General features: G+C 43.4%; 3 protein-coding genes and 2 pseudogenes across 6 annotated transcripts; 2 read left to right on the top strand and 3 right to left on the bottom strand.

Annotated features, from left to right (window-relative positions):
- Positions 1-18444: 18444 nt before the first annotated feature.
- ACMSD (aminocarboxymuconate semialdehyde decarboxylase) lies at positions 18445-82086 on the bottom strand (the record flags this gene model as incomplete). Of its 2 annotated transcripts, XM_079710131.1 has the most annotated exons (10): positions 18445-18507; positions 23569-23667; positions 48758-48930; positions 50053-50148; positions 52586-52679; positions 57897-58133; positions 59494-59543; positions 63429-63525; positions 75124-75168; positions 82003-82086. In XM_079710131.1, the coding sequence occupies 10 exons, from the start codon at positions 82063-82065 to the stop codon at positions 18445-18447; spliced, it is 1017 nt and encodes a 338-aa protein (XP_079566257.1). The 2 variants fall into 2 exon arrangements, with proteins under 2 accessions (XP_079566257.1, XP_079566256.1); XM_079710130.1 differs by lacking the exons at positions 59494-59543; positions 75124-75168; positions 82003-82086 and having other exon boundaries at positions 63429-63503.
- A 94704-nt stretch (positions 82087-176790) lies between these two features.
- Positions 176791-432509, top strand: TMEM163 (transmembrane protein 163; the record flags this gene model as incomplete). The annotated part of the gene is made up of 8 exons (XM_079710788.1): positions 176791-176992; positions 182898-183017; positions 339685-339728; positions 341182-341273; positions 388586-388682; positions 422380-422491; positions 430912-431053; positions 432449-432509. The coding sequence occupies 8 exons, from the start codon at positions 176791-176793 to the stop codon at positions 432507-432509; spliced, it is 870 nt and encodes a 289-aa protein (XP_079566914.1).
- Positions 432510-440251: 7742 nt separating this feature from the next.
- On the bottom strand, positions 440252-669071 carry MGAT5 (alpha-1,6-mannosylglycoprotein 6-beta-N-acetylglucosaminyltransferase; the record flags this gene model as incomplete). The annotated part of the gene is made up of 16 exons (XM_079710109.1): positions 440252-440450; positions 447158-447315; positions 460666-460740; positions 468555-468671; positions 477204-477350; positions 486547-486696; positions 538502-538635; positions 555281-555414; positions 570870-571004; positions 574623-574792; positions 578269-578430; positions 580653-580724; positions 596285-596374; positions 597387-597463; positions 653388-653552; positions 668831-669071. The coding sequence occupies 16 exons, from the start codon at positions 669069-669071 to the stop codon at positions 440252-440254; spliced, it is 2226 nt and encodes a 741-aa protein (XP_079566235.1).
- A 14028-nt stretch (positions 669072-683099) lies between these two features.
- On the top strand, positions 683100-683504 carry LOC307057504 (histone H3.3-like; annotated as a pseudogene). Its single transcript has one exon. The product of its transcript is annotated as a histone H3.3-like (transcript).
- Positions 683505-758073: 74569 nt separating this feature from the next.
- On the bottom strand, positions 758074-760947 carry LOC307057502 (glycine cleavage system H protein, mitochondrial-like; annotated as a pseudogene). Its single transcript has 3 exons — positions 760907-760947; positions 760349-760668; positions 758074-759049 (listed from the first exon to the last, which is right to left on the bottom strand). The product of its transcript is annotated as a glycine cleavage system H protein, mitochondrial-like (transcript).
- Between the last annotated feature and the right edge of the window lie 333259 nt (positions 760948-1094206).

Below are 1094206 nucleotides of genomic sequence, written 5' to 3'. Positions count from 1 at the left end.
GGATTCCTTTTATTTATTTTTCTTCTCTGACATGGCTAGAACTTCCAAAATTATGTTGAATAAAGTAGTGAGAGTGGACATCCTTGTCTTGTTCCTGATCTTAGAGGAAATGCTTTCAGTTTTTCACCACTGAGAATGATGTTTACTGTGGGCTTATCGTATATGGCCTTTATTATGTTGAGGTAGGTTCCCTGTATGCCCATAAATAGGTGTTGAATTTTGTCAGAAGCCTTTTCTGCATCTATTGAGATGATCGTATGGTTTTTATTCAATTTGTTAATATGGTGTATCACATTGATTGATTTGCGTGTATTGAAGAATCCTTACATCCCTGGGATAAATCCCACTTGATCATGGTGTATAATCCTTTTTCTTTTCGTAACATCTTTATTGGAGTATAATTGCTTTACAATGGTGTGTTAGTTTCTGCTTTACAACAAAGTGAATCAGTTATACATATGTTACCATATCTCTTCCCTCTTGCATCTCCCTCCCTCCCACCCTCCTTATCCCACCCCTCTACGTGGTCACAAACCACCTAGCTGATCTCTCTGTGCCATGCGGCTGCTTCCCATTAGCTATCCACCCTACGTTTGGTAGTGTATATATGTCTATGCCACTCTCTCACTTCATCAGAACTTACCCTTCCCCCTCCCCATATCCTCAAGTCCATGCTCTAGTAGGTCTGTGTCTTTAGTCCCGTCCTACCCCTAGGCTCTTCATGACATTTTTATTCTTTCTTAGATTCCATATATATGTGTTAGCGTACAGTATTTGTTTTTCTTCTTCTTCTTACTTCACTCTGTATGACAGACTCCAGGTCCATCCACCTCACTACAAATAACTCAATTTCGTTTCTTTTTATGGCTGAGTAATATTCCATTGTATATATGTGCCACATCTTCTTTATCCATTCATCTGCTGATGGACACTTAGGTTACTTCCGTGTCCTGGCTATTGTAAATAGAGCTGCAATGAACATTTTGGTACATGACTCTTTTTGAGTTATGGTTTTCTCAGGGTATATGCCCAGTAGTGGGATTGCTGGGTTATATGGTAGTTCTATTTGTAGTTTTTTAAGGAACCTCCATACTGTTTTCCATAGTGGCTGTATCAATTTACATTCCCACCAACAGTGCAAGAGTGTTTCCTTTTCTCCACACCCTCTCCAGCATTTATTGTTTCTAGATTTTTTGATCATGGCCATTCTGACCGGTGTGAGATGATATCTCATTGTAGTTTTGATTTGCATTTCTCTAATGATTAATGATGTTGAGCATTCTTTCATGTGTTTGTTGGCAATCTGTATATCTTCTTTGGAGAAATGTCTATTTAGGTCTTCTGCCCATTTTTGTCACTGGTCCTTTTTTTTTTTTTTTTTGCGGTACGCGGGCCTCTCACTGCCGTGGCCTCTCCCGTTGCGGGGCACAGGCTCCAGACACGCAGGCCCAGCGGCCATGGCTCATGGGCCCAGCCGCTCCGCGGCATGTGGGATCTTCCTGGACTGGGGCATGAACCCGCGTCCCCTGCATTGGCAGGCGGACTCTCAACCACTGCACCACCAGGGAAGCCCCTTCTGCCCATTTTTGGATTGGGTTGTTTGTTTTTTTGTTATTGAGCTGCATGAGCTGCATGAAATTTTGGAGATTAATCCTTTGTCAGTTGCTTCATTTGCAAATATTTTCTCCCATTCTGAGGGTTGTCGTTTGGTCTTGTTTATAGTTTCCTTTGCTGTGCAAAAGCTTTGACGTTTCATTAGGTCCCATTTGTTTATTTTTGTTTTTATTTCTATTTCTTTAGGAGTTGGGTCAAAAAGGATCTTGCTGTGATTTATGTCATAGAGTGTTCTGCCTATGTTTTCCTCTAAGAGTTTGATAGTGTCTGGCCTTACATTTAGGTCTTTAATCCACTTTGAGTTTAGTTTTGTGTATAGCGTTAGGGAGTGTTCTAATTTCATACTTTTACATGTAGCTGTCCAGTTTTCCCAGCACCACTTATTGAAGAGGCTGTGCGTGGGTTTATATCTGGGCTTTCTATCCTGTTCCATTGATCTATATTTCTGTTTTTGTGCCAGTACCATACTGTCTTGATTACTGTAGCTTTGTAGTATAGTCTGAAGTCAGGGAGCCTGATTCCTCCAGCTCCATTTTTCGTTCTCAAGATTGCCTTGGCTATTTGGCGTCTTTTGTGTTTCCATACAAATTGTGAAATTTTTTGTTCTAGTTCTGTAAAAAATGCCAGTGGTAGTTTGATAGGGATTGCATTGAATCTGTAGATTGCTTTGGATAGTAGAGTCATTTTCACAATGTTGATTCTTCCAGTCCAAGAACATGGTATATCTCTCCAAATATTTGTATCATCTTTAATTTCTTTCATCAGTGTCCTATAACTTTCTGCATACAGGTCTTTTGTCTCCTTAAGTAGGTTTATTCCTAGGTATTTTATTCTTTTTGTTGCAATGGTAAATGGGAGTGTTTTCTTAATTTCACTTTCAGATTTTTCATCATTAGTGTATAAGAATGCCAGAGATTTCTGTGCATTAATTTTGTATCCTGCCACTTTACCAAATTCATTGATTAGCTCTAGTAGTTTTCTGGTAGCATCTTTAGGATTCTCTCTATATAGTGTCATGTCGTCTGCAAACAGTGACAGTTTTACTTCTTTTCTGATTTGGGTTCCTTTTATTTATTTTTCTTCTCTGATTGCTGTGGCTAGAACTTCCAAAACTATGTTGAATAATAGTGGTGAGAGTGGGCAACCTTGTCTTGTTCCTGATGTTAGTGGAAATGGTTTCAGTTTTTCACCATTGAGGACGATGTTGGCTGTGGGTTTGTCATATATGGCCATTATTATGTTGAGGAAAGTTCCCTCTGTGCCTACTTTCTGCAGGGTTTTTATCATAAATGGGTGTTGAATTTTGTCGAAAGCTTTCTCTGCATCTATTGAGATGATCATATGGTTTTTCTCCTTCAGTTTGTTAATATGGTGTATCACATTGATTGATTTGCATATATTGAAGAATCCTTGCATTCCTGGAATAAACCCCACTTGATAATGGTGTATGATCCTTTTAATGTGTTCTTGGATTCTGTTTGCTAGTATTTTGTTGAGGATTTTTGCGTCTGTGTTCATCAGTGATATTGGCCTGTCATTTTCTTTTTTTGTGATATCTTTGTCTGGTTTTGGTATCAGGGAGATGATGGACTCGTAGAATGAGCTTGAGAGTGTTCTTTTGTCTGCAATTTTTTGAAAGGTTTGAGAAGGAGAGGTGTTAACTCTTCTCTAAATGTTTGATAAAATTTGCCTGTGAAGCAGGCTGGTCCTGGACTTTTGTCTGTTGGAAGACTTTTAATCAGAGTTTCAATTTCAGTACTTGTGATTGGTCTGTTCATATTTTCTATTTCTTTCTGGTTCAGTCTTTGAAGACTGTACCTTTCTAAGAATTTGTCCATTTCTTCCAGGTTTTCCATTTTATTGTCATAGGCAATAAGTTTTTAGATACAACACCAAAAGATTATCCATGAAAGAAAAAATTAAGTTGGACTTCATTAAAATTAAAGACCTCTGCTCTGTGAAAGACACTTTTTTTTTTTTTTTTTTTTGCGGTACGCGGGCCTCTCACTGTTGTGGCCTCTCCCGTTGTGGAGCGCAGGCTCCGGATGCGCAGGCTCAGCGGCCATGGCTCACGGGCCCAGCCGCTCTGTGGCATGTGGGATCTTCCCAGACCGGGGCACGAACCCGTGTCCCCTGCATCGGCAGGCGGACTCTCAACCACTGCGCCACCAGGGAAGCCCAAGACACTGTTAAAAGTGAAAATACAAGGAGAAAATCTCTGTAAAACACATATCTTATAAAGGACTTGTATCCCAAATATGCAAAGAACTCTTAAAACTCAATAAGAAAACAAAGAACCGAATTTAAAAATAGGCAAAGGATCTGAACAGATACTTCAGAAAGAAGATATACAAATGGTAAATAGACATATGAGAAGATGTTTGACATCATATGTCATATGGGTATTCTTAGTAGTAGTTTATAATTGCAAAAGCTTGCAAGTATGATTGTCCATGAATTGAAGATTGGATGATTTGATACATCTATGTAATAAGATACTAGTCAGCTCTTAAAAAGAAGAAGGCATCAAAGTGCTGAAAGAAGAAAAGCTACCAACCAAGAATACTCTACCAAAAAAGCTATCCTTCAGAGTTGAAGGAGAGAGAAAGATTTTTCCAGACAAGCAAAAGCTAACGGAGTTCATGACCACTAGACTGGCCTTACAAGAAATGTTAAAAGGACTTATTTAAGCTGAAACAAGAGGGTGCTAATTAGTTGCAGGAAAACATATGAAAGTATAAATCTTACTAGGAAAGGTAAATATGCAGTAAAAATCAGAATAATTTAAAGTTGTAAACGTGGTAGGTTAATCACTTACAAAGCTTGTATGGGATAAAAAGACATAAGTAGTAAAAAAAGCTATAACTACAATACTTAGGTAAGAGATACACAAGATAAAAAGATGTAAATTGTGACATCAAAAACATAAAATATTGGTGGAGAGGGAATAAAAATACAGAGTTCTATAATGCATCCAAACTTAAGTTATCAACTTAAAATAGACTGATAAAAAGAAGGCAGGGACTTCCCTGGTGGTGCAGTGGTTAAGAATCAGCTTGCCAGTGCAGGGGACATGGGTTCAAGCTGTGGTCCAGGAGGATCCTACATGCCGCGGAGCAGCTAGGCCCGTGTGCCACAGCTGCTGAGCCCGTGTGCCACAACTGCTGAGGCCCGAGTGCCTAGAGCCCATGCTCCGCAACAAGAGAAGCAACCACAATGAGAAGACTGTGCACTGCAACGAGGAGTGGCTCCTGCTCACCCCAACTAGAGGAAGCCCGCGCACAGCAACGAAGAGCCAGCGTAGCCAAAAATAGATAAATAAATTTATTTTAAAAATAAATAAAAATTAAAAAAGAATACCTTAAAAAAAAAAAAAAGAAGGCAGCTTTTATGTGGAAGGACCACCAAGGTATTAAGTAGGAAAAAAAAAAGGAAGATGCTACTGTTTGGGTAAAATGAACAAAGGAATATGTACATGTAAGTGCTTGTATGATTATAGATTTTCTTTTTAATTTGTTTATTTTTTCTCTCTCTCTCTCTCACACACACACACACACACACACTATATTTTATTTTTACAATAGATAAATAGACTGACACCAAGCATTGTAAATGGATGACCACAACAAAAGCAACAATGATTACAATTACCAAACACAAAACACACTCATACTATGTCATAATATTGACATTCAGTCCAGTAATCCTCCACTGTAACAGCTCCTGTACTTTGCAGTGAAAATTGATTTGTATATTTTGTGCCTCTGAGTCCTTGTGGGATTTTTTTTTTATTCAAACAGAAAGTCACAAAAATTATAATCATCCTCATCAGTTCACTCAGTCCCATGTAATTAAATTTTTTTTCATCTTGATCTTTTGTTAGCACTTTTATGAGTTCATCAGTTTTCCATTAGAGTTCTGAAAATGCTTATTCATTCAGTTCAGCAGTATAGTCAGTTACCAGAAACCTGTACTTGTCAGAGTCTTTTCAATGAATTCCTTGAAGATACAAACCCTCTTATAGGAACATATTTGTATAGATTTTCTTTACAACAATACACATATATACACAACAGGTAAAATTGGTTCCCTCTGGGAGACGTACATTGAATTTTATCTTTTTGAACTCTTTTAACATGTTCATGTATTGACTTTTCAAAAATAAACTTAAAATTTTTTATTAGGTACCTAATAAAAGTGCGTAGTGTTTTGTATTCAGAAATGAAGACTTCAATTCACTTTTGTTCAATTTTGATTGTAAAGAAGCCTCAGAATGGTGTCTGTAAGCTAAAATATTATAAAGCAGGTATTTATTTCAATTAAGTTAATCTTAAGTGATTGAATATACTTTGTTTTGAATTTTTGAATTTTATTTATTTTTTTATACAGCAGGTTCTTATTAGTCATCCATTATATACACATCAGTGTATGCATGTCAATCCCAATCTCCCAATTCATCACACCCCCACCCCCACCCGCCGCTGCTTTTTCTCCTTGGTGTCCATACGTTTGTTCTCTACATCTGTGTCTCAATTTCTGCCCTGCAAACCGGTTCATCTGTACCATTTTTCTAGGTTCCACATATATGTGTTAATGTACGATATTTGTTTTTCTCTTTCTGACTTATTTCACCCTGTATGACAGCCTCTAGATCCATCCATGTCTCTACAAATGACTCAGTTTTGTTCCTTTTTATGGCTGAGTAATTTTCCATTCTCTATATATACCACATCTTCTTTACCCATTCGCCTGTCGATGGGCATTTAGGTTGCTTCCATGTACTGGCTATTGTAAATAGTGCTGCAGTGAACATTGAGGTGCATGCGTCTTTTTTTTTTTTTTGTGGTATGCAGGCCTCTCACTATTGTGGCCTCTCCCATTGCGGAGCACAGGCTGCGGACACGCAGGCTCAGCGGCCATGGCTCCCGGGCCTAGCCGCTGCACGGCATGTGGGGTCTTCCTGGACCGGGGCACAAACCCGTGTCCCCTGCATCGGCAGGTGGACTCTCAACCACTGCACCACCAGGGAAGCCTGCATGTGTCTTTTTGAATTATGATTTTCTCTGGGTATATGCCCAGTAGTGGGATTGCTGGGTTGCATGGTAATTCTATTTTTAGTTTTTTAAGGAACCTCCATACTGTTCTCCATAGTGGCTGTATCCATTTAAATTCCTACCAACAGTGCAAGAGGGTGCCCTTTTCTCCACACCCTCTGTAGCATTTGTTGTTTGTAGATTTTCTGATGATGCCTATTCTAACTGGTGTGAGGTGATACCTCATTGTAGTTTTGATTTGCATTTCTCTAGTAATTAGTGATGTTGAGCAGCTTTTCATGTGCTTCTTGGCCATTTGTATGTCTTTGGAGCAATGTCTGTTTCAGTCTTCTGCCCATTTTTGGATTGGGTTGTTTATTTTTTCAATATTGAGCTGCATGAGCTGTTTATATTTTTTGGAGATTAATCCTTTGTCCATTGATTTGTTTGCAAATATTTTCTCCCATTCTGAAGGTTGTCTTTTCCTCTTCTTTATGGTTTCCTTTGCTGTGCAAAAGCTTTGAAGTTTCATTAGGTCCCATTTGTTTATTTTTGTTTTTATTTCCATTTTCTAGGAGGTGGGTCAAAAAGGATCTTGCTGTGATTTATGTCATAGAGTGTTCTGCCTGTGTATTCCTCTAAGAGTTTGATAGTGTCTGGCCTTACATTTAGGTCTCTAATCCATTTTGAGTTTATTTTTGTGTGTGGTGTTAGGGAGCGTTCTAATTTCATTGTTTTACATGTAGCTGTCCACTTTTCCCAGCACCACTTATTGAAGAGACTGTCTTTTCTCCATTGTATATCCTTGCCTTATTTGTCATAGGTTAGTTGACCATAGGTGCGTGGGTTTATCTCTGGGCTTTCTATCCTGTTCCATTGATCCATATTTCTGTTTTTGTGACAGTACGATATTGTCTTGATTACTGTAGCTTTGTAGTATAGCCTGAAGTCAGGGAGTCTGATTCCTATAGCTCCGCTTTTTTCCCTCAAGACTGCTTTGGCTATTCAGGGTCTTTTGTGTCTCCATACAAATTTTAAGATTTTTTGTTCTAGTTCTGTAAAAAATGTCATTGATAATTTGATAGGGCTTGCATTGAATGTGTAGATTGCTTTGGGTAGTATAGTCATTTTCACAATATTGCTTCTTCCAATCCAAGAACATGGTATATCTCTCCCATCTGTTGGTATCAGTGTCTTATAGTTTTCTGCATACAGGTCTTTTGTCTCCCTAGGTAGGTTTATTCCTAGGTATTTTTTTCTTTTTGTTGCAGTGGTAAATGGGAGTGTTTCCTTAATTTCTCTTTCAGATTTTCCATCATTAGTGTATAGGAATGCAAGAGATTTCTGTGCATTAATTTTGTATCCTGCAACTTTACCAATTTCATTGATTAGCTCTAGTAGTATTCTCGTGGCATCTGTTGGATTCTCTATGTATAGTATCATCTCATCTGCAAACAGTGGCAGTTTTACTTTTTGTTTTCCAATTTGGATTCCTTTTATTTCTTTTTCTTCTCTGATTGCCGTGGCTAGGACTTCCAAAACTATGTTGAATAATAGTGGTGAGAGTGGACGTCCTTGTCTTGTTCCTGATCTTAGAGGAAATGCTTTCAGTTTTTCACCATTGAGAATGATGTTTGCTGTGGGATTGTCGTATATGGCCTTTATTATGTTGAGGTAGGTTCCCTCTATGCCCACTTTCTGGAGAGTTTTTATCATAAATGGGTGTTGAATTTTGTCAAATGCTTTTTCTGCATCTCTTGAGATGATCATATGGTTTTTCTCCTTCAATTTGTTAATATGGTGTATCACGTTGATTGATTTGTGTATATTGAATCCTTGCATCCCTGGTAAATCCCACTTGATCATGGTGTATGATCCTTTGAATGTGTTGTTGGATTCTGTTTGCTAGTATTTTGTTGAGGATTTATACATCTGTATTCATCAGTGATATTGGTCTGTAATTGTCTTCTTTTGTATTATCTTTGTCTGGTTTTGGTATCAGGGTGACGGTGGCCTCATAGAATGAGTTTGGGAGTGTTCCTTCCTCTGCAATTTTTTGGAAGAGTTTGAGAAGGATGGGTGTTAGCTCTTCTCTAAATGTTTGATAGAATTCATCTGTGAAGCCATGTGGTCCTGGACTTTTGTTTTTTGGAAGATTTTGTTTTGTTGTTTGTTTAAAAAAATTTTTTTTAATTAATTAGTTTTATTTATTTATTTACTGGCTGCATCAGGTCTTTGTTGCTGCATGTGGGCTTTCTCTAGTTGCAGGGAGTGGGGGCTACTCTTCGTTGCAGTGCATGCAGCCTTCTCATTGCTGTGGCTTTTGTTGCAGAGCACAGGCTCTAGGCACACGGGCTTCAGTAGTTGTGGCGCACAGGTTCAGTAGTTGTGGCTTGCGGGCTCTAGAGCGCAGGCTCAGTAGTTGTGGCACATGGGCTTAGTTGCTCTGCGGCATGATCTTCCCAGACAGGGCTCGAGCCCATGTCCCCTGCATTTGCAGGTGGATTCTTTTTTTTTTTTTTTTTTTTTTTGCGGTACGCGGGCCTCTCACTGCTGTGGCCTCTCCCGTTGCGGAGCACAGGCTCCGGACGCACAGGCTCAGCGGCCATGGCTCACGGGCCCAGCCGCTCAGCGGCATGTGGGATCTTCCTGGACCGGGGCACAAACCCATGTCCCCTGCATCGGCAGGTGGACTCTCAACCACTGCGCCACCAGGGAAGCCCCCTGCAGGTGGATTCTTAACCACTGTGCCATCAGGGAAGCCCTGTTGGAAGATTTTTAATCACAGTGTCAGTTTCATTACTTGTGATTGGTCTGTTCATATTTTCTATTTCTTCCTGGTTCAGTCTTGGAAGGTTATACCTTTCTAAGAATTTGTCTGTTTCTTCCAGGTTGTCCATTTTATTGGCATAGAGCTGCTTGTAGCAGTCTCTTAGGATGCTTTGTATTTCTGCGGTGCTTGTTGCAACTTCTCCTTTTTCATTTCTAATTTTATTGATTTGAGTCCTCTCCCTCTTTTTCTTGATGAATCTGGCTAATGGTTTATCAATTTTGTTTATCTTCTCAAAGAACCAGCTTTTAGTTTTATTGATTTTTCCTATTGTTTTCTTTGTTCCTATTTCATTTATTTCTGCTCTGACCTTTATGATTTCTTTCCTTCTGCTAACTTTGGGTTTTGTTTGTTCTTCTTTCTCTACTTCCTTTAGGTGTACGGTTAGATTGTTTATTTGAGATTTTTCTTGTTTCTTGAGGTAGGCTTGTATAGTTATAAACTTCCCTCTTAGAACTGCTTTTGCTGCATCCCATAGGTTTTGGATCATCGAGTTTTCATTATCATTTGTCCCTAGGTATTTTCTGATTTCCTCTTTGATTTCTTCAGTGATATCTTGGTTATTTAGTAAGGTATTGTTTAGCCTCCATGTGTTTGTGTTTTTTATGTTTTTACCCTGTAATTCACTTCTAATCTCATAGTGTTGTGGTCAGAAAAGATGCTTGATATGATTTCAGTTTTCTTAAATTTAGTGAGGCTTGATTTGTGACCCAAGATGTGATCTGTCCTGGAGAATGTTCCATGCACACTTGAGAAGAAAGTGTAATATGCTGTTTTTGGATGGAGTATCCTATAAATGTCAATGAAATCTATCTGGTTTATTGTGTCATTTAAAACTTGTGTTTCCTTATTAATTTTCTGTTTGGATGATCTGTTCATTGGAGTAAGTGAGGTGTTAAAAGTCCCCCAATATTAATGTGTTACTGTCGATTTCCTCTTTTATAGCTGTTAGCAGTTGCTTTATATATTGAGGTGCTCCTATGTTGGGTGCATATATATTTATAATTGTTATATCTTTTTCCTGGATTGATCCCTTGATCATTACGTAGTGTCCTTCCTTGTCTCTTGTAACATTCTTTATTTTAAACACTATTTTTTTTTCTTTTTTTGCGGTACGTGGGCCTCTCACTGCTGTGGCCTCTCCCGTTGTGGAGCACAGGCTTCAGATGCACAGGCTCAGCGGCCATGGCTCATGGGCCCAGCCGCTCCGCGGCATGTGGGATCCTCCCGGACCTGGGCACGAACCCATGTCCCCTGCATCGGCAGGCAGACTCTCAACCACTGCGCCACCAGGGAAGCCCTAAACTCTATTTTATCTGATACGAGCATTGCTACTCCAGCTTTCTTTTCATTTCCATTCGCATGGAATATCTTTTTCCATCCCCTCACTTTCAGTCTGAATGTGTCCCTAGGTCTGAAGTGGGTCTCTTGTAGACACCGTATATATGGGTCTTGTTTTTGTATACATTCAGCAAGCCTGTGTCTTTTGGTTGGAGCATTTAATCCATTCACGTTTAAGGTAATTATCGATATGTATGTTCCTATGACCATTTTCTTAATTGTTTTGGGTTTGTTTTTGTAGTTCCTTTTCTTCTCTTGTGTTTCCCACTTAGAGAAGTTCCTTTAGCATTTGTTGTAGAGCTGGTTTGGTGGTGCTGAATTCTCTTAGCTTTTGCTTGTCCATAAAGCTCTTGATTTCTCCATTGAATCTGAATGAGGTCTTTGCCAGGTAGAGAATCTTGGTTGTAGGTTCTTCCTTTTCATCACTTTAAGTATATCATGCCACTCCCTTCTGGCTTGTAGAGTTTCTGCTGAGAAATCAGCTGTTAACCTTATGAGAGTTCCCTTGTATGTTATTTGTCATTTTTCCGTTGCTGCTTTCAATAATTTTTCTTTGTCTTTAATATTTCCAGTTTGGTTATTATGTGTCTCAATGTGTTTCACCTTGGGTTTATCCTGTATGGGTCTCTCTGCACTTCCTGGACTTGGGTGGCTGTTGTCTTTCCCATGTTAGGGAAGTTTTCGACTATAATCTCTTCAAATATTTTCTCAGGTCCTTTCTCTCTCTCTTCTCCTTCTGGGACCCCTATAATGTGAATGTAGTTGCGTTTAATGTTGTCCCAGAGGTTTCTTAGGCTGTCTTCATTTCTTTTCATTCTTTTTTCTTTATTCTGTTCTGCAGAAGTGAATTCCATCATTCTGTCTTCCAGGTCACTTATCCGTTCTTCTGCCTCTGTTATTCTGCTATTGAATCCTTCTAGTGTAGTTTTCATTTCAGTTATTGTATTGTTCATCTCTGTTTGTTTGTTCTTTAATTCTTCTAGGTCTTTGTTAAACATTTCTTGCATCTTCTCCATCTTTGCCTCCATTCTTTTTCTAAGGTCCTGGATCATCTTCTCTATCATTATTCTGAATTCTTTTTCTGGAAGGTTGCCTATCTCCATTTCATTTAGTTGTTTTTCTGGGGTTTTATCTTGTTCCTTCATCTGGTACATACTCCTCTGCCTTTTTATCTTCTCTATCTTTCTGTGAATGTGGTTTTTGTTCCACAGGCTGCAGGATTGTAGTTCTTGCTTCTGCTGTCTGCCCTCTGGTGGATGAGGCTATCTAAGAGGCTTGTGCAAGTTTTCTGATGGGAGGGACTGGTGGTGGGTAGAGCTGGCTATTGCTTTGGTGGGCAGAGCTCAGTAAAACTTTAATCCGATCTCTGCTGATGGGTGGGGCTGGGTTCCCTCCCTGTTGGTTGTTTGACCTGAGGTGACCCAACACTGGAGCCTACCCGGGCTCTTTGGTGGGGCTAATGGCGGACTCTGGGAGGGCTCACGCCAAGGAGTACTTCCCAGAATTTCTGATGCCAGTGTCCTTGTCCTCACGGTGAGACAGAGCCACCCCCCGCCTGTGCAGGAGACCCTGCAACACCAGCAGGTAGGTCTGGTTCAGTCTCCTATGGTGTCACTGCTCCTTCCCCTGGGTCCCGACTACTTTGTGTGTGTCCTCCAAGAGTGGAGTCTCTGTTTCCCCCAGTCCTGTTAAAGTCCTGTAGTCAAATCCTGCTAGCCTTCAAAGTCTGATTCTCTAGGAATTCCACCTCCCGTTGACAGACCCCCAGGTTCTGAAGCCTGACGTGGGGCTCAGAACCTTCACTCCAGTGGGTGGACTTCTGTGGTATAAGTGTTCTCCAGTTTGTGCATCACCCACCCAGCAGTTATGGAATTTGATTTTATTGTGATTGTGCCCCTCCTACCGTCTCATTGTGGCTTCTCCTTTGTCTTTGGATGTGGGGTATATTTTTAGGTGAGTTTCAGTGTCTTCCTGTTGATGACTGTCCAGCAGTTAGTTGTGATTCTGGTGCTCCTGCAAGAGGGAGTGAGAACTCGTCCTTCTACTCTGCCATCTTGAACCAATCTCGAATATACTTTTTATTAATTGAAGTATAGTTGATTAGTTTGTTAGTTGGCTATTTTCAGGTGTACAGCACAGTGGTACAGTCACACACACATGCACACACACATACACACACACACACATACACACACACATATATTCCTTTTCAGAGTCTTTTCCATTATAGGTTATTATATAATATTGAGTTTAGCTCCCTGTGCTATACGGTAGGTCCTTGTTGGTTATCTGTTTTCTACATAGTAGTGTGTATATGTTAATCCAAAGCTCCTTATTTATACCTCCCCCCACCCGCCTTTCCCTTTTGGTAACTATAATTTTGTTTTCTGTGTCTGTGAGTTTCTTTCTGTTTTGTAACTAATTCATTGTATCATTTTTTTTTTTTACATCAATATAGGTTTAAGTTTTCTGGTTGGGTAATATAAATTGAAGTAGAGCTGACTTCCTTTTTAGGGGAGATCGGAAATATGGGGATGGTAGAATACAATGAAGAGAAGTACTTGGATAACTATGCGTGGTTGTCCTTTGGAATCTGATGGTGGTGGGATTTTTTCCCCCCAGGAGTATGTTTTGGAGAAATACTTGTAGTAGAAAACATGGGCAAGAAAAGCCTGAAAAAGTGATTTTCCTGAGAGATTTTTGAGATTCTGGGTGTGAGCAGTATTGTTTTAGGGCCAGAAGAGTCTTTTCAAAATTCATCTCTAGTTATGTCATCTCCTAATTGAAAACCTCATTGCTTTCTTTTTTTAACTTTATTTTTTAAATTTAAATTTATTTATTTATTTTAATATTGGCTGCGTTGGGTCCTCGTTGCTGCGCACGGCCTTTGTTTTAGTTACAGCGACGGGGGGCTACTCTTGTTGCGGTGCACGGGCTTCTCATTGCAATGGCTTCTCTTGTTGTGGAGCCCGGGCTCTAGGCGCACGGGCTTCAGTAGTTGTGGCTTGCGGGCTCTAGAGTGCAGGCTCAGTAGTTGTGGCACACGGGCTTAGTTGCTCCACGGCATGTGGGATCTTCCCGGACCAGGGCTCAAACTCGTGTCCCCTGCATTGGCAGGCGGATTCTTAACCACTGTGCAGCCAGGGAAGCCTGAAAACCTCATTGCTTTTTGATAGATAAAATTCCTCAACTGACGTATGGCCCTACGTGATCTTGTCACTTTGTACCAAGAATGTCTTGGTTTCTCACCTCCAGCCCCAGTGGTCTTATTTCTTACTGTGGTCTTATTTCTTATTCCTCTGCCTCACATATTCTTCACTCTCCTCTTTGCCTCTCTACCTTTTAGCTTTTGTCTGCTCTTCAGATCCCAGCTCAAGCAACACTTCTGAAAATTCTCTCCCCACCTCTGATTGGCTCAAATCCCTTATTTTAAGCTCTCTATACACTATGTGCTTCACCTTCATAGCTCTTGTGATGGTAGAAGTTTTATATTAATTTGTTGCTTATTTGATACATGTCTCCCTAACTAGATTATAAGCACAGTTGAGGACAGGAACTGTGTTTGTTTTTACGTACATCATCCCAGGACCTAGTGTGGTTCTTGGCACATAATAGACCCTCAATAAATATTGTTGAATATATGTGAATGAGTGCATAAGTGAATGAAGTCATAGTTTCTGCTCTCAAGGAAGTCCCAGGCCAGTGGGAAGATAGCAGCTGCAATCCAAAATGAGAAGTATGTTCTATTAGAGATATCAGTACAGTTTTTCAAAGGGGGAGGTACTAATTAATGAAATCCCAAAGCCTAGAAACCATCACTTTAGGTCCTGAGGAATTTTGAAGGGGAGAGAGAGAGAGAGAGAAAGCAATATGATCATATACATACTTTGGAAAATTTTCTCTGGCCACAGTGTGGAAGATGGATTGTACCCAGACTAAGCCAAGAGGCAGCGGTATACGTAAGAGATTATTTCAATAGTCCTGATGAGACTTGAGGACCTGAATTTAGTTGGAAGTGTTAGGGAAGAAAGAATAGATGAGAAGTGAAAGATATATGTTAAAATGGTGGAATCTATCAGAGTTAATGTCAGGTTTGATATAGGTGAAGGAGAGAATTTTGGTGACTGGGTGATGCCATTAATCAGAGTTGGGACTATAGGAAGTGGAACTATTTTGGGATAAAGGGATTGAGTTATATTGGGGGCATATGATTCTGTAAAGTACCATAGTATTGTAGCTTTTTTTTTTTTTTTTAATGCCTAAAGCTGTTAGGACTTGTTGAAACATTGTCTCCTCCTTATTTCTGAATACCACATTTTTCTGGTTTTCCTCCTACCTTACTGGGCACTACTCAGTTTTCAATGCTGGCTACCTCCATCCGACTTCCAAATGCTGCTGAATCCCAGGAATTTGTCCTGGGTTCTTTTGGTTCTCTGCTTTACTTTTTCTCTCAGTGATTTCATCCAGTCTTACTTCTTTAAATACCTTTTGTACACTGATGGCCTCTCCGCAGCTTCCCTCTTGAAGTCTCCAGAGTAATACACCTAACTGCTTACTGGACATTCCTACCTAAATGTCTAAGACACATCTGAAATATAACGAGTCCAACAGTGGAACTATTGATTCTCTTTCTTCCTAAATCTGTTTTTCCCAATCTTCCTCATGATGGTAAAATAAATCTGCTCAGCTGCTCTAGTGAAAAAAACTAGGAGTCAAGGCATCTGTGTCTAAGGTATGAATGAGTTTAATACCTTTAGCTACATCTCAGAGGCTAAATGTCCCCAGAGTTATTGCACAGAAAAGACATCATTAGAAAGCCCTTCTTGGGCTTCCCTGGGCTCAATGGTTAGGAATCCGCCTGCCAATGCAGGGGACACGGTTCGAGCCCTGGTCCAGGAAGATCCCACATGCCACCGAGTAACTAAGCCTGTGCACCACAACTACTGAGTCTGCACTCTAGAGCCCGCAAGCCACAACTACTGAGCCCGCGTGCCACGACTACTGAAACCCACGCCCTTAGAGCCCGTGCTACACAACAAGAGAAGCCACTGCAATGAGGAGCCCGCGAACTGCAACGAAGAGTAGCCCCCGCTCACTGTAACTAGAGAAAGCCCGCGTGCAGCAACGAAGACCCAACGCAGCCAAAAATAAATAAATAAATTTTAGAAAAAAGGAAAGAAAGCCCTTCTTTACATTGGAATTAAAGAGGAATTTTCTCATCTTTTCTTGCATCTGCATAGTTTCATTTTATCTTAGAGTTAATCTTTGATCAAATCGAAGTTAGAGTTGTCCTTATGTATGCTGTAAGAAATGAACCTAATTTTATTGCAGTGTTGTTTGTAATTGCAAAATATTGGAAATTACATGTAATGTTCGAATGTAGGAGACTGATTGAACAAACTGTGGTGCAGTCACACATACAGACAGATACCTGGCTATCAGCCTTGATTTCTTTCCTTCCCATCTCCCCTTGTCCTCACATTTATCAAGTGCTGTTGCTTCTCCCTACAACCCCATCTCACCATCCCCTTTCTACTACTCTTGCCCAAGTCACCATCATTTCTTGCGTAGTCTGCCTAGTACCATTCTTGACCCCTTTAAGTAATTCTCTACACAGCTGCTAATGTGTTTTTTTTTTAAACCTAAGTCAGACCATGTCACAAACCTATTTTAAAAACTCCAATGGCTTCCTGTAAAACTTAATATGAAAATCTAAACTCTTGACCTTGGCCTGCTTATCTGGCCAGCTTTTCCGCTTTGTCTCTACTTCTCTCCCCCTTGCTCACAAGTTCTGCCACAGCTCTTTTCTGCCTCAGAGCCTTTGCTGCTCCAGCCTTTGCCTGCAAGACTCTTCTCCATGGCTCTTTCTTTCTACTGGTCGAGTCTTAATTCAAAATCCTCTTTAAAGCGGTGTTCTCTGGCCTCACAGCTGAACGTTTTGTCTCCCATCTTTCCCCTAGTCACTCTATACATTTCCTTGTTTTAATTTCTGCATAATGTTTATCAGTATGAGAAGAATTCCCTCTCTTCCTTCCTTCCCTCCCTCCCTCCCTCCCTTCCTTCCTCCCTCCCTCTCACTCTCCATTCCTCCTTTCTTTGTCCTCCTTCATTTATTTTTCTTACCCTCCAGATTGTAGGCTTCATCAGAGAAGGAATTTTATTCTTTTTGTTAACTTCTATATCCCCAGTGTCTGGAAGTGTCCTACAGTACTGGCACATCATATAAATACTCTGTAACTATGAATATACCTGGTATCTATTTAAGCTATGAATCTATAGATCTGTGATACTGAATGAGATGATCAAGTTACTTTTCATAATAACACAATCATTAAACACTGTGTTAACAGTGCTCAAATATATATTATTTGAAAAGGAACAGATATTTTCCCCAAAGAATGGGGAAGGAAAAGAATAATAACACATGCTTCATGCTGCTGTTTTGCACGACCTTGTTTTTCTTTTTAGGCAGATTGGAGTAACAGAGTGGTGTGTGGGTAAAGTCCTAGAAAGCAACAGGAGTAGCAAGAAAGAGATGGAGTTACAGACTAAATAAATGAAGAAAAAATAATGGGATGGGTGTAGTTTAGCAAAAATTTAATCAGTACAAATCACATGCCAGTACTCAACTTGATTTTCTGGACTAATGGAAGGGAAAAGAAGTATGAATGAAACTAAAGCAAGAGGGTAATTTAGAAAAATTATATTTGATTTTAGAATTCAGCCAGAGGAACATGAACCACAGACGTTCATCACCCTTCCCAGGACCAAGTTCATTTTCAGCAGTCCAGGTGGGATGACCAGAAATGAAGTGAGTAGAACAAAGGCTACCCTGGTATTGCCCTGCTCAGTCTCTACAGCCTTCTTTAAACATTCTGCTCTGTATTTTAAATTAAAAGAGCTTCTCATAAAAGTAAATTACATACTGAAACTTTTCTCCAGAATAGATAAGTTCTCATTCGTATGGGAACTATGTTCCCATAGTTTTGCCTTCCTATCTATTTCCTATCTTCCAAACCTAAGCATGTCTTATCCATCCTTATAGACTCAGCCCAAGTTCCAGCTTCTGTGAAGATCTGCCCAAAGTTTGAATCCAAATGAATTTTTCTTACTAAAACTTCTGTGACACGCATGTTTTATTGCTTAGTTATTATTCCACGAACATGTATCTTGCCTCTTTAATTGGGCTATAAGCTCCTAGATGTTATGGAATATGTATATCATTTATTTTCTTGGAGCTTCACTCCCAGCCCACTTCTGGGCTAATGGAAGGTATTAAAGTGAATAAAAACAGTTTATTTGGGCCCTATTAACATATATTTGCTCAAAGTAGAACCTACCTGAACGCTCTGGGATGAATCTGTTATTTTTTCCATATAAATCATTAATGACATTTTGCTTTTTATTTCTGACATTAATTTAAAAGGCACTGGGAAAATTATTTTTGATTTGCACATGAAATAATTTACTGCTTTTCTGAATGAAAGCATGAATCATTTTTGTTATGAACAATTCAGGATAAATATTATATTTCTAGATAAAAGTGTTCAAAATAGGATTTTAGTGATACATATTTAAAAACAAACAAAAAAATCTTCTTGAAATTTGCCTTTGTAGTAAATTCAGTCATTCAAATTGTTTTCTCTCAAGACCCAAAAATTTTAGAGCATTGCCAGCTTTGAGTTTATCCTGAAAAAGAAAAGATTTTATTTTAAAGCATTATTTAATGGTTGTTTTAACGTACTTATTAAGTGTCTTCATCAGGTTTTTAAAAACTCAGTTCCCCAGTGTGAGAGAAAAATATTAGCAGGTTAAACAGTGAATCTCTTGACCCCTGTTTCACCCCACTGTTTTTCAAATTATATTCATATATTTGTTTTGAACAGTCTTTTAAAAGCAAAAATATAAATGGTGTGTGGTATATTTGTGCTTTTATTATTTTCCCTACTTCTCAAATATGTTGGCAATCATAGACAAAAAATGGATTTTTTTGAATTTTGAAACATGTAAATATGTATTTATAAGTAACATATAAAATGTATATTTGTTTTATGCTTATTTTTATAATAACAGTTCCTAGTGAAAGATTTCTGCAAATACTTTTTATACAAAATAATAGAATGATAAGTTTAAATATATTAGAAACAGAATTACGATATGACCCAACAATTCTACTCCTAGTTATATAGCCAAAAGAATTAAAAACAGGGACTCAGATACTTGTATGTGAATGTTCATAGCAGCACGATTCACAGCAGCCAAAAGGTGGAAACAACCTAAGCATACATCAACAGATGAATAGATTTTTAAATGTGGTATATACATAAATGTAATATTCAGGCCCCAAAAGGAATGAAGTTCTTTTTTTTCTTCCAGTTTTATTGAGATATAATTGATATAGAACACTGTATAAGTTTAAGGTGTACGACATAATGATTTGACTTATGTACATCATGAAATGATCACAATAAGTTTAGTGAACATCCATCATCTCATATAGATACATTAAAGAAATAGAAAAAAAGTATTTTTTTCCTTGGGATGAGAACTCTTAGGATTTAGTTTCTTAATAACTTTCATATATAACATATAGCAGCATTAATTATATTTATCATGATGTACATTACAACCCTAGTACTTATTTATCTTGTAACTGGAAGTTTGTACCTTTTAACTGCCTTCAGTTCCCCCTTTTTCCTCTATTTGAAATCTAAGTTTGAAACTTGGCTGTGGGAGGAGGGGAGGAGAATTACAACAGGGAAAACCCTCTTAGGAAAATGACTTTCTTTTTACAGGACCCTCCAGTGAGTTTTAGGTCTGTAAGATAAGAGAGTTGGAAAGAGTGCCCAGAAGTCGTCTAGCCACCTACCACCTTCTCGGTATATGTGTTGTCTTTCACATGGCCCTGAATAAAAAGTAAGCTCTTTTGGAGCAAGAAAAGTGATACAGATGAAGAGTCTCAGAAAATTGTACAAGTATGTACATTTATAAATTTCACATGAGAAGAAGACTGCCAAGTTTTTTTTCACTCTCTCCCCAGCTGTAGGTTAGATCATCTCCACAGAAAGAACTCCTGTGATTTGAGGGGTAATTTTGTGATACCCTAATTGATATATATCCCGCTTGCAAAAGGCAGGTATGTAATTGAGGGTGGAAGGAAACATGTATGGTGTCGTGTAACATCCGTACCATTAGTGTGTATCTATATATCATGACCACTTCAGGGTTCTCACACAGCCTTGTAGAGTGGGTAATTTGAGGCAGGGACCTCTTACTCAGGGTTCTTCCCAGATTCACACTTGGGCCATCCTCCTCTAAAGGAAGATTCAGAAGTGACTGTTGCTGCTGTGAGAAACTATTTGCTTTTTAAAATAGGTTGGGTGGGGCTTCCCTGGTGGTGCGGTGGTTAAGAATCCGCATGCCAATGCAGGGGACACGGGTTTGAACCCTGGTCCGGGAAGATCCCACATGCTGCAGAGCAACTAAGACTGTGTGCCACAACTACTGAGCCCACGTGCCACAACTACTGAAGCCCGTGTGCCTAGAGCCTGTGCTCCGCAACAAGAGAAGCCACTGCAATGAGAAGCCTGTGCACCACAACAAAGAGTAGCCCCTGCTCACCACAACTAGAGAAAGCCCGGACGCAGCAACGAAGACCCAAGGCAGCCAAAAATAAATAAATAAATTTATTTTAAAAAAATAGGTTGGGGGGCTTCCCTGGTGGCGCAGTGGCTGGGAATCTGCCTGCCAGTGCAGGAGATGTGGATTCGAGCCCTGGTCCGGGGAGATCCCACATGCCGCGGAGCAACTAAGCCCATGCACCACAACTACTGAGCCTGTGCTCTAGAGCCCATGAGCCACAACTACTGAGCTCGTGCGCCACAGTTACTGAGCCTGTGCCCTAGAGCCCGTGAGCCACAACAAGAGAAGCCACTGCAATGAGAAACCCGCACACCGCAACAAAGAGTAGCCCCCGCTCGCCGCCGCTAGAGAAAGCCGGCACGCAGCAACGAAGACCCAACGCAGCCAAATAAAAATAAATAAAAATAATAAAATAGGTTGGTACTGAGTATCATTTGAAGGAGATACATTTTGGTGTGTTGGATGGAAACCTGATCCTGGAGTCCGGAGATTTGGGGTTGGGTCCATGTGCTGTAATCCAGCAGTTATATCCCTTTTGGCAAATCACTCAACCCCCAAGTCTTGTTTTTCTCCTCTGCATCTACATGGTGGAATGCATTTGCCTATCTCCCAGGCTGGTTGTGCTCATCAAATGGATTTAATTATTTCATTTAAAATTTTTTAGTGAAATTTTACCTTCATGTGGCTCAAAATTCAAAAGGTATAAAAATGTACATTTCCATTCACTAGTGCTACCCAACCACTATTTTTTCTTTCCAGAGTTATCAGTTTCTTGTCCTTCTTCCAGAAATATTTTATGCATTTATATGTAGGTTTATAATTTTTTTCACAAATGGATAGTATACCATACACAAATGGAAGTATACTATATGCAGTTTTTGCACCTTGCTTAACTTAATATATCAGAAATCGATTCTTAATATTTTTTATGGCTGTATAGAATCCATTGTATGGATATGTTATTATTTATTTATTCCCCTGTAGATTGTTTTTAGTTTTATTACAGTGTTATAATGAGTAACCTTATACAGAATATCATGAATTTGTGACAATATAAAATTTTTATTCAAGATTTTCTGAAAACTTGAAAGTGATAAGCACATAAAATTAAATAACAAAAGGCATGTAATAATAATTATTATTATTCCATTAAAGTCTTAATCAGGATTCTTGAGGTAATCTGGTTTCAGTTTAATTTTGGTTAATGTTATAGGAAGTTCTTCATTTCTCAACCTTTGATATAAAAAGTAAAAAAACTTGGGCTTCCCTGGGGGCACAGTGGTTGAGAGTCAGCCTGCCGATGCAGGGGACACGGGTTCGTGCCCCGGTCCGGGAAGATCCCACATGCTGCGGAGCGGCTGGGCCCGTGAGCCATGGCCGCTGAGCCTGCGCGTGCGGAGCCTGTGCTCCGCAACGGGAGAGGCCACAGCAGTGAGAGGCCCGCGTACCGCAAACAAACAAACAAAAAAAAGTGAAAAAACTTAGTATTGCTTGCTACTTTAATAAGTATATATTTAACAATTCAAGACTTTTAGTGCCTTAAGGTGGGTAAGTGCCGAAGGAGAAACTTCCTATTTAAAGCAGTCTGAGGTCTCCCAGTCAATAACTTGCAACTAGTATATGTCAAAATGGACCCTTGGGACTTCCCTGGTGGTCTAGTGGTAAAGAATCCGCCTTACAATGCAGGGGACGCAGGTTCGATCCCTGGTCAAGGAACTAAGATCCCACATGCCATGGTGCAATTAAGCCCACGCACCACAACTGTTGAGCTCACACGCCTCAACTAGAGAGACTGCGTGCCACAAACTACAGAACCCATGTGCTCTGGAACCTTTGTGCCACAACTGCAGAGCCCACACGCCCTGGAGCCTGCGTGCCACAACTAGAGAAGAGCCCTGTACACCTCAAGGAAGAGCTCGTGTGCTGCAATGAAAGGTCCCGTATGCCTCAGTGAAGATCCTTAGTGCCACAACTAAGATCCTATGCAGCCTAAAATAAATAATGAATAAATCTAAAAAAAAGGAAAAGGACCCTTTTTGGCATCTGTTCATGTACTTCAAGCCTACTGAGAAGATGTGATGAGCTAATACATCCTTAAAAATTAAAGCAGAGGGCTTCCCTGGTGGCGCAGTGGTTGAGAGTCCGCCTGCTGATGCAGGGGACGTGGGTTCGTGTCCCGCTCCGGGAGGATCCCACATGCCGCGGAGCGGCTGGGCCCGTGAGCCATGGGTGCTGAGCCTGCACGTCCGGAGCCTGTGCTCCGCAATGGGAGAGGCCACAACAGTGAGAGGCCCACGTACCGCAAAAAAAAAAAAAAAAAAAAATTAAAGCAGAGAATTAGAGAAATTTTGGATTCTAGTTTAGAAGAAAGCCAAGACTTATACAAAAGGACTATGACTAAAACATTTGTAAGATTTGTTAAGAATTTATATATCCCCATGTTTTCATTTCTGGCCATCCCTGTCCCCTGGTAGTGATTGTCAGTGAAGTCTTAGGAAGAACTTGTTTTGTTGGGGGTGGGTGTGGGATGGGAAGGGGATGGCAAAAGAGAGGAAATCTGGGGACACTGAGTCTCATTTTAACCTCATTTTCGTTCAGGAGCCTCAGGGGCAGAATGGCAGTGGCAGCATTAAGGCACATTTAGCCACTCTAAAAGTCAAATGCTAAAAGAAAAAAAATAAATCCAGTTACTTGAGGGTTCTGGATCCTTGAGTTCTGTTAATCAAGACTTTAGTCTCAATATCCAAATAACTAGGATCATTACAACTTTTGAGACTGGTAGATTTGTAACAGAAACATTAAAGTAAAAATTTAGACATTTCTCTCATTCATCTAATGTGGAAATCTAAATATATTATTATAATGTGCTTCTTTACCATTTTCTTTCTTGGCTTTATGAATTTAGTTGTACTAGATTGACTTTCAGCATTTTAACTTTCCTTTGCCCTTTAATAGGTCAGCTCTTTCTGGAGATCAAGTAACAGTTCTAGGAATATTAAGCGTAATGATTTCTCTGTTCTTTGCTATCACATAGCAAAGTGCTCTGAAACCAAACACAATTAGAGCAGGAAAATTCAGGAAGAAGATCATGAAGTAAAAGGCACATACCTTTGTTTCTGCATCAAATTCTTCCATGGATTCTATCAGTTTCCCAGGTTCCAGCTCACCTAGTGGAAAGGGGTAATCGGTTCCCAAAATGACTTTATCCTGAAAAAAGAAAAAACACTTTTATCTCTAATTTTGTAGAACATCAAAGAACCTCTTTTAAACTTAATTATATTTACATATTACAAGCACTCCTATGGTAAAATAACAAATTTCTTCCTGATTAATAGAAACAAACTGATCTAAAATTTTTAAGATTTAATGGCTTCAAAACTTATTCTGACATTTTCTCCAGCAGGTGCCGCTATTAGGTCTCTTAAAGCTGCAAATCAACCCCCATCTTCCCTTGTTTTTTTTAAGTAACTGATATGCAGAATACTCAAATATAAGAAGCAGGCATTTATTTAATAAAACATGCTGATGTCTTCAGATGAAATTAAGGATTCTATATTTCTTAAAATGATGCATTGCAGTTGACCCACACAATTTTTGAAAATATACTGGAGTTTAAAAGGAAAACATAAAAAAAAAAACAACTGGATGAAAAGAAAAGAAAGAAACAAAAACCAACCAACCCCCGCAAACAATTACCATCTCTATAAACTAGATTGTTGTTTGCTTTTTAATGATGTAGCTTTGAATCTCTATTTGACACTTTGTACAATAAAGCACACAGGCTTGTCTGTCTACAAATAAGTAAAGCACTATGTCAAGCAATGTGCTAAAATCTAGATTGCTCTGGTCAACAAAACAGAAATGGGGATAGAGAAAGGTCAAGATGGCAGAGTAGGAAGATCCTGAGCTCACGTCCTGTCACACCTAAATTACAGCTACTTACAGGCCAACTATCTCTGAGAATGACCTAATGGCTAGCAGAAAAGATTTTTTCCATAACTAAAGATATAAAGAAAGAACCACAACTTGACAGGTAGGGGGGTGGAGACATGGACTGTCAAAGACCCACATTCCTGGCATGGTGACCCATAAGCAGGAGGAAAATCACAACTGTGGAGGTCCTCCCTGAGGATCAAGGGGTCCAAGTCCCACACTGAGTTCACCAGCCTGGTGGTCCTGCACTGGGAAGACAAGCACCCAAAATATCTGGCTTTGAAAACCCGTGGGTGTTATGTTTAGGAGAGCTAGAGGCTGGAAACAGACTCCATCCTTAAAAGGCAGGTGCAAAACCTCACTTGCTCCAAGTCCCAGTGCAGAAGCAGCCAAAAAAAAAACAACTTTGTATGGTGACAGATGGTTACTAGACTTTTTGTGGTGATTCATTTGTAATGTATAGAAATATATCGAATCACTATGTTGTATACCTGAAATGAATATAACATTGTAAATCAACTATAATTTTTTAAAAGTACAATGAATAAGAATATATATTTTTGTAATGGAATAGTATACAGTGATAAATGAACAAATTTTGGGGAAAAAAATAGAAATGTTCCCTCTCCTTAGGAAACTCATAATCTAGTAAGAGAGACATTAAATCAATAATCAATAATAAATCCAGCTATCAAAATAAGAACATATTTTCAACCAGAAATTTTACTTCTAGAAAGTATCCCACCCATATGCATGTAATGGAAATACATCAAGGAAGTTAATTGCAACACTACTGTAGCAGCAAAAGACTATCAAACTAAATTATAGCATATCCAAAAATAAAAAGGAATGAAGGATATTTGCATATGCTGTAATGAAATAATCACCAAGTTATAAAGAGGAATGATCTTGTACAGCAGAAACTAAAGCAACATTGTAAATCAACTGTACTCCAATAAAAAATTGATTAATAAGAAAAAAAGACATGATCTTGTAATTGAGAAAATACAATGTAATAACTGTCATGGAATTTACTAAAGTTAATTCAAATAGCATATGATATCACTTATATGTGGAATCTAAAAAAATGGTACAAATGAACCTATTTACAAAACAGAAATTGAGTCACAGATGTAGAAAACAAACTTATGGTTATCAAGGGGGAAAGAAGGGGAAGGGATAAACAGGGAGATTGGGATTGACATATACATACTACTATATATAAAATAATAAGAACCTACTGTGTAGCGCAGGGAACTCTATTCAATACTCTGTAATGGCCTATATGGGAATAGAATCTAAAAAGAATGGATATATGTATATGTATAACTGACTTACTTTGCTGTACAGCAGAAAGTAACACGACATTGTAAATCAACTATACTTCAATTAAAAAATTAATTAATTAAAAAAAGAGGAATGATCTTGAAGTTATATCGTGAAGGGGGGAAAACAAAGTCTAGGACAGTGTATCTGCTATGCTCATACTTCTGTTTCTACTAAGGGACCTACAGACACACAAATATATGTTTGTATGTATAAAGTCTATTTCACGAATGGTAGCCAAGAAACAAGTAACATTAGTTGTCTCCACAAATGAAGACTAGGATTCAGGGGTGTAGGAGATCCCCCCTCTTCTTCTTTTGAGATATAATTCACATACCATAAAATTCACCCTTTAAAAGTGTACAGTTCAGTGGGTTTTCATATATTCATGAATTTCTATAATCATTCCCACTAATTCCAGAACATTTTTATCACCCCAAAGTAAACCCCGTACTAATTAGCAGGCACTCCTTGTTACTTCCTTCCAGCCCCTGGAAAACACTAATTTACCTTCTGTAAAGGAGGTCCATGGAATTGCCTCTTCTGACATTTCATATGAATGGAATCAAACAGTATGTTGCCTTCTTTTCTCTCAGTATATTGTTTTCAAGGTTTATCCATGTTGTAGGCTGAATCAATACTTCATTCCTTTCTGGGCCAAATAATATTCCATTGTATAGATATATCACGTTGTTGTTTATTCATTCATCAGATGATGGACATGTGGGTTGTTTCTACTTTTTGGGTGTGATGATATTGTTTCTCTGAACAATTGTGTACAGAGAAGTTTTTATATGAACACGTTTTCACTTCTCCTGGGTATATACCTAGGAGTGGAGTTGCTGAATCATATGGTAAGTCCATGTTTAACATTTTGAGAAACTATTTTTCACAGTGGCTGTAGCATTCTACATTCCCAACAGCAATGTATGAGGGTCCCAATTTCTCCAAATCCTCACCAACACTTGTCATTATTCATCTTTTTGATGATGGCTATCATGGTGGGTGCAAAGTGGTATCTCACTGTGATTTTGATTTGCATTTCTGTAATGACTAATTACATTGAACATCTTTCCATGTGCTTATTGGCCATTTGTATGTCTTTGGAGAAATATCTATTTATATCCTTTGTGTCTATTCAAGCCCACGTGTTTCCTTTTTATTGTTGAGTTGTAAGAGTTCTGTATATTTTCTGAATACTAGAGACTTATCAGGTGTATGATTTACAACTATTTTCTTCATTCGGTGGGCTATCTTTTCACTTCACTGGTATCTTTTGAAGCATAAATTTTTAAATTTTGATGAGTTTAATCTATTTTTTTTAGTTGCTTGTGGTTTTGGTGTCATATGCAAGAAATTATTGCCTAAAAGGTCACGAAGATTTACAACTATGTTTTCTTCTAAGAGTTTGAAGTTTAAGCTTCTCCCTTTAGGTCTTTGGTCCATTTTGAGTTAACTTTTGTGTATTTTGAGTGTAAAGAAGAGCTCCAACGTTATTATTATTATTTTTTTGTATGTGGATATTCAGTTATCCCACTATAATACATTGAAGAGATTATTCTTTCTTCATTGAATTGTATTGGTACCTTTGTTCAAAATAAGTTATCTTTATGTCTGTCCTTGAGCCACTACACGGTTTTGATTACTGTATGTATCTGTGTAGAAAATTTTGAAATTGGGACTGTGAGTCCTCCAATTTTGTTCTTCTTTTTCAAAATCATTTTGGCCATTCTGGGTCCCTTGCATTTCCATATGAATTTTAGGATCAGCTTGTCAATTCCTGCAAAAATAAAAAAACAAACAAGAAAACCCTGGATTTTTGATAGGGATTGCATTGAATCTGTAGATCAATGTGAGAAGTATTGCCATTTAACAATATTAAATTTTCCAACCAATGAACATGGTATGTCTTTTATTTATTTAGGTCTTCTTTAATTTTCTTCAACAATGTTTTGTAATTTAGTGTCCAAATCTTACACTTTAGTTGAATTTACTCCCAAGTATTTTATTCTTCTTGATGCCATCGTAAATGGAATTGTCTCCTCAATTTCATTTATGGATTATTCAATGCTAGTATATAGAAATACAGGTAATTTTTGTATATTTATCTTGTATGTGTTGTATATATTTTGTATATTTATCCTACAACCTTAGTGAATCTGTTTATTAGCCCTGATGGTTTATTTGTGGATTCTCTAGGATTTTGTGTATACAGGGTCATGTCATCTGCAAATAATTTTGCTTCTTCCTTTCCAATTTTTATGCCTTTTATTTATTTTTCTTGCTTAATTTCCCTGGCTACAATCTCCAGTACAATGCTGAATATAAGTGGTAAGAGTAGAACCTTTCAGTCTTTACCATTAGGCACGATATTAGTTGTGGGTTTTTCATAGATGTTCTTTATCAGGTTGAGGAAGTTCCTTTATACTCCTTTTTGAGTGTTTTCATCATGAAAGACTATCAGTTTGTCAAGTGCTTTTCCTGCATTTATTGAGATGATCATGTAGTTTTTGTCCTTTATTAATATGGTGTATTGACTGATTTTTGTGTGTTGAAACAGTCTTCATCTGTGGGATAAATCTCAATTGATCATGGTGTATAATTCTTATTATGTGTTGCTAGATTCAGTTTAATAAATATTGTTGAGGAAATTCACATCTGTATTCATAAGGGATATTGGTGTGTAGTTTTCTTGTGATTTATTTTTCTGGTTTTGGAGTATGCTGGCCTCATAGAATAAACTCAGAAGTGTTGCTTTCTTTTGTACTTTTTTGAAGAGTTTGTGAAGGATTGGTTGTAATTCTTTTTTTTAAATTTGATACAATTCAGCAGTAAAGCCATCTAGTCCTGGGCTTTTCTTTGTGGAAGTTTTAAAATCACTGATTCAATCTCTTTACTTATTATAGGTTTATTCAGATTTTCTATTTCTTCTTGAGTCAGTTTCTGTAGTCTTTCTAGGAATTTCTTCATTTCATTTAGGTTATCAAATTTGTTAGCACACAGTTGTTTATATTTTTTCTTATAATTCTTTTTATTTCTGTAAGTTTTCTAATAATACCCTCCTCTTTCATTTCTAATTTTAACAATTGAATCTTCTCTCTTTATTTCTTGGTCAGTCTAGTTAAAGGTTTGCTAATTTTGTTGATCTTCTCAAAGACCCAAGTTTTGATTTTATTGATTTTCTTATTGTTTTTCTATTCTCTGTTTCTTTTATAACTGCTTTAGTATCTGCTATTTCCTTTCTTATGCTTGTTTTGGGTTTAGCTTACTCTTCTTTTTCTAGTTTCTTAAGGTGGACATATAGGCTATTGATTTGAGATCTTTCTTCTTTTTCAATATAGGCATTTTAGAGCTATAAATTTCCTACTAAGCCCTGCTTTAGCTGCATTTCATGAGTTTTGGAAAGTTTTGTTTTATATTATATTTGTATTAAATATTCTCTAATTTCTGTTGTGATTTCTTCTCTGTCTAGTGTCATTTCATTTCAGTCTGAAGGACATCCTCTAGCATTTCTTGTATGGCAAGTCTACTAGCATTGAATTCTCTTGGCTTTTGTTTATTTGAGAATATCTTCGTTTCTCCTCATTCTTGGAGGATAGTTTGGCTGGATATAGAGTTTTTTGTTTGTTTGTTTGTTTTTATAAATTTATTTATTTATTTTTGGCTGCATTGGGTCTTCGTTGCTGTGTATGGGCTTTCTCTAGTTGCAGTGAGCGGGGGCTACTCTTTGTTGCATTGCGCGGGCTTCTCACTGCGGTGGCTTCTCTTGTTGTGGAGCATGGGCTCTAGGCGCACGGGCTTCAGTAGTTGTGGCTCGCGGGCTCTAGAGCTCAGGCTCAGTAGTTGTGGTGCAGGGGCTTAGTTGCTCCGCGGCATGTGGGATCTTCCCGGACCAGGGCTCGAACCTGTGTCCCCTGCATTGGCAGGCGGATTCTTAACCACTGTGCCACCAGGGAAGCCCTGGATATAGAGGTTTTGATGTACAGGTTTTTGTGTGTGCATGAGCTTTAAACATGTCTTCTACTGCCTACTGGCCTCCATAGTTTTTGCTGAGGGCTAAGGCTAGAGCCATAGGGAACATCAACACTGGGGGTGGAGTGCTTGCAGGAATGCAAGACAGAGGGAGAATGTCCACAGGCAGGGAGAGCTAGTGAGACAGAGAAGGAGAGACAGAAAAAATGTGGTATTAGAAAAAAATGCAATGAGATATTTGAAGGAGAAAGTGTTTAATAAGTAATGCTTTAGAAGAGGATGAAAAAGATAAGGACTAAAGAGTCTCTGTTGGATTTGGCAGCCTTATTAAGTGCACTTTCAGTGGAGTGATGGAGAGAAAAACAGATGCACAGGATGAAAAAGTAGATGAATGGTGAAAAAAAATGTTAAGTGTTGTCTACACATATCTCTTAGCTTGGGTTTTTCTCATCTTTGATTATCACTCTATTTGTGCCGCTTGGGCAGTCTCATCCATAAACAAAGATCTAGCTCCTAAGCCTCAAGTCCTGGGTATATGGCTGCCTGCTGGACACTTCTACTTGGCTGCCTTACAGGCAGTTAAAACGCAGCATGTTATCTAATGTTGAAGTCCTCATCTTCATATTTATGCAACATCATGTTCATTCTCATTCTCTTGTTCTCACTTTTGCATTCTCTTACTCTCCTCCCTCACCCCCTCACATCCCATCCACTTGCTCTCTGGATATCTTTTTTTACTCCTGTTTGTCCCCTGGAAGCTGACCTGTCTGTACTGTACAACAGGCTCCCTTGACCTCAGGTTTCTAGTTGGGTTTAACTAATGGGCAACATAGGCAGGAGATTAGAGAATGGAGGAAAGTGTTTATGCCCCAGATCCCTCCCTTTGGAGTCATCAACTTGGCTCCAACTAAAAATCTTGGCTCCTGTTAGCAGGCCCTTTTCACAGAGCACTCTCTGTCTTTTGGCCTGGAATGGTAATGGAGCTTTCCATACTGTTGTAAATAATCCATTTATTAATTTTTTCTCTAGTTTTCTCAATTCAGGTATGCCATCTTATTTTCTGCTGGAATCCTGAATGAGTCACACTGTGTTCCAGTTATACCAGAATCTTTATAGTGTTCTCACTTTACTAGGTTTATCCTCTGGTTGGAATGTCCTATCCAGCCCCAAACTCCTATTTTTAATTGATTAATTGATTAATGTGGTGGACAACTTTGACAGAATTTCAAATGATTAGACAGATAGAAATGTTGCAAGCTAATTCAGGGATCTGCCATATAACCTTTACCCAGATTCACCAATTGTTTATATTTTGCCCCCTTTATTATTTTCTCTGTACAGATATTTGTGTATCTATACAGAAACATACATTTTTCTGAACTGTATGCAAGTTGGAGACATTACGGCCCCTTACTCCTAAATAAATTAGAGTTTATTCCTAAGAAAAAAGATGTTTTCTTATATAACCATAGTACAGTTCTTAAAATCAGAAAATTTATAAGTTGCTATATATATAAAAACATTATATCAATGTTATTATATATATATATACACACACATATATATATATACACACACACATATATATAATATCACCAGTCCATACTCAAACTTTGTCAGTTATCCCAACAGTGTGCTTCATAGCTAGTTATTTTTTCCTGGTCCAAGATCCAGTTGATAATCACATTAAATTTAGTTATCACGTCTCTGAAGTTTCCTTTAATTTGGAACAGGTAATCTTTTTTTTTTTTTTTTTTGGTCACTCTTGACTTAGATATTTTTGAAAAAGACTACAGTCCAGTTATTTTACAGAATGTCTCTCTATTCTATTTTATAGAATTTTATAGAATGTCAGTTTGTGTTTTTTTTATCTTTCCTCATGATTACATACAAATTATGCATTTGGGGTAGAAATTTTACAGAAGTGATGTTGTGTCTTTTTCACTGCATCATATCAGGGGTACATGTTACCAGTTTGTCCCAGTATTGGTGATGTTTGATCATTTAGTTAAGTTGGGACCCACCAGGTTTCTTTCCTCTAAAGGCTATTTTTTCCTTCATGATTAATAAGTAATTCGTGGGGAGACACTTTAAGATCACATAAATATCTTGTTCCTTATCAAACTTTCACCCACTGGTTTTTCATTCAATAATGATTTTCTTACTCTTTTTTCTATACTAACTATAAGGAAGAGATTGTATCGTATATACATACACATTTATGTATATAATTATATATGTTCATTTGTTTATTCATATATATAGTATATTTATTTATATCATTCTAGACTTTATTCAATGGATTATAATCTATTAACTATCATTGTTTATTTTGATGACCAGATCATCTCAGATTTGATCCGTGTGAACTCCTTCAACTTGACTCCTGTGTCTTAATTTTTTTTGCGGTACACGGGCCTCTCACTGTTGTGGCCTCTCCCGTTGGGGAGCACAGGCTCCGGACGCGCAGGCTCAGTGGCCATGGCTCACGGGCCCAGCCGCTCCGCGGCATGTGGGATCTTCCCGGACCAGGGCACGAACCCGTGTCCCCTGCATTGGCAGGCTGACTCTCAACCACTGCGCCACCAGGGAAGCCCTGTCCTTGTGCTTTTTCCGCACGATTTTTTGAGTACTTCCTTACTCTCAGGCACAAAAAGTTGTTCCATCTCATTTTGTGCTTTCACTGCCCTGGAATCAGCCTTTTCTCCAAGCAACCCAGCTTCCTTGTAGTAGAAAGTATCTAGAAACCAAGATCTGGGCACTAGGTATGACAATTATTGCTGATGGGGAACTGTATGTGTGTGTGTCTCTCTTGTCTTGTTTCTGTTCTTTGATTTTGGCTCTTATCTCTATTTTTTCTTTCTTTCTGTCTGCTTACTTTTTTAGTTTACTTTTCTCCCCTTCTAGTTTCTTAAAGTGGAATCATAAATCACTGATTATACACATTTCTTCTTTTCCTAATAGAAGCATTTAAACCTATACTTTTTTTTTTTTTCTTCTTTGCGGCACGCGGGCCTCCCACCGCCGTGGCCTCCGCGGGCCTCTCACCGTTGTGGCCTCTCCTGTCGCGGAGCACAGGCTCCGGATGCACAGGCCCAGCGGCCACGGCCCACGGGCCCAGCCGCTCCGTGGCACGTGGGATCCTCCTGGACCGGGGCACGAACCCGCGCCCCCCGCATCGGCAGGCGGACCCCCAACCGCTGTGCCACCAGGGAAGCCCAAACCTATACTTTTTTATTGAGGTATAATTGACATAGCATATTATATTAGTTTCAGCTGTATAACATAATGATTTGATATTTGTATATGCTGCGAAATGATCACCACAAGTCTAGTCAACATCTGTCACCAAACATAGCTTAGCATTCTTGATAAAATACTTGAGCAATTTTTTGATAGACTTTAATGAGCTTAACAGCCCCTCCTAGGAAACCCACTCAGTTGACTATTAGTCTTGAAACTAGTCTAAGAACTTTAACCAATAATGCAAAAAGGCTAATCGTCCTTAGCTAGATAGTCATCTCCTTCTTTTTTAAAATCCAGTCTAACAATAATTGTCTAACCATTTTTCCCCATAAAATGTCTCTGCCAAGATAGAATCTTTGAATTGGGCTTTTCAGAAAGCCTCTTCGTTTGAAATAAAAGTCTGACCTATGCTTATAATCAATCAGAGAGTGGCTTTGTGTGTCAAAGGAATGAAGGCTTGAATGTACAAAAGAGGAAAGTCTGATTGTTACTAGGCCTGAAATATTAAATGTATAAATGCTCTCAATTTGAGCTGAGGACAAATGACACTTTGATTTCTACTAGAAAAAAAGGATTTTCCTAGGTTTTATGAATACATTTACATGAAATAATGTGGGGAAGTATATAATAAAATTTAGAGGAAGGCCATGATAGACTCACAACTCTATCTCTAGATTCCTGTATTCATGTACTGTATTAAAACCAAGCAAATACACCTGCTGGTAGAGGCCCTAAAGACCCAAAGTTATGCCTCCTCACATCTGTGCCAACAGCTGATCTCGTTCTGAACTGCCTGCTTGGTATTCACTGGAGGTTCATTTGTCCTTATTTCTACTCCTCTTGCTAAAAGTTGTTTACAATTCCAAAACACAACATAATTTTAAAAAGTCCCATGCTTATATTACATTTGTAAATCACATTAACATGAAATTGAAATCTAGAAAATAATTTTTCTTTCTAGTCAGGAATTCTTCCATTCCCAGTATTATGGCCTTCTCAGATATAAATACATTTTAAGTGGGGAGGGGTCTGTTCTGTTCTAATGAGAAGAAAGCAAACGATTTTAAAGCCGAAATGAAAACCACTCCTCTGCAATTCGTTCTTCCTGGTTAAGACACTTCCCTGTTCTGCCTAACTTGAGTTTGAAAGCCTATTGTAGAACACCAAACTTACAGTGTGGCAGTATTTAATTATTATTTAATAGCTACTGTTCACAACTCCTCTCCATAGGAGGTTAATTATCCACTTGTGATAATCTGGTTTGTAAATTTTTCATACCTGTTATCTATCTATATACCTTTTATTGATATCTTCTGATAAACTTTTGACCATTTCTAACTTGCTAGTGATTTCTTAAGGGAGAGGGAAGTAGGCATAAAAAACCTGGAAGTGAAGTTCTTGTTAACTGCATTTCTTGTTCAGAGAAGGGATAGTAGCAGGGAAAGGGTGGGGAGAAGAGATTCCTTAAGAGGCAAACGGTCCTATAGGATGAAGGTCACATACTCCATCACTTGATAGCAGTCCCTACTTGATAGATGCTTAATAAACACTTCTTGAGTTAAAAAAAAATTTTTTTAATAAATTTATTTTTATTTACTTATTTTTGGCTGCATTGGGTCTTTGTTGCTGCGTGCGGGCTTTCTCTAGCTGCGGCGAGCGGGGCCTACTCTTCGTTTCGGTGCACAGGCTTCTCATTGTGGTGGCTTCTCTTGTTCTAGAGCACAGGCTCTAGGCACGCGGGCTTCAGTAGCTGTGGCACACAGGCTCAGTAGTTGGGGCTCGCAGGCTCTAGAGTGCAGGCCCAGTATTTGTGGCACACGGACTTAGCTGCTCCGCGGCATGTTGGGTCTTCCCAGACCAGGGCTCGAATCTGTGTCCCCTGCATTGGCAGGCGGATTCTTAACCACTGAGCCACCAGGGAAGTCCTAAAAATACTTTTTGTATTGCTATTTCTACCACCTGTTATAACTGCAAATTGATTGTGATTTAAATGGATGCAGAGTCCTGGTTAAGGAAGCATAGCGTATGGCCTTGGATGACTGTTGCCTCATTTCCCACTGATCCAAGCTCTCTGGTATACCCAAGACTCTTGTGACATCTCAGGCTCCCAAGTAGCATACCTGTTCCTGGCCTCCCAAAAGCTAGAACTTTCTTCCTTCTTCTTCCTTCTTGTCTGTGATCCAGGATTCTGTTCCCTTGGGATTGACCATAATCATGAACCAATTGTCTGTGATCCAGGATTCTGTTCCCTTGGGATTGACCATAATCATGAACCAATTTTTAAGGACATCTGTGCTACTGTAATATTTGACAACATCTACATTTTAGTAGGACCTTTCTAAAGACTCTATTAAACCCAAAGGAATAATTCTAATGGTAGGCATTTTAGGTAGTGTGGCTGCCTCTTCTAGGGTCCTAAGATTGCACCTTTTCAGCAGCCACTGGCTTCCTTTATTAGGCAGGAAAGCAGTGGATAATCCTGATTGATTTCTCCACACCAACACTGCCCCAGTGTACATTTTCCTTCCCAAAGCCAGTTGCACACACTCCCTATGAAGTCAAAGACTTACTGAGCTGATAATAATAGTAATTAATATTCCTGCCAGGGAAAAGAAATAAACTGCTCATCTGCTGGGATGCATTAACTTTTTCACATTTTCAGGGAATGTTGCAAGCACTGAAAGATGGGGCTTACTGAAGAAACTCGAATAGTGGAAGAGAATTCATTTGTCTGCTGGAAAAGGAACGATTAACTATCTTCTCATTTAGCATATTTCATTAGTAGCATTTTGCAGTAAATATAACACACCTCTGTTATAACATAGTTTATTACAAAACTTCTAGTATATCAAGGATTCAGTTTGTTCCCTGAGACATAATTTCCTCGCTAAGGAGCCTGATTTAATTCAATCAGTACAGGGTAAGATTAGTCTTATACCCACAAGATCATTACATAAGTTACAAATTTTAACTTAACACCTACTGTGCATAAAGCACTAACATTTGTACAGTCCTTTGGCATCGTGTTTTATTAGCCTCTCCCATCAACTTTGTCTGGTTATCATCTCCATTTTACAGTTGAGGAAACTGAGGCTGAGAGGGTAAGTGACTTGATATTTATTAAAGGTCACCCAGCTAACAAGCAGTAGAGCCAGGACTTGAACTCTTTCTCACATCCCACAACTTCGTGAGAATGTAGTAAGTTATGTTCTTGTTCTCAGGAATCTTACAGGCATCAAAAAGGGTTCCACTCTGTTGAGGACTGCAGCACACAGAAAACATCACTTAACCAGAATACTTACAGACAGAAGTGTTAAAATACATTTAAATTTCAAGTCAGGGTGGAAATACTTAAAATTCACAGGGTATACTCCACTGCCCCCACTAGCCCTAGACATAATCAAATCGTTGGTGTTAAAGGACCTTTTCATTGCTTCCAGATCATGTTAACCCTTTAGAATTGCTGAATAGAGCAGTCCTGAATGTTAAAGAGGTAGATGGCCTGGAAAAGGAATGGAGAAAAACTTTGGCTTTTGGGCCTGACCAGTCTCTAGTTTAGGTTCATTTTCTAACCCACAGATCAAATGCCCAAGACAAGATCACATGTATGCCTACTGTAAAAATTGGGGCATAAAATGTCCCAGAATAACATTGTTACTTCTAAAAGTGAACAATTTATTTTACTCTAAGATAAAATACTTTCTATTTTGTGGAACAGGTGTTTCTGGTTTCTCTTTTAAAAATAAAAGAACATATGAATAGATATTTTGGTTTGAGTGGTTGAAAGTCTATCTTGCAGAGAAAGGCCTCTTCATTTTTTAAAAAAATTGAGGTGAAATTCACATAACATAAAAATTAACCATCGTAGGGCCTCCCTGGTGGCACAGTGGTTGAGAGTCAGCCTGCCGATGCAGGGGACACGGGTTCGTGCCCCGGTCCGGGAAGATCCCACATGCCATGGAGCGGCTAGGCCCGTGAGCCATGGCCGCTGAGCCTGCGCGTCCGGCCTGTGCTCCGCAACGGGAGAGGTCCCAACAGTGAGAGGCCCGTGTACCGCAAAAAAAAAAAAAAAAAAAAAAAATTAACCATTGTAAAGTGTATACTGTGGTGACATTTAGTACATTCACAGAGTTGTGCAACCATCACCTCTATCTTGTTCTAAGACATTTTCACACTCTCAGAGGAGACCTTATGCACATTAAGAAGTCACTCTCCATTCCCACCCACCCCCTGGCAACCACTATTCTGCTTCGTGTTTCTGTGGGTTTATCTATACTAGATTTTTCATATAAATGGAGTCATACAGTACATGACCTTTATGTCTGACTTCTTTCACTTAACATGTTTTCAAGGTCCATTCATGTTATAGTGTGTATCAGTATATCATTTCTTTTTATGGCTGAATATAATATTCCATTGTATGGATATACAACATTTTGTTTATTCATCCATCTATTGATGGACATTTGGGTTGTTTCTACCTTTTGGCTATTGCAAATAATGCTGTTATGAACATTTGTGTACAAGCATTTGCTTGAAAACCTGTTTTCAATTCTTTGGGGTATAGACACAGGAGTGGCATTGTTGGGACGTGCTAATTCTATGGTTAACTTTTTATAGATTTGCCAAACTGTTTTCCACAGCAGCTGTACCATTTTATATTCCAACCAGCAATGTACAAGAGTTCCAATATCTTCACATTCTTGTCAACATTTTCCACTTTTTAAAAAAAATTATAGTCATCTTGGTAAGGATGAATTGGTATCTCATTGTGGTTTTGATTTGCCTTTTCCTAATGACCAGTGACTCTGAACATCTTTACAAGTGCTTGTTAGCTATTCATATAGAGTACTTTATATATTTGGATACAAGTCCCTTATCAGGTATATGACCCTCTAGTGAATTTTTCATTAAAGTTATTGTACTTTTCAGGTCTAGAATTTTTATTTGGCTTCATATTATAATTTCTATATGTTTATTGATAGTCTCTTTTGGTTCAGTCATTGTTCTCCTGGTTCCCTTTAGTTCTTAGTCTATGATCTTCTTTATTTCTTTGATCATATTTAAGGCTGTTGCTTTAAAGTCATTGTCTAGTAAGTCCAATATTTTTCCAGTGACAGTTTCTGTTAATTTCTTTTTTTCATGGGAATGAGCTGTACTTTCTTTTTTCTTTGCATGCCTCAGTTTTTTTTGTTGAAAACTAGAAATTTTGAATAGTATAATGTGGTAACTTTGGTACAGATTCTTCCTTCTCTGGGTTTGTTCTTGTTCCTTTATGTGCTTTGTATTTGCTTCTTTAGTGACTTTTCCAAACTATTTTTAAAGACTTATTCTTTGTTGTATATGCTCTCTGCAGTCTGTCCCTTAAGCTTGTGGTCAGCTCATATTTTGATAAGATGTCCTTAAATGCCTAGAGCAAAAAGAGAACCAAAAAAAGACAAGGGAAAAAACCTCTCTCAGTCTTGGTCTTCGCAGATCGGCTCTGTGCTGGGCCTTCCTCTAACGCTTGGCCAGGCCATTTACAACTCCACCCTAGCAGTCACACCCTGCTGATACTGAGCCTAAAGATCAGAGAGAGATTAAAGCTTAGGTTCCTGTCATGCCTTTTCTGAGCATGTGTCCTGCTCTTGGCATGTGCTTGGCTTTCTAGACTCTTCCCTCTTTCTATCTTGTTCCCTCTTCACTTTTGATTAAATTGCCATAGAAGATCCAAGCCTTATTTTACATCATTGCTTCAGAAGGAGACACATTTTGTTTGTTGTGAACTTTAATTTAGTAGAATTTTTTCCCTTTATCTCAATTTTGCAGTGATTGTATAATTCTGAGGTTCTCACATTTCAAGATGAATGAAAAATCTTGCAAATTGATTGATGCTGTCACAGTTGTTCTCACTGTAGTTTCGTTCTTGAGAGTCTGTATGTACCTTTGTCAAATGCTTTTATTGCGCACTTACTGTGGGACTGGAATTGTGTTATATACTTTATGTGGTTATCTTATTTAACGCTGTCTATAACCCCAAGAGTTAGGTACTATTATTATCTGTATTTTGTTGATAAGGAAACAAGTTTAGAGAGATCAAATAATTTACTCATATCTCTCACAGCTATGACTATGTTGTATAGCATTAAACTCTTAAGCATCATTTACTGTTTGCTTCACAAGAATGGGATTTCTAGGACTTCTTTTTTCCACTTTATCTTCATTTCTATTTTTATTTCTACTCTTAATTGTATTATCATTTTTTACCACATTTCTCAGGCATGCAGAAACAAATCAACAAACTAACAGAAACCACTGAAAAGTACAAACTACAAACAAAAGACTAACAGCAGTAGTGAATTCAATTTGGAATAGAATGCTATGTGTGAATAACATAGGGATAGTCCTGTAGTTCCTCCATTTCTAGAAGAAAATTCTAATGATACTTGGTTGTGGATAAGCTTGGATATTTAGAAACTTAGGAAACAGACACTCTCATTAAAAGAGTTTATTTACTGCAGTGCTTATAAGCTATTAAAAACAATTTTAATGCCTCAAATGGTGTTTCTAATAATGACAAGGCACTATGTCAAAGATGTGTATTTGAACAAAATTGTTTCATGAAATGTAAATGTGGAAAAGTAATATTTATAAACTAAGTTATGTGATTTTAGATGTTCTAGTTGAATTAATAGATTAACTTTTAGAAGTAGAAAAAGGGTGGTCCAGTGGTTAGGATGCCACACTTTCACTGCCCAGGGCATGGGTTCAATCCCTGGTCGGGGAGCTGGGATCCCACAAGCCGTGAGGCGTGACAAAAAAAAAAAGTAGAAAAAAAAATCTTAAGACTCTGAAGATGTGCATATCATCTCTCTTCCTTCCACCTTCAACCCAAGCCAGAGAGAGGACTAGAATATCCTTTAACTTCTGAAAATATAGCCAGACCCCTTCTATTGCTGTAGTTTCTGCTGACCTCTAATTGCCTATAACCATGAAAATGACTTCAGGGAGCTGGAAGCTGGGCCGTAGGTGGATGGAATATAGGTAAGATAAATTTTGTTAGAGAAAAGGAGGAAAGCTCAAGACCAGTATTAATACCTGCACGCAAACGGGTCTTTCAGTTGTCCATGATGACCTAAGGAGCTTACCCCAGAATGTAAATCAATGCACTGCTTCCTTTACTGAAAAAGTCTTGCTATTAGAAACAAAAGTCAGGGGGCTTCCCTGGTGGCGCAGTGGTTGAGAATCTGCCTGCCAATACAGCAGACACGGATTCGAGCCCTGGTCTGGGAAGATCCCATATGCCGCGGAGCAACTGGGCCCATGAGCCACAATTACTGAGCCTGCACGTCTGGAGCCTGTGCTCCGCAGCAAGAGAGGCCGCGATAGTGAGAGGCCCGCGCACTGCGATGAAGAGCGGCCCCCGCTTGCCACAGCTAGAGAAATCCCTCGCACAGAAACGAAGACCCAACACAGCCATAAAAATAAATAAATAAACAAACAAATAAATAAATAAATAACCAACCAACCAACCAACCAACCAACCAAAAGTCAGTTAAACTAAATGGTGTCTTTAGTGACTCAGTTTGCATTCTGGCACAAGTTCCTTCTCTCATCATGGGCTGGTAACAAACTCTTTGTGGACTGGTATTGGTCTGAGGATCACAATTTGAAACCCCATTAAAAAGACGGTAAAGTGCGTTTTGAAGAGCATATAGCCACGAGGACAAAGAGAACAGGATAGAAGAACTAAGAAGAAAACTTCAGAAACTGGAAAGCAGTTGGATAATAGTAACTAACTTTAGAAGACTAAGAAAGAACTTCTTAGCTAGTATGAGATAAGCCAAAAAGTAACCTGGCTTATATCACCAAGCCCCCAAATATACGTAATTGATAGCACCAGGTGCCTCTGGAAGTAGAGACAAAGAACTAGCAACAGGAGGATTCATTGTAAGCCTGTTTCAGAAGCAGTTAGACCCTAGATCACCTCCCTAAGTCCAGTGTCTGCTTTCCCCTCATCCTGGCAAAAGACTGGTCATTTAGTCTCAAAAAGGGGTGAAAGGGTCAGAGAGTCTCTGAACTGGGAGATATCAGGCACAGTTGAGAGTGTGGAATGTTCTGAAAGCAAAAGGTTAATGAAAGTTTATTTATTAAAAATTGAGCATCCCAGGGACTTCCCTGGTGGTCCAATGGTTGGGACTCTGTGCTTCCATTGAAGAGGGCGTGGGTTCAACCCCTGGTTGGGGAACTAAGATCCCACATGCCACACAGTATGGCCAAAAAGTAAAAAAAAAACAACCAAAATTTAATTAAAAAAATTTTTTTAAAAATTGAGCATCCCAGCCTTTATTCCCTACTCAGTTCCCAGGATGCTGGCAACCAGGACTTTACCATTCAGGTAAGAGATTGAAAGAGCTTCTCTGGGAAAGTGATAAATCAAAAAGGAAAGACCAGATTTCTGGAGTTTCAAAAGGACATGGCTCAGTTGGATTACTCTATAGAGAAGACCACACTTGACAGGCCCCATCCACATGCAGAGACTTCCAATCATCCTTTTAGTGACCGCTCTTAAATATGAGCAGACAGCCAAGGATTATAGACATTTGAGGAAAGCATTTAATATGAAAGACTGAGACTTAAAAAAAAAAAGACAGAAAGCCAACTGGAGGAAGGCTTGTGGGGAGAAGTACATTTCCCAAAATTACTAATATTTTTAGAGAGATAAAAGATATTGAACTCAATCAACAAGAACAGGATGTTTTTGAAAAGTTTACAGAACAAGAACAGTAAGAACAAGCTCTTTCAAATTAAACAAATTAAAAAAGCCAATTAAATAAAAGGATTTATTAATAAAGTTGAGGAAATATCCCAGAAAGTAAAACAAAAGCTCAAAAAGGGGAGGTGTAAGACAGAAAAAAAAATAAGGTTCAACTTTAGGAACTCCAGAAAGAGAAAACAGAGGGAAGGAAGTCATTAAAGAAATAAATTAAGAAAATTTTACAGAATAAAAGGACTCACCAAATGTCTAGCATAATGGATGAAAACAGTCCCATACTGAGTAACATCACTGAGAAATTTTAGGACAAAAAGAAAATCTTAGAGTCTTTGAGATTGGGAGTGAAGGGGAAAGAAATAGGTTTTATATGAAGTTTCAAGGATTAGACTGGAGTTACATTACTCAATAGCAACTCTGGAAGCCATAATACAATGGAAAAATGTCTTTAAAATTACTCAGGAAAACAGTTGCCAAGCTAGAATTATATACCTAGCCAAACAATTAACTCACTGTAAGGGAAGAATAAAGACATACTGAAATAACCAAGGTTTCAAAAATTTCATCTCCCATACTGTCTTTCTTAGAAAGTTATTGGAAGATGTTCCCTACCAAGATGAAGGAATAAAGCAAAAAATTGGAAAATCATAAGGCTCAGGAAGCAGGCAACCCAATGAGAGAGAGAGAAAGAGAGAGAGAATGTGAGGAGTACAAAGGGGAGATTCAAGATGACAGCTGTGCAGCAGGTCTAAATAGCAACCCAGTCCATATTAGAGCAAGTTAGAGACTCCTGAATATATTTTTTCAAGAAGAAAGAATTAATAGACTACTGTACCTAATGTGTTTAAGTGTACTGAGAGGAGAGTTATAAAATTGTTGGAGAGTTTGGGGTTAAGATAGTGTAAAGTAGTGTGCAAAAAAAAGTAAAGGGTGGAAGAATGAAAGATAGATAGATAGATAGATAGATATTGTTGGGCTGCAGTCATCTCATTGAACCTCATAAGAAACCCTGAACCCTAATTGCCCAGCCATGGGGTTCCTGGATTCCTGACCCAGAGGAAATGCATGAGATAATAAATGTTCATGGTTGTTTTAAAGCTAACCTAAGTTTTAGGTTAATGTATTATGTAGCAATAGATAACTAATACAGATTTTGGTACCTGGAAGTAGGGTGTTGCCATAATGAAAACTTGTGGGAGTGGCTTTGGAACTGATTAGTGGGAGGAAGTTGGAAGGACCTTGAGATAGTGGAAGACTGAAGATCCTTGTAAAGACTGTTATTAGAAGCTTGATAACCTGTGAGAAGGTTACCAGTAAGGACTTTAAGGAGAATGAGGAAAATGTTACTGGCAACTAGAGGAAAGGAGATCCTTGCTATGCTGTGGCAAAAAAAAAAAAAAAAAAAAAAGCAACACGGTCACCTACAGTAATATACAAAGTAGAAAATATATTTAATAAACTGGGTGATAGAGCTAAGGAAATTTCCAGACAAAGTGTTAGAAGCGCTGCATGGCTGCTTCTTGCTGCTTATAGTAAAATGCAAGGGGAGTGCCTTAAAGGAAGGACTATTAAATATAAAGGAGCCAGGAATTGTTGGGTTTGAAAATTCCCAGCCCCTCCAATGGCAAATGATGCTAAAATTAGAGATGGCTTACTGGCAATGATTAAATCCAGGGCACAATCAGAAAAATATAGTCTAAAAATGAAGCCAAGATATGACTATAATATCTGTGTTATGACCTCAAGAGATTTAAGGCAGTGCCTCAAAGAACCACTGTCAAACAATAAGGGCTTCTAGGTAGCTTAAGAGTGTTGTTCCTCAGCAGCCTTTGTTTTTTTTGGCGGTACGCGGGCCTCTCACTGTTGTGTCCTCTCCCGTTGCGGAGCACAGGCTCCGGACGTGCAGGCTCAGCGGCCATGGCTCACGGGCCCAGCCACTCCGCGGCATGTGGGATCTCCCCGGACCGGGGCATGAACCCGTGTCCCCTGCATCGGCAGGCGGACTCTCAACCACTGCGCCACCAGGGAAGCCCCCTCAGCAGCCTCTGCAGAAAAGGGCTTTTCTCAGAGATGTGTGGGTAAGGCTTTTGCCCAATTTGAAACCTAATAAGATTCACGAAAGACCTGCAAAGTTTTTTAGTTTGTTTTTTCTTAAACTTTGTTACCGTTTAATCATTGACAATGTTCTGTACACTGACGCCACATTCGTAGTCACCAGTGCTGTTATGATCTGCAAAGTTTTTAAGAGAATTGTATTAGCAGAAGCACCAACAGGATTGAAAGGAATGGATAGAACAAAATGAAAAGAAGCTTTCGGGCCTCAGAAGTTGTAGGGGCATGAAGCAGTCTGTAGAAACTACTCAGCCGCCAATATGGGCTCCCTTTCATGGAAAAGGAGGGATGACTCAGAGGGAAGAACCAAGAGCTGTGGAGAATCATTCCTGTGTTCTGAGTTCTAATCAAGGAACTGCTAACATGTGCCCAGTGGATTTCAGATTTGCTAGTGACTAGTAACTCCTCTAAACATCCTGATTTTCCCCTTTTGGAATGGAGGGTCTATATCAACTATCCTTTGCATGTCTCACCATTTTATAGTGTTGAGTGAGTGTGTGCTGGGTAAAGAACTTGTCTCTGTGGTTCATAGATCTTCAGGTTGAGAGAAACTGTGCATGAGGAGCGTCATCCCCGAGTTACGTTAAGTGGTGAGATCCTGGACTTTAAGCTGATGCTGTAAATGAATGAGACTTTGGGGTGGTTGTCGGAGGACTGAAGGTAGTTTGCATTTAGGTGGCTGGAGTGTGGGGTGTGGTGGTTTACAAACATGTCTTCAACAGGTGGAGCCGGGCTGCCCTGGGGGCGCAGTGGATAAGCATCCACCTGCCAATGCGGGGGACATGGGTTCCAGCCTGGTGCGGGAAGATCCCACATGCCGCGGAGCAACTAAGCCCGTGTGCCACAACTACTGAGCCCACGCGCCACAACTACTGAACCCACGTGCCACAACTACTTAGCCTGTGCTCTAGAGCCCACATGCCACAACTACTGAACCCACGTGCCACAACAACTGAGCCTGCGCTCTAGAGCCCACGCACCACAACTACTGAACCCACGTGCCACAACTACTGAGCCTGCACTCTAGAGCCCACTTGCCACAACCGCTGAGCCTGCACTGTAGAGCCCACACACCACAACTACTGAGCCCATGTGCCACAACTACTGAGCCTGCGCTCTAGAGCCCATGAGTCACACTGCTGAGCCCGTGTGCCACAACTACTGAAGCCCACGAGCCACAACTACTGAGCCCACGCACCATAACTGCTGAAGCCTGCGCGCCTAGAGCCCGTGCTCCGCAACAAGAGAAGTCACGGCAATGAGAAGCCTGCGCACCTCAACGAAGAGTAGCCCCGCTATCTGCAACTAGAGAACACCCATGCTCAGCAACGAAGACCCAATGCAGCCAAAAAAAAAAAAAAAAAAGTGGAGCTGAATTCTACTCCCCTTGAACGTGGGCCAGATTTAGTGACTTGCTTCTGATGAATAAAATGCGGCAGAAGTGATGCGACATGGCTTTTGACTGTAGGTCGTAAAAGGATAGCTTCTGCCTGGCGCACACTCCATCTCTCTCCTGCTCTCTTTTCCTCCGCCACCTCCGTCTCTCTTTCAGATCACTCATTCTTTAGGAAAGCCAGCTGCCATGTTGTGAAGACCCTCAAGCAGCTCTTTGGAGAGTAGAGGGACCCAGATGAGGAGGAACTGAGGCTTCCTGCCAAAACCCAGCACCAGTGTGCCAGTAATATATAAAAGTCACCTTGGAAATAAATCCTTCAGCCCTGGTCAAGCCTTCAGGTGACTGCAGCTCTGACTGACAACTTGCTGCAACCTTGTGAGAAATCCTGAAATGGCTAAGCTGTTCCTAAATTCCTGACACAGAGACCATATGAGATAGTAAGTGTTTATTGTTGTTCTAATCCACTGAGTTGGGGCAGTTAGTTACACGGCAATAGATTAACAATGGATCTAGCCAAAATTGTGATATAATCATAATGGGAGGAAAACGGACCTCTCAAAATCTACCCATCTAAATATATAAAGTGAACTGTCTATGGTCATGTTAATATAGGGAGGCAATAAGTTTTTTCATATTTTTCACAGTGATAGACTGATAACACGTAACTAGCATTCTTTGCACTCTGCCTTTAAAAATGAGTAGATATAGGGGCTTCCCTGGTGGCGCAGTGGTTGAGAGTCCGCCTGCCGATGCAAGGGACACGGGTTCGTGCCCCGGTCCGGGAAGATCCCACATGCCACGGAGCGGCTGGGCCTGTGAGCCGTGGCCGCTGAGCCTGCGTGTACGGAGCCTGTGCTCCCCAACGGGAGAGGCCACAACAGTTGAGAGGCCCGTGTACCGCAAAAAAAATAAAAAAATAAAAATTGAGTAGACATAGATTAAAAGCAAAGAATTTTAGAGATGGGAGGAAACTAAGAGATGATGTAATTCACGTCTTCTGTTTAGAGGGAATTTTAGAAATAGTAGGTGCACAATATATGGTTTTGGTGTATGTATGGCACACATCTATTTATTCTGAAGGTATTATCAAAATAATATCTATACATAGTTAAACAATCGAATATTACTAATATCTTTCTTATCAAAAACAGTCCTATCCATTTTTGTATCCCAAGACAGCCACTTTTTACCTTTTAACATGTGAATCTTCTGATAATCACCCTCATAGTTTCAGATAATAAGATTATACTATTGTTTCTCGATTTATTAGCTTTAGAGAGTATTTACTGACTTCGCATTATGATCATGAATAATTTCTTTCTTATCCCAACTTCTCCAATTTCCCAGTAGAATTACAATTTTCAGTTAAGCTAGTGCTTAATATTTACACCATAAATATAAATATTTTTCACTGCCGAGTCAGGTAATATACAATGATTATCTGTCTTTATATGGATGTTTGTTTTCTTGGAGTTCATTATTTCCTTTTCTTTATTTTGCTTAATTTTCTATATATGTACAGCTTGTTTGTTACTAATGTATTAACAGATCCGTTGAATGCCTGGCAATCATTGTTTCAAATTCAAACACATCAAATCATCCATCTGTTCCATTTTATCTGTCCTGGAGACCTTCTTCCACAGCCTTCTGCCCTCTTGCTCAAATATAGACAGTTGCTCTCTAGACTAGCTGTCGTGTTAGGACCTTCCTTAGCCATTCTGGTTTGGGGATTGTTTTTGAAAGATTTTGCTAATGTGAATATAACTAGAAGGAGGAAGCATTAATATTTTAAAGAGAATCCTAAATTATTAATGTATACTGCTTCTATGTCCTAGATTCACCAGCCTATGAGGTCACATAAAATGAAGTCACTTTTGCTTTTGATGCCCAAGGTATAGGGGCTCAAGTCTTCACAGTTTGAATGCAAGATCTTAGCACCTTTGCAACATTGCAACTTTGCAAAGTGCCCTCAGAGTTTTTCTGGGGGTCCACAAAAGGGATATACTTACTAACTAGTCTATCCACTGGTTACCACAAGGCATTTGCCATGTTTTTGCTCTTCTGCTGTGACCCCCTGGCCAATGTGTATTGCCCTGAATGCTGTTTGAAGGTGCTGATGGTATCCCTCACTGCTGATGGTATTGCTCGTAAGATAGATGTTATATTTGCCAAGGGTGTTTTTTCCTGATGTTGCCATTGCCAGGAACACCAGGGGTACTAGGCTTGATGGGAGGTAGTTAGACTGACCCTTTCCCCACTTCCACACTGCTTTCCTACTCCCCCTCCTCCATTGCTCAAAATCCAGAGTTTACAGACTCTTTCGGCTTCTCCTTTTTGTAGTTTCCTACTTACACACCTGCCCATAGCCCCTCTGTCCAATCCAGTAATAATCAACAGTCACAACCAGCTGCTAAGCACCCATTTCAGCAGGGACAACACAGAAGCCAGAAGTCTCAGAAACATAGCTCAGCCACATAACTTATTCCCAAACCAGAATGTTCAACATTTATATTCTAGTGAGTTTCTCAAGCCAGAGAAACAGTCAGCTTTAAAGTGAGATGAAGTCTTCATTCTGGAGATAGAACACTAACTTGCAGCTTTCAAATAATGGACCGCTTTCTCTGCTAAACAAGATTTTAAATGCCGTAGAATCTACTCTCAATGCAAGTACCATATTGCCAATCTTTAAACACATATGTCCATATTCTTTTAGAAACCCCAAAGAGTTTTTTCTTTGGGTAAATTTGGAAACCTTCTATTGCTATCTGTAAGTAATCAAACAGAATTGAAATACTAAATATTTCAGACTACTAATTCAGACTGACCTTTGCTCTAAACACTGTCTAAACTTGCTCAGTTAGCATTTCCAAAGAATACTTAAAAGTGGAGATGCCACCAACAGGAGAGCTGCTAGCAGACCACAGAAGAGGAAAGGCCTTTTCTTGTGAAGTTTAAAGCACTACCGTGCTGTTCTTTTGGGCCAAATGAGAGAATGGTTTTCAAAACAAAGGCCATGTTATTCCAGAAAAACATTTCAGGTGGTACCTAAGACCCTTCATCATCTTCCCCTGCCTCCCTGGCCAGTGCCATCCCCCCCTCTTCAATGTTCCAGTTTTCTTCATTTAGTGGATGAGGACAGTTAGAGTCACACTTTACCTAATCAGTAAGAAGTAGAGCCAGGATTTTAACCCAGGTGAATTTGACCTCAAAACTGGTGGCTCTTCTCTGCTTACCTCATCATGATGTGTCATTTCCTTACGGTCACTACAGAGGCGACCGTAAGGAAGAAGAATTTATCTGGGGAACTACCCAGCCATGTGGGCTATTTGGGATTTCCTTGGCGTACATCCATAATGGCTCCCTGCTGATACATGGTCTATGTTGAAGGAGGTTCTGGATAGGATACCCTGTGCAAGCAAACCTAATCCGAAACCTCACTGTCCCTCTTTTTTCTTCTAATGCCTTTTCTCCCATCCCTTTTTCAAAGAGAGACCAAGCAACTGGTTGCTGATCCTGCACTCTGCTCCCCGTAAGTCACCCAAATGGCAGCCCTGGCTTACCTTTCCTATGACATCTGTTAATAGCTTGAGGGCCAGAGGATCATGAACCAAGGAGTCTGTGTAAAAGGAGCCAAGGTATTTCTTTGGGTTGGTTGGATTGTCCTGGGCACACAGATCTGGACGCATGCTGAATCCATGGGAGATTCTTCCTACTGTGAAGGGGAAGGAACCACCTGCAAGTAAAGCCCATTCCTGAGGGACTAGCGTTAATTGAAAAGGATTCTTTTCAACCCTCATGTTGTATACAAAGAGAAGTTACTGTAGCCCAGCTAGTTAACTGTATTTACAAAGGATCTACTGGGTTCCAAATGTGAGAAATGACCCAGAAAAAAGAATAAAGTTAACTCATCTAGAAATTCAGATTTAAGGAATTTATTGTAAAGACAGAAGACAAGTGTATAAAGATGTGTGGTCAAGGTTTTCAAATGTAGCTTGGTTATAATAGAAAAATACAGAGGGAGCCTTTCAGTTGGGAATATCTAAATAATGACGGCATATCCATAAAATGCATTGTCATGTATACAACCATCAAAAATGATGAAGCTTTGTACTCACTGACATGGAAAGATGTCTCCGCGTGCTGTTGAGAAGGAAAAGTGGATTAGAGAACAGTGTGTATAGTTTGATATTGTGTGTGTGTATTCAAGAGTCACAAACTCACTTACCTACAGGGACCAAGCAGGAAATGGAAATGAATGAAACAGGCCTGTTTGTAAACAATAGTGAATGGTAGGGACTATTGCAAACTGGAGAGCTTGTGGTAGCTTGTGGTCTGATGAGAGATTTAAATGAAAAACAAAACAAAATCAAGTAAACTGTGCCAACCAAACTAAACTTGTCTGCAGAAATGGAATTTGGTCCTTGAACCATCATATACTTTATAACTAGAACAACTACCAGGACTAAATTGTGTCCCTCCAAAATTGTGTCCTGACCCCCAATGTGACTGTATTTGTAGATACGGCCTTTAAGGAGATAATGAAGCTTAAATGAGGTCATAAGGTAGGACCCTCATCTGACAGGACTGGTGTTCTCATAAGAAGAGGAAGAGACACAGGAACTCTCTCTCTCTCTCTTCCTGTGAACACACAAAGGAAAGGCCATGTGAGGACACAGTAAGAAGGTGGCCTTCTGTAATCCAGGAAGAGAGACCTCACCAAAAACCAGCTGTGCTGGCATCTTGATCTGGGAGCTCCATAACTGTGAGAAAATACATTTCTGTTATTTAAGCTGCCCAGTCTGTGGTCATATTCTGTTACGGCAGCCCAAACTGACTAATACAGATAGGGTCTTACCTCCATGTGCAAAACATACTTTCAGTTTAGGAAACCTCTTGAACACTCCACCCATGATCATGGAGCAAATGGCTGTGGTGGTCTCTGTGGGCATTCCTGGAAGGCGAAACAGTCATGACGTATATCGCGTGTCATCACGAGCAAGAAGTTCAGTGATGTTAATGGCAGGGGAATGGGACCTTGCTGAGAAGCGCAGGGTCCCTGTGCCCTAGCATGGCTTGGTTGTATGCAGGCCATTACTTTGGCAAGCAGAAACCATGTGACACTTCCTATTTGCCACTTGCAAGTAGAGTCATCTAATGGCTAGAACAGTCAAGGAGCCAGAGGACCTGTCTTTTGTCCTGACCCTCCCAGCTTCCATTTTGTGTGCAGTGGGGCAAGCAGAGTACAGTGAGTCTAGGCTGAACCCTTTCTCCTCCAATTTTTTGCTTCTTGGCCTTTGACAAGTAATTTAATGCCCCTGAGTCTGGGCTTTTTCACCGTGAAATGGGGACAGTGTTGCCCATCTTGGAAGGCTGTTGTGGAACCTTGCAAATGATGATGCTGGGAAAGTTCTTGGCTAGAACTTCACATTGGAGGGGCTCAACAAATATGATTTGCCTCCCTGCTTTAATTTCCTCATCTGTAAACTGGGGTTAACTAATATTAATATTAGTTATTATAATATTATAATTATATATTAATATTCCTGCCAAATCTTTACTGCTTCTTGGAGCTGAGGTTGAAAATAACTGGATAAAAATGAATTATTTCAAGTACTTTGTGCTTCTAGAAGAGGCAGCTGGTCCATGCCTGATGTCTTCACCTCCATGGAGTCAATCTGGGCTATATTTCCAGATGACTGCTTTTCAGACTGTGATTAAGAAATCTCTGGGGGCTCTGTGACTGAGCCCTGGGCCTTCTGGGGAAGCCTGATTCTCTGGCTGCCTAGTGGGCCTTTACTGGTTGTTCATCCTGCCTTAGGCTTGTCACTGTTCCATGGACAGAGATGCCCCTGGCTCCCTGGATCCTTGGCCTCTTGAGAATTCTGGAAGCATAATGGATTCATACCTATCTGGGAGTGGTTTGTGGGTAGAGTTTCCTGCAGGCAGGGGGATGGACAGCGTCACTTCCTTTTGGTCCTGTGATTCTGCTTTCCATTAACTACCTGGACAATAACCCCACAATCATTGTCCATATAGGAGCCAAAGTGGAATATTTATAATGTAAATTGGATCATGGCCCTCCCCTGCTGGGAATTCTCCAGTCTCCTAAAGACCCCCTTTGCATCCAGAATAAAATTCTGAAATTAGCCTGTTTGTTTATGATCTGTGTACTTGTCAACTCAGGCTTCAGGCGGCCAGAGGTTTTGTCCATGTCTGGTACATCTTCATTGCCTGGCATGCTAGAAAGTATCAATATATGTGTTGTATAATGAGGGATGAAAATGATCCTCTATGTAAATGCTCTCCTTTGTTTTTCATGTGGGAAGTTGCAATGCAAATAAGTTTGTGGAACTTGTCAAAGTGTTGTGTGAATTAGGATGAGATTTTCTTAGAAGCTAGAGAGCACAGGGGCTACTTAGTTTATCTCTTCCGACTAATTGTTGCTCAAGAATTTGGTGGGGGATGGGTAGGAAGCTGCCTTACTAAACACATTCGTCTCCAAAAGCAATAACAAGGGCATGGAATGTCAGAGCAGAAAGAGAATCTGGACCAGCTCCTATCCAGAGCTTGGTAGGCCCAGTAAAGGTCTCTCCTCTTTGCCCTTCCCTTACCCTCAGGTGGAACCATGGGTGAACAGTGCAGGTGGCAAAGAGCAGGTAACTGGGGACTTGAAAGCCTGGTCATCTGCAATCTAGGGTCTCAGATCCTTAGGCGGTAGAAGCTGACCTTCTTTCTACTTGTAACTCCAGGGTTCTCATTTGTAAGGGCTGATGCTATCATTGGCTTCTAAAAATCTATTAGACAGGCATGGCTACTTTTTTTCAGAGCCTTTTTGGCAGTCTGTGTAGTGAGGTGGTGGCTTTGGAGTCAGACAGATCTATGTAAATTCCATTTTCACTTTTTAACTATGTGACCTGCACAACTTAACCACTTCAAGACTCAGTTTCTCCATCTGTAAAATGGCTATTACAGGGAATTCCCTGGCGGTCCAGTGGTTAGAACTCCGAGTTTCCACTGCAGGGGGCACGGGTTTGATCCCTGGTTGGGGAGCTAAGATATCCTGCAAGCCATGTGGCCCAGCCCAAAAAAAAAAAAAAAAAAAAGGCTATTATAGTGTCAACCTCATAAAGTTTTGTGTGGATAAGATTGAAATTAAATGAGGCAATCTAACTGAATCACTTTGCTGTATACCTGAAACATTGTAAATCAACTATACTTCAATTAAAATAATTAAATGAGGTAGTACATATAGCACTGAGTAAGAGCTCAATAACTCACAATCCTGTTAGTTATTCATACTTTCTCTCTTTGACATAATAGGGTCCCATAGATAATTGGAAAAAACTAAGGGCTTGACTCTCTTTTCCAGATCCCAAGCTGACACAAACCTATGAGCCAAGGGAACCAGTATTTGGCCATCCGTCCATCCATCTGCATGTCCCAGGGGTGCACAAATAGGGAACAGTTCAGCTTTTCAGCCTCCTTCAAAGAAGCAATGAGAGAGTGAGGGGGTTATTTGGATGAGCCAGCAAATTATAGGGCACTATTTAAAGGTATTGTTTTTCTCTGGGTCTATATTGATCTGAATAAATAAACTAAAATATTTTTGAAGTTTTTTCTGATCTATATAAAAGAATATTGATAAACTCTGCTCCTGCTTGGCAACTAAAAAGAACACTTAGAATTAACAAGGGTGTTGGTGGATTTACCACTGAGGTTGATGAAACATCTACCCTTGAAACACTTCGGCTGAGAGCAAAACACTCAAGGACTGATCTCACACCTCAACTGTGAGGAAATTTCCCCTGCTGGTTCCTGTTTGGTCCCCTCTTTTGGAAGGACTGCTCAGATTGTAGTGTTGGAGTCAGGGATGGAGTGTTCCCTCCTCTCCCTCTCTTGGAAACCCGACGATGTGGAAAGTGAGGAAGTGATGGGTTGGGAGCCCGGGGCTCATAACTGGCCTGACCTACACCATCTAGCCACTCCGAGCCTGACACTGGGTGGGAATTTCTGGGATCTATAGGCACTCACAAAGCCTCAGGACCACAGCTGAGCGCCTGAAGTGTCCGCTGTGAATGAGATGACTTTAGAAAGGAAAGAGCTCTCAGTGCCTCAGCCAGGCAGGTACTGAAAAGAATGTCATGAGCAAACCTGCTCCAGGACCTTCTGGGAAATAGAAATACCATCTGGAGGGAATGACCTTTATTTGACACAATGTTTAATTAGAAAAAGTCCTCACAACAGGCTTTTTTTTTTTTTTTTTTTTTGCTGTACGTGGGCCTCTCACTGTTGTGGCCTCTCCCATTGCAGAGCACAGGCTCCGGATGCGCAGGCTCAGTGGCCATGGCTCACGGGCCCAGCCGCTCCGCGGCATGTGGGATCTTCCCGGACCAGGGCATGAACCTGTGTCCCCTGCATCAACAGGCGGACTCTCAACCACTGCGCCACCAGGGAAGCCCACAACAGGCTTTTAATATTAGTTGCTTGTCAAGGTTCAAAACAGATTTTCCTTGGACCATTTCTTTTCCAAATATATTGGGGTGCTGGGGTGACTCATCCTACCTCTACATATAAACATTTGGGCCAACCAGGCTGATGCAATGTGACTTTTGTACATAAGCCTTTTCAAAATGGAGAAATAATCCCAGGACAATAGGGGATTCTGGAAGTGGCAGGCAACGGGCAGATTGAAGAAAGCCCTTCTAATTCAACAGGTTCTGGGGAGTGGAAGAGAGAGAAATCTTTTGAAGGGAGAGGAGCTGATTGGTTTCTAATAATGGATGTAGGCTGGAAAGAGTATCAACTTCTTGGGATGGTTTGGGCTTGACAAAGGCATGTGATCTTTGTATCTTGGTGGGATTTCACTCCTCATAAGGATAAAACTTTATTCTGTGTACGTGTGATGGTTCATTTCTATTCAATTCAAATTAACAAATATTTCTGCTCACTTTCTGCATGTGAGACATTGTAGAGAATATAAAAAGAAGCCACTTACACCCTCAAAATCATGACAGTTTAAATTTAGTGAGCACTTACCATGTGCCAAAGCTGTTTATATATATATATGTATGTATGTATATTTTATATATAATATATATCCTGTATATTTTGTATATAATATATATCCTATACTAATATGTATTTTATATATATTATATATACTCATATATATTTTTGTATATTTATTTTATACATAGCAGTTTCACAGTTGTTAACTAGTTTAATCCTTTATGAGATGAGCACTTTCATTACTCCCGTTTTATATAACATATGTATTATTATATATTTACATATTATATATTATATATAATATATAATTTTATATATCTCATATATATTTAATATATATAGCAATTTTACAATTGTTAACTAGTTTAATCCTTTATGAGATAAGTACTTTTACTACTCCCATTTTAAAGAGAAGGAAACTAAGGCAGATAGAGGCTAAGTAACTTACTCAGGTCTTCTGGCTGATAAATGATAGGCAGTCTGCCACTACTGCTCTGTTTGCTTCATACTCACCACAAAATCATTTCTGTACCCGAAAACTGACCTGAGCATGTGCTGTTGGGTTTGCTCACTAAGAAGGGAAGTCTAGGAGATAAGGGGGACAGTTGGGTGCTCTGGAGCTCAGGCTGCCCTCGAGATGACGAAGCCAGCTTGGCTCACAGAAACTCCTCTCATTTGTTTCAGCACGTTACTGACGCAAGTTAGATAGTGTTAAGGCTGGCAAATCTTGCTAACCAAACAAATGTGCCATCAACCCCAGGACATCACAAGTCAGATGGGGCTAGGATGCTCTTTTGAATCCCCACAGAGACTGGTAGCCCCCAAAACAGCCTAGTTAGAATGATTGATTGAGCTGGTCACATAAATGAAAATATCCATTTGGACCCCAATGGGCTGCTGTTGCTTTCTGAGGCCCTTAGTAATTCATAAAGCCAATTCCAGTGAATACTAAAATGACCTACAGCTGAAGGCTTGCTCATACTGTGCTGAAACAATTTGGATGCACAAGTAAATACATCCTCTTTCAGAGCTCATTAAAGTTTCTAGAAAACATTCACTGGATCAGTTCAGCCACTGCAGCCAATAATCTTCTGGGAGTTTGATATTTAGAGGAACATTAACTAACATTAACTAAATCATTAGGAGGCAATTTAACAGGCAGTCCCCCAACTGGTGGGCAGTGTCCACAGATACAAACATGGAATGCATTCTGCATGTAGTCAGAGCTCAATAAATATTAAATGAATAAATGATCAGTGATTATATTGCCTGATGAGTCTACCAACATCTACTTAATTCATTATTGAAGATTTTGCATTTACAGTGAAAATAACAGAAAATGATACTATTATAATTCTAGGAGGCAAGTAAGAAATTTTTTTTAAATTTTATTTATTTATGGTTGTGTTGGCTCTTCGTTTCTGCGCGAGGGCTTTCTCTAGTTGCGGCAAGTGGGGGCCACTCCTCATCGCGGTGCGTGGGCCTCTCACTATCAGGGCCTCTCTTGTTGTGGAGCACAGGCTCCAGACACGCAGGCTCAGTAATTGTGGCTCTCGGGGCTAGTTGCTCCGCAGCATGTGGGATCCTCCCAGACCAGGGCTCGAACCCGTGTCCCCTGCTTTGGCAGGCAGATTCTCAACCACTGCGCCACCAGGGAAGCCCAAGAAATTTTTTAAAAATGCAATTGAGTAAAGAATTATGCATCTTGAATCCTGGAATTAAGGAAAGCAGATTTATGTACAGAAAGAACAGAAGGTAGAGAGGACCATGGAACTGTGGACACTTCTGTTGGATATTTCAGAAATGGATGGCACTGTGTTTTTGAAAATCTATCTCATTATGCAATATTTCAAATGTAGAAAGTTATAAACAACTAAAATGAACACCCATATATTTACCATCTAGTTTCATCAAATGTTAACATTTTGATGGTATTATTTTTGTTGCATATTTTTATTATACTACATTTAAAAAATATATGGCTTAAAAAGTATCTTAATTGCGGGTTGGTTAAATAAAACATATCCATATATTGGAATATTATGCAGTTATTTTAAAATCATGCATTGAGAGAATTTTCACTTAGGTTGGAAATTCTCAATTAGGATACAAAATCACATGTATAAGGGGCTTCCCTGGTGGCACAGTGGTTAAGAATCTGCCTGCCAATGCAGGGGACACAGGTTTGAGCCCTGGTCCAGGAAGATCCCACATGCCGCAGAGCCCCTAAGCCCGTGCACCACAACTACTGAGCCTGCGCTCTAGAGCCCGCGAGCCACAACTACTGAGCCCATGTGCCACAACTACTGAAGCCTGCATGCCTAGGGCCCGTGCTCCACAACAAGAGAAACCACCACAATGAGAAGCCTGTGCACCACAACGAGGAGTAACCCCTGCTCGCTGCAACTAGAGAAAAGCCTGCACACAGCGTCAAAGACCCAATGCAGCCAAAAATTAAAAAAACAAAAAACATTATAAAAAAATCACATGTATAGTGTATTTCCAATTTCATTAAAATATAAAATATGCAGAGGTATGCAAATAAAAAGATAAATGGGGCTTCCCTGGTGGCGCAGTGATTGAGAGTCCGCCTGCCGATGCAGGGGACACGGGTTCGTGCCCCGGTCCGGGAGGATCCCACATGCCGCGGAGCGGCTTGGCCCATGAGCCATGGCCACTGAGCCTGTGCGTCCGGAGCCTGTGCTCCGCAATGGGAGAGGCCACAACAGTGAGAGGCCCACTTACCGCAAAAAAAAAAAAAAAAAAAAAAAAGATAAATGAAATGTACTATTAACAGTGTTTACTCATCTTTGGGTGGCAGAATTATGGGTTCTTTTTGTTTTCCTATTTATTTAAAGTATGGTTCATTTACAATATTGTGTTAGTTTCAGGTGTACAGCATAGTGATTTGGTTTGTTTGTTTTTTGCAGATTATATTCCATTATAGGTTATTACAAGATATTGGGTATAATTTCCTGTGCTATAGAGTAAGTCCTTGATGCTTATTTATTTTATTTATAGCTGTTTTCCTCTTTAAACTTTTTTGTATTTTCTGCAGATTCTTCTAAATTATTTCATAATTTTGAAAAATGATAAGAATTTTTTTCCAAAGCAAAAACAAATACTTTGGGGTATGTCATTAACCTGATTCTTTTGCACAGTGGCTGTGATGAGGGTAGTATTTTGACTTCCAAATGAAACTTTTTTTTTTTTTTACAGTTTACATAACCTCTTTATTTTAAAAAATTATTATTTAATTTTTAGTTTATATTGGAGCACAGTTGATTAACAATGTTGTGTTAGTTTCAGGTGTACGGCGAAGTGATTCAGTTGAGCATATACATGTATCTATTCTTTTTCAAATTCTTTTCCCATTTAGGTTATTACAGAATATTGAACAGAGTTGCCTGTGCTATACAGTAGGTTCTGGTTGGTTATCTATTTTATTCCAAATGAAACTTTAAAAGGAGAGCAAGGGGGCTAGAAAGAAGAGAGATTTCACTGGGTTAACTTAGGGCTGGCCTGGGAAGCATTTCCACTTGTCCCTCTTCTAGTAGGATGGCCCGCTTATTTGGGGGAGCTCTTTCCACATTTCCCCCTACATCTAGCATGTCGTCAGGCATCTCTCCCACCCAGGGACACCCAGCACAGCGCCCGGCCACACTCCTAGAGTAAGCGCCACGTACTCACCGCGTACACTGGGAAGAGTTCCTGGGCGTTCAGGTCCCACTTGTTGATGTGGGAGCCAATCTGAACCCCCGGAAAGCCCAGCTCCTTCACACAGCGCTCCAACTCCTTGACTGCCAGCTCAGGGGCCTGCATGGGCAATGTCCCCAGACCCACAAACCTCCTTGGGTGGCTTGCAACGGTGGCAGCTAGGTCATTGTTTAGAAGCTGGCACAGCTCTAAAGTGTCCTGAGGTTTTGCCTGGTGGAGACAGGTAAGGGAAAGCACATGGTTCAAAACTTACTTCTTTAGATATTTACTCTGATCAACACCTCCTCAGGGCTCAGTCATTTGTCACTCTCAGTGGCTTTACCCCTCAGAAAGCTGAAGCACAGCCTGAGTTAGGCCTTGGCCACAGGAGACCCAGAAGCCAGTCATTGCCAAGGCAAAGAAAACTGCTAGCATATTGCTGATTAATTAGAAAAACTGGGACTGTAATCAGAAGGGCCTGGAATCCTACACTAGACATGGAATGAGGGTGGGCCACCCCACCAACTGCAGATGGGAGTCTGCAGGGCTGCACACCTAGGCATCCCCCCTCCCAACCCGAGGAGCTGGGCCTGGTGAGTGCCGGATTTCACGGCACCTCCTTGTCACGCGTCCTCAGAGGATGCCGAGCTACTTATGGACCTCTCCTGTTCCTGTCTGTCCTTCTCCATGTCCTTCCTGTTGGCAGTGACACTCAAGAGTAATCTCTCTGCTATTGCTATCTTTCAACATCATCCCACCCCACTGCTAAGAATTTGGTATTCGCCTGCAATCCCAGTTGCGCAGTCAGAATAGCACCCAGTCTGGTAAATTCAGGTATCTCGAGGTCTCAGGGGATTTTTATTTTAAGTAGTGAATCTCATGATAGGAACAGATAAGGATTGAATCACTAATACTAGAATTATGAGCACAGGTGGAGGAAGTAAGTGTGAGCAGGTGGTATTTCCATTGCTTATTAAATCACAACACGTGTGAATGTTTATTTGGTTGAGAGGGTGCTTAGTGCACCCCCAACTGTGTACAAAAATGTGTTTCCACAGGCTTGCCATCATGCCTGAAACTTTTAGCACTCAAGACTTAATCACTTGGGGAAAGGCATCCAACTCTAGGAATCCTGTTTTGAATTGTATATTTCCATGGGAGAGGCAACATATTAGGCCATTATCATCACTTCCACCGCCTCAAAATCATTATCACTTTTGAATAAGCTGGCTTGTCAATTACTGAGCCAGGCACGGCAGGAATGAGTCAGCAGACAGGTCAGTTCTGATGGAGATTAAGGTTGAGTCTAGAACTGTTCTGTCCAGTGGAAATGCAGTTGGAGTCACATAGCAACCTGCAGCCATTGGCTACCATACTGGACCATGCAGGTCTAGAGCAAGGACATGACCAGGAAGACAGGCCTGGGAGGGGACAGTGCGGTGTGAGAAGCTGAGGGGCCCTGCTGATCTCTGAAGGGGTGGAGAGTTGGGTGGGCAATGTTTGAGACTTGAGGCATCTGTCTGCTTGCTAGGGAGCTGGACGTGAGTGAGCCTTCGCCCACCAAGGAGATGGATTGAGGTTTCACACTCACCCAGTAGCTAAACATGACAGGAACCGTGGAAAGGGCTTGCATGGTCACTCCTAGACACAGACACAAAGGCAAAGCTAATGAGAAGAATGGCCCGGGCACTCCGACATTTCCCAGGGCCGGGGAGCCCAGCAAGTCTCCGTCCCACCGTCCTTGCTCTCTCCCCTCCCTCGCTGCTTCTCCCTGTCCCCCTTCTCGCAGGGTCTCTGTCCCAGGCTTCCCTCATCCCTCAGCGTCAGTTCTAAGGAGAGGAGTAAAGGCTGGACAGAAGTGAGATCATTCAAGAAAAACTAAAAAGCAAATTTTTAAAGGTTTTTTCCAACCCTCCTTCCTGTGAAGTTTTAAGCAAGACATTTCCCAATCAGTTTTTTAGGGCTTTTCATCTTAGGTCATGCATGACAGAGTGTATTTCTCAGGCACCTTCCTGGCCCCTTTAATTCATCTCCCAAGTGAGCATGGGTAGAGTCCCACTGTCTGGAATGCCCAGAATGAGACCCTGAGTGTGGTTCCAGAATCCAGCATCCAGCATCCAGGATGCCTAGAATCTCTTATCTTCACACTCCTGGAGCTGGGTTATCAGGAGAGATGCTGCCAAAGCAATGGTGGCTCCTCTTTCCCTCATGCCGACGTCCAACCCAACAGCAAGTCCTATTAGCTCTATTCCAGTTCCTTTCATGTGCTCACCTCTCCCCATCCCCTGCCACTGCCTGGTCAAAGCCACCAGTATTTCCTACGTGGACCACTGCAGAAGCTTCTGAGCTGCTCTTCGACTACCACTCCTGTCCTCTTACAGTTTGTTCTACACTTGGAAGCCAGGGTAAGGGTTAAAACTTAGATCAAGTCACTCCCTTGCTCAAAACTTCCAAGCACTTTTCATCACATTCAGAGTAAACTCCAAACTTGAACACGGTCTATAAGGCTCCGTCTCTCCTGGGGGCTCACGTTGAGCTTCATAGGCCTCCTGCCTCTTCTTTGGAGTGCTTTCCTGCCCCAGGACCCTTGCACTGCTGTTCCATCTGCCTGGAATGCCCTCCTTATGGCTCATCACAGGACGAGCTCCTTTTTACCCTAAGGTCTCCGTTCAAATGTCGGATCCTCAGAGAGGCCTTCCCCAACTCCATCCACTCTCTATCCCATTGTTCTGTTCCTTTCCTTTTCTGATAACTTATTACAGTCTGTCATGACTGTGGTTATTTATCCTGTGCTGTGCCCTACTTGAATTTCAACACCACATGAACCTGTCTGTCCATGCTCTATCCTTAACATACCCAATATATGAATAAATAAATCATTGTTTAGTGAGGACTAGACACTACAGCATTTGATTAGAGAGCATTGTTAAACATTGTCACAGATATGATTTGTATTCAGTGATTAGTATACAACAGATAAATGCCGTTCAATTGTAAAATCTTTACATTTACACAAATGCTTTTTCTTACATTACTGTATTTAATTTTATAGATTAGATCACATGGCCTGCAAGTGGTGGGATGAGGCTGCTGTCCAGCCTTGCACCTTCTGTATACCCCAGTGGCCATCACTTGTCACCATATTTTATATTAACATAGTAAATTACATTATTTATGTGTTGGTTGATTTGGATACATGTTCTTTGGTTTCTGGGAATCAAGAGGGGAAAAAAACAAGTCTAACCCAATTAGAGCTGATTTTTTTAAAAGTGGTGTTTAACAGTTTGGCAATAGCACAGTGTTCCCCAGACTCACCTGCTGAGTAAAATGGCTAGGGGCCAGAGGGTGGAGGGAAGAGAACATTGTAAAAACAAATTCCTAGGCCCTCTTTTGGAAACTGTGACTCAGTGGATGGGCCCTGAAAAAAAGTTTTAATGAACACCCCAGGCAATTCTCATCCTGAGGGAGGCTTGGGAAAAGCTCCCTTGGGAAAAGTGATGGAATGAGAGAGACAGTCCTAGGTACAGTTCTAGCTCTGCCATTTACTGCTGTGTGATCCCGAGCAAATCACTTCACTTCCTAATACCCCTCAGGTGGCACTAGGTACAACAATGCCTGCCACATAGAGATGTGATGAAGTAAACCAGGGACTGCAATTATATTTTTCTCCCTCTGAAGATGGCATGGCCTGCTGGAACCTTCTGTGCTGTGCCTTTATCATTTTCTTACCTCGGCAGAGGCAGTAGGATACACTTGTTAAGCACTTGGGTCCAGACTGCCTGGGTTCAAATTTCGGCTTTCCCCCCTACAAGTTGTGCGATCTTGGACAAATTGCTTAACCTCTGTTCCTCAGTTTCTTCATCTGTAAAATGGGCATAATAATAGATGCCCATTGTTGGCATCTATAGGATGTTGTTGTTGTTATAGGAATTGAGTTAATACATGTCAGGTGCTGAGAACAGTACCTGGCACAAAGGAAAATGCTCAGCAAGGGTTAGACTTGACTGTCCTCTTAAGGATAGCTGTGGAATGAAACAAACAACAAAAACCAAAGGAGACACTCTTCACCTAAACTGCAGTCGTGAGCAATGGTTCTGACACCAGTCATCTGAATCTCCTTTCTACTAGTTTTCTCCTTGAGAGGTGGGAGCTGCTTGTGCTTCACATTTAGAGTAAGACGTTGGTCTTTGCTGTCAGTCTGAGAAGCTGTTCTCTCTCAGTGCCCCTACCACCCCCATTCTAGTACAGGGACATATATACTATGTTCTATGGAATGGTCTACAGAAGTGCTTCAGGCTTTCCAGAAAGTTCAATTTGAATTCAATTTAGATGTACTTTTAATTATTTTAAAAAATCTATAAAGCAATATCTAGCCTAAAGTAGCTATACCAAATTCTAACATGCCAGAGACCACCTCCTTATTTGGGGCTGATATCTATTAACTTGTTTTATGCAGACCTTGGAATAAAATGTCTCCTGCCATCTCTGTGTGTATTTTTGAACTTCTTATACATTTGTCCTTGGTTAGGAAGGTGGTAGTTCTAAAGGGCTCTTTTATTTGTGTGTATGAATTGTTTGTTTTCTGGATTAAATCTAGACCACTGATGTCAAAATTTAGGCCTGACAGTGTTGTCATGGGGAGTTCCCCATCACAGTCTCTGGGCAGATCCCATGCGTGTCCAGAAGGCTGGGTTCTCTTGTTGGAGCACACTCTCCTTGATGGCACGGTCAACCAGGTAGTAACAAGTGAAAGCACAATGTGGCTGTCATGCCACATTTTTATTTTACTATTTTATTATGTTTTATTTTATTTTATTTTATTTTATCTTATCCCCTACCCATCATACCATATTTTAGATAGGCTTTCATAATTCTTTTAAATTATGGGGATTTGTTTGATTTTAAAATATGGGATGAGGAATGCGAGCAGTTCTTAGAAATTTTTAGTGACTCAGCTTGGAAACAAAAATTTCCTAATTCTCCCCTTTCAAATTTCTGGATTGGTTTCATTGTAGAGTATTCTGAGATTACATGATTAACTTTTTTGTAAACTGCTCCCGTTTCCACCCCTTATGTGTCAGTGAGGACATTCTGTGTACTGTGCACCAAAAGAAACTACAGAAGGAAATCGGATCCTGAATCTGACTAACCAGGCACTTGGCATCCTTAATCTGTGAACTCTTATTTTTACTGTTTTAATTGGCTCTATAATAAGTAAATGCTATGCATTTGAACTTAAAATTTTTTTAAATAATAAAATACCACTTTTATCTTTTGGATAATACAGCATTCTACTTTAAAACAGGGTATAACTAATTTCAAAAAATTTTAAATCCACACTCCAAAAACATCATTGTGGAAGGTGCCATCCCTCCCCCAGTGAAGCTGGAACAGCCTGGCTTGGAGGAAAAAAGGATATCAGAAGTTGCCATCACATAAATCACCTAAAGTGGTCAACAGACTTTAGCGGTAGACATGCCTCTTACATCAGATGCAAACATTGATAGTGTTTCTCATCGGATGTACCTGTTTGGTCCATTTCTCTAAGGCGAACTTCTGGGTCCCAGCAGTTCTCTTGGACCACTCTGAAGACCTTCCCATCTTTCAGCATCTTTGCTTCTCCCTAAGTCAGAAAACTCACATCAGCGAAAGGTGACCTAAGCTGACTTAGATTAATCCTTCCTTGTATGCTTTGGAATGTGGTTCTCCCCTAACCTTTTTAGGGTTTTTTTACTTAATCCTCAAAGAAGTAGAAATCTGTTTATTTAACAGAACTCAACTTTTTGTCCTTGTGCCTTAATATTGGCTTGGATTTGAAGGGGTGTGCTCTGTGGGTGTCAGTGGCTGGACACAGAGAGAACAAGGTCATGGTCACGGCCTTTTGAGACTACACAACTGAGGATTGTGTAAGTCACCTTGCCAGAACCTCTGGCTCCAAGACCCAAGAGGATGGCCCAGCATTTGGAAAACTCTAGATTCATAACATTTTAGAATTGAAAGGACCTCTGAGATAGACCATCTAGTCCAACCCACTTGTTTTATAGAGAAGCAACAGATGGATAGTGAGAGTAAATCATTTGTCTAGCAGAGCAGGGCCCGCTGATGTCAACACCTGCAGGAGGAGGCAGGCCATGCAGTGAATCAGTCTAGCAGCATATGTGAAATTTGGTTCTGAGCTGCTACCTCTACCAGGCATTATGCCTGCCTTGTACACTACCTTTTAATACTCAGTGTGGGGGTGGGGAGGTGCAAACTAAGTGGCTGTGTGGAGCACAGCAGCGGCCTCTAAATTGGGCCTCCTGTTGCTGATCCCTAAAGAAAAGGGAAAAGTTCTGATCCAGGTCCCTGAAATCAGACTGCAAAGGTTCAAATCCCTATTCTGCCACTTACTGTGTGACCATGAGCAAGTTAAACAACATCTCTGAGCCTCAGTTTTCTCAGGTTTTTTTTTTCAATTTATAAAACAAATATTTATGTAGCACCTAAGGTGGGCAATATACTTTCTCTGACTGATGTAAAACTTTAAGGGTATATAGTTGAGGAAAAAAGACAAGTTAGTAATCTACCACCAAAAAATTAGGTCATAAGCATGGAGATTGGAAAGACTGTGAGAAAAGGAAGAAATTAAGGCAGATTCCCATCCACAGAGACGAAGAACAGAGTACTTGAGCTGGCTGAGCAGAGGTTCCATAAGCCAAAGGTTATTATTATTATTATTTTTTGTAGATATTAATATTTTATTATTATTTTAAAATTTATTGATGTATAGTTTTTTTTTTTTTTTTGGCTGCACCGTGTTGGCCTGTGGGATCTTAGTTCCCTGACCAGGGATTGAACCCGTGCCCCTTGCATTTGGAAGCACAGAGTCTTAACCACTGGACCACCAGGGGAGTCCCCTATTGATGTATAGTTGATTTACAATGTTGTGTTAATCTCTCTTGTACAGCAAAGTGATTCAGTTATATATACATTCCTTTTCTTTTTTTTTTTTTTTTTTTTTTGCAGTACACGGGCCTCTCACTGTTGTGGCCTCCCCCATTGCGGAGCACAGGCTCTGGACACGCAGGCTCAGCGGCCATGGCTCACAGGCCCAGCCACTCCATGGCATGTGGGATCTTCCCAGACCGGGGCGCGAACCCGTGTCCCCTGCATCAGCAGGCGTACTCTCAACCGCTGCGCCACCAGGGAAGCCCTACATTCCTTTTCATATTCTTTTCCCTTATGGTTTATCACAGGATATTGAGTATAGTTCCCTGTGCTATAAAGTAGGACCTTGTTGTTTATCCATCCTATATGTAATAGTTTGCATCTACTAATCCCAAACTCCCACTCCATCATCCTTCTCCCACCCCGCCTCCCCCTTGACAACCACAAGTCTGTTCTCTCTGTCTGTGTGTCTGTTTCTGTTTTGTAGACAAGTTCATTTCTGTCACATTTTAGATTCCACATATAAGTGATATCATATGATATTTGTCTTTCTCTCTCTGACTTACTTCACTTAGTATGATCATCTCTAGGTCCATTCATGTTGCTGCAAATGACATGATTTCATTCAGATGTTATTATTATTATGCTCTGCAGTGATCTTGTATTTGGAACATCTGAATATCTTTCTCTCTCTGTTATTTAAATTTGAGGTATCCGTGCTGGACTCCTTGGATCTCCTGGAGGATTTGGCATAACTGGGGCACAGCCTTCTTCTCTCGACCAGGCTTAGTTGGAGTGACAGGTCAGTGGTTGCTTTGGGGAGGAAAGAAGATTCTTGGTTCTTCAGTTACCCTGCCTTCATTGCAGCCTCTTCAGCTCCATGAGGAGGTATTGCTTCCAGCTTACCACCCAGCATACAAGGCACTCATACATTGGATTTGGACTGCTTTTGGCCCAGAGCACAAGATGGGTGGGACAGAGTCATGGTCAGAGTCGATAATGACCACTTACTTTAAATCATTTTGGCAGATGGCACAGATTAGTTCACACTCGTCCCATTTAGCCATGGCTCCATGGTTTCTTCTGCTTTGTGACATCAAATATCTGTGGAGTCTCAGACTCTGTCCCGCTAGCTGTTCTGTCTAGAAACTTCTGAGTTTTGGCTCATTTTTAAGATAGTTATAATAATATGACTTACCTTAAAGGGATCTTGTGAGCATGAAATGGGATACTCTTTATAAAGCACTTAGTAGAGTGTCTGACACATGTTGAGTGTTAGTTATTCTTAGTATTAATGATGTATGGTTAGTTAGAGACTGGGCTGTCTCCCGCCATTCCCCTGCTTAAGGACACATGACCTCTGGTGGTGCTTCAGAGCCTCAAGATTGCCCTTGGGCCCTGTGGTGATCAAAGGCCTTGAGCTGTGCTTGATGGAGTTCTCTGCCCTCCTCCTCTTCCTCTTGGCTTGTGCTCAGGTCTTGCTACAGCTTCCTTCTTTATCTTTCTGATCCAAGGACTAGACCTTCCCCATCTCCTTCATGGAGGAGGCCGAGCACTTTTCACCTTTAAGCGCGGCAGCCTGTGCACATCTCCCAAGCATGAGCAAGCCCTCACATCCATGTTTTCATTGCTCACAGACTGGGGAATAGGTCAGTAAGCAAGTGACTTGTGTAACTATGACAGGTATCTATACCCAGGCAGAGCCGAGTCTCTGAGATCAGGACATCATGATTGATTTGCCTCAGTTCTGATTCTTTGCTGACACTGACAGCACCTGAACCACCTTCCTGGATTGGGGACTCTCCTGCAAGAGTACTGGTAGAGGTAGGGCCCAGTCTCCCTCTACTAAAACCCAAATACTTGCTCTCCTTGTCCCAAACTTGACGGATCAATGCTTTGTTGTGAATCAAAATCAAGTGATGCAAAAAGACAAGAACAGTGAGTTTATGCTGCCAGTACTGATTCCAGCAGTGACCATGAGCTATGTCCATTGGCAGTGGTGCTGGTGGCAGTGTCCTAACTGGGCTGTACCTGTGGCATGGCCTTGGCTGTGGCTTCAGTCACCTGCACATTTGAGTGTGGTTCCCTAAGCATTTTGTAATTCTTGAGGGGCTTAAAATACTTTCAGCAAATTCCTTTTCTGCTTAAACTAACCATTCTTTGTTTCTTTTGTTTGCAAGCAAGAGTGCTGATACTGATTGCACAAATAGAATATAGGAACACATCTTTTTATTTGGTGAAGAAGGGAGTGGAGAGGGGTGCTGGTAAAAGAGAAAAAGTTGAGAAACAAACTCTCATTTGGCAATTAGAAGTTTTTTCTTTTGCTTCTTACTAGGAAACCTTAATTACCATAAAATACCCAGTGTAGCAAAGTGCTGAAGAGCATGGTCTCTGCATTTCAATAGATACGGGCTTAAATCTCATTAAATTACTAGCCGTATAACTGGCTAAGTTACAGCCCTTCTGAGTTTAACCTTCACTTTTTCTATCTGTAAAACGTGGACCGTTTTATTTGTCATGCTTGTAGCCACCCAGCATCCTTGGAACACTTGCTATATGTGAAGATATTTTCACATTATGATTCCCCCTTCCTGAGGGGGAATTCAGAATTCACTTTCCCAGCTCCCCTTGTAGCAGGGGCACTGGCCTGTGCTCTAGGCTCTGCCAATCAGAAGCCCCCATGTGTGACTTTGATTTGGAAGTGAGCCCTGTGAGGAAGCAGGGACTCTGCAGAACCCAGAGTCTTTTAATAAGGGGTGTTGCCTGAGGTGTCAGACATGGCTGGAGCAGAAGCTGCAGTGCTTTGGTCTCCAATCTCAGCATCGTCAACATGAGCTTCCTGTCTCACAGCCTTGCTAGAACAGGTCCCCGGCCAGGTATTGGGCATTGTTTCTGTTAGCACAGCATCTGAGCTTGATCTCTGGCCTTCCCAGGAAGTCTGTGAGCTGCTTCTCTAATTAAACTAGCTAGAGTGGATTCTGCTGTTTGCAACTAAGAACACAGAATGATACAGAAGATTCAATAATAGAATGTTTGTAAAGAACTTAGTACAGTCCAGAGAGCTTGCTTAATGAATGAAGGCCAGATTTTGTTTTTGTTTTTAATTTAATTTATTTTTTATACAGCAGGTCCTTATTAGTTATCTATTTTATACACATCAGTGTATTCATGTCAATCCCAATCTCCCAATTCATCACACCACCCCCACCACCCCCCACCCCCCTGCCCCTTCCCCCCCTTGGTGTCCATACGTTTGTTCTCTACCTCTGTGTCTCAATTTCTGCCCTGCAAACTGGTTCATCTGTACCATTTTTCTAGGTTCCACATATATGCGTTAATATACGATATTTGTTTTTCTCTTTCTGACTTACTTCACTCTGTATGACAGTCTCTAGATTCATCCAATGGCCAGATTTTACCATATACTATCAATAGCAAGGGAGGAAATTGGGTTTCTCTGGGAGGTGCACAAGTAAGTTTTGGTTTCAGACAAAGCAGAACATGTTAAAGCAGAAATGGATCATTTCTTCTGTTCAACTCTTGCATTTACCATTGAGTCCATGAGATGCGGTGGTATAGAGCTTAGCTGCTATAGAGCACTTAGCGGTATAGAACTGGGAAAAGAATCCAGGTTCATGAAGCCATTTTCCACCCTGTCAGGCTGATATTTGGTAATTGGTGTCTATTTAGTAAGCAAATGTTAATTACTCTAATTTCCTAAGGAGTCCAGTCTTTTTGGGGGGTTGCCCTAATTATGTTGCAGGAGAATCAGACTTACTAAACTTTTCCCTCCACACCCTTTATGCTGGATCCATGGTAAGGCAAATGAATGACAGCAACTGTCAGGGGAGCTCTTTCTCAGTGAAAATTACCACAGGGCAGCTGTGCCCCAATAGGCTCCCAGTTCTCTTTGCTTTTTATTTTTTTGCAGTACGCGGGCCTCTCACTGTTGTGGCCTCTCCCGTTGCGGAGCACAGGCTCCGGACACGCAGGCTCAGCAGCCATGGCTCACGGGCCTAGCCGCTCCGTGGCATGTGGAATCTTCCCAGACTGGGACACGAACCCGTGTCCTCTGCATCAGCAGGCGGACTCTCAACCACTGTGCCACCAGGGAAGCCCTCTCTTTGCTTTTTCAACCAGAATTTTGGGACCTGACAGTTATTGTGGAGAATCAATTCTTGATCCCTCTCAAGTGATATTTAGGAACCCAGGATCCCTGCAGGGGTATAAATGGGCCTCAGAAGTCAGCACTTGCTGCTAGGGGAGGGACTGGGGGGTCTCTTAGGTTCTGTTTTTAACATTGATCCCAACATCAACCAAGATCTTAAACTTAACTAATAATCAAGTAATTGGAGCAAGCTGCTCTAAATTATTCAACTCAGAAACAAATTCTGTTTTTTTATAAACTCTTGAAAGAAAACCAAGGTTTTTTAAAATTATTTTTATTTTAATTAAAGAATTCTCCAACCATCCATCGCCACCCAGATAACTCATTTCAAATATACCTCTAATGTGTTTTAAGCCAGAACAGCATGGGGTAGTAGAAGTCATGATAACTACAGCAGTCAGGAAACCTGGATCCTATGTGTAAATCGCTTACCCTTAAAGTCCTGCTTTATTTCCAGGGAAGCCCACTTCCGATGACTGACTGCCACAGAGATGTAAAGGCCCCTCTTCTTTGCCCTCACCCCCCAACTTGGGACAACTCTGGAGGTTAGCTTTAGAGCTTTTTGTAGGGTCAGCTGAGGCCTCCACTGAGACTACATCACAGCTCAACATTGCCCTCTGTTTTATCCTGGTTCCTTCTTTTCCCTTTCAGTGATGTCCATTCTAAGAGCACTTCCTGATAAACCTTCTGCATGCTCATCTCCATCTCAGAGTCCGATTCCCAAGGAACTTCACTTCTGACACTTCTGATTCTTAAGTTCTAGTTCTAATACTATCTGCAAATGAGTTCAAATATGGCTGGTATTTCAAATGTCTGGTATTGTGTATCATTAAAAATGTATTTTATGGAATTAACCATATGATACAGCAATTCCACTCCTGGGCATATATCCGGACAAAACTGTAATTCAAAAAGATACATGCACCCCTATATTCATAGCAGCACTATTCACAATAGCCAAGACATGGTAACAACCTAAATGTTTATTGACAGATGAATGGATAAATAAGATGTGGTATATATATATACAAAGGAATGCTACTCAGCCATAAAAAAGAATGAAATAATGCCATTTGCAGCAACATGGATGCAACTAGAGATTGTCATACTAAGTGAAGTAAGTCAGGCAGAGAAAGACAAATACCATATGATACCACTTATCTGTGGAATCTAAAATATGACACAGATGAACCTATCTACAAAACAGCAACAGACTCACAGACAGAGAGATCAAACTTATGGTTTCCAAGGGGGAGGGGAGGTGGGGGAGGGATAGACTTGGAGTTTGGGGTTAGTAGATGCAAACTATTACACACAGAATGGATAGACAACAAGGAAAAAAGTAGCACAGAGGGAAAAAAGAAAAAATGTATTTTAAAATCCAGTATTTCATATCAGATTCCATTCTCCTCCCCCTGCCCCCAGTCCCCACTCAGGCTCTCCCTCTAGACTATGCAAGCTGCCAGGCTGGTTGGGCTTGAGGTACAAAGGTGGCAGAAATGGCCCAGACACTGTCACCATGAAGCAGCCTCTGTCCCACATGACAAGGTTCTGAAGGACAGCTCCACGGAGGCTCTATTACAACCACCTCCAGCTCTATTCACTCAGCCTACTGCTCTCTCCCCCAGATCTGCTTGTCCTGCTGGCTTGGCTGCTTCTGTCCTTTGATATCAGCATTATCTTTCTCATCCCTCTGAGACTACATCATTTTCTCACTTCCCTCGGCTTGACGTGTCACCATCCCATCCATTTCCCAATGCCGTTAATTCTGTCTCCAGAATGGACGCTGCAAGGGTCCACTTCTCTCCATCTCCACTGCTCCAGCTCTGGTCCAAGCCCCATACTCTCTCACCTGAACGACTGCTCCAGCCTCCAGCCTCATCTCTTGCTGCTTTCACTCTTGCTCCCCTCCAACCCAGTCTCCACAAAGCAGCCAAGTAAACTCTTAAAACCCTAAATCAGATCTCGCTATCAGATCTCTGCTTAAAACTCATGAATCGATTCTTGTTGCCCTAAAGGTAAAATCTAAACTCCTTAACCTGGCCTAAGACCCTTCATCATCCAACACCTGCCTACCTCCACAGCTTCATCCCACTCCTACACCTTTATAAGTAGGCTCTTTATTAACCCTTTTCAGAATATTCTAAGTATGCTGTTTGTTTTCTGTTTGGAACCTGATTGACTTAGCTAAAAAATATGTACATAAACATATTAAATAATACTATGTCCTTTTTAATACTATGTCCTTTTTAATAGGTGCATGTATGTATAAGTAAAATCACAGGAAAAGGTCTGGAAAGGTACCCACCAAACTGTTAATAGGAATTACTTTTGAGGATGGGGAGGGCTGATCCAAGGGAACTGTAGCTTTATCTTCAATAGCTTAAATTTTAAAAGGAGAATTTATTTGACAGCCTTATTTTTTTTAAGTACCTGAAATCAAGAAAGGTTTCATTTGATTTTTCCTTTTTTGTATGAATGTTATATTTGCATTGCAAATGGGACTCTTTCTCAGTTCATGTAGTTAGTTAATTCATATAATAAATGCACATAAAAAGAGAAAAATAAAAAATAAAAAGAATTTATTCAGATTCTACATATGTAATGGAAAGTTAAGCTTAAAAATAAAAGCATGAAATGAGGATATTGGACTAGAGGAATGGCTTTCAATCGATTTTGGCTGCGACCCCACATTAAAAAATATATTTTCCATTGTGACCCACTACATCTGTATATATCTATTGGGGCTGGCCGAAAAGTTCGTTCGGGTATGTTGTTACGGAAGAAGGCGAACGAATTTTTTGGCCAACCCAATATTTATACAGATACAAACTGAGACAAAAGTTTGATGAAACAACACTTACTCTTACCATGAACAATACATTCTGCTGTTTTCTTTTGTAATCTATTTTATTTTTAAAGCTGTCCTAGCCCACTGAATTGATATTATGACTCACTGTTGGGTTGCAACCCATATTGTCAAACACTGGACTAGATGCTCCCTAGCCCTACAGTCCTATGATTTGTTATCTTCATGAGAATTGCCCCCTGCCTTGGCCTTCCCACCCCCTTGAATTCCCTTACTATTTATTTTCTCTTTTGCTCAGCACAAAATTGTCACTATCTGTATGTTCTTTATTCATTTGAGTGTCTTCCTGGCTCCACAGTGAGAGGGAAATCATTTTTTAGAGCAGGAACATGATGATTGAAGATCACACAGAATAGTGTGTCTGAAAATGCTGAGTGTGATGGAAATGGCATGTGTGTGTCTTTGTATTTCAAGGGCCTGAAGAACACTCAGGCAATGTTTCTAGATGCTGCTGACCCATGGATTTGAACTAGGTCCTGTGTCTGGCCTCCTTTGAACGCTGTTGGGTGTTCCTGCCATCAGCACTCAATTCTGCCGCCACCCCATGCAGCTCCTGAGAGGAGGCTGTACATACTTTTATGAATCTTCAACCAAATTATAAATATTCAACCCAAGGACAAATGTTGTTTTTCAGTTCTGAACAAGGCTTTACCATGGCAAACAAATACCCCTTGGTTCATTCCAAAAGCATTGAAAAACCAAAGGTTAAGAAGAGAAACAAATAGGGCAGACCAGAGAAGTGTACTGGAAAGACCTTTCAGAAAACAGGAATCTCTGAGGTAAATCATTCATGGGGGACAAAAAAGATTTGTTCACCAAAGGGATACAGGAGAATGAAAAGAAATTTCTACCACAAAGTGCTGGATTTTCTCATTGCTCTCAGCTGAATTTGCATATTTGTATGTATTTGCGTGTTGTTTTCCAGTGACTGTGATCCCTGACTACTGTAATTAGGTAAATACCAATTTGGTTCTGTTTTGGTTTGTTTTGTTTCTGAAACAGAGGAAAGGAAAGTGTCACTGTTTTGTTTTATAAGACTACTGTTATATCCAGTTTTTCTGGAAATATCAGGTAATAGATTTGACTGGAAATATTTTCATTCTTGGATTTCTTTTTGTTTGTTCTGGGTTTTTTTGTTTTTTTTTTTTTGAGATTTGCTGTTAAGTTTTTGCAGTCTCTTTGACATAGAAACAAGATGAAATGAAGGCCATTCAAATCCAGTGTCAAGGTTACAAACTGCAGCCTGGGACAGGGAGTAAAAAAAAAAAAAAATTACAGGCTGCCCATCCCTGCACTTGGGGCTTCCCAGTGGCCTTGTCATCATCTCCACTCAGCTTGTCTTCTCTTTTGGGGAGACTTGAGGCCAGGCTAGGAACTGACACTTTTCATGGGAGAAGTGCAGCCCAGTGTCTAAATTGGCACTTAGTGGGTGGCCTTTGATGAAGGTGAAAATGGGCTGCTCCAGAGATTCTGATGTTTAAAAAACTCTTTAATGATTTCCCACTGCCTTCAGGATCAAGTACAAAGGCCTAAACCCATCCTCCAAGGCCCCATCTGATGAGGCTTCTGCCTACCTCTCCAGCTTCTTCCCACCACTTTGTGCCCCAGACTCTTACCTGCCTCTATCCATCCTCCACAGATCAGACAAGGTGACCTTTTTCAGCTGCTAAGACCCTCCGAAGAATTTGCATTACATTGAGAATAAAACCCGGCCTCCTTAGCACGTGCTACAAGTCCCTCCATGATCTGGCCCCTGCCTACCTGGTTTCCTTCCATCTCCCCCTTTCACCACATCTCAGCCAAACTGCCCTCCTTCCTGTTCCTTGAACACAGCTCTTCCTTATATGGCGGGCTTTGCAACTGTTATTCCCTCAGCCAGGGATGCTCTTCCAGGCTTTTCCTTCTCATCCTCTAAGTCTTTGCTAGCTCCCCGACCAGCCAGCCCAGATGCATCTCCCCAGTCATTCCCTGTTCCAGCACTGTTTTTTATTTCATTCTCTGAAGTGATCACGTTTGTTTGTCTCCCCCTAGAATTTGAGCATCACAAGGGCAGGGAGTATGTCTGTCTTGTTCACCAGCATATTCCATGTGTCTAGACTGGTGGGCCTGGCATCAAATAGGTGTCAATAAAAATCAGTGAGTGAGTGAATAGAGCCAGTGGTTTTCAAACTTGAGTGAGCATCAGAACCAGCTGGAGGCTTGTCAAAACTCAGATTGCTGGCCCTATCCTCAGCGTTCCTGATTTGGTAGGTCTGAGGTGAGGCCCAAGAATTTGCCTTTCTCCCAGGTTCCCAGGTGAAATTGAACTTGCTGGTCCACAGACCACACTTTGAGAAATGCTGGTACCAGCCCAAGCCAAATGCTTGAGTTCTAGGCTTACGTGTGTTTGATATCTCCAGGCCTTTGCTCCCTGTCTTTGCTTTCTAGTTTCCTTTATTCCTTGGGCAAGCCTTCACCTCTGCTTCCAGACCCAGAATGAGCATCACTTCTTCCAGGAGGCCTTCTCCAGTCCTTGGTGCCCAAGTCTACATCCTCCAGTACCTGGTGCAAAAGCTGTCCTCACCTCATCACAGTGCATTGAGTTACCCCTTCACGTGGTCTTCCCACACCACCAGTCCTCCAGGGGCCTTAGTCATGTCTGTGCTCCACTGGGAGCTCAGGGGGGTTTCCCATGCACTCCACGAGGGCATGTGATGCCTCTGAAAATGAAGTCAGACCTGACCCCTGTGCAGCTCTAGATTTGCAGCTCTCTCTCAGGCTGAATGCTTTGCCCCAAGCCTTCTTCCTCTCGCTCTTTCCTCTGAACAAACTCAACCCTTTCTAACAGTGGCTTCTTCTCCCTTTTGCCTCCAATGTTTAATTTCTCAGCCTGTGCACAAACCTAAACTGTTCCATTTATTTGGTCAGCTGTAATATAATGTAATAACTGTGGAGAGGGCCAGGTCGCTTCCTTGACACACAGCAATGCTAAAATTGGTTCTAGGGCAAAAAAAAAAAAAAAAAAAAAGAGAGAGGGAGAGAGAGACATTTCTTAATGGCTTGTCCAATTCCAATTTTATCTTCCTAAATGCTGTTCTTTGACGTTATGCCCATTTTTGCAAATAATTTTGAGAAACCTCAGTGCTGTCCCCTTGCCTACTATAAAGCCGATTGGAGGGCAGAAGAGTTGGGGGTTCCTAGAGGCCCGCCTGCTGGAAGGTTTCAGACTCAGCAGGTCTGTGGGTCTGAGGCACGCTCGTGCTTTGGGAGAAACTCACCTTGCCGTGGTGTTGGAGCTGCACCCAGCCTCCGTAACCGAATCTCTGTGGGGGAGAGGAAGCACAGTTAGACTGAAAGGTCAAAGCAGAGAGGACTGCAATAAAGGCGCATCCCTGGGACAGAGCATCCCAAGCTCTATCCTTTCAAGCAACACTTTCCCATTTTTCCCCACGCCCATGATCACTTATTCAACATTTATATTCAAATCAATGTTTTTCCTGAAATGTATTTATTCAGGAAGAAAATTCTCTATCATAGAAGTGCTAGTTTTATCTTTTCTCCTAATGCAGGTTGTAATTTTTAAATAAGGATGCACATTAAAAAATATTTGTGTACCACCTAAAATCCTTTCCAGGCCACTAGGAGTACAGACCGTAGGGACCACTCTTTAGGAAATACCATCTTAGAACATTAACCCTGTTCTTCAAACTGTGGTTTGCAATCTGTGAGTAGATCATGAAATCAGTTTAGTGGTTAATGACCCAGATGTTCTAAAAACATAAAATAGTACGTGTAACAGATAAGGCTGGTGTCCTACCCATATTCCTTCCCTGGAGTGCTTCTGTGCACACCAGCCCTCCTTCAACTAAAAGCACTCGCATTTCTTTGACAAGATTTTCCCTTTTGCCATTGGCGCCAACTTTGATTAGGCCCTTCTAGAAGATCAGAAGTACCAGGAAATTAGTGGTGCTAATTTCCAGCCCCCAAATCCCTCAATCAACGACTGAGGGCATTTGTATATAAACTGCACACACTGGTTTCCTCACCTCCTCGGGCAGGATGACTCTGAGGTGAGGCACACATTCTACACTTTCACTGGCTGCCTTGCTTTCTCTGCCTCATTTCCCCACTCTACTGGTGTTTCCTGGCATCACCTCCAGAGTAAACTCTTTGCATTTGAATCCGTATCTCAGGGTCTGCTTCTTGGAAAACCCAAGCTAAGATAGTAAAGCCATGGAATGGAATGGAATGAAATAGGATAGGATAGGATAGGATAGGATAGCGTAGCATAGCATAGCATAGCATAGCATAGCACAAATATATTAGAATGGCTTCTGTGTAGTATTAGTTTCATGAAACTCTTGTTTCCATTATAGATATAAATGTTTGTACCGAGTCACAGTATGAAATATATTTCTTCTTGGGGGTCATGAATAAAAATATTTGAAAGATTCTGCCTGTGAACATAGGCATATATGACTCATGTAACTATAGGTTTTTAAATCTCATTCTGTTCATTTGTCAAACCTTCATGGAGTCCCACCATGACCAGCCTTTCTAGGGCAGAGAAAATAGAAGTGAAGGACAGTTGCAGCCTGTGTGGAGCACAGTCTTGAGAGGGCGAGGCCGGGGTGGGTGGGTAATTGAAGAGCCTTACCGTGTGTGAGGCATGCTGTGATAGAGTGACATACAGGTTCCCCTGGAGGAGGGGGGGAGGGTACTGACGCACAACGTGGGCCAAGCGGTGTCATGGGAGGGAGGCTGGAAAGGTAATCTAGGGTCAGATTGGAGAGGTGCTTCCAGTGTTGAGCATTTCCATGCTCCAGAACAATGGCTCTCGAAGTGTGAAGTTAGGGGGAGGGTGTGGAGGCCGGAGACCACAGTGTAAAGGGCTCATGGACAGCTCTTGTCAGCAACAACGGGTAGAGGTAGTGAAGCTAAATGTTGCGCAACTCCTCGCTTGTTGTGGTTGGATGAGACCAGGTGACCATGGTTTGGCTCTCATGTCACGGTACAGGGACATTGTCTTGAGGGGGGCAGGTTTTGGCAGATCCCTCTTCCTGGCTTCCCTCTCACCTGCAGACTCAGAGGGGAGGTCTGGGCCTGCAGCACAGGGGTGTTTGTCTGTCTCTATGTCTGTCCCTGCATTCTGCCCCAGTAGACTTAAGATTTGGTCAGTTCTTTACCAGCCTTGTTCTACCTGGGCAGAAGATCTGTCCTTGAATTCCAGCTCCAAATTGTCACATGAGCTCTGGAAGTCCACCTGCCTCCTCCCAGGTGACGCTGGAGGACCTGGCTTAGTAGGCTAGTCACACAAGGGAACCTGTCCATCAGGGACCCCAGTTTCTCCTCCCGGCACTCAATTTCTCCTTTGTCGGTGCCCTCCCACCCTTTCATGCATTCAGTACCCTTGTGCTTTTCCCCTCTCTTCTCCTGGATAAAGCTGCCCAGAGTGCATGTCGGGGGAAGGGGTGGAATGGCCTCAATCAGTTACACTTTAGAGTAAACCGAAATGCTCTCTCGAGCCAGAAATATACCATTGAAATCTTACTTTACTGTAAAAGGAAAGGTTTTATTTCCTTCTTTCCTTCCCGCCTTCTTTCTTTCCTTCCTTCCTTCCTCTGTTCCTTCCTTCCTCACTTTCTTTCTTTCTTTTTCTTAATTCCCTATGGAATGTTAACCCATAAGTTAGCTGGTGAGAGAAGTATTGCCCTGGGGAAGGGCAGAGAGGCAGGGAGGGGCAGAACGGAGGGATCTGGTCACACACCACAGTCCGCCTACAAGATACTTTCTTGGAGTAACTTAACATCTTGAAGCCGTTGTTTTCTTATGTGTGAAATGAGGCTCACCGCAGTCGCGGTGACATAAGGTTTTATGGGAATTGACTGAAACAATTCGGACAAAGCTATGGACACCAGACCTGGCTTACAGAAAGGGCTTCATCAATGCTAACCATGATAATGGTGGTGACAGTGGTGGAAGCAGAGGCGGTGGTGGCGGTGGTGGCAGTGGTGGTGATGATGATGGTGATGACGGTGCTAGGGATGGTGGCGATAGTAATGGCAGTGGTGGAAGCTATGACATGGTAGTGGTGATAGTTGTGGTAGTGAGTTTGGTGACAGTGCTGGTACCAATGATGGTGATGGTAGTGGTGGCAGGCAGTAATGGCAGTGGGGGTGGCATGGCGGTGACAGCCTCTTCCATCCTGAGGTCGTGAAATAAGGCGTACGCTGGGAGCAGACACTAAGGAGCGCTGTGAAGGAAGGAGCCCTTTGGCACTCTGTGTTCCTCCCTTCCCTGTCTTGGAAAGCACTTGGAACGCTTTGGAACACCTTGTACTTGCCCTGAGCCTTTACAAAGACCTAACCTATTTGGGGCAACTTTATTCTGCTCCAAATCTGGCCTCCACACAATCCCCAGCCTCTCATCCTAGGTTGAACCAAGCCTGGGGTCTGAAATTTTTGACCCTCAGAGTAGTTTTTGCCAGAGCATATGCCAGGAGGCATTTACCATCTGAAAATGTTTGACAGTGACCAGTGTCCCATAGACATTTATGGGCATGACAAATAAAAAAAACATATTAAAAATTGAAGGGAATTCAGTTCTATCTACAAGAGTTGTGTTTCTGAAATGGGTATATGTGAATCGGAGGTTGATGAGCTGAATGACATTTTTAATGTCTTGGGGACCTCACACTCATGAGGTGAATAATGAACCTCCTGGGTGATGAAACCAGATATCTGTTCGCTCAGAGGAGTTGTTTAAAAGTCAAGTTATGTCTGGGATTTTGTCTCCTAAAACCTTACAGCGATCAAGTGCAATTAAATCATCACTAATGAAAGAAGATGTAAATATATAATTCTTTTCCTAAAGGCTGGAATTTTGGGACCCCATTTAAAATTAGAAGAATCTTTGCAAACCTTACTATGGGACACCTAGTAGGTGGGCAATGAAGTCTTGCTGAAGGAAAAGCTGAAACCTTATCAGCATCCTTGTTGTTATGAGTAATCTCATTGTGGATCAGTCTGAAACAACTTTCACCCTGGTTTCTTGGGCCAGAGTGTGGGTCCTGATTCATCAGGAACAATGTAATCAAGTGCACCCTGCACTCTTTTCTACCTCAGGTAGATTTTCCCCCCTAAGGATCTTAACTCTAACTCTGACTACAATCATTATTAGCAAGTGAAAATGAAAAACTTTCTCAAATCCCAGTCCTTTGTAATCATTAGTTAATCACCAACCCAGGCGTGTTGATTCTGCTTTTCTATGTCTTCACTGCATAAGGAGGTCAGGGTTTTTGAAGTGTGTCTATTAATATTTAACAAGAAAAGGCAGGTTTGAAAAGAGATATCAGTTCTTCCAAAGGGGCTTCATCTTCCAAAATAAAACTAGGACTGGCTTATTCTTTTCATTTTTTTTATTGGGAAGTTTGAAAAAATGGTGAGAAAAGATCGGAGATTGATGTTTTGAAATAATATTTTACCTACTAAGAAACGATTTGAAGACAAAGGAAATTCTGCTAGAAATATTGAACTCTATGAACACCAAGGACTATCTGCTATCCACTAATGTCACTTTAATACTCTGATCATATAGACTGGAAATAAGGACAGAGAGAGAGAAGGAACCCACCACCATTTAGATGTATTTTTATTTATCTCCCTCCTCCCAGTTTGAAAACACAAACTGTTTTCTGCGAATTGTTTCATCACTGACTTGCCTGCAGTCCAACGGAAACTTCCAGCACATAGCAGATCACATTGCTTGACCTGCTGTGAGGAAGCCCTCAGTGGGTTTACATGAGTGTGGAGAGTTGGGGAGCAGGCTGGTGTCTAGCAGAGGGAAGCAGGGATATCCCCCCCATGATGTGCTCCTGGGCAGCTCTTGGAAGGTAGGTGTGGGCGTAGAGCTATGGAGGGGCCACCATAGCCCCATGAAGCTCTGGGATACTAGCCTCATTTCTGAGTCTCAGGGGCCTCATTTGTCCAGCAGGGCTAATGATAGAAATCCTATCTGAAACTCACAAGATTTTATGGAATCAAATTACATGTATATATTGCTCTCTGGAAGTGTAAGAGTATTATGATTATTATTACTACCATCATCAGCATCAAGTATATCAGTTATCGAAACAAAAACAGACTCACAGACATAGAGAACAGGCTTGTGGTTGCCAAGGGGGAGGGGAGGTAGGGAAGGGAAGGATTGGGAGTATGGGATTAGCAGAGGCAAACTATTATATATAGGGTGGATAAACAACAAGGTCCTACTGTATAGCACAGGGAACTGTATTCAATATCCTGTGACAAACCATAATGGAAAAGAATATGAAAAAGAAAAAATATATATTATATGTATATATACTCAGTTATATACATGTAACTGAGCCACTTTGCTGTACAGAAGAAATTAACACAACATTGTAAATCAACTGTACGTCAATAAAATTTTTTTAAAAAAAGTGTATCTGCTTGCAGGGTGTGAGACTGCTTGATAAAAGCCTGGTTTATGGGTACAAAATGCCCCTCCCCTCTTTTCACGAATAATTAGAAGATAGGAGGGCATAACTAGAAGATAGGAGGACATAACTAGAAGATAGGAGGCATAACTAGAAGATAGGAAGGCATAACTAGAAGATAGGAAGGCATAACTAGAAGATAGGAAGGCATAACTAGAAGATAAGAAGGCATAACAATAAAGAGCCAGCAGAACTTGTGCTAGGGGAATCTCCAGGGCACACAGCTGTGGCTATAGCCTCCCCATACTCTGCATCCCTGAGCTTCTGGAGCAGTTTTTTTTTTGGGGGGGGGGGAGCAGTTTTAATAATGCCTTCAGGGCCCTGCATTAGGTGAGGCGGCTAGAAATTGTCAGCTCTTGGTGTCCAGTTCTCAGCTCAAAGTGGAGGCAGGCTTGGGAGGTAGGGTTATGGCACAGGATACTAGGTAGAATGTTTTGGGTATTCATCACTAACATTGTGCAGTGGTGTCTACACTTTAATAAAATATGATGAGGATGACAGCATTCAGAGCAGCAAGTTCCCATGTAGGCACTTAGGCTCCTTTTGGAGGGGTTAGTTTGATAGGGTTAGTTCTTACTATGAACTATAATAGGAAAACCTTTCAAAGATGGTTTAGCATCACTTGTATTTTCTGATCTACAATGTCCACTGTCCATCTTAACCTAAAATACCAGTGGACAAAGAAACACTTAAGATGACCATTCTTCCAAAAGACAACTATGAGAAGAAAATCGTTTCATTTACCTGCACAATGAAACAGTGAACCACATTTTAATTAGAGTTTGGGTTCATTCATTTTTCCTCACTTGGGATAAAAAAGATGAAACACTATGAGTAGTGTATAAGTACTAGAGAAGGCTGAAGATTGGGTAAAATCTGATACTTAGCCCGAGCAAAAACTCAAACCAATTTTAAATTTCTTTCATTTTCCCCACCTTCCTGTTTTAGTATTCATTTAAAACTTCTTAATGACAAAAGGAAATTTCCATCTTTTGAGAAACAGAGAGAAGAGTCTTGAGAGACATTCACTGTGCAAACGTTTCATGTCATTTCCTCTAGTTTTTTTTTTTTTTGATGTTCCTACTCTGTACTTCATAACAAGGATTTACAGCTTAAAGAACATCAAAAAGGAATGGTTTCAGACAGTGTCTTAAAATAGACAAAAAAAAATTTCCACAGAGCTATCATTTGGTGCTTCTAAAACTTATTTTAAACATTTTAGAAAGGAGATATGTTTTAGAAGTAATGAGAACCTATCACATTCTGTTTTTTAATAGTTTCTTACTTGAAACTGTAATTGTCACCTGTCTCCCCAGCAGCTGAATATGTGACTTAAATGGAAGTAAACCTGCTTGACTTATATCGTCCAGAAGTTTTAAAGAGTGCTTCATTTGAGGGGAAAAGGGATTTTGAGAGAACACTTACTTCTTTTTATCAATGTTCTTTCAAAATAAATATGAAATCATTTAAAAAAACTAGGAAATCAGAATAACTTAATAACTACCAAATAACTTAAAATCACTCCTAAAGCAGAGAAACTTAACATCTAATTCCCAAAAGAAGACATCATTCTATAGTAGAGGCATTGAGAAATGCTGGAGAAGTTCTAGAAATAATTCAGCAAATTAATCACCGTTACCTTCTTTAGATCTGGCCATTCTTTTGGTAGAATATGACTGTGGATGTCAATTTTCATCTCCATGGGATCAGAGGAGACACATGTAAAGAAAGAAGTTTTGATATGAAGAGGTCTTCATGAAAACCATGGAGTTAATTGATTTACTTCATCCTTACAGCTGCCTTCAGGCACCACTCAGTATGCCTGCTCAGCCGGTATAGATTCATTGGAGCTGCCTTCTTAAAGTCCACAGTTCTGTTTATCTGTCGACTTGGCTTTGGGTCAACAACTCTTTGGTAATCAGGACTCCGGGCACAAAATTAAAAAAAACAAAACAAAACAAAACTGTACTAAACCCCGTGAGGTCAAATGTACTGCAGACTGCTTTTGAGTTATAGCAGGTCAAAAATGGACTAATCTTTGTTTTTGAATATTTTAATTTTTATCAAGATATACATAGTTAAAAATCAAATATCAGAAGACTTTTAAAGAAAATAATAGATCCCTGACTCATCTGTTCTTATTCTTGGTTTCATTCCCCAGAAGAAACCACTTGTAATGCTTTTTGCTTTTTGTATGGTAGTTACCTTTATGTCTTTAAACAATACTTAGCAATTGGCTTGTTCATGAAAATCTAGCATGTTGAAACGTGTGGAGGAAGTTTCATCTTGACTTTTAAATCATAGAAAGAACCCATACTTGGTATATGTTATTTCCTCCATTGCCTTTTCTTTCATTTGTTCATACATGCATTTGACAAACTTTTATTGAGAACTACTATGTGCTGAGAATATAAGGTTGAATGAGAGATAAAATGATACGTACATTGTTATAGGTATTTGTACAGAGTGTAAGTGTAGGGAGAAGTAGAGGGTTGTCAGAGCAGTTTGGGGAGGGCTTCCACTGGAGCATAAAGGGAGGCTTATGGTCCTGCTTCCAAAGAGAGCCTGGAGCAAAGCAGCCCTTTATTGTTCTGTGTTTGTCCTTTCCTATTCCTGGAAAGCTTAAAATGTTCAGGGGACCTAAGGACCCTGGCAAAACCTTGGACCTGCTTTGGAATGCTTCCATCAGCTCAGTCTCCACAATGAAGGGACTAGGTAGTTTAAAAAAAAAACAACCTTCCTACTAGGCTATTCAACTAGAATCTGGATAAATTTTAACAAACATTCTTTTCAACTAGATTCTGGATAAATTATAACAAACATATATTTAAATGCTTGCTCAGCTTGAAAGAAAATACAGGAAATCCTCAAGATCATTTTTGTAAAAAGTTCAATGAGCTTAAGCAAATGAATTAGCCTTAAAATAACATGGAGGCACCTGCCAGTACTCAGAGTAAGTGTAAGCAGTTTTAAAGCACTTTATATGGGCTAGGCACTGTTCCAAGCATTTTACTCAAATCAATTCATTTATTCTTGATAACATTCCTATAAGAGGAACTATTACCAATATTCATTTGATAGGAGAGGAAACTGAAGCACAGAGAAGTTAGGTAACTTGTCCATAGTCACACAATAGTGAGTGTGTAAGTAAATAAGCCAGAATTTGAACCCAGGTAATGTGGATTCAGAACCCTGGAGCTTTGAAAATTAATATCCTAGAGGGAAGTGGGAGATCATACCATAGGCTTGTATGAAGTTGAGACTCCTTCATTAATGAATTGGAAGAGACACTTGCATGGAGATGTGAGGGGATTGAGCATATATAAGAGTATATAAGGGTGTCACAAAGTACAAAGGGTAGATTAAGAAAGTCTAAAAGGAGTCTAATTGGAGTGCTAAAAGAGGAGAGAGAAGTTGGAGGAGAGATACTCCAAGAGATAATAGCTAGGAATCAAAACCTATATCTACAAGGATTAAGAAAAAACTCCCTTTCTAGAAGCTTTCCAGTGAAACTACAGAACACCAATAATAAAGATCCTATAAACTGCTAGAGAGAAAAAGAGAATGCCTTCAAAACTCAGCAATTAGACTGACAGCCAACTTCTCAAAGCAATGATGGTAGCCATAGGACAATAGAATAATATGTTCAAAAAGCTAATAGTCAACCTGGAACTGTATACCTTGTAAAATTTTATTTTAACAGTGAAGAAGAAGTAAAGAAATTTTCAGATAAAAACTAAGTTTCCTACCAACAGAACTCACTTAAGGAATTTCTAATGATATACTCCAGAAAGGAGGAAAAATGACCCCAGGAAAAAATTGTCTGAAATGTAAAAAGAGTGGGGAGTAAAGAAACTGGTAATCTTATAAGTACATTTAAATAATATTTTTAATAATAATAATAATAGTGATGATGATGATGCCTATTTTACAGAGTTAAGGCACTAGCAAAAGGTTGTCCAGCTATATTCTTTTTTTTATGAATTTATTTATTTATTTTAGTCTGAGCTGGGTCTTTGTTGCTGTGCGTGGGCTTTCTTTAGTTGCAGCGAGTGGGGGCTACTCTTTGTTGCGGTACACCAAGGGCTTCTCATTGCTGTGGCTTCTCTTGTTGCAGAACACAGGCTTTAGGCACTGCAGGCTTCAGTAGTTGTGGCACGCGGGCTTCAGTAGTTGTGGCTCACAGGCTCTAAAGCACTGGCTCAGTAGTTGTGGCGCACTGGCTTAGTTGCTCCACGGCATGTGGGATCTTCCCAGACCAGGGCTTGAACCCGTGTCCTCGGCATTGGCAGGTGGATTCTTAACCACTGTGCCGCGAGGGAAGCCCTGTCCAGCTATATTCTTGGTTTTTCTCTCCAAAGCATGCCCTCCTAACAGTGAATCTCCTAATTTTAACATCTTTTGCAATCTTGATAAGCTGAGAATTTCCTAAATCATCAAGTCCTGGTTCCTTTTCTCTTACCAGTTTTTCGATCTTTTTCCTCTTGCCTTTGACTATAAACAGCAAGAAAGAGCCAGGATGAACCTTTAACATTTTGCTTAGAGATCTCCTCAGCTAAATATCCAATTTCATTACTTATAAGCTCTGATTTCCACACAACTGCAGGACACACAATTGAGCTACGTTTTCCATCACTGTATAACAAGGATCCCCTTTCCTCCACTTTCTAGAATGTCCCTCATTTCCTTCTGAGCCCTCACCATTAGTGCCTTTAACATCCATATTTCTACCAATGATCTATTTATGATGATTTAGGTATTCTCTAAGACAATATAGGCTTTCTCTACCATGCTCCATAATTCCCTCTGAGCTTTCACTGGCAGAATCTTTAATATCTGTATTTCTACTGACTGCCTGTTCAAGGAAATCTAGGATTTTTCTATCATGCACCTCAAAGTTCTTCTAACCTCTGCCCACTGCCCAATTCCAAAGCCACTTTCATATTTTTATGTGTTTCTTACAGTAGCACCCCACTTTCAGACGTCAAAATCTGCACTAGTTTCCAATAGCTGCTGCCACAAATCTTAGTGGTTTAAGCCAACACAAATTTATTCATTTATAGTTCTGGAAGTCAGAAGTCTAACATGGGTCAGCAGGGCTGTGTTCCTAAGGAAGGCTCTAGAACAGAATTGGTTTCCTTGCCTTTTCTAGCGTCTAGATACTGTGTGCATCCTTGGCTCATGACCCCATCCTCCATCTTCAAAGCCAGCAGTTGGCAGCTCATAGTCCTTTTCTCCGCTTCTGCCATCACATCACCTTTGTTTTACTCTAACCCTCCCATCTCCCTCTTCTAAGGACTCCTGTAATCACAGTGGGACCACCCAGATGACCCAGGATAATTTCCCCATCCCAGGAACTTTAATGTAATCACATTTTCAAAGTGTTTTTTCCCACGTAAGGTGGCATTTTCACAGGTTCTGGGTGTCTTCGAGTAGGGACATTATTCAGCCTCCCACAATGAGTCATGGTAAAAATTTCCAAAGTAACTACTAAAAGATTACATATAGAGTGTGTAACTTCCAATCCAGTTAAGTGGAAGATGGAATAAAGAAAAAAATATCAATTCAGGGACTACCTTGGTGGTGCAGTGGTTAAGAATCTGCCTGCCAATGCAGGGGGCATGGGTTCGATCCCTGGTCCGGGAAGATCCCACATGCCGTGGAGCAACTAAGCCCGCGAGCCACAACTATTGAGCCTGTGCACCACAACTCTGAAGCCCGCGTGCCCTAGAGCCTGCACACTGCAACTACTGAGCCCACGCACTGCAACTACTGAGGCCTGCATGCCTAGAGCCCATGTTCGGTAACACGAAAAGCCACCGCAATGAGAGGCCCAAGCACCACAACGAAGAGTAGCCCCTGCTTGCCACAACTAGAGAAAGCCCGCGCACAGCAACCCAATGCAGCAAAAAAATACTCAAAAAAACCCCCCCAAAAAAATCAATTCAGAGGAAGGCAATACAGGAAAAAAGAAACATAAAAAAGATAGGCAAATAGCACAAAATGAAATGGCAGAAATAACAACATCCAACCATGTGTTGTTTATAGGAAATGTGTTTAAACTATAAGTATACAGAAAGTTTGAAAGTAAAAAGGTAAGAGGAATTAAAAGAAGCAAATCCTAACCAAAGGAAGGCTATGATAGCTGTTTATCATAAACAGGGTAATTCAAATAAAAGAGACTATAAAACAAAAAGCATTATTAGAGCAAAAGAGGACCACTATATAATAATAAAAGGTTCAACTGACTACAAAGCCGTAGTAATTCTAAATTGGTATAACAAATGGCCTCAAAATATAAAATGCACATACACACATACATATTTGACAAATCTTTCAACATAGGTCTCTCAATTATTGATAGGTCAGTCAAATAAAAATTATCTGCAGGGAGCTCCAGAGGAGGGCCCCAGTGCTAGGGAACCACCAGAGAACGTCAAAACCATTCCACAAGAGAAAGAGATCCTTTTAAGCCTCAGCCTGCCCACAGAGCTGTAAGCCATTTTACTACATGGTCGGTCAGGTAACAATTTGCCTATAACCCTAACATTTAATCTCTCTCCTTGCTTCGACTCTGTCGATCAAAGAGATCAGTCTTAAGGAGAAGCAGAAATGCCAGTTGGGGAAGGAGAAGAAAGGACCACGTGCCCACCTTTAGGAAGAGAAATTGTACCTTTCAATGAGGATTGAAGAGATTATTAATGTATTGTAGACATTTTCACTTTTTTACCTATGGATGGGTTTGCAATTTAAAGTGACTTTAGGAAGTTTTATTATCTAGAAGGGAGTGGAAACGTCATGGAGACTGTCTAGGTTTTCATCCAGAGGAAGCAGAAAGACTACCTTCACCAAGCAGCATCAAAAGGAAAGTAGGAGATTTAAAATGTTGCACATGCAACTATATCCAATGAGTCCTGTGTCTTCAGTGTACGTGTAACAGAAGAAGAGAACAATGCTTTTACTTCTGCTTATAAAGACAGGCAAACTTTTTGGCTAAATGTGCAGAAGGTCACAGTGTCCTCATGAGCAAAAGAGAATACTCTTTCAGTTCCTACCATAACACTAAGGAAAGTGACAGCAAAAAGGAGAATTGTATAAGATCTCATCTCCACATTTAAGAAAATGAGTTATAAATCAGATGAGCTTTATACTGGCATTCCTTTGTGGAAGAAGGCAAAAGATCCTTAAATTATTCAGTAGTTGTATAAAAATAAAATATGGTTTAGACCAAGTCTGAGTAGCTCCTTTCTCCTGGCCCCAATCTGATGGCTATGAATCAGCTCAAATACCAAGGTTCAGCTCCTGACTTTACTGATTATTAGTCGAATGACATTGGGAAAGTTACTTAGTCTCTCTGTAAAATAAGGATGATAATAGAGCTGATTTCATAGAGTTGTTCTACATATTAACTTGAATAATATAAAACTATCAGCAATGAATTAGATGACACATAATCCAGTTATTTCTTAGTCCGCCATAACGCAGACTGGCAGGAAGTCTGATGGTGGATTATATAAGAACCCTGGGTTTATGTGATGCAGGACTGTGTGGTTGGGACATCCCCTCTGCAGTGGTCACCGTGATTGTGTTTCTTCTTGTCCAGGCCTGTGATCCACTTGAAGGTAGGCAGGTAGAAAGGACCTCTCCTGGAGGCTCCCATTCCAAATTGGAATTCTTCTTTCCTCCAGTACCTGCTCCTCTTCTTGTGTTTTCTCTATCAGTGAATGACACTCTATCCAAACCAAACTTCTCCCTCTCTGCCTCTCTCCTTCCCTTCCTCACAATCAATAAAGCATCAGGTTTTTTTATTCTAACCTGATTGCATCTCCCAACCCAGTTCCCTCATCTCTAGTCTCACTTTTAGACCCTCATCATGTCTCTCCAGGATTGTTTAATCGCCCACTAATGGTCTCTGACTCCAGTCTTGGCCAACTGTAATCCATCCCCAGGACTCTTGGCCACTGTGACCGCTCTAAAATACAAAATGATCACATCTCCTTCCAGCTTAATGCTTTTCATGGTTTCTCACTGCTAAGTACAAGCATGCATGGTAAACAAGGCCCCATATGTCCTTTTCTACCTCTTCTGTCCCTGTGCTCTGTGCCCCAGCCACACGGAATGCTTTATTCCTCCCCAAAGGGAATGTATTTCCCTTTTTGTCTTTATTTATGGCTTCTTTGACCTCTAAGGTCTGGAATGACCTTTCCCTGTCCTTCTTTCTAACAAATGTACACCTATCCATCACTGAACATTTTTGGCTTAAACATCACTCCTCTATAAGCCTCTCCTGACTACTCCCATCCCCAAATGGTAAAGGGGGACTACCCACTTCTGGAAGGCTTAGTTGAAGGAATGAGTGAGTAGGAATGACCCTGATAAAGCTGTGAATGATTTCAAGTTCATCTTTAAAGATAACAGAATCCTTTTCTGCTATCTTTTACCCAGCCTCTAGCTTTTGGCACCCAGAGACCTCTTTACCTATTTTTCTTTCTTATCGATACTTGCTATTTGAAGAGGAGCTAGTTTTAGTCTTTTGCAGTTGAGTTTGAATTTGTCTACATTGGGGAACTGTTGAATTAATGAATTTTTGAGAAAATACCATAGGGCCAGGAACCATGTTTGTCTTGTCTGTTAAAACCCCAGTGAAAAGCAAATGAGTAGGTACTTGTGATGATTAATTTTATGTATCAAGTTGGCCACAGTGCCCAGATATTTGGTTGAACACTATTTTAGATGTTTATGTAAAAGTTTTATAAGTGTTTTTGGATGGAATTAACATTTGAATCAGTAGTCTTTGAGTAAAGCAGGTTACCCTCTGTAATGTGGGTGGACACTTCTACGCATTTGCAGGCCTTAATATAAAAAGAATGATGGCCCTGGATGAGGAAGAAATTCCACCACTGGATGGCCTTCAAACTTGAACTGAAGCACCAACTCTTCCCTGGGTCTCTAAACTGTTGGCCTACCTTGCAGATTTTGGATTTGCCAGCCTCCACAATCACATGAACTAATTCCTTAAAACTATAAATGTTTCATAAATATTTGATGAACTAATTCATCAATTAGTAAATACATATGAATAGGTGGATAAAATGTATTTTTCTGGAACATTTCTATCTAAGCCTCACGTGGAATTGTTATGTGAAGGGTTTCAGCTTTTATTCAATAGCATGCAGCAGCAGGTGTCATTCCCAGTATTTCTGTGAAGTCTCTGGCACTTTTTATATTTGGAAAATTAGGTGTTCAAGGGTAAAAACAGAAGCCAGCTCTTGGATTTTGAGGGTTTTTTCAAATCGAAGTATAGTTGATTTACAATGTTGTGTTAATTTCTGCTGTACAACAAAGTGATTCAGTTTTATATATGTGTTTATAATTAAATACACATTCTTTTTTTAAATATTCTTTTCCATTATGGTAGGTAAGCAAGCCAGTCATGAGGGGGTCTTGGGGTGAGGGATGAGTCAGCAGGCACCTGTGTGTGTTGATGATGGAGGGAAGATGTTTCAATATACACCAACATGGACCGTGACCCAAACCAGATACCACTGAAACCGAGTTCCCCTGCTGAGTTTATGATTAATCTCTCTATCCAAAACTTTATTCCCCTGCTTGTCCTGCCCCTGTTCCCCTCAGGACTGAAGAGTATCAAAGAAAAGGGGAGACTGAAACCGAGTAGGACCCTCTGGTTCACTCTCAGTTACAAAAGCCCCTCGGTGTCCCCTTTTTCTTGTTTGTAGAAAAAGACTTTAGTTTCCTAGGCCTTCCCTGAGTTCCAAAGAGCAGACTCAAGCAGTTACTAGTTAGGGAAGTGAGGGAAGGCAGAAACAAAGGTAAGGCAGTCAAGCAAGAAAAGTAATGATAGATTAAACAATAGTTCATCAATAAAACTGAGTCCTAGTTCCTTCTCAAGGGATATACATAACAATTTGCTGTATATCTTGAGTTGTTCTACAGGAACTATGACCCCCACCCAAGTGGTGGGTGGTGGTTACATGCTGACCACAAGCACATAGAACCCATACTGGTTGGAACCAGAAAGTTGATGATTAAAACATCACCCTGTTACCTCACCACCAACCAATCAGAAGAAAGTCAACTCTTGCCCCTAATTTTTCCTTTAGAAACTCTTCCCTGAAAGCCATCAGGGAGTTCAGGTCTTTTGAGCATTAGCTGCCCGTTCTCCTTGCTTGGTGCCCTGCAGTAAATGCTGTACTTTCCTTTACCACAACCCAGTGTCAGTAGATTGGCTTTGCTGTATGGCAGGTGAGCAGACCCAAGTTCAGTTTGGTAATACCACCTCTGGCTGCTAATGCCTTGGGCTCCACAAGAGAGTAAGGAGGGTCTGGGGTAATGGTTTAGAGCACAGACTATAGCATAAATTTACGGACTTTATTTCCTTGAGCAAATTACTTAATTCTCTATGTACTCATCTCCCCATATGTAAAATAGGGGAATAATAAAACCTACCTTGGGGGAATTCCCTGGCGGTTCAGTGGTTAGGACTCTGCACTTTCACTCACGGGGTCCAGGTTCGATCCCTGCTTGGGGAACTAAGAACTCACTGCCTGGGCTTGGCCATAAAAACAAAAAACAAACAAACAAAAAAACCCCCCAAAACCTACCTTGGTCTGTTTTAAGGATCAAATGAGATAAGACATGGAAGGCATATAAAATTATGCCTAGCATAATGTAAGCTGTATATAAGGGTTAGTCATTGTTTTTCATATTATTGTCAACACATAAGCCCTCCAGAATTCAGACAAAACCTCAAGGAAATTTTGTGTGGGTAAGGGAAAACCTGAAATAACTGTGATTAAGTTTCTGCTATCTGATGACATAAGGATTTGTATTAACAGTTGAGAGAGATTATAGAAAAGTAGAGAAACTTACATTTTGCATGCATTTATACAATGGCACACTGGAAATATTTGCAAGCTCCACTTGGAATTCCAGGTGTTATTATATAGGCAGGGAAGTTTTTGGGTGGAAGTTGGGGTTGATAATTCCACGATATATAGGCCATATTATCAATGGATGTGAGCCACCTGAGGAAGCCTGGAGCAGTGGAGACCAAAGCTTAGGTGGAGGGTTAGCTCGGGGGACAGGAAGTGATGAAGACCAGAGTACAGTTAGAGGGTTAGCTTTGGAGAGGAGTGATCACCTGTCTTTTTGAGGGTGAAGGGAGAGATAAAGTGATACAAGGGGCCATGATGTGTCAGACGAAACCTCAACTATCAAGGGCTAATACCTATGGTCTTTCTGAGGTGGGAAGTGAGGTCATCTACTGAGTCAGTGTTAGAAGTTTAAAAAGAAAAGGAAGAAAGGAAAGAAAGGAACAGCTTTACAATGGCATTTGAGTTGCTTGCTAGGTGATGAACAGCAACATCACGGCTACAGTGTAGTTGGACTTTAAGAATGTTTAATGGAAAACCACTTGAAAACACACAAAGGAATTTTTAGTCTAGGAGAAAATGCAGCTATAAATGCACACAGTGGTTCTATTAGAGTAGTGAGAGTCTGAATTATTTTTTTATTTAATTTTTTTTTTTTTTTTTTGCGGTATGCGGGCCTCTCACTGTTGTGGCCTCTCCCGTTGCAGAGCACAGGCTCCGGACGCGCAGGCTCAGCGGCCATGGCTCACAGGCCCAGCCGCTCCGCGGCATGTGGGATCTTCCCGGGCTGGGGCACGAACCCGTGTCCCCTGCATCGGCAGGCGGACGGACTCTTAACCATTGCACCACCAGGGAAGCCCCTGAATTTTTTTTTTTTTTTTTTTGCGGTACGCGGGCCTCTCACTGCTGTGTCCTCTCCCGTTGCGGGGCACAGGCTCCGGACACGCAGGCTCAGCGGCCGTGGCTCACGGGCCCAGCTGCTCCGCGGCATGTGGGATCTTCCCGGACTGGGGCACGAACCCGCGTCCCCCGCATCGGCAGGCGGACTCTCAACCACTGCGCCACCAGGGAAGCCCTGAATTATTTTTTTAATCTCTGTATTTTCAAAATATTTCATAATGAAGTTACAATACTCTGATCATTGGAAATGTTTATAAAAATATATTTTAAAGGAATTTATGATGTGTCGCATGTCAGTGTTCTCAAAAGTCACCATACCTAATGTCATTTTTGACCATGAATCACAATGGTTTGTCTTCTCTAAGCAGTTTTTTTTTTTTTTTTTTTTTTGGCTGTGCCTTGCAGCATGCAGGATCTTCGTTCCCTGACCAGGGGTTGAACCCGTGCCCCCTGCAGTGAGTCCTAACCACTGGACCACCAGGAAATTCTTCTAAGCAGTTTTATCAATGCTCTCATCTCACTCTGATAACCTAGGCATGATTTAGCTTACCTATTTGACAATAATCCCACAGTGATGTATATTCTACTCCAGTTGCCCCCTGAACTATTTTTTAAATCAACTGCAGGAACCAAGAATTAAGATTCAATTCAGGATTTCTTCGGATTACATTAGCTTTTGCCAGATCAGAGTAACCTAATAAGATTCTACATTCATAGAGAACTATGCCTAGTGGAACTCAGGAAAAATGATTGGCTCACACTAAATTAGATTTATGAGTGTCAACCTAAAAACTAGTGGTACACTTGAATTTTATTCATATTTTTTGCTCTTGACTTTGAATCAGAGATCAGCTCTCCTCTCTAAGTCTCTTCATTCACAATTGCCATAATTGATGCCTAATTTGGAAATGAGGTGGTAGGCATTTACGTAATGGGGGATTATGTGTTATTCACTCATAATGACAATGCTAGGGCTGTCAATCATTGCACGCTTTTACAGTGCTATGGAGGGGAGAAGTGGAAATGAATGCATGTGAAATCCATCACCTGAAGTGCGTTTAGAAAAGAATGAATTTCACTCTAGACTTACTCGGCTCTCTGATTATAGAAAATAATAACTTTTATCCCGTGGGGTTGAGGATGGATTGGGAAAGACTAGAGACTCTCAGTCTTAACCCCCAAGTGGTAATCACTAGGGGAACGTTAAAAATATTGACCTACCTCCCCGCAACCCTTGCCCTTGTCCCTGCTTGCCCTGTCCAGGGAGGCCTAATTAAATTTGAATTTATAAACAATAATATTTTTAGTATAAGTATTTCTCAAATATTGCATGGGGCATACTTATACTAAAAAATTCATTATTTATCTGAAATTCAAATTTAACTATGCATCCTGTATTTTTTACTTGCTGAATCTGGCATACACACACTCTCTCTCCCCCATCCCCAAACCAGATTCAGAATTAAAAGGTCTGGTATTTTTAAAAAGTTCCTCAGGTGATTCTAATGTGCACCAAGATTCAGAAACACTGTGCTAAACCTTAAAATGTTCAAGCTGCAAAACTCTGGAAGCTGAGGTTGGCAGAAGGCAAACTAAAACAGGAAAGAAGAGAATGGGAAATGATAGTTAAGAGAGGTCAGTAGAACCCATCACAACTTCTTTGAAGTCTTCTATTTTGTTGTCCTATGTTCTATATTTGTTATAATTTATTGAGGAGAACATTTACACTGCATCTATAGCCTCTCTGAAGTACCATAACTTTGACTGATGCTGAGTGAGCAATTCTTGGTGGTTATGCAGGGAGGTGTAGCCATGCTCTGTGTCAGTGACCCTTTCTGCCCCCCTCCAAACTATGTCCCCTGGTGACAGGTCTGACTGAACCTGAGGGAGACACACAGCCCAAGACAATCAGTTTATAGTCTGGACAGTGGCCTATGAGGTACTGCGGTACAAGAGTTCTGCCCAGTAGGGTGATGATGATTGAACTAGACCAGACAGATTCTCTCTGTGTGCATTTTATTTCTGGATACAGAGCACCAGATGTTTGATAGTGGAAGCAGAATCAATTGGGATAGGTTAGGTCAGTGGTGCTCAAACTTCAGTGAGCATTAGAATAATTTGCAGGACTTACTAAAACACAGATTGCTGGTTGTCATTTCAGAGTTTCTGATTCACTAGGTCTGGGCTGGAACCCAAGAATTTGCATTTCTAACAAATTTCTAGGTGATACTGCTGATTTTAATTCTGGGAACACACTCTGAGAATTACTGGGTTAGCTTCTGCTGCAGTAACAAACAAGCCCCGGATCTCAGTGGTTGAAGGAAACAAAGGTTTATTTCTTGTTTGGGCCACGTGTTTGTTGTGGGTTGTCTGGGTGCTCAGCTTCCAATGTCAATGTCAGCTTCTTTACTCCGAGACCCAGACTGATGGAGCAGCCACTGTCTGGAACATCCTGGCCACCACAGTAGAAGACACAGGGAGTGTGTGGTGAAGCACACCTGGGCTCTTAAAGTTTCCCCTGGAAGTGACATGTGTCACTTCTACTCAATTGCACTGACCAAAGAAAATCATATGGCCCCACATAACTTCTAGTGGAGCAGGTAAACACAATCTTATTTGTTTAGAAAGAGAGAGAACTAGAAGCTTTGCAAACTGCTCTAGTGATCAACCAGCAGCTGGAACTAAAAAAGACACACAGAAAGAGACCAGCACACAGAGGACATGAGACCACTGGAGCCAGGGATTGAGGAAAACCCTGGCTGGTTGAATGGTAGTGGCAGGGGAGAGTAAAGACAAGGCATGGATATACAGAGTTATATAATGGTTGATGGCAGTTGTTGAAGCTGCTTTTGATCCTGAACCACCTCTAAAGCTGTTGCATTATGTTCTGATCACCATGGATGTGTTAATATAGGTGTTCACACATCCCTGTGAGATTCTCAAATCCTTAGTCCCACATACACCTGTAAGCTTGTAAAGCCTTCTCCCATGGGATCTCATCACATAACCAAGTCACCACCAACAAAGTGTGTCCCAGCAATTAAATTAATTTCAAGGTAATTTGGGTCTCCAACTCGTAGATCTCAAACACCATGAAGAGGACATATAGACCAAAATAAAACATCTTAAAAATTTTTTTAAATTTTCATTTTATATTGGAGCATAGTTGATTAACAATGTTGTGTTAATTTCAGGTGTACAGCAGAGTGATTCAGTTATACATATACATGTATGTATTCTTTTTCAAATTCTTTTCCCATTGAGGTTATTGCGGAGTATTGAACAGAGTTCCCTGTGCTATACAGTAGGTCCTTGTTGGTTATCTGTTTTAAATATTATGGTGCGTACATGTCAATCCCAAACTCCCAATTAAATTTTTAAAGTACACTTTTCCCACATAAAGCCCCAATTCTGCCCCAGCCCTAGCCTTTGGATTTCTAGTTTTTCTCCTTCTTTTCCTTTTCTCCCAATTCTGCACTTCAAAATCCCCAAAATCTGATTTAGCAATACAGGGGTGGGGATCAGCATAAGCAGGCCCAGTGGGACTCGTGTGTGGTGGTTGGAGGGGGGAACGTTTAGAGATCCACTTAGGGTAATAGTCTGACCCATCACAACCTTGGGACAAACCCCCATTACTTTAGGAACCTGACGGACATTCGGTTCCTTTTACTTAACAGAGTCCAAACAACTTGGGCATGGACTTTCATACCAGGAGTAAATGATTTCTAAGGTGAAAAGTGTGTGTGTGGGGCTTAAATGTTCTGACAGCGTTAACAACCAAAAAGAAAGTGGTAAATTTCCATCATTGCTCAACTGCTCATCTTTTGAATTTGAGCTTAGTCATGTCCAAAACATCTCCACTGTGCTGGAATTTGGGGTCTACTTAGTTGCTTTCCCTCACTGTTTGCTTGTCTAACACATGGGTTTACCATGGACCCTGTGATTCTTTCTCCTTACTGCTCTCTTCTGTTCAGTAAGTGACTGATTGGGCTTGAGTTCTGAATTTTGTCCATGTCCTAGGATCGCTTCTGTGAACACTTCTAGGGGCAGGCAATAGTTCTTTTGGGCTTGAGAAAGAGGGTCCCTTCTCTGGGCTCCATGCTTTAGTGGACTTTGGCTCCTGCCTCTCCGCTGGCCTCAGCCCTCCCCACGGGGTGAGGACTTCCGGAGATGAATGGACAATGACCACCTGTAGGCCTCCTCACCACTTAGACATGGCCCTGGAATTCCCAAGGGCTCTGAGCCTGCTTCTAGGGTCTGGGTGGGTCTTGTCCTCAGTCTTGAGTAGCTCAGAATGTGTCACCACGTGCACGCCCCTAGGCCCAAAATATGTCCAAGGGGTGGCTATTTGGAGGTGTGTAAATGGAGCTTGGACATGTGGCCTGGGAGTTTGAGGCCATGAGGGGACCTAGAGGTAAGAAGAGAAAGAGAATGGTTCATGGACCGGGGACCAGAGCTCTCTGCAGTAACACAATCGGGCACAGAAGTTCTAAGCACCCAAGAATTTTAACTTCAAACTTGGCCTTCCACATGGTTCTGAGGGAGTATTTGTTAAGGTCGGTTGGATAGAATAGATTCTACCTGACAGCTTCTTAGGTTGGCTTGTACTTACAAATATTCATAATTGTGGTACATAGGTCTCCACTTATATCCTTGCCACAGACCCTGTAAATGTTAGGCACAGACCTGGAGGGTATGTGGAGAAATCAAGAGGCTGGGACTCAGATCTTGGCCTGGGGCAGGAAGGAAGAACCTGTCGATAAAATTCCATGGAGCAAACACTGATGAGACTGCTTTGACTATGTAATTTTACAGATTTAAAAAACAGTGAGGGAGATTGGTTCAAGAAGGCGGAGTAGGGCTTCCCTGGTGGCGCAGTGGTTGGGAGTCCGCCTGCCGATGCAGGGGACACGGGTTCGTGCCCCGGTCCGGGAAGATCCCACATGCTGCGGAGCGGCTAGGCCCGTGAGCCATGGCCGCTGAGCCTGCGCGTCTGGAGCTTGTGCTCCGCAATGGGAGAGGCCACAACAGCTAGAGGCCCGTGTACCGCAAAAAAAAAAAAAGGCGGAGTAGAAGGACCTGCTCTCAATCCCTCTTGCGAAAACACTGGAATCACAACTAACTGCTGAAAAATCATCTACGGGAAGACACTGGAACTCACCAAAAAAGATACCCCACATCCAAAGACAAAGGAGAAGCCTCAGTGAGATGGTAGGAGGGGCACAATCACAATAAAATCAAATCCCATAACTGCTGGGTGGGTGATGCACAAACTAGAGAACACTTATACCACAGAAGTCCACCCACTGGAGTGAAGGTTCTGAGCCCCACGTCAGGCTTCTGAACCTGGGGGTCTGGCAACGGGAGGAGGAATTCCTAGAGAATCAGACTTTGAAGGCTAGCGGGATTTGACTACAGGACTGGGGGAAACAAAGACTCCACTCTTGGAGGGCACACACAAAGTAGTGTGTGCATTGGGACCCAGGGAAAGTAACAGTGACCCCATAGGAGACTGAACCAGACCTACCTGCTACTGTTGGAGAGTCTCCTGCAGAGGCGGGGGTGGCTCTGTCTCACCGTGAGGACAAGGACACTGGCAGCAGAAATTCTGGGAAGTACTCCTTGGCATAAACCCTCCCAGAGTCTGCCATTAGCCCCACCAAAGAGCCCAGGTTGGCTGCAGTGTTGGGTCGCCTCAGGCCAAAAAACCAACAGCAAGGGAACCCAGCCCCACCTATCAGCAGTCAAGTGGATTAAAGTTTTACTGAGCTCTGCCCACCAGAGCAACAACCAGCTCTACCCACCAACAGTCCCTCCCATCAGGAAACTTGCACAAGCCTCGTAGATAGCCTCATCCACCAGAGGGCAGACAGCAGAAGCAAGAACTACAATCCTGCAGCCTGTGGAACAAAAACCACATTCACAGAAATATAGACAAGATGAAAAGGCAAGGGGCTATGTACCAGATGAAGGAACAAGATAAAACTCCAGAAAAACAACTAAATGAAGTGGAGACAGGCAACCTTCCAGAAAAAGAATTCAGAATAATGATAGTGAAGATGATCCAGGACCTCGGAAAAAGTATGGAGGCAACGATGGAGAAGATGCAAGAAATGTTTAACAAAGACCTAGAAGAATTAAAGAACAAACAAACAGAGATGAACAATACAATAACTGAAATGAAAACTACACTAGAAGGAATCAATAGCAGAATAACAGAGGCAGAAGAACGGATAAGTGACCTGGAAGACAGAATGATGGAATTCACTTCTGCAGAACAGAATAAAGAAAAAAGAATGAAAAGAAATGAAGACAGCCAAAGAGACCTCTGGGACAACATTAAATGCAACAACATTCGCATTATAGGGGTACCAGAAGGAGAAGAGAGAGAGAAAGGACCTGAGAAAATATTTGAAGAGATTATAGTCGAAAACTTCCCTAACATGGTAAAGGAAATAGCCACTCAAGTCCAGGAAGCACAGAAAGTCCCATACAGGGTAAACCCAAGGAGAAACACGCCGAGACACACAGTAATCAAATTGGCAAAAATTAAAGACAAAGAAAAATTATTGAAAGCAGCAAGGGAAAAATGACAAATAACATACAAGCGAACTCCCATAAGGTTAACAGCTGATTTCTCAGCAGAAAGTCTACAAACCAGAAGGGAGTGGCATGTTATACTTAAAGTGATGAAGGGAAGAAGCTACAACGAAGATGACTCCACTGGCAAAGACCTCATTCAGATTCAATGGAGAAATCAAAAGCTTTACAGAGAAGCAAAAGCTAAGAGAATTCAGCACCACCAAACCAGCTCTACAACAAATGCTAAAGGAACTTCTCTAAGTGGGAAACACAAGATAAGAAAAGGACCTACAAAAACAAACCCAAAACAATTAAGAAAATGGTCATAGGGACATACATATCGATAATTACCTTAAACGTGAATGGATTAAATGCTCCAACCAAAAGACACAGGCTCGCTGAATGGATACAAAAACAAGACCCATATATATGCTATCTACAAGAGACCCACTTCAGACCTAGGGACACATACAGACTGATAGTGAGGGAATGGAAAAAGATATTCCATGCAAATGGAAATCAAAAGAAAGCTGGAGCAGCAATACTCATATCAGATAGACTTTAAAACAAAGAATGTTACAAGAGACAAGGAAGGATACTACATAACGATCAAGGCATCAATCCAAGAAGAAATAACAATTATAAATATATATGCCCCCAACTTAGGAGCACCTCAATACATAAGGCAACTGCTAACAGCTATAATAGAGGAAATCGACAGTAACACATTAATAGTGGGGGACTTTAACACCTCACTTACACCAATGGACACATCATCCAAAATGAATATAAATAAGGAAACCGATGCTGTAAATGACACAGTAGACCAGATAGATTTAATTGATATTTATAGGACATTCCACCCAAAAACAGCAGATTACACTTTCTTCTTAAGTGCACATGGAACATTCTCCAGGATAGATGACATCTTGGGTCACAAATCATGCCTCAGTAAATTTAAGAAAATTGAAATCATCAAGCATCTTTTCTGACCACAATGCTATGAGATTAGAAATCAATTACAGGGAAGATAACGTAAAATACACAAACACATGGAGGCTAAACAGTACGTTACTAAATAACCAAGAGATCACTGAAGAAATCAAAGAGGAAATCAAAAAATACCTATTGAAAAATGACAATGAAAACACGATGATCCAAAACCTATGGGATACAGCAAAAACAGTTCTAAGAGTTTACAGCAGTTTACAGCAGTACAAGCCTACCTCAAGACACAAGAAAAATCTCAAATAAACATTCTAACCTTACACCTAAAGGAAGGAGAGAAAGAAGAACAAACAAAACCCAAAGTTAGCAGAAGGAAAGAAATCATAAAGATCACAGCAGAAATAAATGAAATAGAAACAAAGAAAACAATAGCAAAGATCAATAAAACTAAAAGCTGGTTCTTTGAGAAGATAAAACTGATAAATCGTTAGCCAGACTCATCAAGAAAAAGAAGGAGAGGACTCAAATCAATAAAATTGGAAATTAAAAAGGAGAAGTTACAACAGACACTGCAGAAATACAAAGTATCCTAAGAGACTACTACAAGCAACTCTATGCCAATAAAATGGACAACCTGGAAGAAATGGACAAATTCTTAGAAAGGTATAACCTTCCAAGACTGAACCAGGAAGAAATGGAAAATATGAACAGACCAATCACAAGTAATGAAATTGAAACTGTGTTTAAAAATCTTCCAACAAAAAAAGTCCAGGACCAGATGGCTTCACAGGTGAATTCTATCAAACATTAAAAAAAGAGCTAACACCCATCCTTCTCAAACTCTTCCAAAAGTTGCAGAGGAAGAACACTCCCAAACTCATTCTGTGAGGCCACCATCACCCTGATACCAAAACCAGACAAAGACACTACAAAAAAAGAAAATTACAGACCAATATCACTGATGAATAAAGATGCAAAAATCCTCAACAAAATACTAGCAAACAGAATCCAACAACACATTCAAAGGATCATACACCATGATCAAGTGGGATTTATCCCAGGGATGCAAGGATTCTTCAGTATACACAAATCAATCAATGTGATACACCATATAACAAAATGAAGAGTAAAAACCATATGATCATCTTAATAGATGCAGAAAAAGCTTCTGACGAAATTAAACACCCATTTATGATAAAAAAACTCTCCAGAAAGTGGGCATAGAGGGAACCTACCTCGACATAATAATGGCCATATACGACCAACTCACAGCAAACATCATTCTCAATGGTGAAAAACTGAAAGCATTTCCTCTAAGTTGAGAAACAAGACAAGGATGTCCACTGTCACCACTATAATTCAACATAGTTTTGGAAGTCCTTGACACAGCAGTCAGAGAAGGAAAAGAAATAAAAGGAATACAAATTGGAAATGAAGAAGTAAAACTGTCACTGTTTGCAGGTGATATGATACTATACATAGAGATTCCTAAAGATTCCACTAGAAAACTACTAGAGCTAATCAATGAATTTGGTAAAGTTGCAGGATACAAAATGAATGCACAGAAATTGCTTACATTCCTATACAGTAATGATGAAAATCTGAAAGAGAAATTAAGGAAACACTCCCATTTACTATTGCAACAAAAAGAATACAATACCTAGGAATAAACCTACCTAGGGAGACAAAAGACCTGTATGCAGAAAGCTATAAGACACTGATAGCAACAGATGGAGAGATATACCATGTTCTTGGATTGGAAGAATCAATATTGTGAAAATGACTATACTACCCAAAGCAATCTACAGATTCAATGCAATCCCTATGAAATTACCAATGTCATTTTTTTAAAGAGCTAGAACAAAAAATCTTAAAATATGTATGGAGACACAAAAGACCCCGAATAGTCAAAGCAGTCTTGAGGGAAAAAAGTGGAGCTGGAGGAATCAGACTCCCTGACTTCAGACTATACTACAAAGCTACAGTAATGAAGACAATATGGTAATGGCACAAAAACAGAAATATAGATCAATGGAACAAGATAGAAAGCCCAGAGATAAACCCACGTACCTATGGTCAACTAATCTATGACAAAGGAGGGAAGGATATACAATGGAGAAAAGACAGTCTCTTCAATAAGTGGTGCTCGGGGCTTCCTTGGTGGTGCAGTGGTTAAGAATCTGCCTGCCAATGCAAGGGACACGGGTTCGATCCCTGGTATGGGAAGATCCCACATGCCACGGAGCAACTAAGCCCATGCACCACAACTACTGGGCCTCTGCTCTAGAGCCCGGGAGCCACAACGACTGAAGCCCACATGCTACGACTGAAGCCCGTGTGCCTAGAGCCCGTGCTATGCAACAAGAAAAGCTACTGCAATGAGAGTCCCGCGCACCATAATGAAGAGTAGCCCCCACTCACCACAACTAGAGAAAGCCTGCGTGCAGCAATGAAGACCCAACACAGTGAAAAATAAATAAATAAATACATTTATTAAAAATATATATAAGTGGTGCTAGGAAAACTGGACAGCTACATGTAAAAGAATGAAATTAGAACACTCCCTAACACCATACATAAAAATAAACTCAAAATGGATTAGATACCTAAATGTAAGACCGGACACTATAAAACTCTTAATGGAAAACATAGGAAGAACACTCTTTGACATAAATCACAGCAAGATATTTTTGATCCACCTCCTAGAGTAATGGAAATAAAAACAAAAATAAACAAATGGGACCTAATGAAACTTCAAAGCTTTTGCACAGCAAAGGAAACCATAAACAAGACGAAAAGACAACCCTCAGAATGGGAGAAAATATTTGCAAACGAATCAACAGAAAGAATTAATCTCCAAAATATATAAACAGTTCATGCAGCTCAATATTAAAAAAACAAACAACCCAATCCAAAAATGGGCAGAGGACCTAAATAGACATTTCTCCAAAGAAGACATACAGATGGCCAAGAAGCACATGAAAAGCTGCTCAACATCACTAATTATTAGAGAAATGCAAATCAAAACTACAATGAGGGGCTTCCCTGGTGGCGCAGTTGTTGAGAGTCCGCCTGCCGATGCAGGGGACACGGGTTCGTGCCCCGGTCTGGGAAGATCCCACATGCTGCAGAGCGGCTGGGCCCGTGAGCCATGGCCACTGAGGCTGAGCGTCCGGAGCCTGTGCTCCGCAACGGGAGAGGCCGCAACAGTGAGAGGCCCGCGTACCGCAAAAAAAAAAAAAAAAACAAACCAAAACAAAACAAAACAAAACAAAAAAAACTACAATGAGGTATCACCTCACACCAGTTAGAATGGGCATCATCAGAAAATCTACAAACAACAAGTGCTGGAGGGTGTGGAGAAAAGGGAACCCTCTTGCCCTGTTGGTGGGAATGTAAATTGATACAGCCACTATGGAGAACAGTATGGAGGTTCCTTAAAAAACTAAAAATAGAATTAGCATATGATCCAGCAATCCCACTACTGGGCATATACCCAGTGAAAACCATAATTCAAAAAGACACATGCACCCCAATGTTCATTGCAGCACTATTTACAATAACCAGGTCGTGGCAGCAACCTAAATGCCCATTGACAGACGAATGGATAAAGAAGATGTGGTACATATATACAATGGAATATTACTCAGCCATAAAAAGGAACGAAATTGGGTCATTTGTTGAGACGTGGATGGATCTAGAGACTGTCATACAGAGTGAAGTAAGTCAGAAAGAGAAAAACAAATATCGTATATTAACGCATTTATGTGGAACCTAGAAAAATGGTACAGATGAACCGGTTTGCAGGGCAGAAGTTGAGACAGATGTAGAGAAGAAATGTATGGACGCCAAGGGGGGAAAGCCACGGGGGATGGGGGTGGTGGTGTGATGAACTGGGAGATTGGGATTGACATGTATACACTGATGTGTATAAAATGGATGAGTAATAAGAATCTGCTGTATAAAAAAATAAGAAATAATACATTATGAAAAAAAAACAAAAGCAAACAACAGCAACAAAAAACATTGAGGGACTTCCCTGGCAGTCCAGTGGTTAAGACTTCAAGCTTCCACTGCAGGGGGCACGGGTTGGATCCCTGGTTGGGGAACTAAGATCCCTCATGATGTGTGGCACTGCCAAAAAAACCCCCAAAAAACAAAAAACAATGAATCATCCCCAAATTAAGTTCTCCAAAGCCTCACAGAAGAGCCTGGCAGAAAAAGGCTAAATGCTCATACTTCACTTAGCCTGTTTGGCTCTCACTCTAGTGTGTCAACAACCTGTATGTGACATGCTGTGTTGTCATTTTAAGAGTAGTAATGCTAGGGCTTTCCTGGTGGCGCAGTGGTTGAGAGTCCGCCTGCCGATGCAGGGGACACGGGTTCGTGCCCCGGTCTGGGAGGATCCCACATGCCGCGGAGCGGCTTGGCCCATGAGCCATGGCCATTGAGCCTGCGTGTCCGGAGCCTGTGCTCCGCAACGGGAGAGGCCACAACAGTGAGAGGCCCACATACCGCAAAAAAAAAAAAAAAAAAAAAAAGAGTAGTAATGCTAGAAGTTAAAGATGTGGTTTCTAGGCACGGCAACCTGGTGGCCAAGAGCGTGGGCTTTGGAGTCAGGGAGACCCAAGCTGGGAGGTCAACTCTCCTGCTTACAAGCTGGGTGATCTCAAGCAAGTCTCAACCTCTCTGAGCTGCAGTTTCTTCATCTATAAATAGGATAATGATCCCTGCCTGACATGGGTACTGTAAGGATTTAATAAGAAAGATCTGAAGGTGTCTGGCTTATAAGGGGTAGCTACTGCCACTATGTTGTTGTTACTTTTACTGTTATAATTGATTCTGCAGCCTTAGACCAGCAAGTTTTTTTTTTGTTGTTGTTGTTGTTTTGCAGTACACAGGCTGTTGTGGCCTCTCCCGCTGCGGAGCATAGGCTCCAGACGCGCAGGCTCAGTGGCCATGGCTCACGGGCCCAGCCTCTCCGCAGCATGTGGGATCTTCCCGGACTGGGGCACGAACCCGTGTCCCCTGCATCGGCAGGTGGACTCTCAACCACTGCGCCACCAGGGAAGCCCAGACCAGCAAGTTTTTAAAACTCATTTCAAAATTAATTAGAGGGACTTCCCTGGTGGTCCAGTGGCTAAGACTCCGGGCTCCCAGCACGGGGGGCCTGGGTTCATTCCCTGGTCAGGAGACTAGATCCCAAATGCTGGAACTAAGAAGTTCACATGTTGCAACTAAAGACCCCACATTCCGCAATGAAGATCCCGCACGTGGCAACTGAGACCCGATGCAACCAAATAAATAAATAAATAGATATTTTTTTAAATTCGTTAGAAAAAAATAGGGTAGCACATTCACATAGTTAGAAAATCGGATATGGAAAGGTATATAATGAAAAATCTTTCTCCCACCCTTCTCCCCATCCACCTCATTCCACACAGCCTTGTCTTCTGTAGGTAACCACTTTTGTTAGTTTTTGGTGTGTCCTTCCAGTATTTCTTTATTCAAAAATAAGCAAGTTAAAATATATATTCTTATTTTCTCCCTTTTCATACACAAAAGGTAGCACACTATATGTGCTTTTTTCACTTAACAATTTATCTCGGAGACCTTTCCATATCAGTATGTAGAGAGCTTCCTCGTTCTTTTCCACAGCTGCATACTATCCCACTGTGAAGTTTATTTTGTTACTCCCCTAGAGACAGACAATTGTATTGTCTTTTTTTTTTAATTGAAGTATAGATGATTTACAATGTTGTGTTAGTTTCTGGTGTATAGCGAGGTGATTTATATATATATGTGTGTGTGTGTGTGTATATATATTCTTTTTCATATTCTTTTTCATTATAGGTTATTGCAAGATACTGAATATAGTTCCCCATGCTATATAGTAGGCCCTTGCTGTTTATCTACTTTATATATAGTAGTTTGTATCTGTTAATCCTAAACTCCTAATTTATCCCTCCCCCACCTTCCCTTTTGGTGACCATAAATTTGTTTCCTATGTCATGAGTCTGTTTCTGTTTTGTAGATAAGTTCATTTGTATCATATTTGAGATTCCACATGTACGTGTCTCCAGGTCCATCCATGTTGCTGCAAATGGCATTATTTCATTCTTTTTATGGCTGAGTAGTATTCCACTGTATATATGTACCACTTCTTCATTATCCATTCATCTATCGATGGACATTTAGGTTGTTTCCATGTCTTGGCTATTGTCAGTAGTGTTGTTATGAACACAGGGGTGCATGCATCTTTTCATACTAGAGTTTTGTCCAGATATATGCCCAGGAGTGGGATTGCAGGATCATGTAGCAGCTCTATTTTTAGCTTTTTAAGGAACCTCCATACAGTTTTCCATAGTGGCTGCACCAATTTACATTCCCACCAACAATATGGGAGGGTTCCCTTTTCCTCCACACCTTCTCCAGCATTTATTATTTGTAGACTTTTTAATGGTGACCATTCTGACCGGTGTGAAGTGGTACCTCACTGTAGTTTTGATTTGCATTTCTCTGATAATTAGTGATATTGGGCATCTTTTCATGTGCCTGTTGGCCATCTATATGTCTTCTTTGGAGAAATGTCTATTTAGATCTTCTGCGCATTTTTTAATTGGGTTGTTTGTTTTGTTATTGAGTTGTATGAGCTGTTTATATATTTTGGAAATTAAGCCCTTGTAGGTCACATCATTTGCAAGTATTTTATCCCAGTCCGTAGGTTGTCTTTGTGTTTTGTTGCTGGTTTCCTTTGCTCTGCAAAAGTTTATAAGTTTGATTAGGTTCCCCCCCACCCACCCAACCGCCTTTTTTTTTGGCCTCGTCATGCAGCATGCAGGATCTTATTTCCCCGACCAGGGATTGAACCCGTGCACTGGGAGCACAGAGTCTTAGCACTGGACCTCCAGGAAAGTCCCTGTTTATTTTATTTTATTTTTTGCTATGCCACGTGGCTTGCAGGATCTTAGTTCCCCAACCAGGAATCATATCCAGGCCCTCGGCAGTGAAAACATGGAGTCCTAACCACTGGACTGCCAGAGAATTCCCATTTGTTTATTTTTGCATTTATTTCTATTGTCTTGGGAGACTGACCTAAGAAAGCATTGCTACAATTTATGTCAGAGAATGTTTTGCCTATGTTCTCTTCTAGAAGCTTTGTGGTGTTCTCTTCTAGAAGCTTTGTGGTGTTCTCTTCTAGAATCTTTGTGGTGTCCTGTCTTATATTTAAGTCTTTAAGCCATTTTGAGTTTATTTTTGTGTGTGGTGTGAGGGAGTGTTTTAACTTCATCGGTTTACATGCAGCTGTCCAGCTTTCCCAGTACCACTTGAGAAAGAGACTGTCTTTTCTCCATTGTATATTCTTGCCTCTTTTGTTGAAGATTAATTGACTGTAGGTGTGTGGGTCTATTTCTGGGCTTTCTATTCTGTTAATTGAATTGTTTCTGGTATTTTGCTCTAACGAGCAATGCTGCAGTGAATGAACTTGAGCATGTGCCATTTCATGCAGCTAGGTATATCTGTAGGATTAGGCTAAGTGGAGTAAATGCATTGGTAATTTTTTTTTTTTTGCGGTATGCGGGCCTCTCACTGCGGTGGCCTCTCCCGTTGCGGAGCACAGGCTCCGGACGCGCAGGCTCAGCGGCCATGGCTCATGGGCCCAGCCGCTCCGCGGCACGCGGGATCCTCCCGGACCTGGGCACGAACCCGTGTCCCCTGCATCAGCAGGCGGACTCCCAACCACTGCGCCACCGGGGAAGCCCCTGCATTGGTAATTTTGATAGTTAATGTCAAAGTGTCTTCTGTTGGGGTTATTCAGTTTTGCACTCCCTCCAGAATATGTGGTTGAAGTTATGTGAACATTTCACTCATTTTTTTCATCTGTTAAATGGGACAAATAATGATGCCCAACTATATTAGTTTCCTAATGCTGTAGTAAGTTACCACAAACTTAGTTGCTTTGAACAAAACAAATTTATTATCTCACAGTTCTAGAGGTCAGAAGTGCAAAATGGGTCTCAGTGAGCTAAAATGGAGCATTGGCTGGGTTGCATTCCTTCTGGATGCTATGGCAGAGAATTTGTTCCCACATTCCTTGGCCCATGGCCCTGCATTACTCCAACCTCTGCTTCCATTTGTCACATCTTCTTCTTACTGTCCTGTCTCCCTCTTATATGGACCTGTGTGATTACACCACCCAAATAATCCAGGATGATTTCCCATCTCAGGAACCTTAACTTAATCACCTTTTGCCAGGTAAGGTAACATAATCTCAGATTTGGGGGATTAGGATATAGATTTCTTTGGGGAGCCATTATTCTGCCTACCACAACTACCTACAGCACGGGATGTTAGGAGTCAAAATAGAGTAATTACCTGCGGAAGGTTATATAGTTTGCTGTTTCCTTGTTCCTCTCCCCAACTAGAATATAAGAATGGAGGTGCTTTTGGTTCAACTCTTTAGTCTCTAACTATGCTTGATACTGTTTGGTCACAGAGTAGACCTTCTTTATAATTGTTTTATATTTTATTTTTATATTTAAGTTATAATGTATAAAAGAATGAATGAAATTCTTAGAAAAAAATATAAACCATATGCAAAAAAAAGGCATTATTAGTATTTTTTTAAAAAGGGTATCTATATCCCAGTTGGGAGAAAGCTTGTGTTATTAGACAGAGGCTAGTGGTAAAGACCACTGTGAACTCTTGAGCCGTTATTTTTTCAAATTTTGTGAATCACTAAAACAATCTGTTCTTATTCAACACGTATGTTTTATCTCTCAGTGAAGGAAATGCATCTGCCTATATCTAAAAAAAAAAAGATTTTCAATTTTTCAGTTTCCACTTAACATGCAAAATAGTCTGAACATGCAAATAGTCTGTCCCACTTTTTCCAGGCTTGTGTCACTGAGTCCACAGATCAAAGAACAGACTGGATTAAAGCTAAGAAAACACAAATAGTGAGAAACTCAGTTAATATGCACTGATAGTGCCAAAGCAATGACAAATAGAGCTGCTAAGGCCTTAGCAGGAATCAAAGTAACGGTAAAGAATCGCACTAACAGTTACTTTATTTTCACCGTTACACACTTGCCGTTAAAAAGAAGAAAAAAAGGACAGTTTAACTTAAGAATGTCCTCAATGAAGCAGTAGAAATTATTAATTTTATTAAACCTCAACTCTTGACTATATATCTTTTTAATAATCTGAGTAGTACAATGGAATATCTGCATAAAGATCTGTGGCTGCATATCCTGAAGGCTGCATATCTTGTGGAAAGCACTTGGGTAATTATTTGAGTTATGAGTTAAACTAGCCACCTTTCTCATGAAATACCATTTTTACTAGAAAGAATAACTGTCAGAGAAACTGTGGCTATTGAGATTTGGATATCTGACAGACAGTTTCTTGAAAATTAACAAAATGGATTTGTTACTTTAAACAACCAGCAATATTTTTTGCCAATGATAAAATTCTAGGTTTCAAGCTTTCCAAAATTAGAACTTTGGAAAACTTGCATCCACATCCATGAATTCAGTAGCTTCCCGATACTTAACAACTTTCCTGATGAGGTTAGTGGTGATATTAATGAACGTGACTGTTTAAATATTGTGTAATGAATTTTGTCAACATTTGGAGATCTGCGTAATTCAGAGAACCAGTATTTTCCAGGTATTGGAAAATGCCATTACAAAATCATTCCAAGTGCAAGATAAGCCAATGAATTTTAATGTACCAGAGTACAAGGAAGTCACTGATGTGGTTTCAGATTCTATACCACTGCAGCTAACTTCTAAGAACGTACCAATGGTCAAGTTTTAGTGCAGTACCAAAGTACAATATACAAAATCATCTGAAAATGCTATTAAAATAGTCCTCTCTTTTCCAGCTGTGTATCTGTATAAGCCCAGATAATCTTCATATCCTTCAACCAAAACTATGTATTATCACAACACATTTAGTGCATAAGCAGATGTAAAATCCAGCAGTGTTCTACTAAGCCATGTACTAAAGAGATTTGAAAAATTAACCCTCTCTCCCTCTCGGTTTTGGAAAATATGGTTATTTTTCATAAAATGTTACATTAACATGAAATGGAATTATTGTTATATTTATGTGAATTGGTAAATATTCACAGATCTAACCATAGAAACAAAAACTCTTTGGGGTCCTCAATGATTTTTAAGTGTATAAAGAGGTCCTGAGACCAAAAAGTTTGAGAATCACTGATACATTACAAGATAGCTAATAGAACCCTTACCCAGAGAGTCAGGGCAGAGTTAGAGCAGTGAAGAACGGCTGTAATAAGGTCAATTTCAGCATCGGTGGGCAGCCTTTCACAGATAAATACATTTCAGTAGTATGTAGTTGACTGCATTGGTAACTGAGCCATCAGTTTAACCAGAAACTAGCAGGCAAGTAATTGTCTAAATATATTCTTGTTCTGAAAATCCCTTGATTTTATCACCCTCTTGGGAAAAACTGAACTGGAAATAAAATAAGGCCAAATCTTCTGCTATCCATTACCCAGCCTCCAATGCCAGATCTGCCAGTGAGATTTCATACCAGGCCTCAGGGTCTGAGTGGGATGTGTTCCAATTGAAGTATAGTTGTTGAATTCTCTAGAAAAGGAAGCAGTGGGATCAATGGATATTTAGCTACAAGTAGCAAATGGAATTCAGCTGGGGCCTGATGGGTCCAACCGGGTATCAATGTCTTCACCTACTTCTGACAGACTGAAACTCCAAATCCTGTGCATCATTGATATTGATGTGCAGTTGCCCACACAAACTTATTCCTTCTCAGCTTTGAGTTGGCACTGTCAGTGGTCATCTGGCCAACGTGTCACTCCAATGCTCAAAACCAAAGGCAGTCATCTAGGGATGGCAGGCCTGGCAAAATCACAGTCAACATTACGTCAAGGTTTAAACACTCCTGTTTGAAAGCAATATTCATTTGATCATTTTTCTTTCCTGTGTTTGTTGAGAAATTAATATCAAATATTGGCTGACAAATCTAGTCATTAATTTCTGTTACCAAAATGTAACCAGTGTTTCTGACTTTCTATGAAGGTCAGACCCATTTGTATTCTGTAAGGTTTCCTTCACTTTCCTGAATGAGTTTGTTTTCACATCCAGTTTTGCCAACCCCAAATCAAATTCTATGTTGAAAATGTCTCTGGTTGCTTTGCTAAGGGGCAGCATGTGACAGAGAAATGGGTATCGGTCTCACTAATGTCTGCCCGTAAGCTGCCAGGATGAGACCTCTCTTGCCCTCTGAGCAGCCCAAGCCCCTGAGGTGTAGGTGACCTGGGTTGCCACTGAGTCCCCATTTGGCTTTGGGGCTCACCTATAGGGACTGGAGGGAGATTGCTCACTGTCCTCAGGCCTTCGATAGAATTACTGCAGTGAAAAGGCCTGACTTGCTTCTTTTCTGTTTTAGATTTTAGATCTCTGTTGGCATTGGTATCTGTCTCTGGAGGAATAGAAATGATGGACTCTCACGTTAGTGAGTTAAAAGGAGCCAGGAATAGTGTATATACTCATAATAATGACATCATATGCAGAATATGGGGTGCCTAATACAACGGTGTGCATAATGTCATAGTACTTAGAGACTGCTTACCCATGGGCCATATAAATGAACACATTTTCTCTTCTGCATCCATCAAGGGTCCTGGCAGAAACTGGTGGCACATTCAAATTAGAAATTTCAAGAGACTTTGATTAAGGAACTATTTACACAGTTGCCTAGTGGGTAGGGAAGCTGCTTGGCTGGTGCAGTACCCTAAGGCTAGAAACAGTGGGGTGCAGCTGCCTCTCCCAGGCCTGAAGGGACATGGGGAGGGAGTGGTTCCCAGAACCCAGAAGCAGATCTGTGTGGAGTTGTGACCCCCCATGGAGGGCATGGCCAAGCTGAGGCAAACCCATAGGGAGGGAGCAGGGGAAGGTATACTCCATCAGAAGCGGATTTACCCTGAAGCTGTTGAAACCGAAGCCTGAAAACCCCTCACTCGTGTAGGCCTCTGGGTGCTGATTGCTGCCAGAAGTTGTAAAGTGTTCTGCACAGGGAAGCAAAACCAGTTAGCAATTAGAAGTATTTCTCTGCAAGCACTTTTCATAACTTGTCTAAAGAGGCCTCATACTAAAAAGTCAGCAGCCTCCAAGGCTCCAGGAGTTTGTTCTGATTTCTTTTGTCATTCTAAAGAAATAGTCACCTTTATATCTAATTGTATTTGTAATTCTATATTTTTCTTAAAGAGAGCCTTTGAAATCTCAGCTTTAGACTCCACAACACCTGGATTTGATTCAACATCACTCTCCCCCAACCCCCAGCCTCCCTTGGACCCGAGAGAAAGTCAAGATGAGAATACACCATCTCTGTCCACAAGGGACTTAGAATCTCGTGGGGAGATACTGATGGACAAACAGCAGTCCCCACACACCACAGTTTCCTTTGTCCCATACCACCCCATGCCAGCACTATACATCACAGCCCGTATTGTCTTGTCTTGTCAATGTCTGGGTTCTTCTTTCTCTCTCTCCAGTACTCTAGGAGCTTCTCAGAGCAGGAAGCCGTATTTTAATCACTTTACCCCTCACACCAAGCACAAAGTAAGAGAGGAATAAATGAATGAATGAATGAATGAATGAGTGTGATAAGGGCTGTGATTGATCGCTGTAGAAAGTGCAGTCCAAGCATACGGAAAAAGCAATCTTAAGTATTTCATCTTTCTTTATGGTATTTTATCTTCCTTCAGATTCATGGACATGGGATTAAAAGTCCGAGATGTGTATATAACCTTTGTCAAATAAGAAATCAGGAACACAAAAGAGCACTTATATATTTACTACATTACACGTTACATCACACTGACCTGGGAAGTTTTTAAAAAATGCGAGTGCCGGGCTTTCCTGGTGGCGCAGTGGTTGGGAGTCCGCCTGCCGATGCAGGGGACGCGGGTTCGTGCCCCCGTCCGGAAGGATCCCACATGCCGCCGAGCGGCTGGGCCCGTGAGCCATGGCCGCTGGGCCTGCGCGTCCGGAGCCTGTGCTCCGCGGTGGGAGGAGCCACAGCAGTGAGAGGCCCGCGGGAGAAACCACAACAGTGAGAGGCCCGCGTACCGCAAAAAAAAAAAAAAAAAAAAAAATGCGAGTGCCTGGTCCTCACTCCAGGATTACTGAATCAGAATTTCTCTAGTTGGGGCCTGGACATCGGAATTTTTCATAAGCCATAAATAATTCAGTTCATCTCTTGTTAAAAACCACTATGTTTAAACTATGTAGCATGTTCCTCTGTCCATCAACATAAATGAGAAGTGAACTAGAAGTGATGATGCATCACGCATGTGTGGTTTTGCCTGCCCAGCACCCCTTCCCCTTTTCCAGTAATAGCACTCTGACTTCCCTTTGGAAGTCCAAGCCTCACCCCACCCTCAGTTGACGTGGTTTGGGTTGGGCTGACCCCGGGTCTGCAGACCCCCTCCATCCACCTCCTCCAGCTTCCAGCTCCAGAGTGGAGCTGAGACCCTGTTCTGGGCTGATTGGTGCAGCCCATCCCCTCTGGCCATAGGGTTGGCTCCGAGATGGGCATATGATGTCAGTTATTCCAGTGGCACCCATCCTGAAATCCTTGCAGGACATTTTGGGAAAGGGAAGCCCTCTTTCCACTGGGATGGCCAGTTGTGAGGAGGTCGGTGTGGAGGTGTGAGAGTCGGAAGTAAAGCCAATAGGGAAAAACAGACACAAGTAATGGGGAGAGAGAGCGAATCCTGAAGATTTTCTTTAAGCCTCAGAGCCAGCTCTGCCTGAAGACAACCCAGCTTGGAGCCAGTCCGACACCTTTTTCACATAGGCCAACTTGAGTACAAGCCAACTACGGAGATACTGCGGGTTCATTTCCAGACCACGGCAACAAAGCGAGTATCATGATAAAGTGAGTCTCGCAAATTTTTTGGCTTCCCAGTGCACATGAAGTTATGTTTACACTATACTGTAGTCTGTTGAGTATGCAATTGCATTACGTCTAAAAAGAATGTACATACCTCAATTAAAAAATACCGTATTACTAAAAGATGCTAACCATCATGTGATAACACAGGGTTGACACAAACCTTCAATCTGTAAAAAAAGAAAAACCAACACAGTATCAGCCAAGTGCAATAAAGCGAAGTGCAATAACGAGATATACCTGTGGTCACTTACAAATGAGACAGTCCTGACTAACAATTTATATTTAGTTCTTTTTTCTGTAAATTTGATTAAAGTTCCTGGTCAAAACAAATGGGAGTCAATCTTACTTATAATGATAATAATAGCTAATGTTTATTGAGCACCTGCTGTGTCCTAGGCACTGTTCTAAGAGCCTTACATACACTCACTCATTTAATTCTCACAGGAACCTACAAGGGGCTACATCCCCATTTTACAGATGGAGAAACTGAGGCACACAGCCCCATTTCCATCAACGCCATGTTCAATACACTTTCTGCTCATAAGTTAGGAAAAATTTATGAAGATCTTGCCTTCTATTTGAGAAGCCACTAATTAAGTGAGCTATTGTAAGGGTTCAAAGTTTATTCCTGTTTCCAGAAGTGTCTCACTGAAGCCTGGGGAGGATAAGAAAGAATGATGGCAGCTACAGTGCAAGATCACAAAGGAAAAATCAGTGGCAAGCTGTTTCCACATGAGGAGGTCTCTTTGTGCAGAAGGAAGGTTAGAAGGGTTCTTTTCTCTCTGCAAGATTAACTAAACAATCAAGGGTAGCATACTACTCTCAGAAATCTAGACTCCCGCAGAAAGAAGATGGATTAGGAAATAATGACGCGTTGCCATGGCAGAGGAGATGGGGAGTTGGCTCTTCTCCTATCTCCTGGCAACCATTTGACAAGGAGCTGCACTAGACTTTGAATTACAGGCAAGAAAGCTCCCACTCGGGGATCATTTGAAAGAGAACTTTAATCAAGCTTACCTTGGTGCCTCAAGAGAAGCCCAGATTTATTAATAGAAAAATAAATACAATGTCAGGCCCCCCTAATGTCTACCTCAGTGGATCTTCCTGACTAGTCATGAAAGCAATGAAAGTTTTGCTCATGAAAGAACCTTCCGCTTTAGTTTTTGGAAAGCATGCCAAGGAAGGATTAGCCCTTGTTTGCAAGTGCCTTCGCTCAGGGGCCAGACCATGGGGGTGATGGACTCTGGGACACCTTATGGAACAGAATTGCCAATAACCTTCTTCTTCTCCCTAACCACTAAATCTTCTAGATATTTCCAAGCTACCATATCTTTGCCTACTTCATTTTTTAAAAAATTAATTAATTAATTAAAAGGTCAGACTTTATTTTATTTTATTTTTTGGGTTCACTGTGCGGCTTGTGAGAATCTTAGTTCCCCGACCAGGTATTGAACCTGGGCCCTTGGCATTGAGAGCTCGGAGTCCTAACCACAGGACTGCCAGGGAATTCCCCTACTTCATCCTTTATAATTGCTGTCTGGTATTTTGTAAAATGGGTGTTATATAATTTATTTTACCATTGTCTTTTTTTTTTTTTTTTGTTTGTTTGTTTGTTTGTTTGTGGTACACAGGTCTCTCACTGTTGTGGCCTCTCCCGTTACAGAGCACAGGCTCCGGACGTGCAGGCTCAGTGGCCATGGCTCACGGGCCCAGCCACTCCGCGGCATGTGGGATCTTCCCGGACCAGGGCACGAACCCGTGTCCCCTGCATTGGCAGGTGGACTCTCAACCACTTCGCCACCAGGGAAGCCCTACCATTGTCTTATTCATAGACACTTAGGCTGTTTCCAGAGTTTTGTTATAGTAAGCACTGCTGTCCTCAGCATCAGGTTAATGCTGCCTTGTGCCCAGGTACAAGTGGTTTTTCTATGCTAGGGACGTAAAACAAGTTTGCTGGGTTGAGGAGTATATGCACATCTAAAATATTATAGCAACTTCCTGGGACTTCCCTGGCAGTCCAGTGGTTAGGACTGCATGCTTCCACTGCAGGGGGCATGAGTTTGATCCCTGGCTAGGGAACTAAGATCCTGCAGGCCACGTGGCATGGCCAAAAAAACCCCCAAAAAACTGAAAAAAATTTTTAAAAAACCCAAAAAAATATATGATAGCAACTTCCAAATTGCCTCTCAAAACATTATTGATTTTACATTCTTTTTTTAAAATAAATTTATTTATTTATTTATTTATTTTTGGCTGCGTTGGGTCCTTGTTGCTGCGCACGGGCTTTCTCTAGTTACGGTGAGTGAGGGCTACTCTTTTTTTGCGGTGCATGTGCTTCTCATTGCAGCCGCTTCTCTTGCTGTGGAGCATGTGCTCTAGGCGCGTGGGCTTCAGTAGTTGGGGCACGCAGGCTCTAGAGCACAGGCTCAGTAGTTGTGGTGCTCGGGCTTAGTTGCTCCGCGGCATGTGGTATCTTCCGGGACCAGGGCTCGAACCCGTGTCCCCTGCATTGGCAGGTGGATTCTTAACCACTGAGCCACCAGGGAAGCCCCCTGATTTTACATTCTTGTTAACAGCTCCCGGTGAGCCTCCTGCCCCCTTCCTTCTCAGTGCCTTTGTACATGCTCTTCCCTCTTAATAGGGATGCTTGTCTCTTACTCATCTTTCAGGGCTCAGCTCAGGCTTTCCTTTTGGGGAGACTTCCCTCACTCCCTGTCCAGGTCATGGTCCTGTGTCCTAAGCTGTCAGAACATCGAGCTCTTTTCCTTCAGAGCATTTAGTATCTGTATATTAATAATGGGACTGCCTGATTAAATCTGGGCTCCCTGTGTGGATTTAATTCTCCATTTGCCTCTCTCTTACACCCATTCTTTGTCCTCTTTGCACCCCAGAGGTTGACCCCAGTCTCCTTTGTCATCTGGCTTCCAGTTGGATTTGGCCAGTGGGGGCTGTGGAGGCTGTGACTGGTATATCTTCCCATTCTAGAAAGCATTCTCAAGTGTGATATCGTTATAGAAATATACTCATTTCACTTAATTAAAAAATCATACACAAACTCCAGTACATTACTATGAGTCCCAAGTGATAACCCACCATATCTTAGAAGTCCCTTGACAGAGAGCTCTGAGAACTTTGAGAACTAAGATAAGATCATCAAATGAGGGCTCCCAAACTGACAGCCAAATGAGGGGTTTCAGAGACAGATGATTCACCATTATTGGTAGTTATAGTCTATAAAGTTGCAGCAAATACCGAATCATTACTCCTAGGGGAGATGCAGGGTTAGGTTCCTGCATGCCTCTGGTCACATTTTCATCAGCGATGAATACCGTAGCCTTGTTTTATGTGTGTTTCTGTTTAAAGACACCTTATTTAATGTATATTTTTGATTCATTAACATTGAACACATGGCCAACAGCATTAAACTCATGCCTGAATGAAGCTTATCTAACACATTTATTTTTCTCCATAAGGCACATAAGGCCTTTTTGAGTTTAGGAAAAGACAGCACTTCAGCATTATGCTTGGGGGTCATTTTAAACAGCAAAATCACCAACGAAAAGCTCAAAAAATTAAAAAACATGTCCCTAAATAGACTGTGGAGATGATGCTGTTTGCAGCATGAGAGCTGAAACAAGAAGGCAAAATATCAGATTGTTTAACCTCAGCAGCTTTGGGGGTTACAAATACATTTTAGTGAATAGGCAAATTTGCAAATTCAGAATCCTCCAATAGTGAGGATCAACTGTCTTTTGTTTGACCGGAATGGTGACACAAAGAAATAAACTTTGAGAGGGATTACAGAAGTGTCCTCTGGAGCTTGCCCCATTTCCCCCGCTTCCAGCTGTTTACAGCTGACTGCTTCACACATTTACTCTACCTACCGGCCAGTAGAGGAACATGAGTCCAGAACTCCTGGCGTGGTTTGCCTCTTCTGTCAAGGGCAGGTCTGAGAAACCATCCTCGGTGTGATATTTATCCAAGTGGAATGGGATAAATGAGTATCAGTGGCAGACTTAGAGGGACAGAAACACGGACTCACCTGAGGGAGGGGAGGCAGAGATGTTCTAGTGACTAGCCAGGTTGGGGTTGGCATTGTGGAGCCCCAGTTCCGAGCACCTCAGTTCTCTCAAGGAGCCCACAAGACACCATGGGAGGTACTGCCTGCCTCCCCGCGCCCATCCCCTCCTCTGCATGCCATTAGGTAGGGCCTGGGCCAGCCTACCCTCCTGTTCTGCCCTAAGGGCATTTCCCTGCAGTTTCAGGTGGGTGGTCTCTCCCTGGGCCATCAGAACTGGGAGAGGGTGGTGAGTCAGACAAGTTCCCATCATCTATTCACAGCACATGAGGGGTGAGTTTTCCAAGGACCTGAAGTGTATGCATTGAGCACACAAATTAAAATTTCTAGCCATCTGGGGGGAAATTTTTTGGATAAATGTTTTGCTTCACCACCAGGTAAAATGATGATACTGAACATAAAATAGTATGGCATCACCCTTACTACCCTATAGCTTTGCACTGAAGTGACTTCCTTCAGGCTCAAAGACTACACTGAACACCCCCAGCTGTCTTCCTTGTGTTTATCTTTTGTTGGATTTTGAGATCATTTAGCTGGTCAGTAATTACTTGGCTGCTATCAGCATCCTCATGGAGTCCAGAAAACGGTCAGGGACAGACTTAGCAGGGTAGACCTGTGCTGTTTAATTCTACAAAAGCAGAAAAAATTGTCTGGAAACCCCAGGGTAGATACTGCAGTGTGTCTGCTTGCTGACTCTTGAGTTACAGAGAGTTCTGCAGGATTAGCACTGTGGTGGGTCCCCTTGACTTAGTCTGTTCTATGTTTTAGGATCTTCAAGACTGAGACAAAGACCTATTACTCCTGCAACTTTGCCCAGTCCTGGCCTCCCACTAGCAAACCTGCTCACTTTCGCCACGCTGTGGTCTTTCTAATTTTCTGGTCCAGCTGTTGAGGTTGCTGCTGCTGGCCAGAGAGATGGGTCGTTGCCGTGTGCAGCTGGTAAACCGTCTCCCAGAATTAGGTTCACTGATGGAGAAATTGGGTTGATAGGAAATCTCAACGGGTGGGAGGTTTCAGGCATGGCAGACGTTTCCCCTGAGGAGCTAGAGAAAGAACATAGCAGGAAAGTAACTTCAGAATGCTTGAACTATCTGAAGGAGTTCCGAAAACACTTGAGAGGCTGCTTCCAAGAAAGTACATTTTCTAGCTGTTCCATAATCAGTATAACAAAGACAAAAGGGTTTTTTTTGTTTGTTTGTTTTTCTGGTCTAGAACAAATGTTGAAATTTTACCATGAATTAACTTCCTGACACAAAGTCCAAATGGGAAGAAAGTTTCCTCCCTACCTCTGGGGATGGCACAAGTGCCCACTCCCCCGCCCCTTGTCACCCAGGCCAGAAGCCAGGGATGCACAACAGACGTGTCCTTTTCCCTCCATCCCCACAACAAATCTGTTATGAAGTTCCTTCACCCCATCCCACCGGTATCCTGAGTATGTGTCAGTCCTCACCACTGCCTCATTCCAGGTTCTGGTTTCTGACGTTCCGCCCTCCACACTGTCACCAGAGAGAACTTCCTAAAAGGCCAGTAGTGTCATGTGCCCCCTTTCACATCACCAACAAGAAAAGCCCAGTTTCATCGGCATGGCAGGTGCACCTCTTCTTGATTTTGCTGGCAAAGTATGTGCTTGTCGTCAGCTCCAGGGGCTTTCGCCAGACTCCCCAGCTTGCCTGGTATTTCCCACCCAGAAGGTAGAGCCAGAAAGGTGCTGAATCCCAGATGTCCATCTGCTAACTCTGTGACCCCAGGTGAGTTAACATTTCTGAGACTCACTTTTCCCATCTGTAAAATGCAGATAGTTATACCTAGCTTCAAAACTCACCAGTAATACTGGCATTGGAATCAGGGGAAGTGTGAAGAAGTGACTTACATTTTACACATTTTAAATTGTTGGCTTCTCTAGTAAGCCACTACTTTTGCCAGTAAAAATATTCAAGGGATGAAAAAATAATCTGGTAGAGTTTGCATAGTGTGGTGATTATGAGCACAGACTCTGCAGCCTGACCACCTGGTTTAAGTCGCTGTGTGACTGTGGGCAAGTTACTTAACCTCTCTGTGCTTACTCTGCTGATTTGTAAAATAAAGTAACTAGAGTGCTTACCTTTCAGTGTCGTTGTAATCATTAAATGAGTAACATATGTGAACTATATGGAATAGTGCCAGCACATTAGAAGTGCTGCATAGAGTTTGCTGGTATTAGTAATAGATGGTGAAACACAGTAAATGAACCATACCTGTCTGGTGTCTTCTGCTCTCCCCACATATTTCCTAGGGTTGCTGTGAGGCTTCAATGAGGTGTTATATGAGTGACACCTGGTTCGTGTTGAGCACTTAGTGCCTGCTGAATATATATGAATTCTCCCTCCTGCTTTCCTTGGCTTTCAAGTTGAAGCACTTTTCCTTTGCATTTTTTTGGCTGCGAGGCATGTGGGACCTCAGTTCCCCGACCAGGGATCAAACCCATGCCCCCTGCAGTGGAAGTGCAGAGTCTTAACCACTGGACCGCCAGGGACCAGAGTCTGGGAGGACTTTTCCTTTGGAAAGGCTTTCCTGACCACTAGGCTGTCTGGGCGGCCCTCACATTTTTCTATTTTAGGACACTTTTCACATGGCCATGTCACTGCTGGTTTACTTCTCTGTTCTTCACCAGACTCTAAGAACTTTACAGGTAAAATTGTCTTAATTTATCCTAGCATTTCTAGCCCTTAGCATAGTACTCAGCAAAGAGTAGGAGCTCAATATACATTTGCTGTATTTTTTCATGAATAAATGTGATGTTCACCTTCACACAGTTTATAATGCGTCTAGGGTGAAAAGATACAAACATCTGAAAGGTTAATCCCATCATCAAATGTAAAGATCTATTTTGGGCATATGATGGGCACCAGAGGCAGCAGGGGGCAGTGACTCAAGACCTGGGAAAGGGTCAGAAGACTTGACTAGAGTGTCCAGGATGTTGCTGAGCATCCTGGGAGACTGGGACAGTTACCTAACCTCTGTCAGAGGAGGTCCACATACCTGGAAAAGATGACGAAAATGCCAGGCTCCATGCAAATGCTTCATAAACAGACTGGTGATTAAGTACCAGACTTGGGGTAGCTTGTCACTAGTATTTGAGCCAAGCTTTGAGGGGATGCACAGAAATTCAGCACATGTGGTGGGGGGAGGCTGGAATATTTCAGGTAGGGTAATAGCTTGAGAAGAAAACGTTTAAAGGAAATGAAGAGACAGACGTGAAAGAGTCACATATCTTCATTGTCCACAAAGAGGAATTAAAAGAAAATGCTCCTTGGCTTGTGAATGCTGGCATTTTATTTCATCTGTCAGCTTCAAAGGAAAGCAGGAAAAACACGAACTGAAAGAAAAGCTGGGGGACAGAGGGATATGCTCAAACCTGGAGAAAACTGAGACTCTACATTAACTTCATACACTATTTAAAAAAAAACAATACACTGTTGCATTTAAAAGAAACCAAAAGCAGTATGTATGAAGATAGTTAAGCTCATAACCAAATGTTTTTATTGCTTTGAAGTTTAATTTAGTTGTTTAAATGAATTTTAATCTTCTAAATCCACAACTCAGTTAAAAGGTCTTTTAAAAATAAAACCCTGGTGGATATATGTATATGTATAACTGATTCACTTTGTTATAAGGCAGAAACTAACACACCATTGTAAAGCAGTTATACTCCAATAAAGATGTTAAAAAAAGAAAATAAATAAAAAATAAAACCCTGGCACCTTCTTGTTTTGTATTCAGCTTTTTAAAAAAAATTTATTTTTGGCTGTGTTGGGTCTTAGTTGCAGCACGTGGGATCTTCCTTGAGGCATGCGGGATCTTTCATTGCGGTGCATGGACTCTTTGCTGTGGTGTGCAGGCTTCTCTCTAGTTGTGGCGTGCGGGTTTTCTCTTCTCTAGTTGTGGCACACAGGCTCCAGAGTGCATGGGCTCTGTAGTTTGCGGCACGCCGGCAACTAGTTGAGGCCACATGAGCTCGGTATTTGTGGTGCGCGGGCTTAGTTGCCCTGCGGCATGTGGGATCTTTGTTCCCTGTCCAGGAATCAAACCTGAGTCCCCTGCATTGTAAGGCAGATTCTTTACCACTGGACCACCAGGGAAGTCCCTGTATTCAGCTTTGAAGAACCAGACGTGACATACAAACAACACTCCTTTTATTACTGCTTAATTGTATTTTCTAACTTTTTTTACAATGTGATATTACTTGAGGAACTTTAAAAGTTCTAAAATAAGAACAGAAGTGAGTTAGAATAACCTCTGAATTTTTTGAGCTCATAATCTCCCTTTTCTGGCTCATTTGTCATCTACGTAGCAATAGCCTAGGAGACAATGATAGGAGGGAATCATGATTGTTTATTTTTGTTTTTATATGTGTTACTCTAGGAGGTGGATCCAAAAAGATATTGCTGCAATTTATGTCAAAGTGTGTTCTGCCTGTGTTTTGCTCCAAGAGTTTTATAGTATCCAGCCTTACATTTAGGTCTTTAACCCATTTTGAGGCCTTAAATGACACATTAGAGCAGATGGACTTAATTGATATTTATAGACTATTCCATATGAAAGTAGCAGAATACACACTCTTTTCAAGTGCACATGGAACATTCTCCAGGATGGATCACATGCTGGACCACAAAAATAGCCTCAGTAAATTTAAGAAAATTAAAATCATACCAAGCATCTTTTCTGACCACAATGCTGTGAGATTAGAAATCAACTACAGGAAAGAAAAAAAACCCTGCAGGTCCTTTAGCATCTATTTATGTGTACTTTTGCACCTTGTCTACATTTCTGAGATGCTTAGACTTGCATAGTAACAGTAAAGCTGGAAACCATCTCTTCTTTGGCTAACCTTTGGCTATTGCCAGTGACTGAGTGACAGATCCTGTTATTAATGGATGTTGTCCTCTGGTGGAAAATCATGGGTCCACACACAACTGGGGCAGCTACCTGGGCACAGTGCAGTTTTCAAACCACTCTATCGGTAATGCAAGAGAGATGATCCTCCCCCCATCCTGCCCCTGTTTTAAGCTGTTTTGTCAAACCTGGTGATGGTAGAAAGAATAATGGTTTCCCTAAAGATGTCCATGTCCTAATCCCCAAAACCTGTGAATAAGTTACTACATGGCAAACGGGACTTTGTAGATATCATTAAATTAAGGATATTGCGCTAGTGAGTTACCCTGGATTATCAAGGCAGGCCCAGTGTAATCTCAAAGGTCTTTGTTAAAAGGGAGGCAGGAGGGTCAGAGTTGGAGGAGAGGGCAATGTGAAGATGGAAGCAGGGAGAGAGAGAGTTCAAGATGCTATGCCACTGGCTTTGAAGATGGAGGAAGGGGCCATGAATGCTGGTGGCTTGTAAAAGCTGGAAAAGGCAAGGAAACAGGTTCTCCCCTAGAATCGCCAGAAGGATCTCAGGCCTGGTGATACCTTGATTTTAGCCCAGAGAGAACCGTCTTGGATTCCTGACCTCCAGAACTGTAAGAAAAGAAGTTTGTGTTGTTTTAAGCTGCCAGATTGATGGTAATCTGTTATAGCAGGGATAGGAAACTGACGTGCTGGTCTTGAGAAAAGGAAGATCATCCATGGGCAGGCACTAATCACCCAGGAATAGTGTGAACTGGAATTTTTTTAGAGTCATTACACTATGAATGTACATGTGAAAGAAGGGAAATATTACTCTCTGTGGACCAACAGGGGAGTCACCCAAGGTGGCATCCTTGCAAAAGCACTGCTACTTGGCTGATAAGAACACACACTATTATCCTGGGAAGGGGGAACTTGTTTTTAAAGAAACACCTGTTTTCCCTTAGACAATAGATATGATACACGTGCACTGTAGTCAACTTGAAAAATATAGAAAAACAGAATGAAAATTATCCATAACTCAACTCAGAAAACCACTATTTTAGCATTTTTCTTTTAACAAGTTTTGCGGTTCTTAATATAGAGTATAAGCAAGTTTGAATCCTTTTTTATTTAATACTATAAGCATTCCCCACATCACTATAAATCCTCTGAAAATGTTGCCTTTAATGATGATGCCATACTCAACTAGTTTTCATATTCTAAATTGACTTAACTATTACTATGTTATTGATCACTTAAGCTGTTAGGGGTTTCCAGTACAATGAATAACAGTGCAGTGAATATTTCTGTGTAATAATCTTTGTCTGAATTTTGGATTATCTCCTTAAGATGAATATCCAAAGGTGGAATAACTGGTCTAGAGGCTGTGGATAATTTCAAGGTCTATGAAATTTATTGAAAAATTATTTTTCCATTAGGTGTATACTGTTTTCCTCTTACTAGTAGTTTATATTGGCTAAGAAGTATGCATACAGTAATATTAGATCAGCAGCTTTCAAATATATTTTATTGGCTCACCCTGAGAAACACTGTGTATCATAACCCAACACACACACACACACACACACACACACACAGAGAGAAACAAAGCTTTCTCTTTCCCCGTAAGATGCACTACTACTATGATGTTATGTTTTTTGTTATCTCCTAATTTTTTTAATGCTGGTTTTGATTCATAAGGTGATTTCAGGGCCTGTGAATGGGCCATGACCCAGTTTGAAAAACACTGCTTTAGATCTTGGTGGTGGATCCAACTGAGTGTAATTCATATTTGCACCTAGGAGGATTATAGGAACTACGCCTTCTAAAAATATCTCAAACCTCAAGTTTCCTGCCATTTCAAGAAACATGCTTATATGATGAAGTGATCATAGCACTAGATTAAAAACAATATCTGTATTGAACAGCTGACCAAGCTTTGAAAAACCTGAATTTAGCTCTGCCTCAAAACCTAAATGTCACCTGCATTAGTTCTACATTATAGATGTTTGTTAATTCACGAAATTCTCACAGGTACACACCTTGTGATTTCTATGCATTTAATAATGGAAGGTGAAGTGGCAACAACAGATCCTTAAAATTTTGAATTCTGTGAGATTTTGATGTAAGTTGCACCTCTTTGGTGCTATCAACACTTTTGTGTATCTGTGAGTTCTTCTAGCTAGGCTTTAAAAAAAGATTTCCATTTCCCAGTTAACATCTGGGGAAGGCGAATGAACAAGTAGTGGGCTTTTAAAAATAGAGAAAAGGACATAGAAAGTAACCATCTCTATTTTTAAACAGGTGTTCGATTAATTTTCTGGATTCAGGTCTAAGAGAACTTCCTTCTTGTGTGTTAAATGCTACCACGGTGGTGAAATTTTTTAAAAGTCTACCAGCAAATATATCTAAAATATACTGTAGGCCATTCAGCTCTATATTTTATGAGAGATTTAAATGCCAAACATTTCATGAAACATATTGTGTTTCTGATTGCTATTCCTTCTCTTTTTTCTCAGCTGGCAAGTAGAGAGCTCTAGAAGAAAGACAACAATGATGAAACAGTTCAATGTTAAAGATGGTGAAAAGGTGCCTCAAAAATTTTCTTATCTTTTGGTTTTTATTCAGTTTTCCTTTAAAAAATTCAAAGCACTTCACAGACATCGTCCTCATTAATTTTCACAGTCCTTTAGTGTCAGAAACAGACAAAACAATCTTATATCCACTGAATAGACAGATTTAGAGGGAAAGAAGGGCTATGGCCAAAGGAACTGCCCAGATTCAGAAGTCTGGATAAAAAGCTGACATTTATTATTCTAAATCACCATCTCACATGTGACCTGCCTTCAATCACAAGTCCCTCAAGAGTTTGAGATCCTGAGACCAGAGTCTGTTTGTTATATACTAAGAGGGCACCACTCGATGCCAGGAGCTGTTCCAAATGCTTGCCAGATAAAACTCGGTTAGTATTCATATCAAGCCTATGAAGTGGGTGTGATTATTATTTCCATTTTCCTGAGGAGGAAACTGAGGTACTGAGATATAAAGGACTTGCCCAAGTGGAACCCGGGTTTGAAGACTACACATCGGGCTCCATGGTCTTAACCATTGCACTCTGTTGCCTCCCATACTGTAAAGTAAAAGAATCCTCAGCCTTTTCATTTGAAAGCCAACCTTCCCTGCTATTTTGTCTGCTATTTTGGAGCTTTTTTTTTTTTTGCGGTACGTGGGCCTCTCACTGTTGTGGCCTCTCCCATTGCGGAGCACAGGCTCCGGACGCGCAGGCTCAGTGGCCACGGCTCACGGCCCAGCCGCTCGCTCCATGGCATGTGGGATCCTCCCGGACCGGGGCACGAACCCGTGTCCCCTGCATCGGCAGGCGGACTCTCAATCACTGTGCCACCAGGGAAGCCCCTGGAGCATATTTTTTGACATGATGATTTTTGTTAGAGAAGGAATTCATAAGCGTGTGTGTTTGTGTGTGTGTGTATGTGAGATATACACGGGTAAAGCAGAATAGAAGTTTACACACTACAACTCAGATGCAAAAAAACCCCAAGTAACCTTATATTCATGAACTGAGCCCATCCTGCTTGAGATCAATGCCCTTCTTGCTCATGCTGAGGAAGACACTTAAAATTTTTTTAAAAATTTAATTCAGTCTCTTCCAGTTTAAAATTGTCAGCTGGTGGTAAATAGTGGATTCAAATTCACTTCCTGTCTCAGGGCTGTATCTCCCTTCTCCTTGGACACTTGGGTGCAGGGGATGGGGGTGCTTTGGGTTTCCCCTGCCTTCCACGAGATGGCCCTCATCCTACAGGGTCACTGGACCAACTGTACCCGTGATGCTGAGAAGTAATGGGTCCTGCTGGAATTCTGGGAATCACTGCTAAAACTGAAGTTTCCTGATACAGCCCTTAGTCACAAGACCCTATGTTCTGTGACCTCCTCCTCCTGATTCCCAGTCTTCCTCTGGTCTACCAGTTTTCTTAGCATTCTCTCATCCACTACTGGTACTTATGGGTCCTCCTCAAGCCTCCTCATGTGACATGTAGACTGGGGTCCACTGGGACCACTAACTCCTCTTGAATGAAGCTGCTCTATCACTCCTTAAAGGCATCAATGCAGGGCCATTGCCCAATGTGGGACTTCTTTGAATGCCCTGCAGTCTCCTCTGACATAAAACTCCAGTGTTTTCAGGTTTCTCAAAATGTAACAATGGGTTCCTTACACCCCTTCTGGAAGTTTCCACCCCACAAGACAAGCAAGACATTGGTATCTGACCTTTTGCCCCCTCTCCCTTTCCTCTTTCAAATGTTTTGCTCTTATCCAAGTTCTTCCCTTCTTTATAGTCCAAACTTTACTTCTTCTTATTTAAAGGGAAAATTTCAGAATTTAGAAAATACCTTTGTCACTCAGTAAAGCCCAGCTTTCAGTATTATTATCTTCACCATGGCCTTCAAATCAATTTGACAATTAAAGCTGAGCTATGATTTCTTTGATCCCAGTAGTGTTGCCTTCGCTCTGAAACAAAGAACCATTGAAGAATTGTTGAAGCAACGGATGGAGAGTCGCCCAGCAACGTGATTCCCCAGGAATGACAAGTAACATTCCTTGATTCAGGTACCAGTATTAGAGAATAATGAGACTTCAACTTAAAAATGTTAATTATAGGGCTTCCCTGGTGGCGCAGTGGTTGAGAGTCCGCCTGCCGATGCAGGGGACACGGGTTTGTGCCCCGGTCTGGGAAGATCCCATATGCCGCGGAGCGGCTGGGCCCGTGAGCCATGGCCGCTGAGCCTGCGCGTCCGGAGCCTGTGCTTCGCAATGGGAGAGGCCACAACAGTGAGAGGCCCGCGTACAGCACACACACACACACAAAAAATGTTAATTATAGACTACTTATAGGAGTAGACTGATGTTATGGATAAATACACCTGAAAGGACTCTTTTAAAAATTACACCGTAAATAACCATCACAACCCTATCTCTTTCTTTTTTTGGCTGTATCGGGCCTTTGTTGCGGCACGTGGGAGCTTCCTTGAGACATGCGGGATCTTTCGTTGTGGTGCGCAGGCTCTTCGTTACAGCGAGCGGTCTGCTCGCGTTTCTCTCTAGTTGTGGTGTGCGGGTTTTCTCTCTTTAGTTGTGGCGCTCGGGCTCCAGGGCACGTGGGCTCTCTTGTTGAGCCATGTGAGCTCAGTAGTTGTGGCGCTCGGGCTTAGTTGCCCCCGCGGCATGTGGGATCTTAGTTCCCCGACCAGGGATGGAACCTGCGTCCCCTGTATTGGAAGGTGGAATCTTTACCACTGGACCACCAGGGAAGTCCCCCTGTCTCTGTCTTTCTTCTCTACTGCAGTCTGTCCTCGACCTCCTCTAACAAAAATATATTTTGTTCCTTCTCTGTTTTAAATCCCTTGACTTTCTATCACCTTCAGGATTAAGTTCAGTTTTTTCTGTGATCCGGGCTCAGCCCAAAGTCCAGCTTGCTCTGCTGCCATCCTTTCCCCAGTGCATCCTGTGTCCCGGCTGCCGAAAGCTGAATTCCCTGGAGCCCCTCCTCAGCCTCCTGCAGTCACAACAGCACATACTGCACGTGCTGCCGGCTGACCTGAAGACCCTTTACCCACTTCTCCACCCTGGTCACTTGGCTTGTCCTCTAAGACCTAGCTCAAGTGGCGTCACCTCCAGGGAGCTTGTTTATAGCTTTGACATAAATTTTCTGAGTTTGATATGTCTCCTCTGAGCTACCTGAGGCCTCACTATTCTAGTATTTATCAAGTTTTTCTTTGTTTTTTGTTTTTATTGGCTGCGCCATGCACGTGGGATCTTAATTCCCTGACCAGGTATTGAACCTACGCCCTCGGCAGTGAAAGCACAGAGTCCTAACCGCTAGACCACCAGGGAATTCCCTATCAAGTTGTGTTTTAATGGTCTGTTTATCTATTTCTTTCTACCACCACCGTCCCACAGACAGACAGAAAGAACACACACACACACACACACACACACACACACACACACAAGATCATGAGTTCCGAAAGGCCATAACTTGTGTTTTTATCTCTGTATGCTCAGAATCTAGCATGAGTGTCTGAAACACATTAGATGCTCAGAAATTCTTCATTACTGGGGAGAAGAAAGGAAGGGAGGAAGAGGGAATTGAGGGTACCTCAAGGCTCAGGAGAAGTAAGCATTAAGCTCGAAGTTGTTCTACTTATTGGTACAAACAAATTGGCTAGAATGAAAAACACTCAAGGCATCAGCTTTTGTTCCCCACTTGATTTACAACTCCTAACATGTTTTGTTTCGCCTTTGCTATTAACAAGACTGTTCATAGTAGGACTGGGTAACAATGACTGGCACAGTGCTTGGCACTTAAAAGGAGCTCAATACCTATTGGTGAGTTGACTTGTCCAATGTTCCGTTTTGCCTTCCATGGGGCAGGCAACTAGGGATCTCCTGTCAATCTGTGGTTATGAGCCCCCACAAAGGCCTGTGTGAACGTTCTCATTCCGTGCAGTACCCATGCTTCTGAACAGTCCCCCCATCAAAATGGCCTTGTAAGGTAAAATGGAAATCCAGGAACCCCCAAATGTCCCAGTTTGCTCCGTAATTGTCATTTGAAACTACCAGCTAGAGGGTCCCCATGACAAGCCTTTGACACAACAAGCTTTAACCACCCACTCCTCTCCTCCCCTTCCCAGGAAGATAACACCTAAAATCACCAGAAGTAGTAGATAAAACTTCTTCACAAGCCCAGTAGAGGAAAAGGGACTATGTCCCTATTAAACCTCACAGAAGCCATAACTTGGATCAAGACCTCTGCTCTTGGATTGTTCCAACTTTTTTTTCCAGGATGGCTTATACCTGCAACCATTACACACTTTAAATGCTGTATTGTATATAATCGTGCTTAGTTTCACTGGACGTAACTAATATTTTGGACCTTTCCAGTGTGTAGGTAGGAAATGAAGTTACATTTGCTTTTAATGCCCAAACTAAGATTGTTTGAGCCTTAGCCAGCTGTACTGTGAGATATCAGCAGCTCTTACTTTCTACTTATTTCTGGAAGTTTCTAAAGGTGTGCCTCACGAGTGCTTAGAAATCTGTTTGTCCACTAGATGATCATGCAGCATCACCATGTTCTTTCTCTTCCATTCACCGTGTTCTGTCCCTCATGTTCTGGCTCCCCCAGGACAAAATCCACTGCTCTCAAAACTTCCTAAAGGGGGACTTCCCCGGTGGTCCAGCGGGTAAGACACTGTGCTCCCAATGCAGGGGGACCGGGTTCTATCCCTGGTCAGGGAACTAGATCCTGCATGCATGCCATAACTAAGGAGCCCACATGCCTCAATGAAGATCCTGCATGCCGCAACTAAGACGTGGCACGGCCAAAATAAATTAAATAATAAATAAATATAAAAAGAAAACTTTCTAAAGGAACCTCACTGTGTATTGCCACTGAGGATGGTTTCCTGTTGAAAACTAACCTCAGGGATGGTTTGGGGAGATTTCAGTGGACCTCCACAATCTTCTCATAATAAAAACAAGTCTCAGGGCTTCCCTGGTGGCGCAGTGGTTGAGAGTCCGCCTGCCGATGCAGGGGATGCGGGTTCGTGCCCCGGTCCAGGAAATCCCACGTGCCGTGGAGCGGCTGGGCCCGTGAGCCATGGCCGCTGGGCCTGTGCGTCCGGAGCCTGTGCTCCACGGCGGGAGAGGCCGCAACGGTGAGAGGCCCGTGTAACGCAAAAAAAAAAAAAAACGTCTCAGACCAAACTCTGCCACCCCTGCTGATACTTATTACAGGAACACTTATTAGCAAGCAGCAGGGACCGAAATGGTCCCTGTAATTTCAATGAAGTTCCAGCTCCCTGCCATTAAAGTTGCCCTGATGACTCCAACATTCCAGAGGCTGGATTCAGTTCAGGTTAGAATAGGCTTTGGCAACCAGTAATCCTCAGAAACAATGGCTGGATATGGGACCATTTAGGAACAATCCTTCCTCAGGGTGCAAGATTCTTTCTTCCTGACTATAAAGAGTGGGAAATGTCTCTAAAATATTATGTCCAGCCTACATATCTTAAATATCATTTTTTTTTTTTACCAAATGAGAATGCATTTCTAAGCATGAATCATGTTAGTCAACAAGTTGTTAATTTCATCATTGAAAAGCAATTTCTGGACTTCCCTCGTGGTATAGTGGTTAAGAATCCACCTGCCAATGCAGGGGACACGGGTTTGAGCCCTGGTCCGGGAAGATCCCACATGCTGTGGAGCAGCTAAGCCCGTGCACCACAAATAGTGAGGCTGTGCTCTAGAGCCCATGAGCCACAACTACTGAAGCCCGCTGCGCTCTAGAACCCGCGAGCCACAACTACTGAAGCCCGCTCACCTAGAGCCCGTGCTCCGCAACAAGAGAAGCCACCGCAATAAGAAGCCCACGCACCACAACAAAGAGTAGCCCCCGCTTGCGGCAACTAGAGAAAGCCTGCACGCAGCAACGAAGACCCAGTGCAGCCAAAAAAAAAAAAAAAAAAGTTATATAAAAAAAAAGCAATTTCTGACATTCACTGTTCCAGTTAGCAAAGCAGTGAAAGAAAGACTGATATCAGAAACACTCTGTTATGGCTCTTTTGATGTAAGGCCAACTGATCACCCCTGGAACACATATTCTTACTTTGGACAACTGACATACTTAAGAGATGATGCTTGAACTAACTAGCACACATGTAATCACAACTGGTCAGTGATGAAATATTTAAAGCAATTTTCAGACACAGTGGTATGCTCCTGAGGGTTTCAAGAACATCTGTTTCAAGTAGCTCTCTCCTGCTGTGGCTGAAGTCCACTTCCTGAACTTCTAGAGCAGCTGTGGGCAAAACATGGACATAGATCCTCTTATCTGCTTCATGACCTCTATGCCATACTTTGTTACCGGCCTTGAAACAGTATTGCCCATAAGACTACCGCTAGCCCTTATGGTACCTTTGTGCAGATTAGAAAAAATGCACCCCTTCCTTCAGGTAGGTGCAGCCTGTGCCAGGAGTGAGTTGGATTTTTGTGCCCACTCACCCCATTGGCCAGGTGCTCTTGTGCATGGTAGAAAAAAGGCCTTGACTCTCCAAGTATAGACTTCCATTAAACCTCTCACACAAAAAAAGCTCCTTTAGGTTTTCCCTCGTGTCCTTATCTTTTAAAATTGTCCAAGTGCATCCTCATTTTTAAAACACATACATACACACTTCCTAGTAAAATGTAGAAAAGTAACTACCCATCTCTGCAGGAACAAACACTCATTCAAGCACATGCTAGTCTCAGTTTATAGACAGCCAAGAAAGACTGTGCTTCTCCTCCTTCATGGTGCCCTCAATTTTCCCCAACCCATCACAAAACAAGCTAGAAGATTCAGAGAAAGACGATTTAGCCTTGTGACTATTTATATGATTCAATTAGAACATTGAAAATTGACTTCAAGTCTTGTATCAGTTAGGACACTTTTAGTGGCAATGAGCAAAAACCTCAAGTGGCTACAACTATAAGAAAAATGTATTACCTCACTTAGCAAGAAGTCTTGAGGTAGAACAGCTGCCACGGCTGAGGAGTCCATTGGCTCAAACAATGTTGTCAAAACCACAGATTCTGGGCTTCCCTGGTGGCGCAGTGGTTGAGGGTCCGGCTGCCGATGCGGCGGACGCGGGTTCGTGCTCCGGGCCGGGAGAATCCCACATGCCGCGGGGCGGCGGGGCCCGTGAGCCATGGCCGCTGGGCCTGCGCGTCCGGAGCCTGTGCTCCGCAACGGGAGAGGCTGCGACAGTGAGAGGCCCGCGTACTGCAAAAAAAAAAACAAAACAAAACAAAAAAAAACAACCACAGATTCTTTCCATCTTTCCACTTTGCAGTCCTCATTATATCAGCTTAGCTCCCTCCCTGTCACAATGTGGCTGCCATGGTTCCAGGCTTCACACACAGACATGACAATGTCTCAGAATGAGAGGAACTTTTTGTTTAATGTTCTTTTTTTGTTTAATTAGTGGGAAAAGGGAATTCCCTGGTGGTCCAGTAGTTAGGGCTCCACACTCTTACTGCTGAGGGCCTAGGTTCAATCCCTGGTCGGGGAACTAAAATCCCACAAGTGCAAAGTGCGGCCAAAAAAAAAAAAAAAAAAAGATAAATAAAATTTAATTAGTGGGAAAACTTTTCCCAGAATACCCTCTTCCCCCAGCACATTTCCCTTTCATCTCTTTGCCAGATCCGTGTTACAAGCTCACACCCAAACCAATGACCATCATGACAATGGGATCACTGAGATTGGCCATGGACACAACTAGTATTCACCCCTGGAGCTGAGATCAGGAGGAATGAAGGGCTTTTGTGGAGGTGCACAAGTGTGAGAGACACATGTTCTAGGATGTGAATAAAGTTCTGGGCAGCTGGTAGGGGGAAGACATAGGAGGGACGCAGGGCATAGCACGCCATGTTGAGGAGTTGGCCTTTATCCGACCTGTCCCGCTGTATTTAATACTCATTTGTAGAAATCATCTTGAAACTAGAAGCTTTGATTTTAAGTTGAAATTGCTTTTATATTCCCTACTGCTCTCCACTGTGTATCTTCTAGCGACGCCTAAGTGGAAAAGGATGAGATGGCTTATCTCCTGCCTCCCCATTTCCTCTGGGAGGACTCTTGAAATGACAGTGACATTACCTGATGAAGCCATTCATAATAGTGGGGCTCAGGCATTCCTCTCGGGACCCACACACATGATTCTTCTGGAGGCCTGGAGGCCTCAGCAGTTCTCACCCTTCGAGACCCCTCAGACCCCGGGACAGGAGCAACTTTTCAATACCCAGGCTGGCCACACTCCGCCTTCCTCCCCGACTGGTGCTGTTGAGGCAACTTGGGAGAGCGTCTACACTTCCCCCTGAAGAGAGTTACTCACATTTTCCCAAATTAACTTCTTTCCCTAGGTCATTTTCATTTTGAACCCTCTTTAGGCCCTGAACTGTGACTTTGAGTCTCAGCACTTCACCTCACATCTATTTTAGTATCAACTGCAAATGTCAAGGTAATGACGTGTGATTCCCTCTCTAGAACACTATTGAAGATGCTAAAGGAGAAGTGTGTCCCCAGAAGGAGGATGCAGAGAGGGAATCCACGTCAACAAGGCTGGTCTCCATGAACAGGAACAGGAAATAACATTTGCTGTGACCTACTGTGGACCAGGGGATCTGCAGACATTTTATTTAGCCTTGCCCCACAGACTTGAGAGGTGGGTATTATCATCCCAATTTTGCAGGTGTGAAAACCAAGTCTGGGATTAAGTAACTTGATCAAGGTGGGATTTGAGCCCAGGTATGCTGCCTCTAAAATCTGTGGTTTTGGGACTTCCCTGGCAGTGCAGTGGTTAAGAATCCACCTGCCAATGCAGGGGACATGGGTTTGAGCCCTGGTCCGGGAAGATCCCACATGCTGTGGAGCAACTAAGCCCGTGTGCCACAACTACTGAGCCTGTGCTCTAGAGCCCACGAGCCGCAACTACTGAAGCCTGCGTGCCTAGAGCCTGTGCTCCGCAACAAGAGAAGCCACCACAATGAGAAGCCCACGCACCACAATGAAGAGTAGCCCCTGCTCACTGCAACTAGAGAAAGCCCAGCCCTCCCGCAGCAACGAAGACCCAATGCAGCCAAAAATAAATAAATAAATATATATATATATTAAAAAGTAGAATTACTTGGTCAAAAAGCAAGAATAGGACTTCCCCGGTGGTCCAGTGGTCAAGACTCCACCCTACCAATATAGGGGGCACGGGTTCGATCCCTGGTCAGGGAACTAAGATCTCATATGCCGCACAGCGTGGAAAAAAAAATGAATATTTAAAACAAAAATCTGTGCTTTTATCAGCACATGATGTCAGGCTCTGGCAGGGGTGAGTGAGGCTGTGTCTTACGGGCATTGTTGTAAGAGATGACTGACCTCCATGGTGATAAAAATCCTGACTCTGGGGCCCCTGTGGTCGTGTCACAGTTTCCCCTTGTCCTGGTGGGAGCAGCTGGAAGGATGGGGCATGGAGTGGGGAAGGTGTGTGTGTGGGAGCAGTTGAGGGGCCAGATTTTGCCCCTCACCCTGTACTCCCTTTGCAAATCAGTATTTAGAGCAGCTGCTCTCTCTTCGGCCTCACAGTTTGCAAGAAATTCAGGCAAAATGCAGGCAGGTCACTGGTTCTGAGCCTTAGTACTAGGTCAGGAATAGAAAGATGACAGTTCCTCTCTGAATGAGATGTTCTGGGAGCTGAAAAGACAAAATGAATTCCCAGGGGTTTTCTCTCTCCACTGTGAAACCGCTGCTGAATACCCTTTGCTGAACCTCACAGTTTGTGTAAGGAAGTAAATTTCCTGCTGCCACAGAACGAGTCTCTCACTTACCCAACTATGGGTGGAGGCCCCGTGGCGGTGAGGCGCGTTATACACAAGACAGTCACACCAGCCAAGCGCCCATTTATGTGTTTATCCACCAGGTGCCACAGGTACACGTCAGAAAGCCAGGCTCCTCATCTGCTCAGCAGACGGCAGAGCCGAGTGGCCACACAGCCCAAGGGGAAGCACTGACCATCCTTGTGCAAAACGAGGCATCTTGGGCAGAAAGCCTGCCTTGGAGAGAGTAATGATATTTTCATGGATGGATATTCACCAGGTGAGTCTCCCAAGGGGCCCCGCATTTCCTTTCTCATATTTTTTTTTTATAAAAAGGCAAAACCAACTAATACTTTTTGGGCATTGTGTGTCATCAAAATATATACATTAGCAAGAGTCTGAAAGGAAATATATCAAATGGCTAAGAGCGATTATGCTTAATGAGATTATAGGTCATTTACATTTTGGGTGTTTATTATCTGGTGTCTGGGCTCTAAATTGAACATGAAATACTTTCCTACTAAAAAAAGAAAAATAGAAATTAATTGCTCTCTAGACGAAACAAAGGATAAGGAATACAGCTAGTTCTCCACCTCAAATCTTCAATGTAGAAAGGCAGGACCAAGATCTGGGTCCAAACTTTGGCTTTGCCAACGGGTGACCCATTGTTCAATCTCACATTTTTAAATGCCATTTCTCTGACTCCCAATTTTTATCTTCTAGCCCTCTTTGCTGAAGTCAAGATTTGGATTTACAACTGCCCATTTGGCAGCTCTACTGGATGTCTCAAAATTAACATTTTATGAACATTTATTAACATTAACATAGAATCTCAAAATTAACATTTCCCAGACTGAACTAATTATCACCCCCAAATCCACTTCTCTGTTGAACCTCTTTCTCCAGTGATGGCAGCAGTTCCATCTTTCCAACTGCACAGACCAAAACGCTTAGGGTCGCTCTTGACTTATCAGTTTTCTCACATCCTACAATCTGTCTGTAGCTCTGGCTGTATGTCATATCCTGTCATATCCTGTCATATCATAAAATCACATTGCTCCTGTTCACCTCCACTGCTGGTACCGTGAACCACGTTATCACTTTCTACCGTGATTACTGTGATAACCTCTTGGCTTCCTGCCTTGCATTTGAACAGAATTTTAGGAAGGCAGATCTTGTTAGTCTCTGCTCAGGTTCCTCCAGAGGCTCTATCTCACTCTAAGGAAAAGACCTTCTCCCAGCTCTCTCTGGCCTTTTTCCCTACCATCTCTCTTACCCTCCGCCAGCCCCACTTGTCACCTTCTGCTCTGGGAATGTATCAGAGGCACTCCAGCCTCAAGGCCTTTGCACTTGCTGTCCCCTCTACCTGGAATGCTCTTCCCCCCAGGTGTCTGCGCAGCTGCTCCCTTTCCTCCTCCAGACCAGTGTCCCCTTCCCAGTGAGGGCTTCCTGGCTCTAAATCCCTTCACCCAGCCTCAACTCACCTTTGCCTCCTTTCCTGCTCTGTATCTCTCCATAGAACTGATCACCATCTAACATGATTTATTTTATTTGTGTTTTTGTTTATTGCCTCCCTCCCCCTGTAATAGGGGTGGGGCAGGCGCGAGCTGTAGCAGCCCCGCTCAGCCATTGGTCGGCGCTGCAGTGGCCCCGCCCCCTCCCCCTCTTCTGTATAAGAGGAGCCCGGAATTCGGACTGAGGGAAGATGGTTTTTTTGAGAAGCTGGTGTGTTTTCTCGGTCGGCTAGCTTTCTGATTAAAAGCGTTATTCCTTGTTGCAACAGCTTGTCTCCCAATTTACGGGCCTGTCGTGCGGAGAGCAGAATGAGCTTGGGCTCTGTAATGCCCGCAGCTGGAATATGAACTCTGTGAGGCAAGGGTTATGTGGCTACTGTCCTCCTATGTCCTCAGTGCCCGGGGTAGAAGAGGCACCAGCTCAGTGGTACCTTTTGGGGCAGGCAGAGTAATGGCCCCCAAAGATGTCTGAGTCCTACTCTCCATTCCTTTATTATAAAATATGCTCATATTCGCTCATACTTTTTTCTAGTACTTTTATAGTTTTTCTCTTTAACGTTTATATCTAGAGTCACCTGGAATTTATTAGGTAGGGATCAAATGAGGGATTCAGTTCTTTTTTCTCCCAAGCTGGCAACCCAGTTGTTCCAATACTGTTTTATAAATTATTTTTATTTTTTTTTATTTTTTGCGGTACGCGGGCCGCTCACTGCCGTGGCCTCTCCCGTTGCGGAGCACAGGCTCCGGACGCACAGGCTCAGTGGCCATGGCTCACGGGCCCAGCCGCTCCGCGGCATGTGGGATCCTCCCGGACCGGGACACGAACCCGTGTCCCCTGCATCGGCAGGCGGACTCTCAACCACTGTGCCACCAGGGAAGCCCCCGATACTGTTTATTGAAGGACTTGTTGTTCCTCACTGGTTTGAAGGGACACCTTTATCCCACAGCAAATTTTCGCAAGCATTTGTATCTATTTCTGGGCTCTTTTGTATTGAATTGATCTGCCTGTCTATTCACGGGTTACTCTCCAGCTGAGTCTATTAATTATTGTAGTTTTGACAGTGCATTTTAATACCTGCTAGGGTTTGTCTCCTCTCATTTCTTTTCCTTTTCAGAAAATTTTTGGTTATTCTAGTATGTTTATTTTTCCATATGAACTTTAGAATCAGCTTGTGAGATTCCAAAAAAAGACCCTGTGGAATTTTCATTGGGAGAACAATCTATTTATAGATTAATTTATGGTGCCCTAACATATTTACAGTGTCTAATATCTGTAAAGATTAGTTCAAAAGCTATTTTAATATAGAAGTAATTCATGCTCATTGTAAAGAAGTTCTGGCAACTCTGTAATGTAGAAAGTATGGAAGTTCCATTTCTCCTCCACTAGTCCTTCCCCTGAAGGTAACCATTATTAATAATTAGAGGCTCATCCTACATGGTATTTTTTAATATGTACTTTTGTAATCATGTATACATATATACATTTTAACATGTGCATATTTTGTTATGTAGCTATATCTAATTTCCTATCACACATACTGTTTCAAACCCACTTTTTTCATCAATTATGTATCATGAATATATCGATTATATACCATGTTAATACATGTAGATCTATCATATTCTTTTAAGGGTCACATTGTGGGCCACTATACAGTGGGACAAGGTTACCAAAATTAATTTACTCATTTTCCCCCGTTGACGAATATTTGCATGTTTCCAGCTTTTTTTAAATTATTTTTTTATTTTTAAAAATTTATTTATTTATTTATTTATTTATTTCTGGCTGCGTTGAGTCTTCGTTGCTGCACGCGGGCTTTTCTCTAGTTGCGGCAAGCGGGGGCTACTCTTCGTTGTGGTGCATGGGCTTCTCATTGCGGTGGCTTCTCTTGTTGTGGAGCACGGGCTCTAGGCACGGGGGCTTCAGTAGTTGTGGCTCGCGGGCTCTAGAGCACAGGCTCAGTAGTTGTGGTGCATGGGCTTAATTGCTCCGCGGCACATGGGATCTTCGCAGACCAGGGCTCGAACCCGTGTCCCCTGCATTGGCAGGTGGATTTTTAACCACTGTGCCACCAGGGAAGCCCTCCAGCTTTTATTAATTACAAATAATACTGCAGTGAACAGCTTTGAGTATTATCTTTGCACCTTTGTGCTGGTATTTCAACCAGGGAGATTTCTAGAAATAGAACTGCTGGATCAAAGTCTAAAGGCCCTTTCAATGGTCAAGTGTTATGACATAGTAATGACCTCTCCATCAAAGAGAGACTTGTCTGAGAAAGTGCCCTTTTTAAACGCTGTCCTCCCCCAAGCATGAGCGATGGCACTGCCAGTATTGTGCAATTCAGAACTCCTGGGGGAGCTCTTGGTCCCTTTACAAGTGCATACAGGTCCAGTGCCTGGTTCAATGAATGCAACTAACAAGTTCTCGGTACGTAGAGGCTTGATTCCACCAAAGGGGCTGTCTCCGAAGGCTGACCAAGTCTCTTAGCACATGTTGGGCAGGGATGCTGGGGGAGAGACTCAGAGATGGACGGTGGTGGGCAGAAGTGTTCCAGTTCTACCGATCTGTAACTTGGAATACCTTTTCCCTTAAAAGGTTGTTAATTAGTAATCATGGGAGGTGATATTGAAGTATTAATATAGCATTAGCTCATGACCTCAGGGACTTTGAAGAATAAATGGGCTTTGGCAGGTTGCTGGCTGGAGAACTGAATCACTGTAAACAATAGTTCCAATAGGACAATGCTTTCTGAGTCCTGACAACTTACATAAACGTAGTTTTGTCACCATTTGTGGATCAGAGTCTGTGCATGGAAGACACCCTTCCAGCCTTCAGCTCTTCCCCCGCTGTGTTTCCCAGCCTCCTTTTCTTTCTCTTTGATGATCCCAGATCTGCCAGGGTCCTCTGTTTGTGCCAGACCTTTTACTTGTCTTTAGTCAACTCTCTCTTCCCTTACAAACCCTCATCACTTTCCTTAAGCCTTTCACACAGCCCAGCTCTCTCATAGTGGGATGGCTTCATCTCCTAGGTGACCAAAAAATTAGGTCGTTGGGCAAAAACTGTCCTTATTTCCTGCCTCCCACTTTACCCCTAATATATTCCTCTATCCAGTCTCAAAGGATGAGTACTGCACCTATGCTCTAGATCCTGGCTCTATCTTCCTCTCCATCAATGATCACTTCTTTCTTATATGCAACTGGGCCACTGCATCACACAGCCATAGCAGGTGTCATCCACATGTAATGCCATGTAAACGATACCACCTGGGGTTGGCAATGGACAGCGCTGACTTGAAAATGCTACTTCTCTCCCATCCCTTCCTCCTGCCTGTGTCCCATTAACAATCTCCCTGCCCTTTGTGCCCTCCTTTAACCATACCCATTCTCTCTCCTCTCAGCCAATCTCCTTCAAAGAGTTCTTACACTTGTCTCCACTTCTTTACCTTCCTTTCCCTCTCCGTTATACTGCAATTCATTTATTCCTTCCGTATATATGTATTAACTACCTATCAAATGCCAGGCACCACACTAGCTGCTCAGACTACAATAGCAAGTAAAAAAAATATAAGCCCTCTCACACTCGTAGAGCTTACAGACTATTGAGAAAGAGAAACAGATAACAAGAAATCACATGTTAAAAGTATGCAGTTTCAAACAGAGGTAGGTTTTACCTCCATATAAATGGAAGCAACATGTAAAAGTCTCATGTATAGCAAGGAAACTGATTTCCTATCCCTATTAAGTAATGTATTTGTTTTGTGAAAGGTACAATCTGGAAATACTACTATATCCTAGGACTAAGGGTAGGGATTTCTCATGCTGGAGCAGATCAGTGGGACAGACAGTTGAAGGTGACCGAATCTTTTGGCAGCCCTCAGATCTATTTGCTTCAACACCTGTAGGCCAGCCTATTGGGGTGCAGGGTTAGGCCAGGAGCAGGGAGAGAGGACATTCCATTCATCCTCCCCTGAGCCCTCTGAGTCCAGTACAAAGTGCGTAGCTTGATTTCTGAGGCCCCCTGATGAGAACATGCTGGTTTGGGGGAAGGGCCTACCTGTTGAGCCCCAATTCCAGAAAACAGGCGAGTGGAGCGTATCAAGCTCCAGACATAAGCACAGTGAAATGAAGGGGGTGCCACGAAGGCAGATGAGTGACGAGTCTTGTTGTTTATTATGACGGCCCTTGACAACAGCCTCCACAACACTGAGGGGGGAACCTGACTCCCACAGGGCCGACCTTCAGGAAGTGTCCGCCCAGGAGGGTGAGAGGAGCAGCTGTGTTGAGATCTGGGTCCAGCATCAGCTGTGTCTGGGAAGCCCTTGCATGCTTGTTCAAGCCCATCCTCTCTCAGAGTTGCAGAGTTGGAATTAAACTGGGGGCGGGGCAGAGGTGAGAGCCTGTCCACTTTGGCTTTGCAGACAGGCAGACAGACAGACTCGGCTTTGCAGCCTGGTGCTGCCATTTCCTAGCTGCGTGTCCTTGGCAAGTTACTTCTGTGTCAGGATGCGTTGGGTACCACGTGACAGGATTCTCGACTAGCCTGCTTTCATTTATAAGGACATTTGTGATTTGCTGGAGAAGAAGCCCCAGAGGTAGGCAGTACCAGGCTCAGTGAGACCATCAAGGACCAAACTTCCCATCCTTTCCTCCTGCATCCTCAGACACATCCCATCGCCACCCACCCCCCACCCCCGCAACTGCCATAAACTGACAAAGCCTCCAGCTTCTCCTCCTCTCCTGATAACATCCAAAGCCGGAAACAGCAGGAATGAGGCATCAAGGGCTTTCTCTTCTGCTCCTTTTTCTCTCATGAGGGAGAAAATACTTTCCCAGGACCCCCCAACTGCCTTCCCCTTGTATCTCTCATGCCCGCACGTGTACCAACTACAAGTAAAGCAGAGCATGGTCACCAAAACTGGCTTTGACTAAATCTTGACTTGCTGACTCACTAGGAGCTGGACTCATTGCCACCCCTGACAAAAATCAGGCTCAGTTAACAAGGAAGCAAGTGGTGGGGGCCCTGGGTTGGCAGCCAGAAGCATCTGAGTCTCAGGCGCCTCGTCTCTTCAAAGGGGGAATAATGATACCTGCCTCACTGGGTTGGTATGAGGATGAAATGAATAGCAAAAGGAGAGCACCTGGTGCATAGCGAGTGCTTACTCAGCGTCCACTCCCTCCTGTGGGTTAGACTATCTAGACTCTTGGGTCTAGCAGGGACCTCAGAGGTTAGCTGGGCCAGCTGCCTCCTTTTATGGGTCACAAAGCAAACAGGTGTTGAAGCCAGACCCAAGAAAGAGATAAATGTGGCTTGAAAAAGAGTGGTAAGTAAAGGTCAGACTAGGGCTATGTTTTGAAGGTCTTGCCAGTGGGATTTGCTGATGCCTTAGGCATATAGGCATGAAAGAGCAGAGTTGAGGATGCTCCAGGGTCTTTAGATGGTGCTGGGTGCTGAGATGGGAAACATCACAGGGGGCTTAGAATTACTGTGGCTAAAATGGGAAGAAGACGATTTGTTTTTTATTTATTTATTTATTTATTTGGCCATGGCACGTGGCTTGTGGGATCTTAGTTCCCCAGCCAGCTCTCAGCAGTGAAAGTGCGGAGTCTTAACCACTGAACCGCCAGGGAATTCCTGGAAGAAGACAGTTTGAAACTTGCAAACTTTCTTGTCTTTACATTCTTTGTTTTACAGATTTTGGAGTTATTTATACCATAAAGAATAAAGAATAATGGGTAATTTCTAAATTGTCTGGGGGTCTGGCCAGGACATTAGCAATTTTTAAACACTCCTCCAGTACTTTTAACATGCAGCCAGGGTTAAGAACTGCTCACTTTGTTCCATTCTTCCTTTACAAATAAGCTCATTGAGTCCCAGAACTAGAATAAGGCCGCGTAGCTCATTAGCTAGTGTACGAGGCTTCAAACTCAGGCTTCACGACTCTTCTGTCAATGGTCTTAAGACGAAGGAGGCATAGCCAGAGAGAAAAAGGAGGAAGACTAATTTGGAGGGTTAGGGGGAATGCTTGTGAATTTACCGAACCTAGATAGTTTCTGTGGGTCATCTAAGAGTTGCGGTTAGATCACGTCACAATGTTCCCCAGTGAGAGGGCATGGCACGGGCAACCGCAGACAACAGCCCTGGTTAGTCTTTCTCCTCCAAAGCCATACCCCGCCTCGGGAGTGGTGCTCTCCACTCTGGGCAAACAGAATTCAAGTGAGAAAGAACAGCGCTCATGGAGAATGCTGGAATTTTTTTTTTTTTTTTTTGGCCGCATCACGCAGCATGTGCAATCTTAGTTCCCCGACCAGGGATTGAACCCATGCCCCCCCGAAGTGGAAGCTTGGAGTCTTAACCACTGGACCACCAGAGAAGTCCCTTTTTTTTTTTTTTTTTTTGAATGCTGGACTTTTAATCTTGGTGTTCCCATGGCTGAAGAACTATGAAAGGGAACAGGACATCTGTGCTCATGACATTATAGAGGGTTACTGGACAAGTTTGTAGGAACCAGTAACCAAAGTCAAGCATTCTAACACTTTAAAAATAATGCCTGGGGCCTCCCTGGTGGCGCAGTGGTTGAGAGTCCGCCTGCCGATGCAGGGGATACGGGTTCGTGCCCCGGTCCGGGAGGATCCCATATGCCGCGGAGCGGCTGGGCCCGTGAGCCATGGCCGCTGAGCCTGCACGTCCGCAGCCTGTGCTCCGCAACGGGAGAGGCCACAACAGTGAGGGGCCCGCATACCGCAAAAAAAAGAAAAAAAAAAAATAATAAAAAAATAAAAATAATGCCTGTAGCCCTACATTTACGTTATTTACTTATTTATTTAAAAAATGTTTATTTTCTATTGGAGTATAGTTGATTTAAGTCATGGTTGGGGGAAGGGTTAGTAAATTTGTCTCTCGTATTATAGGTTTCCAAATCAATCCATAGGAACAATGCTTCTTAGTAGGATTAATTAATAACCGTAGTCCTTATTTTTCAGACACCTTCTTGAATTAAAAGTTAACAAAGTTGTGACCTTGGGTAGATGTCTAGGAGTGGAATTACTGGGTTGTGTGGTAAGTGCATGATTTACTTTTTATGAAACTGCCAAAATATTTTCTAAAGTGTCTGTACTATTTTATGTTCCCACCAGCAATGTTTGAGGGTTCCAGTGGCTCTATATCTTTGCCGACATTTGGTATCGTCAGTCTTTTTGATACTTCTAGTAGGTGTGTAGTATCTCATTTTCGTTTTAATTTGCGTTTCTCTAATTCCTTGTGATGTTAAGCATTTTTCATGTGCTTAATAGCAATTTGGAAGTCGTTTTTGGTGAAATGTCTGTTCAAATCCTTTGCTCATTTAAAAATTGGATTGTTAGTCATTGAATTTATTAGTCATAGTACTTTGGGTTTGTTTGCTTGTATGTTTGTTTTTTGATAGGTTCCTTAGGATTTTCATGTCATTTGTGAATAAAGACAGTTTTTTACTTTGTTCTTTCCAATTTGGATGTGTTTTATCTCTTTTTGTTGCCTTATTGCATTGAGTAGAACTTCTAGTACAATATTGAATAGGCCCGATGAGAGGGGGCATCTTCGCCTTGTTCCTGATCTCAGGGGTAAACCAATCAGTGTTTCATATTAAGTATGAAGTTAGCTGTAGGTTTTTCACAGATACCCCTTTTCAGACTGAGGAAGTTCCCTTCTTTTCCTATTTCGTTGAGAGCTTTTATCAGGAATGGTGTTGCATTTTGTCAAATGCATTTTTTACATGTATTCAAGATTTAATAGGCCAAATATTGGAATTAGACCTTGGATGAAGCTGGAAGAGAGAGGTCTGGAAGACTGCAGCTGGAGGATCAGAGGAAAAGTCACTAAAGACATGTTGCTGGATTCAGACTGCTAATATTTTGTTAAGAATTTTTGCATTGATATTCATGTCTTTAGTTTACTTATGATGTCTGTCTGGCTTTGTTGTTAGGATAATACCAGCCTCATCTAATGAACCGGGGAGTGTTCCTGCATCCTCAATTTTCTGAAATATATATAGGATGTATTATTACTTCTTTAAATACTGGATGAAATTATCCAGGTGAACTTTTAAAAGCTTATTTCAAATTATGTCTCTTTTTGGCTTAAAATCCTGTTGCTTTCTATTCCATTTAGATTAAGACCCAACCTCCTCACCTGACTTAGAAAAATCCTAAATGGTGCCTTCTGTCTACTGTCCCAAACTCACCTCTCACCTGTCGACCACCCTCTCTTACTATACTCCAGCTACCTGAGTTTTGTACGTCCCTCAAACATTCTGACCTTGCTCTAATCACTCACAACTCATTTTCATCTCTGGACCTTTGCACTAGCTGCTTTCTGGGCCTGGAATCTCCTTTCCCCACATCATTGCCTCATTGGTGCCATCCTGTTTTTCAGATCTCAACCTGAACCTCACTTCCTCAGAGAGGCCTTTCTAAAGTAGAGTCTAGACTAAAGAATCTGGCTCAGTGCTATCACATATCCTATTTTAATTCCCTGCATAACACTTAACCACTCTGGGGTTTTTCTTTTTTTTTTTTTTTTTTTTTTTTTGTGGTACGCGGGCCTCTCACTGTTGTGGCCTCTCCCGTTGCGGAGCACAGGCTCCGGATGCGCAGGCTCAGCAGCCATGGCTCACGGGCCCAGCCGCTCCGCGGCATATGGGATCCTCCCAGACCGGGGCACGAACCCGTATCCCCTGCATCGGCAGGCGGACTCTCAACCACTGCGCCACCAGGGAGGCCCCGGTTTTTCTTTTTTTTAAGTTAATTTTTATCGGAGTATAGTTGCTTTACAATGTTGTGTTAGTTTCTGCTGTACGGCAAAGTGAATCCGCTGTACGTATACATATATTCCCCTCTTTTTTGGATTTCCTTCCCATTTAGGTCACCACAGAGCATTGAGTAGAGTTCCCTGTGCTACGCAGTAGGTTCTAATTAGTTATCTATTTTATACATTGATACTATTTAGTATCAATAGTACATATATGTCAGTCCCAATCTCCCATTCATCCCACACCCTGGGTTTTTCTTGGTTATTTGTTAACTGTCTCTTCTCACTGGAAGCTCCCTAAGAGCAGAAACATCATGTTTTTTCCTGTCAAAATCTTCCCACTACCAAGAACAGTGCTGACACATAATAGGGGGTCAGTAAATATTAGTTGAACAAATAAACATCGATAACAACAATAGTAGGTGCTCTTTGGGAGCAGGCACTGATTTAAGTGTTTACAAATATCATTTAATTCTCTACCATAACCCTAGATGCAGATATTATTTTCCTCTATTAACTGAGAAGGAAATGAAACTTAGCGAGGCCGTGTTCATAGCCACACAGCTGTTAGGGTGCAGAGCAAGGGCACACCCCGGGTTTGTCTGACGGCAGAGCCTGAGCTAACCTGTACCAGGACATACATCCTCTTTGGTTACAGGCAGGAAAAGCTGATCCACCACGCGAGAGGTAGTGACCTCAGGCTGACAAGTCTTCATGGAAGCTTAAGGTTGAGTCCCCTTGGTTCCGAGCAGTGATCTGCGTGGACCAGAGGAACTGCTACCAAGGCCCGCACTTTCAATCCCCAGACAGGCTCAGGCTGTGCTTTCACATTGTCTTTTTGAAAACAGATTTGATCCCTTAATCACCGTTGGCTTAATCTTGTACATCATGCAAATTCTTACTCCTGTCTTTTGTGAAATAAGTCAGTGACCTCCACGTGTCTGTGAGCTAAAGCTCTGGTCTTTTAGACAGTCTGGCCTCAGAAGCTAAAAATAACTAAGAATTACTTGAGAGCTTCCTCTCCTCCAAGCAATGCACCAAAAGCATCTCAGGGATGATCTCGCGTCATCCTCGCAACAGCTCCAAGAGGTAGCTCTGGTTATTAGCCCATTTTATGGATTAGACTCTGAGGCTTTGCAATATTGTGATTTATAAGAAATATATATAATTAGGTCCTTCAGAGGATCAAAGTATATTTCTCAATATATTTGGTCTTCATCCACAGCTCCCCAAACCCTTGAAATTTCCTGAACAATAAGAGCAATGGGAGCATCTTTTGTTACAATATTTGGTCTCTCGTCCTTAATTCCTGAAACAAAACAAAAACAAAAAACAAAGCAAATCAAAAAAACCCCAAAACTGCTTCGGAGCCAGGAAGGTGAAATGGGTGTCTTGTTACCCATAACAAGCCCTTTCCACCATAGCTGGGTTTATGTTAATGAGGTGGCTTCTGTAAAGCGTCTAAGTAAGGATGGGGGCTGGTTGCCAGGGCAACCAAACAGGAATAGAGGGTTTGAATTTTCAGTCCCACTCCCTGATTTCCAGGGAAGGGACAGGGGCTGGAGGTTGATTCAATCCCCAGTGGCCAATGAGTTAATCAATCATGCCTATGTAATGAAGCCTCCAAAAAAACCAAAAAAGGAGGGGTTTTGGAGAGCTGCATTGGTGAACCAGACACTTCCACATGCCACTGAGCCAGGCTCCAAGCTTCCCAAGAACAGAAGCTCCTTGTTGGGGCCCTCACCCCATGTATCTCTTCATCTGGCTGTTGATTCGTATCTTTTGATATCCTTTGTAAGAAATTGACAATCTAGTGAGTAAATGGGTTTTCCTGAGTTCTGTGAGCTCTTCTAGCAAATTAATCAAACCCAAGGAGGGGGTCATGGGGACCTCTGATTTAGAGCCAGTCGGTCAGAAGCACAGGTAACAGTCTTGGCTTACAACTGGCATCTGAGGTGAAGGGCAGTCTTGTGGGACTGAACCCTTTACCTGTGGGATCCGATTCTATCTCCTGGTAGATAATGTCAAAATTGAGTTTGTTGGTGTGGGAAGCGCGCACACACACACACACACACACACATGCACGCACACACGTTGGAATTGGGTTCAGGAACCCTTTCAGGCTCAAAGGGGTTAAATTACGCACCCCAAATCACAAAACTAGTCCAGGGCAGCACTGGAACAGGATATGAACCTACGTCTGTCTAGACTCCTACTGCCTATGCATGCTTACATTATTGAGCGCAGCATCTGGCAGAGAACCACGCGTTATGTAATGTTTACTATTACTTTTGTACAACAGAGATAAAATGATGGTGATAACTCCCAGCATTTTGATGGGCACTTGAAATACATTACCTTACAGCAGCCCTCTAGGGGGCCCACCCAATCCCCTTTAATTGGCCACACTTCCCCCAGCAGCTGTGAGTGCCGGCTGCTCACGGCTCTCAGCTGTTTCCTCCTTCAGAGCCCTGGGCTGCCTAGAAATGACTGCCTTCCCTGTGGAGATGACCCCCAGCCAATGACTGACAGATACGGGGTGCAAAAGCCTAGTCCCTTGTCTCAAGGCCAGACAACTCTGGCGCCATTAGTGCTATAGAGCTCCCTGCGGGATCAGGCTGAGGTTAGAACTCAGCTGCACCACATCTTTCTTGGCTTTTTCCTCTGTCCTCTCCGGCTTCCCTCATTCCTCTTCTCCCGAGAACACTCCTACCAAGAATCCCCATCTCAGGCCTTGCTTCTATAGAACCTCGGACAAGTTCTGTGAGTCCACAACTACCATCTGTATTTTTGCAGCGTGAGATCGTGGAGGTACTGTCCCCACTAAAGGCACTCCGAGTTGCTTCTGGAGGTGTGATGTGACTCTGGACTCCCTGCCCAGGGAGGCGAGGTTTCTCCTGTTTGAAACTGCTGCTTCCCAAGGATAAGAGGAGTATTTTCACCTTTACGGGCTCTTCACCCTCTGGGTTCACTCTTTCTTTTTTTTTTTTTTTTTTTTTTGCTTTATAACAAATTTAATCAGTTATACATACACATATGTTCCCATATCCCCTCCCTTTTGCGTCTCCCTCCCACCCTCCCTATCCCACCCCTCTAGGTGGTCACAAAGCACCGAGCTGATCTCCCTGTGCTATGCGGCTGCTTCCCACTAGCTATCTATCTTATGTTTGGTAGTGTATATATGTCCATGCCGCTCTTTCACTTTGTCACAGCTTAGCCTTCCCCCTCCCCATATCCTCAAGTCCATTCTCTAGTAGGTCTGTGTCTTTATTCCTGTCTTACCCCTATGTTCTTCATGACATTTTTTTTCTTAAATTCCATATATATGTGTCAGCATACAGTATTTGTCTTTCTCTTTCTGACTTACTTCACTCTGTATGACAGACTCTAGGTCCATCCACCTCATTACAAATAGCTCAATTTCGTTTCTTTTTATGGCTGAGTAGTATTCCATTGTATATATGTGCCACATATTCTGTACCCATTCCTCCGATGATGGACACTTAGGTTGTTTCCATCTCCGGGCTATTGTAAATAGGGCTGCTATGAACATTTTGGTACATGTCTCTTTTTGAATTATGGTTTTCTCAGGGTATATGCCCAGTAGTGGGATTGCTGGGTCATATGGTAGTTCTATTTTTAGTTTTTTAAGGAACCTCCATACCATTCTCCATAGTGGCTGTACCAATTCACATTCCCACCAGCAGTGCAAGAGTGTTCCCTTTTTTCCACACCCTCTCCAGCATTTATTGTTTCTAGACTTTTTGATGATGGCCATTCTGACTGGTGTGAGATGATATCTCATTGTAGTTTTGATTTGCATTTCTCTAATGAGTAAAGATGTTGAGCGTCCTTTCATGTGTTTGTTGGCAGTCTGTATATCTTCTGTGGAGAAATGTCTATTTAGGTCTTCTGCCCATTTTTGGATTGGGTTGTTTGTTTTTTTGTTATTGAGCTGCATGAGCTGCTTATAAATTTTGGAGATTAATCCTTTGTCAGTTGCTTCATTTGCAAATATTTTCTCCCATTCTGAGGGTTGTCTTTTGGTCTTGTTTATGGTTTCCTTTGCTGTGCAAAAGCTTTTAAGTTTCATTAGGTCCCATGTGTTTATTTTTGTCTTTATTTCCATTTCTCTAGGAGGTGGGTCAAAAAGGATCTTGCTGTGATTTATGTCATAGAGTGTTCTGCCTATGTTTTCCTCTAAGAGTTTGATAGTGTCTGGCCTTACATTTAGGTCTTTAATCCATTTTGAGCTTATTTTTGTGTATGGTGTTAGGGAGTGATCTAATCTCATACTTTTACATGTCCCTGTCCAGTTTTCCCAGCACCACTTATTGAAGAGACTGTCCTTTCTCCACTGTACATTCCTGCCTCCTTTATCAAAGATAAGGTGACCATATGTGCGTGGGTTTATCTCTGGGCTTTCTATCCTGTTCCATTGATCTATCTTTCTGTTTTTGTGCCAGTACCATACTGTCTTGATTACTGTAGCTTTGTAGTATAGTCTGAAGTCAGGGAGCCTGATTCCTCCAGCTCCATTTTTCGTTCTCAAGATTGCTTTGGCTATTCGGGGTCTTTTGTGTTTCCATACAAATTGTGAAATTTTTTGTTCTAGTTCTGTGAAAAGTGCCAGTGGTAGTTTGATAGGGATTGCATTGAATCTGTAGATTGCTTTGGGTAGTAGAGTCATTTTCACAATGTTGATTCTTCCAATCCAAGAACATGGTACATCTCTCCATCTATTTGTATCATCTTTAATTTCTTTCATCAGTGTCTTATAATTTTCTGCATACAGGTCTTTTGTCTCCTTAGGTAGGTTTATTCCTAGATATTTTATTCTTTTTGTTGCAGTGGTAAATGGGAGTGTTTCCTTGATTTCACTTTCAGATTTTTCATCATTAGTATATAGGAATGCCAGAGATTTCTGTGCATTAATTTTGTATCCTGCAACTTTACCAAATTCATTGATTAGCTCTAGTAGTTTTCTGGTAGCATCTTTAGGATTCTCTATGTATAGTATCATGTCATCTGCAAACAGTGACAGCTTTACTTCTTCTTTTCCGATTTGGATTCCTTTTATTTCCTTTTCTTCTCTGATTGCTGTGGCTAAAACTTCCAAAACTATGTTGAATAAGAGTGGTGAGAGTGGGCAGCCTTGTCTTGTTCCTGATCTTAGTGGAAATGGTTTCAGTTTTTCACCATTGAGGACGATGCTGGCTGTGGGTTTGTCATATATGGCCTTTATTATGTTGAGGAAAGTTCCCTCTATGCCTACTTTCTGCAGGGTTTTTATCATAAATGGGTGTTAAATTTTGTCAAAAGCTTTCTCTGCATCTATTGAGATGATCATATGGTTTTTCTCCTTCAATTTGTTAATATGGTGTATCACGTTGATTGATTTGCGTATATTGAAGAATCCTTGCATTCCTGGAATAAACCCCACTTGATCATGGTGTATGATCCTTTTAATGTGCTCTTGGATTCTGTTTGCTAGTATTTTGTTGAGGATTTTTGCATCTATGTTCATCAGTGATATTGGCCTGTAGTTTTCTTTCTTTGTGACATCCTTGTCTGGTTTTGGTATCAAGGTGATGGTGGCCTCGTAGAATGAGTTTGGGAGTGTTCCTCCCTCTGCTATATTTTGGAAGAGTTTGAGAAGGATAGGTGTTAGCTCTTCTCTAAATGCTTGATAGAATTCGCCTGTGAAGCCATCTGGTCCTGGGCTTTTGTTTGTTGGAAGATTTTTTATCACAGTTTCAATTTCAGTGCTTGTGATTGGTCTGTTCATATTTTCTATTTCTTCCTGATTCAGTCTTGGCAGGTTGTGCATTTCTAAGAATTTGTCCATTTCTTCCAGGTTGTCCATTTTCTTGGCATAGAGTTGCTTATAGTAATCTCTCATGATCTTTTGTATTTCTGCAGTGTCAGTTGTTACTTCTCCTTTTTCATTTCTAATTCTATTGATTTGAGTCTTCTCCCTTTTTTTCTTGATGAGTCTGGCTAATGGTTTATCAATTTTGTTTGTCTTCTCAAAGAACCAGCTTTTAGTTTTATTGATCTTTGCTATCGTTTCCTTCATTTCTTTTTCATTTATTTCTGATCTGATTTTTATGATTTCTTTCCTTCTGCTAACTTTGGGATGTTTTTGTTCTTCTTTCTCTAATTGCTTTAGGTGCAAGGTTAGGTTGTTTATTCGAGATGTTTCCTGTTTCTTAAGGTGGGATTCTATTGCTATAAACTTCCGTCTTAGAACTGCTTTTGCTGCATCCCATAGGTTTTGGGTCGTCGTGTCTCCATTGTCATTTGTTTCTAGGTATTTTTAAATTTCCTCTTTGATTTCTTCAGTGATCACTTCGTTATTAAGTAGTGTATTGTTTAGCCTCCATGTGTTTGTATTTTTTACAGCTCTTTTCCTGTAATTGATATCTAGTCTCCTAGCATTGTGGTCGGAAAAGATACTTGATACAATTTCAATTTTCTTAAATTTACCAAGGCTTGATTTGTGACCCAAGATATGATCTATCCTGGAGAATGTTCCATGAGCACTTGAGAAAAATGTGTATTCTGTTGTTTTTGGATGGAATGTCCTATAAATATCAATTAAGTCCATCTTGTTTAATGTATCATTTAAAGCTTGTGTTTCCTTATTTATTTTCATTTTGGATGATCTGTCCATTGGTGAAAGTGGGGTGTTAAAGTCCCCTACTATGAGTGTGTTACTGTCGATTTCTCCTTTTATGGCTGTTAGTATTTGCCTTATGTATTGAGGTGCTCCTATGTTGGGTGCATAAATATTTACAATTGTTATATCTTCTTCTTGGATCGATCCCTTGATCATTATGTAGTGTCCTTCTTTGTCTCTTCTAGTGGTCTTTATTTTCAAGTCTATTTTGTCTGATATGAGAATTGCTACTCCAGCTTTCTTTTGGTTTCCATTTGCATGGAATATCTTTTTCCATCCCCTTACTTTCAGTCTGTATGTGTCTCTAGGTCTGAAGTGGGTCTCTTGTAGACAGCATATATATGGGTCTTGTTTTTGTATCCATTCAGCCAATCTGTGTCTTTTGGTGGGAGCATTTAGTCCATTTACATTTAAGGTAATTATCGATATGTATGTTCCTATTCCCATTTTCTTAATTGTTTTGGGTTCGTTGTTGTAGGTCTTTTCCTTCTGTTGTGTTTCTTGCCTAGAGAAGTTCCTTTAGCATTTGTTGTAAAGCTGGTTTGGTGGTGCTGAACTCTCTCAGCTTTTGCTTGTCTGTAAAGGTTTTAATTTCTCCATCAAATCTGAATGAGATCCTTGCTGGGTAGAGTAATCTTGGTTGCAGGTTTTTCTCCTTCATCACTTTAATTATGTCCTGCCACTCCCTTCTGGCTTGTAGAGTTTCTGCTGAGAGATCAGCTGTTAACCTGATGGGGATTCCCTTGTGTGTTATTTGTTGTTTTTCCCTTGCTGCTTTTAATATGATTTCTTTGTGTTTAATTTTTGACATTTTGATTAATATGTGTCTTGGCGTATTTCTCCTTGGATTTATTCTGTATGGGACTCTCTGTGCCTCCTGGACTTGATTAACTATTTCCTTTCCCATATTAGGGAAGTTTTCAACTATAATCTCTTCAAATATTTTCTCAGTCCCTTTCTTTTTCTCTTCTTCTTCTGGAACCCCTATAATTCGAATGTTGGTGCGTTTAATGTTGTCCCAGAGGTCTCTGAGACTGTCCTCTGTTCTTTTCATTCTTTTTTCTTTATTTTGCTCTGCAGCAGTTATTTCCACTATTTTATCTTCCACCTCACTTATCTGTTCTTCTGCCTCAGTTATTCTGCTATTGATCCCATCTAGAGTATTTTTTATTTCATTTATTGTGTTTTTAATCGATGCTTGATTTATCTTTAGTTCTTCTAGGTCCTTGTTAACTGTTTCTTGCATTTTGTCTATTCTATTTCCAAGATTTTGGATCTTGGAAATAGAATCTTGGATCATCTTTACCATCATTATTCTGAATTCTTTTTCAGGTAGACTGCCTATTACCTCTTCATTTGTTAGGTAGGTCTGGTGGGTTTTTATCTTGCTCCTTCTCCTGCTGTGTGTTTTGCTGTCTTCTCATTTTGCTTATGTTACTGTGTTTGGGGTCTCCTTTTTGCAGGCTGCAGGTTCGTATTTCCCGTTGTTTTTGGTGTCTGTCCCCAGTGGCTAAGGTTGGTTTAGTGGGTTGTGTAGGCTTCCTGTTGGAGGGGACTAGTGCCTGTGTTCTGGTGGATGAGGCTGGATCTTGTCTTTCTGGTGGGCAGGTCCACGTCTGGTGGTGTGTTTTGGGGTGTCTGTGGACTTTTTATGATTTTAGGCAGCCTCTCTGCTAATGGGTGGCATTGTGTTCCTGTCTTGCTAGTTGTTTGGCATAGGGTGTCCAGCACTGTAGCTTGCTGGTCGTTGAGTGAAGCTGGGTGCTGGTGTTGAGATGGAGATCCCTGGAAGATTTTCGCCGTTTGATATTATGTGGAGCTGGGAGGTCTCTTGTGGACCAGTGTCCTGAAGTTGGCTCTCCCACCTCAGAGGCACAGCACTGACTCCTGGCTCCTCAATTTGGGATGATTTGTTGTCTATTCATGTATTCCACAGATGCAGGGTACATCAAGTTGATTGTGGAGCTTTAATCCGCTGCTTCTGAGGCTGCTGGGAGAGGTTTCCCTTTCTCTTCTGTGTTCTCACAGCTCCTGGGTCTCAGCTTTGGATTTGGCCCCGCCTCTGCGTGTAGGTCGCCGGAGGGCGTCTGTTCTTCGCTCAGACAGGACAGGGTTAAAGGAGCAGCCTCTTCGGGGACTCTGGCTCACTCAGGCCGGGCGGGAGGGAGGGGCACGGAGTGCGGGGTGAGCCTGCAGCGGCAGAGGCCGGCGTGACGTTGCACCAGCCCGAGGCGCGCCGTGCGTTCTCCCAGGGAAGCCGCCCCTGGATCCCGGGACCCCGGCAGTGGCGGGCTGCACAGGCTCCCGGAAGGGCGGTGTGGACAGTGACCTGCGCTCGCACACAGGCTTCTTGGCGGCGGCAGCAGCAGCCCCAGCGTCCCACGCCCGTCACTGGGCTCCGCGCTTTCAGCCGCGACTCGCGCCCGTCTGTGGAGCCCCTTTAAGCAGCGCTCTTAATCCCCTCTCCTCGCGCACCAGGAAACCAAGAGGGAAGAAAAAGTCTCTTGCCTCTTCGGCAGCTCCAGAGTTTTCCCGGACTCCCTCCCGGCTAGCTGTGGCGCATTAGCCCCCTTCAGGCTGAGTTCTCGCCGCCAGCCCCAGTCCTCTCCCTGCGCTCTGACCGAAGCCCGAGCCTCAGCTTCCAGCGCCGCCCGCCCCGGCGGGCGAGCAGACAAGCCTCTCGGGCTGGTGAGTGCCGGTCGGCACCGATCCTCTGTGCGGGAATCTCTCCGCTTTGCCCTACCCAGGTATGTGGGGAGTTTCTTGCCTTTTGGGAGGTCTGGGGTCTTCTGCCAGCGTTCAGTAGGTGTTCTGTAGGAGTTGTTCCACGTGTAGCTGTATTTCTGGTGTATCCGTGGGGAGGAAGGTGATCTCCGCGTCTTACTCTTCCGCCATCTTACCCGGAAGTTCTGGGTTCACTCTTTCTTATTTTCATCCTTTCCCTGGCTTCTGTTTCACCCTTGTCCCCCATCATCCACCATGGACCATGGCTATCCGACCCACGCAGGCAAGCTGGGGGCCGAGGTAGCCATGGATTTTGGCTGCCTGGCATGATTTTCCTAGTGCCCCTTCCGCTGATAACACACCTTGCGCCCCGCCACCTGGCCCAACTTCAGCCACATGTGGGCACACGACGCAGCTGGGTGCAGAGACTGGTTCAGAAGTGAACACATGACCAAGCCAGGCCAATCAGAGCCGTTACTGGGACTGTTCTATAGAAACCATGAAAAAGCCTCCTGCCTCTGAGATGCTGGAAGGATTTGAACCTGGGGCTGTGAGTGGCCATCCTCCCTGCTATGTGGAAAAAGCCCTTCTGAGGTCATGGACACTAAGCCAGCACTCAGGGAGCAGCATCACTAAGAGGTGGCGAGAGAGAAAACAGTGGTCCTGACAACATGCATGCAGTCCTGGATCTGTCACGCCGAGGCATCCTGTCCTTCCCGCTTACACAACCCAGGGTAGGCCTTTCATCGAGTTCTGTCTGTTGTGCCTGGAAATGTTCTGATCAACACTGAGCACAGCTAGATGTCACTTACAGGAGGAAGGATCCCAGAGGACAGGCTAGATTCTCCAAGGGCACATCAGCAACTCTGTCATCAGAAGGTGAGAATTAGCACCAGAAATCACTTCTCCTGACTCTGGGTCCTGTTCCCTTTATTCCCTGGAAAAGCTGGAATTACCAGCCCTTGCACCTGCGTAGTGAATGACCAGGATGCAAATCAGCTGGAAAGGAGCTCAGAAGATGTAACTAGGTCTAGAGGATCCCATTCAGCTAGAAGTCCCTCCGCAGAGACATCTCCCCAAGGTCTTTTTATTTATGGCGACTCTTGGTTGAGGTGCGCGGGCTTCTCATTGCAGTGGCTTCTCTTGTTGCGGAGCACGGGCTCTGGGCATGCGGGCTTCAGTAGTTGTGGTACTTGGGCTCAGTAGTTGTGGCTCGCGGGCTTAGCTATTCCGCCGCATGTGGGATCTTCCCAGACCAGGGCTCGAACCCGTGTCCCCTGCATTGGCAGGCGGATTCTTAACTGCTGCACCACCAGGGAAGCCCTCCCCCAGGTCTTTTCAGCAGATGAAGATCTGGAGCTGAAGTTGGGAAAAGAAGTTGTTAAAAGGCAAGTCCCAGAGATATTTTTGGCCTTTGCTTAACCCCCGCAAAGCGGGGTGTCCTCATGGGACTCTCTGTCCTACTGTGGTTTTCCTTACTATGTTTACTCCTCCAGGGAAAATTTAGGAATCTACTCAGGGTGGGGCTGGGAGTTCTGATCACAGTTCATGCAGATGTGAGCCACTCCAGTGCTGGTCCTGGGGAATGAGGGGAAGTGCACACTGGCTTCCTTCTTTGTCCTCTTCCTCTACTTCACCTGACTGCATCTCATGTGTCCACACCCCTCCCTGCATTAAAGTCTCTTCTCAGGAGGGGATCAAATATCCCTTAACTATGGCTTTGTGTGAAATGAGATACTGCATACTCTGGGAGATTTTGGAAGCTAGATATATATTTGGGTAATAAAAAAAATACTGTTTCGGGCTTCCCTGGTGGCATAGTGGTTAAGAATCTGCCTGCCAATCCAGGGTACACGGGTTTGAGCCCTGATCCGGGGAGATCCCACATGCCGTGGAGCACCTAAGCCTGTGCGCCACAACTACTGAGCCCATGAGCCACAACTACTGAGCCTGTGCACCTAGAGCCCGTGCTCTGCAACAAGAGAAGTCACCGCAATGAGAAGCCCATGAACCGCAACGAAGAGTAGCCCCCGCTCGCCGCAACTAGAGAAAAGCCCGTGCAAGCAATGAAGACCCAACGCAGCCAAAAATAAATAAGTTTAAACCACAGTAATCTATAAAAACAAAACAAAACACTGTTTCCCATTAAAAGACTTCAGGGAGTGATGGGTGTAGGAAGCATTTTTTGGTGAGAATGGAAAAAAAAAAGCATCCCTCCAGAACCTTCTGTTTTCACATGTAAGGATATCCCTGACTAAAGGCGCCGTGGGGTCCTACCCACTTCCTGGAAGTACAAGTGCATGATCACAGGTTCTTTTTGGAGACTGTCTCCTTGTTGATGTTGCTTATTCTAATGGACTGATTTTGCCTACTGCCTTGGTTTGAGTTGCTCCAGTTGCAGACCCTATGGTGAGAATTTGCGTGCAAGTAATTCATTTGGGAAGTAATCTTGAGAAATGCTGATAGTGGGGTATGAAAGTGAGAAAGAGATGATGAAAGTGAGAAAGAGAAGGGATAGAAATAAATACGTGGTGTGTTAGCAAGTCAGTTACTTCTAAGGGTAACTGGGACTCAGTCCCTCTGGACAACCCTGAATGAATGAATGAATGAATGAATGAACATATGCATGAGTGACAGTAATTGCCTCTTTGAGTGGTTTCAGGTAAATCAAGGAAATGGGCTGAGTCCCAGAACTGGATCAGCGCAGAATGGGAGAAGACAAGGAACCAAGAGAAGAGAATGGCTGTAGGAGTTCAAATGCACGTAGGATTAGGAATTCAATGGCAGCAGGAACTCAGAGAGTGTGGGGAGAGGTGACCTTGAGAAGATACAGTGGAGGAGCTAGCCCATCAGTAGTTAAACAGAGCACATTTAACTTCTCACAGAACCTGGGATGGGGGCTGGATTCAATTTTACATAATCTTGAATGACAGGCCTCAGCAGACACCCAGATGGTAGCTACACAGGAGCAGCCGTGTATCTACCATCCGTCCTGGCTTCTTCCTTATGGTGTCAACTTAAGCAGATCTCTTTACCCCATGCTGTAGCCTGGATAATGGCCCCAGAGATATCCATCTCCTAATCTCTGGAACCTGTGAATGTTACCTCACGGGGCGAAAGGCATTTTGCTGATGTGATTAAATGAAGGATCTTGAGCTAAGGGAGATTATCCTGGAGTATTCAGCGGGCTCAAAGTGATCACACAGGTCCTTCTAAGAGGGAGGCAGGAGGATCAGAATCAGAGAGAAGAAGGTGATGTGACCATGGAAGCAGAGACTGGGGTGAAGCGGGGGGCAGCCAAGGAGTGCTGGCATCCTGTAGAAGCTGGAAGAGGCAAGGAACGGATTATTCCCTGGAGCCTCCAGAAGGAACCAGGCCTGCTGACATGTTGGTTTTAGCCCCTCAGACTCATTTCAGGCTTCTGACTCCCAGAAATACACAAGAATACATTTGTATTGTTTTAGGCCACCAAGTTTGTGATAATTTGTTACGGGAACAATAGGAAACTAATGTAATGCTCGTCTCAAGTTCCTCACTGTAACGTGGAGCTTCGGGCAAACTTAGATGACCTCCGTGGCCCCATCTAACTCTCTTTCTCATTCCACAGTCATTATCCTAGCTTTCTTTTGGGCTAGACAAAATAAGTATCTATGTCTTTTACAGACATTAAGAAATCAAGGTCTAGTGATATATAAGGACACACTTCTATGGCCGAGGTGAACTAAAACCCGGTCACTTGTCTCTTCATTTCCATTAGATAAAAGAGTCTTAGAAGAGGTCTTTCTTGCTTATATTGTATTTGGATACAGAACAGTTTGAGCCTATTTCAGTGGTGTTGGCATCACGAGACGAGAGCTCAAGGTCAGACTCGGGACTTGAAAGTCAGAGTCAAGGTGATGAGCAACAGCTCATGGTGATGAATTAGAGCCAATTTTCAAGTTTATAAACAGCTACAAAACCTCATGATCTCATGAGGTAGTGCCATCGGGACTACTGTTTTGGAATTAAAGTAACATCAGGACATTTTTTGCCTATTAAGGGGCTTTTTATCAGAAGATCTTAATGTGCATTTCTATCCGATAAGTACTTATAATTTTCAGTCTCTACATGAGAAAAGGGGAAGAACATATCATGGAGGAGAGAGAAGAGCAAAAATTTCAGCCCTTGTATATGGGTTCCTTGGAAAATTGGCTTCTAAAATCCTGCACAGGGTCTTCCCTGGTGGTCCAGTGGTTAAGACTCCACACTTCCACTGCAGAGGGTACAGGTTCAATGCCTGGTTGGAGAGCTAAGATCTCACATGCCGTGTGGTGCTGCCAAAAAGAAAAAAACAAACAAACAAAAAACCCTAGGAGATAAAAAAATAAAATGTTAAAATCCTGCACAATACAGAGAAAAACTACACTGAGTACTTTTAAATTTATTTATTTTATTTTATTTTTATTTTTGGCTGTGTTGGGTCTTCGTTGCTGCACGCGGGCTTTCTCTAGTTGCGGCGAGCGGGGGCTACTCTTCGTTGCGGTGTGTGGGCTTCCCATTGCAGTGGCTTCTCTTGTTACGGAGCACAGTCTCTAGGTGTACGGGCTTCAGTAGTTGAGGCTCGCAGGCTCTAGAGCACAGGCTCAGTAGTTGTGGGATCTTCCCGGACCAGCACTCGAACCTGTGTCCCCTGCATTGGCAGGCGGATTCTTAATCACTGCACCACCAGGGAAGCCCCTACACTGAGTACTTTTTTTTTTTTAATTTTAAATTTTTTTAATTTTTTAATTTTTGGCTCTGTTGGGTCTTCGTTTCTGTGTGAGGGCCTTCTCTAGTTGTGGCAAGCGGGGGCCACTCTTCATCACGGTGCGCGGTCCTCTCACTATCGCGGCATCTCTTGTTGCGGAGCACAGGCTCCAGACGCGCAGGCTCAGTAGTTGTGGCTCACGGGCCTAGTTGCTCCGCGGCATGTGGGATCTTCCCAGACCAGGGCTCGAACCTGTGTCCCCTGCATTAGCAGGTAGATTCTCAACCACTGCGCCACCAGGGAAGCCCCTGAGTACTTTTAATAAGGTGATTGTTGTTCACTCACTCTTTCTTTCATTAAACCAACAAATATTTATTAAGCATCTACCTTATACTAGATACTATTCTAGACACGGGTTGTGTATGGACTGCACATTCTAAATATATTTGATGGAGGTGACATTACAGACAGGTCATTTGGGTACACCCTGACCAATGGCAGAAACGCTGATGGCTATAGAATTGGGGCACTGCCCATGGCCCCTTCATGGGAATGGGAACTGAGTCACTTAGTCAATGTGAGTCTTGGGCAGCTATTCCTCCTTCCCACCCACACAACTGCCTCTCCTTTCAATGGATGTGCACATGGCCCAGCTGGGAGGGCTGGAGCTTGTGGAGCCAGATTCTGTGGTTCCATTCCTGGCTCAGCCACTCCCATCTGTGCAATTCTGGGAAAGTCACTTTCAACCTCTCTGAGCCTCTGTTTCCTCCGCTGTAAAATGGGGATGATAAGAATGACTTTATATTGCTGTCATGAGTATTAAAGACTGGAAAATGCTTGGCCCAGAGTACCTATGATTCTGTTACCTGTTCTCACTCCTAGTTCTGGGCTGGATGAGCCCTGGTGCAAACAGTCTGGGATTTAAGTAGTTGTGGAAGCAGCAGTAAGGAGGGACTTCAGATCTGAGGGAGACAGGCCCGTCTGGATGATAGCGAGACAGCAGACACTGGGCACAGCTGTGAGAGGGCAAGGTATTCATTCATTCATTCGTTTATTCAGCAAATGTTCACCAAGCCCTCCTGTGTACCTGTGCACTGTGTTGGGACCCAGAGAGGCTGAGAGGAAAGATGGACGCAGTCAGGTGAAAGAGACAGATAAGTAGCAATTACAATACAGTGTCATACGTGCTGATAGAGGTGGGCACTGGTGGGCTTCTGAAAAGGAGGCTCATCTCCCAGCCTGGGCATGGGGAGGGTGTCAGAGAAGGTTTCCTAGACCACGTCACCACTGAACTGAAGGCATTAGCCAGATGGAAGGGCATTCCAGGCAGTGGGAAAGCAAGGGTGAAGGCAGAGCAGTGAAGGAACTTGGTAACTGGGGGGAACCCAGCATGTGAGTGTGGCTAGAGCTTAGGGGTCGAGAGGGGAGAGGCCCTCAGGGGCCAGAATGTGGAGGACTTTCAGTGTCAGGCTAAGGAGCTTGTAAACATTAACCTGACGTGATGAGGAGCTATTGATGGACTTTTCGCTGGGGAAAGATGTAACTAAACTCATGTTTTCTTTCTTTCTTTTTTTTTTTGGCTGCACCATGCAGCTTGCAGGATCTTAGTTCCCTGACCAGGGATTGAACCCAGGACCCTGGCAGTGAGATCACCAGGTCCTAACTACTGGCCCACCAGGGAATTTCCTGAACTCATGCTTTCAAACTGTTACTCAGACTTCATTGTGGAGAGTGAGTGGGGTGGGAGAGTAAAGGTGGGGCAGAGTGAGACATTGGGAGGCTTCTGTTCAATTCCCCTGCCGATGAGGATAGCCTGACTTCATGAAAATGGCAGTGGGGCTGGACCATTGGTTCTGCCTTTGGCTATGTAGAGATCACCGAACAAATTTAAAAAAAATACTTATGTCCAGGCTTCACCCCAAGTTAATTAAATCAGAATGTCTTGGGTGGGCTTGGCCATGGGTTTTAAAAGCTCCCCAGATGACTGTAATGTGTAGTTAAGGTGGAGAACCACTGGGTTAGAGAGATAAGGGAGAGGAAATATTTTTGATGGGGTTTCTTAGAAGTATCTGGGAGCATTTATTAGAAGTACAGGTTCCCTAGCCCCATCACTCAACTAGTGAATCTGAATCCCTGGAGCCCTGGTCTGGGAATCTGCATTCACAAAGCAGTGATTCTTAGCTCCCCAAGATTGGAAAAACACTCTACAGGCATAGTAAGGGAGGTAACCAGCAGAACCTGGGAGAGGCAGAGGACTTCCTGCCCCTGGGAGGACTGCCATCAGAAGTCCAGGAGGTCACAGGGGAGAAGGGACCTAGGGGCCACCCAGACAGGGATGGAAGGTCAAGGGGGCTCCGCCTGGCCCAGTCAGGAGTTTCCATCCCATGCTTGGGTTTGGGCATTGTATCAGTACACTAGGGCTGCCCTAACAAAGTACCACAGACTGGGTGGCTTAAACAACAGAAATTTAGTTTCTCTCAGTTCTAGAGGCTGGAAGTCCAAGATCAAGGTGTCAGCAGGGCTGGTTCCTTCTGAGGCCCTTGTCTTTCGCTTACAGATGGCCACCTTGTCCCTGTGTCTTTACATGGTCTTCTCTCTGAGTGTGTGTTTCCTAATTGCTTGTTCTCATAAGGACACTGGTCGTATTGAATTAGGGCCCACCCTAGAGACCTCATTTTAACTTAGTTACCTCTTTAAAGACTCCCATCTCCAAATACAGTCACGTTCTGAGGTATTGAGGCTTAGGTCTTCAACAAATCATTTTGCAGAGGACCCAGTTCAGCTCATAACAGGCGACTTGAGCTGGAAAGGGAGAGTAAGACAGGCTCTAACACCCACAAGGAACGAGAGTACCTAAATAGAAGCTTTCTATCAAAGGCAGGCTGAGAGAACATAGGCCTGAGCTATAGCAAGAGGGTTTTTAGATTATATCTCAGAAAACCTCTGACAGGAAGGAGTAGATCACCGGGACACCTCATTCGGACACTGAATCTACTGTCCATCAGGGAGATGAATAAAAGGGACAAAGTGGGCTTCCCTGGGGGCGCAGTGGTTGAGAGTCCGCCTGCCGATGCAGGGGACGCGGGTTCGTGCCCCGGTCCGGGAAGATCCCACATGCCGCGGAGTGGCTGGGCCCGTGAGCCATGGCCGCTGCGCCTGCGCGTCCGGAGCCTGTGCTCCGCAACGGGAGAGGCCACAACAGTGAGAGGCCTGTGTACCGCCAAAAAAAAAAAAAAAAAGGACAAAGTTATGGTAAAAACTAGAAAAATATTATGAAGGAGAGAACATAAGGAATTGTGTTTACGGTTGAAGACAATGGGAAGGGTATTTCACGGAAAGTTGTTTGTATCAAATATTTTGTATTGACTCCAAATTGCATCCAAGTGGCTTTCTAGCTCAGTGTCTGGGTGTGTTTGAATGGGTTCTGGTGTGGAGGCAGAGGAATGGCTGGGTGACCACTGGGCTTTATTTCAATTCTCCAGTTCCATCAATTTCAGGTTCCTCCTTGACCAAATAACATTTTCACATTTCCCAGTCTAAATTCTATTTCTGCAACTGGCTTTTATTTCCTTTCAATCTAAATCAACAGTGAAATATTTACTATTCCCTTGACAGAGGCAGTGTAGCGCATATCTATATTAAACAAAATGATGAAAGAAAAGGGAATTGTTCTTTAGATAGAGACTGGTAGAGGTGTTCCTAGCTGACTTTTAAAGAACATGTGTCCTCTTGTGTTTATAAAAATCATTTAAAAATATCTCTTTCAAAAATTATATCAGTTTAAGATATTGTTCAGAATGAAATGATCAATGTAGAATTTTTGTAAAAGAAATGTTTAAAACAGTCTAAATGTTCACCAATTAAGGAAATGGTTAAAAAAATTATTGCTTACCCATATGGTAGAATATCCTGTAATTTTAAAAGTTGAGGTAGATTTATATGTATGTAAAGTTGCAGAATAGTGTTAGTTACAGAATACTGTGATCCCATTTTATTTAAAAATTATGTCCATGTGTATATGAGTGTATGTTTAGACCAAAAAAAGAAAAAAGACTCAAAGGATATTATTCACTGTAGTGAATAATATTGCAGTCTCCCCAACATCCATTCCAACCATACCCCATTGTGTAGTAACTGAGTTTGGGTGGAATGGACCCCATGCCCAACTCCAGACATTGGCCCTCTTCATGGAGCCAACTAGGATAATTCCATCCATTCTGCCACAAAGGTTGATTCAGGAATGGGAGCTGACCCAATCAATACTTGGCATTCCCCAGGTCTCAGTGGTGTATTTATAAATAAGCACGGGGTCAAATTTGGTCTAATCAGAATGAAGCCTAGGACGTTCACTCCATGGTTGTTGAGTTTCTCTCTCTCTTCCTTTCCTTTCCCTCCTTTCTCCCCTCTCTGAAGAAGCATGTGGCCCTGTTGGGGAGAAAGAATTTCCCTCTCCCGTTCAGTGGTTCTTTTGGCTGGTCTAATAATCAAATCAACATGAGACAGATTAACAGGAGAAAAAGTACATTTAATTTTGCACATACAGGGACCCCACATACATGAGAGTTTCAAAGACAGAAAGGTAAAATGAGGTATGTGGCCATCGGAGCTAAGGAATGGGATAGAGTTCTGGGGCTTCCAAGGACAGGAGGGTCATTCACAGGATGATAAGAAGAAAAGCAGATGCTGGGTAATTAGATGTTTGCCCTGACATACAGATGGGCCACTCAGATAAAATTTAACTCTGATAATAATACTCATTCTGGGGAAGACCCCCAATTTAAATTCTTACAGGTAGTTAAGGGAGGGGCAAAAATTTCTCTTGACCCCAAAGGGTCTCCACTGCCTTTACCCCAAAAGAATCCACAGGCCAAAAGTGACACATTTTGGGGAGGCTCACCTGAACCCCTTCAGCAGCTATGTTTTGATCATGAAGTGAGCCACTTAGGATGAAGCTGATATCTTGGAAGGCAGACCAAGGAGACAGAAAGAAACTTGAGTCTTTGGTGACATAGTTGAGTCACTAAATAAAATCCCAAAGCCTGCCCTACCTCTGGACTTTTAGAATCTCTTGACATTTTCTCTTTAAGATGTTCAAAATAAATCGGAAGATGTGGCATTGTTTACAACTAAGTTGAACATTACAACCTAAATGTTCATTCACTCAGAAAACAATTAAATAAATTATGAGAGCCAATGCATTATCTTATTGTTTCAACCATTTGGAGTAGAATTTTCTCTCACTTGTTGTATAGTCTTCACTGATACATGCACCCGATTGTTACAAGTGTTTAACCTTGGAAATGGGGTGTTCATATGTGTGTACTGTGGTCAGAGTGTAGATGGGAAAAATGCTTTCACTTTCCACATTTTTACACTTCTATTTAGTTTTCACTGCTTACAATGAGCCTATGTTATTTTCTTTTAGAATTAAAAACTGAGTTTTAATTATATAAAATACATAAAGATATAAACTTTTCACAAAATAATTTGTGCCCAAACCATGTTGGAATTATTTCAATCTACCCTTGGGGGTGTGGGGATCAGGGACTGATGGGGACAACAGAGGAGATTTGGGGGACTGATAATATCCTGTTTATTGAATTGGTTCCATGTGGCAGTTCACTTTGTGAAAATCGAGCTTTAACCTTAGGATGTGTGTACTCTTCTACATGTATGTTAAACCTCAGTCAAAGTTTTATTTGGGTTGGCCAAAAAGTTCATTTGGGTTTTTCCGTAACATCCTATGGAAAAACCCGAATGAACTTTTTGGCCAACCCAATACATAAAACCAGTGTGGGCTTTTGGGACGAGGGTCTGTCACGTTTAAAACCATGTAATCTCGGGCTTCCCTGGTGGCGCAGTGGTTGAGAGTCCGCCTGCCGATGCAGGGGACACGAGTTCGTGCCCCGGTCCGGGAGGATCCCACATGCTGCAGAGCAGCTGGACCTGTGAGCCATGGCCACTGGGCCTGCGCGTCTGGAGCCTGTGCTCCGCGGCGGGAGAGGCCACAGCGGTGAGAGGCCCGCGTACCGCAAAAAAAACAAAAACAAAAACATGTAATCTCAACAGCCTCTGCCATTGAGAGATGGGTGGGAGGGGTGTCTGCCATCTTTAAAGGGACAGTACAAGTTATACATTTTTTTCCCCCTGAAAGTTCTCCCATTTTAGTAGTTTAAAAGCTAGAACATGGATTTCTCTTTTTCTTCCCACTGAGGGAGGGGCTATGAGGGAGGTGTAATTTCTGGGTACTGCTTCAGTAGCTGGCTATGAAATTAGTCATAAATGATCTATCTGGTCAGCTCAGTTATCTAAGGCTTGATATGGGTGTAGCTGAGTTTATTCATTTATTCCTTCAACACTTTTTTTTTTTTTTAACTCTCTGCATGCATTGTGGTAAATACCTGAAACACTAGGATAAATAACTGCGTTCTTGCCTTGAGACATTTCCCATCAGGCAGAAAGAAGTCCGTATATAAACAAAATTAGAGAAATAAAGTGTGATTCGGGCCATAACAGAAGTTATAGCTGGTGGGTGTATTAGGAAAGACTTTCAGAGAATGGAACTCTTGAAAGAACAGAAGGTACTGGATGTGCCGGCATTTGGCTGGGATTAAGGGAGAGTCTAGAAGGTTATTCCAGGAAGAGGGAATAACAAAGGCAAAAGCACAGAGGTGTGAATGAATTATCCAGGCAAGTTTGGGGAACAAAAGAGATTTTGCCCAGTTGGAGAGACAGGGGCTGGAGGAATGGGGAGGGTCATTTCAGTAGAAGAGAAGGACATCGGGACATAGATGAAGAGGGCTTTCCCTACCAACCTAACAGATTTTTAATGCCTTTATTCTATAAACAATAGCGAACAGAGGAGCAACATGGTCAGAGTGACTTCTTGGAAAAAGAACTAGAACAGAGGATGGAGGGAGCTGGACAAGAGGAAGACAGACTGGCCAGGAGACCACTGCAGCAGTCCAGGCAAAAGTTGGTGGAGGTTTGCAAATAAAACAATAGGAGCCTGGTTGAAAAGGTGGGGATGATATAAGGGATGTCAAGAAGGTGGAATCAACAGAGGTCAGTCAACAATCACCTGCTGCTTGTAGGGGTGAGAAAGAGTGAAGTCAGGAGGAGGTATTTGTAGGATCCTGGCACGAGATGACAGTGGATGGAGCTGTAATTCTCCAATAAAGGGAGACTGAAGATGCGCATGTTTGGGGGTGAAATATAATGTGTTTTGCTTAGGGACAGATTGAGTTTGGGAGGGTTACTCAGGTGGAGATGGAGTTGGATCTAGGGCTCTGAGGGCTCTGGGGAGGTGGGAGGAGAATCAGGGGAGAGTAGATGCCATAAACTTTTTTTTACATGAGCAGGGGAAAATGCAACAGTTTTTTTGAGTTTATATGACTCCATTTTCCCATATCAGATTCAGCTAACTCTGTACTGCATTCTTTTTTTTTTTTTTTAACATCTTTATTGGAGTATAATAGCTTTACAATGGTGCGTTTATAACAAAGTGAATCAGTTATACATATACATATGTTCCCATACCTCTTCCCTCTTGCGTCTCCCTCCCTCCCACCCTCCCTACACTACCAAATGTAGTGCATTCTTTTTTTTTTAATGTGAATTTATTTATTTATTTTTGGCTGCGTTGGGTCTTCGTTGCTGCTCGTGGGCTTTCTCTAGTTGCGGCAAGCGGGGACTACTCTTCGTTGCGGTGCGCGGGCTTCTCATTGCAGTGGCTTCTCTTGTTGCGGAGCACGGGCTCTAGGTGCACGGCCATCGGTAGTTGTGGCACGTGGGCTCAGTAGTTGTGGCTCGTGGGCTTTAGAGTGCAGGCTCAGTAGTTGTGGCACATGGGCTTAGTTGCTCTGCGGCATGTGGGATCTTCCCTGACCCGGGCTCGAACCCGTGTCCCCTGCATTGGCAGGAGGGTTCTTAACCACTGTAGTGCATTCTTTTTTTTTTTTTTTTTTTTTTTCTGCGGTACGCAGGCCTCTCACTGTTATGGCCTCTCCCGTTGCGGAGCACAGGCTCCAGACGCACAGGCTCAGCGGCCATGGCTCACGGGCCCAGCCGCTCCACGGCATGTGGGATCTTCCCGGACTGGGGCACGAACCCGTGTCCCCTGCATCGGCAGGCGGACTCTCAACCACTGCGCCACCAGGGAAGCCGTTCATTGGTTTTTTTTGTTTTTTTTTTTTGTAGTGCATTCTTTTTAAGCCCTACTCCTCCCTGTCTTTGACAGCCCATTGAGCCGCGATGACTCGTTAGTCCTGCTCAGTGTCCCCTGGCAACCTCTGCCTGGGTTCAGTAAAAACTGCTTTAGCCACAATGTCGTCTATGCCTCACAATATAGATGGTTCTTCTGGATAGACTTTTTATAAATATTTTATTGCAAAATAAAACACAGACATTGCAGACCACACAAATCAACTGTATGGCTTAACGAATTGTTATAAAACAAGTGCTCCCCAGGTCAAAAACTAGAACTTCTCCAGTCACTCCAGAAGCCTCTTTTAACATGCCCCATCCCCATCCCATTCCCATCCCAATTCCCTTCTTCCCCTAGGTAAGCATTATATGGAGAGAATTGTGGATCTTGTCATTTTTGCCAAGTTTTGGCTAATTTGATCACAGAATCTTCATGCCCATCATTGCCCTGTCCTGGGATGCTCCCCCCCGTAACTGCAAATCACTGTTAGCACTCACCCCCAGGAAGCTGTTCCAGATTGCCCTTTCCTCTGTGTTGAATGCCCACTGTGTGTGTTGCACACTGAGGGGTCCCAGAGAGTAGTGTGCCCTATCCTGCTCCCTCTCTGTATTGCATTACTAATTACTTACATTTTGCTTATTTGATTTCTCCCCTTTGTCAAATTTGTCCCCATATTTCTCCCCGTCCTGACTATGTTGTAGATTCTTTCGAAGTAGAAACCAAACCTACTGCTCGTGCATTCCAGACCTTTGCCACTCAGAGGGTGGGCCGAATACCAGCACTGGCATCACCTGGGAGCTGGTTAGAAATGCAGAAAATTGCACCCCACACCAGGCCTACTGAATTGGAATCTGCATCTTATAAGATCCCCAGGTGGTTCTTGTGCACATTCCAAGTTGAGGAGAACTGTCCCGGAGCAGTGCTTTCTCAAGCTTGGCTGCACATTGGAATCACCTGGGGGGTCTTCCAAAAACACTTGGGGATTCCGCTGCAATTGATCAGGGAGTTGGTTTGGGCATCAGGATTCTAACAAGCATCCCAATTTTCATGGGACTGAGATTTTTTTTTTCAGGATTTAGAACTTTCAGTGCTAAAATCAGGAACACCCTCACCTCAGCAAATCAGGACAAGTCGGTCACCCTAGCCCTGGTGATTGTAACATGCAGGTAGAGCTGAGACGCGCTGCTGGAGAGCACATGGCAAAGGCTGGGACGCAGAACTACACCATCCTTAAGTCGCTTAAAAGCAGAGATGGCACTGAACGATTCTTTTGGTGTCTTGTATTATGGTATTTTGCACACAAAGCCTATTACTAATGCTTATCACTAATATGGTATTTCTCTAAATGTTCCATAGTCACGCCCTCATTTACAAATTTTTTTTATGGTAAAGGGAGTTTATAATGTAACACTCCCACCAGCAGGCATGTATGCACACACATACTTCCCACTTTGCAAGAAAAGGTCTTAGGGCCCTTCCTGCCATTCTGGGTTGACTTTGGCAGCCCGTTTAGACACCCCATCATGGGACAGCTCCTTACCCAGCCCCAGGCCTGGGGTTCACTCCTTCAAGGGTGCACTAGCTAGCTCTAAGTATCTCTTAACGTTTCTTCAAGACTTGCAAAAGATGACAATATGTTTTTATTTGGTTTTCCAAAGTCCACCCATGTAACCAAGTAAGACAAGTATACTTTAGTGTGCAATCCAACATGGGAAGTCAGGTGCAGAAGCCAAGCTCTTGGTCATCTTTAGATTCTTCTGTAGCAGCCATGCAGTGTATTGGTTAAGAGCAAGGCTCAGGGAGCTCCACTCATGGGTTCATTAGCAATGGTACTTAACCTGTGCTTCAGTTTCTCTATCCCTAAGATGGAGATACTGATAATACCTGCTTCATAGGGTTGTGAGGACTAAGAGGACTCTTACATGCGGCATCCTGAGAACTCATGACCCTTAGCAGGTGGCTCTACCAGAGGTAACTGCGGACTTTTATTCCTGCTGAGGCTCTTACTGCCTGCTTTGTTTCTTTGGGCTTCTTGTCCTTTCTTCTCTTTCTTGCATATATTCCTAGGGTTAGGGACCTGGAGACATTTACATGCCTACCTTGGAGATACTGCAGGTTCGGTTCCAGACCACTGCAATAAAGCGAATGTCATAATAAAGTGAGTCCCACAATTCTCAGCAGTGAGAGGCCCGCGTACCGCAAAAAAAAAAAAAAAAAAAAAAAAAAAGTTATGCTTACACTATACTGTAGTCTAAGGTGCAATAGCATTATGTCTAAAAAGCAATGTACATATCTCAAAAAATACTTTATTGCTAAAAAGTTCTAGCTGTCATCTGAGCCTTTAGCGTGTCATAATCTTTTTGCTGGTGGAGCATCTTGCCTTGATGTTGATGGCTGCTGACTGATCAGGGTGATGTTTGCTGAGGGCTGGGGTCGCTGTAGCAGTTTCTTAAAATAAGACAACAGTGAGGTTTACTGCACGGATTGACTCTTCCTTTCACGAATGATTTCTCTGTAGCATGAAATGCCGTTGGATATCATTTTACCCCCAGTAGAACTTCTTTCAAAATTGGAGTCAGTCCTCTCAAACCCTGCTGCTGCTTTATCGACTAAGTTGATGTCATATTCAAAACTTTTGTTGTCAACAATCTTCGTAATATCTTCACCAGGAGTAGATTCCATTCCACTTCTTTGCTCATCCAAAAGAAGCAAATCTTCATCCATTAAAGTTTTATCATGAGGTTGCAGCAATTCTGTCACATCTTTGGTCTCCACTTCTAGTTCTCTTGCTGTTTCTACTACATCTGCAGTTGCTTCCGCCACTGAAGTCTTGAACCCCTCCAAGCCATCCTTGAGGGTTGGAATTGACTTCTTCCAAGCTCCTATTAATGTTGATATTTTGACCTCTTCTCATAAATCACAAATGTTATTAATGGCATCTAGCATGGTGAATCCTTTCCAGAAGGTTTTCAATTGACTTTGCCCAGATCCATCAGAGGAATCACTGTCTATGGCAGCTATAGCCTTACGAAATGTATTTCTGAAATAATAAGGCTTGAAATTTGAAATTACCCACTGATCCATGCGTTACAGAATGGATATTGTGTTAGCAGGCATGAAAACAACATGAATTGCGTTGTACATCTCCATCAGGGCTCTTGGGTGACCAGGTGTATTGTCAATGAGCAGTAATATCTTGAGAGGAATCTTTTTTTCTGAGCAGTAGATCTCAACAGTGGGCTTAAAATATTCAGTAAACCATGTTGTAAACAGATGTGCTGTCATCCAGGCTTTGTTGTTCCATTTATAGAGCACAGACAGAGTAGATTTAGCATAATTGTTAAGGGCCCTAGGATTTTCAGAATGGTGAATGAGCATCGGCTTCAGTTTAAAGTCACCAGCTGCATTGGCCCCTAACAAGAGTCAGCCTGTTTTTGAAGCTTTGAGGCCAGGCATTGACTTCTCCTCTCTAGCTATGGAAGTCCTAGATGGTATCTTCTTCCAATAGGAGGCTGTTTCATCTACATTGAACATCTGTTATTTAGTGTAGCCACCTTCATTACTTATTTTAGCTAGTCTTCTGGATAACTGGTTGCAGCTTCAGCACTTGCTGCTTCACCTTGTACTTTTATATTATGGAGATGGTTTCTTTTCTTAAACATCATGAACCATCCTTTGCTGGCTTCAAACTTTTCTTATGTAGCTTCCTCATCTCTCTCTCAACCTTCACTGCACTGAAGAGAGTTAGGGCCTTGTTCTGGATGGGGCTTTGGCTTAAGGGAATGTTGTGTTTGGTTTGATTTTCTATCCAGACCACTAAAACTTTTTCATATCAGCAGTAAGGCTGTTTTGCTTTCTTTCTTTCTTTTTTTTTTTTGTGGTACATGGGCCTCTCACTGTTGTGGCCTCTCCCGTTGCAGAGCACAGGCTCCGGACGCACAGGCTCAGCGGCCATGGCTCACGGGCCCAGCCTCTCCATGGCATGTGGGATCTTCACCGAGCGGGGCACGAACCCATGTCCCCTGCATTAGCAGGCGGACTCTCAACCACTGCGCCACCAGGGAAGCCCCTGTTTTGCTTTCTTGTCATTCATGTGTTCACTGGAGTAACACTGTTAAGTTCCTTCAAGAACTTTTCCTTTTCATTCACAACAAGGCTAACTATTTAGGGCAAGAGGCCTATCTCAGCTTTTGACGTGCCTTCCTCACTAAGCTTAGTCACTTCTAGTTTTTGCCTTAAAGTGAGAGAGGTGTGAATCTTCCTTTTACCTGAACACTTAAGATGCCAATGTAGGGTTATTTATTTATTTTTCCAATGTAGGGTTATTAACTGGCCTAACGGCTGGTGGTGGAGCAGTCAGTACACACACAATATTTATCGATTAAGTTCACCATCTTATATGGGCACGGTTTGTGGAGCCCCAAAACAATTATAATAGTAACATCAAAGATCACTGACCACAGATCATAACAAATATAATAATAATTTAAAAAGTTTGAAATATCGTGAGAATTACCAAAATGTGAGACACATAGTGAGCAAATGCTTTTGGAAAAATGATGTCAATAGACTTGCTTTATGTGGGGTTGCCTCAAACCTTCAATTTGTTAAAAAATGCAATCTGCAAAGTATAGTAAAGCAAAGCACAATAAAAGAAGGCATGCCTATACCGAAGATATAAAAGGGAATAAATAGCAAAAAAAAAGACACCACTCAATTTGTGGTATTTCAATAGTCAGGTTACATGTTCATGTGCTCTTACCCAAATGTGACATTCTAAAGTGTCCTGGTGGACGCCCCCTGATTTAAGAATTTGAGATTTCACAAAAGTTCCTAAATCCTTAAATATACTAACAAGTTCCAGTAAAAGCCAGTGGAATAGGCTTAAAATTGTGACAGTTTAATTCTATGTCATATTCTTTCTAGCCATTATTCATGAACATTGTACTCCTGATGACCATATTAAAGTTTCCAAGTAACTTTAAAGTATTATTAAGGACCCCATGTACTTTGGCTTTCCATGGTTTCTCTTCTGCAATGGGCAAAATTTAAGGTTAGGATGTCTACCTCTACTCAAGTCTTCCCATCTCCCCCACTTAATTTTACTTTTTTAAAAGTAGACTTGGGCTTCCCTGGTGGCGCAGTGATTGAGAGTCTGCCTGCCGATGCAGGGGACGCGGGTTCGTGCCCCGGTCCGGAAAGATCCCACATGCTGCGGAGTGGCTGGGCCCGTGAGCCATGGCCGCTGAGCCTGCGCGTCCGGAGCCTGTGCACTGCAACGGGAGAGGCCACAACAGTGAGAGGCCCGCAAAAAAAAAAAAAAAAATAGACTTTATTTTTTCGTACAGTTTTAGATTGCAGAAAAATTGAGAAGATAGTATAGAAAGTTGCAATGTACCCTGCACCCAGTTTCCCCTATTATTGACATCTTATGTTAGTATGGTACATTGCTTCAATTAATGAATTATAATTAATACATTATTATTACTAAGGCCCCAATTGTTCAGATGTTTTAAAGTTTAACATAATGTTCTTTTTCTGTTCCAGCATCCCATCCAGGATATTTTACATTTAGTTGTCATGTCTCCCTAGGCTCCTCTTGGCTGTGACAGTTAAGACTCCCTTGTCATAACAATTATTATTACTGTAAGTTATTTGGTACTATTCACTATTGTGATCATGAAATAGAATGCATAGTTAGTCCCTACACACATAGTTTAAACATCAATATAATGACCTAACTATTGATATAATGAAGGAGGAGTAAGACAATAAATATTTAATATGTAGTTGCTTTTATAAGCTCAGATCTGCATCAGAAATCATAAAATAGTCAGATACTTGTACCCCGCATTCAAGAGCAATAAGACAAGACTCTGGAATATTACTGACACTTTTTCTTTATTTTTGACATTTTGAAGTAAGAGTAAATAAAAAATACTCATATACACATTTGGAATTACTGGGCCTGTGACAGTTATACATTTGACAGGTGCTGATGTATTGATTGCCATGAGTGGAACTGGTGTCACTGTCTTGATTTTCCAAAACGATGAACAAAGTACAATTTTGCTTAGATTTATGCAGTAGTTGCATTTACAGAAAATCCAGTGTGTACTCAAATGGTGTAAAAAATATTTTGTCTATATGGAAAAGAGAGTTAAAGTTCTAATGTAATTAGAAGCACATTTTAACTGCCCCAAATGTCCAGTCCGACACACAAACAACCCCTGTGCTGCAAAATCCTGCCCTGGAGGCACTTCCTGCGTCCTCCTGCATCTCTCGTTAAATGTCACTGCCCCCTTCTCATCATTGTGAGAACCAATCAAAGCACATGCAAATTTCCAAAACGCCCCCTAGGGGGCGGTACTGCTGTGGGCTGAGGTGCTAGACGCCTTAACAGGGGACTTGCCTTGATTTCTTCCTTTGTCAAATGAGGATAGCAGTAGTTAAGGGATGGAGACAATGCACGTGAAAAACACTTAGCAAGGTGCCTAGCACACAGTACGTCCTCCAGAATGTAATATAATATTATCTCCCAGTCAATCAGCAGAGATTGTTTGGGGGAACACTGTGTTCCCCCAGACAGACGCTGGCGAGTGAAGATGGGAATCAGGCAAGCACCACATTCCCTGCCTCCAACATGAAATAAGGAGTGAATTATTAAACACAGCTCACAAAAAGGAGAGCCCGGGGAGAGCTGGAGTCAGAGAAATCTTTCTGGAGGAGACAAGATTGTCTTATTGAGCCAGGGCAGCTGGTACTTGAAGGAAAATATATTTATCCCATGAATAATAAATAACTCCTAGACCCTAACTTCTCAGAGCGCGGTCTTCAGACTAGCGGCATCAGCAGCGCCTGGAGGTTTGTTAGAAATCTTAGCTTTTACCCTAGACCCACAGAGTTAGAACCTGCATGTTAACAAGAATCCCAGGTGTTCAACTGCACATTCACAGTTGCGATGTGATGGCCTAGAGAACCAACTGAGGAACCAGAGGAAAGAACAATAATACTTTATCCTTTGAGAGAACACAGACCTTGGGTGCTTGTGTGAGAGGAATAGAGAGAGGAGAGAGAGAGAGAAAAGTTCAGATTGTGGAGGGTAGTTAGGTAGTGAGAATCTCAAAGGTGGTCCTAGAGCAATCAATCTATATCAGAATGTGTGTTATTCAAATGAAGATTCTCTGCCAGATCCCAGATTTACTGAATCAGAATCTCAAAGAACAAGAAATCAACATTTAAATAAATTTTTAAAAAAAGCTTCCCCAGATGATTTAAGAATGGGGAGGGACTAACACACCGTTGTAAAGCAATATACTCCAATAAAAACGTTAAAAAAAAAAAAGAAAAAGAATGGGAAGGGAGCTTTAAAAAATACCCACATTATCACCTGTGATATTAGAATCTCTAGCAGCAGGTGAGTCCTGGGTATTTTTGTTTGTAAACTCCCCAGGTGATTCTTATGTTTGAGAGCAATTGACGGATTAAATGCGAAAACCTGGAGGAAAACAGTCTGGGTGGGAGAGAGTAACAGAGGTGTGTATGTTGGGGTATCTGCAAATACCCGAAGTCTGTCTACCTCAGAAGAGAGAAGCAAGACCAGTGGGTAAAAATTTTCGTTGTTTTTTTGTCCAAAGAATCATAGCGTTTTTCTTTGCTTTTTTCCCCTTCCTTTCCTCCCTCCCTTCCTAGCAAGAAGGGGCCTTTGAAACGCCCTAGTCCCAACTCTTTCCGTTTGTAGTTAGATGAGTGGCCCAAAAGGTAACGTGAGCTGGCCAAGGTCAACTCAGATATTCTCATTCCAACCCTACAACAGCAACAAAATAAAATGAGACCCTCTTCCCAGTGCTAGTGCTGTTTCTACTGCACGACAAAGGCATTTAAATCCCGCTCCGATTTCCATCGCAGGCAAAGCGAGAATGAGAAAGGAAACTGGTTACTCTTCAGAAAACAGGGTGCCGTTCCCCACAGTAGGCAGGCTTTAAACGAGGAATTGGCATTTTAGAGAACTCATTAAATCTGAAGACTGATTATACATAGGAAGGTGAAATCTAGGTTCGTGAATTTGGATGTTGCTATTACATTCTAGTTGAATCTGACAAATGGCCGATCCCCCCTGGGCACCTTTCCGAACTACACCGCCGGGCGTGGGTCCCGGAGTGGACGAATTCGCCGCCTCGCTGCGGAGATGAGCCCGACGGCGCAAAGGGACGAGCTCCGCGCGTTCAGAGGTGGGGACAGTTGGCCGCGCCAAGAAAGCCAGGGGAGGGCTTCTTGTAGGAGGGAGGCTTCCATCGGAGGCCTGAAGTACGGGCAAGACTCGGCTACTCAGAGGGGAAGTAGAGAGCTGGTGGGGGACCGGCTGGGACCAAGGCCTAGGGGCAGTCGCAAGGAGGGCGGGGTGGGGTCCAAACGTCTTCTAGAACGCCCTGTGGTCCTAAGATACCCGGTCCCCTTAAGTTGGTGCTGGAAGGCAATCGAAGCTCCTAGAAGAAGGCCTGACACGGATGGGCTTGGGGGCAGGTGAACCTCGTTTTCCTGGGATGGGCGGTGAGGATGGCAGCCCAGGCAGGAGACCCTCCATAGTCTCTGAAGCCTGTGCGACTCCAGAGGAGAAAGATGCCAAATTAGGGCGCTGATGGCTTTTCTACTCAAGCGCGGCCTCAGGCTTCTCGGACGGTCAAGGAGTGGGGTCCGGGGTCGGGGGAGGGGGCGGTCTCCTCTGGTCACCATCCCGCGGCACGAGTGGGGCAGGTCTCTCGTCATACCCTCACCAGGCCCTGCCCCGGCCGCCTGCTAGTCACGGCTCTCCCAGTCGTCCTCCCACACCGCCGAGCCTCCGGGTATCAGGCCCGGCCGCATCCCTCCCTTCCCGCCGGCCTTGGAGCGCCGGCTCCGGCGCCCGGGCCTCGGGGCGGGTCCCTGCCGCACGCACCTGCCCCGGGGGCGGAGCGCGGCGCCGACTACTGGGCTTCAGGCTCTGCTACCCGCCACGCGAGCCGCGCCGCGCCCGCACCCCCCGCCCCCTGCTACCACCGCACCTCCACTCCGCGGCGCCCGCCCTCCCTCTCCGCGCGGTCGGTGCGTCCCTCCGCCTGTTCCCAGCCGCTGCGCCTCGCACTTCTGACTCGAGTCCCCGCCGCGCTCGTCGTCGCCGCCCCGCGCCATGGAGCCGGCCGCGGGCAGCGAGCGCCGCAGCCCCCCGGGCCCTACCGTCCCGCCACCGCCCCGGGTCCACGCGCCCTTGGCCGCCGCCCCCGGCCCGGGCCCGCTGAGCTCCCCCGCGCACGAGCCGCTGCAGCCCGAGGAGGAACGGCAGCTGCGGATCAGCGAGAGCGGCCAGTTCAGCGACGGGCTGGAGGATCGAGGTGAGCGCGCGCGGCCCCGGGTCCCTTCCCCCGGCCCGGCCCCGGGTCCCTTCCCCCGGCCCGGCCCCTTCCTCCCGCCGGGCGGGCGCGTTGAGGAGCCGCTGCTCCGGGCCCGCCTCTCCCCGCTGGCGGGTGGGGCTGGGCGCGGGGCTCGGCGCCTCGGCGCGCGCGGGGGCGCGGAGCCGGGACTTCCCGCGAAAGCGCGGAGAGCAGAGGGCGGCAGCCCCACCTCCCTCGGCCGGCGCCGCCGGGGCCGCGGAGCCTTCGCCGGAACCCGCGAACCGTGCTGCCTCCTGGGCGACCCCGCCGGGGCCCGCGTCCTCCTCTCGGCCAGCCCTGGTCCCTCCGGCGCCCACTGGAAAAGTTTGCGGGAGGCGTGTGTGTGTGATTTTTTTTTTCTTTGCTTTCGGAGCCGAGCGCTCCCGGGGATTGCGGGTCCCGCTCAGTTGGGAGGGTCTTGAGCTCGGTGCATCCTCCTTCCCCAGCTCCCTGCGGCCCCCTCCGGCTCCCCGGGAGAACTTCCCTCTCCGGATTTAGCCTCGAGGAGTCCCTCGGCGACCGCCCCGGCGAACAGGAGTCGGGTGACTCCCGACTCATTTACCCACCCAGTTTACGGTGGGTCACTGCCCCGCTGTCTGCCGGTGGGGGTAGAGGCCTGGGACACTTGGATTTGGGCCACCAATCCTGGATGGATGCCACTAGAACCTGATGGTTCCCGGAGCGCCCATCCCTAGCCCCTTCAGAATCCTTCCCAAGACACTGGCCTGGAAGCCCGCAAACGTCCCTTTCCGGGGAGGCCAAACCCGACCCTCTGACCGACAGCTGATGCCCCCTTTGAGTTGCCCATAAGAAATGGGAGAGACTACCCTATTCATTCCCGGGTCTCTCTACATTCCTCTTTTTCTCCCTCTCTCGTTTCCTTTTGGCTCAGAGGGAGCCCTCATCGTAGCCACGTCTATACCTTCTCTGCTTCTTGCTGAATCGAAATCCAAATCGGCCCCCTCAGAAAGACTCGGTGGCTTTCCTAAACCCGGTTAGTGGCCGAAACGGGATTCTGACAGCCGGCCCTTCACGGGGAGCCGGCTCGTCGCCACTTCCACCCCCTGTTCTTGGAAGCCTTATTTGTTGGCTGCGGCGGATTTGTATATTTCAGTCTTCGCAGGTTTCTGTCCTATTCTTAGTATCTCCTGTACATTTTTATTCCGGTTTAGTGTTCGGATGCACGATCTCTTTCGTCTTAGAAATTTTAAACTGTAGCATGTGAAGCATGCAAACGGCAATTCCCAGAGAATCGGCAGGGATGCTCGGGTGAGAACTGGAACCCCTCCAGGTGCAACGAGTTCCGCGCCTGTGTTGCAGTTTCTCCTCCTGTTTTCACCTAACTCGATTATCATTTTCGAGCTGATGATGGGTGACATCACAAGCACCCAGCAAAACCTCTTATTTTTAGTGTAGGTCGTGTTAATTACCTTTCCCACTATAACTAATGTTGTAGCATTAAAAATTTTTGCATTGAAGAAAGACCGAACTCTGGGCTGGGCTTATTTTTGTAGCATTGCAGGTCATCTGTAAAAGCTGGCCTATTTCTCCCCACCTCATGATAGGAGGGAAAAAAGTGCTAGGGAAAAAAGTGCTAGGGCCAGTTACTATTTAGTGCCATTTTGTAGCTCATGCTCAAGTGTAAAAAGCCCTTCTGAATTTATTCTTAAGGTTATTTTTCACTGGTCAACTGAATTTCATTTTCCATTATGTTATAGCATGAAAGTATTCACTGTTCATAAACTGTCACTGTGTGAAAGCACTGCATGTCACACACTGCCTCTCTGTTAAGATGAACCCTGTCCCCCAAAGAACCCAGCGCCATGTGGCATTGAAAGCTGAAAGTCAGTGTGACATTCATTCTTCTGTTTGACCCATTCCTGGCAGCAAAGAGTTAATGCTGAATGAGTCATTTTTATTAAATAAATCAGAAGCTTACCTAGGGAGGTTTCTTATAATATTTGGGGTTTGTGTTATTTTTTATTAACGGGGCTGCATTTTTCCAATATCGATTTTTTGTATCCCTTGGGAACTGTTCCATTGCTGCTACCTTTTTCCTAATGGTGAGAGGATTTGGGGAGGAGGAGGCCTCAGCAGTTGCCTGATGTGTATCTCTACATCATGCCTGGCTTGCTTTCTTCGAGGCCTAAATACCTAACAATGAGTATGTGTGTTTGTGGTGGGTGGACACCTGGATTTGTACCTATACTTGGCCTTCTCTCTTGCCCTAAATTCCTTCTGAGCTATCAGGACCCTGTGACAGGCTCCATTTAACTTTGATCAAAGGCTTGCTTTATACAAATCTAGTGTTTGGAGACTTGAGAGGTATTTTTTCCTTAGAAGTGATGTGGGTTGGTTCCCAGAACCCTAATGAGCTCATATTGTCAGCCAAATGACACTGCAGTTACTGAGCCTTGTAGTTCAGGGAGCAAGAGGTTTGTGGTCCAAGACCTTTAGGGACTAAAACAAAAGATAGGCCAAGTTTGTCTTACGCATTTCCACGCCCCACCTTTTAATACCCACTCTTCTCCCCACAGGTGTTTTCCCATCATTCTGTCCCAAGCCTTAGGGCCCTAGAGTGTTACATGCTTCAGCATTTCCTACTACCTTCCCATCTAATGAATATACCCCTTCCTTCAGAGAATCCAAGCAGGACTAACTCTTAGGAGAAAGCAATTGGAACTAATTCATACTAGCATGGAAATGACTGATGGCTTCAATCTCCCTGCATATATTTGCATCTCCTCCACCCCAAATAAGGTATCAGTCCTTCATTAATACAACCCTTATGCTTACTATTGCCAGGCCCAAATTACAAGTAGGTGAAATTCAAGTGAGATTAAAAATTTCAATGTGGAGGCCAACTATGGATAGGAAGGATCCAGCCCTGTGTGCAAATCTGAGGCCTGCCTTGGCTTCTGTAGGCTGTGCTGCTTTTCTTCTACCTTTGACACACAGCTTCCTGAACGCTTCAGGAATTCTCAGCACATCTCTGTGGCTTGCACGTGTGCGTGCAGCTGACACGGGGCGGAGGTAGTGGCACCTGTGTGTGGACCATTCATTTATGAGCTGGGTCCTCATAGGTCATTATACCCCACTTCCTTTGAGGAAGCACATACAGGGTCGGATCTGGGGGGGAACTACCAGTCCTGCTGATCAGAGGATTCAGCTGCCACCTTAGCAGGGCAGTGCAGCCCAGGTGAGCTGGCATCCCAGACTCCCTCCAAGGGGAGTGCTGGCCCTCTCTGGGGTGAGGCACATGATTGGTCTGTGCCGTCAGCTCCAGTCATATTGTTGGAAACAGCTGGCCTTGGTAGGGAAAATAAATATCATGTGTTGGAATTGAAAACTCAGATCCTTGTTGTTTCTCTTAGAAAATTAAATCTACATCTAGAAGAAACCTCGTTTTTTACCCCCAGTGGATTACCTCTCAAGATGGTTGCTGTCAAAGTACCCAGCAAATGAACTGCTTATTTGAGTCAGTACTTAAATGTTACAGCTTCACTTCTCTTGAAAATCAATTGGCCAGGATGAAAGAAAGATTTCCATATCATTTGGGCAAAGGGAAATAAATTATCGGGAGTCCCTGGGACCTGCTTATTCTGGGTTGTGGCTTTAACTGGAGTCAAGGGTGATCACAGTTGAAAATTAGAATGGGGTGTTTTTCAGCAGCTAGGGAAGCAGACAAAGGGACAGTTTGAAATCACTTGTACCCAGGGCACAATTTGATAAGAGAGAAGGTCTTTCTTTTTTCCGTCCAAGTGCATTTTTAAAGGAAGGTCTGGGGAGATTTTTACAGTGAGGTGATGGAGATGGAGTTTATTACCTACCTTTTGCAAATTCATTTACCTTTTGGTTGTAAATAAGTCTACAGGTTTCAATGATTAAAAAATCTGTGGGGCCTTCCCTGGTGGCACAGTGGTTGAGAATCCGCCTGCCAATGCAGGGGACATGGGTTCGAACCCTGGTCCGGGAAGATCCCACATGCCGTGGAGCAACTAAGCTTGTGTGCCACAACTACTAAGCCTGCGCTCTAGAGCCTGCGAGCCACAACTACTGAGCCCACGTGTCACAACTACTGAAGCCCGTGCGCCTAGAGCCCATGCTCCACAACAAGAGAAGCCACTGCAATAAGAAGCCTGCGCAGCGCAACGAAGAGTAGCCCCCACTCACCACAACTAGAGAAAGCCCACACACAGCAACGAAGACCCAACACAGCCAAAAATAAAATAAAAAATAAAATAAATTTATTAAAAAAAAATCTGTGGCTGTACACTGGACTCAGTAAGCAGGCTTCTCCACATTTCCTCTTTATTTAGGCCCTCTTCAGGGTGCTTGAATCTGGGTAGTTAATGGAATTGGGAAGTTTTAACAGGGTCCTTGTTATAATTTTTGAACAGGATGCAGTTTTTGGCAATCAGAGGCTTAATGTGGTACCCAGTCAGTCTAACGGGAAGATGCCTTTTCCACAATGCTTAGGTGAGATTTGTTGCACACTGTGCCTTATTTTACAGGTGGGTGCTTAAGGTCTGACTACCAATTTCTTCATCATTTGGAGCTGTTGTGATGAGGCTGCTCCACCTCTGAAAGGTATATTATGGGTTGTTTGGCCAGAGATGTTGTCCTGTTTATGTAGAATGCTGGGCTGAGAGTTTGGTTCTTCATGCAGCTAAGAGATGCCGTATATGATCTCTTTACAAAGGAGAAGAAAAAACATAAATCAAGATCGTGCTGAAGATGTTTTAGTCTTCAAGCTGAAGCTTGGGCATTGCCTCAGAGTCGTCCTGAATTTCTGTTGCTGTTGAGGACTCTCAATGTTGAAAGCATAGGAGACGAAATCAAACCTTTCTTACACGTGACCCACCTGGGAAGCGACCTCCAGTTTTAGCAGGTTTACCTCGCTGCAACATTGTGAAAATTTTTTGACATTTGACATACACAGGAATAGATACTATAGAGCAGAAAGAGGAGGGAAGAAAACGTGGCATGTCATTTACGCCTGGTGGCTGTTGGTTGCGGTTAAAGAGAAATGGCCCTCCTTCTGTTAACTGTTGAGGGGAGGCGTGGGGGCATTTGTATTCCACAACCCCAAAACCCGGTCCGCCAGTTAGGGCCATGCTGATGGAGCAGTGCAAATCAGTGCCACGCTGAGGAGCCCACATGCCCAACCAGATGTGGGCTACTTGTGCTATTTTTCTTTTTTTGTTGTTGTTGTTTTGTTTTGTTTTTTTGCGGTACGCGGGCCTCTCACTGTTGTGGCCTCTCCCGTTGCGGAGCACAGGCTCCGGACGTGCAGGCTCAGCGGCCATGGCTCACGGGCCCAGCCGCTCCGCGGCATGTGGGATCCTCCCGGCCCGGGGCACGAACCCGTGTCCCCTGCATCGGCAGGCGGACTCTCAACCACTGCGCCACCAGGGAAGCCCCTACTTGTGCTATTTTTCTAAAGAAAAAGTCTCGTTAGAAGGAGCAGCACCTATGTGAGCCAGTGAGCCACAGGGGAGGGGGATGGCTGGGGTCATATGTCAGGTCAGGGGGTGGTAGGGTACTTTAGAAAGAAGACAGCTGCCATTACCCTTGGGAACACAAGCCATATATTGCCAGAGCCCAAGATCTTTCAAGAGAGACCAGAAAGCTTGATTTCCATGCGACTCTCCTAAATGTTAAGACACCTCTTGGATAACTGAATCACTTTGCCGTACACCTGAAACTAACACAGTGTTGTAAATCAACTATATTTCAATTGAAAAACCCCACATCTTGGCCCGCGGGCTGTCAGTTTGCAATCCTTGGCTAAGAAAGAATAGCTCTAGTTGTGGGTTTCTTAATAAGGAAATGCCTAACTTCCTTTTCTCCTTGTTTTTGTCAGGCTTACTAGAAAGCAGCACTCGGCTAAAACCCCACGAAGCCCAGAACTACAGAAAGAAGGCGTTGTGGGTCTCCTGGTTCTCCATTATTGTCACACTGGCCCTGGCGGTGGCTGCCTTTAGTGAGTATCTGGAGTCTTGCTGATCGATGTATGTGCTGGTGTTGCCTGTTTTATTCTCTGACTCCTATGGGATGTGCTTTTGCTTTTAGCTGACTATCACTGATGAGTAAATTTTTTTCAGTGGTTGCATAGTCAGGTTGCTTTAGCAAAATGGCTTCTCTCCTCTGCAGAGGCAAGAGGTGGTTAGGAAGAAGAAATAGAGAACGGGACTGGGAGCTTTGGCTCTCATCAGTATGCGGGTTCGTGGCAGTAGATTCTGGCTGCCAGCTGAATAGTGAAAATATTCTCTTGGTGGATGCCTTCAGCCTGGGCTGACATGTGACAAATATACGTCCTTGAGATTCGTATTTTGAGCTTCATGCCACCAGATGAGTGCAATCTTTCCCCCGATTATATCTGCGTAAGGTTTAGAATAAAATCATCCGTACATTTTAATGAAAGGAGAATGGGAGGGTCCTCTCAAGTTTTCAGTGGCCACGGAAACAAAAATATTTATTATAATCAAGAAGAACTAAGACAACTGGACACTTTCTGCCCATGGATGATCCTGTTTCCGTGTTAGGAAGCCCCATGACATGCGTTTTCTCTGCTAACATTTGCAGCCTATAGAGATGTATGTGTGGTGTTTATTCTTATTAATCGTGCAGTGATTCACAAGCTTAAGCAGTGACATTGAGCTTCAGCTCAACCTTGCTGGAAACCACAGTGTTATTTATTTATTTTCTTTAATGTTAGGGAAAAGAATGTATTTTGTGCATTTCATGATTAATTTATGACTTTAACAGAAAGATCTATATTCTAAGTGATAAGTATCGTACGAGGTGTCTCATGTGGCACCCCACAGAGTAGGAGAAGAAAGGGCTGTGTCCACCGGAAGATGCTGCCCTGTGTGTGTTTGAAATTCCATTCTGCACAGTTAGAGCTGCTGCTGGAAGTTGGTGTTGGCTCCCAAGAGGGAATATTAGAATTTGACCAAGTGCTCCCTGCAAAACTCAGCATATATTCCTGGAAGCAATTTATATTGGAAACACTGTACCATGTCTTGGCTTTTTGTTTTGTTTTTTAATTTTTTTTTCTGATTCCTTTTTTTTTTAAAGGGAGGTTGCAATTTTAATTAATTAATTGATTAATTAATTATGGCTGTGTTGGGTCTTCGTTTCTGTGTGTGGGCTTTCTCTAGTTGTGGCAAGCGGGGGCCACTCTTCATCGCAGTGTGCGGGCCTCTCACTATCGCGGCCTCTCCCGTTGCGGAGCACAGGCTCCAGATGCACAGGCTCAGTAATTGTGGCTCACGGGCCCAGTTGCTCCACGGCACGTGGGATCTTCCCAGACCAGGGCTCGAACCCGTGTCCCCTGCATTGGCAGGCAGATTCTCAACCACTGCGCCACCAGGGAAGCCCTGTTTTTTGTTTTCTTAAAGCCACATATTTAGCAGCCAAGGATAATGCATTTCAGGGTAGAAACATTTACCAGTGAGCCAGAAATCTGATCAAGAAGAATTCTGGGAAGGGTAAGCTGGGACGAAGTGAGAGAGTGGCATGGACATATATACACTCCCAAACGTAAAATAGATAGCTAGTGGGAAGCAGCTGCATAGCACAGGGAGATCAGCTCGGTGCTTTGTGACCACCTAGAGGGGTGGGATAGGGAGGGTGGGAGGGAGGGAGACGCAAGAGGGAGGAGATATGGGGATGTATGTATACATATAGCTAATTCACTTTGTTATACAGCAGAAACTAACACAACATTGTAAAGCAATTACACTCCAATAAAGATGTTTTAAAAAAAGAGGAATTCTGATTCCTGAAAATAGCTCCTGCTCCTCCTTTTTTTTTTTAAATGCTGAAACAAGAATAACGAGCCTGATTGATGTCCCTGGAGCCCGATTGATGTCCCTGCAGGATAATTTGGTCGCGGTGGCTGGTGGTGGGATCCGAATCTGACACCATAATTTACATATGGAAAGAAAGAGGAATGCCAGGAAGGGAGAGGTGATTTATAAACAGAATAATAGTTACTCAGATGCGCGGCTGTGTGCCTGATAGAGATGTTAACGACTCTATAATGTGGGTGTTTGAATGAGGACCTGAATGTGAAGAAATATTGAACAAGTCTTTCCTTTGGGAGAAGAATCCTACATTTGATGTCTTTAATCTCAGAATAAGAACAAATTTGGAGGAAATTTTGGTTTCCCGTATTATGCCTGATCAGTTGAGTTATCATAAAAACTTTGTTCCATTTCTTATAATAGGAAAAGACTGTTGCATAATGCATGTGGAATTCGAATATTGCTTTGTGAGAAGCGTTCTGTTTCTTTTCAGAACGATCTTACCACTTTTTTATGGCAAGCAAACAATTTAACTCCTGTAAGTTCTTGCCTATAAAATGTTGGCATTGACATATACATGATATTGATCTTTGTTGCTTTCTATGGTACATTCAATTTGTTCCCAAGTTGCTTTCAACTTGTTCTGGTCCAGTGAAACCAAAACATGTAGAAGATAAACTATATTTTTTCCCACTTTAACTACAGAGTAGCTTCAGTGTATGTGAACCTGTCTGTTTCGTATTTTAGGCCCTTGAGGTGGCCTGTGGCTGTGTTGTTAGCACTGCTGGTTTTACTCTTTAGTTTCCTAAGTTTATTTTGTAATATGAAATATTTAAAAAAATTTAAGGCATTGTTTACATGTTGACAGGCCTTCGCTCAATCCTTTTCATAGTTTTGAAGGGAGAGAAAATCAGTAGAGATTAAGCAATATAAGCTGACTCTTGAAGTTGTGTAAATTAGTATTTCAAGGAAAATGGTACGTTTCAGAAAGTGCAGTAAAAGTATTTTTTAAAAAGTGTCAGAAGGAGCCCCCAGTCTTATTCTCCAAGGAGGTGGTTGACAGAGAGATGGGATAAAATGGAATATGGTCTGGCTTGGCAAATCCCCGTTTTATCCTGTGAAATGGTCAAGTTGAACCAGTTAGCATTTTAAAGAGAATTGCTATAGAATGCAGTGCTTTGAGATGGCAGAGAAGTGTTCCGAGTGTGTGTCCGCGCGTGCGTGCGTGTGTGTGTGTGTGTGTGTGTGTGTTTCCAGGGGGTGATAATCATGATGAAGAGTAGAAGACTGTTTATTGTCATGCCTTTTTGCCACTACTGGATGGTAAACTCTTTGGGGACAGGATGAACATCTTTACGTGGAATCAGTACTCAAGATTGTTGAATGAATGAACTGAGAGAAATTTTAAAAAGTGTTTTTTTTTCAGTTAGGTGGAAGGAAAAGATTTCTTAGAAATAAATTTCATCTAAACATTTGTTTAGATACCAGGCTTAGGTCTCATTTATTTTATGAACAATTGAAATCTTGTCGAGACAGCTGGAAAATCCGACAGCCATTCTCTTGCTAAGGGCCCTGTCTTGAAGCTGTATCTGCAGGTTCAGTTAGAAACCCATCTTTATCTCCCCACCTGTCATTTTCTCTTTACTCGTAGGTGCTGATTTTTAGCTGAGCATCCTCTGGAGGAAGGCTGTTGTCTCTTTTGTGTTAGGAAATGAGGCTGCTGGATATATATAAGTTAGGGGGACACCTTTTCTCAGGGCTGGGAAAATTTGTATTTTTACATAGTGTGTACATTGCAAATAAAGACTATTACCCTTTACTTCCTATATGCTTCCAAGTAATCAGGTATGCAGTGTTTTCCCAAATTAGTACTTTCCAAAAGACCATTAGATGAAACTAGCTTTGGTCAGTATTACTGAGTGATCTGTGACAAATCACTTAAATATGTAACTATGGTTGACGTTCATGTGTCTGGTGTAGTTTGAAAAATTAGGTGAATTTTCAAAGTTTGTGACATGAAAGTATTTTGAGAGGAATATGTGCTTTGAAAGGGAAATGAACTATTTTTGATAATACTTGGTAATGTAGTGATTTTTTGGACCTGCTCAAATGCTGATATAAAACCAGATGGTAATACATCTTGAATATTTCAGAGAGAGCTCTAGTTTAGCTTTAAAATTACTTCTGTTTATAATCGGTAGGCAGCATGGAAAATGGCAATCCTCTTATGAACAAACCTTAAAAAAAATCTGTTTTAATAATGAGGCTAGAAAGAGAACAGAAGTTCTGTTTCAAAATTCAGGGTTTTGACATCATTGATGTCTTCGTTAGAATGATTTAGGAAAATGCATTCTAACTCTTTCTGAGCTTTGAATGAGTGCAAGTTAATTTTTAGGCACTCAATACATGTTCTGTGAGAAATGAAGATATATTTGAAACATCCTCAGGGGAAAACTTTTCCTAAGATACACAGTTCTACTTTTTTTAAAAAAGTACTCCAAACCAAGATCTTCTCATAAAAAGCTCACTCAAAAATTTTGTGAATCAGTAGATTTAAAAATTAGAAAATTTTCTGAAAGGAGTGATTTTATATTTGGGAGTTTTAAAATAATATATCTGATTTTCATATAAACTGTTGACCCTTAAAAATGGTAGAATAAGTGTACTTATTCTTTTTATTTTCAATTTGTGAGTCCAAGAGTTGAGAGATAAGTGAAATGAAATTACAGATTCTTCTGTAAACTCAGCAAAATATGTCTGGGAACTTTTTTAGGTATCTCTCAAGTGACACATTTGTGAGGTGGGAAAGAAGACAGAAGATCCTCCAGTGGCTTTCTGGTGCCCTAAGAGTAACGTCTAAATAGTTACAGTGGGGGGGACTTCCCTGGTGGTCCAGTGGTTAAGACTCTGCTTCCAGTGCAGGACAGTCGGGGAACTAAGATCCCGTATGACCCGCGGCGTGGCCAAAAAAAAATTTACAGTGGCCTAAAACGTGTGTCCTGATCTGACCCTTGCCCCACTTTCTCAGACACCCCAACTTTTCCTGAGGATGCGAGTGGGCATCCTTCAGCAAAGCTCATCTTCCCATGGATCTCCAGGTGGCTGAATCCTCAGAGGGGGCTCCCCAGCCACCAGGACTCATCCCTCAGAGTAGTTTTACCCATCACACAGTGTATTTTCTTCATCCCAGTTTTCCCCTTTGTGTCCCCAACGCCATTGGATGATGACGTCTGTGAGGCCCTCGCCTCTCCTGCCTGTGTCCTTAAGACTCAGCCTCTGAACTATTTCCCTGAACCAAAGACTTCAACACTCGGTTTCTGTTCTCTTCATAGAATGATCCTTCGTGTTGTTTGCTGTTCTTTTTTATTCCTATTGATAAAAAAGTATGTGCACATTATAAAAATTCATGAGGCCAGAGGTACACGGTGCCAGTCTCTTTTCCATCCTAACCTCTCTCCGTTACTGCTCCTTCCGGACGATGTTTGTTGCCCATGTCTTGTATTTTCTTCTAGACATTCTCTGGGCACAGGAAGCCCAGATGTGGTGCCGTGCACGCTTCCCGTTGGTACTTAGGTTAGATATGGCGTCTTATTCTTGCTGGTCTTCCAAAGAGCCCAGCCTCTTCCCAAGCTGCTGTTTCCCTAGTGTAGTATGAAGTCCATTCGAGGTGGAGAGTTTTCCGGAACAACTTCCCAACCACGGCCTGCCTGGGCTGCTGAGCCGGGTGACACGGTGGGGGCAGGATGTGGGCAGGAAGCTTGTGAGCCACATCCTGGGTGTGCTGAGTGGGATAACTTGCTACCCGGGAGCGTGCCGGGCGAATGATAACCGGGGATGCCGATTCTGAGAGGTGGAAACCGGGAGGGAGGAACAGGCTGAAACGCAGTTTGGGCGCCTCATCCTGACAACACGCCCTGCCTCTGGGTTCCTCCTTCATATCCTCGAGGTCCTGTCCTCACAGGTTGCTGCCTGGTCCCCTCCCCCATATGCTGGCTCAGTGATGCCTCACGGAAGCGGAGTAGTGTTTTCGTCCCACCCCTTTGCTTACCTAGAGGCTCCTCCTGATCTTGGCCCCGCCTTCCTGGCTGTGCTCGGCTCCTCCCATCTCCCGGCCATGCCAGCCCACAAGCACCCCGTGTAGTTCCCCAAATGCTGCGTCCAGCCCTGCGCTCTCATACCCGTGCACCTGCTCTGCCCTTGGCCTCAGATGCCCTTTGTTCCTGACCCCCCGCTTTGTTTTCTTGCTAAATTATACTTATCCCCCAAAACTAAGATGAAAGATCCCCTCTTCCAGGAAGCATTCCCTGACCCTCCGGGCTGTCTGAAATGCCCCTTTTGCCCATAGCCGCGTGGGCACCCAGCAGTCAGGAACGTGACACACAATCATTGTCGCTCTGTGCACTGATACACCCTCCTCACAGGCAGGGGGCCGTCTTCTCCAGTCTGCTTTTTCAGCCCCTAACACAGTTGGAGCTCAGATATTGGTTGGACTGGAGTAATTTTTGACATCTTCCTGCTGAGGCCACCGTGGCTGCAGCAGGTTGAGGATGTACATTTGCAGGTAAAGAGCTCCGAAAAAGGCACGACAGCGTTTTCAAGTGAATGGAAACAAGGGGGAAAGCCGTCTTCAACTTTGTGGGGAAGGGGGAGGGGGCATGCAGGCCCCTTCTCTCCCCCTCCCCCTCATTCCACTCTCCCGCCCTCCCCTCTCCCTCTGCCTCCTCTTGGACCGAAGGATCCAGGGTTCTTTTGACCGGACTCGCTTGTGGCTGTTAGGAGAGGAGAGCATATGTTCCTGAGTCTCCACGCTTACCATGAGCTGCTGTTTCCAGCCACGGTGGAGGAGGGGTCTTAGCAGCTGCTTGTTTGTTCTGCCTTCCTTCTCCCTGCATTCTGCACATAGCCTTTAATTAAAAGTATGGCCAGGGGCTTCCCTGGTGGCGCAGTGGTTGGGAGTCCGCCTGCCGATGCAGGGGACGTGGGTTCGTGCCCCGGTCCGGGAGGATCCCGCATGCCGCGGAGCGGCTGGGCCCGTGAGCCATGGCCGCTGAGCCTGCACGTCCGGAGCCTGTGCTCCGCAACGGGAGAGGCCACAGCAGTGAGAGGCCCGCATACCGCAAAAAAAAAAAAAAAGTATGGCCAGGGTGCATTTGCATGGGGGTGTCTTTGTCACACAGCGGTGGCAATGACTCAGGGGAGCTGGGCAGTGAGCCCTGGCTGGACTCATCTCATTAGGCTCGCCGGGTCCTTGCCCCCCCTTGCTTGCGCCTGGGCTCTGCTAGGAAATGGGCCAGAGCCCTGTGGGAAATTCCTGAGGGCTTTTCCTATTGCCTCTCAGTCTCTTTCTAGGCATATTTGTTAGCTGGTTGGACAAGAAGGGGTTTTCTGGTCTGCTTGTACTCCAGGGCTGTGATTTGGTCCTCTGGGATTTGCGTCTTGAAGATGAATGTCTGGCAAACTTCTTGACAAGAGGTTATTTCCTGGTGTCCCATCCTGAGGGCTGAAGATGATGCCAGAGTGTGGGAGAGAACCCTCCTTCCCCCAGTAAAGGGACCTGTTCCTCACTCTCTGCCAACTCTCCCATGCCTATCAGCTCATCCTTCCTTCCAGCTGGTGGATGTGTTCATCCAGTCCTTAGCGAATTTCTGTTGCCTGTCTGCTCTGCTAGGTACGACAGAGAACATTAGGAAGTGGGACATGGACCTAGAGACTGTCATACAGAGTGAAGTAAGTCAGAAAGAGAAAAACAAATATCATATATTAACACATATATGTGGACTCTAGAAAAATGGTACAGATGAACCGGTTTGCAAGGCAGAAATAGAGACACAGACGTAGAGAACAAACGTATGGACACCAAGCGGGGAAGGCGGGGGGGGAGGGGTAGGGATGGTGGGATGGACTGGGAGATTGGGATTGACATGTATACACTAATATGTATAAAATAGATAACTAATAAGAACCTGCTGTATAAAAAAAATAAAATTGAATTAAAAAAAAAAGGAAGTGGGACAATCTCTTGGTCCCCTTGAAGAGATCCAGCCTAATGGGAAGGGGAACTCCGCAGATGTCAGAGCAAATAGTAGGGACTAGAGGACTTGTACCTTCAAGGAAAGGATGGAGCAGAATAAACCCACTCACTAGCCTAGGAAGACAATAAGGAAGCTTATCTGACTCAGCTTAGCTTCTTGAGGGCTGGGGAGTGTTCCACTAGAACTTATAACCACGGGACTGACCTTGTGCAAGTTTGTGTTTGGAATTTTCATAGGTTGATTTCTTAAGAAATAGACCCTGAGACTCTGGGATTTACTGCAAGAGGTGTATTGGGAGTGGAGGCTGGGAGAGGCTCTAAGGAATAATATCTGAAAGGGAGCAAGGGAATCAAGATTGGGCAGAGGGAGAAGTTGAACTTGGATGCTGTTACCTCAGAGGCTTGTCCCACAGGGACTTAGAAGCTGGAATGGCCCTTCAGAATTGTCTAATTGAAGCAAGGTTGTCAGAGCAGTCACTGGTGTGAGCTGCCCCACGGAAAAGTGTAACCTTGGGAGAGGCAGCTTCCTTCAGTAGAGGTTGGTTCCAGGAGAGGGATGTAACTGTGAGCCGTCAGCAGCCCTCATTCCTGGTGGCTTGAGGAATGAATGCTCAGGTCCTGAGGGAGGACCCAGGGGATATACCATGGCATCTGCTTTAGGAGTTTATCCTGCCTGAGTAGCCTAGGAACCCTCAAGCTGAGATATTAACAGAGACGTGGCTCTAGGTCAGAAATATCCCTGGAGTGCCTGAAAGAAGCAAGTGTAGAACCTCAGGTAAGTCCCAGCAGCATCCCATGGATGATGCTCCACCAAAGATGAGCTCATAATCTAACAATAGGAAGCTCTTGAGAAAGGATCCACCATGACTAAGTCAGACAGCATGTGATTAGAACTCCCAATTCCAGAGAAGAGAATTACCTGACAAAATCTTTAAAATGAGTATATTTAATGAGTAGACAATCAAAAAGGAATCAAACACACAAAAGGAAAAGACACTGAAAAGTCCAAATGGAAAATAACCAAAGAAATATATATTTTTGTTGTTTTTATGGAAACCATAACATGGATGTAGTTTTTAAAAATTTAAGAACTATAACAGTCCCCCACTCTCTTTCCTCTATTTCCTCCTTGTCCCCATCCTGGCAATCACTTTGCCTCTCTAGTTAGCTGATCCTTGCATTTACTTATATCTGTATAAATAACAGGCTTCTAATGCCAGCTCTTGAATTTTTGTCACTTAGGCATTATTTGTTGACTTCCCACCATGGAAGAAGATAATTTACTCTTTACCTTCCTGGTCCCACACAAACATGCTGACTTCTTGAATATCCATCCTTGCATAATAGTTATGGTTTGCATTATTATGACTACATAAATCTTGCTCACTGAGCTATATGGTGAAGAACGATTACTTCTTTCCTGCACCATTTTTTATTTTCTCTTGGTTTTAATATCTGTTTTGTTTAGTCCTATGTTTACTTTTCTCTGCATCTATTTCTTATTAAACTCTAATTCAGCATTTTTATTCCAACCTCAACTTCTCTGTAATATTTTCAGATGCACTGATAGTTCTGTCAGTTTCGTCTTGAAGAAATCTCTCTTGGAGCTGTTTGACATCCTCTAATCTGTTTGTTTGCCCTTTTTATTAGGTGCCCAACTGCATCCTAGGATCACCCTTCACCAGGGATTTGGGCATTCCCTGTATTTTTCTCCTCTGCTGAGTTCCCCGTTTCCTGGATACCACGTTTTTCTCTTCTCTGATTGACACCCTTATCTTCTTTTAGCTCCTCTACCTAGGAAGGGACGCAAGGGAAGGGAAGCTTTCAAGCCTGAAATGTCATTAATATATCCTGACACTTGACTGATGCCTTAATAGAAAATTCTCAGTAGGAAATAATGTTCCTTAAGAGTTTTGAAGTTCTTATTTCTAGAGTTACTATTTAAGTCCTAAACCTTTCTAAATCATAATCCTTTGTATGAGACTTGCTGCAGTAGGGTCTTTTTCATGAATGTATGCCCTTCCTTTCTATTTTTTTTAATTTGCCATTTATCTTTTTCTGTCTTTTTACTCTGCATTCGGGGAAATTTCCCCCACTTTATACTCCTACGTTTCTATTGAGCTTTTCTTTCCTACTGTCAAGTTTATTTTTAATTGTTTGAGTGTGCCTTTTTTTTTTTTTTTTTTTTGTGGTACGTGGGCCTCTCACTGTTGTGGCCTCTCCCATTGCGGAGCACAGGCGCTCCGGACACACAGGCTCAGCAGCCACGGCTCACAGACCCAGCCGCTCCGCGGCACGTGGGATCCTCCCGGACCGGGGCACGAACCCGCGTCCCCTGCATCGGCAGGCGGACTCTCAACCACTGCGCCACCAGGGAAGCCCCGAGTGTGCCTTTTAAATAATGATCCAAATCTTGTTTTGTTGATCTTTTCCATAGACCTTTTCTTATCTTTCTGAGCAAATATTAATGATAGTTAAAAAAAATCTTTTTCCGGTTCTTGTGTTGTCTTCCTCCAAGGTGCTTTTTTTTCCCCTGCTTGCCTTGGGTTCATGGCTCATGTGAGGAATTCTGTGAGTGGTGATCCTTGATAGTCTGTTCATATTAAGAGTGGGTGTTAAAAAAAAAAAAAGAGTGGGTGTTTACGCCTATGTTCATAGCAGCATTATTTACAATAGCCAAGACATGGAAACAACCTAAATGTCCATCAACAGATGAATGGATAAAGAAGATGTGGCATATATACACAATGGAATACTACTCAGCCATAAAAAGAAGGAAATAATGCCATCTGCAGCAACATGGATAGACCTAGAGATTATCATAGTAAGTGAAGTAAGGCAAACAGAGAAAGACAAATACCGTATGATATCACTTATATGTGGGATCTAAAATATGACACAAAGGAACTTACATACGAAACAGAAACAGACTCACAGACATAGAGAACAGACTTGTGGTTGCCAAGGGGGAGGGAATGTGGGGGAGGGATGGATTGGGAGTTTGGGATTAGCAGATACAAACTATTATATAGAGAATGGGTAAACAACAAGGGCCTACTGTATAGTACAGGGAATTATATTCAATATCCTGTGATAAACCATAATGGAAAAAAAAAAGAGAGACAAGTAGAGTGGGTGTTTAAAAGCTGACTAGAATACACCATTGTAAAGCAATTATACTCCAATAAAGATGTTAAAAAAATAAAATAAAAAAATAATAAAAGCTGACTAGAGTTCTGAACATGTAGATGGACTTCCCTGTGGGTTGGACTATTTATTTTGTTGGGTGGATTCCAGTTTAATACTTCCTGATCTTTCCTCTTGGACTTCCCAGGTTGCCCAGAGAAGGGCTTTCTGATCTGCCTGAAGGGTAGACACCTGACTGCCTGAGTTTTGCGAGCTAAATTGAAGAGGAAGATTGAGATCTCAGCATTCTATTTGGAATTCTTAACTTGGTCTGCCGGTTAAGAGCTCAGTTTGGTTTTCCCACCTTTAGCTGAGTCTGGTGTTCCTCCAACAAGAGACTGTTGCACCTTCTTCAGACAATAAACCTCTAGTGTCTGATAGGAGTTGGGAGGGAATCTGGAGGAGTGGTTTTTAAATAGACTTTGAACCAGTCATTCTGTTTTCAGTCTTCTCTTTGTTACCCTGTGCCACCAATTGTTGTTTTTTCTTCTTCAGTGCCCTGAGTGTAAATTGGGTTGCCTTTTTGCTTTCACACAGCTGTCTTAGGAATTTGCTTTCTGGAGTCTGTTAAATCAATTACTGCTTGCCCATATGTTTTCTAGCATCTAAAAATACTTTCTGCTGCCTCTTTCATTTTCTTTTTCTAATGGGGTTCTCTTTTTTTTTTTTTTTAATATATCTCTACTTTTAGTTTAGTGAGTTTTTTAGAGGAAGCAAAAGTAAATGTGAGGAACCATCCTGTAATATTTCCCGGGAAGTGTCAAATACAGTAATTTATAGTGAAAAATATACTAAGTGAATCAGAAACCAATGAGAAATAGTGAACCAAAATATAGTCTGAGGAACTTACCCAGAATGTAGCACAAAGTGATTCTTCTCTTTCATATTTTCTAAGAGACATGGAAGTTAGGAAAATTTCTAAAATAAATGAATAAGGGTTACAAAAGTAGAAAAAGGAGGAAATAGAGAATAGTCAGTATTTTTAGAAGTGTCTGAGGCTGTTTTGGAATTGATGGAAGTAGTGGAGTACATACATTTCAAACCATTACAGGGGAAAAGAATTAAAAACTTATTTAGTAGGCAGCAGGAGAAGTGAAAAAAAATGACACAGAAAAAGCATAGAAATGGCAAAAAGTAGAAAGAAATCCAAACATTTGAGTAATTTTAAAAATATAAATGGATTAAATCCATTAGGTAAAAGTCAGATGGCTTGGATTTTAAATATCTACCTGTATACTGTTAGTAAGAGATAAACTTAAAACATAAGGTCACAGAATGGCTTAAGTATAGGGATAGAAAATATGTTTGGCAAATAAGAACAAAAGATTTTTGTTGCTGTATTAATCAGAGAAAATAGAGGCTTGAAGACAAAATACATTATTAGCTATAAAGGGTGTTACTCTATAAACAAAGATTCAGTTCACCCAGAAGACAAAACACTTGTGAATTTGTTATACCAAACAAAGCTCCAAAGCCCCTACCAAAACTGATGGAATTACAGGTAGAGATTGATAAATCATAATCATAATGGTAGACTTTATTGTACCTCTTTTACTTGTTGACAAATGAAAAGACAAAAAACTAGTGAAGACATCGAATATTTGAATTATGGAATTAAGTGGTTTTCAAACATTTTTGACTGCTATCTGTAGTAAAAAATGCACATGTCACCTAGTATATCTGAACTTATGTTTTATATATACACTACATGTCATCATATCTAAGCACATTTAATTATAATACGCAGCATGGTTTTTTTTTGTGCTACTAGGAAAATTAAAAAATGTTGTCATTGAACTATATCATACTGACCATGTGTGAATGACTTCATGTCAGAGATTTTAAAATTAGAAAAAAAAAGTGCACTTGAACATTGCTCTTTCATTTGAAAAAAGTGCTGGTCACAACCTAATAAATTGATTTTGTGTGCCACCAGTGAGTTGTAACTTTCAGTTTGAAGAACACTGACCCAATGGGTCGATACAGAGCCATGCGTCCAACAAGTCTGTTTAACGTTATGGAACATTTTAAAATGTGACCACTTCCATAGTCACAAAGGAAGTCTCATCTAATTACTAAGAATCTATATTTTACAGTGTTCTGTATCCACAGTGCAATGAACACTTGGACTCAAGTATAGTTAAAATACTTCTGTATATCACGACATATGTGGGAAATTAACACCTTTCTGAGTATCTCAAGGGGGAGAGATATTAAATATTTAATAATATTTAGAACTTAAAGGAAATTAGACACTAAAAATTGATGAGCAAAACTAAAACAAGAGACTAAGAAAGGGAAAAGCAGTAAATCCAAAATAGGTGGAAGGAAGAAAACAATACATTTAAGAGTACAAGTTAATGAAAGAGAAAAAGATACAGTAGAATCAATAAAACTAAAAGCTGTTTAAGACTAATAAAGTAAGCTAAACTCTGGTAAGACTGATCATAACAGAAAAGGAATGAGTGAAAAGTACTTAGAAGTTAAATGAAGAATAATAATTAGTAATAAAGAAAAATTTAGGTAACAAGACTATTATTTACAGTTTTATGCCCATAAATTTGAAAGCTTAGGTGAAATGCATGGTTTCCTAGAATCATAATCTGTCACGATTGACTGAAAGAAAAAAATGACCAGATATGCCTGACTTAAATTAAAGAAGTTAATCTAGGCCATTGGTTCTCATCCAGGTATGATTTTGCACCAAACTCCCTGCCCCCTCCATTGTCAAGGGACATTTGGCAACGTCAGGAGACATATTTGGTTGTCACAACTGGGGTTAGGGGTGCTACTGGCATCTGGCTGGCAGAGGCCAGGGATGCTGTTAAACATCCCAAAATGCATAGGACAGTCCCGCACCAGACAAAGAATTATCTCGCCCAAAATATCAATAGTCCAAGGTTGAGAGACTCGGATCTAGGCCAACATGGTTTTACAGGTGTTTTTATGAATATTCAAGGATTATATAATACCAGTCTCATGTATTCTGTTTCACTGAAAAAGAAGGATAGCTCCCCATATCATTTAAAAATTTTTATTTATTTATTTGGCTGCACCGCACAGCAGGTGGGATCTTAGTTTCCCAACCAGGGATTGAACCTGGGCCCCCTACTTTGGAGTCTTAACCACTGCACCACCAGGGAAGTCCTCCCATATCATTTTGAGAGTAGTACTAGCTTGATACCAAAAACCCAAAGACGATAGAGAAGGATTTATAGATAAGTATCACTCATGAATATAGATGTGAAAATCTTAAATAAGATATTAGCAAGCTGAATGTCTCTGTTTATATAACAAAACAGTAAATAACCGTCATTACCATATTGTGTTAATTTTGGAATGCAAGGATGGTGTAGTTAGAACAGTTATTACATAATTCACTATGTTTATAAATTAAGAGGAAAAGACATAGCATCTCTCAGTAGATATACAAAAAGCATTTGATAGAATTCAAGGCAAGATAAAAACTTTTAGCAAAGAAGGGAATTGTTTTAGCCTGATAAAGGGTATCTAACTTAAAATGTCAACAATTATAAGTAACAAAGATTAGAAGCAGTTCCATAAAATCTAGAGTGAAGATAAGGATGCTGCTATTATCCCTTCTCCTTAATATTAGGATGTCCCAGCCAGTGCAATAAGGCAAGGAAAAGAAATAAAAGTACACATATTGACTAGAGAGGGGGAAAAAAAGAAACCAGCATTACTCATAAATAGTATAGTCTGCTGTACATAGAAAAGACAAGGGAGTCTGCAGACACTGTTAGAAGAAATGAGAAATTTCAGCAAAGTTGGTGTGGATGGATAGAAGGTTAATATACAAAAATCAGACAGCTACAGTCAGCTCTACTCACCACCAGTCCCTCCCATCAGGAAACTTGGACAGACCTCTTAGATAGCCTCATCCACCAGAGGGTAGACAGCAGAAGGAAGAAGAACTACAATCCTGCAGCCTGTGGAACAAAAACCACATTCACAGAAATATAGACAAGATGAAAAGGCAGAGGGCTATGTACCAGATGAAGGAACAAGGTAAAACCCCAGAAAAGCAACTAAATGAAGTGGAGATAGGCAACCTCCCAGAAAAAGAATTCAGAATAACGACGGTGAAGATGATCCAGGACCCTGGAAAAAGAATGCAGGCAAAGATCGAGAAGATGCAAGAAACGTTTAACAAAGACCTACAAGAATTAAAGAACAAAGAAACAGAGATGAACAATACAATAACTGAAATGAAAACTACACTAGAAGGACTCAATAGCAGAATAACTGAGGCAGAAAAACTGATAAGTGACCTGAAAGAAAGAATGGTGGAATTCACTGCTGCGGAACAGAATAAAGAAAAAAGAATGAAAAGAAATGAAGAAAATGAAGACAGCCAAAGAGACCTCTGGGACAACATTAAGCGCAACAACATTTGCATTATAGGGGTCCCAGAAGGAGAAGAGAGAGAGGAAGGAACAGAGAAAATATTTGAAGAGATTATAGTCAAAAACTTCCCTAACATGGGACAGGAAGTAGCCACCCAAGTCCAGGGAGTGCAGCGAGTCCCATACAGGATAAACCCAAAGAGAAACACACCGAGACACATAGTAATCAAATTGGCAAAAATTAAAGACAAAGAAAACTTATTGAAAGCAGCAAGGGAAAAATGACAAATAACACACAAGGGAACTCCCATAAGGTTAACACCTGATTTCTCAGCAGAAACTCTACAAGCCGAAAGGGAGTGGCATTATATACTTAAAGTGATGAAAGGGAAGACCATACAACCAAGATGACTCTACCCGGCAAGAATCTCATTCAGATTCGATGTAGAAATCAAAAGCTTTACAGAGAAGCAAAAGCTAAAAGAATTCAGCACCACCAAACCAGCTCTACAACAAAGGCTAAAGAAACTTCTCTAAGTGGGAAACACAAAAGAAGAAAAGGACCTACAAAAACAAACCCAAAACGATTAAGAAAATGGTCATAGGGACATACGTATGGATAATTACCTTAAACGTGAATGGATTAAATGCTCCAACCAAAAGACACAGGCTCGCTGAATGGATACAAAAACAAGACCCATATATATGCTGTCTATAAGAGACCCACTTCAGACCTAGGGACACATACAGACTGAAAGTGAGGGGATGGAAAAAGATATTCCATGCAAATGGAAATCAAAGAAAGCTGGAGCAGCAATACTCATAACAGATAAAATAGAATTTAAAACAAAGAATGTTACAAGAGACAAGGAAGGACACCACATAATGATCAAGGCATCAATCAAAGAAGAAGATATAACAATTATAAATATATATATGCCCCCAACATAGGAGCACCTCAATACATGAGGCAACTGCTAACAGCTCTAAAAGAGGAAATCAACAGTAACACAGTAATAGTGGGGGACTTTAACACCTCACTTACACCAATGGACACATCATCCAAAATGAAAATAAATTAGGAAACAGAAGCTTTAAATGACACAATAGACCAGATAGATTTCATTGATATTTATAGGATATTCCATCCAAAAACAGCAGATTACACTTTCTTCTCAAGTGTGCATGGAACATTCTCCAGGACAGATCACATCTTGGGTCACAAATCAAGCCTCAGTAAATTTAAGAAAATTGAAGTCATATCAAGCATCTTTCCTGACCACAATGCTATGAGATTAGAAATGAATTACTGGGAAAAAAACGTAAAGAACACAAACACATGGTGGCTAAACAATATGTTACTAAATAATCAAGAGATCACTGAAGAAATCAAAGAAAAATCAAAAACTACCTAGAGGGGGCTTCCCTGGTGGTGCAGTGGTTGAGAGTCTGCCTTCCGACGCAGGGGACGCGGGTTCGTGCCCAGGTCCGGGAAGATCCCACATGCCGTGGAGCGGCTGGGCCCGTGAGCCATGGCCGCTGAGCCTGCACGTCCGGAGCCTGTGCTCCGCATCGGGAAGGACCACAACAGTGAGAGACCCACATACCACAAAAAAACCCAAAACAAACAAACAAACAAAAAACAACTACCTAGAGTCAAATGACAATGAAAACACGACGATCCAAAACCTATGGGATGCAGCAAAAGCAGTTCTAAGAGAGAAGTTTATAGCTATACAAGCCTACGTCACAACACAAGAAAATTCTCACATAAACAATCTAACCTTACACCTAAAGGCTCTAGAGAAAGAAGAACAAACAAAACCCAAAGTTAGCAGAAGGAAAGAAATCATAAAGATCAGAGTAGAAATAAATGAAATAGAAACAAAGAAAATGATAGCAAAGATCAATAAAGCTAAAAGCTGGTTTTTTGAGAAGATAAACAAAATTGATAAGCCATTAGCCAGACTCATCAAAAAAAGAGGGAGAGGACTCAAATCAATAAACGTAGAAATGAAAAAGGAGACGTTGCAACAGACACCACAGAAATACAAAGCATCCTAAGAGATTACTACAAACAACTCCATGCCAATAAAATAAATGTGGAAGAAATGGACAAATTCTTAGAAAGGTATCACCTTCCAAGACTGAACCAGGAAAAAATAGAAAATATGAACAGACCAATCACAAGTAATGAAATTGAAACTGTGATCAAAAATCTTCCAAGAAACAAAAGTCCAGGACTAGATGGCTTCACAGGTGAATTCTATGAAACATTTAGAGAAGAGCTAACACCCATCTTTCTCAAACTCTTCCAAAAAATTGCAGAGGAAGGAATACTCCCAAACACATTTTATGAGGTCACCATCACCCTGATACCAAAAGCAGACAAAGATACTACACAAAAAGAAAAATACAGACCAATATCACTGATGAATATAGACATAAAAATTCTCAACAAAACACTGGCAAACAGAATCCAACAATACATTCAAAGGATCATACACCATGATCAAGTGGGATTTATCCCAGGGACACAAGGATTCTTCAATGTATGCAAATCAATCAATGTGATACACCATATTAACAAGCTGAAGAATAAAAACTATATGATCATCTCAATAGATGCAGAAAATGCTTTTGACGAAATTCAACACCGATTTATGATAAAAACTCTCCAGAAAGTGGGCATAGAGGGAACCTACCTCAACATAATAATGGCCATATAGAACAAACCCACAGCAAACATCATTCTCAATGGTGAAAAACCGAAAGCATTTCCTCTAAGATCAGGAACAAGACAAGGACGTCCACTCTCACCACTATTATTCAACATAGTTTTGGAAGTCCTAGCCACGGCAATCAGAGAAGAAAAAGAAATAAAAGGAATACAAATTGGAAATGAAGAAGTAAAACTGTCACTGTTTGCAGATGACATGATACTATACATAGAGAATCCTAAAGATGCCACCAGAAAACTACTAGAGCTAATCAATGAATTTGGTAAAGTTGCAGGATACAAAATTAATGCACAGAAATCACTTGCATTCCTATACACTAATGATGAAAAATCTGGAAGAGAAATTATGGAAACACTCCCATTTACCATTGCAACAAAAAGAATAAAATACCTAGGAATAAACCTACCTAGGGACACAAAAGACCTGTATGCAGAAAACTATAAGACACTGTTGAAAGAAATTAAAGATGATAGCAGCAGATGGAGAGATATACCATGTTTTTAGACTGGAAGAATCAATATTGTGAAAATAACTATACTACCCAAAGTAATCTACAGATTCAGTGCAATCCCTATGTGGTACATATATACAATGGAATATTACTCAGCCATAAAAAAGGAACGAAATTGGGTCATTTGTTGAGACTTGGATGGTCTAGAGGCTGTTATACAGAGTGAAGTAAGTCAGAAAGAGAAAGACAAATATCGTATATTAACGCATATGTGTGGAACCTAGAAAAATTGTACAGATGAACCAGTTTGCAGGGCAGAAATTGAGGCACAGATGTAGAAAACAAATGTATGGACACCAAGGGGGGAAAGCGGAGGGGGCATGGGGGTGGTGGTGTGATGAACTGGGCATTTAGGATTGATATGTGTGCACTGATGTGTATAAAATTGATAACTAGTAAGAACCTGCTATATAAAAAAATAAATAAAAATCAAAAATTCAAAAAAAAATCAATTGTGTTCCTATACAATGGCAACCCAGAAGTAGAATTTTTAATTTTCATAACAATACCATGTCTTATAGTAACAAACCAAAAGGAATAAATCCATGTACAATTCCTTAATGCACAAAGTTACAAAATATTATTAAAATTCATACAATAAAATCTGAGTAAAGCTAAAAATGCCATTTTCATGATTGGGAAGACAATATAATAAAAATATCAATTTTCCTTAGATTAACCTGAATACATGCAATTTCACTAAGAATTCCAATAGTTTTTTTTTTCAGTAAAGTTGGTAAGCTCTAAAATTTATGTGGAGGAATAAAAGGCTAAGAATATTTAGGGTGATTTTGAAGAACGAGGTGCATGCACTTGTCAAAACCTTAAAGACTAGAGCAGTTGAGGACTTCCCTGGTGGTCCAGTAGTTAAGACTGTGCTTCCACTGCAGGGGGGTCACGTTCAATCCTTCGACAGGTAACTAAGATCCCGCGTGCTGCGCAGCTTGGCCACAAAATAACAACAACAACAAAAAAAACCTAGAGCAGTTGAGATTTTGTTTTTAGGGACAAACAGACCAAGGAAGTGGAATAGGGAGTTCAGAATTAGCACCAAACGTATATGGAAATTTGATATGTGAGAGAGGTAGCGTCACAAGTTGGGGAGGGAAATAACAGTACTGAAACAAGTGGCTGTCTGCACAGAAAAAATGAAAATAAATTTCTACCTCCTACCATACACACATATAAATTTCAAGTGGGTTAAGATATTAAACCTGAAAAGCAGGAATTTAAAACTTTTAAATTAAAATATGAGAATATGCATATAACTTGGCAATAAAGAAAGTTTGTAAATTTAAGACAAAGTACAAACATCAATAAATTTAACCACAGCAATAAAAGCATGAATAAATTTAACATTAGTAAAATAAACATCAATAAATTTATCTACAAGCAGACTAAAATATTTGTGCATAAGAAAGAACTATGTAAAACAGAAGATGAGCCTATGACTGGGAGAAGATATTTACAAAGCCTGCAACTTTTATATGTGTTTAAGAGATACACAGACTGTTCATAGCACTTTTGTTTGTAACGAGAAAAAACTGGGAGGGAGACAGATGTCCATTAACAGGAGATTTGATAAATTGCAGTGTCTTAATACTGTGGATCTCTATATATAGCATCAGTTTGCAGCTTTATGAGAGCCAATGTACCCTTTTTATAACAAATATTTCATCATACCTATTTCACTATCTTGAAGTTCCATGTATACATAACATTTACAAAAATAGTATTATATCCTAAATGCAATATACTGGAGAAATAAAAGGCAGGTAATTTTGAAGAAAATAGTGTATATGTGAACATATAAATGCTTGGTGTGATGATATCATTAGATACAACTAAGCAGTTAGTTTATTACACCTGCAAATAAGGAGGAAGTTGGTATATAAGAGAAATAAGATCCCATTGCTGACATTTTCCTTTGTAGGACATTTTGAAACAAGGGCTAAAGAGGTATATTGGTGTGCACATGCAGAGTCATCTTGAATGTGACAGCTACAAGGACAGACTGATACAGTGACTTATTGAAAAAAATGACTTAGTCATTGATACAATGACTTATTGAAAAAATGCCAGATTGTAAAAATGACTTATAGCCTTGTCAAGCTATGTCTTGGTGATTGCTATTCTGGGTCAACTTTTCCCAGGTAGAAGGTGTAGCTTGATGTCTTTCTATTTCAGAAATGTTTCTTGAATTATAGTTTTTAGTATTCTGTTCTATTGCTTTCGTTTTATACCTTAGGAACTTCAGGTGTAGGGTGTGTTGGATCTTCTTTTTTTTAAATTTTATTTTATTTACTTTTTTATACAGTAGGTTCTTATTAGTCATCAATTTTATACACATCAGTGTATCCATGTCAATCCCAATCACCCAATTCATCATACCACCATCCCCACCCCCCCCGCGACTTTCCCCCCTTGGTGTCCATACGTTTGTTCTCTACATGTGTGTCTCAAGTTCTGCCCTGCAAACTGGTTCATCTGTACCATTTTTCTAGGTTCTACATACATGCGTTAATATACAATATTTGTTTTTCTCTTTCTGACTTACTTCACTCTGTATGACAGCCTCTAAATCCATCCATGTCTCAAATGACCCAATTTCGTTCCTTTTTATGGCTGAGTAATATTCCATTGTATATATGTACCACATCTTCTTTATCCATTCGTCTGTTGTTGGGCATTTAGGTTGCTTCCACAACCTGGCTATTGGGATGCATGTGTCTTTTTGAATTATGGTTTTCTCTGGGTGTACGCCCAGTAGTGGGATTGCTGGATCATATGGTAATTCTATTTTTACTTCTTTCAGGAGCCTCCGTATTGTTCTCCATAGTGGCTGTATCAATTTACATTCCCACCAACAGGGCAAGAGGGTTCCCTTTTTTCCACACCCGCTCCAGCATTTGTTGTTTGTAGATTTTCTGATGATGCCCATTCTAACTGGTGTGAGGTGATACATCATTGTAGTTTTGATTTGTATTTCTCTAATGATTAGTGATGTTGAGCAGCTTTTCATGTGCTTCTTGGCCATCTGTATGTCGTCTTTGGAGAAATGTCTGTTTAGGTCTTCTGCCCATTTTTGGATTGGGTTGTTTGTTTCTTTAGTATTGAGCTGCATGAGCTTTTTATATATTTTGGAGATTAATCCTTTGTCGATTGATTCATTTGCAAATATTTTCTCCCATTCTGAGGGTTGTCTTTTCGTCTTGTTTATGGTTTTCTTTGCTGTGCAAAAGCTTTGCAGCTTCATTGGGTCCCATTTGTTTATTTTTGTTTTTATTTCCATTACTCTAGGAGGTGGAACAAAAAAGATCTTGCTGTGATTTATGTCAAAGAGTGTTTTTCCTATGTTCTCCTCTAAGAGTTTTATAGTGTCAAGTCTTACATTTAGGTCTCTAATCCATTTTGAGTTTATTTTTATGTTTGGTGTTAGGGAGTGCTCTAATTTCATTCTTTTACATGTAGCTGTCCAGTTTTCCCAGCACCACTTATTGAAGAGACTGTCTTTTCTCCATTGTATATCCTTGCCTTTTTTGTCATAGATTTGTTGACCATAGGGGCGTGGGTTTATCTCTGGGCTTTGTATCTTGTTCCATTGATATATGTTTCTGTTTTTGTGCCAGTACCATATTGTCTTAATTACCGTAGCTTTGTAGTATAGTCTGAAGTCAAGGAGTCTGATTCCTCCAGCTCCGTTTTTTTCCCTCAAGACTGCTTTGGCTATTTGGGGTGTTTTGTGCCTCCATACAAATTTTAAGATTTTTTGTTCTAGTTCCATAAAAAATGCCATTGGTAATTTGATAGGGATTGCATTGAATCTGTAGATTGCTTTGGGTAATATAGTCATTTTCACAGTATTGATTCTTCCAATCCAAGAACATGGTATATCTCTCCATCTGTTGGTATCATCTTTAATTTCTTTCATCAGTGCCTTATAGTTTGCTGCATACAGTTCTTTTCTCTCCCTAGGTAGGTTTATTCCTAGGTATTTTATACTTTTTGTTGCAATGGTAAATGGGAGTGTTTCCTTAATTTCTCTTTCAGATTTTTCCTCATTACTGTATAGGTATGCAAGCGATTTCTGTGCATTAATTTTGTATCCTGCAACTTTTCCAAATTCATTGATTAGCTCTAGTAGTTTTCTGGTGGCATCTTTAGGATTCTCTATGTATAGTATCATGTCATCTGCAAAGAGTGACAGGTTTACTTTTTCTTTTCCAATTTGTATTTCTTTTATTTCTTTTTCTTCTCTGATTGCCATGGCTAGGACTTCCAAAAGTATGTTGAATAATAGTGGTGAGAGTGGACATCCTTGTCTTGTTCCTGATCTTAGAGGAAATGCTTTCAGTTTTTCACCATTGAGAATGATGTTTGCTGTGGGTTTGTCGTTTATGGCCTTTATTATGTTCAGGTAGGTTCCCTCTATGCCCACTTTCTGGAGTTTTTATCGTAAATGGGTGTTGAATTTTGTCAAAAGCTTTTTCTGCATCTATTGAGGTGATTATATGGTTTTTATACTTCAGTTTGTTAATATGGTGTGTCACATTGATTGATTTGCGTATAATTGAAGAATCCTTGCATCCCTGGGGTAAATCCCACTTGATCATGGTGAATGATCCTTTTAAGGTGTTGTTGGATTCTGTTTGCTAGTTTTTGTTGAGGATTTTTGCATCTATATTCATCTATGATATTGGTCTGTAATTTTCTTTTTTTGTAGTATCTTTGTCTGGTTTTGGTATCAGGGTGATGGTGACCTCATGGATTGAGCTTGGGAGTGTTCCTTCCTGTGCAATTTTTTGGAAGAGTTTGAGAAGGATGGGTGTTAGCTCTTCTCTAAATGTTTGATAGAATTCACCTGTGAAGCCATCTAGTCCTGAACTTTTGTTTGTTGGAAGATTTTTGATCACAGTTTCAATTTCATTACTTGTTATTGGCCTGTTCATATTTTCTATTTCTTCCTGGTTCAGTCTTGTAAGGTGATAGTCTTGGAAGGTGATTTCTAAGAATTTGTCCATTTCTTCCAGGTTGTCCATTTTATTGGCATAGAGTTGCTTGTAGTAGTCTCTTAGGATGCTTTGAATTTATGCGGTGTCTGTTGCAACTTCTGCTTTTTCATTTCTAAATTTATTGATTAGAGTCCTCTCCCTCTTTTTCTTGATGAGTCTGGCTAATGGTTTATCAATTTTGTTTATCTTGTCAAAGAACCAGCTTTTAGTTTTATTGATCTTTGGTATCATTTTCTTTGTTTCTATTTCATTTATTTCTGCTCTGATCTTTATGATTTCCTTCCTTCTGCTAACTTTGGGTTTTGTTTGTTCTTCTTTCTCTAGAGCCTTTAGGTGTAAGGTTAGATTGTTTATGTGAGATTTTTCTTGTGTCTTGAGGTAGGCTTGTATAGCTATAAACTTCCCTCTTAGAAGTGCTTTTGCTGCATCCCATAGGTTTTGGATCGTCGTGTTGTCATTGTCCTGTGTCTCTAGGTATTTTTTGATTTCCTCTTTGATTTCTTTGATGGTCCTGGGTCATCTTCACTATCATTATTCTGAATTCTTTTTCTGGAAATTTCTGTAATTTATTTCTAATCTCATAGCGTTGTGGTCTGAAAAGATGCTTGATATGATTTCAGTTTTCTTAGAATTACTGAGGCTTGATTTTTGACCCAAGATGTGATCCTTCCTGGAGAATGTTACATGCGCACTTGAGAGGAAAGTGTAATCTGCTGTTTTTGGATGAAATATCCTATAAATATCAATGGAATCTATCTTGTCTATTGTGTCATTTAAAGCTTCGGTTTCTTTATTTATATTCATTTTGGATGATGTGTCCATTGGTGTAAGTGAGGTGTTAAATTCCCCCACTATTAGTGTGTTACTGTCGATTTCCTCTTTTATAGCTGTTAGCAGTTGCCTCATGTATTGAGGTGCTCCTATGTTGGGGGCATATATATATTTATAATTGTTATATCTTCTTTGATTGATGCCTTGATCATTATGTAGTGTCTTTACTTGTCTCTTGTAACGTTCTTTGTTTTGAAATCTATTTTATCTGTTATGAGTATTGCTGCTCCAGCTTTCTTTTGATTTCCATTTGCATGGAATATCTTTTTCCATCCCCTCACTTTCAGTCTGTATGTGTCCCTAGGTCTGAAGTGGGTCTCTTATAGACAGCATATATATGGGTCTTGTTTTTGTATCCATTCAGCGAGCCTGTGTCTTTTGGTTGGAGCATTTAATCCATTCATGTTTAAGGTAATTATTATTATTATTATTATTATTTTATTTTATTTTTTTTTTGCGGTACGCGGGCCTCTCACTGTTGTGGCTCTCCTGTTGCGGAGCACAGGCTCCGGACGCGCAGGCTCAGCGGCCATGGCTCACGGGCCTAGCCGCTCCACGGCATGTGGGATCTTCCCGGACCAGGGCACGAACCCGTGTCCCCTGCATCGGCAGGCGGACTCCCAACCACTGCACCACCAGGGAAGCCCTAAGGTAATTATTGATACGTATGTCCCTATGACCATTTTCTTAATCGTTTTGGGTTTGTTTTTGTAGGTCCTTTTCTTCTCTTGTGTTTCCCACTTAGAGAAGTTTCTTTAGCCTTTGTTGTAGAGCTGGTTTGGTGGTGCTGAAATCTCTTAGTTTTTGCTTCTCTGTAAAGCTTTTGAATCTCCATCCAATCTGAATGAGATCTTTGCTGGGTAGAGTAATCTTGGTTGTAGGTTCTTCCCTTTCATCACTTTAAGTATATCATGCCACTCCCTTTTGGCTTGTAGAGTTTCTGCTGAGAAATCAGGTGTTAACCTTATGGGAGTTCCCTTGTGTGTTATTTGTCATTTTTCCCTTGCTGCTTTCAATAAGTTTTCTTTGTCTTTAATTTTTGCCAATTTGATTACTATGTGTCTCAGCGTGTTTCTCTTTGGGTTTATCCTGTATGGGACTCGCTGCACTTCCTGGACATGGGTGGCTACTTCCTGTCCCTGGGTGGCTACTTCCTGTCCCATGTTAGGGAAGTTTTCGACTATGATCTCTTCAAATATTTTCTCTGTTCCTTCCTCTCTCTCTTCTCCTTTTGGGACCCCTATAATGCAAATGTTGTTGTGCTTAATGGTGTCCCAGAGGTCTCTTTGGCTGTCCTCATTTCTTTTCATTCTTTTTTCTTTATTCTGTTCCGCAGCAGTGAATTCCACCATTCTTTCTTTCAGGTCACTTATCAGTTTTTCTGCCTCAGTTATTCTGCTATTGAGTCCTTCTAGTGTAGTTTTCATTTCAGTTATTGTATTGTTCATCTCTGTTTGTTTGTTCTTTAATTCTTGTAGGTCTTTGTTAAACGTTTCTTGCATCTTCTCGATCTTTGCCTGCATTCTTTTTCCAGGGTCCTGGATCATCTTCACCGTCGTTATTCTGAATTCTTTTTCTGGGAGGTTGCCTATCTCCACTTCATTTAGTTGCTTTTCTGGGGTTTTACCTTGTTCCTTCATCTGGTACATAGCCCTCTGCCTTTTCATCTTGTCTATATTTCTGTGAATGTGGTTTTTGTTCCACAGGCTGCAGGATTGTAGTTCTTCTTCTTTCTGCTGTCTACCCTCTGGTGGATGAGGTTATCTAAAAGGCTTGTGTAAGTTTTCTGATAGTGTTGGATCTCCTTTACCTTTCATCTGTATCTGTTAATTTTCCTCAAATCTTTTTATGTTTCATTTCTTTTTGAGTTTAAAGATTTTCCTCCTTTCCATTTTCTAGAAAATAGTATTAGTATTTTTTTTTTTTGCTCTTGTGGTCTTTCTAGTGTTCTCTTCATTGCTGAAATGAAAATTTTCTTTTGGTTTTAAGCCTTTGCTGAGTTCTCTCATTTGTGTTTTTCAAATGTTTTATTTCTCCAATCATGTTTCTGAAATTTTAAATTGTGGTTTATATATACATATATTTACATACATGTGTCACTTTCTTTATTTCTTTTTTTTTTTTTTTTTTTTTTTTTTTTTTTTTTTTGCGGTAGGCGGGCCTCTCACTGTTGTGGCCTCTCCCCCTGCGGAGCATAGGCTCCGGAGCACAGGCTCAGCGGCCATGGCTCACGGGCCCAGCCGCTCCACGGCATGTGGGATCTTCCCAGACCGGGGCACGAACCCGCGTCCCCCGCATCGGCAGGCGGACTCTCAACCACTGCGCCACCAGGGAAGCCCTCTTTATTTCTATGTATTGCTTTTGAGATGCTATGCTAGAGTTTGCATCAATTTAGTGAGCATGTATTTCTTGTGTACGTGTGCTCAGCACGTAGAGGGACATTTTCCTGCTTCTCATTCTTTTATTTAATTGAATAATATTTGGGTGCAGTCTTTTTCTGTGATTCATGTTTATTTATTTATTTTTAAAATAAATTTGTTTATTTATTTATTTATCGCTGTTTTGAGTCTTCATTGCTGTGCGCAGGCTTTCTCTAGTTGCAGTGAGCAGGGGCTACTCTTCGTTGTGGTTTGCGGGCTTCTTATTGCAGTGGCTTCTCTTGTTGTGGAGCACGGGCTCTAGGCATGCAGGCTTTAGTAGTTGCAGCACGCGGGCTCAGTAGTTGTGGCTTATGGGGTTAGTTGCTCTGTAGCATGTGGGATCTTCCCGGACCAGGGCTCGAATCCATGTCCCCTGCATTGGCAGGCAGATTATTAACCACCGTGCCACCAGGCAAGTCCCCTGTTAGTCATGTTTAAATGAAAGAAGTCTTCCTGTACTTCTACGAGGAAGGGTAAGTTTGGAGAGGTTTTTGAGCATGAGAGTTTCTAGAAGTCTTTTTTTTTTTTTTTTTCCATAAAGTGATTAAAAAAATATGGCCTCCTTCTCTGGGTCTGCCTCCTATTCTTTGGTTTTGTGCCTGTTTTTCATTTTTCATTATGATGGAGCTTTCCTTTGCCCCAGTTGTTTCTGGTCTTTTTTGTTTGGATTCTACTTTTAGTAATTTTTTCTCAGTGTCGAACTGTGTCCTAAAAAAGAGGTTTGCCATGCTAGTTCAGCGCACACAGCTTTAACAGACCTTATTGCTGTTCCTTGCCCATGAGTTGGAGCTTGTAAGGCTTTCTCTCAGTTTGGGCTGCCTTTCTCAGATTGACCTATTACTCATTCTGGTGATTATCTGTTGATTTTGGGGTTTTCCCTTCTGTTTCTTCCCAATCACTGCTGATAGTATGAAGGTCAGTGGTCATATTTTATGTCTTCTGTAAATGTCTTCCACCTAGTTTTGTTGTAAATGTTTGAGTTTTTGGTTTTTCTATCCTAGTTCTTCTGTTGTTTTTATGGGGGAATTCAGGGAGATTTAAAAAAAAATAAAACCTACCATTTCTATCTTACCAGAAAATCTTGGAGTTTATATTTCTTACCTGGGTACCTTATCCATGATACGTTTTTTTTTTTTTTTTTTTTTTTTTTAATTCAGGGGAATTCCTGGCATTCCCATTAATTGCATTTAGAAACATTGTAGCATTTTTAGATGACAAGTGAACTTTGTTTATTTGATGAAGTACATTTTCAAAATGGAGACTTCTTCATATTGTTTTTGAAAAAGAGTAGTGTGTATATGTAGTCATTTTGTGAGCACTTGGATCCAATCCCATGTTATTCTTTACTGTGAACGAGGAAATATGGTATCAGAACTGAAGAGATATTTATCACAGAGTAATTGATGTACCAGTCTCGTGAAAGCAGAGGCTTAAACTTTACATGTCCCATAAAGAGAGCATTCTTAGGGAATGATTTTTATACAAAAGATGGCTATTTTTTGTTCGAAGCAGGGACAGACACAATTTATTTCTGGTGAAATAAGAGTAAGTTCTTAGTTGCAAGTAGATTTCGTTACCTTTAAGTGATGAAGTCACCATGCTAAGGACACTAGACCTTCAGTTCTCCAATAGTGCCCACTGCATAGGGCAGAGGGAAGGTTCCTCTTTCCACATACCACCATGTCTAAGTTGCCATCATGGAGATTCTTTACTCTCTTTAGGTAAATTCTAATGTTCCTCCAGGCTTTGTTTGAATACATCTACTATTGAGATTCTAGTAATTTAGTGAGACCCAGTTTATGTTGCCCAATCCTAACTTCAGAAAGTTTGGGGACTTCCCTGGTGATCCAGTGGTTAAGATTCTGTGCTTCCACTGCACTGCAGGGGGCGTGGGTTCTATCCCTGGTCAGGGAACTAAGATCCTGCATGTTGTGTCCTATGGCCAAAAATTAAAAATAAAATAAAATAAAATTTTTTTAAAAAGAGTTTTTTTTCATGGTCAGATGAAATGTCTTTTTCGTTTTTTAATTAATTAACTTTTGGCTACGTTGGGTCTTCATTGCTGTGTGTGGGCCGTCTCTAGTTGCAGTCAGCAGGGGTACTCTTCATTGCGGTGTGCGGGTTTCTCATTGTGGTGGCTTCTCTTGTTGCGGAGCTCAGTCTCTAGGCACGCGGGCTTCACTAGTTGTGGCATGCCGGCTCAGTAGTTGTGGCTCGCAGGCTTTAGAGTGCAGGCTCAGTAGTTGTGGCACACAGGCTGAGTTGCCCCCTGGCATGTGGGATCTTCCCAGACCAGGGCTCGAACCCGTGTCCCCTGCAGTGGCAGGTGGATTTTTCATTGTGCCACCAGGGAAGTGGTGTTTTTCTAACTACTGCTTCGTAGTTATTATTTTCCTAGCTAACATTTTATCAAGCACATATATACTGGCCACTGTGGTAAATGCTTTACATACATGATTATACTTAATTTTTATAGCAGTGCTCTGAGGTTGTTTTATCATTCCCCCCTTTGTAGACAGGGATTTTTAAGTCTCAGAGAAGTCATGGAACTTTCTGGAGGTCCTAGAGCTAATAAGAGATAGATATTGTATTCACATCCTGATCAGCTTCACTGTAGAGTCTGTGTTGTTAACCACAGGATGAATCTCTGTTTCCACATGGCACAATTTCGGAGTGAGCTTATCCTGTTGACTTGTCATCTCTTCTAAAGACTGAGCATCCTGGACTCTTCCGCTTTTCCTGTGTGAGGTAGATTTTGGAGCCCACTGTCTTGGCCAACCTTGTCTGGACTTACAGGTGATAGGTGTCCTGTTTAAAGTGATGCCCAGAGGTGAAGACTGTCCTCTAGGTCATGTCATCAACAGAGACCAGTTATCAGTGATTACCTCTGAAGATGCAGAATTCACACTCATTCACATTTATGCAGGTGAAGTGTAGGGGATTCATTATCTGTAGGCTCTGGTTCAGTTTTGGGTCATCTAAAATTGCTAGAGTTAATTTTTTAAAATTTGTTTTATTTTTTATACCTTGCTTTTCAGGCAGGGGCCATACTGGTACCTGCTGATGCTCACAGAGGACAGGAGGAATGGCAGAATTTCTCAGAAATAAGGGATTAGAGAAAAAAAAAAAGATGGTTCTGGTAGCAGTGATGAGGGTGATGCTGAGCAGAGGCAGGAGATGACTTCAATTGAGGTATACTGAATTTAGCTCCTGGTGCTACTTGGAGAAGGAAACAGCTGGTGGTCAGTGGGAAATGTTGGCCTGGAGAGTGAGGTAGATACAGACAGGGAGATGGACTTTGGGGGTGTTTGCATCAGGGCAGGGGAGTGGGTAACACAGCCTAGGATCATGATGAGACAGGAGGTGCTGGGGACTGAATTGTGTCCCCCCCAAATCATATATTGAAACCCTGAGCCCACACATGTGATGATATTTGGAATGGGGCTTTTTTGGGAGGTGATTAGGTTTAGATGAAGTCAGGTGGGTGGGACCCTCATGATGGGATTAGTGCCCTTAAAAGAAGAGGAAGAGGCACCAGGGAGCTTGTTCTCTCTCTTTCTTCACCCACATGCACCAAGGAAAAAAGGCCGTGTGAGGACATAGCAAGAAGGTGGCCAATGGCAGCCCAAAGAGAGGTCTCACCAGAACCTGGCCCTGCTGGCACCTTGATCTTGGACTACCAGTCTCCAGAAAGAGCTGTGAGAAGTAAATTCTTGTTGTTTAAGCCATTCAGTCTGTGGTATTATGTTATGGTAGCCTGAGCTGACGAAGGAGGGGAGAGGGCAGAGGACAGAATTTGGAGAATGACTCCTTTTGCGGGGGAAGACAATAAGGCACTAGAAGAAGACTCGGCAGTCAGAAAAGTCTGAGTGGAATGTCTTAGTTTCCTGTGGCTGCTGTAACAAAGTATTGAGTTGGCCAAAAACTTCGTTCGGTTTTTCCTGTAAGACCATATGGAACGAACTTTTTGGCCAACTCAGTACTATAAACTGGATGGCTTAAAACACTAGGAATTTATTCTCTGACGGTTCTGAAGGCCAGAAGTCCAAGATCAGTATCCCTAGATGGAAATCAATTATCAGTAGGGCCATGCTCCCTCAGGGGCTCCATGCAAGAACCTGTTCTTTGACTCTTCTGATTTCTGATGGCTGCCAGTATTGCTTGGCTTATTGCTGCATCACTCCAACCTTCAAGGCCAGGTCTTCAAATCTCTCTCTGTTCTGTCTTCACATCACCTTCTTTTCTGTAGACTCTCTCTTAGAAGGACACTTGTGACGGCATTTAGGGCCCACTTGGAGAAGACACCCCCCGCCCCATTTCTATATAGGGTAATATTCACAGGTTCCAGGTATTAGGACGTGGATATCTTTTGCAGGGAGTTGGGGGAGATTTTTCAGCCTATCACAGGGAATAAGAATTGTACAAGGGGCTTCCCTGGTGGCTCAGTGGTTGAGAGTCCGCCTGCCGATGCAGGGGACACGGGTTCGTGCCCCGGTCCGGGAAGATCCCACATGCCGCGGAGCGGCTGGACCCGTGAGCCATGGCTGCTGAGCCTGTGCGTCTGGAGCCTATGCTCCGCAACGGGAGAGGCCACAGCAGTGAGAGGCCCGCGTACCGCAAAAAAAAAAAAAAGAATTGTACAAGGATACAGAAGCCAAATAAAGTACTTTACCAGGTGAGGTTGTGGGAGTTCCCTGGCAGTTCATTGGTTAGGACTCTGTGCTTTCACTGCCATGGCCTGGCTTTAATCCCTGGTCGGGGAACGAAGATCCCACAAGCTGCGCAGCGTGGCAAAAATAAAAAACAACAACAAAAAACAGTGAGGTGTTGTCCAGCAATATTACATTGCCTGAGCTCAAGGTTGAGGATATTGTCATTGGATTTTGTATTCAGGAAGTCACTAGTGACCTCACAGAGAACATTATGTCAGAGAGGTAGGCCCAGAAGGCAGGCTGCCAAGAGATGGGAGTGGGCATAGGAGAAGGAGAGGGACTGTCTGTTGGAGAAACTTGGGGTCACATTGGGGTTATATGAAAAGGTTGTGTGTGTGTGTGTGTGTGTGTGTGTGTGTGTGTGTGGTTAGAGGTTTTTCTGGAGGTCCATTGAATAACATCCATTTTTTCTGCCCAAGTTCAGAGCCGGTTGAGAGAAGGATAGAGAGAAGTGAAACAGATGGAGGGCAGAGTATCACCAGTCTTGCTGATAAACTCAGATTGGAGAACAGGGCCTGCAGTGCAGCCACAGTGGCCTCTTTACATCTGGTGCCTAAACAAGACACACTTAGCGAACTTGTGCCTCGTCCAGGGTGGCAGGGGCTGCCCTGCTCAGCGGATGGGTCCCGGAGTGGACTCTGGGGCTGCTCTGCAGAGGCGGCAGCAGGGGGTGTAGGGGGCTTCATTCCGCCCATCCTTGACATTCACCAGGCATTTCAGCCGTTCCTCTGCTCTCCCCAAAGTCTCACCCTGGGTCCTCACTGCCCTTTGCACAGACTGGCACCCTAATGTGTCCCTCTTGGTTGTCAGGGTGTCTGCCCCACCTCCATCACACTGCGAGCACCTCGGCAGCAGGCGCCTGTTCTCTTCTGCTGGGTGTTGCCATCACCTGCGATACTACCTGCCTAGAGCCAGTAGCTGGGCAGTCAGGGTTTGTTGAAAACATTGATAAGTAAGTTGTCTCTGAGAGTCGTTATTCAGGGCTCCATCTTTATTTCCCCCACCTCTCTTTGTTCCAGCCCTGGGGCAGGACTCTCTGAAAGCCCAGGTCTCTCTTGGGTGGCGTCAGGCCTTTTAGGAAGGGGTAGCTTGGAGGGGATGTTATAGCAATGATTATTTGGGGATGTGAGCTGGATGAACCGTGTGTCTAGAGCAGCACTGTCTAATAGAAACAAAATAGGATTTGAGCCACAAATACGAGCCACATATGCAATTAAAAATTTCTCAGGAGAATGTAAATTGGTGCAGCCACTATGAAAAAACAGTATGGAGGTTCCTCAAAAAACTAAAAATGGAGTTGCCATATGATCCAGCAACCCCACTCCTGGCATATATCCGGAGAAAACTATAATTCAAAAAGATATATGCACCCATATGTTCATTGTAGCACTATTCAGAATAGCCAAGACATGGAAACAGCCCAAATATCTATCAACAGATGAATGGATAAAGAAGATGTGGTACATATGTACAATGGAATATTACTCAGCTATAAAAAAGGATGAAATAATGATGTTTGCAGCAACATGGATGCAACTAGAAATTATCATACTAAATGAAGTAAGTCAAACAGAGAAACACAAATACCATATATCACTTATCTGTGGAATCTAAAATATGACACAAATGAACTTATCTATGAAACAGAAACAGACATAGAGAACAGACTTGTGGTTGCCAAGGGAGAGAGGGGATGGATTGGGAGTTTGGGATTGGCAGATGCAAACTGTTATATTTATATAGAATGGCTAAACAATATGGTCCTACTGTATAGCATAAGAAACTGTAGTCAGTATCCTGTGGTAAACCATAATGGAAAAGAATATGAAAGAATATGAAAAAGAATCTATTAATATATATATGTATAATGGAATCACTTTGCCATACAGCAGAAATGAGCAAAATATTGTAAATCAACTCTACTTCAAGAAAATAAATTAAAAAAAAAAATCCCAGGGCTACATTAAACAAAGGAAAAAGAAACGTAAAATTGACATCATTGATACTTTTATTTGCCCCAGTAGATCCAGAATTTATACCAGCACTTGGTAATAGAAAGATAAACATCGTTAATGAGATATTTTTCACTTTTTTCACACTGAATCTTGGTATATATGATTTTTTAAACAAATTTATTTATTTTTGGCTGCGTTGGGTCTTTGTTACTGCGCACAAGCTTTTCTCTAGTTGCAGCGAGTGGGGGCTACTCTTTGTCGCGGTGCGTGGGCTTCTCATTGCAGTGGCTTCTCTTCTTGTGGAGCATGGGCTCTAGGCACGCGGGCTTCAGTAGTTGTGGCTCGCAGGCTCTAGAGCGCAGGCTCTAGAGCACAGGCTCAGTAGTTGTGGTACACAGGCCTACTTGCTCCGCAGTGTGTGGGATCTTCCTGGACCAGGGCTCAAACCTGCGTCCCCTGTGTTGGCAGGTGGATTCTTTTTTTTATTGAAACAGAATGTCACAAAAATTATAATCATCCTCATCAGTTCACTCAGTCCCATGTAATTAATTTTTTTTTCATCTTGGATGAAAAGATGATGGATCTTTTGTTAGCACTTTTATGAATCCATCAGTTTTCCATTAGAGTTCTGAAAATGCTTATTCATTCAGTTCAGCAGTATAGTCAGTTACCAGAAACCTGTACTTGTCAGAGTCTTTTCCATGAATTTCTTGAAGATGAAACCCTTTTATAGGAACTACAAAAGGGTAGTTTGCAAAAGCATCAGAGTACACCCAGAACTGTCTGTAAATGACAAAAGACTTTAAAATGACCATGGTTAAAGATTTGATGAAAGTTGATAGTAATGCAATTGACAAGCAAATTTAGTTATTTCTGAGATATACATTTTAAAGTAATAACTAGAATTAAGACTTATAACATTATACCAGAACATATAAGATTTTTAGAAATTTCATGTAATATCTGAAACATTTATATTAACATATTTCTGTACAAAGAACCCAAAGAAAGTTTAGTATTAGTTGTTTTTTTTGTTTGTTTTTTTATACTGCAGGTTCTTATTAGTCATCACTTCATACACATCAGTGTATACATGTCAATCCCAATCACCCAATTCATCACACCACCGTCCCCACCCCACCGCAGTTTTCCCCCTTGGTGTCCATATGTTTATTCTCTACATCGGTGTCTCAACTTCTGCCCTGCAAACTGGTTCATCTGTACCATTTTTCTAGGTTCCACATAAATGCGTTAATATATGATATTTGTTTTTCTCTTTCTGACTTACTTCACTCTGTATGACAGTCTCTAGGTCCATCCACGTCTCAACAAATGACTCAATTTCATTCTGTTTTATGGCTGAGTAATATTCCATTGTATATATGTACCACATCTTCTTTATCCATTCGTCTGTCGATGGGCATTTGGGTTGCTTCCATAACTTGGCTATTGTAAATAGTGCTGCAGTGAACATTGGGGTGCATGTGTCTTTTTGAATTATGGTTTTCTCTTGGTGTATGCCCAGTAGTGGGATTGCTGGATCATATGGTAATTCTATTTTTAGTTTTTTAAGGAACCTCCATACTGTTCTCCATAGTGGCTGTAACAATTTACATTCCCACAAACAGTGCAAGAGGGTTCCCTTTTCTCCACACCCTCTCCAGCATTTGTTGTATATTTTCTGATGATGCCCATTCTAACCGGTGTGAGATGTTACCTCCTTGTAGTTTTGATTTGCATTTCTCTAATAATTAGTGATGTTGAGCAGCTTTTCATGTGCTCCTTGGCCATCTGTATGTCTTCTTTGGAGAAATGTCTACTTAGGTCCTCTGCCCATTTTTGGACTGGGTTGTTTGTTTCTTTAATATTGAGCTGCATGAGCTGTTTATATATTTTGGAGATTAATCCTTTGTCCATTGATTCATTTGCAAATATTTTCTCCCATTCTGAGGGTTGTCTTTTCGTCTTGTTTATGGTTTCCTTTGCTATGCAAAAGTTTTGAAGTTTCATTAGGTCCCATTTGTTTATTTTTGTTTTTATTTCCATTACTCTAGGAGGTGGATCAAAAAAGATCTTACTGTGGTTTATGTCAAAGAGTGTTCTTCCTGGGCTTCCCTGGTGGCACAGTGGTTGAGAGTCTGTCTGCCGATGCGGGGGACACGGGTTCGTGCCCTGGTTCGGGAAGATCCCACATGCTGCGGAGCGGCTGGGCCCGTGTGCCGTGGCTGCTGGGCCTGCGCGTCCGGAGCCTGTGCTCCGTGGCGGGAGAGGCCGCAATAGTGAGAGGCCCACGTACCACACACACACAAAAAAAAGAGTGTTCTTCCTATGTTTTCCTCTGAGAGTTTTATAGTGTCCGGTCTTACATTTAGGTCTCTAATCCATTTTGAGTTTATTTTTGTGTATGGTGTTAGGGAGTGTTCTAATTTCATTCTTTTACATGTAGCTGTCCAGTTTTCCTAGCACCACTTATTGAAGAGACTGTCTTTTCTCCATTGTATATCTTTGCCTCCTTTGTCATAGAGTAGTTGACCATAGGTGTGTGGGTTTATCTCTGGGCTTTCTATCTTGTTCCACTGATCTATGTTTCTGTTTTTGTGCCAGTACCATATTGTCTTGATTACTGTAGCTTTGTAGTATAGTCTGAAGTCAGGGAGTCTGATTTCTCCAGCTCTGTTTCTTTCCTTCAAGACTGCTTTGGCTATTCGGGGTGTTTTGTGTCTCCATACAAATTTTAAGATTTTTTGTTCTAGTTCCATAAAAAATGCCATTGGTAACTTGATAGGGCTTGCATTGAATCTGTAGATTGCTTTGGGTAGTATAGTCATTTTCACAATATTGATTCTTCTAATCCAAGAACATGGTATATCTCTCCATCTGTTGGTATCATCTTTAATTTCTTTCATCAGTGTCTTATAGTTTTTTGTATACATGTCTTTTGAGTCCCTAGGTAGGTTTATTCCTAGGTATTTTATACTTTTTGTTGCAATGGTAAATGGGAGTGTTTCCGTAATTTCTCTTCCAGATTTTTCATCATTAGTGTATAGGAATGCAAGTGATTTCTGTGCATTAATTTTGTATCCTGCAACTTTACCAAATTCATTGATTAGCTCTAGTAGTTTTCTGGTGGCATCTTTAGGATTCTCTATGTATAGTATCATGTCATCTGCAAAGAGTGACAGTTTTACTTCTTCATTTCCAATTTGTATTCCTTTTATTTCTTTTTCTTCTCTGATTGCCGTGGCTAGGACTTCCAAAACTATGTTGAATAATAGTGGTGAGAGTGGACATCCTTGTCTTGTTCCTGATCTTAGAGGAAATGCTTTCGGTTTTTCACCATTGAGAATGATGTTTGCTGTGGGTTTGTTCTATATGGCCATTATTATGTTGAGGTAGGTTCCCTCTATGCCCACTTTCTGGAGAGTTTTTATCATAAATCGGTGTTGAATTTCTTCAAAAGCATTTTCTGCATCTATTAAGATGATCATATGGTTTTTACTCTTCAATTTGTTAATATGGTGTATCACATTGATTGATTTGTGTATATTGAAGAATCCTTGCATCCCAGGGATAAATCCCACTTGATCATGGTGTATGATCCTTTTAATGTGTTGTTGTATTCTGTTTGCTAGTATTTTGTTGAAGATTTTTGCATCTATATTCATCAGTGATATTGGTCTGTAGTTTTCTTCTTTTGTAGTATCTTTGAATGAGTTTGGGAGTCTTCCTTTGCAATTTTTTGGAAGAGTTTGAGAAGGATGGGTATTAGCTCTTTTTTTTATGTTTGATAGAATTCACCTGTGAAGCCATCTGGTCCTGGACTTTTGTTTGTTGGAAGATTTTTTTTTTTTGCGGTACGCGGGACTCTCACCGTTGTGGCCTCTCCCTTGCGGAGCACAGGCTCCAGACGCGCTGGCTCAGTGGCCATGGCTCACAGGCACATCCACTCCACGGCATGTGATATCCTCCTGGACCGGGGCATGAACCCATGTCCCCTGCATTGGCAGGTGGACTCCCAACCACTGCACCACCAGGGAAGCCCTGTTGGAAGATTTTTAATCACATTTTCAATTTCATTACTTGTGATTGGTCTGTTCATATTTTCTTTTTCTTCTTGGTGGCAGGTGGATTCTTAACCACTGCACCACCAGGGAAGCCCCACACTGAATCTTTGAAATCCAATGTGTGTTTTGTACTTACAGCACATTTCTATTTGGACGAGCCACCTCTCATGTACTCAGTAGTTACACGTGGCTCGTGGCTCCCATCATGGACAGTATCGGTCTCAGGAGTGTGTGTGTGTCTGTGCCCTGGGAGACAGACACTCCATTGTTCAGTATTAGGAGGTATCTGAATAGGGTTAACACTGATGAAAACTGAAAGTCGGTTTTTCCATTTTTGCCAAACATTGATTGCTTCCCCAGAAACAAGTGGAGAGACTGTCTATGACTGCTACTAGTGGAGAAACAGTTATAGCTGAGGGATTTGGGTGATGGGAGAACTAAAATTATTTCCTCCTCAAACTCCAAATGGTAAATAATGTAATTATTTTTACCTATTTAAGCATATTTTGAGGATTAATACATTCACATAGACTGGGAGTATATAGGAATTTATATAAAGAGGAAATTGATAGGGACCAGAGATTTAAAAATTTCTCCTTTTGGGCTTCCCTGGTGGTGCAGTGGTTGGGAGTCCGCCTGCCGATGCAGGGGACGCGGGTTCCTGCCTGGTCCGGGAGGATCCCATGTGCCGCGGAGCAGCTGGGCCCATGGGCCATGGCCGCTGGGCCTGCGCGTCCGGAGCCTGTGCTCCGCGTCGGGAGAGGCCACAGCAGTGAAAGGCCCGCGTATCACAAAAAACAAAAAACAAAAAACAATTTCTCCTTTTGTCATTGGTTGATTGCTGTTTTTCGTGGTGCGCTCCATGTATCTACTGTAGTGACATTCCTTCCGTGTTATTTTCTGGCCTCTCAATCCCTCTCTTGTGTTTGGAGACTCAACATTTGTGTCTTGATGGGACAAGAAGGGCTCTGGAAGAAACTTGCTTTCCCAAGGCTGAGGCACGTAACCAAAGCTAAACCAATGAGAAGTCCCTGCATGGGGTTGTGAGTCTGGTGGGACTGCCCTTTAAGACTCCCTCCAGCATTGGAGATGACAACCCTTCCAGGGCAAATCCCGTCTCTGCTTGCTAGTCAGAGTTGGTGGGTGGTGTTGGCAACCAAGGATTAACCTCCTTGAGTTTGGGAACTGTTTCCATACTTCTTTGTAGGATCCCATGGGACTTGGCTCATAGTTTGGTAGTCATTATTTGGTTGATAAACTAGTTCTGCTTTTTACCAAGGATCCATTGGTAAAATAACACGGGGTATGTAAATGTTGATCATGGCATGTGTGATCTATAAAGAATTTGACCCTCCACTTGGAATAGCTTTCCCTATCAGCTGGATCACGGATTTCACAGTTGAACATCATTTAAGATCGAGTATTGCCACCTCTCCTGTACGCACTTTGTCACGCTGCATGACATTTAGAGAGGTCTCTGGTCTGCAGTTGAAACTGTATCCAAAGAATGAATACACAGTGGTTGTGGGCTTTTCCCCCCTCTTATTTTACTTATTTATTTGGTCGTTCCACGTGGCTTGCAGGATCTTAGTTACCTGACCAGGGATTGAATCCAGGCCCTCAGCAGTGAAAGCACGGAATCCTAACCTCTGGACCGCCAGGGAATTCCCAGTGGTTGTGTTTTGTTGTTAAATTTTTACATATTTTAAGATGAATTGTATTTCTCGAAATGATACATGCTCATGATTTAAGCCAAATAGTGTTAAAGTCAATAACAAAAAACTGTTCCCTTTGCTCCTCTCCCCTCCTTCCACCTCACATAGCTGCGTCTTATCCCAGAGGCACCCACTTCCCAATGATTCTTCTGTGCTTTACTGTAAACGCTGTGTTTCCAAAAGTCATCACTTTTTGGCATTTCTATTAACTTGTTTTAGTCGGCGGAGGTTTTAACTTTCTTCCCTGTTGGGAGATAGTTCTTCCTGGGTCTCTCGTGTCTCTGCACGTGTTGGAAGCAGATGTACCAACTCCCCTTGTTTCAGATTCTCTTTTCAAAGGTATTTGTATAGTGACTAGCCTTGCAAGCTAGAGATAGTATCTCCTCCAAAGCAGAGGGCAGCTTTGCTTGTAGCCTGGGAAGGAGAGAGAGTGTTTTCTTCCAGAGTGAAGAGCAGGCCTGCCTACTGCCCATGAGGAAAGGTTTAGCTTCTCGAAGCTTGGGGTTCCTCTCCTGCAACACAGCCTGTGGTGTGTGCAGGTATCACCAGGGCCTCTGTGAGTGGCCAGGGGAATGGAGGCTTTGAGAATCAAAGCAAAAATGACACCCTGGCTACTGCTATTGCTCTGAGTAATAAATTGTCCTTTTTCTCTGATCCAAAGTCTCATGCCTTCTGCCAGCAACCGTGGCAGGCTAACTTGTTAGTTTGTAAGTCAGGATAAATCTCTGACCTGTCACAACTTTTCACTTTCATCTGCCCTGTTTTCCCAGAATTAAAAATTTTGGTTAAATATGTATTAAGTATATTTATAATTTTGACTACATAAAAATTGTACACTGAAGAGCTGAGTAGCATGCTAGGATTATATCTCCTTTTCTTTGCAATTTTTGTTTCTCCTAAAGTCACTAATTGCCTTTTAAAAATATTTGGTTGATGAGTTTTCTTTAACCTCTGGTCAAGTCTTCCTTTGCTTTTTTTTTTTTTTTTTTAAAGGGAGCGATTTATTTTTATTTTATTTTTCTGGTTTTATTTATTTATTTTTGGCTGCATTGGGTCTTTGTTGCTGTGCCCGGGCTTTAGTTGCAGCAAGCAGGGGCTACTCTTCACTGTGGTGTGCGGGCTTCTCATTGTGGCGGCTTCTCTTATTGCGGAGCACAGGCTCTGGGTGTACAGGCTTCAGTAGTTGTGGCGTGCGGGCTCTAGAGCCACAGGCTCAGTAGCTGTGGCACATGGGCTTAGTTGCTCCGCAGCATGTTGGATCTTCCCGGACCAGGGCTTGAACCCCTGTCCCCTGCCGTGGCAGGCGGACTCTCAACCACTGCGCCACCAGGGAAGTCCTTCCCTTGCGTTCTTTTTATTTAATAAATTTATTTATTATTCATTTATTTATTTTTGACTGTGTTGGGTCTTTGTTGCTGCGCGTGGGCTTTCTCTAGTTGTGGGGAGCAGGGGCTACTTTTCGTTGCGGTGCATAGGCTTCTCATTGCCTTGGCTTCTCTTGTTGCTGAGCACAGACTGTAGGGACTCAGGCTTCAGTAGTTGTGGCACACCGACTCAGTAGTTGTGGCTCGCAGGCTCTAGAGCTCAGGCTCAGTAGCTGTGGCACACGGGCTTAGTTGCTCTGCGGCATGTGGGATCTTCCTGGACCAGGGCTCGAACCCATGTCCCTTGCATTGGCAGGCGGATTCCCAACCAGTGTGCCACCAGGGAAGTCCCTTTCCTTGCTTTCTGACAACTCTATAATATGTGAAAAACAGCTCAGAGATAGACTGTCAGATAATCTACCAGTTCTTCTTTTTAACTGGAGACCTACGTCTTGGAGCAGCCACTGTCCTTTTCTAATGTGTACCAGTTGCTTTTGGGGCTGTACAGCTGCTTTCGCTGAGCCTGGTGGCAGGCTTCCAAAGCCCCATTCACAACCTTTTCTCCATTCCTCCACCTGCTTTAGAGGCTGAGTACATTATGCTTTCTCTTCCCCAGATTCTGCAGTCGGGGGTGTCTATGTAAAACTTCTGGCAAGTGATATATGAACAGAGGTTTATCAGGCTGGTGCTGGGTTTAGGGAGAGTTTTTACTTTCCTGATAAAAAGGCCAAGAAGGACCCATATGGTATTCCTTTCCTCCTGGCTTGATTGTGGTCATGATACCAGGACCCGTGGCAGCCATTTCTCTGAACAGGACAGATGGGTATACAGGCTGGTAGGGTCCTTGGCTCAAGCCATACCTAACGTTAGTTTTGCTCTAGATTTTCTTTTTGTAACATGAGTCAGTACATCTCCTTTTAGCTTAGGCCAGTGTGGTTTGGATTTTCCATATCTTGTAGTGAAAAAGTCCAAATGATTGCAAAACCTATTTGCTCTCCCTGAATAGGTAATGGAGAATATGATCATGTTCTAGAATGTATAAGGTGGTAGTTTCAGAAAGTGGGTTTAATGATTTGGGATTGATTTGTAGACAGAGTCCTTTCCTTGTTTTGGCTGTATTTCATTCTGCCATGTTCCTTTTACAATAGCTTTATAGTGATTGCATGAAATGCTGATGGACAGAGGTTGAAAGTGGGGCCTGTGGTTGGGAGGTGGGGTGGGCTCCAGATCCAATTAAGCTACTGCTGGACCTTACAGTGACTTTTCTGGACAACTCCTGATTTTATAACTCATATAGGTGTAACATGATGCCAAATTATACTTCATTACTCATAAATAATTCATTTCTATAATTTGATATTCCTAACATTCTGAATTGCTAATTTTAGCAAAGAGCAAAATTGTTCCCCCAAAATTACTCCTGGTAAAAACTTCTAGTTACTGATTAGGTTGTTGATTTGTTGTTTTCTACCTACTGTGAAAGAAAAAAAATGTTGCCTGCCGTATCAGTAAACAAAGGATGTTACAGCCATCAAGCCATCACATTATAGCTGCCCTGAGGGTGAACCCTGAGGGCACTCGGTATGGAGACAGGATACCTGCCATCTAGCGGTCAGTCGCTGTAGCCATCCCCAGTGATGCACCCTGAGGAGACTCAGGATGAGAAGCACAGGATACTGTTCCCCAAGAGGTGAGGTGCACATCAAAGGAGTGATTTCGGTGACCCCAGACTCTTGCATCTTCCCATACATAGGAAGGTGCTAAATTCCTTGAGATGTCTGGTTTTCTTTAATTAACAATAATCTTCTGATGTTCCGACTATGTGGTCTTTGTTACAAAAACTCCTATATATCCTGGCTCCCCCCTTGCGTCTTCAGAGCAGTCCCTCAGTTATCTGAGATGCCATGTCCTGGACTTAAGTCCTCAGTTTTGTCCACCGAATAAAACATAACTCAACTTTTAGGTTGTGCTTTTTTTTTTTCAGTTGACACTACCCAGAGGTCTTCCTGGACTAGAAATTTATATGTTATTCAGGATGTTTCGATGATTTGTGTAGAGGAAGAGAGCCCTTAGTGGTGGGTTTATAGTGGAAGTCTAGGGCAATTAGATGGGAATTTTGGAAACAGTTATTTTTGAGGGTCAGACTTCTCTAACATGTGATGAGTGGCTTCAGGAACCGACTCAGCCAGGATCTTTAAAGATAACACTGTGTTTGACTTTTGAGTGAGCACACATTCAGCCAATTATTTTGTCAACTCAGAACTCAAGGTAAGGTCTGAAGGAGCAGCTCCTGTTTTATTTTAGTTATGACATCAGTGAGGTAAGGACACAAAGATTGAGAGTTAGATTGGAGAGACTGGACATTGCTGGAGTGCCATGTTTTTTGTTGTTTGTTTGTTTTTTTAGTTGAAGTATAGCTGATTGACAATGTTGGGTTAGTTTCATGTGTACTGGAGTGCCATGTTTTATGTGGACCTTGATCTTGGGAGCTAATTCATTCTGCTCTTAGGTTGTCTCTCTGTGTCTTCAGAACACTGGAGTTGTAGGGCACCATTTTGTTCTCGGGCCCTTTGTTTGGTACCTTTGGAGTCCAGCTTCACCAGCCGATGGCTTGGCCCTGAGGGCTTCCCTCAGAAGGGCCTCCCATTGTCCCTAGCCAGGAGAGAATTTTCCACTCCCTCAAGGCCCTGCCTGAGCCTTCACTCGCGCTCATGATCAGAATTAATTACCATACTTCTGCCCACTCATGCTTCTACAGCGCTGCTGCTTATGGTTTTACTTGGTGCTCATTTTATTTTGTCCTGTAGTTGGGTGTGTCTGTAACCCTCACTAGAGCAGCCCCTAGAAGGTAAGGCTTGTAACTGACAGATCCTTTCAGTTACTAGTAAATGGAAGATGCTCAGTTCAACATTTGTTAAGAGAATAAATGGATAGGGTGTGTGTATAACAAGGCAAAGACCAAGAGCTGCTCGTTCTTTCGGTGACCTGGGACTACATGTTGAACTTTTCTATGTCTTGCTTTCCCCACCTGTAAAGCAAAACAATAGTACTTACCTCAGGGTTGTGGTGAGTATTGGCCACGGCTTAGGATGTTAGAGCACACATAAGTGGCAATGATTGTCATCAGACATTGCTAATAAATTGCCCATTTTACTGCTTTAAATGTACCACAAGTTAAACTGTACTCTTCAGAGACCACTTGAAACCAAGGGCATATTGTACAAAAAGGCTTCCTCCTGTGTCCCCAGTAGTGAGGACCTTAGTGTTGATAGGTCAAGTTTTGGGAATTGCTGATCAAGTCACTTTAGTGCCCTCGTTGTCCTTTCACCTGTTGCTGGCCATATTTGTTTCCATAGCACAGTCTGATAAACTGTATCGCACCGCCCCCGTGTCTACCAAACGGTAGAAGCCAGGGGCTGTGCTGGATACACAGGACTGAGTTAGTAAGACCTGCGCCTGCCATTCAGCGTGTCCGGAAATGAGCAGGACTTATTACACACTTGATCAGTTGACTTGCAGAACCTTTATAAGCAGACATGTAGGTTCTAGTGTCAAGTGATTGAGACTTTGTAATTCCCCCTGATGTTTACTCTATCAGAAAAGATGTTCTCGTTGTTTAGAGCTTAACAAATGAGCTTGGTTTGACATCAGAGTTGAGTGTAGTGGAAAGAGCATGGAATGGGAAGTCAGGAGGCTTGGGCTCCCAGCTTTGGGACTCTGGAAGTCATTGCCGTTGCTGGAGCCCTGGCTTCCATACTCTTTTGTAAGATCTGAGAGTGAAGAACTCTCTCGAGGCTCCTCCAGCTCCAACAGTCTGTGGTTCTGAGGACTTGGGCCCGCTTTCCCACTGATTTTATTCCCATATGCCTCTCCTAAAGGGATGGACACCATTCCCCGTGATTTACTGTGGATGATGCTGAGGCATGACATGGTCAGCTGACTGTGACATGGCTTTACCCCCCAAAATGATCTGAGTGTGATCTGGGCCTTCACAAATAGGAAGAGAAGGTTTCAGCTCTGTGAAGTGACAGAGGAAAACAAATACAAATTAACAAGAAAGTCCCCCTCCTCCAGCCTTTCTCAGCATAGACTCTGCAAGAGGATTAAGCCCTCCTGCCTGAAGAAGAGTGCAGTGAATTAATATGCGATGAATTCATATGCAATGAATTCATGCCTGTCTCATGCATCTAGAATAGTAGTAGCCATGCACGTGAATGAGAAAACTCATGCCCACCATTTTCTGGGGTCTGTGGTTCAGATGAGGAATCCTGGTTGAAAAGGATTGCATGGCCAAGGGGCATCCTTTGGATTAACCACATCCAGAGTCTTCTGTATTTGTTTTCTCAGACATCTCTTAAATAAGTATTTGATCAAGTAAGGTTGTTTTTCATATGTAACATGTGTCCGCCCACCCCAGCTGCTAGCTTTTTAATTATTAGTTTTAAAAGTTCCCTTTATATCTGGGTTCCTAATTTATATTTATGAAAATACGCCTACCATGAGGGTGCTTTGGGGCATATGAAAACTGTATTGGCCACATATGGACATTAGGCTGTTTTGTTCCTAGAGGAAAAAGGTGCTTGTTGGTGACCTGTCCATCTGTCCATTCCACAGACCCCTGATTGAGGTCTCTGCTGCACACCAGGTTCATCCCGTGGAAGGCAGGCAGGAGGACTCTTAAAGTGAGGGTATGCTGTGTGCCGTGGGGATGCTCTGCTTAGGGAAAGCATGACGCCTGGGTCCAGTCATGGAGGCTGGATAGTGGGGTTTCCAGATGGGCTCTTCTGGTCCTTCTTGGTTAGGAGTGTGTGTGTGTGTGTGTCTCTGTGTGTGTGTGTGTGTGTGTGTGTGTGGAGCGGGGAGGCAGAGTTCCTCAAAACCCTAGTGCCTTTGGGGAATTGCAGGAGTTTAGATCGCTTTGGCAAGAACACATGGGTGGGCTGTGTGGTAGGAGCTATAAGAAGCTAAGCTGGGGAAGGTGGGGGGCCGGGGATGCAGGGCAGGGGATGCAGGGCTGGCTTTCCTGGCAGGGGGCTGAGGCTCTATCTAGTACTGAGCAGGGTCACCAAAGGAGGTCAGTTAAGAGGGTGGCACGAGCCGATGTGCATGTCAGAGACGGCCACGTGGCCTGCGTGCGGGTGGAGGAGGGCGCCCTTCTCGCTGGCTGTGGTGGACACTTGGGCGAGAGAGGAGGGGCTTCAGTGTGCACGTACGATGTGCTGGATGGACAGAAGAGGATGACTTAGGAGCTTAGGGTAGCTGTCCAGGTGCCCTTAAACCACCCGAGGATCTCAGGCAGTTGATCTAAGTGGTTTTAAAGTTTAAACCTTTACTATTCAGTCTCCATCTCGCATTATCCAAAACACCCTGTTTAACTGATTTTTTTTTTTTTTTTTTTTTTTTTTTTTTGCGGTACGTGGGCCTCTCACTGCTGTGGCCTCTCCCGTTGCGGAGCACAGGCTCTGGAAGCGCAGGCTCAGCGGCCATGGCTCACGGGCCCAGCCGCTCCACGGCATGTGGGATCTTCCCGGACCGGGGCACGAACCCGTGTCCCCTGCATCGGCAGGCGGACTCTCAACCACTGCGCCACCAGGGAAGCCCTGTTTAACTGATTTTTATTCAGTCCTATTTTTTTATTAAATAGTTCACAGCGGTGATAGCAGTAATCACTATAAAGCTAATCTTTATTGAGCACTTACTGTATGCCAGGCTGTCTTCTAAGCCCTTCTCATGTTGTGTGATCCTCGCAACAACTCTATGTAGAAACAGAAGCGTGGAGAGGTTAACAGTGTGCTCAAGGTCCTACCACCCACATGTGATGGAGCTGGGTTCCAGCCTGGGACCTCCAGCTCCAGGGTGATGGTCGTTCTTTCTCTACGTGCCCTGATGATAAGCCCTGCCTGCCTGAAACCTCTGATTCTCTGAGCAGGGACGGGAGGCCATCCCTCCGTTTGTGAAATGGACAATGGGCAGTGGGTAGGTAGCTCGCCAACATACAGATTGCTGTCAGAAGGACTGATGGGAAGCTCGTGCTGTAATTCAGTCCTTAACAAGCCTTTGGGAATACAATACCAGTGGAGAAGTACAAGTTTTGGTGATTTAGTTAATGAAAAAGTGAAAGATTTGTGGGAGATGGACGTATGGTTAAATGTGACCAGTGACTGGGCTTTCCTGGTGGCGCAGTGGTTAAGAATCTGCCTGCCAGTGCAGGGAACACGCGTTCGAGCCCTGGTCTGGCAAGATCCCACATGCTGCGGAGCAACTAAGCCCTTGCACCACAACTACTGAGCCTGTGCTCTAGAGCCTGCGAGCCACGACTACTGAGCCCATGTGCCACAACTACTGAAGCTCGCGCGCCTAGAACCCGTGCTCCGCAAGTGCAAAAAGAGAAGCCACCGCAATGAGAAGCCCGCACACTGCCCGCTCGCCGCAACTAGCAAAAGCCTGCTTGCAGCAGCGAAGACCCAATGCAGCCAAAAATAAAAATAAATAAATAAATGGAAAAAAAGGTGACCAGCGACTTTAAAGGCTAGTTTTTATAGGTTTCTTCTTTGTGCGTTAAATCTGCTCTTTGATTTAGTCTTTTAATTTAATCCTTTTATCTCTCCCTTGAGAATAAACATCCATTTAAATGAAAATTCCATGAAAACAGTAATGAATCATTTAGAAAATGATTAAAAATTCTTTTAAGACCTCATTAACTTTTTTTTTTTTTTTTTTTGCTCCAGAACCTCACATAGAAAAACTTATTTTCCCATGACCTCACATAGAAAAACTTATCTTCCCATGCAACCGTCTACGTGGTTGAGAGCCTTCTAATCTGGCAACCTCCTTCGCCAGCCATTGTGCCACGTGGCACAGAGTCACAGAACCTGAGATATTTCTGTGCCTATTTTGTGGCTTCGTTGGTTCCTTTGTATTTTAGGAGGAATTGGTGTTTAAGGAGTAAGTTAGGTTTGTTCTGGCAGGCACAGGGTGCAGTCGTTAGGGGAGCGGGATGCTGAGCAGATGGGTGAGAGGACCACGTGGGTGAGTCCCCCGCCGTGGCATCACTCAGTTGTGGGGTGGCGGTAGGGGCTGGGGACCAACGTCTGGGGTTAAGAAGCTCACTTCTAGACGGGGCACCCCTTACTAGCTCTGTAACCTTGTGTAAGTTATTGAGTCTCTCTGAGCCTCTTTGACCATCTGTACAATAGGGATAGTGATCCTCACGGTTGGCCCTTTCCAAGACAGGCGTACAAATCAAAATGCCTTAGAAAGCCCTGGTAAGTTCTGGAGTCATTTTGCAGCTCCTCACTCGCTCTTCCTTCCAACCCAGAGCACTTATTCACCAAATCACTTGGGTGAAATTGTTCCTTCTAAATGTAAATTTTCACAGGGGCCTGGCAGGTATGAAGATGAGTGAAGTGTATGGGGCGGATTGGGGTGATGGCACACGTGTCACCTACTTGAAATGCCCTCTTGCCCGAAGTGGAGAAGACCTCTTCGAATGTTATGATGTATGATCGAAAATGAATGAATTTGTCCTAAGTTGGTGGACCAAACAAATGAGGCTACATGTATAGTCTTATACACATCTGCAACATATGGTACAAACAAGTGAGACATGCATGTAGAGTCATATACGCATGTGCATTAACCAAAGGGCTGGGGGTCAGTGGTCCCTACCAGGACGGTCTGCTGGTTGTTAAAACACCACTTGCTAGTCAGCCACAGGCGCGATCTCCTGCCTCAACCCTTGCCTCCACCCCTACCTCCTACTGAGATCCTGTGGACATACCCACTCACCAGCAGCTGAAAAGGCTGATGTCTGGCGTGGGCCTCAAGGACCAACCCTAGCTCGGGAACAGACGCTGTCCTTTATGGCTGATGGGGGCCAGAGCTCTGTTAGTTGTTAAATATGATGATCGTCACCTCTGTGTAGAAGTCCTTTGTTTTTCTTTTTCACTTGGTGAAAGACTGACATGTCAGCTGTTGAAGTAACAGTTGTTCTCAAATACAGTGACCTCGTTAAAACGTGGCTTATCTACTTGTAGTTAGAGGGGAACAAACAGCTCAATAAAAATTCATTTTAAAGCAATTAAAAACCAGTAACTTGAAAGATTAATGTATTCAGCAGGCATTTATTGATCACCTGGAAAAATAATAACGTATCCCAAACAGCGACCATTGGATTGCCTCAGTGAATGTGCCAGGGCTGGGACTGCTTCGGGCACTTGCAGCCCCGTGTACCTGCCGTGGTTCTGGTTTTACAGGTGTGGGATGGGAAGGAGCTTCCCAGGGTAATGTGTCTTGTGAGTAGCAGAGGCTGGGTGTGAACCCAGTTCTGAAGGTTCCAGAACCGCTGCTCTGACCTCAATGCCCACTCCCCACCCCCCCACTGGGTGACATGAAGGGAAAAGCTGCGAAAGATAGAGATGATTCTGGATTTTCCTGCAGGAGGTCATTCTAGTGAGAAAGATCTAGTTGTAAACACGAACAGTCCCCACAATAACATGTTACTTACAAAAAGAAAAAAAACCTCTTCCTCCTTTTCTTTTCTGGAACCATTTGGAACCCATGAAGCCTGAAAAGGCAGCCAAAGAGAGTAACACATTCCTATGCTGACCTCGAGGGCCTGGGAATGAGTCAGGGCACACCTTTGCACTGTTTTGGCCGCGAGCCTCAACTGACACCCGCTAAGCTTCTAGAACATCGGGATTTCTCCCTGCCCTGGTGTAGCCCATGGACGTGAAACCTCAGAGCTCCTGAGTCTCTGTCCAGCTCTCCTTACTCCTGGTTGTTTGCTAGTGGACCGGGGAAAGGGCAGATGTGTTAAAGATGATTTTCAACGGCCCAGTGCAGTTCTAGAAGATGTGCCTTTTGGAACTGAGACAGCAGAATCACTTCGCTTTCCTGAGACCAGAAAGAGAAAGCAACTCTGACAAAGAGGGCGCTGCAGGTCCTGTTGGGGCAGCCCTGCACCCACTGTTTTCCTGGTTTGGCTGCAGGCGAGTTTTCTGGAAGGCAGGGGAGCTTTTCACGGCCAGAATTTCTCCTGACTGTTAAACCCTACCAGGAGAATAATGACCTTACTTGTTCTCGCCGACGTGTCTAGCAACGTGGGAAGAATTGCTGACCGTTTCATTATGAATGGGTGACACGTGGGTATGTTTAAGTTAAAAAGATAAAGATTGGGCTTCCCTGGTGGCGCAGTGGTTGAGAGTCCGCCTACCGATGCAGGGGACATGGGTTCGAGCCCCGGTCCGGGAAGATCCCACATGCCGCAGAGCGGCTGGGCCCGTGAGCCGTGGCCGCTGAGCCTGCGCGTCCGGAGCCTGTGCTCTGCAACGGGAGAGGCCACTACGGTGAGAGGCCCGCGTACCGCAAAAAAAAAAAAAAAAAAAAGATAAAGATTACTTAGGTATTTGTTACCAAGTAATATTATAAAGGTAACACATCACCTGGAAGAAAAAATTGGAAAATAGTCTTCTGTTCTCCCATATCCCAGGGGCAGCCATCTTAATATTCTTTGTTCACCCCTGCAACTTTCTTAATCTATTTTAAGGATCATATAGCTGTGGTCATATTATAAATATAGTTTTTTATTCTGTGGTTTGGGGTGACTTTATCATAAACAGACATTTTGGAGATTGAAACTATTTCCCTCTTATGCCACCCCTGCCCAGAGGTGAGGTTTTCCTTTTGCTTTTAAGAGTTTAAACCATGGTATGGTCTTACAAAAAAGGGGGGGGGGTGCTGAAAGCTGGTGGTTCCTTTGTTTTAAAAGGCTATTGGCACCTTTATTTTCTGTCTTCCTTGTGCCTTTTCCTCCATGGATTTTGCAGTAAGCTTTTTGTCTGTAGCGCTTCTCTTACAAGGAGCGGGTTTTCGCTGAGGGAAGGGCACGACAAGATCAGCTGCTGAAACTTGGGAGACGCCTTTAAAAATAGCCCCATCACAGGAGTCCAGCAGGCCTCACGCTTCTGCTGCAGCCTCCGTCCTGCCGTGCGAGGATCCTGGCACATCTTCAAAGGCATCCTTCCTCTACATGGTCAAGGCTACGATGGGTGGGAGGAAGACAGAAGAGCAGGGTCACCAGCTTTGATTCTGGAGACTTACAAGTTACACTAATGGGATGCAGACATGTTCATGGTATTTTACATCTTTCTCCTTGGTGGCTGTGTCTGTAGAAGGAAGATTGCTGACAGAAAACACAGATGTGTCAGACTCTCCTCTAGTTCTTCCTGCCCTATTTATGGTGTCTTATCAGTTGGTTCTACAAGAGAACAGTGAGGGTGGTTAATTTTTCCATGTAGCACTACCTCATGCAGCACTAGTTCACTATGGTCTGTTCACCTCAAATGTTTTTATATTTAAAAATATATATACAGGGGCTTCCCTGGTGGCGCAGTGGTTGAGGGTCCGCCTGCCGATGCAGGGGACACAGGTTCGTGCCCGGGTCCTGGAAGATCCCACATGCTGCGGAGCAGCTGGGCCCATGAGCCATGGCCACTGGGCCTGTGCGTCCGGAGTCTGTGCTCCGCAACGGGAAAGGCCACAACAGTGAGAGGCCCGTGTACCGCAAAAAAAAAAAAAAAAAAAAAAAAAAAAAAAATATATATATATATATACATATATATATATACACACATATACATATGTATATATATATATACATACAAAATTACATGATTTTCATGTATGTGAGATACCCAGAATAGGCAAATATACAGAGGCTGAAAAGTACACTAATGATTGCCTAAAGCTGGGGTTGTCTGGGGAAAGTGAGAGGTGGCTTCTAGAGGATAAGGAGTTTCTTTTCGGTGTGATGACAGTGTTCTAACATTAAATGTGGTAATGGTTGTGCAACTCCATTAGTTGTGCAACTAACAATGATTGACTTGTACACTTTAAATCAGTGAATTATATGGTGTGTAAATTATGTCTCAATAACACTTTGAAAAAAATATGAATGTATACATGTCCACAGCAGTACTAAACAATGCAGTTAATAAAACCCATTGCAAAGACATGTCCCTTAAAGAGAGAACCCAAAAAACCAATTCTTTACCCATAAGAATGAGTGGAGGGCTTCCCTGGTGGCGCAGTGGTTGAGAGTCTGCCTGCCGATGCAGGGGAAACGGGTTCGTGCCCCGGTCTGGGAAGATCCCACATGCCACGGAGCGGCTGGGCCCGTGAGCCATGGCCGCTGGGCCTGTGTGTCCGGAGCCTGTGCTCCGCAACGGGAGAGGCCACAACAGTGAGAGGCCCACATACCGCAAAAAAAAAAAAAAAAAAAAAAAAAGGAATGAGTGGAGATTTAGGCATCTGGATATGAGCAATTACTTTTAATTTTCTTATCTTTTCTTTTTTTTTTTTTTTTGAGAACCAGTGGAGAGCTACTCAATGGAGTCCGCTGGCTTGTGAGAGCCAATTGTTAAGTTTTCAGGATTTTTGTAAGTTGGTGATGTCAAGTTGGTAGCTTGAAATTGGCAATGGTGGGTGTATTTGCACCGTGGAAATTGGCAAATGCTGCAAGTCAGGGCTCTTTTTCCTTCCAGGGAGCCATCACAACACTCACCACCTCTACTCCATCGTACCTTGTATCACACACAGGTCAGCTTTCCTCCCGGCAATTGAATTACAAGCTGGTTTCGGAGAATTGTATTGATGGGATGAGGGTGGGGCAGTCAGGAGAACTGATGCCCTGGGTCTCTGCTGAGCTCTCACTTTCCTTCTGCCTTGAAAACATCTGATTGACATGTGTCTTTAGCATTTCGGGGCTAAAGACCTGAGGGGTCTTCTCTTTCTGGGGAGCTGTGCTCTGTGGAATGTCTGCTAATAATCAGTGATTGCTTTTGTGTGGCCTTTTTGCTTTTGAAAAAGAAGACAATTTGATTCCCAGATCCCAAGACCAGATTAGTTAATGAGTGCTGTTCTCTCCCGTGGAGGCTGCCCTATTGTGACTCCAGATAAAATTTCCAACTGTGACTTGTGAAGCTGAGGAACAGAATCTGCTTTCCTTCTTATTCATCTTCTCTAATTAATTCAATCTGATTTGGGCTTAGGTATCTAAAAGTCATTTTTTCCAGACAGGAAATATCTGAATTATTCATATCCTCCCCATTATGAACTGTGCATATCGGTCCCCTGAGAAATCAGTGCTACGTATCTTACTGCTGTTTCCCTGTGTTAGTTTGTCAACATCTCTCAGGGAGATTAGTAATTAGACAGCCAGCCACACTGGAAATTGTGGAAATAATAGAGGGTTTGGGAAAACCTCAGGTGGTACAAGTGGCTAAAGTTGAAACCCAGATATAATTCTCTTCATACCTGCATGGTTCAGATTTCTTTCATTGGTTTATTACTTTTTTATTAATAAGAAATGTAGTAGAATAATGTGTTTCATTAAATTATATTAAAATATTTGGTCTGACTCTTTCCTTTGTGTGATGATCAAAATGAAATTTTTTTTTTTTTTTTTTTTTGCGTTACGCGGGCCTCTCACTGTTGTGGCCTCTCCCGTTGCCGAGCACAGGCTCCAGACGTGCAGGCTCAGTGGCCATGGCTCACGGGCCTAGCCGCTCCGCGGCATGTGGGATCTTCCCGGACCGGGGCACGAACCCATGTCGCCTGCATCGGCAGGCGGACTCTCAACCACTGCGCCACCAGGGAAGCCCCCTCAAAATGAAATTTTGACATGAAACTTTGAGAATGAGTGTTTCCCTCAAATGAAAAGTTATTCATATATTTTTTGATAATAGATTTGATAAAATATGATTAGTACATAGAAAGTAAAAGCTGGTGCTTAATCCTGTCATCAGAGCTGTCCCTCAGATAAGGGAGAGATACTTTTGTATTAATTGGGATGATACCTCTGATGCAATATATAAAGTGAAAAAGGCAGGTTAGAGAGTAGTGTGTATAGTATGATCTGATTTATGTACAGAAAAATGTACCCCGAATATGGAAGAACATATGCCCTGGACAAAAGTGTATGTATGTACATATAAATGATCAAAAGAGAAATAACAACCTTTTCCTTCCTAATGGATGTGAGGTACTTTAGTAACCAGTCCCCTATTGACGGATGCTTAGGAACACAGTTTTAGAATTCTAAACAGTGATGTAATGAGAATATACAACAATATAGTCGTGTATAGTAATTTGTGCTAGTTTCCTATTGCTGCTGTAACAAACAACTACAAACCTAGTGGCTTAAAAACCACACAAAGTTATTATCTTACATTTCTTGAGGTCAGAAGTCTGAAGTCAACCTCAGTGGGCTGAAATCAATTTGTGGGCAAGGCTGTACTCCTTCTGGTGGCTCTGGGTCTCCCTAGAGCTGTTTTCTTGCCTTTTCCAGTTTCTAGAAGTTATTTCTTGGCATGGGGTCTTTATTCATCCAGCAATCACATTGCTTCAACTTCTGCTTCCATTGTCACATTCTCCCAGTTTCCCTTATAAAGACTCTTGTGATGACGTTGGGTCCACCCGGGTTATCCAGGATAATCTCTGCATCTCAAGATCCTTAATTTAATCACATATGCACAATCCCTTTTGCCATTAAGGTAACATCTTAACAGGTTCTGGGGATCAGGACGTGGACATCTTTGGGGGGGGCATTATTCTGTCTACCATACGATTTAAGACAAACTGCTAGCTTAGAGTAGACTTTGCTTATTTTGTTTAACCCATTTCCTAGTCGGAGCACTAGGTCCTAGGGATACAGAAAGTAATGGCACAGTTTTTGCTTTTTCAGGGGGTTATAACATTGAAAGGAGAAGGGGACTCAGAATGTGGGCTTTTGGAGGGTCTGTGGGTCATTTGAGTACAAGGTGAGAGACTGTTGGAAATGAAGGTTCATCAGAGGCAGACCAGCAAGGGCTGGTGTGACCTTATGACATGGGACTTGACCTTGTGGATCAGGGCTCCTTATTCTAGGTTAATGGAAGGACACCAGGGGGTTCCTTGTCCCACCTAACCTCGTATGTGAAATTTTAGGTGTTGTGCATTTTCCTGCGGTGAGGGTTGATGATATTCATTAGACAGGGACTGAGTTCCTGGATGAAGATGCACCATCCATGAGGAGGAAGGGATCAGTGCTTGAAAGAAAAGAAACGAGCCAGAATATCCCAAACAGGTTTCGTTTATGCAGGCACCTAACATGGTGTTGGTTTCAAAGTCCTTTAAAACCGAGGACATTCATGTCAAGTAATTGGCTCTTTGTGGAAAGGTTTCTTGTTACAGGTGATCTCACGTTCTAGCTGAACTCAGTTAAAAGGCCTTTGGTTTTCTGAAAGGGAAGCTCCCGGCTCCCAGGACATGCCCCTCCCCCTCCTTCCCAGCTTGTGCCTTGGCTCATCAATAAGCCTTTCTTCCCCTTACGCGTCATTTCATTTGCCGCTGCTGACCAAAGCCACTGGAGTCTAGCAACTCTAGGCAATTCAGTGAGTGTCACCAGTCCCTTTTTTTGGTTTGTTTTTTAGTAGCAAGTGAGCCTGATTCCTGGTTGTCGGGGGCCTGCTCTGTGTAGCTGTCGTGGTGGAGGAAGGATGGTTAAGGGCGAGAATGCTTGAGAGGAAGTGGGGAGGCCCACATTTTGCCCAGCTCTGGGGGGGGCCCTGCTCTGGGTCTGCCCGTGGGGAACACAGGAGGGCCCTTCTCTTCTAGCTGTGGGGATTGCCTAACCCCCGTTCGAGATGCCTCGAGGTCTCTCAAGGAACCCTGAAAGAGGTATTGTGAAATTCCCAACATCTTGAAGTAAAAATTTAAACTCATTTTTAAAAAGTGCTATGTAGCCTACCAGAGGTTGAGTTGTGAAATTGAACACTGACAAGATGTTCTAAACCTACCCCAGAGGTGACAAATTGCTATCTTGGGAGACGGGGCTACTAAAGGTCCTGGGTTCCAGTCACTATGCTGCATAGAAAGGTAACGGCTCAAAACCATCAGTAATCCTTATTATCTCATGGTTTCTTGGGTCAGGAATTTGGGAGCCGCTCAGCTGTGTGGTTCGGGACCAGGGTCCCTGGCGGGGTTGCCATCAGAGAATGGTTTGGGTCATGTCAAAGGCTTGTATACCCACACATCTGGGGCCTGGTGAGGGGACCCTTGAACATCTGGGGGCTGACACAGATGGGGCTCCTTGGACAGCTCTCTCTATCCCCATGTAGTCTGTCCATGTTCTCCAGGATGGTGGCATCAGGGTCACCGGAATTCTTCTACATTGGCTCAGGGCTCTGAAGGTATGTGTCCCAAGAGAGAAAGAGGTGGAAGCCGGTTCGCCTTGTATGATGTAGCTTCAGAAGCTGTGCTACATTCTCTCAGTTGAAGAAGTTACAGAATTCTGCCCAGGTTCAAGGGAAGGGAATGTAGACCCACCTCTTGGTGGTGAGTGTCAGTGTTAAATTGTGAGATGCACACATGGGATGGGAAAGTTACTGGTGGAATCATCTTTGGAAACCCAATCTGCCGCACCCTGGGACAGGGAATTTCTTTGGAAGCTGACTTGTCAGAGCTGATGAGCTTTGGAATTGGAGCGTTAGAGAGTCTTCATTAGAGATCTGGTTTCTTTCTTCCATCTGGAAGTGATGAGAAGTGAAAGCAAAAAGAAAGGGACGTGGAGGTGGTCAGGGCTCTTGACTCTTGTTTTTCCTTTTCCATGTGATTGGAGGATAGGACTAGACCTCAAAAGACTCCGTAGGCCATTGACCAAGGTAGGAGGGAGTTTGCAAGGGGAAGAAGCAGCTCAGGAACACATGATAGGGCATCAGAAGGGGTTAGTGTTAGCTTTGGGGAGGGACTTCAGTCCTTATAGAGTCAGCATATCCTGGAAGTGATCAAAAGACTTTACATTCACTTCCCATCCTGTTCTTCAGAAGTGAGGGCGGGTAGCTGGAGCCTCTGCTCGCGCAGGACGCTGCTGTGGTTGGAAAGTGGCCCTGGGCGCCATGGCCTCTTGTTTGATTCCCTCCTTGGTAGTGGTCTCTTTCATGGAGCACATGCTGGAGGCCTGAACTGGTGCATCCCTTGGTGTAAGAGTTCCTGTAGGAAATGACTTCGTTTAGTAACTGAAGCGGACAAGTGGCCACACGTGGTGGAGTTTGGTTTCCCAAGTGTAAAACAAACAGGGGCTCATTTTGCTTCCAAAGGAAAATGATGTAAACATCCAACCACCTTTTTTTTTTTTTTTGCGGTACGCGGGCCTCTCACTGTTGTGGCCTCTCCCGCTGCGGAGCACAGGCTCCGGACACGCAGGCTCAGCGGCCATGGCTCACGGGCCTAGCCGCTCCGCGGCATGTGGGATCCTCCCGGACCGCGGCACGAACCCGTGTCCCCTGCATCGGCAGGCAGACTCTCAACCACTGCACCACCAGGGAAGCCCTCCAACCACCTTTGTAAATTATTTTGTGGTTGGGTTCTTAGGAAATCAGTCATTTGTTTAAAGTAAATGAACTATGTGTTTACCATATGTAAGTCCATGTTAGGGTATGAAGAGGAGAAAGGGCACCAGAAGGCTTCCCCTGTCCTCTTTTTTGGGAACAACCTGTGTATTCTTTTTTTTTTTTTTTTTTTTTTAACCTGTGTATTCTTTAAACCTAGTGAAAGGGGAACCAGAAATGGTAGAAACGACCAAAAAAAAAAAAAAAATGAGGACCTGCTATCTGGGTTTGGGGGCTTGAATTTGGGGTCTGAGTGTCTGGGAAAATGTTAATGCCAATGATCAAGAGACTTTGAAGACCACACCCCATATCCCCCCCACCGCCAGTTACCTCAGTGAGAGGAAGATGTGGCCAGTAGTGAGCACACACATGGGAATTCTCGGCTTGTTCCAGAAGAGGGTTGTGTGCTGACTGGGTTTGAATGGTAACATGACAGTGGCTTATAGATTTGATGGACTATTTTTGGGGGTTCAGGGTTTTCATTTTGTGTCCTTACTAGTTTTGTTTCTCCTTCCAGTGGCTACTGTTGGGCCATTTCTTCCTTTGGTTATAGAGTTTTGGTCTCTGACCCCACTGAATCTCTCAGCCTCAGTGTTTTACAGATGTAGGAAGTGAGACCCAGTGGGTCTTGCTGCCTGGGGCAGGGCTGCATCCACAGCCCAGATCTCGCAGCAGCTGGTCCAGAGCTTTGCCCATTAGAATGGTCCATATTGTTCCAGCTGTGTAGTTCCAAAAATTTGTTGGAAGAAAACATTGTAAATGTCACTGAATGCGTTTGGGTGATATTGTCGGATTTAGACTATTGGATTGGTTTTTCTTCCCCATCTCAGGAGATGTAATGATTAACTATCCAGTGTGTGACTCATTAAACAAATAACACTCTAATACTCCAACTGACTGACTGTTTCCTTCTAAGGAGTCACTTCGGGAAATTTCACAGAATATTTTCCTTGCTAAAAATGTATTTTAAACTTTTCTTTTGCAGATACCTTTATAAGTTGTTACATGTCAGAATTAGTTGGTCTATAGGTTCGGTTGCTATAAGCGATAGTCCAAATAGTTGTGGCTTAAACACACTGCCGAGGCGTAAACGTTCCAGGGCTGCTGTGGTGGCTCTGTGGTATCAGAGAAGCTGTCTCCTTTCTTTTTGCCCTGCTTTCTCTAGCATGTTGATCGCATCCACATGAGAAGAGGTTTCCATGTTCTACGTTTCATGTCCGTGTGCCAATCAGTGGGAAAGGAGATGGGAGAGGAGGTTTATCCTTTCTCTGCAGGGGAAACACCACAAGATGAAGGCCACATTCAGGTCTCATTGGCCACAACTTCCTCACGCCACCATTCCTAGCTTCAAGGAACATTGGAGATAAAGTCTTCTTCTGGATACCATGTGCCCAGCTACAAACTGGGCTTCTACTGCCACCGAAGAAGGGGGAGGGAATAAATATCAGAGGATGACCAGCAGCCTCTGCCACAATATTATTTTTGATTATTCTCAGAAGGAGCACTTTGTTGGGTGTGGGTTTGATTTAGGGTATCATTAGACCCTCTGAGCCTAATGGGCGAATAAGGATGTTCAAGCACTAGGTCCTACTCCTGCTGGGATAAACAAGGGGCCATCATGCGTGCTGAATAGAGTTCCCTAGCGAGGCTTATCCTCTGAGTCAGAAAGGGACAGCATCATGGAAGGGCTTCAGTGATGTTCTGAGGATGGAAGCTTTGACAGAAAAGAATATAGCCTCCAAGGGTGACATCTCTGAAAGGGAACAGTTAGATTACGTAAGTACTGGTAACAGCTTAAATTTACTGGACACTTACTATATGCTGGACATCATTTGTTATGTGGGTTATCTCCTTTAATCCACATAAAATCTTTATGTGGTAGACAGATACCATTAATCTATCTATCTAATGTATCTTTCTGTGTGTGTGTGTGTGTGTGTATGTGTGTATATATATATATAGATATAGATACTTTTTCATATTCTTTTCCATTATGGTTTATTACAGGGTATTGAATATAGTTCCCTGTGCTTTACAGGGAACTCGTATCAATTTTGTTGTTTATCTCTTTTTTTTGTTTTTGTTTTTGTTTTTGTTTTTGTTTTTTGCGGTACGCGGGCCTCTCACTGTTGTGGCCTCTCCCGCTGCGGAGCACAGGCTCTGGACGCGCAGACTCAGCGGCCATGGCTCACGGGCCCAGCCGCTCCGCGACATGTGGGATCCTCCCAGACCGGGGCACGAACCCGTGTCCCCTGCATCGGCAGGCGGACTCTCAACCACTGCGCCACCAGGGAAGCCCTGTTTATCTCTTTTATATCTCTTTTGTATCTGTTAATCCCAAGCTCCTAGTTTATCCCTCCCCCACTCCTAATTTTTCCCCTTTGGTAACCACAAGTTTGTTCCCTATGTCTGTGAGTCTGTTTCTGTTTTGTAAATAAGTTCATTTGTATATTTTAGCTTCCACATATAAAGATATCATATGGTATTTGTCTTTCTCTGGCGTATTTTGCTTAGTATGATAATCTCTAGGTCCATCCATGTTGCTGCAAATGGCATTATTTCATTCTTTTTTATGGCTGAGTAGTATTCCATTGTGTGTGTCTGTATATATATATATATTTATATATATATTTATATATCTTTATATATATATATTTATATATATATATAATCCCACACCTTCTTTATCCATTCAGCCAGATACTACTGTAATCTTTTTTTTTTTGTTGTCTGTGCTGCACAGCTTGTGGGATCTTAGTTCCCTGACCAGGGATTGAACCCGGGCCCTCCACAGTGAGAACGTGGAGTCCTAACCACTGGACAGCCAGGGAAGTCCCTATTATAATCTCCTTTTTTTAAAAAATTAAAAAGTCTTTTAAAATTTTTGGCTGCATTGGGTCTTCGTTGCTGTGCGCGGGCTTTCTTTAGTTGCAGCGAGTGGGGCTACTCTTCGTGGCGGTGCGTGGGCTCCTCCTTGTAGTGGCTTCTCTTGTTGCGGAGCACGGCACAGGCTCTAGGTGCTTGGGCTTCAGTAGTTGTGGCACGCGGGCTCAGTAGTTGTGGCTTGTGGCTTTAGAGCGCAGGCTCAGTAGTTGTGGTGCACGGGCTTAGCTGCTCCGTGGCATGTGGGATCTTCCTGGACCAGGGCTCGAACCTGTGTCCCCTGCATTGGCAGGCGGATTCTTAGCCACTGCGCCACCAGGGAAGTCCCTGTTATTTCCTTTTTATAGGTGAAAAACTGGAGTAAATCATCTGAGGTCATAAAATGAGGAAGAGGTGGGAACAGGGTTTTGAACCTAGGCAGTCTGCTTCCAGAGTCTCTGTTTGCAGGCTTAAGTGAAAGTCTACCCTCTGGATGGTGAAGCTGCTAAGTTGCATTCTTCCACTTATTCCAGAACACGCAGAGCCAGGCTTATACCACCAACCCCCAGGCGGGAATGTGGAGGGGTCCTCCCTGCAGAAGTTCAGCCTATCATGGCTGTGCTGAAGGTGGAGAATGTGAGCACCGGGGAAGGGCTTTCAAGGCCAAAGAAGCAGCATAGGGGGAGGCAGAAACAAGAGCGGACTCTGAGGAAGTAGTTTAGTAAGTTTGGAGTAGATGGTCTGTGTGGGTGAGAATGACGATGAGAAATTAGGCTGGAGGGCTTCCCTGGTGGCGCAGTGGTTGAGAGTCCGCCTGCCGATGCAGGGGACACGGGTTTGTGCCCCGGCCGGGAAGATCCCACATGCCGCGGAGCGGCTGGGCCCGTGAGCCATGGCCACTGAGCCTGCGCGTCCGGAGCCTGTGCTCCTCAACGGGAGAGGCCGCAACAGTGAGAGGCCCGCTAACACAGAAAAATAAAATTAAAAAAAAAGAAGGAGGCTTCCATTGATCAGAGTAGGGCATATCCATTCAGCTACTTTAAAAGGAGTTTCAAGTCACAAAAATAATAACGGTAGTAGATGCTTGATGAATACTTTGTATCAGCCGAGCAGAACTTAACCCACATCATCTCATTTAATGCTCTTGCTAGTGCCTTGATACTGGACAGAGGCTGGTGGTCATGTTGCCAAGTTACACATGCAGAAACCAAGGCATGGAGAGGTTAAGGGACTGGCTGGACCACAGGGCCAGTGAGTGGTGGAGCCAGGTATTGAACTGGACTCTGTAACCACTGTGCTGTGCTCTCTCCCTCTCTAAGCGTTAAAGAGAAGGGAGGGGGTGGGTGCAACTTGTAGCGCTCACACTGTTCGGAATCTTCATATCTTCCAGGGGACTGACCGTTCCTCAAAATGGCATTAGGTGTGGCCAGGGATAGATAGAGTGCAGAGTTCTCAAAGTGTGGGTCCCGACCAGTGATATCAGCGTCACTGCTGTATTAGTTTCCCATGTCTGTTGTTACAAACTACCAAAATTTAGTGGCTTAAAAAACCAGAAATGTATTCTCTTACAGTCTGGAGGCCAGGAGTCTGAGCTGAGTCTTGTGATGCTAAAATTAAGATCCTGTGGAGAATCCGTTCTTGCCTCTTCCAGCTTGTGCTGGCTGCCAACATTCCTTGGCTTGTGGCCACATCACTCCAATTTCTGCTCCTTGTTGTCACATTGCCTTCTCCTCTTCTGTCATTGACTCTTCCCAAGCTTGCCTCTCATAAAGACCCTTGACACTACAATTTTGACCCACCAGACAATCCAGAATAATTTTCCCATCTCAAGATCCTTAACTGAATCACATCTGCAAAGTCCCTATTGCCATATAAGGTAACATTTACAGGTTCCAGGGATTAGGACCTGCATATATTTGCGGGGGGGGGGGTGCACTCTTCAGCCTATCACACTGGGAACTTGTTAGAAATGGAAATTCTTTGACCCACCCCAGACCTATAGAATCAGAAACTCTAGGGGTGGGCCCAATGGTCTATGTTTTAACAAGTCCTCCAGATGATTTTGTTGGATGCTGAAGTTGACATTGAGCTCACACAGCTCAGCCTGTAATTGGAAACTGTGCTGAGTCAGGGGCTGGGGAAAGGGTAGTCAGAGCTACGAGCATCTTGTGTTGCTCCTTATTGATTTCCACAAGGATGTAACTGGTAACAAGAACCAGTATGCACTAGCCATGATGAAAGCCTGGCTTTGCTGCTTACTAGGGAAGCTGGTCTGAGAATTCCAAACCAGGAACTTATGAAGCAGGAGAGGGGCACATGATGTAGATAAAAATGCCATGATACAGATGGGAAAAGAGGAGAGTCACAGCCCCCAAATGGGGAAGATGACATTGTTTGGGCCCTTCAGACCATGCCTGTAGGGTTACTGAGAGTCAGCAAGTTGGCCAGGTTGGGTGTTTACCTGTCAGAGTGGCCTCAGGGACTCTGGAGCATCTGAGAAGGAGCCAGTGTGGTGGAAAGGACAGGACTCTGATGTTGAGCGTCCTGGTTTTGCCACCTTCTAGCTGGGCAGCCTGGGCATGTTGCCTACCATCACTTCATCTCCCCCTCTCACCTGTGGGATGGAGGCGATTCCTACCTTGCAGGGTGGGAGGAAGGTGCAGGAAGATGCCGGAGGATGTGTGCGCAGAACATCCAGCGTCCCTGCCCAACGTAAAGAAGATCAGCGCAGTCCTCTTGATGATGCTCCAGACTGACACCATAGCAGGGACGCTCAGGCAGAAAGCACCGTGCAATGCACATATTTAGAGCGCTTGACCACAGCTTCTAAGCTGTCACTTTCCAGATCTATCCCAGAACATGGTGCAGCACTGGTCCACACAGCCAAGCCAGGGCCTCCCCCAGGGCTTATTATCTTTGACTTTTTAGGAAATAGCAAGAAGTTAATGAGGAATTTTGAATTTGATGAGCTTCTGGGGCCTCTGCTGAATTCTGTCCCGCACGTCTGCTTCACTAGCCAGACCAAGAACCTCAGGGGCCACCCTGCAGGACTAACAAATTTCAGGACTAACAAATTTCTAAGGAACAGCAACCAGCCTGAGCTGTCTTCAACCAAAATCAGGGCTTATTCCTGAGGCTAATTCGTACAGGAAGGGGGCCTGGAGCTCAGAGCCGGGACTGTCACCAGGCCCTAGAAACCTGCTGGGACCCCAGCCATCATTTCCTACCTCTGTGCCTCTCTTTGCATCTGTTTAATTCTTCTTTCGCTGCAGCTGAGCTTTCTTCATTCCCTAGGCCACAGGGTGAAGTATGGCTGCCTACGAGAAAGGGTTGGTCACACAAAGAGATGGAAGAGTTCTACAGACCCAATTCAGGGTTTCGCGGCCAGACGGTCTGATTGGCCTGCGGTGGGTGCCTGCTTCAAGCCGTGCTATCAGTGGTGGCTGGGAGGATACTGTCACCACCAGGCCCCCAAGTCTGCCAAGCGTGGCACCGAGAAACTGTAACTTGGTTATTAGGTATAAAGTGTAATGAGAGGTCTTGGAAAGCCCCTTTTTCTTCCTCATTCTTTTGAAGCCCATGACGTGATAAGTCTTGGGAGTTCTGGTGGATTTCAGGTCAGTGGTGCCAAGGGATTAAAACAAATAAATTATGCCCTCTCTCCCTTCATTTCTTCTTTCCTAGGAGATAAATATAAAGGAGGAATATAATAATTATTCACTTCTCAAATCCCAGAATGAGTCACTATTAACATTTTAATTATATTTACAGCTAGTCTTTTCTCTGTATGCATACAGGGATTGAAATTATATGAGAAATTATCTTATGAACAGAACATTACACATAAGGTTGTTTTTCATCAGTATCCCCTTTCTGGCCTTGCCTCCAATGTGTCTGAAGATAGCCACTTTTATGAATTTGGCATATATCCTTTTGGTCCTTTTATTATACCTTTCTTTGCATTTTTATGTATGAACTCTAGCCAGTTCAAATATCTATCTTATATTTCTTTTTTTTTTTTTTTTTTTGTGGTACGCGGGCCTCTCATTGTTGTGGCCTCTCCTGTTGTGGAGCACAGGCTCCGGATGCGCAGGCTCAGCGGCCATGGCTCACGGGCCCAGCCGCTCCGCGGCATGTGGGATCTTCCTGGACCGGGGCATGAACCCGTGTCCCCTGCATCGGCAGGCGGTCTCTCAACCACTGCGCCACCAGGGAAGCCCCAAATATCTATCTTAGATAGATATTTGAACTGGCTCTAGTTTCTCCTTCTTTACTGACATTCAATAAAGAAGGAGAAACTATACGATATGTTTGCACATTGGTTCCCAGGGCAGAAAGGGACTGAATGAAAGTGGTAAGCCCACTACAACAATGCAGCTATAAGAGGAATAAGACCTAAGCTACTGTGGTTGACAATACTGTGTTGTATACTAGACGCTATAAGCATAGAGGCTAATATTCTTGCCATAACAACAGCAGCGAAATGGTAATCATGTGAGCTGACAGAGGTGTTAACTAACCTAATTGTGGCAATCACTTCATACTATATACCTGTATCACATCATCACATCATACACCTTAAACTTATACAATTGCTATATGTCAACTCTATCTCAATAAATCTAGGAAAAATAAAAATAGAAGCCATGTGGCATCCTGCATGGGATCCTGGAAAAGAAAAAAGAACATTGGTGGAAACACTAGGGAAATCCACATGAAGTCTGAAGTTTCACTTAAAAACCATAAAAATAAAGTAGAGTAAGTGGTATTAAAAATTTCCAAGCTACAATGAGAGGACACACCAGGAGCAACTAATCAGGACACAAAGATTTCAAAGCAGAATAAAAATCTGGATGTAATTTTTTCAATGAAAAACTCAAGGTACCTGCCTCTAGAAACAGGCGATTATTCTAAAGGTGAACTGACTTGTTTTATTGTGGCTGTTGTAAGTATTATTATAATTTATCATTTTTGTCTCTCCCTTACTACACACACACACACACACACACACACACACTAGAATGTAAGCTTCATGAAAAAGGGGTCAGATCTGTGTTATTCACTTCCTTACCCCCAGTATCTAGAACAATGCCTGGCGTACAGTAAAACAATGCCTGCCTCGAAAAATATATATGGTAAGTGAATGAATGAGCCATAGAATTGGAAATACCATAATTCAGTCAATCATTTCCCTGTTAACAGACGTTCAGATGGTCTCCAATTCAGATTGGTTTTGTTGCGATTGCCTTCCAGGGCTGTGATATACAACATATCTTTTGCTACTGAAGCATATCCTTAGCTACTAATCCCTTTGTTCCTGTAGTATAGATTCCTCAAGGTGAAACTTCTGTTTCATAGCATAGCTTTATGCCCCCTTTTAAAAAAATTTTAACAGGGAATGCCTTTCCTAAAAGGTTGTGCTAATTTACTGTCACATCAGCAGTGTAGAAAACTTTATTTCTTTCCCCACTCTAGATAATGTCAGTTGTTTTAATATTTTCCAATTTGTTGAATGAATAATTGTATTTCATTTCAAATTCAAATTAAAAATCTTAAAACACTGGAAAAAAAAAGAAAGTAGTAAACCCACGAATATTTCCTTGAAAGACTAAAATTTTGTTACTCATTTCCAATTCTGACTCCATTAAAAACAAACAAACAAACAAACACCCTTTTTAAAATCACATAATTCTCCAGGAAATATGAGGAGCCCTCAAGCTCGTAATCTTGGATTGGCAAAATGTTTTTTCAAGACTGTGGAAGTTTGTGAGCTGTGCACACATTTGCTTAATGTCTGAATGAAAAGAAGTTAAATTAGTCTTGATTCTATAGAATTTACATGGGTTCTATATTGTGAATGGCTCCCTGAGGTCATCATAAGCCTCTTGAAACTTAACAAACGTTACTGTGTCTCACCTGAAAAATTAAGGAGCTGCAAAGTTAAGTCTTCAGATCTCGTTGCACAAGCTTCATCTAGAACTGGCAAGATGTAAAGAACACTTAGTGAAGAACACTTAGGGATGATGCTGTGCTGTGGGGTGAAGCCATTGTTCTGGAACATGAAGATGGCTGCAGATTTCATTTGCCAGTTAAATCAAGGAAGTTATCCTGTGAATAAATACATTGTGAAAATGATGCCTTGACATGTGAAAGTACTTTTTCCCAGGGTCACCTTTCATTTCTGAACTATCAGGAAAATACTATTTCTTTCTCTCTCTCTCTCTCATGCACACAAACACTAAGCCACTGGGCAGTTGTTTTGGAAGTCTCCAGCAATACCAGTGGGCACCCAGCTCACTACCTGGCTCAGCTGTTTAAAGTGCAGGCCTGGTGAGGGTCCAGTTTAGATCTGTCTAATGGCCTGGTTTCTCTTGCTTCTGTCTGCTGTACACTGGCCCCACGGTGGACTTCAGGTGGCTGACTTCAAACACTGGTCGTGGCTTAGCAGGTGGACCTTGTTTGGATGCTCAGGCAAATCAGTACCACTACAGAGAGATGTCTTTAAGGATGATTTGGGCATCAGGAAAGGAATTGTCTTTGTTTAAAACAATGTGTTTTGCTTAAACAAAAACAATTCCTTTCAAAGTAATCTGAAATTCTACCAGTGACATTCTTGATTTACCCCTTTTTCTTATCCCTGCATCTAGTCCCTCTGTGAAGTCCATTAGCAGTCATCCAGAATGCCCCCAGTCTGCCCAGTTCCCTCTAAAATGGCTTACCTCCCACCTACCATAGCAGATAGATAATTTTTTTGAATTATAAACTAAATCTTCCCACTCTCTTACTTTAAGATCTTCCTTTGCTTCTCTGTTGCTCTTATATAAAAATCTAAACTCTTCCTTCTCACCTCTAGGTCTGCAGTGGTCTGACCCTGCCTGACCTTCTGACCTCATAGGGACCCTTCCTATGACTCATTCCCCTCTGACTACCACCACCTTCCTTGGTCCTCCAACACGCCCAGACTCCTCAAAAATCCCCTCTGCAGAGAAGCCTGCCCTGATGCTCATCTAAGGTAGCCCCCTCCAGCCCATATTACTTCATCAAGTTGCCCTGTTTTGTTTTCTTCATAAGTTGGACATTACCTGAAGGTTTTTTTCTTGTCTTTGTTGACTTTTTAACTATTTTTTCCCCTTGCTTGAATGTCAGCTCAGTGGCAGGGACTTATCTTTCTCTCTCACCAGGGCACCCTCAAAGCTTAGAACAAATAGAAGGCACTTGGCAAATGTTTGTGGAGTGAATTAGCTAACATGCCTGCAGGAGATGGTGCGTCCCAGCCAAGGAGCAGGTTCCCTGCCTGTCCCGACTGTTCCTGGCGTGGCGTGGCATGGATGGTGGCAAGCTCTGAGCTGCTTGAGTCACTCACGCTGTGTTCTGAGAGGTCCTTTACAGGGTCTGTGCTCAGTATGGCCGGGAGGCGGGGGGGCCTTTATCGTCGTCTCAACTCTCAGACTTTATTTTATTTTTTATATCTTTATTGGAGTATAATAGCCTTACAGTGTTGTGTTAGTTTCTGCTGTATAACAAAGTGAATCAGCTATATGTATACATATATCCCCATATCTCCTCCCTCTTGCATCTCCCTCCCACCCTCCCTATCCCACCCCTCTAGGTGGTCACAAAGCACTGAGCTGCTCTCCCTGTGCTATAAGGCTGCTTCCCACTAGCTATCTACCTTACGTTTGGTAGTGTATGTATGTCCGTGCCGCTCTCTCACTTCGTCCCAGCTTTCTCCCCCCCACCCCCATGACCCCAAGTCCATTTTCTACATGTGGGTCTTTATTCCTGCCCTGCCACTAGGTTCATCAATACTGTTTTTTTAGATTCCATACATGTGCGTTAGCACCTGGTATTTGTTTTTCTCTTTCTGACTTACTTCACTCTGTATGACAGACTCTAGGTCCATCCACCTCACTACAAATAACTCAATTTCATTTCTTTTTATGGCTGAGTAATATTCCCTTGTATATATGTGCCATATCTTCTTTATCCATTCATCTGTTGATGGACACTTAGGTTGCTTCCATGTCCTGGCTATTGTAAATAGAGCTGCAGTGAACATTGTGGTACATGACTCTTTGAGTTATGGTTTTCTCAGGGTATATGCTCAGTAGTGGGATTGCTGGGTCATATGGTAGTTCTGTTTTTTCAACTCTCAGACTTTAAAGGCTGTTGTCCTCATTCTTTTTGAAGTATCTTAAGTTTCTTTGCAAACCAGAGCTTTGTAAAAACGTAAGTGATTTTTATGTTATCTATTGCTTTGGAAGATGCATTCTGCTTTTCTTCCTTTAATGTAACAGTTGTTTTGCTAATATTAATACTCAGAACAAGGCCAGGATATTTGTTCTGAAAAACATTAAAAATATATAGTTTTTCAGATTTATTGTCTGAAAAACATTGTCTACTTTTCTGTGTCATGTGGGGGAGGAGGCGGGGAAGAACTTATATATATATATATATATATTTTTTTTTTTTTTTTTTTTTTTTGCGGTACACGGGCCTCTCACCGTTGTGGCCTCTCCTGCTGTGGAGCACAGGCTCCGGACGCTCAGGCTCAGCGGCCATGGCTCACGGGCCTAGCCGCTCCGTGGCATGTGGGATCTTCCTGGACCGGGGCATGAACCCGTGTCCCCTGCATCGGCAGGCGGACTCTCAACCACTGTGCCACCAGGGAAGCCCTTGTGATTTTTATATTCCTTTATTCTTTTAATGTCAGTGGAGTCTATAGTGATGTCTCCTCTTTCATTTCTGATATTGGTAATTTGTGTCTTCTTTCTTTTTTGGTCAATCTTTCTAGAGGTTTATAAATTTTATTTTATTTTTCAAAAAAGTAACTTTTAGTTTTATTGTTTTTTTTCCCTTTTCATTTCTTTGCTTTCAATTTCATTGATTTTTTTTCTAATTTATTTATTTTTGGCTGTGTTGGGTGTTTGTTGCTGTGCGTGGGCTTCTCATTGCGCTGGCTTCCCTTTTGTGGAGCACGGGCTCTAGGCGCGTGGGCTTCAGTAGCTGTGGCTCGAAGGCTTTAGGGCACAGGCTCAGTAGTTGTGGCGCACGGGCTTAGTTGCTCTGCAGCATGTGGGATCTTCCAGGACCAGGGCTCGAACCCGTGTCTCCTGCATTGGCAGGTGGATTCTTAACCACTGTGCCACCAGGGAAGCCCAATTTCATTGATTTTTGATCTTTATTATTTCCTTCCTTCTGCTTGCCTTGCTTATTTTGCTCTTCTATTTGTAGTTTTAAAAGGTGGAAACTAAGGATATTCATTTGAAATCTTCCTTCTTTTCTAATATAAGCATTTAATAATCTAAATGTTCCTTGAAGCACTGCTTTGTCTGCATCCCATAAATTATTATTATTATTATTATTTTTGCATTACGTGGGCTTCTCACTGCTGTGGCCTCTCCCGTTGCAGAGCACAGGCTCTGGACATGCAGGCCCAGCAGCCATGGCTCATGGGCCCAGCCGCTCCACGGCATGTGGGATCTTCCCAGACCGGGGCACGAACCCGTGTCCCCTGCATCGGCAGGCGGACTCTCAACCACTGCACCACCAGGGAAGCCCTGCATCCCATAAATTTTGATATATTGTAGTTTCATTTTTTTTCAGTTAAAAATATTTTGCAGTTTCTTTTGAGACATACTATTTAACTCATGGATTATTTTGAATTGTATTATTTAAATTCTAAGTTTTTAAAGTGTTGGTCATTTTTCCATTATTGATTTCTAATTTAATCCTGTTATGGTCAGAGAATATACTTTTTATGATTTTAAGTATTTTTTATTATTAAGATTTGTTTTATGACCTAGAATATGGTCTATCTTAGTGAATGTTCTGTGTGCACTTGAAGTGAATACTTATTCTCCTGTTGTGGGGTAGAGTATTTTATAAATGTCAGTTCCAGTTTGATGCTAGTGTTATCCAGTTTCTACTTCCTTGCTGATTTAACTAGTTTTATCTGTTAATGTGAGATTAGTATTGAAGTATTCATCTATAATTGTGGATTTGTCTATTACTCCTTTCAGTTCCTCTTTCATGTGTTTTGAATCTCTATTGTTAGGTGCATATGCATTTAGGATGTTATTTTTTCTTGATGATTTGAGCCATTTGCCATTACATAATGTCCCTCCTTATGCTTGGTTGTTGTCTTTGTTCTGAAATCTACTTTATCTGATATTAATATATCTACTCCAGCTTATTTTTGATTCATGTTTACTGGCATATCTCTTTGACTGTTTCCTTTTAACTTATTATTATTTTGGCTGCACTGCATGGCATGTGGGATCTTAGTTCCCCTACCTGGGATCAAACCCATGCCCCCTGTGTTGGAAGCTTGGTGTCTTAACCACTGGACCACCAGGGAAGTCCCACTTTTAACTTTTTGATATGTGTATTTGAAGTGAACTTTATGTAGGTATCAGATAATTGGGTTATTTTAAAAATTCAGTTCTGATTATCTGTTTTTTAATTGGTGTTTAGATCATTCACATTTAATGTAATTATTGATATACTTTCCTTTAAGCATACCATTTGATTATTTGTTTTCTGTTTGTTCCCTCTGCTTTTTGTTCCTGTATTTCTTCTTTCTGCCGTTTTTGAGTTATTTGAATAATTCTTAGTATTCCATTTTAATTTAACTATTGTGTTTTTGATGATATGTCTATATATATATTTTTAGTAGTTTCATTTATATATCTATATATACACACCATATACACACACACACACACACACACACACACACATATATATATACACCATATTTTCTCCCTCAGTCTGCTGCTTGCCTTTTTATTTTCTTAATTTTCTTGATCATATCTTTTTCTGAACAGAAGTTTTAAAATGTAATTTCTCAGTTTTTAAAATGATACTGCTTTCTGTGTTACATTTAAGCAATCTTTGCCTATTCTCACTTTGCAAAGGTATTTTCTCATGTTTTCATCTAGGAGTTTTATAGTAACCTTTATGTTTATGTCTACAGTCTATTTCAAGTTAATTTTCATGTATGGTGTGAGGTAGAAGTCAGAGTCCATTTTTTTCTTTCAGTTGAATATTCATTTATTCCAGCAGCATTTGTTAAAATGATTTGCCATTTGCCCTTGGAATACCTTGGCACCTCTGTTGAGAATCAATTGACCATATATGTGTGGGTCTATTTTTGTACTTTATGTTCTGTGCCATTGTTTATTTAACTATCCTTATATCAGTTTTGATCACTACTGAGCATTTGCACTCAGGGCAATTTCCTTTGGTTTTTCCAGTTATTATTAAGTTTTCTGACTGTGCGCTTCATGAACTTTCTAAACAATGCTGTGAAGCTCTCTTTTTCGAGTTTGTAGTATGTTTGCACATTTGCTTGCTGTTTGCTGTATCACTTGGCTTAGCGTGGGTAAGTCTATCTAGACCTATTTTTTGTTTTTGTTTTTCTAAATATTTATTTATTTATTTGGCTGCACCGCGTCTAGTTGTGGCAAGTGGGATCTTCATTGCAACCTGCAGCATGCGGGATCTTTTAGTTGCAGCATGTGGGATCTAGTTCCCTGACCAGTGTTCTAGTCTGGGCCCCCTGCATTGGGAGCATGGAGTCTTAACCACAGGACTACCAGGGAAATCCATAGACCTATTTTTTGTTTTAATAAACTGAAACTGATTTCTTCAGGACATCCTTTCCATTTTAAATGATACTTGCTTGCCTTCTTCTCTGAGCTGCCATTTGAGGACACTGAGTATTGTCTTCAAGAGTTCTGTGCCCTGAAATGCATAGTAGGCAAAAGGAATTGGGGATGGAGCTTGGCTAAAGCTGGTTGCAGCCTTTTTGAATGAACTAAGCTGTGCTTTCTCTTCTGAAATTTGGTTAAAGGTCTTAAACCAGGGTTTAGCCCATCAGAGTTAGGGATATGTTTGTTCCCATGAGGTCGGGGTATACTCAGGCTTGGAAGCATTTTCCCAGTTCACATGGAACTTCCCAAATAACAAGCTCTGGCAGTTTCCCTGACTTCCACTAAGATCTAGAGATACTACAGTGATGGTTAAAACTCATCCCTACTAATGCCATTTTGCTTGATACTTCTAGGCTGTTATCCATTTCCTCATCTTGCTTCTCTCTAAATTGATTGGTGTTGGTAAGAATTTTCAATATGTTGCCATACTGAAACGAAACAGTATGCTTCATTTTTGAGAATTTATCCATTTCCTTTTTATTTATTTATTTATTTATTCTTTTCTCTTTTATTGCCTTTTTGGGCTTCTGTTTTTCATCATTTTGTTAGGTATTATTGAAGGGAGGGAGTGCTGGTCCTTAAGCTCTGCCATCTTTACCCAGTTTTCTGAAAGAATTGTTCATCCTTCCTTTTTCTGCCTTTGGGTCTATTTATAATTTTACCTTTTGATTTTGCATTTCATGTCCCATTTTACTGACTTGAGTTTTAACCTTTGCCTAAGTACTGGTTGCAGAACTGGTACTTTAAATACTGAAGCTATATTACTAATAAATAGAAGTGTCAGTAAAGAGACCCAAATTCTTAGATAAACTACAACCTGGGAACACTGGTTCTTTTAATGAAATTTGAATTGTAGGCACTATTTGTGAGAGAAGGAAGAAGATGGTTAAATATCCAAAAGAAGTAATTTGCTGAATTTAATGATGTTACTGACTTGATAGTAAAGGAATGAACCAAAGAGACATTAATGTTTTCCTTCCCTGGGAGATATGGGGCATATTCAGAAAAAATAAGTTTCATTTCATTTCCAACAATAGTTTGGAAAATATCTAATACCCTAAGCCTTGAGAAGAGTTGTATGCCATCTTTCGCATTGCTGCTTGTTTTTGTGACATTTTCTAGATCTTTATTTCAAATTTCGCAGGCGGTTTGCTATAACTAGACAAAAAGAGTCCTCCATGGACAAGATTATACACAAATATGGCACATTCAGATGGCAGCTTGTGTCAGTGACATTTTGCTGTGAGCCTCTTAGAAGCTTCTCTTGATGGAGAAACACCACTGGGGGTTAGCAGCTCACAGCATCTCCAATGGAAGCAAAGGCTACCAGAAAGTGGGAAATCGGAGTTGGAACCAGGAACTAAAAATAAAAGGAATCATGGCAGTGTTTAAGCAGTGTGACAGTGGGCTGATTTTCAGATGATCGGACTCTCTTATCAGTCATGATAATGAGGCATTTGGGGCCAATAGTCCTGAGATTTTGCATGTCAGTTACTTCCTCTGTCTTTTCTTCAGTTCTCTGCTCTTTTCACTGAAAACCTTCTCTTTGGCTTGTGAACTCTGAACTCTCTTCCTCTTTTCCTAAGAAAAATCTCATTTTACTGCTCCTCTTGAACCCTGGGTCCATTCTGCTCAGTGCCAGCTTGGTTGAATGCAACTTGCCTTGCTTCCTTGAGTTCCTTTGGTGTCTCCCATTTGTATTGAAGACTGGGCCAGGATGCCAGATCATCCCTTTACTCCTCTGCTGTGGGCTTCTCTCTCCCTCTGGGCTACTTTCTACTTGACTCGCCCCCCTGTTGGCTTTCATGACACACCATTATACTTTTTGTTCCTGCTTTCTCTGTCTGATTGCCTCGTCCTGGCTTCCTAAATGTTGGTGATCCAAGAGAGGTGGTACTGGGCACTCTGTGCCCTTCTCTCCCTGGGTGGATCTGTCTGATCCCAGCCACCTCTATGGGTGGCCTAAATCCCTCTCTCCTCTCCTGAGCTTGGTGAGACATTTCCAACCACAGTTAATAAAGTCCACCTGGTCATGCCATAGAGTCCCCATATCACCATGTCACCTTCATGTAGGACAGTGGACCCCACACAGAGGGTTTTGTTTGGTACCCATGTCCTCCTGCATTGGTCATGAAATCCCTTTCCCTCTCATCTTCTTTTTTTTAATTTTTAATTTTAATACGTGTGAATATTTATTTAGAATGAGAAAAAAATCACAACAAATTAGAAATTTTTAGAAGCAGACAAACATCACAAAATCCCAAAATATAACATTTCATCTTTGTTAACTGCCTGAAATACTTTTTCCTTTACAATTTTTGGTTACATATTCTTTTTAGAATTCCAGTTTTATTGAGATATAATTGACAGCACTGTATAAGTTTAAGGTGTGTGGCATAATGATTTGATTTACATACATCATGAAGTGATTACCACAATAAGTGTAGTGAACATCCATCATCTCGTATAGGTGCAAACTTAAATAGAAAAAAAAAATTTTTTTCTGTGACGAGAACTCTAACGATTTGCTATCTTAACATCTTTCATATATAACATACAGCAGTGTTAATTATATTTATCATATTGTACATTACATCCCTCCTTTCCTTCTCTCCTTGCCCTCAGTCAGGTCCTCTCACCTGTATATCACTACCGCCTCCCAGGTAGTTTTCTCCATCATCTCCCTTCCCTGAATCAATTTTTCTCTTCTGTCCAGATTTCCCACCTTGACACACAAATGCCTCTAATCTTGTCCCCCTTTGTTTTCTTGCCTCTCCCACTCACTTAGGAACCTAGAGTGGTCCATACACGCTCTTTGACCCAGCATTTCCACCTCTGCTAGAATATCTCTCGTGAATTTACATAGATGTGTGCACGTAAAGACTGACACTCCATGGTGTTGGCTGTCATGTTTGTAACAGCAAAAGTGGGTAATAACCTCTGTCTGTCAGTGGATCACTGCTTAAATTAATAAAGGTAGAGCCATATAGCAAATAGAATACCTTGTGGTGATTAATAATAATGAAATAATAATATTTGCTGACATGTAACAAACTCCAAGATACATTGGTCAGTTGAAAAACAGGGTAAGGAACATTATAGTGTATATATTAATATATTTCTGTTTGTGTTAAAAAAGAAAAGCAGGATGAGTTTATACACACTCTTGAATATTCATAAAATATTTGTGGAAGATTACCCAACACTGTTTTGTACAGTTTATTTTTTGATTGTGTGTATGTATTACATTTTTCCTAAGGAAAACTTAGTTAATAAATAAACAGAACCTTGTAGGTACTTCTTATGGTCTAGACAAGCAAGTCTGAATTTCTGAACCAGCTTTCTATGAAAGCACCTTTAGATATGGTGCAGTGGGTGTTGCCAGCCTCGTTTTTATTCCTTTCCTTTACACGGTCTTCGTTAGCCAGCCTGAGCCCAGTGAAGAAAGGCACAGACCTCTCACTCCTGGTCTGGTGGGTGTGGCGTGGGCACAGCCCTAACAGAATGGGCGCTGGATACCGGATCTTGCTGCAGCGTGTTCTCAGTTTAGTAACTGGATTGTGGGGACATGTGGGAAGTCCATGGGGGACTGGGGAGGAGGACAGCTTGGGTGGCCAGGGTGATGCTGGCAGAGTTGCCTAAGGCAGGAGCGGGTGGGCCAGGGTGGCAGCCAGATAGCTTCTGATATGGAGGTTTGGGGGGGTCTTAACAACTGGCACAACCAATCTGTTCTCTCCCCTCTGAATGTCAACCCAAGGTGTCCTTTCTTTGGCCTCTGCTGACCTAAGTGTGTGCCTGTTCCCTCTTGGTCTTTTCCACCTGGAAAACCCTTCCTAATCTCTGCCTTTGCAGACGCTACCCACCCTTCAAGGTGGGCTGAGATCTTGATCTCTCCTCGCTCCTGACTGTAGGTTATCACACTCTGCTCTCTGAAGCTCTGAGCCTTTTATGTATCTGGGTTTTCACATTTATCTCTTTCTTTTCCACATTTATCTCTTTTTTTTCCTTGTCTTATCTCCCCTGCTAAGGACATGCTGAGAAGACCAGAGTAATTCATCTTCGTATTCCCTCTGCCATGTGACGAGATTTCCCAGGTCTCTTGCAGTGTTGAATGTTTGGTCTGGTCCTTCTAACTAGAGTAATATTCCTCAGTGCAATGGTCTTGACTTCTTTTTTGGAAGATTTTGTCACTCTGAGTTGCCTCAAAGGGCACCTGAACTGATGGGTGATGAGAAAGGGATGGAGAGGGCTGAAGTGAATTCTGCTCCTTTAGCAAAGGACATTAGCAAAGGTACTTCTGGAGTGTAGGTGGCGGGATGACGGAGGCTCAGGGATGCACTGAACTAAGGGCTGGAGGAGCCCTCCACTGAGCAGTGCGTGCAAGTCCCTGTCACCAGGAAATAAGGTAGTAGTATTGATATTTTCCAGATCGGCCCAGGAAGCTTAGCAAGGAATTGGAGACTGTAATTCTCTCAACGTGCAATGTAGATGGGCTTTCATAAATGTTTTTACTTACGTGTTTCCCTAACTTATTATTTTCCATGAGAGCTTTTCATGTTTTTCAGCCAATCTTTTGGTCCTCCCCAAGAACAAAGAAACACTAAATTTGTGAAGCCAGTTGTCACACTTAGAATTCTGCTGGCTGGGGTACTTTAAAATTTGATCTTACTTGTCTCAATATATGTTTCTCATATCTCTGTTACCTTCTCTAAACCTAGCAGCTGGAGTTAGAGGTTTAAAAACGTTTGCCATCTTTTATCATCGGGGTCAGCAAACTATGGCCTAGAGGCCAGCCACAGCCTGTTTCTGTGAATAAAGCTTTATTGGGACACAGCCATAACCATTCATTTATGGATTGTCTGTGGCTGCTTTCCTGGTACAAAGGTAGAGTTGAGTAGTTGTGACAAAGACTATGTGGCCCTCAAACCCTAAAATTGTTACTCTCTGGCACTTTTCAGAAAAAGTTTGCTGATTCCCTGCTGTATCATGTTAAATTGTCACCCATTCCGTCTCCCCACCCCACGATCATGTTTTCTTCTTGGTTGGTTCTTCTCCCGTGTCCAGGTCATGACATATAGTCAACCATAACAGCAGATACCACTGGCTGGTAGAGCGCAGACCTGCCCTTCTCAGCGCTTCCCTCCCCTGGCTGTCCGTGCAGAGGGGGGGCTAAGTCACTGGCCTTCTTGGTGCCAGTGGAGGAGGTGCAGGAGGAGGTGTTGAGCAGCTGTTGCTGCTGATGAGGGACCAGGCACTAGGCTAAGTGCTTTCCGTGCTTAACCTCCCGCAGCTCACATGTAGAGAATGGTGTTATCTTCATTTTACTGGGGAAAAGGAGGCACAGAGCTATTTAGTAACTTGCCGCAGGGCATGATGGGCAAGGGCCGAAGCCGGGATATGCGTCAAGGTCTACGGTCTGTCTGACTGCAGAGAGCAGTGTCGTACCTCCTGCCTCATTAAAACCAAACTCAGCCCGAGGCCCCTCAGGCTTGCGTTCCAGCTTGTCGTACTTCATCTTTCTGGTGCATTTGAACTTCTGCCTACTGTTGGTTCCCCTACTTCTTCCACCTAGAGATAGAAATTCCTTCCCGGCTTCTTTCCCTTACCCTTCCTCTTACTTTTGCATCTTGAACCTAGGCATCCTTTAAGATTCTTCTTTTTCAAAGGAACCTTCCTATGCTGTTGGTGGGAATATAAATCGGTGTAGCCGCTATGGAGAACAGTATGGAGGCTCCTCAAAAAACTAAAAATAGAGCTGCCACATGACCTAGCAATCCCACTCCTGGGCATATATCTGGAGAAAACTATAATTTGAAAAGACACATGCACCCCAGTGTTCATTAGAGCACTCTTTACAGTAGCCAAGACATGGAAACAACCTAAATGTCCATTGACAGGTGAATGATAAAGAAGATGTGGTGTATGTATATATATGTACGTGTGTGTGTGTGTGTATACACACACACACACACACGTACTACTCAGCCATAAAAAGAATGAAATAATGCCATTTGTAGCAACATGGATGGACCTAGAGATTATCATAGTAAGTGAAGTAAGTCAGAGAAAGACAAATATCATACGGTATCACTTATATGTGGAATCTAAAAAAATGATAAATGAACTCAATTTACAAAACAGAAAAAGACTCACAGACAAAACAAAGGGGAAGGAGGGGGAGGGATAAATTAGGAGTTTAGTATTAACAGATACACACTACTGTATATAAAGTAGATAAACAGCAAGGGCCTATATAGCACAGGGAGCTATACTCAATATTTTGCAATAACCTATAAGGGAAAAGAATCAGAAAAAGGGTGTGTGTGTGTATATATATATAATATATATATATGTATAATATATATATTATACATATTATATATGTATAATATATATAACTGAATCACTGTTATATACCTGGAACTAACATGGCATTGTAAATCAACTATACTTCAATCAAAAATAAGAGATTCTTCTTTCTCACCCTTCTCTTAAGGACTTATCCATGGTTAAAGCTTGAAGAGCTGACATTCTCTAGAAAACTCCAAACCTGGAACCTTCTTTGTGAACTAAATCTTGGTCCTGGTCCTCCACCCCCTTCTTTCTAATGTCCTATTGGGCTTCCCTCATGTGTCCCCTTGAGATTGCAAACTCATTTTCTCCCCCAGGATCAGTTCTGCCTCTGACCCCAGGGTTTCTGTTCATGGCAGTATTGTTCTTCCGCTCACTGAGATTCCAAAGGTAATGGCTAGGTTTCTCCTTATCCTTTTCCCTCAGAGCTTCTTGTGTCTGCATCATCTTGTGTGTTTGTCCCAGTGTGTCCCATACCTGCCATGTCAGCCCCAGGCTAGCCCTCACAATGCCTTTTGCTTACACTGGTAATAGTCTCTTTCTAACTGTCCTTAGTGTTCTGGGCCAGGAATGACAGACTGCCTCGTGGTACAGAAGCCTTCTCAACACAGTAGGTGATGATGGCATTCCAGCCCATCCCTTCCCTGATTTATTTATGCAGTTATAGTGAAATAATTTCCTGGAAGTGCAGCATCATTTATATCACTGTCCTGCCTAGGAGCTCAGTGGTTCCTTAACAGTTAGGCGGCTCAGTGGTCCTAATAAGTGGTTCCTTACTTCCCACTTCTGTGCTATTCCTTCTTCCTAGAATGCCTTTCCCATCTTGCAAAGCCCATCTCAGTTGCTTTTTCTTCTGTGTTTCTTTGATTTTCAAACTAATGTGAGTATTCTTCCTTCTAAGCCTCCTTATTGCTTTGTTGGAAACTTTCTTAGGGAACTTGTTCTAATGGAACTTGTGCCATGGTGACTGGTGGACTTGTCTGACTGTCAGTTCACTGCACTGCTAATGCACTGAAGCAGGGACTCTTCTCTGCTTAACTAATGTTGAAGATGCCTCAAAAATGCTTAATAAATATTTGTTGAATCAGTCCGAATGGGAGCATAGGAGAAAAGTCATATGGTTGGCCATGAAATTGAACAGGTTTTCATTTCAGTATCCCTAATATACTATTAAGTTCTTCAAAATATGCCTTTGGTAACATTTATTTTAAGTTTTAAAATATTGTCGTCTTCAGTTTAAGCCCCAACACGAGCCAGTTCAGTGTGACGGAACACAAAGAACCGAGGAGCAACTCCCATGGCATGTGCCCCGTTTTGGCCTCTGATTCAGCTCTATGGCATTGAGCATGCCTCTTGGCCTTTCTGGGCTTCAATTTCCTCATCTGTACACTGGGTGTGGATAAAGATCCTCTTCTGGTAGAGCAGCAGTACCAGGGGGTGATTTTGTTTCCCAAGGGACATTTGGCAATATCTGCAGACGTTTTTGGTAGTCCCTACCTGGGGATATTGCTAAACTTCCTTGTTGCACAAGACAGCACCCAACATACGATTATTTGGTCCAAAATGTCAATAATGTTGAGGTTGAGAAACCCTAAGGTAGCGTACAATATGACTCAAAATCTTATTATTTTTTTTTTTTAATTTTATTTTTCCGGTCCTCGGGCCTCTCACTGTTGTGGCCTCTCCTGTTGCGGAGCACAGGCTCCAGACGCACAGGCTCAGCAGCCATGGCTCACGGGCCCAGCCGCTCCGCGGCACGTGGGATCCTCCCGGACCGGGGCTCGAACCCGTGTCCCCTGCATCGGCAGGCGGACTCTCAACCACTGCGCCACCAGGGAAGCCCTCAAAGTCTTATTTTAATTAATTGAATGAGTATTACAAATCTGATATTTTAATTATAATTTAGTCGGTGACATTCTTTTTCTAAGAGTTTTTCTGAGATGTAAGATTGTTTTCATTTTCTTAGTGTTTAAGCAAATGGGGATAATTAACATCATTATGGAGGTTTAAAATGTATGTAATTTAAAATCCTATCCACCTTCATCACATTGGGTCAGTAATTCTCTAGGTTTCTATCTTATTGTTAGAACATTTGAAAGAGTTTGCAGGGAAGAAGTTCAGAAGAATTGGAAACCACATGTTCATGGGCTGAACACAGGCTTTAAATAACTGGAGGAATTAAAAGTGAAACTTTTTTCCCTCTTAATCCCCTAAGTGCCACATTTACAGGTGTTGGCTGGGGAAGTTCCTGAAGCCTGATGATGGTGGGACCTGGGCAGTTTGAAGGTGGGACTATTTGCCATTCCTTGGGACCAGTAAATGCACCCAGTTAATGGTGCTTTACAGTATGGAGAGTTTGTCTTGTTAAACACACCAGAATCCACAAAAGAAATAAAGCTGGTGTGGAGGTAGCAGGGCTGGTCTTGTATACAAAGGCGGGTCCTGCCCGTGTACCACGCTCGTTCTCCTAGGATGCCAGGAACCCAGTTTGTGCCTCTTGCCAGTTGCAGACACCAGAGGGGGTCCCCTCTTACCATGGATGTGTTTGGAGCAGGTTGGGAAGACAAGATCGTTTACTCTTGCTTCTTCCCCTTCTCCATCCGTCTCTCCATAGATGAGCTTTGGAAATGGTACCAGGTACAAGAGGGGAAAATGGAATTTAATTTATGGAGAATCACTCTTTTGGAATGAACTCAGAGCTGGATTCTAAGAACTTAGTGTGAAGTTGGCACAGTTGCAGTGATTGGCAAAAATATAAAAATAATGGACATATATTGGAATGAAAATGAAAGTATTTACTAATTAAATAGGATTAGATGATTTGGCATTCACACTTATTTATACCGCAGTGCCATTAACTGATGACAGCGAGAGAGGACTCCAACTCTACGATTCCAGCAGAATTCCTGCAGCCTAGGACTTGTACAAAACCTGACTAGGGTGACCTAGCCGAATGGGAGGTTGTTCTCCTCATCTGAATCCAGAGGAAGGCAGTTCAGAATACTGCCAGCGGCCCAGACCTTCTAGCTTTTGCTTCTCCATCCTTAGTAGTAGGAGAGTTTCATTGTCATGTTCATAGGATCGTTGTTTCACCTTCAGGCTTGGCATCCCTCGTGCCTGGCAGACAGAAGAGGGAAAAAGGTCTGAGCGTGCTCTGCTCATGCCTGATTGGCTGGTTCTGGTTCACCTGGCCACCTCTAGTCGCAAAGGACGCTGGGAATCGGACAGCCTGAGCCAGGATATTGCTGTCCTACCAGAAGTGGGGTTCTCATGGCAAGGGTTAAAGGAGAATGGATCTGGGAGGAACCTGAGGAGTGTCTGCCGCTTGGTGCTTTTGCCCATCATCCAACAGACCTGTGGAAGGATTGCAGATGCATTCTTTCATTGGCCTAAGAGAAACAGATCAGGGAAAAGAATTTTCCTCATGTTTCCCTGCTGCCATTCTCTTTCACTGGCTGGGCTGAAAGAGATTGTCTTGTATTTGATTCCTTTTTGTTGCCAGAAAGACTTTAAAATCGTCCTTTGCTATGTGCAGCATCCTTGTGCTATTTGATTTCCCTGCCAGCACTAAAATGTTCACTTCGCATGCTGGAGCATAAGTCTAGCTAAAAGGCCTCTGAATGCTGCTCCAGTGAGAGAGGCTACAGAACCATGGGCACCTTTTAATTTAGAGAGGGGGGCATGAGCCCCTTTCTACTTTCATGTTGGTTAAGTGTATGGTGAGATGTTCTGTCAGAGAAAGATGACCTGGCTGTCCAGGTTACCTGTGTTTCTGGAATTTTCTACTCGTGAGTGGGTGGAAGTTCTGTGGAAACTGGTAAGAGGTGATGGCCACACAGGTGTTGGTTTATGTGCTGTGTGCTATGTCTGTAAGGCTTAAGCATACATGCCCGCCCACATGTTTTATTGTTCTTTATTGTTCGCTGTGATTACTGAACAAGCTGTGTTTATTTTTGACCCATCTCACCTGCCTGTGACAGTCAGAACCTCAATGCCCACCTTGATTTATCTCTGGCAGAGATTTGATCAACCTCTTTTGGGTCTGCTTTTTCCTTTTTATCGGGATGTCCTTCTCGATGCCTTGAAGAGGCTCTGGGCTGCCTTTAATCCATTCCTTTTAGGCTCTTGTTTGTACTTGGTTGCTGATTTTCCTTTTTCAACCAATTTTTCTTTTTCTCAAGTTTTTGACACTTAGCTGAGTGAGGTTGTCAAAATGTTTTCCTTCTTTCATTAACATAGCCTGTCTTAGCTCAGTGTTGTGTGTGTTTATGGTGGGTTTTTGTTTAATCTGCCGAGCCACAGATTAACAGCCAGACCTCCCCCTCTTCGCCTCACACATCTCCCGTACAGAATGCAGTTGTGAAAAAAATTAGTTTCAAAAACCATTCTAGACATTTGATAGCGCTGAAGAGGACAGGCTGCCTGCTTCACAGACTGGAGGTGGTATGTCTTCTGATGGAGGGTTGCCATGGTGACTGTGTGCAAGCTAAGGCGTCCTGGTCAGGGAGGAGGGGGGCCTGGCTCTCAGGCCCCCGTTCTGCCCCTCAGAAATGTCTTATTTCTTACCGCACCCTTGGGATCGGCATTCAGCTCTCCAAGAGCACAATGGATGTGCGCGTGTGGAGATGGCTTTGTCAGTTGTGCCCTTATCTTGGTTATTTGCTTGTGCCTTTCTGTCACATTCCAGTATCAGGTATTTCCCTCTCTTCCAGCATCTCTTATTCTCTGCACAGTGCTGCATTGGAGATGAGGGACCTTATAAAGGAAATTCAGATCTGTTAAGACATCGCTACTTGAAAGTGCTGGAAATGAAAGGAATATTATTTAGAGGGTTTTTTTCCTTTCTTTTTGAAATGGCCTGGTTGTGTGGCAGGTGCATTAGGAGTGATGATACTTTCCCTTTCTTGGGTACCTACTGTGTTCTAGAAACTTATCATGTGTTGTCTCATTTGATCCTCATGGTAATTCCCAAACGTGTATGATTATTATTATTATTATTGTTTTTTTTTGCGGTATGCGGGCCTCTCCCGTTGCGGAGCACAGGCTCCGGACGCACAGGCTCAGCAGCCATGGCTCACGGGCCCAGCCGCTCCGTGGCATGTGGGATCTTCCCAGACCAGGGAATGAACCCGTGTCCCCTGCATCGGCAGGCAGACTTTCAACCACTGCACCACCAGGGAAGCCCAAACGTGTATAATTATTATTCTCACTTTACAGATGAGAAAAATAGGATCAGGGAGGTTAGGTAACTTGGCTAAGATCACACAGCAACTAAGTGACAGATGTGACTTAGTTTTATAAGATATTACTCAGTTAAGCACTGTGAACAATCCTGACACACAGTAGGCACATAGAACGTAGGTTGCATGATTGAATTCAGTTGCTACTGACGAGGTCCTCAGAGGGCCTGTGAATATTGATACTGATGTATAATTCAACATATCCTCTAATCAGAAAAGTAGCTCATTGGTGTTTAGATGTAGCTGTTTGCATTAGTTTATATGTCCACCTGGAATGCCCAGTCATCACTGATCAGTTTGTCCATCAAACCCTTTCTTCACAAGCAGCAGCTGTCAACTTTAAGCCAGCCCCCCCTTGGAATCAGAAATTCTGAATTGCTGTTCTCTTTATTAATAAGGCTTTGTTCCTGTGTGAAATCCATGCAAATAACTCTAATTAATATACTAATGGAGTTTTATTGGAGAGCTTGATAGAGTGATACTGAAGTTTATTTAGAAAAGTAACTATGCATAAATAACCCAGAGTTTAGACAGAGATTGGTGAGGAAGGACTAGTATAACCAGAATTACAATGAAATAGACCTTAAAATAAAACAGAATGCTGCAAGCCCTGATCAGTGAAAGAGAACAGAAAGGCCAGAAACAGCCACCCCTCCACCCACCATGTGTCTATAAAAACTGGGCATATGATAAGGCAGACCTCCTAACTACCAAAAATTATTATAATGTTAATAGATGCTTTTACATCAAAAACACAATACATATGAAAGTTCAAAATAAAAGTAATACCTTTTCTTCCTGTAATCTCACTCCTAAGGAGAGATTATTTATATATATATCTTGATGTATATTACAAATGTATCTACAGATATGCGCACATTTTGAGAGGGAGGCAGCATGGTGTATTGGTTAAGAATGTTGGTTTTTGATGTAAGATAGCCTGGTTTCAAATACTGGATGTGTTATTAAAACTCTGTGTGCCTCAGTTTTTCTCATCTTTAAAGTGATGATAATAAAAGTACTTAACAGGGGTTTTGTGAGGATCGAATGGCATAATATATGCAAAACACTTAGATAAAGCCTGGCACATCATGAATGTTCAATAAAAATTAGCTTTTAAAAATGTAAGGTCATACCCATCATATTTTGCAATTAACTGATATTTGTTGTAGGCATCTACTATGAGTGGATACTCATACACATATGTATGTTTCATTCCTTTTAATGGCTGTATACTGTTCCATTGCATCAATTTATCAAAAGTCCTGTTGGTGTGTTGGGGGTTTTCAAGACCATCCTCAGGCTTGATGGTTCACTAGAAGGACTCACAAGACTCAGAAAAGATGTTACAGTGAAAGGATACAAACTGAAATCAGCAAGGGAAGAGTCACACGGTGATGGGGTGAAGCCAAGAGAAACCAGGTGTAAGCTTCCAGATGTTCTCCCAGTGGAGTCACATGGATGTACTTAATTCTTCCAACAATGATGTGTGACAACACACGTGAAGTGTTGCCAAGCAGGGAAGCTCACCAAGTCCAGGATATTTATTGGGAGTCCACATGTAGGCATGCACTGCCTGTGTGACTGGCCTCAGCTCACCACACTCCAGCCCTTCAGAGCAAAAGCAGTTGTCAGCCATATATCATATTAGCACAAACCATCTGATGAAACTGGTACCTCAGGCATACAAAAACACTCTTGTCAGGCAGAGTATTCCAAGGGCTCAGAGCTCATCTCCCCAGAGCTAGTCAAGAGCCAGTCCTGAAGATGGGCCTTTCTTGGCAATGTGCAGGGTTTGATCAGTACAGGTCTACTGAGTTAACCCTATTCCACACAAATAGGCATTTAGGAATTTTCTAGCATTTTGTAAGTATTATGTGTAAAGAATACTGCAATAAGCAGCTGTATACGTATTGTCTTAAGAACTTCTGTGAGCATTTTTGTATTATAAATTCATAAAATTTAAATTGTTGAGACAAAGCGCCTATAGAATTCAACTTTTGACAGTTTTGTAAGTTGTCCCCAAGAAGATTGCTCTCACACTCCCACCAAAAAAATCAGTGTTGGCATTTCCCCACATCCTCTTCAGTGTTTTATATTCTAAAACTTTGTGATCTTTCCCAAACCAATCATGACAACATGTCCGTTTAATTTGCAATTAATTGTGATTAGAGAGATTGTACATTTTTTATATGTATACTAGCCATTTCTGTTTCCTTTTTGAGTTGAAGTGGCATATCAAATTCAAAGAATAGAAGGATAGAATAATGTCGGGGCAGTTGGTTAAACTTCTTTGAAAAAGAGTAGGTTTGTATTTCCCCCCAAATACACTAAAGTACATTTCAGATGAATTGCTTTGTCTGTAAAGGACCAGGTAGCAAATACTTTAGGCTTTGTGGGCTGTACTGTCTCTGTTGTATATCCTTCTTTCTTTCCCCTGCCAACCCCAAACAGCTCATGGGCCATAAAAAATAAGTAGCAGGCAATAGTTTGCTGACCCTTATTTTAATAATTTACTGTAAAAAATAAGTCGTCTGATTCTTATATGGTTTTTATCTGATTTTAGTATGAGAATATTTTTATATTAAGTAAAACTCAAATATATAACATTTTCTACCTGCAGTTCAGTGTTCTGTTATATTCCAGTTATAAGCAACAAAGGAAGTCAACATAAGGGAAAATAACGTACCAAAGGGAAAAGCCTGATGATTAAACACATTTTTAAAAATGAGGATTTAACTATTTAGTCCCAAACATCCATAAATACAATTCAAAAAGAAGGTGAAGAACTAGATATTTGTAAACTACATTTATAAGAGATGATATTAAAAATTTAACAATCTTAAAGACATTTTCAAAAGCGTAACAAGTAAAGTCCTATTATATTAGAAAATGGACAAACGACACGGCCAGACAATTTCAAAGGAAGAAATACAGGTTACTAGTTAATATAACATCTAGAACACGGTGTCACTGGAAAGAAAAGAAATACGAATGTAAACGTTAAGCTAACATTTCCAACCAAGTTGGCAATGATTGAATAAAATGATAATATTTCATGATGGCAAGAGTGGTGTGAAATGGGCACTCTAATACGCTGCTGCTGAGCATGTAAATAAAAAGTCTTTCCAGAGGGCAGTTTGTAAGCTTGTCTCAAGAGCCTTAATCAGGGTCTTAGAGATTCTTAGATCTGGAAATAACCACAGGAGTGCTGGGTGATTTACATAGTACAGTGTGAGTTTTAGCTTGGGATGTTGTAACAAAATACCATAGACTGGGTGGCTTATCAATAACAGAAATTTATTTCTCACAGTTCTGGAGGCTGGAAGTCTGACATCAGGGTACAGGATGCTTGGGTTCTGGTCAGGGTCCTCTTCGTGGTTGCAAACAGTCAACTTCTTATTGTATCTTCACATGGTGGAGAGCAGGGAGACACGGCTCCTATGTCTCTTCTTATAAGGGCACTAATTCCATTCCTGAGGGCTCCACCCTCATGACCTAATTACCCCCAAAGGTCCCACCTGCTCATACTATTACACTGAGGGTTAGGATTTCAAAGTAAGAATTTAGAGGGGAACACAAACATTCAGCCCTGTTAACGTATCTATTTCAGCATAACAGCAAAATATTTAGAAACAAGCTAACAGAAACCATAGGAGAGTATGTGATTTACCCATAAGAGGGAACACTACACATACATTAAAATTCACGTTCCTAAAGAGTGTTTTATTACTAGCTGTGGTAGGCAGAATAACCACCGCCTTCCCCCACCACCCTGCCAAAGATGTCCATCCCTGGAACCTGTGTATATGTTAACTGCACATGGGACCAAAGGGACTCTGCAGAATTAGGTGTGATTAAGTTAAGGATATTGAGATGGGAAGATTATCCTGGATTTTCTGAGTGGGTCTAATGGATCACAAAGCTCCTATGAGGGCGGGAGGAGGGTCAGAGTCAGAGAAGGTGATGTTATGACAGAAGCAGAGGCCAGAGTGATGTGGAGCCAGGAGCCAAGGAATGCAGGCAGCCTTTAGAAGCTGGAAAGGCAAGGAGACAGATTCTAGAGCCTCCAAATGGAATGCAGCCCTGCCAACACCAGGATTTTTGCTCACTTAGTTACCCAGTGAGACTGATTATGGACTTCTGACCTCTAGAACTATAAAACAATAAATTTTGTGTTGTTTTCAGGCACTAAATTTGTAGTAATTTGTTACATCAGCAATAGGAAAGCAGTACCCTAGGGGAAAGCTCACATACTGTACCTGGTATGGGGAGACAGGATGTCATCTATCTCAGTGAGGTGGTTGGTGAGGTGAGGTGCTCCCCCTGCAACAGACTCTCTGATGAGCTGTTGATTTTGTCTGCCAAAAGCGTAAAGTTGGGCTTCCCTGGTGGCGCAGTGGTTGAGAGTCCGCCTGCCGATGCAGGGGACACGGGTTCGTGCCCCGGTCTGGGAAGATCCCACATGCCGCGGAGCGGCTAGGCCCGTGAGCCATGGCTGCTGGGCCTGCGCGTCCAGAGCCTGTGCTCCGCAACGGGAGAGGCCACAGTAGTGAGAAGCCCACGTAATGCAAAAAAAAAAAAAAAAAAAAAAAAAAAAAAAAAAAAAAAGCGTAAAGTTGCCAGATTAGAAAAGTTGAGGCTGAATTTTGTCCTGTGTCACAGTCTTTTTTTTGTATCACTATTCAGGAATGACATATGAAATGATCTGTTTTTCAGTGGGTGATATTCTCAGCCATTCGGGACCTATTTGGCTTTATTTAAAAAATTAAAAAAAAATTTTTTTTTAATGCAAAGCTTTTTTTAAGTTAATTTTTATTGGAGTGTAGTTGATTTACAGTGTTGTGTTAGTTTCTGCTGTACAACAAAGTGAATCAGTTATACATCTATCTATCTATCTATCTATCTATCTGTATATCTACTCTGTTTTAGATTCTTTTCCCATATAGTTCATTACAGAGTATTGAATAGAGTTCCCTGTGCTATACAGTAGGTTCTTATTAGTTATCTATTTTATATATAGTAGTGTATATATGTCAATCCCAATCTCCCAATTTATCCTCCCCTCCCTTTTCTCCTTGGTACCATAGATTTGTTTTCTACATCTGTGACTCTATTTCTCTTTTATAAATAAGTTCATTTTTACCATTTTTTTTTGATTCCACATGTAAGCGGTATATGATATTTGTCTGACTTACTTCACTCAGTATGACAGTCCCTAGGTCCATTCATGTTGCTGCAAATGGCATTATTTCACTCTTTTTTATGGCTAAGTAATGTTCCATCATATATATGTACCATATCATCTTTATCCATTCAACCGTTGTTGGACATTTAGGTTGCTTCCATGTCCTGGCTATTGTAAATAGTGCTGCAGTGAACACAGGGGTGCATGTATCTTTTAAAATTACGATTTTCTCCGGATATATGCCCGGGAGTGGGATTGTTGGATCATACGGTAGCTCTGTTTTAATTTTTTAAGGAACCTCCATACTATTCTCCGTAGTGGCTGCACCAATTTACAGTCCCATCAACAGTGTAGGAGGGTTCCCTTTCCTGTTTGGCTTTTGAGCTAAGCTTAGCATCAGCAAAGCTTAGGAAAGTAAAGTCAGGATCACTCTCCAGGTATCTCTGCTTCTAACCTCCCAATTTCCCTGAAAGTTCATTTCCCCTATAGTGTTCTGTGACTCTGGCCCAGAACTGCATGTAGCTTGTGATCACAGAGCAGCCCTTCCCCCTCCGCTGACGGAAAATATGTATGTGCAGCCGAGTTCCATCAAGAAATGGCTCTCTCTAGTTCTTGGGAGAAAAAAGATTGGTGACTGATTCTAGGTGGTGAGGTTAGTGGTGATTTCTATCTTCTTGGCTATGCTCTTTTGTGTAGTCAGCTTTTGGCAGTGAATGTGTATTAATTTCTTTAAATATAACAGTCCTTTTTTTTTTTTTTTTTTTTTTTTAAGGAAAGTAGAGAAACTTCTATGTATACTTGATCCTTCTTTCTATGTGTCTCCTCTACCTGATGATGGTTTTCGGCAATGATCGTCTCTCCAGTGTCAGCCGAATACAAGGATTTATTTCCAGACTTGCCTTTATGTGCTGGCCCCAAATTATGGAGACGAAGGATAGTGGTGCCTGGGGGTTCTTGTTTCTGAGCATTCATGGAAATAATATATAGACTAGGGATTATCTGCCATCTTCATTCAGTGATTTCTGTACTTTAATGCCTTGATATTGGTTTAGAAACCCCATTTGTGGAGTGGCATGTTTGTGTTCACTGACAACAGCAAGTAGTCATATTGCTGTCAGTTGTCTTTTGGTCTTGGATGGTCTTCTCTTTTTTTGTTGTAAAAGTGAAGCATGGAATAATGAAAAGAGCACTAAACTCAGAGCCAGAAGGTCAGGATTCTTGCTATAGTCCTGTTGCTAACTGGACCTTGTGAAACTTGCTTCACCTCTCTGGGCCCCATATGCCTATATTCCTTTAATAAAATAGGGAATTTTGGATGTTGTGAACTTTCTGGTCTTTCCATGTCTAACATTCTAGAATTCTTAGTTGAATCTAGTCCTCAGATGCGAGTGCTGCTTTGATAAAGTGTAAATGGAACTCACAAGGTGAGTTTAATATGGTCATCCCTTGGTCCACAGGGGTTGGTTCCAGATGTGCACACCACCCACCCCCTGCAGATACCAAAATCCCCAGATGCTCAAGTCCCTTATAAAATGACACAGTATTTGCATATAACCTACACACATCCTCCCTTATACTTTCATCACCTCTAGATTACTTATGATACCTAATTCAGTCTAAATGCTCTGAAATAGTTAAACTACAATGTAAATAGTTGCCAGCACAACAAATTCAAGTTTTTCTTTTTGGAACTTTCTGGAATTTTTTCTTTTTTTGGAATATTTTTGATCAAAGGTTGGTTGAATCTGCAGATGCAGAACCCATGGATACGGAAGGGTGATCATATACTCTTGGGTACGCAGACTTAGTTGAGTGGCTATCATCAGAATTTGTCTGGGGTCTGCATTGTTACATAGGAAAAAGAACACACAAAGCCAGTGTTAATGAGAAGATGAAGTTCTGTCCCTTTAGTTTTTCTCTTTCTCCTATTCTTTTTCACTTTCATCAAAAATCTTCAGAAGAGGGGTAGAAATAGGATGGGAGGGAAGAAATGGTGTGATCCACTGAAAATCCTTGTTAGGAAATTGATGCATGGGTCAGAGGTCAGAGAACCTCTGCTTGCACAAATTCTTGCTCATTTGTGTTTTAGATACCACCTCTCTGCTTCTGCCTTCTTTCTTTCTACTTTCTTCTTGTGGTGAGAGTAGATATTGTCTAATATTAAAATACCCCAAGGGCCCCCCTGTGCTTCTGTGTAACCAGTGCCCCATTCAGCAAGCAGGCTGATAGTTTTTCAGGACTTAAGAAAACTACTTGATTTAATATAATAAAAATCAACATACACCGTAACTTAAACATCTGCATCTGGAGTTATCTTCTCATAATAGTTCCTGCTGGGAATTCACGTTAAGTCAGTGGAGTGAGTAGAAACCAGTATCATTTACCCCAATACAGAAGGACAGACCACATTCTCTTGGTGTCTTATGCACTTGGAAGCCAAATGCTTTAGTACCAGTTTCACCACAGGCTGTTGGTGATGCACAGACTAGCCTTTGCTGTAATTTAGCAAAAAGATCTTCTTGGCAAGTTTCATTCCAGCAATTAGCGTTCTCCCTGTTAGGGAGTGAAGCCATTGATTCCCTGCTGGGGGAGTGACAGAGGCAGTGTAAGGATGGAAAACAAAGTTATTTGCTGTACCATCCAAGCTGTGATTTTTATTGAGGTATAATTTACATAGAAGATCTGCCAGTTGTAAAATTATCAAGTTATGCAACCATGATCCAGTTGTAAAACATGTCATCGCCCCCCAAAGTTCCCTAATGCCTGTTTGCATTCAGTACTTGTTCCCAGCCCCAAGTAACCGCAGATCTTTCTGTTTCTATAAATTTGCCTTTCCTGGAAATTTCATGTAAATGGAACCATGCAACACGTAGTCTTTTGTGTTTTGCTCCTTTCATCTAACATAATGGTTTTGCGTTTCATTCATGTTGTAGCAGGTATCAGTGTTTTATTCATTTTATTTAATTGAAATATAATTGACATATAATATTGTGTAGGTTTAAGGTATACAACATGCTGACTTGATACATTTATATATTGCATATATAATATACAAATGTTAAAATATATAAATAATAAATATAATATATACATATATACATATATAATAGATATAATCATACTGCAATATGATTACCATTGTAGTGTTAGCTAACACCTCTATGTTGCATAGTTATTACTTCTTTTTTGCGCATTAGATTTCCAGGACTTATTTATCTACTAGTTGCAAGTTTGTAGTAACACCATCTCCCAGTTCCCCACCTCCCCAGCCCCTGGTAACCACCATTCTGTTCTCTGTTTTTATGAGTTTGGCTTTTTTTAGATTCATACTGTGAATATTCATATAGTGATCTCATACAGTATTTGTCTTTCTGACTTAATCTCACTTAACATAATGCCCTCAAGGTCCATTCTTCCTGTTGCAAACAGCAGAATTTCCTTCTCATGGCTGAATTATATTCCACTGCATATATGTACCATGTCTTCTTTATCCATTAATCCATTGATGCACACTTGTTTCCATATCTTGGCTATTGTGAACAATGCTACAGAAAACATGGGAGTTCACATATCTTTTCCATATCCTGTTTTCATTTCCTTGTATATACACCCAGGCGAGGGATTGCTGGATCATATGGTGGCTCTATTTTTAAGTTTTTGAGGAACTTCCATACTGTGTTCCACAGTGGCTGAACCAATTTACATTCCTACCAACAGTGTACAAGGGCTCCCTTTTCTCTGCATCCTTGTCAACACTTGTTATTGCTTGTCTTCTTAATGATAGCCATTTTAACAGGTGTGAGGTGGTATCTCATGGTGGTTTTGATTTGCATTTCCCTGGTGATTACTTATGTCGATCATCTTTTCCTGTACCTTTTGGCCATTTGGATGTCTTCTTTGGGAATATGTATGTATAGTTAACCTGCTCATTTAAAATATCAGATTGTTTGTTATTGAGTTATATGAGTTATTTATATATTTTGGATATTAACGGCTTATTGATATTTGGTTTGCAAATATTTTCTCCCATCTGTGGTTTGCTTTTTCATTTTGTTTATTGTTTCTTCTGCTGTGCAGGAGCTTTTTAGTGTGATGTAGTCCCATTTGTTGATTTTTGCTCTTGTTACTTCTGCTTTTTGTATTATATCCAAAAAATTATTGCCAAGACCAATGCCAAGGAGCTTCTTCCCTTTGTTTTCTTCTAGGAATTTTATGGTACCAGGTCTTTATTTTAAGTTAATTTTTGTTAATTTTTAGTGGTATAAGATAGCAGTCTCTTCCAAACACCATTTGTTAAAAAGACTGTCTTTTCCTCATTGAGTGTTCTTGGCTCCTTTGTCAAATATTAGTTGACAGTACATGTGAGGGGTAGTTCTTTTTAATTGTTGAATAATATTCCATTGTACACGTATACCACATTTAGTTTATCCATTTGGTTAATGGGCATTCAGGTTGCTTCCAGTTTGGAGTTTTTATGAATAATGTGGCTATGAATATTTTCATATTGTGAATGTTTTCATTTCTTTGTGTATGTTTTCATTTCTCTTGGTTATATTCTTAGGAGTCGAATTACTTGATTGTATGGTAACTCTATGTTTAACCTTTTAAGAAACTTAAACTGGTTTCCAGAGTAGCTGTACCATTTTACATTCCTACCAGCAGTATATGAGAGTCACATTTTCTAAATCTTCTGCTAACATTTGTCATTGTTTGTTTTTTTGATTATAGTCATTTGAATGGGTATGTAGTAGTATCTCATTGTTGTTTTTTTTTTTTTTTTTTGCGGTACGCGGGCCTCTCACCGCTGTGGCCTCTCCCATTGCAGAGCGCAGGCTCAGCGGCCATGGCCCACGGACCCAGCTGCTCCGAGGCATGTGGAATCCTCCCGGACCGGGGCACGAACCCATGTCCCCTGCATTGACAGGCGGACCCTCAACCACTGCGCCACCAGGGAAGCCCCTCATTGTTGTTTTAATTTGTATTTTCTTAATGACTGATGTTGTTTGAACATCTTTTCATGTACTTTTTAGCCATTTCTTTGTTAAATGTCTATTCAAATCATTTGCCTGTTTTTTTAATTGAGATGTTTGACTTATTATTGCATAATATGTATATATATATATATATATATATATATACATACATACACACACATACACACACATACATACATTCTGGATATAAGTCATTTATCAGAAAAATGATTTGCAAGTATTTTTTCCCAGTATTGGCTGCTCTTTTTATTTTCTTAATGGTATCTTTTGAAGTGCAGAAGATTTAAATTTTGATCATATCTGGTTTATCAACTTTTTCTTTTATGGATTGTGCTTTTGGTGTCATATTTAAGAAATCTTGACACTCAGTCCAAGGTCATAAAGATTTTCTCCTACATTTCCCTCCACAAGTTTTATAGTTTTGACTCATATCTATTTTAGTCAATTGTCCATTTTAGTTAATTTTTTTTCCAGGAGAAGGAAGGATTTATTACTTGCAGCAAGGAAGGAGAACACTGGAGATCTTTCCCAAAGCAGTGTCTCTCATTTTATTTCATTTTTAAAATTTATTTATTTATTTATCACCTGTATTGGAGTATAATTGCTTTACAATGGTGTGTTAGTTTCTGCTTTATAACAAAGTGAATCAGTTATACATATACATATGTTCCCATATGTCTTCCCTCTTGCGTCTCCCTCCCTCCCACCCTCCCTATCCCACCCCTGTAGGTGGTCACAAAGCACTGAGCTGATCTCCCTGTGCTATGCGGCTGCTTCCCACTAGCTATCTATTTTACGTTTGGTAGTGTATATATGTCCATGCCCCACTCTTTCACTTTGTCACAGCTTACCCTTCCCCCTCCCCATACCCTTAAGTCCATTCTCTAGTAGTTCTGTGTCTTTATTCCTGTCTTGCCCCTAGGGTCTTCATGACCTTTTTTTTTTTCTTAGATTCCATATATATGTGCTAGCATATGGTATTTGTTTTTCTCTTTCTGACTTACTTCACTCTGTATGACAGACTCCAGGTCCATCCACCTCACTACAAATAACTCAATTTCGTTTCTTTTTATGGCTGAGTAATATTCCATTGTATATATGTGCCACATCTTCTTTATCCATTCATCTGTTGATGGACACTTAGGTTGCTTCCGTGTCCTGGCTATTGTAAATAGAGCTGCTATGAACATTTTGGTACTTGACTTTTTGAATTTTGGTTTCTCAGGGTATATGCCCAGTAGTGGGATTGCTGGGTTGTATGGTAGTTCTATTTTTAGTTTTTTAAAGAACCTCCATACTGTTCTCTATAGTGGCTGTATCAATTTACATTCCCACCAACAGTGCAAGAGGGTTTCCTTCTCTCCACACCTCTCCAGCATTTATTGTTTGTAGATTTTTTGATGATGGCCATTCTGACTGGTGTGAGATGATATCTCATTGTAGTTTTGATTTGCATTTCTCTAATGATTAATGATGTTGAGCATTCTTTCATGTGTTTGTTGGCAATCTGTATATCTTTGGAGAAATGTCTATTTAGGTCTTCTGCCCATTTTTGGATTGGATTGTTTGTTTTTTTGATATTGAGCTGCATTAGCTGCCTATAAATTTTGGAGATTAATCCTTTGTCAGTTGCTTCATTTGCAAATATTTTCTCCCATTCTGAGGGTTGTCTTTTGGTCTTGTTTATGTTTTCCTTTGCTGTGCAAAAGCTTTTACGTTTCATTAGGTCCCATTTATTTATTTTTGTTTTTATTTCCATTTCTCTAGGAGGTGGGTCAAAAAGGATCTTGCTGTGCTTTATGTCATAGAGTGTTCTGCCTATGTTTTCCTCTAAGAGTTTGATAGTGTCTGGCCTTACTTTTAGGTCTTTAATCCATTTTGAGTTTATTTTTGTGTATGGTGTTAGGGAGTGTTCTAATTTCATTCTTTTACATGTAGCTGTCCAGTTTTCCCAGCACCACTTATCGAAGAGGCTGTTTTTTCTGCACTGTATATTCTTGCCTCCTTTATCAAAGATAAGGTGACCGGGCTTCCCTGGTGGCGCAGTGGTTGAGAGTCCACCTGCTGATGCAGGGGACACGGGTTTTTGCCCCGGTCCGGGAAGATCCCACATGCCGTGGAGCGGCTAGGCCCGTGAGCCGTGGCCACTGAGCCTGCGCGTCCGGAGCCTGTGCTCCGCAACGGGAGAGGCCACAACAGTGAGAGGCCCGCGTACCACAAAAAAGGAAAAAAAAGGTAAGGTGACCGTATGTGCATGGGTTTATCTCTGGGCTTTCTATCTTGTTCCATTGATCTATATTTCTGTTTTTGTTCCAGTACCATACTGTCTTGATTACTGTAGCTTTGTAGTATAGTCTGAAGTCAGGGAGTCTGCTTCCTCCAGCTCAGTTTTTCTTTCTCAAGATTGCTTTGGCTATTCAGGGTCTTTGCGTTTCCATACAAATTGTGAAAGTTTTTGTTCTAGTTCTGTGAAAAATGCCAGTGGTAGTTTGATAGGGATTACATTGAATCTGTAGATTGCTTTGCTTAGTAGAGTCATTTTCACAATGTTGATTCTTCCAATTCAAGAACATGGTATATCTCTCCATCTATTTGTATCGTCTTTAATTTCTTTCATCAGTGTCTTATAATTTTCTGCATACAGGTCTTTTGTCTCCTTAGGTAGGTTTATTCCTAGATATTTTATTCTTTTTGTTGCAGTGGTAAATGGGAGTGTTTTCTTAATTTCACTTTCAGATTTTTCATCATTAGTGTATAGGAATGCTAGAGACTTCTGTGCGTTAATTTTGTATCCTGCTACTTTACCAAATTCATTGATTAGCTCTAGTGGTTTTCTGGTAGCATCTTTAGGATTCTCTATGTATAGTATCATGTCATCTGCAAACAGTTACAGCTTTACTTCTTCTTTTCCAATTTGGATTCCTTTTATTTCCTTTTCTTCTCTGATTGCTGTGGCTAAAACTTCCAAAACTAGGTTGAATAAGAGTGGTGAGAGTGGGCAACCTTGTCTTATTCCTAATCTTAGTGGAAATGGTTTCAGATTTTCACCATTGAGGATGATGTTGGCTGTGGGTTTGTCATATATGGCCTTTATTATGTTTAGGAAAGTTCCCTCTATGCCTCCTTTCTGCAGGGTTTTTATCATAAGTGGGTGTTGAATTTTGTCAGAAGCTTTCTCTGCATCGATTGAGATTATCATATGGTTTTCCTCCTTCAGTTTGTTAATATGGTGTATCACATTGATTGATTTACGTATATTGAAGAATCCTTGCATTTCTGGGATAAACCCCACTTGATCATGGTGTATGATCCTTTTAATGTGCTGTTGGATGCTGTTTGCTAGTATTTTGTTGAGGATTTTTGCATCTATGTTCATCAGTGATATTGGCCTGTCGTTTTCTTTCTTTGTGACATCTTTGGTTTTGGTATCAGGGTGATGGTGGCCTCGTAGAATGAGTTTGGGCGTGTTCCTCCCTCTGCTATATTTTGGAAGAGTTTGAGAAGGATAGGTGTTAGCTCTTCTCTAAATGTTTGATGGAATTTGCCTGTGAAGCCATCTGGTCCTGGGCTTTTGTTTGTTGGAAGATTTTTAATCGCAGTTTCAATTTCAGTGCTTGTGATTGTTCTGTTCATATTTTCTATTTCTTCCTGATTCAGTCTTGGAAGGTTGTGCATTTCTAAGAATTTGTCCATTTCTTCCAGGTTGTTCATTTTATTGGCACAGAGTTGCTTGTAGTAATCTCTCATGATCCTTTGTATTTCTGCAGTGTCAGTTGTTATTCTCCTTTTTCATGTCTCTCATTTTAGTTAATGTCTTTTTTGTATATGGTATGAGGGTAAGGGTCTAAATTCTTTTTTCTTCTTTTGTATATAGATACTTAGTTTCCCAGTGCCATTGTTGAAAAGATTGACATATCCCCCACTGAACTGCATTGACACCTTTGTCAAAAAATTAATTCACCATTAACGTAAGGTTTTTTTTTCTGGACTTTCAGTTATTTTTGATTAGTAATTGTGTCTGCTTTATGCTAATACTATACTGTTGGTTACTATAGTTTTATGCTGCTGAAATCGGAAAGTGTAAGTCTTCCAGCTTTGTATGTGTTTTAAACAATTATTTTGACTTTTCTAGGTCCTTTGAATTTCTATATAAATGTCATGATAAGCTTGCCCATTTTTTTAAAAAAATGCTTGGATTTTGATAGTGTTTCTATTGAATCTATAGATCGATTTTTGGAGAATTGCCATCTTGACATTACTGGATATCATAGTAGAACATTTTTCCATTTATTTATTTGTTTGTTTGTTTTTTATAAATTTATTTAATTTTGGCTGCATTGGGTCTTCATTGCTGTGCGCAGCTTTCTCTAGTTGTGGCGAGCGGGGGCTACTCTTTGCAGTGTGCGGGCTTCTCATTGTGGTGGCTTCTCTTGTTGCAGAGCTCGGGCTTCAGTAGTTGTGGCATGCAGGCTCAGTAGTTGTGGCTCTAGAGTGTAGGCTCAGTAGTTGTGGCAGACGGGCTTAGTTGCTCCGTGGCATGTGGGATCTTCCTGGACCAGGGCTCGAACCCATGTCCCTTGCATTGGCAGGCAGATTCACAACCACTGCACCACCAGGGAAGCCCTTTACTTTTATTTAGGTCTTTTCTTTTAGTAATGTTTGTAGTTTCTATTGTACTTCTTTTGTTAATATTGTTCCTAAGTATTTCATTCTTTTCAAGCCATTGTGAACGGGATTGTCTTCTTCATACCATTTTCAGATTGTACATTTCAAGAATATAGTATACAGAAATACACTGAACACCCAGTCTGTGTCCAGAACTCTGTTTAGTGCTAGAGATATGATGAGACATGGGTCAAAGGCATATACTTTGGGGATGTGGCTTTTTTTTTTTTTTTGGACTGTGTTGGGTCTTCGTTTTTTTGCAAGGGCTTTCTCTAGTTGCAGCAAGTGGGGGCCACCCTTCATCGCGGTACGTGGGCCTTTCACTGTTGCGGGCTCTCTTGTTGCGGGGCACAGGCTCCAGACGTGCAGGCTCCGCAGTTGTGGCTCACAGGCCTAGTTGCTTCGTGGCATGTGGGATCTTCCCAGACCAGGGCTCGAGCCCATGTCCCCTGCATTGGCAGGCAGATTCTCAACCACCACACCAACAGGGAAGCCCGGCAATGTGGCTTTTTAAGGAGCCCCAAGCCCAGTCTCCTCTTTCTGGTGGCTGTAGAGCCTGCTGGTTTTCAAAGCTAGTATGGAGCTGGAGAGAGGAGGGTGAGAGTAGTTTGAGTTAAAACTCCCAGAGCCTACTGAAGTTACTGAGGTTCAACCTATTAATAAATAATAAATGCTCCTTGAATTGTTTCAAGTCTTTGGTTAATTTCCAGAGTTCTGAAAAAGTTGATTTTGACAACATTGTTTTTCCTTTTTGTCATAGGTCCTCATTCCACCATTCTGAAAGTCCTGCACAGACAGGTCCTGTTAAATTTTTGGCTAGTCCTTCAGTATCCTGCATACCCCAGTATTGCAACCCCAGGCTAGGAGAGATGGGCATAGTTTTCCACCCTCTGGTCCAAAGTAAGTTAGCCCTTTCTGGCAGTGGTGCTACCAGTTTTCACATCCAGCTCTGCCCTTGTGTAACTATCCTGTTCATTGAGCTGGGCTGGGGGATGCTGGTAGCTCCAGGCAGGAGTGTCACAGAGTCCCACTCTACTCACCCAAAGTTGAGCAGTGTTTTGTGAACATAGGCATCTCAATATATCGTATGCCTTTTGTTATTTTTCAGAGACCTGAAATGATTGTTTTGACAGTTTTATCTACTTATGGTGTTGTATTTTAGAGAAAGGATTTATTGACCTCTTCTTTCGTTTTTTACCAGAAGTCATGCCTGTGATTTTAAATGTCTAGAATATGTAAGGCATGGTGGTGTATGTTTGAAAGCCTAGTGGAAGAGAAACAAGGTTTATAATTAACCTCGGTCTGGCATTCCCAATTCTATATATTGTGATCATTTAATAAGGTCAACTCAAAGTGAGTGTATCACCCAGTGTTGATGGGACCCTCCATGATGCTTATTCTACTGTCATAGGGTAATTCTTATTTAGAGAAACAGAAGAAAATCTCTTTTGTGTTTATTTTTCCAGTGAGATAATATGTAAAGATATGACGTCATTGATGGAGGTTAAATAAGAGAGACTTAAATAGTATTAAAATTAACCTAGGTTTATTTGCTGCAGACATTAATACTTCAGTATTCAACTATACTTTGAGTTTCAATAGAATTTAAAGAAGAAAATACAAGTTATAATGCAGTTTAACAATGCCATTTAGATAAATAATATAATAATGTAATTAATGCTAATTTTTTAGTAATTTGTTAGTTGATCATTGAAGATAGTTTAGGGTAAAATGCTGAGGCTACTGTGAGCTTTAAAATTCTGAGGCATTGTACAAATTAATTGCCTAACACAAGCAATATTATTTTTACATTTCTAAGACAAGTTGTTCACTCTTCAGTGCAGTGTTCTATTTTTGACAGAGATTCCAAAGATCATTTTCCAAGAAGGCAGGATTATTTTATTTTCAAAGTTAAAATGTAGGCTATATCCTGGCAAACTGAATCCATCAATATGTAAAACATTATACTCAGTAACCAGTGGGATTTATCCCAGGATGCAAGGTTAGTTTAACATTTGAAAATCAATTAATGTAATACCTCATATTAATAAAACAAATGACAAAAGCCACACAATCATCTAAATAGACACAGAAGAAACATTTCACAAAATCTTCCCTTTCAGGATCAAAATACTCAACAAACTAGGAACAGAAAGGAATCTGATAAAGAACGTCTATGAAAAACCTACAGCTTAACATCATACTTAATGATGAAAGACTGAATGCTTTCCCCTTAAGATCCCATTATCTACTCTCACCATTTCTATTCAACATTGTACTGGGGGTTCTAGTTAGGGTAATCAGGCTAGAAGAAGAAATACATGTATCCAGATTGGAAAGGAAGAAGTAAAACTCTATTTGCAGGTGACATAGCTTTCCATATAGAAAATAAGAATTCACTAAAAAGTTATTAGAACTAATAAATGAGTTCAGCAAGGTTGCAGGATACAAACAAAATAAATATACAGAATCAATTACATTTTATGTAACAGCAATGAAAAGTTCAGGAAGGAAGTTAAGAAAACAGTTCCACTTACAATAGCATCAAAGCAAATCAAATACTTAGGAATAAATTTTATTCCTTAGGAAATTTTTTCCTTGGGAAAAAGAAGTACAAAACTTGAATCTTGAAACTACAAACCATTGTTGAAAGAAAATAAAGAAGACCCAAGTAAATGGAAATACGTCCATGTTCATGGGTCAGAACACAATATTGTTAAGATTACTCCCCAAATTGATCTACAGATTTAATGCAATTCCTATTGAAATTCCAGCTCCCTGTTTTTCAGAAATTGACAAGCTTATTCTGAAATTCCTATGGAAATGCAAAGAACCCAGAATTGACAAACCAATCTTGGAAAGAAGAAATTTCACGGACTAATTCTTCTCAATTCCGAAACTAACTACAAAACTGCAGTATTCAAGACAGTCTGGTATTGGCATAAGGATAGATACATAGATCAATGGAATGGAATTGAGATTCTAGAAATAGACCCTTACATTTACATCAATTGATTTTTTGCAAGGTTGCTAAGACAATTCAATGGGGAAAGAATAATGATGTCAACAAATGGTTTTGGAACAACTGGATACCCACCTAAGAAATCGTGGATTAATGCTGGAGCCCCTTTCTCACACCATATACAAAAATTACCTCCAAATGGATCATAGACATAAATGTAAGAGCTAAAATTGTAAAACTCTTAGGAGAAAAACAGAGTAAACTTCTGTGGACTTAGGTTAGGGAAAGCCTTCATAAGTATGACTGCAAAAGCACAAGGGACAAAAGAAAAAATATAAATAAATTGAACTTTTCCAAAATCAAAACTTTTATATTGCAAACAATACCATCAAGAAAGTGAAAAGATGACCTACATAATGGGAGAAAATATTTGCAAATTATATGTATGATAAGGCAGTGGTATCCAGAATATATAAAGAAATCTTATGTCAACAACAAAAGGACAGCTCATTTAAAAAGTAGGCAAAGAACGTGAGTAGATATTCCTCCAAACATGATATACAAAGGGCCAGTAAACACATGAAAAGACATTCAATGTCATGTCATTAGTCATTAGGGAAATGTAAATCAAAACCACAATGAGATAATAGTTCACACCCACCAGTATGGCTATAATCAATAAGACGGACAGTAATACTTTTTGGGAGGATGTGGAGAAATTGGAACCTGATGTGGGAATGTATGATGGTGCAGCTGTTTTGGAAAAATTTAGCAGTTCCTCAATATGTTAAACAGAGTTACCATATGATCTGGCAATTCCACTCCTAGGTGTATACCCAAGAGAAATGAAAACATGCATCTACAAACACAAAGACTTGTACAGGAATGATCTTAGTAACACAGTCACAATAGCTAAAAAGTAGTAACAACCCAAATGTTCATCATCCAGTGAATGGATAAATAAAATGTGCTGTACTTATTCAATGGGAAGTTATTTGGCAGTAAAAAGGAATGCAGTACTGGTACAGGCAACAACGTGGATGAAACTTGAAAACATGCTAAATGAGAGACCACACATTGTGCGACCTCATTTATATGAAATGGAATAGGTACAGAAAGTAGATTTGTGGATTAGGATGAGGTGCTTGGGAAGAATGGATAGTGACTATTAATGGGTACAGGGTTTTTTTTGAGGGTGATGAAAGTCTGATAAAACTGTGTTGATGGTTGCACAATTTTGTCAATATACTAAAAACCACTGAATTGTATACTTAAAATGCATGAATGATATCTCAATAAAGGTGTTTAAAAAAAAGCTTTATTTCCCATGGGAGTTTCATAGGGCTTATTCATCCTTGAATTTACCAAAACTCAGCTTTCCATATTAATTGTTTCATTGGAATTGTCAGGTTTTCAGAGGTCTTCTAGTGAAGGAGATTATAGTTAGTGCAAGACAGTGCATCATCTTCTAGAGCTTATTCTGTACTGTTGGCATATTTCTTGAGAGGTATTGAGAAACATACACAATGTTATCAGCTTATTATTTTGGCATACTTATTATTATGATCAACATTTTCATTAGTTCCTGGGCATTTTGCACAAGCTCTTGAAATACATTTCCTCACTTAGTCATCTTGAAAACTCTATGAAGAAGGTGGTGTATCTCCATTTTTCAGATAAGGAAGTTGAGTCTTAGATACTAAGCAGTCTAGTTAAAATTGATGTGGTGATGCTAAAACCAGCACTTAGTTTTGGTTGATACCAATGATTTTGCCTTTTTCTTAAGCTTTATTGTGCCTGAGTAATATAAGTATTGGGTATATTTTCTCTTTTGTTTTTTAATACTCTTCCTGGGACACTCTCCATTTAGGGGGGCTTTTTTAGAAGATATTTCACTGTTTTCAGGCAGACTTCTGGGTTCATTCATGAGCCTATCGTTATGGCTGCTGTTTGGATGACTTTTCTGCAGGTGCCTATTGTTTAGATCCGTTCCCTCCAATGTGATACTGTGCTCTTTACTGTCTGCCCTGGCAATCAGACAGAGGTCTGCAGGTGGTTTCTGGTGGTTGGCTTATCTCTCTGGAAAGCCTTGGTACAAGTTGAAAGTATGAAGAGTCCAGGGTGCCAGGTCTCCTTCAGATTACAGAAATCTGTTAAGTGGGTTGAGTCTAGCATTGTTTTCTGGAAAATAATGGAATTCATATTATTTTTGGCCTGTCTTTGTTCTTTTGCTCTTCACTCTCTGAAATGCCCTTCCTTTTTATTGTCCCTACTTCACCCCAGTAAATACCTCTGAATATTTCAAGAGTCAGTCGATTGTCTGTACCTCTGTGGATCATACTTTCTAATCCCTGCTCCTCTAGTTAAGTACACCTCACTTTCGTTTATGGCTTCACTGTACCCTGTAAAAATAGTTGCCACAGCACCTTTAACACTTCATTTTACTTTTGGTTTATTTAGGTACTTGTCTCTTCCCTCTAGCCTGTCAGTCCCTTATGGGTAAGGACTGTATTTCTCCATCTTATTAATTTTTGCATCCGTAGCACTGTGCCTGGGGACCTAGCAGCCTTTCAGTAAATGTTGAATGAATGTGTGGGAAACTTAGGTGAAGCCCAAGTATGGGTGAGTGGTCCGGTCCTTGCCATGCTGGGATAGCCTGGATTCTGTTGGTTAGAAATTACAGGTGTGTGCACGTGTGTGCGTGCGTGTGTGTGTGTTTGTTTTAATGAAGGGTACCTATTTGGCCACAGAGTACCTATTTGCCTGTTAAACTTTTTTGGGTTGTTATTTTTTATTTTATTTTATATTGGAGTATACTTGATTAATGATGTTGTGTTAGTTGCAGATGTACAGCAGAGTGATTCAGTTACACATATACATGTATCTATTCTTTTTCAAATTCTTTTCCCGTTTAGGTTGTTGCAGAATGTTGAGCAGAGAGTTCTCTGTGCTATACAGTAGGTCCTTGTTGGTTATCTATTTTAAGTATAGTAGTGTGTATATGCCAATCCCAAACTCCCAATTTATCCCTCCCCTAAATTTTATTTTTTTGTTTGATTTTTCAAAATGCGTAAGTAAAAAGCATCTGTTTTTAATTATATCTTATTTGTCTGCTGTGTGTACAACATCCTGTGAGCTAGTTATTTTAACATCGCTGACCTGCCTCTTTCAGAAGACAGTTTGGGAGTTGAAATTACAGTCTTGGTAAAGAAGCTCTTCGGATTTAAGGATTTTGCCTAATCTGCAGTAATTACCCCCAGCCCTAGGGTCTTTCCACACACTCCACATTCCTCCCCAAAATTCCCTAAAGCTGTGCTTCTCAATCCTGCTGCTCATTGCATTCACCAGGGGAGCTTAAGAAAAATACTTCTCGGCCCCTCCCACAGAGAATTTCTAGGGGTGAGACCCAGGCGTGGGTATCTTTTGTAAAACTCCCAGACTGAAACCGAGCAAGACCCTTGTGGGGCCTTCTTGGGTACAAGAAACTTTCTGTAACCCCCGATTCTTGTTTGTAGGGAAAAGGCTTCAGCCTCCTAGTCCTTCCCTGAGTTCCAAAGGGCAGATTCAACAGTTACTAATTAGGAAAGAGAGGGAATGTAGAAACAAAGCAAAAGCTGTCAAGAGACAATAGTACAGCCATAAAGCAGAGTCCTAGTTCCTCCCCAAGGGATGTACATAGCAATCTTTACACATCTTAGTGTTGTTCTATTGGAACTAAGACCCCCACCCAGGTGGAGGATGGCAACTTCTGGCTGAGCACAAGATTCCTGGAGCACCGCCCTGTTACCTCACCACCAACGAATCAGGAGAAAGTCACACACCCTGCAGCCCTCACCCCAAATGTTGCTTATTATGACTCTTCCCTGAAAACTGCTAGAGAGCTCGAGCCTTTGAGAACAAGCTGCCCATTCTCCTTGCTTGGCCCTTGCAATAAATAAACCTTTCTCTGTCCAAACTCTGATGTTTCGGTTTGTTTGGCCTCACTGTGCGTCAGGCACATGGACTCAGGTTTGGCAGTGAGGCATCTGATGTGCAGCCAGGGTTGAGAATCAAACCCTGTGTGCATCCTGGGGGTCTTTCAAAGATGATGCTGTCAACCTGCGTGTGGGGGCTTCCCTGGTGGTGCAGTGGTTGAGAGTCCGCCTGCCGATGCAGGGGACACGGGTTCGTGCCCCGGGCCGGGAGGATCCCACATGCCGCGGAGCGGCTGGGCCTGTGAGCCATGGCCGCTGAGCCTGCACGTCCGGAGCCTGTGCTCTGCAACGGGAGAGGCCACAACAGTGAGAGGCCCGCGTAACGCAAAAAACAAACAAACAAACAAACAAAAAAAATGCGTGTGAACTTCTGAGGGCAAATACCTTGTGTGAGAGGATGAATTTAAAGCAGAGGTTCTCAAAGTATGGTTCCCAGATCAGCAACATCAGCATCACCTGGAAATTCATTCAAAATGTGTATCCTTGGACCTCTACCCCAGACCTAATGGATCAGAAGCTCAGGGGTGGGCCCCAGCAATCGCTTTTCACAAGACTTGCAGGTGACTGATGTATTCTGAAGTTTGAGAATTATTGAGTTAAAAAAGAAGAGCTCTGTCCTTGGAAGGCAGGAGGGCCAGACCACAGCTGGCGATGGTCCCAGCTCTGAGAGTCTGCCCTCCTCAGGCCTCCTGTGTTGCAGGAAAGAGTGTGGGGCGTGAGAGGGTGGTCACATCCCAGGTCTCAGGCAAGTCCCTGGGACAGCCACAAAGTGTGACTTCTTGGCTTTGGGCAGGAAAGACTTCAAGAGTGAGCCATAGTAAAGTGAAAGAAGGTTTATTCAGGGAGATACATACTTCATAGACAGAGTGTGGGCCATCTCAAAAGGCAAGAAGCCCCAAAATATGGGGTGGTTGGTTTTTATGGGCTGGGTAGTTTCATAGGTTAATGAGTGGGAGGATTATTCCAACTATTTTGGGGAAGGGGCGGGGATCTCCAGGAGTTGTGCCCCTGCCCACTTTTCACCTTTTATGGTCAGCCTTGGAACTGTCATGGCACTGGTGGGTGTGTCATTTAGCACGCTGATGTATTATTACAGTGAGCGTATACTGAGGCTCAAGGTCTAGTGGAAGTCGACTCATCTGCCATCTTGGACCTAATTGGTTCTAACCAGTTTATGTCGTGTCCTCAATGGCTGTCATTCTTTTAAAGGTTGTGCCCTGCCCCCTTCCTGTTTCACCTGTATGCTCAGCAGAGCAGAAAGCCTGGCTCTGCCTCGATGCAGGAGTTGAAGGTCCATCCTGGGCTAGTTTTGTTTTCAGCAGCCTTTCCCCCGCTTCCCCCATAGGTAGCGGGACGTCCTTGTTCTTGTAAACACTGGTGCTTTGGCCGATTTTGTTTACCCCTCCACCCCTTTCTGCTTCCTGCAGGATCTTCAGTTCCTTTGCCTCCCTGCACCCAGCATCTTGGGTTTTCTCTCTCTGCTTTCTCCTCCCCTGTCCCCTGCAGCCCCTCCCAGCCTCCCAGCAGCCCATAAAACCTGCCTGCTCTTTTCAACACCAGAGTGCCCGGAGGTCTGTACTCCCCGTCCTCGCTGCCTTGCCACGGTCAAGCCTATTTACCCAGAAGTCACTTCTTCACTGTTCTAGTGAAACTGCTTTTCACCGAACTGAAGTTTACCAAATCTAAAGATTCCCGCCGCCACTCCGCCCGCCCTCCCCCCCCCATTAATCTTAGTCTTCCTTGAATTTTCTGTGGTGTTTGATGCTGTTGGCTACCCTTTCCTGACTGGTAGATAGATAACTTTGTGTCGTTTGCGTGTCACTTACCCTCTTGATTTTATTTTCCCTGCCTGCCACTGGCTCGTCCCCAGAGCTCTGTCCACTCATCCACACTGTGTCTGACACTCTGCTTGGTCCTGGGGATACGACGACACGCAGACACAGCCGTCGCCTCCCTGGAGCCACAGGTCCCCCAGCCCCACTCTTCCAGAGAGACTTTGAGGGGAGTGATGGTTCTGCAGGCCTGGTCAGGGGAGACTCCCAGAGGAGGGGACTTTAGGTCAGGGGATGCCCAGGAATTTGCTTGTGGCAAGAGCAGGGAAGAAAACATTCATTGTGAGCAGAGGAAGGAACATGACATTTTCTGAGAGCGGCAGTTTTAGTGTTAGAGCACGGGATTCACGAGGGCAAGTGTTGGAAGTTGACCCTGGAGGGGTTTGGGGGGCCAGATAAAGACATTACATTCTGTGTTTAGAAATTTGTAATTGACCCTTAGAGCAGTGCGTTTAAAAGTACACGTTTCCAATTTAACTTTTGCCCCAAATAACCCATTCTCACTATATCCCCTTCTATAAAACAAACAGCTCCCCTCTGTAGTACTCAAGCATTTAAAAGGAAAAGTGAATTTCCTTTCCCACAAAATCACCCCAGGGGTGACTTCTGTTACCAGTTTGTGTGTGCCCCAGACGTTTTTTAAAAAATCTTTACTGGAGTATAGTTGATTTACAATGTTGTGTTAGTTTCTGCTGTACAGTTATATAGTTATACACGTACATTTATCCACTCTTTTTTAGATTCTTTTCCCATATAGGTCATTACAGAGTATTGAGTAGAGTTCCCCATGCTATACAGTAGGTTCTTATTAGTTATCTGTTTTACATATAGTAGTGTGTATATGTCAATCCCAATCTCCTAATTTATCCCTTCCTGCCCCTAATCCCCTGGTAACCATATTTGTTTTCTATATCTGTGACTCTACTTCTGTTTTGTAAATAAGTTCATTTGTGCCCCCCCTTTTTTTTAGATTCCACATATAAGCGGTATCATATGATACTTGTCTTTCTGTGTCTAATTTACTTCACTCAGTATGACAATGTCTAGGTCCATCCATGTTGCTACAGATGGCATTATTTTGTTATTTTTTATGGCTAATATTCCATTGTATATATGTACCACATCTTCTTTATTCATTCCTCTGTTGATGGACATTTAGGTTGCTTCCAGGTCCTGGCTATAGTAAATAGTGCTGCAGTGAACATTGGGGTGCCTGTTTCTTTTCGCAGACTTTAATAAATATAAAATTTGCTGCTTTCACTTAATACATTGCTGTCATCTTTACACGTCAGCATGTTTGGATCTGCCTCATTCTTTCTCAGACCCATGGCACTTCATTATATCAGTGTCCTGTATTTTGTTTAACCACTTTCCTATTGATGGGCATTAAGGTTGCCAGATTTTCACCATTGTGAACACATAGCAGCAAACATCCTTGTCCATGTTTCCTCGTTCTTTCGTGTTCCAGTAAACTTTTGTAAGAGGGAACACAAAGGGGAATTTGCCAAGCCCAAGATTAAGCTCATTCAGAATGTCTCTCCAAGGTGGTTGGAGCCAAAAGGAACTTTGCCAAACTGATAGGTGAAAAATAAGCATTTTATATTTTAGTAGATGTCCCTTTCATTAGCGACATTGAGAACATTTTCCTATGTATGTTGACCAATGATTTCATCTGCGAAGTGCCTATTGTTTGTCCATTTTCTTATTGGGTTTCGTTTTTTTCCTTCAAATTTATTTATTTATTTATTTTTGTCTGCGTTGGGTCTTCGTTGCTGCCCGTAGGCTTTCTCTAGTTGCGTTGAGCGGGGGCTACTCTTTGTTGTGGTGCGCAGGCTTCGTATTGCGGTGGCTTCTTGTTGTGGAGCACAGGCTCTAGGCACGCGGGTTTCAGTAGTTGTGGCTCGTGGGCTCTAGAGCGCAGGCTCAGTAGTTGTGGCGCACGGGCTTAGTTGCTCTGCAGCATGTGGGATCTTCCCGGACCAGGGCTCAAACCTGTGTCCCCTGCATTGGAAGGCGGATTCCTAACCACTGCACCATCAGGGAAGTCCCAGTTGCTTTTTTTTCTTATTGATGCAGGGAGGTTTTTAAAACATTTGAGATATTATATTTTCATTTGAATTTAATTAACATTTTAAATTAAAATCAGTCACATAAAATGCAGTAACATTTTAAATTAAAATGTGAATACTTGAAGATATAAGTTTTGAATACTCATGAGGGTAGTCCCTCCACCTCCCTTCCCCAATCCTTTTCTTTGTCCCCCTGCCCCAGAACTTTTACCATTTTGGGGAGTGACCTTTCAGGCCCCTTTGTATCCCTTTACACACATATGTACTGAGAGAAAATATCTTGCATTACTTTGAGGGTTTTATTTTTCAGTAACTGCTGAGGCTACATTTCAAGTTCTGAAACTTGCTTTTTCATGAACAGTGTGTCTAGTTCATCTTTCTTTGTTGCTACATACAAACCCAGCTGTTGTGTTTACCTGCTGCATAATATTCTGTATGTAGCTGTAACAATTGTTTGAACCATATTCCCCATGGATGAACCCTGCTCACTCCCCGAGTCTTTCCTGTATTATAAGCAGCACCACAGTGACCATCCTTGTGCGTACCCCCTTGGGCACTCCAGTATTTGTCGTGGATGGTTTAAAGTAAGAGAGTTAGCATCAGATGTGTCTGTCAGAAACCACTCTGACAGCATAGTGAAGGAAAGGGACCTAGGTTGGAACCAATTAGGAGGTTATTGCAATAGTCCAGGTGATAGAGAAATGAATCTGAGAGAATGAATCTGAACTGATGCAGTGGGTTTGGAGAGAGAGAGGACCTGTGAGAGGGGTGTGGAGTGGTTGGTTAGGCTGTCCGCAGACGAACTAGAGAGCTTGAAAGTTGAAACAAAGCTTCTTTCTTCTTGTTGATGAAGTCAGTACATAGATTGGCCTGATATGAGTAAAACAGTGCTAGCTGTAGGAACGTCTCCTGTACTGCCGGTCCCAGGGGACAAGGAGAGAGTCTTCAGCCCAGGGAGGATTAAGGGTTACAGCTGTCACTATGCCAGGCAGGACCCAGTGTATGCTGAGGTCAGGGGGGTGTGTGTGTGTGTGCGCGTGTGTGCGCGCACAGGCATATGTATGTGTGGTCCCAGTGACCTGGAATCCTGAGGGATGCTACTTGGCTTTCTTTTGTCAGGGAAAGGACAGCAACTGTATTAGTGGTTTCCAGAAGATGCCACAGTAACCTCACCTAGCCCTGGGCAGAGGGCTGGAAGACCCCTTCTTTTGTGGGGCTTCTTTACTAGGGCATCTGGGAATATATGGGATATATTCACTCACTGTCTTAAATTACTTTGCTAAAATCTCTCATGATCTTCAGTTCAAGATTTGGGGCCCCTTTAGGGCCAAATCCAAACCCTAATGAAATTCCATCATCTTTTATGATAACATTAAGGGCCTTTGAACTTGAACTAATTTAGAGGAGAGTCTGGTAACGAAAGGGCAAAAGCCTTGTTAAAAGGTAAAATCTGCCCAGATCCCTCTGCCTAGGAGGGAAATTTTCTGGGTGATCTCTTCCAGCAGAAAGAGAGAAGGTTGAAATGACTTAATGTTGGATATGGGACTGGGAAAGAAAAGTGAGAGTTGAGAGTGACTCTGAGTTTGTAGTTCAGGTGACCAGAACGATCATGTATAAATGGGACAGCAAGATACATCTGTGCTAGAGTACAGTTTGTTTACAGTGCCCATAGCCCATATATTAGGTAGTGTTCTCCAGAGAAACAGAACCAATGGGAGACACACACACACACACACACACACACTCACTCACTCACTCACTCACTCACTCACTCACAACATTTATTATCAGTAACTGGCTCATGTGCTTATGGAGACTGAGAAATCCCCAAGCTGGAGGCCCAGGAAAGAGGTGGTATAGTTCAGTGTGAGTCTGAAAACCAGAGGCACCAGTGGTGTAAATCTCAGTCTGAGGGCAGGAGTACACAATGTCCCAGCTCTGAAGTAGGCAGAGTGTGGCAAGTTCTTTTTCTTTCCCTTTTTGTTCTATTCAGGCCCACCATGGATTGGATTATGCCCACCCACATTGGAGAGAACAGTCTGCTTTACTCAGCCTACTGATTCAAATGCTAATCTCATCCAGGAACATCCTCACAGACATACCCAGAAATAATGTTAGCCTAATATCCGGTCTCTCTGTGACCCAATAAAGTTGGTACATAAAATTAACCATGCCACTCCATAAGGCAGATGTGTCTAATTGGGATTACAGCTCAAGAGATAGATGAGGACTACAGATATAGGTGCACTCATGACTGTGAAAGTGGGAGTTCAAGCTTTGAGAGCGAATGGGATCCCCAGAAAGAAGATGTGTCAGTTGAATAGCTAGTGAGACAAGCAGAAAACCAGGGAAGAACTGGGTTCTAGAAGCCTAAGGAAGACAGTTTCAAGGAGGAAAAGATGAGATAATTTAGACATTCCAGTTGGTTAGTATCCTTTGTCCTTGGAAATCAGGAGATCTTCATGCACCCTTTTCAAAAGAGGGTGCTGGTCCTTTCCACTTTAAGTGTCTGCTCTGTAGCTGTGTCTGTTGCCTTAGTCAGGGCAATTCAAACTAGTTGCTTTAATTACACCCCTAGAAATCTCCTGGGCTTGACACAATTAAGTCATAGCTTCTCACTCATACCACATACTGTGCGGGTAGCTCCGCCTTCCTTGGCAACAGACCTCCAAGCAGTGACTTGGGAATCTGAGAGCCCTTTTTCTTATCATGCTGCAGTCTTTACAATGGTCACTGCAGTTACTGTGGAAGGGGAAGAGAGAGCATGGACAGGATTACAGGGGTGTATGGCCAGGTCTGGAAGCAGCATAATTAACTTTCACTCATACCCTTTTGCCTGGAACTGTGTCACATGATCTCTCTGTAATTGCACAGGAAGGCCAAGACTGGGAAATGGAATTGGTGAGCATTTAACCCTTCTCTGCTACAATACCAAAGGCATGCCCACAGCCTTCACCTCTCTCTCTAGTTACAAGGTCCACATGTTGAATTTATTAGTGGACATTTCAGACTCCACTTGTTTGAATTACAGTTAATCCTTGAATAACGTGGGGGTTAGGGCGCTGACTCTCCAAGCCGTTGAAAATCCGTGTATAACTTACAGTCCACCCTCTGTGTATGTGGTTCTTCTGTATCCACGGTTCTTCTCGATCCAAGGTTCCACATCCTTGGATGCAACCCATCTCGGATGGTGTGGTGCTATAGTATTTACTATCGAAAAAAAAATCTGTGTACACATGGACCCACACAGTTCAAACCCGTGTTGTTCAAGGGTCAACTGTAGGTCTTAAATACTCCCTTCCCCCATCTACACGAGAGATTGCTTTCAGCTGCTGGTAACGGATTTTAATTTTATCCTTTAAGGCCAACTCTGGGAGTCAGAGAGGGACATTCCTATCTCCAGGCCTTTGCTCGAGCTGTCGCCTCTTGCTGGAATGCTTTTCCTCCAGGTATTTGTCTCACTGCCTTCATGTCTCTGTTGAAACTTTACCTTCTTAGTGAGGACTGCTTTGTCCTCTCTATTTAATACTGTAACACCCTGCCCCACTCAGAATTCCTGACCCTCCATCCTCTGCCCAACCTCTTTCTTTTCTTTTTTTTATAAAGTTTTTTTTTATAATGTGGACCATTTTTAAAGTCTTTATTGAATTTGCTACAATATTGCTTCTGTTTTCTGTTTTGGTTTTTTGGCCACAAGGCATGTGGGATCTTAGCTCCCCAACCAGGGATCAAACCTGCATCCCCTGCATTGGAAGGCGAAGTGTTTAACCACTGGACCTCCAGGGAGGTCCCCCTACCTCTTTCTTTATATCTCTTATACCTTTGGATGTGCAATATACTTGTTTATTATACTTATCTTTTATAGGCTGTTGTCCCAGAAGAATATTAGCCCCAGGGCAGGGATCTTGGTGTTCATTTCCTGACTGAGGGGATCACGTGTCTTGGACAGTGTCTGGCATATAGTAAGCACTCTATAAATATTTGTTGAGTGAATTGCATTGAGTCGCTTAGACCAGAAAATCTTGGAACCAGTTTAGGAGGTCGGAGCACAGGGAGGGTACGGTTGGCAGTCAAGTCCAGCAGCGTTGTCTTTGCAGTTGCTGTGGCATCTGTTCCCTGGCGTGCTCACGGTTTAGTTACCACTACACTGTTCGGTTGGTTTCTGCGTCACTGGCCTCTCAGCTTTGAGGGCTCTGGCCTTGCCTCCTCCTGCCCCTCTGTGCACGTAGCCACGTGCATCTTCCTGCAGTGTCACGGATGCTATGATCGCTGTTGTATGAACACAGCTCTTGTACATGGTCTGCTTTGCAGGGGAGGGGGTATGTGTGTGGGGGGCTGCCTGGTGTTCCTTGTTCCTGTGGATAGGTTTAGGTTGACTTGTCCTCTGTTCCAGGCAGTCTTGAGGGCCTAAGATACTTTTGTACTGCACCCATGAAAATATTTTACTTTGTTTTAAAATCAGTAGAGAAAACTCAGAACTTTTAGGTTGAAGAAAAAGTTTTAATATATAATAGCATACTCATCTACAAAGTTGTGAAATACAATAAAATATAATATGTAATTAATAGGTACTTGCTATGTAATTAATTAATATGTAATTATTGGAGGAAGGGGCAAAAGCGACTAGGGCTCATAAAAGTCATATTGCAGCCCTGGCCATGACTTGCCTGGGGTCACTCAGGACATGGTGGACTTAGGCCTAAGATTGTCTTCAAGTCCCTCTCGTGGATGAGGGAACTGGGCCCCTGAGAGGCTGTCACATGCTGTTGAGTTGTTGAGGTCATATTTAGGTCTCTGAACTGCTGGCTAATGCTTCTTGCCTGTGTGCCATGCCCCTCTGTCTGAGAAACCTTCCGAAGAAGTAACTTAGATGACTATAGTTTCTAAGTATATCTCATTTATTTGAATTATTCAACAGATGCTTACTGACACTCCATTCCTTAGCCATTTATGAAGAAGACACCTGTGAGTGGCTGAGAAGTGTTCATCCCATTCTTCAGTCACGCTAGGTAAAAAGTTTTACTGTGTTAACTAACCAGCCAAGTCTTAAAAGGGAGTAAAGTAAGGGACCATTAGGTCAGTAGATAAAACTCTTAAAGGGGATAAGAACTACTTTACAGATTTTTGTGTTTTAAAATGAAAATGCATCTGGAGGCATCTGGTCCTTAGTAGGCAAGTATTAATTGATTCCTTTCCCTTCTCTTCCATTAGACAACATTTTTAGTCCTCTGCATACATCATATTTTATGCCATTGTTTGCTCATTACCCTCCTGGATCAGAGACAAGTGAAGAATTAAGTCATATAAAACAATTAACCCAATTAAGTCACATATAAAAACCACATTCACCTTCATTACCATTTCAATTCCCTGTGCTATTTTGCTCATCTAGACCGAGTTCCACCTAGCCGGTATTACGGCTGCACGCGGGCCATTTTCTAGGCCCCGGGGATACAGAAGAGAGCAAAGCAGCTGCTCTCAAGGAGCTTGATGTCCACTGGGGGCAACAGTAGGTTTGTTTGACAGCATTTTCAATTTTGAGGTTCTGGATAGCTCTGGATGTGTGTGTGGGTGGTATGTATACGTAAACACTCCTACACACAGCAGAAGCCTCTTAACTGGATATGGTTAGGGTTAGGTGTGTTGGTTAATAAAAAAGTAGGGTAAACCTGGGAACATAGATATCTTTAGTGTTAATTTTAACTTTATAAAGTTTATGTGTCTACACCTAAAACATGTAGATCTTTCCTGTGAATATGGATCCAGTGCCAGGAGTTCTGAATTGAGCTTGTTATAAACGGTATCCAGAGCATGCTGCCTCTGATTTCCAGTTGCCTAGGGTTAAAGCAGAGCAAGCACAAACACGTCCAGACATGTCAAGTGATCCAAGCCCAGGATTCTACATTTTTTATGACTTTTTTTTCCTCCCATTCTTTCACAATTATCTTGCCCATACCTGGTGTCAAGCTGACTATTTTTCAACAAAATGGCTATAATAAGTCTCTCTAAAGCATTTAATCCAATTTATAAAAACTACTATTTTTTTTTTGTCCTCATGAATATCAATCTACCTAATATTTGTGTAGCCAAGCCTAGTAGTTAAAAGCATGGGCTGTAGAGCCAGACTGCCCAGGTTCTATCTGAGCTTTGCTACTGTGAGCTTGAAGCTGGGTTGTGGCCTCAGTTTTTTCACTGATAAAATAAGCCTAATGATCAGACATATTGCACAGGATTGCTGAGAGAATTATATCAATTAATACTAATGAAGTCCTTAGAGCAACTCCTGGGACATAGTATGTGCTAGCTCTTGTTTTTTTTTAAACTATATTTATTTATTTATTTGTTTGGTTTCACTGGGTCTTAGTTGTATCAGGCGGGCTCCTTAGTTGCAGCTCGCGGGCTCCTTAGTTGCAGCACGTGGGCTCCTTAGTTGCAGCACGTGGGCTCCTTAGTTGTGGCATGCGAACTTTTAGTTGCGGCATGCATGTGGGATCTAGTTCCCTGACCAGGGATCGAACCTGGGCCCCCTGTATAGAGAGCTCAGAGTCTTATCCACTGCACCACCAGGGAAGTCTCTGTGCTAGCTCTTAAGATTACTGTAAATATTTAGTATTATGTGATTGTATTAACAAATTCAACTGGCATAAGCAGGATTGGGAGCAGGCAACACTGTTTCCTGGCTAAAAACTGGTGAAATTGGAATGGAGCAGGCATCCAGGGAGAACAGCCCAGATCCCTGGGTGTTTTACAGTAGTACTAGCGGCCGCTACTCTGGCTAAGGCATAAGTGGAGGTCTGTTAAGAGAGGTCATGCTCGGTGTATAATTGATCGTCTGCTTGTACATACTGTTAAGTCAGAACATGCATCAAGCTGTCTGGAAGTATATTTTCCATCTTTTTTTTTTTTTGGTTCCGTGAAAGCCATTACCTTGCTACAAAACCATTCTCTCTGATTCTCTCAGAGAGAGAATGAGAAAAAGAGAGAGAGACAGACAGGCAGATTGACCTACCCACTGATCTTGAGCCCATGCTCCATGTCGTGCTGTAGAGTTTAGAGTCTGCAGATTCTATGGGATTCAAAGAATTGGCCACCATGCTGTCTTCTGAATTTGGCATGCTGTGTGCTTGATGAAATGATATTTACTTGCTGATCATCCAAACTAGTAGAAGGAAATGAACCTAAAGTAATGAACTCAGCGAGCAGGATTTCTGCCAGGGGGTGTGCCTCCCTGATTTACAGTTCTGCTGCATCGTCAGCTCTTGCAATGGAGAGAGTAACTTTTTGCACCACATATGTCTTTGTTTTCATCCTGCGGTGTGTTTGAGAGGACACGGTGACAGGCAGCATATAAATAGCTAGCTTCCATTTTTATTTTTAGTGGTAATGACTTTTTTTTGAAATGGGATTTCTTATTTAATAAGTTATGGGATGTAATTACCACCTAGTTAGAATGCATCACGTTCATTTGAAACTCTCGGTAAAATCAAAGTCCACGTATAATGGAATAAAATAAGCCTGGTGATGAAACAGATAACCTTTAGGCTACCTTAATGTTCAATATTTCCCTCTCTCCCTCTCTTCCTCTCTCTCTCCCTTCCCCCTCCCTTCCTTCCTTCATTTTCTATAAATTGGAATGATGCCACTTAAAAGTGTTTCTGGAGTGAGCTAGTAAAAGGCGAAAGATTTATATGATCTGAAGAGAAACCAGAGTATTCTGGAGTGAGCTAGATGGCACGTGTCTTCTGCCATCCACAGGTCTCCCATTGTTCAAGGGCTGTACCTATAAGTGGATTTTTCCCTTTGCATCTTCATATAAGTAGTGGCCCACAGCCTTTAAATTTCTCCACCTAGAGAACATGAAGCCTTCATTAAATGACCGTCCCTCTCTGGATCGGGAAAGGCTGCATAGTGGTAGTGGCAGAGCAGCCTTCCTAGTGGTTAATCACTGCAAGGCAGCCAGCATCTTCCTGAGTTAAACCTCTGCATATAAAAAAATCCCAGAGCCAGAGTTACCTTCAATTTTTTATGAATCACGCTCTTAGTCACTAGAAACTATCAACGCTGCAGTTGTAGGCGATCTGAATGGCCTGGGCCCAGATTGGAGAAGCAGTGACTAATGGTCAGTTTCGGACTTGGCTGACCTCCCACCCCCTTCCCTCCTCCCTGGCCCCCTCCCTGCTGGGCTCTGTTCTCACCACCCGAGGTCTGCACATACAGGTCTTTTCATCAGAGGGTTTATTAGGCGATCTCCTCCAAATAGGACTGCAGACAGCACCGGGGCATGTGTCTTTTGAAGAGCTTGGTGGTGACTGGGTCTGCTCAGTTCCTAGGAGATGCTAAGGGCAGAGGGCAAGGAGACTGTCTGCTTCTGCTCGGGCTGCTCTTCTCAACAGTCGGTCTCCGGGGGAAGGTGTGGTGTAGTGTGTGGTTTCTTCACTGGCCGTCAGGTTCAGTGCTACCCAAAGCGGGTTCCTCATGTCATCTTAAGTGAATGCATTTAGAATCACAACGGAGCTTTCAGGGGATTCTTGTGTCCTCTGAGAAGCTGAGAGCGCCCGTCTTTCTCTTCTCCATGTGTCTCAATTCTGCCCTCGCCTCTAAAGGTGAGCTCAAGTTCTAGTCCAGCCCTGACGGCAGGTCCTGTCCATTCACATAGATTTCTCCCTTCTCTGAGCTCATAGGAGCTTAATCTGTACCACACAGTGCAGGTGTTCATCACATAGTGTCTCATCTTCCTAAAAGCTTCATATCTTTATTCCCAGTGAAGCAGAAGCCCCTGGAGCCTGAGCTTTGGAAGCCGAGTAGATGATTATTACAACATTGGTCTTCTCTCATTTCCAAGGATATATAATATCTATGTCATGCCTGTCTTATATGTGCACATTTCTGGGTTGTGAAGGCTATAGGAAAACATAACATTGTCATTGTTCCTAAAAGCCAAATGGGAGGCAGCCACATATGTAAAGGGTGGCATTTCACCGGCAGTGGGAGTCCCAGAATGTCAGGCTATGGAATTTGAGCTTTATTTGGTAGACACCGGTGAGCTATGAACCTTTGTAGATGGAAGTGGTGTGATGCAGATCTGGGCTTTGGAAGCACTAGGCAAGAACTGGGAGAAGCCAGACCAGAGTTGTGTCATTGGGCGTAGTCACAGATGCCAAGTGACAGCAGACAGGCTGAGTTGGGGACTCTGAGAGCGAGGGGAAGGGTTGGGTGAAAGACTTCAGGGAGGGAGGGAGGCAGGTAAGAACATAGGGTTAGAGACAGATGAGCTGGTCTGGCCACTGGCTGTGTGCCCTTGGGCAAGTTACTTACCCTTTCTGTATCTCCACGCGGTCCTTGTCTGAAAATGGGGACCTCAACTTTAAACTTCATAGGATTGGATTAGGTGTAGTTCATCAGCAACTCTTGGAAGAAATAAGAATCAGAGGGGCTTGGGGCTGGAGGGTAGGAGAAAGCCTGAAAGATGATGGGAATTTAAAGTCTAAGTGACTGATGAGTAAGAGCAAGTCTCTTGATCCTAAAAGTCCAAACCATATAGCTGTTGGCATTAGTAATGTGGTTTGTGATTCTCTACCTCTCTGGGGTTTCTTGAGTGTTTGGGGGTGTGTTAGTCATATTTGCATTGCCAGTGCACTGCATGCAGTAGGCACTCAGTGAGTGTTGAGTGGCTCATCCTTCTCTAAGTGTTGGCCTCTTCTTTGATCCTCGCCTCCCCTTTTCAGTGTCCAGGTCCTGTGTGTTCTATCTGTACATCAGAGCTCACCTAAGTCCCTGCTCTTTCTACCGCCTCTCGCTTCTGGATATCAAGACCTTGTGCACAAACCATTGTGAGAGCCTCATAATTATATTCTGCTTTCAACCTTTGTCTTGTCCAGTCCATCCTGGGGGGTTCCTGGATAATAGCACATCTCGTATTTCCCGCTAACATTCAACGGCCCCCATTTCCTACTAAATAAAGCCCATGCTCCTTAGTCTGGTGTTTAAGGCCTTTGATGAACCCTACCCTACCCTTCAGTCTAACTGGTCCTCTACCCTCCACCGGGAGCGGCCTCCTGCTCTCCCAATTTTTTTGCATATCTGATTGCTACCCTGAGATACTAGCTCAAATGTCACCTATTCCATGCAGCCCTTCTTGATTCTGCCATCAGCAAGCAATAAATCTTATGGCCTTTTGGACTCTTAGGACAGGCAAACTTTACATCATGATACATTTGCCTTACTGGTGAGATTCTAGGCATCAGGGTCCATGTGTGTATCCTGGAGTATGCACATGGGTAGATTCTCCACCACCCCATCTGGTATATGTCTTTTGTACACAGTAGGCATCTAATGAATGCCTACCAGATTGAAGACTTTCCTTCTATGGTGTAGCCTTGGTTGATGTCATGTGCTGGTTGAGCACCCTCTCCCTGTGTCCTGGGATGGCCTTGTCTTCTCTCTCAGATATAATGACACCTCAGTTTCATCTGATTTAGGGACTGTAGATTGGACCCCAAGGTGATAATTGTTTTCTTTGTTTGGCTTTGCTTCTCTGGCCCAAATGATGCTGTGATAGGGAGTGATTGGCGTAGGTTGGCTGTGGGGACAGATGCCTTCATTGCAGAATCCTTCTCTCTTCCCCCCTCCTTTCTTGTTCTCTGATTTACTCTTTTCTCTTGGAGTTGCCAGAGAATGTTTTTTTAATTCCATTAACAGCTTAACAGCTTTCCAGGCCTGTGGGCTGACTGATTCTCCAGGTTCTTCTCAGCTCTACATGTAGTAGGGTTTATGGAAAGACAACAGTCCGCATATTCACTGGATGAATTCTCTTGGTTCCAGAAGTGTTCATCTAGGACCCCAAGGTAAGTGGGCCTGGGCTTAGGGAGATGTTATAAGTTGAGTACAAATCTACCTGACGTTGAAGGGATTTGGGTCCAATTTTTTTTCTGGGCTTCTGTAACATTTTACTTCCCTTTGGATGTGGTGATTTACAGACACTGTAAACTGACAGGGTTATTTTTTTCTTGTAACACAACAGGGAACACGATGAAGTTTCTTTCCTCCTAAAAGTAAATTAAATGTAAACACTCTGTAGTAATTGGATTTGAAATGCATCCCTTCTTGTTATGTGTTTGAATACCTCTTCATCAGTGCCAAGGAGGGCTCTGGAGCCTTTTCTGTTTTTTTTTTTTTTTTTTTTTTTTTTTTTTTGCGGTACACGGGCCTCTCACTGTTGTGGCCTCTCCCGTTGCGGAGCACAGGCTCAGTGGCCATGGCTCACGGGCCCAGCCGCTCCGCGGCATGTGGGATCTTCCCGGACCGGGGCACGAACCCATGTCCCCTGCATCAGCAGGCGGACTCTCAACCACTGCGCCACCAGGGAAGCCCGCCTTTTCTGTTTTTGACATCATGTGGCTTAACTTAATCTTTGTTACCAAGGAAAGGAGTCCCACCAGCCAGCTACCCCTGGGGCAGCATTTGTGTCTCTGCTTAAGCAACTGCTGTCCTATTCAGAGTCTTAGTATTCCAGAATTAGAACGGTCAGGTGACAGAGTTTCTCAATGCCCTTGATACTTGATCTACCTACAAGTTCTTGTCTCTTTTGTGTCTTCGTTGGCCTTTGGCAGGGACATATATGCCTGGACATGTGGAAAGCCTGGCCCTGGGGACTGTGACTTATGCAGAACTTTAAAGACCACGGGTTTTCAGGACTCTGGAGTTAGGTATTAAATCAAAAATGGACCCTTATTAAACCCTTGTTTTCCCACCTTTTCATTTTGCCCAAGTCTCATGGGGAAGAAAAGTGCCACTCTGTCCACTGTTCATAGGTGTGGAAAGGATAAAGGGATCCTTTTGGATTTCTCTGGTGGATTAAACGTAGGTGATGCTTGACTTAAGATGGCTTGGTATAATAACCCCTGGCATTTTGTTAGATTTCTATGGTTAAGGAAAGCCTTCGGTAACAGCCGGCGCTGGGACTTACCGCCATCTTGTGATGGGGCCTGCAGCAGCAGTCCCACTGGACAGGCCTGGACTCCCTCAACAGCTGTTACGGGTTGACTTGCGTTTCCCAAAATTCATATGTTGAAAACCTAACCCCCAGTACCTCAGAATGTGACTATATTTGGAAGTGGCATCAAGCAGCTATAATTAGTTAAGATGAGGTCATACTGGAATAGGGTGGGCCCCTAATCCAATATAACTGTTGTCCTTCTAAAAAGGAGAAATTGGGACATAGACACACACAGGGAGAATGCCATGTGAAGATGAAGGCAGAGAATTGGGGTAAAGTAGCATAAGGCAAAACAAGACAAAGATTGCCAGCAAACCACCAGCAGCTAGGAGAGAGGCGTGGAGCCTGTTACCTCTTGCAGCTCTCAGAAAGAACCAACCCTCCCGACACCCTGATCTAAGACTTCTAGCCTCCAGAAATGTGAGACAATACATTTCTATTGGTTGAGCCACCCAGTCTGTGATGCTTTGTCATGGCAGCCTGGGCACATGAATACAAGCTTGGCCTGAGATTAAGGAATTCCCAAAGAACAGGAAGTTGCCCTGGAAACAGCCCTTTCTGCAACAAATATCATCCAAAGACTTTCTGCGGCATTTATGTACCTTGACCCAGCTGGGAAAGTTTTTACAGCTGACGACCCAAACTTTGAACATTGTTTGGAGGTCCTCAGAGCCTTGCTTGCTCTTCATTACAGAATTCATTGCACTCTTATTTCAGAAAGTCTTTTGTGCTAATATAAAAGTCCTCCCCAGGAGGAACATTTATGACAAGGTGTCTGTATTAAAATTTTGGCTTTATTTATATTTAATGAATGAAAAAGCAGCTATTTCTTTCTTTTCATGGTTACTTTTTTTTTTTTTTTTTTTGTGGTATGTGGGTCACTCACTGCCGTGGCCTCTCCCGTTGTGGAGCACAGGCTCAGTGGCCATGGCTCACGGGCCCAGCCGCTCCGCGACATGTGGGATCTTCCCGGACCGGGGCACGAACCCACGTCCCCTGCATCTGCAGGCGGACCCCCAACCACTGCGCCACCAGGGAAGCCCCATGGTTACTTTTAATGAATGGAATATCCCAACTCTACATCATGTTTATAAGAAATATTAATGATAATAATAGTTAACATTAATTGAGCATTGACTATGCCAGGCTCTGTTCTAAGCACTTTATTGTATTAACTTATTTGATTCTCATGTCAACCCTCTAAGAGGAAATGCAGGAACAGAAAGATTAAGTAATGTGCCCAAAATTGCCCAGGTAGGAAGTGGAGGTGAGATTATAAGAGTTTTACAGATGATTCAATTTGCAGCCATCACCCGGAAATGGACTAGATTAAGAGAGTGAGATTGCTCTCTCTTTCTACTCCTGTTTCTGGGGAGGGATGGGGGTAGAAATTAAATGGATAAGTTTAGCAAATGCCTCTGCACTTGATATGGTTATAATAGAATGAAAATGTCTGCAGGCAGAGCATGCAGTTTTGGGACCTGTCCTCTAAGTTCCTAAAGAACATCTAGGTGTCCATAAAGTGTCTTGGCCATGGAGCATCTGTGGGGTCACTGTGTGCAGTTGGGGTCCAGAGCTGGGCCTTGAGCTCTGCAGTTTACCAGCTCTGTGGTTCTGGACAAGTCATGGCCTTTGGTGGCCTGAACTTCCTTAGCTGTAAATGGAAATTACAGCTTCCCTATGTTTATAGGCCACGCTCAGTGTCTGGGCACATTTTTGATACTTTCACCTTGTAGATGGTTTTGGCAAACTTTCAAGTATGAATCCAATACAGGTTGCTTTTTTCTTTCCCTAGCAAGAATCTTGGGTCTTCATCCTGTGTTTTTGGACTACTTTTTACAAGCAGTTTCAGAGAGGTCTTCTAGAATGAAATGGTCAACAAATTCATGGTTCTGGGTATTTGCCTTCCAAATAAACTTTGAGGATTGTATCTTGCTTGAAACTCAGTTTGTGGGAGGAATTTTCCGCCTATGATTTTCACATGGGTGACAGTGAAGGGGTTGTGTAGACCATCTGGCAGCCCTACTATACGCTCTCTGCGTGTTTGTTCCATGACCTTGGAAGGGCTCAGTGAATACATGCCTTTGCGGATGCTGCTTTGAACACCATGACTGGGTGGTGAGTTTGTGGTTTTTGTTCAAGGCTGATGCCTTTCTCTGATCCAGCCCTCTCTTGGCAGGATTCTGTGTTTATGCTTTTGATTTTAAGGGTTTGCATTGTTTCTCAGCCTTGCTCCTGGCGACAGCTGAGAAATTTTACTTGGATATCATTAGGGCATCCAAAAATGTGACTCCACCTGAAGAGCAAGGAGAGTTTAGTGGTGCATCTGTTTTATCTTTTAACCTTTATTTCTAACAATAGCTTACATTTCCTGGGTGGCAATCTCGTAGCACATTTATTTAGCACCTACTACGTGCCAGGTGCCGTTCTAGATCTGTGAACAGAAATCCCAGTCCTTATGGGGCTCAAAAGAAATAACATACATATTCCATGTTAGTAGTGCTGTGGAGAAAAGTGAAAATGGAAAGGGACCAGAGAACAAAATAGCAGTTCCTTGTTAAATAATGTAAGGAGAGAAAGCCTCACTGAGAAGGTCACAGATGCGCGGAGGATGTGAGGGAATAAGCATGCAGGTGTCTGGGGAGGCGCATTCCACACAGAGGGATGGACAAGACAGTGGGTCTTGAGCAGGGGAGTAGGCTTCCCAGAACAGCTGGGCAGCCAGTGTGGCCTGAGCAGGGATGGGGGATGGGAGGTGGGGGAGTATGAGTTCATATGAGAATCTGAGCATAGAATAGGAGCCTGCTAAAAGTTTGAGAGCGTGGGTTGAAGGTAGCGCCCATGGGTGTGGTGAGGCCCTTTTCCAGGAATTTCATTGGCTCTAACTCCTTTCTTGGCCCTGGAATTCTACCTCAATTGCAGACACACGGCCTTCCACTTCTGAGGGCCTGTAGCCTTCTCCATGGGGGCCTCCTTAGCCCTGGATTTGATTTGATTGATTTTTTTTTTCCTTCAGTCTGTAGGAGCTTCTTATCAGATTTTTGTCCTCTTAAAGTTTTATCACTAAGTGACAAATATGAGCGCCCAGAGGGTGATGATGATGAGAGCTAATTATTAAAAGCTTAAGTGCTGGTAGGTATTTACTCTGCGATCTGAATGCTTTACATGTATCAACTCCTTCAATACACGGCAACTCCATGCGGTAGAGATTATTATTCCCATTTTATAGGTAAAGAAACCAAGGCACAATGACATGAAAGAACTGGCTCAGTTTTCCATCCTTAGCAGGGGTGGGATGATTATTCAAATCCAGACCGCTGGGTTCCAAGTAACTGCTATGCCAATAGTGAATTCCAAGGGAGCTCCAAAGTTTCCCTTTCCACATGAGTAATTGAAAATAAAATTATTCCAATATATTCTTTTTTTCGAACAATCATTGCGCAGAGTTGCCTCCTAAAATTGAGAAGTATGTTCTAGTGCCATCGTTATAGGAGGTAGAGGAGAAATGTCTTAGGAAGCATGTGAGGCGTGTTCCAGCAGGTGGATTCTTTTCTAGTCTTTGCCAGTAAGAGAATTTAGCCTCCTTGAATCCCCGGAAGCACTTCCTCTGCCTTCGGCCTCTTCTCCTCTCAAAGTGGAGTCTGCCCCTACCTGCGACAGCACTGCCTCCTCTTCTTCAGTTGCCAGGGACTTAATGTTGCCATAAAATTGGATGCAAGGTTATCTTTTGTTCCTTCTCCCAGAGACTGAGCATTTATCATGACTAAATTGTTCTATGCAGCTGGTTGTTCTAGAGGCAGGACTGACCCGAGTTGGGTGTCCGATTAGTCTAGGTGCATATGCATTTGTAAAACTTACCTGTCCCTGCCCTAGCCTCTGCCCACTCTTTATTTATTTTTGTTATTGGAGTATAGTTGATTTATCATGCTCTGTTAGTTTCTGGTGTACAGCAAAGTGATTCAGACATATACATATTTTTTCATATTCTTTCCCATTATGGTTTATTACAGGATATTGCGTAGAGTTCCCTGTGCTACACAGTAGGACCTTGCTGTTTGTCTATTTTATGTATAATAGTGTGTATATGTTAATCCCCCCCACCCCTTTGGTAACCATAAGTTTGTTTTCGAAGTCTGTTTGTTTCATAAATAAGTTCACTTATATCACTTTTTAAGATTCCACATAGAGGTGATATCATATGATATTTGTTTTTGACTTACTTCACTTAATATGATAATCTCTAGGTTCATCCATGTTGCTGCAAATAGCATTATTTCATGCTTTTTATGGCAAGTAATATTCCATTGTATTTATGTACCACATTTCTTTATCCATCCCTCTGTCGATGGACATTTAGGTCGCTTCCATGTCTTGGCTATTGTAAATAGTGCTGCAGTGAACACTGGGGGTGCAGGTATCTTTTTGATTAGAGTTTTCTCTGTATATATGCCCAGGAGTGGGGTTGCTGGATCATTTGTCTGCCCCCTCTTTAGTTCTTTTCTGTCTCAGAAGGCATCTTTCCATAGTACACAGCTTTCTTTCTTTCTTGCCTTTTTGAAATGATCATACTTTTTCCAGGAAACCCTCTGAAAGTTTCCTTAAGCTCTTGCATTTCTTGTACTCTGTCATGGGCCTCTGCTGTTTGTGTGTGTGTGTGTGTGTGTCTGTGTGTGTGTCTGTGTGTGTGTGTGTAAACCCAAGGAGTTTTGATCAAGGTATCTCTTGATATTTCTACCCACACTTAGGGTGACAGAGCTTCATGACACCATTTGGAAGGGAAAACTCCTCAATTTATAGGTAGCTGTATTTTGAGCCACTGAATATTTAAAATGGAGAACCAGTAGCCCAGAGGTAGGAGGGATAGTTGCCTTTTTGGTTCTAGTGCTTCATGTAAAGATGTTTTCTTCATGGCTGATACGGAATAATTAGTGTATATGTGCTGATATGTACGATGGGAAAGGATGGGGAAACTAAAAGTAGAATCCCTGCATCAAGGTCATAAGAAGATCTCCCCACCCCAAAGAGTATGAAGAATGTTCTAAGCTCCTGTAGTTGGGGGATCACTGTGGGGTGTGATGGGGGAGAGTCCATACAGCAAAGCAGCCGGAGTGGGATGGTAGCTGCTATTTTATATTTGGATGAAAATGGACCTAGTTCTGGAATGAATGTGAATGTTGACACTCAATTTTTCTCACCAAAGGGACGTAGAGAATTTCAGATATTTTCTGAAAGAGACAAGCATGATGTGTTGTTAAGACTGTATGCACGTAGACACTTTGAAGAGGGTGTGAAGATTGTTTCTGTGGTATGTATTTTCTAGTTAATTTTTTTAAAAGTAATTGACTTTTAAGAGGAAAAAGGCTGGTGAGTTATTTTTCAAAGAGCTACTCTAGGCGACAGAAGCTTGGTTTTCAAAAAAAAAAAAAAAAAAGGGAAAGAAAGAGCAGGACTAACCGGAAGTGCTGTCTCAGGATGCTGCTGGTACCTTCTGGACTCCAAGTTCTTTTCTGCCCGATTTGCCCAGTGTGTCTCTGACCCTGAATGTCGTCTCCTTGCCCTGACTCTGTTCTCACCGGCACCAGTACCTGCAATAGTCAGCAAGTTTGTCTTCATTATAGCATCTTGGAACTGAATTGAGCCTCAGTTGTCATCTCATGAAACCTTACCTGGAGAGGTTGGTCGGCCAGAGCCAGATTGAGCCAGAACCCCTATTCACATCTTGCCTGTGTCCCAAGGTTGTTGACTTATAAATGCATTAGTCTTGGACCCAGTTCCAGATTCATTTCTTGTTGTCCCAAAGACTGACATCCTTTGCACAATGAATGAATGAATGAATGAATGCATTTTATTGCGTGTATATTATTATATATTTTGAGGGGAAGCTGGTGAGCTCCTGAACAGGATTTTGTTTTACTCTTCTTTTGCAAAAGGAGCACTTTATAGCATCACATAGTCTGTTCCATCAACCTGCTTAATTGGGCTTGACAATCAGGTTTTGGTTCTTAAACGGTTTTGGAACTCTCCTAATTAAAATCCATTGTATGGTGTTATGTCTCTTAAATTGATGGCTGTGACTCATGGGGTTGAGATGGACTAATTAATTTGCAACCTTTAATGAATTCTAACTCGTTTCACCTTTGTTTGCCTCACTATAAAAGTCTTTGAGGTCCAGACAGCAGCATTTAAAGTGCCATGAAAATTCATCTTCTAAGTTTAAGAGAATTCCTTTATTAACATGTAATTGCACAAGTAAAATACTTCTGCTTTGCTTATTGAAGCTCTTGATAAAAGCCTGGGGTTTAGATTTCTTTTAAGTACCGAATCTTCCCTGGTTTAATAATCAATCTTTGATACATAAGGTACTTTTTGTTTCCTGTGACTTTGTTTTTGTAAGACTAGATTTTTCAATTTGGTATCACATATGATCTTTCATGTTGTATGTAAGAAAAGAAATCCTTACCATTAACCAAGAACCAAGAATTAGGTTTTTTTTTTTTAAGCAAGAAATGTGCATGCAGTGAGAAGTAAATTGTTTACTACGTGACTGATATTTTACATATGTTCCTTCTAATTTTCACAACTTTATGAGTTAGTATCTAACTTTCCAGATGTGAAAACTGAGGTTTAGAAACATTAATTTGCCCTGACTTATGGCTGATATAGGGTCATAACTGGATTCAAATCCAAATCTGTCTCAATTCCTTGTGTAGCCAACTTCACTACCCCTAAAAGAGCACTTGTCCTTTTTTCTAAGGGAGCAATTAGGGGGAAAAAAGTACTTAGTGACAGAAACTTCACATTTACTTAAAAGAAAATAAGGAGTAATGAATCATCCCGAAAAATTACCAGTCAATTATAGCATCAATGTCCTACTTGTAGGTAAATAGGTTTATGGTGCTGTCTTTTTTTAAAAAATCCATTTGGTTTTGTAATGTGAGAAAAACAAATCGAGTTTCTATGTCCACACTATATATGTTTCAACGAACTGGAAAATTCACCAGTAATCTTTGTATTGAAAGCTCTTATGGGAATAGTTTCCCTTTTGTAGATATAACAGCACCCCCTTGAATGGACTTGGGAGAGCTGAAGGTTGCAGGGAAGAAGTTACAGGAGCTGGGGCTGCTGTAGCAAAGTGGGGGGGGGGGCGTGGATGGACCAGACTCTCCCACCAGTATAGGAGGGCTTGGTGCCATCCTGCCCTTTCGGCGGACTCCTTCCAAGTGTTCTACCTGCTGGAAACTTCTGCTCCTTCTTTCGATCTCCTGTAGGAATAATTGAACCATCCTATTTGTTTTTGTGATTGTCTATTTAAATACTGGATGGGGGCTTCCCTGGTGGTGCAGTGGTTGAGAGTCCGCCTGCCGATGCAGGTGACGCGGGTTCGTGCCCCGGTCCGGGAGGATCCCACATGCCGCAGAGCGGCTGGGCCCGTGAGCCATGGCCACTGAGCCTGCGTGTCCGGAGCCTGTGCTCCGCAACGGGAGAGGCCACAACAGTGAGAGGCCCGCGTACCGCAAAAAAAAAAAAAAAAAAAATACTGGATGGGTTCAGGATAGAGGTTTGTAACTCTGTGGTACGGAATTTGGGGATGGAGGGAATGTATAATAGTAAGTTAAGTTGTTGGGGAATAGAGTAGTCTTCTTTTACCTCTCTCTTTCCTGAGAACATTGTCAGGTTCCACTTGGCTGAGCTATAAAAAAATTGTTGGTTTATATGCACATATACGTGGAGACACACACACACACACACACACACACACACGAGTTATTTATATATCCACTTAGGCCATGAGGTTTCACATGATCAGAATTACCTTGTCTAGGTTGAATGTCAGATTCCTGGGATGAGATGAAAGAGGAGTAATCACCACGGCATATTAGTATCATTTTGGATGTGTAGAGTATTTTTCATATTAAATGTACCATGTGTGTTATCTGATGCCTTTTGCAGTTTGTTACCGAATTAATCTTCTCAAAATAGCTGCATGCAACATTACACATGCAAAATCTAACTGTTAGCAAATTGGTCGCCTGGACCCGTGCCAGGGTCCTAGCCCAGGCAGAGGCCCCTTGCCTCAATCGGGAAGGTTCTTTTTCTGCTTGAATTTGCACAGCCAATAAGGAGCACAAGGTTTTATTCAATGGCCAAAGAATGGAGAAGCAGGAACTTAATCTGCAAATCAACTTCTCAACCCGATTTGGGATGAGACACCATATGTATAGGAGGGTCCCGGTAAAAGGGAGGGAATTGAGTAAAGAGAAGAAAGAATATTCATGAATTCTCTGATGACAGGGGTGTGGTTTGGATCCAGAACTGAGGCAACACTCCTTTTCAGTCCTTATATATGCTCTTCCTGTTGTTGTCATGGTGGTCATCAACTGTCATGGTGCTGGTGGGTGTGTCCTTTAGCATATGCTAATATAATGAGCGTATAATGAGGCTCAAGGTCCACTGGAGGTCAGGTCTTCTGCCATCCTGGGCCTAGTAAGTTCTAACAAGTTTTTGTTTTTCTCTTTGCAGCTTCCTCCTTTTGTAATTGGGCCTGAAACTCAGATAAGAGCAGTTACTTTCCATTCCAGGAAGGGGTAGGGATATGATTCTGGGGCAACAGCCTTGGTAACATGACCAGGATGCTTGACTATTCACTTGTGTAGCAAGATGGAAATATAATTGGCTGACATGAATGTCACCCATTACATTTCTGGTTCCAGAAAGGCTATATCAGTGCAGTGGAGGCATTAACATAACCAAAATGTTCTGCTCTTCCCTTAGGTGGGTCTGTCTGGGTTCTCCTGTTTGACTTTGGTGAGAGTAATCTTTTTTTTTTTTTGCAGTACGCGGGCCTCTCAGTGTTGTGGCCTCTCCCGTTGCGGAGCACAGGCTCCGGACGCGCAGGCTCAGCGGCCATGGCTTACGGGCCCAGCCTCTCCGCGGCATGTGGGATCTTCCCAGATCGGGGCACGAACCCGTGTCCCCTGCATTGGCAGGCGGACTCTCAACCACTGCGCCACCAGGGAAGCCCAAGAATAATCATTTTGAAATGGGCAAATCCAGAATACAAAAGTGTGAGCAGAATCTATATGTGAACTTTTTTTTTTCTAGTTAAAAGTCCTCCGCTTATCCTCTGCTTTAGCTACTCTCTGAAGTACCGAGATGATAATATTTGATGCAAATTTCCTGAGTTGTTTTGCAGATGTGAACCAACTCCCCTCCTCCCCCAAATGGAAGAACTACTTGAAGACCTTGAGCAGGTAGCCCCAGGCCTCCTGGAGCCTAAGGACTGTTAATGTTAACCCCTGCTGCCTCACCATCAGCCAGTCAGAGAATCGTGCTTGAGCTGATCACACACGATCCACCCTCTCCCAGCCTTTAAAAATGCTTTGCCGGGGCTTCCCTGGTGGCGCAGTGGTTGAGAGTCCGCCTGCCAATGCAGGGGACACTGTTTGTGTCCCGGTCCGGGAAGATCCCACATGCCCCGGAGCGGCTGGGCCCGTGAGCCAGGGCCACTGAGCCTGCGCGTCCGGAGCCTGTGCTCCGCAACGGGAGAGGCCACAACAGTGGGAGGGCCGCGTACTACAAAAGGAAAGAAAAAAAAATGCTTTGCCGAAACCCTTTGGGGAGCTTGAGGCTTTTCAGGGCATGAGCCACCTCCTCTCCTTGCATGGCCTCGCAATAAACCTTTCTCTGCTCCAAACTCCGACGTTGCAGTTTGTTTGGCCTCACTGTGCGTCGGGCACATGAACTTGCATTAACAAACCTGCCAGAACATTGAATATCTCATTTGAAAACCATCCCTTCTCTTATTTTAAAATTTTGAAGCTAATATAACTATCATCAAAAGTAGGAAAATTGGAAAATTAAAGGAGTCATTCAGCCATAATTTCCCCTCATTTAGGATAGATGTAAATATCCTGTGGGCCCCTGAGGCTCACAGTGGCAGGTGTGGCAGGTGGGGGAGAGCAGGGAAATGCCTCCCAGCTGGTGTGGGTGTGGCCTGGGTGCCTGGGAGCTTCCTGCCGGTGATCGCAGGTAGAGAGGTTGGGACGCTTCTCTGCTTCCTCCGTCCTGGCTCTGAGCCTCTGGAACAGCGGCCCCACAGGGACTTCTTTCAGGAGTGGCACCTCTTGCTGGGCTCCAGGCTCCTGCTGGCTCTGGGGACACTGTCCCCTCCCCTTGTCACTCCAGCCCTAGGAGTGAAACCAGCTTCTGAATGTTACATGCCTGGGTGACTCACCATATTAATTTTGCTCCCTTAACCCTGCAAGGTAAGGTCTGTTCATTTGCGCCATTTGGGGTGACTTCTGTTCCCTGCTGGGACCTTGGTTGATAGAAGGGATTCTTGAGGGAGAGAAAGGACCATCCAGAAGAGAGAGGATGTGATTCCCATAGAGAAAGAACACATATTTTGTTTCTCTATGGGAGTTGACTTGGAGTCCATGCCATACGTATCTTTGTGTGTGTGGTGTATTGTAATGTGTGGTGCATATACGTGTGTATGTGTATTGTAGACAGAATTTGGGGTGAGGGCTGCAGGGTGTGTGACTTTCTTCTGATGGTGGTGAGGGAACAGGGCGGTTCCTCAGGTGAGGCTTGGCCATTATCTTGTGCTCCTGCTGGCTCCTGCTGGTTTGTGTGGGAGACCTTTCTCTCCTAAAAAAGAAAACCTTGGCCTCTGAGAGGCATTCAGTCCAATTGGTAAGGAATCTTGTGCTCAGCCTGAAGTTGCCGTCCTCCACCTGGGTGAGAGCCTTAGTTCCTGCAGAACTAAAGAAACAGTTCTGTATATTCCTTGAGGAGGAACCAGGACCCTGCCCCAAGGCTGCACTATTGTTTCTTGATTGCTCCTCCCTTGTCTCTGCATTCCCTCTCTTCCCTGATTAGCATCTGTTTGAACCTGCCCTTTGGAACTCAGGGAAGGTCAAGGAGGGTGAATGAAGCCTATCCTACCAACCAGAAACAGGGAACAAAGGAAGGACTTGTACAGGGAAGACCCCTTAGGGTCCTGCTTGTTCCGTGTGTATGACATGTATATGTCTATGTATCTGAAAGGCTAAAAAAAGGCTGCTGCCTTCATTAACTTCAGGGAATATTTGTTGGGTGCCTGTTTTGGGTCAGCCTCTTTGCTTGGCACTGGGGTGAGATTGGAGGAGGGGCTTACAGATGGGAATAAGATAGTTGCAGCTGCTGAGAGTTTCCAGGCTGGAGAAGTCAGAAAAAGCAAACTGGTTAGAATGGGCTGTGTATGATAGTGCACAGATAAAGGTATCTGCAAGATTTAGAAAGTGCTGGCTGTGCAGCATGTCAGCAGGGAGGATGTATTAGTATCTTTGTTTAATGATAAGTCCATTTAGGAGACTTTAAAGGGTTGTCCCTACCTCCTATCCTTAGTGTTTATAACCAGAAGAAAGGAACCCTGTGCATCAGAAGAACGGAGGTGGACCTGTTTGCAAAGAGTGTTTGAAATGTTCGCAGATGCATTAGATTTGGGGAGAGCCGTGTCCCCTGCCAGCCCTAAACCCTCACCTTTGTAAGCAGAGAGGCTCAGGTGAGGCTCGGCCATTATCTTGCGCTCCTGCTGGTTTGTGTGGGAGACCTTTCTCTCCTAAAAAAGAAAACCTTGGCCTCTGAGAGGCATTCAGCCCGATTGGTAAGGAATCCTGCTGGGCCATTTGTTCAAGCTTCAGATTCTCACTGCTGCATAATGAGTGGCCTTTCATATTGGGAGAGCTGCTTTGCAAGCTAGAATTAGGCTCCCCTGGTATCAGGCCCTTATAACTGGGTGTGCAGCTTTCCCGGAAGTCGAAATCGTGAATACCAGTGGCCCTAATTGGTTTCCCAATTTAGGGCTTAGTGAGAAATATAATAGCAACAGACCCTTCATGACTAAAACCACTTTGTAGAATTTCACAGGCAGGTCATAATCCCGCACCCAATATTTTGTGACCTTTTTAAGAGAGCCAAGAGTTTCACGATCCTCATACTCCCTCTATTCTTCCTTTGTGTCCCCTTGTCTCCACTTCAACCTGCTCAGCTGACCAGTCAAGTGTCCTTTCCTCGGGGGCCTGTCCACCTGTGGATACTGTTGATGCCCCCACCAGCCCTCCCCTTAAGCTCTTAAGGCACTAAACCTCCCAGCCCTCATTTTCCTCCTCCCCGTGGCTCCTTTTCTTTTTTCACTGACTCTTCCATCTTTGCCCAACTCTTAAGCAGAGGCAGTCCCCAGGGTCCTTCCTCAACCTTCTTTCCATGGAGAACTCCTTTTCCATACGTACCCCAAGGCCCTCCACAAGCCTAGTGCTGATGCCGAAAGCTCGGCCTTTGTGCACCTGTGCTGAATCGAATCTCAGAGACAGAGTTTTGAGTAAATTAGAAAAGAATAGCTTTATTGCTTTGCTAGGCAAAGGGAGATACTGTGGGCTCATGCCCTTGAAAACTGTGTGTCCCAACCTGGGAGGATTTGGTGAGTTTTATAGCAATGTTTCAAGGGTGGGGTTGCTGATAAGATTAGGGTGTGTGCAGGGCCTGCATGTCTCTAATTTGGTCTCAGCAGGCGGTCTCCTAATATTTTTTAAATAAATTTATTTATCTTGGTTTCGTTTGGTCGGTCTTTGTTGCTGTGCGTGGGCTTTCTCTAATTGTGGCGAGCGGGGGCTACTCTTTGTCGTGGTGCGTGGGCTTCTCATTGTGGTGGTTTCTTTTGTTGCAGAGCATGGGCTTTAGGCACGCGGGCTCAGTAGTTGTGGCTTGCGGGCTCTAGAGTGCAGGCTTAGTAGTTGTGGCACACGGGCTTAGTTGCTCCACGGCAAGTGGGATCTTCCCGGACCAGGGCACGAAACCGTGTCCCCTGCGTTGGCAGGCAGATTCTTAACCACTGCACCACTAGGGAAGTCCCGGTTCCCTAATCTTCATGAGCTTCTCTGGTTCCTTTAATCTGGAATGAAGAATACTAACACCTTCCATTTGTTGGGGGTTTTAGTTCTGTAAAGAAATCAAAGATACTGTTATGTGTATCCCTTGAGGCTGCACTATAGTTTCTTGGCTGCTCCTCCCCTGTTTCTGCATCCCCTCCCTTTCCTGATTAGCAACTGTTCTAATCTGCCCTTTGGAAATCAGGGAAGGTCACGGAGGCTGGAGTCTGTTCCCTACAAAGAAGAAACCAGGGACAGAAAAGCTTCTGTGCCCAGGAGCCCCACAGGGTCCTGCTCTGTTTCAGTGCCTCTCCTGGGGACTCAGTTCTGCTTGGAGATTGTCTCCCCAAAATGTGCCTTGTTGTGATGTAGAATGTTCATAACCTGTTGAAATCCTGCCTAACGTAAAATAGAACTCGGCTCGTCTGTGAAATCTTTTGTGTTCTCTCCCAGCCCAATTGGACACACTGCACGGCTGCCGTGAATTTGTTCTGCCTTCCTAGAGGCTGGGCATGGCTCCCTGTAATGAGAGACCTGTCTCATTAGAGGGTGACACAGAGGGATGGCTTGGAGCTAGGAAAGATCCTGAGAACGCTGCCTATGTGTCTGTCTCCCCTACCAAACTGTGAGCCCAGGGGCAGGGATTTTTCTGTTCACTTCTGTGCCTGCAACTGTTGTTGGACTTAAGTCCTTGTGCCTGATGCACAGTGAGGCCAAACAAACTGAAACATTGGAGTTTGGAGCAGAGAAAGGTTTATTGCGAGGCCATGCAAGGAGAATGGGTGGCTTGCACTCAAAGGACCTCAACTCCCCTATCATTTTCAGGGACGAGTTCATAAGCAAAATTTGGAGTGAGGGCTGCAGGGTGTGTGACTTTCTTCTGATTTCTGGTGGTGAGGTAAGGCGGTGCTCTAGGAATCTTGTGCTCAGGCTGAAGTTGCCATCCTCCGCCTGGGTAGGGGGGAGAACAACTCTAAGATGTGTATCAGATTGTTACATACGTCCCTTGAGGAGAAACTAGGACCCTGCTTTATCACTACACTATTGTTCGACTGCCTTTCCTTTGTTTCTGCATTCCTTCACGTCCCTAATTAGTAACTGTTTGACTCTGCCCTTTGGAACTCAGGGAAGGTCTAGGAGGCTGAGGCCTTTTCCCTACAAACAAGAAACAGGGGACACGGAAAGGCTTTCCTACTCAGGAGGACCCTGGTTTCACAACACTGCACCCATGGCAGACCCTCAGGCAAAGTGTGTGGAGCTGAAATAAAGACAGGTGTGAGCATTACCCCAAGGGAGTTGTCTGGAACCCTAGGAGGCAGTTCTCAGCCTGGGCTCCTGGAAGAACATAAGAAGAAATGGTGGGGAGTCACGGATGGGGGTCTGACTGTGGTTTAGATGGATTTGTTTCCAGACTGCTTAATCAGGTCCCATTGTGTAGGTGGAAATCAAAGCCAAGCATCTGTATAAAGTTATCGAGCTGTTACTACGTGTGCTTTATGGTCATTTCCTTCCTCTTCATTCTTCCCCCTCAAGCTATGCTGAAGAAAACTCCAACAGGGCCAAAGAGGTCAGGACTCTTCCTCCCCTCTGTCTGGCCTTCCAGGCTATATGCTTAGGATCCCTACGTTGCCCCCTTTCTCCCCGGAACCCGGCAGGTCTGGGCTGGCCTCGCTCAGCAAATGGTTCCTACCTCCTTCTCTACCATGTGGCCTAATTACCTCCAGGCCGTGGGGCACCTTTGAGCATATTAGGAAAAGGCCCTCTTTTCTGAGCGTGGCTGCAGCCCCCACCCCAGGGTGCTCAGCTTGGCTGGTCCCCTGGCCCTCACTGGACCCCTTGGCAGGAAGCTCTTGTGCAGTCAACAGCCTGCACAGCTGTACAGGGCTTTGCATCAATGTGAGCCATCGTGCAATCTCTTCCCATCTTGTAGCTGGGAAATCTGCAAGCACAATACCTCCTGTGAATGAGTTTGCCTACCATTTGGTCTTCAGGTAATTTCTTCATCCAAATTGGTGTTTTCTTGGTGCAAGTTAAAGAACACCGAAAGGCCTTGACAACTACTAAGTAACTTTGGGGAGGGGACATTTGAACACACCTTCCTAGGTCTTTGGTATCTATATAGTCGGTACCCTGGCTCTGTTTTACTCTCTTAATGCTTGACCATATTTTTCCCCCCTATAAACACACAAGAAGCAGATCTTATTTATTTTTATTGTATTCACCCACTCTGTCTCCTAAGATACCAGGATCTGCTGCTTTTTGACTGCTTGGCAATGTGCATTTTATTTCCCACTCCTAATTGCTTTCTTGATTTACCAGTGTTTTCATAGTGGTTTAGAAAATTTTACTCTAAACCCTTAGAAAAGTAATTAAAATTACAAACTGCTGGGTGGTAGCTGGAGGCTCTGGCACACAGGCCACGTAACAGATGATGGCTGCCTGGGTGAGCTCTTGGCTGTGGGTCCCTCTCCAAGTTCACCTGAGGGTCTTAACTCCCTGAGTTCTAATAATGGAAGTAGAGCTGCAACTGGCATCCCAGGTATAATGAGCAAATTCTACCAAACAACATTCCAAATTTTACAGAATGAAAGGACACAAGCCTTAAAACAGTGAAATAAACGGAGTAAAACTCTATCTAAATATTTATGGCAACTGGAATCCTCTGGTTAATTAAGTTAGGTTTTAAATTCTGTTTTAATGTTGGAAATTATCTTTAAATATCATCCTGCTTGACACTAAAGCAGTACAGAATTCTCAGAATCGATCTATGTACACATTCTCAAGAACTGCAAATTGGCCTTTATCTCTTTAGAGCAGTGTTTCCCAGCCTCGGCACTATCCATATTTTGCCCTGGATAATTTGTGTGTGTGTGTGTGTGTGTGTGTGTGGTCTGTTCTGTGCATTGTAGGCTGTTTAGCAGCATCCCCAGCCTCTGCTCACAAGATGCCAGGAGTAACCCCCCTCCCGAGCTGTGACGTCAGTGTCTCCAGATATCGACAAATGTCCCCTGGGGAGGGGGCAAGCAGTAGTGCCCCCAGGTGAGAAGCGCTGGGTTTACACTTTTCTAACACACCTTGAATGTCACTTCCTAGACCGAGCCCCTTCTATCCATCAGTGTTTTTTTTTTTTTTAATTAATTATTTATTTATTTATTTTTGGCTGCGTTGGGTCTTTGTTGCGGTGCACGGGCTTCTCATTGTGGTGGCTTCTCTTGTTGTGGAGCACAGGCTCTAGGCACACAGGCTTCAGTAGTTGTGGCTTGCAGGCTTAGTTGCTCTGCAGCGTGTGGGATCTTCCCGGACCAGGTCTCGAACCCATGTTCCCTGCATCCCATCATCCAATTCTTAACCACTGTGCCACCAGGGAAGCCCCTCATCAGTTTTTTTAAGAAAAGTTTGACATGTATTTCACATTAGAATATGGAAACATTCTCATCATTTGAGTCTCCCAGTTGTTTGTTGCACACGATGAGAATCTGTTCTGTAGAGAAATGACCAGTTTTTTGTCTTCCTATGCCTTGGTGGCTCTCTTCCTGTAGTATAATAATGATAACGTGCTGGGGAGCCTGAAATCTCTGTTTCCTCTGGCCACGAAAAGCCCCTTGATATTCTTTTTTTTGTGTGTGTGTGTGGTACGCGGGCCTCTCACTGCTGTGGCCTCTCCCGTGGTGGAGCACAGGCTCCGGACACACAGGCTCAGCAGCCATGGCTCACGGGCCCAGCCGCTCCGCGGCAAGTGGGATCTTTCCAGACCGGGGCACGAACCCATGTCCCCTGAATCGGCAGGCGGACTCTCAACCACTGCACCACCAGGGAATCCCCCTTGATATTCTTTCATCAGAACACAGCTTGCTCAGGAGTTAGGACGTGGAAGGCCCCTTGATGGTCAGTCCAGTGGCTGCCTTTGTGGGCGGTGGATGTCTTAGGCATGTTGAGTCTTCGCAGATTCAGCACTGTGTTGTACTTCTGGGTAATCATGAATATTTACAAGGGGATACATGTAAACAGCATCTAATTGTCATATCAAATATCCTCCAGTGCAGCAGTGATTTTTATTAAAATTTACTTCTAATTTGAGGAATATTGGCTCTTTGCAGGGCTATACAGATTTCCTTGCACAGGTCATGAAGAGGACTTTATTTCAGATCATTAAGTACTTAAGGGCCTATAATAAACGTATATGGTCTTCTGAGATATGAGCCTGGGTTGATAGGATATCAAGGGGCACTAGAAGGGCACGTGACTTAAAGTCAGGAGAGAAGGGTTCTAGTCCCAGCTTTTAGACACACTGATGATGGGGCCTCAGTAAACTTGCTTCCCTCCCTGGACCCCAGTGCTTTTTCTGTTAAATAAAGATGTTGCACTAGATGGACCATCTCTAAGGACATTTCCAGCTTTAAGTGAAAATGTAAGATTTTAATTAAAGTGATAATGAGCTTGGCATTTTCAAATATAATTAAATTGAGTCAGAGAGGTATCTTTTTCTAAGAGGAGGGTTAGTGGTAGAATATTAAAAAATTATATTTATTCCATCAGTGAAACTTGCAAAGTGATGGATATAATTAATGTTGCCATGGAGAATTTGTGGCTGGAGAATCAAAGCTGTCTGCAATTTCTTCATTTGCAGTCTCTGCTCTGAAGTGAACCTCTTTGGAAGATATGTGTCTGGAGGCTGAGGTTGGGGCTGACTGTACTTTCCTCTCTCTGGGAATCTGGAGACCTGGGTGCCAGTTCTAGCTTTGCTCTGTGCTTTTGGGCAAGCCACTTTGTGTCTCAGTGCTCCGGTCCCACTCTGATTTGAGAAATTAAGCTTCGGTCCTGTCTAGAAACCCATAATGTAGCAGGTGGGCTGCTGCTATCCTAGAAAAGACCGCTTGCAAGGCTGGCCTTTGGGTGGCATGTGGAGACTTGACTAGTGAAGCATGGATATGACACTTTCAATGATCAGAGGGGCTCACTGAGCCTAAACTGTCTGTAGAAACAGTGTGGTTTATGCTGAGCACCTGCTTGCCTTCTGGAAATCTGGGGTTTTAGTACCTGCTAGACAGAAGGTACTCATAAGACAAGCCCCGCGGCCCCCCTCCTCCCGCATAAAATCCCCAGGTGCTGAGTCTCTAATGAGCTTCTCTGGGACACATCACTTTGTCCGTGTTGTCCAAACTTATTGCGGGAGGAATTAAGCACATCCTTCTCTACCTTCCCGGGAGAGGACACTTGGAAGCTTGTGTCTGGTCTCCTCTGGCCTTTGCTCGGAGCACCTTTTCCCTTTGCTGATTTGACTTTGTATCCTTTTGCTGTAATCAGTCTTGGCTGTGACTAAATGCTGACTGTTGCGAGCCCTTCTGGTGAGTCATCAGGGCTGCTGATGTAGGTAATCTAAAAGTTGGAAAATCTATACAGTAGAATTCTTCAGATTTTTTTTTTCGGGGTAAAAATAATATCCATACCTTAGGCTTTCCCCACCGCTGAACTTGGTAGTGAGTAAAGGTCATGGTAGAGGCAAGTGGGGGTGAGCTGTCAGAAATCCCCATGTTCTGTGGTTAAACCATAGCCTAGTTGGTTAGAAAATAAATGCCAGTGAGAAAGGATCATTACAAAGTGAGACGGTAACTAGGCAATACCATTTCAGCCATTATTCTATTAGCTGTGTGCATCCTTTGTTGTCAAATTGGATGTAATTGGATTCTTAAGACTGAGGCTATTTATAATTTGAGGGCAGCTTATTGTTTGCAGAGATCCTTGTGTGCATTAGTCCTTAATTTATCTTTGACGTGAAGCCAACTTGAGTGGGGGAGTCGTGTTTAGCATTGAGTGTTCTGATTGAAAAAGACGTTCATGTGTTGTAGCCGTCAAGAGTGTTCAGGTTACAAGCAATAGAGATGCCTCATGTTAATTTAAGCACAATAAATGAGAACATATTACTGAGTGCAATTGGCTGGATCCGTGGCCTCAGGTGATGTTGTCAGAATTCTGTGTTTCTCCTGCCACCCACCTCCTTCCTTCTCTCTCCTCTCCCTTTATTCTGTGTCAGCCTCATTCTCAGGTTGACTCTTCAATTTGTGGTGGCCTTGAATTATCTCCGAAGGCAGGGCCATCTTAGTATCAATTACCCCCACTGGAAAGGGGCAGACCCCCCAAAAGAAAAGGTTTCTTATACCTGAACAGGAAAGCAGAATGAGCAAAAATAACTGTCTAGGATATGTGGATCCCAGAAAAAAGTTCCATGGTGTCCACAAAGTTGAGTATTGTGGGTCCCCTTGGTTGGTGGTAGTTGGTGGACGTCTTCGAGGACCATCTCTGAGTATGGGAACAGAATATGGCCTTATTTTCCCTGATGCATAATAATTGTATTAGGGGGGCTTTCCTGGAAGTGCAGTGGTTAAGAATCTGCCTGCCAATGCAGGGGACATGAGTTCGAGTCCTGGTCCAGGAAGATCCCACATGCCGCGGAGCAGCTAGGCCCATGCGACACAACTGCTGAGCCTGCGCTCTAGAGCCCCCGAGCCACAAGTGCTGAGCTCTCGTACTACAACTGCTGAAGCCCACGGGCCTAGAGCCCGTGCTCTGCAACAGGAGAAGCCACCGCAATGTGAGGACTGCACAGCGCAACAAAGAGTAGCCCCCACTCGCCGCAACTGGAGAAAGTCCGTGCACAACAACAAAGATCCAATACAGCCATACACAAACAAACAAACAAACAAATAAATAGTTGTATTAGGGGCTTGATTTCTGCCAGGGGCTGGGCATTGGTTAGAACACGAGTCCTACCTACAAAGGACGGTATGTAGTGTGAAGACCATCCCCCTTATTAATGTGCATAGGGAGCCTTCATATATGTGTTTTTCAAGTGTTCTTTTAAATTAACTCTGCAGCTAAATTTTGACAGAACCCTAGTTCTTAAGGTAAAAAGGAAGTTGCTCTGATGGAAAGGGGGTAGGAGTAGAGTGGGAGACCCTGTGTGATCCCTAAAGGTTGTAAACCTATAGAGCCTAAGGAATTGATTTAGAAAAACCCTGAGGTAGATGGGCCAACCATGGTTAAGAGTTTCATTCACTGTCCTGTTACGTAGTTATGAGTTACTTATCAGCACTGAGTGTAAATAAAGCTGGTCCTATCAGGGAAGAATTATTGCCATAGGATCAAGAAAACCATGACTCCTTAGCTATACTTTCTTCTAGGGGCATCAGCACTGATTCCTCTTTGATTTATAGCTCAATATCACTGGGAGATTGTCCCGGTTCATGTAAAATGCCAAAAACACAGCTCTCACATATAAAATTCTACCAGAGCTCAGTTCAGGCTGTTTGTCTCAGGCACTATGGGTCTTTGGCTTAGTGACACCATGGAGTGTCTATAATTCACGTTCGAGGGTTGTATCGTCCATATTTGTTCTTGTGACTGAGCCTAGGCTTCTTCTGTGAAGTTGTATTGATTGTGTGATGGGCCTGCTGATGTCTTTTCTTTGCTCTTGTACTCTCCACACTTTAGAATGCTCACAGGGCACATGAATAGCTGATGCATTCGTTGACTTAGAAACTGAACTTAAGATTTCTTTCCTTTATTCTTGTTTCTACCTTTTTGAAGGCCATGATGACTCATGCTCAAGGTTAGTGAAAGCTGACAATATTTTACTGAAACATAATAGACCTGGGACACCCCAAAATATAGCAGTTAACACATGCTTTCAAATATTGTAAGGTGAATTATATTTGTTGAGTAAATTGCCTTATTCTATGATATATCTTATTTGGATCACATTTTATTTTTTTAAGTGATAAGAATGCTAAGCTTATGCAGTGAACTACTTCAGGTGTGATGGTGACCTTTGTATAAGAAAACAACATAAGTTTTCAACCCCCTAGAGAGGGAGCAATGTAGCCAAGTGGAGACCTGACCTTTCTAGCCACTGCAAAATACATTCTCTGACCTTCGTGTCTAGGAGACAGAGTGAGTGTCCAGGACAGTTGTATCACTGAGGATGTTTGCATTTGTTCCTCCTCCTCTTGATTTCCCATCACCACCATCCCCAACTAGGAAGGAAATGATTTGTTGCAATGGAGGGAAGTGCTATCTTGGGACCATTAATTTCGGGCAGCCTCTAACCTTTAATTTTACTTTGTGGATATTGACAAATAGTGGGTCTAGGTGATTTTTTTTTTCTTTTCTTTTCTTTTTTGGGCTGCGCTGTGTGGCTTGTGGGACCCTGGTTCCCCGACCAGGGATCAAACCCGGGCCCTTGGCAGTGAAAGCGCAGAGTCCTAACCACTGGACTGCCAGGGAATTCCCTAGGTGATTTTTAACCGGAAAGTAGGCCCAGGTAGTCTAAAAAGTTAAAGGCCAGCAACTCTAATCTCCATCTGCACAAGCCCTTTTTGTCTAAATCCAGTTTAAGTGTACGATGGCAAACAACTACATAATAATTGGTTGGCAGTGGCTGTATCAAAAGTGGTTAGCTTTCTTTCTCTGGTTGTGGCGCATGAACCTCTATCTCCACCTTGGAAATAGATGCAGGTACATATGCAGAGTAAGGGACCCAAAGCATACAAAAGGATGTAGAGTGGAATGAGAGCATCCTTTAAACTTCACACTCCCAGTCCCCTTCTGAGGTCGTCATCATCATCTGCAGTTGTGTAACTTCTCTGAAATTTTATCTGCCTATGTATGCATTTATTTCTGTACATACATGCACAATCTATTAATTACCTTGCTTTATTCACTCAATACATTTTGCAGCACTACAAATCTTTTTCAAAGAGCTTAATTATATCATCTCATAGAATGAATGTGCAATAATTTACTGAATCACTGCCTTCTAAATGGATACCTAAGTGGTTAATGTTTTGCTGTTTTACATCTGTAATAAACACTCTTATGTGTATTCTTCCTGCACTTATGTCAGTACAAGTACAGTAATTCCCCTGCATACGAACCTTCAAGTTGCAAACTTTCAAGGATGCGAACGTGTGTTCACATGTCCAGTCACGTAAGTTAGTTCACATGTCTGGCGTACATTGTCACGTGCAGCTTGCCCTCCTTCTCCTATTGCGATGATCCTTCAGCTCTACCACCTCGCCACCTCCTCTCCCTTGTCCAGTCAGTAACTCTTCTTGCCTGTTCACTTGATGCCAGCCTCTGTATGCCAGCTGTTGTAGTGTACTACTGTACTTTTCAAGGTACTGTACTGTAAGATTAAAAATGTTTATTTTTTGTGTTTGTTTTTTACGTATTATTTGTGTGAAAACTATTATAAACCCATTACAGTACAGTACTATTTAGCCGATTGTGTTAGCTGGGTACCTAGGCTAACTTTGTTGGACTTAGAAACAAATTGGACTTAACGAATGCACTCTCGGAATGGAATTTGTTTGTAGGTAGGGGACTTACTGTACCACCAGTTTATACATTCTACTGCTGAACATTTGGATTGTTTACAGTTTTGACAATTAGGAACACTGCTGCTGTCAACATTTTTGTAAGCATCTTTTGGTATCCATATATATATGTATGCATTTCTCTTGGGTATATAGTAGTGGAATGGCTGGATAATAGAGTATGACTAGCTTTTATAGATACTGGCAACCAGTTTTCTTAAGTGTTTGTTTACAATTTACAAACAATTTACACTTCCACCAGCAGTTTTTAAGAGTTCCAGTTGTATCACATCCTTGCTAACATTTGAAATGGTCAGCCATTTTTTTTTCTTGTGTAGTGGTATCTCTTTGTGGGTTTTAAGTTTATTTTTCCTGGTGACTAATGAAGGTGAGCATATTTTCATATGTTTATTGGTCATTTGTCTATCATCTTTCATGAGGAACTTGTTAAGTCTTTTGCCCATTTTCCTTTTGAGTTGTTTTTCTCTTTCTTATTGATTTGTAAGAATTCACATATTTTTGATAGAAGTCTGCTAGTAGTTATAAGTATTGCAAATATCTTCTACTGCTCTGTGGCTTGCTGTTTTGCTCTTTTAATGAGGTCTTTTAATGTAGTTGAATTTACTGATCTTTCCCTTTATGATGAGTATATTTAAGTCCTGTTTAAGAAGTCTTTTACTTCCCATAAGATTATGAAAATATTCTCCCATATTATATTTCACATATCTCCTATGTTGTCGTTTACTTAGCCTATTTATATCTACAGCTCATCTACAATTGTGTTTTGTATATGGTGTAAGGTAGGGTCAGCGGCCCAGCACCATTTATTGAAAAGATGTTTTTTACCCCCAGTGTACTTCAGGAGTATCTTTGTTGTAAATCAAGTGACCATATATGTGTGGTTCTTTTTTTGTTTTGTGGTCTTTCTGTTTACCCTTGTGTCAATACTATTCTATATTAATTATTATAGCTTTGAAATAAATCTCAATATCTGGTAGTGACTATCTTCCAGTTTTCGTGTTGTTCAGGACTGTCTTGCCTATTTTGACTCTTCACTTTCTACTTAAACTTTAGAATCATCTGATCAATTCTCTCACAAAAAACCTGCTAGAATTTTGATTGCCAGTTGTGAGTCTTCTATCATGAACATGGTACACCCTTCCATATGTTTAGTCTTCTTTAATTTCTCGACAATGTTTTATTATTTTTCTAGGTAGAGCTCTTACACATTTTTCATTAGTTTTTCCCCTAGGTATATGATTTTTATGCTGATGAAAATAGTATCTTTAAAAAAATTTCATCTTCTTACTGTCTGTGGCTAGTATAGAAATAACCAGTAATTGTGTGTTAACTTAATGTCTGGTGGCCTTGCTGAATTAATGTCTTAATTCTCTCTGGTTCCCTGGTTCTGTCTGCCAGTTTGCCAGCCTCCCTGTTCTGATAATTGGGGCTGTATGGAGAGCTGGGGCATGAAGGGAGCGTCATGCAGCTTTAATTTTCTCTGGATGGTTTACATTCAGACTCAGTTATCTACCTTGGGGAGCATCTTCCTGCCCTGTGAGCATGGCTGACGGTGAAACCTCTGCCCCTCTCCTTAAAGATGCCACTGGTTTCCCAACTGCCTGAGTTTTGTACCAGTGGCTGTCTGAGCAACCACTCCTTTGGTTTCACCTTCCTTGCTTTCTAGTGTGTGGAGTGTGGGGAAGGGGGAAAGGGTTCAGGAGTGGATGCTTCAGCTTACTCCCAAACTTGGAAAACTCACAATTCAATAGTACAATCATCAAGAGCCCAAACAGTGACCCCCTTACAGGCAACAGCAAGGTTGAAGTATGTTATCAGCTCTCAGCATATTCCTTCTGTATAATGTAAACTTTAATGTATTTGGTAGATATTCTTTAAATTGGGGGTTTGAGGTTGGCCACTTCCTAGTTTCTTTGATCATTATATTCTTTCTCTAGTTTTCCATGCTTCTTGTTGCTTTGGTGGGTTTTATAGGGAGGGAGGGGAGAAAAGGCCTTTATTCTACCATGTTTAACTTTTATTCTTTGAGTGATAATGTTAATGGTTTTCTAATGACTTTGATTCAGCTCAAGTGAGTAAATAATTATTCAGCACCATCTCTCTCTTTTTTTTTTTTTTTTGGTACGCGGGCCTCTCACTGCTGTGGCCTCTCCCGTTGCGGAGCACAGGCTCCGGACGCGCAGGCTCAGCGGCCATGGCTCACGGGCCCAGCCGCTCCGTGGCATGTGGGATCTTCCCGGACCAGGGCACGAACCCGTGTCCCCTGCATCGGCAGGCGGACTCTCAACCACTGCACCACCAGGGAAGCCCCAGCACCATCTCTTTAAGCCAAGTCTTTGAAGTCTTATTCAGTGTATTCCTCTTCCCCAACAATATATTCTGTTTTTAAAAAAGTTCCTTTAGCAACTCTTTAAACCAAAGGAGCCCAATGTGTGGTATGTGTCAGCAGTGCCAGACTAAAGGGCATCTTAGTCATCTGACAAGGTTGACCTTGGGTGGCAACATTGACACCATCGTGAGCTCTAGTTGCCCATGGCATTAGCTTTCGGTTCCGGTGTGAATTAACGATTGCATGTTAAGTAAAAAGCTGACATTATTATTGGGGCTTAGAGATTTCTCAAGAATTTATTGCTCAGTAAGCATTTATTAAGCACCAACTCTGAGCTGGTGCTTTCACAGGCCTTGGAGATAGAGAGTTGAATACAATGTAATCGGCCTGATTTCAGGTCTTCATAGGCTGGTTGGAGAAGACACAAGGATCATTTCTGTGTGGTGAAAGGTGAGGGCAGCAGGGACAGGGGCTTTGGGTGCCAGAGGACAGATGCTGAGCCAACTTGGAAATAATGGCCTGAGAATGAGCATTCAAGCTTCAAATTCGCAGCAACCACACTCAGAACAGAAGGCTAGAGATGACAAACTGTGAGGTTCTGTTTTATAAAATTCCCCCATCTCTGATTTCTGTTCAGTGAATGCTTTATTTATGATGCAAAAGTAGCAGCGTTCTATGATTAAGGGATAGTTAGGGCTTTCAGCAGCATATTTCATCAAATCTCAGGGCAAGTCATGCCTGTATCCCCTGCTCATCACAGCAGTGTGTGGCATGTAGTAGATGCTCAATAAGCATTTATTTATTGAATGAAAGAATGATTGGGGAGCTCAGGCTCCTCGTGTTCGTCTGGAGAGGGTTGCAGGACAGGGCCGAGTGTCGTCTGAGGACCCCTGGCCAAGCCACCCACAGGCAATAGAGCTGTGCTCACAGTAACCAGAGCACAGGGAGGAATAAAATTATATGTAAGGCAGTTGACGTCCAGCAAGAACCTTGCTCTTCCCCTTAGTTCTGGCGAGTGAGGTCTTTGGAATAATTGTAAGAACAAGTGAGGGTGGATCGTTTACTCCACTGATGACAGTCCGCAAAGGATCATCCAAGTTGGGTAACCGTGCTTCCAGCAGCTCTTCCACCTCTTTATTCCCTGTTTGTAGAAGAAGCGAAGTGAAAGTGTGCTGTGTTGCTGAAGAAACTCTGGCATGAAAAACTGAGCTCTTGGCTTTTCATCCCTGAACTGGTGCCTCCTGTGCCTTGAGACCCTTGAGAGCCTCTCGAAATCCTGTCTTTCCCTGTTAAGTAGCAGTTGTCCCATTCATGTTCCAGGAACGCTGACTTCCCGCTCTGGAGTGGGGGTGTGTGCATTTCATGTTACACTCACTGAAGCAGAGCAAATGAATGTCTGGTGTGTGTTGGAAGGAGTGAGGTGCCCTGGTCTAGGGTGGAGACTCTCCCTGGGTTGTTCTCATTCTGACTTTCTTTTTTCATGTACTATTTATTCTGTGCTGGCTCTTGGCTTTCTGGGTTCAAGGCCGTTCTGGCTCTTCCCGTAGTCCCAGGTCTTTGTCATTTGCAGGTGCTCCAAGTTCTCTTTAAAAGAATGGGCCTTACAGAGGCTGCTTTCTCTGCGATGCCTTGCAGAGTGCTGGCTGCCACTCCCGTTTGCTCAGGGAATGGCTCCCTGGTCACGCATCTGGGCCTCTCGGTGCATGTTGAACGCCAGTCCTGTCTGCTTTCTCCACGAAGACTTTGTTCACTGCAGGTTGAAGCTAAGCAGTAGGCATCGTTTCAGTCAGTCAATGAATCAATCAATCAAGCTGAGGGCTTTTGTGTGTTCAGGCATTGATTTAGGCATATGAGAGACACTGATGAACAAAACAGAAAAGCCTATGGCCTTTGTAGTGCTTACATTCTAATGTGTGAAGTGGGGCAAATGGTATACAGTATTCATAGATAAGTAAGTGGGATTGTGTGGTAGAAGATGTATGTGCTCTGGATAAAGGAACCCTAGAGCATGGTAAGGGGAAGCTTGCAGTATTAAGTAGGGTTGCCAGGACAGGCCGAGGTGAGCTTTGAACAGAGACCTGAAGGCAATGAGGGAGTGAGCCAGTCGGATTCTGTGGTAAGAATGCTCCAGGCGGAAGAATGAGATAGAACCCAGACCAGCAGGAGCATGCCTGGCTGAGGGGAGGTCAGTGAACAGGTGTGGCTGTAATGGAGGGGGTCAGTGCGTGGGGCCTCCTCCATCATAAGGACCTAGGCCTTTCCTGGGAGTGGGACAGCTAGAACCACTCTGGCTGCATGCTGAGAAAGCAGGGGGATGGTTGGGAGGATGTGGGGAGTTCAGGCAAGACACCTTGGGAGTTGCTTCCTGTTATAAACCTGAATGCAAATTCATCTTTCATTGCAAAGCTCCCCAGGTCACCATCAAATGATGCTCCCCGCCCCATTGCAGTAGCTCAAGGACAATATTTTCTAACCTCTTCATGACTGTCCTTGCTGTGGGTCACACAGGTTATTGTGGGTGTGGGATGGTGGAAGGGACTTTATGGCCACTTTTTGTACATGACCTGCCTCTTGGTCATGTGAAAGAAAGAGAAACCTTCATAATCATCCCTGAGGTCTTGGCAAGAGCTTCCCTGTCTGCAGACAGGCAGAGCCCTGGAGGGTGGGTGGGCAATGCCCATAGCCTGCCTGGGCTAATGACTGCTTCTCAGGTTCTAGGGAAGGTGAATCTCTCAAAGAATGGTGTTGGCTTTGAGAACTGACCCACCCACCGTACAGCTTTCTGTAATTTGCCGAGAGCCAGACCTGACCGTGGAAACGTTGGAGGCTACTGTTCATGCAGTAAAATGAATATTTAGCAGGGATTTTGCTGGGGACTGCAGACACAGAGGTGAAACTACTGTCCTTTCCCTTAAGCTGCTCAGGGCTATACCCTCAAGCCTGCCGGGTCAGCTGGATACCCTGAGGGGGCCAGGCGGTTGAGCGAGGCCAGCTGGGTCCAATGATGCAGAAAATGCAACTGGCCAAGAACACGCCCCGCCCAAACACAGCGCTGCATCGCTGAAAGGGACTGCCCAGCACCGGCAGATCTCAGGTTTTCCTGACTTAAAAATGTTGGTAGCCAGTTCTGATGCTTGAATAATACTGTATAGGTCATACAGAAACTTCTGAATTTCATCCTTAAGGTGCGCTTTTGCAAATTATGGTCTAGACAGACCAAAATATTGGGCTGGCCAAAAAGTTCGTTGGGGGTTTTCCGTACCATCTTACAATACAAAGTCGTCACTGTGCTGACGCTGAAGATGAGTAGTTGAACGGGCTAAGCAGTTCTGCTAATCTATTTTCCTAACTGCTTTACCCTCTTCCTTCAGCGGTGACTGAATTCAGCATCCTATCACTCATTTTTTGGTACGTTATATTCTTGTTTGAGTGGGAGGGAGCGTCTGGAAGCTGTTGGAGGTTCTCTTGAAGTGGGTCAGAACATCAGTCAGTTAATTTTGACTCCTGCTGCTGCCTGGGTTGCAGCCAGCACGATGAAGGTGGATGATGGAAGGATGGGTTCGCAAATGGCGTTAGTTCCGTAGCTGTGGTGGGGGGGTGGTTGGTAGGCGTCGGAGGGACAGAGGTGGTCTAATTAAAGTGGGGTTGATTTATTAACGGAGCTGTACTGGGCACAGAATTTAGCAATGGGAGGTGTTATGGGACCTGGGGTATTGCTAAAGAGTGCTAAGGCTCAAGACAATTACTGCCTGACTTTGGTGAGAATGACAGATGGGTCCTCGCTGTTGGATAAATTTCGCCTGCAGCTGAAATGGCATTCTTTGTTTCACCCTTGAGGGGCTCTCGGCCTTGACCCTCAGTTGCCTCACTGGCTCTCTCACCTCCCTGTGCATTTCCAGGACCTCCCTCTGCATTTCCAGGGCACTTTGTCTGCACCTCTGCAAGCCTGCTGCTTACTCAGCTGTGGGATTTGCATGTGGCTTTGCCCTAACAATGGGTTGCCTGGGTCCGCTCCATTTTCCAGCTGTCCTTCTGTTTGAATTGGAGTTTCCAGCTGAAGTGATTTCTGGCCTGAGTGGGACTTAAAGAAATTCTGGTCTTCAACCAGACCTGTATAAATATTTCCTTAGGACTTCTGTTGTTTGTGTGCTTCTGGGAGTGTAGCTGTTATTACCCCCTTGACATGTCAATGAAAGTGGAGTGTAGGACACGCAAAAACCGCGGAGGCTGGAGATCCCTTAGACGGGAAGTGACATTTTGCTTGTGTCCCTGGCCTGTCTGCCCTCACCATGCTTCTGAGAACTCTTTGGGGCATTTGCAAGCTGCTCCTGTAGGTGATTTGGCCTTGGGAGATGGATTTCAGAAATGGAGACGTAATAAAGATGTGTATGGCAGTATGCATTCCTTTTAGCCAGAAGCATTCGTGAGCTCACAATGCCGCCTGCTCTCAGATGTTTGTCATAAATCTGATTTCTGTTGTGCTGATTTACATCTTTGACTACGTTGTTACAAGTCAGATAATTTTCCCCCCAAATAAAATGGATTTCTTTTTCTAACTTGAATGGTCATATATGATGGTTGTGGAAAACGTAGGAAATACAAAAAAGTAGAAAGGAAAGAAATCCACTCAGACAGCCCTCAAATATTCCAACCCACTAAAGATTAACCACTGTTATGATTTGAGGGATTTTTAAAAAGTTGTTTTCAATGCTTTTTTTTTTTTTTTTTTTTTTTTTTGCTGTACGCGGGCCTCTCACTGTTGTGGCCTCTCCCGTTGCGGAGCACAGGCTCCGGACATGCAGGCTCAGGGGCCACGGCTCATGGGCCCAGCCGCTCCGCAGCAAGTGGGATCTTCCTGGACCGGGGCACGAACCCGTGTCCCCTGCATCGGCAGGCAGACTCTCAACCACTGCACCACCAGGGAAGCCCTCAATGCATTTTTAAAGTGTAGTTGTACTGTATCACACATATAGTCTTGTCTCTTTCCCTTTTCTACCTAAGTTTTTTGCTCAAACAGTAAGGAAATCTATGATCTCACGTAACTTCCCTCTTACTCCCTTTTGTCTAGGACAGAATGGCCTCATAGATGTCAGGTGTCCCACCTCAGGGCCTTTGCAATTGACTCCTCCCATTATCTGGAAGTTTCTCCCTCCAGATGATTGCACTGCTCACTTCCTCACCTCCAGACCTTTGCTCAAGTCTCACCTTCTCAGTGAAGCCTCTTCTGACCTCTCCATTCAGTTTGCACCTGTACCAGGCAGAACCCCTCCTGACCTAGACCCATCCTTTCCTGCGGCACCCAGTCCTGGTGGCACCAAATGCACCAGCTGTTTATTGTCAATACCATTATTCTATCTAGTATGCTGATATCAACGTTAGCCAACAGCACTCTTTTTTTTTTTTTTTTTTTTTTTTTTTTTGTGGTATGCGGGCCTCTCACTGTTGTGGCCTCTCCCGTTGCGGAGCACAGGCTCCGGATGCGCAGGCTCAGCAGCCATGGCTCACGGGCCCAGCCGCTCCGCGGCATATGGGATCCTCCCAGACCGGGGCACGAACCCGTATCCCCTGCATCGGCAGGCGGACTCTCAACCACTGCGCCACCAGGGAGGCCCCAACAGCACTCTTGGTAAACATTTTTGAACAGCCACGTATAGCTTATTCTTTAAATGGACCATTCTTTAATCATTACCCTACTGCTGGATATTTAAACTGAAACCAGTGTTTTGCTGTTATAAATCATGCAAACCTACTGTGAAGCTTTTGTGTAGAAGGTGTTTGTCCATTTCTTAGGCATTAAAAGAGATTCTTGGAAAAGGGATGACTGGCTCAAGGTGTATTAAGACTCATTTGGCTGCCAGTGATACAAACTCAAACTCAGACTGGCTGAAAAATTATTGGAAATTATTGACCGATGAATTGATATTTGAAAAATATAGGGGTAGACTTCAGGTAGGGCTGATTCCAGAGGTTCAGTCCTTGTCACCAGGGGTTTGATTTGTGTCTGTCTTAATAACTGCTTTCCTCCATGTTGGCTTCATCCTAAGGCAGCCTCCCCTCATTTAGGGCAGAATTGCTACTGGCAGCTCCTGTTTTGTTGCTGCCAGCTCTACTGCCCCCTCTTAGAAAGACATCCTCTTCCCAATATTTTCAGCAGAAACTCAGGACTGGTTGTCACTGGCTCAAATTGAATTGTGTCATCTCTGAATCATTAACTTTGGCCTCGGGACAGGGATAGACTAGAGTGGGGGTCACAATGCCATCCCACTCAAACCCCATAGTCTGAGGGTAGGGGATATACTGTTTCCCAGAGGAGACTCAGGGCCCTTCTACCCGAATGGGGAATGGCTGCTGGGCAGGCCCCAAACTACAGATCTTCATTTGACTTAGGGAACACCTTAAGAACTCTGTGTCTTAGTATATAAAAAACAAGACACAAGACAGCAGGGAAAGTGAGAGGAGCCCAGTTGCTAAAAGTGCGTTTTTGGGTGTGCTCGGCCAGCCTAGTCAGATGACAGCCTACTTCCGCTCTGAACACGGGCTCGGGGTCGGGGTGGGGGAATGAGAGGACGGAAGCCAAGGCCTCAGCTCCCTGGGGAATGAGACTCACTTGAGTGTGTGGTTCAGTGATGAGTGTTAGAGACAAGTTCTGAATGTAACGAGCAGAACATTCCTGAAAATTTCCCTGATTTTCCCACTGCTACCAATGGTATCCAGAGGAACCTGTAGGCTGCTGATGGTTGGGCATGTAGCCGAAATTCGGCCTCTGTACACCGCTCCCGAATTGAATCTCGGAAACAGAGTTTCGGGTAAAGTAGAAAGCAATAGCTTGGGCCACAGCAGGCTACTGCCCTCAAAACTATGTGTCCCCACTTGGAGGAGGCAGTGAGGAGTTTTATAGTAATGGTTGAAAGAGGAGGGCGTGATCAGCTTGTGGGCGTTCTTCTGATTGGTTGGAGGTGAGGTAATTGGGAGTCAGCATCATCAACCCTCTGGTTCCAACCGGTCTGGGGTCTGCGTGCTTGTGGGCCGCATACGGTTAACTTCTCCCACCTGCTGGGGGTCAGTATCTGCAAAACAGCTCAAAGATACTGTTCTGTGTATCCCTTGAGGGGGAGCCAGGACCCTGCCCCAAGGCTGCACTATTGTTTCTTTTTAAAATTTTTTATTGAAGTAGAGTTGATTTACAGTGTTGTGTTAATTTCTACTCTACAGCAAAGTGACTCAGTTATACACATATATATATAGACCTTCTTTTTTTAATATTCTTTTCCATTATGGTTTATCCTAGGAGACTGGATACAGTTCCCTGTGCTAGACAGTAGGACCTTGCTGTGTATCCATTCTGAATGTAACAGCTTGCATCTACCAACCCCAAACTCCCCATAGTGGAAGGCTGCACTATTGTTTCTTGACTGCTCCTCCCTTGTCTCCGCCTCCCCTCCCTGCCCTGATTAGCAACTGTTTGAACCTGCCCTTTGGAACTCAGGGAAGGTCCTGGAGGCTGAATGAAGCCTGTTTCCCGCAAACAAGAAATGGGGGACACAGAAAGGCTTTTGTGCCCAGGAGCCCCACAGGGTCCTGCTGGGTTTCAGGTGCTCCACCCCGGAGCAGCTGTGGTGTGTGTTAAACAGTCTCACACTGCGTGCTGAGGGCCACAGAGATTTCATTATCTTCAGCTGGGCCTGTGCCTTGACCCAGAGCAGCCTTCCTTGGAGACCTCCACCCTTGTAATGGGATTGGACCTTGCCAGCTTGCAGCATAATGGTCTGAGGTCGAATGGCCCTTTCTTCTCTGTTGTCCAGTGTTGAATATAGCATGTGCCTTAAAGGCACCGTTGCACTTTTGTTGGACCTTTGCTGGCTTCCCAGCTCCCCTCAGCCAAGTACGTGTGGGCTCCAGGGGCACCTGCCCTGTAATCTCTGCCTTGGTGTGGGTCATCTTGGCCCAGGATCTCTTCAAGTGGAACTCATTCTTAGCACGAGGGAAGTTGGAAGCACCCTCATGGAAACCCCACAGTTGGCTCTCTTTCTGTGGGAGTAGCGGCTTTCTAAACCAATCCGACCCTTTCCTTTGAGTCCCTTCTTATCCCAGAATTAGGATGTGTCATGTCAGGTTAGGGCCAAGGAAAATAAAGTCATTTACTCTTCGGAAATTCCTAAAAGTTGGGCTGACCTCTTCCATTTGGGTCTCGTGCTAATGACTGTTGCTGTTCTGTCTTCGCGAGAGCTGGGAAGTCGCTCCCAAAGGGAAGCTGCCAGAGCTACGCCCAAGTGGAGGGCCCTTCAGTGCTCCCTCGATTCCCCATGCAGTATTCAGCCTTTCCTCCTTTCCTTCGCATCAAGGAAATTAGATGGAGCCAATTTAGAAGTAAATGAGACATGGGAATGCCTCCCTTGTCTTCAGGACTCTAGGTGGACCTGGAGCCCTCCTGCTCCAGTTTTCCTTGGTGTGTGTGGGGTAGAACAATATGAAGATTCTACCTGTGCTCTCAGTTATTCATCCACTGGGCAGGGTCAAGTCGCACAAGCAGAATTTTCCAGTATAGTTCTCAGAGTACATGGAATCTGTAGCCCACTCTGCAAATGCCTGGTATACCGAATAACTTGATTAAAACATCTTACAGCGATGGTTTACTGCTTGGAAAGCAGGAGGTCTTCTGTGAAGGCTAGTGGAGGGCTTTTCCAGCTGTGTTGTCCATTCCATGCTGCCCAGTCCAGACAGTGCAGGTGGAGAGAGAGAGGGGGATCCCGCCCGGGCAGCTCTTCATCTGAGGTATATATTGAGCATCCGTGCAAGATGCTAGAAAGAGTTAATAAGGTTTCCATTACTGGTAAAGAAGTCACCCACAAAAAGCACACAACTAACATATCCTAAAAACAGATTGTAAAGGAAACAAGCCAGATACTCATTTCGATTCATTTCTATGAAATTTTATTAAGCTTCATTCACAGTTACTGAGCACTGACTGTGAGCCAGGATCAGTGTCTTACAGGGCACTTCAGACCTGGCAAGGGGTCTGCTGCCTTTTTTTTTTTGCACATGCCAGCCTGGCCGGGAGTTGAGTTCTTTGGGAAGGTCCAGTGCCCCTTTGCACCATCACACCCACGTTGCCCTTGAAAGCTGCAGTCGGTCACTGCACACAGCTGGCTTTGCCCTTCTCCCTGTGCCAGTAAGAGTGACAGCAGGGGTGACAGGAGCAGCTCACGTCACAAACACAGAAGGCCAGCAATGTAATGGGTTGCACTCACCTCACATAGCCCGAGGACCTGAATGTGGCTAAGTCTCTGGAAAGGCTGGGAAACTTCGAGTAGCTAGCAGTTCTCTCTTGCCCCAGTGCTGTGCTTACCACTTGTAAGAGCTTGTCTCTCTGTATAGCAAACAGTGTGGCCAACCCTAGCTCTGGTGTTTCAATTCCAACAGCATAAATTGACCGGCTAGACCCACTCTCTGTCTCAATTCTTTTTTTTTTTTAAGTTTGAAACTTTATTAGAACACTTGCCAGTCTTGTGCTGCAATTATCTATAAAAATCAAGCCAGTAGTTGGTTGCTTATAACATTCAAAAATCCATCAAGAAAAAAAAAATCCATCAAGGGGCTTCCCTGGTGGCGCAGTGGTTGAGAGTACGCCTGCCGATGCAGGGGACATGGGTTCGTGCCCTAGTCCGGGAAGATCCCACATGCCGCGGAGCGGCTGGGCCCGTGAGCCATGGCCACTGAGCCTGCGCATCTGGAGCCTGTGCTCCACAACGGGAGAGGCCACAACAGTGAGAGGCCCGCGTACCGCAAAAAAAAAAAAAAAATCCATCAAACTGTTGCCAGGCAAAGAAGATAGGTACATTGACATACTAGATTAGTTCTACCAGGAACTTGGTCAGAATTGGGAGAAATAAGTTCTAGTATATTTATCAGCTACATCCTTTAGAACAATAAAATCCTTTCTATTTCTGCTACACAGAGGAATTCTTAATTCATAGAAAATGAAATATGCTTGGGTCGCACCGGGTCAGATGACCCCCTCATGGCTGCGGGCAGGGGTACAAAGCACAATATGGCCGCTCGGGGTCCATATGGATAAGACAGAGAGCAGCTCCCAGAGAAGGGACATGTGCTGAGTTGAGTGGGAGTCCAAAGGGGTATTGACCTCCATGCCCTGCATCCATGCCTCCCTTACTCCTTGAGGGAGTGCTTGTAACATCTGTGCCCAGAACAATCCACTTCAAAGCCTTGCTGACCGACTGGGTTGGGTTTTATTCTCTATTAGTGAGTGGACATATGCTTGTTTCATATGGCTTTTGCGTGGAGACCTGCCTTATTAAGTCAAATTGAGAACTGTCTTTGAAGCTGGACATTGCTTTGGCGCAGAACAGATCACAGAATTAGACAAAAGCGCCACCCAATCAACTTGCTCCCCAAAAGGTCGACTAATTTTTAAATATGGATGAAATGTGTTTTAATTATAACTCTAACACCTACTTTTGTAGACATCTCTTGTTTAAGATAATTTGTTCTTTCTTTTTCTAGACAGTTTTCATGAGGTCCACACTGGATTTTAAGCTCTGATGGGCAAGAGATTTTATTCCAACCATGCCAGCAATGGTGTGTGCATGTAGTTACCACCACTAATTACCTTGTTATGGGAACAGTTTGGATGATTACAGTTTCACTTTCAAAGTTTAATATGTTTCCCAGCTCTCTATTCCCAGTTGTTAAATTCTCAGAGCCTCAGCTGTCATCTGATTGACAGACAACTGCCTGAGCATTTTCATTCTGAAGCTGGCCCTTTGCTGCTTCAGGGCACACTGGGAAGAGAGGGTGTTGCAGGTGAAGTCTGGACGCTTTTCACATCGCTCTTGAATTTTTTAAGTTCTCGGATTTGACAAGTACAGTTAATTTTTAATTTCCTTCTCTTAGAACTTTTCCATTGATGTGTAAAAGGCCATATCAAATATATGAATAGTCTCACAAATGAGAGAAAATATCTATGAGGTCTTAAAATATTCTGAATAATATTTTCTTTCTTTTTAGCTGTCTCCGTTATGAGGTACAGCGCCTCTGCTTTTGGGTTTGCAGTAAGTAACCTGAAATGTACTTTTATGAAGTTTTGCACGTTTCTCCTGAGCCTGCAAATCTCAGGGTGGGCTCTTAATTAAGAGGGTGGTTAGCAGATGAGAGAGAGCATGACAGTCACACCTTTTACGGAAGTGGCTTCTACAAACAATTATAATTTAATAGAAGTAAACTGCAGTGACACTGTCTAATTCTCAGCAAGAGATCAGGGCCACCATGTTTTCTGCAGCTGGTTGAGAAGGATGTCTTATAGGGTCTTAGCCCTTCCCCCCAACCCCCCAAGGTTTTAGGTTTGAAAATGGGCACACACTGGAGTGAAGCATTTGCTGGTGTGGGCAGAGGTGTTGGGAGTTAAGATCGGGGCTGCTGGCCCTAGGACCTCAGTCCGTAGCCAGATGAGGGATAACCAGGCTTCCTTGCCTGCTTCCTGATGGGTGTTGGTTAGAGAAAATGGGTCTCAGGTGCTGAAAACTTGAGTGAAGTCTTTCCACATCCCTTTAAGAGAGTGCTAGTGCTTGTAATTTTCCAGATGAAAAGTGCGGTGTGGTGACTCATGCAGAGAAAGCTCCTTGAAACAGTCCTCCTGCATAGCTTCAGGGCTTCCTGTACCTGAGGGTGTGTGTTCCTGTTCCCAAACCTACTTCTTCCCTTTGTTGTGGGGAGAAGTCGGTTGGGAGCAGGAACACACACCCTCAGTGTTTTGAGGCTTGCAGATTATTTTCAGAATCTTTTGAAAGGTGTGGACTGTCTCTCCAGAAAAATGCCAAAATGCCACATACACGCACTCACACACTCCACCCCACCGCCCCCCTACCCCCCTCTCTCTTATACTCCTGTCTCTTTCCTCTCCTCTCTTACATTTCTCTCTCTCTCTTATTCACTCGTTCATTTGAACAAAAGCATTGGATTTTGCATCCAATTTCACGGTGTTGGCAGACTTCCCGGAGCCCCTGGGTGACCCCACCCTCTGGACCCCTGGACCCCAGGTATCAATAGAACAGTCCCACTGAGAGCCAGAAACACAGAGTCCTTGGCCTGAATCTTCTACTTGGGAAAGGCAGGAAAATGCTGAAATTATCTTGCCTGCCCTGGGGAAATCAATTTCACACGTGTCAGAACAGTGCCATCACCCTGCCCGCGTCTCCAGAGGGCTGGGAGCCAGAGGCCCCGGGAGCAGAGCCCAGCACACCAGAGTGTGGGTTCTCAGGCCCCAGCAGCGAGGGACCAGGGGGAGCCTTGACCCCGGCACCAGGCAGGCGTGTTGGGTGCCCTGGCTCAGAATTCCCAGGATTCACCTTGAGGATGATGAATGACCAGCATTGTAACGATGTGAAGCCTGTTTGCTCTGAGGTCACTGGCTCAGATGTTCTGAGTCACAGAACGGTTACCTCGTGTCTTCGCAGTTGTGCCCTATTAACTCTGGGAAACCACTAATACCGTGTCTCCTTCTCCTAGTTTGATGCCATCCTCGACGTCCTGTCATCTGCGATCGTCCTGTGGCGTTACAGCAACGCGGCCGCTGTACACTCTGCCCATAGGGAATACATGTAAGTGGATTTTTGTCTTCGTCCAGACTGCAGAACCCTCGCAAATGAGGGGCACGTAATTAGGCTGTCAGCACAGCTCACCCTGTAGCTTTGGTCCCGGTGATGAGAATAATAAGTTCCCCAAATTGCCTTTGAGACTGGCTGGTATGATATCAGCTATATGATAGGCCCCTTCTGGGATGGTCAGAGAGATGGGATGTCCCTTTATAATTCTCCCTGTTCTATGCACTTGAGTCTAGAGTGAATATTTGTATGCTCATTTGTCTGTCCATCCATTCATCTATCCGTGGATCAATCCGAAACTGCACAATTCAGATTGGGACTTGAACCCCCAGGCCAGGACTCAAACCCCGTCAAACCCCAGTTTGGGAATTGAACCCACTGTCTTTTCATTGAAATCACACACCTGGTCTCAGGACTTACTGAAGTTCAAGTTCTTTATGTCTCGGCACAGAAAGAATTCAGTGAGAGACAAAGTGATAGGTATTTATTTAGAGATACACATTCCACAGACAGAATGTGGTCCCTGACTTATGGGGTGGCTAGTTTCTATGGGCTGGGTAATTTCATAGACTAAAGAGTGGGAGGATTACTCCAACTATCTTGGAGAAGGGGCAGGGATTTCCACTAATTGGGCCACCGCCCACTTTTTGACCTTTTATGGTTAGCCTCAGAACCATCATGGCTCTGGTGGGTGTGTCTCTTAGCATGCTGCTATATACAGTGAGTGTATAATAAGGCTCAAGGTTTTTGTCATATCCTCAACGTCTGTGTCATTCTTTTAAAGGTTGTGCCCTGTCCCCTCCCCTCCTGTTTCAAATCCATCTACCAATCCACCCATCCTTCAGGCCTCTCTCAATTTGTGTTATTGGAATCTTTGCTCCCTTGAATTTTTATGCTTTTTTTTCCCTTTCTTTTTAAGTAAGATGAGTTCTCCGCTGTAATTTACAGAAGACATCTTGAAGGCATTCTAAATTATTCTACTTGTCTTCTCTCCCTCTCTGTATTAGAGGATATTGCTTGCCCCAGTCTCTACATCTTGTGGGTGATGATTTTGTCTTTGAGGTACTTGTGTCTGTGACCATAAAACATGTGTCTTTCCGATTTCCATTTTTTTATTCTCTTGGTAATCCCCAGGTTCCAAAGTCAGATTTGTTGGCTTTGAATCTCAGCTCCACAACTTGTCAGCTCTGTGACCATGGGAAGCTATCCTAACTGGTCTATGCCTTGTTTCCTTACCTGGAAAAAACGGGAAATAACAGTACCTCCTCATAGGATTATTGTGACGATTCTGTGAGTGAGATAATCATCACATATACGATGTAATATAATATTATGTTATATGTATTAACTTAGAGCAGTGTTTGGCATGTAGTCCAGTAAGCCTTAGCTGCCATTGTTATTAATTATAAAGGGGGCTCCCCTGGGACTGAGCCATCACTGGTCATTAGAGCAGCAGCTTTACTCCACCTCTGCAGCATTTGGACAGTTGAATACAAATGAGTAAATGCCCTGTGCTTTGTTGCGGTGCCCAGACAGAAGGTATTCTTGATGGGGGATGCTGTGTCACAATCAGACATACAAATGTTGAGTGTCAGGGGACTCAGATAGTAATATATCTGAGGTTGCATGTGCCAGATGGAAAGCTTGAAGGATGATGCCAAAACTGATTCGAGAATGAGAGCAAATTTTAGTTTAGCTGTTGGCTTTAGATAGAACACAAAAGCTTCTTTTAAGTGTTAACTGTGTATTTTAATGTGCATTAGCTCTTGTAACAAATATAATTAAAGTATCAAATCTCTGATATCACAGATGATATTCTTCAGGATAAGGTTAATTTTTGAACAAGTGACTCAACTTATTGGTTGAAAAAGTTAAGGAACAATAGTAGTAAACTGATTTTGTAAAATTTCAAATGACGGTATTATAATGATAGAAGTTGAATTAACACTGGTCTAGCTGAAGGAGCAGTGAATGCATCTACCCAGGCTGTTGCTGGCTGGTATTTGAGGAATACAGTGAGAACAATCTGGAGAGTGCAGTACAGACATATACTCGACTTTCAAGTGCTGGTCCCTGTGCTATCAGAAGAACACATATTCTCTGGATTTATAGTTGCGCTATCCAATATGGCAGCCACTAGAGGCTCTTTTAGCATTTATATGTGGCTGTTCCTGAGAGGTGTTGTAACTGTAAAATACACACCAGATTCCAAAGACATAGTTAAGAAAAATAGAGTATAAACGTTTTATTAATAATTTTAAAACAATATTGATTACTTGTTTAAGAATATTTTGGATGTATTGGGTTAAATAAACTATTACAATTAATTTTACTTGCTTCTGTTTACATTTTTAATATGGTTTTTAGAAATTTAAAATGACATATGGGGCTTATGTTATATTTCTATTGGGCCTTGCCCTCAGAAGAGAAAGCTCTTCCCTCTGCCTTCTCTTATTTTGGAGTTAATAACCCAGAATTTGATTTGCAATTCTAGAAGGAATTGAATTCAGTGTTTCTCAATTTCTCTCTTCTAATTTGCTTTTTAAATCTGATTTCCTTTCTGCTACAATGAATCTCTTACATATTAGTCACAAAGCCACAAATTATTGTGGCTTTTCTATAGTGTTGGGATCTCTGTGAGCATTTGTCAGGTGGCCTGGAGTTTTTCCAACATTAAGGTTGATGACAAGAAATGTCATTGGTTTCACTGTTTTTAATGATCCCCAAACAAGTACCCTTAAAAAATGTGTATCTTTATTAATACGCATAAGGCAGAAACTCACAGATTTGCTTTGATAATTCCCAGATGATTGTTCAACATGATGATATCCATGGATTCATTTGGAGATTCTTAATCTAGGGATTAAAATAACACTCAATCACCTGTATCGTTGGCTTAGTTTAAAGTTTTAATCCCTGGCTCATCTCATGTAAATTAAAAATTCATGAAATCACTGCCAGCTGAGAAACTGATGTTTGCATATTAATGAGCATGAATGAATTATGAGGGGCACAGCCAGAAGAGCCTTTGGTTTTCAGTTAGTTGCTGGAGAATAAGATTTGAGAGAATGGGGAAATACCCAACTAGTTCTTAGTTAACTCTTCTAATTTTCCCTCCTCAGCCTTGCTGCCTGATGACAGTGGGTGTGACGAGTGTCTGATGCTCAGAGGGAGAGAGCATGTCTTCACCACCATCACAGAGCAGAGCTCTAATAAGCTTTGCTTTGTTTCACACTTTTTTTTTTACTGTGCTAAAAAACATATCCTATTTACCGTCTTAAATATTTTAAGTTCATAGTTCAGTAGTGTTAAGTGTATTCACGTTGCTGTGGGTCGTCAAATTCACAGAGACAGAAGGTGGAACACTTTGGTATTTTTAAACAATGTAAAGACATATTTGACTAGAGGATGGCAATAAGAATTGAACAGTTATAAACCTAAGCTTCCTCATTTTCCACAGAGCAACTAAACAATAAATACATTTCAAGAAATAGATGACAGAATACCTCATGCAAAATTCCAAAGTCATGTAGTCACTTAGATTAACCCAAACTGTTTGTAAATTAAAAGACAACAGCAAAAGGTCACAAAAAGCCTATTTCTTTCATAGCGTCATGGATGTTTTTTTGTTTTGTTTTGTTTTGTTTTTGTGGTACGCAGGCCTCCCACTGTTGTGGCCTCTCCCGTTGTGGAGCACAGGCTCCGGACGCGCAGGCTCAGCGGCCACGGCTCACGGGCCCAGCCGCTCTGCGGCATGTGGGATCTTCCTGAACCGGGGCGTGAACCCATGTCCCCTGCATCGGCAGGCGGACTCTCAACCACTGCGCCACCAGGGAAGCCCCTATGGCTGATTCTTTAAGCAGATAAGCAAAGTACTATAAAAAATGGTCAAAACTTGGCCTCAGCTGTCTTCTGGTAATTATTAATACCACTGTTTGTAGTTTTGTTGTCCAAGGACAAAAGCTCCATGGGATCGATCACCTTCTGCTGTTACTGGAACAGATCTCCAGAAATTTTTCATCTTGCAGATTGAGACTCTATACTCATTAAACAACTCCCTATTACCCCTCCTCTAGCCCTTGGTAGCAACCACTCTACCTTCTGTCTCTATGAATTGGACGACCCTAGGTCTCTCATATAAATGGAATCATATGGTATTTGCCCTTTTGTGACTGACTGGCTTGTTTCACTTAGCGTAGTGTCTTCAAGGTTCATCCATGTTGTAGCATGTGTCAAAATTTCCTTCCTTTTTAAGACTGAGTAATATTCCGTTATATGTGTAGACCACGTTTTGTGATTCCATTCATCTACTGATAGACATTTGGGTTGTTTTCATGTCAGCCATTGTGAATAATGTTGCTTTGAATATGGATGTACACACATCTCTCTTCATGACCCTGCTTTCAGTTCTTTTGGAAATACACCCAGCAGTGGGATTGGTGGATCATGTGGTAGGACTATTCCTTCCTTGCTTCCTTCCTTCCTCCCTCCCTCCCTCCCTTCCTCCCTTCCTTCCTTCCTTCCTTCCTTCCTGATCTAGTTCCCTGACCAGGGATCGAACCCACCTCCCCTGCAGTGGAAGCACGGAACCTTAATCACTGGATGGCCAGGGAAGTCCCAGGATGATTTTTAATGTTTCGAGGAATCTCCATACTTTTCTCCATAGCAGTTGCTTCATTTTGTAATTCCACCAGCTAGTTATCTATTTTGAAAAGCTCCAAATTTACATCATCTTCCTGTGGTAGGAAATATGTATGTGGGGAAGGTGGACCGTTGGGCTTACATGCGGTAACGATTTTCAACAGGTGACTGTGTTAGAAGGAGGGGCAAGGGAGTCATTTGTTTGTAAGGGAAGGATTCTAAGAATACACTAGGATATCCAGCTGGGTGAGGGTTGGGAGGACCACAGCAAGGTTAGTGACTAGTCAGCGTTGGATTAGAAATCCTGCTTTGGTTGGCAGTTGTTGGTGTGGGACACTAACTTGACGGTGGGATGCTAAGGACCAGGATTTCACAGGTGGTTCATTTATTGGTGTGGATTTAGGGTGGGAGTGGGTGGCTGAGGTAGGGTGAGGACAGAAAGTCAGGGCCAGGGCTTCCCTGGTGGCTCAGTGGTTGGGAGTCCGCCTGCCGATGCAGGGGACACGGGTTCATGCCCCGGTCCAGGAGGATCCCACATGCCGCGGAGTGGCTGGGCCCGTGAGCCATGTTTGCTGAGCCTGCGCGTCCGGAGCCTGTGCTCCGCAATGGGAGAGGCCACAGCAGTGAGAGGCCTGCGTACCGCAAAAAAAAAAAAAAAAAAAAAAGTCAGGGCCAGGTGTGAGGCCAGGTGTTGGCTGGATGCTCCGTCTGGGATCCAGGGGTGTTTGCAGAAGTCAGGGAGGGGATGAAGGCAGCAAAGCAGGTGCTGTTGTCATCAGTGAACGGGTAGGGGGAGAACCATGGGGAGGGGTCCTGGGTGGTTTACTCTGAGGGCAACTGGGAGTGTTGGCGGAGAGAGCCAGAGAAGTGGTTTGGAATTCACCAGAAGGAAGACAGGCTTTGAGACTGTGGATGAGAGAGAAACGCTGTCTCAACTGCAGAGGTAGGGAAGGCAGCTTCCTTAGGGAACAGCTAGGGTTTTTGGGTTTTTAAAAAAAATTTCATTGGAGTATAGTTGATTTACAATGTTGTGTTAGTTTCAGGTGTACAGCACCGTGATTCAGTCATACATGTACATATATTCCTTCTTTTTCAGATTCTCTTCCCATATAGGTTATTACAGAATATTGAGTAGAGTTCCGTGTGCTATACAGTAGGTCCTTGTTGGCTCTCTATTTTATAGATAGTAGTGTGTGTATGTTAATCCCAAGCTCCTAATTTATCCCTCCTCACCTCCCCGCCACCACCTTTCCCCTTTGGTAACCATAAGTTTGTTTTCGAAATCTGTGAGTCTGTTTCTGTTTTGTAAATAAGTTCATCTGTATCATTTTTAAAAATTAGATTCCACGTATGAGTGATAACATATGATATTTGTCTTTCTTTGTCTCAACCAGGTTTTATTAGGGCAAGAGGTGAGGGGAAGAGGCAGAAAAGTTTGAGAATGTGGAGACTGGGAGTAGGATGGAAGCGTTTGGGGGCAAGGGAGCAGGGAGACACGGAGGAGTGTGGTTATAAGGGTGCGGTGGTGATGGTTGTCCTGGCGATAGTGGATTGCTATGAGGCCACGCAAAAGAATGAAGCACGCTTTGTACACTTATATTGTGATCTCCGAGGTTCATTAAGTGAGGAAGGCCTGGAGCCAAATCGTATTTAGAGTCTTTTCTCTTTGTGGATGCAAACCTCTTTTGTTAAAACCACACACTGTTTTGACATATGAAAAAAAATCTCCGCAAGCATACAAAGAAGACCAGCAGCAGGGTCGCCTCTGGGAGGGGGACTGGGGACAGAGAAAGAGGGGAGACACTTTATATCCTTTAGACCAGAGCTGTGCATTGAACTCTCTGTGATAATGGACATGTTCTCTCTACTGTCCAGTACGGTAGCTATTAACCACACGTGGCCCTTGAGCCCTTGACATGTGGCTAGGATGACCAAGGATCTGGATTTTTAACTTTATTTAATTTTAATTAATTTAAATTTATATAGTCACACGTGTGGCTAGTCGCTACCATATTGGACAAAGCCTCTTGAGCTGCTTTGATCATTTTCACTCTGTTTTTTAAAAACAGACAAAGTTGTTAATAAATCACAGTCCAGGGGACTTGGAAATGAGAGAAAGATATTGAGGGGGGAAGGAGATGATGGAGGCAGAGGGCGTGGGAGAAATTAGTGTAAGAGGAATTTGGCAAGGTCGAAAGACATAGAGAATTTCACGCCTGTCTTAGCTGTTCTCAGCCCCGGGTACCATGTAAGGCCACAGGAAGTACCACAGCCTCCCGCTGCCGTCAGCTGCAGAGGGCCATCAGGATGCTTGCCTTGGAAGGTACAGCTGGGTGCTCACTGGGGGCCTGTGACGTTTTGCATCTGATTGCGGCACAGGTGGGAGGCCCCCCGAAGGCTCCTCAGTGCCAGCTGTCTGTTTGGGCCATCCATCCTTCAGCTCCCTGAGATGGAGAGGCGGAAGCAGATGGAAGGCTGTGCACCTTTACAGGCTTCTAATTCTGCCACATTGAGGCAAAAATGCAGCTTGGGAGGTTGTTCTCTTGTGCCAGATGTACCTCCAAATGGCATTATGCTCCGCAGCATATCGGAAAGCAAATGTGAGAGGCACAGAGGAATATTCTTAGAGAGATGGAAATCCTTTGTGTGTCTTCTCATGTAAAAAAGGTGGAGCATGCTGGTTCTCACCCAGGCAGGGTGTTTGCCCTGTTTCCTTTTCCAATTTGCTTGGCCTGAAAACTACCAGTTGACAGGATAGCTTGATAGTCTTTTTTTGGTTTTTTTTGAATTTTATTTTATATATTTTTTTAAACAGCAGGTTCTTATTAGTCATCCATTTTATACACATCAGTGTACACATGTGAATGCCAATCTCCCAATTCATCCCACCACCACCCAATCCCCCCTGCCACTTTCCCCCCTTGGTGTCCATACATTTGTTCTCTACATCTGTGTCTCTGTTTCTGCCCTACAAACAGGTTCATCTGTACCATTTTTCTAGGTTCCACATATATGCGTTAATATACGATATTTGTTTTTCTCCTTCTGATAGTCTTTTGATTCCTGGTTTCAGTAGCCCCCTTGCTGGTTTTGAAACCAGGCCAGAAATGGAAAAAGAAAACTGCTGCAGTCAAGAGAGGATGGGTTGGTGATTTGCTTTTGGCTTCTGGTCTAAATGGACCACAAAGGCAGAGAGTTACACCAAGAACGTATTAAAATAGTACCACGGGGCTTCTCTGATGGCGCAGTGGTTGGGAGTCTGCCTGCCGATGCGGGGGACGCGGGTTCGTGCTCCGGTCCGGGAGGATCCCACATGCCGCGGAGCGGCTGGGCCCGTGGACCATGGCCGCTGGGCCTGCGTGTCGGGAGCCTGTGCTCCGCGGCGCGAGGGGCCACAGCAGTGAGAGGCCCGCGTACCGTAAAAAAAAAAAAAAAAAAAAAATAGTACCACGTCCCTCCACCCCCCTGCCCCCCTTCTCAGGGAGCATTCCATCTACCCTTAAACTGAGGGCTCTGGAAAGGTGAATTGCATTTCCTCCACATTTGTCTAGTGCTCTTAACTTTACAAAGCTCTTGAGTGTGTTTTAGCTCAAGAGCAGACCTTGAACTAGAAGAATAAATAACTTCCGAGATGACCTCCATGACTGATGAGAGCTAATGCAGAAGGTAGAGCCTTGATAGCAGGACATGAGCTGCTATCCTGAGCTCATCTGCCTGGAATAGTTTAGATTTAGTCTTGCCTGAAGGCAGAAGGGAGTTGCCTTCCACTGTTAGGAAATGAACATATGAAACCCGCCAGACACAAACATGATATTAATGGGTTGTGATGCGGTGGGCAGGATGTATTTGAGGAAGGAGGGTAGGCTTGGTTCCTGTTACCAGTTGAATTGTGTCTCACCAAAAGATGTTGAAATTCTAACCCCCTGTGCCGCAGAATGATGCCTTATTGGGAAATAGTATCTTTGCAGGTGTCACCAAGTTAGATGAAGTCCTAATCCAGTACAACTGGGGTCTTTGTAAGAAGAGGAGACACACAGAGACAGAGGCACTCAAGGAGAAAATGACCATGTGACAACGGGGGCAGAGTTCAGAGTGATGTATGTACAAGCCAAAGAATGCAAGGATTGTTGGTAACTCCCAGCAGCTAGAAGAGACAAGGAAGGCTTCTGCCCTGTAGGTTTCAGAGGGAGTGTGAGCCTGCCAATACCTCGATTTCAGACTTTGAGACCCCCAAACTGAGACAATAAACTGCTGTTGTAAGACCCCCAATTTGTGGTGCTTTGTTATAGCAGCACAGGAAGCTAATACTGTCCCGGAGAGGAATTCTCTGTAAGACCTGCACTCACTTGCTCCGTGACCTTCAGTGGTTCATTAATCTTTTGAAACTTCAGTTTTCTCATGTGTGAAAGTGGGGAGGGCCATCATAGCTACCAAAGGGCATTGAGGTGAAGATTGAACATGATATTGAATGTAACATCAATATACGCTCAAAAAATGTCAGGCCACTTCTTTTCCATCCCTAGAGTTTTGAAAATGTTTTTTATTAGTCAGTACTGGGATAGTTTCTCATTCTCTGCTCTGCTGTTCTATTTTGCTTTCAAGAGTGTGGAATAAAAGACTCTGCAATGAAAAATTGGAAAAACTGAAATACATGCTTTGGCATATGTAGAAGGTTGCTTTAGACCTTGAGACATGGGGTAGTAGTGTAGTGAGGTGATACAAGATTATTCCTTGATTTCCTGATTTCATCCCATGCCCCTCCTCCATCCCCCATTTTGGATAAAGACGAAGGTTGTAAAAGGTTGGGGTAATTCCTAGTGCCCCAAAGAATACAGTAAAACTCACTTGTTATAGGACCTCCCTGAGCTAACATTTTGATTTATAGCTTGTGTGTGTGTGTGTGTGTGTGTGTGTGTGTGTGTATGTATGCACACATGTGCATGGTTCCATATACATCCTTTTTTTCCCACATAAATAGAGATGATCTATATATACTCTTTTGAAACTGGGTTTTCTCTGCTACCAGCACGTTTTGAATATCATCCCATCTTAAGACAGAGATATGTTATTTTTTGATAGCTATGCAGTATTCTATGTATGGATTTAACATATTTTGTTTAAGCAATTTTCTACTGAAGACATGGGTTGTTTTCAGTGTCCTGAAGTTAGAAACAACCTGAAACAACTACCTGACACATTTATATTTTAATTCTTGTCCTCTTATTTCTTTAGGATAAATTACTAGAAGTCTGGGTCAAATAATATGCTAACTTATAACTGATGCCCGGTGTCATACTGTGCTCCAAAAAAGGTCATACTGATTTACATTCCCACTGGCAGGGGTGAGGATGTAGGTTTACTCACTTTTGCCCGCACTAAGTGTTATCATTCATTTTTTTTTTTTTTTTTTTTTTGCGGTACGCGGGCCTCTCACTGTTGTGGCCTCTCCCGCTGCAGAGCACAGGCTCCGGACGCGCAGGCCCAGCGGCCATGGCTCACGGGCCCAGCCGCTCCGCGGCACGTGGGATCCCCCCGGACCGGGGCACGAACCCGTATCCCCCGCATCGGCAGGCGGACTCTCAACCACTGCGCCACCAGGGAAGCCCTATCATTCATTTTGATCACAGCCCTTTGTCCAGGTGGAAAATTGAATTCTCTATGTTAATACACATATAAAGAAATGTTAGTTACCAGTCTAGCTGAGCATTTTCACATATGTGTTTTTGGCATTTGTATTTCTTTTGGGAAATGGGTTGCCAGAATTTCAGATGGGATGAGAAGTCTTTTATTTCCATTTTGGGACGTTGCCCAGACTCTAGCTGGTAGAACTTCGGTGACTAAGGAAGTACAACTTCCTTTCTGCTCTGCCCAGCCCCATCCCCCCATAATTCTTTTTTTTTTTTTTTTTTGCAGTGCCATATTTTTTTCTTTCATAGATCTAATTACCTATATTTAATTGATGTATTGGTATATTTGTTTATTGCCCATCGCCCTCACAAGATTTTACGCTCAAAAAAAGCATGGGTATTCCTTGACTGTCATATTCTTTTCAACCCCTAGAATAATGCCTGGCATTTAATAGGTGCAGGTTATCGAGTTGCAGGATGAACGATTGAACTATGGAACCCCTTCATCTTATGTAAATTTTCATAACCTTTATTAAGATGATAAGTATTTACTGAGCACCTGCTCTGTACCTGGTATGCGGGACTGTGCGTTAGGTAGCGGTATTATTTAACACTTGGTAGAGAAGGTAAATATTGCTGCTGAAGGCTCATGGCTGGTAAATGGATACAATTGGAGTCTGAACCTAGGTCTTGCTTGCCTGGAAATTTGCTTGTAACCATTATGTAACACTGCCTCTCCAAAGGACCATTTGTGTGTCTTGGTTTTACCACTTTGTTGTCCTTCCCACCCCTGGAAATGCTCCTTCCTAGCAATTAGCTGCAACCCAAAATTGATTGGAGGGAGAGGGAAAGTGGAATTAAGAACTAGACAGTATTCAACTTGAAGTGCAGTCCTGGGCTTTGGTTCTGTGTACAGTGGGGAGATGGTTGGCAGCTGGCCAGGCAAGGATAAACTGCCTGGGCCACCTCGGGACAGTCTAGGGGCAGGGTTGGTCTGCCCAGGAGCTGGTGGTCATGTCCCATGTCACCTGGCAATGACTGCTGAGACAAGCACTGCAGCCCTGCGATGTCTCAAAGGCCTTGCGAATGAGTATCATTTGTCTTAGCTGCAGCCTGGATTTCTTCCATGCTCTTTGCAACTTTGGTTCCTGTTTTCAGGCCAAGCTGGCAGCTGGCTAGGGCCTGCTGGATTCTGGGCTGAGGGCTTTGCCGTCAAGGAACAGGAGCCCGAGTTTGTCCATGGCTGTGGCCTCTCCTCTGGCACTTGCTGCAGGATGGGGCATTTGCTGAGTGGAGAGCATTCTCTCTCCAAGAACACCGGCCGGTCAGTTTCACCCTGAAGGTGGGTCACCCTTTGGGATTTGGGTTTGGATGTCCCATTGACCGTCATCCTTCCATCTGCCACTCTGGGCTGCGGTAGTCTAAACCACTGCCTGTGCTTTGAGGTGAGCAGACTTAGTTCTGAAGCCCTCTTTGAAGTGGGGAGATTTTTTTAATATATATAAATTTATTTAGTTATTTATTTTCTGGCTGCGTTGGGTCTTCGTTGTTGCACGTGGGCTGTCTCTAGTTGCAGCGAGTGGGGGCTTCTCATTGCGGTGGCTTCTCTTTGTTGCAGAGCACAGACTCTAGGCACGCGGGCTTCAGTGGTTGTGGCACGAGGGCTCAGTAGATGTGGTGCACAGGCTTAGTTGCTCCACGGCATGTGGGATCTTCTCGGACCAGGGCTTGCATTGGCAAGCGGATTCTTAACCACTGTGCCACCAGGGAAGTCCGAGATCCTTCTCTTTGTGACCACCTTGGCCAGTGGGAGACATTGGCAGATAATTTCCCTTCACTGAGGGGTCCTAGTTTCAGAGGACATCTCTGTGGGCTTGGTTCCTCCATAGTTGTCCTTGAAGGTTCACAGTCAGAATTTTCAGGGCATATTTCCTCTCCCTTCAGTCTCCTATCGAACATTTTAAATTCAGTTTTGCATAGTACTTGCCACTAATGACTAATTAATGCCAAAATGTTGCTGCTAGTTATAGCTGGTGGTGACTGTCTTCTTTATACTTTCTGGTTTTTGGAAAAATATTTTACAAGGTACATGTGTTATTTTTGTAATCCTCTCAAGCATCCTTTTTTCCCATTGGGGGAATAGAAAGGGCAAGCCAGTGTCGGAACAAAGACTAAAGCTCTCCTCTCCTCTCTGTTTTTACTGCCTGCCTGTGGGTGCTGCTGTGCTCACCATCAATGCCACCTGGTGCTTATACATATGCTTACTTCCTTGTTGAAGTGACCCACCACAGTGCCTGTAGCCTTCCTATGGGTGGTCATGAAATTGCCTTGATTAGAACTCTGGTGACTTTTTCCTCCCTGGTCCCCTGCCTTTCTCTAAATAGAGGCACCCTTTGAGCTTTTAGTCAGCATGGGTTTTACAAGCATCTCTGGCTGATTCAGCTTATTCATATCACTAAATAGAAGGCACCTAGAGGGATACTTGAGTTGGTTTTTTGTTTCTTGGTTTTTTGGAGAATAATTTCTATCTACCTCATAAAATGGTTATGAAAAACAAATGAGATAATATAGGTAAGTTTCTTGTCACAGTGTTGCTTGTTACGTATAGTAGGTGTTGGATAAATGGGGGTTAGTTTTATTATTTAAAAAAATATTTAGTTGTTTATTTATTCACTCACTTATTTTGGCTGCGCTGGGTCCTGGTTGCGGCATGTGGACTCTTAGTTGAGGCATGCATGTGGGATCTAGTTCCCCGACCAGGGATGGAACCCGGGCCCCCTGCATTGGGAGCGCCGAGTCTTGCCCTCTGGACCACCAGGGAAGTCCCAAATGGGTTTTTTTTTTTTTTAACAGTAGGCTTTCCAGACGAAATAGAGATAGGTATGTGTTTTAAAAAATAGCTTTATTGAAGCAGACTCACAGATCTAGAGAACAAACTAGTGGTTACCAGTGGGGAGAGAGAAGGGGGGCAATATAGGAGTGGGGAGTAAGAGGTACAAACTCTTAGGTATAAAATAAGCTTCAAGGTAAACAACAAGGTCCTACTGTGTAGCACAGGGAACTATATTCAATATCCTATAATAAACCATAATGGAAAAGAATATGAAAAAGTATATATATTTGTGTAACTGAAGCACTTTGCTATACAGCAGAAATTAACACAGCATTGTAAATCAACTATATGGTAATAAATTATAAAAAAAGAATAAGAAATATAAGCTACAAGGATATGTTGTACAACATGGAGATTATAGCCAATATTTTATAACTATAAATGAAGCATAACCTTTAAAAATTGTGCATCAGTATATTATATACCTGTAACTATATAATAATGTATAGCAACTATACTTCAATAAAAATATAAAAATAGATTAAATTATAATTCACATAGCATACTCTTTATGCACTGAAAGTGTACATACACATCAATGGCTTTTAGTATGTTCACAGTTGTGCATCTATTGCCACAATCAATTTTAGGATATTTTTATCACCACAAAAAGAAGCTTCACTCTCTTTAACTTTCACTGTTCAAACCCTCCCAATCCCTTTTCCCTCTTCCTAGTCCTCGGCAACCACAAATCTCCTGTCTGTCCTGTAGTTTTGCCTATCCAGGACCTCTCATGTAAGTGCAATCATACACTGTGTGGCCCTTTACTCGGCATGTTTTCTTCTTTTCCTTAGTCTGTCACTTAGTTTAATGTTTTCAACATTTCTCCACTTTATAGTAGATATCAGTGTTTCCTTTCTCTTTATTGCTGTGTAATATCCCATTGTATGGATGTGCCACATTTAATTTATCCCTTCATCAGTTGATGGACATATGGGTTGTTTTTCTGTTTGGCTATTGTGAATAATGCTGCTGTGAACTTTTCTGCGCAAGTGTTTGTGTGGAAATATGTTTTCACTTGGGGGGATTTATACCTAGGAGTGGAATTGCTGTGTTGTATGGTAACTCTATGTCTAATATTTGAGGAATTGTCAAACTGTTTTCCAAAGTTGCTGCACCATTTTACATTCCTGCCAGCAACTTACGAGGTTTCTAATTCCTCCACGTTCTTGCCAGCACTCGTTATTACCTGTCTGTTTGATTCTAGCCATCCTAGTGAGTGTGAGTAGTATCTTTGTGGTTTTGATTTATACTTGAGGGTTCATATGCTTTGGAAAAATCAACTTTCTCTTCCCTTGTTTTACTCCTGGTCTTGATTCCCAAGGACCCTTTAGAAGGGTCTACCCCTTTGCGCTACCCCTGCTAGTAAAGTGGCTTGTGTCTGGAGAAAGCGGCCTCCAAGAGGCCCTTCATCCCACTGACGATATCCTCCTGGCCTTCTTCTGGCTCTGCAGAGTCTGGCTTTTGGCCTTATAGGCTGAGGCTTGGTGTTAACGGCACAAGGACAGGGGACTCAGATTAATCAAGCTTATAGACCTGACTATAATAACAGGATGCCAATTTATCAGTGGATGCAAGGTATCTCCATTATAAGACCTGGTCTGGGTGTTCACGTGGTTTTTTCCATCTCTATCCTTGTATGTAGAGACCCATGTAGAAATCCTGGGTATTGGAACAAACAGGGGTTACGTGAATGCAGTGTTTTGTGGATTCAGGCTCTGAGAGCCTGATATATCCATTTGTATAGCAGACATACTACTCAGGACTAAAAGGAACTACCTTTGATAACCAGGATACTGCCTGAGAGTCTCTCTCCTTTGGGAAGCATACTCTGGAGGGATTTATCATATTTGTCTTTATGATTAATTTTCTTCTGTGTGTTTCCCTAACTGACCAACCCCTTTCTGATTTATGAGATTTTTCTTCTGTTATGTTGATAGTATCACCATGTTCTAGCAATGGAGACTTCCCATTCTTTTTTTTTTTTTTTTAAATTCCATATTTTCTGAGTGCCTGTAGGCCCTAAACATACAGCTGTGGATTTTATAGTCTGGCAGGGAACCAGGGCCAGGGAGCCAAAGGATTTTTGTAGAGTTCCTATTCTGATCTGCTAGGTTTTGATCTAAAAGTTTAACTCTAAAGACAGTCTTAATTACTGATTTTCGTACCCTGCTTTGGGCGCTGTGCCAAGTACTTTCTCTGATATGTCTCCTTGAATCCTCAGCACAATCCTATGAGGTGCAGGTGTCACTGTTCCAATTTTATAGCCGAGGAAATGGAGGCTTAAGGAGACACAGTGGCTTCCCCAGAGTTGGAGAGCTGGGATTTATGCTGGCAATTTGCACCAAGCCCTGCTGGACTCCAAAGCCTGGTGTTGCCTTCTTTTCGAGATGGCACCGTGTAGATCCTGTTCAGCTGGGAAGCCCCGTGGATTCATTGTGTGCTGATGACCCGGCGTGACTTGGACTCAGAAGTAAGCAGGAATCAGGAGAGAAGAGCTGGGAGTAGCTCCAAACCTTAGTCATCGCTCACAAGGATGTCTCAGGGCTTCCCAGTGAGCTGGAAGGGGTTTGTGAAAGGATCTCCTTTCATTTTCCCTGCAGCCCAAAAAGAAGTCATCTTTCCAATGTGAGAGGCCAAAAGATCCATGTTTTAGGTCTGTTTTTGCTACATATAATGTAACTACCCTTCGCTTTTATTTCCTCCTCTATTCGGTAAAGATTCACACTGCCTTGGAGGTATCAGGTAAGGGACAAAAAAAGAGTGTGTTCTGAAGAGCTGAAAAGGGTTGCATGTTTGTGTGTTTATACGTGTGTAGATATATACACACACATACATGTATACATAATACATAAGCAAATAAATAAAAGTTTATATGTATAAAAATATGTATTCTTAAATACAATTAAACTACTAAACTTAAATTCTTTAAAACAATTTTTATTTTATTGCAGTAAGAACACTTAAGGTGAGATCCACCTTAACAAATGTTTAAGTCTAAGAAACAGTATTGTTACTATACATTGTTACAGTCGTCGTACAGCAGAATCTCTAGGACTTTGGCATCTTGCTAACAAAATTTTTGCCTGTTGCTAAGCAACTTCCCATTTGCCCCTCCCTCCTTTAGTTAAAGGCTTAAATACAGGGCACTAGAGGGGAAAATCTCCGAGAAGATTTAGTATATGTACAGAAAATTTGCTCCAAGCTTTAAATGGCAGGGTTAACACCCATGACACCCCCATAACTTTCCAAGGGCGACTCTGAGAACCCGCAAAGTTGCCGTGTTTCTCTATTTGCTACTGTGTTGCTCCAAAGGGGTCCTTTAGTGTGGGTGTGAGCACCCACTAAAATTTGTTCCTTGGCAATTTCAACCTATAAATCATTTGCCCTTTCTGAGCGTGTACTTTTAACGAGAGGACCTGTGTGAAAGATACATCAGTGGCGTGGACATCCCCTACAAACCAGCCTGACCTTACCTGCTTTTAAATCAAAGTTCAAATCCTCATCCTCTCCCAAGGTGACTGAGGCTGAGATCATGGGAAAGTCGGGTTCTCCGAGGTGCAGTTCTTTGGATGTGAAGACATGTGCTGGAATCTGAAATTGAGTGCCCTTCAAAAATAGTAGCGGTAGGGAGACTCTGTTGACAAGTTATGTCTGAGAGAATAGATGGAAGTTTGGAAAGTGACATGTTTACGTATTGCAAACAGGGCGCCCCTTTTTAACCCCTATTCTGAGTAATCATTTTGTTGGCTCCAGTTAAGACCCATCTGGCTAAATACCTGCTCTTCCTCAGGGTTCCTATGGCTGTTGGGATCAACAACTCAGGAAAGGTGGTCATGGAGGGACTCTTTCCTGACGTGTGCGAGTGTAGGAAAGATTTATGGATAAATACGTCTTAAGGGACTTCCATGAAGTATAGGTGAATCTAAACCTGGTCCTTCTTTTGAATTCTGTAGCTCATCTGCATTTCTGGGTGATGAATGATGATCTAGGCATCCGGTTTCTGGTCGGATAGGTGTTTTGTGAATTGCAAGGAGCTAAACTTTATTATGTATGTGTGTATGTACCTGTGTATTTATTTATTTTCCTCATATGTGAGGGGCTAAACTTTGTTTTGAAGCAAGTCTAGTTTTCCCGATCAGATTCCTGTCAGGAGTCGCATTTTCTAACACCCGCTCTGATATGTACTCATTGATTCAGCAATGAATTGCTGAGTGCCCACCAGGTGTCAGGTACTTATCGAGACACCAGGAAACAGACAAACAAGCCTCTGCTCTCATGGACCTAACAGGAGGAGACAGAGTGTAACATGATTGTAGAGAGAAGTAAGAGCTGTGAAGAAAATCAACCAGGTGACGTAACAGGGGATGTGTGGAGGGCTTCTCTGAAGTTGGGGGTCAAAGAAGGTCCCAGAACTGATATTTCGGATGGCAGGAAGGGGCCAGGAGGAAAAGCATTGCTGGGCAGAGCGGTTGGTGGGAACCAGCCTTGGTGTGTTCAAAGGTCAGAAAAATAGGTTCTTGTGGCTGGACCCAGTTAGTGGGGGGCCAAGGGGAGATGAAGCTGAGAGGTGGCCAGGGCTTTGGGACCCTTGGGAGGAATTTTGATTATCAGAACAGTGGGAATCCTTGGACAAGTCAGGGGGGCAGAAGTGATCTGATTGTGTAATTTACGTCAGAGAGCTCAGGTGGTTTGTCATAAGGGAATTCTGCCGTTCTTGTAAATGTGTGAAGCTGTACGTTGTTTCTTTTAAAATGAAAATATTTTTATTCATTTCACTGATTATAGTTGTATATATTTGTAGAACAAATACATTTCAATTAATATAAAATTTAAAGTGAAAGTTTGATCTCATTCATACTTACCCTCATCCTTTTCTCTCTCTCCCATAAAAGAGAAGCACAATGAACAGTTGGGTGAATGTATTTCCAGAATATTTTCTATGTAAGTACAATATAACACACCACCCATATGCTTTATACACACACAACTAGGTGTAAACGAAAATAGGATCTTTCTGTATATCTTGTCCTGGAACCTACCTCTTTTTCCAACATAAAACCCAAGGACATTTCAAAATCTCCTACCTATGGATCTAACCCATTCTTTTTAATGGCCTCATGGAGTTCTGCTGTTGGCTAAACGAGAATTGATTTTGCAGTCTCCTATTAGTAAACGTGAGTTGCTCCAGCTTTTCTGTTGTAAGCTGTCATGCCGTCTACTGCTTGTGCGTGGATCTGTACACACCTCTGTGTATTCCTTTAGGCCCTGTGTTTGAAATATGGGGTCCCTTTTTTTTTTCTTTTTTTAATGAGAGACAAACTGTGAATTTACAAATCCCGTAGTTCATCCTAGCCCAGTCTGTATTCTGAATGAGGGTGAAAGCTGACTTGTTGGCAAGAGCGTGCCTTACACAGGAGACCTGTCAGTCTCCAAGTACGGCGGGGCTGTGGTTTGCCCTGATCTGTAACCTTCGTGGTTCGAGGGGTGGCCACTGTGGTTGGAAACGCTGCCAGCCACAAATGCACGGGAGAATGAGGAACATATGCAGGGGATGATAACCTTACCTACTTGATATGCGCGTCAAGCCGGCAGGATTTCCCCAGGCGTCCTTCACTGTGTGGGCCCAGCTGCAGGCCTGAAAGAGGTTGCTTTCCCAAATATCATGAGTAACCAAAGCCGCGGCCAGGCTTGCGAACAGTCGACTACACAAAGCTGGGTCGGCCGTTCACATAATTAACCAGCGATTCTGCATTTCCTGAAATGTGATTGTTGGAGGTCCCAGTCAGGATCAAATACACACTTCCTTACTATCGAATCTACATCTTGCAAATACCACATCCTATTAAAGCAAAGAGCTTAGGGAGAAGGATTTGGCTGATGCAAGGGCTCGGGAGAAAGCAATGACTTAAAGGAAAGTCTTCGGTGTGTGTGGCTGGACCCAGTCCCCATGATGTGATGATCCAGGAAGGCTAGTCTTGCCGAGATGTTTGGAGAGGAACTGCACAGCACTTGGGACTTGCTGCGTGTGGTTTGGACAGGAGGCTGGCCTCCATCCACTGCCTCTGTGTGCCCCGTCACCAGCTGGGAGGTGGTGGGCGCCTTCATGGGAAGGCGGATGGGCTTAGGATCGTAGCCCAAGTACATATTTCAATGGCCTTTCACAAGGGGGCTTTTTTGTTTGTTTGCTTTTAAAGGGCAAAGCAGAACCAATGTAGACATTATCACTCCCTTCTCCACATCAGAGTCAGACAGTGACAGAAGCTGATAAAAGTCATCAGAGCTCAGGCCAGAAGGGATTACAGCACAGTTGAGAAAATGTGAAAAAGTATGTCCATCAGTTTCTCTCTGGGGCCTAAGCTTTATAATGTTTGTTTGGCCCACTTCAAGAAAGGGAGGGTGTGTGTGCACGTGCGTGTGTGCTGGGAAATTGAACTCTGGGAGAAAATATATTTGCACATTAGCTACTTTCCAGAAATAATTGCTTTGATTTATTCCCCCTTCAATCCCAGAGGGAAGCCCAGGATATTAGGTTTAGGTCCAAAAGAAGGCATGTGTTGAGTCAAAGAAACAGCCTTAAAGTAGTAATTCATGTTTTTTTCTTTTTATAGAATAAAAGGGATTTGGGTAGATTTATTGAGGAAGACACTTTTGCATTTCATGGGGACCCATTTTATATTGGGAAGTCAATCTTTTTTCTCCTGCTTCTTAGAGAGTAGAACCCGGAGAGGAATTCACATGGATGGAGGGGCTGTGTCTTGGGCATCTGAAGAAACAGGGGCATTTGTAGGATGAAATTTAAGGGGAAGTGTAGGTACTGCCCCTGCTTCTGCTCTGTACGTATCTCTTCTTAGAGTTTGAGACCCGTCTTCCTTTTGCTTTGGTATTCAGATGGGGACATGGAACTTCCTCACTTGCATGATTATAATTTTCTTGTGAAGGCCTGGACAGGCCACTAGATTGGAAGTGGCCTTGGAGCTCGTGATGCCATATTTTCCCCGGTGTTGAAATCTTCCCTATTGCATTTCCATTACAGCACTCAATGGGCTCCCTGAAGCCCCTGCTTGGATATTCGTAACTTACCATTTTAAGATTTTGGAAAACTAATTGTAAAAAAAAAACCAGTGTTTTTATGACTTTCAACTAGTATATATATATTATTTATTTATTTATTTATTTATTTACTTACTTACTTACTTATTGTGGTACGCGGGCCTCTCACTGTTGTGGCCTCTCCCGTTGTGGAGCACAGGCTCCGGATGCGCAGGCTCAGCGGCCACAGCTCACGGCCCAGCCGCTCCACGGCATGTGGAATCTTCCCGGACCGGGGCACGAACCCGTGTTCCCTGCATCGACAGGCAGACTCTCAACCACTGCGCCACCAGGGAAGCCCTATTGATTACTTCAAAGTTGAAAAAAATCTCAAAGTATAAAAATAAAAAACACCCCTCATCCCTCCACCCAGAGAGTATGGTTAACTTTCTTTCCATCTCTTTTATACCCATTCATAGGTTTGTGGGTATTTTTTTTTTAATTGAGTTAATGCTCTGTGTTCGTTGTACATCCTCCTTTCTCCCCAACCTAACTTCCTAGAGTGAGCGTTTCTCTGTCATTAAAAATTTTGATATTTCGTTTTAAGTGTCAGTGTTGCATCTTATGGATGCACCATCAGTAACCATTCCCATTTGATTAAATACTCCTTTTTCTTTTTCTATTATAATCCAGCAACAAAGAACCTTGTACATTCTTGCCTGTATTTGATTATTATTATTATTTATTAATTATTATTATTATTATTTTTTTGCGGTACGCGGGCCTCTCACTGTTGTGGCCTCTCCCGTTGTGGAGCACAGGCTCCAGACACGCAGGCTCAGCAGCCATGGCTCACGGGCCCAGCCGCTCTGCGGCATGTGGGATCTTCCCGGACCGGGGCATGAACCTGTGTCCCTTGCATCGGCAGGCAGACTCTCAACCACTCCGCCACCAGGGAAGCCCTTGATTATTTTTTATGAAGAAAATTCCTTGAAATGGAATTTCTAGTCAGAGATGTGATACATATGACTGTACTGTCCTCTGAGAAAGTTATGACAATTTATATTCCAACTGGCACTGGAGTTTTTCATTTTTAAAATTAACAATTTAGGACTTCCCTGGTGGCGCAGTGGTTAAGAATCCACCTGCCAATGCAGGGGACATGGGTTCGAGCCCTGGTGAGGGAAGATCCCACATGCCGTGGAGCAACTAAGCCCGTGTGCCACAACTACTGAGCCTGAGCTCTAGAGCCCGTGTGCCACAACTTCTGAGCCTGCGTTCCACAACTACTGAAGCCCACGTGCCTAGAGCCCGTGCTCTGCAACAAGAGAAGCCACCGCTCAATGCAACTAGGGAAAAGCCTGCACGCAGCAATGAAGACCCAGTGCAGCCCAAAATATTAAAAAAAAAAAATATATATATATGTATGTATGTATGTATGTATATATAAAAAGACAATTTAAGAGGCAAAATGGTGTCCATTACAACTTTGTTTGCTTTAAAAATGTTTTTTTAAGACAGGGTGCTAGGTACCTCATTCCAAATCGATTGTGTTTGGCTAATGAAGATTTTCCTGATGGGTTACCCAAACCAGAGTTTAGGGTAACTAAACTAACTAAAGCCATCTATGAAGGAAATGAAGTTAGGCCAGTGCAATTTAGGCGGACAAAATCTTGTTCATTTTGGAATGTTTCCAATAAATCTGTTGAATAAGTCAACTAAAGGTTTGAAGTAGAGCTTTCATCAATCTTTAATTTCTAAGATCTATTTAAAAATGTTAAGACTTATTTTCAGACCTTTAGAAATGTTTTCTGTCTGCCCTGATTCCTTTGCAAAGACTGCCAGCAAATTTTCCATAACGCTGAATGATCCTTCAGTGTTTGGGATGATGGGGTTTGGGACCTGGAGGCTGTTAGCGTGACCGGGAGCTTTTCTTCAAGTCTCTCTGGTTGCATTTCTGTGTCTTCTTCATGAATTTCCTTTTCTGTGCCTTGTCTATGTGGAAGGTCAGGATGCAGATGAAGAGGGAGTGGTGCTTGTTCTGTGTTTTCTTTGTCTCCTCTGGACCATTTTCTTGGGTTCGAGCCTGCCTGAGCATTCTTCTCTGAATAGCACTTGAAAGGTTTTGGTTTTGCCTTAAATATCAAAAAGATGTTTTCAAGGCTCAGCCCATTTGGGACCTATATCTAATATATATGTTTGCCCTATTCATTTGGTTGTGTCTTTGACTAATTAATTGACTGAGTATTTTCTTATGTTCCTCTTAAATCTCATCTCATCCGAGAGTTTCCCATGCTGTCAGGATGATGGATTTATGGACATCTTTTCTTTCAATCTTAATGTTTTCCAAGCCAGTGCTCCTGGTTTCAGCCAGGACCAGAACAACTCCCTCGATTAGGCCAGGTGACTCTGGTAGCCTTGCTCAGGACTTTGGAAAGGCAGGAATTGGAAAGCCCCTGAGATGTTGGTCTCATTGCCACATGCTTCTCTGGAAATTATAAAGCTCTTGTCCCTTGAAAACTTCCTGCCATACCTGTGGGTCTCTACTCCCATCCTCAGGCTATATTATAGCAGGATTTGTGACTCTGGGACTTTTTTTGAGCAAGCATCCTTTGATGAGTTTGTTTTATTTCCCTCTGGAACATTTTCTGTGACTTTTCTGAAGTTTTTACAAGTCTTTCTAAAGTTTCTTTACAGACTTCCGAAAGTTCTCTCCCCTCCCTCCTTGTCTGTCTGTCTCTCTCCCTAGTATATATATATATCTATACGTCCATAGGTGCACGTACGCACACATGCACGTGACACATATAGGTAGACACACATACGCGTATATACATGCATATGTAGAGATTTGTAGAGGAACCAGGGGAAGTGAGAGCGAGAGAATGAAAGTGAGACAATGTTTTAATGACTAAGGATATGAGATTTATTCCTGGTTTTAGCTCTTAGTCATGTCTGAAAATGGTCTATTATGATTGGAAAGGAGATGAGGAATATAGGAGATATACTTAAAACTGATAGCACTCTAGCGCCCCTGTTTTGTTTTGAGGTGAGGCATTTTTATAAGGACTTGATTCAGGGGACAAGGCTGAGATGGTAAGTGATGGAAGCCTCCTTCTGTTCTTCTGTCTCCACTGGGGCACACTGGACCTGCTGTCATGTAGAGGTATTTTATGTACGTTTTTATTATCGGGTTTTCCCAGTGAAAATCTGATTGGAGTTGGTAAAAGACAAGGCAACGAGGATGAGTGTTTACCATGTCCTTCTCAGAATAATTTCTAATGGTCCAGTTAGGACCAAAGCAGACATAGAACTTTAGAAACAATAATGTTTGGAAGTGATTTCCTACAGGACCTATGAGCGCATTGCAGTGGTGGGCTGTTTTCACTGCCGTTTCTAAAGCAAAGCAGTGTGAGCTCTGGTTTTAGAGGTAGGTAACCTAGATCTGGGGTCCCCAGCCCTAGCGGGCCACACAGCAGGAGGTGAATGGCGGGCAAGCAAGCGAAGCTGCGTCTGCCGCTCCCCCTCGCTCGCATTACCGCCTGAAGCATACCTCCCCCGTCCGTGGAAACACTGTCTTCCGCCAAACTGGTCTCTGGTGCCGAAAAGGTTGGGGACCGCTGACCTAGATGGAGAGGCTGCAGGAATTACACAGAGGCTCATGTCAGGCAGTCAGGTTGTCTAGCATAGTTGTGGCGTGGATTTTCATTCATCTCCTCCCTGATAGACTTTTGGTGTCAGTAGCTTTTCCTTAAAATAGTTTACAAATCTTAGGTAGTTTTATAAAATTCTGTTGTCATGCTAAATGTGTCCTGAAGCATCCCTTCCCCTTTCTTTCTTTAAACAGAAGAAAAACATGCCTTCCTTCCTATTGGCTTCAGAAAAAGAGTGTTCATTGCAAAGAGTGGAAGTCACCATGTTTCTTGACCTACTGTAGGCAGAGCAGATCTAACTATGAAAGCTCTGTGCCCAGAATTGTGGGTGGTACCCGAAGAGACCTGGCCCCAACTAGCTCTCCAGCACATGCTCTGTAAGACCTCGCCTAGCCTGATGGGTGAATTTGTTTTGCCGTTTAAACGCCTGTTCCTACCTGCTTGTTCTCGCGAGAAGCCTGCCGCGTCCTCACTCCACTTATCCTCACCTTGCTGCCCTGAAAGACTCACCCTCCTCTGGAAAACTTTTCTGGACTCCATACACCCACCGGGTCTGGGAGGTTGATTAGGCGAAGAGGCCCCTTGAAGTCTGACCAGGGGCCGGGGCAGGTTTTGCCGCGGTTTGCACGTGGTCCCACCTTGCTCTCAGGTGTGTTGGGCCCATGCAGAAGGCAGATTTCAGTGGATCCTTCCCCAAGTACAAAGTTGGAGGTCAAAGTTCATTTGCATGGTTCCAAACTGTCTATACCTACACCTTTACCCCAGAAGTCAGTCTCAAAAACACACTGTCCATCCCATTGGGCACATCTGCATACAACACGTGCAGGGCCACAACGAAGGAAACCAGGGCCTCACAAGGCTGCTCAGTGAGTGATTCTGTAATATGTGGAAGAACACAGCGATATAATTCCAAACGATCAGAAACTGCTGGTGGCTGGGGGCCTGTCGTTAACTGCAGCACTGCTCACGCTCAGGCACTCCAGTTGCCCCGAGGACTGGTGAGAGCTCACACTGCTGGGCCCACCCATACCCTCTGATCAGGAGAGGGAATGAAGCTGGGAATCTGCATGTCTAACAAGTTCCCAGGTGGTGCTCTTGTTGCTGGTGTGGGGACCACACTTTGAGTAGCCCTGATTTACCATATTTGAAGACGGTGGTTCTCACACCTGGCTGCATATCAGAATCACCTCGGGAGCTTTTTTTTTTTTTTTTTTTTTTTGTGGTACGCGGGCCTCTCACTGTTGTGGCCTCTCCCGTCGCGGAGCACAGGCTCCGGACGCGCAGGCCCAGCAGCCATGGCTCACGGGCCCAGCCGCTCCGCGGCATACGGGATCCTCCCAGACCGGGGCACGAACCCGCATCCCCCGCATCGGCAGGCGGACTCTCAACCACTGCGCCACCAGGGAGGCCCACCTCGGGAGCTTTTAAAAGTCTTGCTGCTCAGACTGCTTCCCAGACCACTTACACCTGGATGTCTGAGGGTGGGACCCATGCAGTGTTGCGACCCTGTGATTCCAGGGAGCAGCCAACTTTGAGAACCATTGTTCGAAGTGCGTGTGGCTCAGGTGTTAATATCCTTACTAATGCTCTGGCAGGTTAAAATGCAGATGCTGGTTCAGGAGGTCTGGAAAGGGACCTGAGAGTCTGAAGAGCTCCCAGGTCAATGCTGCTGGTCCACGAGCCACACTTTGGGTGGCAAGGCTTGAAAATATTGGAGTAGAACAGGGCATCTCAACCTCCGCTCTGTTGCCATTTTGAGTCAGATTAATTCTGTGTTGTGGGGCATTCCTGTGCACTGTAAGATATTTAGCCGGATCTCTGGCCTCTACTCAGTAGATGCTACGAACAGCCATCCACCCACCCAGGTAGGACAACCAAAAACATCTCTAGACCATGCCAGCTCTCGCCCTGGGGTAGGGTGGGGTGGGGTGTGGGTGAACTCGCTGGAGTGAGAGGACTTACTGAGCTGGGCCTTAAGGGCCCGTCTCCCTTCTTCACATTTCTTTCTTTCATGGAAGTTTTCCTCCTCTGAACAGGAGAAAGACCATTTACCTGCATCTAGATGATTCTAAGTGCCTGGCAGAGGCCACAGGTTCACAGCAAGATGAATGAAATACCAGCCCTTTTGCAGAAGGCACAGGGAGATGGCAGAATGGTGATGAAGCAGTAGGTGCCCGAGAAGTTGGGGGACCTGAGGTGGGGCCCACAAATGCCTGAATAATCTTTTAAATAATGGATTTTGAAAGATGTCAGTAATAGCTTTATATATATTTCTATGTGAAATTTTGCTTGTTCCCAATTCCGATCATCTCTGAGTTTAAAAACATTTTTTTTGAATGTCACATCTCAGCTCCTTTCTGTTAAAGGAAGTTTTTGGCATGTGACCTTTTAACAAGCCCATGAATAATTCCCTTAATTGACTGGCTGGTGATGTTTTTATTCCGCAGTGTCAGAGCAGTCCAGCCACAGCACACACACTCCCACCCCGACCTACACACCCAGTGACAAGCTATTAATTCAGCCAGGGGTACAAATTACATATCTCTTTCATGGTTTTGAATTGCAAGCCTTTTTTACACAAAGCATGTTAATGGTTAATAAAATTACTGTGTACACATGCATCAGTCTTTATCTACAAGACCCTAATTTTCTAATTTGGTTGAACCACCTCTGGCATTAATGGTGCAGATTGAATGGATGTTGTGATTACCCAGGGCCTCATTATATAGGCTCCATTAGGGGCGGTGTCATTCTTTTCCATCTGTCAGGAAACCAATGGGCTGGTAAGTAGGAAGGGAATGAGCATTGCAAGGGCTGCTCAGAGCCACATGGTATTTTTCTTTCAACATGCACGGGATTCCATCTTTCTTACCCCCTTGCTTAAAAAAAGCAATGGCAGTTTAATTCAAAGCCATTGGGTAGGCAAATTAGAGCAAAATGGGGTACTTGCAACCGTAGGTTGAATAATTATGGCGGGAATAACAAATGACTTTCCTCTTTACTGCTCCCATGATTGTTCATCCCATGTGGCTGGCAGTCTGTCCCTACAAGGCTCTTTTTGTCATTGGCAAAATAAAGGCAGTGGTTGATAAAAGTCTCTGTTAGATCTGAGTCCCCCAACTCAGGCACAGTGAATTATTTACAAACAGGCCCTCGTAATTTCTGGTTGTGGGGCTTTGGAGGGACAGATTATCTAATGCATGTATCCATGAAGCCCTAGCTTGCAACACTGTTAGTGCCAAAATAGCTTAGGAGACTAATCCGTTTAGGTGAAACGCATTTCCTTTTTTAAGGAGCTGGCTTCCTGTAGGAGGGGATACCAATTCAAACACTTTCCTTTTGTCTGATTTATTGAGCCAGCATTTTGTTTTGTTAAGTTCTGTTTTCTCTTCAGGGGAATCTCCGTGTCTTTATGTAGCAGAGCTGGTCTCTGCCCGCTGTGGGAAACAAGCCCCCAGCATTTGGCCTCAGTAACAGGCTTGGACAAAAGCTATCGAAGTACAGTATCTGGTTCTGAGACTTCAAGGCGCTCAGGAACCATCAGTGGAGCTTATAAAGACCCCAGAGTCTGTGCCCATCCCACTCAAGAGATTTTCTACAGATGTGGGGTGGGCCATGGAATGTTAGGTGTAATAAGAGCTTCAGATCATGCTTTGGAGAAATGAAGACCCAGAATGGGGTGAGAAGCAGCGGGGTGGCTGGCCATACCATGCGCTTCTAGTAATACTGATGGATGAGGCATTACCCAGTATTATTTCTTGGGTAATACCCCCCAAGAAAAAACAAAAAAAAAATCTTAAACCCAAAGAAATAGAAAAAAGAAAAAAATTTAAAAACAAGAAAAAGAAAAACAAAAAAAGAATGAAGGTTCAACTAGAGCTTTCACTGTTGTTGCCAATAATTGGGGCATTCGGATGGATTTCTCAGAACTTGTGTATGATTCCTTCTGAGAGGTGTCCACATCCTTAATTAATGAGTTGACAAGTCAGTCATTTTTAGGACATTGAGTTGATTATTTGGAGGAACGTGCGGACGTATCAAACACAGGCGGTCTTCTTAAAACGGTCCCTCCCTCCTTTTGGTAGTATGTACGGTTAGTGAAATTATAACAAGGTTTTCTTGATGCCCCTCACCCTTATTTTTTTCCTTTTTTTTTTTTTTTTTTTGGCCTTGCTGCAAGGCATGTGGGATCTTAGTTCCCCGACCAGGGATCGAACCCGTGCTCCCTGCATTGGAAGCTCGGAATCCTAACCACTGGACCACCAGGGATGTCCTGCCCCTCACCCTTATACTGGCACGAGAGTTTGGTTTCCAGATGAATACTGAGGGTGGGACTGGTAATGTGAACTATCTTGGCCTCTGCGGTCGGCCCTCGGCATCCACGGGTTCTGTGTCCATAGGTTCTGCATCCTCGGCTATAGAGGGCTGACTGTACTACACCATTTTCTATAAAAGGACTTGAGCATCCATGGATTTTGGTATCTGACGAGGTCCTGGAACCAATGCCCCGTAGGTAGCAAGGGACGATTAGCCTTTGTGCCCCGAAATGTGACCCTGAGTGCTGTTTGTCTGGTGCGTAGCTGTCTACACCTGCCTTACCTGTACTTACCCCCTCCCCCTGCAGGCAGATTTGTGTTTTAAGATTGTGATTGCTACCTCCGCTCTCCTTCTCTGCCTTTCTGTTTCTTTCTTTCTTTTCTTGTTTTTTTTTTTTTTTTGAATCAGATCTCTGTCTTTCTGATTGAGCTTTTTCAGGTGACTCAACACTCAGGTCCTCCCCTCCATCCTGGACAGTGCCAGCCTTCAGAGGGGCCACTGGCCAAACTTGCTGTGTTCATCTGGCCACAGGAGGCTGATGTCTCTCTCTGCTTCAAACTCCCCGCTGCCTCGTAGTCCATAGGCCCAGATGCAGCTTTGTTCTCGGTGCCGACTTGCGGCACAGGCCTCAGCCCTGACTCAGCAAGACCTCCTTTTATGGTCTATGTCTATGGACAACACTTTCCCCCCGCATCCCCGCAAAGGGGGGAAAATCCTTGGACTTCAGAGGCAAAATACGTAATGATTTGAAGGGGCAAAGTTTTACTTTCTTTGACTCTCTGATCCCATTTCCTTGGCTTGGTTTATTCATAGCCTCGCTTTTGCATCTGTGAATCTCTTACAGGGTAGTAGGGAATTACAGGCTCCTACAACAATTGTGCCCAAGACTGTTGCTTTTGGTTGGACATTTGAGCCTGGGAGAGTGGCCCAATTCTGGGGGCCTTGAACAGATTTAATGTGCAAAACCAGGAGAATGTCGAAGTGGTTGTCCTGGATCTGTTTCGTTGTTCATATGGATGTTTGTAGTCAGACACTGAGTTCAACCATGTCATCTCTAAGTTATCTTGCTTTCTCTTTGTTTTGACAATATACCATGACTCTCCTTCCTTTAAATTCTTCCTGGAACTCCTCTGCCTCAGATCAGGGCCTCGGGCAAGGACCTGTCTGCAGGTAGATGATTGGACAGTGATTCTTGATCCCAGAAGGCAGGAGTGAGGGAGAGGGGAGAGTTAGCGGGGGAGGAAAAGCAGATGAAGAGGTGTGGGATTTGGTCGCTTCTGTAGAAGGGGCAGGATTTTGCCCCGGCCTCTGAGAAATGCACACCAGGCCACCGGGACGGGTGCTGAGCTGGGACTCTGTCGGAGAACCCAGAGCCTTCACCTCGGCTGCACCCCTACTCTGAGCTGGCCGAGGGGATGTGGTGTGGCTCTCGAGACGCCTGCTATACCTCCCAACCCCCTGCAGTCTTTCCGGTGACATCCGTGCGCCCCGCCCACCCGCCAGTGGTTAAAAAAAAACCCACCTGTTTACTCTGAGATGTCCTTGTTTTTATTTGGCACTGCAGCAAGTTACATATAGACTCCTTAATTTCTCCATTCCTAAAATGGGCAGGATGATAATGGATATGTGAGCATTTCTTTCTTAAGATGGTGTGATGGGTGATGTTTTTAGCTTACACTACTGATTTGGGGACCCAATCAGTAGCCTATCTGTAGGCAGATCTGTAGTATTTGGGCTTCCCAAGGGAAGTATTAGCATTTTGTGACTCTTAATGAGAGAAATCAATGTAACTTAGAGTTCCAGAATTTTCAGGACCTAGCTCCTCCAGGTGAAGGCTTTTAGGATTACTCATCAATGTGCTTCTCCCAAGCTATAATACAGTGAGGCTACAGCATATTCATGTTATTCAAATAATTTAAAACTGTCATTCTGTTTAGAAAACTAGTTGCCCAACTCGATAGATGAATAGCATTGTGTTTTAAAGTGCTCTCTTTCTGTGTTAAGTATTTTTTCTCTCTTACTCTGGGAAATGTCAGCCTTTCAAAAGAGTAGAATGTGTAGGTCACAGAGAAGTTGCAGAAATAAGTAAAAGCCCGTCAAAAACGTGGTGAATCTTTCTTGCCGTCTGACAGCTCTGTAGTAGTGTATGAAAGCAAGCCCGTAATTTATACATCGCTCAGTGGGAAACTCGTATTTTTTTCCTCCTAACTTGCCAGTAGGTAAATAATACCTACTGTTCAGTTCTTACATCTCAGCTCTGCAAATAAATCTGTGCCTCAAACCTGTTGATTTAAACTAAAAATCTTTAATGAGCCAGAATTCCCACTGCTACCTTGAGACTTGAATTTTAGAGTGTCAGGACCTTGGTGATTAAATCAAACTTGCTAATTCTCAGATGAGGAAGCTGAGGTCTAGAGAAGTTCTATTATACTATTCTGCTGTTTTTCTCCAAGTTCACGACAAGAATGGTTCTAGAACCCAGGACTCATGAACTGCAACCCCAACTCAGTGACTCTGGCAGTACTGCTGTTTAAGTTAGAAAATTCTGTACACAAAAGTGTGTGCAAAAATTGTGTGTGTTAAAATGGACAGACCATCCAAATAAATACAACTCTAGCTTGTCTATGTTTCAAGCTTTAGATTTGGAGTTGAACTCCAAGTTAGCTACCGACTAGCTTTATAATCCTGGGCAGGTCACAAGGTCTTCCCTAGCTCTCTCTTTGCCTGAATCCTGCTCTCTCATCCCTTCTAACTTATCAGATGGCGGCACTGATAAGAAGTCAAGTCCATGGAAGTTCTCTGTAAGCCACAGACTCTTAGCCACATGCCAGGGGGTGTTTGCCCCAGGGAATTCATACCCATAGGGCTTGGCCCTAAGACTCTGCTTCAGACTGGACATGCTAAATAGTGGGTCCCAGATATGGAAGAAAATGACATAGGATTAAATGTTATTTTTATTACTTTACATCTGTTCCGTGTCATCGTAATGACACATAGCATTTTAACCATCACCTTATTTATGTTCAAAACAATTTTGGAGAGGAAGTAGTATTTTTATCATCCCTATTTTACTTATAAGTAAACTGAGTCTTGGAAAAGGGGACACGATCTGTAGAGCTGAGGTGGAAGCTTGCTGTATTGCTGAAGTAAGAGTGCTGAAACCCCCCAAAAAGCATGCCTTCTGCCTGTGCCTCCTCACCTTGCAGGACACAAGAGTAGATGCTCAGAGAAAACCTGGTCAGTTTGCGTCATCAAGTTTGAGACTTGATAGAGACCAGCATTTGAGGTCTTATGAAGATACAATAAAAAGAAATGTTAAAAAATGATACAGCTGGAGAAGGCATTTTTAGAAATTTTCTTTTCATTATAAAAGTACAACATACAGAAAAGTAGAAGGCGAAAAAAGTCCATGTTCTCACCACTGTTACTTTTCAGTGTGTTTCTTGCTAAATTTTTTTTACCTGGGGTTGATATTTATTTTTATATAGTTCTAATCTGCATACATACAATTTTATATATTGCTTTTTTCACTTAATGTTTTACCTGTTGGTAAAACATATCACTTTTACGTTGTAGACAAACACAGTTTTAAATAGCAGTTAATAGTCTTCTGAATTGATACATCACTGTTACTTAAACCCTCCTTTTGTAGCACATTTAACTTCCCTATTTTTAAATATAAATAATGCTATCAATGAAGAATGCAGACATTCTTCTGCAGAAAGCTTTTTCTTCAGGGGTAGATTCCCAGAAGCGGATCAAAGAGAATGAACAATTTAAGCCAATTACTTTGAATACTGTAATCAAGAAGGTTAGAAACACTGGAGAATAGGTTACCAAGGAAATGATACAGTATTTTTGTAGGGATGAAAAGAAAGAAGATTCAATTAACCCAGTCATGCCAATAAGCATGTGTCCTGAAGGCTCAGAGCCTTTCATTTCCCACAGAGACAGAAGAGTGGAGTTGGTGCCTGATGCCTGGAACACAGAGACGGGAGTGCCAGAGATCAAGGAGGCTTCCATTCTTGTATACTTTTTGATTCAGTAAGAATATTCATTCAAGAAGTGTTTTTTTTTTTTTTTTGCATATCAGTGGCACCAGGATTGCCTGCTTTACGGGATGGACTAAAACTTGAGGTGCTTCCTCTCTGCCATAAGCAAGCAGTCATCAGACATGTGTTCTGCAGTGACCCTTAATCAGCCAGTGCCCTGCTCGAATTCCAGCGCTGCTGTTTTGAGACGGCCTTTTGCTGCCACTGCCATAAGAGGTTTATCTTTTGAGAACCTCGTATCTGTCAGTTTTGCTGCAATAACAAACAACACCCACATCTAAATGACTTAAACCATAAACATTAATTTCTCAGTCATTTTCCATTTAAGGCGAGGCTTGGTGGTGGCCTTGTTCCACCTGAATTCTCTTTCCAGGTCTTGGGCTAAAGGCATGGCTCCTCTCTGGGCACCTGAGCAGATGCGTTGTATGTGTTGTACGTCATCTCCACTCACATTCCATTGGCCCAAACAAGTCACATGTCCAAGCCTGAAAGTGGATAGGATGCACACTTCCCCTACACAGAGGTGCTGAAAAGCACATGGCAAGGGCAGGAACGTGTAATTGAGATCAAAGTGCTGTGAACAATGATGTAATCTACCTACTAGGAGTTGGCTTCCTTGTTTTCTTCTGACATGCGTCCATCCTCTTGTCCGCTGCAGTACAGAACCTGGCTCTCTGTGTGAACTGCTTTGACCCTAGCATGAAGAGAGTCTCCAGACAAAAAGGATTTGCTAACCAAGTATATGACATTCTTTAATCTTGCCCTGTCATTCCCCTATAAGAGATGATGTCTCTTTCCCCTCCCTTTACTTTCAGCAGGCCAATGACTGACTCATAACCAACAGACTGTTCTGGAAGGATGCTGTCAGGTTTCCAAGCCTGGAGACTTCTACCTGATTCTCGGGGAATGCTTGCTCTGGGGGAAGTCAGCTGCCATGTAGGAAGGAAGCCTGACTACCCTGAGGGACATTGGTTAACCACACTGGTCCAGAGTCTCAGCTGAGCTCAGCCTTTCAGCCATCCCTGCTGTGGGATGAATCATCTCTGTGTTCAGTCCTTGTTATCATTCATCTTGGATTCAAAGACCAGGGAAAGAATATCTAATTAGCACAAGCTTGGGTTGAGTGCCTTGGTCCAAGGCCAGGTGCAATTATGGTCAGACTTCCCTTTGAGGAGAGTGGGGCCTGAAATGGGGAGCGGATGCAGGTCTGACCCAGCAGATGTTCCTAGAGGCTGTTGACTGAGTCAGCTGTTGAAAAGGCAAATCTAATCATCTTACTCCATTTTTAAAGCCCTCGGGCTCTGCATGATTTTCATAAGAAAGTTTAGACAGCTACACTTAGTCCGTGAGGTTCTTCAGCATTGGCCCTTGCTCACTTCTCTCCCATGCTTCCTGGCCAGGATCCCTCATGGAACCTTCACTCCAGTCTTACTGAGGGACTTGTGATACTTGAGCAAATGATCTCGTCCACTTTCAAGGCTTTAAGTACAGTCTGTGTGATGACCCCCAGTATATGTCCTGACTTGGACTTTTCTTTGAAATTAAACTCCTGTCTCCAGCTGTCTTCTCAGCACCTCCACTTGGGTGCCTTACAAACATCCTGAACAGCGTGTCCAAACCCCAACTCCTGATCACCCCCCTGACCCCCCAAACCCTGCTTTTCCTGCAGTCTTCCCCATCTCAGGAAATGGCAACTCCGTCCTTCCCTTTCTTCAGGTCAGAAACCTTGAATCATTCTTCAGTCTTGTTTATTTCATGCTACTTGTCAACTGTACCTTCAGAATAGATCCTGAACAGACCAAAACTTGAAATCAGAATATATCCGACACTCACCTCTCAGTGCTTCAGTCCTGACCCAAGACACCATCATTTGTCACTCTCTCACCCGAGTATTACAAAGGCCTTCTGACTGCTCGCCCTGTTTCTTTCTTTGTTAAGCAGCGCGATCCTGTTAAAACATGTGACATCATGTCATCCCCAAGTCAGAGCTTCCAGTGGCTTCCCACCTTTATAAATGTCTAAATCCTTACAGTGGCTGTAAGACTTGACGTGACCTTTACCCTCTGCCTTCAGCTACCATTTTCCTCCTTCATCTTCATCCCACTGGCTGCCTTGATGTTCTTCCATCAAGTCAAGCAGACTTCTGCTTAGAGCCTTGCTCCTCCCTCTGCCTGGAAGGTTCTTGCCCCATATATCTGCATGGCCTGCTCCCTAGAATGGTGGCTGGCACAAAGTAGCTTTGCAGGGAAAATGTGTTGAATGAATGGATTCTGATAGGCCTCTGGATATACTCTCCTGGAAACATACTCAGAATTCTACCCAGCTAACTTCTTTTGGTTCTTTCAAAGTCAACTTAAATCTCAGCTTCTCTAGGAATATTCCTGTGATTTAAATGCCCCCTTTCTCTACTCTTTGAGGAAAAGGACTATGTCTCATTTGTCATTTTATCTAGTGCATCGCAGGTTTCTTGGCATCTGGTCAACGCTCACTAAATATTTCCCTCAATCTCAGATTGATGTAGTATTTATTTTAATAGGTGGTGCATGCACGTTGTTTACAAAATACATAAAATACATGCTAGGGTATATAGGGAAAAGCAAGCTGCTGTTCCCCACGTGTTTTCTGTAGAGGCTGTCATCACTCTTTTTGGGTATCTCCCTGCATATATTTTATGCATACACAAGCAGTTAAATGTTTTTTAAACATTAAAAAAATCTTTTTGTTTAAGAAAAAATTGAAATTGGTGCACAGATAATTGACACTAAATATAATTTTAAATATAAAATTGACTTAAATATACTTAAATGGTTCACTCTGAGTAACCAGTTTGCTTAAGTAGTAAGGTTTCTTATTCTCCTGAGAAACAAGTATTACCCTGAAAGTCCTTTTTAAATCTCCCTAAAACCCGTCAGTTCACTTTGTACTTCCCTAGGCTGAAAACAGTGACTGTCAGCAAATCTGCCTTGGATCTCACAAGAACTGGTAGGAACGAGTCCCCTCTCCCCACCCCCACTTCTCCCGCCCGATTCTAGCATCATCTCTTTCCAGGACCCTTGCTGTTACTGTTACCGAATTAAGCCCTGTGGACCCTGCTTGGGCCATAGCCCTACCAGGGCTGCAAGAAAGGTTCTTTTTCTGTTCGGGTTTGTGCAGCCAAAAATGAAAGCAAAGCTGAGATTGAAGCAGTGCAGGCTTTATTCAATGGCTAGAGAATGGAGAAGTGGGAACTTAGTTCACAAATCAACGTGGTGAGAGGGATTTGATTTTAGAGTAGAGACAAAGGGAGGAGGAGTGAGGCTAATGATGGGGAGGCATATGCATTAGTCTATTGGGGAAGGGGCGGGGCTTTCTGAGGGAGTGCCCTGCCACCCTCTCTTTATCCTCTTTGGGTCCTTGACTTCCGGTCATGGCCGCAGGTGGATGTGTCGTTTAATATGCTAATTCAGTAAAATCTACATATAGTGAGAGGGTTGGAGGTCGGATTAGTTGCCATCTTGGTTCCAGCTGGTTCCACTTTTGTTTTTCTCTTCCTTTAGCTTCCTTTTTTATGTCCTAAAGATTTGTGTTAAGTTCTGTTAAAGGTGGGAGCTGATGGGTTTTGAGCAAGGATCTGGTACCTGTTCTGGCAACATTACCTTCTCCCTGGCCACCCAGCTTCCACCAGTGTCCCTCTCTGGTCTGTTCTCAGCAGAGCAGCTGGAGTGATCCTGTTTACATGTGAGTCATTTCTCTGCTTAATCCATTGTTGGTTTCCTGTCCTTAGCATGACCAAGTCCTTAGCAGGACCATTAAGGTCCTGCATGGTCACTGTGTTCCAGCCTTGTGGGCCCCATCGCTGTTCATGGGCCCTTTCCAGATCCTGAAACAGCAATACCATAGAAACGAATCTCTCTTCCACAAGACTCTTAGGCAAGCAAAGCTTTTTTTTTTTTTTTTTTTGCGTTACGCGGGCTTCTCACTGCTGCGGCCTCTCCCATTGCGGAGCACAGGCTCCTGGATGCGCAGGCTCAGCGGCCATGGCGCACGGACCCAGCCGCTCCGCGGCATGTGGGATCCTCCCAGACCGGGGCACGAACCCGCATCCCCTGCATCGGCAGGCGGACTCCCAACCACTGCGCCACCAGGGAAGCCCAGCTTTTTTAATTAAAAGAGAGAGCTTGTGCACAAGGGAGAAAGCACGAAAAAAAAAAAAAAAAAGCCAGCTTCCCTGAGTAGAAGGGGCAAGTTGCTTTTATAACAAAACGGAGGGTTTGTCTCATGATCACTGATAATTTCCAGAAATTGTCCAACTTCTTTGATTAGCAGCAGATGGCTCCATGGTGGCTACCGGGAATAGGGAGCACTTCTGTGAGGTGAGAGGAGTGCAGGAGAATTTTCTGCAAGAAAGCACCAGAACAGATGCGCTTAAAATTTATAGTTGAGCTTCTTGTCTTGTGGCAACTAGGTACACTCTTTAGTATAACAGAGATAAACTTAATCTTTTATTCCTGCCAGTCTGGTTTTTGTCTCTGGGACTCTGGCCTCCAAGGCCTTTGTTCTTTAGCTTCCAAGGCCTGTTTTGCCCAAGGCCATACCCTGGTCCTTTTCCAAAATGGATGTGCTCATGTCTTTGTGTCTCACCTCCTGCTTAGGCGCCTTTGCTCTCTGTTCCCTCTGTCTAGAGTGTTCGTCCTCAGGTAGCTGCACACACAGCACATCTCCCATCTCTTAGGTCTGTGGTTCAGTTCCCCCTCCTTAGAAAGAAGTGTGACAACTGTATATAAAATACACTCCCATTGTTCTCCTTTATGCTTGTGTTTCTATGTAGACTGTGCTTATTTGTTCACATGCTCATTGTCGGTCTCTCCCGTGTAAGCTCCAAGAGAACAGGTAGTTATTCGCATGCTTTTTCGCTGGCTGCTGAATCCTTGTACCGGGGAACAGTAGGCGTCAATCGGTATTTGTTGGTGGATCAAAGGAGCCTGGGGCTTGTGGGTCTCAGCATGCACCCCCCTTGCAGCGTATATTGAAAGTAGAGGGACTGGGTGGGGTCTGGCAATCATTAGAATGGCCGTGCCCTGTTCCTTTGTCTCCTTGCATCTCTCTACACCCCAGAAACAGCATCGTGAGACCGAGAGGGGCCCAGGAAAATGACCCTGGGCGGCCAGGCTCAGGTGATGCGTCTTCAGCTAAGGTCCGTGTAGCTGTCTGTCTGGACATTGCTTCTCAAGCTTCGCGAGTCCTAGACTAAACTCACTACCAGCTCCCCACTCCAGTCTCATTCCTTCTACTTTTGGATGTGCCATTACCTCTTTCCTGTAGGAAAGGAAAATCAGGGTTTTCCTGGCATCCTTCTCTGCTGTCCAGTCAGTTACCATGTTCCATCCACTCTGCCTCCGTAAGGTCTTTCCTGATTGATCCCTCTGTCTGACTGTCGGGGCTCCTTTGCAGGGGATCGTCACTTGTTTTCTAGGCTACTAGCATTGTCTCCCCGCTGATTCCCTTGCCTCTAGTTTCTTTCCCTTCAACGCTGCCAAACTCTAAGCCCAGTCAGAGGGTCTTTGTAAAGCCGAGATCACATCATGGGCCTCTCTTGCGTAAAACAGTTTAATAACTTCCTATCACCACTGCAGGCTTTCTCAGCCTCAGACGTGTGTTCCACCTTGATGATTTTTGCCCTATCGTACGTACCACCTATGCTGTTGTTTACTTAACATTTATTTAAATATAATCATATTTGACTTTTTTCCCCTAGGCAATAATATCCTTGCAGGCATGGGGTGAAAATCAGTTTTTCTAATGTACATTAAAGTAAATAACTATTAAATACAATACGCTGGTCCTTGTACCATCTAAGATCCGTTGTAAATATCACGTTCTCAAACTCTTCCAAAAAACTGAAGAGGAGGGAACACTCCCAAAGACATTCTGTGAAGCCACCATCATCCTGATACCAAAACCAGACAAAGGTACCAGCAAAAAAAGAAAATTACAGGCCAATATCTTTGATGAATATAGATGCAAAAATCCTCAACAAAATATTAGCAAACTGAATCCAACAATATAAAAAAGATCATACACCACGACCAAGTGGGATTCATCCCAAGTTCACAAGGATGGTTCAACATATGCAAATCAATCAACGTGATACACCACACAAACAGAAGAAAAGATAAAAACCACAGGATCAGGCTTCCCTGGTGGCGCAGTGGTTGAGCGTCCGCCTGCCGATGCAGGGGACACGGGTTCGTGCCCTGGTCTGGGAAGATCCCACATGCCGCGGAGCGGCTGGGCCCGTGAGCCATGGCCGCTGAGCCTGCACGTCCAGAGCCTGTGCTCCGCAATGGGAGAGGCCACAACAGTGAGAGGCCCACGTACCGCAAAAAAAAAAAAAAAAAAAAAAACCCACAGGATCGTCTCAGTAGATGCAGAGAAAACATTGTGCATATCATGGGTGTTATGCCCTCCATCTCGAGGGGACTTCCAAGACACAGAGGGCCCTTCGTGTGGTCCTTGCACTGCTGCTCACCTAGCCAGATGCTCCAGGAGCAGCATCTCCACTTTGAATTGCCATGGAAGCAGGACCACCCAGTGTTAACATCTTCACATTTGTGCTTATGACGTTCCCTCTGCCTGGAGCACCCTCCACAGCCTTCCGGCTTCTCTGCTTGATGACTCCTGTCCAGTCTTCTAGACCCAGATTAACTGTCACACCACAGAACCATCCCTCCTTCCCACTCAGTCCCCAGGTTCTGTTTCATCCCTTTGACCCTTTTCTTTTTGTTCCTTGTCCATTATCTCTTCTCACATTCACAACTAGTGACTGTGCAGTAATGATTTTCAGGTTTCCCATCCCAGATTTGTGCTCTCGGGAGGCTGGGAATAGATTTTGTTTGCCTTAGCCTTGGCATGTAGACCTTGAAATGTGAATGAATGCAGTTAGCCAGGTGGAGCAGTAGATGTGCTGGGACTGGTTGACATTAGATGAGAACAAGAGTGAGACTTGGCACGTAAACCTGGGAGCCGGGGGTTTACTGGAGGGAGGGGAATGATGCATTGGTTGAAGAAAGATACCAAAGGCATGATGCCCCTTTGAAAGTTTCCTACAGCAGTCCCTGCTGGCCCACTTTATAAACTTACCTGATCGAGATGAGAAGCTTCTGCGTCTCTCTCTCTTTGTCTCCCTCCCTATCTATCTATCTATCTATCTATATAAATTTGTATATATATATATATATATATATATTTTTTTTTTTTTTTTTTTTTTTTTGTGGTACGTGGGCCTCTCACTGCTGTGGCCTCTCCCGTTGTGGAGCACAGGCTCCGGACGCGCAGGCTCAGCAGCCATGGCTCACGGGCCCAGCCGCTCCGCGGCACATGGGATCCTCCCAGACCGGGGCACGAACCCGTATCCCCTGCATCGGCAGGCGGACTCTCAACCACTGCGCCACCAGGGAGGCCCTAAATTTATATATTTTAAAAATTAAAGTTTTAGGTGAACTTCTATATCTTCAACCCAACCATTAGAGCTCCACTGTCCAATGTGGTAGTCACTAACCACATGTGGTCACTTAAATCTTAATTAATTAAAATTAAATAAATTAAAATTTTAATTAATTTAAAAAGTAGTTAAAATGGAAACTTCATTTCTTCAGTTGTATTAGGCACATTTGAAGTGCTCAGTAGCCACATATGGCTAGTGGCTACCCTCTTGGACAGCACAGAATGGAACACCTCCATCATCACAGAAAATTGTATTAGACTGCACTGCTCTAGAATCTAATCCTTTAACAAATCCCCCATGTTGACTTTTGTCCCTAAAGTTGAAGCCAGGAAGAAAGTTCTATCTAAATGAAATTTCACTTGGATGGGATTAGTCATCTTGTGTATCGTTAGGTGTAAAAGCAAAGGGCCATTTGTTGAGTAAGGAGAGGTTCTTAGTGGTTACATGTTGAGGAGATGGACAATCTAACCATGGACAGGGTTTGACCCCGTGCCTGGAGAGCTCTGGCCTGAGTGACGGTCCCTGGTCTAAGCCATCCTCCCCCTCACCACAGCCTGTTCACAAAGCAGCAGGTGGATGAGGTTGAAGGTAAAGAGAGAAGAGAGCGACTTCCCTGGTGGTCCAGTGGGTAAGCCTCTGCAGTCCCAGTGCAGGGGGCCCGGGTTCGATCCCTGGTTGGGGAACTAGATCCCGCGTGCATGCCGCAACTAAAGATCCCATGTGCTGCAACAAAGATCCCGCATGCGCAACTAAGACCCAGCACAGCCTAAATAAATAAGTAAATAAATATTTTTTAAAAATAGAGAAGAGAGATGGGGATGTGGGTGGAGAGAGGAGATGGAGTCTTAGAGCCTGGGAGGGTCAAGTAGGTAAGATGAGTAAGAACGGGAAGAGGAGGGGAGGGAAGTCCTGCGGTGGGAGAGGAGGTGGCTGGTGGTAATTAGTGAAGGAGCAGGGAGTCTTGAATAAAATGGTGGCTCTTTGGCATGGCTGTTACAGAGAAGGAGAGATGGCTCATGGCATGCTTGGCACCCTGTCTCCTTCCCTTTATCCTGCCTCCTAGCTGGTTTTGTTCGTGGCTTTATTTAAAATGGCAGACTACGTGGAGTGAAAGAGGACTAGCTAGAACGCAACAGCATCAGAAATCGTGCACCCCTAAGTACTATGTGTACTCGCCGCTTGACTCTCTTTCATTTTTCATTATTTCACATTTGACTGGACGACAACCCAGATTACATGTGCTTTGGAGACTAGGGTGACAGATGATAAATAAAACATTACACTTTAAGCTGTAGATTGAATTGGTTAAGTGCCAGAGCTATTGTGTTTTAGGTCTTTTGTAAATTAGGGGATGGTTAGAAGAAGCTTCTTTTTGGAAAATAATTTAGAATGGGTATGATAAGACCCAGGCTTTATTCATGTGAACCACAGGCCTTTAAACCTGCAGTTGACCAGGGACCAAACTTCCAACCTTCTCTCCTTTGGATGTGAGAGTGTCTGCCAACAGGTTTTGCCCTTACAACTTCAGAGGCAAAAATTAATGCTGACTGCAAGGTGATTCATATATTCACAATGCTGAACACCATGAGAACTTGGCAGTCTTTCGGAGAAGAAAACAATGTGCTAGTGGCCTTAACCATTTCTTTGGATTTTACTAGTCTTCTTTTAGATATTAAATGTGTCTTTGGTAAGACTAATACTACCATGGTTCTCAAACTTCAGTGAGCATCAGAAGGACTTATTAAAACAAATTGCTGGGTCCCATCTGCAGAGTTTCTGATTCAGTGTGTCTGGGGTGGCCTTTGACATTTTCCTTTCTAACGAGTTCCCAGGTGATATGGACATTGCTAGTTCATGGACCATGCTTTGACAACCACTGGTCCTGTGGGAATTTAAATGCAGCTTCAGTCTGGGTTGGTTGGGAGATTGTGTTGAAAGGGGGTGGTAGTTCATTTGCCTCTTTCTTTTTTTTTAATTAAATTTTATTTTTAATTTTTTTAATTTTTTTTGAGTATAATGTGGTTGATTTACAATGTTGTGTTAGTTTCAGGTGTACAGCAAAGTAAATGAGTTATACATATACATATATCCACTCTTTTTTTAGATTCTTTTGCCATATAGGCCATTACAGAGCATTGAGTAGAGTTCCCTGTGCTATACAGTAGGTCCTTAATTAGTTATCTATTTTCTTTTTTTTTTTTTTTTTTTAGCTGTGTTGGGTGTTTTTGCTGCACTCAAGCTTTCTCTAGTTGTGGCGAGCGGGGGCTGCTCTTCGTTGCGGTGCGCAGGCTTCTCATTGTGGTGGCTTCTCTTGTTGGGGAGCACAGGCTCTAGGCACGCGGGCTTCAGTAGTTGCAGCACGTGGGCTCAGTAGTTGTGGCTCATGGGCTCTAGAGCACAAGCTCAGTAGTTGTGGCGCACAGGCTTAGTTGCTCCGAGGCATGTGGGATCTTCCCAGACCAGGGCTTGAACCCGTGTCCCCTGCATTGGCAGGCTGATTCTTAATCACTGCGCTGCCAGGAAAGTCCTAGTTTTCTATTTTATATATAGTAGTGTGTATGTGTCAATCCCAATCTCCCAATTTATCCCTCCTCCCAAAGTTTATTTTTTTTAACTGAAGTATAGTTGATTTACAATACTGTGTTAGTTTCAGATGTACAGCGTAGTGAATTGGGTTTTTTTTCTTTTGGTAGATTATATTCCATTAAAGCTTATTACAAGATATTGGGTATAATTCCGTGTGCTATACAGTAAATCCTTGCTGTTTATCTATTTTACATATAGTTGTTTGTATCTAGGAAAGGGAAAATCACAATAGGAAAGGCAAATATATGGTAAGCATTGGAGATCTCTTAAATAAGCCAGTGCGTGGATTAAAAAAACAATCCAAGAAACAGGTTGTAAAAGCCATCACTTGCCTCTTTCTGAATCAGTGTCTTCCTGCTGTGGGATTTGGCCTGGAGGGAGGAGGAGTCTGCCTTCACTGCGGTGACCTGGCTCTGCGGGCACACTGCCCTCTTTATGAGGCAGACTAGCCTCTCCAGGTGAAGGCCAAGGTGCGCTGATGGAACAATTCCCCTCCCCCGCCCGCCCCCCGCCCCCCGTCCATCTCCCCCCAAACCAGGAAAGAGCCCACACTTGCCGATTCAGGAGCCGCCATATTTGCAGTATTTGCTCCTGACCCAAATCTTCCCTGCATCCTGGAGACGACTGCAGCCCCAGGGCAGTGGTGGGGTGAGGATGTCACGTGAATGGCCAGAGCCTTCGGGTGGCTGACCACTGGGTGGGCGTCAGGAGACCTGGTTTTTATTTCTGGGTGGACTTCAAACTCCTGCGGTGACTTTGCGCAAGGCTCCCCAATCCTCGACTTTCCCATTTTGACTCCTTGTGTTTACGAAACACAACTCTCGCCACCCGCCAGCTCCCAATCCATAAAATAACAGAAAAACAAAAATCCAGGTCTGGTGAGTGGCCACCGGGGCATTTATGAGCTGATGTGCAGAACTCTGAGCACCTGAGGAGAAAGCTGCTGTGTAAACACAATATATTATTAATAACTCGTTAAAAAATAGCATCACACCCTCTGCTCATAATAGCTGCTTTTCAACTCTGGGGGAGCTCTGACACACAGGCTTCCAGCAGTGTTGATGGAAGGGTGACTGTGGGCTTTTGAATTTGAAACACATTTAAAACAAGATGAAGGTCTTTCCTGGTGGTGCAGTGGTTGAGACTCCGCCTGCCGATGCAGGGGACACGGGTTCGTGCCCCCGTCCGGGAGGATCCCACATGTCGTGGAGCAGCTGGGCCCGTGAGCCATGGCCGCTGAGCCTGTGCATCCGGAGCCTGTGCTCCACAGCGGGAGAGGCCACGACAGTGAGAGGCCTGCATACCGCAAAAATAAAGAAGATGAGGATGATAGGTTTTTGAAACATTTTGAGCGTATTCATAGGTATATTTGTGAAGAAAATATAACGACAGATCTGTAAAATTCAACGCGAATAAACCAAATCATCCATTTCTTTGGATTTTTTCATTACATTTCAGAGTTGTTTTACAGTGTGGGCAATTCCATAGGCATTTTGGCTCAAGTGTTAGGAGTCCCTTTCCTCTTCCCAACCCCACTGGTACGTGGTTGATGCCCCTTTAAACTCTAGGGGGGGAAACTTACAAGTCAGCTAGTGATTATGTAATCAGTTAATGATTACATCCACTCTACAGATGCATGAAGGGGCAGCTGTTAAATGCTGCTGTAGATACTGAGAAATAAAAATATGGTTCTCGCCCTTAAGGGATTGGTAGGTAGTTTTGATTAAAAATGTATAAGCAAGATATTATGTAAGGAGACCACTGCATCCCTGTCTCCTTAACAAAATCCAACAAAATCCAAATCCACCTTTTGTGCATTATCAAGGTATGCCTGCAGTGATCAGGAGGAACATAGACTCCTGCAGCATCACTGTTCCCTGTCAGGAAGCAGCTCAGACATTTGTTCCTGTCCCCCTAAGAGGATTATGGAGATGGAGGCTTCTTGGGGATGTTGTGATACATTGTAGAAGGTCTAGCACCCAAGTGGTGGCTGCCCTATTCATGTCTCAGGGAGAAAGGGCTGATCAAGTAACAGATAGACTGCAAGTCTCTTAGGGACCATTAGACCCTTCCTTCCTCAGCACCTGGGCTGACTGCTCCCTTCTGTCCAGAGAGTGATGGATTTTTACCCCACAGTGGAAGCTCCCTAAAGACATGGCCTCCCCTGGGTCTAGTCCTGGGTGACAGATTCTTCAGGGAATTGCCTAGGGAGCTTTTACTTTTTTTTAATTGAAGTATAGTTGATTTACAATGTTGTGTTAGTTTCAGGTGTACAACTAAGAGATTCAGATATATATATATATATATATATATATATACACACACACACACACACACACACACACACACACACACACACATATACATATATATAATACTCTTTTTCAGATTCTTTTCCCTTATAGGTTATTGCAAAATATTGAGTATAGTTCCCTGTGCTATATAGTAGGTCCTTGCTGGTTATCTATTTTATATATAATAGTGTATATATGTTAATTCTAAACTCCTAATTTATCCCTCCCCATCCCTTTCCCCTTTGGTAACCATAAGTTTGTTTACTATGTATGTGGGTCTAGTTCTGTTTCTGGGGAGCTTTTAAACAAATACAGATGCCTGGGTTCACCCCCAGATATTCTGATGAAATTGACCCAAGGAGCAGTCCTTGGGCCACTGTTCCAAAAAATTCCCCAGGGGAGTGTAAGTTGCCGTCAGGACTGAGAAGCTAAGTTGGGGGTTGAATTTATCTGAAAGGATGAATCAGAGAGTGTCTCTGCTAGTCACTCAGGAGCTTTAGGAATGGAGGCCTGACTTTTAGGCTCTTTTCCTGAAATGGCACCTCTCACGGTCCCATTTGCTTGAAGAAATGGTTGCTTCACGTGCCAGGCACAGCGGGTCCATAGCCGTCTTCCCTGTGGCACAGCTGGGCCTCGGGCCAGTTGCTTTGGGAACTTTGATTCCCCCAAGCCCTGGAATCCCTGGTCCTGCCCCAGTATCTCGTCAGTTAAAGGGCCCTCCAGTAAGCCACCTCATCCTGCATGACTGTCCTCTCGGCTGTGACCCCTCTGCCCCGAGCACCCTGCCAGGACTGTGGTGACCAGGCCCGGCACATTGCCTACGTTAGCCTTCTTCACTCCTGCTGCTGCGTCCCTGTGTGCTTTTGGCCTGCTTTATCTTCTTCCCCCTTGAGTGCATGTTTTTACCCTGGCTCCTTATGGGGATGTATGGCACCCAGGGCAGATTATCCTTTTGTCTTACAGGGCCAGGATTTCCTTTTGCTCAAGCCTGTACCAAGAGCCCTAGCCTGTTTGTTGCTTTTCCTACATCTCTGTGTTCTTTTGTGTTTCACCCCAGCCCGCAATGATCCTTTCTTTCTGTCTGTGTTTTTGAAAGAATAAAACCTACAACTAACGTGTAAATTAGAAGCCTACTGAGTGGACGCCAAGCAGCCTGTTTACATGCTTATGTAAACGGAAGGCTGCCAAATGATGGTGACCTCATGTTGGGACAGGAATGATCTAGGGTTGACTGCAGTCATTCTTGTATTTCTCTTTTCTCTCTTTCCATTTTCGTTTGGTATTTTGACCCTTGTATCACTATCATCGTTTCCTCAGGTTTACTTTCATTTTCTGTGTCTTTCTCCTGTGAGTTGTTGTGTCTGGGTTGCCAGAGACAGCTGATGCATCCCCAGCCCATAGACATCCTCCCAGCTCCCACCCCCAACCCTTGTCTGGGTGTCCTCTGCCTTTACCCTTGGCCTCATCCCTAACTCGCGCCTTCCTCCCCCCGTGATGGGTGTCTTGGCTGACCTCATCCTTCCTTCTCTCCTCTCATTTCTTTTAAAAGAATCCCTCCATCCTGCCATGAATACTCTTCTTTTGTCATTACCAAATTATTCCTTCTTTTTATCTTTGGGAAAATCCAAAGGTGTCTATCCTGTCATATCATCAAGAGACATCCAGGGTGGGCTTTTCAGTTACCTTATTTAAGCCAACATTAATAGGTAACTTTTTTTTTTTTAACATCTTTATTGGAGTGTAATTGCTTTACAATGGTGTGTTAGTTTCTGCTTTATAACAAAGTGAATCAGTTATACATATACATATGTTCCCATACCTCTTCCCTCAAAAATATGGAACGCTTCACGAATTTGCGTGTCATCCTTGCGCAGGGGCCATGCTAATCTTCTCTGTATCGTTCCAATTTTAATATATGTGCTGCCGAAGCGAGCACAATGGGTAACTTTTTTGTGCTCTGTGCAATTATCTCATTTCATCTTCAGGTAGGAAATAGTATTCCCATTTGACAGGTGAGGAAAATGAGGCTAAAAGGTGTTTGGTAGCTTGACCAAGATCAACCAACAGGTTAAATGGTAGAGCTTGGGATGTCTCGTGCCACAATCTCCACTCTCTTTTTTAAAAATCTATTTTACTGAAGTATAGTTGATTTTCAATGTTGTTAATATCTGCTATACAGCAAAGTGATTCAGTTTTATATATATATATATGTATAATTTTTCTTATTACTTTCCATTATGGATTATCCCAGGATATTGAATATGGTTCCATGTGCTATACAGTAGGACCTGTTGTTTATCCATTCTGTATTATAATAGTTCGCATCTGCTAATCCCACACTCCCAATCCATCCCTCCCCCGCCCCCTCCAAAGCCTCCACTCTTTGCTATTAAACTCTGCACCCTCCAGCTGGAGGAGAAGTGAAATGTTGTGTGGCCAGGCAAGGGGGAAGGATTTCATGGCCTTGAAGTCCCTCCCACACCAGCATTCATGGGATGCTGTGAGGTCATGTACCATGGTGAGCCCCTTTCCCACGGGATTGATTTGGTGATACATCTCTGAACTGTATTCTTCTGGAGATGATTCTGTATCAGTTCTGAGACTAGGGGTGGTCATGGTGGGAGTGTGGCAAGTTACGGTGGATCAGGCTGTGTCACTGTCACTGTCATTGTGTAAATCAAAAGGGTGGAGTTCTCCCAGTAAAGAGTCCCAATGTTCTGTTTCTTTGCAGAGCCTGTGTCATCTTGGGGGTGATATTCCTTCTGTCATCCGTATGCATAGTGGTCAAAGCCATCCATGACCTCTCAACTAAGCTGCTTCCGGAAGTGGTAAGGTTTTTCTTTTGTCTTAAGAGTCTTTCCTGACGGTACCAGCCTCCTGTGTTACCTCTCACCCCAGATGTACTGGGGGAAGTTGGGCAGGTGGAGAGAAAACATACAATATTTAGGAGTCCAGAAGAACTCACTGTAGACTGTGAATGACTTGGTGGAGAGAAGCACTGGGCAAGATAAAAAGGTAGTTGAGCTGGTACTGGGTTCTGTGTCCCTCTTCTTAGATCTTTTGACTACTTTTAAAGTCTTTTATGGTAAGAGAAGTAGAGTGATTTTTATATAGCAGAGCGATCCGATCTGTGTTGTTCGCATCTGTTTTTCTGTGTCCATTCAATCACTATTATAATAAGAATTATTTTTTTCCTTTGTACCTCAATTCAGTATATAAATCTGTTCACATTAGACATTCTGACACAACTGACATTCAGATGCAAAAACTGGAGGATACAATTTCATATTAAAGTGTGTCTTTGACTGCCTTGTTTTCTGGGTGAGAGGCACCCAAATTCTTCTTTTTGGCACTCTGATTCTTTTTTTTTCCCCCTGCCCCTTATGAATGCTGTGATAAGGAATATTTTTACACTCTCCTGTCAGGCTATCTTCATGTTAGAAGGCAGCTGATTTACGTACCACAAGATTAAGATGCTGCCATTACAATGCTTCACCGTACAGACATACCTCAGAGATATCGCGGGTTCGGTGCCAGATCACCACAGTACAGCAAATAATGCAATAAAGCAAATCACACAAATTTTTTGGTTTCCCAGTGCACGTAGAAGTTATGTTTACACTATGCTGTAGTCTATTAAGTACTCAATAGCATTATGTCTAAAAAAAAAAAAGTACATACCTTGATTAAAAAATACTTTATTGCAAAAAACATGAACTATCATCTGAGCCTTCTGCAAGTCTTAATCTTTTTGCAATAGTAACAAAGATCACTCATTATAGATCACCATAACAAGTATAACAATCATGAAAAAGTTTGAAGTATTGCGAGAATTAACAAAATGTGACATAGGGACAGGAAGTGAGGAAATGCTGTTGGAAAAATGGTGCTGATAGACTCGCTCAACACAGGGTTGCCACAAACTTTCAATTTGTTAAAAAAAAAAAAATGCAGTGAAATGAAGTGTACCTGTATATAAGTTGCATAGTGATTTAGTACAAAATTATGGGCTCTTCTTTTAGGATGTGATTTGGTTTGAGCTTGGCTATGTGCACCATCTTATAAAAGGCCTAAATTATGAGACCTTTAATTTCACTTTTAGAAAAATACATGTTAATCTTTTGGGGGTAACGTATTGCATTTGTGTGTGTGTATAGGGAAGATGAAAATGAAGCGGGGCATTACACTGCATTTAGTAGAGCTGTTAAAGTGACTGCTCTAAGTTGTACTGTGTGCCCACCCCCGCCAACTTGAAACAGACATTAGAGCCATTCCTTTAGTAACTCCCGAGGACGTTAACCGTTATTTATCATCGCAGCTGGCAAGGAGCATGTTCTCTAATATCTCCATGACACGGAGGAAAGATGGAGAGCAGGCAGGGTAGGAGTGTACCTACCTGTGGATCTGGTCTTTTTCAGCAGAGCTAACTCAAACAAATAATCCCATGTCTTATATTCCGTGTGCTTCCTCTTACATTGTGCTTGTCTCACCTTGATCTTCCTGGTTGCCTGGGATCCTGGACTTTTCCATCCTTTTCCTCCATCAGACTGGTTATCCTGTGTTCTATTCCATCAGAATCTGAAGCTTAGGTAAAATGTAGACATAAAAGTATTAAGCGTGATTGATTAAGTTGTCAGTCAGATAACATCTTTGCATTTTATAAGGGACGGAAATCTGACTCCGCTCTAAGAAATGTTTATTGGTGGGAATTTTCAGCCCTGGGCTAGTTGATGCATTCATTTATTTAGACATTAAAAATTAATGTGAAGGGCTTCCCTGGTGGCGCAGTGGTTGAGAGTCCACCTGCCAATGCAGGGGACACGGGTTCGTGCCCCGGTCCGGGAAGATCCCCACATGCCGCAGAGTGGCTGGGCCCGTGAGCCATGGCTGCTGAGCCTGTGCGTCCGGAGCCTGTGGTCCGCAACGGGAGAGGCCACAACAGTGAGAGGCCCGCGTATGGCAAAAAAAAAAAAAAAAAATTAATGTGTAGCACGGCTCACTTGATGTGGAATAGATAGCTGTGCTCATGGACCCTTGTTTGTGGCCCTCCTTGTTCTTGTCTTGAAAGCTGAACCATTTTTAACTGGGAACAGTCTTACATCTTACAGTGCATATACTCTTAAGAGAAGAAGCTCACCAAGTTAAATTCCACATCAAGGTATAATGTCTGATGGCCACCCTGGCTGGGATGGGAGAGGGTGAAGAGCTCCATGATTGTACCAAGACTGGCCCTGTCCTGGGAGGGCTCACACCCACTGCATCTTTTATTAGTCCTGGTGTGGGATTTAAAAATCACAGCTGTTTATGGTCATCTCATCAGAACTCTAAGGAAAGATGTAAGGTGGTTTGTTGTTTTGTTTTGTTTGTTAAGCCTTCAGAGTTACAGAAAGGTAACAAAGGCATGTGATCTCCTGTTTCCAGAGGGGAGGGCTTCTGATCAGCTGAGTGGCACACGGGGACCAGGTAAATGCTGCCAGGTGTTATCTGACAGCATTTCAATCCCGAGTCTTTGGGTTCCTACTCTCTGCTCTAGAAGTTTGGGAAACCCAAACCCCTGGCCTGCAGTCATTCAAGATGAGCGTCCATCCACAATGTCTCATTTGAATTAGCAGCCACACACTCATGCTCACAGACGCCAGTCCCGAAAACAGGAGAAACTGCCTGGGTCTGTGACATCCAGACAGTGTGTGCGCAGAGGAAGGGTCGGCCCCTTAGCAGAATTGCCATGGAAACCTATGTTTAATGTGAAATAAATGGGCAACTAATTAAACTTTGGGAACCCTGGTTGGGAGTCAGTTTCCCGCAGGCCAAATACAGCCTGTGCCTCTTGGCTGCTCCTGGCCTGTGGCAGTAGAAACCAGGGAGACTGGTGTTTATGGCCTTGATGTTCTGAATTTCAGGTCCAAGTTACAGATTCACTCTTGCCCTCATCTGCAGAATTGCCTTTTGATGTATGATTTCCATCAAGTTGTTACTGTGGGTTTGTCTGAAGCAATGTTTTCCCTGCCCCAGGTCCATCCTGCTCCCACCCCACGCCCCGGCGGCTTTCTTTTTTCTTTTTCTTTTTTTTTTTTTAAAGGTTTTATATTTTAATTTTGGCTGCGTTGGGCCTTTTCTACTGCGTGCGGGCTTTCTCTAGTTGCAGCGAGTGAGGGCTACTGTTCGTTGCGGTGCGTGGGCTTCTCACTGCAGGGGCTTCTCTTGTTGCGGAGCACGGGCTCTAGGTGCGCGGGCTTCAGTAGTTGTGGCTCGCGGGCTCAGTAGTTGTGGCTTGCGGGCTCTAGAGCACAGGCTCAGTAGCTGTGGCGCACAGACTTTGTTGCTCCGTGGCATGTGGGAACTTCCCAGACCAGGGCTCGAAGTCGTGTCCCCTGCATTGGCAGGCGGATTCTTAACCACTGCGCCACCAGGGAAGTGTCCTCGGCAGCTTTCTTTTTAATGTCACCTGCACAATTCTCAGAGTGTGAGTAATTTTAAGAATGGGTGAGTTTTGAATAAGAAAGCTATGCCTAGGAATTTCCCACCTGTGAAGTCAGCTGGCTCTGAGCCGTGATGTCGCCTGCCCCTCAGTGGCCTCATACTGGAGGAGTCTGGCCAGCTATGCTCTCAGGAGACCCCCAGACGGGAGTCTGCAGCATCTGCTGTGAGGGCTTCATGAGCAAATGGCTTAAATCTGCACCCTTGCGACCTGCATGGGGTCACGTAGAACCATTGATGAAACAGATTCCAAAAGAACCTTCTCAGAAACTCTGCATGAACTACGGTTCTAGAAGTTGGGGAGCATGGGTGGTGCCGCAGATGTGGTGGTGATAGTCTGGCCTTATGTCTAGGGCTGCTTTGAAAGGAGTATCATCGTCTTGCTGTTTTTACACCTGCCACAGCCCGCTTTAGGCAGGGAAAGGTGGTATGCTTCTCTGTTATGGTGGCATATGGGGGCTCTGAAAGCTGAGGTGATCTTCCCGAGGTCATCAGCTGGCTAGTGGCAGTACCTGGAGTACCTGGATTTGAACCGTTGTCTCCCCATCTGGGGCTGTCTTCGCTCCTGGTAACTGTGAGCTTACACGCTCCTGCTGTTCATTGGCTTTTCAGGTCCGGGCCTTCTGTCTTATTTCTTCTTCTTCATCTTTTTTAATTTGTTTTGTTTTTCGTTTTCTGTCTTCTCATCTTCAGATTGGGGTGCCCAGACCCCCAGCTGGTCCCATCCCTGGCTTTTCTGGCTTCCACTGCCACCTTCACCATGTGGGCCTCCTGCACTCTGTGCTGCTGAGCAGGGTGTGCTCCCCTTACTTTGTCTCTTGAAAAACCTGCAGGCAGGGCTTCCCTGGTGGCGCAGTGGTTGAGAGTCCGCCTGCCGATGCAGGGGACACGGGTTCGTGCCCCGGTCCGGGAAGACCCCACATGCCGCGGAGCGGCTGGGCCTGTGAGCCATGGCCGCTGAGCCGGCACATCCGGAGCCTGTGCTCCGCAACGGGAGAGGCCACGGCAGTGAGAGGCCCGTGTACAGCAAAAACAACAACAACAACAAAAAAAACAAACCTGCAGGCAGGTGAACCAAGAAGCGATGGAGAAGTAGGCCAAGTGTGAATTGAGGGGACTGGGGGGTTACATGGAATCACGCGGAAGAAGGTGCTTTAGGGAAGCTGCTTAGCGTGTGGGAGGGATGTGGGCTTGGGGGGCGCTGAGCTGTCGGAGGTGTGACGCGCCCCCCATACCCACGTGACCACCGCAGGCAAGTCGCTCCATCTCCCTGCCCTGGGCTTCCTAATTCGCACAATGGGGACGGTACTTCCATCAGAGGTTTATGGTATGGATCAAGTGAGCCGTTTATATAAGATAATTGTCATGAGAAGACAGTGCTCCTATGGCGGCTGCTGCTCTTAACCGTCTGATCTTTAATGTTTCTGAACTGCTCATCAAAGTTCCAACTTGTGGCCTGAGTTCATTTCAGACGGGCCCCTCCATCCCTCTTTCCTGACTCCTGGTCCCCCTCCCTCCGGCTGGATGGAACCGGTGCTGTTCTCTCTCTGGCTTCAGGTTGCAGTAGGCAACTCTGGGCCACTCACTGCATTTCGGGGAAACAGCGTGCTGTCGGAAGGCTTGTCCTCTAAGCCTAACTCACCGCTCATTGGCTGTGTGGCTTCCAGCAGGTTGTGTTTCCTCTCTGACTGTTGGTTTCCTCTTTGTAAACGGGCGCCATGCCGCCTACTGCACAACAAAAGTTGTGAGAATTAAATGATGTGATGAACGTGCAAAGGCTCTATCAACCGTCGTGTACTTTACGAAAGAAGAAAGTATTGTTTCTGATCCCAATGCCCGAGAGGTCCCATCCTTTCCCACGCGCTTTCTCTCTGTGTCCTGTTGTGTTAGACCCACTCATTAGCTCCTCTGTTAGTAGACTGTGACTTCTTTACCTTGAGCTCTTGACCAGTGTCTGGGTCTAACCTCCTTAAGTCATGTGCACTAATAGTGATAACAATTACAATTAATATCGTGCATGGTTCCCGATTGGTAATGAATAACATATGGTCCCATGCTGATAATAACAGTTGCTACCATGGGAATGCCTCCTGATCCCCGGACCCCCTGTCCAGGCACTGGGGATTCAAAGTCAACTAGCACTAATGGCTACAGTTTTTCATTTCTCTGCAAAGTCCTTGACTTCTCATAGGAGCTGGCTTTTGCTCCCAGGGATGTCAGAGCTGGGGAGAGACCCAGAAACCGATACATCTGGTTCAGGTGATGAGAGTTGTGGTAGAGACAATCGCATGAGAACACAGAAGACTTCCATATCAAACCTGGCATGGGGGAGGCGTGTTGGGGCCTTCCTGGAGGAGCGCTCTTTCCACATGACATCCAAAGGACGAGTGGGCACTGGGCAGGGGTGTGGGGGTGGGGGTGGGACCCAGGGAGGACTCTTGAGGGCAGAGGAGCTACAGGAGCCATGGGGCCCGTGTGAGCCTGTTTTCTGTTTCTCGTGCCTTTGTCCTTGTTGACACCAGCATGTCTGGGTAAGAGGGAGGAATAGAGAGAGAAAAACGTAAGGGAGAAGGAGGCAGAAGGAAGGAGGAAAACTAACTCTGTGTTGTGGGTCAGGAGTGAAGGCTCAGCATCATTTTTATTCTTCTTCCTTGAGTAGCGAGGTTGCCTTCAGACTCCCCCCGCCTTTTTTTTACAACTTTATTGGAGTATAATTGCTTCACAATGGTGTGTTAGTTTCTGCTTTATAACAAAGTGAATCAGTTATACATATACATCTGTTCCCATATCTCTTCCCTCTTGCGTCTCCTTCCCTCCCACCCTCCTTATCCCACCCCTCCAGTCAGTCACAAAGCACCGAGCTGATCTCCCTGTACTATGTGGCTGCTTCCCACTATCTATCTACCTTACGTTTGGTAGTGTATATATGTCCATGCCTCTCTCTCACTTCGTCCCAGCTTACCCTTCCCCCTCCCCACGTCCTCAAGTCCATTATCAACTTCCCCTTGTGTCTCTCCCTGCTAAGTTCTTCCCTGAGATTCCATCCCACCCACCAGAACAAAGGGGCTTGCACCAAAAAAAGGGAGCCCCTCACAGTTGCTCATTTTCTTGCAGGCCACCAGTCATGAGCTCTGTTTCATTTCCAGTCCTTATGGGACCTGAAGGTGGCTTCTGGCGGGGTGGCTGCCTGCTTTCATGGGTGCATGTCTTCACGCAGTGTTGCTGCGAGCCTCCTGCGCTCCAGGGTGGGCTGACTGCAGAGCTGGGGGAGGTCAGTGGTGTTCCTGCAAGAGCCTCCGAAGAGATCCCACTCTTAGGAGCAAACCTAGAGAGAAAACTCTTGTAACGGATATTTTAGGGTAATACTCGCAAGTCCACAGCCGAGAACTTTCCCTCAGGATCTTCCTACGGAAGTGACCATGATTCTTGGATTTGTAGGCTTTTGAGTTTGCGAAGTGTTTAGCGTACAGTCTGTATTGTGGGTGGGTAGGAGTTACTTATGTTCTTTAGCTGCTTCTTAGCTGGCCCTTGGTGCGTCTTTACCTTGTGGAGAAGATGGAGACGGCCCAGCCTGCCCCATCCCCACAGCCCTGTTTTCAGTACAGGGGACCATTTGCCCCCTCCCTTTCATCCTTCCCTCTCACTCAGGGCCTCTCCTTCCCACAGTTAACCCTCTGAGCTCCCTCCTTGCCCACCTCCTTGGAAATCTCGCCTCTACTCTCAATCCTTCTCTTTCTGGTACCTTCTGTCACTCCCTACCTGCCATCTCCTCCTCGGGCATTTCCCTTCAAGTCCTTCCTTGCCCCCCTTTAGTCTCTGCTGCTCTCAAAGATGCTCATCCCTTCCTTCCCATTCCTCTTGTCACCTCAGGTTCAAACCTTGCCTTCCCTCAGCCTGCCCCGGTGGTCTTTCAGGTCCATTCTGTATGACATCCCTTTGGAGGTAGGAGCCGGTTAACAGGAGGACCTGAGCGATGATGGTGGGGCAGCAGTGAAGGTTTGGGGCTGGGTGAGCAGTTTCACCGAGATGCTACCCACCCAGTCAGCTTGTCAGCCTCAGATATTCTGAGGCTGGTGCCTCATCCATGGGAGCGAGTTTCTCAAGGCTGTTGTACTGAGTGCTCTGAGGCAGTGTCACCGTGTGGTTAAAGACGTTGGAGCTGAAGTCAGGGAGACAGTGCCCAACTCCTACCCCTTCCTAACTAGAAGAAGCTAGCGCATGAGGCTCAGCCGTCTCTGCCTCAGTCTCTTTGTTTGTAAAATGGAAATAATAATAGCGATCTTCTCTGTAAGACTGTTAAGAAACAGAATAAAAAGATGCAGGTGACGTGCTTAGCACATAACTGTTGAATGAATGCTGGCTAATACTATTGTTGTTGGACCAGAGAAGAGATTTCTAAGGAAGTTGGTGGGCCTTCTGATGCCTTTAGTTCTGGAAGCTTAGGCCGTATTGAGCCATCCAGGAAATGCCTTCAAGGATCCTATTTTCAGCTCAAGTTGGGTAATGCTGTGGACGCCTTCTTATGCAATAACCTATAATTCCTGGATCCGCCATCAGTGATAGATTCATCTTCCCACATGACATGCTCTCAAGCATAACTCTAAATTCAATTTGGGAGTCGCATTGACAAATACTTTAAAAACAAACAGTTGCACACAGTCAAGGTCCTCACCATCCCTCCACCCTGCCAACATCTCCCCAGCACTGCACAAAGAAAGGCAGAAATTTCTGCTGTTAGACCATCAGTGGTGTCCCACTCTTGTTACTTTAGACAGAATAATTCCATCACTGCAGCAAGACTGACCTCTTCATTCATCCTAAAGCCACAGTCCTACCGGCTTTAAACAGAATAGAACTGAGCATGGATCAAAGTGGGTTATTATTGGCTCAAGTGAGCTCAAGGAGAATAGAGCCCAGAAATAGATGCATACATATCTGGTCAACTGGCTTTCAAAGAAGGCGCCAGGGCAATTTAATGGAGGAAAGAAAAGTCTCTTTTCCACAAATGGTGCTGGAGCAACTGGAAAGCTTTATGGACAAAAATGGACATTCACCTTTATATAAAAATTACTTCAAAATGGATCATAAACCTCAATGTAAAATCTAAACCCCTAAAACTTCTAAAGGAAAACAAAAGAGAAAATCTTTGCAATGTTGGGATAGACGAAGTGTCTTAGATATGGCACTAAAAGCTTGAACCATAACATAAAAAAAAAAAAATAGAAAATTGGACTTCATTAAAGTAAAAAACCTTTGCTCCTCCAAGACACCAGTAAGAAAATGACAAGACTGCCGACAACACACACAGATCAGACAAAAGACTTGTCTCCAGAATGTATAAAGAACAGTTTTATAAGAAGACAAACAGTCCAATAAGAGAATAGGCATAAGATTTACCAGACAATTCCCAAAAGAAGAGATAAATGAATAGCCAATAAGCATGCAAAAAAATGCTCAACATTATTAGCCACCAAGGAATTACCAATTAAAACCACCATAAGATATCACTGCATACCATTTGAATGTCTAAAATTGAAAAAACAAAAGTACATGGAACGTCTAGGGCTCACATACATTGTTGATGAGAGAGTAAAATGGTTCATCTACTTTAGAAAAGAGTTCAGAGGTTCGTTAAAAAGTTAAACATCTGTCTACCATATGACCTAGCTGTTCCATGACCAGGTATTTACCTAAGAGAAATGAGCATATACATATGTACAAAGACCCTTACACAAATGTTTATTGCATTTTTATTTCTAATATCAAAAACTGGAAAGAATCCAAATGTCTATCAATAGGTGAAATTGTGGTACATCCATACAATGAAATACTACTCAGCCATAAAAAGCATCACTGACTCATGCAACAACATGGATGAAACTCAGAATAATTAAGGTGGGTTCCAGACACAAAGCAAAATGAAACATATACTAGGGACTTCCCTGGTGGTGCAGTGGTTAAGAATCCGCCTGCCAGTGCAGGGGATGCAAGTTCAAGCCCTGGTCTGGAAGGATCCCACATGCTGTGGAGCAACTAAGCCTGTGCGCCACAACCACTGAGCCTGAGCTCTAGAGCCCACGAGCCACAACTACTGAGCCTGCACGCCTAGAGCTGGTGTTCCACAACAAGAGAAGCCACTGCAATGAGAAGCCTGCGCACCACAGTGAAGAGTAGCCCCCATTCTCCACAACTAGAGAAAGCGCGCGCGCAGCAACGAAGACCCAATGCAGCCAAAAATAAATAAATTAATTAATTTTAAAAAAGCTATGTGTTTAAAAAAAAAGGAAATATATAATATGCGGGCATATCTTGGAGATGTTGTGGATTTGGCTCCAGACCATCACAATATAGCGAATATCTCAATAAAACAAGTCATGTAAATTTGTAGGTTTCCCAATACATAGAAAAGTTACATTTATACTATACTGTAGTCTACTAAGTGTTCAGTAACATTGTATCTATAAAAGCAATGTATATACCTTAATTTATAAAAATACTTTATTGCTGAAAATACTAACCATCATCTTGAGTCTTCATCGAGTTGTGGGTAACATCAAAGATCACTGGTCACAGATCACCACAGCAAATGTAATTATAACGAAAAAGTTTGAAATAGAGTGAGAATTACCGAAATGTGACAGAGAGACACAGAATGAGCAAACGCTGTTGGAAAATGGCACTGATAGACCTGCTCGATGCAGGCTTGCCACAAACCTTCCATTTATAGAAAATACGGTATCTGCAAAGCACAGTAAAAGGAGGTATGCCTATATCATTCCACTTACATAAAATTTTAGGTGCAGTGTAATCTCTAGTGACAGAAGGCAGATAGTGGTGCCAGAGGATGTGGTGTTAGAGGCGGGGGAGGGATTATTAAAGAGTCACAAGGAAACTAGTGAGGGTGATGGAAATATCCTCTTGCTTTTGGTGGTGATTTCATAGGCATAAAAAAAGTCAGCACTGGGACTTCCCTGGTGGTCCAGTGGGTAAGGCTCCATGCTCCCAATGCAGGGGGCCCAGGTTCATTCCCCGGTTGGGGAACTAGATCCTGCATGCATGCCACAACTAAGAGTCTGCATGCTGCAACTCAGAGCCCACATGCCACGACTAAGAAAGGATCCCACGTGCTGCAACTAAGACCTGGAGGAGCCTAAAGAAATAAATAAATAGTAAAAAAAAAAAAAAAATGTTAATGCTGATTAAGCTGTCTAGTTTAAATATGTACAGTTCAAGTATCAATACATCCAGATGCTATACTTGGCCACAGATGACCTCACATTGCTACACCAGATAGGAATCCTGCTCAGATCTATTATAATAGGATAAATATTTTAAGATGCTGTGAAGTGAGGGTTTAGTTTTCTCACTGTAACCCACACGTTCAGTACCTGGGATGTGGACAGCACTGCTAAAAGTTATACTGTAGTCAATAACATGAAGAAAACGTGGATGATAAGAGGGGAAAGTGTAAAGAGTAGGCTAAATATGACAGCTGTCATCAGAGGTACATAGTAAGAGGAGCTTCTGCTGAAATATGACTGATCTCATGCAGGTGCCAGAAACACCCCTGAAGTGCCTGCCGGTGGCTCTGCCTCTTGAGAGTATTAACCGTTTTAAACCTGAAAGTGTGGGTAGTCTGTCCTTTCAGTTCCTTGCATACAGTATGATTTGTTTGTCAGTTCAGGTGTTACCTGGGAAATTGCTCTGAAGGGGCTCTGATTGGTTCTCTTTTCCTTGCTGTGTAAGCCTAGGATTTTAATCAGAATATGATATGTCCATGATCGGTCTGCCACGTTGCTCTATTTCTATTATGCCTCTTTGTGTTTTCTGCTTCAAAAAAGGGCTTTTTAGCTTGAGGCTCATCAGACCTTCGCAGTATTTCCGAAGTAGGCAGAGACATCAGACCCACTGCCATTTTATAACAAGGAAACAAAAACCTCAGATAGACAAATAAAATAACTGTATAAGATCCACTGTCAGAGACACCCATGGCAAATGGAACCAGGTCCTTGACTGGTCAAAAGGACTCCTTCTTTTCCATGGATTGTCTCCTGAAGTACCCCAGGGTTTGAGACCCAAAGGTCAGCTTTTAAGAAAAGCTAATACAACTGGTTCAGTTTCCCAGTTGAGAAAATATAGCCCAGAGACTTATGCTCAACAGAAGATTCTGAATTAAACTCCACATCTAGCATTTCCCACACTCACCTCAATGGGAGTGAACTCCTCTGCCCACCCCTGACATCTTCCCTGTGGCCTTGAAGATTCCAGCATGACACCTGCTGCCAAAAACCTGTCTTAGGGGGCTGCTGGGTTATGGTACCAAAACTGGAGAAGAGAAAGGAAGGCAGGGAGAGAGGGAAACATGCTCATTCCTCTCCATGTTCTAGGACCATCTGTGTATTTAAAGATACGGGTGTTTATCAAAGATGTGCGTTGCTGGGTCAAGGTCGAATATACTGCTTTTCAATTGTGTCTATTCTTGACCTGGGGAAACTTATTTTAATCTCTTGGTATGAGAATGAGAGAATATATCACTCTAACTTAGCACTTTTTTCTCTCTGTGAGGCTTTGAGAGCATTGCTATCTTTGGAAGGAAGAAAAAAATATTTTTTGTATCAAAAGGTGTTTGTTTAACATTTGAAGGTAATTACTTTTTCATTCACTTGCCTAAGTATAACATGGACAACAGAGTCCTCATAACATTTCTGTTCTTCTGTTTATTGTTTAGCTAATGGAGAGAATCATACTGAATGCCTTTTTATTTCTCAAGCATTGACGGAAATACACCTGTGTATCTGGCGTGCACAATACATCCTAGTACAGCAGAGCATGTCGGACTAAGTTCCTTCAGTGACGAGAGCTCCTCCTATAAATTACTTGTGCTCCATCCCCCTGTCACAGGAGCAGTGCTAGTACTTTGGAATAGTCTGCCTGTGACTAGAATGTGAGTATTAGGTGACAAAGCCATACGTGTTACTGGATTGTTAGGGAGACAGTTGACACTGGGAAAGAGTTGGGGGCACACTGGGTAAAAATTCTTATTTCTTAAGTAATCCTCTCTTATCATCCGAGCCCCCATGGACTCAATATAGGATCTTTACCCTAAAGAACTTTCCGAACAGAGGTAAACCACGAGAACTAGGCTGACTGTGGGCGCTCGTGAAGGTCAGCTGCTTTAGGAGGGACCCTGGACTTTCTCCTTTATTTTCTGTGTGGTGGCTTTTCAAAGAGGGAGGGTATATGCGGAGAGGGTTATAAGAGGAAACAGCTGAGTTAAAGCTCTCGCTGTTGAGAGCTGTGGTTGTCCAAGTTTTCCCCCTTCTGCTAGTGAGAAACAGCATTGGTGAAAGTTAGTGTTGCACAAGGTCTGCCTGCTGTCCTCCTATTTTAACTAACCCCCTCCTCATCCCCAACCGAATCCCATTTAGAATTGCCCAAATGCCACCCAGCCCCAATATAGGTGCCCGTCCTCTGTGCTCCCATGGCACCTCCTGCTGATTGCTGGTCACACTGCAGTGTAATTTCCTGTCTACTCGCCTCCCTGAGTAGACTGTAGACTGAGGATTTAGCCTTGCTGTTCTCCCAGCACCTAATAGGGTTTGCCATGTAGCAGAAACTCAATAAATGTGTTGCATGCATGAGGCCATTGGCCCTCCCAGGTGACAGGCTAGAACCACACTTAGGAAAAGATTGTAACCAAGAGGAGCTCATCTTTCAAGGAACTGCAAACAGAGATTGCCTGGGGCCTCGCCGTGGATATTCTTCACCCCTGTGGGAGAAGCATCTCTTGCAAGGAGGGCTTATTCCAAATGCACTCACCCTGCTTCCTATTTATAGCCTAGAGTCCTCTCTTTGTGCTGTGGTGCTAGTGATGTATGTGAATAGGTGATGCACAGGTGAGGCAGCCCATATATATGGCTCCTTTGACCATCACCCTAAATCTTTGTGATACATATATCCATAGTAAATCCAATATTGTATGTGTTATTACATCGATGGATATTGTATATATCACACTGCAACTTTTAAAGTCAACATGTTGTTTAAATCTAGACTTTTTTTTTTTTTAATTCTTTTTTTTGCAGTATGCGGGCCTCTCACCGCTGCGGCCTCTCCCGTTGCGGAGCACAGGCTCCAGACGCGCAGGCTCAGCGGTCATGGCCCACGGGCCCAGCCGCTCCGCGGCATGTGGGATCTTCCCGGACCGGGGCATGAACTCGTTTCCCCTGCATCGGCAGGCAGACCCCCAACCACTGTGCCACCAGGGAAGCCCCAAATCTAGACTATTTATGATGTTAATTGCGCATCATATAAATTCATGTACCTTTAACCCCTCTCCTGTTGATGGACATTGGGTTGTTTCCAGCTTTTTCACTATATCAAAACTGTAAGAATGAACCTTGTTGTACTATCATGGTAATATGTAGTGTGGGCAGATGGTGTTTCCTGAGGGTAACGTCTTAGAGAGGAGTTTTTGGATAGTAGAGGGTGCACGTATTTTAATAAATACTGCCAATTTGCCCTTCACTGTGGCTGTACCAGTTTACGTTCTCAGAACGTCACCATATTTGATATCTTCAAACTTATCACAGTTTTTCAGTCTAATGGGTGAGAAATGGTATTTCATTTTAGTTTGCTTTCCCTTGATTTTTGGTGAAGTTGATTATACTTAAAAAATCGTTTAGGGCTTCCCCGGTGGCGCAGTGGTTGAGAGTCCGCCTGCCGATGCAGGGGACACGGGTTCATGCCCCGGTCTGGGAAGATCCCACATGCCGCGGAGCGGCTGGGCGCGTGAGCCATGGCCACTGAGCCTGAGTGTCGGGAGCCTGTGCTCCACAATGGGAGAGGCCACGACAGTGAGAGGCCCGCGTACCGCACAAAAAAAAAAAAAAAAAATCGTTTATTTTGTCGTTTGTGTTTCCTCTTTTATAAGCTGCTACTTTGCCCATTTCTCTGTTGTTGTCTTTTTCTTATTGGTTCTTAGGAGTTATTTATATGTTCTGAGTATCAGTCTTGTCATATACAAGTTGCAGATAATTTTAGAAGTAACCCCTTGCCCCCGCCTTCCATTTTGGTGTAATGAAATTTATCAATCCTTTCCTTTAAGGGGTTGTGGTGGTTGTGTTTCACTGGAGAAGGTAAGGGGTTAAGAGTGCTTTTACTCCTGTGAATTAGATAATAATAGTACATGAATGCAAATAAATGAATGGATGAATGAATAAATAAATAAATCCACCCACCCATCCATCCATCCATCCATCCATCCATTGGTTTATGCATAATCCTCCAGTAACACAAACTGAGAGTCTGCATTAGGTTTTTTTTTTTAGGATAAATGGTTATTTCTCATTCCTGCTATTTCCTTTCATATGAAAGAATCATCTATTAAAATAAGCTTGGCCTGTCTCTGCCCTTTCATTCACTCTTCCCCAGGGAAGAAGTTGCTTTCTTATCTGATTGGTGTATTGGGGGGAAGGGCCTCTCCCTATCTCTCTTTGAGATCTGTCTGTCTGCAGAGAGCACAAGTTCTCTTAACCTTTGCTCATTTGATACAAAGGCTCTTCCTCCCCTGGGAAGACCTGTGCTTTTCCTGTTGGTCTATTTATGGAGATCAGATTTGGAAACCAGTTTTGCAGCACATCTAAGCCATGTTCTCCAACATCAACTTTAATGGTAATAAAACTTACATTTTGCTTAAAAAAAAAAAAAAGAGTACCTTACCACCCTGATGCCATAAAGATATATGCCTTTATCTTCTTACTTTCTTTTCATGCATGTAAGAAATTAGACTTTAAAATTAGACCTTTAGTTCGTCTAGAATTTATTTTTGTGTTTGGTATAAGGTAGACATCCAATTTTGATGATTTTTTTCCCGCCCTCAGGTGATTATACTACTTTCCCATCATCATTTCAAAGGCTACAACGATCATACGCCAAATTCCCATGGGTGTGTGGCTGCCTTTGTACTTGAGGTTCTGTTCCGTGGATCTTTTGGTTCATTCTGTTCTAGTGTCATACTTTTAGAATTTCTGTAATTACAGTAAGTCTTAACGTTTGGTCACCCCCTTTTCTAGGGTTTTCAAAGTGGTTTTGACTAATGTTGCATTTCTAGTACTTCATATGAATTTCAAAGTTTGACAAGTGTAATGAAAAATCCTCTTGAAGTATTGTGTGAGTTGCTTTCAGCTCATTAATTTTGAGAGAACTGGCTTTTTTAAGCTATTTAATCCTCTCCTCCATTTCATCTTTCTCCATTCGGGTTTTCCTTTATGCTCTGTAGTGAAGTTTTATAATCTTCTCCATACGGACCTTAGACATCTTTGTTAGGGCTATTCCTGTATAGTTTCTGAGTTCAGTTGCTTTATATATATTTCATTTTCTAAATTATTACTGCATAAAAGAGGTAATGATATTTGGATATTGATTTTGTTAGCTGTAATCTTGCTGACTTGTGAAAGTTAGTTTTGTTTTTCAGTTGATTATTTTGGATATATTATATAATGACAGTTTCTCCCTTCCAATTGTAACATTTTTCTTTTTTTCTTGTCTTGTTGCTTAGCCAAGATCTTTAGTACAATATTGAATGGTTTGCTGCTGATTTTGGAGTGATGGCTCCATTTCTTTTTTGCTAGGAGGGTTTTTTTTTTTTAATCACAAATATGTATGGAATTTTGAGTAATTTTTCTGTGTACTCTGAGATATTTCTTTTCTTTAACATGTTCATATTTTAATTAATCAATAGTCTAATATTAAGTCATCCTTACATTTTCAAATAAACCCTACTTGGCCAGATAGTATTATTATTTTATTCCATTGCTGGTTTCCACTTACTATTTCATTTAGGATTTTTGCATCTATGCTCATAAGTGACATTGGTCTAAAGCCCCATCCTTGTGTATCACATGTAATGGGTTATGTAAGCTTTTCTTCTTTTTCTGTGCTTTGGAGTACTGCGTATAAAGTAGGAATTACTTGTTCATTTAAGTTTTAATAGAACTCAAACTTGGGGCTGCTGCCCTTTGGAGAGACTGTGAAGGATGTTGTCTGTTAAAATAGTGAACTCTGGGGCCAGACCGCCTGCATGAATTAGCTGTGGCACTGGGACCAGTTACTTCACCTCTTTGGTTCCAGTTTTCTCATGTGTAAAATAAACATAACATTAGTGCCTCGCTCATAGAGTTGTAACACTTAACTCAGTTAATGCACATAAAAAGCATTTTAAAAAGTGTCCAACACTTAGTCCTACAATAGGTGTTTGCTGCTTCTATTATTATGATCATCATTATTATTATTGAAGCTTTTTTCTCACCATCTCAAATATTTTATAGTTTATGTTTTTGGAATATTTTTCAAAATTCATTTTTCTAGAAAATTGCCCATTTTATTTAGACTTTCAAATTTATTGCATTAAAGTTGCTCATATTACTCTCATATGATTTAAAAATCTCTGATTCATCAGTACTTATGTGCCCTCTTTTATTGCTAGTGTTTATTGATGCTCTTTTTGTCTCTGAAGCTAGCTTGCCAAAAGTTCTATTTATTTTTTTTAAAAAACCTGCTTCTGATTCTGTAGATCAAGTTGATTTTCTTTCTAGTTCATTAAGCTTTCATCTTTATTTTGTTCACACTCAGTTTTAGGGGGCGGGTAAGTGAGTTTCATGTTTGTTTAGTTTTCCTTTTTAGTTTTTGCTTTTGGCATATCATTTTTCTTTTTGTTTTGTTCTCAAACTGTGAAAGAGACAAAATATTCATTTATGTGAGGACCTAGCAAAGTCAGTTTGCTCGGAAGGGTGCTGCGTGTGGCACTTTTCCACATTGTCTCTTTTAGGTGTTAAGAAGCTTTCAGATTCTGGCATAAACCACACTCTCCTGTGTAAACTGTGTCAGTAACAACCTCTGCTGTAGCCCCGGTATTTATAACTGTGAGGAACAATTCAGATTCTTTAGTGGTTGCCCACCAATGAGTGCTCTTAGGGTAACCATCTGATGGGCCTGGTCTGGAGCGTGAGTGTGTTACCAAGTGTGATGGTCAATTTCATGTGTCAGCTGGTGAGGCTGCAGTCCCCAGTTGTTCAATCAAGCACTCATGTAGGTGTTGCTGTGAAACAATTTTGTGGATTCGATTAACACCTATTATCAGTTGACTTTAAGGGGATTATCCTTGATAATCTGGGTGGGTTTGATCCAGTCAGTTGAAAGGCATTAAGAGCAATTCTGATGGGACTTCTTCCCTGGCGGTCCAGTGGTTTAGACTTCGCCTTCCAATGCAGGGGGTGTGGGTTCGATCCTTGGTCGGGGAGCTAAGATCCCACATGCCTTGCGGCCAAAAAACCAAAATGTTAAACAGAAGCAATATTGTAACAAATTCAATAAAGACTTTAAAAATAGTCCACCTCAAAAAAAATCATTAAAAAAAAGAGCAATGCTGAGGCTTCCCTGAGTAAGAAGAAATTCTGCCTTAGAGTCCCAGCCTGCCCTTCCGCTTGGCCCTGTGGATCTGGGACTTGCCTAGCCAGCCCTGTAATCACATAAGCCAATTCCTTGCAATACATCTCTTTCTTTTTTTAAATGCCAAACTCCTATTTATCTCTCCTCCTGCCCCCATCCTTTCCCCTTCGGTAACCAAAAGTTTGTTTTCTGTCTGTGAGTCTGTTTCTGTTTGTAAGTAAATTCATTTGTATTATTTTTTAGATTCCACATATAATTGATAATATATAATATTTGTCTTTCTCTGTCTGACTTACTCCACTTAGTATGGTCCATCCACTTTGCTGCAAATGGCATTATTTCATTCCTTTTTATTGCTGAGTAATATTCCATTTTGTGTGTGTGTGTGTGTGTGTATGTACACACACATACATATACATACTACATCTTCCTTATCCATTCATCTGTCGATGGATACTTTGGTTGCTTCCATGTCTTGACTGTTGTAAATAGTGCTGCTGCAAACATTGGGGTGCATGTGTCTTTTCAAATTAGAGTTTTTGTCTTTTCTGGATATATCCCAGGAGTGGGATTGCTGGATCATATGGCAATTCTATTTTTAGTTTTTTGAGTAACCTCCATACTGTTTTTCCACAGTGGCTGCACCAATTTACCAACAGTGTAGGAAGGTTCCCTTTTCTCCACTTCCTCCCCAGCATTTATTATTTGTAGACTTTGATGATGGCCATTCTGACCGGTGTGAAGTGATACCTCATTGTAGCTTTGGCAATACATCTCTTAATATCTATGTCCTACTAGTTCTCTTTCTCTGGCTAATACACTCAGAAATTACTGCTCTGAAATATTTTCTTTACGTTGAGTTTTAATTTTTATCCAAGCTGTATGTGTTTATAACCTAAATAGTCAATTATTCTATAAGACTCATAAAAAATAACCCCCTTCCCAGAGGCAACCATTTATAACTCCTTTCAACTTCCACATCTCTAACGTGCATATGTTGCTCCTTCTTGCTTTCTCAGTTATAGTCATGATTTCTTGACTTCCCACGCTGGGTGTCCCTTTAACCATCGCCATTGCCCAATAACTACCCAGTATATTTACATTGTTATTTTTGTTGGATCGATATTCAACATTGTTATTATGACGGTAAATGTTATTAGTACCTGAGCCCTATAGGCTTGAGTGATTTGTTTTTCCCTTTAGTGCATTACATTTTGTGTTCCCTGATACTAATAAATGAATATGTAATATAAATTACACACACACACACACACACATGCACACTCTGGGTCCACTCCACAGTTGCCATCTTGGGATCCATTTATTGTAGTCCTGGAGATTCATTTTACTTTTCTCTTGAGTTGTATCTTATGAATCCCATGTTGTCATCTTTCATGGTTTACTCCATTGTTTTGGAGGAGCACATCCTGCAGTAGCTTCCTAAGAACAGATACAGGGAAGGCAGTTTTTAATTTTTTTTTTAGACTTTGAATGTCTGAAAATGTTGGTATTCTATCCTCACACTTTATTTGGTAGTTGTCCTGAGTTTACTCTTTGAATTTTGAAGGCACGAATCCACTGTCTTTTAATTTCTAAGTGTTGCTTTTGAGAAGCTTAACGCTATTCTAATAACAAATTATCCAACCCCCCTTTTTTCCCACAGCACTGTTTTTCCTCTTGGTAAGCTTGTAAGATCTTCTGTTTGTCCTCAGTGTTCTGAAAGTTTACAGTTAGTATTAACCTTGGTGAGGATTTTTTTTTTCATGTATTGTGCTAGGCACTCAGACCCTTTAATTCTGTAACTCATCCTTCAGTCTGGGGAAATTTTTAAAAATTATTTTATTATTAATTGTTTTTGTTTTTTTGCTATTGTTTTCTCTGTTCTGTATTTTTAGGCTTCCTGTTATTTCAAATGTTGGACTTGTTTTCTAATTTTCTCTTCTTTGTCTCCTATATTTTATTTTTTGTGTGTTTTTCTACTTCCTGAGAGATTCCCTCAACCTTATCTTCTGATGCTTTTGTTAAGTTGTTAATTTCTGTTATTATACTTTTAAGTTCTAAGAACTTTTAAATTTATATGTTCTTTTCAAAACATCCTTTTCTTGTATGACAGGTGCAGTGTCTCCTATCTCTGATGACAGTAACGATAATTTTTAACAGTTTTCTTCTGTTCACAAATGGCTTCCCCAAATTCTAGTGATTATTGACTGTCTGATTATACTTAAGAAGAGTATACTCATGATTGTGTGTGGGTGAGTTTTGTCACATGTGATTTTTTTTTTTTTTTGGCGGTACGCGGGCCTCTCACTGTTGTGGCCTCTCCTGTTGCGGAGCACAGGCTCCGGACGCTCAGGCTCAGTGGCCATGGCTCACGGGCCTAGCCACTCCACAGCATGTGGGATCTTCCTGGACCAGGGCACGAACCCGTGTCCCCTGCATTGGCAGGTGGACTCTCAACCACTGTGCCACCAGAGAAGCCCCAGTCATATGTGATTTTAATTCAAGGACAGGGGTTTATAACCTGGTATTTGAGTCCACGGATGGAATTTAGGGGATCCATGAACTTTAATTAGAAAGAAGTTGTGTTTTTATTTTCATTTTACCGCTATCTGAAATTTAGCATTTTCTTCCGTCATAAAATTAGGCAACAAGCCACAGTTGTCATATTAGTGTAGTTGTGACTTTGTCACCAATAAAAATCAGATTTTTTATCTAAGATTGGTTTTGGCAGAAATTTCAAAATATCTTTTGTGCTTATCACAACTTAAAATTACTGTACTTATTAGATCTGCTATTAGATTTTGCTATTTAATACATTAATTTAGAAGCACTTATATTATTAAAGCACAGTGTTTGTTTTATATCTTATTAAGTGTCTGCTAATATAATTGGTTTCCTTAGGATGGCTCCTCTTAGATTCCTTGGCCATGTCCAGAGATTAGAGTGCTAGTCCCCCAATGAGCCTTGCGCTCCTATCTTGTATGAGAACAGAGCAATCAGACGGATGCTTCATTTAGAAGCCAGGCTGTGTCTGGGAGTGGCAGCCAAGCCCTTCAGAGTCCCTTCTTGCCACCGAGGCAGTCGTAGTGCCTCAGCTGATGCTGCCTGTCCCTCCTCTCCTTCATCCCGTGATCCTGCCTACCTCAGCGTCCTGGCACCTGTGGAGCCGGGCATCTGCTTCCTTCACAAGACTTTGCAGGGACTCCACGGTCAGGTTGGCCAGCGTGGCCAAGAACTGCTAGGGACTGGGGCTCCCAGTCTTTCTGTAAGTTCCGCCAGTGACCCCGATGTCCACCAGCTGCAGAACCTCCTGGCTACTAAACCTGATTATCTAAACACCAACTCTTGACCCTCCCAACATCAGAATGGTTCGATGCTAATTTAAAAATTGTGAAGTCACTTAATGTGACTCCATGGCAATTTGTCAGTATAATTTAATAACCAGGGGAAATTGCGGGCTCCTGCTCGGTGTCATTTCCTCCACATCTGCCAGCTTTTCTCATCTGTGGGGGTGGGGCAGGGAAGGGGGTGATGAAAAGATCTGAGGCTGAGAGTGACTTTTCATTTCACCTGGGGTCATAAATCAATCCACATTTCTTATTCAGCCAGCATTCGCATTTCCCTGGGTAATTCTATAACATGTAGTGTCAGAATGGTTTGGAATTTGTCCTCATTAGGAAAGCAAAGGATGCCTTAAAAATTTTTTTTTTGCAGACATAAGCGAGTGAGTGAACCTCCACATTCCCCCACAAGCTGTCACACAGCTTATGAAAAGGGAGAGTGTTCGTCTCTGGGGGAATGGGCAAGTTGTATGTTCAGATGTGACCTCTGGCTGGTGTTAGTGGCCACAGCTCCCTGCGACCTGGAATTGCCACCAATAGTGTCACCTATGATAAGGAATAAGCTTAGTATAGGAGGTGACAAGTGGCACTGCAGATAAGTCAGTGCTACCAAAGATTTTTCTGTGAGCAGCACTGTGAGTCAGAATGCTTTGAGATGAGGCTGTATGGGAAAACGGGGGTGTTGGCAGGGGGCACCAAGAAACTCAGTGTTGCAATGTTAGAAACTGCTGCTAGCAGCTGGCCAGCCAGAAACAGGGATTGTCCGTTTTATGTGATCTGTCAGAAGATGAGTTGGATTCACAGGTGTTAATTCACACTCCCCCCTTCTATTTTGATGTACAGGGTATTGGTGGGAGAAATGGTGGAGATGCCTTAGTCCTTTCTGGCTACTGTAACAAAATATCATAGACCCGGTGACTTTAAGAGCAAACATCTGTTTCTCACAATTCTGGAGGCTGGAGAGTCTGAGAACAAGGTGTCAGCAGATTTGGTGTTTGGCGAGAGCTCTCTTCCTGGCTCACAGAGGGCCACCCTTCTTGCGGTGTCCTCACGTGGCAGAGAAAGAGAGAGATCCTTTCCCTTGTGTCTGTCCTTACAAGGGAACTAATCTCATTATGAGGGCCCCACCCTCATGACCTAATTACCTCCCAAAGGCCCCACCTCTAAACACCATCACACTGGGGATTAGTGCTTCAAATAGGATGTTTTGGGGAACACAAACATGCAAGGAGAGTGGGTGAGGTTCTATTTTAGCCCAACCACTTGTGAAGGGGTTGGAAAGTTGCATTGGGACATCCTGGCAGCCATGATCTTGGTCAGTGGTGGGACTGGCCTTTTTGGAGGCTGCTCTCAGATGCTGATGGAAGAGGTGGTTCTATAGTTCTCCACCTGAGCTCATGCCAACCTGATATTTTGACCCAAAGGTTCAGCTCTCATGGTGTCAGGTGGTCTCCTATGTAAGGGGAGAGGGTCAGACCCCATCAGACTCCTTCCTGTGTCTTTGCTTGTTCCTTGTGTCAACAACTGTCTGTCTTCATTGGGAACCTAAAGAAAAAAAACCTGTTGACACCAGGGGGCATATAGATTGAATTATTAAAAAAAACCTTTTATGTGAAAATAATCACCAGAATAAGACTCAACAATGCAGAACGCAGTGTTGATACCTACAACAACAGGGACGAGTCTCAAAAACATGTTGACAAAAGAAGCAGAGAAAACAACACATACTATAGGTTCCATTTATATAAAATGCAAGAATAGACTAAATCTCTGATGATTGAAGTCAGAAAGTGGTTGCGGGGGGTGGAGAAAGGGACATGAAGGAACTTTCTAGGGTACTGGAAATGTCCTCTGTTTTGTTTGGGGCGGTGTTTAAATGGGTGTTACCATTGACAGAATTCATCAAATTGAATGTCTAAACTTGCACATTTTATCATGTTAATTACACCTCAATAAAAAGTATATAACTGTTAAGTCAAAATTGAATCCCTAGGTGCCTTTTGGAGACAGGGAGTCAACTGTGATAAACTGTAGCCCTATGATGGCTGAACTCAAGGTATGGTCTCCTTGGCTACTTTTTGACCATTTGCCAGGTCATAATCTCTACTTGCTCCTTGTCTAGACCGCTTGCTAGCCACTTACTACTTTATTCCAGTTAAGTTCAGTTCAACCTGTTTCTAAATCAGCACTGTCCAACAAAACTTTCTGTGGTGCTGGAAGTGTTCTAAATCTGCACTCTCCAGTATGACAGCCAATAGCCATGTATGGCTTTTGAGCACTTGAAATGTGGCTAGTCAAATGAGTTTTCAGTTTTATTACAGTAAGTCCCCTACATACGAACGAGTTCCGTTCCAAGAGGGTGTTCGCAAGTCCAATTTGTCGTAAGTCCAACAAAGTTAGCCTAGGTACCCAACTAACACAATTGGCTATATAGTAGTGTACTGAAAAGGTTTATAATACTTTTCACACAAATAATACATAAAAAGCAAACACAAAAAATAAAACATTTTAATCTTACACTACAGTACCTTGAAAAGTACAGCAGTACAGTACAAGAGCTGTCATCCAGCGGCTGATATCGAGTGAACAGGCAACAAGAGTTACTGACTGGAGGAGGGAGAGGAGGTGGGAGATGGTAGAGCTGAAGGATCGTCAGCAACAGGAGACGGAGGGCAGGCTGCAATTTCACTCACGCCTGACGTTGATGGCACGGGTTCTGGTTCCTTGCTGGATTCAGTTCTATCTACCCTCTTGAAAAAAACGATCCAGTGATGTCTGGGCAGTAGCTCTTTTTTTCTCATCATAGATGACACACTAACACTGGACTGCATTCTGAATGGCTGCTGCAACCTTCGTGTACCATTCTACGTTTGGGTCCTGTGCCTCAGAAACTAACGGTGCCTCCTCAAATAAAGAAAATCCCCTTGCCATTTCCTGCGTCATGTATCTCTTCGGTTCTTCAGTTACTTCTTCTTCTTCCTGTCTCTCTTCATCCTTTCTCTGGGCCTCCAGGGCCATCAGGTCTTCATTAGTAAGCTCCACGTTTGCATCTTTGAAAGTTTGCGACTTGAAGGTTCGTATGTAGGGGACTTACTGCAATTTTAAATTTAAAGAGCCAATATGTGTTTGAATGTGAAAAGTGCTATTTTAAAAAAAACAGACTATAGGGGAAGGATTATTAGTCAGGGACCGTCTCACTGAGAAGGTGATATTTGAGCAGTGATATGACAGAGGTAAGGGAGTGAGTAGAAACAGCATGTGCAAAGGCCCTGAGGTAGGAGCATGCTCAATGTGTTTGAGGAGCAGGGAGGCTGGGGTGGCTGGAGCCGAGTGAGAGAAGGGGAGAGTGGTAAGGTGAGGGCAGAAGGGTCGGCTTCATCCAGTGAGTTTAGTTGGGTTTGGCTTCAGTGAGAGGAGCTGGAAAAGATTGTCATCTTATGACGTTATGTGACCATCAGGTCACAGTTACCCTCCTCTGCCAGGTCACCAGACTGTGTGTGGGGCAGTGCAGGGGGCCTACATCCTCCTGGGAAAAAGCTGAGCGAGGCCCAGATCTGTCTGACCGAGGTCTCCTGAGCTAGTGTACAAGAACCAATGTCCCATGTCAGCACAGGGATCCTCCCTGGATCCGGTTTTATCAGCTCTGCCCTGATTGCCTTTGAATCCTAAAATTAGCCCTGTGGCTTTCACCACATTCCAGCTTGGGCTTAGAGAATTAGAAGGGGTTGGTGGTGCCAGGCTGCTCAGGAGGAGGTGGAGAATGGGTGGGAGCCCCTGCTGTCTTTGGGGAGCCACCTGCTCTTCCTGAGCCTCAGTTTCCCCACCTGCAGCATGGGTTACATGATCTCTAGGCTCTTTTATAGTTCTAATACTCTGATTTTAATTAAGATCACTTCATGTTTATACAGAAGGTATGCTCTCTCTTGTCTGGTGCTGGGCCAGGCCAGATTTGGGGGGCTGGTGGTGGTGATGCTGGGGGCCTGGGGAGGGGGCGTGTCTCCACGACCTGATCTCTTAGGTGAGACAGGACTAGTCTTGGCACAGACCAGAGAATTTGGGGTGGAGAGCTTTTTATACCCCAGGGGTCTATCAGGTTCCTGGAATTTCTCTCTAAGTGATTTATTCCACTGAGTAAAGGTGTTGCTTCTCACATTTGGGGATCAACAAAGTTAAAACATTACAGAGTTAAGGCATTACTGGCTCTTGGAAAAGACATGCCACTTAGATGGACTGACCTTTGGCCTTCATCCTATGCTCTCCAGAAGGTAGAGGCATTGTTGACAGCAGGCTGAGGGGCCTTCTCCTCAGCTGTCCTAAAGTTTGGGTTGGGGGTCACGGGCTATTGCCCAGAAGGACAGGAGGCGCTCAGCAGCTCTGGAGACGGGAATGGGGAGGGCGGTCACAGTTGAGCCCTCGTGTCCCACAGCCCTGGCTGCAGGGAGCAGAGGGGTGTGTTCAGACCCAGCTCGTGTGTGGCATCCTGGAGCGTGAGTGTGGCCGTGAGGATCTGTCAGCCCAGGATCCTCCTGGCGTCGCAGAATACCGGCCTTGCTGCACTGATGTCCTGCTTCCGTCCGGAAGTCCAGGGACGCAGCTGGTGCTCAAGAACTGTCTCTGGGGTAGTGTTTCTTCCCACTCCAGGGTACATTCCAGCATCCCATTTGATCATGGGAAAACCAGCCCGCTTAACCCTCTACCCTCCCCTTCCTCACCACCCTAGGAATGCATTTACCCAGTTAGATTTTTAACCTTAAGCTCCCTACTTCCACAGAGGGTCAAGGTGTCCGACAGCTGTGTGGATAAACATTTCTGCAGCATCCATTAAAACTGCCTGTGAAAGACTTTGCTGATTATGATTTTGGTGTCTCTCTGTGCAGTGTAGCATTCCATATCACAGATATATCTATATTTTTATTGCATTGGGCATAGTGGATGAGAAAGGACCTCTCCTCTCAGTGAGCTCACGGGAGAGGGAGACAGTGAAGGAAGGGGGCGGGTATCAGAACCAGGAGAAAGAACATGGTCTAGGGGGGCATGGAGTGGAAGCGTTGTCAAGAAATGCTTAATAGAAGAGGAAACACTCAAGAGGAGTCTACTAAAGGAAGTGTTCATCCACCCAGACAGTGGAAATACAGCAGTAGAGGAAATTCATGAGACTCGAAGGCAGCCCACCTGGGTCCATGTTCCACCACTGACCTGTCAAGCCTCTGATCTAATATTTAGAATGACCATCTGTGATCTCTGTCCTCTGCCTCACAGTATGACAATGGACATTAAGTCCCTTGTAGTAATGTGCATAAGCTGAGTTATGTAAGTATTAGGGGTCATCACCTCGGGATTCCCTGAGATAAAATGATTTTTTTTAAAAGTTAGCTTTGGGACTTCCCTGGCAGTCCAGTGGTTTAAGACTTTGCCTTCCAGTGCAGGGGGTGCGGAAGCACCCTAGTCGGGGAGCTAAGATCCCACGTGTCTTGTGGTCAAAAAGCCAAAAACATAAAACAGAAGCAATACTGTAACAAATTCAATAAAGACTTTAAAAAATTAAAAAAATAAATTAAAAAATTAGCTTTATTGAGATGTTAATGTACATGCAGTAAAATTCCACCCATACAATTTGATGGGTTTTGATAGATGTTTATACAGAACTACCACCACATTGAAGATAGAGAATATTTCTGTCTCTCCAAAAAAGTTCCATCATGCACTTTTGCAGTCATCAATTACCTCTTCTCCCCAACGGCTGATCTGCTTTCTGTCAGCATGGTTTTCCTTTCTAGAATGTAATAGAAATGAAATCACAAACTGTTGAGTCTCTTGTGTCTGCTTTCTTTCACTCAGCATGATGCTTTTCAAGTGCAGCCATGTTCTTGCTGAATGCAGCACTAGTTCACTCTTTTTCATTGCTGAGTAGTATTCCCTTGCATGGCTGTTTCACAGTTCATTTAACCACCACTTGTTGGACATTTAGGCTGTTTCCAGTTTTTCGATGCTATGAAAATGGTAGGTAAGAACAGTGGTGTGCAGGGTTTTGTGTGGACTTATGCTTTTGTTTCTCTTGGATAAATACCAAGAAGTAGAATTTCTGGGTCCAATGCTAAGTCCATATTTAACTTCTAAGGACTGGCCGGTCTCTTTTACAAAGTACCATTTTATATTCATTCCCGAAGTACAGGAGAATTCCAGTTGTTCCAAATCCTTACCATAACCTGTATTCTCTCTTTAGTTTTACTGATTCTAATGGGTATGTAGCAATATCTCATAGTGGTTTTGGTTTACATTTCCCTGTTGACTAATGGTGTTGCTATCTTTTCATGTGCTTATTTGCTAGTCATGTATCTTCTTTGGTAAAGTGTTTGTTCAAATCTTTTGCTCATTAAAGAAAAAAATGAGTCATCTTTTTTCTTCTTATTGAGTTGTAGAAAGTCTTAATATATTTTGGATAGAAATCCTTTAACAAATGTGTTTGCAAATTGTTTTTCCCCGGTCTGTGACTTTCCTTCATTACTTTTATGGTGTCTTTCAAGGAGTGAAAGTTCTTAATACTTTTGGTTTGAGGAAAAATGGTATCTTGGTGTCGTTTTTTTTTTCCTCTTTAATAAATTTATTTATTTTTGACAGTGTTGGGTCTGTTGCTGCGCATGGGCTTTCTCTAGTTGTGAGCAGGGGCTACTCTTCATTGCAGTGCGCGGGCTTCTCACAGCAGTGGCTTCTCTTGTTGCGGAGCACGGGCTCTAGGCACGCGGGCTTCAGTAGTTGTGTCACGCGGGCTTAGTAGTTGTGGCTTTCAGGCTCTAGAACGCAGGCTCAGTATTTGTGGCAAACGGGCTTAGTTGCTCTGCATGTGGGATCTTCCTGGACCAGGGCTCGAACTCGTGTCCCCTACATTGGCAGGCGGATTCTTAACCACTGCGCCACCAGGGAAGTCCCTCTTGGTGTAGTTTGGTTTTGGTTTCTTTTATGAGTGTGCTTAAGCATCTTTCATATGTTTAAAATTTGTTTTATTTTTCCCCATGTCCCTTGCCCATTTTCTATTAGTTTTTTAATCTTTTCCTTTTGGATTTCTAAGAGCTCTCTGTATTAGGGAGACTAACCCTTTGTGATAACATTTTTCCTAGTTTGTATTTGTATATAACCTATCCTCTGCATATGTTTTAGTTTTCCATGTAGTCAAATATATCAGTCTTTTATGGCTTTGTGATGGTTATAAAGGCCTTCACCACTACAAGGTCATAAAGAAGCTTGCCAGAATGGACGTGATTTACGTAAGCATTTACCTGTAATATGCAGTTATCCTGGGCTTCTGACTGAGTGGCTAGTTGTCTTAACTTTTTTTGCCCTGATCTTCTATCCATTCAATAAAGATCCAGCTGTGAGAAATCACAGGGGCCCAGCATAGGTAACAGTGGAAACAGAATACCTAAGGAGGAAATGCCTGTCCCTCTGTTTTTACAGGGTTCACATTCAGCAATGTTAGAGCTGTTTAGGAGGCCATGGTTGAGGCATCCTGGTACAGATTACAGCCGGGAACAAATCTAGGTCCTGCCATTAGCTGAGTGACCCTGGGCAAGTCATTTAACCTCTGTGCATCTGTTTCTCCACCTTTCAGATGCCTGCTTGACTGGGCTGTGAGGATTATGTGGGACATGACAGGTGTGGCTGCACTTTGAGAGAAGCTACTGGTGGTGCAAACCTACTCGGGTTGCAATTTCTCATCCTCAGCCAGGTCTGCTCTGCCTTCCTGACTCTCGGGAAGGAATCCTCTCAGAAACTCCTTGTATTACACTCAGGACTGTCTTAGCTCAGGATGCCATAACAAAATACCATAGACTGAGTGGCTTTTATTTGTCATGTTTCTGGAGAATGCAACTCCAAGATCAAGGTGCCAGCAGAGTTAGTGTCTGGTGAGGGATCTGTCCTTGGGTCAGACAGCTGCCTTCTCACTGTGACCTCACCTGACCTTTCCACAATGTGTGTAGGTGGGGAGAGAGAGAGAGAGAGAGAGAGAGCGAGTGAGAGAGAGAGAGAGAAATCTATTCCTCTCATTATAAGGGCACTAATACCATGAGGGCCCCCTCCCTCATCTGCATCTCCAAATACCATCACAGTGAGGGTTAGGAATTCAACATAATGCATTTGGGGAGGGCACAAATAGTCCATAGCAAGGACTGATGTCTTGAGCAGGCTGATGACTACTTCTCTGTGACATTGTGCTCATGCTAACAGTAGATGTGGTCTGTGTGGAGAGAGGAGAGCCAGGTGGGCTCTGGGTGGGAAAATCACAGCAGAGTTCTAGGATGTTGAAAGCTGTTTTTGGGCAAAGGGCATCGGCAGGTCTGTGCCAGCCCAGGTCCTCCGTGGGTCCTTCTTCAGGGTTTATATTTTCTGAAGCAGATCAGCACAGCAATGGTGAGCAAAGCCTGGATGAGGCTTCAAGGTGGCCACAGTCTCTCTTTTCCCAGACTTGGGGAAGGCAAATGTTCCTTCCGAGCTGATCCTGGGAGCAGACTGTGGTTGCTAGGAATAATGCACAGATAGGAAAAACCTGAGTTTTGCATGTTGGCTTCTGCATATTTAAATATATCATTTACTCTGTGCCAGGCACCATTGGAACACTTTGGAACATCCTTATGGAGTAGTATGTGAGGCTCAAGCAGCGTAGCGGAACCTCTCTAAGTCTCGGTCAGGACAGGGCTTTGTTGCAGGGATGGGGCCGTGCAGGATGACGGGAGCTGCTGCTCCGGAATCTGGGCCTGAAGTCAGCAGGGCTCCCTGGCAGGAGGGAAGCACTGCAGGAAAACTTGGGACCCTGAAGGTGGCCTGGTGACACGGGTGACCTGCAGAGGAAGCCTGTGTCAATGAAGCGGCACACATGGCTGGCTCAGGACTCAGAGAAGCTGGAGGGGGGGATCCAGTGGGAGCTGGCAGAGCTGAGGGCCTGGCTTCTACCGCACCCCCAGGCTGACCCAGTGGATCAACAACACGTGCACGACAGCACCTGGTGCCTGGTACCTGCCTTCAGGGACGAGGGGCCGCCACTTCACCTCCACCATCTGAATCTCACACAGATGTCTCTGGTGGCCGAGTGTGACTTGGAAACACCTAGCAAGGGAATTCCAGGAAACATAGTTCCTGCTGATCCCTGTGGATACACTACACAGCTCCCAGGGGTGGCAGGTCTCTTCTTTTTTTGCATTTTACAGATGCGTAAACGGAGGAGGAGACGGGGCGGGGGAGGTTCTGTGACTTGCCCAGAGTCACACAGTTATTAAGTGAGGCTTCTGCTCCGGTGCCTTTAATTATCATACAATGCTTCTATTATACTTTATTACATCAGAAACCCCATCTCCTGTTCCTCAGGGATTCCAGTCCATGGGAAGCTTCTCTAAGGCGAAGGATGGGTTCCAAACACCCCTTCACCCTTGATAAGCCACTGTGGACCCCAGTCATAGTTTCTCTTACGTTTTTTTACATTGCACCATGTGTGCTTCTTTCTAGGTAATAAATTCCCTATGGTTTCTTTTACAGTGATGCTTACCGTACTTTGGGGCTCACCATTAGCACCTAGCGTGGCTGTTTGGTGGAATAAGTGAGTGTGTGGGTAATGCATTTGGGGCCTTTAATAACAGTTGCTACATTTTATTGCACATCAGCTGCCTGCCGGGGGCTGTGGGTATCACACTGCTCTTTATGGAAGAGAGAACTGAGATTTGAGAGCTTGGGTTTGTTTCCCCAGTAAGCAATGAAGTCTAGATTTGAGCAAAGATCTGCTGGCGGATCACTGCCCTTTGTCAGCCAAGCGCCCGTTCAGCAGTTTGCTTCCCGGGTTAGTAGACCCAGGGGAGGACCAGCAAAGCCATTCTGGCTCTTCTCAAGGTGCATCTGGGGGTGGGAGCGGAACGTCAACCCCCAGCTCCCTGGGACATGGATGGGGTGAACACAGCCTTTCTCTATCTCTGAACATGTAGGGATGAGGGCTTTGCCAACAGATCGGGTGAAGCCAGAAAGGCTTTAGGCATGGGGTGAGCAAAGTGAGAAGTCACCTTCTCAATCTAGGGCCTCACAGCACTTAATGGACTGCCTCAGTCTCCCAACTTAGGCTTTTTTAAGAAAAGTTGCACCGGTTCTTAGTTGCTGCAGGCGGACTCCTAAGTTGCGGCATGCGAACTCTTAGTTGCGGCATGTATGCGGGATCTAGTTCCCTGACCAGGGATCAAACCCAGGCCCCCTGCATTGGGAGCGTGGAATCTTAGCCACTGCACCACCAGGGAAGTGCCACCAGCTTAGGCTTTTTGAATCTCATCTGCATCTGGGTCTATGTTGGTACGTGATTCCTTAATCATGTTTGCCTTTTTTCTTATGGGCACCCTCTCCCATAATTAGACTGAGTTTCTGCACAAAGAGAGCTTGGATTTGGGGGGTCCTTCCCCACCGCCCGCCCCCGTGGCCCCTGGTGCATTAACCTCATGCACAGCAGGGACTGGGGATCCGTCCAGAGGCCAGGTTTGGCACAGTCCTTATTGGTCATTTGAGGAAGTGAAACTTCAGTGAGGTGATTATTTTTAAAAACTTCAAAATTTGAAATAATTTCAGATTTATACATCAGTTACAAAGACATTACAGAGGGGTCCCATATTCCCTTCCTCCAGCCTCCCCTAAGGTTAAGTAACGTCTCACATAGATAACCAGGGTGCCATTACCTAAACTAGGGGGTGACAACACTAGTAACACAACTCCAGCCTCTGCGCTGATTTCTCCGGCTTTCCCATGTAATGACCTTTTCTGTTTCTGTGGCATTTCGTCCTCACATCTCCTTAGCCTCCAATCTGTGACAATTTCTCGGTGGTTCCTTGTCTTTCACGACCTTGAAATTTCATGACCTTGACATGTATGAAAAGTAGCACTCAGGTGTTTTGTAGACTGTCCTCAACATGGGTTTGTTTGTTGGTTTTTCACGATTCAACTGAGGTTATGGATTTGGGGGTGGAACACCCAGAGGCCTTCTTCTTCTTCACGTCCCGTCCTACCTGCAGGCACATGATAGCAGCATCACTTACGCACGGTCATGCTCATCTTGATCACTTACTGGGTTTCCCCCCTGTAAAGTCACTATTTTCCTCTTTTCTGTATTCCATTTGTTAGCTACCAGGCATGAGTCCAGTCGTTGCTCAGTGGAGGAGGGAATTAAGCTGTGCCTTTTTGGGGAGGGAGCAGCACAGGATTTGTGGACATCTGTTAAAACCAACCTCCATTGATCAGTGGTGTGGAGGAGGTGCTTTTTGTTTTGTTTTTTTGTTGCACCATGCGGCATGTGGGATCTTAGTTCCCTTGGGGGAGGTGCTTTGATGTTTTGCAGATACCCTGTTTTCCAGCAAGGTGATTTTTCAGATCCCTTTGCTGAGTGTTGAACCTGGGGAAACAGGCTGTCTTCCTCTTCCCAGCTTTCTGTTATTTAACTAATAAACAGCTTAAGGAATCCTATTTCTTTGAGTATATGTGATGCTTTATGAGATTTCTGCTGGCACTGGCATTTTAATATTGGGGAATCTAGAGGCTGTGTTTCATGGGAGTGATGCCTGGGAGCCCGAAGCTGAGAGGCCCTATGGGCCCTGCTGTCAGGAGATAGATATACGGCTACCCGCTTTTGCATATGTGACTCATGCATTTGGTTGCAAAGGTAAGCTAACAACTTATAGTAAGTGCTAAGATAACATCAATAGCAGACTTTATTTTTAGATACCTTTTCCCACCTTGAAGGCTATATTTGAACTTCCAGTTGCTTGTGCGAAGTTAAGGAAAAAATATGGTTATATGTAGCTCCAGCCATAATGGACCCCATGGCAAGTTCAGCTGGCTCTGTTATTAGGCCAGTGGTCTACTTACATGTTCCAGGCTTTGCAGTCAGCTGCTTTTTGACTTATCCATGGAAAACTCTACATAGAAGTCACTATTTTTAGCATTTGACCAACTCCGTTACTGATCAGTGATTGCCAACCATTTTGGCAGAATAGCGGGAAGGGGAATCTCCTACAGGAAAAGAAGTATGTAATCGGTTTCTAAGGAAATATAAGTCTGGATTATTCGTTTTTGATCACCTTTTTAATTCCCAGTGACACAGGTAACTGAAGTATAAAAACAAGCAACACACCCCACCTGGTGGCAGCATACTTCACTGATGATTTGTTCTGGGAACAAAGGCCAGTGGCTTGCAATCTGCTCTAGCCTGAGCTGAACTGTTGAAATCTGGAACTTTCTCTTCTAGGATGATTTCCTGTTCAGCGTCTCCATTTTAAGTGGGATCCTTTGCAGCATCCTGGCTGTGCTGAAGTTTATGCTGGGGAAGGTTCTGACCAGCAGAGCCCTCATAACCGATGGTGAGTAAGGCCAGTGTGTCTAGGGGCTGAGCTCACAGTGAGGGAAGATGCTGTTTGGGTCACTTTTAGCTGCTTGTCTTGCAGAAAAGCTCAACAATTTGGAATCTGTTCCTCACTGTCCTCCCCTCCCCCCAGGCTGTTTAGTGATTCTCAGGGTTTCCTATCAGGGCAGATGTCTTGTGCCCTAGGAATTGAATACACTCTTCCTGAATCACCTCCACAGGGACCTCCTACCAGGGTGGCTCACGGCTCCCCAGGCTCTTAATCATGGAGCACAAAGGGTTTCCCAGAGCCTTGCATTTGAGGTGCATTCTCCAAACAAAAAGGAAATGTCTTCCCTGGATTCTATGTAGGTTTCCTTGGTGAACGCTCCACGCCCATTTCCCCCTCCAGCTAGTGAAACACTTACCTGGGAGTTCAAGTTGCAGTGACCAGGGCTTCGCCAGGGAAATGAGCCGTGTGTCCTCTGCTCAAGACCCAAACCAGGCGGAAGTGTCCCTCTGCGTCCTGTGAGCCAGGAGGAGCTTCCTGCGTGGCCTGTGGGCTGACAGAGGAGGATGTGTGAAAGCAGAAAAAGCACGTTTCCGTTTTTGCAAACTAGTGCTGGCATGTAAACTAGAAACATGATGGACACTACTGCCGGGCTGTCTTCTTTTTCTTTATCCTGGAGCGTGTGAAGTTTCTGGGGGTTGGGAGTAGTGACCTGAGCCCCTGTGCCCTGGGGTGGGAGGTCCAAATGTAAAAGCTGGTGGGTTGGTGGATGTGCCTGCACAAAGTAGAGCAGAGATCGTTAGGTCTTTCTTTCTTCCTTCCTTCCTTCCTCCCTTCCTTCCTTCCTTTCTTTTCTTTCCTCCCTCCCTCCCTGCCTGCCTCCCTTTCTTTCTTCTTTCTTTTTTTATTTCCGGCTGCACTGCACAGCCTGTGAGATCTTAGTTCCCCAACTAGGGATTGAAAGTGCTGCATTGAAAAGTGCGGCATTGAAAGTGCTGCATCCTAACCACTGGACCGCCAGGGAATTCCCATGATTTCTTTTTTAAGGAAAGCACCGCTCCCTCCTCCTCAGATTCTCAGAGTTCTCTCCTATGTGCAATACGTGGGTGCAGTCACGTGTGGGTAGCTGTTATCCTTTGAGGACGGGGTGGATGGCGGTCAGAGGGCCCTTCTCTCCCAAGAGACGAGCATGGTGACACGGTATGGACTCCTCATCCTGTGCTGATGCCCTGCCCTGTGTGGAACTGGACTTTTGCACGGTGGGGCAGGCAGGCAGGAGGTCAAAGTGATGCTTCTAGGATTGGGGGAGAAGTGTTCACTCCCTGTGATTTTTGTGGTCTGGTGTTTTTTAAGCTGGAAAAGAAAACGCCTCCTTTGGCTGTGGCATCCTCCTTTTCTTAGGAATGAGAGCACAGGCGGCCTTGTGCTTAGAGCACTAACTAGGAGTTTGGGTGTGGGTTCTCCAGCCACCTTCAAGGTTCTTTTCTGTTGCTCTGAGGGGCATAGCTCTGCCTGCACCCCTTAGGCCTGAACAGAGCAGACGTCTGGCTGGACCTTGAATCTCCAGCGACGTGTTCTGTTCCTTCCTTTCCAAGTCTCTTTACCTTGCACACGGGGGTCGGGAAGGCAGGCCTGGGGGAAGCTGCACCAGTCAGCACAGTTTTCGGGCCTCTGGGTGGTGGGTACCCAGCAGGCGCTCCTCTGTCCACCGAGTTGATCCCTTAAGTCAGAGATCCCCTCTGACTTACAGATATCAGCACTTTCTGTATTCAGGTGACTGCAGCCGAGACACTGGGCCGGGAGCCTGAATGTGGACCCAGCAGTCAGACCTTCCTCCCAGGCCGCCAGGCAGGAGGCCCTGTCCCCTCTCTACCCACGACCACGGGGCTTGACCCCCTTCTTCTCAGAACAGTGGGTGCCCCTCCCTCGACTGGTGACTTCACCTAACGCTTTATAGGCGTTCCAGATGCTGTTTCTATTTTAGGCTTCACTCGTTCTATTTTAGGCTTCACTCGTTCTAACGTCCCACCGTTTTGTATGGTGTAAGAGAAGCCCCTGATGAGAAGTATGTGTTTTCTAATGAAATAACTCCTGATGTCATCATTTTCACATACAAAACCATCCACCTGCATAAGCAGTACTTCCATCCTACTCTTGACCCAGGGAGAGGGGTCATTACAAAGAGAAGTGGATGGTTTAAGTGAAAATTGTTCCACCGACAGGCGGAAAGCCGGGGACAGGCACTCCTCAGGCAGAGGTAGCCGAGTTGGGAGGGAGCCTGGGGCATCTGCGGGGGGAGAGTTAGGAAGGCAGGATATGAGGGGCCCCGACGAGTGGGCGGAGGCGGACCACTCCGCACATTAGGTCAAGCGTGGGAGTTTGGATGTTTTGCTAAATGTTGAAACAGACGAGGTGACACGATGGATGTTTTTTAAAGAGACTTGTGGCCATCAAGGTAGAGAACGGAGCGGAGAGGCCTCAGGGAGGGGAGAGGTCTCTGGGGGGCTCTCGGGGTGGTGGCCTGGGTCCGGGGCCGGTGGTGGTATGGGGGAATGGAGGAAGGGTCAGCGATATTTATAACATGGGCAGGGCTCGGGGATGAATTGGCTGTGGAGGTTGAGGAGAGACAGACTGGCAGAGCAAGACAGAGGGCGCTATTGCAAAGAGCTGAGGCAGCACCCCGGTCCCCTAGCCTGTCACCCGTGAGGGCCTCCTCCCCGCCATCAGGGGGCATGGTTGTCGCACTCTGCAGCCCCCCGCAGCCCCCCCGCTTGGTGGGAGTGTCAGCTAAATAGGCGGCAGTAATTACAGCCTCCTGCGAATTGCCTTGCGGGGATCCTGATTCTCCTCATTCATTGATAAACAGAAGTAGGGAACCATCTGTAAGTATCTGCTCTCTGTTCTTCCCTCACGTGGGGAGGTCGGGGGCCGGCTGGGCTTCGGGAACCATGCCTGCCGGTACTGTTGGTCTGGCCCAGGGCAGGGGGCCAGGCCAAGTGCTTTCTCTCCAGTCCAGCCAATTGCTTCTGGTGCTGGGAGGGCGGGCGTCACCTGTCACCTGGCAAGGCGGCTTGTTGCTAAGCTGGAGCTCTGTGTGGACCGGGCCAGGCTGCCCCACCCTGTTGGTGGAGCAGTTTTCACTTATACCATCCACTTCTGTTTGTAATGACCCCTCCCTGTGGTTCGAGAGCAGGATGGAAGTACTGCTCCTTTGTCCCTGGGTCGTGCCCTTAGTCAGGAGGCAGATCTTCAGGGGAATGGGGACAACAGGGTGCTGGTAAATTCCAGACTTCCTTCCCCAGGCTGTGCTGTGCAGCTCAGGAAATCATGTCTGGTTGGTTTTCTTGCTTTGGATATTTAGTCAGCATGCGATCCTTGCTATCAGGACTAGGCTGAAGCTGGCTCTGTATTATTTAAGGCAAAAGGATTTTGGGCAGCAAGTTAATACTACAAATCAGACAGAGGAAGATGGTGGAAAGGTGCCTGGGGGGAGTTCTGAACGAGGGGCCAGCAGCTGGGCTCCAGCGCTGCCCGCAGGACAGCTGGAACCCCGAGTTGAGGGGCCTGAGTTGACTGTTCTAAAGTATCAACAGTCTGTGGTGGATTTCAAGTACATGAACTTTGAATCAGAATTTCCTGCATACAATTAATATGTGCTTAATTACACAGATTCTTGTCTAGTCATCAAAGCCAGACTGTTAGAGCCTCTAATCAAGATCGCCTCAGACATTATTTTGTTTTCTAAGATGATGACAGCGTTGATTTTTGGCAAGAGTCCTGGTTTTAACAGGCAGATGGAACAAGCGTATGGGCCTGGGTGGGGAGGGGACAGTGGCCCAGAGGTGAGTGACCGATGGGGCCTTGTGTGCCTCATTAGGAAGATGGGTGGCCTGTGGGCTCCGTGTCCTTCCTGGGGAGTAGCTGCCGCTAGGAAGCCTCTATAAAATTCTGAAGGAGGCAGCAGGGTGGGTACGGAGTCGTCCCCCAGTCCGGGTGTGCTGTGGTTCCAGTGTCCCCGCACAGGCTCATAAGAGGTGCAGCTGAAATGAGTCAGGCTCCGTCACAACCACAGGTGGGCAGAGCGGAGCAGGTCAGAGACTCCTGGAAGGTATGGGTGAACAGGGTGAAAGTTCCATCAGCTGTGGACCATCCGGAGTCTGCGTGGGGTGGGTGGGTCCCCCCCGCACTGTGGCAAGGGGAGGCTGGTGGGTCCTGGGCTGGCAGAGCCCGGTGACTTGGTGGAGTGAGTGGACATCTAGTGGCTGTCTGGGGGAACCTCCCACCCTCTGCAGCCTTTCTGAGCTCCTCCGGGCTTCTCTGGGGGCCCCGGGGGCCCACTGGTACCCACGACAAAGATGGAGAAAGAAGAATGAAGGATTCCAGTCTGCCCTGGGGCAGCAGCCATCTCCAGCTCATCTCTGCCTTTTTCCTCTAGCCAGCCCCCAAAACAAAATTCCCCCAACTTAATGCCTGAGAGGTAAACTCCAGCCCAGGTAGCCCCTTGACAGGGTAGTGGTCTCTGTGGACGCTTTTGGTGGCCTTCTGAGAAAAGACGTGGGCTGCAGAGACTTTTTTAAGAGGACTGGTCTGATTCCATTTGTTAAAAAGAACAGGGAGACTCAAGGGACAGCCAGAGGGTAAATGCCAGCCTCTTCTAACGGGAGAGGGGAAATATCCTGATGATCCTGATGTATCAGGAGGCAGGAGAGAAATACGGCCTCCCCCGTCTCAGAGTGGGCCCGCTGCCCCCCTCTTTGGGGAGAGATGGAAGCAGAATTGAGGGTGTGATGTGCAGAGGCCAAAACCACGGGCAGGACGGAGAGGGGGGAGCTCCAAAGCGCTCTGCGTGCGAGGATCTGGGAGAGACTCTGCGGTGACAGAAGGGCGGAGTGGAGTCAGCTACGTGAGCCGCGTGGCGAACAGAGATGGGGAGCACGCTGAGTGCTTTTCCCCATCGTCTAGAGGTGAGCGAGCCTGCAGGAGCCACGGAAACTAACAAACACCACGGGGGCCTGGCTTGCAGCCTTGTCCCCGGGCGGCCCTGAGAAGGGGAGGCCGGGACATAGCACGGGGAAGGGCGCCTGTCTCCTGTTGGTCGAAGGTGGAAGGCTTAGAGATTTGGCCTTGGCACCTGCCTTGGGACACATCTCAGGTGAAGCTGATGCCAGCCCTGCCCTCCCGCTACCCCCAGGGCACCCAGAGAAAGCTCTTTGTCAGGTCTGCTGTCTGCAGTGGAGGCCTTGGGGGAGGGGTACAAGTGCTCCCTGTGGACGGTGGGCCGGGGTCCCCAGGTAGACACAGCAGGGCAGGTGGAGGCCCCACCTGGAATAGCCCTCACCTGCCGCAGGCTCCCAGCAAGTCCCGGCCCCTCTCTCCACGCAGCTCCCTGGACTGGCCTCTGGAGGATATGGTCCCCGGTGGCAGGAAGGTGGAGGGGTTTGCCTTTGCTAACCCATGTCACCTGTATTGAGGTGAAAGTGGGTTGGAAGGCTCCGCCAGGTGTGAACCTGGGGAAGCGAGTGGGGAAGTTTGGCTCTCCAGGGGGCCCCAGACCACACCCTGAAGTTCAGGGGTAAATCCTCCGCTTCTCGGGGGGCTGTCTCCCCAGAGCTCTAGCCTCAGGCCCGCCTCGGCGGGGAGGCCCCCAGAGCCTGGGCAGCGGTGGCTTCCTCTCTCCCTCTGGGACGGCCCAGCCCGGCCGGTGGGAGTCCATGACTCAAGGCCATGTGCATGCCTTCCCCTCCCCCCTCCCTCCATCTGTGAACTCAGTATTTAATGCAGCAATCGATCGAGTCCCCGAGAAGGGCCAGCCCCTGTGCTGGGACTTGGAGCAGAGCAAGGAGAGACACAAAACTCCCGTCCTTACGCGGACACTTCTGGTGGGAAAGAGAGGGATGTCGGCAAAAAGAAAAATGGTAAAAATGTCACGTGACGGAGAGCAGAGCCGCGGGGAACCGCGAAGCAGCAGCAAGGGCGCGCGGTAGGAGGGTGTGGCCGGGGGAGGGAGGGGCGGCCTTAGGGGCTCTGAGTCCAGGCCGGGGAGGCCCCAGGACGAGGGGTCCGGCCGGCGGAGGCCTGGAGGGGAGGCTGGGGCTGGCGGCCGCAGGTGGCGGCGTGGCCGGAACGGGGGGGACGAGGAGGAAAGGGCTGGTCAGCGCAGGACTCGCCCGCCGTGAAGAGTCTGGATGGTTTTCAGAACCGGGCTGCAGTTCGCTACAGAGGTCAGTCTGGCTGCCGCGAGGGGAATCATGGGGAGGATGGGGGATGCGGGCAGGAGGGGCGGCGGGGAGGGGGTAGACTGGGGGCGGGTTTGGGGGGTGACAGCTGGCAAGAATGACTTGATGTGTGGACGAGATTCGGGATGTGAGAAAAGTCCAGGCTGGGCTCCTAGATGTTTGGCTTTAGCAGCTAGGTGGACGGGGGCGCTGTTCACAGAGAGGGTGGCCGGAGGGTGGATCGTTGGGAGGCAGCAGTTTTTGCTCTGAGTGTGTTCAGTTTGAGATGCTTATATGTCTGCAGCTGAGGGGAAAGGTCAGGACGAAGGAGAGCTAGGGAGATGCTGGCTTATGGGATGGAGGTGAGAACCTGGCCAGAGAATACAGGCGGAGGAAGTGTTCAGGGGACTAAGCCAGGCATGCAGATGGGCTCGAGGAGGAGAGTCTAGCAAAGGGGACTGAGAAGGACCAGCTAGAGTGCAAAGAGGGAAAGCAGCAGAGTGCAGCGTACGATGAGGACGAGGCGTTAACCATGGCCTGTGGCAGCCAGGAGCCATCCAGGACCAGGACAGCACTGGGGGGAGGGAGGGACCTGAGTGGGACAGGGTGGAGAGTGGGAGGTGTGATGGGGTAGCCAGCTCTCCAGGGAGTTTTGCGAAGGGCGGTAGTGAATGGGGATCTTGGTGGGTCAAGGAAGGAGGTGGAGGTGGGTGATGATGCTAAGACTTATCCCAGTGGGAGTGACCCAGGAGAGGGAGAAGAAATTCAAGAGCCAAGCCCTTCAGTGGACAGGGATGAAGGCACCAGTCTTCCATAGGAATGGCAATAACAGGAGAAGCAGCCGAGTATGTGAGGGCAGCAGGCATAGGTGGGCGGTGGACTTGGTGTTGGGAAGATGAGGTGTTGGTGTCTGAATCTACGTGCTCTAAGAAGTACCAGGCTGAGTCCTCAGCTGAGACCTGGAGTGGGGAGATGATGGAGATTTGAGGGGAGAGAAGAGGGTGTGATGTAACAGGCAATCAGAGGTGTCCTTGTAGGCCCAGCTTCATCTCGGTCCCATTGTTGAGGGGCAGCCTGTTGAGGTCTACCCCGTGGATCCTGAGAAAGGGCTTGGCCTAAGTCATCTCTACCCTACACTCTTCTTCCTCTCCTCATTTAGAACACCCCACACCCCCGCAGAGGTGCAGCCCACAGTGAATGCATTTAAGGTTATTCAGCAGAAGCATGGCACCTTTACCCAGGTGGAGTTGCCAGAGAACGGAGCAGGCCTGCTGTCGGAGAGGTTACTGGCCTGCATGGGCAGCTGCCAGGGGACCACCAGGCAGCGTGGACCTGCAGGTGCTCTCAGGCCCGTTTTGCTGGGGCAGGCAAAGAGCCTTGTGGCTCACAGCACGGCGAGACCCCAGGAGCCCCTCTAAACCATTCCCTCCCCATGTGGCCTTGGAAAACCCACAGGTAGACTGGAAGTGCGATGCCTCAGTCATGGGGACCCACTGAGGTGACATGTGTGAAAGGAGACAGTGATCAACGTCTGTTAGCTCCAGTTCTGGTTGGATTGCCCTTTCTGCAACCAGGTAGCTAATCCTAGTCTTTGCATTTCCTTCCTGGAGGGTGAAAAATCCTTGGGTGACTTAGGAGACATGGCAGAGGAAGAACATGGGTTCAGGCAGAATCCCGGCCCTGCATCCTCTCAACCTGTCTAACCCGTCAGTTTATTAAACCTCACTCACTCTGCTCAGCTTCGTTTTCTCATTGGTAAAACGAGGGTGATAATCTGACTTCACAGAGTTGAGACGATCCCAGCTCTGTACTTGCCCAGCAGACACTGGACAGATGTGAGTCACTGACGACTGAATTGTCCCCTGTGCGTTTGGCAGGCCTGGTGCCCCTGCCCCTCTGGAGACCTGTGTTCCTGGGGCATGGGAGGAAGACATGAACCATACACAGGCTGTCACTTGGGCATGGTGGCCGGCAGGGGATGGACGGTGAGGGTGACAGCTCCATCCAGGGAGGCCTCTGGTGACATGTGAGCAGAGACTTGTCAAACCATGTGGGTGTCTGAGGTGGTGGCTATCACCTGAGAAGTGCTTCTGGAACATCCCTTCCAGTACACGTTCCAGGATGCAGAGGCATGCCTGGCATTTGGGTAGTTTTCCTGGCGGCTAAGCAAGTTCACTGGGCACTGCCCTCAGCCCCTCTCTGCTTCTCTTCCAGGGTTTAACTCCCTCGTGGGGGCCGTGATGGGCTTCTCCATTCTTCTGAGCGCCGAGGTGTTCAAGCACAACTCGGCGGTCTGGTACCTGGACGGCAGCATCGGAGTGCTGATCGGCCTCACCATATTCGCCTACGGGATCAAGTAAGTGCTGTTTCCTCTTTGCTCTCTGGGCGGCCACGGGGGCTATGTTCCCCACCCCTGACGATCATGTCTTGTACCTGTGACCCTCCTGCCCCCCGGGGGAAGTCAGGAGACTGGAAAAGCCTCCTGCAGCCGTCACATACTCTGGTGAGGCAAGGTCTTGGACCAGGGGCCTAGGCTTTCAGTCACAAAGGGTCCGCTTTTGTCTGCTGTCTTTCTAGTTCACTGAATGGTCCTCCCTTTCTAACCCTTCGTGCCTAAAGATTTGTGCCCCTTTCTTTCTCTATAGTGAGGGTCGTGATGATGCACCAGGGAGGCGTTTGTGGGGTGGGGGTTTCCTCCCCCTTAAAGTCCCCTCTGCCATGTGCTATACAGATGCCGGGACCTCACACTTAGAGAACTTTTTACAAAAGGGACTCGGTGCAGAAGGGCTCCATGTAGAGTTGGTTCTAGCCCAGCCTGAGGCCTCTCACTGAAGAAGTGCCCAGCAGGCATCGCTGGCTCTGCATCCAGCATCTAGGCTGGAGTCGGCCGTTGAAAAGAGAAGTTTCTCAAAGGTGCTGAGCTTTTAAATGGTAACATGCCTCCTCTCTCGCACTACGATGGCTATAATGAAAGAGAGAGACATTAAGAGTTGGTGAGAATGTGGAGAAATCGGAACCTCCGTATCTTGCCCGTGGGAATGTAAATTGTTCAGCCGCTTTGGGGATAGTTTAGCAGTTCCTCAAAATGTTAAACACGGAGCCGCCATTTGGCCCAGCATTCCCACCCTTTGGTATATACTCCAGCGAAACGAAAACTCACATCCACGCAAACACCTATGCATGAACATTCATAGTGGCATTATTCACAGTGGGCAAAAAAGTAGAGACAACTCGTATGCCCAACGTATGCGAGTTTTAAAGAACCCAAACGTCCATTAACTGATGAATGGATAAATAAAATGTGGTAGAGCTATGCAGTGGAGTATTTATTCAGCCATAAAAAGAATGAAATACCGATTCATGCTACTGATAGATGGATGAACCTCGAAAACACGCCCAACGAAAGAAACCAGTTACCAGAGGCTACATCTTGAATGATTCCACTTATAGGAACTACCCCCAACAGGCAAACCCATGGAGACTGACAGTACGTTAGTGGTTGTCAGGGGGAGATGGGGTGGGGAGTGACCACTAGAGGGCATGGGGTTTCTTTTGGGGGGCGATGAAAATGTTCTGGAATTAGGTGGGTGTGATGGTTGCCTGTACTAAAAACCGCTGAATTGTAGGAATTCTATAGGGTGTGAATTATATTTATAAAAAAACAAACAGAAAGCCCCCATCTGTTTCCCAAGTGCTCAAGCCCAGGGCTGCAGAGGGTCTGTGTTGGGGTGACCGGCCTTTCTCTTTGCAGGCTTCTCATCGACATGGTGCCCAGGGTGAGGCAGACGCGCCACTACGAGATGTTTGAGTGAAGGTGGCCAGGGCCGGCTGCCCTGCATCCGCATGAGGACTGTCAGGACCACCAGAGGTTTCCATGCAGGCAGACGGTACTGATGCTTAACTGAACGTTCACTTTCTTTGTGCTCACGGGAACCAGGTCTCCCCAGCAGGTCGGACTGCACTGCTTCCCTGCACTGCCCCCGCCAAACACCGCAGGACCATGAGCACGGAGCAGGACCCCGTCTCCGGCGGGAGGACTGACCTTTGCCATCTTCTGCAGTAAAAAGGTTCGTGTGGGGAGGATACGATGTCTGCTTGGTGGAATGCCTCTGTGGTGCTCCCAGCTTCAAATGGAGAGCAGCTCCCCAGACCCACCTCCTCGGTCCTCCACGTGGGCCCGGAGTCTCCTGGAAGATTTTAAGAGAAGACCGTACCCTTTGGTCCCTCACCCCTTTACCACTTCCTAATTTCTGTCCGTGTATTTCATTCATTTCATACTGTTTTACTAATCCTCAATCTAAACACCAGATGTGTTCTAAAGGAGGAGACCGTTCTATTTTTAAAGTGCTTCGTGATAGATGTGTGAGCTTTTGCATGGTCGAACTCAGCCCCTGACCCTTCTTTGTACGTTCAGGACCTGAACGTACGTGTAAACACAGGATCCCTTTTGGAGAGGTATGAAACTACAGTTTATTTGTAATAAATAATTATATAATCTATCCATATATGTATCTATATGCTGTGTGAAGTGGTAATGGTACATTACAGTCTGTTCACGTCGTAAGGAACAAGCTGTTCTCGGTTTATGCAGCGTTAGGCGTAGATTCTGTTAAAGACACACACACACACACAAACTGTCTCCCCAGACGCAACATTCTGTACCTCTAGCACTGCTGCTTGTCCGGGCGACGGTGACCAATAAACCTTGACCTGTTTTGTACGGTATGGGGAGGTGAAGGTTGTCACTGCTGTGGGTGAAGCGTGGGGTGTCGGGGCGGGAGGGGGAATCAGGCTCACCCCGCCGCTCAGGGAGGGGAGGAGAGAGAGTAGCCACATACGTCCATGTGGTGGTGCCTGGAGTCGACCCCCCCAACCCCCCAGCTACCTTAGGCCGGGGAAGGGGAGGTGGTGTGGTCCTTTCTAAGAGGTCGCTGACCTTGGAGAGAAAGGTATGCTGAAAGCATCCGATTAAACCAACGGCATTCTGAGGCGTATTCTATGGGCTGTTAGTTACCATGTTGCACAGAAAAGATGGACACGGTCCAGGTCTGGGAAACGCAAGATTCAATAGGTTTCTTTTCTGCAGGTTTTCTCCCTGTATTTACTGTTTAATGTAGTTCCCACTGTGGCAGCTATGCCGTGGCATTCCCCCAAACTTAGGCACTCAAGTTATGCTCACCTTCCTTGGGGACGTGTGTTCCATCAAACATGCCGGCTGTCTCCCATGGTGTCTCTGCTCTGGGCAGCGACCAGAAGGTTCACCAGCTTCGGAGAGGCTGCATCACGGCCCTCCACCATCCCCACAACAAGCCCCTGGTGGGAGCATGAACTTGAACTTCCTTGTTTCCAGGGCCTGTGCCTAACCACACTGAGCCCTGGGGTCAAAGTGCTCTTTCTGAAGTGGGGAAACATGTTCCAGGTCTAATAAGCCCTCCGATAGCCTAAGGGCTATCTTGCTCGCACATCCTTCAAGATTTTTAAACATCTGATGTTAGTACAGTTACCTACAAAACAAACAAACAACAGTCTACTTGCAAACTCAGTTCCCTTCTAGGTGAGCGGAGGGCAGGGAGAGTGCTCGGCAATTAGTACTGGTGGGTGTGATGATACAAGGGAAAGGGGGTTCCATGGTGAGCCCCCACCTCCCCAATCCCTTACCCCTACCTTCCTATCAGCACTTTTGGCAGTGTACCTGCAAACGGTGAAACGCCGTCAGTGGCTGCCACCGCTGGGGGATGCAGCTGGACGGGGTCCTGCTGGCGCCCTGGTACCCACCCGCCCCGCCCCCAAATCACTTCCATCTGTCACACAAGAAAAGTTTATTGAAAAATAAAGTTCTCCCTAGTTTTCTCTACAACAGTGGAAAACAAAGCAGTGCTCTCTACGCCGGTACAGTACGTTTGACAGCAACGCCTTATTTGCAGAACCCCGCACTACTTAACCCCAGAAGTGAACAGCAGAAAATGGCTGTACCAGGAGCTGGCTGAAGACATAGATGCGAATGGCCATTAGCTTACAGACACCAAGGCTGTGACAGCAACTACAGCAGAAAGGACGTCACCATCTCCTTTGGCATAGACTGTTCCGCTCTTGTTCGTTCTGCTCATACCTGGGCAGGCCGGTGAGCAAAGGCGTCCCACATCTGCTCCATCTCAGCTGTGCCAGAGGTGGCTGCCTCTGCTAGGTTCCTGGCCGCCTGGCCCAGGGAGCCCTCCAGCACCGCAAAGGCTCTGAGCCTCCAGGACTACCCTTGCCCCCCCACGGACCCAGACGGGGCCCTGCCCGACGCACGAGCGCACGGCTGCCCTTGCGTCCCTTTGTCATGCCTCACCGGATGCAGGGGGCTGGGGGGTAATCTGAAGGCTCCACAAGATCTGGGAAAAATAGATGAAATGATGCTTTGAAGAAGGTAAATCCCAATCTTAAATGACTGCTGATTCAGCTGAAGAGAATCCAAAGGATCTGAAAAAGACACCAGACTCCAACATATTCCTCCATTTTCCACAAATGCAATCTATGCAGAATAGGGCCAAAATAGGAGAGGAGATAAAACTCTAAACCTATCCAAGGAAGCAAGAGGCTGAAACCGCCCCCCCCCCCCAAAAAAAAAGCAAACTGACATTCAGGTGATCTGGGAAAACATCATTAAGCTCCGAGCAGCCTCTTGGAGCTCTGAAAACGCCCCCGCCACCCCCATAGAATAATCTTTAATGTGAGAGAACGTGACAACTAACCAGCCTGGGAGTCTGATCCTCTTGGGCTGGACAGTGCAGGAGCCACCCTGGCCAGCAGGGGGCGCCAAAAGGGGCTTCCTGGGGAGCGATTAAGTTCAATTGGTCATTCCCTTCCCCTTCAATAAAAAACAGAAACGCCTCTATCATTGCATTTCAGAGGAAGATGGGTAACTTTAAGGGGGCAGTCTGTCAGAGAATTCAATTTCCAGCTCACCACGTTCTGCAAAGAAAAACCCTGGAAGGGTCCAGAAGGTAAGAGTGGGGTGCGGTCCAGCATGTGGCCAGAGGTCACCCTCATGTTCAGTTTGCTAATTCTTGCCGCCCAGTTCCATCTGGGGCTGAAGTCAGGCATATTTTCCAGTCAGTGCATTTTAACCAGCAGGGTGGACACAGGACTCAGGTATCTTCCACCACTACGTCCTACAACATTCCATCAACTTGGGAGTATTCTCCCATAGGTATTACTTTTGAATCAAGGATAGGAAATGAGCTCAGCTCTTTTTTTCCTCGAATTTTATGAAAGGCGAATAACAATATTTAACATTTACTAGGGCTTACTCTATGCCAGACACTGCTAAACACTGCTAATTCACTGCTAAACTGAATCCTCACAAAAACCCTAAGTGCTAAGAAAGCTAGGGTAGTTTTTTTCCGCATCAGACACTAGACAGCTAATTTGGCCTTTTGCTATAAAAACTTGGTTTTCCATTATTTTGTTGAAGCCCACAAGAAGGAAAGGACCCCGCCCTCTGCTTTAGGACATTCCTACCTTCCTCAGGAAGTCTGCATCTCTCCACATCCATCCACCTCTGCACATGACGGTGCTCTGCAGCCCCAGGGGGATGGACGGGGTTAGAATGAAGCCAGTGTGGAAGTGAAAATAGTTTTCAATAAATAAAACATTCCAGGCTTGGGAGAGTAACACAACAGAGCCTGTCGTTAACAGACCTTTTTTTTTAAATCAAGAATTGGGGGGGCATGGGAGAGGGTGGCAATGTCCCCATTAAATACACCATCTAGGTAAACCACCTCGGAGAACGGGGTGGCCTGCCTTGGTCTGGTCTAAAAAGCACAAATCCACCCATAAACAGAAGAGTTTCTGTCTACCTGGTCACACTCGTGGCTTCACTACCAGTGAGCTGCACTGGGGCGCCCCAAAGTGAGCTTACCGGGAAGCTGAGTAGTCACTTTTAGCGAACCCCACGTTTGCCAAAGAAACAAAAAAAGGGGGTGCGTATTTATTCCCCTTCATCCTGCTAACCAGATGAAGTGGTTTGGGGCCAGTGCTTCCATGAGTTCAGCAGGGCCTGCTTCCCTTCAGTGCAGCCCCTCAGGTAGGGCTGGTCTTCTGCTGCGGCCAGACCTCACCAAGCTCCCGGGGTGGCACGTGGCAACCAGCAGTCCCCAAACAAACCCAAAGACCTGGCCGAGCAGCCTGGGAACCTATGGGCTGGCCTGGAGGAAGTCAGACCTTTTCTTGGGGGTTCTCATGGCTTCACGGGGGTGTATGTGCCCCTACACTGTGGCCCAGGGGGGGCTTGGAGGGCATTTCCGGCGCCCAGCCTGAGTTGCCCTCAGTGATGCCAGGGCACGTCCTATCTCCAAGCTGGAGGAGTCTGCTAGCTTCCTTCAACAAAACCCAGATTCCAAAAACCAACCCCACATTCCAAAAACCAACCCCAAAGAAAAGTGAAAAGGCACCTCAGAAAAAATAAATATCACCAAAGAAATATCTTCAAACATAACAGCAAAACACACAAAAATTAAACTATAAGCAGTGACAAAACCCAATCTAAGCAAAAATGCAAAAAGCTTCTCCAATTGTACGTGTGCAAATCGAATTACATACAAGAAATAAATGAGGTGTTTACTGGCATGAGAAGTGTTTCCCCTTTCAGGAACTTTTATTCCCGAAAGTCTTTACATTTCAAAGGAAAGCTTTCTCTCCTTTAATAAATTAAATGTTTTCCCTCGAGTTTTTTTTTTTAAGAACTTAGGATCACAGTGGAGGAAAAAAAAAAAAAACCCAAATCTTTTAGGAAAAAAATGACGAAAACTAAAGACCAGGCAAGAAATGAGAGATGCTCAGAGCACAAGAAGACACTAATCCTGATTGGGGATTTCTCTCCCTGTGGAATTGTCATCAATTACCAATTAATTGGTTTAGGATTCTATTAAGATCGGCATTGGCAAAACCATCGAAGGCTCCCAGCCCACACTCTGAGAGGTGCCTTCCTCTCCCAGGGCAGGCAGGAATCGCACCCCTTCCTGCGCAGGGCAGATGGAGGTCCCTATCCCAATGTCCTCTTGGGTCGCTGACCAGACTGGGGCCACGTGTGTGGAGGCCTGAGAGCCAGTATACATTCAGTGTCGCTGCCTCTGTTCATAATGCCCTCAAGAACTGGAGTGTGGGTTTCTTTGCCCCAGGAGCAGCAGCCCTGCGGGCAGAGAGCTCTGGCTTACTTCCATTACTGGAAATGGGGGGAAGCCACAGGAATCTTCAAATGGGGGAGGTGCTCTCTTGGCTGCCTGACCTGAGAGTCCTGACGTGGAAAAGAGGAATTCTCCAGAAGGCGGAGAGTCCCTGAGCTCAGGGGCAGCCAGCAAACAATCCCTGCAGCTTCTGGAACACAAGCCCGGCACAGAATCTTTCTGAGAACAGGGCTTTCCAACTTCCTTGCTCCTGGGCTGGCTGTAACAGCTCTCTCTTGCAAAATGGCTTTATCTGGCAGAGTGGAAAACTGGTCTCAGTCCGCCTGCTCCCCCTGCTGGTCAAACACTGGCACTCACATCCTCAGCACTGGAAGCTCCCAGAAGAGGGCAGCACCGGCCCAGGAATTGCAGGTCTGGGCCCTCAAGCAAATTGCCACTAGCGAGGCTGCAGCCAGGAGTCCCATCTGTAGGGAAAAGCAGTTCCCCACAGCAGGGATGGCAGTTGTTTCCTCCCACTGTAGGAAACCGCCCTTGCAAAATTTCAAAGCACCCAGGCACTCGCACCCTCCATCCTTGTTGCTGTTCTCAGCCAGGTTGTGACGGGCGGGCCCCTGCATCCACGCTCAGAGCAGAGAGACCTCCCCGCCAGCATTCTCCCTGGCACATGTGGGCCACCCATGGGGTCGGGGAGACCCTGGCTGCCCTCCCGCCCTCCCTCCATTCTCTAAGGTGGGAGGTGCAATTAAGACCCACGGAGGGTCTAAAAAAAAAAGGCTGGCTGTGTGCTTGATATTAAATTTACACCCAAGAAGAATCTAGAAGCAGGCGGAATCTAACTTCCCATAACTCAAGTCTCCACACTCCCTCTGGTCCTCAGAAAGCAGAATTCTAACTTTAACCTCACATCCCAAAGGCCCACCCAGGCCATTAGCCTTGCCCAGCTGCTCTGCTCGGCGACCAAGGCACTCAGAAGCATGAGTGAGGGGGCTGGACGGATCACGGGACAGATCATAAGGGGAACATTCCGCCAGAGACAGAAGAGGGCTCACTCTTACCAGTACGGAGATACCAGGGGCATCGCAGAAACACACACGCTTACACGCACAGCACTGAAGCACGGGGTGGAGGTGTGCAGGACCAGGGAACTCACACAAAAGCAAGGGGGGGCGTGTCTCCACGGTTTGGTCCAACCTGCCAAGCGGCTCACCCCGCCCTGTTCCCCACAAATATTTGTGCCTGGAGTAAAAGCCAGCATCATATTCCTACCCCTTGCAAGCCGCACCCACACTCACAGGTGAGTGGCCAGGACACTGCACATGCATCCTGGCCTGCAAGTTCACCAAGAGCCCCATTCCCTGGACTTCAGTGACATCAGACATTAGAGGGAATACAACACAAGCCCATCCATCTAGAACCCAGCTCCGGTGGTGCTCCTGGTTCTTAGGGACCAGCTCCACTCCTGTCCAAATCTCAGCTCGAGGACGACTCTCTTAAGGGGGAAAGAGCACGGCCTCCAAGAGCTCCAAGGGTAGCTCTTTTCATCCGAACCAGAAATTACAGCCAAGGTTGTATGTGGGTGTGGGTGCAGGTGCGGGTGCCGGTGCGAGTGTGTTTTCGGCTGGGGATGGGTTAGGACGGAGAAAAGAAGCCTCTCGCTGCAAAGCAGCCCATCTTTGGTCCCTGTGGGCTCTCTGGACCACACAGACATATCCCCGCGCGCCAGGGGCTGCCTGTGCCCTAGCTGCCGTGTGGCAAGCACACAAGATTTGTTCTGTTCTGCCACCATCCACTTCGAGGAGCTAGGTCCCCATAGCTGCCCTTAAGCATGCCATCAACCCCACAGTGCACCCTGCCCGAAGCAGACAGTAGTAATATTATAGTGAAGGTGGATGGCCAACAGAGGAAAATCAAAGAAGTTACAAGACACGTGATCAATCCCTCTCTGCCCTCCCCAGCTCCCCCTCCCTCCCTCCCAAATAAATAAGTTAATGGGTTTAGGAATGTTCCCATACGAAGTTCTTCCCAACTAGCTCAATTCCTCCTCTGGTTTTGCTTCATTTAAATGAATCTTGAAATTCTCTTTCTACCCTGGAGCAGCTGCACAGACAGTCTCCCTACAGTAGCTCCTCCAAAATTAAAAATGAATTTGTGCCAGGGAGAAGCCAGGCTCCCGGCCTGATGTCGACTCTCGTTTTGTTTTGGTGAGAACTCCGCTGTGATGCTCCGACCACAGCGGGAGCAATACCAAGTCGAGACCTCCCGCCCAAAGAGTTCAGGCTCTGGCGAGAGTCCCTGAATGATTTCTGCCCACCCACCGGCCTTGCCCGGATGGGGCTGGAGCCACCGTCTTCCCCAGGAGAGTGCATGCGGGGACGAGCCGGTGGCTGCTAGAGACAGTCTTTACAGAGAGCCACCTGGCCCTTGATGAAGTCCCGGCAGGGGCAGATCCTCCGGTGCCTGGGGTGGGCGCCGGCACAGCTGAACAGCAGGAGGTCACCTTGAAACACACAGTGCTTGTTCTTGGGGTCGAAGGAGGGCACCACGATGTCCTTGGCCATCTCAGAGCTTTGGCAGGTCACCTCGTACCTTGTGGGGGAAGAGAAAGGGGTTAGATATGCAGGGGTCGTCCTCATCCCTGCCTCCTCCTGTCCACCGTCCGAGGCGTGGGTAGCTTGTTCGGGGCTCCTGCAGTAAAAATGAAACGTCAGCCAGCCTCTGACGCAGCCATTCTCTCACCTCTGGAAATCCAGGCTCGAGAAAGGCATGCGTGTGCCTGGACACGTGCGTGGGGCTATGTGTTCAAGGCTGCTTAGCGAAGCACTGTCTGTAATGGAGAAAAACTGGAAATAACCTGAATACTCAGCAAGTGGGAAATGGCTGAATCAACTATGGCTCATCTGTACCATCAGAGTTACATGCAGCCCCTGACAAAGGAGAGGTAGAAATGCGAGCATTAGCATGAGAGCTGTCCTCGAGTACGTGTACGGGTGTGTGTGTGTGTGTGTGTGTGTACGGGTGTGTGTGTGTGTGTGTGTGTACGGGTGTGTGTGTGTGTGAGACAGAGAGAGAGACAGAGAGACAGAGACAGAGATGGGGGAGAGAGGTCATGAAAGACCACACACTAAAGACTTAACAATGTTTACTTCTGAGGAGTGAGACTGGGGGAAAGATATACATTATTTACATGTTTTTTTAAAACTATATTTAATTTTCGCAATTAATGGCTTAAAGATACCCGTTATGTGGCCTTAGTCCCCACTGGACAGCAGTCAGACGGTCTCATGGGGAAGGTGCCGTCCTGGACCTGAGTCACTGGACCTTGGATGACAGTGGCAATAGTAACACCCCCGCCCCAGCACCGTCCCCAGCTGGAGGTTTCTGGGTGCGCAGAGCAGGGACTGAATCATCCCAGGTCTGTGTTCTTGCCCCTGTGCCATAGTCTCCCAACAGGTGAATTTTCTGTGGGCCGGAGACCCCTGTGGCTTTGCTTTCCCAGCCTGGGACCACTGCCTGGCGGGGGGTGAAGGAGAACCGGATGTTTCTGTTGCCAACAGTGTTGGCCTCATTTCAAAGAAGAGCCACATAAGTTCTCCTCTTACCTGGGGTACCTGGGTCCTACCCACCTTGTCCCCTGTACCCCACATGGCTGGTGGGGACCAGTTCAGAGAAGGTGGTATAGCAGGGCCAGACAGATCTGGGTTTGAGTCCTGGCTTCATCTCTTATGAGCTGTGTGGCCCTGGACCAATGACTGAGCCTCTCTGTGGCTCAGTTTCCTCTTCTGTGAAAAGGAGATGAAGAATCCTTACCTCACAGGGAAGGTCCAGGGATTAAATTAATGCTTATAGAGCAGCTGGCAGAGTCTAGCTCTGGGAAGTATTCAACACACGAGAACTACCATGATTACCATCATCACCCTGCCCCGGCAGACGCTGGCTGGGCTATGCCACCTTCCTCCCTTGCCCAACAGTGAGAATTTACACACATGCCAACCATCTCTATTTTGCTTTGTTCACGGAAGTCTTGATTCTTGCCGATAGGGAGGGGATCTGGATGTGGAACCTGAGGTTTCCTGCTGCCTCTGGAAAGCCTCCAAGTGTCGGGGGAAGAGCACGTGGCGCCCCCATTACTCCTGCGCCCTCTTTTGTCTTCCTCCCGCCAACTAACTGCCGGGGCCCACCTGCCCTCCTGCCATTGTTAATCTGGTGGTTCCCAGTGCATCTGCTGGGGCTTCTGGTGAGCTCTCCGAGGCTGCCTGCCTGGCTCCCGGTGCCCAGGAGGGCAGCACCGGCCCATCTTGCTGCTGCAGTCACCAGGGAGCTCTGCGACTTCTCTAAGTGGCCCGATACCCCTTGATGTTAGGTCAGCCAGCTGGGAGACCCAGAGGGCATGGCGAGGGCGGGACATGGAGGTCTTATGGGTTTCCTACAGGAAACCTGAGTCAGAGACAGGGGCTACCAGCTCCTTCACAGGACACTCCTCCTGGCCAACACAAAAAGGGGTCTCCAGGGCTTCCCTGGTGGCGCAGTGGTTGAGAGTCCGCCTGCCGATGCAAGGGACACGGGTTCGTGCCCCGGTCCGGGAAGATCCCACATGCCGTGGAGCGGCTGGGCCCATGAGCCATGGCCGCTGAGCCTGCGCGTCCGGAGCCTGTGCTCCACAACGGGAGAGGCCACAACAGTGAGAGGCTACGTACCGCAAAAAAAAAAAAAAGGGGGGGGTTCTCCAGAGCTCCACTGTGCGTGAAAAGTTGCCATACGGAATGTGGCGTTGGGATCCAGATTTATGCTTATGCTATTTATTTATTTAGGTGAATTACAGCAGCTGCTGTGTCTTAACTCAAGCCATCTGCCTGGTACACTGCTCGGCAGGAGCGTGGAAATCTCCACAACTCATCTGAGACCCCAAGGCCAGGGGGAGAATTGTCAGGAGCCAGGAAGAAACCCTCCTCCCGCCCCTGGTCTCCTGGACTCAGACTCCAGGCCCGGCCTCCTGGGGTGCGAGCACGTACGCCCACGACCACGAGGCTGCAACAGCAGCAGCCAGCCCAGGGCCGATGCCCAGAGATGACCACGAAGCACTCAAGCAGCAGCTGGTCCCCGGAGCCACAGGGGACCCGTCCCCAGGCAGCTCCCCAGAGGTTTAGCTGAGGGGCGCCAGAGCCACCCATGGGTGTGAACCAACCCCCTACCCTGGGGAGCTCTCCCTTCTGTTAGCTGCAGATCTCCGTCCCACAAGCCCCAGGCGGTCGGGAAGGCCCCTCCAGCATCCTTGCTGAGCTAGTGAGCCACAGTCCTCAGCTGTTACCGAGGAGACCTTCCCAATGGCTGGAGCACATCCTCATGCTCTGCCGTGGTCCCTCGCCTCTTCAGGGCGTGCGTGTGGCTGTTTCTGCCTCTCTGTTCCTGGGATGTCTGTGGCGCACACACGTGTGCACGCACACACACACACTCCCCGCTCAGACCTGTGGCACACTGTGCTGTCTCCTTTCTGTGGGCCCCTGTGGTCCTCACCTCTCTCCAGCTGGCCTCAGTGGCTTCGCTCACAGGATGGGAGCTGGGGCTTCCGCGGCCCCTCAGCCCTTAGTGTAGAGTTTATAGCTCTTGAAGAAGAAGAGAAGGGCAAAGCACCCCCTTCCCATGGGGCTGCCTATTTCCTGAGAGGAGAGAAGCCGCCCACCCTTCCCCCGACGCAGACCCACTCAGGATGAAGGGATGGAAGCAGGGCCCACCGGCCGGTCTTACTCCTTCCCTGCCCCCCGCCCCATCCTCCTGAGCCCCGCCCCGTATCCACCAAGTCTCCCCAAGCTCCCTCGTCACCACTCTGACTCAGGGCCACCTCCCTGCTCCGAAGGTGCCCACGTGCTCACAGTCCAGGCCTCATGGCTTAGAATTCCTGTTCTTCAAACCAACCAACCCACACTCAATAAATGAATCTTTTAGAAGGTACAACTTGTAAAGGTCGCAACATCACGAAGGAAGCCGGCCGCTAACGCACGTTCCCGTTTCGGAAGCCGAGGTGCGCCCGCCCTGGGTCCCACCAGCCTGGACTCTGGCTCTTCCTGGGGCCTCTGTCCTCCGGCCACTCCGGCCCTGGTCCGGGTCAGGTTGGGTGCCACCCGAACCACGCATGCTCCGTGCACAGGAGTTTGTGGTCGCCTCTCCATCACTCCCACCACGCCCTGCCTGACTCCCCGATTCAAGACGACAGCACGGGACGCTCCAAAGGGCTCTACTTAAGTCACATCAAGTCACAGTGCAGAGCGAGGACAGGCCGGGGACACCCAAAGACAGAGAGGAGCTTAAACTCAGAGCCAGGCCCCTAGCTGGAGAAGGAAGAGCAGCAGCTCGCTGCTAACCGGCCATGAACACGAATAAGCCAGGACTGCCTCACTGAAGAGGGTTTCAACAGATGCGCCAGAGAGCCAGGCTATCACGACGTTATCGGTATTTACAAATGCAGACGCAAGGTATTCACCAGGGCTCCTGCGCACAGAAAATTAACTTCAGGCGGCTCTACTGCAAACTCAGCATTCACGGCAGCCTCCTAGGAAGAAAACCCACATATCTACAAGGGGATGGGGTGGGAGGGGCGTTTAGTAACCCCACGGCCGCTCCGTAACAAGGCCTTCTGCTCCCTGGGCTCAGCTTGGAAGCCGGCAGAGGGTGGGGCGGGGCAGGGAGGTGGCAAGGCACTGGCGTTTCTGGTCTCAGCCTGGTGGCCTCGGGCCTGCCCCACTGCCCAAGCTCTCTGCAGGACAGGGCTTTTCTGCTCTGCCTGCAGCACCAGCTGCATCTTCTCTCATCATTACCCGGGCTGTCCCCATCTCACAGGTGAGGACATTGATGGGGACAGGGGAAACTGGTTCCTTGGCTCCCTGTCCTGTTCCTCCACGGGACCTAGCCCTTGGGCCTGCAGACGGGCGGGCTATGGTGGGCCCCATGCTCTCTGAGAGCGAGCGAGCCCCGGGAGCCCCGCCTCCGGCCTGGCCAGGAAGGCCGGTGCTGCTGAGGGTCCCATCCGGGTCCCCTCTTCCAGAGCTGGGGCAGGGGCTGCACGTAGACAGTTCTGTGTAGACGGTCTGTAGTCTGCCCCCAGTGCATCCAGACTTCCGATCAAACAGAGGGAGACACTCGGGGTTCTCAGAAAGCCACTTTGCTACGGGAGCCGTCTGCAAAAGGGGCGAGTGGCCAGCTCCTCCCGGACCTAGAATTTGGGATACGTGCTCTGGAGATGCAAGTTTTTGGCACCATCAGAGGCTTTCCATAGACGTCAGACCAGTGCTCCCTCTCACAAGGCTTCACTGGCTGCAGAGCAGGCTGCCAACCGACTCTGCTGGCCTGGCCTTTATTCTGATGGTGGAATCGAGGCCACCTCTGATCCAGGTCTTCACGTAAAAAGAACGAGAAGAAATAGCATCGCCCACATCCCCACTGAGGAGAACATCCCTGTAGGCGCGATGCTAGAGACCACACTCTTTCTCTAAAAAGGGTTTTATACCACACTTGAAGGTAATGAGACTTACAGGCAGGATGAGGCCAGCTCAGACCACTGGGCATGGATGAGCACCATGGCCAGCCATGCTCTAAAAGGGTGTGAAGCCAGAACAGGGACCGGCAAGCCTCGAGCCCTGAGTCCACTCTGTGTCTTATTATTATTATTATTATTTTGGGGCGGGGGTGCGTACGGCATGCAGGATCTTAGTTCCCTGACCAGGGATCGAACCCGTGCCCCCTGCAGTGGAAGCGTGGAGTCCTAACCATTGGACTTCCAGGGAAGTCCCCACTCTGTTCCTTAAACATCCTCTTCAAGACTGGGGCACATATACACAATGGAATATTACTCAGCCATAAAAAGAAACGAAACTGAGTTATTTGTACTGAGGTGGATGGACCTAGAGTCTGTCATACAGAGTGAAGTAAGTCAGAAAGAGAAAGACAAATACCATATGCTAATGCATATATATGGAATCTAAGAAGAAAAAATGTCATGAAGAACCTAGGGGTAAAACAGGAATAAAGACACAGACCTACTTGAGAATGGACTTGAGGATATCGGGAGGGGGAAGGGTAAGCTGTGACAAAGCGAGAGAGAGGCATGGACATATATACACTACCAAACGTAAGGTAGATAGATAGTGGGAAGCAGCCGCATAGCACAGGGAGATCAGCTCGGTGCTTTGTGACCGCCTGGAGGGCTGGGATAGGGAGGGTGGGAGGGAGGGAGACGCAAGAGGGAAGGGATATGGGAACAGATGTATATGTATAACTGATTCACTTTGTTATAAAGCAGAGACTAACACGCCAATGTAAAGCAATTATACTCCAATAAAGATGTAAAAAAAAAAAAAAAAAAGACTGGGGCAGACCCACAGCTGTGTGGAATATCTAGGGTTGGGAGAGCAAATCCTTCAGGGGAAAACACCGCATTAAGAGTTCTTAAGGTTGGGAGGCGGTGGCAGGTAATTAACCAGGTTGTGGCCCAGGGAGGGTGTGATAAATATCGGGGCACAGATCCAGAGCTGACAGGGGGCATGAGTCAGAGGCCAGAAGAAACTCCACATGGAAATCTGGAAAGTGCAAACACCAAACTCAAAATGCCACTGCAAAGGGAAATGAATGGTGTGACTGCAAGTAACACAAGCAGCAGGAGAAAAGAAATCCCAGCAATAGAGAAGGTCCCTCCTGGCTCAGTCTGGCCTGTGATCCCAGTGCTGCCCCTGCACCCCTGCTCAGGGACCCGGCAAAGCCAGGCTTGCTCACACCCTCAAAGGGGCTGGAATAAAGTGCAAAAGGAGATGGGGCTGCAGGAGGGGAAGGTGGCAGGGAAATTTGCTGCGGGCAGTTCTGTGCTAGCTCCCTGCCCATATTTTTCATTCCTTCCAGACTCCCTGACTCTGGGGACCTGGCTACAGCCAGGGGACTTCAGGGGTGGGACTGTCCGTGCTTGTGGTTCTGTGCCCATCTCGGCTCCCATGGTTCTTGGGTACCAATTAGCAAACAGAACACCTCCCGCCATCTCCAAGCCCCGACTTCACGTTATTTATGCAAACAAAACACCCCTATTCGAATTCTAAATATATCAGCAGGCCAGGTGACCTCATCTACTTAACAATAAAAGCGCTGGGCCAACTTTCTCTGGGTGGAGGGGGGCGGTGGGACCATGCTATAACCTTTTCCACATCTTATTCCAACAGCCCACGAGCCTAGAAAGGAAAACCTCATCCCTCCCAACCCAGCTCTGACCCAGAGGCGAGCTGCAGGCTGAGCTGCCTCTCCCGTGCTCCAGCACTTACTTCAGCAAGTCCTTGTCCTTGTTGAGATGCTGGAAGAAGGAAGGCTCACAGATGAGCTGTTTCTCCTGACACACCTGCTTGCAGGACTGCCCAGGCTCAGCAAGCTTTACCTGCAGGGCACTCAGGGGCGGCCACATCACTTGCCCATGGCAGAAGTCCTAGAATGACAATGAGACCATCAGCCAAGGGACCAGGGATGCAAGTGGGGGGTCCCCAGTCTGCCAACTAGTCCTAACAAGGGGGGCGGGCACCTGGTCATGGGAGAGCAGTGAGGGGCAGGAGGCAAGACCAGACAGACTTGGGTTGGAACCCAGCTCAGCTAGAACACGGTCTTGGCCTTGGTCTGCACCTCTACCTACCAGCTTTCTGTGCACAGCACTGTGCCTGCCAGTAACGGGCTATTCATTCATATCGCCACCTACAATGATGCAATCGAGCTAAAGCCTCCATGCTTGAAAGCCCATCTCCAGATCCACCTTCACCAGCTGTTCTATTCCCTCCGCCCTAATTCCAAAGACATTTTCAGTGTCTACCTAATTTGGCGGTTACCTAATATGACACTGTTTTGTGAGCACTGGTTTCAACTTTGGGAAGCAAAGGAGCACAGCAAGGAGTCTGCAGGCATCTGGGATAGAGCCTATTGCGGGGTCGTGGTCTTGATAGAGACTCAGTGCTTGTTGGTTGAAAACAATTGTAACACACAAATTCAACGGCTGGAGAAACATAGTCTGAGGATGTATGATAGGAGGTCAAGCAAGCTGGTATCCCCTGCAGGGAGGGGCGCCCCAAGGCATGGAAGGTGGTGGCAGGCTCAGGATGGGACTGGGTGGTCATTCCTAGGATCTAGAGGGTGCGCAGGAAATTCACACATCCAAGGAAGTCACGGGCGGGGAGGACCAGGAAGTAACCTGTGCAGCATGATGAACGGGCAGCCTAGTTATGAAGCTGAGTGTTGAGGAGAAAGATGAAGTGGGACCAGGGTAAGGGCAGGTGAGGAGTGGGAACTCTCTCTGTCCTGGGACCCCAGCTTTCATCTCAGCTGTGCTTAGAGTGACCCTGAACAGGTACTGAGGGTGGAAACTCATGCACCACTGGCAACCAGAGCTTACTCTGCTTGCACGATGTTGATGGAACCCTAGTAAAATTCTTCTGAATCCCCGGGCCGCCCAACCTGCAGAAGATGATGTCAGGGCAGGAACCCTGAAGAGCCATGTTTGTGTAACTTTTTGGGGGGCGGGCTAGCCCTCAGGGGTACCCAGTGGTTAGGGCTAGGGTCCTGGGCTCTGAATTCCACTTGTAGGAATTCACCCCAGATGTATGGGACACACTGGGCAAAGAAACCTACACAGGACACAGGAATCCCAGCAGTATTGTTAGAAGAGAAGCAGAAGACTTGAAACAACCTACAGGCTGTATTTAAACAGGTAACTGTTTAGATACAAAGAATACCCAAAAATGCAACAGGTTCCAATGTGCTGACATGGAAACATCCCCAGGACATACTGAGAAAGAAAAGAAACAGGTTGAAGGCTGGTGTATAGTGTGTTTCCATTTGTGTTGATATGTATAAACAATAACGCCTGTGTTCCTGCAAGAATATCTCTGGTACCACTGAGGAGGGGAAATGGGTAACAGGGTCAGGAATGGTCAGAGAATTTACTTTTAAATGTATGTCCTTCTGGAATATTCTCTTTTTCCTCCTGCCTACTTTCTCTCCTCTGCATGGATGAGGAGCTGATTAATCATATCAGGCTTTCAGAACCGGTGCTGGCAGGGGAAGGCTCCATGTCCCCCGTCAGTCACGTGGAGAATTGCAGGAGGGCCGGGCCCTGCTGGGTCCCTGAGCAGTGAGGTGGGTGCAGCCCCAGAATGCAGACCAGAGCTGCATCTTGGGGGGCCCTTCTGGGCTGCTTGCATTTTTCTTTTAAACCTCAGCTTCCTCCTCAGAAAAATGAAGACAATGATACCGATGATTTCCTGTGGCTTCTGCCTCTCTCTACCTCCTTCCTGAAGGAGGTGACGCTGTTACACGTTAAGGAAGGTAAACGGCAGGTAGGCTTCTACCCCAGTCTCCTCAAATCGGTGCTTGAGACCCCATCAGTAAGGAGAACCTGCCGCCGTTCCCCACCTCACTCGAGCCTGCGACGCAGGGATGCACGTGCTTGAGCTTGAGTGGTTAGGCTCAAAGGTTAACAAACAAATCCCTCACTGCACATAGTCAGGAAACCTAGAGCCTGGATTTGTATCAGCTGAAAACAAAAGATTCCAGAAGGGTCTCAAAATTCAGAGATGACAGAACCGCACTAGATTATTTAAAGATAATAGGATCCAGTTTAATCTTTTCAAAGTGACAGAGTAAGCAGTCTTTCCTATCTCACAGCCCTGGGTTTGACCAAGGTAGGCCACTCCCTGGGCAGGAAGACGTCTTCTGACTCCTGAGATTCACGACAATCTTGAGCATAATCCATGGACTTGCTAAGGCATGGGCAGCAAGATAACTTTGGTCTAGACACCGTTACTAAGGGTGACAGCATGACTGCAGACCCGTGGCACCCTGAGTGGGAACCCTGAGTCTTCACGGGCGGCCATTGCTCTCTAACCTGGCAGCATATGGAAACTTACTGGCTGGCCTTTGGTACTCTGTCCATCAAATTGGTAGGAAAACACACAATGATCAACGTAGTTATTGCTGATCAAAGCTGAGCGGGTGCACGGATGTTTGGAAAAGGTTAAGTGTTTTTTTCTTGTTTGTTTTTTTTGTTCATTTTTCTGGCTGGCTACTGCAAGCAACTTTGCCTATAATCCTTTAGGAGAAATCTGAAAACCTCTACAGCCTTTAAGTATTATAACAAAGAGAGTCAAGATCCAATGGACACCAAGGCCTACTGTGTGACTGTATGGGGGAAATCTAGATCGCTGGACACCCATGATAGCTGAAGGCTCAAACTCTGGCTTTTATAGAACACTGTAGAATGTCTCTCCTTACATGACATCTTACAGGCAGTTAGAACCGAGGGTAGCATCTCTACACCTGTTGAGTTTGGCAGACTCTTACGGAACTTTGCTTCTTATTTATTGTGAGCCTTGTGTGGTTATGTGAAGTAGTCCAAGGGGTAAAACCAGAACGAGGAGAAAGATTCTGCCATGTTAGAATAGGAGGTGATGCGGCCACGGAATGCACTTCAAGTCTGAGACCCAGATTTGAGGCTTGGCCTCACCAGGGGCGGGGCTTTGGGTATGCTGCTTGGTCCGGTCCTGCCTCCATTGCTTGTCTGTAGAAAGTGATGCTAACAGACTGTGGGTGATGGAGCTGAGCTGAAGGCTGGCAAACAGCAGGAGCTCCCCTAACGCTCATCACTCTCCTCTTGTCCCTCTGTAGAGGCATTGCCTGCACCCCGTATCGGGGTTTGGAGGCACTGCAGCACTGGCATCTGTAGAAGCAGGGGCAGCCCTGGATAGAGGGAGCGCTGCACCTCATCCTGAGCAAGGCAGGATGGCTCTGCAAGGTCTGCAGGAGGGCAAGTGCCTCAAAGCTATGCTGCAGGGCAGATCTGCCCCACATGCTCATTTCAATAAACTGTTGCAGGCAACCTCTCTGAGGTTCCCTTCATCAGGTGAGCTTAGCTCAATTACACATGAACTCTTAGGCCCCAGTCACCCTTGCTCGTGGCTCACCGGGGGCTGGTCTGGCATCCTCTCAGTACTCTGTTTTAGGGGCCAGTAGGATCAGAAGTAGTGAAAATATGTTGGTGAGAATGTATACTGGTGCAGCCACTATGAAAAACAGTATGCAGGTTACTCAAAAAACTAGAGTTGCCATATGATCCAGCAATCCCATTCCTGGGCATATATCTGGAGAAAACTCTAATTCAAAAATATATATGCACCCCAATGTTCACAGCAGCACTATTTACAATAACCAAGACATGGAAGCAACCTAAGTGTCCATCAACAGATGAATGGATAAAGAAATTGTGGTTGGCAGATAGATAGGTAGATATGGATACAGATATAGGAATACTACTCAGCCACGAAAAAGAATGAAATAATGCCATTTGCAACAATATGGATGGACCTAGAGGTTATCATACTAAGTGAAGTAAGTCAGACAAAGACAAATACCATACGATGTCATTTATATGTGGAATCCAGAATATGACAGAAATGAACTTATCTATGAAACAGAAACAGACTCACAGAAATAGAGTAGACTGGTGGTCGCCAAGGGGGAGGTGGGTGGAAGAAGGATGGATTGGGAGCTTGGGATTAGCAGATGCAGACTATTACGTGTATGTATAACTGAATCACTTTGCTGTACACCAGAAACTAACAGAACAATGTAAATCAACGAAGCTTCAATAAAATAAATTTTTTAAAAAAAGAAAAGAAATGGTGAAAAGAGCAGCAGGCCCTTCTTAAGGTTTGGTGAACCATCTGGAGAGCCTGAAGGTGATAAAATTGAACAGATGGAGGCCTGAAGGTGTCCTTAGTCGGTATGACAGCAGCTAAGGCAGGAGGGAGTGGGGATCTGAGTTATGATTCTGGCCCCCAGCTAGGAGACTTCATAGATGCCCCTCAAGCTCTCTCTGCCCACTTTCACATCTAAAATGGAGAAAATATCACTTGTCCTTATATAACTGTCAGATTAAAAAAAAAAAGAGGTGACTCTTAAGAAGGCACCTACAGATGTTAAAGATAATATTCCAAGGAAGACCATTATTTGCTACCAGGGTCCAGAGGGAAAAATTGAGTTGCCTGGATTATATATGACAATCGCCCACAAGGGCAATCCCTTTGCCCAGCTGCTTGAAGGGCACAACTAACACAGCAGCCCGTCATAAGCCTCTTCTCACCCCCAGGTGCCAGCCCCACTGGGTGCTCGCAGAAAGCTGGAGGTCCTCGGTTTCATTCAACCTCAGCACCGGCTATCAGGGCAATGCCGACATGCCTTGTCTCCTTGTTTGCTCACTCATTCATTCATTTGTTCATTCAATAAAATACTTGCTAAGATGCAGAAAAGCATAAGGGTTTGGAGCTCGAACTGCTGGGGTTTGAATCCCAGCCTCTCCATCTAGCAGCTGAGTGCTCTTGGCTAGCTCCATAAATTTTCTTTGCCTCAGTTTCCTCAGCTGTAAAATGAAGAATACATCAACTGCCACCTCATAGAGCTGTCGAGGGGATTAAATTAATTATAATGTGTAAAGTGCTCAGGAAAGTGCCTGATAAATATAACACCATGGGTTGGCTCTTCTAGGCCTTGGGGGTGACTTGGTGGGGGGGAAAAAAAAAAAAAAGGGAACCAAAAACAAAACACCTGCCTTTATAGAGCTTATTTTCAGTGAGGGAGACAGAGAAACAACATAAATCAATTATATGTAATATATTAAAGGTGATAATTGCTCTAAATAAGAATGAAGGGAGGAAAAGGAATCAGGACTGTTGGGGAAGCAGGTTTTCAGATAAGTCATCATTGAGAAGGTGACATTCGAGAAAAGACCCGAGGAAGTAAAGGCGTGAGCCATGCAAGTATGTGGGAAGGACATAATAGGCAGAGGCAAACCAAGATCAGAGGCTCTGACAACGAAGCTTCTAGCAGGCTCCAGGAGGAGCATGCAGCTTGAGCAGTGTGTGCATGCTGGGGCCGGAGATGGGAGGAGATGGGGTCTGGGAGGTCCCGGGGGTCAGAGTACCCAGAGCTTGGGGGGCCCATGCAAAGCCTTGGCTTTTCCTTGGAGTGAGATAGAAGCTACTGGAGAGTTCTGGGCAGAGGAGTGACTGAGCTGAGAATGGAAGGCAGGAGAAGAAGCAGAAGCAGAGAGTCGGGAAGCCACGCAACAGTGCGGGAGAGAGAGAATGGCCTCAGGCCAGACCCACATCTTTGTCCAACAAACCTCCATGAAATGCTCATGTCATAGGGTGGCTCTGAAGGTTTTTTCATGCATCCATTCAAAACTTGACAGAGGATCATTAAAGCCTATGCTGGGTGCTGGAAGTAAGAACGTGGATGAGACAGAGTCTCTGGGTTCAAAGACTCCATCTAGTGAGAGAGGCTGGCATTTAAAAAATTACAGAACAGTACAAAACCGATGTCCAAACAGGATGTAAAGGCCACTGAGAGGAGAGAGAGAATTATTAACTCTGGGGAAGGGAAGGAGGGTAGGGGTAGCAATCAGAGAAGGCTTCCAGGAAATAGGGACTTCTGGGCTAGGTTTTGTAGGTTAAATAGGAGTTAGTGGCTTATCATAAACATGGTGCTTTGCAGATAACTGGTGCTCAATAAAGAGCTGTTGAACTGCACTGAAGTGTTCTGGCATCGTGGGGCTTTGATAGTAGAAGTAGAAAAGAATAATATTCTAACCCAGAAGCTTTATACAACCAGAAGAGACATAAATAGTAATTTCCAATCTGGTTAACAAGCCCACTTAGAACACAGAACATCTGCATCCCTCTCTAATAATTATTTCAACCAGTCACCAAATTTCCCTAAATTTGCTTGACTATGAAATTCTCCTAGAGTAACTATAATAAGAAAGGTTTATTAATCAATAAATTTATGAGAAAAAGTAATGTTCGGAACCAGTGAACGCAATGTACTGTGAAAAAGAAGTAAGGATGCTGCCTTTGTAACAAAGGCTAAGTAGCAGCATGGAGAAAACGTTATTTATCAAATACCAAAAGAGCTGGAGAAGACTGGGTAGGGGGACGAGGGAGGCTGCTCCCTAGGAGAGAAGCACCAGTGGACGGGCTGGCTTGTCCCTCCCTCTCGGTGGTATGTGGTGTGATCTTTTCCACAAACCCCCCACCCCCAGAGTGGAGGTCTGCCCAAACCTTTGAGTTACTACATCCATGACATATCAGGTACAAGTAGATTTCTGCAGAAATGCACATTGTCTCGAACCAAGAAGACAGATTCTGGGGGCAGGATCTAAAGGAAGTAAGGTCAGGAATTTGCAAAAAAAAAAAGAAAAGGGGGTGGTGGTGTAGGTTCAAGGCCATGAAATTGGGGTTTGGGCCAAGTTCAGCCAGCTATCTTATAGCTGGGATATCCAGGGCCAAGCACAGAAAAAGTGTCCAATACATTGTGATTGACTGGATTAAACACATTTCAGTTGCCTGCTGGCACCCGCCATTCTCAGCCTGTGCTGTCCTCAAAAGGAGTGAACTCTGTCCACTGGTGGCCCCTGGAGCTGATTCCCAGCAGTGGGCACGGATTTACATTTCCACAAGGGCAACAGAGAAGGTGGCTGTGAAGCTGAGCTGTGGTGACTAATCTCTATGATGATCTCTACACTGCAAATCAATGAACCAACCAGCTCACTCTGGAAAGAGTTAGACATAAACCTCCCACATTTCAAATTCTTCTACGACTAGGAGTCTATCGGGAGAAACAAAAACAAACGTCCACACACATGCAAATGTTCAAGATAACACTCCACTTTTCACGACAGCTAAAAGGAGGAAATGACCCAACTGGAGAATGGATAAACAAACTGTGGTCTATCCATACAGTGGAATACTATTCAGCAGTGAAAAAAGAATGAAGTATCAACACATGCTACAATGTGCATGAACCTCACAAACATTAAGCTGAGAAATCTCCAGGAAAGGAAAATCTACAAAGACAGAACACAGATCAGTGTTTTCCTGGGGCTGGGGGAACAAGCCAAGACTGACTGCATATAGGCAAAAAAGAGCTTTTTAGGGTGATGGAAATGTTATAAAACTAGATTGTGGTGGTAATTGCCCAAGTCTATCAATTTACTAAAAAAAAAAATCACTGAACTGTACCCTTACATGGAGTGAATTTTAGGGTCTGTAAATTACACCTCAATGAAGCTGTTTAAAAAACTACACCTCGATTGGTTTCTGGCCTCCTGCAGCAGCAAGTAGTTAAGGCTTTCAGAGGACCTACTCTGTGCCAAGCACTGTTCTTTGTCTTAAACATGTATTCATCTACTGATTCCTCCACCAGCCCTATGGGGTAGGTAGTATTATCCCCATTGCACAGAAGAGGAAACAGCACAGAGAGATTAGAAACTTGACGGAGGTCACCGACACAGTGGGGGCAGAGCCAGGATGTGAACCTGGCTGTCAAACTGCAGGGCCCAGCAATGAAATCATTACTCACCCAGTCCCTCTGGGTTCAGGAATGGCTGGGCAAACAGCAACCACTGATTTTTCAAAGGAGGAAACATTCCTAAGTGACTGCCAACTTTCTCCCTGTTTCTATGCCTTTTCCTCTTCCCCTGCAAGCTGGCACCTCCACCATTCCCCCTACCCTGCCAACCAGCTTCACTGCCAGGCTCGAACATGCCCCATGGAGTTTGGGATGGGCCCCGATGACCCGGATTTCCCAGGAGCTGAAGCCTGATGCCACTGAGGCTCTTGGAGCTCACTCTTTTCTCCCCTCCGTATCTCCAGAGTGCTTTTCACATAAATGACACAGCTCCTTGCAAAATAATATGAGCACAGTCATCTTGTAGAGTATGTGCAGGGTCTTTACAGAAAGTAGAAAATAGGGCTGAAGAGCACGTGCATGGTTTTCAGAAATCAATCGCAACATCGCCAAGAACTTGCTCTACTCTCTAGCCTGAGGCAAATACCTAAGTCTTTCCCAAGAAATGCACAAGGAGAACCTTAACAGGCCTGGACACACTCAGGTTAGGGAAGAAGAGTGCTCTTGATCTTAGATTACAAGGATTTTTCTTCTTGGCACACACTCCCGCTGCTGGAGAGAGTGCCTCTTTTGGAGAGCTGATATAAAACAGCATGCAAGGCTTCCCTGGTGGTGCAGTGGTTAAGAATCCACCTGCCAGTGCAGGGGACACGGGTTCGAGCCCTGGTCCGGGAAGATACCACATGCCACGGAGCAACTAAGCCCGTGCGCCACAACTACTGAGCCTGCGCTCTAGAGCCCACGAGCCACAACTACTGAGCCCACGTGACACAACTACTGAAGCCTGCGTGCCTAGAGCCTGTGCTCCACGACAAGAGAAGCCACTGCAATGAAAAGCCCACACACCACAACGAAGAGTAGCTCCTGCTCGCCGCAACTACAGAAAGCCCATGCACCGCAACCAAGACCCAGTGCAGCCATAAATAAATAAAAAAAAAAAAAAAAAAAAAAGAGCGTGCAATCCAAATCAACATTTTTAGTACGGTAAAGGGAGAGAGGGCATTAAGGGAAGAAGCAAGTGGCTTTCCTAAAGCCAGGATTTGTTCCCATTGGTGCTGCCTAGGCTGGTAGGGTAGGTCAACCTGCTGTCAACCACTTTGTACAGAGTATATGTTGAAACCTGGGGCTTTCTCGATTGCTGTCAATTGGCTTCCTCTGGCTCCTATTGCCTGGGGTGAGTGTGATGGACAACCTTGAAAGGGTTCTGGGATAAAAGCTTCCTTATTCCCCTAGCAGATCGCATGGAGGACTCTGAAGGCAGAGATCAGCCTAATTAGGGCTGCGGTGCTCCTACAGTTCAAGAGATGGGAAGCATATGCTCCCACCACCCCTTCGGAGCTTGAGGCTTTCCTGTTCATACCAGGAACACCGCTCTCTCCCCTCATTGCTCTTTGAAGATATTCTTTTGGCTGCAAAAATAACGAACACACCAAGCTCTAAAACACTAGAGCCTGCGGCTAATCGTTAGAGGCAGAAGACCCAATCTGTGAACCAGTGGGGTCTTGGCTTCCTAATTTCCCTCTGGTTCGGGGGAACATTATGGCTCTGACAAAACCCTCCCCAGAGGCCTGGGATAAACTCAAAATAGGCCCCTTTATTGCTTATTTAGCAGCACTGAGAGAATGCTGAGTAAGAAATGCCCCAAACACAACATTCCTAGAATGACTTTTCTAAAACACCAATCTGAGAGCATCACTGCCCTATTCCTGGGTTAAAACCTTTCTTTAGCCTCTTGTCCCAGAAACAAATTCTGAATTCTTCAGCTGAGCCTCAGCATCTTTTCATGATGTGTCTCCTCCTCCAACCTCTTCTCTCACATCATCTCTCTCTTCAGTCACAGCCAAACTTCCAATAATTCACCACCATTTCTCTTTTTCACCCCCAGGTCTTTGCATCATGACCTCTCTGTACCACGACTCCCGCAGCGTGTGCTTCCAGACAGACTCTCCCTCCCCTCCCCCATCCCCACCCTGTATCTGAGTTACGTGATCCCAAAGCACCCGGGTAGTCACTATGACAGATGTAACCAATGGCAGCGGTATTGCCTGTGAACTTGACCTTGAAGCTACCTGAGGATAGGGCCTCATCCTTTGACACCTCTTCTTGCCCAACTCCCAGCACTGTCTGCAGCCCCCTCCAGCTGACAAACATTTTCAGAGCGGATGAATGAATAAACAACAGCAGGCAAAAAAGAAATCCCTGGGGGCTTCCCTGGTGGCGCAGGGGTTGAGAGTCCGCCTACTGATGCAGGGGACACGGGTTCATGCCCTGGTCCAGGAAGATCCCACATGCCGCAGAGAGGCTGGGCCCGTGAGCCATGGCCGCTGAGCCTGCACGTCCGGAGCCTGTGCTCCGCAACGGGAGAGGCCACAACAGTGAGAGGCCCGCGTACCACAAATAAATAAATAAATAAATAAGAAATCCCTGGATCTCTGTGAACCGCAGAGCTCTGCAGGAAAAAAAATCTCTACCAAGGAGGTAGTGTGAAAGGGCAGTTTTACGAGCATGTTTTCCAGAACACCATTTTACTAGCATGTTCTCCAAATCATAAGGGCCAAGATGAGCCTCCTGGTTCTTGGCACATAGGGAAAAAAAGCACACACACACACTCACTCCCCTTCTCATTCATTTATTCGTATCTTTGGCTTTTGTGCACCTACTCTGTGCCAGGCAGAGGGCTAGGCACTTGGATGTCAAGGGGAACAAGCTAGGTGTGGCCCTGAATCACAGAGCATTTGACAAGGTCTATTTGGGGAATGGGATCTCCCTGTTTGAAAGGAAACCTAGTAATACATTCACAGAGAACAGGCCACGTGAGAACTTCTAAGGACTGGCTGGGATTCAAGAATCTTAGGGAAGAAAGAAAGTCTTCAAATAAATGTGATAAAGAGTCTTTTCAAGTATCATATGATATCACTTATATGTGGAATCTAAAAAAATGATACAAATGAACTTATTTAAAATACAGAGACAGGCTCACAGACATAGAAAACAAACTTACGGTTACTAAAGGGGAATGGTCGGGGAAGGGATAAATTAGGAGTTTGGGATTAACATACACACACTATTATATATAAAATAGATAATCAACACAGACCTACTGTATAGCACAGGGAACTCTACTCAATATTCTATAATAACCTATATGGGAAAAGAATCTGAAAAAGAATGGATATATGTACATGTAAAACGAAATCATTCTGCTGTACACCTGATTGATTTAGGCTGTACACAACATTCTAAATCAACTATACTCTAATATAAAATGTAAAAAGTCCTTTTACACCTGGTGGTGAGTAATCATTTTCCCTGAGAGGAAGTGGAGACAGGAAAGGCGGAAGTAGGTTCCATAAACAGCTGCAGGGATCCTAGTAGGATCCTGGCCTCCTCGGATGGTAGTTAAAGCTGTGATGTGTTAAATCTCACTGTCAGAGGCCACGGCCACCCTGTCTGCACCTTCAGGAAGGGCCAGCAGCTCCTTGAGATCAAAGAAGATGGGAAGTATAGCTCTGGGATAAGTGCCATCACCCGGGGCCACAGCAACGCTGCTGGTGCAGGCGTGGGCTCAGACCAAACCAGCGTCAAACCCTGATTCCATGACGAAGCCCCGCGACTAAGATTCTCTGTTCCCGTTACCCAGAGGACAGGGTGATGACTGCCACCTCCCAGGATTACTGTGAGGGTAAATGAGATGATGCCTTGGGACGTGCTGGCATAAAGTCTGTACGTAAAGGGCTGCTCAAGTTAGGATGATGATACTGTCATTCTTTTTTTTTTTTTTTTTCCCCGTGGTATGCGGGCCTCTCACTGTTGTGGCCTCTCCCTCTGAGGAGCACAGGCTCCGGACGCGCAGGCTCAGCGGCCATGGCTCACGGGCCTAGCTGCTCCATGGCATGTGGGATCCTCCCGGACCGGGGCACGAACCTGTGTCCCCTGCATCGGCAGGCGGACTCTCAACCACTGCGCCACCAGGGAAGCCCTGTCATTCTTAAGTTGGGTGTCATGTGAAGAGTGACTGAGATAGTGATTCAAATGCTCAGCTCTTGCGGTAAAGTCTAATACTGTAGAATATGTTATATAATAATACACAAGAATAGAATATAATAATGTATAATATAGTAACATCACTAGTGTGTCTTTACTGAGCAGTATGTGTTAGCCCTGTTCTAAGCACTTCACATGTACTAGGCTCATTTAACCCTCACATCAGCCCCATGAGGTTCTATTATTATCCTCAGTTTGCAGGGGAGGAAACTAACACATCCAAGTCATACAACCAGAAAGTCTTGGCGGAGGGGCTGGAACCCAGGCGGCTGGCTGCACTGCACTCCCTTCTTGCCACTAACAAAAATTCAGAACACCAGACCTGGCACCCTGAAGCCTCTGCCTCTGGCTTGGCCCGTCCAGCGGCTGCACTCAGGGTTGTCTGCTGCTCACCACGGTCTGTGGCCTCAAATCTTTCCTTTGAAACCTGCCTTGGCCTACAGTCTGCACCTACTTCCACTTTCAACACGCCATTTCTACTTTCAGCCTTCAGAGTCCTCACCCCCTACTGTGTCAAGATCTCATGACTGACTGCCCCAAGACGCTCTGCTTTGTCTTTTAAGAGGAGCCCCTTATTTCTGGCATCTAGTCAAGGAGTTCATATTCCCCTACCCACGGGGGTGCTCAGTCTGCCTATTTCCGGCTCTGTGTTGCTTTTGAAACCTACGGAATGAAAATGTTTTAAAATGACAGCAGTGACACTTTTGGCCTTTACTTCTACAAGCACAAGACATAGTTTCCCAACTCTGTTTGGGGTGGTGGGACCCTTGGAACCCTCCTCTGCTTTGGAAGTGAACTTCTGCTTTTATCTGTTTTATATACTTGGATTTCACATGAAGTTTCATTTGAAAACGGGTCCTATTTTTAAAAACGTTTGAAAACCACTGAAGAGTCCGAACTTATTTGGAATTACCGAACAGATATTGAGCCATCTCTCTGTTCCCTCCCCACCCAAGTCTTTGTAAGGCCCCTAGAACCCAGGCAGGGCACAGGTCTGCTGGTGAAGGACGTTTTCATATTAACCATCCAGTCTCTCCCTTAAGTTTCCATTTGACCTTCCACCATCATAAAGAACATTTTCACCCTAAGGACAGACTGACTCCTTGGAGTGACCTTGACAGTTCATAATTTAGAATTTCAAGAAGCCATTCTCTAGCTTGTAGAGTCCTCCGAATCAGGAAAATAAGCACAGAAACATGGTAAACTCTTAACTGTTCATGAGAGTCCTCTGGGGTAGCCGGAGGTAGGACACAGCAGGTAGGACAGATGGACTTCTGAAGAGCCTTACCTGTTTTTCGATGAAAGCGTTGATTCTCTGTAGCATCCCCTCGCATGTGAATTCATATGGCATGTACGGCTCAATCTGCAGAAACAGAACATGGTATCATGAAAGAGGAAGACAAATGACATGCAACACTTACCCAGTCCTCCATTGATTCACTCACACTCAGGTGCCAACACCTGCAGGGATCCTTGTGAGGGGCTAAGACTATGAACTTGGAAGTCAGCAGACCTGGCTTCACAACCTCATTCTGCTCCTTATCAGCTGTGGGACCCTGAGCAAATTATCTACCATCTCTGAGCCTCAGATCCTTCATGTGTAAAATGGTGATAAGAAAAACCCATTTCTTGGAACGTGTGGTAAAGATTACGGGGGGAAAAGAAGGGCTTAGTTCAGTGTCTAACACACAGTAGGCACTCAACAAAAGGTGGAGAGTGTCACTTGTTAGAAGGTAAGCTCCATGGGGCAGGGTCCATGGCTGCTGGGTCATCTGCATCTCGGTGCTGAGTGGGGCAGCACACGTTGGAACCAGCAAACATCTGGTGAATGAATGCATGCTCCCTGCCCTGAGAAAGGCACATGGTGAGTGGTTTCAGGACCCGTGACAGTGACAAAAGCTTTGTTTTGCATTAGTAGGTGAGCACGTTCCCACAGAACTCATGGTACAAAAACAGAGTGATGAAGTGTCCCAGAGAGTTCAGCTAGAGGGTCCCAGGAAGCTAGAAGGTCAAAGCCAACTTCTGCTCATGCTGGGCTTTTAAGGTCAGGTATGACTCCAGCAAGCCAAGACTGAGGAGGGCAAAGATGCGGAAGACGTTCCAGGGGGGAGCATTAGTGGGAGATTAGACATGAAAGAAGGACAGCGGGAGGACAGAACTAGGATCATGGAAACTGGTGAGACAGGCTAGGAAGAGGCGCACTGGATTTCCACAAAAGACTTGTGGTTTCTACTCTTAAGGAGCCTAGCCTTTACTTGAGGGTAGCAAGCAACGTAGAAGGTGCTTCACTTGGGTAGGGAAAGCAATCTGATCAATACTGTGACACCTGATGGAAGGGAAAGAAATGCATGTTGGAGCTCTGCAATGCCTGTGCCGACACTATGAGGCCTGCGTCTTCAGGAGCAGCCGGCTGGCATTATTAATCTGAAATGGAAATTTCACTTGGGAGAATATGGCCAGCAATCCAGTTTGTTACAGCTTCAGAAAGCCCAGTAGCACTTATCAGCACATTCACCACCTCCCTCTTAAGTCTACACTCGCCTATCTCAAATCTACAGGGTGGAGACCTGGACAAAACATCTGTGAGTCGAGACCTGCTGAAAATGGGACAATTGACAGAGAAGACACCCTTCTGGGGGCAGCCAAGTAGTCCTCAAGGCAGCTTCTCCCGTTTTCTGTGTGTGTTGATTCACACATTACATTTGAAATCTTCTTCAACCATGATTAGTAATTTTATAACATGTCTTTGAATGCACAATTAGATGACACATCACACAGGCTGTACCTCAGCCATCCCTGCCCACATCCATCCAGAGAGAGCGAAAAGAGGCTGAGCCATAAGTACTGTAATATCAGGGTAGGACTATTCTGCATGAGATGAGGTCCTTTTGTTCCTAGATAGTTTATCTCAGAAGAGCTCAAAATGCTTTAACTGACTTCCGTCTTCCAAGCTTGTGTCTTCTCATCTCAAGCTTTTGCACTTGCTGTGCCTTCTCTAACCCAAACACAGTCCTTTCCACCAAATGCAGACTTTTTCTTTTAAAGAATATTTATTTAATCACCTTGTGAGTGATTCCAGAAGCTTTCTCTAACTGTCTAGAGATATGTCTCTTCCCATGTTTGTGGGAAAAGATATGAAGGAATAAGAACAACAAAAAATGTACAATAGAGGACTTCCATATTGGGCTCATTTATAAGGGGATAAGGAGGATTTCTAGAGTGGGGTAAATAAACATCAGTGGGCCATCTGTCAGGCGACCGACAGATCCAGTTATATGGTGGGAAGCATACCGAATACTCAAGGGTCATTCCTACAACATATTCTAAAGGGTATCCATTAGAAATGAAAGTGCATTAATTCAAAGGGCTTATGCAATAAACACAGAAAAACGGCTCTTCCTGTGTCCTACCAACCAAACCCAGTTTAACCAAAGGGGATGTGACTCATTAACTGCTTTGTGGCCAGTTCACCGTTTTAAAAGATAAGGAGCTAATTTTCCTATAAAGGAAAAGCAAAAAAAAAAAAAAAAGAAAGAAAGAAACAAATTGTACTCTTAAGCCACCTCTGCCGGTGAGTTCCACTAGCCACCCTCCTGTGTACAGAAGCAGGGCCCTCTGTGTGGGGGGGAGCCCCGGCTTTAGGAATACTGAGCACTGGCTAGCTTCTGATGTCGGATCTGCTGCACAGATTGTGTGTGTGTGTGTGTGTGTGTGTGTGTGTGTGTGTGTGTGTGAGAGAGAGAGAGAGAGAGAGAGAGAGAGAGAGAGAGAGAGAGAGAGAGAGTGAGTGAGTTTTCTGTAGAACAGTCCTTCAGGAACAAGTCAAGGTCTTTTGGGGGATGAATGAAAGGGAATGTTGAAACCACATCAGTCACTGAGAATCCCAAGTGGGGTCAGTTACGGAGAAGGAGGGGGGGATGTGCTTGGTCATCTTGCTGGTGGACAAAGGACTGTTACTCATATGGCCATAGGAAGGATGCCTGCAGGCTGCACCATGCAGTCCCTGCTGGCCTTGGAAACTTTCCCTACCCCCCATCTTTTCCTCCATTTTCTCCTCTTCACCTCCCTTCCAGTGGGATTTCCTGTCTCTAGTATTACTCAGCGTTCTAAGTCAGAGTACGACTTCTACAGGGAACTGCTCTCTGATATAAGTTAACCTCTGCATGGTCCCACCTGACAGGTGGCTTGGCATCATTCAATGACAGATGGTCTTAGAAGGTACCAGAAGTCCAGGGGTTGAGTCTTATCTCCTCTACCTACTAAGCACAGAATTTTAAGTCAGACATCTCCTGGAATTTCTCTTGATGATTTCAAGAGAAAATGTAAAACAGGTCATGTCATTCCCCTGCTCAAAACTACCCATCATACTCAGAATAAAATCCAGAATCCCTCTTGTGGCCTATTTAGAGGCCCTACACACTCTGGCTCCTGCAGAGCCTTTTATGGTCTCCATTATTTCTGATGGGAAGTTGGTGGTCTTTCATACTGTTATTCCCCTGAATGTAATAAAATTTTCTCTGGCTGCTTTCAGGCAGTTCAACTATGATGTATCTAAGTGTGTTTTTCTCCATATTTATCCTGCTTGGCCTTCACTGAGCTCCCAGGATCTGCAGGTTGATGTTATTCATTAATTTTAGAAAATTCTTAGCCATTATCTTTTCACAAATATTTCTTCTGGCCATTCTCTCCTCTGAGATTCTAATTACACATAAATTAGGCTGCTTGAATATTGTTCCAGAGATCTCATATGCTCTTTTTTATCTTGTTCTTTTTTCTCTAATTTCAATAATTTCTATTGATAAGTCTTTAAAGTTCACTGATTATTTTCCTCTGCTGTGTACAGTCTGCTGATAAGCCCACTGAAAGTGTTAATTTCTGATACTGTACTTCTCAGTTCTAGCATTTTTTCATTTGGCTTTTAAAAAAAGTTCCCATCTCTCTGCTGAAATCCCCCATCTATTCACATATGTTGTCTACCTTTTTCATCAAAGCTTTTTTTTTTTTTTTAAATAATTAATTAATTTGGCTGCATGGGGTCTTAGTTGTGGCAGGCAGGTTCCTAAGTTGCGGCTCGCGGGCTCCTTAGTTGCAGCACGTGGGCTTCTTAGTTGCGGCATGCACGTGGGATCTAGTTCCCTGACCAGGGATCGAACCCAGGTCCCCTGTATTGGGAGCACGGAGTCTTAGCCACTGGACCACCAGGAAAGTCCCCAAAAAACCTTTAAATACATTTATCTCAGCATTTAAAATTTGCTGTATGGTAATTCCAACATCTGAGCCATCTCTGAGTCTGGTTTTATTGATGGTGCCCTCTCTTAATGATGGGTCATGTTTTCTTGCTTTTTTGAGTGTCATGTAATTTAAAATCTTGTAATTAAATATGAGAAAGCTTGGCACCAAATTTCTGACCCATTTATAACAAGCATAAGGATTATAATGTTAATAGTCTTTCTATTAATCTCATTCCTTACTTTCTCTCTCACTCTCGTCTTTCCCTTTACTTCATTTAATGCTGTTTTTCTTTTTAAATTTTTTCTTAATAAGCTAGTCAAAAACACTAGTTTCAATCCAGGTTCTACTACTTACTAGTTGTGTGATTTTATGTAAATTACTTAATTTCTCTAAACCTTAATTTTCTTATCTGCAGAAGGATTAAATGAGACAAGGCTCATAAAGATGTACAGAGAGAGATTCTGGAGGTATAAAAAGAGCTTCTCCCTACATATGACCTACTATTACAATTACTTTTTTTCCCCCTTAAGTGGCCTTAAATGGTTTTAGGGAAAGGGTTGGTCAGGGTTTTAAAAAGGGGAGCAGTCAATGTTCCATGAAGTGAACAGAGCCTCATGTAGAAGTGGAGAGAACTCAGCATCCACTTAGTGTTTTATGTGTCAGGCATTCCCACGAGATTTTTGTTTGACAAAAGGGATCTATTATCTAAAAAGTTTTGGACTCTATGATCCAAGATTTTCTGCCTCTACATTAGCTTTCAAATTACTCCTCTTCAAAAGCATGCACACTTAACTAAGTGTTGTGGGTTGAACTCTGTCCCCCCCGCACCAAAAGATATGTTGAAGTCCTAACCCCCAGTACCTGTGAATGGGACCCTATTTGGAAATAAGGTCTTCGCAGATGGAATCAAGATAAGAAGAGGTCATAGTGATTTAGGGTGGGCCCTAATCCAACATGACTGATGTCTCTATGAGAAGTGGAGAAAACAGAAACACACACACACACACACACACACACACACACAGAGAACACCATATGACAGCAGAGACAGAGATGAAAGTGTTGCAGCTGCAACCCGAGGAATACCTGGGGCCACCAGAAGGTGGAAGAGGCGAGGAAGGACCCTCCATGAGAGGCGTCAGAAGGAGCATGGCCCTGCCGACATCTTAATTTCAGATGCCGACATCTTAATTTTAATTGCAGCCTCCAGAACTGTAAGAGAATAAATTTCTGTTGTTTCAACCACCACTTTGTGGTTCTTTGTTATGGCAGCTTTAGAAGCTAATACCCTAGAGGACTCTGAGACTGAAGAAAGAAGAGCCTTCGATCTCTGCAAGAAGGATCCTCTGGTGGGAAACTGCAGACGTGCCACAGGTACTTGAGGTGGCCAGCAGTACCACACTCACTCGGCACTTCATCTCTTGGCTTGGCCACCAGAGGTCTGGGGGACTTCTGCCCGAAACTTGAGACTGGGATGAGATTGTACATGTCGCTGATGGGAAGCTCTGAGCAGCTACCTCAAAGCTCAATAACTAGACCTGCTCTAAAGGGACGTGGATAACACACTGGAGTACTCTTGTTCCCCAGGAGATGTGCTCAGTAAGCTGAAACTAGCAGTTGGGAGGGCCCCATTTTATTCCCCAAAGGGGAAAGACGGCCCTTTACATGGGCCAACTGGCAACTCCTCCAGGGATACACGCCTTTCTAGCCTCTTCCCCTTGACTCTCACTGTTCCTCTAACTCATGTCTTTCTGGGCTCACTTCTCAGTTTAACTTTGCAGATTCCTACTCATGCTCTGAGACTTAACTCAATGCTGCATTCTCCAGGTGTCCTTATAAGGAGCAGAGAAGACAGAAATAGAAGACAAACTTACGGTTACCAGAGGGGAAAGGAGCAGGGAGGGATAAATTAAGACTTTGGGATGAGCAGATACAAACTACCGTGTATAAAGCAGATAAACAACAAGGACCTACTGTATAGCACAGGGAACTATATTCAATATCCTGTAATTAAACCATAATGGAAAAGAATATGAAAAAGAATATATATATTCATATATATACACACATATATATACATATTTGAATCATTTTTGTTGTACACCAGAAACTAACACAACATTGTAAATCAACTATACTTCAATTAAAAAAAAAAAGAAGCAGAGAAGACAGACACTCCTCCACCTCTGGCATGTTGGTCTTGGCACTGAACATACTCTGCTTAGTGTGCTGATTCACATACATCCATTCCTCGCTCCCTCCATGCCTCCCACCTTCCATTAGGTACATCGCTATGCTGCGTCCTGAGAACACAGCAGTGAGACAGATATAGTTCCTGCCCATGTTGCTTATGGTCTAATGGAAATCCAGACTATCACTAACAAGTCAGAATGTTATAGTATTACATTAGCCAAGACATGGAAACAACAGCCCATCGACAGATGAATGGATAAAGAAAATGTGGTGTGTATGTGTACACACACACACACACACACACACACACAATGGAATATTACTCAGCCATAAAAAATGAAATAATACCATTTGCAGCTACATGGATGGACCTAGAGATTATCATACTAAGTGAAGCAAGTCAAAGACATATACGATATCACTTATTTGTGGAATCTAAAATATGACACAAATGAACTTATCTACGAAACAGAAACAGACTCACAGATATAGAGGACAGATTTGTGGTTGCCAAGGGGGTGAGGGGGCAGGAGAGGGTTGGATTGGGAGTTTGGGATTAGCAGATGCAAGCTATTATCTATAGGATGGATAAACAACAAGGTCCTACTGTATAGTACAGGGAATTATATTCAATATCCTGTAATAAACCATAATGGAAAAAGAATATGTAAGAGAATGTATATACGTGTATAACGGAATCACTTTGCTGTACACTGGAAACACAACATTGTAAATCAACTATACTTCAGTAAAAAAGAATATTACATTATTATATATGTAATACTGACTTAATACTCCTGACTAGACATTTATTATGAGATCAACACCACACTTAAGCACTTTATATTCATTATCTCATTGGATCCTCGCAAGTACCTGTAAAGTAGGTGAAATTAGCCTACATCAGGGATGAGGAAACTGAGCCTCAGAGGGTAAGTAAAACTGCCTGAGGGGACACTGCTGGACCCCAACCTAAGCCGTCTGATTCTAGCCTATCCTTATAACCACACCTATATTGCTTCTCTTAAAAAATTAGAACAGAGTAATCGCTGCTCTGATAGGAGGAGGACAGAGGGCAGGGTTTACTGGTAGAACCCAAGGCAGTCCCGGGGTTGGGAAAGAGGATAACTTGACCCATCCCTACAGGGTGGTAAGTTTCCTACAGGCAAGGAGTCAGCCTCGTTGATGCTTATGGAAGTGAGGGTCCCTGACAGTGGTTCAGAGGGCACTCTGCATACAGTAGGTACTTAATACATGTCTGCTGAATTGTTCTGGAGAGTCCAGAGATGTTAGTTACTTATACAAAATTTTATAAGATGTTTAGGTAGAAAAAGCCAAATAAGCAGATGCTATAAAAAACATTTCCCAGTATTTCCTTAATTAGTCCTTTTCCTTCTCACTTTTTTTTTTTTTTTGCAGGGGAGCGGGTCTATCTTTTCTGACCTTTGGGAGAGCTACATAATGAGGTCACTGACACAAGTAGAATTCAAGTTTCTACTGCTGTGTCTGGGACCCAGGAGCCATGTCGAAAGGGTCTGTAGAATCCATGCACACATCTGGACACCAGCTCTAATTCCATTTCACAGAACATCCACAAAAATCCCCAGGCCAGTCCTACAGCTGGGCCATTTTCTAATTTCAGAGTCAAGCTGACATGGAAACATTTTAATTACTTGAACGAAGGGCCTGTGATGCTTCCCACATGATCCCGTTCACATCACAAATGGGGGAAAATGGAATAAAAGAAGTAACCTTCTGACTTAAAATTGCTTTCACGGCATCCTCCACCCCCTCCTGATTATCGAGGTCAACAGTCCAGACGTGTGGCTGGCCGATGAAGACTTCGGCATAAGGATGCTGGGAGGTCAGCTGGAAAAGAGAAAACAGAACACCTCAGTCTCATGAACACTGGCTTTTGTCATTTCTCAACCTCCTGTGCTAGGTGAAGCATCATGCTTTTTATGGTTCCGAGTTGTACTTGCGTAGGTAATGTCATTTTTTGTTTTTGACCCTTGACGATGGAAACCTCCTAAGCACCCCGTAAGCAGATAACAATAAAAGAGGGAGGGTTCCACAGCTTTCTTTCTTTCTTTTTTGTTTTGACCAGCAGGACATCTACCGTCAGGACCATCTGGATAAGCAGGCACAGCGCTGATGGGTACAGGTAAGGACACCGAGGCTGTAAAGTGTGCCCGGCTGGCAACACTGGCGGTGCCCATCAGGCTAATGTGGGATGTTTTAAAAGACACACGGCCAGGCTACGCTGTCTTAGACCCTTGGAGCTGGGATCTTGGGCACTTTGGAGGGGTTCCTGGGAGTCTAGGGGTCCCAGGAGGGCAGCATGTGGACCATGGCCCTGCGTGAGACCACAGCATCCACAGGGCAGGTCCGGTGATGGCGCCTCACCTTGAGTCCCACTTTGAAAAAGAGTTAGAATGTCATAACCAGGTGACATGGAGGCTGTTACAGATGGCTTCAACTCCCCAAATCACACCAAGAAATAATGAATATTTACCCTCAGTCATATCCCAGCCCTGAAAATCACCTAGATCAAACTAGCATCTGTTATAAAATACTGGTTAGGATAGACAGGTAAGTATAAGGAAGTTACAATAAAGTTGTCATAGGCTTTAAAGTCATAGAAGGACATGTATCGGCACATATGATAGAAAGGGAAATAATGCTACCAGAAAAAGAGAGAATTTTGGAATAATAATTAGCATAACACTGGAGCCTTAAGAGTCATAAAGGCAATGTGCGATCAGAAAAGCAAGGAAAGGCAGCTTTTGTTTTAAAGGAGTTTTTATTTTAAAAACAAAGGGTGGCCAAAGAAACCCACAGGAATATTGGCAATTCTCAGTTCTTGAAGAATCCATTTGTTAAAGACAGCTAAATTTACCCCTCAAACTTATTCCCACCTTTATTCTTGTATCCTTTTAAGGTTGTGGTATAAAGAAAGCATTCTGGTGCATTTTCAGTTCTCAAAGTTGGCGGGTGCTGCCCCAACCCGTGGCTGAGGACCAGGGATGCCAGACGCCTTGAGATGTGTGTGACCGTCCTGCACAGGGCAGAACTGTCCACTCCCCACAGGCCTTCACATGCCCCGCCAAGCTCTCAGGTGGGCTCACAGAATCTGCCTCTTTGGCACAGTCTGAATATACATTGAGTTTTCCAGGAACATAACTGCCATGTAAATCAAGGGACATTTTATTGGGAGTTTCACCAATAAGCCGTTATCGTTTCAGAAAAATCATGGCAGCAAAGTCAATGCCACGCAGAGGATCTGGGTCTCCAGTACAACATACCCAAACCAGTCTGTATTTGAAGCTGTCACAGTAATGCAAGTTGCGTATATCTGTTTGTCTACATGTAGGCACCTTTTTATTTAGCTTCTCTTTCTTTAATGCCAATTATAAGTAAAAAGGGCTGACCAGATTCAGCTCAATGTTTTATTCTTCTTAAATACAAACATATTCACTGTAAGGAGGAATGAGACACCATGATGCCTTCTAGTGTGGTTCATGGGTATGATACAGTTATTTCTGGACTACATATACACAAAATATCTATTACCTTATAGCAAAGTATTTTCCTTTTACTTCTCTTTCATATTAGAGTTAGAGAATCATTTTTTTGGTGTGATAATCGCATTTCTCTTTGATTTTATTTAGATTAAACTTGGCATTGAATAGATTTTTTTAACATCTTTATTGGAGTATAATTGCTTTACAATGGTGTGTTAGTTTCTGCTGTATAACAGAGTGAATCAGCTATACATATACATATATCCCCATATCCCCTCCCTCTTGCATCTCCCTCCCTCCCACCCTCCCTATCCCACCCCTCTAGGTGGTCACAAAGCACCGAGCTGACCTCCCTGTGCTGTGCAGCTGCTTCCCACTAGCTATCTATTCTACGTTTGGTAGTGTATACATGTCCATGCCTCTCTCTCACTTTGTCACAGCTTACCCTTCCCCCTCCCCACATCCTCAAGTCCATTCTCTAGTAGGTCTGTGTCTTTATTCCCGTCTTACCCCTAGGTTCTTCATGAACTTTTTTTTTTTCTTAGATTCCATATATATGTGTCAGCATACGGTATTTGTTTTTCTCTTTCTGACTTACTTCACTCTGTATGATGTTAGCAGGGTATGTTTTTCATTTCAGGAGTGAAAAGTAGATGTTATAATACACTTAGAATAAAAGAAGGTGTTGGGTCTGGAAGGGGTGAGGCCAAGCTGGTTCTCTTTTTTTCTTCAGATCCCAATATACTCAGAGGACTGGGGGATTCAACTGGCACCTCTCCAGCTTGCTCTTGGCCACCGTTCTTTGTGTCTTACCACACCAATGGTGCGCATGCATTACTCAGGGGGGAAACCCAGAAGGGAAATGACTGGGCCTCCACTCTGAGCCTTCTCTGGCCCCCACTCGTGGAAATCAGGCGATTCTGAGGTGCAGGTATCCTAGACTTTGCTCCTGCCTCTTCTGCCAGAGTCACGCCCCTCGCTAGCCTGAAGCTACCCATGCTTCTGACATATACCCTCTTTCTTTTGCTCAGCTGTGTGGTCAGGGATAGAAGAAGAGGGCCCGCAGGCTCCTGGAGCTGGGGGAGCATCCTTTTCTTTTTCTCAGCACATATTTTAGATTGAGCACGTATCAGTGAGGCCCCTCGGTTGGGCCAGGCACTGGGCTAATCACCTGAGCAGACATTATTTATCAGGTTTCCTGTGTATTGATGAGGATTCTGAGGGTTAGAGGGGCTTACAATTCCCCAAGACCACATAGCTAGAAAGCAGCAGAGCAAATTCAAATCTAGATCCTTCAACAACTTTTTACCTTTTGACAACAAAGCAAGATGACAATTTTAAAGGATGCTCTTGAGTTCTTAAGACAATGACCAAAAGAAGCTCAATGTAAACACCAGCCTTTTCATCACTTGCTTAAAACCGGCTAACCTAAAACAAAATCCCAGGACTGAACGTATGTCTGTATTAGACCTTTCCTGAAGCTGAGTAAAGTGTCACACCATTTTCATTTTGTGGCCTGGAGAACAAACTAATTAATTCTTCCAACTGAATCAGGGTAAATGAAAGTTGCCATCAATGTCACTATTTAGCAGTCTCTCTCCCCTCTGCCTTTTAAGGTCCCTGCTTATTTACAAGGCTGCTCTAAGCAGTTGGAAAATACAAAATGCTGAGCCATTATCATTTTGTTCATTTACATTTATGGAGGGTTACTTAATTTTATGAGTAAGGCATTTTGTGATTCATTATTCCCCCTTTGAATGTTCCATTCCTCCTTGTTAATTTATTGAGAACCGTATGATCTGAGCTATCGTATATCAATCAGTATATTTACTGGAGTACAGTCTGTAAAAGTAATGAAAATCTTATTAAACATGAGACGTTATTTCAGAGCGGCTGTTAAATCTCTAAGAAGAACACAAGTTCTCTTTATGGAAAAGGAAACCCTGGAGCCAGAGAATTTCTAATGGTTTACAAAATGTCAGAATAATGATTCAGAACCTACTAATATGTCTCCCAATATAAAGAGAGAAATCCAAATTATATTACATTTAAAGTGTAACTTGAAATACTTAAGGTATATGGAACTTCTCTTGAGTGTGTACACTGTGGTTTTAAAAATGGGTCCAGTGCAAAAATAAAAACAAAGCTTTTTGTTTTCTAAATACAAAGAAAAATTTAGACTTCTCTTCAAATGAAGGCAAAGAAGAGACACAGATGCAATTTATATGGACCCATTTACATGGATCTATTGTTGCTTAGCTCAAAAGATTAGCAAGGGCACAAAAAGATAGCTATGTAATTATATACGCTTTGGTTAAAATTTTTCTATTTGCTGAGAAAAAAAAAAAAGGATACTTTCTAGGGATTCTTGACCCTTAGAAATCTGTACAAGTGTTGATAGCTCTTTCCCAATTAAAAGCATCTTTGATCAGGGGGATTCTGTGAGCTGAAAGAGCAGAGTGGGGCGGCCCACCTGCCCGTGAGGTCAGGTTCACTGGCTCCTCTCAAAGCTGTGTCATGTCACTGCCTATCAGCCTGCTCTCTGCACCGTCTCCAGCAGAGAAGGAAATGGACATCAGATGGAACCTGCCCTCCTGCATAAAGTAAAGTGAACTGCTTGGGGTTTCCCTCCAACGCATCAACATTCACGCTTCTCCAACTCAAAACCCGACTCTTCTTTTCCTCTAAAGCACAGCTCCCCCACTGTCCCCTTCTAGCTAACCCAGCACATTCTCCACCGGGCAGCACTCCAAGTTAACTTCCCCCGCTTAATGTACTCAGCTATTTCCTTATGCATTCCCGTTGATTAGGCATCGCTCTTATCACACTTCCATATCAAAATCTGAGCTCCTGGGAAACAGGAAATATGTCTTGATAAGTTCCCCCAATGCAGTGACTTAGTACCACAGGCCCTGTGGGGATACAGTGAACATCTGTCAGCTGACCTCTGCATCCCAGCCCTCCCACGGGAGCCCAGGACTGATGGAGTCAACTGTGGGAGGTCACTTGCTGAGCAGCTGTTGAAAGCCTCCCCCAGTGCCATTCTAACTGGAGACTCATTCCAGCACTGGTGGGACCATCTGAAAGGACAGGAGGAACCAAATGCCTGGGCGGCAGCTCCAACACCTATTCCCTTTTTATGCCATGAAGAATGAAAACCCTCTGTCACCTCAACAAAAAGCAAATTACTAAAGGATCACAACCGACAGCATGAACATACTTTTCTCAACAATTTCATACTGGCTGATCTGATCTATGTAACATTACATCATTCACTGGGAAAGGGTTAGATTGTGTTTAAGAGGGTCTTAAATTTTTTTCAGGAAAAAGTACTCAGTTGTAATACAGTGTTATCAAAGTCTTCAGAATTATCAAAATTTAAATTATTATCTAATTCTAATGATCAAGAAGGTATCAAGTCAGTCCAAAATACTTTTGATGAATCATTTCCCGAAGTCTTGTACATAGAAACTGCAGTAAGAAAACTGATGGGTTTCTTTGCTTTTCATGCATTAGTAAGTGAGACAGAGAAAGGCAAATACCATGTGATATCACTTATATGTGGAATCTAAAAAAATGATACAAATGAACTTATTTACAAAACAGAAAAAGACTCATAGACATAGAAAACAAACTTATGGTTACCGAAGGGGAAAGGGTGGGGTAGGGGGAGAGATAAATTAGGAATCTGGGAATAATGTATACATACTACTATATATAAAATGGATAAAAAAACAATGACCTCCTGTATAGCACAGGGAACTATACTCAATAGTTTGTAATAACCTATATGGGAAAAGAATCTGAAAAAGAAAAAATATATATATGAAACTGAATCACTTTGCTGTACACCTGAAAGTAACACATTGTATATCAACTATACTTCAATAAAAAATCATTTTTAAAGAGCCCTTAGCACATAGTAAGTGCTCCAAGAAATGTTAACTAAGATGGTTATTACCATGGGAAACCAGAAAAAAAAATCATGAGGGAAAAAGCATCATTAGAATATCACTGTAACAATGGTTGCAAGAAAGATCCACTAATACATGGTAAAAATAAATGGGCAAAAGTTGGAGGAGAACAAGGGTATTTGCATGGTCTCAAAGTACTTCCCCCAATATAGAGAAAAACAGTAACTTTATGGTGGAGAAACCTGGCAAACACGACCTTAACCAAGTGATCAAGGTTACATCACCAAGTAATAAGACATTGGTATCACGTTCCCCCTGACATGATACACTGAGGCCACATGACTTCTGTGGGACTCTTGCCAAAAATGTGTAACCTCAAACTAATCAGGAGAAAACACCAGTCAAATCCAAATGGAGGGACAGTGTATACAGAACAACTGACTGGTACTCTTTCAAAATGTCAAGGTCATGAATGACAGTGAAAGACTGAAGAATTGGCACAGATTGGAGGAGACTAAAGAGACATAACAGGTAAAGGCCATGTGGGAGCCTGGACCAGAAAAAGGATGTTAGTGGAAAAACTGGTGAAATCCAAATAAAGTCTATAGTTTAGATAATATTACGGTACCAATGTTAACTGCTTGGTTTTGACAATTACACTGTGGTTTTATAATATGTTACCATTAGCGGAAGCTGCATGAAGCATATAACCAAACTTTGTACTCTTTTTGCAGTTTTTCTTTAAGACTAATATTATTTCAAAATAAATAAAAAGCAAGTTCCAGCAATTCCACTCATAGGTATATATACCACAAAGAATTGAAAGCAAGGACTCAACCAGATACTTGTACACCCATGTTCGTAGCAGCATTTTCGTAATAGACAAGAAATGGAAACAATCCAAGTGTCGATGAACAGAGGAACGGATAAACAAAATGTGGGCTATTCATACAATGAAATATTATTCAGCCTTAAAAAGGAAAGATTCTGACACATGTAACAACACGAACGAACCTTGAAAACATGCTTAGTGAAATAAGCTGGTCACAAACAGTGTACGACGACACTTACATTAGGCACCTAGAATAGGTACATTTATATAGACAGAAAGTAGAGTAGTGGTTACTCTTCTATTCAGGGCTGGAGGAGGGGAAAATGGAGAGTTACTGTTAATGTACAGAGCTTCTGTTTGGGACAATAAATCTATGAGAGTGGATAGTGGTGATGATTGCACAACATCGCGAATGTACTGAATGCCAGTGAACTGTACACTCAAAAAAGGTTAAAATCATCGATTCTCACTGTGTATAATTTATCACAAAAAGTGGAAAAAACATCGAAAATTACAAATAATTATCCAATTTAGGCAGATGTAGAACTTCAGAGATTTCCTACATTCAAACGTAACACAGGAATGATTTATTAGCCCACATTTTCTACCCAGAGCTCCGAAGTTTCAAAGTCAGTCACACGCTAAAGCACAGATGCCTAAGTTGAGACATTCTCACTGCTGCGGACCATCCTTTCAAACCTTTGCAAAGAGTAAGTTCTTGGGTACCAGACTGAAGGTTCCTGATCTGTGTTCTGGTACCTGCCCCACAGCACGGGAAGTCCAAACACTGTGTGCATTAAGTGTTGCTGAGGAATGTCCCCCCGCCCCCCAAAATGAAGAACTCAAATTTACAATACTAGCAGAAGGAAAAAGCAAGTGTGCACGCACGCACGCACACACGCACGCACACACGCACGCACACGCCTCGTTAACCTTTGTCAGAGGTTATCTGGGCCATAGGTTCATCTTTTTCAGGATAATCTGTGGTCTTGCTGATCTTCTTCCATCTCCTTTGGCCCTTTCACCAGTGATGGGGAGGGTCAAAGAAAAGAACTCTCAGAATGATCAACTCTATTAACTGGTAAGTTCTCTGACTGAAAGGTAAAGAATAATCACGGAAAATGTGTTTTATATACTATTTGGGGAAGGGGGGAATGGGGTCAGGAGAAATGACCCAGAAAGGTTTAAAAGTAGCAGAGGTGAAAAATGTATGCTTTAGAAACATGCCCCGGGAGGGCTGCCCAGCAGTGTCCTCCCCAGTAGACGGTCCCAAATGACAAGGGCACTGGGACAAATCGACACTTAGAGGCTTCCTCCTTGAAAGCAGCCTGGAGAGCCACTTACGAACCGTGCAGAAATACATAAGAAATAATAAGAAGTCAATCTTATGGGTTCTTGCACATACGTGTTTCTAACCAGATGTAGAAACACCCAGCCTGGTCACTCACATGCTCTAAATGACTTTGGTTTATTGTCCCAAATAGAATCCAACTGCCTTCAATGGTGATTCATCACCCACTGTGGATTTTCAAGAGGACCTCCAAAGGCAATCCAAATAAGCCTTCTGCATATGGTTCGAGTGATGACAGGATTGCTTCTCAGGATGGCACCTGCTGACAGTCGGCTAAAATACCAGGCATACAATTCAGTTGCCCCAATACGTCTTTTTTCTCAAGGATGATGATTCTTCAAGGAAGGACCCCACGGCCCACTTTTTATTCCCCAAAGCTCTTCACAGAGAGTAGGTTCTTTAAAAATACCTGTTAACCCCTTGATTTTCTTTTTATTCCATAAACTCTAATCATCCAGGAAATCAGAGTTCAGCTAATTGGAAGACTGGCGATATCTGTTCAAATTAGGATGGAGATGGGGTAGGGCGAAAAGACCCCGTACTTTGTAGAAGAACGGAAATAGATGGAAATCCTGGCTCTGCCACTACTTAGTGAGGGGATGTAACCAAGTCATCCATCTCTCTGAGCCCCTGCACACCCTCCCCCTTCCACCCAACTAAGTGAAATGAAGTTGACAATACCTACCGTCCAAGGCTCTGAGGTTCAAATAGGTTCCTAGCACTCAATAAACAGCTACCATTCCTATGAGTGAAAGTAGAATGACTTTTATAGATGCTTACCTCTCTCAGAGTTGGCTTGCCAATGAAAAAGTCTGTGTTTTTGCTGCTTTTGGGTGGGTTGAACTTGGGATTCAGAAAAGCACATCCATTTGCGATGGCCTCCAAGGGAGCCGGGCCTTCATAAGGGAACCCAAGTCCAACAAACAGCTGTAAGACAGAGAAGCACACCACATGTAAACACATCAATCAGACTGGCATCCCTGGCTCACGGGGGTCTCTTCTGGGCTCCACTCCTGTGCTGATGCCTCTGAGACTCTGGAAAGTTCCCAGGCCCTGGTTGGGGGTGGATACATGAGAAGCCAGCTTACACTAGGACCTGAAAAACATGACCAGGGACCTTTAAGGGCCCAGGAAACTGCTCAGATCATTATGAATTTCCCTCCTTTGTAAAAAACTAAAGCAGTAAGTGTCAGGGTGGGCAGCTGAGGGGGTTGGGGGGTGGAGGTATTCACAGAATAAAAACAACAACAAAACCCAAGACCCAACAATAATCTTTCTGTAACTTACCAGGAGACATGACTGCAAAAACACTTGCTTAACTAAACAGAAGGTTTCTTCATTGAACCAAAGGAACAACAGGCCCTTTCAGTGATGCTGGGCAGAGGGACAGAAAGGTCGCTCGGCAGTTTGATTACAGTTCACATGGAGCTGCATTAAAACGATGGTAGGTCAGCAAACATGGGTTTTCATAATGGGGTTTTCGCTGGGGGACACCAGCATCTTGGGTTTTATTTTCCCCTCAATGTGGGGCGAGGGTGTAGAGCTGTAACTGGGCAAGGCTTTCCCACCCCAGCAAGTAAACCATGAGTTGTCCCCACGGCAGACAAGAGATGGCAGCAAAAACACATCTCAGAGTCCTCGCAGGGACCACGGCTGAGAGCCGCTGTGACAAAGGGGACTCCCTGCAGTTCAGTGGCACTGACTCCTGGGTCCAGAAATGAAACATCATCTCATAGAAAGGCATCCTTGCGTACCCTCCCCTCGGGGTACTTCACACCACTGGACGGCTGTGGGTCCTGATGGGCTTGGTCCAAGTCTAGGCTTGGTGACGTGTGAGATCTCCCTACCCGCATGAAGGAGCCTATGCTGAAATCTCTCCAGTCTCCCAGGCACATCAAGTGGCAAAGGATAACTGGGTCCCGGGGTGTCCTTTCCTTCTGCCATCATGTTGGGGAACATCCACATGGCCATGCCCCGAGAGTGAAGGATGCTGCTGAACTGGATACGGCTAGATGCTTGAGTCTCCTTTCCCGGGCCCTCTCCCCAGTAAATCTGTCTCTGCAGCTGCTTTAATTGAATGATGATTTGGAACACTTCTGCCTAGACAGCCCTGAGTCTAACCCCGGCAGCACTGGAAGATGCAACCCGTATGTGCTGGGCACTCAATCCCAGGGCTGAACACGCAGCGTGGCCCATGTTAACATATTGGAGAGTCATGAAGCCCCCGCAGGGAATTTTCTGGGGCAAAAAACTAAAATCTCAGGTTTTCTGGAGAGATGCCCTATCCTATAACTATGTTCTTCTGCACAGAACAGGGTACTTAACCTTTTTATTGTTTGGGAAGAATAACCTTTCATATCCTGTAAACCTTGAGATGACCCTCAGGGGCGTCCACAGAGGAGGGAACTGTGGAAGAAAAGCTTTGAGAAGCCAGCCGAGCTCTCACTGCTGGCTGGGTCATTTCTCCTGGAACAGAAGAACGGGAGACACAGGGGTGAGGGAAAACGTGGTAGCAGAAGAGCTTGGAAGCCGTCTGCTATGAGGGCATGAAGAATTAGTCCCAAGACAGCCCAGCTTTGTTAAATAGGAAGAACCCAGGGTTACTGTCCTTGAGGCTTTGGATCTCTGTGATCTGCCACCCCCAGCAGATTTTGGGGAGGAGGTGTCGGCTCTCCAGGGAAAAGAGGACCTCTGTCAGGCCGTGGCTGGGCTCAGGAAAGCACAGGGCTTCCAGATCCTGGAAGATGCAGACAGGGGTCTCCGTGGGTTTAACCAGGGGCCCACAGTGTTTTCTGACCTCTGAAAACCAGGGCCTGCCATGAAGTGCTGATACCTTCATCAACACTAAATTACAAAGAATAACTTTGGAGGAAATGTAGGAAGCACAATGGTTGTCTATTTAAACAGAAAATCCTGGGAAAAAAATTTAATTAGCTCCTTCAGGCCCACCAATCTGAACCCATTAATTAAAAGGATTTGAGGCTGTTGCTTAATGGACTCGAATGGGACCTAGGTTTAATTATATGTGAATAACAATTTGCACCACCTCTTCTGCCCTGCTGGCATCCGAATATCTCAGTACACATAAATACTTTGAGCTAACTCTCCGAAGCCTCACCATTTCAGAATGAAGCTAAAGCAAATACCACACAATTTCTTGGCAATGAGTCTTCTCGTCACGCTAATTAGGATCGCAGGAAATGCATTACTTGGAAACACCAAAATAACAGTTCTTTGTCACTTCTGTCAATAAGCAACCTTCCTTCTTGCTACCTGTGTACTCACTACCTGTGACATTATAATGGAGCAGATGTATTAAGGTCAAATAGCACACTTGAGGTTTGAATGACAACAGGATAGGCAGAGAGTTCATCACCGCCAAAGGGTATTCCATGAACTTTTTTTTTTTTTTTTTTTTTTTGTGGTACACGGGCCTCTCACTGTTGTGGCCTCTCCCGTTACGGAGCACAGGCTCCGGACACGCAGACTCAGCGGCCATGGCTCACAGGCCCAGCCGCTCCGTGGCATGTGGGATCCTCCCCCGGACCGGGGCACGAACCCGTGTCCCTTGCATCGGCAGGCAGACTCTCAACCACTGCACCACCAGGGAAGCCCTTCCATAAACTTTTGAGTGCTTATGGCCTTGCCACACACTGGTACCTTAACCACATTGAATTGCTTTTCCCCTAATTCTCCACTCCCCCCATCATTCTGCTCGCTTACAGATTTCCTTAGCACGGGGGCAAGAGAGACACTGCAAGAATGCATTCAAGTGCAGAGGCTTAACTCCTCAGGAGGACACAGCATATTTTACTGGTACTTCATCTGGCTTTCAGAAGCCTAGAACGTAATGAGGATCTTCCAGACGATGGGATATCTCCATGGCTGCAGCTCTGACTCCATCAATGAGCATTTCTAAATAGAGCTTTAAATTACATGCTCTAAAATTTAACTTTTGAACTAACACTAAGGAAGAGAGAACAGATGAAGCTCCAGGATTGGGAAGTCCCTACATGTAGACAAAGAGTTTAGTTAAACCACTCAGATTTTCACTCTGTGTGAAAGGAGAAACGAAATTGTTTTAAACCCCTAAGCGGAGTAGTTCACAAAGAATCCTTTAAAGGTGGATAAAGGTAGTTCTGAGATCAGGACAATGTGGTGATGAAGAGCACAAGCTCTGGAGTCAGGCCGACCAGGTTTCCAACCCTGACTGCATCATTTCCTAGCTCTGTAAATGTAGGAAATTGTTACATGCCTCCCTCTATAGAGTATCTGAGGTACACTGATAATGCATTCTCTCTAGCTATGGGCCTTAGTCAAGGTAACACAAGCTCTCTAAGCCTGTCTTTTCATGTGTAAAGTGGTGAAAGTAATCGTGCTTTATTTCACGGGGCTGCTCTGAGGATTCAAGGAGATATTTCATGGAAAGGATGTATTCCAATGTTTGGCACTTAGTAAATGTTCGCTAAACGCTAGTCCAAGTTCAAACCCAGGTTCAACTTTACGTGCAGCACATACATGACCTTTTGTTGTCTAGCTGGAGTTTGCTGTGCAGGAGTTGTGGTTGTGGGGTTTTACAAGAGGTTCAGCACCTGCTTACGTGTATTTATGAGTTCCCTGTGTTTCATAAAGTACCTGGATTAAAGAACAGGGAGGGGCATCCATCAGAAGAGAGAGAGGACATAGTTTACAGTGACTGCCTCAAGCAAAGGCCAGCCCCATGAGCCACATGTTATGGCTAAGCCTTACTTGTTTATTCTTCACATAATGATTGCGAATCGTTACATTTTTGATAAGAGGTATCCCTTTTATATCTTTAAAAAGAATCCATACAAGGCGGGGTATGGAGAAAATCTATTTTCCTGATAGGTGATGCTTTTGTGTAGCCGGCAGGGTCCCCTCTCTGGACATCTGTCTTCCCTTTTGTACCCAATGCTGATGGAAGAGAAAACAGTGGCCAAAATCTCTCCCATATATGTTTGGCTACACCCTCTCCTGGGCTCCATAAGCCCCTAACCTACCCTACCCGAAGACTGTCTCTTAAAGGTCTAGAAGGGCAAAGGAGACAAAGACAATGATACTTGCCAAGCACGTTTAAGCACCCCAGGTTAGTCAGTATCGGCCACTAAATCAAAGGTCATTTCCTGGAGACCAGCTCACTGGGTAGACTCCCAGACTCTGCCCACTATGTAAGTGGCCTTCCAGAAACAAAACAAAAAATCCAACGACAACATCAAGATCACAAATCCCTGCCCTTCGGTCATATGGAAGCCCCAGCACAAAATCCAGTGCATTGCAATTTGCGTTGCGAAAGCATATTACCCTGGAGATGGAGAGGAAGAGAACATTCAGATACACGTACAGCTGTAGATGCCGACCACCTTCAGCTGTGCCAGCATGCAATGTCTGCCATGAAAAGGCAGCTCAGGTGCACCTCCTTGGAGGAGCTGTCGCGGACCACCACTCTCACCCCAATAGCTCACCAAGCCTACCCCTCAGCTCCTAACGGTGCGGAGGCATCACAGGCCTGGCTCACCACCGCAGTTAAGACGGGCTCTAACAGTACCGAGGTCAGAGGACTTTAGTGATGAAGAGAGAATTCACGGAAAGGGCTTAACACAGGGAAGGGTTGGAGAGACGGTCGTGACTGTTGCAGTATAAAACCCCATGGTCGTGCCCCATGATAACATGAATGGGTTGTGTGTATTTGGGTGTCAGGAGGTGCCTTTCTTCTTGAAACCTCATTCGGAGAGGTAAATGAATCCTATGTCCATACGTTCTTCATTCTATATACATATGGGGGAGGGGAGGGGAGGGGGAGGATGGAGTGTGTGTGCATGTGTAAGTGTATATGCTAATTATTTTCCATCTAGCTGGAACGGGAATGGCTTTTGGGACCTGTCACCAGGACGAAACCTGCTTGACTGCCTGAGGTTGGATACTGGAGGACCTGAAGTAGACATGGAAGACGGGTTGCTCCAGCAGTAAGCTCGCTCTTGGGCTCTCTCTCACAGGGGCCTGAGGATGTGGGCAACACCATGGAGAGGCAAGCACGGGATATCACAAGGCCAGTGTCCCTTGTTGGGGAGATCTTGGAGATCTAGGCACATGATTCAGGAGAAAAGCAAGAAATCACTCCTAGGGGCATGGCCCCAAGATCCCAGACGGCCAGTGGATTTCTTCTGGACTCCTTCCTTCGTTCTTCATATGGTTATCTGAAGGCCTCTGCAAGCCAGGCCCTGAGAAGGTACCTGTCAACAGAATAAGCAGAGCCCCTGGATTCTCATGGAGCTGCACGAGGGTCTGGTCCACTGGTGGTGGCTGCCTTGGGCCCTGGGTCTTTGAGAGAGCTTGTGCAACCACATCCAAGCTCGTGGGAAGAGCCACGGTTGATAGGGGAGGTCAGACCCGAGGATGGAATAGAACAGGGACAGTAGTACATACTGCCTATCTTCCAACCCTGTCCGGGCTTCTAGGCGAGTCCCACAGCTAAGCTGCTGAGCTGACGTGGGAGGGGAAACAGGGCCGCCATGCCCCATCCAAGGGCTGGAGTGGGAAATGGCCAGAGTTGTGGGCAGAAAAGGTGTGTGCCAACAGCAGGGGCAGCAGCTGCTTCTTCCTCTGCTTCCCCACAGCCAGATTTGTTCTCGACTCTCACTGTCAGAAAGGGAGGTACCCGTTTGGGCTCACTCCAGATGCTCCTCCAAGCCAATGTGGGATGTGAATGCCCCAATCTGTAAGGATATTCCCCTGGTGAGACTGGGGGAGGTGGGCACAGGGAGGGGAAAATTAGGAAGGAGAAGAAAGAAATCACATTAAGAGAGATGGGGACTGAAGCCAAAAATAAAAACACGCCACCCCAGTTCAGGCCTTATTTGCTGGCTTAAATTGCTCTCCTGGAGTTTGCTGGCCCGAATGACTCGTCTCTGGTCTTTTGATAAATAATGAATTCATCCACATTTATATGCCTATTAGAAGAGTCTTCTACATTCAACAACTTCCCAGCTCCTGAGCCCCGACTTGAGGGTTACACTGAATCCCTCCCATCTCCATAGGCTCTGTGGGCCCTTCATGAGGGCCCCTCCTTGCACGCAGGGACACAATTCTGCTGAGGAGACAGTTTTCTGGGCTTGGTGCAGAGATTCAAAGATGGCTCATAAAGAAAAATACTAAGTCAAAAGCTGATTATGCATCAATCATTTCAATATGTCTCTAGACCTTGAGGGGCACCCGACTTGCTTCCCTCTCCCATGACGAGTCTGAGGAACGTGCAAATCCCATTCATTCCACACACATTTGCTTCTCTGCATCCCCAGTTCTGCACTTTCGATGTGGATTGGAATAAATCACTTTTAAATTGCTCAGAGACACCGAGGAAGGAGTTAGAGGCAGAAAGGGTTATAAATGCAAAGCCTGACTAGTCTTTAGTGTCATTATTCCAAAGCCCAAGATTCATTCATTTCAGGGCTGCTGCTGTGTTCTGGGTAGAAGGGGAGCCTCAGCGATACACTGCCTCATTTTCATCATATTTGCCGACCGTTTTAGCCATAATTCCACTCGGAGTCCTTTCATATATTCTAGTCCCCTGAACAGGAAATACAAAATGGGATCCGCGACATCCTCTGAAAGTACCAGTTTTTCAAGGATAAACAGATGACCCTTACACTCAAAAAAAAAAAAAAAAAAAAAAAAAAATTCAGCTGTAATCCTTGGGTAATCTCAGGCAATCTCCGACCTCATGGCCTGGGCCTTCCAGGCCTCTTCTCTGTTGCTCTCCAGACATCAGGGACCTTAGCTTCGGCCTATCTCTCATCCTCTGACAGGGTAAGTGGACGGTCTGTAAGTAAGTGTTCTTTTAAGATCTGTAAGGCTGAATAAGACATTCACACAGCTGGGTTAATAGAAGCGTGTGGGACAGTGATGACAGAGAAGCAGCGCTGCCAACTGTAATTTTAAAGGAGCTTGAGCTTTTCCCACAATCTGATGTGGGGAAAAGTAAAATGAAGCAAAAATAGCATTGCAGCTAAAGAGCCTGGACTTTCTAATGATTCTAAAATGTCCTCCTAAGACAGAAGGTGAACGGAAAGCAAACAGTGCAAACCGGGGAGCACTGGTGATGGCCACCGTCATCAGACTGCAGATGACCTTGTAAGGAAATAAAATCTTAATGAAACAAACCAGATCTTTGGCCAAGGAGAGAAATTTATCAAGTGAATTTATTCATGGCATCACACACATGACTTGGGAGGTAGAAATGATCAAATGCATTTACCTATGGAGAAACTGAGGCAGAAAGGAGATGCAGATTCTTTTGGCTTGTGAGTATCCACTGAATGTTGTTAAGTTTGTATGTTTATTCATGAGGCTGGTACGTCGAGGGCCTAGCAGAGCTTTCACTTGCAATAAAAAAATCACGAGTCAGGGTTACCTCCAGGGTGACCTCAGTGGCAATGGACAAGCCCAACTCTCTAGTCTATTTCCTCCTGTTTAAAGTTAACAGTAATACCTGCCCTGCCTAGCTCTGAAGGCTGTGGTGAGAAGTAAACAGGACAGCACATACGAATATGCCTTCCCACACTGAATTATCACCCACACTGATCAGAAATGCAACGATGCCACAGACGCTCATCCACTCGGCCTCTCCCCTCTACCTTGACAATGAAAATGAAGTCAGGACCAGAGCTGAACAATTCACTATTGATAATGCAGGGCAGGGATCGTGCTTGTTTTCTTTGCTCCTGTATCCCTTGCATGATGCCTGGCACATAGGAGCTGCTCGAGACATATTTGTAAAATTCACAAATAAGAGCTTATTAATAAACATGAATTTTCATGATATGTATTGCAATCCTCTTTACTTATCTAAATAATTTACTGAAATCTGATATATGTGTCTAATACCTGTGGTGTTATCGTGTTCAATACCATAACCCTTTTAATGGATTGCAGTATTTTACCTAAAGAACGTGTAGCATTTAGAGGCGGGAATCAGGAATCTCTGAGATAAACATGTGAAAAGATGCTCTACCTCACTCATCAAGAGAGAAAGGTAACAAGCACTGACTGATAGCCTGTATAATATCTGCGGAGCCATTTTGGCTATAACCTTTAAAACTAAAAATGTATATATCCTTTAGCCCAGCTATTTCTCATACGGAAAGATTCTTAAGATATATATGTTTAATTTTTTTTAAAAAAGAGCCCATTAATAAACATGAGGAATACATCAACGTGCCAGCCAACCCTTCAAGGCCCAACATTGATCTATGTGCAGGTCCCCTAACCTCACCGGGTGCGTCCATGTCAGAATGATAGAAAGGACAGAGACCACTGGGTGGACGCCCCCAGGATGTGAAAACACCACGCTCATCATGCTACTGAAATGACCGTCCATCAGTTGCTCCTACCCACCTACCCACACCACGTGGCCTGAATTCTACATCTGTGACATTCAGACCCTCAGCCCCTTATCAAATTTTATCTTCCACTATTTCCCGACACACAGACGCGCTGGGTTGGTCTCTTGACTCTCCTGGGTGTGTCATCTCCACCTCTACCACCTGACTCACTGCCGTCTGTGCCAAATGCCAGGTGCATCCACACCCGCATCCTTCATCTCTCACAGCTCTCACGATGCCTTCCTTGCTCCCTGAGCCCCCAAGGACTCTTCCCTTGTCTGAACTTCTCCAGTGTCCAGTACAAATGTTTTGAAGAAGCGGGTGTGATGAAAAGCTAGTTGGGGGACGGGTTCCTTGAACAGGGGTGATTGGAGAGGTGGAGGAGTTAAGTGCCCCGGGCTTGCTGGGAAAGCTGCTGCTCTCTGAGGACGTCTGATACCCTACTTTTCCTGTTTGCCACCATGTCCCCAGCCCCTCACTTGATGCTTCTTGGCACAAAGCAGGTCCTCAGTAAATAAGTTTTCAATGGTAGCAACCTCCTTTCACAATTTGCTAACTTTTAAGCTACAGCTAGTCTAGAAAACCACTGCCCAGCAATGACCTGAAGATCAACGGTACCACTGAAAAGAAAGCACCGAAGATTCTGATCCCATTTGCAGTGGCAAGAGAAACAAACCTCCGCACAACAATACTGATGCATTTTTACAAAACTACAAAAAACTTACCTTGGTTTCTCGGAGAAGAAACTGCAAGTCCCGTCCACTGAGGATCCCATGGTTTTTCACGTAACTGGGAATGTTCTTTGTGCTGGAGCCATAAACAGTCGCGTGCACTTCCATGTATGTGTGAATGATGTCCAAGTAGAGTTTCTTATTCTAAAGAGGGGACACAAGGAGAAGGTATTTCGCTTTTCGTTCTCATAAAAACCTGCCTCATAGCTGGAGGCCAAAGAGACAGGAGCTCTTAACATGGAGATTGCATGAATTTGGCAACCCAATTCCTAAAACTTCTTTCAAAAGTAATCTGACTGGATTTGGAGGGTAAAAACAGTCACATGGATACTGTACAATTCTGCAAGAAGAAACATATCCTATAGTGACATACTACTGAATATCAACGATGGCTCAAGACCAATTGTTTTGAAGTATTGTCGTAGCCTTGTAAATTACAGGGGACCCAACACTGTGCTTTTGGCTTGTCCTCCTTATGGGGGAGTAAGTTTGGGGAAGGAAATCTCAGAGAAGGCGGTCAGTTGGATTGGAATATTTATCTGGAGACGCTAAACTGTCCCCGAGGAACGCAAACATCCTCAGCTCTTGCCAGTATTTCTAGTGATGATTAACTCATGTTTTCAGAACTGGATCCCACCTAATTCGGATCATGGGGGGATGAGAGTTTCCCACAATATACACTGATTGACTCAGCAGACGCAGAGATAATGAGAATATCCAGGTAGACAAAAGTGGAAAAAACATTAAATGGAAACTTTGATGAGCCCTGAAACATTCAAGAGTAGTTTTACTTTTCTTAGAAGCAAAACAAAACCTCTCCTCTGTGTTGGTAGGTACTGAATTTCGAGGCACATTTTCTAAATCAAAACCACCTGCAAGGAGGAAGCAAGCTCCCTTTCCCTTCCTCTTCACGTTTCCGTGTGACTAAGTCACACAAGCTGGATTTTGTGGGTTGTCTTACAGGTTTTTTTTTTCTGGACATTTGAAAGATTCAAGTTCTGTAATGTTTTCCAGTTGTATAAAAGTGGGACTGGGTTTTTCCCATTTGAAGCCTGTTTTCACACACTCCAGAAAGTGTAATAATCGCCGGTTTTGTGACTTGAGACCTCAAGGGACATGGGGGTGTGGCATCAGCAGCCACAGAGCACATGATGGGGAAGCTGGCTCTGAAGAGAGGACGGGCAGCAACACCCCTGGGGTGCAGGGCCCTCACTCTGACCTGGTAGGGCAGCTCCAGGCATCCTGAGCCTGGTTCAGGGTCTACCCTCTGCCTACATCTCGCAGGTGAGAATATTACAAAGCACTCAACTTTGGGGGATACATGTTTCAAATCCTGTATCCGAAGTCTTCATGACTGGAAAAACAGTACAGTCCACATTCTCCATTTTATGCACTGAACGATTTTGTTTTGTTTGGAGTCAATCAAGTCCACCCCTGCACCCTACTGTGTGAATAAAATGAACATTCCGACTTAAAGTCTAATTTCATGCCATGTTCGGCGTGGCTGGAAGATGCTAAATTCATTACCTCAGAGATGTATACCCTTCCATTCGTGCAGACGTGACTAGGAACAGTTTATAAACCATGACTCCCATTCAGCTTGAGCCAAATTTAGGATCATCTTCCTGCTGTGAGTTAACTGGAGGGTGTCTATGACACAGTTTTTGTGCTAGAGGGACCTGATTACTCCTGAGCCCACAAACCCCCTTTCTCAGGGGCTCTACCTCCACCCCAGCCCCTGGTAGGTAGGCAAGTGTTTCTGTAACCCTGCCCACCCCCTGCCACTCCTGACCGGCCCAGTGTGTGTCTGACCTGAGGGGGACCCATCCCCAGGCTGGCCGGCAGCCTGGGACACTGTGGCCGGGCTCAGGACAACGAGCTGAGCTGTTCAGACCCTCTCTCAGGAGCTCAGAATCCTGCTCAGAGAGAGATGACTGACAGACGGCTGGGGTTTTGGAGCAAAAAGGTCATTCAGTGTTGGAGTCCGGGCAGTTATGGACCAGATGCAAGTTCTGGGGAAGTCAGATGCCAGTCTTGGGGGTGGGGGTGAGAAGAGAACCAGGTAAGAGCTGAAAGGAGGAGAGGGAGACAAAGCTGCATAATGGGTAATAAGAGGGACCTGGAGTGACTGCGACCTAGCCATTCCCCCTGTAAGTGTGACAGAAAGAGTGCAGGGGTGGGGAGGGAGAAGGGGAGAAGGAGGGGGGAGGTAGAGGGAGAGGGTGAGGGCAAGGGGGAGGAAGAGAGAGAAAGGGGAAGGGGGAAAGAGGAGGGGAGGGGGGAAGAGGAGGGGAGGAGGGAAAGAGGAGGGGAGGGGGGAAAGAGGAGGGGAGGGGGGAAAGAGGAGGGGAGGGGGGAAAGAGGAGGGGAGGGGGAAAGAGGAGGGGAGGGGGGAAAGAGGAGGGGAGGGGGAAAGAGGAGGGGAGGGGGGAAAGAGGAGGGGAGGGGGGAAAGAGGAGGGGAGGGGGAAAGAGGAGGGGAGGGGGAGAGAGGAGGGGCGGGGGAGAGAGGAGGGGGAGAGAGGAGGAGGAGGGAGAGAGAAAGGGAGGAGGAGGGGGAGACAGACTGATGAGGCGGTGGGAGGGGGAGGAGAGAGTTAGAAGAGGGGATGGAAAGAAAGGTAAGAGGAGGAGGACGAAGGGAGAGGAAGAGAGGAGAGAGTGAGAAAAGAAAGGAGAGAGACAGAAGAGAGAAAAGCAGGGCCCAGAGGTGCTTCTGGGTCCCACCCCATCGGCCCAAGAGTCTGTCTGGATCCTTAGAATAATAGCAGCTGCCTAAACGTCCCCCCCTCCTCACCAACTCTTTTGTCTGGGCTACTCTGGGTGGACCCCTCCCATCTAAAGGGAGGCCTGTCAGGATGTCATGCAGGGCTTTTGGCAGGGACGGGGGTGGGGGCAGGCATCTTTTCTTTAATTAAGCAAATAGAGACATTTCCCTGTGAAAAACTAGCTGCTAACTAGTCAGGATGGACCAACAGCCCCTGAACCAGGTCGCAGTGAGCGACAAAGGAGAACAGTGAATGATCACCCAAGTCCTAACCTGGAGATGAATACTCACTGCAGACAAACTCGAGGTTAGGATTCCCACACCAAATGCCTGGGAAGACACATGTCCTGCCATCCATCCCAGAAAAGGTTGGGGCTCCTTGAAGCTTAACAAGGGGGCAAGTTCAGGCAAAGAGAAAGAAGTATATGCCAAGGCTGATAAAGTCTATCAGCCTTATTAACAAGAAAGCACGGTAAAGTCTGAAGGCAGAAATTCCCTTCAGAGAGGATTTCTGTAATTTCATGGAGGAGGAAATCACAACAGGTTATTAGAGGGAAAAAGAAATGTTTCAGATATAACCCTAACCTTTCAAGATGACATGACAATGAAGTGATTCCACCTCAGGTCTCTTGTTGCCACTTGTCAGAATGCTGAAGAAATCTGGCCAGGGTGATTCCCCAGGGTGATTCCAGGGAGGAGCCGCCCCCTTCCTTCCCAAAGTGAATGCTCACCGGATGCGAAGGGAACTCAAAGAGGCATCGCCAGCTCCAAACCACTGCCTGAATTTCCCAAAATCCAACTGCCTCCTGGACCTCCCCTCCTGGGTTGCCACGGACACTTCCACGCCTTAAGGGGTCATTCAGTGCCTTACTTTCCCAGACCAGAAACCCTATCCCCAGGCTCCCGATCTCAGTGACGCATTCGTCTCCTAACCAGGTACCAGAATCACGCTTGGCATTCCACACATCAAATTAGTCACAAAGCCCTGCTGATTCTGCCTCCGTAATATCAAGTTGTCTCCTCCTCTCCAGGCTTTGATCCTCGCTCACCTGGACTGTGCCAGGATGAACACAACCAGCATCTTAAACAATCTGCCTGCAGCTCAAAAAGGTGATGCAACTAGTCGGTGGTTTCTACAAGTGAGCAGCAGTGCTGGGACGGATTGCAAAAGAATCTGTATGGCTCGATGCCATTTTTTAACCATGCAAAGCAGTAGTAGTCAATGTTATGCATATCAACAATATTTTTACATATGGGCATTTGGAGTTAACTACAAAAATATGCATTGGGGATGACAGATACAATTTCCAGCTATTGATCACTGAGGAGGGAAGGGAGGGTTTGGGAAGGCGGATGGAGCTTTCGTGATATTTGAACTATATCATTTTTCTCTTAAGAAAACTATTGGGGCTTCCCTGGTGGCGCAGTGGTTGAGAGTCCGCCTGCCGACGCAGGGGACACGGGTTCGCGCCCCGGTCCAGGATGATCCCACATGCCGCGGAGCGGTTGGGCCCGTGAGCCATGGCCGCTGAGCCTGCGTGTCCGAAGCCTGTGCTCCGCAACAGGAGAGGCCACAGCAGTGAGAGGCCCGCGTAGCACAAAAAAAAAAAACCAAAAAACTATTGGACAATATCAACATCTATACATCTGGGTCGTGGGCATATCTGATATATTTCACAATTGAAATAGAAAAATTTAAATACAGGCAATCAAGGAAGAACAGAAACCAGTCGGTAGGACACCAAAGCCTGCACCACTGCCATCTCACTGGAGGACCTAGTTTTTGCCATAAAGAGGTTCAAAGGATCTCCGTCTCTCCTCGATGGAAAATGCTATCTTTTGTGTGTAAGAAATAAGGACAAATTAGGAGTTTGGGATTAACATATACACACTACTATATATAAAATAATAGATAGATCTATAATAAAAATATAGATAACCAACAAGGACCTACTATATAGCACAGGAAACTCTACTCAGTATTCTATAATAACCTATAAGGGAAAAGAATCTGAAAAAGAATAGATATATGTGTATGTATAGCTGAATCACTCTGCTGTACACCTGAAACTATCACAACATTGTGAATCAACTATACTGCAATAAAAAATAAAAATTAAGAAAAAAATTAAAAAAGGAGAGAAGGCGCTGCAGTTTTGTAAATTAATCATGGTCCTGGCCTGCCTTTCCCCACCCACGGGAAGGCCCCCAGTGGGAGGGGTGTGTGTGCAACAGGGACCCCTCCCCTCCTGATTTTGGACATCTAGGTCCACGGTCAAGGTGACACCCCAGAACTGGGGGTCCCACTGATCCAAGAACTGGATCAATATCACTCTCCAGAAAGCTTTCCTCCTCTGACTTAAGAGACCAAGGTCAGAGAAAATTGTCTCCACCATAAACCCCATCACCTACAAATTTGTTGAGACACAGTCCAAAAGGGCTGGCAGGGAGTCACCACCCCGCAGCATGCCACCACCCCTGTCTTGGGGGTGAGATGTGCCTCCAAAAGGTCCCAGCTAGCAGCCTGCAGCCCCTCAATGCTCTCAGTCTTCAGTTCAATTTAAATTCCCATTAAATACAACCAATCAAACCAATTAAAATTTCAATCTACCTAAACTCATTTAAATCTACCTAAACTCATTAGGAGGCAGGGGATGGGAAGATGCTAAGGAAAAGGACAGAACATGCTGGGGCCAAGGAGCAGGGCTTTCAGTGTGTAGCTGGCGGCAGCTCTGTTTGTAGAACTGGTTGTAAGATATTCAGAGCTTGAATCGAGAGCTTTAGGAAAACAATTCAATCTAAAGCAACACTCGCTTGAGTCCTTAGCAGGGGGAGAGGTAGAAGGCAGAACCGCACAATCTGGAGCCCTCTTCTTTTCCAGCTGGTGAATTAGCGGTACAGGAAGGCTCTCTGGCGAATGGCAGCGTTCTGAGCTTTGGGTTGCAGTGGACATTATGTACTTTTCTCCCCATCAGCACCCTTGCTCCCATGGCAGATACGCACATCCTTCTCCTGGACCCCCTTTCCCCTCATCCACATGGCACCTTGTGGCCTCCCATTTAAAAAATAATAATTCTGCTGCGCTGCACGGAGTTAGTTGGTCCATGGAGAGCACCTGGTAAGTTCTAAGCCAGTGGGCGTCCTGCCCAGGAAGGGCTGAATGGGTGCAAAGAGCCAATCCCTCTCCAGAGCCAAAGCAGTGAGTTGGAAACCAGGCTGCTGAAGCCAGCATCAGTCCTGTTGCATGAAGGTCAGGCTCCAGACAGAGAGAAAGGAAGTTGTCACAAAGAGAAGGTTAAGTGTGAGAGGGTGCATGTCCCAGCAGGGTATTGGTCCACTGTTCCAGTTACATCTCTGCCCAGGGCATGCCTGCCCTTCCCTGGGTTCTGAGAGTCCCCCAATCCTAAGCTAGGAAAGCTGGGCTTCTGCCATTTCAGCAGAAAGAATCCTGAGAAGTACACTTGTGACCAGATTCTTTATTTTGAGCATCATGGATTTTTAACCATTTTAATAGTAGCTTCCTCTTCTTCCCTGGCAAATACAGGAATTGGCTTATTCCATGACTTTATGAACGAATATACAATGATGAATCATATATTTTCCTTAGGAAACCACAAGGCCATAGAGTATGCCTCACCCCACACTAGCCATGGAAGCCCTTACTGATTTGCTACTGTGATGTATCTTCCTGAAAGTCTGGGGCTGGGCTTGTTGACTCTACAGAATGAAGATCTTGTACATCTTTCTCTACTCCAGCCTCCTCCATTCACTCTGGCATCCATCCCCTCCTGCTTGTACTGCTGTCCTCGTCTCTGAGTGGAGCTTCTTGTCTGAATGGTGACATCCCTTCCGAGCCTTCTCAGATTCCCCGCACTGCCTGCTCTTCTTTCTCTTTCTCGGCTGGTGCTCACACAAGCCAGGCTCCCCTCCGCTGTCTCACTGAGAAGAAGCTACACCAGGGATGAGGGGCATGGGTTGGGGAGGGACCTCCATCCCCAAACAGCATCCCAGATGTATGGGACGCCAGTTCCCTGGGACATGAACCAGGGCCAAAGAGAAGCAGGAAACAGGAGGGAGCCTCTTTTCTCGCTTCTACAGACTCTGCCAAGGTAGAGCCAGTCCCTCCTTACAAACCTTCCAGGGGGTCCAGAGTGCCCAGCGCCCATGCTGCTGTGTCTGTGTGGCTTCTGGTGAAGCAGGAGCCAGCCTGCATCCATCTGGTACTTCACCTGGCCCTTTGCCTTCATCCTTACAGCCCTGGGCTTACACCTCCTTCCTCAACAAGTAGTAAGATATCAATCTTTGTCTCAGGCCCCCTTTCTAGAAGCTCTGGGCTAAGACCCTATTTCTAGGATCTCAGTCCTTCAATCCACCGTCCCCAGTGCCACACTTTCCAAAACTGAAGATCTAGCTCCCCTCTATACAAGTTTTCAAAGGCTCCTCATGGCAATGAGAGACCACTTCCCCAACTGCACACACGAGGATCTCCCCAACCATGGGTTTCTACAGGCTCCCCAGCTTCACCTCCGGCAACGCCCTCTCCTCCTTTGCTTAAGGTCCCCCTACAACTTACTCCATATTCCCGAACCTCTCCTGCTCTCTCGCATGTGTCTGGCCTGCCGTCGCATCGCCTTCCCCTGAGATGCCCTTCCTTCCTCCTTCCTTTTCTCTCCTGAATGGACTCCTTCCCCCTCATCCTTTACAAGCTGGCGTTCCTGAGCTCACCCAGGGGAAGTTAGCTACCACCTCCTGTGTGCCCTTGGTATCTTCCTGCTTGGCCCCCTCGGGCTGAGCTGTCACTCTATGTGTCCACGCGATGGGGCTGTGAACTTCTGAAGGTCAGGACATTGTAGGTTCTGTGACTGCGCAGACCTGGCACAGGGCAGGTGCTCGGTAAGCCCACACTGGCTGCAGGAAGAAGACTAAGAGGGCGCACGAACGACAAGGCGTTTACAGGGAAAGATGTCTCAGGCATGGCCCAGCTCCCCCCCCTACTGTAGCCTCGCCCACCTTCCCACCCTGTTTCAGGAGCCACGTTCTTCTACATCAGAACCTGTTCCCAGCAAATGAGCTTAAAGTCCGTGACTTTACCTAAGGATGTATTTGAATCAAAATAAAATAAAAAGAGAGTTGCAAAACTTAAAAGATATACTTCCTGGTTGATTCATCTTCCTTTCAACATAGCTACCAAGTATAAGGTTCTCTCTTGAGTTATGAGGTCCAAGAAAGGGAGGGAGCAAGAGAGGGACAGAAAGAAACTACCTCACCTGCCCACTCCTGAAATGGAAAATTCACCGAAGATGAAAAATGCTTTTATTCCAAGGTTAGAAGTCAAGTTCTAAAATGCAAATCTCTGTGAATTTCAGCAGTGAAGCAGAAACAATTTACATTGCAGAATAATTTCAAGTCTTTGCAGTCCTTGGCTCGTTTATTTCAAGTAGCCTCCCAAGGTTAAGATGGGTGTGTGTGGGTCCTTGCTCTCTCCCACGCAGGCCTCGTAGGGCTCTGGAAGACTCCAGGAAGCTAAGATTCTTAAAGCCTACCCACCTCTCACTCCTTCTCCCCCCAAACCCTTACCTCTCTAGGAGACAGGATGGTGCTCAATAATTACAGGGGGAATAATAACAAGAGGAAACTTGCTCTCGTCTCCAGCCTGGCTGGCAGTCCAGCTATGGGCCCACGGGCAATAAAAAGAAGGGACTCTGCTTGTTTTTGCTGTATTGGGCTCCACACTTACTCTTTTTTAGAAAATTTTTTTATTTTATATTGGACTATAGTTGATTTACAATGTTGTGTTAGTTTCAGGTGTACAGCAAAGTGATTCAGTTATACATATACATGGATCTATTCTTTTTGAAATTCTTTTCCCATGTAGGTTATTACAGAATCCTGAGCAGAGGTCCCTGTGCTATACAGTAGGTCCTTGTTGGTTATCTATTTTAAATAGACACTTATTCTTGACTGGACCTCACCTGGTATAAATTACAACTCATCTAGAGCAGTGGGTGAATAGTCAAGTCATATGTAAGGCTGCCCTCAATTATGAAAGGAGTGGTTCTAGAGCCTACGTACCTTTGTGTTTGGGACGGAGGACAAAAGAACAGAGTGAGTGAAAAGGAAAGAATCTTCAAGAGCCCTTGACTTATTATTTATTCTCCACTGTCTGGTCAGGTGAAGATTTTGGTCTCTGGCCTAAAGAAAGAAACTGGGAGATTTCTATGGCTAAATACATGAGTAACGCGGAAGGAGCCATCAGCCCTGTTTCTGCAACTTGATGGATCTACAAACAGGGGATAATACCACTTCCCAGTTCTATTAGACACTGACTATCTGTGCTGAGCTAGAAATGGGAATAATGAAATGTATGTAAAAACTGTTTAAATACATACTCTTAGTTTAAAACACAGAGTGCTAATAGTGCCCTGAGCCATCAACCTAGCGGTGAGTTCGGGGATGGCTAGAGCCTTCGAGTCACTGCCCAACGGCCCCCCTCCAGATCCTGCCCTCAGAACCAGTTGGTTAATTAGTATGCTTCCCTGTTCCCAGCACTTTCAGGTTTCCGGGATCTCTCTGCCTTAGCACTGGAGCTTTCTGCTACTTAACGAATGCCTTTTAAAGGGCCCTGGGGATGTGCCAGCCAGTTTGTAAAAACAAGAAGCCCTTTGACACGACCTCCTTTCTGCTTTGAGACGGGCAGGAGGTCTTCAAATTGTAAAGCTGGCTGGTCTCCTCAGCAATGCAGACGCAGTCACTTCGGGATAATGTTACCCCTCACTCTGCTCCAGCCTGAAAGCCACAAAGCCCCACCCCCCACCCCCCCGACTATGCCACTGTGCTCAGAAAACAGGCTGAAAGGTTGAAAACAGACCACTGCATCCTAAATGTGTAACCAGGCTCTTTCAGGAGCTCCGCTCTTCAGTCTGTCTGGGCAGTAATCACAGAAACAAACTGTCCCGTGACAAAGAGAGAGCTGTCATGATGGAAGGTTAGAAAACAAAGAGGTTGCCTGGCAAATGGGAAGCTGCATTTTCTATAGAACCTCCACAGGGTCAGTGACTTGTGGATGGAACGGACTTGACCTGAGAGACTCATCCACTCCTGACAAATTGGAGATGATGATATTCTGATGGGCTTTGGCCCGCGCCCTGCAATCAGATGCTGTCTGATGACAAAGGAGACCTGGCCGCTGTGCAGGAGTGTCCTGTGTGTCTCCAGGGAAGGCTTCTGGAGCACTGGGGCTGGGCACCACCTCGGCAGAGCAGCAGGACAGCCATGGAAGGTGGGACAGTGTGCATACGGGCTTGCTTCGCCCCTTACACCAAGGCCCCAGAGGCCAGCAATCAAACATGGGTACCAAGTGCCCCCCAAAGTGAGCAGCCAGCCCACGTCCCCACACCCCAAGAGGGAAGGAGGGAGGCCGTCCTGGGGGAGCTGTGGGCTGTTCCCCTCTGCTACCTAACCAGGTAAGAAAGGCATCTAGGGGACCACTTGCAGAGCTTCACGTGCACTCCCGGGAATTTCTGAGGCACACAGATAAGTGCCAGACCCAAGCCCTGCAATGCCTCATGGGTGGAGACTGGGGTCAACAGGATGCCCTGAAGGAGGAATCGTGAGCAGGGCCTGCTTTGGCATCTCTCAGAGCTCCTAGAATTTCTCAAAGGAATGGATGCCGGTTTCTCTTGGTGCAGGTGTGGACCCCACAGAAGGGCACCTGACTAAGTCCTACTGGGAAGGGCTCTGTGCAAGGGGCAACGGGTAGTGTGGGCTACCAGAAACTGGTAGCAAGAGGAAGCCACTCGACCAGTCTGAGGTGGCATTGCCTATGATAAGGGAACATATTACTGTTGATGAGTGATCTGTGGGAAGAGGGGGACCCCAAGGACCCACAATAGTCCTGCAAGAGAAAAGGTCCAGATCAGGCAACTGCTGGGACTAGGTAGCATTCATACTGGATGCTGCCAGTAAAAGCTTACCTGCCCTCTCCCCACTGTACCTCTTGGGAGAACTATCAGCAGCTGGTTTGGGAGGTAGGAGGACGGTGGGGAGGGTAAGAAGGTGCCCTACAAGTTGGGGAAACAAAGATGCCACACCTGCCACCTCCCCTTCAGGTTTCCCAGGTGAAGCTGCACTTAGAGGCAGGAGGGAAGGAGCTTAACTTGAAATGATGTTCAGAGTTTCAAGTATTAAACTAAAGTGGATACTTCCATTACTGCACTTGGATTGTTCTTGGGACTAAAAGTAACAGAAAGGTTTTTTATTATTTGAGAGTTGCAAGGACCTGCCAAAATTGGATCCAAGGGGAAGAAAAGACAGTACAGTTCAAGGGAGAAGAGTTTTTCTTGCTTGTATTTTACGGGGTCCCACGCTTTCAACTTAATGGTTACATATATAAGGTGATTTTTAGGTGAAATATGGATAAAAATGTTTAATTTTAACAGCTGTAAATCTATTTATATGTGGTTTAGAAAAACCTAAGTAACATATCCATGTGATTTCATAGATAATAATCACTTAGGACAAAGCTAAAGTAATTATTTTAAAAGTGAGTTCATTTAAAATATTCAGTTAGGGCTTCCCTGGTGGCACAGTGGTTAAGAATCCGCCTGCCAATGCAGGGGACACGGGTTCGAGTCCTGGTCCGGGAAGTTCCCACATGCCGCGGAGCAACTAAGCCCGTGCGCCACAACTACTGAAGCCCGCACTCTAGCGTCCACGAGCCACAACTACTGAGCCTGCGTGCCTAGAGCCCATGCTCAGCAACAAGAGAAGCCACCACAATGAGAAGCCCGCGCACCGCAATGAAGAGTAGCCCCCGCTCGCCGCAACTAGAGAAAGCCCACGGGCAGCAACGAAGACCCAACTCAGCCAAAAATAAATAAATAAAATAAATCTATTAAAAAAATAAAAATAATAAAATAAAATACTCAGTTAATTAGTCCAGGTGGGGTACGGATATAACAGAAGTCACGATTTGGTGTGGATGACTGAACTTTGGAAACTGATGCCGGTAAGAAGTGTGTGGTAGAGGGCCTTGTGCTACAGGTGGGGACACGGAGCGGGGAGGAAGGGTCACACTGTCATTCCACCAAGCACACTGGTGGCAAGGCCACGGCCAGAGGACTCAAGATCACTCTCTTCCCTCCCTTTATCAGATGGCAGGAACACAGAAAGGCAAGAGGCACAGGGCAAAGTGCTTCTGAGCAGGGGAAGTGCAGATAGAGGGAAGAGGAAGGGTGGTGGGTCGGTGAGTCAAGAGAAAAAGGAGGTGGGCAAACATTTTCCCTCAGTGTTCTCTCACTGTGCCAAAGTCCGGGGATGGAAAGCGTCCTCATCAACCACACTTTCACCCTGCGGCAGCTGTCAACTGCAAACGCCATGTGTGACCTTCCTCCCTGCCGCCTGGACTTCTCCCTTGTGAAATTCTCAAGTTATCCAATGAGAAGTCTTGGGTGAGGCCGTGCAAGGCTGTTCAGAGTGAAGTGTTGTGAGGCAAGACATCTGGGTATAAGCTTTAGTTCTTCTGGAACGACCCAGAGAAGCCTGGACAACCTACTTTATCTTCTGCAACTTCAAATTCCTCCCTTGTAAAACGAGGGGCCCGATGATTTGAAGGTCCTTTGAGCCCAAGAGTTGCAAGATATTAAAATTTATGACTGAAAGCACCTGCCTCTCTGCTCTCCCAAGGGCAACACCCATTCGTCTGCAAAGGAAAGGAGGCACAGTGGCTGCTGACAGCCACTCAGGTGCCCTTTCCCACCAGCTCACCGTCCCTGGATGTGTAGCACTAATCATTAATCTCACATCTGACCCCTTTCCAGAGAGCGGCCCTCTACTGAAGAGGGCAGTGACTGACTGTCAGGGGTTCCAAAAGGCAGACCCCTTGTCTCCAGGTGGGGTCACCTCTCCAATAACTCACTCTCCCCCTCCCCCTCCCCCCAAAATCAGACCGAGGCTGGTCTCCAGCTGAAAACCTGAGGTGTGTACCTGGGCCAGCTGACAGCTGTAGGGGATCATTGTTAACACCCGCTCCTTTGGATCAAAGATGATTTTCAGCAATAACCATGAAACAAAATAAATAATAATAACAGAAAAGAAACACAGACTGTGAATATTTTCTTTTCTGAACTTTGTATATAAAATCTACACAATCATGTCAATAAGGAACAAAAACATGACTGCATGAAAACCAAAAAGTGTTAGATTAATACTTTTTAATCACTTAATGTATTTCTTTTCCTACAAGAACGGGAAAAATGTCTCTCTCTTTTGGTCTCTCTCAGGAACGAAAAACAACATGACATTTCCTGCTTTCAAGTGTCAGCTTCTGTGGATCTGTCACTGACTCCACCAAAATCAGGGCTTTTCATATAGTCATGTTACTGGACAGTGCAGCTGTATCTGTCCATCTGTCTTTACTCATCGTTTATCCAGGAACACTTTTTATTAGTTCCAAAAAGTTTCTTTCACATGAAGCAAGATGTACGAATAAGCACACACAAGGTGGCTGGCAGAATACAAAACTAACCTGGATGCATGCAGGATGAAAGGGAATTGCTTTCCTGCAGCTTCTAACTTTTCCACATGTAATTTCCTTACAGCCAGGAAAAAAAAAAAAAAGGATAACACCTGTCTCCAAAATCACATTTGGCCGCCCTGAAGGGTACATTTCAATGCAGTGACCATGTAGAAATCTGGGAGGCGGGATAAACAGAGACAGCTCTCTTTTGTTGGGAAACCAGGAAGAGAAACTGCATATGAGCCAGATCTACGGGACAGTGCACACCTCCACCCTTCGTTCTAAAGAGGGATGGTTTCCCACATGCCTCACTTTCCTGCTAGCCTCTCCCAGATTGGAATGAATTCAGCTTGCATTTGCTGAATCACACAAGGACACGATTTAGGCTACACTGAATACACACATGCTTCTCCTTGGACCTTGCAAACATGGGGGTCAGGTCGGGGGAGCTGCAAGACTGGCTCCATTAATTTAATTCCGAATTACGAAAACCACAAGACCAGGCCACCGTGTTGTAGAGAAACAGCAACACACAGTCTGGGACTGAAGAAAAGTTTCCTTTAGTGTTTCACTGATTACTGGAGAAGTAATAAAACGATTTGATTCTACGGTAGTATTTGGAGGTATTCTTTTCTTTGGAGCCTTAATGAATAATCAAAAGCACCTCTTTGGGAATACTGGGAAAGCCAAACAGATTAGGTAGGTCACAAATGTGCCCGCTGGTGCTGTCCCAGATCTTGACTGCCAAGTCTGCAGAGGAGGGAGACATCTCTGAATAAGATATAATTTAATGTGCCAACAAGCTCTTTCACCGTTGGACCAGTTACATGTTGGGTGAACAGCACCGCTTCAAAAAGGCTGAGGGCTTTTTGAAGATCCTTACGCTTGGGGGCTCTTACCAGCAGTTGGCACTCGGCATAAGCCCCATCTCCCAGAATGGATGGCAGACTTGGGCCACCCGTTCCAGCCCTGCTTCATCACTCAGAGTACGGAGAGGAGGGAACTGGTAATTGCCTGTGAAGAGCCCCTATTTGGCCCCTTTTGGGGACCCATCCACATTTGTGTAAAATTTAGTAGGCACTTTGGGGTCAAGAATGAAGCAATCTGGATTTTTATCCAGCTCTGTAACTTCTTGTGGGACCTTTGGGCCAGTGGCCAAGCTTCAGTTTTCTTGCCCGTAAAATAAGGGAGGAGCAAACCTGCCCTATTATCTCACAGGAGCATCCGCAGAAACAAATGGGACTTTTTTATTATTACGTGATGGGGTCATAATTCTCACCACACTATCCGACACACACGCACACATAATCACGCACCCCACTCTCTTCAGGCCTCTGAAAGAACACCCAGCGCTTCGTCCCGGCAGAGACAGGGCCCACCGCTGACCTTGGAGGGTGCAAGGTTCCCCTGTGGAACAGAACAGATCCTTCACTCACCAACGGGTCTGTTGTCCTCAATGCTGGGCCCCTGACTGAGGGGATCCCACCTCCAGGTGGGCCCTTGCAGGCTTGCTTCCACTGCTGTTTTGAATTTCCAGGCTTCAGCTCTACTGCATAAGGGCTGTGCTTGTTAAATTTCCTCTCCAAGGCACTCAGCCCACTGCCATATGCATTAATACCCACGACTTCATGATGATGGATGTGTCCTTTGGTAATAATGTGCATAATCTCTCCCCTCCGAACAGCAAGTGACAATGCATCTTTGTTGTAAAGGCTGGGACCTGACATGTGATAAGCCAGGTCATTTAAAACACAGGACTCTCCTCTCAAGACTCTCCTCTCTCGGGCTCTTTCCTTGCCCTGCTCCCATCAAACCAAGAACCACCTTCGGGATGCCAGGCATAATCTGTCTGCGCTTACTAAGTTTTTTTTTTTTTTTTTTAAATAAATAAATGTATGTATGTATGGCTGTGTTTGGTCTTTGTTGCTGCGCGCAGGCTCTCTAGTTGCAGCGAGCGGGGGCTACTCTTCACTGCGGTGCGCGGGCTTCTCATTGTGGTGGCTTCTCTTGTTGCGGAGCACGGGCTCTAAGTGCGCGGGCTTCAGTAGTTGTGGCACGTGGACTTCAGTAGTTGTGACTCGCGGGCTCTAGAGCGCTTCAGTAGTTGTGGCACACGGGCTTAGTTGCTCCGCGGCATATGGGATCTTACCAGACCAGGGCTCGAACCCGTGTCCCTTGCATTGGCAGGCGGATTCCTAACCACTGAGCCACCAGGGAAGTCCAGATTAAGGTTCTGACTTTGGCACAGCAGAGAACGTTCCCTTCGAAGGACAGCTAACCACTGGTGTTGAAGTAAAGGACCGATTTTAAGAGGGAAGCTAAAAATACCCTTCTTCCCTCTCCTTGAAATAAATCATGTCTCTTGAAATTTCTTCCCTTCATTCCTGACTTTCTGAAAACATGAAGTTAGCAAAATAAAAGGGATCAGCCTAATCACACACATTTGAATCTAAAATGCTGCAAATAAATACATTTAGAAAAGAAAAACAGCTAAAGTGTCCAATTTAGAAGAGTTTGAAAACAGAAACAATTAAAATACACTGGGAATGTAAAGCTGGGGTCTCGAGCTTGTCCATCACTTTGGAAACCCCCCTTCACGCTCTGTGTACCGTCCTCTCTCCCACTCAGTCCACACCTCTTCCTCGACCCCCACACATTTCCCAGGCACCACGCGAGTTCTGAAGCTCTGCCCCCAAACCGACGCTCACCATGACCTGCCCTAGGGAGGCACAGGGTAAAGGGTGAGAGAGCCGGGGTCAGGAGGCCTGGGTTTCAGCCTGGGCCCTACCATTTACCAGCTGTGTGATCCTGGGCAAGTGGTTTCACCCACTTGAACCTGGATTCTTCAGGTGATAACCTGCCCTTCCAGAGAGGCCCAAAAAAGTTACATGAGATGATGTGGACAAGTGACTCAAACAGCAAAGAGCTGTGCCAGGGTTGGGATTTTTATTAGGACTTCTCAACCTTATCAAAACTTTCTTCCATCCTGAGCCCATGGCTTAGGTGTGCTCAAATGGTACCTTCTTTTTGACACTTTCCTCAAGCAGATCACTAATGGCACCACCTGCCTCCTCCACTCTCCTGGTACTTACTGTGTCTCCCAGCCCACAGACCCTCATCCTTTCCCCTATATTGTGTCCTGCCTCCTTAAACAGTGCTTGAGGGCATGGTGTGTCTATGTCCCCAACTTGATTACCAGTTTCTGGGGAAGGCAAGGAGCTAGTCATATATATGTCTCTGAGTACCAGTGTAGACCAACACCATCAGAAGTTGCTCAGTAGATATCTGCTAAATGAAACAGTAAGGAGTCCAAAAAGCAAAGACCTCTGGGTTTGAAACAGGACAAAGAGAAGCACAAGTCTGAGAACTGGCAAAACCGATACTGAATAAGAGATGTTTATCCAGCAAAACAAACCGTGTAGAGAGATAGGAAGTGGCCCACTTCAGGGGAGACCTGGCCCCCAAATAATTTAATGACAAGGACCTACTGTATAGCACAGGGAACTCTGCTCAATATTCTGTAATAACCTAAATGGGAAAAGAATTGGAAAAAGAATAGATACATGTATATGTATAACTGAATCACTTTGCTGTACTTTGCTGTACACCTGAAACTAACACAACATTGTTAATCAACTATAAAATAAAATTTTTTTAAAAAGGAACTCTGCATTGACTATTTTAGCAAAAATCAGTGACCACTATGCTAGATTTTTTGGGAGGGGTGTGTGTGATTGAGTTTTCATATGCTAGAATACTTATCGTGACTTAACTTTATCCTTGGTGATAGTCACACTCTTTCATGCAGATACTAGTGGAAATAGAGTCAGATTCAAGTCCTTCGAGAAGTCCCACCTCTGAAATGGATATGGGGCTCTGCCATGTGATTCAAAATAAAATTTCACTTCTGAAAACAATAGAAACTTTTATGTTGAAAATAACAAATAATTTCTTTCTGTATTTCCTGATTTTACAAATTAGGTGAAGCTGAATTTTGCTTTTGGTGTGTGGTTTGTCTGGAGGGTACCACTGCTTCACTGGAACCTCATACAGTGCCTAACCTACCTGATGAAGTGCACCCCAAAGTGGGATGCACAAGGAGATCCAGGGGATGTAAGAAAAATATGAGAAAATATTCGTTTGTAGTTTTCAAGGTTTTTAGAATGTACGTAACATTACTATAGTACTGTTCATTTTTATCAATAAATTAATATCCGTACATTTGGGGGGGAGGGTCATGCTCAAATGTTTTTTCATTGACATGGCTGTAACAATCAAAAGCAAACTGAAAGCCAAGTAGCAATCCAGCCCTAAACAGATGCTTGCAAATAACTACTTGCCCACAGCGAAATAAAGTGGGCATGTCAAATTCTACTGGAATTTATTTTTCCTAGAAGGAAAGGTTGGAAATAAACTGATAAACCACACCAGTGCCTCATCTGTCTTGGTCATTTGCAGTTCTCAGTTTACAAAGAGGAAATGTAAAAGGAGAATGACGTGATCTTCCAAATTCCAACAGAATGTGAAAAAGGGAAAGCGAGTGTCCTCATTAAAAAGGTTCAAAAGAGAAGGCATTTGGTCTCCTGTGTCCTTGACAGAATTTCTGAGCTCAGGGCTATATAGTTTCTCTACAAGAGAGTTACCTAATACCCACTTATGCAAAAACAGAAATTATTATAGGAGCAGCTTGCCATATTCCACATTAGTTCTCATTTCATATTTATTCAGGTCACCTTCACACACCATTAACTCAGTTACTCACCATTAGATACCATATGTGCACCATTGTGGGCCTCTGGGTCTCTAGGAAAAACAATCACCAGGGAACCTGTCTAGCTGGTCGGTCTGAAAGTTCAGCTGGTAAAGCATATGGAGACAGCAGAGGGGCTGAGGCTTAACTCCACTTAAAAACTGTAAAGTGAGAAAGCTTTCCTTTAAAAAAGGAGTGAATCTGGAAAAGGCAGAGGGGGCCAGCTGAGTGCAGATGTTACCCAGGTCTCTTTCCTTAGATGAGTTTCCAGATGTTCCCAAACTTAGCATTTATGAAATTTAAATTGGCTGATTTTAAAAGTCAATATAGTATCAGTAGGAATAACTTCAACAGACTGAAAAACATCCAATATATTTAAATTGAGTTTGTAAAGACACTTAATTAGAATATCACCACTGCAAGCACCGATTAACTAATGGATCTAGGCAATGATTTTTAATGGCTGAGAACATCTAGAAAAGCAAGATAACCAGACTTCTGTACCTCCTGATGGTAACCCCCAACCACACCTCCAAAGTAGCCTTGCAAAAAGTCAAAACTGAATTTGATCAAACTGGAATATCTTATCTACCAATTTCAGAAAATAAAGTAGGGAGAGAAAGACGGCAAATCACACCATAGGTATGCGATTGGTAAAATTCAGACTGTGGGAAACTCTGCAGGATAATAACCTGGTTTCTTCAACAAATAAACTTCCATTAAAAGAGAGTTGAGGAACATACCCAATCACAATGTGAGGATCTTATTTGCATCCTGACTGAATAAAATGAAAAAATTATGAGACTAATCTAAGAAATCTGCACACTGTGTATTCAAGGTTAAGAACTTACTAGTAATTATTTTTAGGTGCAATAATGGTATTATGGCTAAATTGTTTTGCATCCTTATAGTTTGGAAGTACGCACTGAAATACTTAGGGATGAAATAAGAAGATGTCTTGGGGCTTCCCTGGTGGCGCAGTGGTTGAGAGTTCACCTGCCGATGCGGGGGACACGGGTTCATGCCCTGGTCCGGGAAGATCCCACATGCCACAGAGCGGCTGGGCCCGTGAGCCATGGCCGCTGAGCCTGCGCGTCCGGAGCCTGTGCTCCGCAACGGGAGAGGCCACGACAGTGAGAGGCCCGCGTACCGCAAAAAAAAAAAAAAAAAAGATGTCTTGGATTTGCTTCAAAATAATCTGCGGACGGGGGATAAAGATGAAACGTGACTGGCCATGAGTTGATAATTGGTGAAGCTGGGTGAGGGGTACATGGGGGCTCATTATAGTGTTCTTTTATTAGATATTTTCCATGGTAACTACACATGAGTCACTATGTTTTATTTCGAGAAAAGCTTTCAAACACTCTGAAGTGTTCAAAGACTCTTTTTTGCTGTCCTTGACTTTTGGGGGAAGAGGTGGCAACTTTTGAGGTTTAGACTCCTCTAAACTTACTAAAATTTTAGTTCTTTGCCTCTCTTTTTTTTCATCTTTTGTGCATCCTTCCAAAATCCAAGGCTCTGACCCCCATGAAGTCAAGGTAACGATTTTGGTGTTTCCTAATTTCTCGTCACTGGGATTGCCGTAATCACAGAATTAATTGTACATATGGGAAGTATCCTGATTCCTCAACAATCACCTAATCAGTCATTTTCCCTTGGGGGTTTGCAGGCATAGTCTTCCATTCATAGACATATTTTTTCTTCTGGCTTTGAAGCTCTCGGGTACACACTGAACACTCAACTCTCTGTGGCTACGAGAGGGCTTCTTCCTCCCAATATTCCTGCCCCTTCTCATTCTCTTTCACCAAACCACTCCTCCGAGTTGCTCAGGACTGGGTCAGGATGAGTGTGATACCTCCTCGCCCTCCAGCATGAGGTGACAAGAGCTTGCCAGCTGCTCTGTTCTCAGCTGAATGGGACTTCTAGCAGCCACGTTAGTGGGCATGGTGCCCCGTGTGCTGGGCTCTGCCTGTACTGGGACTTTTTATGCAGCTTTTCTGTTAATCCTCACGACCACCTTAGGAGGGAGGGACTGCTGTTGCAACCTTACAGATGGACAAACTGAGGCTTAGAGAGATCAAGACACCTGTCTAAGGTCATCTAGTAAATGACATGGCAGAATCAGGATTGGAAAAAAGCTCTTCACCATGGCTCTATGAAAGGTAGTGTCTGTGCCAGCTTATTTAGTAAAGAGAATATATCATACATATCTTTTATCTGGCCAAGTGGTCTTTGACATACTTCTACTGTGATAACATTTTTTTGTTCTTTATTTTTATCTTTACCCCAACTTTGTTTATCTGGAGATGTCCCACACAGGCATATGTCCTGGGCATCCTCCCTACCCTTCATTTAATACAAAGAGTAGCTGAGCACATATCTCCTCTGTGGCAGAAAGAGCTGGTGGTTACACTCTTCCTGCTTATGAACAGAACTCCACTTTTATTTAGGGCAGCAATGGTTCCAGATAAAAGGTCATGTTTTCCAGTCTCCTTAGCAACTGGGGTAGGTCAAGACTGGGTACAACTTTCAAGAGAACTCTTTAAAGAGGGCTGCCTCACCAGAGATGTACCCTTTCTATCCCTCCCTCTTGCATCCTAAGTGGGTTGAAGACCTAATGGCTGGAGCTCCAGCATCCATACTGGATCAAGAGCTAACTTCGAGGACAGGTGCCATTACTAAGATGGCAGAGTAGAAGGACAAAAACAGCCTGGATTCCAGATGACAGGCCACTAAAACAGCCCTAAGTTGCCTGTCTTACTTAAATCAGAGAAAAACAAAACCCTTAATTTGTTTGAGAAATTATTTTTTTTGGTGTGTGTATAATCTAATATTCACATTTGAATGCAGTTCCAAATTTAGTTAATACACCCACCCATTGCAACATTCCAACCTGGGGGAACTTTAAAGCCAACATTTTATCTATGCAGTTACTCATTTGAATGGCATTTCTTCTAACACCGCTGAGGTCACTCTTCCCTTTCTCATTTTCCATCAATGGCTTGTTCAAACATTTCACATTTTACCTCTGACAGCTGCTCATACCCTGACACTTAACTGTCTCTCTACAGTCCGGCCACAGGCTAATTCTGGACACTTAGAAATAACCCATTATTGGGCTTCCCCAGTGGTGCAGTGGTAAAGAATCTGCGTGCCAGTGCAGGGGACACGGGTTCGAGCCCTGGTCCGGCAAGATCCCACATGCCGCGGAGCAACTAAGCCCGTGTGCCACAACTACTGAGCCTGCGCTCTAGAGCCCATGAGCCACAACTACTGAGCCCATGTGCCACAACTACTGAGCCTGCGCCCTAGAGGCTGTGAGCCACAACTACTGAAGCCCACACGCCTAGAGCCTGTGCTCCTCAACAAGAGAAGCCACCGCAATGAGAAGCCCACGCACCACAACGAAGAGCAGTCCCCTCTTGCCACAATTAGAGAAAGCCCACGTGCAGCAACGAAGACCCAACGCAGCCAAAAATAAATAAATAAAATAAATTTATTTTTTAAAAAAGAATTTGGTCAACTCAAACATTAAAAAAAAAACAACAACAGAAATAACCCATTATTTTACTGTGCAATTTTTTGCTCTGACACCCTTTTGAGGATTTCTGCCAGCATACTAAAATGTTCCCAGTGTTTACTGTGATGTGATTCTGGCTGATTAACAAGGTCCTACTTATACCTTATCTCACCTTCCACAAGACTGCTGTCGCTTAGCACAGCTTCTGCTGAGCTGCTCCATATTTTCTCTAGTAGGACCAATATGACCTCATTTTATATGCCCTGAGCAAAAAATGCTAGATTTATCTTTCTTTTAACAACATTTATCAAAGTCTAATTTTCTGTATTTCTTCTTCCTCCTGAGACTGCTCAATATTCTTCAACTCCAGTGGGTTTGTTATCTTTCTCTAGTGTTATATTGTTAAGGGTTTTTCATTTTCTTACTGTCATGCCCTAACATGTGTTGATATGTACTTATAAATACCCAACCTTATATGTGTCTTTAAAAAAATTATAGACGTATGTCTAGAACTTGGTCTTTGAGGCTTACCTCACCACCTCAAATTTTGGTGGAATAAAAAACAATATTGTCCCCCATTCCCAGTTTGTTGGATGTACATTTGCACATGATGGAGCCCATCTGAACTGAACATGCCACTCAATCAGCAGCTGAGAATTTCTCCAGTTGGGAGCCGGAAGTGAGGGGCTTTAAATGGCACAGGAAAGACTATGTGCTTAATAACCTTCCAGTCGCCCTTTTGTTCTTCATTCTCTTTGCATTTAATATATACTGCAATATATACACGCTGTCTTGACATAAATGCTGACCCGAAATTTTTAATGCTCATTTGATATCCACTTGTGTTTTTGGCCAGTTATTGGGATTCAGATTCTCCTGCCCATACTGCTGTTTAATACGTAACATTATTTGGAGAAAGGTAAGAAGTGAGAGAGTCTAAAGGAGGAAGTACAGTCAGTTCTGCTAAAATGCATGTTTCTTCAATATTAAGCTCCTACATGGGGGGAAACTAGGGAATGATGTGAACGGAGCACTTTAGTGGCTTTGGCACATACGCGATTTTTTTCCCGGCACGTTAATGTTCTGTAGAATCACTAACAGCAGCTGAATGCAAAGAGATACTCAATCAACTGCATGCAGTAAGCCACAGAGGGACAGAGGACCGCGCACCACACCTGTTCTCCGTCCTGGCTCAGGGCGGCCATGGGCTCTGTCTGGGAAGTGCTCCCGTGGGGTCTCTTCCATCACTGTGCATCTTACCGAGCTTCCGTGAAATGGAAGTAGCCTCAAATCGTCCTAACCTCCCCTCCTGCACAAGCATACTGATTTGACTTTTTTAAAGGTAAAGTTATGTAGTTATTATAGTATTTACTTTTTAGCTTCTAAATGTGTCTTTTTCAACCCTGCTGTAATTTTTATTAGGAGTGTTATTTTTTATAATGACTGTGGTTCAGAGTGTTTAGATTTGAAGTGGACTGGTCTGACCCTATTTTTCTCCTAAGTTGTTATCTTTAGCGTGTGATTTCGCAGTTGGAGATGTCTTGGGAATATAGATATCATGATATAGCAGAAGGGCTTGTACATACTTCAAAAGGGTAATAGTGGCACCAAAAGTAAATTGAGGAATTTAAAATAAATTTGTATTTGTAGAAATCAGATAGTAATTAACCCATTAAATGTTTTTAAAAGCTGAGATTTGATTTTACAAATATTTTGTGCTTTAGAAGATCTAGGAGCTTGGGGTCTTACACACCACAGGATTGGCCAGGGTTAAACAAGTGAACAAAGAATCCTTGAAAAAACTGACCCAGTTACATTCAACACATTTACTTTAAAGCCAGGCTATAGGCAAGCCCTCAAGGACAGTGGGAAAGGGTAGGACTAGAAGCAGTGGCTCCCTAGAGGGACAGCTAAAAAGGCAAGAGACTCGGGAAGAGCTGGCATTTGAGTCAGGGGTTCACAACTTTTTTCTTAAAGGGCCAGATAAATATTTTAGGTTTTGTGAACTAATAAACAAATTCAGTAAAGTTGCAGGATACAAAATCAATACACAAAAATCTGTTATGCTTCTATACACTAATAATGAACTATCAGAAAGAGAAATCAAGAAAATAATGCCATTTACAATTGCATCAAAAAGAATAAAATACTTAGGAATGAATTTAAGCAAGGAGGTGAAAGACCTGTGTATTGAAAATGACAAGACATTAATGAAAGAAACTGAAGAAGACACAAATAAACTGAAAGATATTCCATGCTCATGGATTGGGAGAATATTGTTAAAATGTCCATACTACTTGAAGCAATCTACAGATTCAATGCAATCTCTATCAAAATATAAATGGCCTTTTCCACAGAAACAGAACAAATAGTCCTAAAATTTGTATGGAACCATAAAAGACCCCAATTAGCCAAAGCAATTTTGAGAAAGAACAAAGTTGGAGGTATCACACGTCTTGATTTCAAATTACCTTACAAAGCTTTAACAATTAAAACAGTATGGTACTGGTATAAAAACAGACACGGAGATTAATGGAACAGAATAGAGAGCCCAGAAATAAATCCATGTATATATGGTTAATTAACTTATGAAAAGGAGCCAAGAATATACAACTGGAAAAGGAGTCTCTTGAATAAATGGTGATGGGAAGACTGGACAACCATATGCAAAAAAATGAAACTGGACTATTTTCTTACACCATACACAAAAATTAACTCAAAATCGAATAAAGACTTGAACATAACAAATGAAATCATAAAACTCCTAGAAGAAAACATGGGCGGTAAGCTCCTTGACACTGGTCTTGGCAATGATTTCTTGAGTTTGACACCAAAAGCAAAAGCGAGAAAAGCAAAAATGAACAAGTGGGACTACACAAACTGAAAAGCTTCTGCACAGCAAAGGAAACCATCAACAGAATGAAAAGACAGCCTACTGAATGGGAGACAATATTTGCAAATCATATACCTGATAAGAAGCTAATATTCAATATATATAAAGAACTCATACAACTCAATAGAAAAAACCCTCAAACAATCTGATTAAAATATGGGCAGATCTGAATAAACATTTTCAGAAGATACAGAGAAGAAGATATAGAGATGGCCAACAGGTACATAAAAAAAGATGGTCTACATCATTAATAATCAGGGAAATGCAAATCCAAACCACAAGGAGATATCACCTCACACATGTTGGAATGGTTATTATCAAGAAGACTAGAAATAACAAGTGCTGGCGAGGATGTGGAGAAAAGGGAACCCTTGTACACTGTTGGTGGGAATGTAAATGGTGCAGCCATTATGGAAAATAGTATGGAGGTTCCCCCCCAAAATTAAAAACAGAACTACCATGTGACCCAATAATTCCACTTCTGAGTATTTATCCAAAGAAAATGAAAATACTAATTTGAAAAGACATATGCACTCCCATGTTTATTGCAGCATTATTTACAATAGCCAAGATATGGAAGCAACTTAAGTATCCAATGATGGATGAATGGATAAAGAAAATGTGATACACACACACACACACAACAGAATATTATTCAGCCTTCAAAAGAATGTACATTCTGACACATGCTACAACATGGATGAACCTTAAGGACATTAAGTGAACTGAAATGAGCCAGTCACAAGAAAAAAATACTGTATGATTCCATTTATATCAGATACATAGAGTAGTCAAATTCAGAGACTGAAAGTAGAGTGATGGTTGCCAGGGGCTGGGAGGGAGAGAGGAATGGGGAGTTGTTTAATGGGTACAGAGTTTCAGTTTTGCAAGATAAAAAGAGTTCTGGAGCTGGATGGTGGCTGCACAACAACGTGAATGTATATTTAATATGTGTGTGTGTATATATATATATATATACATACACACACACTTTACACATATACATATACACACACACACACACATATGTGGTGTATACATATACAATGGGATATTATTCAGCCCTAAAAAAGAGTGAAATCTTGTCATCTGTGGCAACATGGATGAACCTTGAGGGCGTTATGCTAAGTGAAATAATAAGTTTGATAGAAAAAGACAAATCCGGTATGATCTGCCTTATATGTGAAACCTAAAATTATGTATTTCTCACATGTCACAAATTACTATTCTTTTTTGATTTGTTTTCAATCGTTTAAAAACATAAAAACTATGCTTGGCTCAGGGGCCATACCAAAACAGGTGGTGGCCTGTGGGCCAGAGTTTGCCAACCCTGATGCAGAGCTCTGAGATGTGTTAAGGATGATTAACCACTGTATTACAAATAACAACTGGATACGAAAAGGATAAAGTGGACCATGGCAGTACTGACAAGAGCTTGGGGCAGCCAGGAAGACAACTTCCAGTGCAAATCTTTTAGTGAAGTACAGCTAGGCTAGTAACAGGTCCTTGACTAATTTTTCCTTTCAGTGATTGATTTAAATTAGAGATACTGTGTTTTCTAAGAAAAATAGAAAGTTCACTAAATTATTTACTACTGTTTAAGTAGATAGAAAATGCTGTATCAATACGTTAATAGCTGATCACAGCTACTCTCCTTATTTACAGCAGATATCACTGTTCATTGTTTCTTATTTAACTAAAGAGGGATAAGTAGTTGATCAGCTAAAAGAATCCTTTAAAGTAGACAAAAATGAAAAGTGATACCTATATACCAGTAATGTTTTATTTTAACTTAAAACTATAATGCAATCACTACCATTGCTTTAAAGTGTTGTGTAAACTTAAAAATACTTGTAGAGCAATGTAAATGCAGCCTTAAAACTCTTATGAATTTTCCCATTATTTTACTATTGTTTCAACCGTCCATAATTGAACAGCGAATCATTTTTCAGGACTCACTTTGACCAAATCCTTCCAAAGCTACAATCTAAGTTTGTACAGAAGTGACTGTTAATTTTCACACTTATATATATATATATATATATCAGTTGATGTAATATTTAATGAAATTATGTAATTACAACACAAGTATGTGCCATAAACAGGTTTGGTAACAGACACACCTGACGTTTGATATGCACACAATTTTAATGGTGGGTGCCTCAAATTCCAAGGGCTGTTGGCCTCAGCACATTTGACAAGGAAATGGCAGATGTAGGTTACTCAGGCCTTTGAGAAGTGGGGGCCAGTCAAGAGAACTTCTGTTCTACTCTCAATTTTCCAGTATATCCGCAAGTCTCTGGAATACCTTAGAATCATGTGGGAGGCAGAGGCTGAAAAGCACTCTCTAAGTTTGGTTCCCCGACTATATCAAACTCACCTGGAATATCTGTAATCCTCATGCCCTGCACAGCCTTCCTGAATCCAGATCTCTAGGGGTGGTACCTGCTTTTGCCCAGTTCCTGGGTGATCCTGATGCATGCTACATTTGAAAACCACCCTTTAAAGAGGCTTGCCTGGCAGCCTCATCCTTCCCATGAGACACAATCATGGTGGTCAACCTTGGCCGCATACTGTAATCACCTGGGGAGCTTTTATCAGGCAGACAGAGATTCTGATCTAACTGGTCTGGGGTGGATAGCGGCCTGGGCACTGGGATTTTTGACAGCTGTCTAGGTAACTCAAAGAGCAGCACTGGGGGCTGAGAAACACCGCCACACTCCAGGGCTAACATTACTGATGGGGCCAGCTCACAAAGACGCTTCTGAATTCCCCAAAACCTAAACTTATTTCATACCACCAGGGTTTATTAGGCAAATAATGTTTTTCATTAAAATATACATTTCTAATGTGTTTTTATCATAAAAGACCTATGTTCATACTTAAGCAGGGCCGAGGGAATGCACGCAGCTAAAAATCAACTTCTAAAGAACAGCAAATTGAAATGATGGACAGAACAAACCTCTAAAGGCCAAGTTTCCAAGAGTTGATTGCAAGGTTTGAAGAAGCTAAGACTGAGATATGCATGTGAGAGCCTGGGCAGGATTTTCAAAAAACATTTACATTTCTGAAGCCAATCGCTCCTTCCAGACACTTACCTGGGTACCTGGAATCACAATCATTTTAGAAAGTCTTAAAATCAGGCCAAAGACATGAATTCAAACTCCCCATGATTCAAGAAGAATTCAAAACTCATTTCCACAAAAAATGACACAGGCTCTTCTATTTGTAAGGACTTTACTGGAATTTGGGGGAGGGGGCAGGTGTATGTAAAAAAAAAAAGAGTACCCTTAAAAAAAAAAAGAGTACCCTGTCCATTGTTCTCAGTTTCCTTACCTTATTTTATCATTACTCACAGAAAGTTTCACCGTACTACTATACTATGTATTTACTTAGTGGTTTATCACCACCTTTTTCCTTACTAGAATATAAGTCCCATGAAGGCAAGCTTACGACCTATTTACTTTTGCAGTACCAGACCTCAAAATACTGTCTGGCATACAGTACACATCTATTCTGAATGAATGAATGAATGAAACAAGGTTCTTGCCTTCTGGAAAGTTAGAAATTGAATATAACCCACTTGGCTGCAGTGGGACAAACACAAAGCAGCTAAATATGGCAACATCTAACCATATGCGTGGCAGTGAAAGCAATATGGAATTAAGACATAATCACAAAAATGATGGCTTCCACTCTGGCAAGGCACCAACATTTACACTCTGCTCTCGTCAGATTTTGACAGCATACCCGCCAGGTAGATGAGGAAACTGAAGCTTGGAGAAGACAGGTGGCTTACTGACAGCTACAGCGCTGGAGGTGCGGGGGTAGGGTAGGGGTCTGCCCTCTCCTTTCTTAAATAAACTCCCTGAAGCACAAGCAAGGCCAGGGAGGGTGTACCTACATTTTAGTGGCCTAAAGCTGAGCCCAGATAGAGACACCTGTTTTTCCTTAAAAGGCTAACTTAAGTACAACCATAAATGCTGAGTACTGGTGTGATGTCATAAGATAATAATAGTTACCATTTACTAAGCAATTACTATGTGCCAGCTACACTAATGCGTATTTCTAGTTTACTCCTTTCCACAGTTCTGTGAGATGAGTATTGTGATCCCTGTTTAGCAGATGAAGTTTTAAAAACTTGCTGTGTAAAGAACAGATGTGGGAGAGGATGGACAAGAAAATGATCTCGTAATCCCTTTCTTAGTGCTAAAAAATCTCCGTGTCTAAATGACACCTTCCTTGACTTAGAGGAAAGGAAGCTGCCCACAAGCCTTCCTTGAAACTTACTATGTGGCAGACACTAAAAGAACCATTCCCTGACCTTCCTTATTTCATCTCTGCAGCCCTATAACCCCAGGCACTGTTGGTGTCATTCTTGTTTTACAGATGGGAAAGCTGGGTTTATGGAGGTTTAAAGGTACCCAGGGCCACAGAGCAAGTGATGGAGTTAAGACCAAGTCCAGAGCCCATGGCTAATCCCTTGCAACTGCAAGATGCAAAGCACTTTCATTTCCCCCTTTTCCCTTTCACTGCAAAATGCTGGAGTTGCTGTTGAAAGGGTCTGGAATCAACAGCACGTTCCCCTGGCCCATCTCATCCACATGTTCACATATCATTTCTTAAAAGATTATTTTGGGGCTTCCCTGGTGGTGCAGTGGTTGAGAGTCCGCCTGCCGACGCAGGGGACACAGGTTCGTGCCCCGGTTCCGGGAAGATCCCACATGCCGTGGAGCGGCTGGGCCCGTGAGCCGTGGCCACTGGGTCTGCGCGTCCGGAGCCTGTGCTATGCGGCGGGAGAGGCCGCAGCAGTGTGAGGCCCGCGTACCGCAAAAAAAAAAAAAAAAAAAAGATTATTTTGTTCCCCCTGTGGCCAGAGCCTGGCTGGGCACCGAGTTTCAAATGTGAACAAGACCACCGGTGCCTGCCCTCAGGCAGCCTGCCATCCAGCCCACAGCTGCTTGCTGGTAAAACAAGTCCCAATCCCATCAGAGGCAGCACTCAGAACCACTTTCTCTGGGTTTCCAGGTGCTGGTAGGCTGCCCCTGTCTGCTGGTTCTGCCTAGGTGAAATTTAATTCTTTGAACTCTATATCCAGCTGGAGGAGGGCAGCCCTCAAAAGTTACAGATGTTTCCTCCCAAGGACGAGAAATCGCTTAGACTGAGACCTCTGTGTCTATTCCTGAGCTGTGACTCATCTGTCTTTCGGATCACGGCCAGAATAATGCTTCCTTCTTATCTTATTCCTGAAAGAAAAAAACTAGAGAGGGAACACTTGGCCCTGGAGACAAGTAACACTAGCAAGTCATCATAAAATAAAATATTCAGAACAAATGCATATGCATTTCTGCAAGGCCCTGAGCAAATATTTCTAAACTGTTTCATCAAGCCCTTGTTAATTCATCACACAGCAACAACCTAAAAACAGGGAGAAAGAATCAAGAGAAGCGTGAGAACAGGATGGATGAGCAGGGGAGAGAGGAAAGAGCAGAGACTAGAGAGAGAAAGGGAGAGAAAGGCAGAGACGCAGAGGAGGTAAGGCAAGAGGCTTGAAGGCAGGTGGACCCACACGAGAGTGTGGATTCAGAGTGGAAAGGACTCATGAATCACCCAGTGCAGTCACCTACAGAGAGCCTGAGTGCCCCAACAATTGACGGAGTGACTACTAGATGCCAGGCACTCCACTAAATGTTTTCACGTCTAAAAATGATCTCACTCCCTAACACCATACACAAAAATAAACTCGAAATGGATTGAAGACCTAAATGTAAGGCCAGACACTATCAAACTCTTAGAGGAAAACATAGGCAGAACACTCTATGACATAAATCTCAGCAAGATCCTTTTTGACCCACCTCCTAGAGGAATGGAAATAAAAACAAAAATAAACACATGGGACCTAATGAAATGTAAAAGCTTTTGCACAGCAAAGGAAACCATAAACAAGACGAAAAGACAACCCTCAGAATGGGAGAAAATATTTGCAAATGAAGCAACTGACAAAGGATTAATCTCCAAAATTTACAAGCAGCTCATGCGGCTCAATAACAAAAAAACAAACAACCCAATCCAAAAATGGGCAAAGATCTAAATAGACATTTCTCCAAAGAAGATATACAGATTGCCAACAAACACATGAAAGGATGCTCAACATCCCTAATCATTAGAGAAATGCAAATCAAAACTACCATGAGGTATCCCCTCACACCGGTCAGAATGGCCATCATCAAAAAATCTACCAACAATAAATGCTGGAGAGGGTGTGGAGAAAAGGGAACCCTCTTGCACTGTTGGTGGAAATGTAAATTGATACAGCCACTATGGAGAACAGTATGGAGGTTCCTTAAAAAACTAAAAATAGAACTACCAGACGACCCAGCAATCCCACTACTGGGCATGTACCCTGAGAAAACCATAATTCAAAAAGAGTCATGTACCACAATGTTCAGTGCAGCTCTATTTACAATAGTCAGGATATGGAAGCAACCTAAGTGTCCATTGACAGATGAATGGATAAAGAAGTTGTGGCACATATATACAATGGAGTATTACTCAGCCATAAAAAGAAACAAAATTTGCAGAGTTATTTGCAGTGAGGTGGATGGACCTAGATTGTCATACAGAGTGAAGTAAGTCAGAAAGAGAAAAACAAATACCATATGCTAACCCATATATATGGAATCTAACCAAAGAAAAAGAAAAAAAAATCGTTCCGAAGAACCTAGGGTCAGGACAGGAATAAAGACGCAGATGTAGAGAATGGACTTGAGGACATGGGGAGGGGGAAGGGTAAGCTGGGATGAAGTAAGAGAGTGGCATGGACTTATATATATTACCAAATGTAAAATAGATATCTAGTGGGAAGCAGCCACATAGCACAGGGAGATCAGCTCGGTGCTTTGGTGACCACCTAGAGGGGTGGGATAGGGAGGGTGGGAGGGAGACACAAGAGGGAGGAGATATGGGGATGTATATATATGTACAGCTGATTCACTTTGTTATACAGCAGAAACTAACACATCATTGTAAAGCAATTATACTCCAATAGAAATGTTTAAAAAAAAAAACTGATCTCAAGGAATCCAGATAACCGTGTCTGTTGTATATTACTCTCCCCATTTTATAGTTGGGAACACCGAGGCTTAGATGAGTTCAGTGTCAGATGAAAGAGCTCACAGTGATTAAGTGGCAGGGCCTGGAAACGAATCCTGGTCTGTGTCTGAAGCCCATGCTTGTCACTGGGTCCTGCCTCTAGGGTTCTATAGACACGCCTATGGCCGAACGGCCTGTTCAGTCTGACTTTGGTAAGGGTAAATAAGAGAGAGACAGAGACTGATTTTAGAAGATGGGAACCTTGCCACAGGCTGTGCTTCCCCCAGCTCACACGCTCTGCCCCGGCCACATGGTCCCCAACTCCCCCTCTCCCGCTTTAGGACCTGGGTGCTGCACAAGCCACTAGAGAACCAGATGCCACATCCTTTCCCTCCTGCGAGGTCTTTAATGCACCCTGTAGTGATAATGCTCTAGTGCCAGTTTCAAAGGAGAAATACTGCCAGGGTCCAGATCCACTGTCACAGAGCAATTAGAAAGGGTGAATTTGTACCTGAGCATCAGTAAGCAGGTACCTGGCATACTGGCTTACCTTCCTGCTAAGGCCAGGGAACTTCCTGTCTAGAGGCCTAAGTGCAGTTGGGAGTGGAGGGCTAGAAAAAGCACCTAGGTGTGTGTTGGGTGTCGTAGATGCCACATGGGTTTTGTTGAGGACTGTGCTGGAATTAAGCCCATGGTACCTGCTTGGACACATCTGCTGATCAGGCCAGTACAAGCATCAGCCAGTTCTCTGTAAAAGAGCAGCTAGCAACAATTCTACTCTAGAAAACATGAGTAGAAAACAGGCGGGGAAGAGAGGACCGAATAAAGCAAAACTTGATCAGTTTCGATGGCAGGAGCCCTCGGAGTGACCAAGTCACATCAGGTAGGGGAGGAAGGGCCCCGGAGCACACAGATTTTTTACTTTATCTTCCTCAATATTGCCGACGATGTGTTCTACCTCCAAAGTGTCATCTGACTTTGATAAAGAGAAAGGGGTAAGTGAATGTGCCACAGACACAAAATCCACTTCCCTTCCCTTCTACCTTGTTACAGGAATCCCAGTACCCTTGAGGATATTTGAATCCTGGTTGAAAAGCCGATCACGACTGTCCGTTCCTCCACTTTCCCGGCCACCCTTGTGCCCAAGGATGGCCATGTGACCGCAGTCAGATAACAAGACCTATCAGGGGAAAATGAGCAGGGATGCTTCTGTTTCTGATAAAGGAACAGATGTGGCTGGCTCCAGCCCCATCACCCTCCTTTCTGCTTTGACCACAGATAGGATGCTTGCAGCTGCAGGAGTTTCTGTGACCAAAAGCCAGCATGCTAAGGGGGTCGAGCAGAAAGACAGAAGGAGCCTGGGTCTTTAGTGACCCTAAAGTGGAGAATTGCCCCTGCCCTGGGCTGTTGACCCCCAGATGAAAAGTAAACTCTTGTCTTACCCACTGTTGGTGAGGTACTCTGCTCATTCCAGCTGAATGAACTTCTAATGGGTCTGAAGCAACAGTTCACCTGTCTAGCATGTGATAGTTTAAAAGGTATTTTCTCAACTATATATTGTTTGATTCTCATGTCAACCCCATCAAGTAGCCAAAACAGATGCTGTGAGCCCATCTGAAGGATAAGACCATGGTTTAGCAAGTGAAGCGATTTGGTCAGAGCACCGAGATGGTTAGCGGCAGAGCAGGGGTCTGGGTGCGCTGAGCTCCTATCACCTCAGATGGTGTTGGCAGGAAGACCCACCCTACCAAAGGTTGCAAACTGAGTTCCACTTTGGGGGGCATTATCCTTGGATTACGATCCTGCAAGTCAGCACATGCTCACAAAATATAAGTAAGCAAAGGTAATCTAGTATTTTGGGGCCTGACTTCAGCTGAAGGATGGGAAGAGGCCTGCTAGTTCCAGCGGCATCCAATAACCCACTGGGTAAGGATAAGGAAGTTTTCTCCTTCCTACGGCTCCATCAGGCCAGGAGATGTGCTGTGCTGAGGGGTCACTGAAGAGGAATTAACTATCTGGTCTAAACGGTGAGTGATTTGTCCACGAAAAGTGGCTACACCTCGGCTTCTCCTTCAAGTCATTACCAAATGCCACTGGTGTAACTGTCCAACTGCCAATTTATTCCATGTAAACATCACCCCTGAGTTAAGAAAATAAAAAGACACTGTCTGATTTAGGACAAATTCTCTATTATTAACTCCAGCAAACACTCTATATCAATTCTAGCAAATGATCTAAATATTTAAAAATATATAAGGAGGAAAGGGAGGGAAAGAAAGAAAAAAAAGAGGGGAGGAGAAAAGGTGAGAAGAAGGGGAAGGGGAGGAAGAGGGGGAAGGCAAGAAAAGGGGGAAAGGAAGAAAAGGGTGGAGGGGGAAAGAGGGGAGGGAGACAGGGAGGGAACAAGGGAAGGAGGGAAGGAAGAAAGAGAGGGAGGGAGGGAGGAAAAGAAAGTCAGTCTTTGCACTGGATGTATCCTCTCTTTGGCAGGGGTTCAAATTCCATGTCTCCCAGACCCAGTTTCCTCCTGGTAAGTGCAGGTAATGGTACTGCCTTATAAAGCTGGTGGAGAGGTCCTGCCTGTCTGACATGACTCACTGCAAGTTCAGTGGCAGCATCTGGAGGCCCAGCCAAACCCTGGCAGGCTTCCAGGACCTGGAACGGTCACCAACTGGTTTGGGTCAACAGGGCTGTACACTGTTCTACTTCATTCCCTGTAATGGGAATGGTCATGACCTCTGGGGTTGAGTTGAGGACAAGCTGCAGGACCCTATGGGGGAGGCCCCTGCCGATTCCCACTCTGCAGTCACGAAACTCCCCAGCACTCTGGACAGAGGAGGAAGATACTGGGTGAAAGCCAGCGCTGTTGGCTTCCTAGGCCCCTTCTCTCCCACCACTACCACCCAGGGCCCTCCCTCCTTCACTTGAGCTGTGCGTTGTGACTTCATTAAGGAAATCAGATGGAGTCCCCCAGCCCACACATGGACCATCACTCATGCCTTACAGAGGCCAATCTCATCCTCAAAGTCCCGACATCTTCAAAAGCCATCTGGGCTCATGGGAGTACTCTTCCACCTAGTTTTAAACTTTTTTAAAAAAATAAATTTATTATTTATTTATTTTTGGCTGCATTGGGTCTTCGTTGCTGCACATGGGCTTTCTCTAGTTGGGGCGAGCGGGGGCTACTCTTGGTCGCGGTGCACGGGCTTCTCATTGCGGTGGCTTCTCTTGTTGCAGAACACGGGCTCTAGGTGCATGGGTTCAGTAGTTGTGGCACGTGGGCTCAGTAGTTGTGGCTCGTGGGCTCAGTAGTTGTGGCTCACGGGCTCTAGAGCGCAGGCTCAGTAGTTGTGGCGCACGGGCTTAGTTGCTCTGTGGCATGTGGGATCCTCCCGGATCAGGGCTCGAACTCATGTCCCCTGCATTGGCAGGCGGACTCTTAACCACTGCACCACCAGGGAAGTCCCTAAACTTTGTTTTTAAATTTCCCTCACTTTTCACTTGTCCGGGTCAGTATTTCTGTCTCTCCAAGCTCCCCAAGAGCAGACATGTCTTTGTAAGTCCTGATATGCAAGTAGGTTCCTAATGACTGGTTCTAGAACAACTGTTTTACATATAATGAAAATGGACAGGTTTCACCTTTAGATTTGGCACAGAGGCAAATGGTTTCATGCATTCAGTTCCACTAGTTCTACATATGGGATTTTAAGTCTCCACACAGAATCCTACAGAACTTTTCCTTGAAATCTATCAATGCCATCATGGATATAGTCAGGCTCCTGGGATTTGAGGGAATGGGCAGGAGAAAGAGGAAGAAGTTACGGAGAGTCCACTTCTTGGGAGGCGGTCCAGTGTAGGGGCTGCAGTATTCAATACTTCAATTCAAATCTTGACTCAGCCACTTACTACGCTCGTGCGGGATCTTAATCTCTGCCTCAGTTGCTCACTCGAAAATGGGGTTAATAACAGTACTGACTTAATAGAACTGTTGTGAGGATCATGCCTGGAACACAGGAAGTGCTCAAGTATTAGCCATTTTCATCATCACCTCCCCAAGGAGCTCAAGCTAGTTAAATAGAATCAGGGAAGGGAGACGCAAAAAGGCCAGCCAGCTATAAAAATTCCAATTGACAAGGGATAATTCCAGTGTTCCCTGGAGCTCTGCTGTCCCTGAGGCTGGACCAGGATTCTTGAGCAGGGGCGGGGGGGTGGGGGCAGGGAGTCCCGAGTTATCTTGAGTACAGATGGACTCATTCAGTACTGAGGGCTGCACAGCCAGATTTTATGAGCATATGCTACTTAAATGATTTCTCTTTAAATATGAAATTGTATATAGATGCTAAATATGATTTGAGAAGCACACATGTAACTACATTAAAAAAAATCTTCTCAATTGGTTTATTAGTTTCTCAACGGTCATAATACCCTTCTTGTAATAAAATGATGAATTCTGCTTCCAGAAACACTGTACATTATAAATGATGCTCCCAATCTGTATTTTTGCTATAAAACCCTTCCACTAGCTCTGTCCTTGCAGGGCCTGTTTCAAAGTCTCAATGACATGGCTTTGTGCTGATGTAGAAGGTTATACAGGGTAAAGTCCACAGCTTCAGTTCCTAGCAAAAATTATTGCTCGAGGATCCCAGCTGGCCTAGGAAGCCACCTGGGTGCCAACTCACAGACACACCTCATACACCTGGTGCCCGTGGCAGTGTAAACAGCACCAGCAAGAAGTCAAACTTCCTGCAACCAGACCAACACACTCGATCAACTTATTGGACTACCATACCCAGATTTATAATCTGAGTTGCTTCTAACCTCGTTTTCAAACAGTACTTCTACCTGGCATTTTTCTCCAAGAAACAGCCAGAAATCCACATTTCTACTTCCTTCTACTGCCATGAGTTTGCTTTCTTTGCTGAGTTTCTAAACGAGGGATGATATACGGACCACAGGGACCCCATGTAAAGGCATCCTCTTTTCGTTGTGTCTGAGCCCCTCTCTGGCAAGGCTGATGGAGAATGAACTTCATTCTCCCAGGACGAAGGCAGGTAGCCTCAGGGACCTGTATTCCTCAACCAAACAAAGACATCCAAGTTCTCCCCCACCCAGGAAGCTTTCCTTGAGGGGGGACGGTGGTGACGTCCTGGTCAATCTCTCCACGTCTCTCAAGTCTCCTGGGACTGCACATCTTCAGCTGGGCTGAGATGCTGCAGGCAGGTGTGTGGGACCACCGCGCCGCTCAGCCTCTGTTCTCAGGATCTCTGCATTTAACAGGGTAGCTACATCCTCCTGGCCCAAGCAGCTTCAGCCTGGCGTGGCTGAGTACAGATGTGTGCTGTCTAGTTGTGACTGAGCTTTTGGAAGAACTCGAGCGATGCCTAGAAGTCTCATCTGAAACCATATTCCTAGAAGCTGTCCTTAAATAATGTTCTATTTGAGGGAAACATTATATCAATACGATATCTCAGTTGTTCTTACAAATCTGTGCCTCACATTCAGAATGGCACGCCTTTCAGACTGTTATAAATTCACAGGCATTATGTCTCTCTCTCCTTTCGAGAATGATCTTAACCCCTTCTTTGCTTGAAAGGAACAGCCTCCCAGCACTTTTGTAACTCCCCTCTGAACAGTCCTCTGGCCGCGCCCCATGCTGCTCAGCAGCACATGGGTACCTGAGGCCTGCTGGTCACCCTGCTTCTCCGTGGAGCATGGCTTCCACATGCTTGGCATCGCTCAGTGGCTTCTGCCCACTGTCAGCCGACGCCCTCTTCTCGGCTCTCAGACAGCAACTTCTTCACCCATCCCTAAGCACCATTGTTCCCATACCAGTTGCCAAACTATTAGGGTTGGAGTAATAGTAAAAAGCCTTGAGGCAAATTACAACAACAACAGCTGTGTTTACTAAGTGCTACAAAGGAATTCGTCCCAGAGTTATGAGAGCAGGCAGGCAGTGACTCGGAACCTTCCAGAAGCACCTCACCCTCAGGATGATCACTGGCTGCCTCAGCCTCCTGCTACCCCAACTGGTCCTGGTTTTTGGAGGGGACCCTCTATTGGGCATGAGGGGCCTCTTTTCACCCACAAGACTTTGGTATGTTTTCTTCTCCCAGCTGTGGTAATTTACACTCAGCTGTTTATGCCTCTGTGGGAGCTGTCAGTCACCGACAAGAGTAGGCAACAGGATGGTGGTTCTCCGGAGGGGCACCAAGAAAACTACTCTCCATCCCTAGGGCCCTCAAACAGCTCCCTAACCACCTGCGACAAGGCCTGAAATGCCACCATTCATCGTTCACACTTTTGGACCATCAGTGACCTCTCAAAGTTGGGCTTCCCGGGCTTCCCTGGTGGCATAGTGGTTGAGAGTCCGCCTGCCGATGCAGGGGACACGTGTTTGTGCCCCGGTCCTGGAAGATCCCACATGCCGCGGAGCAGCTGGGCCCGTGAGCCATGGCCGCTGAGCCTGCGCTTCCGGAGCCTGTGCTCCGCAATGGGAGAGGCCACAACAGTGAGAGGCCCGCGTACCGAAAAAAAAAAAAAAAAAAAAAAAAAAAAGTTGGGCTTCCCTGGTGGCGCAGTGGTTAAGAATCCTCCTGCCAATGCAGGGCACATGGGTTTGAGTCCCGGTCCGGGAGGATCCCACATGCTGCAGAGCAACTAGGCCCGTGTGCCATAACTGCTGAGTCTGCACTCTAGAGCCCACGAGCCGCAGCTGCTAAGCCCACGTGCCACAACTACTGAAGCCTGCGCGCCTAGAGCCCGTGATCCACAAGAGAAGCCACTGCAATGAGAAGCCTGTGCACCACAGCAAAGAATAGCCCCCGCTCGCCACAACTAGAGAAAGCCCATGCACAGCAACGAAGACCTAACACAGCCAAAATTCAATAAATAAAATAAATAAATTTATTTTTAAAAAAGTATACACGTTGCAGTAAAAGGAATGGCATCAAGAGAACTATCATCCATACATACCTTAAGGTGGATTGGTTTTTTCTAAACGTTTCCAAGGCTTTATCACCTGTGAAACTGACGCCTGTAAAACTGAGGTTATGTGGAAGTGCTTCGTTAACTTCTCAAACTCCTATAAATTCTTATTTGAATTACTGGATTAGAAGGCAAGCATTCTTGAGAGACTTCAAACTGGAATTGGTACCAGGTGATGGCACCCTTGCACGGATTAATTTAGGCAACTTGCTATTACCATGGAAATAAGAGGGTGGGTCCTTGGGGGAGGGGCCTGGGGCTAGGAGCACAGGATACTACCTGGTAAAACAAGGACACACACATCTTCTACAGCATGAGGCGGTTCTTGGCTACATGGCAGCCATCCACCATGCGTGGAAAGGAAGCGATTAAGGTTCTACTGATCTAGGAAAATTCTGACTACCTAGTACAGTGTTTCCCAAACTCGCCTATTTAAAAGAATCACCTGGAGCAACGTAGCATTCCCAGGTCCTTTCCCTGGAGGTTCTGATTCTGAGGAGGGCCCCTTACATCAGGATGTTTAACAAATTCCCAGGTGGAACTTATGATCAGGCAGCTTTGTTTAACACTGACCTAGATTCTAAGCACTGACTTAAGCTTTCCTGCATTTCCTTGGAACAGAGGCTGGAAATCATTTTAGCAAAAACACCCCCATAAATCACTGCTACCCTAGAGGACCAGGCCAAGTCCCTGCATGGCCCTACAACAGAGCTGCTGCTTCAACTGTAGCCCTGAGAGGCTCCAGCAGTTGGGCTGAAAGGAGAGGTTTTCACTCCCAGGTGGGAAGGAGCCTGAAGACCTTATTACTTTATACATGAGCAGTAAGCTGACTGGCTCCAAGTCCCAGATACAGAGTCGATGGCCATGCACTCCTCCCAGCCGCCCTAATCGTCAACCCAAAGGCTGAAACTCCGTTTCAACTACAAGACCACTTGGCAGATGTAGCTCTGGCAGTATGTTATCAGGGCTGGGCTCTGACCAGAAGAAAAGCTCAAAGCCTCACATCCAGATTTCAAGGACCTGGGCTTCCTGCTGGAACCACAGGCTGCAAATGGCCTTCGTCCTCCTCTCAAACTCCCCTTATGCCTCACAACTTGGCAGACCTCCACACAGGCCATTCAAAGGATGACGTGGCCCAGATGAAACATGGAATTCATTCTTCCATTCAACGTTTTTTCTGTCACTTCACCCTCTTCAGAGAAAACCTACTCCCTGAAAGCAGGAGACAGAAAGGGTGGCTTCTTCCTAGCCTCCCTAGGGCAATGTCACAATCTCAAATACATACCTCTGGGGGCCAAGCGGGCCATGGAGGTTAGAAATGGCCCCAGAAGGGCTATCGCCCCTGGAACATCCCCTGATCCATACGTGGAGGCAGCCACTACTCAGCTCAGCCACTCTTTGGCATGTGAGGAGTTAAGAGTCCAGCGGGCCACACCACCTACATTTTCAAGAGAAACTGGGGATTCTGGCTTTTCAGATGAACCTTCCCAAATGGTAAATTTCCCAATTTAAAAAATGTTGTGCTGGGTATTCCCTGGCGGTCCAATGGTTAGGGCTTCATGCTTCCACTGCAGGGGACACAGGTTCAATCCCTGGTCAGAGAACTAAAATCCTGCATGGTGTGCGGTACGGCCAGAAAAAAAAAAAAAAAAAAATGTTGTGATGGCTAAACAAAAATGTTCGTGGGGTAACCTACATGGCAAAAGAATCTGAAAAAGAATATATTCTTTTTCAGAAACATATGTGTGTGTGTGTATATATAAAACTGAAGCACTTTGTTGTACACCTGAAACTAAAACATTGTAAATCAACTATACTTCAGTAAAAAAAAAAAAAATTAAAGAAAATGTCCATGGGGGCTTTTCCTCCTTGGAGTGCCTTCTCCTGTCTCCCACCCTCCTGCCCTTTTCCAACCGCCTTCAATGAACACATCCTCTCTCAGTACACTTCAGGCAGCCTGAAGTCCCCTGGTACCAGTGACACCTCTCCAAAGCCCTGTCAATGTTCCTGCAGCCAACAGCAGCAGGGGGGTTAATGGCTTCCCAGGAGGCCTGCCTCATCTCTGGACGGCACTGACAGTTGTTAGGCTTCGCCTGATCTTCCTTGAAAGCTCGGAAAGCTCATGAGCAGCGAGCAGCCTGTTTGCTGTCCTTTTCTGGGTCATCCAGGACCAATCTGATTCCTCATCTGTTTGCCACCCCTTTGGAGTTCTCACCCGCCCACCTGCAGCCTCAATCAGCCTTGTTGTTTCCAGGCCAGACACGCCAGTCTCTTCAAGCAGTCTTCCTAAAGCATGCTCCAAGTCACCCCACGATACTCCTTCCAATCAAAAGGCTCTAATTTGGCTAGCTAATAATAACAGCAAAAACAGATACTAATGAATACCAGGCACTGTTTTAAGAGCTTTGTATTTATTAACTCATGCGATCTTCCTAAGAACGCTAAAGAGGGGTGCTATTATTACCACCCATTTTACAGATGAGAGAAGAGAGGTGCAGGGAACCTAAGGCACTTGCCTGCAGTCACACAGCTGGTCAGGGCAGAACCAGGATGGAGCCCCATCAGAGTAACTGTCACACCCTGGAGCCCACTAGGTGCTCTCAAATGGACGGGAACACCAGTCCTTCACTCTTTACCACTGAAGGTCTCTTATCCACTCTTGGCAGCTCCCCACGCTGTTGACTCACATAAGCTTACCGTCAAGGACTTCCTGAAATCTCTTTTACACACACGAAGGCTGTGTCCCAGCAACCCCGTCCTTTTCCCCAGGCAGTCGGTTTTATGGATTCTGTGCCTGGCCTGGCCCAGTTATCCTGCTGCCCTATTTCTGACGGCCCATAAGCTTGTCCTGGAGGTGATCTTCCCTGTGTCTTTGCTCTTGAAAGAATTAGAGGAGGCCAAGAAGGAGTTCAGAGTACAGAAGCATGGAACTCTGGGGAAAAAAAACCAAAGAACATCCAGGCCTCTACCTCATTTTGCAGATGAGGAAAGTGAGACCCAGAGGGCAAATGAATTCCAAGGACAAGCAGCCAGCGAGCGGTGCAGCTGAAATTAGAATCTGGGCATCTGCTTTCCCACCCAGGGTTCCTCCAACTGCTCCAGACTGTCTCCAATCCGCGTCTCTGGGCTTAAACGGAAAGATGACAAGGACGATGTGCTCTCTCTGACAATCGACAAACAAAAATCCTTGGTGGGTTTAAGATGGCAGTGGAGGGCTGGCTGAAACAGGGGGCAGACCGCTAGGATGATGAGAAGGGGAAAAGGCCACCCAAGGCTCTCTGAGCTTCGAGTTCACAAGTTCGGTCCTCACACACCGACGAGCTCACATCAGATGCCACACAGGGTTAGGTACAGTCAGCACGCGGCCCACACTATTTTCGAAAAGTCCTTAAGTCTCTTAGACTGCAGCCCTTAAGATCTTAAAAGCCACTGATTCATGCCTGATGTTCTCTTTGCATTTGGTTTCTCTTCCTTCTCCTCCCCCCACCCCACCCCCAAGCTTGTACTTGAACGTGGGAAAAGGCTCTGCAGAGTGACTGCCCTTTATTGTGGGCCAGGCGCTAAGCCAGGCAGGACGGCATGCACAGGGGACTGAGGCTCGGCCAGCAGCCGTCCTGGAGGGGCACAGCCGCATGGGGACATGGAAGTCCTGCCTCTAGGCAAGTGTGGTCTCACAGGGATAGTGATGAGGTCTTTTCTGATTGACTCCCCGACCCTAAGGGGAATAAACTGGGGGAGATACAGGGATGCTTCTGAATGCTCTTCTGGTTGCAACCAAAACCGCAAGCTGCGATCACAATACGTTTTCCAGAAAAATCTCACCAAGACTGAGCCCAATTTCGTTATTTCAAAACGTATAGGCCGGGCTTCCCTGGTGGCGCAGTGGTTGAGAATCTGCCTGCTAATTCAGGGGACACAGGTTCGAGCCCCGGTCTGGGAGGATCCACATGCCACGGAGCGGCTAGGCCCGTGAGCCACAACTACTTACTGAGCCTGTGCGTCTGGAGCCTGTGCTCTGCAACAAGAGAGGTTGTGATAGTGAGAGGCCCGCGCACCGCGATGAACAGTGGCCCCCGCTTGCCACAACTAGAGAAAGCCCTCGCACAGAAACAAAGACCCAACACAGCAAAAATAAATAAATTAATTTATAAACTCCTACCCCGAACATCTAAAAAAACGTATAGGCCAATTTGACTGAAGGTAGGTTTAAATGTATCTGGTTTATCTCTACCTCATCTGGGAAGAAAAGTCTGGCCAAGTACCTTAAAGAACAGGATGACAAGGTTTAACCTCCTACAAAAATGTGTTTTCAAGGATTTCAGTACGTCCTTTAATGAAAAAGGTCTTTGGAGATTCATTAAAACAATATACTAAAGTAGAGCAGTTAAACCCTATTACGAAATAAAACGGCATTTCTCCAAACAACTTCCATTTCCAATTTTGCATTAACTTAAATTAAGCCCAAATCAACAAAATCAGTGAGCCAGATAATGACACAGTTTTCAGTATGGGATTCTATCTCAGACTCAGAGGTCACCTAGTCTAGAGACTTTCAAGATTTATTTTTGGTTGTTTAAAGCAGTTGAACCCTTTCTCCCACTGAAATTTGACTCGAAATCCAAATCTATGCCACAGATAAACCAGAGCTGCTGTGCTAAGTGGGGACCATATCGTGCAGCCGCCCCTCTATTTCCCACAGGAGCTGGTCCCCAGGGCCCCAGTGAATACAGGTGAATAATTATTGATCTCATCCAGGGCTTAGCAAACTTTTTCTGTAAATGGACTCAGAGCAAATATTGTAGACTCTGTGGGAACACATAAGGTATCTGTCATATATTCCTTCATTTTTATTTACTTACTGTATTTTTTATAACTTTCAAAATGTAAAAACCATATTTAGCTTGCAGGCCATAGGCCTACAGGCCACTGTTTGCCAACTTTGATTTAATTTAATTTTTAACAGCCTTACTGAGGTATAATTGGCATATAATAAACTGCACATTTTTTAAACTTGCATCCATGGCCACATGTGCTTTCTAAAGGCAATGTAATGGCTCTGGCAACATCATAACAATGAATGTTTTCTCTCCCAGATGCTTGGTTTCTGAGGCACCTTGTACAGAATAACATATTCAAAAGCCTGCTTCCTCCCCCCATGTGGTCATCTGTTCAAATTTTTGCCCTCCAAGGAAAAAACTGCACATATTTAAAGTGTACAATTTTATAAGTGTTGACATATGGATATAATGTGAACCCATCACCACCATCAAGATGGCAGATATACCCACCTCTCTCCCTCAACCCTCTCTAGGCAACCACCAATCTGCTTTCCGACACGATGGATTAGTCTGCATTTTCTAGAGTTTTATATACGCAGACCCGTACAGTAGAGACTCTTTTCTATGTCTGGTTTTTCCATTCAGTGTAATCATTTTGAGGTTCGCCATGTTTTTGGGTGAATCAATAATTCACTCCTTTTTACCAATACCTTCTTCATTCATACAAGGGAGGAAAATGAGGCCGGAGGTACTGCTCCAAATCCCAAAGATGACGGTAGAGCTGGCCCAGAGCCAGGTCCCAGGCTCTTCCCAGGTCCTCTCACTACTCATTTCACCAGGGGTTTTAAAAACCTCTTGACACAGGTAGAGCTCCACTCCTTTTCCTTCACATCCCTCCTTCCCGTGTCCCTCAGACAAGAGCACAGGGCAATGCCCAAAGCAAAGCGCATTCCAAGTCGTACCCTAAACTCCACATATAAATCAGTGTTAAAGGAAATCAAAAGGAGATTCATGGTTACTGCATGCCAACCATGTGCCAGGTACCATGCTGGGTAGAACAAAATCATAATGATTCCTGTCCTCAAATCGCTTAATTTCTTAGCAATTAAGAGACTGACAGAAAAAGATAAATAGGATCACAAAATGATTAAAATTACATAAAAGGAAGGAAAAGGATGTTGTGATACAGATGGGGAGAGGCGACATTTGGTTGAGGGCATACACGTGGGACAAGGGAGCCCTAGGAGGCGAGGGTTGCGGGGTGCCAGGGCAGGGGACAGCCTACAGAGGCTGAGCCCCCGGTGTGGGGGACTGGCACCTGAGGCCTTGCGTAGCCAGAGCGTGGGGAGCAGAGGGAGAGCAGTGGGTGCACAGCACATGTGGCTTACTTGCAGGGAGGCTGCTCACCCACCGGATTTCACCTGAAACGCAACGTACTCTAAGTTTACAATGAAGCCATTGGAGGGGTTTGAGAAAAGGAGGAACACAATCCAATTTACATTTTTAAAAAGATCACATGGGCTGCTGCTGTGTGGAAAATGGATTAAAAGGGGCAGGAAGGGGCTTCCCTGGTGGTGCAGTGGTTAAGAATCCGCCTGCCAATGCAGGGCACACGGGTTCGAGCGCTGGTCTGGGAGGATCCCACATGCCGCGGAGCAATTAAGCCTGTGCGCCACAACTACTGAGCCTGCGCTCTAGAGCCCGTGAGCCCGCGTGCCACAATTGCGGAGCCTGCACTCTAGAGCCTGCGAGCCACAACTACTGAGCCTGCGCGCCTAGAGCCCGTGCTCTGCAACAAGAGAAGCCACCACAGTGAGAAGCCTGCACACCGCAACGAAGAGTAGCCCCCGCTCGCTGCAACTAGAGAAAGCCCACGCGCAGCAAAGAAGACCCAGTGCAGCCAAAAACAAACAAACAAACAAACTTAAACGGAGGGGCAGGAGGTTAAGATGAGAGAAGGGAAAGGCTGTACTACCTTGCTGTTTGCAGTTGTATGGATTTATATCCCATAAGATGCATTATAGGCTTAGAAACTTATTCTCCTTCATTTGTGCATTTGCACTTTCGTTCTGAATGGTTGTTAATTATATCGAGATGCTTAAAACATTATTAAAGACTAAATGCAATATCATCTCTTTTCTAATGCACTGCCTAGTATGCCAGGAAATGTCTCAGAAACAGAATTTCAAGTTACAGTTGATTTATAAGAAACTTGAATATAGGGTAAACACTGAATGTGAGAAGCAACCATAGTAGTGTAACATTTTTATTGAAAAAAAAAAAAGGTAGTTCTGTGGGATATCTGTTTGGAAATTTCATTGTTTAATAATTGAAATGTGATAATAAAACTATATTACAAGTAAAAATAAATCATCCTTTTCCCTGTTCTGGGGCCTGTGGGTATGGGACTACGTGTCATTTTAGGGGAAGCTTTAAAACCACAATCTTTCATAAAGAATAGACTTGTATAAATCAACTATATTTAGATAAAATTTAAAAAAAGAAAGACTTGTGGTTGCCAAGGGGAAAGAAGGGTGGGGGAGGGATGGACTGGGAGTTTGGGATTAGTGGATACAAACTACTATACATCGAATGGATAAACAACAGGGTCCTACTGTATAGCACAGGGAACTGGGATCTATATTCAATATTCTGTGATGAACCATAATGGAAAAGATTATGAAAAAGAATGTATGCATATGTATCACTGAATCACTTTGCTGTACAGTAGAAACTAACACAACATTGTAAATCAACAATACTTAATAAAAAAAGTAAATTAAAAAAAAAACACACACAGTCTTTGTCATCTAGGTAGAAAGGAGTTTTCTAAATTCAGGTGAGACTAGCTGACTTTGGTTGCTGCCAGGGCAGGCTAGAACTGGGGCAAGCCAGGACCCTGGGGTCTGGGGCCAGGAACACTTGAAGTGCTCAAATCAGGCGTATTTCCTCTGCAGAACTGGCTGTGAGGCTGTTGCTGAGTTCCTCATCTGTGTGGTGAGCACCCAGGAGCAATGTTTTACCTGTTATACCAGTATTTGTCCAGGGTTCCTGCTGTGCACCTAAGTCACACATGCAGACCTTGCTTCCTGACTTCTGAATCCTGCTCTAAGCATGGACTCACAGATGGGGGTGGGCATGAGGGGCACAGAACAGCTCCTCCAGCAAGTGGCAGCAGGGAGGCAAGTTTCCAAGAGGGGTGGTGGCCAGAACCTTGATCCTAGTTCTGGATTTGTCATGCCATGGGCTGCAGAACCTCGGCCAAGTCCCTCCATCTCCTTGATTCAGTTTCTCCTCTAGAAAGCAGCATGGTGAAGGAGGTAACAGCTGCCCTTGCTTCCTCGGAAGGAATCATCATGCACCTCCCTAAATGATGGCTGTGAAAGGCCCAGAGAAGCGTAAACACTGCACTAATAAGGCCCTCTTTTATTATCAACGTGTTAGCTGTAGAATAAGTGGTAGCCTTTGATGACTGCCTACTACTAAGAGGTGCCAGGCCCAGGGCTGGGGCCTCTGTCTTTACAGTAACAAAGATTTTAGTAAAATCACACTTCGTTTTCCATGGATTGCTTAGCCATCGGCCTGAATATACAGAATATAACCAAGAACCCCCAAAACAAGCTAAAAAGACCCCTGATGAGATCCAACAGGGACTGTTGGCCAAATGTGTCCTCCCAGAGAGATTTGGTTTACATGGGACATGGTGTAATTCAGGGGTCAGCAAACTTTCTATAGAGGGCCAGATAATAAACATTTTAAGCTTTGCTGGTCATACAGTGTCTATCACAACTATATAACTCTGCCACTTTAGTGCAAAAGCAGCAATAGGCGATGGACAGGTGTGGCTATGTCCCAGTAAAACTTTATTTACAAAGACTTTCACTCAGGGGCCAGAGTTTCAAAATTGGAATCTGAATATCTGGGCGCAGGCTTGTATTTGCCAGTTCCCCACAGGCCCTACCCTGCACACCCCCAAATTCACATCCCCATCAATTCTATGTTTCCAATCTGACTCCAATAATGATATTAATAATAGTAGCAAACATCTATTTAGACTGACTCTGTGCCAGGCCATTTTCTAAGCACTTTACACATATTATTGCATTTAATCACTACAGAAACCGCATTGCCATCATCCCCAGGAAAAGTGAGGCCAAGTGAAGTGAAGCAACTTGCCCAAGATCAGGCAGGGGTGGCAGAGGCAGTATTTGAACCCACGTCTGTGTTCTTGACCACTACACCCTACTGCCCAGTAGGCACCAACTGTACAAACCAGGACGGCAGATGACCAGGAAGACACTGGGCCTCCCACCTCCTCTCAGAGTCCACTACTCCCCACAGGTTTGCCCCACTCGAAGGCGCCAGGCACCAGAGACTAGCAGTAGCCATGTTTGCAAATGTACAGAAATGTGCTTAGTGGGAAGTGACTGGGGGTGACTGGAATCAGGTGGTATGAGGAGTAAAAAAGTGACATAAGAGCTGGCAGCCTGACAGGAGGAGCAGGAAGGCCAAAGTACAGAGGAAAAAGGGATTGTTTATTCACTGATTGGCCAGCTTCTCAGGGCCAAGCACGCTCCACCATCCCAAACATCCCAAGGTCTTGTGCTTTGATCAGCATCACCTGTGCATCACCTGGGTGCTTTCAAGAAATGCGGGATCTCAGCCCCGCCCCAGAAGGTCTAAATCAGAGTCAGCAGCTTCGAACAAGATCCCAGGTGATTCCTATGCACTATGAAGGCTGAGAAGCCCCACTCTACATGGTACTTGTTACTGCTCCCATTTCTCAGGTCAGGCATCTAAGGCTCAAAGTGGTTCATTACTTCTCACACTGGTGAATTGCAGGCTAACGTCGGAACTCCAGTTTGTGGTTCAGCAGCTATGCTTATTCCCTGGAGGGGCTCAAAGCAAGGCCTTCAGAACAGTTACTTTAGCAGCAGGTGTGTATCAAGAAGTAATAAGAACATCATGGCGGGTTCATAAATATGTAAAATGCTGACCCACCATCAACAGAAGCATCAGTTGTGCTCAGGATACTTGTTTTTAAAGAAATGGAAATAAAGAATACAGTTAAGCAAGATTTCAATTACTTCTAATTTCTACAATTTTCAAAACCCCTTATTTTTAAAAAATTGCCTAATTTTTCACTCCCTGATGACTTAAGGTAACAGGATGTTGAAGGACTTTGAATTCGGCCACACTGGACAGACTTCTCTCCTTCTAGGCACATGTGTTAGCTGATGCCAATGACCGGACTGCAGCAGGGTAGATAGGGAGAACCTAGAACCGTGGGCTATCAGGCTAAGAAAGAGATTTGTACTTGGAATCAGGCTGTATGCCGTCCCATTTGATGCTAAGGGTCTTGGGTAATGATGCTTCCTAAGTAGGCATCTTTGGGTTCTGGAATCAGACAGTAAGGTCCCCTCTTTCCCAGCCACCTCCCTACTATGTATTATAACATGAGGACAAGACCACAGGGTGCCTCAGCCATGAACTGGGGACCAGTGCAGGGAGTTGAAGAGTTAGCCCACTCCTCCTTAGCCTGTATATTTAACAGACTATTTCTTGATAGGCATTTGGAAGGCAGGGAAGACATATTTCAGAAGACACCCTTCATATGACTATAAGTGACAGAAACAACTCAGGATATTAGAAGGGAACAGAGTATGATAGACATGTATGATCTGGAAAAAGAAAGCTTCCAGAAACTCCAGCAACTACTCTCTCTCTCTCTCTCCAGGCAGCGTGGGTGGCTTCTGTCTGCCTTCCTACCTGGCCCCTGCAAAGCACCCCACATTTCTCACGGTGGTACCTCTCCTCCCTATGGCTCTGCTGCATCACCCTCTCAACAACACCCTCTCCCTTTCCATATCAGTCCTGCTTCCTCATCACTGGACTCCTGGAAGGCTTTTGGGTCTCATCACACCTCTGGACACATCCTTTTGACTTCTGCACCCACGGCTCACTGCCCTTCTACTTTCCAATGACAAGTGAAGAATCCCATTGATCTAGCTTGGCTTTCTGAGCCAGAATCACGGTAGCCAACCACCAATGTCCTGCTGCCTTGGGTCAGAGGACAACCCGCTGGGCCAATCGGTGAAAGGCGGAGGGGTCATGGGGTGGCATTCCCCAATCACGTGCCTCGGCAGGTGGGGAGGAAGTGGAGGAGGAGTGATAGCATAGCAGCTATCTTCAGAATTTCAGTGAGTCCTAGAACCTGAGGGTGAGGGAGGACCGCCCAAATCATCTGGTCCAAAGCTGTGCCAGCCCACATGCCCCTGCTGCAATCCCAAACCTCCCAGGACTGACAGTCTTGTTCCCCTTCCCAAGGACGTCTGGTTGGGTGGGAGGAGAGAATGGGGCAAAAGATTGGGAAAAAAATACACCAACCTTCCTGCTAGCTAAAGTCAGTGTTGAACGTGACTGATTTCTATGCACTAGGTACTATGGGATGGGGAAGTTTTGAAGAAAGAAACTAAACTCTCATATACTGTGCTGTGTTCAAAAGTCTGAGATGATGTCCTGAATTGATGTGAAAACTTTACAGTATTTTTCATCTTTTGGGGTCTTTCGCATCAAAGAATGCTGAGTAATAATAATGTATTAAAATGGAAACAACACCCCAGATTTTTGGTATTCAAACAAATTCTAATGTAAACTCACCACTTACTCAGTCTTTGGTAATACTTAAGTGATGCACAGCATGGGGAAGGTCAGGTCACTTGGGTTTTGGAGGGATTTCCAACCCTAAACCACTTTGGGCCAACACGGTTAATACTTTTGGGATGTTGACTGGCATCAAGAAAATCATCCTTTTACTGGCAGTATTACTTTGTCCAAAAGAAGGTGGCCAAAAAGCCTTCAGAACCAATTTATTGTTTTATTTTTCTAGGGAAATTGAAAAAGCTGCCAGAAGCACCTAGGAAGAAGCTGCACTTGGGTCCAAAACAGAAGTGTATAATTTCAAGGTCAAGTCCACGTGGACATGAAAACTAATTTTTTTGAACAGGTACAGGAGGGAGAAGGGAGTTACAATTTTTTTTTTTAAGAGCCCAAGTCTTCCTAAAACCAGTACCATGATCCATTCTCTTTACAACGGAGTTGAGAATGAGAACATCCAATGGTGCCCTTTTCAACCCAAGTTCACCTGAATGTCAGCTGAAAAATGCTCTGTTCACACAGGGCTGATTTTGACACAAAGGAAGCAAAGATATAAATTCATGGGAACATCTTAAATAACCATTTATAATCTCAACTGATTTTATTCTACTTGAGAGGAGAAAATGTGGAATAATATATTAGGAAATAAATCTATTAACCAGCCCTAGTTTTTCAGGCTTGGCACTACTGATATTTTGTGCCAGATAATTCTCTGCTGTGGGGCTGGCCTGTGCACTGTTAGATGTTTAGCAGCATCCCTGACCTCTACCCAGTAGATGCCAGGGTCCCTACCCTCGATCATGACAACCAAAATTGTCCCTAGACATTGCCAGATGTTCCCTGGGGGATAAAAGTGTCCCCAGTGGAGAACCACTGTACTAAACTAAGACAGGATTCTAGCTGTTTATAGCAAAGATAGTTATCTGGAAGTAAATCAGTTTCCCTGGAAATAGGCTGATGTGTTGTCCCTTCCATATAGTTAGCCTTTTAGAACTGCAGAGGGGGTGGCAATGTTTTCCCATTTCTGAACACAGGGTCAGAAAACCAAGAACAAGGAATCCTTCACCTGCACATCATGTGTGCTCTCTCAGTGATCAGATTTCTAACTTCCTAAGTAAGGGAGACAGGGTAACAGGAGAGCACAGTTCCTGAGCATTCCAGAAAGTGATTGACTTTTATGTTTAGGAAGAGGCACGTTTCCGAAGTCCTGGAGACTGTTCCATCTTTTACAAACACGTCCTCTGAAATACTGCAAAATTTGCACACTAAGGCGGACTTTCCTTACAAAAAGACTTGCATGCCATGTCAACAGGTCAGGCCCCAATCTGGTTCCTCTTCTCTCATACCTTTCCCAGATGGAGCCTGGAAATAAATAACCCAGGAGGACCAAGGGGCCCTGCAGAGCCCAACAGTCCAGTGTTCTTGGAAAACCTGTGGCCGAGAATGTTGTTTCAACCAAGATGTCCCCATGTAAACTGCCTGTGGTCAACCCAGGCAGGCATCTCCCTTTCCCACGTAGTGGAGTACTGACCACAGCACTGACCACAGCCAAGAGGATGCAAGGGCCACTGCCCTCCCCAGGCAAAGGGAGCTTCCTCTCTTTACAAATCATTTCACAGAGGGCAGAGGATATGAGTCACTTGGCAAAGGGTCTCCTTGTGCAATGCTTTGCTCCAGAAAGGTATCCAGCCCCTGTGAGGCCCTGGCTTCTGGAAGCAAGCAGAGGATGGGAAAGGAGCCGGAATGCATCACTTCCAAAATGCAAAGAGTGAGGGGCACTGCTGTGCAGCCACTGTACAGATGAGCAGGTACATACAGCCTTTATTAGACGCCCCAATGCCAATCAGCCCAAATCCCTGCACGTTCTTTTTCACTTCTAAGCAGACCTTGTCAAGCCGTGGGCACTTGGCTTGATTACTCCCTGGATCAAAGTTAAATTAAATTACGCAACAAGCTTCTTTTCAGAGCGAGAGGCACGCACAGACTGACTCACCTTCCAGAAGCTATCCACTTTGCCGTACACAAGGGACTGGTTCTGCCTCTTGATTTCGTTAATGTGGTGGATATCGCTGGAGTTCAGGTGCTGCTCGACCACGAACCCCAGGAAGCTGTTGTCTGGGGTGTGAGCTGGTGTGGAAAGGATGGGACAGGGCAGTTAGGATTCAGTCAGCAAGAAGAAACACCAACAATTACAAATGTCATGCAAGCTGTCTCAAACATATTTCAAGGTTTTCATTTCACCCTGTTCTCTTACCTGGGAGGAGCGAGGGGTGGCCTGCTCCCACCCAGCCCCAGCTCAACCTGCACGGAGAACAATCCTCTCCAGGATGGATTAACCCAAGCCCCAACCCTGCTTTTATCAGTGGAAAGTCCATCTGTTTAAAATCCATTCAGCTGGGCTTCCCTGGTGGCGCAGTGGTTGAGAGTCCACCTGCCGATGCAGGGGACACGGGTTCATGACCCGCTCCGGGAAGATCCCACATGCCGCGGAGCGGCTGGGCCCGTGAGCCATGGCCGCTGAGCCTGCACGTCCTGAGCCTGTGCTCCGCAACGGGAGAGGCCACGGCAGTGAGAGGCCCGCATACCGCAAAAAAATAAAATAAAATAAAATAAAATAAAAAATTTAAAATCCATTCAGCTGGGTTCTCCCCTCCTTCCTGTTTCCTCAGCCCAAGGCTACTGTCTCCCTCGTCCAGGTTTTACCAACCAGTGGCCAGAAATCTGTAGAGAGCAGGGCTGAATCCATGGTCCCCAATAGGGTCAATGGACCCTGCTGCTCTCATCTACTCCAGCTGTGTGTTCACCATCCAGGAGGGCACAAGGGGATTTGGGGGGCAAAACCAAGCAACATCACCCCAACCCTGCACCTCCTCCAAGAATCACTCACTAATGACAGATGTAATTCTGGGGCTGTGTACTGAACGGATGGATGGGACGAAGACAGAATAAAAGGTGAAGCTCACTGGGAGGGGAAACCGCCCCCCTCAAAAGCCAACCACCCTAAGGAACTGTGTCTAGTCTCCAGGATACACTACTCTGGCAGAGAAGACGCATTTTCCTTTGGATCGCTCCTTGTTTAAGTTCTAAACTTCTCTATTTTAACACTTGACCAAGGGAGAAAGCAAGCCCATACCCTTCTCAAACATTTGTCTCTTGTGTCTATAATTTTAGAAAGGAATTTCACCAGAAGGCCACAATCAGAAAATGAGTCTCTCTCGAGGAAACACAGACCCTCCTCTCGTATCCAGTCATCTGGCCAGAGAAATCTGCTCTGCAGGAGATGACCAAGCCTGCAGAAGCCTCACAATATGAAATGAAGCAACTGCTCGGCTCGACTCTGACCTTAATAGAACAACTAAAAATAACTTAAGTGGAGAGAGACTGGATATTCAGTAAAATCCACACAGCGCTGCCGTGCCCTATTCATTCACTGGTGGGTGGTCGACAATGGACAACCGGAGGAAGCTGGTTCCTGTGTCTTGTTTTGGTTTTCTCAGGACTCTCCCAGGTGGGAAGCAGGGACAGAAGCCCTTAAAGATATGCTCTAGGGATCTGAAGGCCCGGGCCCCACTCATGCACCCGCAGGAAGATGAACCAGGAAGCCGGGTGGAGAGCTGTGAGCTGTGGACGTGACGAGATGCCTAAATACTCGTGATCACCATCCCGTCTCCCAGGCTGCTGCCTAATGGGGGTGACAGATGAGGAGATAATAGGGTTGTGTCTGCGGAGTCGTGTGTGGTCTGGCCAATCTGTTATTTCATTTCGGTGTTTTTGAACAAGTGCCCAGAGGCAATGGCAATGGCTGCAGTTGGCTGGAAAGTAAATTACTGAATAAGTTCTACTGCCAACAAGAGGCAATGGTTGCTTTCATTTTTTCCTTTTGGAGGAGATGGCGGGAAGGGGGTTTGAAGGGGTCTGGGGGAGGGGAAGAGAGCCTGCGTGCATGTGAAATGTTGATAAGGCAGCTCAAGAAATCTCTTTTTAAAACTTCTGGTTCGTCGTAGAAATTCTGAAATAGAATCGGACACTTTAAACTCTGAAATTGTGGTTTTATCTTCAGAAAATTTATGTGGTGACTAAAGCTCCATGCTTTAGATACTCGTTTCTGCAGTTCAGTTATCTAGTCTCTAGGTGGGCCTGTCTTAAAAAAGGAAATAATCTAGCACCTAAAACACTTAACAGGTTAGAAAAATACATCATATACTAAGGTATGTTCAAAAATAAAATGATCAGGACCCAGAAAAGAAAAAAAAAACTCGTATCTGTTTATATTTTTGTGTCAAAGGTTCCCCACAGCTTGAACAATGAGAGGGAGAGGCAGTTAATAATCTACTCAAAAAACTTGTGGGGTGGGACTTCCCTGGTGGTCCAGTGGCTAAGACTCTGCACTCCCAATGCAGGGGGCCTGGGTTCAATCCCTGGTGAGGGAACTAGATTCCGCATGCTGTAACTAAGACCCGGCGTGGGAGGGAGGGAGGGATAAATAAATAATAAAAAAACTTGTGGGGAATGGTGAGGTTTTACCATTTTATGACTATCATTTGGTACTAAATTGACTATTTGGACACTGAATGAGGAATAAATTACACATACAAGCTCTCCTCTAAGTTTTCATCTACACACATTATTTCAACTCCTCTCTCTCGTCTGCAGTATTAAACTTGGGGACTGACAACCTGCATGAGCAGTTTAAGAAGCTCAGGTGAGACTTAAGGAAAAATAGAGGTAGCACTTAGAAACGCACTGCCACATTTCAAGAGCAGCAGGCAGACCAGCCATGTCTCTTCCCAGGCCACACTGGACCCACAGGACACTGACTGTCTATGACATGAGGGGATGCTCAGCTGAGACTCGTCCGGCAGGTGATTCGGAAGTACCCACAGAGCAGGTGTGCATTGCTTCCAAGGAGCCGGCCAGCAGCTGGGTGCCTTCCTGGTGTTATCCCCATCACAAGCCCTGGTCTGAACACAAGTCTTCCTAAAGTTGCTTATAATAAACCAAAAGCCGAAAGTACAGGCTGATGGATCTGAAAGGAACTTTCTATGGAGATCTACCCTCAGGCCAAGCTTTGTCTTTTGCTTTGCCTTCAGATGGGAACACAGACTTCAGCTGTGGGAAGGGTATTCAAAGGGAAGGTATTTACATTTCAAGGTAAATCAAAGAAATCCCATCATAAATGAGACACAGGAAATCCTGTATTTTTGGAAATCACTCCAACCCAGGTGGTAAACAAATGTGTTTTTTTTTTAAATAACTGACAATCTGAGTGCTTTATAGTGACCATTTCTTTATATCTTCATGACAACCTTATAACATGTTTGTACGGATGAGAAAAGAGAGAGTTACTTAAACTACCCAAGTTGACACGCCAGGAAATGGCAATGTTGGGATTCAGAGCCAGACCAGCTGTTTCCAGAGCCCAAGCTCCTTAAAGCACTTTAATATACAGCTTCAGAGTCCAAATATTCTATTTTCTAGACTCTGTGAACCAGAGTGGTAAACATGCTTTGGAGGAAAATAATATTGTAAGGTAGACCAAAATACACATAAAAGACTAATTTAAAAAAAATATATATATATAGAGAGAGAGAGAGAGTGAGTGAGGGAGAGACTTTCCTCAGCTTCTTGAGCAACTTATATTATATGTATGTGGAAGCAAGCTGATTTTTTCTACGTAGTACAAACTGGAAGGGATTTCCTAAACATTAGTAATGATGTTTAAAGAATTTTAGGACATTTTTTTCTTATTAAGAAAAGCATTATTTTAAGTATTTGGAAAGCAACTATTTACAAATGATTACAAACCAAATCAGGTTGGTGAGTTTCCTGAGCTGACTCCTGCAATGACTTCTTTTAAGAATTACTGTTAGTTTAGCTGGAATAGTTCATTCAGTGACAAACATTTTAGAGCACTCTTTCTATGAACCACATTTATATGCTAGGTATTGAGGAACTACAACATACAGGTAAGTTTCTGCCTCCAAGGAGCTTACCAACTACTTAATAAATTAGGTACACACTATATCTACCAAGCAGTTATAATGTCCTCGTTTGAAATGTAATTCACAATTTTTATTAAGTCAACAGCATAAATTCTCTTAGGTCTGATTTTTCAACCAGTCAGTTCTAAACATCTCTTAAGAAGTACAAAATTCATTCTAACAGATGTCTCCCAGCCTTTAACCACGGCTGGCCCTGCAGTGTTGGGGACCCCCATGCCACCTAGTCACCAAGGGCAGGAACTGCAGAGCCGGCTGGGCTCCCTCTGCAGCCTCACCGCCATCCAATTCACCAAGTCCAGGGGATGTCAGCTTCTCAAAAGCCATCACCTCCTCCTGTCCTCTTCCCCTTTCCTAGTTCTGACCTCATCAAATCTTGTCAAAACTTCAATAGATAAGTTTTTCTTTAAATAGAAACGGTTTTCCTGGTTATAATAGAAACACATTCTCAGTGTATAACTTTTTTCAGACAATAGAGAAAGATAGTATAAGGAAAGAATGATGTCACCCATCATTTTACCACCTAGAAATAACCACTATTAGGCTCCTTTTTTCTAGACTCATGGATCCTTTTTAATCCTCAAACCAAAGTTGGGTCTTACAACATTGGATCTTTTGTTAATTTCTTTTTTCTCTTACAGCAAGTGATACAGGTATCTTTCTGGGGTAATAACCATAGCTCATCACTACTTGTTAAAGCAGCACAATACCTCAGGGCCTAGACTGAGGATGGAATGCCCATGGTTCTGGTCTGCCAGCATCCCTCAGTGACTAACTGCACTTTCCACACCAGCCATGCAATTCTGTTCCATTCGGGTGGCTTGAACTGTGCCAGTCCTGACCCCTTATCTCCCTCACTCCCCATGCCTCCAAGGATGGGCACGTGATCCACAGGACTTGACTTGACCAAGGCTCACTTGAAAGATGGGTTGACCATCCATGTCCCGCCTATCACAGTTGCTCCATGATGAGGGCGCTACTTTTGGAGTCAACATCTTGCTGCTACGGTTACTAAGCTGGCAGGGTAGAAGTCTAGAGCTGCAAATGTTATCTCCGTGCCCATGTGAGGAGAGCCTGCCTGAGAGTGATGCCAATCCAGAGACGTGCAAAGCCGAGATAGGGAGAGAGTAAAGAGATCCTCCAAGCCCTGAATCCAGCTCTGCCTTAAGCCGGTTTTAACAATTCCCAGTGACAAGAGCCAACAAACCCTTGTGACCAAGCCAGTTTGACTGAAATCCTGTCTAATACAGCCTACCACTTTAGGATGTTTCCAATTCTTGACTATCTAAATCAATGACTATCGAATATCACTGCACCTGCATAAACTCTGCAGTGGATTTCCGAGTAGTCTCCACACCTCCAGCCTCGCCCCCTCGTCCCGTTCTCACTGCCTCCTAACTCCAATCCATCCTTTGTGTTGCCTGACAAGGTATTCTTTGAAACAAATATCTGACTATGGCAGTTTCCTGCTGAAAAGCTTCACTTCCCTCAGCAGGAAGCAGCGCCCAAGTATACCTGTCATTCCAGGTCACCCTTCCACGGATATCTCTTCTTCATGACCTACCCAGGGTTTTTTTTTTTTTTTTTTTTTTGCTGTACGCGGGCCTCTCACTGTTGTGGCCTCTCCCGTTGCCGAGCACAGGCTCAGGACGTGCAGGCTCAGCGGCCATGGCTCACGGGCCCAGCCGCTCCGCGGCATGTGGGATCTTCCCGGAGCGGGTCATGAACCCGTGTCCCCTGCATCGGCAGGTGGACTCTCAACCACTGCGCCACCAGGGAAGCCCCCTACCCGGGGTTTTTAATGCCATGTTTTTCCATCTTATCTCATGCTGGCATGTGTCTGGCATGTCTATCACTTCCTCCTGCCTTTAAGTCTCAGCTCTCATCACCTCCTAGTTGAAGGGTCCCCTGACTCCGTAGGACTGAGGTGAGTACCCTTCTTCTGCTCTCTCAGACCACGAAGAGTTAGAGTCCTTATCACACATCACTGTCTCCACTTAAGACTATATGCTCCTTGAGGACTGAGTCATGTTTTATGTGCCTCCGACTTCCAGGAGCCCAGAGCCCAGCAGTAGGAACTGAGGAAATATTTTTTGAATGAACGACTGATTAAGTCGATGAGGAATGCTTCATTACCTGGTGTGACTGACTTTGTAGGCAGAGCTCTGTCACTAGGCAGCAGAGGTCATGCCTGAATTACTTCCAGCATCATGTTCTTTGCACACAATCTCCCAAACCAAAGCCCATTCTTCTCAGGATTCATCATTAGCTAAGGAAGCTCACCACTCTACCCTAGAACCTAGCTCAGGCCTGATGTAGTACAGATGTTCAATAAATATTTATTAAATAGATAAATGAACATATCTTCTTATCTAGGTCACAAAGTAGATGTTGGGAAGAAGGGAAACAAATCAGTGATCCAGGCTTTTAAAATTCTAACATCACAGGTTTCTCAGTATCATCATTCATTCAACATTCAGCATATTTACTGAGCACTTACTATGAGCCAGACAATAATTTAGGAGTTAAGGATATACCAGTGAACAAGATAAGCATGGATGAAGCTCCCCTCATGGAGCTTATATTCAGCCAGGGAGGAAGACAGTAAACAATTAAATAAAATAATTCAGTTTTGTACATAAAAAAAAAGTAAACACAATTTGGTGACCAATATTGAACTCTAGTTAATGATGTCATGCTGAAACATCTAAGGGTTAAGTGTTCTTTTATGCATAAAAGGAAAAAAAAATTGGATTGACGGATGGGGAGAAGATAAACATATAGATGGATAGGTCATAGAATAAAGCAAACTGTTAACTGTGGAGTCTAGGCTTTGGGTTTCTATTTTACATTTTTCCCCATTTTTTTTATATTTCAAAAATTTCATAACAAAACAGGGAAGAATACTGGCTGCGGTCACTCATGGCATTCACAATTTTGATGCTGATTCTGGTGATGATGAAACCTACATGACAGAAAAAAACTCTACTGAAAAATAGCTACATCACACAAGTAGTCATCTGATTTTAAAAAGTGCACATAGTGATGTTTTGCTTCAAATTTCATCAAAATTGATTTTGTTTCCCAAATGGTAGTGATTCTAGGCTCTTTGAGAAACAGGAGGCTGGGATACAGGCTAGGGAAACTATTATGTACAGTTGAGTTGAAAAGATGAGCATCTGAACTGTTGACAGAAGGCACAACAGAGTAAATTTTTCAAGTGTCAAAAAGCAATTTAGGAGGGAATGGACCCCTTAGAAGAACATTACTCCTGGAGGCTGAGTCTCAGACTTAAGGAATTACAAGGCTGATCCTGTTACTCACTGGTCAGCACAGATGTAAAAGGCAAGAGCCCTGCTGGTCCAAGTGAAAGGCCAAAAAGGCTGTTTGAATCACAAATAGCTCCTTTGCTTGTCAGGCCCTGAAAATAAAGCCTTTGCTTGTCAGGCCCTGAAAATAAAGTCATACATGGAAGCCAAGGATCCTCAGCTGAAGCCAACATGTTTGTCACTTGCATGAAAGGGAACTGGCTTGTTTCAAAAATTCCTGTTTTGTCAGGCAAAATTTTTGGTCTACAAGCCACTATTCCCATCTGATCACGCAAATAAACATGGATGCAAACCCCAAGTCCTTGGAGAAACTCAAAGAGTTAGAATGTCAATGACAATGACCACCAGTATGATTTGAACAACTCTTGAAAACCCAACCATGTGAATCATTTCTGTGGGAAGACAAGGGAGAGTAACATGAGTTCACTGGCTTCAAGAAGCTTCTGTACTCTTAGATTTTTTTTTAATTGAAGTATAGTTGATTTATAATGTTGTGTTAATTTCTGCTGTACAGCCAAGTGATTCAGTTTATACACATGTGCACACACACACACACACTATTTTTTTTTTTTTTTTTGTGGTACCCGGGCCTCTCACTGTTGTGGCCTCTCCCGTTGTGGAGCACAGGCTCCAGATGGGCAGGCCCAGCAGCCATGGCTCATGGGCCTAGCCACTGCGTGGCATGTGGGATCCTCCCGGACCGGGGCACGAACCCGTGTCCCCTGCATTAGCAGGCGGACTCTCAACCACTGTGCCACCAGGGAAGCCCCATTTTTTTATATATATTCTTTTCCATTATGGTTTATCACAGGATATTGAATATAGTTCCCTGTGCTACAGTGTAATCTTAGATTTGTACATTTCTTACCCTTCCCTACATTGTTGCATGGACTAAAAATAGAACAGGCATTATCGTTCAATTTAATTTAATTCAATCGATAAGTATTTTCTGAATGCCTACTATGTGCCAGATATTCTTCAAGATATTGGAGTCTCAGCAATGAACAACACAGACAAAACTCCTACTAATACTATCCTCAGATTCCAGCAGAGAAAAAAAGAAAATAAACAAAAGTCCGTGAAGCATAAATGCTAAGTGATAATACAGTTATAGAGGAAAATAAAGCAGGGAAGGGGTATAAGAAGTTGGGGGAGAAAGGAGTTGCATTTTAAAAAGGTAGGGGGGGGCTTCCCTGGTGGCGCAGCGGTTGAGAGTCTGCCTGCCGATGCAGGGGACACGGGTTCGTGCCCCGGTCTGGGAAGATCCCACATGCCGTGGAGCAACTGGGCCCGTGAGCCAAAATTACTGAGCCTGCGCGTCTGGAGCCTGTGCTCCGCAACAAGAGAGGCCGCGATAGTGAGAGGCCCGCGCACCGCGATGAAGAGTGGCCCCCGCTCTCCACAACTAGAGAAAGCCCTCGCACAGAAACGAAGACACAACACAGCCAAAAATAAATAAATAGATAAAGCAAACTGTCAACAAGTAAAAATAAACACTATTATATAAAAAAATAAAAAATAAAAAAGGTAGGGGTGTCAGGGTCAGTCTCACTGAAGTGACATTTGAGTTAAAGACCTGAAGGAGGGGATATGGAAGTCTAAGGGAACAATGTTCTGGAGGATGGAACAACCGATGCAAAGGTCCTCAGGTAGGAGTGTGCCTGGTCCATCCAAAAAACAGTAAGGAGGCTAGACAGTAGTGAGCAAGACGACACGTAGTAAAAGGTGAGGACGGGGTCGGAGTAGTGGGGCCAGACCACTCCAGGCCGTGAGGCAACTGGGATGACTTATCTTTCCCTACAGTGAGAGGCTACGTCATTGTGGGCACAGGAGTGTCATGATGTTACTTACATTTTCATTAACTCCATTCTGTGGTTGGGTCTACTTTGTTCTTTTTTCGTGTGTGTGTGTGTGTGTGTGTGTGTGTGTGTGTGTGTGTGTGTGTGTGTGTGTGTGTGTGTGTGTGTGTGTGTGTGTGTGTGTGTGTGTGTGTGTGTGTGTGTGTGTGTGTGTGTGTGTGTGTGTGTGTGTGTGTGTTACGTGGGCCTCTCACTGTTGTGGCCTCTCCCGTGCGGAGCACAGGCTCCGGACGCGCAGGCTCAGCGGCCATGGCTCACGGGCCCAGCCGCTCCGTGGCATGTGGGATCTTCCCGGACTGGGGCACGACCCCGCGTCCCCTGCATCGGCAGGCGGACTCCCAACCACTGCACCACCAGGGACGCCCTGTTCTTTGTTCTGAATTCAACCAATATTTATCACCAGTGATGTTACAACTTCAGGGACTGAGGACTCAGCAGTGATGATGCTCATGGAGATCGCGAAGTGGCACCCGGGCAGGCACACAGGTGTGGGGTGGGGGAGGGGAAGGAGCAGAAGCCCGAGGCTCAGGGAGGGAAGGCTTTCTGGAGGACAGGACACCTCCCTGGAGGGTGAGCAGGGTGGACGGGGGAGCGAGGGACACGGTTTCCAGACAAAGGAACAGCACATGCAATCGCCTGGCTGTCAGAGAGAACTTGGCACCCTGGGAGACCTAAAAGCCTACAGAAGAAAGCACATCAGAGGCCAGATGGTATAACAAATGCAAAGGGGTTGGAGGTGAAACAGGGAGGCTCTAATGCCTCCGGAATCCCCAGTCTGTTCCTCATTCAACTCTATCACAGCTCCCAAATTTCTACATGTATCGAGAAACACTGAGTGTCTCCCAGCCCGGACTATAATTACACAATATGAGCCACCCAGAAGGCAAATTCTCAAAAGGACTAAAAAAATTACTTAAGTAAAAATAAACCAGTACAAACAGACTTTGCCTCGAAAATAGGAAATGTTCTATTACAGTGGTATGAACAGCAAGGTTGCTAAGCAGACTAATAAACGTTACGGAAACTTTTCAATGACAGGAGGTAAATATAAGTCTTAGATGCAGCTTGCGTGAAACGAGGAATGAGGAATCTGGTAATCTCTGCTATTGCTACTTTCAGCCACAGTCTTCAGGGCAAGACAGGAAAAAACTCAATTAGATGAAGATGTTTTCCCACTACTGATGTTTTTACATAAGCCTGATGAAGTTGTGGAAGAGGGTGTCAGGCAGATAATTAGAACTATCCAAATACGGGATAATTCAAGGTGCAAGACACCAACTTCAGGGTTTTATTTTCTCTTGTAAATGGTACAGGCAGATGTCTTCTCTATTTGATTTTTCTGTGTGGGCAGATTCCTTTCATCCCTTTACTGGGGTATGATGCACCTTGCTTGGGACTGAGAAAAATAAGAGAATACCTTATTTTTTCTAAACTCCTTCAGGAGTTTAGAAAAAGCAGTACGCACAGCAGATTAAAGGCTGTTGACTGAAATAATGCCTAAATATAGGGTCAAGTCCCTGGCAAGCCCAGAAAAAGCAACAATTAATTCTCAACAAGAATTAGCAAAAGTACCCCCAAATAAATACAAAGTCCACTTGATAGACTATATAAAACAGCCTTGGAAACAATGGTTTCAAAAGTTGAATCTTGGGGCTTCCCTGGTGGTGCAGTGATTGAGAGTCCGCCTGCCGAGGCAGGGGACACGGGTTTGTGCCCCGGGCCGGGAGGATCCCACATGCCGCGGAGCGGCTGGGCCCGTGAGCCATGGCCGCTGGGCCTGCGCGTCCGGAGCCTGTGCTCCGCAACGGGAGAGGCCACAACAGTGAGAGGCCCAAGTACCACAAAAAAAAAAAAAAAAAGTTGAACCTTGAAAATACTTTTTGATATAGTAAATGGAAAAAAAGCAGATATAAAATTTTAGTATGTGTGTTATAACTATGCAAAAATATACCCCTGAAAAAGATAATAATGCTTACATTAGGATATGTGGGCCTTTTTCCTTGGGAAGGCTTTCCCTGTTTTTATAATAGGGTTTTTTTTTTTAATTTGATGGGAAAGATGGAAGTCATTTAAATAGAGACTTCAAGAGAAAAATAAAATTTTGCTATAAGGGTGATATGAAGGCGGCAAAGGTGGTGAGGAATCATGGTGGCACCTTCAGAGACCAGCAGACTGTCTGGTGAGGTTGGGGAGGCCAGGGGAGGGCTGTGGTAGGGGAGAGAAGGCAGGGGGCCCGAGATCTATGCTATGGACTTTGGACCTGACCCCATGGGCAAAGGGAAGGCACTGTGGTTTTTGAGGAGGAATAGACTGGTCCATGCTGAGCTTTTCAGAGCTGGCTCTGGGGCAGGAGGAGGGTCTCAGTGCCCAGCTCAGAAGCGACACTAGAGTATGGACAAGAGGGAAAAGGAACAAGAGGCCTGCCCTGACGGAGGAAGAACTGCACTTCTCAGCTCAGCTTCCTGGCAAAAACCATTGCTCAAAGATCTAGTTAAATGTCCTTACTGTTGTCTGACCACTCGGTTGGTCCCTATAGAAACTGCTTAGGAAGGTGCTGGGAACAGTCTATGCTGACACACAAAAATGCCCAAATGCAAACAGAATACACAGAGAGGATAGTTCTAGTGAAATTCTGAGATTTGGGGCAAAACAGTGAAGAAAAAAAAAGCCAGGCTTTTCAGCTTGTAGAAATTCTACCAACTTAGTGAGGAAATGAGTTAGAGGAGAAATACAAGCAGCCTTAAAGTGAGAAGTGCTCTCTGAATATTCAAGAGCATCAACCTGGTCAGGAGCACCTGTCTCACTTCCCTACTCCTAAACATGCTTCAGGAACAGTGTGGGTGCATTCTTCTCTTTCCTTATCCTCCTGCTGGGCCCTTTCTAGACAGCCTTCTCCACCCTCTCCCTGTACTGCACACCTGTCAGAACACTGGTAATCCCATAATAAGACAGCCGGACTTGATGACAACCTGATTCTACAAGTACAACACTACTTCTGTGGTCTCCAAACTTTTCCTTGTGCATCCCATCAAGAGAAAACAATCCAAGTACACCCACAGTGTATGTGCACATTATACATCAATTATGTAATGATTACTATCAGCCCATCTATTAAGCACTAGTAAATCTGTTTCATTTTTTAAAAATTGACAAGACATAGGTACACTTTTGACACTTTCATCTTCTACTCAAAGGAATGGTCTTCCCCTTCAGGCCGTGAGAATAGTCACACTTACCCGAAGGAAGATTCTGTGGCAACGACCAAGTTAGACTGGACCCGGACTTAGCCAGGAGGAAATTTTCCATCACCCTGTTACTTGATGGATTTTGCCACCATTGATGGTCCCCACCTGGCTCCACTGTCTCATCAGGAGTTATAAAATGCTGATTTTCTAATTTTTCATTCCTTTTGCATTTATTAGCTGTGATTTCCCCATAATTAACAACGTTCTCTCATCAACTATTTGATTATCTTCAAATACAATTTGTCCTAGAAAGGGACGATCAAAGCTGGATTCTTTCCATTTATTTTTCAGAGTAATGAAGTCAGTGTCTTAGCAACTCACAAAGGTGATTTGATTGATTTTCTGGATTTTTCTTGCTTGGACTATCATTCTGGATTCATGGATTATTTTCCATTGATTTGAGTCCAATCCACTGCAGTCATTATTTTTTTTTGATGCTCAAACTACCCCAGTTTTGGCTCCTGTGTCCTTCTGACTCCACCCCAGGGGTCCTTCTTAGCTTCCTTGCTTCCACGTTAAAGATGTCCCATCTTTAACGGTTCCTGCCCTAGACCTGGAATCACCTATTTATCTTAGAAAGAGGTTCCTTTAGTGGGAAAGGTACTTAGGAAATCCCAATCTGAGTGTTAAGGATACTCACTGCCACTGGATTGTCTTTACTTTTGATCCTTTTCAAAGTACAGAGTTAGGAAACTTTTCCTTTTCAGAGAGAAAATGTAAGTTCATAGTGATATTTCCTATTCAAGCTGAGTATTATACAATCTTTACTTAAATTCTTTATACACTCTCCCCCTCCTATATACTGCAAACTGTAGTTCCTACAGTATAACTGTAATAGTTTCAAATAACAATATAAATATTCCCCACTACAACTGTATGGTCCAAAGACTGTGCTTTAAAGTTTCTTGAAATAATTATTTTATCTGTGTGAGAGATTAGCACCAACCTGATACAGATTTGTTGTTTCATTTTTTCATCTCTTTTCAATCTTTAGTGAATTCTTTTTTCTTTTTAAATTATGTAAAACATTTACATGGTTCCAAAGTCAAAATAAAGTACGTTAAGAGACATCTAGCACAGGGAACTATATTCAATATCCTGTAATAAACCATAATGGGAAAGAATATAAAAAGGAATGTATCTGTATGTATAACTGAATCACTTTGCTGTACAGCAGGAATTAACACAACATTGTAAAACACTATACTTCAATTAAAAAAAAAGAGACATTTATTTTCTATCCCTGTCCCTGCAAACCCTCCTCCAGTGGTAATCATTTTTATTAGCTTGTTATTCTTCCATTATTTCTTTTGAAAACACAAGCATATTCATACATGTACACACACTTCCCTCCCCCCATACCCTTCTTATATAGAAGGGAGTGACTCCACATACCTTCCTGCACTTTGGTCTTTATCACTTAATATATCCTAGACATCTCCCTCCAGAGAGTGGAGTCTTCCCTCAGCCCTTTTGCACAGTTACACATGACTTCACTCTATCAATAGACCATATTATTCACTCAGTCCCCTATTAGGAACCTCTGGGTTATTGCCAGTCTTTTCCTAGTACAGATAGTGCCACAATAAATGGCCTTGTACACATACCATGTCTGACCTTTGCTCACTTATCTTTGGGATGGATTCCTAGATATGACCTTGTCAAAGGAAGGATGTCTAGGAAGCTATGCTGGACAGTGACAAATCCCCTTGCACAGGGGCAAGTGCCAGCTGGGCTGCATTCCCACTGCTTTCCCTAAGTCTCATCATAGGAAGAGCTGCGCTAGCAAACTTTCAGATTTTTGCCAATCTGATATGTGGGACATGGGATCTTGGTGCAGTTTTTTTTTTTTTTTTTTTTTTTTTTTTGGTACGCGGGCCTCTCAGTGTTGTGGCCTCTCCCGTTGCGGAGCACAGGCTCCGGATGCGCAGGCTCAGCGGCCATGGCTCACGGGCCCAGCCGCTCCACGGCATGTGGGATCCTCCCGGACCGGGGCACGAACCCGTATCCCCTGCATCGGCAGGCAGACTCTGAACCACTGCGCCACCAGGGAAGCCCTTGGTGCAGTTTTAAAATGCATTTCTCTTATCATGAGTGAGGTTAACATGTTTTCATATATTGGAGGCAATACATTTCTTTTTTCTCCGAACTGCTTTTGCCCATTTCCTACTGGATTGTGGAATGTCTTCTTCTCAATTTTTAGAAGCTCTTTATACATTAGTGATATTAATCCTCTGCAACACAATTTGCTATGGTGTTATTTTTCTGTGTTGTTGATTTTGCCATACAGGTTTCTTTTTTTTTTTTAGGCAGACAAATGTATCAGTTTTGCCCCCGATTCCTGCTGAATTCTGAGTCAGTTAAGAAACTATCCCTTTCCTGGGTTAACAAGAATTAATCTGTTTTTCCATCTTTAGTTATATTGTAAGCAGTGAATTGATTTCAATTCAATCAACCAACACTGCTGAAATCCTCCATTCATGGAGAATAAAAATAAGTTCTTTTGGACTCTGAATTCCAACATTCTAAAAGAGAACTTCTTTCTGGAAAAGCCTCCTATTTCTACGCCCCAGATATAGGGAAATACCATCCCACGGAGGGCATAGATATACCGTGTCATTTAAGTAATGTTGGCCATTTTGGACACAGCTAACATTTTATGTACGTGAAGTAACACACAAGCCACTTCTTAGGTTATTTTGTGTCACCTCATCCCAGGCCCTCAAAGTTACACAGCAATGTCGATCCAAAGGTAACTCTAGCCATGTCTCACCATGCTGCCAGCCACCTGTCACCCACCATGCCCTATATTAGTTTGTCCCCTGAACTGTGCCCCCGTGACAGGCTACAATAGGATGACAGAGCTCCAGGAGCGGTAATAATAATGTCTAGGATGCATACAGAACACTCTCAAACACTGCTCTGAGCTAAAATGAACATTTAAACATGAGTCGATTTTTAAAATCACGTCCTCATCTGCCACAGCCCTTCTTTTTTTTTTTTTTTTTGCGGTATGTGGGCCTCTCACTGCGGTGGCCTCTCCCGTTGCGGAGCACAGGCTCCGGACGCGCAGGCTCAGCGGCCATGGCTCATGGGCCCAGCCGCTCCGCGGCATGTGGGATCTTCCCGGACCGGGGCACGAACCCGTGTCCCCTGCATCGGCAGGCGGACTCTCAACCACTGCGCCACCAGGGAAGCCCAGCCCTTCTTAATTCATCCTTCCTTCTCATACTTCACACCCAAGGATTAGTCCAACGTGTTCGCTGCTGTACTTACTGAATGCGACAAAAGGTCACCTTCAGGTGGCTGCATGTGAGGGGGAAGGGTCAGTACATGGGGAAAAGGCACGGCAGAGGGCCTTGAGTCTTAAAGAAGGAAACAGATTCGCAGCTCAGATCCTAATTCTAGGATGGAAATCTCTGGATTAAAATTATTCCGATAATTTAGGAAAATGGAAATCTGCACTCTGAGTGTCCAAATGAACTGTTTAACTCAGGGGACCTTTCATTTCCAGAACAGGAATTCATCTCAACAAGGGGAATCACCAAGGTCTATGGACTTAAACAATAAATTCATTTTTGGCATGAATACTACAGGATTCGGTATTAGGCTTCACAGTCCTCAGCTAATTATAAATGAAATGAAGCTATGGGCAGGTAGACTGAGGCCAGCAACAAGAAATGGCGAATGTGGGAAAGGAACACAGAAAATTGCTGAAAGGCTACAGCTGGGGCCAGCGGGTTCATCCACTTTTAGCCTGTCCACTACATCACTTTACAAAATAATCACTGCTCATGGCAACATGGACACCACGTGAGCAAGAGAGGGTGAGATTTCATCCTAGGCCCAAGGTTTAAGAAGCCAGTAAGGTATGAAACAGTTTTAAATCGTTCCATTTTGAAAAGACTGACTTTTTTTTCTTTACAAAGTTTGATGCTTAAATAATGAAGGTTTAATTACTTGGAAAATGTATGCACATGGAAGACCTCATTTCTCTTGAATCATCAAGTCGACCCTAAACAGTGTCTGTGTCGCATGAAGCATGTTTACTGCCTGCCAAAGTCCATCCAAAGTCCTTTCCAAGATGGTTTCCAGTGATACCTCATATTGAATATTTTTCTCCAGAACATTTCTAAGGCTTTTTACAAAATGTTCACATAGCCTTTCAATTCTGGTTTTTAAAAAAAATCCAGTTATTCCCAAGAAAAAGGTTCCACAGCACTCATTTCTACAGCTAAGGGCTCTGGGAATCACAACTGAAAATACATGGTGGCCTCATTTCTTTTCCCATTTGTCTTTGGCGGCATTCTGGAAAGTAGAGGTGAGACACAACTACTCACGGAACATGGTGTAAAACTGCTGTGGGTTCAGATTCCACTTGCCCCAGGGGGTCTTGTGGCCTTTCAACTGGGCATAGTTGGCATGGTTGAACTCTGGTTCTGTGCCGAATGAGTCCAGGACACGCAGCATGCACCTGAAAGATAAAAGATGCCATGGGTAAAACTACAACCTTGACCCCAAAGTCAAAGAAACAAAAGCTCTAACCCCCTCAGGGACCACCAAAGATGGACAAATCCTTTAAACTGAACACCACTGGGCAGGAATTGAGAGGTTTTACACTAGCATGTCTACCAAACATCCCCACATGTGACTTCTGAGCCAGAGCCATCACAAAGCTCATACAATCTGCTCTAGATGAGTTGACTAATCACAAAAGATGCTCAAATACCAGCAAAATAAAAAGCTCCCAAAAGCTGGAACTGCAGACTGCCATGGTCACTGCTGGACCCCTAGCCTGGGCTGAGCATACAGTGGTGCCTAATGGACAACTGTGGAAGAAATAAAGAACTACCATTTTTAGAGGTTACTACGTCCCCCCAAATTCATATGCTGAAATCCTAAGGAGGTGGTATTAGTAAATGGGCGTTTGGGAGGTGATACGGGCACGAGGGTGGAGCCCTCATAAATAGGAATAGTGCTTTTATAAAAGAAATTCCACAGAACTCCCTAGCGCCTTCCACTGTATGAAGATACAATGAGAAGTCTGCGACCTCACCTGACCATGCTGGCACCCTTATCTCAGACTTTCAGCCTCCCAAAATGTGAGCAATACATTTCTGCTATTTATAAGCCACCCAGGCTGTGATGATTTGGTACAGCAGCCTGGGCAGACTGAGACGGAGGTCTTTTTCTGCTTAGAGCACATGGCATGTCCTGTCTCCTTCCACAATTATTCAAGATTTTCATCAACTAACTACAGTATGTGATTTTAGGTAAAGCTTAGAATTTCACTCAACAGGCAGTGGTGATTTTTATGTATTTGATAGTAAGAGGGCATTATTGTTTTGTCCCGGAGCTCAAAAAGAAGTGAAACTGAAAATGTTTTGTTTGGCTATTCCACAAAAGCCTTAGAACAGCATCAACCAAACCTGGTCTATTGCCTGTTTTTGTATGGCCTTCTAGTCAAGAATGTTCTTTACAGTTTTAAATGGTTAGAAAAAAAAAGGGAGAATATTTTGTGATGTGAAAATTATATGGAATTCAACTTTCAGTGTTCAAAAATAAAGTTTTATTTGAACTAGCCAAACCTAGTTGTTTCTGTATGTCTATGACTGATTTCACACAGTAGCAGTAGACTTTGGTAGCTGCAACAGAGACCACATGGCCAAACAAAGCCTAAAATATTTACTATCTGGCTCTTTACAGAAAAAGCCTTCTGACCATTGTTTTGGAGTACATAAAGAATGACCAAGCAGAAGAAAGGAATCAATACTAAAACAGAATTTATTGATTTTGGTTACATTTATTTCATCACTGATTCTCAAAACACTGATGTAAATTTAACTCATGACTGGCCAATGAAAAAGCACTATTTTCTGTTGTTATGTATCAGTAATAATTCTGAATGGCTCTTACTGGACCAATAAGCATAAAAGTAAATGAAGATAGAGCCCGCATTTTAGAATCAGATGATGGCAATGACTTTTAAGCATCTGATTCACTTTCTTTCTTCCTTTCCCCACTAGGAGGAAGCCCATCTTCCAATTATTTTTACATCAATGCATACTGCAGAAAAAAAGAATGCAAACACCAGATTGCATTTTCCAGGAAGAGCAACAGTAAACTGTCATTTTAGTGTGATGATTTTCACATCAGAGATCAGCACTATTTGTCTAGACGAGGAAGAAAAGAAAGAGGGGAGGCAAGGTGGAAGGAGCGTGGGCCAGGACCACAAAGTAAAATACAAACTGATCCCAGAAACAGTGTCCTTCTTCTGGATTCCCATGTGGCTCTCAAGGAACATTCGATCCTCACAGTGACTAGATATATATATATAAATAACTGAACCACTTTGCTGTACACCTGAAACTAACACAACACGGCAAAACAACTATACTTCAATAAAAAAAAAAAGAAAGAAAGAAAACAGCTGGGATGACGGTGGCAGCACTGCAAAGGTCACTACAGGAGAGGGGCGGAGGGGATGGAGGGACACACACTGACAACTGGGGCTGGGGTAGGTTCAGCTCCCACAAGAGGGACAGAGCTGGGATTCAAAGGTGAGAGTGCCCTGAGCAGGCACAGCAGGGAGAAGCAGGCCACCCTCATCAGAGAAACCTTTGCCTTGAAGGCTCTGGCTACCTCCACTTGTTTGTAATTGACTGACCATCTCTAGCTTGTGACTCCATTTTTTTTTTTTTTTGCGGTACGTGGGCCTCTCTCTGTTGTGGCCTCTCCCGTTGCAGAGCACAGGCTCCGGACGCGCAGGCTCAGCGGCCATGGGTCACGGGCCCAGCCTCTCCACGGCATGTGGGATCTTCCCAGACCGGGGCACAAACCCGTGTCCCCTGCATCAGCAGGCGGACTCTCAACCACTGCACCACCAGGGAAGCCCCGTGACTCCATTTTTAACTTGGAGTTTTACTGGTGTGATTTTTAATTTGGATAACTAAAACAAACCCTGATGAGTAAAGATGCCTGGCAGGAGCCTAACTCCTGAAATCTTGGACTTTTATTACATGGGGCCTATATGTACACTACGTGAGGCTGGCTTCTACTCAACGGAAGGCTATAGAATGAATGATGGGATGCGTGAGATGCTTATAACTCTACATGCTTATACCTGAAGCTTTGGTTTGGGAGTTGTTTTTTTTTTTTTTTTTTTTAAGCTTATCTGGGTTTGTCTTATAAACCCAAGGCAGGAGACTGATCTCTGTCTATGACGGAGGAGGTTGACCATTATAGTCTTCCCTCTTCAATCACTTTCAACACCTGTGTGTTTTGGAATTGGGTGTGTGCCGTTAGTATTTGATGCTGTTCCTCTAATGTCTTTTGTGTGTCTGGAGCATCAAGAACAGACTGATGACTTAAAAAGATATTTGCCTCGCTGCCCGAGGCAGCTGGCCTCCTAACAGGGCTGGCTGCAGCAATGCCAAAGGATTCCTGGAACATTCTCTCTGCACTAAGCCACACTATTACGAGATGGACGCTCACAACCTCCTTGCCAGGACCTACTTTCTAATTTGGAGTTTGATGTAAAACACAGTATATCTTGGACTATTTGCATCTCACTTTCCTGTGTGTTGTCCATGCTCAGCAAAGGCCTCACATGAAGCAAAATGGATATGAGTTTTGCAGTACCTAGCGGAATACTAGTCGCATGTAGGTATTTAATAAATGTTTCATTGAATGTCCTGGGTCCCTATATAAATTGGACAGAATTAAAAAATATTTTTCCAAGATCAACAGGACTCATAGATTTGCCCCTAAATAAAAAAACCAACTGATAACTTTACATTTAATGGAATTCTTATCATCTTCCATCACCCAAGATGAATACAGAGAGCGCCGACAATTTCTAATCTTTAAAAGGGAAAGAAATGGGCAAGAAACTTTCTAGAGGACCTGCTTGGCCTTTGGATGAGATCTTAGCTGCATCAGACCACGAAGACAGCAGCACTTAAGTCCTAACAGACCTCCTGCCAGCTAGTATCACTAAACACAGATGACTTATTAAAGAAAGGAGGGATAAAACATTACACTCTTCCATAAAATCCCCTCAGAGAAAAATGTGCCTTTTCATCCAACAAGAACCAAATACCAATCAATGGTGACCATTTTAATAATAAAATCACCCTTTTTAATTGACCTAAACGCTACCACTGAGAATATATTCCCACCCAAACAGCCCTTCTTAATCATGAGAATATGTAAGTCTAGGGACGCTCAGTTCCTTTTGCACATTTATCAGATGCCTGCCACTCACAAAACGCCAGAGAAAAACAGCTCTGTCTTTCTTTTTTTCAATGCTGTAGCTAAAAAGAAAAAAAAAAAAGTTTGTTTATTTACAAGGCCTATTAGCAAGAAGAAATATGTCTACTCCCATATAGCGGAGAACATTTATGGCGGCCCATGATTCATGAAGATTTCAAAAAACCAACAAACAGGAAAAACTTGATGCAGAAGGTAGAGTGCTATCCTGGACCAAACCCAGATTTTTATCTTGCTTTTTTATGAAACTGCAGGCACACCTCATTTTATTGTGCTTCACATTTTAGCACTTCGCAGATACTACACTTTTTACGAATTAAAGGTTTGTGGCCACCCTGCATTATCAGAGGTTGGTTAGCATTTTTTAGCAATACAGTATATAAAGTTTTTTTTCCCTTTCCAGTTTTATATTGAAATATAATTGACACACAGCACAGAATATGTTTCAGGTGTACAGCATAATGATTTGATTTATACACAACATGGAATGACTACCACTAGTTTAGTGAAGAACCATCATCATATAGATACAAGATAAAATTTTTTTTCCTTGTGATGAGAACTCTTGGGTTGTACTTACTTATCTTAGAGCTGCAAGTTTGTACCTTTTGACTACCACCCCCCAACTCCCCCTCCCCCCGCCCCCTGCCTCTGGTAACCACAAATCTGATCTCTTTTTCCATGAGTTTGTCTTTGTTTTCGAAGTATAATTGACCTATAGCACTATGCCGGTTCCTGGTGTGTAGTATAGTGATTCCATATTTCTGTACATTACAAAACGATCACCATGATAAATCTAGTTACCATCTGTCACCATACAAAGATATTACAATATTATTGATTATATTCTCACACTGTGCAATTCACACCTGTGAAAGGATTTTTAAAATTAAGGTATGTACTTTGGGGTACATGTCCCTAATACAATGGAATATTACTCAGCCATAAAAAGGAACAAAACTGGGTCATTTGTAGAGATGTGGATGGACCTGGAGTCTGTCATACAGTGAAATAAGTCAGAAAGAGAAAAACAAATATCATATATTAATGCATATATGTGGAATCTAGAAAAATGGTACAGATGAACCTATTTGTAGGGCAGGAATAGAGATGTAGACGTAGAGAACGGACATGTGGACACATGGGGGGAAGGGGAGGGTGGGACGAATTGGGAGATTAGGTTTGACATAAATACACCACCATGTGTAAAACAGATAGCTAGCGGGAACATGCTGCATAGCACAGGGAGCTCAGCTCGGTGCTGTGTGACAACCTAGATGGGTGGGATTGGTGGGAGGGAGGTCCAAGAGGGAGGGGATATAGATATACATATAGCTGATTCACTTCATTGTACAGCAGAAACTAACACAACATTGTAAAGCAATTATGCTCCAATAAGTAAGTAAATAAATAAATAAATAAAATAAAGGTATGTATTTTTTTAATACGTAATGCTGTTGCACACAATAGACTACAGGACAGTATAAACATAACTTTTATGTGCACTGGGAAACCAAACATACTGTGTGACTCACTTTATTGTGATACTCGCTTTATTGTAGTGGCCTGGAGTTAAACCCTCAGTATCTTTGAGGTCTGCCTGGGTATCCAAAAGGCAATGAAAAGTGGGTAGTCTCCTCTCAATGAATCCCTTTCCTCTGCCCAAGACCATTTCATTGCCCAGTGAGAAAATCACTGCCACTGCAAAGAAATTCTACAACAATGGGTGTTCCCCCCCACTCTGTTTTTGAGAAGATTCTTAATATTTTGAATTTTCATTTTTTTCTTTTCTATTATGGTTTATTACAGGATATTGAATATACTTTCCTGTGCTATAAAACAGGACCTGTTGTTTATCCATTCTCTATATAATAGTTTGCATCTACTCATCCCAAACTCCCAGTCCATCCCTCCCCCACCCTCACCCCCCAACCCCCAGCAACCACAAGTGTGTTCTCTATGTCTGTAAGTCTGTTTTGTAGATAAGTTCATTTGTATCATATTTTAATTAATTAATTAATTTTAAAAAATTAATGTATTTTTGGCGGCGTTGGGTCTTCATTGCTGTGCACGCGCTTTCTCTAGTTGTGGCAAGTGGGGGCTACTCTTTGTTGTGGTGTGCAGGCTTCTCATTGTCGTGGCTTCTCTTGTTGCGGAGCATAGGCTCTAGGCACACGGGCTTCAGTAGTTGTGGCGTGCCGGCTCAGTAGTTGTGGCTTGCGGGCTCTAGAGCACAGGCTCAGTAGTTGTGGCGCACGGGATTAGTTGCTCTGTGGCATGTGGGATCTTCCTGGACCAAGGCTCAAACCCGTGTCCCCTGCACTGGCAGGTGGATTCCTAACCACTGTGCCACCAGAGAAGCCCCCGTGTCATATTTTAGATTCCACATATAAGTGATATCATATGATATTTGTCTTTCTCTTTCTCACTTACTTTGCTTAGATTTGATGATAACCTCTAGGTCCATCCATGTAGCTGCAAAATGCATTACCATTAAGTGCCCAACATACAAACCTTCAAGTTGCAAACTTTCAAAGATGAGAACATATTATAAACCTATTACAGTACAGTACTATATAGCTGATTGAGTTAGTTGGGTACCGAGGCTAACTTTGTTTGACTTATGAACAAATCGGACTTACGAATGCACTCTCGGAATGGAACTCGTTGGTATGTAGGGGACTTACTGTATTTCATTCTTTTTCATGGCTGGGTAATATTCCATTGTAAACATATACCACATCTTCTTTATCCATTCATATGTTGATGGACATTTAGGTTGTTTCCATGTCTTGGCTATTGTAAATAGTGCTGCTATGAACACAGGGGTGCAGGTATCTTTTCGAATTAGAGTTTTGTCCTGATATATGCCCAGGAGTGGGATTGTTGGATTGTGTGGCAGCTCTAGTTTTAGTTTTCTGAGGAATCTCCATACTGTTCTGCATAGTGGCTGCACTAAATTACATTCCCACCCTCAGTGTAAGACGGTTCCCTTTTCACCACACCCTCTCCAGCATTTGTTATTTATAGACTTTTTAACGATGGCCATTCTGACTGGTGTGAGGTGGTACCTCACTGTTGTTTTCATTTGCATTTCTCTAATAATTAGTGATGCTGAGCATCCTTTCAGATGCCTACTGGCCATCTGTATGTCTTCTTTGGAGAAATGTCTATTCAGGTCTTTTGCCCATTTTTTGATTGGGTTGTTAGATTAATCCCTTATTGAACACACCATTTGCAAGTATTTTCTCCTGGTCTGTAGGTTGTCTTTTCACTTTGTTTATGGTTTCCTTTGCTGTGCAAAAGCTTGTAAGTTAAATTAGGTCCCATTTGTTTATTTTTGCTTTTATTTCTATTGCCTTGGGAGACTGACCTAAGAAAACATTGCTACGATTTATGTCAGAGAATGTTTTGCCTATGTTCTCTTCCAGGAGTTTAATGGTATCGTGCCTTATATTTAAGCCTTTAAGCCACTTTGAGTTTATTTTCGTGTATGGTGTGAGGATGTGTTCTAGCTTCACTGATTTACATGCAGCTGTCCAACTTTTCCAACACCACTTGCTGAAGAGACTGTCTTTCTTCCATTGTATATTCTTGCCTCCTGTGTTGAAGATTAATTGACCGTAGGTGTGCGGGTTTATTTCTGGGCTCTCTGTTCTGTTCCACTGATCCATATGTCTGTTTTTGTGCCAATACCATGCTGTTTTGATTACTGTAGCCTTGTAGTATTTATTGTCTGAAGTCTGGGAGGGTTATGCCTCCTGCTTTGTTCTTTTTCCTTAGGATTGCTTTGACAATTCTGGGTCTTTTATGGCTCCATACAAATTCTAGGATTATTTGTTCTAGTTATGTCATGGGTAATTTCATACGGATCAAATTAAATCTGTAGATTGCTTTGGGTATTATGATCATTTTAACAATATTATGAATTTTCATTTCTTTCAATTCTAAAGGATTTCCTATCTGGAATAACCTTGGACATTAAAGTTAATAATACTAAACTATAAACTAACCTGAAATGGAGAAACCTTGGTCAGGCCATTAAAGATGCATTTATTGGTTAAGTTAAAGAACACATCAAAACATCTGTTTACAGAATAACAATAGAAAAGAAACATATGAAGGGACTTCCAAGTTGTACTAACTGAAAGATTTCAGAGTGCTCTCTTAGGAAGGTGATTCAAAACAAAACGTAGGTCAATACATACTACCAGTTGGTAAAGCTGGTACTAATTTCATGATTTTTACCCAAATTCATGACCATTGACACTATTAAATAATTATGATGTTTAGTTAAATGTATTCACCTTTTAAAATTTATTGGAAACTTTTATAGACCACAAATAAAGGACAGTATCAACTGTAATAAATGGAATACACATAAAAGCATATTACTATTCTTCCCTTTTTTGTGATTATTTTTTTAGACTATACTCCGTTAAAAGTTACTACAAAATAATGTCTGTAATTCTCTGTGCTTATCTATTTTATACATAGTCATTTGTATTTCAATACAATACCCCTATCTTGCCCCATGCCCCTTTCCTCTCCCCACTGGTAACCACTAGTTTGTTTTCTGTATCTGTGAGTCTGTTTCTGTTTTGTTGAATACGTTCATTTTACTTTTTAGATTTGGCATATAAGTGATATCATACCACATGTGTCTTTCTCTGACTTACTTCAGTAAGCATAATATCCTCTAGGTCCACTGATATTGCTGCAAATGAAAGAATCTCATTCTTTTTTTTTTATCACTGAGTAGTATTCCACTGTATATATATGCCACTTCTTCTTTATCAATTTGTCTATTGAAGGACCCTTGGGTTGTTTCCATATCTTGGCTATTGAAAATAGTGCTGATATGAACACTGGGGTGCATATATCTTTCTGAATTAGTGTTTTCAACTTTTTTCGATATACACCACAGCAGTGGAATTGCTGCGTCATATGGTAGTTCTTTTTTAGGTTTTCGAGGAACCTTCATACTGTTTTCATAACAGCTACACCCATTTACTTTCCCACCATGTTGTTTGGGTTACTAAAGCTTTGTAGTATAGAACAGTGGTCCCCAACCTTTTTGACACCAGGGACCGGTTTCGTGGAAGACAATTTTTCCACGGATCAGGGATGGGGATGGTTCAGGCTGTAATGCCAGTGATGGGAGTGGCAGATGAAGCTCCACTCACTCACCTGCCTGCTGCTCACCTCCTGCTGTGTGGCCTGGTTCCTAGCAGGTCGCAGACCAGCACTGGTCCGCAGCCTGGGGGTCGGGGACCCGTGGTATAGACTGAATGAAGTCAGGAAGCGAAATACCTCCAGCTTTGTTCTTTTTCCTTGGACTGCTTGGCAATTCAGGTTCTTTTGTGGTTCCATATAAATTTTAGGAATATTTGTTCTAGTTCTGTGAAAAATGTTACAGGTATTTTGACAGGGATCCCATTAAATCTGTAGATTGCTTTGAGTGGCATGGCCATGTTAAAAATATTAATTCTTCTAATCCAAGAGCTCAGGGTATCTTTCCATTTCTTTGTATCATCTTCATTTTCCTTCATCAATAAAACTGTAAAACTGTAAACTGTTTTACAGTTTTCAGAGTATAGGTTTTTCACCTTCTTGGTTAAGTTTATTCCTAGGAATTTTATACTTTTTGAAGCGATTTTAAACAGGATTTTTTTTTACTTTCTCTTTCTGATAGTTCATTATTAATGTATAGAAAAGCAACAGATTTCTGTATATTGATATTATATACTAAAACTTCTCTGAATTTATTAGCTCTAATAGTTTTTTGGTGGAGACTTAAGGGTTTTCTACATAAAGTATTATGTCATCTGCAAATACTGACAGTTTTACTTCTTTCCTTCCAGTTTGGATGCTTCTTATTTCTTTTTTTTTGTCTGACTATTGTGGCTAGGACTTCTAATACTACGTTAAATTGAAGTGGCAAGAGGGGGCATCCTTGTCTTGTTCCTAAATTTAGAGAAAAGGCTTTCACCTTTTCAACACTGAGTATGATGTTAGCTGTGGGTTTGTCATAAATGGCCTTTATTATGCTGAGATATATTACATCTATAACCAATTTGATGAGCGTTTTTACCATAAATGGATGTTGTTTTGTCAACTGCTTTTTCTACTTCTAGTGAGATGATCATGTGATTTTTATCCTTTTGTTTGTTAATGTGGTATGTATCACATTGAATGATTTGTGAATATTGAACCATCCTTGTGTCCCTGGAATAAATCTCACTTGATCATGGTGTATGATTCTTTTTATATAATGTTGGATTTGGTTTGCTAATATACTGTTGAGGATTTTTGCATCTATATTCATCAAAGGTATTGGCCTGTGATTTTCTTTTTTTGTAGTGTCTTTTCTGGTTTTTGTATCAGGGTAATGGTGGAATTATAGAATGAATTTGGGAGTGTTCCCTCCTCTTCAATTTTGAAATTGTTTGAGAAGGGTAAGTATTAGTTTTTCTTTATGTGTTTGGTAGAATTCCCCTGTAAGGCTGCCTAGTCCTAGACTTTTGTTTGCTGGGAGGTTTTTTTTGTTTGTTTTACAAATTCAATTTCACTACCAGTGATGGGTCTGTTCAAATGGTCTGTTTCTTCTTGATTCAGTCTTGGCGTGTTGTATATTTCTAGAAATTTGTCCATTTCTTGTAGGTTGTTCACTTTGTTGGCATTTAACTGTTCATAGTACTCTTATGATTTTTTGGATCCCTGCTGTACTGGTTATTCCTCCTCTTTCATTTCTTCTTTTGTTTATTTGGGTCCTCTCTCTTTTCTTCTTGGTGAACCTGGATAAAGGTTTATCAATTTTATTTAACTTTTCAAAAAACTAGCTCTTGGTTTCATTGATCTTTTCTTTTTTTTTTTTGGTCTCTTATTTATTTCCTCTCTGATCTTTATTATTTCCCAACTTCTGCTGACTTTGGGCTTTGTTCTCCTTTTTCTAATTCCTTTAGGTGGTAAGTGAGGTCGTTTGAGAATTTTCTTGTTTCTTGAGGAAGGCTCATATCACCATAAACTTCCCTCTTTGAACTGCTTTTGCTGCATCCCATACATTTTAGAGACTGTATTTCCATTTTCATTTGTCTCAAGGTATTTTCTGACTTCCTCTTTTTTTCTTTGATCCATTGGTTTTTTTAGTAGCATGTTGTTTAGTCTCATGTGTTTGTTCTTTACCCATTTTTCTTTCTGCAATTGATTTCTAGTTTCATACTGCTGGAGTCAGAAAAAATGCTTAATATAATTTCTATCCTCTTGAACTTGTTGAGACTTGTTTTGTGGCCTAGCATGTGATTTATCCTGGAGATGTTCCATGTACATTTGAAAAGAATGTGTATTCTGCTGTTTTCAGATGTGATGACCTGTAGATATCTATTAAGTCCAACTGCTCTATTGTGTCATTTAAGAACACTGTTGCCTTACTGATTTTTGGTCTGGATGATCTGTCCATTGATGTAAGTGGGGTGTTAAAGTCCTGTACTATTATTGTCAATTTCTCCCTTTATGTCTGTTAGTATTTGCTTTATGTATTTGGGTGCTCCTGTACTGGATGCATAGATGTTAACCGGTGTACTACCTTCTTCTTGTATTGATCCCTTTATCATTATATAATTCTCTTCTTTTTCTTTTATTATAGGCTTTGTTTTAAAAGTCTATTTTGTCTGATATGAATATTGCTACCCCAATTTCTTGCCATTTCTGTTTGCATGAAATATCTTTTTCCATCCCCTCACTTTCAGTCTGTGTGTGTCTTTAGCTTTAAAGTGAGTATCTTGTAGGCAGCATTTAGATAGATCTTTTTTAAATCCAATCAGCCACGCTCTGTGTTTTGATTGGAGCATTTAGTTCAGTGACATTTAAAGTAATTATTGATAGATACGTACTGACTGCCATTTTATTACTTGTTTTCTGGTTGTTTTTTCGTAGTTCTCTGTTCATTTCTTCTTCTTTTTGTTTCTTCCCTTGTGGTTTGATGACTTTCTTTAGTAGTATGCTTCTTTATATGTTTTGTGTATCTATTGTAGGTTTTGGATTTGTGATTGCCATGGGGTTCTATGTTGACCTGTAACTATATCTACTTGTTTTAAATTGGTATTCATTTAAGTTCAAACTCATTCTAAAAGATCTGTATTTTTTACTCCCCTCCGCCACATTTTGTGTTTTTGATGTCATATTTTAATCTTCATGCTTCTCCCCTTATTGTTTATTATAGCTATAGTTGCTTTTATAATTTTCTTGTCTTTTAATCTTCATACTGGCTTATTTAACTGGTTGATCTTCAGTCCTTACTATATATGTGGCTTTCCCAGTGGGATTTTCCCTTTCCTATAGATTCTTACTTCTTTTCCACTTAGCGAAGATCTTTTAACATTTCTTTTAGGGTTGGTTCAGTATTGATGAACTCTTAGTTTTTGCTTGTCTGAGTTCTTTATCACTCCTATTCTAAGTGATAATCTTGTTGGGTAGCATATCCTAGGTTGCAGGTTCTTCCCTTTCAGCACTTTGGATATATCATGCCACTCCTTTCTGGCTTGCAAAGTTTCTGCAGAAAAATCAGCAGATAGCCTTATGGGGTTCCACTGTATGACTTATTTTTCTCTTGCTGCCTTTAGAATTCTCTCTTTAACTTTTGTCATTTTAATTATGATATGTCTTGATGTGGGTCTGTTTGGGTTCATCCTGACTGGGACCCTCTGTGCTTCCTGTACTTGGATATCTGTTTCCTTCTTCAGATTTGGAATGTTTTCAGCCATAATTTCCTCAAATACATTTTAGATCTCCTTGTCTCTCCCTCTCTGAGACACCTACAATGTGAATGTTGGTAGACTGAAGTAATCCCAGAGATCCCTTAAACTGTTCTCATTTTTAAAAATTTGTTTTTCTTTTTGCTGCTCTGATTGGGCAATTTCCATTATTCTATCTTCCAGACGACTTAGGTGTACTTCTATATCACTTAGTCTATTTTCATCCCTTCTAGTGTGTCTTTTTTTTTTTTTTTTTCACTTATTGAATTCTTCATTTTTGTCGGGTCTTTTTTATACTTTCTAGTTCCTGGTTAAAGCTCTAACTGTGTTCATCTACTCTTTACTCTAGTTCAGTTAACATTCTTATTACCAAAGCTTTGAATTCTTTATCCAGTAATTTGTTTATTTCTGTTTCATTATTTTTTCAGGGTTTTTCTCCTGTTCTTTCAATTGAGACCAGTTCCTCTGCCTTTTCATTTTGCTAAACTTTCTCTGCCTCTATGAATTTAGGTAAAAAAGTTACCTACCGCAGTCCTGAAGGGGTGTTCTTACATGGGAGTACCCCATACAGACTGCGTGTGCCCAGTGCCTTTGGTGGAAGAGCTGGATTTGATGTGAATGCAAGTTACCCTTTCCTCAGGGTGTGCTGGCAGCTATCACCTTGGTATAGGTGGGGCTGGAGATGAAGGGGCCAGAACTGAAGGCGGGTGTGAGGTGGGGCTTCCTCTCTGCTAGGTGGCCATCACCTCCCTATCATGGAGTCTGATGCCAAGTTGCTGAAGTAGAAGCCCTGAGGTTCAGGCCCGAGCTGGCTCTGTTCCTTTAAGTGTGTGCTTTCCCTTCTCCCAGCACTGGGACCCTTACCCCAGAGGACGAGGGAGTGCTGAAGCAAGGGCAGAGGATGCAGGCTCTCAGCTTGTGTAGCTTGACCACAGAGATCTGAGCTGTCTTCAGTGCACTGTCTGTACAGGCACCAACAATTGTTTCCCTCGCTCTGCTCAGATGCAGCCTTGGGTCCAAGTACCCTTTTGCCCCTCACAATCATTCATCGCCCCCAATCTCCTCCACCCCTGCCTTGCTGCGGCACCCTTGGCAGATGGAGCCTGCGTGACCTCTCAGCATGTATCGGAGGGCGAGTTGTGGTTGAGTGGCCGCCGTCAGAGGTCTGGGCTGCTTCTGATGCACTGCTTGAGTAAGTGCCAACAATGGCCACTGCCTCCCCCACTGCCCAGGCTCCATCCTGGGACCAGGTCACCTCTGTGTCCCACAGTCTTCTCTCTCGTTGTGACCACCCCAGCTCCAGTGCCATCTTGTGACATGGAGTAAGTGGGGCTAGAGCATTTGCTGGGCTAGGGCTGGCACGTGCTGAGGCAGTTGCAGGAAACCTCTGTCCATCCTCTCTGCCCTGCCTCGGGGGCAAGCCAGGGCACACATGCTCCTCACAAGCAGGGTCTAGGCCTTCCACAGCTCTCCTGTTGGTGCCAGTGGTCCTCCAACCTAACAAGGGGGCTTGTTTCCCCTGTGTAGAACCCCACGACTCAGGTGCCCAATCTGTGGCTCTCACCGCTCACTTCCCAGGGCAGGTCCACTTGTGCAATCTCCCTTTTTCTCTGAGTCTCCTTCCCAGGGGTCCCTACCTGATCCCTTTTCTTCCCTTCCTACCCGATTACATGTGAATCTTTCTTACGGTCTTGGTTGTACAGGAGTCTTTCTGCCAGTTTCCAGTTGGTTTTCAATGAGAATTGTTCCACAGTTAGATGTATTCTGGATGTGTACATAGGGGGAGGCGAGTCCCACATCATCCTACTGGGCGCCATCTTGATCAATCCTGCATATTACTCTTCTTTAATAAGAATTACTAAACTCAAACTAGGTATTTTTTTTGCCTGCTGAACACTGAGACTTACAGCTACTCTCATGCAAGTGTTAAAAGTAGTGTTGGAGATACAGTAGTATCAAACCAAGCCTTTTTTAGGAAGATTGAAAGGAAATTGAAAAAATTAAAAAACTTCATTATATAATTCAATGTTATTTAGTTTCATGCTTGTGTACCATGTAAAATGGTTTCAAATACTAAATCATGGTCTCCAACCCACAAGAGGGAAACAGTGAGATCTTCTACTAATAAAAACTGTACACAGAGTAACACATGCACTCTGGTGATGCTAAGCAACTGTACACAGAGTAACATATGCACTCTGGTGATGCTAAGCATGAGGCTTGTCTTTAGAAGTACAAGACCCTAGCATTCAGACAAGCTACACCCAGATTTCTCTTCTAAGAATGACAAGAACACCGATGGGGGAAAGGGACAGAGAAATAAGTCATCAACTCAAACCTAAGGAACACAAGAAATGACCCTGTCAATAGTTTATCAAAATCATTATTTGATTAAACAGATGAGATTAGTGTAGGCAGACTGACAGAGGCAAGCTAAGTGTTAGGGAAGGTAAAAAGGAGGTTAGATACTTGTTTTCTATTTTTAAAAGAAATCAATGAAAATAATGAATAGCACTTGAAAGTCAAAATGCACCGAGGAGAATCTGAACTTCAATTAGGAATGAGAAACACTCTACACAGGGAAGCAGCCACATAGCACAGGGGGATCAGCTCCATGCTTTGTGACCACCTAGATGGGTGGGATAGGGAGGGTGGGAGGGAGACACAAGAGGGAGGAGATATGGGGATATATGTATATGTATAGCTCTTTCACTTTGTTATACAGCAGAAACTAATACACTGTTGTAAAGCAATTATACTCCAATAAAGATGTTAAAAATAGAGACAATTATAGAAAAAAGAAAAAAAAGATAATATTTGATAAGCTTTTTCTACCAGCAACCATGTAACCCTTGTTAAAGAAATAAAAAGCTCTAAAAACTTAAGAACAGTATGTAGCACTTACTGGTAATGAACCCAGGATGGTCCAAGAGTTTTCTTGAATTGAGCGAGTCCTACAATATCAATATAAATGAGCTCAACAATTCTGTCTCCTACAGTTGGGCAGCCAGATCGGTTTCCTACAACCTTCTTCATTATTCTAGAGAAAGGACAGAAGAGAGGAAAAAAAAAATACAATTTACTGCAAGGTACTGCACTTAGCAACTTTAAATAGGTAAATAAACATCCCAAGAATCCTTATCGGGGAGGATGGCATGGCCCTTCCCAATCAGCTGCCTATCCAAGTTCTGCCCACTCATCAAGTCCATCCAAAGCCTCAATTCTGACTCTTGCAAAAGCAAATGGTTGTATACAAACATAGCCTTGGAAACCAAGGGAGATCTGGGTCTCAATCTGTCTCCATTTAATTTGCTGGTCAAGAAGATTAGGGAGGTCTTTAAGTACTGGTGACAGGGCCAGATGTGTTTCATTTGAGTAGACACTTGTGGAAGCAACATGGAGCAGTGGTTCCCAAACATGCCTGCACATTAGAATCACCTGGGGATCTTTTCCAACTTCCCAAGCCCAGACCATATCCCAGACTAATTAAATCACACTCCACTGTCTAGCAGCTGTGAGATCTTAGAAAGTTACTTCTCTGAATCTTTCCTCATTTAAAACACACACACACACACCCGCCCCCCAGGACTGGATACAGAGAAGATGGCAGGACAGCAACCTCTCAGGAATTCTTCAGGTAGTTAAATTAGGTATTCAGTGGAAAGTACCTATGTATACTACTCAGTACCTATTAGTATCTCCCAAAGAGACTGTTCTTATCATACAGCCCTTACTGACCTACTAAATGTCTTCCATTTCTAGCCTCTACAATATAAACTTCTTTCTGTACTGTCCTGTACTGTTTGCAAATTTCTTTTATGTCTAATTTTTCCTTCTGACTAGACAGTAACACAGAACTGGCACTATGGTTTATACTTTTTCATTATCCTCCCTTCCATCCACCCACCCATCCAAACCCACCCTTGCACTGAGCCAACATGCTTGATCGTACATCAATTTCACATGGGTGGGGCAAATAAGTGCTACCCATACTGCCATTCACCCAGAAATCAGTCATCATTGGTCTTTGTACCCCTGCTCACACCCCGTAACAGTCCTTCACCAGATTATGGACACCCTACTCCAAAGGGCAAGAGTCATCAACAGGCCTCTGCCCTAGAGCTCCATACTGACACTGCTCCAGGCACCCTTTTCTCCACTGGGTTTCTGAAAGAGGTAAGTTCCATATAACCAATTTCTTCCCAACGATTTGAAAATTTTTTTCTGTAAAGGCCCAGGTACTAAACACTTGCATCTCTGCAGGCCACACATTCTCTGTCACAGCTATTCAGCTCTGCTCTTGGAGAAGGAAAGCAGCCACGGGTGTGGCTTTGGGCCCGTGATGCTTGATTAACAAAAAACGCACAGGACTGCATTTGGCCTGCTCAGCCATCGTTGCTAACTCCTGGTCCACCCTGTATTCAGTGGTTCCCAAACCTGCCTGCACTTTGGAATCACCTGGAAGCATCAACAGATACTTATGCCTGAGTCCTACCCCCATAGGTTGTCATTTAATTAGTCTGGGATATGGTCTGGGCTTAGGGAGCCTAAAAAGATCCCCAGGTGATTCTAATGTACAGGCATGTTTAGGAACCACTGCTCCATGTTGCTTCCACAAGTATCTACTCAAATAAAACACATCTGGCCCTGTCACCATGGCTTAAAGACCTCCATAATCTTCTTGACCAGCAAATTAAGTCTCTGCCTGGTAGATCCCTAATATGTCTTTTCAGAGCTCCCTGGGGAGCGCCTATCCCCAGAGCTCCCATTGTACTCCATTTCTTCACCCCCCCATTCATTCATCCCTTCACTCATTTGTTCAGTAAATAGTTATGGGCACCCACTGTGTGCCAGGCACTGTTCTAGGTGCTCAATACACAGTGGTGAGCAATATTCACAGATTCTGCACTCCCTTTGCTGAGCATCCTCACCTCAATTAGAACTAATCACATTGCAATTAGTGTCAATATTGTGCAACGTATTAGTGGTAATTATCAAAAGGTTGGCATCTCCTTGGCCACACACTGGTCATCTCTGTATGTCCCGTACCAAGAAGCAACCCACAGAGAACACTGAAGGAATGAACGCTCAATGTATGAAGGCACCCACTTCATACGCTGTGTTCCCCAGTGTGTTTTAAAAGAAGCAGGAGGAAGGCAACAGGAGGTAGCTGTTAAAGGGACAAAAGTGGTGAAGGGCTCAGAAGACCTCAGGTTTATCAAGTTCTGAAGGGAGCACTGGGGTTCGGTGGTCAAGAACACAGGCTTTGAGGTCAGACAGACAGAGGGCTCAAATCCTGGCTCTTCCACGTACTCTCCATGGGACTTTGAGGAAATCTTTTTTGGTTTGAATCTCAGTTTCCTCATCTTTAAAATGCAGAAAGCAACAGTGCCTACTTCCAGGTCTGCACTAAGAACTAAATAATATAAAACATGTAAAACACTTAGTAACTGGTGCACGGGAAGCACTCAACAAATGTTAGCTTTTTTTTTTTTTTAATATTTATTTATTTTGGCTGCTGTGGGTCTTAGTTGCAGCACACGGGATCTTCGTTGAAGCATGCAGGATCCTTAGTTGTGGCATGCAGACTCTTAGTTGTAGCATGCATGCGGGTTCTAGTTCCCTGACCAGGGAGTGAAGCTGGGTCCCCTGCGTTGGAGGCGTGGAATCTTATCCACTGGACCACCAGGGAAAACCCCCAAATGTTAGCTCTTAATAGGCATCATCAGTGTTATGGTTGTCATAACTGTTGATACTACCACTGTAACTAAAGCCCAGCTCATGGTTTCAGTGTATGGAAATCATTTAACAAAAGAGAGCTGACATTATTTTACGGATATTACTGCTTTCATCCCAATACTGCATCTAATCCGATGTGGACCTCAGACTTAACACAAGTGACCTCTCTGGGCATCAATGTTTTAGACAATAAAGTTGGAGCAGGGTGAGACATACATTGTCTTAACACCTCTTCCATTTCTAGAATGTTCCTTCAAGCCATTTCTCTTGGAACAGTTGACATATTGCTAGATGTTAACTTGGCTGTTGGATAGAGAGTCTCCATGGGCAGTTATCCAAAAAGGAGGGAAGGGGCTCTAAGCATTTCTGTTTAGCCAGTCATGTCAATCTAAAAGGGATTAAGAGAGGGCTTGAGCTAGAAGCACATTTCAGTGAAACCAAAAAACCCAGGCAGAGTTGAAAGTGGGCTAACTGAAATAGGATTGGATCAGGGCTTTCAAGAAACTCATTCTATCCAAATTAAATTGCAAACAGGAACCTGCCCTGTTTGAAGATTTAGAAAGCTTGCTGTTGAGTAGGGAAGGGTATGAGTTTCAGCAAGAGACAGGGAATTAGGAAAGTCAATCATGTTTCCTGCTGCAGATGCTGGAAGCACCTGTAACAGCAAAGAATAAGCTCCTTAGTTTGAATTTTCTGGCATTCATTTATCAAGCCTCTGGAGCCTGCAGCTACAATGAAAACATATTAGCCTTTTCACAGTGTATGTATTTAGCTTCTGAAAATAATCTTCTTATCTCCTGTTTCGTGAATTATCACTTTCATTTTCCTCCACAAGAAATTACACACCAATAGAGGGCTTTAAGAGTTTACAATTTCTTTTTTGTATTCTGATTTTAAAATTGAAAAATAATCTCCTTACTCCTTGAGCTCCGCCAGTGAAGCTGAAATCCTAATGTCATGGCCCAGTAAGTACAGAGATGTAATTAAATCACTCCACTGAACTAATTCACCAAGAGGGCCACCACTGAAAGCTGTCTCTGCAATCTTAAATCCAGATTCCTTAGTCAGGAGGCCCAGGTGAACAAGGACCTGAAAAAACAAAAAACAACAAAAAAAAGAAGAGGCACATACTGATTCCCGTCGGACAAAGTACAAACTCCACAGTAACCTACCAAAAAGCCACCACCAATTCCAAAGTCATGTTTACGTTCTAATGAAATCTCAACATGGGGTAAACAATTTTTCTAGAAGGTACAGAGAAAGGAAGGAAATGATTTTTCATTGTTTTCTTAGAGAAATAAAGTCATTACTGAATTTGGTATGGCTATGAGTATGAGGTAGGGACAGATAATCCTATTTTCCAAAAGTGGGGTACATTTGGAAAATCGGAATTAAAGGGGAATCAAGTAGGACAATACAATATCTTTTAACTATATTGGGCTTTTTTTCCACAGCTGGAATATCTTTAAGCTTTTAACACGGAAAATTTCAAACACTAACAAAAGTAGACATGACAATATAGTCAATTCCACTGGACTCAACAATTATTAACTTCAACAATGATTAACTCCTAACAAGTCTTATTTAATGTACATCCCTCACTTTCTCCCAACCCTTCTAGCTTATCTTGAAGCAAATCCTAGACAGCCCAACCTTTCATTTGTAAAGAGTTCAGTTGGAATTTCTAAAAGAAACAAACTTTCACTTAAAAAACATAACCGTTAACATCACCCCAATGCCCCTAACATAGCTATTAAATCCTTAGTATCATCCAATATCCAGTTAGTCTATACACTTGCTCAATTGTCACTTATTTTTTTCAAGAGCAGTTGGTTGAGTCAGAAGTCAAAGTGCACAAATTGTAATGCGTCATACATCTCTTCTTTAACCTACAGTGGTGCCCGATTATCCTTTTTTGGGGGGATAGAGGCTTGTAATTTATTTGTCAAAGAAATTGGGTTGTATTTCCAACAGAGTGTCTCACACTCTAGATTTTGCTGACTGTGTAACAGATTCTTCTGTCCCTTGTGTTTATGGTAAATTAGTAATCAGATTTGCAGCCATGATCAAATTTGTATTTGATTTTTGGGGCAATACTACTTCACAGGTGGTGCCGTGTACTTCCAGTGGTGAGAACAAAATCTGGGTGTTTCTGTTTTGTGATGTTAGCAGCTACTGATGATCACTAACTAGATGCAATAATCCATTAGGGGTTGCAAATGGTGATATTCTATCATTCCTTCTGCATTTATTAGCTGTAATACTTCTATAAAGAGAAACTACCCCTCACAAAGGACAGCTTACATAGAAAAAACCTGGTAAATACTTGATTCTTTCCTTTTACTTAACAGTTTTCAAAATAACTAATTTGTTCTTTAGCGTACTCTAATAATGACCAATGAGGATTTTAAATATATATATATATCATCATAAAATCATGAATATAAGTATATTTGATGTGTTTCATTAATCGCAGTTATTATTCTTACTGATTACCAAATTGTGCCATCTTGGGCAATGGGAGACTATTAAAGTTGGCTTCTAAGTTCTTTGACAAAATCCTAGTAGTCTTTGATAGTTTCTTTGCTCTCTGACACGACAAGGCGTTCCAAGCTCATCTTGTACAACGTCTGTCTCAGGCCTTAATCAGCCACTTTTCCAAGAAGCTTTTAGACCATTTAGTGAAAATGGTATTTAAAGATCAAAGTCTGGTGCCTAGCATACTCTAGATGATCACTGTTTATAGGCCTTTTCAGTGGACATAGCTAGAAAATTTATTTTTCCTCGAGGATAAAAATAATCATGAGTTCACACTGGTTTTTCCAATTCAAACCCAGGATTACAGCAGCTTTATCCATTTTTATAACATTATCCATCTCACATCTGTTACTTCCTCTCTCCCACATTGAAAATTCCACTTCTCCAGGACACTAACGTAATTGCTAATTTGCTTTATTCCAATACACATAATGGATTCGGAAGGAGAATACCAACACCACCACCTCTTACAGGATTAGAAAAATTGTTTTAAGATATTTTTGCAGTTTTTTTTAATCATTTGTGATATCCCATCAGAAACGTTCAAAGTACTGTGCTCTGAAGTCACTAAGAATAGCCCTTCTCTGTGTGCTTAGAGTAAAAGTGGACACGTGGTCAGTTCATTTGCTTTATTTTTTCCTTATGATTTTTTTTTGTAATTTGTTTTACACTTAAGTAAAATGATTCCAGTGTCAAATCTACAAATCAAGATATATTCAGAGAAGTCTAGTTTCTATATTTGTTGCCTCCACACTACCCCCTGACTCCCCTTATTAGACTTTTTTTAATTGTGGTAAAACATACATAAGCTTTACCATTTTAACCATTTTTAAGTGTACAGTTCAGTGGCATTAAGTACATTCACACTGTCGTGCAACCATTACCACCATCCATCTCCTTATTTTTAATTGCATGCTTTGCTATTCCATTCAAAAAATCTGAGCAAGAAGCATATATGTATATCATATATACATTATATATGTGTATATATGTGTGTGTATTTGTATATATCTATAGGTACACATGTAGGTATAGATACAGATATATAGATAAATTCCTTCTTCCTTTTAAAAATAATGTTCACTATTCTCCACCTACCATGTCTTCACATAACAATATATCCTGGAGATAACTGCAGAGGATTATATAGAAATTACTCTTTCTTTTCATAGCTCACCTGGATCTATGACCACATACTCTTTCCTGGAGGACTATTTGATGCCAGGATGTCTGGTCCTGCTGTCTCATAAACTCAAGGGATCTAAGCAAAACTGACTCATTAAACTGTGACTTGGGGTTCTGCAAGTGTATCTGTATTTTTGCCCCAAAGGTATCAAATTAGTCAAATTAGGAATACTAAACTCATTTTTCATTTATTTTTAGATATGGGAACAGATTGTTTACTTTTCTTGTTTATTCTTCATCAGAATAGTTAATCTAAAGTCATGGCCACTTGATGTATAACTAATAGGGTATAAGATCTTCATGCTCAGGGATATTACAGAGGTTTCCCCAGCATCTCCTCATGAACTTCAAAACAAATTGGCTCAAGTTTAATTTATAGTATCTCTCTCTCTCAGGAACATAAGCAGAAGCACCACCAAACAGAACAGCAATGAAACTCACCAGTTAGTTGCCCAAATCCCAGAGCTGACAAATACCAAGAATATGAAATTGTCATGATGATGTAAAACAGGAAGTTCTTCAAGATTGTATTCAGGTAAAGAAGAGAGAATTAAATTTCCTGATGCCACTGAGACAGAGTCAGAGGGTTCATAGCAAAATCTTACAAGCAGATATTCTGCCTGGCTTCACCCAAGAAACACGTGTGCCAGTTCCTGATAAGTATAATTATTGTAATCGGGGAAAAGGACAGCCCAAAAAATGGCTGTACAAGAAGAGACTGCACAGATTCACCCTGAGGGAATATCATTTGAGACATGACATTTCTCTTAGTCTTATCTCCACGAAAATCAAATTTTCAAGAAAACTGGCATCCAACTGAAGTGAATTAATCAGAAACTCACTTTCTTCCGCTTTCTCTTTTCAAGATTCTGCTTCTCTGCCAGGGACTTGATTGCCTGGATCCACGCATCAGCCATTCGCCGGATCCGTAGTCTCATCCATCGGAATTCTTCATGCTTTTTCATCATACTGTAGAGAATATTAAAATCCGTACGAATTTCTGCCTAGAAACAGAAATTTAATAAAAATGAGTAGAAGATAAGAAGTCCAAAAGCATAATGGTTTTCATGATGTGACATTTGAAAACTTGAAAGAGATAGTCAATTAAACACAAGGCTTCAAAAGTCTGGTCTGCTGAACAGCTTTGCTTGAAGCTCCCAGGACTGCAAATTGAGGCAAAGGCCTCTTGACTGCTGCTCTGCTATAAGGGACATCATTAAAAAATCAGAAGTAGAGAAAGGCAGCACAGACTTGCAAAGCCCTGAGCTACGTCAAAAATGCATATTTTACAGTGAATGTGCTTGATACACCTTGAAATTCTCTGCACCCGAATTTATTGGCCCCTTGATCTACTGCAGGGTAGCAGACTCCTGGGAAAACTGAAGTCAATTCTTAACAGGCTACCTGCCATTGTGTAGGCTGCCAAAAAGCCTCATTCTGTCCACAAAGTTAAGTAGGGAAATAAATGCTCACCTTCTAGTTTTGTCCCTATCCAAACAAACAAAAGTTTATTATTTTCTAAGGAATTTAAAAGCCAGGAATACCATTTTCCTATAGTAACTGAATAAAATTTCAAATTCAAGCCAAAAGGGCTTCCCTGGTGGTGCAGTGGTTAAGAATCCGCCTGCCAATGCAGGGGACACGGGTTTGAGCCCCGGTCCGGGAGCAACTAAGCCCGTGCGCCACAACTACTGAGCCTGCGCTCTAGAGCCCGCGAGCCACAGCTACCGAAGCCCGTGTGCCACAACTACTAAAGCCCACACACCTAGAGCCCATGCTCCGCAAGAAGAGAAGCCACCGCAACGAGAAGCCCGCGCACCACAACGAAGAGTCGCCCTCGCTCACCGCAACTAGAGAAAGCCCACGTGCAGCAGCAAAGACCCAACACAGTCAAAAATTAAAAAAAAAAAAAATTCAATCCAAAGTAACTTAAAAGTCAGGAAGACTACTTTTTTCTTTCTTTTTTTTTTTTTTTTTTTTTTTTTGCGGTACGCGGGCCTCTCACTGTTGTGGCCCCTCCCGTTGCAGAACACAGGCTCTGGACGCGCAGGCTCAGTGGCCATGGCTCACGGGCCCAGCCGCTCCGCGGCATGTGGGATCTTCCCGCATCGGGGCACGAACCCATGTCCCCTGCATCGGCAGGCTGACTCTTAACCACTGCACCACCAGGGAAGCCCAGGAAGACTATTTTTCTAAGATAGCTGGATGCAACCAGCAATTGAAATAACAGAGAAAAATAATAACACTAGTATTTTTTTCATATAACATCTAAATAAAACATTCACTAAATCCATCTTTCAGCAGTTACCATAGTTCATTCTAAAACTCATCTGACCATGTCCTTGACTCAACAGTTTCCCAAGAATCCCATGGTCTAAGTGAGGCTCAGCAAACTCTGGCTCTTAGACCAAATCTCCCTCGCTGCCTGTTTTTCCTACGTAAAGTTTTATCAGAACACAGTCACGCCCACTCATTTACACATTGCATAGGGCTGCCCTGTGCCACAGGTCAGAACTGAGTAGTTGCAACAGAGATCTGGCCTGCAAAGATGAAAATATTTACTATCTGCCCTGTCATAGAAAAAAATTAGTTGATCCCTGGGGTGAAGAATAAAGACTTGAGCTTTTAATACAAAGCTTTTCACAGCCCCTACCTACCTTTCCCATTTCGTCTTCATTCCAGCTCATCCAAACCCCTATGGCCTTGTCCCACTGAACCAGGTTCTACTCCCTGAAAATGCCAGGCTCTTGTACAGGCACCTTTCCCCTTGCCATCAGAGACATCTTTCTCTCCTTGACCTGGTATAAACTCATTCATCACTTTAAATTCGACTCCAAGGTCATCTTCTCTTTACATGCTCTCCTGACCCATGCAGGCTGAGATCGCCACTTCTTTATTAATTTCCATGGGCCTATGTTTCAGTGTTGACAGAGTCATTATTTACAACCATCACCTTCATTATTAAATCACTGGGCACCTCCACGTCTGGCACCAGGTGTTATTCGTATCAGTAGCCTATCATGTAGGAACCCTCAGAGAACTGCTCAATAAATAAACGTATGCTAACTGGTTGACTGATTTGGTCACTCAGACTTCCCCAGGGCTGGGGATAGAAGTTCTTCGGTTTACCGTTATTTCAGATTACAGCTGGCAGAAGACTCCACATGTATCACTTGGCATCATACTCAAATCACAAGCCTAGTAGGAGGTTTCCAAAATCACTTACCAATGAATTACGATCAGCTTCTTCGTAGGGGTTTTTTGCTCTCCAAGGTAAATGAGGACACCAATTTTCAACCTGAAAAATAGAAATCAGAGACACTAAGTATGCTGGTGCATCTGTAAATGAATTAATGTCTGTGCAAAGCTCCAAGCACAGTTCCTGGTACACAGGAAGTGGGTTAAGTGGGCTATTACTATTATCGGTCAGACTCCCACACTTTTAGCTAGCCATCCAGAGGCAGGGCCCCTTTCAGATGAAACAATAATCAGCCAAGGTCCCCAATGAGTATATCATGACACTTCACATCTGTCCTTCAAAGACTTCACAGTGGGGCTTCCCTGGTGGCGCAGTGGTTGAGAGTCCGCCTGCCAATGCAGGGGACACGGGTTCGTGCCCTGGTCCGGGAGGATCCCACATGCTGCGGAGCGGCTGGGCCCGTGAGCCATGGCCGCTGAGCCTGCGCGTCCGGAGCCTGTGTTCCGCAACGGGAGAGGCCACAACAGTGAGAGGCCCGTGTACCACAAAAAAAAAAAAAAAAAAAAAAAAGACCACAGTGACTGATTCCTTAATCATTTAATCCTCGAACTTCTACACAGAAGGAGGGGGGGCAGTCTTGCAGCAGAAAGTTAAAAGACGTGAACACTGCTGCCAGGGAATGGGAATGCAAAGGTGCCTCTGTACTATTTAGCGAGAGGACAAGAATGACTCATTATCTGCTGTGGTGTGGCAGGCAAGGAAACATCAAGGCATATGAGCCACAGAACTCCATCATGTATCTCCAAATTAGGTATGCAACCGAGAGTTTAAGGCTAACTGATCAAGGCTTCCCCTCATTTTCTGGCTGTTCACTTCACACTAACTCAAGGAACAGGGTGATAAAACCTATTGGAAAGAGAGATGAAAGAAAAAAAAAATCCCTCAGCAATCTTGTGAGAGCCATTCTGGAAGATGGACTGTTCTGTCAATGCACCGGAGTTTAGAGAGCTGCGGGAGGAGGAAAAAGAAAGGGGAAGTGCCAGATTTTACAGGAATGACTTCGACAAAGGTTAACAAAGAAAATTAGGCAAATTCACACGTTTTAGTAAATGAAAAATGCACTGAGCAATACTGATGTCTGACCTCTTTGCCAAAACTAGCCATATAATTCCAAGATAGCATGTCACCCATTTATTAATATATGAGGTTATTAAAGATGGCTAATAAACAGGTGCTGAAAATAATGTTTCTGTGGCCAGGCGGACCTATAAAAATGAAGAGTACAAGAGGGCGGGGGGCATCCTTGGAGGGTCACGGGGGGAGGAAGGGATGTGTGTGAGGTCAGAGCTCCTGGGTCAGCAATGCACAGTCATACAAGCTGGTTGGCCCTCCGGCTCCCAGTGAGTTTTCAAAGAAACAAAACAGTTTCACTACTCTAGAAATCTCTCTTAAAGCAAGGTGATTTTGACTAGGACCCGAAATAATTGGGCAATCTGCATAAAGCCCTCTGCCACTGCAAATGATCTGAAAGTAACAAGCAGAGGGCAAAAGCTTGGGGGAGGGTGGAATTCCTGGATAGGAAAAGTACACAATATTCTCTTTTCTTTTTGTGGAGTGAAATCAGACTTGACCATATTTGTGAATGACTTCAGAGACTCAAAAGGACTCCTCATAAGAAAAGTTGCAGTGGTTTTTACTCATAAAAAAAAGAAAATACTAACTTGCCTGGAATGCCTATGTCTAAATACTGAGCCCTTATATAGCAACATCACCATGAAAGGCAAAATCACCAAGGAAAAGCACTCTATTGATACAAATGAGAAAAGTGAGGGAGAAGCAGCAGAAAAGAAGCCTCCAAGGGGATGAAGCCTCGGCTGGTCCCAGCAGCACTACACACATGTGTGCCTTGTGTTCTCAGGCTGGACTGAATTATTTAATTCAAATTAAAATTTTGTAAATGAACTCAATAAGACAGTGCTTTAAAGCATATTTGTAACATGAAGGCTTCAAATGGATTGTAGACCTGATTGTGAGACCTTCCACTGCACAGAAAAAAGCATGAGGATGAGCAAGCAGGGTACAGATTTGTAGTCAACCCCACACAAAATAAATAACAAAATGTACACAGCAGCATGTGAGGATAAAAAATGTCCTCATGAAGAGCATGATAGGGAAAGATGAAACACGACTATGAATAAAGAAAATCAACCAAAAGGAGAGACATTAGTGAGGTCAGATAAAGGAGAGTACATTCACTCCTCTGTCCTTAGAAGAATCTTCTGAAATTTACTCTCATGAAAATACAGTCCAAGGTGATCTTCTAAAATACGACTTCCCTACAGAATACTCAAGACTTTAATTCCTCTTCGAAACTGATCTTTATCTCAGTTCTTCTTACTTTAAATCACTGGATAATACTGCGCAAGATTTCAAGGGCATCCCTGAAAGAATGGGAAATGGAGTCTGCCTATTTTAGCTTTTAGCAAGAAATCTTACCGTTACATATTCACTCGTAATGGAGGAAAAATCAATTCTGAACATCCTGACACAGGAGTACAGTGGGTTTTTAGGGTGGCTGTTTTTGTACGCAGTGATAGGATAACTGGTTAACAAAATAATTAAATTTTATATAAACCAATTACTCCACAGGGAGGGGGGAAAAAACAAACACATTTCTTTCTGAAACCTCAGAGGATTACCAGGATTGGAAGAAAGCCAACACCGGCAATAACTCCACGTACTGAAACAAAGAGCCCTCAAATGAGCAACATTTTCCTAAATAAGAACACCATTAATAACACTCAGGGAAAATCTTGCTCAGGGCTAATAATTCAGCCTCCTCATCCCTAACTGTTTTGTCTGATCTACCTTGGCTCCTTCAGTGAGTCTAACCACCCAGCACAGCATCCTACCAGGAAAGCTGGACCCCAGAATGAGCCCACTGTCTTCCTGATCTGGAAGCTCTTCTATTTCAACTCATTCTTACCATCTCTTTTCCTCTGCCTGTGGTCATCTTCCTTCATCTACTGCCTTGGCTATGCTTTATTCCAGCTGTGACCTTGGTGCTCTCCTTGGGACAGGATCTGTGGCACTGGACCCTCCCACTGTCTACCCTGACCTCTACCCGACTCCTGCAAGCTGGCAAGTCCTCCATCAAGCCCTCTGCCAGGGCAGGGACTGGACAGCCTTAAAATAGTCCACAAATCACCACAGTAAGTCTAAAAATTGAAAACCATCTGAGTTCACTGCAACACGCACACAACAATCGATAGAGGAGCAGAACCATGACTCTATTAACCTTCGATTTGAAGGCAAAACTTCTACAGGAACTAATCTTTTTAGTCCACTAGACTCAGGCTACAAAATGAAGAGGCAGCAGAAACAGAAAAGACCAGCCAGGCTAGACCTTTGGAACATTAAGGCATCTTCCACACAGAGGGCACAATGAATCACTTTTCTTGAGCAAGGAGATCTAAAATTACCCAATTTTATTTTTGACATTCCTCCTCCCAATGATTTAAACTTCTTTGATCTGAGAAGGTTTTGCAGCTTCATCACATACAATGTGAACCAAAGCAAAGTTCCTAAACAGACCTCATACTTACTTTCAAATTCCGTAGGATGGACAATTCATTACATTTAAGAAAAAAGAAACTGCTTATAGAGATTCCTACAGCTCGAGTTGGAATTTAAAGGGGGAAAAGAAGTAATAAAGTTATAGCAAAAATGAGTAGGAGATTTAACGTACATATGTGTGTACTTTGGTGTAACTGGCCTCTCTGCAGTAATGTTCTGTTCTTTTGAAAGAATAATAATCAGACTCCATTATGGCCTCTTCTCTCATGCTTAATGTGAAAGGTTTTGCTTTAATGGATCACTGACATAGAATTTCATGCTGTTTTTTTCCTAGAGTAAGTGTAATCAAAACTAAATGAGCAAAATGCATAAGAAGTCTGAGGTTATCTCTGGATATTGGTGTCATGGGTGCTTTGCATTTTCTTCTTTATGTGAATCTTCATATTACGACTTTTTTTTTTTTTTTACAATGAACGTTTCTTAATCAAATAAGTTTTAAAGGCATTACATTATATAAGCATACAGTCATTTACTGAAGGTTTACAGTTCAGGGAAAGAAAACAAATGAACTTGACTGCATCCCATCATTTAATCCCCTGAAGTGCCCTATGACGTGGGTACCATTGCCAGGTTACAAGTGAGGAAAGCAAGGCTTAAAGGGGCTGAGAACTTGCTGAGGTCCACTCACTAGTGAGCAGCAGGGCTGGGTGATGACTGAGATCTGTCGGTTCCTGGACCAGGACATGTCAGAGCCACCTTAAAGGCCAAGCTCAGTGAAGGGCAAGGATAAGAGAGCTGCTGAATGTGGAATCCACCAAAATGAATTCTATGCCCAACTCCACAAACAACTAGGGGGACAGCCTTAAACCATTTGACTTTCAGGTTTTCTCATCTACAAAATGAAGGTGCTGGTTTGGGTGACCTCTTAATAATTCTATTAGCTTTAAGATCTGAAAAAGATGGTTGGACATCATCCTGTCCGGCTAGTTGGTTACATACCAAAAGGATACCATTGACTATATCTATTCATTTGATCCACTGATGATACACACATACATACATACATCCACACGTATTGGTTGAACTGATGACATATCAAATATAGTTACTCATTAAGGGGCATGCTTCTAAAAAAGACTTCTTCACCCCACTCCACTCCCCTCCCTGGCCTACTCCCCCGTCTAAAGTTTTGAACAGGAAATGCACATGGTAAAGGATGTCCACACATGTGAGTGGTTCTGCTCATCCTCTCCATCAAACACCTGAGATGATGAATATTTGGGCCAAATTGCTTATTAGGAAAGGTTGTGCCTGTGGGGTGAGTAGGAGACGAAGAAGAAAAGCGACCATATGCCAGGAGCCAAGCACTAGGAAAAGCGCTTCACACACATTATGTCCTTTGGTCTCCACACAATCCTCTGAGCAAGGCCCATCATGACGGAGGTGCAGGGCAGCCCCACAGCTGGGGACGGAAGTGCTGTCTGTCCTGCACAGGGCCGTACGCTTAGCAGAGAAGCCAGACGTGTGGTTCCTGCAGTCCCACAAACACAGTCCAGCCTTTGATATTAGAGTATGATTGCCTAGATCTTCTCTACAAAATCCTTCAGGAAGGGTTTCCTCTGCCTCTATTGCAGGGCAGTGCTGGAAGGGCCATGAAAGTGATGGTAACTCCCTGCCTGCAGCCCTCGACCCTGATGTCTCTTCCGCGCAGCAGGGGTGATTGTTTCAAAGCCTAAAGTGGATTACATCCTACACTAACTCAGACCCTTCAGTGGCTTCTCCTCGCCCTCAGAATAAAACCCAGAATTTATCCTCAACCTTACGCTGCCTGCCTCACTACCCCCATCCCCCAAAGAACTCCCTTCCAAGTCCAAACACACGCCAGGCTCATTTCTTACCTCGGGAGGGTCACCAGGTTTGTGAGGGGAGGGGAAAAGATGCTCAAATTCGAATTTCAGACAAAGGATGATTTTTCTTTTTGGTATGTTGCATGCAGTATTTGTCATATACTCGCAGTTAAAAATGAAATAAAACACTCTTTCCCTGAAATTCATTATCATTGGGCATCTTGTATTTTACCTGGTAACCCCATACCTCAGCGCTTCGGCATCTGCTCTCTCTCTACCTGAAACACTCTTCCTTCCAGTGTTCCCATGCCTGCCTCCCTCCCTCCTTCCCTCCCTCCCTGCCACACTATGCTCCATCTTTTCCTCTGAGAAGCCTTCCCTGGCCTGCTTCCCTGGCCACTCTACCTCCTTACTCTGTTTTTCCTCAGCACACTTACCACATGTGGAAATTATCTGACCCATGGGTTGACTACTAATTGCTGTCCCATCCGAATGTAAGCTCCTTGAGGACAGAAACTTCAGCTGGCCTGTTTCCTCAGCCCCGAGTGGAGGCCCTGGCACACAGCAGGTCCTCAATCATTACTTGTTACACAGTAAACAAAAAAAATCAAAGACATGACTTGAGTACTTAAGATATTCATGATAAGATACTCTTTTCCATTTAAGTGACACTTATCTATTTTCATCCTTTCATTAGAACCTTTCAAAATACCCTGAGGGAAGCAGGGCAGGCTTTACCTTGACTTCAGTGGGGAGAAACCAGTCTGAAAACTCAAGGGAATGTTCTAGGCCACATGGGTGGGAGTTGGATCCAGATAGGCAATCAGGCCCATGTATTTTCTTTTCTTTTTTCCATGTAAGGCATCTTATTTTAAATATAGCAGTCTGTACATTGTCAACCCCAATCTATCCATATATTTTCTATAATATATAATGCTGCCCCCTACCACGGGAGGGGTGGCAGGAATATCACAGAGACTATGGAACTGATTGTGTGCAAGAGAGACCCGAGGGCTGGGGAGATCCGAGACAGGGCTACTCAGGATGTTAGGGAAGGGGCAGGACTTCAAGAGAAATTGCTGTAAGTTTTCAACATACCACAAACCAGTGGGGTTCTAGTGACAGGATGTCAGAGTTTCAAAAACCCATCCCAAATCTCTGTGGGATGAGACCTGTCAATTTCCTTTACACAGGAGAGGTAGCAAACGAATTCCTCCGTCGTGAATCACACAGATAATACAGAGAGATGCTTCTTACATTGCACAGTGGAAGAACCGGCCTCACTGGGCCTGCATCCACACTGAGGACACAAGAGCCACAGTCACCCCATTTATAAAGGTAGTCACATTCCAGTGACCAAGGACAGAATTCCTCTTTTGTGGTAATGTGCAATTTTGCCAGAAGCGTAGATCCAGGTAAATAATGCAGAGTGACAATAAGAATAAAAGCTGGGCAAGAAAACTGTGCCTTCCAATATAATTGGCTCGTTCCATTCTAATAGTCTAAACTGATCCCCTGCATTCCCTTATAGATAAAATATTAGAAAGCTTATATTAAAATTGTTAATAAGTGCTCAAAATGCCCTTGCTTCATGTCTCAAACTTAATGTTCTTAGCAGGTTTTAATGTTACAAATTTTACAATAACGTTTTCTTCAAGATTAGAAAGGTGATAGCTGGGGAAGTCATCCACTTAGAACAAAGAGACAAAAAGCTATTGACTATTTTAAAAAATGCTTTAAATAGAGTTATTCATTCAATAAATATGTGTGCCAGGCACTATTATTCCTGTGAACAAAACAGACAAAAAATCTCTCTGGAGATGACTTTCCACATACTTGCTCTTAACACTGGATACTGATGGTCACCCCAGGACCTTTGCACTGAATTGTTCCCCCTGCCTGTTAACTACTTGTGCCAGACATCTGCACCTCTTACTCTCTCACCTCTAATTTGGTGCTCACATGTCCTCCTCTCATCTGCTCAGTATAGCATATTCTGAACACGCTGTCTAAAGCTGACACCAGCACTCCTCATGAGCCCCCTCTCAGTTTCATTTTTCTCCATAGCTCTATTGTAACCTAAAAGATATGTATTTTACTTTTTGTTGCCTGTCTCCTCCTACAAAACATAACTTTAAGAAATGTTTGTCTTTTTGTTCACTGTCATATCCCCAGCACCCAGAAAAAAACAATAGCAATGAATTCCCCTGGTACCCAGATTGATGGTCTCTAAGTGTCATTTCCCACTAAGAGGAACCAAGGGTACTTAGAGAAAAGGCTGATTCTAGGTCTAGGGCAGAAATTATATAAGATGAACCTGGAAGCTCTAGTCATACCAGACGAGATCAAAACTATTAAAAACTCCCAGGTTATGTCAAAAGGACTCAGAAGATAATGTGAATTGGCCCCCACTGGTCAAAGAAGGTATAATATGAGAACTAGTAAGAAAATAATTGGAATGGATCAAACATATCAAATATGTTTCAATCAATGAGTTCATAATGATGGTAAAAACCAACAAGCATACAAACAAGCAAGCAAACAAACTACTAGTCACCAGTGGAAGATGCTAGGAAATCACCAGAGAACTCAAGATTTCTCTTATGAACTGTTCCGCAGGGTAACCAAATATCAGACGAGGACTCATTTCTCTATACAGGTTATTCCTGATATATTAAAAAGGAATCCCTGATGAATCCAGGCAGTGATTATCAATGGCTGCTAACATTCCCCAAATGAGAGAGAACCAGGCATTTATGTGCCTCTTAATAGACGTATTTAATACCACCCATGAAACAGTTTTGAAAAAAATATTAAGCCTGACTCTGATCAAACCTCAGCTCTACTATCAATTTACAGGAAGTACAAGGGGCAGGGAACCAGGTTATACAACAACACGGGGACATAATCGTCAAAATTCAGAGGACAACAAACTCTTCTAAGGCAAAGTTTCTTCAGCGAAAAATCACAGGAGGAAAAAAATAAGAGATGAAAGGAAACCTAAATTAAAGGGACTTAAGAGACACCAACAATGGTAATTTATGGTCCTTGCTTGAAACTCTGTTCAAATAAATAAACTTTAATTTACAAGAAATGTGAATACTAACCTGATATTTGATGATATTAAGGAATTCTGTAATTTTTAAAATATGGAATGGTATTAGGAGTTATATGTTTTAAAAGAGCCTCTTTTAAAGGTACATAGTGAAACATTCACATATGATGAGATCTTTGGGATTTGCTTCAAAATAATGAACTGGGAGAGCTGTCAATGAATGAGATTGGCCACGAATTGACAATTATTGAATGTGAGTCATGGGCACATGGGGGTTCCTTATACCCATCTCTTTTACATATGCTTGAAATTTTCTATATTAAAAACAGTTTAAAACATAAAACTTTACAAATATTTTATTGGTATATAATAGAAATAAATGATCAGAGACAATATTTGGAGATGACTGCATCAAAGCACCAGTCTGCCACATGTATTCCAAGCAGCAAAGAGGTGTTGGTTTGGGGTTTGGCAAATCCTGCCATTTACCCTTAAATTTTTGTTTAAGGTAGAGGTCAGAGTAAGAAATCTCAATCTAAATGCTGTAGTATGTGAAAGAAAAAAAAAAAGAGAAATAAAAAGATACAAAACTAAATGTTGTAGTAAATGAAACTACTGACAAAGAGGAGGTGTCACGAAGAGGATAAACTTGGGAGAAGGAAGAGGTTGGGGGAAATTGAGAGATCAATCAGGCTGATGACAAATGCTGTTCTGTAAACTTGGGATTGTTTTTAAAAAAATCCTTTTCTAAATATGTTTTAGAATTCACGTAATAAGAGCCACAAAAACACATAGATGAAAAAGATAAAATAAAGGCTGAATTCAAGAAGTGCAAAGAACACGATCATAAATCTCTGTCACCTCAGGTACCGCCAAAAAAATATTATCTCACAGAAAGAGAATTTCCTACGTCAAGGGCTAGACATTTGAAAGGTGTATGTGGGTATTCTCAGGCAACAGTCTAGTGGCATTTTTAAAGTACTCCCTGACCCGTCCCAAATATTAGTTATATTTTCTCATTCGGATTTCTTCCTGCAACCTAAACAGTCAATTCTTTACTGCTGCCCACTTGACAAATTAGTTTGTGCAACACCATTTCCAAGATATCTTTAGCAGCCAACACAGCCCATAAATCCAAATCATTGTACTGGTTATTAGGATTTCATTTCATGCTCACATTCACAAACATTTAAGCTTTCAACCTTTGCTGCTGGACATTAATCTTGGCATTAATCAAGGGATTAAGTACGCTGAATTTAAACTCAAGGTTAATAGCACATTCAGCCAATATTAGTTTTACATACTGCCAAGGGCGAAGAGAAAGAGGAAGAGACATCTTTATGCCTGTTGTTTCTGAAATGTAAGAAACAGATTCATGAGTAAGGCATGAAATTGCTTCTTTTGTTCCTTTATGAGGGAGTCACACACACAGGCAGGCGCATGCACACACACATACACACTCACTCAACCAGTCCAAATTGGCATTAGAAGCAACAGCCTGTACACATCCTAAGATCTAGCAATCAATCACTGAGCAATTTGATTATTTCAGAGCAACTATACTTCCAGTGGCAACACAAGTGCTTAAAAAACACAGTACAAACAAATTAAGAAGTCTGGCAGGGTATGATGGTTGCTAGTTGCTAGAATAATTGTGTAAATAGCAAAAATGTGTGGGAAGTCAAATATATCGGCACCATCTATCAACATAATATCAACGGGGTAAAGAAACTTATCCTCAATTTTGTAAAAGCTGATAGCAGTAAAAGGCTCTGCAGAGGGCTAAACTAAGTTAATAATACCTGAAACAATGACATTTAGAGTAATTACTTTATAGGGTCTTGTGTCTATAACGGGAGTAGTTAGTTACATGGCTCTCAAAAACAGACACAGAAAATGAACTGCTCGATGATCTGGAAATGCAAGGCTGCTTAACACATTGTTCTTTCAACCCTCACCACTTGCAATAGCTAAATACCTGGTTTCCATGAGTTATATGTTCAGGAGGATTGGCGCCGTTTCTTTTTTTTGGGGGGGGGATAAAGTATTAAAATTATGAGTATTCAAAACTAGCAATGAAGACTGATTAATGGAAACCAGCTAACTTAGAGCCATATTTCAAACACAGGTGGATTTGAGCATAGAACTGAATGCAAAGGCAATGGTGACAAACGACTTCACTTGAGTTCAGCTTTCGTTTGACGTGAAAGGGCAACAGGAATGGTCGATGCAGAAGCACTAAGCAACTTAACCTCTCGGAGCCTCTAGGACGCAGCTCTCTACTACTCAGAGCTGGGGAGAGGTTGAAATAACGTTGTGTATTTGAGGTGTCAGGCACACAGTGCAGCTCTGCCATGTTTCATTCTTATTGTCTGCCACTCAACAAGGGCAATAACGAGACTTTTAGCATCACACCCAGTCCCTAATACAGCATCAGACATATGACAAGCATCCGTGGGGATAATGGAAGGGGAAACACCGATGGCTTTACCTCCTGGGATTTCCCATAAAAGGCTGGGAGACTACAAGTTGGGGAAGGTAAAAGCAGAAGTTTATACTCCCATAATTCAGCAGAGTTGGCACAATGAGAGAACTGGGGGAAAGAAAAATGCAGGAAGAGCGCTATCTCCTAAGACTGGTCTGAATCTAAATACCTCAGTTCAACCGGTGACTGACTATACAGGAGACATTTTACTTCATGTCCTCTTATAAAGCTGTCAAAGCTCTGCAGTTAAATGTAGATGGAAACAAGAATTGGCTCTTCAGTGAGGATTAAGAAAAGAAAGTCACCAGTACATCCACTGATCAAGTAAACAAATCAAATGAAGATGTCTCTCTCAATCATTTTACCAATTGCAAGAGTAACCTGGCATACGATACAGGTTAAATGAAGTAACAAAAGACAGAAAGAAAGCAAGAGGAAAAAAAAAAACTAGACAAAACACATCACCACAAAGCCATAGATGTTGTGCAGGATTTACAGAATACCAGAACACAATTAACTGGCTTTAGGAAACATCTCTAATAATTTCATATAGGCAACGGCAGAGGGGCACTGCTGTTCCATGCATCCAGTTCACGATTCAACTGTGAACAAGTTGCGCGTCCTGACAAAGGAAGTCAAGGGGAACAGCTGAATTTCTATGTTTCCAGAAGCCTAGGGATCTAAAATTAAATGAGACTGGTGAATGAGAACCAGAAATTGATTCCAATTCTAAGACAGAATCAAGGTCCCACATAAAATGTCACAGGCTAAGTGACACCCCACAACTGTACTCCAATAATGGCAATATCAAAAACCTATCATGGGGGCTTCCCTGGTGGCGCAGTGGTTGGGAGTCCGCCTGCCGATGCAGGGGATGCGGGTTCGTGCCCCGGTCTGGGAGGATCCCACATGCCGCGGAGCGGCTGGGCCCGTGAGCCATGGCCGCTGAGCCTGCGTGTCCGGAGCCTGTGCTCCGCAATGGGAGAGGCCACAGCAGTGAGAGGCCCGCGTACCGCAAAAAAAAAAAAAAAAAAAAAAAAAAAAAAAAAAAAACCTATCATGTATAGACACAGAAAACAAACTTATAGCTACCAAAGGGGAAAGGTGAGGGGGAGGAATAAATAAGGAATTTGGGATTAACATATTCATACTACTATATATAAAATAGATAATCAACAAGGACCTACTGTATAGCACAGGGAACTATACTTAATATTTTGTAATAACCTACATGGGAAAAGAATATATAACTATATACAACTGAATCATTTCGCTGTACACCTGAAACTAACGCAACATTGTAAATCAACTTTACTTCAATAAAAATAAATAAATAACCACTCCCCCCAAAGAAGTAAAAAAAACAAAAAAACAAAAAACAAAAAACAAAAACCCCAAAAAACCTATCATAAAAGTGTCAGTTCTACAAATTGAGTTTCATTTATTTGCCAGGTTCCACTCTAAGCATGCTCCCATATAGGCTCAGGAATTCTCATGGCAGGATCCTTTAAAAACAAAATTAAAACATATGATAAAGGAAGAACCTGAAGCACAAAGAGGGCAACTTTTCCAAGAGCACAGTGTTTAGAAAGCATTAGAAACAGAAGCTGAAGTCAGCTATGAGGCGCTAAGGCAGTACTGCCTATTCAAGTGGCCATGTTGGTTAAATTTTCCTCTCTTGTAGGGTCCCTATTAAGATGCTTTGATAAAATGGAAAATTTTTTTTAAAAGGACAGAGTTTCAAGGTAATTTTCACATTAAAACTTTGAAAAAGAAGTTCCTAGTTCTTTCCCAGGACCCCTTCCTGGCTAATTACCTGTATCCATGCTTCCTCTTCCATTAGACTTGAAAGATAATGAATGCATAGCATGGTGCCAAGCAAATGAGTCCTCGGTCATTGTTGACAATCAATAAATACAATAGATGTTCAGTAAGTGCTCACTGAACTGAGTTCAGTGTTGCAGAAAGAAAAGTCTGATCATTTGCATAAGAAGAGAGTAGAATAGGCAAATGAAGCACCCTTCCACATCCCAAAAGTAGAAAAAATAGTTAAAGGTTCTGCAATGAAACACCCAGGCTCCAATATTAAGTCTACATGATCCATCACATCTTTATGCAGCCCCAACTATCCCACACTCCTCTCAGTTTACCTGCACCAGAATCTCCCTTTTCTCTCATCTTAACTAGGTCCTTCCTTCCCTGTCAGTAGGGGTAGGGTGGCAGTTTCAAAGGAAGGGAACCAGGTCATATATAATTACAGCCCCTCTCCACCTGGACCATTCTCCCACACCTCCCCAGCTCTGGCATGGGAGATGAAGACCCAGGCTGGAGTGAGCACGTCAAATCCTCTTCCTCTCCCTTTACCTCGGCAGTCCTCCCCGAGATGCTGGAAGGCGTGAAATTAGTTCAGCTTGTCCATCAGGGAGCCCGGTTAGACTCTGGCTAAATTCTATCAAATGGAAATGGGAAGAAAATTTTTGAAAATTGAACTAAATGAGGAACTTTTTCCTCAGGGCAGGAAAGGTGCCTCTAATTGACTTCTCACTAGAGTGAAGGTTCACCCATAGCCCCAGGCCCTACTCCTCTGGAGAAGAAAATGAGGCTGGCCCCAGGCCACCCAAGCTCCAAACACACTCAAATACATGCTACAAAGTCAACTGGCCAGCAGCCACCTAATGAAGAACATCACACACCCAGCCTCTCAGTGCTTTTCATTTCCAAGAGGTATTTTAACTGTCATTAACTCTGACGGTTCCCATGATGGCCCTGCGGTGGCCATGGAGCAACCTTGGCAAAAAAAGTCTGACTGGATCTTACAGAAGAAAGAGAAGTAAGGGTGCAGAAGAGGGACAAACCCCACAGATTCCAGGGCCACATGCCCTATAGCAATACTGGCTTGGCTTCCATCCCCCAAACTGTCCCTGTCACCTTATACCAGAGAGAAGAGGTACCTGAATCCCACAAGGGAAACTATGGCAAAAACATTTCATTTAGCTTCAAAATGGAGGCGTTCTCCTTTCTGCATGGCATCACCAGGGAGCTGTTATTAAACTACTGGTTAAACAGCAAGAGTACCAAAACCAGGGGGCGCGAATCAAAAAAAAAAAAAAAAAAAAAAAGGCAGTCAAGAGCCTGCCAAGTGCACAACCTCAGAAATTAGCCAGCGTCCGTTTCACAAGCCCCTAGGGCTGCTGCCCCTGCCCATAACGGGGGTGGGGAGGTGGGAAGCCATCGAGTTTTCATTCCCTACTCAGTTCTCTCCCAGTAATTGGCGCTGGATAAAGTCAACACCACCCTATCCCCTCAACCTTTCTAAAGGTGAAATGGAGATCGCTAAAGCATGTAATAAATTCCATGTGGTCTGTAAAATGCCCTGTTGCCCTTAAAAAAAAAAAAGGAAAAAAAGCTGCTATTTAAATTCAAGGGTACAAATGAAGTTCAGAGAAAATGGGGAAACAAAGGTAAAAGTAAATAATTCAGCCTGTAAGTAAATAGCTAACTCGGCCAATAAGCACATGAAAATATGCTCAACATCACTAATCATTAAGGAAATGCAAACCACAACCAGAGTGAGATACCCCCTCAAACCCATTCAGATGGCCACTAAAAACAAAACAAAACAAAACAAAAAAACAAAACAAAACAAAAAACCCCAGAAAATAACAAGTGCTGGCGAGGATGTGGAGAAGTTAGAACCCTTGTGCACTGTTGGTGGGAATGTAAAATGGTGCAGCCGCTGTGGAAAACAGTTTGGTGGTTCCTCAAAAAATTAAAAATATAATTACCATATAATCCAGCAACTCTGCTTCTGGATCCATACCCAAAAGAATTGAAAGCAGAGTCTCAAAGAGTTATGTGTACACCTACGTTCATAACAGCATTATGCACAACAGCTGAAAGGTGGAAGCAATCCAAGGGTCCATTTGACAGATGAATGGGTAACAAAATGTGGTCTATACACACAATGGAACATATTATTAAGCCTTACAAAGGAAGGACATACTGACACATGTACAACATGGATGAACCTTGAGTACACTATGCGAAGTGAAATCAGCCCATCACAAAAAGACAAATACCGTACATTGCACTTATAGGAGTACTTGGAGTAGTCAGAGGCAGAGGCGGAAAGTAGAAGGGTGTTTGCCGGGGCTGGGAGAAGGAAGGGAACGTGGAGTTACTGTTTAACGGGAACAGAGTCTCAGGTTGGCAAGATGAAGCATTCTGGAGATGGATGGATGGTGGTGATGGTCGCAGTGTGAATGGACTTAATGCCACTGAACTTTACACTTTATGGTTAAGAAGTTTTACTACATTTTTTTGTTAGGTTTATTTTACTACCTTTTTTTTTTTTTTTACATCTTTATTGGAGTATAATTGCTTTACAATGGTGTGTTAGTTTCTGCTTTATAACAAAGTGAATCAATTATACATATACATATGTCCCCATATCTCTTCCCTCTTGCATACCATTTTTTTTTAATTGGGAAAAAATTAAATAGTGAACTCAGACTATTCTTCCCTCAAGGGAAAAAAAAAAAGTCACGCTACTTGGGGACAGAGGAGAGTAATGCAGAAGGAAATCATAGGCCCTTCGTGTGAAAACAATACCCGTTTTTCAGCCTTTCAGATTCCAGGCTCAGCTACAGAACAGACGGCCCACCCCCACCCCACAAAGCCACAAGAAGCTCCTCACCTCACTGAGGTAAATAAAAAAAGAGCAGGTGGACCCGTCCACTCCGTATTCTGCGTAGCAGGGATCCGAGCGCCACATATCTTTCATCCACTGAAACAAGCAGAGAAGGTGAGAACACAGGTGAGCAGCCTGATGTCTACGGCCAGGCACACCTGCCAACAGAGAAGGCGAGGGCACGGAGCGGTAGGGGGATGGCTCAAGCTGTAGCCTGAAGCTCAGGATCCCTGAGCTGAGGTCAGGAGACAGATGCTCAGCTCTTGGATGATCGGGGTTGAGCTGGGCCTTAGCAGAGGCCTTTGGAGTGGACAGAGGCCATGAGACACACCCTGCAGTGCAGCCCAGGAGAAGCAACGGCAAGGAGCGTTTTATCAAGAGCAAGTGCCTGATGAAGTGCCCCGGCATCAGAGTCCCCTCCCCGGAGAACTAGCCTCAGCACAGTGCCTGGAAGAGAGCGCACGGACGAGGGCAGGAGCTCAGCGTGTGGTGAGTCCCAAATGGAGGCCAGGTAAATGCTCTGTGGTTTGGTCTCACCATCCTATGTGACACTTGAACAGTAACTTTTCTCTGCAAACTACTGAGAAGGGGAGTGGTCTCCCCAAGGGCTGGCAGTATAAATGGGATGAAAAAAAATGTTAAGAGTCAAAGAGTGGCCAAGAGTGTCTGGGTACTCAACTGCACATGCAAATGTGACACTGAAATCTCAATCTGGAGACATCACAGCAGAGACCTGGGACAGAGGGAAGGTGGATACTAAATAATGGCAGCCCCTTGTCTTTGGCCCTTGAAGGATCACCTGCTGGAGGATGGGAAGGGGGTGGTAGTGACAGCTTCAAAGCCACCGCAGGTGCCTGCAATGGCCCAGCCCTTTCAGTCTGACCTCTTAGTCACTGTTGACTAACCCCACAGAGCTGGCATAAGCAGGGAAGGGTTGTCATGGTCACAGCCTCTAACTGGCAGGACTGAGGCGCCCCTTAAATGACTCCCTTAAAGGGCTCGCTTGTCCATCTGTATCGCTGGGGAGAAGAAGGGGGGGAGGGGAAGCAAGGGGCTGTTCGTGCAGATTGTGGAGGATGGGGATGAATGGACATCCCTTCTGCCTTACCTTGATTTTCCCCTCGCAGTGGGGGTAGCCATCCATAGGAGGCAATACGCATTTTTCTTGAGCTCCATTAATGATATCTGAAAAGGAGGAAAAAGAACAAAGGATATTATCAAGTTTATTGCAAGTGAATCAGAGAGAGAAAAGGAAAAGAGAAGTCTATCCTGGGAGCCCCTCCAGCTGACGATAGTTCTGACTGGTCTGCAGGGAGGACCTGACCCAACCAGAGCCCACCTCCAGGACGGCCAGAGACCTGTGACATGCATGGCCCAGCCACAAAGGGTGAGCCGGGCCAACCAGAGTGCTTGCCTGAAAATCTGCAACTGAGAAACCATACGAGTGGGGGGCAGGAAATGAAGCCATGAGATTAGGAAGGTCACAGGGCTGGCGAGGGCTGGCGAGGCCAGGCTAGGCTATGAGGACAAACTGAGGCCATGAGCAGCTTCAAGAACACGTGTGCTTATCACTTATGGAATCTAAAAAAGTGGTACAAGTGAACTTATTTCCAAAACAGAAACAGACTTACAGACATAGAAAACAAACCTATGGCTACCAAAGGGGAAGAGGGGGCATCAATTAGGAGTCTGGGATTAACAGATACACAGGACTATATATAAAATAGATAAACGAAAAGGACCCGCTGTATAGCACAGGGAACTGTACTCAATATTTTGTAATAACCTATAAGGGAAAAGAATCTGAAGAAAATAGATATATATATGTGTGTGTGTGTGTGTGTGTGTGTGTGTGTGTGTGTATAAATAACCGAAACTACTTTGCTGTACACCTGAAACTAACACAACACTGTAAATCAACTATACTTCAATAAAACAAAACAGACATGCGCTTGAGCTGAGGCAGCTCACAGGACAGAGAAAGGCGAAGAGAACCACGTACAGAGGAGCAGAAAGCCACAAGATGCATCTGCAAGGTGCAGCTTCTTACAGACCCGGTTCTTACATTTCCACCAAGATCTCCTTATTCTTCCAATATTTCCTCCCAATGAACTCCCTTTGTATTAGCAAGCTAGAGTAGATTCCTATTCCTTGTCACGACAGAGTCAAAACTAAAAAGAATGCCTCCCAGAAGCTTTAGTGATGGACAACAGACAAACCAGTAAACAACTGAACAGCAGTGTAAAAGGCCTTATGTTAGGGCGGGGCAAGGGAAGGACACGCGGCTTCCCTGGATCCAGTGACATCTCAGCTGAGGTGTGAAGATGAAGGAGTGAGCCAGGTAGAGGGACAAGGTAGAGATGGTGTTCAGGGAAACATCCAAATGCAGGACCTGGTCTGACTGGAGTGAATTTGTACAAGGTACTGAGAGGCAGGGCCCAACCAGAAAGACCTCAAGCACCAAAATAAAGACCCTGGTCTTTGTACTAAGGGCCTGGGTGGCGGAGCACTGAAAAGTTTTAAGAAGATAGTTACGATCCGTTTTTTGTTTAGGAACGATCATTTCAGCTGGAAAAGCCGACAACCCTAAACCTACATGCTTCTGTTTTTGGACCAACTATATTTTCTGGACATGCTTGGAAAATGTCCCAATTACTCACTGCTGACAGTTTCCTATACCAAGTACTCATCGGAAATTAGATCCCAAACTACAATTATCAACCTAAGGATAACTAGAGTGTAAAATCAATGTCCTCCTTATCATAGGTCGGAGGCAGTGTCAGTTAGTTGTTAACACGGAAGACACTTAGTTTGTTGGAGGCTTTGTTTCCCCATCTGTAAAATCGGAATAACTGCACCTCTATTTCATCCAGGTCTTATTAAATAAGTTAACGTTTGTAAAAAGCCTGGTCTGGCACTCCCATCACATGATACCACAGACCATGGCAGGTGCTTAAAAGTTGGCATTTGCTGTATAATTCCACACAACTTTCGCTCACTATACCCAGGAAAGCAATATTTCAAAGGCACATGCTTCCGGAAATGCATTCTCTTTGTTTTTCAAATAAATGCAGGCTTGAATGGTGGCTCTCCCTAAAGCTACCCTCTCTCTCATGTGTACGGGGACAGCCAGCTCCAGAATCCACTGACAGACGGGCTCCCTCACCAAAGAAGAGAAGTGCTTTCCAATGACTACTGCTCCTATCACTATTTTATTTTATTTTATTTTTTTGCAGTACGCGGGCCTCTCACTGTTGTGGCCTCTCCCGTTGCGGAGCACAGGCTCCGGACACGCAGGCTCAGTGGCCATGGCTCACGGGCCCAGCCGCTCCACGGCACGTGGGATCTTGACGGACCGGGACACGAACCCATGTCCCCTGCATCCGCAGGCGGACTCTCAACCACTGCTCCACCAGGGAAGCCCTGAACTGACTTTTTAAAGGACATCTGCAGGCACTCCCCTGTCCGGCGTGCCCTTCCTATCACCCCTCCCGGTTCCCTCCACCCATTTAAAGCCCCTCCTTCTTTAAGACCTAGCTCGAGCATCCCCCCAGAAGAGAGCCCTGATCCTCCTTCTCCATCCCCAGGCTGAGTCAGGGCTGAGTGCTGCCCTCTGGCTTCTGGCCCTCCCACCACAGTGAGCAATCCTGTTCTCTTCTTCACATCTGTTCACCTCCCCTCCTAGGAGGTGGGAAGGTTAGTCTTTCTGCTCCATCACCCGGCACTCAGTGAGTGCTGCTGGGCTGAATAAACATATGCATGTTCTGCCTGCCTCCCCACCATCCCCGGCCTGACCCTTGGGCTCAGGGAGAATAAGGACTGAGCTGAGACCCCTGCTAGACCAGCATTTTTTTACTCCTCTTCCAAGCAGCAGTGTGTCAGCTAATCCAACAGGGGTTCTTCTGCATTTCCATGATCTTATGAGGAATTTTCTCATTATTTTGTTACACAGTGATGGGTTTGAATAGACAGTGGCTTCCAAAAGTGTACTTCGATGACTTGAGGCTCTGGGGTGGAAGGGATCTGTGAAAGGGAGACACAGGAAGTACCATGGGGCCGAGCTGCTCACAGAATCCAACCCCCAGTAAGTAACCTGAGCAGGACCCTCCGTTACCTCTCAGGCCCTGAGGAGTTTCAGCACACCCCACAGGACAGCTCCCTGTCTTGTTTCCATCACGATGACAAAAACTCAATGAATCATGTTTTCATTCCTTTGTGTCCACAGAAGACATTTCTACCTTTGCAAGAGCCTCCAACCTAAGGTTGGTTAAAAAACCCACAAAAATTCAGGCCAAAAGAGGTTAACATGACTGCTTTTCAGGAGACACTTAGCTTAATGAGGCCCCTCCCCACAAAAGGTGTCAGGATTCTGCCAAGATACATTACTAGAAGGCTCTCCCTGCTGTTCACCCCACCCTCTCACACAGGTCATCTTTTTTTTTTTTTAACGGTGAAAGGAAAAAAAAGATGTTAATGTAAGCAAAGAAGGTCAGCTCTTCTACTGTTTAGGATTCAGTTTCATCTCTTACCCTCATACACCAGCCCAAGTAGCATCTTGCACTGAAAACTTCATCTCTGAACTGATTCTCTATGGTACCGTCAACCAGGTATTAGAAAAAAGGCAGGGTACCCTAGGTGCAAAAACTGTTGTTTTATCAGGGTAGTAGGAGGTCAAATATTAGGTTTAATCTCAGAGAACATTTTTCTTATTATCAAAAATGCTTACAACTCAGGAAGAGCACATGTACAGCAGGAGAAGTGACGAAAGATGCCATAAACACACCCAGAGCAGCGTGTTTCCATCAAGCGTGGAGCCATATTCTCCCCGACGGTCCTAACATGCATACACAGACTGAGAGAGACACAATGGCATTTCAAATACATATCTGGAAGTGACAGAGACAAAGAGATATGGAACCAGACACACAGATGTTTTTAACTCATGCCTTCCTCTGCCCAAGGAAGGAAGGAAAGTGGGAGAGAACAGGGCACATGTAAATGGTAAAGACAGTCTCAAAGGGACTGTGAGAATTGAAAAGGGTGATAGAGGAAACAGAGGTGGACAATCATGACCTCCCTTGATACAGTACCAGCCTTTCTAAAGTGCTGGCACACACATTATCACATTTTATATTCACCACATCCTCCTGAACAAGGAAGACAACTACCTCATCTTATAGTTTGGAAAGGGGACGCTTCAAAATCCTCAGCATCTACCTCCAAACTCAGCCCACAGCCGCCTGGAACATCTCTCAAAAGCCTGCTGCTTGCCATGTGCTTCGATGTCAAAGCTGCATCCTTGAAAGACATGGTCCATACCCTGGAGGAGCTCCCCAGGGCTAGGGAGAGGGACCACATACAGCAGAGCCCCCTCCTCGGGTATAGCCTCCTGGAAGGCAGGACACCCACCCTCGGGGCTGTGGCCCAGCACCCAACCTACTGCCTGGCACCCTGGCAACTCCACTGTATTTTTTTTAGACAGATGAACAAATGTAACAAAGGGATGAAGAGCCCCAGTTCCAGAGCAGCACAGGGAGAAGAAAGAGCCATGGAAGAAAGGGGGTGGGCGGTCCTCACTGGGAATCTCTGAACCAGAAACGCAAGAGTTCCGGACCACACACTAAACAAGCCAAAGGAATCTGGGTTCCACACAACGAAAAATGTCACAGGAAGGAGCAGTGAAAGAAGACTCACTGCTGCAAGACAAATACCGTATGCTGACACATATATATGGAAGCTAAGAAAAAAAAAAAAAGGTCATGAAGAACCTAGGGGCAAGATGGGAATAAAGACACAGACCTACTAGAGAATGGACTTGAGGACATGGGGAGGGGGAAGGGTAAGCTGGGATGAGGCGAGAGAGTGGCATGGACATATATACACTACAAAACGTAAAATAGATAGCTAGTGGGAAGCAGCTGCAGAGCACAGGGAGATCAGCTCGGTGCTTTGTGACCACCTGGATGGGTGGGATAGGGAGGGTGGGAGGGAGGGAGATGCAAGAGGGAGGAGATATGGGGATATATGTATATGAATAGCTGATTCACTTTGTTATAAAGCAGAAACTAACACACCATTGTAAAGCAATTATACTCCAATAAAGACGTTAAAAAAAAAAAAGACGACTCATTGCCAATGCAGGGAGGGAGGAAGTGGCCTATCCCCCATGTGAATGACTGATATTCATACCTTATTAGTATTTAAAAAGAGAGGCTTGCAGTTTTGTGAGATATGATCTTAATGAGTCATATGTTAACTGTCCTGATGCATTTACAAATCAAACACAAGATCCATTGGGTACCATACAAGGATACCTTTAGTTTTCGCTGCCAAGTTCAATACATATACATGGAGATGCTGTCGTGTTTTTAAAGTCATCAACTATCAACTATGCAGCATCATAAAACACTCACTTACTACAAACGTATTTCAAGTTAATGATAACCTTTCCTGACTCTGTTGAACAAAAGAGCTCCAGAAATATGGTTATAAAAAGAGGCCCACAACAAACAAGGCTGGCAGCCAGGTGTCACCCTTAATCCAATTCTATAAATACTTGTGGGTGGCACCACCTGTAAGAAACTCGGTTACATGCTCCTGGGTGGTGATGATAAAGTGAGGACAAGGAGGGGAGGGGAGGGGATATGTGTGGGGGGTAGTGAGAGCCAAGGGGGAGGCGGTGGAGAGGGGGAGAGGTGTTTTGTGAGCCCTACACAGAAGATCGTTATTTTAGAATGAAAGTTGACTCTCCCAAGAGAGCCTCCTTTGGCAAGGCTCACTTTTCTGAATATTAATTACAGCAAAGACGACGTGTCTGAATATTAATTATAGCAAAGATGACGTGTCTGAATATTAATTACAGCAAAAACGACGTGTCTGAATATTAATTATTGCAAAGATGACGTGTTTGAATATTAATTACAGCAAAGACGACGTATCTGAATATTAATCACAGCAAAGACGACGTGTTTGAAATGGCACTTCTTTTTAAGAACTTGTAAAACACAGTGCCATTAATTTTTTATCTAGAACTGAACAGGCATCAGATAGGTTAAGGGTGCCCGGTTTCTTCACCATTGCTATTTTAACGGAAGATGAAAAAGGAAGTTTAAAGATCTCTCAGAAATCTCAAAAAACGTGACCATCTATCTACCCCCGGAAGTTTTAGGAAACCGAGTTCAATCTCCTGGTCCAGTTCCTTTGCCAGCAGCTAAGATAACCATCTTCATGAGTGAGGGCTCGATTCGGCCCAAAGGTACCCCAAGCATATTTCCTCTCAAAAGATAAAGGGTCTCCAGCAATTCTGTTTTGTGTGTAGGACAAGGTAGTGTTTCTCTCCGAACACCCGATAGGAACACGTGGCCCCAGTTATCAGATGGCCCCTGCAGGGTGCCCACGTGAGCACTGCACCAGCCAGGAGCTGACTTCATCTCTGTGCTCAGCCTGGAGACCATGGCTCTTGCCAGCGCCTCCATCAGCCGGCCTCGCGTCAGGAGTTACCACCAATAAATCGGCCAGAAATCAGCCATGGTGAAATACAATCTCCCATTACGAATGACCTCACCAGTCATTCTCAGTTGGCAAATATTCATTTAGGGCCACTTTCTACATTTGCATTATGAAAAAGTGATTTAATTTCCGTAACTGAATCATGTATACATATTCCAGACCCAGGGCCCACAGGAACAGGACGCTCTCTGCCCACTGAAGGAGCTGGGGAGTCATGATGGGTAATGGGCACGACACACTCACAGACTCCCAGGGATGGACACCGGGCACCTTGAAAAGAGTTGTTTGCATTTTGTTGGTTTTGTTTTGTTTTTCAATGTAAGAAACTAGAAATGCAATCACTGTACCAAAGAATTTCAGAGCTGCAGAGGACTTCTGAAGCCATATTAGTAAGCTGTTGACTTTTCCTGATTCATAATAAGGCCTAGAGAGATGAACTACCTTCTGCATTCAGTGGTTTAATAAAATTCACTAGTTACCTCTCATGCACAACACATTCTGCATGTTCAACCCAGGCTTCTGTCTTCTGGGTCAAGACTGTTTCCACTACTCTGGCTCTTGGTATTAAAAGGCACACGACCACCATCCTCACCATATTCACATTCTACACTAGAAATCCAAAGAGTCAACCCTGAAGAATAAAATGATCAGTTTTTACTTGTCTCTGAATAAGCACTCCAAGGGCCTCAGGGACTTGCTAAAACCTGGAGTTACAGTATTGCCCATAAGCAAACACTATAGGCATAATGGAAGTCAACAGGAAAATCATATTCAATGAACAGTTGTTCAATCATGCACAGCTTTTCAAGGATGGCGTTAATGTGTAAAAAAAAATGAAGTTGTGAGGACTATGAAAACACATTGCCAAGTATAATCAATGTCAAAAATTTCAAACCATAGTAACAGCCAAATAACCCTAGATTATTTATGCTTTCTTCTGTTATACCCTGGGTCATTTGTTTATTTATTTTTGCAGAATTTCCACCTAATTAGGCTTTGAAGCTAACATTAATACCGCTTTACCTTTCATTGGTAAAACAGAATTAAAAAGAAGATCTAGGATTAAGATTCTCAGTACAATGAGGTATCACCTCACTCCGGTCAGAATGGCCATCATTAAAATGTCTACAAATAATAAATTCTGGAGAGGGTGTGGAGAGAAAGGAACCCTCCTACACTGTTTGTGGGAATGTAAATTGACATAGCCACTATGGAGAACAGTATGGAGGTTCCTCAGAAAACTAAAAATAGAGCTTCCATATGGTCCTACAATCCCACTCCTGGGCCTTTATCCAAAGAAAACTCTAATTCAAAAAGATACATGCACCCCAATGTTCATTGCAGCACTATTTACAACAGCCAAGACATGGAAGTGACCTAAATGTTCATTGACAGATGAAAGAATAAAGATGATGTGGTATATGTATACAATGAACTACTCCTCAGCCATAAAAAAGAATGAAATAATGCCATTTGCACCAACATGAATGGACCTAGAAATCATCATACTAAGTGAAGTAAGCCAGACAGAGCAAGATAAATATCATACTGATATGGTATCGCTTATATATGGAATCTAAAAGCAAAAAGGATACAAATGCATTTATTTACAAAACAGAAATAGACTCACAGACTTAGAAAACAAACTTACGGTTACCAAAGGGGAAAGCGGGGGAGGGATAAATTAGGAGACTGGGATTAGCATATACACACTATTATACATAAGATAGATAACCAATAAGGAACCTCCATACTGTATGGCACAGGGAACTATACTCAGTATTTTGTAATAATCTATAAGGGAAAAGAATATATATACATATATATATACATATATAAAAAACTGAATCACTGTGCTGTACACCTGAAACACAACATTGTAAATCAACTATATATAATTCAATAAAATAAATTAATTAAAAGGGATTCTCAGTAGGAGGGGCAGGGTCTGTAAGAATGCTGTGTACGTACACACACACACACACACACACACACACACACACACACACAGACACACACACACACACACCCTCCATTCTGATAGGCCCCAGGTACTGCTACTGATACAAGCATGTCACATTCCTTAGAATATTCAGGCAGAAAAGGTTGGTCGTCACACACCTAGGAACACATATGTGTAGTGGGCAGAAAACAGCTGGGGTTAAATACTGACAGTGACATGAAAAAAAAGTTCATCATCATTAGCAATCAGGGAAACGCAAATGAAAACCACCATGATATATCACTTCATCCACTCAAACGGCTATAATCAAAAATTCAGGTCATAACAAGTGTTGGCAAGAATGTAGAGAAATCAGAACCCTCAAGCACTGCTAGCAGGAACAGAAAATAATGCAGCTATTTTGGAAAACAGTCTAGCAGTTCCTTAACAAGTTAAACATAGAGTTATCCTTTGACCCAGCAATTCCACTCCTAGGTAGATACCCAAGACAAATGAAAACCTAGACCCACACATAAGTTCATGGCAGCATTATTCACGAGAGCCAAAAGCTGAACACTGGAAACAATCCAAATGTTCATCAGTGGATGAATGGATAGACAAAATGTGGTACATCCACACAACGGGGTATTATTCAGCCATACTGGGAATGAAGTACTGATTCATGCCACAACATGGATAAACCTTGAAGAAATTAAGCTAAGTGAAAGGAGCCAGTCACAAAAGACCACATATTATATGAAATGTACAGAACAGGCAAATCCATAGACACAGAAAGTAGGTTAGTGGCTGCTTCGGGCTGGGGGAAAGGGAGGTTGAAAGGGGGGTAATGATTGCTAACAGTACGTACAGAATCCTTTTTGAGGCCAGAGATGGGAAACAGATCTTTTATCCTATGTTTTAACCCCGAGTGTCCTACTGAGAAAGGAAATCTACCCCCAGTGGGTAAGAGCAACCAATCAAACATCAATGTCTGAGTGGGTGTGGGAGAGGGGAGAGGATCAATGTGGCTAAAGCAGCAGACTCAGGGCAGAGCAGGAGGAAACGCTTGGAAAGGTTAGCCGACACTGCACCCTGGAGAGCTGCAAATCCCAGGCAGAGAATACCATCACCCACTGCGGGAATACGAAGGTCACTGCGTACACTCGGGAAACTGGGTGCTATGATGCCGGGGAAGAAACAGAGTCTTTGAGGAGAGAAGCAACATGCTGAAAAACGTGAAATCCAAGGAAAAGGAGAGCGACAGCTACATTATGAGGATGAAAATTTGACCCTGTGGACTTCCAAAGATACTGATGCATCAAGTCTTTACAGCTGAATAGAGTTTATACCTAAAGTTGTGAATTGTCAAGGAGCAGAAAGCTGTCTTTTACCAGTAAGGAAGCCCATGTTATTTTTCCGACACGGGGTCTCTAAAGATAACTATGAATGTTTAACCCCTTCTTTGATTTACAGCAGCTTCTAATACCCTTTTTCATCCATTTACATTTAATTAAGCTCTCACTGATGCCTACTTGGCAGGTAATAGGTAAATTCTTTTCAAATTTTCAAATGTATTTCCAAAATGGCACAGCATAAGCCTCTAAAGTTGTAAAACTATAAAAATCTATCTTCTGACTGTAGTTAACACTGCTGTATGGTTTATCTCGAAGTTGCTAAGGGAGATTCTAAAACTTCTCATGACAAGAAAAAAACCATTTTTTTCACCCCTGCCCTTTTTTTTTTTTTCTTTTTCTTTTTTTTTTGCGGTACGCGGGCCTCTCACTGTTGTGGTCTCTCCCGTTGCGGAGCACAGGCTCCGGACGCGCAGGCTCAGCGGCCATGGCTCACGGGCCCAGCTGCTCCGCGTCATGTGGGATCTTCCCGGACCGGGGCACGAACCCGTGTCCCCTGCATCAGCAGGCGGAATCTCAACCACTGCGCCACCAGGGAAGCCCACCCCTGCCCTTTTTATTAATATCTATTTGAGATGATGGATGGATGTTAACTAAACTTACTGTGGCAATCATTTCACAATATATGTAAGTCAAGCCATTATGCTGTACACCTTAAACGGACATAGCACTGTATGCTGATTCTATCTCAATAAAACAAAGGAAAAACATCTGTCTTGTCTGTGCTTCAAATAGTAGATGAATCCTCTCACGAAATGCCATCTTCCATCCTCAGCCACCATGCTATGCCTGCTCATTATGAAGCGACCTGCTCCTGGAATTGACACTGTAAAATGCTCCAAGAGAAAGCAGCCCTCCATGCCCTGGTATTTGAGTACCTGACCACATTCCACCCCAGCAGTGGAAACAGGAGAAAAGGTGAGTACACATTATGCGCTGGATTTCTTTGCTGGATTTATTGCTAAGTATTTTATTCTTTTTGATGTTATGGTAAGTAAAGTCACTGATTTATTTTTGGATTGTTAATTACTAGTGTATAGAAATATAACTGATTTTTTACATTGATCATGTTTCCTGAAATGTTTCTGAGTTCATTTATTAATTCTAATTGTGTGTCGGGGGATGTATTTCTTACATACAAGATCATGTAATCGGAAAGTTAATGTATTTTTACTTCTTCCCATCGCCCCCCCGCAAAAAAAAGATTATGTGCTGGAAAGGGCAGGGTGTCTAAGAGATCTCAACTGGGATTCTCTCTCTGCTGTTTACCAGGGGACAACCTGGGCAGGTTACTGGACCTTCCTGAGCCTGTTTCTTCATGCAATAGATGGAGTCAGTAAAACCTTCCAACATCTGAATTACCCTTTCTGTGCCAGGTACCACACCTGGCACTCATTTATTGCCTCATGTCACCCTCAGCCTCCAAAGTCAAATAAGAAATGCTGAGGGAGATAAAGCTGTAAGAAAGAGAGATGCCTATGTTACACTGAAATATTACACACTAGCTCTCGTTCACTCAATTTGCCTATTTGTTCAAAATACTTGTCCTGCTGTCCGTGTATCTCTGTGTGTGTGTTACCCATCTCTGATTCATTTTATGCCACAGCACTGGATGGAGTGTGAGATACAGCCAGTGACTAAGGTGTGAGATACAGCCAGTGACTAAAATGCTTTGAATTTACGGAAGGAAGAAAGTTCGTCTTTTTAAATGAATAGCACAAAGGCTTCTGCTGTATATTCTAACAGCTCTGGGATTGGAAGATAAAACTGCGTGTGCAATATGATTTAGGGAATCAGAGTTCTTTTCATGCATAAATCTACATGTATTCATCTGTATGGGAGATATATTCTCCCATATTCTATTGATATATATATATATATATATATATATATATATATTCTACTGATATATTCCTATTTTATTCATATAAGTTCATACTTAATTTCTGTTATCATTTCTTCTACAACAAAATGTTCTTCAGCATTTTAAGTAACAATGTAAGGGACATAAAACATTCCATGTGGCTACTATCTTATGTATCCAGTTATACTAAATGGACATAACAGTCCCTAAATTGGGAGAATGCTAGTTTTATGCATCAAAAACAAAATAAAAAGTTACAATGGTATCGTATTTCCAGAAAAAAAAGTTTTAAAAAGTTTTTAATATTTAAAAAAATAAGATATATGCCATTTGCAGTAGCAAAGATGGACCTAGAGATTATCATACTAAGTGAAGTAAGCCAGACAAAGATAAATATCATATGATATCGTTTATATGTAGAATCTAAAAAAAACAAAAAAGAAAGAAAGATACAAAAGAACTTATTTCCAAAACAGAAAGAGACTCACAGACATAGAAAACAAACTTATGGCTACCGAAGGGGAAGGGGGGGAACAATTAGGAGTCTGGGATTAACAGATACACACTATTGTATAAAAAACAGACAACCAACAAGACCTACTGTATAGCACTGGGAACTCTACTCAATATTTTGTAATAACCTATAAGGGAAGAGAATCTGAAGAAGAATATATATAGTTGTAAATCAACTATACGCCAATAAAAAAGTAAATAAAAATTGATACAGACATTCAAATAAAACAAACAAGATATAGTACTGACAGATTTTAATGCATCCTCAGCTGTCAATTTAGATTTAAGAAAAGATACTGGGAAGTAGATGGCGGACAGTAAAAATTCAAGATTATACTTGCAAAACGACATCATATTCTCAAGTTGGGAGCCTAAAGTGGTTTTCACACCTATACTCCTTGTCCAATAAACAAGGGAGGGCCTTTCATAACTTCCCTCTTTTCGCATGCAGTTTACTGCAGCTATCATACTGTAACAACCACATCCCCTGGAACTTGGAGCACACACATCTCCCTCCTCCCCTCCAACAACAAATGGTTCAATTTTTCTTCTAAAACATGGTTAAACACAGCTCACACATTTCTGACTATTCTTATCAGACTGTCAAAGTGTTTGGGATTTGGATTTTGTTAAGAAAAAGAAAGAGGGACTTCCCTGGTGGCGCACTGGTTAAGAATCCACCTCCAATGCAGGGGACACGGGTTCAATCCCTGGTCCGGGAAGATCCCACATACCACGGAGCAACTAAGCCCGTGCGCCACAACTACTGAGCCTGCGCTCTAGAGCCTGCGAGCCACAACTACTGAGCCTGCGTGCCACAACTATTGGAAGCCCGCGTGCCTAGAGCCCGTGCTCTGCAACAAGAGAAGCCACCGCAATGAGAAGCATGCGCACTGCAACAAAGAGTAGCCCCCGATCGCTGCAACTAGAGAAAGCCCTGCACGCAGCAACAAAGACCCAATGCAGCCAGAAATAAATAAAATACATTAATTAATTAAAAGAAAAAGAAATATATACCCAGTTTATGAACATCTGTTTGTATTTCTTTGTTGAAACTAAAGAAGAAAAGCAAGCAATGCAGAGTTAGTAACTGTAGAAGACTGGCTATATCCCTAGGCTATTTTGATTGTACAAACTGCCAGAAATAGGTGTTTTCTCTCCCCATCATACAATGCCCTCCGCATTTTTTTTTTTTTTTTGCTGCACAGCTTGCAGGATCTTAGTTCCCCGACCAGGGATTGAACCTGGGCCACAGCAGTGAAAAAGCCAAGTCCTAATCACTGGACCGCCAGCGAATTCCCAACAACATACATACATACATACATACATTTATTTATTTATTTAATGTTGGCCACACTGGGTCTTCATTGTGGCATGCGGACGATGCCCCTTTTGGAACCACATGTCACAAACTTTTTTTGCTGTTGTTGGTGAAGGACAGGGATTCTGATTAGACATCAAGACATCTACAGGCACTGAGGAAGTACTCTGATTATTCTTTTAATGGGAGATCAAGATAAATTTTTGTTTTCACTCACTCATATGAACTGAGTTTTTCATTTTGTTTTGGTTGCTTGGTTATAGTCTACCCCTCCTCCCTTTTTAGCATGGAAAAATAAACTGTAAGTTAATTTAGAATTAAGATGACACCCTGATAATAAGTTTTGGTACTACAAAAAGAAGCAGAGTGAGAATAAAACACAACAACAAAAAAAGAAGCTTAAGGCCTACAATATTGAGAACACCCCCAAGTACATCAAACGCTTGGGTACAAGTTTGAAGAAAGGCTGAGTGCTACTTAATTTTTAGTTCCATTTGATTTATCTGGAGTTTCATGAAATCTGCAAGCCCACTGGCCTACCACATACGTGCTATGACTGCTAGATATGTCCTTGGCTAGCGATGTCTCTCAAAAACCAGGTTGTCTTATAACTTAATTCCTTTTATCTCTCCCAGCCCTTAGCAGGTTCTTCTTCCTGTGGAAAGGAAACATGTCTGCTTAAGACCATGTAAATTTGGAAAATGATACTCATCTTGTGAGGTTGAGAGAATAATGTGCATATACTTAAATGTATGTCTTACCCTGGAATGCTATTCATCTACTCAACAGAAAATGTTAGTAAATATGTGAACACAAGTTCTTGCCGGAATGAAAAACAAAGGTTTTCAACTGCCTAGGCATCTGTTTCAGGAAGTAATCTGCTCTCAGATGGGAAGCTGGTTTTTGAATCAGTTCTTTGACAGCACTGGTCCTCTGGCAGTGGGATTACCACCTGGAGGTCTTCACCTGAAGACCCATGCCACTGTGCCAGTATCCAGGGCAAATTGCACTCACCCACTCACTCTCTGGCCTCTCCCAGGAGAGGGAGAGCCCTCATTAAAAATACATTCTCTTTGCCAACCTAGAAATGGTGGTTATTGTGTTGAAAGCAAGAGAGAGCCAGCATATATACCAAAAGGCAGGAGAAAGTCAGAGCAGTGATAAGAAATAACTCAGATTGTTTCTTGGCCAGGGCAGACTCCTGAACTGCACCACCCCACAGTGAACAGCAGCTGAACCTCTGAACACCTTTAGAGCTTTCCTTTAGAGTTCTTCCTTGTGTAAGAAGTGTGTGATCAATTTAACTTGGAATTCTTTATAAAGCAAAGCTGAGAAATTATTGATATATATTGGCAATGGCAGAGAAGCTTATATTGGAATAATCTTCCCACAGATATTGATACTTATAAGACAATGAAGAGTAAGGAAAAGGGGCAAAATGAGAAGGAGTTTGAACCTTAAAAGAAAGGAACTACAGTGGATAAGACCCACATTAAAATGGCTTTGCCCTTCAGGGGACTCTCTGGGTGGTGGGAGATCACTAGAAGGTAAGCAAAAGACTACAGTCTTAGGATGAAATTTGGGCCATTAGAATGACAAGAAACTGAGGTAGGCTACTCCCATAAAGAGGGAACCAAAGAAGGGGAGCCCCCAAATCTGCATATAAACTACCTTAAAATCCTTGAATGACTCCATAACCAAGCCTTTGTAGGGGACACTCCAAGGAAAGCTCTAAAGGTGTTCAGAGGTTCAGCTGCTGTTCACTGTGGGGTAGGTAATGAGAGTTTCAATCTTGACCAATCAGAGGGGTTTGGCCAACATTTCAAGCTTTCCATTGAAATCACAGAAAGGCCTTGCATCAGGCCCAGGACTTAAGACTTCCTAAGACTAGGGCAAAAACTGAAACAGACACACCCAACAAACCACAAAATCAAGACTTCTTAGGCTCAAGGTTGTAAATTAGTAAATTAACTGCTTGCTAGAACAAAAAATCAACTCTTCAGAGGATGATAACGGAATACATACACTCAACAACATATTATAATGCCCAATATATAACAGACAATTACTAGACATGTGGAAAACCAGGAAAATGTGGACCAGAGTCAAGAAAAGCAGTCAGCAAAAACATATCCCAAGATGATGAAACATTGGAATTGACAAAGAATTTAAAGTAGCTATTACAAATATGACTGAAGACAAAGAAATGGACACTTTTTTTTTTAAGTAGAAATTCTGGAAATAAACTGAAAAGTCAACAAATGGAATTAATGACAGTTTGAAGGCGGCAAAAGAAAGGATCAATGAACTTGAAAAAATAAAATTATTCATTCTGAAAAACAGAGACAATAAAGATTGGAGAGAAAAATAGAGCAGAGCCTCAGTGACCTGTGGGACAACATCAGGTAGGCTAAACTCTGTATAAATGGATACCTAGAGGTAGAAAAGAGAAAAAATGGGGAAAAAATACTTGAAGAAATAATGGCTGAACACTTTCCAAATCTGGTGAAAAACATTAACTTCAGGTCCAATATCTCAATGAATTACAAGTAAGATAAATACAAAAACAATTACATTTACCATCATCAAAATGCTAAAAGCCAAAGATGAAGAGGAAATGTTGAAAGCAGCCAGAGAAAAATGAGACATACTACATAAGAGAGCCCAAAGACAGAAATGTCGCCTGACTTCTCATCAGAAAAGGATGGAGGCTAAAAAACAAGGAAATAGTATTTTTAAAGTGCTGAAAGAAAACTACTGTCAACCTAGAATTCTCTACCAGATACCTGTATCTTTGTCCTTGAAAAATGCTGGTCCCCAAAAAGCCATTTTAAGATAAATGAATAATGAGAAAATTCACCACCTGCAGACCTGCATGGCAAGAAATAAACAAAAGTAGTTATTTGCACTGAAAGGGAAATGCCATCAGATGGAAACTTGGAACTACAGAAAATAATGAAAATCATCAGAAATGTTAATATGCGGGTAAATACGAAAGACTATTGTTTCTTCCTTCCCTTAATCTCTTTGTCAATTGACTGTCTAATGCAAAAATCATAGTAGGGTATAGTGAGGTTTAAAATATACATAGATGTAAGATATTTAACAACAACAGTACACAGGGTAAACATGCAGGATTAACAGACTTAAACATGAAGTTTGTAATGTTAACCCCTAAATAGACTGTGGTAAGTTAAGAAGGTATATTGAAATCTCTAGAACAGGGTACAGCAAACTACAGCTTAGAGGTCAAATCTGGTCCACTGCTTATTTCTGTAAATAAACTTTACTGGAATACAGCCATGCCATTCATTTACGTATTGTCTATGGCTGCTTTTGCACTACAACTCAGAGTTAAATAGCTGCAACAGAGATCATCACAAAGCTAAAGTATTTACTATCTGGTGCTTTACATAAATAGTTTGGTAATCCCTTTCTTACAGAGTCCTTTGGTCAGTCTTACTACTTAGAGAATTTTGGGGGGTATCTAGGAGGTGGAATAGTAATGATTTGCTTCCACCAAGTCTCTTTCATTTCAAGACAAAGGGCCCAACCTTCTGCAGAACATCCACATCCCAAGGTCAGAGGCAGGAAAAAAAAAGAAAATCGGTGTTACTCTGTCAACATGGGCTCCAGCTCATACTTGTGGATTCCAGCACGTTATTATTCTCCTCTACTTAACATTCATCTTCCCTTCCTGGCTGTCTGACTTATGGATTTCAAGCTCCAGTGTCAAACACAAAGACAATACCTTACAGAAACTGTTAAACCAGCTCCCACAACTGTGTAAAATCAAAACCATTCAACAAATCCCTTAATACACACGCACGCACGTAAGCACATGCTTGTGTGTGCACACACACACGCACACACACACACACAAATACCCTCAGTGGTACTGCTTCTGATTTAATCCTGACTGAGAGATAAATAAAGCCAAATTTGGTTCTTTGGAAAGATGAATAAAATTTAGAATTCCTAGCAAGAGTGATCAAAAAGAGAAAATTTAAATGAGCAATATTATGAATTAAAAGAGGACTGTCACTACAAATCCTATAGATATTCAGAGCATAAGAGAATATGAACAACTTATGGCAATAAGGTTTACTATTTAGAAAAAATGATGGGCTCATGTATTTCCAGCAGTATTTGTAATAGTCCAAAACTGGAAATTACTCATATGTCCATTATCAGGAAAATAGATATTATCAATTATGTTTATACTCATAAAATAGAAAATCATTTGGTGATTAAAAAAAAGAACTGATGGGCTTCCCTGGTGGCCGCTGAGCCTGCGCGTCTGGAGCCTGTGCTCCACAACGGGAGAGGCCACAACGGTGAGAGCCCCGCGTACCGCAAAAAAAAAAAAAAAAATTAAGCTAAGTTCCTTTTTAAAATGTATGCTTCCTCTATGATTAGGAACACAGATGAAGGAACACTATTTTCCTTTGCTAATCTCCATTGATTAATCCTTTGCAAATCTTCAGAGGAAAAGATGTACTCTCCAATGAGCTCATATGCATCTCAAAATAACAGTGCCTTCCATGGCCTCTAATATTACATATTTCACCATGGCTGGCCATGATAGGGGCTCCCTCATTTGGGTTGGTTACAAAGGCACAGAGAGAACTGACGTTTAACCTTTCTTCTAGAAATTACAATCTCGGAGTTAAACACAATCTGTTGGGAAAGTGTTTTCTTCGGTCACTGACTGCATCTCGGTGTCCCTTATTTGCAGTAGACTAGTTAATTGTGTATTTATAGTGCTCGGCTTGAAGCTGAAACAGGGGTTTAAATAATATCCTTAGCTCTAAAATGTATCTGGCACATGTGAAGAGTGAAGAGTGAAGAGTCACCAGTCCCAGGAAATAATCAGCCGAAAGACACTCAGCAGAAGAAAGGCTGTGATTTCACTCCTCCTGTCTGCAGCCTTTGACAGAAATCACTTGACTTCAATTTGCAATATGCAACCCTGATTGCTCAGCCTATTTGTAATATGTGATGTTCTGCCTGTCAAAATAAGCTTCTAAATAAGTACTGAGAAGGGAAGATGGTCTAAGTGAGGGAAACGGGAGGAGTGATTAGGAATTTTTCATTCTTCAGCATCATGCAAAGGTAATAAACCAAAGGATTGGAGAAGGGTTGCTTCTTGCAAAAGTTATAGCGAACAACCAGTACTGTAAGGAATGAATCTCACTTAACTTCCATTCTGTTCACTAGAACACAGAAACTAACTTAATAGTAACTTGTGCCACAGAACTGCAGATCAACTAGTAACCACTAATGATTTCTATACACTATCTGACAAAACTGCAGGATATGAGCTTGGAGGTAGTCACAGAGTTCCAGGCAAGTTCAGTGCAAGGTAAGGAGAAAGCCAGAGAGCAGCCCATTGGGAAGAAGCAAAGTTTATGTGTTCCAGGGATGAGCGGTTGCTACAGGAAGGGGACATTGCCCAAGGAGGCCTTTGGGATTAAAGAAAGACAGCTTTGAAGTGAAAACTTTTTTTTTTTCCGGGGCTGGAGACTGTACGTATCAAGTCTGAAGTTCTTGAGTAATAAAAGATGAGATGGGAAAAATACTTGATATTTATCTAAATATTATCTAAATACTAGATAAGAGAGGAAGAGAATTTCCAGGAGTTCTTTTAGGTATTCCTGTTTGGGTCTTCCCACTATGGAATCAGAACAGAGGGTGTACCTACCCTTACCAACACTTGACATTCATCTTGCTGAAATAAAGAAGATCCTGATGCAGACACACTCGATTTTAAAAATCAAAGAGCTACAAAACCGTAAATGTAAATCCTGTTTCCATTTATTCAATGTATGAAGTTCATGCAAGTAGCTTTCGAAATCTTAGCCAGCCTGCAGGTCGAGCTCAAACTCTCCCTTATCTGCAAAGCTTTGCAACAGTACTTCCACTCAAAGAGATACCTTAGGCTGCTCGTGAATGTCTATAAAATTTTTACTCTATATTGCACAGTCTACAACTCTGTCTTGTGTTCGTTTTGTCCTCTAACTGGGGTGTGTTTGTGTGTGCACAACCCCAAAATGCTGCAAAGTCAGTAAGACTAACTTCTGGAATGTCAGTGACTATGTATCAGCTTCTTTTACTATTCTCCAGAACAAGAGAACGGCAAGGGCTCACACAATTGATACAGATTTTATGAATTAAAGATGGTGATGATAGTGTTGGTACTTGGAAAGGTCAGCTATGAACCTTAGGGGAGAAGAAAATATGATAAGCTCATGTGTTTCTGGGCAAGATGGAAGAGTGCTATCAGACAGACCTAGGCAAAAATATTATTCTCAAATAAAGACATCACTCTTTCAGAGGAAAGAGGAAGAATCTTTTGCTAAATGTCACTGTCTTCTTCCGTTCTTCTGTTGCCTTCCTTATTCAGAAGGAAGTCAGAGGCTTAACGTGCCTTCATGTTTGTTGCTGTGAAATCATCTCAGCTTTACACATTACACCCAACGAGCCCCAATTCCAACCCATGGCCCCAGCCAACCAACACAAACAGCCCCCAGGCACACATATACACTCGACCACCATCACCACCACCACCACCAAGAAAAGCCATCCCTTCCCCCATCCCCAGCCTAGATTCAGTTCTTTGGTATACTTCCAATAACATCCAATCAAAGAGACTCAAAGGGACTACCCAAAATCATCTGTGGTCCTGATTTATGTCATACTGAAAATAGCTTCCAGCACCTGGAAACTTGAAAACTATATTTAGTTGACATTAATTTTTGATAAACAAGGATCTGTAACAACAGAATTTGATTTATATGCCCAGTTCCCATTATAAATAACTCCTCCAATTATTTGATCATTCTTAGGGCTGGAAAAAAAAATAAATTGACTTTCTACAAATAGAAATAATGTTCTAACTCTAAATTTTCAATTATATTATTTATACAAGGAATTCAGTGTTAACACAAAGATATACACAATCATACTCCAAAAGAAAAAAATTGCTTGTTAACTTGTTACAAGGTACAAATACCTTGTTACCTACATTACCTTACAATTTGGATAAACAGAAAACACAACAGACTTAAGGACTTAAAAGTTGGGTTTTTTTTATATAACCTAGGTTATTTTTTTATGTTTCTATTAGAAAAAAAATTTGAAATATACACAACAGTAGAAAGAATGATACAATAAACCTTTACTACCCATCACTTAGCTTCAACAATTAACAATATATTGTCGAATAGAAGTGACAAGAGTAGACAATCTTGCCTTTTTCCTGATCTTCGGGGAAAAGCATTCAGTTCTTCTCTATTAAGTAAGATATTACCTGTAGGTTTTTCCCTAGTTTGTTGAGAATTTTTTCATGAATCAGATTTTCTCAAATGTTTTCCTGCATTTATTAAGATGATATGTAATCTCTGACCTTTGTTCTATTAATATGGTATATTATATTAATAATCTCTGAGTGTTAAACCAACCTTGCATTCCTGGGTTACATTTCAATAAGTCACAATATATAATCCTTTTAATATATTGCTAGATTTGGGTTCCTAGTATTTTAGGGATTTTTGTGCCTGTGTTCATAGGAATTCATGATTTGTAGTTGGTTTATTTGTGATATCTTTGTCTAATCTTTAGTGTCTGGGTAACACTGGACTGATAGAATGTGTTGGGAGGTACTCCTTCCTCCTACATTTTATGGAATAGTTTGTGAAGGATTGGTATTATTTCCTCTTTGAATATTGATAGAATTCACGAATGAAGCCATATGAGCCTATATTTCTCTTTGTGGGAAGAGCTTTAAGTACTAACTCAACTTCCTCATTTGTTACAGAGCTAGTCAGATGATTCTGAATCAGTATGGATTATTTGTATCTTTCTAGGACTTTGTCCAATTTCATCAAAATTGTCAAATTTGATGGCATAAACTTATTCATAGTATTTCCTTATAACCTTTCTAATTTCTGTGAGGTCATTAGTGATGTTCCTTTTCTCATTTATGATTTTGGTAATTTATTAATACATTACTCTTTTCTTTTTCATCAGTCTAGCTAAGGATTTGTCAATTTTCTTGATCTTTCCAAAGAACCAACTTTTGGTTTCACTGATTTCCTCTATTGTTTTGATTTCTATTTCATTGACTTTTACTCTAATCTTTAGTATGTCTTGATTCCTGCTTGCTTTGGATTTACTTTGCTCTTCTTTTTCTCATTTCTTGGTATAGAGGCATAAGTTATTGATTGGAACCTTCCTTCTTTTCTAATATAAGGATTCCAACTTATAAATCACATTAACATGTTATAAACAATATTATAATTATTTTATAAAATCTTGAAGAAAAGAAAAAAACATACGTATATCTATCTATAGGTAAATCTATTTTATTTACCCACACATTTACTTTCTCTGGTGTTCTTCATTTCTTTGTGTAGATTCAAGTTACCATGTGGTATCATTTCCTTATAGCATAAAGGACAACTTTAGCTTTTCTTGTAAGGCAGGTCTTAGTTAGCAACAAATCTGAGTCTTTATTTGTCTGGGGATGTCTTCATTTTGAAGGACAGTTTCGCTGGAAAGAGAATTAATTGCTAGTTTTTCTCTTTCAGCACTCTGTTCAACAGTGTCTTCAATAGTGCCACTGTTTCTGATGTGTGAGTTACTTTCCACTTACTGCTTTCAAAAATTTCTCTGTTTTCCAACAGTTTGCCTATGAGTTGTCTACGTGTGAACCTCTTTGTGTCTATACTATTTTGGGTTCACTGAGCATCTTGGTCACTAGATTAATGTTCTTTATCAATTTTTGGAAGTTCTCAGCCATTATTTCTTTTTTTTTTTAACATCTTTATTGGAGTATAATTGCTTTGCAATGGTGTGTTAGTTTCTGCTTTATAACAAAGTGAATCAGCTATACATATACATATATCCCCATATCTCTTCCCTCTTGCGTCTCCCTCCCTCCCACCCTCCCTATTCTACCCCTCTAAGTGGTCACAAAGCACCGAGCTGATCTCCCTGTGCTATGAGGCTGCTTCCCACTAGCTATCGGTTTTACATTTGGTAGTGTATATATGTCCATGCCACTCTCTCACTTTGTCCCAGCTTACCCTTCCCCCTCCCCGTGTCCTCAAGTCCATTCTCTACATCTGCATCTTTATTCCCATCCTGCCCCTAGGTTCTTCATGACCTTTTTTTTTTAGATTCCATATATGTGTGTTAGCACACGGTATTTGTTTTTCTCTTTCTGACTTACTTCACTCTGTATGACAGACTCTAGGTCCATCCACCTCACTACCAGCCATTATTTCTTCAAATGTTGTTTCTGACCTCTTTTCCTCTCTATCCTGTTGGGGCTCCTATTAAACGTATATTAGTGTGCTTGATTTCAGACAGGTCTCTGAGACTACTTTTCATCATTCTTTTATACTTTGCTCTTCAGATTGGATAATTTCTATTTACCTATCTTCAGGTCCACTAATTATTGCTTTTGACATCTCAAATATTGTCATGAGTCCCTTTGGTGAATTTTTCATTTCAGTTATTTCACGTTAAAACTCCAGAACTTCCATTTGGTTCTTTTTTTATAGTTTTTCTCGTTGTTGTGATTCTAATTTATGAGTTATTGTCATCATGCTTTCCTTCATTTTTTAAAAAAATTTATTTATTTTTGGCTGTTGGGTCTTCGTTGCTGCGCGCAGGCTTTCTCTAGTTGTGGCGGGGGGCTACTCTTCATTGCGGTTCGTGGGCTTCTCATTGCAGTGGCTTCTCTTGTTGCAAAGCATGGGCTCTAGGTGCGCGGGCTTCAGCAGTTGTGGCACGTGGGCTCAGTAGTTGTGGCTTGCGGGCTCTAGAGCGCAGGCTCAGTAGTTGTGGTGCATGGACTTAGTTGCTCTGCAGCATGTGGGATCTTCCCGTACCAGGGCTCGAACCCGTGTCCCCTGCATTGGCAGGTGGATTCTTAACCACTGTGCCACCAGAGAAGCCCCTCTTTTAATTTTTAAAACGTAGTTTCCTTTAGTTCTTATAACAACTGCTCTGAAGTCTTTTTCTGATAAGTTCAAGATCTATGCCCACTAACAGAGAGTCTCTATTAACTGCTTTTCCCTCCCTAAGTATAGTCTCACTTCCTGTTTCTTTGCACAGCTCGATATTTTGGATATATGTTGTAGCAGCTCTGGATTCTGTCCACCACCCCCCACCTCACCCCTGCTGGGAGTTGTTGTTGCTAATATTTCGTTTGTTTAGCAATATGCCTAGACTTAATCTGGAATCTGTTTCCTCCTTGGTATTTGGCTCTGACGTTTCTGCTCAGGTGTTTTTGTTTTTTAATATCTGGTTTTTATTTTTTAAGCCTAGAGTCCTAGGGATCACCCCGTGTCTGCACAGCTTAGTAGTCAGCCAAACATTGTTCAGAGATTGGTCTGTTGGTAGGGCATTCAGCTGTATTTAAATCCATCCAGGCTTGTATTTTCTGCCACATCCCCTTGTGTTTCCTCTGTACGTGCACACAGGTTTATGGTCAGCTAAGGATGAGTAAGCAGCTTGAGCCCTCTCTGGTCTCTCCTGAGCAAATTTGTGGAAAGCTCATAAAATCTTCTTATGATTGTCTTATTTCCCAGATCTCCATATATGGCTAGTCTTCTGGTTCACTGCTTGCCCCAACCCAGGAAGCAACCTCCATCCAGCTGAGCCAGTGGTGTTCCCATTCATTTGCCAAGGTCACTACTGTTACTGACTGGACAAGGGATTTTTCTCTGCTCTGCTCCAAATCAAGTCAACCCCCTCTCTATCAATCAAGCTGTTGGTTTTCTCACATTGCCTTTCCCTGGTAGGCTGAGCTGGGATAGAAAACAGCAGCAACTCCAGGCAAAAAGCTATCAACTCCCATTGTTCTAATGCAAAATTCCTGAGTCTCTCACGAGTAATTGCTTCTCAAATTGATGTATGCCTTTTGCCAGTTTTCCAAAGCCGTGAAATGATTATATTTGACAAGTTTGTCCAGTTTTATTATTGTTTTTTAAGAGAGGATCTGCCAAGCTACACCTTCCACCATATTGGAAGTTCTGACCCCAATACACATGGTGTCTTCAGAAAGAACTACAAATATTATGCAACATAAAAGTGTAATTTCTTCCTATTAACTAGTTTGGGAAATCAACTTTCATCTATCTTCCCTTTTCTGGATTCTATAGCTCTTTATCATTTGAATACAGATTTTTGTTTTCTTTTCCTCATCAAATAGCAAATCTATTTTAGCAAAGTAAAATGACAGAAGAAAGAGAGGTTACGTGAAATAGATAGATTACAACATCTGCAGAATAAGGTCAGTTGTAAAAAGATTCTCTATTTTTGACTGTCTCTCGTACATACTCTGTAAGGAATAAGAAAAGTGGGTTTTTCTTTCAAGTATTAAAATTAACTCCGAACGATGAAAGGGAGCAAGGGAGAAACAATGCAAAAAGAAAGGGGAAGCAAAAGAACCTTAAGCTCTAGTCCTATGCTACAAAGAAGAAGAAATAAAAAAGAATATTTAAACTTCTACTGACAAAAATTTGAAGCCAAGGATATTAAGAACAGGAAATTCAGAAAAACTCAATGAGCCAGACTCTCCCTCAATACCAAACCAAGTAATTTAATATTTGGTGTTTATTTAGTGCCCACAAATTCCAGAAAATGACTCTCAGGTTCAGCCAGTTATATATGGTTTTAAATTGTGTACGGTTTTTTGAGTACCAGGTGTCCATCCCCAATTCCCGGAAACACAGATGTGTGAAGAACACAGCAACTCAAATACAATTGGCTCTGCCTACCATGCTACACAAAATTTAATGAATTTAGTCTGTTCCCCACGCTTTTTTCCCCCACCCCACCTCTTTGCCTCAATGGCCAAGAACATAGTATTTCTTTGTCCGAAGAGTCAAAATTCAAATAAGAACAAACATGTGTGCTTGAGGCTGTCAAATACTACTAGATGAACCATTCTTCACCTCCAAAGGATTTCACCTTACTTTCTACCTCCCAAATCACTTGCAGTCATTTTTGGGTCCCACTACAAACCATAAACCCATAGATTTCTATGATTTGGAGAGAATGCTGTGAAACCGTCTAACCATCCCCCCTATCCTGAGGCAGAACTTACATTAAGACAGAGGAATATTTGTTGCATTAAGGTTAAGAGACTGAGCTGAGAGACAAATAGTACCTTGGTGTAACTCAAGCTTCCTAAAACTACTCTGCTGGGCCTCAAAGCTGCCCAAACAGCCATCCTGATGCTTCCAACAGAAACTCTGAACGGCCCTTTCCTGTTTGGCTGAAGCCAATGACATCGTCAATGAACCACTGTCAGGCCACTACTGCTGCTCCTATAATCCCTGGAGAGAATCTATGTGATGTATCAAAATGGAACGAATATGCTTGGTAAAATGATCATAAAACTACCTGCCAAAATTAAGGCGCAGAAGAGTGAGAATAAAAGAGAAGGCCAACACAGGGACATATTTTCAACGCCATGAAGATTTCTTTCCAATTACATCCTATTTCATAGCTCTCATGTTTGGAAATTACTGAAAGAGGCTCCCCAAATGGCTGCATCTTCTCTGTCTGACTGAAGAGAGCCATGTAACTGACTTGGGCCCACTGACCTCCATCCCCACCCCCCGTCCCGCAAGACTCCAGCAGATACTTCTAGCACAGTCTGGCTCTCCTATGACTATATTCAACTTATATCCATAATTTCTAAATTTTCTGGCCACTCCAAGTCTCCAATTGTTCTTTTCTGGCATCTTCAAAGACCTTAAGAGCCACCAAATGTCAATCAATATATGGGCACCCATAACTATACATCTAGACCTGGCTTTTATAAAACCACAGCCCTCAGCACGCAGGATTACAATCCGTTTACACAGAAGCTGACCCGCAGTGGGATGTACGTGGGCTAAAAATCCTTTGTTAGACTATACATTTCTAAGTTGTCTCAGAAATATGAGTATCCTACCTTGAGTACCCCATCCTAGTGGTTTCTCAGGCAAAGTCACCCAGTGTCCCAATAAAATCCTTATGTTGAGTCCCTATGTTAAGACTTGGAAACAGATGAAACTACAAATGAAAAAATTAAAATGAAGACAGTTACTTTACTGCCAGCATGGAGATCTTCCCACTACTTATAAGGTCTATGGGGCTAGACAGCGGGTGCAGCCCTTAACCACGGCCTGAAAGAGTGCAGACCAGCCACCATGAAAGAAGGCAGAACAGTTTCATCTCTCTTCTGTGTCCCTCTCTCAGAGGCAAAAGGATTGTGGCCACCAGAAAAATGCATAGGATCTCTTTGCTGGATGGGAAATGCTGTGTGAAGCAGTCCAAGGACTAGTCCCTGCTAGATGTACCTTCCATCCATTTGGACATTGAAACACCCAGAGAACAAGCAGGCAGGAATCCGGGAGGGGAACAAAGGGAGTGAGTTATCTGCCAGAGCGTGTGGTCCAACCCTCCCACCTCCCCACCATCTTTCTCACTCGTGGCATCATGTGCAAGAAGGGACAGAGAGTATGGACAGAAGGGGCCTCACCTCATTACAGCAAAGCCATGATCACAGACCTGGGAGTGGCTGCATATCCACGTGTCAGCCCACTCTAGCTTCCAAGGGCTCAGCCACTATCAAAGTAGACACTTTTCCAGCTTGGCTCTTCTTCAGTTGAAAGGAGGAGAGAGAAAGAGAAATAAAAAGAGGAAGGGAAAGAGGAAGAAAAGGGTAGATATGTGGAAGAAGAGGGAAGAAAAAGAAGGGAGCAGAGAACTTACTGACCCGCATCAACATCTCCAGGCTTGTGTAGTGTCCCCGCATACTTATTATCCTAAAATCACAGCACAAGTAACCAGCCTAGTGCTTGGAACCAAGTGCCCGCTGATAATGGATTCATTTGCAATTTAATGAATCTACCAGCCATTTTCAATTTTCATATTTTCCACTCAATGAATAGTAACACTTATTATCATATACACGTTATAAAAACAGGCAGGAGAGGCCAGCGTGCACACTGGTACCCAAAATGAATTGTAATTAAATGAGAAGAGGCTACCTCTCCTGTGTGAAGGTTTGCTAAGGACCTGAGCTCCCCTGGAGACATGCTTGCTTGCTATTTTTACCAGTGACAACAGTGGGTTTGCCCTGAGCCAGGCACCTATCTGGGAAGGGGTGACTGGAGACTCATGACCTCTCATCTGAAAGCTATTTGGGGAACCCACCTTGAAAAACGGCCTTCCAGGTACCTGCCTGTTCTTATCAACTTAGGTATCTGGGCCAGCTGCAGTGGCTTTTCAAAGAGCTGCAAGAACAGGGGGTCATATGCTTTGATAAAGACCCCCTGCATGGCATGGAGAGCCTACAGCACAACCAGTGGGTACTAGAGTTGCCCATGGAAACTCCAAAGAGAAATTCAGCCACCAGCTATGGTCCAAGGCCAAGAATAATGAGGAAAATAGATCCTAATGGGGGAAAAAAACACTAAGTGATATCTGGGAACCTGGAATGGTCGGGGTAGGGGGGTGGGAGGGGATAAACCTAAATTCTATTAAAATCACAGAATTTTGTAGTTGGAAGACCTTAGAGAGAACCCAAATCATCTAACTCCAAAAGTAAACAAAGCAGAATCTGGCTTATCCTCGAGTTAAAACTCCATTTAGCAGAGCTGGCAAGAGAAGCAAACTCTCCTGTGACCGGATACAAGATGATGGACTAAAAAGAGCTTGGAGTCGGGTCGCAGATGTTCCAGTTAAGAGTGGGAGATCTTGGGCTTCCCTGGCGCAGTGGTTGAGAGTCCACCTGCCGATACAGGGGACACGGGATCGTGCCCCGGTCCGGGAAGATCCCACATGCCACGGAGCGGCTGGGCCCGTGAGCCATGGCCGCTGAGCCTGCGCGTCCGGAGCCTGTGCTCCGCAACGGGAGAGGCCACAACAGGGAGAGGCCCGCGTACCGCAAAAAAAAAAAAAAAAAGAGTGGGAGATCTTGAGCAAAGGACACTCCTCCCTGCTGTCCTCCAAAAGAGAACTAGAAGGAATATTCTAGGACTGCTTCCTGAGGTACACTCTGTTCTGTGAAGACACAGGCACGATCCGAAAACTCGTCACAAAATGAGGCCATGTTTCCCTGCCGAGGTAGTGGAAGGTTTCCATTTTACTCATTCATTCTAAGGGGGCCCAACCCTTTCAACATATTAAAAATGTCAAACTCCAGACAAAAAAATATGATATGTATGTATGTCAACCCAGCCTGGCCTGACCCAGCCTGCTGGGTGAATGAATTTGAGAGGGGAACCTTCTAGATAAACAGTCATGGAAGGTCCCAGAATGGAGCAAACTCTATGACTGCTGATAAACAGGCAGAGACAAAGCACCATGCTTAATGAAGCCTGAGCAGCCACCAAATACAGAACATCCAGATTCTTGCAGGGCCCAAGTTTTATAAGCTGTTAGGAACAGCGGACTAGACAAGTAATCATAGCAGCTTCTATCACAATTAGCATCAATATATTCTCCCAGCAGCCAGTGAATGACACTACTTTGGCCTGCAGGGCTCTCAAACCTCAGCCTATATCCCTCTCCCTCTTACGCACTCACTGCTCTGCGGCCGCACTGGCCTCACCTGAACCTACAGAAATGCTAAGGAACGTCCCGGCTCCTAGACTCTCTCCCTGCTGTTTCCTCCGTCTCCAATGCCCTTCCAGGCAGTGAGTGGCTCCCTCACTTCATTCAGATTTTGGCTCAGAGGCCTTCCCCACCCAATCTAAATATACTCTCAATCAGCCTCAGGTCATTTTCTCTCTCTTAAACTTGCTTTATATTTTTTATCACACTTATCACTACTTGACATTATTATATGCAAACTTGTTCATCTACTGCCTGCCTCACTTGCTAGAACGTAAGTTCCCTGAAGGGAGGTTCCTGTCCATTTCATTTTGCATTATGTCCCAGCACCTAGAAGAGGCTGCACAAACACTTACTGAGTTATGTAATTAATTTTCAGACTCCACGTACCCCATCTAATCGTGAACTGGTGTCGCCCTGCTTGGTTCCACTGATGAAGTGTTCTCTGCTATGCTTTTCTACCACGACTGTAAAGTGCTGAAGAAACTGGTTTTGCTTTGCAGTTTGGTCTCTCTAGTATATTTTTCTCTGCTGGCAACAGATACTAAACAGAGAAGAAGCCACAGAATCAGCAAATCCCTCTGTCCCAGTGATTGACTATGCATGACCGGCCCGCTGGTGCCCATTTTCGGTGGGGGGGGGGGGTGGGGGGCCGCCCCTTTCAATGCAAAACCAGCCACAGCGGATGCATGTCCAGTGGAAAAGCGAAGGGTGGTGGGGAGAGGTTTTAAAAAACAATTTAGTGGGTTGGCCAAAATGTTCGTTTGGGTTTTTTGTAGGATGTTATGGGAAAACGCGAACGAACTTTTTGGCCAACACCGTGTGTGTGTGTGTGTGTGTGTGTGTGTGTGTGTGTGTGTGTGTGTGTGTGTGTGTGTGTGTGTGTGTGTGTGTGTGTGTGTGTGTGTGTGTGTTTTTCAGAAATCAGTATAAACCCAACATGACATGACTAAGACAGGAAGGGATGCCTCGTTCGTGTGTGGAGTGAACACAGGAAGGAAGAGTGTGACAGAGGAAGGGGGGTGAGCAAACCACCGGCCCCACATTTATTGCACTGTAAGTAGAATTGATCTCTGTCACCTGCTTCAATCTCCCACACAACCCTCAGAAAAACACCAAGGCAACACAATCAGAGAAACACAAAGGAGACAGCTCCTGCTAGAAATGATAAGAGCCGAAGCTCAGAACACACTACAGTGCATCAAGTGGCCAAGATAAAGCTGGTGGGAGCAGCTCTTCTTGGTTTCACCTCATTGGTTCAAGTGTACGTTTTCTGAAAGAGTGAGCAAACGTGAGAATACGTGTGTAGAATGATCCGACACCAGAGAGCCTGTCTTGAATTTGCATAGCCTGCAAGGTTCCCAACGTTTTGAGAGCCAGCCCTGAGAATAAGCCATTTTGTCGGGGGTTGGTATCCAAGACCGCTCCCAAGTTTGGCGATTCGCTAGGAAGACGCAGCTAACATCTGTTACAGCAAAAGCGAAACCAGCAAAGGGAAAGGGCGCAGGGGGCTGAGTCAAAGGAAACAAGGCACAAGCTTCCGAGTCCTCTCCTGGTGGAGTCACACAAGATTCAGCTGATTCCTCCAGCCACAGGTTGTGACAACACGTGCGAAATGTTGTCTGGCTCATTAGAGACTCGATGCCCTGGGTTTTTATTGGGGGCTGGTCACACAGGGACCCTCCGCCTAGCAGGAGCCAAGACTTGAAACTCCCAGAAGGGAAGCAGGTGTTTGGCAAAAACCACATTGTTTGCACAGGTCATGTAGGCACAGAGAGCCACTCCTATCAGGACATGGTAAGAACCCTCCCGAAATCCAAGTCCCCTGATGCCAGCCATGGGCCAACCTTGCAAGCAGGCCTTTCTAAGGATAACAGCCTCAGGAGCACAATGTGAATCCTTTCTGCATAAACAGCCCTACACCACACCCAAGTCTGTCACCTCTATACACGCATAACACACAGGGCACTGCTGCCAAGATTCCCTGCCTCACGTAACGTGCAAGATTGTGGGCGGGAAGCAGCAGCTGGCAGCCTTATGTCCGGGCCACTACCCAGGCACTGTCATTGGCAGGGACTCTGGAAGAGCCACAGAGGGGTTATCAGCACCCAGGAAGAGAGAGGAGGTCTCCCAGTGCACAGAGCCCAGCAGTAGCCCTCCGCCCAAAGTCAGAGAGGGAGAGGTGGGGCGCACTGCAGAAGAGCAGTCCCACGGAGCACAGGCCATGCAGTGGGGGGGCCAGCCACATGGGACGCTCAGCCCCCAGTGCGAGCACAGCCCTGGAGAAGTGGATGGAGGTGACAGCCACAGGGGCAGATGTGGAGAAGTCACAGAAGGAACACTGGGGCCCTGCAGACAAGAGAGATGAAGGACATCCAAAAAAGACTGGTGGTCCAAACATATAGAGAGGCTTTCAGCTTCCACATGCTAACCACTGGCATCCATCCATCTACTGGTTGTCTTTGCAATGCTTTGAAGAGAGTGACAAAACGAGGTTTGAGCAGGTTAAGCCCATGCTGTACATCTGATATTTCCAGAAGGCACGGGGAGTAGGGGAGAAGAGTGGAAAGGGAAGTGGTGGCTTTCAGGTAGCATGTGGCTATAAAAGCAATATTCTGGAACCCTCCTGCACTGTTGGCGGGAATGTAAATTGGTGCAGCCACTACAGAGAACAGTATGCAGGTTCCTTAAAAAACTAAAAATAGAACTACCATATGACCCAGCAATCCCATTCCTGGGCATATAGCTAGAAAAGATGAAAACTCAAATTTTAAAAAATACATGCACCCCAATGTTCACATTAGCACTATTTACAATAGCACAGACAGGGAAGCAACCCAAATGTCCATCAACAGATAAATGGATAAAGAAGATGTAGTACATATATACAATGGAATATTACACAGCCATGAAAAAGAATGAAATAATGCCATTTTCAGCAACATGGATGGACCTAGAGATTATCATACTCAGTGAAGTAAGTCAGAAAGAGAAAGACAAATACTATATGATATCACTTACTTGTGGAATCTTAAAAAAATGATACAATGAACTTATTTACAAAACAGACTCATAGACATAGAAAACAAACTTATGGTTACCAAAGGGGAAAGGGGGCAGGATAAATTAGACGTTTGGGATTAACAGATACACATCACTATATATAAAGTAAACAAAAGGACCTACTGTATAGCACAGGGAACTATATTCAACATCTTGTAATAACCTATATTGGAAAAGAATCTGAATAACATATATATACATATATGTGTGTATACATATATGTATATATGTAACTGAATCACTTTGCTATATACCTGAAACTAACACAACACTGCAAATCAACTATGCTTCAATAAAGGGAAAAAAAAGCAATATTCCTGGAAACCAGTTATCTGGGAAGTTCACAGAAGGGTGGACTGACCAGGTATTATATTCACATACACCATTTGAAGAAAGATGACTGCCACTGTCATCCTATTTATCAGTTTTTGCAGAAGGCATGACAATCACACTTATTAGTTTTTATTCATAAGAACAAGGAACCATCCATCTTCCTGAGCCTTTGCAAATACTTATATGGTATGAAGCAACCAACAAACATCTAGTTCAAGGGTTTGTGCACTTTTATTTAAAGAGCCAGATCATAAATATTCTACACTTTAATGGTCTCTGTCACTTCTCAACTTCTGCTATGAAAGCAGCAAGAAAGTAGCCATAGGCAACACGTAAACAAACAAGCACGACTGTGTACCAGTAAAACTTTTTATTTACATAACAGGACGTGGGCTAGATTTTGCCTCACAGGCCATCATTTGCTGCCCACTGGTCTAATTTATATATAGAACTTGTGAGAGGCAGAAACAGGTCTTGGATGGCCATTTAGGTTTTTAGTTGAACTGGTGTTGACCTATCTGATAAGAAATGCATATAGAGCATTTCAGGTCCCTCTATCCTCACAGGAGACTACTAGTGCCATGTCTGGGAGACAGAATCACACAAAGCCAACAAATATAAAGGAGGCCTTCACTTCCAGACACCAGGATTCAAACTTCAGTGAGTGCTCAAGAGAATAAAACCAAAAAAGGACATGAACAGGATATATATGAAATATACAAGTCTCATGAAACATATGGAAAACATCCAACCTCTCTAGTAATCAGAGAAACACATGTAAAATATCATTTTCTATTTACTATGCTGGCAAAGTTGTTTTTTTTTAAAGGAAAATACCAAGTATTTAGACAGAGAATGTAAAACAGGAATATTCAGACATTATTGGTGAGAGTGTAATTTGTAATGACTATACTTCAGATGCTTATACTAGAGATTTCCAGTCAGAAAGAGCAATGGTTTACTCCCTGGAGCCAAAAAAGGTTCTGGATCTAGAAGAGCAGAAAGGGTAGAGAAGTGGGGATAAAGTCCCTACTCCAAGTTTTAAAAGGCCCCAGTCTCCAGCTCTGTAACAGAGTTTTAGCAGTGATGCTTTTGGTCCCCTGGGCACTGAAGGATTCATCTCTGAGGAAACTAACCAGAGAGAGAAAAGACTAATCCAGTTTCCTGGGGTCGTCTTGTAATGTCCTCTATAGTTCCTGTGAGGGGTCCAGCAGCTGTCAATCCTCATCCGTCACCAAGTCCTGTGCTCCCCATAGCTTCCCCCTCCAGTATGAAAAAACATGCACAGGTTACCTGACATTTGAGAAAACATTCTAACGTGAAAGAAACCAAAACAAACTCATAAATAGAAAGAGAGAAAGGGAACGTCTCTCTCTTTTTCTCTCTGAAAAAGAACTCAGAGGAAATAGAGATTACACAGAAAACAGAAAATGATTTAACAATATTTTAAAAATATAATAAATATCTGACAGATACCAAGAAATCTATTGATTCAGGAAACCAGAACAAGAACAGGATGCTATTTTTTTTTTTTTTAAAAAGAGGAACCTTGAGAGAACAAGCACTCTTGGAAACGAAGACTGAATAGAAGAATTAACACATTTAGTAAAGGAGCTGGATATAAAGTTGAGGAAATCTTCCAGAAAATAGAGCAAAAAGATGAACAGAAGGATAATAGGAGAGAAAATTTAGTAGTGAGGAGAGGGGAAATCAACCACAAGTGCAAATTCCAACTGATGTTCTAGAAGAAAAAGTTGGGGAAAATGGGGAGCTGGGCAGGGGGCAGGGAGGAAGAGGGACTATAAATATAATAGTTTAAGAAAAGTTCCCAAACAAGAAAAACATAAATATCCCAATGGAAAGAGTCGGAGTCATGATGAAATACAGCCCACACCAGGCATAGGAAATGCAGAGAACAGGGCAGAAAGCTAATCCCACAAGCTTCCAGAAGGGCCACAGGTCACACCCAGGTATGAGAATGCCACCAGAATTCTCAAAAATAACACAAAGGAACAAGGTCTTCAAATTTTTAAGAAAAATAATTTTCAAAGTTAGAATCTTATATTCAACTAATTTTACATTCAACTAATTTATCATTCAAGGTACAAGGAAGATATTTTCCATTTACTGAGACTTATTGTGGTGATCATTATGCAATATACGCAAATATCAAATCATTACACTGTACACTTGAAACTAATGTTATATGTCAATTATATGTCAATTAAAAAAGGATATTTTCCAACAGTCAAAAATATTCTCCCTATGTACCCTCTTCTCCTCCGTAAACTACCTGAAGTTGAGCTTTACCTGGATGAGGTAATAAACCAATTTTAGAAAGACACTGAATCCAGGAAATAGAAGACCCAGCACAAAAGAGAGGGAAAGAGTCTTCCCCAGGGTGTTAGAAATAAGGCAGCCCCAAGACAACAACTGAATAGGAGGCCCAGAAAGACCAGGCCAGACTGCAACAGGAGGGCAGGAGGCTCCAGGAAGAAAGCTGATAAATAAAAATGCATCCAAGACACTCTCTGATCTGCTGGCCAAATTAAGAGGGATTCTGATGGAAAGTTTAGGGCTGAGTTTTGATGAGGGCAAGAATTTTTGTTTGTTTTGTTCAATGATGTATTCCCAGGACCCTGAAAGTAATTAGTAAATATTTACTGTACCTATTAAAATGAAACAAATATAAAAAGTAAATTATTAACTGGGAAAAACAAAAAGATGCATCAGGAAGGCAATTCAGTATCATACCACTTTACTGGAGAGCTAATCAGTATCTTTATAGCTTAAGCACTGACAGCTGATTTAACTCTAAAAAAAAAAAAAAAAATCAGGACAACAGGATTCTAGAGGATGGGGAGAGAAGTGTGTGTGGAAGGGGTTCCTGGCCACTGTGGTATGTAGTGTTGGAAAGCTATATTCCCATCTTCCTCAACAGAAAACCAGTAGATAACGTTGAAAACTACAAGATATGGAAAAGCAGCATATATGTGTTAATGAGAAATATGAAGATATATATTGGAAGAAACAACAAAATAGAGTTAAAGGTATTTACATTTGTCAGGGGGAGGGAAAAATGAACAAATACAGGACAGGCGACTGGTTTTGTAGAAGTCTTGTATTATTTGACTTTTAAAATTAGATGCATGGCCTAATTTCATAAAAATAAAAATTAAACCTAAGAATAGGCTTACACTTTCGGCCTAGCCATTTGATAGCTAAGAAACTCTCCCAGGAGAATAATCAGATGTGCAAAGATCTATGTTCACTGCAACAATCTTCTTAATAGAAAAAAAGGGGGGGGGGGAGATCTATTATTTCTTTCATAATAGAAAATATTAGGGATTTAGTTAATGAAATAAGAATAATGAAATATTATGTTGTTATTTAAATAATCAAGCTTTTGAAGAATAATAAAAACATGATAGAATGCTCCTTTAAAAATCAGGATTTAGAAACTATACAGAGTACAAGGATAGTTTTCATATGCATAGAAAAAAGAAAAAAGCAAGTATATCTTAACAGCTATGTGCTCTAGATAGTAGGATTACAGGTCATTTTTCTTTCTTATTTATACTTTTCCGTATCTTCTAAATTTCCTACAGTGAATTTGTATCACTTGGTCAAACACTTTTACAGTGTTTTTAATTTATAAAGCAGGAAAAAAATAAAAAACTGGAAAACAATTCTTGGTATTTCTCTAGAGAAAATGACCTCATTTGAAATACTTAATGGTTAAGAAAAAAATAAAAGGGTAATCAATGCACAATGGCAAAAAGACAAAAATCAAAACCCACAAAATAAAGTAAGTCTGGTGCCTGAAACACAATCACATTGGAATCGCCAAAAAAAGGTCCCGTCTCTTCGATTACCTTCCATTGTTGAGCCTTAAACTGGTCTCATCTTTTAAAACACCCTGGATGTGACCTTTTGGCTTGAGGGTCAGTGAAATTCTATTGTCCCAGCTGTGGGCAGCATCTCTGGATGTGAAGTTTAGATCCAAGCCAACCAGGATGTGAGTCCCAGCTCAGGCTTTCACCAATGTGGGCAGATTATACACTCTCTCCTACCCTGCTACTCCTTGTCTATTAAATTGGGATCATTATTTTGCAGGTTTGCTCTGAGAAAAGAACTAGTAAAGTACTTTAAAATGATTATTTGTGTCTGGGACATAGTAATCCATCAATAAATGGTGGCTATTTGTTTTTGTTCTATTTTATAAACACCTCACAAATTAAATCTGTTTAGCCGTAGTCACTGATAGAAAGTACACACTCATCCACTCACTGACTCCTTCTCCCAGACTTAACTATGGGCCATGTGTGCTCAGTTTGAGAACGGGCAGGGACAGACTGATTTCAAAGAGCTACACAGCAGTGACTAGCTCACCGTGTCAAATTTTTACAACTTCATCCTTTATTAAGAAAGTGGCTATCTCCAAGGGAACTTGATCAACTTGCAAAGGATTTGTGAGCTCTTTTTACAAATCACAAATGAAGGTTCAAGAGGTACAAGAGATGTGCAGTGTGAATAACAAAAAGCTATACCTTTGGAAATTATATCAATCAGAGCATTATTAGTTAGACTGACCTTTACCAAGGTCAGGGTGTTACATCCACACAAGGCATACCTTGGTGATTATTTTCATCAGGGCTTTAAATATTTTTAATAGTGTTTTCAGTGACTCTGCTTGTAGTTTCTTTTTTTTTTTTTTTTTTTTTTTTTGCGGTACGCGGGCCTCTCACTGCTGTGGCCTCTCCCGTTGCGGAGCACAGGCTCCGGACGCGCAGGCTCAGCGGCCACGGCTCACGGGCCCAGCCGCTCCGCGGCATATGGGATCCTCCCAGACCGGGGCACGAACCCGCATCCCCTGCATCGGCAGGCGGACTCTCAACCACTGCGCCACCAGGGAGGCCCTGCTTGTAGTTTCTATCACCAAAATCTGTAGGGTGTCAAAGTGTAAGTATGATGTAGATTTGAAAGATGGGGAAAATTGGCACCATTATCAAGAAACTGTTGAGAAGACCAGAGATGGGCGAATGTTTCCTCCATTCAAATGTGGTAGAGGAATAAGATTACAAAAAAGTAAGAATAAGCTTCCTGTTCATTCCTGGCAAAATTCTAGAGAAGATTACTACACAGATAACTTAAGAGTAATTAGAATACCAACTAAACTATCATTATCCACAACTCTCTCCCTCCCCCTTTTTAAAGGGGTACCAGATCAGGAAAGGAGGGAAGGGTGAAATGTCCTCTGACATGACATCTTGACGTTAGTCTTTTAATGACAGCCTTGTGAATAAGATTGGAAAGTGACTGGCTAACTGGTTGTATTTGTACCTGGTCCAGCAATTACACCAGAACGATATTGATCAATGGACCCACGTCAACCCAGAAGTTGCCTCTAGTGCTATCGCCATGCCTCTGCTCTTCCACTCATTGAGTGAAAGCCAAAGTGGAAATACTGATGACCCACCTGGAAGAAAAAACTAATAATTCAGAAGACAACAAAAACTTTAAAGAGTCAATAGGAGGGCAAGGTCCCTCTTTTCTTCCAAGCTCCAGACTACGCAGCTACTTTCTGGAGGAATGAACATAGCGCTGGCATCCCACCATAAGTGAAGAATCTTGGCAAGCTGGAGCATGCTCAGAGGAGGGCACTGGGGCAGGGGCAAGGGATGGAGACACCACACACCAGGAATGGACTGGTGAGAGACCTGAGATGGTGAGGATGTATTGCCTGAAAAGGAAAGTCTCCAAAGAATAGGAGTTGTTCTAGAAGGCGAAGTCAAGATCAGCAAGTGAAAATACCAAACTAGAACTGGCCCAAGCCCAGCTGGTTATCTTCTACAGTGGTTGAGCCCTACAAGGGCCAGAGCTCATGGGGCACAGGTGGTGCACTGCACTCCAGAAAGCACCATTCATTTAGAGCAATGGGCAGCAAGCTTTTTCTGTAAAGAGCTAGATAGTAAATATTTTCAGCTCTGTGGATCATACGGTCTCCACCACAACTTCTCAATTCTATATTTGTAGCACAAAAGCAGCCATATATGGAAATAACTGGATTCTAACACTTTATTTAAAAAACAGGTGGTTGGCCAGATGTGGCCAACGGGCCATAGTCTGCTAACCCCCTTATACAGACTATGAGGTCCATTGACATTGTATAAGATCTAGGCTAGAAGATCATCCACCAAGGATTTCAGAAGGTTGCAGTCCCTCAATCTGGGGGAGAGGTTAGAACATCCAAGTCTCTTCTACTTCTAAAAGTCCATGAAAATCTGGCTATGAAAGAAGAAACAGAAAAATCAGATGATCTCACAGTTAGTTCTGATAGCAGAAGGTCTAGAACCCAGACCTCCTGTATCCCTGGGTCCTATACTCCTTCACCGTGGCACACAGTTTCAAGCCTGGCTTTCCTCAACTTGTGGCCAGCTTACACTCAGAAATCTTCTAAATGCCAGCCAGTCAATCACTAGCCAGTCAGGTATTCTCAGGAACCTCCTTGCATTGCTGCCCATGTCTTTGCATCCCTGATATCACACAGAGAGAACCCAGTGGCCAGGAGAATCCGTGCGATTCTCTCCTTTGGAGACCGAGGACAGAGTAGGCAGAGACTGGATGTCATCTGTAGAAGAGTTTCTTGTGGAGCCTGGGAAGCAGGGCCAGACCTTCACCTCATGACTCCGTGCGTCCAAGATTTCATCTTGAGTCAAGGGGAGCAGAGGAGATGACTGAAACAGTGAGAAAATCTGCATCTTGGACCCAGATAAACCCTGATGACTTCTAATCCAAGTACCATCTTTCAGGAAACATTAAGCTGAAAGCAAGAACCCAATGTAGGTCAAGCTACACAAATACCATATAGGACCAATGATGATTTCACTGTGGCCTTCTGAAGACTCGCAGTCACACACCCACATCCCCAAATCTGAAATGGTTTCTGAAAAACAAACACTACATTCTTCAACAATGGTTTTAAATCTGAAGAGAGATAGGCAAAAACAGACAAGAAGTTGATCTCCACTTCATGACCAAAAGCCCAAACCTACCCCAAATGTGTGACCCTTCTGCTAAAGACTTGATTATATTTAGCCTACCTGGCAAACGAATAGAATTTGCCCTCACTTTGGTGCCTTAAATACAATTTAAAAAAATTTATTTCATCAAAGTATAGCTGATTTACAATTTGTGTTAATTTCTACTGTACAGCAAAGTGATTCAGTTATACATATATATATACATTCTTTTTCATATTCTTTTCCTTTATGGTTTATCACAGTATATTGAATATAATTCCCTGTGATATACAGTAAGACACTGTTGTTTATACATTCTATAAATAATAGTTTGCATCTGCTAATCCCAAACTCCCAATCCATCCCTCCCCGACCCTTTAATACAATTTTTGAAGCTTGTTAAATTTGGCTAAAACATCTATGGAACAAAGTCACCTACCATTTGCCAAAACCACTTTTTGATATATCAATCTCCAGTATTTTCTGAGCACTTTCTGTTTCCCAGCCCTTCGTACACACTTTCTCACGAGGTCCTCACAATGTCCCCATGAACTAATTTCTGCAGTACAGATGAGGAAGCTGAGACTTGATCTCTCTAAATGACTTAGCCAGAGCCACAGGGCTGGTGGAAGTCAGATTCAAATGCCAGCAGCCTGAGCATGGAGCCTGTACTCTTGGCTGCCATACACACTTAGGATCATCACACACCAAACCACTGCATTAACACATGGTTCCGATACCATCTCTCGAATACCCAGCCTGAGTCTAGCATCAATCACAAGTGATATAGTAATAAATGTTCTCTTTTGGGGTTTTAATAGACCATCTTCTGCAGTAAAAGATTAAAAGGGCACAATAGTGTTTCTTGAATACACCCAGGAAGAATGCGCCAGTGATCCCTGTGTGTGGACCAACCTTCCCCAGGTGGCCTCATGGCTCCCTTCCTCACCCATTTGGGTCTCCATCAATGTCACTTCTTCAGAGAGGTTTTCCCTGCCAACCCACCCAAACCTGAAGCAGTCCCCCCTTCCCTGCTATCTCCTCATTCTGCTTCGTTGTTTCCTATAGCATTTATCACCACTGGGCATAGTATAAGCTTGGGTATTTGTTGATTATCTGCTTTCACTGCTGGGCTGTAATCTCCATGAAAGAAGACACTTGGTTTTGCTCCCCCTCTATCTCCAGCACCTAGAAAGTACCTGGCACAGAACACATGCTTACAGTATCTGGTAGGAAAGCAGCAAATCAATCACTCTCTGGGTGACAGAATAACTGCTGCTTTGTATTTTCATCTTTGTGCTTAGCTGTAATTTCTCAATTTCTAGCAGTCAAATTTTATCCTTTTTTGTAATACAGAAGTAAAGTTCTATTTACAAAGCCCTTCCTTCAGAGAATACTACCTATTATTACATAAACTCAAAGATGGCGATTATGGCTGCTTTTGGTCACTGGTAGCCTAGAGGCACGAAAACCATGCTAAGTGAATCCCCTGGTGCCCTCAGATGACAGGTCAGCATGGCCAGCCACGGGAAGGCACTCATCACAGGCTTTGCTGGCCAACTCGGCTGCTGCTAATGGCCCTCTGCCTTCAGTGAACAGCGGTCCCCCGCCACCTGGCCCAGACATGTGTGCCAGAGCCTCTGCCTAGCCCTCCCAGTGTTCCTGGAAGTGCAGGGAAGGCAGTTAGGCAGTTTCTCCTCGTCACCACGTTACTCTGTCTCACAGGGGCCAGAAATGGAAGGAGAGAACGGAGCTCATAACAGTCCCCTGGAGGATACCCATGGGCAGCCCCGGAGCTCAGCTCAGGAGCGCCACTGAAGAGAAACCACTGGAACTGCAGCCAAGTGGCCCACTGTATTTCCATCTCAGATACCATCAGATTCAGCTTTTACTCATCTTCTCTTTACCCCAAGCCAACTGCACCTTGAAATAAAGTCTTAAATATTTACTCTGCTCTTCAGCTCATCTCGCTATAATGTGTATTGCTCCTATTAACTTAATACTTAATGAGAGCAATTATTGAGAAAGTTCTATTAGCATAAAGCTTAGACAGGTTAATGACTGCCTTCCCTTGAGAGCTGACCTCTCCAGCACAGGAATTCCCCACCCTGCTTTGGAGGGAGATGGTGTAGCGAGGGGTCAGGCACAGTTTCCAGAATGCTTGAGTTTGCTGTCACAAAGGCCACAGGACAACCACCGTGTGACAGCGGACATTCCTTCTGTGCCAAATCCTGTAGGTTATTCCAAGCCCTATCCCCAGATGGCTATAGGGTTTGAAGGTCATTTCCCAGGCAAAGCCAACAGGTCCTCCCAGACTAGAGTGAAAGAAGCTCGAGGCTGAAGGTCAAGGAAGGTACTCTGAGCATTGCTGATGCTCGCTTCCTTCTCCTCCGCTACATGGCGAGCCCTACGTTCCCAGCAGGAACCCGAGCTTCTGACCTGGCTGCGTCCCCACTGCCTGATACAAGGCCTGGCACCATCCAGGCAGTGCTGGGTGTATACAGGGCACATCAGTGCTTGCTGTATTATCTTCGGGCCGCTCCCCTCTAACAGGGTACTAACCACAAAGGGCGGGGTCTGCAGGTATGTGGCGACAAGGCGTGGTGCAGGCTCTCAGCACACCTTTATCTCATACATCCTCACCGCTCTTGGGGAGGACGTTCTATCACTATCTCTCTTGCACAATGAAGCTGAGGCTCAGCGATAGTGACAAAACGCCAACAGCGGGTAAGTAAGGGGGGCTGGGAGTTTTGCTTAAATTATCTGATACCAATGGTCCAGCCTGTGAGTGCCAAGAGCTTCCAGGAGTCCCTTTCCCCAGGTCCAGTTTCCTCTAGGAAATACAGCATCAGAACTGGGTAGTTTACACACTCACAAGCACTGACCATCTGCTAAATGCCTGGACACAGGTCAAAGTCTGAGCTGCATCCTTAAGAAGTGCGTGTTCCAGTGGCCAAAATTTACTGAGCTCTTATATTTTGTTTTCCACGTATTAACTCACAGTCCTCACCAGAGCACCACAGCCCAGGTACTTTAATCCCAGTGTACTGATGAGGAAGTTGACTGGGTTTCTCCAAGGACACATGGCTAGAAGGGGGCAGAGCTGGGATTTGAGCCCAGGCAGTCAGGGCTCAGAGTCTGAGCCAGAACCTATGGCTGCTGTTAGATCACACCCGCTGGACAGGGCAAGCATTAGCTCAAGCCCTTCACTTGATGTTCACTGTGGTTCTTCCATTTCAAGAGCTCATCTCCAGCTGCATCTAAGTAGAGGGAAAGTCCCCACCGTAGATGTTGACTTGAAAAGTTCACCAACATGAAACATCAAGACAGCTTAAAAGCAGTTCAAGACTTGTGGTTGCCAAGGGGGAGGAAGGGAGAGGGAGGGAAGGTCTGGGAGTTTGGGATTAGCAGATGCAAACTATTATATAGAGGATGGATACACAACAAGGTCCTACTGTATAGCGCAGGGAACTATATTCAGTATCCTGTGATAAACCATAATGGAAAAGAACATGAAAAAGAATGTACATATATGTCTAATGGAATCACTTCGCCGTACAGCAGAAATTAACACATTGCAAATCACCTATAACTACAATAAAATAAATTTTTAAAAAAAGCAGTTCAGAGCGTAGCTGGTCACCTCTGACAAGGCACATCAAAATGCAGTTTAAACCCTCTGTCGACCCCCAACGGGAGCCCCGCAGCTGGCCCTGCTGATGCTACAGGCCCTCAGTCTGACATAAATGGACTTGGGGGCTGTGATCATGCACATGAGACGTGCCTGATGTCCAAAAGCAAAGGAGGGACAGAAAAAGGAGACCACCAGGAGATGATGTCTGCAGCCCGAACTGTGGGGCGGCTCAAACTCTCTTCCTCATGTTACCGAATTGGACACCTCTTTCCTTCATTTCTAAACTCAGCCAAGAACTTCAGACCACCTTTACCGTATATGCTCCATCTCTTCTTTTTCTGAGATCCAGTGAGGATGCGAAAACCAAACTAGCAACTGATTTTCATTGAGGCCGCCTAATTTTAGAAGCTAGGGATATGCAAAGCCAAAAACACAGCTTAAAAGAAAATCCCTCAAAACCCCAAAAGCCTCTGAACCTAAGAATCCTTTTCAACAACATGGAGACACAGACAGTCCCCTGCTTCCGCCCAAACAGCTTTCATTCTAAAATATTGCTAAATTTTTAAAATCTCAGGCTCTAGAATGCTTCTATTGAAATAACGTGCCAATGCAAACAGGTAGAGGATGAAATGGCGAAGACACAGGAATGTCTTCAGGAAAGCATATGTTGAGCTGTCACTGTGGAATGTCTTTTGAATCAATACCATATGTAAGCTGATGGCACAACTGTATACACACACCTCATTAAGCCAAATTAGAGCAAGTGGGATCTGTCGCCTTCTGATTAAAACAAACACGTCTAATTTCAGTATGTCCTATCTCCGATCCACAGAAGCACCCCGTGTGGTGGGATCTGTCGCCTTCTGATTAAAACAAACACGTCTAATTTCAGTATGTCCTATCTCCGATCCACAGAAGCACCCCGTGTGGAGGCATTTTCACAAATAACAGTAAAGCCCACACAAGTTCCCAAGGCCAATACCACCATGCACATTCCTAAAGGCTGCTGTTCTTCCTGATGTTTCCCCTCAAACAGCTGGGGAAGAACAGCATCCCCTAGAGGGATACTCACTCTTACTTTTTCAAATGAAAACAGCCACGTATTCCTTGACGGATCAGTAATGAGTCCAAAGGCATTGAGACTGGTGGGCCCCTGCCTCTTTTCTGCAAGAACTCTTCATTCAGAGCAATCCCTAATAGAGTGTAGATTGTGAGAATTATTTTTAATCCTACTTACATTTTTATAATTAGCCATGAAGAAATAACAAAGTAAATTATCTTATTATGGAATCTTAGTTTTCAGAAAGCATAGGAAAGCAAAAAAAAAAAAAAAAAAGCATTCCCCTTTTGATCAACGTAGCAGTCAACTTTCTAGGTGCTTTCAGGAATTCCTAAAATATTTAGGAAACTGCCAAAGCAGGCGAGCAGCAGACACTGCAATTCAAAACTGAGCGTGTGGCTACCACTGTCGTGCTAAAAGTTTCAGGACAGTGGCTGACCTGGCGTGTGGCCAGGAGAGGGAAGCATGCGTTTAGTTGGACAAACACTTATGGAGAACCTGCTATTTGCCAGGCTCCCAGCTAGGTATTGGGATGAAAAGAAAAATGTAGGGTACTTGGTCCATGCCTTTGAAGAGCTTGGAGCCTGGCTGTGAAAGGCCCAAAGATGCACATAGCAGTCATGGGAACATAAAGCAAGGGCACCAGAAACCTCTGGGGCACGAAGGACATCAAGGAAGGCTTCTTATTGGAAAGAGTGCTTCAGGTGAGTCTTGGAACAGATGATAAATAAGGGTAAGCCAGAAAAATGGAGGGCATTCCAGGCTGAGGACAAAAACATGGCAATGTATCAGGGCATACATGAACAGCATGCTGTGGGCTGAGCTAGTTCCTGGCAGGGTTGGGGCACACTCAGCCACAGCAGCATTTAAAATGGGGGCAGAAAGGTTAGCATTCCAGAAGCTTTGCCCTCTGAACTCTCCTGGAAAGAAAAGTTGGAGTCAGGCTTAGGATGACTCTGGAAATCCAAACCATAATGTGATGAGGGTCTCTGATCACTTTATCTCTTTTATCTGCTTGCTTGGAATCTCTTTAGGGACCCTCCCCCATCATGAAATCTCAGGGTGACCTACGTGATGCAGGCCTAGCCAATCAGGAGGTCACTGGGCACTGTCACTGGGTTATGGAGAGGCTCACACTGCAAGCCAAGCCAAGCCAAGCCAAGCCAACAGAACGTTCCCAGATTGTTGCCTGAAACCCAGAGCCTCCTGCGGCTACTTCTGCCACCACCCTGGGAAGATGGCCTAAGAATGAAGCCGATGCCGACGGCAGTACCGCTGAGGTGCTTGGAGACGGCTCCTGTGTCTGTATCTAGCAATACGAGCTCAGCCTCATCTTCTGAACTCTCCAATTACATGGGCCCCAAATTCCATTTCTGTTTGAGTATTTTTGCCTCTTGCAACCAAGAGATTACTGACAAATATGTGGAATTCCCGTTAAGCCTTTAATATTGATAATAAAGGTCTCCACGTACTGACAAAAAGGTCAATTTGGGAACTTAAAGTTTAAGGCACTCAAAAGAAGTAATACATATGTATGAAAATATTTTCTAATCCAAGAAGCACTACAGAAGTATTAGTTATTAGTTTCACCATGGTGATATCAATAACTAGTCAATATTATATTGCATATAAATATTAATAACTAATAATTAGTCAATCCAATTTTCATTCTTATATCAATATTCTAAATGTGTAGCCTTTAAACTATAATTAACAAATGCTCATTTAGCGCTGACTTTGCACCAGGCACGTTGCTACGTAGTATACTGATCTCACTTAATCCTCATAAACAACCCCCATGAAATGGGCACTACTATTATCTCCCCCATTTTACAGAAGAGGCAACGCAGGCATTGAAAGGTTAAGAAACACACCCAAGGTCACACAGGTATGAAGTGGTCGAGCCGGGATTTGAACCTGGGCAGTGTGGCTCTACAAACAGTTCCTTTCACTGTCCCTCATCTCCTGAGAATCAATGTTCCAACTTCCTTTAAACTGATATTCCTAAACAAATGACTTCCGGCAAGGCAGTTTACACTCCCTAAATCCACATTAACACATGGCTACTGTCCTCCCCAACTCCTGCCTTTGCTGGCTTGTTTCCTCCGTAAATGCACCACCCCACAGTCATCCTTCAAGCTCCATCCTTGGGAATCATATGACGGCTCCTCCCTCGTCCCCTCCCATGGTCCACCAGCATCCCCGTAACGTGAGCTCCACCCATGTGGGTCTCAAATCCTCCCCTTCTCCTTGGCCTCACGCACATGTCTTTCAATCCTTCCACACGAGTCAACTAAACTCTCATCTGGCTCAGTATGACCCCCTTCGCAAGCATCCTGCGTCCACATGCCATTAATTTTTCTCTGAAAATACAGACCTCATCTAATCATCCTCCTGCTTCAAACCCTCATCAGCTGTCACTGCCTACAGAACAAAACAGAAACTCCTTAGTCTTACACTGAAAACTCTTCACAGATCCCCCAACCCACCCTTCCAGTCTCATCTCCTTTGATGTTCCTCCAGATAAGGTCTGGAGGGTATTTCACCCTGTGAAGTAGATCTTTGGGGACCTCTCATTTTCCTTAACTTATTTAATTTACTTGCTCATATCTCGATAATTAAATACTCTGCTTAAAAATTAATAAAATGGAATTTCTTCTAAAACATTCTGGTAATTTAAATCCACTCTCTCCAACTACTTTGCCATCATTATTCTGAATTAGTGGCTCTTTCATGAAAAGAAATAATTACCTTCTATATAAGCCAGAGTAAAATGCAGATTGCCAAAATTTTACTGGTTTGTGTCCAGGAAAGAGGTTTCTTAAGGTCAGAACTCCAGAAGAGTGTTCTGGGAGTTTATAAAGTCTCTTAAAGCTTTCAAAGACCAGATGCAAAGCCAGAAGTGGTGAGGATTGGGAGGTTTGCAAACAGCCTTGCTCGGAAAGGGGAAGGAGACTGAAGGTCCCAGCTGGCTGATCAGGAAGCCTCAATGTCTCAAACATCGTTCTGCACTGATGGTAAGTGGGAAAACCAGTTTCCAACAATACCTCATAGATCAGGGTTTCTGAACCACTGCACAATTGACATTTGGGGCTAGATAATTCTCTGCTGTGGGGCTGGCCTGTGCACTACAAGCCGTTTAGCAGCATCCCTGGCCTCTATCTAGTAGATGTCACTAGCACCTCCTCAGTTGTGACAACCAAAAAATGTCTCCAGATATTGCCAAGCGTTGCCTGGCTGGCACAACTGCAAGCAGTTGAGATTCAATGCTATAAATACCCAGGCACACAGGTCAGCACCACTCCCCTGAACTGTATTTTCTTCCTCTTCCTCCTTCTTTGTGATAAAAATAAAAGTGCCCTTGACCACACAAAGTGAAAACCACACCAACAATGGCGTACATTTTCTGTGAAGATACCAAACGGACTGTTTCTCACAAGCAGCCAAATACTTATTGCTGCCTTTGCAAAGAATGAAACAGAAAGGGACGCACAGTTAGAAGGAACTCATTTGTTTCTTGCTCAGATTAATTAAAAAAAAAAAAAAAAAAAAAAGCCCCCTGCAGTCTCACCTCTCTCCTGTCTCTCGGGCAGCATCTGGGGTGCCACTGACAGGCCAATATCTGATCCTGGGAAAGTCACCTGCTAAGCTCCTGCCTGGGTGGGGCTGGGACACTTCAGGTGCTACACCAACACATCTGAGAACTTGAGGACACACGCAAGGAAACAGCACAGGTGCAACTTCATTTCAAGGTCCATTAGCAGCACCAAAGGGGGGAAACTGCACTTCCAAATACAGGCCCTGGGACTCAGCAGGGACATTTTTCATTATCAATTTTCCAATGCTAAGAATAACAATTATGGTTCTTTTATTGAGAACAACACCCAAGTACAAATACACTGCACTTCAACCCCAAATACGAGAATATGTTGCATGCTGAAACTGACGTGTGGAAAATGCAGGGCTGCCTAATGTTCAATTTGAACTCAATAACAGAAAGCATCCTCTTGGGTTGTGCTTGCATTTTCGATTTTGTGACGTGTTTCCCGATTCACCTTGCAATTGTAAGCAATCAAAACAGAAGGGGATGCTATTATGATGTTCAGCCTTGTACTGAACCATCAGCGTTGGCCAGTTATTCAGCTGCTGCTGACGGACAACAACAAGTTCTTCAGAGAATAAATGAATAACTTTGCAAACACGCATGTGCCCACGTTCCTCCCTCCCCTCCCCCACACCACAGAGAGCTGCACAATACCCCCATGCCCCTCAAATATTACAATCTACAGTTGGAACCATCACATTCTAGGAAAGCTCCACAGCACCAAATCATCCATGGAGAGCTCAGTCGTGACCGACAAAAACTCGTATTTCTTAGGCAGTGTCTGCTGCTCAAGTCACAGAAAGGAACACAAATGCCAAGTCCTACTTCCAAGCAAATCCTCATACATATAAATGGAAGAGGAGCAACAAGGAGAAACCCTTGCAGAAGTGAAACCAAATGCCACCCACCTCCAGCATAATCCAACCCATGTGGACAGTATTTGTTACACACTTCCAATAGCCATGTTTTGAACAACACACTGAGGACAAAACGAGGATAAAAGCAGACACTGACAGTCCTCCGAAGGCCATCACTGTCCCACCACACACCTAAAGCTTTTTACCTTTCCCCCATGTCAGTACATGGCCAAGAAGTGCAGACCCCATCCTACTCACTCCACTTCATAATTTAAGATCACAACTCTAGAGAAAAGCAGAATCAGTCTTTCAAAAAAATCAAAGTATCATTCCAAAAATAAATAATTTTGACAAAGGCACACTCAAGTCCCTTCAGGGATTAAACCTGGAGAAATCATGATTGGTTGAAAGGTGGTTTTTGCTTTTCTCAATCTAGTTTTTTCATTTCTTTGATTCACCGTCCTCTTCAGTAAGATAAACAGAGCTCAGAAATGCAGTTCATTGGATCACAAATCAAGCCTTGGTAAATTTTGAAAAACTGAAATCGTATCAAGTATCTTTTCTGACCACAACACTATGAGACTAGATATCAATTACAGGAAAAACACTGTAAGAACTGCAAACACATGGAGGCTAAACAATGTCACTAAATAACCAAGAGATCACTGAAGAAATCAAAGAGGAAATCAAAAAATACCTAGAAACAAATGACAATGAAAACACAACGACCCCAAACCTATGGGATGCAGCAAAAGCAGTTCAAAGAGAGTAGTTTATAGCAATACCATCCTACCTCAAGAAATAAGAAACATCTCAAATAAACAACCTAACCTTACACCTAAAGCAATTAGAGAAAGAAGAACAAAAAAACCTCAAAGTTAGCAGAAGGAAAGAAATCATAAAGCTCAGATCAGAAATAAATGAAAAAGAAATGAAGGAAACAACAGCAAAGATCAATAAAACTAAAAGCTGGTTCTCTGAGAAGATAAACAACATTGATAAACCATTAGCCAGACTCATCAAGAAAAAAAAGGGAGAAGACAAATCCACAGAATTAGAAATGAAAAAGGAGAAGTAACAACTGACACTGCAGAAATACAAAGGATCATGAGAGATTACTTCAAGCAACTATATGCCAATAAATGGACAACCTGGAAAAAATGGACAAATTCTTAGAAATGCACAACCTTGTGAGACTGAATCAAGAAGAAATAGATAATATAAACAGACCAATCACAAGCACTAAAATTGAAACTGTGATTAAAAATCTTCCAACAAGGGCCTCCCTGGTGGCGCAGTGGTTGAGAGTCCGCCTGCCAATGCAGGGGATACGGGTTCGTGCCCCGGTCCGGGAGGATCCCATATGCCGCGGAGCGGCTGGGCCCGTGAGCCATGGCCGCTGAGCCTGCGCGTCCGGAGCCTGTGCTCCGCAACGGGAGAGGCCACAACAGTGAGAGGCCCGCATACCACAAAAAAAAAAAAAAAAAAAAAAAAAAAAAAAAAAAAAAAAAATCTTCCAACAAACAAAAGCCCAGGACCAGACGGCTTCACAGGCAAATTCTATCAAACATTTAGAGAAGAGCTAACACCTATCCTTCTCAAACTCTTCCAAATTATAACAGAGGGAGGAACACTCCCAAACTCATTCTACGAGGCCACCATCACCCTGATACCAAAACCAAAGATGTCACACAAAAAGAAAGCGACAGGCCAATATCACTAATGAACATAGATGCAAAAATCCTCAACAAAACACTAGCAAACAGAATCCAACAGCACATTAAAAGGATCATACACCATGATCAAGTGGGGTTTGTATCAGGAATGCAAGGATTCTTCAGTATATGCAAATCAATCAATGTGATACACCATATTAAAAAACTGAAGGACAATAACCATATGATAATCTCAATAGATGCAAAAAAGCTTTCAACAAAATTCAACACCCATTTATTATAAACACTCTCCAGAAAGTAGGCATAGAGGGAACCTAACTCAACATAATAAAGGCCATATATGACAAACCCACAGCCAACATCATTCTCAATGGTGAAAAACGGAAACCATTTCCTCTAAGATCAAGAACAAGTCAAGGTCGCCCACTCTCACTGCTATTATTCAACATAGTTTTGGAAGTTTTAGCCACAGCAATCAGAGAAGAAAAAGAAATAAAATGAATCCAAATAGGAAAAGAAGAAGTAAAACTGTCAACTGTTTGCAGATGACATGGTATTATACATAGAAAATCCTAAAGATGCTACCACAACACTACTAGAGCTCATTAATGAATTTGGTAAAGTAGCAGGATACAAAATTAATGCACAGACATCTCTGGCATTCCTATATACTAATGATGAAAAACCTGAAAGAGAAATTAAGGAAACACTCCCATTTACCACTGCAACAAAAAGAATAAAATACCTAGGAATAATCCTATCTAAGGAGACAAAAGACCTGTATGCAGAAAACTATAAGACACTGATGAAAGAAATTAAAGATGATACAAACAGATGGAGAGATATACCATGTTCTTGGATTGGAAGAATCAACATTGTGAAAAAGACTATACTACTCAAAGCAATCTACAGATTCAATGCAATCCCTATCAAACTACCAAAGGCATTTTTCTCAGAAGTAGAACAAAAAATTTCACAATATGTATGGAAACACAAAAGACACCGAACAGCCAAAGCAATCTTGAGAAATAAAAACAGAGCTGGAAGAATGAGGCTCCCTGACTTCAGACTATACTACAAAGCTACAGTAATCAAGACAGTATAGTACTGGCACAAAAACAGAAATATAGATCAATGGAACAGGACAGAAAGCCCAGAGATAAACCCATGCACATATGGTCACCTTATCTTTGATAAAGGAGGCAAGAATATACAATGCAGAAAAGACAGCCTCTTCAGTAAGTGGTGCTGGGAAAACTGGACAGCTAAGTGTAAAAGAATGAAATTAGAAACTTCCTAACACCATACACAAAAATAAATTCAAAATGGATTAAAGACCTAAATGTAAGGCCAGACACTATAAAACTCTTAGGGGAAAACATAGGAAGAACACTCTTTGACATAAATCACAGCAAGATCCTTTTTGGTCCACTTACTAGAGAAATGGAAATAAAAATAAACAAATGGGACTTAATGAAACTTAAAAGCTTTTGCACAGCAAAGGAAACCTTAAACAAGATGAAAAGACAACCCTCAGAACAGGAGATAATATTTGCAAACGAAGCAACTGACAAAGGATTAATCTCCAAAATATTCAAGCAGCTCATGCAGCTCAATATCAAAAAAACAAACAACCCAACCCAAAAATGGGCTGAAGACCTAAATAGACATTTCTCCAAAGAAGATATACAGATTGCCAACAAACACATGAAAGGATGCTCAACATCACTAATCATTAGAGAAATGCAAATCAAAACTACAATGAGATATCACCTCACACCAGTCAGAATGGCCATCATCAAAAAATCTACAAACAGTAAATGCTGGAGAGGGTGTGGAGAAAAGGGAACCCTCTTGCACTGTTGGTGGGAATGTTAATTGATACAGCCAGTATGGAGTACAGTATGGAGGTTCCTTATGAAACTAAAAATAGAACTACTATATGACCCAGCAATCCCACTACTGGGCATATACCCTCAGAAAATCGTAATTCAAAAAAAGACATGCATGTACCACAATGTTCATTGCAGGACTATATACAATAGCCAGGACATGGAAGCAACCTAAGTGTCTATCGAAACATGAATGGATAAAGAAGATGTTGCACATATATACAACGGAATATTACTCAGCCATAAAAAGAAACGAAATTGAGTTATCTGTAGTGAGGTGGATGGACCTAGAGTCTGTCATACAGAGTGAAGTAAGTCAGAAAGAGAAAAACAAATACCGTATGCTAACATATATATGGAATCTAATAAATAAATAAATACATACATACATACATACATAAATGGTTCTGAAGAACCTAGGGGCAGGACAGGAATAAAGATGCAGGCGTAGAGAATGGACCTGTGGACACGGGGAGGTGGAAGGGTAAGCTGGGACGAACTGAGAGAGTAGCATGGACATATATACACTACCAAATGTAAAATAAATAGCTAGTGGGAAGCAGCTGCATAGCACAGGGAGATCAGCTTGGGGTTTTGTGACCACCTAGAGGAGTAGGATAGGGAGGGTGGGAGGGAGTCGCAAGAGGGAGGGGATATGGGGATGTATGTATACGTATAGCTTATTCACTTTGTTATACAGCAGAAAGTAACACAACGTTGTAAAGTAATTATACTCCAAGAAAGATGCTTAAAAAAACATGCAGTTCAATCTGATTCTTGATTTTCATAAAGTTCATTTCCACCTAAATTTATCTAGGGGAACATTCATTTTCACATAATAAAAAAGCCCAAGAGGGCTTCCCTGGTGGCGCAGTGGTTGACAGTCCGCCTGCCGATGCAGGGGACACAGGTTCGTGCCCTGGTCCGGGAAGATCCCACATGCCGCGGAGCAGTTGGGCCCATGAGCCATGGCTGTTGAGCCTGCGCGTCCGGAGCCTGTGCTCCGCAACAGGAGAGACCACAACAGTGAGAGGCCCACATACCGCAAAAAATAAATAAATAAATAAAAGCCCAAGAGCAATAATAAATTTGGTAAGACAAGCCATTTTGAATAAAAGCCACATAGAACACAGCTAAAGAGAGAAAGAAAAAGGGGACACATACACACACACACACATCCCTAAAAAGAAAATAAATTTAGAGAATTCTTCTTGAACTGCTATGGTACCCAATTTAGATGCAGTTTATAGCCAACCAGAAGATCTATCAGTGAGCAATAAGACACAACAGTAAGCAATCAGAAACATCAGTTAGCAATAAGACACCAGAGTAAGCAGTAAAGTCACACCAGGGAGAACATTTCTGAGCAATTACCACATGTCTTAATGCAGAAACGAAGAAAGAAACACTTCACTCAACTGGGATTGGAACCCTATAAAAACAATCTCTCTCACAGCTCAAGAGCCACCCCGGCTATGACAGGAGGGGTGTGAGGACTGCCAGCGCAGCCATGGATCAGGAAAAGGACCAAAAAAGCCATGAGGGGTTGACCATGAGCTAGGACTAGGAACTTAAGTGCTTGTCCTTCTTTTTGGCACCCTAATCTATAGACCTGGCCAAAAAAAAAAAAATAAATGTGGGTTATTTGACAGGATATAAAGGACCCTCCAACCTCGGGGGAAATAAAGGAGGACGCCTGCATTCTTCATTACACATCTGTAGCCACTGTGGCTAACGCAGTGTCTGGGCAGGGAATGCATATGCACCCACACGCACAGAGGGACAAGTTTTTTTGTTTTCTAACACACAGGTCAGCCAAAGAAACAGACCCTCAGTCATAAAGAACTTCCTTATTAGACAGGATACTAAATAGTCCAGGAAACTGTCGGCTCTTTAGGAACATCTAAGAAAATGGTTGCACATTTTTTCTAGGCTCACCCATTTGGGATGATTTATAAGTGGAAGCAAGAAAGAAGCAGCAAACACAATGTCTTCTCTACTTGGCACGAGGAGGTCTTCAGCTGAGCTCAGCAACAAAACCTCACCCCATCCGAAATGCTTAAAGTCACAAAACCTGTGTGAAACCACTTCTCTGAGATGCTGAGAAGAGTAAATAAAATCACGTGCCTCCAAGGCTCAGGAACTGTACTGGTATTTACTGAATGGTTGCTAGTTGGAAGGAAGGAGAGGAAACTAACAACTCTTTATCTGTGTCACAATCCATTTCTAGTCTGTGTCTCTTTCTCAATCGCCTCAATCCTACCCATCTTCAAAGTTTACTTTCTGACTAAGTCAGAAGCCTTCCACAGTCACCCCTGCTTAGAGCGACCATAATTTGTGTTATTCTAAGCATGTGTATTATTTTACTAATTGGCCAAGTAAAAATCTCGAATGTATGGAGTGTGTCACACACGAGATGCAAACGAGTAAGAATGAGGTTAATTATCAAAGGCATAACTTTAAATTCGCTCCCTTTTTCCAAAAAGGAAACAAAACAAAATACTCTGGTTCTATAAATATCAGTAAAAACACAGTACCAGTGGCACCTCTAAAGGAGCCCTAGTCAGAACCAATGACTTACAGAATGTGCTCAGAGATATGTGTTAGCCAAGTAAACTAGCTCCACACACAGGGCTGGGATCCCACTTGAAATAAGTAGCCACCACCTGCCTTCCATTTCATTCCACAATTTTGTACCCTGAGACTTGGAGGTCAGGCACCAAGTCTCCGTGAGCCCGGCACACAAGCCGGACAGTCAGAGGCAGCGAGATCCCTTATCGGGAAGAGAACGACAGCAGACATGTTGACACAGGCCCTACAGGACAGAGGCGGTGGGAGGCAGCGGTGTTAGAGGCAGAGCAGTCCTCACCAACCCCCCGATATAGGGTCCTGCGGAGCTGCCATGAAATCAGACAGGACCTTCTCAACAGCATCTCCTACTGGGAACAGGGGTGGAGGAGTGGAGGCTGGAGAGGCATGGGTTCCATTTATTAATCAGTAGCTCAACACAGTGGGAGGTTTTCTTGTCTAATTACAGAAGCTGTTGGAAACTGCAAGGGAAGACAGGATTTATGGCCTAGATGACACTGCCTCTGTGTTGTAATTAAAAGTTATTTTTAATACCTGTTTGGTGGGATACTTTGGATTATTAAAAATATATTTTGCAATTTAAAACTTGCTAAAGGGTAAAGAACACAGCAGAAACGTAATACAACAAGCTTGCCTAATGTGAAACAATTAAACGTTTTGACACTGGGAGGTGGGAAAGGAAAAGAATCTCTCTCCTACTTAAGGCTGTGAATTTCCGATAAGAGGGAAAGAAAAGCCAAAAAGGGTACTCAAGGGCTTCCCTGGTGGCGCAGTGGTTGAGAGTCCACCTGCCGATGCAGGGGACACGGGTTCGTGCCCCAGTCCGGGAAGATCCCACATGCCACGGAGCGGCTAGGCCCGTGAGCCACAGCCGCTGAGCCTGCGCTCCGCAACGGGAGAGGCCACAACAGTGAGAGGCCCGCGTACCACAAAAAAAAAAAAAAAAAAAAAGTAATTCCAGGAGCTCATTATGGGAAATATGCCGTGGAGACCACCAGATATTACACATCATGAAGAGACTATAAAAGCATTTGAACGTGTTATTCAAAAATAAATTTAAAATGAGCTTTACAGGGGCCATACCAAGTTTATGGGATTTATCTTATGCCAATAAGAACACTGTGCTCTTGTATTCTCTTCTGAGTTCGAAGCAGGCTTTGACTTTATGTCAGGGCATAGAATCACGGTCCTTACCTGCCACATTAATTTTCTCAAGTGCTACCAAGCTGGGAACAGCTGTGGTGGAGTTGGTCAAGTTCGTCCCTGTGCCGTTGATTACGAGGTTGTCCACCTTTGACTCTAACTTGCCAATGCGCTGCAAAATGTTATCCAACAACACAGCAAGAGTCTTCTTCAAATCTGTAAAAGAAAACGTACATAGTTTGAAAATCCTTGGGTCCCCGCACGTTTGCCTGGTGCGCACACGCTCACCCTCCCTTTGTTTCTCTCTCTGACACGAAGAACAACAGGTGGCAAATCAAAAAGTACCACTTGAAGACCTGTCCTAACAAACCACCTCTTAAAGATGACAGAGGCCACATTCAAGTGGCCCAAAGAGTACAAAACAAATCAGTTCGCTCAGTTAAGACAACTTTTCGCGGTAAGTAACATTAAAATTATTCCTGGCTACTAGGTTGAGAGAGAAAACTCCCTGTTTCTCAGCATCCGACCAAAACACTCTGTTAAATTCTTCCTCGTTCTAGCATGGTGGTTACTGACACATAGAATGACAAGCCCAAAGTGTAGCAAGGCCCTGAAGTAACTTCCAGATCAAGTTCATTGTTAGTTTTTTTTAGTGCTGTAGACTCTCGCATGTCCAAATTTTTTGCAAAGCCTTTACTGCTGTTGGTTACATATGGTAATACTTAATAAAAGCTACAGTTCCAGATTCCAGACATGCTGGATAACCCAGAGTTAACTATAATGCAATTTAGGAAGACACTTAAAATAAAGACCAGATTCATTCATTCATTCGAGACATATTTATTAAACAACTACTATGTGCCAGGCATTGTTCTAGACGCTGGAACTATTCTTTTCTGGTGCTTACATTTAAGAGTTGATTCTCTTTCTTACGTATCTGGCTGTGGGTTATAGAGAAGTGTTCTTCTCTCTGGATAAATTACAGACATTATCTTCATGCCTACGTAAGTTATTTACTAAGTTTGTATACAAGGTATTCTACACACACAGAGAGAAATTAAGTTAGCCCCCTCTCCTCTGGAAACTCATAATCAAAGAAAGATAGTCTGACTTGTACATGTGAGAAAAGCAAGGGGACCACAGGATAGCCATCTAGGTGAACAGAATTCAGACTCGCTTATGAATTGGGAGTGGGCCAGGGGAGTAGGACATCAGTGGAGGGAACAGGATGCAGAAAAGTCCTGAACTGAGACAAATGGGAAGTTGTCACCTTCCATTCTGCTGGGAACAGAGCACACTCGCGCCGAACAGGTGCTCTGATCTGGCCAGGAAAGAAACACACACTGGATCAATCCACCAACCCCAGAGCACAGCCCATGACCCTCCACCAACAGGCATGCAGGCCTCCTATTTTGCCAGGTCAAGAGAGACGCTCATCTGAACAGAAACAAAGGTGTGTGTGTAATTGACATGGAATTTTGCACTCTTGGTGGTTTACAGACAGCTTCACTGAAGCTGACTAAAAACTACGAACAGAAATAGAACCCACATCTTCATCCTGAAAGTCTGGTTCTATGTGCTCATTAGCATAATCTCAATTGTTCAATCACACCCAACACCAAACATCAGACTTCTTCACCACGTTAAAATCTGTAGCAGATTGTTCATTCACTCACTCTAACAAACATCCGACCAGGTCTATTTTTTGCTCTTCAGTGTGTACCTTACCCACAGGTAGTAAGACAAGCTGGCCATGACATTAGAGCAATTGGCTAAAAATATGATTATAACAAAGAAGGTCAGAAGGGAACTAAGAGTTCCTGAATGCCTATCACGTGCCATGCACGTTTATAAGGAATTCCATTTATCTTCACATTCTCCATGAAGCAGGTATGACTTCATTTTACAGAAGAGAAAACTGAGGTTCACAGACAGAAAGTAATACGCTCATGGTTAAAGGGATACAAAATAGCAATGCAGACTCGACTCAGGTCTGCCTAATTCCCTGACATCTCAGTGTGACCAGCCAGAAGTCAAGAGCCGGGCTGAAAAAAGAAACCAAGCATGAAATTCAGTGACTTTCATCCACAGCATAACGATTAAGGGGTTATTAGACTCTTAATCACTTCCTAGGTTTGAGTCCTCACTCTCCATTTCTGCATCCTTATTTGTAAGAGTTGAAAGCATAAGCCTACCTCTTTGGGGTTGTAATGAAGACTTAATGAGTTAATATTTATAAAATGTTTTGAACACTGCCTGGCACACAATAAACACTACATAACTGTCTGTTACATAGATAAATAAAAAATAAAACCTTTGGAAAATGCTCTCATCCTTCCTAGAGAAATCTCTCCCTGAGTGATGCAAAGCTTTACCGTTTTATCCAAAGGGTCATGAGCTCATTCTCCTCCGGGGGCTGCAGTCCCACAGTTAGCATGACTCACAGCCTGTCCCTGACACATCATTGGCTGGCACGGACGGCAGGAGTCAGCCACCAGCTCTGCTCTTATACTGAATCTAAAGTACTGTCCCCTTCTCCAGAGCTCTGAAGATTGCCAGAGGACAGTCACACAGATGGGGGCAATGGTGCCACTCGGGGGCTGTATTCACTGTAAAGAAACCACTCCTCAGATAAATGACATCAATCTCCCCCATCTCCAGCCTCTTTGCCCAGAGCCTGAATTACCAGCCAAGGAGTCCACGTGTAAAAACGGCATTTAACTCTTACCAGCAATTGTCATTAGCCAGACGCAGAGGCCCTGACCCTCCAGTTTGGGTTAACTCAGGGTTTCTCAACTTTGACACAATTGACACTTGGGACCAGATAATTCTTTGTCGGGGGTGGGGCAGGGGATGGGAGAGGCTGTCCTATGCATTTAGTGTTCGACAGCATCCCTGGACTCCAGCCACTAAATGACAGTAGCAATCCCCCCATGTGACAATCAGAAATGCCTCCAGATTGCACCCCATTTCAGAATCACTGAATTAAGCACACTCCCCCAACCCTTGTCTTCCCCGTTGCCCTTCTGTGCAGATGTCCAGAGAGAATCCGGACAGAAGGGTTATGGGAGAGGGAATGAAGTGTGAGAACACCGTCACTAAACTGGCATTCTGTGTGACTTCCATGGTGGCACTGCTACAAATACGATGGGAACTACAATGAGGGAAGGTGGGAGCGGACAGCAGCCTAGCCCATGCCGCAGGTCTCTTAAGGGCTGGTAACCTTTTGCCTTTTTGTTAAAAGGTAACAGGACTACTGGACAGAGTCCCCCAACCCACAATTTTTGGTGATAGTCACTGATGGCACACAGCTTAGGTAGAATACAAAGTTGTCACATCAGTGTTAAGAAGACATTCTTCCTTGATTCCTAAAATACAGTCCATCAGGCTTCCCTGGTGGCGCAGTGGTTGAGAGTCCGCCTGCCGATGCAGGGGACACGGGTTCGTGCCCTGGTCCAGGATGATCCCACATGCGGCAGAGCGGCTGGGCCCGTGAGCCATGGCCGCTGAGCCTGCGCGTCCGGAGCCTGTGCTCCGCAACGGGAGAGGCCACAACAGTGAGAGGCCCGCGTACCGCAAAAAAAAAAAAAAAAAAACAGTTCATCAATAAATGTGACCCCCTATCTCTTGTTGATCCCCCCTACACAGATGGACCTTTTGTGACTGTAACATGGTACAAATAAAGGAATTCATGATGATGATAAGATGTTGATGGTCACCATCAGCACTACTGCCCCAATACGACTACTGCTGCTACTATCACTAAGGTTGCTACTGCTGCTGCTACTACTATTGATACTATTATTACTGCATTGTTGCCACTGCTACTAGCGCTGCCACTGCTCCTCCAGCAGCACCACCAGCATCACTATTTACTGAGCCCTATGTGTCAGCTACTGTCCTAAGCACTTTACATGGATTAACTCACTTGATCCTGCCAAGACAATATGAGAAACGTGTTGTCGTTCCCATCTCCATTTTACAAATGAGTAAACCACAGTACACAGAGGTTAACTAGTTTGTCCCATGTGTCTGCAGATCCAGTGTCCAAACCCAGATAATTGGGTTCCAGACCCAACAGCTCTTACCCACTATGCTACAATGCCTCTTGAGGACCACTATGGACCTGCCGGCCAGCAAGCATCTCTGACCTGCTACTTCTGAACACACTTAGCAGGGATTAACTCCTGAGCTTCTGCCATGTGTTTCTGTTAAACCGTATCCCAGCCACCCTCAAGACTCGTGATACCACTGTGCCGTGAGCAGCTCCAACACTACAACTTAATGAAGAACTTATCTTTCTATATCGTCTCCCTTAAAATGAAAATGGAATATAAGGCTATCAAAACCTTAGCCTCTCTAGACACTTTACCTGGGTAGGCATGGTTTCTCTCCCAATGTGGGGAAAAAAAAAAGTTCATTTTCAACTCAAGCAGCTATTTAGGTCACAATTTCAAGGCAGTCCAACACAAGATAAAAGATACTGTGTCAATAAAACACACAAGGGCGAAGATGATCCCCAGCCCATCTTTGTATCCTTACCAACTGGCACAGTGCCTGACACAGTAATCAGTAAGTGTGTGTTACCTAAATGAGTAAGTGAATGAATGAATGAATGAACCAACAACTAAATGAACTACATTTAGTCTTCCCACAAAGAAGGCTAAATAAACTATATCTTTCTAGGTGATGAAATTGTTTCTCACCTTTGTGTTTCACAGCTAAACCTGCAAAAATTGTTAAGAGTTTTACTGCAATTTTAAACTAATACCAGAGTATTTTTGTATATTTTCACCTTAATGTTAACCCATATATTTGATAAGACTGAACATCCAAGAATAATTTCTATACAGTTTAATAAAGAAACGAAGGTGAAAACATTCCTCCAAATTCTAGTGTAATATTTTCATATTTATCATTGTGTTTTATAGTTATTACAGCCATAAACTGTATCCTCAGCAGGATTACAATTCCCAATTACTCATGGGCTTTTAAAATTTTGTTTGTGCTTCAAAGCCTCAGTAATAAAAATTTAATCCCAACATTACTACTGCAATTCTGCATTCCGAAAACTTACTGTACGTGATAAAGATGAGATCAAAGTAGGTGAAAACATTTAAAATGTCCCGCTGGGGAAAGGAAGCTTTTCGTTTCTATCATGCCAGGAGTTCTCTGATAAAGGGTGAGATCAACAAAATCTCAGAACAGGTGCCCTGGCAGCTTCCGTAAATTTTCATTTCCTGAAAGCCATGACATTAAGGATAAGAGGGGTTGGAAGACGCTGCCACATCCTTGAGCAGGACAGTCAAGGAGATCTCACTGCCAGCTACACCTTCCCCTGCAGCTGGAGTCCAAGGAGATGGAATATCAGTAGAAAGGGGGTCCTGCTGGTGGAAAAAGATCTGTCAGTTTATAAGTCTTATCAGCTAAAACTATGAGACTGGGTGGTAAACCCTGATTGCCCAGATCAGCAAGTCAACTGAGAAAGGGCAGTGCTTGAGGCCAGTGCCTCAAGGCTGGTCCCACCCCATTCCCCTGGGACACACTTCCCAAAGCAGTGGTTCTCCAGCCTGCTGTCCATCAGGCTTGGCTGTGGAGTCAGAGGTACCAGGTCCCATCCTCAAGCTGCTCAATCGGAACTTGCACAACCTGCATGTCAAGGATTCTGGGCACACACAATCGAGAACTACATTTAAGATGCAGCCGCCACGATTCACTGGTACAGAACCAACTGGGCAATAAGCAAGGACTTACAGCGGAACTGCCAGAGATCATTTACATCTATGCTTGTTCCTAATGCAAATCCTTCTCTACCATGGCCGTGTTTCCCCGCCCCTCAGTCCACAGCAGAGCTCGAACAGCAGGACCACAGAGCAGATTCACCTGCTGCTCCAGAGAAGCCAGCAAAAGACAGGGCGCTAATGAGAAAGGGAGGTGCTAATGAAAAAAGAATTAACCCCAACCTCTCATTCCCACTGACTGCCAGGAATGTCAAGTTTCATCAGTTACATGTTTGAAAATTAATTTTAAAGTGACCTTTCCACAGAAAGATAATACGGTTAGAGTAATGACCAAAATACAGTCCATTCATTATGTACAAGGACATTCGAGACAGTGTTAGTTATAAAAGAGAACAGTGCTATTTATTATAGATAAGCAGTGGACACTACCCAAATACCCAACAAAAAGGTTACATTATATGGTGTCCATCTATTCCTAAAATGGAATAAATCGGTAGATTGGAGGCCAGGGAGGGCAGAGAGCAGGTCTGTTCTGTCACCTCTGTTTACTGCCACAAGCTATTGACCTCAGGAGCTCAATACATGTTTATTGAATGGTTGGATGAAAAAGGAAAAGTGTATCGCCATTAAAAAAATATATAATGGACGGGGAAATAAAATAGAGATGAGTTCAAAAAGCTCTATGTAAAATATTCCAGTTTTTAAAAATGAGCATACACACATATATACCTGCATTTAAATAAAGCATGGAGAGAAATCAAATTTATCTGGTTTGGGGGTAGAGAGTATTTTATCTCTTATTCTTTATTTGTAAGAATGCAAAGCTGGGCGTGGGATCATCTCTGCCCTTGTGCGCTTTATGGACAGTATCTTCTATCGTGTGTTGAACAGCTTTGAAACAGTGACTCAAACAGCTGCTGGAATTGAAAATGAATTTTTTTTCCCTTTCACATGGGGACAAAAAAGAAGCCAGCCCAGGAAAAGTGCCTGGAGGGTCCCAGGTTTTCGACAGCCTCATATTCCAGAAGCTCTGAATTTTCTATAAACGTTCACATCATTCTGACAATCACAAAGGCACGAAATGCTACCTGAAAATGCAATCAGTACTGTGTGTTCTACCCTCGGAACTCAAGGGTACTGGCCACAGGTACCCTGATGTCCCCTCCCCCCTCCCAAGAAGCATCTCAGTCACTGACCCTCACTGCCTCATCTCAGCTGGGTTCTTCAAGCCCCCTGGTGGACAACTCACCGGCCCCTAAACTCACAAATATGCCCTTCCCCCTGCAGCTGTCACAGGCCGTCCAGGTGACAAAGGGAACAATCATCACCCAGTGAAAAGAGCAGCTCAGAGGCTCGGTATCACTGACTGCCGTGCTCTCCTGGGTTAGCTGTACGGAACTAAGCTTTGACTTGAACTTGTACCTAGAAGTAAATGTTATTCCTGTGCTGGGGGAAGGGTCACTAGTATTTCAAGGAACTTCTCGGCAGCAGAATCTGAGAAAGAATCCTATCTAGCCCTGTAGAGGATAGTTAACTGCTTTACGGAATTTGTAAACATCCAGAATGGAGTTCTTGGGCTCTTCTCTCCATTTTCCTAACACTTCGCCAGCTGCATGGAATAGGACTCAAGCCAACTTAGCCCTCTGTGTAGAAAAGGACTCAGGCTCTGAAAGGTCAAGTCCACTGTCACCCGTAGTCCCCACTGACTCCAGGGCATCTTCCCTGTCGGGAAAGGGCAGCCGTAGCACAGCCCTCCCTGCTCACTACCCACACCAGAAACCGTGCCCCAATGGTGCCCACGTCAGAGACGAAGTGAGCTCGGCCACGCCCCACTTATCCCACACCACGAAGGAAAAGCTTTATCTTTTGAACAGGAGGACAATGACAATCACATGTCCCGTTTCTATGATGCCATAAGTCACTCTGGAGCTAACACACCTTTGGAAAGGGATCCAGGGAAGAGCCAAACAGCACCTCCCCGGAGTTCAGAGCAGCAGGTCTCAACCCTGGCTGGGGTGGAGCCCAGCATCGGTGCTGTCACAGCAGCCCAGGGGATTCTGGTGGACAAGCCTTGGGCATCTTGTTTAATTAGCAGTGGGTGGCAAGCCTGCCTTCCTCCAGTCCACAGCTTATTTCTTCTCCTGTCTGGTCGGGCCCCGTCCCCTGTAAACCCTAAAAACAGCTATATAAACAGGTTCCTGAAGCCCTGCGTTCAAATGAATAAACAGCGTCAGCTCTACGTGGACAATTCTGGTTGGGTGGTAACTACTGCGGGTCCGTGTAGGCCAGGGTTAGCAATAACTCATAATAACGAATGCATGTTACTAATCTAAGTGCTTTGATAAGCTCGGTCACATGCAATCCTATGAGGTCAACAAGCCTATGAGGTCAGTGATATTATATCCTCTATTGGACAAAACAGGAGGCAGTCTTTTAAAACATCAGTGACTTGCCCAAGGTCACACATCTAGTAAGGAGACCTTCCACAAGCCACAACTAAACACGCTCCAGCTGCTTTCCAGAAGAAACAACGGTTCCCACGTCAGGATCGTGCATAATAGCTACTTGGAGCCACCTGGACACCAAGTCCATAGGGAATCTCTTCTTGTTTCCTGTCTCACTAAAAACATTACTGTGTTACTGTGATTTTCTTTCTGTTTTTTTTTTTTTTTGGCTGCACCCCTTGGCTTACAGGATCTTAGTTCCCCGACCAGGGATCAAACCTGAGCCCCTTGCAGTGGACGTGCAGAGGCCTAACCACTGGACCGCCAGGGAGTTCCCACTGTGATTTTCAAATTAGCCTCAGCTGTAACTGTACTAGACAGAGTCAGGGTGGAGGGGACACTGCTGCTATTCACTCATGGTTCCTACTATGTGCCAGCCACGTGCTAAGGCCCTGGGGCACAGCAGGGAACAAGAGAGACAGGACTCCCTGCTCTCTGGGGGCTTACATTCTAATGGGGGAGAGAGATGATAAAGACAGTGACTGTGTCATGATAGGTAGTTTGTCATGAAGAATGAGAATGAAGTAGGGGTGTGGCCCTACTTCTGATAGGGACCCAAAGGAGAGGGGGGAGGGATCTCTCTGGAGGAAGGGCATGCAGGTGGAGGGAACAGCAAATGCAGAGCTCAGAGGCAGGAAGATGCCCAGCCATCATCCAAAAGCTGGTCCCAGAAGACAGCTGCACTGCCAGGCAGCATGAGAAGGGTGGCCAGCTCTTCAGGGTGGCCGTGAGCTCTGCCCAAGCAGTTCTGGCAGAAAGATCACCAGGACACCACTGGGAGGGGGAGGCGCTGCAGGGAAGATGAGGGACCTACTTCAGGGCAGGACTCTGAGGCGAATCCCTTTACACCTGTATCCCCTCCTCCCGCCAGGACCAGAAGCAGTGGTGTGGTGTGCAAGGAAAGGGCTTGAGGACAAAGGGAGTATTAGCAAGAGCCTCCAGTTCCTCCCGGAGACCCAGATTCCGACTGCACTCCTGTCTCAAACACACCCGAGGTCCTCCTAAGACATCCAAACTGGGCTGGGCATGCCCGTGAACTTGGTCTGGCTCTGATGGGGATGCTGGGCAGGGGTCTTCTACCACAGGATCACTGGAAAAGCCCCAAGCCCCAAAGAGGCCCGTTTTTAGGTCCAAGCTTTTGAAAGCAGAGTCCTTTCCGGAATCACACCAGCCGTAGGGTAACCAAGTAACCTCCTGAGACACACCAAAGAAAGGGCCCAGCTCTTTTTTCCCCCATTTCGCTCCAAGAACAGTGTATTTCCCTCAAGGGCAGAGAATTTCTGCTTAGGCGATGGTGGTTTTCCACAACACGCAGCCCTCCAAAAAACAGTCCCTTGATCAGATTTGGAGGAACAGAGGCAAAAAGAAAAAATTTAAGCAACAATAAACCTTCACAGGCTTATCCAATGTAAGTGCCTTCTTTTTCATAGGAGAGGTTGAAAGAAACACACGGACAAGCTCTTGTCTGACTCTCAGATCGTTACCTAGGTCTGCAACGCAGGTTGGGGGCTACATTTTTGGAGCAGCCTCACGCAGCCACGCCAGCATCACAGTGAGGGCCCCCTCACTGGCTTTTGAACCAACCCTAAGCGGCGTTTATGTCTTGGCAATGGACATCGCCAGGCTGACAAGGGCCACAGAAGCCCAAGAGCTGCTACCGCTCCACTGCCCCCTCGCCAGCAACCAAAAACTCCCCCCTGGTTCTCCACCCCTTTGTCCTTAAGGAAACAGAAAGAACGTCCTTCCTCTTGACCTCCCTGAGGAGGTGACAGTGGACAACAGGTCAGGGTCACGGCCGGCGCCAGGCAGGGGCAAGCCAGGCCGGGCTCCCTTGCAAGAGCGTTCGTCTTCCTCATCCCCTCTCCCGCTTCCATCACACTGAGACCACAGCCTTCAGGGCCTCGGTACCCATGCCTTCTTCCCGATCCTCCCACATCAGCACCGGCCACGCTGCCCCGTGCTCGCCTTGTTCTATTCGCAGCAGCCTCTGCTCTGCTCTTGGAGTGCGCGTGAGGCCTTAGGACCTGGCACACATCCTGCTTCACCTCAACCTCCCACCTCCCACCCCACCTGGCAGCTCCTGAGCATCATTTGGGCTAAAACACACCTCCCGGGCTTCCCTGCTGGCGCAGTGGTGAAGAATCCACCTGCCAATGCAGGGGACACGGGTTCGAGCCCTGGTCCAGGAAGATCCCACGTGCCGTGGAGCAGCTAAACCCGTGTGCCACAACTACTGAGCCTGCGCTCCAAAGCCCACGAGCCACAACTACTGAGCCCACGTGCCACAACTACTGAGCCTGTGCTCCAGAGCGTGCGAGCCACAACTACTGAGCCCACACGCCTAGAGCCCGTGCTCCGCAACAAGAGAAGCCACCTCAATGAGAAGCCCGCGCACTACAACGAAGAGTAGCCCCCACTCGCCACAACAAGAGAAAAGCCCGTGCGCAGCAACAAAGACCCGACGCAGCCAAAAATAAATAAAATAAAATAAATAAAAAATAAAAGACACCTCCTGGGAGAGGCCTTCTTTGACCTTCTCCTCCAAAGTAGCTCCTCAAGTACTTTTTAAAAAATCCCATCTCCCTGTGTCATTTTCCTTCCTGGAATTTACTGCTATCTGTCATTCTCGTTTATTATTTCTCCCCCCAAATGAGTGCAGCCTCCGTGAGAGCAGGGACCCTGTCAGTCTTTTCCCAGCTGTGCACACAAAGCATCTACAGCACTGACAGACACCAGCCCCCGGCACAGATGCTGCCCAAAGTGCCAGGCTGGAAGGATAAGAGCCAATCCCGGGGACAGTCTAGGCCCAAGGAGTTCAGGGAACCAGGAGATAGGAGGTAAGGCAGAGCAGGTGTACAGATCTGGAGGCCAAGGGGGAACCAGGCAGCAGGGAAACAGAATATTGGTGGGGGGTGCTGGCAGAGAAGCTGAGGGCTCATAGCTGCTTCAGCCTGAGCTGGTGACCAGTCCAGGGTAGAGCATCCCAGCGCCCAGAGAATCAAGTAGGTGAGAAAAGTCAAGGTTAATAAGGTGCGGATGTACCCCCGGGTGGGGGAAGGGTGTCTCTCATCACCCTAGATTTCTATTCCTGCTACTTTGAGAACACAAGTGGACCAGGCCTGGCCTGTTAGATAAGAGGTGATCACTGGGCATCAGAATTTGGGTCAGGCCATTGGAGACAGAGATCAATTCACCTCAGAAACAAGCACAGCATTGACTGGGCGAGTGACACCATTCAGGACGCAACTCCCGAGAAGTCACAGACAGGCATGGCCCTGCCACGCGGGCCTGGGAGATGCAACGGAGGCTGAGCTACAGACGGCTCTGGCCCCACATGCTCCTCTCCGCAGTGATAGAGAAGCACCCAGAAACGCCCTCCACACCCCAGGAATGAATGCTGCGACTGTTTCACACAGGCTGCCTGGGATATCTTCCAGGCACTCCTTCTGAATGACCATATCCCCAAAGAAAGTCAGAAGTTTCTCTTCAAATCACCAGAACGAGGATGGGAGGGGGCAGGGGCGACACCATTTGAAAGTTCTACTGTTGTTTAAGGACCAGTCAAACGAACAACCAACAGCAACTGCATGTCAGAGACTGACAAACATTTTTGGCAAAGGACCAGACAGTAAACATCTTAGGCTTTGCACTCTCTGCAGCAACTACTCAGCTCTGGGATTGTAGCACAAAAGCAGCCACGGACAACACATAAACAATGGGGTGCTGGGTTCTAAACCCATATGAAAACAGGAGGATCTGGCCCAAGGCCATGGGAGTCCTGGGAAATCACTGAGTCAAGGAGGGACACGATCGCACGAGTGTTCTAGAATGAACTATGGAGACTACTGAAAGACCGAGTCAGCACACTTTAGCTGTTATGCGAAATAAACACTGGTACTGTCACGTTGCTCTGTTATAAACAAATGGCAGTGTCTGTGTTTCAATGAAACTTTATTTACACAGACAGGCAGAGCTCCAAATATGACCCACAGGTCATGGTTTGCTGCACACTTCTGCTCTAGCATCTCAAGTCAGGAATTTTAATCTAAAATCAGCTACTACGATTCTTCAAACACCTGCACAGCTACTTAATAAGACAAATTTGTAGCACATTAAGAGCCTCTGATTATACCAATATGGGATGGGAGAAGGAAGAGGTTTTTGGGTTTTTTTTTGGTCTATTAACTGGATTCATTCACACCAGACACAGGTCCCAGCCACAGAGGGTTAGCTCTTCACTGTTCCAGAGCAGACATCGAGGCAGTGCTCTGTACATGGGCTGCATCTGTGGCAGAAAAAGAGACTGCAGACCAATGGCTCACGCATCCTCATCCCCACTCCACCAGCCCAGCTAAACCACTGTACATCCGGCAGTCTCCATACCTCCCATCTGACACATAACATCACCCACCAGAGCTGCCTGGCAATTGACATGCCCACAACTGCTAGTGATGGATTCCAGGGGAAGCACACATCATCAGAATGGCTCTCCAGCTTTCCAGGACTGGCTCTGGACTATACCATCTGGCTCAATCCCAGTTGCTGATACCAAGAGCTGAGAACCAGGGAGAACTAGCCTGGCAAATTTTAAACAATAAAATCCAGTTATCTGCTTAAGGACTTCCATAAGAAGATGCTGTTAGATGGGGTTTGCGGTTTCCAGTCTTCGTGCAGTGGTTCTCCAAGGTGGGAAGGAGGGAAATTTTGCCCCCCAAGCCCGGAGACATTTTTGATGCTACTGGCATCTAGTGGGTAGAGACACCAGAGATGCTGCTAAACATCCTACAAGGTACAAGCAGTCCCCCACACATAGAATTATCCGGCTCCAAACATCAATAGTGCTGAGATGAGAACTTATGTCTGGGTAAGATTTCATCACATGATGATCCCCAAACCTCAAGCACTAATGCACAGACCAATTGAATTCCCGAAACTCAGCTCCAAAGACCACTTTGATTGGCATGTCGAGTTGATTAGATGAAAGAGAAAAATACATTCGACTTGCCGATGGGGCCGTTTGGTTTTTTCTTTGTTGCTTTTGAAGAGAAGAATTATTTTGCTAAGGTTCGTCTGTAAACGGAGGAAGTTGAAATAAATTTCTGTAGTTTCTTTGAGCTCCAAAGTCCTTTGATTACAAGCATATACAGTGGTTCATATTCTAACAGACTACTCTGGGGTTTTTGATATCTTTCTAAAAAACATACTGTCTCGGTCAGGCTGAAAAGCTAACACCAGATCATTGCTCTTTAGAGTGTGGAGGAAACCCACCCTATGAGATGCTTAGCAGTACACAAGAAATAAAACTGGTCGAAACAACTAGAAAAAATAAAGTCTATAAATTTACCATTCATGTGGCTTCTTACTTCCCATGGTAAAGGTTTGAGAGAGACCGAGATAAACAGAAGGAGGAAGTTACTACAAGACTAGACCTCTTTCCCTCCAAATGTGTAATGTGGAATGCACTGAACCAGAAACTGAAAAACAGCATCGGTTTTACTTGTGACATTTACTTGTAACCCACTGGTAACACCAACGATGACAATTTGCTTTGTCTTTTTCTGGCGGTTTACCTTTAATACTTGGGAATTATTACAGAAGATCGAAGTCAATGAGTAATTTAAAACGCACCCTCTGAAAAACTACCTAGCTGTTTTTCAAGGTCAGCTCTCAAAGAAGTCTCATTTTTTGATCCATTAGATCGAAAAAGGTGACATTTTATTTAGACATATTAAAAACCAGTGCCTACAAATCTTGAAGGAATAGATTAAAAGCAGACTGTGTGATCATTCAAATAGTAGGCACTGAAAAAGAATGTCCACATTGTATGTTAAAAGCAACCATTTCCTCCTTACCAAAAAAAAAAAATATGTATATAATTTTTATATCTATATATTTATAAAATTAAATTAACTAATTATATATATATATAATTTAAAAATAACCAAGTTTCCTGGATCCTTTTGAAAAGAAAAAATGTATATGTAACATTGAGCATGATTTCCTATGTTTAAACTCAAGCTTCAACCTGTGGCTACACATTTTCAGGAATCATCATTTGACCTCTACATACTTCAAAGACCTTGAATGGGTCACAAAGTAGAACATCGAACTTTCCCACCTTGCCCAACTCCACTCTTCTATCTGATTTATAGTATACCTCAGATCTCAAACCGTGAGGCCACTGAAGTCTCCCTTCAATGACCAGAACTGTCACTGCATAGTAACCAAGGTCATCTTCTGTGGATCAAGTCCACTCCAATACAAGATGACCACAGGAGGGCTGGGACTTGGATTCTCCAAAATACAGTCTGATCCAAATTTCATTTGCAATTTTCGTTTTGTATTTGTGTATGTTTTTGTAAATATTTTATTTATACAAACATATGTATACATATGTTTGTATACATATATATTATGTGTGTATACACATATATATCAGAAAGATATACACTGAAATGTTAATTGTGATTACTTTCTACAGTAGTAGATTTATGTGATTTTCCTTTTTCTTCTTGATTTTTTTTTGCTTGTCTACAGCTTCCAACTTTTCTATATTAAGCCTAACTTTTGCTGAAAGAAAAATAAGTAATACTCCATATGTGTATTTTTTTTTCACTCAACCTCATTTCAAAACGGATTTCAAGCACCTGACAAAAAAAGCAACGAGTACAGAAAGATTTCTTGCAAGGCGAGGGCAACCAGAGACAAGAGCAAGACACAACAGCGGTAAACCCTGAGGAAGCCAAAAGTTAAAACTATCAGTCAGCACGTAAGCCCTGATGTCCCTGCATACTGGCCAGAGGGAGGCACACGTTCGGCTCTGAGTTTCTTGGCGTCCATAGAACATTCTTCCCCACCCTCCTTACCTCACGCCCACCAGTCCTAATTAAGGTTTGTTTAGGGAACGATAATGAGAAGATTTTTCTACATTCCCTGATCATCCCCCCAGATGAGATCATGCACTCCAGCAATGTGTCCAGGGAGGAGGAGGCAGCTGCAAATACAGCCAACACAGCGCTAACTGGGAAGCCCCACTGCTCCCGGCGCTAAGTGCCAGCGTGCACAAGAGGTCAGAATCTCCCAAAGGGCGTAGCTTTAACTTTCTAAAAGTGTCCCTCTATGGGCAGTTTATCGCCATGAAGGTAGTGGCGAGGGATATACTCAATCCATGACCAAGTCTGAGAGCCTCTGGGGTCCCCTGGAGGCAAAGCCACGCTCAACGGAGGAGTCCCGGCAGTGCGGTGCTTACCGTAAGCTGTCATGACCCCCGCGTAGGGCCCATCCACCACATTTCTGTTTTCTTCTGCCAGCGCCTTGATGTACCTCTTGCTGAGGTCCAGGATCTGTTCCCGAAGCATGGAGCTGCTCTCGGGCTGAGTTCTCTGCTGGATGGTAAAATGCAAGAGCATCATACCCCAAATAAAGCCAAAAGTCACGAGGAAAAAGCCCAGCTTCTGAGAGGACAGCTTCCACGGAGTAAAGAGACCCATTGCTCTCTGGCAACTTCACCTGCCCTGGGCTCTTACAGTGTGGAAAAGAGACACAAGTTCATGGTGTAGGCTGGGCTTGTGGGTTTCTTCGTCTCACTCAGGCTCCTGCGTCAGCCGATTTCCTTTCCTCGTTTCCATCCTGCTGTGAAGAAGGGGGAAAGTTAGCAGAGTCCTTGTGGCAAAACACAGTGAAATAAACCAGAGCCTTGTTTTCACCCAAATAGCTCTAAAACGTGAACTTCCTTTTTTCTTAATCTGCCAGTTCCCTATCTTATGTTACGATCCAGGATCTGTAAACGGAGAGGGGAAATCTGGCTGGGTGATGAAAAGCTGTACAAATACGGAGGGGGGAAATGTGTGTCTGCACGTGTTCACAGGTGTAGCGGGGCTGTTCCAGTCTGGACCAAGTTCAAAACAGGAAGCTTGTTCTGCAAGGTGGGGAGGAGATGGAAGGATATTTCACTGAATGTCAGCAAAAACCCAAGTGGAGGGTGGAGTCTCATCACCACCCGGCACTTTTGTGCCTGTGAAACTTGAACTTACAAAGTCATCATTATGTGCTCTAGCAAGGATTAGAGCCCGCAGCTGGAGAGGTGAGCCAGAAAGTGGATGCCCCTGGCGGGTAATCAGACAAGGAAAGGGGAGAGAGCCCCCTGTATTACTTAAGCACGGCCAGCTTTCAGTAGCAGCGTCCACAGCTGAGCTGAATGCCTCGGGGCCACCAGGTGGCCTCGCCCTAGGCACCAGCACAGAGAGGCTATGCCAGGGGTACCCAGCCGTCTTTCCGTACTAGCTACCACGAGTGAAAGCTGCACCACACTCCTCACTTGCACACTTCAGCACAGGAAATGCAGGGCACACGATGGCCTGCTTTTTTGTGGTTCTCATTTTCACTCACACCATGGGACAAAGTGCGAGGTTAAAAGCCATTGTTTCAATACGAATGCAGCCAGATCCTACCTGGTACCAACACAGGCTAGACAACAAATGACACCGTTTTTTAAGCAAAGGCTGAGCATGACCTCCTATGAGGGACTAACCCAGGATGTATTCAGAGTGTGCCTATGTTTCAGATCAAAGGATTCTCCTTCCTAAGCAGCCTAAGAAGAAATGACAACGGGATCCTGGGACAATTAGCTTTCGGCGTCTGAGATGCAGCGGATCTGTGTTGGTCTTCCTCTCTCACTCTTTTCCTCGCCTATCAACAGAGTCATCAGTACCTGGCAGTACCTCTACTGATAGTAAATGATAAATAAATTCTAGTTATGTCCCAGGCACTGTGATAGATGCTGTTTGTGCCTTAGTTCATTGAATTCTTGAAAGAGTCCTATACGGTAAGAACTATTAATGTTATCATGTCTGTTTTATAGATGAAAAAACAAGGACACAGGGAGATTAACTTGGCAAAGGTCAGCCAGCTATGTGGCAGAGGAGGGATAATCTAGGGATAAGCCAGCCCAGGAGTCAGTAAACCACACCCTGCCTTCCAAGGCCATCCTTCCTCCCCAGTTTCTTTATGACCAAGGATGGTCTGTACATACTTAAAGGGCTGTGAAAAGCAACAAAGACCATGTGACTGAAATCTTATGTAGCTCAAAAGACTAGAACATTCACTCTTGGCCCTTAACAGAAAAAGTTTACCAACTGCTGAATTCTAGGCCAGTGGTTCTCAAAGTGTGGTCCCTAACTCAGCAACAGCAGGAGCATCCGTGAGATGCCAATCCTCAGGTCCCACCCCAGAACAACTGAATCAGCAACTGGGGGCGGTGGCGGGGAGGGGTGCCCAGCATCCTGTGTTTCAATCAGCCATCCAGGCGATTTTTTGTTGTTTTCTTGGCTACGTTGGGTCTCCGTTGCTGCGCGCGGGCTTTCTCTAGTTGCGGCGAGCGGGGGCTGCTCTTCGTTGTGGTACGCGGGCTTCTCATTGTGGTGGCTTCTCTTGTTGCGGAGCACGGGCTCTAGGCGCACGGGCTTCAGTAGTTGTGGCTCACGGACTCAGTAGTTGTGCCTCGCAGGCTCTAGGGCACAGGCTCAGTAGTTGTGGTGCACGGGCTTAGTTGCTCCACAGCATGTGGGATCTTCCTGGACCAGGGCTCGAACCCGTGTCCCCTGCACTGGTAGGTGGATTCTTAACCACTGCGCCACCAGGGAAGACCATCCAGGCGATTTTGATGACCACTCAAGTTTGAGAGGCCTGGATGCAGGCAGACGGATGCCATCATGATGCCACACCACCGCCCTGGCAATCAATGTGGCGGGAGCTCCCTCTAGCCCCCCCTTTATCACATAAGTCCCTCTGGCCCATTGCTCTCCACTGTGATGTCCTCCCCAGTCTGAAGCTGTAAAACAGTTGTCTGTCTACCTTGCTTTTTTACCAGTTTCTGTGTAGGATCCATGACATCCTTTAAGAGACTCCCCCACTAATGTTCTCAGAGACAGAGAGTGGCCCAAGGAACACAAATAAAATACCTGTTGACTGAATGAGCTTGTCACCCAGGCAACTGTGACACTTCATTCAGCCCCTCTAACGTGGGCCAGATGACAGGCACCTGCGATCCACTCCTTCTACAAGGATACATTGAGCAAGGACCCCCACTTGTTGTCATCAGGTCCTGGGGACTGAACTGGGAACAAGACAGGGCCTCCCACCCTCAAGGGGCTGACGCTTTAGAAGCCACCCTTCTAACCGGTGCTGCCCATAGTTCCCCAGGAAATGTCTGCACTTCCTTTTCGATAACCTACGCCAGTTAGCCGATGTCACCCCGGGGCTGAAGGGATTTTCCCAGAGCAAGTAAACGAGGTGCTGTACCAAGAAAGACAGTCTCTGGTAATTTTCTTTTGCTATTTTAGGAGAGAGCCGCACGTGCAGACAGGAATTACCTGTCAGCTTTCAGACAGGAAGCCCTGCGCCGCTTCCTCGATGAACCCCCCTGAAGAGGCTGCTCAAGGCTGCAAAGTTTAAGCAAAGGAAAGACCAGGCTCAAGAACTGAGCAAGGACCCAGTACAAGGTGGCGCGCTTCTCTGCCTTGGCCTTGGGGACAGTCAGGACCACTCAGGTGGTGCATTTGAGGGGCAAAAGGATGGTCAAGGAACCCAGTCGTGGTGCAATTTTTCCAGCTCAGAGACATAAAAATTTGGAGTGAAAATCTCTAAGTTCAGAGCACAGTTCTGAGTATTGAGGGCCCAGATTTTAAGTGACTACAGAACTGCCAGAAATATTCCTTTCTCCAGTGGAATCCAGAGTTTGAAATAACAGCACCTATATCAGCACACACACAAACACACAAAATTAAATTGGAATCCATCTCTACAATTCCTACTAGAAAGAAAGAATTTAAAAAGACTTCTCAAAATCATCATTAGGGAGACATCCCTAACTGCAACAGTAACAGGACAATAATAGGACAGCAATCCATACCAGAGGGTGCTGGTGCCATGAAAGGACTTAATGATAATTATCAGTCATGGCCATGGTATTAATCAAGAGGCCACAGAACAATAGCCATCAAAATGTTGTCGATCGGGCTAAAAATCTGCCTGCCTCCTGATCTCCTAATAAACAGCTGGATCCTCTCCCAAACTGGATTCAGTAAGGCACAAAAAGGGCTACACAGTATATCTCAAAAGGTCTTGTTGCCAACCAGAGTAGTGACAGCCCAGGGCCATGGCTTCATCTATCCTCCTCCAGAAAGAAGTTTGTCCCAAGTCTGTTCCTAATATGTTAAGCTTCTAGATTCATCACGGACACTAATCACCCTAATATGCATCTCCTCTATTCTTGTACTTGTGAGCAGCAAGCACTTCCTCCCTTCCCATTCACTCCGCAACAAAACGTGATCAAAGATCTGTGGCAAGAAAATGCGCCTTAATTTCAAAAATAAAAGTATATGAAAAGACACTCAACATCATTAGCCATTAGGGAAACGCAAATCAGAAGCACAATGAAATACCAATTCCCATCCATCAGGATGGCTATAGTCAAACAAGACAGATAAGAGCAAGTGTTAGTGAGGATACAGAGAAATGAGAATCCTACATATCCTGTGGGTGGGACTGTACAATGGTGCAGCCAGTGTGGACAACCGTCTGGCACTTCCTCAAATGATTAAACAGACAGTTATCATAAGACCCAGCTAACTCCACTCCTAGGAATTCTTCCGAAAGAAATAAAAGCATGTGTCCACACAAAAACTTATACATGAACGTTCACAGCAACATTACTCATAATAGACAAAAAATGAAACAACCCCAATGGTCATCAACTGACAGGTGGATGACCAAAATGGGGCAAACCCATACAACGGAGTTCTATTCGTCAATAAAAAGAAATGAAGCACTGATACATGTTACAACATGGACGATCCCCGGAAACATCATGCTAAGTGAAAAAAGGCAAAAAGGCAGTCACAAAACACAACATATTGTATGATTCCATTTATATGAAATGTCTCGAATAGGCATATCTCTAGAAGTAGAACTTTCAAGAGTAGTTTCTTAGGGCTTGAGAGGATGGGGAAACTGGGAGGTGACAACTAAGGCCTGCCAGGTTTATTCTGGGTGGTAATGAAAATGTTCTAAAATGGACTGTGGTGATGGACGCACAATTCTGTGGATATTCTAAAAAAAAAAAAAACCAACACTGAATTATATACTTTATTTTTTTTTTTTTTTTTTTTTTTTTTTTTTTTTTAAGCCATTTGTGGTCCTTCATTATGGCAGACCTAGCAAACTAATACATATTTTATCCCAGGGCTAGACTTGCTCCTTAGTCCCTACCCTCCTCTTTTCCTCATAGACAGGTCAATTTTCTTAGTGGCTGCTTCAGTTTATTTTAACCAGAACCTTTTCCCATAGTCATTCTACCTGGTCAGACTCAAGCCTGAAGCATAGAGGGACATCAGACAGGTACCAAGCCCTCTGTCTAGAATGATACCATGTGCCGAGAGTAAAAAATACGGCATCATCTCGCTCTTTTTAATGAAACACTAGTATTGGGGCTCTACAAACCAAATATCAGAAGAATGGCAATGTCATGCTTTTGCTCTGGTATTTCAATTAGTCATTCCAATTTTCTCCAGTATGCCATTTCTTCTTTTAATTAGGTATGCCATTTTAGGGAATCCAGAACTTCTAGGAAGAAAGGAGCCAATTTATAGGGAATGCTGTATGTGGGAATACTCATTCAATATTTAAATACAGGAAGATATGAAAGCATGATGCAGTTTCCCCCAAAGGCTCTGTGAATGTGCTTCTTACTGTATCTATTGGATGTGAGTGCACAGATGAGCTTGCAGCTGGAGCTCTCAGAATCCCTGTGGGCGGGTGATCCTTGCTTTGTGGACCTGCGCTCCCTTTGTCCTCCCTTTGACTTTCAAAGATAACTTATTAATGTTAATTATTCAGAAGGAAAGTTTTGTTACAGTTTGTTTTAGCATTCCTCCAACTTTAAACTGTACTTTTAAAATTATCTGTAAATAAAAATAACTATAATTTTACTTTCTCCTATTAGGTTTTCTTTAACATTTGGAAATGTCTAAATGAAAAGATTCTGGGAAGAGTCATGGCTAGTGGAATGGGGAATCTTTTTTTTTTTTTTTTTTTTTGCGGTACGCGGGCCTCTCACTGCTCTGGCCTCTCCCATTGTGGAGCACAGGCTCCGGACGCGCAGGCTCAGCGGCCATGGCTCACGGGCCCAGCCGCTCTGCAGCATGTGGGATCTTCCTGGACTGGGGCTCGAACCTGTGTCCCCTGCATCGGCTGGTGGACTGTCAACGACTGCGCCACCAGGGAAGCCCGGAATGGGAAGTCTTTAATGAGAAAAAGTTTCACTCTGCTGTGTCATCCCAGTCTCTAGTAATTGATTTCAGAATCTTGGAGGTTTTAAGAAAGAGAGTGGGATAGATGTCAAACCTGGAAGCAGTTCATTCTTGGTGTTCAGGACACCTTGTCCATGTAAGTTCTGAGTGCCCTTTCTTTGTTTCATACAGTGGTGAGATCTCTAGTCACCAGAAGAACTGCATGTATGGTAACGCTGAAAGGTTCCTGCCCCAAACTGCAAAGGGCCAAGGGGAACTATTCACCAACCTGCAGTGTGAGCTAGAAATTAACAGTGGTGCAGACACTGTGTGTTTCTTTTTAATAACTTATGTGGAAAAAAGATGCTTCCTAATATTTTAGGTAGAGGACTTGATATAAGCAAAGTAGCTAAATCTGCCTTCCTATCCTAAGGGAGAGGGTCCACGTTGTCCCAAAGACTAATCTTCCCCATGATGCTTTGTGATGTCATCACTTTCCCTCATTTGTTACTTATTTTTTTTTTTTTTTAATCACAAATTTAATCAGTTATATGTATACATATGTTCCCATATCCCCTCCCTTTTGCGTCTCCCTCCCACCCTCCCTATCCCACCCCTCCAGGCGGTCACAAAGCACCGAGCTGATCTCCCTGTGCTATGCGGCTGCTTCCCACTAGCTATCTACCTTACGTTTGGTAGTGTATATATGTCCATGCCGCTCTTTCACTTTGTCACAGCTTACCCTTCCCCCTCCCCATATCCTCAAGTCCATTCTCTAGTAGGTCTGTGTCTTTATTCCTGTCTTACCCCTATGTTCTTCATGACCTTTTTTTTTCTTAAATTCCATATATATGTGTCAGCATACAGTATTTGTCTTTCTCTTTCTGACTTACTTCACTCTGTATGACAGACTCTAGGTCCATCCACCTCATTACAAATAGTTCAATTTCATTTCTTTTTATGGCTGAGTAATATTCCATTGTATGTATGTGCCACATCTTCTTTACCCATTCATCCGATGATGGACACTTAGGTTGTTTCCATCTCCGGGCTATTGTAAATAGGGCTGCTATGAACATTTTGGTACATGTCTCTTTTTGAATTATGGTTTTCTCAGGGTATATGCCCAGTAGTGGGATTGCAGGGTCATATGGTAGTTCTATTTGTAGTTTTTTAAGGAACCTCCATACCGTTCTCCATAGTGGCTGTACCAATTCACATTCCCACCAGCAGTGCAAGAGTGTTCCCTTTTTTCCACACCCTCTCCAGCATTTATTGTTTCTAGATTTTTTGATGATGGCCATTCTGACTGGTGTGAGATGATATCTCATTGTAGTTTTGATTTGCATTTCTCTAATTAGTAAAGATGTTGAGCATCCTTTCATGTGTTTGTTGGCAGTCTGTATATCTTCTGTGGAGAAATGTCTATTTAGGTCTTCTGCCCATTTTTGGATTGGGTTGTTTGTTTTTTTGTTATTGAGCTGCATGAGCTGCTTATAAATTTTGGAGATTAATCCTTTGTCAGTTGCTTCATTTGCAAATATTTTCTCCCATTCTGAGGGTTGTCTTTTGGTCTTGTTTATGGTTTCCTTTGCTGTGCAAAAGCTTTTAAGTTTCATTAGGTCCCATGTGTTTATTTTTGTCTTTATTTCCATTTCTCTAGGAGGTGGGTCAAAAAGGATCTTGCTGTGATTTATGTCATAGAGTGTTCTGCCTATGTTGTCCTCTAAGAGTTTGATAGTGTCTGGCCTTACATTTAGGTCTTTAATCCATTTTGAGCTTATTTTTGTGTATGGTGTTAGGGAGTGATCGAATCTCATACTTTTACATGTCCCTGTCCAGTTTTCCCAACACCACTTATTGAAGAGACTGTCCTTTCTCCACTGTACATTCCTGCCTCCTTTATCAAAGATAAGGTGACCATATGTCCGTGGGTTTATCTCTGGGCTTTCTATCCTGTTCCATTGATCTATCTTTCTGTTTCTGTGCCAGTACCATACTGTCTTGATTACTGCAGCTTTGTAGTATAGTCTGAAGTCAGGGAGCCTGATTCCTCCAGCTCCATTTTTCGTTCTCAAGATTGCTTTGGCTATTCGGGGTCTTTTGTGTTTCCATACAAATTGTGAAATTTTTTGTTCTAGTTCTGTGAAAAATGCCAGTGGTATTTTGATAGGGATTGCATTGAATCTGTAGATTGCTTTGGGTAGTAGAGTCATTTTCACAATGTTGATTCTTCCAATCCAAGAACATGGTACATCTCTCCATCTATTTGTATCATCTTTAATTTCTTTCATCAGTGTCTTATAATTTTCTGCATACAGGTCTTTTGTCTCCTTAGGTAGGTTTATTCCTAGATATTTTATTCTTTTTGTTGCAATGGTAAATGGGAGTGTTTCCTTGATTTCACTTTCAGATTTTTCATCATTAGTATATAGGAATGCCAGAGATTTCTGTGCATTAATTTTGTATCCTGCAACTTTACCAAATTCATTGATTAGCTCTAGTAGTTTTCTGGTAGCATCTTTAGGATTCTCTATGTATAGTATCATGTCATCTGCAAACAGTGACAGCTTTACTTCTTCTTTTCCAATTTGGATTCCTTTTATTTGCTTTTCTTCTCTGATTGCTGTGGCTAAAACTTCCAAAACTATGTTGAATAAGAGTGGTGAGAGCGGGCAACCTTGTCTTGTTCCTGATCTTAGTGGAAATGGTTTCAGTTTTTCACCATTGAGGACGATGCTGGCTGTGGGTTTGTCATATATGGCCTTTATTATGTTGAGGAAAGTTCCCTCTATGCCTACTTTCTGCAGGGTTTTTATCATGAATGGGTGTTGAATTTTGTCGAAAGCTTTCTCTGCATCTATTGAGATGATCATATGGTTTTTCTCCTTCAATTTGTTAATATGGTGTATCACATTGATTGATTTGCGTATATTGAAGAATCCTTGCATTCCTGGGATAAACCCCACTTGATCATGGTGTATGATCCTTTTAATGTGCTGTTGGATTCTGTTTGCTAGTATTTTGTTGAGGATTTTTGCATCTATGTTCATCAGTGATATTGGCCTGTAGTTTTCTTTCTTTGTGACATCCTTGTCTGGTTTTGGTATCAAGGTGATGGTGGCCTCGTAGAATGAGTTTGGGAGTGTTCCTCCCTCTGCTACATTTTGGAAGAGTTTGAGAAGGATAGGCGTTAGCTCTTCTCTAAATGCTTGATAGAATTCGCCTGTGAAGCCATCTGGTCCTGGGCTTTTGTTTGTTGGAAGATTTTTTATCACAGTTTCAATTTCAGTGCTTGTGATTGGTCTGTTCATATGTTCTATTTCTTCCTGATTCAGTCTTGGCAGGTTGTGCATTTCTAAGAATTTGTCCATTTCTTCCAGGTTGTCCATTTTATTGGCATAGAGTTGCTTATAGTAATCTCTCACGATCTTTTGTATTTCTGCAGTGTCAGTTGTTACTTCTCCTTTTTCATTTCTAATTCTATTGATTTGAGTCTTCTCCCTTTTTTTCTTGATGAGTCTGGCTAATGGTTTATCAATTTTGTTTATCTTCTCAAAGAACCAGCTTTTAGTTTTATTGATCTTTGCTATTGTTTCCTTCATTTCTTTTTCATTTATTTCTGATCTGATTTTTATGATTTCTTTCCTTCTGCTAACTTTGGGATGTTTTTGTTCTTCTTTCTCTAATTGCTTTAGGTGCAAGGTTAGGTTGTTTAGTCGAGATATTTCCTGTTTCTTAAGGTGGGATTGTATTGCTATAAACTTCCCTCTTAGAACTGCTTTTGCTGCATCCCATAGGTTTTGGGTCGTCGTGTCTCCATTGTCATTTGTTTCTAGGTATTTTTTTATTTCCTCTTTGATTTCTTCAGTGATCACTTCGTTATTAAGTAATGTATTGTTTAGCCTCCATGTGTTTGTATTTTTTATAGCTCTTTTCCTGTAATTGATATCTAGTCTCATAGCATTGTGGTCGGAAAAGATACTTGATACAATTTCAATTTTCTTAAATTTACCAAGGCTTGATTTGTGACCCAAGATATGATCTATCCTGGAGAATGTTCCATGAGCACTTGAGAAAAATGTGTATTCTGTTGTTTTTGGATGGAATGTCCTATAAATATCAATTAAGTCCATCTTGTTTAATGTATCATTTAAAGCTTGTGTTTCCTTATTTATTTTCATTTTGGATGATCTGTCCATTGGTGAAAGTGGGGTGTTAAAGTCCCCTACTATGATTGTGTTACTGTCGATTTCTCCTTTTATGGCTGTTAGTGTTTGCCTTATGTATTGAGGTGCTCCTATGTTGGGTGCATAAATATTTACAATTGTTATATCTTCTTCTTGGATCGATCCCTTGATCATTATGTAGTGTCCTTCTTTGTCTCTTCTAGTAGTCTTTATTTTAAAGTCTATTTTGTCTGATATGAGAATTGCTACTCCAGCTTTCTTTTGGTTTCCATTTGCATGGAATATCTTTTTCCATCCCCTTACTTTCAGTCTGTATGTGTCTCTAGGTCTGAAGTGGGTCTCTTGTAGACAGCATATATATGGGTCTTGTTTTTGTATCCATTCAGCCAATCTGTGTCTTTTGGTGGGAGCGTTTAGTCCATTTACATTTAAGGTAATTATCGATATGTATGTTCCTATTCCCATTTTCTTAATTGTTTTGGGTTCGTTATTGTAGGTCTTTTCCTTCTGTTGTGTTTCTTGCCTAGAGAAGTTCCTTTAGCATTTGTTGTAAAGCTGGTTTGGTGGTGCTGAACTCTCTCAGCTTTTGCTTGTCTGTAAACGTTTTAATTTCTCCATCAAATCTGAATGAGATCCTTGCTGGGTAGAGTAATCTTGGTTGCAGGTTTCTCTCCTTCATCACTTTAATTATGTCCTGCCACTCCCTTCTGGCTTGTAGAGTTTCTGCTGAGAGATCAGCTGTTATCCTGATGGGGATTCCCTTGTGTGTTATTTGTTGTTTTTGCCTTGCTGCTTTTAATATGATTTCTTTGTGTTTAATTTTTGACAGTTTGATTAATATGTGTCTTGGCGTATTTCTCCTTGGATTTATTCTGTATGGGACTCTCTGTGCTTCTTGGACTTGATTAACTATTTCCTTTCCCATATTAGGGAAGTTTTCAACTATAATCTCTTCAAATATTTTCTCAGTCCCTTTCTTTTTCTCTTCTTCTTCTGGAACCCCTATAATTCGAATGTTGGTGCGTTTAATGTTGTCCCAGAGGTCTCTGATATTGTCCTCTGTTCTTTTCATTCTTTTCTCTTTATTTTGCTCTGCATTAGTTATTTCCACTATTTTATCTTCCACCTCACTTATCCGTTCTTCTGCCTCAGTTATTCTGCTATTGATCCCATCTAGAGTATTTTTCATTTCATTTATTGTGTTTTTAATCGATGCTTGATTCATCTTTAGTTCTACTAGGTCCTTGTTAACTGTTTCTTGCATTTTGTCTATTCTATTTCCAAGATTTTGGATCATCTTTACTATCATTATTCTGAATTCTTTTTCAGATAGACTGCCTATTACCTCTTCATTTGTTAGGTCTGGTGGGTTTTTATCTTGCTCCTTCTCCTGCTGTGTGTTTTTCTGTCTTCTCATTTTGCTTATGTTACTGTGTTTGGGGTCTCCTTTTTGCCGGCTGCAGGTTCGTAGTTCCTGTTGTTTTTGGTGTCTGTCCCCAGTGGCTAAGGTTGGTTTAGTGGGTTGTGTAGGTTTCCTGGTCGAGGGGACTAGTGCCTGTGTTCTGGTGGATGAGGCTGGATCTTGTCTTTCTGGTGGGCAGGTCCACGTCTGGTGGTGTGTTTTGGGGTGTCTGCAGACTTTTTATGATTTTAGGCCACCTCTCTGCTAATGGGTGGCGTTGTGTTCCTGTCTTGCTAGTTGTTTGGCATAGGGTGTCCAGCACTGTAGCTTGCTGGTCGTTGAGTGAAGCTGGGTGCTGGTGTTGAGATGGAGATCTCTGGAAGATTTTCGCCGTTTGATATTATGTGGAGCTGGGAGGTCTCTTGTGGACCAGTGTCCTGAAGTTGGCTCTCCCACCTCAGAGGCACAGTACTGACTCCTGGCTCCTCAATTTGGGATGATTTGTTGTCTATTCATGTATTCCACAGATGCAGGGTACATCAAGTTGATTGTGGAGCTTTAATCCGCTGCTTCTGAGGCTGCTGGGAGAGGTTTCCCTTTCTCTTCTTTGTTCTCACAGCTCCCGGGTCTCAGCTTTGGATTTGGCCCCGCCTCTGCGTGTAGGTCGCCGGAGGGCGTCTGTTCTTCGCTCAGACAGGAAAGGGTTAAAGGAGCAGCCGCTTCGGGAACTCTGGCTCACTCAGGCCGGGCGGGAGGGAGGGGCACGGAGTGCGGGGCGAGCCTGCAGCGGCAGAGGTCGGCGTGACGTTGCACCAGCCCGAGGCGCGCCGTGCGTTCTCCCAGGGAAGCCGCCCCTGGATCCCGGGACCCCGGCAGTGGCGGGCTGCTCAGGCTCCCGGAAGGGCGGTGTGGACAGTGACCTGCGCTCGCACACGGGCTTCTTGGCGGCGGCAGCAGCAGCCCCAGCGTCCCACGCCCGTCACTGGGCTCCGCGCTTTCAGTCGCGACTCGCGCCCGTCTGTGGAGCCCCTTTAAGCAGCGCTCTTAATCCCCTCTCCTCGCGCAGCAGGAAACCAAGAGGGAAGAACAAGTCTCTTGCCTCTTCGGCAGCTCCAGAGTTTTCCCGGACTCCCTCCCGGCTAGCTGTGGCACATTAGCCCCCTTCAGGCTGAGTTCTCGCCGCCAGCCCCAGTCCTCTCCCTGCGCTCTGACCGAAGCCCGAGCTTCAGCTTCCAGCGCCGCCCGCCCCGGCGGGCGAGCAGACAAGCCTCTCGGGCTGGTGAGTGCCGCTCGGCACCGATCCTCTGTGCGGGAATCTCTCCGCTTTGCCCTACCCAGGTATGTGGGGAGTTTCTTGCCTTTTGGGAGGTCTGGGGTCTTCTGCCAGCGTTCAGTAGGTGTTCTGTAGGAGTTGTTCCACGTGTAGCTGTGTTTCTGGTGTATCCGTGAGGAGGAAGGTGATCTCCGCGTCTTACTCTTCCGCCATCTTACCCGGAAGTCCTGAATTATATACTTTAAATGGGAGAACTGGATGATATGTGAAACATATCTCAATAAAGCTGTTATGAAAAAAAAAAAGCAAGCAAGCCAGCCCACCTCCAAAGTTGGGGTAGAAGCTGAACTTGGAGACAGGCAGATAAGCCTCGGGGGCACACTGTGGCCCCAGCAAGGAGCCACCCTTCCCCCACTGCCCACAGCACAGCCAAGGTAAGGTTGTGTCCTTACTAAGGGCTGACCACAGGCCCAGCACCAGAAGGAAATTACAGAGAAATGTACCACCCTGTTTACAAGACACAGCTGTCCTTCCCAGCTCCGGATCAACCTCCCGGGCCACCCTCTGAGGCAAGACCTGCCTTGCCTGCCAGATGCCAATTTCTCAAACCACTTGAGGATGCTCTCAAAAACAGCCCCAGGGCTTCCCTGGTGGCGCAGTGGTTGAGAGTCCGCCTGCCGATGCAGGGGACACGGGTTCGTGCCCCAGTCCGGGAGGATCCCACATGCCGCGCAGCGGCTGGGCCCGTGAGCCATGGCCACTGAGCCTGCGCGTCCGGAGCCTGTGCTCCGCAGCGGGAGAGGCCACAACAGTGAGAGGCCCGCATACCAGAAAACAAAAAAACAAACAAACAAAAAAACAAAAAAACAGCCCCATACCAATGGGGTCAAAGCCAGACTGATGAAGCAGTGAAGAAGTTCCTTCAGAGGCCCATCCACCATCCTTGGAGGACCACTTCTTACATCAGGATCTGTGTCGTCGGAGGATGGATGAGGCTGGAAATGCCCGTCCCTTCAAGAGCAATGTCAGCCCCAACCAGAGAGATGTGATCTTTTCCTCACTGCCCACAGGACAATCTCGACACTGCTTGCTGGTCCCACATTCCCATGGGTAGCACTGCTTGAACTTAGTCATTCACACACCTCTGCTGTCCTACTACGGACCACCCCATCTTCCCACCTGTCTTTAGATGGTGGCTGTCAGGGCCTACCTCTCGCCTCACCCTCGGCAGCAACATTCAAGAAATCCTAATTGTGTTCACAGCTGCCGCCGTGCGGTGGTCGCTCTCCAACGCCAGCGCCGCCTGGTCTAGCTCGCCGAGTTCCAGCCGAAGGGGAAGAGGGTAAGGGAGGAGGTCTCTATACACCATGGCTCGTACAGAGCCCACTGCCCGCAAATCCACCGGTGGTAAAGCACCGAGGAAGCAACAGGGTACGAAACCTGCTCGCAAGAGTGCGCCCTCTGCTGGAGGGGTGAAGAAACCTCACCATTACAGGCCCTGCTGATTCGCAAACTCCCCCTTCCAGCGTGTGGCGCGGAAGTTGCTCAGGACTTCAAAGCAGATCTGCGCTTCCAGAGTACAGCTCTTGGTGCTTTGCAGGAGGCAGGCGAGGCCTCTCTGGCTGGCCTTTTTGAAGACACCAACCTAGAAGCTATCTATCCATGCCAAATGCGCAAAAATTATGCCAAAAGACATCCAGCTAGCGCGCCGCATACATGGAGAACGAACGTGCTTAAGAATCCGCTCTGACAGGAAACATTTCATTCTTTAAAAAAATATATTCTCTTCTTCCTGCTATTGGTACTTCTTGAACGTTAGATATTTTTTTCCCATGGGGTCAAAAGGTACCTAAGTATATGACCGTAAGTGGAAAAACAGGGGGCGACAGAAATCAGGTACAGGCAGTTTTTCCATTTTCACGTGTGTGTGAATTTTTAGTATCAACGCGGGGACATGAAACATTAATGCAAGTCAAAATGTTTCTGCGAACAAGTTTCAGCAGTTCAACCTTGTAACAATTATAAATAAACCTGTTAAATTTTTCTGGACAGTGCCAGCATTTGGATTTTTTTTTAAAACAGGTAAATTTCTCATTGACTGAAACTAAATGGTGTTTGTAGCGTTTTTATCATACAGTGGATTCCATCCATTCACTATACTTTTCTAACTGAGGTGTCCTACATGCAGGTACATATTTTTAATGTTGTCTGTCTTCTGTGCTGTTCATATAAGTTTGCTATTAAAATACGTTCAACTATAAAAAGAAAGAAAGAAATCCTGAGTCTGCTGTGTTTATCCACATTGCCTTGGAAACTCCACCCCTGTCTCACAACTGAACCCCGCCACATCCTGCCTAAAACCTCCCCTGGCTCCCCGGACTGAGGAGGGCTCATCCTCCTTGGAGCACTCCCAGCAGTACGTGCTCTTTCTAAAGAGCTTACCTACTGCTCTGTCGGATGATCTTTTCTTTCATTTCTCCGTAAGCTCTCTAAATACAGGAAGTGCCAGGAATGGGACTGCCTTGCACACCGGGGATGATCATTATGTGTTTGCCAGATGAAAAAACAGGATGATGGGGATGAGATGATGAAACACAAATGAGCAGTGACCTCCAGGGCCACCTCCTGGTGTGAACCACAAAGAAACCAGGCACTCTGAGACTGTAAGTCAACCTCACCTTTTGGGAGTTTTTAACCCTAAGATCTGTCACATAGCAGTGAAGGATCATTATGCCCTTGACTAGATGGGGTTAAACTAAAGGGGATATGGTGGTAGATGGGTACTAACAGGGGGGGAAAATAGGAAAAACAGCTTCAGAAGATAATTCTAGAAGGGGCAGTGGCTGTGGTACCAAAATGATGTCCAAGACAAGGGATGAGAGGGGAAACAAGTTGAGGGGAACTCTGGGGGAGGCTGTTGGTTTCATCACTGGGTAACCGAGATGGTGACAGGAAAAGATCAGAAGGGTGATGAGGGGGAACTGAATGGACTCCTGCATCCAAGGCCTGGAAATCTCTGATCCACAGCTAGTCCCACTCATCAGCATCGGTGGGATCCTAGGCAAGCCTGTCTCAGGTTCTGCATAAGTAAAATGGGGAAAGTTGGAGAACCACAGAACACTGTTAAGCTAGATGAATAGGGGGGTGACTGATCCTAGTTACTGGTTTTCGAACTGTGTTCCGAAGGACTTCAGGGTCCCCAGAGACGTTTCCGAGGTTCCACAAATGTTTTAATTTGAATTTTGTTTCCGTTGTTTAAAGTATCTTCTCTTAAAACAACTGGTTAGAAAAAGTCTTATACTATATAGATTCTCAACAAAACTTCCACATACCTCTGTATGTGGAGTTTGAACTTTGAAATCCTACGCTAATTTGCTCAGGAAAATTAATGCTTGGCAGTGGTCTCGTTTGCTTATTTGTTTTATAAAATTCAGGTCCACATATCTACTCATGTAAAACTGCACAACAGCAAACACTATGAGACCGTGATTAAATGCTAGATGAGGGTCAGTCATAAACTGTAAGTTTCAAAGACACGTGTCTGGGGCTTCCCTGGTGGCGCAGTGGTTGAGAGTCCACCTACCGATGCAGGGGACACGGGTTCGTGCCCCGGTCTGGGAAGACCCCACATGCCGCGGAGCGGCTGGGCCCGTGAGCCATGGCCGCTGAGCCTGCGCGTCCGGAGCCTGTGCTCCGCAACGGGAGAGGCCACAAGAGTGAGAGGCCCGCGTACCGCCCAAAAAAAAAAAAAAAGACATGTGTCTGATCACTCCTAATTATAAGTAGCAATAACAGTCTTTAGAGAATGCTAATGACTCAACTCTGAAACAATTTCCTACTACTTCTCTTTCCAGCCTCAGTACAAATTTACATTAAGAGCAACTTAGAGTGCTTGGAAAACTGTGTTAAAACAAAAATACTAGCCATTAACATCTGCTATCAGGGTGAATCTGGACTTCCACTATTTTGCAACCAAAATGCGGCACAGAAATCAACTGTGTGCTAACCTTGACGTGAGTGCACACCACTCCCAACGCTGCTCACCAGAGCAGCTCACTGGCCTAGTCATCGACTTTAAAAGGAAGTAGGATAAATTAAAATGTATAAAGTACCTTCATGCAGACTGGGACACTACATGAGATCTTGCTTAGGAACATAATAACCAAGTACAAACTCTTGATTCACAGAGAAGGACACTGAGGTCCTGAAAATGTTATGTTTTCCAACTAGAGTCAGAATCAAACCATAACTCAAGTCCTGCTTCCTGATCTGATTTGGTCTCCACCACACCAAGCTGCGTCTCTCAGCTGCCTGCAGAAACTCAAAATGGAAGAGACTTATCAATATGAAACACCAACCAGAAACCACAGTCTGGTGACAGTAAGGAACTGTGAGTCTACTGCGATGTCCCACCAACCTCGAGGAGCTGGGAGAATCAGCAGATGAAAGGAAGAAAAACATACATTCACGGAATTACTGGTGCAAGGCAGGCAGATGGCCTAGGCTGGGGTGGGAGTCTTGCTCTAAATATGGTGTCTTCTGTTGTTAAAAGGAGAAACTGAGCAGGAGGGAAGGACAAGCAAAGCAGCCTTTTCTTCCAAAATAAGCCCAAATTCCTGAGAAGATGCTCCGAGGCTAGATGCTCACTCCCTGGACGGCTCGGTGCCACCAAACTGAAGCCAGCCCCCAATATGAGGTGTGAGTCCTTGACAGCTGTGCTAGCCACGAGCTCTCCTCCCAATCTGTGGAGCAAAGGAGCCCAGGAACCAATGGTGGTGGGGATACTGCTGGAACACATGTGGACGGGCCCCTTCTCTTCCACTTTCCTGACTCCGTTCTCTGACAAATTCTGGGCCTTTATAAACAGGAAAAACACATTTGAAGTGAAAACAGCCTGTTCTTTTTAGAACCGGCTAAACAAGTCTTATCTTGAGTCACTAACCAAAAGACACCCACTAAAACAACACACCTTTGCTATTCTCGAGACCGGGAAGAGAGGGGTGGCTGCTTTCTGATGCCTGGGTCTTACACGGCCTGTCCCTTTTACTTCTTTTTTTTTTTATTTTTTAAATTTTATTTTATTTTTTTATACAGCAGGTTCTTATTAGTCAACCATTTTATACACATCAGTGTATACATGTCAATCCCAATCTCCCAATTCATCCCACCACCATCCCACCCCCTGCCACTTTACCCCCTTGGTGTCCATACGTTTGTTCTCTGCATCTGTGTCTCAATTTCTGCCCTGCAAACCGGTTCATCTGTACCATTTTTGTAGATTCCACATATATGCGTTAATATACGATATTCATTTCTCCCTTTCTGACTTATTTCACTCTGTATGACAGTCTCTAGATCCATCCACGTCTCTACAGATGACCCAATTTCGTTCCTTTTTATGGCTGAGTAATATTCCATTGTATACATGTACCACATCTTCTTTATCCATTCATCTGTCGATGGGCATTTAGGTTGCTTCCATGACCTGGCTATTGTAAATAGTGCTGCAATGAACACTTGGGTGCATGTGTCTTTTTGAATTATGGTTTTCTCTGGGTATATGCCCAGTAGTGGGATTGCTGGGTCGTCGGCTCATCTCTTTTACCTCTGAAGTGATCAAACCAAGACAGTCCTGTGCCCAGCTTGCATTTATTAGGCTGCACTTGCATTCTTGGTGTGGGCGGGGAAGGGAAACAGCCAGCCCTGCCCACCTGAAGCAGGATCTGCCTTGCAGCTACACTGCTTGCTAAGTGTAGTTCAGGGCTCCTTAACTGGCATCAACAGCTAAATAAATTTTCAAATACTGTAATAAGGCTAATGACTCTGTATCCAGAACAGGCCTTCCTTCCCGCCCCCTCTATTCCATCCCACCCTCCACTCCCTCCCAACTGTCCTCTGGTCACTGTGCATGTGGCCATGTCCACTAGGGGGAGCAGAGGGGCAGGGAAAACAGCTGGAAACACACATGGATGAACTGTATCCTGACTCTGCCTCTCAGGCAGGAGGCGTGCACATTACTGGCAGGTGGACAAAAGAGAAAGGTGACAAAGGAGTGAGAAGGAAGCTGTCACTTCTAGATAAGGATCTACCCATGTTCTGTAAGTTTCATTTACCAGGCTCACAGTTGTTCACAGTTGACAGAATTTCCCATCAACCAAAAAAATGAAACCACAGCAACTCTAAGAATTCTGAAAACATCTACTAAACCAAAACAAAAAGCACGGGTCCCTGAAAAATGAAATAAATCCATTTAATCCAGGGTGTCTCGATTCCTGGCACAATTGACATTTGAGGCCAGAGCATTCTTTGTCACAGGGGACTGTCCTGTGTGCTGTAGGATGTTAGGCAGCATCCCTGTCCTCTAGCTACTACACGCCTTTAGAGATGGATGCCATTAGAACCCGCCACCACCAACTGTGACAACACAAATGTCTCCTGACATTGTCAAATGTTCCCTAAAGGATAAAAGCACCCAGGTTGATAACCACTGCTTTAGCCCATCAGCAGGACCTTACCCACCACCCCAGAGGATGAGGCTCAGGGAAGGGCAGCCCACAGGACTAGATCGCAGGGCAAGGAGAAGCAAACCAAGTCAACTCAGGAGCCAGTCACCAGCCCTGAAGATGCGCAGGCTCAGAGCCCTGAGCTAAGACTAGAGGCCACAGAGAGACGAGAGGGGGGTGGATTCCTGACGCTGTCCCAAGCTGACTGACAGATGAGTCTCATTTTCTTCCACATCCTTCAGTGCCAACACTATCCTGGCACCCACCAAGGAGTTCATGCCTGGGCTGGCTATGCCCCCATGTAGTAATTAGTATATGGCATTGATGCTCCGCTCCACAAAGATCCTAGTCTATAGATCAAGGTACAGGGAAGAAGGCTCTGAGAAGACAAAAGCTGGATGATGCTACATCAGACAGTCTTAAATAGAAAAGGATTGTCCTCTGGCTTCCAGCCCAGGAAACCATGAACACACATTGTGACAGGTCGATAATGACTCTCTAGGAAGAAAACAGGAATGGTCTGTGAAAAGATCACATGGTGTGTAAATTCATTAGGTAGGTCTCCTTGATGTTGGACGAAAAACTCAAAGATTCGCTTCCACTCAGAGCCAAAGGACAGTAAAGCCACGAAGGAATTATATGGTAAGTACAAAATGTACTTTTTTCCTCTGAGGATCAGACTTCTGGCAACTCCTTATATGTAGAAAACACCCACGAATGACAACAGGCCCCAGATGGCCCCAGAAATAAAGAAACCCAGAGTCACAAAAATCATCAAAATTACTTCCAAAAACTAGGACAATGCCCTGAAGATAAAGCTCATTATTCAACAAGTGCTCCCTGAACCCTACAAGTCAATCACCCCAGGACCCCACTCCTCCACCTGTAGAGGAGCACACGCTGGGGCTGGCTCAAGAGTGTGCACTGTCTGCAGGAACGGGACAGCCTTTCGAGCACGAGATCTGATAAAGACGAGCATGTTAAAAGTTTTTAAAAACTAGGTGGCATGGACTTCCCTGGTGGCACAGTGGTTGGGAATCTGCCTGCCAATGCAGGGGACACGGGTTCGAGCCCTAGTCCGGGAAGATCCTACATGCCGCGGAGCAACTAAGCCCGTGAGCCACAACTACTGAGCCTGCGCTCTAGAGCCCACGAGCCACAACTACTGAAGCCCATGAGCCTAGAGCCCGTGCTCTGCAACAAGAGAAGCCACTGCAACGAGAAGCCCCCGCAATGAGAAGCCCACACACCACAACGAAGAGTAGCCCCCACTCGCCCCAACTAGAGAAAGCCTGCACGCAGCAACGAAGACCCACGCAGCCAATAAATAAATTAATTAGTTAATTTTAAAAACTAGCTGGTGAGTGAGAAGATGAGCACACACACGCGAACATGCACACACCATCAGCAAAAGTGGCCACTCAGAGGCTTATCAAACGTAAATGGTTTAATGAATTTCCCATCACTTCTAAAACAGGGTTACAGCAAATCCCCATGGAACGCAAAGCCCAGACTCTGGCAGAACCTGGGTCATAAATGCCCCAAGTCTGAATTTTCTTAGGGAAGAACTCAACCATCAGATGCTTAATTGTCCCTTAATTTATAAATGAAGGTCAAAGGTAAAATGGAGCATCTCAGGAGAGTTCCCTGCCCTCAGGGTTAAGGACTGCCTAAATCCAGGCCTCTCAACCGTGATAGAAGACAGCTGCCAGGTCTCACACCTCAAGATTCTGATTAACTTGGTCTGAGGTGTGGCCCAAGCCGGGATATTTTTATTTAATACATAGGCAGACATGATAACTATTACATTCTCGGAAAGATGTCCTTTCTATCATGTCTATGGATCCTATCTAGTGGGATCCAAAACATGGTCTACCCCAGTATTTAAAATGATAAACTCTCTACTCCGGACAAACACAGTCGAACTGACTTATTAGACAATCTACGTGCAAGGCACTCTGGTTTTCTCCTTAAAGAATCATGCGCTGGTCTTCTCAGACCAATGCCCAAGAAGCCCTGCCCAAGAAGGCAGTCTTTCAGGAAGAGCAAGTCCACTACAGAGCCCTGTTAGACCTCTATGCCATGGAAGGACTTGTTGGACTGTTAGGGCTTTTATTAATCTCTCCTTGGCATTTGGCTCCAAAGATGAGAGATTATCTGAGGCTAAACTAATGGTCTCAATGTCTACCAATGCATCTGGTAACCAGCACCTCTATAACCTTGCTACTCAAAACCTGGCCTGCGAGGGGCTTCCCTTCCCTTCCCTGGTGGCGCAGTGGTTGAGAGGCCGCCTGCCGATGCAGGGGACACGGGTTCGTGCCCCGGTCCGGGAAGATCCCACGTGCCGCGGAGCGGCTGGGCCCATGAGCCATGGCTGCTGAGCCTGCGCGTCCGGAGCCTGTGCTCCGCAACGGGAGAGGCCACAACAGTGAGAGGCCCGCGTATCGCGCAAAAAAAAAAAAACCTGGCCTGCGGACCAGCAGCACTGAGATGAGCTGGTAGACTGTTAGAAATCTCAAGCCCAATCCCAGACCAACCGGATCAGAACTCGTATTTAGAACACGATCCTCAGGTATTTGTTTGCACATTAAAGTTTAGAGACACATTGGTTTTTTTGTTGTTGTTTTTTGCGGTACGCGGGCCTCTCCCGTTGCGGAGCACAGGCTCCGGACGCGCAGGCTCAGCGGCCATGGCTCATGGGCCCAGCCGCTCCACGGCATGTAGGATCTTCCTGGACCGGGGCACGAACCCGTGTCCCCTGCATCGGCAGGCAGACTCTCAACCACTGCGCTACCAGGGAAGCCCAGACACATTGTTTTTTATCTCATCCAGGATACTAAGAATGAGAGCCAATCGGACACTACTTTCCACTGGGGGGGGATGGAGAATATGGCACAATTCTTCTCCTTTTCATAATGTGCAAAGAACTTAATGATTTGGTATTACGTCTGAATAAACTGGAGGCATATTAGGAAGACCGGCTGTCTTATAGACACTCTTCGAGTTACTGTAAGATGCATCCCGCTGAGATGAGAATGACATCTGCAGATGGCAGGGTTTTATCATTGTGAATTAGGAGTGCTTATAAGACAACTGGCCATGCTTTCTAACTGCAGGATTTTGATCCATTTTGCTAAAATCCAAGACACAGGTGGATCCATGTCTTCCAACTTTAACTCCGATATAGCAAATAACTCTATACAACGAATCACTCTATGCAGCTACCCATCATATACCCTGTGCTGCTCAAAGTTAGACATCAGCAGGGGGTTATTGGGCTTTTGTTGTCTTTTAATTGCTCAAGTGCTCAGTTCAGAAAACCTGCTTAAGGATCCTGACTATTGTCCTACATGACTTCAAACTGAAACAGCCTTCAACTCAGGTAAGCATCCTTTATCAGGGCCTTAATTTTGCCTAAGATGATGTGAACCAATATTTAAGTTTCTAGAAATGCCTCTAATTCTGATATCTTCCAGGGCACATAACTAACTGACTTTATGGCCACTGAAAGCCTTTCAAAGCTTTGCTGAAAGAAACTATTTTTGAAAGATGACTTAAGTTCTTTCTGAAAGAAACTATTTGAAGGATGACTTAATCCATCTACTGTTCTTGATCGACTTTGCCCAACCTTTTGTAACAAACAAGCTCCTTTAACAGTCTTTCTCTCTCTCACACACATACGCATAGGCACACATACCTTAGGAACTTTCTAATCCTTTCTTAATTCCTATTTCATTTTTGAAACAAGATATTAGTTTATGAAGTTCATTCATTTTGATACCATCTTTGTTCATGTGCAAAATGATTAATGACAAATTACCTTTCACCCATTTAGGGTGTAACACACCGCATCTAATTATGTAAGAAAAAAGTATGACTGGTCAACAAAATCAATTTCACAACTACAGTCTTATTAGTATACATTTTGCGTGGGGACCCAACGTCTATTCAAAACCAGAGAGCAATCTAATTACCAGCCCCAGCATCAAAACTAGGCAGGAAACAGCCCAATGTTTGGATTTCTTGTATCTGAATTTAAAAACAAATCAAATGGTTTATAAAGGGAGGACTCTTTACTTCCCCTGGACACATTTTCATGCAGAACGTGTGCTCCATTTCCCAGGAAGAACCACAGAGGGGACTATAACTGCTCTTTCATCAGTGTTCACAGGTCTTGGGGAGGAAGGACAGCATCTCAGCCGTGGTGCAGGGAGGCGGGGCATGACTGCTGGGTTTCCTGCCCTCAGGAGGTGCACTCCCCTTTCCCTGCCCGCAGCAGTTAAAGAGGCGGGGCTTCCCTACCCAGCTGAGTCCACCTCAAGGCTTCCTGGCAATCACCAGGGCAGCTGTGTAGATTTCTATCTAGGATGGATCAGAAGTCTTGCACCAAAGACCCATCTTCCAACTCAGCTTTACTCTAATAAAGCTGGTTCTGTAAACTTCATGTGGCTTCTACTATTCTCTCTGCTTCAGAACCCAGAAGGGAGGAAGGGTGTGATTAACTGGCGTCTCCAATCCCCCGTAAGTTTATTTTCTAAGTTTTCCATGTTTTGTTTCTAAGCATCAGGATAAGACAGGTGGTTTCCGGCAGCTATTTGAAAGCATTTCTCCACAAATAACACATGCAGGTGTATCAGTCTTTAATTCTAATAAATTAAAAGACAAAATGACTATCACAGTCAAAATATTTTCTCTAAATATTGATTTTTTTAAAATACTGTAAGATATGCCAAAAGATTTCTGATCAGATGAATCCAACTTGTGGCTAGAAGGGAAGATAATCTGGAGGAAAATCGGCAGAATTATCAGTAAAATGCTCAATAATTTATACTTTGCCCTGAGTGTTCCTAATGCATCGTGCCTGTAACCAACAGTCCATTGGGGATATAAATAAATATTTTTATAACATATCATTTCCAAAAACTTCCTGGGTTGCTGGTATAGAACTACTAACCACAATGCAAGCTCTTGATAAATGCTGGCAGGCTTTGAAACTCTTCCATCTTAAAGTGGGATCAGAGATCATATATGTAAATATCTATTTTATTTAATGACTTTGAAAAACAGAAATGGTGAAAAGGACATCACCACCATTCGGAATGAAAGCCCAGGGCACCCTCAAGAACCCCCAGGGCATGAGAACCATCACATGGCAACTGCTGCTCTAGACATTTCCAATCTCTGGATTTGGCCTGACCCCAGACAACATGTCTTGGAAGAAATCTTCAAAACAATGTATATATTTGACCTAAAATAGAAGGCAGTAAAAAAGGAAATGGCCAGATAAAACATATCTCTGTGTTTACTGTAAAGGTTTTCCTCGTTCTGCTTCTTGTATTCAGAAGGACCTAGAGGAGAAAGTTCTCTTTCATCTTTGTATCATCTGGGCATCTAAACAACTGGTTGGATCTTACTCAATGACATGGTAAAATGTAACTGACATTGCTTCCCCCTTCAAGAGAGTGGCTAGGAAAAGCTCAAAGCCAAAATCACAGTCCACTTCCAGGAAGTAAATTGGTGTCTATTTTGTGTTTAAACCTCATTCCTGACTCTAAATTTCCTCTTATTTTCTCCCTGCCTCATCTGTTTCCCCTTAATTTTAAACGTATTTTTATCTTCCTGTATTACATATTTTAATCCTTTTTGAAACATATATTATAAGTAATTAATTAAACAAAAAGGAACAAAACAACTATAGCACACAGAATAATGGCCCTCCAAATATGTCCACATTCTCATCCCCAGAACCTGTTACATTACATGGCAAAGGGGGATTATGGTATTGGATAGAATTAAGGTTGCTAATCAGATGACCTTAAAATAGGGAGATGATCCTGGCTTATCCCGGTGGGCTCACTGTAATCAAAGGATCCTTAAAAGTAGAAAAGGGAGACAGAGGGTAGGTCAGAAGGATACAACAGTCTCTCCTCAAGAACTCTCAGACTGTGTTCTACGTTGTTTGCAGAAAGCCAAGCATATTGATGTAACAAGTCTAGTCATTTGGTTTCTCCTGGTGACCTTTGGTTCTACTCTAGTGGTGAGAGATGAGGAATTTTAGAAGTCAGGAGGGCGTGAATGAAGATGATAGCACAGAAAGTAACTGCAGAGAAGGACCGTAGTTTAGGGCCATTTGGTATAAGTGCCAGCAGCCTCTCAGGAGGGCCTGGGAGCATCACTCTATGATTCTGACCAGAACTGATCTTCACAATAATGACATTGCACCACCTGACTCATTAACAAGATGTAATACAGAATTCTGGAATATTTCTCTATAAATTCATATAGCTGAGCTCCTCATTTATAGATAAATGAGGCATAGATGGGGGTTGCAGAGGGAGGGAAGACTGTATGGTGAGATGTGACAAGCACAGACGGGGTCAAATGTCACATGTGCTGACCACGGTGCTTCCCTGCTGGACCCTGGTTGCTACCCAACTATCCACTCTCTAAAGGCAGGGCTGTCCTCATCCTCACTGCAGTAAGAGCTGGCCGTTATCACTATAACACACATCCTCTCAGCTGATGAGGTCTCCATTCAGAGCGGGGGAAACTGAGGTATGAAAGACCAAGCAATCAAGGCCACACAGCTACCAGGTGGCAGAGCTGTTGAAGACCCCATCCATCAGGCTTAACCATGGTTCTCAGATGCCTCAGCATCTATCAGAGAGCCTCACACCTCAAAGGTATCTCACTGATGAATAAACGGAGTGAGTCTGCAAAAAACCAAAGGGATTAAATCACTTGGCCCACAACAATAAGCACTTAATAAATATCAGCTGCTTTCCACCGAGTGTTAGGGTTTTCCCCCAATTTCAAGGAACCCCTGTAAGACAGCTCTTTTCAAATGAGGAGCTGGGGAGATATATAATAATCATCTAGAAAATTTTCAAAACATTTAGCCCTGAGCAGAGCCCTCCCTCATCCTCCTCCCCTAAGTTTGCTTTAGCCATCCTGAGTTGGGCTTCAATTTGGGGATTAGAAAAGGAAACAACTTCCCGGGTGATCCTGCAAACACCCACTCCTATCCCCACCCCACTCCCACCCAGCAAAGCATCTCTGCTACGAGGTGTCTTGGCTCTCACGACAGGGAGGGAACCCAGAATGGGCTGAGTGTGGAGCCTCATGGTGGAGGCTTCATTTCAAAGGTTATGAGGAGGCACAACTAAAATTTATGTGATCAGCAAAATAATTCCAAATATTAGAGATGGGCATCCAGGTATATAGCAAGGGCGTAAAAACACACACATACCTTACGCTGCAGAGGCTATTCTGAGGAAAATGGCAGATTACTAACACCTCCGTCAGACAGACATGCACAGAAGGAGCACGCTGTGTGCCCTCTGTGGTTCCACACGTCGTGGAAAAGACACCGAACGTTCAAGAGGTGGTCCCTGCCCTTAGAGACAAGTGCCATCTCCACCAACCCTCCCACACAGCCGGGCAGAACACGCGAACTCAGGGCTCTCTCCAGGGCACCACACCAAGGGGTCCCAGAGGCTCAGGAGATGGAGAGAAGCCTCCCAGAGGTTTCAGAGACCCTGTGAGACCCCTCTTCCCTTCAGAGACCCCTCTTCCCTTCATTTTCCCTCATTTCTTAAGCTCCAACTAATGCCAGGCTCCAGGCTAGGCATCGGGGGATAAAGGATGAATAAAAGTTCCGGAAGCTACTGACTGCAAGCTGCAAGCTTGAGGAAGGGTACACAGCAAGAGAGATACTCAGTTTCTCTGCAATCCTGGGGACCTAGGGAGAGTAGCTGTAAACCAGAGGGAGGGGACCGTGAGGCACAGACTTCCAGGACTCCGGACAGTTTTGAATGAGTCACTTAACATCTCAATTTGGTTCTGTCTGCCCTTAAAAGGAAGCCGCAGAAATAGGGGTATCTAAGTCCCTTCCATTTTAAGATTCAAATGAGAACAGACTTCTATTGACCAGCTACTCAAATGTTTTGATAATTCAGGATGAACAATCTCATAGCCTAGAATGCGATCCTGGCAGGAGAGGGAGGGGCAGGTTGGCATCAGATGACAGAAACTGATTTACAGTGAGGGCATTACACATGAATGAAGCCATTATGCAAAACGGAAAACCACCGAAGTTCATTTTAACTGTGCCCCCTCCATTTTATCCCTTGCCTCGAACGAATATACTAAATTTATGTCACTTGCCTCTCACGATCACTAGATTTATAAGCTCATTAAAAAATACTTTTATAATCACTGTGCAGAATACTATGATCATTATTATAATGATTTAAATGCCTGCAGCAGTGCAGCAGGACCTGGGGAGAGTTTATTAATACCTTGGCAAAATGTGCAGTGAACACGCCATCGGATGTTTGCTTTGAAAAAAGTTCCCTGATTTTTTTCCAGTGAGCTCAGTTCACATTGCGCTCACATTGTGACAGCCCCAACCAATGGGGCAGGTGAACTGTTTCCTCATTTCCTCTGCCCCATGGTGCTTCTCCCCACCAAAACCTACCCCAGGATCAAGCTAAGGCACTGGTTCTCAACCCTCACTGTGCAACAGAATCACCTGGGGAGACTTTTAAAAAACAAATGTCAGCCCACCACCCTCCCCAAGATGATGACTCGATTGGCCTGGGTAAGGCCAGGAAACCAATGCAACGTTAAGCGTGCCCTCAAATTCTAAGCGCTATGGAGCTAAAGTGTCCACCTTATCAGACAGATAATTAAAGTGCACAGAGAGAAAAATGGGGGAAAAGCAAGTCTGAGGGGTGAGGGTGGTAGGTGAGGGGAAAGGGCATCTAGAGGCAGCAGCCACTCTGCAGCTCCAGACACGGGACAGCTTGAGGGTAGACAGTCTGGGGTTGGCCAAATCTTTCAGTCTTTCCAGAGAACCAGAAAGCCCAGAGTCTTGGGACAAATCTCTGTATTTATCAATGTCTGCACTCATTTCGTTTTGTTGTTGTTGTTTTTTTAAGTTCCAGGTGGGCCCAAGTGCAAAGGAGTTTACAGTCTTCTCACCTGCTCAGCCCACCTCATTACAGGTATCTGGTATCTGTTACTTTATCCTAACCGCCTAAGCATTCTTTTTTTTAATTTATTTTTTAAAATTTATTTATGGCTGTGTTGGGTCTTCGTTTCTGTGCGAGGGCTTTCTCTAGTTGTGGCAAGTGGGGGCCACTCCTCATCGCGGTGCGCGGGCCTCTCACTATCGCGGCCTCTCTTGTTGCGGAGCACAGGCTCCAGACGCACAGGCTCAGTAATTGTGGCTCACGGGGCCAGCTGCTCCGTGGCATGTGGGATGTTCCCAGACCAGGGCTCAAACCCGTGTGTCCTGCATTGGCAGGCGGACTCTCAACCACTGCGCCACCAGGGAAGCCCCTAACCATTCTTAACTTTCTAAACAGTAGCCGGTATTGTTCTCAACCAGATACTAATTTCTGGTCATTGCTCTCAAAGGCTTCAGAGCTCTAGCTTCTAGCCCACATGCTCTCCCCAACACAGGCTTGTGAATTAGTCATACCTAACTGCCAATCCTAAGAAACTGGAAAGGCATTTAAAAGCCATCTAGAAAGAGAGATGCAGACCCCAGGATCCAGAAAGTCTTAGTGACCTGCCCAGGACCACAAAGACTGTTGAAGGTGGGGTGACCAACTCCACCCTGGTATTAGCACTGGAAGTCCCCTGTCCTGGGAAACCCAGGCAAAGCGGGATTGTTGGTCGTCCTGGATGAAGGACAGAGCCACACGGCTGTTCCTTTGGAAGGCACCCCCATCATCTGGAACTCTTGATACGTATACACATTCTAGCGTCAAGGTTTGCTCCCTGTTAAGATTCAAACTCCCTGAAGGAAGGAATTCAGATCCTGCAAGTTAAGTGCTTGATATTTGTTGGAAAAAGTCCTTATGACTCCTTGGTCAATAAAGATGCCTGCTGGTCTTTTCCTCGCAAAGTACAGGCATCACCACTCTGGGAATCTCTCTGAAGAGCCCAAGGTCTTGACTATTCACTGGAGCTTCCTTCTCAGCCTGCAATGACCACTTCACCACTTCACTGACAGCAAGCATGAGGAACATGAAGAAATGAACTAGATGAGTAACTTTCAGCTGGCTGCTCCTCTCTCTCCTCATACCACAAAGTCTCCTTCCTACCCTAATGAGGTTATTACCCATCATCAAGGACGTGGCATCTAGTATGGTCTGAGTTCTCCACTCAGAAGGCAGCCCCTCAGCCATGAAAGGAGTCGGCCTCTGCAATCCTCTCTCAGAAGCCTGCTTGGGAATTACTCAAGAGGGTCGGAGCTGAACGCCGAGTGTCTTGCATGGATGGAGGGGCAGTCTGGTGTGGCAGCAATGACGTGAACTGCCCCTGAGCCCCCTCCCTTCTGGAAATTACAGAAATGGAGACGCAGCTTCCTCGTCTATAAAATGTCTACCTTGCAGGGTTTTCATTTGCAAAGGGCCTAGTCCAGTGCCTGATCCTGTGAGGCACCCCAGAGGCCTCTGCTGGTCAGGTGGGAGATCTCCCCTACTGCCTGATTTCAAAACACACAACCAGCCTCCGCTAACCTAGTTTTATTCCGAATCAGACAGTGGTTTTCTTACTGCCCTTCAGTTGCCTTTCTCAAAAGATGCAAGCAAATCTGTGCGAGACACAGAAAGCAGAGGCAAGTGTTAGCAAAATGTCACCACAACGGACACAAAGGATTTTTCTAGCTCGTCCGTCAGTGTTGATGGGGAAGACAGCAGAGCTCTGTCACCAAGCCCGATTCCCGATGTTGGTAAAGATCACTGCTTCAAAGAATTTCCTAGGTCAGCACTTAAGGTCTGAAATCCATTCCCCAAATTCATTATAACCCACAGTAATTCATTATAACTCCATCTCTCAGAGCAAAACTCCACTTTCTGATTCACGGCCTAGAGCCATTCCCTTGTAGATGCTGTAGTTTAGAATTACGACCAAAGCAAGACCAAACAAGCCCTGTGCCCTTACGTTTTACCATCTAAACAAGATAAAACAAAGCAAGATGTACACATGCTTGGGAAACAATTCACATGGACATCATTTTAAGCAAACTGTATCTTAGATTCAAGAACTGTCTGCATTATTCTCCTAGCATAAAACCTGTTGTGGCAGTTCCTCCTTTTTACATAACAAAGTTATGACCTTAGGTCACCAGATAGAATTACACTGCTCAGATTTATTCTTGGCAAGCTCTTTGGAGGTATAATCCACTTTGCAAGGATAAACAAGTGGCAGCTACCAAACTCTTACAGATACAGACAACAAACACCACCGCCATGACCCTCAACTCTCACAGACTCAAGACTGTCCATGCCAATCCTAAATTAAAAGGTATCCCGATTAAAAAAAAAAAAAAAAGGTATCCCGATAAAGTCAAGAAATAACCCAAGAGTCCATGTAACAGGAGGTGTGACATTCTAACCTGGCAAGAGAAATGGGCATTAAAAAGCATTACTTAGGTCTGTAGTCAATGTCCTGGTACTACAGCACACAAAACAACACCACTGGGGGAAGCTGGGTTCTTGAAACTCTCTGTACTCTTTTTGCAACTTCCTGTGAAATAATTATTTCAAAACAAAAAAGCTGCCTTTTAAAGCATTACTTATTGGGTTTCTTCCTGTTTGGGGAGATTTTTCATAATACAGAAGCCCAAACCCCATTCTGAATGCCCCCTTTCTACTTACGGGTCCAGGACAGGACCTACACCTAAATACTTTGAAAAAGGTCTGCAGATGTTTCCGGAAAACCTCCTCTGTTCAATGAGAACCCCAAACGACATAAATCACTGGAGACTTTCAGAGTGGAGAGACCGCCATATTTGATCTTGGCTGCTGTGTGGAGGATGTGAGGAGGACACGGCCAGAGCCCAGGAACCCAGGGAGAGGCTCCAGCAGCTCTGGGTGAGGACTGAGTCAGATAAAGGCCTCGACAGGGTAGTGGCAGGCTTGGTTGGTAAAAACATTTAAGAGATCAAATAAGCAGGACAATGAACAATGACTAAGTGGAGGGGATGGAGGGAGGAGTCTCAGATGACCACTAGACTTTCATCTTGGGCAGCTGAGGCAACGTGGTATGTCGTCCACCAAGACAGGAAAATGGAGGAGGCGGTGTGTAAGAGAGGATCAGGAAGGCTGCCTGAAGGTTCTACAGGGCAACAGTATTATGTACCTTCTTCCTCTAGTGGAGGAATCCCCTCTCCCTCGTCTGACAGAGCATAAAGAACTGGGGATGGACAACTTGGCACAGCAGGTGAGAAGAGCAGCCGTTGTTCAGCCACATCAGCCACTTGACCCTGGTCAGATCATTCTCACAGCCAACTACACACCCAGGCATTTAAACTTATGTACCTCCATTCGGAAAAGAGCTACCCAACCAAGCTGTCATGCCTGACAGGATCTAGAGGCGCTTGCATTTTAACATCCCTATATAAAAAGAACTAAACGCCACAGGATATCTGACTTAAAACTTTTTTTTTTTTTCAAAATTGAATATCCTACAACAAATGTTTTCAAGTTTTTTTCTTACTTGTAGGAGTACAGGTTATTGGGAATAGGAGGAGGGTCCCTGGACAAACATATCCCCAGGTAGACTGCCACAGCCCCCCAAAGTTTCACTTAGAAATGCTTTGGGGTAGAGAATTAAAACTCCAGGAACCCCTTCAACAAAAGGAATGTTCCTAGAATAAACTACCAAGGATCATAAGAAGTAGAAGAGACCTCAAAAATAGTTACCTCTGCTGTACACCTGAAACTAACACATCATTGTAAATCAACTATACTTCAATAAAAAAATAATTTAAAAAAATAGTTACCTCCTATTACCTTATCTATACCTAAAGGAATCCTTTCAGTATCACTGATTATCAGAAATTAGTCTCTTCACCATATCCCCCATCCTCCACCCCAGTCTTTATCTACTGAAAGGCCATTTTCAGATGAAACATTGCCTTGTCAGGCCCTAAGCATACAGGATCCCTCCCTTCTGTTTCTCTCTTATAACTTTTATGAAATACCTGTGCATGGCATGGTTACTTTTGTATTTGAATTATTCCTGATTATATTATTATGCTATATAATAAGTACTATTTCTTGAGCACTTGCTATGAACCAACTAGGAACTTTATGTAAACCTTAATTCTCACAGCCAGTATAATGTCTATTTTACAGAAGAAGAACCCAAGACTGAGAGATACAAGTACAGAAATGCTCTTATTACTTCTCTGTCCTAACCCGGGCTGCCCCTTCCTGTAAACCCTAGTTCCTTCCACATTATACGTGTGATGTGAGAGTTTTATCCCCAGCGCATCTAACACAGTTTTCCCACAGAAGATACTCCATGATTATTCGCTAAACTGCACTGACATCTCCCAGCCCCTCCCCCAGCAGGGCCACCCTCTACCTGCACTCCCTGTAAGTCGATGACTCTGTTAACCAGATCCCAATGTTCCCAGTGGGATCTGGTTCTTGCCACATACTGGTACCGTCTCTTCCTTAACCTAGAATCCCTATTTCTAGACCATCATCTGTGTCACCATCATATAGTGTCTACTAGGTGCCAGGCACAGCTTTAAGGCTTCACAAACATTAACCTGGCTGACCTTCACAACAATCCTGTGAGGTCTATACTACTATCCCCATTTTACAGATGAGGAAACTGAGACTTGGTGAGGTTACGCAGCCTGCCCTGGGCCATTCAGTCATTAAGTGATGACCTGGGGTCTGACCAAAACTTCAGGGTTAGCTTTCTGGAAGCCACAGCAATCTTTGGTTCTTATTTAACCTTCCTCCCCACCATAACCCAACTGAAACCACCATGGCTTTATTTCTAATTGGAATGACCGTTAAGCAAGGTCTTCTCCACTCTGGGTTGGTGTAATCGATTGTTTTGCACCTACATGCAAGACTTCCTATTTATAGTGCCCCCCCCTTTATCCTTGGGGGATACGTTCCAAGACCCCCAGTGGATGCCTGAAAAAGTGGATAGTACCAAACCCTATATATGTTATGTTTTTCCTATACATACCTACCTGTGATAAAGCTTATTAATTAGGCACAGAAAGAGATTAACAATAACTAATAATAAAATATAACAATTCTAAGAGTATACTGTAATAAAAGTTATGTGAATGTGGTCTCTCAGAATAACTTATTGAAGAAATTTACTGTCTTTTCCTTGTTAACTAAACACCGTGCACTGTCGCTGTAAGTTTTGCAGTCTGAGGGGCAACAGCAAAACTAGCACAAATTTCTTTTTTCTTCCTCACAGTTTCACAGAAGATTCGTTTTTACTGTATATCTTAGCAACCTCATTAAGTTGAGAGCTTTCACCTTTTCACTTAAAGAAATCACTTTCAGGCTTCCCTGGCAGCTCAGTGGTTGAGAATCCACCTGCCAATGCAGGGGACACGGGTTCGAGCCCTGGTCCGGGAAGATCCCACATGCCATGGAGCAACTAAGCCCCTGTGCCACAACTACTGAGCCTGCACTCTAGAGCCTGTGAGCCACAACTACTGAGCCCACGTGCTGCAACCACTGAAGCTGGAGCGCCTAGAGCCCGTGCTCTACAACAAGAGAAGCCACCGCAATGAGAAGCCCGCACACCGCAATTTAGAGTAGCCCCCGCTCGCTGCAACCAGAGAAAGCCCGTGTGCAGCAACGAAGACCCAACACAGCCAAAAATAAATAAATAAAATAAATAAATTTATATTTAAAAAAACCACTTTACAGCTTCTCTTTGGTATATGTGAATTGCCAGCATCACCACTCCTGTGCTTTGGGGCCATTATTAAGTAAAATAAGGGTGACTTGAACACAAGCCCTGCAATATCACAGCTGTTGATCTGAAAACTGAGATGGCTACTATGTGACTAACTGGCAGATACACTGGACAAAGGGCTGATTCACATCTGAGCAGGATGGAGTGGGATGGTGCAAGATTTCATCGCTACTATTCAGAATGGCGCACAATTTAAAACTTGTGATTGTCATTTCTGGAATTTTCCACTTAATATTTTCATACTGTGGTTGACCAAAGGTAAGTGAAACTGCAGGGGGCAAAACCACAGATAAGGGGAGACTGTATACCCAAGACATTTTATATTGTTACTTTTGGTCCACTGTTCTATCCCATTGGTTTTTCTTTGAAGTGTTTCTGTCAGTCAAAGCTCTAGGTATCATTTTGGCTTTGTATCATTTGTAAATTAAATAATTTACAAATTTACAGACTCCTTCTGCAGCCACTATCACAAGACCTTGACAGGAAAAGATACAAAATAAGACTTTAAACACTTAAGTAGTGACAGAAAACCAGGAGAAATAAAGGTTCCAATAAAGCATGGGTTCTCCAAACTGCTTCCAAAGCTGGGGGGATGGGGAGGGGAGGAACATCCTGTTAAGAAATCATGCAGCTATTCAGTTCATTTTGCAATAATCTTCCTTAAAGAAATGGTGCTCCAAATTAAAAAGGAAAGTTCTATGTGAGAGGACATACAAAGAGAAAGCCCATGAAGGTCTTCTGACCTGCTGACAGTGGATCTGTATGTTCACGCACAGGCAGCATTCACCACCCACCACTAAGGAATTCGGTTTATCTGATGATCATTTGTCTAGGTTACCTTTTTTTTGGTAACAGCTTTATTGAGCTATAATTCATATACCATACAATTCATTCTTTCAAAGTGTGCAATTCAAAGGTTTTTAGAATGTCCATAGAGTTGTGCAACTATCACAACAATCAATTTTAGAACATGTCCATCATACTGAAAAGAAAACCCTTTACTTATCACCTCATAGTACTCCATCCTCCCCCACCTCCCGCCCCCAGGAAATCAGTAATCCACCTTCTGTCTCCATAGATGTGCCTACTGTGGATGGTTCATATAAGTAGAATCCTATACTATGTGGTCTCCTGTGACTGTCACCTTTCACTTAGCACAACACTTTCAAGGTTCATCCTTGTTATAACATGTATCAGTACTTCATTCTGTTAGTGGCTTAATATTCCACTGTATGGAGAGATCAGATTTCAACTATTCATTAACTGATGGCTATTGTGAATAAAGCTGCTATATAAACATTCATGTCCAACTTTTTTTGTTTTTTTTGGGTTTTTTTTTTTTTTTTTTGCGGTACGCGGGCCTCTCACTGTTGTGTCCTCTCCCGTTGCGGAGCACAGGCTCCGGACACACAGGCTCAACGGCCATGGCTCACGGGCCCAGCCGCTCCGCGGCATGTGGGATCTTCCCGGACCGGGGCACGAACCCATGTCCCCTGCATCGGCAGGCGGACTCTCAACCACTGCGCCACCAGGGAAGCCCCATGTCCAACTTTTTGTACAGACACATGTTTTCATTTCTCTTGCGTTTATATCTAGGTGTAGAATTGCTAGGTCATATGGTAACTCTATGTTTAACATTTTGAAGAACTGTTAAAATGCTGTCCACGGGGGCTCTACCATTTTACATTCCCAATAGTAGTGTATGAAGCTTCTCATTTCTTCATATCTTCACCAACACTTGTTATCAAATTTTTTTTATTATTATTATAGTCATCCTAGTAGGTGTAAACTGGTATCTCACTATGGCTCTGATTTGCATTTCCCTGATGACTAATGAGGGTGAGAACCCTTTCATGTACTTATTGGCTATCTGTATTTCTTTGGGGGGAGTTATCTATTCAGATTCTTGGCTCATTTTTTAATTGGGTTGTCTTTTTATTACTGAGTTGGAAAGAGGTTTTAACATGTTCTAAATATAAGTCCCTTATCAGATAATATGATTTGCAAATATTTTTCCCATGCTGTGGCTACGTTATGAATCTTTCTTTTCCCCCCAAATTCACTGGTTTTATTTAATTCAACAAACATCTATTGAACTCCTTCCCAGTGCAGGACATTGTCCCCAGCAAGCGGAGGTTAGAGCCGTGAGTGAGCTCAGGACCCAGGTGGGGACTGGGGCTGACCACTCCCTGATCATAAAACAGAATGGGGTCAGTACAGAAGGGACAGAGAGTGTTGGGGGTCGGGTGCATGTATGGAGAACAATCCCAGATGAGTCACTGGGGGTCTTCATACAGGCAGCCATCTGTGAAAGGTGTCTCTGAAGTGGTGTGAATGGTGGCCTATTGCCAGATCTCTCATTTTCAAGAGATGTCAGAAATCCCTGGTGGTGGTACACATGGGAGTGGACACTGGTCACCCAGGTCCCCTTGGGAGTCCACCCATGGCCTCCTCTGGTTCCCCTGGTTCCAGCCCCCATGGAAGCGGACCTGTGGCCACTCCGGGACCCCCATGAGAGTCTCTTATGGTTCCCCTGGAGGGGACTCGAGGACCCCCTGGCACTGGTCCCATGGGAGGGGCCCCGGACCCCCGACGTGGGAACCGGCGAGCATGGGTGCAGCCTGGGGAGCGGCAGGCGGACTGACGGACGCTGGCTGCCCGCCATCCTGGTCCGCTATGTTATGAATCTTTATCTTCTATGTCAAAACATAACTGTAATACTTATTTGTTCTTTCAAATAGATTTTACTTCTCTATTTGTCCAGTTATAAAATATTAAAAATGTTTCTAAATCAAGCAATTCATATCACCATTTTCTATGATATTTTTTAATATAAGTGGGCATATCTCATGAGCTCCTTAAAGTATTATATTGTTATGATTTTTCTACAGATCAAACCATGACTCTTACAAATATAAAATGAACAGATATCAAAGATTTTACTTAGCTCATTAATTAAAGAGGGAACCAGAAGGATATTACAACAGATTCAAAAGAGATTACAAAGAACACACACTGAACACATCAGGAGTGTTGAAATAAGTTTGTTAATATATATAAAACTGGTTTCTTGAGAGCAATCAATAGTACCTCCACTGGACAAAATTAATTTGTATTTCTTCTATAAATAAGAATCACTTCCACTGTTATCATTTTTCTATAACTTGCCACATAGGTACAATAGTTCAAAGAAAATGAAAGGCACAGATGACCCAGAAGGGTGCACCGGACACTAAATAATCTTTTTTGCCTATTTCAGAGTCAACAATTTTCTTGACAGTACTTTAAAAGGTGTCTAATATCAGTCAATCCAATCAGGAGATGGAAATCACACAGTAACATTAACAGGAAAAGCTTAATATAAACAATAGTTAACTACAACCAGGGTTAGGGTAACAAGAGATTGACTAAGTAAGCAGTAATACTAGGGATGCTAAAGCATATAGGAAGACCAGCTATAAGGAACAGCCACTACCCTTGGGACTGAGACAGAGAACCCAAGGAAGAGGCAGCACCCACCCCAAGGTGGAGACCCTAATTGTTGGAGAGGGCAGAGCTTTGACTCCCTAGATGGCACAGAAGTCACTGTGGTGCCAGTTGGCCAAATTTTCTAGACATGCATCCTCTACAGTGCCAAGGAAAGCTGTTCACAGGGATGTATCTCACTGCAGGCAATCTGCTATATATCACCAAGAGGGTGCTCGGGAAGCTGCTGGCCACCGTGCGCTCTTGGCTGCTACATGACACAGGAGCCAACACTGGAGAAGACACACACGCTGGAGGAGCCCCCCAGAAAGCACAAAGAATCAGGAGCGAAACCCTTTCCTCCTACAAAGTCTCCCCAGTGCCCTCTACTGGCAAAGCTTAACATTATGCCATCTGCAAAGGAAAAAAATTTAAGGGGCCCAGACCCAGTTTTACAGAGCAGGCAAAAGGGACAAATTTGAAGTTGAGAGGCCATAAGCCAACAATGGCACAAGTGGTACAGTCAAATACATTTGAGAAATGCCAGATATATATCCAGAGAAAGACATTTGTGTTGTACCCTCTGGCTGGACAACTTGAGGCAGCTTTCACCAAAACTGAAAACGAGGATTCTAATTGGGGCTTTTCTTATCCTATAATTTGTCAAAGGCTGACCCTGAGCATTTATAAATTTATAGTACTAAGAATCCTCCTCAACTTTCCTATGAATCCTCACCTTCCCCTTCAAAGGAATACCCTTACCTTCCACTTCACTCCTGCTCTTTTCCTACCCTCCTAAACACACACACATACTCTCACAATGTTGTAACAACAGGTGTCACAGTCATCTGTGACTCACCCACACCAATTCTGTACCATTCTGACTGAAACAGCAACTAAGAATATATATGCCAGTCCTTTCCTCTCTTAACATTACTTCCTCCATAAATCCTTCCAATTTTGTGCTAATATTCTTGCTTAGACATCACCATCCTGAGCCTGGTATTTTCTAGATCCAATTCTTCCCTGCCTTGAGCTTTTAAGCCAGTCTGTGTTTTGTCTCTCTAATGGCTGGCAGGTGAGTGAAAAGCTCCACAACTGGGCCCTAGTCTAGGTAAAAGAAATGTGGCTCATTCTCACCTGTCACACTCCACAGCCACAGGCCACACAACCGTTAGCACTGCCACTCCAGAGCCCATGGAACTGACCAAAGAATACAACGCTTCCCACCCCTGATGAACCAGGACAGTCTGAGGCTGTATGAAAGGCTGGAGAAGATCACAGTTAAAGAGGGTTCTAGACTAAGCCAAGGGCCTCCTCAAGGACACCATCTCTACCAAGCCCACCCCAGGAACCATACAACACAATTCAAAGTAAGTAGGTATGGGTGAGAGTACAGCTCCTCCAGAATCCAGCCTATAAAATAGCCAGACTAACAAAGAGGTTGGTACCATTGTTTTCTGAGAGGTACTATTTTATTGTCTGTTTGGGGCAACATTTGTTAACTCAGAACTTGAGTGCTCATAAATGCTGAACGCTGCAGAGAATGAATATAAAGGTCCTGCCAAGAAGAGCTCCTCTCTCAAACTTACTACTTCAGGTTTTCATTTTGGGGTTCAAGGGGAAGCAGCAATTAGGACAGAGAGGTGGAAAGACCATACACAGCACTCAATCCAGTATGAGACTTTTAAACGGTTTTGTTTCACAGACAAGTAGCCATTCCATGGTCAAGTTTCTTACCACTGCAGCCCACGACTCACAAGGAAGAGAGTGTAGGCAAGGCCCTGGGATAGAGACTCCAGGCATGTGCCCTGTTAGTAGGAAACAAGATGGGGTGGAGGATAGGGTCCCTGCTTTGTGGCAAAGTGATGGGCCAGAGAGGGCAGAACATCAAAATTACATGCATTGATAAGGATATACCCTTACTGTTATTTGATGGTAGACTAGAAATCAGGTCAAGGAGGTTTTTTTTAATGACTTAACAGCATTTGGGAAACAGGGGGATTTCACAGAAAACTCCAAATTTCTGGCATCTCCTGAAAAAAATGGGACTATCTGGTCACAGTGAATCCTTTCCTGTGAGAGGACCTTGGCAGGAATGAAGTGTTGAGCATGTCCATCCGATATTCCATGGAAACTACACAGGCTGTTTACATATCTGCCACCTGCCTAGCATTTTAGTACAGTCACGTACTAAAGGACTACAAGCTCCAAGGAGAGCAGGTCATGTGTTATTTTTCTTCGTAAGCATATTTCAACATAGTGCCAAGGGCATAGTGCCCAGCAACTGTGCCTGCTGGGTGCTAGGCACTAGGTATCAAATACTCTACTAGACCCTCTGCATACACCTCATTCCATTCTTACCCTTTTGAAATATTCTCTTCCCACTTTGCATATGAGGTTCAGAGAATCAGCTAACTGCCCTTCCAAAGCTCACACAGCTAGGAAGCAACTACAGAATCTCATCCCAAGTTTATGTGATTCCAAAACAGTGTGGAAAAGCAAGTCAGGCTATGGAAAAAGAGTTTCTAGTTTAAAAAAAAAAAAAAAGAGCTTGATAGCAAACACTCTCTGGTTTCCCAGATACAGTTTTTGTTCTACATCTGTCAATAGAAAGTACCTATATTATAGGGTCATTGCTTCACTCTTCTGCAACTCTTAAGAACCTTGCATCAAGACAGCCAAGGCCTCTCTAACCTTTGGAGATGGTCTGCACTCTGTCTGTGCAGTATGTTTCTTCTCAAGGCCCCCCCAACCTTCTGAGATGGTCTACATTCTATGGAATGAGTTCCTCTCAGGGCCTCCCCAGCCTTCGGAGATGGTCCACAGTCTATGGAATGTGTTCCTCTCAGGGCCTCTCCAGCCTTCAGAGATGGTCCACAGTCTATGGAATGTGTTCCTCTCAGGGCCTCTCCAGCCTTCAGAGATGGTCCACAGTCTATGGAATGTGTTTCTCTCAGGGCTTCTCTAGCCTGTGGAGATGGTCCACACTCTGTCTGTGGAATGTGTATCTCTCTATATAAACTCACTTTCACTTAAAAAGAAAAAGAGAGAGAGAGAGAGAGAGAGGGCGCCAACATCTACCTCCTATATCTTCAAATGGGTTATTTCAGCTACAGGGATTAGTGACCATGCTTCATCTAGGCAATTTGGGAGGAAAAGCATTAAGCTTAAACATAACATGCCTTCAATGTGAGATCACAAAGACAAAAAGTCATAGCGGGAAGTCATTCCATGTAATAGGAAGCAGGGACTCTTAGCCAAGGGGCAGAGCACAGAACAAGCTCTCAACGACAAACATTCTCTCTCGGGCTACACATCAGCTGACTGGTAACTGAACAAATGGCTATTTAAGCTACTTGCTTGAAAACACAAAAGGTGCTACCCATTCACAGTTTGAAGAGGCATCAGGGCAGTTCCCAGAAGAGGTCAAATTCTGGCAAAGGTCTAAAAATGACTTTATCATATAGGGTTGTCCACCTATCAATGTATACTGATATTGGTGACATGCCAGCAGTAGGACAAAAAACTACCCGCTCTTTTCTCTGGTCCCTTATGCAATCACAAGATACACTATGAGATGAAATTACCCTTTTAATGTTTATCTCCCTGGACCAGACTCCTCAAAGGCAGAACCAGTGTCTTACTGCTTGAATCCTCAGCACCTTCTATGGTGATTGCATATGGTAGGCATGATGGTATCTTCCCATCCCCAGACCTCAAGTAGATAGTCAAAAAGGATTCTTTTTCTGATCCACACATTTGCCTGTTAACACAGCAAGGTGCCAAACTAAATCACATACAGATATATATCTAAACCACTTTGTATTAGCATTTACCATAAAAGTGATAGGAAATCAGAACTGAATCTAACCCATGGACAGGCCATGCCCATGACACAATGCCTCAGAGAGACCTGGCTGCTGCTCATGGAACAGGCTGAGCTTAGAGCTTTGCTCCTTGAACATTTACGTGCCTATGAATCACCTCAGACTCTGGTTACTCTATAGATTCTGAGTCTGTGGGCCTCAAGAGTCTGCACGTCTTTTTTTTTTTTTAATTGAAGTATAGCTGATGTACAATGATGTGTTAATTTCTGCTGTACAGCAAAGTGACTCAGTTATACACATATATGCATTCTTTTTCTCATTCTTTTCCATTATGGTTTATCCCAAGATATTGAGTATAGTTCCCTGTGCTATACAGTTAAGACCCCACTGTTTATTCATTCTGTATAAAATAGTTTGCATCTGCTCATCCCAAACTCCCAGTCCACCCCTCCCACAGCCCTCCTCCCCCTTGGCAACCACAAGTCTATTCTCTATGCCTGTGAGTCTGTTCCTGTTTCATAGATAAGTTCATTTGTGTTATATTTTAGATTCCACATATAAGTGATATCATATGGCATTTGTCTTTCTCTTCCTGACTTACTTCACTTAGGATGATAATCTATAGTCGCTAGAGTCTACACTTCTAATAAGCTCTCAGCTGTTGCTGACACTGCCAGTTTGCGGAGCCCCTCTGAGCAGCAAGGATCTAGGAGCTCCAATGGGGACCGTAACCACCTTGGTTCCTTGCAGCCTATGCCATGCTCTAAGGAGCTGGGCTGACTTGCAGCATAGGATAGCACTGATGTGATGTGCTTTAGATGGGATATTCCTAAGGCAACAACCTTTTCCTTTTATTCCATTCAAGCTCTAACAATCTATGAGCAGTCAATCCTAAGGGGTAAGAATTAGTACGGGGGGAAGTAAGTCAGAAAGAGAAAAATAAATATTGTATATTAACGCCTATATGTGGAATCTAGAAAAATAGTATAGATGAACTTATTTGCAGAGCAGAAACAGAGATACAGTTATAGAGAACAAACGTATAGATACCAAAGGGGAAGGGGTGGGATGAACTGGGAGATTGGGATTGACATATATACACTACTATGTATAAAACAGATAACTAATGAGAAACTATTGTATAGCACAGGGAACTCTACTTGGTGCTCTGTGGTGACCTAAATGGGAAGGAAATCCAAAAAAGAGGGGATATATGTATAGGTATGGCTGATTCACTTTGCTGTACAGCAGAAGCTAACACAACAGTGTAAAGCAACTATACTCCAATAAAAAAAAAGAGAGAGAGAGAATTAGTATACGGGGAAAACTCTCAAAAACAAATAGCAAGTGCCTTCATGACCACCACCCCTATGTGGCTGTCACAGCCATGGCTGCCTGGGCTATGCACCTCTGGGTGCCTGGTGAGGGCTTTATCCCCATTAGAAACATGCTCCTTCGGCCTCTATCCTTTTCTTCCAGATCGCACATTATAATTTCCAATCTCTTTAGGCTTTCTAAATAACCTAGGCAGGGGGTCCGAATATTGAGGGGGGCACAGACTCCAAGGGGAATCTGATAAAAGCTATGAATACTCTTTGCCCCACAAATACACAGACACTAAAGGTTACTTAACATTTAAAGGGTTTCATAGACAGTGCCTGAAGCTAAAAAAGGAAGCCTGCTCCCTGGCTTCTGGAAGATGTACTTTAAAGACACAGGGTAACACTTGGAACATTTTATTTTTAAAATACGAATCCTTTTCAACAAATACTCCATGGAAGATACCAAGTCCCCGCCTCTGGAAACTTACTGCAGATCGTAAAACGCCTGCAAACAGGTTACATGCCTCATTACAGAGCAAGATGACAAATGAATAAAATCCCGAATTTCAAGACAAAGCCGCAAGCCTAGAAACAATAACCGTGATGGACACTGCTCTGACCCACATTTTCTTAAAAGCACGCAAGAGATGGTGGGACTTGTTCTGTTTATCCACAGAAGGACTGCAGGATGGAGGGGACCAGAGGAGAAGCAGGAGAGGAAAACTAATTAAAAAGCAAATGGGGAAAAAATGAGCTTGGAAAGGGCTCACTGAACTGCTGACAGCCTAGAGTGCGGAGGTGAAAAACAAATGCAAAAGAGATTTGGCAGAATCCAAAAAGAGCAGGATCAGAATGAGAAATGAGGACACAGCCAACTTCCAGCCACAAGTCAGAGAGAGGAGTCAGAGTGACATTTGTGCAGAGGAGAAAAAAAAAAAGTTCCCTGGATGAAAGTGGAAAGAACAGAGTGGACTGAAGGAGAGAGAGGAATGAGGAGGAATGTGGACAGACTGCTGCTGCAGCAAATAAAACATGGCAGCATCTCTCTCTCTCTCTCTCTCTCTCTCTCTCACACACACACACACACACACACACACACACACACACACACACACACACACACAACCAGCGGAGAATCTCACCCAATGCAATCCAATGCCCTCTTAAGAAAAAAGAGGGAGGGAACAATGAGCAGCCTAAGCCATCATAAATCAGCTTAAAATTACAAACGAAAGCCCACCTGGTGCGCGGGGGGATTTGCAGGCACCTGCAAGCGCACCTCCCACCGCCACACCACAGGCTGTCCGGCTCCTTTCCATTAATGCAGGAAACGACAAGCCAGAGACACCCTCTTATGCTCCTTTCATCTGAGCCATTGACTGCGGAGACAGGTCATTTCACAGGGGGTAGAGGTGGGGATGCAGGAGAGAGACAGGCTATATGAATGGAGGTGACTAAGAGCATGAATTTGAAACAGACCTGCGTCTGGAAAGGAAAGTTTCCTGAAATGAGAGGCTGGGGAAGAAAAGGATCCCGTGGCCGACTGTAAAGATGCACAGCACTGCCCACTGCAGCCTGTAGTTTCACGCAGAACAGAAAGTCCCATTGGCCACTCAAAGGCTTGTGAACTTCTCTGTAGACCTTCCTTCCAACAGGGGTACCTGTGCTGTGCTTGTGTTACCCTCACAAAAAAAGACAACGGACCCGGCAACAGCCCAGTTACGGGGGCAGTGCTGAATGAGAAACTGTGGTAAGGCAGCTAGGGACTTCCCTGGCGGTCCAGTGGTTAGGGCTCCGTGCTTCCACTACAGGCGGCACGGGTTCGACCCCTGGTTGGGGAACTAAGATCCTGCAAGCCTAGCAGCGTGACCAAAAAAAATCAAAAAAAAAAAAATGCAGCTAACCAATTAGTGTTTACCCACTGCCAGGCTCTACTTACAGCCCTTTACTTATACAAACTCATTTATTCCTCTCAATCACCCTAAGGGGGAAGTACCATCCCCACTTTACAGATGAGGAAACAAGTCTGAGAAAGTAACTCGCTTGCCTGAGGTCACACCTCTAATAAGAGGCAGGGGTAGCATTCGAACCCAAGACCCTTAATAATTTCATCAGCGGTTCCCAAACTCAAATTTCTCACCTTACTGTGGCCTTAAAGTTTCAGTAATGTTTTCATGATACCCTTCAGCCAAAAGAAGTAACTCAGAAAAGCTCCATTTACCAATGAGTTAGGGCCAAAGAGCTTCATGGCAGTAGTTAAGTGCTATCTGGCAGAGATAGCTGTTTTCCTCAACATTGCACAATATCCCCATGGTGCCCTCATGACTTTCTCCGGGAATCCCAGGTTCGCTCAGCACACAGTTTGGAATCCACAGAACCACACTTGCCTGCCTTCCTCCTTCTGGTGAGGGAAAGGCATCAGCCTGCAATAATCACACTGTCTGTTCCTTCAAGCACATGAGTCACTAGAATGAGTCCTTTGGCCGTCAGGAATGGCTGAGCCCTTGAGCCCTCCTGGCAATGGGGTCCACCTGGCCCACCTGATCTCCTGTCACTTCAACCCAACAGTGACCCAAGCCTTCCAGAAGAAGGTACTAAAGGTCCTGACATCTGCTTCCCCTTCCCTCCAGCCATTTCCTGCTCCTGGTTCCTGGGTGACTCAGTTCCTATTCTGGGAAACCTCTCCACCCACAGACTTGGTTCACCCCTTCCTTGGAGGTCAATGCCCACTTTGCACACAAACTTTGCTGGGCTATTCCAATTGGCCGCCTTCATGTGCATCTCCCCCACCCCTTTGGTTATGAACTTCTGCAGGGTGGACTCATACTTCGCTTATCTTGGTGGCTTCCTCAGGGACTATGCACAGTAAATGGTACAGTCTTTCTTGAGTTTTCATTAAGGAAGAATAGAACAAGAGAGCAAAGGATGGCTTAAGGGACCACAAGAAGGATTATGGGATGAATGAATAAAAGAATGAATGTGGTAGATGAATGGTACTGATGGCCCTAATTAATGGTCTCCCTTATCCACACACCTTGCAATGAGACTCCACAGCAACTCTTATCAAGACGAGTCTTTATCCTTATCCTTTGAATCTGGACTGATTCTGCACCTTGCTTTCGCTGATAAATGCGGTGGAAGTCAGGAATGCCAGTTCTGAACCTGAGCCTCAAAAGGCATTCACTGGGGCTTCCCTGGTGGCGCAGTGGTTGAGAGTCCGCCTGCCTATGCGGGGGACGCGGGTTCTTGCCCCGGTCGGGGAAGATCCCACATGCCGCGGAGCGGCTGGGCCCGTGAGCCATGGCCGCTGAGCCTGCGCGTCCGGAGCCTGTGCCCCGCAACGGGAGAGGCCACAGCAGTGAGAGGCCCGCGTAACACAAAAAAAAAAAAAAAAAAAAAAAAAAAAAAGGCATTCACTGCATGCTTCTGCTTACCCTCTTAGAACCACATAAATAACCTCGGCCAGCCTGCTGCAGGAGGGCAGGCCATGTGGAAGGCAGCCCAGCTGTCCTGAGACAGGCTGGGTCCTGGGACCCTTCGCTGCAGTGCTTGCACCAGGACAAACGTCTCCTCCAGCAACAAAATACAAAGAAAATATAAGGGACTAAAAGTAACTGTGTGCATGCGCAGTTGGGACAAATTATGGACAAGATACAAAGACCAAATCACCCAACTGCCGCTTCTGAACAGCCATGAGCAAAAAGTAGGGTACTGCGCATGCCCCCTGCACACAACACCATCGAAGGGGTGGGCAGATCACCTAAGCCCTGCCTCTGGCCCGACCCCCTGGACACACCCCTACCCTCACCGCATATAAGGGACCAGCTCCCCCCCACCCCCTCCCCCGGGGAGCAAGTGAGCCCGTTACTTGTTTTCTCTCCCCACTGCTGCAGCAGGGGCCCCAATAAAGCCTTGCCTGAATTTCTTGTCTGGCGTCTAATCAATTTCTGTTGATTAAGGAGGCCACGAACGCTGGTCAGTTACAGTCCCAGCTGAGACCATCCTGGACCAGACTCAGCCAGCCAACCCCCTAAACACATGAGAAGCCAGCTAAGAACAGCAGACTACCCCCTAATCGCATGAGTGAACCCAGCTGAGACTAGAACCACCAACCAACTGACCTGAGATCCAGGAACACTTACCGTCTTAAGCCACTTACTTAACACTTACTGATTTAAGCCACTAAGTGTTGGTGTTGCTTGTCATGTTGGCGTGGCAATGGCTAACTGCTGATGAATGAACAGTCTAACTTAGGGCAGTAAAGAGTGTCTGTCGGGCTTCCCTGGTGGTTGAGAGTCCACCTGATGATGCAGGGGACACGGGTTCGTGCCCCGGTCCGGGAAGATCCCACAGGCCGCGGAGCGGCTGGGCCCGTGAGCCATGGCCGCTGAGCTTGCGCGTCCGGAGCCTGTGCTCCGCAACGGGAGAGGCCACAGCAGTGAGAGGCCCACGTACCGCAAAAAAGAGTGTCTGTCCTGTGCCATACTGAGCACCCAAGTTCTTAAGCAGATTGTAGTCACATGTTAGGAGGCATCTCATGATCTGTTGTAAGGTATTTTTTTGTTTGCTTGCTTGTTTGAGAGAATAAAACGAGAGCTTTATTCGTGTGCACTTAAATGTTTCCCAATGTTTCTTACATTTTTATAAAACAGGCTGATTTCATATCAGTCCTTACAGTCATGCTCATATCTGGAGAGAAACCCTGTTGTAAGGGATTTGAATAAAATTCTGAACAAAATATTTCTGAACTTTACAAGGGATTTACTTGAAGTTAGGTGTGGATGCATCATCACCCTCATCTGTAACACTCCCTCTGTGCATCCTGATCATCTTTCTTGAGGGAAGAAAGGGGCAGAGGTGGACCAAGATCCCACTTCCTATTCCACCTCCTGGAAGCCAACAATAATAGTAACAGCCAGCAGGTGTTCATCACCTGTATAACCCACCCTCTTCACTCACACCACCTGCCTGGAAACCAGCTCCCAGTGAATCTAAACCACCATTTCTGGTGAAGATGTCAAATCCTTTTGAGAAAGAAAAATGTTTTCATGCCTTGCCCTAAGTTATAATTCATTTTTTTTCCTTCGACATTCCATGTTTTTCCTCCTTCAGTCAACATATTGCCTAGTTACGTGCTCAGCATCAAGGAAAACGAAAGACGTGTCTTCTGCCCCCAGGGAACTCCAGTCTGATGGACTTAAGAGGCCCTCTTCTCTAAGCAAGAGGTTAGATAAGGGCCCAGCCTTACTCCTTCTGGCTATAAGTCAGAAATCCACAGCAGGTGGTGAGCCCCAGGGCCTGCCATCTAAAATGGGAAAGTCCCAGTAACCAAACCCTCCATGGTGGTTGTCCCAGTGGTGCTGCAGGAAGCCTGTAATCTCAGCCCCATTTCTGAAATGAAGAACTTTCATTAATGTCCTCGTGGACGGTGACTGCTTCTTCGGTGGCAAATGCAGCATCTCTCCATGATGCATTTCCTCTGGAAAGTGGCTTTCGGTTCCGTTTTTAGGTACCCACACCCACTTTCCCTTACACTTTCCCAGGGAACTCTAGCCCAGTAAATTCTCAAGGCCTGCAAACCTCAGTTTCACATACGTAAACTGGAGGAGAAATGAGATTGAATAAGATGCTATGATATGAAAATCCAAAGGCCTGGCATAGCCCTGAGCAGCTATCAGTGCTCACAAATGATTGCTTTCTTTCCTTGCAGCTACAAAAACCCAGTTGGTACCCTACACACACACACACACACACACACACACACACACACACGCACGCACGCACGCACACACTCCTTCAGGCCATACTCATCCCCTTCTGCCCAATATAATGTCACATTTGTGATAGCATGGAGTCCTGAAAATCAGATCCCCAAAACATAGACATTCATTCAACTTTTAGCCAACACCACGCTGGGTATGATCAACATGGGGCCCCCTGAGGCTCTTACCAACCTCCAGGGACGTGTCTCTTACTAGAAAGGATCACAAAAACCTCCTCAACAATCCACAGAACAGCTAATGAGAAAACAAGCCACTGGGGTCCTAGCAAACAGCATCCCGTTATCCTACTGAAGTCGGTCTTCTACCAAGTCCACAGTGGCTTTATTTTCTGGCAAAGGCATCCCTGTGCTAAGCAAGACTCCTGTCATGTACAGACGAGGGCTCTGATCTATTCAGCTGGCCCTCAACTGTCAAGTACAAGATGGATGGTGCCTCCCGTCTGGAGACCTCACTCCCCCGGCTCCCACCTCCCTCATTCCCTGAGCACCCGAGATGGTCCCCAGACAGACAGCAGTAACGGCAAAAAGTAGCAGCGTAGAAAACGATGCCAAATCTGTCTTCATTCATCACCTTCCTATGCTGGGTGTGAAACTCTCAGGAAAAGAGCTGGAGAATGACTCAGATCAGCCGCTGACATAAGGCGACCTGGGTGTCTAACATGCTTCATGTACCAGCACTATTTCCTAGTCAATCTTTAATTTCCCTTCAGGATCTTCACGGGACATTCTTTAGATCATGAAATTGCCTCAAAAGAAAAACTTGGACTCCATTCTGGGAAGTAACATGACAGTGTGCTTTCAGGTTGTCAAGGGGTTTAGAGCTACTTCATTTTCCTTCCTTGTAATCCTTCCATCCTGGAAGTGTATTGGGTTGCAACAGGGGAATTTCCCACTAAAAACCTGAAAATCAAGTTTGGTCTCATTGGACCTGGACATCAACAAGCTTCAGACTCATCCATCTTTTACCCGCTGAGTCCCCTAGGTAAAACTATAAATGCCCAGGGTGAGTACTAATAAATTCAGCTAGACCAAATTAAGCCAGCCTGATTTGGACCTTGTTCCTTTTTTCTGCTGGTCTCACGGCAACAAACCAAACAAATGGGGAGAACAGAATGGTATGCAATACAAGACACCAACTTCACAGGCTTCTCCCCTGCAGAACAGCTGAGAGATGGTGGGGTCCGTTAGAAAACATCAGCCTCTTCGAAAACTTCATTATGCCTGCCTAAGGCCAGCATCTAAAAACAGTAAAGGTTACAACGTCCATTATAAGCACACAACAAAAGCACAGAACCAAGTCCTTTGGAATCAAACATAAAGGATGAGGTTAAAACCACAACACAGTACCAGGACACACCCACCAGAATAGCTAAGGTGAAAAGGACAGGAAATAGTCAGTGAACTGAGGACGTGGGGGAGGGGAGCTCTCACACACGGATGGTAGAAGGTAAATACAAGTTGGTATGACCAGGAAAACTGGCAGTTTTCTCATACAGCTGAGTATGCATACTCCCTGTGACCCAGAAATTCCACTTCTAAGTATATACTCAACTGCAGTGTGGGCCTATATTCACCAAGAGCCATATACTAGAGTGTTTCCAGAAGCGCCATTCAGAACAGCCCCAAACTGGGAACTATCCAGATGCCCGTCTACGGTAGAACGGACCAATAAATAGCAGCATATCCACACAACGGAAGACTCTACCGCAATGAGAACAGATGGTCTACAAATATACACAACAATATGAACTTCATAACATCATACTGAGCAAAAGAAGCAAAACACAAAAGAGTACACACTCCATGAGTGCATTTACATAGAGTACGCAGAAACAGACCAAAGCAATCAGGGATAGTAAAGGTCAGGACAGTGGTGGGAAGGGTAGTGCGGGTAGTGATGACCAGAAGTGAGCCGAAAGGGTTTCTGAATTGCTGGCAATGTTCTGTTTGCCCGTCTGGCTGGTTAGGGGGCCGTGAGCACTTTGTGCCAATCCATCAAGCTGTACACTTGTCATGGGTACTTTCTTGCATGCATATTATATGCCAATAAAACGTTAAATTGAAATCAAGGGTGCTGGTTTCTTTTTTTAAGTCCCAGCTTGCCTCAATGACTCTACCCAATGCTGGTTGGCCGGTAGGTGGAGCTAAGGTTCCTGACGACTCTGGGAAACTTACCTACCCTTAGGCGCTAGCTGGTTGTGTGCCCTAGGGCAAATTCTTTCACCCCCCCACGTGCCTAAGCTTGTTAAAGATTGGACAGAATGCTGACTCAGGTTTCCTCGCAGTTCTAATTCTTGAAGATTCTAACGTTGCCCTCCTCACCCATTCCTTCATGAAGTGGATCAGAATCACAAGTGGAAGGTGGCCAGCCTTCAGTGTACTGCCGGAACCGGAGGGAGGGAGCACCCGGCACTGACCCTCTTCATCTTCGAATTCAAGATTTCAAAGAACAGAGGCCCAACTCTCACCACCTGAACATCTTTGATGTTTCCAAAGCCAGCCCAATCCCTGATCAGACTAAATGGCGCCTCACCATCAAGACCACCTATTTATCAACCTGCAGTTCCAACCTGAGAGTCCAATTTGCCGCCCGCCTGTCACTTGCCTCCTTTTCTTTCCTCTAGGAAAATGAGGCGATGAGGTATATACAAAGTCATGCTTTTACCCAAGTCAGCAGCAAAGGCCCTCTGTAAATAAAGTGCACATATTCAAAAGCTTGTCCACACAAGGTTCTTCCAAAGAGCAAAACAGATCTCAATGTCAAGGAGAAGACGAGACAAACATTCTGCACGTGCATTGACTTCCTCAAATCGGGCCTTCCTCGCCCAGTGAGGCTCAGCACTCAAGCTGGTTCATTCACCACCATCGCCCCAGAGACGTGCCAAGTCTCAAGGTCTTCCTGACATCCTCCTTCTCCCCGGTTTGATGTATCACAACGGAATAATAAAAGGAGTATTTCTGGAGAAGAATGAGAAGACGATGAAGAGGAGGGACAGAATGCAAGTACAGGGGAAATGCAAGTCTTCCCCATGATTTTCCATGTAAAACAAAATCCTTGTTTTGGGGGGGAAGTTGGAGATGTTCCATATTTCCAGAGAACTCTGATTTTACATTCTCTCAAAACTGGACGAGAGGGCTTCCCTGGTGGCGCAGTGGTTGGGAGTCCGCCTGCCGATGCAGGGGACACGGGTTCGTGCCCCTGTCCGGGAGGATCCCACGTGCCGCGGAGCGGCTGGGCCCATGAGCCATGGCCACTGGGCCTGCGCATCCGGAGCCTGTGCTCCGCAATGGGAGAGGCCACAACAGTGAGAGGCCCTCGTGCCGCAAAACAAACAAACAAACAAACAAACAAAAAACTGGACGAGAGGAGGCCCAGGAAGCAAGGTAATCATTTTAAGGTGTTTTATGTTGTTGTACAAAGAAGCCAACCCCATGTACTACCCCCCTGACCCCCAAAAAGATGCAAAAGCAAGAGAAGAGGAAGACAAGTGGCTGCTGGTGACACACAACTGCAGGACAGGCCTTGGTCTTTCCATGCACATGGACTTCATGCCAATGGAACAGAGACCACCTGGCAACGCTGCTTTCAAGATACTCAGAAAATCTGACACTGATCACAACTGTGGGGCCTTTCCTTACTGATTTGATTTTTTTTTATTATTTAATTCTTTCATTTTCCCCAGAGGCTGAAAGTGAGATCAAGTTTTATTAAAACAAAGAATATTGTATAAAAATTTTAAGTTTAAAGCCCAGTCAAGAAAGGTCAAATAGATATACAGAGTTATGTTTATTACATTTTTGCTTCACTTGGATGTTGAGTTTCATGGTCTGGTGAAGGCCCTGTTTCGACCTTGTTTCCTTAGACATTTCATATAGACATACTGTAAGTTCTTCCTTAGCTTTTATCCCCAAGTGGGACAAAGATGAAGGTTTTGGGGCGGGAGGGTTATATACATCTCTGTGTTATTTATATTGCAAATACTAGTGGAAGAAACTACACTCTTTTGCTTACTGAGAATATCAGCTTGTCCACTCCCTGGTGGACAGGAATTCTACTTGCAATGTTCCTAAATAACTAACCAGCCACCCTCATAGCCGCTAAAGCTAACAGAAGTCTGGCTGATGACTTTATCTCCCTATAGGGTGCAAAACAACGGGAGGAGTAAGCATGGTCTAACACAGCTTTTTTCTGACTGGGGGACATTTACGCCCTAGCACACATAACATCCAAACACGCTCTTGATTCTAACAGTTCAGTAATTATTTCAACATGTACACACACTCCAAATCTGTACGTTTGTATATGTTGTCAGTTAGGATGAGACCAAATTAAAATAAATGATAAATTTATTATATATAAATAAAATAATAATACTTTCTTATTAAAATAAGTTTGAAGAAAAATGCTAAGTAACTAGTACAGGTGGTAACAGGAAGATGGTAAAAACTGTGCATGAAGTTTGGAAAATACTGGCCAGCTTTAAAAAGAAAAGGTCTTGCCAAGATTCAGAAAGCTCTGGTTCTACAGGCTGCCCGGCTGTGTTGTGTCCTTGGGGACCCTCCACCTCCCTTCCCCCGGCAGCCCTCGCTAGAATGACAGCAACAAGGCTGACAGGGTTAGGACAGGGTGACAAATGCGAAATCTTTTAGAAATAGAACACAAGGGCTTATTGCCTTCAAATAAGGTGTGGTTACTGTGCAGCTGAATCTCATGCACCTTTATTGAGTTTTGACACACACACCAACAGGGCAAGAGAGTAAAAGCTTAAACCTCCTTAAAACCTCCCTGAGCTGTGGAAAGTCATTCTGCCAAGCCTGCAGGCACTGACCCCCGGAGGTCTGCTTGGTGGCACCACACCAACTAATACATATCATTGAGGCCTGGGGTCTCAATGCCAACCATGCCCAAGATTCCCAGGAAGGCAGAATGTTCCAAGGTCATTCATTACTGGGCTCTCAAGATCACTTTTGAGCCTAGCAGAAACAAATGACCAGTACCTCTGGTAAGCAACTATCTTTTTTTTAATCTGTTAGTATTATCCTGGGGTTTGCCATGTGCCTCAAAAAAAGCAAGCTTGATCTGGAGGCTAAAACATAAAAGTCTGGCGGGCTCAGGGAGCTGAAGGAGGAGTTTGCCCAGATGGGCAAGTTAAGTTTCCCAGAGAAGACCTATTTCTTCACCTTATATACTTTTCTTAAGTAACTGACCACTGTGCTAGGCAGAATGATGTCCCTACCCCCAGCAAAGATGTTCTCGTCCTAAGCCCCAGAACCTGTGAATGTTGCCTTACATGGCAAGGGGAATTAAAGTTGCACGTGGAGGGTGGGGGGATGGGTGATAAGGGTATTTGTGATGGCATTTAGGGCCCATCTTGATAATCCAGGATAGCCTCCCCATGTCAAGATGCTTAACTTACATCTGCAAAGTCTCTTTTTCCATATAAGGTACCATTTACAAGGTCTAGGAGTCAAGAGCTTGAAATCTGTGGAGGGCATTATTCAGCCTACCACAGACCCATTTCAGACTTCTGACCTCCAGAACCGTAAGATGAATTTGTGTTGTTTTAGGCCACGGAGTGTGGTCATTTGTTACAGCAGCAATAGGAGACTAATACACCCCCTATCTCCCAAATGTGGGTTGCAAATCAGGAGACAGCGTGCGTAAGAGGAAGGAGCTAGCCCATCCCTACTAGTCACACATCAGCATCCTGGAGGGCCTTTGTATCTAATGATGACACCCCTCTTCCCCCACTAGATGTGAAAGAATGCCAAGAGTCTGAAGTAGGTGGCCAATAGAATCCTCAGAAATCACCCTTCTCTCCTCTTAACTACCAGGAGTTTCTTAAATAAACTTTACGGTAATTCATAAAGCAAAGCTTAGGGGCTAAAAAAGAACTGACATTCATTTCAGGGAATTCCTCTTCATATAATGAGTACACTCCATCCACAAATGTCAAAGGGTTTTGCTCACAAAGCCCATAATCCCTACCACAAATATAAGACAGTGTCAGACCCTAAAGGACCATATTCCTCAATTAGGAACAGCCTCTTCAGATAGCTTCCGTACCATTCCAGGGCCAAAACATCACACTTTCAAGCACCCATTCATCACTGTTCTTTCTCGGGGCATGTTATACTGCTGACTTGCTGTCATCTCTGGAGAGATTTCTATTTATCGAACTGCTCCTTTCTCACTGACCCGCCTTCAGGACACTGCAGCAATTCCTGGGCGGACTCCTGTCCCAGAACTCACCACACTGGGACACCCATAGGTTCCGTCCCCCGCCTTCTCCTCTCTGCGTTCTCTCCCTTAGTGAGTGTACCCTGGCCCACAATCTCAGATCCATACAGCCAGCCTTGACCCCTCCCCTGAGCAAACTCCAGATGCAAACGTCCAAGTGCCTACTCCACTTGAATGTTTAGGAAATCCTCCCAATTTAGCCAGGCCCCAAACAGAGCTGCCGATGTCATACAAATGCACCCATCCACTCGGTAAATGGCACCACCGTCCACCCAGAGCTCCAATGAAGTCCACAGCCCTCACATTCACACTCTCTTCATACCCTCCCACCCCTCGTATTTAATCCCCCGGCAAGTCTATCAGCTCTGCCTCCAATATTTATGCCAAATCTGACTATTTTTCAATCCAGTCCAAGCTCCCCCTCACTTCCCAACCAGACTATGGCTACCAGCTGGTCCTTCTGCCTCACTCACTGTCGCCTCCAACCAGACCGTTAACTCTCCACAGGCGGTTGGTCATCTTTCTAAACTAGAAATCAAATCCACTCCCCACTGTGAAACGACCCAGGCCCTTCCAGCTACACACAAACTTACACTTGACCATGATCTATGATGCACTCTGGCCACCGCCTAGCCCTCAGCCTCTCTTCCCCTTTGCTAGCACGCACACACGCTGGCCTCCGTCCTCGCCTGGAACATGCTAGGCTTATCCCACCGCAGAGCCTTGGCGCTTGCTGCCCCTCACCTGTGAACGTGCGTGCCTCCTCCAGATCTATGTGTGACTGTCCTCTTCCATCCCCGAGGCCTCGCCTCAAACGTTTAAGACCCGAGCACAGCAAAAGTGACCCCTCAGTCACCCGCTTTCCTACTGCCCTCCTTTGTCTTCTTCAGAACACTTAGGAATACCTGAAAAGGTCTTCGTGGTTTGTGGATGCAGGCGTGATGTCCTTCTGGGGGAGTGCACGCTCACAGAGGGCAAGCCTCTTTACCATGGTCTCCCCAGTGCCTGGCACGTCTCAGGGGCTCAGTCAATTACTTGGTCACAAGCTGCCGAGGGCTTTACAATCCAAGGGCAATAGCAAATCATCTTAAAAGGTATTATCGTAGTCTCTGTGTTTTTTGTTTGTTTTGTTTTACTTCTTTTCCCTTTATTTTATTTATTTATTTATTTTTTTGCGGTACACAGGCCTCTCACTGCTGTGGCCTCTCCCATTGTGGAGCATGGGCTCTGGACGCACAGGCTCACCGGCCCAGCCGCTCTGCGGCATGTGGGATCTTCCCGGACCAGGGCACGAACCCGCGTCCCCTGCATCGCAGGCGGACTCCCAACCACTGCTCCACCAGGGAAGCCCCCCCTTTATTTTTTAATTGAAGTATAGTTGATGTACAATGCTGTGTTAGTTTCAGGTATACGGCAAAGTGATTCAGTCATATATATATATTTTTTCTTTTTCATATTCTTTTCCATTATAGGTTATTACAAGATATTGAATATAGTTCCCTGTGCTATACAGCAGTCCTGCTGGTTATCTATTTTATATATAGTAGTGTGTATATGTTAATCCCAAACTCCCAATTTATCCAGTCGCTTTGGCTTGGAGGAAGAATTATTTCCTGGGTTCCAAGAGGAAAAGCATCAAGATCCCCCTCCTGCACATCATTCCCGTCCCCTCTCCGGGTTCCTCCGCTCTCTTTGCGTGTGTCCCATTCTTTCCTTCCTACCAGCTAGCTGGCTCCCTAACCTTCCATTTTATATTGTTTCTGCTTCTTCATAGAGCTCAGGGCATCACGATACTCGCTAACAACAAAGCTTTCTTTCGAGTCTCTCAATTCTTCTTCCTGAGAGGCCATCTCCCTGGCCTGGGTACACAATGAGAGCACTCGGGCAGCAATTAGAAGTTCTAGTACTGAGATGAAGAAATCCTCCCAACAGGAGTGAGACCAAATGCACCTCCATTCATTCTCTTTTAAAACATGAGTACTGACCAGAGGATCCTCCCCCAAGGGTGGGAGGAGTGTCAAAACCAGCAGATGGCAGGAATCACGAGGACGTGTGAAATGAGGATTGAACGAGAATGAAGATTAGGAAGGAAACAAATCTCTGTGTAAACAACATGATTCATAAATGCCTGTACAAAGGCTCACTCTTAGGCGGAATGCTTCCTCTTGGCCACTATACAACAACTCCAATTTGTGCCACGTAGTAAACATGTTAGAAGGTTTTGCTCAAATTGGATCTAATGCCTACAACATGCCTGCAAAGGAACTACAACCTCCCTTTTCAGGGGAAGAAAAAGATGTTCAGAAAGGCACAAGGCCGGTTTATCCAGGAGGCATGGCATGGAGGGCCTGTGAAACTCTTAGGGGCCATGAAAACACTTTCATTTTTTAAAAATAAGAAGAAAAAAAGTGCATATAATTCCCCCTGGATACAATCAATAAAATGTAATTTTCAATACTGTAATGGAGGAAGGGGTCCATTAAATCGCCAAGGTGGCTCTGAAAAGATGGAGTGAGATTTACCTACAGCTACCAGAAGCAAAGAGCTGAGAAAAGGCCAGATCAGCCCCTACTCTGTTCCATAACACCACTTGGCCTCCTCATACTTTCAAGCCTCATGGAACCCTGGGTAACTCTTGAGTTTTAGAATGTCTCCATCACCTGAGCTTTTTGAAAATGCATTTTTTCAATGCAAGAATCATGGAACTAGATACTGTCTAGCACAGGGAACTCTCTTCAATAACCTGTGATAAACCATATGAAAAAGAATGTGTGTGTGTGTGTGTGTGAATCACTTTGCCGTACAGCAGAAATTAACACAACTTTGCAAATCAACTATACTTCAATAAAATAAATTTAAAAAAAAAAAGAATCATGGAGCTAGAAATGTACCTTATAGGACTCACCAAAAATCTGATCATTCCTCCTGTGACAAATCCTTAGCTTACTTGCAAGACCGGTTGTTCTTAACATATTAAAACAAGTAGGCTCTGAGTGTCCCTATCCCTAGGACATCCCTTGGAGAGCCCTCAAGGCAAATAAAGACTGAGTTTCAAATAACGTGTCTCAAAGCTTGTCCCAGGACTGATAACTACATTGAAATGACCTGGCATGCTCCTTAAAAAAATGCAGATTCCAGGGTCCTACCCCCATACCTGCTGAACCACCAGGGTTAGAGCCCAGAAAACTGCATTATAAACGAGCAGCGCAGGGGATTCTGACCTGCTGTGGAGATTAAGACCCACTGTACTTACTGGTCAGGAGCCCAGATGGGACAAACTACTTTTTGCACGGTTTCAACATTTTCTAAATTTTCCCAGTACACAAATATCAGGTACAATGAACCAACAATATACTTTGTTTTGTTCTCAACTTTACCACAAGCAACTAAGCATTAAAAAAAAAAAAAAATCATATGACTGACGTCAAAGCTACTTCTGGAATGAGTCACCAAATCAACCCCGTATTTGGAGCTGTTACATTTATTGGTGATTTTTACCAGTACGTACAGGGATCTGATGACATCATTTCGTCTTGTTAGTACAGTGGGGCCCAAGCATTTAGATAGTAAAAGACCTACTTGATTATGCATTACTTTCATTTCTCTTTCACGTTAGTTAGGAAATTGCATTGATTTTTTTCTTCCAATTATGTGTGCCGGTAGGTTCTATCATCTATGACTTGTGTTCTACGTGGCAAAGAGAGCGTGACAAAATAACTGTTAGAAAGGAGACCATGGGCCTTATAGGATAAAGTTGGACTAAAGAAGAACCTGGCTAAAATGTACTCTCTGAGACGTTGATGCTCATCTCACAGGTAGGGGGAGGTCCCGAAGGACATTTCCCACCCAACCACTCACGCACATACAAAAAAGAAAAGAAAAACAAAACAGTGAGCTGGGCTACAGGGGCTGGCAGCCAGAGCAGATACCTAGAGCAGCACCTCTATCCAGGAACTGAGCCCTGGGCCAGCCACAAGGCAGACAAGCTCTATGACAACACAATAAACATGAAACTCTGGCACGCGGTCGCTGGGGCAGGAGGCCAGGGATGGGAGAAAAGAGGAATAGAGAGATGAGAGTTCCTGGCAAGTCCAGGTCCTTGGGTTGGGTGGTTTCAAAGGTATTCAATAATAATCAATCATAGTGACAACAGTAGCAACAACAGCCATAATGATGATGAAACCAGTTGCATATATTCATTAGTATCAATCAACTACTGTATCATAGAAAGGAAAATAATTAATTTAGCAACGGTATCACAAACCCTGGCAACTTGCACTACAGACAAGAAGCTACATATTAGCACAGAGCGGTTTAAGCCTGAGAACTCACGGGCAGCTTCACGGGGGATGAATAGCCACTGTTCTCATATTAATAAAAAGAAAAAAAAAAAAAAAAAGCAGGCGCTTGTCATGGGGAGCACGGCCTCCTGAGCACTGTGTCAGGCAGATAAAGATGCTGGCACCTGGCGGCCACCAAGGCCACCACAACCAACCATTCTGTTTTCTCATTAGCATCGTGCAGCTGTTACCTCACTACACAATAACACCCGTCTCGAGGGATCTGACAAGCACAGGTCACCCTGAAGACGAGGGGAGACAAGGATCTGAAGACAAATCATAAAAATTGTTTCACCCTGACTGGAGCTGTCACAGGTCGACTGGGCACGGCAGAAGATGGTGACTTCTTTTCCGAGTGGCCTCCGGAGGCTTCGAAGGGGCATTTATCTGTCTACTCTTCCCCCCTCCCTCCCCATCATCCCATCTTCCCTCCTATCTGCTGGTTCCCTAACAGAGAATATGCAAAGAAAGAGGCTTTTCAAATAGAAGAGACATAGGAAAATAATCTGCTGATTATGGCCAAAGCCTAAGAGAGGACTATAATCTCCTACCCCACTCCATCATCTCAGAAGAGCAGACAAGCCCCTCTTTGGTGCCCCCAAAAGACACATCTTTGTGCCCCCCACTGACCCCTGGACCTGCCTTTACATTATCACTTAAGACCTCACTGTACCTATTGCCCCAACTATGTCAGAGAGGCTTCAAGAAGGCAAAGACCACATCCTCTCCATTTTTCAGAAACAGCACCATGAGTAAGATCAGGCACAAAACAGGTCTTTAATAAAGATAGTTGAACAAATAAATACAACAGATAAGCTCCCCCAAACTGAAGAATAAACCCACTTTTTGTGTCCAAAATCCAAAGTAGCTTATGGGAAACTCAGGCACTGACGTGACTTAAAGTGCATGGATGTGCTTTCTTTTTTTTTTTTTTTTTTTTTTGCGGTACGCAGGCCTCTCACTGTTGTGGCCTCTCCCGTCGCAGAGCACAGGCTCCGGACGCACAGGCTCAACAGCCATGGCTCACGGGCCCAGCCGCTCCGCGGCATGTGGGATCTTCCCGGACCGGGGCACAAACCCGTGTCCCCTGCATTGGCAGGCGGACTCTCAACCACTGCGCCACCAGGGAAGCCCCATGGATGTGCATTTTATTATGCTATATCACACATGACCTTTATGTCTTTATGAGACCTGGTGATAATTTACAGGAACAGCAGAGGAGGAGATAGAAAACTTTAGGCACAGCCCCAAATGGGGACAGAAAAGGGAAAGGCAGGGACAGAAAGCCAGCCATACCTCTCAGAATGGGGATAATGATGATTTGCTCCAGGCATACTTTGTTCAATTTCTCTTTTCTCTCCCTCCACCGGCGAGTCGGGAAAGAATATTAGTTAATATCCAAACAGGGACAGACAGGCAGTTAGAGTGGCCCAAACTTTCCTTCCCACAGCACCTCCACGAGCCAATATAATCACAAAGTACACATTCTGCTGTGCCAGATAAAGCCCTCGGTTGTGTAGGATGAATCTATGAAGGCAGTGAGGATGGCATGGCATGTCCCTTCTAGAAAGAAAATCAAATGTATAACCTGGGCACTTAGGTCTCAATGTCCACATGCAAGTAAGTAACCCAGAATACTGGCCCTGATGGAAATGTGAGGCCATTGGTACAGCTTTCCTTAGCAGGGCTGTCCTCTCTATTCCAATGATTCCCATTATACTGCAGGGAAATTCGCAACCCCTTACCCTGGCTGTATGCCAGGTCTACCTCAACCTGGCCTCCTGCCATCTCACCAACCTCATTTCATCCCACTCCATACTTCCCGCCCCCGTCCTTGGTGATGAGAACAGGGCCCAGTGCGTAGTGAGTGCTCAACTATTCCCTCAATGAATAAATACATGGAGAAAGGCTAACAGCCAACAGAGATGACACTGAAAGACATTTGACCTGTACCAAATTGGGTTTATCTGATTACATTTAGCAGGTGAAGGACAAAGAGTGGCTAAATAGAGAAGAAAAAGAGACCAGTGGTACCACTAATTGGCAACAACCACCCTGGTCCAGGAAGAACAGCTGTGTCCCTGCCAAGGCGGCATCACTGCAGAGATGAGAGAAATTTCCAGAAAAACTCACAAAGGAAGCCGATGTCAGGGGACCTTCAGACAGCCCTGTCTGAAGCATTCAGGCTGAAAGCTGCATTCCCTTGGCAGAAAATCTGTTGAAACCCTTCAAGCATGACTATTAGCAGTGTCCTTACCAAGGTCAGTCACCCACATATCTCTGGAACACTTCCCCAAAGTTGTGACTTTCTCAGCCTTTACTGAGGAGGCCGGGAGGGTCAGCTGAAATACTCATCTTTGTCCAGATAAAAGGCTTATTGCTATTTGCCAAGTCCTATGTAATCAGCTCTTAGTTTCAGAGAAGTTGACCTAAGACAGAGAAAAAACAAATCCCAGGTATTCCAGAAACATACTTCTAGTCAATGGCTTTAATTACACATGAAGTGTTATGTTTGCCAAACTAGGGAAGTTCCTTGTGGGCAAAGATGTTCAATTCTGCCATCTGCTCCACTTCAACAAAAACAGCACCCAGTAGCTACCCAATCAATACCTACTTCCCTCAAACCAGCAGGACCAATGAGAAACAATGGATACCAGCCATCATGCAGAGCCATTCCTGAAGCAAAGGATTTTTTGGGTCACCTTCCCAAAGTTGAAAGTTCAAATAATAAGGGAGAAGACTGGTGGGAATGTGAATTGGTACAGCCACTATGGAGAACAGTATGGAGGTTCCTTAAAAAACTACAAATAGAACTACCATATGACCCAGCAATCCCACTACTGAGCATATACCCTGAGAAAACCCATAATTCAAAAAGAGACATGTACCAAAATGTTCATTGCAGCTCTATTTACAATAGCCCGGAGATGGAAACAACCTAAGTGTCCATCATCAGATGCATGGATAAAGAAGATGTGGCATATATATACAATGGAATATTACTCAGCCATAAAAAGAAACGAAATTGAGCTATTTGTAATGAGATGGATAGACCTAGAGTCTGTCATATAGAGTGAAGTAAGTCAGAAAGAGAAAGACAAATACCGTATGCTAACACATATATATGGAATTTAAGGGGGAAAAAATGTCATGAAGAACCTAGGGGTAAAACAGGAATAAAGACACAGACCTACTTGAGAATGGACTTGAGGATATGGGGAGGGGGAAGGGTAAGCTGTGACAGAGAGAGAGAGGCATGGACATGTATACACTGCCAAACGTAAGGTAGATAGCTAGTGGGAAGCAGCCGCATAGCACAGGGAGATCAGCTTGGTGCTTTGTGACCACCTGGAGGGGTGGGATAGGGAGGGTGGGAGGGAGGGAGATGCAAGAGGGAAGGGATGTGGGAACAGATGTATATGTATAACTGAGTCACTTTGTTATAAAGCAGAAACTAATAAAAAAAATAAGGGAGAAGAAAAAGCAAAGGATTCCAGGTAAACTCTAAGAAGAAAATCCTGAATGACTAAGGGAACAAAACCACAGAATGAATGATCAAACAGTTGGGAAAAAAAAAAAATGACAGAACAATGACATGAAAGAGTTGTTGGACCAGCATGCACAACAGGGTAAAAGTCATCATGTTTTTCTCAACAGAGATTTAATCCTCCAGCCCCACAGAGTGAACGGAACAAAGAGGTACAGGCTACTGGCTTTAGAAAATGAAAACAGAGCAAGCAAACAAAATACAGCTGCAGCCAGCCCTGAAACGCCAGCTTCCATCAGAGACCAGCCAGATAGTCTACAGGTGGCACAAAGGGGAAAGTGGGTTTCTGTCAACAGCTGGTCACACAGCTTCAGACACTTGGCCGTGACTCCCTCCAAGAATCCAGCCCCAACCCATGAGATTTTGTCTCATGGGATACACAAGCTTCTGAGTCCTACCAGGAAACAGGAAAACATACTGTCTAACATACTGTCTTCCCACGAGAGGTGGAGGATGGGAGGCAAAGTAGTGCAGTTAAGAAAGGAAGGAAATTCAGTACTCTGATAATCTAGCCAAATTACGTGGAAAAGATTTCCCTACCAAACACTGGCTTAGTCTAAAAATCCCAGAATGGAGTTCAATGTTTACTTTCCAATCTATCACCAATTTTGGAAGATCTGAAAGTATTTCATTTCCCTGAAATGGTACACATGCAACATTTCCTGATGTGCTCATTTTTACCTTCTGTTAACCAAAATGTTTTAAAACAACTTAATATGCCACGAGGATACATTTCAAGGGAGCCTGGGAGCTGCACACAAATACCATTCATTCAGAAAATACACTTCTGTCTCTTTGATACTTACTGAGCATCAAAAACAGCCCAGCGCTTAGCACTTACAAGTCAAGCTGTAATATAAACACCTTCATGGATGGGGAAATGAGATGCAGTTACCTAGAGCTCTAAGTACTAACAGCTTACAAAAGCAGTGGGTCCCAAACCTGGGCCACCATCAAACCCACATGGAAGAGGTACTGCTTAAATGTCCACTCTTGGGTACCACCCTAAGAACCTGCTGGAGCTGGTCTACTATGGTGGATCGAAGGAACCCACAAATTTAACCAGCCCCGCCTTCATGTGATTTTGATCACGAGGCAGGTTTGGAAGCAGCTGCTATAGGAAGCATGGGCAAGGATGAGTGGACTGCACTCACCCACACCAAGCGAACTCCAGGTCCACAGGCTGCTTTGTACTGGAATGCCCAAGAGATCTCATTAACTCAGCCACCTTGGAGGGAGTCCAGATGGCCCAAGACAGTCCAGCCTCCCATCCAGCTGGACTCCGGAGCAAAAGGAGTCCTCCAGAAAACTTCCTGGGCATTGCTGCCCGTAGCTTGGCAGTTCTGAAGAATGCTGGGTTGGAATGCTAGAAATCTTCAGAGCTGGACACACCTTTAGAGCATGCAGTGTGCATGTCCGCCCAGGCATTTGTATTGCCCGTGATGCTTAAGCTCGCCGAGGGCAGCTGGAGGCCAGCTCGTGCGCTCAGGGAGTCTGAAGACGCAGACAGAGTAAAACCTGTCTCATTTTTCAGTGTGAAGCACTCTGAGAAAGTACACCGTGCCTACCCTTCTTGATGACTCAGGGTTTAAAGAACCATTTATTTGTAGTTACCAGTAGTTTCAGCTGCAGAGGACAAGGTCCAAATAGGGATGTGATGGACAGCTACTATTCCCCCAAAACCATTCTCCACTCCTTCCATAGAAACAGAAACTGAGCAGAGCACAAGCATCTCCTGCAGTAGGTGGCAGTGTGATCAAATTCTGCCCAGTGAGGTAAGAGTTGAAGAAATGTGTGGGAGATGCAACCCAATTGAAGGAGCCCAGGCCCTGAGCCTTTAGCAGGAGAGAAGTGCCATTCTAGCCAACTTGAACATGAAAGAAAACTAAACTCTAGGTTAAGTCACTACTGTCTTGGGTTTCTGTTAGAGCAGCTGCACGTGTATCCTAATACAGGGTTTTCTTTCCTAAATGGGCTATCAAAACTACTGCTAGAGAAGCGATCCTTTCATACTTTTTCTTCCTCCTCAGCCTATCAGTATGGTAAATATTATCACCTTCAGCTCCAAAGGATAGCAAGTTACGTCAGGAGACTCAAAAATCTCCCCTTAATCCCAAGCATCAAACTTTAAGTGCTAGACCTACCTGAAAATACAAGCTTTTGTCTTTTGGCCAATCAACGCCTCAATCTACTTTTTGAAGTGAATCTTCTACCAGTAATTACCAAGTACACGATTCACAATTTCTGGAACAAGTCTAGTATCACTTCTCCAATGCTAATGCTGTTCCCTCTGCCTGGAAGGCCCTTCCTGACCTAGAAGATTCCTCAACATCATAGCCAAATTCAAATGTAAAAATGTCCCAACTCCTAAGGGCTCAGAGGACTTTTTTAGAAACGGACTGGAGTATATTGTAGTACATATGCCTGTTAATCTTTGAGTCTGCTGGGTTCTTGATGCCAAGAACAGCTGAACAGCTTATTCATCTTCGTAATCCTGATCACCACCGCCCTCCACTGCATGCATCTCAGACATTTTTAGAAATGGACTGGAGTATATTGTAGTATATATGCCTGTTAATCTTTGAGTCTGCTGGGTTCTTGATGCCAAGAACAGCTGAACAGCTTATTCATCTTCGTAATCCTGATCACCACCGCCCTCCACTGCATGCATCTCAGTACCTGGCATAGTAAGAATGCAATGAATGCCTGGTGAACTAATGAATGAAACTGTTGAATGAACTGTGTCAATGCTATCTTGAGCGTAATTTCAAAATTGTCAAAAATTCAAAAGCAGAGCTTATACTTTAAGGATATCTCCACGTAAATCAAATAACCACAAATATTCCCCTTAAACTATTACACTTTAGTCTGTTAAGATAGGAGACTCAGATTTTAAGGATAAAGGTGGAGTTAAAGATCCATGGGACTTATGAGCATCAACTATCATTTATTAAAAGTGGTACTTAATGGAAAGACAATTTTGCACCTTAGAGAAACAGCTAGCTCACTAAGAAGTCTGAGCAGTCATATTTTTTAAATGATCGTTTTGCTTTGAAAACAGATCCTACATTGAGTCAAAAACATACACACATTAAACAATATTTTTAAAAGTTCCCTTAGATACTATATAGATTTGTTTTTACCTAAAGATCTGAAGGAAAAAATTATACACACATCCCATGCTAGTACTTAAGCACCGGAAGCAACAGCCTAAAATCTCTCTTTTCAAAGATAAAGGAAACAATATTTTCACAAACACCAAGGATAGGTCATGGGTCACAATCCCCAAGCACAAGGCAAATCTGGACCAATTCTACACTCAGTGGAAATTTCCACTTCTGCTGCTTGCTTATAGCTTGGCTCGGGGACTAAACAAATGTCTAACAAAAGGTTAAAGAACAATACAGGCCGTGAGAAAATTCAACTATCAAAGAATACCATGTCCAGAGTATAGAACAGGAGCCTAAGGGGACCCACCTCAAATGATAAGCTGGGGGAGAGTTACTTTTAATTCCATAAGGATCATCTAAGCCTTTTACCCTGGAGTTCCCAAAAATAAAGAAGGTCTTTCTTATTCTGAAGCTCACAGCACTTTAACAGTTGAGGGACCTTCAAGACCATCTGTTCTAGATGCCCAGATATATTAAGTGACCTGCTGGAGAAAACAAACCAGTTATGGGTACAGCAAAGCCTAGACTCCCCAGTCCTTAAAGATCTAACCCAGGGTGTCTCCAGCACAGCACAAAGAATAAGGACTACTCCTTAATACAATCTACACAAAGAAAACCAACTCAGGGAAAGGAGATCATCCAGCCCACCCAGAAGTTCTTCCCAAAACACACACACACACACAAACACACACGCGCGCGCCAGGCATCAAATACAACAAAGATTATAGACATTAAAAAGGCTCCAGGGGCTTCCCTGGTGGCGCAGTGGTTGAGAGTCTGCCTGCCGATGCAAGGGACACGCGTTCGTGCCCTGGTCCGGGAGGATCCCACATGCCGCGGAGCGGCTGGGCCCATGAGCCATGGCCACTGAGCCTGCACGTCCGGAGCCTGTGCTCCGCAACGGGAGAGACCACAACAGTGAGAGGCCCGCGTACCGCAAAAAAAAAAAAAAAAAAAAAAAAAAAAAGGCTCCAGGCAAATTTTACAATGAGATTCACTTAATGCAGTAGGTATTTACTAGGAATTCAAAAATGAGTGAGGCTAAAGGAAACCCATTCCAAAGGAGCTCACAGTTAGTGAAGGAAACATAGGGGCCTACATACATAAATTATAAAACTACATGCTTCATCCCATATTGGAGATAGAAACAGGGTACTATGGGACATTTCTGACTCCGTGATTACATGTTTATCTGAATCTTTCTTCCCTCTGTAATTTCTAGGGTAACTTCTAGAAAACTACACTCTAACCTAAGTGGATATAAATGTACGAAGTTACAGACAATGCCCAGACTAAAATGAAAAGACTCTTTCAGAACCTTTGAAAAGACAAATCCCTTCTCCAGAACAGGAAATTCACCCTTGAAACTTTTTTCTAAGTTTAAAAATATTGAGGGTATTACATTTGTTGAAGATGAACAAAGATTCAATTCTAGTATAATGACTTCTAATTCAGATTCAGGTCACCCTCTCAGGTGGGTGAGAAATGAACCCAAACAGTTGACAGGAATATTCCAAACAGTGTTTGTCCTGGAGGTGGACAAACTCCATTATGCATGACCCCAATGCCAACTGTATTCTGGGGACATTTGAGGTCAGAGACCATGAAAATAAAATAGATATGTGACCTTCAAAGCCTCAGCCACTAATAAAATGCTGGTGGACGTTAAGAACCTGAGCAAGTCACTCAGATCACGGAGAAAAGGCTTCTGGATATTGGTAAAAGAGCTCCCAACTTCACCGCTCTCTTGGCTTCCCGAAGCAAGGGTCTTGGGGTTGTCTGGACCATTTGAACCACAAAATACCATCTAATATCGTGGAGAGGCATAAACGCCACAAGACATCCCACCAGGGCCCTCACCAGTGCAGAAAGTGAGGGCAGCACAGAGGAACACTCCTACCACTAGAAGGGCTGGTGAAGGAGGCAGGATCTCAGAACCTACTTAAACAATCGGAGCAAAACTGTGTCCACCATATGTCGCCTGAGGGACCTACGCCTCCTGGGGAAGGGAAGGAATTCATGTGGGCAGGACCAAAGCTCTTGGATTCTAAACATGCCCCCACCATTTCTTTCACAACCCGTGAGCCAAAGATTCGATTAATTCAAACATTTATTACTGGGACTTCCCTGGTGGCACAGTGGTTAAGAAACCGCCTGCCAATGCAGGGGACACGGGTTGGAGCCCTGGTCCAGAGAGATCCCACGTGCCGCAGAGCAACTAAGCCCATGGGCCACAACTACTGAGCCTGCGCTCTAGAGCCTGCGAGCCACAACTACCAAGCCCGTGTGCCGCAACTACTGAAGCCTGAGAGCCTAGAGCCCATGCTCCACAACAAGAGAAGCCACTGCAACGAGAAGGCTGCACATCAGAACAAAGAGTACCCCCCGCTCGCCGCAACTAGAGAAAGCTCACGCGCAGCAACGAACACCCAACGCAGCCAAAATAAATTAAAAAACAAACAAACAAACAAAGTCTCTTAGCTGGTTCTGATCATTGTCTGCTTCATCATTCAAAAATATTTTTTAAAAAAAATTATTACTGCACAGCACCCAGATAGATATCTCATCCTTTTCAAGTTGTTGACTGATCACTCACTGGGTGGACTTCAGAGGTAATATTTCTACATATACACACTACTGTATATAAAATAGATAACCAACAAGGATCTACTGTATAGCACAGGGAACTCTATTCAATATTTTGTAATAACCTATAAGGGAAAGGAATTTGAAAAGGAGTATATATAGATATAGATAGATAGATAGATAGATGTGACTGAATCACTGTGCTGTATGTACACCTGAAAATAACACGATATTGGAGATCAACCATACTGCAATAAATTTTTTTTAATAAATTTATTTATATATTTATTTTTGGCTGCACTGGGTCTTCCTTGCTGTGTGTGGGCTTTCTGTAGTTGTGGCGAGCGGGGGCTACCCTTCCTTGCAGTGCGCGGGCTTCTCACTGAGGTGGCTTCTCTTGTTGCAGAGCACGGGCTGTAGGCACCCAGGCTTCAGTAGTTGTGGCTCCCGGGCTCTAGAGCACAGGCTCAGTAGTTGTGGCGCACGGGCTTAGTTGCTGCCTGGCATGTGGGATCTTCCCGGATCAGGGCTCGAACCCACGTCCCCTGCATTGGCAGGCAGATTATTAACCACTGGGCCACCAGGGAAGCCCCTAAAAAAATTTTTTTAAGAGTTAATATTCTACAACCTGCCTCCTTATTACTACCCAAGGTTGTAGCAGGAAGGAGTGACAGAGAACGGATTTGGAACACCATAAGGAAAGTGGTATTACAGCCACCAGCATCATTTTCCTAGCCCCCTTCACACCAATACCTACAGGCATCCTATTCCACCGGAGGCAATAAAACTATTTTAAGCTACACTTGCAGACAGCTCTGAGAAGAAATGCACTTTTCCCAGAAGTTGGCACAATGTGTGTTTATTTAGGGAGACATATCTACACAACACTAGCAATAAAACTAATTCGACCCATGGGAAGTTATTCCAGAGAGATAGCGTCACCTCCTTCTCCCTCCTAAAAAATCCAAAGAGGGAGAGGAGAAAAAAGAAAAAAAAAGCAAATGCAAATTGCCACCGGCAGAGTTTCATGTTTAAGGTGCACAGAAGGATTCAAGAGCAAGTCAAGGTTCCCAGCAAATGCCTATTCATTAACCCGGTAGGAGGTGCCACGCCATCTGGCACCCATGTCCAGTGGAAGATATATTGCTTAGGATCAATGCTGAGAAGCGAGCAAGTTTATTTTTACCCTTTTATGCACAAAACTACAAGGACATAAATGCCTGAATTAGACATACCAGAAAGACTTAACGAGACTGGAAAATGGGCTCCAAAAATGGGATCCGCCAGAATCCAGCTTTCATTGAGCTTGATTAAATAACACCCTCCTCCCAAACGTTCAGGAATCCCAGCAAACCCCACAGAGTCTCAGTTAGAGACTCCTTAAGAAACCACCAGGACTCTGGGTGTGTAAGGGAGGGGAGACGGCCCTGCATCCACTGATGCCAAAAGACTTGGAGGGGCTCACATTCAAAGTGGGACTCTGGAGTTTGGCTGGGCAGAGGGCTCTGGGGGCACCTCAGAGGCTGGTCAGAGGGCTCTGAGAGCACCTCAGCGGCTGGGCACAAGGCCAGCCACCAGGGGACAAGACAGCCAATCACTGGGTGTGGGAACCCCTATCACACTGGCCTCTCTGCAGCGTTCTCCCTCTGAGGCTCTTTGAGCCTCACATAACCAACCAGAATCTTCTTTTTCCAAGTGAAGTTACTACCTTTTTCTCTAATAGAAACATAATGCTTGTCCAACGCCAAAAATTTGTTCAGTGGCAAATAACCAGAAAATCACAAATAAATTTTTAAAATGTTATCATTCCACCACTCACACTGCTAAGATTTTGGTATATTTCATACACACACACACACACACACACAGTGTGGATACACACATATGTATCACAAAAATATCATATTTGCTTTCTTAGAGTCTGCTTTTATATCTTAATACCACATTTTAAATGCTTTCTCATGATAATAAATATCTTTCCACCACAATTTAAAAGCTAAATAGTACTCCCCTATTTCACCATGTTTTGCTTAAATAATCTCCACAGTATTAGGCATTTATTTTTCTCCCAATTTTTCTCTATTAGAAAATAACACAACAATGAACTGTTCCTCACTCTTACCTTTGCAATTTCAGATATCTGCTTACAATAAAGGAATGATGAAATCAAATAAGAAGACTTTTAGGCTTTTGATGTAGTAATATTCCTACATTTTTTTCAGAAAAGTTATGCCAACTTATGTTCCCTATTAGCAAGGTATAAGAATGCTCCTATAGGGCTTCCCCAGTGGCACAGTGTTTAAGTACCTGCCTGCCAATGCAGGGGACACAGGTTCGAGCCCTGGTCTGGGAAGATCCCACATGCCGTGGAGCAACTAAGCCCATGCACCACAACTACTGAGCCTGCACTCTAGAGCCCCCAACCCACAACTACTGAACCCACGTGCCACAACTACTGAACCCACGTGCCACAACTATTGAAGCCCACACGCCTAGAGCCTGTGCTCTGCAACAAGAGAAGCCACCGCAATGAGAAGCCCGCGCACTGCAACAAAGAGTAGCCCCCGCTCACTGCAACTAGAGAAAGCCTGCGTGCAGCAATGAAGACCCAAAAAGCAGCCAAAAATAAAATAAATTTTTTTAAAAATTTAAAAAAAAGAATGCTCCTATAACCCTATGTTCTTACTAAAGTTTTTATTATCTATATTTTATTGTCACTTAAAAAATGATTTGCCAGCTCAATAGCAAAAAAACAAACCACCCAATCCAAAAATGGGCAGAAGACCTAAATAGACATTTCTCCAAAGAAGATATACAGATTGCCAACAAACACATGAAAGAATGTTCAACATCATTAATCACTAGAGAAATGCAAATCAAAACTACAATGAGATATCATCTCACACCAGTCAGAATGGCCATCATCAAAAAATCTAGAAACAGGGCTTCCCTGGTGGCGCAGTGGTTGAGAGTACGCCTGCCGATGCAGGGGACACGGGTTCGTGTCCCGGTCCGGGAAGATCCCACATGCCGCGGAGCGGTTGGGCCCGTGAGCCATGGCTGTTGAGCCTGCGCGTCCGGAGCCTGTGCTCTGCAACGGGAGAGGCCACAACAGTGAGAGGCCCGCGTATTGAAAAAAAAAAAAAATCTAGAAACAATAAATGCTGGAGAGGGTGTGGAGAAAAGGGAACACTCTTGCACTGCTGGTGGGAATGTGAATTGGTACAGCCACTATGGAGAACAGTATGGAGGTTCCTTAAAAAACTACAAATAGAACTACCATATGACCCAGCAATCCCACTACTGGGCATATACCCTGAGAAAACCGTAATTCAAAAAGTCATGTACCAAAATATTCATTGCAGCACTATTTACAATAGCCAGGAGATGGAAGCAACCTAAGTGTCCATCATCGGATGGATGGATAAAGAAGATGTGGCACATATACACAATGGAATATTACTCAGCCATAAAAAGAAACGAAATTGAGCTATTTGTAATGAGGTCGATAGACCGAGAGTCTGTCATACAGAGTGAAGTAAGTCAGAAAGAGAAAGACAAATACCGTATGCTAACACATATATATGGAATTTAAGAAAAAAAAATGTCATGCAGAACCTAGGGGTAAAACAGGAATAAAGACACAGATCTACTTGGAAATGGACTTGAGGATATGGGGAGGGGGAAGGGTAAGCTGTGACAAAGTGAGAGAGAGGCATGGACATATATACACTACCAAACGTAAGGTAGATAGCTACTGGGAAGCAGCCACATAGCACAGGGAGATCAGCTCGGTGCTTTGTGGGATAGGGAGGGTGGGAGGGAGGGAGACGCAAGAGGGAAGGGATATGGGAACAGATGTATATGTATAACTGATTCACTTTGTTATAAAGCAGAAACTAATACAGCATTGTGAAGCAATTATACTCCAATAAAGTTGTAAAAACAATGATTTGCCAATCAGACAGGTGCACATGACCACTGCTAATAATAATAGGAATAATAATAATAATAATTCAACCACGACATTCACCAGGCACTTACTATATACCAGTCAATGTTCTAAGAGATTTACATTTGTGAAGTAGGGCTATATTCTTAACCCCATTGTATGGATGGGGAAAAGGAGGCACAGGAAGGTGAAGTCATCTGCCCATGTGGTAACTGGAGGAGCTAAAGTTTGAACCCATGTAATCTGGTTCCAGAGTCCAGGCTCTTGACCACCAGACCATACAACCACATGGGGAACTATCAGGAAGAAGGAGAGAAGGGATAAGATTAACATCCGGTGGAGAGATCACTGGAAACACAACCTGCCCTTTATCACACCCTGACCTTTATTTACATGCTGAATATCACCAATGGTGGGTCATCCCATAAATGAGTAACACAGTCGTCTATTCTCGCAAACCAAATCTGAAAGCAGACTATGAACTTCTCACTGCCTCACTCATCAGCAAGTGACCCAGGTTTATTACTTTGGCATGTAACTATTTGCCTGGTCACACTAATCCCATAAAAGGAAGTGGCTTATTTGTTTCCTTGTGTAATAAAGGATTAGGGACCCAATAATTCCACTTCTTGGTATAGAGACAGCCTAAAAGACTGAAAGAACTGGAACAGATACTTGAACACCTATGTTCCCAAAACCAAACGGTGCAAGCAACTCAAGCGTCCATCAACAGAGGAATGGATAAACAAAATATGGTATACATATGCAATGGAATATTATTTAGCCTTAAATAGGAGGAAAATTCTGGCACATGCTACAATATGAATGAACCTTGAAGACATTAAAAGAAGTCAGTCACAAAACGACAAGTATCATATGATTCCACTGATGTGAAGTACCTAAAATAGGCAAAGGCAAAGAGACAGAAAGGAAAACAGTGGTTGCCAGGGGTTGCGGGGCGGGGGGGCGGGTAGGAGGAAGCAGGGGTTGTTCTTCAATGGGTACAGAGTTTCAGGTGGGAAGATGACAATAGGCCGCTTCAGCCATCTGGGCCCTCATCAGATCCTCATAAGCCTTTCTGGGTAATGCCACCCAGCAGACGTTGAGAGGGGATACAAATGCTCAAGAAGAGATGAAAATGCTTCTAGAAACAATCTTTAACTGCAGGGAAGGACTTGTACTGATGTTCACATAAGTGAGCACTTTGAATAGCAAAGGAAAAACAGACTCCAAGGAATGTACTATAAAAACCACACCTGGGGCTCACCTGGTGGCGCAGTGGTTAAGAGTCCGCCTGCCGATGCAGGGGATGCAGGTTTGTGCCCTGGTCCGTGAAGATCCCACATGCCGCTGAGCAGCTGGGCCTGTGAGCCATGGCCGCTGAGCCTGCGCTCCGCAACGGGAGAGGCCACAGCAGTGAGAGGCCCGCGTACCACAAAAAAAAAAAAAAAAAAAAAAACCCATACCTGTACAGGAATCAAAGAACGAATGGGGAAACGAGATGAGCATTCCCTAATGACTACTGAGCATAACAAACACAACCGCGAGAAAGGTCTTCCCACGAGCCTGGGGATCAACAGAACTCAGGTTTTCAGTGGCCAAGAACATCAGACACAGAAAGACTGCCTACCCAAAAGCTAGATTTGGGATACACTTGTTGAGAAGGGTACCTCTGGGAGCCAGAAAGACAGCTTCTGACCACTCAGTGACTCACTGTATTCACATAGCATCACAGAATAGTTTTAAAAAGACTCAAATTCAGAAATGCTGTCTTTGTGACTTATTTAATAGAAGGTCACACTATAAGATCCCCAAAGACAGCTTAATCACCATGAGACTATATAAAGCTATTCTAAAGAAAGGAAAGCTAGAGCTATCAAGGCTAATCACACGCTACTGCCTAACCATAAACCCAACCTGACAGACACAGGATTAGAGGGGCAACACCAAGACAAGGGCTCGGCTCACTTCTCAGGCCACCATCTTGTATTTCGCTAACTCAAATATAATCCCCTCCTTGTACAATAAAGAATCTGACTGGTCTTTGTCCCTGGTTCCTGAAAGGGAGACTATAAATCCTTGGAACTTCCTGAGGAACAGAAGGGTCTTTATTATTCATGAGCCCCTTGAGTCACACCTGAGATTATGTAAAATGAGAAGACTCAGTTGGGGGCTGGTCACCAGTAAGACCAACCATGCGATTAGAGGGGTGGGGCTTTGAGGCAGCCCAATCCTGGGAAGAGGAAGGAGGCTGGAGACTGAGTCCATCCACATGGCCGATGATTCAATCAATCATGCCACCATAATGAAACCCCAATAAAACCTCTGGACACCAGGCTCAGTGGCGCTTCCTGGCTGTTGAATACAATGACGTGCCAGGAAGGTGACACACTCTAATCCCACAGGGAGAGGGCATGGAAGCTCAGCATCTGGAATCCTCTCAGACCTCACCTATGTCTATTTGGATGGTCCTGATCTATATCCTTTAAAATTAAACTATAATCATAAGTATAGCACTTTCCTGAGTTCTGAGTCATTCTAGAGAATTATGGAGCCTGAGGGAGTCATGAGAGCCCCCCAGATTTGTAGCCAGTCAGAAGTGTTAGTGGCCTGGGGACCCCACGTGCAGTTGGCATCTGAAGTGGGGGCAATATTGTTGGGACCAGACCCTTTAACTTATGCCATCTGCACCAACTCCAGGCAGTTAGCAGCAGACCTGCATTGCAGTCCACCAGCTGGTGTTAGAACTCCCCCGGCACAAATTCCCAGCTCACTCAAGTTCTACACACGGCTTCAATACTCAGGTCCATATAACGTAGCTTTTTTATCTGCTAAAATTCATGCCAAATGTTAATGGCTAGAAATTTTCCCCCAGTTCAAATATTGCCATTTGCAGCAGCATGGATGGACCTAGATATTAGCATACCAAGTGAATTAAGCCAGAAGGAGAAAGATAAATATCATGTGATATCCCTTATATGTGGAATCTAAAATATGATACAAATGAACTTTTTCTTTTTTACAAAACAGAAACAGATTCACAGACATAGGAAACAAACTTATGTTTACCAAAGGGGAAAAGGGATGGGGGAGGAATAAATTAGGAGTTTGGGATTAGCAGACCTACACTACCAATAAAATAGATGTAGCAACAAGGTCCTACTGTGTAGTACAGGGAACTATATTCAATATCCTGTAATAAATCATAATAAAAAATATGAAGAAGAACATATATGTGTGTATATATACACACATATATATATGTATATATAACTGAGTCACTTTGCTGTATACCAGAAACTAACAACATTGTAAATAAACTATATTTCAATACCACACACAAAAAAGAAAATTTCCCCCATTCAATACTAGTAACAGCTAAAATGTTTTGAATAATTGCTATCTCAGACATGGTTCTAAGACCTTCTACGTGTATTAACTCACTCACTCCTCATAGCAACCTCACAGGGTGAGTACTATTACCATTCCCTTTATAAATGAAAGCACCGAGGCACAGAGAGGTTAAGGAATTTGCCTGAGGTCACATGGTGAGCTCACGTGGCAAGGTCACATGGTCAAGGTGCCAGGATTCAAAGCATGTTCCTCTGTCTCTGAAGCCGCCCCTTAGCCACAAGTCCAGAGGAACAGGCGTGACTGCTGGCCGCCAACCCCTCCAAGGGCCCACAGGTCACTACCCTTCCCCATCCCCACTGGCTCCCATTCTCCATCCTTAGAATGGCCACATGCCGAGTTCCTTGGGGAAGACTGCATGCTTTCTGATGATAGATGTATCCGGTTTTGACTGTAGCTCAGGAAAGCTAATTTTGAGAACACTACAGCAGTGGGGAGGATGAACTATTTTCCTGAAAGTCTTTTCCAACAAAAACACAAATTAACAGCTGGATGGTTCTAGATGTAAATGAAAGTGATAAATTTCCCTGCAATAAATGAATAGATTCAAAGTTGTTCCTGTTCATTATCATCTCCCTCACCGCAGGCAGAACAGCTCCACGGGTGACATGAATCCCTTCTCCCTTCTTTTTCCCCAATTATTTAAACTCGAAAGTGCTACATAGGTACTTCTTCACTTTTATTAAATTAGTACAGGTTGATGTTCTCAGTGTTCTTAGTACTGCAATTAAACCCTCAGTGGTCATGGTGGTGATTTTTCAAATATAAACGACGTAATAAGGTCATCAGCTGGCTGTCCTTCCACTTCACATCCTCTTTTAGTAACTCTTTTGAGCATGCTAGGCACTCGGGACGTGGCAATAAATCTGAGAAGGTTCCTGCTTGCCCTCACTTACATGGCAGCAGGAGAGAAAGTCAGAGAAGGGACAAGTGTGTGAGTGTACTGCACGTGTACGTATGCATAATTTAGGGAAATGATCAATGATATTAAAAATAGAGTGAGTGTAGATCTGGGGGACGAACAAGAAGATGTGTGTTTCTGGAGTGAAATCAACATGCGAAAAGGGTGGGAGATGAAGACAGAGAGACACCAGATCATTCTGAACTGAGGTATCAAATCCCTTATCACCGTCTCCCTCCCCTCCCCTGAGTCTATGCCTCCATCACCTTACACTGGACCACTGTCTTTCCTACCTGACCTCTAGGCTTCCTTAGAGCCAGTTCTCCACACAAGCTAAATGACCTTTGTAAAACAGAAATCAGATCAGGTCACGTCCCTGCTCAAAACTCTCAACACATCCATCCCAATCAGAATAAGACCGTTAACTCTGCGCCACGCCCAACGAGGTTCTCCATGACCTAGCACTACCTGCCCTCCAAACTCAGCATCTTGCTCCCTCCCCCTGCCCACACAGCCTTCACACTGGGCCACACGTGTTCCTGCCTCGGGCACCTCACCCTGGATACCACCTTGACTCCACCACCATTCAGGTCTGGGCACAAACATCCCTCCCTGGTCTGGCAGAGGGAGCACTTAGCTCCCCCTAGTGGAATTCAGGCTTGAGTGGGACATGGGGTTCCTTCCTCGAAGGGGGCGTGGGGTAGAGGGAGGGAGAGGATACCCTCACCCTTGCCTGAAATCTCACCCCTAAGGCTGCCTTCAATACTTTCACGGTGGTCAAAGCCAACTTTTCTCTTTCTCTGGACAAGGGTAGTGACACCAAGGACAAGCTCATGGCGACTGACAGAGCCTACCGGCCTTAGCCCTGGGAGAGAGAAGGTCCCTCTCAGGTGGCATTGTGTCAAGCATAACAGAGATGGGCAGCCTTTACAGACAAGAGCTTCCCCACCAGGTGAACTTTCTTGACGGCAGCAGTTGTCCTAGGGCTGCTTAGTCCTCACCTGTGTTCTTTCTGCCCATGAGACTGAGCAACTCTCCCATGTCCTCAGGGTAGTGCAGGGTGCTCCATTCAGAGTAACTATCACTCCAAAACAGGCCTACACATTCCAGCTAAAGTCCTAACGGGTTTTCGGACATCCCTGGTGGTGCAGTGGTTAAGACTCCACACTGCCAATGCAGGGGGTGTGGGTCTGATTCCCTAGTTGGGGAACTAAAATCCCGCATGCAGCGTGATGCTGATAGATAGATAGATAGACAGACAGACAGACAGACAGATCATAATGGGCTTTGCCTGGACCATGTACGATGATCTGCTCAATTCACCAGTTTGGGGAGAAGCAGGGTTAGGAATGTGTTTAGGAATCAGTCTTCTCTCTCATTTTCTTTCCCCCAGGCTGGCAGCAGGGAGCCACACCCTGTAAGCCAGGGGCCTCAGGCAACATGCCTGTTTGTAATCCAGGGGTCCCCAAATGTGTGAAGCAGCAGAACTCCGAATGTCTTGGGCTCTGGGACACCAGGGGATCCCTTGGATGCCCTTCTTCTGAACCAGGAACAATCCAACTGGCAGGACAGGGTTCATGTTGTGGGCAGAGGCCTCAGCATCTCAGAAGAATGCAGAAAATATTAAAGAGTCACATCTCCCTCCTTTCCTACAGAATGCTTTTTCCTTGGTTATTCTTTTCACCACCCATGGCACTTAACTGGTAAATAAGTGATTGCCACAGATCTGAGCAGGTTAGGGGGAAAAAAGACTCAAATTTGGGAAAGCTCTATCCCATCACTTAATCTCTTTTTCTGGGAACTGAAAAAGCACCACTATAATATGATTCTAGGGGCTGAGTACCTGAATCCAGATAAGCACTAATACCAAAATTACTGTAGAAATAAGATATGCAAAACAGAGACTTTACTGGGCTGTACAGTCATCATGTAAAAATGACAGTTATTTCCCTTAAGGGATGATAATTAACACTGCCTTTACATAAGCCCCTGGTTTTTTAAGTTTTCCTTTTTTCCTGATGTTTTCCTGCATTAGCAAAATCAGCAGGGTAATCGACATCAGCGATGCGCATTTTCTCTGAGAGATGAACACTTTAACCAACACTTTGCCATATGCAGAGGCATTCCCATTTGAATAACAAGGCAGGGGGACTTCCCTGGTGGCACGGTGGTTAAGAATCCGCCTGCCAATGCAGGGGACACGGGTTCGAGCCCTGGTCCAAGAAGATCCTACATGCCGCAGAGGAACTAAGCCCGTGCGCCACAACTACTGAGCCTGCGCTCTAGAGCCCGCGAGCCACAACTACTGAGCCCGAGTGCCACAACTACTGAAGCCCGTGCGCCTAGAGCCTGTGCTCCCCAACAAGAGAAGCCACTGCAATGAAAAGCCCACGCACCTTAATGAAGAGTAGCCCCGGCTCGCCACAACTAGAGAAAGCCCGTGCACAGCAATGAAGACCCAACACAGCCAATCAATCAATCAATCAAAAAAAAAACAAGGCAGGGGGATGGGGGAGTTTGAGGGTATAGTTCTTGCCCCAGAGCATTCTGGGATTCCCTTGCACCTGATCACAAAGCCACAAGAGGTTCTGCCCATACACTCAAGACAATACAAACAACTGAGGTGCAAGAAAAACTCTCCCGTGTCTCTAAAATGCTCTCCCCGCCAGACCGGCCTTTCCTCCCTGCCATTCAAACATTTTTGAGTACTTCTGTCAGGGACTGAGTATGTGACGATGAAGAGGCATGATCCTGGCCCTCAAACTGTAGCGGGGAGACACACGCGTCAATGGATCATTAGACTATAACATAAAAGTGGAATCTATCCACTGATTCAACAAGTGTTTTGTTGAGTACCTACTACATGCAGGGCACTGTTCTGGATGCCAGTGTACAAAAGCAAGAGTACGTAACAGACACAGGATAATCACAAGAACACAGAAGAAACCCATCACATCCTATCCAGGAGGATCAAGAAAGGTTTCTCTGAAAAAGGAAACCCTGGAAGGAGTCCTGAAGACGAAAAGAAGATGGTGGAGGAAGGCATCCCCAGCGTGGGGTGGGAGCCTGTGCGTGGAGCAGAGGTACCAGTGACCAGCGGCAGCCAAGGGCACTGTTGCCCTGCATGCCTGGAACAAAAGGGGAGGCAGGGGGCCAAGATGAGTCTTGGACAGCAAGACAAGGTGACCAGGGACCTTGACACCACAGCAGGGCTTAGGGCTCCCCTGTAGTTGAGTGATTTTGAAGAGCCTGAATCCCAAGAGTGGCGTGATCTGATTCCCATCTCAGATATAATACCCGGAAATGCTTTTTATTTGCAAGCACTGCCTCTCCTGCCTCAGAGGTTTGAAAATGCAAAAGATGGGCAGATTTAGATTTAGTAACTGGATACAAACAAGTTTCAAAAAAATAAGGCATAGAAGATTCTTCCCTGTTTTAATTAGAGAAGATGGCTAGAAACTACTAAGGTGGCGGCGGGGGGAAGAAAAAGAAGAATGTTTTTTCACAAATCCCAAAACTCAAGTGAGCAAAAAGCAGCTTCCCAGAGACAAACCGTCCTGACTTAGTAATTCTGCTACAACTGCTCATTTTCATCTCTTCTGGGACCAACAGAAGCTGCGTGACAAATGCTCTTCGCGTCCTGTGTGGCCTGCTGCCACATCACACCTCAGTACGAGCCACACCAGCCTCCCAACTTGGCCACCAAGCTCGTGGTGAAGGAGCCAACCTCTGTCAGATCCAGAAAGGAATGAGTGTACATATTCTCACCATGGACAATGGCTGCAAGGAAGGCTATCTTTTCCAAATAATATTTTATATTAATTTAACAGTTCAACATTCCCAAAGGCCTTCAAACTGAGGACTGAATTTCCCGTATAACATGAAGGGTAATCTCAGATCCCCGTAGTCCAAAATTCAACTATTAAACATCCCATCCATTCTGTCCCTATAGACAAGACACACTTACTACTCAGAAAATGGTACCCTGTATATAATAAAGTGATGCAATGAGATTGCATTGCAATGTTATGGTTTCCAATCCAAATCCAGTTAAAAGCTCCTATGTCATATATCCTGTTTATTGACCACACTTTAAGCCTATCAGCTACTCTGGCTTCAAATGAACTTGATTGCTTCGATACAAACACAAACTCCAATTTAATTTCTACATGACTATCTGCCTTCCAAATGAAATTCTAAAGCCCAACAAGTGAGATCATAATTAGGTTGGTTACGTTTTTTTATTATAGAAGCAAGCACGTTAAATGTTACTGCCTTTAAGGCCAATTTTCTATTAGCGAAGCCACACATGAAATAGACTGGGGATTTTCTTCATCTACCGCTGCGAGTTGCCAAGATGTTTAACTGCCACATTTTGGAATATTTCAAATGTTTCCAGTCAGAATCAAAATTGAGAGATGGACTAAAAATTAGTCTTCACTGTATGCAGTGTATAATGAATTCCATCACCTAACATCCCAAAACAGGCAAAACTAATCTTGCTGAGAAGTCAGGCCGGTGCTTATGCTTGGGATGGGGGTGAATGCAGATCTTGCCTAGAAGGAGGCACAGGGGAGCTGCTCGGTACTGTGCATGGTTTACTTCTTGATCTGGGTACAAATGGCTGTGATAATTCACCATGCTGTACACGAACCACGTGTAACTGTTCTTTACATATAATTCAGGTAAAGTTTAAAATATTAGGGTAGAGGACAATTATTTGTCTACTCTCATGAAGACCCTAATAGGTCAGTACTTCAATTCTATGTGGCATTTGAAAGAACATGGGTTTCACATGGACAGAAATCAGAACAACAGAAATACTGATCTGCTTTACTGGACACGCTTTCATTCTCTTTCATTCATTTTTCTGAAAGATCTCAACCATATGTTCATTGCAGCATTATTTACAATTGCCAAGATATGGAAACAACCTAAGTGCCCATCAATGGATGAATGGATAATGAAGATGTGGTGTGTCTATATATACACAATGGAATATTACTCAGCCATAAAAAGATGAAGTCTTGCCATTTGCAACAATATGAATTGACCTTGAAGGTCTCATGCTAAGTGAAATAAGACAGAGAAAGATAAACACTGTATGGTATCACTCATATGTGGAATTTAAAAAAAACACGAACAAGAAAACAAAATAAATGAACAACCAACAAAAACAGGTAGATACAGAGAACACAGCAGTGGTTGCCAGACGAGAAGGGGTGGGGCAAAACGGGTGAAAGGGACCAACTGTTTGGTGATGGATGGAAACTAAACTTTGTATTGTGAGCAGCCTACAGGGCACATAGAAGTAAAGATATAATGTTGTATACATGAAACTTACATAATGTTATAAACCAACATTACTTCAATAAAAAATAGATACTAACCATCCTAACGGTCATGTGCACAGCATGGGGAACACCCAGCATGAATCATTATTTAACATCCCCTCCTCCATACAACACAACTACTTCCAGCAACAATCATGCAATAATCATCATTCTATTCTTGAATCATTTAGTTATAAAATAACCATTTAAAAAGGTTGAATTTATTTATTTATTTATATTTAACGTCTTTATTGGAGTATAGCTGCTTTACAATGGTGTGTTAGTTTCTGCTGTATAACAAAGTGAGTCAGCTATATGTATACATATATCCCCATATCCCCTCCCTCTCGCGTCTCCCTCCGACCCTCCCTATCCCACCACTCTAGGTGGTCACAAAGCATGAGCTGATCTCGCTGTGCTATGTATGCAGCTGCTTCCCACTAGCTATCTATCTGACATTTGGTAGTGTATATATGTCAATGCTACTCTCTCACTTCGCCCCAGCTTACCCTCTCTGTGTCCTCAAATCCATTCTCTACATCTGCATCTTTATCCCTGTCCTGCCCCTAGGTTCATTAGAAGCTTTTTTGTTTGTTTGTTTTTTGAGATTCCATATATATGTGTTAGCATACGGTCTTTGTTTTTGTCTTTCTGAATTACTTCACTCTGTTTGACAGACTCTAGGTCCATCTACCTCACTACAAATAACTCAATTTCGTTTCTTTTTATGGCTGAGTAATATTGCATTGTGTATATATGCCACATCTTCTTTATCCATTCATCTGTTGATGGACACTTAGGTTGCTTCCATGTCCTGGCTACTGTAAATAGTGCTGCAATGAACACTGTGGTACATGACTCTTTTTGAATTATGGTTTTCTCAGGCTATTTGCCCAGTAGTGGGATTGCTGGATCATATGGTAGTTCTGTTTTTAGTTTTCTAAGGAACCTCCATACTGTTCTCCATAGTGGTGTGGCTGTATCAATTTACATTCCCACCAACAGTGCAAGAGGGTTCCCTTTTCTCCACACCCTCTTCAGCCTTTATTGTTTGTAGATTTTCTGATGCTGGCCATTTAAAAAGAAGGTCAAATTTTTTAAGTTTTTTTTTGCGGTACACAGGCCTCTCCCGTTGTGGAGCACAGGCTCCAGACGTGCAGGCTCAGTGGCCATGGCTCACGGGCCTAGCCGCTCCGCGGCATGTGGGATCTTCCCGGACCGGGGCACGAACCCGTGTCCCCTGCATCGGCAGGTGGACTCTCAACCACTGCGCCACCAGGGAAGCCCAAGAAGGTCAATTTTAAAGTGACTTCTAAAATGCAGCAAAATATTTCTTCCATGAACTAAAATATGCACTTACCCAACAATATGACACGTAGGAGTTCTCACTCTCTCACTGTTTTAAATTTTAAGCACATTATTAAAAACTCCAGGGACTTCCCTGGTGGCGCAGTGGTTAAGAATCCGCCTGCCAGTGCAGGGGACACGGGTTTGAGCCCTGCTCCGGGAAGATCCCACATGCCGCGGAGCAACTAAGCCCGTGCACCACAACTACTGAAGCCCGCGCTCTAGCGCCCACGAGCCACGACTACTGACCCCGTATGCCTAGAGCCCGTGCTCCGCAACAAGAAAAGCCACCGCAGTGAGAAGCCCGTGCACCGCAACGAAGAGTAGCCCCCACTCGCCACTAGAGAAAGCCTGCGCGCAGCAACGAAGACCCCAGGCAGCCAAATAAATAAGTACATAAATTAAAACTCCAAATGGTCACACAGTGACAGAAGTGAAGAAACTCAATTTCCATTTGTTCATCTTCGACTGCACTATCACTGTTTATCTCAAAGCCGTATTTAAACATAAGAACATGTTGTACCATAAGGACGAAAGGCATGAAGAACTCCTAAAGCAGCTCCAACACGGCCGAACTGTTAGGAACTTAACCCTCAAATCAACGTGTATCACTCAGTCCACATGTATCAGGGCCAACTCTATAAGTTGCCCAAATTAATTTCCACGTACAGTACGATGCTTATTAAAGGGAACTGTTTTTTAAGTGTGCTAATCTGATGCGTGTAAATAAATATATACTCACACATATGTATATATAATTATTAACAGCAGCAACTATTCAGAATTTAGAGGAGCAAAAGTGTTTTTCCCAGAAACTATTTTATCCATGGCTTTTTTCAGATTTGCCCACACGTGGTGGTAACAAAACACAGACTGGCTGAAGTCAGCTGTACTGGTTTTAGCCTCTGTAAAGGCTTCCCCACCTGACAGCCCCACCTGCAGGGGACCGCTCCCATGGCTCCACCCATGGGAGGCAGCTGCACACAGCCAAAAGCAAAAGAACCCTGCCGACAGAAGGCCTCTGAAGACACAAAATAAACGTCCAAGTTCAGACACAAGAGCTTTTGTGTTGCACACATTAAGACAGCCCTTGCAGTTTATAGTGAGGGTAAAGCAGGGTTTCTCAATGTCAGCACCCTTGGCTATTTGGGCGGGCTAATTCCTTGCTGTGGGACCATCCTGTATGTTACAGGATGTTAATCTGCCTGCCTGGGCTCTATCCACTGCATACACAGACATGCACTCCCATACCCTTGAACCAAGATGTAACAAAGCTCCCCCTTCACCAACAGCTCAGAGTCCCTTGGGTGGAGGTTAGAACACCTTGGGGACGGCACACAGGAAATCAAGCCCAGTGCTCACCCCAGGGAAGGGAGACGTGGTTTATTTTTAGAGCTCCCTTTTCATTCTTAGCAAGTGCATCTATTTCTTATTCAAACACACGTTTAATTAAATACACAAAGAGAGGGTGTGCCACTGAAAAAAATGCCAGCAGCCCTCTCAAATTATTTTTCCTTTATTTTCAAATATTCACCTAATGAACGGAAACAAAACGAACATCTTTCCCAAAAGGCCATTCCAGCCCAAGAGAGATATTCTATAAACACGGGCATAAATGACCCCTGTAAAGAAAACATTTCCGGACATGCCTCCACCCCAAAATCACCTCTTTTACACACGATTCTAACTTGCTGTGGTTCCTCCAGGTCAAAGCAGCATGGAAGCGGCAAATCAGAATAGCAGCAGCAAGGTAAGCATAGTGTCCCCAGAGAGCCTTGGGAGAGGCAGCCTGGGTATTGCAGAAAAAGAGCCAGGGATTCGGGGACAGGAAACCTGGATCTGAGTCTCTGTTCTACCACTTTCTCACCCTGGGGCTCTGACCAAATCACAACCTCCCAAGATGCCAACTTTTATTTATGAAATGGAGGGTGATGTGTGCTTCTAAGAGCTGCCTTGAGAACTAACTCATTCGAACTAAGTGAAGGTTTTCATCCAGGTGTCAAATGTTATTACCTTTATTTTAGAATTACACACATCACCAGTCTCAGCCAGAGGTAACTGCCGGCTTTACCAAAAGGAGTTTTGTCACTGAAAACAGCCCCAGGGTTGGTTCCAACAGCATGAACAGCAGATCCAGAAGGTGGAAAAGAGGAGGAAACGTGAAAGCATAGAGCACAGGAGCGAAGGGCAGGGAAGCCAGACTGCCTGGGTTCTCATCCCACTGGGTGATGCTGGGCAACTTTTTTGACTTCTACATGCTTCAGTCTCCATCTACAAACTGGGGATAACAGGGGCACCATCGGTGCCCATTATTTGCGGTAGTGATACTTTACAAAATCTCTGTGAGCCCTGACTTGGCAAATATTAAGCCAGTGATCCTAGGGGAAGGGAATATGGGCTTAGGTTCCTGTGAGCCTCTGGTCAGAACATTTTTGTCCACTGATCAACACGTAACCATGGGGACTTCCCTGGCGGTCCAGTGGTTAAGACTCTGCGCTTCCACTGCAGGGGGCAAGGGTTCAATCCCTGGTCGGGAACGAAGATCCCACGTGTCTCGTGACCAATAAATAAATAAATAAATACATACATACATAAAACATTCGCTGTCACGTATTAAAATCTTTTAAAAATCAGAAATAAATTATTTAAAAAAATACATAACCATGTTTTATGTCCTTCCGTTTTAAGACACCTTACTCAATATATGCGGTTGATTCATCAATATTGAACTCACAGCCAACAGAACTGTAACTCATGCTTGAAGCAGCTTATCTAACACACCTGTTTTCTCCCTAAGGCACAGCACAGCCTTCAAGCACTTAGGAACTCTCGACCTAATTCCAGCACTACGCTTAGGGGCCATTTTAAACCACAAAATCACCAACGAAAAAAAAAAAGCTCAAAAATGCCAAGAGTTGCACTAATGAGACCACGAAGAGGACACCTAGTTATAGTAGGAGGCCTGAAACAAGAAGGCAGAGCATCCCCTATCTGAGCTGGGAACATGCACACCAGTAACTCAAATTTTCCTCCACTCTGTGTGTGTCTACAAAGGGTCGCACAGTGCTACAACTACTGATTTGAGCGTTATACAAGTAAGTTTTAACAAGGAGGCAAATTTGCACATACAGAATCCGCAAATAATGAGGATTGACTGTACCAGACTCACAAAGTAGCTCTGATGATTCAATGAATGAATACAGATAAAGCACTAAGAACTTCCCCGTGTGTAGGAAGCACTCCACAGATGTTCATTATTATTGGAGAGTCAAATATGTCCATAACATATCACATGGTGTAAAAGGCTTAACAAAACTGTGAAAAAAGAACATAGATGGTGGTAGAGAACCACAGACGAGGGAGTAGGGCATAGAATAAAGAAATCAAAAACCAAAACTCAGAAAATTTCTTCCCTAAAGCAATCTTCCACTTAACCCATTTATCTTTCTTTCTCTCCACCAAAAGGTTACACTCCCCAGGCCAGCCGTCTACCTTTCCGCTCTCACATACATTCTCTGGATGCTTTGTCCTTTTTGCAATGTATGGTAGGAAACTACATTTCCCCAACTCCCTCACCAACTGGCTTCCAGGTAGGGTTGGCCTGCGGGAGACACCAGCAGCAGCTGGGAGGACAGGCGCAGGGAATAGGCCGGGGTCTCTCATCTCCTTTCCATCCACCAGCATCTCCTCCAGGGACGCAGCCCTTTCCAAAGGGTTCTACTTCCCGTTTCTGGTAACACTTCCAACTCCCATGCCCCCTGCAGCCCTCCGGTGGATTTCTTCTGGTGGCTGCAAATCTCTGGGTTGCCACATGTTCTTTGGTACACCAATGTCACCTCTTCCGTCACCTACAAACCCAGTTTTCTGTAGTAGGTTCTCCGGTCACAATGCCTAGTCCAGTTATCCTGACTGACACGATACCACACATGGCTCCAGAAGGATGCTAAACCTGCAACTCTCCTGCCAAGACCAGCTCCACTACACACACACACACACACACACACACACACACACACACACACACACACACACACACACACACACACACACACACACACGCCGCCGCCGCCGCCGCCGCCGCCACCCCACCACCCCACCACCCCCGTCCTTCCCACAATCTCACCTCACATTCAGACTCTCTGGATTGAGGACAAATAAAGGTGTTTTGGTTTGCTTTCCTTTAATTCACTGCTGCCGGAAGAAAGTGCACTTTCAAAACTATTAGAGCTACTTCAGCTTTTTATCAAGTACGTTACCTCCCCCTTTCAACATGCGTTACTGGCTGCCCCTGCTCCAACAGTCTCCTTCTGCTTAAGTGCTATTTACTTTTAAAAGACTAAGCAGTACTCTCCCCTCATACATACCTTGATTTAAAAAAAAGATCCAAATGCGGCCGATGGTACATGGCCAATTTCCTCTCATGGTCTGCACTAGCCACAGCTGCTGCTGACAGCGGCCAGTATAATCAATGTCCATTAATTCTGAGGCAATTTCCAATCTTCTCTTCCCATTGTTTCTTACTCAGGGCATAAAAATGCAACGCCTGACCATGATCACAAACAGGCATAAAAGAGGAGTAAACAAGTTCACGTGGATAAAAGAATGCAAGAGTGAGCAAGAGTCTGATAAGTGAATCACAGAAGCAGGCGAAAGGGGGCCTGTGGACAATGCTTGCTACTCACTGAATGCCTGTTCTCTTCTCCTCCCTAGACGCACAGCTGGATGACGTGTCCCAGCAAGGTGAGGCCAGGGGACCTGCGTCTGTGCCCCCTTCCAGGGGGCTAGAATGAACACCACTGCAGGGTGATCCTGGAGGGCAGGGGTTCACAAAGTCAGGGCCTATTTAGCCTTGGTCGCTATATGACATTTTTTTTTATTGAAGTAGAGTTGATTTAAAATATTGTAATAGTTTCCGGTGTACAGCAGTGATTCAATTATACATATATATGTATATATCTATATTCTTTTTTCTCTGATTCTTTCCATTGTAGGTTATTACAAGATATCGAATATTGTTTCCCGTGCCATGCAGTAAATCCTTGTTGTTTATTTTATATATAGTAGTATGTATCTGTTAATCCCATACTCCCAGTTTATCCCTCACCCCTCTCCTTTGGTAACCTTAAGTTTGTTTCCTATGTCTGTGACTCTGTTTCGTAAATAAGTTCATTTGTACTATTTTTTAGATTCCACATAGAAGTGATATAATATTTGCCTTTGTCTGACTTGACTTAGTATAATAATCTCTAGGTCCATCCATGTTGCTACAAATGGCATTATTTCATTCCTTTTTATGGCTGAGTAGTATTCCATTGTATATATGTACCATATCTTTATCCATTCATCTGTCAATGGACATTTAGGTTGCTTCATGTCTTGGCTATTGTGAATAGTGCTGCTATGAACATTGGGGTGCATATATCTTTTCCAATTCGAGTTTTTCCAAATATATGCCCAAGAGTGGGATTGCTGGATCACACGGTAACTCTTTTTAGTTTTTTAAGGACCCTCCATACTGTTCTCCATAGTGGCTGTATCAATTTACATTCCCACCAACAGTGCAAGAGGGTTCCCTTTTCTCCAAATCCTCTCCAGCATTTATTATGCTAAATGACTTCTTAAAACGGGTCATTTCCCCACCTCCACCAGCCTAAAACTATGAACTAGGAAAAAGAAACTTGCACTGGGTATAAAATGACTATACGTATAGACACACACACACACACACACACACAGAGAGAGAGGTCCTTCTGTTACAGAAGGTCACAAACACAGGATGTGTGCCTTTCAAATGAGCTGGGCAGACATCTGGTCAAGGTGGCCAAAGGCATATATGAAATAACCCCCAGCAGGTCCCTTCCAGACAGATCTCTAAAAAGAGAGATCACCATTTGGGTGAGGAACACAGAAATGGGCACTGTTCCTGGTTCCCCATCTCCTGTCGGGGAGAACAGTGCCCTGCACACCAATAACATTTTCACTTTGTAGCGTAAAAACCAGGATTCAGAGAAGTCAGGGTGGGCCCTCCAGCAGAAACAGAGCTGAGACCCCCATCTCCCAGGTCAGTGCCACTACGCAAAGCGGGTGGGAGCATCCACAGAGGGGGGCCCGTCCACCAAGCGTTCCTGGTCTCTGAAGAGCTAAGTACCAAAACTGAGGGTAAGTGTCCTTTTAACTTTTACAGTCAGTGGACAGGGTAACTTTATGTCTTTGAATCTCGTAATAAAATTGAAGGCTGGTATTTTACACATCCTTCTTTTTTTTTTTTTTTTTTTAGATTAAGTTGTTTCAAACTAGTTTCTTTAGGGGTTCCATTTTCACTCCTCCATAGATTTTACGTATTTCTCATATGCTTCTTCACTCATTGGTTCATCTAGTTCTGAAGGGTTACTGAGTGTCATCTTGACCAGCCAACCATCTTCATAACAAGATCTGTTGACAAGTCCTGGATTTTCTGCTAGAGCTTCATTCATTTCAGTTACTTCTCCTGATAGAGGAGAATAGAGTTCACTAGCAGCTTTCACACTTTCCAAAGCACCAAATTCCTCGTCTGTTCAATTTTGTCCCAACTTCAGGCAGACTACAGTAAACAACATCTCCCAAAGCTTCCTGGGCAAGATTGCTGATTCCCACTGTTCCAACACCGTTTTCTGCTGTTACCCATTCAAGTTTGTCTGTAAATTTACGACCCGACAGCAGAGCGGGTCCGGCGCGAAGCGCCCGGACGGCGCCCGCCCGCAGTCCCCAGGGCCGCGGCGGGCAGGGCGCGTTGGGCGCAGAGACGGCGCGCAGGCTGCAGACCGCGGCCCGCACGCTCCGCGCCACTCACAGCGCCACGTGCGGAGACCACTTCCTTCTTTCTTTAATCTCACTTTATCTAGCACCTTATTTTTATGGTACCAGACCATGATGGTTTAGAATTTAAAAAAGTTCCATTTCTGCAGGCACCCAGAGTCCCCAAACTCTTCAACCAAATTCCCATGGTCACCGCACCCCCTTCCCCAATCCTTCCTGCCTCACCCTCACCCAGGCTCTCCTCTACCTTTCACCCTTCCTTTCCAGGAGGCATCTCCCTTTAAATGGGTGGTGGTAAACTTTCCGGTAGCCCCTCCAATGCATGCGGAGTGGGCACTGACTCCTGTGAGCCATCCTGAGCTCAGACCAAAAGGAAGAGTTAAAAGTGATCAGTCATCCATCCACACAGCTAAAATAACACAGGACTCCAGTCCCAGAAAGCCGTCACGGTAAAAGAAGAAAAAAACCCTCCGTGGCCCTTACCCACGTTAATTAACCCGAGGGAGAGCCTCAGCCGCCCCAAAAGATGCTCTCTATCCCATCACCTAAACCTGAGACGCAAAGTAAAGGAGCCTTCGCCTGTCTCCTCCAGGGAGGTCGACATACGCGGAGAGATGCCTCGCCGGCTTGGGGAGAAAGGAGAGGTTACTGACAGAGTGAGTCACGTGTGCGGCATCAGGTACGATGAAGTATTATGGGAAGGGAAGCGGACGTGGAGACGGCATTAGCTCTGTCCAGCAGGACCCACTGAACTGCCCATTACAAGGGAGCCCTGAGCTAGTGGAGAAGGAGGACTTGGAGAGAAGGATTTGAACACATACACCTCCTTGAAAATGAATGAAGAGAAACCACCTAGACAATGACGGGACAGTGACGTACCGAACAAAACCATAGGAAAGGGCGGAGCCAGGCAGCACCAACCCTCCCCGGAGCGTTCCAGGCAGGCCACGTGTTTTAGACTTTCCAGGGACAAAAGGATGGTAATTTTAACAGACGCCAACATCGGCACCTTTCACAGTTACTAAGACGTGCCATCCATGAGATCACAAAGGCAGGGACTCGAGGGGGATGTAAATGAGCAAGTATTCCACTAAGTCTCTGCACTTGTCTGGGTATTTGAAATATTTAAACATTTTTCAGTGTTTTTTTTCGAGTATAGCCAGAGAACAGACACATGACACTGTTTTGAAACGTCTTGCCACAAACTGGGAATTCTGATTAGATCCAGTCCAAACCAGGCATGCCTTGGGAAGACAACTGTTCTGCTGTTCCACGTCTGGCCAGGTGACAAGGGGCAGCCCCAGCCCTGACCTCTGCCCTGCACCCACCTTTCCCTGGGGCCAACAGGGCATCGAGGTAAATCCAACATGCCCAGCTATCAATGGGCAGCAGCTGTCTAGACAGACTGCAGGCACCTCTTGGGCTTCGAGAAGAAGGGCCAAGATGGAGATCCAATGTGCACCACAGGCAAAGGGCCGGGAAGGTGACAACCATCCTCAGCTGACTCTCTTCCCAAATCCTGTGGCCACCATCAAGCTGGTTCAAGAGCCTGTCCCTGCCCCACTCCAGGCAGGCCGTGCAGTGGACGCGGCTACACAGCACACAGCCAAGGTCAGGCACTGACATTTCCCAAGATGTGACTAACATCCTGGGAACCACAGAAAGAAATCTGAGCACGGACAGTGAAGGCTGTTGCATCTTAATTGCATCCAAGGCTTGCCATCTAAGCCCCCATTTGTGTTACACCTCTTCCAAGATTACTCATCTTTGATGCCAACAGGAGAATGCCATGAACTTGAAAACGCCATCATCTGGATTTGTTGATGACTGTATTTCAACGCCTGCATGAGCAGGATAAAAAGAAAATGAAACCACATTTTTCCTACCTAACACCTGTTTCCTTTTGACACTCATTGGCTCGGCTCATGCTGCTGCCACATGCCAGGTTGTGTACTCGTCACTGGTGGTGTGAAAAGGAATAAGGCCAACCCTCGTGCTCAAGGAATGTACAGTCTAGACAGACCCACAGTGAGTAACACGCCTTCTGCTGCCCTCCTGCGCCTGAGCCTTCTCTTCTGGCAGTGTGTGTTCACGAGATCTACTGGGGTGGCTATGGTTTTAACTTCCATTTTTATCAACACTGCATCCTTCTCTTCCGGTCAGGTCTCCAGAAATGAAACTCAGAGATGGTTCTTTGAGAAACTAAGGCATAAAAAACCAGGTACAGGATCCACCAACCTATGTGAGAAACATTTTCTGACACCCATGTCCCAGCAACACTCTTTCTTACCACAGACTCTGTGGCAGAGTTAGAGTCATTTGCTTCCAGAAGCCAATCATTTCCCTGATCTAAACTGACTCAGGGTTACACATAAACCCAAGCCTAAAGCTGGGACAACTTCTTTCCCGTTGAATCAGAAGAAAGACAGTTTTACAAAATGGCCAGGGGAGAAGGGTGACTGCTTCTCCACCTTCAGGAAGACCCAACCACCTCCAAAAGTCCTGGGCGTTATCAAAGTGTGGAGAGTGTGCTTTATAATCTGAAGGCTAATTTAAAAGATGGTAAGACACGCAAACTCATCTGTGATACGGCTTTCAAGTTATAAATGTCAGTGACAGCCAGTCTGTTGTGTTGGGAACTCCTCCAACAGGTTGACAGCAGCCCAATTCCATGGCTCTGGAGGAGGCTGACAGACAGCTGCTCTTTCAGTAGTTATTATTATTTTTTTTTTTTTTGCGGGCCTCTCACTGCTGTGGCCTCTCCCGTTGCGGAGCACAGGCTCCGGACGCACAGGTTCCAGACACACAGGCTCAGCGGCCATGGCTCACGGGCCCAGCCGCTCCGCGGCATGTGGGATCCTCCCAGACCGGGGCACGAACCCATGTCCCCTGCATCGGCAGGCGGACTCTCAACCACTGCGCCACCAGGGAAGCCCTCAGTAGTTATTTTGAAAGGAGCCAAGAGGCCCTTCCAAAGGCAGCTAGGTATTGGCGCGCTGAAGGGGGGAAGGTGACACCATATCTGGTGGCAGGTAGACACAGCCCAGGAGTGCCACATGACGCCAACACGTCTGATGGCTCCACAAAGACTGTCAACCCCACACAGTGCAGGAAAAAAAAAGAAAAAAAAAATCACAGCAGAGGAGAGGCAGAAAGATGCACATCCTTCCCAGAGCATAAGCCATTGCACCTGGGTATCAGGGACCGCAGACCCAGCTCCTATTCTTCACAATGCCAGCCTGCTACAGCCCCAGCTGCCATGCCTGGCACCTCTTGGAGGGCAGTGAACGGACTTCCTTATCTGTCAGCACTTCACTAGTTTCAGAACAGACCCTTGAAGATAGATGGTTTACTTGTCCGGTCCCTGAACTGAAAACCACTCCCTTTCAGTCATGTGTGTGATGTGGAGGTAGGGGGATGTGTAAAAGGGAATAACTATGCTTGTTCTTAGACAAAACCCTATGTCTTTAGAGACGCAAAATCTCTTTGAGGTTCTCACTGAGACACTTCTTGTTTCTCTGGTTTCTCCCAGAGAGACAAACTTTCAAGGTGACAGCTAGAGAGAAGCCTCTGATAAAAGTCACGTGGTCACATAATTTGAGTTCTAACTAAGGCTTTTATTGACATCAGACATTCATCTGCTTGTCAGTTGCTGGAGTGGATTTTCCTGTGATGTTGTTAGGGACAAAGTTTGTTCAAAGATCCACACACGTAAGAGAAACAAGAATTATGAATGTTTCATGTTTCATTCTGCTGGCCCCATAACCTTGACACCCAAATCCTATTAGCCTGTAAAATCCAAAAATTCTGCTCCCAAGTTGAATGTCTGATTTACCAAGGTGACTCTCCAAGGTAGCTTAGACAGTGGTTTTAAGCACTCGGGACTATTCATACAGATAGAACAAGGAAGCACTCAGCAAAGCGCTTCCTCCGTAAAATATGTTCATAACTGGGGGCTTAGGAAAATGTACTCCGTGAACAATTCCTTGATACAGACACAGTTCAGAGCTTGTGCAGTCATTCTGAGTCACACTCTCCACTTCATTGGCTTTGCTTATTTATGTTCACACCATGATGCTCTGTGTCTGAAGGGGCCAGCCCTTCCACCTGAGAGTATCAGGCCATAATCCAGGCCAATACATTTACCCTTCCACCTGAGAGTATCAGGCCATAATCCAGGCCAATACATTTACCCTTCCACCTGAGAGTATCAGGCCATAATCCAGGCCAATACATTTACGTTTGATAATGACTAAGTAATAAATGACCTTCTGCTCCAGTCACTTTACTAATTCGAGGCAGATAAAACATTCTTGCCTAGCTAACCCAAAAGATAAAGTCCACCAGGTCTCAACCAGATAGCCAGAGACGTGCGTCTCCTTGGGATTGAGTTGCACCTGAAGGACAACCCCCTGGCCCTTTGGGACTGTGGTGCATTTTGATGTCTCAAATCCTCGGTCCTCTCCCCCTAAGGGCAAATATCCCGGGTCTGTGCTTAGCCAGGTAAATATGTGCTTACTATGGTACTTACATGGCCTGATGGATCCGCCTCCAATGTCTACTATAGAGCAGTAATCACTCCTGCAATCACAAGGACAAAGACATTTTTAAGTTTCTCCTCTTTAAGAACTTGATCAATTGCAAACAGACAGGCTGACAAAGAGCTTCTGCGAACTAGGCCTCTCACATTTCGCAACCCGACTGCCTTTTAAGATAAATACCGAAAAATAGCTAGGTGAGCATTCCCTATCACTTCAACACCCAGAGGCATTTATCTAAAAAATTACATTATCTCACTTGTTAGGATCCAAATCCATCCATTATTAGTTCAGCAGGAGTAAGGCTACATTTGGCAAAGATGGAGCATCTCCACAAAACCTCTCTTTGTTCCAAGTCTCAGGAGGCATTAAACCAAAGCTTTTACCAATCCTAATGCTTTCCAGACTAGACTACATTAATTTAGACACACAGTCTCAAGTAGGTGTATACACATGATTTAAAAAATACATAGCTCTACGACAAAAAAACAAGGAGTCTGCAATACGAGATAAAGCCAGTTGAATTACAAGCCTGTTCACTTAAATATAACAGATTACTTGTACCTGCTTCACATTGAATAAAACCAGAAAAGCAGTAAAAAGCCATTTTAGAAATATACCTACTATGTGCTTCTGATATCACTAATATTTTCCCTCTATAAAACTCCTTTACAGAAAAACAAAAGGGGGAAAACATGTCCTTTAACAGATACATACAGTGTGTTTCTGATATTCATGGAATTTATCAGCAGAGAATTATAAAACTGAAAGAGAGCTCAACAGAGAGGGAGGGAAGGAGAGAGAGAGGAAAAGAATAAAGACCATGCTGAACAGACCCATCTTCAAACTAACTGCCCAGAAGTCTTCTAAGACTAGCCAACTGGTCTACTTTTTACTTAAGACCCTCATGGAAGAACATGTACCATATTCTGCTGGAAAATGTCTGAAAGAGTTTTGTTTTTTTTAATACAAAGATGATTCTCTCTTTATATGGTCTGCAGCACATAACTACCCTTCACAGCACTAACATTTTTGTCTGTGTCAACAGTCTCTGAACAACAGCAGAGGGTTGGTGCACTGGGGCAACTTACAAGAGCAGATTCAACCTGCTGTTATTCTAAATCCACCACCTCCATGAAACTGTCTGGCCTCAAATGCTTGCTAAGGAAGGGTAGAAGGCTGGAAGGAACTGAATCAATGCTGGTGACCACGGGGCCCCTTTTGTACCAGCTTCATTCTGAGATAGCTTTGAGGTGAAGGAATGGGTTATCATGATACAGAAAAAGCTACTAACTCCTGTAAGCAGCACCAAGATACATTTCAAGAAAACAATCCAGCATCTTGGTCAACATCAAAAACACATTCTCCTGTAGTAGTATCAGCTAACAAAATGAACACCCATGTGCCTCTGACCAAAATAATATAAACTTACTTTCAGTGCCTTAACTCTTTTCTGTATGTTTTCATAAACACCTAATTTGGTATATTACATGGCAATTTGCCTTTGAATATTGCGATCAAGTGCACAGGCCGTGGGGACTTAATGAATCATACCAGTAGTGAGACTGGTATGATTCATAAGTCAAAATGTTCGTGATGTGCCAAAAGGAAGAGAAAAGTTCATTACCCTTTACCTCCCCCAACGCTTTCAAATCTGGATTTTCTTTAATAATACTCATACTAATTAAGAACTCAATCTCGACTTCACTTTAAGAATCAGACAAGCTATTCCCTGAGTCATACGAAAACTACTGCATTATGCTTGGCTCTATACATTAGCAAAATTCGTGGTCACCAAGAAACCCAAAGGCCATTCACTTTTATCCTCAGCAAAGCTTTAATGTTTAACTAATCTTAAACATCATTTCCTGAAGAGCCACGTATATAAGATTAAAGTTTATAGCCATTTCTAGCTGCATCTATAGATAAAGAAAATGTTGAAGTCCTTTCTCCTTCCTAATTTTCAAAACCAGCACCACTCCACAGCTTTCATCAAGATTTTACCCAAAGTATCTTTTCTAGGTATTAATAATAGGCTCCCTCAATCTCTTCTTGGGCTTATGCTTTGATTTTCCTCCCTTAATTATACCTAAACTTGTGAAAGCACTTGTAAATAGAGATCATGGGAATGCAATTCAATCTAGAAAGAATAAGGTAGCAATCACTGGAGATAGACAGAGTAGCTAGGAAAAATTGGAATCCCATTTTCAACCAACCTATACCCCTTTCATTTTATATTTCGGATAAAATATATTATAAATGACCCACAAACAAAATAATCTACTTGATGAGCTCTGCCCTCTACAGAGGCATTCTATCAGAAATCTGCATCTGCATATCTTGCCTATCGCCCCTTCCCCATTCAAAGCATCTCTGAAAGTGAGCCATGATAAACCCAGCTTGCTCAAGGACCACCTGCATCTGATGACACAGGATAATGGAGGCCAATTCCAGACTGGTGGGTCTCACACCTCTTTGTCTCTAATGCCCTTCAGCACCATCATCTGTTGGGTTGATCCCTTTTAAATTTTACACTCAAGTGTTCCATCCTCTTATTCCCTATGGACAATGTCTCTCCAAATAGAGAATCTCAGAATCTTTATGTGACCAGGGATACAACTCAAAGCAGGCTTTCCCTCTCTTCTTTTCCACAGCCTAAGCAAAGGTGGGTCACTGTGAACACCAAAGCTGTCCCGACATTGATTCATGTGAGCAAATAGTTGAAGGGAGTTTATGGCTCTGCTTAAAATATCTTCATGTCTAGAAAAAAGATTTCCAACGATGAGGCCACTGAGCGCTTACACATTAGAAACAAACCATGACCATCGTTATAAGTGTTTTTTAAATTTTTCCTTTAATTTTTTTATTTTTTTAATTGAAGTATAATTGATTTTACAATATCGTGTTAGTTTCAGGTATAGAGCACGATTCAATTTAATATATATTTCTATATATTATATATACATATTTTTTCCTTCTTCAGATTCTCTTCCCTTAAAGGTTATTACAAAATATTGAGTATAGTTCCCTATCATTATAAGATTTAAGTCATTCAATCTTCCGTAAGGAACATCAGATAGTCATAGAGAAAAAAAAGCCCATAATTACAAGACTGGCTTCATATATGGCTTTCACCTTAGGTTGGGCAGAGCAGCTAAATTTACCGCACAGCAAAATTTTGCCGAGTTACAAAGATCTACAGTGGTCCTTGACATCAGAACTTCTACAATTTTGACCTGATACACTTGGTTTCATCACATTTCAAACTTGCTAGCATCCTTCCATTTTGGTGAGGTCTTTCATCAAGGCTCCACTGAAAGCTTCCCAAAATAGACTCCAATCTAAATTTGCACCACATGGCTCACACTGCCTGGACTCAAATGCAGAGGCCCAACCTCACAAAGCCAGTGCCTCTCCAAGCCTCTGTCTCCTTGTGTCTGAAGGAGAGATAACCACAGCGCCTCAGTCAGAAAGGATGGGGGGATTCACAAACTACTGCGCCCAAAAAGCACAGCTGCCACATCAGAGAGGCAGCGAACCCTCTACAAATGTTAGCAATTATTATTACTGTGGTTGTTACTCCTATAAGAGGATAATAAACTAATAGGATAATAAAAGGGCAGTTCTAGAACCGGTCAGAAGCCTAGAACCACAGCCTGGTGGTGCCCGATGCATTACATTTTGATTTTGCTAACAGCTATCGTCAGGCAGGTGTGACAATTAACAATGATTTAGTGCCTTGGGCCCTGGAATACCGTTCTACAGATGGTCCCTAGGTAAAGTGCTCGATTTACAAATAAGAAAAAAAAATGCATTCCTTGCGACTTCCGAATCATCGCTAACTTGGATTACAGAGAGAATACTTGTAGCCAAACAAGTTTACCCAAGATTTTACCAAGACACCGGCCAGGAGACCACTTACCAAGGTTTGCAACTATTTTTAACATTCATTGACAAAGTCACAAAGAGCAGATCCCCTTTACAAAACTGGCACATAACCCCAAACAAAGCTCAGTATTTTCATCAAAACTATTTTTAACAGCCACCAGGGAATTAATCTTAAAATTCTGGTTTTGGAGCCATCCGAGTTACCTGTTTCTCTCCCCTAGCCTGATGGCTCTCAACGTACAGCCCTGGAAGCAGCAACATCAGCATCACCTGGGGAAGTTGGGAATGCAAAAATCTCAGACCCCACCACACACCTACCAATCAGAAACTCGGTTGGGGTCCGGCCATCTATCTGAACAAGCCCCCAGGAGTCTGGGATGTAGTCTCAAGTCTGAGAACTGCTGCCAATAGGCTATTCACATGTGGCCTGGGACATCGCTTTAGGCAGCTCTTTTCCTTAAAAACTATCTGGCATTTTTCTGTTCCTTAAAAACCTGCTATAGGATGATGTCAACTGCTCCTTTCTATTTTTAATTCCTCATGATGAGGCTGAGGATGATTCATTCAGCACCTTATGTGATCACTTAAATAAGTAAGGCTCCCTCTCCCACCCCTAATGGAAGGTGACTGATGCCTGTTAGTTCTGATGTAATTATAGGAACAGTTCCGTAACAAAAGCCTGTCCTTTATCAACCTCAGCAAAAGCTGTAACAGAGAGTTATAATTATAATGCTCCATTCTTTTCCACAATGTGTGCATAATAATGTATCCTCTGAAACTGATCATACTGCATGTCATAACAAGGAAACACAGAACCCGGGATCAAATTTAGTTTATTGCAAATAGAGATCAAAACTGCAAGTGTTTGGGCAAACCTTTTCAACTGACAGGAAACACGTATGAATTAACCATCTGGCTTGGTCTCATTTATCTAAGTGAAACATGAAAAAAGAACGTTGATTAGATGCTTTCCATGGGTCTCAAGGCGACCTCACAATACTGAATGGGTCTTATCACCAGACACCACCCATCATCTAACTAATTATCAAAGTGGGAAGCATTAAGGGGCATTTCCTAAATAACAAATAACCCTTCTCTATACCTTTAATTTGTTGAAGCCTGTGTTAAATCCAAGTTAATTTCATGCCTGCTGTGAGGTATCCTGATGAATTGTGACTACCAACTGTAATATTAATTTCCCTTTCCTTTTTGATTAATTTCACACTTAGGCTGGGTAAGAAAGGCAAGATTAATGATGTCTGGAAGACAATGTTTGGTTCTTGTAAGATACTAAATCAACCTCAAGTGTTGAAGTAAACAGAGAACCCAGATAAGGAAATGATAATGGAATCATCTCCAGGAGGGGTCCAAGGTGCCATGCAAATAAATGCCCAGAACCCCAGAGAGTGTTTAAGCTGTAAACTCCAGTTAATACTCTTGTGGGAGGGGAGGAGAATGAAAGTTGGAGCTCTGAAGATTGCAAGACACACTGATAAACTTGTGCCCTTACCAGTGACTGCAGCCACAGATTTATTTATCACACTATAGTTCTCAGTTTGGCAAGGGTCCCTCTGTGTATTACTTAGCCTCTTCACAGCCTTCTTGCCTTCTCCCCACTCTCTCTGTGACAGTCTCAGGACTCCTAGCTCAACGTGTGAAGAGACAGATCTCCTTCATCAAAGGATATAAAGAAAAGGAGTATAAACTCAATCGCATCATGCACTTTAACAGTCAGGGACCTTTGTGTATATATGCTAATCCTATTTCCAATAATAACACCTACATCCATTGAGAACCCGCTATGTTCCAAGACACTAGGAACTCTGTATAAGTTATCCAACTTAACAAGAGCTCTTGGAGGTACTATCACACACATTTTACAGATCAAGAAACGGAGGCTTAGAAACCTAAATATCTTGCATAAGTGAACCCCATCTTCGCACAGATCTGTCAGGCTCCTAAGCCTGAAGTCTTCCATACCATACTGCTTCCCTGGGCGCATGAGTAAAGAGAACGTTTACGGCTATGTGGAAATTATTCCAGAAGACCTGAAAGCTATGGGCCTGCCATTCTCCTCTAAGAAACTTCCCTGCCTACTCCAGCTCCAATGACCCAAGTCTTCTTTGAAGTCCAACATTTTTTCTTTTATACTGGAGTATAGTTGATTAACAATGATGTGTTAGTTACAGGTGTACAGCAAGTTATACCTATACAAGTATCCACTCTTTTTCAAGTTCTTTTCCCATTTAGATTATTACAGAATATTGAGCGGAGTTCCCTGTGCTATACAGTGGGTCCTTGTTGGTTCTCTATTTTAAATATAGCAGGGTGTACATGTCAATCCCAAACTCCCAGTCTATCCCTCTTCGCCCACCCACCCTTTTCCCCTGGTAACCATAAGTTCATTCTCTAAGTCTGTGAGTGCTTCTGTTTTGTAACTAAGTTCATCTGTATCATTTTTTTAGATTTTTGAAGTCCAACATTTAAATAAAATTCCACAATTCTATGCTATCTCTTAGACTTTCTAATGTCCACTGGAGTACCCTGTATCTTACATCTCCCCTCACAAACAAGGCTGCCCAAATAAGACCTATATCTAAGTCCTAAACACGGCCATCAGTCATCTTTGACCATTGTCCTGAGCATCATCAATATAGTAGTAGCCACTTGCTACATGTGGCTATTTAAGTTACAAGTAAATAAAATAAAAAACTCAGTTCCTCAGACACACTAGGCACATTTCAAGTACTCCACAGCTTCATGTGGCTAGTGGTTACCATGCTGGACAGCAGAGATACAGAACATCTCCATCGTGGCAGAAAGCTCTACTGGACAGCACAGGGGTAGAGATATTTCAGGACAGCATCTTTTCATCTAAAATCCTTCTGACACTGTACAGAAGGACACAGCCTCTTCACAGAATTAAGGGCTTCACTAGGCTGAGACCATACCTACATGTCCTCAGATGTCATCTTTTAGGAATAACACTCCTTGAGAAGTTAGGTCATTGGATAAACTTATAAAGCAAGCAGACTGACCTCATACAACACAAAGTGTCAGAAACTGGAGGTGCTAAAAAACGATCATCGTAATAAGGCCTTCCATTCGGGAATAACCACCCTATGGAACCACAGGTCAGGATTCACCAGGAACAATCACACAGACACATGCATGGCCACCCACACATCCCTAGGCTCTTCCTCACCAAAGCCCTCTCCGCTATTCCTCCTGGGCAAGACAAGGTCCCCACGTTTGGTCTCTTGTTTTTAATTATTAAGTAAATCATTGCAAGAAAATCACCTTTCAATCAGATTGGTATTTCCCACCAATCACTCTCAATTGCTTCATTAAAAGCTGGAGAATCAGCAATGAGACAGGCTTTTGGTGACAATGACAGTCTGACAGTAGGCTAGAAAAGAGAGCCTCAGTCCCCTCAGCGACACCTGACCTGGAAGGAGTTACTTAAAAGACTTCCAGGGGGCTTCCCTGGTGGCGCAGTGGTTGAGAATCTGCCTGCCAATGCAGGGGACATGGGTTCGAGCCCTGGTCTGGGAAGATCCCACATGCCACGGAGCAACTAGCCCCATGAGCCACAATTACTGAGCCTGCACGTCTGGAGCCTGTGCTCCGCAACAAGAGAGGCCGCAACAGTGAGAGGCCCTCGCACCGCGATGAGGAGTGGCCCCCATTTGCTGCAACTAGAGAAAGCCCTCGCACAGAAACGAAGAGCCAACACAGCCAAAAATAAATAAATTAATTAAATAATAAAAAAGGGGCAAAATTCCTTTTTTTTTTTTTTTTTGAAGACTTCTAGGAATTAAAAAACTTGAGAAACTCTGGGTATAGCTCCACTCTGGGGGAGGATCCTAAAATACAGTGTTGGTTACTGTTGGATTAGAACAGCCCTGGGTGGGACACACAGAGTGATAAAGAGGCAAGGTCACTGATCTGACCTTCGACTGCTCCAACCTGCAAGTGCCCTACACGAGGCATTTCTTCTCTCTCTCTCTCCATTCTTCACTGCTTTCTCCTTCCTCCCTCCCCACTGCTGTCTATGCACCAGGCGCCTAAGATTGAACTCCACGCCCAAGATAAGCCAGACTTCATGGCTGCCAATATTGGTCTATAAAGTGGTAGACCGACAACTGAATGCCACCTGCAGTGCGAACTCCTTTAGGTAATTACAGTAACCCCTTGACAGTCCCAGACTCAAATCAGCATGCAGGTCAGACCTGGGTCTCTCTCACCACAGTAATGGATGGGAACTTTGTAAAGCTAAGACAAGAAATCAAGGAGGAGAGTTTTCTAATAAAAATGCACATCAATTCATCCTCGGTTGGGGGAAGGTGATGATAAACTAACATGTTCCTCTCTCAGAGCTTATGAAAGTCATCTCTGAACTCCCAACTCCATCACATGAGTAAGGCCGACTTCTGCCTCTCTTCCAGACATTACTCACCTTTGCTTAAGGACCACTGCCAAAGGAATCACTACCTCCAAGGAGAGGTCCAGCATTAACCCTCTCGTGCCCAGTAGCTCACAACAGCTTTGTAACCTGGGGGACCTTTCTCTAGCCTCATCCCTCCACCTCCCAATCCATTCCTGACCACCTGCCAGGTGAGCCTTGGGAAGCAACCGCAGGCCAGGCCTCTCCACATCAGTAAGGTGGGTCAGGTGCCAGCATCTCTAAAATCCAACCCTGGCCTTGAGGCTCTCCTGAATCTACTTTTTCTCCCTCGTCTTCAGGGTCTTCCCTGCCCCCAATACATCCAACTTACTCTCCGTAACACCGACAACATCTGCTCTGGGAAATTTTCCCAGGCCTGAAATGTCCATCCCCTTTTGGGTGCGGTAACACTAATAACCAGTCATCTCCTCTAGAACAGGCAACGTCCTACACTTCCCGGTATCTCTGAGGAGCGTTTCAGAGCCAGACTCTTACACAAAAATCAACGCTCTGCAAGTATTTGCTAATCCACTGAAAACAGTTGCTATCCATGCTGTTAAGTTCATTATTTCGACAGTGGATTCTCAGACCATGAAGACCCCTTCCACATCCAGTTTGCTCACTGTGAGCCCATGGAGGCTCCAGACCCTGTCTTGTGATTCCAGCTCCACCATTTAACAGAAAAGGCACTTAACACCTCTAAGCCTCAGTACTGTCTTTTGTGAAACCAAGGTCGTAAGAGGACCAATCCACCACCCACGCTCCCTGACCCCAGGCAATGTGGCCTGGAGACAAAGGTAAAGCACTTAGCACAGGGCCTAGCACACAGCAGGCATTCAGTACCTTTACCCTCTCTCTTTCTCCCAGTTATTAGTAAGTCTCCTTAAGGGGACATGTAGCACAGTAGAAATAACACAGTCAGGGGAACAAAAGAAACCTGTGTTCAAGTCCCAACTCAGTTCAGATCCCAGCTGTGGAACCTTGTATTTCACCACTCAGCTTTAGTATCTTCACCTGTAAAATGGGGTTAGCAATCAACCTTAAAGGGCTAGTCTAAGAATTATACAAGGGAATACACCTGAAGTTCCCGGTACCTAGTCAGCAATTCACTCTGTGCCGTTTATTAAATATGATTTTAATTCAGTCAAAACACAACTGAAAAGGAAAAAACATCCATGTATCCTCACATCACTGTCACCCCCTTCCAGTCACATTCTTTACGTCCATAAACCAGGCCCAGGCCATTTTGAAACAGAGCAGGACCCTGTGGGGTGCTCTTGGGCACAAAAGCCTTGCCGTGTGCCCTGTTTCTTGTTTGCAGGAAAAAGGCTTCAGCCTCCCAGACCTTTTCTGAGTTCCAAAGGGCAGTCAAACAGTTACTAATTAGGGAGTGAGGGAATACAGGAAACAAAGGAAAGGCAGTCAAACAATAGTGCAGGATGGGGCCTGGTTCTGGTTCCTCTGGGGGGATGTGCGTAATAATTTGATCCGAATCTCTGAGTTCTTCTACAGGAACCAGGGCCCCCCACCCAGGTGGAGGAGGTAACTTCAAGCTGAGCAAAAGCAGGTGGACCCCAGACCGGCTGGAACCAGATGGCTGATGACTGAGATCCCTGAACACCACCCCGTTCCCCCTGCAACAACCGATCAGAGGAAGCCCTCAGCCCAAACTGTGCCCATACAAACTCTTCCCCAAAAACCATCGGGGAGTTCGGGTCCTTGAGCGCCAGCTGTCCCGTTCTCCTTGCTGGGCCCTGCAGTCCACATTTCTCCCCTCCAGACAACCACAATTCGGTTTGTTTGGCCTCACGGCGCGCTGCGCACACAAACTCGGCTTCGACAAAAGTTTCAGCTGCCAATCCGCACCCCCCGGGTCATCAGCCAGAGTCCTCACACAGTGAATGCCAGAAAATTCGACCTGGCGCTGCAAGGAGACCCATTGCCTTGAGGCGAATCACGTGCGTTCACATCCCCATCTCCAAATATTCACATCTACTCAGATTGACGCTTAACACTAGCGAGGCCATTCCTGAAAGGAAAACACACTAGGACAATTAGCTACTTTTCCAAAACAAACCTATGGTTGAAATCATTCTAACCAAACAAGAGCCCCAAGCGCTGGGGGAGAGAAAAACCCACAAGTCTGAATATTCAAACAAGTGGTTGAAACCCTTGCAACCCCAGAAAGGAAGTCCCCAGCCAGGATCACACTCTCATTGGAAAGAAAAAGAAACTCCACTCTTTCAGATCAATTTGCAAGTTTCCGGAAACTCAAGAGTGGGCGTTGGAGCCTTACAGAGGCCTAGTGCGGCCCCTCTCCCTTCCCACGGGGCCCTGAGGGTCCTGACGTCTGCCCCCCCCTAGCTCCAGGCCGGGCGCCCAGGAGGCCCAAGCGCTGAATCCTTGGCTCCAATCCCCCCAGGGCAGGAGGGGAGAGGAAGGGCAAGACGGCAGCATTCAGGGGTTACAGGAGTTACTGGGTAAGCAGGTTCCCAGCAGAAATATGTCTTCCCTGCGATGGTCTTAATCCCCAGAGCTGAAAGAGGACTTCCTTTCCTTCCCAGAGCACCCAGCTCAGCTCAGTCCAGCCCGGCCGACCCCTCGATGCCCTGGGCTCGCTCAGGCTCACAGGCTCTTACCCAAGTCCCGCTCAGTCAGCTGGTCCAAGGACAGCCATTCTCCCCGACACAGACCGGGGGAGGCTTGGCGGCATCCAGGGCGAGGGAGCTGTGCTTCACAAGGGCCTGCGTGTCCCTAAAGAGCTGCAGACTCACCGACCGTGCCGAATCCTCCAAGCAGCTCTCCACCTCAACCTTCCTCAGCTCCACTATCTCCCTCCAGGTGTCCCCAGATTTCCCCTCGCCTAAATCTGCCCCGGGGACAATCAGCTGGAAGCTCCTGGCTGGAAGTTCACCAGAAGGTATCAGATAACACAGCAGAGGCAGCCAGTATTACCCACGCTCCCCAACCAGCCACGAGCTCCAGGACGGGTGACTTTTACAACCACCCCGTCTGCACATGAAGGAACAGAGGCTCAGAGAGTTAAAGTAACAGGCACCAAGTCACACAGCTGACAGGCGGTGGTGCCATAATGCGGACCCAACTAACCACACAGCTCTCCCTTGTAACCTCTGGATGGGCCACGTACCTTCCAGCCACTCTCCACCGTCTATTCTCTCACTGCCTCTTCATTGGAGGAAAGGATGACCTCTTAATAAGCCCAACTCACCATCATCACGTGCTGGGGGAGGGGAGCTTCTCTCACTGCCTCTTCATTGGAGGAAAGGATGACCTCTTAATAAGCCCAACTCACCATCATCACGTGCTGGGGGAGGGGAGCTTCTCTCACTGCCTCTTCATTGGAGGAAAGGATGACCTCTTAATAAGCCCAACTCACCATCATCACGTGCTGCGTGCTGGGGGAGGGGAGCAGGGAGGACCAGCTGCGTCCACCCCCAGCTGTACCCACCTCCTCATCAGCAACTCTCTCAAGAGGCTCGGGCAAGCCAGACCGCACTTTGCAGACGGGAATATTGAGGCTTATGCTGCAGGCCAGGCTGCACTGTCACCCAAGTCAGGCCAACGAGTCCACTGACTTGTTTGGTGTACATCCAGCCTCATTCCTGGCAACACCAGCGTGCAGAGCTCAGGAATCTGCATTTCACTCCCCAGATGACTCTGATGCCACTTAGGAACCCCTGGACCACCCCCTTCCCCAGAGTGGCAGTTTTGGGAAAGGGATTTTAGACTCCCCTCGGAGGCTGTTAAAAAGATGTGCCACCAGCCCCAACAAAGATAAAACCAAAGATGGGCTTCCCTGGTGGCGCAGTGGTTAAGAATCCGCCTGCCAATGCAGGGGACACGGGTTCCAGCCCTGGTCCGGGAAGATCCCACATGCCACGGAGCAATTAAGCCCGTGCGCCACAACTACTGAGCCTGCGCTCTAGAGCCCGCGAGCCACAGCTACTGAAGCCCGCGCGCCTAGAGCCCGTACTCCGCAACAAGAGAAGCCACCGCAATGAGAAGCCCACGCACCACAACGAAGACCCAATGCGGCCAAAAATAAATAATAAAATAAAATAACTTTATTAAAAATAAAAAAAATAAAACCAAAGAAATAAATCCAAACAATCTGAAAACTGCTCAGGCATAAAGAGTAAGGTGGGGAGATGGAGACAGTGATGAACTTCCCAACTGTATGGGCTGGGGTAAAGCACGCACTGCCTTCTCTACTGAGCAACCTCATCATGCTTCAAAGGATTTAACATTCCCAGAGATTCATTCAGCAAGCTAGTGGCAAAAGGAGGGGAGAGAGAGAAAGAGAAAAAGACAAACGCAGACAAGGGAGGGAAAGAGAGAAATCCTGGGGAAGCCTTTTACATATCACTGTGACAGGAATAAAAAGACCCTTCACACACACACACACACTCACATACACACGCTCATATACATAAACTCAAAGATGATGAGTAGGATTTAGCCCAGCACTCTCCAAAAGAAAAACAATGCAAGCCACATATATAATCTTAAACGTTCTAGTAACCACTTTAAAAAGAAACAGGTGAGGGAACTCCCTGGCGGTTCAGTGGTTAAGACTCTGCCCTTCCACTGCAGGGGGCGGGGGTTGGATCCCTGGTCGGGGAGCTAAGATCCTGCATGCTGCGCAGCACAGCCCCCCCAAAAAAACAAACAGGTGAAATTAATTTCAATAATGTAGTTTAATCCAATATATCCAAAATATTATTGTAAAACATGTAATCGGCATTTCAATACCATTAACGAAGTCTTTTATGTTCTTTTCTTCACACTAGGTCTCCAAATGTCAGTGTATATTGACAGCATATCTCAATTCAGATTAGCTGCATTTCAAGTGCTCAAAAGCCACACGTGGCCACTAGCTGCCATGCTCGGCAGTCCAGATTTAGACAGAGATGGGCAGGTAAAGAGGAAGAGACGGGGTGGAAATAAGGCCTTGAACAAAGAACTAAGGGAGTATGACATCCAGGATCATCTATGACCCACAGAGTGTTCGTAAGGGATCAAATGTAATCAGCCTTCAGACTCAACAGTGAGTACGTCAGCACAATTTGCTAACCGACAGAGAGCTGGGGTCACCATTTTGGTGCCCAAAGTACCAACCCCACAACTGAAGAATCAAAGTCCATTACCACTCAGTAACATGGCACCCAGCGGCACATCACACACATGTGCTAGACCCCAAGTCACAGTCTGAACCCCCAGCAGCCACCCACGTGGAGCTCAGGCCTCCAAGAGAAATAGCTGAGAGCTGCCCTCTCTCTGCCCCGTGGGCATAATAAGCTCCACCCAAGGAAATCAAACAACAGGTTCCTCCCACCTACAGGCTGTAAAGGGGAAGGGGAACACAGGCAGGTGAAAAAAGAAGGAAGATACCTTAGCACTTGTGGTGGGCAAAATAATGGCCTCCAAAGATGTCCTTGTCCCAACTCCCAGAACCTGGGAATGTTGCTTTACGTGGCAAAAGGGCCTTCGCTGATCTGATTAAGTTAAGAATCTTCAGCTGGGAAGATTAGCCTGGATTATCCAAGTGGGCCCAAGGTAATCAGAAGGGTTCTTATAAATGAGCGGCAGGAATGTCAGTCAGAGAAACATGGAATCCCAGAAGCAGAAGTCACAGCAATGCGATCACTTGCTTTGAAGCTGGAGGGGGAAAGCGGTGAGCCAAGGAACACATGGCCACCTCTAGAAACTGGGAAAGTCCAGGAAACACAGTCTCCCCTACAGCATCCAGAAATAATGCAATCCTGCTGACATCTTGATTTTAGCCCAGTGAGACGTCTGTTGGACTTCTGATCTCCAGAACTTTAACAAATCTGTGTTAAGCCACCAATTTTGTATCGACTTGTTACAGAAGCAATAGGAAACTAACATACCGTTTGTAGAGTGGTCAGCTAGACACACACGAGTTACCATGACGCTGCAAAGTATCAAAAGTAGTAACTGTAGTTGTCTTAGTAGTAATGGTAACGTCCACCATGTACTGAGGGCTTATTAAATCTCAAGTACCCTAACTACTTCACCAACATTTTCAAAAATATACTTCTCATTTTGGAATAACTTTCAATTTACTGAAAAGTGGCAAAGATAGTACAGAGTCCCTGTATCTGTTCACCCAGCTTCCTGAAACCTAACCTCTTACACAACCATAATACATTTGTCAAACCCAGGAAATTAACATCAGCACACCATTAACGAAACTACAGACTTTATTTGGAATCCACCAGTTGTCACAAATATTTTATCTTCCCAAGAGCCCTACGAGGTGAGTACTATTCTAATCACCATATGATAAATGAGGAGGCTGAGGCTTATTAAGATCCAATCACTTGCTGGGGGGTCACAACAGTGAACACTAGCAAGGTTTTTCAACCTGATGCCTCTGTTTGGCTTTTCAACTTGACCCCTACACCATAAGCTCCCCTGGATATCATCATCCCTGTCTTATAGGACAGGAAAACCCAAGGAGAAACCCAAGCAAGTTACCCAAAGGCATGCTACCGCAAGCAACAGCAAACCTGGGGGCGTCTGACTCCAGAGATCACGGTCCAGCAACAGTCTCCCTCCCTGTCCTGGAGGGATGAGGAGCCTCCAGGGGCCATGAAAAGCTCCTGAGATCCATGAAAATATCGTGGTGGCTGTGACGGGAAAGAGGGGATCAGGCCTCTGGACAATGCCTACCTGCCTAGGACCACTAGGTAAACCTCAGAGCTTCCTGTGGCTCTCAGTCAGCAAGGGGGCCCACTAAAGAGGCCTTTACCAGGAGCTTTCCTATAGAGGAACGGGCAGCAGAAGCAGCTGCCATCAATGATTGTCCTGAATCCAGCTTCCATCAAACCACCGGGATCCCTGCTCTGGGGCCTTCACAACATGATTACAATGAGCTCCTTGAAAACATTCCTCTCCTGCAGGATCCTGTACCTTTCTAGCCCCTAGATTCTACCAATTCAGCAGCAAAAGAAGCAGGTAGAAGAGATTCTCCCACCGTCAAGTCGTTAACGACCTCACCCATAAGTACACACAGCAAGTGGGACAGGAACCAGGACAGACTCACCTGGATGGCCCACAGCAAGCCGCCCCGTTCACTTTTCTCCCAGCCTTTATTTCCTTGGTGGCATTCCATGACCCAGCAGGTCTCGAGTACTGTGATGGTTGGTTGCTTTGCTATCTGTACACCTCTCTCAGTGGTTCTCAAAGTGGGGTCCCCAAACCAGCAACCTCACCTGGGAGCTTGTAAGAGACGCAGATTCCCAGGCCCCAGCCCTCAGCCCAGGCCTACAGAATCAAATTCTGGGGACGGGTCAACAATCACGTTAACAAGCCCTCCAGGTGTTCCTGATGCCCCCTACAGTTTGAGAACCATTAAACTCTGTATCTCCTGTACCTCCTCCATGGGTGACTTATGACCCAGAAATGTGTTCGGAAAGGTCTCTGTCTGCAGAGATAAACACAAGGTCGTACATATACCGACTGTGGGCCCAGGGCAGGAGCTCACAAGCCCAACTGGGTCAACAGTATTCATTCATCACAGTGAGGGAGTGGCACAGGCCAGTGCAGGGCAGGCCTGTGCCACATGGCTGCAGGCCCATCCTTGGCTTCATGGCGCTTAAAAGGGAGGAGAGCTTGAAGATACCAATCGCGCAAACCTACAGATGAACGGAAAATTACAAACTGTGGCAAAGACTATGAAAGAAAAAAAAATGGGGGTGCCGCAGCACAGAGTGACAGGGATCTACTTCCACCTCAGTGGTTGAAGGAGGGGTCCCTGAGGATGGGACACTTAGACCAAGATACAGAGGAGGAGCAGGAGTCGTCCAGGCAAAGAGGCAAACATTCGCAGGAGAGGAAAAGCTTGTGCCGAGGCCCTGGGGCAGGAGAGAGTGTGGTGCTTTGGAGATACTGAAAGAAGCTGGGGTGGGTAGAAAACTGGAGGAGGCAGGAGTCCTTGGGAGAGAAGTTGCCCAGCCTTGGATCATGCTGCTCCTCACAAGCTTGGTTAGAAGTCTGTGTTGGAGTCTAGGCTGAGGAGGCCCATGAATTTTAGGCAGAACATCGACAATAAACATAATAACTAACATTTATTCAGCAGTGGTCTAAATGTTCCAGGTAAAAATGTAATCCTTACAACAACTCCTGAGTAGGTTCTATTAGCATCATCATCTCCATTTTACAGATGAGGACAGAAGCTAAGTTGCCCCAAGTCACCCAGCTAATGACGGATCAGAACCCAGTCAGACCAACTTCAGATCCCAAGCTCTGGATCACCTCGCCACACGGCCTCTCGGCAGGAAAAGACTGATGGCAGTGATCTGGTTTGCATTTTCAAAAGCTTGCTGAAGATGCTGCACCGATAGGGAAAAGACGATGCAGGCAGAGGCCACTGCATGGTCCAGGCAAGAAATGGCAGCAGCTGTGTGACAGGCTGGGACCCAGGACCCTCTGCTGCAGTGCTGCAGTGCTCGCACCTGGACACACCTCTCCTTAAGCAACAGGATACAAAGAAAATATACGGGACTAAAAATAAGTGCATGCATGCACAGTCAGGGCAAATTCTGGACAAAAGACACAAAGAGACCAAAAAACCCAACTGCCACTTTTGAAGAGCCTGGAGCAAAAGCAGGGTACTGCACATGCCCCCTGCACACAACAAGGGGTAGGCAAAGCACCTAAGCCCCCCTCCAGCCCAACCCCTGGACACACACCTACCCTCACCCCATATAAGGATCAAGCTCACCCCCGCTCAGGGAGCGAGCAAGCAAGGGAACCTGTTGTTTGTTCTCGCTCCCCCCTGCTGCAGCAGGGGCCCCAGTAAAGCCTTGCCTGAATTTCTTTTTTTTTTTTTTTTTTTTTTTTTTTGCGGTACGCGGGCCTCTCACTGTTGTGGCCACTCCCGTTGCAGAGCACAGGCTCCGGACGCGCAGGCTCAGCGGCCATGGCTCATGGGCCCAGCCGCTCCGCGGCATGTGGGATCTTCCCAGACCGGGGCACGAACCCGTATCCCCTGCATCGGCAGGCGGACTCTCAACCACTGCGCCACCAGGGAAGCCCTTGCCTGAATTTCTTGTCTGGCCTCTGATCAATTTCTATTGATTAAGGAAGGCCAAGAACCCTGGTCGGTAACAGCTGGGCCAGGGTAGTGGCAGCAAAGTTGTCCAGGAGAGAGAAATGTCTGGGTGCAGAGAAAGAATGGTCTCTCTCAGGGGCGCTCACCAAGTCCCCAAACTCCTGAACAAAAGTCAGTGCATTCGAACCCACCCCCTGCACCTTCCATCAGAGAATCAGAGTAAGGGCTGAGGAGAGGGTTCCCTGTCCTGGGAGGTGAACCCAAAATACAGGGCTATCATCGTGACAGAAACAGCACTTGGCCTCTTCAACCCGAGCCACTGTCATTCTTTTCATTTTTAAAAAAATTTTTTATTGAAGTATAGTTGATTTACAGTGCTGTGTTAGTTTCTGGTGTACAGTAAAGTGGTTCATTTATACATATATATTCTTTTTTAGATTCTTTTCCATTATAATTGATTACAAGATATTGAATATAGTTCCCTGTGCTATACAGTAGGTCCTTGTTTTTTTAATCTATTTTATATGTAGGAGTGTGAATCTTTTAATCCCAAACTCCAACTTTATCCCTCCCCACCCCTTTCCCCTTGGTAACCATAAATTTGTTTTCTATGTCTGTGAGTCTGTTTCTGTTTTGTAAATAAGTTCATTTGTATCTTAAACGTTAGCATTTTGAGGAAAAAGTCTGTTCCTTGTTCAGAATGGATGTTGTTAACCGCCAACAAATGTCACCAATGGCCAAGATACCTCACACAGTACCCTCACATAAACAAGGACCCTATTCAAACTTAAGAGGTAGAGGCTTCCCCACTCGCATTTGAACCAGCAGAGTTTTCTTTAATTACGTTAATTGCCTCGCAGTTCATCAGGGAAAGTAAGACAGCACATTGCTCAGGGTGGCTTACATTTCCAGAAAAGTCCCACCTATGACTACGTAAAATGGTGTAGGTCTTGGGGAAGCCAGTATTCAACCATTTCCTTGGGTTCGATTTAGAGTCTGAAGGGTGTGGTCAGTGTTACCCGACTTTAAAAGGGTGGGTGAGGGTGTGAGGCTTCACCCCGTCATCTGACAGAGCCTGAGACTCAAAGCCACTGACTGAGATCTGTGATAGCAGTGGGCCAGAGCCACTGGGCTTCCTGTCCCCGACAGATCGAGTCTGGACACCACTGGCCTGCCATTTCCCCAAGATAAGCCTGGCTTCTGCCCTCTGACCTGCAGGTCTGGACGTAGCTTGGACGGGCCAGCTGTGGAGTCCAGTGGGCCTCTACAGGAGAGGCTGGGCACGTTCCCTTCTGTAAGTCAGTCACAGCCTCACTCGGTACATTTGTGAAAAGGCAACATGATTTCAGAGCTCTGAAGGGCTCTGTCTTAGAAGGCTATCAGAAGTGGGCAAGCTGTCCTTCTGAAGCCCTCTCTGGCATAACCATCCATGCCCCATCCACCATTCCTCTGTCCCATATTCTTCTTCCTTGCACTGGCTGCCTTAATGAGGTACAAAGTCTCTGTTTTGTACACTGAAACTATTAAAACCTGGGGAGTGAAAAATGCTGCATCTTTCTCTTGCTTACAAAAGTATTCAACTACCTCTTGTTTTGTAGGGCTCGTGTATTTTTTCCCTAGAGGATAGTGAACCTTAAAAAGGGAGAGCTGTTGGGCTTCCCTGGTGGCGCAGTGGTTGAGAGTCCACCTGCCAATGCAGGGGATGCGGGTTCGTGCCCCGGTTGGGGAGGATCCCACATGCCGCGGAGCGGCTGGGCCCGTGAGCCATGGCCGCTGGGCCTGCGCGTCCGGAGCCTGTGCTCCGCGGCGGGAGAGGCCACAGCGGTGAGATGCCCGCGTACTACAAAAAAAAAAAAAGAGAGAGCTGTTAACTACTGGGCATATACCCTGAGAAAACTGTAATTCAAAAAGTCATGTACCACAATTTTCACTGCAGCTCTGTTTACAATAGCCAGGACATGGAAGCAACCTAAGATGTGGCACATATATACAATGGAATATTACTCAGCCGTAAAAAGAAACAAAATTGAGTTATTTGTAGTGAGGTGGATGGACCTAGAGTCTGTCACACAGAGTGAAGTAAGTCAGAAAGAGAAAAACAAATACCGTGTGCTAACACACATATATGGAATCTAAAAACAAAAAACGGTTCTGAAGAACCTAGGGGCAGGACAGGAATAAAGATGCAGACATAGAGAATGGACTTGAGGACACGGGGAGGGGGAAGGGTAAGCTGGGACGAAGTGAGAGAGTGGCATGGACATACATACATTACCAAATGTCCAATAGATAGCTAGTGGGAAGCAGCCCCATCACACAGGGAGATCCGCTCCTGCTTTGTGACCACCTAGAGGGGTGGGATACGGAGGGTGGGAGGGAGACGCAAGAGGGAGGGGATATGGGGATATATGTATATGTATAGCTGATTCGCTTTGTTATACAGCAGAAACTAACACAACATTGCAAAGCAATTATACTCCAATAGATATGTTAAAAAGAGAGAGAGAGAGAGAGAGAGCAGCAGGGACCTCCCTGGCGGTCCAGTGGCTAGGTCTCCGCGTTCCCACTGCAGGGGGCGCCGGTTGGATCCCTGGTCGGGGAGCTATGATTCCACATGCTGCGTGGTGCAGCAAAAAGAAAAACACCAACGTCAACAACAAAAGAGCTACAGCCCTGCCCTTGCCTCGCATGAAGGGGCCAAGAAGCCTCTGATGCTGTAATGAAAGATAAAGGGGCAGGGTGGGAAGGAGGACCCCACCTCCCTGGGCCTGGACCCCAACAGCATGAGGCCCCGGGGAGCCTCCCTTCCCAGGGAACCATAAGCAACAGTCAACGCGCCACGCAGCGCGCGCTCTGGGGGAAATGCAGCGCCACCTCCAAGCAGATGGTCCTCCAGCGGCCTGTAAGACGCCAAGTGGCTTAATGACCCAGCAGGATCCAGTACGCGATCCATAAAACTCCTCCGAGACAGCAGGCCTGTCAATGGATAAGTATTATCATTTGTGACAGCATTAATAACAACCCAGGCTTGAAACCAACAGATACCACTGGATTACTTTTCCAACCTCTTCAGGGAGACCACCTAGTTCGATGGAGGCTTTTATTTCTTTGTTTTCAAGCATGACAGCATCTCCCACCATGTGACAGCAGAATCGCCTTCCAGGGACTTTACTTCTGATGCGTCTGTCTGCCAATGACAGGCTGCCTGAAGTACAGGGGCTAAAACAAACAAAACGAAAAAATACAATCTGGAAGAAGGTCCAGAGGAATTTTACAATTCTGATTAAAAAAAAAAAAAAACAAAGATCTCCAGATCAAGCATCAATACCTTAAAAAAGGCTTAAGGGGGAGGCAAGGGTGGAGGGTGGGAAATAGGATGAAGGCAGTCAAAAGGTACAAACTTCCAGGTGTAAGATAAGTAAGTATAAGGCATGTAATATACACCATGATAAATGTAATTAATACTGCTGTTACATTTATATTTTAAAGTTGTTAAGAAAGTACATCCTAAGGGTTCTCATCACAAGGAAAATAATTTCTTTCTATTTCTTTAATCTCGTACCTATACAAGATGGTGGATGTTCACTAAACTTATTGTGATCATTTCATGATGAATGTAAGTCAAATCATTATGCTGTACACCTTAAACTTAAACAGTGCTGTCTGTCAATTATATCTCAGGAAAAAAAAGCTTAAGGAATGTTTCAGTGTTTTCTAAGCCGTGTTTCTTGAACCACCTGGGGAGTTGGCTACAAAGGTGGGCTCTGTGTCTTGGGACAGAGTTGGGGGGCTGAGATCTGCCTTTTTAACAAGCTCCTTTGGTCCTTTCTTATACAACTGAAATTGGCAAACCGCTGCCCTACAGATGGCTGAAGTCTGAGAATGATCCCGACTTTTCTTTTAAAATGAAGGTAGTCTCAATCACGTTTGCTTGTAACTTGGGAGATAAAACAGAGTCCACCATGTTCACCAGCCCAAGTCTCCGGTCCCCAAATCTTTCAACAAACAGTTTATTATTTTAAAAAATGAAGAAGATATTGATTTCACATTTGCTTCCTTTCCTCTCCTTCGGCGAAGTCTCTACGGACTAGCAGTGATCTACAAAAGTCAACATCTGGAGACTGAAGGATGAGGTGTTCCCCCGGTGGTGAGCTGAACCACTCCGCTCCACGAGACGTTCCCGCAAGGCTCCCATACTCATGCTCTATCAGCCCGACAATGACGCAGAACACAGACATACTTTCTAAACCTGGGTCTCAGAAGGCACAGAGAGGCCAAGGGAATCAAAGCACACAGAACACGGAGGGATGGGGCGTAGATTCGGCAAGAGCTCAAGTCACCACAGCCTCAGACCCCGACATATGATACTTTCTCCCAGGGAGTCACAGAGCCTCAGAGAGACACAGCGATGGGATTGAAACAGAAGAGATTCATCGTATAACTTTGAACTGATATCCCATTACCAGATCACACCACTTAGAGTGTGCTCTCTCTCCATAGTTTTGTAACTCCTATAATTATCTTGTGAAAAGCGTGATTAGGTCATATTATGTTTCTTTGTGTTAAAAACATGCAGTTCTCACATATAAACATTTAAGATTCCCTAGGGTGTTTCTAATCCTAATATGCATTCTCCCACTTTTCAAATATATCGGGAGGTTCTAACGATGGAAGCAGGCTGGTCTTCTCTTGACTCTGAGAGGCTGACCTGCAGAGTGGCTGGTGAGGCTACTCTGGCACCAGTGTGGTCTCCTAGCTGCCAGAGATGAAATCTATGACTGGAAATCTCCAGGCATGTGTGTGAGAGGAAAAAAGAGAGGGAGTTTCCAAATTAAAATTAACAGCTCTTCAACTGGACCTCCATGTTTTTGGTGTATTACCTGCCCGGTGCCAGCAGTGAACTAGGGGACAACATACATGGATAGCTTCTCTGCACAGACACCAAGAGAGCCAGAGCTCAGAAAATATATGACAGATCTTGACTCGAGGGTTTGTTTTTTAGTAGGTGAAGCTCTCCCTCCTTTTCTGTCTGCCTGAATAGGCTTGCTGCTGTTTCTTTAAGACAAGGGTGAACAGCTGCCGTCCAAATCCTAGGAGGTGAGGGGAAGGGAACACCATGTACTGGGCCCCATCTAAGTGCTCTCAGCCCACTGGCAGGCACTTCACTCACTTCTTATGTCTAACAGCCACTGTGCTGCTTATCTGGTTATCATCACTGGGGCTCCATTGTCTGCTGGCTTCCCACTGGTTCAGCCCAGCAGAAGCCCAGCAGAGGATTGGAGAACACAGGACAGAGGGCAGGGCATTTCTTCCCAGCTCCATCCCTCCTTGGATGCCCCATCTTGGGGCAGATTCTTCTTGAACCCAGCTCCTGCTGGGCAGCCCTTCTCCAGTTCCAGATCCCACTGGGCTCCAGTAACTCTACTTCTTCCCTTGCCCCCTTAGCCCTAGCGGTGATATTGGTGTCCCACTGTTGTTAGTCCCTGGGGGCTTCACGGTGCCTGGTCAGCACCTCTGTAACTGTTCCTTTCATTAGTCTTCATTCAAACCATCTGGGGTGAATTCTATTTCTGGCCACGTGCTCTGATACTGGCTCTCACTCTAAACGTAACTGCTTTTGCAAGTGAGATTAAATGCAAAGATGTGGGTCAATAAGCTTGGAGAAGCATTTCTAAGAGTCTGTTAAGCTGGTAGTGTAAGTACTCGACTAAGAAGAGCTCATAAGGTTAATTCATCATCATTGTGGCCTTGAACCCAACTCCTAATCCAGCCAGATGACGGCTATCCCAAAGTGTGGTTTAGGGCCTCTAGACTCTGTCTGTAGTAGTTGCACAGGGATTTTTTTTTTTTTTTTTAACTTACCCCCTGTTTTCTTCATACTAATAGAAAAAAGAACTCTGAGGGGCCCAAGGACCATGTCCAGCTCCTTTGGGGAATACAATCTGCAATGAGGGTTATGATAATTGCTACCTGTCACTGAGCTTGTACACATTTCACAGCAGCCCTGGGAGGAAGCCTTCTTTGTCTCCCTCTGACAGATGAGCAAACAGATTCGAAGAAGTGTGCATGGATAAGTGGCTTGCCCCAAGTCCCACAGCCCAGATGGACCCAACCCCAATGCTGCTGTTTCCTGTCCATCTCACTAGTTCTTAAAAGAGGGAAATCAGGATTCATGGTCTCCAAACTACTCCTGAACTGGGCCTAGAGGGATCAGGCTCCCTAGTTGTAGGCAAATCAAAAAACACCAAAGAAAAAGAATTTAGTCTCAAGGACCAACTTAGCTCAAAATTAGTTTTGAAAGCTCTCTATAAGTGAAAAAACTTGTATGTCTGTATGATGTAACATGCATAGTATATACCATTGTGGGTATATGTGTGGATGTGTGTGTCTATAATGATTGTTTATGCACAAAAACTGTCAACAACAGTTATCTCTAGAAAGGTGAGTGAGCTGTGCTCTCTGTACAGTTTGAATTTTCTACTGTGAGCATGAAACTCAAGTTCTTATTTAAACAATCAGAATGGAGGGGAAGAGGGAAGTAGGCTGGTTTATCTGAACATACAGACCAGTGGTCTTCAACCTCAGCTACACATTGGGATCACCTGTAATCACCAAGATCCTATCCCCAGAAATTCTAACTTAATTAGTCTGGCGTATGGCCCGGGGAACCAGGCATCTTGAAGCTCCCAGGTAATTCTTGTGGGCCGCCAGGGTTAAGAGTCCATCAATCAGCCCCAGTTCCTTAGTATAAAATTTAAATCACAAAGCGTAGGGTCTTAACATTTTGTATGTCATGGATCCCAGTGGCAATCGAGTGATGCCTCTGGACTTCTCCGAATAATGTTATTAAATGCATAAAATAAAACATTTCAAAGCAAACAAGTTATACTTAGATTTAGTCATCACAATGTTTTTAAATTGTGATAGGTGATATGAGCGTTTCTTTATTAATACACCAAGTAACAAGATCGAAAAGTAGCTCTGGGATCTAGCATCACTGTGAAGTAGTGATGTGTGTGAATAACATTTGGAGGTATCCACAACAGCGGTAATGTGATATGGATTTATTGGTGACAAAATCGGGGTACCTCTAACACTACTTTGGTTTGTTGCCTAGGATCATAATTGAAGAAAATGCCAAATTTCAGTCAGAATTCATTGTACATAAAGATGGAATGTTTTTCCCATTCAAGCTCACAGATTTCCAGGTAGACAGGGAGGAGAAGAGGGTGCTGTTAGGGAACAGAGCTCTAGGACTCGCTCATCCCAGCATCAGTATTACCACTAGGTGTAAGATCTCAGACAGAAAGGAAGGGTAAAATAACGACTTCAACCCTATTATGTGCTAATTTCCAGTAGAGGCTGTTTCTTTTTTTTTTTTTTTTAAGTAACTCTGTAAGCCTCCTTCAAGACATGAAACATGTACATTTCCTGAAAACTAACCATACCGTATATTTTAATTACAGTAATATTTTTCAAGTACCACTTCATGTGAAAGGATCCCTGTTCCTTCCACTCAAAAGACTCAACTGTTTTATCTGCCTCAAGACATTCATCACAGGGCTTCCCTGGTGGCGCAGTGGTTGGGCACTCGCCTGCCAATGCAGGGGACATAGGTTCGAGCCCTGGTCCCGGAGGATCCCACATGCTGCAGAGCAACTAAGCCTGCAAGCCACAACTGCTGAGGCCTGCGCGCCTGGAGCCCGTGCTCCGCAACGGGAGAGGCCACCGCGATGAGAAGCCCATACGCCACAACAAAGATTCAATGCAGCCAAAAATAAATAAATAAATAAATATTTTTTTAAAAAGACATCCATCACTGGACGGCCAATATCTTGGGATTTAAAAGGAGGTTTCTGCTTCCCTGGTGGCGCAGTGGTTGAGAGTCCGCCTGCCGATGCAGGGGACACAGGTTCGTGCCCCGGTCCGGGAAGATCCCATATGCCGCGGAGCGGCTGGGCCCGTGAGCCATGGCCACTGAGCCTGCGCGTCCGGAGCCTGTGCTCCGCAACGGGAGAGGCCACGACAGTGAGGGGCCCGCGTACCGCAAAAAATAAATAAATAAATAAATAAAAGGAGGTTTCTGGAAACTTTCTAAGTGTTTAATCAATAGGTTCTTTTTCATACCGTGCTACGCTGCCTGCATAGAACTTGAACCCTTTTTTTCTTCAATCTGAATTTAAAATGGCATTTACCATGTATTGAATGGCTGTTATACTGCAGGCACAGCGCTGGTCTCTTTTTCTGAATTAGTCCTAATGCTCACATCCATGCAGCACTACTATCCCACCTTATAACACAGAAATAAAAGGATTAGGAACTTCACAACAGAGCCTGATGTTATAAAATCACTCTCTCAGGAAAAAAAAAAAAAAGAAAGAGGAAAAGAAAGCCCCAGGGACTTCCCTGGTGGCTCAGTGATTAAGAATCCACTTACCCATGCAGGGGAGACGGGTTCGACCCCTAGTCCGGGAAGATCCCACATGCTGTGGAGCAACTAAGCCCATGAGCCACAACTACTGAGCTTGCGCTCTAGAGCCCATGAGCACGCGTGCCACAACTACTGAAGCCCACACGCCACAACTACTGAAGTCCTCGCGCCTAGAGCCCGTGCTCCACAAGGAGAAGCCACTGCAATGAGAAGTGCACGCACGGCAACAATGAGTAGCCACCGCTCGCCGCAACTAGAGAAAGCCTGCACGCAGCAGCGAAGACCCAACGCAGCCAAAATTAATTAATTAATTTAAAAAATATAAACCCCCAAATACATTAACATCTGTGTTGACACTCCAGTTATAAATTAAAAGGTAGTCATTTTTAACTAAACAATAAAATACTTTCCTAGGGTGGGGAGGGACTACTACACCCACGTATCCTAGCAACAGACTAAGTAATTAAAAGGCCTATTTTTCTTCATAGCCATACTTTTCTAAAGAATGACTTTTAGGGACTTCCCTGGCGGTCCAGTGGTTGGGACTCCGAGAATCCACTGCAGGGGGCGCGGGTTAGGTCCCTGGTCAGGGAACTAAGATCCCACATGCTGTGTAGCGCAGCAAAAAAAAAAAAAAAAAATTAAAAGAATGACTTTTAAAACTTCTTCCAGTCTTCCATTCTTCCATTCACAAAGTATACAGCACTCAGATTAAATGCAGGAGAGAATGGCATGGTCAGACCCAGCATGCAGGCCATCCAAGAAGCAGCAGCCAGTACCCAAAGGTGACAGAAACCCAGCCGAGGAGACGGGCACCCAGCAGTCCCGGTAGCCTGGCCTCTGTAATGTCGAAACAGGCTAGGGAGGGTCCCCAGGCCACCAACATCATCATTTTCAAATAAGAAGGTTCCCATTCTATAACCACAAAAGGGCTTCTGAAATACCCCTACTAAAACATTTTGATTTTAAATGTTCTCAGACTTAATAATATCTGAAATGCGGGTGGTGGGGGAAGGTGGCATTATTTTGTTTTCTGCCCCCTATGAAATCAGTAATCAGCTCCTCATGAAGGCATTTCGTGGGGTGAAGGAGGCTCGTAATTAATGAGTTGTTTCAACATTAGCCGAACACCTTAACAGAACTTAGGATGCCCCAAACTCTCCTTGAAACAGAACAGAGAGGCTGGGGAAAGAAACCCACGGAAGATATCACGAGGCAAAGAGAGGCAAAGTCAAGGATACCTTTAAACCAGCTCAACAGGAAGTCTTAGCGATTCACTCTTTGTTCTCATCTGTCTCCTCCACCAAGGCGGAAATGTACAAGAGGCAAGCATAGGCGGAGACTGGGGGTGGGACGACGGGTGCCCAGGAGGAGGAAGAACTGGCGTTTATTGAGTGCCCGCATGCTTAAGGGGCTTCCACGTGTGTCAGTAACTCCTTTAATTTTTCCCATAACCTTATCAGATAGAAAAATCACCTCTCCAATTTTAAAATGAAAGCAGCTGTCAGAGAAGTTCAGCAACTTGCCCAGAAGCACATAGCTCATAACAGCAGTCAGAATTGGAAGCCAGATTGCCTTTGCTCAGGACCACATTCTATTTCTCCTGCCCCTGACTCCTCAGATCTTCAGTTCCTTTCAATTCAGATTGCAAGATCCAGGAAAACGTTATCCCAGGTTCCTAAAAAACCTCCCCTAGGTCATAATCTCTTGGGGGGGGGGAATATTAATGAATATCCAGGAAGTCAGAAGAAAAAGGTCCAACTTTCAAAAAAAAAACTGGGTTGGAGGTTGGGGATGGATTCCAGAAACAACCAACATTGATGAGTATTCAGGTTCTACAAGGAATATTCGGCAAATGGTTTGTGGTCAATTTTAAAAGGTGATCCACAGTGCATAATGGGTTTGCACAGAGCAAGTGACTCCAGGGAAACCTCATGCCCTTTCTGGAAGATACCCTTATTTGGTCAACCAGGCGATGGTGACAGACACAGGAGACACGGGGCTTCTGTTTCAGCAAGCCATGTGGCCTGGTCTCCCACGTGACATCACTCCCAAAGATGTCATCCCAGACCTGCCAACCTCCCAAACCAGTCGCCTTCACAACTATTGGTTTTTTGTTGTTTGGTTTTTTTAACTTAATTTTAATTTTATATTAGAGTGTAGTTGATTTATCAATACATTGTTATGTTGGTTTCAGGCGTAGAGCAAAGTGATTAAGTTATACATATACATACATATGTTTATTCTTTTTCAGATTCTTTTCCCATATAGGTTATTACAGAATATTGAGTAGAGCTCCCTGTGCTATACAGTAGGACCTCGTTGATTATTTTATAGATAGTAGTGCGTATATGTTCATCTCAAACTCATAATTTATCCCCCTGCCCCCCGGTTTCCGTTTTGTTTTCGAAGTCTGTGAGTCTCTTCCTGTTTTGTAAATAAGTTCTTCACAACTATTTTGGCCACACATCCCATTGGTAAAAAGTGAGCATGCACCCCTAATATATGTCCATTTATTTAAAAATAATAAACGTGCGCTGAGCCTGCGCATCTGGAGCCTGTGCTCCGCAAGGGGAGAGGCCACAACAGTGAGAGGCCCGCCTACCGCAAAAAAAAAAAAAATAATAATAATAATAATAATAATAAACGTGTAAATATTACTAAAACATAAATGCTTAACTTTTAAGGGAAAACAACAAAGTTAAAGTTTTCATATTTTCTTCCCATATCCCAAAAGGTTATCCTGAGTACCAAATCTTGGAAATCACTGCCCTGGGCCTGCAACACTGTGACCCCTTGGAGCCCAGTGACCATCACCTTCACTCCACCTGACCCACACCCCTGACCTCTTCTTGTTCGGGTCAGCTGTCCCGGTCTCCACTCCCAACAATGATGACCTGCTCTTCACGTCTTAGAGTCCTGGGATCACTTCTTTCCATTTTCTCCAGGTCCAGAGCCGACCCCTCCCAGATTCCCTTACCTCCCTGAACTATTTATCACCAATGCCCTCTTCTTCCCTAAATCCTTGCCTTTCCACTGCAATCACCCAGCAAAATCCCCAACATGTAGCAACAAACTCAACCTCACAGCCTACCTCTTCTTCTGCACTCAGCAGAACCAGGGAAAGCAGATGTTCCCAGGTGCCCTCATGTCCTCATCTCCTGCAGGCCTCTGACCATCAGGAACCCAGGCTTTTCCTGATCCTCAGCTCCATTTCCCTTTATCCTCAGCCAACGATTCCAAACCGGCAGCCCCTTCCACCCCCAGTATCCAAAAGCCCACCTGACCTTCCATCCCATCCATCCCGGCCACCATTCTTTCGTTCATTCCAACGTTTACTGAGCACCAGTACTAGAGACAGGATGGAATCTCACAGCCCTCTTTTACGTTCTAGTAAACAAATCGACATCAGCTGTTGGGAGATGATGACAATAAAGCTGTTATATAACAGGGAGCAAGCAGGGGCCAGAAAATCGTGGTCGTTGGATGTGACCCACTTTCTCCCCCCCACTTCTCCCTCTTCCAATTTTTTTTTATTATTATTGAGGTAAGACTCATGTACCTTTGAATTAACCATTAAAAATGTCCAATTCAGTGACATTTGGTACATTCACAATATTGTGCAACCAGCACCTCTGTCCAGTTCCAGAACGTTTTTATCACCCCTGGAAAGAAACCCCGAACCCGTTCAGCAGCCCTCCCCATTCTGCCCGGCCCCCCAGCCCCTGGCAACCACTAACCTGCTTTCTGTCTCTGTGGATTTACCTATTCTGGATATTTCCTACCAGTGGAACCCTACGACTCCCCTCCAATTCTGACAACAGCTCTGACCTTCCTGCTTTCTTCCCTCCAGCCACTTCCTCCTCCTTTTCCTCCTCCAAGGCCTCCTCTCTTCTCTGTGCTTGTCATCCATCACCTTACACACCGGTCCTCAGACCCCAGGCCCTCTCCTGCCTCTATCTCCAAAATCTCCTTCTGAGCTGGCTCTTTCTCTCATCCTTTCAAAAAAAAACAAACACCAACCTTAACCTGACCTCCTCTATGCCCTCAAGACAGCTCCAACACCCTCCTTCTTTTCTCAGGCTCTGATTCAGGATTTGCAGAAGTCTTCAGAGATTACCATATTGATAAAACATGTGCGCGTGCGCACGCACACTCACACACGCAAACCTAGGGGGCTTCATCTCGCCAGGACACTCTGGTCCTGCGATGCACGTGACCTTGGGTTAACTGTGATTAACACTCTGTGCCTCGCTTTCCTCCTCTGTAAAATGGGGATCAGAATAACACTTACCTCATAGGGGTTTTATAAAGAACAACTGAGTAAAAGCACCCCCAGTGCTTGTCCAAGTGCCAGGCACACTCTAAGGGCTCAAAGAATGTTATCACTCCGGTGAGGATGACCAGTTCCATAAAACCCATGCCCTGCTCTATGCCGGCAGGACCCAGGCCCATCTGGCTGTTCTTCCGGGGCTTCTTTTGGGCTCAGCTTCCAGAGATTGGCTCTCTCAGGGTAACACTGTTTGGGGGATGATATCATCCACTCTCCCGTCTTTATCCACCACCTGATGCAGGCACCGCCCAAACTCCCATCTACCCCATCCTTCCCCTCCAGTTCAAGCTACCTTTGCATTCACGGGGGAGCAACTGTGTTGCATATCAGCAACCCTAGGACCCTTGAGCTCAACATGCCCAAAGTTAAGGGTCACCCTCTTCTCCTACCCCTCTAGCCAACTCTACCCCCTCCCCCACTCCAGTGTCCCAAGATCTCTTGCTGGGACTACTGCAGTAGCCTCTCCCTTGCCCAATCTCATTCGTGTTCCTTCCACCCTTTACACTATAGCCAGAACACCCCATCAAAAATCCAAAGCTGCCCGTCACTCCCCTGCTTAAACCCTTTCAAGAGCTCTCTCTCCACTGTTCTCAGGAGTGAGCACAAATGCCTTTCCCAGGAGGGCTTCTCCTGACCTCGCCCCATCTCTATCAGCCCCTGCCTCACCCTCTATGCTCTAGGAATAGCTGACTGCTGTGGCAATGCTAGAGTTAGTTCACACGGCTCCCCTGCTTGGCATGTCTTTCCCACCAGATTCTCCCAAATTCTGCACATCTTTCAAGGCTCAGTTCAGGCATCACTCCCTCAAGGAAGGCTCCGCTGATGCCTCAGATTGGACTAAGTACCCCTCCTGCCTGACAGTGACAGACAGTAGGTGTTTATGGGTCTGTTTTCCTTCTTAAACTCCCCCAAAGACCTTGTTTATCTCATCCATCCATCCATCCAACCAACCATCCATCCACCTCTCCATTAATCCCATCTATCCATCCATCCAATCATCTGTCCATCCATCCAGCCATCATCCATTCATCCATCCATCCATCCAGCAAAAATGCCTCGAGTGCCTGTGTTGGGCCAGGCACTAGGAATACAACAGTTAACGAGACAGACATGGTTGCTGCCCTTGGGCAGCTGACAGTCCAGCAATGGAAACAATAAGAACATGTGACAGCTACTCCCCCCGCCCCCCCCCCCACACAGCAGCTGCACAGTGTGAGCTCTAGAGCCAGGCCCCCTGGGTTCAAATCCTGATTCCACCACTTGTTAGCTGTGAAACCTGGGACAAATTACTTCATTTCTCAGTGCCTCGAAAATTAGAACACTCATACCTACCTCATAGGGTTGTTGGGAGGATTAAAAGAGCTAACAGATGTAAATCAGTGGGAAGTAACCATAACCCTGCCTGGCACATACAAATGCTTTCTAAGAGTTAGCTGTTCTCCTTGTTGATGGGGCAACAGGGGCACTTAGGACAGGGCCCCGCCCTAGATGTAGGGCCACGTGATGCATTCGCTTTTTGTGCCCCTATGCCTGACATACAGGTGCTCAGGAAGTATTCACTGGGCCACGCTGGTGAGCCCTGCAAAGATGGTTCAGCATCCAAGACTCACAGAGCTGGAAGTCATGTGCGTAACATTTGACCCGACTCGCCCAATTTTGCGGAGGAGATGGAGGCTCACCAAGTGAGTTAGCAGGAAGAGAGTGCCAGCCCCCAGATCGCCTGACTTCCCAGCTGATGTCTCCTGCCCTATTCCAAGAAGGCTCTTGTCCCCCGAGACAGCACAGCTGCTCTGCACCTTCCACGGGCTCTCATTATCCACAGCAGAAAGGCTGCGGCTCACCACCTAAGCCACCTCTTTTATCTCCCTGCTTCCCCTTCTCACACCTCTCCTCCAAGCCCGTTTTCTTTTTCTCTCTGTCTCGTGGTCTGTGGTTCTCTTATTTCCAATGGGAAATCTGGCCCTTCTAAAAGGCCACCAGAGATCGTGGTCTTCCTCAGGGAGCAGCTCAAGCAAATCACAGGAGCAGGTGCAATCCCCGGGCCCCCCAGTCCCTCTCCTGCTCCCACTGGATGGGGGAAGGCTTCTCCTCCATCTCCAGTCTTTTTTGGATTCTCCAAGTTTCAGAAGGCAGATCCCCCAGGGCCCTGGGTGCAGCATGAAGGCCCAGTAACAGCTCTCATCTGAAAGCCAGATCCCGTATTTCCAGCCAAACACATAACTCTTACCCATCCGCCAGCTTGCTCTGGTTCCCAGCAGTGGCCTTTGAATGACATGCCATTCTTTGGCACTGCTGACTTGATGACAAGTGACAATCCAGCAGGACATTTTTAGAGGCTGTGGGATTTACAGAACCTGCTCTGCTAGGAAACTCTTCCTTTCACACCTCAACTGGCCTGGAAGGTGGCAAGAGAACGTGACACAGAAAAAATAAATCCTGGAGTGTTGTGTGATGTTCTTTATTACTTTCCGTGGTTGGGCTATAGTATCAGTTATAAGTACCTTGAGCTTCACCTACCTCTGTGTCTGCACCTCTGCTGGGTGTGTTCATACACCTGTGTCTGAGGCTCACAGCAGCACAGAGGCTGGTCACTAGCTGGGGCATCCAATCCTGAGAGTGCAATATATTCAAGTGCTGGGAATTTATCTTCACATCTCACGGTAATGATTATACCACACAGATCTGCCTTGATAATAACAGTCATGAACAGAGTGCTAAAAACAGGGGTAGTAAATTTCATCTCCACACCTTACTATTCAAGAATTCATTATATGACCCTGTATGGCAATAGCCACTGGCCATGAAGATGTTTGCCCTGCATATGAGATGTTATGAGTCTTCCTTTATCTTTCTTGGAAAGGCTACAGCAGACCCATTCTTTTCAACAACAAAAAAATGGAAAACCATTTTTTTTCAGAAGAGAAAAACCATCTGCCTTCCCAACAAAACCCTTTCTACATTTTGGTATGAAAGACAATCTCTAGTAGACCTTTTTCTTGCCAAAGGGAACTTTTACGTAGCCTAAAGGGAATTTCTCTTTGGCTCTCTACCTAGCGCAGAACTCACCTTCAGAAGTTCATTCAGTATGTGCCTTAACAATTCATTTGTAGATGAGGCAGCCCAATTTAATGCATCTAAAGGAGAGCAGGCAGCCTGGGGAATCAGACCTGAATTAAACCCCCAATCTGCACCTGATTAGTAAGGGGACCATACGTCCCTGTTTATGGCTGTTATCCCAGCTTCCTCATTAATTTAGCAGCACCCCCTTCAGTCACAAAAGTGTTCAGGTTTAGATTATAAATTATATGATCACCTTATATTTATGTGAGTCACTGCAGGCAGGACACTTAACTTTCCCATACTGTGGTTTTACATGTGTTTAATGAAAACAAGGGATTCTAATTTACAGGGCTGTCATAAACATGAAATTAGACAGTGTGCTCAAGGCTTGGTTCCCAGGAGTACCCAGCACTCCCATGAACACCAGCTATGTGCTCAAGAGGTCCACTTTCCAGAAAAAAGCATTACTCTGTATGTGAGGTCTTTAGATTGTTAGTTTGAAGGCGGGACCTGTATTTTCCATTTTTCATTGTGATAAGATCTATAAAACAGTAACAGCATCTGTGTCCAGCAGCTGGACAATTAAAAAAATCCACCAACTCTGACCAGGAAGTGAATCGCTTACGAATATTTTAACTTCTATGCTCTAGATCTTCTGGACTTCATTTACTCTCTCCACAAAGGTAGGGTTAATATCAAAATTCACCCCAAACCAGACCTGTATGAAAAGGAGGCCAAGTATACACGTGGCTCAAAACCAGAAGTGGGGGAGGGGTAAGAGATCCTTCAAACTGAGTGAAAGCCCTACCCCTCAGCCAATGAATCTGGTGAATCTCTTGCTTTCTCTAGCCAAAAAAAAAAAAAAAAAAAAAAAAACCCGGCCTTACCGATCCAATCATAGGATAATTCCTCGATAAAAGGATCTGAGGTATCTCATTTTAAAAATTAGGCCAGGGACTTACCTGGTGGTTTAGTGGTTAAGACTCTGTACTTCCAGTGCAGGGGGCACGGGTTCCATCCCTAGTCGAGGAACTAAGATTCCACACGCCCCATGGCGTGGCCAAAACATAAATAAATAAGAATTAGGCCAAATAGTACCCACAATCTTGCACATGAATCTGTGACAGCATCATCATCTCAGGAAGCAATGGTATTTGCTGTTCTCTTTTACAAAAAGAGAGAGAGAAATGCTATCACTTCATTGACAAGCTTGTTAAAGACACCTATGTTCTCTTTAGTCTGACATGAGCCATAACAATATCTTGTAATGGGGCTGCTCCTATTTCTTTAAGGGAGTGGCTTCGACTCAATGAGAAATTTGATCAATAACTAAACCCACAACAACCTGCCAAGACTGAACCAGGAAGAAATAGAAAATATGAACAGACCAATCACAAGCACTGAAATTGAGACTGTGATTAAAAATCTTCCAACAAGGGCTTCCCTGGTGGTGCAGTGGTTGAGAGTCCGCCTGCCAATGCAGGGGACACGAGTTCGTGCCCCAGTCCAGGAAGATCCCACATGCCGCAGAGCGGCTAGGCCCGTGAGCCATGACCGCTGAGCCTGCACGTCCGGAGCCTGTGCTCCGCAACGGGAGAGTCCACAACAGTGAGAGGCCCGCGCACTACAAAAAAAAAAAAAAAATCTTCCAACAAACAAAAGCCCAGGACCAGATGGCTTCACAGGCGAATTCTATCAAACATTTAGAGAAGAGCTAACACCTATCCTTCTCAAACTCTTCCAAAATATAGCAGAGGGAGGAACACTCCCAAACTCATTCTACGAGGACAAAATCACCCTGATACCAAAACCAGACAAAGATGTCACAAAGAAAGAAAACTACAGGCCAATATCATTGATGAACATAGATGCAAAAATCCTCAACAAAATACTAGCAAACAGAATCCAACAGCACATTAAAAGGATCATACACCATGATCAAGTGGGGTTTATTCCAGGAATGCATGGATTCTTCAATATACGCAAATCCATCAACGTGATACACCATATTAACAAACTGAAGGAGAAAAACCACATGATCATATCAATAGATGCAGAGAAAGCTTTCGACAAAATTCAACACCCATTTATGATAAAAACGCTGCAGAAAGTAGGCATAGAGGGAACTATCTTCAACATAATAAAGGCCATATATGACAAACCCACAGCCAACATCGTCCTCAATGGTGAAAAACTGAAACCATTTCCACTAAGATCAGGAACAAGACAAGGTTGCCCACTCTCACCACTCTTATTCAACATAGTTTTGGAAGTTTTAGCCACAGCAATCAGAGAAGAAAAAGAAATAAAAGGAATCCAAATCGGAAAAGAAGAAGTAAAGCTGTTACTGTTTGCAGATGACATTATACTATACATAGAGAATCCCAAAGATGCTGCCTGAAAACTACTAGAGCTAATCAATGAATTTGGTAAAGTAGCAGGATACAAAATTAATGCACAGAAATCTCTGGCATTCCTATACACTAATGATGAAAAATCTGAAAATGAAATTAAGAAAACACTCCCAGTTACCACTGCAACAAAAAGAATAAAATATCTAGGAATAAGCCTACCTAAGGAGACAAAAGACCTGTATGCAGAAAATTATAAGACACTGATGAAAGAAATTAAAGATGATACAAATAGATGGAGAGATATACCATGTTCTTGGATTGGAAGAGTCAACATTGTGAGAATGACTCTACTACCCAAAGCAATCTACAGACTCAATGCAATCCCTATCAAACTACCACTGGCATTTTTCACAGAACTAGAACAAAAAATTTCACAATTTGTATAGAAACACAAAAGACCCCGAATAGCCAAAGCAATCTTGAGAACGAAAAATGGAGCTGGAGGAATCAGGCTCCCTGACTTCAGACTATACTACAAAGCTACAGTAATCAAGACACTATGGTACTGGCACAAAAACAGAAATATAGATCAATGGAACAGGATAGAAAACCCAGAGATAAACCCACGCACATATGGTCACCTTATCTTTGATAAAGGAGGTAAGAATATACAGTGGAGAAAAGACAGCCTCTTCAATAAGTGGTGCTGGGAAAACTGGACAGCTACATGTAAAAGTATGAGATTAGAACACTCCCTAACACCATACACAAAAATAAGCTCAAGATGGATTAAAGATCTAAATGTAAGGCCAGAAACTATCAAACTTTTAGAGTAAAACACAGGCAGAACACTCTATGACATAAATCACAGCAAGATCCTTTTTGACCCACCTCCTAGAGAAATGGAAATAAAAACAAAAATAAACAAATGGGACCTAATAAAACTTCAAAGCTTTTGCACAGCAAAGGAAACCATAAACAAGACCAAAAGACAACCCTCAGAATGGGAGAAAATACTTGCAAATGAAGCAACTGACAAAGGATTAATCTCCAAAATTTACAAGCAGCTCATGCAGCTCAATAACAAAAAAAACAAACAACCCAATCCAAAAATGGGCAGAAGACCTAAACAGACATTTCTCCAAAGAAGATATACAGATTGCCAGCAAACACATGAAAGAATGCTCAACATCATTAATCATTAGAGAAATTCAAATCAGAACTACAATGAGATATCACCTCACACTGGTCAAAATGGCCATCATCAAAAAATCTACAAACAATAAATGCTGGAGAGGGTGTGGAGAAAAGGGAACACTCTTGCACTGCTGGTGGGAATGTAAACTGATACAGCCACTATGGAAAACAGTATGGAAGTTCCTTAAAAAACTACAAATAGAACTACCATACAACCCAACAATCCCACTACTGGGCATATACCCTAAGAAAACCATAATTCAGAGAGTCATGTACCAAAATGTTCATTCCAGCTCTATTTACAATAGCCAGGAGATGGAAGCAACCTAAGTGTCCGTCATCGGATGAATGGATAAAGAAGTTGTGGCACATGTAATACAATGGAATATTACTCAGCCATAAAAAGAAACGAAATTGAGTTATTTGTAGTGAGGTGGATGGACCTAGAGTCTGTCATACAGAGTGAAGTAAGTCAGAAAGAGAAAAATAAATACCGTATGCTAACACATATATATGGAATCTAAGGGGGGAAAAAAAGGTCATGAAGAACCTAGGGGTAAGATGGGAATAAAGACACAGACCTACTAGAGAATGGACTTGAGGATATGGGGAGGGGGAAGGGTAAGCTGGGACGAAGTGAGACAGTGGCATGGACATATATACACTACCAAACGTAAAATAGATAGCTAGTGGGAAGCAGCCGCATGGCACAGGGCGATCAGCTCGGTGCTTTGTGACCACCTAGAGGGGTGGGATAGGGAGGGTGGGAGAGAGGGAGACGCAAGAGGGAAGAGTTATGAGAACATATGAATATGTGTAACTGATTCACTTTTTTATACAGCAGAAACTAACACACCAGTGTAAAGCAATTATACTCCAATAAAGATGTTAAACAATTTTTTAAAAATAAAAATAAAAAAATAACTAAACCCACAGAAAAATGAAGGCACAACATTTGAAACTATTCGATTCCAATCTTATAATATTTTCTGAGATAAAGAATCAAATAATATGATTCCCATTGTTATTTAATATGATTGCCCAAACTATTAATAGTATTGGATGCATGAAGATCCCTCCCATGATCAACTTCTAAAGAATTAGAAAGGAAATGTTCAGCATTTTCATGTTCTAAATATAGATTTAGAAGCTGTGAGAGGAAAAAGATGCACATGGCAGCACAGCAATGACTCGAGGAATGAGGAACGGTGCAGTAGGCTACTCTGTGGCAAAGTCATTTCCTCTCAGTAGAAGTTTCCAGAAACAGAAAAAGGCTGACGTCACTCCCAGAAATCCAGTTACAGCTGGGGCACAGCCTCTAGGGTGGACTCACTGGGCAGCAAGGTAGCAACCAGGACAAAGGGCACGTCGCCTTAGGAAGCTGTCTACCTCCACCCCAAACCCTGCTTTCTGAGAAATGTCCCTTCCCCCCCAAATTAGGAAAACACCTAGGCAGCCATTTATGCAACATATTTCTTGGGCAATGGGGTACTTCATAGGGCCGTGCTGTGATTCTATCACTTTGAAGCGCACAAAGAGGAAAACAGAAGTTGGGCTGTACGTAGGGACTTCTGCAGAATGTCTGTGGGTTTTCTCCACTTGAAAAGCTGAACCAGAAACCACACCTCTGTTAAGGATTCAGATAATCAGTACTTTGGCTTTAAATGCATCTTGTACCCTGTAGTGATCAATACAAGCCTTGCCGGAGGACTGTTCTGACAAAGCTGCCTCCTTGTATATGATAAAAGAATGACCCAGGGCTTCCCTGGTGGAGCAGTGGTTGAGAGTCCGCCTGCCGATGCAGGGGACACGGGTTCGTGCCCCGGTCCGGGAAGATCCCACATGCCGCGGAGCGGCTGGGCCGGTGAGCCAGTCTGGAGACTGTGCTCTGCAACGGGAGGGGCCACAACAGTGAGAGGCCCGCGTACCAAAGAATGACCCAAGGGCAAATCAAGCACAATTCTTTGACCAGGTCTAAAAAGAAAAGGAGCCAACTGGAGATAAGACCACGCCCCCTCTACACCCATACCTGGCAGTCTTGGGGAAAGGCTGAGTCACGTGGTGGTCAACTCCCCAGTGAATGGAAAAGACAGCACAGCGGTGGGGTGTGTAGTGTCCAGAGCGCTCCCCAATTCTACTCCACGATTTCTGTACCACCCACCCCTTGGCGGATAGGTGAGATGGTACCCCTTCTCCAAATGTTTGAAATGCATAAAATAAAATACAGAGGATTACAGAGGAAGTCAATTGTATTTAAATATGGTTACCAAAAACTTTTAAAATTGTGACATAATAACACATATGCTTGGGACTTCCCTGGTGGCACAGCGGTTAAGAACCCACCTGCCAATGCAGGGGACACGGGTTCGAGCCCTGGTCCTGGAATATCCCACATGCCGCGGAGCAACTAAGCCTGTGCGCCACAACTACTGAGCCCGGGTACCTAGAGCCCGTGCTCTGCAAGAAGAGGGGCCACCGCAATGGGAGGCCTGCACACCGCAATGAAGAGTAGCCCCCACTTGCCGCAACTAGAGAGAAAGCCCGCGCGCAGCAACGAAGACCCAACGCAGCCAATCAATCAATCAATCAATCAATCAATAAAATTACTAAAAAAAACCCCCACACATATGCTCATTTATTAATACATTAAATAACACTATCTAGCAGCATGTAATAACCACCATAATTTCTAAGTCATAATGAACATGACATTTCAAGATTATCTGTTAGCCATCTAAAATCTGATATGAAAATATGGGCTTCCTATTGGTGACAAAGTCGCAGACAATGCTAATATTACTGTGGTTTGTGGCCAACATCCAAAAGTTAAGGGACTGCTCAATTTTGGTTAGAGGTGAGTGAAAATCAAGGTGTAATATTTTCCCATGCAAGCTCACAGATCCCTTTGAATCTCTGCAAAGAGGGCTGCAGTAGTTCACACAAAACTCATGCGATCATCTGATTTCGTCCCCTACTCTTACGGCTCTTCCAGAATCATGAGACCCACAACAGAGCCAGAACCCGGCAGTAGAATCAACCACTTATAAGGGAGCAGGGAGGATCTACCACAAGGAGAGTCGGCCACCCATGGAAGAAGCAGAATGGGCCAACAACTCTACTCCCTCTTTCTCCATCAGTTGTACCCAATGTGTGGGCTACAGTTCTTTATTTTTTAAACGGTTAGTATTAAGAGTTATTTAATTCAGTTGACTCACGGGTGGGGGGATTACTTTGCAAATCATTTCCCCTAGTGCTGTGTTCTAAACGTTATTAGCCCCAGAGTTCAAGGCTTATAGCAAACTTCTAACACCCCTTTACTCCCTGAAATCAAATTCTTAGATAACCTTCCTAAACACATTTTCAAACATACGTATTTATTGCTTTAATAGTAATATAAGTGAGAATAAAAGGAAAATAATTTATAACAAACTGAACGTGTATTTCAATATGCAATTAGTTGGGCAAGACCAACCTAGAAGGCTTAAGAAGTTGTTAGGTGCTTGTACTTTACATAAAATCAAAAAACAGGTGAGTTACAAGTGTGGACTGCCACAGGTGATATGGTGATGTCATGGGGGGGGGTGTTTTTCCAAAATGGCAAACACCTCTTGGTAAATTTCCCAATAAAACAAAGCACAATCTTCCTTCATTGACTGGAAAAGTCAACGTTTATTTGCAACATGCAAAATACACTTCATGTATAAGTTAGGTCTCTAGGTTCAGGTAATAAATGGGTTTTGTCATCCACAGTCTTCTTGTTACCAAATTGGCCCACCAGACCTGCGCCAGGCAAAGCCCCCCTCGTCTTCACCAAGGATCCTCTTTTTCAGATTGGATTCGAGTAGCCAATAACTAAACCAATGCTGAGACTGGAACAGCACAAGCTGTATTCAGTAGCCAAAGACTGGAGAAGCGGGAACCTAGTTTGCAAATCAACTTAACCCAATTCCGGCAGAGACACCAAATATATAGGAGGGTGGAGATTAAAGATTGGGATTTGGAAACAGTGGGAGAAATATTGATGAGTTATCTGAGAAGAAGGGTGTGGTTTGGACCTGGAACTGTACCAACTCTCCTTTTCAGTCATTGCATGGGCTTTTCCAGTGGCTGTCATGGCAATCGTCAAGTGTCATGGCGCCTGTGGGTGTGTCATTTAGCATGTTAATGTATTACAATGAGCATATAATGAGGCTCAAGGTCTACAGGAAGGTAAATCTTCCGTCATCTTGGGCCTAGTTGATTCTAACCAACACTTTTTTTTTTTTTCCTCTTTGCAGCTTCCACCTGAAACTTAGATCAGATTTGGTTTCTATTCAAGGGAGGGGCAGGGGTATGATTCTGGGGCAACAGCCATGGTAATAGTCTCATAGTGAGACACAGGATACACGTAGGGGTGTGAGACACGGGATACACGTAGGGGTGTAAGACTATTCTACCCATCACAGATGTTGGCATCCCTGGTCCCCATCCAGTAAATGGTAGTAGCACACCTCACTCACTGACAACCAAAACTGTCCCCTAAATTTCTAAAATGCCCCCAATAAACTCCCTAGAGCTAGCCAAAATCCACATTGCAGTACCCACGCTCTGCCCACCTCTGGGTGACGTCAAGCTGGACCACTCAGGGGACACTCCCCAGGAAACTTGCATTTGCATAATAAGAGAAAGATCAGTCTTGCTGAGTGCCTTACCCAGCAACAAGCGCCCTTACCCAGAGTTCTGCCCTTGGGACACAAAAAGCAGAACAAGGCAGGGAAGAGAATTAAGCAGTGAGGCAGATGGAAGCAGCAAGGAAGCAAGGGGGTTCCTGGGGTCCCCAGAGCTTTGATCCCAGGCTGCTGGCAGCTCACAGCTCTGCTCCTGTAGCCCTGACTTGAATTCTCCACTTGTGCTGAAGCAATCTCCAGCGGGTTTGTGTTGCCAGCACCCAAGAGAGTCGTTATTCATTACACACGTCCAGTCACCTGCTGGGAAGGCCACCCACCTGAACTAAGGAGGGCAGCTCACATCAAAAATGTTTAGAAGAACCTATTTTTTTTCAAAAAACCTACTTTATTTGGGGGACACTGCTCAGACTTTTACCAAAGCTCCCCATGCTGTACTTGAAGCTCATTTGGTTTTGACTCTGTTCTTACTGCCAGTAAATAAATGGGCCAGTGCCCATTCTTCATCTGGCATTTCAGATTCTAGAAAGACAGATCCACATCATTCTGAAGCCTCTTCTGCCTCAGCTCCTTCTCATCAGTCTCATTAGCCACACAACATAAATAACAATGTTGTCCTCCCCTGGCAGGCTTGGGAAATTTAGATATCGGAGAAATTTAGCCTTTAAGGGCCCAATTAGATATCTCAATAAAAAGAAAAAAAATTTTTTTCCAGAGACTTTCCAACTCTATAAGCCCATGATTTAATGTCTCTAAATTTTATTATGCTCAGAATTAATATCACCCTAATTCAGAAATGTGACAATAAGGACCAGTTGCCAGAAAGGTGTTCTAAAAGAACCCAAGATGACTGTTTTTCAACCTCTTCCACTAATGGACTCCATTATATCACAAAAAAAGGCACTGCTGGAATGTAATGAATAAATAACTAGCACTTGAATAGAATTTGTGCCCATTTTAATGCCAGCTACTTTCCACAAGAAAGCCTCATTTAAATTAGAAAGCGGGGAGGGGGGGAGCATGCTTATAATGAAACACTTTCGAAATGCTTGAAAAGTTTCCTATATAAGCCAATCAGGTATAACATTAAATAGCAAAAACTTAATTGTTGAATCTAAGTGAATAAACCAGAGAGTTTGAGTGTAACACAGGAAAAGGGTTAGTTTTCACATCTGCCGGATTTGTTTAGTGTAATTTCCAGAAGGGTTATCAGGAGAGCTAACAGTCCCTTGAACGGTGTGTCTTCTAAATGGAGGATCACAACTCACCGATGGGTTATGAAACCAATTCAGGACAAGGGTCAGAAAACTTTGTCTTCAAGAGCAGGAGAGTAAATACCTTAGGCTTTGCAGGCCAGGTATCTCTGTCACAACTGCTTGACTCTGCCATTGTAACTTGAAAGCAGCCATAAACAATCTTTGCATTCCAACCAAACCTTATTTACAAAATGGGCTGCAGGCCACAGCGCTGACTCCTGACCAGCATTTTTCAGCAAATCAAAGAGTAGAAAACATCAGAGGCCATGAGAGATAGAAGGATAGGTACTATCTCATGAAAGTTTTCTTGCTGCTATACACACATGTATATGTGAGTTCTGGTCAATATGTATTTCTTACTGTAGATTGAGGGTCAAAAGCCACCATATTAGAAATGATAAACAGTTTGAGAAGAAAAAAACAAGTCTTCTGACTGAAACTGATAAGAGTTTACAGGACTTTCATGTTTAAAAAACAAGAAAGAAAAAAGGGTAGATATAATGGGCAAGTTCTTAGGCCTAACGTATAATCTTAAAAGAATATTTTAAAATATATTAAAATTTGAAAAAAGAATATGAATTAGTTACAAGTAGTCCAAAATGATCTTCAAAAGGATGCTAAAACTGCTTCTTATGCTATGCAAATATCTGATCTGAGCTGTGTATCAGTTAGCAATGGCTGCATAACAAAGTTCCCCCAGAACTCTGTGGCTTAAAATAATCATCAACGCTTTCCACAACTCTACAGGTCAGCTGGCTGGTTGGTTCTGATGACCTAGGACAGGATTAACTAATCTTAGCAAGATATGCTCAGGAGACTTTGAGCAGCCCAAAGTTCAGCTGGGGGCTGGCTAGTCCAGGAGAGCCTCAGCTGACGCAACTTGGCTCATTCCCCTGCATCTCTCAGTCCCTCCCTTAGACTAGCCCGGGCACGCTTTCATGGGGATGGCAGGGATCTGAGCAAGCACGCCTAGCTGTGTAAAAGGTCAATCAGAAACGCGTAGGCTCTGAAACTGTTTATATGGCATCTGCTAACATCCCAGGAGCCAAAGCAGTCACGTGGCCAGTAGTGGGGAAGGGGAGGGATGGGGACTAGTAAGTTACAAGGCAAAGAGTGTGGATACACGGAGGCCATTAATTGGGGCCATTAGTGCAATCAATCTGCCACAGACGTTACTTACTGTTTGTCATCACCTTGGCAGAAGCAGAGAGATTTTACATTATTTTAAGCTTTCCCATTACCATTTCTCATTTTGGTTTTCCATTATCACTTCTAAGGCAGGAAGGCAGAGTGAAAAGAACATAGGCTTTGGAATCAATGAGATTCAGTTCTGCAGCCTGGCTCTGCCACTTCTGGCTACATGACCCTGGGCAGGTCTCCTTTGCACCTCAGTTTCCTCATCATAAAAATAGGACTATTGGGCTTCCCTGGTGGCGCAGTGGTTGGGAGTCCGTCTGCTGATGCGGGGGACACGGGTTCGTGCCCCGGTCCAGGAGGATCCCGCATGCCGTGGAGCGGCTGGGCCCGTAAGCCATGGCCGCTGAGCCTGCACGTCCGGAGCCTGTGCTCCGCAACGGGAGAGGCCGTGGTGGTGAGAGGCCCGCGTACCGCAAAAAATAAAAATAAAAAATAGGACTACTAACATAACATCAGCCGGAACATGAAAAGTGTGTAGTTCAATGTCTGGCCACCTCAGATCTCAAATCTTAGACACTGTTTGCAAATAGTTAACTTAAATATATTCAAAAAGATGAGGAACAAGGCAATAGGCAAATTTCCTGCGAAGTAAAGTTTCTCGACAGAAAAGTACAGTTCCTTTACATAAAGACTAGAAAACCATTTCTTTACAAAGAGTTTTAGGGACTGTGGCAGCAGAAAAATGGCCCCCAAGTATGTCCACATTCTAATCCCTGAAGCCTGTGAATACAGGACAGGTGTGATGAAGTTACAGCCCTTGAAATGAGATTATCCTGGATTATCTGGGTGGACCAATCTAATCACATAGATCCTTAAAATCAGAGAATCTTTCCTAGCTGTGGTCCCAGCCTGATGGCAGAGGGACACGGAGTCAGCCCAACATTGCTGGTTTTGAAGCTGGAGGAACACGCAGGAGCCTGTGACTGTGGGTAGCCACTAGAAGATAAAGGGGCAAGGCAAAGGATTCTCCCCTAAAGCTTCCAGAAGGAATGGACAACTTGATTTTAGCCAGTAAGACCCGTGTTGGACCTCTGACCTACAACATAACATAATAAGACAATAAATATGTGTTGCTTTAAGCCACCCAGTCTGCTGTTATTTGTTAAAGCAGTAACAGAAAGATGATGTAACTTGTCATCTTTATACAAAGGCTGACAACGAGGAAATAGAAAAGTCTCTCTTGAAGCCACTGAACCAGGAGGAAGAAACTATGGAACCTGGAGAACACTAACCAGGCATGGCAGCAGAATCGGAAAGCTGTATCTGATTCTGGTTATAAGGGCAATAAAAGAAAAGGCAGTATGACCGAATAAGCAACTCATTATCGAGGAAAACGCTTTATTGCAGGCTACAGGGAAATACAATAAAATCATTATTTATCCATACAATCTCCAAGGATCCCCTGGCTATAGCTGACAAGCATGTACTAGGGGAAAAGCCATATTTTAAAAATACTTCCACAGAAACTTTCTACAGGTTTCATTTAACTGATGGCTATTCCAGAGATACGCAGCTCCAACTCTGATCACTTCCACTTCTGTTTATGGATAATAGGACAATAAGGTAACAAGCCCTAATGGTGTGTGGACATGAACACACACACACACACACACACACACACACACATGCACACAAAGTCTCAATTTGTTGGCCTTCCTGAGCCCACAAATAATGCTCACAGGGGCTTCCCTGGTGGCGCAGTGGTTGAGAGTCCGCCTGCCGATGCAGGGGACACGGGTTCGTGCCCCGGTCTGGGAAGATCCCACATGCCGCGGAGCGGCTGGGCCCGTGAGCCATGGCCGTTGAGCCTGTGCGTCCGGAGCCTGTGCTCCGCAACGGGAGAGGCCACAACAGTGAGAGGCCCACATACGGCAAAAAAATAAAAAATAATGCTCACAGTGAGGGAGAAAAAAGTGTACAAAAAGTCCACTGATTGATTTGAAAAACAGAACTCCAAACGGGCACAAAGAGGACCCCCAAATTAGGAATACATCTAAGAATATTCTTTTTTTTTTTTTTTTTTTTTTTTGCGGTACGCGGGCCTCTCACTATTGTGGCCTCTCCCGTTGCGGAGCACAGGCTCCGGACGCGCAGGCTCAACGGCCATGGCTCACGGGCCCAGCCGCTCCGCGGCACGCGGGATCCTCCCAGACCGGAGCACGAACCCGTGTCCCCTGCATCGGCAGGCGGACTCTCAACCACCGCGCCACCAGGGAAGCCCTCTAAGAATATTCTTAAGGACGGATTAAAGAAACTACAGTAGATGAGTGTGCTGGGTTCAGCCCGGAAGTCACACTAGTAGAATCCCACAGATGCAGGAGACACTAAGAGATGCCTCATTTGATGGATGAGAAACCAGAACCACCCAGCGCTGAACTGACCTGCCTGAGGACAGCCCTCTAACTGCGGAGAGGCCCCACCTGCCTGAGCCGCAGCTAACGCATGACGCCACGCTGCCCAGCTGATCACGTGACTCGCGTGTCGGGCCCTGTGCAAGGCTATGCGGCTTCCGATCATACCTACAGAGCTCCAGACTCCTTGCTGCGAAACCCCTGGAGCCAGATGTAATTTTTTAACCAACCTGGGGGAAAAAAAACTCTCCCTTTCTGGAGCTCCCATCAGAATAGGAAATAAGGAATGGTGAAATATAGAAGAAAGTTGATAACATTTGCCTGTACTAAATTATGTACCTTGAAAGATTACCCACATAATGTCACCTTTAAATCTAGCAAGCACAATAGTTAGGTATCACAGAAGGGGAGGAGGGGGAAATGGACCATTATTAGTCGCTGGAGCTGAGAACTCTGTTAAAGAAGGTAGGCCATCCCGATGGACAAAGGGGCTGGAAGCTATGTTTGCAAGGATCTCACATCAAGTCCCCACTTAGGGCTGCCTCTAACCTTGGTGGCTTTGAAAAATTCTAGGAGATGGGGTAAGGGGAGTATACAAACACAAATACTAAGAAAAGTATGGAAGGAAAACAGAAAGATCATACTTAGCAAGAGGCAAAGACAGTGCTTTCCTAAACAAGATGTGTAAGAGAAAGAACCGGTCATTTAGGAAACCCCTCAGTGGGGCTTCCCTGGTGGCGCAGTGGTTGACAGTCCGCCTGCCGATGCAGGGGACACGGGTTCGTGTCCCGGTCCGGGAAGGGACACGGGTTCGTGTCCCGGTCTGGGAAGATCCCACATGCCGCGAAGCGGCTGGGCCCGTGAGCCATGGCCGCTGAGCCTGCGCGTCCGTAGCCTGTGCTCCGCGGCGGGAGGCCACAGCAGTGAGAGGCCCGCGTACCGCAAAAAAAAAAAAAAAGAAAACTCCTCAGTGGAATAAACACTAGTAAATAAAAAAATCAGAGTTGAGGGCTTCCCTGGTGGCGCAGTGGTTGAGAGTCTGCCTGCCGATGCAGGAGACGCGGGTTCGTGCCCCGGTCTGGGAAGATCCCACATGCTGCGGAGCGGCTGGGCCCGTGAGCCATGGCCACTGAGCCTGCGCGTCCGGAGCCTGTGCTCCGCAACGGGAGAGGCCACAACGGAGAGAGGCCCGCGTACCGCAAAAAAAAAAAAATTCAGAGTTGAAAATAACAGACGGTCCCAAAAAAAAGCAGCTGCAAGGAGACTGATATCAAAGTCTCTATTCTTTCAACATAGTTGTTTCAAAGGGAAGCAGCGATGAAGGTATATAAACAGAATTTGGTCCAGCTTGTGGCAGTGCAAATTCTTAGCCACTTTCCCCCGGGCACTGTGCCACAGAACCACAGAACTCTGTGAGCCTGGTCATCTTCTGCTCTTTGAATCTCAATTTCCCAAGGGGGGGAAAAAAAGCTTCACTAGGGGAAGCTGGCTAAGCCGGTTATTTCTAGGCTGAGAAGGACGGACCGTGGCCTCTTATTTCTTAACATACAAAAACACACATCCCAAAAGATAGTGATCATAAAGGGCTGGTTCTTCTTAGGTAAGCATTTCACCTGTCTACTAAAGATTCTGCCAGCAAAGGCAAAAACAACTTGAGTATTTCCTCAATCTTTTTTTATTCAACAAGGGAATTTTACTTCTTTATTCTACACTTCCTTTGCCACATGTGTAAGATTATACAACTTTAGGACTGAACAGAACATTGGAGCTCGTTCAATCCCCTCCTACTTTCCAACATAAGAACTGAAGCCCAAAGCGGTCATATGGGCTGAATTAATGTGTTCTTCATTTACATACTGCTTTATAACTGAACTTAACTCTTCTGTGTGGGCCCTGACCAGGCCTAGACTTTAAACTTTTGAGCAGCTAGGGACTATGTATTAACCAGAAATGTTCAGAATCAGGAACAGGTGAGAGCAGTGTCATGTCTGATGAAGCCCAGTCATATGTAAGGAATAAAATGAAAGGAAATGGTGCTTGTTGGCACGCTGAATGGGAAAATTCCACGAAGCACGAAAATCCCGGTGGTCGGAGGAATATTTTGCAGGGCCTTAGCTCTCTTTCTAGGATCCCCCAGACACTAAGGGAATGTCTTCCCAGGCCCTTCCTTGGAAATGTTGAGAAATAGCCCTGACTCCTCTGCCAGGTTACCCCCGGCCCACCCCATGCTCCTAAAGGGTGGAAATCAACACTGAGAGGGGCCAGGAGCTGTAAGACACAGCTGCAGAGACAGACACAGAGAGACAGAGAGAGAGAGAGAAAATGAATATTTCAGAGTGAAATGTAAAATCCATCCCAGGCCAAATTCCTAAGATGTCAAACTTAAAAGGTGACATGAGCAAGGGAGCACCTCATGTAAAGGCACGTAAGTTGCTTACATCCTCCCATTTGGGGCTGGAGAAAGGAGTGGGGCACACTCACCTGTTCCCCACCAGATTGCAGGGTGAGGCTGGGTGTGAGCACACAGGGTTCTGAGAGTGGGTGGGACAGACGTCAAATGACCATCACATTCTCTTCCTGGGTCATTTCTCTAAACAAGGCAGGCACACATCTGTTATCAGCTGTTGTCACTGTCCCTGAGGGACCAAGGCCCAGCTTGGCCACTGCTGTCAGCCAGGGGGACTTCGAGCAAGTCCTTCTACCTCCCTGCACCTCCAGGACCGCAGCTAAAAAGAGAAAGGACGCAGGGAGATCTCCCTGAGGTCCCTTCCAACCCCTGACTGCCTAAGACTCCTCTTGGCTTTGGTTGGAAAGCCGGCGCTGACCAGTACAGGGTGAACTTGCTAGCCTAAACAACTAAGCACAGTCCAGCTAACGCGGGCTCGGGACCTAGACCACCCGGGTTGGAATCCTTACCCTGCCGCACGTGGCTAGCTATGCGTGGCCCTGGCCAGCTTAAACAACCTCCCAATTCCTCAGTCTCTCTACTGTGGAATCTGGGAATAACAATACCATCCACCTCGGCGTTGTAGCGAGGCGTAAATGGGATAGGAAAGAAGCCTTTGCAATCAGGTCACCTCTAGAAGATACATTTTTCATCACCATCGCTCCGAGTTTCCTCGCCCACCTGCTCTCGACATTTCTCCACCCAGACACACCATCTCTGCTGATCACCAACATAACACACTCCCATGGGTGGACGGAGACATGAAAGAGATCCAAAACTATCATAGCGGAGCACTGTTCTGTGTGGGATATTAGAAAAAGCATCTTACCAGCATGCCAGGCCTTAGAAGCGGCTGTGCCGAGAATGCAGCCCTAAGGAGTGGCGCTTAAGCAGGAGTCGGTGGGCAGAGCTTAGGCAGGAGTCAGTGAGCGGTACCCATGCTCTCAGGGGCCATCGCCCCCAAATCACAGAGGGTGTAAATCAGTGAGGCTGTTATTCTTCTACCGATAATGCTGAAATGCTGACATTTTTGAAAAAGTAAATCAGTTGCAAACACCGGTACTTAACTCTTAAGGTAACAAAGTACTTGCATACACCTAGCTCCTGAGTTCATAAGCAACAGGGTGGAGAAATACTCCCTAGCCATCCTAGGTAACCGCCCCAGCTGGGGCCAAGGTCCAGCAGGTGTTAACTGCTGGGGGTGCCCATTTACAGGGAGAACTGCGCCCTGCCCCCCCAAGCCCAGCCCAGATAGCTCATCCCTCTTGCTCGTCCAGATCTGTGAGGCTGGACTAAGGGCCCGGATAGGAAGCACCCTGTTCTCTTTCCAGAAGGTTAGGTGTTCGGACAAGAAAGTTGTGGGATTTTGAAGAAATAAAGTGATTCCTCCAACCTTTCCCATGCACACATACAGCTTTCCAGATATGACAAAGTCGGGGAAGGAGGCACTTCGTTGTGGAAATGAAAAAACAAACACATAAATACAACAGTCCAAGTGGGCAAACAGAGATGGAGTCCCAACTCTTCCAGCTGAGAACGTGGTTACAGTACTAAGGCTCCTGGGACCCATTTTGGCAGCCTTCCAAGAGCTATTAATTTGCCTTAATATACTGAAAGAGAAGGTGAGATGAATTAAAAGTGAGACGGTAATTTTGAAGGAGGATGTACGTCTTCATACCCAGCACCAGCGCCCACCATGGCTCAAGGTGGCTGCCTGATAAACACCCCGTGAGAACCCACAGCTCGCACTGAGGTCACAACTATGCTTGGACTTTTCGTGTTGACCCAGGATGTGACATAGTATGGGGACATGGCTTAGATTAGCAACTTTAAGAAGAGGGGGGGGGCTTCCCTGGTGGCGCAGTGGTTGAGAGTCCGCCTGCCGATGCAGGGGACACAGGTTCGTGCCCCGGTCCGGGAGGATCCCACATGCCGCGGAGCGGCTGGGCCCGTGAGCCATGGCCACTGAGCTTGCGTGTCCGGAGCCTGTGCTCCGCGATGGGAGAGGCCACAACAGTGAGAGGCCCGTGTACCGCAAAAAAAAAAAAAAAAAAAAGAAGAGGGGGTTAGGGAGATCTTGACTCAATTTCAAACAGGAATTCAAAAGTTTAGCCATTTATTCAATATCCTGGGATAAACCATAACAGAAAAGAATATAAAAAAGGAATGTCTATATGTGTATAACTGAGTCACTTTGCTGTACAGCAGAGATTGACACAACCTTGTAAATCAACTACACTTCAATTTAAAAAAAAACGTTTTTTAAGTGAAGTCATCTTCTGGCTATTAAGAGTGACTCTATACTTCAAAGCAATTATGAACTTTAAAGGCAGCCCAGTAAAACGTGCCCTGGCAAGTACCAAATTTATTTCTGACCCAAACCTCTCCACTGTCACCCACCTGACAATCTCCCCCAAATATAAAGGTATTACCTCTCTTTTTTTTAAAGTACGTAGATTCCGTATTTTTTTTGTTGTTGTTGTTGGATTTTAGTTCCCCGACCAGGGATCAAACCCGCACCCTCAGGGTGAGAGCGCACAGTCCTAACCACTGGACAGCCAGGGAATTCCCTAAAGTACCTAGATTCTGAAACACACACACCTTCCTTCAGCCAAAACTATGTTACTTTTGGCTGACACCTGGTGTCACCTGACACCGAGACCCTCCCCCAAACTTTGCCATCCCCCATAACAAACCCCCAGAGATAACGCTCCTGACAGCACGGGCTTTCCGGAAAGCTACTGTGACAACATCGGCACAGAACACCACCTCCAACCACCACGCCACCCTCTTACAGCCCATAAGCCAAGACACACAGAGAGGACGGACTAAGAGTCCTCACTGCTCTTCAGGCCTCTAGGGAAGGAGCAGAGCAACTACCCGCCTGGAGGACCAGAGTGCTAAAGGACAGGAACTTTCCAACCCAAGCAAGACTTGGGGTGGGAAAACAGCTCTGGGCAGTTTTCCAGACATCTCTGCAGGGGACACTGGTCACTGTCTGTCCCCCCCCCCCCGAAAATCAACCTGAGAGTGACTCTGCAGTGACTTAGATCCCGAACCACATGGAACATTAGGAAAAGTCATGTCAAATATCAGAGTGACATCTAGAATGATGGCGAGGAGGCTCACTTCTCAGTGGAGGAACCAAAGGCGTCCCCCCCCTCGGCTAGGATCACAGGGGGACTCTGCTGTTGCAATGCTTTTGGAGGCCAGCTGGGCAGAAGGCTGGCTGGTTATTTTTAAACTGAGAAAACTGAATGGGAAGGTAGCAAATTTGAATTCTTGTGATCTCCTGAGGCCCCTTCCAGCTCCAAGATGCTACCAAAGAACACTGCATATGCACATACATATGCACATGCTTCTTTATAAAAACGTATATACGGATGTGTGAATATATATAAATGAGTACTATATTCACACTTCCAAACACAAAGCACTTGAAATGCGCACTGCTGAGGCGATTCAGAGGCCCACGAGGCTGGAACACAGATGCAACTGGCAGATCTGAGCAGAGCCACCAGCCCTCCTGCCACTACAGTCGCCTTAAAACCAACCTGCAGCTGCTTGAGTAGGTGTGAACCCTGCCAAGCCCCAAACCAGGACTGCAGACTCCTTTCTTCCAGTGACTCTAGTCACAAGTGTCCCAAACTCAGGAAGGTAGGCTGGAACAAAGAAGGGGAAGATAAGAAAAGCCCAAATCTCTGTCCAGGCACCCAGCTCTGCCAGCGCCAGGGATCGGAGCAGAACAGCATCCTTCTCCTCTTCCCCCGTCCCTCCAAGAGGCAAAAAGGTCACCCTCTTCCCCCGCTGCCATCACCTCCTTGCTCAGGGCCTCTCCTCTTCAAGTTGACTGCACGGACATCAAGTTGGTAACTGGAGAAACATAAAAGGCCTCTAGAAAGGAGAGCTTTGCTCTAATCCTAACCAAGCCAAACAAATTTGAGGGAGCCTATCTCAGCCCTGAACAATAACAGCAAAAAGAATCTGTGGTTGGGGGTGGGGGGGAAGGTGGTACGAAAATTTATTTATTAAGAAAGATCTGTGATGGTGTGCCCATCATGAGAAACAGTTTGGTGATTGGTGGTTTTCTCCAATCAAAGACAAGGAAGTTCTGATCCTGAGTCAAGGCTCAGGATGTGGGTAGCTAAACTGGGGAGGGGGTGGGGGTAGGTGGGCTGTAGGGGGTGTGTCTCTCGGAGTAAAAACCCACCAAGTCCCTCAGGTCCTGACAATGAACGAGGGCGGGGCGCACCAGCTTCCCACTTGCCTCTCTAGAGAATGAGATCCTGCCTCTAACACTTGGATCTGAGTTGTTTACAGGTGCAGTGCTGTCATGCCACGGAACCCCGCACAAACCTCAGCTTTCCCCTCCTCAACTTCACAGCCCCAGAAGTGCCCAGCCTTCCCTAACTGTGCCGCCAGAGCCGGGTGCAGACAGCGGCGTCCGCCCTGGGCCCGGCCTGGCAGTCAGTGTCAGGAGTACCGGGCCACAGACCTCGACTCCGGCATTTCTGAAAACCTTATGCGTCTCCAGGTTACCGCAGCCCCCAAGCGCCCAGCACCCTGTTGGCGCTCCAAACGCGGCCGGGCAATGCAAGCGCCACCTCTTCCCTCTTCCGCGCGGCAGCTACGAAACCACGGCATTGTGTGTGACAGCGAGTGTGTGCGCGAACGTCCCCGGGCTCACACACCCCCTTCCACCCGGTCTGCTCACGGCGCCCGGTCTGTGCGCGCGGCGAGCGCATCGCGAGCCGGTGCCCCCATCAAGAGGCCTCACCGGCAGGCCTCTGGCCACCCGGCCTCGGACCTGACCTCGAGAAGCTGGGGGTAACGTCCACGCCCCCATTCTCGGCCGCGGGGGCGACCGGCGAGAGCAGCGCTGGGAGCCCAGCAAAGGCGAGGCAAGGGCCGAGGGGACGCGAAAGGGCGACTGGCGGGCGCCGCGCCCCCAAGTTTGCCAGCCGCGGGCCGGGAGGGGGCCAGGAGGGGGCCGGGGCGGCTCGCGACTCGGCAGGAAGTTCCCAGGGCTGCACTGAGCATGCTCTCGGGGATTATGTGCGCGGGTGTGGGCTCTGCGCTCCCCGCAGCCTCTCCGGCCAGGCAGCCTCCGGAGCGCGCCGGCGGGATCGTGGGCCCACGGAGGTCCCTTAGGGGTGGGGGGCACCCCCGGGCTTCCCTGGTCCCAAGGACCAGAGCGCCCGCCTGCCGCATCCCCCTTCCCCCGGGGCCGGGAGCCAGCCTCCCTTGTTGTTCCTCCCCACTGGCCGGTGGCTGAGTCCGCCCTGCGCGCCCAGGTCCCGGGGACCCCAGCCCGGCCCACACCCGCAGCGTGACCCCACCAGGGTCCTCCGCGGTCCGAGCGCCCCTCTACCATCCCTGGCCGCTCGCCTCCAACCCGCGCAACCAAAGCCTCCTCCGGACAGTCCCTTGAAAAGCCCAAACCCCCCACTTCCCAGGGGCCATGGGGGCCTGCAGTCTCCCCTGGGAAGGGGTTGCCCCGGGCAGGCGGGCGCCTCCAGGCGCGTCCCCGGCTGCACTCCCGACTCTCTCAGAGCGGCCGGGGCACCCACGCAGGCGGCGGAGGGGCGGCGGGCGGAAGCCCCCAGCCGCGCAGCCCACGGAGCAGACTCTCCCCCCGCCTCCCGCGCCCAGCTCCCCGCGCCCTCCGCGGTCCCCTCTGCGTTCATCTCCCCGTGGAGATGGAAAGCTTCGACGCGATCGCCCCGACCCACTGGCTCTCACCTCCTTGTTGAGCAGCAGCAGCAGCAGCCGGGAGTGCCTGCCAGCTGCCGTCCCCGGGGGGGGGGGCCCAAGGCTCCGCGGGGCACGGGGTCGCGGCACCCCGAGCCTGCGGCGGGGCTACCTGGGCTGGATCGAGCCCGGGGCCGCCGCGGCAGCCGCGGGAGCCGCAGGGCCGCCGCCGAGCGGGCCGCGGCAGGGACGGTCTGCAAACTCTCAGCCCTGGCGGGGCCGCGCGCGGCGCGTCCACACTCGGCCTGGACACTGCAGAGACGCTCCTAGGGGGCTCAGCTGACCAGGGCGAGGGTCTGGCTTCAAATTCTTCCTATCCTCCCCTCCCGACCTCTCCAACTTCTCCCCTCTTCTGGGCTCGCAGCTCTCTAAGACAGGGATTCCGGCCGGGGACGTTCGGCAAACTCCCCGCCCTACCCGCGGAGCGCTCAGCCAATTCGGAACGCCCCAGCCTCTCAGGGGCCGTCTGCAAACTCCCAACCCTGTCGGAGAGGACTTTACCAACCTCTCAATTTCGCAGCCCGAAGGAAGTAAGGGAGACACTTCGCGGCCACAAATAATATTCTAGCAAGGTCAGGGGCAAATGTGCAAATGCTGATGTGACAATGCATCCTCCAGAGAGGTGCAGTCCAGGCCTCTCAGCACCAGGGGCCTTCCAGCAGTTAAGCCCAGTGACGGGAGATTATGGACTCAACCATCTACAGGATGGGCAGCTTGAATCAATGCCCTGAGCCTCAGTTTCCATCTTTGTAGAATGGGCTTTATGAAGCAGTATATGCTTCTGCCACTTGGTTGCTGTGACCTTGAGCAACCCACTTAACCATCTGAACTCAACTTATCTATGAACATAATAAATGGGGCTTCTTGAGGTTATTCTGAAGATGAAATAAAATATATGTAAAGTACTTAGCAATACCTGGCACATAGTAGGCGCTCAACAAATGAATTCCATTTCTCTTTCTCTTTCCCACTCCCGCCCCCGGATTTTATGAACACTCTGGACTGGCTAGCTGAACACTGTACTGTTGTAAATTCAGAAAGAAGTAAAACACATCCCATGCACCACAAAGAACACTGACTGACACCACATATTAAATCCAACCAAGCCCCAGGAGAGAGAATGCTGTACGTTTACAACGCTAAGCATTACAGATCCTTGTTAAGTATAGTATCTGGAATGGAATGAGAGTGACCTGGTGAATTACCTAGGGGTGGAAATTACAAGGTTCATAACCCCATCAAGTTCCAAGCCCTGTAACCAGTCACTACATCAAGTCACTGTATGAAGGTTTATGTTCAAATTTCCCTTACCTTCCCTGCAGAATTTCTCCACCCCCATTTCACTGTCTCCCCTGGGGTCTTCTTTCTTAAACTCAGATCACCCTACTCTGCTGCCCACCCTTCCCAGCAGAGGCGTTTAAAAACTGAAGATCATGGAATTCTTAGACCCTAGAAATGACTTAGTCCAAGTTCTTCACTTTGTAAGCTCTCAGGGCCACCCAGCTGGTTGGGGAGGTCTCCCGTCTCCAGGACCTTAGTACAACACACCCTGTAGCACCTCTTCCACGGAGTTACTCTAGGCTCTAGGCACATTAGGTCAGTCCTACCTTTAACTTCAAGCTGGAGGCAATGGCTCTAACAATTCCTGACCAGATGAGCCCCAAATTATCAGCCACTTAGATCCTCAGCTGTCAGGAGCTGTCCAGGTAATGATCAAGAACCGCAAGGAAATGTGCATGGACAGGATGATTCCTCTTAATAAGACTTTTAGGTGAAATGCCAGGAATGTTGGGAGGCACGTATTTCCCTCAGTCCCTTGGAAGAAAAACAACATCTCTCTCCCTCTTTGGGCACTGGGAGGGAAATAGAAGAATGGTGACATCTGGTGGCCAGGACTTTCTGTGCTTTGGATACGGATGGTACAGATTCTGATCCTAATAGATTCGCTTTGAAGCCAAGATCCTGCGGGTGGTTAATAACTGTACCACCTGGTTGCCTTGAGATTTCTGAAAGACATCAATCATTTAAACTCTGCGGACCCACTGCTATAGAGGATATTACAGATCGTTATTATTTCAGGATATTTTTTATACAAAACTGTATGTGTATATAGAGAAATAAAGTATAAGGATGTGATATTCATATGTACACACATCATATATATTTATATAATATATTTGTATTACATAGATTCTATTTATTTGTATGAATAATGTACTTGCAATGCCTTTGAGGGAAATTATACTATCCCAATTGTTTTTCTGACAGAGTTAAGATTGTAAATTATAATAACAATTGCTAAAGGACACTGCTTGTAGAATAGAAGTAAAGATGCTTACTAGGATGGAGTTGTATATTTCATCATGTCCTATCAAGACAGAACCGATTACAAAATTACAGAGGAAGAAAATAACACAGTGGGGTTTCAATAGTGAAAGCCCTGGCAGCTGATGGTCAAGGCCAGGCTTACCTGGTGAACAGTGATTCATTTTCAGCATTTCCATCACTTGTGAACAATAGTGTTAGGTTCAAGGAAGAAAGATGTTTGGGATTAATTCACAAAAATGCAACAGTGTCTGCTGGTGTTACTAAGTGTTCTTCATTTCTTTCCATGTTTGTCCCATGTACCATATTTCAGATAATTGCTCAGTTATAAACTTAGAAAACACAACTCTGCCCACACAGCCAAGTCCATTGTTTCTCAGCATCACTTATCAAGTTCTATGTGAATTATGTTAATCTTTATAACAACTCATGGAGCAGATTTTACTATAACCATTTTATAGAAGAAGAAGACAAGACTCTGAAAAGTTAGGTAACATGTCCACCAGAAGGCACGACTGAGTAGAGTCAGTCAGGATTAAATGGAAAGTTTTCTGGACTCCAGAGCCCAGAATCTTTCTACTATACTGTGCTGCCTACCCCAGGAAGAAATTAAGAAACCACTCTGAAGATATGGGGGTATATGTATATGTATAGCTGATTCATTTTGTTATAAAGCAGAAACTAACACACCATTGTAAAGCAATTATACTCCAATAAAGATGTTGTAAAATGAACACTGGAAAAAAAAAAAAAAGAAACCACTCTGAAAAGCACACTAAAGACTAAAGGGTATACTTAAGTTACTACAGATAAACCACATTTCCTGATCTATTCAAATTGAAAATTATAAGCAACAAAATAACAATTGTGTATGTAAACCTTATAAAGCTGAGACCCATGTGATTCAGTCTTGGAGCAGCTCTGTGAAATAAACAAATGAATTTTTTCCTGCCCAGGACCTGATCTACCTTTAATGGCTTGGGAATTATCCACTATGTAATCCTGAGTGACTCCTAACACTCCTACATTAATGATTGTTGTTCCATCACAGATAATTTTTAACTTTAATTTTTAAACTTAAACTCTTTAGTTTCCTTTGCTTATAAAGGAAGTTTCTGTATTTCAGATCCTATTAGTCACTTGCATTTTTAAAGGAAAGATGCCTTCTCTTGGAAGACAAGTTGGTCCCAGTATGAAGTCAAATCACACTTGAGGAAAAAAAAAAAATCACACTTGAGAATGTCAGTGTTCACAAACTGCATACCTTGAAATGATATAGGATATTTTTAAAATAATCATAATGCTTAAGATGACATATGTAAAAACAGGGGAGTTAGGATTCTTCCTATATATGATTGTATTAATGGTGCTTTATTAGTTTCCAGTTGCTGCTGTAACAAATTACCACAAACTTGGTGGCTTAAAATAATACAAAGATATTATCATATATAGTCCTGGAGGCCAGAAGTTCAAAACGAGTATTAAGGGGATAAAATCAAGGTGTCAGCAGAGTTGGTTCCTTCTGGAGGATCTAAGAGAGAATCTATTCCTTGCTTCTTCTAGCTTCTAGAGGCCGCAGCGTCCCATAGCCACTGGCTATGTAACTCCAATCTCTGCTTCTGTCATCACATCACTTTCTCACTGCCTCTGTCTTAGAAGAACCCTGTGATTATATTTAGGGACCGTTTAGATAATACAGGATGATCATCCCACCTAAAGATCCTTAATAGTCATAGACGCAAAGTCCCTTTTGCCATATAGGGTAAGCATCACAGGTTCCAGAGATTAGGCTGTGAACATCTTTGGAGGATCCTTACTCAGCTCACCACAGTCTGCCTTCTGGACCCCAAAGATTTACATGCATCCCACATCAAAATACATTCACCCTTTTCCAACACGCCCCAACATCTCAACTTATTACAGCATCAACTCAAAGTTCAGAATCTCTTTGACTATTATCAGTTCAACAGTCCCGCATCACAGAGATTCCCTCCATCAGACAAGAGGTTTCTGCACAGACTTTCCCCGGATAAATCTATGAGGTGGCTGGCTGAGGAGTTTGATGAGCCACATGCGTAATCTCGTCAAAGAACCCACTGTGTGACAGAATACTGAAATATACATATATTATTCCCAGGCTGTAGCAAAAGATTGTGCAGCCACATCCTTGGCTTTCTCTCCAGCGCGTGCTTTCCTGACAGTAAATCTCCTACTTTTAGCTTAGCCAAAATCTGGACAGGCTGAGAATTTCCAAAAGTCACTTAGTCCTGGTTCTATTTGCCTAATGGTACTTTTATCAATTTATCTCTTTCTTCTTGCATTTTACTACAAGCAATAAGAATAAGCCATGTGGCACCTTCACCTCTTTGCTTGGAAATCTCTTCAGTTAAATATCTAAGTTCATGGGGCTTCCCTGGTGGCGCAGTGGTTGAGAGTCCGCCTGCCGATGCAGGGGACACGGGTTCGTGCCCCAGTCCGGGAAGATCCCACATGCCGTGGAGCCGCTGGGCCCGTGAGCCATGGCCGCTGAGCCTGCGCGTCCGGAGCCTGTGCTCCACAACGGGAGAGGCCACAACAGTGAGAGGCCCGCGTACCGCAAAAAAAAAAAAAAAAAAAAAAAAAAAAAAAATATCTAAGTTCATAACTGCCAAATTCTTCTTTCCATGTAAATAGAGGACACAATTCAGCTAACCTTTCTGACACTAGATAGCAAGAATCCTCCTTCCTCCAATTTCTAATAACATATTCCTCATTGCCTCCCAAGCCCTCACCAGCAGTCTTTAACATCTATATTTCTACTAACAGTGTATTCAAGGCAATCTTAAACTTCTTCCATAATCCACCAATTATCCAATTCCAAAGTCACTTCCACATTTTTAGGTATTTGTTACAGCAGCACCTCACACCCAGATACCAAAATCTGTACTGGTTTTCAATTACTGATCTAACAAATTACCACAAACTTAGTGGCTTAATACAACACAAATTTATTCTCTTACAGCTTGGAGGTTAGAAGTCTAAAATCAAGGTGTTGACAGGGCTGCATTTCTTCTGGAGGCTTTGGAGGACATTCTGTTTCCTTGCCCTTCCCAACTTCTGGAAGTTGTCTTCCGTCCTTGGCTCCTTTCCTCCCTCTGCTACCATTGTCCCTCATCCTTCTTCTAACTCTAATCTCTTACCTCACTCTTACATTGGACCCTTGAGGTTACATTGGGCAAATCCAGAAAATCCAGGATAATCTCTCCATCTCAAAATCCTTAATTACATCTGTAAAGTCCCTTCTGCCATATGAGGTAATATTCAAAGGTTCCAGAGACTAGGATGTAACATCTTTGTGGTGCTTTTTTCAGCCTATCCCAGGCCCCAGTTCTTCACCCCTCCTTGGAACTGGGCAGTGCCCTCTCTCTGGGAGGGGGGTGTCCTCTTCACCCTTGGACTCTGAGCTTGGCCCTGTGACTTGCTTTGGCTAATAGAAAGAGGCAAGTGATGCCCTCAAATGGTCTTTCAGAATTTCTACTGTCTTCGAGCTCTTGCCATTGCTATGAGAAGGAATGTTTCCATCAGTTTAGCCCAGTGGCCCCATGAGATAGATGAGGGATGTGTGGAGCAAGGCTGCCCCAGCCAAACTCAGCTTAGAGTGGAGCCTCCGGCTGCTCCACAGACAAAAGAATAAGCCCAGTTAAGAGTGGATAGTTCCTGCAGCTAACCCTCAAATGTGAGATATAAATGCTTATTGTTGAATGCCATTGACCGCAGGGTGATTCGTTAAGCAGCAAATACAATTCTTTTGTCTCCACAATAACTTTAAGGCCTAAGGAAAAACTACCAACGCCCATCCAATTGTTCAGAATACCTAGAGTCGTGCATTTTAACACACACACACACATACACACACAGACTTCATTTTATAGAGTATCAAACAATTTTTTTAGTGTTTTGTAAAAATTGCTTCCAAAGAAAATGTCATGTGGGCCGAAGCAAAGAGGAATCAGAGAAAAATTGGAGAAGGCAGTGATTTAAACTAGAGGGACCACCTTTCTTGGAGCATCCCCCAACAGATTAAATTATGAGGGAGGGTATTTACTGAAACTGGTTTCCTAAAGGCCTAAAAATTCTGTAAAGAACACCTTCAGGTAATGTACATTGACTCTTTTCCTTGTTTTACAAACTTTGCAAATTAGAAAGCATTTCCCAAAGAGTTCTTTGCAACCCTAATTTGGCAGTCTTAACTGATGTTGCTGTTGTGTGTGTGTAGCCATTGTGTGCTGAGGGCAGATTGCGTACATGTCTTCCCAATTCCACATTCAGTGGTTCAGTGACATCAGGTGACAACTAGTAATGGGCCTTGGTGGAGTATTTACACCATGGAGATCTTGCTTTCAGTTCTGGATGTGTGCATTGAGTCATAATAGAAATGGTAGTTTTTACACTGGGATATGTTCAAAAGCTCTGAAGGCCATGGCTCGCATAGTGATTGAGTAAACTTCAACTCCCCGCAGTAATAACAGTCTATTTGTGCAAAACATTTTTGCCCCTGGAAGCAAAGCCTGACATGGCAGCAAAGCAAATGGTAACACTACCCACATTAATTTGGAAACAGGCATTTTTCTGTGGCTGTTTCTGCCATGCGTGTTTAGGTTTCTGTGTTTTTCTTTGTCCTCTATCCAGCTGCAGGAGCTGGGGGGCAGTGTGTGTGTGTGGATAGTTCATCCTAATGCTTCAGGCTACAAATTATAATGCATGTTGATAATAAGAAAAGAATGGATGTTTTGTCTGGATAACTTCAAAAGATGGTGGTGGTCCCTACAGCCCTTCTCTCAGACCATGCCAGTGCCTGAACAATGTCATTCTTTTAAATTAGTTTATTTATTTTATTTATTTTTGGCTGTGTTGGGTCTTCGTTGCTGTGCGCGGGCTTTCTCCAGTTGTGGCGAGCAGGGGCTACTCTTTGTTGCGGCAGGCGGGCTTCTCACTGCGGTGGCTTCGCTTGTAGCGGAGCACGGGCTCTAAGCACATGGGCTCAGTAGTTGTGGTTCGCGGGCTCTAGAGCACAGGCTCAGTAGTTGTGGTGCATGGGCTTAGCTCCTCCCCGGCATGTGGAATCTTCCCGGACCAGGGCTCGAACCCGTGTCCCCTGCATTAGCAGGCGGATTCTTAACGACTGCGCCTTCAGGAAAGCCCCCAAGCAGTGTCATTCTTGAGCGAGGTGGGGGACAGAATTGGCGTTGAACCATGCTGGTGGCCTTTGTCTGCAGCCAGCAGGCCCTTGCACAGCAATTGGAGTGACTTTATGCTCCAGAATAATTCACCAGCTCACCTGGGCTGGGAACTAGAAGTAAATCCAGTTGGCATTGCTATGAAGGTTGGAACAATCTCTGTGTCAGGCAAGAATCTTAAAAGCTACTTTTGAGTATCCATCCTTATAAGGAAGCTGAGATGTTGTTCTTCTTTGAATTTCCCAAATTTTATGAAACACATCATATGTTTTGATAAACATACTCAACGTTTTGCTTTTGCTTTATGACTTTCTGTGCATTCCAAGCCTCAGACATATTTAGGGCCTCGGTGTTTCTCCTTGCCCATTTTACTGAGTTTCCCACTTTCACTGTAGCAGAAGTTTAAACGGGGCACTGTGGGGAGATACTGATGTAAAAGGAACCTTCCTGGAGTCATATGGTGCAAACCATCTCCACAGCCCTTAGTCAAGTTTGCTTCCTATGCCCCTCCACCCCACCCCTTACACACACAATGAGGGTGGCATTGGCAGGACTTTACCCACACCTCAGTCTCCAACACCTCACTGTTTGATCAGTTGACTAGTCACCCTGGATTAAATAGCTATGCAGATGCAGTATCAAGTCAAGACCTCTCTTACTCACCCTCACAACTTCCAGCTAGATTGGTGCCATTGAGCCGCTCCTGTAGGGGAGCATGTGAGGTCCACTTGTGTCGGTGCTCCCAGAAAGCAACACTTAGCCAAGGAAAGCCTAAAAAATAACAGTAACAATGGAAGGTCTAGCAGTCATCAGAGCTAATTCTATACACCAGACATCATTCTTGGGGATTTACATCTATTAAACCACACAATTCCTCTGAAATGGGTGCTATTAGCATCACTTTACAATTGAAGAAAACCAAGGTTAACTAACGTGCTCAAGATCACAGAGCCATTTAGTGGCAAAATCTGGATCCAGCCCCAGAGAGTTTGGCACCAAGGCTCAGACTCTTAGCAAGATGGTCTCACACCCCTGATTCCAAACCCTTTACATCCCCCGCCAGATTGAGTTCTAAGTAGTAAGAGGGCCCTCCTTATCTTGCCCTTGGCTCTCTCTGCAGCCTCACCATTCCCTGGCCCTCCTCACTCCACACTCTCCCCAGGCTGACCAACTCTCAGTGCCCTGAGCTGCGGCATTGTTTGAAGATGCTCTGGCACAAGTTATTCCCTTCCCTGTGGCCCAGCAAGTGAACAGGAAGGCCACTGACTCTGTCTGAAGTTATATTTTCAAAGATAAATCACCTTTCAAATATCAGTGTTTGACTTAGATGTAGTAAAAAGCATTCTTATGATTCATCTTACAACGGATTACAATGATCCGTGTGGTATGATGCCAATGTCAAAAGCCACTAAAATGACAAGAATAACCAGAGTTTCCATTTAGTTGCTTGATAAACCCTCACCATTTTTTTTTTTTTTTTTTTTTTTGCGGTACGCGGGCCTCTCGCTGTTGTGGCCTCTCCCGTTGCGGAGCACAGGCTCCGGATGTGCAGGCTCAGTGGCCATGGCTCACAGGCCTAGCCGCTCTGCGGCATGTGGGATCTTCCCGGACCGGGGCACGAACCCATGTCCCCTGCATCGGCAGGCAGACTCTCAACCACTGCGCCACCAGGGAAGCCCCACCATTTTATTTTTTATTTTATTTTTGCGGTATGCGGGCCTCTCACTGTTGTGGCCTCTCCCGTTGCGGAGCACAGGCTCCGGACGCGCAGGCTCAGCGGCCATGGCTCACGGGCCCAGCCGCTCCGCAGCATGTGGGATCTTCCCGGGCCGGGGCACGAACCCGTGTCCCCTGCATCGGCAGGCAGACTCTCAACCACTGCGCCACCAGGGAAGCCCAACCCTCACCATTTTAAACTTGACCCGAGCGCTGGACTCCAGGAAAACAGCAGCAGTTAAGAAATCCTCCTATTCTTTTTTTTTCAATTGAACTATAGTTGATTTACAAGGTTGTGTTAGTTTCAGGTGTATAGCAAAGTGATTCAGTTATACATATATTTATATCTATTCTTTTTCAGATTCTTTTCCCATTTAGGTTATTACAGAATATTGAGCAGAGTTCCCTGTGCTATACAGTAGGTCCTTGTTGGTTATCTATTTTATATATAGTAGTGAGTGTATGTTAATCCCAACCTCCTAGTTATCCCTCCTTCCCTCCTCCTTTCCTTTTGTTTTCTGAAATCCCCCATCCTTTTGTGTTCCAAGAAACAGCTAAAGGCAACATAGATAAGACCTATCTCCACTGGGCCTCAAAAGTCCCTCATTTAACTGATTCAATAAAACCCCAGATCTCCTTCCTTTTCTTTGAGAGTCTTCATTCATGGATGTTCTCCTTACTGCAATAGCCTGAATAAAACCATCCCCTTAATTGTACAGGATATTTTGTCTTTGACAGTTTGCTCTCATGACTCAGATTAGACCGGGCCTCTCCCTTCAGATCCTCCTTTACCTCACCCTGTTCATGGGACTGGCAACTGGGTGGCCCAATGGTGTGTCAGACTCTTGGTCCTGTGTTCCAGACTCTTGTCCATTGATAGCACAGTAAGGATTTGATTTTGATTCTTGCTTGATTTCTAGTGCCAGCTTCCTCTGATTTTATGATCTGACCATTTGTGGTCTCTGTAAATGGATTGAAGGTTTATAGAGATCTTTTCTCTGCTGGGTGAGAGAGGACACATAATCCAGCTTCTTATCCTTCTTTGTTTGTGTGTCAATTTGTCTAATCGATTAAGAATTTGTACCTAATGAGAACAGCTCTTTGAAATGAACCAGTGAGTTTTGTATTTCTGTGTTTACGCTTGACCCATGGCTGAAACTTTAAAATTGAAGCTATAAGCTCTCCATCTGTATCTGTAAGTATATGTCTATAACTTTATAATAAATTTCTATATCCAGGTGGTATTAACAAATTAGATTATAAAATCTCTTAAAAGAGCTCCATTCTGATTGGCTTAGAGGTAAATAAGCACTTACACAGATTGAATATTCCTGAAGTTCCCACATGATACAGAGAGGCTATAGCTTTGGGTCTGTTAATAAATTTGTTGATTTTTTGCCACTTTGAGAAATTACACTAAAGGGGATGTGTTTTTGTTAAGAAAAAAGAAGAGTAGTTTTGTCCTAAAGTAAAATGACTGATGGTTCAAGATTAAGAAATAGGAAAGTTTAGGATGAAACCTGAATAGTTATGAAAAGTTGTAGAAAGTTTGCAGAAAGGGAATTTTACTTGCCACAGTCAAAGGAGGCTAAGGTTTATAACTTATTTATAAAATTTTCCAAAAAGAAGTTTTAGTGTCAATTGCTGTACTGATACAAAACTAGAATTTGGTTTTCTCTTGATTAAAATGACAAAATTTTCTGAGATGATTGGTCTGCTCTTGACAACAGCTTGCAAAAGGTTATTCTTACCTTCTGTGTGGTCTGCCTAGATAACAAAGATTCTGTATAAGAACAATTTCCTACTCTTGATGTTGATGTAATCATGTCCTTGATTATTTAAGAGAACAAAGTTTTCTCAATTTTGAAAGAGCTAAGTTAGGGCTCTTGACCACCACTGTACCACCTATGTTTCCTTCTTAAATCTGTTGCTGTCACTTTGATTAAATGAGTAGCCAGGTATTATTCTCGGTAACCTACAATCCTATTTTAACCAGTATTCAAATCTCCTGACAACTTTTGATATTTTGCCTTTCCTAAGTCAAATCCTAAATGATATCTTTTACTTTCAAGGCTGTCTTTAAGATTTCCCAGAGGGCCCCTAGAAAGTCACAAGCAATTTGTTCTTTCACCTTGTAAAAAGAGAGGTGCTGAAAATAATTAGGTTTATTTGGTATGTTACGATTGTTGAGTTGCATGGAAAACATTGTCAAATGAGAAAAGATACTTAACCTTCCCTAGGTTAAATGGCTATGGATAAAATATTATTAATATGAATATTTTGAAATGATATGCCCTATCTTTAAATTATCCTAATGTGAGAGTGCTCACTGTTTTCTGTTGGGACTCTCATTGACATAATTAAAATTTATTTTAGGACCTCAGAAGACATTTTGGTTTTCAGGAATCCATTCTCCAAACACTCTTGGGAAGGACAATGGCTTAAATTATTTTCCAAGAACAAGGCCCACCATGATCTGGCCCCTTTCTTACCTCTGAACCTCTTCTCACACATTCCATGCTTGAGGCAACTGAAATTATTTGAAGTTCCCCAAGCGTGGAATGTTATTTCACCCAATCATGCTTTGACCCAGGCTGAGACACACACTCATCCAATCTGGCAAACTCTTACCATCTTTCAGGATCCAAGTCAAAGCACCCTTCTTAGAAAGCTCCCTTCCCTGTGCCTTTCGGGCAGGGATGCCCACTCCTTCCTCCACAACCCCTGGTACTCTCTAGTTCTGCACCTGCCATGCTCTCCTGGAGAGGTCTTCTCCATGTCTGTCTCTGCAGTACATTCTTAGCCCCTTGAAGACAGGGTCTTATTTAATTCATGCTAGCATATGGCTTGCATATAATTAGCCCTCGAGAAATACTGGGATTGTTGAATTAATGTACAACTGATTGAATTAAAATGGGAGTCCAATTCACATTGGGATAGTGAAGAAAGAGAGGGGCATTTGAAATGGGAAGGGTGGGATGTTCGATCTTGACTTTTTACCTAGTGCGGGTCTCACGTAACTTTTATAGCCATAAGAAAGAAGAGAAAAGAAAAAGCTTCAGAGTTAATATCTTGCTGGCAAACTGGGTCATAGTGAAGCTGGGGGTATTCAAATTGTTCTTCTCTCTAGGGAGGCACACTACATAAATTAATACACTGAACCATGGCCTGAAGGGCCCCGAGGCTTTAATAAATAAAGAGCTGCACTGGGCCAAACAAGAACATAACACTGCCAAATGTCCCAATGTCTCAGTTACAATAACAATGTTTCCTGGGCCCGGGCCAGAGAGCAGCTCAGAGAACATTAAAGAATTTTTGTGCTCCTCTTAAATTCCTCTTTGATTGAAGAGACAACTCTGGCATCTCCCAAAAGCAAAGTAGACATCTCCAGTCTGCTTAAGGTTCCTGCCTGACTCCAGCTTGAAAAGAAAAGCTATTTCTGGAGACTTTCTCTCTGCACTGTTTTCTCCTCTGTGACTTCTCCATTTATTTAGGACAAAAAACCCAGCTGGTGTTAAAGGGATAGTTCTGCTGCGTATGGTAAGGTCTTTGTGAACAAGATCTCTTTTATAGAGAAAAAGAGGGTAATTCTTGGGATCAATTCCCCCTACCCCACTACATAATATCAGAATATTTGAGTAAGAAGGGACCTTAGAAGTTATCTAATCTCTTATTTTACGGATAAAAAACTAAGATCTAGAGTGGTGATCAAACTCGCTCAAGGTCAGAGAGCAGGGCAAAAATTGGTTTAGGGTTCCAATGTGGTGCTTTATTCATTCAGCACTCCCTGTTCTTTGAAATATCTCTAACTTTCAATTGGAAGATTAAAAAAAATACTTTGAAAAGAATGAAAATTTCAAAGCATCGAAATTTCACCATTTACAGCACCATGGATAGAATCAGAGGGCATTATGCTAAGTGAAATAAGTCAGACAGAGAAAGACAAATACTGTATGATATCACTTATATGTGGTACCTAAAAAATAAACAAACTAGTGAATATAACAAAAAAGAAGCAGACACACAGATATAGAGAACAAACTAGTGGTTACAGCGGAGGGGTGGGGAGGAGAAACATAGAGGTGGAGGAGTGGAAGGTACAAACCATTGAGTGAAAGATAGGCTACACCAATGTATTGTACAACACGGGGAATATATCCAATATTTTGTAATAACTGTGCATGGAGTGTAACCTTTAAAAATTGTATTTAAAAAACTTACTAGGAAATATAAACAATAAAATATTGATCACAAAACAAGAAGCTACTGCAGTAAGTAATCCATATGGGAGATGATGAGTCTGAAATAAGGAGGGATGGCAGAAATGAAGAGGCAAAGACAGGGACTTCCCTGATGGTCCAGTGGTTGACTCTATGTTTCCACTGCAAGGGGTGTGGGTTCGATCCCTGGTCCGGGAAATAAGCTCACGCATGTCGCCGCATGGCAAAAAAAAGAAAAAAAAAGAGGCAAAGACAGATGAGACGTATACAGGATGTGGACCCAAAGGGCTGTCGTGATGGATTGGGTATGAGTAGAGAGGGAGTGATCAGAAACTAGCCAGCCACAGACAGTCTCTAGAGCAGCGTTTCTTAAGGCTTCCTCAGCACCATGAATATTTTTAGCCAGACAATTCTTTGTTAGGAGGAAGCGTGTAGCTGTCCCAGACATTTTAGGATGTTTAGCATCATCAAAGGTCTTCACCCACTAGATTCCAGTACCATATCCTGCCTCTCCCGAGTTATGACAACCAAAAGTGTCTTAAGACATTGCCAAAGGTCAGGGTGGGATCGCGGAGGGGAGCAAAATCATCACCAGTAATGTTTCTCAACACTTGATCTGAAGACCAGCAGCTTTGGCATCACCAGGGACCTTGTTAGAAAGGCATTTTCCCCAAACCAGATCTACTAAGTCAGAAACTCCAAGGTGGAGCCCCACAAGCTTTGTTTGAACGAGCCCTCCCAGGGAACTTTGGGAACCAGTGGTACCAGAGAGGAGGGAGGAAGAAGAGGTTGAGGTTAGAGGCTATGGACTGGATCAGGTACTTCAGACCCAAAGAGGGTGGGTCCTAGACAGAGATTAGGTGACTCCTAGTCACCCTGGTTAAAACAGGTCAGATCACTTTTTCCTGAAGCTTGGGTGTAAGGGATGGAGAGAGAGTTAGAAGATCATGCAGGGTCCAAAGATGGTGATTTACTTTTCGGACTTGGCTTAAATATGCACACAAGTGTATTCCAAAGAGCCAGCCAGGACAGGGCTTAAAAGCTGCAAAAGTCGCAAAAGGGAGGGGATATGGGAACATATGTATATGTATAACTGATTAAATTTGTTATAAAGCAAAAAATTAAAAAAAAAAAAAGCTGCAAAAGGGAGAAGTAGGTCTAAGAGAGAGTAGTTCAGAAGAAAGTGAAGCTCATGGGTAAACAATGCAAAACATCAAAGAACACAGTGGCAAGGACCATTATGTGGTTTAGACCACAGTCTCAGCAGAGAGGTATGGAAAAGTTCATTATTCAGGTTCAAAGTCAGCCTTGGCAATGTGCCTGGATCCTGCAAGGGTCTCAATGAAGATTCAGGCCTGGTCTACATTCATGCAAAATACCTACCTTTTCAGGCCAAGGACAAAGAACTGAGTCCTCAATTATTCAGACATACCAATTAAAAGGGTTTCCTTTATTTAATGAGTTTCATTGCTCAAATTAAGAAGTTCTTTTCCCACCTTATCAATCCATTTATCTTGCACACAGATCCCGCTTCAGTGGCCTAGAAACTTCAAGTTCATAAATCACTGTAGAGTCCTGGACTCTTGGTGTGAGAGAGTACCTTAAGAGGTGAGCCAGCCTCTGCCCTGTCTTTGGGCAGGTTAGGCCTATTTATGCTCACCTTCACAGGTAATTCAACTGAGTGCCCAAGAGAGAAAGAGATTTGCTCACGGAAACAGAGTCACCTTGTTAGTATGTTAAACATTAAATGATTGTGCTTGATACTGATGACTCTGTGGCTGGGTATCTGAGCATTATCAGGGCATAGACCATAACTGACAATTACAGGATGGTGAATACAAATCCTGAAACAAACAATGTTGTTGAGAAAACAACCAGTTAATGCTACACAACTGGAAAGACCCCATGGACCAAAGAGGTAAATTCTCAGGCTATTTGTTGCACTCACAGCTCCCTTAGGGACCTCCTTCCAGTGAATCATCATGCTGGTGCCCTCTGAGCCTCTTTTCCTCCTAACCTCGGCAGGTAGGATAAGAAGTAGACACCTGATCTAAGCACAACCAGGTTACAGGCTCTGCAAAATCTCTGTTCAAACACAGACTTCACTGATCAGCTGGACCAATCAGATTTCCTCTCTTTGGACTTTGAAATGCAGCTGAAAGCAGAAAAGTGGTTAGGTGACAATGTGAGCACAGTAGAGACAGGCTTGGAGAGAGGAGAAAGAAACCTTGTCCCACTGATGATGGAGCCCTAGAGTAAGGCTCAGCATGATCTAGGCACTGGTGTTGCTTTGGATTCAGAGCAAACCCTGAGCTCCGACTCTGGAAGCCCAGTTGCCTCAGGATCCTGGTACTGTTGCTGTTCCTGGGCTAACATAGGAACAAACATAAGACTATGATTCCAACCAAACCAAACCAAAAAACAAAACAACAACGAAAACAAAACAAACAAACTTCCTTGAGGGATCTGGAATCTCTGTTGCTTACAACCAGATATGCCTGGCCTGGCATTCCACTCTAGAACCCCCATCCCTGGTGCAGCCCCAGCACATACATATCCTAAAATGAGGCCAGAGAATCCCAAGCAAAATCTCCATGTCCTAGTCCATAGAAAACCTTCTATCAAAGGAATATGTTCAGAGGGAAGGAAGGCCAGTTGATCCATGGTTGTCCTCTGTACTTGCAGTACAGACAATGCAGTTAAGGTTAGTGATAATAGTAATGTCTGTGGAGGAGAGGGTAAGAGGCAGTGTCTAGCCAGCAGGATTCTCAACAAAGTTTCCAGTAACATACTTACCCCTTTTCCTTCCATCAACCAATGCTGGGTGAGCAAGATCTGTTCTTTGCTCTCAAGAACTCACTGTCTAGTGGGAAAACAAATATGCAGGCAAGAAAATGCAATACAATATGATAGGTGCTCATATTGTTGCAAATACAGGGGAAGTGAGAGGATACATTGAAGACAGGAGGGAGGAGAGGGCCATTCCCACAGAGAGAAGGTCACGTGTAAACTCCTGGAGGCAGGAAGCATGGCAAGTCTGGGGAATAGCAGCCAGTGCACTCCGGGAAGGCACAGGATGAGGGAGCTGGGGAATGTCAGAGATGGATGGGGCCGGGCCAGGTCACAATGAACCTCATCAGAGATTCCCAAACTTTCTCACTTCTCTGCTCTCTCAGCATGTGCGTTACTTTTTCATGGTGCCCTGAGGCCAAAAGAAATATCTAACAATTCCATGTATTAAGTAGTTGGGTTTAAGCAGTTGAATAGGTATTTATGTCCTAACAATTATTGCCACTCAAAAAAATACATATAAAAGAAAAATGCATGTTTCCATTCTATTCTTAAAAGATCACGATTAATTATGAACAGGATACATGTACCTGTTGGACACGGCACAGTTTCTCAAAACTTGAAATCAGTTTGGACTCTGCCACCTCATTTTCTGCTTCACCTTGAATTTGGGTGATATTTCCTTTTCATCATCGATACCACCCGAAACCCAGCTTGGCAAAGTCATAATGTTATCAAAAAGAACGAGTTGGGTGGAATGCTGAACTGTGAGCTCTCTCAGGCTGGTGTCCCTCAATGTTGAGGACTGCTGCCTTTCCCTCAAAAAATGTAAAATATCCTGGGTTCCCCTGAGAGTTCCCTACGTGCTCTGAGGCACCCCAGAGCCCAATATGGGAATCCTGGGACTATGATATGGTTCCTGGTTTCCAAAAGAGGTATAGCGAAGAAACCACAAAACTGAAAACTTGGAGTTAATACCAGGATACTAAGCAATTGTTGATACGATTGGTGAAAGAGAAACTCCTTGGACACAGGCAAAGTAGATGGGGAGAAGGAACACCGGAAGGTAGAGATGATAGCGAAGGAGATCCTGTGTGCTGGTGAGGTTATTATTAACCCTCTCTGAACGGTTTTGGTTTCTGTTTCCCCATAATAACACTCAGTCTGGGTGGGAGGAGGAAGGATGTGGACTCGAATCAGTCAGCCCCCTCCCAGGTCTGAACATGGCAAGGGGTTCTTGGATGAGCCCTTACACCGCCCTTTGTTGCTTTGGTGGTGGTGTGCTGTGTGTGTGCAGGCACTTTTCTGTTTCAGGTAAACACAAAAGCACTGAAATAATTGCTGTGGACTCCAGGCCTTTTCCACTCCAATCCCCAGCTTTTCATCCATTGTGAGTGGAATTTGAGGATTTCCAAAGGACTGTAGCAGCAACGAATGTCAAAGGAGACAGAAGAAATAAAGGAAAAAAAAAAAAGAGAGAGAGAGAAAGTCAGCAGGCAGCAAAGACAGAACTTACCTGGAATGGAAAGACCCCCTCAGTGAAGGAGATAGAGGAGAGAACACCTGACCTTTATTCACGGGAGACGAGATACAGTCAAAAGAGCGATGCCTCGAAAAGAAAGGGGCACGAGACCCCTGGAGACAGAGGGGCATTTTCCTGTCACTTGGACAGTGGTAGCATTATTGAGTCCCTGCCCACGTTGCCTCTGACAGGAATTGTCTCTCTGGGCCTCCTGAGGAATGGGGAGCGACGCCCCTAGGAAGAAAAGGCAGAGGGCTGCATGGAATGATTAGAAAGTCACATCAACCCCCCCAGCCCTAGACCAAAAATAACCTCCCTACAGGCCTGCCACCAAGCCTGAAATGCTCTCCATTGTCACAGTGCTTTTGAATTGGGGCACTGGGTCTTCAGGGTTCTTCTCTTAAAATAGAAAGGTGTTATTTAGGGAGGATAAAGCATTAACCCAACAGTGTTTGTCCAAATTTTAGCTCAGATTGGTTAATGGTTAGCCAATATAATCTAATGCATTATCTAATAATATATTCTTCTGTATCTAATGTCACCTATTCCTATAAGATGGATTATCCCAAAACTCAGTGGCTTAAGACTAAGTAAAAATTATCTCACAGTTTGTGTGGGTCAGACATTTGGGAAGGGCTTAGCTGGCAGTTCTGGCTCAGGGTCTCTCATGAGAATGTGGGTAAGATTGGGGCTGTAGCTGCAGTCATCTGAAGCCTTGCATGCTTCCAGGAGGGCTCACTCATGTGGTTCTTGCCAGGAGGGCTCAGTTCCTTACCACACGTGCTTCTCTCAGGGCTGTATGAGTATCCTCACAACATGGCTGCTGGCTTCCCCTCAAGAGTGAGTGATCCGGGCTTCCTTGGTGGCGCAGTGGTTGAGAGTCTGCCTGCCGATGCAGGGGACACGGGTTTGTGCCCCGGTCCGGGAGGATCCCACATGCCACAGAGCAGCTGGGCCCATGAGCCATGAGCGCTGGGCCTGCGTGTTCGGAGCCTGTGCTCCGCAACGGGGAGAGGCCACAACAGTGAGAGGCCCGCAAAAAACAGTGAGTGATCCAAGAGTGAGAGCAAGGAGGAAGCTACAATGCCTTTTATGACCCAGTCTCAGAAGTTATGCTCTCTCACTTCTGGCATACCCCATTCCTTGGGATATAGTCACTAAGTCCAGGCCATACTCCAGGGGTGGGTAATTAAGCTCCATCTCTTGAATGCAAGAGTATCAAAGATTTGTAGGCATATTTAAAACTCACCACAGCTAATCACCCAGTAGCCATAAAGAGAAGGGGGATGATACAGGTAAGGATATTTTTTAATAGCTTTCCTGTAGTATATTTGACATAACCATACCATCCACCAATTTAAGGTGTACAATGCAGTGGGTTTTAGTACAATCACAATGTTGTGCAGCCATCACCACTAATTCCAGAACATTTGCATCACTTCAAAAAGAAACCCTGTAATCATTAATGGTCACTCCTCATTCCTCCCACTGGCCCAGCCCTAGGCAGCCACTAATCTACTTTGGGGATTAGGTTAGATTTTTAAATTTTTAGTTGTTTTAGTTTAATTTTTTATTTTTATACAATTCTTTTAAAATGTATTTATTTATTATTATTATTTTTAATGTATTTATTTATTTTTGACTGCATTGGGTCTTCATTGCTGCACATGGGCTTTTCTCTAGTTGCAGCGAGCGGGGGTTACTCTTTGTTGCGGTGCGCAGGCTCTAGGCGCGCGAGCTTCAGCAGTTGCGGATCACGGGCTCTAGAGCGCAGGCTCAGTAGTTGCGGTACGCAGGCTTAGTTGCTCCACAGCACATGGGATCTTCCCGGACTAGGGCTCGAACCCATGTCCCCTGCATTGGCAGGCGGATTCTTAACCACCTCACCATCAGGGAAGTCCTATTTTTTATACAATTTTTAAAGGTTACTTTCCAGTTACAGTTATTAAAAAATATTGGCTATATTCCTCACATTGTACAGTCCTTGAGCTTATCTTACACCCAGTTGTTTGTATCTCCCACCCCCTCCACCCCTACATTGCCCGTACCCCCTTACTGGTAACCACTAGCTCTTCTCTATAGGGGACTGCTACTTTTGGTAGATGGTTAGTGAAGAAGAAAAGCTCAGAATGGAGTTCTATCCTGGTCTCCCATCTTGGAAGGCTGGTCAGTGGAGGGTAGGCAGAGGCAGGAACCCAAATGAGATAGTGATAGAGATATTGCCAGGCCTACCTGCGTGCTACAGACAGCAGTCAGAGCTCACTCAGGACTTCTCACCAGCAGCAGCCCGAGCACAGACACTGCCTAGTAAACTTGATCTGCCTGGTGGACTTTAGTGAGGACTGAGAAGCAGACCAGCAAACTGAGGATTGAGATGCCTTATAGGGGGGAACCGGGGCCTGAATGGAGTGCTACAGGTTGAGAGATGCTGGATCTAGGATCAGATACAGCTGTGTTGGGATCCCAGCTCTGCTATTGACTAGCTTGTGTCTCTAGTCAAACTGCATAAATTTATTGAAATTGAGGCTTCCTCGGAGGATAGTACAGATTCTCCTTTTGATTTCCCCCCTGCCTACCAGTTCCTGAGACCTACCACAGAAGTACCAAACTTGCAGTTTAGTTGTAAGAATTAGAAATAACTGGAATATACTTAGCTTGCATACCTTGCATATACTATGTCTTCAATAGAGGATGGTTATTACTATTATAATTCACAAGGTTACCTGGGAATCACTTGGATTTAGGCTGGGAGTCTCAGCATTTTGGGATAGAAATGCAGGTAAGTCGAATCTCCCTTGGATTACCTTTCTCCAGCATGGGACATACCAGGCCCTCTCTTGCCTCCCCTGGGGATGTTTCAAATCTTTCTTCGAATGGAGGATGAATCTGAGAAGCTGTTTTGCTCTCACTGCACTTAGAAATACAGCAAGAGCTTAGAAATACCATGTAAGTTTATACATTTATATAAAAGTGGGTTGCTTCCGTTTTAAATGCACATCATCTCACCAACACATGTATACACAAATGTACTGCTCTGCAGTGTTAGCAGAAAAAAGTTCTACAGTTCAAACAACAAACCAACAAACAAGCAGCTTAGCCCAGCTGCAGAGGCAGTACAGAAGGAAGGCACGTAGCTGGACAGGCTCTCTTCCTGGGCTCCTTTCCAGACCTATGCACGGGCTAGGGTGATGTTAACACTACCCTCTGCTGCCCTGCTTGGCGCCACTAACATCAGACATACCTCACGGCAGAGGAGCACCAGGGGGAGGACCTGCAGTCTGAAAAAAGAGAAAACAAGCCACTCCTCTAGCATCCTTCCTCCCCGAGGCTGGCACTGCACGGGCACAGAGGGTTTACACAGGCCTCCACATCCTTCCTTCCTTGCATGGGGGGCATGGCTCTATAGGGAGCCCCTGAACAGGCCACTTTTCCTGACTTCCCATCTCACTTGGGCATGCCATTCATCCACTCACCACCAGGTCTCCACGTTTTATTTCCTTCATAGCACTACACATCCAAATCTTTTGTTTGTTCACTTGCCCCACACTATGTGAACATAAGCTCCAGTGGTGCAAGGGAATTTGCCATCTTTCCACCCAGTTTCCCTGGGTGATGCACAGCAGGCATTGGGCAAATATTGCTGAAAGAATGAATAGAACCATCCAGCATTCAGCACCTTATAAAGCCCTCTCTCATATGTTATCTCATTTGATGCTCCCCCAAACCCGTGAGAAAACCATTTTTATTGGCTTTATTTTATAGATGAGGAAACGGAGGACTGTACGCCTTGAATGACTTGTCTAAAGCCACACAGCTGGTAAGAGAGGGAGCTGGAGTCTGAACGAGCTTCTCCAGATCCTTTGTTCTTTTTACCAAATCCTGCTACTATTCTGTGTGCCCCATGATGGTGTCCCTACTTCCAGAAAGATTCCTACCCCCCCGGCCCCTGTTTAAGACTGATGAACTACTAACACCATGTTTTTTCCCTCAACAGGAATTTTCATCTTCCATGATCATGTCCCATAAGAAGGCGACCAAAGAGAAAAGTGTCCGGGTTGTCATAAGTTTAGATGCATGATGCTTTCCATGCACTTTTTAAAACTGTCTTTAAGAATTCATTGGAGGGCTTCCCTGGTGGCGCAGTGGTTGAGAATCCGCCTGCCAATGTAGGGGGCACGGGTTCGTGCCCCGGTCCGGGAAGATCCCACATGCTGTGGAGCAGCTAGGCCTGCGAGCCATGGCCGCTGAGCCTGCACGTCTGGAGCCTGTGCTCCGCAATGGGAGAGGCCACAACAGTGAGAGGCCCGCGTACAGCAAAAAACAAACAAACAAACAAACAAAAAAAAAAAAAAGAATTCATTGGAATTGGGGCCTCCCTGGTGGCGCAGTGGTTGAGAGTCTGCCTGCCGATGCAGGGGATACGGGTTCGTGCCCCGGTCTGGGAGGATCCCATATGCCGCGGAGCGGCTGGGCCCGTGAGCCATGGCCGCTGGGCCTGCGCGTCCGGAGCCTGTGCTCCGCAACAGGAGAGGCCACAACAGTGAGAGGCCCGCATACCGCAAAAAAAAAAAAAAAGAATTCATTGGAATTGATATGGAGTGATCTCCAAAATATAAATGAAAAAAGCAAGATGCAGTACACTGTGTATGGAATGCCACTTTTTGGGTAAAAAGGGAAGGGAGATTATTCAATCCAGCAAATGGTACCCAAGTGAGCTGAAACCTTATGTCCACACAAAGACCTGCACACAGATGTTTACAGCAGCTTTATTCATAACTGCCAATACTTGGAAGCAACTGAGATGTACTTCAGTAGGTGAATGGATAAGTAAATTGTGGTACATCCAGACAATGGAATATTACGTAGTGAAAAGTTACATGCACCCCAATGTCCATAGCAGCACTAGTTATAATAGCCAAGACATGGAAGCAACCTAAATGTCCATCAACAGGTGAATGGATAAAGAAGATGTGGTATATTTCTATACAATGGAATATTACTCAGCCACAAAAAGGAATGGAATAATGCCATTTGCAGCAACATGGATGGACCTAGAGATTATTATACTAAGTGAAGTAAGTCAGACAGAGAAGGACAAATATCATATGATATTACTCATTTGTGAGTAATCTAAAAAAATGATACAAATGAACTTATTTACAAAACAGAAATATCTTCACAAACATAGAAACAAACATGGTTACCAAAGGGGATAGCGTGGGGAGGAGGGAGAGAGATAAACTAGGACTTTGGGTTTACCATATACACACTACTATATATAAAACCAGTAAACAACAAGGACCTACTGTATAGCAAAGGGAACTACACTCACTATCTTGTAATAACCTATAATGGAAACGAATCTGAAAAAGAATATGTATGTATATATGTATAACTGAATCACCTTGCTGTACACTTGAAACTAACACAACATTGTAAATGAACTATGCTTCAATTTAAATAAAAAACATGGAGGAATCAAATGCATATTACTAAGTGAAAGAAGCCAATCTGAAAAGGCTACATACTATATGATGCCAACTATGTGACGTTCTGGAAAAGGTCAAACTATGGAATGATGAATAGGGGGAGCGCAGAGGAGTTTTCAGTGAGTGAAACTGTTCTGTGTGATACTATAAAGAAGGATACGTGACATTACGCATTTGTCAAAACCCATAGAATGTACAACACCAAGAGTGAACCCTAATGTAGACTATGGTCTTTAGGTGATAAATGATGTGTCAATGTAGGTTCATCAATTGACACAAATGTACCACTCTGGGGGAGGATGTTGATAATGGGGGAGGCAGTGCATGTGTGGGTGCAGGGGGTTATATGCGAGATCTCTGTACCTTTCAATTTTGCTGTGAACCTAAAACTGCTCTAAAATATAGTCTATTTTTTTAAAGTTCAAAAATTTAAAAATAAAATTGAAAAGGGAGGGGAGAGAATACTTATACGTGTTTGCTCATATATGCGTTAAATATTTCTGGCAGGATATGAAAGAAATTAATTACATTAGTTGTTTCCAGTGAAGTAATTAGGTGCCTGGAGTCAGGGGTGTGTAGCCTTTTGTTCCTTTAAAATTTTACAGCATGTGACTGTGTTATATACTCAAAAATAAAATACCTCACTGATAAACACCACAACCACACCCAGTGTCTGCTTTTGTTTAAGTCTAGTGACAGGTGAGTTCTGAATACCCAATTTGGGTTTCCCTTGACTTTCCACCAAAAAAAAAAAAAAAAGGCAGGGCAGCAGGATCCTGGCAGGGGACCAAGGGCAGCCCCCATGTCAAACTCTCCCACGCAGACCCACCCAGACAAATGCTGTCCCGGCAGGAAGTATGGCTCCTGGCATGGTAAGTGGATGTCCCTCTTGGAGACCCCCAGGCCACGTGCTCCGACTCCTCTTTCACCCTCCAGTCCCCAGAAGTAGAGACTGGGGCTAAGGCAGGCACTCTGGGGAGCAGTTGTTTCCCTAAGCATGCTTTCTAAGTGCTTTTTCAGTGTTTTTTCCCACCAGGTAATTTGTTGATATGTTAGTTATTAGAACCATGATGAAAAAAATTTTCACAAGAGCACATGACACCAGACAAAGTAGGCCAGAGGAGCTGCTGCTCTTTTCTTTCACTTGTTCACTCTTCCATCAACTACCAAGCACATGGCCGTGACACCCCCAGCGCCTTCCTCCCCCCGCCTCTAAGGTGAGAGACTGGCCATCCCTCTGCTTGGCTCCCACCTCCAGCTTTTCCCTCTTTAAGGACAAAATGGTGAGAATTACAAAAAGTTAAGATCTCCTTTTTCCCTTCTGGTCTCTCCTGTTTTAGACGACTGGCAACACTTCCGTCCTGTCCTGGATTTTAAAGCCCAGCAGCTTGCATAGGCTTTCAGAATCGATGGCAGATGATTTCCTGTTTACTGCAAGTCCTCCTCCCTAGGAGGTAAGAGCATGCTGTGGCCTCGCCTGCCACTCAGAGACACCAAACACCCCCCAGAGATTCCTTAACGAGCCAGCTCCCTGTCCGCTCAAGCATCAATTAAGTGCCGGCTCTCAGGCACCGGCGGGGAAGAAGGAAACAATCAATCCGAAAGTATGTACCATTGTCTGAAGAAGTCTTGATTCCAACAGAGGAGGCGTACATCATACTTTAAAAAAAAAAAAAACAAAACCCAAACATAATAACATAGTGCAGTAGCAGCAGAAGCTTAAGTACGTGACTAATTACAGACAGGGAAGCAGATGGCCTCAGCTTCGTGGAATAGATAAGGAAAACCTCCGCTGAGCAAGGTTCAAGACAGCTCTGATAGGCCCGTGGCAGATGGAAGAAAGGCAGGCTTTATCTACCGCCTCATCGGTCCTCCCCACTCTTTAAAGGCTGGAGAAGCTCTCTGTCATTAGCGTGTCAGAGCCACAGGCGTAAACAAAGACAAAGACCCTCACCTTTTTGGCAACTTGAAATACGGAGAGAGGGTAAAAGACACTGAGTGAAGGAAATGAAATGCCACTTTGAGCTATTTCCTCTGCCCTTACTATTTGGAAGCATTTCACCCAGGTGACTGTCTCTGACTGTGTGTATCCCACTGACGGAGCTTGGGAAATGTTGGTCTTGCACATCTCCTTCACCTTGATTCATGTGGTTGTCAGAATCACAGCCCCTAAACACGTCCTTGTCTCAACCCCAGGGGCCTGTGAATATGTTATGTACATGGCAAGAGGGAATGAAGGGAGCAGGTGGAATCAAGACTCTTAACCAGCTGACCTGAAGAAAAGGAGATGATCCTGGATTGTCCACGTGGGCCAGTGTCATCAAACGGTCCTTAAATATGGAAAAGGGAGGCAGAAGAGTCAGTGTCAGGGTGATGCAGTCTAGGAAGGACTCAAACAACCACTGGTGGCTTTGAAGGTGAAGGAAGGGGCCATGAGCCCAGGACTGTGGGCAGCCTCTAGAAGGTGGAAAAGGCAAGGAGAAGGGTTCTCCTCTAGACTCTCCAGAAAAGAACACAGCCTTGCTGACACCTTGATATTAACCCAGTGAGATCCACTTTCGACGTCTGCTCTCCAGAACTGTAAAATGATCCATTGGGGTTGTTTTCCACCACCAAGTTTGTGGTAAGCTGTTACAGTTGCAACAGGAAGTGAATAGAATTAGAAAATCAGATCCTGCTTGACTCAGGTTAGGGCAGGACCTGCCTCCAGGGCCATCCTGGAGGGGATCAGCTACATCATCATCATTCACAAATGAAGATCAAAAGAAAGAAAATTCCACCCACTGGCTCTGAGCTGGGGCAGCAGGAAGGTTTGAGAAGGAGTCTCTGACCTTTGGCTTCCAATGTCTTGGGGAGAAATGAAATTAAATAGTGCTCAATACTCATAAGAGGGCACGACTGGAGCATTTGTTTAGAGGTCTGGGTACTAAGTGTTGGAAAGAAAGTCATGGTAAGAAAGTACTGCGTAAACTCAGGTGGCAGAAGCAGACTAGGCTTTGGCCTGAAGGTTGGGAGGATCTAGCGAGATGGAGTCAGGAGAGGATGCTGAGTGGTCCCCAGGAGCTGGAGAGCTCTAGAGGGGGCGGTGCTTATCCACTCTTCAGAAAGAGCCACCTTGGCCTGAAGGATTCACTCACACATGACACAGAGTCTCCCCTGAAGCTCTGAATTCCTTGCAAATTACAAAACTAAACCTTATGGATTCATCAGAAGGGGGTAATGACTGCTGAATGGTGCGACTAGTACAACTTTAAAAAATTCAGCAGAAACTCATTACTAATTCATTCCTAGAATCAGCTTTTAAAAATCCCTATTTTCAGTGCTCATGAGCTACAGAATGGGGCTTCACAGGCTGTTTATTTTTCTCCCAGAGGAAAGGCAACACATAATGAGTCCAAGCCTCTCTTTATTTCTCAACCCTCCCCCAGCTGACTCCATCTTCTTTCCCCAGGAAAACTGTGGGGAGTGTGGAGAGGAAGCCGGGCCAGCATTGGATGAAACCCAGAAAAGCATTTCTTGCCCATCCTACTCAGTAGAGGTGATCCCTGCTTACTGAAACAGGAAGCATGACCCCCAGAGGGGGTGGTGGCCTGAGATGGAACAGGTTGGGGGATGAGGGAATGGGGTACCTGTGACAGCCAGAACAATTCTAAGCGACACACCTTTAGCTGCAATCCAACCCTTAGCTTTGGAAACTCTAGAAGCAGAGCTCATGGCTGTTCACACTTTTCACCCCACTACAGCCACCTATCCCAGTGCCAAGTAGAATGCTGGGGACAGAAGGACATTCCACTGAACCCTTGCTGAATTGCATGGGATTGAAGATGCAGCCAAGGTCTTCTTTCCCTCCCAGCCACTGTGACTGAAGATCTCTCTTGCAGCTGACTCCAGACCTCTCTCTGTACCAGGTCACAGGGGTTTAAATGAGACCATGTAGCATTAATGTAAATTGCAGAAGGCGTCATTCAATGAATGCTTCCAATTGCAACACTACTGGATGGCTAATTTGGGGTGTAATCTAACTTCTGAGGAAAGCAAATTTATGATAACTGAACTTGTCTCCTGTTCTAACCATACTCCTCCAGTTTCTCTCCCTCTTCCCTACAGACCCACTGAATGAGTCAGCCCTCTGCGAACACCAGATTCTTTGGGGTTATTCCTCTGCCTGGAATGCTCTCCTTGTACCCTCTTCCCCACCTCTCTGGCAAATTGCCATTCATTTTTCTAAGACTATTTAGGTCTCATCTCTCCCAGGAAGCTTTTCCTGATGCTCCAGGTTGGGTTAGGTGCCTCTTCCCCAGGAACCTCTATTGACTGTCAGCTTGTTTCAAGCATGGTTAATACTCTCACCTTCAGGGACTGTGTCATTTATCTTTGTATCACCACAGCCTAACAAAATGCCTGGCATGTAATAAACTCTCTGTAAATGTCTATTGAATGAATGACCCAGTATTAACAGCTACTATTTATTGAACATATTTCACTCTGGGCATTGCATTACGCTGAGCCTCAGATGTATACTACCTCATTTAGTCATCTCAACAGTCATATAAAGGTCCATTGACAGATGAATGGATGAAGAAGATGCGATACATATATACAATGGAATATTACTCAGCCACAAACAAGAATGACATATTGCCATTTGCAGCAACATGGATGGACCTAGAGATTATCTTACTAAGTGAAGGAAGTCAGACAGAGAAAAACAAATATCATATGATATCATATATGTGGACTCTAAAAAAATAGTACAAATGAACGTATTGACAAAACAGAAACAGACTCAGACATAGAAAAGAGCCTTATGGTTACCAAAGGGGAAGGAGGTGGGGAGATGATTTGGGAGTGTGGAATTAACAGATGCACACTATGATGTGTAAAATAGATAAAAAACAAGGATTTACTGTACAGCACAGAGAACTAGGTTCAATATCTTGTCATAAACTATAATGGAAAAGAATTTTAAAAATATATATAATAATATATGTATATTTATAAATAGATATGTATGTATACATATATATGTATAACCAAATCACTTTGTTGTACACCTGAAACTAACACAATATTCAACTATATTTCAATTTTTTTTTACATCTTTATTGGAGTATAATTGCTTTACAATGGTGTGTTAGTTTCTGCTTTATAACAAAGTGAATCAGTTATACATATATATATGTTCCCATATCTCTTCCCTCTTGCGTCTCCCTCCCTCCCACCCTCCCCATCCCACCCCTGTAGGTGGTCACAAAGCACCGAGCTGATCTCCCTGTGCTATGTGGCTGCTTCCCACTAGCTATCTATTTTACGTTTGGTAGTGTATATATGTCCATGCCACTCTCTCACTTTGTCACAGCTTACCCTTCCCCCTTGAATTTTTAAAAAAGTAAATTTGCCCTTCCATTTTATAGATTCAGGAACTGGGGTCTGAAGAAGTTCAATAATCTCCCCAAGTTTACCCAGCCAGTCAGTGGAAAAGCCAGCATTCAAACCTAGAAGTTTTATCAGATTCTCTGTGGGGTCTCCTAAGGTTCCCAAAAGGGTTATGGACTACTGCTTTAGTTTAAAATAGAAAAGATCAGGATGATCATATTATGTTTCCCACTTGTCCTCCAATCCACACCCTTCATCACTTGAGTCTGCAGTCCCTACCATGAGAGCTGGAGTGATTTTTTGGCTCCACTGATGTTGGGTTTGGCTGTGTGATTTGCTTTGGACAAAGGAACGTTAGTGATGGGAAGTGAGCACAGACTTTCAAGCCATCAGTGGGGCTGGGCTGGTTCTTTGTGCTACTTTTCCCCAAGGGAAGGCATGCCTCAGGGTACCACTGATCTGCAGAGAATAAGGAACGAATAGAGTAGCCCTGGTCCCAGCCACGGCTTGATGCCAACCTAGCTGAGGTAAACCTAGTTGAGTCAGATCTCTCACAATCCACAAATGCCTGAGCAAGAAATCAGTGCTTTTGTTATGCCACTGAGTTTTGACATTGTTTCTTAGGCAACAGCGATGAAGACAATTAAGAAAGTAACTTTAGAGACATCAAATATAATAATACACGAATAATATGCTTTCCCAGTGAAGATTAAAAGGGACCTCTAGCTTTTAGAATCATAGGAAAAATAATTTGTTGGTGGTAACTGTGTTGTCCTAGATTGGTTAATTGGGGAACACTGGAAAATTTTTTCCAGGAGAGCTTAATGAAGAGTCATTTTTCCAGAATTTCTTTCAGAGACTCAGATGTGGTAAGAGAATAAGCTAGAGATCCTTTAAAAGTCCCTAAAAACCCTGCAGATTTTGCTGGCCTGTAATGGTTTCAAAATGGAGTTTAAAAGTTTTTGAAGTCACAAACATATAATTGAAAAAAAATTAAACTGGCAACCTTTTGATTAAGTAGCAAAATTGTACTATTTACTTTCTGGCAAGGTTGCTCTTGGGAACAAGGGTACCACTCTGTGCTTAAGGTAGGAATATAAGTTAGAGGCCAAAGAAAAGAAAGGATTTGGATTCAGGAAAACTATGCACACATAGATTATGAAAGCTTTCAGTATGGTCCCATCACACACAAACTTCCATAGAATTCTCTGCCTTCTAGCAAGTTTCTGCTGATTCCTCAGTGTGAAAAGCCCTTCTCTGGGCTTTCTGGGGAGGAATGTAAAGCTGAGAGGTGACGTTCATTCCAGGTTCCTCTTCCTGGAACTTGGCCTTTCTCTGGAGCTGTGTCAGCCTACTTCTCAGACAACCAGGAGGGAGACTGAATGTTTGCGGTCAACCATGGCAGGCTACTGAAGTGTCCATTGTGTAATAATTACCTCACCTCCCGTCCTTCTTTTGATAACAAGTTTCATGATGATGAACTCATTGGGGGTAGAAATGGAGATCATCAGCCCTTTAGGAGCTTTTCTTTTTCTAGGGCGATTTTTCTTTAATAAATTGGATGCGTTCCCCTCCAAGCCCCCAAGTGTACCCAGTGAAAGAATTAAAGAGAATTGTTAAGATTTATAGCAACACAGTCTGACCTACTTTGGAACAAGCACATTCTGGGAAGCAAAAGAGCCTAGATTTCAACTATCTGTACTCTTTGTGTCTAAATCCTTCTCTCTTTTAGTAAAGAAGGTCCAAAGATAAACATGGCTTCACTGAGGTTTAGAGAATTTCATTCTCTGTGGCAGATCATTGACTAATAAGCTTGATTCTGATGTGGGTGAAGGCCATCATGTAAAGGAATAGCCTTTGTAGCTGGGTCAAGGGAGTAGTTTTCATTTCAGCTTTATTAAAAACTCAAAACTCAGGGCAAAAATCTTAGCACTTGCTAAAGCTGACCAAATTGGAAGGATAAATGTGTAACTTTTTCTGAGCGTCTTAAAAACAGAAAGGGAGGGTAGAATCATCATTCAAATGAATAAATGTTACTTGACAGAGTTGCTTGAAGTCTTCTAGAGCAGTCTCTTAAAAAGAGCTATTAAAAAAAAACTCAGAGACAATGATGGGAAAAACAACAACAACAACAACTATTCCAGGTTCAGAGAATTAGTCAAATGTGTTTGAAGAACTTTCATATCCATGACATTTTAAACTTAATGATCAAAAAGAGAGAGTCAGGGGCTTCCCTGGCGGCGCAGTGGTTGAGAGTCCGCCTGCCGATGCAGGGGACACTGGTTCGTGCCCCGGTCCGGGAAGATCCCACATGCCGCGGAGGGGCTGGGCCCGTGAGCCATGGCCGCTGAGCCTGCGCGTCCGGAGCCTGTGCTCCGCAACGGGAGGGGCCACAACAGTGAGAGGCCCGCGTACCGCAAAAAAAAAAAAAAAAAAAAAAAAAAAAGAGAGAGTCAGGGGCTTCCCTGGTGGCGCGGTGGTTGAGAGTCCACCTGCCGATGCAGGGGACGCAGGTTCGTGCCCCGATCCGGGAGGATCCCACATGCCGCGGAGCGGCTGGGCCCGTGAGCCATGGCCGCTGAGCCTGCGCGTCCGGAGCCTGTGCTCCGCAGCGGGAGAGGACATAACGGTGAGAGGCCCGCGTACCGCAAGAAAAAAATAAAAATAAAAGACAGAGTCAGGGACTTCCCTGGTGGTGCAGTGGTTAAGAATCCACCTGCCAATGCAGGGGACATGGGTTCGAGCCCTGGTCCGGGAAGATCCCACATGCCGAAGAGCAACTAAGCCCATGCGCCACAACTACTGAGCCTGCGCTCTAGAGCCCGTGCGCCACAACTACTGAAGCCCTTGTGCCTAGAGCCCGTACTCCGCAACAAGAGGAGCCACCGCAATGAGAAGCCCGCGCACCGCAACAAAGAGTAGCCCCCGCTCGCTGCAACTTGAGAAAGCCCGTGCGCAGCAACGAAGACCCAACACAGCCAAAAATAGATAAATAAATTTATTTTTAAAAAAAAGACAAAGTCAGAGTCAACTGCTTCCCAATCAATAAATACCTGAATATATGACCTCCACATCTCATTAGAGGCCTTAGAGCTCCACCAGGGCAGGAATTTGAGAATTGATCATGGGGTGGGGTCAGGGCCAGTTTTCCCCGAGGCTTCTTTTCCCTATTCTACTCTTTAGCAGGGTATTCCTTACATGTATCTCCACCTGCCAAGTTGTCCTGTGTCCAACTCATCCATTGCATTATTGCTCTCTTTCCTTTCCACCCTCCCGAGGATGACACAATAGGCATTTAGTTACAGTGCACAGTGGCATGTAACTAGAATCTACACGTATTTGGGGAGAGCTACTATCACAGGTTAGTTAGCTTGGTGGGGAAAGCACTGGAAGTATCAGGAGACCTGTGCATGAATGTTCATGACTGTACTGCTGTGATGGTGGAAGTGTCCTAAATGTTCATAAGCCCGAAGATAGGTAAAAATATTATGGAATATTCATAATATAGAATACTACAGAGGCGAAGCCATGGGTACATTAAAAAAAATGCTGGATGAAACAAAGTTGCAGAAGGGTCCCAAAGTACGACAGAAAGAATATAAAGTTTAAAATATGGAGAAAATATACCATAATAGAGTATAGTAGTAAAGGCATGAAGATCCTCATGGGGACAAAGAACAACACATTCAGAACAGCGGTCACCACTTGGGGGTGAGGTGGGAAGAAGGGTAGGAGGCTTCATTTCTATTTTTTTTCTTTTCTGAAGTTGGGTAGTGGCTGCAAGATATTTGTATTATTTTCCCATATTTTTTTATATGCCAAGAAAACTTCATTATAATAAAAATATGAGAAAGAGAGTGCTATAGACTGAATGTTTGTGTCCCTCCCAAATCTATGTTATATATGTTAAAACCTAACCCCCAGTGTGATGGTGTTAGGAAGTGGGGCCTTTGGGAGGTGATTAGGTAATGAGGGTGGAGCCCTGATAAATGGGATTAGTGTCCTTGTAAAAAAAGGGCGGCGGGGAGACTCCCTCAGTCCTTCTGACAAGTGAGGACACAATGAGAAGACAGCCATCTGGGAACAAGGAAGAGGGTCCTCACCAGACACCAAATCTGCTGGCGCCTTTCTCTTGAACTTCCCAGTCTCCAGAGTTGTGAGAAAGAAATATCTGTTGTTTATAAGCCACCCAGTCCGTGGTATTTTATTACAGCACCGAATAGACTGAGACAGTGAGCGACCATCCAGGCAGGGCCTGAGTTCTCATCTCACTGCTACCCATCACTCGCTTGCTCAACCTCGGCCCTCTAGACCTCAGTTCCCTAACCCAGGAGCTGGAAAGAGTTGGATTCCACAATCTAGGATGTTAGGCACCCACCTGCAGGAAAGAGACCATTGCATTTGTCTGCTTGTCAGCATCCTTCTAAGCTGAGTCTGGACAACAGGGTGAGGATAAGAGTGAAAAACTGAAGTGACTAAGTATGACCCCAAATGACTGACATACCTGATGCTTTAAAAAAATTGCACTGACCGTCTGCTTCAGCACCTGTTGAAGCCACCCCGGCTGGATGGGACTCTTCTATCCTTGAATTCTTCTAGAGAAAAAAGATTCTACGGTTTCTCTTGGTAGCCCATGCTAGTATCTGGCAATCACTGCTAAGGAGTGTAGTGCATGAGGAAAAAATGCTATAATCATCCTTTTCCCCCTTTTCCCCTTAGCATTTTTATATTAATAAAATTATAGGCTTAGGTAAAAATCATGCATTAAAAATGCCTCTAAAATAATCTTTTTTAAAGAGAAAACTTAATGATTTGACAAAATGCCCATGATATAAAGTACTATAATGGAGGATATATGACTATATATGGTATGATCCCACTTCTGCTAAAAAGTCACACACACAAATAAGTGACCAGAAGGAAATGCATCTAGGAAGTGGAATTATGAGTGATTTAATATTTTTTCTTCATATTTTAATGAATTTTTCAATTCTTCTACAATAAGCATGTATTACTGTTGTAACAGATTATCTATATGCATGCATTACTATATATTTTTTAATGTGGTTACTTTTGGACTGGAAGCTGTATTTCTAGCACTACCTGCCAGTCCCCAACCCCTGCAGTGTGAAGGAGCCTGGGGCAGGCTCTGAGTTAGTCAGTAGGGATACAGCACAAACCCTTCCTGGGAGTCATTCATACACTAAGCCAGGTGTTCAAAAGCCTAGTTTCCCAGAGGCTTTCAAAGCTCCGTTTGACACATTGCAAAAGACCAAACACATTGCCAGAGAGGATTCCACTGCTTCCAGAGACTTATAAAGAGTGGAATGGAGTCGGTTCTGATTGCCAGCATAAAGTCTGTGTCTAGGGATTAATAAAATGCCCCGACACATTTCCTCAGCCAGCTCAGCAGCCCAAAGTCTTAGCGAGACATCCCCTTAAACCACACCAACGTCTCTTAGTCAGCTTGGGCCATACAATACACCACAAACTGTGTGGCTTAAACTTTATCTTCTCACAGTTCTGGAGGCTGGAAAGTCCAAGATCAAGGTGCTGGCAGGGTTTGAGCTCTGGTGAGACTTCTCTTCCTGGCTTGGTGGACGACAGTTTTCTTGCTGTGTCCTCATATGGCCTTTCCTCTGAGATCACGTGTGGAGAGAGCAAGCTCTCTGTGTCTCTTTTTCTAAGGGCACTAATCCTATCAGGTTACAGTCCCACCCTTCTGACCTCATTTAACCTTAGTTACCTCCTAAAGGCTCCATCTCCAAATACAGTCATATTGGGGGTTAGGGCTTCAACAAGTGAATTTGAGTGGGGGGATGGTGAGGATGGTGGGTACCATTCACTACCTAGCAATCTCCTAAAAGTGAACTTTGGAGAAAACCCAATCTGCTTTTTCTCTGTGGGGTCAACCAGCCAATGCCCTTGCCCCACCTGCCTCTGCAAGGACCAATTCTTTGAAGAACACAAAGGAAAGGGCACAGACCGATGTAGAAGCAGATGGAGAGAAGACAGCAGTTGTAGAGGAGTACAGGGTGACATCTGGCGAGGGGAACACCTGTAAGGAAACCCCACTGGCTTTCTTAACAAACCACCATCCAATCCTACAAGGTTGGAAATGAAGGGAGAAACTCCAAGTGTGTGGGCATGGCTGGAAATTAGGACCCAAAGATTTAACCTTCTCTCCAGAAATTCTCGCTACTCATGACAACCACCATGATGGCCAAAGGGATTTCTGTTCCCTTTCATGAAACCCCCTTCTAAGGGTGTCATTGATTTTCTCTTTTCAGTTCCCAGATGTATATGAGGAACCAGAGGGGGTCATCTCCCCAGGAGGAAGGTATTTTTTTTATGCTCTCTTGGGCACCCAGAGTTGACTTATTCATCTCAGACTGAGTCATCTAGGACATTTCTTGGTTGACAACACAGGGTATTTACTCAGTGTTACGGCCTACAATGTTAATCTTGGAAAAGGAAATGACTAGTTGGCAGAGACTGGTTTTGCTTTAGAACAGTTAGTGAAGTGGCTGTGGAATGAGCCTGGGTCCCCAAAGATGCCTGTCACTGTGTTAGGTTCATTACCAACATATGACGGCAACTGGGCCAAGGAGAGAATTTATTGTCCTTGTATTAGAATGATGACATGCTTCAAATGACTGGCACTAGTCCAGCACCTAAGCACATAGTAGGTTCTCCAAAAAATATTTGTTACTGTATGCATGAATGAAATGGCCAGTCAGGGTGTCAAGCATGGCTATGCTTCCATCCTCCTCATCACCAACAACTACAACAATAACAGTCAATCCTTATTGAGTATTTCCTATGAGGCCAGAATTTCTGAATGTGCTTTTGAAAGGGAAAGTCACTGACAAGTCAAAGACCCATAACAGTCATAGAATCTAGTGTTCTCACCTAGGAACCCTAGGGTAGCCCAAATGTATCTCAGAGGGTTTGGGCAGGGATGGCCCAGAGGAGGAAGCATCATTTTTATCTGTCTTCTATATTGGCAGTCGCAAAAAAGGGTATCATGAGAAAGAGGGTTCCACTGCTAAAATCTGAAGAGCATTGTTTCATTCAACACTCTCATTGAGAAAATCAAGTACCAGAGTTAGGAAGAGGCTTAGCAAAATGTCACACGGTTAGTAAACGGCAGAGCTGAGCCTAGAAACTTGTCTCAAAGACAGTGCTCTTTCAATCACCCTCCATCACCCTCTGCCCATGATATTGATAATAACTGTTAAGGTAACAATGTAGTGATCTTTGGATTATATATATTAGGCGACTACAATAAAAAAGACTTTGTTGAGTCCTCACTGTGTGCTGGGCATTGTTAAGTACTTTGCAGGTATTTATTTAATTTTCTCAAAAATCCAGAGAAATAGATGCTGTTCTTGCTGTCATTTGACAGATTCAGAAATTGAGTCAACAAGAGATTGAATAACTTTCCCGAGGTCTCACAGGAAGTGTGTGATGAAGCCGGGATTTGACCTCAAACAATATAGCTTCAGAGTTCATCTCCCGACCTGTACATTATTCTGCACCCCAAGATCAAAAAGAATTCACATTGCAGCAACATGAATGGACTTGGAGGGCTCACTTATTCTAAGTGAAATAAGTCAGACAGAGAAAGTATCAAATATTGTATGATATCACTTACAAGTGGAAGCTTAAAAATACAACAAACTAGTGAATATAACAAAAAAGAAGCAGACACAGATATAGAGGGTGAACTAGTGGTTACCAGTGGGGAGAGGGGAAGGAGGGGCAATATAAGAGTGGGGGAGTGGGAGGTACAAACTACTGGGTATAAAATAGGCTCAAAGATGTATTGTACAACATGGGAATATGGCCAATATTTTGTAATAAATGTAAATGGAAAGTAACCTTTGAAAATTGTATAAAAATTAAAAAAGGAATTCACATCAAAGCAAAGACGCATAGCGTTAGTCCTTAGCCTTTTCTCTCTGCTTGACAGTTCTTTTTTTGTTTGTCACCTTATTTCCCAACCTTTAAGAAATGAGAATTATAGAATCCTCAATGGATTCATTGAAATCTCTGCAGTGAAGAATAAGCGGTGAGAGAATTCTTTCTGCTTTATAGATGAGGTGCCTCACAGAGGCTTATAGATAAACTCACCATTTCTCATTCAGCAAATGCAGATAAAGTGGGAAACCACATTTGTTTGAGTCCCCATACTTGGTTCACCCGACAGTGTGAGCTGCCTAACGGCAGAACAAAGCATGTGTGTGTGTGTTGGGGGGAGGTCAAGTGGGGAGTGGGTGTTGGAATGTAAGGCTAGAGAGGTATGCAGGGAGGGGTCCTCAGTGGCCTGGAAACTATTCAGCTGCTGTGCATGACACAGACGCCACAGAAGAGCTTCAAGAGAGCCAGTGAACAACAGGTAGCTTCATGTTTCGGAAATGTCACTTTCCATGGTTAAGACTAGAATGTAAATTGGTGCAGCCACTATGGAAAACAGTATGGAGGTTCCTAAAAAAATTAAAAATAGAACTACCATATGATCCAGCAATCCCACTCCTAGGCATATATTCAGAAAAAACTGTAATTCAAAAATATACCTGCACCCTTGTGTTCATAGCAGCACTATTCACAATAGTCAAGACATGGAAACAACCTAAATGTCCATTGACAGATGAATGGATAAAGAAGATGTGGTACATATACGCAATGGAATATTACTAAGCCATAAAACAGAATGAAATAATGCCATTTGCAGCAACATGGATAGACCTAGAGATTATTATACTAAGTGAAGTAAGTCAGAGAAAGACAAATACCATATGATTTCACTTATATGTGGAATCTAAAATACGACACAAATGAACACATCTATGAAACAGAAAGACTCAGGCATAGAGAACAGACTTGTGACTGCCAAGGGGGAGGAGGGGTGGGGGAGGGAAGGATTGGGAGTATGGGATTAGCAGATGCAAACTATTATAATAGGATGGATAAACAACAAGGTCCTACTGTATAGCACAGTATTCAATATCCTGTGATAAACCATAATGAAAAAGAATATATACATGTATAACTGAACCACTTTGCTGTATAGCAGAAATTAAACACAACACTGTAAATCAACCATACCTCAATAAAATTTAAAAAAGACTGGATTGGAGTTGGCTAGTCTCCTAGAAAACTACACAGGAGAGTGGGGGTCAGGGAATCGAGTTAGGAAGTGGATGCACTTTTCCAAGAGAGATGCCAGTGCTGTTTGAGCAATGACAGAGGTGTCTGACCACACCTGTAGGCAGTCCCCATGCCTTGAACGCTCTGCATTTCAGTGATGAAAATACTCTCTAGTGTCATTTAAGCTCTCAGGAAACCCTCCAGTGTTGATTGGCTATAACGGTAGTTAGTTGAAGGCTCATGGTGTGTGGATGCCTGATTAGAGATTTCGAACTAACTAATCTGTCCCTGGAGGTGGCAGAGGATGAAAATTAACACATATTTATTACACTGTGGAAGCCACAGAATTGAAGAGTATGCAGCCAACAGCAGGACTGAGTGATGGGAGAGTAAATGACAGGCAAGGTGAGTTGGAAGAGATGCTTACCCTTTGGGATCATTCCAAATAGAAGGAAGACGAAATGATAAAACGTGCAGCCATTGCCTGCTCACGTGAGGCCAAGTATGACAAAGGATCTAAGCACGGGTCGTTAAGAGAGACAAATGTCCTCATAGTTGGCCGGTGGTAAGATGGACTGGTCAGGAGTAAACTTAGCTTTTCATCCATTTAGCAAATATTTATTTAGCAGCAACTACATGTCAGGCTCTGTGGGAATACATCAGTGAACAAAAGAGATGAAAACATCCCTCCTGATGGGGAGCTTACATTCTTGGAAACATTCTTAGAGGAGGTGGGACTTGAGCTGGATTCGGCAGGAAGGGGAGCCTTGATTGGCAGAGAGCAGACAACATCAGAGGGGGGAATAGCAAGTATGAAACTCAGACACAGGAAATGCTTACAGTGGGAACTAACAGGAGGAGACTTGGGGAGTGGCTACGGTGACTTTGTACTTGGGGGTGGGGACAGCAGGAAATCAAAGTGGAGAATGAGGATGAGGCTGGGCTTGAAAACCTGGCAGGGGAGACGGGACTTTATCCTGTAAATATCACAGAGCCCTGGGATCCAGTGCGAGTTTCAGGTCAAAAGGTGGAGGCAGCAAAGATAGCAGAGGGTGGGGCAGGAAATCCGGGGCCATTTCAGAAATCAATTATTTTTCTTTCTCTTGCTCAGTCTTGTCGTTTTCTCCACCCTCTGAGTTTTAAAGATATCTAAAATGTTGTAATTATGTCTGAACGCATAAGAAGAGTAGAACCAGGTGGAAACAGCATACAGATCCATGGAAATTCTTATGTAAATGACTTAGCAATAATGTAGACTGTGTCCCCAGAGTGAACACTTAGCCATTCTTCTACTGGCTACTTAAATATATTGTGAGCTTAAGAATAAATCCAGGAGATTGATGTGCTTGGGTGAGGTAGGTCCCTGGGCAGGGTCATCCGAACATAGTTCTTCCACTGGAAGTCCTGCATGGAGAATTTAGTATTAAATGGATGATAATAAAGTGGAGAATTAAGGTTCAATGAGAGGGAAGGAAAATGAATAAAGACTCTGAATTCTTCTCTCTCTTATGCATACCACATGCTTTATGGAATCTTTTATCATTTTGACACTTGCCATTTATAGCCCCAGTGTCATCTGCCAGATTTACTTTACTTTTATTGTTGAGGAGAAATAAAGCTGCTTATGCAATTCTCCAGTTTGCTCTGCAAAGAGCAGCACCCCATGATCATTTCAAGAGTCCATCATCTCTGGAATTTCTCAGAGCAAAGATGTCCATCAACTTTACCTTGAAAAACAATATGGGAGTTTTTCTTTGTTCAACCCAGAGGTCCCCAAGCTGTAAACAACCTGATGGTACAAATAATCGTGGGTGGATTGTGGAAACTCAAAGCTTGGGCTGAGTCGCCCACAGTGACTTGGGGGAGTCTCCGGAGGTGCCTCCCTTGTGCTCATGTCCTCCTTCTGCTGCTGGTAAATGTGTGCAAGAATGCGCTCTGCTTGACAAGCCAGTCCTTGAACTCTTAACCACCTGTGTCTTCAGATGATGAATGAGGCTGCAGGATGAGCCCCTACATCTTATCATGGAGGCCCTGAAGCATCAATGCTTGTATCCAGTCTCACAAAGTCCTTATGACTTCCAGCTTTGAACGCCTCTGTTCACAGAGCTCAATAACAGGCCATCAGAAATAGGCAGAAGAATGTGCATTGCAGATGTGTTTTAGTACCGAAGAATGGGAAATAAACTGATTTCTTATCAAGAAAAGAAATTGCCTGAATAAATCGTGATACACCCATACTGTGAAATTACAGGCAGACATTAGAAAGAATGAACTAGAACTATTTCAGATGACTTGGAAGGATTTGAGTTACAAATAAAAGAGGTAGAAACGTTTTTGTACAACAATGAAAACCTGTATAACAATGGAACCTGTAGAAATAACGTACAGTGTATTGTACATTATTTGTACAATAAGGTACACTGTAACTGTATGTTTTAGTGTATGTGCATATGTAAAGGAGTTATTTAATATGGTTGTTTATAAGATTTTATTAATATTAAGAAACAGGACATAACCTAGGTTGTTATAAAGGTATTAGACACCTCTTGTGCCCCAACTCATACCCTTTCAGTCCACCTTTAAAAAAATGTATTAAAAATTTTTTTTAATTGTTGCAAAATACACACAACATACAATTTACCATCTTAACCAAGTGTATAGTTCAGTGTATAGTTTCAAGTGTACAGTTCAGTGGCACCATGTATATTCACCGTGTTGTGCAACCAGCACCACGATCCATCTCCAGAAAGCTCACATCTCTCCAACTGAAACTCCAAATCCATTAAACAATAACTCCCTGTTCCTCCTCCCCAGCCCTCGTAACCATTCTTCTACTTTCTGCCTATGAATTTGACTACTCTAGGTACCATATACAAGTGGAACCATACAGTATTTGTTCTTTTGTGATTGGCTTATTTCACTTAGCATAATGCCCTCAAGGTTCATCCATGTTGTAGCATATGTCAGAATTTCTTTCCTTTTTCAGGCCAAATAATATTCTGTTATCTGTATAGAGCACATTTTGTTTATCCATTTGTCTGTTAATTGTCACATGGGCTACTTCTATCTTTTGGCTGTAGAGAATAATGCTGTTCTGAACATGGGTATACAAACATCTCTTTGAGACCCAGCTTTCAGTTCTCTTGGGTATATAACCAGATGTAGTATTGCTAGATCATACAGTAATTCTATTTTTAATTTTTTGAGAAACTGCCACACTGTTTTCCATAGTGACTGAATTGTTTTATGTTTCCACCTACAGTGCACAAGAGTTCCAATTTCTCCACATCGTTGCCAACACTTATTTATTTTTTTGGTTTTGTTTTTGATAGTAACCATCCTAATCGGTGGGAGGTGTTATCTCATTGCGATCTTGACTTGTGTTTCCCTAATAATTAGTGATGTTGAGTACATTTTCATGCGCTTATTGGCCATTTGTGTATCTTCTTTGGGGAAATGTCTATTCAAGCCATTTGCCCATTTTTTTCATCTGGTTGTTTGTTTCTTTTTTGTTGTTGAGTTTTAGGAGTTCTTTATATATTCTGGATATTAACTCCTTATCAGATATATGATTTGTAAATGTTTTCTTCCATTTTGTGGGCTGCATTTTCACTCTATAGTTTACCTTTTTTTTTTTTTGCGGTATGCTGGCCTCCCACTGCTGCGGCCTCTCCCGCTGTGGAACACAGGCTCTGGACGCGCAGGCCCAGCGGCCATGGCTCACGGGCCCAGCCGCTCCGCGGCATGTGGGATCCCCCCGGACTGGGGCACGAACCCACGTCCCCTGCATCGGCAGGCGGACTCCCAACTACTGCGCCACCAGGGAAGCCCCCATAGTTTACCTTTTTGATGCACAAAAGTTTTTACTTTTGATGTTGTCCCATTTGCTTATTTCCTTCTTTTGTTGCCTGTGTGCTGGTCCACCTTTCACGCCAAACTTTGCTGGAGCTACCAGCTTCAGCAGGTGTAACTTGACAACACCTCCCTTCACCTCTGCTTCCTCCACTTGGGATTTCTGGGGCCACTGTGTGGGATGCCTGCTGGATCCACCTGACCTTCACACATGCCTACACAACCTGGAAGTTCCAAGTGGTTAACACCTAGGTGGCAACCCTTGACCAATGGGGCTTGGAGGTGGTGGATTAATCTTCTCCTCTTCCTTCCCTGAGGTGGGCAATTCTGAGGTGCATTCTATGGAACTCCTCAGATGTCTGTGCCTGGCTGAATAATGACCTGCCCAGAGATCCATGTCAAATCTCTAGACTCTATGAATGTTATTTTGTTTGGAAAAAGGGTCATTGCAGATGTGATTAAATTATGGATTTTAAGATGAGAAGAATATCCTGGTTTATCTAAGTGGGCTCTAATTCCAATGACAAGTGTCTTTTTAAGAGCAAGGCAGAGGAAAATTTGAGACAGACAGAAGAAAAGACAGACACAGGGGAGAGGGTGATGTGAAGACACAGCAAAGGGAGGCACAGCCACCGCCAAAAAATGCCAACAACCCCCAGAGGCTGGGACAGGCAAAGAAAGATTCTTCTCTAGAAACTTCAGTGGGAATGGTCCTGCTGACACCTTGATTTCAGATTTTTACCCCATACAACTGTGAAAGAATACATTTCCGTTGTTTTAAGCCAACCAGTTTGTGGTGTTCTGTTACTGTAGCCACCGAAACCAACAGTTTCCCAGGGGGATCTAGCCCCAGTTGCCCACAGCTGGGACAAGCTCAATAACCGAAGGACTGGCTTTCCCTCCTTCACTGTCTCACTCTTCCCAGGCCCCCATTCCTGTTCCCTAGGATCATTTCCCCATATAAGTTTCCTGCACGTAAACCCTGGTCTCAGGCTCTGCTTTCTGGGGAAAGTCTAGGCTAAGACACTTGGTTGCAGAAGTGACCCTAGAAAGCAGAACCTCAGCTGGGATTGTGGAATTTGCTCATTCACTAGTCAGACAGTGATAAGGACCGTGTTGCTGGTGGGAAGCAGGCTTGTAACAACTGCTGGCATCTGGCACACTGATGATGTGTTTGGTGGCCCCGATGACAAGGGGTATGCAAGGATAGTCCCAATAAGTTGCAATGGACAACTTATTTATTTTTCTTCTACCTACTACTACCAGGTAAGAGACATACTTGTTGTAACTCTTTCAATTTTGGAGGCTGCCCTGAACACATCTGGGAATACAGCTCTTGCCCTTTGATTGGGTGACTCAGAATCCTGTCTGTTCTGAGAAGGCTCTGCAGCATGTCTAGGCTTTGAGGTGGGCTGTCACTGTCCTGCCGCTTGAGTCATAAGACTTGGCAAATCCACCAGTGTGAGAAGTATCTACAGTAGATAAGGATGCTGTGTGGAGTCCTTGGAAAACCTGAATGGGAAAATCACAGCATAGAACCCTAGGGATGGAGAGTAAGGTCATGCCTTCTGCAGCAGAGATTAGCTCACCATTTGAAAAGCAGATTTATATGACACTGACTACCTGGCATGAACAGTCAAGGGACTATGTGACCTGAGCTGCCAATCAAAAGTTGGGCATTATGGCCTGCACCAAATCCTAAGATTGGACAGACACAACAACAGAGATATGGCTAAAAGGAATGGTAGATGTTTGGACTGCACGTGAAGAGGCACCAAGGGCACAAATAAGTGACAGGAATAGGTAGCCCTGATTCTCATGCCACCTGCCTCTGTTGTACCATTGCCTCAGCTTAATAGCTGCAGCCTTGAGGTCGCAGGTAGGGGCAGGGGTTATGACCAGCTGACATAGGGGGAAAGAACTTGGAGATTGTTCATAGATGGATAAGCTCAGAATGTTGATGGACCCCTCTGCACTGCAGTCCCACCCAAGGGGGCCCTGTGGGACAGTGAGAAAAGAAGTACTCTTTGTGGGAGGAGCTGCAGCAGTACACTGATGACTTAATTTGCATGGAGGCAGAGATGGCCTGAAGTATGGCTTATACATAGACTGCTGGCAGGGGGAAGGGGCTTGGCTGAGTGGCTAGGGGCCCGAGGGAGCAAGCTTAGCAGATGAGAGTTGAGGAAGTTAGGAGATGAGGCGTTTGTGTCCGTGGAAGTGGGCACAGTGTATAAGATCTTTGTGTCTCATGTTAATTCTCACCAGAAAGCATCTACCATAGAGGACATCCTTTTGTGTGGATAACAGCCTCTCTCCTTGGACACTCAGGTTTTATTCAATAGTCCCCTGAATGCCATAGGAACCGAGATCAAGGCTATATAACTTGGCCCAACAGCATGAGCTTCTTCTCATCAGGGTCCATCTAGCCATTGCCACTGATGAATGCCTAGATTCCCAGCCAAAGAAACCACAGCCAAGCTCTCAATGGGATAACATCACTCAAGGAGACCAACCAGCCACCTGGTGGCAGGTGAATTTCTTCACTCTGGTAGGGCAGCAATTTGTTCTTATAGGAATTGACACCTACTCTGGATATGAGATTCTGCTCCCAGACTGTCAATATCACTATCCAAGGGTCTACAGAATGCCTGATTTACCAGCATAGAGTCTATAGTACATTGGTTCAGATAAGAGACCCATTTTATAGTGAAAGACATGTGCCATTTGGATGTATGGCTACAGGAATCAACTGGTTCTACCATACGGCACAGCATCTGGAAGTTGACAGCAAAGAAGAAGGATGAAGGATTTAGTAAAGATTCCTGTAAGATGTTGTCTCAGGCACAACACTCAGTGGTGTCAGAATGTAGCTTTCAGGAGTGTTACATGCACTGAATCAATGGCCAGAATATGGTTTGTGTCCTTAATAGCTTTTGCCCTGGAACCAAGGGGTGAAAGAAGATTAGCCACTCTCACCATTATTCCCAGGGACCCACTTGAGGAATTTATACTTCCCACACTGAGACCTTATGCTCTGTTGGATTAGAGGCTTACAAGGGGATGGAGTGGAATAGGGGGTTGGGAGGCATGCTTGCTCTGCTGGACTTGAAGTTGCAAATACTGCCTACTTGATTTTAGATTTCTTGAGCCAGTGGACTGTACATAGCTATATTGGTGGGGATAATTGACCCTGATTACTATAAGAAGCTAGGATTACTGCTCATCAGTGGAGTAAGAAAGGAGCTTGTCTGGAACCCATGGAACACTGGTGTTTCATGCCAAGTGGTACGTAGAAAAGGGCCATCAGAGCAACCATGACTAAATAGGAATGAGAGAACTAAGGCTCCAACTCTGCAGGGATGAGGGATAAAGGCCTGGCCAAGGTGAGGGAAGTCTGGAACGAGTGTGGGGGAGAGAAACAATGCACATCAACAATAGTACTGGGACTGGTTGCAGCTGGGAGGACTGTAGCTTGGTCTACAAACTCTCCTGTATTAAGTCTTTCGTAGAGGTTGCCACTGGCCACCACATTAAAGCAAAACAGAAACAGACTCATAAATACAGAGGACAAACTGGTGGTAGCAGAGGGGAGAGGGGTAGGCGGACAGATGAAATGGGTGAAAGGGATTAAGAGGTACAAACTTCCAGCTATAAAATAAATAAGTACATAAGTTATGTACACATAGGGAATATAATCAATAATATTGTAACCACTTTGTATGGTGATGGATGGATGGGAACTGGACTTACTGTAGTGACTATTTTATAATGTACAAAAATACTGAATCACTATGCTGTACACCTGAAACTAATATCATATTGTATGTCAAGTATAACAATGAAAAAAGAAAGACTCTGTTACTAAGTAGACTCCAGGAAGGGCATGAGTGGATTCAAGTGGTGTAAGGAATGAACTGTATTGGTCACTCCTCATGCCTCATGCCTTGTATCCCTTCAACCTACCTTTTACCGTGTCCCTTGCTGCAGTGACCAGCTTCACACCGGTATAAGCTTCCATCACCTTTCCTCAGCTGAACGTCATTTCTCACTTTCTGTCTGGAGGCCTCTCTGAAGCCACTTGATGAGATGCCTGCTAAACCAGTCTGGCAGCTGCTCGCTCACGCATAATCTAGAAGTAAGAGGGAATTAATACTCCATGGGGCAGTCCTTAGTGGGTGGCAGAAGCTAGTGAATAAATAAGTGCTTGCATCTTCCCTCCCACAGGTAGACAATTCTGAGGTATATTCCACACAGCCCCTTAGAGGGTCCCTGGGAGATTGAGCCCCAGTTGCCCATGGCCATGATCAGTCCAGTAAAGCACCCTTGTACTGGCTTTTCTTCCTTTTCTGCTTTGCTCTTTCCAGTCCCTTGCTCCTGTTCCCTGGCTCGCTGCCTCAAATAAACTACTTGCCTGTAAATCCTGTCTCAGGCTCTGCTTTCTGGCTAAGACACATGAGTTAATTGGGAAAAATTGAGATGGATATGGGCTGCTGATATGGGTGAGGACAGAGAGAGGTGGGGAAAGGTGCCCACAGGAAAAATGATCTTTTATATAAGATCCTATTTTTATAAAATTACATAGATATGTGCATGTATGCATAAAGAGATGCTTGCAAAAATGGTCACCAAAATATTCGTGTTGGTTATTTAGGATTGTGCCATATATTTTATTACATTTTTATATTTTAAAAGTATTATATTTTTATAAGTTGTTGGAATTATTTACAATGAACTTGTGATATTTACATACTGCAATCAGATGACATTGTAAGGAGGGGGGTATAAATGGTGGGGAAAAAAGTAGACCTTCAAGCCAAGGTAGGATTCCTGCGCCTAAATATCTGTGCACAAAACTCTCCCTCCTTCCTGAAGCCAGGAAACAAATCCCTCTCTACATACCAGCTCAAGATAAATAGAAATCCCAAGGTATGATAAGACCTCGCTAGTTCTATAGCAGGGACTGAACTTTGATTTGAGCTCAACTGGGATTCCTGCTACACATACACACAGTCTTCCAGCCTTGTTGAAACCAGATGAATCAAACCCCAACTTGTAGGGAAAGAAAAATAAAGTCCTGAGCTCATTGGGATTTGGTATTTCCTCAAAATTCTCACTTATGCTAGATGGCAAAGGCAGCTAAAAGGCTTATAGATTACAGAGGATGAGTTGGATGCTCTAAAAAATGATGTCTTCTATTTATTATCTTCTTTCTTCCTCTGGTCAAAGGTCACCACATGGGGGTCCTAAGCCCATCTGATTCTAAAGGCCTCAATCCGGCCCACAGTTTCAAGTGTCTTATTTAAAATTGTCGTCAGCTCATCAGGGAACCAGGCCCTGGGTAACACATGGTCAGGACACAAGGCTGTGCTTTTGGGAGGTGGGGGAAGCCATGGAACTCTTTTTTAGGACTGGAAATTGGATTTTGGAAGATAGAGGAAAGTTTCTAATTTGAAGAGTGGGCTGTCATGCCCCTGACAGAGGAAACCTTCTGGGTAGAAGATTCTAAGTACAAAAGATTTTTAAATGTGACCTAGAAAGAAGAAGGTTGGTGAAATCAGATCCCAAATCCCAGGTTGACAGCAGCCTTGTGTGTTATTAAATCCTGACTTTAGGGTGGAAGAAAATTTCCCACTGGAAAAAAACAGAGTGAAAGCTGATACTTGGTGCTTGATTCCACAATCAAGGAGAGAGAAAAGGCAGCTCCCTGCAAATATCAGTTTAGGGATTTAAAAGCAGTAGCAGCATCTTTTTTCAGCCTGAACGCTTTCACCACTCAGGGGCTATTAAACAAGCTTGTATATGCTTTATTGAAAACTGTAATATATGAGTCAAACCTCTTTGCTTTCACTGTTATCTTTCTCTTGTCCCCCATATCTGGGTTTTCCTTAAACCTCACGTTCATTGCCATCCTCACCCAGCCCCCATACCCTTTTTCCTTGCCTTAAGGCTTCTTTTACTTTGTCAGGAAAATGTTCTCAAGGGCATGGGGCTGCTTGGAGAAGGCGATTGGTGGGGAGTTCTGAAATTATGTGCCTGAATGTCTTGCACCTGCCTTTAGGAGAAATCTTTCCTGCCATCTCTGCTGGCTACCCATGGGGGTCCATCCCACATTTGGGATAATTTCGTCACCTCAGCAGGGGAGTCTGGAGGCTTCAATTTGCATAATCTTTAAATGTTATTTACATATTTGTGCACCCTAGGAACCTTTTGGGGGCACTGGAAATGTTCTCTACCTTGGTTAGTGTGGTGGTTACCAGGTTTATAATATATAAAAAGTAATCAGCTCTGTACACTTTGTTGTATATAAGGTACACTGCAATTAAAAATTTAAAACTATATATGCCTTCAAAATGTGCATAGATAAAACCTCACACTGTCCTCCTTATGGCTTTGGAATTTGAAATATGCAATAGAAGCCATTGCTATTTTATAGGACGCTAAACACCACTAAGATAATATACATTTTTTTTTTTTTTTTTTTTTTTTTTTTTTTTTTTTTTTTTTTTTTTTTGCGGTATGTGGGCTTCTCACTGTTGTGGCCTCTCCCGTTGCGGAGCACAGGCTCCGGACACACAGGCCCAGCGGCCACGGCTCACGGGCCCAGCCGCTCCGCGGCATGTGGGATCCTCCCAGACCGGGGCACGAACCCATCTCCCCTGCATCGGCAGGCGGACTCCCAACCACTGCGCCACCAGGGAAGCCCTACATTTTTTAATTAAAAAAATTTTTTTTTTTTTTTGCGGTACGCGGGCCTCTCACTGTTGTGGCCTCTCCCATTGCGGAGCACAGGCTCCGGACGTGCAGGCTCAGTGGCCATGGCTCACGGGCCCAGCCGCTGCGTGGCATGTGGGATCTTCCCGGACCGGGGCACGAACCCGTGTCCCCTGCATCGGCAGGCGGACTCTCAACCACTGCGCCACCACGGAAGCCCGATAATATACATTTTGAATCAGCAGCAGTTTTGGTTTGTACTTGCATCTTGTAGCTGTAAAAACATTCCTTTTTCTGGGAGAAAATCAGAACTCAGAAGAAATGGACCTTTTATGGCATGACATTGTGATGGGAGGCAGCTGTCTCCACTTAGTTGATTGGTTTCTTTTTCTTTTTAAGGTGACATTTGATTTATAGGTGACAGTACCCTGGAATGCCAGTTAGTTTCAAAACTGAAACTGCTCAACTCTTGAGTGAGTTGCCCACAGCTCCTGCTTTCAGGATCCTTTCCCAGGAGACCACCTTGGACAGCCTGCAGGACTGTGTCGCTGGTGGCTCTTGGCTGGAGCCTGTGGGCTGGAAAGGGACCATCCCTGATATTGTTCCACTGGGCAGGCGTCCCAGGCACTGCATGTGGCTTCTGCTCCCAGGACTCGAGGCTCTAGGAACAGGACAAGACGCTCTGCAAACCACAGGCCAGGTGTCTGTTTATAACTTGACGTTGTCTGCTTTTATTGATATAATATTAAATCAGCCAGTCTCTGGGCAACCTGCACAAGCTTTTTATCCATACTTCTCGAGGCTTTGGGTTTTTCATCTGTAAAATGAAGGAGCTGGTCAGACCCAGCGGATGATAGCCCCTGAGGCAGCTGAGACTCACTGGGAGATTTAACCAGAACAGAAAACAGGTGCTGTAGCAGACGTTTTTCAAGGCTTTGGCTTAAAGAATGCTAATCAGCCTGTAACAGAGCAGGACCCTATGGGGCTTTCCCCGGGAACAGACCCCTCCCCCATATCCTCTCCTCTAGCGTATTTCATGTATATTTCCTGAGTTTTTCAGATGCTAAAAACCACCACCAAATGGAAGAAATTAACTACTTGATGATCATGAGCACTAAGCCCCCAGACCTACTGGTGCCTAAAGATTAATCATGTTAACTACCCTGTTACCTCACCGTCAACCAATCAGAGAACTGTGCACGAGTTGATCACATACCCTGAGACCCTCCCTCCCTTTCCTCACTTTGCCTTTAAAAATGCTTTGCTGAAACCCTTCGGGGATTTCGGGGTGTTTGGGGACCTGAGCCACCTTTCTCCGTTCATGGCTCTGCAGTAAACCTTTCTCTGCTCCAAGCTCCCACATTGCAGTATTGTTTGGCCTCACTGTGTGTCAGGCACATGATGAATTTGCATTTGGTAGGAAGTCCTTAGGTTTTTTAGTCATGGAGGATATGCTTTTAAAAACACATGTCTGTACGTACAGATATAGAGAACAGACCTATGGTTGCCAAGGGGGAGGGGGTGTTGGGGAGGGATGGTTTGGGAGTTTGGGATTAGCAGATGCAAACTATTATATAGAGAATGGATAAACAACAAGGTCCTACTGTATAGCACAGGGAACTATATTCAATATCCTGTGATAAACCATAATGGAAAAGAATATGAAAAAGAATGTATATATATGTATAACTGGATCACCTTGCTATACAGCAGAAATTCACACAGCATTATAAACCAACTATACTTCAATAAAATAAATTTTAAAAATGTGCCTGTGTATCTGGAGAAAACTCTAATTCAAGAAGATACATGTACCTCAATGTTCATAGCAGCACTATTTACAATAGCCAAGCCATGGAAGCAACCTAAATGTCCATCGACAGATGAATGGATAAAGAAGATGCAGTACATAACAGTGGCATACTACTCAGCCATAAAAAAGAATGAAATAATGCCATTTGCAGCAACATGGATGGACCTAGTGATTATCATACTAAGTGAAGTAAGTCAGACAGAGAAAGACAAATATCATATGTTATCACTTATATGTGGAATCTAACAAAATGATACAAGTGAACTTATTTCCAAAACAGAAACAGATTCACAGACATAGAAAACAAACTTATGGTTACCAAAGGGGAAAGAGGGGGGAGGGATAAATTAGGAGTTTGGGATTAAAAGATTCACACTCCTACATATAAAACAGATAGACAAGAACCTACTGTATAGGACAGGGAACTATATTCAATATCTTGTAATAACCTATATTGGAAAAGACTCTGAAAAAGAATATATATATGTACATGTATATATATATACACATATGTATATATGTATATGCACAGATGTATATATGTATATGCACATATGTATATATGTATATGCACATATGTATATATGCATATATATACATATGTATATATGTATAAAACCAAATCACTTTTCTGTACACCAGAAACTAACACAACATTGTAAAACAACTATACTTCAATAAAACAACAACAAAAAATGCCTGGTGAAACAATCTTCACCCTCCATCTCACGGAGTGACATTCAGAATACATTAGCCTCGCAATTAGGTATTCTGAGTATGTTCCATAACCTGCCCATTCCTCCCCCTTCACCTCACCTCAAGTCATCCATTCCTTCTTAGGATAAATGAAACTATTGTTTGGTTATTATTATTTTTAACTTTGTCTTTTGAAATAATTTTAACTACAAGAAATTGCAAAAAAAATACAGAAAGTTCCTGTGTATCCTTTACCCAGCTTCCCCCCAAAGACAGCATCTGACATACCCATCCTCACTGGTCATTATTTCACATCATGATTAACCTCATTCTCACCCCTTAACCCCAATCAGTCTTGGAATCTGAAAGAGCCTAATATCAAACAGCAGCATGTTTGCAATGAGAGTGAGCATCTGAGACAAAAACTTGTTTCCTGGTTCCTAATCCAGAGCTTCTGTGTCTTTGTGTGATCTGGCTTTACAAGGATGTTAAAAAAAATCCCCAAACAAAAACTGATGGTTTATTTATTTAAAGTAGATGCAGTGAATAAGTCAGGAATGCATGCATTTGCTTATTAGTCTCCCTCGCAGTGGAGATGGATGGGTAAATCAATTTATCTCTCTGCCTACACATCTCTGTCCACCATGTAAGGAAAATGAGGTAAGTTGGGGAAGGCAGTGAGGTGTGATAGAAAGACGACATGACTGAGACTTGGGAAGCAGAAGATTTAGCCCTAGTTCTGCCAATGGGGTGAACTTGGTAAGTCGTTCTCTGAGCCTTCATTTCCTCGTTTGTAAAATGAGGAAGGAGGCCTGGGTGGAGGTGCCATCAGAGGCTCAAATTGTATGTCTGTGGGAAATGGGCATGGCATGTTGGGGTCCCTAAGCATCTGACTTGAAGAAGGGGGTTAGCTTGCAGCATGCTGGTTAAGGAGAAGCTGTGGGAGCCATGCCATGGAAGGAAGGGGCAGAGGGAGAAGGTGAAGCCAAGGGAAAGCCTTGACCAACTGCATGGAGACCTCTAGAACTGGAATGCCCTTTGGCACAGTGTCAGTCGGGGTGAAAGGGCTGGGTGTTTATACTCTCCATCCACCAGTGTGGGCTTTCCCAGGACAGGCTGGCACTCTGCAGCTTGAGGCACTTCTTCCCAGTGACACTCCTAACAGCTGGGCCATAAGGTCTTCATTGAAGAGGAGGTTCCTTCATAAGGAGGTGCATCACCCTGTCCATCTCAATGTGAAAGCATACATTGCTGTTAATTAATAGAATACTAGGAAGAGTAGGATATTAACATACACAGGGATATTAGAAATCATGCAGCTCAACCTTTTCATTAAATAGGGAAGGAAAATGAAGGGTTGTGACTTGCCCAAGTGAATTACAGAAATACGTCTCAGGGAGGGGGAGCTCTGGGGAGCTCCAGTTCTCTATGTCTCAGCATAGAAATAATTCAGTGAGAGGCAAAGTGATAGATAAGAAGTGGTTTATTATAATGGGACGCTTGTGAGGCTTACAAGCAGGCGGGTGAAAGGGTGCCACGCCCCAAGAACTTAGTGGGCTACAGTTTTATAATTAAAGGCAAAGTGGGGAGGGGGGGAAGACCACCTTCTTTCTCTTTCTTGAGTAGACATCAGACTTCCATCATCAGCTTCTCCTCCATGTCAGGTGGGGGAGTTTTCTCGTCCCTACATGGTCAAGCCAGGACTGTCATGGCAAATGGAAATGATAAAAAATTCCATAACATATACTAAAAATGGTAAATCATCTCAGGTTTCAGTATAATATCACATGCTCCCAGAGGAGCACGTCCTAGGAATCATTAACTTACTGAGCTCACTGGGCAGGATGTGGGTCTCATTCCACCATTGTTTTATTGTTTGGGGGCATGTCTCATGCTTCTGTTGCGTGGCTTTGTTGCTAAGCAAGTCTGCTGGGTTTTGTGGTTAAGCAAACCTGCTTTCTTGAGTGATCATTAACTTACAGGGGTCTCCCATGCTTTCTTTCTTTACTTACAATCCCCTAGTGGGATTAACTATTTAATTACCTACTTTGTCCCTTTACTCTGTCCCTATCACAAGGTTACACGGTTAGGTCATGGTCGACCAAAGCCTTGTCCTTGTCTTTGTTCTTTCCAGGACAGGGCAGCTCACGTGCTAGGCATCTGCCCTACTCTCCACACGAGCAAGGAGAGGACCAGACAAGCCACAAGTTGGCCTCAGCCACAGCCAATGGGGCCTGGAGCCCACGTTGATGCTTTTCTTTTTTTTTTTTTTTTTTTTTTTTTTTTGTGGTACGCGGGCCTCTCACTGCCGTGGCCTCTCCCGTTGCGGAGCACAGGCTCCGGACGCGCAGGCTCAGCAGCCATGGCTCACGGGCCCAGCCGCTCCGCGGCATATGGGATCCTCCCAGACCGGGGCACGAACCCGTATCCCCTGCATCGGCAGGCGGACTCTCAACCACTGCGCCACCAGGGAGGCCCGATGCTTTTCTTTTTTAACAACTCTTTTCCTCCCAGTGCCCTTGGCCTTTCCAAAAATGTGGCACTCATCCTTCTGGCTTCCTGTGAGCCTGCCCAGGGAAGTTTTTCAAGGTGATCTTTTCTCTTTGGCGCTGAGTTAAAAGGGGGAAAGTTAAAAATACAGTAGGTTTTCTCAGGGTATATGCCCAGTAGTAGGATCGCTGGGTCGTATGGTAGTTCTATTTTTAGTTTTTTAAGGAACCTCCATACTGTTCTCCATAGTGGCTGTATCAATTTATATTCCCACCAACAGTGCAGGAGGGTTCCCTTTTCACCACACCCTTTCCAGCATTTTTGGTTTCTAGATTTCTTGATGATGATCATTCTGACCGACGTGAGGTGATACCTCATTGTAGTTTTGATTTGCATTTCTCTAATAATTAGTGATGTTGAGCATTTTTTCATGGGCCTCTCGGCCATCTGTATGTCTTCCTTGGAGAAATGTCTATTTAGGTCTTCTGCCCAGTTTTTAATTGGATTGTTTGTTTTGTTGATATTGAGCTCCATGAGCTGTTTGTATAGCACTATTTACAATAGCCAGGACATGGAACCAACCTAAATGTCCATCGACAGATGAATGGATAAAGAAGATGTGGCACATATATACAATGGAATATTACTCAGCCATAAAAAGAAACGAAATTGAGTTATTTGTAGTGAGGTGGATGGACCTAGAGTCTGTCATACAGAGTGAAGTAAGTCAGAAAGAGAAAAACAAATACCATATGCTAACGCATATATATGGAACCTAAAAAAAAAAAAAAAGGTACTGATGAACCTAGTTGCAGGGCAGGAATAAAGAGGAAGACATAGAGAATGGACTTGATGACATGGGGTGGGAGGGCGAAGCTGAGACGAAGTGAGAGAGTGGCATGGACATATATACACTACTAAATGTAAAATAGCTAGCTAGTGGGAAGTAGCCGCATAGCACAGGGAGATCAGCTCGGTGCTTTGTGACCACCTAGAGGGGTGGGATAGGGAGGGTGGGAGAGAGACCCAAGAGGGAGGGGATATGGGGACATATGTATGCATATGGCTGATTCACTTTGGTGTACGACAGAAACTAGCACAGTATTGTAAAGCAATTATACTCTCATAAAGATCTATTTTTAAAAAATGCATTAGGATTAGGCCCAGTGGCCATGGCGCCTCGGTGCCTTCAGCCACATGGGAAATTCATCAATTCATCATCCAAAGCTGGATGGACAGACCACAGAGCCAAGCCTGAGAGGATCAGGAACTGGCATTTTTCTCTTGATTTGCACAATTCATCCATAAGGGCCGCTGGGGCCCAGCTTGGAGAGGCCTACTTGGCTGGATAATGAACTCTTGGGCCCGTGCTGAGAGCTTGCTTGGGTGCCTGGCAGCACTTGGTGGGGTGGGGGAAATCGGGGAGGAAAGAGTGTCAGAAATGATTACATTTTGTAACAGACGTGTCTTATCTTGTTCCATTCACAGAGGAAAAGAAAACAACAGTTCCAGCGCCAAACCTGTGTCTCCAGGTAATGCATCTCTGTACAGCTGCTCCCTGCAAAGCTCTCTTGCATTAGGTTGCCTGGTCTTCAGACTAATTCACACGCTGCATTCTTCGGATATTTAATAAGAGCCCTACGCGTCTTTTGTAATTCGTGTTGCTGTGCCTTATCTCCACATAATGTATTAATATGGAAATTAATTTCGTGCTTATCAGATTAGCAGAGTGAATCGTCAAAGTGTGGGTTTCTTTTGGCTTTGTTGAGAGCTTTCCCCGCCCTCCTCTCTCACAGCTGAATACTTAATATTATCCAAACAGGAGGAAATTAGCTTGCTACAAATACAGAGAAACTAGTTTAGAGCTGAACGATTCCTTAGCTTTTCAAGCCTGGATCCAAGGTGGCCTTCCCTGCTCAGTCTGTTTTCCCATCACTCCTACCTGTGTCCCCCCTGGGTACCTTTCTAGAAGATTCCTAAATGCTCACACTTTCCCAAGTCTCTGTCCCTTAGTATACGCTGGTCCCTTTGCCCGGGCCACTGTTCCTTGCCTTCTTTACAGGAGAAGCATCTTCACCTTTTAAGACCATTAAAATGTCACTTCCTCCAAAGGATTGGGGTTGGGGTCCTTCCATGCTGAAGGCGTCATCAGTGGCCAGGGATGGGGAATACACTCCTTATCAGAAGTCCCTGGGGAGCTTCGATTCACATTCATTGTGACGCTTTCTCCATGGAGAGACTTCCTGCAAGGGAGACCGGCTCTCGCTCCTGGGGGGCTGCTTTCAGAGTGTTTGCTTTTATTGGGCCCCTCCTGGATAGATTGTCAGCAATGCCCATGTAGGAACCTGGGCTGCCATTGTTGGTTTCCAGCGCTCAGCAGGTCCAGCAAGGGGGCAGCTAGTAGGAGTCTTTCTCAATGAATACATGAATGAAAGAGGGAAGGCGTGAAGTAGGAACAGGAAGTAAATATGTTTCCAAGAGAAAACAGCTGCAAAAATTATTTTTCTTCTGATTTGCAAGATTACAGCTTTTTTTTTTTTTTTTAAGTACCCTTCTCTTTAATACAGAAAAAGTTTAAAAAGCAAAACAAAACAAAACAGGTAAAAGATTCCTCAGGTCAGAAGCCAGAAAGAATTTTCCCAGTTCTGAAACATGAGAACAGCAAATTCACTCCCTTTGGGCCCAAAAGACACGTGTAGCGCTAGCATTCACCTCTCCCTGTAAGCCCTTCGTCTGGAATATTTGGGAGGAGGAAGCTTGTCTCAAATGTGCTCCCCTGAGCTGTTCCTCTGTAAAGTCGGAGACCCTCCTTCCCACCCCAGCACAGCCACCGACCTCTTCCCTGACCACATGCTGCCTTCAGTAGCCCCTGGACCCCTGCATCCCTACCCCCATCAGTACCACTGCCCTGGGTGTGAGGGCACGAGCATGGGCAGAGCATCCTTCCTTCCTGTTACCCCATCCTGTGCTTCTAACAACCACCTCTCCAAAGGCCGTGTGGGAGGGTCTGATTTCACTGAAGGGTGGGGAGAGGTAGGGAAAGGGGATGCAGACACAGGAGGGAACCATTAAAAAAACTGAACTTTATATTACCACCTATGGTGACCAAGAGAAAAGCACAGTTAGCCCTTCACAGACATGCCATGCCCCAGTCCCTAGCCTTCTTCCCTCCCCTCGGGTCGGCCTCCTTGAAAGAGAATCCGGGGCTACCACGTACATTTACTTACAGCGTGGTAGAAACAGTGTCCCCTGGAGTTGTGCAATGCAGCAGCCCTGGGGAGAAGCCCTTTCAAACCTTCACATCCTCAGGAAAGAGACCCCAGAGGGCTGGTCTTGTCTAATTTCACTTCCCTCCATCCTCCCCACCCAACCCCTCCTCCCCTCTGGAGACAGCCACCCCCAGCACTAGACATGGCAGGACAGTCCTCAGTGAGCCTTGGCAGTTGCATTGGTCTCTTTTGAGCTCTTCCTGCTAATATGAGATTTATTCACACCACATATTTTTTTTGTCGTCCTGGGGATAATGACTGACACAATTCCCAAAGTCATATATAGACACACTTCAGAGATATTACAGGTTCAGTCCCAGACCACTGCAATAAAGTAAATATCGCAATAAAGTGAGTCATGCAAATTTTTTGGTTTCCCAGTTTGTATTAAAAGTTACGTTTAGACCATACTGTAGTCTGTTAAGTGTGCAATAGTGTTATGTCTAAAATATATATATATATACACCCTTAATTTAAAAAACTTTATTGCTAAAAAATGCTAACCCTCATCTGGACAAAGCAGGTTGCCATAAACCTTCAACTTGTAAAAAATACAATAAAGCAAAGTGCAATTAAAAGGAGGTATGCCTATACTAAATCTCTCGGACAGTACAATCTTTCTAGTCCACATTAATAAAGTAAAATGTCTCCCTAAATAGAACAATTATCCGTGCACCAACCAGGGTGCATCAATTCGTGCACCAGTGGGGAATATTATTTTCTAGAATCATACATGATGATGTCAGAACACCGTCCCCATCTCCAATCTTTCAAGGCTTGCCTGGGCCTCTGTGAAGGAACACTTTCCTGTTAGTGGCAAGATAAAGAAAATACTACTTCACTGGGGGCAGGTACATTCACTCTCTGGTTTCACGTGTGGTTTTAGTTCCCACGAGAGCCCCCAAGCACCCTGTAGGCACAGCCTTGCTGCGCCTCCTTGGCTTTTCAGGTAGGAAGGCAGTCAGTGGAAGCCTGTCCTGGGAGGAATGAAGGTGCTGCCTTCCGGGAGCTCCCCCAGGACTGGGAAGGCCAAGCCTCGCTCCAGAGAGGAGCACAAAACCCTACGAAGCCCAGAGCAGCTAACACTGCCCAGCACACACCCGGGGACGCTGAGGGCTGTGGGCCAGGGATTCTCACTCAGAGGAAACAGCTTACCTTCGGTAAGGCAATGTGGGGGACATTATCAGAGGGCCAGAGCATCATTTTCCATTTACATGTACCACCTTGGGTCTCTTCATTTTCCTTCCCCAGTATTTCCTGCGGGAGACTCTGTGGCAGTTGTCACCATGGGGAGGGAGGAAGCATGGGTTGCGTATGATGGACCACTGACACTTGTTCATTTTGAGTAACGTATTCAATTCAAGGGACACAATGAATTTACTCTGAGCTGGGACTGCTGGGCTAGGTGTGTGTTGCTTAGAGTAAAAAGGGGAATGACACATGTTCTGAGCCCTAAAATAATTTCAGTCCAGTAGAACAGTGTTTCTCAAACTTTTGGGGCCCTGAGTCACAGTAAGAAATATCTTTAAAATTTTTATATTTAATTGTGGTAAAAGACACATAACATAAAATTAACCGTCTTCACGATTTTTAAGTGTGGAGCTCAGTTAACGTTAAGCACATTCACATTGCTGTGCAACAGATCTTCAGAACTCTTTTTGTCTGGCAAAGCTGACACTCTATACCCATTAAACAACAACTCCCCATAAGAAGTATCTTTTATGTTGAACCCAACATGTTCATGTGTGTACATACACGCACCCACCACTGATACAAAAATGTCATCGGACAATGCTTTGCTCTTTCTACATGAGACTGATATTCTATTATACTCCTGTTCTATTCTATTCCATTCCATTCTATTTAGTATTCTTATTTTTTAAAATGCTGATCAAGATCCAACAACTATTTCAGTACACTTTAGCTGTTTTTTTGTTTGTTTGTTTTGCGGTACGCGGGCCTCTCACCGTTGCGGCCTCTCCCGCCGCGGAGCACAGACTCTGGACACGCAGGCTCAGCGGCCATGGCTCACGGGCCCAGCTGCTCCGCGGCACGTGGGATCCTCCCGGACCGGGGCACGAACCCGCGTCCCCCGCATTGGCAGGCGGACTCTCAACCACTGCGCCACCAGGGAAGCCCTTTAGTTGGTTTTATACCTGTGCTTTGAAATGCTCAAGATCACAAGTAGCCCCATTATAAGGCAGAGCCAGGTTTAGGGCAGAAAGCAGAGGCAGGAAGAAAGTTCTGGCAGATTCACAAGAGGGAGGGAGTCTTTTTAGTCAGGAAGATCACCGTGTGGAGGCAGAGGTCTCCCTAAGAAGAACTGATATAGAATCCACATAGTCCAGGGCTTAGGTTTGAATGACTGGGCTACTAACTGTAACTCCAGATCAGATGAAAATATGCACATAAAGGGCTTAATTGCATCCTTCAATTAATGCCAGTGATTATTATTGCTGCTTTTACTATTTACTAGTCCATAGAGGATAGTCTGTTAAATCCAGTTCTTCAGGTACAGGGAAGTCTTTTTAAATCTAGCCGGGCTGGGAGAACCACCCTGTAGAAGGCAGCAGAAGTCCTGGGTTCTTTTGGAGCAACAATGGAGATGGCACTCTGCTCCCGTGGCCGCCCAAGGCTGCAGAGAGCATGGCCTGGATAAACATTTGACATTGACTCAAGAGCTGACCTGACGACTTCCTGTCTCTAAGCCTTAGTCTATCATTTGTAGAAACTCCAGGCTACAAATTGTTTAGCTGCATTTTCTAGTGGCAAACCTAGGAAGCCCTGCCAAGCTCCATCAAGGGTGGCATCGACCTCCTGACCCAGCGTGTAGATCACTGAGTTGGCCATCTTCATCCTGTACGTTCAGCTACGTGACAGCCAACTGAAGACCAGGCAGGAAAGCTCTTACTCTTTACTTGAAAGACCACTTCTCAGGCCCTCACTCAGAGCCTGCTAATTCTTGTATTAGTACAGATATATTCTGATCAGTCCAAATAGCTGACTTTCTGTCTGCAAGCAGATTAGAACCAGCAAAGCAGAAGGGAGTAGGATGTGTGATGTTTAATTTGATGTGTTGACTTGACTAGGCCAACGGATGGTCAGATTAAACATTATTTCTGGGTGTGTCTGTGAAGGTGTTTCCACAGGAGATTAACATTTGAATCCGTGGACTCAGGGAAATAGATTGCCCTCCCCAATGTGAGGGCCTGCCTGGAGCAAAAGGTGGAGGAAGGAGGGGTTGGCCCCCTTTTGCTTCCTGCCTGCTTGACTGAGCAAGGATATCCATCTCCTGCCCTTGGACTGGGAATTACACCATTGGCTCCTCTGTTTCTCAGACCTTTGGACTCAGATTGGAATTACACCCTGGCTTTCCTGGCTCTCTAGGTTACAAACAGCAGATCACGGGAATTCTCAGCCTCCATACACATGTGAGCCAATCCCTTCTAATAAATCTCTTCATATATATATATATATATATATATATATATATATATATATATATGTGTATATATATATATATATATATGTATATATCCCTTTGGTTCTATTTCTCTGGAGAAGCTTGGCTAATACAAGGTGTGTGCATGAGGGGAGAGTGCTAAAGACAGCAAGGCCTAAAAAGAAATGATGGAAATGAACTTACAGACTCACAGACATAGAGAATGAATGTACGGTTACCAGGGTGGAAGGGTGGGATGGGGGGGAGGGATAACTGGGGAGTTGGGGACTGACATGTACACACTGCCATATCTAAAATGGGTAACCAACAAGGACCTACTGTACAGCACAGGGAACTCTGCTCAATATTATGTAACAATCTAAATGGGAAAAGAATTTGAAAAAGAATCGGTACATGTGCATGTATAACTGAATCACTTCGCTGTACACCTGAAACTATCACAACATTGTTAATCAATTATACTCCAATGTAAAATAAAAAGTTAAAAAAATAAAGACAGCAAAGGAAGAAGAAACTGAGACATTATACACAATAAATGAATATGCACAGAGAACTCCACACCTGGGGCCAGAGGGGGGTATAACCACTCGACACCGCTTTGAAGCCCACTGGACCCCGTGCAGGGCAACCCATGGGCAGAAGGAGACTCTGAGTTCTCCAGGCGAGGTTAACTGCTGGAAGGCAGTGGCAGGCCTAAGTGGAAAAAGAAGGAGAAAACGACCCCGAAGACCAGGGGTCAGGCCCAATGCCACCACTTAACAGCCATGTGACCTTTAGCAAGTCACTGTTCCTCTCAGAATCCCAGTTTCACATTTGTGTAGCAAAGCCCAGCGTTCTTGTGAAGACAAGATGATACAGACAGAAAGTCCTCTGTGAGTTTAAAAGCACAAAGTAAATGTTTGAGTTTAATTATTCAGTTCCATGTTTAAGAAGAACTGTGTGCGGTAAGATTTGAAAAGAGTTCTGGAATGGAAAGGGATGACTTTCAGTTTTTTGAAGATTTCACTTAAGTAAATGTATGTGTGTGTGTGATCTATATATCTCTATCTATCTATCTATCTATCTATCTATCTATCTATCTATCTATCCCTCTATAGAGAGAGGAATGGAAAGTTTCACTGATGGTTAAAGCAGGGGTTCTGGAGTCTCTTATGTATAAGGTGTATGTTAATTCATTCATTGATTCACTGAGTATCTACCATGGAGCAGGCCCTAGACTGGGTGCAGGGGATACAATGGTAAGAAGAGACCAATATGGTCATGTTCCTTTTAGTCTAGTGGGAGGATTAATAAAATAATCCCATGAATGGATGTACTGTTACAAACTGCAGTAGTTACTCTGAAGTAGGGTCTGGTGGTGACAGTTTGCCTGGGTTTGAGCCCAGATTTCTGGCTGGGTGACATTGGGTGTGTTACTTAACTCCTCCAGACTTCAGTTCCCTCATCTGTTAAATGGGGTATAATAATGGCACCTCTTAGGGTTGTTGTGGTGATTAAATGAGATAATACACCTAGAGTAGGGTTTCCGAACCTCGGCACCATAGACATTTTGGGCTGGATAATTCTTTGTTGTGGGGCACTGCTCTGTACATTTCAGGAGTTTGCATCCCTGGCCTCTACCTGCCACATGCCACAAGCACCCTTCCCCCACACCGTGACAACCAGCCATGTCTCCAGACACTGCCAGACGTGGCCAGATTCAGAAGTGCTCATCTAGAGCACTTAGAGCACTACCTGGCATGTGTTGAATACTCCGTGTATGCTGGCTTTTATCATTCTCATGAAGGAAGGGTACACGGAAAGACCTAGGATTCAAATCCTGATACTGTCACTGTCATGGGATCTAATTTGGGGAAGATTAATGATATATGCATATCTTGGTTTCTCCATCTCAGAAAAATGTTGATTATTACACATAGCTTACTTAGTTGATCTTAAATAAAATATATACACTACTGTATATAAAATAGATAACCAACAAGGACCTACTGTGTAGCATAGGGAACAATACTCAATGTCTTGTAATAACCTAAAATGGAAAAGAATCTACAAAAGAATATATATATAAATAAATATATATATACACACACATATATATAGAACTGAATCACTTTGTGGTACACTTTTAGTGGACCTTAAATAAAATAATGTATTAAGTATCAATTTAGCTCCACATAAGGGTATCTTAAATAATGTTTGTATCTTTAAGGCAAAGGTTGACAAACAATAGCCCTTCGGCCAAATCTGGCCTGCTGTTGGTTTTTGTGTAGCACACAAACCAAAATGGCTTAATTTTTTTTTATTGAGTTGAAATTCACATACCATAAAATGAACCATTAACCATTTTAAAGTGTACTATTCAGTGACAACGGCTTTTAGGCTTTTTAATGTTGAAAAAAATCAAAAGAAGAATACATTTTCCTGACTTGTGAAAATTATATGAAATGCAAATTTCAGTTTCCACAAATAGTTTTTTTGGAACCCAGTCCCGCTCATGCTATGGCTGCTCTCTCACTGCAACAGCAGGGTTCAGTAGTTGTGATGGAGAACGGTATGGCCCAGAAAGCCTAGCATATTTCCTATCTGGCCCTTCATAGAAAAAGTTTGCTGACCTCTGCTTTAAGGTATTACTAAGGTGGGAGATTTAAAGCACTTGCTTTTGGGAAATATGCGCTTCCTTCTTTTTTGCTCTGCTTGCTGATTTCAGTGAATGACAGAGCATACTCAGGAATAGGAGGCGCTGGTATTTTTCCCCATCAATTTGTCATAGTAGGCAGGATCTGTCACCTTGTGGCCTCAGAGGCCAGCGAAGAGGTTGGTACCATGAGGACTAAGGGCAGGCCTCCTGCTGTCTGATTTTCAGTTCCTGCTCTTGACTTCCCTTTGCCATCTGGGGCCAATGCAGCTGTCTCTGACTCAGATGGCTTCAGTTTGGAACGCTTAATCATTTCAACTTCTGGTCATAAACCTAGGCTGCCCCTGTCTTTCTATTCTCTGTGTCACCTACTTCTACCTACGGTATCTTTTCTATAAGACCCCGTAAAACATTTGACCGCCCTGTTTTCATCCCTGGTCTAAATCAATTGACCATGAAACACTGCTTGGTCCAAGGTTGAAAAAGAGATTCCCATTACTGCTCAGTTCATGCTAAACCATTAGACTGCCTGGTCTAGGAAGTTTGTTAGAATATGAAACATATATAAGAGGGAGAACTAGAAATTATGCTTTCCTTTTGAAGGCCATAGTGTAGGAAAAACCTGAGGAATATTTATCTTGAGCAGATACAGGTAAGGTGGAAGCAGAAAGAGAATCCTGTATGAGAAGCAAAATTCTTGAGTGTCTCCCACACAAATACTCTGGACAGTGTGCAAAACATGAATCGACAGGCAAAGAGAAGGCTTCTCAGGTACCTGAAAAAGCCTTCCCGTGTGTTTATTCCCAAAGCCCCACTAGAGTATGGGATTCTTTCCTGGCTTCTGCAACTTGATTAGAGCTGAAGACCTTCTGGCCATTATTCCCTAAGACCCTTCGGGGATAATATCTAGACAAAAGGAATCTAAAATACTGGGCTTTTCACCCTAGGAAGCCTTATTTTTCACAGTGAATGAGTAAGCGTCCGTCCTGGGTGTATATTACACAGATGTAGAGGCTTCCACTGAATACATGTTATTCTGACATTGATAAATCTGTAGATCAACTTATACCCCAAGAATCCCTTTGTCAAAATCATCTATTGTCTTGTCCCACAAGACCCTGTGTCTCCCAGACTGGGTCTGAAATTGTAGCCATGGTCAAAACATCAGAGAGGAACTGGGAAGACGCACAACAAAGCTTGAAAGCTTTTTGATGTAGCAGATCTTACTTAGGAGGAGGACAAAACGTTTCTGGCAGTAGCTTTGGGCCTCCACAAGGGTGAATGTTGATTCCTCCTGGGGCTGACCAGCCACATGTTTGTCTCCCAATCTGAAGAACTTTTAGACTCTTAAATTTAAAATTCCTTAGCTCTGTGATAGGTTAACTTGGAATGAAAAGAATTAATGTATGACACAGAAAAGTATGCCCATTAGTTTTATATTAGAGATAATTATCTAAAAATTAATGGAATAAAAAACAGAAGTCAGACAAATGCCCTCAAGGTTCTTATAATCACTTCTGGAAAGTCTTTTTTTCAACCAGGGGACAAAAAGCCAGTGAGGGGGGCTTCCCTGGTGGCGCAGTGGTTGAGAGTCCGCCGCCGACGCAGGGGACATGAGTTCGTGCCTGGGCCTGGGAGGATCCCACCTGCCACGGAGCAGCTAGGCCCGTGAGCCATGGCTGCTGAGCCTGCGCGTCCGGAGCCTGTGCTCCGCAACGGGAGAGGCCACAACAGTAAGAGGCCCGCGTACTGTGAAAAAAAAAAAAAAAGCCAGTGAGAATGACTATGGAAGTTGGATAATCCACATCATATCTGTATGACACTAAAAACCGTAATTCTTTCAGCCTGTATTTTGGGGGCTGTCATATGGATTTTGCACTTTTCCTTTAACCTACTGATGCAAAATGGAAAAGTGGGACTTTTTAACATCCTGGAGAAGGGTTGCCCAGGACATGGGACTTTCAGCCTTAACAGCAGGACAGGTCTAGGTAAACCAGTTCGTTCGGTCACCCTAACTGCCCTCCAAGACTCTACACCACCTTTACCACCACTATCTTCTAGATTGTGTTCTGGGTTCTGGAACCCTAGAATTCCTTGCACAGATGGTCCCAAGACTGTTTCCGGAACCTGCACAGCCTCTCTCCTGGGTTTGCTCTTGACTGTGCCATTGGTATTCATTTGCCTAGGCCCACAGTGAATGTGTAAAGAGAAGGGGTATAATCCTTGCAAGTATAAGGATAGAGCTTAGCCAGTAGGCTGGCGTGTCCACATGCATGGTGGAGCAGTCCCTGCAACAGAGCAGGGCTGGGAAGAGTAAGGCTCGACCTGAGACTGACTCTCTCCATGTCTCCATCTTTGATATGGAACTCTAAGTAGTCTGAGAATTTTAACTTGAATAGGGGCTTCCAAGTTATTAGAAAAGTATCTTTTTCTAGGTAGGATGATAGAACATCTTTTCTTTAATAATTTGCTAGCTTGATTTATAACTTTTAAACATGGGTAGAAATGGTTATGTGAATGTCCATTTGTACTTTTACCCCAGGCCCTGGCAAGCATTACGGATGGGATTTGCTTATCTTAGTCTTACGCTTGAACAGAAATTCTGCAGGCAATTTTCTGTGGTAGAGAATTTTGAAGGTCCTTGGGGGGTGTTCTCCAAATTTTCGTCTATGGACAGACAGTTATCTGAGGTATTTGAAGAAATCAAAAAAGCAGCTCTCAGTGAGAAGCCAAGACTGACTAATGAACTCATCTGAGCAGCCATCCTTGGGCACAATAAGATTCAAAACCTAAAGAAAGGGAGGAAGCTAATTTTAAGTTCCTCCAAGTTAAAAGTTTACAAAAGCAATGGATAATAAACTCATTCCTTAAAGGTAACCCCTCCCTAAATCCTATCTAACAAATTGCTACTATATAAAACTCCAGGACGTTGGAAAAACCAATGTCTTAGAAAACCTCTGAGATTCTCACATTCCCCTTATATTTAAACAGGACTTAGGGTGTCCTGTCAGCCTGCCTCAGTCACTCCTAACAACACTTTCCCCTCTTTCACCTACAAATCCCACATCCCATCACAGACATATTCAGTTTTCTTCACATGGGCTACTTATTCAACGTTGTCATTTGTTTGTTCTGTCCACTGTCTGGTTGAATGATTATTGCTCTAAGAACTGAAGAAGAGCAATCAGCCATCATCTTACTAAATGACTTCAAATCACCCCATAACCCTTCATGAAGGAACATACCATCCTCCTTGACCTGTGTGTGTACTGAATTGAGATTTACTTTGTAAATTAAGTACAGCAATGTACTGTACTTTGCACCAGATCTTCCTATCTGGACTATCTTGAGTGGAAAACACAATGACTAAGTCACAAGCATGGTATCATTTGGGACTGACCCTTGCAGAAGTCCCATCTGTCTGTGGGCAGCATCCCTAATGAGCTGGGGAATCAGCTTAGAGTACCTTCTGCTAAAACCAAAGTCAAATTGCCTATGTGGCCACTTTGATGCCTTAAAATGTGTTTAAAATAAGCAGAAGTTTCGAGGGCTTCATTAATAACCTCCTTAAACAGGATGTCTTACTTCTAATCTAGAGTCCACTAGACACCTAGTGAAGAAAGAGGTCAGGGAATTTTAACTCTGCTGACAGACCAGTCTATTGCTTTGTTGAGAACCTTTGCCACCTTAATGTGTATGTCAGCCCTGTTCATCCCATAGTTCCAATTCTAATACCATCCTCTCCAGGATCCCAACTCAGGTCTCTACTGTTTTACCTGGCCAATGCATTATTTTTCCTCTCCAGTATATTCCTATTCCTACCCTCTTACCTTTTCTACAATGACTAATAGCTCACATCAATTACATCGATGAGATTAGTCAGGGAATTGCTTGAGCTGTTGCAGCCACTGAAGCTGCTTCTCTCAAAGACCATCTATTTCCTCTTGCCACTTACCAACCATAAAACAACTATGTGACTTAAAGAATGAGGCCCCTGATTAGAAAAAAGCTATCAGGAAAACAGCAGCTTGCCTCCTTCACCTCTTTTACAACCTGTTTACATCCGTACAGTCATCCCATAACTCCTAAGTCCCCTCTACCAGTCAATATATCAGTTCGAGGGGGCACCCAGGAAAGTCGAGGGAACAGAACAAATCAGAACTGTCTTGTGCGCCTGGATTATTCACCAGAGCAGCTTGTCATTGCGTGTGCTCTCTGCTTATAGTGCAGGGTAGTTGATCAAGGAACCATCCAGGACTTGACTGGGAACTGGATGCCTTCTATCCACTAGCAAATTAAATGTATCAACAGTCTCCCATCAAGTGGTAACCCCAAGTCCTAGTAACAATATGCTTATTTTCTGGAGGGTCCAAGGATTTTCCCTTGTAAGTAGTTTCCAGATTTTGGTATGCATGAGGACCACTTGGAGGGCTTGTTAGAACACTAACAACAATGGTTTCATTACACTAGCAATGAACTATCAAGAAAGAGAAATTAAGGAAACAATCCCAATTATCACCACGTCAAAAAGAATTAAATACCTAGGAATAAACCTACTTAAGGAGGCAAAAGATTTGTACTCAGAAAACTAAAAGATACTGATGAAAGCAGCTGAAGATGACACAAACAGATGGAAAGATATACTGTGTTCTTGGACTGGAAGAATCAACATTGTTAAAATGACCATACTACCCAAGGCAATCTACAGATTCAATGCAATTCCTATCAAAATACCAATGGCAATTTTCACAGAACTAGAAGAAATAATTTCAGAACTTGTATGGAAACACAAAAGACCCTGAATAGCCAAAAGAGTCTTGAGAAAGAAGAACAGAGCTGGAGGAATCAGGCTCCCTGACTTCAGACTATACTGTAAAACTATAATAATCAAAACAGGGTGGTACTGGCACAAAAACAGAAATATAGATAAATGGAACAGGAGAGAGAACCCAGAAATAAACCCACACACTTATGGTCAATTAATCTACAACAAAGGAGGCAAGAACATACAATGTAGAAAAGACAGTCCCTTCAATCAGTGGTGCTGGGAAATCCAGACAGTTACACATAAAAGAATGAAATTGGAACATTCTCTAACAACTCAAAACTCAAAATGGATTAGAGACCTAAATGTAAGACCAGATACTATAAAACTCCTAGGGGAAAACATAGGCAGAATACTCTTTGACATAAATCACAGCAATATTTTTTTGAATCTGTGTCCTAAAGTAAAGGAAATAAAAGCAAAAATAAACAAATGGGACTTAATTAAATGTAAAAGCTTTTGCACAGCAAAGGAAACCATAGACAAAACAAAAAGACAGCCTACTGAATGGGAGAAGATATTTGCAAATGATATGACTGTTAAGGGATTAATATCCACCATATATAAACAGCTCATACAACTCAACATCAAAAAAACAAACAACCTGATTTAAAAATGGGCAGAAGAACTGAGCAGACATTTTTTCCAAAGAGGAAATGCAGATGGCCAAAATATGCTCAACATTGCTAATCATCAGGGAAATGCAAATCAAAACCACAATGAGATATCACCTCACACCTGTGAGGAATGGATATTACAAAAAAGAACACAAATAACAAACGTTGGTGAGGATGCGGAGAAAAGGGAACCCTCGTACAGTGTTGGTGGGAATGTAAATTGGTGCAGCTGAGACAGGCTGAGACTTGGAACCTGGGACCTGGGACCCTTTGCTGCAGTGCTTGCACCTGGACAAACTTCTTCTCAAGCAACAGAATACAAAGAAACTATAAGCAACTAAAAATAACTGTGTGCATGGGCAGTTGGGGTAAGTTCTGGACAACAATATACAAAAAGACCAAAAAAAAGCCCAACTGCCACTTCTGAAGATCTGGGAGCAAAAACAGGGTGTCAGGAGCAAAAACAGGGTACTGTGCATGCCCCCTGCACTCAACACCACCATAAGGGTGGACAAACCCCTTAAGCCACCCCTCTGGCCTGACCCGTGGTCCCGCCCCTACCCTCACCCCACATAAGGAACCAGTTCACCTGCCCTCAGGGAGTGAGCAAGGGAACCTGTTACTTGTTTTCACTCCCTCCTGTGGCTGCAGGAGCCCCAATAAATCCTTGTTTGACCTCTTATCAATTTTTGTTGATTAAGGGAAGGCCAAGAACCCTGGGCAGTATCACAGCCACTGAAGAAAACAGTATGGAGGTTTCTCAAAAAACTAAAAATAGAACTGCCATATGACCCAGCAATTCCACTCCTGGGTATATATCCAAAAAAACCCCGAAACACTTATTCAGAAAGATACATGCACCCTAATGTTCACAGCAGCATTATTTACAATTGCCAAGACACAGAAGCAACCTAAGTGCCCATCAACAGATGAATGGATAAAGAAGGTGTGGTATATATATACAATGGAATATTACTCAGCCATAAAAAAGAATGAAATTTTGCCATTTGCAGCAACATCGATAGTCTTGGAGGGCATAATGCTAAGTGAAATAAATCAGACAGAGAAAGACAAATACTATAGAATGTCACTTATATGTGGGATCTAAAAAATGCAACAAACTGGTGAATATACAAAAAAGAAGCAGACTCACAGATACAGAGAACTAGTGTTACCAGTGGGGAGAGGGAAAGGTGAGAGGGACAGTATAGGGGTAGGGCAGTAAGAGGTACAAACTATTAGGCATAAAAAAAGCTGCAAGGATATATTGTACAACACAGAGAATATAGCCAGTATTTTATAACTATAAATGGAGTATAACCTTTAAAAATTGTGACTCACTATATTGTACACCTGTAACACATAATATTGTACAGCACTATACTTCAATTTAAAAAAATGCAGGTTTCTGGGCCACACTTCCAGTTCCTCATTCAATAATTCTGTGGTGGCGCCTAAAATCTGCATTCCCAACGAGTTCCCAGGTGATACTGGTGTTATCAATCTTGTGACCACATTTTGAGAACCACTGTCCTAGAGGAAAGCAGACATATGACTTTGCCAAAACCTTGCTCCAAAAACACATTCCTCAATATAGACTCAGATTGTTTCCAGTTTTATAGGATAAATTTTCCAAGTTTTATGTAAAGCCCCAAACGTTAAATTCTAACCACAAAACCCATAAGCTTGAAAAGCTTTGACAAGGTAGATTATGACATTAAGCAAGAATTAAGTTGACTTTTCAGTGAAGACCTTAAATGGCCTGAGACCTCTCCAATTATCATAATGAACATGTATGTTCATATGAACATGTGTGTTCATGTCCAGAGAGCTCAGCCCATGTGAAATTGTAAGGGGACGGCCCAGGCTGGTTCCAACTTACGTTCCAGCTGTTTTCCTCTAGAACAGCAGTTGGCAAACTATGACCCACAGGCCAAATCAGGCCTGCCATCGGTTTTTGTATGGCCTACAAGCTAAGAATGGTTTTTATATTTTTAAATGGTTAAAAGAAAAAAAATAAGGATGACTGCTTCATTAAGTGTGAAAATTATGCAATTCAAATTTCATTGTCCATAAAGTTTTACTGGAATATGCCATGCCCATTTTATGGTGTGTTGTCTGTGGCAGAGTTGAGAAGTTACAACAGAGACAGTATGACCCACAAAGCCTAAAATTTAGTATCTGGTCCTTTATAGAAAACTTTTGTTGATCCCTAGTCTAGAGGGAAAGGGGTTACATTGTGGCATCTACTGAGTGAAGACCATGTGAAGCCTGCAAAGAAGTGGTGAAGAACTCTTTGGAGCCACAGGTCATGTGAGTTCAGGACCTGAGACATGCACTGGAAAATGCTGAGTTTCCATATTCCCATTGGATTATTAACCATCTTTACTGTGCTCACCACTGCAGTTGCTATGTCTGCTAGAAGGAGCTTTCCTCCTGCCATCTGCATTTTCTGTGCCCAAAACCCCAGCAGAAGGTTTAGAAACCAGTTCCCTAAATCCAACAGCTGTGCTGGAAAATAAGTCAGTGCTGGGCTTGTGTGTATGGCCCCCTGATGATGGTGAGCTTTCTTTTCACTGTCTTACTGTAAATATTCCATTTTGGAACAATTCCATGGGTTGGGTGAAGGCCCCCAGATCGAAATAGAGTTGGGGGCTTCCCTGGTGGCGCAGTGGTTGAGAGTCCGCCTGCCGATGCAGGGGACACGGGTTCGTGCCCCGGTCTGGGAAGATCCCACATGCCGCAGAGCGGCTAGGCCCGTGAGCCATGGCCACTGAGCCTGTGCTCCGGAGCCTGTGCTCCGCAAGGGGAGAGGCCACAACAGTGAGAGGCCCGCCTACCGCAAAAAAAAAAAAAAAAAAAAAAAAAAAAAAAGAAATAGAGTTGGAACAATGCTAGGCAAGAGGCTGCATACCCATCAGTGTGGTCACATACAAGCCCCACAAACTTCATAAGAGTGACATATAACCGATCACTAGGTCAGTGGCACAAGTTCAGCCTCATAATCTCCTGTGACTGACCACTAATGGAACATACTGCATCAGAGCATATTATTACCCAAAGACAAAAGCATTCAGCAAAACAAACAGATATTTTTGAATAAAAACGGTGTTTTGTGATTGCAAAGTCTCAAGAATGACTGACAACTTAGAACATTCTTTCCAAGCAAACAGTTAAAAAATACTTGATTGAAAGTGTAAAGCTTTCATTGATAAAGCCGTAAGTACTCTGTTTGGAGGTTTCCTAAAATCTGTATATTTTTATAACCAGGAAAAATATGTGAATTTCTTTTTATACAACTAAAAATTATGAATTAAACTGACTTCTATGAATTAAAAACAAGACTTCTATTTTTCTACCATAGTCTTAAGCTCAAAAACGTTTGATCTGATAACAAGAGAACACAAGTCAAGGAATAAAAAGTCCCGGTTCTAGAAAAAGGGAATACGTGGGGCTGATTTTTTGGTTTAAAAGGTCTTTTGTAGTGCTTGTTTTTCTTAAGCATATTTTTCAAATATAGATACCTTTGTATGATATCCCTTTAAGCTTCAAAAGGTGCTTAAACATATTTATATAATGAAAATGGGAAATTTAACATTTTGATTCAATGTTAAGAATGTGACTTGTTGCTTTTCTCCATAGAGAAAAAATTTTATTTTATTTCAATAGGCAATATAGTTTCATGATTCAATAAAAATCGGAACAGTACAAAAAGGTATGCACTAAAGTGTTTACATTCACCCTTTTTCCATTCATTCCATCCAGCCTGTTCCCCAGAGGTAACCACTTATATTAATTTCCTGCTTACATTCCAAGTGTTTGTTTTTGAAAAATATAAGTATGGATATTTATTCTTATTTCTGTGCTTTTTCTCATATAAAAAGTAGCATAATAAAGGCAGTGTGAGACACTTTGCTTTCGTCATTTCTATATAACCTGTAGATCTTTCTTTGTCCTACATAGAGAGCCTCTGCATTCCTTTTTTTCAGCTGTATGGTACTCCATTGTGTGGCTCTACCATGGTCTATTCAACTGATCTCTTATTGCTAGACCCTGCTTGTTTCCAGTCTTTTGCTATTGTGCCCTTCAGGAATGTTTTAAAGTTTTCCTCTATTGGTTTTGTGCATTTCCTGTTAAACAACTGGTCTTTGTGTATATGTATTTCTTTCTCTTGCTCTGAGTAAAATTTTAAAGTATGATGGCTGTCACATTTTTCTAACATCTGTTTATTATAAAATGTATTTTACCTGGTTAAACCTGGTTATATTTTTTAAGATTCTTTTTAAAAAGTTGAGATATAATTGACATTTAACATCATCTTAGCTTCAGGTATACGACATAATGATTTGATATTGGTATGTATTGTGAAATGACCACCACAATAAGTCTAGTTAACATCTGTCACCACACAGAGTTACAATTGTTTTTCTTGTGATGAGAACTTCTAAGATGAACTCTATACAGTATTAACTACGGCCACCTTGTTGTACATTGTATCCCTATGACTTATTTTTATTTAACAGCTGGAAGTTGGTACCTTTTGACCCCTTTCACCCATTTCTCTCACCCTGCCCTCACCTCTGGCAACCACCAATCTGTTTTCTGTATTTATTTTCTTGGAATTTTTTTTTTTTAGCTTTCGCATATAAGAGAGATTAGTATTTGCCTTTCTCTTTCTGTCCTATTTCACTTAGCATAACGCCCTCAAGGTTCATCCATGTTGTCACAAATGGCAAGACTTCCTTCTTCTTTTATGGCTGAATTATATATATATATATATATATAAAATATGAATTACATATTTATATTATATAGATATATAATTTTCTTTTTCCACTCATCTATCGATGGACACTTTGGTTGCTTCCATATCTTGGCTATTGTAAATAATGTTAAAATAAACATGTGTGTGCACGTATCATTTCGAGTTAGTGTTTTCACAGTCTTCAGAAAAATACCCAGGAGTGACATTGCTGGATCAAATGGTAGTTTATTTTTAATCTTTCGAAGAAACTCCATCCTGTTTTCCGTAGCGGCTGCAACAATTTACATTCCCGCAAACAGAGCACAAGAGTTCCCGTTTCTCCATATCCTCACCAACGCTTGTTATTTCTTGTCTTTTTGTTAATACCTATTCCAATAGGTGTAAGGTGATATCTCATTATGGTATTGATTTGCATTTCCTGATGACTAGTGATGTTGCGCACCTTTTCATGTACCTGTTGGCCACCTGCATGTCTTCTTTGGAAAAATGTCTATTCAAATCCTCTACGTAGGGCTTCCCTGGTGGCACAGTGGTTAAGAATCTGCCTGCCAATGCAGGGGACACGGGTTCGAGCCCTGGCCCGGGAAGATCCCACATGCCGTGGAGCAACTAAGCCCATGTGCCACAACTACTGAGCCTGTGCTCTAGAGCCCGCGAGCCACAACTACTGAGCCTGCGAGCCACAACTACTGAGCCTGCATGCCACAACTACTGAAGCCCACATGCCTAGAGCCCGTGCTCTGCAACAATATAAGACACTGCAGTGACAAGCCTGCGCACCACACCGGAGTAGCCCCCACTCACCGCAACTAGAGAAAGCCGTACACAGCAAAGAAGAACCAAAGCAGCCAAAAATACATAAAATAAAATAAATAAATTTATTTTAAAAAAGATCCTCTACATACTTTTAAACTGGATTGCTTGTTTGTTTTTTTCTATTGAATTGTATGAGCTTTTATGTATTTTGAATATTAATCCCATATGAAATATATGATTTGCAAGTATTTTCTCCCACTTGGTAGGTTGCCTTTGTTAATGGTTTCCTTTGCTGTGTGGAAACTTTTTAGTTTGATGTAGTCCCACTTGTTTATTTTTGTTTTTGTTGCCTTTGCTTTTGGAGTCGGATCTAAAAAATCATTGCCAAGACTGATGTCAAGTAGCTTACCACCTATGTTTTTCTAGGAGGTTTATGGTTTCAGGTCTTATGTTCAAGTCTTTAACTCATTTTTAGTTTTTGTGTACAATGGTCCAATTTTCCCAACACCATTTATTGAAGAGACTGTTCTTTCCCCATTGTGTATTCTTGGCTCCTGTGTTATAGATTAATTGACCATAAATGAGTGACTTTATTTCTCAGTTCTCTATTTTGTTCCATTAATCTAGGTGTTTTTTTTCATGCCAATACCATACTGTTTTGATTACTATAGCTTTGTAATCAGGAAGTGTGATGCCTCCAGCTCTTTACATCTTTCTCAAGATTGCTTTGACTATTCAGGGTCTTTTGTGGTTCCATAAAAATTTTAGGATTGTTTGTTCTATTTTCTAATATTCTTAATTTGCTTTGAAAAATTTGAATTTATGTGTGATATTAGAGTAATGAACATTTGTGTTTATATAAAGGCCTCTCAGAAACTGGCATTTCATACTGGGCTTGTTTTTAATTAAACGTAAGATTCATAGTAACACATATTATAAGAAATATTGCTGTCATAATAACCATATGAACTTATGTTTGCATATATCATTTTTTGGTAATCACATAGATTTCCAAGATGTTAGAGATTATATATAAAACTTCCTGGGAAAAAAGTAAATATTTTAACTGGTATTGGTCCAAAATAACAGTAATTGGGAGAATGATTTAGATTTATATGCTATAAACTTTGGTATAACAGTACATGATATAATTTTTATGTAATTAAGGGAACATTTATTGATCATTGTAAGAGGAAGAAAATCTTCTAGTTCAGAAAATATATAAAGACAACATAAAAAGTTCCAATATCAGATCAGGATTCAATAAAGTAAATAGCTGAATATGTAAAAACATGTAAGTTCTAATATTACTAGAAACTGAATAACAGAGAGCACAGTTGGTATTCTTAATCTAGATCTTGTGTTTATGAATCTTCAGCTGTAACCATGCACTTTATCATTGCACATGGCCCAGAGGTGAAAATAAAACTCTTATACATGACTTTCTACATATATCTTAAAGTGGTGTGACAAAAATGATTTCTACCCTACTCTCCTAGCTGAATAGTTCCACCAAGAAAATACTAGTAGTCAAAGCCACTCTCTTTATTTTTATTTTTTTTTACAAGGAAAGAAGTATCTATATTGGGAAAAGCTTTTCATTATATTTAATACAAATCAGAAAAATGTGCTTCCTTTTTAGAAGAGTATATTATTTAAGGTAAAAGACTAAAATAAAGAAAAATAACATTCTAATGCACTGAATGCAAAGCTATTCTCTTGTAAGAACTTAGAACTATCATCTATTAGAATGTCAACACTTTCTAATTGAAAAATAAACGGCAACAATGAGACTAAATGAAACATTAGATAAGTACTTTAAAAATGCACAGAATACAGAATGATAGGTGACTTTAAAATTCAACAGTATTTATTAAGTGAGGACTCTAATACGAAGAGTGCCTGGATATATCAGAATACAAATTAAGGGGAGCGACATCAGCAAGATGACTAAATAAGGCATTTCTCACATGTATCTCCCCCTCAACAACAATAATTGGCATCCATCCCAAAAGTGCCTTCCTGGGAGCTTTGGGATCCAGGTGGGAGATTATGGAAAGTTAGTGTAGTCCCAGGTCAAGGAAAACCATTTTAAGAAGACAGGCCTGCAACCAGGTGGCTGACTCATTAACTGTGTTACAAAGTAACTCTGTATCCCTGAGGACTTGGCTACAGCTCTGTTTGGCTTGGTCCTGTCAAGCATCTGGGATATGACACGTCCACCTGTGCATTGGGTAATGTGGTCTGGGAGTCCCTGGAGGTAAGCCTGCCAAACTCAGTCAGATTGTAGATCCAGAAAGGGCACTATAACTGGGCTCCACCCCATCTCCGCTGCAGTCCACAAACAGCCTTGCTGGCACAGGGACTAAAAGGAGACACTCTGATCTGCACCCCTGGGGACCATGAAAGGGCCCTCTATACAGCTCCAGCTTCCTTACAACCACAGTCTGCCAGTAGTCTGGAGGGTCCAGGGTCTCAGCAAAAGAGACTGTCATCTGCAACCCTGGAGATTCTAAAAGGGCCCTATACTCAATTCCAGCCCCTTCCAACCACAGTCTGTGAATAATCCTGCTGGCACAGGGACCCAGCAAAAGACTCTACTGTTTGCATCCCCAGAGATCCTGTAGGGCCCCATGCTTAGTTCCAACTCCATCACAACCACAGTCTTCCCCCGGCCTTGTCAGCCCAGGGAATCAGGAGGAGACAATCCTGTCTGTGCTCCTGGAGATCCTCAAAGGGCCCTATCCTCAATCCAGTCTCTCTTAGCTACAGTCCATGAGCAGTACTGCTGGCCCAGGGGACCAGTGGGAGACACTTCCATCTGTGTCCCTGGAGATCCTTGAAGGGCCATATGTTCTGTTCCAGCCCATTCTAGCTGCAGTCCATGTGCTGTCATACTGGCAAAGAGACCAGGAAGGAGATACTCACATCTGTACCAGGAGATCTGGAAAGGGGTCCAACAATGGGCTCCAACTCCTCCAGCCATGGTCAAGGACCAGTCTGGCCTACCCAGGAACATGATGGAGGCATATCCATCCATATCTGTACCTCCAGAACATGATGGAGGCATATCCATCCATATCTGTACCTCTGTAGACCTCAGTCATGGATGTGGAACCTGAAACAGCCCAGGGGGTTGGTTCCATTCCTTCCCAGCCATGGTACAAGGCCAGTCTTTCCCACTCAGGGACTCATCCAGTGACCAGGCTGTAGCCCTCTCAAGAGCTTGGTCAGAGCCATACCCACCATGCATATGGTAATAGGCTTACTGACTGAGAACCCTAAAGTGGACCCTTGGCCCAGTGTCACCCTACTGAACAATGTACTGGATACAGGGACCAGATAGGATCTATGACCACCTGAGCTCCTGGTAACAAGCTGACCAACTGTGGACCCTACTGCAGACCCAGTAACAACCTCATAACTGGTTCCAACACAGCATGACTGCAATTCCAAAGGTAATCCCATCAGCTCAGGGAACAGACAGGAGAAGGTCTTTATCTGGTGAAACCAGTCTATAAAGAATGGAAGAGGTGTTTGCTCCCTAAATGCACAGACATCCATGCAAGTCAATGCAGATCATGAAGAATCAGGCACACATGACTCCACCAAAGAAAATTAATAAAGTTCTGGTAACTGACCCCAAAGAAATGGATATCTATGATTTGCCTGACAGAGAATTCAAAGCAATCATCTTAAAGAAACTGAATGAAATGCAAGAGAACACAGACAACTAAAGGAAATTAGGAAAGCAATGCATCATGAAAACGAGAAATTTAAGAAAGAAACAGAAACCATACAAAAGACCCAAACAAATATCGTAGCACTAAGAATACAATAACAGAACTGAAAAATTCAGTGGAGAGCTTCAACAACAGACATGATCATAGAGAAGACAGAATCAGTGACCTTGAAGAGAGATCACTTGAAAACAACCAGTTAAAGGAACTAAAAGAATAAAAAAGAGTGAAGAAAGCCTATGTGAATTATCCAACACCATCAAGTGAAGGAACGTTCACATAATGGGAGTCCTGGAAGGAGTGGAGAGAGAAAAGGCAGCAGAAAGCTCATTTAAAAAACTAATAGGGCTTCCCTGGTGGCGCAGTGGTTGAGAGTCTGCCTGCCGATGCAAGGGACATGGGTTCGTGCCCCGGTCCGGGAAAATCCCACATGCCGCGGAGCGGCTGGGCCTGTGAGCCATGGCTGCTGAGCCTGTGCGTCCGGAGCCTGTGCTCCGCAATGGGAGAGGCCACAGCAGTGAGAGGCCCGCATACCGCAAAAAAACAAAAACAAAAACAAAAACTAATAGCTGAAAACTTTCCAAACCTTGGGAGAGATATGGACCTCCAAGTAGAGGAAGTTCAAAGGACCCCAACTAAGATCACAAAGATTACTATGAGACACATTATAATCAAAATGTTAAAAGCCGAAGACAAGGAGAGGATTCTGAAAGCAGCAAGAAAAAAATGACTTATCACATACAAGGGAACCCTCCACTCCCCCACCATAAGAGCAGCAGCAGATTTCTCTGCAGAAACTCTGCAGAACAGGAAGGAGGGGGGCAATATACTGAAAGTGCTGAAAGAAAAAAAAAGCTGTCAACCAAGGACACTATACACAGCAAAATGGTCCATTAGAGATGAAGGAGAGATAAAGACATTTCCAGACAAACAAAAGCTAAAGGAGTTCATCACCATTAGATCTTCTTTACAAGAAATACTAAAGGGAGTTCTTCAAGGTGAAATGAAAGGATGATAAGTAACAACATGAAAACATATAAAAGGTAATGGTAGATATATAGTGAAAATCAGAATGCCCTAATACTGTAAGAGTGGTGTATAAATTACTTTTTTTTTTTTTTTACGTCTTTATTGGAGTATAATTGCTATACAATGGTGTGTTAGTTTCAGCTTTATAACAACACCAATCAGTTATACATATACATATGTTCCCATATCTCTTCCCTCTTGCGTCTCCCTCCCTCCCACCCTCCCTATCCCACCCCTCTAGGTGGTCACAAAGCACTGAGCTGATCTCCCTGTGCTATGTGGCTGCTTCCCACTAGCTATCTATTTTACGTTTGGTAGTGTATATATGTCCATGCCACTCCCTCCCTTTGTCACAGCTTACCCTCCCCCGCCATATCCTCAAGTCCAAACTCTAGTAGGTCTGTGTCTTTATTCCTTTATTCCTCCAACCTAGTTGGAGCTAGAGTCTTCATGACATTTTTTTTTCCTTCTTAAATTCCATATATATGTGTTAGCATACGGTATTTGTCTTTCTCTTTCTGACTTACTTCACTCTGTATGACAGACTCTAGGTCCATCCACCTCATTACAAATAGCTCAATTTCGTTTCTTTTTATGGCTGAGTAATATTCCATTGTATATATGTGCCACATCTTCTTTATCCATTCATCTGATGATGGACACTTAGGTTGTTTCCATCTCTGGGCTATTGTAAATAGAGCTGCAATGAACATTTTGGTACATGACTCTTTTTGAATTATGGTTTTCTCAGGCTATATGCCCAGTAGTGGGATTGCTGGGTCATATGGTAGTTCTATTTGTAGTTTTTAAAGGATCCTTCATACTGTTCTCCATAGTGGCTGTATCAATTTACATTCCCACCAGCAGTGCAAGAGTGTTCCCTTTTCTCCACACCCTCTCCAGCATTTATTGTTTGTAGATTTTTTGATGATGGCCATTCTGACTGGTGTGAGATGATATCTCATTGTAGTTTTGATTTGCATTTCTCTAATGATTAATGATGTTGAGCATTCTTTCATGTGTTTGTTGGCAGTCTGTATATCTTCTTTGGAGAAATGTCTGTTTAGGTCTTCTGCCCATTTTTGGGTTGGGTTGTTTGTTTTTTTGTTATTGAGCTGCATGAGCTGCTTGTATATTTTGGAGATTAATCCTTTGTCAGTTGCTTCATTTGCAAATATTTTCCCCTATTCTGAGGGTTGTCTTTTGGTGTTGTTTATGGTTTCCTTTGCTGTGCAAAACTTTTAAGTTTCATTAAGTCCCATTTGTTTATTTTTGTTTATATTTCCATTTCTCTAGGAGGTGGGTCAAAAAGGATCTTGCTGAGATTTATGTCATAGAGTGTTCTGCCTATGTTTTCCTCTAAGAGTTTGATAGTTTCTGGCCTTATATTTAGGTCTTTAATCCTTTTTGAGCTTATTTTTGTGTATGGTGTTAGGGAGTGATCTAACCTCATACTTTTACATGTCCCTGTCCAGTTTTCCCAGCACCACTTATTGAAGAGGCTGTCCTTTATCCACTGTACGTTCCTGTCTCCTTTATCAAAGATTAGGTGACCATATGTGCGTGGGTTTAACTCTGGGCTTTCTATCCTGTTCCATTGATCTATATTTCTGTTTTTGTGCCAGTACCATACTGTCTTGATTACTGTAGCTTTGTAGTATAGTCTGAAGTCAGGGAGCCTGACTCCTCCAGCTCCGTTTTTCGTTCTCAAGATTGCTTTGGCTATTCAGGGTCTTTTGTGTTTCCATACAAATTGTGAAATTTTTTGTTCTAGTTCTGTGAAAAATGCCAGTGGTAGTTTGATAGGAATTGCATTGAATCTGTAGATTGCTTTGGGTAGTAGAGTCATTTTCACAATGTTGTAAATTACTTTTATCCTTAGTATAAAAGTGAAAAAAACCAATAACATTAAAAATAACTATAGCTACAATAATTCATTATTGGATACACAATATAATAAGATGTGAAGTGTGACATCAGTAGCATAAAATGTAGGGGAGAGAAAAGTAAAAGTGTAGAGTTTTTTATGTGATCAAAGGCAAATTGTTATCAGCTTAAAAACAGACTGTTATATCTACAAAATATTTTATATAAACCTTATGTTAACCACAGAGACAGAAATTATAGTTGATACAAAAAGATAAAGAGAAAGGAATTAAAGTATACCACTACAAAAATATATCACACAGGAAGACAGTAAAAGAGGACTGAAGGAACAAAGAAACTAAAAAAAAAAAAAAAGACAGAAAATGATTAATGAAATGGCAATGGTAAGCTCTCACCTTTCAATAATTACTTTAAACATAGTGAACTAAATTCTCCGATAAAAAGACACAAAGTGGTTGAATGGATAATAAAACAAGATCCAAAAATATGCTGCTTATAACTTAGTCAATTTAGGTTTAGGGACACAAATAGGCTAAAAGTGAAAAGATGTAAAAAATATTCCATGCAATGGTAACCAAAAGAGAGCAGGAGTATAACAACTGTATATCAAATAAAATAAACTTTCAGTCAAAATTTGTCATAAGAGACAAAGAAGGTCATTATAGAGTGATAAAGGGATCAATTCACTAAAAAGATACAGCAATTGTAAATATATATGCACCTAACATTGGAGGATCTATTTAGAGTAAATATTAATGGAAGTGAAGGGAGAAATAGACAGCAATACAATAATAGTATGGATTAAATATCCCACTGTCAACACTGAATAGATCATTTAGACAGAAAATTAATAAGGAAACAGTAGACCTGAATAATATTATAAACCAAATAGACTTAACAGACACACAGAAAATCACATCCAACAGCACCAGAATGCACATTCTTCTCAAGCACACACAGAACATTCTCCAGGACTGATTATATGCTGGGTCACGAAGAAATCTTAACAAATCTAAGAAGATTGAAATCATATCTAGTATTTTTCCCAGCCACAATCTTATGAAACTAGAAATCAATAGCAGAAGGAAAACTGAAAAATTCACAAATACATGGAAATTAAACAGCACACTCCTTAACAACCAATCGGTCAAAGAAATGATATCAAAAGGAAAATCAGAAAGTATCTTGAGACAACTGAAAATGAAAACACAATATACCAAAACTTATGGGATGCAGCCAAAAGCAGTTCTAATAGGGAAATTTATAGTGATAAATGCCTACCTTAAGAAAAAAGAAAAATCTTAAACAAATGATCTAATTTTACACTTCAAGGAACTGGAAAAAGAAGAGTGAAATAAGCCAAAGTGGGTAGAAAGAAGGTAATAATAAAGATTATAGCAGAAATAAATAAAAAGGAAACTAGAAAGAGAATAGAAAAAATCAATGAAATTAAGAGTTGACTTTTGAAAAAGTAAACAAAATTGACATACCTTTAGTAGACTAACCAAGAAAAAAGGAGGGGGGACTCAAATAAACATTATAAATGAAAGAAGAGACATTACAACTGACACCACAGTAATACAAAAGATTGTAAGAAGCTACTATGAACTATTATACTCCACCAAATTGAAAAACCTAGAAGAAATAAATTCCTAGAAACATACAACCTACAAAGACTGAACCATGAAGAAATAGAAGATCTAAATAGACCAAAAACAAGTAAGGAAATTGAATCAGTAATCAAAAACCTCCCAACAGAGAAAAGCCCAGGACCAGATGGTTTCAGTGGTGAATTCTACCAGAATTTTAAAGAAGAATTAATATGAATTCTTCTCAAACTCTTCCAAAAAACTGAAGAGGAGGGAAGATTCCCAAATTCATTTTATGAGGCCAGCATTACCTGGATACCAAATTCAGATTAAGGACACTACAAGAAAAGAAAACTACAGGCCAATGTCCCTGATGAATACTGGTGCAAAAATTATCATTAAAACCTAGCAAACCAATTTAACATCACATTAAAAAGATTATACACAACACATCAATTGGGATTTATCCTTGGGATGCAAGGATGGCTCAACATACACAAATCAACAAATATGATATACCATTTCAATAGAATAAAGGATACAAATATATTATCCTCTCAATAGATGCAGTAAAAGTGTCTGACAAAATCCAACACTCTTTCATGAAAGAAGGCTCTCAACAAATTGGGTATAGAAGAAATGTACCTCAGCATAATAAAGGCCTATATCACAAGTCCATTGCTACCATCATATTCAACTTTGGAAGTCCTAGCTAGAGCAATTAGTCAAGAAGAAGAAATAAAAGCATCCAGACTGGAAGGGAAGAAGTAAAATTATCTGTGTTTGCAGATGACATGATCTTACATATAGGTAATCCTAAAGACTCCACAAAAAAACTGTTAGAACTAATATATTCAGTAAAGTTGCAGGATATAAAACCAACATACAAAAATAAGTTGCATTTCTATACACTAAAAATGAAATATCTGGAGCTTCCCTGGTGGCGCAGTGGTTGAGAGTCCGCCTGCCAACGTAGGGGACACAGGTTCGTGCCCCGGTCCGGGAAGATCCCACATGCCGCGGAGCAGCTAGGCCTGTGAGCCGTGGCCGCTGAGCCTGCGCGTCTGGAGCCTGCGTGTCCGGAGCCTGTGCTCCACAACAGGAGAGGCCACAACAGTGAGAGGCCCGCGTACCACAAAAAAAAAAAAAAAAAAAAAGAAATATCTGATAGAGAAATAAAGAAGACAATTCTATTTACAATATGTTCAAAACAATGAAATAATTAGGAATAAATTTAACCAAAGGGGTGAGAGATTTGTATACTGAAAACTATAAGACACTGATGAAAGAAATTGAAGAAGACACAAATAATTGGAAAGATATCCCATGTTCATGGATCAGAAGTATTAATGTTTTTAAATATGGATTCAACTCAATGCTACCTATAGTTTCAATGCAATCCTTCTCAAAATTCCCATAGCATTTTCCATAGAAATAGAAAAAGCAATCCTAAAATTTGTATGGAACCATAAAAGAACCCAAATATTCAAAACAATCCTGAGAAAGAACAAAGTTGGAGGCATCTCATTTCCTAATTTCAAATACAACAAAAATAGTAATCAAAACTGTATGGTACTGTCATAAAAACAGATACAAAGACCAATGGAATAGAAGAGAGAGCTCAGAAATAAGTCCATGCACACAATCAAAAATATTTACATATTTTATGATCCCCCAAAATCACCTAGGACAAGTTTCCATTTAATGGGACAAATTTTACAACATGTAAGAACAGCCTTAATCATCAAATTCTAACCACAGACATCAGCTTCTGGTTATATGGTGGACTAAATATACAAAATAACCATACTAATGAAAACTACCAGAAATGCTGTACAAAAGACAGCATTTGAGAAGATTTAAAAATCTTCTCAAAACCATTGAAGGGCTTACAAGAATGTAAGTAATTTTCAGGCCAAAATCTATGTGAGAGAAAAATACAAAAGGCAGCATAAAGAAACCAAGAGGTAGATAATATAAAAAAGCAATTAGGAGACATGGAGTATAGAGTGATAAGGCCTAACATACATATAACTGGAATTTCAGAAAGAGAGGAGATAGGGAATGGGATAGAGGCAATGTTATAAGAGATCTTTTTTTGATATTGTCCAACTGATGAAAGATACCAATCCAAAGATTCAAGAAGTATAAGAAATTCTGAGGAAGATTACAAAGAAAAGAAAGGAAAAAGAAAAGAAATCCACATCTATAGAAAACTAATGGCAAAGAAAATATCTCAAAAGCAGGTCAAGAGAAATGACAGATGACCACCAAAGGAGTTAATGTTTGATACTTGACTTCTCAACAGAATATGAAGCCAGAAAACTATATCCTCAATGTGATTAAAGAAAACAACTGCCAACTTAAAATTCTGTATCCAGTGAAAACATCTTTCAAGGATAAGGGCAATAGCAAGAGGTATTGTTTTCTGGCATGCACTATAAGTGTAGTGAAAATTGTAAGAAAGTCTCAGGGGAGTGTACAAAGATATTTAGGAGTGTACCTAAATATCTCAGGTCTCATATTATGCGTTGAGAGGCCCATATGGGTTTTAATATGGTCTGTATTATTCTCAGCAGTCTATGCTTGCTCTTGTAGGTTGTTGCTACTTGCCAGGAAAGACTGTTCTCTCCCTGCCCTGCAATTCCTTGACCTGATAGTTACCAAGTGACATTTCCCATGTTATTCATAGAGAGCATAGTAACCTTGGTACAGTAAAATGGAAAGACATCATTTTGCAGAAGAGATCTTCCCTCCCTCTTCATCCCTCAATAATAAAGCTGCATGTCACAGAGACTGCTAGTTTAGACCTTGGAAAACGAATAAGAACCTTATGTTTTAGTTCTCCTGAACAAATAGTGTGACCCATTTCAAAAGTCAGTTATAAGTATGCTTTACAAATGGCTCTAGAAATTGTTAACCCAGGCTCTAGTTTAAGAGAACTGCAATAGAATACCTCACCATGTTGCAATATTTTGCCATGATCAGTTTGCTTCTTATTTAATGTACCTGAAATAATCTATTATTTCTTTTGTAGATTTAATTTGTAAGCCTAGAAAGATCAGTCAAGGAACTGGGTTGAGTGTTGTAGAAACTTTGTGTCATGTGTGTGTTTCCCTCATTTTTTCCTGTATGAGGACTTTTGGTAAACAATAAGGTCTTCCTCAAAGCCTGGAGTCTGAGAACTTATTTTCTACAATAATCAAAATTACTCTTGAGGAGAGCAATTTGATAATCCTATGAAGTAGTGGCTAAGACCCCAAGGTCTTCTTCAAGGGAAAAAACATAATCTGTGAATTGCCTTCATAGGAAGGTGGGTTTTATACCTGGAGAGACCCTCATTTTGCTGAGTACCTTGACAAGGTTGCTGAGGTGAGTTGTCCTGTATAGTTGAGTGGGGTGAGGACTCTGAAGTTGGGTTGAGTGTGTATAAGAGTCTGGGAGTGAAGAGAGAAGAACCAGTGAGGCTCAAGACATAGATGCAGAAGCAAAAATAAGAACAAAACATCTTAGGAGAACATATCTATTAACCTAGAGTGAGGGTTCTTAACCTTCCATGTGCCATGCACCCCTTGGGCAGTCTGGTTAAGCCTACAGATCTATTTAAATGCACAAAATAAAATATATAGGATTACAAAGGAAACCAATTATATCAAAATATAGACAAAGAAACAAATTTCCAATATGGTAACCTATGAGCCTTGTTGTTAACAATTTACGTAAAAAGATCTAGCGAAGGGTCTAATAACCACCATAGATTTTGAAGTAGTGGTGAGCGTAGGATATATTTCCAGATACAACAACTATAATGTGATATGAAAATGCCTGTGATTTCTGTTAGTGAGAAAGTCACAGGGATTGCTAACAGTGTTGCATATATTCATAAGGGAAGGAAAAGCTTAACTTCAGTATTTTTGTCTAAGCAAGGTCACAGGTCCTAGACTAAGAACTCTGCTGTAGGGGGCTTCCCTGGTGGTGCAGTGGTTGAGAGTCCGCCTGCCAATACAGGGGACATGGGTTCGTGCCCTGGTCTGGGAAGATCCCACATGCCGCGAAGCGGCTGGGCCCGTGAGCCATGGCTGCTGAGCATGCGCGTTCGGAGCCTGTGCTCCACAATGGAAGAGGCCACAACAGTGAGAGGCCCGCGTACCGCAAAAAAAAAAAAAAAAAAAGAACTCTGCTGTAGAGTGTAATGTAAATTTTCTTCTTCCCCAGGTAGTTTCTAGCAAAGATTAACCTGTTATGCCTTGCTTCCATGTCAGTGCATTCTCTTCGGGGACCTCAAGGATGAGGAAGCAGGACGAGGACCCCCCATGTCCAGCCAACTCTTAATCCTAAGACATTTGCCAAGAGCTCAGCCACCCATGGCTCTGTCCTGCTGAGGGTGAAGACATGGCCTCTGCCTGTCACCTTGTACACACACAATGCAGGTGACAAGGAAGAATATACAATGAACATCCACTTGTAAGAGAAATGCACTTAAAAACCAGGAAATGAGTAGATTAAATATTTCCCCGAGGTACACTGAGAGCCTTTATTAGGAAGGCTGAAAGGGTTTTGTGATTTCTTCCACTTCCTCATATCTGTGCAGCACTTTTAACTTCTCAAAGCATTTTTTCTATCCATTATTTAATTTGTCATTCACAACTACCCTGGGTTTGGCAGTGCAGTTCTTATTCTTTTGCTTCTTCTTCTACACAGATATATTTAAAACACAAATTTATCAGAATCAGAGCAAAAATTCAAGATGGAATAAACAGTGATATTTCTGAGAAGAATACAACTGTTCCCTCCTCAGAGAAATTTAAATGAAATGAGATATTTAACATAAAAATAATCCCTTTCTGCTAAAGCATAGTACTAAGTGCTTATTAAAGAAGAACACATTTTTAGGTCAAATTTTTCCAAGAGAGAAAATGCTTATAAAAAGTTCAGACAATGTGGTAGTGTTGTAGAGAATACTTTAAATTTTTCACCAACCTAATAATAATAAAAAAAAAAGATCAGAGAACTCGTGTGAGGCCTAGTCCAGTTAGGAGACAGAAATAACAAGTTATTCAAATGAAGTCAATTTTACATAAAGAATTGCTAACTAGGTATAAAGTTGTCAACTTGGTAACTGAAAGGGTAAAAAGAGAATAAGGCAGAGGTCTGCAAACTGCAACCTGTGGGCCAAATCTGACCAGCTGCCTGTTTTTGTAAATAAAGTTTTATTGGAACACAGCCATGCTCACTTACGTATTGTTTATGGCTGCTTTGTGCTATAATGGCAGAATGAAATAGGCTCAACAGAGACCATATGGCCTGCAAAGCCTAAAATATTTACTATCCAGCCCTTGGCCAGAAAGGTTTGCGGACGCCTGCTCAGTATCAAGATATCAAGGATGCAGCAATTGCAGGAAGCAGCTTTGACCTCTAGAACTGGGGGAACAAAGAGAAGGGGTTGGAATTATTAACTCTTAGAAGCTTGGAGGAGCCGAAAGTCAGACCACCGAGGAGGGGGTTGAAGTTTGGCAGCTGCTGGTGTTTCAGGGATGGGGCGCCATGATGATGGTTCCCTAAGTGTTGGCAGAACTGTAAACCAGGTCTGTCTGAGCGAAGAAATGAGGCTCACAGCGGTTAAGAGACTCGCTTTTAGACCACACAGCCTTCGCAGCAGAACTGGAAGTTCCTCCAGGAAATGGAATTTCAGAATTGGCTTTAAAATGTTGGAAAGGAGAGAGAGCCTGGCAGGACGGTGATGTGGGAAGGCCTTCTTATTAGGGAATAGCTCAAGGGGGAAAATGCAATTCAGGCATTAAGCTTGGAAAAGAAGATGAAAAGAGCACCAGATCACCAAGCCCAGGTCACAGCTCAAACGGATTAAATCAGGACCTCTGGTCATGGTCCACAGGCATCAGTGGTTTTGAAAGCTCTGCAAGTGATTCCAATGTAGGGGCCAAGGCTGAGACCAAGTGCTTGAAATGAGACATGGATGCACTCACTTTCAGAAGCATCCCCTTACCCTCTTCCTGCTTCACTCGTGGAATCTTCCACCTTGGAAGGAGCCCATTGTTTCGGGGTGGAGGGGGCCACTTCTGCACTGGGTGGGGAGGTGGCAGGGGGCAGCAGAGAAACAGCAGCCCCTATTCCTCAGCAAACAGAGACCCATGTACACCTTGGTGCTGCAGCCACAGGGGTGAGCAGCTTTTCTCAGACTCCTGGCTTAGAGCAGCTTGGCTCTATCCCCTGTGTTTCTATTGCAGTCAAGCCCCTTAATGAAGCTTTCATCGAGCGAGGTCATTTTCAGAGCAGTAGCACTTGTGTATTGAAGATAAAACAAACCCTCGTGAGGGAGGAAAACACCCACACAGGAAGAGGCAGGGGCAGGAACCTCACCACCCCAGGTAGCTCTGAGCTGGGGCCTCCTGTGGAAGGTGGCACCAGAGGGACCCAAGGAAGGCAGCTTTGCTTAGCAACACAGCTTGGGGCCTTAAAAAGCAAGCCTGATCCTTCTGTAACATTTTTTTCCACAACAAAAGAAGTGCGTGTTCATTTTTTTAAATTTGAAAAATACTGAAAAGCACAAAGTAGAAAATTATCACCTGTATTCTACTACCCAGATATGATTACAGGTAGAATTATAGGGTAATAGGCCTGGACAAGCAATGCATACATAAAATGAAATATAGATAGAGCAAAATTCGGATCATATTGATTGCATGCCCTTGTACAGTTTTTTAAACTGAATGATGTATCTTGAGCATTGTCATTTGTAGAGTTATTTTTAATGGTTTGTTGGATTCTATTGCATGGATAGGATAGCTTATTTATTTTAGACTTTTTTTTTAAGAGCAGTTTTAGGTTCACAGCAAAATTGAGAGATTTCCTACATACCTCCTGTCCATACACATGCATAGCCTCTACCATTATCAAATCACCCACCCGGGTGGTACATTTGTTACAATTGATGAGCTTACACTGATACATGGTAATCACTCAGAGTCCATAGATTACATTAGGGCTGACTCTTAGTGGTGCACTTTCTATGGATTTAGACAAATGCATGTCAGAATACCGACATGTATTCATCATTATAATATCATATAGACTTTCTTTGCTGGCCTAAAAATCCTCTGTATCATAGCTTATTTAATTATTCCCCTGTTATTGGACACATGGGTTATTTTTCATTTTTCATTCTCATAAATGTTACTCTAATGATCATCCTTATAGATAAGTCTTGATACATGTAATTATTTTTCAGTTCCTCTTAAGTTCAAGCTGTGGGCTTTTATACCCACTGCCTGGAACACTTCCCTCTCTCTTGGCTCTTTACTTAGTTAACTTCTACTTACTTCCGGTGCGAGCCTGAAATATCAGTTCCTCCAGGGAGCCTTCCTGACCCCAAAGCTAGGTTAGATCTACTATTATATACCTTGGTAACAATTGTACTTTGCTTTCACAGCAATAGGACTTTTATTTCTGCCTTGTTCTCTCCCAGGCCCCTAGAATTTGAAGAGTGCCTGGTCTACAGCAGGTATCTAAGCATTTGCTAATTGAATTTATATGGGCATCAATGCTTCTCAGCTGGGTTTTCAGATATCTTTTCATTTTTCAGAGAAAAGTTTTTGAAGACTGAGTGAGCCTCCAGTTCACCCATAGTCCTAAGGCTGCATTGTCCAGGTTGCAGGTAATGAAGCCAAGACCAGAAGCCTGATCATTTCAAGTGTTAATTAACTGTACTTGCTGATGGCCACACTCAGCTCCTCCAATTCGGGCCCAAAAAGCACACCTTGGTTTCCCCAGAGGACACATTTATCTTTACTAGAGGAAAACCTACATAGCTCTCTATCCAACTCCCATCTGTCAGCCCATCCATCCATCCATCCATCCATCCATCCATCCATCCATCCATCCATCCACTGATACATCCATCCATCCATCTATCCTATTTAGAGTGAACATATATTATTCCTTCACACAACAAATATTTATTGTCCACCATGTGCCAGGCATGGTTCAATTTTCAGTGAAAATGATGGATAACATCTCTCTCCTCTTGGAATTTATAATTCATCTATTATATGGGAAACATTGTGCCATCAATTTAGATAATATCTACAGAGAAAGGGACATGGTTCTTATCCCTAAGGAACTTATGTCTACTGATGACACAAATAGCCATAACACTAGAAGGTAGGACAGCTAGAAACTAAGAATTATGGAGAGTACAGCATTACATCCTTCATGATGGAGTTCCCATGTTCATATAAAATTTCAACTCTTGGTCCAATGGTGGGACATCATTCAAGTTGATCAGTATCCTCTGGTCACAGCTGATTGGTCTAGAGAAGGAATCTGACCAACCCTGGCCAATCTGCTTCCTTCCCTGGAATATTTCACACTAAAATCGAAAGTTTCTATTTCTTTCTAAGAGTGTGCATTTTTTTTTTTTTTTTTTGCGATACGCGGGCCTCTCACTGCTGCGGCCTCTCCCGTTGCAGAGCACAGGCTCCGGACGCGCAGGCTCAGCGGCCATGGCTCACGGGCCCAGCCGCTAAGCGGCATGTGGGATCCTCCCGGACCAGGGCACGAACCCGTGTCCCCTGCATCGGCAGGCGGACTCTCAACCTCTGTGCCACCAGGGAAGCCCCAGAGTGTGCATTTTAAGAGGAATAGTTTCAAGGAGCTGTAGGCAGCATGTTTCTTGACGTGTGGAAAAAAATGGGCTGTAGCGAGATAGAATGGAGCCTAAATGAAAGAGATGGAGAGTCTGGTGCTTTTCATGCCATGGTTCCTGCTGTTCCTGCTGCCCAGCTGTAGTTTCTCCCTTGTATTGTTTGTTCAAGCCTTCCTTGTATTTCACAGCTGACATATTTACCACTGGTATTTATTGGTTAGGGTTGGGTTTGTGTCACGTGCAACTAAAAGAATCCTTCCTAAAACTAAAGACTTTCTAGAAGAGGTGAGATTGAGCTGTCTTAAAGGATAAATATATAGGACTTAGGTGTTTTAAGTTTTGGCTTTTGCTCCAAGCCTGAGCTACCAGATAAAATGAGTCAAATCACATTTCAGTTGTCATTCTGTACTTAAAAAAAATTGAAATAACTTTTCCCCTGATAATAATAAAAGTATGAAAATTTCGAATAATACAGAAAAAGTTAATGTTTATCCCCTATTGCCATATAATCCCACCCTCCAGAAATAACTTTTGTTAATAATGTGGGATGAATACACAGTATTCTATAGTCTACCTTTATCCCCTATGGGCTTCTTTAAAAATGTTTTATTTAAAAAAGCTTTTTATTTGGAAACAATTTCAAAAACATTTGAAAAATCAAAATAGTACCATGAAAAGAAAACCCACATAGATTCATCTTATCTCATTTGCTTTTCTTTTGCTCTCTCTCTTTGAAATATTTGAAGGCAGGTCATATACATCATGGCCCTTTACCTCTAAATTCTTTAGTGTGTATGTCTAAGAATAGGGATATTCTCTTATATCACTACAGTATAGTTGTCAACTTCATAAAGTTATACTGATATGACACTCTTACCTAACTTACTGTCTACAGTCCAGTTTTCCAGTTGTCCTGATGATGTTCTTTACAGCCTTCTTCTCTCTCAGTACAAGATTCAATCTAGGACAAGGGATTGCATTTAGTTGTCATATTTCCATAGATTTCTTTAATCTGGAATGTTTCCACAGCCTTTCTTTGTCCTTTATGACATTAACATTTTTAAAATAGAAAGCACATCATTTTGTATTCATCTGCTATTTCCTTATGATTAGATTGAGGTTATTTATTCTCTGCCAGAATATTGCGTAGGTGATATAGTCTTTTAAGAGTATTTCACCTAAAGGTATAATTTATATGCAGAAAAATGCATGAATCCTAAGTGTACAGCTTGATGAACTTTTTAAACTCAAGTATAGTTGATTTACAACATTGTGTTAGTGTCAGCATACAGCAAAGTGATTCAGTTATATATATATGTATATATATATTCTGACTAGTTTTCTTTTCCATCATAGGTTATTAGGTTATTACATGATATTGAGTATAGTTCCCAGTGCTCTACAGTAAATCCTTGTTGCTTATCTATTTTATGTGCAGTAGCTTTTATCTGTTAATCCCATACTCCAAATTTATCCCCCCCCTTCCCTTTCCCCTTTGGTAAATGTAAGTTTGCTTGATAATTTTTTTGAATATTCATATACCCATATGACAAGGTCAAAATCTAGAATATTTCCAACCACTCAGGAAGTTCTCTTGTGCCCCTTCCCAGTCAATGCCCACTCCCAACCCCCCAACTCAGGGGAGCCACTATTCTTCCATCACAATATATTAGTTTTTTGTGTTCTTGGGTCACATATAAATGGAATCATGCAGATGGTACTCTTTTACATCTTACTTCTCTCATTTTACATAATTTGTTGAGATTCTTTCATGTTGTGTATATCTGTAGTTCACTCTTTTTTTTCACTGTTGTTTAGTACTCCATTGTATGAATGCACCACAATTATTTTTATCCATTTTCCTGTTGATGGAGAATGTTTTAAGTTTTTGGCTACTGTGAATAAAATTGTTATGAAAAACCTTTTACAAGCCTTTTGTGGATATACAGTTTTATATGTCTTGGGTAATTAGCTTGGAGTAGAATTGCTAAAGAAAGCTTATGCTTACATTTTTTTTTGAAAGTACTAAATAGTTTCCCAAAAAAAGTTCTACCATTTTAAACACATAGCAGCTATTTATGAAAATTCCAGTTGTGCCACATCCTCACCTAGGCTTGCCATTGTCAATTTTTCATTTTAGCTTATTCTGGTGATTAAACAGTAGTATCTCTTTGTGGTTTTCCTTTGCATTTCCCTGATGATTAATTATTTTAAGCATCTTTGCATGGTCATTTGGATATCTTCATTTGTGAAATGCTTCTTGGGTCTTTTGCTTGTTTCTTTTTTAATTGGATAGTTTGGCTTTTCTTCTTGATTTCTAAGAGTTCTTTACATATTATCGTATACAAGTTATGTCAGATATATAGATGGTGAATATTTTCTCCCAGCTTCTCTTTTTTTTTTATTAGTTTCTGCTTTACAACAAAGTGAATCAGCCATACATATACATCTGTTCCCATATCCCTTCCCTCCCGCGTCCCCCCCCATCCCACCCCTCCAGGCGGTCACAAAGCACCGAGCTGATCCCCCCGCGCTACGCGGCTGCCTCCCACCATCTATCTACACGTTAGGCAGTGTATACGCGTCCATGCCTCTCCCTCGCTTTATCACACCAGCTTCTCTTTTAATTCTCTAAATGATGTCTTGTCATGAGTAAAAGTTTTTTTATTTTGACCAAGTCCAATTTATCAATTTAAAAAAATAATTTCAGCTTTCACATTTCATATATCTATGAATTATTTTTTGCATGTGGTGAGACATAGGGTCAAAGTGTTATCCTATATGTGTTATAGGTCCTTGCCTCTAGCAGGACTCTGGACCCTGAGCCCTGGTGACTGTGGCTGTCTCTCTCTGCCCTCCAGCCTGGCTCCAGCTTCCCTCCCTGCTGTTACTGCACACCCAGAAAATGTGACATGGGGAGAACTGGTAGACATGGAGAGCTAGCTCTGCATTAAACGCTCTAACAGATCCCAGTCTCTCTTGCCAACCCGCAGGTTGTTCTAAACTCCACTGGTTTCTCCTTATCCCTGTAAAGTCTCTGCCTACAACAAGCTGGATTCTTCATACACTTGTATCAAGACTCAGCGGACACCTCGAGGGAAGAAAGCAATCCCTAATCACTTCTCATCTGTGGAGGTCCCATCCTTTGCTGGCATTTTGTTCCCTTAGACATCTTTGCTTTCCCAAATTTCTGATGTCCTTTAAACATGTACATTTTTAAAATGTATCCACTATTTTTTTAGTTATTACAGGGAGTGTGATGATCCACTACAACTGTCTCCATCAGAACCGAAAGCTAGAAACCTAGTTCCATGACTTTCAACTAGTATCGTCCTGTTGTTAATTCTCAATTCTTTATTTTGAGCCAGGACTATGCTAATGAATCCCAGACCTTTATCTCTAGTTATCCTAATGTTCCATTACCCTCTTATATTTGCAGAGGACTCATCATCTTTCCCCATATACCAGCTCCTACCTGGAATTTCCTGTCTTGGTGAATACCATTCCCACCCACCCAGCCATCTAACACCTGGACTTGTTGATTTCTCCTTCTCTCTCACCATCCCAGCAATGGGTTACTAATTTCACTGGAGTCTGTCTCTGAAATTCTCACAATCCACTTGATTCCCCTGCCACTGCTCCAATCAAGGCCTTAAGAACCACTGGCCAAAACTATTGTAACAGCCTCCTGACTGAACTCTGGTGTCTCTCTCTCTCTCTTTCTGTGTAGAAACACACACACACACACACACACACACACATACAATGTTTTCCTTACTACTTTAACAGTGATCTTTTAAAATAAATATCATTTTGAAGCATTAAGCAAGACTGAATAACTCCAAGACTTCGGGCTCAGTTATGAGGAACTTTGAATTCTAAAGAACGTACACTTTCTTCTGTGGGAATTAAGAGAGCTATCAGGAATTCCCACAGAATAAAGAATAAATTCTTTAGACTACAAAGTCCTTTATAACCTAGTCCAAACCTACCTTTCCAGTCACATGTCCAGTCATCCCACTTAGATGCCTGGGGACCAACTAATGCTGTGCAGCTTCTGGGTGCCAATCATATGGAATTCTATATAAGTGGCATCCTATAAAATGCAATGTCACTGGAGTTTTTGCAGTGAAATGGCTTGGTTATACTTCAGCATCTCTGGATTGTTCTTTGTCTCTAAAAAAAAAGTACATTTGGGCTTCCCTGGTGGCACAGCGGTTGAGAATCTGCCTGCCAATGCAGGGGACACGGGTTCGAGCCCTGGTCTGGGAAGATCCCACATGCCGCGGAGCAACTGGGCCCGTGAGCCACAACTACTGAGCCTGCGCGTCTGGAGCCTGTGCTCCGCAACAAGAGAGGCCGCGACAGTGAGAGGCCCGCGCACCGCGATGAAGAGTGGCCCCCGATTGCCACAACTAGAGAAAGCCCTCGTACAGAAACGAAGACCCAACACGGCCAAAAAGAAATAAATTTATAAAATTGTTATATTAAAAAAAAAAAGTACATTTACACCTTTGTATTCTTTCTCATGCTCCCTGGAAACCCCTCCCTTAGCTGGCAAAATTCCTCTTCCTACTCCAAGAGCCAGCTCAGATGACTCTCAGCCATCTTAGGTTTTCCTAAAAGCCCCTTCATCCTACACAGAGGAATGAATTATTCCATTATTACATTGTATTATTAACATTTGTTTATATATCTCTCTCTCTTACTAGGCAGTCAGATTTTAGGGGAAGCTTATGCGGTTATATACCGCCATCTACTAGGCTGAGTAAATCTTTGCTCATTTGAGTTGGAAATAATTTAGATGGATGGGTGTGTCTGATTGTTGAGAGCTTTGAATATCAGTTTGTGGAAGTTGTATTTCATCCTGTAGACAATGGAGAGGCATGAGGATTGGGGCGGCTGGGTGCGTGGTAGGTAATAAAATGGACCCTAGCACACTTAACAAAAACGAGGCAGCATCAAACAAAAGAACGGTCCATGTGTGTATGGAGGTGGGAAGGGCAGCTGCATTGCCTGCCCAACCCACATGCCTAGATAATAATCTCCTGAAACATTACGGACAGTCATGTGAAGGTGTTATTCCTGCAGAAGAGAACAATTAGCCAATATCTGAATTGTCCCCATGTTAGCTTTCAATTTGAATGTCCCATTTAATAGTCCAAATGTTGATTTGGTGAAGTAACCCTGTAACCACATTCATATATATTTCTTTCTTTAAAAAAATGTTTTTAAAAAATTTATTTATTTTTATGTTTGGGTGCGTTGGGTGTTTGTTGCTGTGTGCGGGCTTTTCTCTAGTTGCGGTGAGCGAGGCTACTCTTCGTTGTGGTGCCTGGGCTTCTCATTGGGTGGCTTCTCTTGTTGCAGAGCACGGGCTCTAGGCGCGCGGGCTTCAGTGGTTGTGGCACTCGGGCTCAGTAGTTGTGGCTCGCAGGCTCTAGAGTGCAGGCTCAGTAGTTGTGGCGCACGGGCTTAGTTGCTCCAAGACGTGTGGGATATTCCTGGACCAGAGCTTGAACCCATGTCCCCTGCATTGGCAGGAGGATTCTTAACCACTGCGCCACCAGGGAAGCCCCATATATATTTCTTGATGGCCTTGGCTGGGCTGGTGCTAGGTGTAAGGAGCAGCTTCTTCCTTTATGACCATGGCTGCATATTCTGCTTTCTGCTGGGCTATGTGGGTAGAGAAGCACTCAGCTCAAGGGCAGGTATAGGTCTCTGCTTCATTCCTTTGTTTGACTCTCCTTTCCTAACTGGATCCCACTGACTCAAATAAGAGGGCCTAGGGCCCTTCCAGGGTGGACATGTAACATTTTATTTTAGGACAGAATCAGATCATTTTTGCAGCTCCTTTGTTCATCCCTCCTTTTCCTTATTTGCTTTCTTTGTTTTTCCCTTCGTCCTTATTTTCTATTTCATTAACTTCATTGTATATTTCTTCTGCTGAAAACCATGTCAAATACATTTTGGAAAAAGACAGGCTATAAATAAAACCAAGGAAAAAATGAAACAGCATGCTTTTGAAAAAAAAAAGCAATACACTTGTATTATAGAAATTTTATGACATGTAGACAGGTATAAGAAGAAAATGAAAACTATTTAGAGAAGATGAGTATTAACATTTGGTATATACCTGTGGACAAAGAATGCTGCACAACATCAAGCCATCAGCCACTGCAACGCGCCCCCCACCCCACCACCACCCAGTGTTTCCTGAGGGGGATTGAGGATGGAGAAAACAGGATACTGGCCCTAGATAGATAAAATGCACATCAAAGGAATAATTTCAATGAGCCCAGACTCCTGCATCTTCCCATACATAGAAAAGCACTAAAATCATTAACTTGAGGTGTCTGTTTTATGATTAGTGTAATCTTTTGATGTTCGACTACATTTCCCTTTTCAGCAAAAACTCCTATATATCCTAGTTCCTCCCTTACCTCTTTGGAACGTTCTTCAAGAGCATCTGAGAGGCTGCCTCCAAGGCTATAGTCCTCAGTAAGGTTCCCGAATAAAACATAATGCACAACCTTTGGTTGGGCATTTTTTTCAGTTGACATACCCTTACAAATTTTTATATAAAATTTATATATTATAGTTTTATTTATCTATCTATATCTATCTATTCATCTATATCTATATCTTTAGGCTTCAGTATAGATACAGATACATACACACACATTGATCAAATATGTATTTTAATAACAATAAGACAATTGTTTCATAACCTGCTTTTTTATTCAAAAGCTTATCTCTCCACGTCAGTCTGTAACAATCTAGCTTCCAGATAAATGTAGTGGAATGAAGTTGGAGCATAGAGTTTATTTCCCTCTATGTCTAATAAAATAAAAGCAACAAAAACAAAACCCAAACTAAAACAAATAGCAACCAAATAAACAGATAAATATAACCTCATCATAACCTTCTAATCTTCTGATCAAGAAGACAAATGCTTCTTTTTCCAACCCTTAGAAGTAGGTTATGAAAACAAGAATATTAACAAAGTCCTGAGAATTTTTGCAAATATCTTCTAATAAGTAAGGGAAAAGAATAAAAGTTGAAAAGGAAGCTTGGGATCTTTTCTACCTAGGGAAGTAAGAATATCTGCTGGGAAGAGGTGGGTAAAAAGAAGAGGTACACAACTGGAACTGACAGTCTTATATGACATATAGTCTCCAGGGACTCACACTGAATTAAGCAAATAATCCAAAATTGAAGTGCAGCACTAATACTTCCCACTATATTAAGTGGAACCCTTTTACAGGACATTAAACTCATATGAGACAGGTCAGAGCCAAGTTTTCCAACAAAGATTGCATACAGCCCAAGCTGAGATCTTCCTCTATCTTCAAGTGAATCAAATTTTATACTCAGTTCATATAGAGCAGTATGAAACCGATTTCAAGTGGGAAGGAGTCAAGGAGAATTTGTCTACCTTCCATTAGAGGACAGAACTTCCCTCTTAAGCATGAACAAGATCTAAAGAAACTGTGTGGCACTTAGGTCTATGTACCATAGCAACCAAAATAATAATATTAATAGAAATTATAACAATAAGTGAAAGGAATATAGAATGCAGCTGACAGTTGAAGATGCCATTCTGGAAAAAAAAATAACCTAAGGAATAGAAGAAAATTCTCTGCAAATATTTCATTCTATACAACAATTTAATGAGAATTTGAATGCAATATTTAGAAGAGTTCTGAAATTAGATGATAAAATATCTAAATGAGATGGATATGCAGGTGCAAAGCTAAGGAATGAAAATTAAGAATAAAGCACTATCACTATAGAAGTAATAAATAATTTAGAAACAGGAAGGAATAGAATAATTGTGGTTGGAAATGTAATCATGGAAATCCAGGAAAAGCTAGAGATAATTTCAACAAATATAAATGATTTAGAAAGAGACTAAAGGAATTAGAGAAAGAGAAGGTAACAGCTATGGAAGAGAGATAATAATAATCAAATGTTGATAAACTTGAAGTAGATAACCCAGCAAGTAGAATAGAACATTTATTAAAAGATTTAACAGAAGAAAACATTTCCCAGAAAAGAATACTTCAGTTTGATATAAAAAAATAATCTGTGTTGTACAAAAACCATTGGTCCAGATGGTAGACTCTGGGTTACATCCTTTTAAGCTTATTGGAGAAGGAAAAAGATAACCTTCTTTAGGTCACCATGAATAAAAAAATCTTTTGAAAAAGAATCAGGTTATCTTTACACTTTCCATACCAACATTCAATGGAGCAATACCTACAATCACATGAGGGAAAGTATGAAAAAAAAAACACTTAGTAATTAACAAACATTAAAGAATCAGGAAATAAGTACATATAAGCCATTCTGGAAGCAAATAAAACAATAGCTACTTTGTGATAAAATCCAGTTGATCAAGAGATGAATGGAGAGGCCATGGGGGAAAAAAACCACAAAAGACTAGTGGAACAATACATGCAAGAACACGGTGAAATTATACTTACAAATTTCTGAGGTAAAGAAAGTGTGACTCAAAGATATTATAGCCCTGTTGATTTTATATTAGAAAGGTGAGGACTCCCCTCCACAGCCCCCAATACAAACGTGAGAGTTAGATTTTGTGCCTAGACTCAGAACTCTTTCAAAACAGAACTGAAGCCCTCTAGTGATGAGCAGGTGCTGGGAACTTCTTCCTTGGACCATTGCTGCCTCTGTGCCTATTCTGACCTCAGTAGCTCCACCACTTTGACTGCCATCCCCTTGCTCTGCCAATAGAAAGAGCATGATATTTAGTGTAGGGGTTCTGAACTTATGTTCATGAGTGAGGTTGAACTGAAATATTACTTTCCCATCATGTCCTTGCTATGGTTTTGAATCAAGGTTATGTTTGCCTCATAGTATGAGTTGGCATATATTATTTTTATTTTATAATCTTTTAGTAGTTTGGGTAAGATTAGAATTAATTTTCTTTAGATGTTATAATGTAGTATGTGTCTTTAGTTGTGAATTTCTCTATTAGTAGCCTAGTAGTAAAAAAGGATAGTCTGATGCTACCAGTTGTTTGAAATTTACTGAGATTTATTTTATGGCCCAGTAGAAATATCAATGTCATTCTTACAAATGACATTCTTACAAATGCTTAATGTTTGCTTCATATGTTCTCTTTTATTATTGGTCCAGAGTTACATATATGCTATTAGGTCAAAATTGTTTATTATGTTGTTCAAACTGTTTATATCCTTACTTATTTATTTTTTAATCTGCTTGAAACTATGAATTTCTGAGATAGGTATGTTAAAATTTCCCACTATGATTGTGAGACATACATCTGTATGTCTTAGCAGTTCCATCAAATTTTGCTTTATATTTTTTGAGACTATGTTTTTAGAGAAATATTATATCAATTAAATCAATCATATCAAATATTATATAATTTGAACTTTCTTTCCAGGAAGACTTTATGCTTTAAAATTGATTTTTCTGATTTAATATAACTTCAGTAGCTTTATTTTGGTTAATATTTACCTGGGATAGCTTTTCCATTCTATTCTTTTCTTTTTTCTTTTCAACCTTTTTATATCCTTATTCATTTTATTTACATGCTCTTATAAACAGCATATAATTGGATTTTTAAAAATTCTGATACTCTTTGAGCATTAATGAGCAATATAGTTATATGCATATTGTTATTACTTGTGTATTTAGATTTATTTCCACCATCTTATGTTGTGTGTTCTATTTGTTGTGACTTTTTCATTGTGATTTTTCTCGTCTCTTCTTCTGGAGAGATTAAATTTTTTTTATCCATTTTCTTGGTCTATGGATTCAGAAGTTATACACTACTACTTCTATTCTTTTAGCCATTAGCCTAGAATTGTAACATTAGTGCTTAACTTATTATATTTCTAAAGTTACCCAAGATGTTTGCGCAACATCTCAAACAGTAAACATCAATTCCAATCATGTCTTTCTTTCCTTATATGCAGTTTTTGTCATGTATTTTCATTGTAATTTTGTTTTATTTTCTCCCCATAAGATACTATTGTTCTTTGATATTTACTTGGTTTTTATAATATAGCCCATGGTTCAAAAAGTCAAAACACAATATAAAAGGGGAAGTTCAATAAAAATTCTTCTCCTGTCACTGACTACAACCCACCTCTTCACACACCTCTCTAAACAGAAGACTTTTGTAATCTTCTATTATTTCTTAGTATTCATACAAACAGTTACCAATATAAATTCTCATTTTTCTACCTTCTCATACAACCGCCAGCATACTGTAAAACTCTCCTGTATTTTGATTTTTTGAATTTAACAATATACCTTAGAAATGATTCATTTCAATACATAGAGATTGTCATTATTCATTTATATAGCTGCATAATATTCCACTGTCTGTATATATAGTAATTTATTTAATGAGGCCTTTACTGTTGACAACTTGGGTTGTCTCCAGTCTTTTCCTAATACAAACAATGATGCAATAAATACTCTATATGTGAACACTATCATTTTATAGGAGGGCAATTAAATCTGTGAAGCAAATTCCCAGAATTGTGATTGCCAGGTCATAGGATAAATGCATTTTTAATTGAACAGATTTTTCCAAATTGCCCTGGTGGATTTGGTTTGCTAATATTTTGGTTAAGAGTTTTTACATCGATGTTCATGAGTGAGATTGACTTATAATTTTGCTTTCTTGTAATGTTCTTGCCAGATTTGGGTATCAGGATTATGTTTGTCTCGAAAAATAAATTTGGAATATCCCCTTGTTTTCTTTACTTTAGTAGAGTTTGTGTAAGATTGGCTTTATTTTTTATTAAACATTTGGTAGAATTTGTTAGGGAAGCCATGTGGGCCTGGAGCTTTCCTTGTGGGAAGGTTTTAAATTATAGCCTCAAAATTTTAATTGAATTATATAGTCTGCCATTACCAGAAGAGGAAACTCCCTATGACCTTATTATAGAAAGATACCTTCACAGGTAAAAAATTCAGGCTGACAGTTATTTCTCTAAGCACAGAGAATTAATTGAATATAGTGGTCAAGGACATAGTCTCAGAAACAAGGCTAACTTGACTTGAGCTCTAACTCTGACATTTACTAGCTGCGTGAACATGTTAAGATTTCTACTTCAGGGCTTCCCTGGTGGCGCAGTGGTTAAGAATCTGCCTGCCAATGCAGGGGACACAGGCTCGAGCCCTGGTCCAGGAGGATCCCACATGCCAGGGAGCAACTAAGCCTGTGCACCACAACTACTGAGCCTGCGCTCTAGAGCCCGAGAGCCACAACTACTGAGCCCGTGTGCCGCAACTACTGAAGGCTGCCTGCCTAGAGCCCATGCTCCGCAACAAGAGAAGCCACTGCAATGAGAAGCCCGCACACTGCAATGAAGAGTAGCCCCGCTCGCCACAACTAGAGAAAGCCCGCGCGCGGCAACAGAGACCCAACGCAGCCAAAAAAAAAAAAAAAAAATTTCTACTTCAGTTTTCTTGTGTGTAAAATGAGAATAATATCAGTACCTACCTCCTTGTAATTTTGAGGAGTGAATGGGTTGTTAAAGCAAGAGAAGCCTTTAGGACATTCTTAGGTGCATTATAAATACCATGTAAGTGCTGATTTCTATTATCCAAGATATCATCCTACTATACACTGTGGTTTATGTGGAGAGGAGACTTAATTTTTGTTCCTTTGAAATTCACCTGTGTTTTCTTCCTGGCTACTTGTATGATCTGCTTTTTGGTTTTGGTATTTCCCAGTTTGATTATGATGCATCTCAGGATATATTTCTCTTTATCTATCTTCTTTCTTCTTTTTAAATCTGTGCATAAGAGTAATTTATCACTTTAAAAAAATGTTGAGCTCTTTATTTCCTCAAAGATTGCTTCTGCCTCCTTTTTCTTCTGCTCTTTCTGGAATTCTAATAATACATATGTTGTACCTTTCTACTTTATCTTTACTTTTTTTGGGGGGGGGTGTTTTTCCATCTCTTCGTGTCTGTTTAATCTTGGATAATCCCTCCAATTCTCACTTCCAGTTCACTATTTCTCTCTTCAGCTGTGACTAATCTGTTTTGTAGCCAGTCATCAAAGTTTTAATTCCAATTATTAGATATTTTTCATTTCTAGAAGTTCTTTTTTTTTAATGATCACAATATTTTATTTATTTATTTTATTTTTTGGCTGCACCCCACGGCATGCGGATCTTAGTTCCCTGAGCAGGGATCGAACCCTGCAGTGGGAAGCGTGGAGTCTTAACCACTGGACCACCAGGGAAGTCCTGCATTTCTAGAAGTTCTGTTTGGTTCTTCTTGAAATCTGTTTCAGTACACTTTGTATTTCTAGTTCCTTGATCATTTTTCAAGTGTCCCTTTGGTTTCTTTAAGCATGTTAAATGCAATTTTAAATTATGTGTCTGATAATTCTAATGTCTGAATTATTTAATGGTGCTTCAGCCCTCTCTCTTGTTTTGGCTTATTCTCAGATCTGGAGACTTATGTTCTTGTGTGTTTTGTGACATTAGATTCTAAGCTGCTCATTGTCCTTGGAACTTGATCTGTAGGAATTCTCAGGATTCTGGGGTGAGTGGGTCCTCCAGAGAGGAACTGTGTTTATTTCTACTCTGTGTCCTAAGGCAATATCACAGTCTGGGATGATTTGAAACACTATTTTTGGCTTGAAGTTTTTCAAAACATGACGAAGTATGAATTCGGGGTGCAAATTTAAGTAAAATTTAAATTTAAGAAAATCTAAGTAAAATCAAGTAAAATTAACTTTCATACTTTAAAAGTAACATTTAGTAAATATCTACCTGTGTGTTCTATCTGTGTGTCCATGCACCTATTTATCTGTTTCTGTCTGTATATGTGCTTAGAGTTGTCTGAAATGGCATCCATCTAACGGGAATAAAGCTCATTCCTCGCTAATACAATTTAATGTTTTATTCTTTGACCTCTGTTCCTTTTCGTATTGCTTAATTTTATGTTATAATGACCACATGTTTATTTCCTAAAACAATGAAGTAATTTTACTTTAAAAACAAACAAATATGCAAACACTTTCCTATCTGACCCAAGGCATCTTGCCTGGCCTCTCCTTGTGCTTCTGTTCTGTATCTGGATTCCTGCCTTGTGCTCTGGGCCTAAATCTCTTTTGTAACCTTGGATTAGAGTCCAGTCTCTACAGTCTCTGGTTTCTAATCCAGCGTGTCCGGCTTCACTATTTGCTGACAGACTTTAACTGAGCCTGCCCGCTTGGTTCTCAAATCTGGTCTGCGGGGAGAGTCTTCCTGCCAGGGCCTGGCATCTGGCAGGTCCCTCTTGCCAGATCTTGGTGCTGCCTGCTGCTCTGGCATCGCATCAGGCATCTGTGGTCAAGCCCTCAGGATGCTGTGTGCTGCTGGCTCAACCCAAATCCCCTTGGTACCTTCTGCTGGACCTGGGCTTCCCTTGGGGCAAAGCTACTTGCAGGTGCCAGTTGCTCTCTCTCTAAATCTCTCCCTCCTTCACTCTTTCTCCACCTCACCTCTTCGCGAGTCCCCTCCCCACCCCCCCTTCCCCTGGTGATCCTATCCCGCCCTCTTTTCTTTCCACTCTCCATCCATCCTCCTCCCCCCTTTCCCTCTTCCCTCAGCCGCCCTCCCTTCCCTCCCCTCATCCTTTTGTCCTCTTTCCTCTTTCTTTTCCCAGTTAGTCTCCCCCTCCCCATTTCTTACCTGTAAAATGATTTGTTAGAAGGATTAAATGGGATGACAAAATGTAAGTTGTTTAGTGTAGTGCTGAATACATAGTAAACGCTTGTTCTATATGGGTGCCACTTTAATTGTTATCTATTTACTGAATCCTTCATTCATTCAACAAACGTGAATGAACCTACCATACACCAGGCACAGTGCTAGGCATTCACGGTCACAGTGAGGATTCAGACATTTCTGCCCTCAAGGAGCTCACAGCCAAGCAGGGAGAATAACACAGGAAAGGACAAATACCGTGTGGTTAGCTGGCCATCTGCGTCCCTGTCACCTTCTGTACAGAGGCCAGGGATCGTCAGCTCTGTGGCAAAGTCCGAGAGAACCGCTCCACAGCTTGTCACTGTCACTGCTGAAGGACTGGTTCCCTGAGCGGAGAGGGGAATAACACCAGCAGGGTGTTACGGCCAAAGAAGACGGAGTCTAACGCCTTAACTAAATTGATCTTTTTGGTCTGCTCAGAACTCTAATAAGTCAGCCTGCTTAGTGTCTAAGCTGGGACAGCCCTGAAGCAGAGTTTAAGTCTGTATTTGAGCCATGTTTATAAAGAAGGCCGTGGACTGGAAACAAGATGGGGCAGCAGTGCTTGCAGGAAGCAAACTGGGTCCCATGAGAACTGAGATTTCTTTTAAAAAAGAGCCGCCATACATTCTGCCATTTTCATCATGAGCCAGATTCGGGCCTCCAGCACCTCTTCTTGTCCAAACAATTTTGCCTTTGGAAAATAAGATGTCCCGAGATATTCAAAGGACAATTTTCCACAAACAGTCCAACTGCTTTTAAAACTTAACCGTGTGTGAAATGTATTATCTCCACCTGTATAGGCCATTTGGCCCTTGCAGCAGCTTCCCTGCCAAGCCTCTGTGCATGTCAGCTGTCCCGAGGCAGGGCAGCTCCAGCTTGGTGCTCCAGTGCACCCCCAGCAGGCAGCCCTGTTGCCAGGCGGAGGTGGGAGCTTCTCAGTCTTAATGTTATTTGTGCAAGTTGGCCTTTAGCTCCTTCTCTGGATGACCCCTGGATGCCCACAGCTGCCCACTGTTTCCTCCAGGCTGGGTGGCGTGCCCTGGAACTTTTGATACTGAACCTGCCAGCAAAACTGATCTATCACCTGTCCTCTTAGACTCCTGTAGTCTCCTAGTGACCTGAGGTCAATCTAGGCGTTGTATTAGATCACAGCTTTCCTGGTTGGAAAGTGAACGCTGATCCCTACCAGGTAACGGTGATGATGCACATCTTCCAAAGTCCTTTAGGGAACAGTCTCCTAAGCAATCTCCAGGACCATAGCAGGTGGGTGAGGGGGATACTTAAGGGCCTGGGGGACTTGCTTTAGGCCTTGAATGAATCACACCTATTTGGTGGTTGCTTCCTTTGTCTTATAAATAGATTGCTTTTTGCTGTAAAGTGTCTATAGCACAAGGTTCTGGGAAGGGAAGGGCCAGCCCAGGCCTGGAAGGAAGAGTAAGTGCGCCGCCCCTTGGTCAGTCTCATTTTCTAGGATTATATTAGACAGACCCAACCAGCAAGTCTCTTTATCTTTTGAATAACACTTTTGACATATATTTTTTTCAAATTTCAAGAGAAATACATGCTCGTTTTAGGTAACTAGAAAAGTTCAGAATGCATGAAGTAAAAAATATAAACTATCTATAATCTTACAACCTAGTTATAATCACAACTGCCATTTGGTATATGTACTTCCGGTCATAGATGGCTAGATAGACAGACAGACGGACAGACGGAGAGAAGCCTCAACATCACTACCTGTAGCTGTGCTCAGACCATGGTGTTCCTTAACTCTCTAGAAGAGTGGTTCTCAAGATGGCATTCCAGGACTAGTAACATGGACATTATTTGGGAAGTTCTTAGAAATGCAAATTCTGAGGCCCCATCTCAGACTTCATGGAAGTCAGAAGCTCTGGGGGTGGACCCAGTGATGTGTGATCTAACCAGCTGTTCAGGTGATTCTAATGTACACTAAAGCCTCAGAACTACTGTATCTATAACTAGTTTGATCCTCTGCCCCATTCTGCCCCTTACCCCACACTATCACTATACAGAATTGCTAGAAAATATTCTCCATTTAGCTCATTGGAGTTTAAACTTAGTACAAATCGGTAACTGATATGTCTCTTTAAGCTTAATTTCATCTCCTTGGGACAATTGTTGAGTCTTTTAGATTCTTTCCCTGCCCACCTCACCAAGCTCTTCTCTAAGTGGCATTTGGGAACACGGGGCTTAAGCCTCCCTGTCCCCATGGCCAGAGGGACCCCCGACCCTGTGCTTGTGTTCCTGTGAGCTGACTGCTGGTGCTGAGAGACAGCTGTCCTAGTCTCATCCCTGGACATCCTACTGGCATTTGCCCCTGCCATGTGACTGCTGACACGCGTCCTATTCTTTCTCAACTTGTTCGGGGGCCAGGGGCCTCCCTCTTCAATCTAGGTCCTTCCACGGCTCCTGTAGGTGCTGCAGAACCCTGAGTTTCTGCCATTTCTTCTTACTTACTCTTGACTGGCTTGATCCACCCATGCTGTCAACTGTCTACGTCTTGACTCATGCCCCACAGGGATTCTTGCTCTGCTCAGCTGTGTCTCTCTGCCTTATTAGTCCTGCACCATGGACTTGTCTTGTACCATGGACTTGCCCTCTCCAAGGAGAGACCAGGGTAAGGTTCTTTCTGCCCTCGGTCTGGTCCCCTGAGCTCAGGCGAGACAGCTTCTCCCCCCACTCTGTCTCCATTTCCCTTCCCTCTAATCCCTTATGCAAAGCCATTGATATGTACAATGGTCCTTTTGAACTACTTCCCAGCTCTCAAGCCCATCTCAGGGGTAAAATCCTATTTTGAATGTCAAAAGCTTAACAGTCATTCTTTCCCTTGGTATCTGTTATCATGCCTTGCCCTGAGGCATATGGATGTAGCAAGGCAAGATGGAAAAACACAATATGTTTCCAAATCTTACGCTCTTCTCCTAATCAAATATACACATCACTTTCATGTAATCTGGATTCTACTGCACGAACTTTCGGATAGGTCTTTTTTTTTTTTTTTGCCACTTAACCATATATCATGAACACTGTTCCCATGTCATTAAATACTTTTCTACAACATGACTTTTAATGGCTCTGAGGAATTCAATTAAATGTGTAGTGGGAAGGAAAAAAATTGCTGTTTTAAAAGCTATTGGCAGTTTGTCTTGGTTTCTCTAGGGTGAGGTAGCAAAATTCATTGGAGGGAGAAATTTTTTTTTAATTGAGATAAAAGAAACATTTCAATAGGCCTTTGATGATGCAAAGGCAAGAACAAATTCCTTCAGTGGAGCCAAAGTTTGAGACAAGGAGGAAATAAATGGCAGTGAAAAGTGCCTCTTTGCATTGTTCGGATGGTTACAGATTTCTGGCTTCCTTTGGGGGTCTGGAGTCTGGGTTGCAGGCCTAGGACCCAGGATGGTGAGAAGAACGTGGCTACAAGTAAGAGTGGACTCTCGCAGGGGGAGGTGGACCAGGGCAAAGAGGTGAGAGGTCAAGAAGGCGCTCCTTGCGTTGAAGCACCAAAGATGGGTTTAGGAATATTGATGTCTGACTTTGAGATTTAAGTTTTATGTTTTTGGTCTTGAACTCTCTTTATGATCTGCCTGGTAAAGACTCACAGTTACACACCCAAGTGATGCCTTGAGAAATGAAAGAAGGGGGTTATTTCCATGTTTGCAGTAAAGCAGAGAGAAGGTAAGGCCAGAACATATTAGAAGTCAAGAGGGCATGAACCAAGGGGTGAGAGCCAGCACCGACTGCTATGGTTACTCCCCAGGAGTGGTTAGAAACAGTCAGGAATCCCAGTGTCATGAGTATTAAATAGCAGGTGACTGACTACTCAGGGTTGGAAGGCCTGGGACACTTTAACTATAAGTGTATCATAACTTATTTAACCACCCCCCTCACTTGGGGCATTTTCCTTCCCATTTTCTACTATAATTCATAACACTGAGATAAGTAGATAAAGTTTTGGGTATATTATTGATTGCAAATCCCTAGAAGTGGAATCACGTGGGTGACGGTATGCCCATTTCAGATGCTTGTGTTGTAGAGCAATTTTGTTTCTGTTTTTGAACTCTGCAGAAGAACAGCCATCTGTAGGGTCATGCATCTATCAGAACTGTTACTTTGCATGTAGTCTGTGAACCAGGCAGAGGATTCCAGTGTTTGAAGGAATGTCTACAGCCTAGGTGCAAACCCTGGCACCACACTTGGACACATGGGGTGAGTCAGATGCCTGAGACTTTTCTCATTTTGAAAACAGGGATGATTCCATATCAACCTCATCAGTTTGATTTCATGGAAATTACATACAGAAAGCACATGGAATTTTGTATGTATCAATACAAAAAAATCCATGGATATTAAAAACACAGAATTCTCTGCCATTTCTTTTCTTTTTTCTTTTTTTTTTTTGGAGTGAAAGTAATGAAGATTTCAGCACTTTTGTCTCAGCAATTCCAGAAAAGAAAGAAAAATAAACCACATAGAACCTGCTTGCTTTGGCGGCCACTGCCAGACATTAGCCCCAGTAATTCAATTCAAGGATATTTATGACCTACTTTTTGACTCACTGCAGCTCAGGCTGTGCTATTTCTCATGTTCCCTTGCTGAGAACCCAATGTCCAAGCAGAGGTTGTGTGGTTTTCTGTAAAGGGGTGGGAAGGCTTCTCTGGAAATTCTGGAAACCTTTCCAAGTGTGCTGTACAAGCTACCAGAATGATAGAGATAGGCTGCTATGCAAACTTGGGTCTGCTTTCCTAGGAGTCCTTGCAGGCCTGAGCCTTGGGGAAGTTCTTCTTGCCTCTGTAGGTGCTCATTCTCTCTGACAATCTGGCATATAATTAGATCCCATCTGGCATGAAGGATGGTTTCTGCCCCTCTCCTGAATGCCCTTCTTGCACTGAGGATGGCCAGCCATAAAAAAGAATGAAATAATGCCATTTGCAGCAACATAGATGGACCTAGCGATTATCATACTAAGTGAAGTCAGTCATACAGAGAAAGACAAATATATGCTCTCACTTATATGTGGAATCTAAAAAAATGACGCAAATGAACTTATCTACAAGATAGAATAGACCCACAGACAGAAAACAAACTTACGGTTACCAAAGGGAAAAGGCAGGGAGAGGGATAAATTAGGAGTTTGGGATAAGCAGATATACACTACCATACATAAAGTAGATAAACAAGGTCCTACTGTATAGCACAGGGAACTATATTATCTTCTAATAAACCATAATGGAAAAGAAAAAAAAAAGAATGGAGTCATGTCAGTATGGACAGTGGGTGCAAGAGGGAATAGACATATTTTCAACCATGCTTGTGCACCTTGACACCTGAGAGGTCAAATCCCAGCAACCGATGATATTTCCTCATGAGAACATGTACTGAGCGAAGTGGTAGAAGAAATCAATGTCGAGCGTGTCTTTCTAGTTCCCTGACCTTGTTCTGGAGGCTTTTTACAGAGATGATCTCATAAGGGCTGGGCCTAGGGGAGGTGAATGAAGTGCCCTGTGCGAGTGCAGGGGCGGATCCTGTATTTAAGAATCTTGAAATTTCGTTCTTCTTGGATTTTTTGCATGAATTTTGATCTAAAAAATACTGCTTGGGTTGAATAGTGTCCCCTTCAAACTCAGAGCCTCAGAATGTGACCTTATTTGGAAATACGTGGAGTCTGTGCAGATGTAATTAGTTACAATAAGGTCATACTGGATTAGAGTGGACTCTAAGGCCAACGACTGGTGTCCTTATGAGAAGGTCACCGTGTCTATGTGATACACAGAGATACAAAGGGAAGACAGCCATGTGAAGGCCGAGACTGGAAGGATGCAGCTACAAGCCAAGGGAAGCCAAAGATTGCTGGCAACCAGCAGAAGCTAGGAAGAGGCAAGGAAAGGTTCGTCCCTAGAGCTTTGGGGGAAGCATGGCCCTGCTGACGCCTTGATTTCTGACTTCTAGCTCCCAGAACTGTGACAGAATAAATTTCTGTTGTTTTGAGCCACTCAGTTTGTAGTACTTTGTTACAGCAGCCCTAGAAAACTAACACAATTGCATTAAAATATTACTTATCTGATTACTGAGATTTTGGGTGTCCCCTTAAATTTTGTACCCAAGTTGGGTGCCTTCCTTTTCTCACCCTAGGGCTGGCTCTGTCCTTTCATTTAACCATTTGCAATAACCCAGTGAGGAAACTGTTCAGAGGAAAATTTGACCATAGGCTCCTTGATATCATATATCAAATATATGATATATGATTGAGTTTTTAAATTGAAGTATAGTTGGTTTACAACGTTGTGTTAGTTTCTGGTGTACAGCAAAGTGATTCAGTCATCTATACATCTATACCTATATCTATATCTATACCTATATCTATATATTCTTTTTCAGATTCTTTTCCATTATAGGTTATTATAAGATATTGAATATAGTTCCCTGTGCTATACAGTAGGTCCTTGTTATTTATCAATTTTATATACAGTAGTGTGTATCTGTTAATCCCAACCCCTAATTTATCCCTCCCCCACCCCCTTTTCCCTTTGGTAACCATAAGCTTGATTTCTATGTGAGTCTGTTTCTGTTCTGTAGACAAGTTCATTTGTATCATTTTTTAGAGTCCACATATAAGTGGCACATGATTGATATTGTGACTTTATTTGAATTCCTGGTTGGTGAGGTCTGAACATATCCAGGCTATAGAGTGCCCAATGGCATTCGTTCATTTAACAAATACTAGGTACAGTGTTAGAAACTGTCCTGGGTGATAACGGCGAAATACACAATCTCTGTGGTGAAGAAAGGGAGATGAGAGATAGAGGCAAGCACCACAGAAAGAGATGGTGCAGAGCAAGGGTCATGGTCCCCCAGAGGTTTTCGTCTACCCTGGGATCCTTCCAAGCCCTCCACAAGACACTCTCTAGACCTCGTCCTTCTCATCCATGGGACAAGAGATGAGAGCTGTGGGAGAGTTTCCTTTGCCCTGTTCTCTCCCTCATGCTTCCCGGTAGGTGTGATCCTCCTGGTGTTCTGCTAACACCTCCTCTCTCTTGGCCAAGGTTGTGAGTGAGGAGTTCAAGTCCATGATGATGTCAGAAAAATACTCAGAGCCAGGAAGCCCACGCCAGGGTTCGGAAAGGGTGTTGTCAAAATAAAACTAGGAATAAATATTTCTTTTGGGAATGATGGGGTAAGGATAGGGGCCTGAGTGGGGCTCAGGGTTCAAGAGCCACTGGGCATCCACTGATGGATGAGAAGAGGATAACTCGGATCTCTGCTGGTTTGGAGAGCCAGCTGGGCAGGAAGGGCAAGAAGCAAGAGACAGGTTGATGGTCTCATGAGCCTGGGATTTGCAGGTGATGCCATATTGGAAGAAGAACATCAGGGAAAAGAGGGATGGGCAGTGACTCTGGTACATAATTTTCCCAGCTGGAGAAAACTCAGCCTTCTTGGAACCAGCTGTACATAAAACCATTTGCCTTAGTGATGCAAGTTAAAAATTGTGGTAATTGCCAGCTCCCTGAGTGTGGTCAGTTATTACCATTATGATAATTGGACTGGAAATTAACCCATTTGTGTATGGAACCCACAAAGTATCCAAACTTGTTTCAGGCCAGCTGGTTTGCAAAATGCTAGCGTTAGCGTGGTTGGTGTTTTCTTAGAACTCAAAGCAGAGGTGGAGGTGGGGGAATGGTACCAGCTGCAGCCCTTGCTTCTTCCAAGTCTTCTGCAGCAGTTCTAAAATCCAAAGCAAGGGGAAGCCGTGCCATGGGGCTGAGTGGCTTTGCCCTTCCTGGTGAGGTCGCATCCAGACTGACCATCCTGATGTGTCTACCTGCTCTCTAGGGGTGATGGGGACATGGCTGTGATGGCGAGACCTGCGTGTTCTAGAGGGTCTGAAGAGGTCTGAGGTCTCTGAGAAGCCCCAACTGATCGAAATTCTGAGGCTCACAAAGAAGGTTTGCCCATTTTAGAAAATCAGATCTAATGGGAAGACATTGCCCCACACAACATGGTGAGAAGAAAAAAGGGCTGGACGTTTGCAACTTGAAACTCGAAGGTAGAGCTGGGACTAGGATGAGGCCTGCAAAGAGCCTAGGATGCGAAATTTAAGGAGGCTCTCAATCCCAGGTTCACACAAGTGGAGCTTCGGCAGTTGCACAAACCTGAGAGAGAGGGCCTCCTTAAATTTTGTGCCCTGGTCCCAGTCCTGCTCTCTGGATGCCTGACCCTGGTCCTTACTCAGAGAAGAAAGTGAGCAGGATGCCTGTGATGGGACTGACCTCGAAGGGGGTTCAGGGGGATGGGGGCTTTTGTGGCAACTGTTGGTTACCTCCCTCAATGTTCATTTTCCTTCCTCCTTAGGGACAGGAGCCCAATTTTATTTAGGGTGATGAGCAATGAGCCTAGTTTAATAAAAGCACATAAAAGAAGATTTCCCTGGTGCCCTTGTACCTTACAGCTTGGTCATGAGAACAAGCTCTCCTCCTTGAAAGAGAAGTGTTAATGCATGTCGTGTGGGCAGGACAGGCTGCTTAAGAGGAGCTGACTAAACCAGAAGAGGCTTTTTTTTTTCTTTTCTTTTGCCATTTTGACTTTTCTCTTCCTTCCAGCCTGTACTGTAATTAGGAAGCTCCAAGGGCATCTTGGACCATTAGGTAACCCTGAGAATGGAAGCCTTGTACCAGGGAGACACAGTAGAAAGAGAAATCTGGGTCTCTAATGACAGTGTGGAGCTGTTAGTGATGCTGTTAATGAAATCCCATATGAGGCAGGTCTTTATAGACAAAGAAGCATAACTCTGAGGGATAAAGTGACTGGCTTCACATCTTCTTCCTAAGAAGGGCCAAACAGGACTTGAGACTCAGAAACATCTGATTTTAAACCTGTGCTCTTAGCTGCTACCTTGTTCTGCTGTGAGCCAAGGGTGCTTGTGGCCAACCTTTGGGAAACAAGCTGTACAGAGGCCTGTTTGGGGCAGGGATGAAAGTTAGCCCTTTCCCTGACCCGGCTGAAAGGTTTCTACCAAGGCCCCCTGAGCAGCTTGTGCTTCCCAGACCTAAAGCCTGCTCATTGGCTCTGCTGCCCCACCCCGACTTCTGCAGGCAAGGCCTAACATCAGCTTCACTCCTGGGACCTTTGAGCTCTCAGCTTTCAAAGCACCAGCTGCACTGCGCTGGTCCCACCTGCCCAGCCAGGAGGGAGACACTCCTTAGGGCTTTTTTTCCTTTTCCAACCTCCACGCCCTTAACTAGATTAGGTTTCCATGAAATATGTATGCTTTTTCCTACCGTCCTGGCAAGTCTGTGTCTGCCAGGATCATCTGGGCGGGCTGATAAGTCAGGCAGAGGAGAGCCACTCTTTTACTTAGCTGTTTGCCCTCCACCGAGGGGGCAGGAGGGGAGTCCTGGCTGGAGGATCTTCATGTTTCAGGGCAGCTCAAAATCAGAAAGTCTGCCCGCGGACAGGTTCTCTGGGTGGCAGGGTAGGTAAAATGGATTGTTTTCAGGGAAACCATTCAGCCAAGAGGCGGGACAGGGCGTACCTGGTGTGACTTGGGGCCCCCGGTTCTATCCCACTGCCCTCCAACTTTCCACTCGTCTCCTCTCCCAGATACTCTACTCTGCTGGCAGCACATTCCTTTTGTCTTAAAGCCTTTGAGAGCTTCAGCAGGTTTCTCAGTCTGGTTGAAATTTTGAATTGTGTTTATCTTAGGGTTCAGCCTTGCCTGATCATGTGGAGAGCTGATGGTGGGATAGCTGGTGTGAGAAGCCCTGGGGGGGTGATATTTATCTGAAAAATAAAGGAGTTTGTGGGGAAGGAGCTCAGTGGAAGGGAAGAGAAGGTTAAAGGTCATAGTTTGGTTCAAAGGGTGAGTAAGAGGATGAAGGGGAGGTGGGGTACACTCTCTTCCACCAGAAGAGGCAGCCATCATAAAGGGTTTGGTGCCAGCCTCATGAGTTACATTCCTGCTGCCCTGCAGCAGCCCCATTAGTTCTAGGTGGTGTGCTGGCTGTGTGATGTGGGTCATGGTGCTGGGTGCTGGTGGTCTCTGGGCACCCCTGCTGCAGACTGTAGTGGCACCAGCGGCTGTGTCAGTGCTGGGGGACACCCACCCCAGCAGGCACAAGCAGCACAGCTGCCACCTCTGCCACTGGCACTGGGGGATGGTTAGTTTTAGGTGTCAACATGTCTAGGCCACAAGGGGTCCAGACATTTCATCAAACATTATTCTGGGTGTTTCTTTCAGGGTTTTTTTGGAGGAAATTAACATTTACATCGGGAGACTGAAAAAAAGCAGACTGCTCTTCCTAATGTGGGTGGGCCTCCAGCCAATCTGTTGAAGGCCTGAATCAAACAAAAAGGTTGACCCTCCCCGAGCGAGAGAGAATTCTGCTGCCTGATGCCTTTCAAACTGGGACATCAGCTCTTCCAGGTTCTATAGTGGCTTCTGGCTTTTGGACACAAACTGGGACATGAGCTCTGCAGATTTTGGACTTTTCAGACTCCATAATTGTGTGAGCCAGCTCTTTATAATAAATCTCTTTGTCTATACCTATATCTATACCTAAATGTAATCTCCTTTTGCTTCTATTTCTTTTGAAAAACCCTTAACTAACACACCATCAAGAAGTATCACCGGGCTTCCCTGGTGGTGCAGTGGTTGAGAGTCCGCCTGCCGATGCAGGGGACACGGGTTCGTGCCCTGGTCCGGGAGGATCCCACATGCCACGGAGCGGCTGGGCCCGTGAGCCATGGCCGCTGGGCCTGCGCGTCCGGAGCCTGTGCTCCACAATGGGAGAGGCCGCAACAGTGAGAGGCCTGCGCACCGCAAAAAAAAAAAAAAAAAAAAAAAAAAAAGAAGCATCACCATGGTGGCCCAAATTAAAGGGTCACAATTAACCTCATCACACCTGTCATGGGGTAGCCAAACTGCCTGGGGTAGCCGAAAGGGCTGTCTGAGGAACACATGTGGAAATTTCTAGAATTATCTGACTAAATCTTTAGGAAGAATGGCTTGTTTCCTTAGAGTGAGTGAGAGCATAGAGGATATCACCAAAGCGATACTCTTGTGAGGCCCTGTGGTAGGCTGAATAATGGTCCCTTAAGGATGACCACAACCTAATCCTTAGAACCTATGACTATGTTACCATACATGGCAATAGGGACTTTGTTGTAAATAAGTTAAGGATCTTGGGATGGGGAGATTGTCCTGGATGATCCAGGTGGGCCCAATGTAACCAGAAGGGTCTTTATAAAGAGGTAGGCAAGAGGGTCAGAGAAGAGGGTGAGGGATGTGATGATGGAGGTTGCAGTGATGTGCTCTGAAGATGCAGGAAGAGGTCACGAGCCAAGGAATGCAGGTGGTCTCCAGAAGATAGAAAAGGCAAGAAAGACTAATTACTGTCTTAATGGGCAGGGCATTAAGACGTCAGCCTGAGCACAAAACAAGCCTCTCTCTACATAGCTAGGAAGGCAGACACTGAGGACGGCTCCTTCAGTGGCACTGACTGATGTACTGACAACATAGAACAGCTAGACTGACCCTAGAACTAGCTTGCCCCAACTGGCTTGTTACATTACAAAAACATATACACCCTGATGGATGAGGTCACTGTTTAGGGGGATTTTCTGATGTGACAGCCAGATGTATCTGAACCGACCCAAATCTTAGCTGGGTCTCCTGTGAGTGTCTCAAAATGTTGCGTGGGAGCTGGGCATTTTTTGGAAACACAAGGTTTTGCAATTTACCTCCCCTGTGCATAAGGCAGGTCCATCCCACTGATGGTAGAGAAGGGCGTGGGGACCCTCCTGCTGCCCCAGGGTTTCGATTTTCTTTGATGTGAGCACAGTAGTATACAAGGCGGTTTGCTTATCTGATTTGAATGCTTTGCTGTGCAGCGCAGGTGACCTGGGATGGTTTCTACCGGGAAGGAACAGCGGAGGGAGAGAGCACTGCTAAGGTAACTGACAACAACGAGGAGGGTAACTGTTGCTGGGGAGCGAGGTTGCGGTTCTCTTTTCTCGCTCTCCTCCCACCTTGTAGTTTTTCTATGTTTGGCTTGGCTGCCCAAATAATCTGATTTTCACATTCTGTCTTTGTGTTTGCTTTAACTATTTTTAGATCCTTAGTTGGCAACTGCTCTTCCCCCAAATACTTGAAGAACTTACAATTCCACAGTCGGATGAGGCAAAGTCGCGGTGGCTGGGAAGCGGCCCTCTTCCCGCTGTCGCTTCCCTGAGTCACCAGGACGCGGGTGGCCTGGGCTCAGCAGGGCATCTGCTGGCCAGCAGTTGGCGTTCTCCATGGGAAAGCTCCAACGGAGGCTTTCTCACGCAACCTGAGAGCCACGTCACCTCCTGCGAACGCAACTCATGGCAACGTTTTGAGGGCAGACCTACAAGTCTTTCCTTCAGAGAACCTACGATAGCTCTTCTAAGGTGCTCTCTGCAGGAGTGGGCAAAAGCAGGACTTTCCAATTGGCTCCGTGGCAAAGGCATGGTTTTTCAACTCAGCTGAGATTTCAAAACAACTTTCTGATCCTTCAGTCATTCCCGGGGTATTCCTTCTCTAAATCCTGACATTGGTTGGTGATCCCCTGGGTTCAAATCCTCACTTTGGGGCTTCCCTGGTGGCACAGTGGTTGAGGGTCCGCCTGCCGATGCGGGGGACACAGGTTCGTGCCCCGGTCCGGGAGGATCCCACATGCCACAGAGCGGCTGGGCCCGTGGGCCATGCCCGCTGAGCCTGCGCGTCCGGAGCCTGTGCTCCGCAACGGGAGAGGCCACAACTGTGAGAGGCCCGTGTACCGCAAAAAAAAAAAAAAAAAATCCTCACTTTGTCACTTACCTCCTACATGACTGTAACCTGAGCCTCAGTTTTCTCTTCTGTAAAATGGGTATGATGATGATAGTGTCTCCCTCCTGGAGCTGTGGGGAGGATTAAATGAGTCAATATATATAAAATACTGAGGACAGTGCCTGACACAAAACACACACTGTAGAGGTGTTAGCTCTTTTTGTTCCAAACCTTTGCACCTCTCCTCAAGCTCCCACCCCCAGCCCAAACCCTGTGTTCTCGGGTGATGGTGTTGCTGTCTCATGACTAAGGAAATAGAGGCCTCTGCTACCAATGATCTCAACTTTGTTCTGCTTCAAAAACTGATATTTCATGCACTTTTATTCCCTTCTTTCTGACCTCAAAGGACAGATGGCCCCTCCTCTTTGCCAGTGCTAACCCTTCTACACATGGGCTTGATCACTGCTCTTGCCTTTAGGTCTGGGTCTCCAGGGCTTTCCCGTCCTGGGTTGCTCTTTCTCTTCACGGCCGTACTTCTTAATTTCAAAGGAAGTAGTGAGTAAAATACATTCATGGTAGGAAAAAGGACAAATAACTAAAAATAAAAATCACTCAGAATCTCACTTAACTGACCCCCTCTCCAGTCGGTTCTTCCCACACATATCAAGTAGTCTTTCTATGTGTCTGTTTCCTCACACCATCCCTCTGTCCCTAAGGGTCTCCACTTTCCACAGAAGAACGTTCATCTTCTTCAGCCTGGCCCTGGGGCTCGTTGTAATCCACTGTCCTATCCTTATCTCCATCGCAGGAGGCCTTCATGACCCCCCCAACCTTTGTTCCTACTCTTTTCTCTACCTGGTAAAATTCTACTGGTGATTCAACTCCACACTGAACGTTGTCTGTTGGGTAAAGCCTTCCTTTACTATCTGCAGTCAGCAGGGATGGTTGCCTCTGTACTCAGCTGTATTGTGTTCAAATTTATGATGAAGCCCTTATCACATGCTACCACCTGTGCAGGTGCAAACTTACATGATTCTCTAGCTTCATGGCATTTGGCTGTTGTGTGATTTTTTTCTCTTATTCAGCACTCTCAGACATGGCTGAAATATAGGCGAGAGAGCTATTCCTCAGAGTTGCATGCATAGGCATTTAGCTTACTTTTGGAAGTAGCATGTCATAAACAGTCCCAGATCTCCATCTGCAACTGGAAGAGTGCATTTGGGGGGCTTATCTTGGAAGCACCTCTGTCAGGGACATCTTTTCTGGTCTTTCCAGGAGACAACAGGTAACTCATCTATGCCAGGTTTTCTGCTGTGCATTAGCCTTCCTGAGTTATTTAGAATCTGCCCCTCACTGAACTTTCAATCAGGGGTCCTCAGACTTCAGCAGGTGTCAGAGCCACACGGTGGTGGAGGTGGGAGCTGGGCTGAGGTGGGTGAAAAGGGGGAAAAATGCAGATGGCTGGGCCCCGCCTCCAGGGTTTCTGATTCCCAGGAGGTCCGGGATGGGGTCTGTGAATGTGAATGTCTAATAAGGCCTCAGGAGATGCTGATGCTGCTGGTCAGGGGACCACACCTGGGGCACCACTGGTCTTAGAACACAGACAGGCTTAGATCCTGCTTCTCTCCACTGTCGCTGTCCTACATTTTTTCCCTGTCACTATGGGATGGCCACGGGTTTTTTCTTTGCTTATTACCATCACTGCTTGTGACTTCCATTCATTTTATACCCATTCCTTCTTTTCCCTGGCCCCCTTTTCCTTCTCCAACCTGCCTGTTACGAGGACCCAAAGGACAAGGATTATGCCAATGAGGTTTTTATATCCTCATTGTCGACAATGCGTGACACACACTAGGTGTGCCTGAATAAATGTGAGATTGATTGAGTTGCACATCTGGTTCTGGCCCTGCTATTGAACTGGTTCTTTTGGCAGTGAGTTAAATACTCTCCAATTCATTTTTATTGTTTGTAAAATGAAGGCAATGGTGTATGTGTGTGTGTATTTTTAAAAATATTTATGTATTTATTTGGCTGTACCGGGTCTTAGTTGCAGCATGTGGGCTCTTTAGTGGCAGCGTGCCAGTGGGATCTAGTTCCCCGACCAGGGATCGAACCTGAGCCCCCTGCATTGGGAGCATGGAGTCTTAACTACTGGACCTCCAGGGAAGTCCTGGGAATGGTGTTTGACAGCAGATATGAATTAGAGAATTGGGTACCAAAAACGTTTTCCTAGGAAGAAGGCAAATTGATAATGTGTCAGTCCATAAGGTGGAGGTGTCCGTGGGTGACACCAGGAGTGGTTGTGCTGGTCAAAGCCCAGGTGGGCTGCAGAGCTGTCCCCTGGGCAGGACGCTTCCAAGTTTTGTTCCTTAATTTTCTCCACAGGAACACAAGCTACTGAAGCATCCATGAGAAGAATTCTCCCCAAAGAATTTCGGTTTGGGAAAAAAAAATAAGGAAATGTGAGCCCTTACACAGCTGCCCTGGCCTAACACTTCACAGGAAATTAAGATAAGCCTGGCTATAAAAAAAAAATAATCATGTCCATTTTTTTCTGATTAAAAAAATTAATTTACATTTTAAAGTTTTCAGAACACAAAACGTATCCTGAAGGACATACAACCTTCATACCCAGAAATTACCTACATTGGCGTGTTGAATTATTTTCTTCCTTTCAGTGTCTTTTTCTGCCTCTTTTGTGTGTGTGTGTGTGGGGGGGCATATGTTATGGGGTTTTAGTCTTTACATATTATGTGTCCTACTTTAAAAAATTAACCTTGTATTATAAACATTTCTGTCATTCATCAATCTTCAAAAACAATTTTTAATCCTCATTTTTTAATTACAAAAAAAATTATTGTAAGTAAACCCAAGGATTCAGAATTATATTTAGTAGGAAAGAGAAATGTTCTCTTCTCCAAATCCACCCTTAGAAGAAATAACTGCCAGCAGCTTGAGACTTCTTTTTTTTCCAGGCATAGTCAGTAATTTAAAGTTTAAAGAAAATAAACAAATGGGTTTATATCATTCTTCCACTTGCTCTTAAAAAAGATTTAGCATTTTGTGGCCACTTCTCCTTTTATACTAAAAAAAAAAAAATGTGAACACATGATTTTTCCTAGCTACTCAAGGTTCTATTATTGAATATCCTCATTGTTTGGCATTTTCAGTATTCTAAAGAATACTGAGATGAACACCCTAATATACACTTCTTTGCCTATGGGAGGTAAGGGTATTTTTAATGGCACTTGTATATTAAGCAAGTCAGTATCAAGGATTCAGTCTCCAAATAGGGCTCCTGACTTTGGTCTCACCTTGACTCCTGACTTCACCCCTCACTTCCACCAGTGTTTCAAGGATCCTTTGTGGTTGAGTGCTGTCTTCAGTGTGGATCACTGAGCCCTGGGGCCCTCAGGTCATGCTCAGGGTGGTATTTTCCCAGAGAAAGGAAAAGTTTTGAGAAATTCAGAGCAGCAGAAATGTCCTGGAGGGAGAAAGGACAGCTATCATTCATTCCTGTGAACACCCAGGGTCGGGGGTTGGGGATAAATCTTTTTTCCTGCTTCGCTCCCTCAAGTGGAAGCCTTCTAGCTGCATCTCTGTTCCTGAGCCCTGCTAGAACAAGCAGCTTTGGGATAGGAATTTCTGAAGTTATCAGGATGATTAAAGGTGGAGGACAATGTTATCAGCCCTCCTGGAAAATCAGGTCTGCTGCTTGTGTGGGGAAGGCGCAGGATTCTGAGAGAAAGCTCTCAAGACAATGGATGGCAGGGCTGATGGTTTTTGATAGGGAGATCGCAGACCTTTCTTGGAAGAGAGCAGAAATATGTGCAATTTCACACGACAGGAATATGTGCTTCTTGGTGAAAGGCTGGAGAGGGTTCACAGTTCACTGAGAATGAGCAGGAAATCACATCCTCCCAAGATTCAGAGACATAAGAGAGGAATTTTGGGTCCTTGAGGACCACAGCTGATGTGATTATTCCAGGCCTGGGACACAGTTCAAGGGTCTTGGCAGCCATTTCTCACAGTATTTCTTGTTCTGGGATCATCCCTGTCATAAAACTCTCCCTGAGATGGTGCAACGGGGAGAAGGATGAGCCTAGAAGGAACAGAAGAAGCCATGAAGGTGCAAAGACTTCTTCAGACACAGGGCTGGAGTTTTATGATGGATGGCTGTTGCCCAGGATGGGAGCTCTTCAGACTCTCACAGGGTGTGTGCCTGGCGGTCACGAGTCTCTAATCCTTTGAGCTAGACCTATGTTTCTGTAACTGAGCAGGACCCTATGGGACTTTGCCAGGACAGACCTCCCACCATGTCCACTGCTGGCCTCTTGCCTCTAGAAAAACTTTAGCCTCCTAGGCTTTCCCTGATTTCCAAAGAACAAATTTAGTCAGAGAAGTGAGAAAATATAGAAACAAAGGACAACAGGTAAGCAAGACAAAATAATAATAGTTTAGCCATTAAACAAAGTCAAGGGGCTTTAGTTCCTCCTCAAGGGCTATAGATAATATTCTGAGCCATATCCTTGAGCTGTTTTGCAGATACTGAAGCCCCACCAGATGGAGGAAGTAAACAGCATGCTGACAACAAGAGCATAGACCACAGACTGGTTGGAACCAGAAAGTTGTTGATGTTGACTCCCAATTATCTCACCACCAGCCTATCAGAAGAATGTCTATGAGCTGATCACACACCCCATAACCCTCTCCCTCAACCTGTCTTTAAAAAATCTTTCCATAAAAGGGGGAGTTCAGGCCTTTTGAGCATTAGCTGCCCATGCTCCTTGCTTGGCCTTGCAATAAATGCTACACTTTCCTTTACCAGAACCTGGTGTCAGTAGATTGGCTTTACTTCAACAGGGCAAGCGGACCCAAGTTTGCTTTGGTAACATATGGGTCAGGATTCAATCAGAGAAGCAGATTCACTAGGAATGAATATCTATGCCAAATCCCTGCAACAAATTATTTATGTATATTATATACAATATAATGTTTTTATATTATATATTTACACAGAGAGTTCTTATTATTGGTAATGTCAAATCCCTGCAATATATCATATATATATATGTTGTTGGTTAATAATATTATATTATATTATATTATATTATATTATATTATATTATGTATTTAGAGAGACAGTTCCCACTATTTATTGTTAAGGTCAAATTTCTGAAACACATTCTATACATATGTATGTGACAGTAAAGTAGAAGAGAGCAAAGGACAAGCTGGAACCCACAGGACGAGTGGGGGCCCACGAGGATGAACTCAAGCCCATGTCAGTTCTTGCTGCTTCTGGCCTGGGTGGTATGAGTACTGGCAGAAGCTGAGGCTCTCCATCAAGGTGTGAAACACACACCTGGCCCAGGAGCTGCAGAAGCTGAAGAAGGATCCAAGGGAAGGCAGAGCAGTTGTGGCTCCGACTCCTCCCTCACACCAAAGAAATGAGCCAGCAGATAAATGAGAACATGTGTGAGCTACACAACACCTGCCGTGACACTTCCACCAACCCCCTTCGAATCTCCCACAAGAATATCTCTTGTGTCCCATCCCAAACAGAAATAATGAACCAGAAAGGGAATCTAGCAAATGTAGGTCAGCCTAACCACATTGACACATCACACATATACTGTAGTCTTATTCCTGACCACTTGGCACTCACACACACTCCTGGAACCACATTTAATCTCCAAATAAAGACAGTAGCAAAGTCATCCTCCCACCTCCCCCAGTACAACTATTCAGGGAGCAAACAGAAACACTCCAACCCTTTCTCCAAAAGAGAATATAAAGTCCTTTTTTGTCTTTGGGTAATGTTCATTCTTCCTCCAGGAGATTCACACACCTGCTTCTATATCCTCTACCTTAAATACTGAGATTTAAAATTAATCTCTAGCAAGACATCTGATGTAAGATGATATGGGAAAGAGAGAGGGAAAGAAAAATATTCAGTTAATATGCATATAAACATTCATATCAAAATAAGGAATAAATATTCTAGTCCTCTATGCAACTGCTCAGAATTGCAGCTCGTTTTCACAACTACCTTCTTCCACTACCCATTCCATATTTTCTTTGTCTTCAACCAGAACCTCAGCTTGTCATGGTTCTTTGCTAGTAGGTTTCCTAAATTTTATTGCTAAGGAGTCTGGGCCATTAGTAGTCCTGCCTGAATTGGATTCCTGAATTTAATCCCAGAGCATGGGAATACTAAGAGGTGGCCCAGAAGATCTACAATCCAGACATACTCCTCCCTACCCTTCTTGTGGAGTAGCAACTCAATTTCCCCTTGATAAGCAGGCTCAGTTACACCAAACTGTACAGTAACTCCCCCCTTTTCTGCCTGTAGATTCACTGGAACAAGGAGCCCAATATGGCCAGATGGCAGCCTCAAATTCCAGTTCAATGGAATCATTCTTGTGCTGCTAGTGGAAGCATTTCTCCCTTTGGAACTAGACCTCTAGCTTAGCAGAATCTAAAGTTGAGGGGACAGAAAGCAAAATTTCACCACTGGATCACTAGAAGTTATAGTGAGTTGTGCCACTCGCGTCTCTAGCCCTTGATCCCCAAACGTGTGAATCCTGGTTATGAGAGAAATAGCATGATATGCTGATTTAGAGCATATATTCCATCCTAGAGAAGATTTTCCCATCCCTCCAATATTTTAACATATACCTACTGCTGTAACCGAGCCTTCAAAAGGCTATTCCATGATCCTGCCAAGCTAGCTGCTGCAGGATGATGGGTACATCATAGGACCAGTGGAACCCATGAATTCCATGAACATGGGCTCATTTCTGTATTTCCATTTTCTTTTTTTAATTAGTTATCTATTTTATACATATTAGTGTATATATGTCAATCTCAATCTCCCAATTATTCCCACCACCGCCCCCCTAATTTCCCCCTTGGTGTCCATACGTTTGTTCTCTACATCAGTGTCTCTATTTCTGCCTTGCAAACCGGTTCATCTGTACCATTTTTCTAGATTCCACATGTATGCGTTAATATACGATATTCATTTTTCCCTTTCGGACTTACTTCACTCTGTATGGCAGTCTCTAGGTCCATCCGTGTCTCTACAAATGACCCAACTTCATTCCTTTTTATGGCTGAGCAATATTCCATTGTATATATGTACCACGTCTTCTTTATCCATTCATCTGTCAATGGGCATTTAGGTTGCTTCCATCACCTGGCTATTGTAAATAGTGCTCTAATGAACACTGGGGTGCATGTGTCTTTTTGAATTATGGTTTTCTCTGGGTATATGCTCAGTAGTGGGATTGCTGGGTCATATGGTAATTATATTTTTAGTTTTTTAAGGAACCTCCATACTGTTCTCCATAGTGGCTGTATCAGTTTACATTCCCATGAGCAATCAAGAGGGTTCCCTTTTCTCCACACCCTCTCCAGCATTTGTTGTTTGTAGATTTTCTGATCATGCCCATTCTAATTGGTGTGAGGTGATACCTCATTGTAGTTTTGATTTGCATTTCTCTAATAATTAGTGATGTTGTGCAACTTTTCATGTGCCTCTTGGCAATCTGTATGTCTTCTTTGGAGAAATGTCTATTCAGGTCTTCTGCCCATTTTCTGAGTGGGTTGCTGGTTTTTTTAAATATTGAGCTGCATGAGTTTTGTATATATTTTGGAGATCAATCCTTTGTCCGTTGATTCATTTGCAAATATTTTCTCCCATTCTGAGGGTTGTCTTTTCATCTTGTTTACAGTTTCCTTTGCTGTGCAAAAGCTTATAGGTTTCATTAGGTGCCATTTGTTTATTTTTGTTTTTATTTCCATTACTCTAGGAGGTGGATCAAAAAAGATCTTGCTGTGATTTATGTCAAAGAGTGTTCTTCCTATGTTTTCCTCTAAGAGTTTTATAGTATCCGATCTTGCATTTAGGGCTTTAATCCATTTTGAGTTTATTTTTGTATATGGTGTTAGGGAGTGTTCTAACTTCATTCTTTTACATGTAGCTGCCCAGTTTTCCCAGCATCACATACTGAAGAGACTGTCTTTTCTCCATTGTATATTTGTGCCTCCTTTGTCATAGATTAGTTGACCATAGGTGCGTGGGTTTATCTCTGGGCTTTCCATCCTGTTCCATTGATTTATATTTCTGTTTTGTGCCAGTACCATATTGCCTTGATTACTGTAGCTTTGTAGTATAGTCTGAAGTCAGAGAGTCTGATTCCTCCAGCCCCGTTTTTGTCTCTCAAGATTGTTTTGGCTATTCAGGGTCTTTTGTGTCTCCATAAAAATTTTAAGATTTTTTGTTCTAGTTCTCTAAAAAAGGCCATTGGTAATTTGACAGGGATTGCATTGAATCTGTAGATTGCTTTGGGTAGTATAGTCATTTTCACAATATTGATTCTTCCAATCCAAAAACATGGTATATCTCTCCATGTGATTGTGTCATCTTTGATTTCTTTCATCAGTGTCTTATAGTTTTCTGAGTACAGGTCTTTGACCTCCTTAGGTAAGTTTATTCCTAGGAATTTTATTCTTTTTTTTGCAATGGTGAATGGGATTGTTTCCATAATTTCTCATTCTGATCTTTTGTTGTTAGTGTATAGGAATGCAAGAGATTTCTGTGCATTAATTTTGTATCCTGCAACTATACCAAATTCACTGAATAGCTCTAGTAGCTTTCTGGTGGCATCTTTAGGGTTCTCTATATATAGTATCATGTCATATGCAAACAGTGACAGTTTTACTTCTTCTTTTCCAGTTTGGATTCCTTTTATTTCTTTTTCTCCTCTGATTGCCATTACTAGGACTTCCAAAACTATGTTGAATAATAGTGGCAAGACTGGACATCCTTGTCTTTTTCCTTATCTTAGGGGAAATGCTTTCAGTTTTTCACCATTGAGAAGGATGTTTGCTGTGGGTTTGTCATATATTACCTTTATTCTGTTGAGGTAAGTTCCCTCTATGCCCACTTTCTAGAGAGTTTTTTTCATAAATGAGCATTGAATTTTGTCAAAAGCTTTTTCTGCATCTATTGAGATGATCATATGGTTTTTATTCTTCAATTTGTTAATATGGTGTATCACATTGATTGCTTTGTGTATATTGAAGAATTCTTGCATCCCTGGGATAAATCCCACTTGATCATGGTGTATGATCCTTTTAATGTGTTGTTGGATTCTGTTTGCTAGTATTTTGTTGAGGACTTTTGCATCTATATTCATCAGTGATATTGGAATGTAATTTTCTTTTTTTGTAGTATCTTTGTCTGGTTTTGGTATCAGGGTGATGGTGGCCTCATAGCATGAGTTTGGGAGTGTTCCTCCCTCTGCAAGTTTTTGGAAGAGTTTGAGAAGGATGAGTGTTAGCTCTTCTCTAAATGTTTGATAGAATTCACTTGTGAAGCTGCCTGGTGCTGGGTTTTTGTTTGTTGGAAGATTTTTTATCACAGTTTCAATTTCACTACTTGTGATTGGTCTGTTTATATTTTCTATTTCTTCCCGGTTCAGGCTTGGAAGGTTAAACCTTTCTAAGAATTTGTCCATTTCTTCCAGGTTGTCCGTTTTATTGGCATAGAGTTGCTTGTAGTAGTCTCTTAGGATGCTTTGCATTTCTGCAGTGTCCATTGTAACTTCTCCTTTTTAATTTCTAATTTTATTGACTTGAGTCCTCTTCCTCTTTTTCTTGATCAGTCTGGCTAAGGCTTATCAATTTTTTTATCTTCTCAAAGAACCAACTCTTAGTCTTATTGATCTTTGCTATTGTTTTCCTTGTTTCTATTTATTTCTGCTCTGGTCTTTATGATTTCTTTCCTTCTACTAACTTTGGCTTTTGTTTGTTCTTTCTGTAGTTCCTTTATGTGTAAGGTTAGATTGTTTATTTCTTCTTTCTTGAGGTAGGATTGTATTGCTATAAACTTTCCTCTTAGAATTGCTTTTGCTGCATCCCATAGGTTTGGATCATCATGTCTTCACTGTCATTTCTCTCTATGTATTTTTTGATTTCCTCTTTGATTTCTTCAGTGATCTCTTGGTTATGTAGTAGCATATTGTTTAGCCTCCACCTGTTTGTGTTTTCGACGTTTTTTTCACTGCAATTAATTTCTAATCTCATAGCATTGTGGTCGAAAAAGATGCTTGATATGATTTCAATTTTCTTAAATTTACTGAGGCTTGATTTGTGACCCAAGATGTGATCTACCCTGGAGAATGTCCCATCTGCACTTGAGAAGAAAGTGTAATCTGCTGTTTTTGGATGGAATGTCCTATAAATATCAATTAAATCTATCTGGTCTATTGTGTCATTTAAAGCTTGTGTTTCCTTATTAATTTTCTGTCTGGATGATCTGTCCATTGGTGTAAGTGAGGTGTTAAAGTCCCCCACTATTATTGTGTTACTGTCGATTTCCTCTTTCAGAGCTGTTAGCATTTACCTTATGTATTAAGTGCTCTTATGTTGGGTGCATATATATTTGTAATTGTTATATCTTCTTGGATTGATCCCTTGATCATTATGTAGTGTTCTTCCTTGTCTTTTGTAACATTCTTTATTTTATTTTATTTTATTTATTTATTTATTTTTGCGGTACGCGGGCCTCTCACTGTTGTGGACCCTCCTGCTGCGGAGCACAGGCTCTGGACGCACAGGCCCAGCGGCCAAGGCTCATGGGCCCAGCTGCTCTGCGGCATGTGGGATCCTCCCGGACCAGGGCATGAACCCGTGTCCCCTGCATAGGCAGGCGGACTCTCAACCACTGCGCCACCAGGGAAGCCCAACATTCTTTATTTTAAAGTCTATTTTACCTGATATCAGTATTGCTACTCTGACTTGCTTTTGATTTCCTTTTGCATGGAGTATCTTTTTCCATCCCCTCACTTTCAGTCTGTATGTGTCCCTAGGTCTGAAGTGGGTGTCTTGTAGACAGCATATATACGGGCCTTGTTTTTGTATCCATTTAGCGAGTCTGTGTCTTTTGGTTGGAGGATTTAATCTGTTCACATTTAAGGTAATTATCGATATGTATGTTCCTATTACCATTTTCTTAATTGTTATGGGTTTGTTTTTGTAGGTCCTTTTTTTCCCTTGTGTTTCCCACTTAGAGAAGTTCCTTTAACATTTGTTGTAGAGCTGCTTTGGTGCTGAATTCTCTAAGTTTTTGCTTGTCTGTAAAGCTTTTGATTTCTCTGTTGAATCTGAATGAGATCCTTGCCGGGTAATCTTGGTTGTAGGTTCTTCCTTTTCATCACTTTAAATATATTGTGCCACTCCCTTCTGGCTTGTAGAGTTTCTGCTGAAAAATCAGCTGTTAACCTTATGGGAATTCCCTTGTATGTTATTTGTCATTTTCCATTTTCCCCTTGTTGCTTTTAATAATTTTTCTTTGTCTTTAATTTTTGTCAGTTTGATTACCATGTGTCTCAGCATTTTTCTCCTTGGGTGTATCCTGCCTGGGACTCTCTGCACTTCCTGGCCTTGGGTGGCTATTCCTTTCCCATGTTAGGGAAGTTTTCGACTATATCTCTTCAAATATTTTCTCAGGTCCTTTCTCTCTCTCTTCTCCTTCTGGCATCCCTATAATGCAAATGTTGTTGCGTTTAATGTTGTCCCAGAGGTCTCTTAGGCTGTCTTCATTTCTTTTCATTATTTTTTCTTTATTCTGTTCTGCAGTGGTGAATTCCACCATTCTGTCTTCCAGGTCACTTATCGGTTCTTCTGCCCCAGTTATTCTGCTATTGATTCCTTCTAGTGTATTTTTTTCATTTTAGTTATTGTATTGTTCATCTCTGTTCATTCTTTAATTTTTCTAGGTGTTTGTTCTTTAATTCTTCTAGGTCGTTGTTAAACATTTCTTGCAACTTCTCGATCTTTACCTCCATTCTTTTTCCGAGGTCCTGGATCATCTTCACTATCATTATTCTGAATTCTTTTTCTGGAATGTTGCCTATCTCCACTTCATTTAGTTGTTTCTCTGGGTTTTATCATGTTCCTTCATCTGGTACATAGTCCTCTGCCTTTGCATTTTGTCTATCTTTCGGTGAATGTGGTTTTTGTTCCACAGGTTGCAGGACTGTATTTCTTTTTGCTTCTGCTGTCTGACCTCTGGTGGATGAGGCTATCTAAGAGGCTTGTGCAAGCTTCCTGATGGGAGGGACTGGTGGTGGGCAGAGCTGGGTGTTGCTCTGGTGAGCAGAGCTCAGTAAAACTTTAATTTGCTTGTCTGCTGATGGGTGGGGCTGAGTTCCCTCCCTGTTGGTTGTTTGGCCTGAGGCACCCCAGCACTGAAGCCTACAGGCTCTTCTGTGTGGCTAATGGCAGATTCTGGGATGGCTCACACCAAGGAGTACTTCCCAGAACTTCTGCTGCCAGTGTCCTTGTTCCTGCAGTGAGCCACAGCTGCCCCCCGTCTCTGCAGGAGACCCTCTAACACTAGCAGGTAGGTCTGGTTTAGTCTCCTATAGGGTCACTGCTCCTTCCCCCTGGGTCCTGGTGCGCACACTACTTGGTATGTGTCTCCAAGAATGGAGTCTCTGTTTTCCCCAGTCCTGTCAAAGTCCTTAAGTCAAATCCCACTAGCCTCCAAATTCTTATTCTCTGTGGATTCCTCCTCCATTGCTGGACCCCCAGGTTGGGAAGCCTGGTGTGGGACTCAGCACCTTCACTCCAGTGGGTGGACTTCTGTGGTATAATTCTTCTCCAGTTTGTGAGTCACCTACCCAGCCATTATGGGATTTGATTTTACTGTGATAGTGCCTCCCTACCGTCTCATTGTGGATTCTCCTTTGTCTTTGGATGTGGGGTGTCCTTTTTGGTGAGTTCCAGTGTCTTCCTGTCAATGATTGTTCAGCAGTTAGTTGTGATTCCGGTGCTCTCACAAGAGGGAGTGAGCGCATGTCTTTCTACTCTGCCATCTTGAACCAATCTCACTACCTGCACTTCCATTTTCTATGAAGTGAGTTCCTTAGTTAGAAGTGGGGCTGTTTGGCAGCTCATACAAATCAATATCACAAAAACCAAACAACCCAATCAAAAAATGGCATAAGGGCTTCCCTGGTGGCGCAGTGGTTGAGAGTCCGCCTGGCGATGCAGGGGACGCAGGTTCGTGCCCCGGTCCGGGAGGATCCCACATGCCGCGGAGCGGCTGGGCCTGTGAGCCATGGCCGCTGAGCCTGCGTGTCCGGAGCCTGTGCTCCGCCGCGGGAGAGGCCACAGCAGTGAGAGGCCCGCGTACCGCAAAAAAAAAAAAGAAAAAAAAAATGGCATAAGATCTAAGTAGACATTTTTCCAAAGAAAACATACAGAAAGGCAAACAGACACATGAAAGATGCTCAACATAGCTAATTATTAGAGAAATGCAAATCAAAACTACAATGAGGTATCACCTCACTCTATTCACAATGGCCATCATCAGAAAGACTACAAATAACAAATCCTGGAGAGGGTGTGGAGAAAAGGGAACCTTTGTACACTGTTGGTGGGAATGTAAATTGGTACAACCACCATGGAAAACAGTATGGTGGTTCCTTAAAAAACTAAAAATAGAACTACCCTATGATCCAGCAATTCTACTCCTGGGTATGTATATTCAGAAAAAACAGAAACTCTAATTTGAAAAGATACATGCACCCTAATGTTCATAGCAGCATTATTTACAATAGCCAAGACATGGAAGCAACCCAAGTGCCCATCAACAGTAAATTGGCTTAAGAAGATGGGGTATACATATATATTCGAAGGAATATTACTCAGCCATAAAAATAATGAAATATTGCCACTTGCAGTAACATGGATATTATAGAGAATATTATGCTTAGTGAAATAAGTCAGACAGAGAAAGACAAATACTGTATGATATCACTTATATGTGGAATCTAAAAAATAATATAAATGAATCTATATACACAATAGAAACAGACTAGAAAACAAAATTATGGTTACCAAAGGGGAGAGGGAGTAGGGTGAGGGACAAATTAGGAGTATGAGATTAACAGATATAAACTACTATACATAAAATAGATAAGCAATAAAAATTTACTGTATACACAGAAAATTAAATCCAATATCTTGTATTAACCTACAGTGGAATATAATCTGCAAAGAAAAACCTATGCTGTATACCTGAATATACAATATAATATACAATACAATATTGTAAATCAACTATACTTCAATAAAAAAAAAATAGTGATGCTGCTTGGAATACCACGAAGGTGGATAAGGCATTCTGTAAGTCCACTGATGGTAGTTTTGGCAGAAGACTTGCAGGCAGGAAAGGCAAATCCATATCCAGAGTAAGTGGCTAAGAACAAAATACTCTCTCATTCATGATGGAAGTAGTTCGAAGTAATTAACCTGCTGCCCAGTCCTCCTGAGAAATGGCACCATATTTCTGGCTCAGTGTTGGTCTTTGCTGTTGGCAGATTGGACACTCAGCAGTAGCTGAGACCACATCAGCCTTGGTGAAGAGAAGTCCCTTTTCCTGAGTTATATGATCACATTGTTCATGAGTCCATTGGCCAATGACAGAAGTGGCTGGGGAAAGAGGCTAAATGGTATCCACAAAACAGGTCATCCTATCTACTTGATATTAAATTTCTCCACTGAAGAGCTCACCCTTTAGTGAACATTTATGTATGAAGCATTAATATATTCACACCCCAGTCCCATTTGGAGAGGCCTATCCATGTACTTCTCCCCATACCTCCTTACCATTAATTTTCCAGTCTTTTTCCTTCTAAGCCCAGATATTAGCTACAGACCATAGCAGCAGGTATATATTTCTGGTCATTTCTCCTTCAAGGAAAAATGAACAATCAGGTACCCTGTTCCAAAATCTACCCACTGGGAATATTTCCCCTTTCCACTGTCCTTCTGGCTCATCCTGGAGTAAGGCTTTAATGATGTAGCCACCTGCTTTCAGGTAAAGAATCAACTGTAAACCATAGCCAAAGGTTCTTCTTCCTTCTCCTCAAACAACTGGTTTTAGGGAATTCCCCATGGAGCCATAGGTGTGGGCTAAAAGACAGAAAGTGATGAGCAGATATAGGAGCCATGGGGATTTGATCTACTTCTTCATGTAACTTGTATCTTCAAACCTGCTCAACTCTGATCTCACATGTACCACTTCCATTTGATGATGGGGTACTGCTGTGGGTCAGGCAATCCCCAGTGCATGACGTGTAGCTCAAGTCACATAATAATGTGGTGTCCTATGGCCAAGCATTTCATTTCCACTAAGGACCAGTAGAAAGCCCAAAACTCTTGCTGTTTCTTAAAGGAAAGTAGCTATTTGCAGAGGATGGCATTGTTTTGCTCCCACATCCTAAGATTCTGCCCTGTGATTCACATACAAGTGCCTTCCAAAGCCTCCATACATCATGCCTATCAGCCACTGACACTTCAAGTGTGATTGGATCTGTGGGTTTTGCTGTCCAAGTGTCAGAGCAACTTGCATGGCAGACCTGTTTCAAAACCTTCTCTTGTTCTGGGACCCACTCAAAATAGGCAGCTTCTTGAATCACTTGGTAAATGGGTATGTATTGCCTCCAAAATCCAGAGACCCACTATGCAGGATGGGACAGATATAGCAACTTGTCCTTCATATTGGAAGAGATATCTCAACATGCCTCAGACCATGAAATTTCATTAAGATTTTTGTGGAATTTATTTCCCTTACCTTACTTAAATGTTATCTCAGTGTGCCTAAACGTGTGCTCACCAGGTCCAATCAGTGTAATATCATCCATGTAATGGACAAGCACAGTATCCTATGGGATGGAAAGGTGGTCATGTCCCTATGGATGAGATTAAGGGATAGGACAGGAGAGTTCCTACAGCCCTGAAATAGAACAGTGAAGGTGTATTGCTGACTTTGCCAGCTGAAAGAAAACTACTTCTGATGATCTTATTAATAGATATGGAGAAAAGAGCATTTGACAGACCAATAGCCGCATACCAGGTGCCAGGGGATGTGTTGATTTGCTCCAACAACAACAACAACAACAAACACATCTGGAAGAGCAGCTGCAATTGAATTTACCACCTGATTAAGTGTAAGATAATCTAAGCTGCATCTGTTTTCTACACAGGTGAACGATTACAGGCTAGCTGTAATCTAGCCTGTAAGCTGTGTGGGATGTGGTAGTAATCACCGTCCCTGCATTCAAGTCCTTGATAGTAACAGCAATCTCCACAATCTCTTCTGAAATGTGGTACTGCCTTTGGTTTATGATTTTCCTGGGTATAGAGAGTACTAGTGGTTTCCCTTAGCCTTTCCTACCATAAGAGCCCTCATTCTACAGATTAGGGATTCTGCTGAGTATGTCTATTCCAACTGTGCAGTCCAGAACTGGGCAAATAACCACAGGATGATTTCAGGAACCCACTAGGCCACTATGAAGTGAAACTGAACCAGAACTCCATCAGTCATTTCACCTTCATAACCCCTACTCTGACTGGTGGGTCACAGTGACATCTTAGACTTTTTAGGAATTTGTGCCAATCCAGACCCAATGTCCCAGAATCCCTGAAAAGTCTGATGGTGTCTCCTTCCCCAATCACAGCCACCCTGGTAAATAGTCACAGGTCTTTGGGGAGAAGGCTGGGAGGGAGATAAACAAGGTACATTTCTGATGCTGGAGAGAGTGTGGAGAAAAGGGAACCCTCTTACACTGTTGGTGGGAATGTAAATTGCTGCAGCCACTATGGAGACCAGTATGAAGGTTCCTCAAAAAAGCTAAAAATAGAGTTGGCATATGATCCAGCAATCCCACTCCTGGGCATATACCCAGACAAAATCACAATTCAGAAAGATAAATGCACCCTGTTCACAGCAGTACTATTTACAATAACCAAGACAGGGAACCAACTTAAATGTCCATTGACAGATGAATGAAGATGTGGTATACACACACACACACACACACACACACACACACACACACACACACTGGAATATTACTCAACCATGAAAAAGAATGAAGTAATGCCATTTGTAGCAACATGGATGGACCTAGAGATTATCATTCTAAGCGAAGTAAGTCAGAAAGAGAAAGACAAACACCATATGATATCATTTATATGTGGAACCTAAAATATGACACAAATAAACCTATCTACAAAACAGAAACAGACTCTCAGTCATAGAGAACAGACTTGTGGTTACCAAGGGGGAGGGGGGTGGGAAAGGGAAGGACTGGGAGTTTGGGATTAGCAGGTACAAACTATTATATATAGAATAGATAAACAACAAGGTCCTATTGTATAGCACAGGGAACTATATTCAATATCCTGTAATAAACCATAATGGAAAAGAACATGAAAAAGAATATATATATATGTGTGTAACTGAATCACTTTGCTGTACAGCAGAAACTAACACAACATTGTAAATCAACTATACTTCAATAAAAAGGATACATTTTTGACAGTGTGGCAGGCTTCTTCTTCAAGGACCCACTGAGTCTGGGTTGGTGAACTGGTCTAAGCCTGGAGGTGGATTGAGAGGCTGTGACTTTCTAGTTTGGTAACTTGAGTCAGAATTCTGTTCACTAGACTTAGAGCTTTGATGATTACACAGATAAAATAAGGCTTTAATATACTGTCCAACTATTTTAGTTATAGGGACAGCATGATCAGCTAGTCAGTGCCAAAGATCTCTGTGAATCAGACTATTTTGATTACTGCTTGGACTCTTCTGTGCCACTCCAGAATCCTATCATTCCTATTGCATTTAGGAATCACAACTGAGTCACAGGTCACACTATAATATCTGATCTACAGAGAAGAGCAATTGCAAATCTCTTCAAGGATGCTGGATACAGCCTTAGTGAAAGGTGTATCCTCTGGACCCTTCTAGAATGGATGAGGCGATATTATGTAAGCATTCCATTCTAGCATTCCAATCTCAGCAAGGAAGTTTCAGCATTTCATCTTCTTTTACCGTAGACCACATTTGGATACAAATTTCAGTCAACCAGTCAAGAAAAATGTGAGTGCCATTCTAATCTCCTGGAGCTAATCCTTGATTAAGGATTCTCTGCTCAGTGATCCTGTATTAGAGTTCTCAACAGAAACAGAACCAATCAGGTGTGTGTGTGTGTGTGTGTGTGTGTGTGTGTGTGTGTGTGTGTGTATGTGTGATTTATTATTAGGAAATGGCTCACATGATTATGCAGGTTAATTCCAAGATCTGCAAGGCAAAATTTGTGAGGTGAGTCCCAAGTCTGCAGGGTGAGTTGATAAGCTGGAGACCCAGGAGAGCTGATGGGGTAGTTCTAGTCTGAAGGAGGGTAGGTTTGAGACCCAGGAAGAGCTGATGTTTCAGTTCAAGCCAAAGGCAGGAAAAAGTCAATGTCCTAGTTTGAAGGTCATCAAACACGAGAGCTCTCCCCTACTTGGTTCAGCATTTTTGTTCTATTCAGGCCTTCAACTAATTGGATGAGGCCACATTAGGAAGGGCAATCTGCTTTACTCAGTCTACTGAAAATAACATTAAAAATGTTAATCTCATCCAAAAACATCTTCATAGGAATACCCAGTATAATATTTTACCAAATATCTGGTGGGCACCCCATGGTCAAATTAGCACGTAGAATTAACCAATTTAGAGTCCTTAACAATAAGTTTGGCCTGGTCCAAGTTTACATTTCTTCTACCTGAACTATGGCAGGAATGGAGAGGCAGTGGAGGAGAAAGCTAGGATAGAGAATCTACAAGATCTGATGACCTCATTGGTCACTATTTATTTCATGATGTACATTCTGTAGGTTCCTGAAGAGAGTGGTAAGGCACATCTCCTAATTAGCAACGCAGCTAAGTTTTCCCTTAATTAACTTACCTTTGCAGTGTCAGCTTATTTTTGGCAGTTAGTAGTGAGGTAAGCTGACAACTGAATTGGGAAAGGATGTTACTGTCACCTGGATTCTATCCCTGTTCCTTCTTTTTGAAAGGAAAAGTGCCCAAACTACAGTTTCTTCCTCTTTGAATGGGGTGCTGCTTCATGGAAGTTGTGATGATTAGAGATACTGCAAAGAGTTTGGCAGATAATAGGCATGAAATAAATACTTGGTATCTATTCTTATCATTAGGCCTAAGCATGCAAGTAAATCCCATTCTCATCTTTTTTGCTTGAATAGTGTTTGAGAGCTTTTTTGCTTTCAATTTGTTAATTTCTCCTTCTAAATCCTGAATTTTGTGTAATCAGCAAATTATCCCTTTCATTATGCAATTCCTTAAGAAAACTATCTGAAGGATCTGAAATCACAGAGAAAATCAGAAGGTGCTGTTTCTGGAATATTAAAACATACCCATAGGGCTTCCCTGGTGGCGCAGTGGTTGAGAGTCCACCTGCCGATGCAGGGGACACGGGTTCGTGCCCCGGTCCGGGAAGATCCCACATGCCACAGAGCGGCTGGGCCCGTGAGCCATGGCCGCTGAGCCTGCGCATCCGGAGCCTGTGCTCTGCAACGGGAGAGGCCACAACAGTGAGAGGCCCGCGTACCGAAAAAAAAAACAACAACCCATGACTGGTTTATTTTGTGCAAACCTCAGTGCAAATGCTGCTTGGCCAATGAGTGACTTGCAGATTTGCATCATTCACTGATTTTGCTGTTGATTTTTTGGTTGTATACATTCGTTTATTTTATTTTTTAGATTCCACATGTGAGTGGTAACAGAGTATTTGTCTTTCTCTATCTGACTTACTTCACTAAGCATAGTATCCTCAAGGTCCACCCATGTTGCTGCAAATGGCAGAATTTCATTTTTTATATGGTTGAGTAATATTCCATATATGTGTGTGCATGTGTGTGTGTATATGTGTGTGCGTGTGTGTGTGTATATATATATATATATATATATACATATATATATATATAATCACTTCTTCTTTATCCATTTATCTATTGATGGACACTTAGACTGCTTCCATATCTTGCCTATTGTAAATAATGCTGCTATGAACATTGGGGTTCATTTATCTTTTCAAATTAGTGTTTTCACTGTTGATTTTAACAATTTGTTTCCTAGTGCTTAGAAGACTGATCAGTTTTCAATAGTCATCCAATAAACATAGGCTTGGGTATGGGGGAAGAAGGGCAACTACAATCCACAGAGTACTGAGTACTTGGTAGTATCCTGCCTAATTTAAAAAATAATCTTGAAAGAAACTTAATTTTATAAACAGGGAGTGGTACAGGTAACTTGGCTAAGGTCACATAGAAGAAAAACCCAGGGTAGTGGAGTGCTTCAAAACATGTATTCTGGTAATTCTAACTAGGAAAAGTAAAAATCAATATAATCTCCTTGGCTAGGAGGGCTATGTCAAAGGAAATAGACTCTTTTACACATTAATAATTCTTTAGGATGATGATGGAAATTTTCATCAAATGGTGCTATGGGTTAAAAAAAAACTATTGAAAAGTTCTGGATTAGATGGTATGACTCTCTGATACCCTACATCTTGTTTGCCCCACTTCTACCCTCCCTCCCTTCCACCATTGGCCAAGACAAACTGGGATGACTGCTAAACTATTAGCAGAAATTTTTCTTTGGCATAATTGATGACTCAATATTGGGGAGGGGATTTGGAGAAACATTTTTCCATGGACCTCTGCTCTTTCACTGATCCAGAAAAGCTGAGTCCCCTGAGCTTCAGGGAATAGCTCAAGGCCGATTTTTTTCCACCTGGGTTCCATGAACTATAGACTACACATCACCTCATACCTTTCCTCTGTAGTCTTGTTTGACCAGGTTGACTGCTAGACTTGAATCCTGTTTGAACTGCTTAAAAGCTGAACTGTCCTGTGTGGCACATTTAATCTCTCTGAACCTCCATTTCCTCATCTATAAAGTAAGAAGGATAATATGAGTACTCCTAAGGTGGTCTTTCAAACACTTAAATGAGATAATGCATTTAAAGCCTCCAGCACTTAAAAAGCCCTCAGTAATATTAGTTGTCATTATTATCTGGGGATGGAATTAATTGATCTTTTGCTCTCCTTCACCTAAATGTCACCACCCCCTTGACTGCTCCACACGTTTTCAGTCCTATCATGGGATCTTATATAAATGCTTGGTCATGTTCCAAGTATAAATTTGTTTTATGCGTAGGAAGACAGAATTAATCAACTAGAATCAGGATTAGGAAGACCTAGACATTTAATCTGTAATTTGGCCACTGGTCAAAGTGGAATCTGAGTATAAAAGACTGAATTCCAGATGCCTCGATGTGGAGCATCTCTCTGGTTAGGAGAGGCAGGGATAAGACCTAATAACAATCCTTGACCTTGCCTGCTAAGTTCTTAAATTCCAAGTGCTATCTTGTTTAGGCTTTCTCCTGGGGACCCTGAAACACCCCTGGTTTCAGAAAATGGGACCTTTGCTGTCCACCCCCCTTTCAGGTGCGAGTGCTTCCATTCTGTGAGAACCCAAGAGTCCGGGTCACCATCTTGGTAACAGATGATCAGCTTTTCCAGCTGATCATCTGGTGCCCAAAGCGCGTGTACTCCCTGAATGCCCAGCCTGCATTGTCCTGTGTCTCCTTTCTGTGAGCTCAGCCTCTCTTGAATGGAAGCCAGCTGAACTTTGTGAAAGTGACCTCAGGACTACTCGCATTTACATTTCCAACTTTTTTTTTCTCTTTGGCATTTTGTTTCTATTTTTTATGCTCCTTTTCTTGTATTTTATATATCATTATAAGCCATCTGCCATCCTTTCTGGAATGAGATGGCATATAAATACATACATAGATGCATACATAAAATGTATGCTGAGATTTGAGAGAGACATTAAACACAAATGCATCCCTCTAGGTTACTGATATTCAAGAGAGTGACAGGGAGGAAAAAGGAAAGGGAGCTCTATTTTTCAAAATATACATCATAGTATTTTTTTCTGATCCCTCCCTACCCCGACTCCCAGGTTTCCAGGTAACATGAGAATCATGGTGGAGGGTGGATTCATATCTTGAAAAATTCAGGTGATTCTGATGCACCTCTTTGCCTCCCATTCCTCCACCCAGAGCTCAGAGCCACATCTCCAGGTTTTCTCAGCTCTGTCCCTGTGTTTGGTCAGCAAGCAGCTCAGTCTGCCGGAGTAGCTCATCTCTCCATGGAAATGCCATCCTGGAGTTATGATGGAGCGTTATGCCCTTGGCTTTTAAAGCAGGATAATATAAGAAACAGATAAGATAGTTGAAGGGCATTTCTGAATCTGTTGCAAAGCTTTAGATGAGGCCATAGCCTGTTATATGACCAAATGTCACCTAAATAAAGATTTCTCGTCACAGTCCCGTACAATAGTCAGTGTTTGAGAAAATTTTGACTCTCCAGGAAATCTTGACTATCTATAGAGGAGGAGAATTGCAGTGCCCATCATGCTGTCATTTTTTCCCCTCATTATCTACCAGGAGATTCTATTCAATGCAGCAAATACTGAATGCTGGGTACCATGTTACATACGGGGCTGTAAAGATCAGCAGGGCCAGTTCTGGGCTCTGGAACATTTACAGGCTATGAAATGCAGAGTGAAATACATGTTCCATTATAGCTATGCTTTTTCTCAGATTCCTCTTATAATGATATTTCCCTTCTTTCTCAGTAGTTTCTGTAAGGCTTTGTTGTCTGAATTAAAAAAAATTATTTCTATAGAATTTTAAAGGTTACTTTCCGTTTATAGTTATTACAAAATATTGGCTACATTCCCCGTGTTGTACAGTACATCCTTGAGCCTATCTTACACCCAATAGCTGTTGTCTGAATTTTTTAATACCCTGTTTTTGGTGTTTGGTTTCTTCCCCTAGTGGAAGATAGACTTTTGGAGGGTTTCCTGTTTTGTTTGTTTTTGACTGTTCGCTGTCCTCTATTTTGTATCACCCTTTATCCCCTTCTCAGAGCAAAGTCTCTTTATAAAAGCCTCCTGTGGGCCTCCCTGGTGGCGCAGTGGTTGAGAGTCCGCCTGCCGATGCAGGGGATACGGGTTCGTGCCCCGGTCTGGGAGGATCCCATATGCCGCGGAGCGGCTGGGCCCGTGAGCCATGGCTGCTGAGCCTGCGCATCCGGAGCCTGTGCTCCGCAACGGGAGAGGCCACAACAGTGAGAGGCCCGCGTACCACAAAAAAAAAAAAAAAAAAAAAAAAAAAAGCCTCCTGTGCAATGTAACCCCTCCTCTATGGCCACAGCTGAATGGACTGGAGCTGACCACCTGACCCAAGCTGGGCCAATCAGGTTTTTCATACTGGGAATCTAGAGTTGGAAATCTGAGAAACAAGTCAGGTGGTCTTGGGGGCTGAGGTTACCATTTTGAGGTGACTGTGGTGGAACTCAGGGGGGTAAGAAAATGAGACAGGAATGATGATCAGAGGAGGAGACTGAATTAAACACCCAAGAAAAGCTGACATGAAAGACCACATAGAATGAAGGAAAAATGGGTATGAGCCCAAGAGGGTGAGAAAAGCAGATGGTGGCACATGAAAGTTCTCTTGATTATTTATATTTTCTCAGTGAAATGAAAGGTGAGGTCTTCAGCTGAGACTAGGGAGGGGAAGGAGGTGGGCAGCTTGAGAGGAGAGAAGGTGGTGTGAATTACTCATCATGCAATGGGGGAGTGAATTGACTCAGGGAATGTGGAAGGCATGACAACCAGCACTACAGGCTCACTGGAGTGACTAAATGGGGACAAGTCATCCTAGTTGTCTGCTTTTTCCTGACCACTTTCAGCTGTGTGGGTAGGGAGCTTCCAAGTGAGTATGACAGAGCAAGAGAGGAGCAAAGGAGTCGACTGTGTCTGGGAAGGAATGATTCTAATTTTATTTTATTTTTTAAATTTTTATTTATTTATTTTAATTTATTTATGGCTGTGTTGGGTCTTCGTTTTCTGTGTGAGGTCTTTCTCCACTTGTGGCGAGTGGGGGCCACTCTTCATCGTGGTGCGTGGGCCTCTCACTATCGCGGCCTCTCTTGTTGCGGAGCACAGGCTCCAGACGCGCAGGCTCAGTAATTGTGGCTCACAGGCCTAGTGGCTCCGCGGCATGTGGGATCTTCCCAGACCAGGGCTCGAACCCATGTCCCCTGCATCGGCAGGCAGACTCTCAACCACTGCGCCACCAGGGAAGCCCCAGGAATGATTCTAATAAGGAACCATGGAATCTAATGAGGGAGCTTCAGGTACAAGTGGACAGTGAAATGATGGCAGGGATTGTGATCCTAATGTGGTCAAAGAATCAGTGATACTGGAGTAGAGAGGGAATAAGCTCAAGATAAAAGAGTGTGTTTGAGAATGGGCTACTCAAAATATAGATTGTGGAAGGGTGTGGTAAACGGTAATGATAAAGAATAAAGGGGGGGGTGAGCAGAAGTAGGCAGGACAAAATAAGTGGAGATGAGAAGTTGGTGAAACTGGGAGGTAGAAGTCCTGAGGTATCATCTATGTGAATACTGAAATTATCAAGTGTTGTACAGGAGTATTAGAGGGAGAGAGAGGGAAACAAAGACCTTTACATGGCTCTGATAAGATGGTACCATATGGTGCATAAGCTTCAAAGAAGTTGTGTGTGTGTGTGTGTGTGTGTGTGTGTGTACAGGAGGAATGAAGCTCTGAAAGTTGCAATGAAGAGGAAGGAGGACACGTTTCCCACTTATAGGCTCAGTGGTTGGAGAGGAATGTGATAAATCTAGGACTTGAGAGGGCTGCAGGGGTGGGGGAAAGTCCTCAGGGAAGAGCCAGGCTTCAGCCAGGGCTACAAGAAGGAAACATTCAGCTGTTAAGGATGGAAGTGATTTTGCTGATGATGGACCATGAGTTTCAGAGGGCACAATGAAAGAGTTTGAAGAAACAGGAAACTGGATTTGATTAAGGGATGTTTTGTACTTTACAGGGGTGAGAGTCCAGGTGAAGAAGAAAGAGCTGGGATTGTGGAATCGTGTGGTGACTTAGGGAAACAGGAATGTAGGATCAGATGGGAGTGGCATTGATGGTCTCCTACTGGAAGGTAGAAAATCTACTGTAAATGTATCTTCCTTTTTTTCTTTTTTTATATCCTCCTTGTTGAAAGTAAGTTTTTGGGCAGATGGTAGCAGTGAGAAGGAAATCCTGGGGAAGGGGTGCTTTGTGGTGTTCCTGATGGTGGAGGCATGGCTGGGTAGGCATGGTGGGGTAGGGGCGTGGGACATAGGAGCAGGCACGTGACACATGTTCAACCAATCACAGACCCCCAGCTCCCATCAGAGATGGTCTCTAACACGAGAAACAAGTATCCAGTTTTTAGTGATCTTTTTCCACATCCTTGCTATAGCTCTACCGTCTCTTATCTCTTATTCTGAAATCCTCCTACTCTGAAAACCAAAAGGTTTTACATTATGAACTTAGTGGCAAAGTCTGACCTGATCTGAACTAACAAGAAAATTTATATTAACATGATTACCTTGAAAGTGTGAATATTCAAACATCTCACCATAAAAAAATGAATGAGTTTGATGATGGAGTGCTGCTCCACACTCCACTGGCAGTGATACATAATACATTATATATATATATACACTGTATTATGTTTTTAAAATCTGAAAAGTTCTAAAACTCATCTGACTCCTAAGGTCTTGCATAGAGGTTTTTGGATTTATACAACTAACCAAGTGTGTAAAAGCTTCTCCCAAGCCACTCAAAGGTGGGGCAGCTTCATGGGACTTGGCCCCATCTGGGAACACTGTGTGGACTCCCAGGTCCTGGGGGTCCTGTGTGCTTGACCTGCTTATTCTCCATTCCTGCTTCTAGTCTCTTCCTCTACAGGCTGAAACAGGGTGGGAAGAGAAGCAAAAATACATGCTTTCAAAGAGGCTATAACTATTTACAATAGCCAAGACATAGAAGAAACATAAATGTTCATTGACAGATGAATGGATAAAGAAGATGTGGTGTGTATATATACACAATGGAATATTACTCAGCCATAAAAAAGAATGAAATAATGCCATTTGTAACAACGTGGATGGACCTAGAGATTATCATGTTAAGTGAAGTAAGTCAGAGAAAGACAAATATCGTATGAAATCACTTCTATGTGGAAGCTAAAAAAATGATGCACATGAACTTATTTACAAAATAGAAATAGACTCACAGACATAGAAAACAAACTTATGGTTATCAACAGGAAAAGAGGTAGGGGAAGGGATAAATTAGGAGTTTGGATTTAGCAGATATAAACTACTATATATAAAATACATAAACAACAAGAACCTACTGTATAAGCACAGGGAACTATATTCAATATCTTGTAACAACCTATAATGGAAAAGAATCTGAAAAAGAGTGTATATATACATATATATATATGTGTGTGTGTGTGTGTGTATATACATATGAATCACTTTTCTGTACACCTGAAATTAACACATTTGTAAATCAACTATACTTCAATAAAAAAAATAAAATTAAAAGAAGCTATAAACCTCCATATTCTCCTCTATTGCTGAGAGAAAGAGAAGGAATTATTTTTTGTTTCTTTTTTTTTTTTTTTTTTTTTGCAGTACACGGGCCTCTCACTGCTGTGGCCTCTCCCGTTGCGGAGCACAGGCTCCAGACGTGCAGGCTCAGCGGCCATGGCTCACGGGCCCAGCCGCTCCGCAGCATGTGAGATCTTCCCGGACCGGGGCATGAACCCATGTCCCCTGCATCGGCAGGCGGACTCTCAACCACTGCGCCACCAGGGAGGCCCAGGAATTATTTTTTATAAGCTTGTATTCTGCATTTTTTAATCCTTTATTGAAGTATAACACAAATAGAAAATGCACAAAATGTAAACCTACATTTTTGTGAATTATCACAAAGGAAAAACCTGTGTATTCACCAAGACCTAGAACACAGCCAATCATCCTTATGTTCTACCCACCTGCCACCCCTCCCCTCCTTCCCGAAGGTAATCACTATCCTGACCTTTGGTAATGTAATTTAGGGTTGTTTTTTTTTTAACATCTTTATTGGAGTATAATTGCTTTACAATGTTGTGTTAGTTTCTGCTGTATAACAAAGTGAATCAGCTATATGTATACATACATCCCCATATCCTCTCCCTCTTGCGTCTCCCTCCCACCCTCCCTATCCCACCCTCTAGGTGGTCACAAAGCACCGAGCTGATCTCCCTGTGCTATGCAGCTGCTTCCCACTAGCTATCTATTTTACATTTGGTATTGTATATACGTCAATGCTACTCTCTCACTTCGTCCCAGCTTACACTTCCCCCTCCCCGTGTCCTCAAGTCCATCCTCTACGTCTGTGTCTTTATTCCTGTCCTGCCCCTAGGTTCATCAGAACCACTTTTTTTTAGATTCCATATATATGTGTTAGCATATGGTATTTGTTTTTCTCTTTCTGACTTACTTCACTCTGTATGACAGACTCTAGGCCCTTCCACCTCACTACAAATAGCTCAATTTCATTTCTTTTTATGGCTGAGTAATATTCCATTGCATACATGTGCCACATCTTTATCCATTCATCTGTCGATGGACATTTAGGTTGGTTCCATGTCCTGGCTACTGTAAATAGTGCTGCAATGAACATTGTGGTACATAACTGTTTTTTTTTTTTTTTTTTTTGCGGTATGCGGGCCTCTCACTGTTGTGGCCTCTCCTGTTGTGGAGCACAGGCTCTGGATGCACAGGCTCAGCGGCCATGGCACATGGGCCTAGCCGCTCCACGGCATGTGGGATCTTCCTGGACTGGGGCACGAACCCGTGTCCCCTGCATCGGCAGGCGGACTCTCAACCACTGCGCCACCAAGGAAGCCCCATAACTCTTTTTGAATTATGGTTTTCTCAGGGTATATGCCCAGAAGTGGGATTGCTGGGTCATATGGTAGTTCTATTTTTAGTTTTTTGAGGAACCTCCATACTGTTCTCCATAGTGGCTGTATCGATTTGCACTCCCACCAACAGTGCAAGACGGTTCCCTTTAAGAGAAGGAATTTTAATTTGGGTGTTGAAATTCATACCCACTACAGATGCCAGGGCTGCTGGTGGCCTTGGTTCCTACCATTAGAGAAAACTGTCTTTAGAGTGTGAAGGTGAAGCCAAGTTTTAAAGACAGCAATGGTGGGAGGCAGGACTAGAAAGTAGGTCCTGACTATGTTCCAGTCCTGGCATCTATTATTTCTGAGCCCCCAAAATCCTCATCTCCTGCTTAAGCTGGTACAAGTGTCCTGTTCATACATGAAGCAGCAGGGATGTCCTTCCAGGCAGGCAGTGTAAAGTGACAGGGATCCCTGTACCTGGGGATGTTGGGCATCTTAGAAGATAGGTAGCTGTGAGTGTCATGGAAGTGTGTCAGCCAATAGCAAAGTCTCAACTTCTGGGCTGGGATTCAGGATGGGAATCAAGTCCTATAGAGAGAGAAGAGGGAGCCGACAGTCCCAGAGGAACTGGGGTCCTAAGTGAGTTCCAAGTCAAAGACTCAGGGTCATAAGGCAAACGTAGATATCTGAGTACTACCCTCAGCCAAGCAGGGTCTAAGGTGCTGGACCCAGAAGCCCAGATGGGGTCCCTGGTAGGCATCACTGATAGGTAGTCTCTGGTGCATAGAAATAAAGAGGCAGTCTCAGGGGTAGCATCTGGGTTGAAACCCAATAATAAAAATCAATCAGCTTGTCCTAAGTAGTAGTTATCATTTGAAAGAGGCTAGGTAGAGAAGGTGGATATGGTAACATTTATAGATAGAAGAGAAGAGAAGCAGGTGAGAGAAAAGATCTTCAAAGAACGAAAGAGGTAGAGTCTGGAAAAATTCCTGAGCTGAAGAGAACATAGGTATGGCTGCTTTTGATAGGTTGTCTGTGGCTCAAGTGGGTATAGAGAAAGCTGCTAAAGGTAATAATTCACTGGAGAAAACAGAAGCACAATGGTCAGAACTGGGGCACAGGATCAGGGCTGAACAGGACTCAAGGATGAGCCAGATTGTTGATGTGGTAACTGTTACACTCATGGCCCCCAGTAAGCCATGTCTCTCAATGTTCATACTCTTGTGTGGTCCCTCCCATAGTGACTCTGGGCTCAGCCAGGTAAATTGCTTTGGCCAATTAGATGTCAACAAGTGTGATAAATGAGAGGACTGATAAGCACTTGTACATCGAATCTACGCTCTTAGAATGCTCCTTCTTTGAACTCTGAGGCCACCATGCTGTGAGGAAGCCCAAGGCAGCCATGTAAGTCCCCGGATTGGCCAGTCCCCCAAATGAGGCCCCAGTTATCATGGAGCAGAAATGAGTCTTCTCCATTGTGTCCACCCAATTTCCTGACTCATAGCATTGTGAGCAAATCAAGTGATTGTTGCTTTAGGCCACTAAGTTTGGGGCTCTTTGTTATACAGCAATGGGTAACCAAAACAGGTGGCCTCCTACATACAGAGCTCCCATCTCAGGTCAGAATTGGCCCTAGAGCTGGTGGGGTGGCGGGTGAGAGGTGTGGGAAGAGAAGAACCAAGCAACCTACAAGTAACCAAGGAACCTCCATACTGTTCTCCATAGTGGCTGTATCAATTTACATTCCCACCAACAGTGCAGGAGGGTTCCCTTTTCATCACACCCTTTCCAGCATTTTTTGTTTCTAGATTTTTTGATAATGGCCATTCTGACTGGCGTGAGGTGATACCTCATTGTAGTTTTGATTTGCATTTCTCTCATAATTAGTAATGTTGAGTATCTTTTCATGTGCCTCTTGGCCATCTGTATGTCTTCCTTGGTAAAATGTCTATTTACGTCTTCCGTCCATGGAGCTCAATAGCAAAAAATAATCACTTAACTGTTTGTGAGAGCTTTTCAGTAAGTTCAGTTACTTGTAGCTGAAAGTGCATTAACAATACAGGCTTGTGCTTTTTCTTTTTAATTTATGGAATTAAAATTCACAAAATGACATGGGTGTTTACTGCAAGTTGGAATTTCTGTAAATAAAAATGTTTGCAAACACTTTCCATCTTCAGTCGGGAGGCTCTATCCTTGCATCCAGACTTTCTCCCTACCTGATTCCCTCAGTACCAATTTCTGAAATGCACTAGGATGCAGCAGGGAGCCAGGGTGGTAATTTTATTTTATTTTATTTTATTTTATTTTTTTTTTGCGGTACGCGGGCCTCTCACTGCTGTGGCCTCTCCCGCTGTGGAGCACAGGCTCCAGATGCGCAGGCCCAGCGGCCATGGCTCACGGGCCCAGCCGCTCCGCGGCATGTGGGATCCTCCCAGACCGGGGCACAAACCCGTGTCCCCTGCATCGGCAGGCGGACTCTCAACCACTGCGCCACCAGGAAAGCCCCCAGGCTGGTAATTTTAGAGCATTACAGCCATGCAGAATTATTATGGGTTATGTGTGTTCATCTTGAACTAAGACAGACCTTTTGGTTCCAATTGTCATCTTGTGACCCAAGTGGGCAATACCCATTTATCCTTACTACCAAGGGCGTTGAGGAGGACACCAGATATAAACACTTCTCCTATCCCTTCTTGCTCAGTGCCTAACACACCTGCTGACTTTTCCCTCTGGTACCTGAAACTTTAAAAAAGGCAAGAAAAGACACACATCAATATGTCGAATAACCGTATCTTCCAAATATCATATTCTGGTTTTCTAGACATACAAATGTGTACAATAGCCTTGTGCAAAAACAGAAGTACAGCTTATAACACCATTTCCATCTGACATGTTCTGCTACAGAGAAGACTCTGTATTACATTCCCTAATGTTTCCCCAACATATTCTCTACCTGAGTATCAAACAACTATAAGATGCTGTTATAGAAATTAGTAGTTATTTATCTGTAATTGTCTTCAGCTTTGACTGTATCTATCATACGCCACTGTGCTGAGGTCATTAAACTCTAAATAAATCAGAGGATGGGGATGACTAGTATCTATCCCCACTACTGGGTGACAACTCAAAGCTTGTCCTTATTACTCACTCTGGGGTGTCTTCCCAAAGAAAGATCCTTATTACTGATCCCAAAGACAGATCAGCAAGGCTGTGTTATTTGGGGAAAGCTGAGACCTGTGAAGGCAGAGGGACAGCAATGATCAATGGAGCATCCCCATCATTCATCACTGGGAAAACCTAGAGAGGGAAAATGTGTCCTATTTCCTCTCACTGCCTTTAATGGAACACAGTCTCAACGCTCCACCTCTCTTCTGAGCCTGTGCTAGAGCAAATATTTTTGGGATGTGCACAATTTGAAGTGACCCCGTTAAGTCAGGATGGCAAATGTTATAATGCATTTACCCCCATGCCCTTGGAGAAGATGGATGAATGTTGCAGGTGGGCTTCCTAGGTAGAGACTGTGAAAGAGCCTTAAGGAGGTTTAGAACAATAGGTCAAGGTCCTTTCTCAGAAGAGAACCACAGACTCTACCTCCACTTGGTGTGGTAGATATATTAGAAACGCAAGGGTCTGCACTAAGTTTGCAGCTGGAAGCAGGGCAGTTCTTGGGACACTTAAGTCAGAGTTCTTTCCTCTGATGAGTGCTGCTATTCCAGGAAGGCTCTAGGTGAGGCAACTCAAGTGTTCAGTGGGTTCCGTATTTTAATCTTCATCATTTGGTTGGCACTTGCTCTTATCCTATTTCCATCCCTTTCTTTTCACTCTTAGGCCCAGATGTCTTCAAGCTACAGGACTTCTTCCATAGCCAGTCAGAGGGTATCTGGTCACTACAGCCTCACATGCTACCAGAAGCCAAGTGGGATAAGAAATGCCAGCAACTCCTTTTGTCCATGGAAAGAAGATGGTGCGAGGGAATTCCTGTTAGTTCAAGTAAGAATATGTTGAGTACCACATACTGGCGAGGCCCTCAGAGGACACAAAGACGAATGAAGCATGGCCCAACTCAAATACCTCACTGTCTAGAGTAAGGACTGGCAAACTACATCTGAGGGCTGAGGACTGCTGCCTGTTTTTGTAAATAAAGTTTTATTAGAACATAACCATGCACACTCATTTACATATGGCCTATGGCTACTTTCCCTCTATAATGGCAGAGTTGAGCAGTTGTAACAAAGATCATATGGCTCACAAAGCCCATGATATTTACTATCTGGCCCTTTAGAGAAGATGTTTGCCCACCTCTGTACAATTCAGTGACTTTGGGCATATTTACAGAGTTATTGAAACTGTCACCACTATTGAGTTTCAGAACGTTTTCATCACCCCAGGAGAAACCCTGTGTTTGTTAGCAGCCAACTCCCTAGCCCCTGGCAACCACTAATTTAATATCTATCTCTATGGATATGCCCATTCCTGACACTTCATATAAATGGAATAATGTAATATATGGCTTTTTGTTACTGTCTTCTTTCACTGAATATACTGTTTTCCCGGTTCATCCATGTTGCAGCATGGATCAGTACTCCATTTCTTTTTATTGCCAAATAATAGTCCATTGTGTGGATATACCACATTTTTCTTATTCATCAGTTGATGGATATTTGGGTTGTCTCCACTTTTGGGCCATTATTGGTAATGCCGCTATGAACATTTGTGTACAGGTTTTGTGTGGACATAGGTTTTCAATCCTCTTGGGTATATAACTAGGTGTGGAATTGCTGGGTCATATTATACAATAACTATATGTTTAACATTTTGAGGAAGTAGTGAACTGTTTCACAAAGCAAATACACTGTTTTACAATCCTAGCAGCAATGTATGAAGTTTCCTATTTCTCCACATTCTTGCTAACACTTGTTATTGTCCGTCTTTTTTTTTTTAAATACATTTATTTATTTGTTTTTATTTTTAGCTGTGTTGGGTTTTCATTGCTGCGCATGGGCTTTCTCTAGTTGCGGTGAGCAGGAGCTTCTCTTCGTTGCAGTGCATGGTCTTCTCATTGAGGTAGCTTCTCTTGTTGTGGAGCACGGGCTCTAGGTGCGTGGGCTTCAGTAGTTGTGGCTTGCGGGCTCAAGAGCACAGGCTCAGTAGTTGTGGCTCATGGGCTTAGTTGCTCTGCGGCATGTGAGATCTTCCCGGGCCAGGGCTCGAACCCGTGTCCCTTGCATTGGCAGGCAGATTCTTAACCACTGCACCACCAAGGAAGCCCTGTCTGTCTTTTTGATTCTAGCCATCCTACTGGGTATGAAGTGGTATCTTATTGTGATTTTCCCTTGTGATGAATGATGTTGAAATTTTCAGGTGACTACTGGCCATTTGTACACTTTCTTTGGAGAGATGTCTATCACATTCTTTGCCCATTTTAAAATTGGGTTATTTGTCTTTTTATTGTTGCATTGTAAGAGTTCTTCACGTATTCTTCATCCTAGTCACTTATCAGATATATGATTTGCAAATATGTTCTCCCCTTCTGTGGGCTGTCTTTTCACTTTTTTGATGATATCCTTAGAAGTTTCTTTTGTCACTTGTGCTTTTGGTGCCATACCTAAGAAACCATTGCCTAATCCAATGTCTTAAATATTTATTCCCACATTTTTTCTAAGAGTGTTATGGCTTTAGTTTTAAATTTAGGTCTATCATCCATTTTGAGTTAATTTTTGTATATAGTGTGAAGTTGGGGCCCAAGTTCAATCTTTTGCATGTGACACTGTTTGTTGGAAAGATTATTCCTTCCCTATTGAATTGTCTTTACATCTTTGTTGAAAGTCAATCAACTGTAAATGTGAGGGTCTATTTCTTGATTCTCAGTTCTATTCCATTGATCTATATGTCTATCCTTATGTTTGTACCACACTGTCTTCATTACTGAAGTTTTGTAATAGGTTTTGTAATTGAGAAGTGTGAGTCCTCCAACTTTATTCTTCCATTTCAAGATTGTTTCAGCTATTGTGGATTCTTTGCATTTATGTATGAATTTTAAGATAATTTTTAAATTTCTGCAAAAAAAAAGCCAGCCGGGATTTTTTTTTTTTTTTTTTTTTTTTTTTTTTTTTTTTTTTGTGGTACGCGGGCCTCTCACTGCCGTGGCCTCTCCCGTTGCGGAGCACAGGCTCCGGACGCACAGGCCCAGCAGCCATGGCCCACAGGCCCAGCCGCTCCGCGGCATATGGGATCCTCCCAGACCGGGGCACGAACCCGTATCCCCTGCATCGGCAGGCGGACTCCCAACCACTGCGCCACCAGGGAGGCCCCCAGCCGGGATTTTTGATAGGGATTGTATTAATCTATAGATCAGCTTGGGGAGTATTCTAGGATCAGTGTTCATCCATTTGCTGTCAAAATGTGAGAATGGGTCACCTGGGTAACTTTCCTCAATGATTCCCAACAGTTTTGAGCATCAAGATCCCTCTATAATGCAAAACATTACTGTTGACTGCTCAAAGGATAAAAATTGTACCTTTAAAATTAATAACCACCATTTATTGCCTAAGTACATAAGGACAAAAACTATTATGAATTTGATAATGATTTTATGTGAATTTGTATTTTGTCAGTTCATAATAACATCTATATATAATTCAGAAATCATAAGGCATAATGTGGAGAGATGTGAAGTACTCTGTCTTAAGTCAATGTATGGTGTAATTATGGGGTCTTTGTACCATATGCAAAATGACTCCCATTTTGAGAACCTCTGGTCAACATAGAAGTCCTTCTTAGGCAGCATTCCATCTTTCTGTACAGAATGCCTCAGCCACAGAAGAAGGAAGCTTGGCCAGTACTGGCCCCTGAGAACTAAGTAACAATGCCAATTAGCCCACAATCAACCCAGTGCTTGTGATGACTTGATTTTCTTGTGGGGGAAGGAAATCCCATACTGAGTTGCTGCCCCTGCTGTCTCAGGCCAACCATGCTGATTGCCTCACCTGGCTTTGGAATCCTTGTTTCCAAAATGAGCTAACAATTGAGCTAATTGGCAGTAATGCTCAGATAAACAAATCAGCCACAAAGACACTGTAACATTTTTGCTTTGATAACTCCAATTACCAGTCTTTATAAAAATAGAAAACAAGTAAACAAATCTCATGAGAACATTCTAATCTTTCCTGCTGCTACCATTTTTCTTTATATTTGGAACAAAGTGAAGAAATGAAAAAAAAATTTTTTTTTTTGAGTCAAGGAGCTCTACTGAAGAAAAAGAATGATGTGCAGTGATTGCTTACAACTGCCCAGAAAGACGTTTGACTTTTTATTCTTTTACTTGGAAAGATCCATTTTGCCATATTTTAATTGAAAGGTCACTGATTTTAGAATAAGAATATTTAAGCTCAAGTCTCAAATCCCTGTCTTGCTGGTCTCCATTTCTTTATCAGTTATAAAATTAGTAATAGCTAACTTTTGGATGTGAGAATTAAGGAGAAACTTGAAGAGAGTAGTTTAATAATTTAAGGATTGTTTTTATCATTAGTGCACTATTTCTGCATTAATAATAATGTACCTGCTACTTCATGAGATTCCCAGACTCTTCTAGAGGGCCATCTATTTCCAGAAAGGCATAGGTCTATGTGGGTTTCCCTTCCTCTGGAATGAGGGGGCTGTGCACATTCTCAGGAGTGTGCCCAATCATGGAAGGCTCAGGAGATACCAGCCCCCAGAAGCTTCTTTCTGATGGCAGGGGTGGCCAAAGGCTGTGGGCCAGAGGCCCATATGTAGTGAGACCAAGACAGCTAGGAGAGAGAATGTCATCTACCAGAGAGAAAAGCATACACTTTTTCTCCCTCTAACTTCCCACTTGCCCATGTAACTGATACTGCTTTTAACTCCGTGTGCCCTTTGTATTCCTGTATTTTCTTTTTCAGTATCAACTAACATTTTCTAGACTTCTGGCTTGGTGCAAACTATTTGTCTTTGTGGAAAATAATATATTTTGAAAGATTCACTAATAAAAAAAAATCCCTCTAATTTCCCCTTCTTCTCTCTTTTCCCCCTTTTGTACAAGCCAGATTCCATTCTGTGTTCATTGCCTCAGGAGCAGCTTGAAAGGGAAGGCTAGCCTGCCAGTCACTGGCTTCATGTTTCTGAAGCCTGACCCATGAGCAAGAGTGGGTAAGGTGCCCTGGGTAGGGTTGGGGGATAATAGGAAAGCATGAAGATGGAGGAAGTGGGAATGCCTCTGAGGGAAAATGCCCAAGGTCAATAGAGAAGAGGTTCTTTCCCCTACTCTCCTACCTCCAGCTACAAAAGGGTCCTCTGGGTTGAGCGTTAGGCTCAGAGGGAAGAGGGAAGAGCAGAAAATCAACAGGTCTGAGAGGGCCATTGTGCACCTTACTTCAAAGGCAGGGTTTGGGAGCGCATGCAGCCACAGAAACTTTGGGGAAGCTGGAGAGAAGGGGGGTTCTTCAACCTTCCTCCATGGCCATAGTCCTGGAGGCTGCAAGTGCCTAGATTGGTTATGTCTGAGCAGGATATCTCACAAGATGGACCACAGAAAGCCTGGCTGAGAATCTTGTGTCTCACTCTGGCTCAGAAAATTCACAATGGGTCAAATATAGAACAGAGAAGTACAGCCCCAAAGGGGCCACATGGACAAGAATCTCAGAATGTGGACAGGTGACTGAGGACCAAGTGGGGTGAGGCACATTTTGGCCAACACCTGTGACTCAAGGACCAGGAGATGCCCCCCTCTACCCCCATGCTCATGGCCTTGGCACTAAGTAATCTCTCTTGAATTAAAAAAAACACGCTGGACAAAGGAGAAGTGGACCCCCATGATCTTAGATTACATCTTTGCCATCCTGGCAGGATGAGGGCTCAGATAAAATTTAAGTTGAGTTAAAGAAAATTTTGTAATTCTTACATATTTGAGTTGGTGGAATGAAATTCATACCCACCACACTATTCTTTGTTGATTCCTTGTATATAGCCTACTCTACTTAGTGTGAGTCCTTTGGGCGGGATTAATTCTGGTGCAACAAGTATAATTGAGCCTACCATTTCCCTGGCCCTGTATTAGGTGCACAGCACACCCCTGTGACTGAGATATGATTGGTAGAACGAAGCCTCTAGGAAAGCCCAGGTAATCCCTACCTCCTTGGGCAACCTCCAAGCTCTACTGGTATGTATGACCTTGTGAATCCTATCCACTTAGGTGTGGGCCAGACCTAGTGATTCACTTTTAGCAAATAGAATATTGCAAAAGTGATGGGATGCCATTTCCGATATTAGGTTACAACAAGACTATAATTTCCATCTTGTTCATTCTCTCATTCTCTCTTCTGGCTCATTCTGAAGGAAGCCAGCTGCCATGTTGTGAGCTACCCCATGAATAGATCCATGCAGAAAGGCACTGATGTCTCTGGTCAACAGCCAGTGAGAACCTGAGTCCTGCCAACAGCCACGGAGGGGAGCTTGGTGTCTTCCCATGTTGGACCTTCAGATGAGTCAGCCCTTGTGGATCCCTTGATTGCAGCCTTGGGAGGGGCCCTGAGCCAGGGACACCCAGAGAAGCCACCTGGATTCCTGACCCTCAGAAACTATGAAATAGTAAATGTTTTCTGTTTTAAACAGCTAAGTTTGGGGGGTATTCATTATAGAGCAATAGTTATAGAGCAGTAGTTAGCCCAATAGTTACAGAAAAATTCATTATAGAGCAATAGTACATGGTCCTTGCCCTCCAGTAACTCTTGCTCTAGGATGAGAATTTCTTTGGAATGGGCATCCATGATAATCAATTAGAGCTAGGCATAATGGCATGGATTCTGTTAATTAGGTTTCAGGTGGTGAGGGAAGACGCAGATTGGTGAACAGGCAATAATGGCTTTTGAGGTCTGTGATGGACTTTCTCTAGCCAAGGCATTTTCTTTAATTACAAAAGTTCATTTTTGGGCTTCCCTGGTGGCGCAGTGGTTGGGGGTCCGCCTGCCGATGCAGGGGGCGCGGGTTCGTGCCCTGGTCCGGGAGGATCCCACGTGCTGCGGGGCGGCTGGGCCTGTGAGCCATGGCCACTGGGCCTGCGCGTCCGGAGCCTGTGCTCTGCAGCGGGAGAGGCTACAGCACTGAGAGGCCCGCATACCACCAAACAAACAAACAAACAACAAAAAAGTTCATTTTCTTGGAATGACAATATTTGTACTTTCACTTAGTGGGTTGGCAGAAGTTGGAGAAATAGCATTGCGTGGTAGAGAAGAGTAAACAGGGTTGTTCTGCTACTGACTTTAGATCAAAGCAACACCTGATTTTTGGGTGTCCACACTATATATACACACACACATATTCTCATATACACACACGTGTGTGTGTGTCTCATATACACACACATATTCTGCCCTAGCCTCCACTGCATAGGCCTTTACTAAGGGCATCTTTGCTGTGAGTGACATCCTTAGTCTCCATCACTTCTGTGATGGGGGGAGCTCTGAGTCAGTGATTCTCATCAGCCATCATTTACAGTTATAAACAATTCAGGTGCTACTTTATTGAAAATGGAAGGGGGTGGTGGTGGAGGTAGCCATGAAGGAGAAATTGGACAACAACCCTTTCTCCTGAAAAGTCTCAACTTAGCCCAAACCTTGGGAGCAGTGCAATCTTTTTGATTCTGCTACCTGCAGCTGAGGATCCCTAAGCCACTCTGAGGGTAAACTCCCTTCTCATCTCAAATATTGTATTCTAACAAAAGCAACCCTGGGCACCTAGATCATTTTCCTCTGATTCTTTCCCTTGGGTGTCATCACATTGGAACATTATTCCTGGTTCTTAATTTTAGGAGACTTTAGAAGAAAAAGCACTTCAAACTGAAAGAGGGCATTGAAATCAATTATGAACCAATCAGCTTGAAACAGTTTCCTTGTTCTTTTTCTTTTCCCTTCTGTTCTGGCAAATCCCCACTCACACTGCACTTGGGTGCAGGCAAGCTGCTCCAACCTTCTGATAACTGCCTCAAATGTCAGAAGTCAGAGGGAGTACCAGCAGTCGGGCCCCATTTCTGCAGAAATACCACTGAGTTATATGGAATTACACGAATCTTACTGGAATAGCTTACATTTCATCTTGTCAGCCCAACTGGCTTAGGTTACTGCTTGTTATATGCAATGTTTTAGAGATAATCCATTCCTGGGCACAATGTGTATTTCGCCTGCTGAGTATTCACTCCTTTGTCTTCTGTCTACAGCACTCTGGCTTTCTAGGGGGAAAATCACACTCTTGGTCCACATGATCAGGTGGGCCTGCTCCCACCCTTGGCTCTGGAAGGGGCCACCCTTGGCTCTGGAAGGGAGCATAGGACCTAGGTATGAGCCATCAGAGGACTGTATCACCTGGACCCAGTGATTGGTTTAGGATGGACATGTGACCCAACCCAGGCCAAACATAACCATCGAGACTTGATTCCCGAACTTCCCTTAGAAGGGTTGGAAAAAGCATGTTCTGTTTTGGGGTTGGTGCTATAGGCAGCCCTCTTACGATTTCAAGGGGAGTGACTGTTAGTGAGTGGAGGCAACATAGAGGAAAGGAGGTCAGAGAGAAAAAAGGAGAGAGGAGTTTTGTGAGTCGATATATTTTTTTATGTCCTCCTTTTTTGTTGTTTTGTTTAAACAAATTTAAGCTGGGTTTCTGTAATTTGCGGCATGGTGAGTCTTGAGTAGATGTCAGGGAACAATCTGCATGGTCCCCTCACACTCTTGATGGATACGCCAAGGACTCAAGGCCCTGACTGATCTTTTCTTGACATGCTTTTCAGGATTGTGTTTGCACTGAGCAACCTGAGGGATGAGGTAACCTCTCCCACAAAGAGCAGGCTTGCTTCCATTTGCTATAAAGGTGGCAAATCCCCCAAATTCAGTGCTCCTTTCTTGCAACACCACCCACTATGTGTGCAGACATTCCTTTGGCCCACCTGTGTGTGCTGGGGGACCTGGGGGTAGGGACAGGGGGAACAGACACAAACAAACACAATGCTCATGCTTTCCTGACTGTGACTTTTGTCTCTGACCCAGGAGTCTTGTGTCTTCTGCCAGCATCCGTGAAAAAGTAACAGACTAACTTAATAGCTTGAAAAGTAAGGCGAAGTCCCAGACCCTTCACACTTGTTGACACTGTATAGCTCCTTGGGCTTGCCTGGGCCAGGGCAGGGTGCATGGCAGCTTCACTAGGGGCATGTGCCTGACAGGAACACAGACTGAGTTCAGTCCTGGCTCTGCCACTGACTGGCTTTGATTGTGAGCTAGTTACCTAACCTCTTAGGCCTTTTGGGTTCTCCTCTGTGGAATGGGGCTACTACTGCCAGTTACACAGACTTTTTCAGGAGGACTGACTAAGAAGATGATTGTATGCACTTGACACAGAACCTGGCATAGAGTAAGCTCGGCAAGTGTTAACTCTTATTAACTCCTTGGTAGGGGCACTTAGTACATTAGGTTAAGTGAAATAAGTCAGAAAGAGAAAAACAAATACCATATGCTAACGTATATATATGGAATCTAAAAAAAAAAAAAGGTACTGATGAACCTGCAGGGCAGCAATAAAGACATAGACATAGAGAATGGACTTGAGGACACAGGGTGGGAGGGGGAAGCTGGGGCGAAGTGAGAGTAGCATTGACATATATACACTACCGATTATAAAATAGTTAGCTAGTGGGAAGCAGCAGCATAGCACAGGGAGATCAGCTCGGTGCTTTGCGATGACCTAGAGGGGTGGGATAGGGAGGATGGGAGGGAGGTTCAAGAGGGAGGGGATATGGGGACATATGTATGCATATGGCTAATTCATTTTGGTATACAACAGAAACAAACACAGTATTGTGAAGCAATTATACTCCAATAAAGATCTGTTAAAAAAAAAAGCTAGGTTGCAGACAGTTTGAGGATAAACTTTTTAAAAAATAAATTTATTTATTTAAAAAATATTTCCAAATATTTTCTCATTATAAAAAAAAGTTCATTGTTGAAAAATTGGGAAATACATATCAGAAAAACGAGAAAAGTTTTTAAAAATTATAATTCCACAACCCACACACTTCTTAATTGCATTTTGGTCAATATCTAGCTAGAATTTTAGTGTGGGTGTGTATGTGTCTTGTCAAGGCAGGGTCATGATGTACACACTGTTTTGTTGTCTGTTTTTCCTCACTTAATATACCAGACCATCTTTGCAGTTTATACTTCTTTTGTACTTTCTATTAAAAGTTATTACAGGGCTTCCCTGGTGGCGCAGTGGTTGAGAGTCTGCCTGCTGAGGCAGGGGTCACGGGTTCGTGCCCCGGTCCAGGAAGATCCCACATGCCGCGGAGCGGCTGGGCCTGTGAGCCACGGCCGCTGAGCCTGCGCGTCCGGAGCCCATGCTCCGCAAGGGGAGAGGCCACAACAGTGAGAGGCCCGCGTACCGCAAAAAAAAAAAAAAAAAAAAAAAAAAAAAGTTATTACAAACTAGTAATATAAGTGAAAGAATGAGTAGCATAGAAGTTATTAGGAAGAGGGATAAAATGAACACTCAGGACCCCACCATGTAACTTAAGCAGGAGGACATCCCCTACACTGTTGAGGTCCTTGTGTGCCCCTCCCTGATCAGATCATCCTGCCCCATCCCCTTGATCTCAGGATACCATGATCCTGAATTTCTATTTATAATTTGTATTTATTTATTCTTATAATTTGTATAGTTTTACCATGCATGTATATATTCATAAATACAACATCATTTGGTTTGCTCACTTTAGATCTTAATAGACATGGTATTAGGCTGCATGTATTTTATGTGACTTGCTTTTATGCTTGGTGTATGTCTCTGAGACCCATCTGTGTTGATGCCATTGTTCATTCATTTTTCAGGGATATATGGTATTCCCATGTAGACATATGCCATGATTAAGTCATGACTAAGTATCTGGCTAAATCACCAAGGCAATGGTTTTGGTGAAGGATGTCTACCTCCCTTGACAGGTGCTTCAGACTCTGGATGGGGGGTGGGAGTCCCACCCTGATCCAAGCCATTTGCTCCCAGGACAATTAGAGGTTTCCCAGCACTAAGCAGAGTGACCCAGATAATATAGGTCCCAGGGAGTAATGTGGAGGAGATCCTCAAAAGCACAGAGGAGAAAAAGAAGGGTTGGGGGGTTCAAGGTTATAGACAGAAGACAGTCTGGATGCTATAGGTGGATTGTAAAGATTCCACTCGGGGAAAACGTAGAAGAGATAAAAACATTTTCCCATAAGGATAAATGGCTGGAGATGTAGTACCGAACAAGCTAAGATTATTCTGCCTAAGAAAAAGCATGGAAAAGGTCATACAATTTAAAACAACCTATGTGGGCTGAGTGTGTGGGGAAACTGACACTCTCTTATGTTACTAACAAGAGTATAAATTAGCAAAACCTTCATGGAGGGTAATTTGGCCAAATCTACAAAAATGTAGATTTAAAATGTACCTACCCTTGGATCCAGTGATTAAATTTCTAGGAACTTATCTTATAGATGGGTAAAATTATATATGTAATTAGTTATTGCACCATTATTTATGATAATAAAATACTGAAACAATTTAAGTGTCTTTCTATAGGGAATTAGATAAATTATGGTTGATCCATCCAATGAAAACAGTGTTGCTGCTACAGAGGATGAGGTAACTTCTGAGGTACTAGCCACTTCCAATCTCCAAGTGTATTTGCTGTCTATGAATAGAATATCCTTGGTTATGGTGGTTGCTTCTGGGGATCTAGATTGTAGGGAATAGAGATGGGAAAAATACATTATTGCTACTTTTCTGTGTCTTTACAATTTTGTACCATATGAATGTATCAGTGAGCCAAAGAGTAAGTGAAATAAACATAAAAAGAGGTGAGAGGCTGCAGTCAAAATGAGGGAAGTAGAGGAGTGAAGAAGATGTAGGTACAAGCTGGAGCTTTGAGGAGAGGCAGAGGGATTTTCTCTGAAGGAGGGATTATCAGAAGATACGATGGTGAAGAGGATTTTTGAGAAGTTTTGCAGACTGTTGGGGTATATGGTCTATGGCCAAGATGCCCTTTGCCCAAGGAAATCTTTACTTCATAACACAACTTGTGAAGTTGGATTCTTTTTCCCTTTTTTAATGTGTTTTTGTTTTGTTTTGTTCCTTTAAAGCAAAAGTTCTACGAGTGATAATAACAACAACAGTAAAATAATGATGTAATAATAACACCAACAATGAAGGTTGGTTATTATTTTAGCATTTAGAGTGTGACAGCCATTGACTAACACTTTCCATGCCTGATCTCATTTAATTCCTATATCAACTGTATGAAGTTGGTGGTACTATTATTCCCATTTTATAGATGAGGAAACTGAGTCACAAAAATATTAAGTAAGATATATTAAGATTACATAGCTAGGAAGTGATAGCATTGAAAGGTGAGCTCACTTTGTTCTGCCTTCAAAGATTGTGCTTTTAACTACTTTGCTATATTCTTTTCCTAATGAATGAGTCATTTGTTAGAAAGTGTAGTAGCCTGAGGGTGTGCGCGTGCACACACCCACACCCACACACACACCACTCATCTAACTTCAGATGTTAACTGTTTACAAATATTTATGGGCCAACTTTCAGGGAGAGGTGGGATAAGAAAGAGGAATCGATGTTATAATCTTGTTCACCCAAGAAAAATCTAAAGATATTAGGACAATAGGCAGGGTAGTCATTTGCCGAATGTTAGGAAGAAAGATGCCTGCAAACTGACAACCAAGCAGGTGTTGCTACCATTCCTATTAGGCCCCTGGGAATTCCCAGAATGTGAGGCTGAGGAAGAAATCAAATAAATAGTTTGCTGACTCCACTAACTTGCAAAAGTATTTTCAAAACTCCAAGCAGATTGCCCACTGTTCAGAGGCCATCAGACTCTAGGTGATCTTTCAGAGATAATGTGTTAACCCAAAAGCTCTTACAAATCACCCCAGAGCCAATATGAGCCAAGCTATTTCAGCTCAAATGGGGCATGAAGGAGCCAGTATGTTCCCTGGAAGACTCATTCTTTCTTCTTTACCCTTACTGTTCCAACAAGGCTGATTCCAGTGAGTCTCTGAGAATAATTCAAGGCTTATTTTCTCCAGAGGGAGCTGAAGTAACAACAGTATCTTTGCTACCTCTGAGGGAGAAAGTGTATTCTGCATTGTTCCCCACCTTAAGCCTTGATTTGTTTGGACAGAAAGTTTCCAGTCAGCTACTCATATTCCCACCAATGCCAACACTGTTCAATTCCAGTTTAAAAAGAAAGGACACTCCAGATTTGTGCTGTCAAATGCTGTAGTCACTAGTCTATGTGGCTGTTGAGCACTTGAAATGTGGCGGATCTAAATTGAGCAGTTCTATAAGTGTAAAATACACATCATGGTAGTTTGAAGACTTAGTATGAAAACAAGAATGTAATATGTCCCAAAATTTTACGTTGATTGTATGTTGAAATGATAATATAGGCAGTCCTTGCTTTGCAAGACAGTGCAGAACCATAAAAGTGACTTTGTAAGCCAAAACTACACAAATGATTACAATAATCAATGGGAGGAAATTATGATTATTATGTGACCTTTAGTGCTCGCTTTGGCAGCACATATACTAAAATTGGAATGATAGAGAGAAGATTAGCATCGGCCCTGTGCAAGGATGATATGCAAATTCATGAAGCATTCCACATATCTAGCGTGAGAAAGGAAACACTCACTCCAGTCCAGGAAGCACTGAGAGTCCCATACAGGATAAACCCAAGGAGGAACACGCCAAGACACATATTAATCAAATTGACAAACAGTAAATACAAAGAAAAAATATTAAAAGTAACAAGGGAAAAGCAACAAATAATATACAAGGGAACTCCCATAAGGTTATCAGCTGATTTTTCAGCAGAAACTCTGCAAGCCAGAAGGGAGTGGCATGCTATATTTAAAGTGATGAAAGAGAAAAACCTACAACCAAAAATACTCTACCCAGCAAGGCTCTCATTCAGATTCAACAGAGAAATCAAAAGCTTTACAGAAGCAAAGCTAAGAGAATTCAGTACCACCAAACCAGCTTTACAACAAATGATAAAGGGACTTCTCTAGGCAGAAAAAAAAAAAGAGGCCACAACTAGAAACAAAGAAATCACAAATGGGAAAGCTCACCAATATAAAGTCAAACATACAGTAAAAGTAGGAAAGCATCCACACACAAATATGATATCAAAACAAGCAACTGGGAGAAGAGGAGAATACAAAGGCAGGAAATGGGAAATGCATTTGAAATTAAAAGACTAGCAACTTAAAACAACCTTGTATGTATATAGACTGCTATATCAAAACCTCATGGGAACTGCAAACCAAAAAACTATGATAGAAACACACACAAAAAAGAAAAGGCAATCCAGAAACAACACTAAAGATAGTCATCAAATCACAAGAGAACAAAAGAGGAAGGGATGAAAAAAGACCTACAAAAATAAATCCAAAACAATTAAGAAAATGGCAATAAGAACATACATATTGATAATTACCTTAAATGAAAATGGATTAAATGCTTCAATCAAAAGACTGGCTGAATGGATACAAAAACAAGACCTGTATATATGCTCTCTACAAGAGACCCACTTCAGATCTAGGGACACATACAGACTGGAAATGATGGGATGGAAAAAGATATTCCATGCAAATGGAAATCAAAAGAAAGCTGGAGTAGCAATACTCATATCAGACAAAATAGACTTTAAAATAAAGACTGTTACAAGAGACAATGAAGGACACTGCATAATGATCAAGGGATCAATCCAAGAAGAAGATACAACAACTGTAAATATCTATTCACCCAACATAGGAGCACCTCAATATGTAAGGCAAATGTTAACAACCATGTAAGGCAAAATCAACAGTAACATAATAATAGTGGGGGACTCTAACACCCCATTTACACCAATGGACAGATCATCCAGACAGAAAATCAATAAAGAAACAGAGGCCTTAAATGACACATTAGACCAGATGGACTTAATTGATATTTATAGAATGTTCCATCAAAAGCAGCAGAGGGCTTCCCTGGTGGTGCAGTGGTTGAGAGTCTGCCTGCCGATGCAGGGGACACGGGTTCGTGTCCCGGTCCGGGAAGATCCCATATGCCGTGGAGCGGCTAGGCCCGTGAGCCATGGCGGCTGAGCCTGCACGTCCAGAGCCTGTGCTCCGCAAGGGGAGAGACCACAACAGTGAGAGGCCCGCGTACCGCAAAAAAAAAAAAAAGCAGCAGAATACACTTTCTTCTCAAGTGCATGTGGAACATTCTCCAGGATAGATAAAACCTTGGGCCATAAATCAAGCCTCAGTACATTTAAGAAAATTGAAATCATATCAAGCATCTTTTCTGACCACAATGCTATGAGATATGTGATTTTCAGAATTTTTTGTCCAAACAATAAAAATTCTCGCTATCAGTTTATATGTATGCAAAAATTTTAAAAGTGGTAAAACTAATTTATTTGGTACTCACTAATTTCAAATATTAGGAACACTGAGAATAAAAGGTTTTTTTCATAATAAACATATCAAGAGTAGGTTGAACAGGGCCTGCCACCATCTTGTTATATAACTTGTAATATGGACGAGCATCTTTTATGAGCCTTGGTGAATTATCATGTTCCTTTCTGAAATCAGTTCCCAGCATTTTATCCATTGCTTTCCCAATGTCATGAAATATCTCTGAAAGTTTCTTTAATGTGAAATTTTATTGCTGGTGTCACTTCTTCTGAGTCGTCTGCATCCTTTTTGTCACAACCACATCCCTCATTTCTGTCAGTAAGTTTATCTTCACTAAGCTTCTGAGGCTATTCATCTAGAGTCTCTTGAACAGGAGAAGTGTCAACGTCCCCACAGTTGTTCATCTTGTAATCACACCTGCTTTAACTTCCAACAATATCTTTTTAAAATGTCTTTGCTGATCTCTCACCTCATTGGCCAGTTCCCTCTTTAGATTATCCATTTTTATAAAAGTGTCATGTGGATTTAACGCTGAGAGACAAGGAGACACAATTACACACTTTGCTCTCTATGCATGAACTGAATATCAGATGTGCATTGACCAATCACCAGTGGACTTTGAAAGAAATGCTCTGACAGGTCACTGATAATGATGTCCACCTGTTGTTTCCATAGTCATTCGTGGACTGAAAGTATAGCAGTGAATTTTGTACTTTATGCAATTACTCACAGTTATTATACCAGAACAATTGAGATTTGAACCATGTTATTGGAAGACTAGTTTTATTAAATTAAATGGTGATAACTAAAATTAATGCATGTTGGAGCCATGCAACGCAAAATCTGCCTATGTTTTGTATACTGGGTTAAATAAATTATATGATTAAAATTAACAATACTCATTTCTTTTTACTTTCTGAGTGTAGCTAATAGAACATTTTAAATCACATGTGTGGCTTACATTACATTTCTATTAGGCAGTGCTGCTTTATACCATATATTAACAAAAATGTTAAGAGAACAACAACAAAAAGAAATATGCAGGGACTTCTGAGGTGGCACAGAGGTTAAGAATCCACCTGCCAATGCAGGGGACACGGGTTCGAGCCCTGGTCCAGGAGGATCCCATGTGCCACGGAGCAACTAAGCCTGTGCGCCACAACTACTAAGCCTGCACTCTAGAGCCCGCAAGCCACAACTACTGAGCCCACATGCCACAACTACTGAAGCCCGCGTGCCTAGAGCCCATGCTCCGCAGCAAGAGAAGCCACTGCAATGAGAGCCCTGTGCCCCCAAACAAAGAGTAACCCACACTTGCAGCAACTGGAGAACGCCTGTATGCAGCAACGCAGACCCAACACAGCCAAAAAATAAATAGATTAATTAATTTTAAAAAGACATTATAAATAACTTTATGCCCATTTAAATGAAATAAATTCCTCGAAGAATATAACATACCAAAACTGACACAAAAAGAAAGAATAATCAGAATATCGTATATCTACTAAAGCGATCAAATGTTTTACTTTAGACCTCTCCATAAAGTATACTCCTGGCCCAGATGGTGTCTTTGGTGAATTCTAGCAAATAGTAAAGAAAGTAGTAACTTCAATTTTATATATACTCTTCCAGAAAATAGAAAAAGAAGCTACCCTTTTCAGTATTTCTATGGGGTCAGCATAACCTTGACAGCCAAATAGTTATGAAAATTATAAGAAAGGAAAAATTACAGACCAATATGTAGCAGGAACATATATGTAAAAAATCTAAATAATATATTCAAAAATGGAATTCAGTAATATATGAAATAGGTGATGCATCACAATTAAATGAAGTTTATCCTAGGAATGTTAGCAATAGTTTACCATTAATAGTCCATATAATTCAATGTATTCACAGAAAATGGAGATAAATAAAGTGATGATCTTAATAACTGAGAAAAAACTTTTGATAAAACACAATATTGAGAAGAGAAGTCAACTTAATGATCAATTACTGAAAACTTTCTTCCTGAGGTTGGGGGCACTATATGGATTCTACGAACACTATTTCTATTAAAATAAAAATGAAGATCTTAATCAATGCAATAAGGCAATAAAAAGAAACGAAAGTCATAACGTTTAGAAAAAGACAAAACAAAACTGTCATTATTTGTAGAAAATATGATTGTGTACATAGAAAATCTTAAAAAACATCTAGAGATAAACAACTAGAATTAATAAGTTTATTATCCAGGTTATTGGATCCAAGGTCAGTGTATGAAATCAACTGTATTTTTATATACCAGCAACAAAAAAGTTGCAAATGAAATTAAACTAAAAGAGATAAAATTTATATTAGCATAAAATGCTTCAAATCTAGGAATGTATTGGATGATACACTGAAAACTATAAAACTTTGCCAAAAGAAATTTCAAAAGCCTTAATAAATGGAGAAGTTGTTTTTCCCCATCTTCATGGATTGGAAGAATTAAAACTGTTAGGATGTAAATTTTTCCCAAATTAATCTTCAAATTAAACACCATTCTAATTAATGGTGTTTTCAGTAGGTTTGTGTAGAAATTGACAAGCTGATTTTAAAATTCATATAAGAATGCAAGAGGTCAAAAACAGTCAAGGAGATCATTAATAAAAAGAAAGAAGCTGGAGGACTTATACGATCAGGTGTCAGGACAATTATAAAGATTGAAGTTTGCATAAGAATAGATAAAAAACTTAATAGAATAGAAAAGAGTCCCACATCTGCACAACTACCTCATGCTCGGCAGGGGTGACACTGTGGTATAGTGTAGAAATAATGCTCTTTTTAATAAATGGTGCTATTTGGTAATTTGGATATCCAAGTGGGAATAATTAATCTTTATTGTCACCTTACACAAATAAATTCCAGATGGATTGTAGACTTATATATGCAAAAGTTAAACAAAGGCTTTTAGAAAAAAGTCAGAAGATATCTTTATTAACTCAGGTAGACAAAGTTTTCTTAAATAGAATATAGAATATGCTAATCATAAGACAATAATTCAGACTACACTAAAATTAGGAAATTCCTATTCCTCAAAAGACACCATGAAGAGAATGAAAACCCAAGCCACACAACATTGAATATGTTGGTAATTCATATAAAAAGACTCATATCCAGAATACATAAAGAACTAAAAATCATTAAGAAACAGTTAACCCAATATAAAAACAGGCAAATCACTTATATAGTCACTTAATCAAAGAGGATAGCCAAATGGCCAATAAACATATGAAACATATTTAGCCTCATCAATCATCAAGATATGCACATTAAAATGACAATATAACACCACTACACTTTCACTGGAATATCCAAAGCAAAGACAGATGTGACCAAGTCTTAGCAAGGGAGTACAGCAACTGAACTCTCATTCACTGCTGGCAAATTAAGTATAAATTTGTACAATCACTTTGGAAAAATGTTTGACAGTCTCCACTAAAGCTAAATGTATGCATACCTTATAAGCCAGTACTTTCACTCCTAGGTATTCACTCAGTAGAAATACAAACACAGGGCACCCCAAAATGTACAAGAACGTTTATTGTACTATTTGAAATAGCTCTGAACTGGAATAATATGTTCATCAACAGTTAATGAATGACCGTTCATCAATGGTTGAATGTATAAATAATTTTTTGTATCTTTATACAATAAATACTATAGAGCAATGATAATAATGACCCACTGCTACATGCAACAAAGAGTGAATCTCTAGGAATGACATCAGCATCACTCCTAGAGGCATAAGTTACCCCTCTTTTCTCCTTTTTAAAGGAGACTAATTAGACATCCATGACTGAACAAAGGTGCCTCTGCAGATTACACCAAGGCACTCAGCAGGTTTCTAGCCCACCTGTGCATCTGGAAAAAAAAAAAAGAGCAAAACCTTAGAAAGGGCTGAGGATTCAAGTGAGTCAGCAAGGCTGCCCCACCCCACTTGCCATGACTGGGAAAAAGGAAACCTGAAGAGTGTATAACTAGGTAGATACCCATGAATGAGAGAGAATTTGTGGAAGTCCAGCCTGCCTAAGGGGTAGAGTCCAGCATGCCACTGGAGAGGGACAGAGATGAGTTTGAATGCAGAGGAGAAGGAAGGAACTTGGCAAGGTGGCCCCCCTCATCAAGGTGACACTGCAAAGGGCTAGGCTTTTGATGGCAGCAGTGGAGACTTCTCCAGCAGAGGAAGAGGAAAGAAGTGACCATTCCTATGGAGGAGGTGGAGAACAAAAGTGGTGAGTGACTGCCCAGCTATCCCCGTTAATGAACAGAAGGAGTTCTTTACCAAAGAGACTGAAATTAAAACAAAATAATCAAACAGAAATTCTGGACCTGAAGAATTATGAATGAGACGAGGAATGCAATAGAGGGCACCAGCAACAGGGCAGACCAGATGGAAGAAAGGATAAATGACTTGTAGGATAGAAATAAAGAAGTAATTCAATTAGAAGAGGAAAGAGATCTAAGACTTTTTAAAAGAGAAGAAACCCTACAAGATCTATTGCATTTAATCAGAAAGGCAAATATAAGGATAATCAGCATACCAGAAGAAGAGAGGGAAGAGGGGAGCAGAGAGTATATTTAAAGAAATAATAGTGAACTTCCCAAACCTGGGGAAAGACTTGGACATAAAATTCCATGAAGCTAATAGAACACCTGATTATTTCAATGCAAAAAGATCTCCAAGACACATTATAGTGAAACTGTTCAAATCAATACTAAGTAAAGAATCTTAAACGTAGCCAGAGAAAAAAAAGAAAGTAACCTACAAAGGAACCTCTGTTTGGCTACCAGTAGATCTCTCAGCTAAAACTCTACAGGACAGCAGAGAGTGGAATGATATATTCAAAGTGTTGAAAGATAAAATTTGTCAGCCAAGAATAATTTCAGCGAAGTTATCCTTCAGTTATGAAGGAGATATAAATGCTTTCCCCTCTCAAAAAACAAACAAAAAACAAACATCCCCCCAAAACTGAGGAAGTTCACCACCACTAGACCTGCCTCACAAGAAATATTGAATGAAGTTCTTCAAGCTGAAATGAAAAGACACTAACTGGCAACATGAGAATATGTGAAGGTACACAACACTGGTGTAGGTGAAAATAGATAGTCAGAATTAGAAAACTGTAACTCTATATTAGAATGGTGTGTTAACCACTTAACTATAGTATAAAGATTAAAGAAAAGAGTATTAAAAATAACTATGGGTACTATAATTTGTTAATGACTACACAACATAAAAAGAAGTAAATTGTGACCTCAAAGGTATGAAAGGGAATGAGTAAAAGAGTGGAGCTTTTATAGGTGAATGAAGATAAGTTGCTATCTTTATAAAATAGACTGTTTTATCTACAAGATGTTTTATGTAAGCCTCATAGTAACTACAAAGAAAAACTCTAGAATATATTTATGAAACATAAAATAAGGGGAGACAGAGCTTACCAGAGGGAAAAAGAAACAATGGAGATACAGAACAAACAGAAGGCAAACAATAAGATGGCAGTAGTAAGTCCTTATGTATCAATAATCACCCTAAATGTAAATGGATTGAATTTACCAATCAAAAGGCACAGAAAGGATGCATATATAAAAACAAGATTCAACTATATGCTGCTTAAAGGAGACTCATTTCAGCTCTAAGAACACACACAGAAACAAAGTGAATGGGATGAAAGAAGATACTCTATGCAAGAGGAAACCAAACAAAAGTAGGGATAGCCATACTTATATGACACAGAATAGACCTTAGGCCAAAAATGGTAACAAGATGCAAAGAAGGTCATTATATAATGATAAAGGAATTAATACACTAATAAGATATAACAATCATAAATATACATGCACCCAAGATTGGAGCACCTAAATATATTAAGCAAATACTAACAGATCTGAAGGGAGAAATACAACAACAATAGTAATAGTAATAGTAATACAATAGTAGTAGGGGACTTCAATACCCCACTGTCAGCAATGGATAGATCATTTAGACAGAACATCAACAAGGAAATGTTGGAATTGAACCTACTTTAAACCAAATGGACTTAACAGATTTTATATATATATATATATATATATAACATTCCATCCAACAGCAGCAGAATACACATTCTTCTCAAGTGCACACAAAACATTCTCCAGAATAGAGAATGTTAGGCCACAAAAACAAGTCTCAATAAATTCAAGAAGACTGAAATCAAGCATTTTTTCCCTACCACAATGGCATGAAACTAGAAATCAATAACAAAAGGAACCCTGGAAAATCTACTCATATATGGGGGGAAAGAAAAACACTTCTGAACAGCCAATGGGTCAAAGAAGAAATCAAAGGGAAATAAAAAATTATCTTGAAACACAACATATGAACAACAAACGAAAATCGAAACAACATATCAAATTCTATGGGATGCTGCAAAAGTAGTTCTGAGAGGAAAGTTTATAGCGATAACTGCATATTAAGAAATTAGAAAAATCTCAAATAAGAAACCTAACTTTATACCTCAAGGAACTTGAAAAAGGGAAACAAATTAAGCCCAAAATTTGCAGAAGGAAGAAAATAATAAAGAGAAGAATAGAAATAAATGAAATAGAGACCAGAAAAACAAAAGAAAGCATCAACAAAACTTAGAATGGTTTTTTGAAATGATAAAGTTGACAAACCTTTAGGTAGACTGAGAAAAAAAGGCAAGAAGATTCAAATGAATAAAATTAGAAATGAAAGAAGAGACATTACAACTTATACTACAAAAATGCATAGGCTCATAAGAGACTGCAATGGACAATTATATATCAACACATTAGATAACCTAGATGAAGTGGCGTTTTCCTAGAAACACACAACTTACCAAGATTGAATCACAAAGAAATAGAAAATCTGAACAGACCAGTAACAAGTAAAGAGATTAAATCAGTAATCAAAAACCTCTCAGCACAGAAAACCCCAGGATGAGATGGCTTCACTGACAAATTCCACCAAGCATTGAAAAACGAATTAACGCCAGTTCTTCTCAAAGTCTTCCAAAAAATTGAAGTGTAGGGGAATGTTTCCAAATTCACTCTACCAGGCCAGCATTACCCTGATACCAAAACCAGATAAAGACACTACAATAAAAGAAAACTATGGACCAATATCCCTGTGAATATAGATCTGAAAATTCTCAAAAAAATTCTAGCAAATCAAATTCAGCAACACATTAAAAGGATTGTACACCATTACCAAGTGGGATTTATTCCCAGGATGCAAAGATATTTCAACATATGCAAATCAATAAATGTAAAATATCACACTGGCAGAATGAAAGATAAAAACCACATGACCATCCCAATAGATGCAGAAAAAGCATTTGACAAAATACAACATCATTTCATGATAAAAAAAAAAACCTCAACAGATTGGGTATAGTAGGAACATACCTCAACATAATAGAGGCCATGTGTAACCAACTCACAGCTAACATACTCAATGGTAAAAAAATTGAAAGCTTTCCCTCTAAGATCAGGAACAAGACAAGGATGCCCATTCTCACCACTCTTATTCAATACAGTATGGGAAGTCCTAGCTAGAGAAATAGGTCAACACAAATAAATAAAAGGCATCTAAACTGGAAAGAAAGAAGTAACATTTTTGTTATTTGTAGATGATATGATTTTGTATACAGAAAATTCCAAAGACTCAACCCAAAATGTTGGAACTAATCAACTAATTCAGAAAAGTTGCAGGATACAAAATTAACGTACAGAAATCAGTTGTATTTCTATACACTAATAGTGAAACATCTGAATAAGAAATAAAGTGAACTATACTATTCACCATAAAATCAAGAAGAATGGAATACCTAGGAACAAATTTAACCAAGGAAGTGAAAGATATGTATAAAGAAAACTATAAAACATTGTTGAAACAAATAGAATACACATACAAATGAAAGTACATCCCACATTCATGGATTGGAAGAATTAATATTGTTAAAATGTCCGTACTACTCAAAGCCATCTACAAAGTCAATACAATCAAAATCAAAATTCCAATGGCATTCTTCACAGAAATAGAAAAAACAATCCTAAAATTTGTATAAAACCACAAAAGATTTAGAGTAGTCCAAACAGTCCTGAGAAAGAAGAACAAAGCTAGAGTATGACACTTCCTGATTTCAAACTATATCACAAAGCTATAGTAATCAGAACAGTACAATACTGGTGTAAAAATAGACACACAGCCTAATAAGACAGAAAAGAGGGAGAGAGCCCATCATCAAACCCTTGCATATGTGGTAAACTAATATTTGCCAAGAATACCCAATAGGGAAAGGAGAATCTCTTCATTAAATGGAGTTGGGATACAAGGATATATTGTACAACACAGGAAATATAGACAATGTTTTATAATAACTATAAAAGGAATAGAACTTTAAAAATTGTGAATCATTATACTGTACATGTAACATATAATATTGTACAGCAATACTTCAATAAAAATAAAAATAATAAAATAATCATACTTTAAAAGAGAAAAATAAGTAAATGGTGTTGGGAAAACTGGAGAAACACATGCAGGAAAATGAAATTGGACCGCTTTCTTACACCACTCCACAAAAGTTAACTCAAAATTGATCAAAGGCTTAAATGTAAGACCTGATAACATAAAATTCCTAGAAGTAAATGTAGATAAGAAGCTTGTTAACATTGGTCTTGACAATGATTTTTTGGCTATGACCCCAAAATCATAAGCTCCAAAAGCAAGAATCAATAAATGGGACTGCATCAAACTTAAAAGCTTCAAAACAGCAAGAGAAACAATTAAAAAAAACAAAAACAAAAAACAGAAGCTTACAGAATGGAGAAAAATTTTACTAACCATATATTGGATAAAGAGTTAATATTCAAAATATACAAAAACTCATGCAAGTCAATTAAAAAATCTGATTAAAAAATGGTCAGAGGAATTAAAGAGCCATTTTTACAAAGAAGAAATCCAAAGGGCCAACAGGTACATAAAAAGATGCTGAACACTAATAATCCTCAGAAATATGCAAATCAAAACCATGAAATAGAACCTAAAAATTGTTAGAATGGCTATCATAAAGGAGACCAGAGATAACAAGTGTTGGTGAGGATGTAGAGAAATTGCAGCCCTTGAACATTGTTGGTAGGAATGTAAATTGGTTCAGCCTTTATGGAAAATGATAAGAAGCTTTCTCAAAAACTTAAAAGTATGGACACAAAAGATCACAAATAGCTAAGGCAATCTTGAGAAAGAAAAACAGAGCTGGTGGAATCAGGTTCCCTGACTTCAGACTATACTACAAAGCTACAATAATCAAAACAGTATGGTACTGGCACAAAAACAGACATTTAGATCAATTGAATAGGATAGAAAGCCCAGAAATAAACCCATGCATCTATGGTCAATTAATCTATGACAGTGGAGGCAAGAATATACAATGGAGAAAAGAGAGTCCCTTCAATAAGTGGTGCTGGAAAAACTGGACAGCTACATGTAAAAGAAGGAAATTGGAACATTCTTTAACACCATACACAAAAATAAACTCAAAATGGATTAAAGACCTAAATGTAAGACTGGATACTGTAAAACTCTTAGAGGAAAACATAGGCAGAACACTGTGACAAAAATCACAGCAAGATCCTTTTTGATCCACCCCCTAGAGTAATGGAAATAAAAACAAAAATAAACAAATGGGACCTAATGAAACTTAAAAGCTTTTGCACAGCAAAGGAAACTGTAAACAAGATGAAAAGAAAACCCTCAGAATGGAAGAAAATATTTGCAAATGAATCAACAAAGGATTAATCTCCAAAATATATAAACAGCTCATGCAGCTCAACATTAAAAAAACAAACAACCCAATCAAAAAATGGGCAGAAGACCTAAATAAACATTTCTCCAAAGAAGATATACAGATGGCCAAGAGGCATGTGAAAAGCTGCTCACTAATTATTTAAATGCATTTCACTAATTACTAGGGAAATGCAAATCAAAACTACAATGAGGTATCACCTCAAACTGGTCAGAAGGGGCATCATCAGAAAATCTACAAACAACAAATGCTGGAGAGGGTGTGGAGAAAAGGGAACCCTCTTGCACTGTTGGTGGGAATGTAAATTGATACAGCCACTAAGGAGAACAGTATGGAGGTTCCTTAAAAAAACTAAAAATAGAATTACAATATGACTCAGCAATCCCACTACTGGGCATACACCCATAGAAAACCATAATTCAAGGGCTTCCCTGGTGGCGCAGTGGTTGAGAGTCCGCCTGCTGATGCAGGGGACACGGGTTCATGCCCCAGTCCGGGAAGATCCCACATGCCACGGAGTGGCTAGGCCCATTAGCCATGGCTGCTGAGCCTATGCGTCCGGAGCCCGTGCTCCACAATGGGAGAGGCCACAACAGTGAGAGGCCCGCGTACCACACACACACACACAAAAAGACATATGCACCCCAGTGTTCATTACAGCACTATTTACAATAGCCAGGTCATGGAAGCAACCTAAATGCCTGCCAACAGACAAATGGATAAAGAAGATGTGGTACATATATACAACGGAATATTGCTCAGCCATAAAAAGGAATGAAATTGGGTCATTTGTAGAGACATGGATGGACCTAGAGACTGCCATACAGAGTGAAGTAAGTCAGAAAGGGAAAAATGAATATCGTATATTAACGCATATATGTGGAATCTAGAAAAATGGTACAGATGAACCGGTTTGCAAGGCAGACGTAGAGAACAAACGTATGGACACCAAGGGGGGAAAGTAAGGGGGCGGTGGTGGGAATAATTGGGAGATTGAGATTGACATATATACACTAATATATATAAAATAGATAAGTAAAAAAAAAAAAGATATTTCCCCAAAGAAGACATACAGATGGCCAAAAGGCACATGAAAAGATGCTCAACATCACAAATTATTAGAGAAAGGCAAATCAAAAGTACAATGAGGTATCACTTCACACCAGTCAGAACGGCCATCATCAAAAAGTCCACAAATATCAAATGCTGGAGAGCGTGTGGGGAAAAGAACCCTCCTACACTGTTGGTGGTAATGTAAATTGGTACAGACACTATGGGGAACAGTATGGAGGCTCCTTAAAAATCTAAAAATGGATTTACCATATGACCCTGCAATTCCACTCCTGGGCATATATCTGGAGAAAAATGTAATTTGAAAAGATACATGAATCACCAATATTCACTGCAGCACTGTTTACAATAGCCAAGACATGGAAACAACCTCAATGTCCATTGACAGATGAATGGATAAAGAAGATGTGGTATATATATACAGTGGAATATTACTCAGCCATAAAAAAGAATGAAATAATTTGCAGCAATATGGATGGACCTAGAGATTATCATACTAAGTGAAGTAAGCCAGACAGAGAAAGACAAATATCATATGATATCGCTTATACGTAGAACCTAAAAAAAAGATACAAGTGAACTTATTTACAAAACAGAAGTAGACTCACAGACATAGAAAACAGACTTATGGTTATCAAAGGGGAAAGGGGAGGGAAGGGATAAATTAGCAGGCTGGGATTAACATACACATACTACTATGCATAAAATAGATAGCAATAAGGACCTGCTGCATAGCATGGGGAACTATACTCAATATCTTGTAATAGCCTATAAGGGAAAAGAATTTGAAAAAGCATATGTATGTATATATAATAACTGAATCACTTTATTGTACACCTGAAAGTAACATGACATTGTAAATCAACTATACTTCAGTAAAAAAACCCAAAAAAACAAAAAACAGAGAGAGCTACCATATGATCCAGCAAATACAATTCTGGGTATATACCCAAAGGAAATGAAAAGAGGATATCAAAGAGATATCTGCACTCCCATGTTCATTGCAGCATTATTCACAATAGCCAAAATACGGAAACAACCTAAGTGCCATCAATGGATGAATGGATAAAAAGGTGTGGTGTGTGTATATGTATGTATGTATGTGTGTATATATATATATATACACACACATATATATATACATATATATATAAAATATGATTCAGGCATAAGAAAGAATGACATCCTGCCGTTTGTTACAACATGGATAGACATGAGGATATTATGCTATGTGAGGTAAGTCAGAGAAAGACAAATATGTATGATATCACTCATGTTGAATCTGAAAAAGTCAGACTCATAAAACAAAGAGTAAAATGGTGGTTTCTAGGGGAAGTGGGTAGAGGGGTAGGACAGAGATTGTTTAAGGGTATAAACTTGCAGAGTAGTAAATAAGTCCTAGAGCTCTAATGCACAGTATAGTGAATATAGAAAACAATATCATATTATAATCATCAAACTTGCTAAGAGAATAAAACTTACTTATTCCACTACTACAAATAAATGATAATTATGTGCTGTGACAGAGGTACTAATTATCACTATAATGGCAATTATATTACAATATATAAATGTATCAAATTAACATGTTGTACACCTTAAATTTACATGTTATATGTCAAATATATTTCAATAATAAAGGAGTGAATCTCCATACATAACGTTGAGATAAATAAGCCAGACACATAAGAGTTCATATTGTATGACTCCATTGGTTATGGAAATCAGAAGGATGGCTAGCTTTGTGGTGGGGTGGAGTACTGAGGAAGAGGCTTCTGGGTTTCTGGTAATGTTTCGTGAGTTGAGCTGGGTGATTGCTTATGAACTTTATAAAAATGTATCAAGTGATAAGATTTGCACACTTTTTGTGTGTTTCATAAAAAACTTTAAAACAGAACATGAACAGGTGTGTGTGTGTGTGTGTGTGTGTGTGTGTGCGTCTGTGTGCCCACTTAACAGGATTGCTGACTGTCTCTGTGCACTGTAGGAAAAGGACAGGTCCAAGAGAGAAATAGGAGATAGGTTCACAGACCCAATTGGGTTGATAACTTAGTTACGGTTAGGAAACCTACATAATAGTCATCAGGACAGAGTCTGCCATGTGTTCTGTGCTTTCTAGCTCATAAATTTCTGTTCTATACATTAACTTCATTCCTTTTCATAACAACCTTTTGAAGTAAAAATTATTATCCCTAGTTTGCTTTTCAGGAAACAGACTCACAGATATTGGGTGATATTTCCAAGGGATCAGAGCCAAGGAGTGTTAGAAGCATTGATGTTCTAGCTCCAAGTCCTATTCTCTTATCTGTACACCACAGGTAGAGGAATGAATGACTGGATAAAAACAGGTCATGTGGAATCAATTATTTCTCTATGAAATTGGCATTATCCTCAATTTATGGATGTGGCTCAGAACTATTAAATAACCTATGACTAAACGATCTTGTAAGCCACTAAGGTGGGATCTGAACATGGATCTATCCCACTCTAAAGTTCACTTCTTTCATCAAATGTAGCCAATAGCTGTCCATTGTACAAGCAATCCAGTTACAAGAACTCAGATAGCAGAAAGAGCACTTCAGGCTGGGTTGATTTGGGAGCCTTGTGGTGGTAGGGGTACTCTTTGAGACTGGATTTAAACAGGAGACCATGGAGAGGAGAGAACTTTGGGTTGGGGGGTAGAAAAGTGCTGGAAGTTTCAGTGGTCAGTGAGCAGACTTGTTTGGGTGAAGAAGAGGGTTTTTAAGTTCCTTGAAGTCAGGGACTGTGTCTGTTTTGAGAACCGAGTTATCCCCAGAGCTTGACACATTTTATTTATTTATTTATTTATTTTTCAGAGCTTGACACATTTTAAATGCTTGATTAATACCTGTTGAATGGGGAAGGGTAAATGAAGAAACTGAAGGTTTCACATCAAAAGTAGGTTGAAGGTAACTGTTTATGGATCGCAAATTTCATTCACTCCACTGATAACACAATTTGACACACCAGTTAAAACCTGAGAAGTATCCAGAAAATAAGATGGTATCAGCCAAGTCTGTTGAGAAAACGTTCAGGGAAATCAGAGCTTTTCAAGCATGACTTTGCATCTGAGTGCTGAGAATATCTTAGAGCACAGGATGGAGACAGCTTAAATTAGTACCTATCCTGTGGTCAGCACCTGGACATCCTACCCAAGGCTCTTGTCCCAACCTCTTCCGTCTAGGGCATTTAGAGCCTTTGTCCTTCCTGTCAGAACTGCATTTCTTGGAAATTTCTGAGTTCTCTTTTCACTAGAAAAATTATTTGTTGAGATAATGATCTGTACAATGCTACAAAGTATTTCAGGTACCACCTCTTCTTTGAGGGGGAAAATTGGCATTTTAGGTCACTGTTTAAGAATTTCTCTTTTTTGGTGTTGCAGGAACACTGCTCCTCAAGTAGTTTTCTCCTGTGAGATGAAGAGATGATGAGTCTTCTAACCTCAACGTCTCTGACATTTACATCTGTGGGCTTCTGGAAAGACTCATTTCTAAGACACCATTGTTCGTTGAATGATGGTATATAAAAGGCATTGATTAATGGACCCATGTCAACCTTGAAAGAAGTTTCTAATGGACTGCAGCAAGGTACTGTCTGTAACTCTGTCCATTTTATTATCTACTTGCAAAGATATGAAATCAGACAATTGCAATACATTAGTAAGGTACGTTGGATAAAAATTTCTAATACAAAATTTCAATAGGCTGCAAAGGTGTGCTGAAATTCAGTCAGTACAAATGACATCATAGGTTCAGAAAGCCAATATCACAAGTACAGAATGGGACATGTGAAACTTTACATCAGGTTAAATACAAATGGAAAAGGTGATTTAATTAACTGCTGGTCAGAAAATGAAACCTAAATGTATTCTCTAGTAAACACTTGCAGGACTGTCTGTACAGTATATCTTTTCTACAAATTGCCCCTCCACTGAATCCAAATGGTTGCAACGAAAGTACTTAAATCACAACATGACATGGTTCCCTGCCCATTGTTAAAGGTTCCAGGAATGGACATGTGACTCAAGAACAAGAATCCATCTCTAAGTTCTGAGTTAATAATTATAAGTTAATGTTCATTTAAAAATATGATTATTTTGAAATTACAGAATGGCTTTGAAACCCTGGGTTCTAAGAGGTAAAGGTCTGGATTTCTAGGCAGCCATGTCCCCACCACTGGGACAGCAGAGGAATCTGGTCCATGGAGAGAACACCAGATGAGAGTTGGTAAAAGAAACTTCTGTCTAAATTTGGGTTCCTTGGGTCAGTTGTGCCTATGGCTCAGCTCCATTCATCCTCTCTCAGTGTTATTCTATTGTAGTAACCTAACAGAACCTGATAAATTATTTTTTTAACTCAAGCTGATTACGTTTCTGTCATCTGCAATACAAAATGTCCCAAGTAATAATACACAAACTTAAGCTCCAAATCTAGTGCCTGGAGTAAGGGTGCGATAATCATAATATACTAAATCTCTAGGTAGCCCTAATCTAAGCTCTGCCTTGGCCACACTAGTATAGACTGTTGTGGTCATTTCTAGGTTTAACTTTCTAAAGATGACTGTCAAGAGGGGGAAGTCTTGGAGGAGGAGGATGCAACTATGTAGAAAAGTTTAAAGGGCTGCCATGTGGAAGGCGCAGTAGATGTTCTACTTGCTTCAATGGCAAAACTGGTACCAAGAGTAGAAAGTTGAAATGAAGATTTTGAATCAATATAAAGATGGTCTTTCTAAGCTTTGGAGTTATCCAACAATGGAATCAATGACCTAATGAAGGATCAAGGTCTCCATCAATGGGAAGGTTGGATCAGAACGTGGGTATTCACTTATTTGGTAATTTGACAAATAGGTAGCAACTAATAGCTATAATTTGTTGAAGGCTTTTATGTGTGAACAGCAGTGCTTAACGTATGCTTTATATAAATTTACTGATTTAATATTTGTAACGATCATACAAAATAGGTATTCCATATCCGTTTAAGAAAACTTACCGGGCTTCCCTGGTGGCGCAGTGGTTGAGAGTCCACCTGCCGATGCAGGGGACATGGGTTCGTGCCCCGGTCTGGGAAGATCCCACATGTCGCGGAGCGGGTGGGCCGCTGAGCCTGCGCGTCCGGAGCCTGTGCTCCGCAACGGGAGAGGCCCCAACAGTGAGAGGCCACATACCGCAAAAAAAAAAAAAAAAAAAAAAAAAAAAAAGAAAACTTACCAAATATTGTGCATAGGGCAAATTTTGATAATTTTTAAATGCAAAAGATAATATGTAGAATTACACTATAGTGTCAGTCTTTGTCAAATATTTTTAAGTTTATCATTTCATGGATACTTTAAGTTAATAAATAGTTCCTTATTTTGACTCACTTCTACAGCAAATGGTGACCTATCAGATTTTTAAATACGCACAAGATATAGCACTTTCATTTCGATTATGATTAATTCAGTATGTTTACCCAATAACCTCCCTGTAGTGTCTTCAGGACATAGTGGATAATGGCCTTTCATTTATTCTATAGTAGGAAAACTGACATTTGTTGTCCTAATGTCCCCTAGTTGTGAAGCTCAAATGCTTTGTCTTTCATAGGTGGGTAAGATAAAGAGTTACACTTTCTATTTTACTATTGCTTGTCATCCCCAAATCTTTAACATTATCTGCTCCATGAAAATTCCAAAAATCACCACTGCTTAACATCAGACTGGAAATGGATCATTTCCTTTGGAAGATAACCTAAATTTGATAACTAACCCAACCTACCATACTCTTTAGACAATATGGAAAATTTATCTATCACACTAAATTCTAAAATATATTTTTGAGCTTTAAAACACTTTCTATATGGTAATCTTATTTTTGATAAAGGAGGAAAGTATATACAATCGAGAAAAGACAGCTTCTTCAATAAGTGGTGTTGGGAAAACTGGACAGCTACATGTAGAAGAATGAAATTAGAACACTCCCTAACACCACACACAAAAATAAACTCAAAGTGGATTAAAGACCTAAATGTAAGGCCAGACACTATAAAACTCTTAGAGGAAAACATAGGCAGAACACTCTATGACATAAATCACAGCAAGATCCTTTCTGACTCACCTCCTAGAGAAATGGAAATAAAAACAAAAATAAACAAATGGGACCTAATGAAACTTAAAAGCTTTTGCACAGCAAAGGAAACCATAAACAAGACAAAAAGACAACCCTCAGAATGGGAGAAAATATTTGCAAATGAAGCAACTGACAAAGGATTAATCTCCAAAATATACAAGCAGCTCATGTAGCTCAATATCAAAAAAACAACCCAATCCAAAAATGGGCAGAAGACCTAAATAAACATTTCTCCAAAGAAGATATACAGATTGTCAACAAAGGATGTGAAACATCACTAATCATTAGAGAAATGCAAATCAAAACTACAATGAGGTATCACCTCACACCAGTCAGAATGGCCATCGTCAAAAATCTACAAACAATAAATGCTGGAGAGGGTGTGGAGAAAAGGGAACCCTCTTGCACTATTTGTGGGAATGTAAGTTGATACAGTCACTATGGAGAACAGTATGGAGGTTCCTTAAAAAACTAAAAATAGTTTTCACTTTTTTATGGATACCATTGACCACAGTGATTCTCAAGATTGCTTCTCTCACCAGAAAGGCAATTTAAATTTATATACATGCCATATAGCATCTATAAGATAATAATTACCTGGAGAAATTTATGTGTCTTTATAACTCATGTGTGTCATAAACATAACGGTCACCTGATAAATATTAGAATGAAATAATAATAAATGCTTATTTACCAAACAGATTTGATCCTCAGGGTCTCCTAACCTGTAATTCTAGAAACGGTCACTGTCAGGTCTAAGGCTCAGATTAAGCCCCTGATACAATGTGATGGTAACTCTATAGCAGGATTCTGTGCTTTGTGAGTCGGCAGTCTGCTCATACAGTGTTCCCAAGGCTCTTTCATAAGCACATTTAAGATAAGAGGCCATGGCCATCTGTGTGGATTATTAGCACTTGGTGGATCTTGGCAAAGAATCTAGATTTCAGGTAATTTTTCTTGTTAACACTTTTGGTATTTGGGGGCTGGAAGGCATCAGTGTTAGCAATAACGTCCTGCAGTTTCCTATACTCAGACAGCAATACTCAGAAATATACCCTGAGAAAACCATAATTCAAAGAGTCATGTACCACCATGTTCACTGCAGCTCTATTTACAATAGCCAGGACATGGAAGCAACATAAGTATCATCGACAGAAGAATGCACAAAGAAGATGTGGCACATATATACAATGGAATATTACTCAGCCATAAAAAGACATGAAATTGGGTTATTTGTAGTGAGGTGGATGGACCTAGAATCTGTCATACAGAGTGAAGTAAGTCAGAAAGAGAAAAATAAATACCATATGCTAACACATATATATATGGAATTAAAAAACAAAAAACAGGGCTTCCCTGGTGGCTCAGTGGTTGAGAGTCCGCCTGCCGATGCAGGGGACACGGGTTCGTGCCCCGGTCCGGGAAGATCCCACATGCCGCGGAGCAGCTGGGCCTGTGAGCCATGGCCGCTGAGCCTGCGCGTCCGGAGCCTGTGCTCCGCAACGGGGAGAGGCCACAACAGTGAGAGGGCCGTGTACCACAAAAAAAACAAAACAAAAAACAAAACAGGTTCAGAAGATCCTAGGGGCAGGACAGGAATAAAGATGCAGACATAGAGAATGGACTTGAGGACACTGGGAGGGGGATGGGTAAGCTGGGACGAAGTGAGAGTGGCATGGACATATATACACTACCAAATGTAAAATAGATAGCTAGTGGGAAGCAGCCACACAGCACAGGGAGACCAGCTAGAGGGGTGGGATAGGGACGGTGGGAGGGAGACCTAAGAAGGAGGAGATATGGGGATATATGTATATGTATAGCTGATTCACTTTGTTATAAAGCGGAACCTAACACGCCATTGTAAAGCAATTATACTCCAATAAAGGTGTTAAAAAAGCCACTTTCTATAACCATCTATTCAATTTTGCATTTATTTTTTACCAGGTACCATAAAAATTCTGCTATGACACATCAGTGTTGCTTTTATTTTACTCTTTCTCTTTTTCTAGTTTGTCCCACATTCTTTTCTTTATAAAATGTCAGTGAAAAGACTAATCATAAATATACAAAAATTCTAGCTAAGCCAGATGCAGAGAGACTGACAGTTAATGCCAGATGCTGGGGATTCTCTTCAAATTAAATATTCAGCACCAGGTGTTTGAGTTGGCCTAACAAAGGAACATGTGCTTATGAGGGATACAAAGATGGAAGTAAAGAGACCAGTTCTCATTTGGATAAATTATTTAATCAAAGTATGTAAGAAGGGTTTGAAATCAGAGTAGAAATGAGATTAAGTTAAATCATTCATTCGCAGCTATACAAAAGGGAAATATTGCAATTTGTAAAATTTCTTTTCAAAACATACTTAGGACAAATGTTGGTATTTATAATATTGGCTAAAGGAAAAATCCTTTAATTTGCTTAGTGACAGCATAATATTAAGTCTGTTTCCAACTCCCCAAAGACTAGTAATAATTAAAATAATCATCTTTCTTTCATCTGGGTTAAAGTACATAGAAATAGAATTTCTTGTAAAAATATATCATATTTCTTTACTGAAAGATCTCATAGCTGAAATTCAGGTTGGTACCTTTACAACTGGCTGCAGTAAGTGAACTGACCACATAGTATGACTTCACACAGAAACTAGTGACCTCAGGAGCATTTTAAGATATTTCCTTAACACAAGTGAAGCAAGTCATCACAAATACACTGTGACATGTGTTCAAGATACATGTCCATGCATGTGTGGATGATACGTGTTTGTGGGCAGGTGAATATTGTCATCACCAAAGTGTCCACTATCTCAGAAAGCAATCAAATGAAGGCAGGATGTTAATTTTACTGTAAGATGTATTCAAGGTACCACTGTCATCACTTATATTTATTTCATACAAGTTATTTGTTAAGTATATAATAGAGATGAATGAGAAAATAGCCTCTTAAAAATACATCAGACAACATTACAAACAGAGCAAAGGCACAGCTGTGTAGTCAACACATAGGACTCTCCCTTTTTCCTCCGTGACCCTCACCTTACAGAAGTAACCTGAATTTAGAGTTTATCATTCTGGAAGGGGTTCTTTCAAGTCCCAATAGCAAATTGTTTTTATACTAAAAATAGTAGAAAAATAGAAATAAATTTCATTTCTGTTACAGATACTTTGTTGGACTTCCTATGGTTTACAAGGAGAAACACTTCAATATGGTTTCAGCTGTACTCTAAAACCCATCCTTTATATTGAAAATCTTCAGAATGCTGAGATTTATTCCAAAGACTACAGGCTGGTCACGATCATAGGGGCTGAACATGGCAGAAATCAAGAGAACATGGGATGCTCTGCTAGTCAAATGATAAAACTATAAAAGAAATACTGTTGCACTCATGTAAACATCATATGTTTAATGATTTCACATATATGATGATGCAAATGCTTACACTTTAAGCATATAACATTGACTATTTATTTATTTAAATGTATCTTTTTAAAGTCTTTATTGAATTTGTTACAATATTCCTTTTGTTTTATGTTTTGGCTTTTTGGCCGAGGCATGTGGGATCTTAGTTCCTGACCAGGGATTGAACCCACAACCCCTGCACTGGAAGGCGAAGTCTTAACCACTAAACTGCCAGGGAAGTCCCAACATTGACTATTTAAATGATAAGAGAGAGGTTTAAAGTAAAGTGAAAAACACACAATAGAATAATGTGACATAGAGCAATCTTGCACGTTACAGAATGGCTGGGTCATAACTGGTTAATTCAATTGTTCAGAACATGGTTTTCATCACCTGTGGCAGACCAAGTTGACTATATCTAAATTTTCTAAGAAACTTAGTGTTTTTTTAGTTGTATTTTTTACCATAATATTGCAGCATAATTTTAAAGGTTACACGCTTTTACAAGACTTAACAATGAAAACATGCAGACCCCTTATCTACTCTACCCCACCACCAACTCCCTCTCCCCAGCCATGTTCAGTTTTTCTAGCATTTCTTCTGGAATCTATTCTGTATTTCTAAATGACATGCGTGTACTATACTATTGCTTCCTGAGGGGATGGATTAGTTTTCTGTTGCTTCTGTAACAAATGACCATAAATATGGTGGCTCAAACAACAGACTTACTATCTTACAGTTCTGTAGAATAGAAGTCTGACACAGGTCACGATGGGCTAAAATCAAGGTGTCAGCTGTGTTTTCTGGATGCCCTAGAGCAGAATCCATTTCCTTGTCTTTTCTAGCTCCTAGAGGCCACCCACATTCCTTGGCTTGTGACTCCCTTCATCTGTCTTCAAAGCCAGCAAACCTGCATCATTGTGCTTTTCTTCTGTAGTCACATCTTCCTCTAAGTGACACTCTGCCTCCGTCTTTCAGTTTTAAGGATGCTTGTGATTATATTGGGCTCACTAAATAATCCAGCATAATCTTCCTGTTATAAAGTCAACTTATTAACTACCTTAATTCCATCTAGTACCTTAATTTGTCTTTGCCATGTAATGTAACACATTCATAGGTTCTGAGGATTAGGATGTGGACAATTTTCGGGGAGGGGGCATTTGTTTTGATTAACACAGGGGCCTTGGGCACTGCACCATCCCCAAAGTAGACTTTTTGCCCAATCCCCTTGTTTTTAGTGTTAGCAGCCTATCTTTCGCTATTCCTGGCATCTCTGAGTCCCTTGGTTCAATTTCTCCTCCAATCTTCAGCTGCTGTGAAGATCAGACTACATGTGGCTGGAAGGGGAACCCAGGACTTTATCTGCTTCCTTACCAATTTTTCTATTTCCTATCGTATCCCATTCCCCCATCCTTAGCAGTGCCATGTCCCTGCCAATTCCTGAAACTCTCTGTGATTCTTTGGGTTGTGAATTGGCTTTTTTCCCTGAAAGAAGTTGGCTTCTTTCTGCTTATAAGCATTTTGCCCATGATTTTTACCTCTCTCATTCTCTTGTTTCTTATGGGTAGAAAAATTCTTTGCTGCAATTTTATGAGGGTTTAAAGAGGGAATGGAGACAAACATATGTGTTCCATCAGCCATGTCCAACCAGAAGTCTAGGATACTCATTTTACAGAAGAAAAAGCAAGGTCTCAAGGATATCAAATAACTTGCTTATGCTCACAAAGCCAGTCAATTTGAAACCAGAATTCCTGTCTAGGCTTTTCTGATTCTTGCATTAGGAAGATGATTAAATGAGATCAACTTTAAGTTTTCTCCCTAAACTAAGACTTTATGGATACAGTTAACCACAGTGATTCTCAAGATTTATTGCCTCTCTCACCAGAAAGGCAATTTAAATTTAAATATATGCCATATAGCATCTACAAGATAATAATTACCTGGAGAAATTTATATGTCTTTATAACTCATGTGTGTCATAAACATAACGGTCACCTGATAAATATTAGAATGAAATAATAATAAATGCTTATTTACCAAACAGATTTGATCCTCAGGGTCTCCTAACCTGTAATTCTAGAAACGGTCACTGTCAGGTCTAAGGCTCAGATTAAGCCCCTGATACAATGTGATGGTAATTCTATAGCAGGATTCTGTGCTTTGTGAGTCGGCAGTCTGCTCATACAGTGTTCCCAAGGCTCTTTCATAAGCACATTTAAGATAAGAGGCCATGGCCATCTGTGTGGATTATTAGCACTTGGTAGATCTTGGCACAGGATCTAAATTTCAGGTAATTTTTCTTGTTAACACTTTTGGTATTTGGGGGCTGGAAGCCATCAGTGTTAGCAATAACGTCCTTGCAGTTTCCTACATTCAGACAGAGTGAAGATGGTTTTAAGTCTGGGCTATAACCTTAAAGGGTTTAAGAACTGAAAAACTTATAGTGTCAAGAGAATGAGAAGATAAACCACAGACTGGGAGAAAATATTGGCCAAACACACATCTGATAAAAAACTGTAATCCAAAATACACAAAGAACTCTGAAAACTCAACAATAAGAAAACAAACCAACCAATTAAAATGGGCAGAAGACCTTAGCAGATACCTCACCAAAGAAGATACACAGATGGCAAATAAGCATATGAAAAGAGACTCCACAGCTTAAGTCATTAGGGAATGGCAAATTAACACAACATTGAGATACCACTACACACTCAGTAGAATGGCCAAAATCCAGAACACTGATAATACCAAATGCTGACAACGATGTGGAACAACAAGAACTCTCATTCATTGCTGATGGGAGTGTGAAGTGATGCAGTCACTTTGGAAGATAGTTTGGCAATTTCTTACAAAAATAAATTTACTCTTACCATACAATCCAGCAATCATGCTCCTTGGTATTTAACCAAGAGTAGAAAATTTATGTCCACATCAAAACCTGCACATGGATGTTTGCTCATAATTGCCAAAACTTGGAAGCAACCAAGATGTCCTTCAGTAGGTGAAGGGATAAACTGTGATACATCCAGACAATAGAATATTATTGTGTTAAAAAGAAATGGCTATCAAGCCATAAAAAGACATGGAGGAACCTTAAATGTGTACTACTAAGTGAAAGAAGCCATCTGTAAAGGCTACATAGTATATGATCTCAACTATATGTCATTCTGGAAAAGGTAAAAAACTATGAGGAAAGCGAAAAGATCAGTGGTTAGAAGGGGTTCTGGGGTGGGAGGGAGGGATGAATAGGTGAAACACAGAGGATGTTTAGGGCAGTGAAACTACTCTGTGTGATACTATAATGGTGATACGTTATTCTACATTTGTCCAAACTCATAGAATGTACAACACCAAGAGTGAACCCTAACGTAAACTATGAATTTTGGTTGACGACGATGTGTCAGTGTAGGTTCATCGATTATAACAAATGTACCACTTTGGTGCAGATGTTGATAACGGGCAAATCAGTGTATGTGTGGTGACAAGGGGTACATGGGAAAACTCTGTATCTTCTGCTCAATTTTGCTTTAAGCTTAAAACTGATTTAAAAAAATCCATTAAAAAAAAAACTTTACAGGGCTTCCCTGGTGGTGCAGTGGTTGAGAGTCTGCCTGCCGATGCAGAGGACACGGGTTCGTGCCCCGGTCTGGGAAGATCCCACATGCCGCAGAGCAGCTGGGCCCATGAGCCATGGCCGCTGAGCCTGCGCGTCCGGAGCCTGTGCTCCCCAGCGGGAGAGGCCACAACAGTGAGAGGCCCGTGTACCGCAAAAAAAAAACCCAACAAACAACAACAACAAAAAAAAACCCCGCAAAACTTTACAGTGCCCTAGCTTCATATAATATGTAAATTATAAATTTAAAAAATTATGTTATTCTCCATATAGAATTCAAAATGGAAACAGTATAAATTATAAATTAAATTAAATTTTTTTTCCTAAATGGCAATGTCCCTGTTTTGAGGGGAAATGGCAAATTCTTTCAAAGAATATTTTTCTCTCCTTTTTGTAGGGGTGCTCCTGCTTACTGAAGCTAGTGGTCTGCATTTGGTTACCCAGCAGTAGGTAGAGGCACACTGTAATTCCTGTAACCTTTTTCCTTCCCCAGTGGTTCCCTCGGTCCCCATGACCCAGACACATGGAGAGGGGCAAGGCCTGAAAACCCGTGCCCACAGCGAGGTACCTGCTTAGGCCACAGATATATCCTTCCTCCTGGTTCCTGAAGTCCCTCCTGAGCTTGGTGAACCTTCAGAGGCCATTTCCAGGGATGAAAATGAGGATTTAGACAGATATGAATTTAAGAGCTACCCCTCTTGTCTAACTCTGCAAACTGAGGCAAGTCATTTTATCTCTCCAAACCTCAGATGCTTCTGTAACATGTTTTAAACTACCAACCCCTTAACACATACACACTACTATGTATATAATAGATAATGAACAAGGACCTATTCTAGAGCACAGGGAACTATATTCAATATTTTGTAATAACCTATAAGGGAAAAGCATGTGAAATTACATATATATATATATATATATATATATATATATATATAGGATTGCTGGGTCATATGGTAATTCTATTTTTAGTTTTTTTTTTTTTTTTTTTTTTGCGGTACCCGGGCCTCTCACTCTTGTGGCCTCTGCCTTTGCAGAGCACAGGCTCCGGACGCGCAGGCTCAGCGGCCATGGCTCATGGGCCCTGCTGCTCCGCGGCATGTGGGAGCTTCCCGGACCGGGGCACGAACCCATGTCCCCTGCATCAGCAGGCGGACTCTCAACCACTGTGCCACCAGGGAAACCCTATTTTTAGTTTTTTAAGGAACCTCCATACTGTTCTCCATAGTGACTGTATCAATTTACATTCCCACAAATAGTGCAAGAGGGTTCCCTTTTCTCCACACCCTCTCCAGCATTTGTTGTTTGCAGATTTTCTGATGATGCCCATTCTAACTGGTGTGAGGTGATACCTCATTGTAGTTCTGGTTTATATTTCTCTAATAATTAGTGACGTAGAGTAGCTTTTCATGTGCTTCTTCGCCATCTGTATGTCTTCTAGGGACAAATGTTTATTTAGGTCATCTGCCCATTTTTGGATTAGGTTGTTTGTTTTTTTACTGTTGAGCTCCATGAGCTATTTATATATAGTGGAGATTAATCCTTTGTCCGTTGAGTCATTTGCAAATATTTTCTCCCTTTCTGAGGGTTGTCTTTTCATCTTGTTTGTAGTTTCCTTTGCTTTGCAAAAGCTTTTAAGTTTCATTTGGTCCCATTTGTTTTTGTTTTTTATTCCATTACTCTAGGAGGTGGATCAAAAAAGATCTTGCTGTGATTTATGTCAAAGAGTATTCATCCTATGTTTTCCTCTTAGAGTTTTATAGTGTCCGGTCTTACATTTCGGTCTCTAATCCATTTTGAGTTTATTTTTGTGTATGGTGTTAGGGAGTGTTCTAATTTCATTCTTTTACATGTAGCTGTCCATTTTTCCCAGCACCACTTATTGAAGAGACTGCCTTTTCTCCATTGTATATCCTTGCCTCCTTTCTCATAGATTAGTGGACCATAGGTGTGTAGGTTTATCTCTGGGCTTTTTTTTCTTTTACATCTTTATTGGAGTATAATTGCTTTACAATTGTGTGTTACTTTTCTGCTGTATAAAAAAGTGAATCAGCTATACGTATACATATAACACCCTATCCCCTCCCTCTTGCCCCTCCCTCTCACCCCCTTATCCCACTCCTTTAGGTGGTCACAAAGCACCGAGCTGATCTCCCTGTGCTGTGTGGCTGCTTCCCAGTAGCTATCGATTTTACATTTGGTAGTGTATATATGTCCATGACACTCTCTTTGTACCAGCTTACCCTTCCCCCTCCCCATATCCTCAAGTCCTTTCTCTCTGTCTGTGTCCTTAATCCTTTCCTGCCCCTAGGTTCTTCATAAACTTTTTTTTTTAGATTCCATATATATGTGTTAGCATACGGTATTAGTTTTCCTCTTTCTGACTTATTTCACTCTGTAGGACACACTCTAGATCCATCCACCTCACTACAAATAACTCAATTTCGTTTCTTTTTATGGCTGAGTAATATTCCATTGTATATATGTGCCACATATTCTTTATCCATTTATCTGTCGATGTACACTTAGGTTGCTTCCATGTCCTGGCGATTGTAAATAGAGCTACAATGAACCTTGTGGTACATGACTCTTTTTGAATTATGGTTTTCTCAGGGTAAATGTCCAGTAGTGGCATTGCTGGGTCATATGGTAGTTCTATTTTTAGTTTTTAAGGAACCTCCATACCATTCTCCCTAGTGGCTATATCAATTTCCACTCCCACCAATAGTGCAAGAGGGTTCCCTTTTCTCCAATAAATGTCTCTCCAGCATTTATTGTTTGTAGATTTTTTGACGATGGCCATTCTGACTGGTGTGAGGTGATACCTCACTGTAGTTTCGATTTGCATTTCTCTAATGATTAGTGACGATCAGCATCCTTTCATGTGTTTGCTGGCAACCTGTATATCTTCTTTGGAGAAATGTCTATTTAGGTGTTCTGCCCATTTTTGGATTGGGTTGTCTGTTTTGTGATATTGAGCTACATGAGCTGCTTTTTGGAAATTAATCCTTTGCCATTTGCTTCATTGGAAAATATTTTCTCCCATTCTGATGGTTGTCTTTTCGTCTTATGTTTTCATTTGCTGTGCAAAAGATTTTAAGTTTCATTAGGTCCCATTTTTTATTTTTGTTTTTATTTCCATTTCTCTAGGAGGTGGGTCAAAAAAGATCTTGCTGTGATTTATGTCATACAGTGTTCTGCTTATGTTTTCCTCTAAGAGTTTTATAGTGTCTGGTCTTATTTAGGCCTCTAATCCATTTTGAGTTTATTTTTGTGTATGGTGTTAGGGGGTGTTCTAATTTCATTCTTTTACATGTAGCTGTCCAGTTTTCCCAGCACCACTTACTGAAGACACTGTCTTTTCTCCATTGTATACCCTTGCCTCTTTTGTCATAGATTAGTTAACCATGGGTATGTGGGTTTATCTCTGTGCTTTCTATCCTGTTCTATTGATCTATATTTCTGTTTTTGTGCCAGTACCATATTTTCTTGATTACTGTAGCTTTGTAGTATAGTCTGAAGTCTGGAAGTCTCATCCCTCCAGCTCTCTTTTTTCCTCTCAAGACTGCTTTGGCTATCTGTGTTCTTTTGTGTCTCCCTACAAATTTTAAGATTTTTTTGTTCTCATTCTGTAGAAGATTCCACCAGTAGTTTGATAGGGATTGCAATGAATCTGTAGATTGCTTTGGGTAGTACAGTCATTTTCACAATATTGATTCTTCTAATCCAAGAACATGGTATATGTCTCCATCTGTTTATATCATCTTCGATTTCTTTCATCAGTGTCTTATAGTTTTCTGAGTACAGGTCTTTTACTTCATTTGGTAGGTTTATTCCTAGGTATTTTATTCTTTTTGTTGCAGTGGTAATGGGATAGTTTCCTTAATTTCTCTTTCTGATCTTTCATTGTTAGTGTATAAGAATGCAAGAGATTTCTGTGCATTAATTTTGTATCCTGCAACTTTACCAAATTCATTGATTAGCTCTAGTAGTTTTCTGGTGGCATCTTTAGGATTCTCTATCTATGGTATCATGTCGTCTACAAACAGTGACAATTTTACTTCTTCTTTCCAAATTGTATTCCTTTTATTTCTTTTTCTTCTCTGATTGCTGTGGCTAGGACTTCCAAAACTATGTTGAATAATAGTGGCAAGAGTGGACATCCTTGTCTTGTTCCTGATCTTAGAGGAAATGCTTTCAGTTTTTCACCATTGAGAATGATGTTTGCTGTGGGTTTGTCATATATGGCCTTTATTATGGTGAGGTAGTTTCCCTGTATGCCCACACTCTGCAGAGTTTTTATCATAAATGGGTGTTGAGTTTTCTAAAAACCTTTTCCTGCATCTATTGAGATGATCATATGGTTTTTATTCTACAATTTGTTAATATGGTGTATCACATTGATCAATTTGTGTATATTGAAGAATCCTTGCATCCCTGGGATAAACCCCACTTGATCATGGTGTATGATCCTTTTAGTGTTGTTCAATTCTGTTTGCTAGTATTTTGTTGAGGACTTTTACATCTATAGTCATCAGTGATATTGGTCTCTAATTTTCTTTCCTCGTAGTATCTTTTGTCTGGTTTTGTTGTCAGGGTGATGGTGGCCTCACAGAATGAGTTTGGGAGTGTTCCTTCCCTTGCAATTGTTTTGAAGAGTTTGAGAAGGCTGGGTGTTAGCTCTTCTCTAAATGTTTCATAGAATTCACCTGTGATGCCATCTGGTTCTGGGCTTTTGTTTGTTGGAAGATTTTAAATCACAGTTTCAATTTTATTGCTTGTGATAGGTTTGTTCTTATTTTCTCTTTCTTCCTGATTCAGTCTTGGAAGGTTATACCTTTCTAAGAATTTATGCATTTCTTCCGGGTTGTCCATTTTATTGGCATAGAGTTGCTTGTAGTAGTCTCTTAGGATGCTTTGAATTTCTGTGGTGTCTGTTTTAACTTCCCCTTTTTCACTTCTAATTTTATTGATTTGAGTCCTCTTCGTTTTGCGTCTGGCTAAAGGTTTATCATTTTTATCTTCTCAAAGAACCAGCTTTTACTTCTACTGATCTTTGCTATCGTTTTCTTTGTTTCTATTTCATTTATTTCTGCTCTGATCTTTATGATTTCCTTCCTTCTGCTAACTTTGGGTTTTGTTCTTCTTTCTCTAGTTCCTCTAGGTGTAAGGTTAGATTGTTCGAGATTTTTCTTGTTTCTTGAGGAAGGCTTGTATTTGCTATAAACTTCCCTCTTAGAACTGCTTTTGCTGCATCCCATAGGTTTTGGGTTATCGTGTTTTTGTTGCCATTTGTCTCTAGGTAGTTTTTGATTTCCTCTTTGATTTCTTCAGTGATCTCTTGGTTATTTATTAACGTATTGCTTAGCCTCCATGTGTTTGTGTTTTTTACGTTTTTTTCCCTGTAATTGATTTCTAATCTCATAGCATTGTGTTCGGAACAGCTGCTTGATATGATTTCAGTTTTCTTAAATTTACTGAGGCTTTGTGACCCAAGATGTGATCTATCCTGGAGTATGTTCCGTGTGCTGTTGAGAAGAATGTGTAATCTGCTGTTTTTGGATGGAATGTCCTATAAATATCAATTAAATCTATCTGGTCTATTGTGTCATTTAAAGCTTGTGTTTCCTTATTAATTTTCTGTCTGGATGATCTCCATTGGTGTGAGTGAGGTGTTAAAGTCCCCCGCTATTATTGTGTTACCATTGATTTCCTCTTTTATAGCTGTTAGCAGTTGCCTTATATATTGAGGTGCTCCTATGCTGGGTACATACATATTTATAATTGTTAAATTTTCTTGGAATGATCCCTTGATTATTATGTAGTGTCCTTCCTTGTCTCTTGTGACATTCTTTATTTTAAAGTCTATTTTATCTTATATGAGTACTGCTACTCCAGCTTTCTTTTGATTTTCATTTGCATGGAATATATTTTTCCATCCCCACACTCTCAAGTCTGTATGTGTCCCTAGGTCTGAAATGGGTCTCTTGTAGACAGCATATATATGGGTCTTGTTTTTTTATCCATTCGGCGAGCCTGTGTCTTTTGGTTGGAGCATTTAATCCATTCAAGTTTAAGGTAATTATCGATATGTATGTTCCTATTACTATTTTCTTAATTGTTATGGGTTTGTCTTGGTGGGTCCTTTTCTTCTCTTGTGTTTCCCACTTAGAGAAGTTCCTTTAGCATTTGTTGTAGAGCTGGTTTGGTGGTGCTTTCTCTTAGCTTTTGCTTGTCTGTAAAGCTCTTGATTTCTCCATCGAATCTGAATTAGATCCTTGCCAGGTAGAGTCATCTTGGTTGTAGCTTCTTCCCTTCATCACTTTAAATGTATCATGCCACTCCTTTCTGGCTTGTAGATTTTCTGCTGAGAAATCAGCTGTTAACCTTATGGGAGTTCCCTTGTATGTTATTTGTCATTTTTCCCCTGTTGCTTTCAATAATTTTTCTTTGTCTTTAATGTTTCTCAATTTGATTACTATGTGTCTTGGCATTTTTCTCCTTTGGTTGATCCTGCCTGGGACTCTCTGCATTTCCTGGAATTGGGTGGCTATTTCTTTTCCCATGCTAGGGGAGTTTTCGACTATAATCGCTTCAAATATTTTCTCGGGTCCTTTCTCTCTCTCTTCTCCATCTAGGACCCCTATAATGCGAATGTTGTTGCATTTAATGTTGTCCCAGAGGTCTCTTAGGGTGTCTTCATTTATTTTCATTCTTTTTCTTTATTCTGTTCCACGGCAGTGATTTCCAACTTTCTGTCTTCCAGGTCATTTATCCGTTCTTCTGCCACAGTTATTCTGCTACTGATTCCTTCTAGTGTATTTTTCATTTCAGTTATTGTATTGTTCATCAGTTTGTTTGTTCTTTAATTCTTCTAGGTTTTTTTTCTTTAATTCTTCTAGGTCTTTGTTAAGCATTTCTTGCATCTTCTCGATCTTTGCCTCCATTCTTTTTCCAAGGTCTTGGATCATCTTCACTATCATTATTTCGAATTCTTTTTCTGGAAGGTTGCCTATCCCTACCTCATTTCGTTGTTTTTCTGGGGTTTTATCTTGTTCCTTGATTTGGTATAAAGTCCTCTGCCTTTTCATTTTGTCTATCTTTCTGTGAATGTGGTTTTCCTTCCACAGGCTGCAGAATTGTAGTTCTTCTTGCTTCTGCTGTCTGCTCTCCAGTGGATGAGTCACAAGCTTCTTGATGGGAGGGACTGGTGGTGGGTAGAGCTGGGTGTTGCTCTGGTGGGCAGAGCTTTAATCTGCTTGTCTGCAGATTAAATAAAACTTTAATAAAAAGTTTAATCCACTTGTCTGCTGATGCATGGGGCTGGGTTCCCTCCCTGTTGGTTGTTTGGTCTGAGGCAACCCAACACTGGAGCCTACCTTGCTTTTGATGCTGCTAATGGCGGACTCCGGGAGGGCGCACACCAAGGTGTATTTCGCAGAAATTCTGCTGCCAGTGTCGTCCGAATGGTGAGCCACAGCCACTCCCCGCCTCTGCAGGAGACCCTGTAAAACTAGCAGGTAGGTCTGGTCATTCGTCTACAGGGTCACTGCTCCTTCCCCTGGGTCCTGATGTACACACTACTTTGTGCGTGCACTCCAAGAGTTGAGTCTCTCTTGAGACTCTGAGTCTCTGAGTGCAATTGAGACTCTGAGACTCTGAGTGGAGTCACACAGGCTCTGGGTCCTGTGAAGCTTTGATGCTTTGTGATTCTAGAAATCCTATAAGAGACGGTCCACAGCAGGTGAAGCTAATGCTGTCAGTAGAGGTGGTGAAGCCAAAGATCTGCAGTTCCGACGAGAGATGCTGATGTACATACAGGACAAAATCATCTCGCGTGAACGTAGTTCAGGCATGTTTAAGATGAATGCAGTCATGTTAATGCCTAACATCTTCTATCTTGTGCCTCTCCTCAGGGAGCACCTCCTCTGTTCCTGAGGCTCCTGTAAGTCATGTACAGGGGAATGGAGAGTGGGCTCTGTCCAGTCTGAGCCCTGAGTTACCCTGTGTGTATCTTAGGATACTTTGTATTTCTGTGGTGTCTCTTGTAACATCATCTTTCATTTCTGATTTATTTGGGCCCTCTCTTTTAAAAAAAAACATACTACTGTTGTCTTTTATTCTTCACAGAAGTTTAATAAGTGTTTGATCTACTACCCTTACTCTACATATACTTTTTGCAGTGAGATTTTTACTTTTGTTTTCTTGTACTATCAATAATTAGTGAGACTTCTTTTAGGCTACCTTCAACATTGCTTATAAAGCTGCTTTATTAGTGATGACAGAGCCTTAATGGAAATCGTGTTCTGGTTGTAAATTAGAATGCAATGTGCCAGCAAAAAGCCCCTTAAGTTTATGCCTCACTACTTCTTGTTCTTTTTTTTAATTTAATTTTTATTTTTTATCACAGCAAATTTGATTACAATGTTTTCTTTGTTCTAGGTGTGCAACATGTGGTTCTTTTACACATATACATATATCTATACTACTTTGGATCATTTTCTCATGTAGGTTATGACACAATGTTGAGTAGTCTTCTCTTGGTATTCCGTAGGTCTTTGGTGATTATATATTTCACATGTGTTTCTATATCTATGTTAACCCCAATATCCTAATGTATCCAATCCTCACACCTTTCCATTTGGTGAACCATAAGTTTAATGAATCTGTGATTGCCTTTCTCTGTGGAAATATCTTCATTGGTATCAATTTTTAGGTAACACGTATAAGTGATATTACAGGATATGTGTCTTTTGCTGTCTGACTTAGTACAATTTGCCTGATTACCTCTAGAATCATCTATGGTGCTGCAAATGCCATTTTTTCATTTTTTTCCCCTAGCTAGTATTCCATCTGTACATGTACCAGTTCTCCTTTGTCCACTCACCTCTTGATGGACTTTTTGGTTGCCTCCATGTCTTGGCTATTGTAATACTACTGCAATGCACATTTGCCTGCCTGTGTCTTTCCAATTCTGTCTTCTTATGTTGTAGGCCCAGGAGTGGTCCTCCTGTATCATATGGTAGCACAGTGTTTACCTTTTAAAGGCACCACCATTATGTTCTCATTAGTGGCTCTTTCCAGGTTACATCCCACTTAAAGTTGAGGGTATGCATTTCTCCACAACACCTTCATCACTTATTGTTTGTAGTTTTCTTGCTGATGGATATTATGACTGGTGTGAGCTGATACCTCTTTGTGGTTGAATTTGCATGTCTCATAATCCCTTGAAACTGAGCTTTAAGGCATGTCCTTTTATTTTTCAAACTGTGATTACAGCTTAGTTCTTCAAAGTGTTTTCTTAAAGTATGTGTCACGTTTTGAAATTTTTTGGTCATTACCTCCCTCAAGACATTTTGAGGGCAGGTTTCATTTACACCCCTGCAGTACTTGTTCACATGAAGTGACCATTAGCACAGGCTTTAAAGCTGCTTTTGCAGGTAATGGCCAGAGTACGGCAGCCTTTCTTCATTCCCCATGCTGGTACTAGCGAAAAAGACCTTCCGGCCAGTGGTGTTCCTCGGTTATAAATTAGAGTGGAATGTGCCCGGATAAACCCTACAAATGCTGATGTCTCCTTACTTTTATTTTTAAATTTTAATTTATATTTTTTATTGGAGTAATATTCCATTGTGTACATGGACCACTTCTTCTTGGTGCAATCCTCTGTTCATGGACATTTTCATTGCTTCCAAGTGTTGGCTATGGTAAATATTGCTGGAGTGAAGGAGTGCCAGCCTGTGACTTTTTGATTCTCATTTTCTCAGGTGATAGGTCCAGCAGTGGGTGTGACTGATTGACTAGTAGCTCAGTGTTTCCCTTTACAAAGTACCTCCATTGTGTTTTCATTAACGGCTCTTACCACGTCCTCCTCTGAACCGAGGGTACGCATTTCTCCACAGTCCCTTCAGCATTTATTGTTTGCAGCACTTTCGCTAATGACCATTGTGATTGCTGTGAGCTGACAGGTTTTTGTAATTTGGGTTTGCAAGTCTTTAAAAATTCCTAAAATTCATCATTTTTCCATGTCTTTTGCTTTTCTGTTAAAAAAAAAGAAAAAAGTGTGAGTACAATATACCTCTTGAAATCGTCTTCTTGGAAGGTTGCCCTCTTTTGAATTTTTTGGTCGATTTTCGACCCCAGAATTTTTTTGGAGGGCAGGTGTAATTTACAGACCTGAAAGTTTGGTGAATATTTAGTGGCCATTAGCACTGGGTTTAAGGCTGCTGTTGTGGGACACGGCCACAAGGAGGCAGCATTTCTCCATTCCCAAATCTGGGTACTAGGGCAGCAGAGCCTTTCTGGAAGTCGTGTTCCTAGGCTGTAAATTAGAATGGAATATGCTAGGAGAAACGCCCATAAATTTATATCTCATTACTACTTCTTGGTTTAAAAAATTTTTTAAATCAGGGTAATGATTAGAATATTGTTTCTCCTAGGTGTACACAATCTGGTTCATTTGTACATTATATATATCTATTTATGTACAGATCCTCTTCCCATGTAAAATATTACAGAGTGTTCCGTAGACCTCCCTTGCTATATTGTCGGTGTTTGTGATATATGTATATAATATGTATTTGTATACATATGGTAACACTAATCTTAATTTATCCATTCCACCCACCTTTCCTTTTAGATACGCATAGTTTGTTTTTTAAGTCTGTGTGTGTCTCTGTGGAAATATGTCCATTTTTATCAGTTGTTAGGTAACATCTACAAGTGATATCATAGGATATATGTCTTTTGCTTTCCAACTTACCTCATGTTCTGTGATTATCTCTAGGCTCATCTATGGTACCTCAAAGAGCAGTGTTTCATTGTTTTCCACGGCTAATATTCCATTGTGTACATGGACCACTTCTTCTTTATCCATTCATCTGTTGATGGACATTTAGGTTGCTTCCATGTCTTGGTTATTGTGAAAAAGGCTGCAGTGAAGCTTTTGCAGCCCAGGTCTTCTCGATTCTGGTTTTCTCAGGTGAGAGGCCCAGTGGTGGAACTGCTGGATTGAATGGTACCTCAATTTTTACTTTTAAACACAGCTCCTTTCTGTTCTCATTATTGGCTGTTACCACTTTACATATCACCAACAGCTAGAGGGTACACAGTTCTCTAAAACCCCTCCAGCACTTATTGTTTGTAGACTTTTTGCTGATGGTCAGTCGACTGGAGTGTGAGTTGAAACCTTTTTGTACATTAGATTTGCATGAGTCTAATAATTCCTGAGTTTGAGCTTTTATCCATTTTCCTTTATTTTAACAGAGAGTGAGTCAAACTTACCTCTTCATACTATCTTCTTGAAAAATTTGCCTGTTTTGAATTTTTTTGTCCATTCCCGACCTCAGCACAATTTTTTAGGGCAGGTGTCCTTTACAGCCCTGAGTCCTTGTGAATGTTAAGTGACCATTAGCTGTGGGCTTAAAGCCGCTCTTGCGGGAAACGGCCACAAGGTGGCAGCATTTCTACATTTCCAACTCTGGGTTCTTGGGCAACAGAGCCTTAATGGAAATCGTGTTAGTAGGTTGCAAATTAGAGTGGAATGTGCCAGGGTAAACCCCCAAGAGCTAATATCTCCGTATCTCTTATCTCTTTTATAAATTTTAATTTTTATTAATTATCAGAGCAAATTTGATAAAAATGTTGTGTTTCTTCTACGTTTACAGAATCTGGTTCATTATATCTATGTATCTATCTATTCATCTTTGGTTCCTTTCCCACGTACGTTATTACAGAGTGTTTAGTAGACCTCTCTTGGTATTCCACAGGCATTTTGTGATTATATATTTCATGTGTTAGTACATGTCTGTTAACCCCCATATCCTAATTAATTCATCTTTACACCTTTACATTTGGTTAAAAATAATTTTGTTATGTTAATCCATGCATGTCCTTCTCTTGGAAACATGTTCGTGGTAACAATTTTTAGGTAACACCTATAAGTGATGTCATAGGATATCTGTCTTTCGGTTTCTTTCTTACTGCAAGTTGAGTGATTATGTCTAGATCCTTCTATGGTGGTACAAACGGCACTGTTTCATTCTCCCATGGGTAATATTGCATTGTGAACACAGACAACTTCTTTGTGCATGCTGATGGGCAGGATGTAAATTACCAACAGCCACTCTGGAGAAGTATACGGTGTTTCCTAAAACATCTAAAAACAGAGCTACAGAGCATAGGGCACTTCCACTCACAGGCGTATCTCTTGGGAAAACTAAAAATCAACAAGACACAGGCACGCCAAACTTTATGGCTGCTCTGTTTACAAGAACCTCGACTTCTGTACACCTTAAGTATTCCAGGGAAGAGAAAAATGGATAAAGAAGTTGTGGTACTTCTGTACAAAGGAATATCACTCAGCCATGAAATCAATGCCATAAGGCTAGTAGCAGCATAATGAGTGGATATAGGTATGATGATTCTAAGTGAAATAAGTCACACAGAAAAAGAAACTTATCATAAGATATCACTTATAGAGGGAATGTAAAAATAGCTACACATGAATTGAATTACAAAACAGAACAGTCACACATTTAGAAAACACCCTTATGCCTGCTTAAGGGGAAAGGTGAGGTGGGGTGATACATAACACAAGAGTTTGAAATTAGCACAGATACCTTTCCATAAACCAAATATGTAATAGACAAGACCTACTCCTTGCTCAATGAACTGGACTCAACACCCCGTATTTACCGCAGGATATATCTGAGTAATAAGAATCTTAAAACCATGTACTGATATCTCTCTGTAAGTGAATCAAGTGTGTGTAGACGGGCATAAACACAGAAGTGAAAATCAGCTAAACACCATTATAAAAATAAATTTCAAAAACAAAACACAAAGACAGCGAAAGAGAGAGAAATTCTTAAAAAATTCGTTCACGGGCTGTGATGCACCCTGGATTGACCACATCTACACCACAGCTGGATGAGACATAGGCTGGACACTCTTGGGGCTGAGAGGATTGGTGAGGTTGGGTGAGCAAATGTAGACCCTTTAAAGTAATACTGCATAATACCCATTCCAAGGGTCCCAACTCTTCAGGTTTAAGGGAATCTTCTTACAGCTAAAACATTCATGGGAAACCCAGAGGATTGTACACCGTGTGATCGGGAAAGGTCTCTAAAACGCACCTCATTTTTCATCTCCTGGTGCTCGGGTTCGCCATTGCAGCCACTTTACTCTCAATCTCCACACTTGGGGAGTCAGCACCTTTAACCTCCTGTTTCGCACAGTTTGCAATTTGTGCAGAGGATGCACGGGAAGAGGGGGAACCAATGAGAGACTAGCTGTAGGCATTTGGACGGGCACAAGTCACTCTAATCTCCCTCCAGGAAGAAGAATTAACCAAATGCTCCGCCTGCCCACCCCCGCAACCATAATAGGGCCTGAAGCAATCCTGCGGTTTTGTGGCCAGCTCACAAGAAAGCGAGTTGAAAAATGGACCTCAGGGGCATTGCAATTCACAAACCTGCAGAGTTACAAATGATAACTATCGTCCAAAAATATATTGAGGTAAGGTATGAAGAGGATTTGAAAGCAAGGCAGAATTGCAGGAAACAGATTTCAAGAGGTAGATTTGAGTTGCCTTTAAAGCACATGAAAAGCGGCAGGACTTCAACAATGATGCAGTTGGCCAAAAAGGGCATATGCGTTTTTTCCTGAATATACTCAGGAAAAAACGCATACGCCCTTTTTGGCCTAGCAAGAAAGCGGGCAATGCAAATCAGCACTACAAAGAAGTCTCACTTCCCACCGGTGAAAAGGGCCATCCTAAAAAATTGTAAAAACCAGAAATGCAGGACAGGCTGTGGAGAACAGGGAGCCTTGTTACGCTGATGGGTGGGATGTAAATTGCCAACAGCCACTCTGGAGATGCGTATGGTGTTTCCTGAAACATCTAAAAAACAGAGCCACAGAGCACACGTCCACTCTTGGGCATATATCTTGGGAAAACCCAAAATTGACAGGACACAGGCACCCCTATGTTTAGTGCTGCTCTGTTTAGAAATACCTCAGCTTGGGTACCACTTAAATGTCCTTGGAAGGAAAAAATGGATAAAGAAGATGTGGTACTTACGTACAGTGGAATATTCCTGAGCAATTAAATCAATGAAATAAGGCCAGTTGCAGCGATTCGTGGAGACTGAGGTACGATCATTCTAAGTGACATAAGTCAGACATAAAAAGAGATTTCTCATATGGTATCACTTACAGATGGTATCTATAAACGGCTACACATGAACTCAATTACAAAACAGAAACAGAGTCACACATTTAGAAAACACACTTATGGCTGCTAAAGGAGAAAGTTGGTGTGGGTGATGCATAAACCAGTAGGTTGTAATTAGCATAGATATGGTTCCAGAAACAAAATAGGTAATCAACAGGACCTACTGTATAGCTCAAAGAGCTAGACTCAGAACACTGTTGTCACCGGAAAAGGATACATAAGACTGGTAAGAATCTGTAAAATAATTTATTGATGTCTCTCTTTAAGTGAATCAAGAAGATAGATGTAGAGCAGTAAGAAACAGAGTATTGAAAATCAGCTATACCCCATTATAAAATTAAATAACAAGAACAAAAAAAAAGAGAGAGAGAGAGAAATTCTTACAAAATTTGTTCAAAGGGCTGTGTTGCAACCTGGACTGAACACATCTAGACACACAGCTGGATGGGACCCAAGGCTCTACACTTGTGGGTCTGAGAGGCTTGGTGAGGATGGGACAGCAAATGCAGCAATTTTTGAGTAATACTGCCTGGCCCCCATTCCATGGGTCCCAAGTCTCCAGGTGCAGGGGACCCTTCCTACAGCTAAAACATGAATGGGACATCCAGAGGATGGTACACCATCTGTTCGGGAAGACTTTGGAAAAGTCACCTCATCTCCACTTCTCCTGGTATTCGGGTTCCCTAGATCCTTTCCTTAGAGTCCCCCCACTTTCGGAAGGCAGCACACTCAACAGCCAGTTTTGCACAGCTTGGAATTTTCCGTTTGAAGAAGGGGAATGGGGGGATGGAATGAGACACAAGCCCTAGATGTTTGGACAGGCATATGCCACTCTAGTTTCCTAATCTGGAAGAAGAATTTCCCTATCCTTCAGGTGCCCCAGGAACCGGAATGGGTCTGTAGAAATCCTGCCCCTTTGTGGCTGCTTCCCTAAACAGCAAGTTGAAAACTGGTGCTCAGGGGCACTGCAGGGTTGTAACTGACACCTCTAATGGAGTCATTTCTTGAGCCAAGTATTTGTAAGGGCCTTGTAAGCAAGGCAGAATTGCAGGAAAGGGATTTCAAGAGGTAGTTTGCACTCACCATTAAAGCACATGCAAAGCTGCTGAACATCACCAATGATGCAGTTTGCCAAAAAGGCCGTATGCGTTGTTCCTTAATATATTCAGGAAAAACCCTTACTCCATTTTTGGCCAACAAAACAGGTGGGAAATGTAAATTAATACTACAAAGAGGTATCACTCCGCACCAGTCAGAATGGCCAGGCTCACAAAGTGTAAAACCTGAAATGCAGGACAGGGCGTGGAGAAAAGGGAACCCTGACAAGCTGATGGTGGGAATGTAAATTGCTAACGGCCACTCTGGAGAAGTAGGTGGTGATTCCTTAGAAATTTAAAAAACAGAGCTTCACAGCACATGGCGCTTCCACTCCTGGGCCTGTATCTTGGAAAAAACGTAAATTTACAGGACCCAGGCACTCCAAAATTTATGCAGCCCTGTTTACAAGAGCCTCTACCTGGAAGCTACGTAAACGTCCTTGGAAGGAAGACTGGATAAAGAAATTATGGTAGATATCTACAATGGAATATTACTCAGCCATGAAATGAATGAAATAAGGCCATTTGCAGTCACTCGGAAGGACCTAGATACATTCATACTAAGTGTCATAAATCACACAATGATAAATATCATATGATATTACTTATCGGTGGAATCTAACAATTGATACAAAGGTACTATCTTACAACACAGAAACAGAGCCCCAGACTTAGAACACAAACTTATGGTTACCAAACTGGAAAGGTGTGTTGGAGGCATAAATCATGAGGTTGGAGTTAGTATATACATATTTACAGAGAGAAAACTTGTCATCAACATGGACCTGCTGTAGAGCACTTGGAACTCTTCTCAACACCCTTTAGTAACCTCAATGGGAAAATAATTCCAAAAAGAATATATAGTCATCTCTGTATAAATGAATCATGTTGGTGTATATCAAAAATGAACACAACATGGTAAATCAACTATACTCCATTATAAATTTAAAATTAAATTATAGAAAAGAAAAATGATCATTAAATTCATTTAGTCGCGGTGAACGTGCTAGTGTCACATCCCTGGACACAGACCCAATTTGGTCCCAAGGCTGGACTGTTGTGGGCCTGAGGACCTTGGGAAGATATGCCAGCTAATTCGACCCCTTGAACATGTAGTACCTGGTCCCCTCTGCATGGGATCACCATATCCAGATCTAAGTGTGCCCTCATACTACTAAACCAACCCTCTGACACCCAAAGGATGGTGGACTCTCTGGGCTGGATGACATTTGGAAAATCACCTGGTCTCAACATATCTTGGTGTTTGGGTTCCGACCTCCCGACTCCTTCGTTAGGGTCATCCCACTCTACAAGACAGCACCCTCAAGAGGTGATTTTGCAGGGGTTTATACTTGTTCAGGGGATGAAGGGTAAGGGAGAAGAAGGAATGGGACAGAAGCCTGTACGTGTTTGGTCAGGCATATTCCACTCTAATTTAAAACCCAGGAACAGGACTTTCCCTACATCTAAGGTTGTGTCAGTAACCAGAGAGGGACAGTAGAAATCCTGCCGCCTTCTGTTTCCCATAACAACAATTCTAAAACTGGACCTTATAGGCACTTCATATTCACAATGCCTGGGGAGCTGTAAATGACAACAGCCCTCAAAAAAAGTCTTGGTGTAGGTAATTGAAATAGACTTCAAACAACGCAACCTTTCTGGGCTTCCCTGGTGTCACAGTGGTTGAGAGTCCGCCTGCCGATTCAGGGGACACGGGTTTGTGCCCCGGTCCCGGAAAATCCCACATGCCGTGGAGCGGCTGGGCCTGTGAGTCATGGCCACTGAGCCTGCGCGTCCAGAGCCTGTGCTCCGCAACAGGAGAGGCCACAACAGTGAGAGCCCCGCGTACCGCAAAAAAAAACAAGGCAACCTTTCAATAACCCTTTTTCAAGGGGTAAATTTTACTCACACTTTTCAAAGAAAAAAAAAGCACATATGAAGATGCTCAACATTGCTTTATGTTAGACAAATGCAAATCAGATGTACAAAGAAGTATCACCTGGAAACACTCAGAATAGCCATCCTCACAATGTCTAGAAACAAGAAATGCTTCAGAGTGTGTGGAAAAAAGAGAAGCCTACTACTTATTATTTTTTTTAACCTGCGTTGGGTCTTCATTGCTGTGCGCAGCTTTTCTATAGTTGCAGCAAGCGGGGGCTATTCATCGTTGTGGTACGCAGCCTTCTCTTTGCGGTGGCTTCTCTTGTTGTGGAGCACAGGCACTAGGCACACAGACTTCAGTAGTTGTCGCACGTGAGCTCAGTAGTTGTGGCTCGTGGGCTCTAGAGCTCAGACTCAGTAGTTGTGGCACAAGGCTTAGTTGCTCTGCGGCGTGTGGGATCTTCCTGGGCCAGGGCTCGAACCTGTGTCCCCTGCACTGGCAGGCAGATTCTTAACCACTGCGCCACCAATACTATGCTATTGGTGGCAATGCCAATTGGTAACAGCCACTATGGAGCACAGAATGGAGGTTACCTGAGTAAGGGGAGGCAGGAGGGATAAACTGGAAATTGGGATTGACATATATACACCACTATATATATAAAAGAGATAACAAATAAGGGCCTACTGTATAGCACAGGGAACTCTACTCAATACTCTGTAATGAACGACCTGTATGGGAAAGGAATCCAAAAAGGACTGGATATATATATATAACTGCTTTACTCTGCTGTGCAGCAGAAAGTAACACAACATTGTACATCAACTATACTCCAAAAAAATTGAAACTGAAACGAAATGAAATAAAATAAAATAAAATAGAGCTACCAGATGATCCAGCAAGTTCACTCCTGTGCGCATATCTGGAGGAAAGCATAGATCGAAAAGACACATCTTTCCCAATGTTCACTGCAACACTCTTTACAATAGCGAAGACATGGAAGCAACCAAAATGTCCATCAACATATGAATATAGGTAAGGAATATGTGATACATATATATAATAGAATATGACTCAGCCATAAAATAGGAGAAAATAATGCCAATTGCAGTAACATGGATGGACCTAGAGATGATTGTACTAAGTGAAGTAAGTCAGACACAGTAAGACAAATATTGTATGATATCACTTCTAGGTGGAACCTAAAAATTGATACAAATGAACTAACTTACAAAACAGAGGCAGATTCACAGACTTGGAAAACAAACATGGTTACCAAAGGGGAAAGGTGGGGGGTAGGGATAAATCAGGAACTTGAGGTAAACATACGAATACTACTATATATAACATAGATAAGCAACAAGGACCTATTGTATAGCACAGGGAACTCTACTCAGTATTCTGGGAATACCTTTATCAGAAAAGAATCTGAAAAAGAATGAATATATGCATATGTGTAACTGAATCACTTCCTGTGCAGCTGAAATGAACACAACATTGTAAATCAACTATACTCCCATAAAATTTAAATTACAAAATAAGGAAAATCACCTATATTTCAAAAGAAAAAAAGAATTCCCATATATTTTTATGGCTCGATAGATTATTTTTTTAGTGCTCAATATTATCCCATTCCCAGAATATATTAATACTATATCATTTCATTCACCTATTGGAGGACACCTTAGTTTCATTCACATTTTGGCAATATTGAATTAGGTGCTATAAATATCCATATGCAGGTTTTCGTCTGGAAGTATGTTTTAAACTACTTTCAGTAAATATCCATGAGAACACTTGCCAGATTGTACAGTAAGGGAATGTTCACTATTATAGCAAGTGTCAATCAGACTACCAAAGTAGCTGTATTATTTTTCATTTCCACCAATAACAAATGACACTTCCTATTGTTCCACATCCCCTACAAAATTTGTTGTCATTGTTCACATTTTAGCCATTCTAAGTGTTACATAGTGGTATGTAACTGTATTTTTAATTTGCTTTTTCATGACAGCATGTAATCTGGATTATTCTTCTGTATACTTATATGCATAGTGTCTATTTTCTTTGGTGAGGTGTCCATAAAGTATATTGGTTCACATTTTATTTAGGCTGCTGTCATTTTTTTCTACCCAATCTGTATGTGTTTTATTTATTTTCATGCCTTATTGCATTAGCAAGCACTTGGAGTAAAATATGGAAAAGGAGTCATGAAAGGGGACATCCTTGCTTTTACCTGAACTTAGTGGAAAAGCTTCATGTTGTTGACCATTAATCATGATGTAAGTTAAAAGTTTCCTGTAGATCTTTGTTATCAACTTGAGAAAGCTCCAGTCTATTTCTTTAACTGAGAGTTTTTATGAAGAATGGGTGTTAGAATTTTTCAGAGGTCTTCTGAATCTATTGATATGCTAATGATTGTCTTTAGGATGTTGATATGATGGATATAATTATTTGATTTTAGAATGTTGAACCAGCCTTGCATACCTGGGATTATTCCCTCTCATTCATGATATAAAATTCTCTCAAAATATTGTTCGGTTCGATTTGTTAATATTTTGTTGAGGATTTTCACATTGACGTCCCTGAGAGATATTGGTCAGTTTTCTTTACTATTCATATGTTCCTCTAAGTTTGGATGTTGTGAATTTAGTGTCAGACATTCATTTGGGGAGATTCTCAGTCATTTTAAAAAAATATTTTCTGTTCTTTGTTATCTTTATTCTACTCCTGCTATACCCATTATGTATAGGTCACAGCATTTTCACTGTTCCACAATTATTGATTACTCTGTTCTGTTGATTTCTTTCCTGCCCATTTTCTCTTTTCTTTTGAGATTTAAAGGTTTCTCTTGATATGTCTTCAAGCTCACAGATATTTCTCCTCAGCCACCTCTTTGACTGCTAAAACAAAACACGAGAGACTTGGTATTTTATAAGGAACAGAATATTTTTGTTTCCTCATAATTGCTGAGGCTGAAAAATTCAAGAACAAGTTACCAGGGGCTTCCCTGGTAGTGCAGTGGTTAAGAATCTGCCTACTAATAAAGGGGACACGGGTTCGAGCACTGGTCTGGGAAGATCCCACATGCCATGGAACAACTAAGCCCACGTACCAGAAATACTGTGCCTGTGCTCCAGAGCCCACAGAACACAACTACTGAGCCCGTGTGCCACAACTACTGAAACCCACACACCTAGAGCCCATGCTCCGCAACAAGAGAAGCCACCCAATGAGAAGAGTCGCACACTGCAACAAAGACCCAATGCAGCCAAAAAATTAATTAATTAATTAATTAATTATTTTAAAAAAGAACAAGTTGCCAGCTGACTTAGTGTCTGATGAGGGACCAATTTCTGGTTCATAATGTGGGTCTTCTCGCTCGGCAATGAAATCATGTAATGGGCATAAGATCTTCTGGGGGCTACATTTATTAGGTCACTAACCCCATGTTTGAGGTCTCTGCCCTCATGACCTAATCACCTCCCAAAAGCCCCACCTCCTAATACCATCAACATGGGAGCTGGGTTTCAAAATTTTAAAATTAGAGGTACAGGGCTTCCCTGGTGGCGGAGTGGTTGAGAGTCCACCTGCCAATGCAGGGGACATGAGTTCGTGCCCCGGTCTGGGAGGATCCCACATGCCGTGGAGCGGCTGGGCCCGTGACCCATGGCCACTGAGCCTGCGCGTCTGGAGCCTGTGCTCCACAATGGGAGAGGCCACAACAGTGAGAGGCCTGTGTACCGCAAAAAAATAAAATAAAATAAAATAAGAATAAAATTAGAGGTACAAAATGCTTACACCATAACAAGGACCACAGAGTTAACTGATTTTTCCTTTCATGTTAAAGGTTTGCACATTTATATTTATTATATAATCCCAAAACCCCTGTTGTTTTTTTGAAGATTCTTTTCCTGTATACGCCAGTACAGACCATTGAGTAGAGTTCCCTGTGCTATGAAGCAGGTCCTTATCAATACTTATCTATTTTATATATAGTAGTGTGTATATGTCAGTCCCAATCTCTCAATTTATCCCTTCCCCACTTATCCCCTGGTAACCATAAGTTTGTTTTCTATATCCATGACTCTATTTCTGTTGTGTAAATAAGTTCATTTGTACCTTTGTTTTCTTTTTTAGATTCCTCATATAAGCAATATCATATGATATCTGTCTTTCTGTGTCTGACTTGCTTCACTCAGTATAACAATCTCTAGGTCCATCCATGTTGCTACAAAACCCTTAATTGTTAAGGATAACTCTCAATTTTTTCCAGTATCATCATCAATTCTTTCTGGCAGACATGTGATAACACTTATTAAACAGGGATATTGAGACCAAGGCTCCTGACCTGCCAACAAACAAAACATCATTCATATAGTGAAAACTCTGCACATCAAAGGATGAAAGCACTTGGTCTAAATCCCTTTGCACCCACTGCTGACAGAGGGCAGAGGAGTTTGACTCACTAATCTTCCTTACATGCACTTCGTCCTAATGGGGTATTCCATCTAAAACTTATAAGAAGCGGGAATGCATCATGGAACACACCAATCTCTACTACAGATTCTGAAGCAGCAAAAAAACAAAAACATGATGAATCCATCCAAAGATTCTGTCCACATTGTTACAATAGTTTCCTTCACACTGTGAACCCTTTTCAAACACTATCACTTGAACCTAGTTTTATTTTTTTCAACAAAAATAATGTTAATCTGCAGTCACACGCTCCAGTAATATTACACTATCCCTTGTGCAAGTATGTAGGGATTTGAGTAGCTATGGGAGGCTATCATGAGAGGTTGCCTAGAGTAATTAGGACATTTCATTTAATGTTGACACTTCTCCCTAAGATGTCTGCTGTCCTCTTCTTTTTGTAGCTACTAGCATTGAGAAAGTGACCAAGATAAGGCCCTTCTCTTTTCCTGCCCATGAATGCACCCGTGATGAACCCCACAGACCTTGGTGCTTCCAGAACCCCCTGAACCTACTGACCCTCCATGCATGGCATGACATAGATAAGGATGGTGACGTGTACACTTGTATAGAGCATGCTATAAAATTTTCGAGTCTTCCCTTTCTCATAATTCCAAAGAATAGATTTCTTTGGATTTCGGGTTAATGCTGATGGAGTTGGTATCTAAGTTGAGGGAGGTATCAGGATACACCAAAAGAGAGGGTAACTGCACAGAAAATACAAGCAGGTACATTTCTGTGTAGTTTCAAGCAGCTTATTTGCTATATCAACCATGGTGACATGTTGACCCTTCCTCGTTCTACTAGTAGTACAACAAACATAAAGGATATTTAGTCTGCTTGTTTTATCCCCACCTCTCTCAATTGATCTGCATTCACATATAAGACAATGAAGGGCACTTTCTACCATCTTAGCCAATACTTGAGAACTAGAAAATGTGCAGATTTTCCCAGGGATTATTTTCATATTCCCCTATCAGGTCTATGAAGGAATCTTACCTATTGTGTTTAATGAAGTCATATCTCTGATGGCATCCCATAATCAACAAAACTGGAAAGAAATTTGAAGGGTCTTAGACTTTACTGCATTTGAAATTCCAATATTTTAGCCTGACACGTTTTTGGATTTTAGAAAAAAATATTTTAAATGAGACAAAAAATAAATTTATGACACAAAAGGACAGCAATAGTTTTATATTTTTATCTGTTCCACTTGCACACAAAAGTTTCATGGGGTTATGTAAAGTAGTCCTGTTGGGTGCTGTGCATGGTGCAAGTATGGATTAAAGCTTAGGAATCTAAGCTTCAGTCACCTGAAACTTTTAAATTAGGATGGAAGCAATCCTGTTCAACATTTGAACAGAGCAAGACACTGTCTTTATTTTGTTTGTCAGGTAATTAATCTGTCTTTTGCCCCAAGGAGAGAAACAACTGGCAACTTCCATCAATGTGTTGTACAAAAATCTTTGAACACAGAGTGCAAGCAGAGGCTGATACCAGATGAGAAAAAAAATAAATGAGAGACCCCTGTGGCATTTTCTCCTAACTTATTGCAATTTCCCATTTAAAATGAGGGAATAATCAATCTTCTGAGGATAAAGGCCCAAGGAAGGTTTTTGCTTCTCTGGAATAATGGGATTGCTAAAGATTTCAGGGGGCAAGAAGAATTAGTGAGAATGACCATGAGAAATCAGAAAAGTCAGATCCATGGATGAAGTGATGTTTACCTCTGTGAATCAATGAGAAGTAGGAGCAAATGAAAAGAAAGCTGAATACAACATTTTTGGAATAAATGTAACCTTTCAGCTGTCATAGAAAAATTAATAACTCACTATGATACAACATATTTAGTTTAGAAAGTTAACTTAAATTTAAAGCTTAATAATTAGATGTACTGAAGAAATGAAAACATATTTGTGGTTTACAATAAATAACGTGTTCTGCTACAGATAAGAAGATTACATAAATAAATAGAAATAAGGCTAAATAAATAAAGAGGAAAATAACAAATTAGATGTTATTAACATTAAAAAGTGACACTCATCTAAAGAAAGAGGAGAGACAGCAAGAGAGAAGAACTCATAGCAACCATATGTTAAAAACTCCTAAATAAGAAGTCTTCAGATGTTAAAAAAGAGAAGTCTTCAATAAGAAGATAATGTAATAGCAAAAATGGGGAAAATATACCAAAAGATATTTCAAAAAAAGAGAGTACAGAATGTTAAGTAAACATATCAAAAGATGCTTGGCTTCTTAGTAGTCAATTAAATGCAAAAAAGTGATACCTGGAATTATCACTCACCAACCAGAAAGTTCAAGTGAAAATGACAGGTATTATCAAGTTTGACAAGAATGTGTATAATTCTTGAATCTCATTCACTGCTGCTGAGCATGAAAAATCATGCAAATGTTTTGAAAATATTTAGAAATATCTAAAAAGATAAACACATGAAAGCTATGACTTGAAAATTTTACTACTACATGTATACTGAACAATAATTTACACACACACCACCAAAGCTCACGTTCTAGAATTTATATACCAGTGCTATTCTCAGCAGACACAAAATGAAAATCACTCATATTGTAATACACATTGGAATAAATTAATTTTTATTTACTCTATGGAATCCTATGCAACAGTGGCAATGCATGATCACAACAACAGGCAACCATATAGGCATATTCACAAGCAACAAAAAATAAAAAAGCCCAATCCAAAAGTGATTTTACTGTGCCATAACATTTATATAAAATACAAAATACAGGTAACGTGATCTTTTTGTTAGATACCAGAACAATATTAAACCTTAAGGGGAGTCACTAGAATGGGACCACAGGGCCTCTGAGTATCTGGCAATTTTCTGTGTCTTTATCTAGAAACTATGTATAGAGTGTATTCAGATTCTGAATTTTCTGAAATTTGTCATTTCCTTACAAACCATGCATGTCTCTAGTTGTTTTTTTATACATAACAAAAAGTAAAAAAAGATAGAGTAGGGAAGGTAATTATATTAGCACTTTAATATCCATGCTTTTCAAGGTGGAAGTGAAAGGTATTAAATACTTGACATTGTGATTACTTCTTAAAAGGTGAAAATTTGAGATTAATAAATAAGACATACTTCTTCATATATAATCCTCAAAGAGGAGGGGTAGAAAGGAGTATTATTTTTTTAATTTAATACAGAATCGTTAAGATAGAAAATAATGAAACAGAATAGGTTTAAAAAAGAGCACACTGGACTTCCCTGGTGGAACAGTGGGTAAGGATTTGCCTGCCAATGCAGGGGACAGGGGTTCAAGCCCTGGTCTGGGAAGATCCCACATGCTGCAGAGCTACTAAGCCTGTGTGCCACAACTACTGAGCCTGCGCTCTAGAGCCTGCAAGCAACAACTATTGAGGCTGCATGACACAACTACTGAAGCCCATGCACCTAGAGCCCATACTCCACAACAAGAGAAACCACCACAAGGAGAAGCCCGTGCACCACAACGATGAGTAACCCCTGCTTGACAGAACTAGAGAAACCCTGTGCAGCAATGAAGACCCAACGCAACCAAAAATAAATAAAATTAACTCTTTTCACTTCTGAGATGACTCACTCACGTGGCTGTAGGTAAGAAGCCTCAGTTCCTTGCCACATGGATCTCTCCTTAGGGCTGCTTGAGTGTCCTCATGACATGGCAGCTGGCTTACCCCAGGATGAGCGATCTAGCAGAAACCAAAGCAGAAGCTGCAATGTCTTTTATAACTTTGGAAGCTGCACTCTGTCATTCTGCAATTTCTTATTTGTTAAATAGTCAGCCCTTTTCAAGTGCGAGGAGCCACACAGGTACATGAAGACTGGAAGATAATTAGGGGATAATTAGGGCCATCTTGGAGGCTGGCTACCTAAGTGGCTGACTAGCCGAAGACTGAATTTTGTTTTCTTCACTTCTGGAGAGAAAATGGTCAGTTCTCATTGGTGGTCTTTGAGATATACCAAAGCTACCTCTTGCTCCCACCCCCAGCCGTGTGGCTGACAGGGTCTTAGTGCTCCGGCCAGGTGTCAGGCCTGTGCCTCTGAGGTGGGAGAGCCAAGTTCAGGACATTGGTGTACCAGAGACCTCCAGGACCTTGTAATATCAAACGGAGAAAGCTCTCCCAGAGATATCCGTCTCAATGCTAAGACCCAGCTCCACTCAGAGACCAGCAAGATCCAGTGCTGGACATCCCATGCCAAACAACTAGCAAGACAGGAATGCAGGCCCACCCATTAGCAGAGAGGCTGCCTAAAATCATAATAAGGCCACAGACACCCCAAAACATACAACCGGATGTGGACCTGTCCACCAGAAAGACAAGATCCAGACACACCCACCAGAACACAGGCACTAGTCCCCTCCACCAGAAAGCCTACACAACCCGCTGAACCAACCTCAGCCACTGGAGGCAGACACCAAAAACAAGAGGAACGACGAATCTGCAGCCTGCAAAAAGGAGACCCCAAACACAGTCCCCAAAGCCAAATGAGAAGACAGAGAAACACACAGCAGATGAAGAAGCAAGGTAAAATCCCACCAGAACAAACAAATGTAGAGGAAATAGGCAGTCTACCTGAAAAAGAATTCAGAGTAATGATAGTGAAGTTGATTCCAAATCTTGGAACTGGAATGGAGAATATACAAGAAACATTTAACAAGGACCTAGAAGAACTAAAGAGCAAACAAACAATGATGAACAACACAATAAATGGAACGAAAAATTCTCTAGAAGGAAACAGTAGCAGAATAACTGAGGCAGAAGAATGGATAAATGACCTGGAAGATAAAATAGTGGAAATAACTACTGCAGAGCAGAATAAAGAAAAAAGAATGAAAAGAATTGAGGACAATCTGACACACCTCTGGGACGACATTAAACACACCAACATTCGAATATAGGGGTCCCAGAAGTAGAAGAGAAAAAGAAAGAGACAGAAAATATTTGAGGAAATTATAGTTGAAAACTTCCCTAATATGGGAAAGGAAATCATTAATCAAGCCCAGGAAGTACAGAGAGTCCCATACAAGATAAACCCAAGGAGAAACATGCCAAAACATATATCAATCAAACTATCAAAAATTAAATACAAAGAAAACATCTTAAAAGCAGCAAGGGAAAAACAACAAATAACATACAAGGGATTCCCCATAAGGTTAACAGCTGATCTTTCAGCAGAAACTCTGCAAGCCAGAAGGGACTGGCAGGACATATTTAAAGTGATGAAAGGGGAAAAGCTACAACCAAGATTATTCGATCCAGCAAGGATCTCATTCAGATTTGACAGAGAAATTAAAACCTTTACAGACAAGCATAAGCTAAGAGAAATCAGCACCACCAAACCAGCTTTATAGCAAATGCTAAAGGAACTTCTCTAGGCAGGAAACACAAGAGAAGGAAAAGACCTACAATAACAAAACCAAAACAATTAAGAAAATGGTAATAACAACATACATATCAATAATTACCTTAAATGTAAATGGATTAAATGCTCCAACGAAAAGACATAGACTGGCTGAATGGATCCAAAAACATGGCCGGTATATATGCAGTCTACAAGAGACCCACTTCAGACCAAGGGACACATACAGACTGAAAGTTAGGGGATGGAATAAGATATTCCATTCAAATGGAAATCAAAAGAAAGCTAGAGTAGCAATTCTCATATCAGAAAATAAAGACTTTAAAATAAAGACTATTACAGGAGACAAAGAAGGACACTACATAATGATCAAGGGATCAATCCAAAAAGAAGATATAACAATTGTACATACTTATGCACCCAACATAGGAGCACCTCAATACATAAGGCAAATGCTAACAGCCATTAAAGGGGAAATCGACAGTAACACAATCATAGTAGGGGACTTTAGCACTCCTCTTTCACCAATGAACAGATCATCCAAAATGAAAATAAATAAGGAAACACAAGTTTTAAATGATACATTAAACAAGATGGACTTAATTGATATTTATATGACATTCCATCCAAAGACAACAGAATACACTTTTTCTCAAGTGCTCGTGGAACATTCTCCAGGACAGATCATATCTTGGGTCACAAATCAAGCCTTGGTAAATTTAAGAAAATTGAAATCGTATCAAGTATATTTTCCGACCACAATGCTATCAGACTAGATATCAATTACAGGAAAAAATCTGTAAAAAAATACAAACACATGGACGCTAAACAATAGACTACTTAATAACCAAGACATCACTGAAGAAATGAAAGAGGAAATAAAAAAAATACCTAGAAACAAATGACAAAACATGAAGACCCAAAACCTATGGGATGCAGCAAAAACAGTTCTAAGGGGAAGTTTATAGCAATACAATCCTACCTCAAGAAACAAGAAACATCTCAAATAAACAAGCTAAACTTATACCTAAAGCAATTAGAGAAAGAAAAAAAAAAACCCAAAGTCAGCAGAGGAAAGAAATCATAGAGATCAGATCAGAAATAAAGGAAAAAGAAATGAAGGAAACAACAGCAAAGATCAAAAAAACTAAAAGCTGTTCTCTGAGAAGATAAACAAAATTGATAAACCATTAGCCAGACTCTTCAGCAAAAAAAGAGAGAAGACTCAAATCAATCGAATTACAAATGAAAAAGGAGAAGTAACAACTGACACTGCAGAGATACAAAGGATCATGAGAGATTACTGCAAGCAACTATATGCCAATAAAATGGACAACCTGGAAGAAATGGACAAATTCCTAGAAAAGCACAACCTTCCAAGACTGAAGCAGGAAGAAATAGAAACTATAAACAAACCAATCCCAAGCAGTGAAATTGAGACTGTGATTAAAAATCTTCCAACAGGGCTTCCCTGGTGGCACAGTGGTGGAGAGTCCGCCTGCCGATGCAGGGGACACGGGTTCGTTCCCCGGTCTGGGAAGATCCCACATGCCGCAGAGCAGCTGGGCCCGTGAGCCATGGCTGCTGAGCCTGCGCATCTGGAGCCTGTGCTCCGTGACGGGAGAGGCCACAGCGGTGAGAGGCCTGTGTACCGCAAAAAAAAAAAAAATCTTCCAACAAACAAAACCTCAGGACCAGATGGCTTCACACATAAATTCTATCAAACATTTAGAAAAGATTTAACACCTATCCTTCTCAAACTCTTCCAAAATATAGCAGAAGGAGGAACTCTCCCAAACTTATTCTATGAGACCACCATCACCCTGATACCAAAACCAGACAAAGATGTCACAAAGAAAGAAAACTACAGGCCAATATCACTGATGAACACAGATGCAAAAATCCACAGCAAAATACTAGAAAACAGAATCCAACAGCGCATTAAAAGGATCATACACCAAGATCAAGTGGGATATATCCCAGGGATGCAAGGATTCTTCAATACATGCAAATCAATGTGATACACCATATTAAAAAACCATATGGTCATCTCAGTAGATGCAGAAAATGCTTTTGACAATATTAAACACCGATTTATGATAAAAACCCTCCAGAAAGTAGGCATAGAGGGAACTTTACTCAACATAATAAAGGCCATATATGACAAACCGACAGCCAACATCGTTCTCAATCGTGAAAAAGTGAAAGCATTTCCACCAAGATCAGGAGCAAGACAAGGTTGCACACTCTCACCACTGTGATTCAACACACTTTTGAAATTTTTAGCTACAGAAATCAGAGGAGAAAAAGAAATAAAAGGAATCCAAATTGGAAAACAAGAAGTTAAGCTCTCACTGTTTGCAGATGACTTGATACTATACATAGAGAATCCTAAAGATGCTACCAGAAACCTACTAGAGTTAATCAACGAATCTGGTAAGGTTGCATGATACAAAGTTAATGTACAGATATCTCTTTCATTCCTATACACTAAATATGAAAAATCTGAAAGAGAAATTAAGGAAACACTCCCATTTACCACTGCAACAAAAAGAATAAAATACCTAGGAATAAACCTACTTAAGGAGACAAAAGATGTTTACTCAACAAACTATAAGACACTGATGAAAGAAATCAAAGATGACACAGATAGAGAGATATACCATGTTCTTGGTTTGGAAGAATCAACATTGTGAAAATGACTATACTACCCAAAGCAATCTACAGATTCAATGCAATCCCTATCAAACTACCAATGGCATTTTTCAGAGAACTGGAACAAAACATTTCACGATTTGTATGGGAACACAAAAGACCCCGAAATGACAAAGCAATCTTGAGAAGAAAAACAGAGCTGGAGGAATCAGGCTCCCTGACTTCAGACAATACTACAAAGCTACAGTAGTCAAGACAGTATGGTACTGGCACAAAAACAGAAATATATATCAATGGAACAGGAGAGAGAGCCCAGAGATAAACCCATACACATATGGTCACCTTATTTTTGATAAAGGAGGCAAGAATATACAATGGAGAAGTCACAGCCTCTTCAATAATTGGTGCTGGGAAAACTTGACAGCTACCGGTAAAAGAATGAAATTAGATCTAACACCTAACCCTAGGTCTAACCCTAACATCATACACAAAACTAAACTCAAAATGGATTAAAGACCAAAATGTAAGGCCAGACACTATAAAACTCTTAGAGGAAAACATAAGCAGAACACTGTATGACATTAATCACAGCAAGATCCTTTTTGACCCACCTCCTAGAGAAATGGAAATAACAACAAAAATAAACAAATGAAACCTAATGAGACTTAAAAGCTTTTGCACAGCAAAGGAAAATGTAAGCAAGATGAAAAGACAACCTTCAGAATGGGAGAAAATATTTGCCAACAAAGCAACTGACAAAGGATTAATCTCCAAACTTTACAAGCAGCCCATGCAGATCAATATCAAAAAACAAACAACCCAATCCATAAATGGGCAGAAGACCTAAATAGACACTTCTCCAAAGAAGATATACAGATCGGCAACAAACAGATGAAAGAATGCTCAACATCACTGATCACTGGAGAAATGCAAATCAAAATTACAATGAGGTATCACCACACACAGGTAAGAATGGCCATCATCAAAAAAATCTACAAACAATAAATGCTGCAGAGGTGTGGAGAAAAGGGAACCCTCTTGCACCGTTGGTGGGAGTGTAAATTGATACAGCCACTATCCAGAACAGTATGGAGGTTCCTTAAAAACCTAAAAATAGAACTACCATATGACACAGCAATCCCACTACTGGGCATATACCTGGAGAAAACCATAATTCAAAACGAGTCATGTACCAAAATGTTCATTGCAGCTCTATTTGCAATAGCAAGGACATGGAAGCAATCTAAGTGTCCAATCAACTGATGAATGGATAAAGAAGATGTTGCACATCTTCAATATAAAATGGAATATTATTCAGCCATAATAAGAATGAAATTGAGTTATTTGTAGTGAGGTGGATGGACCTAGAGTCTGTCATACAGAGTGAAGTAAGTCAGAAATAGAAAAACAAATACTCTATGCTAACACATATATATGGAATCTAATAACAAAGAGAAGAAATGGTTTGGAAGAACCTAGGGGCAGGACAGGAATAAAGACACAGACATAGAGAATGGACTTGAGGAAATGAGGAGGGGGAAGGGTAAGCTGGGACGAAGTGAGAGAGTGGCATGGACTTATATATACTACCAAATGTAAAACAGACAGCTAGTAGGAAACAGCTGCATAGCACAGGGAGATCAGCTCAGTGCTTTGTGACCACTTACAGGGGTGAGATACGGAGTGTGGGAGGTAGACACAAGAGAGAGGAGATATGGGGATATATGTATATGTAGAGCTTGTTCACTTTTTTATAAAAACAGAAAGTAACACACCATAGTCCAATAAAGATGATAAAAATAAACAAACAAATAAATAATTTATGCCCTCCCAAATTAAATCTTTTTTAAAAATAAATAAATAAAAAAGAGCACTCAATAACATGGTAACTCTAAACCTAAGTATTTTCAGTACTATAGTAGATGTAAATGGATTAATATCTCCTATTAAAGTGTAATTTTTAATATTCTGTGCAACTAAATTCTTTTCACTATATGCAGGTAAAATAAAAGAATTACATTAGAAAGGAGAAAACATTCCATGTATTTAAAAACAATAAAACAATAAGTATATAATAAGCATATAATAAGCATATATAATATCATATAATATATAAGCATATAATAAGCATCTCAGATAAAATAGTCTTTAAGTTCAGAACAATTTGTCATTATTGTAATTAGTATTATTATCCCAATTTCTTAAAAATATTTCAATACTTTTTCTGTTTGAAAAAATATTTTAATATTTTTTTCTTCACTCTTTTGTGGTCTAATACATGGTAAGAATTTAGGTGCTAACATAACCTAAAAATATATGTTGTTTTTTTTACAGCTGAACAAAACTGAATCCAGAAGAAACAGATAACTTGAACATACTGATCACTAAAAGCAAAATAGAATCTGTAATTTAAAAAAACTCCCTACCAACAGGATCACATGGTTTCAAAGGCAAATTCTACCAAATATACAAAGCAGAACTTACACTGATTCTTCTCAAAGCCTTCAAAAAGATTGAAGAGTAAGGAATACTTCCAAAGACATTCTATGAAGCCACCATCACCCTGATATCAAAAACAGATGGGGGGGACTTCCCTGGTGGCACAGTGGTTAAGAATCCATCTGCCAATGCAAGGGACACAGGTTCGAGCCCTGGCCTGGGAAGATCCTACATGCCGTGGAGCAACTAAGCCTGTATGCCACAACTACTGAGCCTGCGCTCTACAGCCCATGAGCCACAACTACTGAGCCTCATAGCCACAACTGCTGAAGCCCGCGCACCTAGGTCCCATGCTCTGCAACAAAAGAAGCCCTGTCAATGAACAGCCTGCACACCACAATGATGAGTAGCCCCCACTCGCCACAACTAGAGACAGCCCGTGCACAGCAACGGACACCCAATGCATACAAAAATAAATAAAGAAAGAAATTTACTAAAAAACAAACAAACAAAAAAAACCAGATGGGGACTTTTCTGGTGGTCCAGCAGTTAAGATTTCGCCTTCCAGTGCAGGGGGGGGGGCGGGTTCAATCCCTGATGGTGGAGCTAAGATCCCACATGCCTCACAAACAAGAAACCAAAACATAAAACAGAAGCAATATTGGAACAAATTCAATAAAGACTTTAAAAAAAAACACAGAGAAAGACAGAAATAAAGAATGAAATAATGCCATTTGCAGCAACATGGATGGACCTAGAGATAATGATACTAAGTGAAGTAAGTCAGAAAGAGAAAGACAAATACCACATAATATCACTTATATGTGGAATCGAAAACAGGACACAAATGAACATGTTAGCGAAACTGGAACAAACACACAGATATAGAAAACAGAGTTGTGGTTGTCAAGGAGAGAGTGAAGGAAAGATTGGGAGTTTTGGAATAGCAGAAGCAAACTATTCTACATAGGATGGACAAACCACAAAGACCTACTGTATAGCAGAGGAAACTATATTCAATATCCTGTGATAAACCATACCGGAAAAGAATATACATATATATATATATATATATATATATATATATATATATATATATATATATATATATATATATATATAAACTGAATCACTTTGCTGCACAGCAGAAATTAATACAACAATGTATAAGGGCTGCAGAGGGTGTGGAGAAAAGGGAACCCTCCTGCACTGTTGGTGGGAATGTAAACTGATACAGCCACTATGGAGAACAATATGGAAGTTCCTTAAAAGCTAAAAATAGAACTACCATATGACCCAGCAATCCCACTACTGGGCATATACCCGGAGAAAACCATAATTCAAAAAGATACATGTACCACAGTGTTCACTGTAGCACTATTTACAATAGCCAGGACATAGAAGCAACCTAAATGTCCATCAACAGATGAATATAGAAAGAAGATGTGGCCCATATATACAATGGAGTATTACTCAGCCATAAAAAGGAACAAAATTGAGTTATTTGTAGTGAGGTGGTTGGACCTAGAGTCTGTCATACAGAGTGAAGTAAGTCAGAAAGAGAAAAACAAATACCATACGTGAACACATATATATGGAATCTAGGAAAATGGTACTGACGAACCTAGTGACAGGGCAGGAATAAAGATGTAGAGAACGGACTTAAGGACACAGGGCGGAAGGGGAGACAGGGACATAGTGAGAGAGTAGCACTGACATATATACACTACCAAATGTAAAAGAGCTAGTGGTAAGCTGCCACATAGCACAGGGAGATCAGCTCAGTGCTTTATGTCCCCCAGAGGGGTGGGATAGTGAGTGTGGGAGGGAGGCTCAAGAGGGGGGGGATATGGGGAATATATGTATACATATAGCTGATTCACTTTGTTGTAAAGCAGAAACTAATACAGCATTATAAAGCAATTATACTCCAATAAACATGTATTTAAAAAACCCACAACATTGTAAATCAACTACACTAGAAAATATTTAATTGAAAAAAATTTTTTGAATGTAAGTTTTACTGTGTGTGTGTATCACAGGTTCAATATATATGAATTATGTCAAATTGATTACATTGTTTTTCAAAATAAAGAATTTTTGATATTCTACATCAGCTTCATAATATAAATGCAGAAAAACTATATTATTTTTTTCTAAAGTTCAGAAATAGCCATTTTGCTCATTCGGTATACTATAAACCACTAACTATTCAAAAGGGATTCGTGACCTCTTCCTTCCAAAGAAATATTTCTGCACTCACACAAGTTTAATAGAATGTTCCACCATGAACTGACTTCCTACCTTAGAGACACGAGATTTGCATCCTGAAATCTCTTTCTTGCAAAAATGTCCAATTAGCATCACAGAAAAGAAATGCTTTTTTCCAGATGTCAAATTTCATACAACTTTATCAAGACATCATGTATGTTTTTTTTCACACACAGAGACTGTATTTTATTTTATTTTATTTTTATTTTTTTTTTTGCAGTACGTGGGCCTCTCACTGTTGTGGCCTCTCCTGTTGTGGAGCACAGGCTCCGGATGTGCAGGCTCAGCGGCCATGGCTCACGGGCCCAGCCGCTCCGCGGCATATGGGATCCTCCCGGACTGGGGCACGAACCCGTATCCCCTGCATCGGCAGGCGGACTCTCAACCACTGCGCCACCAGGGAGGCCCTGTATTTTATTTTTACAAGAGATAAATCAACTGACACCAAGCATTGTAAATGGATAACCACAACAAAAGCAACAATGATTGCAATTACCAAACATGAAACACACTCACACTATGTCATAATATTGACATGCAGTCCAGGAATCCTCCACTGTAAGAGCTCCTTTACTTTGCAGTGAAAGACATCATGTATTTTTAAATTATCAGCATTCACCTGAGGTCTTCAAAAATCAACAAAAACATAATTTTGTGTTCTCTTTCATTTATTCTGGTTCTAAGTGGTCATTTCTAAACGAAAGTATTTAAGTATGTTAACGTCATCTTATAACATCATATTTCAAATGACTACCGTCTCTCCAAAGATGAAATATGAGGAACTCATAATTAGGCTCTCCAAAGTATTACTCTCTGAATCTGTTGAACTCCACTTCTGCTGAACTCCACACTGTTCATTATTCTCTGAGAATATTCTTTTTCTTGTATGGCCATCACATGCTCTTTCATTTCATGAAGATTTTTCCTACAATTTTATGCCTAGTTTATTTCTGAGAATATGCATTATTTCAGATTGATATTTATAGACTTCTCTATTCTCTATATTAAAGACTTCTCTATAATTCCCTGAGAGTTTCAAGAACTCCTTCTTCTTTTTTTAATACCTAGATTCTGAAGCTCTCCACAAAGCATTACTAAAATTGCATTTACATAAGTATCTACATATTAATCACACATTAATGCATTTACAATTGTATTATGCTGTATTGCTAATTTTGGAGCATAAATGTAGCTGTCTTATTTACCACCCTCTTGGAAATCACTTTAATATTTGCACTTAGGACTTGAAAGAGAATGGATAAATAAAAACCTGAAAATATGCAAATACAATTTATATATTTCTCATAAAATTAGGTGATTATCTAACCTTTATCCAGAGAAAAGAAGAGCCCAGTTACTCTGCAGGCATGATACTCGAGAATGTGTGGTCTTCCAGCAGGAAACATGCAGTAATCCATGTGGCAGAGTTTACCTGTGACCAGCTGGGGTTAGTGTCCTATGCATTCCTTACATGCAACGTATCAGGAGTGGAAAAAGGGAATTTGTCAGTTGTGGTAATAAGTATAATGAAGATTTGTAGCAGGTCATGCTCAAATATTCAACACAGGTACAATCAAAATTTTGCTCAATTCTGGTAGATCTAAGTCTGTATCTGTTACCTTGTCTTTAACGAGGAAATGTCAGAACTGACTTACAAAAAGAAAAGTGTTTCCTTTGTTTGTTTGTTTTAATTACAGTCACGGAGAGTAAGACATAGCTCAGAACAGCTAATGTGACTTAGTGATTCTCTCATCAGGAAATACAGTTTCTACTTCCCTGTTTATTCTCCACATCCTGTAGTAAGTTAAGTTTCAATGAAAGATAAATCTACAGGGCGAAAAGAAAAGAAAACTTACATGTGTTGATAAGATCATTCTGACAGGTTTTACCACGTATGTCAGGGTTTCTGGCGATGGACGCAAGCCAGAGCTCCCTACTCTGACATTTTCACTGATGTCATTCCCCTTGATCCTCTTGAAAGTGGATAAAAATGTTTTCTATGTTTTCTTCTTTAAGAAATTAAATAAAGAATGCTTTCTAGACATGATCCTCTAATGATTTTCAGTCAGTGGTCATCAAGAGAGGAAAAGCACAGAATCTCATCCCCACAGAAGGCTGACATTCAGTCAGGTAAGAAAATTCTCCTCCAAATCAGAGCTTCATCTTTAACATGCAATCAAATGCTTTCACAGGTTCTTCATCACTCTGCAGTCAGCCCTACCATATGGGATTGGCTCTGAGAATCTCACATCAGATGACTGACAAACATGTCATAGTACACTGATCTCGTACCGGATCCTGCCTCTCTTAATGATCTCCCGCAGGGACATTGCAATATTCTAGGATATTTCCTGGAGCCCTCTACTCTATACAGGTACACTTCCAAGTAGAAACAGAAGCTTTGATTCTCACTGGGACCCCTGCTCTGTCCAAGCAACCTCTCTAGAAATATGATGTTCTAATCTCTCCTGATCAGAACATTTCACCGTCTCTCCCTTGCTAATTTCCTAAAGGTAAAAGAGAAACAAGAAAGAGCAAACTATGCAGGGAGCAATATATAAGATTCCTTTACTTAACGTATTTATCTGATATACCCAAATATTGAGAAATATAGATTCATTTCATAATGGTCAAGAAAAGAGAAGGAGGAACCTCCACGCCAACAGTATATATAAAATGGAATCAATATTGCATAAGCTCCAGCTTAAGCTTAGCTACGAGATACTAACTCTTCTCATAAAGAAGCAATAGTTCTCCCATCATTGAAGCACACTGTGGACTCAGACAGCTGGACACTGAGGGTGTAGTCTCCTCACTCGAATTCTGTACCTGCATCACAGAGCAATGAAATATTCCCAAAGAATTATTAAGGATGAGGCGGGGAGCCGAAATAAAAAAGATGAATCCATAGTCTGCCCTACCGTCCGTTCTGCTGGATGTTACCACCAGCTTGGCCCAATATGACCTTCCCACTTTTCTCTGGGCCTCCCTACTTTCCACCTCCATCCTCTCATTATATCTTACCTACACTTGGAAACGACTCTAGTTTTTCCACTTATCTTTATCAACAAGTAATCCAAAGAGCAACTGTGTATACAACTCCTTAGAAACCTCAGGTCTGACTCAGTAATACATGACCTTCGAAGTCCAAAGTTTTCCTAATTCCCTTTATTATTTTTTTCTAAATTCCATGTACTTACACTCTCAGGACCTCCACTGTTCTCAGGTTCATCTTCCCTGCAAAATCTGTCAACCTAGACATAGACATAAGTACCACCCTCTAATTATCTCCTAGGGAATCCAGTTTTTAAAAAAGCCTCAGCAAGCCTTATGGACTTTATTAAAGACTCTTTAATATAACCCATGGGAGATAGCAGTACACCCACAGATATCTATTTAATAAACCCTCAGAGTAAATATTTTTTTCTTTTTTATAAAGTCTCTTCTGTCCAATGAAGACTCTCAGCTCTTCTTCTTCAACATATGCAGTGTCTCACCCTTCTGATTACTCTCTGCTCTATCCCAGGGCCACTCCCTTTCCTGATATTACATTCTTTCCCAATTTCGTATGTTAGTAAAATCAAATAACATAAAATATAACATGTTAACTATTATAAAGTGCACCATTCAGTGATATTAAATACATTCATATTATTGGGCGATCAACATCACCATTTATCTTTCTAATTCTTTTCTACGTTTTAAAACTGTAACTCTATATCCTTTAAACCTAACTTTCCTTTTTGTCCCATAACCACCTGAAAAGCATCATTACCCTCCCAATTTCTATAGTTTTGACTACACTAAGTACCCCATATAATTGAAATAAGTAGTTGTATTGTTATGACTCAGTAAAAGTCACAAAAATTGCATTTTGGTAGCTAAATTTCCTCAAGATTCATACATGTTGTAGCATATTCCTAGATCTTTTCCTTCTTAACACTGAATAATATTGTATTATATGGGTATACCACACTTTGCTTTTCCAGGAACTAGTGGATGAACACTTAGGTTGCTTTCATATTTTAGCTACTGTGATTATTACTGCTCTAAACACTGGAGTACAAATATTTCTTTAAGACCCTGATTTCAATTCCTTTGGGTATACCTCATAGTACAATTCCTGGATCATGTAGTAATTCTATTTTTCAATATCTGAAAAATTGCCATACTCTTTTGCAAAGCAGCTGTATCATTCTACATTCCCACTGACAGAGCACAATGCTTCCAACTCCCTCACATCTTCACCAATACTTGTTTTCTGCTTGTGTATGTCTGTGTGTGCTTGTGTGTGTATGCATGCACACAAATATATAAACATGCATTTAGTGATATGAAGCATCTATTCAAGTGCTTAGTCATTTGTACATCTTTTTGAAGAACCATATATTCAAGTCTTTTATCCATTTTTGAATCAGGGTGTTTGCTTTTTGTTGAGTTGTAGGAGTTCTCTGTATAATCTGAACAGAGATCTCTTGTCAGATAGATGGCTTTCAAATATTTTCTCCCATCTTGTGGGTTGCCATTTTATTCTGTTTACATTTTTTGATACACATTTTTTCTTAAATTATGTACTGCCAATTGTTTATTTTTTTGTTAGCTGTACCTTTGTTGTTCCTTCGTTTCATATTGAGGAAAACACTGCCAAATCCAATGTCATGAAGCTCTTGTCCTGTGTCTTCTTCTAAGAATTTTTATTTTATTAGGTCTTATATTTAGTTTCTTGATACATTTTCATTAATTTTTGCATATGACGTTAGGTAAGGGTCCATCTTCCTTCTTTTGCATTTTGACAACAAGACTTCTCAGAACCATTTGCTGAAAATACTATCCGTTCTACTTTGAAAAGTCTTGGCAACTTGTCAAAAATCATTTGGCCATATATCAGGGTTTATTTCTTGGTGTTCTATTCTAGTCTATTGGTCTTGAATAAAGGAGAAAATAGTATAACCTATCCAGGTTGATGAAGAACATAAAGAAAGACGAGGACTGAGAATCAGGAGGGCAATATAAAACAGCAGGGAGTAAAAGACAGTGTGAGAGAAGATCTTGTATTTGCGAGTTCATGGAAATATGATCATGCTAAAACCACTAAACGCCTGACTTTGAACAATACGGTAAATGTGCTAGCAAGAAACATAACACTTACCCATCTCTGGGAAATATAGTATGGACATAAAGATAAACTACACACAAGTATATTAAAAAAGGAAGGGTTCCATTGTCTCTACCATTGTCTCTAAAATTTCTCAAAGTGTATATACAAGCAATTTGAATTCTGGTAATGTGCTTGACAGGTTTATATATGAACTTCAGCAGACCAGTAAATGTACATTCATAGTAGGACTGTTCCCTAATCCAAAAAACAAAACACAAAAACTGGAAAGACTAGAGTTCACTTTGTCAACACACATACAGATGCAGTGATGGCTAACAGTCCAAAAACAGAAGGTGAGCATGGGTGCAAGAGGTTAATCTCCAGGCTGGGGTGGAGTGCAGAGTTTGAGGGTAACACAGGTAGAAAAGGCTTTTGTCCTATCCTTGATTTTTGAGGTATGGAAATTCACAGGTCACTACCTTCATTTCAAAATGCATGAATGCACTATTCAATTTTTTAAAACAGGAGAAGTAACCATGAGTGATAATAAATTTCAAACTGTCACTAATCAAATAAGATACTAAGAAAAATCAAATAATATGATTTAAGAATGAAGTGGTGAGATTGTCCCAGATGGTAGCATTCAAAGACCCAGAGCTTGATGCCTCTCATGGGCACACCAAAGTCACAACTGTTTACAGAACAGCAATTGATAAAAAAGGCCGGGACCTACCATAAAAGATGTCTTAGAGCTAAAGATATAAGGAAGGCACCTCGGCAAGACAAGAAGGAAGGGCAAAATCTCAGTAAAGACCCATACCACCAGGTGGGTGGCCCACAGATGGGAGAATAATTACAATTTCTGAGGTGCACCCAGGTAGCAAGGGGTATGAACCCAACATCAGGCTCCCAAGCCCGGGGACTCTGTGCTGGAAAGAAGAGTTCCTAGAAAGTTGGCCTTTGAAGACCAGTAGTGCTTATTTTCCAGAGAGCCAGAGGTTTGTGGGAAATAGAGAGTCCACTCTTAAGAGATGCTCACAAAATCCCACATGATCCGAGTATCAGAACAGAAGCAGTCATTTGAAAGAATCTTGGGTCACACCTACTTCCTGATCTTGGAGAGTCTCCCAGGGAGGCAAGAGGCAACTACAGCACAGCCTCAGGGACATAGACACTGGCAGCAGCCATTTGGGGGAGCTCCTTCTACCTCGTGGCCACTGGTACCAGCAAGCATAATTTCAGATTCCTCCCTCTATCTTTTTAGCCTCAGGACCTAGCCCTACCCATTTCCACCAGACTATAGACACAAGTACTAGGATGCTGCAGGCCAAGCAGCTAACTAAGCAGGGGCATAGCCCCATTCACCAGCAAACAGGCTGCCTTCAGACCCTCTCAATGCACAGCTGCCCCTGGACATGGGCCCAGCCACCAAAAGCCCCAGGACCAGCCTCCACACCTCAGGAGACAGGCACCAGCCCCAGAGCCCCTGGCCCCTCTGACAAGTGAGCCTGCTCTGGCCTTGGAATCAGCCTCACCGTCAGTAGTGATTACTGCACAGGGACTGGATGGAGCTTGGACCTACCCAACAGCAAACCTGCTCTAGCAGTGGGATCAGCCTCATACACCAACAGGCACACACCAGCTCCAGGAATACCACAGCCCAGCAGCCTGTGTGACCAGAACACTCACTTTCAGGCCAGAAGCAGCCATGGACTCAGCTGGGTCCTGACCCTGCCCATCAGAATGCCAACACAAGATTAGGGGTACCCCAGACCCTGCAGATAGCTGTGTCAGGAATAGTGATCCAACACCAACTCTGCGACTCCTGGGCCTTGAAGCCAGAACTCAGGACCTGTGTCTTCCTCCCAGTAGCCAGCATAGCCCCAGGACCAGTGACTGGGCACTAGCCCTGATATCACCTGGACTGCAATTCTACCTATAAGTGAACCAGCACTAGATTTGCTGTTCCCCAGAGTTGTGTAGCCAGCTGCCTTATGATTTAGCCTCATCAAGTAGCACAGACAGCCTCCATACAAGGCAGACTCTGGCAAACAAGCACTCTGGGGGCAACCAAGCCTACCAGACCACCCACAGTAGTAAGCCCACCACAACAGAAGAGCCCAAGCAGTCCACATAGGGGGTACACCTAGAACATATAGTTCTGGTGACCAGGGGACAGTGGGCTGCTGGGATACATAGGACCTCTCCTACAAAAGGCCACTTCTCCAAGGTCAGGAAATGTAACGAACCTACTACATACATAGAAAAAAAAACCCAGCAAGTTAAGAAAAATGAGGTGACACAGAAACATGGTCCAAATGAAGGAACAAGATAAGAACTCAGAGGAAGATCTAAGTGAAGTGGAGATAGCCGATCTCCTCAACAAAGAGTTCAAGGTAATGACTATAAAGATGATCAAAGAACTCAGGAGAAGAATGGACGACCAGAGCAAGAAGTTAGAATTTTTTAAAAAAGAGTTAGACCATTAAAGAACATTAAAACAGAGATGAGGAATACAGTAACTGAAATGAAAAATACACTAAAAGGAAACTACTGTAGACTAAATGATACAGAGGAATGAATCAGAAAACTGAAGGACAGAGTACTGGCAATCACTGAAGATGAACGGTAAAACAATAGATTAAAATGAAAAGAGGAAAGTTGAACAGACTTGTGAAACAACATCAAGTGTACTAATATTTGCATTATACTGGTCCCAGAAGCTAAAAGGAAAGAGAAAGCAGTGTAGAACATACCTGAAGACATAAGAGCTGAAAACTTCTGTAACCTGGGAAAGAAAACAGACATCCAAGTCCAGTAAACGCAGTAAGGCCAAAACAGGATCAACCCAAAGAGGACCACACCAAGACTCATTGTAATTAAAATGGCAAAAAAATAAAGATAAAAAGACACTATTAAATGGAGCAAAGGAAAAGCAACAAGTTACAAACATGGGAACTTGCATAAAGTTATCAGCTGAATTTTCAGGATAACCTCTGCATGCCAGAAGGGAGTGGCATGGTATATTTAAAGTCATGAAAGGGAAAAGCCTATAACCAAAAATACTCTACCCAGCAAGGCTCTCCTTCAGATTTGATGGTGAGATCTAAAGTTTTACAGAGAAGCAAAACTCAAAGAGCTCAGCACTGCCACACCAGCTTTATGAGAAATCTTAAAGGGGCTTTTCTAAGTGAAAAAGAAAAGGCCACGACTGAAACATAAAAATTAGGAAAGGAAACTTACTAAAGGAAAAACCTCATTGGATAAGGCAAATATTCTACAAAGGTAGTAAATCAGCCATGTACACAGCTAATAGGAAGGATGAAAGAAAACAGTAATAAAATCATCTATATTCACAATAAGAAGTTAAGGGACACACAAAACAAGTAGATGTAAACTATAAGGTCAAATTCAGTAACTGTGGGGGAGCAGAGTAACAATGCAGGGTTGTTAGTGTCCATGTGAAATTAAGAGCTCAGCAACTTAAATAATGACACACACACACACACACACAAAACTGAAAGAAATCCAAACATATTAAAGATGTCCTCATATCACAGACGAAGGGAATAAAAGGGGAAGAAAGGAACACTGAAGAAATTAAAGAGGGATTCTAAAAGTACCCAAGACAAATGAAAATGAACACACAATGATCCAAAATCGATGGGACACAGCCAACGCAGTTCACAGGCGGAAGTTATAGTGATACAAGCTTATTCTTAGGAAACAAGAAAAATATCAAATGAACAACTTAACATTACACCTGAAGGAATTAGAAAAAGAAGAAAAAACAAAACTCAAAGCTGTCAGAAAGAAAAAAATTAAGAAAACAATACCATATGCAATCACACCAAAAAGAATAAGATGCCTGGGAACAAACACACCTAAGCAGGTAAAAGACATGTACTCAGAAATCTATCAGCCATTGGTGAAAGAAATTGAAGGCAACAGAAAAAGATGGGAAAATATAGCAGGTGCATGGACCGGAAGAATTAATACTGTTAAAATAACCATACTACCAAAGACAATCTACAGATTTAATGCAATTCCTATCAGTATACCAAAGCATTTTCACAGAACTTGAAAAAGTAATTTTAAAATTTGTATAGAAACACAAAGACCCCAAATAGCCAAACAATCTTGAGAAAGAACAGAGCTGGAGGCATCACGCACCTTGACTTCAGATTATACTGCAAAGCGACAGTAATCAAAGAGAATCGTACCAGAGCAAAAACAGACACAAAGATCACTGGAATAGAATAGAGATCCCAGAAATAAGCCCACACACTTATATTTAATTGATTTATGACAAAGCAGGCAATATGGAGAAAAAACTGTCTCTTCAATAAGTGGTACTGGGAAAACTGGTCAGCTACATGGAAAAGAATAAAATTAGAGTATCTTAGCACACCATACATAAAATAAATGCAAAACTGAATAAAGACCTAAATGTAGGACCATAAAACCCCTAGAGGAAAATACAGAATATTCTTCAACATAAACGATAGCAACAGTTTGCACTGCTGGTGGGAATGTGAATTGGTACAGCCACTATGGAGAACAGTATGAAGGTTCCTTAAAAAACTACAAACAGAACTACCATATGACCCCGCTATCTCACTACTGGGCATATACCCTGAAACAAAAGCTAAAGTAAACAAATGGGACTTCACTAAACTTAAAAGACTTTGCACAGCAAAGGAAACCAAAGACATAATGAAAAGACAACCTGCTGAAGGAGAGACAATATTTGCACATGATAAGAGGTAAACACCAAAAAGATGACCAAGCAAGGGTTCATATATAAACTAGAGTAACAGCACATATAACTCAATATCAGAACAACACCCAAAATCTTTTTTAAAAAAATGAGAAGACCTAAATAGACATTTTTCCAAGGAAAAAATACAGATAGACAGCCAGAACTCACAAAGATGCTAAACATAGCTAATCAGCAGTAAAATGCAAATCAAAACTGTGAGATATATCACCTCAGTCTTGTCAGAATGGCTGTCATCAAAAAGGTCACACCGGTCAGAATGGCCATCATCAAAAAATCTAGAAACAATAAATGCTGGAGAGGGTGTGGAGAAAAGGGAACACTCTTGCACTGCTGGTGGGAATGTGAATTGGTACAGCCACTATGGAGAACAGTATGAAGGTTCCTTAAAAAACTACAAACAGAACTACCATATGACCCCGCTATCTCACTACTGGGCATATACCCTGAGAAAACCATAATTCAAAAAGAGTCATGTACCAAAATGTTCATTGCAGCTCTATTTACAATAGCCAGGAGATGGAAACAACCTAAGTGTCCATCATCGGATGGATGGATAAAGAAGATGTGGCACATATATACAATGGAATATTACTCAGCCATAAAAAGAAGTGAAATTGAGTTACTTGTAGTGAGGTGGATGGACCTAGAGTCTGTCATACAGAGCGAAGTAAGTCAGAAAGAGAAAGACAAATACCATATGCTAACACATATATATGGAATCTAAGAAAAAAAATGTCATGAAGAACCTAGGGGTAAGACGGGAATAAAGACACAGACCTACTAGAGAATGGACTTGAGGATATGGGGAGGGGGAAGGGTAAGCTGTGACAAAGTGAGAGAGTGGCATGGACATATATACACTACCAAACGTAAAATAGATAGCTAGTGGGAAGCAGCCACATAGCACAGGGAGATCAGCTCGGTGCTTTGTGACCACCTGGGTGGGTGGGATAGGGAGGGTGGGAGGGAGGGAGATGCAAGAGGGAAGAGATATGGGAACATATGTATATGTATAACTGGTTCACTTTGTTATAAAACAGAAACTAACACACCATTGTAAAGCAATTATACTCCAATAAAGATGTTAAAAAAAGGTCACAAATAACAAAGGCTAGTGAGGATGTGGAGAAAGGGAAACTCTTGTACACTCTTGATGTGAATGTGAAGTAGTGCACCTACCGTGGAAAGCAGAATGGAGGTTACACAAAAAACTAAAAATAGAACTACCATAATATCCAGCAATTTCACTCTTGGGTATATCAGAAGAAAACAAAAACACTATTTCAAAAAAATAACTGCACACCAATGTTCATAACACTGTTATTTGCCATAGCCAAGATATAGAGCCAAACTAAGTGTTCGTCAATATGCTAGGGGACAAAAAATATTTTTTATGATGACTTTAGAAAAAAATGAAATTTTGCCATTTGCAAGAACATGGATGGACTTGGAGGGTATTATGCTTAGTAAAATAAGCCACAGAGGAAACAAGCCTGGTAGGTTATCACTTACATGTGGCATCTAAACAACTGAATACCACCACCACAACAACAAAACAGACTCACAGATTAAAGAACAGACTAGTGGTTACCAGCAGGGAGAGACAGGGTGGAGGAGCAAAATAGTGGTAGGAGATTCTGAGGAATAATCCACTATGTATAAAATCAATAATCTACAGTGCCGTACTGTATAGCATGGGGAATAGAGCCACTCTTTTATAATAAGTATAAATGGAGAACAACCTAAACATTTATGAATCACTACGTTGTACCTCTGAAACTAATGTAACAATGCAAATTAACTACAGATCAATAAAATATAAAGAAACAATAAAGGGGAAACACAGATTATTAGATAGAAATCAATGAAATAAGCACACGTTTTGGAAATCAAGGAATTAAAAAACTACATGTAAGACACAACATTGGCATTTAAAGTGTACAATCTATTCATTTAAAAGAAATCATTTAAGTGGTGAAAAATGGTACCCATTCTCACAATTTTGTATATCTAAAATATGTTACAAATATTCACTCAAAAAGAAAGAGAAAATTTGGATTAACCCATTTTAGTATACAAATTTAATATCAAAGTCTCTATGTAAAATTGATTTGAATAGGGCTTCCCTGGTGGCACAGTGGTTGAGAGTCCGCCTGCTGATGCAGGGGACACGGGTTCATGTCCCGGTCCGGGAAGATCCCACATGCCACGGAGCGGCTGGGCCCGTGAGCCATAGCCACTGAGCCTGCACGTCCGGAGCCCGTGCTCCACAACGGGAGAGGCCATGACAGAGAGAGGCCCGTGTACCGCAAAAAAAAAAAAAAATCGATTTGAATAAGTTCTGTTAGCCACTTCTAGTTTCTTTGTGATGAAAAATCTTTTAAAGCATAAAAAGCAGCCTTTCTACATTATTCCATTAGACATACATAGAAGTTAAAAGAAATGAGAAGACAGAGCAATCAACCAGGAAGGTGAATTTACTGAGAAACAGTTACTCGTTCTCCCTCCTCCTTTTCTTTTCCTCCTTTTCCAGGTCTCTTTCGGTTCCAATCAGGAAAAGTCTTGAGAGTTCTGAGAATATTTCTTTGAGGGCTTCAAATCACCACACCTACATCCTCTGCCACAACTACACACACGGGAACAAAAATAAACCTCTGCTATCTACTCATGTAGGAGGGATTCATGCAAAATAAACTCCTACATGGAGACCAACAGGTGAGTTTTCTACCTGTTCTTTATAATGTCCTTCCATTATAGTAAATCCCACACATTATGAGGCAGAAGCGGTTATGTGAGCTTTTCCTTGAAGTCAAAAAACTTGCATTCATTTCAAGTACCTGGTGATCACAGGGTACAGCCAGGGAAGGTGCCTTCCCCCTTGGGGGGGGGGCAGTGAATGGGCTTCCGCAACCATGCACCTCCTGATGTGCAGATTCTGGAGAAACAAAAGGCGGGCACACCGCAGTCAGCCTGTCAGGCTGTCAGGCCACTGGGCAACCCCACCAGCCTGGAAGTGCCCCATCAGTTGCTGAAAGCAAAACTCTGTCCCCCCTGTGAAGCCAGGCAATTTGGGCCAGAGAGTCAGAGGAGACCGGTAATCAACTCCTCCTCATTGCTCACCTCCCTGGGGTTACAGCAACCCCATCTCCAAACCCAAATCTCACCCTGCAGTGCCAAACTGGGAGTGGCAGGTGGGCTCTGCCGGTGCTTCTGTGCCCTCTGGAGGTTGTCTGCTCTAATGGCAGCTCTCAGCCCTTCCTCCTCCTCCTTCCCTAGTTCTGGGGGCTGCCTTGCCTCCTGCAGCTGCTGGCCTGATTTCATTCTTCTTTTTTTCTCCAGTTACAATAAAGTTTCTTACAGAGGTTTGGAATCTCTTGAAGAAGGAAGATCTTTTAGTCAATACACCTTAACCGTGAGAAGCTGGTTTCAAGAATGAACGCGAAATACTGTATTTTTCTCCTGATGATTCGAAGGAGACACAGCTCAAGTTTTCTAAATCATAAGAAAAACCAAGGTAAATATGATATTCTGAGCCAGAGATGAAAAAGCCGTTTTTAGCACCCCCTCCTCATGTCATATGACCGGGATTTAAATCAATCAACTGCCACTGGTTTTTAAATCACATGACCCAACTTTAAATCAATCAGCTGCTTCCGTGTAACTCACGTGACTTGGCTTTGAATAGTAAGAAATGCAGAGGTATAAAAATGATGTTCTGAACAATAAATGGAAAAACAACATTTTAGAAAGTTTTTTTCTTTTCGAATGGACCATTCATTGCATACAGAATAAAGGATTCTCTTGTGGATTTCTTGAACTGTAAACACATACAATGTCTCCGTTGGCTTGACTGACAGTTTTTTGGGGTTTTTTTTGTTGTTGTTAACATCTTTATTGGAGTATAATTGCTTTACCATGTTGTGTTAGCTTCTGCTGTATAACAAAGTGAATCAGCTATTCGTATACATATATCCCCATATCCCCGCCCTGTTGCGTCTCCCTCCCACCCCTCTAGGTGGTCACAAAGCACTGAGCTGATCTCCCTGTGCTATATGCAGCTACTTCCCACTAGCTACCTATTTCACCTTTGGTAGTGTATACGTGTCCATGCCACTCTCTCACTTCATCCCAGCTTACCCTTCCCCCTCCCGGTGTCCTCAAGTCCTTTCTCTACATCTCTGTCTTTATTCCTCTGAAGCGACTCCTACTAGGGATGGATACTTCCTTTTATGCTCAGGGAAATCCCCTAGTTTGAATATGATTTGAGTTTGATCCTGTGAAACCATCAGAACTTCCCAGCAGCGATAAATGAGGAGATTCTGGCCTTTATTAGTACGCACGGTGAACACGGTTGTCCCGGCTGTACTTTCCAACCCTCCTATTTTACCCACCTATTTTTATCCACCTTCCTCCCCGTGAGTACCTTTAACCAACCCTGAGCTCAGACTCCTGACCTATTACAGTGACTTTCGCAGTCTTTCTTTAAGAATAGACAGGTAATAAAATGAATTTAACCTAGAAGCAGCAGCTCAGTAAGGGAAACAAAATCATCAGAAGTTATCTAATCACATCCACAGCCATCCAGGGCTCTGTCTTATCTGCTGGGGCATAAGAATGGGACCTTCCTAAACTTGAAGGGCATCCAATCAAATAAGTTGATTACACTCACCTCAGGCTCTTGGAGGGATTGCTAGGCAGTCTACCCAGTGTATACTAACTGCAAAACACGGTCATGGTTTTGAAACACCTAGGTTCCAGGAAAGCTTTTTGGGGTGCATGGGGAAGTTTCTTTTTGAAATCAAGCAAAAAATAAATCGCCAAGCTCTTTGAGCACAGGGCTTCTTAAGAGGGCAGTAGAAGGAAGGAATGGGCAGAAAACATGATCCCCTCTGAAGTGAAGGTCGTTTTTCCAAAAGAGTAGGATTTAGTCGCAGTTTAAGGAGAACACTTTTTAATAGCTGGGACAGCTCCAAACTGCAGTTTAGGGAATGAGTGCTCCAAAAGAACAGTGCTTTAAAAGTCCTGGCAAGGCAGCAAGAGGATGAATAGTTGGTTTTGCATAGTTTTGAACACAGGAGTAAAGAAACAGAGGCATCTCTGACTAAAAGGCCCTGAAATCCTATGGCATCAATGGGTCAGTTGCAGGGGGCAGGGGGTGTGGGGTACGATATTTCTCTCTCAACGTCTCCCAGGGCAGCCACCCCTCCCTACCCCACCCCCCTACTCCCTTCACCCTTCCTCCCTCCACTGTTGGGTCCCCAGGGACAGCACTTCTTAAGATGGAGCGCTCAGGCACCATCTCTGCAGTCTGGATTCTTCCTGGAGCCTGGCAAGTTCTGGGACAGGAGGCCAGGTCTGCAAGGCTGCTGGGATGCAGTCAGACCTGGAGGCCTGGAGGGGAACTGGAGCTCTGAAGCCCACCCACGTCCTTGAAGCCGAGGGAGGAACACATCCTCCTAACAGTACTTCTCAAGGCTCAACGTGTTCCCCACCCGACGGTGATCCATACTCACTTGAGGCAGCAAGGACTGCCTCTAACTGGCCCCCTCGATTCCGCCTTAAGGGGTCCTCGCACATGTGTGAGAGCACAGGCCTCAGATCTCTTTAGTCAGCTGAGCCCAGTGCTGCCGGGGTCCTTCCAGTCCCATCCCCCAGACCCTCCCTCGGTGACTGTATCTAAGAGAAGACAGAGCACAGAGGAATTGGCTGAATCAAGGGACCTGGGAGCCTGGGTATGAGTTTGAAGACCGAGAACCTAAGGCGCAATTACATATTACTGGAAACTCTTGTGGGGTGTGTGGGGGGAGGTGAGGAGGCTGAGAGGCTGAGTCGACCTGGTGAGTCCAGTCCCAGGACACCACACAGCCCTGCCCCCCTTCCCTGCCATCAGACAAGGGGTGCCGCAACTCCAGCCAGGACTCTGCCCTTCCCCCTCCCTGATTCTCCTCCAGAAGAGCAGGTGGCCCCCCACTGAGGGCAGCGGCAGGACGACGGACCAAGTCCCCCTGCACTAAGGCGCTACTGGAAGCTCTTCCTGAACAGCAGTGCTGGCTTGGAGCGAACCCGTGCACCACCAAAGTTGGTCTCATCCTGCAGCGGAGGGACGCAGGCTTTAAGTCAGCTGCCCTGGCTTTAAATCAAACAGCCCCCCCCCTTTAAGTCAGGTGACCCGACTTTAAATCACTGCATGCCCCTGAAGCCTGCAACTTCAAAAGTTGGGAACTTCACTTTGATCCCGGCACCTCACATAGCTGAATGCACACTGTAGTCACCCGCAAGCCTGGCTTAGAGGCAGGATATAAGGTAAGGGGATGGGCGTGCACACACGGTGCTGAGGGTGTACTTCATGTACCAGAACGGTCTAGGCACTCTGGGGTACAGCAAGCAGTGCACGATACAGCAGCTCCCTGGCAAAGCTGGTGAGGCCCAGGGAGAGCAGGCACACCCACGTAAGCAGAGGTTCCAGGACGGGAGCTGGGGCACAGCCAGCCCGGAGGGTGTGAAAGTGGAGGATCTGAGCCTTCTTGAGAAAGGCAGACACAGAGGATGGATGAGAAACAAAGACAAGATGAAATATGGATTTGAAAAACACACGCTGCTCTTGAAATTGGCATGGGGGGCACCCCAGATTTGAGTCTTCTTACTCCCCAGTACCTAGTGCTTTGGCATTTGCCCAATTACTTATAAAATTTACTGATAATATCTAACCCATAGAATACTGCATTTGTAGTGGTATTGCATGTTAATGTTTCTATAGTGGAATAAACTTTTCTACAAGAAAAATGTACACTATCTGAAATAAATTAAAACCCCTCTTTATAAAGTAGTATATCGGACTTCCCTGGTGGTGCAGTGGTTAAGAATATGCCTGCCAAGGCAGGGGACATGGGTTCGAGCCCTGCTCAGGGAAGATCCCACATGCCGTGGAGCAGCTAAGCCCATGCGCCACAACTACTGAGCCTGCAGGCCACAGCTACTGAAGCCCACGTGCCTAGAGCCGGTGCTCCACAACAAGCATACCAACAGAAGCCACCGCAATGAGAAGCCCGCACACCGCAACAAAGAGTAGCCCCTGCTCGCTGCAACTAGAGAAAGTCTGCACATAGCAACGAAGACCCAATGCAGCCAAAAATTAATTAACTAATTAATTAATTATTTTAAGAAAGTACTATATCCTTCTGTACAACTTCTCTGGGAAGAACAGAGAGATGGCATGGGAGAGTGAGAAAGACCAATATTTAGTCTCTCATGTAGGTGCTCTGCTGGCTCAGATACATTTATCCCCACTTTACAAAGGAGGAAATAAGCTCAGAGAGGTTTAGTAATTTTCCCAAAGCCAAACAGCTATTGAGTGGCAGAATCAAGATCTGAACCAAGTCTGTTACCTTCAAAGCCTAAGTCCTCATCACAACAAAATTCAATTAATATTTACATTTATCGAATTACATTGCAACCTGGGGAGTTCCTGGCACAATCCTGAATAAGAGTGAGAAATAAAGAAATAGCATTGTTCCTACAGTCAATCAAAATTTTTGGAGCAGCTGCTAGAAGCCTGGCCCTTTTTGGGGTTCAGCAGTGATCATGACAGGAAAAGTCCTGCTTTCATGAACCATATAGTGGGGAGGAGAGACTGGTGCAACTTGGGTGAGGGATTTCACCTTGCTGGGCCTGTTTTCTCATCTGGAAAATGGGACGGGTGTTTCTCATTTTCTGGGATTGTCCAGCTGGACATTCTCTGATTCCATAAGAAGCATTTGTTTTCCTGTTTCTTTAAAATTCATTCAGGCCATGAGCCGTGATGAATGTTGTTAGCTGCTCCCCAAATCACTCTATTCCCACCCTTTTCCTGTGATCAGGTCTTTCCCGAAACATGACTCACAATCAATCAAGTAACAGAAACTAAGGGGCACCCAGCAGAAAAATTCCAACCCTTGCTTCTCAGGAGCTCTGCGGTCTACCTGCCAGGTAAACTTAACTCACCTGGCACAAGGTGGCCATCCCTGGTTTCACATCAACATGATCTCAGGCACAAACCTCCTTGTTTTTCCATTTTGTCTGTAAGTTACTTGTTGAAACAACAGTACAAATATGACAAAGGTATAAAATCAGGCATCTTCTGCCCCCAGTGCCTATTAATAAATGATTTTCTGCCACTTTAATGATAAAGATAGAACATTTCAACATTCTGCTGCCCTTATTATTTGTCATTTTTGTTGATATTTCTATTGAATATATCTTTCAATATTTTAACAATGGAATATTTATTTAGGTTGTTCCAGACCCAGCCCTTAGTGGTAAAGGTTTTGTTTTTATATTTCTATTATGTTTCCTTTAAAAATCATTATCCTATTTAAATGGATTAAGTCAATTCTACAGGAATTTATCTTATGATATTGATGAAATTAATACATAGAGGGCAGTAGTACAAGTTGATTGCACTTGAGAACCTCTATTAGCACAGTTAAGTATAAATATTATCTATATGTAAACCAAAGTACATGCTGAGTGAGATTCTCCGACTCTTTTTCGCTGTCTGCGCCTCAAGCCTGTGAGAAATGGAATATTTCTTGCCATCTCAGTAAACAAAGGATGTCACAGTCATCAGCCCTTGCAGCCCTCCAGTGTGAGGCGCGGGCCCTGAGGAACTCAGGATATGCAAATACAGAATATGCAGGCCCCAGAGCGCTGAGGTGCATATGAAAGGAAGGAATTCAATGAGCCCAGACTCTGGCACCTTCGCATACAAAGAAAAGCGCTATATTCCTCAGGTTGTTGGGAGAGCTGGTTTTGCTTAGTTAACAATCACCTTTTGATGTTCCCCATTACCTGCGCCAGTCCCCTGCCCTGTCCACTCCCCCCTGTACTTTAGCTCAGGGAGGAAGGAGCGCAGAGGGACTCGGCTGAATAAGGGGCCTGCGAGCCTCGGGAGGAGTTTTTAGCCGCTTTCCCCGCAGTCAGGAGGAGGGGCGCTGACGCTGCAGCCGGACCTTGCGCCTCGCTTGCCCCGTTTCCCCTCAGGACGCTCAGGCCGACCCCCTCCCCACGCCCCCCAGGCTCCGCGAGCCAGGCCGAGGGCAGGAGTGAGAGGAGGGACCGAAGTTCCCCGGGACCAGAGGCTGGGGGCCGCTCTTTCTAGACAGCAGCGGCGAGTGGCAGCGAACCCCTGCCCCTCAGAAGCTGGTCTTCCGCTGCCGCCCGGGCACCGGACCAGGCGGAGGGTCGGCGCCCACTTACCCGGCCCGCCGTCCGCACGACTGTCGCGGCTTCGGCCGCCGCGGCCCCTCCAGAGCCGGCAGCCTCAGTGAGGCCGCCCTCCCCTCGGGCTCCGGGGCAGTTCTGTGATGGTGGAAGGAAGAGACCCCGAGGCGGGAGCTCCAGCTCTGCGGAAACGCGGGCTCCGTTCTGGGCGCAGGGGGTGGGACTGCTCTGCCCCGAGGCCTTCTGGGAGCGAGGGGGGCGCCGGCGGAGGGAGCCGCCAGGATTGCAGGGCCCCGTCGGAGGTCCTGGAGGGGCGGCCCGGCCTGAGGGCCCCGCCCACTCTGACCTCAGCCCAGGCTCTTTTCCTGGAATCCTACACAAAAAAGTTAAAAAGATACACGGTCTATAGTAAATATTCACAAATGGTTGTTGCTGCTGTGCTTACTAACCTATTAAAGGTGTAAAATTCATAAGACACTTTAAGTTCAAAATTAAATATGAATTTTTACCTTTCTAATTACGACTCTGCTATTCACAATTGTCGTTAATGAATCAGAGACTGTGGCATCACTAGTTAAAAATGAGCTTGTTAAAAAAATAGAACTCAGGCCCACCGGACCTACTGAATCACAATCTGCACTTTTACAATCTCCCCGGTGTACTTGTGTACCCATGAAGAGTTGAAAGGTACATTTCTACCTCGACATGTCTTTTCTTTCTGAGAAATACACACATTTTATCCAGTTTGATACAAATAAAACAGACAAAAATGCATATGCCTGTGTTGAAACCATAATTTTATCATTTCTTTTCCAGTTAAGTATAGTCTCTATACTGGTTTTGTGGATCACATGCCATACTCTTTTCTTGTAGTTAGAAATAAGGTAGAGAAAGTTACTGTGTAAAAAAAAAAAATATATATATATATATATATATATATATATATATTAGTGGATAATTGAGGACACTCTTCTAAATTAAAACCAGTTCTCTTAACTTGCTGTTTTCTTCTTGGGTCACATTATGAACTCTTCCCGTGGCCACATGGCATGTGTACTTTTAATTTCAGGGACTGCTGACATTCCAGGATATGGCCATAGATTTCTCTCAAGAAGAGAGAGAATGCCTGGACCAAGATCAGTGGGAATTGTACAGGGATGTGATGTTAGAGAAGTATAGGAACCTGCTCTCCTTGAGTGAGGATACCTTCCTTTCAGAATTCCTTATCCAACCACAGGGTTTAGAGTCCTTCATTTGTAGAATGTCTCCTGGAATCTTCTGCTTCCTACACTAGGGTTTCAGATTGCAATGTTTCAGGAAATATTGGGAGTTTGTGGGTATAATTTATCTTATTCTTTTAATATTGCAGCCTCCCTCAGCCACATAGCACAGGGAGAGCAGCTCGGTGCTTTGTGACCACCTAGAGGGGTGGGATAGGGAGGGTGGGAGGGAGGGAGATGCAAGAGGGAAGAAATATGGGAACATAAGCATACGTATAACTGATTCACTTTGTTATAAAGCAGAAAATAACACATCATTGTAAAGCAATTATACTCCAAAAAAGATGTTAAAAAAATAAAATAAATAAAATAAAATTGCAACCTGCCTTTTAATATACTTTGTAACTGCTTGGGATGTGTCTATATGAACTGTGTACTATATGCTTCTGTTACAGTCCTTACAATATTTTATTGTCTTATTTTCTGTAACAATTTTCCAAGGATACTTTGGGCTTAAGGTATATCAAAAGGGAGACTGTGATTCTGGGACTTCCCTGGTGATGCAGTGGTTAAGAATTCGCCTGCCAATGCAGGGGACACGGGTTCGATCCCCGGTCTGGGAAGATCCCACGTGCCACGGAGCAACTAAGCCAGTGGGCCACAACTACTGAGCCTGCGTGCCACAGCTACTGAAGCCGGTGTGCCTTGAGCCCGTGCGCCATTTATTCTTTGGAGAATAAAACCACCTCTGAGTGATTAAAATTTAGACCAGCTAGTCAAAATGCTTTATCACCTGTTCTTCTAAAACACTGATCAACGGAACAAGTGTTACTAGGGATAACATTGTAATTGTATTCTGGAGTTCATTTCGGCAATATGGTTTATGACCTTGATGCTGCATCACGACATTTCAATGGTATAACTGCTATTAATTGTCTGTTTGTTCAACGATTAAAGTCTCACGTGATCTGAATTCACACTGGAGTCATCCTGGTTGCTTTCTGTCTATTGCAGATTTCTCCCAGTATGAAAGGATAAGAGCAATACGGCTTACTTTACAAAATGTCTTCAAACTAAATGATAGTATAATCTACATTCAATTAATTTATACATACCCTATTGTAGAACCGGGTTTGTTATGGTGGCAGAGCCTGGTAATTATGTAAAACTGAAACCTTTATCTGCACTGGTTCAAGTCCTCTTCCTAAGAATATGTTTATAATCAACATTCTTTCACAAATGACCCAATTTAATTCACTGTAGCATTCCTCATATTAACTAAATGGAAAATCCTAGGCTATATACAAATCCAGAAAGGGCCAGAAATCATCAGCCCCCATGGATTATTACAACCCATTGCTGAGGCATTCAATTTACTTATTAAAGAAACACTATGTCCATCAACATCATCAATTTATATATTATTGCCCCAATGCTAGCCTTAACCCTGGCTCTCACAACATGAATTCCTCTTCCCATATCTTATCCACTAATTCATATAAACGTAGGCATATTATTTATATTAGCCATATCACACCTAGCCATTTATTCCATCCTCAGATCTGGATGAGCTTCACATTCAAAATACTCACTCACTGGAGCTCTAGGGACAGTAGCACACACAATCTCATATGACGTAATGTAGCAGTTATTCTATTCACAGTCTTACTGATAAATGGATCATTTACACTTTCAACAGTAATTATTACATGAGAACACCTATGACTAATTTTCTCCTGACCCCTACCCAGAATTTTATTGTCTCCGTAGTAGCAGAAATCCAATGAAGCCCCACTTGATTTAACAGAAGTAGAATCAAAACCTGTATATGTCTTCAATGTAGAAAATGTAGCAGGCCCATTCGCCCCGTCCTTCCTAGAGAATATGTCAATTTCCTTATAATAAACATTTCCACAACAATCTATTTTTAGGAGCATTCGACAATCCCTAGGTGCCAGAATTATAGATTCTTTCATCTTGTGAATATAGTTTTTTTTAAAAAAAATAATGTTTATAGTTTTACTACCTTTAAACCAAATGTACTCCATTGCTGTGGAATATTCCTTCATAGGAGTGTGCATGGTTCATTCGGCATCTGCTTGTGATGGCCTTCAGGTTCTTTCAGGTTTGGCTCCTGCGGCTGCGGAGTCCATGTCCGTGTGTTCTGGTGCAGGGTTGGGGGGTTTGTGTTCAGCTGGGAGGAACATTGTGGGTCTGTGTACACGGACTTCGCTCTCTGAGGCCCGATTGCTTCAGAAGTGGTTGCACCCCCTGCTGCGCACCAGGCTTTCCATTGCTCCACGTCCTGCTGATATTTGATACTGTGTCTTCATGTCTGCCATTCTGGTAGGTGTGTGCACAGTAGTTTTCTTATGGTTTTAATCCCTCGGTTGTTAGTGAAGTTGTGCATCTTGTGGTATTCATGGACTATTTCCTGTTGTTTTTTAAAATGTTTTAAAAATTTTGGTCAAATACACATAACATAAAATTTACTATCTTAACCATTTTTAAGTGCACATTTCAGGGTCAAGAAGTAATTCTCACTGTTGTGCAAACCTGACCACCATCCTCCTCCAGAACTTTTTCATCTTGCAAAATTGAAACAGTCCCCATTAAACACTCACTCCCCATTGTCCCTCCCTCAGCCCCTGGCACTCAACATCCTACTTTATGTCTCTATGTTTCTGAATGCTCTAGGGGCCCTGTATGAGTGGATCAAGCACTGTTTGTTTTTTTGTGTCTAGCTTACATCACTGAGCATAATGCCCTCAAGGTTCATCCCTGCTGCAGCCTGTGTCAGAAGTGTCCTCCTTTTTAGGCTGAATAACATTCCCTTGTATTGATGGACCGTGTTTTTCTTCTCCATTCATCCATTAGTGGACACATGTAATACCTACATTCATTTCTCCCGTCATAATATTTGTAGAATAAGTCAGAAATTCCTATGAATCAAAAGTCATTTGCCATTAACTTTTTTCTTAAACTTTTTATTGTGAAAAACATCAAAGCTAAGAAAAGGGAAAAATACATGTCAGCTTCACTTGTGTTCAGGACTTAATGCTTTACGGATTCACTTTATGGATTCACTTTGTTCCCTGTGTGTGTGCTATGTACATGCGTTTGCATGTGCCTGTTTGCATACCTATGCTGTGCATGTGCATAGATATGTGCACTTGCACACGTTAGTGTGCACTTGCTCATGTTAGTGTGTGCATGGGTATATGCGTGCATGTGTGTGCAAATGCTAGTGTGTGAATATATTTGTGCTGTGCACCTGCATATGTTTGTGTGTGTGCTGTGCCCACCTGTGTGCACAACTCTGTGTTTGCTGGAACCACTTGCAGATATATCCACACACAGCTGCTCTAACAATCCTGCGTAGTCACGTGAAGGTCACAGATCTCAGGGATTTATTTTATTATTTTATTATTTTTTTTGTGGTGCGCGGGCCTCTCACTGTTGTGGCCTCTCCTGTTGCGGAGCACAGGCTCTGGACACGCAGGCTCAGCGGCCATGGCTCACGGGCCCAGCCTCTCCGCAGCATGTGGGATCTTCCTGGACTGGAGCATGAACCTGTGTCCCCTGCATCGGCAGGTGGACTCTCAACAACTGTGCCACCAGGGAAGCCCCCTCAGGGATTTAAATGGATGGAGCAGGATGTCCTGACACACAGTCTGTCTTCCAATGACTGTCACTGTCTCAGTAACATCCTTCACACCTTCTTTAAGCCCCATTCTGGGTCCAGTTTAGACCCCCATTACATTCAGTCACCTGACCCAGGTGCCCTAAAGCTACAATGTCACAGCTGGAGAGCCCGGCCAAGGCTGGGGGTGCCCCTCCTGTTGGCCTGGCCTCCGGGCTCTGCACATGGCTCCTGTGTTACCATCTCTCAGCCAGGCCCCGACTTGGATGGGGCCACCACCTCTTTCCTCACAGGGTCCCATTGCGCAGTCAAGGGGGTTCATTCTCCCAAAGTCAGCATCAGGAGTGGGGGCGTGACAGTCCCCACCGGGTCTCCTTCATGTGAGACCTTGTGCTTTTGAAAGAGCAGGCGCCCTGCCCTCGGGGGTGGGGGCTGGGGGGTGACATGCGGCCCACGATGGGCAGGCGGGTCACCAGGTGGGGCGAGCCAGTGTGCAAGGAGTTCCGCGGTGGGTTCTCCTCTCCAACGGCTTCTGTGTCCCTATCTCTCCCCGTGCCTCCCCTTGAAGACAGCGCGGTGCCCGGGACCGGAACCACGGGAGCCGTCAGCCACCGCCCCCTCTACACACACAAACAGACACATGCACACACACACGCACACGCTACAGGGAAGCAGGACCTGAGTTCAGGGCTCTCAGAGGCCCTGAGCACCCCGCCCGGAATTGGCCAGTGGAATGGACAGACCGGATCTCCCGGCCTGGACCATGCAGGACTGTCCTGCCTGGGCTTCCAGTGTGGCCGCCTCCTTCTGGAAGCCTGGGAGGCTGGAATCAGGCCACGTCTTGTCTGTCCTGGCAGCAAACTGGGCTGCACTCTCAGAAGCTCGTGGCTCACCCATGGATCCTGACCATCAGGTGGCCAGTGATATCGGTAACATTTCGGTTTTGCCTCTTGAAATGTTTAATGACAAAGATTTTGTTCAGTTTCCTGATGCAGGTGTCCAAAGATGAGAGACCCATGTGTGTGATCTGTACCTCCTATGAGATCAGCCCTAAGCTAGTTTAAACATGATCAAGTTCTGTCTACACGGTAGATTTAGACCTCTGCATGTCCTGTCTACTGATTATGTTTAGAGCTGACCATGTGTTGTCTATACTAAGAAGATTTAGACCTGACCATGTTCTGTGTACGCTAGGACTATGGGAACCTGGGTAGAAACCCGGCCTGGCCTCAGGACTGGGAAGCTCCGTGCCTGCATCTGAAGGACAGTGCTTAGATGTCTGGGGTCTGGAGCTGAGGTGGGCTTGTCTAAGTAACGGCCTCTCTTCTGAGTGTGGTTACCTGGTCCTCCCAAGTGTCAGTGCTATGGTTGGGGCCTTAGTCTTAATCCCTGCAAGGTTCACGTTCCCTGGGGCTCGTGGAGAATCCGCAGGAGGGCTACCTGGCAATAATTCTAATTCACCAGCACGTGCATGGTGCGTAGGGAGGCAGGTTTAGCTGATGAATTGATTGCAGGGCACGCAGATCGGGCAAAAGGCCAATGGGTAACAGCTGAGGCTGCTGCTGAGCTCTCCTTCCAGTCTACCGTCCCTACTCAGAAGCGTCCAGAGCTGCCCCTCGGCTTTCAGCCCTGCTGTCCTGTGAATTATCTCAACAAGTATGTGAGACAAGAAAGGACTGAGCCTGCCAGAACCAAGTAGTGTGTTCAACTCTAGCATGAAAGCTTCAAAAACAAGTAAAATCAACAGAAGCAAAGTGAAAAGAGGAGGACTTCTCTGGGACAAGTGTGGGGAGAGGAGACCCACCTGCCACTTTTTCCCATCCCAGGAGGTCCCAGGAACACAGCTTGTTTCCACATGAGGGGAGCCACCAGCAGAGCCATGGTGTCCTGACCAAGGGGACATGTCACCCCAGGTGCGGGGTCTGGGGAAGTGAGGTCACCCTGGAGACTGTGCACGTGTGAGCCCAGTTGGGGGAGTCTGGGGAGAGCGGTTCACCCTGGGACTGTGGGCATGTGACTCAGGTGGAGGGGTCTGTGTAGGAAGGGTCACCTGTTGAGAGAGAACGTGTGACTTTTTTTTTTTTTCATGACATTTTTTTTTCTTTTTCTTTTTTCTTTTTTTTTTGAACGTGTGACTTTAGGTGCAGGTTCTGGGGAGGTGGTGTCACCGTGGTGAGTGTAGATGTGCGACCCCAGGTAAAGGGTGTGGGGAATGTGTGGGTATCACCACATCTGCATGGATCAGGATCACATGTACGGGGAGACCCCATATGTGCTCTTTGCCTGCAGTGTGTCTTTTCCCCTTTGAGATTTCCAACCTCTGCATTAAGGGTGTTGCCCTGATTAACCTGTGGTACCTTTTCTTCTCTTAGACTTCTCACATTCATATGAGGTCAGGCATGTTTGAGAGGGTTGCTGCTCTGTGTTCTGGTGAGTGACAACACTTGGTGGTATCATATTAATAACATATCATATCATATGTCTAATCTATGGGGGTCACCACTGCCTGGGTACCCCTGGACAGAGGTCAGGTGAGCACAGACTAGCCACACCCCCAAGAATGGTCTCCCATGTGCCATGTGAGGGTACCATGATGGCCCCTAAGGTAGGGGACTGTGTCTTGTCCTCTGACATTTTTGAAGAAGGGGAGTCGAAATGGAACCTCAATTATCAAGACATTATTTTAAGAATTTATTTTAAGTGAAATAAAACACACGTCACATACCCTTTACCATCATCATCATTTTAAGTGCACGTTTCTGAGGCATCAGATCTATTCACCTTCTCGTGGAGCCATCACCACCATTCCTAGAACTTTTCATCTTGCAAAACCAAAATTCCACAACCATGAACGTCTCACTCCCCATTCCCTCCCACTGCCCCTGGCACTGATATCTTCAGTCCCTGAGTTGTGGACTCCAGGGCGCCCACTGGAATGGAGTCATGCAGTGTTTGCTGACAGGTCACTTTGGAAGAGCTGACTTTCAGTCTGAAGCTTTGCCTGTTTGCATCTGAAGAATCTGCATTTAAGGAGATGGTGTATGAGGAAGGGGATGTACGAGGGACAAAGGTGTCCGGCGTGCAGATGAGCCAGGAACTGACCAGCTGCCTTTTGGGTCCTCTGGTTCCGTCTCTTGGTCTGTGCCTCAGCTGCATCATCACTGTCCCCGCTGGCACCCCTGGGGTGTTGTTGGGCGCCTGAGTGAGATTCCCCTGGTGCCCCTGCTCTCCTTCCCTCCTCCTGCTGGTTGGGGAGGAAACTGCTTACTGTGTGGTCTCTACTCCTGAGGCACGAAGGACCCTGCAGCGTGGACCTGCAGAGTGTGGGTGTGGTCCCAATAGCATGGGACCCACATAGGACACAGCATTGGGGCATGACAAGTGCTAGGGCTGCCTCATCACTGACAGGGCATGTTGCCAAGATCCTGCTCGGGAGGGCGTGGTGGGTGGCCTGGGACCCCAGAGGCCCCTTTCCTATCCTGGAGCTTGGAGAGTGCATTCCCATGGGCTCCAGATTCACCCCATATCTCAGCCATATCCCTCTGTCCTGTCCTTGAACTCAGGAAAACGACCTCTACTGATCATTGTCCACAACATAGGCCTGGTCCTGTCGGTATTAAGATTCTTTAATTTAGGCGTCCTGGGATAGCAGCTCTTTTTAGGCCTGAGAAGGAACAGCTCAGGAGTGTACAACAATTTCAGATGAAACTAACATTCAATGACTATCTCTATACTGCTAGGTTGTTGACTTCTATTAATCACTATTCTCCTGGTTTTAGCTCTGATGTGGGGATTACAGAGGAGTCAACATTTAAATCTTCATAATCTGTGTATTTGTAGCGTCAGTATTGTTACTGACCCATAGTTTTTATGGTTTGGGAAGAGTTATTGGTTTCATGTATCATGTAAAGGATTCACAATGATGATAGAGCAATTAAGATTACAATAATGGCTGGTAAATTGTTCAAATGTTCTCTACCTGTGCATCTATTTTACGCATATGAGTTAGTTTAGTTATCAATATTAGTGAAATAATATAGAGGACTAGAGAACTTCTTTTAAAAATCACTATTAATGTGTGTGATGAAAATGTAAAAGTTCTTCCATAATCGGTGATGTTGTATCTTGAGAGCCTAGATGAAATGGATATGCCTTCGTGATACACACTATTTTAGCCTATAATTTCACTTTGAAAAATTTACATCACTTTTTACTTTTATCTCATTTATTGAGAAAGACATAATTGTTATGCTGTTGGCTTCAAACTGCTTGAAAAGGACTTGAATCCTTCCTTATTTTACATTTACATAGGTAGGATCTTCAAATATAGGATATGGTGGAGGGCATCCGTGCAACCATTCTAGGTTAGGAGTAGCAGTTTCCACCGCTGAGACTTCTCGTTTGGACACAGATGTTTTTCACAGTATGAAGATTATTAGCATTACTGCTGCTACTGAGACGAATGAGCCTAAAGACAAAATATTTCATGTTGTGTGTGTCTCAGAGGAATGTAGTAACCTCCCTGAGAGGCCAAGAAAGTGCTGCAGGAAGTTATATTTACTACTACAAATATACCTGTGAAGTGAGTTTTGCTACTGCTGAGTTAACTGTGTAACCTGAGAATAGTGAAAATCAGTGTAGGAAGCCTCCTATAATAGTGAAGACTGCTCCCATGGACACTACGTCATGGAATTGTGCTACTACATAGTATGTATCCTGGAGGACAATGTCCGGGGATGAGTTGGCTAAGATGATTCCTGTCAAACCACCTACTGTAAAAAGGAAAATAAAGCCAAGCTCATAATAGAGTGGGACCTCATTTAATATTACCTCCGTGAAGAGTTGCTAATCAGGAAGTTCCCTGGTGATGCGGTGGTAAAGAATTGGCCTGCCAATACAGGGGAAACGGGTTTGATCCCAGGTCCAGGAAGATTCCACATGCCGCGGAGCAAAAAGGCCGTGCGCTGCAACTACTGAGCCTGCCCTCTAGATCCCGCGAGCCACAACTACTGAGCCCACGCGCCAGAGCCTGTTCTCTGCAACAAGAGAAGCCACTGCAATGAAAAGGCCGCACACCACAATGAAGAGTAGCTGCCACTCACTGCAACCATAGAAAGCCCACGTGCAGCAACCAAGACCCAACACAGCCAAAAGAAAGAAAGAAAAAAGAAAAATTAAAGAAAGTGTTGGTATCCCTATGGTAAACATATGATGGGCCCACAAGAGAAATCCTAAAAAGCCAGTAGACATGACTCATACTATTCCCAAATAGCTGAAAGGCCCTTTTCATCCTAAATAGTATGTAATGATATGTGAGTTTGTAACAAACCCTGATAGGCCATGAATACAGACTTCAGGGTGACCAAAGAATCAAAATACGTGTTGGTATAGGATTCAGTCTCCTCCTGCAGGGTCAAAGAAAGTAGTGTTGAGATTTCTATCTCTTAACAGTATGGCAATTCTGGCTGCTCGGACTGACATTGGTAATTATAGTAATATGGCTATAGTTGGGGAAGATTAAACAAATAATGGTGTTTGGTATTCAGATATGACTGCTGGTTTTGTATGAAAGACTATAGTGATAAAAGTAATAGCACCAAGAATGGAAGAGACACCTGCTAAATGTAAGGAGGAAATGGTTAGGTTGACAGAGGCTCCTGTGTGGGCCAGATTGCAGGCTAGAGCTGAATACACGGTTCCACTGGTACCAGAACCAGCTTCTACTGTTGCTGATATGAGTAGGAGTAAGAATGATGGGGGAAATAGTCAAAAGTTTATATGATTTATTCGGGGAAATGCTACCTCAGGTGTCCTACTTATTAGTGGCCCAAGTCAGTTTTGAAACCCTGCAATATAATGGGTACAACTATAAAGAAAATTATTACAAGTGAAGGGACTGTTATGACTACCTTACAGATTTGGGCAACTCCAAGTAGCGCTCCAGGTTAGCATATCTCAGCCTGGATTAATATATTTAAGGTGCTGCCTGCTACTCCAGCTCAAGCACCAAATAGTAAATATAAAATGCTGATATCTTTGTGATTTGTAGAAAATAATCTGCAGTGTATGAACAGAGGTAAAATGACTGAGCTAGCTTTAGACTGTAAATGTAAAGACAGAGATCGAGCCCTCTATGTCACAAATGCTGTGGTGAATCAACAAATTGAACTGTAATTTCAGACAAGCAGCTTCAATTCTGCCAGAGATTTTCCTGACTTTTTTCTCTTCTTTTTCTTTCTCACATGAAGGAGAAGGAGATTGAAGCCAGTAGACTAGAGGATTTGCCTGTTAACTAAAGTTTCCTGGGGTTAAAGCTCATCAATCTCCTAAAGATTTGGCTGAATTACAATGTTTGCTTTACATTCAATTGATGTAGGGTGACGTCTTGCAATCCTTATTTTTAGGAATTAAGTAAATTTTACTTGTTTAGGGTTATGAAAGCTCTTGGTCTGAACTGACCTAAATTCCTAGTCGAGCACTGATAGAATGGGTGTATGGGTAGGAATCGTGTGGATATTATGATTGGTAATGATAGGAAGGTTATTTCTTTGTATGTTCAAATTGTTTTATTTTTCTGTTGTTTAATAAAGGGAACATAGTTAGTGATGTGGAGTATGTTAGCTGCAAGTAGAAATATATGTTGAGGACGGCTATGATGGCTATCAGTGTTGGTAGAATGATGTTATCATTTTTGTTATCTCTTGGATAATTATTCATTTGGGTAAAAACCCTGATAGTGATGGGTGATGTCCTAATGATACTATAATGGTGAGGAAAAGGATTGTGATGGCAGGTGTTTTATCTCACGTGTGTGATAATGATACTCTTGTAGTACATGATCTGGGTGTAAATAAGAAGCAGAGAGTGTTGTTATGATATAAATTAGTATGTTTAGGATTGTTATAATTGGAATATACTTTATAATAGCTGTTATTCATCCTATATGGGCAATTGATGAGGAGGGTGTAATTTATTCCAGGTGAGTATGGCTAAGTCTGCCTCAGCCTCCAGCTATGATTTATAATATCACTATGATTAATAGTATATTTAGGTTGATGGATGGTGACATGTGGTATAAAACTGATAGGGGTGCACTTTTGTCATGTAAATAGCATCAGGCCTGCTGTTCATGGAATGCCTTGTGTTACTTCAGACACTCAGAAGTGAAATGGGGAAAGTCCTACTTTTGTGACAAGGGGGATTTTCATGAGGGTGGATGCTGCTGGATTAAAGATTTTTGTTATTCTTTGTGTTCTTTGACCAGAGTATATTAGATTAATGATAATAGCCATTATAAGTAGTATTGATGTGGTGGATTGTTTTAGGAAATATTTCTTGGATGCTTCTGTAGCTTATGGGTTCGTGTTTTTTATTAGAATGGGGATACCATTAACCAGTGTGAGCTTCCTATACAATTATATTTCCTGAGATAACAGTAGAATGATAGTAAAAACAATGAGAGTTTATTAGTACAGGAAGGATATACGACAACATTTTGGGGGTATGGGCCTGAGCCTTACTTAGAGAACCTTACTATATAGCATGTGGTGTAATGTGGTAGCATGGAGAATGTAAAATTCTTAGGAAGAATTCAATTCCAGGAATAAGAGCATTGAAACTTTTATGATTTACTCTATCAAAGTAACTCTTTTGTCAGACATATTTCTTTTTTTTTTTCTTTGCGGTACGCGGGCCTCTCACTGCCATGGCCTCTCCTGCTGTGGAGCACAGGCTCTGGATGCCGCAGGCAGGCTCAGCGGCCGTGGCTCACGGGCCCAGCCGCTCTGTGGTACGCGGGATCCTCCCGGACTGGGGCACGAACCCGTGTCCCCTGCATTGGCAGGCGGACTCCCAACCAGTGCGCCACCAGGGAAGCCCCATCAGACATATTTCTTAAGTTTGTGATAGGTTGCCTGGTATGATGACAGGTAGTGAAAACTCTGATATACATCGGGCTAATGTTAGTAGTAAAAAAAAACACTTTTTATAAGAGATGTAGACGTTGATCATATCAAAATTGTGGGTAGGATGCTCAAATTCATAGAAAGGAGATTGTTTGATGTGTTTTAATGATGACTTGGGCTGTATATAACTCTGGCACCTAGGGATTGTCGAATGCTCCTAAAAATAGATTGTTGTGGAAATGTTTATTATAAGGAAATTGACAAATTCTCTAGGAAGGACGGGGTGAGTGGGCCTGCTACATTTTCTACACTGAAGACAATTACAGGTTTTGATTCTACTTCTGTTAAATCAAGTGGGCCTTCATTGGATTTCTGCTACTGTGGAGACAATCAAATTCTGGGTAGGGGTCAGGAGAAAATTAGTCATAGGTGTTCTCGTGTAATAATTACGGTTGGAAGTGTAAATGATCCATTTATCAGTAAGACTGAGAGTAGAATAACTGGTACATTACTTCATATGAGATTGTATGTTCTACTGTCCCTAGGGCTCCAGTGAGTATTTTGAATCTGAAGATCATCCAGTTCAGAAGATAGAAAAAATGGCTAGGTGTGATATGGCTAATATAAATAGTATCCCTACATTTATATGAATTAGTGGATAAGATATGGGAAGAGGAATTCATGTTGTGAGAGCCAGGGTTAAGTTTAGCATTGGGGCAATAATATATAAATTGATGATGTTGATGGACATAGTAGTTCTTTAATAAGTAATTTGGATGCCTCAGCAATGGTTTGTAATCATCCATGGGGGCTGATGATTGTTGGTCCTTTCTGTATTTGTATATAGCCTAGGATTTTCCATTTAGTTAATATGAGGAATGCTACAGTGAATTAAATTGGGTCATTTGTGAAAGAATGTTGATTATAAACATATTCTTAGGAAGAGGACTTGAACCAGTGCAGATAAAGGTTTCAGTTTTACATAATTACTGGGGTCTGCCACCGTAATGAAACCTGTGCTACAGTAGGGTATGTATAAATTAATTGAATGTAGATTATACTATCATTTAGTTTGAAGACATTTTGTAAAGTAAGCCGTATTGCTCTTGTCCTTTCATACTGGGAGAAATCTGCAATAGACAGAAACCAAGCAGGATGACTCCAGTCTGAACTCAGATCACGTGAGACTTTAATCGTTGAACAAACAGACAGTTAATAGCAGTTATACCATTGAAATGTCGTGATGCAGCATCAAGGTCATAAACCATATTGCTGATATGAACTCTAGGATACAATAACACTGTTATCCCTAGTAAAACTTGTTCCGTTGATCAGTGTTTTAGAAGAACAGGTGATAAAGCATTTTGACTAGCTGGTCTAAATTTTAATCACTCAGAGGTGGTGTGATTCTCCATAAAATAAGTGGCGCACGGACTCAAGGCACACCGGCTTCAGGAGTTGCGGTGTGCAGGCTCAGTAGTTGTAGCCCCCTGGATTAGATGCTCCGTGGCACGTGGGATCTTCCCAGACTGGGGATCAAACCCGTGTCCCCTGCATTGGCAGGCAAATTGTTAACGACTGCATCACCAGGGAAGTCCCAGAATTGCAGTCTCCCTTTTAATATACCTTAAGCCCAAAGAATCCTTGGAAAATTGTTACAGAAAATTAGACAATAAAATATTGTAAGGACTATAACAGAAGCATATAGTACACAGTTCATATAGACACATCCCAAGCAGTTACAAAGTATATTAAAAGAGAGACTGCAATATTAAAGAATAAGATAAATTATACCGACAAACTCCCAATATTTCCTGAAACGTTGCAATTTGAAACCCTATTGTAGGAAGCAGAAGATTCCAGGAGACATTCTACAAATGAAGGACTCTAAACCCTGTGGGTGGATAAGGAATTCTGGAAGGAAGGTATCCTCACCCAAGGGTAGCAGGCCCCTATACTTCTTTAACATCACATCCCTGTACAATTCCCATTGATCTTGGTCCAGGCATTCCCAGTCCTCTTGAGAGAAATCTATGGGCACATCCTGGAATGTCAGCAGTCCCCGAAATTAAAAGTACACATACCGTGTGGCCACGGGAACAGTTTATAATGTGACCCAAGAAGAAATATATATATATATATATATATATATACACATATTAGAAAATAAGTTTCTCTATCTTATTTCTAACTACAAGAAAAGAGTATGGCATGTGATCCACAAAACCAGTATAGAGACTATACTTATCTGGAAAAGAAATGATAAAAGGATGGTTTCAACACAGGCATATGCATTTTTGAGTGTTTTATTTATATCAAACTGGATAAAATGTGTGTATTTCTGAGACAGAAAAGACATGTCGAGGTAGAAATGAACCTTTCAACTATTCATGGGTACAAAAGTACACTAGGGAGATTGTAAAAGTGCAGATGGTGGTTCAGTAGGTCCGATGTGCCTGTGTTCTATTTTTTAACAAGCTCATTTTTAACTAGTGATGCCACAGTCTCTGATTCATTAACCACAATTGGGAGTAGCGGAGACATAATAAGGACAGGTAAAAATTCATAGATAACTCTGAACTTAAAGTGTTTTATGGACTTTACACGTTTAATAGAATAGGAAGCACAGCAGCAACAATCATTTGTGAATATTTACTGTAGAGCGCGTTTCTTTCTAACATTTTTGTGTAGGATTCCAGGAAAAAGGCCTGGGCTGCGGTCAGAGTGGGCGGGGCCCTCAGGCCGGGCCGCCCCTCCAGGACCCCCGACGGGGCCCTGCGCTCCTGGCGGCTCCCTCCCCCGGCGCCCCCCTCACTCCCAGAAGGCCTCGGGGCAGAGCAGTCCCACCCCCTGCGCCCAGAACGGAGCCCGCGTTTCCGCAGGGCTGGAGCTCCCGCCTCGGGGTCTCTTCCCTCTGCCTTCACGGAACTGCCCCGGAGCCCGAGGGGAGGGCGGCCTCACTGAGGCTGCCGGCTCTGGAGGGGCCCCGGCGGCTGAAGCCGCGACAGTCGTGGGGACGGCGGCCCGGGTAAGTGGGCGCCGACCCTCCGCCTGGTCCGGTGCCCGGGCGGCAGCGGAAGACCAGCTTCTGAGGGGCAGGGGTTCGCTGCCACCCGCCGCTGCTGTGCAGAAAGGGCGGCCCCCAGCCTCTGGTCCCGGGGAATTTCGGTCCCTCCTCTCACTCCTGCCCTCGGCCTGGCTCGCGGGGCCTGGGGGGCGTGGGGAGGGGGTCGGCCTGAGCGTCCTGAGGGGAAACGGGGCAAGGGAGGCGCAAGGTCCGGCTGCAGCGTCAGCGCCCCTCCTCCTGACTGCGGGGAAAGCGGCTAAAAACTCCTCCCGAGGCTCGCAGGCCCCTTATTCAGCCGAGTCCCTCTGCGCTCCTTCCTCCCTGAGCTAAAGTACAGGGGGGAGTGGACAGGGCAGGGGACTGGCGCAGGTAATGGGGACCATCAACAGCTGATTGTTAACTAAGGAAAACCAGCTCTCCCAACGTGAGGAATGTAGCGCTATTCTTTCTATGCGAAGGTGCCAGAGTCTGGGCTCACTGAATTCCTTCTTTTCTTATGCACCTCAGCGCCCTGGGGCCTGCATATTCTGTATTTGCATATCCTGAGTTCCTCAGGGCCCGCGCCTCACACTGGAGGGCTGCAAGGGCTGATGACTGTGACATCCTTTGTTTACTGAGATGGCAAGAAATATTCCATTTCTTACAGGCTTGAGGGGCACAGAGTGAAAAGAGTAGGAGAATCTCACTCAGCATATAATTTAGCTTATATATATATATAATATTTATATTTAACTCTGCTAATAGAGGCTCTCAAGTCCAATCAACTTCTACTATTGCTCTCTGTGTATTAATTTCATCAATATCATATGATAAATGCCTATAAAATTGACTGTATTTAAACGGTATAATGATTTTTAAAGGAAACATAATAGAAGAATAACAACAAAACCCTTACCACTAAAGGCTGTGTGTGGAACAACCTAAATAAATGTTCCGTTTTTAAAATATTGAAAGATGTATTCAGTACAAATATCAACAAAAATGAAAAATAATAAGGGCAGTGGAATGCTGAAATGTTCTATCTTTATCATTAAAGTGGCAGAAAATCATGTATTAGTAGACACTGTGGGAAAAGGATGCCTGATATTATATCTTTTTCATATTTGTGCAGTTGCTTCAACAAGTAACTTAAAGACAAAATGGTGTTTTACCTGGGAAGGGTGGGAACAGCTCAGCAGCAGCTGGCCTGGGGCTCAGCTCACGTTTACTCACAGACGCCTTGGCACGGTCCCCCAGCTTTGCAATGAGGACGCTCCTTGCGGGGGTCTGCTGGCTGCATGGGAGATGATTCCCCACCTGTGACCAACTTCAGAATTGTTTACCACTGGAGCAAGTGCCCTGATAGGGTTTTCCTCTGTATAACTGGTGGGTTCTGTTTTTTTGTTTTTTTTTGGTTAAAGGTAGAATTTATTCCTCTTTTATGTATTTATAGATATAAGCATGGAAATAGTTCATTCATATAAATACATCTGTGTGAAGGGAAGAACTTTTTTGTTTTATTTTAAAAATTTATTTATTTTTAAAAATTTTGAAATTTAATTTTATTTATTTTTTTATACAACAGGTTATTATTAGTTATCTATTTTATACATATACATGTATACAGGTCAATCCCAATCTCCCAACTCATCCCACCACGACCACACCATGGCTTCCCCCCCTTGGTGTCCATACGTTTGTTCTCTACCTCTGTGTCTCTATTTCTGCCCTGCAAACCGGTTCATCTGTACCATTTTTCTAGGTTCCACATATATGCATTAATATACAATATTTGTTTTTCTCTTTCTGACTTACTTCACTCTGTACGACAGTCTCTAGATCCATCGACATCTCTACAAATGACCCAGTTTCATTCCTTTGTATGGCTGAGTAATATTCCATTTTATATATGTACCACATCTTTAGCCATTCGTCTGTCTGTGGACATCTAGGTTGCTTCCATTACCTGGCTATTGTAAATAGTGCTGCAATGAACAATGTGGTGACTATGTCTTTTTGATTTATGGTTTTCTCTGGGCATATGCCCAGAAGTGGGATTGCTGGATCATATGGTAATTCTATTTTTAGTTTTTTAAGGAACCACCATACTGTTCTCCATAGTGACTGTATCAATTTACATCCCCACCAATAGTGGAAGAGGGTTCCTTTTGTCCACACCCTCCCCAGCATTTGTTGTTTGTAGATTTTCTGATGATGCCCATTCTAACAGGTGTGAGGTGATACCTCATTGTAGTTTTGACTTGCATTTCTCTAATAATTAGTGATGTTGAGCAGCTTTTCATGTGCATCTTGGCCATCTCTGTGTCTTCTTTGAAGAAATGTCTATTTAGATCTTCTACCCATTTTTGTATTGGGTTGTTTGTTTTTTTAATATTAAGCTGCATGAGCTGTTTATATATATTGGAGATTAAACCTTTGTCCATTGATTCGTTTGCAAATATTTCCTCCCATTCTGAGGGTTGCCTTTTTCCATTCCCATTTTGTAACAAAAACAATAAAAAGAAGCAGAACACAAATGTGCGTAAAATATGCCTCTTGAAACTGTGGTTTTGAAATATGGACGTCTTTTGAATTTTTTGGTCGATATACGACCCCAGGATTTGTTTTAAGGGCAGGTGTCATTTACAGGCCTGCAATTATTTTGAATATCAACTGACCATTAGCGCTGGGATTAAAGCTGCTGTTGTGTGAAACGGCCACAAGGTGGCAGCAGTTCTCCTTTACCAAATCTGGTTACTAGGGCAACAGAGCCTCAATGGAAGTCGTGTTCTAGGTTGTAATTTAGAATGGAATGTGCCAGGAGAAAGCCCCTTAAGTTTGTCTCACTACTTCTTGTTCGTTTTTTTAATTTAATTTTTATTTTTTATCACAGCAAGTTTGATTACAATGTTTGGCTTGTTGTAGGTGTGCAAGATGTGGTTCTTTTACACATATACATATATCTGTTCTTCCTGGGATCCTTTTCCCATGTACGTTATGACAGAATGTTGAGTAGTCCTCTCTTGGTATTCCGTAGGTGTTTGGTGATTATATATTTCACCTGTGTTTGTATATGTCTGTTAACCCCAATATCCTAATGTATCCAATCCTCACACCTTTCCATTGGTGAACCATAAGTTTGTTTACTGAATCTGTGATTGCCCTTCTCTGTGGAAATATCTTCACTGGTATCAATTTTTCGGTAACACCTCTAAGTGATATCATACGATATGTGTCTTTCTCTTTCTGACTTACTACAAGTCACGTGATTACCTCTAGACTCATCTACGGTGCTGCAAATGGCATTGTGTCCTTTTTTTCCTTGGCTAATATTCTGTCTGTACATGTACCAGTTCTTCTTTGTCCACTCATCTGTTGATGGACTTTTTGGTTGCTTCCATGTCATGGCTATTGTAATGCTGCGGCAATGCACATTTGCCTGCCTGTGTCTTTCCAATTCTGTCTTCTTAGGTTATAGGCCCAGGAGTGGGCCTGCTGGATCATATGGTAGCAAAATGTTTACCTTGTAGAGGCACCTCCATTCTGTTCTCATTAGTGGCTCTTACCAGGTTACGTCCCACTTAAAGTTGAATTTATGCTATTCTCCACAACATTTTCAGCATTTATTGTTTGTAGTATTTTTGCTGATGTTTATTCTGACTAGTGTGAGCTGATACCACTTTGTGGTTGGATTTGCGTGTGTCTCATAATCCCTTGAAATTGAGCTTTCTGGCATGTCCTTTTTTTCTTCAAACTGTGAGTACAGCTTACCTCTTCAAATTGTTTTCGTGAAGTATGTGTGACATTTAGAAATACTTTGGCCATTACCTCCCTCAAGACATTTTGAGGGCAGGTTTCATTCACAGCCCTCCAGTACTGGTGCATATGAAGTGACCCTTAGCAGAGGTTTTAAAGCTGCTGTTGCAGGTAATGGCCAGAGGGCGGCAGCATTTCTGCTTTTCCCAATCTGGTAACTAGGGAAACAGACCATCCTGGCAGTGGTGTTCCTCGGTTTTATATTAGAGTGGAATGTGCCCCCCAAAGCTGATGTCTCCTTACTTATGTTTGTTTTAGAAATTGAATTTATATATTTTTTAAATTGGAGTCATATTCCATTGTGTACATGGACCACTTCTTCTTTGTGCATTCCTCTGTTGATGGACATTTTCGTAGCTTCCAAGCGTTGGATATGGTAAATATTGCTGGAGTGCAGGATTGCCAGCCTGTGTCTTTTTTTTTTTTTTGCGGTACGTGGGCCTCTCACTGCCGTGGACCCTCCCATTGCAGAGCACAGGCTCCGGACGCACAGGCCCAGCAGGCATAGCTCACGGGACCAGCCGCTACGCGGCACGTGGGATCTTCCCGAACCGGGGCATGAACCCGTGTCCCCTGCATTGGCAGGCGGACTCTCAACCACTGCGCCACCAGTGAAGCCCAGCCTGTGTCTTTTTGATTCTCATCCCCTCAGGTGATAGGCCCAGCAGTGGGTATGTTTGATTGAATCGTAGCTCAGTATTTACCTTTCCAAGGCACCTCATTTTTGTTTTCATTACTGGCTCTTACCATGTCCCACGTTGAACCAAGGGTAGGCATTTCTCCAAAACCCCTTCAGCATTTATTGTTTGCAGAATTTTTGCTGATGGCCATTCTGACTGGTGTGAGCTGATAGGTTTTTGTAACTTGGATTTGCATATCTTTAATTATTCCTAATGTTCAGCATTTTTCCATGCCTTTTTAAATGTCTCGTACAGAAAAACGGAGAGTACAGTTAACCTCTTGAAATCGTCTTCTTGGATGGTTGCCCTCTTTTGAATTTTTTGGTCAATTTTCGACCCCAGGATTGTTTTTGAGGGCAGGTGTCATTCACAGGCCTGCAGTGAGTGTGAATATTTAGTGACCATTAGCACTGGGTTTAAAGCTGCTGTTGTGGGAAATGGCCACAAGGCGGCAGCATTTCTCCATTCCCAAACCTGGTTACTAGGGCAGCAGAGCCTTTCTGGGACCAGTGGAATACAGAAGAAGGCATCATTGAAGTCTAATACAGAATACCATGTCCTGGTGGATGGTAGAATGACCAGCAGGGTGTAGGAATTAGGAACTACTGGATGTATATCCTCGGTGGCTTCACTGAGTGTCTTGACATCCTTTACCAGGTCCCCAGCAGCCCACGGGGCTCTCGTGGTCAGGGCAACGCCAGGTTATGGAACTCACCTGTGCAACTACCCATCAGCCCACGGGGCTCTCATGGTCACGCCACTCCAAGGTTATGGAGCTCACCTGTGCAACTACCCAGCAGCCCATGGGGTCTCGTGATCAGGCCCCTCCCAGGATATGGAGCTCCCCTGAGCAGATACCATGGCAGGGCTGGGCACACAGGAACCGTGCACATAGCCCTCATTGCAGAGTACCCGAGATCGCCTGTCACTCAGAGCTGACACAGAGCCCCTCAGAGCAGGTCTTGATCTAACAAACAGCAGCTCCGACAGGTCTGTGACCCTGGGCGTCACTCTGTGCGGCCTCCCTCTGCCTGGTCTTCCAGAGACTTCCACTGCAGCCGGGGCAGCAGGCCTCTGTCTCCAACCATCACCCATCCTCTCCCTGACTCCTGGGTTCCTCTCATTAGGAGAGGGTCTTCTTGAAGTTGTCTCCCACTCATGGGCCAGATAAAATGATTGGAAAACAAGCCGGAGCTGCAGCCCCTTGTCTATCCTGACTCCCAGGCGCCCACACCTGTTCCTTGGACCTGGCCGGTTCAGCGAGGTCCATTTTCTGCGATGTGAGCCCCTGAGGGGTGAGGATTGGCTGACCTGGGCAGCCTGACCCTGCTGGCCAGCCCTCCCCAGGTGTTCCTGTGTTGAGGTCAATATGAACACCACTCCAGGCAGCAAGAGCCCCTGCAGCTGTGCCTGATGCCATATTCTCTGCCCCATGAGCAGTCTCGGGCTGTGCTGGTGGGAAGGAGCGAGGGGCCACGGCTTTGTGGGTGGCCCGGTGTGAGTGGGGCTCTGCTGGACTTTCTGCAGGAGTTGCCAGGATGCCACCTGCTAAAGAAGAGGATGTGTCACCCGTACCTTCCGCTGGAATTTCTCCCCGGGCAGAGGTGAGGAAGGAAAAAAGCAGTGGGGGCCGGGACAGGAGGTGTATCTCAGGCAGGGAAATGGAAAGCTTCCGGAAGAGCGCCCGGGGCCAGGACCATCCTGGCTGGCCTGCAGGCACCAAGTCGGCCTGCGTGCTGTCTCTGGTGAGGCTCCACGGCCCTTCCTCTAGGCTTTCAAGTCCTTGTACATATTCAGGTGTTTTACCTGGGAAGGGTGGGAACAGTTCAGCAGCAGCTGGCCTGGGGCTCAGCTCACGTTTACTCACAGACGCCTCGGCACGGTCCCCCAGCTTTGCAATGAGGACGCTCCTTGCGGGGGGGCTACTGGCTGCATTGGAGATGATTCCCCACCTCTGACCAACTTCAGAACTGTTTACCACTGGACCAAGTGCCCTGATGGGGTTTTCCTCTGTATAACTGGTGGGTCCTGTTTTTTTTTTTTTTCTTTTTTGCTTCATGGTAGATTTTATTCCTCTTTTATGTATTTATAGATATAAGCATGGAAATAGTTCATTCATATAAATACATCTGTGTGAAGGGAAGAACTTTTTTGTTTTATTTTAAAAATTTATTTATTTTTAAAAATTTTGAAATTTAATTTTATTTATTTTTTTATACAACAGGTTATTATTAGTTATCTATTTTATACATATACATGTATACAGGTCAATCCCAATCTCCCAACTCATCCCACCACGACCACACCATGGCTTCCCCCCCTTGGTGTCCATACGTTTGTTCTCTACCTCTGTGTCTCTATTTCTGCCCTGCAAACCGGTTCATCTGTACCATTTTTCTAGGTTCCACATATATGCATTAATATACAATATTTGTTTTTCTCTTTCTGACTTACTTCACTCTGTACGACAGTCTCTAGATCCATCGACATCTCTACAAATGACCCAGTTTCATTCCTTTGTATGGCTGAGTAATATTCCATTTTATATATGTACCACATCTTTAGCCATTCGTCTGTCTGTGGACATCTAGGTTGCTTCCATTACCTGGCTATTGTAAATAGTGCTGCAATGAACAATGTGGTGACTATGTCTTTTTGATTTATGGTTTTCTCTGGGCATATGCCCAGAAGTGGGATTGCTGGATCATATGGTAATTCTATTTTTAGTTTTTTAAGGAACCACCATACTGTTCTCCATAGTGACTGTATCAATTTACATCCCCACCAATAGTGGAAGAGGGTTCCTTTTGTCCACACCCTCCCCAGCATTTGTTGTTTGTAGATTTTCTGATGATGCCCATTCTAACAGGTGTGAGGTGATACCTCATTGTAGTTTTGACTTGCATTTCTCTAATAATTAGTGATGTTGAGCAGCTTTTCATGTGCATCTTGGCCATCTCTGTGTCTTCTTTGAAGAAATGTCTATTTAGATCTTCTACCCATTTTTGTATTGGGTTGTTTGTTTTTTTAATATTAAGCTGCATGAGCTGTTTATATATATTGGAGATTAAACCTTTGTCCATTGATTCGTTTGCAAATATTTCCTCCCATTCTGAGGGTTGCCTTTTTCCATTCCCATTTTGTAACAAAAACAATAAAAAGAAGCAGAACACAAATGTGCGTAAAATATGCCTCTTGAAACTGTGGTTTTGAAATATGGACGTCTTTTGAATTTTTTGGTCGATATACGACCCCAGGATTTGTTTTAAGGGCAGGTGTCATTTACAGGCCTGCAATTATTTTGAATATCAACTGACCATTAGCGCTGGGATTAAAGCTGCTGTTGTGTGAAACGGCCACAAGGTGGCAGCAGTTCTCCTTTACCAAATCTGGTTACTAGGGCAACAGAGCCTCAATGGAAGTCGTGTTCTAGGTTGTAATTTAGAATGGAATGTGCCAGGAGAAAGCCCCTTAAGTTTGTCTCACTACTTCTTGTTCGTTTTTTTAATTTAATTTTTATTTTTTATCACAGCAAGTTTGATTACAATGTTTGGCTTGTTGTAGGTGTGCAAGATGTGGTTCTTTTACACATATACATATATCTGTTCTTCCTGGGATCCTTTTCCCATGTACGTTATGACAGAATGTTGAGTAGTCCTCTCTTGGTATTCCGTAGGTGTTTGGTGATTATATATTTCACCTGTGTTTGTATATGTCTGTTAACCCCAATATCCTAATGTATCCAATCCTCACACCTTTCCATTGGTGAACCATAAGTTTGTTTACTGAATCTGTGATTGCCCTTCTCTGTGGAAATATCTTCACTGGTATCAATTTTTCGGTAACACCTCTAAGTGATATCATACGATATGTGTCTTTCTCTTTCTGACTTACTACAAGTCACGTGATTACCTCTAGACTCATCTACGGTGCTGCAAATGGCATTGTGTCCTTTTTTTCCTTGGCTAATATTCTGTCTGTACATGTACCAGTTCTTCTTTGTCCACTCATCTGTTGATGGACTTTTTGGTTGCTTCCATGTCATGGCTATTGTAATGCTGCGGCAATGCACATTTGCCTGCCTGTGTCTTTCCAATTCTGTCTTCTTAGGTTATAGGCCCAGGAGTGGGCCTGCTGGATCATATGGTAGCAAAATGTTTACCTTGTAGAGGCACCTCCATTCTGTTCTCATTAGTGGCTCTTACCAGGTTACGTCCCACTTAAAGTTGAATTTATGCTATTCTCCACAACATTTTCAGCATTTATTGTTTGTAGTATTTTTGCTGATGTTTATTCTGACTAGTGTGAGCTGATACCACTTTGTGGTTGGATTTGCGTGTGTCTCATAATCCCTTGAAATTGAGCTTTCTGGCATGTCCTTTTTTTCTTCAAACTGTGAGTACAGCTTACCTCTTCAAATTGTTTTCGTGAAGTATGTGTGACATTTAGAAATACTTTGGCCATTACCTCCCTCAAGACATTTTGAGGGCAGGTTTCATTCACAGCCCTCCAGTACTGGTGCATATGAAGTGACCCTTAGCAGAGGTTTTAAAGCTGCTGTTGCAGGTAATGGCCAGAGGGCGGCAGCATTTCTGCTTTTCCCAATCTGGTAACTAGGGAAACAGACCATCCTGGCAGTGGTGTTCCTCGGTTTTATATTAGAGTGGAATGTGCCCCCCAAAGCTGATGTCTCCTTACTTATGTTTGTTTTAGAAATTGAATTTATATATTTTTTAAATTGGAGTCATATTCCATTGTGTACATGGACCACTTCTTCTTTGTGCATTCCTCTGTTGATGGACATTTTCGTAGCTTCCAAGCGTTGGATATGGTAAATATTGCTGGAGTGCAGGATTGCCAGCCTGTGTCTTTTTTTTTTTTTTGCGGTACGTGGGCCTCTCACTGCCGTGGACCCTCCCATTGCAGAGCACAGGCTCCGGACGCACAGGCCCAGCAGGCATAGCTCACGGGACCAGCCGCTACGCGGCACGTGGGATCTTCCCGAACCGGGGCATGAACCCGTGTCCCCTGCATTGGCAGGCGGACTCTCAACCACTGCGCCACCAGTGAAGCCCAGCCTGTGTCTTTTTGATTCTCATCCCCTCAGGTGATAGGCCCAGCAGTGGGTATGTTTGATTGAATCGTAGCTCAGTATTTACCTTTCCAAGGCACCTCATTTTTGTTTTCATTACTGGCTCTTACCATGTCCCACGTTGAACCAAGGGTAGGCATTTCTCCAAAACCCCTTCAGCATTTATTGTTTGCAGAATTTTTGCTGATGGCCATTCTGACTGGTGTGAGCTGATAGGTTTTTGTAACTTGGATTTGCATATCTTTAATTATTCCTAATGTTCAGCATTTTTCCATGCCTTTTTAAATGTCTCGTACAGAAAAACGGAGAGTACAGTTAACCTCTTGAAATCGTCTTCTTGGATGGTTGCCCTCTTTTGAATTTTTTGGTCAATTTTCGACCCCAGGATTGTTTTTGAGGGCAGGTGTCATTCACAGGCCTGCAGTGAGTGTGAATATTTAGTGACCATTAGCACTGGGTTTAAAGCTGCTGTTGTGGGAAATGGCCACAAGGCGGCAGCATTTCTCCATTCCCAAACCTGGTTACTAGGGCAGCAGAGCCTTTCTGGGACCAGTGGAATACAGAAGAAGGCATCATTGAAGTCTAATACAGAATACCATGTCCTGGTGGATGGTAGAATGACCAGCAGGGTGTAGGAATTAGGAACTACTGGATGTATATCCTCGGTGGCTTCACTGAGTGTCTTGACATCCTTTACCAGGTCCCCAGCAGCCCACGGGGCTCTCGTGGTCAGGGCAACGCCAGGTTATGGAACTCACCTGTGCAACTACCCATCAGCCCACGGGGCTCTCATGGTCACGCCACTCCAAGGTTATGGAGCTCACCTGTGCAACTACCCAGCAGCCCATGGGGTCTCGTGATCAGGCCCCTCCCAGGATATGGAGCTCCCCTGAGCAGATACCATGGCAGGGCTGGGCACACAGGAACCGTGCACATAGCCCTCATTGCAGAGTACCCGAGATCGCCTGTCACTCAGAGCTGACACAGAGCCCCTCAGAGCAGGTCTTGATCTAACAAACAGCAGCTCCGACAGGTCTGTGACCCTGGGCGTCACTCTGTGCGGCCTCCCTCTGCCTGGTCTTCCAGAGACTTCCACTGCAGCCGGGGCAGCAGGCCTCTGTCTCCAACCATCACCCATCCTCTCCCTGACTCCTGGGTTCCTCTCATTAGGAGAGGGTCTTCTTGAAGTTGTCTCCCACTCATGGGCCAGATAAAATGATTGGAAAACAAGCCGGAGCTGCAGCCCCTTGTCTATCCTGACTCCCAGGCGCCCACACCTGTTCCTTGGACCTGGCCGGTTCAGCGAGGTCCATTTTCTGCGATGTGAGCCCCTGAGGGGTGAGGATTGGCTGACCTGGGCAGCCTGACCCTGCTGGCCAGCCCTCCCCAGGTGTTCCTGTGTTGAGGTCAATATGAACACCACTCCAGGCAGCAAGAGCCCCTGCAGCTGTGCCTGATGCCATATTCTCTGCCCCATGAGCAGTCTCGGGCTGTGCTGGTGGGAAGGAGCGAGGGGCCACGGCTTTGTGGGTGGCCCGGTGTGAGTGGGGCTCTGCTGGACTTTCTGCAGGAGTTGCCAGGATGCCACCTGCTAAAGAAGAGGATGTGTCACCCGTACCTTCCGCTGGAATTTCTCCCCGGGCAGAGGTGAGGAAGGAAAAAAGCAGTGGGGGCCGGGACAGGAGGTGTATCTCAGGCAGGGAAATGGAAAGCTTCCGGAAGAGCGCCCGGGGCCAGGACCATCCTGGCTGGCCTGCAGGCACCAAGTCGGCCTGCGTGCTGTCGCTGGTGAGGCTCCACGGCCCTTCCTCTAGGCTTTCAAGTCCTTGTACATATTCAGGTGTTTTACCTGGGAAGGGTGGGAACAGTTCAGCAGCAGCTGGCCTGGGGCTCAGCTCACGTTTACTCACAGACGCCTCGGCACGGTCCCCCAGCTTTGCAATGAGGACGCTCCTTGCGGGGGGGCTACTGGCTGCATTGGAGATGATTCCCCACCTCTGACCAACTTCAGAACTGTTTACCACTGGACCAAGTGCCCTGATGGGGTTTTCCTCTGTATAACTGGTGGGTCCTGTTTTTTTTTTTTTTCTTTTTTGCTTCATGGTAGATTTTATTCCTCTTTTATGTATTTATAGATATAAGCATGGAAATAGTTCATTCATATAAATACATCTGTGTGAAGGGAAGAACTTTTTTGTTTTATTTTAAAAATTTATTTATTTTTAAAAATTTTGAAATTTAATTTTATTTATTTTTTTATACAACAGGTTATTATTAGTTATCTATTTTATACATATACATGTATACAGGTCAATCCCAATCTCCCAACTCATCCCACCACGACCACACCATGGCTTCCCCCCCTTGGTGTCCATACGTTTGTTCTCTACCTCTGTGTCTCTATTTCTGCCCTGCAAACCGGTTCATCTGTACCATTTTTCTAGGTTCCACATATATGCATTAATATACAATATTTGTTTTTCTCTTTCTGACTTACTTCACTCTGTACGACAGTCTCTAGATCCATCGACATCTCTACAAATGACCCAGTTTCATTCCTTTGTATGGCTGAGTAATATTCCATTTTATATATGTACCACATCTTTAGCCATTCGTCTGTCTGTGGACATCTAGGTTGCTTCCATTACCTGGCTATTGTAAATAGTGCTGCAATGAACAATGTGGTGACTATGTCTTTTTGATTTATGGTTTTCTCTGGGCATATGCCCAGAAGTGGGATTGCTGGATCATATGGTAATTCTATTTTTAGTTTTTTAAGGAACCACCATACTGTTCTCCATAGTGACTGTATCAATTTACATCCCCACCAATAGTGGAAGAGGGTTCCTTTTGTCCACACCCTCCCCAGCATTTGTTGTTTGTAGATTTTCTGATGATGCCCATTCTAACAGGTGTGAGGTGATACCTCATTGTAGTTTTGACTTGCATTTCTCTAATAATTAGTGATGTTGAGCAGCTTTTCATGTGCATCTTGGCCATCTCTGTGTCTTCTTTGAAGAAATGTCTATTTAGATCTTCTACCCATTTTTGTATTGGGTTGTTTGTTTTTTTAATATTAAGCTGCATGAGCTGTTTATATATATTGGAGATTAAACCTTTGTCCATTGATTCGTTTGCAAATATTTCCTCCCATTCTGAGGGTTGCCTTTTTCCATTCCCATTTTGTAACAAAAACAATAAAAAGAAGCAGAACACAAATGTGCGTAAAATATGCCTCTTGAAACTGTGGTTTTTTTTTTTTTTTTTTTTTTTTTTTTTTTTTTTTGTGGTATGCGGGCCTCTCACTGTTGTGGCCTCTCCCGTTGCGGAGCACAGGCTCCGGATGCGCAGGCTCAGCAGCCATGGCTCACGGGCCCAGCCGCTCCGCGGCATATGGGATCCTCCCAGACCGGGGCACGAACCCGTATCCCCTGCATCGGCAGGCGGACTCTCAACCACTGCGCCACCAGGGAGGCCCGAAACTGTGGTTTTGAAATATGGACGTCTTTTGAATTTTTTGGTCGATATACGACCCCAGGATTTGTTTTAAGGGCAGGTGTCATTTACAGGCCTGCAATTATTTTGAATATCAACTGACCATTAGCGCTGGGATTAAAGCTGCTGTTGTGTGAAACGGCCACAAGGTGGCAGCAGTTCTCCTTTACCAAATCTGGTTACTAGGGCAACAGAGCCTCAATGGAAGTCGTGTTCTAGGTTGTAATTTAGAATGGAATGTGCCAGGAGAAAGCCCCTTAAGTTTGTCTCACTACTTCTTGTTCGTTTTTTTAATTTAATTTTTATTTTTTATCACAGCAAGTTTGATTACAATGTTTGGCTTGTTGTAGGTGTGCAAGATGTGGTTCTTTTACACATATACATATATCTGTTCTTCCTGGGATCCTTTTCCCATGTACGTTATGACAGAATGTTGAGTAGTCCTCTCTTGGTATTCCGTAGGTGTTTGGTGATTATATATTTCACCTGTGTTTGTATATGTCTGTTAACCCCAATATCCTAATGTATCCAATCCTCACACCTTTCCATTGGTGAACCATAAGTTTGTTTACTGAATCTGTGATTGCCCTTCTCTGTGGAAATATCTTCACTGGTATCAATTTTTCGGTAACACCTCTAAGTGATATCATACGATATGTGTCTTTCTCTTTCTGACTTACTACAAGTCACGTGATTACCTCTAGACTCATCTACGGTGCTGCAAATGGCATTGTGTCCTTTTTTTCCTTGGCTAATATTCTGTCTGTACATGTACCAGTTCTTCTTTGTCCACTCATCTGTTGATGGACTTTTTGGTTGCTTCCATGTCATGGCTATTGTAATGCTGCGGCAATGCACATTTGCCTGCCTGTGTCTTTCCAATTCTGTCTTCTTAGGTTATAGGCCCAGGAGTGGGCCTGCTGGATCATATGGTAGCAAAATGTTTACCTTGTAGAGGCACCTCCATTCTGTTCTCATTAGTGGCTCTTACCAGGTTACGTCCCACTTAAAGTTGAATTTATGCTATTCTCCACAACATTTTCAGCATTTATTGTTTGTAGTATTTTTGCTGATGTTTATTCTGACTAGTGTGAGCTGATACCACTTTGTGGTTGGATTTGCGTGTGTCTCATAATCCCTTGAAATTGAGCTTTCTGGCATGTCCTTTTTTTCTTCAAACTGTGAGTACAGCTTACCTCTTCAAATTGTTTTCGTGAAGTATGTGTGACATTTAGAAATACTTTGGCCATTACCTCCCTCAAGACATTTTGAGGGCAGGTTTCATTCACAGCCCTCCAGTACTGGTGCATATGAAGTGACCCTTAGCAGAGGTTTTAAAGCTGCTGTTGCAGGTAATGGCCAGAGGGCGGCAGCATTTCTGCTTTTCCCAATCTGGTAACTAGGGAAACAGACCATCCTGGCAGTGGTGTTCCTCGGTTTTATATTAGAGTGGAATGTGCCCCCCAAAGCTGATGTCTCCTTACTTATGTTTGTTTTAGAAATTGAATTTATATATTTTTTAAATTGGAGTCATATTCCATTGTGTACATGGACCACTTCTTCTTTGTGCATTCCTCTGTTGATGGACATTTTCGTAGCTTCCAAGCGTTGGATATGGTAAATATTGCTGGAGTGCAGGATTGCCAGCCTGTGTCTTTTTTTTTTTTTTGCGGTACGTGGGCCTCTCACTGCCGTGGACCCTCCCATTGCAGAGCACAGGCTCCGGACGCACAGGCCCAGCAGGCATAGCTCACGGGACCAGCCGCTACGCGGCACGTGGGATCTTCCCGAACCGGGGCATGAACCCGTGTCCCCTGCATTGGCAGGCGGACTCTCAACCACTGCGCCACCAGTGAAGCCCAGCCTGTGTCTTTTTGATTCTCATCCCCTCAGGTGATAGGCCCAGCAGTGGGTATGTTTGATTGAATCGTAGCTCAGTATTTACCTTTCCAAGGCACCTCATTTTTGTTTTCATTACTGGCTCTTACCATGTCCCACGTTGAACCAAGGGTAGGCATTTCTCCAAAACCCCTTCAGCATTTATTGTTTGCAGAATTTTTGCTGATGGCCATTCTGACTGGTGTGAGCTGATAGGTTTTTGTAACTTGGATTTGCATATCTTTAATTATTCCTAATGTTCAGCATTTTTCCATGCCTTTTTAAATGTCTCGTACAGAAAAACGGAGAGTACAGTTAACCTCTTGAAATCGTCTTCTTGGATGGTTGCCCTCTTTTGAATTTTTTGGTCAATTTTCGACCCCAGGATTGTTTTTGAGGGCAGGTGTCATTCACAGGCCTGCAGTGAGTGTGAATATTTAGTGACCATTAGCACTGGGTTTAAAGCTGCTGTTGTGGGAAATGGCCACAAGGCGGCAGCATTTCTCCATTCCCAAACCTGGTTACTAGGGCAGCAGAGCCTTTCTGGGACCAGTGGAATACAGAAGAAGGCATCATTGAAGTCTAATACAGAATACCATGTCCTGGTGGATGGTAGAATGACCAGCAGGGTGTAGGAATTAGGAACTACTGGATGTATATCCTCGGTGGCTTCACTGAGTGTCTTGACATCCTTTACCAGGTCCCCAGCAGCCCACGGGGCTCTCGTGGTCAGGGCAACGCCAGGTTATGGAACTCACCTGTGCAACTACCCATCAGCCCACGGGGCTCTCATGGTCACGCCACTCCAAGGTTATGGAGCTCACCTGTGCAACTACCCAGCAGCCCATGGGGTCTCGTGATCAGGCCCCTCCCAGGATATGGAGCTCCCCTGAGCAGATACCATGGCAGGGCTGGGCACACAGGAACCGTGCACATAGCCCTCATTGCAGAGTACCCGAGATCGCCTGTCACTCAGAGCTGACACAGAGCCCCTCAGAGCAGGTCTTGATCTAACAAACAGCAGCTCCGACAGGTCTGTGACCCTGGGCGTCACTCTGTGCGGCCTCCCTCTGCCTGGTCTTCCAGAGACTTCCACTGCAGCCGGGGCAGCAGGCCTCTGTCTCCAACCATCACCCATCCTCTCCCTGACTCCTGGGTTCCTCTCATTAGGAGAGGGTCTTCTTGAAGTTGTCTCCCACTCATGGGCCAGATAAAATGATTGGAAAACAAGCCGGAGCTGCAGCCCCTTGTCTATCCTGACTCCCAGGCGCCCACACCTGTTCCTTGGACCTGGCCGGTTCAGCGAGGTCCATTTTCTGCGATGTGAGCCCCTGAGGGGTGAGGATTGGCTGACCTGGGCAGCCTGACCCTGCTGGCCAGCCCTCCCCAGGTGTTCCTGTGTTGAGGTCAATATGAACACCACTCCAGGCAGCAAGAGCCCCTGCAGCTGTGCCTGATGCCATATTCTCTGCCCCATGAGCAGTCTCGGGCTGTGCTGGTGGGAAGGAGCGAGGGGCCACGGCTTTGTGGGTGGCCCGGTGTGAGTGGGGCTCTGCTGGACTTTCTGCAGGAGTTGCCAGGATGCCACCTGCTAAAGAAGAGGATGTGTCACCCGTACCTTCCGCTGGAATTTCTCCCCGGGCAGAGGTGAGGAAGGAAAAAAGCAGTGGGGGCCGGGACAGGAGGTGTATCTCAGGCAGGGAAATGGAAAGCTTCCGGAAGAGCGCCCGGGGCCAGGACCATCCTGGCTGGCCTGCAGGCACCAAGTCGGCCTGCGTGCTGTCGCTGGTGAGGCTCCACGGCCCTTCCTCTAGGCTTTCAAGTCCTTGTACATATTCAGGTGTTTTACCTGGGAAGGGTGGGAACAGTTCAGCAGCAGCTGGCCTGGGGCTCAGCTCACGTTTACTCACAGACGCCTCGGCACGGTCCCCCAGCTTTGCAATGAGGACGCTCCTTGCGGGGGGGCTACTGGCTGCATTGGAGATGATTCCCCACCTCTGACCAACTTCAGAACTGTTTACCACTGGACCAAGTGCCCTGATGGGGTTTTCCTCTGTATAACTGGTGGGTCCTGTTTTTTTTTTTTTTCTTTTTTGCTTCATGGTAGATTTTATTCCTCTTTTATGTATTTATAGATATAAGCATGGAAATAGTTCATTCATATAAATACATCTGTGTGAAGGGAAGAACTTTTTTGTTTTATTTTAAAAATTTATTTATTTTTAAAAATTTTGAAATTTAATTTTATTTATTTTTTTATACAACAGGTTATTATTAGTTATCTATTTTATACATATACATGTATACAGGTCAATCCCAATCTCCCAACTCATCCCACCACGACCACACCATGGCTTCCCCCCCTTGGTGTCCATACGTTTGTTCTCTACCTCTGTGTCTCTATTTCTGCCCTGCAAACCGGTTCATCTGTACCATTTTTCTAGGTTCCACATATATGCATTAATATACAATATTTGTTTTTCTCTTTCTGACTTACTTCACTCTGTACGACAGTCTCTAGATCCATCGACATCTCTACAAATGACCCAGTTTCATTCCTTTGTATGGCTGAGTAATATTCCATTTTATATATGTACCACATCTTTAGCCATTCGTCTGTCTGTGGACATCTAGGTTGCTTCCATTACCTGGCTATTGTAAATAGTGCTGCAATGAACAATGTGGTGACTATGTCTTTTTGATTTATGGTTTTCTCTGGGCATATGCCCAGAAGTGGGATTGCTGGATCATATGGTAATTCTATTTTTAGTTTTTTAAGGAACCACCATACTGTTCTCCATAGTGACTGTATCAATTTACATCCCCACCAATAGTGGAAGAGGGTTCCTTTTGTCCACACCCTCCCCAGCATTTGTTGTTTGTAGATTTTCTGATGATGCCCATTCTAACAGGTGTGAGGTGATACCTCATTGTAGTTTTTTTTTTTTTTTTTTTGTTTTTTTTTTTGTGGTACGCGGGCCTCTCACTGCTGTGGCCTCTCCCGTTGCGGAGCACAGGCTCCGGACGCGCAGGCTCAGCGGCCATGGCTCACGGGCCCAGCTGCTCCGCGGCATGTGGGATCCTCCCAGACCGGGGCACGAACCCGTGTCCCCTGCATCGGCAGGCGGACTCTCAACCACTGCGCCACCAGGGAAGCCCCTCATTGTAGTTTTGACTTGCATTTCTCTAATAATTAGTGATGTTGAGCAGCTTTTCATGTGCATCTTGGCCATCTCTGTGTCTTCTTTGAAGAAATGTCTATTTAGATCTTCTACCCATTTTTGTATTGGGTTGTTTGTTTTTTTAATATTAAGCTGCATGAGCTGTTTATATATATTGGAGATTAAACCTTTGTCCATTGATTCGTTTGCAAATATTTCCTCCCATTCTGAGGGTTGCCTTTTTCCATTCCCATTTTGTAACAAAAACAATAAAAAGAAGCAGAACACAAATGTGCGTAAAATATGCCTCTTGAAACTGTGGTTTTGAAATATGGACGTCTTTTGAATTTTTTGGTCGATATACGACCCCAGGATTTGTTTTAAGGGCAGGTGTCATTTACAGGCCTGCAATTATTTTGAATATCAACTGACCATTAGCGCTGGGATTAAAGCTGCTGTTGTGTGAAACGGCCACAAGGTGGCAGCAGTTCTCCTTTACCAAATCTGGTTACTAGGGCAACAGAGCCTCAATGGAAGTCGTGTTCTAGGTTGTAATTTAGAATGGAATGTGCCAGGAGAAAGCCCCTTAAGTTTGTCTCACTACTTCTTGTTCGTTTTTTTAATTTAATTTTTATTTTTTATCACAGCAAGTTTGATTACAATGTTTGGCTTGTTGTAGGTGTGCAAGATGTGGTTCTTTTACACATATACATATATCTGTTCTTCCTGGGATCCTTTTCCCATGTACGTTATGACAGAATGTTGAGTAGTCCTCTCTTGGTATTCCGTAGGTGTTTGGTGATTATATATTTCACCTGTGTTTGTATATGTCTGTTAACCCCAATATCCTAATGTATCCAATCCTCACACCTTTCCATTGGTGAACCATAAGTTTGTTTACTGAATCTGTGATTGCCCTTCTCTGTGGAAATATCTTCACTGGTATCAATTTTTCGGTAACACCTCTAAGTGATATCATACGATATGTGTCTTTCTCTTTCTGACTTACTACAAGTCACGTGATTACCTCTAGACTCATCTACGGTGCTGCAAATGGCATTGTGTCCTTTTTTTCCTTGGCTAATATTCTGTCTGTACATGTACCAGTTCTTCTTTGTCCACTCATCTGTTGATGGACTTTTTGGTTGCTTCCATGTCATGGCTATTGTAATGCTGCGGCAATGCACATTTGCCTGCCTGTGTCTTTCCAATTCTGTCTTCTTAGGTTATAGGC

This window comes from Hyperoodon ampullatus (genome assembly GCF_949752795.1).
Source record: "Hyperoodon ampullatus genome assembly, chromosome: 8".
Lineage (NCBI taxonomy): Eukaryota > Metazoa > Chordata > Mammalia > Artiodactyla > Ziphiidae > Hyperoodon > Hyperoodon ampullatus.
The sequence above is the reverse complement of the archived record's forward strand: the minus strand, read 5'-3'. Positions and strand labels throughout refer to the sequence as shown.